At 44.7% G+C, this 1,110,059-nt stretch overlaps 2 protein-coding genes across 4 annotated transcripts; one reads left to right on the top strand and one right to left on the bottom strand.

Moving 5' to 3' along the window:
* The first annotated feature begins 196,625 nt into the window (after positions 1 to 196,625).
* Positions 196,626 to 198,618, top strand: LOC144824835 (ER membrane protein complex subunit 6-like). Its single transcript, XM_078683825.1, has 2 exons — positions 196,626 to 196,823; positions 198,457 to 198,618. The coding sequence occupies exons 1-2, from the start codon at positions 196,638 to 196,640 to the stop codon at positions 198,616 to 198,618; spliced, it is 348 nt and encodes a 115-aa protein (XP_078539951.1). The 5' UTR covers positions 196,626 to 196,637.
* A 22,682-nt stretch (positions 198,619 to 221,300) lies between these two features.
* On the bottom strand, positions 221,301 to 1,029,630 carry CCDC141 (coiled-coil domain containing 141). Of its 3 annotated transcripts, none has more exons than XM_078681492.1 (24): positions 1,029,393 to 1,029,630; positions 958,033 to 958,155; positions 792,410 to 792,601; positions 750,346 to 750,454; positions 719,560 to 719,813; positions 666,995 to 667,114; positions 616,257 to 616,451; positions 581,692 to 581,861; positions 485,640 to 485,781; positions 471,683 to 471,814; positions 461,148 to 461,336; positions 456,989 to 457,165; positions 453,418 to 453,594; positions 423,549 to 423,674; positions 398,102 to 398,290; positions 397,732 to 397,911; positions 386,114 to 386,263; positions 322,118 to 322,258; positions 292,709 to 292,903; positions 262,095 to 262,278; positions 246,175 to 246,287; positions 234,745 to 234,882; positions 232,756 to 233,660; positions 221,301 to 224,058 (listed from the first exon to the last, which is right to left on the bottom strand). In XM_078681492.1, the coding sequence occupies exons 1-24, from the start codon at positions 1,029,594 to 1,029,596 to the stop codon at positions 223,782 to 223,784; spliced, it is 4,782 nt and encodes a 1,593-aa protein (XP_078537618.1). In that variant the 5' UTR covers positions 1,029,597 to 1,029,630; the 3' UTR covers positions 221,301 to 223,781. The 3 variants fall into 3 exon arrangements, with proteins under 3 accessions (XP_078537618.1, XP_078537620.1, XP_078537619.1); XM_078681494.1 differs by having other exon boundaries at positions 223,887 to 224,058; positions 233,564 to 233,660; XM_078681493.1 differs by lacking the exon at positions 221,301 to 224,058 and having other exon boundaries at positions 230,662 to 233,660.
* Positions 1,029,631 to 1,110,059: the final 80,429 nt, after the last annotated feature.

Below are 1,110,059 nucleotides of genomic sequence, written 5' to 3'. Positions count from 1 at the left end.
TTGTTCTGACGTTTTCCCCTGAAGAAGAGGTCAAGGATGTGACTATTGAGGATGCTTCAAATAGGCGCTCCATACAGAAAAGAGAAACCATCTTCTTCCTTCAAGTATTAGGTTTTGTTGAAAAGTAGCCTATTGTACCGAGGGAAGCACGCACTTTATTTCGTCAACCTCATAAGAGTAACACATTTAACAACATGTGGCCTTTCAGCCCTTCATCAACATGACATAACATGAAGTGATACCCGTGAACTTTGACCTGTGTAGCATTGAAATCTACAGTGAAATCATATGTCTATCATCCTTAGTGAATGAAAGGGAGTGCGTAAAAATCATAAACAGCAATACAGCTAGAGAGAACTCTGAAACGTAAGTAAGTTAAAGGCAGGCGTGGGACTTTCAATAGAAAGTATAGGGTTTACTATTCAAACCACAGGTAAACCATAAGGCATCCATTTGCTTGTTTTCCTCTACCACGCAGTGCATGGCCATGGCGCCAGTCCCTTGCTTTCTCACGCTCAAGAATAGTTACCCAAAACACTCACTTCTGTGCTTCCATGGGTGATAGAGACTAGGGATATTGCTGATCTAAGAGATCAAGGTCTCAGGAGGAGAAGACTTTCAGGGGGCTCAATGAGGTTGCACTGACCACCTCCAGCAGACCCTGAGAGACCTTCGTGAAGTGAAGCTAGAATGAAAATGCTGTTTGGGGCTCACTTATAAGGGCTCAAATTAATGAATGTAAAGAACAACTGGTGGACAGAATGCAGAACAATGTCATACATTCACCCCAGTACAGAGATCCGGGCCTAAATCCATCGTTTTTATGCTCGCCATGCAATTCCAGTTTGGACCCAGCCATATGCAAATCAGTCTTGACCCTGCGCCCAATGGGAAGAGTCCAGCCGAACTGCCAGGCCAGGTCCTCCCTGGACTGGAAACAAGCATCCTAGGACCAGTTTCAGGGTTTCACCCCTCTTCAGCAAGGATAGCATGACTCCAGTGGCATGGCGAGCACAGGACCCATGTCTGGGCATACCCGTCCCACTCGGGGTGACAAATGCAAATAAAAAAAACAATTGATAGACAGAATGCAAAACAATGCCATACATACACCCCAGTAAAGAGACCTGGGCCTAAATCCATTGTTTTTTTGCTCACCATGCAATTCCAGTTTGCACCCAGCCATATGCAAATCAGTCTTGACCCAGCGCCCAATGGGAACAGTTCAGCCGAACTGCCAGGCCAGGTCTTCCCTGGACTGGAAACAAGCCTGGTTGATGAAGAGTGATGCCCTAAAACCAGTCCCAGGATGCTTGTTGCTGGTCCAGGGAGAACATTTCTTGGCAGTTCGGGCTGGACTGTTCTCACGAGGAACAGGGTCAAGACTGATTTGCATACGGCTGGGTCCAAACGGGAGTGGTGTTTTGAGCAAAAGTATAATGGATTAAACCCAGATCCTTATGACTGAGGGTGAATTTTAGCATTGTCCAGAATTCCGTCCACCAATTGTTTCTTTTGCATATGTCGCCCTAAGTGGGAAGGGTATGCCCAGACGTGGGTCCTGTGCTCACTACACCACTAGATTCAAGCTAGCCTGGCTGATGAAGAGTGATGCCCTGAAACCGGTCTCAGGATGCTTGTTTCTGGTCCAAGGAGGACCTGGCTTGGCAGTTCGGGCTGGACTGTTCCCACGAGGAACATGGTCAAGACTAATTTGCATATGGCTGGGTCCAAACTGGAGTGGTGTGGTGAGCAAAATAATGATGGATTAAACCCAGATCCTTATGACTGGGGGTGAATGTTTGCATTGTCCAGCATTCCTTCCATCAATTGTTTCTTTTGCATATGTTGACCTAAGTGGGAAGGGTATGCCCAGACGTGGATCCAGTGCTCACTACACCACTGGATTCAGCTAGCCTGGCTGATTAAGGGTGATGCCCTGAAACCGGTCCCTGAGGTACTGGGTTTTTCAGAACCGGTACCGAACCGGTAACCCAGTGGTGTCAGGGAACACACCCAAAGACCTCGAGTACTTTCCTGATTCAGACCACAGAAACTCAGAGTCTTCTAGGTGAAGTCAAGGATCGATTTTATTGGCTGCAACCAAGGTAACAGGCGTCCTAGAAGTACAACAACACGGGATGTATATTCTCAGGAGACTGCTCAAACTTACAAAGTCAGGCTTCTCTTTTTATACAAAATATTGTGCTTTAGGCAAACATTCTTCACATTTTAGTATACCATTGAAATGTTTCCACTACAAAGGAAAAGCAGAGTCATGGTGACAAGCCCACATTACAGTTCGTCCAGCCCACAACAAATCATCCGGCAAGGCCCAGCATTTCCATCAGATACCGGTGGACCCCCAATAAAAACGGGCACCTCCCCATCATAAAGCAAGTGAGAGAGAAAAGAGCAGTGACAGGTGTGAGCAAGATTCGGCAGGGTGTGTGTGCGATGAAAAGGGTTTTATGGCCTGTTGTGCCTTGATGCTATCTCGTTCGGCCACTGGGAGAGGAACTGACCAAACAGGTTTGGCCTGGGGCAATGGTTCCAGCTTGCCCAGATCACAGGAAAGTCAATTAAGGTGTACGTGTCCTTTGGAATCGAATTTGGCTTAATTTGCCTGCCTATGGGAGGGCAACTCACAAAATGGCTGCCGTACACAAAATGGAAGCCAAGGGTTCAGAACGAAAATGACGATTTCGAGGTTATATCGTCACTCGAATATGACGAAAATGCTTGTACATAGTGTACTAGCCATTCTCGGTCTTTTGATATAAAAATCGTCATGCTATGATGAAGTTTAATTCTCGAGTCCAGAATTTTCAGAACTACAAACCCTCCATTTGCCCTTACATAGGCAATTTAACCTAATCTCATGCTAATCTGAGTCCAGGTCTATATTCCTAAAGTCATTGAGATGTTGCTGTAACATCATTCTAGTACTTAGTTCGTCTCTTGATACAGGTTTCCTTACACATGATGTAGCACAGAGGCCACATATTGCAGGAGCACACTGCACGCACAGACAGAACAGGAAAAGAATGGCTAAGACCATCCCAATGACCATCAGAAATTTCCATCCCCAGCCGGATATCAGTTCCCAGAACCATCCCATTAACGACCAATCTCCTTTATCCACATGAATAGATTCGGAAATCTTATGCAGTTTGGAGATGGCCTGGTACACTGTTGGAGCGTTATCTGGAATGAAAACACAGCAACTCGATTGGATCAATTTACATACCCCACCTCGGTCTGCAAGTATGACATCTAAAGCGACCCTGTTCTGAAGGGTCATAAGACGATCCGACTGGAGCTCAGCAGTCAAGTTACTAAGGGCACCAGCAGTTTCAATTACGGTGGATTCAACTACCCTTGTCAATTGCCTTATGTTCCTGCTGTTAACCATGGGTCCCCAGAACGGCAGACAACCCTTTACGAAGTCCCCAAATTCTTGACCTGCAGTGTCTTCTATACTCAAGACACCTCTAACTATCCTTGTCTTGTGGTAATCTGCCGCTGCTGTGTAGGTGGGAGGCAACAGGAACGAAACAAAACATGAGCCCGAAAAGTCAGGGGGCAACCATGTGTAGGCTCTATCATGGCAGATGAAATAGGTACCCTTAGCTGCTAAAAACGCAGGGGAAGTCTGAGACCCAAAAACATATGTTTCCGTACAGACACTTTTCCCTAACTGAGCTCTGGGATTCTTGCCAGTACCTTGCAGGCACAGGTGACCCTGATGGGGTACAATCCAAATCGGGGAGGATCTCTTAGCTTGCTGTTTCTCACTCAGAGTAGTTCCATATCCGGTCACGTTCCATCCTATATAGGCAAGTGTCTCATCTTCGGGGGTAGTTTCATAAGAAATATCTTCCTTAATCATGTCGACTATACCCTTAACTAGAGCACTATTCTTAGGATTGTCTTTTACAGAACGCAGGGGGTGGACTTCACGTGCATATATGAACATTGTTCTGTATGCCCACACAGAACCATTATGGCTGAAAGGCAGACCAGATAAGGGATACCTTTATCCGTGGTGTGAGGCATAAGACCACACACCCAACAGTTAGTCGTGTTCATTACTAGTTGGTGTTGGTGCAAAAGCTGAACAAAGGAGTTATTAATAAATTCTAATCTCCTAGCGGATTCGTGTTCAGGAAGGGGTTGAAAAGAGTGTGGGGAAACAGTAGAAGGAGGAGGTATGGGCGATGTAGTGGGTGCAAATGTCACTTGAAAAGAGAATAAAACATATCCTATTAAAAACATTATCATACTGAATAACATGAAAATGCACAATATCAAAAAGCTTTTCTTTGTCATCATTTTACAAATCCTGGTTTTAAAGTTCATTGGTTTGACAGGTCTCTCCATCTCGAAAAACTCCATCCTCTCTAAAGTGCTGCCCGCGATGGGAGGTTGTTTCTGCTAAGGAATGCTTCTGTCAGTCTAGGGCAACTCCCTTGGACCAACCAGAACTGTCGACCTAACGTCATCAGCTGCACCCCAAAGACTTTGGGCAATCGCGGCCACAGCAGCGGAACCCGGATGGAGGTTCGAAAAACAAAAATAAGCAAGTTTCTCAGATGGGAGAGCTGCACTTTCAAAAATAGCAAAAATGAACATTTTATTTATTTGTCCATAGGTCTCGGCCTCACATTGTATCTTTGCTTTCCAGGTATGGTGTGATCACGGAAAAGGAGTTCAGGTTCTGTAGTGTCCAGTCGAAATGATGGTGATACAGCTGGTTGCAACATTTTATCACTCTCTTGTTCAGTAAGTGTTCCTTTTACACGTGCATCACTGAAAGGCAGAAAACGTGGCACGGTTTCAGTCTCTGAGTCAGCGACACCCTTCTGGACCCACTAATCGTAAGGCAGAGGCAGAGGGATCCGCTTGCAGTGGATCCCGTGGATCCAGTTTTTCTTCCCCTCCACTCGAACAGCTGATCTTGTGGAAAGAAGGACGAGGTGCGGTCCGGTCCACCTGGGCTGGTCGTTCTTGGTTCGCTGGAAATTCTTCACGAGAACCCAGGATCCAGGGTCGATGGGGTGACCTGGAGTTTCAGAGACCGGAGGCAGGGTGTCGTGGACCTGTTGATGCAAAACACGCAATTTAGCCGTCAATTCGTACAGATAATCAAGCAAAACAGGGTGTTCGATTTCACTGAACTTTGTGGGCCTTGGCACTCCCCATATGTTGGCCGGGCGGCCGAAAACTATTTCATAGGGGCTAAGTTTCACTCGCGAATGCACAGTCATTCTGGTGGATAGGAGTGCTAAAGGGAGAGCGTCAGGCCATTTAAGACCAGTGCTCGCTTGAATTTTGGCTAGTTTTAACTTAAGCGTGCCATTATAACATTCTACTAGTCCAGCTGATTGGGGGTGATTTGCAGCGTGGAACTTCTGCTGATTGCCTAGCCCTTCACATACTTTCTTCATCACACGACCCACAAATTCACTCCCATTGTCACTCCAGACCATTCTAGGAATTCCGAATCTGGGGAAGAACTCTTTCACATGGGCCTTAGCTGTGGATAAGGCAGTGTTGTCTTTTAGGGGGTAGGTTTCCACCAATCTTGAAAAGGCACAAACAACAACGAGTACGTATTTTAAGTTGTTGCACCTCTCCATGTGGATGAAATCTAGCTGCAAAACCTCGAACGGATACGTAGGAGGTGCAAAATGACCAGCTGGAGTTGGGGTTCCCCTACCAGGATTGTGTTTCAGACACACCATGCAATTCTTGACGACATTCTCTGCACACTTGGGAATTCCTGCATTTTGCCATACCGGCGCCAACAACTTGCAAATCCCTTTCACGCTGATGTGAGCCATTCCATGAGCCATTGTAACCACTGCAAGCACATACGCATCGGGTAGCAACCATCTCTGATGCTCTGACAATTCAACCCAACAACCATTTGCATCCATTCTACCCGTACTTTCTCTCCACATGTTCAACTCTTTCTCTGTAGCCTCAGCTTGAATAGACTTCACACTCTCTATCGTGTCTTCACACATTCCAACATCACCAACCCATCTTGCAGGGCCTGCAACATACATTCGGCTCATCACATTCCTTGAAGTTTCTCTCGCGATTTCGTCAGCAAATGCATTTCCACGACCAACATCATCAGTCACCTTCTTGTGAGCACTACATTTCACAATCGCCACTTGCAGAGGCAAGGTCAGTGATTCAAGAAGCTCATTCACCAACTGACCATGCTGAATCTTAGCTCCATGCGAAGTCAGGAACCCACGTTCTTTCCACAATCGTCCAAAACTGTGAGCCACTCCAAATGCATACTGGCTGTCGGTGTAGATGGTCACTTTCATTCCCTTTGACAACACACATGCTCTTGTAAGTGCAATCAATTCTGCTGCTTGAGATGAATTATGTGGAATACGTGCAGCTTCAACAATTGTATGCAAAGTCGTGACATCATATGCTGCAGTCGTATCACCATTCGGGAGCTTGAAGCATGAACCATCCACCCATAATGTACCATCACATTCAGCAAGAGGAGTGTCCTGGAGGTCTATTCTCCCTTTCGTTTCTTCTTCCGTTCTAAGAAAACAATCATGCTGTTCTGAAGCATCTAATTCCTCTACAATTGGCAACAACGTAGCTGGGTTGAGAGTGTTGCATCTTTTTATGTGCACATGACTCGCTAACAAGGTTAATTCGTAACCTGACAATCGAGCACTAGTTAAGTGCTGTGTCTTGGTTCTGTTCAACAACGTGTCCACTGCATGTGGAACCATCACGACTAACATATTATTCATCACTAGACCAGCAGACTGTCGAATAGAAACAGCTGCTGCCGCTGTTGCTCTTAAACAACTCGGCAATGCTTTAGCTACCGGATCCAAAGTCGACGAAAAATATGCACATGGACGCTGCTTGTCTCCAAATAACTGTGTCAACACGGACAATGCACAACCATCTTTATCATGGACATACAATGTAACTGGCTTACTGTAGTTGGGGGTACCTAACACAGGAGCCGAACATAATGCTGTGCGCAATTCAGAAAAACTTTTCTGACACTCTTCAGACCAAGGAACGGGATTGGGTGTATCTTTACACGTTAATGCCACCAAAGGTTTGTCTAATAACGAAAAATTTGGAATCCACTGTCTACAGTACGATGTAATGCCCAAGAAAGCACGCACTTCTCTCTGTGTTCTTGGCACGCTCAATTTTTCAATTGCCTGAATTCTTTTTGGGGTCAGTTTCCTTCCCTCCTTCGATAAGAGGTGACCTAAGTAGGTCACTTCTTGTCAACAATATTGCAATTTGGAAAGTGACACCTTGTGATGCAAATCACACAGATGACGCAACAATGACAACGTGGCTTCTTTACAGATTTCCTCAGTATCTGCAGCAATAAGCAAATCATCAACATACTGTACAAGGGTAGCACCATCAGGTAAAACGATCGTATCAAGCTGTGTCTTTAGAGCTTGACTATATATTGATGGACTTTCACAGTAGCCCTGGGGAGCGCGTTTAAAGCGGAAGCTTCGTCCTCCTAAACTGAAGCCAAAAATATCCCTGCTCTCCTCAGCAATCGGGATGCTGAAGAAAGCATTCTTCAAGTCAATTACCGAAAACCAGGTTGCAGAAGCTGGAATCATAGTAAATAGGGCAGTAATGTCGGGAACAACTGGAAATTGTGGCACAACTATTTTATTCACCTATCTAAGATCAATCACAAATCTGTAAACAGGTGGCTGGGAAGGATCAGTTCGTTTCAAAACTGGCAGAACAGGGCTATTGCAAACGTTGCCTCTAGTCTCTTCAATCACATCTTTTTCAATCAGATCGTAAACGATCGCTAGCAAAGCTTTTTCACCTTCACTAGAGATTTTGTATTGGGGAATTCGTGGCATTTTAACATTGGCTTTCAATGTTACAACATAGGGTGGTATTTCTAAAAGACCCACATCATTAGGACCAGTAGCCCAAAGAATATCAGGAAGAAACGACAATTCTGTTGGAAGTTTATCCCTTGACAAATACATTGGAGAAACCACTTTCTTACCTAAAGTAAGTTGTACTCCTGAAGGAGAACAGTACAAAGTCGCATACAATCTTTTTAACAGATCTAATCCCAACAAGTTTTCACCACAACCTGTTGTCAGAATAAGGGGTGCTTCTAATTCACAAGGACCAACAGAAAGAGACAAAGGGTCAGAAATCGGATTTCTAACCGGGGCTCCAGAAAAACCTACAGAAACATTCATTTCACCAGACAAAGGTGCGCCAGGGAGTTTGGAGTGCATAATAGAACTCTTTGTAGCACCAGTATCCAACAGAAAAGGCTCTGACACACCTGATGTAATCACCTCAACGTATGGTCCACTCTGATCTACTGGAACTGAAACAATTCCCTCTCTTTGTCTATGGCTGTCCTAGCAATCATTACCTTCCCAATGCTCATCTTCTGTATAGTAATCATCAGCATAGTACTGAGGTGTCCTAACAGATGCGTTATTCTGTTGATCGAACCTATTCATAGAATTTTGAGGCGGAAGGGGACGTGCATTCTGAGGGATGTTTCCACGTCCTCTACCTCTAGGCGCTTGCTGAACACCTCTACCTCTTGTGTTTGACACACCATTTGCACACTGTAACAGAATAGGGCAACTATACTTGAAATGACCCTCTTCCTTACAATATGAACACTGATTGGGGCCTACAGGGACACGTGGTTGAGTATACTCGACTCTTTGCGAGTTCCTCTGATACTGTTGAGGCTGCTGATAATTACTCTGATAGTTATTCTGACCACCATTATTCTGGCCACCACCACCACGTGGCGGATATGCTTGCTGTAACAGAACCTTCGTTTTCAACTCTTTAGTTTTCTTTTCTGCTCTATCTTTCTCGTCTTTGTCTCGATTTTCCTAATACTGTGCAGTAGCCAATATCTGTGCTGAAGAGGAAACTGCCCAAGAAGTCTCTGAATCTTTCAACTTTTTACACAACTCAGGAAGCAGATTGTGCACGAATTTATCGACGAACAATCGCTGACCACCTTCTGTGCTCATATCTTGACCACTGTGGTCGACAAACGTTTCTTCAAACCTGGTGAAGAAATCTGACACCGTTTCATCTTTCTTCTGCTTACACGCAGACAATTTATCCCAATTTACACGCATCGCAGGCATTATCGTTTTCATATAATCAATGATCCTACCAGGGAGTTCTGCTACTAAAGGCTCAGGTTTAGCACCACCAATTAGTAGGGCATCGGCAGCAGCAATATTAGCCCATGAGTCACCTAATTCCTGATCATGATCTGCATGACAAATTTTTCCCCATAAAGGCTGTGGAACAACGTTCCCAAACAACATATCTATATCCGCTAAATTCATGATACATGACCCAGCAGTCTGTGACAACTCCTTGTAATACCCTGCAGGATTTTTACGCTTTTACGGGGAACAGGCAATGTCTGTTTAAGGGCCAAAACTTCAGCTCGCTTCCATGGGACATGTACCCACACACGCTGAAAGTGTGGCAGAATAGGTGGGACAGCATTCGCGTTCCCTTCCCTCCATTGTGGGGGACCTTCTCTCATGGGATACTGTCTCACCTTCTTTTTAACCGAGGAATCAGACTCAAACAATGACTTGAAAACACCTTCAGTCCTAAGTGACAACAACGTCGCAACTGCTTTCTTAACATCTGAACCCACAATTGCGCCTTTTGAAAACTCAAAACGTACATGGCTCAACTCGGGCAGATTAGAGTCCAAATCATTTTCCTCTAAATCTTCACATAGAAAAACACAAATTTTCTCAAAAACGTATCTCTGCTTTGATGCTTCCCACTGAGTGAAGACATCCATAACACATTCTAAATCATATTTTTCCGGGTCAGCAACCCATTTATGTGCCAAATAATTCAACGTTTCTTTCTCCCTAGAATCAGGCTGTTGACTACGCAACTGCTTATGCTCAGAGACAGGAGCCGGACTTGCCGCTCCAAAGAAAGGATGTAAAATGCTAATAACAGTACTAGCCACTCTCTGAGGAACAGAAGGAGAAGTTGATGAAAAGACAAGCGGAAAAGCAGGGTTAGGCGAGGCAGATGCAGAGGCAGTATCAGGAGGAGTACCAGGAGTGGTAGTCGTTACAGTAGTTAAAGTTGTAGGAAGTATAGGAGGAGCAGATGTTAAAGACAGTGGCCCTTGAGGAGGCTGCACCGGAGGAGCAGGAGCCAGCTGAAGAGTAGCTGGTGGGTGCTGTGGAGGAGCAGGAGGCAATGCAACCACGGGTTGCGCAGCTAAAGGTTGCGGAGGTGCCGTAGCATTTTGCGCATAGGGGGGTGGCGAACTTAATAAATGCGCCATTAACGGATCTTTTTCAAGCTCTTTTGCTGCATCTTGCTGAAGAGGCGGCAAAACTGGATAGCATTTATCTATCACCATTTTCCGTTGCCTGTGCAACTGCTCACTCATCTGTTCTTCTTCATTGTCTTTAAACTGCATAGCAGCTTGCATTATCGAAATACCCCTTTCTCTCTTATTTTTCTTTGCTAATTTAATTTCCTTCTGTTTGGCTTCCTTACGCCATAGGCGGAAAGAGTCAAACATCGCCGGCCGGGCTTTCTTCTTAAAAAGTTTAACTTCGAGATTATCTAAGATTTCCGTGTCAAAGCTACCACATTGGGGCCATTTTAAAGCACCATCTTTTCTGGTGTATTTGATCCACACTTCATTATATGTGATGGGGCCTACTCCATGTTTCACATATAATTCATAAGTTGGAGTTCCAATCGGAGGAACCGGACACGAGTCCTCCAATCGGGAATCCCTATTATTACAACCAAGACAAAACAAATTTCCAAGTCTGCTAAGACCAGGCATCTTTGCTCTCTAGTCGAGCTCCAAACTTCAAAGGATTATCGATTACGATATTCTCGTGAATACACGAGTCCTTCGGTTTTGGCACTTGCAAGTTCCAAAAAAAAATGATCCCAAGGGATACCCAAAACTAAGAACCAACTAAGGACTGGGAGACGCTCCACTTATACTTAACTGAGATATCGATGACGTCACCAGAAGACTCGTCTTATCGTTTCGCTCTACCAAACTTCAAGGGTCCAAATCAGGGCGATAGCCAGGGCAGCAGTCCTTCGTAGCCGTCGGGAAGCGGGGAACCTCGCAGCAAAGACTTTCGGACCACGTCGACATGCAGGGGTCGATGAAGTGGCGGCCTTCCTCCAGAATTTTCACACAAAGCTCCTCACGAACCTCTGGCTGGACCGGTACCGCTGGTATCGCCCTACGTTGGGCGCCAACTGAGGTACTGGGTTTTTCAGAACCGGTACCAAACCGGTAACCCAGTGGTGTCAGGGAACACACCCAAAGACCTCGAGTACTTTCCTGATTCAGACCACAGAAACTCAGAGTCTTCTAGGTGAAGTCAAGGATCGATTTTATTGGCTGCAACCAAGGCAACAGGTGTCCTAGAAGTACAACAACACGGGATGTATATTCTCAGGAGACTGCTCAAACTTACAAAGTCAGGCTTCTCTTTTTATACGAAATATTGTGCTTTAGGCAAACATTCTTCACATTTTAGTATACCATTGAAATGTTTCCACTACAAAGGAAAAGCAGAGTCATGGTGACAAGCCCACATTACAGTTCGTCCAGCCCACAACAAATCATCCGGCAAGGCCCAGCATTTCCATCAGATACCGGTGGACCCCCAATAAAAACGGGCACCTCCTCATCATATAGCAAGTGAGAGAGAAAAGAGCAGTGACAGGTGTGAGCAAGATTCGGCAGGGTGTGTGTGCGATGAAAAGGGTTTTATGGCCTGTTGTGCCTTGATGCTATCTCGTTCGGCCACTGGGAGAGGAACTGACCAAACAGGTTTGGCCTGGGGCAATGGTTCCAACTTGCCCAGGTCACAGGAAAGTCAATTAAGGTGTACGTGTCCTTTGGAATCAAATTTGGCTTAATTCGCCTGCCTATGTGAGGGCAACTCACAAAATTGCTGCCGTACACAAAATGGAAGCCAAGGGTTCAGAACGAAAATGACGATTTCGAGGTGAAATCGTCACTCGAATATGACGAAAATGCTTGTACATAGTGTACTAGCCATTCTCGGTCTTTTGATATAAAAATCGTCATGCTATGATGAAGTTTAATTCTCGAGTCCAGAATTTTCAGAACTACATCCCAGGATGCTTCTTTCTGGTCTAGGGAGGACCTGGCTTGGCAGTTCAGTCTGGACTGTTCTCACGAGGAACAGGGTCAAGACTGATTTGCATATGGCTGGGTCCAAACTGGAGTGGTGGTGTGAGAAAAAGAATGATGTATTAAACCCAGATCCTTGTGACTGGGTGTGAATGTTTGCATTGTCCAGCATTCCGTCCAATAATTGTTTCTTTTGCTCAAATCAATGAATGTCAGAAAGGCCTTGAAATATTGCAGACATACCACTCTCTCCTCTAGCTGTCAATAAAGTTAAATGAGAACCTTTGAAGATGTGAGGCAGCCAAATCTGCCACATCACCCCGAACATGCACAAAATATAGAGATACATAAATAATCTATTATGGAGAATTCCAATCCAATCCAATCAGAAATTTGTATAGCGCGCTTCTCACCCAGAGGGTCTCAAGGCGCTTAAGGGGGAGGGGTTCACTATTGATCGAATAGCCAGGCTTTGAGTTGTTTTCTAAAGGAGAGGTGGTCCTGGGTAAGACGGAGGTGAGTCGGGAGGGAGTTCCAGGTCTTCGCCGCCAGGTAGGAGAAGGATCTTCCTCCCATGGTGGCTCTTCGGATGCGTGGAATCATGGCGAGGGCTTGATTGGATGATCGCAGTTGGCGGGTGGGAGTGTAAAAGGTTAGGCGATTGTTGAGGTATTTGGGTCCTAGGTCGTGGAGGGCCTTGTGTGCGTGGGTGAGGAGACGGAACGTGATTCTCTTGCTGACGGGGAGCCAGTGAAGGTCTCTTAGGTGTTCGGCTATGTGGCTTTGTCGAGGTATGTCCAGGATGAGTCAAGCGGAGGCGTTCTGGATGCGTTGAAGTCTTTTCTGCAGTTTGGCTGTGGTTCCGGTGTAGAGGGTGTTACCGTAGTCCAGTCTGCTGGTGACAAGTGCTTGGGTGCCCGTCTTCCTTGTTTCGATGGGGATCCATCTGAAGATCTTTCGGAGCATGCGTAGGATGTTAAAACATGATGATGAGACGGCGTTGACTTGTCTGGTCATCGAGAGGGAGGAGTCTAGGATGAAGCCCAGGTTGTGAGCTTGGTCCGTTGGTTTGGGTGCGCTGCCAAGGGCCGGGGGCCACCAGGAGTCGTCCCAGGCAGAGGGGGATGATCCTAGGATGAGGACTTCTGTCTTGTCTGAGTTCAGTTTTAGGCGCTGTTCTTCATCCACTCGGCTACTTATTTCATCCCTTCGTGTAGGTTGGTTCTGGCGGTGGTTGGGTCTTTGGTGAGGGAGAGGATTAGCTGAGTGTCGTCCGCGTAGGAGATGATGTTTAGGTTGTGTTGGTGTGCAATGGATGCGAGGGGGCTCATGTAGATGTTGAAGAGGGTGGGGCTGAGTGATGATCCTTGTGGTGCACCGCAGATGACTTCGGTGGCCTCTGATCTGAAAGGGGGGAGGCGGACTCTCTGGGTTCTTCCGGCTCGGAACGAGATGATCCAATCCAATGCCTTATCTTGTATCCTGACGTTTCTGAGGCGTTGTACTAGGGTGCGGTGGCAAACCGTGTCGAACGCTGCGGAGAGGTCCAGGAGGATGAGGGCCGCTGTTTCCCCGTTGTCGAGTAGGGTTCGGATGTCGTCTGTGGCTGCGATGAGGGCGGTCTCGGTGCTGTGGTTGGCTCGGAAGCCGGACTGTGAAGGGTCGAGGGAACCGTTAGACTCAAGGAAGGCGGCGAGCTGCTTGTTGACGGTCTTCTCTATGACTTTGGCGGGGAATGGGAGGAGCGAGATGGGGCGGTAGTTCTTAAGTTCGGTGGGGTCTGCTGAAGGTTTCTTCAGAAGGGCACTGAGTTCGGCATGCTTCCAGCTCTCCGGGAAGGTCGCGGTGTTGAAAGAGCAGTTGATGATGTCCCGGAGTTGGGGTGCGATGGCGGAGTCGGCCTTGTTGAAGATGTGATGGGGGCATGGGTCGGTAGGCGATCCGGAGTGGATGGAGTTCATCATGTGGATGGTGTCTTCGGTGCTGATCCGGGTCCAGGCGCGGAGGGTGACGGTGGGGGGTTTCGGTTCAGTGGTAGGGGCAGTGGTCTGGTCGCCGAAGCTGTTGTGTATGTCTGCAATCTTGCTGTGAAAGAACGAGGAGAGTGAGTCGCAGAGGTCTTGAGAGGGAGTGATGTCATTGTTGCCGGCGTAGGGATTGGTGAGCTCTTTGACGATGCTGAAGAGTTCCTTGCTGTTGTGGGCGTTGTTGTCTAGTCGATCCTTAAATGCTGACTTCTTGGTGGTGCGGATCAGCTGGTGGTGTTTGCGGGTGGCGTTCTTGAGGGCGGTCATGTTGTCTGTGGTTGGGTTTCTTCGCCAGGCTTTCTCGAGGGTGCAGCAGTTCTTTTTGGAGTTCTTGAGGTCGTAGTTGAACCAGGAGGCTTTTTTGCTTCCTGGCTTGTTGGGATTGTTTTTCAGGGGTGCTAGGTCGTCAGCACAGTGGGTGATCCACTGTGCGAGATTGATGGCTGCTTCATTTGGGTCCGTTGATCTGGCGGGAGCGTTTTGATTCAGTGAAGTGGTGAGCTGGTCGGCGGTAATTTTGTTCCAGTTTCTGCGGGGAACCTGTTGTGGGAAGTGGTGAGTTGTGTTCTTTTTGAAGCTGAAGTGGACGCAGCTGTGGTCGGTCCAGTGGAGTCCGGTGGAGTGGCTGAAGGAGATGTGCTTGCTGGAGGAGAAGATTGGGGCGAGCGTGTGTCCGGCGTAGTGGGTGGGGGTGTTCACCAGTTGTTTGAGTCCGAGATTGGCGAGGTTGTCCAGCAGGGTGGTGGTGTTGTTGTAATTCTCCAGGTGGAAGTTGAGGTCCCCTAGGAGAATGTAGTCAACGGAGGGGAGGGCGTGTGGGCTGACAAAGTCAGTGATGTCTTCGCTGAATTGTGTGCGGGGTCCTGGGGGTCTGTAAATGAGGGTGCCTCTCAGGGTGGTCTTGGGATCGGTGTGTATCTGGAAGTGAAGGTGTTCGGTAGCTGTGAGGGTGTCGTCGGAACTGGTCGAGATGCGGATGGTGTTCTTGTGGACGATTGCGATGCCTCCTCCTCCTGTTTGGTTGATGCGGTCCCTTCGGATGATCTTGTATCCGTCCGGGATGGCTATGGCGATGTCGGGCGCTGACGAGGCGTTCATCCAGATTTCCGTGAGAAAGGCGACGTCCGGAGTTATGGTGTCGAGTAGGTTCCATAGTTCAATGGCGTGTCTGTGGACCGAACGGGTGTTGAGCAGGATGCACGTCAGGTGGTTGTTGTTGGAGCTCTGTTTGGCGTGTGCGGTTGTAGTGTGGGTCCTGATGCAGCAGAACTTGCAGGCTTGGCAGGTGAAGGGTCCATGGGTGCGTCCTGGGGCGGCTCGGTGGCAATCGGGGAGTTGGCCGGTGTTGAGTGCAGTGAGGGTTGCAGCATCGTATGTTTTGCGGGAGGGATGGCCTCTGCGGGAGCCAGGGGGTCTAGCGCTGGGCGCGGTCCAGGCGCGGACGGGGGCAGACAGGCTTACCTTTGGCGCGCCTTCGGCGCACATAGGGCGTGCCCGCTGCGCGTTTGCCACTCGGTCATAAGTGGAGAGTGGAGGGGGGCAGAGCGAGGGAGGAGCAGCTGGGAGGCGGGAGCGGGGTGGCAAGGTCCGGGGATGCTGGAGGGAACGGGGTGGGGTCGCGGGGGAGCAGCGGCAGGGAGTGAGGAGGGTTAAGAAGCACAACAAATGGCACCAAAACAATGCAGGCGAGATCGGGGGCACAATCTGGCACAAATACAGGTTAATAAACAATATCGATATGATACCAGGCACAATTGCAGGTGAGATCGGGGGCACAAGTAAGGCACACCAAGGAGCGAGTGGAGCGACCGGTTCTGACCAGGTCAGGACAGTCACAGCTCTTTACCTCGCGGGACTTCCCTTATGTTTACCAGTGGGAGGGAGGAGCAGCTGGGAGGCGGGAGCGGGGTGGCGAGGTCCGGGGATGCTGGAGGGAACGGGGGTGGGGCCGCGGGGGAGCTGCGTCAGGGAGCGGGGAGAGTTAAGAAGCACAACAAATGCCACCAAAACAATGCAGGCGAGATCGGGGGCACAATCTGGCACAAATACAGGTTAATAAACAATATCGATACGATACCAGGCACAATTGCAGGCGACATTGGGGGCACAAGTAAGGCACACCAAGGAGCGAGTGGAGCGACCGGTTCTGACCAGGTCAGGACGGTCACAGCTCTTCACCTCGCGGGACTTCCCTTATGTTTACCAGTGGGAGGGAGGAGCAGCTGGGAGGCGAGAGCGGGGTGGCGAGGTCCGGGGATGCTGGAGGGAACGGGGCTGGGGCCGCGGGGGAGCAGCGCCAGGGAGCGGGGAGGGTTAAGAAGCACAACAAATGGCACCAAAACAATGCAGGCGAGATCGGGGGCACAATCTGGCACAAATACAGGTTAATAAACAATATCGATACAATACCAGGCACAATTGCAGGCGAGATCAGGGGCACAAGTAAGGCACACCAAGGAGCGAGTGGAGTGACCGGTTCTGACCAGGTCAGGACGGTCACAGCTCTTCACTTGCGGGACTTCCCTTATGTTTACCAGTGGCAGGAAGGAGCAGCTGGGAGGCGGGAGCGGGGTGGCGAGGTCCGGGGATGCTGGAGGGAACGGGGGTGGGGCCGCTGGGGAGCAGCGGCAGGGAGCGGGGAGGGTTAAGAAGCACAACAAATGGCACCAAAACAATGCAGGCGAGATCGGGGGCACAATCTGGCACAAATACAGGTTAATAAACAATATCGATACGATACCAGGCACAATTGCAGGCGAGATCAGGGGCACAAGTAAGGCACACCAAGGAGCGAGTGGAGCGACCGGTTCTGACCATGTCAGAATTGAGCCAATATTCACTCCAACCTGACAGGTTCAAATGAGAATTGGTATTAGCACTGTTGGTATGTTTGGTGGTCACTTCTTATCCATCTCACTCTCCTTTCCCCTTATATTTACCCCAAACCCACTCCATCTGCCTCCCACATTGGAGCTCCATTGTACCTCACAAGCTCTGCGAATCTTCAATAAAGTGAACCACTCAATCTTTTTATTACTCTTTCATCGCTTCCGATTGCTGGCATTATCCTTGATTAGTTTTATTGTTTCTTCCAAACATTTCCATCACTGCCTAATAGTATTTGGCAATTGCCTTTCGCAATCCTCTTGCACTGTGCTTCCTCAAGACTCAGTAGTAGTTCCTTTATTCTTCTCATGCTATACTTCTTGTTTCTTTAGCCACATTATTTGTTTGGATATTGCATTGCAAGAAATCGGGTTGTTGGTTGACTGGGGTTTAAGCCCTGGTCAAGCAGCAACCACAACTCTTGTCAAAATAAGGCAAACACAAACCCCAAATTAATCTGTGCTCACCCCCTTGGTAGCTTGGCACAGAGCAGTCATGTTTAACTTAAAGGCGATGTGTAAAGTACTTGTTCAACACTCCAAACAGTAAAACAGTGAAAACACACCACAAAAGGAGCCCACAACAGAGTTAGAAATATAGAGTCAATTTTAATATTGAATAAGGGCGCTTAATCCTGCTGGGACATTTCGAAACTTTACCTGCTAGGTCCTGCTGCTTTGTACTTCAGACGCTGGTCGTCCCGCCTACACTCCTGTCCTCCCACGGCCGCACACAATTCCCGCGGCCGCAGTGAGGAGGACCACACTTCCCAGGCTCCATAGCGGCAGAAGCCGCTTATGTCAATTCCCGCGCCCGGAGGCGCTTCAAATTGCGCTCACCCTCAGTGGAAAGGGTGGCGCTTAATCCTGCTGGGACATTTCGAAACTTTACCTGCTGGGTCCTGCTGCTTTGTACTTCAGACGCTGGCCCTCCCGCTTACACTCCTGTCCTCCCACCGCCGCACACAACTCCCGCGGCCGCAGTGAGGAGGACCACACTTCCCAGGATCCATAGCGGCAGAAGCCGCTTACGTCAATTCCCGCGCCCGGAGGCGCTTCAAATTATGCTCACCCTCGGTGGAGCGGGTGTCGCTTAATCCAGCTGGGACATTTCAAAACTTTACCTGCTGGGTCCTGCTGCTTTGTACTTCAGACGCTGGCCCTCCCGCTTACACTCCTGTCCTCCCACGGCCGCACACAACTCCCGCGGCCGCAGTGAGGAGGACCACACTTCCCAGGATCCATAGCGGCAGAAGCCGCTTACGTCAATTCCCGCGCCCGGAGGCGCTTCAAATTATGCTCACCCTCGGTGGAGCGGGTGTCGCTTAATCCAGCTGGGACATTTCAAAACTTTACCTGCTGGGTCCTGCTGCTTTGTACTTCAGACGCTGGTCGTCCCGCTTACACTCCTGTCCTCCCGCCGCCGCACACAACTCCCGCGGCCGCAGTGAGGAGGACCACACTTCCCAGGCTCCATAGCGGCAGAAGCCGCTTACGTCAATTCCCGCGCCCGGAGGCGCTTCAAACTGCGCTCACCCTCGGTGGAGCGGGAAGCGCTTAATCTTGCTGGGACATTTTGAAACTTTACCTGCTGGGTCCTGCTGCTTTGTACTTCAGACGCTGGTCGTTCCGCTTACACTCCTGTCCTCCCGCCGCCGCACACAACTCCCGCGGCCGCAGTGAGGAAGACCACACTTCCCAGGCTCCATAGCGGCAGAAGCCACTTACGTCAATTCCCGCTCCCGGAGGCGCTTCAAATTGCGCTCACCCTCCGTGTCGCGGGAACGCGCACGGGACATGCCGGCAGAAGCCCGGGACAAGGGCGGGACCGCCTGTGGCCGTCCAGGGCGGGCCATGTCTCTTTAGTTCGCTGTCTTGGACAAATTCAGCAAGATAACTGCCTCTCCATTGGCACTATTATTTATTATATTAATAATAGCTGGACTTAGGCTTACTGTTTTGAACTATTTGTGTTTCATTCTGTCGTTTATGCTGTGCTGGTTTATGCTTTTTGAAATATAATTAATTGAACATGGCTTCTTGCATCACTAAAGGCACAAGCTCCCTAATGGGAGGGTCAGCTAGAGGGACCTTGGATAACTTTTTTACCAGGGCCGTCTCGGTATTAGAAAGGGAAATCGCTATTACTGAGCGGCGTTTGTCTGCTGAGCACCTTTATAACAAACGCTCGTCTTTGGGCTCTATTCAGTTAGCCACCACACCTCGAACGGATTGCCTCGATAATGAGTTTACAGGTGATAACAGCATTCCATTACTTTTACAAGACATAACATCATCAATTAAGTCACTTAGTAACTCTATTATTGATGTCACAAATCCAGCCTCACTATTGGAAGTCAGTACAGGGAACCATACACCAACAGTAACGCTTTCCCAAACGCCAACACAGAAGCCCCATGACACAATAACAGCCCAAGGCCCCACAACAACAAAAAAATAAAGTTGTACATTGGTTAAGACATAATAGGCCACTTCCCCCTAATATCAACGGGGAAATCCTTCATGTACGACGTCTTGGCTGGGTGGGTCATAGACCTAAGCACATCCAGGGGGACATAATTATTATCAATTTTAGGGACTGCAGGGCAACCACACATATGGTTGATTGGTATGCAGAGAGGCAGGGGAGGAATCATGGCTCATGACTTAAGTTACTTTTATCCCCGGGCTTTGTTGACAAACCCTTTAAAGCCCCGGATATCGTATATGTGTAATACAGAAGGCCCTAGCTTTAACATCCCTGACTATAATCGCTATGCTGCCTTTTCTGTTCTGGAGGGAGTAGACTGACTCCCCATCTCGATATCTAGGGTTTGCTTTGCTATGCATTACTGGGAACAGTCGAGGGCTGCAAATGTTGTGTAGTGTAGTTCCTATATTCCCAATAGGCTCTGCTCATTGGAATAACATAAACGATAGTTTAGACGTGGGATTGAGGTCATCTAGGTCTCTACTGAATATGTTAGACTTAATTAGGTTTGCCAGCTAGCTCAGAGGTCACTAGAAACTTTCTCGAATGAACAGGAAGGAGTTAACTTTCCTGATTAGACAAGAATGGATTAGTTTCTGACAACCGCATAAACATGACAACTTTGCTCCCCCCAGAATAAGGAGTATATCTCCAGAGTCGTGTGAAAACAATAGACAGCTATTTCACTCAGTCAATCGTGCATGCTTAGTTTCACCAGAGTGCAGAGAAATGGAGAGACGGGCGTTTTCAATAAAAGGTGTTATTTATTGAGCAGTCTTCTTTCTCATGCAAGAGAAATGAATTGCCACAATTGCAATACTTATCATGAAGTAAAGTGCGTACAGTAAAAGGTGTATTATGAAATAATACTGTAAAAGCATTGATATGGTTTCTGAGCCATATGATACTTTAAAACGGATAAAATATATACATACATAAAATCATTGACTAAACATGCTCAACTGGTGTTTCTAAAATACGCCTACCCCGGTGTACCTGACCTAAGCCTAATACGTGGGAAGGAGTAAGTAAGTTAAGATAGTTTTGCCAAGAATCTGCATCAAGAATTCTCTAAGGATCTAATCAGCTCCGTACCTTGTTTATAGAATGAAGGAGGTCTTGTATCTCTCTCTCAGGACTCGATCTCCCAGCAACCCGCAAGGGTGACTGGAAACACTGGGGCTGGATTTCTCGGCAGGAGAAAAGACAGCGTCTCTCTCAGTGCGTGAAATGGAAGGGTCGGTTTCCTTCGGCATTCGCATCATCTGGGCGTCGGGCAAGTAGATAGCCGCTCTGCTCCAAACCACCGTGTGTTTGCTTAAGGCAAGTGTTGGTATATTTATACCTGAAAGGTGCCGAGTTTGACGTAAGGTTGGACATAAGACGTCACTAAGAACTTACAGTTCTTTCTGGACTCCAGGAGTTCTTGTTCAAATCAAAACAAAAGCAGGGGGAATTCCTGGGCTGCTGGAGGCTTGGTTTGTTTAAATAACGCGTTGTACTTTCTAGGAGTCTATGGGAGTAGCCTTGCCGTATTTGGACTGCATTGGCTATGACTAAATATGGACATGATTCTTATGCCTTTATAAGGATATGATTTGTTATAACCACATAAGGGCATGAATCGGGAATATTTAATTAGGGTCCTAGATACATTCACAACACCCACTCCACGTATAATGTCCATCATTACTAAATACTAAGCAATACTAAACATATAACGATGCATGTGTTTTCCAGCCCACCCCAAAATACATAAATTGCATTTGAAATGGTATATGGTATATACACGAAAATTAGTATTTATACTGTACGTTTTCCAAGCAGTAGTATCATTCAGATAATGCATATAAAAATACCGGCTGAATGAATTGCGATAATTACATTTATGAAATGGCTCTTAATACAGAAGAGAAGGTCGAGACCATTTCATCCCATATTTATTTAATACAGTACATGTGCTAGAGGCTGAGGTAAAATATTGTCTCTAGAGTCTCTAAAAATAGAAGTTCTGTTCTCTAAGAATAGTTCTACTTTAAGCAGAGTACCATGTGCCAGAAAAAAGGTAAATATTTTGGAAATGGAAAAAAATAATTTCGCTTTCAGGGGAAAAAATAGTTCCAATTGTTTTCAGTAGTGTTGTTTATCAAAAACTGAAGGCCGAATTCAGAGTTCAGGGAACGCTGTGTGCTCGTTGTTTTTAAAAGTTATTCTTGTTGTTAGGAGAGAACATTAAATCAGACAGGCTTGCGAAAAATTGGTCTACAACAGTAGGTGAAAGTTCGACCAAGTTCGAAAAAGCTGAAATAGTGCAAATGTGAGAATCATTGCTATCATCGATGTCTGGATCAGCAATGCTCACAGAAGGTTTTACCTGTGTAGTGCTGCTTTCATCTCGTACTTCACCGCCACCTAATCGTAATGGTGAAGTCTCAACGAATGCCGTCATCAGAATAGGTAGCCGCTGGGGACAACACGTTGCATGAGCCGTTACCGAACCAAGCAAAGTATCGATATCCATAGGTACTGCTGATGGTAGTGTAAGACAGACGTCCAACACGCATTCTTCTCTGCATAGCAGACATCGAAGCACAGGTAAGATGCAATCTTGCCAGATTGGTCTGAATGAAAGAAACCAGGTAGTACTCAGATCTCTTAGTCGGGCAAAGCCGAGGACTTTAGTGATCCGTTCTCTGTAACGTATAGCCAGGATCGTTTCTTCCATTGTAGCCTGAGTTTTGTCTGTGGCTTAGCTTGCCATATCGGAGCAGAAGGATCAAAAATAAAATTCCTGCTACGAGTCCCAAAAGAAGAGGCAGGCCGCCGAATAAACAATGCACACAATTCAGGAAGATGCCCAGAACTGTTTCAAAGGGTGCCAAAAGTCCCGAAAAAATTGTCTTAAATACATGTGCGATGCCACTGGTATTAGACATGTTTAAGATTTGGCTTAACATTTCTATGAAATGCACGGGCAATTTGTCGATAATAGGGTATGTATCTCTGCCGCTGTCCTTGCAACGTGCAGATCATACATCTCTTTGGACGAGGTTAAAGGCACAATTGTCTGTAAAAGAATAGACTTCATTCTGCTTAAAGTATCAATTCGAATAGAAGAGATATTCAGAGAAGGCCATATCGCTGCCTCCTTGTCTGGTTTGCTGTTTGGATACAATACTTGCATACAGCAAATGACCCTGGAAGTAACGGTTACGAGATAGGCTTTTCCTGGCACCATGCCACAACAGCTGTGGTCACTTATTATAACATAGCTGCCGTTGGAAAGCTGTCTGAAAAAAGGCTCTATCTGTGTTGCAGGGGTGCCGTGCAGGTGACATGAAAGGTTATTTGATGAACCTTCGCCGGCTCCATGCAAGTTAATACCTTGACACAGAAGTGTACCGCTTAGTGAATTTTTACAGTTGTTGCCACTAAGAAATACTTATTTTTTCCCTTCGCTATAACATTTATGTGTATAAGGTAAATTCCAGGTTGATTTGATGTATCCTTTACCCAACCTTTCATACAGGCCTGCTGGTATATACTTTTGGCAATACTGAAACTGAAAAGTCGTTATCGAAATTGTAATCGTTCCATGTATTATCCATTCAATGACAGGTCTCTCTGACATTGTCAATGGTAATCTCTCAAGTTTTTCAATGCTCAGAATCGTATAGTCTGCTCCTTTTTGTGCCAAACTGATTTGTTTATCAGTAAGGTTAAAGATAGAAAATAATGATGTTGTGTTGATTAGACGCCATGGCACGTAGCCTGAACGCAGATTTTGTAACGTACAGCCTAGCTGTACAATAGAACGCAATTGGGACTGACCATGTTGTAACATTAGTAAGTCCTGCTCTATTATATCAATAGCAGATGATACAATGCTTTCCAGTGAATAAATTCTGGAGGACAGAGTCGTTAACCCATTGTCCACTACAGAAAGTGATTTTTCCAAATTTATACGATGAATTTCTCGTATTTTTTCAGCAGTTTCAATTTGCGTCACTTTCCAAGCTTCGTTGTAAGCTGCGTATATACCGGCGTATATGAAACGTTTTTGACGCTGTTTGCGAGGTCCCAGTATGAAATCTCGCAAGTCAGCACCTTCTTTAAGTAAAGTCAAGTGTTGCTTAATTTCTGGCAGTGTGGATTTCTGTAGCCATTCGATGCATAGTTTCCCTACACTGTATGTTATAACTATCCCTGGATGTTGTCTCTGGGAATATCTTGGGGCTGGCCTGTTCTGTTTGAACCCCTGTATTTTGTTCAGGAATCTATCTTGACAGTTATTTGTATCTGTGGGCCAGATCAACCATTTTTTCCAATCAGGATTTGTTCTGTTTTGGTGTAAAATATGGGATTCGTCTATCTCCACATCTGTAGTGCTATTACTATCAGGTATGGGCTTTGTAATAGACGGTTTGTTTATGTCTTTTATTTTGGCTAAGCCAAGACAGGTTGTCTGTTGAATGGTGTCATTCAGGAATATTATCTGTTCGGGGATCATGCAGGCTCTAAATAATGCTTCTAGACCTTGTACCTGCCAGTCTTTTGTACCCCAGATAGTTTTTGTCTCAATGTTGTTTTTCCAAAATTCAAAACCAAATGTAGACATTTTATCATAACATTTTTCAGAATAAATCAATTTAGTATTTGTCAACATTGTTTTCATTCCTGTCTTATTTAACATTTTAAAATGAAACGTTTCTGGATCACTGTGATTAAACCCTGAGAAGTATGTGAATTTTTCAAAAAATTTTTTCGAGCTGCCTTTTGGTGGGGTTGGACAATGTTCCCATTGGTTATAAGTAAAAACATTTCTAGGTTGAGCAGATTTATGCAAATAGTGATTACCATAATGATAATAACAGTACATTTCTTCATAATTTGATGATCCCTGCAAATAATCATGTTCTGTGAATTTTGCTGACATTACTAAATCTGACATCATATTATTAATATTTTCAAAGTCCCAATCATCAGAGAAAGTACTTGGTGTCACAAAGTCACTTAACGAAACCTTGAACTGATGTGGATATTTCAAGAGCTCAATCGGGCCATAGATTTCGTAATCAGTTCTGTCCCATGCTACACCCCCAGGTATAGGATTGGCTGTGATGTTCACTGATGACAGTTCTCTTTTTTCGATGTGTGAAGATCTGTGAGGCTTTAGGACCAAGTTGATGTTCTGACTTGCTGTGTCCATTGTACTATATTTTCCATCAATAAATCTACCCAAACATAGAACCATGATGAGCCAAAGTAGGAGGAAAAGTACACCTAACACAATACAAAATTCAATCCATGGTGAAATCAGATATGTTTCTTTTAGTTGATGAAAGATTTCAGTAATTTTTTCTTTGAAAGTTTTTGTTGCTGGCGTTACTTCATGCTCGCTTGGATCATCAGAAAAGTCATTGAAATTGATGAAGTAGCCAGATGCAGTTCTGTCAATTGTTGGAATTGCTTCCGGATTCTCATTTGTCTTTGCATTTTTCTTTGTTTCATTAGCATAGTCTGAGGCTACATCGTTGTAGACAGGTGTTTCTTGACGAACTGTTGCAATTTGGGTTTCAAGAGGCACAAGTTCCATGGCTTTGTTGCATAGTCCTTTTTTATTCACTGCAGGTTTATCAAAAGTGATTCGTCTTTCAGTTTGAACCTTTTGGATTGTAGCAAGATTTGGTCTTCTGCTATTTCTTGGGAGTCCACTGGGCCTACTACTTATTATTGACCACATGATTGTGGTTTTACCAGGTCGATGGATACAACTCTGTTCTCCTTTTTACCAGCAAGGGGCGGTAGTACTTCTGATCTTGTTCCGCTGACTACTAAGACAGGTACTGCTTTTCTGTAAGAAGGCCCAAATTGCTTCTTCACCGCGATCTTTTCTCTGAGCAGATCCCCAATCTTTGGAATCCAGACAGGTCTTGCTGGGACAGGTGGTTTTTCTTCAGTGGCTGTTAGCTTTAGCTTTATGTTACTTAGACTTCTTCCTGTTTCATTTAAGTCCTGTAAAACAGCCAAACGATCTTTGATATCAAAGGATTTTTCTTTTGCCACTGAAGTCTGACAATCTAAGTCCTGGATTATCATTCTAGTACCGAACAATAGTTCGTAAGGAGTGATACCTCCTAGAGAATTTCTTGGCAGATTGTTAAGACTACGTTGGACACTTGTTAGATGTTTTACCCACCCATCACCTGAACCTAATACCCTCTCCGTTATAGATTGCTTTATGTCCCGGTTTTTTCTTTCCACTACCGCATTACCCTCAGGATGGAAGGGAGAAGAGTACCGCAATGCAATGCCCATGCTGGTCATGGCCTCCTTGTAAGCTCGAGAGCTAAACGCAGGACCCTGGTCAGAATGTAGCATGCCAATTGCGTATGTGCCGATAAAGACTCGCAAATATTTTATAACAGTTCTGGCATCAGCCGAGCGCTGGGGCCTACATCTTAAGTGAATCTAGTCTTAATAATTATGGGAACGCATTTCTCCGGCTGGATTACTGCGTATAGATTGCCTAATGCTTTCTAATAAAGGTGTCTGGGCAATAGTCTGGTCCGGTTCACAACTGCGATCTCTATTGCAATCCTGACAATCCATTGCAAAGTTATAAATTTGCAAGCTCATCCCCGGCCACCAGTATTGTGATTGCAATTCTATTAGAAATTTCAAGATCTCTTGGTGCCTCAGACCCAGTCCCATGTGCGCTTCTTGAATCAAGTAAGCCCTCCGGTTCGTGTTTGGAATTACTCTATCCCCCACTCCAGGGATTTGAGCAAAAGGAACGGAGTTTGCATCAATTATGTATTTATTACTGAGTGGATAGTTGAGAGGTAATGCTGCATAGTCGCCTTTTAATGAGGTTTTTACTGCCAGAATGGTTTCTCCATCTATTTGTTTTTTAGAACGCTTTTTTGTGGCTACGGAAGCCAGTTGAACCGCTGCGGCTGTGGCTTTGTCAGCCAATGAATTCCCTGCAACGTGAACGCCATCACGTTGATGAATCAGTGTATGTATCACGTGAGTCTTTTGTAGTTCTTTCTGTAAAAGAACTACCTGTTCCCAAAGTTTTTTATGCTTTATTGTGGCACCTGTGTCATCCTTGTAACCGTTTTGAATCCAGGTCTGCATGCTCTTATTGTAAGACTGGACGCAGTAATGCGAATCGCACACTATTAGTGTCGGGAATTGGCGATCGGCATTTTCAAGCGCCATCTTTAAAGATCTTATTTCAGCTCGTTGAGCTGTACAGTTTCTGAGTGATTCAGTTTTTGTTATTATCGGTCTGAATTTACCTAAGCGCCAGCGACCTTTAACGATCGTGCACGCCGCGTTGTAAGATTTTTTATCCACATCGTAGTGTTGTGCAAATCTGTCCATGTAGATTACACAGCTGTACTGTTCGAGAGGCAGAATTTCGATTGACAGAGGATATTCATGTTCGTATTCTAGATCTTCTAGTTTTTTCATTTTCGGATCAAAAGCGTGTTTCACGTCTTCTGCAGCAAGAGAATTTTCCCATTGAATCCATTTTGGATCTAATGCCACAGCATTTGGAATGCGTGGTCTTGTTACTGCCTCAAGGGCTGATTCTGCTGTTAAAACAGATATGTTTCTCCCTTGGACTAGGGCTCTTTCTTTTGCTACAGCAGTTTGAACCGCAGTCAGATTTTTTTCAGTAGAACTGAATTTCATTTCCGCTTGTGTGTACAAATGTGATTTGTAAGCTATTGGTACCGTTTTTCCCTCATTAGAGGTCAGGTACGTGAATCCGCATCTTCATGGGATGACTCTGATTACAACGTTGCGTACGTTTTCGCGTGTTTGCAGTTTTGTTTTAGTTAACATGTCTGTTTGTAATGATCTTAAAATTTCTGTGTGTTTCTGAGTCCAATTAATTCCGAAATTCAGGAAACCTAGGATTGATTGTAAATTCTTCAGCGTTTTTGGAGCTTGGAGTACAGCACACTTCTCTAAGAAGTTGTCTGCTAGGCTTTTGCCTTCACTTGATAATTCATATCCTAAAAACAGGACAGTTAGATGGGCAATTCGTGACTTTTTAAAGTTGAATTCGTACCCTTCAGCTGCAAACCCAAGTATTATGGTGTTCCCTCTTTTTAAGTGAGTCTCCAGGTCATCGTCTGTGAGATAGATGTGGTCGACATAAGATAATGCCTCATCATCATATATTTGTAGTAACTCTGTTACCCTTGCTGAGAATAATCCTGGGCTGTTCTTGAATCCCTGTGGGAGTTGACAGAATTGTTTTTGCGCCCCCATACAGGAGAAAGCGGTCAAATACTTACTTTCAGGTGCAATGTTTTGACAAAAGAAACCATTTGAAATGTCTAATGTCGTTTTATATTTTTTGTGCATGATGTTATTCATTAGTGCTGCACTATGTGAGTTTCGTACTGCAAATGTTTTGCAACAGGAGTTTAGGTGTCTGTAGTCCAAAACTAGACGATATGAATCGTCTGGCTTGGAGACAGGAAACAAAGGATTGTTAATTTGTGAGGTGCATGTTTCAATCACCCCCTGGTATTCAAGTTGATCTAAGATCTCCCTGACTTGCTTTTTAGCTTCTTGCTTAGCTGGGTACTGCCTTTGTGCAGTGGGTTGATTTTTTTACTGGATTTTGTGGTGAGGAGAATCCTCATTCCATCCTACATTATTTTTATATATTGCAGGAGCTTGGGCTACTGCCCATTTTCTAGCAAATGTGTATTTTTTATGAATTGGAACATGATTTGAGAAGGCAGGCATAATCATTTCTTCGCCATGTGGGCACTCCCTGACAAACTCTGGTGGCCAGTCTTTCTCAGCTAACAGGATGTCATAGCCTTTCGAAAGGTTATCCCAAAAGAGACCCCTTTCTTTCCTAGTCTTGTCCCCCTCTATACGCAATGTTATTTCGTATAATTTATGGGGTTTGCTAGCTCTGGTGTCTGCAGTTTCCACTTGAATGTATTCATTCGTGTCCACTGTCTCCAGAAGATTCATCAGGATCTTGCGAGCTATGGTTACTTCTGCTGCGCTGTCTAGCATGGTCTCGGCCCACTCTCTGTTTTTCAGTTGTGTCCTCAGTATCCTCGGCATGTTTTATTTTAATACTAGCTACCTTCTTCTTTGGAAATTGTAATTTTTTACTTTGATGAGCAGGTTCCTTGTCTTTGGACTTGACGTGCTCTTCCTGTGTTCTGACCGTCCTCTTCTTTCCGATTTGTGTGAGGAATTCTGAAAAGATCGAGAGGGACGTGTATCAATATTTTGATATATGTCAGGTTTTCTCAAATTATCCCTATTTCTAAGGTTGTATCTTTTTCAGAGGGCTCCCTGTGGGGAGACTTGCCTCCTCGTTCTGGAGATCTATCTCTCCGTCGAGGAGACCTTTCTCTGGACTGAAACCGTTTTTCTCTGGGAGTGGATTGATTATTAACCTCCCAACTCTTTTTTGGAGTGTTGAGATTATTTTTAATAAAGGTTTTTTCAGGATTTTCAGTTATTTGGGGTTTTAGTGGTTTCCCACCCAAACTATCTCTACCTAGTTCTTCATAGAATTTTTCTATGATTCTGGCAAGTTCAAAAGGTTGTTCTGCTATATCTGTCTCTTTCAGTTTCTGAAGGTATGTTGTATCATCAATTGTCAATTGAACCAATTCTCTATATGCCTTTGTTAATTCTTTTAGTTTAACTAAAAGTTCTTCGCTTGACATTTTTCCAATGTCGGGATGTGGTGTGTAGCTGGCTACAACTGGCCACGTGGCTCCTGGTCTACCTAGTAGACCGAACCTGGTGATGGGATTTCGATGTTTTAGGGCGCCATTAAACCAGAACAGGTGCTCTTGGTATGTTAGTGGAATTTCAACGACCTCGAAAGGAGTGTATTCCTCTGGAGATTCCTCTATTTTGTAATAGTTGAAATCTTGTGTTACAGCGTGTGCTGCTGGAAAATGTATCCATGAATAGAATACCTCTGTCTGCCGATATTCATGGGCCTCTACCACAAATATGACTGTACCACCTCTTGATGATAGTCCATTTTCTATAAGTTTAAGAGTTATAGTTCTTCTTACATTTACCGGAATGATTATAGCATTCGGGTCTTCATCTCGGAGACTTGTGTCATCCGCTAGGAGTTGAGCTGCTATTCTAGCTCTTTCCCTTTCGTCGTCACTTTCTGTCATTTTTACTGACAGAAAGTTTTGTTTGCAGAGCAAGTTTCAAGGAAACAAAGATTAGGTGCACAATATTTTGGAACACTGTATCCTTCAACGTTGACTAAACCAAAAAACTATACATAGGAATCTCTTCCTACTAAGTTCTGGCGGATATTAACCCTTTATCCACTCCAGACGTCTATTGGAGTTTTTACGGGAAAAGGGGTCTGTGTGAAAAGCACGACTGAGTTACTCTAGTATCTTGCGTTAGATTATCGCCTTACCAAACTTTGGGCGCCATGTAGTGTAGTTCCTATATTCCCAATAGGCTCTGCGCATTGGAATAACATAAACTATAGTTTAGACGTAGGACTGAGGTCATCTAGGTCTCTACTGAATATGTTAGACTTAATTAGGGTTTCCAGCTAGCTCAGAGGTCACTAGAAACTTTCTCGAATGAACAGGAAGGAGTTAACTTTCCTGATTAGACAGGAAGGGATTAGTTTCTGACAACCGCATAAACATGACAACTTTGCTCCCCCCAGAATAAGGAGTATATCTCCAGAGTCGTGTGAAAACAATAGACACATATTTCACTCAGTCAATCTTGCATGCTTACTTTCACCAGAGTGCAGAGAAATAGAGAGACGGGCGTTTTCAATAAAAGGTGTTATTTATTGAGCAGTCTTCTTTCTCATACAAGAGAAATGAATTGCCACAATTGCAATACTTATCATGAAGTAAAGTGCGTACAGTAAAAGGAGTATTATGAAATAATACTGTAAAAGCATTGATATGGTTTCTGAGCCATTTGATACTTTAAAACGGATAAAATATATACATACATAAAATCATTGACTAAACGTGCTCTACTGGTGTTTCTAAAATATAAAATACGCCTACCCCGGTGTACCTGACCTAAGCCTAATATGTGGGAAGGAGTAAGTAAGTTAAGATAGTTTTGCCAAGAATCTGCATCAAGAATTCTCTAAGGATCTAATCAGCTCCGTACCTTGTTTATAGAATGAAGGAGGTCTTGTATCTCTCTCTCAGGACTCGATCTCCCAGCAACCCGCAAGGGTGACTGGAAACACTGGGGCTGGATTTCTCGGCAGGAGAAAAGACAGCGTCTCTCTCAGTGCGTCAAATGGGAGGGTCGGCTTCCTTCAGCACTCGCATCAGCTGGGCGTCGGGCAAGTAGATAGATGCTCTGCTCCAAACCACCGTGTGTTTGCTTAAGGCAAGTGTTGGTATATTTATACCTGAAAGGTGCCGAGTTTGACGTAAGGTTGGACATAAGACGTCACTAAGAAATTACAGTTCTTTCTGGACTCCAGGAGTTCTTGTACAAATCAAAACAAAAGCAGGGGAAATTCCCGGGCTGCTGGAGGCTTGGTTTGTTTAAAGAATGCGTTGTACTTTCTAGGAGTCTATGGGAGTAGCCTTGCCGTATTTGGACTGTATTGGCTATGACTAAATATGGACATGATTCTTATGCCTTTATAAGGATATGATTTGTTATAATCACATAAGGGCATGAATCGGGAATATTTAATTAGGGTCATAGATACATTCACAACAGTTGGATTGACACGGGGTCATACTATCTCAATAAACCCTAGTACATGCTATACGAGTACTGAGGTTCGAACGAAACTTACACCCCTTTTGGATGTTGCAAATGAGGCAGCAGGTTTAACCTCAATTTTGAAAAAGGGTCCCCAGGTGAAGCCGCCAGATGGGCATGGTATGGGGAGGCTGGATACCCAGGTGGGATGTGAAATGACTCCAGGCCTGGGGGCTGTCAGTGATCTTTCCCCAGGGCCAACTTTTGTCCATAGGGTTGGCAACCACGGTGCTTCTTTGGTGGGATCGCATGCTGATAGTAATGGGCATATCCCAAATAACTTAACTTTGATATCTTAGAATATTGCGGGATTGCTTAAAAACCTTTGTGATCCTGATTGGTCAAGATTCATAGATTCATGTGATATTTGCTTGTTACAAGAAATATGGGCCTTAGAAATTCCACATAGAGTTGGATACAGGACTTTTAATATAGAGGCTGTACCTTCAGTTAGAGGTAGACCATCTGGAGGCTTAACTGTATGGGTAAAAGTATCATTGGAAATCATCATTACCCAACTAGTCATTGATTCATTTGATATACTAGGGTCGAAGGTAAAAACGTTGGATGGGAGGTGTCTATTTCTATTCAATGTATACAACCGTCCAGGTAGTTCTTAGAAAGATTCCCCGATCCTGGAAAAAGTGGGTCTTTTTTTAGCTAACCAGGACGATTTACCAAGCATGATAATAGTAGGGGACTTGAACTGCAATTTCGAGCTGATTATTGTATTCGACGATGTTTTTGGTGATGAGGATATGGCAAATAACATACCGTCCCTAAATTATACTGAAACAGTGCGCTGTACCACCCTAGCACTTCAAATACTGAGGTTGACTGCTACGTTTGGGTTAAGGGCTTGCAATGGCCGCCTTCCATCCGACTCTCCCAAAGCTGTAACTTTTGTCAAAAATAATGGCAAAAGCAGGATGGATTATATTCTAGCATCCTTTGACGCCTGGCCTCACCTGGTAGAGCTTGAGATTATGCCCGGATTGAAAGCGATCATCGTCCTCTCTTGGTTGCTTGGTCGCTTGTTGCTTAGTGATGGCCTGGAGAAGGAGCATACCTCTTTGGCTACTGGCATTAATGATCTACCATTAGTAAGCAATAATAGACGTTCTTTCAAATGGGCCTACTTGTTAGATAATAGGGAATTATTAGTGGGTATCTATAAGTTGTTTGCTGATACGTTTGCCAGTGATATAAGTAAATTGGCAGGCGGAAATGACTTTATTGATCTACACAAAGGTTTTTTTTAGATCTTTACTGCCCTTTGTGTCCAAAATGCCCAAAAAAATTACCCAAAGGAAAATCAGCACAGTAGGTACCCAACCCTGGTACAACAAAGATTGTCGTACAAGTAAGGCCCTATTGGTAGAGGCAATTAAAAGCAAAATTCCTGAAACAATTAGGGCATCAAGGAAGGACTATAAGAAAACCCAGGCGATAGCAAGAGCTAATTGGGATGAGGAATGTTGGGGGAACATGCTATTGGCAGCAAAGGCCAAGGATAACGTAGGATTTTGGAGACTAGTAGCCAATGGGTACCATGCAGGTAGATTGGCCCAGGATGTGTTCATTGATGAACAGACCTGGGTCAAACACTTTACTCACCTATATGAAATTCCTGATACTATTGAGGTGAACGTAATAGAGTATTCCCGGTATACAAACAGTGCTGAGAATCTAATGTTCTCTTTAGAAGAAACAGAGCTATCCATCAACCTAGTCAAAAACGACAAGGCCCAGATAAAAATCTTGGCGATTTGCATAAGCACGAGATCCAAGTCTGGGCACCATATATAAATCGGCTTTTTAATATTCTAGCAAATGGGGCAGATTTACCTGATAGCTGGAGGGGTGCGGAGATTATTTTAATTTTTAAAAAGGGCGATAGAAATGATCCATCTAACTATCGTCTGATAAGTTTAATGGATATTTTCAAAAACTATTTGCAAGGCATATTTTAACGCGTATGAACTTCTGGATGGTTGATAATGCTATCCTTACAAAGTTCCAGGCTGGGTTCAGGTGCAACATTAGTACAATTGACCAAGTTTTTAGATTTTGTTGTCTTTATTGGAAATATGTTTTATTAAGGAAAGGGCATATTTACGTTGTCTTTGTTGACCTTAGGGCAGCTTTTGATTTAGTTTTACGTGATCGTTTATGGAACTGTCTGCTTATGCTGGGGCTGCCGGGTTGTCTACTCCAACAGATTATAAGACTGCATGATAATAACTATGCAAGAGTGCGTTGGGATCAAAATGGGGAATTATCAAAACCTATACCCATTAAGCGGGGAGTACGCCAAGGATGCGTGCTGGCTCCCACGCTCTTTTCGTTATTTGTTAATGACATACCAGCTTATCTGGATGAATGTAATAACGATTCACTAAAATTGAATGGCATAAGGGTCCCCGCACTTTTATTTGCGGACGATACCATTCTGATCTCGCAGACGCCCAAAGGTCTTCAAACCCTCTTAAGCAGATTCCAACTTTATTGTAATGAGAAAGGGCTTGAGATAGATGTGAAACAAAACAAATGTATGGCCCTAAATCCCCATAAATCATTTACGGGGAATTTTTTCTTGAACAAACAAAAACTAGAACTTGTGTCCAATTTTACTTATTTGGGAGTTTCCTTAGATACAAAAAATTCATGGATCACTCAAACTGAAAAAAGCAAAACCATCTTAACACAGAACACCTTACCAATTTTAAAGAAACATGGGGCGAGCCTTAACTAATCAATATCACCAGCATTAGAAGTATTTAAATTTAAGGCCCAGTCTGCAGCTCTTTATGGGGCTGAAATCTGGGTTCCGAAAGCTGGGAACCTATTTGTAAAGAGTGAAAACAATTTTTACAGAAGTGTATTACAACTACCTAAACGTACCCCACTTTTACCATTATTGTTAAATCTAAGTGCAAAACGTACATATCACTTTGCGCTTTTACGTCCACTTTCCTATTGGCTGAGACTTTGGTGTACAGCAGAACTCGGTGACTATAGAGATGGCCTCCTTGAAATAAAGAGGTTGGACCATTATAATTTGAATCCTTGGTTGAAACATGTCCAAACCTGGCTACGTAGGATTGGGATGTCACACTTTTGGGAGGAACCCCAATGCCTCTCACATAGTTGTAAAAAATTGGTCAAAATCTAATTTTGGGCGTACATAGCACAAAACCTCCCAAATAGCCATATAGGGGGCTCCATCACTAGGAATGTTTTGGCATCTAAGGACTTACCACACTTTGAGGATTTCCTTGATGAGGTCCAACCTCCACTTGCAAAAAGTCTTTATTTGAAATTTAGATATGGAATACTCAAAACTAATGTAATGATTGCTCGCTGGTCGTCTATGATGATGCCTCCCAAAAATCCGAGGTGTTTGTGCTGCTCGTCCAGTTTAAAAGAGGATGATATCCATATCTTATTTTTTTGTAGTGCGTATTTATTGGCAAGGAAAAAATGGATTAGACCACTGTGTAATGCAATTGGTGTTCGTTCCTATGTCGAAGCATACAGGATTATCAAAACTGACTCTAGACAAATGGTTGTTTTCTGTGTAAGCAGATTCCTATTGTCGGTATGCTATACTCGTAAAAAAATGGGCTTTGATCTATAATTGGTCAGATCTGTGTATATCTACTCATGATGGGCAAGGTTGTTTTGTATCCTTTTTATCGCTTGCACTAATGATGCTCCTAGTAATCAAATGTATGGTCATGCACAACTGTTTTTAAGTATTGTCAATATATGCCTTTTTAACTAATTTATGGTTTTTATTGTACTCCTGTAAAACCCAATTCATCATCATGTAAATTGTCCTTTTTGTAAAGTGAAATGTATTTTGGTCTTATGTATCTTTTATGGCTGTAATTTGCCGAAATAAAGATTAAAAAAATATATATATATTGAATTTGAAAGGTTTTAGTGAAAATAGCACCAAAAAGCATGAAGCGCCAACTGGGGATATCTGGTCTCACTGGACTGAGACAAAGTTACAAGTTAGGGCCTAGTTAGGGCCACTGAAGAGTTAGGGCTACTGAACAGAGTACCATAAATCCTGATTACGGAGGGCAGCGTTGATCCGTGTTGAAGATGCGCTGTGCAGCTGAAGTGATGTGCCAGTTCTGAGATTCAGCAAAGCTGTAAAACGAGGTCCTCTTACGTCGTCATCGAGGATCCCATCAATGGGGCTTGTGATGCGAAGTCTGGTGTCGGGGATGTGGTGCACAGCTGGCGATGCAATGGTTTTGAGGAGCTTCAATTTTGCCATGCGGAGTCTGACATCCTTGTCGATGCTGCCATTGGGCTTAATTTGTGCTGGTGCTTTCCGGTGCTTAGCACCGGCACTTATTTATCAGGGCCGGGTCTATACCAGATTGCCACTGCCAACTAGCATCAACAGCGTGCGTGCGTCAAAAAATGAATAAAATCGAATGTTCCGTGTTCATTAGATCCGCATTCCGCACTCTGTGTCTCCCCGTGAAGAGCTGAGCCATTTCCCATTTATAAGTCAATACCTTCATTTTGTGTTGCGGTGGGTGGGGGCCTCTGATTGCTTTGCCTTGGATTTGGTCATGTGTGGGTGGCTGCGACAGGCGGGGCGGAAGCGTGCTTGCGTAACCTGTTTTAAATTCCACCGCCACGTCGCCAGCCCGCCTTATCAGGAAGCACACACGCAACGGCGGCACTATTATTTAAAGCAGGAGGAGCATTTTGTGAAGTGTGCAGCACCAGATTCAGGTAGGGATTTCTGCAATCGGTATCTAGTTTTACTGACAGACACAACATTTTTTTTTTAATAAAAAAAAGCAGACACATTTCGTGTGCCAGAGATGCTTTCTCCGCAGCAACGTTTTAACTACGGTAATTAACTTAAAGATTTAGTGGCCCCAACTTTCACAGCTCGACGGTTGAGCTCTCCCAGCAGGCCCCACAGGCTGCAGACCTCGCTCTGCAACTCCCACATTGCCTGCTGTGCCCTGGAAACTTGCTCGGTTCAGGACTTCTGTCTCTAAGCGCGCGCACTCTGTGCCCTGGCCTGGTGGGTTTCTTGTAAGTTTGTTGTTGGTTCTAGCTGCACGGAGGCATATACGTTTCATTGTTGTTCTGAATTGGTGCCCCTTTGACTGTTTTCATGCACATCAGGCAGTACGTCTATGTGTAAATGTGGGCACATGGTCAGCGACTAGCTGCCGCCTCCCCCCCAAACCGGCACCCAACACCCAGAAACGTGGACACGAGACTTCCTTACTTTTTGGAAGGCGGGCGCTAGTCGCCCGGCCGTATTTATTAAGATATGAAATTAAAAAGGTTTTAATTGCATGATCAACAATTTATACAAAAATCAGCAGGACATTATATACAAAATGATTGTCAACAAGTTTGAGAGCCTGACCTTAACAAAACTCTAATACATGTTGTTTCCTAACCGAGACTAACATCCTTATCTTGATTTTTGTACATTTCTGGCCATATGGCAAGGTCACTACCGGTGTCAGGTCCTACAAGCTGCGCCTCCCCTAGAGACGTGCGCATGCGCAGTGTTACCCCGGGAATTGCCCGGTCTACGCCCTGAACTCCATTTACCCACTAAAGGAGGGCCCTTACTCTGCGCCGGTGGCGTCATGAGTCCACGCGCGCGGGGTGGCTACCAGCCTAAGGAAAGCGTGAACTACTCCTACCCGCGCTCCTTTGCTTTGCAGCATCCATTACCTTGCCCCTGGAGTTCTGGGAGTGGCCCGCAGGCCCCTCCCCCTGGGCGGGAACCTCCATAGGATGATGCCCGCCCCCTCAGACCTCAAATATGTGGTCACCGATAATGACCTTACCGCATGCCCCATACCTAATAAATACGACGACCTATGGAAAAAATTCTAAAGGACAGCTACACTGGCTAATAAATAACAGCATTACCGTACAGCTACAAAGGGAAAAAAGGCCTAAAGACACTTGGCATCCAAGAAAAAGTACCTTACACATAATTCGCGCAAAAAAGGGGAAAAATTCCTAAACATACAGCATCATCAAAATATACCGACAGATCCATTACTATTACCATGTAATCCATGTGGACAGTACCTTCGCAAACTTACCATTAAACCGGACATAATGAATGCCACAAAACTTTGTTCTGAGGGATGGTGGGTGGGAAAACAAAGAAGCCCCGAGCGCGGGGCACACGGTGCTGTGGGAGAGCGTCCAGGGACAAGGGGGTCTCCTGGGCGCTCCCCACCTCTTTATTCTCCAGGGGCCAGGCGGGGGGGGCACGCCCCCCCCCGGCCCGCCCCTCCTATAGCCCGCCCCCCCTGACCCGGACCTTTTACCTGGTATCCGGGTCAGGGAGGCCGCCGGCCAATCGGTGGTGGGTCGCGCCCCCCAGGGCCCGCCCCCACCACCGAGAGACAACAAAGGAGAATGGGGGGGAGACGGTCGCCGCGCCGCCATGCGTGCGGGGGGGCCGAGGGCCCCCCCTTTTCACATGGTCAGCGACTAGCTGCCGCCTCCCCCCCAAACCGGCACCCAACACCCAGAAACGTGGACACGAGACTTCCTTACTTTTTGGAAGGCGGGCGCTAGTCGCCCGGCCGTATTTATTAAGATATGAAATTAAAAAGGTTTTAATTGCATGATCAACAATTTATACAAAAATCAGCAGGACATTATATACAAAATGATTGTCAACAAGTTTGAGAGCCTGACCTTAACAAAACTCTAATACATGTTGTTTCCTAACCGAGACTAACATCCTTATCTTGATTTTTGTACATTTCTGGCCATATGGCAAGGTCACTACCGGTGTCAGGTCCTACAAGCTGCGCCTCCCCTAGAGACGTGCGCATGCGCAGTGTTACCCCGGGAATTGCCCGGTCTACGCCCTGAACTCCATTTACCCACTAAAGGAGGGCCCTTACTCTGCGCCGGTGGCGTCATGAGTCCACGCGCGCGGGGTGGCTACCAGCCTAAGGAAAGCGTGAACTACTCCTACCCGCGCTCCTTTGCTTTGCAGCATCCATTACCTTGCCCCTGGAGTTCTGGGAGTGGCCCGCAGACCCCTCCCCCTGGGCGGGAACCTCCATAGGATGATGCCCGCCCCCTCAGACCTCAAATATGTGCTCACCGATAATGACCTTACCGCCACAGGCCAGCATTGTTAACCGACGATCTGGCCTCCCCCTGCCTAGACCTACCCTAGAAAAGTTCTCACTTTAGCAAAACCTTCCAACCAGGCCCTGATATCAACAGACCACAGGCCCCTTCCTTCCTCCGTCAAATGGACTCCCCTCACCAGGTAGGACAAATACACCCATGTTGGATCATCTGGAACCGAGGGGGGCTTGAAATAATTTGTCCCACTGTGCGTTGATCCTCTTTATCGAGTGATTCAACGCCCCGACCGGGTCCTTGCCACCACGGGATAAGTTGAGACCCTACTACTGTGCCACCCGGGCAAGTCCTGAAGACCCACCCACAGTGGAGATGAACCCATCAATGAGTATTCGCCTCTTCAGTCCCCCCTAGGTGAAGTATCACCACTGACAGGGGGTCGGGCTGCTGAGCTAAAAGTCCCTGAAAGAAGTTCCTGAACTGATCATGGCACAGACCCTCAAACCAACTCTTCCCTGTCCTGCGTCCAGCCTGTTGCTTGTGCTGGCACATTGTAGCTCCTCAACTTCTGGTGATGAGTTCCTCCCCTGCGTGGCAGGTTTGAGAAACTGCAAGAACCAGGAAAAGACCAAGAAAACCTGGGTGACAAATTCCCACCTCCACCTTAGGGGATGGGTAGCACTTACACCTGCCCGCAATACTTGGGCCCTTGGTGTCCTCTTCCTCGACGTATGCTTACCTTTTGACGTCCACCCGCTGCTGATGTTGCGGTGTGGAGCACTCCTCAGATATCCGCCATGGACCCAGCCGCGACTGACGTAAGCATCCCTTGTGCCGTCCACCAGCTGCAGCTGTTGTGATGTGGAGCACTCCAGGTATCCACCATGGACCCGGTCATACATAAATTGGAAAGATAGACACACACCATTAGTGTTTCCGGCAATAACTGTTGTACACGCGTTAGACTTACATCACCATCAGTCGCTAAATTTTCGATAATCTTAGTGCCAGATTACTACCCATAAACACGTCGACAGTAAATGTTAAGCATAGCCTCAGTTTGTCTGTTTGCTAGTGCAGCATCTATGTCGTTAAGCATAGGATCAGCGCCGCCCTAACCATGTTAGGCTGTAAAATTGGCTTCCTATTTTCACAATCATTGTTACACAAGAAAGTTGTGCTGCAGGCGAGAACATCGCCTCTTAATCCTGGTTTTCTACCCACGTCTTTATGCCTAGGCTCTATGTGTAAGAAACAAGACAGTCTACTTAACAGTGCAGCATCACAGTCTTTAGCTAAAAGAATTAGCACAGCCCTAACTCCGCCAGGCCATACGCTGGCCCAAGGACCTTTTCCGCTCGCCACTTTGGCTCCTGGGAAATATCATCCCAGCCAACCGGACATGATCACATGTATCCACAGAACTAAGGGATTGCCGCAACTCGGCTCTTGGGCACCTTTTATGTGTGACATCAGGGTGTGTATCATTATCAGGACCCCCAGTAGTCTTTCTAAAGGCTCTAGGCCCTGTCTCAATGCCGTTCGTGGCTCCCCCACCATATTATTAATATATGGCTTTGGTACACCCCTAGAGCTCAACGTATATGGTGCTAAATTACTGTGTGCTATATAAGTTTTCACACTGTAATTATTCGCCTCAAATCTCATCATAGGCTCAACGTATATTGAGCCAGTTTACTTGTGTGCTAACTAAGTTTACTGACTGAACTAAAGGGGTGTGTTTCTTACAGATACATATATTTGTTGTCATACACCTGTTCTTTTTTCATTTACTCATTCATGAAATTAAAGACTCGTAAAACAAGCTGCTCTATATTCCTTCAAGACTTAGCCTGAAGGCTGCACGCAATACAGCTAACCCTAGGATAGTTTACCAATAATGTTGACTTTAACCTATCATCCATGAATGGTCGTTTGGACAGGTGCAGTGATTGGACTGGTGCAATGTCCCCCCTAGAATAGTGAACAGCACCTCCTATGGTTATTACCCCCACAATGAAATAAGTCCATTGTTTGGCTTTCCGCTTTGGCTTGCACAGGGAAGTGGGACCTGGGAAACTGGCTTTCTCAGCCTCGTCAAGCCCTACCTTTAGATGTCGTTAATCCCCAGGTTGACCCCAAGAGAAGATGATATCCCTATTCGTGAATGGTTCCATGATTGTTCTAACTATCACCTAGCAGACACCAATGATAGTCGTTCTATAGTGTCAAAATTTGACTTATGTCAATAGCTGTTCCTTGCGTAAGAGAAATCAGCAGCAACCATGGCTTGGATAAAGTATTGCAAGTGCCTAGAGGACATCAATGAAGCAGCCCAGGAATGTCAACATCCATCTGATTCTCCAGGTGAAATTTAATGTCACCCATGTAGCGTGAGCTCTAATTTAGACAATGAGTATTCCCAAACTGAAATCATCAACTGAATGACCTGAAGTCTTGAGCGCCGACAGAGCACCTTTTGGATAACCCACAACCCATGGTGGGGCCCGTCCCATCAGGGAGCTGCGTCTGCCTTGTGAATTCTACAAAAGCACAACCCGAGCCTTTTTAAAAAGCCCAAGCTCCATATTGATGAGTCCCCCCCAGCACGTGGATGCGATCCAGTTGAATACAGTGAATACTGCCGGTGCTAATTTAAGATAGAGTAAGTGCCACAGTTTTGGGCTGACTGGACTCTTAAAAGTTGAAAACCTGGGGCAGTGTTACTTGACCACATTTGTGTTAAACTGGTTACTGGTGAAAGAAACTTTCAAGGTACAAGTCTAATTTCGGCTAGAAAGGCAGCAGCATGCCCCCCAATAACCTTAATGTAACAATATAACACAATAATATATCACAGCCCAGCTGCCTTGCTGTGACAGCACAGCCCCACTATTGCAGAGTGTCAAATCCGGTTTTATGTGCCCTTAGCCAATCCACCTGATGACATTGCAAATTGCGTGAAATCTTGTCCTTTGGGATACAAAATCACATGAAGATGCAAATTGTTAGCGTCAGCCTGAAAACATTCAAGCAAGCTATATTTTTACCGTAATCATTCACCTGCATGCTCGAGAAAATTATTGAACATGTTACCTTAATATGTCATATTATGATATTCATAAATATTGATTTAGTATGTCTCCGAAGCTCAACATTGGTGTGACATTTCAGATCATTCAGAAACATTTTATTTAAAAATGCAGTAACCGCAATTTACTCGAAGTTGCAAAAGTTAAAGGTTCAACTAAAATTAAATTGAAGTATTCCGCTGTAAACAATATTTCCACCTAGAAACTTGAATTATAACTTGCGTCAAAAAGTGTTGAATTGACTATTTTTAGTCCATCATTTGTATGGCAGATACTTAGCAAGTTTTGCTAATTAACTGAGATATTGCTTTTATGTGCATCGTGTTCTATTGTTAAACATCTGATCGTTCCACACTGTATATTCTATACAATCTGATCTGTGATTATAATCGTAGCTGTGCGCACAGACATGTCATTGTGAGTAATTCCTTTCTAGTGTATTAACGTTGGTCTGGAGTGAAACCAAATCTTCATTCATCTACAAAATGGAGGTGCATCACTCTGCCTCCCTGCCACAGAAACGACCAACATAAGCCCAGCCCTGCACAAAATGTACACAGATCACAAAATTAAGCTCAGGCATACAAGTATAAAATGCAAATGACTCACTGTGAACAAACAGTGTTAACCTTTAACAAATTTAAATCCTGAAACTCTATGGGTAACGACCGTAGTGTGATGACCAGACACAAGAGCAGGAATCCAGTGTATTACGACCCCACAGACACGCTGGGCTGGCACCAATAAATTCTGTTACGTTACACAGGAGGTAGAGTTGTTTCCCGACCTCCGCGTTCCAAGCGGATTGGCGGAGTAATAAAAACTTTGCAAGCTCAGCTAGATGAGCTGGGTTCACCGCCCACCCCTACTTAACATATGTGGAACTCTCAAGAGACATTTTGCAAAGAATGGCGAACCCCTGGCTAGTACTACTCCCAATCACTTTCAAAGTTCCGAAGCGCCACTGATCTTTACTGCATCGCAAAGTATTTCTATCAAATTGGCATAATCACATTTTTGTGAGCCAGCTTTAGTTTGTTAAACTACACTTTTCGGACATGCATGGGTAAAGGCAGCACATTTAGGTGTCAGTGCAACCATTTAACTTGTGCTGAAGGCACTGATTTAAAATTGTGTAGAACAAATACATTTCATTCTTGCAAATGCGAGACAATTTAGTCAATAATTAATAAAGTAACGCCTTTTTAAAGTGCCGTTTTGATAATCTATAACCTGTTGTAATTAGAGTGTTATCAGGATCCCTGGAATTATGTAATTATACACCCGTGACATTTTCCACACATTCCTGCATTTGCCGCACTTGTCCTATAACAAAAACATTCTAGCTAAAATGGATCAAAAGTTACTAAAACACTATCACACATGTTACCATTCATTTGACGACTTGTTGAAAAGAATAACTGGTCATCTTTCAGTTCGTAACTGCTCTGTTTAGGTATTACACCACCCAATTCACAAATCATGGAGGCTTGAACCCCCCCCCGTTAACTCTCTGGTGCTGTGCACCACTAAAACTTCTGGTGTAGATAATAACACGACACTCTCTCCTTAGACCAGTGACAAAGGGGCCTAAAATACCTAATGAATTAAATTCTTACCCACAATTGCCCCCCCTTAGTCACTTAATGAAACAACAGGCATAAAAGCAGTTATAAAAGCCAATTCACTGTTCTTGAACAATTAAATTAATGAAAATGTCTCAGATTACACCAACCCTGAATTTATTGGGGGCTTAACCCTCCCCGTTAGCTATCGTGATATGTGAAAACACCAAATTGTTGTATCAATAAATTGTGCAATAACACCCACTCACGCCAAAAACATTCATCATATAATAATTAGCACTCTCATTAAACGTCGAATCCACAATTTACCCAAAATTGCCAACTTTCATTGAGGTCTCCCCTCCAGTTCCTGCCCTGGTCGACCCTGCTTCGCTTCCCCCTGTGTCAGTTGCACCAAACTCACTTGCACTAGCAATCGCGGGGAAAACACAAGCGCAAAACCAGGCGGGAATCCTTTCTCTGCCGCTATGAAGGCGGGAAATATAATTCCTCCGTACTGCCCCACACAAAAGGACTTTTTACCTTTACTAAAACATCCTCAATTTAAAAAATTCCCCCGAAGGCGGGAAATCCCTCGTTCCGCTTAGCAAAGACGTTTCAGCCCCCTCGTTACTCTGCTGCCCAGGTCCGCAGCGTGAGTCTGCACTTACCGGCGAACAAAGAACCCTTCGCCTGGCTCACCGCTCACAGCTCCCCGATGCGGCGCCGGTCCTTCCCGCGTATTACCGGCTTCCTCTTTCCCCTACTGCCGACTTGTCCCCGTGTGACGCAGCTCCCCAGCCGCTTCAGTTCGCGGTGCCGCCACGAGAGCACTCCGCCCGCGCGCCTCCCCTTCTTCACTGCTGGGCTCAGCTCGGGCAGGCAGGCAATTCGTCCGCGACCTGAAAAATAAAAGGAGACAAAATTATAAAAACAAAGAAGCCCCGAGCGCGGGGCACACGGTGCTGTGGGAGAGCGTCCAGGGACAAGGGGGTCTCCTGGGCGCTCCCCACCTCTTTATTCTCCAGGGGCCAGGCGGGGGGGGGCACGCCCCCCCCCGGCCCGCCCCTCCTATAGCCCGCCCCCCCTGACCCGGACCTTTTACCTGGTATCCGGGTCAGGGAGGCCGCCGGCCAATCGGTGGTGGGTCGCGCCCCCCAGGGCCCGCCCCCACCACCGAGAGACAACAAAGGAGAATGGGGGGGAGACGGTCGCCGCGCCGCCATGCGTGCGGGGGGGCCGAGGGCCCCCCCTTTTCATTTTTGTTGTTGGTCTGTGTTCATGATTTAAAAATGCCTCGAAACATCTTGCTTCTCTTCCGGCCGTGTCCTGAGAGGGCCTGGTTGTTTAATGCCAAATTACTTATGATCGGAACATCATCTCCCCCACCCCCTTAAAAAAAAAATCATCTCCTTCAACTGCCGTTCCACGCCCAACTCAGAGTGGTGTAAATGAAAATAACAGCCAGGTGCCGCAAACTTTACTATATGTTCGGGCCTCAGTTCAGACGAAGACCAATGAATATTTATAAGTTACAAATATTCATTGGTCTTCGGCTGAACTAAGACCCGCCTCTGGCGTTGGGGGTGTGGGGCTGGGGTTTTACAACCCTCCTGCACCAGTTCCTGCATAAGCAGCCGTTATGCCCAGAGTCCAACTCCTGCTCCTCACACAGGGTTATTATCCTCTGTTCCGCCCTCACACACCTGCGCCCCTTCTATGTTTCACACAGAGCGTTCCCTCCATTTCTCTCTGCCCGCCTCCCTGCATTGACGTGGTTATTAGCATCTATCGAGGGCACAGATTATAGGGTGCTTGTGCATGGCGCTAGCAAAGCTGATGTGAAGTGACGACAGCTCTGTCGACACACAAGAAGTAGCCAGCATAGCAGGGAGCAACCATTACAGGGGCCAGAGCTGGGAGCTTTGCTGAGTATCAGCAGTGCACAGAGACATCACTCTAAGAGTGGATCTTTACATTACAGGAGACAGCTGAGCATGACTGGCAAAAACGTAGGAAAGTAAAGTCTCATACAGCATGCATGCAGAAATAAATGCACTAAGACAAATGCATGTACACAGGACATACATGAAAAGAAGCATAGACTCCCATGGACTCACAAACAAAATAGAGCTGTGTCTGCACACCTAGACAGCAAAGCAGCTGTAAATGCCACGTGCACCAATTCAACACAAATGCAGGCACAAATTGGCAGCACATGCAGGCACACATACATTCTACACCCATAGAAATACCACATACCAGCACACATACATACTCAAAAAGCACCACCGACATTTGGGTGTTGTGGTGGGGGAGAAAAAACGGTGGGTGAAACAATTTATTTCTCGTATTGTTGAGAGGAAGGGGTAAACTGCTAGAGACAGTAGAGAGAAATCACGAGACAGACACAGGGTGAAAGAGGATGCAAAGAAGAGAGAGACAGACCTAAAGAAATTGGGATATAGATAAAGATAAAAAGACAGAAAGAGATACAGGCACAAAAAGAGAGAAAACATTTACTTGGAGATAAAGTCAATGGAAAGCAAAGAGAAACAAGCATTTACAATGCAACGGTTTTGCCTTTGTAAAAGTTAGAGCTATGTTAATATTGTGCTGTTAAGACCGGGTATATGGTCACCAGGCACTCTTCACACTGCATGAGAACAAAACTACACTAAACAGTAACCCGATTGGCCCCGACGTAATGACACCATCAGTGCTGATACAGCGACCTCCCGCTGTGCCATCCAATCAGTGGCGTTCTGCTACCAGTCTGTCCGTCTTTGGGACCCTGGCACAGAACCTTAACGAACAAATGCGTTTCATATTTATTCTAATTAATGCAGGAAATGACGCACGCGGTGTAGACAGGTCAGCAAGTGTGAACACTGCTAGAGGACTCGACAGACACGCAATGTATTTGTGAAGGACCAGCAAAAGCGCACAGACAAAAATATCATCATTTTTTTTTTATTTTTTATTTTTAAGAAAGACCTTTATTCGTCCAATGCACAGTGTACACATCTGCGTTGCTTACAACCCAGTCGGGCCAGCTGCAGTCAGCAGAGGTCGGAGCATATAAAGAGAATAAACACAGCTTCAAGCCCGGCAACCCTGGGGTCCAGCAGCGTATAACAACATTTCACATTACATCATGACGTGTACATCGTTAGTGGAGCGAAAAGTAACAACCAAGGCACTTGAAGGACACATTAATAATGTTGATAAGAGATTATATGAATGAGAAAGGAATGTGGGTAGGTCAAAATTCAAATTTTATTACTAATTCAATTAAAACAGATCACAAACATTAGTACAAATTATATATATATAAAGAAAACTTTAAAAAGTAGAAGACATTTACAAATACAAAAAGAAAACAATCAAAACATATTTATGAAGTCTCAAAACAATTTAATTCTCAAACATAAAATGGGAAAATTTATAAAACTGTGGCATTAACAAATAAATTCTCTACGAACATTATTAATGTGTCCTTCAAGTGCCTTGGTTGTTACTTTTCGCTCTGCTTATCCCTGACCTAGGACTTACAGTATCAATTTGTTCAGGGGGTCCTTGATACCTTTACGCAAGTGTACATCGTTAGTGTTCAGCATGTGTGCGGTCTATGGGTTTTTCAGCATGGATACAGTGGTTCTAGGTGGGTGCGCTGAAACTACCCCTATCTGTGTCTGTAACGATGATCGTGTCCGTCGCTACCAATGCTTATCGGTTGCGAGTGTTCCTATGAGAGTCGGCAGTAGGACGGGTGTATCATCGTGTGAAGGAGCATGGAGGGTGTTTAGCGACTTAAGGTGAATGGGGCGTGTAACCTCCATGTGTATCCGCATCAGGGGGGAGAAATGTACTGCGCCTCAGTGCCCATGTGGGGTGTCCATTCCTCGGCCGCTACACCTGAGGGTGTCCTGTGACGTGAAATGATATAAAGCATGGAGTTGTGTGCGTATGGACATGGTCTAACAGAGGATGAACTCAGATCAACAACCAACTATAAAACAGGGGGGACAAGGGTTTCGTGGGAGGTGGGTAGGGGTAGGTGTGTGTAGAGTTCGCCATAGCGCCTGGTAGGTAGAAGCCCGTGTTAGTATGTCAACTGTGTCTCGCGGGGTAGGCAGGCGGGGGGGGGGCCGGGGCCCAGGGGAGCGCGTGTCGTCCGTGGAGCAAGGCCATTAGTGGGGGGGTCTTCCGAGCGGTCGGAGGGTGCGACGTCGCGGCGTATTGCCCGGGCCGTCGCCGCCGTTGTCAGGTGGTGGCGTGGCATCGGGATTGGGGTGAGTGGTGGTAGTATGAAACATGAAAACAGCAGTCAGATAGTGTGCCGAGACCGACGGCAATAGGAAGTCATATGGAGTGTCATGTGTAATCAGTGTGGTGCCGTATCAGGAAAGGGGGGGAGTGGGAGTGCATGTGTCTTCACGTGATTCCCTGTTCCACGCATTTCTGCAGGAAGGAGTGTAGTATGCCCTCCCATTGGTGTGCAATGGGGAACTTCCTGAGCCCCGCCGTTTCCTCCCGCTGTAGAACAGAGTGTTCAGCTCGCGCCCAATTAGTCAGTGACAAGCACCAGTGTCGGAGGTGAGGGGGTGTGGCAGCCTTCCATCTCTTGGTGAGCAGTCGTTTGGCCGTGATAAGTCCGAGGTCCCAGAATCTAGCTTGGACTCTATTTAGGTGAGTGCGTTTATATAGCCCCAGTATACAGGCTTCCCATGTGTTCGGTACAGGTTCCCCAGTACAGTGTCTGAGTATCTTAGTCACACCTTCCCAATACTGCTGTAGGGCGGGGCAGAGCCATAGCATGTGAAGGAGATCCGCGCCTATGAGGGAACAGCGGCCGCAGGCAGTGTCAGTTACAGAGAAGTATTTATTTATGTTATCAGGGGTGAGGTATGCACGGTGTAAGATATAAAATTGTATGATTTTAAAACGGGGGCTGCGGGGGATGTTCACTGGGCCAGCGAGGATCATGACCCATTCCTTGTCCGTCCAGTCCCGCCCTCTGTCCGCCGCCCACTTTTCCCGTAGGCGTGCAGTCGCCGGGCATGTATGTAGGAGAAGTGCTTGTGTCAACCAATGAATGATGTGGGTGCCGTTGCTCATGACATGTAAGTACTGTATGAAGTGGTGTGTCGGTGGTTCACTAGACATGTCTCCCCAGGCGGCGGTCAACGCGTGAACGAGAGACGAGTGTGTCAGGAACTGACCAGCCGGGAGGGACGTGTCCTCCGCGAGGGTTGCAAAGGGTATAAGGGCTCCGTCGGAGTATAGGTCACCCAAAGTCTCCACCTCCGCGGTGACCCAGCTGTTCAACCGCGCAGCGGTCAGGGTCCCCGCCGTCGTCGGGGTGCCTAATAGTGGCAATATCGGCGCGTAGGGCGTCGTCGCTCGCGTTAGGCGCAAACATCGGAGGAAGCATTTGCGCGCCACTGCGAGCAGTAGTTGCGATGGTTTGGGAGTCCGAGTCAGCGGGTGGAACAGTGTTTGTATTTGAGGCTGGGACCAAACGGCGGTGTCTGTAGCCGTGTCACTCAGGTTCTTACCACCCAGCCAGCACGACACCCACTGCATTTGTGCAGCCAGATAATATAACTCCGCGTTGGGAACCGCCAGTCCGCCCTCCGTAGTGGGCATGTATAGCTTCGTCAGCGCTACCCGGGGTCGGCCTTTGTTCCAAATCAGGGTTCGGAGCAGAACTTCAATGTCTCGGCACACCCGGGTAGGCACATACGTTGGTATGTTCGCGAAATAGTACAACAGCCGCGGGAGTACTATCATTTTAGCCAAGGTAGTGCGACTAGGGACATTGAGTGGTAGAGTATTCCAGAACCCCACCTGCGCTCTGGTGGAGGCGATCGCCCTCATCAGGTTGCCTTCCAGGATGTCTGTCGGGTCTCGGTAGACGTATATCCCCAGATATCTAAACATGCTGGGATACCACTGCAACCTTCCCCCCCCGATGTGTATGTCACATTCGGGAACGTTCGGGTCGAACGAGTAGGCCCCCGATTTGGCCCAGTTCACTCGCAGTCCCGACATTTCCTCGAAGGTGCCGAAAATGTCGATGAGGGATCCCGGGACATCGGTGAGGTCCCTGACGTAAAGAAGCAGGTCGTCAGCGTATAAGGATACTACATGCAATCCGTCCGCCAACGGTATTCCCCAGTCGGCTCCTTGCAACCGGAGCATCTCGGCTAGGGGTTCCACAGCTAGGGAGAACAGCAGGGGTGACAGCGGACAACCTTGCCTAGTGCCTCTCTGTACACGGATGGAGTCAGAGAGTAATGTCCCTGTGCGGACCCGGACCGTGGGCTCGCGGTATAGGAGGCCTACCATCATCAGATAGTCATCCCCCAGCTCAAACTTTTCCAACGCCGCACGCAGGTAGGGCCACTCCACCGAGTCAAAAGCCTTCTCCAGGTCAAGCACAAGGCATCCCGCTCTCGGCCATTTTCTCGTGGCGTACTCCTGCAGGCGAAATAATCGTCGGATATTGTGTGATGTGTGTCTCGTCGGCACAAATCCGTTTTGGTCGTGATGTACCAACGTAGGCACGAAGGGGGCCAGCCTGCGGGCAAGCGCGGAGGCAAGGATTTTATAGTCCGTGTTCAAAAGCGCGAGAGGGCGATAGGATCCCAGCTGGGTGCTATCCCTTCCAGGTTTGGGCAAAGAGATAAGCGTCGCCTCATTGAGGGTCGGGGGCAGGGCGAAATCGTCAGTGGCTGCGGAAAACATCTTCGCCAGTTGTGGGATCAGGATGACCGAGGCGGCCTTGTAAAACTCGGCCGGTAAGCCATCCGGTCCCGGAGTTTTTCCGTTCGAGAGGTTAAATATGGTGTCTCGGAGTTCCTCGGGGTCAAGCGGTGCCCCCAGTTCGCCCTGTTGCGTCGCAGTCAAGGTGGGTAGCCGTAGTTCAGACAGATAGTTGACAATGGTGGGCAGGGAGACTTGGAGGCGGGAGCGGTACAGATCAGTGTAGTGTTCCGTGAATGCCTCATGTATTTGGCGCTGAGAGTATAGTGTCCTGCCATCCCCGGTTTGTATGTTCGATATCGGAGCTGATCGGTCTTCCCGTGCGATCAGCCAGGTCAGTAGTCTGCCCGGCCTATCACCTTGTCTATGTATCCGGGCAGAGTGTGCCGCAAAGTTGACACATTTCAAACGGTCCAACAGGCGGCCATGTTCCGTGCGAGCTGCAGTCAGTCGGGCGCTCTCACCTCCATCCACAGGGCATTCGAGGTCAAGCAGTTCCGATTCCAGTCGCGTCAGATCACGTTCAAGCTGGCGTCTCATGTGACCCTGTGTCCCTAGACAATACCCCCGTGTCACCACTTTGAAAGCGTCCCATTCGATTTGGGGGGAGGATGCTGAGTCAGCATTGAGTTCAAAGTATTGAGCTGATTGTGTGAGCAGTGAGCTCCGGAACGATGCATCAAGTAAAACGTCCGGCTGAAGGCGCCAGGTGGGAATGGGGGGATGTGGGACGTCCCATGCAATGGTCAATGTGTGAGGGTTGTGATCCGAGTGGGTGCGGCCCATATACTGGGAATCTAGGACTAGTGGAAGGATGTCTGGGGAAACCATGTATCTGTCTAAGCGGACATGTAGCGCATGCGCACCTGACCAGTAGGAGTACGTGCGTGTCGTGGGGTTGCGGGTTCTCCATGCATCCTGCAGCCGCCATTGTTGGGCCCAGTTGAGGAGAGCTTTCGATGTGACGTGTGCCTGTGCGCTAGGTGGGGTAGCAGTGGACCTATCTAAGTGTACATCCAGGACGCTGTTATAATCGCCGCCGAGTATCCATGGAAGCCCATGCCAGGGCGCCAGCGCTGTGGAGAGGCTGTCGAGGAAACCGCCTTGTTCAGCGTTAGGGAAGTACATGGAGGCAAGTACTATCGGATGTCCATCGAGCCTACCCCTAACTATCACATACCGGCCTCCCACATCTATCTGCGTGTCCATGACTGCCCAGGGAGTGCCCGGCCTTACCCATATGAGCGCCCCACGGGCATAGGAGGAATATTCGGTAGCATAGATTTGTCCGCGCCATCTCCTACGCAGCGCGTGTACCTCAGCCTTATTGAGATGTGTTTCCTGTAATAAGGCTACATGGAATTTGTGGCGGCGCAAGTATGAGTATATTTGGTAACGCCTCGATGGTGTGTGCATACCTCTCACATTCCATGTACAGATCTGAATCTCAGCCATACCCACTATCTCGGTACGGGGCCTCCGCCTCCTTCGCCGCCCATCCCCCAGGTGACCGCCCCCCCAAGGCTACTCGTCCCCCCCCTCCACCCCCCCAGGCACAGATATCGACATGTTCAACAAGGGCATAGGCAGTACTCTGAGGTGGGGAAGAAGGAATATAACTGGGGTCACTAATAGTGCAAAACAGTAAAAAATACCAAGAGGTCGGCAACAGAACATGTTGCCGTCCAAACACGCCAATAGGCGAAAGTTTAGTGTTCAAGTCTAGGGGGCAGCTTGAGCTAGGTATCAAGAAGGTAGTCTCTCAAAGTCCAATCAAGTGATACCGGACTGTTGCCCTTCCCCGGGCCATCAATAGTTCCCTCCACGCAGTCTACTGCAACTTCCGATTAGGCCTTATCTGGCCCAGTTGTTCTGCCCCTGGGTGACTGTGTACGTATCATTAATGACATTGGGCCAAGTTCCCCAAGCATGCGGGAGAGGAGTGTGGCTACATGACAAGAACGGAGGTCACAGCAAACCCACCCTCCAATCGCCTGCTTTAGCGTCCATACCTCTCAGGTGAGTACTCACAGCGTCAGGACCTCTCCGTCTGTCTCCAGGGCGGTGAGGGGTTTCTCCATGTGCAGCTGTGACCGCAGCAGTTCAGCAAACGTTCGCCCATGAGTCCCGCCTCCTCCGCCCCGGTGTCAGCTATCGGTCACACATGCCATAAGTCAATGTAGCATGTCGGCCGTTTGTGGCGTGACATCTGGAAGCTCCACCGAAAGTTGAGAATCCGAAATTCCGTAGATGGCTTCATCGTCATCGCTGTGTGCCAATGGCGGACTCGTGGCTCGCGTGTTCTCCGAGGTTGGCGAGGTGCTGATTTGGGAGACTCTCCTGAGGGCGTCTTGTTGTTCCTGAAGTATTTGGTCCATTGGCGGGGAGTGGTGGGTCGCGTCGCCCGGGCGGTCAGTTGCGTGGCCTCTGTTCCTTCGCCTACGCCGTGGTCCGCGGCCCCGGGGCCGCGGCTCAGGATGTTGCGCATTTCTCGGCGCCGTGTCTGTTCCGCTGTCGAGCCAGTCGCTCACCTCCACAGGGTTGTTGAAGAAATAAGTTTTGTCTCGCGCCACTACTCTGAGCTTTGCGGGGAAGAGTAGGGAGTACTTGAGGCCTGCCTCCCGTAGTCGGCGCTTTACTTCCAGAAAGTCATGACGTTGACGTTGGACCTGTATGGTGTAGTCCGGGAAAAACATCACCGTGACGTTATCAATCCGGACCTCCCCGAGACGTCGGGTTTCCCTCAAAATGGTGTCCCTGTCCCGGTAGTTCAGGACCTTAAAGAGTAGCGGCCTTGCGTTGGAACCGGTGGCATAAGGCCTCGTGGGTACTCGATGCGCCCTTTCCACCACGAATTGCGGTGAGAGCGTGTCCGCAGGTAACAGCTCACGTATCCAATCCTCCACGCGTTGAGCCGGCCTGGTGCCTTCCCATTTCTCCGGGACACCGACGAGCCTGATGTTATTGCGTCTCGCCCTCCCTTCCGCATCCTCAGCACGGTCTTCTAGGAATTCTACTCTTGCCAAGAGGTCTTGCACTTGCTTGTCAGTTTGGGAGACAGCGGGACCAAGGTCATTCACTGTCCCCTCCAGTGTTTTAGTGCGATCAGCCAGTTTCTTGTGGTCGTCTCGCAAGTGGGTAAGGTCTATGGCTACTCCGTCTATCTTAGATTCCAGGGACGTCCTGGTTTGTTGAAGGGATTGTTCCAAGCGTTCCATGGCAGCAAGCATGTTGTCTAACCGTGATGTGACCTGTTCCGCTGCCATTTTGCGTGATGTCGTATCAGGTTTTCCTTTCAGCAGGGCTCCTCCGGTGCCAGTGCGAGTCCTCACCCCTCCGGACATGTGCGAGGTAGCTCCACCAGCGGTGAAGCCAGGGGACGGGATGGCAGTCGTTCCCAGGTTCAGCTACGTCGTCCGGGCACGGGGAGGGTGCAGTCGACGTCTGCTTCCGCGAGGCCGCGTGGACCGTCCGTAGCGTGCTTCCTGCTTGAGGGGCGCAGGTGTACAGCGGTGTGTCGCAACAGGCTGTCAACGTCAATGTTGCGTGCCTCTTGCAGGCAGCCGAGTCCCCAGGTAGGTGCGAGCCCACAGGTGCAGATGTTCCGGGTCTTCTACCAGGTCAATGGAGGGAATCAGTTCGCGGTCCGCGATCACCAGGGGGTTCAGGAGTATCTAGCACGGTCTTGGCGTGTCGTCTGGCGGCTGCGCAGCGGAGCACCGTTGCGGCCCCCAAAGTGTAGTTAGTGTGGCAAGTGGGCCGGGCCCTCAGCGTCCATCCCACGCAGAGCTTCACTCCCCGAGAAGGTGGGTTGCGCCCTGGAATTCCACCACCGGCTGGCACTGTGTCTCGTGGGGCAGCCCCAGGGGAGCTCCAGTTCAGGAAAGCCACTGACCCCTGCTCAGGTCGGTCAACGAGTAGTGAGGAGGTGCAGGGCTAGGCGTGGTATGAGGGCTGCATCCACTCATGTGCTGCTGGCGTGGTCTGGTCGTGTTGGGGGTCAGACCCTTCGTGCAGCCCGGGCACTGACGTGGCAGGGGTGTCAACGGGCGGGGGGTCGCCGCAATGCCTACCAGTCAGGTCAGCGAGGCCCACACGCCTCCATCTCCGATCCGCTCCCCGGTCACCGGCCCCATCTCTTCTGAAGTGCAGCGGTCAGTGCGTCAGCTGCTCCACAAGGGCGGGTGCCATCCGCATCATGGCGCTCAGGCGGGCGCCAGCCGGTCAGTCCAACCGCAGCAGCTGCAAGGCGAGGGGGCGGGGAGAAGGGTGCCCGCCAAGGAGACCAGGCAACGGCTGAGTCTGGGGTCCGAAGTCCGGCCGCCCCCCGAAGCCGCGTTGCGGAGCCAGGTCAATGGGCCTCTGCCTCGGGCCCCCGTCGGCTTCCCTGGTGCTCCGGTCGCAGCAAAGGCCCTCAAGCGAGGCCGTCGCCCCACTCCCGGGCAGACAGCTCCGTGAGCGCAGTCCCGGCCCGCATCGCCGGTAGTGCAGGATCCCGGTCTCACCCGCGACGTCCGTATGTCGCACTCGGCTCTGCTCCAGCAATGGGGTGAGGGGGGTGCAGGGGGCAGGTCGCCTGGGGACCCCCGAAGTCCGGGCTCCAACGTGGGTGAAAGCGGGCAAGTCCGGACCCCAGGCCGCGATTTTGGGGCCCTGGTGCACGGCCAAGTCCCCGACCTCTCGTGGCCGCCCTCACCGGTCGCGTGACAGCAAGTCCCGCTCAGGGGCCGCAGGAAAGTCCGGTGCTCCGGCGGCGGTCCTCGAGAATGAAAATCGGCCAGATCGCCGGAGGTGCTTAGTTGGTGGTCCGCCTGCAGTTTCAGGCGGTTACAGCTGAAATTGACGGATAAATCGCCCGGGGAAGGGGAGGTTTAGCTCGGAGCTCTACCCGGGTGCTACCGTCCTCATTGCGTGCCTAGCCACGTCCCCAGACAAAAATATCATCATAGTAAAACAAATATATTTTATTTGAAGAACCGAACACTAATATTGCAAAATACAAATGACTGCTTATTCGGCTTTGACAAATAATAAAAAAGCCTCATGTTTCGCGTAGCTATTAATGTGCATAAAGCGTGTTTCCTTGCGATGTGCTCTAAAGACATTTAAACAATCTACGTTTAACAGGGCTAGTTAGCCATCTTCTAAAAAGATTTAAAAACTGATATTTTGATCTTCTTTGACAACCAGAAAAAAAACGTTGTTTCGTTTTATTTTTACATTTACATTGAAACTCATCTATACCTGTTGCTTTCTTTGCGCATTAATTATTCCGATGTTTTTTAAGGAGCTCACGGTTAGGGCTGCTAGACTTACCGACGATGCTGCGAAAGTACTCCTCCTCTCTTCCCTTGACACCCCCTTTCTCTGAGTTTCCCAAGATTCCAGTCGCCAGGGGCTATTCAGGAGCAGCCGTCCACTTCCACTTTCGACAATGTACAGGGCTATGACCGGAGGTGGGGGTACGCCGCTGCCTCTAGCTGGCATTCACGAGGAACGGGGCTCGCATTCTCAGGAGCGGCACCTGAGAGGCGACAGGACTTCCGCAAGGCCGCCCGAGCCTCCGCGCACTGGGCTTGGCAAACACTACAAGCAAGCAGAGCCCAGCCGCGACGGCAGCAGCAGCGGGAGAGTCACCAGCTCACTTCAGACCCCGGCTCGCTTCAAGCCCCGAGCCCCAGCCAAACAGCGTTTCCCCTTTGAAGAGGATTTTTAAATCTATCGGAGCCTACGAGCCCAAAGATGCCTCGTTCAAGTTCAGGACGGCATGCAGAAAAATTGTTTTTCAAATATATATTTTAAACCTGCGGTAAATATTGTTAAACCGCTTACACTCTCATTCTGAGTTCGTATTGGGAGCACGTAAAATCACATGCAATTTTACCTTTAGAGTGCAGTACATCTGCCCCACTACAATGGTTTGGTGAATTACCATGGGGACAGAGTGTTCCAGTTTTAAGACCACATGTAATTAACATACATTTACCACCTGATATAAGATGGTGAATGTATGCGCAGGCCTTTAGGTCGGTTGGTAGTGGTGAATGGGGGGGGAGAGAATATGGGAGGGAGGAGAAAGGTATGTTCTGGCAGCTTTGAGCCATCAGAAAAATAGGGGAAAGGAGGTGTGGCTGCTTCTTCAAACAAAGCCTCATGTGATGTTACTGTGTGGAGCGACCACACAGTACATTTGTGCCTCGTTCTCCCATACCCATGTGTAAAAACTGTTCCAGTTGGAATTAGGTGGAGAAGACACTCCATGAGTTAATTCCGCTCTACCTGACTTGTAGTTAGTTGTAATGAGGGCTTAAATGTTCGGATAAGAAACACATTTTAAATATTCAGCAATATTGTGCCCGTGTCTTATCCATTGCCAAAAAGGTAACATGTTCATTAATCCAAGTGCACTGGTGCAAAGTCACGAGAGAGCCTTGGAACTTCCAAGCTAGCTAGAGGCAGCAAAATCTGTTCTCCGCAGCAACAACAAGTCAGGTCCCGGGCCGTGCTGTGATTGGCTGACGTCACGGGGGTGTCCCGGGCCGGCAGCCAATCACAGCGCGGCCCGGGAATGACGTCACGGGGGTGTCCCGGGCCGGCAGCCAATCGCAGCGCGGCCCGGAACAAAGGGGCGGGGCTTAAAAAAAGCCCGAGAAACGCCCCCGAATCGCGTTTTCCCCGAGAAAGCGCGATTGACAGCCTCTGTCTCCCAATGGCTAGCCTCCATTTATGGAGCTAGCCAGTGAGAGACAGAGGCGGGTCATCGATCAGATATAGAACTCAAGAGGTTTTGCTAGCGGATGCGCACTACGTGCGCACTTGCAGGCAAAACCTAAAAAGACACAGGACGCACCTGTAAACCGAAATGTCATGCTTGGTGTGTAATGGAACTAACCTGAATGTAATTGACAACATAAGAGAGAGAATATATTGATAAATAAAGCAAGAGATGAAGCAAAATTGAAAGAAAGATGAAAAGCCAGAATGAGAGAGAGAGAGAGAGTGAGAGAGAGAGAGAGAAGCGATGGATGGTTAGAGAGAACGAGAGAGATGGAGCTAAGCAGAGCCAGAATGAGAGTGTGGCAGAAAGAGAGACGGGTATAACTAGTATGTTGAGCTAGAGAGAGAAAAAGAGGGACATAGAAATTAAGACAGATCTAAGTATGAGTACGTACACAGTTATCTCTACTATAACACTGGAACTGACTATTGAATGTTGGAATGTACAATCTTATCCCGCTTTGGGGTAACTTAACATTTTGTCTGCTACAGGAATTTTTAAATATGAGAGAATGTTAATTTGCTTTGGCAAGTCATGCATTGTAGATTGCACTTAGCCCACATGAAATGACACGTGGGAGGCCTGCATTGGCAGTGAATTGGATCTTTAATTTCTGAGTTTGAGTTGCATGGTCAATATTTATGTGTCACTTTCAAAGTTATTTAGACTGTGTTTCTGTTTTATACTGTTTCTGCCAATATGTAACCGTGAGCCACAACTTTGGTTGATTTTGATTGCAGTGGCTCAGTTTATTTGGTGATTCACAATTCCAGTCATGTGTAAAACATGGCTTGTTGAACATATATGAGATGTATTTGCAAATTGTTGGATTGCATATTGCATTTAGGTTTTCAATTTGACCAATCTTTTGACTTCATACCAACGAAATATGAGTGTCTTCCTGGTCGAGGACCACACTGCTTTTTCTCTTATCTGTCTTGTATCAAGACCCTGCTGGACTATGGGGTGAAAGAAAGCTTGAATACACAGCTACCTATGTTATGACATCTCTTTATTAATGTAATAGCTTCACTTTCACAATTGCTTTATTAACCTTCCAGCTTTCTCAAATTTGCTTGAAAATGCACCATTTGTCCACTCTTTTTTCAAAATTTTCTCAGAGAGAACCCCCCGAACCCACCTTAGGTTCTTCGGCACTCTCGCGGTGCACTATGACACTCATTTTACACCTCACCACTTTCAAATGTCACCAGCCGCCACTGCTCTTTTGTAATCGGTCTTGTCTGTGATACAGAACTACATTTGGAAATGCCAGTTTAGTTCTATGTTTTTTACTATTTTGAATCTTAATAAATGCACATATATTGCTCTGGGAGTGAGTAATAGTAACAAGCACAACTGGTAAATTAATTGCATTCACAGAATACTCAACTATCTATGATCCAAACCCCTTTGGCCACTGGAAGTGATAAATGGCTCATTCAAGTGTACTATATGATTTTTTTTTTCGCAGGGTGGGGTAAACTCGTATCAAAACCATACTTGAGTAAGGCTCTCTTGCTGAAATTCAGATCCAGTATTACATCTGGCATTCAGCAGTGGCAGTTGAGTTTGTGGGTGGAGACAATAGAACAAGTGGACGGGGCCGGCAGAGTAGTGGGTGGAGTCAGCAAAGTGGGTGTGGTCTCCGGAAAAAAATTGAGCACCTGCACTTCATTTTTTACAAATTAAGCACTGCGAGAGATATGAGGACCTGGGCTGTGGATGCACCATGCCATTGAGACGATTGCTTCGGTTCCATTGGATCCACAGAGGATGATAAGCACCTTAAGTCCACTACCAAGGGTCCAGAACTGGGGTTGCACCACTTGACAGCGTAGACACACAGATGGCAGAGTCCTGGTGTAGGTGCAAGATTGTTGGAACTCTGTTATGCCCCTGAGGCTTGAGATCAGGAGGCCAGCCAACTAGCCCTGGAGTCACTTTGGGTTCAAGAGATGCAGTTCCAGTTCTTCTCATCCAGGCAAGATTGCAGCAGGCCAGCACAGCAGAGCAGGAGTCTGTTTTGTTTCATATAGGTACCCTAATATAGCCCCGGGTAACATCATACCCCTTCACCTACATTTCCTCCCCTACACTACACTGTAAGGAGCCTTATAAGGATGGAACCTTTTACCTAGTTCTAGTCCTGGGTGCAGAAGGAGGGTTTCTCCTAAACAAGGTCATATAAACTCCTTCAATAGACTCACACTGTATGAATGAATATTCATAAGAGTTCCTAGAAACTAGGCTGGGGCTACACCACCTTCCTCCCCATATCTAGGTACACGGTTCATCCCCTACGTCATCCTTAAATCCAACAATGGCTAATACATAAACAAGGGACAAAGGCGCCCTAGATACTTTCTGTATAAATATAGCACCTCTTGCTAATGTTAGTTAGAGGGAACCGAGACTTCCAGGCTGACACACTGACCAGAGACGTTGAGGCTCCTGCATGCAGACACTCCAGCTGACAGTGGTCTGAAAATCCCTCATGGGGTGTCCAACTCGAGACCAAGAAGGGCTCCTACATTCTCACACTTCAGGTAATGGGGTTCGACTAGACCTAAAGGGATTCTTGGCTTCACACCTACTCACATGCTAGGTACACTTAGGTACAACAAGATAGGCATCGTAGGAGTACGCACACTTTTATCTTGCATTTTATACTCATGTATTTATTCATGATAATTGCAAGATGGTAGAACTGTACTATCCTTTTATATTCACTGTACTGCTAATCATATATCTCTGCTACTGTCTAATGGTTGTTGCAGCTCATATATTTTACACGAGAATAATAACTGTTCAATAAACCCTTATTGAAATGACCAGACTATTTATTCTGCGTATCTCTGAGATAAACTAAATGAGCACGAGTGACTGGGCGAAAAGTAGTACATTGTTTCTACTATCATGAGGGATCAGGGTTGTCATGGTCTATGGTTGCCAGAAACAAATCTCTCCCCGATAAGAGGGGACACTAGTGGCACTGTGAGCTAGCTTAAATGCAAATAGGCTAACATTTCTCATTGGGGGTGTACAGAACCAGTCTGCCACTAATCCTACAGTTTATGTAATCCAGACGCGCAGGTCCTGCATGGGTACTATAGGAACTACACAAGTCCAGCAGGGGGCAGTCCAGCAGAGTGGCATTTTGTCAGCAGCACAACAGTCTTCCTTCCTGGCAGAGTATCCACAGATCCAGAAGTGTTCTAAAGTGGTGGCTTCTGAGGTTCAGTATTTATATCCTGGTGCCCTGGCTCTGGAAGGTGGGAGAAACTTCTAGACAGTGGCTTTGAAGTGCAAGGAAGTCCCTGCCTTCCCTTTTCTTGCTCCAGGCTGGCTGAAGTTAACAGGGTAGTTAGGACATTTTTGTGTGAACAGGACACAGCCTATTCAGGTATAAGTGTAGCTGTGTCCAGCTCCTACCTCCCATCCTGCCCGGGTTAGCCCATCAAATCACACCTAAGCACCCATTGTATGTGACTGTCTAGGTGGAATACACAGAGCCCAACTGCCAACTACACCCAGTCATTTGACCAGAGACAAGCTGCAGGCATCAAATGGTTAATGTAAGGAAATACTAAGCATAGCATGAAAAGGGGCCTTATTCACAAGGTGGCGTTATGTCACTTTTAGTGGCTTAACCCTGTCTTGTGAATAAGGCGAAGACCCAATCGCCATTCGCCACCACAGCGTCAGAAAAAGTGATGTGCTCACAAGTATCCTAAATCATGGTTGCAGAGCGTTGCATAGATCAGCGTCAAAGATGCTCCGTGCAGCTGAAGTGATATGTCAGTTCTGAGATGCGGCGAGGCTGCGCGGCGAGGTCCTGTTGCGTCGTTGTCAAGGATCTCATTGATGGGGCTTGCGATGCAAAGTCCGGCATTGGGGAATTGGCGCACAACTGGTGCTGCACCAGTTCCGAGGAGCCGTGAAGCTACGATACGGAGTCCAGTGCCGTTGTCGAGGCTGCCGTCAGCAAGAGATGTGTGGACCTGGGCTGCGGATACACAGTGCCATAGGGGCAATGTGTTGGTAGAGAGGACTGCGTTGGGCGATGCAGGTCTTTGTGAAAGGTACAATCGGTGTAGCAGCAGCGATATATCAGTTCTGCTAGGAGATGCATCACTTAACAGAGAAAATGGATCGGTTCTGCTGGCAAGCAGCCTATGGCCAAATACAAGGGTCCAGGACTAGGGTGGCACCACTTGGCAGGGTAGACTCACACATGGCAGAGTCCGGGTGCAGGTGCAAGATGGTTGGACGCCTGTTATGTCCTTGAGGCTTTAGATAAGGAGATCAACCAACTAGCCATTGTAGGCACTTTGGGTTCTGTGTTCAAGAGATTCAGGTGCAGTCCTTCTCACCCAGGCAAAAGGTCAGCAGGTTTGCCTAGCAGAGCAGGAGTCCAACAGGGTGCAGTCTACCAGTGTAGCAGTCCTTTGGCAGCACAGCAGTCCTTCTTTCTGGCAGTGTATCCAGAGGTCCAAAAGTGTACTGAAGCAATGGTGTCTGAGATCCAGTATTTATATAGTGGTAGCCTGGTTCTGAAAGGTGGGAAACACATCCAGACAGCGGCTTTGAAGTGCAAGGATATCCCTGCTTTCCATTCCTTGGCTCCAAGCTGACTGGAGTGACAATACAGGGTTGTTAGTCCCTTTATAGTCACACTTGAGTGCCCATTGTGTGTGGCTGTCATGGAGGAATACACAAAGCCCAACTGCCAACTATATAGACTCATGTGACAAAATACAGACCACAGTCACCAAATGGCTAAGGCAAGGAAATGCAAACTTTCTAAAAGTTTGCACAAAGAGACAAGAGCGACCCCAATGTCCTTGCAAACTGGGTGTTGCTAATAAGCAAAGAACAATGTTCAAAAGGAACTCATTAATTCAATTACCATTTCTGCAAGGAATAGTATACCTTGCATGAATGAAGCAGAGATAGAAAAACATATTGGATGTAACCTTAATTCAATTAGGTCTATCATTATTCTAGCAATTTTTATAGAAGCCCACAAGACAATTATTGCAACTGTACTCACCTCAGTCCAAGTGAGTGTAATTTATTTTGCATTACAATATTAAAAAGTACAGAAAATGTATAAAAATAATACTCAGTTTTGTATTTACACTATATACATTTCATATACAGTCAAGTCTTTGACTGAGAGCACCATGCGGGCAGAACTATAGAACCACTGACAGCGAACAGTGATGTAAATAAATTACTCACTCACCACTTTTCTATCTGAGGAATTGATGAAGGGCTGATCTTTATTGATCTACTCACTGCTATGACTTGGACCTATGGTAACCGATTGACTGCCACGAACAATATCAGCAGCCTACTTGGGTAAGCTTGATAGGGACCGACCCTACCTGGACACCACCTGAAGCACCCTGATTTACTTAGGAAGATTTCTGCATTGCAGGCACTATTATGTGCTAATCGTCCCCAGAATTACCGTCCTGAAGAGACCCCGTATCACGAGAGGGTCAAAATGTTGTCGACTACTAGAAAGAGAGAGCCTAAGAAAACGAAACATTTCTTGTTATAAATTTATTGTATTACATTTCCCAAAAGCTCCTCTTCTAAAATACCAATAACCACTGCTGCGTCATCCTCTTTATTAGCACTACATATATATCTCACTTTTTTGGTTATGGTCAAACCACTGGGGGTCACTAAACCACTGTGAAATGTGAAACTTTATATAGTGTAAATACACAGCTGAGTATTCTTTTTATACTTTTTCTGTACTTTTGAATATTGTAACACAAAATAAAATACTCACTTCGACTGAAGTGAGTACAGTTGCAATAATAGCCTTGTGGGCTTCTATGAAAATTGCTAGAATAATAAGTGACCTAATTGAATTAAGGTTCCATCCTACATGTTTTTCTGTCTCTGCTTCATTCACACAAGGTCTATTTCTTGCAGAAATTGCAAAATATAGAATTTATGAGTTCCTCGTGAACTCTTTAAAAGTGGCATTTTCAGAATTACAATTTAAAATCAGATTTCCCCTTAAATTATGATTTTAAATTGCGCTTCCAGAGACATCAAACGTAAAGGAGTTATCTCTTCCCATTCGGAAAGTACACTTATCAATTGTAATAAGCCAGCTACAATGTTATCCATTGGAAGAGATTGGTCTTGCAGTAGTGAAAAACAAATGTAAGAGTTTTTCACTACCAGAAGAAGTAATACTTAAAAGTACAAGTCCTACTTTAAAAAAACATTGCAGCAGTCCCCTGAGGGGTCCAGGGCCAACCCTAGGGTTGACTAATATATATTATAATGGAAGGTTTGGGCCTTGCAAAAGGTTTATTCCCCCAGGTCAAAACATCAGTTTAAAACTGCACACACAGGCTATGCAAGGCCAGGCTGAGATATGTTTAAAGGGCTACTTAAGTGGGTGGCAAAATCAGTGCTGCAGGCCCACCAGTAGTATTTAATTTAAAGGGGGGCGTAGCTTAGCGCCCGATGCGGATGGCGGCGTCGGCGTGAACGCTCCGGTCCCGCTGAGGGGTACAAGCGGTTCGCGACCTTCTTCGGACTCACTGCAAGCGGGTTTCTCCATTGGAAGTCGGCGAGCATGCTGTGAGCTCTACATGCGGCTCCTTGATGCTTTCCATTGCCGTTTTTTTTAGCTGCTGAATCTCCGGTCGCGGCTCTGTCACAGCCGCAGCTGTCATTTTGTTTCTACGAAGTGCCGAGGCTGTCTCTCAGGTATGCGCAGCTTCCTATGACGACTTCTCTGGTGCCTGCAGCTTTGCTCCTCATGTGTGTTGAGCCATGTTTCCTATATTACTGACTCGCTATGCTTTTTGACTGCGGCTGCTTATCCTTGATGTTTCCAAATGCTGCCTTCAGTCTCTTCAGCTTTCCAATTATGGCGGCCATTTTATGAATAGTGCTATCCTTTTTCTGGACTCTCCATCTACGGTTGCTGATCTTCCTAAGTTTCCTCACTGCGTACGAGACTATTTTTCTTCATCTTTTGCTACATCGTTCTCATTCAGTTGCTCTGCAGTCTACGGAATTCCTACGCATATCCTATTTGGATGTCCTTCTATTTGACGGCTAGCTTACATGGGTAAACTTACGCTGAACGGCGTCACTAAATCTTCGCAGCATATCTTCATTAAAAATTCCAAGGTGTTCTCGGCCTTTGCCCAGATAGAAGCTTCTCAGGCATCTTCTGTCCATTAACCACAGTCCTCAATGGAGCAATCTGTGCAGACTGTAGGGAAAGGCACCACCAAAAGGCCAAAAAAGGACCCTCCTTCTAACCCTGCCTCTGCCATATCCATGGAACTGTTGTTGGAGGAGATAAGAGCATTACGTCCTTTTATGGAAGAAACCAATGCCAAATTACAGATTTTGACTGATAATTGGTCTCAAATGGATGCGAGAGTCACGTCTGTGGAGCGCAGCATTTCTTCTCTTCAGGAGTCGTCGTCTAAAGTCTCCCACATGCATTCACAGGTTGCGGCTCTTCAAAAGCAGGTGGAGGATCTTGAAAATCAAAATAGACGCAACAATTTACGTATTTGCGGCCTGGTGAAGGGCTGCGAGGGGTCTGACCCCGTTGCTTTTTTCAAATCCTTTCTTCCCACCCTCCTGCACTTGCCGGAAGGCACTATGCTCAACATACAACGGGCCCACAGACTTGGCCGTGCTCCTTCTCCTACTTCCACTTCTTTGAAACCAAGAGGCGTCATCATGTACTTTCTAGAATACACCGACTTATTAAAGGTTCTTTCGGCAGACAGAGCCTCTCCCCGTCTAACTTGGTCAGGATCTTCCTTGTTCTTTGCACAGGACTATGCAAGAGCCACGGCGAATCGACGTAAGGCCTTCCTGGATATGAGACCCGCTCTTCGTTCCATCGGTGCCAGATATGGTCTCTTCCACCCGTGTTTTTTTAGGGTTACCTACAATAACAAAACGACAACCTACGAGGATCCAGATAGTCTTCAGAGCTTTCAGAATTCCTGCCAAGCTGCTGACATGGACCTTTCTGGTCCCTCTTCCTCTTTCCCTCCATGATTTTCGTGTCTTCTCCCTTTTTTGATGGTTGATATTCATTGTTGTTCTGCCTCTTTTATCTGTTCTCCGAATTTAGTAGTTGTGCTTTTCAATCCTATATGCTTATGTACTCATTCCTTTTTTCCTTTATGTCCTTTTTCCTCGCTTTCTTTCTCTGTTCACATGGTCTCTTTTTTGCCCGTTATCTTTAGTGGTTTTGTCTTCTAATGTTATTCTTCTTTATTCACAGATTACATATCGCATTTCCGTGTTGTCCCCCCGGTTGGGTGGTTCGTTGACCCTGATCGCCCGGCCTCCTCCAGTTGGCTCTACCCCCCCTTCTTCTTCTTCTTGTTTGATCTTCTTCCCGATTGTGCTCCCTTCCCTTCTCGTAAGTACAGTTTTCCTTCCTGTTCATCATGTCTATTTTCCCTTTTGCCCCCCTTTCCCTGGCTTCTGTATTTTTTCTATGTTTAAAGGTGTCTTTTTTTCTCTATTTGCTTCTCCTTCTTAATCTCCAGGATTTTACTCTATGCTCTCCTGTTTCTGCATTTCTCTCTCTTACGTTCTCGGTTTTTACTGTTCTGTTTCCTAGCATATGCCTATCTTTTCCTACTTCTTTTTTCTTTTTTCCTTACTGTTTCCTCTTTTCTTTCTCCACTATACTTTTCTCTTTTTTCCTATTCTCTCTCTCCTTTCTTTCTGGCATTTATGATCATTTTTCTCTCTTTTGCTTACCTTTTTTCATGGGCTCTCCCCTTCACTTTGCTACTGGTTTTCATTTTCTTTTATTTTATATATTGTGTCATTGAAAATAATTACATGGAATGTTAAGGGCATTAATTCTCCAATCAAGAGGCAACGAATCTTATCTCATCTAGCCAGATCAAATGTTGATGATGGTAAACCAAATGGAGTAGCTATTTTATGTCGTAAAACCCTCTCCCATTCCCTAATTGCTCAGGAATCAGATGCTGAAGGCCGATGGATACATGTTAAACTGTCTCTTAAGGGTGATACAATTTCCTTTCTTAATGTCTATGCTCCCACTGGTGGTGATCCCGCTTTTTGGCATGATTTTTCTCACCATATCACCAGATTTGTTGATGATAACTTCATCCTGGCAGGCGACTGTGACCAACACCTTGATCCCTTCCTTGACAGGAATTCCAAAACTCCCTATGTTCCAAAAAAATCTCACAAGCTATTTACTCAAGCTATCTCCCAACACAAGCTCATTGACGCCTGGCGCTTGTGCAATCCGATGACGAGAGAATTTACTTTTTATCTCCCATGCCATCATTCCCAGTCCCGGATTGATTATATTTTTGTTACTCATAACATTGCCCAAACTCTTACTAATGCTGAAATCGGCCCAATTTTACATTCGGATCATGCTCCTACCGTAGTCCATCTTGATATACTACCTAAACCTGTTGGGCCTAAGAGGTGGCGCTTTAATAACGCCCTTCTATTGGATCCTAAATTCACTGCTTCCTTTACTGAATGTTTTGACTAATTTTTTATGTTTAATGATACCCGTTCCATCCCCAAACACACTATCTGGGATGCTTTTAAGGCCGCGGCAAGAGATTTTATAATTGGATATGTTGCAAAGAAACGAAAAATTGCCCGCAAATTTACAGGGGATCTCCTTCAAAATATTAAGAAATTGGAGCACGCCTATTTTACTTCGCACTCACAAGACAGTTTAACAGCCCTAGTTAATGCCAAAATGAACTTTAATAAACAATCCACAGAGGACGCTCCCTGTATTTACTGAAATCTAGTGCAAAGTTTTATGGCAGTAGAAATAAAGCCGGGAAAATCTTAGCCAATTATTTGAAAGCCAAACATAACAAATTGAATATTGAATCCATTTACGAAACTCAATCTAATCTTAAACACAAAGACGCAGACATTCTTACTGAATTTTCTACTTTCTACAAAACCTTGTACTCCTCTGAAACCCAACCCTCTTCCCAATCTTTAGATCATTTCTTTTCTACCATACACATACCTGACCACTTCCCTCTTGATCTTTCTCCCTTAGAATTAGATATTTCTCAACGTGAATTACTTCTAGCACTCCAAACTCTCAAAAAAGACAAGGCTCCTGGACCAGATGGTCTCACTGTTGAATTTTTCCTCCATTTCTCAAAACTCCTCATTCCAAAATTACACTCTCTTCTAGACTCATTTATTGCTTTAGGTGCTTCACAGGCTCTTTCTCTGACGCCCACATCTGCCTTAAACCCAAGGAAAGATGCTCAATATTGTAAAAACTACAGGCCCATTTCCTTGGTCAATATCGACTACAAGATATTTGCTAAATCACTTGCAACGCGTCTTGATCTTTTACTTACAGACCTCTTAGGCGAGGAACAATCAGGTTTCGTCAAGGGCCGATTTATCAATGATAACACTAGACTTTTTTTCAATGTCTCCTAAATTACCCACCTCTCTCGCAGCAATTGCCCTAGATGCTGAGAAAGCTTTTGATAGGGTTGAGTGGACCTATCTTTTTCACGCCCTTAAATGGTTTGGTTTTGGTCCCAAATGTATTTCTTTGATTTCTTTATTGTACTCCAATCCCGGTGCGGCAGTCTGTGCCAATGGCCTAGTCTCTTCCTTTTTTGACTTAGGGAGAGGCGTTCGCCAAGGTTGTCCTCTGTCCCCTTTTCTTTTTAATCTGGCTTTAGAACCTTTTTTATCCAAACTCCGTGAAAACCCTGACATTCATGGCTTTCATGCTTTGGATTCCCAAGTTAAGCTTGCCGCATATGCGGACGATATTTTACTTTTTTCTCCAACCCCACTGAATCTATTCCTGCCTTCCTTGCCGAAGTAAGAGATTATTCCCAGATTTCTGGCTACAAGCTCAATAATGACAAATGTGAGATTTTGCCCTTGACAAAATTCCCATTTAAGCCTGATTTTAATACCTCCAATTTAACATGGAGTTCCTCACACATTAAATACCTTGGCCTACATATTACCCCCTCTATTTCAGACACGGTCTCCCTTTGTTTAAATAAATGCATTAAAAAACTATTGGATTTAACGTCTAGATGGCATCCCCTTTATTTATCATGGTGGGGCCGTCTTGATACAATCAAAATGATGTTATCCCCTATAGTCCTTTACACTCCTTCTAATATCCCTGTCTCCATCCCCTCTAAATTTGTCAGGAAAATTAACTCAATTCTGGCATCTTTTCTCTGGAGCAACAAAAAACCTAGAATATCCTTGGCTCGGCTTATACATCCCAAATCCGAAGGCGGAGTTAATTTCCCAGATTTCCCAGTCTACCATAAGGTGTTTCTGTTGCGACAGGCTTCCCTTTGGTTGCAAGACCCGGTTTCCCTTGCCCCTTATGGGCTAAACTTGAGCGCCTTTTTCTTTCCCCCTTCTCCCTCGCTGAGTATCTTTCATTTTCACGTAAGCCTTCCTCTATTCCCACTCCCATTCACAAATTCACAGTTAAACTACTTTTATCTTCTTCTCCTGCTCCCCCTACGACCATTGCTGCTTTCCTTGCCTCCACCATTTGGCATAACACCTCCCTCTTGATACGTGATAAGCCCTTTTACTGAAAGTCGTGGCGACACAGAGGGCTAATCTGGGTTTCCCAACTATTTTCACATTCTTCTTTCATACCCTTCCATACTCTCCGCACCACCTATGGTTTACCTGCTTCTTTTACCCACAAATATCTTCTTCTTAAAGAGGCTATAATGGCAACTTACACCCGCCTTTTGCACGCACCTTCCCCTTCTTCTTCTCCTGTCCCTACCTCACTACTTCATTCCTTTCTGCGCACTACTCCTAAAGCCTCTTCTATTTACAAACACCTCCACACTAAAGACTCTCCCAGACCCAAATCTAAAGTGGAGGAATGCTGGGAACAAGATCTTGCCACATATTGGTCCATTCCTTTATGGGCTAAGATCTGGAATAAGATTCGCAAGTCCTCTAGAGCAGCGACTCTGACACAAACCTTGTTCTTCAATTACAATAGACTTCTTTTCACGCCATTTGACCTTCATAAGCGCTTTCCAGCCACTCCACATATTTGCTGGTCATGTTCTTCCCCGCAAGCTACTTTATTTCATATGCTGTTCCTGTGTAAATCCGTTCATGACTTTTGGTTGCAGGTTTGGGCCCAAATTAATGTAATTTTTCATTCTTGCATTCCTTTTTCTTACACTAACGTTTTCTTAGGAAGTCTTTCTCCTTGTTGGGAGGATGCTGAACTTAACACTCAGATTATTGATTTATTGTTAGCTGTTGCGTTTCAGCAGATTACAGTCAACTGGAAGAACTTTTCTAACATCTCTTTTAAAGCATGGTGGTATAATGTCTGCCACAATCATAGACTGGATACTGCTTTTGTTTTCCCTGCCCACATGGCAGCAAAGCGCATGGATTTATAGCTTCCTATTACGCTTTATCTTGATGTATGTGCTAAACGTTCATTTCACCCACAACCCTCACAACAAGAAGTCTTCAAACCCCCTTAAATGCCCCCCGTATTCCGTTTCTCCTTCATTATCAACTGTATGTACTTCTTTTTGCATAGTTGTATTTTTACGACTGTTGTTTCCATTTTATTTAGTTTTTATGCTTATGATTAGCTTTATTCTTGTTTATAACTGTATTATGCCCATTGCTTTCTGATGTACCCATATTTTATATTTTTCTCTGTATTTTGTATTGACACCTTATTCCTCTTTCCTTTCCCAAATAAAATTATTTTTTGAACTAAAAATATTTAATTTAAAGACAGTGGGCACATGTAGTGCACTTTACTAGTGAATTATAAGTAAATGCATGTGCCAATTGGAGAAAAGCCACTATTATCATACTGAGAGGAGAGAGCACAGCACTGTTGCACTGGCTAGCTCTTGTAAATACCAGCACAAACAAGAACAGATACAATGGAGGAGGAAGGCAAAACATTGGGAGAATGCCCACCCTAAGGCTGAAAGGTCTAGCATTCATCAACTTTGAACTGATGATTTTCAAATATTTTTCTTTTTCTTCTCTTTCTGACTGCAGCTCCATACACGAATCTCTAACTATTTGATATTGATTGTGTTAGGGATGGGAATGCCCCCCTGCATGGCATACAGTCAAGTCCTCTGCCCTGAATGCCCAGCTGTGAGTATCTGGTTTTCTGGAGTTTGACCCAAGCCTCACACTAATCTAACATGTGTGTGAACATCTATGCCTTTCCCTTAATGTGAGTACAGTCCTGGACCGGGAGGTGTACACCAAGCATGTTCTTCATAGTGACAGAGGTCTAAGGTCCCTATCACTGGTTCAAGCGTGCAGTGCAGTGGAGGTAGTGTGCAGTTTTTTTAGTGCTCATAGTGTGACCAGACCTTTTTAGAGGGCTGGCGACAGCCACATGCCAGCCTCTACCTTCAGATACAGCTGTGTGGCCTGCATCTTGAAGATTGAAGCTGCCCACTAGGGCTTGGAAAGAGTGAAAGCTTCAATATCTCTGAATTACCAAGTCAATTAAAAAACGTGCCATTGGCTGTTAAGTTTCAATTCGTATTAAGAATCATGTAGACAGCATTGGATCCCATAATGTTCTTATTTTATTTATTAAATACATGGACAGTTATTAAAAACCATTGCATACAAAGAAGCTTTAAAAATAGTGCAATAATTCATATCAATGCAGCTCATGGGGCTGCAAAATTTACCAGAGAGATTTGTAAAACCAAGTCACTGTGCATTAAAACCTTTGGATAAAAATACAAACAATGGAATACAACTGAATACTCTATTTATAGGGCCATTGCATACAAAGTCGTATAGAATATTTTGATGGTACACGTGAGTGCTATACCTATAGAGCTACTTATGTTGCTACCAATTCATAAAATCAAGTTGCTAGGGAAAAAGTGCAGCAGGAGGATGCTAAAAGGCACATCATGGGTCATGGAGCCAATGGTCAGATTGGTGTGGTGGTCATCTTGTACTCAAAGTTTTCAGAAGAACCCTGGCGGTAAGTCTTTTAGTCTGTTTGCTGCTGAAAACAGGAATTTGACTAAAGCGAGCAGTTAGTCTAAGATCAAAGGCTAGCAGAGACTCAATCACTGCTCTTCAACATGTTCTGATTCATCTTGTTAAGGAGATTGATTTGAGCCAGTATCTATGCTCTATCAGGAAAGCAGGGCAGGCGCATATTATGTGTTCAATGGTTTGCCAGAGGTGGGTGCATAACCAGCATTTCTTCTTGCCATCTTGGGGCCAGGTTTAGAGTTGGTAGGTCTTCAAGTCAATACCTGATGATCTGTCATTTCACTGTTGAAGAGAGACCAGTTGCTAGATAGGGTTGGAGGTGCAGGGCCTTGCAGCTGCTTATGACCAGGTAAGCATATGATCACCTTTCCAGCATGTTCAGTAATGAAAGAGAGATACTGCATGGCTTTGATGACTATAGGTTTGAAGGCTGAGAAGGTAATTGGCTGGTTCCATACAGCACCTATTTGAGGATTTATGATTGCCTGACCAAGGTATTCAGTTAACCTAGACCCTTTGCAGGAGACTACCTTGTAAACGGGCGAATCCCTGGAAAGACCACGCCTTCTATCAATATGTCCATGTGTGTGGAAATCAAGCACACTGAACCCCCAGCCCTCCAAGACCCCTGATCAGGTGTGACCAGGGTTCTACGGCTCTAAGCATCATCTGTCCCCCTTAATCTATGGAGGTAACTTATCTGGTGGTGTCAGTGGCTCAGTTAGCATTGCCGCCCATGCCCTCATATCCTCACTACCTCTTCCTTCCCTTAGGGTTGACTTCATGTGACAGCACTTTGTATTAATCCACTCAGCAATGTCTTTCATCCAATCCTCTATCTTCAGACGTCTTGGGGCATCTTCATGTAGGTTTTATGTTGCCCATGCACCACGCATGGTGGCGCAAGGGCCACCTTGTGTGACCCTGAGTGGCTTGATAAATCCAGAGTAATGCAACACAGAGCAAATTGCTGCACTGCGTTACTCTACACCAGGGAGGCATTTCATGGGTGAAGCGAGGGTGTTCCCACATGCCCCCCCATCGATTTTGGCACAGTTCTAGATTTAACATCAATGGTAAACCTGGGAATGCTTCAAAGTACTATGCCACTCCAGGGGGAGGCATAACGAGGAGAAATATCCTCATTTCTCCTTGTTATTTCTAAAATGCCTCTCAGGCTAGTTTTTGCACTGGAAGAGGTCCCTTCCTGCACAAAAACAATCCTGTTTACAACGCAGGCATACCTGCACAATGGTGCAAGGTGCCTGCATTGGTGCTAGGCAGCACATGTGCACCAGCGCTGGGAAATGACAGGAGTGCCCTGTATTATGTTAAACACTTTACATTCCTGCCCTTTCCCTATCACACAGTGAAGCAAGGTGACTTGCTGTGCTTTGTGAAAAATTCATAAATATGCCCCCTTGTTCATAAATGCCATGCCCACCTGGTCAAAAGCCTTTTCAGCATTCAGCTGAGTCTCTTTTTTCATCTTTCAAACAGGTGACAGACCCATCAGAGAAGCCATATATCTGTCTGTCTCATATGTATCACAATTGATTCTGTTGCTCCAATTGTGCAGTGATAGACCCTAATGGATGCATAGCTGGAGTATGGCACTAGAGTCACTCACAAATCACCTTGTCAGCATATGTACAACCCTATGGGAGAAAAAAAGTTGAAGATCAGGGACTGTGCCACTGAGTCCAAAGTCGGTGATTATGGATGCTAACATTTTGAATAGTATCCCACTGGACGTTTCAGTTCCTAAATATCTAATCATCCTTTCATTGCACACAATGATTATGATAAACTCACTAGCTAGTATAAAATCACCTATGCAAATATTGCCAGCGTCTTAAGATCAGTGGATGAGCTGTGTACATAGCCGGTATTGTGATTTCCACTCATCCTCACCATGTAGGTTGCCAATGTGCACTGAACCTCTTTAACCCAAGGAGTTATTTTAATGGAAACAGATTGAAACTCCATTACATCATGGGTGTGTAAATGTGCCCAGAATTATGTGGATACACTTTTTCTTTAGTTATCCCTGTACTAGCTCCCAATAGCCTTGTTTCGTGTAAATAGGATATCTGTATGGCATTGCCACACCTCTGTATACTTGCATTTGAGGACTTCTACTCCTCTGTGGTAAGTGATAGAACATTCACCATGATGTGGAATCAAACATGACACACCGAATATTTTTGTGAATCTTCTGCTAGGGCCTTCCAAATATGAAAGACCATACATTTTATATAGCATAATTTGGAGATCACTGACATTACATGTGCATTCCTGTCATATGTTACCACTCTCTCTAAATAGTTCCATCACCTAACCTTGCTTCAACAACAATAAAAGTGATACAGCTGAACATTTCAACAATTACTGTCGGAGACCAATGGCCTATCAAATCTATGACCACAGATCACTGGGCTCCAAAGGAGCACGTGTTCAACAGTACCACAGGTGGGGGTGATTCCTCAATGCCTAATTACTTTCTTTTCACCGCATTATCTTCACCCTCTCAGCAGTATCTACATGAATGGGCTAATAGCAATATTTAAAGGAGAAAAGGCGTATATGTACTCAGATGTTGGTCCCTCCACCATCTACTCTTGAGTTAGAAGCCTAATATCCAATATTATGTCTAAAAAGAGTCATCTTTGAATGGGTACTTCTCTAGGAAGACCTCTTTGTTCTATTTTGTTTCCAGTCAGAGGCCTGTGCCCACAGAGCATGTTTAACTCTGCTCCATCATCAATCACAGTGATCAGAACACCTGCCCTGCTGTTAAGTGTGCCTCAGAATACCTGCCTTTTGGGTATAGTGCGAAGACAGTGAACTTGAAATATGGTCTCTACTTCCACAGATCTCACACTCTCACACTAAGATGCCTTTGGCCATATAATGCAGAAAGAACAATTGATGAACAGAATGCAGAACATAAGAAGCATTAAATTCCTGTCCAGAATACACCAATCTCTTAAAGGGCCAGAGAATGGTTGTCTTCCCTGTTAACTTCCCTTTCTCCCTCACTCTCTCTTTCTCAGTCTACTTGTTATGACTTCCAACTTCTCTCTCCTTTTGTTGATCACTTCAATATTCGTTTCCTTCCATCCACAGCTCCCAATGCATATTTATCTTCCCCCCACTCAAGCTCTGCTTCTCCCATTCTTTGTTTCTCTCTTACTTATGCTCACTTTAACTTTACCTCAGTATCTTACTAGAACCCTTATTCACATGCTAATCCAGCCACTATATCTCAGTCACTAACATTTTCACCCATGTTATTGTTCTAAATTTTTCTCCCAAACTCTTTCTTTCTCTCTCGAAAAATTACTCTCTTGCTGAGAAACAGTCTGTTATGTCCGCTCACACACCTTTGCTCTTTCTTCCTCTCTTTCTCTGACACTTTCTATGAAATGGTCAGACAAAACAATGTAAACTTGGCAATAAATGATAGGTGTTAACCGCACATGAAGGAATGTGACATGTCATTTTAAGTTTGCACAGTACTGAATGCAAAGATTTAACTTGTTTAACATCAAATGCCTTAGCTTGTCCTCCAGACGCCAAGACATAGTGAAATATAATTTGCAGATAAAAATACTGTATAGGATGTTGGTTGGAAGCTGGTGTTAAGATTCTGTACCTGATCAGAGCCTCCACAGGAGCTGAATGACTGAAGTCCAACGTAGATGAAAATTTCCCAACTCCCCTATGCCTTTAAACCAGAACACTCTTGTTGGAAATGGGATCCCTGGCTGGCCAGGGCTTTCGCCAAAGTCAGTCAGAGACCACCACACCCAAGTCAGGGCAAGGGAGTTACACGCCAAGATAACCCCTACTCACCCTCTAGGTAACGTGGCGTGAGCAGCAAGGCTAAACTTGGAGGCGATGTAGGCTAAGTATTTGCGCACGCACCCCAGCAACAACAACCAAAGGCCCACCACAAAGGAAAACTCCACACAAGGTTATATAAAAATAGCCTTTGTATTATAATAAATATACATTGGATAAAACACACATCTTGTTACACTGTGCCAACAGGCACGGGCGGAATTTACAAGGGATATTGCACAGGACAGGGCCACTTGGACCACTGTCAGGGGTATCAGCACTTTTAGAAATAATACTTTCAGAAATAGCACTTTAGAAAGTAAAATCAGTGTAGCACACAATATAAAAGTAGAGCATACAACCAGTAATCACTGGTAACAGGACCTCACTAGCACCACCTGTACTAGGGAGAAAAACAACCACCTACATGTCACACTACCTGTAGGGATGTAAAAACAACACACATGATGCATTAACATTCAGAGGTGTAAAGGCACATGACGCATAAACAATACATTCAGAGGTGCAGCAATAACATTGCGCAAAACTTAGATCAGTCACCACCTGTGACAGTCCCTGTGTCCCAATGTCAGGGCCTAAACGTAGCAGTTGCCCACAAAGTGCTGGGCAACTGGTGCAGGGAAAGTTAGGGCAACGTTGGAGCCTCTCTGGGCTCAAGAACCACTGCTGTGGCACTGTGGGGCCTCACTGGGCTTCTGGACAAGAAATGGCGCCCTGAGCCTCGCTCAGGCACTTCTTTCCAGAACCACTGCCCCAGAGCCTCTCAGGCTCGTAAATCAAATGCAGGCTGGAGCCTCTCTCAGGCTCGTCACGCAAAAGGGCTGGAGCCTCTCTGGGCTCCTACACGAGGGAATGGCACCCTCAGAGCCTCTCTGGGCTCAACGAACAAAATGGCCCCCAGGAGCCTCTCCGGGCTCCTCAACAATGATGCGGGCGTCAGGGCCCCTCACGGGGGACCCTCGAACACGTGGGGGCGCTTGGAGTCCCCCCTCTGGGGACTCAGGACGAGAAATGCCCCCTAAGAGCCTCTCTGGCTCTAGACACAAGGGCGCGAGGTCGCGCTGCTGAGGGGGGCAGGGGGGGGCGGACACCGACAACGTGTCCCGGCGCCCCTCCCCTCGCTTCTTGGCAACACTCACCGGCTCTGGGCTGCAGGGCGGCTCCTCTCGTCCCGGGGCTCTCCTCTCCACTCGGGGAGCCTCGGGGACCCGGCCGGCAGCTTCTCCCTCCCCGGCTCGTCGGAGGAGGCGGGACTTCCGGTCGGCCTTTCCTGGGCCGTGCTGGGATTGGCCGGGCCGCTTACCACTTCCGGGTCGCCGCGGGCAGCGCGGCGGCCCGCTTCTTAGGCAGGCAGGCGGCTTCCCAGGATCCGAGGAGTGGGCTCCCTCGTGAATCCAATAAAAACGGGCAAACAAAGCGGCAATGAGCGGGGTGGCACCCGCGCCGTCAAACCGCCACACAGGGCGATCAGATGCCGGGTGGGCACCGGCTGTGCTTTCAAAGCGCTAGCAGCGCTAGAACGAAGGGTAGGCGCTCTCCAGCGCCACAGGATGAAAACACAGCGCTCACAGCGCTAGGGCCAAAATCCAGCACTTCCAAGCGCTAGGCAGGCGATTTCAGCGCTCTCAGCGCTGAAGGGCAGAGAGCAGCGCTCTCAGGCTGCAGGCAAGCAGTCCTCAGTGCTCCCCAGCACTGGAGGACAGGACAAGGCTCCAGCAAGGGCTGGAGGCAGGCAGGGGAGGCAAGGCTGGGCCAGAGCCAGCACACTGGGTCTCCAGGCAGGGAGACACCCCAAGTGGCGGTCCTCCTGGCCCCAGCAGCAGCAACAGCCCCCTCTGGCAGGATCCAAAAGCAGAACATTTTCATGGGGACACAGCCCCTTCTTTATACTGTAAAATCCCTTTGTCTAAGGTGCAGGGTGGGGGGAAAACCAGTTACAGCTGGCTTTGGAGCACTCTTGATGGCCCAACCACACATTTCTTTCACTGGGGAGGCTAGGGTCGTTAGACACACCACAGGGGGGCGGAGCCAGCATTGTGTGGGGAAAACCCAGCCCATCCAGGACACAGGTACACTCCTCCCACACATCACTCATGCTAATCTCCCACTCACCACCGGGCAAACCCATCTAGACTTCCTGGAGCCTGGCATGCCAGCCAGCTCCAGCCAATCACGCTCCAGCACCCTCACAGCACATGCACACATATCTCAATGTCCAGAAGTAGCACTTCCCAACTAGACACACACATGCCGCAGACACCATCTTGCAGCATTCACTCTCACGAGTTCAGACATACTAAACTCGAGCCTGCACTCCCGACGCATCAGGAACTACCAGGGACACACACATTCCCCATGCATTCCTATGGGAGGGCAGGCCAGCCATGCTACACGCACGCACTTTCACTCTGGGACTCAGGGGAAAGTGCGCAGAGACCCAAAAATCACTGACACAGGGTCACACATAAGGCAAAAAGTTCAGGGGTGAACCAGCCCTGCGGGCCAAGTCCAACAACTCTGATCTCAGAAACGAGGGGGAAAGGGGAAAGGGAAAACAAGAGAGACTGCCATACATGTGTCTTCACAGGCCTCAATCAGGAGGACAACTGCACCTGAAACAATAAGCAAAGGATTACTGACGTTCTATACTTCAGATGAACCCAATAATGACCTTTACCTTTCTTTTTATGAAGTACATGACTAGTTTGTGGAATGTGCCTCTCTCTATAAGGTAAAAATTAGTTATTGTGTTTGCTTCAGTTCAAAAAGGATAGAAAAAATATATATTGTCCAAAAAATAATATGCAGTCTTTTCTTTTGTCTTTCAGAAGTTCCTGCTGGATTCCGACGATGAAGAACTACTGTTGGTAAGTATATATATATCGTCATGTGAACCAGGCTCGTGGAGCCGAAACGTCATGGACTTTACCTGCACTAAATAAATGAAAACGAAACTTGACTGGTCCGTGTCCGAGTGCTATTTACCCTGGCTGGCTGTAACTCCAGAGCGAGGTGGAAGCGACGGAATGGTGAATATATATATATATATATATACATATATATACATATATATGTATATATATATATATTTATATTTATATCTACGAATGTATTTACCAAAAAACAATTGATGCTGAAGCGTAAGTCACACAAAAACTCCACCTGCTCAAAGTAATGATTACTGACAGTGCAGAGGTAAGTCTTTCTTCTGTCTGGAGCAGTAGAATGAGATAGCAACTAGATAAAGCGGTAATGTCTCTTTCTTATGCTTACACTAGCGCTAATTCAGAATCCAATCACCCAGTGGAGAAATTCTGGCAAGAAGCTAAACGAGAAAACCATAGTCCAGAACCTTTATACAGCGTTTCCAAGAAATGGGTGAACACATTGAAATCCTCGAGCATACCTGAATTGTAGCGCTGAAACAGCATACTGGTACTACCTCAAGGAAACGGCTGCTGAGCGGTTCTGAAGACCGCTTCTCTGGAAAACTTAACACGTAGTCCGAAGCAGAAGGTAAGTGAGAATGCAAGTCCCCGCTGACCACAAAAACTTTCTACTGCAGAGCAACAGGAGACGCATCTCCTCAGGGGAAGTCGACAGTTGAAGTGCCCCGCACCACAGGTGCACACGCACGATGTCACTGAACTGCCAATGAAGACAACTAAAACGCAGACCTACTGCGGGCGTCCTTCCCGTGGAGTGTCATTAAAGAAAATGGTGTCGGACGTAGCTGAGCTATGGACAAATCACTTAGCTACCAACTGACTCCAACCAATTGGGGAGTCTAAAAAGGAATAACCCTTCTTGATCTTAAAAATAGGGCCAGAAATATTGGCACGAGGGACAGTTTGCCTAAACCTGGCAGTACCCCCCACTAAAGCCCCCCTCTCTAGGCTTTTGTGGATGCGTCTTGTGGAATTCCTTCACCAATCTTGGGGCATAAACATTCTGACTGGGTTCCCATGATCTCTCCTCAGGACCAAATCCCTTCCAATCGATCAAATAATACAGTCTACCGCTACTACACTTGGAATCAATAATTCTTTTAACTTCAAATTCCTCCTCAGATTGAACCTGAATGGGAGCTGGAGGTAGAGCCTGCCTTAAATTTGGAGGGTTTCTCTTGATCAGGGAGACTTGGAAAGTTGGATGCATTTTTAGCTTACTAGGAAGCCTGACAATGACACTTACTGGGTTAACCATTTTTACCACTGTATAAGGACCTACATATCTTGTTTGGAATTTCCTGTTTCCCTTCAACCGCATATGGCGAGTGGAAATCTAAACCTGATCTCCCGGCTCAAAGTTAGGATTCTCCTTTCGCCCTTTATCTGCCTGTTTCTTGTAAGAAGCCTTTGGCTTAATGAGATTTGCTGAAGCCTTTTGGTATGCCCCTTGCAATTTCTGTAATACCTCCTCAGCTGCCGGCACATCTACCTCTACTTTACCAAAAAGCATGTTAGGGTGTCTGCCTGAATTCAAATAGAAAGGTGAGTAACCTGTAGATGAATGGACTTGCTGTAAGCAAACTCCGCTGCACTCAGCAAAGCGGGCCAATCTCCTTCCTGATCCATTAAATACAGGCGCAAGTACTGCTCAAGGTCCTGATTCACTCGCTCGGTCTGTCCATCAGTCTCAGGATGGAAACTGGTGGACAAACGAGAATTTACTCCTAAACCTTTCTGGAAAGATCTCCAAAACCGAGACACAAACTGTGGGTCTCTATCGGAAAACACAATCTTTGGAATTCCATGAACTTTCACAATGTGTGAATGAACAAGGTGGCTAATTGGGAAGCATTTGGAAGGACTTTAGAGGAAGAAAATGGCTAATTTTAGAGAAATGGTCCACCACCACCCAAATTACAGAATAACCTTGACTAGAAGGTAACTCAATGATAAAATCCATGGAAACTGTATGGCATGGGTATAGAGCTACTGGTAAAGGCATACGAAGGCTTGGGGAGCCTGTCGTACAGCCTTTCCCATAACACACTGCTCACATGAAGCTACATACTGTCTCACCTGAGTTTCCATGTCAGGCCAACAAAATGATCGTTTCAAAAGTTCCAACGTTTTCATAACACCCTTGTGACCTGTCAATGGATTATCATGAAACAATTGAATGATCTCCTTCCACAAGTCCTCATTAGGCACAAAGGGTTTTTCTTGGAAAAATGGTTTTCCATCTTTGATCTCACGTTCTGGTCCTGCCGTCTTCCAAACTGCCAAATCCACTTCAGAGAGATTTTATCTTTCCTTACAATTCCACATACTCTTTGGAACCCATGATCTTTTCTTCAGGAATTAGATGGTCTTCTGGACCACATCTTTACTGTCACCAGTGTTCAAACGACATAGAGCATCTGCCTTCCCATTCGCAGAGCCTGGCTTGTAAGTTAAGACAAAATTGTAATCCGCAAAAAAGAGTGACCATCTTAGCTGCTGAGGAGTGAGTGTTCTGGCAGACTTCAAAAACTGCAAGTTACGATGATCAGTAAAGACTGGTATTTCATACTTGGCACCCAATAAATAATGCCTCCATTCTTGGAACGCATCTTTTACCGGTAATAACTCCTTGTCAGCAATGGAATAATTGACTTCCTTGGAAGACAGTTTTCGGGATCGGTAGGTAACCAGATGAAGCTGGACAGTGTTCTTATGCCTGTGGGACAGAACTCCTTCAATAGCCAAATTTGAGGCATCTGCTTCAATATAAAAAGGTTTTTCCAAATTGGGATGCTGCAAAACCGGTGCGGTGATGAAGGTCTCTCTTAGTAACTGAAAGGCCTCTTCAGTATGTTTGGTCCAGACAAATTTTTCTTTCTTTCGGAGCAGACGTTTGATGGGCTAACCTTCTCAGAAAAATTGTGAATGAATCGACAAATTGGCAAAACCGAGGAAACTTTGTATTTCTTTGACCGTTCGTGGAGCTGGCCTATCCTTGATAGCTCGCACCTTAGAATCATCCATGGACACACCTTTTGAAGATAGAATGAAGCCCAAAAACTCAACTCGGGAGGCATGGCGCACACACACTTCTCCAACTTGACATACAATTGGTTTTCTAGTAGTCGTTCCAAAATTTCACGTACGTGCCGAGCATGTTCTTCCATATTTTCGGAGCAAATGAGAATGTCGTCAATATAAACGACAGCAAAGTGATCCAGAAATTCTCGTAGAATATCGTTCACAAAATGCAGGAAGGCTGCTGGGGCATTACACAAGCCAAATGGCATGACTTGGTATTCAAACAGGCAAAACCGGGTTCGAAAAGCCGTCTTCCACTTCTCTCCTTCAGCCATTTGAACTAAATGGTGGGCCCTCTCAAATCCAGTTTAGTGTAAACTTGGCGGCCTTGACTTGGTCCAGAAGTTCTGAAATTAAGGGTAAGGGATATTGGTTCTACTTGGTTACTTGGTTGAGTGCACGGTAATCTACACGTTCTCAAACTAACGTCCTTCTTAGGAATAAATAAAAGAGGAGAGGAAACTTGAGATTGTTAAGGTCGAAAGAACCCACTGGCAAGATATTGATCTAGATATTCTTTCAAATGTTGGTTCTCAGATTCTGATAGCGCATAAATGCGACTACACGGTAGGGACGCTCCCGGTTCCAGGTCAATCTTGCAGTCGTACTCCCGATGAGGGGGTAACTTCAAGGCCTCTTTCTTATTATAAACCAAATCCAGATCGTGGTATTCTTCCGGAATGCTTTCAACTTCCACGGTACAGATCATCTGTGTCTTTACGGCCAAACAAGATGACGGAGATGTCCGAGATTCAATCATTACACGATGAAAACAGTGTTCCAAGCAATACTCGGAGTTCAATTCGATGGCTCTTTTCGCCCAATCAATTTTAGGATTGTGCTCCGTAAGCCAAGGTAATCCTAGGATCACTTGGAATTGAACGGCATCAATGAGATTAAATGTAAAAAAACTTTGATGTCTCCCAGGACCAATCAAGGTAATCTCTTCGGTATCGTAGGTAATGGGACCCTAGGAAATATTGGTGCCAGCCACTGCTCAAACTGGTTCAGGCTTTTCCTTCTTGACAAAACGAGAGAGAGAAAAACTCTGTTTATTTAGACCTTAGTCTTTAAACAAAATTGAATAAAATTCAAGGTATTATACATAGTCAATTATTGATAAAACAATACACAGCTTTTAAAATCTTTAAAACGTGTAAAAACATTCAATACATTCCACTTAAAATCTAAATTTCCTTAGGCTTTTAAAATTATGTCAGTACGTTGTCTTCTACAGTACACCTTTGCCGTAAAAGTTATTAAAACCGAGAGCTTGTATCGTCTAAATTACTCTTCTACTTTTACTATATACAAGAACTGTGGTTCCCCACTGCACTTCTTTGAGCTTTCCCCTGACCATTTGATTTATTCCTTTCAGGTAGTAACCCAGAGCTATAGCGATTTCTAGGTATTCCATTCTTAACAATAAATTAATTGCTTGGGCTCTCAATCTTGTGTCATATTTTATGAATATAGGTCGTAGAATCCGTTTTCTCACTTCTACATACATGAGACAATCAAGTAGGATGTGCATTATATCGCACTTAATCCCCATACCACACTTACATATACCATCTGGGTACATCATTTCTGCCATGACTTTCCCTCCTCCACTCGCCATGGGATGATGCCAATTCTCATTTTTAAGATATCCCACCTAAATCCATAGTTTGGGAGTGCTTCTAGGTAATGATATCCTGTATCGGTTTCCCATACTTCTATCATATTTTTTTACCGATTTTTTTGTTTTGTTTCTTAGGTAATCTAAGTCCTGCATTCTCGAGTACTCCCTTCCTTGTGCTCTAAGTTCCCCTTTTGTAAAGACTGCCTCTAAGGGGTTTTGGGTTGTACCCACATCTAGGCAGCAGATTGTCTCTTTTATCTTCTTTTTTGCCTCAGCTGCCCATCTTAGATTACTATGTTGGATTTCCTCGCTGCACCAATGTGACACCTTTTGGGCTTCCTCTAGGGATTGGCGTTTCCAAAATCTTGCCACCGCCATTCTGGCCTGGGTATTCCATCCAATCAATCATGTTTCAAGTCTAATTGCCTGTAACATGGCTGACATTGGCAAGGACAATAGCGTTTTTACAGATTTACCTTCCTCCCGGTTCCAATCCCCTTTACCACTAAAGAATAGGACCTCTGCACCATATAATACTTGTGGGGGAACCATGGCTGTGAAAGCTTTTAACATGGGTTTGTGTGACATATCTCCATAGATTTGGTAAAAAAAATTCAGACCACAAATCGAGGAAGAAGCTTTTGCATTTTGGTTTTCTACATGTTTGTCCCATTTTAGGGATGATTCGAACCATAGGCCCAGATATTTATATTCTTTTACTATTTCTAATTTGGTTTTATCTAGATGCCAGCAAAAGCTCTTTGTCCTTTTACTAAAGCACATAACTAACCCTGGGCGTAGTGTGCGGAGTGGGGCTCCGCGGAGCTACGCAAAGTGGGCGCAAAACTACGCCCACCCGCGCACTCCGCGTAGCCCCACTCCGCGCCGCCCGCCTCCCTCCCGCCCTCCCTAAATACATAAATAAAAGGATAGAAAGCTTTTAAAAACACTTACCTTGTCTGCCGGGTCCCCGGGGCTCCCTCTCGCCGTCCCGCGATTCGCGCCGCCACCGATTCAGATACTAATGCGCATGCGCGGGTGCCCGCGCATGCGCATTTCTCATGAGAAATGCGCATGCGCGGCCGCCCGCGCATGCGCATTAGTATCCGAAATGGCGGCGCGAATCCAGGGACGGCGAGAGGGAGCCCCGGGGACGCGGCAGACAAGGTAAGTGTTTTTAAAAGCTTTCTATCCTTTTATTTATGTATTTAGGGAGGGCGGGAGGGAGGCGGGTGGCGGCCGGCTACGCACCGTCTGCGGAGCGCGCGTAGGGCCGCCTGGCTACGCCCGCTACACAAAATGCGTAGGAGACGGCACTACGTGCACTCCGTGCACGGAGCGTATCTGGCCACCCACCCTTACACATAACCTTTGTTTTGTCCATATTTACTATTAGCAGTTTACTCTTACAGTATTCATTAAAAGCATTTAAATTCCTCTGTAGCCCCAGCTCTGTCTGGTCAGTGATGACAAGATCGTCTGCATACAGTATTCAAAAGACTTTATTCGGTTATATCATATTTAACCATAAAAGTTCACATAAATATCACAACAAGTAAAAATGCCTACAAAATGTTTTAATTCAGTCAATTAAAAAAGGTTATCTTAAAAAGATAATGCATTACATTTTACAGGTTCACATAATTATAGATTTCCGTGAGTAATAAACATTTTTTTAAAAAGGCAGAGAAAGATGCAACAGAAAATAAGTCATTTAGCTTCTGGATTGATAGAAAGGCAGATCGACATTGTCTTAAGTTCAAATATCTCAGTATGGGCATAATCCACCTTTTCCTCGGTATTGAGTAAAATTTGCAGAAAAACAATATATGGATATCGGATTGGGTGGTCATATTATCACAGGGACATCTAAGAATGCCAATAGACCTGTCATTCATAATGGGAAAACTTAATACCCTGAATAGTATCCCAAATCTGAAACGTGTAATCAAGAATCTTTCATGATCTTTCATATGCAAAGTCAAATATGGTTGTATGACCTGCGGGGTTAATATAAGTTGATGGGCAATCACAGTAGATTTTATCGACTCAGTTTTGTCCCTACAGTTCTCCAAATAGGTTATACATAATTCTTCAGTGACTTCCTTGGTATCTGTGTCATAGAGAGAGGGTCCTCATAGTAATCAAGGTGGTTTATGTTGGCCAAAAAGGTCTTAATATATCTCAGCCATTTTACTCCTCCAAAGTGCTCGGATTTAAGAACATCGCCCAAAATTAGGCAGTTCAGATGGCATTCATCAGTAGTCCAATCTCTGTGCCAGAGGAGAACCGGGTGTACTTTAATAATGTCCTCCAAACAGGGTATGCCCAATTCTACGTGACAATTATATGTGGACATACTATCTGGCAGTGATAAGAGGTACCTCAAAAATCTGTTTTCTGTAGTCTGTAATCCAGATTAGTCATGAAGGTTGTAAATGAAGAAATCATTTGTTGCAGTGCCACTGGGGTCCTAGCCATTAAAACAGCATCATCTGCATAAATGAGGGCCGGTATTTGACGCTTGGAGGCCAAGGGCATATCGCGGCAATCTTGTAACAGGGTTTTCTCTAAAACATTTATATATATAGTAAATAAGAATGGGGCAAGGACACATCCTTGCCTCACACCCCTTGCAATAGTAAACATCCGTGTACATTCCCCTTTTTTTCCGTATCTGACCATTGCCCTTGCACCATTATACAGGTCTTTGAGAAATAAAATTATGTTATTCTCAACACCCAGTCGGTCTAAAATTACCCACAGCTTGCTGTGGGCAACACAATCAAAGGCGGATGTCAGATCCACAAAGGTTAAAAACATCCTACCTCCTTTAGCCTTGGTGTATTTTTCTAGGAGAATATATAGGTTGAGACACTGCTCAGTTGTCCCTACCCCTTCTCTGAAATCGTATTGTAGGTCGCTTATAATCTTGTGGTTTTCAGCCCATGAATGCAGCTTCTTAAGAATTATTCTACCTATAATTTTAATCATTGAATCCTGTAACGATATGGGGCGGTAGCAGGTACAGTTGTTCCTGTCCCCCTTTTTAAAGATGGGGACTATAATTGAAACATACCATGTGGGGACCAAACTCTCTGAACATGCAGCATTAAAAACTCTCGTAAGTAGTGGCGCCCACAACGCCATATTGCTTTTAAAAATGTCAACAGGGACACCATCAGGGCCTGGCGCTTTACCACCTTGGCTAGAACTAATGCCCTTGATCACCTCATCAACAGTAAAATTAAGGTCAAGGTGTCCCTCCTGCACACCGCTCCTATCATCCCCTCTTTGCTCAATTTCACGTACCATATTTGGTGACTGGGCACTATAGAGTTTTTCAAAATGGCTCACCCACTCATCTTCAACGATTGCAATCTCCATCCGCGCCTTTGATTTATCTTTAAAATAGGTAACATTTACAGCTTTCCAAAAAGCAGTCATATCTCTTGAGCTGGAAGCATCCATTAGCCTCTCCCACGCTTCCCTCTTCAGCATGTCCCTCCTGATCTTTAGTGCTGTCTTGTACCCTTTATGGAGTTCCCTGATCTGTATTTGATTCCTAGCCTTGCTGTTCAAGGCTCGTTTAAGTAATTTCTGTGCCTTAGTACAGCTATTATCGAACCATTTTGTACTCTGCTTCCTTGAGTCCTTGGATTTAACCCATGAACTATTCTTAATGTGTGTTATAATTTGAATAAAGTTATGAATCGTTTCAGTATTGTCAGCTTCCAGGTCCAGACAAACACTGAAACACACTTTACAGGCTTTAATTAAATTACACAAAAACTAATCCGGTATTATCTTATTCCATTTCAAGGCATATTCATTTTGTCTGGATATGTCGATATCCCTCACTTTTTGCCTGGGTCTATTGTCCACAGTATGGGGGAGTCCAAATATACAATTTCTACTTTAATAGGGAAGTGATCGCTTATTGGGGTTTTCAACGTACGATAGTTATAAACACAATCCCCATGACTTGTAGAGATCATGATATAATCTATCGTCGTGGAAGCCCCTCTTCCCATAAAGGTTGCCGAAAAGGGTACTTCAGGATTACACATTTTATTGGCAAAGCTCAGATCATTCATGAATAGAGTGTCATTTAGCGCTTCCCCCACAACTGTATGATCAAAATGTGTCAATGCTGATTCCTTGTCTATCATTAGACCACAGTTCCCTGTGTCAGCTCTTTTACATAATGCACAATTAAAGTCACCTCCCCAAACCACGGCAAACTCCTTAGCATCCTTGCACAATAGACTATTAAGTTCAATTCTCAGGGTTTTAAGCACAGTTGGAATATCTGCAAGGGGTACATTATTATAAAAATTTACAATTAACCAACAAAATCTTGTATTCATATGTAAGCCCAAAATGTGATAAAAACAATTATTGTAAAAAATCTCCATGCTCTTGCACTTAAAATTATTCGAGACATATGTGCAGAGCCCTCCTTTTGCTCTGCCATACGTCGAACCTACTGCCGGAGTAAATATAGTTTTAAAACCATTTAAATGGTATGGTTCCGTTGTCCAAGTTTCTTGTAGACATATGATATCGTATATGTCTGCCATTTTTACCCAATACGGATTATCTAATTTCGCTCTTAGTCCTGCGATATTCCAAAAAATAATGGACCATGCATGCTTGTTCTTCGTTTTTAACCCATCCAAGATTGTCACAGGATTTTCCTTGTTCTGGCAGATCAGTTCATTTTTCAAATGTATATCCCTTGTCGCTATATCATTTATACTAATAATTTCCTCTCTATCATCACTAGCATTTATAGTCGGGCATTGTTAATCGGGCTCTACTGTAACATTATTATCCTTGTCTGGATGATCTTTCGGACTTACAGTTGAATAATCAGTTAGATGTTCACCTATTGGTCAATCAACCCCCCCCCCAAGCCCAGATAGAGGTTCAAAGCGATTACTCAATGGAACATTAAAATGTTCACCTGAAGGGTAGTAACCCCTTTGATTAAAATCCTTAGGGAAAGGGCCACCATGACCTTCGAAGAACTGCGGTACTTTAGATATTACTCCAAATACAGAATTTTGGTATCCATAATATGGATTACAGCGCCTTGGTCTACCAAAACCACCTAGAGCGGTAGGAACCGGGGAGGTAAAAGTAAGTTAAATCAAAAGTAAGTATACCCCCAGGGTTGCCGTAATTTGGGAAGGCTCTTATAAACTCTACCACTCGTGGGTCTCTGAAGTTAACTATAATGCAGTCACCTTCTAGGTCCTTTCTTTTGTGGCCCACCCAATTTACTCTGCGTACATGTAAAATTTCCCCATACAGATCGCATCTAAGGGTTCTGTTCTTTCCTAACCAGAACATGACTTTGTTTTTTAACTCATAGAAGTTTTCATCTCTGGCATGGTTCCACTCGGGGACACCAGCTAACACAATCACATATGGAAAAGCATCTGGTGGGAGATCTACCCTTTTCCTGATTTCTTTCCTATTAATGTGTACGCCTATGTCAGGAACATTGGTCTTTTCAAATTTTTCTAATTCTTCTATATGCTTCTCTACACTACCTTTGTCATTTAGCCTCTCATTTAGTGGACTGGTTACAGTGGATCTTACTCCCTCCATATTCTTACTCTTTGCCTTATTGCATTCTGGTTTAGGAGGAGCTGGTTTACTATTGGCTAAGCTCTGATGTTTGACCCCCGCTGATGTAGTGGAAACATGGTCAGGTTTGGTCCCTGCCATCTTCTTTAACATAGCGGAATTGTCCCGAGTAGTTTTTTCAAGTTCCTCTATCTGGACACTGATCCTTCCTAATCGTTCCAAGATGGGCAAAACTAAGGATTTAACCAGATGTTCGATGTTTGCTAGCATACATACTTCGCTCCTACCCTCCTTAATCATACAATCATCTCCCACATCAGAGGTGTTAATAGAGCTAAATCCAATTTCATCCTCATGCTGTTCCCTAGTAGCCTCAGTCACCTTCACAATGGGTTTGAAAGGAGTGAATTTCGGCTTTTTAACACGCCCCCCTTTCTGCTTGTTTCCTCCTCGCTTACGTTTTAAATTAATAGCAATCGACGTTATATTAGTGGGTACGATTTTCTCACTATCTGACTTGTTGGTCTTTGCGGGGACTCACTAGGGCAGACTCCGCTCTGGGATATGGCAAAAATGAAGCAATGATAGCGTCAATTTCGCTTGTATCTGAAATATCAGATAAATCCCGTTTTTGCAGGGTTATGATGTCTGGCTGTGAGTCAATAATTACTGTGTGCTCGGGAGAGGGCACTGCAGTGATACCCCCAAGAGAGGATCTCCTCAGGAATATGGGGCCCAGAGACAGACGGCGTTCTGTTAATGCTATCTCTTTCTCCAAGACTGATGCTGCCCGGGTAATAAATGCATCTAGTGTTCCAGTAATACTTCCTGTTATACTACTGCTCCTTCCCTTGCTGCCCAACGGTTTACCCTTTTGCTTTTTATGAGACATTACATATAACTGGGCAATGTTACATATACCAAAATGTAATATCAATATAAAACCCTATAGAAAACTATATTAAAATAAATATTAAACAGTAGAATAAAGTCTTTGTCCGAAATATAAAAGAGTCAAATGGGGTGGCCCAGCCCAGCCTCTTACTGTCTCTGACGGGCTCAGACGGGCCCGCCCTTGGCCCGGGCTTCTCCCGGGCTTCTCCCGCGCACTCCCGCAACGAGGGGGAAGAGGCTGATTTTTTAAGCGCCTCCTGGTGCGTTTCTGGCGGTGGCGGCTTCCGGCCGCGTTGCAGGCTGGAACCTGCAGTCCCTCCCACCAAGCGCCCTCCCCCACACAGCGGCCGCAAAAGATGGAGGTGGATTGCGGCGGCGGGAGGAGAGCAGGGAGGCGCGGACCAGGACAGCGGACAGCGGGACCAGAAGAAGGAAAGGGTACAAGCTCCGGGCTAGCAGACCGCCCGTAGGCAGGTAAAGATTTGCACAGGCAACCGACGTTGCCAACAGGGTGCCCTCTGCATACAATAAGCATGAGACTTTCCTTCCACTCATTCTGGGGCTAGCACTTTTCTCCATCTCCAATACTTCGGGCAAATCTGCTAAGAAGATTGAAAACAGTAGGGGGGCTAAAACACAGCCCTGTCATAGTCCATTATCTATAGCTATTTTCCTTGTGAGTGTTCCCTGCGTATCTTTTACTACTTGGGCCCAGTTTCCTCTATGTAGTTCTTTTAATATCACAAGTAGGTCAGCTGGAATATTGTATTTAATCAGACACTCCCAAAGTTTCCCGCGGTCCACTGAGTCGAAGGCTGCCCGGAAGTCGACAAAGCAACAGAACATGTTCCCCCTTTGCTGGCTGGCTTCCGTCCAGTTCACTCGACGGAATCCGTGGTTCTATCAGTCCTGGATGAGCTTAGGCAATGTGCGGACTCCAACTCCTCCCAGGCCTTGGTCCTCCTTGACCTGTCCGCTGCCTTCGACACGGTCGACCATTCCATCCTTCTCGAACCGTGTCAAGGGTGCGGGCATTCGGGGGTCCGCCCTGGCCTGGCTCACCTCTTTCCTAGGGGGCCGGACTCAGGCCGTCCATCTGGACGGCTTCTCGGCCTCTCCCTGCCCGGTCACCTGTGGGGTTCCCCAAGGTTCTGCTCTTTCCCCCCTTCTCTTTTTTTTTTTTTTTTTTTAAAACCTTTATTGACATTTCAACCAAATACAAATATGGGCCTACAACCCCCGGGGCTGGCCGCTAAGCAGTTAGATTAACAGAGAGCAATTTTTAATCACATGCAGCACCTCGGGGAGCAGAATCACCATGCTAGCGTACTCTTGGTCACTGAAGAGCACAATTAGAAAAACAGGATGTAAAAGGTTTTCAGTTTATAGTATAGGATGGAAGGATCAGGCGCCGAACAATTTCCCAGCAGCGAAAAAATGGCAGGCAGAATAGTAAACGTGTCAACAGTAAACAGTAATCGTTCAAATCAATGGCGCTGGAACAGGCGGTTCAGGATGTGAGGGAATATTACGGTCAATTCGCGCCTGCTAGTCACCTGCCCTAAGACCCAGAGAACACCACAAAAATTGAGGCACAGATGAAAAAGCAGTGACTGATACCAAAGGAAACCCACTGCACTGACCCAGAAAAAGAAAAAGACAAAGAAAGATAAGAGAAGAGAAAAAAGGCCATAGAAACAAAAATAAAAACGAAAAATCCCCTCCCCCAACCCCCCACCCTGCACCCCTGCAGATGACTACGGCCCCCCCACAGCAGTGTGCCTGTCGCCCGAGAACCAAACCCGAAATATAGAAGAAACAGAGAAAAAGGAGAAAGAAAGGAAACCCCACCCAACGGGGAAGTGGAGGAGGGCGATAGTCTATGCGCTCCCGGTCTCTCCCCCCCGCCCTAACAAAGGGGGCCCCCCTAAGCCAGCACGAATAAAGCTGTCCACCATACAAAAATGCCCCGGGGGAAACCACAAACCCCCCGCCCCGGAAACCGTCTGTTAATGAATTAGTCCCGTTACCAATAGATCCATCGTAAACAATTCAACCCACAATCTCAGCCTTGTCCCCGTCTATCAAAGTTGCAGAGTCCCTCGGATAAGTAAAGCCCCATCCCCGGGGAGTCAAAAGTCACACAGCAGTAGCCGGAGCTTGGGCCAGCAAACGGGAGAGGAATAGCAGATCCCAACGCACACGACTTGCACAAACGATGTCCCTCCCCGTCACCGAAGCCAAGCATCGTTACATCCGCCATGTTGGGAGACCGATTGGGGAGGGGGTGCGACTCATTCCGATACAGATTATAGTGTGGGCCAACAGTGTCCAGGATGAGGGAAGCAGTGAAATGTTCCGATAACTGTAGGACCGATGTTTCCGAGAACGTATGAGAGTCACCAATCGCAGCACACACGATGAGTTCCATTTCGTCGGGGGCAGGCACAGCTTCCAGCACCGGGTCCAAACGCGCCACTAGGGCGCCCAACAGTAGGCAGGTCGGCTGCAAGGTCTCAAAAATCAAGTCAGGGCTTGCTCCCGGTCCTATGATCCCATCTGCTGCCGACAGTAAATGATTGACCCGGGCTCTCACCGTCGCGTGAAGCGCCGCAAGTTCCGCCATTACCATCCGCAAGGAAGGGCCACATTGGGTCCGTTCCGCCAAGTTCCATACGTCCGCAGACATAACGATCCCCACAGAGAGGCGCCTTCTCCGGGGCAGGATACGCCAGAGCAGGAACAAGCCGTGAGGGACGGGCCAGCAGCATGCAGCAACGCGCGGCGGGACCCCCACCCCGGGGAACCAGCGGTGCTAGTGCCGGGACTCCGGGCCGGGGCCCCCCGCGACGCAGCACCGCGCGCCACCCGTCACCTCACCTCAGGTACAGCACCAGGCAGCAGATGGTTGCAAAGTAGTCCAGAGAAATTTCCAAAAGTTCCAAGGACCGGACCCAACCACTCTCCTCAGTCCGTTGTTGTTCACTTTGGACCCGGGTAGACCAGCAATCGAGTCCCCGGCTTCCAGTCTGGGTTAGGCCTTAAAACATTTTCGATGTTACTTCACCCCAGAACATCAGAAAAATTCCGTGGTCACACCATCGGGGTGCCGACTAGTTCACCCACACGAATCCGGGGCAGGAGATCAGGATATTCGACAGGATAAGCGAGCGTAGGACGGAGGTCAGCGGAGCCAGGAGACTATGCGGCCATCTTGGTTGGTGTCGTAGCTCCGCCCCCCCCTTCTCTTTAATCTTTATATTCACCCCCTTATCCTGGCTCTACAAAACATGGAGGTGACAGTCTACAACTACACAGGCGACCTCCAGCTCATCTTCAATCTTTCCCCTTCCCCTGACTCCAGTTCCAACCTCTGTTCTGTCCTCACCTTTATATTTGACTGGATGAATTCCAACCAGCTCAAACTAAACCCGGACAAAACAGAGCTGCTACTCACGGGAAGCCTCCCTAGTCCTTGATCCCCTGCATTCTGGCCCCCTGCTCTTGGTCCCCCTCCTTCCCCTTCCACCAAAGCTAAAACCCTTGGTATCTTAATCAGCCAAGATCTGACCATGCGCCCTCAGATCAGCGCCGTTGTATCATCTTGCTTTCTATCCCTACGCATTATCCGAAAAATCTCCTGTTTCTTTTCTGTTGAGGCCCTTAAGCTCATTGTCATGGCCATGATTGTCTCCCGCCTGGACTACAGCAATGGACTTTTTGTAGGAATTCCAGCGTATGAGCTCCGGCGCCTTCAGCTCATTCAGAACCAGGCAGCCCGCCTGATATATCAGCTCCCAAAGTATCATCACGTCACTCCCCTCCTCAAATCCCTCCACTGGCTCCCCATCTCCCAACGCTCCCTTTTCAAGCTGGGTTGCCTTACCTTTATGGCTCTCGCAGGCACTGCTCCCGGCTTTGTCAAATCTAAATTTCAGCACTATCTTCCTAAGAGAGACCTTCGTTCATCTACCCAAGTCCTTCTGGTAGTCCCTCGCTTCAAGAGGAAAAAACACAGTGGCCTTCGATTCTCCACTCTTGCCCCCACCTTCTGGAATGCCCTCCCCTTTTCCATCCGGTCCATAACTAACTATATGGATCTCCGGAAAGCTCTTAAAACGTATCTTTTCTCCTTAGCTTTTCCTTTAAAATAACTTTTCTTAGTTTCTCTTTTCTCCTTTTCTCTTCTGTTTGAATTCTGGTCATAGCGCCATGAAACCGCCTGGTGTTAGTGCGCTCAACAAATACTTTTAACTTCAACTTCAACTTGCTCTATCGACTTCCGGGCCAATGCCCAGAGTGCGTAACAGTGGTCCATTGTGGAATGGCCTTCCTTAAATCCTCCCTGTTCCACTGGGATAATTAGGTTTGCTTCTGCCCAGTTTTTTAATTTGCCTAGCACTACTCTGGCAAAGATCTTCTCCCCAATGTCGAGTAAATTGATTAGTCTATAGTTTTTAGGACTATACATATCCCCTTTCTTGTGTATGGGCCGTATTATGGCCCTTTTCCAGGTATCGGGGAGTCTCCCGGTTTCGAGGATTATTTGGAACATATCCGCAAAGAATTTTGCCCACCAGTCTGGCTGTGTTTTAATTATCAGTGCCGGGAGGTTATCAGGGCCTGCCGCTCTTGTAAGGTTTAAACTCTATCGTTTTTCTAACCTCAGCGACAGAAAACTCGGGTTTCATACCTACTACCAGACCGCTCCAGTCTATGTGCAGGTTCTCTTCCCGATCTGTTTCTGCGCTATACAGGTCCTGTAAGTATTCCTCCCAGGCGGCCTCTTCAACAATACAGTTCATTGCCCCTCGGTGGCATTCTGCTGCGGAGTTCACTAGTTTCCAAAACTGGCGTAGATTCCTTGTCTCAATCGTTTCCAGAAGTTTTAACCAACATCCTTCTTTAAATTCTCTTTTTAACCTCCTACTTAGCATATTATACTCTCTTTTTAGGGCCACTAAAGCATTTCCACCGGCCTGATTCCCATTTCGGGCATTCCGGCGTGCCATTCTCCTAACTTCTCTTTTCTTCTCCCGACATTCCCTTGTAAACCAACCTGTTAATTTCCGTGTCTTTCTATTGCTCACTTTGGTTGTGTTATTTCCCCCATTTCCATCTCTCAATCCTTTAGAGTATTTTGACAATCTCCTCTATTTTTCTTACATACCAGTCTAGAGTTTGGCCACTAACTGTCTCTAAATCTAGATTTTGTTGCAACCTTATTAGTCTCGAGATGTATTCTTCCGTTAGTTTAGTTGCGCGGCGTCTAGGGTAATCCATCTGTTGTTCTAACACTTGAGGGCGGGGATTTAACTGCACTTCAGGAAACTCTAGGGATAACACATTATGGTCACTCCCTTCTCTATTTGTGATGCTAAACCCCGAGACTAAGTGAAAGTTCCAGGGTGCCAAAAAAACAAAGTCAATAGGGCAGCTCTGTGCACCCAATTTAAAGGTTCTTTTGGCGGGACAGTCTTGGGGGCCCCTTCCATTTAGGCAAAAGGGATTTTTAGCTCCTAGGAAGTTAACCAACTGTGTATCCTTTGCACCTAGTACACATTCAGGGAATGTTGCCTGTGGTATGTCATACGCCTCTAGTATTTCTTGGAAACAGCAATCTACATTCTTTGTGTGTAATTTATGGTTAAAGTCTCCAAGAAGTATAATGATGTCCTTACAGTACTTTTCACATAGAGAAACTAGATCCACTTTAAAAAGAGCCATTTCCTCCGCATATTGCTCCATGGAGGCCCATTGCATATATACATTTATAATCAGTATTGTATCTAAATTTATACACTCTGATAACAGTATTCTACAAACTAGCAGCCATTTGCATTTTACAGTTATTTCCACTACTTTTTTCATAATTCTTGTAGACACCAGGGTCATTATTCCACCCGCAGGTCGCCCAAATCTATTCTTCTTTGCAGGTCGATTTAACTGGCAGAAACCATCGAAAATTAGTGTCTTGCCACATAACCAGGTCTCCTGGATACACATAATTTCTACATTTTCTCAAAATTCCTTTAAATTTTTTTGTTTTTCATCGTCTCCTAACCCATTTATGTTCCAGGAGACTAGTTTTATGCTATGTGGCATACCTTTTTCCTATTCAATGTCATCTAATCAACCTTCCTCCCCCTGCTCTTCCATGAATTTCTGTGATGGGCCTGCCTGCCCTAACTCCTTGCTCCAGTTCCCCCACCACTGGTCGATATTCAAATTATTTGCTATTACTTTGATGTTACCTAGCGTCTCGCCATCCTCATCCTCGTGCTCACATATCCTGACCTGTCTCTTTCCTAGGCCTGCGTGACATTTAAGGAAATGTTGTCCCTGCCATTCCTTCTAATCTGCGTCTATCAATACTTCGTTCTCCTCTAGCAGTCTAATTCCCTCCTTCTGTAGCTCATTTGCTGCTTTCTTGATCGTCTCTATTACCAAATTGGAGTACAGTATAACTCTTGTAATCTCCTTCCCTTCACTAGCCTGTCTGAACCCCACTACCCTTAGGTCGATCGTTCCAATTGCTTTCAAGCTCTGATATTTTGCAAATCCTTGCAGCAATTGTGACCTATTTAGGGGCGGCCTCTTTTCAAGTTTCTTCCCCCCTTTTCTTATCGGGATTTGTTCAAAGTATAACCCCATGTTCTCATTTTTCTCTTTTCTTACCCTTGTTAATGGGAACATTTCTTTCATCTTGACTTTATTTACTTTTTCGTTCGAACTATCAAGTCTAATCTCCCTTGTAACCCAGGCCTGCCGGTTTCCTCCCAGTTGCCTCGTGGCCACTTTGGACTCGGCTAGGGGGTTGTTTCTATCTAGGTTCTTCTGTGTATTCAAAAACTTAAGACGGGGCACCGGATTTAACTGTCCTTTTGCTGTTTCTTTTTTTAGTGTCCTACTATAATGTACGGATCCTTTTATGTCCCTTCCCAGTGTACGTCCTTCCTTTTTTATCCCTAATTCCTCATTAATTGTTTGCTCCCTTTCACTTACAGTTTTTTTACCTAGCCCCCTTACTCTTTTGGATATTCTACTTCTTTGTCCACATCTATTATGCTCTGCTCTCCTTATTATCCTCATAGGCCATTTTGATATATATACTTGATGGCCCTCCTTGAGGTGGTTATCAGTTTGTGACTGACCTTTCCCCTTAATGTCCCGATCTGGGATTGGAGTTTTATCTACAATCTTTGGCAGATGCTCCTTCCGTAAGGGCGGTTCATTGCTTTCCTCATGTGCCTGTATTTGTGGATCACGGTCGGGGATTTGTCTTACCATGGCAGGCATGAGAGCCCTTATCCCCTGGAGCTCCCCCTCTATTTTGCCTAAGTAGACAGTTTGATTTTTTAACACCGTATTATTAGACAGGGTTACTTCTAATAGACCTTGCAGGGTCTTTGGAGAATCAACATTAAATCCAACATAGAGACAGCAGACATTGATGATAAATCCTGATTTAGATCTGGATTTGCCTCTGGAGTCGTATTTAGTTCGTCGACTTGCTTCAAACTGTTATCTAGGGTTCCCAGCAGGCTTTTAACGTCGTTTCTTTTCTGGCTTGTCCTGCTGCTCAAGGAGATTTCTGACACTCTCTCCTTCCCTTCCCTGGGGATTGGGCTGTCCTGTTGAATCAGGCTATCCAGGGGGTCTCTCTCCAAGTCGTATGAGAAGAGGGCCTGTGGTGATGATGACAACCGTGGCGATATTAGGCCCCCCTGATCCAGTAATAACTGAAGAGAGTGATTGACCATGTTAAGGGAGTCACTACTATGCACCTCCACCGGTAGGGAGGAGCATCCTTTCTCGCCCATATCAGAGTTCCCATTTATGGGAGCTAATTTACTTATAGTTTTTCCGTGGCTTAGGTTTAGGTCATGTACTTGTGCAGATATGACAACTTTAAAAACATTTCTCCCCACAAAATTCTTCATTGCTGTGGCTCTGCCTGCAGGGTCAACTACTGCTTTGGTCTTCTTTATCCCCTTTCTTTTCCCTTTTACTGGCGACAGCTCTATACTCCCACTGTTCCCTTCCAGGGAGCCCGGGCTTGCTGCATTTGCCCCCTTCGCTTTTGTCCTTAAGTTTTGTTCTGCCGCTTTTTTACCTTTTTTTTAAACCATCTTGGCGATTTCCATGGCCATGTTGTCTAGCAGCACATCTGCTGTTCAGCATGGCTAAAACTCATTAAAGGCCAGTAATCACAAGATGTTAAGCCGATGCCAAGTCACTTGCTCCCAATATTGTGTTTATGGTCCTGCCCCTTCTAATCTGAAAAAGTAATATGACGTGGCCTGTGCTGGCCGCATCACAGCTCTTTTTTCAGAGACTTTCAATTATGCTGAACAGCAGATGTGCTGCTAGACAACATGGCTCAAAGACATTCACATTGACAAGTCTTAAGCATATAAGGACCCCTGTGAACTGATAATAGGAGAAGATAACACCAGGGGAACATGAACAATCACAATTTATTGAAAAAAATACGCTTCTCTGTTTATTTTAGAAGGTATAACTCAATAAATAATCAATATCATGAAACAGACCTGTTGAAAAATGTATTTTATTACTTAGTACATACTCAATTTTGTTATACAGCACTTTAGTTTTTGTTTGTCTCAGGCTCCCTATCTTATAATCAGTTCCATGTTAAAATATCGATATTAAAAATATTGATGAAAAAAATATTGATGTGAAAATATGGATAACAAAAATATCGACTGCCTATACATAAACAGGTAAGTACAATAAAAGCGACACAAAACTATCGATGTAAAAAATATAGAAGTAAAAAATATCGATTTAAAAGAATTACATACCTTAAATAAAATTAAGTAAATAATATTAATATTATAAACAAAATAAATTAAATGTAATATATATTATAACTAATAAACTTAAATTAATAAATATAGACACAAAAAAATTTGTACATATACATTACATTTTATTAACCCCTTCGCCACGGGGCAAATTCCGCCGCAGTGCGAGGTGAGGCAGGACTGGGTGTGGTGCTCGGGTACTAAGGACGGCTCCCGGCCATCATGAGTCACAGTAGGCGTGTGATCATGACGGCCGGGAGCCGTCCGAACTCCGCCCACTGAATAATTCTCCCGCACAATGCATTGAATTAACCACGCGTGGGCGGAGCGGCAACGTTCGGCACATGCCTACTGTGACTCATGACGACCGGGAGCCGTCCTGAGCATGGAAGGTGCTAACTATTATCTTTATTTGATTTATAAACTTTTTTAATTATATAAAAATAAAATAAAATAATCTATATTTAATTAACACATGAAGCTATTAAATAAAATAAATACATTTAATAACAAAATAAACACAATAGTAGTGGAAACGTTGCATAGCGAGGAGGTAAAAATTACTATTCCCACTCCAGTGAGTGCAACAATAGGGAAATCGTTGGATAGTAGAGGGGTACAAATTACTATTCCCATTCCAGTGAGTGCAACAGTAGGGATAGTGCTGGATAGTTTAGGGATGAAAATTACTATTCAAAATCCACTGAGTGCATCAGTAGGGAACGTGCTGGATAGCGTAGGGGTAAAAATTACTATTGCCACTCCAGTGAGTGCAACAGTAGGGAAAGCGTTGGCTAGCGTTGGGGTAAAAAGTACTATTCGCATTCCAGTGAGTGTAACAGTAGGGAAAGGACTGGATAGCGTAGGGGCAAAAATTACTATTCCCACTCAAGTGAGTGCAACAGTAGGGAAAGCATTGGATAGCCTAAGGGTAAAAATTACTATTACAACTCCAGTGAGTGCAACAGTAGGAAAAGCGCTGGATAGCGTAGGGGTAAAAACGTAGTTTACCCACTCCAGTGAGTGCAACAGTAGGGAAAGCGCGGGTTAGTGTAGGGGTAAAAATTCCTATTCCCACTCCAGTGAGTGCAACAGTGGGGAAAGCGCTGGATAGCATAGGGGTAAAAATTACTATTCCCACTCCAGTGAGTTCTACAGTAGGGAAAGCACTGGATAGGGTAGGGGTAAAAATTACTATTCCCACTCCAGTGAGTGCAACAGTAGGGAAAGCGTTGGATAGCGTAGGGGTAAAAATTACTATTCCCACTCCAGTGAGTGCAACAGTAGGGAAAGTGCTGGATCCCACAACAATAAAAAACATCAACATTTTTAATGAATTTAATTTCTAATATTAACATAATTAATATATAAAATGAAATGTATTATTATTATTAACTAAGATAATACAAAATCATTATTTACATATTAATTAACTCAAGAAATACCCACAATATCCACAACACACCTACATTTAATTACACAATTACAATTAATAATTAATGAAAATTAATTTATAAATATTTAATAATTAGTCAATAAAAAAGAATTACTTACCACCCTTCAAACCATTTACACATATAAACACCACAACACACACCTTAAATTAAATACACCACCCTTCACACCATTTACACATATAAACACCACAACACACACCTTAAAGGAGGTAAAAATTACAATTCCCAGTGAGTGCAAAAGTAGGGAAATCATTGGATAACGGAGGGGTAAAAATTAGTATTTCCACTCCAGTGAGTGCAATAGTAGGGATAGCACTGGATAGCATAGGGATAAAAATTACTATTCAAACTCCAGTGAGTGCAACAGTAGGGAAAGCGTTAGATAGCGTAGGGGTAAAAATTACTATTCCCACTCCTGTGAGTGCAACAGTAGGAAAAGCGCTGGGTAGCGTAGGGGTAAAAATGTAGTTTTCCCACTCCAGTGAGTGCAACAGTAGGGAACACGCTGGATAGGGGTAAAAATTACTATTCCCACTCCAGTGAGTGCACCAGTAGGGAAAGTGCTGGATCCCACTACAATAAAAAACATCAACATTTTTATTAAATTTAATTTCCAATATTAACATTATTGATATATAAGATTAAATACATTATTAACAAATATAATAAAAAATCAGTAATTACACATTAATTAACTTTATAATATCCACAACACACAGCTACATTTAATTCCATAATTACAATTAATAATTAATAATTAATTAATTGAAATTAATTTATAAATATTTAATAATTAATCAATAAAAAAATAATTACTTACCACCCTTCTCACCATTTACACATATAAACACCACAACACACACCTTAAATTAATTACACAATTACAATTACCAAATAATAATTACTAATTAAGATAATAAAAAATCATTTATTACACATTAGTTAACTTTATAATATCCACAACACACACCTACATTTAATTCCATAATTATAATTAATAATTAATAATTAATTAATGGAAATTAATTTAAAAATATTTAATAATTCTTCAATAAGAAATTACTTACTTACCACCTTTCACACCATGTACACATATAAACACCACAACACACAACTAAAATTCATTAAACAATTACCATATTTAATTATGAATTGATTAATAAAAATTAATTAACTAATTATTAAACTATTATTAATTAATCAATTAATACATTAATTATTCAAGACATTTGATATAATTAAATTACTTCAAAACCCTATTCCCCTATAAATCCACAACATAACTAAAAATGCACATTTCAAATAAAAAAAATATGAACTACTATAAATTATGATTTAAATCTATATAATTAAATTACTTCCCACCATATTCCCCTATAAACCCACAACCCGCTACGGAACTAAAAACACAAAATTAAACTTAAAATAAATTAATAACTACTAAAATTTTAAAACATATAATAAAATGACAAACAATTCTCATTAAAAACATTAAAATACATAAAATTATAAATAATTCGATATTTTTTGTCAACTATATTTTTGTAAACGATATTTAATACGTTGATGTATTTTTAAATCAATATTACTTACCTGTCAGTCGATATTCTTGTCCACGATATTTCTGTTCTCGATATTACACCCCAAAATCATACATCAGAGAAATAACACACAGTCCTCTAAAGAAAAAAAAAACATCCAATCCATACATTAAAAACACTATTTGCACTCCCATGTTGTCATTATTGTTAATTCTTTAGCTAATAATATGTCAGCCTAGACATCCTCCATTAATATAATTCACAGTGATTGCAATTTAAAGGTTACACCTTCACCAATACAACTGTTAGCAATAAATTATTGAGGACATTAACACATATTTAGGATATGTAGTACATGACATTGGTATGGACAAATATCGACGTCACTGTAAGATATGTTAATGGATGTCTAGGCTGACACATTGACAAGGCAAATAGCTTAGGCATTGAACAAACATTGGCAAAGCCAATAGATGTCAGCAGTGTTTACGGGGTCTTGCTGAACAAATGTGGAAGTGATAGTGAGAAACATTTCAGGAGCTTTGAAGTTAAGCAGGGATGGGGGGAACCATGTTTGAATCTCTGGGTCAACTGAACAGTTTGTGATTCTGGACAAATCATTTACGCTTCCCACTGTATACGAATTTGTCATTGTCTATTATAACTGGTGAGCATTCAAAGCACTCCAATACCATTGGCTGCTGTTAGCACTATGGCAAGATGGAGAATGGAACAAGTGCTCTAATACCATCGAATCGTGTAAAAAAAAGTTAATGCAGCAGTGACGTTAAGCAACAACAGAAGAGGTTGGGAGGAAGCAACAATGAAGGTGTAAAACAAATACATTCATTGAAGCAGGACCAGCAATAAAAATCATGTGTCATTGTGGAATGTAACTGGTGAGCACTTAAAAGGCTCCAATGCCATTGGCTCATGTTCCCACTATGGCAAGACGGTGGACAGAGCGAGTGTTCAAATGCCATCAGATCATACACAAAAAATAAATGTGCTGTTTATGTTTTACCAACTTTTTCAGAAATGCATTTGTTTATGTACATGCATATGCATTTTAGTGGTATATGTGTATGTGTAGAAGAGAGACGGCATAAAAACACAAGTACGGCCAAACATAAGAAGAGGGCATGACGCCTGCATGCCATGACAAATGACATCAAAGAAAATGAGAGCGACGCTGAAGCTTACCAATGGTAGGAGATCGACGGCCTGTAAGCCCACATATAGAACACAATGAATCTCTTTGGAACAGCACATGCGCTGTTTAGCCCAGCAGCATATGCATTGTCTAGCCGAAACCTAAAAACAATAGATTTCGCATAGTCAAAACCTACTGGCTTTACCAATGCTTGTTGTATTTAGAATGGGGAGATTAAGTGATGTATCCGTAATCACAAAATGTAGAACTGAGGCCAAGACTAGGGAGATAATATGGTGTCCTATCGGTAAAGGATGTGGCATAAGGGCCAGAGCCAGAGCTGCTGACTATGGAGCTGGTAAACTGGGTTCGAGTTTTGGCCTCGGTTTAACATCCTTGATTTTGGGCAACTCAGTTAATCTCCCCGTGCCTACAAAAATAAATGTGTCCTTGAGTAAAGGAACTGATACAAATGTAAAGCACTGCAATAAAAATTGCACAAAAAAAATAACTGGTGCTAATGTAAAGCACGCCACTGCCTTCGGGTGGTGATGGTGCTATATTAAACTGCATAATAAAACAAGAAAGAATCACAGTGTTAGGGTGGCTTACAGTAATGAACATGAGAAAATGCATCGCATCAGCAACCACATTAAAAGGACTACTTGGGGGGAGGAGCCAAGCTCGCGTCCGAGATGGCCGCGCTTTAGCTCGGCTCCGTCAACTTTCCTGTTCGAAACATAAATCCTGCCTTTATCCTGCCCCGGGAAGACAATTTCTGCTACGCTGTGGACCTACGGCGATTTATAGACACTTACCGTCTGTTCCGGTTGTTTCTGGGTGCCGTGGTTCCGGAACTGTGCCTTCGCTCGCTTCGGGACCTCCGGAGCGGACTGGCCTGAGTCTCCTTGGCGGCGCCCGGACGGGGCGCTATGCTATGGCCGGCCCTTGATGGCGCAGTGAAGGCGGTTGTGCAGAGAGGCCGGTCGCGGCTTTCTGGTTTGATCAGACGGTCCCGCGGCCTGGGGTGGAGGCGCTGCCTTCTGTTGACGGGACTGACCGTAATTGTGGCTTGTCCCCCCCCTTTGTTCTCCGGTCCGGCCATTTTGAGTGCCTCCGCCCGGACTCGGAGAACGGGGCCGGCGGCATTGGGGGGCCGGCGATCCTCCTTCTTCTGGTGGCCCCCCTTCCTGCTCTGGACGTGCCTCTGCTGGTGGTTGACTGAATTCCGTTTGCCTTGCTGTGGCCCGGTCGGGGGTCGGGGATCGCTGCGACCCCGCCGGGCTTCCAAGATGGCGGCCGACCCTGTATATCTCAGCCGGGCCGAGATGGGCGGCGGTGGTCCACGATGTGGCACAGAAACCGGATACTGTAAAGGTGTTCCTACACTTACGGACATCCTCGCCGCCCTGCGCTCCTGGGGTACTCCTGTGGCCGCACCCGCTGTTAACCTGGAGGAGGCTCGTTTCGCTGGGCCGTTTGAGCCCCCCCTGGCGTGTGCGGCTACGTCGCTGCTAGGTGCGGCTGGTTCTATCCTGGAAATGATGGACCCGGTGGCTGCTGTTTCTGCTGATGTGCGGAGTTCCGCTGCCCTCCATCGTGATGTGTCCTCTCCTGTGCTGTGGGTCGGTGGGCCGGGTCCTGTCCGGGCCGGTCTTGGTGGTTCTTCCTGTTCTTCATCTCCTCGAATGGCCGATCGTAGATCCTGTGCTGACTCCGCTGGGTCGACTTTCCTCAGATCATCTTCGGAACTGTGCCTGCCTTGTGTACAATGGTTTCTGACTGCTCCGGATCATTCGAGTGGTGCACGGACCATCTTATGCGGATTGAAGTTTGACCTCCCTGTTCTCTGCCTCCTGTTCCTCGTGGTCTGGTTCTTCGTGAGGCGGACTGCTACAGATTTGGAAAGAAAAGGACAGGGGTGAGACGATCTTGCCTTTGTGGACTGTTGTCTTGCAATGGTTGGATGATCGATTAGTACGGTATGACCATGTCGGATTTTTGTCGTATTCCTGGTCTGTATCCTTCAATTCTTCGTCTTCCCGTGGACACTGATGTTTCGGACGGGAGGGTGGGAGCCGATGATTCTGTTATATGGCCCTCTCCCGTGTTCTTTTCTCCCTTATTCCTTCTTTCCCCCCCCCTTTTTTTTTGTCTTTATGGTTCTATCTTGCTTTAGCTCTTCTATATTTCGGGTTCTGATTAGGGCGACAGGCACGCTGCTGGGGGGTGGGCCATAGCCTTCTGCAGGGGTGCAGGGTGGGCTTGCAGGGTGGGGGGGGGGGGGGGTCTGTCATTTTTTGGGGGGGTTTTCTCCCCTCCTTTTTCTTATTTTTTGGTTCTATGGCTCTTGTGTGTCCTCTTTTTCGGGACGCGGTCTCAGCATGTGTCCCCCTGGGTGGGTTGTTATTGATGCGCTGGCCGTTTGGTCTTACTGTGACTTTGGCTCACTATTTAATTTTGCTCTGGTTACTACCGGTTCTGTATACCGATTTGTGGTTTCCGGCCTCGTTTGCCATGGGGCGCATGCTTGAGGTGGCGTTCTTCCTTTCGCTTTTTGTCCCCTTTTCCCTCTTTTTCCTCCCTTCCTCCCCCCTCTCGTGGGGGGGTTTTTTCCTTATTCCCTGGGTTGTGTGACGGAGGGCTTTATTTGATAAGCTTTTTTCGACTCTGTTTGATATGATATGTTCTTATTGTGGTGGGTGGCGTTGAACGGCAGTTGCCACTGTTTTTCTGGTGCGACTCATATTCTGCCCTTACCGATAGGTATTTGTCATTATTGAGTTATCCTGTATCTTTTACCGTGGCTGTTCGCGGCCCACCACGGCCCTCCGAGACTTCCTACCTGTTTATTATCCTGTTGTACCCGTTTCTATATATTAGAAAATCAACCTTCTCGTATCCTGTCCCTGCTGGTTGCTATATGGCTTTTAGCCCTTATTTCCTGTATGATTTGTTGTGATATTCTGTATGCGTTTCTGTATTGTTGTTTATGCTCCTTATTTGTGGTGGCCGGCCCGCTGGGTTGTAGGCCCGTATTTGTGAGCCTTCTCTGTACAATAAAGGTTTAAAAAAAAAATAAAAAAAAAAATAAATAAAAGGACTACTTTTTCCATGGACACTGAGGGGCAGGCAGACCTTTATGACATCAAGACTCAGCCTGACTCCTATGCAGAGCATTCAAGATAAGAAACAATAAAATATGGAAACACTTCACTAGCGAATGCGGAAAAAGTAAGAAAGTGTCCAGATGGGAGAAATCTGAAAAAATAGAGACGCATCCTATGAAATGAGAAGAAACAAGGTGAGGCACGAACATTTTAATCGTTTCGTACGACATAAACTTGACTATCTAATTACAGCAGAAGACAAAGGTATTTTAGAAGCTCTGACAGGGCATGTTTACACAATATGTGGTCGTTAGGCAATGGTGTTTATAGCTGTAAAATCAGATCTCAAACGAACACCATTGCCAAACGACCACATATCGTGTAAACATGCGCACACACACCTAGTACCCACATGTGCGAAAAATAAACAGAGGATACACATTTGGCAATTAATAGCAGCTGTGCACACATGCTCCATTCTTCTTAAATCTGCCCCCAAAGATTGTGCTGTCCTTTACATGTTCAGTAGTAGTACAGAGTCTCAGAGTCAGGGTTACTTTCTCCAAGAGTCATGTTCTCATCAATGATAGCTGGAGGAATGGCTCGCAGGATATCATGGGACACTAATATCATGGATAAAATATTGAAAGGTAAGTTTTTATAGATTTTCTACTTGGTGCCTTCTTTAAAGTAGGAGGTCTCTAAAGAGTTTCCTGCTTCCCCTACAATTGCTCCAAGTTGGCTGCATGAACATGGGTCTGTATGTATGGTGTGTATATATATATATATATATATATATATATATATATATATCTGTGGAAATCGGCTGTAGCGGTACGAGGGGACAAAGGGTAGCAGCCGTGAACTTTCTTGTGATCTGAGGCTCCCCTTATCACTTACCTGAACTGCTAGCACGGACCCACTGTTTTGCCTCACTCTCCCACGCCACCTTCCCGGTTTGGCCGACACAGTGCCTTCTGGGACATGCTGTTCTACTATGACTTAAGAACTACCATGGGTGTGCCGACAGCATCAGGGGGAGGAGCGCTGTGTGCTAGCTGGTACTTTACACAGGATGGAGCCAATAGGTAAAGGACATGCTACAGTGTAGGGCGCTGAGGAAGGCTGGAGTGCCGAAATGCATACGCCGCCACTGAGAACATCGGAATAAAGCGTGCTGTTTGCCCTGAAATCCCCTTTGGCCTCTGTGTTCTTCTTTGGAGGGATTGTATCGTCATGTGTATATATATATATATGGCGCTCACGTTCCCCTCTTTTTCCTTTCCCCTTGTCTTTTCCCCGACGGCATGTCCTTTGTTTATTTTCATGACCCGGATGCATTAAAAGTGAACGCCTCTGTCGGTTCAGTAAACTTAGACAAAGGTTCCGACCGAAACGCGTCAGTTTGCTGTAGTTTAATAAATTTGAAAGTGTACCTCCGTGAGTGCTTCCTTTCTTCCTGCGGGAAATACGCTACTGGGAGGTGGAGCAGTACTGGACTTGTGAGTGCACCCTCGCAACAGAAGCACCCGCCTGGGAGTGCGGCGCTTTGGTGTTTTTCGGAGCTGCAATGGATATTTGTGCGGCACCGTGCACAGCGGAAAGTATGCATAGGGAGTAGCGGTTTTAATGGAACAAGTGATACGAGTTCCTGACGCAGCTTCTGAATCCCGGTAAGACGCCGGCTGGCGGTCTTACGCATTGATTTAATCTTGAACGCTGTACACAAGGCGAGGAGGCGGGGACATATATATCCAAGTCCCACACAGCTTGAAAGATGTTTTGTAAGTCGGAGCGGCATGAGGCGGCAAGCAATATGTTTAAAGGCAAAGGCAATAAAGACAAGCGCAAGTCTACACAAGACGCAAGTGGCAGTCTGAGCAGTGATAATGTGACCACCAAATGCAAAGCGCTCGAACGGCTGTGCGAGCACGAAATAAGGAAATGGTGGGAGGGCACGTCACTGCAGAGTTATATTGATGTGAACAGGGTCCCGAGGGGCCTTAGGATCTATACGGTGCCCGCATATGAGTCCCCAGACCCATTGCTTCTAGATGCGTGGGCGGAACACACGGCGGAAGCTTGTAAGGGGAGCTTGAGACTGTTAGTAAAGTTCGCATGGAGCGATAGAGAAAAGGCGGTAGAAGATATCAAAGTCCTAGAGAATGAATTATCCAAGGAAGAGGATCAAAACAAAGTTACAGAACTCAAGGAACAGATGAAAATACGATTAAAGGCGTATGAGGATAAAATTAAGCTGCGGAAGGAAAGCAAATTCAACAGAGATGAAGAGGACTATGCTCTGGGTAGGGTGCTAACATTTGCGAAAAAGTATGACGCACCCCGCAAAGAGCTATTGAAGAAGTCGTCAACTGCCCCTACAGTACAACCCGAGGTACCCGTCACCTCAGAATCCTCTGCGGCAGAGAATTCCTCAGATGAGGACATTGCGGGACGCCTACGATCAGGACTTGTACGTACTCCTTTTCACGAGGAGTTCAAGTTGATCCGCCAATCATGGAGAAGCGGGGGGGGCAGGCAAACCCCCGGAAAAAGGAGCAGGAGGAAAACGAGGCGGGGGCAGAGGGGGCGCAATAAGATCAACCTCACCGCCTATAACACGGAGCAAGAGGGGGTTCAACAAATGGCAGTGATGGAAGAGGAGAGTCAAACCATTGTAAATCTGACGAATAAAATTTTGTCTGAGACTGAGGAATCAGTCTTGAAGTTAGGTTTGAACTTCTGCCCACGGAGACATCTGGAATTTGCACAAACGCGGATCGACCTTTATAAGTTCACCCGCAAGCTTAAATTGCACACGTTTTTTAAGACTAAAGTTCAATCCACGACACAAAAGAGAAAAACAAGGAGACCTTTGGAGACTGACAGTCTCATGATCAGAGATCTGGGTGCGATGATGGTAATGGAGGACCTTGGTGAGGGGAGTGAGACGGAGAACCACACTGATTTGAGGGTGTCACAACAAGTTTCCGTCACAGGAGTGGTACAAGAAGGAGATACCACCCCGTTTAAACCTGTTTCCACCTTTAATCCCCAACTGGTATATGATGCCATTGATGTGTTCTCGGATGCCGTCATAAAGGATTTAAAGACATTTCGCAAGAAAAAGCATTTTGTTAAAAAGGATCGAGATGGTAATTTCTCCAATGCACAGAACTTGGCACTTAAATCTTTATGTAAAGATAAAAACATAGTGTATAAACCTGCGGATAAAGGCGGGAACATTGTGCTACAAACCAAAGAGAATTACAATAAAGAGGCAGCCAGACAACTGGGTTGCAAATCCACGTACCTAATAATCACAGAGAAAGAATATCAAAAAAGTGTCAATGACTATCATGTGCTTATAACTAAATGGCACAACGAAGGCCTCCTTGAAATGGAAGAATTTATGTTTCTGAGACGTCTTAACCCTGTCATCCCAACTTTTTATCACCTCCCTAAGGTGCATAAGAACCCCACTGCACCTCCAGGGAGACCTATTGTTGCGTCACAGGGGAGTCTCACTGAACATTTATCAATGTTTGTGGATTATTTTTTGTTACCTTTTGTTCTGACTTTGAAGTCACATATCCGTGACACTACAGATTTTCTTGAAAAACTGAGTAAAATCGAGTGGAAGGAAGGCTATACCTTGATGGTGTTGGACATCACCAGCCTCTACACCGCTATTGATCATGGTGATGGTCTGCTGGCCATGAAGTACTATCTAGACCAGAGACCTTTGAAATTTATGAGGCACAGTCAAATGTTGATGGAATTTATTCAATTTTGTCTAACTAATAACATTTTCCTTTTTCAAACAGAACTGTTCCGTCAGTTGTCTGGGACTGCGATGGGCACCTGCTTCGCCCCCAGCTATGCAAACTTGTTCGTGGGCTGGTGGGAGGAGCAGGTGGCCTGGGGGGCAGAGAATGCATCATGGACCCGCAACTTAATCAGTTGGTATCGTTTCATAGACGATTTATTTATTGTCTAGAACGGTACAACTGAGAGTGCTAAACAGTATATGGGGATACTGAATGAAAATAGTGTGAATCTGGAATTCTCAGGTGAGGTGAGTCAAACCACTGTGAATTACCTCGATGTAACTATCTATGTAGAGGGAAACACACTAAAAAGCAAACTTTTCCGTAAACCCACAGCGGGTAACAGTGTCCTGAGAGCCACCAGCAGTCACCCTGTCAGCCTTGTGAAGAGTATCCCCTATGGGGAGTTATTAAGGATAAGGCGTAACTGTTCGGACAATAAGGAATTTCAAATGGCAGCCAAACAGTGTATAGACCGTTTCAAGTCGAGAGGGTATGGGGGGGAAATCCTCAATGATGCCTACAAAAGAGCAAACTCGACACACAGAGAAGATCTGTTTAAAAGCAAAAGCAAGAAAACATCAGAGAAGAGTGGGGGTAAATTCAGGTTAATAACTACGTTCTCCCAGGATGCCGCCTTTCTGAATAAAACCATCAAGAAAAGTTGGCATATCTTGCAGACAGATCACCTTCTCAAGGATGATTTACCAGCCAATCCCCAGATTACGTATCGGAAGGCTCGTTCCATCAAGAACGATCTGGTACAGAGCCATCTGATAGAGTCCCCTAAGACCAACGCCTTTGGTGAAATTTGTGGCTTTTCCCCCTGCGGGAAATGTAAGGCGTGCAAGTTCAGTAAGAGAGTACGATCTTACACTATCCCTAACACTGGGATACAACGTAGGATCAATAAATTTATAACTTGTTCTACCCCTTACTGTGTCTACTGCCTGGTATGCCCTTGCGGGCTGCGGTATATTGGCAGTACGGTCAATCCACTGAAGTTGCGAGTCTTAGAGCACATGCGTGCGATAGCCAACTTCGATGAGGCGTACCCGGTGGCACGCCACTTCGATCAAGCACACAAACGTAACAGGGACCAGTTAAGTTTCCTTGGCCTGGACCATGTACCATTGAACCCGAGAGGAGGGGACAGGCTTGTCCGACTCCGTAGACTCGAGTCCAGGTACATAATTGACCTGCAAACAAAAATGCCAATGGGTATGAACATACATGAAGAACTGTCATCTCATTTGGGGGAGTAGTTCCATCATTCCATCTGCAGATGTTTATTTTATATGGGTACCACTTGTCGAATATGAATTAGAAACTGTATGGACTTTCGACCTGGTATCCTTGCTGATACACCTAAATGATGTTCATGTGCTCGTTTGTTTGTTTGTTTGATTAATTGATGACGGGGGATCATGATGCAGTTGGTTGCTCTGTCTCTATTTTTCATTCATTTTCATCCTGCTTTTGCAATATATAAATAATGAAAACTTTGGAATCTACATACAATTATCATGTATGATCTTGGAGATATGAATTTGTATTTGATTACTTATCATTTGATTTCAGGGATAAGAGCATTCCTAGGACTTTTCTCTTGCTGTATATGCTATTGATTTTGATGAGAGGTTTTAGGGCTGTTCTTGTTTGGTTTTGCCTTTGTCTTTGATTTTTGTTTAATGTATGGAGTGAGGGTCCTCCTTGGTTTATTAGCCGAATCATTAGTTTATTAGCCCATCCAGGGCTTGATTGCATCTCGTGTGTTTATATACTAATGAAATATTGTGGGGATATGGAGTAGACAACGTGGATTTTCACTGACTATTGCTCATTTGTGCTATAATCATATCATGTGTCGAGAAGGGGCATGCGATACCAGTTTTGATCTACATATTAGTCATGTACTGTTTGATTGTATTGCATAGTGAATATGCTATTATGAAGTGCCAGTATAACCTTTGTTTATTGGTATTTAAACTCCAATATGGCGCTCACGTTCCCCTCTTTTTCCTTTCCCCTTGTCTTTTCCCCGACGGCATGTCCTTTGTTTATTTTCATGACCCGGATGCATTAAAAGTGAACGCCTCTGTCGGTTCGGTAAACTTAGACAAAGGTTCCGACCGAAACGCGTCAGTTTGCTGTAGTTTAATAAATTTGAAAGTGTACCTCCGTGAGTGCTTCCTTTCTTCCTGCGGGAAATACGCTACTGGGAGGTGGAGCAGTACTGGACTTGCGAGTGCACCCTCGCAACGGAAGCACCCGCCTGGGAGTGCGGCGCTTTGGTGTTTTTCGGAGCTGCAATATATATATATGTATATATACACACATATATATATACATACTCGTTTCCCGCATTGATCCTCCTACACCCTATTATTCGTATGTCGTAGGTACAGGAACACAGCACTACTCAGGTAAGATAAGCATCAGGGTCCATGTTTTGGTTTTGGAAAGCGAATATATTCTTTTTTCATATTTTTAAATATCAGCAAAGTGCAAGTGCAGGTAGAAAATGAAAGACCAATGCGTTTCGTCCAGGGGCTTTCTTCAGGGTCATAGAGTTGTGCTACACAGAGTGTCAAAAATTAGGGACTCACTTGGTCCTTCCCACATTCATTAAAAAGAATATTTAAAGGAAACTATACATTTAATTCATGTATGTTGACATTGGTGTTTTGAAATCTGTATCATATATATATCATATCATAAGAGCACTAAGGAGAAATTCCATATGAGTTATACAAATGGAGACGTTCAGGATTGATCTCCAAAGAAGAATTTGACTTTTTTGCAAAATGACTATCCAATCACACCACAATTGTATCGAAAATAGACAAACATGCCAGCAACCCTCCTGGGAGACCCATAATCTCTGCTATTGGGGGTTGTTAGAGAATACTTCTAGATACATAGATTAATTTTTACAAGAACATGTTTGTACGCTTCCCTCTTATGTCAGGGACACAGGGATTTCCTTAAAAAGATCAATAATATTGCATGGAAAGATCAATATATACGTATGACCCTAGATGTCAATGCTTTTTTATACAAGCATCAAACATATGGCTTAAGAGCCCTGGCATACTACCTGGGCAGCAGACCAATGGATTTGTATCAGCACACACAAATGCTACTCAAATGGCAGAATGGTGCCTAAATAATAGCATCTTTATTTACGACCAACTTAAATAAAAGCAAATACAATGCACTGCCATGACTACCTGCTTCGCCCCCAGCTATGCACATTTGCATATGGGCTGGTGGGAGGAGCAGGTACTCAAAGCCAAATTTTCCTGTGAAATGACAGAGAACGTCATTCTTTGGGTCAGATATATTGACGACCTCTTTATTATCTGGCATGGATTACAAGACTCAGCACAGAAATTTGCATCTGAGATAAACGTGAATAATTTAAATCTTTCATTCACTTGTAACATCAATACACAATCAATACACTTTCTTGACTTAGAGAAGTGTTTGTAGAGAACAATGTATTGCACTCGAAAACTTACAGAAAGCCCACTTCTGGCAATTCAATTTTACATGCCAGAAGTTTCCACCATACTAAACTCAAAGAGAGTATTCCATATGCAGAATGCCTCTGCATGAAACGTAACTGTAGCACCGAAGAGAGTTTAGGGGGAACCACTGAAGACCTCTTTAAGAGGCTTAGGTCTTGTGGGTACAGTCAGGAAGTACTTACCACTGCTCAAGTCAACACCACTTCAATCAAGAGAGAAGTTATGCTTTTTAGCCAAAGTAAGAATAAGAGGAAAACCTTAAACCCAGGTTCACCGTGTCTTATCATTGGCTACTCAGCATACCATGCCAATCTTCACAACATTCTCTACAAAAACTGGCATATTGTCAAACGTGATCCTGGTATTGGCCGTAACATCACCAGAGTTCCTCCCATATCATTTAGGAGAGCCAAATCAATGTGAAATGAGTTAGTACGCAATTCACCACAAGTTAACTGCTTCACTGCGCATGGAATTCCCCCTCCATGTGGGAGAATTCCACACATGCGCGGTTCAGACGGCCCCCGGCTGTCCTCTGCACACACCCACCATGACGTCAGACGGCCGGGGGCCGTCCGACGCACGGAAGCGGTTAAGAAAGGTACAGACTGGTTGAGAGTACACAGAGGTTTCCAAAAGTGTTTTAAATGTAAAGCCTGTCGACATGGCTCCAACATGAAGCAAATACAAACACCTTTCAGAAAAACACCATTTGAAATAAGAGGGAGTTATAACTGCAAAAGTGATTTTTCAGTCTATGTTTTAGAATGCACTTGTAACAAAAGGTACGTGGGGAGCACCATACACCCAGTACACATCAGGATCCGGCAACATCTTAGGGCCATTGCCAAAAATGACCAAAGTTACCCTGTTGCTAGACATATCAACCAATGCCATGGTGGTAATGCAAAGGATTTATCCTATTTCGACATCGCTACTGTCCCTAAGAACCCCAGGGGTAGGAATAGGCAGTTGACATTGAGGAGGCTAAAATCTAGATATATCCTTCTTTTGAACTCTAAAATTCAATTTTGGGATGAATTCAGATGAAGCATTATCTGTTCATTTATAGCTCTAACTCTCTCTCTAAAAAAAAACGGGTATTCAGGTATTACTGTATTTAGCATTTTTTACATTTTCTGATTTAGAATTATTAAGGTAAATTTTTTTCCCATGTTTAATATTATGTGGGCCTAGATGCTTCCATTTGTGTCATCTTTACAAACAGGCATTATTTAGTTTGACCAATTTCTTCAGTGCATGATTCTGCGGTCTTTTTTAATTTGCTTAATATCTGCAGGCCCACTAGGGCAGCACTCTGTACACCATTCACGCACTAACAAATAATAGATGTGAGTGGTTACTGTCTCTCATTAAGCGCTGCGTCTATACACAAGCCCACTTGTGCAGAACCCAACGCATTGACCCTGTGCACATAGTTGACAATCAACAAGTGGCACAGTTCCTTTAATTTGCCTTTAGCAGTGCCATTCAAATTAACTTTAATTTAACTTTAAAAATGTAATTGCAGATTCACATTATTATAGCAACTGCTTCCAATTAGCACTGAACTATATATGTACAAATGAGACCGTAATTTGGCATAATGGGTCCAGTCCAAAACAGACTGTCTTGTCATCTTTACTTTGATAGTCTGTTTCCTGTGTTGTCTGTCAACAGCAATACTTAGCCCACACTAGGTTTTAATTCACCTTTTGCGAATGCAAACTAGTGGACTGAATCAAAGTCTTTTCCAATTTCAAGTCACATATTTGTTCACAATATTCTACTGCTATTTGTATGTATTCATTTTATTATGATTTGAACCATGCACCTCTCTGCTTTCTAAACATCTATGTCTATTGTGACTTCACGGTTGCTGTGACAATCATGCAGAGTAGACATTATTTAAAGATTTACCTTACTGGCGCTCGATGTTGTGAGCAAAGTGGTTTACCGTTAAAACGTATCAGGGCCTTCTTGTGGAATAAATTCCAGTGTCATATCTCCACGGAGTCATCGCCTGTTCTTCTTTGATCTGCAGAATTGGATATACATATACAATGACACTGACGAAGCTGCTTAGCAAAACGCGTCTGTCGGGGGTGAAGGGGGTTTGAAAATAAATTGATGAGAGATCTTGATACCCGAGTGCTTGCCGTTGTTTCGACCGGATTGGTCGATTTGTGCTGCTATATATATATATATATATTAAATCCAAAGTTGCCCTGCAGCAAGGACGCCCTTCACAGTCGCGTGCTTTTCAGAAAAGCCTTTATTAACAGAATAAGTGTTAGTGTTTCTGATCCAAAATGCAAAGCCCTTACCCGTTTCAGAGCCAGGAGGCTCCTTCATCAGAGGATGACGCTGTTCAAACCGGCAAATCGCTGGGGTGCCATTCACTGCATGCTAATGTACTACCCACGTGGGCCTCACAGGTGAGTCATCATTCGAGCATGCTGGGACCGGTAGTTCAATAGTAGCGAAAACGTTTTCCCTTGTGGGTGTAGTTTAAATACCGTGTCTTTTTCTTTAAAATAACTTCTCAAGTGGGCTGGAATGAAAGCACCAGATTCCGCTTACTTTCCTCAGCTGTTCCTCAAGGTCCGAATATTCAAAACCTCTTTGGACCCATTTTGAGATTTATGGTGGGGCATCCTTCTCAGGGGCCCACATTTATAATTAGACCTCGGGAGGCTAAATACCGGGAGCAAAATTATCACATTTTATGGGGGGCCCAGAGGGGCCCTCCAGCCCTGGGGATTGTCACCCCCCGGGGCTAAAAAGAAAAAAATGGTGGGGGGAAGTGAAGGAGTTGTGTAATTGTTTTTCTCGTAATGTGCATAGGGTTAGATTTACAAGTTCATTGCATTACTATTGCATCACTTTTAAGGTGGGAAAAGTGACACGAAAGTGGTGCAAGGATGTTGTAAATCTGGTTTGGATTTTGAAATAGAGAGCAGAGTGCATCAGTAGGGTAGGTGCAGGTTAGTGTAGCGGTAACAATTACTATTCTAACACCAGGGGGGTGCATCTGTACGGAATGTGCTGGATATTGTATCACTAAAAAAAATATTCCAACCCCAACCCCAAGGTGGTGTATCTGTAAGGTATGTGCTGGATAGTGTATGAGTAACAATTACTATTGCAAATCCAGGGGGTTGCATCTGTGGGGTATTTGCAGGATAGTGTATGAGTAACAATTACTATGAAAAAGAAAGGAGTTAAAGGAGAAGGAGACACACACTTTCATGGTGAACGTGGAAGAAAAGAAAGTGACGAGAGATGATTTGTGACGTGTTTAGGCTTGAGAGCCTGGATAATCATTAAATATGGTCTGGCAGTGAAGTGCATACTTATTCTGGAAGAAGTCTTTCGGGGTCTTGCAAAAGCAAGTCATCTTTAATAATTGCCTCTCGCTGCTTGTACTTGCAAGGTTATCTGATTTGCTCGTATGTTAAAAACAGAAACTTGCTACACCTCTTTTTAATTGGTTGTTAAGCAGTGTAAGAAGACGTATTAGCGACAAATCCCTTTCCTTGCGCATATTTTGAAAAACATTTGATTGGCTGTTGTGTGGTTAAGTCTACCTTCCTGATCCTAATGTTAATTGGATTGCTTTTTCTATGTGACGTTACGATACACTCACCATGTACGCAGCCCATTTTGTGACGCACTTTATTCTACTATGCGTTTCAAAAACTAGTTGTGGTAGGGTGTTTGTAACTTAAACCGTGTACTGTGCTTATGAGTTTGTTGACTGTAAAGGTATTTAAAAATATTATTCTATTTTCTATTCTATCATAATTGTGCTGACTTTTCTCCTTTAGCGTGGAGTACTATGTTCTTTTATAAAATGTATATTTCTTCAAACCATCCGTGAAAGAAAAATGCTCATGTTTTTGAAATACTTTTATTGAGTCTTTTATATTCATCATATGGGTGAAATGCAAAAATTATCTTACATTCATTGGTATCACGAGTTGGACCACATTTATTTTATTTTAACATAAGCACTCATTCCTTATGTTTACATTATATAAGTGTTGCCCCATCATCTTTTTATAAATGTGAGGGCTTTTTTTACTTTCAGATAAAGTAGAATAGAAGTGCTCCGACAAACACTCCCTCACTATTCATCTTTCTCTTTTTATGTACATTTCATGTCATTATTACATTTAACAATCATTTTTAAAAATGGAAAGAATTATTAACATTTGAAGCCACAATTATCTTACTTTTTTTCAAAAAAGTGCTTTCGACGACAATCCTCCTGTTCTTCACGAGTGAAAATTGGGAAAAGCACTACTCAATATAAATACTTTTAGCCCATTTTCACTCTAGAAGATAAAAAGTATTCTTTTTTATTCCAAAGTATTTCGTTGTTTCGTCAATAGTTTATTTAAAGTACATTTTTCAATCATTAAGAAATACTTGCATACTAAAAAAATATTATTTATTAATGGATGAAATTCTTGGTTGTAAGTCATCCAACTCCAGTTGAAGTATCATAAAGTTATATATAAATTGAAATATACATTAACAATATGATCCCTCTGTGGAAATGAAAGATAGATTGAAGATTATGGCATCGCTCCTAATCATTACTTTGCACGTAGTAATTCCTTAAATAACCTATATTTCTTGTAATGGTTTAGTGAACTCGTTATTATATTATATTTAAACGAAATCATACCACATTCTATAATAATTTAAATATTTTTTTGCTTTCTTTTTTAAATATATAAAACATATACCCATTAAGATAATTTACCTCTCTTCGATATTCTTTCCTTCCTCCGTCAAAATATAATACATAATGTTTTATATATTTTTAAATATACATTAACAATATGTTCCCTCTGAGGAAATGAAAGATGTTGTCAAGATGCTTCCGCAGTCCCGAATCATTACCTTGCTCGTAGTTTCTTCGCCCGTATTGATTCTCTGAAACGAAACTTCTTATCCCACGGGTGTGGTCTATATACTTTTTGGTTACTTAACAGTCTATGGGATCAATTTATTGCTCCTCCCACTTTTAAGTCACGTTTTTCAGTTGACAGGTGTTCTCATTTGCACTGTTTTAGTTTCACGTGTTTATGTAAACGTGCCTCTTTCCATGCTTTTTAACTTTCGTATAATTTCTAAAATGCTTTATTTAAACTCGTTTTTCTTATTAAAGCATTTCTATAGGTTACTTTTTTTAATACAAGTATTAACATTCATTGCCCTTTTTTTAAAACTTCTTTTTCTAGTAACTTCCCTTTTTTTGTAAAACTATTTTTAATATTCATCATTACCCTAAACCCCTATTTTCCCTACTTCCCGTGCGAGATACTCTCTATTAAACTTTGAGTATTCTAATTTATATCTGAGTATTACATTTTTTATTTCCATTACTACAAGTTTTAATACATTTATTTATCTAATATTTGTAATCTTTCTTTATACTCTACAAGGGATACTGTTATTTGTGTAGAATAACACTATGAATCAGTGTCCATTTGGCAAAATTGAGAGAGATTGATTTGGTTGGTTGATGTGTTTGCAGTTACATAAATATATATACTCTTGCAGTAAGCTAGGCTTTAGGGTATGCAGTGCTTCAAACTCCTATGCATTATGCATGTAGTTGTGTAACCACCTTCACATTTGTGCTTCAGGCCTACAATTCCCCAGTCAATATCTATATACTCCAGCTAACACTGTGTGACTCCTGTTGCAATTTGAAAATGACTCTTTTGGTACCATGTAGTAATTCATTCAGTAAATTAAAAGTGAACCAATTAAGAATTCACTCAGTGTCTTTACTTATATTAATGTAATCATTCACTCGGTAAGCATGTTCTCATACAGTGTGGCCGGCTTTAGGGAATGCAGTGATTCAAAGTGCTATGTATTATGCATGTAGTGGTGTAATAACCTTTATATTTATGCTTGAGGACTACAATTCCCCACTCACTATACATACCAGGGGTCTCCAACCAGTAGCTCGGGAGCTACTGGTAGCTCACCAGCACCTTTAAAGTAGCTCTCAGAGGTGAAACCAAACCAAACCAATCTCAGAGATTCTGTGTATATTAAAGAAGGTAGTACTGCTCATTTCACTACCCTTAAGAGTTACAGACAACTAAAGCAATGGCAGGGCTTGTTCATAACACTCAAACACAAACTGAGGTGGTGTATGAATTAATCAATTAAGGATGTATAGAGCTCACTATTCACCTGTGAGGGTTTCCAGGCGCTGGGGGAGTATGTTGCTGGGATTTGTGCCGCTTTGGTCATTCGAAAAGGCAGATGTTATGGCTCTTCCTGAATGCTTTCAGTGTGGGATTTCATCTGATGCTGAGGGGGAGTTCTTTCCAGGTCTTGGCCATGATGTACGAGAAGGGTGTGCCTCCTGTCTGGTTATGTGAATACAGAGGATTTTGGTCAAGGCCTGGTCAGAGGAGTGGAGGTTTCTTTTCTGGGTGTTGAAGGAGATTGAGGTATTGGAGTCCGGTGTTGTGGAGGGCTTTATAGGTGTGTGAACAGCTTGAAGGTCACTGTTTTTTAGACGGGGAGCAAGTGCAGTTCTCGTTTATGCTGAGCAATGTGGTCTTGTCGTGGGATCCTGAGGATAAGTCTGGCTGCGGTGTTCTGGACAGTCTGAAGTTTGTGGAGTAGAGATTCGTTGATTCCAGCATAGAGGATGTTCCCGTAGTCCAGCCTGCTGGACATGAGTGCTTGGGTGATGGTCTTCTTTAATTCGGGGGGTGGGTCTCTTTGAAGGTCTTGCTGAGTATGTGGAGGGTGTTAAAGCATGTGGAAGCTGCAGCGCTGGCCTAGGGGTCTATCACATGAAACATGTTTATGCACTTTAAATCTAAGTTGGGGAGACTTACTGTTGTAGTAATACCATTTGTGGCACACTATATGTGGTGATTTGAATTTTACTTGATTAGAAGCATTTAATATTGATAAACGTGTTCCTAGCATTCTGCTGATAACTTCATCTGGAATTTTTTGGTGGTTACTACTGACAATTGTGCTTAGGGTGGAGATAGTGTAATGTTAATAGCTACCCCCAGCACAACCCCTACACTTCACAAACACCACTACACTATCGTAAACTCTAAACACTATCTCCAGGATGAACCTCTACACTACATAAACACTATTACTCTACTCTAAACCCTAAAACACTACCCACAACAGTAGATGAACACTACTGGACTATCTTAAACCCTACAACACTACCCTCATCACGACTCCCTACACTACATAAACAGCATTGTACTACCCTAAACGCTAAAGGTACCACCAAAACTACACCAATCAATCAGTACATTTATAGAGCGGGCTACTCACCCGAAAGGGTCTCAAGGCACTGAAGGGAGGGGGGGTGCTGGTACTGCTCGAAGAGCCAGGTCTTGAGGTTTTTCCTGAAGGTGAGGTGGTCCTGGGTCAGTCGTAGGTGGGCGGGGAGGGAGTTCCACGTCTTGGCCGCCAGGTAGGAGAATGATCTTCCACCTGTGGTGGTTCTGCGGATCCGTGGGATGGTGGCGAGGGCGAGGCTGGCGGAGCGGAGTTTGCGGGTTTGAGTGTGGAACGTGAGGCGGTTGTTGAGGTAATCAGGGCCTATGTCGTGGAGCGCTTTGTGTGCGTAGGTGAGGAGCCTGAACGTGATCCTTTTGCTGACGGGGAGCCAGTGCAGGTCTCTCAGGTGGGCTGACAGGTGGCTGTGGCGAGGGATGTCGAGGATGAGTCGTGCGGATGCGTTCTGTATGCGCTGGAGTCTTTTCTGAAGTTTGACTGTGGTTCCTGCATATAGGGCGTTTCCGTAGTCTAGTGGGATGGTGACGAGGGCCTGGGTGACCGTCTTTCTAGTTTTGGTAGGGATTCACCAGAAGACCTTACGGAGCATGCGCAGGGTGTTGAAACATGAGGATGAGATGGCGTTGCCTTGCTTGGTCATCGTGAGAGAGGAGTCCAGGATGAATCCCAGGTTGCGTGCGTGGTCAGTGGGTGTCGGTGCGGTGCCCAGTGCTGTGGGCAACCAGGAGTCGTCCCAGGTGGATGGGGATGGTCCAAGGATGAGAACCTTTGTCTTGTCTGAGTTCAGTTTCAGACGGCTAAGTTTCATCCATTCCACGACGTCTTTCATTCCTTCCTGTAGGTTGAGTTTGGCGGTGGTTGGGTCTTTGGTGAGGCAGAGTATCAGCTGGGTGTTGTCGCCGTATGAGATGATGTTGAGGTTTTGTTTGCGACCGATGGCAGCGAGGGTGCTAATGTAGATATTGAAGAGGGTTGGTCTGAGAGATGAGCCTTGGGGTACGCCTCAGATGATTTCGGTGGCTTTGGAGCGGATTGGAGGGAGGCGGACTCTCTGGGTTCTGTTGGAGAGGAACGAGGTGATCCAGTCCAGGGCTTTACCTTGGATCCCAGTGTTGTGGAGGCGGGTTATTAGAGTGCAATGGCAGACTGTATCAAAGGCAGCTGAGATGTCTAGGAGGATGAAGGCGGTTGTTTCCCCATTGTCAAGCAGGGTCCTGATGTCGTCGGTGGCTGCGATGAGGGCGGTCTCGGTGCTGTGGTTGGCTCGAAATCCGGACTGGGATGGGTCGAGGGAGCCATTGGCCTCGAGGAATGCGGTCAGCTGTTTATTGATGATCTTCTCGATAACTTTTGCAGGGAAGTGAAGAAGAGAGATGGGGCGGAAGTTCTTGAGGTCTTTAGGGTCCGCTGTGGGTTTCTTCAGTAGGGGGTTGATCTCTGCGTGCTTCCAGCTCTCTGGGAAGGTGACAGACGTGAGGTAGTTGTTTATGACGTTCCGTAGGTGGGGTGCGATGATGGTGTCTGCTTTGTTGAAGATGTGGTGAGGGCATGAGTCGGAAGGAGAGCCAGAGTGGATGGTGTTCATAGCGTGGGTGCTGTCTTCAGTGCTGATGGGAGTCAAAGCGCTGAGGGTGGTTATAGGGGGCGTTGGTTCGGTGGCTGGGGGCAGAGTCTGGGCGCCAAAGCTATCGTGTATATCGGCGATCTTGCGGTGAAAGAACGTGGCAAGGGAGTTGCAAAGGTCTTGCGACGGTGTGATGTCGTTGCTGCTGGCGCTGGGGTTGGAGAGCTCTTTTACGATGCTGAAGAGTTCCTTGCTGTTGTATATGTTGTTGTCCAGCCGCTCTTTGAACGATGTCTGCGAGTGCGTTCTTGAGGGCTGTCAGGTCGTCTGTTCGCGGCGCCAGGTTTTCTCGAGGGTTCGGCAGGATTTCTTCGATTCTTTGAGGTCGTCGGTGAACCATGTGGTTTTCCTGTTGGCGGGCTTTCCTGGAGGGTTCTTCAGTGGTGCAAGGGCGTCGACGCAGTTGATGATCCACTGTGTGAGGTTGCGGGCTGAGTCGTTGGTGTCAGCAGTGTTGATTGGTGAGTTCTGGCTCAGTGATGTGGTTAGCTGGTCTGTGGTGACTTTGTTCCAGCATCTGCGGGGGATCTGTTGCGGGCGGTGGTGGGATGTGGTCTTCCTAAAGGTGAAGTGGATGCAGCTGTGGTTGGTCCAGTGTAGTCCGGTGGAGTGGCTGAAGGCGACGTGGCTGCTGGCAGAGAAGATGGGGTCGAGTGTGTGGCTGGCGTAGTGGGTGGGGATGTTCACCAGTTGCTTGAGTCCGAGGTTGACGGGGTTGTCGAGTAGGGTGGTGGTGTTTTTGTCGTTGTTGTTCTCCAGGTGGAAGTTCAGGTCTCCTAGGACGATGTAGTCTGATGAGGCAGGAGCGTGTGGGCTGATGAAGTCGGCAATGGCTTCACTGAATTGTGTGTGTGGGCCCGGGGGCCTGTAGATGAGGGTTCCTCTGAGGGTGGTCTTCGGGTCGGTGTGGATCTGGAAGTGTAGGTGTTCGGCGGTGGTGAGGGCATCTTCGGAGTTGGTCATGACTCCGATGGTGTTCCTGTGGATGGCGATTCCTCCTCCGGTTTGGTTGACGCGGTCCTTTCGAGTGATCTTGTAGCTGTCTGGGATGGCTGTGGCAATGTCGGGGGCTTAGGAGGCATTCATCCGGGGTTTCTGTGAGGAAGGCAACTTCTGGTGCTGTTGTATCGAGGAGGTCCCAGAGTTCGACAGCGTGCTTGCGGACGCAGCGGGTGATGAGCAGGATTCACTTGAGGTGGTTGTTGTTGCCTGGTCCGAAGGGTGGGGTGCTGGTTCGGACACAGGTGAATTGCAGACTTGGCAGGAGAAGGGTCCGTGGGTGCGCTTCAAGGTGGCTTGGTAGCAGGCAGATGCACTACTTTGAACCCTAAATCTATCCCCAGCACAACTCGTTCACTACATAAACACCACTACACTACCCTAAATCCTAAAACACTACCCCTAACACTTATACAAACAGCATTTCATTAATTTATACAGATAGTTACTCATAGTTAATGTTATAAAATCCTAAAACAAGTATACAGTTATCTATACAGTTACTGATGCAACCACTGAGTCATATGTATACTTCTTTATATACAAGAAATGTCACTTACGTTGCCTTTTATTTTTGTACTTTATTGCACATATACCATTGAGGGATATATTTGCTAATCACCACACCCATAAAGATGTTAACTCACCCAAACAATTGTTATAACATGTAGTCTTAACGTCATATACTTACTGAATCAACTATTCACACATCTTTGGCAGTCACACATCCCCCACCGACCCACACACACATTCATTCTCCCATACATATACTTAGTTAAGTAATCAATAAGTAATATAGACTTTCACGTAGCTAGTAACCAACTGGTGCAGCAGTTTACAGAACAACTGTCAAAGTAATACAAATATTCACATAGTTTAGTCACTATTCAATATATTTAATGAAACAGTATAAATGAGTCAATTAAACAATCAATCACACTGCTACTAAACCCTTTATCCAGATTTGTTTATATCCACTCATTCTTTAATGCAGATTGTTATATATATATATATAATACATATTTAAATAACAAACCAAACCACATTCACTGGATGTTGTCATCAGTGATGTCATAAGTGATGTCATATGAGATGCCAACAGTGATGTGATCAGTGATGTCATTAACCATGTCATGAATGAAGTAATATATATGCGTAAAGAGCTGCGTATGAAGGGGCCGTACTTCTAAGGAAAGGAAAAGTCACGCAAAGTAACTTTTTCTCTCTTTGTAAATATGGAGGAGGCACCTGCGCAACCAGTATGTCACAAAAAGTGACGTGCTGGGGGCGCAGCGAGCTTGTAAATCTGCATCAGAATTGTTTTCATTTTTGCTAATTTTTTTCTTCCAATATATGCTACAATGCACAGCATAGATTGTAGGAGAAAAATGCCTTCACTGATTTTTTTTGTACAGGAAGGTGTGTCTTCCTGGACAAAAACAAACTCCAAACTCCACACAACACAGATATTCTTGCACCATGGTGCAAGGGTGCCTGTATCACCACATGCCTGCAGTTTAGGTTGCAGTGTAGAGGGAAGGACAGACTTAAAACATATTTATGTACATATGTTGCATCTCTGTGCTTCGGAAGTAGCTCAGCACGCTTTAGCTAAAGAGCTTACAGTATCATGCCACAGCACTTCCTTATAGTTCTACAGTTATACATTCACCATATACTACAAATGCATTCTTTAGTCAATTATGCAGTATGTATACTTTTATGTAAACTTTCACACACTAGCATATCAAGTTAGCTCTTTCTTTAACCAGAGTAGTTAGTTCTGAAAATAACTTTTTTTAGTTTTTTTGTACTTTTATATTTTTTTATATTTTTTTCGATTTTTTAAATGTTTTTTTCTTTTTTATGGTTTTTTTAAAAAGAAAAAAAAGTCAACAGGACGAACAAAACCATGAACTTTGAGGGAATAAAAAAAAACTAGCATTGATTGTTATCAATTGCTCTGCAATCTAGGTCTATTGATTGCTCCCCATAACAAATTAAATGAAATCACTTCACTCAGTGCAATCTAACTTTCACAAATTTGGGACGTATGTCTGGTGGCGATGTTAAAGGTGATGCCACAGAGGTACTTGGTATTGCCGGTGGTGGAGGTGTATTTTGGCGCAGTCTTCTACATTCTTTGTGAGCATAGTTCATAGGATGCTGGGATTGGAGGTGCTTGGGCATACTAGCTGGGCCACAGGAGTATTTCTTGTTTGGAACTCCTCTGGACAGCACTGCCTGGCAAATGGTGCATGTCACCTTGGTGGCATTACATTTCTTTTGTCCATCCGGAAAAGTAAAAAAAATCCATACAATGGATGTGTATCTTTTGGGAGGATGAGGTTCTAGTAGAAATTGTTCAGTAACAAAATCATCAGAATCAGATGATTCTTGTAGTGGTGTAGTAGCCATTTTTTAATCCAAAAAAGAAGTTCAGGTTTCCAATGACGAAAAAGTGAGGTTTTTCTCAAAACAGGTCTTCTCTTAAGGAAGGTCTAAGAAGAGTGATTATAATGGGTGGGGTTCTTCAAAAGTTAGAACAGTAAGTGTTATAAACCAATGAAATCTCTTTTTTTGGTCACATGGGATGCGCGTTGGGTGCGTACACGCAGCACGCATCTAGCACGACTTCTTAAAATTGCATTTAAAAGTAATATAGGTTTATTAAAATTAAAAGAATATTATGATTTTTCCTTAATATTTATATATATATATATATATATATATATATATATATATATATATATATATATATATATATATATATGTATATATATATATATGTATATATATATGTATATATGTATATATATATATCCAAATTACCTACTGGCGGTCGCCAGTAGGTAGTTATAGTTAGGATTGATTTCCATAGGGAAATCGCAACATTCTATTGGGAATAACTTTGGCGCCGGTTGAGGAATCTGCCTGAATTTTTCAGCAAATTTGCCTCGCGGCTCTCCGCTCCTTCTCTGAAAGTTTGGGGGGGATTCGTCAAGCGGGGGCTGAGTTAAAAGGGGGGTCCCAAAACGTGTTTTCCCCATGTTAATTTTCATAGGGCGGTCGGTCGCACTTTTAGCTCGAACGGCTGAATGGATTTTCACCAAACATGGCAAAATTGTAGGGACTGGTAGCCCGATGTGCCTTTGCTATGTCTCAAGATATGTGCCCCAGAGGATTTTGAGTAATTTAGGTTCAAAAAAATGTATATATCTATAGAAACGCCCCGGTACGCGTACCGGGGAGCGCTCCGGGCGCGCTACGCGACTTGCGCACGGCAAGCTGATTGGTTCTTGGGTGTCTGTAAACATTCGAAACAGTCCGCAGCAGCCGCCATCTTGTGTCTCGGTAGGATCGAGACACAAGAGGTGGCAAAAAACAAAGGGGGAAATGACCAAAAGGGGGCAGGGTAGACACCCCCCCCTGACCCCCTAGGTTTGATGTGGGAGCCATAAAAGGGTCCCGCGGGGCGAAAAAAAAATAAAAAAAAATGTTTTCGATTTTCGCGGGGGAGCGCCCGGTACGCGCACCGGGGAGCGGACCGGGGAGCGTACTACGGGGAAAACAGAGTGAAACAGGAAAATAATAATTCAAAGTGATTAGAGGTAGGGTAGCTCTGCATAGAGTTGTTGTGTTGTTTGGGTGTTTTAAGTACCAACATGTAGGTACCAATGTTGAGTCTTAAATTTAATGTACACCGTTTCCTCTGTAGATATCTTGCATGTTGTTACAGAAGTTATTGTGCTATATGGAATCCATATCATAGTCTGTCAGGAAAGCAGAAGGAACATGGAGGCAGGAGATGAAAAAGAGATATCAAATACACATTGGAGATAATATAGTGGGAGAAAGGAAGTATCTATGAGCAAAATTACTATGTAACACAAAAAAGTTGCACAGTATACTATAAGTGTGACTTTACATTATAATCAATTTGGTACTAGTTTAAGAATTACATATAAAAATGAATAATGTCTCAAACAATTTTCGAATTATTAAATATAAATTTATTTTTGAGATTCATTTTCCAAATTAAATATAACGTCTAACATTTGACTGTCCGAAATGTCCTCATTTTGAAGGAGGAAATGCACAGATTCTACCCATTGTAGAAGTTCATGGTCTTGTGATTCGTCCATGAATTCAATGTCATTTGGTTCAATGTTTTCTTCATTGTTCTTTGCAAGGACAATTTCAATGAAACTTTTTGTTCTCCTTCCATTTTGGCTGAAATTTGCATAAAAAATATATATCAGTAGAGATAGGGCACTGTTGGGTTTAAGTTTAGATAGGTAGTTTTTAATAGTGAATTTATCTTTGGGCAGTGTATGGTATCAGACTGGAAGTAGAAATATAAAAAAGTGTATGTGATGAAACCTAAGTAAATTCATAATTATACAAGACAAGCCTAAATCCATCCATAACTATAACAGAGAAGTCTATCTAAATCTATAACTATTACAGAGGGATAGTATATAACTATCAGAAAAAGTTTTCCATATTAACTTAAAGTGCACAATATACTTCAGTTTTCAAAATAACAACTTACCTTTAAAAAGAAGTTGAAGTTATTTGTGAAAATCCTTTTGAAATGTACACCAGGAAGTAGTAGTCAAAATGGCTGTGTTTCCCTCTCTTTCTTTATATATATTCATGTACATAACCAATCAAATGTCAGGTAAAAAAAGTAGAAAATGAAAGTAACATTTTAATTGGTTGTCAATTCTAACACGTCAGATGTGTTTTTGTGAAGTAATTTACCTCAGGGTATTTAGAGAGGTCTACAGGCTAAATGGCTCAATGGAATTCCATCGAATTTGGGAAAATGGTAGGGATTTGTTATGTAGTATGAGCTATTCTATATTTGGTGAAAGTGTCTCCAGTGGTTTTTATGTAAATTAACTTTTATCATTTTTTGGAGCGCTTCCCGGTGCGCGCCCCGGTACGCGTACCGGCAGCGCTACGGGAGTCCTCCATTTTGTGTTTCGGTAGATTTGAGTCAGAAAATGGCGGACAAACAACGTTGGGAATGGGTATAAGGGGGCATGGTAGACACTCCCTGACCCCCTAGGTTTTCTGAGGGGAGCTTAGGAGACCCATATAGGCGAAAAAAAAATAATTTCAAATTTTCGCGGGGGGAGCGCCCGGTACGCGCACCGGGGAGCGTACTTTGGTGAAAAATAGTGAAAAAAGTTACAAAAAGATAATCATTTGGAGTGATCAGAGGTAGGGTAGCTCTGAAAAGAGCTTTTGGGTTCTGTGGCAAATTTAGGTACCTACAAGTAGGTACCAATGCACAGTCTTAAATTCAGGAGGAATAATCTATTCCCTTCATCTGAGAAGTGCACACCATCTTCTCTGTAAATATCTTGCATGTTGTAACGCAAGTTGTTGTTGTATATTGAACCCATTCCATAGTCTCTCATGTAAGCAGAAACAGATTTATTCACATGTTTCCGTGCTTTCTCAAATTGTGGACAAAATTGGTTGGACCACTTCCATTTCTGTCTTTGGCATATATTGGAATATACCAAGGCAGTTTGAGGAAAAAGTGCCATCAATTGTTCAAAGGTGTCCTTTAAAAGTATTTCCAGACCTACAAAGTGCCCAATTCATTTCCTCCACAGTGCACAATTAAGAGGCCAGGGTGTGGCAAATGCAAAAAGGTTTTCACCAATGGAATCAATTGGTGACATCTTAATCCTCTCTGGCCAATCCATTTAATGTTCACATTTGGTAAATCAAGGTTGTGAAAATTTGTGTTAGCTGCATACCTTTGAGGCCAGTGGATAAAGCTATGTCCAATAATCCAGACAGAATACATGGTGAGAGGAGATTCTGGTGCAGTCAGATGAAGTGTGGGAAAGAAATGGCAGTTGGAACAATAGGAGTTTGCAAAAAAATATAGACTTTCAGTGCTCTTGAATCAGAAGCAATGATTGGTAGAATGAGATAGTTGAAAACTGAAAGTTAGGGTGCATGGTTGTGTTCTGTGTAAGAAGTAATTTGAATGGTTAAAAAAAGTCATTTAAAGAAACCTTGCACCAGAAAAGCTGGTGTATTCGCAGGTCAAACATCCTTGCTGAGGTGATTTGCAACATTGTAGAATAAACTTTTCAACCTGAGAGGTTAGTGAGGAGGGAGTTGCTATGGTAACAGGTAGAAAGGGCTGAGGGGGGGAAGGGTGTTGGTTTGAAAATACAGAGGGAAGAGTTTTGATTGGTTACCATGAGCAATATGTGTGTAGAATTAGAGGTTTTCTGTGCCACTAATGGTTGCAGGGCCTGGAGAACATACCTTTTGCTCTGCTAAAGAAATATTGGTGTGTGTATCTGACACTGTTCTGAATCTCCTAAAGTATTTGTAAAGGTGAGTTATGATTCATTTAATATACATAGAGACTTGTATACTCTATGGAGACGATTTGGAAGCAAATTGTGGTTTTTTAATGTTGCTTTGTGTCATGCTTTTTGATCATGCTTGGGAAAAAGTTTTTACTGCATAGAGGAATTGTATTTTGAAAAATTGTGAAGTTTTAGTAGTGACATGGAATGCTTGTACATAGGACCTGTGCTGTGTTTTTTAAATGTGATGTCAAAAACGATTTTGGGAAAAATGAATGGCTTTTACATTTTTTAAAAGGAATAAAGAATGTGTGCATGTTTAAAGAAATACATTTGACTCTTTACAATGATGTTACCTGTGTTAACTCAGTGTAGGAAGCATATTGAGTTTGTTTGCATAGAGGAATTGTATTTTGTAAAATAGTGAGGTTTCAATAATGACATCGAATGCTGGTACATATGAAATGTGCTGTGTTTTCTAAATGTGATGTCAAAAACGATTTTGGGGAAAATGAATGGCTTTTACATTTTTGAGTATAATGTGGCGCAGAGGTTTAAAAAGTGACGCATCTACCTACATGCGTCACTTTTTAAATATGGCGCAAAAAGGTACATGTTTGGGCTTTCCTGGGGAGCATAGGTGGTGAGGCTTGTGTCTAAGAGTGTAGTGGATTAGGCTTCATGAAGCCTATCCCCGACTGCACTCTTAGACACAGGTGTCAATTTGACTCTTTATAATGATGTTACCTGTGTTAACTCAGTGTAGGAAGCATATTGAGTTTGTTTGCATAGAGGAATTGTATTTTGTAAAATAGTGAGGTTTCAGTAATGACATGGAATGCTTGTACATAGGAACTGTGCTGTGTTTCCTAAATGTGATGTCAAAAACGATTTTGGGGAAAATGAATGGCTTTTACATTTTTGAGTATAATGTGGCGCAGAGGTTTAAAAAGTGACGTCACTTTTTAAATATGGCGCAAAAAGGTATTGTATTGTATTGTAAGGGGAGCTTGTAAAGCGCACTGACACCGTGGGTTTCCTGGCGCTGGTTGAATGCTGAAGGACCAGAGGGATTTAGCCGGATTGAGGGAAGAGCCATGTTTTTAGGGATTTACGGAAAAGAATGAGAGAGTTAGAGGTTTTGAGAGAGAGGGGAAAGGAGTTCCAAAGTTTAGGGGCCAGGAATGCGAATCTCCGGCCTCCAAATCTGCAAAGTTTGATGGGCGGGATGAGTAGGAAGTGAAGGTGGGAAGATCTCAGGTTCCGTGAAGGACAATAGGGCCTGATAAGGGATTTCAGAAAGACGGGACAGGAGCCAGATAAAGATTTAAAGGTGAGGCAGCCGATCTTAAAGGCTGCCCTCGAGATGACAGGGAGCCAGTGCAGTTTAGAAAGAAGGGGTTTGGCGGATTGCCATTTTGGAATCCCAAGGGCCAGTCTCGCCGCTTGATTTTGAACAGATTGTAGTCTGGAGAGAGATGTTTTAGGCAGACCGTGGTAAATAGAGTTCGAAAGGTACATGTTTTATGCCGCCGATGCGTCACAAAAAATTACGCATCCGCAGTGGAAAACTGACGCAGGGCCTCATAAATGAGGTTCTTTTTTTTTTGCACACTACTCCAGTTTAGTCCTCTCCACTGCACTCTTGGACACAAGCTTCACCTTTTGTGCTCCCCTGGACAGTCTTCATCTCATCTGCACTCCTGCTTAGGTGTCAGAATCCTATCACATGGGGAAAGCTCCATGTGAAAGCGTTTGCCTCAGTCTTATCCCTGCTGTGAGGCAGATGCTTGTACATAGGATCTGTGCTGTGTTTCCTAAATGTGATGTCAAAAACGATTTTGGGGAAAATGAATGGCTTTTACATTTTTGAGTATATTGTGGCGCAGAGGTTTAAAAAGTGACACATCTACCTACATGGGTCACTTTTTAAATATGGCGCAAAAAGGTACATGTTTGGGCTTTCCTGGGGAGCGTAGGTGGTGAGGCTTGTTTCTAAGAGTGCAGTGGACTAGGCTTCATGAAGCCTATCCCGTCTGCATTCTTAGACACAGGTGTCAATTTGACTCTTTACAATGATGTTACCTGTGTTAACTCAGTGTAGGAAGCATATTGAGTTTGTTTGCATAGAGGAATTGTATTTTGTGAAATTGTGAAGCTCCATGTGAAAGCGTTTGCCTCAGTCTTATCCCTGTTGTGAGGCAGGTGCAAGATTTTGACATAATAGAGTCCTAAAAGTGATGCAGTGAAATCTCATAGTTTTCACTGTGTCATTATTACGAGGCTTTTTGTGGAGAAATGACCCCTCTCTGTACATTACACTTGACAGAGGTATAATGTGGTGCAAAAGGTTTAAAAAATGACGCATCTACCTACATGCGTCACTTTTTAAATATGGTGCAACAAGGCACATGTTTTATGACGCCAATGCGTCACAAAAAGTGACGCATCAGTAGCGCAAAACTGACGCATGGTTTTATAAATGAGGATCAATTATGTCATCTGTGTTACCTGAGATTAGGAAATAGATTGTGCAGATGAGGTGAGACATGTCCAGAGGGACAGAGGAGGTGAGGTTTATGATCAAGACTGTAGTGGGAGAGAGGCCTTTCCCGGGAAGCATAGGTGGTGAAGCCTGTGTATAAGAGTGCAGTGGACTTAGACACAGGTCTCATCTTCTTTGTACTTGTGGACAGAGCTGTCTTCCACTATACTCTTCAATACAGGCCTCACCTTTTGTGCACCCCTGGAGAATCCTCACCTGATCTGTAACCCTGAGTAGATCGTTTGCTTTTTGTCATTGCTTTGTTGCTTGGTAATAGTGGTCTATAATGTGCTATTTTTTTCTTTAACACAGATTGAAATCAAGATTTGAAGAGTAAGCAAACATGCCCACAAGGGAAAGGAAAAGAAAAGAATGTAACCGCCAAAAATCAAAAACAGCAATGGAATTACAGCACTCTTCCACAACAAATACTTCAAAAAACAGGAACCAAGCTCCTGGTAAGACAACTAAGTCTTTTATACGGAACATATGTACTTTAAAAAAAATGATGGACAGCATGTAGAAAAAGATAATGAGAGAATTTGAAAAGGAAGTAGAGAACCTCAAAGAATCCTACAACTGGAGCAGGAGAGAATAATATGTATAGGAATAGAAGGCAGAATCAGTTTAGAGACATTCGTAAACGAATGTTTCGCAATAGGGTGGTTTTAAATTTGTTAAAAAACATTAGGAAAGGTAAACAGAGAGCTGCTTTTTATAAGAAAAAGAAAAGTGTAGAGAAGATTGTTGATCAGGCTTTTGAAGTTAAGAAAAACATATTTATTTTAGTAATCAATAGAATTAGGACACTTAACAAGACAATTGATGTTTTAAAATTAAACAGTAGATGGAAAAGAGTAATTAATCGGACTAATGTTTGTAAAGTTTTTTCGGGAGAATGGATGCACAGTTCAAGTTGTGAGCCATTTTTTAATGAGGAGAGTTACTTCCAGGATAATGATTTAGTGCATGCAGTTGACACCAGTGGTCGAGCGTATGAAGTGAAAGACGGTTGTCCGATTGAAAAAGAGAAACTTGTGCCTAGAGAACTAGAAGAGGTGTTAACTGATGAAGTTTTAGGGAGACGTACTAAGGGTCCAGTGTACACTTGGAAGTGTAGTAGTATTTGTAGTGTGCGACAGGAATCAATTGATTTGTTTTGTAATTTCTTATGTACATATAGTAAGAAAAGTCTAAAGCAGAAAGTGAAGCTGTTGCAAGACTTAGATCCTTGCAGAGTGAGAGAAAACACAGGTTTGCAAGGCCATTCACTGGCTTGTCTTTCTAGAAAAGTCTGTCAGAGTGTTTTTCATCATTTTAGGATGTTAGCAGTGCATCATACCAAAATGAGGAAATTAGTGAGAATGTTGTATTATGCAAAAAGTCCTTAGCTTATTTGAGAATCAAAAAAACAATACTGTATAGAAACACAATGGAAAGCTATACGTTATAAAGTTTCCAAACCCAGCCGGGAAAGGAGTTTATTTATCAAGAAACAATGTTCAATCCTACAATACAAACGTAATAACAAGACACAAGCCTGTGCCGTACAAAAAAGAGGGAAAGGAAAAATAGGATAAAGGTGAAAGCGGTGTCTATCAGGCAAAGGAAGAGAGCAAGGACAGGGCACTGTAAATAGGTAAAAGATCAATAACAGTGTCGCCTGGAGTGGAGTATACACAATCTTATTTGACAATATTGTAAATGTAAACTCATGAGTGGGTTTACATTTACAATATTGTCAAATAAGATTGTGTATACTCCACTCCAGGCGACACTGTTATTGATCTTTTACCTATTTACAGTGCCCTGTCCTTGCTCTCTTCCTTTGCCTGATAGACACCGCTTTCACCTTTATCCTATTTTTCCTTTCCCTCTTTTTTGTACGGCACAGGCTTGTGTCTTGTTATTACGTTTGTATTGTAGGATTGAACATTGTTTCTTGATAAATAAACTCCTTTCCCGGCTGGGTTTGGAAACTTTATAACGTATAGCTTTCCATTGTGTTTCTATACAGTATTGTTTTTTTGATTCTCAAATAAGCTAAGGACCTTTGTTCATTATAACGCTGTTATACCCATGGTACTTAGCTATCCGTTGGGTCCCCCTTGTGTCTTAAAAAAAGCTTTATGCAAAAAGTCCAGCACTTAAGCTTAAACAATTAAACAGTGCTCTTTTGCATGGAACTGAATTAGATGTGAAGAAGATTTGTGAAGAAATTGAGATTTGTTATTTTTGTGAAAAAGAGGACAGTGTAGAAATTGAGACAGCAATTCAAGGTAATGTGGAAGACAATGTACAGATTTCAAATACAGAAAAGTTTGAGCAGGAAATTACCAGGTTTAAGGTGAAATCAAGTGAAAGGCCGAATTTTACTTGTGTGTGTTGTCGACGAATTCATTATAAGCATCAAACTAGATTAGTTGTTTTATATGTAAAAAGTGAAAAGATGAATAATTATGAGTGGAAAGATTTTGCAACTTATTTGTGGGTGGAGAATTGTTTTGATTTGAGTTCTGATCAGCGTATTTGTAAATATTGTTATGATAAATTAAATCAAAACAGAATGCCTGCTAGAGCTGTTCATAATAATCTGGAGTTGGTAGACATTCCCCGTGAATTGATGGATTTAAATACATATGAGTCTATTTTGATTCAATGTGTCCATCCTTTTCAGGCAATTGTTCGCATGGAGCCTAAGCTAGGGAAATTGCCTCCTACAGATTTGCAGAGAGGATTAAAGGGAAGAGTTGTTTATTTGCCCCTAGATTTCAAAAAAAATATTGATACAATTGGTATAGAAAAAGTAGAAGAGGAACCTTTATTTATTCTAGTTAATGGGGTTCCGACAAAGAGTAAAAAAATCTGGCAAGATTTAGTGGATGTTAGGAAAGTCAAAAAGGCAACGTTGTATTTAGTCAAAAACAATGAGTATTACAAAGATGTATGTGTTGCAGCAGAGGAAACAGCTGCAGATGAAGACAGTGATTGTTCAGGCGGCCAAATTGAAAAAGTTGATGTGTCTAGAAGTGAAGAAATATATGAACATTATACTGTTCATCCTTTGCATTCCAAAGAAGTAATGGGGAATGCAATTGAATTGTTTCAAATGAAAGCAGCAAAAGGAAGTCCCATTAGTGTATGGGAACAAAGTTTGGAAGCTCGTTGTTTTCCACAGCTATTTCCAACAGGTCTAGGTGGACGATATGACGATCGACCACTTCAAATTCCTGCATCTGAATATCGAACTGTAAGATTATATGCTGAAGATCCAAGGTTTCGTCAATGCATTCCCTATTTGTTTCATCTACTGTATGAAAGTGACTTGTCTGGGCTTTCTTATGCAGTAAACCGTATACTGAAAAGTGGAGCACATCTGCAAAATGTTTCGGCGAGGGACTTTATGGAGAAAGTGAATCTGCAAGATAATATTTTAGAATCTCATCTAATCAATCTCATGGCATGTCAGCGTGGTACAAACGAGTATTGGTACCGTTGCCATGGGGAATTGAAATGTATGCTAAGAAACTTAGGAACTCCTACATGGTTCCTCACTCTTAGCTGTGCCGAGTATGCATGGGAGGACTTACTTCAATTTCTACGAGAGGCAAATGCAAATATACAAAATATAGAATTCAAAACACCTGGAGAACTGTGTCCTTTGGATCCAGTGAATGTATGCAGATATTTCAATCATATATTTGAAGCTATGATGTCTTTTATTAGCAACAAAAAAAATCCTCCCCTTGGAGAGGTTTTGGATTTCTTTTGGAGAAAGGAGTATCAAGCAAGAGGTGCTCCTCACATACATATGTTGTTATGGATTAAAGATGCACCCACATTTGGAACAGATTCGGATGAGACAGTGATGAGCTTCATTGAAGAGTATTCAACATGTGCTGTTCCGAAAACTACCAAAGAAAACAGTTTAAGGCAACAAGTTTTACGCTTTCAATCCCATCGTTGTGGAAAGTACTGTTGTTGAAAATTAAGAAACAAGGACAAGTTCTACACAAAATGTCGTTTCGGCTTACCACGACCAGTGATTTCTAAAGGAAGAGTAAATAATTTGATGTCTTCTCTGCGACATACTGTGACGAGGAAATCACCAAAAAATACATACAATTTAAAAAGAAACGAAGAGTCCAAGTACATCAACGACTACAACCCAGTGATTTTGTCCATGTGGAATGCTAACATGGATATTCAATTCGTTGCTGACAACTCTATTGCTGTGGCTCGATATGTGACGTCTTACATCACAAAAAAAGAAAAGACAGAACTGAAGGAAATGTGGGAGGACATTTCACATGAAAAGAGCCTAAGCAAGAAATTATACAGTTGCAGTCTGAAGATGTTGTCGCATCGAGAAATTGGAGCATATGAATGTTCTGATCGATTGTCATCAGCAAGTCTCTATGCGAAATCTAGAACCATCATTTGGGTGAGTCTAGGTCTTGCTGCAACACGAAATCGAGTTTTGAAATCTGTACAAGAGATAGAGTATTTGGCGGAGAAAGAACCAGAAAGTACAGATATTTTGAAGACAAACATGTTGGATACATATTATCCAAATAGAAGTCATCACCTTGAGAATGCTTGTCTCTATGAAGTTCTGCAAAGATATATTTATAAGAGGAACATCAGAGAAGATATCAATAATGGAATATATGGAGTCATTGGATGTGAAAGATGTCTAGTGAAACAGAAAAAAGGTCATTTGATTAATCATCGAAAATTGAGTTGTGAAAATCCAGATAAAAGAGAATTTTATTATTTGGCTCTTTTGCAACTCTTTAAACCATGGCGAGAAGAAGAGGAACTACTTGGAGATTTTCTCTGTTATGAAGACTCTTTTAATGCTACGAAGGATACCATAGAATGTCATGGTTTTCCAAATAATCTGCAAATGTTGAATGAAGAAATAGAGCAAGAAGCAAAAATTGCTGCAGAGATTGCGAGAGACAGTTCTCAAGGCTTTCAGAGTTCTGCTTCATTGAGTCAGGATCCACTAGGAGGACCAATTATCCAAAATGAAGCTGCCACTGTCATGGATGAGGTGGAAAGAGCTATGGAGCAAGCTCAAGAGGATGTAATTAATTTAGAAGATTTGGTGAAACAATTAAACCTTGAGCAGAAACTGATATATGACGAAGTCACAGAACAGGTTGAACATGGATTGAGCCATGAGAAGAAAGATTGCTCATGTACATCATTTAAGCCTGTCCGACTGTACGTGAGTGGAGAAGCGGGAACTGGAAAAAGTTTTCTGATTAAAGCAATTGCATCTTATCTGCAGAAAAGGACTGAATCACCGCTGTCTTGTGTTGTTACCGCTCCAACTGGGCTGGCAGCACATAATATTAAAGGGATTACTTTACATCGTTTACTGATGCTGCCAGTGGAGCATGATAACAAATTGCAATATCACAAGCTATCTGGAGATGCGTGTTCCGAAGTTTCGAGAGTCCTGAAGAAAATGAAACTTCTTATCATTGATGAAGTAAGCATGGTGTCAAATATAATGCTTGCTTTTGTGCATTTGAGAATGCAAGAAGTTCTTAGAACAGACTATGATGTTTTATTTGGAGGAAAACATATTATTGTTTTTGGAGATCTTCTGCAGTTGACTCCAGTGAAAGGACAACCTGTGTTCAAAATGCCCATGCATGAAGATACCAGGAAGTGCCTAGGAAGCATTGGAAACGTTGATATATGGTTAGTTTTCAAATATGCAGAACTGATTCAAACTATGCGGCAGGCAAAGGATGACGATTATAAAAATATTTTACAAGATGTAAGAGTAGGAAAAATAAGTCAGCAAGGGAAAGAAGCTTTACATGGACGGTTAATTTCAAATTTGTACCCAAATGAAAACATTCTTCCAGAGAATATTTTTAAGAAAATTAACGAGAGGAAATCTGCTATATGTTTGATGCCAACTCTGAAAGAATGTTCCATGTTCAACAACAAAATGTTAAATTTAGAAAATGAAGAGATAGTGAAACTGGAAGCTACAGATAAAATAGAGCATATGGGAGCAACAATTGTTTTGTCTGAAAATTTGAAATCAAAATTGGATTCATTAGAGAAGAGTGTATCTAAAACTGCTGGTTTTGAAAAGACTCTGAATGTGTGTTTGAATTGTCGTGTCATTTTGAGAAGGAATTTAAATGTTGAAAGAGGTCTGGTAAATAGAACAATGGGTCATGTTGTTGGTTTTGTGAATTACAAAAATAGAGATGGAATTGAAATTTTAAAAATTAAATTTGATGGCATTGATGAAATAGAACAAATTTGTCGTTGTTCAGCTAGATTTTTGCTCGTGAAAGACTTATATGTTCACCGAAAACAGTTTCCTATTTGTTTGGCATATGCAGTGACAATTCATAAATCTCAAGGTTTAAGTGTAGATAGTGCTTTGGTGAACATTGGAAGTTCTGTGTTTAAAGAGGGTGTGGCATTATCACGAGTCAGAACTTTATCAGGATTGTACTTAATTGAGTGTGATGAAACAAATATTTGTGCTGAACTAGATTGTGTTAAAGAATACAATAGGTTAAGAAGAGAGTATGCTCCACATTTGCCTCAATATCCTCTGATTGAAAAACGTGTGGTAGGCCGAAAAAGAAGAAATGAGAGTAATTGCAGTGAGGTAGTAGCAAAAAGACAAAAAGTAGATGAAACTGTAATTGTAAGCAAAAGGAAAAATGATTCTGTTGAGGATGTTGTTGGATTTCAGTTTGAAAACAGTTCTGGTGTCAACTGCTATGCTAATGTAGTAGGTAATGTTGTTGTTTTTCTTCAAAATTTACAAAAACAGATTGTCGAAAATCGGGAACAAACATTGTGCTGTTTATTGAATTCTGTGTTAGAGAAATGTAGTAGTGATAGAGGAAAAATAGAAAGTGTTTCAGAAATTAGGAATCTTGTAGACATATGTTCAGGTCAAAATCAATTTTCACAGATAATTCAGCAGGATTGTCAGGAATTTTTAATGTATATGTTTGATGTATTGGAAGATGAAGGAGTAGATATAAAAAATCTTTTTAACCTTTCTTATCAATGCCAACATGACTGTGATAACTGTGCTTCATCAAGTAGTACTAGAATAGACTCTGAAAGATTTATATATTTGACTTTACCAGACTGCAAATCAGTGCCTTTTAATAATCTAGTTAAAGCAGCGGATCACAATATGGTGTGTACCCAATGTAAGTCTACAATGCTGTCCACAATATTTCTACAAAATTATGGTCACTATGTCATTTTAATGTTCCAACGATGTAGACCTGATGGAACTAAATTGACAACTTATATTAAAAATGTTGTGGCTTCTCAGTTATCGATATCAGGAAGAACCTTTGCAACTGTAGCTATTATTTTTCATGATGGTCCTTCTACAACATCAGGGCATTACACATGCTATTTAAAAACTTCTAAAGGTTGGACCCAATGTAACGACACTCATTTGACTTTCAAACAACGTTTTCCTTTTGGCTTTATAAATTCATACCTAGTGTTTTTACAGCCAAAATTTAGGTAAAAGTAATTGGCTAATGAAGATGGGAGCAGTTAATAAAGGTTATTTTGCTGTTTAAAAATATATTCTGAGTAAAAGTGATCCAGGCAATATAAAAAATTGACTTGTCATATAGGTACTGTAAGTGGATCTCATAGTAAGTGATGTTAGTATTATACAAAATGATGAACATGAGTGAGTCAGAGATGGTTTTACAAATACTTAAATATTGTGAAAATGTTGTTGAGCCTTTCTTTCAGAACGTCGGGAAAAAGGTCATTTCAGAGTGCCTTAGAATTAATTTGAACATATACTAATACATCTGACACTATTTGGCCAAATGGAAAGGTGCAGGAATGAGTAAAGAGTCATGACTGAAAAAAAGGAGTATATGAAAATATTGAAAATATTTCAGATGTTTTTGGAGCTTTTCTTATAGAAAGTCGATGAAATGGATTTTTAAGTGAACAGCAAAGTACTTTCCAACGAGAAAAGGACCACCATGATACAGTATTTGGCCTCAAGGAAAAGTAAGTCAATCTAACTTAGCGTACATTTGTCATTTGTCAGTATTTAAGTTTTTTTTAAAAAACACAATCTTTTAGATTGTGTTTTTTTTTCCCGCTGTCATATGATGAGTAATTTGAACTCACTGTTTTAAGTGAAATTCAATATATTCTGAGAACAGCAAAAACAAACTATGTAACATGTCGTACAAGTTATTTTATACTTTGGATTGTGTAAATTAAATTGTATTCCCATTCTCTGACACTTACTTTCCTTTTTCCATCCTCTTTCAGCTCTTTTTACTCACTTATAATGTCTTTCTCTCACTCTCTGTAACCCCCGTTCCCTTACTCCACTTCTTTGACAACCCCTCATTCTCATTTCAACTGTGTGTATCCCGTCTCTCCCTTGCATAACTTTTCAGCTTTCAGTCTCTCTGCTTTACTTCTCTTTTCCGTATTTTCCTCCTTGGCTCTTTTAGTAATTCCTGTTTACTCACTCAGCAGTATTATTGCACTCTATCACTATAAATCGCCCACTCTCCCTAGCTTATCTTTGTTTGCTCCTTACTTTTGACCTCTTCTCTCTATTTTTCGTTCACTACTTCTATGTCCTCAGTGCCTCACTCTACTTGTGTTATTTTCACTTGTGTTTATCTACCTTCTATCACTTCTTTTACAACAACTTCACTGCTCCTCTCTCATCGTTCTTCATCCCATTTCTTTTACTCTGGTTCCATTACTATCCCTCATTTTGTTTCTTTCAATGTCCTTCTCTTTACTTTCATCACCAAATTATTTTCTCTCAGTACCACTGTTTTAGTCGTCTTCTCCTCTCTTTCCTTCTTTTTGCTCTCTTACTCATTTCCTTTTCTCACTCATTGTACTCCACCTCACTCAGTTTTTCTCTTAGTGTGTCTACCTTATAACTTCCTCAGTCCATTTCCCTCAATCGTTGTATATTATCCTGTCTCCCTACATCCTTTCACTCTATGACTGTTGTTCACTTACTCTCAGTTATCTTCTATTCCTCATTCTTCTAAATGCATCCTTAATTAGACTGTTTTCTGTCTCAGTCATTATCTTTTTACTTACTTCTGTTTCCTGATTTAGTTTTGCTAACTCGCATTGTTTTAGTATCTTTCTTATCTTCAGTTCATTTCTCTGTTCTTCTCTCTCTTTTTGTCAGTGAATCTATATGCCTTACTCTTTGTAATTTCCTCTTCTTCTATTTCTTTTTCTCTCTTTTTGTCCTTCTACCTTAGTTTCTTTCCCTTTCTGTGTTCTTCACTCTAACTTTATTTCTAAATAGAGCGTTATGATTTTTAACCTCTTCATTTGTATCTTTTAATTTAAAATACATATTTTACTAATTATAACTTATTTTTTCTTCTCTCTTTCACAGATACAAAGTGTAGTTAAAAAAATTAATTAAAGTTATATTTATTATATGGTAAGTATGACTAAAAAATGTAGTTTGTCATCACCCTTTGCTTTAAGCTCACTAACATTTTCTCAATCTATCACACTCTTGTGTCTTTACTCTGCTTCCCTCACTTATTCTTATTCTACATGTTTACTCCCCTTTTCCGATTTCCCATCTCATATTCAACTTCTTTCAATCCCTTTTCTTTACTTCACTTACCCTCTGTTCCCTTCCTTTGCTTCTTCACTCATTCTCTTTTTCTTAATTATTTACCTTATTCCTACACATACACCTCATCTCCCTTCCAACACATACACACACCTGTAACATACACCTCACACACACCACACACACACCTCATACACATAAAAAATCCTCCCACACACACTCCTCAAACACACACACACATTCCATACACACACATACATCGCACACATATACACCCCACACTCATACACTCCTCACACATATTTCACACACCCTCACCTCCACCCACACCGAAACACCCCACACAGCCACACCCACAGACACACCTTACACACCCACACTGCGACCTACACCCACTGACTCCCTATAAGTCACACACACTGCATTACTTATCTTTTTTTGCGGTTTTACTCAAGCCCATTCAGATACTGTTTCCTTTACTCTCTTTGTCCTCTCTCTTTGTCACTCCCCATGTGTTATCCTAATTCAATTTTTCTCCCTCTTTCACCCCTCTTTACTTATACTACCTGGTCTTTTCTCACTTTCCCGCATCGTTCTTCATTTATCGTGGTTCAGCCACTACCCTTAATTCTCCATTTTTTACTGTCCTTTCTTTTTCTTTTAACAGCCAATCACAGTCTCACACTATCTCTACGTTAGAGTTCTTCCTCTCTCTTCCTTTCTTTCGCTCCTTTAGTCATTTTACTTTTCTCACTTTCATCCAATTATACCTTCTCTATTTTTTACTATGTAATAAACAATCCCTCTGTGGTCATCTTGTAGCTCTTTTTCTCTTAAGATAACTCTGTTTGTGTCCTTCCCTCATGCTAACTGCTTCATTAAAAAAAAATTTCTTTTTTGGGGGGGCGCGCCCCGGTACGCGTACCCTAAGGACAAAAAATTGACAGAGATCCTTTCAAAATATAGGTTTAATTTTATAAATGTGAGGTAGTTCTGAAAAGAACTTTTTTTTAATTCTTTTTGTTGTTTTATATTTTTTTTTATTATTTTACTGAACATTTTTTTGTTGTTGTATTTTTGAACAATTTTATATTTTTTTGTGTTTTTTAAGGGAACAAACAAAAAACAGGGAAGTGGAAATGGCTCAACAGGAGCAAAAAAAAAGAAAATAATTAGTGCTTCCTTTTCTTGTTGCATTGGTGGTTGTCCACAGCATTATTTATTAAGGTGACACTAAGTTCACCATAACATAACGTTTTGCCACAGAAAATGCAAACAATTTTTATGGTGCCAAATTTTTGTTGTATATTTGGCACCATTCGGCGTGCTTCAGGACCAGAAAGTGAGTCTTCAGTAGAGGAGGTGCTGGCCACAGGGGGTGGGTTGTTCTGACGTTCCTGTACTTCAGCATGGGCTAAGTTATTGGGATGAAACCTCTCCATGTGGCGGATCATGGTAAAATTACCAAATGAATATTTCTTTAGGGGATTGCCCCTGGAGAGGACTGAGCCACAAATTAGACAGGTGACTTTGGAGGCGTTCACCTTTTTTTTGTCTTCAGGGATTGAAAAGAATTGCCAAATAAAGTGCACTTTAACGTGCCTTTCCCTTGGTTCTTCATGCAGGAAGCGCCTTGATTGTTCCTCCTCCTCCTCTTCTTCCTCCTCTTCTTCTTCTCCTCCAAGGAACTGTGGTGGTGGACCTTCTTTTCTTGGTGGTGGTGGTGGTGGTGGGGGTGCACCAACTGCAGCTACAAGTGATGCCATTGCAGTGATCAAAAATAGCTCTTGCTCTCTCAATGAAGAAAGTTAGAATGAGGAAAAAAGGAGGGGGATTTCATCATTTGGAGAAAAAAATGATGAGAACCAATGAAAAGTGTTATTTTCAGGTCACATGACCCGACACATGACCCGATGCGCTTACGTAACGCGCTCCGGCGCGCTTACGCTATGCGCACCGGGCCGCGCCGCGCAGCGCTTCCGGGTGCGTTTACGCAGCGCGTCATAAGACACATCGCGCGGCGACGCGATACTTCGCGTTACGCGACGCGCAATAAGACGCATCACGTGGCTACGCGATACGTCACGCTTATGCGACGCCTCACGATGTGGTTTTTTCGATCGCGGCAATAGCGCTAATGGGACGCTCCCCGGTAAGCGCCCCAGGGCGCGGCGCAATACTGCGCTTACCTGTGCGTTCACCGGTACGTGCCCCGGGAGCGCCCCAGGTTAAAAATAAAAAAATAAAAAAATTGACATAATTATACAATATAAAATTCGCTTTAAAATGTATTATTTTTTATAACTATAAAGAATTGCTATTAAAAAACCATTGCAATTCACTGAAAAAACCATAGGTTTCACACCAGTTATAGTTAGGAATTAGCATTAAAAAAAACTATTAAATTCACTGAAAAAACCATAGGTTTCACACCAGTTATAGTTAGCTGGAAATTTTACTCGCATAAAACCAATGAAATTCCCACGTTATAGTTAGTTGGACTCACTATAACTTGCGCGTGCAATGCACTGCTGATGACGTCACATATTACATCACTCATGACATGCTCAGTGACATCACTCATGACATCACTGATGACACCATCCTTGTGACAGAGTGACAGACCTCCTTTCACTGAAATGTAACCCTTGAAACACATATTCAAAAATAAAAAGTAACATTTTCAAAAAAATGGAGATACCCATACCAGTTACTACAACCAATTGAATAATTCCACCATCTATATACACATGCACTGATTCACCAACAGTTCTATATAGTCACTCATACATATACTCACTCATCATATGTAGTGATACACCTATACATCCTGTTACACACCGACAGTCATCCAAAAGTTACTCACACACATACTCACACATGCAAATAAACTATTGAACATCCATTTATTTGCATATACAGCTATACACACACTACCACTTTACTTCAAAGAAAACTTACACATACTTACTCTCTTAAACAATCACTTATAGAAACACATACTAATTTAAATAGGAACTCTTACAATCTCTTACTCTCAGATATACTCCCTTATATACATCAATATTCACATACACTAGATTAAAACATATGTAGTTACTGATAAAGAAACTAGTGAGACACTCATTCACTCACTAACACACACATATACACAGTCATCCACCCATACAGTCCTGCACATATGCTGTCTTCAAAACACATACAAAGAGAGAGTCAGTCATTCATGCATCTATGTGCTAAGTAATACCTCCACCAAACCATACAAACACTCATACTGATACTAAGAAAAACATCTAATAACCTATATGCATACACATGTACCTACTCACCAACCCATGCAGCCACTTATACACAAAGTGAAACACTAATTAATATATTTAAATATTTAAACATTACTCACTAATATTTATTTTTCAAAAAGACACACATTCACTGGATGGTGTCATCAGTGATGTCATGAGTGATGTCACTGACCATGTCATGAGTGATGTAATATGTGACGTCATCAGCAGTGCATTGCACGCGCAAGTTATAGTGAGTCCAACTAACTATAACGTGGGAATTTCATTAGTTTTATGCGAGTAAAATTTCCAGCTAACTATAACTGGTGTGAAACCTATGTTTTTTTCAGTGATTATATATATATATATATATATATATATATATATATATATATATATATATCTTTTTTTGTACCGAAAAATTTCGTGGAAGTCGTGCGCCCATCGCGTTGAACACGTACATGGCATCATGCTGAAACACACATGCGCGGTGTGGCGTGATACGTATATGTTGCGTATGCGCTTGAAGTCACGTACGGGTTGCATAGCAATCGTGCATGACAATACGCACGTATCGCACACCCTACGCGCATCCTACAGAACAATTGTAAAATGGTGGCTACGTTCTGTGCAGAAATCGAGAGAGGTGCGCTATGCGTGCGGGACTGCTCAAAAATTATTTAAACAAAAAGAAAATATAAAAATATTTTAATAAATATAAAAAATATATATATTACATTTTTAAAATATATATATATTAAAAATGTGTAATGTAATCTAAACAAAATATCTAAAATAAAAAATATTTGAAAAAAATTGAAAATCTGTATCAAATAAATAAATATAATAATTAATAGATTTAAAAATTGTTATTGAATAAATCTTTCAAAATCACTGAAAAAAACCTTGGGTTTCAGACAGTTTTTACTTTGGAATTATCATTTAAAAAACCTTTGAAATTCACTGAAAAAAACATAGGTTTCAAGCAGGTTATAGTTAGGAATAAGCATTTACAAAACCTTAGAAATTCACAGAAAAAACCATAGGTTTCAAGCATGTTATAGTTAGGAATTAGCATTTAAAAAACCTTAGAAATTAACTGAAAAAGCCATAGGTTTCAAGCAGGTTATAGTTAGGAAATAGCATTTAAAAAACCTTACAAATTCACTGAAAAAAACATAGGTTTTTGGGGTGTTATAGTTAGCTGGACATTTCACTCATACAAAACCATTGAAATTCCTCTGTTATAGTTAGTTGTACTAAGTATAACTCGTGCGCTCGCAATCCACTGCTGATGATGTCACATATGACATAATTCATGACATGGTCAGTGACAGCTCAAATGACATCATCCACGTGACAATCTGATACACCTCATCATACACTAGTATAACCTTTCATCACTCACTGTAAAATACAGAGTACCATATTTAAGTCCATTGACACACCAATACAAGTTTTTAAAAACCCACTCAGTGATTCCTAGATCTACACACACATCTAATCACTTACCTATAGATTCACTCATACATACTGTCAATGATCAATAGAACACTATCAACTATACTTACACACCTATATAGACATTACACACCAGCACACATCCTATTCACTTATGCAGTCATCTTACTCACTTATGCAAAGAATGGATGGATCATACTTACATTTACTCAGCTACACACTTATACAAACACCACTTCATTTATTCATATAGATAGTAACTCATACTTACTGTGTTATAAAATCACTATTACAAGTATACAGTTATCCATACAGTCACTCATAAAATCACTGAGTCTTATGTATACTTTTTTTTATATAAAACAAATGTCACATACACTGCCTTTTATTTTTCTAGTTTGTTGGACATGTACCATTGACAGGTATATTTGCTCATCACCACACTCATAAAGATATTCACTCACCCAAACAATTGTTATAACATGTCGTCTTAACCTCATATACCTACTGAATCAACTATTCACACATCTTTCGGCAGTCACACCCCCCCCCCCCCACCGAACCACACACATTCACTCTCCCATACGAATACTCAGTTAACTAATCAATAACTAATATAGACTTTCACATAGCTAGTAACCAACTGGTTACAGCAGTTTACACAACAACTGACAAAGTGATACAGATATTCACACAGTTTAGTCACTATCCAATATATTTCGAATGTTGACAACCACTTGACAGCCAATTAGCATTCAGCGCGTGATCGGAAGGGTGCGATTATGGTGCCCTCATGGTGTGCTCAGGATGCGCGGATCCACTGCGGCCATAGATATATAAATCTCAAATGATATCACTGATGACATCATCCGGTGAATGTGTGTTTCTGTAAAGTTTAAATATGTTTAATATATATAGGCCAAGGTGTATTGAAGAATGAGTAGGTGTATAAGTATCTGCTTGTATGATTTAGTACGTGTGTGACTGACTCTATAAGTGAGTGATTAAACGTATCTTACTGAATGCATGGGTTAGTGACTAAACTGTGTGAATGTCCGTATCAGTCTGTCTGTTGGTATGTAAGCGGCTGCATGGGTTGGTGATTAACTAAATAAGTGTGTATATGGGTTATTGATTGGTTGTCTGAGTATCTGTATGGGTGCCCCAGTGTTTGTGTGGGTGGAGGGTGTGCAACTGTGCATAGATGTGTGAGTTGGTGATTCACTGGGTGTATGGATCCAAGATTGCATCTGTGATGGACTGTATGGGTGGGTGAGTGTGTGTATGGGTGTGTTGGTGAGTGAATGGATGTCTCAGTGGTACACGTGTGAGTAACTACATATGTGAAAGGCAGTATATGTGAGTGTTGGAGTATATAAATGACTTTATGTGGGAGTGAGCGTTTATGAGAGTGGCTCTATGAAGGAGTGTGTGCTTTTATCAGTGATTGTATAAGAGTGTAAGTATGTGTTAGTATCTGTATGAGTAAGTGAGGTGGTGTGTGTATAACTGTATAGAGGAGTAAATGGGAGTGTGATTCATTCTTTGGATGACTGGCTAGGTGGGTAAGTAACTCTATGGATGAGTGGCAGTGTGTGAGTGTCTATATAGGTGTATGAGTGCATATGATAGTCCTGTACTGATGAGTGACCGAATGTATGAGTGACTGTATAGGTGAGTGAGTGGATGGGTGTGCAGAACTAAGAATTATTGAGTGGGTATGTAGTAATTTGTATTGGTTTGTCTATGGTTTTGAGAATGGTAGTCTGTATTTTAGAGTGGGTGTGTAAAAGGTTTTATTAGGGTGTGAGGAGGCGCATCAGATTACCACATGGATGATGTCATCAGTGATGTCATCAGTGATGTCATTTGAGATTTCATCAGTGATATTACTGACCTTGTCATGTGTGATGTAATATGTGATTTCATCAGCAGTGCATTGCGGGGGCACGAGTTATAGTTAGCTCTACGAACTATAACGGCCAAATTTCTCTGGTTTTGTACGAGTAAAATGTCCAACTAACTATAACATTCCTGAAACTTGTGTTTTTTTCAGTGAATTTCCAAGGTTTTTTAAATGCGAATTTCTAACTATAACGCCCCTGAAACCTATGGTTTTTCCGTGAATTTCAAAGGTTTTTTAAATGCTAATTTGTAAGTATAATATTGATAAAACCTATCTTTTTACAAGTGCTTGGGTATTGGCAGAGTGATTGGATAAGTACATGGTGCTGGCTGGGTGATGGGAGGAGTGCATGGGTAGTGACAGGGTGATTGCAGGACTGCATGGGTAGCACCTGGGTAATTAAAGGTGTGAATGAGTAGTGTCTAGGTGATTAAAGGACTTTATGGGCAGTGCACAGCTGATTGTAGCACTGCATGGTTAGTGCTTAGGTCATTGGATGACTACACGGATACTGACTCAATGAATAGAGTACTGCAAGGAGAGTGCATGGTGAATTTATAAGTGCTTCGGTATTAGTGGAGTGATTAGATAAGTACATAGTACTGGCTGGGTGATTGGAGGAGTGCATGGGGAGTGACAGGGTGATTGCTGGATGGCATGGGTACTACCTGGGAAATTGAGGGACAGAATGATTAGTGTGTAGGTTATTGGAGAACTACATGGGTAGTGCACAGGGGGTTGTAGCAGTGCATGTCTTAGTGTCTGGATCATTACATGAGTACATGAAAACTTACTGAATGATTAGGCTACTGCAAGGAGAGTGCATGGTGAATTTATAAGTGCTTGGTTTACTGCATGACTCCATGGATGGTGCTTGGCTGATTGGGAGAGTGTATTGGTGGTGCCTGGGTGATTTCATAACTGTTTAGGTAGTGGCAGAGTGGTTTCATGAGTGCTTGGATACTAACTAGGTGATTGCACAATATAGAATCAGTCAATCATTACTCAAGTAAATTTAGAATCACCTACTCACTACCTTTGTCCTCTTCTAATTGGTCAGGCACCTCTCAATAGTTCACTAAGCATACACATAACTGTATAAATACAATCTGAACACATATATCAGTCATTACATATTATCTAGTTAAGTACAACATGCCTGCAAGGCTAATATGTGGCTGTTTACTTTTGAGCTACATCTTGACCATTCTATCTACAAATATGTGACATCATTAAAGTATAATTCTCAACAGACATAAGAAGGAAGGGTAATTAACAACACCTTTCATGAGCATTTTCAAAACCACACTTTTATTCTACAGTTTCACCTTTGTATCTAAAATTATATGGCATCATTCAACTATACCTTTGTTCAGACTACAAAATAAAGGCTAATTTTCAGCACCTTATTTCACCATTCAATCTTAAAAAATATGACATCATTTAACTTTACCTTTGTACAAACTAATAAACGAAATGTCATTATTACCACCATATATGATCACATTTTATAGCATGAGTACATGAGTAATGACTGAATGATTTGACTGCATGCGTACTACCTGGGGAATTGAAGGAGCAAATGAGTGGTGTGTAGTTGGTTAGAGGACTGCATGGGTAGTGTACAGAGGAACGTAGCAGTGCATGTGTTGGTGCCTGGGTCATTACAGGAGTACATGGGTACTGACTGAATGATTAGAGTACTCCAAGTAGAGTGCATGGTACATTTATAAGTGCTTGGGAATTGGCGGAGTGATTAGATGAGTACATAGTACTGGCTATACCAAAAACAAGAGAAGAAAATACTTTAAGACAATACTCCACTGAATATGCATCAAACATTCAAATTCACACCGATGTCTATGATCATGCAAGTGTAGAAGTATGGAATGAATGTAGTGTCAGTGATTCCCACTTACTTCCATATTGCTCTTATTCTGGGACTTGAGTCACAGGGTGCAACATTATCGATTGCGCTCCGGGTAGCGCCAACACTACACCAGAGCGATACCATAGGGGCTGATAGATGGAGCGCTTGAGCAAATCAAACACTCACCCCCAGTCAACTGATCTGGGTGTAATCCATCATCATTCTTTAGCTCACTCCACCACCCCAGTTCAGACATGGCCATATGCAAATCAGTCTGACCCTGTGCCTCATGGGAACAGTCCAATCCAAACTGCCAAGCAATGTCTTCCCTGGACCGGAAACAAGAATCCTGGGACTGGTTTCTGGCTAATCAACCGTCATCAGCCAAGCTAGCTTGAATCCAGTGACAAAGTGAGCAAGGGACCCACGTCTGGGCATACCCCGCCAACTTAGGGCGAACAAAGCGATACCAAAGGGGATGATGGACAGAGCACTTAAGCAAACCAAACACTCACCCCCAGTTTAATCCATCATCATTCTTTAGCTCACTTCACCACCCCAGTTCAGACATGGCCATATGCAAATCAGTCTGACCCTGTGCCTCATGGGAACAGTTCAGCCCGAACTGCCAAGCCATGTCTTCCCTGGACCGGAAACAAGCATCCTGGGACCGGCTTCTGGCTAATCAGCCGTCATCAGCCAGGCTAGCTTGAATCCAGTGGCAAAGTGAGCAAGGGACCTATGTCTGGGCATAACCTGCCAACTTAGGGCAAACAAAGCAATACCAAAGGGGATGATGGACGGAGTGCTTGAGCAAATCAAACACTCACCCCCAGTCAACTGATCTGGGTTTAATCCATCATCATTCTTTAGCTCTCACCACCACCCCAGTTCAGACATGGCCATATGCAAATCAGTCCGACCCTGTGCCTCATTCATGGGAACAGTCCAGCCCGAACTGCCGAGCCATGTCTTCCCTGGACCGGAAACAAGCATCCTAGGACCGGTTTCTGGCTAATCAGCCGTCATCAGCCAGGCTGGCTTGAATTCAGTGGCAAAGTGAGCAAGAGACCCACGTCTTGGCATACCCTGCCAACTTAGGGTGAACAAAGTGATACCAAAGGGGATGATGGATGGAGCGCTTGAGCAAATCAAACACTCACCCCAGTCAACTGATCTGGATTTAATCCATCATCATTCGTTAGCTCACTCCACCACCCCAGTTCAGACATGGCCATATGCAAATCAGTCTGACCCTCTGCCTCATGGGAACGGTCAAGTCCGAACTGCCGAGCCATGTCTTCCCTGGACCGGAAACAAGCATCCTGGGACTGGTTTCTGGCTAATCAGCCATCATCAGCCAGGCTAGCTTGAATCCAGTGGCAAAGTGAGCAAGGGACCCACGTCTGGGCAGATCAGTTGACTGGGGATGAGTGCTTGCATTGTTCAACACTCCGTCCATCATCCACTTTGGTTTAACACTACTTCAGAGACACATCCATTAGTTACGTCCTTGCCCAGCCCAGGATGGACCCATGCCCAGAGCCCCGGGGTCATTGTTCACACCCCTATGCTGGACTACCATATGCAAAGCCAGCCCACTCCGCTTACTCTTTAAGGGAGTGAACTACATCGCTACATGTCCCAGGTCTTCCCTGTAGTGATCTCCTGATCAAAGGTCTAGTTGTCAGCATACCACAGCCACTCCCTCAGGGCTGGTTTACACCCATACCACACCCATCCAGCAGAGGCGTCACAGGACATGTGACCCTGCCAATAAAAAGGGATGTGTGCATGTGCTCGACACCATTTCCACTCTCTATCTGGGTGTGTCCATGTGCTTAATATTTATGCATGAGGGCCTAGAGACCTACCACATCATAGTCCCTACTGCCGAAGGTAACATGATAGCGACCGCACCACAATTTTCAATCATAAAGGGCCCATGACTTGAGGTGCACAGAGTTAGTGGTAGCGGAGACATTTTGGCTGACACAGGCCTCCCGCCATGTGGCGATGACATGATGTGCACAGAATTAGTGGCCGCCGAGGGATTTTGGCCGACACGGGCCTCCCACCAAGTGGTGATGACTTGAGCTGCACTAAGGTAGTGCCTCCAGAGCTGAACGGGTGTGGAACCTGCGATGATGTGTAGGCCTCGATACGCTATCCTGGCAATCAAGACCTGATTTGAATTGTGAGCTCAGCTGCTCTGAGTGTACAACAAAGGCAGCAGCCTGTACAAACAAGACTCCTCGGTGCGGTGCAGCAGGATTTATTTATTTACATGATGAGCTGGGGGCCTATGGTGTGAAATTCAGCAGCGACTGAGGAGGTTGCTCCTGCACATGGTGGGCCCTCTTGGAGACACGCCGGTGGTGGCAGGTGAGCATGGAGGTCTGGGTGCGCAGGGTCAGGCAGTCATCGCTGGGCGGTGGACCTGTCCGGGGACTAGGGCTGGGGTGCTTGCGAAAGATGTAGGAATCATGCACACTGCCTGGGAAGTTTCCGACGACATTAGTGTACAGGCCCAGGTGGTCCAGTTTTGCCTTCACATTGTTAGAATGCATGTGGTTTCTGTTGCGGTGATTGTGTGCAGCGTTGGCAGGGGGCACAAGTAGTACATGTGTGCAATCAATTGCCCCCAACACATGCAGGAAGCTTGCTATGGCGTAGTTACCTTGCTTACTCTCCAGCTGTTCCTGCCCAGTGTGGATGATGTGAGGCTGCAGGTGTATCAAGCTGAAACGAATAGTGATGCTTACAGGTCTGATAAATCCTGCATAATGAGACCGTAACAGAAAATCATGTGGTCGTAAGCTTCCTTTTGTTTCCTACAAAGGTTAAAACCACACAAACTTCTGTTACGCTCTTTTTTGTGGAGGATTGATCATACCTATAAGTAATCCGATTTGTCCAAGTGCAATACATTGTATCAGATTACATTTGTGACCATACTAACGCTTGACCATTGACACCATTTATCACACAGGTTTCTGAAAACGTACTTTTTGAATTGTATTGGGATTTCCAGGACGATCTGCAGTTATTTGGACCCACAAGTTGCCGTGATGATGTTCCCAGTTGGGAATGTCACTCATTGTTTGATGTTTTCGTGTTGTTACTTTATGTTTTTGTAATAAAGTACTGTTTTTCCACTACTGTTGACTACTGGACTTCATGACCTGGGGTTGGGGTTGGTTGTGCAGGAATACTATGAATTGGGACGAGCGTGTGCTGCGAATACAGGGGCCCGCCGTTGCTTTTGTGGACATGCATCCAAGACATGTGTGAGGAAGTTTAATAGGGATGGCTGTGAGACTCCTCCGACTCTGGCAGTTGTTGGTTGGAAAGTACTAGAGGCCAACAGGTGCAGCACAGCCAGCAGCTCTCTCTGCGGGGGATGTTAGTTGTCTGCTGTGTTCGTACCATCAGCCTGTGGGCAATGTGGCAGTGTGCATCGACTTGAGAATGAGGCGATAATTCTTTTGCCACTTTGGCTGCGCTAAAGTACCGATAACTCAGCGATATCGGCAGTTTTTCAGCGATAGTTTGCACAGAAAACATCGCCACGGATGAGAGCGACAACCAACGCTAATATTATGCAGAGTAGGCGTTCCCATGCAAAAAAACACAGACACAACACCTCCCGATATTTTCAACGACCACTCAAATCTGCAATGCGATCCAAAAACAAGGGATAAGCCGCATTAGCAGTAGGAATTTAACACCTGCCTTTTACTGGTGTAAAGCAGGACGACTACCTACAGTACGAAAGGGAACCCAGCCCAGAGCCACATCAGAAGACCAACACATGTCATGGAGCTACTGATCATGCAGCTCCGACATCCAAGAGGGCCACAACACCCACCACCACCACCTCCAGGACCCCCCCGACTACCTCCGAGGCAGCGCAGAACAGGACAGCGGACATTCCGAAATTGGCATGGCCCCTCAGCCACACAATAGCTGAATGTTGGGAGAAGTGGGAACTAAGTATGTGTGAAGGAGACACGTCACCCATGAATAAGAATGCACACAATGCCAAGTGTGGCAGTTATGTTCTGGACAGACCTTACTATGCAGAACACAGACCTCTCCATGTGGACATATACTGCTGGTGCTTGTAGTGTTGTGGACAGTGGACGCAGCCATGTTACCTCAGGCAGTGGGGAAGATCTCGGTCATGTAGCTTTGTCATCCCTCCCTGTTAGCGTAAGCAGAGTGGGCTGGTCTGACATACGCCACTCCAGCGTAGGAGCATGAATAAATAGGCCGGGGCTCTGTGCGTAGTTCTCTTCCGGGAAGGCCAATGCGTCTGCCCTCACCCTGCCGTGAGGCCACAACTGTGACTGTCGGTCACCTCGACGCAGGCCCCCTGCGAAGCCAGTGGCACAGCACTACGCAGTTATGTCTCTGCTAACTACTGCCTTTAATCTACACTGCCAACAGCTGAGCTCACAATTCAGATCCAGTCATGATTGCAGATGACGCAGTCCAGTAGGCAACAGACATTGCTCTCAGTCCAGCCCGTCCGGACAATGAATCATCGCTGGCTGTGCACACCCTGAGTGCTTCAGGTGCCACTAAGTCAGTGTACCACAATTCACTGCCACGTGGCCTTATTGAGGCAGAATTCATTAGGCAAAAGACATTGCTCCCAGTGTGACCGGCCCGGACCACACATCATCGCTGGCTGCGCACACATGAGTGCTTCAGGTGCCACTAACTCAGTGCACCACAAGTCACCACCATGCGGCCTTATTGAGGCAGAATTCATTAGACAAAAGACATTGCTCCCAGTGCGGCCCGCCCAGACCACGCATCATCGCTGGCTGCGCACAGTGCTTTAGGTGGCACTAACTATATGCAGCTTGAGTCAACGCCACAAGGCTCTGTACCTTTGCTGACCGCTGCCTCCGGCCTACACTGTGGTCATCAGGGCTCACAATTGAAATTGAGTCTTGATGCATTCCAGTAGGCAACATACATCGCATCTAGTGCGGCCCGCCCAGACGACGCATCATCGCTGGCTGCACACACGCTGACTGCTTCAGGTGCCACTAACTCTGTGCAGCTCAAGTCAACGCCACGTAGCTGTGGGCCCTTTCTGACAGCTGCCTCCAGCCTACACTGCGGGCAGCAGGGCTCACAGTTAAGATCGAGTGGCGATTGCAGATGACGCAGTCCAGTAGCCAAAAGACATTGCTCCTGGTGCTGCCCACCCGGACCAGGAATCATCGCTGGCTGCCATGTGGCCTTATTGAGGCAGAATTCATTAGGCAAAAGTACAACCGTTTCAGGCTATTGTTCCTATGGAGCCTAAAACAGATAAGCTGCCTCCATCAGATTTACAAAGAGGCTTAAAAGGAAGAGTTGTGTATTTACCTTTAGTTTTAAAAAAAATCTTGAAACTATTGGTTTTGAGAAAGAGAAAACTGAACCTGTAGTAATTCTAGTTAATGGTGTTCCTACAAAGAGTCAGAAAATATGGCAACAATTAGTAGATGTCAGCAAAGTGCAAAAGGCTACGTTATATCTCACAAAAAACAATGTTTACTACAAAAATGTGTATGTGGAAGAAGAAGAAATCGATTGAGTTGATGATAGCGAAAATTCAAGTGGCCAAATTGAAAGGTAGACATCTCCAAAAGTGAATAAATGTATTAACATTATAGTGTACATCCTTTACATTCAAAGGAAGTGATTGGAAATACTATTGAATTATTCCAAATGAAGAAAGCGAAGGAAACTCCCATGAGTGTTTGGGAAAGAAGTTTGAAAGCTCATTGTTTTCCACAGCTCTTCCCCACTGGAAAAGGTGGACGAAATGACAAACGACCAGTACAGATTCCAGCATCAGAATATCGTACAACAAGATTGTACTTAGAAGATCAAGTATTTGGACACTGGATTCCATATATATTTCATCCTTTGTTCCATAGGCCTACACTGCGGTCAGCAGGGCCCACAATTAAAATCAGTCTTGATTCATTCATTGCAGAGTCGCTGCCTGAGCCCAAGCTCAGTGCTTCAGGTGCCACTGACTCTGTGCAACTCAAGTCAATGCCACGTGGCTATGTGCCCTTGCTGACCGCTGCCTCCAGCCTACACTGTGGTCAGCAGGGCTCACAATTCAAATTAAGTCTTGATTCATTGGGGGCGTGGCTTGGACGCGAGGCAGAATGGCTGCTTAGACCCGCAGCTCCGCCGACCGAGCGAATAAATCCGGCAATTATCCTTTAAACGGACAGAGATCCCGGACCTCTCCCGCTCAGAAGCCCTGTGGAGTGGCGGGTGTTACTCGCCGGAGGAACGAAAACGAAGCGGGAGGATTGACCGCTCTGAACTAACGCGGGCAGCCTGCGAGTGAAGAGGCGGCCCGAGTCAAGTTGGAAGCCGGGACCTCGCGTGAGCCGAGATCCGGAGGAGAGCAGTGGGGAGCCCGGCGCTGCGCGGCCTGCACATCGGGGGCCGGAGGGGGCGCCCAACAACTCCGCACTGAGCTACGGCGGTACCTGGGAAGAACGGTTGCTCCCTCCATGGCTCTGGAGTGACACAACATACCGGGTTGGCCCGGAGCGGGGGTGCACTGTGAGACGGTGAGGTCGGAAAGCTGCCCTGCCGTCCTGCTTTGGGGCTGACCCGGTGAGGAGCATAACGGGGGAGGCTGACGACGATCCAAGACCCAGTTGGGTGCGAGGGTGACATAATTGGGCTGCAGACCCCCCGCGTGGCCAAACTGCGTGGAGGGGCGGGCAGAAGCGCCTGATGCAAACGATACTTTGGCGGCACCCCCCCCCCCGTGAATACACAGACTAGCCCACTGCCCCCGAGGGTCGCTAAACGCTTGTGGTGGCAAAACGCTCTTGAATCCCAGGATCTGGGCTCGGCTGCTGGAACCCTGATGTTTGGGCGCGAGACGCCATTTTGTGCCGCCGGACCCTGAGTGGGTCGTTCAGTTGCCGCGACTGGAAAGCGGAGGATATTCTGGCCACGAACTGCCTGCTATGCAAGCGTGCACAGCTACAACTAACTGCAAGAGCGCTGGAGAAGCCTAGGCTGAGTGGGACACCTCAAGCTGCAGTCCTTGCTAGACGGAGCCAGCGCACGACTAGGTTCTCTGTGTTCCCTCCGTCGAGTTCGCCAGGCAAGATGGGGAAACCGGATACGAGACAGCCGAAGATCACCTTTGATAAGACCAAGCAGAGGACGACAGGCCAGGAGCAATCTGAAGACGAGGCGGCCAAAAATGATAATGGGGGCGCGCAAACTTCTGAAATCAAGTCCATGTTTCAGGAACTCAAAACGAGTCTCCAAGGGATAGATCACAAGATGGACGACTTGGCGGCTCGTATGGACGGCCTGACCAGGCGCATGGACAAGCAGGATGGCAGGATAGACGTGCTGGAAACGCGTGTGACTGAAACGGAAGAGGGCCATACTGCTATGGACAGGAAAATACGAGGCATGGACAAGGTCTTGACGCTAATCCAACAGAAGAATGAGGACTTGGAAGCCCGCTCAAGACGAAACAACGTCCGCATAACGGGTGTGGCCGAAACGACCAACATTGCGAAAATGGAGGTGTACGTAGAGACCATGATGTCAGAACTATTCGGGACAGGCCTCTCCCAAATGTTCCTGGTCGAAAGGGCGCACAGGACACTGGGTCCCCAGCCACAACCGGGTGCGCCACCGAGAGCAATCATAGCGCGCATTCTGAACTACAGGGACCGTGACACCATTTTGCGCATGGCAAGAGATATAAAGGACCTCCAATACAAGGGTAACCACATCTCGATCTTCCCGGATTTCACCATGCAAGTTCAGGCGGCTAGGAGGGAATTCGTCCCGGCCAAGAAGATCTTCCAGCAAATTGGGACCAAATATTCGCTGATATACCCCGCCAAGCTGAGGGTACAAGGCCCAGGCAAACCTTCCTTTTTTGTGGACGCCAAGGCAGCATTGAAATATGCAAAGCAACTATCGCGAGACCACAAGAATCAGCCGGCTCCTGAGGTACCTGAAGAGAGAGCTGTCCTCAGTGACATAGAGTGACGGAGGAGCGAACTTTGAACCATCATTGCTGTCACTATGCGATGCAAGGGCCGGGGAGGCCTGCTGAGGGCCTCGGACACTGCAGATCCTCCGTATTCAGATAAGTTGGCCGTTACTGATACATGTAAGGTGTGAGGGGGAGGTCCACACGGGAGCACTGTCAGGCTGGCGCTCGGTCGCCCTGGCAAGAGTACAGGGTTAGTGTGCGTAAGACCCGCGTTCCCCGAGGGATGACTCCCATTGAACTTGAACTAATGCAATGCCTTACAGGGTGTTTGGTGTTTGGGTGGGGGGGAGGGATAGAATTGCACGACCTGATTGGGGGGTTGGAGCGGGAGGGGGTTGGAGGGGTTTGGGATTGCAGAGCACTGTTGCTAATTGTTTTGTTGAGAGGCTGATGTCACAGGCAGCGTATACCTACACAGTTGAACGAGATTGGCCCCAGAGCACTTTAGGCGCCAGATATCGCATGGTGACTGATCGTGAACGATTGCGTTGTACCCTAGTGCACATGTTGCGGAAGGGAGTGACGCTGCATACTCACAAATCTGACTATGGCTCACATTAAATTGTTAACCTGGAATGTGCGCGGCTTGAACGATAGGCGTAAGGCCCGGCTGGTTCAAGCCTACTTGCTGCGAAGGAATATTGATATATGTTTTCTGCAGGAGACCCACCTGACTGCCAATGCCGCTGCGATGCTCCGTAGTACTAGATGGGGGGTAACACTGCATGCACCCTACTCCAACTATTCCCGGGGGGTAGCGATACTCATTAGGCGGGGTCTACACTGGACAACGTCAGAGGTGCAGTTGGATACAGAGGGGAGGTACATCATAGTGGTAGGAACTCTGTGTGGCATGAGGATGATTTTGGTGAATGTGTATGGTCCTAATGATGATAACCCTGAGTTCTATAACGACCTTTGGTACAAAGTGCAGACTAAAGGGCAGGCAGCGATTATGTGGGGAGGAGATTACAACGTGGTGCTCTCAGACACGATGGATAGACAGGGTACTGCGAGAGAACACCACCCCAAGGCGGCGGCTGCACTATGGGATATCATCTCAGAGGCTCGCCTGATAGACTCCTGGAGAGTACTGCACCCGGGAGCCCGGGAAGGCACTTGTTTAACAATGCACAGAGCCACGTGGTCTAGACTCGATTACTGGCTGCTTTCTGGGGACGTCCATACACTTGTGACAGATGTAACACACCTACCGCGCTCACTGTCCGATCATGCGCCAGTATGTCTTACCCTAGCCACTCCAACACCCTCCATCCAACCTTTTAGCTGGAGGTTCCCTTCCAGGGCACTTAGAGACCAGGTATTTAGCCAAGAGTTGAGGGTAAAACTGGAGGACTACTTCGAGCTGAACGAGGGGTCGGTGGACTCCCCGGGCACGCTGTGGGAGGCCTGTAAGGTGGTGATAAGGGGGTGCTGCATGTCACTGAAGACGGGTGTACTCCGCTCAATCAGAAGCACCTTGCAAACACTAGAAACTGAACTAGCAGCGCTCGAGGCTCGACTTCAAGAAACACCTACAGACAGAGCGAGGGCTGAGTTTCGCACGAAGCTCACGCAATACCAGGAAGAGGCGGACAGAGAGGTGTCCTTTCTAGCGAAGGATGCGCAGGCACGACGGTACGGGGAGGGGGATAGGGCAGGCAGGACGCTGGCCAACATGCTCCTTGTTCCCAGGGGTGCGGACTATGTGCTAGAGATTAGAGATGAGGGAGGAGACATAGTGAGGGAGCCAAAGGCCATCCTCGGAGTCATGACGCAATACTACAGCACACTCTACACGTCCAAAATTACGCCTGACGACCAAACTATCACAGACTATCTAGACACAATCGCCCTGGCCTGGTTTAACAACGGGGCCAGACAGTACATGGACCTACCGTTCTCGCAGGAGGACATACGGGCTATAATAATGAGCATGCCGCCTGGTAAAGCGCCTGGACCGGACGGTTTAACGTCAGAGTTTTACAAGGAGTATGTAGATATACTGGTACCCAAACTATACAGGGTCTTTGAGGAAGCGGTCGAATCAGGGATACTCCCGCAATCCATGCGCGAGGCACTGATCATCACCCTACTCAAGCCCGGCAAGGACCCTCTTGAGCCGGACTCATACCGACCCCTCTCGCTCATCAATGTGGACGCCAAGATTTATGCGAAACTGCTGGCTGACCGACTAAAATATATGCTACCGCAGATTGCACTGTCAGACCAGTCGGGTTTCGTCTTGGAGAGATCCACTTCACACAATCTGAGAGTTCTGTTCGGGTTGCTCCACTACCTTGACCCCAAGTCGAAGGCTGCTGCTGCGCTACTTGATGCGACAAAGGCATTCGACTCCCTGGAGTGGAAGTTCCTGTACGCACTCTTTACTAGAATGGGTTTCAGCCCGCTGTTTGCCAGACGTATCGGCGTGCTGTACAATCACCCGACTGCAAGGGTGCGAGTGAATGGGCAGACCTCAGACTCTATTCAGATCACGAGAGGGACGAGACAGGGATGCCCGCTCTCTCCCCTACTCTTTGCCGTAGCTACGGAGCCGCTTGCAGCACGTATGCGGCAACACCACACCCAGAGGAACATAGGCTTCACATCGCGCGGTCTGCTTATCTCCCTATATGCAGACGACATCACCATCTACATGATGGACCCTGAGACGAATTTCGATCCGCTGATGAGGGAGATGCTTAGATATAGCAGCCTCACTGGGATTAATATTAATTGGTCGAAGTCGACCATGCTGCCACTAACAGATAGCACGGTGAGGTGCCACACGGAATTTCAGATTGACTGGGCCGAGGAGGAAGTAAAATACTTGGGCATTAAAGTGAGCCGCACCGTTCATGACATCTGGCTCTCGAACTTTGGAGTGGCAATGGATTGGCTGGAGGGCAAAGTAAAGAAGTGGAAGACTCTTCCGCTTTCATTGATGGGTCGCATAGCTCTTGCCAAAATGGTGGTGGTCCCCAAATTCCTGTATTTATTTATAAACATACCTCTGCTGTTAACAATGGCATTTTTCGCCAGGCTCCGGTCTGCGGTCATTGAGTTGGTATGGGCTGGTCGGCAACCCAGGGTGGCCTGGAACCTCCTAACTCTCCCGTTCCGGCAGGGTGGTTTAGCTGCGCCAGATTTTGAGCTGTATGCGTACAGTGCACAAGCTCAATTCCTCTACTACTGGCACCACCCGATTCCGTACCAACCTCACGTAGCTATTGAGATAGACGTGGCGTCTCCATGCCCCATCAAGACGGCGGTATACAAAAAATTCAAAAGACCGCATGAGGACATAGACACGGTGGAGATGGTGAGATGGGCATGGGCGGGCATAGCAAAACGAGCGGGCGTGAGCGACATGTACGCCCCGAGCATGCCACTAGATGGCAACCCCCTGCTGGAACCACTCACGGATGCAGCAGTGGTCCGTAGAGCGAGCGAGAGAGGCCTGAAGGTGGCAGGAGACCTGTACCCGGATGACAACTTTATAGAGATACAGGACATGACTGACTCTACGACCCCGACGGCCACGGAACTCTTATTGTATTATCAACTGCGGGCTGCGTGCAAACGTAGAGACCCGGGCTTCCCGGAGGCACCGCCGACACTAGCGGCACTGGAGGACGTTCTCTCGAATGCATCCTCCCATAAATTGATAACGAGGATCTACAGGGCCACACAGAACACGACACCAGTCCCACACACTGACTCGAGGATGGCCTGGGTAAGGGAGGCGGATATACAGATATCGGAAAAACAATGGACGTTTTGTTGCACGCAACTAGAACACTTATCCCCAAACTACAGGCTCAGGCTCATACACTTCAATTATCTACACAGAACGTACCGTACGCCCTTGCAACTGGTGAGAATGGGACAGTCAGCTGACGCCTCCTGCTGGAGATGTGGTGAGAGAGAGGCCACCTTTTATCATTTGTCTTGGACGTGTGGCCCGATAGGGGCATACTGGGAGAATGTGTTTCGCACTATGAGTCTGATGTTGCATATACCCTTGGGTCCCGACCCATTGTTAGGCCTCCTGGGATTTGTGCTGCCGGTACCGAGTACGTCCAGAAAGCTGGTGGCAATGTTACTCCTGCTTGCCAAGCGGCAGATAGCGCTCAAATGGAAACAAAAGTCCCCACCAACGATATCGAGCTGGCTGAAATCTGCCTTGTACTGCAAAAACCAGTTGACGGCGTATTGGGAGCTGATGCCACTCCGCTCTAGGCCTGCAGACATTTGGCAGCCATTGGTGGACTGGCTGGCCCACTCGGAGGGGGATGAAAGTGACTGAGGGCAGTACAGGGGGAACATATAGAGTGGGTGCAGGGGGGGGGAATGGCTCCATGCAGACAATCAGGGGCTTCTGGCGGCGAGCCTTGTGATCACTTGATGGACACTGATTGGGTTGACCTGTGACAATCTCTCATATGTGTTTATGTTAAATGTTATATATTCATACTATATTGACTGAATGCGAACTGTGCACGTATTGCAACCCTGATATATGAAAGTTGGACATATGCTGCCTGCCTCCGGGTTGTTGGCTAAATAGTGGTGTACGGATTAAGAATACTAATAAAGGTTTTTGAAAAAAAAAAAAATAATAATAATAAGTCTTGATTCATTAATTGCAGAGTCCAGTAGGCAACAGACATTGCATCCAGTGTGGCCCGCCCGGATGATGCATCATCACTTGCTGCCCACACACTGAGTGCTTTTGGTGCCACTTACTCTGTGCAGCTCAAGTCAATGCCACGTGGTTGTGGGCCCTTGCTGACTGCTGCCTCCATCCAACACTGCGGACAGCAGGGCTCACAATTCAGATTGAGTCGCGATTTCAGATGACGCAGTCCAGTAGGCAACAGACATTGCTCCCAGTGCAGCCCGGCCAGACCACGCATCATTGCTGGCTGTGCACACGCTGAGTGTTTTAGGTGCCACTAACTGTGCAGCTCAAGTCAACGCCACGTGGTTGTGGGCCCTTGCTGACCGCAGCCTCCAGCCTACACTGCGGTAAGCAGGTCTCAAACATATCCAATCCAATCCTGACCTGCAAGGACACGCCATCATCGCTGATTGCGCATATTCTGAGCTCTGTGAATGTGGTTGGATGAGAGGCAATATATAGACACAGGCAATTAAGTACACAAAGACACGCCAATAAAAAGCATTTGCAGGTGAATGTTATTTGGTCTTTTTAATCTGTTGCACTTCGTATAATACATTCAGCCAACGCGTTTCGCCCAGACATGGGCTTCTTCAGGGCAATATAAAACTGAGATGAACGTATCTTCCGAAGCGTATGTCCAAGAAGATTTGAAGCGAATCCTAGGGCGCATAGGTGAAGCTCGTGGTAGAGCGAAGTTTTACGGGTAGGTTTAGTTTGTTGTACTGCAACTCGGTATTAGCCGCATGTGAAACCAGAAGCTGTGTCCGTAAGCAAAGTCCTCAACCTAGCACGATATGAGTATTCTGAGCTCTTCAGGTGCCACTAACTCTGTGCATCACAACTCATGGCCCCTTTATGATTGACTTTCATGCTGTAGACACTGGAAGCAACAATGTCACCTCAGGCCGCAGAAATATCCAGAGGGACATTAACAATTTCTTCACATGAGCACGCTCATCTCTGGTGCCCCTACCTCAGTGCATCACAGGTCATTGACCCTTTACGATACAATCTTTTGTGTGTGATTTAAGATCTGGTGCCCCTACCTTAGTTCACCACAAGTCATGGACCCTTTATGATTGAATCTCTGTGTATGATCCGATGATCACGTTTGTAGTTGTTGACAGCACCAACCATTCCCTGAGGGCTGGCTTACACTCACCCCGCAAGCATCCGGCACATGTGTCACTGGACATGTGACCTTGGTACTAAAAAGGGGCCGGGCGCACATGCCCGCAGCCAATTCCACTATCTAACTGTGACTGTGTGTTCATTATGTATGCATGAAGGCCCGGGCCCTACCACATTATATTGTGCTGCGGACGCACCCATGTTACCTCTGGCAGTGGGGAAGACCTTGGTAATATAACTTTGTTGTCCCCCCTGTAATCGTAAGTGGAGTGGGCAGAGTCGGCGTACGCTAGTACAGCATAGAGGTGTGCAGAATTTGTCCAGGGCTCTGGCCGTGGTTCAGTTCTGGGCTCGACAAGAAAGTAACTAATGCGTGTGTCTGTGTTTTAGTATTGGCGCCACCTGGCACACTATCGACAATGTTGCAATGTAGCATGCACCCGGAGGGCAGGCTCTCACGAACGGAGAAAGGAAGGAGCGCAAGACCGCTCAGGGTCTTGGCTCATGCATGCCAAGTGTTGTGTGTATCTGTATTGCCGCAGCATGAGCCACATGCCTAGCCCTACCCACAGCACGACTTCAGCCAGGCATCAACTCTACATCTGTGTCTACCCTATCCTTACCATAGGCCTACTCGCACGTGGCTGCCCAACTTCAACGGCCAACATCATTGTGTCGTTGTCAGGCTTGTGGACATGCGCAGATTGAAAAAGCTAGAAAAAATGTCAATAAAGCGGTTTCTGCTTATCTCAGAGACCATAGGATGGGCTCCATCTATAACAACAATCTACGTTTCCATATGAATGGCATCTACAGAAGTGATGGAGTACACTTCACTGATCAAGGCAACAGAGTGTTTCTCTACAACCTGAAGCTCTGCATCCACACTTACATGTAGCTACAACAATCTCCCAATGAAAACAAGGGCTCTTTTTAGAGCCACCCAATTTCCAAACATATAATCAAGCTTTTTAAAAAAAAAAATCGTAATTGTTTTTGCTTGGAGTCGTGCACCATCGCGTTAACACTAGGGGGCCGCGCTGAGCGCCATGCTCGGGTCGCGACTTCAAACTTTGGCGATTTTTTTTTTTGTCTACTTCCATTAAATTATATTCGCCTCGGGGACCCCATCACCCGGGGCATCCCCAAATGTTTATTTTTTTTTAAAGGAGCGGGGCTGAGTGGCCCCCCTCCGGGGCCATTTTTTACCCCAGGGACCCCATCCCCCGGGGCATGGCCACATGTTGGGCACCGTGCACCGTGCGGGTAGCCCCAATACCCCTACGGTCCCGCCAGCTCCCCGCCTCTTGTGGGAGCTGGCATTGCTTTTGAGCAAGGGGAGCTGCTCACATGCAGCTCCCCTCACCCAAAATCAATCCTGCTTAGCTTCATTGAAGCGAGAGCAGGTTTCCCTGCTCTCGCTTCAATGAAGCAAAGCAGAGTTTGCTATGGCAAGGCTTGAGCCACACTGCTCCCACCCTGCCATAGCAAACAGCAATGTCCCGGGGTGGGCACCCCAATACATTGCAGGAGCCGGCCCTGGTGGGTGGCGGTCCCCAAGGCCACTATGGACCCCAGGAGGACGGCCACGCAGCCCCCCTTCCAACATGTGTAAAGCCCCTGGGAGGTGAAAATTTCTCAAAGATTCATCAACCGGCAACAAAGTTATTGGAAAAAGAAAAACGCTTTTCCTATGGAAAGTAAGTCCTAACTATTTCTGCCTAATGGCGACCGCCAGTAGGTTATATATATACCACCAGAAGGATATCTATATATATATATATATATATATATATGTATATATATATATGTATATATATATATATATATATAACCTACTGGCGGTCGCCCTTAGGCAGAGATAGTTAGGACTTACTTGGAAAAAGCGTTTTTCTTTTCCCAATAACTTTTGCGCCGGTTGATGAAACTATAATATATATATATATATATATATATATATATATATATATATCTTACTGGTGGCAATCAGTAGGTAGTTATAGTTGCCACCGAATTCCCATAGACAAAGCAATTTCCATTTTCTGTTTTCCAAATAACTTTTTCACTGTTTGACAAATCTTTGTGATATTTTCAAAACTAGTTTGCCACTCACTTCAGCAACTCTCTTGAAAGTTTTGGGGTGAACAGTCACGCAGGGGCTGTGAAAAAAGGAGAGGTCCCAAAACATGTCTTCCCCATGCAACTTACCACACGGATTTTGAACAAGACTACAGACCGAACGGAATTTTATCACATTAGGCAGAAAGCTAGGTTCTTGGTCCAGAAGCAACCCTTTTTGTGATTTGGTGTAAATCCATTCAGTAGTTGTGGAGTTAATACAGGAACAAGAAATTTGTATATCTAGGGATGCAAATTATCTGCGGATCTTTCGCGGTGCTCCACAAATCCTCGAGCAAACAGCAACACACTGATTGGCTGGCTACAACTTGAGTGGAAAAGTTGCAGCCACGATTGTATGTATCAAGACCACACAATGCAAGTGCATATTGATTGAAGGGGTCAGGTACCATGACTCTATGGGTCTGTTAAAGCGGCCGCAGAGGGACCCATAAAGGTCAAGAAATTGCCTTAAAATATTTTGTTTCCATGTGCAGGGATTTGCGGATCTATTGGGGTGCTCAGCATGGGCCCCATGTGAAGATGGATAGATCCGCAAATCCTACCACAATTAAAAAAAAACTACTCACAGACACACTTACAGACCTGCACAGACACTCACACATCCACTCACAGCCCCACTATGTCACTCACACACACGTTTAGTGACCACCACACTCACTCAAAGACCCACTTGTGTACCCCACACCCACTCATAGGCCCACACAGACACTCACACACCCAGACCAATACAGGTAGTCAGAGAGCCACACATGCACTTACACACTGTTAAAACATCAAGCCACACACGGATACAGCCACTGACAGACCCAGCCATACACTGATACAGTTATTCACACACCCAGTTACAAACTGATTTAGGAAATTACAAACCAACATACACATCAATATACACACTTACACACCCAGTCACACACTGATACATTCTCTGACACACTCAGCCACACACTGATACAGCCACTGACACACCCAGTCACACACCAATACAGCCACTGACACACCTAATCTCACGCTGACACAAACACTGACACACCCAGCCACACACAGATGCACTCAATGACACACCCATTCATACCCCGATAGAGGCAATGACACACCCAATCACACACCAATGCAGCCACTGACACACACAGCAACACACCGATACAGGCACTGACACATCAACACACACACTGATAGAGCCACTGACCCAACCAGCCACACACTGATACAGGGACTGACACACCCAGCCACATACTGATACAGCCACTGACACACCCAACTACACACCTATACCGCTAATGACACACCCAGCCACATACTGATACAGTCACTCATCCAACCAGCCACACACCGATACAAGCACTGGCACACCCATGCACACACTGATACAGCCAATACCACAGCTAGGCACACACTGATGCAGCCACTGACACACCAAACTACACACTGATACAGCCACTGACAAATCCAGCCACACATTGATACAGTCACTGACACACGCATTCACTCACTGATACAAGCACTGACACATCCATGCACACAGCGATACATCCACTAACACAGTCAGGCACACACCGATACACCACTGACACATGAAGATACACACAGATACAGCCACTTACACATGAATACTACCACTTATACACCCAGCCATGCACTGATAAAGCCACTGACATACCCAAAGAGCAATTGACAAACCTTCTAGCATACCCAGAGTGGTACTCACACATGATTTACACACCCATACAAACAATGATACACCAAATCAAAGTGACATATATGTAGACGCATAGCAACAGGTATTCACTTCAAACATATAGATTTCCTCTCTTTAAACCAGAAAAGGTGTCTTTAACAAGAACCAGTTTTATTGTAAAAAGATTTTTAACCATTTTATTGCGTTTTCAAAAATGTTGTTCTTTTTTGGGTTTTTATCTTTTTCTTTTTAAAACATGTTAAAAACATGAAGTCCTCAAACAAAATGCACTGAACTTGTGCATAAATGTCCTAAAGAGAAAAAAAAACATGCATGGCTTTTTCTAGCCACAGTCACTGCAGGGATGACTGCTCCCCAACCATATGAACTTTTTTGCATTCTCTGCAAAAATCTCCAAGGTTCCAGAATTCTGGAACTGTAGCAGAGAGGTAGTTTGCAGCTGTAGGTGGCAGTTAGTCGCCAGGCACAACCTGCCAAGCAGTAGATGTAGATGTCAGTGAGATGTTGTGTGATCTCGCCAGGTGGCGAGGATGAATAGAATTTAAGTGCTCCATCATGCTACTGGTGCCATGACTGTATTTTTTATGTACCCCCTTGATAGTTTTTTCTCACAAAGGGTACACTGCACCACCTTTGCCACAATCTTCTTTTCTCCAGAAGGAAATGTAGTTTTTTTTTCACACAATGGATTCCTTCTTTTTCAGTGGTTTGTCTTCCTCTGAAGAGAGATCTCTATGCTATTCCTCTGCATTTTCTCCAGTTGGCATTGTATGAAAAAGGCAGCAATTCAAATGCAAAAAGAACAATGGAAAAACCATTGTCTCTGATGAGTGTTTATCAAACTGTGATATCCCATAACCACACCCAAAAAAGAAAAAACTGGGAGGGACAACCTCTATAGAAGTATGAAAGGTATATCAACCAATCAAATCACTTACTTGTTGTGCCACATGGGGTTCGTGGTGATGTTGTGACATCACTGCATATCTTGAAATATGTATTGAAAACTCCACTATATAGAATTACTTATTGTAATATACGTTTGTATGTGATGTACGTAAATTACTTACCTCTAACCAACTTTTTTGTGTGTCTAAATATGTATTTAAGTATTGCAAAAAATCACGCTGACTTCACGAAATCTCCGATGTACCAGAATGTACATGTCAGGATGGTTCGGGTTGGAGTCAGCAATCCAGAAAAAATATTTAAAAACCCACTTCTAATATTTTGTCTTTTACATTGCTGTAGCTACGTTTTTACATAATTAAAGTTATGAGAACAAGGCATAGAGAGTAGATAGTTTATCTGAGTCTAAATGCTACCTATTTATTCTGACAGTGGGGATGGTACGTTATAGTTAGGAAATAAGATTAAAAAAAAGCAGAAATTCAGAAGAAAAAACCCCAAAGATTACAGGAATGTTATAGTTGGGAAATACCATAAAGAAAACGTAGAAATTCACTGAAAAATTCCAAAGTTAACAGGGATGTTATAGTTACAAAATAGAATTTAAAAAACCTTACGAATTCACTGAAAAAAACAAAGGTTACAGTGACATTATAGGTAGGCACAGATCCTACACGTACAAAACCATAGAAATTCAGCAGTGATAGTTATCTGACATCACATATTACATCACTCATGACATGGTCAGTGACATCACTGATAACATCTCAAATGACGTTGCTGATGTCATCATCTACAGAACCACTCACATACCCATTCATACAATCATACAACCACTCATACACTCACGCACACACCCACACAACCACTCACATACCCACTCGGAAAGCCATGCAACCACTCACACACCCACTCACTCACCTATTCAACGACTCACACATCCACTCACTCAGCCTGACACTCACACAGCCATTCATTCACCCTTGGAGCTACTCACACATCCACTCATTTAGCCAGCCACTTACACTTTCACTCACCCACCCAGAAGCCACTCGCATACGCTCACTCACCCATACAACCACTCACAAAGTGATGTAATATATGATGTCATAAGCAGTGCATTGAAGAGGCATAAGTTATAGTTAGCTCAGGTAACTATGATTGCTGACTTTGGAGCCAAAATAGTTTGGTAAACATTAAGGTGATAAGTTATTGAGGTTCAGATAATTATTGGTGTTTGGCTCCCACAAAGTATAATCGATATGTTGGCATATGATTATGTTGAGAGTATGCTGAAAGTTTGTGTACATAATGGTGGGTGGTTGGATATACATTGTAGGTGTGCTTGCATATGATAGTGACTGAGTGTATGTATGATGGTTTTGTGCATATAAAATCTGTGCAAAACTATGATGTCCCTGTATACTTTGTTTTTTCCAGTGAATGAATATATATATATATATATACATATATATATATACACACACACACACACACACACACACACACACACACACACGCAGACACACACACACACACACACACACACACACACGCACACACACACACACACACAATATCAGGGTACATAGCTGTGGAGTTAGGAACAGCCAATTAGTTAATCTATACTTCCCTTTGAGTAACTCTGGGTGTAATGTGCGTATAGGCGCTTGCAGAGTGCCACGGAGATCAAAACAAACTCTGCACACTCTGCGTAGCTCCGCTACACACCACCCGCCTCCGACCCGCCCTATTACCAATTGTGTAAGATTTATTTTAATGATTTAAAGAGTAAATAAATGCTTAACCTTATCTGCAACGTCCCCTGGCTGCCCTCTTCCTCCATCGCAACTTCTTCCTCAAAACTGCGCATGCGTGGGCGCCTGCGAATGCGCATTTCTTGTGAGAAATGCACTGCACCCATGCATGCGCAGAACTAATGGAGAGGAGACTATCTTTGGGGTTATCTGTACCCCAACCTACTCTGCTGGAAGAAGAAGAGTGGGGGAAATTTAGTGACCCTCCCTTGATACCTAACATATTAGTCAGTACTGTCAGCCCCCCACAAATACAGCCAGACGGCCCTGAGTTGGCGGTCACTGAGGGTAATGAGATCAATGAGGACTCTACGGACTATCAATCTCCGACTCTCGTCAAAGACACTGCCCAAAATGCTGTTTAAGACCCCAGAGTAACAGGGGCTAAAAGGAAAACTGTGGCGAAACCTATCAGCACTAAGAGAAAACAGCCACCTCGCTCTAAACTACAACCTACAGCTTTGAGCTCTTAGATACAAGGCACAGCTGCTGTGTCTGCGGGGCCCGTTATCACTACAACTGATATCACGGTTGATCTGACCGTATCAGAAGCCACAGTCCATTCTATCCATACCCAAACCGAGCACACAATAGCTCCAACCACTCGTATTAGCCCTGGTGACATTTCAATTGATAGTATAATGGACTTGGTCTATGAACGTATGAAAAACTTGGATGATAAACATTTGAATGCTCTTCTGAAACGTTTAGACTGACTTGAGAATTTGATAAAGAAACCTGATACACAAAGAGGTATATCTAGTGCTACTGGTAAAATTGGGGGGGGGGGGGGGGGCCAGCACACAAAGTCGCCAAGAACAGTTAACCCAAACACGTCTCAGCAGATTGTTGATTCTGCGCCTCCTCTTTCTAATATTGCCTGCGAAACGTGTGGCAATCATAAAATCAGCTCACTCTCCAAATCAACCCCTCGTGAGATCTCTTCATGTATAGTGCCTAGTAATAACAGTAATAGCAATACTTTGCCTTGTAACTTTGTGTCGGCTAACCCTGCAATCTCTGACCCTATACCACCAAATATCCCAAACACTTCAAGTGCCACTCCCATCTCAGACAATTATGACATTAAGCCATCAACAGATGTTCTTAATTTACCACCTGAAGCATGTCCTTATGTTTTAGTCTTAGCAGGCATCCCTCCCCTAAAGAAAGACCAAACCGAGTCCTGGGAGCAACTTCGGAATAAGAGTGCCGACTGGCTAGCCAAACATAAAGGCTTAAGGATGGTAAATGTCAGTGAGATACTAATGGTGCGCAGGGTGGGCTGGGTTGGATCCTCTCAAAAGAATATCAAAAGTGATTGCATTGTTGTTAACTTTAGACTCCCACCACTGGTAAAACGGTTATTGTCAGCACAGGTATTTAATAATAATTTTCCAACCCTCATCTGGTCATTGCCCTTGGGTTTTTTCTATAAACCATCCCCGGATCCACAAAACCTTACCATCCCTACACACACCTTGCATAACCGGCTCTCTGTTTTCTCCAGTCTAGAGAGCCTAGACTGACTATCGACATGCTCATCACCTGTTGTACCTGTGATTAATGGACTTTCAATAGACCCTCCCATTGTTGTTGACCCTGAACTGTCCAATCTAAACTTAGACGTGCTTAGTTGGAATGTTGCAGGTCTAGCCTCTAAGCTACATTCTACGGAGTGGGTTAATTTGGTCCAAAAATATGACATTTTAATGTTTCAAGAAACATGGTGCACAAATGAATTATTTTTAGAAGGTTTTGTGTGTAATAATAGTATTGTACCAAGTCCTAAAGCAGGTCGCCCATCCGGGGGTCTTTCGACCTGGATAAATATCTCAGCAGGGGGGGGGGGGAGTATAAAACCCTTTTCGACAAACAATGATCATTTTCAAGCAATGATCTATACACGGGGGGGCTCGATTTGTTTTATTAATTTTTATAATAACGACTTTACAACACTACCAAATATGAATTTTATTAATTTGTTCGAGTTTATCGCTAATTAACAAAATCAGAATGTGTATGATAAACTGGTTGGAATCTGTTTAGGAGATGATTTTAATGCAAGACTTCTCATCTACACTGGCCCAACTGCCATCTCCTCGGTTACGGAGCCTACGTGTAAAAGAGGGGTGGAATTAGTGGACCACTTATCTATCTGTAATCTAATTAATGTAATGGAAAGAGCTGACGTACATCAAAACAAGAATTGCTTAATACCTACTTACAGGGGTCAAGGCTGCTCCTCTATAATTGATTATGTTTTTAGATCGGCCTCATTGGAGAATCTCTTAGTTAAGGCAGAGGTTTTATGTACCACTCTGGGTGACCACAATCCAATCTCAACAACCATTAGATTTTCCCCTAAACCTAGTCCCGTGAAAGAACCTGGGGCAAAAAACCTAGTGGCATCTACTGATAAGCTAAGAGTGATTTGGAAGGGCATAGACAATAAAGCTTTATTTGTTAACATGATAAAATTGTACCCACTGCTTATCGAAACTTGCTTGTCATGGAGTGTTTTCGATGCAGAGATCATTGAGGCATTTAGCAGTCTGTGCGCCAGCATTAAACACATGATCTCAAGACCAGCCTCAAACACCAGCAAGAACCCCAAATGGTTTGACGGCACCTGCTCGCGTGCAGCATTAGCGGCTTCACCCAGGCACATAATCCTTGTCAGATCGTTACGATCTTGTTACAAGAAAGCGACCAGGTTGCGAACAGATGAGATTTTGAAAGAACATTGGGATAATCTTGCCTGTGCCGTTACACTTCATGACTGAAACGGATTTTGGGCAGCAGTCAAAGCTATGAGATCTATGGGTCTAAATATCACTCCCATAAGTTGTAATATAATGAGTGAATCATGGGAGGTGCGTTTTGCTAGGATCTACACAGCCCTCCAGTCACCAAGGTATTTATATCAGTGACAGAAGTTGAGGATGCCATACACCAAAGTATAGGGAACAAAGTCCCAGGACCAGACAGGCTTTCCATCGATCTTTTTAAACACAATCCGGATTTTTGGGCACCTCTTTTATGTAATGTTTTTAATAACTTGACTAAAACAGCCATTCCGAGCACTTGGTCCACTAGTATTATCGTGCCCATTTTCAAAAAAGGAGATCCATCCAATCCTAGTTGCTACCGACCAATCTCTTTGATAGATAACACCTTAAAAATCTTAGTTAGGGTCGTTTTCAACAAAATTAGAACATTTTAAATCAGTGCGAGCTGGGCTTTAGAAGCACATTGGGAACAGTCAAACAGTGTTTGAACTTAAATCTTATTCTTGGTAAATATACGATAGCACAAAAGTCATCTATTTATTTGGGTTTTATGGACCTCACATCAGCATTTGATTTTGTCAATAGGTCACGCTTGTGGTTGGTCCTTTTAAATTATGGGTTAGACGAGGCTTTGGTTAATTTTCTGGCACATTTGCACAGGGATTTGAAGGCGCGGGTGAGGATTAGTAATAATAGGGAGGTCTCAGGGGACATTGTCATCGGTAGAGGGGTCAGGCAGGGATGTGTACTTGCCCCTCCACTTTTTATTCTTTATATAAATGAATTACATACCACCCTGTCAAAACTGACCACTGACGTCCCAAAAATTAATGGCAACAACCTTCCCGCGCTTTTATGCGTAGATGATGCGGTCCTCATGGGCTGGACCCCTAACGCACTGCGCACTTTAGTTAAGGGCTTTGTGTCCTTTATGGCTGATTTGGAGCTCAATACCAATTTTAAGAAATCATATATAATGACTTGCGGCCCGAAAAAACATTGTATTAATTCAATAACCTCTGGCAGCGAATCCCTATCACGCAGTCGCACTTTTCCTTATTTGGGCCTAGTTTTTTTTTCCGAGACAGGATCCTGGCAAGCTCATGCTGCCCACAGCAGAAGTAAATTTTTAAAAGCGATTAATTCTATCCTGAGTCTTCGGCAGCCAAAACAGGCAGGGGTGGTTTCACCCTTAATGAATATTTATGCATTGCAGTGTATTCTGATGGCCACATATGGTGCGGAAGTCTGGGGATTCACAAACTGCAGTGGGATCCAAAGGGAAGAAAACAGATTTTGCAGAAAAATCTTGGGGGCCCAAATCTCTTCACCGACCTATGTATGTCACAGGGAATTAAATTTGTGTCACATAGAAGTTTTGATCAGGTCACGCCCAGCTATATTCTTGTTAAAAATATGGCAGAACCCAGCAACAATTCTAACAAGAGAGATCATTGTAGACTGCCTTAAGTGCGCTAAGGGTGGTTCTATACCCTGGCTCTCCACTGTCAGAAAAAAGTGTAACCAGCGTGAACCTCGAACATATTTTTTTTACATCCTTCAGCACTAGAGGGTATGAATAAAAGATCACTCATGGGGGTATTGTATGAATCGTACAACAATGAAAGACATGCCATTGAGCACCTCAAACCGTCGGTTGCCAGGTACATGTCCCTCCTGGAAGCATCTGGCTCTCAACACCACAAGCTACCTCAATACCTTTTGAAAAGCATTGGGCACTGGAAGAGGAGCCTCCTTTTTCGCCTCAGGGATCCACTATAAAATATTCACTTTGTTTCCCTTGGGATTTAATAACAATCTTGAGCAGGTGCCTTGTCCGTGTGGTAAAAATTGATACTTGTATAGCGCACTACTCACCCGCAAGGGTCTCAAGGCGCTTGTACGAATACCGCTGTGGAACCCATCCTGGCTTTCCCTGTGAGGTCTCCACTCCTGGGCACCCCCAAGGTGGAGGCCAGGCATCCTTAGCGTTGTGGGGGCTGTTGTGGAGATTAAGCAAGCTATTGCCCAGAGTTGCAGAGTGGGACTCCATGATTGGAATAGGCACTCAGGCGAGAATTATCAGGTCTGTGGAATTTTGAGCCCAAGACCTGCCGAGGCGGGGAATTGAACCCTGGTCCCGGGCAAGACCTCTGCATCAGGGTCTGCCGCTCTAACCATTGAGCCACACTTCTCCACGAGAAGTACTGGCAGCAACCACGAGAAGTACTGGCAGCAACCACGAGAAGTACTGGCAGCAACCAAACTGTGGTACATTTTTTATTGTTCTGTAACTTCTATGTAAAATATACAAAACAATATTTGATCCCGTATTTTAAGGCATCAGTCATTGTTGATCACAAAACAGCGTATCTCGAAATATTACAACTCAGAAGTGATGACCTGATTTTCCATGTAAGCTCGTTTTTACAAGCGGCAGTACGCTCACGTGCCTCCATGAGCGATTTTTAAATGTGACAAGAGTACCTAATAATGTTCAGGTGTACATAATTATTATCATCTTCTTAGTTAAACATTAACTAAGGTGCCACTCTTCAGGTGTGCAAGCTTAAACAAAATCAATTACTTCTTCACCATGCCGCGGACACCGTTTATAACTAAATTGCACTTTACCTTATTATGATGCTGCTGCTAATGCCGGCCCAATCCTTTTGCATATTTTTGTAGGCATGAAAGCTCAAATACAATTAATCCTATCGAAGATGCTGCTAATGTTGTCTACAATCAATTGCACCTTATTCTAATATGATGTTGCTCCTAATGGCATGTCCCACACCCGTTTTTAATAATTTCTAGGGCACGGAAGGGCACCCATAATCAATTATATTTGGACTATGTTGTTAACATTGTTTACATTTATTGCACTTTATTATAACATGATGTTGCTTTTATTCGGCCGTCCAACTGTTTTTTTAAATGTTATTTTATCGGTCTATTTATCTGCAAATTGCCAATATGGCATTGCTGTCGTTTATTGTGCTTCTTCATACACTGTATATTGCTGCAATTTTTCCTATCAAATTTATGTGTTTTACCCAGTCATAAGCATTCATATAAGATTTTAAATGTGAATGTATATGAGATCTTTAAACAAGAGCTGTATTTTTGTTTGGTGGTGATTGAACTGTGCTTTTATGGATATTTGTATCTGAATAAAGACTGAATTGATTGATTATTCCAGAGTACAGTTGTCACCAGAGAACATTGCTACAGTATGGGGCATGTGGTGTAGGGCATATGTTGATTTGCAGCCTTGCCTTACTTTCTGTCATAAAGTGCAGTCTGCATTGATGTCCCTTTAATGTCTCACTTTTTCTTTAATTTGGCTGTGAGTGGTCTTACATTCTCTGACTTGTTCCCTTGCCTGCTGGGAAGTGAGGAACCCATCCAAGAATGGCACTCTAGCTCCATGTACAGAGCCACATGCCCCTTGGGCACCTTGCTCTGTGCTGATATTCAGGTGGGTCACCTTTCGGTTCGGATTTTGCAATAAATCAGAGGACCATGCACAGTCTATGCACCTGATGAGCTCCTCGGCAAGGACACGCCCCATCTCACTGCAACATAACGGCTTGCTATTTCACCAATGTAGACTCGGGTAATTGGATTTGGGCTCTTGGCCGCTGTATAGACAATTTCTGGCAAGTTGACAGCTTCTAAGGAACACTCAATACAGGCACCTACATAAAATGTGGCAGGCGGCGTATGGCATTGCAGCTCAGTGATGACTTGGCTGAAACAACAGGAAATTAACCCGTGCTTTGAGTACCTTTTCAGCCTGGCTGGAGGAAACAGCAGTGGGCTCCTGGGGAGCCTGGAGACCCAGATGGCAAGGTAGGCCCAGGTAAGGCAAAGGGGAGGCTCCCTTGATTTATAGTTATCTGCCCCATCTCCAATGCCCTTGAATACCTGCGCATCCCAAAATATAAGCTACCAATCCAGTGGGCTCTCTCCAAAAAGGGTTGAAGTGTCGAACTAAAGAAAAGGCCGAGTGTCGGGCATCCAAAAAAGTACTTTTTCCTCCACCAAAAGTAAAATGAACCTCTCTAAGACAAAAGAAGAAAGCACCTCCAAATTGGAAGGCAGGCCCAATCATTTGAGGGTGTTTAAAAAATCTTTAAAGACACACTTATTTAGTAGTTAGGGCAAGGGAGGCACTGGTTCAGGCTCTGTCTCTGTTCAGCCTTTGATGCTTAAGTGCTGGGATACTCCGGGAGCAGCTGTGTGCTCAAGCACCGAATTTGCAAGGGTCTCCCCTTCTTGTTAGGACTTAAACCCAGCACCCACAGAGAACATCATGGACTGCCTAGAAAATGAGTCCTTAAGGTCTGCCCTGTAGAACAAAATTCAGGATAGCAACCCTGCAGTAGAAGTGTTGTGGAGAAACGAAGGGGTAACTATGAATGGGACTGAAGACAAAGGTCACAGTATGGACCCCAGGGTCTCTGTGGGTGCGATGGGCTCCATGCACACTGAAACCAGTATGGCTGGTGACTCCCAAGGGTAGGAGAAAATCTCTCTGATTGCAACAACTGCGAACCTCGCTATTCTGCAACAAAATCAAGCAGTGGCAGAAAAGGTATTCCCAGTTTCCACAAAAGTAGGTAAGACTGTCGTAAATGCCACGCCAGCTGGCTACTTTGGGCAGGACAATGAGACAGAAAAGGGTAAGAGTCCAACAGGGGGTGCTCAATCAGTTCTCCAGCTAAGGGGTCAAGGGTTGGTCCAGTGCCTGTAAACACAAGAAGTTCAGAATACTGTCCTAAATCTGAATTGGCATTAGAAGGTAGTGCCCCTTCGAAAGAAGAGATATCCCAACTGGTCAACGAAGGCAGAGAGAACCGTTCAGCAGACAGAAAGACAGAATCTTTATTATTTACTATTTTGGCTGAAATCCAAGAGTTCAAAGCTTGTTAAAAAACTCCGGCCAAAAGAGTTGGTAGTAGGATAGCAGAAATTGGAAAGAAAATTGAGACTTTTGGGGTAGAGATGGAAACAATAGCAACTAGATTATCGGATCTCGAGGACAGCCAAACCAAACTATCAAAAAAGAACTCCACCCTTCAAAAGGAACTTACCTCCTTGAAACAACAGTTGGTGTATCAAGAACATCGTTCAAAGAGGGCTAACCTCAGATTTGTTGTACCAGAAAAGGAGGAAGGAAAAGCCAAGATGGCTATTGAAAATATGGATGTTCAGATTTGTATTCAACTTTCGGCCCAAATAATACTGTTGATCGCTCATCTATTGCTGCTTCCTGCAGGTCTCTGGCATGTTCTTCTAGTAATGTACCACCTATTCTGTATTTGGTCTTCTGTTGTGTTATAGCATAACAATAATTAACAAACATCCTCCTTGACCTGGTTGTGAAGTATCCAAATCTAATCCATTTCAACATTACAAAATGTCATACTCACCAATTGCATTTGAAATCTTGAAGACATGAGGAGAAGGCTGTGACTTAGTAGAGCAGCGCAGACATCAGAAGGGTATAGCACTACAAATGCACATGCACTTTCTAAGTCAGGCCATATTGAAGTACATAGTCTAGAGCACGACTGTCTCATACCAGCTGAACATAATGCAAATGCATGCTTCATTATCCAGTCTTAAGCTCAGGATTCAGAAGTGTGAGTCAGCAATCAGTGGCTTTCACCAACGTGATGCCACCATGCCACAAGCACAGCAGCCTTAATTCCAAGGCCTGTGCAAGCAGGCAGTACTGTAGAGAGAGGCAGCCATACTTACTTGACACTTTTGATCAAGACTGAGGCGGCGTGGGAAGCTTTGAAGTGTCTAGGTCATGTGAAATAGGTGCGGGTGGCATCAACCAACAACCACCAGCACAAATTAAGTTCTTATACTGAAGACAAATCCTACACTTACTTTCCTGCCCGCTGCAGTCCACTTGAACCTCCTTATGGCCAACAGTGCAAAAATGTTCTGCTACCTACCTTTGGTCAATCATATTGAGACTTTATTTCTGTGATTCTAAACCCGAAAAATGGTTAACCATATGTTTTACGTCTCTGCTAATATGATTTGATTTTGCAAACCTGAGATGGTCTGTAAAATCAGACAAATTCATAACTTTGTGCCATGTTTATTATAATTGAGGTCAATACTTTTGCTGTGTGCTTGAACAAAAATTCCTATGAAATTTTGGGTGGGGAAAAAACTGCATACTCTCTATAAGCTGTCGGAAAAAGGGACCACCCGCCGTAAGGGCGGGGGCCCCGTCCTTGGAATTAGGATGCACCCGCCACAGTGGCGGGTGCATCCAGCATTTTTAACATTGCGGCGGGCGGTGCTGAAAGCACCGCCCGCCGCAATGGTAAAAATGCACGTTGTGCATTTCAAAGCACAACATGACCGGCACCGCGCAGTGCCTGCCATGTTGCACTTTGAAATGCGGGGGGGGTACCTATCCCATGTGCACCCCCCACCCCCCACGCCCCCGGGTGCACGGAAAAGCATGTCAGGAAGCCCATTGTAATATGGATGGCGGTGTCTCATAGACACCGCCACCATATTAAACATTTTCTGCCTCGGCCGCAAGGCAACCGAGGCAGAAAAGCGGCGGGCAGTGTTTATGTCCACCGCGGTCCCCCCGCCATTGTCATATGGCGGGGGGAAATGGGTGGCGGGCGGGCATTAATGTCGGGCGGATCGCCACCGCCACCATAGCGGTGGCGATCGGCCCGACATCGTAATGGGCCCCATAATGTGTGTTTGCATATGATAGTGTTGTAGCGCTTTCCAAAATAAGTAAAATGTGTAAATATTGTGGGAAAATAGTTTTTGAAATGCCGTACTGTTAATGACACTTAGAGTTGCACTAAAAAATTATGAGATTGCTCCTCAAACAAGATGTTTAAGTCATATAGAGATCTAGATCATGCTATGAACAGTTAGGCCACATTTTCGTGTTATACAACATTAATTTTAAACTGGATTTTGTCATTTGTGTTCTGTTTAACTTGCTCCAGCTCATTCCCCTTCCAATGAGTGTCCCACTGCAAAATCATCTCTTGTCTTATTCCGCGGAGAGTCAAGCAGATGACGTAAATAAATTAGTATTGTACAAGATCATGTTAGGAAGTGTGTATTGTGGAGTCGGCGAGCACGCATCAAGATGGCCGCCTCCCGCTAGCGCTCTAATTAGGCTATTAACCAATGAGTTATTTTGAAAGATAAGGACATTACTTTTACTTAGTTATTGCCCAGAATTCCGCTTGCTGACCTCAATGCTTCCCTCTGGCATGTTTGCAGAGATTTTTTAGGCAGGTTTGGTGCATTTTTTCTTGTCTGCTGTTGCCACCGGCTGCTCTGCTCCTTCTCGGCTGAGATTTCCTGTCAAGACGGGTGAGTTTTACTCCAGGAAAGGGTGAGGCTGATGCCTGGAACCACTCCTGCAGTCAGTTTTAGCTACTGCACTCTTAACTCCTTGGTGAATATCTTTTATTTGTCCTTCTTCACTTCAACTTCTGGTGAGAATTATCTTTTATATATTTAATTATACCATTTCAGCAAAATTGAAGGAAAAATATTTCTACAGGGAATAACAAGCATAAACAAACTATTTCTCCTCCACCTGTAAAATCTAAGATTGTGGATGATTCAATTGAACCTTCTTTATCCACTCTGTTGGAAGAATTGCCAGCTGTACGTTTAAATACTGATTCTATTGTGTCAGAAATTTAAAATATCCGTAATGACATGGCTAGTCTTTCTATGAACATGTCAGATAACGCAATTAAAATCCAGGATAATAAAGACAAAATTGATATCCTCACACCTATGGCAGCAAAAATGTTACCATTGAATACGTTTCTGTTGGATTTAGAAAACCGTAATCATCAATACAACTTATGTATTTTTATTCTACCAGAAGACGTGGAGGGAAATGATTGCAGGCAGTATTTAGAAAAATTTCTGCCAGGTCTATTAAAACTACAATTTTCAAAAAAATGTAAAATTGACAAAGCACATAGAATTCCTTCTCATTGAAACCCTCATTACGACAAATCATGACAAAAGAATATTCAAAGTTCTGTGCCATAATCATTTGCTGATGATAAGGAAAACAGCTAGAGAAATTCCATCTTTAATGGTAATTGGAAATAAAATCTACAGACACCAAGATTTTGCTGAAGAAACTGTTAATCTCCGTAAAGAATATGCTGAGCTAAAACCATGACTACGATCCTCTGGTTTCAAATATGGTCTCTTTGATCCTTCTACTATTAGAATCTGGAAAGACGGCGTCTCAAAGTCCTTTCAACGACCAGAAGAACTACGTAATTCTTGGATCAACAATCTTCAATGTTCATAGAAACAAATGCTACTAATTCTTGACCTCATTTTTTTTTTTGGGTCATAATTTTCAATCTAACTTGCCTGTTCTCTCAGATTAACTATATGGGCATTTTTTGGGTAGGTTATTCTTGGTTCTGCGTGTACCTGCTTCTACAATTCTATTTATGTTTTTGTGTTGTCTTATTTATTATTTTATCTTTATTTGTTCTGTCCTTTTCTATTGACATTCCTATTACCATATGGCTGATTTCAAAAATATTAAAATTGTTTCTTTGAATGTTAGAGATTTAAGAGATCCTGTTAAATGTGTTAAAATTTTAGATTATTTTCGCAAGTCACAAAACTGACATTTGTTTTTTAGAGGAAACGATAAGGTTTTATCATATATGCAAAAAAAAAGGGTTTGTACTATGGTTTCTTCACCTGCAGTTAATAAGAAAAATGGAGTGGCTATTCTTTTTGCAAAAAAATTACATTTTCAAACACTGAGCACATTTTCAGGTTTAGATACAGGAGGTCGTTACATTATTGTTAAAATTAAATTGGATACTACGCCTATTTATTTAATTAATATTTATGGGCCAACAAATGATGATCCCAAATTTTGGTCCTTATTTACGACAGAGGCGCTCAAACTAGGTAATGTTACACTCAATTTTGGGGGAGATTTTAATGTAATATGTGATCCTTTGTTAGATAGATCATCACAATCTAAATATCGTCCACCTTTTTTCTCAAACCCTCATAATTTTTATTCACTGCTTGATTATCTATTAGTATGCTGACAATTAATTCATTACATTTCGACTTCATTAATGCATAATATATTTAGACATATGATTTATTAATGTAATATTGTTTCATTATTTTGGAAGGAGCTTTGGGATGTTTTCTGAACTAATTTCTAATACTACTTTGATTTGTAAATCTGTTGTTCTTTCTACGAATATGTCTGTTCCAGAATGTAAACTTTATAATTTTCTAATATTAGCAGCCTTAAAGCACAAGTTACTACTTGTGTAACGATATATCTGTAAGAGACATTAGTTAGTGATAGATTCCTTACCTTAGAATATCCCCAGGAGTCGGACTGGATCCGGAAAGTTTTCGCTAGCAGTACCTCTGCTCGTCAGTAGGTGGCGACTTGCAGCCTTGCGTCCGTCGCTGGCGTTGTAAGCGCTGAGATGACGTCACGGAGACTATTTAATCACCACCCATGCGCACTGACGTCAGTTCTGCACACGACATTCCGCACCAGGAATGCAGAGCCATGCAATAAACTGACCACTGGTGCCAAGAAACTAGGGCCCTGAAAGGGATGTCCTTAACCCTAGAAATCAGTTCACCTAACGGGGAGGATGGGTGGAGTGGTAAGGAATCTATCACTAACTAATGTCTCTTACAGATATATCATTACACAAGTAGTAACTTGTGCATCTGAAGGAGACACGTTAGTGATAGATTCCTTACCTTAGTATAGATACCCCAGCAATACCAACCCCGGTGGTGGGTCTGCGAACAACATTACACCAGAAAGTCAAGGAGAACAGAACGGCCAAAGAAGCCGTCCCTCCGGACTTGACTGTCAAGGCAGTAATGCTTGGTAAACGTGTGCAGCGAGGCCCACGTAGCTGCCTGAAAAATGTACTGCAAGGAAACGCCGCGTCCCAAGGCAGTAGTGTAGTGTAGTTCCTATCATCCCAATAGGCTCTGCGCATTGGAATAATACCTACAGCAGTAAAGGCCTAGGCCAGACGTTAACTAGGTCTACTACTGTCGATACTAGACTTAAAGTTTTGGGTTTGCCAGCTTAGCTCAGAGTTCACTAGAAACTTTCTCGAATGTTCAAGGAGGACTTAACTTCCCTGATTAGACAAGAAGGGATTTAGTTTCTGACAACCATAGAACATGACAACTTTGCTCTCCCCTAATCAAGAGTATATCTCGAGAGTCGTGTGAACAAAAGGCAATTTATTTTACTCAGTCAGTACGTGCATTCTTAGTCTCATCAGAATGTAGAGAAAAGGAAGAGACGGGCGTGTTCAATAAAAAGGTGTTATTTATTGATCAGTCTCTTTTCTCATACAAGAGAAATGGATCGATATTATTGCAATACTTATTGTTAAGTAAAGTGCATACATTAAAAGCAATAGTATAAAATAATACTGTAAAAACATTGATATGGTTTCTAAGCCATAAGATGTTTTAAAATGAATAAAATATATTACATACACATATACATTTGACTAAACGTGCTCAACTGGTGTTTCTAGATACGCCTACCCCGTGTACCTGACCTAAGTCTAATACGTGGGCGGGAATAGAAAGTTACAGTTTAAGTTAAGTTTGTTTTTGCCAAGTGAATAACTAAAGAATTCTCTGTGAGGGGTTATTCAGTTCTGTACCTGGAAGTTAGGATGAATGAGGAATGGTATCTCTTTCTCTGGTCTCGATATTCCAGGCTGCCTGCGAGGGCTACCCAGAAACGCCGGTGCTGGATTCTCGGCAGGAGAAAGCAGCGCGTCTCTCAGCGCGTCAGGAAGGCGGGGCTGCTGCCAGCGGGGTCTGCTCTGCTCTTGGCTTCGGCAAGTATGGCTGCTCCGTCTCGTCACCACGCGTGTGTTTGCATAGGGCAAGATCGGTAATATTTATACCTTTAAGGTGCCGAGATTGACGTAAGGATGGACATAGATACGTCAATAAAGATGTCATACGACTTGCTCGTTAGCACATTCTTTTACTGAAGTTCTCGGTGAAATCAAAACAATGGCCGCAGGGTTTTGCCCAGGTTGTCATAGGTTTGATTTGTTATGAGAACTCCGTATGCCTTATCAGGGGCTGGAGGAATATCGCTTGTCTAATTAGATCGCAAGCGTTATGACTTAATCAGATAACACGTTCCTGTGCCGTAGTGTGACTGCGGCAGATAACGGTATCTGCATCATGGGGGTTTTCTGCCTCATGGGCTGACTGCTAGTTAACTTGTTGGTTTGTTTAACTAGAATAGGGTCAGGAATAGGGGGATCGATTCAGAACCTATAGGAATACATGACACCCACTCCACGCTAACTATGGACATATTTACTAATCTAGGCATAGTATAACATAGTACAACATACTATAGAGTAGTGTGTATACCTTACCACCCCAAAATACATAAATGCATTTTGAAATTCTCCAAATATACGGAAAATTTGCAGACATATATATTGTATGCACTCAAGCTATGGAATAATGCTAAAGTAATCACGCATTTGTATACATTATTGCTTATTTGGTATATGAGAATTACACATGAAATGGTTTCTTAAATACAGAAAAAAGTTTCGAGACCATTCCATTACAGAATAAAATATTTGTGAACATACCAGCGGGCAGCTAAAGTCTATAAAGTATCTAAAAATAGAAATCTTAGTTCTTTAGGAATAGTTTCTTACTTTAAGCAGAAGATAAGTGTCCCGAAAAACCGAAAAAATGAATTGGGGCTTCTGAAAGAGTTGCTGTCCGTGAACTGGAGTAAAAAATAGTTCATGTGACTTTATTATTTAAATTTGAAGGCCGAATTCAGGGAACGCCGTGTGCGAGCTTGCTCAAAAGTCTCTATTTCTGTTCGGGTGAGAACATCATATCATTTAGGCTTTCGAAAAAACTGTCAACAGCTTCCTGGGAAAGTTCCACTAACTCGGAAATAGGTGTAATCATGCATTCTTGTGCATGATTGTCTCCATTGACATTCTGATTCGCATTGCTGACAGAAGGTCGTACCTGTTCGATGCTGCTTTCATCTTGAACTTTACTACCCATCAATCGCAGTGGAGAAGCTTCCACGAATGCCGTCATCAGGATTGGTAGCCTTTGAGGGCAGCACAAAGCATGAACCTTGATCGGGCTCAACAATGTTTCTGCATCCATCGGCGCATCCGATTGTAGCGTCAGACATGTGTCTAACACGCATTCTTCTCCGCATAGCAGACACCTTAATACAGGTAAAACACATCTTTGCCACATTGGTCGAAATGATAGAAACCAAGTCATGTTCAGGTCTCTAAGCCGGGAGAGTCCCAGGATTTTTGATATCCGGTCCCGGTATCCAATGGCTAGGATTGTTTCTTCTCTTGTCGCCAGAGTTTTGTCTGTGACATGGGTTGCCATAACGAAAAATAAGGACTAAGAATAGGATTCCTGCAATTAGTCCCAAGATCAGGGGAAGTCCGCCAAAAATCGAATGGACGAAATCTGGAAAAATACCCAGTATGGCTTTGAATGGTGTTAATGCCATCGAAAATACTGTCTTAAATACCTTTGAGACCCCATTGGTATCAGAAATATTTAAGATTTCATTCAGGATTTCCGCGAAATGTACGGGGGAATTAGTTGATAATAATGTATGTATCTCTGCAGTCGTCCTTGCGACTTGTAGATCATACGTCTCTTTTGATGACGAGAGCCTGGTAGGCGTCTGAAGAAGCACTGTTTTCATTCTGCTTAAAGTATCTATTCGAATAGAAGTAATTTTCAAATCGGGCCATGCCCTTGCCTCCCTGTCTGGGAAGGAGCTGGGGAACAACGAGCGTCCACAGCACTTGACCTTCGCAGTGGTAGTTACTAGATAAGGAGTCCCGGGCATAAGACTACAACATCTGCGGTCTACAATAAGAATGTAACTCCCATTATAGAGTCTTTGAAAGAATGGTTCTATTTCTGTTGCAGGTGCGCCTTGCTGGTGACATGAAAGGTTGTATGAATTCCCTTCACAGGCTCCATGCAAACTAATTCCGTTACACAGAAGTGTGCCACTTAGTGACATCGCACAATTGTTGCCACTAAGAAACACTTTCTGTCCTTTATTACTGACACATGCATGTGAATAGGGCAGGTTCCATGTTGTTTTAAGGTACCCCTTTCCCAATTTCTCGTACATGCCAGCCTGTATATATTTTTGGCAGTATTGAAACCTGAAGGTTGAGATTGGAATATTTATCATCCCATGTATTATCCATTCACTGACAGGTCGTTCTGACATTGTCACTGGTAATCTTTCGAGTTTTTCAATGCTCAAGATTGTATAATCAGCACCCTTTTGTGCCATACTGATTTGTCTATCAGTAAGGTTAAAGATTTGGAATAATGACGTTGTGTTGATTAGACGCCAAGGCACATAGCCTGAACGCAGATTTTGTAACGTCCAGCCAAGCTGTACAATAGAACACAATTGTGACTGACCGTGTTGTAATAACAGTAAGTCTTGCGATAATATATCGATTGCTGAAGACACAATGCTGTCCAAAGAAAAAATTCTGGAGGACAGAGTCATTAACCCATTGTCCACTACAGAAAGTGATTTTTCCAAATTAATACGGTCAATTTCCCGTATTCTCTCTGCTGTTTCAATTTGAGTAACCTTCCAGGCCTCATTGTATGCTGCATATACAGAGGCTGCTATGAAACGCTTTTGACGCTGTTTGCGTGGTCCCATAGTGAAATCACGCAAGTCAGCACCATCAGTAAGTAAAGTTAGGTGTTGCTTAATTTCTGCCAGTGTGGAAGTTTGTAGCCATTGAAGGCATAATTTGCCCACACTGTAGGTGGTTATTATCCCTGGGTGATGTCTTTGAGGATATCTAGGGTCTGGCCTGGTCATTTTTAACCCTTGCGTTTTGTTCAGGAATCTGTCTTGACAGTTATTAGTATCTGTGGGCCAGATCAACCACTGTTTCCAATCAGGATGTGTTCTGTTTTGGTTTAATGTATGGTTTACGTCTATCTCTTCATCTGTATCAGAGTTATTGCTAAACATTGTTGGCTTTGGAATAGACGGTTTATTTAAATCTTTTGATTTTGGCTAAGCCAAGACAGGTGGTCTGTTGAACAGTGTCATTTAAAAATATCATTTGTTCTGGGATCATGCAGGCTCTAAACAAAGCTTCTATACCCTGTACTTGCCAATCTTTTGTACCCCAAACACTTTTCAATTCAACATTTTTGTCCCAATAATCAAAACCAAAAGTATTCATTTGTTCAAAGAATGAGTCTGAATATATCAATTTTGTGTTGGTTATCATGGTCTTGGTCCCTGTCTTATTTGATAATTTAAAATAAAATGCTTCAGCGTTACTTGTGTTAAAACCTGAAAAATATGAATATTTGTCGTAAACGGTTCTTGAGCTCCCTTTTGGAGGTGTTGCACAATGTTCCCATTGATTATAGTTTAAAAAATTTCTAGTTTGTGCAGATCTATGTAAAAAATGGTTACCATAGTGGTTATAACAGTACATACTATCATAATTTGAAGAACCCTGCAAATAATCATGTTTGGTAAATTTAGCAGACATTACTAAATCAGACATCATATTATTAATGTTTTCGAAGTCCCAATCATCAGCAAATGAGTTTGGTTTTACAAAGTCACTCAAGGAGATCTTAATTTGGTGTGGATATTTCAGGATCTCGACCGGACCATAAATTTCATAGTCAGTGTTGTCCCAGGCTACCCCACCCGGTATCGGATTGGCTGTGAAGTTGGCTGAAGAAAGTTCTCTTTTCTCGACGTGTGAAGATGTGTGTGGTTTGAGGATCAAGTTGATTTTCTGACTTGCTGTGTCCATTTTTGCATATTTTCCCTCAATAAAGCGTCCCAATGTTAGTATCATGATGAGCCAAAGTATGAGGATAAATGCACCAAAACCCACCCAAAATTCAATCCATGGAGAAATCAGATATGTTTCTTTCAGTTGTTTCAAAAGTTCCTTAGCTTTATCTTTAAAGGTTTTTGATGATGGCTGTGTCTTTGATTCACTGAAGCCTTCAGAGGAATCATCGAAGTTTATGAAGTATCCGGATGCAGTTCTGTCAATTGTTCCAATTGCTTCAGGATTTCTGTTTCTTGCATTTTCGTTTGGTACTTCATTATAGATTGGTGTGTCTCTGCTAAATGTTTTTATTTGGGTTTTCAGAGGTCTGAGTTCTATTACATTGTTGCATAGTACTTGTTGTTCTTCTGTAGGCGTTTCGAATGTGATGAGCCTCTTCGTTAGGACCTCTGTACTGGTAGCAAACCTTGGTGTTCTGCTACTTATTGGGAGTCCACTTGGCCTACTGATTGTTATCGGCCACATGTTGTGGTTTTACCAGGTCGATGGATACAACTCGGTTCTCCTTTTTACCAGCAAGTGGCGGTAGTACAACTGATCTTGTCCCGTTGACAGACAAGACAGGAACTGCTTTTCTGTAAGAAGGCCCAAATTCCTTCTTTACCGCGATCTTCTCCCTGACTAGATCCCCGACTTTAGGAATCCAGACAGGTCTTGCTGGGACAGGTGGTGGTTCTTCAGTGGTTGTTGGCTGTTGTTTCAACTTTATGTTGCTCAGGTCTTTTCTTGTTTTGTTTAAGTCCTGCAAAATAGCCAAACGGTCTTTGATATCAAAGCTTTTTTCTTTCACCACTGAAGTCTGACTGTCAAGGTCAGAGATAATCATCCTAGTTCCGAATAATAATTCGTACGGACTGAATCCCTTCAGAGAATTTCTTGGCAAGTTATTGAGACTACGTTGGACACTTATTAGATGTTTGACCCACCCAGCTCCCGAACCTAATACCTTTGCCGTTATAGATTGCTTTATGTCACGGTTTTTTCTTTCAACAATTCCGTTCCCCTCAGGGTGAAATGGACAAGAGTACCGCAAATTCACGCCCATTCCGACCATGGCCTCCTTATAAGCTCTAGAGCTAAAAGCAGGACCATTGTCCGAATGCAGCATGCCAATTGCGTATGTGCCGATAAAGACTCGCAAATCTTTTATAACAGTTCTGGCGTCAGCCGTTCGCTGGGGCCACATCCATATGAATCTCGTGCATGAATCCACTGCGACCAAGATATATTTATAGTTACCATCACTTTGTAAGGGACCGCAGTGGTCTAGATAAACACATGCTAATGGTTTATCCGAGATTAGAAGGGGCGTCTGAGCTGGACGTCTCACCGTTGATACTTTCATTTTTTGACAAATTTCACATTCTAGAACATAGTTCCTTGTCTGTCTTCTCATTTGTGGCCACCAGTATCTCTGTTTTAATAATGATACTGTGGCTGAGACGCCAGCATGTATAGAAGCAAGCCCTTCGTGTGCCGCTATTATTAGTCCTATCCTATGTTCCATGTTTGGAATTGCCCTATCCCCCACTCCAGGGATTCGAGCAAAAGGAACATTGTTTGCATCAGTTATGTATGAGTATTTTACTGGAAAGCCTTTAGGGAGTGGTTCTATCGAATCCTTTTCTGAAGCGCTGACAGCTTGTAATATTTCGCTGTCTATTTTTGTTTTTGACCGGGTGACGGCAGCTACGGAAGCCGTTTGCACAGCTGCCTTCGCGGCCTCATCAGCCAATGAATTCCCTGCAACGTGAACGCCATCACGTTGATGACTCAGCGTATGTATCACGTGAGTCTTTGGTAGTTCTTTTTGTAATAGAACTACTTGTTCCCAGAGCATTTTATGCTTGATTGTGCCACCTTTCCCATCCCTGAAGCCATTCTGAAGCCAGATCTGCAAGTATTCATTGTAAGACTGAACGCAATAATACGAATCGCACACTATGAGTGTGGGGAATTCTCGATCGGTATTTTCAAGCGCCATCTTAAACGCCAGTAGTTCAGCTCGCTGAGCTGTACAATCTCCTAGAGATTGTGTTTTAGTGAGGGTTGGTTTAAATTTTCCTTCGTGCCAGCGACCTTTGACAATCGCGCACGCCGCACTGTAAGCTTGTTTACCCCCTACTGCGGGTTGTGCTGATCCGTCTGTATATATTATACAGCCGTATTGTTCTAGAGGCAGAATTTCGGTCGGCAGAGGACATTCAAATTCATATTGGAGAAATTCTTGTGTTTTTAAGTTGGGATCAAATTCGTATGCTACGTCTGTTGCAGCAAGAGAGTTAGCCCATTGTATCCATCTTGGATGGAGTGCTTTAGCATTCGGAATGCTTGCTTTTGTTACAGCCTCTAAGGCTGGTATCGGTGTCACGATTATTATTCGTTTACCTTGTGCCAGGGCTCGTTCTTTTGCTATAGCGGTCTGTGTTGCAGTTAGAATTTTTTCCGTAGGGCTAAATTTCATTTCAGCCTTAGTGTACAAGTGTGATTTGAATGCAATCGGTACCTTTTCTCCCTCATTAGAGGTCAGGTATGTGAATCCGCATCTTCCTGGGATGACTCGAATCACAAGATTGCGTGTGTTATCACGTGTTTCTAATTTTGTTTTAATTAGCATGTCTGTTTGTAGGGATCTCAAAATTTCTGTGTGTATTTGAGTCCAATTGGATCTTTTAAAATCTGGTTTTATCAGATCATAAAGGGGTTTGACCCTTTCTGCGTAATTTGCAATGTATGTTCTTCCGAAATTTAGGAAGCCTAGAATCGACTGTAGGTTTTTTAGTGTTCTAGGTGCTTGGATTACGGCACATTTCTCTAGGAAATTGTCAGCCAGGCTTTTGCCTTCACTTGATAACTCATATCCTAAGAATAGGACTGTCAGATGGGCAATTCTGGATTTTTTAAAGTTGAATTTGTAACCCTCTGCTGCGAACCCAAGTATTATGGTGTTCACTCTCTTCAAGTGAGTCTCCAAGTCATCATCTGTTAAGTAAATGTCATCGACATAAGATAATGCTTCATCATCATATAGTTGTAGTAATTCTGCTACTCTCGCTGAGAATACCCCCGGGCTGTTCTTGTACCCCTGGGCTAACCGACAGAATTGTTTTTGAGTGCCATTTATTGAGAATGCAGTTAAATATCTGCTCTCTGGTGCTATGTTTTGACAAAAGAATCCATTAGAGATGTCTAATGTTGTTTTGTATTTTTTGTGCACTATGTTATTCATTAGTGCAGCACTGTGTGAGTTTTGCACTGCAAAAGTTTTGCAACATGTGTTAAGGTGTCGGTAATCCAAAACTAGACGATATGAATTGTCTGGTTTGGAGACCGGAAACAAAGGGTTGTTCATTTGTGAGGTGCAAGTTTCAATCACCCCCTGGTATTCTAGCTGATCTAGTATTTCATTTACCTGTTTTTTAGCTTCTTGCTTAATTGGGTACTGCCTTTGTGCAGTTGGTTGTAATTTTAACTGGATTTTGTGAGGAGGAGAGTCCTCATCCCATCCTACATGATTTTTATATAAGGCAGGAGCTAAAGCCACTGCCCATTTTCTGGCAAGTGTGTATTTTTTATGAATCGGGATATGATTCGAGAAGGCAGGCATAATTACTTCTTCGCCATGAGGGCACTCCCTTACAAACTCTGGTGGCCAGTCTTTTTCAGCTAGAAGGATATCATAGCCCTTGGAGAGATTATCCCAAAATAGTCCCCTTATTTTCCTAGTCTTATCTCCCTCTATACGCAATGTTATTTCGTATATTTTGTGAGGTTTGCTAACTCTAGTGTCAGCAGTTTCCACTTGAAGATATTCATTCGTGTCCACTGTCTCCAGATGATTCATAAGGACTTTGCGAGCTATGCTCACTTCTGCTGCGCTGTCTAGCATTGTCTGAGCCCACTCTCCGTTTTTCAGTTGTGTCCTCAGTATTCTCGGCATTGTTAACTACCTTGATACTGGCTACCTTCTTTTTTGGAAATTGTAATTTCTTTTTTAGCTGAGCAGGTTCCTTGTCTTTGGACTTGGTGTGCTCTTCTCTTTGTTCTGATCGTCCTCTTCTTTTCGATTTCTGCGAGGAAGTCTGAAAAGATTGAGAGGGACGTGTATCAATGTCTTGATATCTATCAGGCTTTTTTATATTATCCCTATTTCTAAGGTTATATCTTTTCCCAGAGGGGTCACTCTGGGGTGACCTGTGTCTTTGGTTCGGAGATTTTTCTCTTCGCCTAGGAGACCTTCCTCTGGACTGGAATTTCTTTTTTTTAGGATTGGATTGTTTGTTTCCATCCCAGTTCTTTTTTGGTGAATTATTATTAAAAAATATTTTCTCTGGACTTTCAGTCAGTTGTGGTTTTACTGGTATTCCACTTAAACTATCTCTACCTAGTTCCTCATAGGATTTTTCTATGATTCTGGCAATTTCAGCTGGTTGGTCTGCTATATCTGTCTCTTTTAACCTCTGGCGGATCGCCACGTTTGCTGCTTCTCCCTTTATGTTGGCTAATAATATAGCCGAGACCTGCTTGAAGTCTTTTAGTAATTTCATACCAAGAGTTAAAGCGGGTTCAGGTCCATATTCATCTTGAATTTGTTTTAGCACATCTGGTATTACCGAAATGGATGGAACACCGTGCGTTTTTGTGTAGATGGAAGCAAAGACTGTACCCCAAGTGTCACAGTCCTCAATGTGTGGTGCGATTCCCATTGGAAGGCAGATAGTCAGAATCCTGTGCTTTTCTAGCGGGGTGGTGTCAGGAAACACCGCCTCTATTTGGGTGATTTTTTGCGCTAGCCAGAATGGTATTTGTTCCCGTTTAGCCGGTACTTTACCTAGGCAGGATTGGATGTTCTGTGGTGTAATTTTATTTGTGTTCCCCTGGTGAGGGGTCAGCTGTGGAAGTTTAATCGCTGGCTGAATTGTTGATGTCCGCATCACATACTGAACTAATTGTCTATGAATTTTTATTAATTGTTTTAGCTGTGTTAACAGCTCTGCTGCAGACATCCCATTGATGTCTGGATGTGGTGTGTATCCGGCTAGGACCGGCCACGTTGCTCCTGGTCTACCTAAAGGACCGTGCATGGTGATGTGATTATTATGTTTTAGGGCGCCATCAAATAAGAGCAAATGCTCTTGAAATTTGAGTGGTACTTCCACCTCCTCGAAAGGAGTGTACTCATTAGGAGGTTCCTCTATTTTGTAATAGTGGAAGTACTTTGTTACAGCATTTGCTGCTGGAAAATGTATCCATGAATAGTATACCTCTGTCTGCCGATATTCGTGTGCCTCAATTACGAATATGACTGTGCCACCTCTAGGTGTCAGTCCATTTTCTATAAGTTTCAGGGTTATAGATCTCCTTTTGATGACCGGGATGAGTATTATATCCGGGTCTGCGTCTTGCATGGTAGCATCAGCCGCTGCGAGTTCAGCTGCTAATCTAACTGCCTCTCTTTCTTCTTCATTGTCTGACATTTTACTGTCCTGAAGGTTATTTCTTTGTTTGTTTGCAGATCAGGTTTCTTATGGAAACAAAGGTTAGATGCACAATATTTTGGAACAGTGTATCCTTCAACGTTGACTATACCAAGAACCCTACATAGGAGTTCCCTCCTGCGAGGTCTGGCGGATATAACCTTTCACCCACTCCAGACGTCTTTGGAGTATTTGGGAAAAGGGGTCTGAGTGAAAAAGCACGACTGAGTTACTCTAAATGTCTTACGTTAGTTTTATCGCCCTTTCCAAACGCGTTGGGCGCCATGTAGTGTAGTTCCTATCATCCCAATAGGCTCTGCGCATTGGAATAATACCTACAGCAGTAAAGGCCTAGGCCAGACGTTAACTAGGTCTACTACTGTCGATACTAGACTTAAAGTTTTGGGTTTGCCAGCTTAGCTCAGAGTTCACTAGAAACTTTCTCGAATGTTCAAGGAGGACTTAACTTCCCTGATTAGACAAGAAGGGATTTAGTTTCTGACAACCATAGAACATGACAACTTTGCTCTCCCCTAATCAAGAGTATATCTCGAGAGTCGTGTGAACAAAAGGCAATTTATTTTACTCAGTCAGTACGTGCATTCTTAGTCTCATCAGAATGTAGAGAAAAGGAAGAGACGGGCGTGTTCAATAAAAAGGTGTTATTTATTGATCAGTCTCTTTTCTCATACAAGAGAAATGGATCGATATTATTGCAATACTTATTGTTAAATAAAGTGCATACATTAAAAGCAATAGTATAAAATAATACTGTAAAAACATTGATATGGTTTCTAAGCCATAAGATGTTTTAAAATGAATAAAATATATTACATACACATATACATTTGACTAAACGTGCTCAACTGGTGTTTCTAGATACGCCTACCCCGTGTACCTGACCTAAGTCTAATACGTGGGCGGGAATAGAAAGTTACAGTTTAAGTTAAGTTTGTTTTTGCCAAGTGAATAACTAAAGAATTCTCTGTGAGGGGTTATTCAGTTCTGTACCTGGAAGTTAGGATGAATGAGGAATGGTATCTCTTTCTCTGGTCTCGATATTCCAGGCTGCCTGCGAGGGCTACCCAGAAACGCCGGTGCTGGATTCTCGGCAGGAGAAAGCAGCGCGTCTCTCAGCGCGTCAGGAAGGCGGGGCTGCTGCCAGCGGGGTCTGCTCTGCTCTTGGCTTCGGCAAGTATGGCTGCTCCGTCTCGTCACCACGCGTGTGTTTGCATAGGGCAAGATCGGTAATATTTATACCTTTAAGGTGCCGAGATTGACGTAAGGATGGACATAGATACGTCAATAAAGATGTCATACGACTTGCTCGTTAGCACATTCTTTTACTGAAGTTCTCGGTGAAATCAAAACAATGGCCGCAGGGTTTTGCCCAGGTTGTCATAGGTTTGATTTGTTATGAGAACTCCGTATGCCTTATCAGGGGCTGGAGGAATATCGCTTGTCTAATTAGATCGCAAGCGTTATGACTTAATCAGATAACACGTTCCTGTGCCGTAGTGTGACTGCGTCAGATAACGGTATCTGCATCATGGGGGTTTTCTGCCTTATGGGCTGACTGCTAGTTAACTTGTTGGTTTGTTTAACTAGAATAGGGTCAGGAATAGGGGGATCGATTCAGAACCTATAGGAATACATGACAGTAGTGGCTGCAGTTGCCCTGGTGGAATGGGCACGCAGCCTCACAGGAGGCTCCTTCTTAGCTAACGAGTAACAGGCCTTGATGCAGAGAACGACCCACTGAGAGATGGTCCGTTTGTGCACAGGCTGACCTTTTTGGGCGCCCATGTAGCCAACAAAGAGCTGGTCATCCACCCGGAACTATTGTGTGAGCTTCAGATAGAACGAGACAAAACCAAAGGGGATGATGGACGGAGTGTTGAACATTGCAAGCACTCACCCCCAGTCAACTGATCTGGGTTTAATACATCATCATTCTTCAGCTCATTCCGCCACCCCAGTTCAGACATAGCCATATGCAAATCAGTCTGACCCTGTGCCTCATGGGAAGAGTCGAGCCTGAACTGCCAAGCCATGTATTCCCAGGACTGGAAACAAGAATCCTAGGACCGGTTTCTGGCTAATCAGCCGTCATCAGCCAGGCTAGCTTGAATCCAGTGGTAAAGTGAGCAAGGGACCCACGTCTGGGCATACCCTGGCAATTTAGGGCGAACAAAGCAAAACCAAAGGGGATGATGGACGGAGTGTTGAACATTGCAAGCACTCACCCCAGTCAACTGATCTGGGTTTAATCCATCATCATTCTTTAGCTCACTCCGCCACACAAGTTCAGACATGGCCATATGCAAATCAGTATGACCCTGTGCCTCATGGGAAGAGTCCAGTCCAAACTGCCAAATCATGTCTTCCCTGGACTGGAAACAAGCATTCTGGGCTCAGTTTCTGGCTAATCTGCCATCATCAGCCAGGCTAGCTTGGCAAAGTGAGAAAGGGACCCACGGCTGGGTATACCTTGCCAACTTAGGGTGAACAAAGCAAAACCAAAGGGGATGAGGGACGGAGTGTTGAACATTGCAAGCACTCACCCCCAGTCAACTGATCTGGGTTTAATCCATCATCATTCTTTAGCTCACTCGGCCACCCCAGTTCAGACATGGCCATATGCAAATCAGTCTGACCCTGTGCCTCATGGGAAGAGTCCAGCCCGAACTGCCAAGCCATGTCTTCCCTGGACCGGAAACAAGCATCCTGGGACCGGTTTCTGGCTAATCAGCCTTCATCAGCCAGGCTAGCTTGAATCCAGTGGCAAAGTGAGCAAGGGACCCATGTCTGGGCAAGCCCTGCCAACTTAGGTAGAACATAGCAAAACCAAAGGGGATGATGGACGGAGTGTTGAACATTGCAAGCACTCACCCCCAGTCACTGTTCCCAGGAACGCTCGCGGCTGCGCGCGCGCGCATTTCCCTACCCCCGAGCGCGCAGTCCCATGTGTGGAGCGCGCACAGAGGGCACATCCAGGGAGAGTATTTGCGGCGCCGCCGCTTTTAAAAGGCGCGCGCCACGAAAAAACGGGCATTTCCTGATTGTGCAGGACGGCGGCGGAAGTGACCACTTTGGAGTGATTGAATACTCGGGAGCAGAGGTAAGTGTTCTAATGTGGCCACTTGCTGGCCTTTTGTTTTTGCTGCCCTGTAGTGCACGCACTATTGGCTTTATATTCTTTTATATGTAAAGCGAGGCTGCGGGCAGATTGAAGGCTTTTGTTAAACTATCCATGTTAATCGCAGCTCGTGAAGGGGCTGCGATTAACATGGATAGTTTAACAAAAGCAATCAATCTGCCCGCAGCCTCGCTTTACTTACACAACAGATGAAGAACCATTTCCGAAGATAGCACGATTTTTTTTCCCCATTGGACTGCTATTTGTTTTTTAAACGGAACATTAGCTTACGGTGTGCTTCTATTGTAGCATGCATCTGCTTTATTTTCTCCCGTTCTGTCAAATGGGCGACTTCCTGATTTTGCAGTGATTAGACTCGGACTGGTGCGTTTTATTGAGCCGGCGTCCGGGCTTGAGTCTGCTGGGAGTTCCTGGTGACCCCTTGAACGGGGTATTTGCTGTTGCAGTTAAAACCATTTACAGCAATGGCAGCTTTGGTGATGAAGCGTGAAGGCCCTCAGTTCATCAGTGAAGCTGCAGTGCGAGACAATGCTGCAGTTTTGGACTATTGCAGGACATCTGTATCTGTCTTGTCGGGGGCTACAGCAGGAATTCTGGGTCTGACTGGCCTGTACGGCTTTGTCTTTTATTTCCTGGCTTCCTTTCTCCCAGTGGTTAATTTGTAAAAAAAGAAGTGTCAGGGGCTCTCATCAGAAGGCAGTTTCGACCGGGCAATTTCTCCTATCAGCACTGCCTAACACATTGCCAACAAACCCTACAAGTGGGATGGGGGTAGTGGCGTAATGGCCAGAGCTGCCGAATTTGGGGCTGGGGAATCAGGTTGGAGCCTCGGCCTGGACTCAACATCCTGTGATTCTGGGCGAATCACTTAATCAACCTGTGCTCACCAAAAATGAATGATTAGGTGCTGTTGTTCAGCCAGCTCATATTAAGCACAACCAGGGGGTCGAACATAGCAGAAGGAAACAGACTAAACATTATTCCTAATTGATTTGCGCATTCATTCGAGGCTAAGAGGAAGATTCGATATGTTTGTCCTCCGTTATTCTACATACTGAGCATCATCCACATGTGCTTCCTCTTTTTTTCTGTTTTAGCTCAGCTCGATGTTCGGAATACAATACAAGTTTTGCTTGTTTCACGATTTGGGTTTTAACTTGTGGCGATGGTACTGATTTCACTCAAATTTCACTAGACTGCAGGTTAGCAAGAGATGAAACCAGGAATTCACACGCCTTGTGGGGATCTTGTTGACTTCCATCCACAGTAAACACTTCAGTGTGTTTCTGGAATTGATCGAAGTTTGGCAGGCATGAAATGTGTGAGGCCTCAAAGTGTAAGTGAAATTAGAGTCACTCTTGCATCTGTCTCGTGCTATCAGATAAATATGTAACATTAGTCTATGTTCACCCACTTTATAGAATACATAAACTAAAACTGGAGTGAGGTTTAAAACAGAGCTCCTACAGAATACGCCACTTATGCATATATGGTGCCCAGTTACCAGGAATGCTATTCCCTCCCCGTGCCCCACTCCTACCAAAGTTGCTGATAGCAGGGGTGTATGTACCTCGCTGAAATGAGGAATTACAAGGGGGGACGAGATTTCAGCACCTGATTTACTACTTTCTTCCATTACTTTCATCTGAACATTTCGCTGCTTTCAGCTGCTGAAGTGTCCTTGTGAACTGCTCCTGATCTCGTAACGGGGCCCAAAGATGTGTCATGGACGTGTTAAACTTAAAGCGAAATGTTTATGCCACGAGGGAGAGGGGGGCAGAAGTGGCTGCCCATGTAGAATAGGGCAGTATCCTGGCTCATCAACAGCTCACACCCGGAGGTCCTGGTCACACACTACTACCAGCAGCATCATGTTAAATCACTACTTACTGGGACAGCCTGTTAGTTTTATTTCATCAGAGGCCTGCTGCGCAACACGCTGCTCGCTTCATGACATCCATTGAAAATCGCTGCAGCTGCGCAGTATGCCTGGGCGGGCTGCAGCGAGCACAGTGATCCCATTGGTCCAACTCAGGACACACACTTGACGATTTGTCAAGTAGGGACGGGGCGGGCTAAAATGTATAGTTTGCAACTAAGGGGTCATCAATGGTAGCATGTGATTTATGATAAGGCAGGGACCCTGGCAGTTTCTAAGCGTGTGCCTTCATAAGGCGGGCTGCAGTGATGCAACATCAGCTCTTCACCGGTGTGCAGCCAATATCGCATGTAGACCCGGCCCTGAAAATTAAGTGCCGGTGCTAAGCACCGGCACAAATTAAGCACTGGTTTCTCCTATCTCTAATTTTGGTGCTAAAATCTGGCCGGCGGTTGAACAAATATTTCAAATCCCAAAGGACACTCTTCACCGGAGGGCTTGTTGGAGGCCTATTCACTTATGTCCTTTTCTGGACTTTCTTGTATGGCATGGTGCATGTCTATTAAAGCGATCAATCCTCTGAAATGTTTTTAATGAAATTTGAGGACTATTACTCAATTCATTTAATCGACAGACCAATACTCCTTATTAATTTCTAATTGTTTGTCTTCTTGTGTAATAGTAACTTAATGCCAACAGCAAATCATGGCAGCGCTCCCCTAATCTCATTGCCGCATGGCTCCAGGCTGCAGTAAATAAATGTAAAATTACAATGAAGGCCCCGCTGCTAATTGCCGGGGAGTGACTGGTGCAGCTGGCAGGTCTGTACTTTGAAGAGGCGGGCAGCCCACCGAAGTAAACCCGATTTGCGGTGGCTCTGATCATAGCCTTGAGGCCTCACAAGTGAGTGAGACTGACTGTGCTTGCTGCCGAGTGGGTTAATATGAATTCGAGAAAAGCAGTTTGGAGATATTTTACCGCTTCCCATTCTCAAAAAGCTTTTACTTCTAATATTTATCTCTTTCCATCATTGCTTATTTTGCTCAGGAGAAAGTGTCACTCATAGTCCTTGAATGGCACTCATAATTACACTGACATTATGCAAATGGCGCACATAGGCAACCTGAAACCTTGGCCGCGGGACATGAAGCACAAGAAACGCTGAGCACGGCTGCCTACAAAGCTACCAGCCAGCGCGTCCTTCACCTGGGCGCAGTGTTCAAGGCTGCCTTCTCAAAACAATGCAGCAAGTTTAAAAACCTGGCTTGTGTGCTTTTTAGGGTTATCTGCCCGGTTTGCAGACTTGCTGTATTGTTGTGGTAGTAAAGCGGGGCTGCGGGCAGATTGTGTTCATTTATTTAAATATCCATGTTAATCGCAGCCCCTTCACGAGCTGTGATTAACACATTGGGGCACATATGGTGAAGGCAGAGAAAGTGGTCTAGTGCCAGCTAACCAATTTCCTTAAGAGTACCATCTTGGTACCACTGGCAGCAGAAACTCGAGCTAACCCAATTGACTTAATGGGCGGGGCAGAGGGCGGAAGGGCACCAAAAACAATGGACGGAGGGCAGAAGGGCACCAAAAATGAGTGGGACAGAGGGCATAAAGGTACAACAACGAGTGGGACAGAGGGCAGAAGGGCACCAAAAACGAGTGGGGCAGAGGGCAGAAAGGCACCAAAAACGAGTGGGGCAGAGGGCAGAAGGGCACCAAAAACGAGTGGGGCAGTGAGCAGAAAGGCACAAAAAAAGAGTGGGACAGAGGGCAGGAGGGCACCAAAAACGAGTGGGACAGAGGGCACCAAAAACGAGTGGGACAGAGGGCAGAAGGGCACCAAACACGAGTGGGACAGAGTGCAGAAAGGCACAAAAAATGAGTGGGACAGAGGGCAGAAGGGCACACAAAACGAGTGGGACAGAGGGCAGAAGGGCACAAAAAACGAGTGGGACAGAGGGCAGAAGGGCCCAAAAACGAGGGGGACAGAGGGCAGAAAGGCACAAAAAACGAGTGGGACAGAGGGCAGAAGGGCACCAAAAACGAGTAGCATTTGGCGCCGCAGAAACGCGAGGTTCGGTTTCTGGCGCACATAGCCATGGTTGCAGCGCACAGAGACCCTCCACTGCCGCACACAGAGGAAAAAAATTAGAGGGAACATTGCCCCCAGTCAACTGATCTGGGTTGAATCCATCATCATTCTTTAGCTCACTCCGCCACCCCAGTTCAGACATGGTCATATGCAAATCAGTCTGACCCTGTGCCTCATGGGAAGAGTCCAGCCCGAACTGCCAATCCATGTTTTCCCTGGACCGGAAACAAGCATCCTGGGACCGGTTTCTGGCTAATCAGCCATCTTCAGCCAGGCTAGCTTGAATCCAGTGTTTGATTTGCTCAAACGGTCTGTCCATCATCCCCTGTTCCACCTACAGGCGTATAACATTTTAGTGGAGGGACACCTGGCTGCCAGAATGACATCATAGGCTTCGGGAGGAAGATCGAAAGCTGTCAACTGTCGCCGCTCAATCTCCACGCACTGATGCGGAGGCTGGACAGGTTCAGGTGGAGGACCGTCCCCTGCTGCTGCGACAGACGATTCTTCCGAAGAGGCAGTCAGATTGGGGGATCGATCGCCATGTTGAGTAGCTCGGGATAACAGTATCTTCGTGCCCAATCAGGAGCCACAAGAATGACTTGGGCCCGGTTGCGCCAAATCTTCTTCAGCACTCTGGGCAGAAAAGGTATAATCGGAAAGCGTCGCCGAGTGAATGCCGCCTTGGAAATTCCAACGTGCAGAACTGATGACATTGCGCATTCTCTTCGGTTGCGAATAGATCTAACCAAGGCTCTCCCCACTGCTGAAAGAGACCTTCTGCCATGTTTGAGTTCAGATGCCATTCGTGATCCATCAAGCACCGGCGGCTGAGTTCGTCCGCCCTGGCGAGAACCTGCCAGGTGTTGAACCACCAAGGTAATGCCTTGATGTTCCAGCCATGTCCAGGGGCGCAGAGCCTTCTGACATAGGGTCCAGGACCCCACCCCACCCTGTTTGTTGCAATACCACATGGCGGTGGTGTTGTCCGTGACACCTGCACTACACTTCCCTGGACAGAAGGAAGGAATGCTTTCAGTGCAAGTCGGATTGCCCAAAGCTCCAAAAGGTTGATATGGAGTCGGGACTCTGCCGGAGACCAGAGGCCTCTGATCTCCGCCTCTCCCAAGTGGCCTCCCCATCCCAGGAGGGACGCATCCGTCCCCACTGTGTGCTCCGGTTGGGGAAGCGAGAGGGATATGCCATTGACCCAATCGCAATTCGTGAGCCACCACTGCAATTGCCATGCAGTGCCCTCCTTGATCTGGATATGATCGGACAGGTTGCCCTGATGCTGTGCCCACTGGAACTTCAGGTCCCACTGCAGAGCCCGCATATGCCATCTGGTATGTTACACTAGAAGGATGCAGGAGGCCATCAGGCCCAGGAGCAAAAGGGTCATCCTGATTGAAACCTGGGATAGAGGCTGAAAGATCGGAATCATAGCATGAATATCCCGGACTCGCTGCTAGAGAGGATAACCCCGAATCCAGAACCGCTCTGATGAATGGGAGCTTCTAAGAGGGACTCAGGTGTGACTTCGGCACGTTGATGGAGAACCCCATCAAATGCAGGAGGTCGGCCATAGTCTGAAGGTGGGTGACAACTGCTTGGGGTGAGCCTGCCTTCAACAATCAGTCATCGTGGTAGGGGAAGATTGACACCCTGACCTGCGCAAGTGAGCTGCGATCACCGCCATCACTTTCGTGAATACCCGAGGTGTGCTGGTAACGCCAAAGGGGAGTACGGCAAACTGAAAATGCTCCTGGCCTACCATGAACCATAGGTAATGCCGGTGGGCCGGCAGCACGGGGATGTGAAGATATGCATCTTGCAAGTCCAACGCTACCATCCAGTCTCCAGGGTCGAGGGCAGACTAGACCTGAGCCAGAGTCAACATCTTGAACCTTTCCTTCCGGAGGAAGCGATTAACATTCCTGAGGTCCAAGATGGGGCGCAAGCCCCCTTTGTCCTTCTTGGGTACAAGAAAGTAGTGGGAATAACAATTACATCCTACTTCTGGCCCAGGAACGCGCTCGATGGCCCCCTTGGCCAAGAGGGCCATAGCTTCCTGCTGGAGAAGCGTGAAATGATCCCCGAATTGCGGTGGAACTGAGGCAGAATGGCCGGGGTAGACTCGAAGGGGAGGGAGTAGCCCCTCCGGACGTGTTGCAGCACCCACTTGTCGGAAGTAACAGAACACCAATGGGGAAGGTGATGCCGAATCCTTCCACCCACTGGCGTGCATCCCAAAGCTCAGATTTGGAAGGCTTCAAGTTGGCTGTGCGGAGGTGGACTGACCCTCATGTCTTCCCCCAGAGCCCTCATGGCGGCCTCCACGCCCACAACAACACTGAGTTTGGTTCTGCGCAGGCATTTGACTGAACGAGAGGGCAGGGGAGCCCCTTCCATGGCCACAAAAGGAATGAAAAATAGACGTGGCTGGGCGCGTGGCAGAAAGGCCCATGGACTTGGCTGTAGCTCGAGAGTCCATAAAACGCTCCAGCGCACTGTCTACCTGTTCACCAAACAGGCGAGTGTCATCAAAGAGCATGTCCATGAGCAAGCCCTGGACGTCCGGGGAGAACCTGGTAGATCTCAACCAGGCGTGGCGACGAAGCGCCACAGTCGTGGAGATCGCCCTACTGAGGGAGTATGCAGTGTCTAAGCCACAACGAATGGTGAATTTAGCCGCGTCCTTACCCTCGGCCACAGCCTGAGACAGCACAGCCGGGACCTTCTCAGGGCACTGAGGTAACACCTGAGCAACGCTATCCCACAGCGCATGGGAACAGCGGACAAACAGACATTCGGTATTCACCGACCGCAGCCCCAAGCTGGCCGAGGAGATCAACCACTTGCCAAACTGCTCCCGCCTCTTAGAGTCCTTATCTGGCAGAGCAGTGGGAAAGGCACTCTGGGACGTTGAAGCTTGAGTGACCAGACTCTCGGGCGTTGGATGAGGGGGTCAAAAGGCAGGGTCACCCGGCGCCGGGCAATGACGCCTTGCGACATTATCATCCACAGGAGCCCCAGTGGCCAGCCACGACCAAGTGCCCAGCAAGACGTCAGTGAGGACATCATTAAAAGGCAGCAGTGGCTCCGATGAAGTGGCGCCGACTGGAGCACCTCTGTGAGGAGATTAGTTTTTAGGGCCACCATAGGGAGATCAAGGTTAAGGACCTCAGCCACCTGACAAAACACCACAGTGTACGAGGCACCTTCCTCCATAGTGGGCGGGGAGAGGCAAACCCCTTAGGAAATGGATTAGTGTTTTTTAATTGCGTAGTTTTAATTATTACGTTATTGTTATTAGAATATGTGTTTTCTCAATAAAACCTTATGACTTCTTGTATTTGAGAAGCTGATCATTATTTTGGATGATATGCTTTCTGTGAGATTCAGTCTCTTTTTGTCATAAAAGGGGATACTTTGCCAATTTAAGGTGTTCTATTGAGCTGTCAATACACTTCATGAGTTAGTCACTTGGGGCCTGATTTGGATGTCGATCAGAAAGCCTCCGACATCTTAGGTATAAACTCCGACCGCAGTATTACAACGATGACAGTTGGAGTTTAAACTGGCTGATTATTCTGACTCAGTTCTAACAGGCTCAAGGAGTCCGTAAACCAGTTGGAAGGGCCTCATAATCCTGAACGGATGGCGTTTCTGCTGTAGGGATTATTATGGCACTTTTCGATAGCAGTTCCATGTCTGCCTTTTCGAAATGGAACTGCTGTTGGAAAGTGTCTTTGGAGGCCCCTAGTAGAGCCCCATTTCCCAGGTTCTCCGATTGTGGCCCTCAGTGGCCTTCACATGCCTGCACCATAAAGTCCTTTATTTTTCTGTAATAAAAGTTTATTTCCCCTATTTTTCATCCAGAACTTTTTGTGTCGAATACTTTATTTAAAATCTATCTTTCTGCTTCTGGCCTCAAGGTTTTGGCGGGCTATTAAAACTGCATTAGATTTGATACATTTGAGTGAAAAAATGAAAAGGCTGCAAACAGAAACCATATTCGTATTCCACAAATATCCACTGAAAACATTTTCATCAATACAACCTTTGGGAGCCTTCCATGTTCTCGAACCCCATCAAGAATGTTGATGTCAACATGAATTCCAAGATTTGCACTGTTGACAACAATAGATTTTCCATAACCAGCTAACCCCTGGTGATGTGATTGACAAGGTAAGTTGTATATCTGGTTAGAATTAGATTATGGCATAGTCCTCCAAGCAGTCCCACAAAAAACCAGATTAATGGCCTAAAAAGTCTCAAAATATTCCCTTCTACGTGATTATGCAATGGAAAGATGAGACCCAAACTCAGTGTTCAGCACACAGATCCACATGCTCCACATTCACACTTGCATCATGCAAAAAAGAAAATCACATGCCTAGCTTACAAATGATTGATCTGCACTCCTAGATCAAATGTACATCATGTGTGTGCACTCTTTAACCAGGGATATGACACCACCTTCTTGATTCTTCTCAACCATTAACTGTAGAGGTTTGGATGAGGATCATGCTGTTTCTGTTTTGCAGTCCCTTAAATTATAGAATCACTGCCGGTCCACGCCAAAATGCTTTGCTTGCTACCAGTGGAGTACCGCAAAATGATGGGGAACCTGCAGAATGTGATGAGGGGCCCCTAAGTCTCCCATTTTGCACGGATTCATTTGCCTTGTGCTGAATGGGGCCAGCTGATGTGTTGGAGACCCCCAGAAGGACTTGGTGCTCCCCTGTACTGAATGGGCTGCAAGAGCCTGCGTTATGGCCATCCTTGCTACTTTCTTTTGAGAATTCCCAAACTCTTCCTACTCACTCACATGTCCGAACCACCAGTGATGGGCAGCATAGGTAAGCATGGTGAGGCAGAGAGGGGTGGGGCGAGGTTGGGGGAAGTTGACGGGGTAGGCAAAATGTAATTAAACAAATAAATAAAACCACTTACCTTGCGCTCACTGCATCGCCAACTCCCGACGTCTGTAGACTCACCCCCCCCCCCACCCTGCAACTCCACTCTTATCTCTGCTGGCCACCACCAGTCCGAACACAAACCCCTCACTGATTAGTTGTACAATTTCTGATCCCCACATCCTGAGGGGTTACACCTATAGATGACTGAGCCTGTGCTATCTGATTTATACTTTTCTTAAATATAATGAATGAAATCAATGAACATTATATTAATTATACATTGAGAAAGGTAGATAATTCCTCGGAATAAGCAGGTGGATGGGTCACCTAGTAATTGTTGCTCTTTTTAACATTTTTCCTTAGTTATGATCTAAGACAATGAATAAACAAAGATTGCCGACATTTTTTTTTAAACGACTGGTGTTTGCAAAGTTTATTCCAATAGCTTTACATTTCTCCATATACAGAACAGTCAAAAACATCAGCATAAACAAAGAGCGTTCCATATATAATATACATATAGAATTGAATAGCATGGGAATGCTTAGCAGTGTATGTGAGGGAGGAAGAAGCAGAAAGATGCTTAAAAGAATGAGTATTAAAATATTAGCACAGTAGTTTGTGATACTATTAAACCCAACAAAGAAAACAGGTAAAGACGTAGATCCATGCTATTTTAAAGAATAACGGAAGGAAATTTAGAATGCATGTTTAAAAGGAAAATGAAGAGCTAGAGAAGGCTAGATGAAAGAAAGCAAAGGGTAAATAGATAGGAAAATGTTTCCTCTGAAACTAAGAAGTATTGCTTGGAGGGCCTTCCAAACTTCAGTGTGTGAGGAGAAAGACTGGCTACCCCAATATGACAATTTTCACTACAGTGAGGCATAAATGACAATGAGGAAAAAATAAGGAGCGCTCCTGACTGTTCACTTATAAGGAGTTTTAAATGCCCCATAATGGACCTCGCCCTTTTTGCATGGTTATCCTCAAATGTTTTGTGTTACTCTGCCAATTTTTCTGACCTTCTTTTTGTTGACTTTAGGACTCTGTGCACATTTCCACTGCTAATCTCTGCTAAAGTGTGTGTGCTCTCTCCTCTAAACATGGTATGATTGGTTTATACCTTTTTGGTCTATTTAATTTACTTATAAGTCCCTTGTAAAATTGGTATATCATATACCCAGGGCCTGTAAATGAAATAGAACTAATGGGCCTGCAGCACTGCTTGTGCCACCCATTGATGTAGCCTTTCAAACCTGTCTTAGGCCTGCCACTGCAGAGACTGCGTGCACAGCTTACTGCCACTTTGACTTGGCATTTAAAATTACATGCCAAGCCTTGACACTGCCAGCTGTTAAGGTTGCGCAACTGCTACATGCGCTAATCCTTTTGTAATCTCACAGGCGTCCTATTTTAAATTGTATGTAAATTGTGCACAGTTCTTTGCTGCTCAGAACAATTTAATAACGCTCACGCACTTAACTGCTGGTCCTTGTTTTCTCCCTGTTCCACTGCAGCTTGTGCTATTTGAGTGGAGGGAGCTCGAACACATCCTGGTACTCCTCACTTCCGGCGGAACATTTAGCGGTGGCCATCTTAGCTAAGTGTCCCTCTAGTCTTCCCCTGATTGGTTGCCAACTAACTACAAGGCAAGCCCGTCTGCGCCTGACCGGCATCAGGGTTCATGACTCTGTTACTCCACTAACCAACTAATGGCTTGCCGTAATCTTCTGCTCCCCAATTGTACCTTATTACATCCCGAGGAGGGGGGGGGGGGGAAATGTTTATGCTGCGGCTTCATTTTTAACGTAACCACAGGCTATAAATCTTTTTTTTTTTTTTTTTTTTTTTGGTGTTCAAATCTGCTTTATTGAAATAAACATGTCATGGTACACAGCTTGGATCGCCTACAACCCGGAGGCCGGCAACGGAAGAGGATGAACAGTACACAGCCCAGTAGCCGGCATCCCGGGGGCCCGGCGCACTCTACATACTCATAGGACGCTGGTGTCGCGCCCGGTGGTGTAGGAACATATAAGGATGAACAGCAGTCGAACAGTGTCTTTGAGCAAGAGAAAGAGTCTCACTCTTAATGTCGTTTTGTTTTCGTAACTCTGTAAAACAAGAAACATAACATCCCAACCAGGTAATAACTAAGAGGCAGTGCTTGGCTGTGTAGTAGTGATGAGTGATAGTGGTGTAGTGTGGTGTCTCGGGCAGGTAGTGGCGTGTGGGAGCTATGGTGTCCAGAAACCTTCGTCCCAGTGCTGTAGAAGCCAGTAGAGTGCCACCCCAGAAAAAAGAATGAGAAAGAGAAAAAAAAAAAAAAAAAAAAAAAAAAGAACTCGGGGTGCCTAGGGATATCGCCCGCTAGAGGCGTGAGCACGTGTCGCGAGTGCGAGGGAGGGTGTGCATGCTCAGAGAGGAGGAGGGGTCAGGTCGATCGAGGCAGGGCAGCACACATCACCCGGAAGATCGCGAGGAGCAGGAGGGTACACACAGAGAGGGAGGGCCGAAAGCCATTTTAGAAGTTATAGGTTAAGGTCCGGGAGAGAGTTTGGGGTGTCGTGGGGAGGCAGGTAGGGCGTCCGCCTGTGCGTCGCCGTCTGAGCGCCTGAGCAGGTAGTGCACCAGAGGGTCCCATATGTCCCTAGGCCGACATGCGAGAGGCAGCAGCTCAGCAAAGGTGGCATGCTGATCCTGACAATAAATCAAATCCGCAAGCCAGTCCTTGAACTTGGGCGCCCTGCCCCTACTCCAGCGGCATGCCACACGCCGCTTGGCCAAGAGCAGAGCAGTGTCAACAAATTTTCTGCAATCTCTAGGGATTTGCATCGTGTAACCAAGGATGGCTATCAGAGGATCCGCAGGTATCTCCTCTCCTACCATTTCCGCAAGGGCTTCCATTACCTGTCGCCAGTAGCTGGCAATCTGGGGGCAGGCCCATGCCAGATGAAGAAAATCAGCATGGTCGGAACAACACCGCTCACAGCGATCATTATCAGCCAACCCGAACCTGTGTTTTCGGACCGGCGTGTAGTATATCCTCTGAAGGAATTTATAATGAATAATTTTCAGTCTGCAGCTGGCAGAGATGCGAGAAGTCAGCGTGCAGCAGTGTGTCCACTGGTCGTCTGAAAGATCGAGAGCAAGTTCAGCGGACCAGTGTAGCCGGGCAGCGGAGACCTGCTCTGGGGCAGCAGCGCGGAATTGGCGGTAGAGCCCAGAGACCAGATGGGTCCCGTCCTGCGACCCCAAAAGGAAGTGCAGCGGAAGTAGTATCTCAGGCTCATCAGGGTAGTTGGGAAGGACATCACGCATCCCCGCGCGTAGCCGAATATAGTAGAAGAGTTCAAGGGGCGTAGGCTTGTGAGTCTTAAAAAATAGGTCAATGGACTTGAAACGATGTTCATGAAACAGATCCCCCCAGCAGGCGACAAGCAATTTGTCGCAGAGCCGGCGGAAACCCAGTTCTGATAACAAAAAAAGTTGTGGATGGTAGGTGAGCGGTAATTTGGGGGAGTAGGGCAGCGGGCATGCCAGTCTCCTAGCGATACGGCGCCATGCATCTAGAGTGCAGGAGACCGAAGTATTCGATGTCGTGATAGATGTCTCAGGACAGTGTAGCAGGCCGTTGAGCGGGAGCGGGTGTACAATCCAGTCCTCCACCGCTATATGCGGCAGGAAGGGAGCAGGAGCCATCCAGTGGTAGGCAAAGTGTGCCTGCGCGCACTGATAGTATGTTTCAAAATCAGGGATATCAAATCCTCCTCTGTCATAGGGAAGAGTCAGTGTCGACCACTTTAAGCGGGGAGATTTGCCACCCCAGAACAGTCTGCGCAGCTCCGAACGGAGTGTCTTGAAGAAGAAGGCACCTGGGTAATAGGGGATATTAAGAAAAAGGTACAAAAAGCGGGGCAAAATCACCATTTTTATAAGTGATGCTCTCCCAGCCATGGAGAGCGGTAGCGTGATCCATCTATCGACGGAAGCAGTCAATTTGGTCATGGCTACCCCGTAGTTGGAACGTATCGTCTCGTCCTTATCCCGAGAGATACGGATTCCCAAGTAGCGGAGATCATCGCGGCACCATGCTAACGGGTAATCAAGAGGGAAGGCGTGTACCGCATCTGTAAGAGGAAAAAATTGCGACTTGGCCCAGTTGATGTGTACACCTGATATCCCTCCGTAGAGGACGAACTCCCGAAGCAGGGGATTGAGATGCGTGTCCGGATATTTGACGTACAATGTGATATCGTCCGCATAGAGAGACACATCAATTTGTCGCTGCAGGCATTGTACCGCTCCCGCTCGGTGTAGTTGACGTAAGCGACAGGCGAGTGGCTCAACCGCAAGGGCAAATAGCAGAGGAGAGAGCGGGCAACCCTGTCGGGTGCCTCTCGTGATGGTGATGGGTTGCGACAACCTTCCGTTAATTAACACCCTCGCCGTGGGGTCCGTGTATAAGAGGCGAACCCAGGCTAAGAACATTTTAGGGAATCCCATTCTAGCTAGGACCGAGAAGAGGTAGGGCCACTCGACAGAGTCGAACGCCTTGGTGGCGTCTAGGAACACAGCCGCCACTGGGACGTCAGGGTGTACCGTGCGGAGCAGGGAGAAAAGGGTGCGAAGATTATGAGATGTGGATCTACCCGCAACGAACCCAGATTGATCGGGCAGAACAAGTCTGGTCATGAGCAGCGAAAGCCGCGTGGCAAGGATCTTGGCGAGGATTTTAACGTCGCAGTTTAGGAGAGAAAGCGGGCGGTAAGAGTCACAGGAGGTAGGGTCTTTATCCGGCTTCAGGAGGGAGGTGATGACCACTTCTCGCATAGAGCCGGGAAGTATCCCATCAGCGAGGGACTCGGTAAAGACCTCACGGAGCACGGGCGCCATGACGTCTATGTAGGCTTTGTAGAACTCTGCTGTTATACCGTCGAGCCCCGGAGCTTTACCATTTTTGAGGGACATAATGGCTTCACGAACCTCGTCCAATTCGAACGGTGCCGCAAGAAACTCCCTGTCGCCATCGCTGAGCCAGCAGAGCGCCACGGCATTGAGGTATTCAGCGTATGGCACGTCCATCTCTGCCGTGGACGTATAGAGCGACGAGTAATGCGTCGTGAATGCGGAGAGTATCGCATCCGACTCTCTGATAGTAGCGCCGGATTCATCAGTAAGCACTAGTATATTGGTGTGCACCCGTTCTGGACGTGTAATCGCAGCTAGTACTTTACCAGGCCTATCCCCCTCGCAGTATTTCCGGGTGACCCAGTGTTTACCCCGATATTTTGCTTCTCTGGCCGCCTCCTCCTCATATTTAGACAGTGTTTCTCTGAAAGTCGCGTGTAGTTGCGGGTCAGTGTCTGATGTCATGCGGAGTTCCAGTTCTCGCAGGTCCCTGTCCAGTGTGGTGATGGTGTGTAGGATAGCACGCAGTACCCCGTGACCCTTTGAGATGCAGAACCCCCTGATAGTGACCTTGAAAGCCTCCCATACATGTTCGACTGACTCCACCGAACCCTTATTCCTAGGAAAGAAATCCTCGATTTCCTCGCCCAGCTCAGTGCGAAATAGGTTATCGAGGAGCATATCAGGACGCAGTCTCCACTGCGGCCGCGTGCTGTCCCATCCAGGAGTACGGAACTGCAACTTGACAGGGCTATGGTCAGAATAGGTACGAGGCAGATGGGCCACCCCCAATAATTCTATAGCAATGTCTCTGTTAACTAGGAAGTAATCTAAGCGCGCCCATGTCCCAGTATGAGATGTGAAGTGTGTACCCTCCCGTCCAAGGGGATGCAGGTGTCGCCAGGCATCCAAAAGTCCCCCCTCCTCCACAACCCCCGTCAGTGCTTCTCGGGCCCCGGGCTTGTAAGAATTAACTCCATCCGCTCTGTCTAGGGGGGGCGCCAGCGCCAAGTTAAAGTCACCACCCCAAATAACATGTCGTGCCCCAACAGCCACAATCCTACCCCACAATGTGGAAAAAAAGGCAGGTGAATCGACATTCGGTGCATACATTGACACAAACAGATAGATGTCGTGGCCCACCCTACCCCACAACAAAGCATAGCGGCCTTCTTTGTCCACCTCCTCCCCAAGGCGATGAAAAGGCACTCCACGGGCAACCAGCACTACAACACCCCTTGCATAGGTCGAGTAGGAGGAAAAAGCACGAGCGCAAGCCCACTTTGACGCAAAAGAAACTGCACTTCGCGCAGGCAGATGGGTCTCCTGCAGCATGGCAATCTGCACATGATGTCTATTCAGGTAGGCAATGACATTTCTGCATTTTTTAGCATCATTCAATCCTCGGACATTCCATGATAAACATGTCAAACGCGCCGTCGCAGTCAAAGCAGCCATGGACACAGCAACAGTATAAGTAAGAGCGCCCGAGGGGGTCGCATTATGACACCACACCCTCCCCTCCAGCACCAAGTCATACTCCAGGCAAGCAAATATATACACAGTTTAAGCACAATTAGCCTCAAGAACGCTAACCCCCCTCCACCCACCCCAGCATCCCAATCATGCCGGAAGCCATGGAACCCACCCACGTAACCCTCCCCCCTCCCCCTCTCACCCAACTTTAGTAGCGCAAACAGCGTAAAACGCAACAATGCAATGGGGGACACCCGACAGGGGTACAACATAGAGCGCGCGCTGCCACTACCCGATCCTTAGCTCCAGAACTATACCGCCCTCGGTGGAGACTAGGGCCGAGACAGTGGTCCTTGGTGTACGTTACCACTGGGGTGCAAGGTTCATACAGGTCCAGTACTCGTGCAGCATCCCAGTTATTAGAGTCCAATACGTCGTCAGCAGGCAGGTCAGTGCAATGCATACGCAGCTCATAGCGTGCAGTGATAGTTAGTCATCGTGATGCACCGGAGGTAGGTCAGCATTCTCCATTTCGTCCACAGGCTCTTGGTCGTCCCTGCGTGCCCTTCGGATCTTCTTCAGGAAGTCCTCAGCTTTTTGCGGGTTTGTAAAAAAGCTTTGCTTACCCTGATGGGTGACTCGGAGCTTTGCAGGGTACAAAAGGGCATAGTCTATTTGAGCGTCCCGCAGTTTTTTCTTCACTGGAAGGAACTTGCGCCGTTCGTCCTGAACCATCGGCGTAAAGTCGGGGTAGATGGAGAAAGTGATCCCATCATACTGCAACGATCTTTGAGTCCGAGCAGCTCTGAGGGCGGTATCACGATCGCGATAATTCAAGAGACGAGCAATTATAGGCCTCGGCGGTAAACCAGGCTGTGGCACGGGTGCCAGGGAGCGGTGAGCCCTCTCCACAATGAACTGAGGCGAGAAGGCCTCCTCCCCGATCGAGCCCCTCAGCAATTTCTCCACGTACAGTTCCATCCTGCCCGTGGCCGTGGATTCCGGCACATTTGTAATGCGAATGTTGTTTCGGCGGCTGCGTGCCTCTAAATCCTCGTTCTTTGCCGCTATGATACGAAGCAGGTTGTCCATCCTGGCCAGTTGCGTCGTATGGGTCGTGGCTACATCAGTGTTGTCAGAGATTCTCTGCTCCGCAGTCGTAATACGCTCTTCATGGCGGTCAACTTTGTGAACCAGGGCGTCCAAACGGGCCGTGACTCCGTCCACTTTTTCCACAACGGTGGCGAAGCCTTGACGCATCTCCTGCATCAGGTTGGTAAGGTCCACAGCAGGGGTCGGAGGTGAGGAGGGCTGCGGAGATGGCGCGCTGGGCCCCGGGTTCATCTGCGATGATGTGGCGTTTTTGAGCGCGCTGTCGAAGCTCAATTTGGGCTGGCGAGTCTCAGGCCGCCCCATGACAGTGTCCGGAGGCGAGCGATGGGCCACTATGAGGGCGGACAGTGCAATCCAGCGCAGGTGCAGGCCTAGCAGGAAGGATGGGGCCAGCGGGAGGCAGGAGGATCACAGGCTCAGGTATGTCCCCATAAACAGCAGGAAGGACGTCTCCAAAGAGAAGCGCTATGCAGCCTCCGAGGCAGTGGGTGAGGATCCGGTCAGGAGCACGCAGTCGCAGCCACAGGCGCCCCCAGCACACAGCCAGGTGGGGAAAGGGCCAGGACTCCGCAGGTAGCAGCAGACAGCAGGGGCCAGGCCAGACGGACAGAATGCGGCTATCAGCAGCCGTGTGACGTATTTTGCAGGTCGGCACCCCACACGTCTCAGTAGGGCGCCGGCGAGTGAGGCGGGATGTGGCAGGGGGCACCTCTCGCAGGGGGGGCCGGTCTCAGACCCCCAGAAGGCAGATCCGAAGGTCCGCGCCGCACAGGCCGGGGTCCGCGGCAATGCAGACGACAGGGATGACAGACCCAGGGGGCCGCAGCTCCACCCGCCGTGCGGGGAGCGTCCCCCCCTCAGCGCCAACAAGGTGAGTCCGCGAGCGCTTGGGGAGGGGGGGGGGGAAGGCAACGGCGATCGCCTACCTGCTCGGCAGCCTCCGCACACCGCCCCGGAAGGATCGCGAAGAGAGAGTCCTGGCGCGGCCTTGGGTCCTCGTGGCAGTCCCCGAGGTCGCGTGATCGCGGTGGCACAGCGCCCGCTCTCCGCAGCTCCGGAGCCCAAGTCGGGCAGAGTCCAGCAGCTTGTAACTCCGGCCCCAGAGCCCACAGCGGCTCCAAACTTGAAACGAGTGTGGGGTACAATACCAGGATGCAGGATCCAGTCTTTTTAGGGTGTTACAGCACCCCGTGGCATAGGATCTATGAAGGATGCCTGACCAAGGAGCGGGAGCTGCACGTCTAAGCAGCCATTCCGCAAGCGCGCCCTCTAGCGCCCCAACCACAGGCTATAAATCTAATCCAATGGTCATTAACCAAACAATTCTTCCCCCTAACTATGTCGCCCTAGATAACAAGGAATTCTCTTTCCTTAGCACTAACTGCTGCTCTCTTCCCAAGCATAAAGCAGATAGTTTCGATCTTTTGGTCAATGAACAACCAGATGCCATATTTCTTATGGAGACATGGCTGCACAAGAGGTCTGGCCCAGACATTGGGGTCGCTCTGCCACCTAACTACGCCATAGTTAGGAAAGATAGGGGCTCCAAGATAGGTGGGGGCTTTGCTATCATTTTTAAAAAAGATTACCAGTGCATATTTGAAGATTTACCTTTTAGGAACTGTGAGGCAGCATTATTCAAGCTGACCCTGACCCCTAAATTTACCTTCTCTGGGATACTTGTGTACCGCCCTCTTGGGACGTCTGCTCCTTGGGCTTCATCACTCCCTGGTCTGATAACCCCTTTACTTATGAATACTGCAAATTTCTCTATTTTGGGTGATCTTAATTTGCACTTGGAGGATCCGACATGTAATATCAGTGCTACGTTCATCTCTGATTTGGCAGCTATGAACATTGAACTACATATTTCTGGCCCAACACATGTGGCGAGCCACTTATTGGATTCTATCTTTTCCAGTTCGTATAACATTCATTGCTCTTCAGCTCTTCCTTTAAGCTGGTCAGATCACTTTGTTACAGGATTTCGTTTTGAACCTTCAGCAAGCTCTTATCCGCTAATCCTACTTGTGGGAAACCGACAAAAAACTAGAAAAAAATAGATATGGCAACTTTAAATAAGATTTTGTACTCAAATACTCCCATCTCTAAACAAATGTTGGGTACTTTCTTGGGTACCATACAAAAGTGGCTTTTTAATACAATTGACACCTGTCTTCCTCTTTCCCTAAAAAGAGTTAACATTCATTGCCCTCATGCGCCCAGGTTCACTGAAAAACTAAAAATAGAGAAGGCCAAATTTAAGGCGCTGGAAAGATGTTGGAGGATGAATTATGCATTGGACTCCAAAATTGCTTATAACAGGGCAAAAAAAGAATACCATAATCTGTGCACGTCAGCTCGTGCGGAATATGTATCAGCAACCATTTTAGGTGCTCTGACCTGCTCCAAAACATTATTTAGCATGGTCAAGGAGCTTTCTTGCTCCCAATCCCAATAAAGGCCCCCTTGCTAAATAATCGTCAATGTAAAGATCTGGCTAATTTCTTTCTCCAGAAAGTAGAGAAAATATACTCTGAAATAGTGATTTTGCAGTGTAACAGCTCCCCTCCATTACAAATTGTGAATTCCCCCCAATCAGCATCCACACTGCTCTCAGCCGGCAATACCTACCTGGACCAGGATAGGGTGCCTTGTGCACCTATAAACAAACTGGCTACATGGCCCCTATTAAACATGGACTCTTTTAAATGTCTTCTTGACAGTGTCAAATCAGGTTCACCCAGGGACCCTCTTCCTATTTCTGTGCTGAAGCAGCTAGAGCCGCCATCATTGCTGGTAATTATGGACCTCTTTTATGCCTCCTTACAGAAAGCCATAGTTCCACCAGAGTGGAAGCATGCTATAGTGCTCCCCCTTCTAGAGAAGGCCAACGCGGATTCCGATTTGCCCTCCAATTACCGGCCAATTTCTCTGTTACCGGCCTTCTCCAAGATTTTAAAGAAGCATATTTACTCACAGCTGTCTAATTTTGTAGAGTCACAAAAATCTCTTCATCCATCCCAATCGGGCTTTAGAGACAGGTTTTCAACTGAAACACGTCTTCTTGGGGTCATGGAAAGACTGCATCGCCACCTCGATTCTGGAGATATGGTGGCTATTACACTGCTTGATTTAAGCGCAGCATTCGACACGGTGTCTCACACTGTGTTAGTGGAAACCTTAAGATCATTGGGCATTTGTGGCTCAGCTCTCAATTGGCTTATTTCATTTCTTGCCAATTGGAACTTTCAAGTCTTTTCTCCAACAGCCAGTTCCGATACCCATTTTTCACCCTATGGGTACCTCAGGGCTCCATTCTTAGCCTCTACTATTCCATCTGTATGTCGGATCTTTGGCTGATGTTGCTGAAGAAGCTGGGTTGTCCTCGTTCTCTTACGTGGACCACACCCAGATTATCTTCTCTCTTTCAGTGGAGAGTACGGCTGAGATTTCCCCCCTCCATTTGGGCTTCTGTAAAATTGCCTCATGGATGCAGGCTAATTACCTTAAGCTCAACAGAGAGAAGACCGAGGTCTTGGTTTTGGAGATAAACAAGGATCTCTGGGGCCCCCAACACTGGCCTAGGGAGATGGGTGTTCTTCCTCAGCCCTCCCGCCAAGTTCGTAACTTGGGTGTCCTCATCAATGACTCACTAACTATGCAACATCAAGCTGTTAAAGTAGCCGCCACATGTTTTACCATCTTAAAATGGCTAAAAATGATTATTTGGATGCTGCCAGAGCTCACCCATAGAACAGTAGTCCAGGCGCTTGACACCCCTAGACTGGACTATGGCAACATTCTTTATCTGGGACCAATTAGGAGGTGACTCGTAGGCTGCAGATGTTAAGAACTCTGCTGCAAGATTACTTTGCCGGGTCCCTATAGCTATCTCTGTTTCCGGTCACCTGCGGGACCAGCTCTGGCTCATGGTGGAGAACTGAATTAAGTTAAAGCCCTGAGCTATATGTTCAAATCAAAATAGGTGTGGCTCCTCAGTATCTGCAGTCTTTGGTCTGTACCTATGTGCCTCCTCATTGTCTTCGCTCATCTACCCAAGGGATATTTTCTGTGCCTAGCATCAAACTATCCCGGAGGGGTGGTCGATCGTTTGCATATCTTGGTCTCTCCATGTGGAACTCCCTCCCTACATCGATTCGGAATGAAACGGTGTATGTCCAATTCCGCAAATCCTTAAAAACCTGGCTATTCAAGCAATAATCATTAAGCTGTTATCTATTCTTGGCCTGGTCGGCGCCGGGAAATCCTTTTTGGGTAGCTGTTGAGCCTTATAAATTTATTTAATAATAATAATAACCTCCCCTTTTACTACATATAGGTCATCCTTAGGTAGGCCCTACGTAACCCAATGGGCAGGGTGCTGTGTGAATAAAAGGTAGGACATGTGCCTTTATTGTGTGGCATGTCCTGGTAGCGACAAACAGCCTATTTGGTTCCTCCCTTCTGTGAGGCCTACTCCTCTAATAGACTACCATTGGGAATTCCCTTAGGTGTGTTGCAGTGGTAATTCCTGATCTGAAAGTTGTAGCATTGCCATGTTTGGTATGTTTGGAATAGTAGTGATAAACTCTGCATAATGGTGTGGTTGGATTTTACATTACTATTTTAGAAATGCCACTTTTAGATAGTAGGCATTTCTCTCTGCTAATAACTCTTTGTGGTTTTTTGTTTTCCTCCAATCCATGTCTGGGCCTTGTTTTGATTTTTTACAAAATCATTTTTATTGGTATTTTCTTTGATTGAGTACATCACATCAGTATCGGTGATATTAATACAAATAAAAAGATGTATTGCATTCATTTTACACCTGAACATGAAGTTGGATAGCATTGTGTCGTATGGCCCCTGCACAGTCCCAACAATTGGTGATGTTGCTGTGGGACGAGTCGTGAGGCGATATCGGCATTCAAGCAAGGTAGTTTGTGTTTTGTATTGGGATGTGATGTGCAGTCTCATTATTAGCCCTATGTGTTAGGGGCTGTTATGCGCCAGTAATGACAGAAACTGGAACGAACGGGAGAAGTAGAACTGGGATATACTGTGTCGTACTTTGTTCTGCTGGGTGTTGGCCGCCTGGGTTTTGCATTATGGCACGGTGTCTAGCTAGGGATGCGCAGGTGGGGGGGGGGAGTTTGGAGGGGCGAGCATTAAGTATAGCATCTATGGCACACTCACGGTTGTCAGTCTTGACCCAACAAGCTCCTAACTCCATGTCTGGGCCTTTTTGAAAGCTACACTTTGTGCAAACTTTCCAGACAGCCATCACACAGGAAGGGTTGGGTGTGACAGGGTTACATCTGCATTTGTCTGCATACTGATGGCCTTCCTGGGCTGGGTGGTGGGGGGGAGGGAGAGAGAGAGAGAGGGAGGGAGAGGGGGAGGGAGAGAGAGAGAGAGGGAAAGAGAGAGAGAGAGAGGCGTTCTTACTTTACATTTGTATATGCTGTGTCCTTCCCTCACACAAAGAGCTGATTAATGTCTGGTTCCACAGCTGGGGTTGAAAGAGAATGTTATGCACTTCTAAGTTTTCCTTTGACGTCCCTCATGAACAAAGACAATTTTAAATAAAAGTACAGAGGTTCTGGCTCCATGTTTTCAGACCACTTTTGGAACTGGAACCAAACCTGTCAGAAGGACTGCTCTTCTGCTGTTGCCCTGCTTACCTGCTACTGGCTGGGTGGCCTAAAGGATTCACTGGGTTGCTTTTCTGTTATTGCCTTGCTGCCAGATGCTCCCTGACTTTGCTTTTCCAAGATGACTGTTGGACTGGAGGACTGCTAGGAGGTACTGCCATTTGGGCTGTCTGCCTTATGTGCTGGCCTGCTTCCTGCCTCCCTGCTCTAGTGACACGAGTGGGGACTGGGTGGTTTGCCCCCCTCCCTGCTCTTTTGGGACCTTTGAGGATGCAGAAGGTGTCTTAAAGACAGTGCGTGCTGAGCGCTTCATTCCCCCCCATTTTTTATTTATTTATTTAGTGTTTTCTATAGCGCGAACATGACCCTGCACAGGGTATCAGAGCGCTTTACAGAAGCATTTAAACACACTGACCTTTACATATTACGAGACATTAATGGTTTGCGGCATGTGCAATTCCGTAAGGTATAACAACAACAAATATAGTGTTCACAGATAGATTACCATAAAGCCTCTAGAACTATGAAATACAATGAGATAGAAACGAACACCAAGACGTGTTCCTGTGCATTGTGGTGCTTTGTTCTTTCTACCAGTGCATGGAGAACGCTTTTGGTGAAAAACTACGTGCAGAGAGAGCTTAATTTTCATTTGTCTTTTTCCACAAAGTAGCATGTGATAGGCACTTTGTTTTCCACTCCTGGATAAGATTAATGCGTGTTGAGCGCATTTTCCCAGCAAAGCCTTTGTTGTGTGCTGCATGACCCCTCCTACCCAGCCAGGGAGACCACGACGTATGCCCGCTGATGGGGATGTAATGTTTTGAGGCAACATCCCCATTCCAGAAAGGAGCGTCATTTGCCGGGCGTTCAAGATCCCCTGTGGGGAGGCTGCCAACATCAGCACTGCTTTGGGGGCTGCCCCCGTATACACCCTGATTGCAGACGCTGGCCGAAGGAGTTTCCTGCCTGTGCAGCCTCTGGAAGCTGGTGTTGCCCAATCGTCTCTAGCCCTGGGGAAGTGGTTCTGAACCCTTGTTCCTGGTTCAGGGAGCCCAGGGACATTACAGAGGTGGATTAAGCCGTCCCGAGCTGCTTCATGGGTGACTCCGGTTTGGCAGGAGTAGTAAGTCATGAGGACAGGCTGTCCCCTTGTTATCCTTCCTTATGGGTTATGACCACCAGAAACTAAGGCTCTGATCCCAGCGGGGATCAAAGTCAGCTTGCCAAGGCCCAGAACTTCGTCTAGTCCCTCAGGGGACCATAAACCACCCTGCCAGAGATTCAAGGAGCTGCAGGGCTTGATAGTGAATTGTTGCATCTCCTATGACTGTTAAACCCATGAGGGAAGTGTATGCATATTTAAACCCTGTGTGCACTTCGAGCCGTTATCATGCTAACTACAGCCATACTTAGGTGAATTTATGATTCATGTTGTTTTGGTTTATGCTTTATGTACAATATACAATATATATTTTCATATAATCCTGTGTGGTGTCTCTTTTGTGGTGTATTTATTGTGTTACTGGTGTATGTGTTGCTTAAAAGCTTTACACATTGCCTCTGATGAAAAGCCTACCTGCACCGCGCCAAGTTACCAGAGGGTGAGCACAGGTTATCTTTTGTGTGTAACTTTCTTGCCGCGACTAGAGTTGTGGGTTCTGGCTGGCTTCGGTGCATACCCTAGCCAACTAGAAACCCCATTTCTAACACCCCAGGCCTGGATGACATCACTTAGAAAGAAAGTACAAATGGTGGAATTTTGGGATTAAGAAATATATACAATTATTACAAACCCTGAAAAAGCTACAGTGTTTTTGCAATAGTTTAGAGGAGCACCAAAATCTGCACCTTCTCTAGTAAATTTTATTTAAAAATCATCAATGTATTATCCTCTATAAATCCCTTATGCATCGACCAGGGCTCTCTGGGATCAATATCCTTCAATCTTGGCTTCTATAGGAACATTCTCTTGCAACTGAAATTAACAGGTTCACTTAGGGAGGGAGAAACTGAGATTCTGCCTCATTCATTCATTGAACGAAATAACATTACAACGTGTAATCCCTAGCAGGGTATCTATTTCAAGTAGCAAGCACACAGTGACCCTAAATCAAATTTATGACAATAATACAAAAAATACAACCCCCACCACACTTCTGAGCATTGTCCGATCTTTAACCAATAATCTAGACTCCTAACTATTCTCATCATTATACTTTAGCACACACCAGCTTCACCCAATAAGAACTGATGCGCCCTCATGCCCACTCACCAGTCTCGCCGCACTCAATGGTGCTTGTATTAGCTCTGTAAGTGGTACAGCTTCTTTTCTCCTCAAAATGACAACCACCACATACTAAAGCTCACTGCCATCTTGGCACAAAGGTGTACATCTCCTTAAAATCTTTCCATTCTCCGTAATGCCTAGCACGTACCACAACTGTGCCCATCACTTACCCACCCACACACCTTTATTCAGTAACGCAGTTGCCTCCTTCCTAGACATGTGCATGGGCAAATTGCTTGCCTGTATGTTTTTGTTAATGTCTTCACGTATATTAGTGAGGCCTGGCCTGTATAATGTTGCTATACAAAACACATTACTGTTTTGTATACTTATTGGCCTGTATAGTTGGCCTCATAGTTGTCCTTGTACATTGTCCTTATTTAGACAACTCCACAACCATAAATTACCTTTTCTTGTAAAACTTAACTGTAATCTGTGAACCCTTTCTTATGTTATGCTTCATGTTTTAAATATATACCTGTAGTATGAACATTGCACCTGTACAACACTTTTTCTGTCACCTTGTCTTCATGAGTCCTCCAATTAAAACAATTTAGTTTTTTAGTTCACAATTTATGTAAAATAAACAAGAACATATAACTCATGCCCTTAAAACCAAGCATCCATAAAGTCCTATTTATCTCAAACAAATGACTCAACCAGTGGTGTCCGATATAGTTTCAAGAGAGTTGTATCCATGCCAGATGGTCAGAATATCCTTGGATATCTTGAATATCCTTGGATAGCGCCAAGAAACTAATCAGTGTTAGTGCGCTCAATAAATAATTTAATAACATAACATAACATATATTTACATAGAATTAATCTAAATACAATGTATTTACATAATCAGCTGTTACCATGAGAAATCTGATATAGAATCGGACCTCCTGGGCCCTTGTTGGATAACCATTGACTAAGTTGAAACACAAAGAACCATGGCACTGACGCGGTGGTGGAATCAGGTGAGTAAAAGAGCCTTCAAAAAGATCCCTCCTCTGCAGCAATAGCAATTGAGGGGAAAAACATGTCTTCATTGGTGGACAGAGCATGGGAAACCGATTTGGAATCCCATACTTACTTCTGTATTAAAAAAACAAATACATTTTACACAACCATTACCTTTAAACACTTATAAAATATTTTTGTCAGTATTATTATTACATTCATAATTTCACTTTAGTAATGAGAGGACAATATTAAAGGCAACCTAAAGTAATGAGAAAATAAGAACATTTTCCTTTCTGTGGAATCCATTTGGGTGTATACAGACTTTACCCCACAGAATATAAGTCCGCAGGTAAGTACCACGCAGGCCCCTTGTTAATACTTTACCATGTTGTACTTTACCACACAGGTAAGTGTTTTTTTTTTTTAAAGGACAATCATTTTATGTCATTTAAAAGAAAAAATAATTTTAAGATTTAAGAGATGGGTAAGTACTAAGAGATGGTTATGGGTAAAGGAGTGTAAAGGTAAGGAAAGATAATGCATTAGGTTTCAGGGGTGAGTAGAGGTAAAGGGAGGTAATGGTTTTTAAAGTGTAGGTTCAGGGGAGGGTACAGATGTAAGGGTTTTTAGGGTTCAGGGAGGGTAGATGTAAAGGGGATTATGCGTTTTTAGAGCTCAAATTGGTAGAAGTAAAGGGGAAACAGGTTATTTAGGGTTCAGGGGTGGGTGGAGGTAAAAGCAAGTAAGGGCTTCCTAGGGTTCAGGGGAGGCTAGAGGTAAAGGGAGGTCAATTGATTCAAAAATGGGGGTTGGCTGGATTAACTGCCAAAAAAGAAATAAACTGGGGATGGGTGGTCACTCCCCAAAAACAAACAAATAATTATAATATATATATATATATATACATTGAGTTATGTGCACGCACACGCATATATATATATATATATATGAGGTACGTGAAGCTCCTGCTACGCATTAGACAAACAGCAAAACTGTCAGGCAGCAAACAGGAACAGCGAGACCCGAAGAAGGTGCAAATCTTTTTATTGAGTTTTAGCCCAGCACCAGTCCGCCATGACGCGTTTCGGCTAGAGATAGCCTTGATCACATGACATATATATATATATATATATATATGCATAGATATACGTGCATATACATATATATGGATGTATAGATATACTTGCATTACATATATATAGATGTCTAGAAATATATATATATATATATATATATATATATTTATGGAAAAATATCCCACTTTACAACAACATTTTGGTGAGCATTTTGGTGTTTGGTGTGAAGACATGGGTTGTAAAGCCCTGCACAGTATTACAATGTGATGTAAAGGTCAACACGTTGTAACGCCTGCGGGGTAAAGGCTTACGTTGTAAAGGCTTGAGTTGTAAAGCCTGATGCTGTTGATGGGCTACATTCTTAACTGAGGAGCCATGAATCCCGGGTCCTAATCTTAGGTTGCTCCTTTGTGAACTTGTGTGGTCTTGAGAAAATACCTAAGAAACCACCAGTGCCCCACACCGTTATCTGCAGAAAGTGGCATTTTTTAGAAACAGGAAAACCCTTAACATTCACAGCCATATAAAAACAAACTGGGTATTTAGCAGTTTGGAGGGTTAAAAACAAATCAATTCACTGCCAGAGGAATTTAACTATGGGTTTCAGTAGGCTATTCCAGGGATCGAAAAACATGAACTTGCTTTGAAGAAGATCACAATGTGTTATCCTCGTCAGGTGTTGTACCACCTAATGGAAATCAAAATACCGACCTACAGATACATCATGACCAGAGCATCAGTTCCCAAATATCATCATGGTGGAGGAGTATGGCCACACTTACCTAGATGCAATCTTCTTGGTCGATATGGTCAAAATATATCTGACGGTCTATACTTCGTCCATGATGTTGTGAGAGACAACCATCATTGAACTGTAGATGAATGGCAAGAATCTGGTATGCAAGGGTGGGCCAATTGTTGACAGTGCAGCAAAAAAATAATATTTGATTTGTGAAGTGTGATGGAAAACGCCTTGAGGCCCAAGCTATTTAGATGGTGCAGCGAAGGACACCGGCACTTGGACTGAACTTGTTCATTTTGGCCCTTTGCAATTCCTTATACCAACCGCACTTTAAAAGCCCACCTGCACACTGAAGTATTGAAGGCAAAAGAGTTAAGCATTAGATGCAAAGGTAATAGACATGGCAACAACAAAAGGTAATCAGGCTACTAAATACAATGCATAGAAGAGGAAATGCCTTCATGTTGTTGATCCTGCAGGGCTGCTAGGTCCACTGCTCTCAGTCCCACCACCACTGTCTGACGAGCAGGTGTATCAGTAATGCACTGATGACCAGGATAAGGAGGCTTATCCAGTCCACTTTCTTGATGGGTGGCCTGTTAACTGAGACCCTGAGGACTGCACCGGAAGTGACAGAACCATTCACATTGATGGCACGAGCGATATAGAAGCCACCGTCTTCCACACGCGCCTTCTCAATGAAGATCGAGTGCTTGGTCTCTTTTTTTAAGACCTTTACATTTTCATCTGTATGCAGTTTGTGGCCCTTCTTGTACCTGAAGCAAAGAGTCAAGGTTAAAGTCAGGTTTGCATCATAATACATTGGTACAGATTATTTTGGGTAACAGGCAGTTTCTGAAAACCATGTTATAGTTGATAATGTGTTCATTTGTGTGTGTGTGTGTGTATTTGTATGAAGCAAAATGTTTATACCTTAAATAGGGTAATACCCTCATTATTGATCAAACTTTCAGGGCATAACATTTGCATTCAACATGGCTCTTCCACTGAGGTATCAACTGGCAAGTGATTTGAAGAGTCGTGCTTGCCCTAGACACGCTGGTGTAATGCTACACCAAGGCCCATATTTACTGCAAGTTCATGCGACGTAAAGCAATTTAGCACTGAGCTCATGGGACTTTTTTTTATTTTTTATAAAAACATATTTTATTGCATTCTCAGTTGGCATATGGTATAACATACACATATCAGACCAGCATTGCATTATACATTGGTACATTTATGCTCACAACATTGTATAAGATGCACACCATGTGCGTTGCAATATCATGGATATCATACCAGAAGAGGGTAGCAACAACTTAGACGTTCGACAATCACCAAACACCCCAGCCCCCAAGAACAGTGGGTGGTCAGGTTTCAGGTAGAGTTATAATCAGTAAGGTGTATGCGGAGTCTGGTGTGTCCTCGCAGGTATTTGATTAGATGTGGCCTACTCACATTGTGAACACTTATAAAGGGGTGCTTGTAACCAGGGAAGAAAGAATAACCCCGTGAGGGCATTTGGAGCCCTAGGGCCTTTGAAATGGACAGTAAATGTTTATTTAATTTTACTTCCTGTTGCATCAGTTGATCATCTGCTCAAACCTTTACTAAGTAGGGGATTTTGTAACCTCTATGCTAATTGGAAGTTAAATTTGCTCTAAGACCGAAACACTGCTTGGAAGTGTTCTTATAAATCATACATCACACATGTTATGCACTAATGTCTGTACAGGCGACATTGTACGCTAAAAGCCTTTGCTAGCTTGTACATCCAAAGCTCCCCAGAGCAAGGCTTTGCATAGGTATCTGATGATTCTAGGATGTGTGCCTGGCACAAATTGCTAATAAAAAGATTGTTATTAGGTAAGAAAGACACAAAAGAAAATATACGCTGGCAAAGCACACAGCCTTCACCTAAGAATGTTCTATGCATGTGCATGCCATGTCTACTTCATAATCCCATACGCCCTCATTACGACTGGCTCATATAATTCAAGAGATGCTGCAGCTCCTATTAGGGCACATATCAAAATTATGAGTCATGCATAATTTGTAACACTGGGTAAATAACAGGTGCCATAAAATCAGCATCCCTTGGATATATTTTGGCAGGTCAAACATGCCAATATTTACATTGAGAAAAATGCCTGGAGAATACTGTGACATGCAGATTCTGGTGCAGTAAGCACGAAAATCTGCCCATAATGCCCATTTTGTGGATGGACCCCCCAAACCAGGTCCCACAGTGTATTTATATGCCTGCATTACCTGTTACCGAATTGCTCTTTCACACCCATATTGTCAGTTTTCATAATTTCCTTGCAAGCCTAACTTACCAATTTCTATAATGTCCCAAGTAGTCAACATCATCACTTGTATAATGCCTTGGTTAAGCGCAAGTAGATTTCACAGCACTACCATCTGCTAACATTCTATAGTATCTTAATCTGCCCATATACCTTGCCCACAAAATGCCACAGTTTTGGATCTATAATGGTTCAACTTGTCTCCATTATTACTTTCCATAGAGTTCCAATATCACCTCACATCTGGTACCCAAAATGCCCATGTCTGTATATAAAACCACATTGTAGAATTCCACTTTGACCTCTCATTACCAGTCCACAAAATGGCCCAATATGTCCATACCGTGTAATTCCCTTGTGCCTGGTAGTGACAGTCACATACTGTGTATCACTAACAACTGCCGCCCCTTTGCTCTCTTTCTTTCCCATGCACACATATCCTCATACCTACATTCAGACATGTCCTACTTCATCTCACTTGCTAATGAGTGAGTGTATGAGCAATTAAGTTTTATTCTTTGGGTGACATTGTTTATAAATCACTTCACTTAGCTCAACTCACTGACTTTTCCACCCATTCCACCTCATATCCCGTCATCCCTCCATTCTGCACCTTAGATTCTCACAGACTAAGGGCCTGATTTATAATTAGGCAGATGGTCCAGTCGCCAAATTATAAATGAGATGAAGATGACGCCTACCAAAATAATGAAATGTCCTCTTGCCCCGCAAACATTTCAAGCATTGACAGGAAACGCAGCTAAAACTTTACCGGATGGCTTTGTCAAACATGACATGACAGAGCCGTACAACAAAGTTACATTTTGTTTTATTTTCAAAAAAAAAATCCGAAAATGGGATTTCCTTAAAAAAAAGAAGATGCCCTCCTCGTCATGGGACTTTCCTTCCATAGCCGAGGTGGTCATTGAGCACTTTTCAGTGCCCCTAACTACCAGGTTTTTACTGGTGGTGACAGGCATTTAAAAACAGCTATATGTGTCGGTCCATCTAAATTAGGCAGGCGAACATATCGGCAAACCTCACCATGTTTTTAAAAAAAAGTCGTTAAAGAAAAACGGTCATGAGGTTCCGTTCGGCTAGCAAATAAGAAAATAAAAGTGTAGCTACCATTATGCATGCTGCGCTTGACGAATGAAAACATAAGCATTGAGTGAGAGTATGCCTTGCCTGCAACAGTAGGCAGGACAAAGCTATTTAGGACAATAGTGCTCGAAGGCTGTAATTAAAGACTACTGAGTAACAACACATGCAATAGGAAGTGTCCTTATGGGAGGGTACAAAAAGAGAAAAGGTGGTACTACGGAGGGACTTCTAAGCCTATTGGTCAATAAAAAAACACCATCTACAGAGGACAGCGACAGGAGGCAATTAAAACGATGGGCAGAAAGTTGGCAGGACTTCATGTCCTTATCCTGAATACAGCAGGTCTCGAAGAGACAGCGCAAGCGCTGCCTAGGCGTGACCTGAAAAGCATTATGGATTGGGCGTTGTCTGTTTGCAGTGAAACTGCATTGCCATCTATACTGAGCTTTGTCAAGGAGCTATCTGTTATGCGCTAGACACATTCTATAAAGATTAAAATCATTATTTACTCTTAAGAGATAGGCGAGACTCTAACAGAAGTGAATTGATGCATGTATGGCCTCAAACATTTCCAGCTGCTACATCACTTGTCCTATTCCCAATAGCAGGGGACAGATAATCCAAAAACGATAGGCTTAGTATGTTTTTTGTAAGAGTACTACAAGTTTGAAAGAGATCCTGGAACACATTGAAAACAACAGTTGAAATCTGCATTGCACACAAAACATGTTGTAAAAACTAAGTTTGATATTTTGTTGAGGTGCTCATTGTATATGGGCAGTGGTTGCTACATATAGTAAACGTAAATCGCAAATCTGAAAACGAAGTTTGTTCTAAACCACTAAACCTAGTTAATTAGATGTATACTAACTATAACACCAACAAAACACCACCATTGCTCACGTAATTCTTATGAAGATTATTTCTTACCAGTTTGTTTTGCTTACAGAGTGGAATCTACAAAATATTCGGGCCCCAATCTCCCCATATCATCTCCATTATAAGGAACTGCCTTGTGATTTTAAAATCTTTATTTTACATAAACACGTTGAACATCTGAAAAACAAAGTTGTTTCCATTGCAATGATGATATTGAGCTGCCAAAAACACAGCAGAAAGGCTAGTGTATTCTTCAACATTCACAAAGTGTTGAACAAGTTCAGTTAAAAGAAACTCAGGCAAACTGGACGGACCTTCCAAATCTCCACTGTGGATAACCACACATTGGATATTTTAGAAGGAAACTGCAGAAGCAAGGTTTATGACCTTAGATTTTAAATGTTGTGGAGGTACTGTGTAGTAAATGTTTGTTGGTGCTATAAAGTACGATGGCCTCTATAAACACTTTACAAATAAACCTCAAAGTAATATTATGCTTTGGTATGTTATGCCCTGGTTTGCTAATCTATGTGACATATTATACCTTTGTTTGTTATGTATTATTTAAAAGTTGGCACCACCAACTGCGGACAACAACAAAGTACCAAAGGCGAGGGGTATAAAAGGCAATTAGCTCCCTCCTTTCTTTACCCCGTCAGCTAAAAAAAGTAGAAAGCCCTCCATAACGCCGGACCAGCATACCTGAACCACTGCCTCTCATTCCGTGTACCCACCAGACATCTCCGCTCCACCCAACTGGCCCTTACCATCGTATCTCGGATCACAAGACCAGGATGATAGGAAGATTCTTCTCCAACCTCACCGCCAAAACCTCTCCACCTCAGGCTATCCCCATCGCTGACCCAATGACATTTTTAAATTTAATATAGATCTATGGGCCCCTCTTTGTACCCGGGTTCTTCAGGCCTGCTGTCCAATAGGTTTTATTGGTACCTGGTCAGAATCGGTTATTATACCAATATATAAAAAGGGGGACAGGGAGTCCCCATCAAATTATAGACCGATCTCTTTACTAGATTCCCTCATGAAAATGGCGGGGAGGGTGGTCTTAAATAAGTTACAACTATGGGCGGATGAACACGATATTTTGAGCCCTGTACAGTATGGCTTTCGTGAAGGGATGGGTACAGTAGAGCAGGTTCTAAACCTAACAAGCCAAATACACTCGGGCTAAAGAAGGTCAACTATATGCCATCTTTGTTGACCTATCCGCAGCTTTTGACTGCGTGATACATTCCAAGATGTGGCAAACTCTCGAGGAAATGGAAGTTGAGCCTGCCATTGTACTCTTGCTAAGGCAGCTGTATACAGGGGCAACTGCCAAGGTTAGATACGGACTGAGGGGAGAGTGCACTGGGTCCTTCAGTATAGAAAAAGGGGTAAGACAAGGATGCGTATTGGCCCCCTTTCTCTTTACCCTTTATACGAACAAACTTGAGGAAGAACTGGGTGCTTGCAAAATAGACTCCCCCAGGTATGGAAGTAACTCAATTGTATCACTACTGTACGCAGACGATGCGGTATTGATGGCGAGAACTAAGGTGGGAGCGCAGAAAGCCCTAACAAAATATCTTGAATTCATGAAAGAAAGGGGCCTCATGATAAATGCTAAAAAATCATACGTGATGCGGTGTGGGAAGGGACGTGCAAGTTGTAAAAACCTTAAGGCATCGGGACTTGTAATTGAGCATACTAAAACTTTCCCATACTTAGGGGTCATAATTGAGGGCTCTGGCTCCTGGGGGCCCGAGATCAAGAATAGGACCCTATCTTTTAAGCGCACTATTGGAGCGCTAAGAAATTTTGCCGCCAAGTTGGGCCAAAAAAACCCTGACATCATGTTAAAGATTTATATATCTAAATGCAGAAGTGTTGCATTGTATGGGGCAGGGATCTTGGGCTATCAGGACACATCGGCGATTCAAGTTGAAGAAAATAACTTCCTTAGATACCTTTTAGCTCTCCCGAAAGGTACCTCAGTGTTTAATTGCCATCAGGAAATGGGGTTGGACTATATATCCGATTTGATTAAATTACAACCGGTTCTACTCTGGCGCAGAGTATGGGCCTCAGAGGCCCTTGTTCTAAACCGGGATATAATAAAGGATGTCATGGCCCTTGAAAATGTAAAGCGCATAGCCTGGCTTGAGTATATCAGGAAAATATTTATAGATATACAACGTCCTGAATACTATAGCAATCCAGTCTCTATCGTGAACATCTCGAAGTCTGAATTGAAAAGGGTATGTATGGCTCATTTTGAACTCTTAAGGTGTGTAGGAGAGATGAGGAAGAAAACGGTTAGTGAGCATCAACTATCGCTGACTACCTACACAATCCAGCCATGTTTGACCTTATGTAACTTGGGCTTTGATCGATTCATTTTAACTAGATTTAGGTTTAATTTATTTCACCGGTTAGTTACATTCCCAAGTAAAAATGATTGGTCAAGAACCCTAGCTCCTTGCCCATGTGACTGTATATCGGTGCAATCCACCTTTCATATAGTATTGTTTTGTAAACTATATGAGAGTGAGCGTAAAAGGTGGATCAAACAGTATTTGAAACAAGGTGCCTGTCGGCAATGTCGCCCTGCGTTTCTTAGCCTGCAGCAACTGGGAAACGCTACTTGTACCATGGTGATGACTGGATTTTTAAAAAATGTTTTAAGAACACGGAATATAATGATTAGCAAATGTACCTTAAGCTGATTTAATACTGTTTTAAAAAGGTCTTATTATGTATGAACTGTATGTATATATATGAAATGTGCTTTTATGATTTTATGAAACAAAAATCGAATAAAGCTAATCTGAATCTGAATATGGGCAGTGGTTGCTACATATAGTAAACGTAAATCGCAAATCTGAAAACGAAGTTTGTTCTAAACCACTAAACCTAGTTAATTAGATGTATACTAACTATAACACCAACAAAACACCACCATTGCTCACGTAATTCTTATGAAGATTATTTCTTACCAGTTTGTTTTCCTTACAGAGTGGAATCTACAAAATATTCGGGCCCCAATCTCCCATATCATCTCCATTATAAGGAACTGCCTTGTGATTTTAAAATCTTTATTTTACATAAATACGTTGAACATCTGAAAAACAAAGTTGTTTCCATTGCAATGATGATATTGAGCTGGTAAAAACACAGCAGAAAGGCTAGTGTATTCTTCAACAGTCACAAAGTGTTGGACAGGTTCAGTTAAAAGAAACTCAGGCAAACTGGACGGACCTTCCAAATCTCCACTGTGGATAACCACACATTGGATATTTTAGAAGGAAACTGCAGAAGCAAGGTTTATGACCTTAGTTTTTAAATGTTGTGGAGGTACTGTGTAGTAAATGTTTGTTGGTGCTATAAAGTACGATGGCCTCTATAAACACTTTACAAATAAACCTCAAAGTAATTTTATGCTTTGGTATGTTATGCCCTGGTTTGCTAATCTATGTGACATATTATACCTTTGTTTGTTATGTATTATTTAAAAGTTGGTACCACCAACTGCGGACAACAACAAAGTACCAAAGGCGAGGGGTATAAATGGCAATTAGCTCCCTCCTTCCTTTACCCCGTCAGCTAAAAAAAGTAGAAAGCCCTCCATAACGCCGGACCAGCATTCCTGAACCACTGCCTCTCATTCCATGTACCCACCAGACATCTCCGCTCCACCCAACTGGCCCTTACCATCGTATCTCGGATCACAAGACCAGGATGATAGGAAGATTCTTCTCCAACCTCACCGCCAAAACCTCTCCACCTCAGGCTATCCCCATCGCTGACCCAATTCAGGAAGGATCTCAAGAACTGGCTCTTTGACTGAACCTCAGTGCCCATTTGGACCTGCACCAACCCCGTGCCTTGAGATCCTCAGGAGTGAGTAGTCGCGCTTAACAACTACTGATTGATTGATCGAAACAAATAGTTTTTTTACTTTTATTTGGCAGATTGGGCTTTCTTCCCAGCAAAAGCATAGGAAAGAGCCGGGACATCAGGTCACAACTAGCTGCTTCAGAACAGACTAAAGGAGCACCATTGGATAATAGAGCGGTTTTCTTCACCCTATCTTTCAGGTGAGAAACAACTCCTTCTCCCTCAGTGCCCTCTGCATTCACCCGTGCTTGCCATTAGTCGTAGGACAGGGGCGTGACCCACAGCCAACCAGAGGATAGGGGGATGGCAGCACAGAATTCTGCATTTGCGGCCCTTTAATACTAGCTATAGCCCCCCAAAAGGGTGCATTCCAATTGGTTGGCTAGCTCCCAACATTCTATTCAAATTTAAAACAAATGTATTGTCTAATTTTCCACTGCGTAATGCCCGTGCCGTAGGATAGAAAACAGTCTTTCTGAATCTTAAAATCGTGCAACATTAAATTTTCTTGCTCTAACAGATGTCTCTCGATATGTACGGCAGAACCTCTTTAAACTGTTATGCTATGTATAAATGGAAATAAACATGAAGTGTGCAGCTCTACGAGATAATGAAAATTTGGAGTTTACACAAGGAGTGGGGTGTACATGAGCCCCTACAAATCTATTGGCGTCTGGCTGGATTTAAAGGACTTGGAAGAAACACACAACATAACACACGTTTCAACTCAAAGCTACACTCTTTTTTCAAAATGAGTGTAAATGATGTTCACATTTTATAGTAACACACAAATACAGTAAAACAGAAACCACGAAATGGTTAGTGGCTCTTTAACTAATTACAATGTTCTATGGACTAGAGGTAGTGGAAACTTCAGTAGAGGAGGCGTGAGTGGGTCCTGCGATGCTCAATAATTAAGGTGTGCTTAAACAAAGTGAACTCACAATTCTCTTGTAGAAAGAATACATTCTTGCACTAAAAAGATTGCTGCAGAGGGATAAAAAAGAAGTGTGACTTCTTATTTTGTTAATGCGGATGTTTTCCATGTGGAATGTTGTGTTAGAACATATAACCAAGTAATGGGAAAGGTGTTAAATCATAACTTATAATGGGTTATGTTAAAATTTAGAATCTACACACTGAAATTATTTTTTTCAGCATGAAGTGATGCAGAATGGCAACAAAAGCAGAAAAGAAGGTTGCATAAATGAGTTAGTGCACAAACTTATAGACTGGTTTCAGTTTATTTGTTGACCCTCATTGTAAGCTACCCACCATGTTAGTGTAGGCTCTGGAAATCCTGTTACTTCTACTTCCAGGGTGACTGGAGAGCCTTCCTTAACAGTAGCATTGGACAGGAGCTTGGAGAAGGTGGGTGACTGCCCAGAAAGGCTAGTCATGCTGGTCTTTTCTGATGCCCTTCTGATCTCCTCCTGGGTGACCATCAGCCTCGGAGAGCTTCTCTGAAGGTCTGATTGAAACACGAGACCTGAGAATGCATCAGGAGAGGTATGCTGTTGGTCAGTGCTGTTAGTACAAGGATTAGAGGCATGCAGCGGGTTCTGTGTTTCTCGCATGCTTTTTTGAATAGTGTGATGTTGCAGATGGCTCTCATGCACTTCACTCTTCATGCTGTATGCAGAGTTTGCTTTTAGTGTCCCAGGGATAGCATGGGAAGCAGTGGTGGACTCAGAAGCAGCAGGCGGGTGCAGAAGACAAGGAGATTCAATTCTAAACTTAGGGTGGAATCCAAGAGATGGGGAATAAAAACTCTCAAAATAACTTGAGTTTTTTTCCCTTTTGTTATCTGAAGTGTCAGCGAAAGCAACAGGTGTTAAGAGTTCAGACTGCTCCACCATTCGTTTACTGCGACTGTTTATCTGTATCTGCATGCTGTAGGAGCTGACATGCAGGCTCTGGGAGCTGCAACATGGCTGCTCCTCTTGCTCGGTTTCTGATTGCAGCAGGTTGGATTCAGGAGTTTCAGAAAGCGGAGGCAAAGACATGTCGTCTGGTGACATGCACTCATATTCATCACCAGATGGTGTTTCCTCTGCAGATAGCTCAATTGGCAAATCCCCACCTTCAGTGATAACATTCTCCTCTTTCAAGCAGGATGCAATGGATTGATCAATATCTTCTTTTACGGGATAGGACACTCCTTGCAAATTCTTTGGATCCTTAGAAGTAAAACATAACACATTGAATGGTGATAACATCCAGCCTAGCCAGGTAGACATTCTTATTTCACAAAGTGCACTGAGAGTATATAACTATTTAGGCATTTCTTTATTTATTTAATCAACAGATTTATATTGCTTTCTGCATCATAATGCGACTGTGCACGTCACAGTACACCGAAAAGTACTGGATACATGGATAACAATAATATTGAATGCATTAAAACATTTACTATGCAGAGTGTACTGAGCATTGGCATGGGAAACATGTTAACTCGGGTATAAGTGGAAGAGGAATTTTTTTTAGACAGTTAACTGAATGACAGAAATATGGATTCACCTCTTAGAACTACTGGACAGTAGTTTTAAAGGGTTGTCTCAGCAACTCAGATAATTTTGTCCTATGCTTAGGAGTTCTTGAAGTTAGGCATTTCCTGGTATAAAAGAAAATTTCCTTGAGTGTCCTCTTTGAATGCTTCAAATGTTGAGGAGGTTTACCAGTTTATGGAGGGGCGCTCTAAGCGAATAACGTTATAAGTGATGGAACAGTTAGTGAATTTAATGCTATCTTTTATGGGAAGCCAATTAATTTCAGAAAGGCTGAGAAATGGTCGAATGTTCTGGTGGATGACATTAGTATGGCAGATTAATTTAGAACTACCTTAATAGTGACAAGTGAAGACCACATGAATGATGACATTATCAAAGTTCAGATAGAAGATGACCATTACGGATGCAGCTTTTTTCAAATGTGCAGGTGAGAATAGGTGTGTGATCTGTTTGTGGGAGTGTAGATGAAAATTGGGTTATTTGGCAATTCTGTTAATGAGTTGGTGAAGAGACAGTGTGGTGCTGAGTGTGAATCTAAACAAACCTTAGTGGTGTTGCACGTAATGGATTGAAGCCGTCTACCTTAAGCAGCAACTATTACTAGGAGGAAAATTTTCACTCAAATCAAAATATAATTTACCCTGTACATGGGAATGATTAAGATGTATTCCTCAGAAATTTGGAAAGGCTGTATTAATGAGCACACTAGCTGATCTATTTGCATACGTAATTGAAATAAAGCTAGAGTACTGACCATTTGCCTTTGATCACCAACATCTTCCATCGTTGCTTCCTCATGTGCATTTTCCAAACTGTGATTGTGCTTCTCATTTTCCACATTGTCCATTTCTTGGTTAAAACAACCACTTTGTGGTGTGCAAGAGCCGTCTCTCTGTAAATTAGATATAAACAGGAACTTAGAAGCTAAACATAGGAGTATGTACGTTTCTACTGTATTTGTTGCTTCCTTGAGGAAATCCAGGAGAAGGTCTATGTGTAAAGTGAAGACAAGTGGGTGATTCATGCAGAATTTACAAGATGATTTTTGAAAGTTGAGGCATGCTAGAGAAAAGCAATGATTTTTGCGGAAAAAAAGTAGTATGAATACACAAATCTTTTGAATAGTGTGCATGTACATTATGTGATGCTTTGGGCTTCGGAAAATTGATGCAAGTAATCAATGTACGTTAATATCATACTTTTAAGCACAGAATGTACACAATTGGCACAAATGTACATAGAAGTATGTGAACTACAAAGTTCCAATTGAAATTTAACTTAGGGGCTGATTACGATTTTGGCAGTTTTACAGCCAGCCTGCCATCGCGGCAATTCAGAAAACACTTCCAAGCCGACTGCATCCCGCTCGCTGTATTATGACTTTACTGTGGGGCAGGTGGTGTGTGAGCAGCAGAGTCATGGCAGTGGTGTGCTTCTGATCTGGTAATGAGCCTGAAGCCACTACCAGCCATGCTACACTGCCTCCAGCCAGTCAGGTGCACTGCTTCCCTGCCTTATGTTGTGCAAGAGAAACAGTGTGCGCACCCAACCTGAACACTTTGGAGGTAAAAACAGTTACATTTCACAAGGGCACATTCACATTGCAAGCAGTTTTTTCCCTCTTTACCTACCTTTTGGCTGACTCTGACATGGCGGTGTCCCCACCAGGAAAAGTCGGGCGGAAAGGCAGGTCATAATTCACACGGCGGGAAAAATGCCTGCACTGCCTCTATGGACCACCTCTGCTTCTCCCACCTCAATACCTAAAATGTTGAATGTTGCGACGGTCATGTGGCGGTCTCACCGCACATATTGTAATCAGGCAGTCGAACCGCTGAGGAGGTGGTGGTTGGACCACCGAAAATGAAATGGCCGCTGTCATCGTAATCAGGCTCTTAGTCTTGCATAGAAATTTTGTTTATACTTTGCGTATAATATGACTGTCTGCCAAATACACGTGATACACCTGTTATATGTTTTTGTAGTAGACCAAAAACATAATCTTTTTATTAACAAATAAAGTGATTGAATCTCATGTGTGAATGATTGTACTCCACCAGTTAGAAGGAGTGCTTAAGCATGCTTGGAACTACTTCATTCATGGTGTAACCCTCAGCAACTGGAGGTCCACAGAGCTCCTGTATATGCAAACATTACCTGAAAATAGATGGGGGCACATCCTTTCAAATTTGCAAGTTTAACTGAAAATAAATTTCAACCTAAGGATCATTTTGAAAAGTGAATAAGATTTTTGAAAAATGTTTCAGTTCTTGTAAACCAACAGCAATGATACTGAAGCTGAAGCAAAATGATGGATTCACTGTTCAAGGATGTATCTGCTAAACCCAGATAATAACAAGCATTTACAATGCAACGGTTTCGCCTTTGTAAAAGTTAGAGCTATTGGCATTGTAAATGACAAATTTTGTATTTATGTGTTGGTTTTCAAAACAGATAAATAAATGGCATTGTCATTTACAATGCCAATAGCTTAATTTCTCACAAATGCGAGACCTATTGCATTTGCACACACACACAGAGCACAAACACACACACAGAGCCACACACACACACACACACGCGCAGGAGGCAAGCATGACTGACAACATGGGCGCGCAGGAGGCAAGCATGACTGACAACATGGGCACGCAGGAGGCAAGCAGGACTGACAACATGGGTGCGCAGGAGGCAAGCATGACTGACAAAATGGGCGCGCAGGAGGCAAGAGTGACTGACAAAATGGGCACGCAGGGGGCAAGCATGACTGACAACATGAGCACGCAGGGGGCAAGCATGACTGACAACATGGGCGCGCAGGGGGCAAGCATGACTGACAACATGGGCGCGCAGGGGGCAAGCATGACAGACAACATGGGCGCGCAGGAGGCACGCTGGACTGACAACATGGGCACGCAGGGGGCGCGAAGGAGGCAAGCATGACTGACAACAGGGGCGCGCAGGGGGCGCGCTCAGCATCACACGTCAATCACCACAAACTGTTACCATGTACAGGCGGCCGGAGTAACAGATCAATCAAAGGCAAAGAAACCATATTTAAAGACCGCAGAGATCAGACCACTGTGCGGGCACACCCAAATACAGACACGTTTACCCCGTACACCCAGGTAGCATTATAGGAGCTATAACGTCCACACGCAGCGCTATAAAACAGGGGATTACTATTAAACGAGGAGGCACTGCTGAGAGGGGGCAGCAGGAGTGGCGGGGGGGTGGTAAGCACACGGCACGAGGCTGAGGACAGAGGTCAGAGGTGAAAGGGCACCAAGTTTTGAAGAAGGGCACGGGTGCGAGGTCCAAGAGTGAAGGGTGAAGAGAGAGTGGGTAGGCCACGTTAGAGAGACTACAACACAAGCAGGGTGGAGGGTGGGGTGGACACGTTAGTGAGACAACAGGACAGGCAGGGTGGACACGTCAGTGAGACAGCAGGACAGGCAGGGTGGACACGTTAGTGAGACAGCAGGACAGGCAGGGGGGAGGGAGGGTGGGGTGGAACACATGGGACCCCGTACACCCAGGTAGCATTAAACGAGGAGGCACTGCTGAGAGGGGGCAGCAGGCGTGGCGGGGGAGGTGAAAGGGCACCCAGTTTCGAAGAAGGGCACGGGTGCGAGAGTGAAGGGTGAGGAGAGAGTGGGTAGGCCACGTTAGAGAGACTACAGCACAAGCAGGGTGGGGTGGACTCGTCAGTGAGACAGCAGGACAGGCAGGGTGGAAACGTTAGTGAGACAGCAGGACAGGCAGGGTGGACACGTTAGTGAGACAGCAGGACAGGCAGGGTGGACACGTCAGTGAGACAGCAGGACAGGCAGGGTGGACACTTTAGTGAGACAGCAGGACAGGCAGGGAGGACACGTTAGTGAGACAGCAGGACAGGCAGGGTGGACACGTCAGTGAGACAGCAGGACAGGCAGGGTGGACACGTTAGTGAGACAGCAGGAGAGGCAGGGTGGACACGTTAGTGAGACAGCAGGACAGGCAGGGGGAGGGTGAGGTGGAACACACAGGAGTGGTGGAGTGGGAGTGAAAGATGACACTGAGAGCACCAGAGCGAAGTCTGGCCGGGCCTCACGCCGGGCCTCACCTGTACTGAAGAAACAATGGCGCCACTGACTTACCAAGATCGAGAAGCAGCCATGGGCACCCTTCAGTGACTGCAGCACACATGGGCAGCTGGCAGCGCATTCCTCTGAGAGCCAGCGGGACCCCAGACAGACAAAGGGAGGGCGCGTTTATACGCGCCGGCAACAGCCGAGGGAAAGGGGGCCAGTGAGGGCAAAGAAAGAAAGAATACTTTTAGAAGGGCCGGTGACGGGGAAAAAAAAAAGCATTACGGGCAGAGCTCAATCTCCTGCGGGATACAGAGTGCAATTTTAGTGTTGTGTAGGGGTTTCTGCTCTTACAGCTGGTTTGCTACGTCATGCCGAGGAGCACCCACATGGCTTTCTGTGGAACACGGTACATAAAGTTTGACCTAATTAAAGGTTGAAACACTGACAGATGTAGGAGTGTCTGAACGCTGGGAACTCAATCAGTTCAGAATGGAGGGGCATTGGCAGAGAGCTGTGCGACTCACAAAACAGGCACAGCTAAGGGATGTTGCAGGTCATGACATAAGCAACGGTCTGTGGTCTGAGTCGTGAAATTCACAAAAGCTCATCTTTGGATCTTCCATGAACTAAGACAGAAGCTGCACATGACGAGATGCCGTGGGCAGACAGCGTGCAAGTGAAAAGGAATAGGAAGCGTCACACAGACGGGGGTAACAGGCAGATCCAAAGTGGATGTAACAACGTAGTATCCATGGCAACATCAACTTTATATTTCAGTCCACCTCAGCTGCAGCGCATTAAATGGCAAAATCGTCCTTGTGCTACGGGCCATGTTGTCATGGAAACACGGCATTCTGTGAAGTAAATGGGTGTCTACTCAAAAGGGTAGGAGGACGCAAGTAAACAAGATGCATTTCCAAAGGGAGAGGGGCTGGAAAACAGGCCTGTTGCTTTCCAAACCAGGGCCCTGGATGAAAGCGTGTCAACAGGCCCTGCAGAGCTTAAGAGAGACGCTAAGGCCATTGGACTAGTCCATCATGCAATGAGCAGGTCAGTCGCTCTTAACCCCATCCAAATGGACACAACGTAAGATATGATGACATATTAGGGCCGCTAGGCCCACCTACACTTTCCCACCGCCCAAACTAAATCACACAGTGCCCAAGCTTTAACTTCTCTCCCTCGTGTCTGCTTAGAAGCTTTAGAAACCCACGCAGAATGAGTGTTATTACAGTGTTTACTACAGGAGTTAAATATCACGTACTGGTCACTTCAAAGCACTTGGCATATAGGGAGTAATGAATGCACAGTGAACCATTTCTGACAGCGGAATAAAGAGGTAGGGATTTGGTGTGGGTGGAGGATAGGTTTTACAGTCTGCAATGAAAGATATTGCGCGCACAAAATCATCTGAGCCATCTTCAGCATCAGAGTTTAAAATGAGGATAGGAAAGAAACGTTCAACAACAAAAACGCAAAAACGCAAAAAAGCCATCTTTTCAATGCCATAATCACCCCATCTTTCAATCCCATAATTGTGTAGTCCTGCCTAATCGCTACAGGAATCCGATTCCACAATGTAAGACCCAAAATAAAGAACATTCATAGCTGCCCCCTCCCCCGACCTCCCGCTTTTGTCCGAATCCTCATTAAACGAGACTTTCAGGTATCGGAGAAAAGCAGGAATAAATAGTACAAGAGGAAGGTGCTCGTCCTATCAGGCTGTCCTAAAGATTGATTATTCAATGCCCATATATACAACCTGTCTTCGCCGCGTTTCTTTCCCGAGAACAGTGTAAACAGGACCAGTGTGATTGCGATTGTCATTTCTGTTCAAGTAGAAGTCTCGAGGTGTGCCAAGCCACACTGTTGCAGGCTGCCTGTGAAGACAGGACATGGCAGGGGCTGTGGGCAACCAATGGAACACTGGGGACACTTTAATGAGCACAGCTCGTAGTTCACGGTGGGTGCCCCTTCCGAAAGAAAAGTACCAACTCGTGGGCAGGGCCACCGCCCTTCATTTCCCCCAGAGAAGAAACTGTTGTGCTCTCCTTGTTGCACAAGTGGTGTCTAGGCCACCAGCATACAATACTGCTTGCTTGGTGTTCAAATAAGGACACGTATATCAAATAGATGTTCAGAGTGTAATATGCTGTATATTGGCATTTTTAAGTGTAGGACAGCGGGAGGCACACGGACAGCGGGAGGGGGCGGGCAGGCACACAGACAGCGGGAGGGGGCGGGAACGGGGACACGAACAGCGGGGGCGGGGGGGGGCAGGAACGGGAAGACGGACAGTGGGAGGGGGGGTGCGGGAACACACGGAAAGCAGTCACCTGGACCTGGACCTGGACTTCCTCCGGCGGCGGTCGGCCTCGGAATGACGAAAAGAAACTCAACAAACACAAAAATAAACCCCGCCCACCGCCGCACTGACGTGTCCAAAGGGGCAGGATGAGTAAAAATGGCCGGAACGCCCCCGAATCTGCTCCGCAATTGACGGACAGATCTCTGTTCCAATGGCTAGCCTCCATTTATGGAGCTAGCCAATGGGAAACAGAGGCGGAACGAACATCCATACTGTTAACAAAAGTTTTCGCCTGGGCAGAGCACTGCGTGCTACAGCCAGGCGAAACCTAAAAATGGCTGTGGTAAAATCTCATTTTAAGTTCAAACGTTTACTTTACTAACAATTTGGCTATCCTTGGTTTTGTTTTATGGGTGTTAGAATGTATTGCTATATAATGGTCTCTCTCTGAGGTTTTGGGAATGGGCTTGATCTCAGCCTTGATAGAAATACACAATCAACATTTATTTGAATTGATAAAGTTCTGAAGTTTGTTTATTTATGAGCAGGCAGCTTGCAGTAAATATTGATTTTGTGTACTTATTGTCCAACAAATTCTACATTTTGACTAAGTTAACAGAGGATATAGTTGCAACATTTATGGATAATGCACAGCAGAATTTTAGGACTATTCCTCAAATGTAATAAAGGTCTGTATCTTAAAGAAGGCAACTTTATAAAAGGAAGATTTAATATAGGTGTTTGAAAACATTCTGACTCTTGCTTAAATTGCAAACGCAAAAAATAGATGGAGGAACCCATGTTTCTGATTCCAGTTTTTAGAAGAAAGTGTAGGTCACAATTTTTCTTATGCAGGGAATCTAGCAAACCACAAAAATGTCTGCCCCAGTGAGTAAAAGGAGTGGTTGCTAATTTTTTTTAAAGTGGGCATATTTGTTAAAGAAAATTCAGACTCAACTGTTTTTTCTTTTAAATAAATTTATTTGCTTACTAAAATTTTTGAAAACTAGACATCCAGGGAAGTCAAGTGCTGTGTGGCTTGTGTGGATCCTCCAATGTTCCCTTACACAGAATCTCCTGCAAACCTCAAATTTAGCTAAAAAGTCAAATTTTCCTCACATTTCTGTGTGGGAAAGTTGTGAGATCACCACACTGGTAAAAATGTCCCACCCCCCAGCGTTTTCCTCAGGCTCTAGAGGAAAATGATACTTCACTCGTGAGGGTGCCCAAAGCAGTGTCAGCCTGAAAACGTATGCAAAAACTGCTCTTATGCCTCAGTTTGGTTCCCCCTCAGTTTTCCATTTTATAAGTTTTTTAGGTTCTCTGCTTTGGGCACCCACACAAGTGAGGTATCATTTTGTTCAGGAGACCGAGGGAAACGCTGGGTAGTGGGATATTTATGCTGGCGCAGTGATCCAACAAATTTTCCACACCGAAATGTGAGAAAAGTGTGAATTGTTAGCTGAATGTGAGGTTTGCAGGGGATTCTGGGTAATAAAACGCTGGAGGATCCATGCATGCCACCAGCCAAGTGCCATCCATGCATGCCACCAGCCAAGTGCCATCCATGCATGCCACCAGCCAAGCACCATCCATACATACCACCAGCCAAACACTATCCTTGCACACCATCAGCCAAGCACCATCCAAGCAGATTGCCAACAGAGCGACAGTCCATGCACACCACCAGACATGTGAGATCCACGCAGACCTCTAGCCAAGCAACAGTCCATGCGCAGTGCGTGGCAATTTCTAGTCTACACACACTGCCAGCTAAAGGCCGGTTCACACACAGCCAGCCAAATGCCAGTAAACTGAGACCGTCAACCGAACACAATTTCTCAAACACAAACTTGGTGGTTTTCTGTCCCCCTTGGGAGCAGGTGTGCCTAAAAATATCAATGATCTGTTCCTGGGAGGGGGCAGAAACAGACAACATGTGTTCACAAAAAATGTACCGCGAGCCTTGCCTAAGGGGCGACTTCCTGACATGCCCAGAAAACATATCTCTGGACAGTCTGGGCTAATGTTTGGGAGGGGTGGGGGCGTTATAATGCCCATTTATGGCAGACCCCACCCCTACATTTTCACACAAAAAGAATCCCTGGAGTCTGGTATGCTTTAAATCTCCCGGGGGCAGATCTGGGTAATAACCCCCATCTGCCGCCTGGAGGGACAAAAAGACTGGCCTTTTTGTGTTGGGATGGGGACTTTGGTATGCTCATTGTGGTTGGGCAGCCACCACCCCTCTTAAAATCCCTTGTTCCGATTTCGCTTTCTCTCCCCCTCCCCCCGAGGCAGTTCGGGGGCTTTTGCCCCATCTGCCTCCGTGGGGGAGAGAAGGACTGGGATTTTGTGAGTGGGTTGGGAGGGCATTGGCATGCAATTCAATTTTTAAAGCTTTATTCGACTTCAGTCATAAAAGCATTTCCACCTAGTGCTGTACAATAAATACTAAATCTAATACACCGAAATGTAAAATAAGTATTAAACAAAAACATCCATCGAATGCATTTACTGTTAATAACATTTTTAAGAACCACCCTGACTCGTACTCACCAGTCAAGGCATTAAGAACATACTGAGCAAAATACCTCATAACATTTTTCCTAGTAGGGAGCGTGTTCGAATCACCCAAGCCCAAGCTAAGAACTTTGCAACAGCAATTGCAAAATGTGGGGAACAGTCAGTTTCCAAATTTCTAAGTGCTATAGCTTGACTACGCGTCCCCAGGTTAAGGCAAACAGGTCTAATCCATTTGTGACGCGATTGGAATATAAAGGACAGCAAAACAATACATGGGGGACATGCTCAACTTTGTCCTTACAATGGTGACAATGTTCATCCCAGGCTATAGACCATTTATTTTTAAACACGTTTACTGGGAGAGTTCCAGCTCTGACTTGAAAGTACAGCTTCCTGTCGTACGGCTTCTCAATCAAGTCCCAGTACGCTTCATACGAGGGAGCCAATTTTAAATCCAGGAAGCGCCTCGTCAGTGAAGTGATAGTCCCGTTAGAAAAAGTTCTTAGGTTCACCATCTCCCAGTACATTTGTTTCAGGCTTATCTTTGAGGGGAAACTAGAAACATCAGTATTACACCATAAATGATCTAATTTTAGTTGTTGCAATATCCCCCGTAGATCTTTCAACGAGGGAATTTTATCAAAACGATCAAGTTGCACAATATCAGAGAATGCTAGAGCATAGTGTGCTAGCTCTGGTGTCACCATTAGACGTCTCCAATACAATAATGGGCGCAACCTCGCTAGATCTGCAATGCTTTTCCGACCAAGATCTAGTTTTAGAGGGATGGTTGGCGTACTTTGTGGTACCCCAACCAGCCCGCGAAGGAACTTATTCTCTGCAGTAGACAGGTTTGCTAGGTCACTAAAGCCCCATAGCTCTGAACCATATAGACTGGCACTTAAGACTTTCATGTTGTAGATCTCGAGAGCACAATTTACTGGCTTGGTGAGAGAAGCTCTATGTTTTAGTGATAGTGCTCCTGCTAATTGTCTGAACTTCAATACAGCAGTATCTATGTGTGACTTCCATTTCAAGTTCCCCTGTAATGTTATTCCAAGGTAGGTGAAAGCATCTACCTGCTCCAGAGGAATACCTTTGAAAGTAATAACACCTTTAAATAATGAATGATGGTTCATACACATAAACTTTGTCTTGCTGGTACTCAGTTCTAGGCCTCGAGTATCACAAAACTCACCAAATGCATTTACCGCTTTTTGGAGTCCGCTTGGAGTACGCGATAGTATAAGCGTATCATCCGCAAACATTAATACGGGGACATGTGCTCCAGCTATTTTAGGGGCGTCGGAAGGGGACCTCTTCAGGAATTCAACTATACCATTTATATATATCGAGAACAATGTAGGTGCTAGTACGCAACCTTGCCTCACCCCACGCTCTACGGGGAAAGGCTCAGTTACTTCTCCTTGTTGGCCCCATCTAATTTTAGCGTAATTGTTCTCGTGCAGGCGCATCAGGAGAGTGAGGAGTTCTTGACTTATCCCTACTTCAGCTAAGACCCTCCATAGCTTGTCCCTGGGGACCAAGTCAAAAGCTGAATTTAGGTCCACGAAGACGGCATATAGAGGGCCATTATTTAGAATGACGTTTCTCCAATACAGGGCAAAGAAGTAGAAAACCTGGTCAATGGAACTTGTCAGGGGACGGAACCCCGCTTGATATGGTGACAAGATAATATTTTCCTCAACCCATACTTGGAGCTTGTTTTGAACCATTCGTCCCATCAGTTTCTGGGCTGAATCAATGAGACTGATGGGTCTATAGTTACTGGGGAGGGATTTGTCACCTTTTTTAAAAACTGGGATAATTTCCGCCCCTTTCCAGGATAAAGGTACTTCGCCACCCATCGCCACTGCATTTGCAAGCCATGCAAAATATGTACACCACGTGTTCCGATCACTTAGGTATACATCTGCTGGTATTCCGTCCATTCCTGGCGCTCTACCCCTCGTTACACAGTCAAGGGCTACATTTACATCATTTTCATTAAACACACTACTCTGGTAGAACACAGCCGGCGGGAGAGTAACACAGGCTTGCGACTGGTTCCGTGCATATTGCGGTTTAAAAAATTCTATCCAGTTATTAATGGGAACGTTATTTTGGGGGGGTTCAGCCAACCCTCATTGTGGTTGGGCAGCCACCACCCCTCTTAAAATCCCTTGTTCCGATTTCGCTTTCTCTCCCCCTCCCCCCGAGGCAGTTCGGGGGCTTTTGCCCCTATCTGCCTCCGTGGGGGAGAGAAGGACTGGAATTTTGTGAGTGGGTTGGGAGGGCATTGGCATGCAAATCTCAGGCAGCACCCACCCCAAAATGTGCACACAAAGAAGTACCTGGTACCTGGTGCCTAGTGCGCTATCAGATTGGAGGCTATTACCCATATCTGCCTCCTGGGAGGGCCAGAAAGACTGATTGTGCCAATAAAAAATTGGGGAGAGCAAGGGGCCGCTCCCCCCCCCCGGTGTCTAGAGGGTTGATCCCTCCTTGGGGATCACCCTCCTGGGAGATTCTCCCCTTTCCAACGATTGCTCGCCCATGTGTTTTGGTGCTCAGGGGGGCTGAGATAGCCCCACGAGCACCAAAGCACTGAAAGGGAAATGAGCCGATTGGTTTTAAACTTGTAAAGACACGATATATTGGTATTTTGCAAGGTATTCGAGACTGTATGCATGTGTATCTACTGCAGGCAATGCTTGTGGTAATATCAGGGAAATTGGCTCTCAAAACCGGCCCACCTGGCTATAAAACCAGCTCACACACTGGCCTGTCAGACTATCCTAACGGGCACTGCCTGATTGCCCTAGAGGCCAAGCTGACAGTGATGACTGATCTCTGTGAAACTTTAAAGAAGTGATTATGGAAACCATTTCTTTCAAGCAGTCGACGAGGGCAGTGCAGGATTCCTTAAGTTAAAGGCAATGACATTTAGAGGCGTCTTGGGGTAGAAGATTCAGTTCATAGTGGAGAGCTTGCAAAGTGTCGTCAATAGAAACAGGCAGATGGGTGTGTTTATTATGACAGCAGCATTTTGCAAAAGGTCTGGTGTTCTCTGGTGAAGGTGAAGATTGAGGGCAGCATCTCAGTAAGAGGGGCGGCAGTAATAACAGACTTGTTTACAAAAGCGAGTTTAGTTTCTGTGTCATATGATGAAATCGGTGAATTATTTGAACAAATCTGCTAATATAGGCTTAAAGTTTGTCATAAATCTCGATAGCCCGAAATAATCCAATTTTTCAATATTATTTATGTCAACTTTTACCTCCAGTTTGTCCTCGAGCTCTTTTAGGTAACTACAAAGTTCATTGACAGAATCCAGTGCTTCTTTGTGTTTTAAAACTGTTTTCTCAACGTACTTTGCTCCTTCTTCAACACCTGCAGATAGGTAATAAAACAATTAATGTACTGTCAATGCTAGTCAAGGTAAAAGGTTAACAACGCAAGCAACCATCACTTTAAATGTGTGTTAGTTACTGTTTTATGTGCAGGGAATACATCTTACCCTAAGTACAGCAGAGTAGTTGTTAAATGGAAATATTCATTTTGTAGCTTTACCTTGGTAAAGGGCCAAACCATTTTATATTCTGAAGAGGGTTAAGATAGTCACGAGGAAGAAAGGCTATCGCTGTGGGTGCTTCCAGGAAGCCCAGCCAGTCCAAAGAGTAGAGACAATACATTGGAAAGAATTGAAAAGAGCATCATACATCTAAAATGTCCTTTTGATACATAATGACGTATTTTAAATATGTAATGTTCCTATCACATTGTTTTTTTTTTTTAAATGTGGCAACATCATTTGTAAATCTTTATGTTTCCGTTACGCAAACTGCACCAGGCAAAATTCCAACGTTGCCTAGCACAAACGTGTTCCAACAGGGGCATTGCCTCATTTACACTGTGCACTATGGCACAAGTGTATACTCTCATAATTCACACAACTGGTCAGACTTACCTGGCACAAATATATAATCATAAAAATATTGGTCAGATCTGAGACCCCCCTCTGTCTTTGGCAAAGTGTCATGATGAACTTGAAGGCACACAGTCACTGATTGCACCCCTCAATGCAAACGAGGGTGGAATATTTGTAAGAGCTTCTACTTATCCCTCTACCCGGTGCCCCTTCGCCAGGGTGGCGAGCAGGGGAAGGTAAATGCCATGTTATGCCAATTCTTTAGTTGTCAAAAACACTGAGAGCTTAACAACAAGTTTGGCCGTCCTCCTGTAGCACCGCCACTGCTGCCCTTGCAGGAGGATCGCCAAGCCTGTCGTGCACCTGCCTGACGGATTCGGAGTTGAATCCAGGGAGGGCAGGGCCACAGCGGTCGCATGGCAATGGCTGTGTTAGGCTCATAAATGAGCCTTAACAGCAGACTGCAGCATGACAGCCCCTGTAGCACATTTCTGCACGCTGTTGCATACTCCATGTTGTACATGCCACACCATGCATGAAAGGGGTGCTATTCCACGGGGTACAGCATGCACCTCCCAGCCCGGAAGCTGCAGGGGGTCCTGTTAGGGCTCCCAAAGTGGCATCTCTGTCCCCCTTTTTATGGTAGGCTCACCGATGATGAGCTACACTATGAGAGCAGGGAGTAGGTAACTTGCCTGTAGAGCTTATTGGGATTCAACACACTGCATTCCCGTTCACAGTAAAGAAGCAGTGGCTATCAGACTTTGGCCAGCAAGAGTCTTCCTTGAAAGTGTAAAAACATCTATGCTCAGCTCCTCTCCTTTTAGTATTGGCTTGATATTAGCTCTCAACACAGGAATGGATGCTGTAGCAATATGGCAGCCTGGCAGGACCCTTTGCGATAACCTGGGCGAAGACCTCTCTGAATAAGTTGCCACTTTACGGCGTTTTTATAGGGTTAACAAGTGACAGTTCAAGACATAACCAGTATGAACCAGTATGACAAAAGTACATCAAATCAGCCTACGTGCTTATTTTGCACATTGACAGAATGACCTTGAAATGTAGATATCACGGATCTTGTAGCAGACATATGTCACCTTAAGTGTTAATCAAAGTCATTGTTTGGATAGTTTGACACCTTCACGAGCTCGGCAAAATATAAGGACATGCGGTATATGGGACAAAGTGAGACATGCTAACTTAATAACCACCAAAAACCACCACTGGGTCTGGGCCCCCAACAGCAAGGCTAAGCCACAAAATATCAATGAACAAACAGAATGCCAGTACTGTCACCACTAATTATTTTTAGTTTGTCAGACCATAAGAATTGTGCAATATGGTCAAATAACACGTAAAAGTTTTGAATGAATCCACTATTTTATTTTTGAATTTTTCAAAGCAAGGATATTGGTTATTATTTCACCAATCCATTGTACATTATGCAACCTCTTCTCAATATACATATATTTACACAATATTCACAAGAAAAACATTTACAATATTCACAATAGCATTAGTGTTAAAACAATCATACCCTCATACATTCACATCCATACATAACAAAAGTGTTATCACAAAACCTGGAATCCCAAATATTCACAGTGCGCCATATACAATAAATTTTCAATATTAACACATTTTTGGGGGATTTTCTTTCTATTGCTCTTTTGTTTTAGATGGCGAAAAAGATTGTCTACGCATTTCGAACTCACACTAGTCGCGGAGTTCTCATCAGGACAAATAAGCTGTGGAGAAAAGGAGAACAAAAAGGCCTTCCTTTAGGGTCATATCAAAAATTGATGTTAACCTTGCTTGCGTCCCCTATTACTCAAGCCGCCGTATCTTACCTCTAAAATCAAATAGAACGATCTGCGGTTGCGTAGGTCACCCGTCGAAACACACCAGTGATCCAAATGACACCATCTGTATTCGAAAAAAACGTAGTCATCCAACCATTTCCATACCAGTCTTCCTTTCGCACCTGACAGGGTGGGAATGCACTTACTTTAATTTGGAGGTTGCTTGTGGAGCCTGGAGAGTGGCCAATCCTGAAAGGGAAATTTCATAGTTTTGGGTGATTTCTTTTGGTCAATTTGCTGGGTAAGCGTCTCATTCTAGGTGCTTACTTGTCAAATCTTGCGTGTGCTGTCCATAGTCGTTAGTCAAAGGCTGCCGGTGCTTACTACAAAGGAGAGGGAAATGACCCGTTATTTCTATCGGACCATTTGGGAGGGAGCATTCGTTTGGACAATATGCGCGTGTCCCCAGATTCTTACCTAATTCGGGGGATGGGTGGGTGTCCCCGTTACGCTGCAAGACTCGGCGCTCTGGTGGATGTCCGCGCGCTTCCGTGGGGCGGATTTGCTGTCCCCGTGCCCACAGGGGGAAGTCACATGGGGTTCGTAGTTCCTAAAATATTAGTGCATGCGCTGTTACTATTCTAACTCTTGCAACCAATTCTATAGTTCCACCTCCGTTATACTAGGATCGCGCTTACCCGTGTGGAGTAGAAGTATCTTAATGTCAACAGACGCGCAAACTGGAATCACTCTCGGCCGCACTTCCGGTTCCGGGAAGGAATCCTGGGAGTTGTGGTTTCACTCGAATACAGCGCTCTTATACTTGAAGTCATCTTATGAAATTATATTTTCGATGTCTTTCCGGGCGTTCTATTGAAATGGCGTTGGCGGTATATTATTTACAATCGCGGGTCAAAACTCATTGTATGGTGATGTGTTTGGCACGTTTGGAAATTCTTATCGTATGCTCGAATAAAGCTACTGAGGCGGCCATATTGGAGTGGATTTCATGGTCCCTTGTATCTAGCATCCAGATAACAGATTAGACAGATCAACTAATTTCCATACGCTGTGCCTCATAACGGGGGTTGTATTTCAACCTAATTTGTATATTTCAGAGAGCTCATTGAGTCCATGCGTGGCGGTGTTAAATTTCACAATTAACATAGCCTCCTGTTTGGATAATTTCAGGTCCTGGTCCCCTCCTCTTATATCTTTCTCTATCTTAGAGATCACAGTCCACATCACGTCTGATTCTTTATGGTTATTTATGCGCCAATGGTTCACCAATGGGGCAGTCAACACATTGTTCTTGATTCTTGATTTGTGTTGTTGGATCCGAGCTCGGACTTCTTGATTTGTCTTACCAATATATATGAGTCCACAGGGGCATTTTATACTGTAGACCACATATCTTGATTTACAATTCGTGAAGGCATCATGTTTCCATCCTATGTTGTTATGGCTGAAAAATGACCCTTCCACGGTTGTACTGCAACAATTGCATGACCCACATTTGTGATGGCCCTGAACGGGAGGTAACCTCAACATTGTTCTTAAATCTGGTGTTGTTGTTTGTGGCAGTGCTGCGCGAATCAGTTGATTGGCAATACTTGAATTTTTCTTAAATGCAAAAAGGGGTTCTTTGCTGAAGGACGTGTCTAAGTTTTTTAATAGATGCCAATTGTTCCTAACCACTTTCTTCAGCATGTTTGAGTTCGGGCCCCAAGTCGAAACAAAGACCATCCTTTCAGATTCTTTTTTGGTTTTCCTTTCAAGCAAACATTCGCGAGGGGTCCACCATGCTCTCTTCATGGATCTTCTTAACAATTTTTTAGGGTAGCCACGTTGTTTTAAGTTGGCAGTCAGGTTTTCAGCATGTCTTTGGTACTCCTCTTTGTCGTGACAATTCCGTCGGATCCTAAGATATTGCCCAAATGGCAAATTATCTTTAAGGCTGCGTGGGTGGTTGCTTTTATAATGTAGCGCCTTATTGCGATCAGTTGGCTTTTTGTATAAGGTCGTCACTAACCCACCTCCATAAGGATAAATTTCCACATCCAGAAAAGGCATTTTACTTTTTGAGTAGCTAGTACTGTATTTGATGGTTGCAGTTCTATTATTGATCCAATCGAAGAATTTTAAAAGATCCTCTTCAATGCCTGTCCACACAAAGAAAATGTCGTCGATGTATCGACTCCAATTCTCAAGCCTTGCTGTTGGGGGCCCAGACCCAGTGGTGGTTTTTGGTTGTATTTGCAGGCACTGGCCTGTGTGGTTTTTCCTTGTGGAAACTTTTGTGAATAAAACTCATTGCGGGATAAAGGACTAGTAGAAAATAGAATCCTACGTCCGGTGTGTGTATTTATGTAGTGTCAACCTCTGTTTGTCCATTTTAGAGCGATTGATTGTGAGTATGTCTGAAAATGAAACCCTATCTTACAGTGAGGAACATATAAAAAACCTTCTTGCAGCCCCACCGTTATTCGCTTCTGCGTCTTTAAGTACCTCTGCACAAAATCAAAATGAGACAGATAAATTGATCCGTTTGAAGAAAAAACAAATCCGAACGGACCTTCACGGTCATTTTTTATTGCAACACCTCAGAGCTGGAACCATTCCAGGTGGCTTACAGATCAAGAATGTCCCCGTAATTTTCACAGAGGACCCAATCTATAAAAAGGGCTACAGCTATATTGAGACAAAGTGTAGCCGGGATCTCATGGTCTTAACGATTGAAACAGCCCAACGACTCTCCAAGGATCAACTTGAGGAAATAGGTGCTTTGGAAAACGCTATTTCCACCAACCAATTAATTACTGACTCAAAAGCATTACTTGAAAAAGTTGACAAAGAAATTGGTGAATTCAGAGATCATACAATAAATCAAAAGACTACTCAATTTGAGAAAGATCAGAAAACCTTCAACCTAGAAAAAGTGTATCCCTTCTTACAACAAGACTTTTACCTCAGACCAGAATCTCGGAGATTTCTCCACGACCATCAAGGGAGATCGCATTCCAAATTTATCACATTTTCAGACACATCGTCATCTGGGAGTAATAGTTAAGGGGAAACCCCTGACCCAAGGAGGAATAACACCAGAAGAGGATCATTCCATCAGGCACAACAGGGACAGTCGTCCTCTTTTTTAGGACGAGGACAGACAAAACCACGAGGGAAAACCAGAAATCAACCATGGGAGATGTCCACAAGACGTCAGAATTACAAGAACTAGCATTATCGCCAATATTTAATCTGTCCTCAAAAATTCTGACTACCGAGGAAGAAAGCGTATTGTGCAAGGGTCTGACTTTTGTCCCTACAAAACGCACGGATTTTGTTCAACTGAAAACTGAGGCGTTAGAATTTTGCCGCAAGGTGAGACTCAGAACTTACTTCTTGGACAACCCATATAATACACCAATGGAAACAACGGGACTGAGAAATAAATCAGTGTTTTGTCCTCCACCTAACAAAATTCCAAAAGAGGTGATCACCTTTGAAAAAACAATTTTATCAGCAATTTCTGACATGGAAACCAAAAAGAACTGGGTCAAACATAACATCACTAAAAAGGAATCAGAAGCATTAAAGAATTTGAAAAAGGATACATCAGTGGTGATTAAACAAGCGGATAAAGGTGGATCGATAGTAGTGTGGGATAGGTCACTATATACCATTGAGGTAAAAAAACAACTTGAGGATATCTCCTGCTATCGTAAACTAACAAAAGATCCCACTGCGGAGTTTAAAGGTGAACTTCATGCTATGATTGATGAGGGATTTAGTCAAGGATTTTTAGGAAAAAAGGAAATGGAATACTTAAAAACAAAACATCAGAGAGTCCCAATATTTTATGTATTACCAAAAATACATAAGAACGAGAAAACACCACCGGGCAGACCAATTGTTTCTGGCTGTGGTTCCCTGATTGAACCAGTCGCAAAATTTGTAGATTTTTTTCTGAAACCTTTTATGACATCAGTAAAATCGTACGTGCAAGACACAACGGATTTTATCAATAAAATATCAATGATAGAATTCGATAAAGATAAATCCTGGATGGTCACAATGGACATCACGTCCTTGTATACGAATATCCCTCAAGAAGAAGGACTATATGTCCTGGAGTCTATCCTGGATGAGAGGGTCAGACCCCATAAGATCCCTACATCATTTATTCTAAAATTGGCAACGTTTGCACTTAAAAAAAACTATTTCAGTTTTGACGGAGAATTTTACCTCCAAACAAGTGGAGTAGCGATGGGTTGTCCTTTCGCCCCGGAATTGGCGATTCTCTTTATGTCGAAGTATGAGGAAACATTTGTGTATACAAACAATCCATATGCACACTGGATTGAGAATTGGAGTCGATACATCGACGACATTTTCTTTGTGTGGACAGGCATTGAAGAGGATCTTTTAAAATTCTTCGATTGGATCAATAATAGAACTGCAACCATCAAATACAGTACTAGCTACTCAAAAAGTAAAATGCCTTTTCTGGATGTGGAAATGTATCCTTATGGAGGTGGGTTAGTGACGACTCTATACAAAAAGCCAACTGATCGCAATAAGGCGCTACATTATAAAAGCAACCACCCACGCAGCCTTAAAGATAATTTGCCATTTGGGCAATATCTTAGGATCCGACGGAATTGTCACGACAAAGAGGAGTACCAAAGACATGCTGAAAACCTGACTGCCAACTTAAAACAACGTGGCTACCCTAAAAAATTGTTAAGAAGATCCATGAAGAGAGCATGGTGGACCCCTCGCGAATGTTTGCTTGAAAGGAAAACCAAAAAAGAATCTGAAAGGATGGTCTTTGTTTCGACTTGGGGCCCGAACTCAAACATGCTGAAGAAAGTGGTTAGGAACAATTGGCATCTATTAAAAAACTTAGACACGTCCTTCAGCAAAGAACCCCTTTTTGCATTTAAGAAAAATTCAAGTATTGCCAATCAACTGATTCGCGCAGCACTGCCACAAACAACAACACCAGATTTAAGAACAATGTTGAGGTTACCTCCCGTTCAGGGCCATCACAAATGTGGGTCATGCAATTGTTGCAGTACAACCGTGGAAGGGTCATTTTTCAGCCATAACAACATAGGATGGAAACATGATGCCTTCACGAATTGTAAATCAAGATATGTGGTCTACAGTATAAAATGCCCCTGTGGACTCATATATATTGGTAAGACAAATCAAGAAGTCCGAGCTCGGATCCAACAACACAAATCAAGAATCAAGAACAATGTGTTGACTGCCCCATTGGTGAACCATTGGCGCATAAATAACCATAAAGAATCAGACGTGATGTGGACTGTGATCTCTAAGATAGAGAAAGATATAAGAGGAGGGGACCAGGACCTGAAATTATCCAAACAGGAGGCTATGTTAATTGTGAAATTTAACACCGCCACGCATGGACTCAATGAGCTCTCTGAAATATACAAATTAGGTTGAAATACAACCCCCGTTATGAGGCACAGCGTATGGAAATTAGTTGATGTGTCTAATCTGTTATCTGGATGCTAGATACAAGGGACCATGAAATCCACTCCAATATGGCCGCCTCAGTAGCTTTATTCGAGCATACGATAAGAATTTCCAAACGTGCCAAACACATCACCATACAATGAGTTTTGACCCGCGATTGTAAATAATATACCGCCAACGCCATTTCAATAGAACGCCCGGAAAGACATCGAAAATATAATTTCATAAGATGACTTCAAGTATAAGAGCGCTGTATTCGAGTGAAACCACAACTCCCAGGATTCCTTCCCGGAACCGGAAGTGCGGCCGAGAGTGATTCCAGTTTGCACGTCTGTTGACATTAAGATACTTCTACTCCACACGGGTAAGCGCGATCCTAGTATAACGGAGGTGGAACTATAGAATTGGTTGCAAGAGTTAGAATAGTAACAGCGCATGCACTAATATTTTAGGAACTACGAACCCCATGTGACTTCCCCCTGTGGGCAACGGGGACAGCAAATCCGCCCCACGGAAGCGCGCGGACATCCACCAGAGCGCCGAGTCTTGCAGCGTAACGGGGACACCCACCCATCCCCCGAATTAGGTAAGAATCTGGGGACACGCGCATATTGTCCAAACGAATGCTCCCTCCCAAATGGTCCGATAGAAATAACGGGTCATTTCCCTCTCCTTTGTAGTAAGCACCGGCAGCCTTTGACTAACGACTATGGACAGCACACACAAGATTTGACAAGTAAGCACCTAGAATGAGACGCTTACCCAGCAAATTGACCAAAAGAAATCACCCAAAACTATGAAATTTCCCTTTCAGGATTGGCCACTCTCCAGGCTCCACAAGCAACCTCCAAATTAAAGTAAGTGCATTCCCACCCTGTCAGGTGCGAAAGGAAGACTGGTATGGAAATGGTTGGATGACTACGTTTTTTTCGAATACAGATGGTGTCATTTGGATCACTGGTGTGTTTCGACGGGTGACCTACGCAACCACAGATCGTTCTATTTGATTTTAGAGGTAAGATACGGCGGCTTGAGTAATAGGGGGCGCAAGCAAGGTTAACATCAATTTTTGATATGACCCTAAAGGAAGGCCTTTTTGTTCTCCTTTTCTCCACAGCTTATTTGTCCTGATGAGAACTCCGCGACTAGTGTGAGTTCCAAACACGTAGACAATCTTTTTCGCCATCTAAAACAAAAGAGCAATAGAAAGAAAATCCCCCAAAAATTTGTTAATATTGAAAATTTATTGTATATGGCGCACTGTGAATATTTGGGATTCCAGGTTTTGTGATAACACTTTTGTTATGTATGGATGTGAATGTATGAGGGTATGATTGTTTTAACACTAATGCTATTGTGAATATTGTAAATGTTTTTCTTGTGAATATTGTGTAAATATATGTATATTGAGAAGAGGTTGCATAATGTACAATGGATTGGTGAAATAATAACCAATATCCTTGCTTTGAAAAATTCAAAAATAAAATAGTGGATTCATTCAAAACTTTTACGTGTTATTTGACCATATTGCACAATTCTTATGGTCTGACAAACTAAAAATAATTAGTGGTGACAGTACTGGCATTCTGTTTGTTCATTGAACTTAATAACCACAACATGGAGTCTGACTTTAGGATCTTTATCACATAATGACCTGGAGAATTAGTGGTCTATGGACGAGATACTGGATGAATGGAAGGTAAAGTAAGTTGATGAAGATTGATGAGGAGGTAGCATGTATGCTGGGGCTAGAAATCACTGAAAAGAAAAGCAGATGTAAATGGAATGGTACCTGGGCAATGTTGTGAGATCGAAGGCCTGGCTTTATATTTCATCGGGAATATGTGGACATCTATTTCTGGGAAACATCCTAAACCAAGACGTTTCAACCACGACTCACCTAAACAACGTGGTGCGAATAACGAATCCTGCTCAACAACGTCGGACGGAACAACGAACGGCTGAACAACGAAGGTCGGAACCACGACTTACTGAACAACATAGTTGCGTCACTTCACTTCTCTCCGCTGTCTTCCGCCTTCCATCCCCTTATGCTCACTACGATTGGGCTTTACTTAGTATAATGTAGTTTTAGGCATTGTAAACATTACACCTTCAATAATGATCGATGTTCCCTAAACTAGGTAAAGCTTTGACAAGGGTTTTCATTTAGACTACTTCCACTATTGAGCTTGACAAGAAGAGACTGATTTGGAGTTTGGCTGCCATCCTGCAGGTCGACCAAGGCAACAGTTTTCTGCCTGCATAGACAGCTTAGGCTTTGCCATCAGAAATATGGTGCTTCCTCCACACTCAGTAGAGCAGTGGAATGGCAAGATTTCTGGATGGAGCATCTGCCACTTTTTAGGCAGATGCCCCGCCTCCCAAAACTCTATATAAGGCTCTGAGATCCTAGAAAAAAAATTGTCATGCCAGTTGTAAAATATTTGGCAAATCATATTATTTCATGATCAGATGGGTTTCATGAAAGGGGAAACACCTCCATGAACCATTAATAGCTTCAATTCATGTTAGTTGGATGGATACCCAATGATTACAAGAAGGTGAATTGCCTAGTCGATGTTGAAAAATAACTTAATTAACCTAGATGGTAATTGATATATGAAGATAGGGGCAAGATTGCAATTGTTGAAGATTAAAAGCTCTTGGGTAAAAGTGCTACCCATCTGCAAGACTCAAAACAAGTATGAAGATAGTACACAGAAAATAGGCAGGGATGTGCAATGTCTTCTTGTTTATTTACTATAGGAAAACAACAACTGCCCATATTGGATAAGTGATGTTGCAGCAGTAGAGCCAATGAAGGTTTGAAAAGGACAAAATGCTATTTATATTGGTAAAGCCAAACATTTTAGTAACTCTAGTTTTAAAGATCATTATTTATTCTTTCCTGTTTCAGGTATTAAAGTAAACTGGGCGTAATCAGAAACATGCACAGTAGTCAGTAATATTTCACATACTGACATGACCTCCCACCACATACTCAATTGACTACACCAGATCGGAACTGAAGACAATGCTCTTAGATGTATGGCATCTTTCTTTACAGTGTGCACCCAGAAAATACTTCTCTCTCCCTTCACCTCACAATCCAAGCGCACCATCTGCGGTGTCCCATAAGGTTCATTCCTCAGTCCTACCTCTTCAACATCCACATGAAGTCGCTAGCAAACTTAATTAGAGCCCACAACATCAACATAATTTCCTACAGAGACAACACCCAGCTCATCCTCTCACTCTCAGCTGACCCCACCACAACAAAGTTCAACTTCCACAACTGCATGAGAAACATTTCCACCGGAATAAAGGACAACTGCCTGAAGCTCAACATGGATAAAACCGAACTGCTAATTTTCGGCAGCCGTACCTCCCACGCAAATGATACCTGGTGGCCATTGGAACTCAGACCAACCTCACACTGGAAGACCACTCCCGCAACCTTGCCCTGATCTCTTGACTGGGTGAGAGTATTCTGCTTAATTCAGAGACTCTGTCCCTCACCACCCCTTGTTGTAAATATTTTTGTCCACCCTAAGCGTGGAAGGGTATACTCAGACATGAGTCCCTTGCTCATTGCACCATCAGGATTCAAGCAAGCCGGGCCGAAGACGGCTGTAATGCCAGAAACCGGTCCCCGGAAGCTTGTTTCCTTCCCTTTGTAAGAATTGGCTTTTGTAGTCTGGTCTGCCCTGTTCCCATGATGCACTGGGCCAGGGACAGACCAATTTGCATACAGCCAGGTTCTGAAACTGGGATGGTGCAATGAGCTAAAAAACGGTGTTGGATCTAGCCCTGATCTCTTGACTGGGTGAGAGTATTCTGCTTAATTCAGAGACTCTGTCCCTCACCACCCCTTGTTGTAAACACTCCCGCAACCTCAGCATCATCCTGGACAGCAATCTTTCCATAAAACAACAGGTCAATGCTGTCTCCTTAGCCTGCTTCAACACTCTCTACGTGCTCTGCAGAATCTTCAAACTCCCCATCACCGCCAGGAAAACAGTAACGCAGGCCCTCATCACCAGCCGCCTAGCTACGGCAAAGCACTCTATGCAGGCATCACCAGCGCACTCATGAGAAGACTCCAGATGGTTCAGGATGCATCCGTCAGACTGAGCCTCAAGCTGCCCAAACTGACCCATATCACCCAGCACCTGCGAGATCTCCACTGGCTCCCCATCCAGAACAGATGATAGTTCAAATTACTGAGCCACGCCTACAATGTCCTCCATGACCAAGGACCAGCAAACATGAACCACTGCCTGAACCTCCACAAACCATCCAGAAACTTCCGCTGCGCCCACCTCTCCCTCGCTCAGACATCACGCATCTGTTGCTTCTGCACTGGAGGACGGTCCTTGTTTACCGCTGCCAAGTCCTGGAATGCCCTCCCCCTCCACCTCCGAACACCACCCTTACAGACAGACTTCAGGAAGTAACTCAAGATCTGGCTCTTTGACTTGAAACCCACAGCCCAGCACCTGGATACCCTCACAGGTGATAAGCCAAGTTTTACAAGTACCATTGATTGATTGATTGACCGCAGCACTTGTTCCAGTATCAGGAATGAAAGATAGATGGTGCAATTGACAAAATCAAGGAACATTAACTAGGTGAAGCAGGTTGCTCTTATCCATCTTAGGATGTGCCCCCCTTCAGTGCAAGATGGTTGTGCTACGAATCAGCTATATATATTTACCAATTGCTCCTTTTATATAGTTCTAGTGACTTTACTCAGATTAGACATATCAAAACAGTTCTTTAGGTGTTGCAAGGGTGGAGAGTTTGAGAGAAATAATGCAGAACTGATATGAGGAAGATGGGCTAGTTCTCCTTAATCTGCTCTATTTCCACTGAATGCTGCACCTGCAAAATATGCCAATATGGTTTAAACACACATAGGTAAACCGAATAAAACAAAAGTATTCCAAATCTGTAAATTAATAAATGTAGGCAGTAAATGCTCTCCTGAAGGAATGAGGTATATGCTGGACCCTTCAAACACTGTAGACTTTAACCGATGGAGTGTAATAGATGGTGTTCCTTAAACTCACTTTGAGGGGTAAGATAAAAGTCATTAAAATAAAATTTTACACCAAGGATCATTTATCATAATTTTAGTCGCTACCACATTTAATTAAGAAAAAAGATTTAAAGCCAGCATACACGTTGTCTGGGAGTTCTTATAGGGCCAAAAAAAAGTATCCATTTTCATTGGTAATACTGTTGAGGAATCGGCAAACTGTTGGTTTTGGATTCCTGATTTATAGAGCTAAAACTTTCTTTTACCTATGGGCAGTTACCTGAATGGCTCTTTTGCAGGGAAGACAACACTTGTAATTGGAAGGAACTAATATCCAGTAATCTTGCTAGTAATCTTGATGACGTTTTAAATTAAGGCTGGGGGCACACCAAAGTCAAATTAACCAAATCTACTGTTGCCTGTATTAAACATTATGAACATGTAGTTAAAGCAGGAAGTTTTCTTCAAGAGCTATCTAGAGGCACCAAACCATTAAACATAGCACACTCTCATTTGGAACTGTGGGATTCCTGCTGGAGTAATTAAGTACAATCAAGCCTGTAATAAAGTAACCCTGTTAAATTTTAATTATTTTAATTTGAAATTCAAGCACCAATTTCGGGAAGACAAAAGATATATTTTGAAATTAAAAATTGAAACTAAAAGCAACAAGCATGTGTTTTGCTTTGTCTTTAATTTTCCATATACTAATATAGAAAACATTGTTCTCATACTTCTGAAGTTCCTGAAGAGTTTAAATTTTTGAAACAGTTATACAATCTATGAGAATTTGATCTTGAGAAACAAATAAAAGACATGTCGTCGTTTACGATGATGAATACTAATTTTACCTCACCAGTTAATATAGGACTGACCTTTACGCAGTAGAAAAAACCTTCTTAGAAAATACTGTATGCCATTGAAACATTTCACATTGGGGCTGTCAGATAATGACAAGTGTTGGGCATGTAAGCGTCTATGAGATATTATTTATTCATGCAAAAGAGTAAACAATGTTTGGGGTCCTTGTAACAATCTATAACACATTGATTATCCCTGGTCATGATGATCAAAGGGATTCACACAAGAGTCATTGCTTGAAAATGTAAAGATAAAAACAAATCACAAGAGTAAGTGCAGTCAGAACGTAAAGTACTATTCTTTTGGAAAAAGAGTCCTGCTTAATAATTACAGACTGACTAAAACTATTATTTATATCTAGCTGAGCTTCAATACAGTGATGAAATATAGGACACCCATTGAAGAAAAGAAAAAATTAGATTATTTCCCAGATCTTCCTACATATTTCTTTCTTCAGCACTACGCTGTTTTACAGTATATGCAAAATAAATGAAATCTGATTTGTTCATTGAGGACAGGCATAACAATCTTGATAAATATGTCGCCATCCTGGCCTGTAATAGTAAACTGGTACTTATTCCTGTAGTAGTTTTAAATTACATATACAATACCTATACGTGACAGTATGTTTTACAAAGGTATAGTTAACAAATAGATTACAGTTGTTACAATATTAGTGAATACCAGTGTATTTATTCCCCAAATAAAGTTATGAATACGAGAGGCAATAAAGTAAGCAGTAGGTTCTCTCCATGTTCAAATAAAATAACTTTCATAAAATAATGGGCCATTCAAGAGTTCAGTTCCCCTATTTACGATTACATTGGATGGTCTTGCAGACCTGAAGGTGTCAGGATCACATTTTAAAGGACTTTTTTCTAGCAACGTCAGGTCCACTGCCATGGCAATATAAGGGGTTGCTGGAATTGTTCGTTTCAGAGACATGCCAGTTATAGACGGAAATGGTGTTTGGATAACATGTTTTCTGTTCCTCTTTTATTATTTCTAAGGATGTGCATTTCATGATATCAGAAGGGATCGAATTCCAGATTCTGGGACCACTTCCTGAAAAGGTCTGTTTCAATGTTGTAGTCTTCTTTTTATTACTATGTTCAAGTTAGGCTTGTGCAGCCTGCAGTACTCTGTAAGCTATCTTCCAAATGAGCAGACAATAGTCGATGGACACACTTTTTCAATAACTACCTGCTTTAACCCATCCAGTTAGGTGGCTCTTCAATCCTACATTGCAGTAGAAAATATGGAATGCTGATGTGTGGTATAAATACACTCACAATGGGCAAGGTGCTGGGAAATCAATAATAACGTTTGATTCAATGCTTAATGTAAATTAAACAGTTTAATAAGGTACATACAGCCACCTGAGATGGAATTCTCCCTTCCTGAGTTATGGAGAGTCTTATTGGGTTTGTGTGTGTAACAAACAACATTTTGAATGTAACTTTGCGAAATGTATGCTTGGATTAGCGCAGAAGAAAAATAATAATAGCTCAAACTTTGGGAGTTTGTGCAACTAGCTTTGTTGTTATTCTATTACCTTGTATATGAGAAAAGAAAGACGGAATGTGTTTTAGAGAGCATCAGAATTGGGGGAATATGCTAACGTTCAAAGTCGAATTGATCAAGCATGAGAAGGAATTAGAGTACAGTGGAGCAATATATAGGGTAATTTATTTGTATGTAGACTTTAAGCCATTCTTCCAACAAGAAGCTGGTATTCATTCATTAAACTGTGGAAGTAACTAACTGCATGCCAAGTGTTATTTCTATTGGTTGATGTTCAGTTAATAAGATGATGATGTAAATGTAATGCTTGTCAATCAAGGGGTTAGTGATGAAATTGGGTATGTATCCTGAAAACGATAAATAAGTCATTAAAATAAAATGACCAGCCACTGATAGAAGATTTCCTATCAGATCTATTTTACTATTGTGTGTTAATACATTTTTCTGAACACAACCAGTTTGTACAAGACAGTACTTGGATCTTTTTCCCTCCAACTGCACATAGGTTGTAATGTAAATTGTCTTACCATACACATTGGCGGCTAGGTCAGTTATCTGCTGTATTCTTTCTCCTTGCTGCTCCACAGTAGGGTGAACAAATTTTTGAAACTGTCTGGAAAGGACCTGCACTGCTTCCTTTGTCTTGCACTCTGCAGAATATTTGCCAACTCTAACAACTGTGGCATTTGCTTCCTCACACCAGAAGTTACACTAAACGTATTAGAAGAGAAATATTTTAGAGCACTTAGCAAGTACATACTAAATTGGGAATAAAAGCTGAACAGATTCAACAAATCATCTAAAAAATATTAATAAATACCATGATCATCAGTGAAAAGAAACAAAGCAAGAGACTATATTGGTCTCATTACTCACGGGACCAGGATAATCTGTTAGCTCAACTGCTTGGAAAGGAGATGTTTACTAGCCAAAGGGAACGGCATAAGATAGCATTTAGTGATTTCACCTAGACAAGAGCATGTCCATGAACTGTGTCCCTTTAATCCTATAAAATTGCCAATTGTAATTTTAACTCTGTGAGAGTTCAAACCTTTGCTGTGGGACTATAAACGTCCTTCTGAGCACTTTTACCTATGATATACACTAGTAACATCTACTTGTGTAGCTGTAGGCAAAATTAGAACATATGTTTCTTCTGGTAAAAAGTATCTGACTCTCTCTCTATAAACATATATGCTGACACTAAGATGTTTCAAATTATTTCTCAATTCACAAGGATAAAAGTCATGCTTACTCAAAGAAAAGTAGCTTCAATACATTGTGAGCATGGAAAACTGTCAGAGAAAGAGCTGAAGCATCCTGATAAAAAAGTGAAATGTAAGCGCTGAGATGCTTACCCATCTAAAGCAGGTGCCTCAAACCTCTTCAGTAGTGAGAGGCAGTTCTGATTGGTGAAAATCATTGTGAGCTACTGAAGGTCAAGTCACTCACGTAGTGTTACCAGACACCCCCACGCCCTAGTTTGTTGACTTCCTAATGTTCCAGATACTATGGTTTGAACAAAATACTTTGACTAGAGGCAATTAGACAGTGCTACCATGTGTGTCAGTACGAGCGTATCTTCGGAGAAGTATGAAGATATGTGCGTATCAATGGGAGATATCTGTATGGGTGAATGAGAGCCTGTGTTGTATGTACTTGTGACACAGGATATACCTTTAACCATATGTGTCACAGTTACATGTATAAAGCAAACATATAACCATTTTCTTAGATGAGAGAAATTTAAAGAGCAAAAACATGTTCTGCAAAAATGTTCATAATATGGAAAACATTTCTGCACTTTAGATTTCTCTCACTTAATAAAATGGCTCTATTTTTCAGTTATAAATATGGCACCGTGACTACCAGCTACTGACAGCAAGATGCCTACTACATGTAAATGCAACATTTTGAAGTTGGAGAAAATTAAATTGAAGAGTTAACTTTATGTTTCTATGGATTCCATAAAATTCACCATTTACATTTTCTCCCATTTCAATTTTGTATGTACAAACAGCAGGTACCTTGCACCCAGTGGCTTGTATACAATGTGCCATAATTATAACAGAAAGCTATAGCCATTTAATTAAAAGGGAGGAATTTAAAGTGAAGAGACATACTTCATACAATATTCAGACGTAATTGGCTTACATGATAGTTGAGAAAAATATTAGGACTTAATGTTTCATAGAAATAGGTTTCTTCATTTTAAATCCCTCCCAGTTAAAATAAAATCAGTTATAAATATGGCACAGTGTCTACTGGCCATTGGGAGCAAGAGGCCTGCTGTTTGCAAATATGGCACTTTGAAATGGGAGAAAATAAAATCAAGAGTTAACTTAATTATAAAGTTAACTTTTCATTTTATTTTCTCCCATTTAAAAACATTCAGATGGATCATTTTGTTCTCACATTGCCAATATTGAGTTGACAAGGACTTTTATTTGAGTTGAAACCCCAGTGCTTCAGTTCTTCACCTCTGTGTCTGACACTGGATCATAAATCTGACTCCAGCACAGCTCATTATCAGGCCCTGCTATCTATAGCCTAAAGCTAGTAATGTACTATGAACACATCATTCCCTTAACTTTAGAAGGAAAATGTAACCCTATGCTTATTTAAAAATGAACTCAAGGCTGCGAGCTATTCTGAAGGTGTCTGTGAGCTACTGGTACTTTGCAATCGACTGGTTGGAGACACCGGATCTAAAGTAAAAAAACTATTATGCAAATAAACTGGAAAGAGTAGACATCATTCCAGTCAAATGTTTTACGCTCAGGTGTCAGAAATATATTGACATATTTTGGAGATAGAGTAAAGATTTATGAACTGTGCTTTTAAAACAAACGCAAAGGCCAATAATTTGAATATTGTTACATTTATCAGTAAGTTAGGTTAAAATTAGGGAATAGAACAGAGATGCAGTAGTTTACTGTTTTGAGTCATACACAGCATTACCACCCCATTCTTCTCCCTTGTCTCCGTGTTTACACAATGAAGGTGAGCCATTTCCAGAAAACATGCAGGTGTAATGTACTTTTACATTTTCCAATAATCACTCTAGATCGTTGTCTGTGTTTATGATATCCGCACAACACTAGACTGGATGCTGCTCCATCTCTAGCTAGGTTACCTTTTTCCAGTATTTACTTTTTGGTCATATCTTCTTTGGTAGGATGGATACTAGCAAGCAGCTTGACCCCCAAAAGCTACAAAGGGTTTGGGCTTACTCTGCCAGTGGCGTAGTGATCTAGAGGTTGTTTACCAGTTCCTTCCATTCATTGCTGCCATTATTTCACTGCACTCTACAAGACTCTGGATGCAGAGTGTCATAGAGTGGAAAAGCATGAAGCAGAGTGGAGTGGCGAAGGGTATAGTAAAGAAACATGGGTGGTGTAGAGGGAGTTGCGAAGAGTGGAGATGAATGTCAGAGTGGAGCATTGCAGAGAAGATTGTTGTAGAGTGGAGTGGTATGGAGGGCCATGCCACAGAGTGTAGTGGAGTGACCTAGAGTGTAGTGCTGTGGTGTAGAGAAGAGTAGATTGTTGTAGAATAGAGTGGAGAAAAGTGGCATGGGTTGGCATAGAGAAAGCTGCATAAAGCATTTGATGAGTGGAGTAGAGTGTCGTAGAGTAGCATAGAGTGGTCTTAAGTGTTCTAGAGTGGAGTAGTGTTGTTGCATGGAGTAGGGTTTAGTGGAGAAGAGTGTCATAGAGTGGAGTACCATGGAGTGTAATGCCGTAGAGTTTAGTAGAGTAGAGTGGCCTAGAGTGAAGTGGCATAAGTACAGTGGTGCAGAATAGATTGGCACAGAGTGCTGTGGCATGGAGTGCATTGGTTTTGAGTAAAGTGGTGTAGAGTGCATAGGTGTAGAGTGCAGTGACATAGACTGCAGTGACATACAGTAGGGTGCTGGAGTAGAGTGGCATAGGGTGCAGTGACGCAGATAGGAGAGAAGTAGCATATAGTCCAGTGGTGTAGAGTAGAGAGGGTACAGGGTAGAGTGTAGTGGTGCAGGGTAGAGTACAGTGGTATAGAGTCCAGTGGGGTAGAGTGGTGTGAAGTGCAGTGGCACAGAGTGCAGTGGTGCAGAGTAGGATTGAATGACAGAGTGGATTGGCACAGAGTGCAGTTGTGTAGAATGCATTGGTGTAGAGTGGAGTACAATGGCATAGAGTTGAATGGTGCACAGTAGAGTGTAGTGGAACAGACTGCAGTGGTACAGAGTGGAGTGGCATGAAGAGTGCACTGTTGCATAGTAGAGTGCCTTGGAGTGCAGTAGTGTACAGTAGAGTGGTATAGAGTGCAGTGGTGCAGAGTAGATTAGAATGGCATAGGGTGGATGGTGTAGAGCGCAGTAGCATAGAGTGCATTAGAGTGGCACAAAGTAGAGTGGTGCAAAGCAGAATACAGTTGCATAGAGTTCAGTGGTACAGAGTAGAGTGGCATAGAGTGCAGTGGCAGAGAGTGCAGAGTAGCAGACTAGAAGGTCATAGAGTACAGTGGTGTAGAGAGCATTAGCACAGATTGCAGTGGTAGAGTAGAGCAGAGTAAAATGACGTAGAGAGAAATAGCATAGTGTGCAGTGTTGAACAGTAGAATAGAGTAGCGTAGAGTTCAGTGGGGTAAAGTAGAGTGTTGCAGAGTACAGTACAATGTAATACAGTGCAGTGGTGCAGAGTAGTTTGGTGTAAAGTGCATTGGTTTTGAGTAAAGTGGCTTAGAGTGCATTGGCCTAGAGTGTAATGGTGCAGAGTAAAGTAGAGTGGCTTAGAGTAGAGTGGCCCAGGTAAACTTGGAGTGTGTAGTGGCATAGAGTGGTGCAGGGGGCAGTGGCATAGAGTAGGTTGTTCCAGAGTAGAATGGCGTGGCGTAAAGCAGAGTGTTCCAGGGTAGAGTGGTGCAGGGTAGAGTGCAGCGGCATAGAGTAGAGTGGTGTAGAGTGTAATGGCATACCGCACATTGGTGTAGAATGCAGTAGAGTGGTGTAGAGTAGAGTGCAGCGGTGTAGAGTACAGTGGAATAGAGTGCAGTGTTGCAGATAGAGCATCATAGAGTGCAGCGGTGTATAGTAGAGTGGTGCAGAGTAGAGTGGCATAGAGTAATGGTGTGGCTATAGTGATGCAAAGTAGAATAGAGTGCAGTGATGCGGAGTAGCATAAACTTGCATAGAGTGCAGTGGTGCAAAGTAGACTGCATAGAATGAAGTGGCATAAAGAGCATTGGTTTTGAGTAAAGTGGTGTAGAGTTGATTGGCATAGAGTGCAGTGGTGTAAAGTGCAGTGGTTAGAGTAGAGTGGGGTTAAGTGCAGTGGAGTAGTGTAGAGTGGTGCAGAGTAGAGTGGTGTAGCGAAAACTGAAGTGACGTAGAGTGCAGTAGCATAGAGTGCAGTGGTGTAGTGTACATTGTTTCAGAGTAGACTGGAGTGGAGTGGCACAGAGTAGAGTGCAGTGGCATACAACATGTGGTGTAGAGTGAAGTAGTGCAGTGGTACAGAGTGAATTAGAGTGGCGTAGAGTGCACTGGCATAGAGTGCGCTGGCGTATAGTGGTACAGAGTAGAGTGCAGTGGCAGGGAGTGCAGTGTTGCAGAGTGAAGTGGCATAGGATGGAGTGGTACAGAGTAGAGTGGAAGGGCCAAGACAGGAGTATTATAGAGTGAAGTGGTGTAGAGTTGAGTGGAGGAGAGTAAAGTGCAATGGTGTAGAGTGAAGTAGCGTAGAATAGAGTGCAGTGGCGTGAAGTGTTGCAGAGTACAGTGGAGTGGCATAATGTGGATTATGTATCGTGTGGTCGTGCACTGCCATTACAAACAACATATCGTCAATTGAAATGGCCATTAAATCTGCACAGACATATAGTTTTACTGATAAAAGTATACAATGCACAAACAATGTAAGGAAATGTCATCACCCAGTTTATTCATTTATTTAAATTGTATTTAAATATTTTTTTCCACCACACTACAGAATTACCAAAACATGTGTTTCATTTGTTCTTTCCTAATTCTGATATATTGTTAAATATCTGCACAGTTCATTTACAGACAATTACATTTTGTTGTAAGCTAGAAAAAAATAACATCCTAAACCTTCCTCCAGCACACCCCCAGTAGTCCGCATGATTGTCACATAAATCGTCTCACTTTTAAATCAGAAAAAAAGGTAAACACCAAGCTCCCTTGACGACAGAAACTGACATTTGACCTTTGTCTTTGAATGCACAGCAAATGTGACATGATAAGAAAAAGTTTTAAAGGTCTGTTTACAGAAATCTAACAATGGTGGAAGGATGCAGTAAACAGAGTATGCTCTACAGAAGGGAAGAATTCAACCTGAACAGTCTAAAACAAATAAAGCCAGCAATTAGAAACCAAAGAAATGTGAGTTACAAACCACAAAGCCAATGGTAAGCAATGGCTTTCAGAATTCCCAGGGAGGCTTTCTGAATGTTCCCAAGATGTCTTCAGCAAACCAGACAGCTGTGCTGCTTGGTAGGCTTCGACCTAAAAAGGCCTTTACCACCAGACCCTGGCCAAGACAGGGTGTGGGGACAATGTTGAAAACATACCTTCTTTTGCCAAATCACTGGGATGTAACAAATAATCAACCTAGTCCAGGCAATTGATTGTGGAAGATTTCCTTGACCCTGCCCACTTCTGAGTCCCCCAGACTTGCCTAAGTGTGGGGGTTTGTTTCTCTTTCTTCCTGGTCTTGCCTCAGGGCCAGAGAGGGTTAGTTTTTGCCTCCACCTTGTCCAAAGTGTGGGACTATATTAATTCTTCACCTGGATAGCTCCCACCACCTTGCACATAGGTGAGGATCACATGGTCTATCTATTTCATCTCTTCTGGATGCAGGACATGCTATGATTATAACTTCAATATCAAACAAAAAATACAATTGCCATTTTTTCTAACTTCACCAACTCAATGACTGTGTACCATCTTTATCTCCCATGTACTATGCTACCCACCTTTTACACACAATGCTAGGGGCAGTAGTTAAGGTTACTGTACTACCATAACTGTTCTATTGTCTTTCTTTTGAGGCTTTGTGTTGTAGACACTAATCCCCTGCCATCAAACTTGGCTAGAAATAAGCTAAAGCTTTTTCGATGAATGTTTAGTTAAGGTTAATCCTAGTTAAATAGTGTCTAAAACACAAAACTTTTAACGATCAGAAAAAGAACAGTTAAGTAGTTAACCGTAACTCACAGTGCTGCTATGTATCCGCACACCCTTTTCATACATAAAGCAGTACCTTACATCAATTATAAGTACAGTAAATTGATATCAGCAAACATTATGAATTCATTGAATCACACCTTCTTATAAATACTAATGAATAAAAAGTGAAACATTGGCATATAATCCCTAAACTACAACCACACAGTGTTATATAAAGAATAAGTCATAATGTAGTGTCATTTCAGTTAAATGAAATACAGATTGATTAGTAACATATGTGCCTAAAACAAACCTAAGGTGGTGCAATTATGGTGACATATTGGCTTTTAGGTGTTGGTTGACTGGGGTGTGAGCCCTGGTCAATTAACAGCCACAATTCCTTGAAGGGTGAACCACAAAAAGTGACTAAACTAACCTGTTCCTAACCCTGGGTAGCTTGACACAAAAGGCAGTCAGACTTAACTTAGAGGCAATGCGTAAAGTATTAATGAAGAACACAAACAGTAATAAAGTGAAAATACAATACGAGATACATTACTTGACACCAAAACAACAAAATCCAATCAGTAGACCCGGAGTTATGAATTTTTAAACTTTGTAGTAAAAACTGGCACCTAAAAGATAAAAACGCCAACCGCGAACATCTAGTTGCGCAAGACTAGGTCAAAGTAAAAATAATATGGCTGACCACGATGGAGCGCAGTGCAGATACAAGAAGTAGATTAGTCCCGGTTGGAGCTTACCTTTGGACTTAGTAAAATCCTTGAGAAAAATGTTCTGCGAAGGTAAGGTTCAGTGAGGCAAGGCTGCAGGAGGTGTTTGAGGCGGGAGCATTGTTGTTGGATAGCCTTGGGTTGAGGCCACGGTGAAGATTTCTTCGTTAGGAATTAGTCTCTAAAAAGGAAGTAAAAAATCTCCTTCGGGACGAGGGAGAGAGCTGTAGCCCAAAACAGTTCCACAAGGTCGGAAACCCCTTTGGAGAAAGACCGCTGAAACGGATTTGCTGCTGCGAAAATATAGCAGGAGTAGCCACGAAGTCAATTCGACTGGCGATGCACCTCAACCAGATAGGCGAGCAGTTTGGTCTTGGTCCCCTCCTGGTTCTCAGTGCAGGTTTTAGCCAAACTTTGTATTTTGAATGTCTGGGAATGTTTAGCACCAATTTCACGGGTCCAGGACTGGAAGGGCACCACTTGGAGGTTCAGAACTCACTCAGGCTGGGTCCAGGTGCACGTTCAAGATGGAGGAGGCCTTTTGTGTCCATGTGACTCTGAAGTGGAGCACAGCAAACAAGCCCTTGTGAGTCACTCTGGAGGTCCTGGGACAGTTGAAGACCAAGTCCTTGTCCCCAGGTAGGAGGTAGCAGAGCAGCATGACAATCAGGTCAGTAATCCTTTAGAGCAGCAGTCCAGCACAGTGGCAGCCATTTCAGCAGCACAGCAGGCCTTCTTCCTGGCAGAGTATCCACAGAATCAGAAGTGGACTGAACAGTTGGTGTCTGAGGTCCCCTTTTTATTCCCTGGTGCCCTTCCTCTGGAAGAGGAGAGAAGCTTCTAGAAAGGTTCTTTGAAGTGCATAGAATTTCCTGACTCCAATTCCCTAGCTCTAAGCTGTCTGCAGTGACAATGTGAAGTTGTTAAGTCTTTTGTGTGAGGGAAGAGAACTCACTATTCAGTTGCGAGTGGGCTGTGCCATGCTCTGCCCCCTCATCCTGCCAACAGATGGCCCATTAAGGTACACCTAATCCCTCTATTGTTTGACTGTCTGGGAGGAATTCACAAAGTCTAACTGTTAGTTACACCAAGTCACGTGACCCAAGACAGGCTGTAGGCACCAAAGGGCTATTGGCAGAAAAATGGCAACTATCTAAAAGTAAGAATTTCTAGAACCGATGGTCTAGACATGGTGTGCACTACTATGTCCCTAATCAGGGTTACATCAAACTATAACAGCAATGAAACAGAATAGACAGAAAGATTATGAAAAAATGTGCTCAGCAAGCAATGTAATACACATTTGACTGTGTATATCAAATTTCTTTACTCAAGTAGATTTGTTCCAAAGACGAGATTTTTGTGCATATGAGAGCTGGTCTTTACTTTCTTGTAATACTAACAATACAATCCAACCCAATGCATTTCCGGCCAATACAAACGCTCTTCATCAGGGGTATATATAAACAAAAATAAAAATACAAGATTTTTTCTAACGGGTCAATATCAAGTCTCTCGCTAAATTCAAATAGCCTCATACCGTGGCAATTTCTAATGGTTTTCTCATTCCACCATTAGAGACTGAATTATTCAAAAAGACTCATACAATGAGAAACACATTCACTCAATCTTTCAAAGGCTTGAGATTTGTTACGCGTAATGTGGGAGTTAAACTTAACATTCTACTTTAACAGAGATATTTACAGTCTTTGGATGTTTTTTTTTATAGTAGGTGCTATTCACCTCACATCAACCTTAACTAAATACTAACTAAAGTTTTTATTGCCCACACACACACACAGATAGACACACAAATATATTACTTTGCAGAAATCTGACTATACTAATAGTACATAGATTGCTAGGCTTTTATTTGCTATAGTATAATGCATTTTAAGTTTACTGTGGTTTGATTTCCCTGCATTTTGGATAGTGCAACTCCATTTAATGGCTCAGTGCAAAAACTTTGCGTCTGTTGGTGCTGTACATAGAATTCAGCAGCGCACAGCATGTTCTGTGAGAAGAGTGTGGTCTAAAGCCATGCTCCATGCCAAATGTATCTGCACCCACAGCCCCTATGCATGACACAATTCTGTGCATGGCACTCCTTGACACTTGATCATAAAACCCTTACTATCAGAGCACACTGTGTTCGGGTAAAGACTATGGGCCCCATGTGCAAAGGGTTTTTGTGTTCGGTAAGTCAGACGTTTGTGAACCCTAAAACTCTTTTTTAAATGTACTAAAACCACAGACCAATTTGAAAAAGGTTTTCCAAATCATTAAACAAGTTTAGGAGACCATTATGAATGACATTTTGTAAGGGGCATGTTAAGGGCGTTCCTTCCAAATATTGATTCCTTATGATATGTATTAAAGATTTGCGACAGAAATCCAGTCACAAAGCATTAATATTTTACCTCCAACTTTCCCCTTGTGAATGTTGGCAGAATCGTTTTTGAAAAGTACACAATGGTCCATAGGGCGACTGTCTACTCCTAAATAAGGTTTGTTTAACTTTTTATTTTTAAAAGACATCCTGTTTTCAATTAAGGAAAAAGGGCTGCTTTAAAAAAATGCTTTATTTAAAAGCAACCACAGACATGGTGGTCTTCTGACCCCAGTAGACCACCATCCCTGTGACTGTAGCTAATTGTACTGGGTAGCAATTTGCGACCTACCTCATGAATATTGATGAGGTAAGTCAAATTTTAACCCACAATGATTCTGTATGCTGTTAACCAACCTTTTAGTACATATGCTGGTTCTCAAACTACCAATACTTTTGGTAGATGTCTATATGAAAATTGCAACAACTTTTATCAAGTCCATTTTAGTACAACCCAAATAAGAAACCACAAATTGTGAATCATTATTAATCACTATTTACAATTTCGTTTTTGGAATCTTTATGCATATGATCCTATGTGCAGTAGTTTCTAAGAACAGCAAGTGAGAAAATATATATCTGAGGTTGCGGTGTTTAGAGCTGAAGTCTCGCTAAAACTTTTGAAGTCACCTTCTTTCTCTTTATTATTATGAAGGGAGGTAGTAGTGCTGGCATATGCGTCCTTTCCAGGACATCAAGTTCATAGATTCTTTTAGCAATAATACCTTTAATGAATCATTCATTTTCCGTGCGTAATAGCCTTCGATGCTAGACCCTTAGGAGTCATGCAGATTGATGCACATTCAGGTTAAGTGTCTTTGTTCTTTTTTGCTTGCTTGTTGAAGAGTCTACATTTTATTTGCATAATTAAAGGCATTCATCAACAAATTGTGATTTAAAACATTAAATAATTGTTTATGTTAATAATATAAATTGTAGTAGGTGGCTGCATTTAATCATTAGGAGCAGCACCCATGTTAACATATTAAATAGATGTTAGCCACCTTTTCCTGCTGTCAATTTGAATGACCACGTTTTAGGCTAAGAGACTTGTGCACATATTCTTTGTGGTTGTTTTGCACGTTGTGTTTGTTTTCTTTCCACTGCAGATGCTGTGCTTTTTCAGAGGTCTTCTATTAATTAGTGAATAGGCATTTTGGTATGTACAAGAAGACTGATAGTGAGGTTCTCACTGGAAGGGGGAGTAGATCCCTGGATGGAAGACTTGTGGGAAGAGCTGACTGTTCCCGATGTCTGTTCAGTGTCACCAGTCAAGGGCATAGCCATGTTTCGCTATTGATTTTTCCCGGAAAAGAAGGGAGTTTACCTGCTTCCAGCATTTTGAGAAGACTGATTGGCTTCTGAGAGTTGGAATGAGCTGAAATGTTGCAATTAGTGATTTTGTTGAATTATAATAGCGGGTTCCTTAGACAAGAGAGGCCAGAACAGACCCACTTACTTTCTCATGCATACTCTTGTGTGTTAGAGAGATGTTTGCTGACCTCAATTGAGAAGGCCATTCTCACCTTTGCTGATCTCCACTCCCTGAGCGCAAAGGCTTCATACCTCAGCATTCTAATACTCTCATCGGAAAACTTTATTTGGTTTCCTGAAGCTGACATCTTAGCTTTTTTGCCTAGCCAATATGCCTTTTTTCAATGTATACTTTCTTCATTAGATATGGGGTTTTCTTCTTGGAATACACTTGTTGCATAGTCTGTATTCTTTTTGTAATTCTTGTTAATATTCTATTTGACATTATTTTGAAATATTAGCTTCTAGGTCACTAAGGGCCAGATGTACGACCATAGCAGTTTGCGACTCGCAAAATGCAATGTTCAACAGTGTCTGAGACACTGTTTGCGATTCCCAATACAGTCACAAATTGCTTGCCTCATGAATAATAATGAGGTTGTTGCAATTTGCTGCCTCATTGGGAATGGCTGGCACTCCCAGGGATGGTGGCTTGCTGGGGTCAGCAGACCACCATGTCTCGGACTGCTTTGTCATTAAAGCATTTTTTTTTTAAATGCAGCCTGTTTTCCTTAAAGGAAAACAGGGTGTATTTAAAAAACTAAAAATGAAACTTTGCCGTTTTATTTTTTAAGGGCAGGCAGTGGTCCCTGGGATGACTACCTGCCCTTAAAAAATATTTGCTCATGCATTCACAGAGGAGAAGGGGTCCCCCCTTACCATTTGCAAGTGCTTTACCACCCTTCTGAGAGGGGTGGTAAACTGCAAGTGTTTCATGACTGCAATTGCAGTCGCAAAACATTCATACATTGGTTTTGGTGTCGCTATTAGGAAGAGACGCCCTTAGAATGCCCCTTCCCCAAATTGTTTGTGACTCTAAAAATAGGGTTGGTACATGTCCCACACGTTTTTTGCGGTCGTAAACGGGCCTAAAACCCTTTACAACCGCAATAAACGGTCATAAATCTGGCCCATAAATCTTTAATAATCCTACTATAATTCTAATAATTAGTGAACTAATAATGTGAGCTGAATCAATATGTAATAAATCCCCTTTAATCTCACTTTAACTCTTTTTGTCATTTCCTGTGAAGCTCCATTGGTCTTCACTGTTTATGGAAATGAGTGTTCTGTTGCAGTGATGCACCTTCTTTTTTAATTTAATTTGAGATCTTGGATTGAGACTACAGTACAGTAATTCTCTGATTTCTTTGCTAAACTGGATGTTGAATTTGGCCAGGCGTGGAAGATAAATCAGTTGGGGATTTAATAGTGGTATGTACTGGCTGCCCCATGGTAAGTGTTCTTTCAGTGGTACAGAAACAAATGACACCTGCTCTTGATGGGCAGGTTGCATTGCAGGAGTGGTTAAGGTTGCTATAAAGAATTGCATTCACAAGTGAGCAATTTCACACTAGAGTTACCTGGTTTTAGGTTAATACCATGTCACTTCATTTGTGCTAGCATGCTACTCCAGTTGCTGTTTCTTCCCTGTTGAAATAATTCGTTCTACAGCTCATTGGGGAGACAGTCCATATTGTAGCGGATTGATATTTCAAATTCCTGAGGCATTAACCAAGGTGTAGTTAGCTCTGTCTTCCATCCCCACTTCCTCTGACTACTTCAGATGAATGAAAAAATTACAAACCCTGCTTCCCCTCTCTGTGTGTTTGGAAGGTTATAGATCCTTCCTGTGTTCCTTTCTTTAAAGGTCTGGTTACGTAGAATATTATTTTTTATCTGTTGTGCGTTTTATCTTGGGCACTGTTGTTGCTCATCAATACTATGGTGAGTGAGCACGTGGGCTGTGTGCTGACATTATGGCACGCTTGGTGCTTGGAACTGGCATGTTTTCTTGGGTGCACACTGGCCTGTTATTATGTGGAGCTGTACTTATATGCATCTGATTTAGCTAGCGGACCTTTTATTGCCCATTCCCTGCATTCATATTTTCATTCTTCTCACTCTTGTCCAGTATCATGGTCCATTGCTGAGCAGTGTGAGAAACTCAGATTGTCAGACTTTCTGTGTACACATATTAAAGATGAACTGCCTCTATGTTTTCAGCTAAAGGGTTGAAACCCTGGATTTAAAGTGAGTGTTACTCCTTGCAGTGTCTGGGTACACAAGTGCAGTGCTTATGGCTTGGTATGAAGGTGGAGTCTGGAGAGTATACAAGCCCTGCGCGACACTAGACCATTGCCTATAGCAATATATAGACTGCTGTCAGGTATGTATTGCTGTCTGCTTCTCACCTCTCTTCTCTGTTGGCCCATGGCTCACAAGGTGCCTCCATTCTGAGGGTAGATATGGTCACCACAGCCAACATTTTTCAATTCTGTTCTGAGACTTGCTTTATCAGATCTATTCATCGCTCTGTCAACCAGATCATGTTCAACGAAATCCCAAATTCTGTGCTTTAGTACAAAATATTTAGATAACTCAGAGCTACTCATACCCCTGTGTCGTTAGTATTATTGGTAGCGGCTCAACAATGCAGGCAACCGCAATGTAGTTGACTCACCAAGCTAAAAGATGCGGGTTCAACCTGCAGGTTACCAGTTTGAATCATAGCAGATCACCTGAGCTATTCATGCTTCCAAACAAGGTAAAACAAATACTCCCAAGTTGGACTATAGCAACATCTGAAATTTTCTATCAAACTAGGACAGTATTTGCATATAGTGAATAAAAATGTTTCATTATAATAATTTAACATGTCATAAATACACACAATATAGGTTTTAGACACTCGTTCCTCTCGATATTCAGTTTATCTCCATAAGCTTTAATATCCTTAGGCTCCAAAACTAGAAGTGCTTACAAATATGGTTGAACATACGGATAAAACGCTATACATTATGGAAAATAGTGATTTATGTGGGTAAACCCCAGTTGGAGTATGGTTTTAGAGTAAATTTTTTCAGTAGTTCTAAAAACAAATCATGATAAGTCTACATATGTTATCTTTTATGCACCTCTGATTGTTTCCTGTTGAGTGGGGCTCTATTATCACCATGGATACTTTTACGTTTCACATTTGCAAATAAGAAAGCAGCACTTCTGGGCAAGAGTTCTAATCATGGCTTCCCAATTTCAACAAATTGTGTGAGCTTCCTCAAGGGCAAACAAATCCTTTTATGGACAGGATGCGCCAAAAGTGTGGACGAGATCATTTCTTTTTCATTGCAGTCTTTCATAACTTTCCAAAGTTTGCAAATATTTTTTACTTTACCACTTCTGCATGAAAGTATAACTATACCTGAAAATATTGTTACCCAGTTAATTTAACAATAATAAAATGGGGGAGTGGTCTGGCATCAGTGAAGATGGCGGTTTCTTGATGCCTCTCCATTCCTAGCTGCGAGGATTCTTGAAGTGACGGGCAGCGACAGCCCCCTTTCACCATCAACTTACAAAGGACTTTGTTGGTGAATATCCAGGGATCTCGGATATATAACTCTGCAGTTGCGGTAAGCCCAATAACTCTGCTTTTTCACCAAAATGTGCGACGCGTCTCTGTGACTGGATTCCCGGCCGCCATTTTGTTTTTACATAATTATCGGCACCGCTCCTTTTCTGTCACATGAAGGCATGCTGTGACACAGGAACTTTTCCAGTTTAGTTCAATGGCAATTCTACATCCATCTAAGATTCCTGGCAACTCTTAACCCTTCAAACAGATGTTTCTCACACAAGACTGCGCTTACTTCAAATTCCCAGTTTACCGTGCAAGGATAAATTCAGATTTATTCACTTAAAGAACGTCCCTTTATGGTGTCCTATGCAAACACTGCTTTTTCCCTAATTATTGATATTTTTGCCACTTCTATATCAATGTTACCTTCGATGGATGCTCCAATGATATCATTCAATGCCTATTATTATTAATATACCTCTTCTGTCTCAAGTTGTGCTACACTCTGACAACGTTGCTAATGCTGTACTTATATCAAAGTGAATAGCCCTTCAGGAACTTATCAATATATTTATCCTTCATTTTTGGCTATTTATGTGCTACAGTTTTATTTTATTTATCTTGTCTATTTCACCTTGCAGTACTCACTCTTTTACTACTGCGATACTCATGTCTATGGGGAGGATTAAGTCAGGTAGATGTGCTACTTTAACAACCACTCCATCTCAACGTACTAAATTCACTGCAGTTCTTACTTCAAATCCTTTCTCTGTACTACAGGATGACAAGTAGGAATTAGACCAAGCTACATCTTCCCACTTCACAGAGACAATGTCCACTTTGCCTGCGTGTCAAGCCGTTCAGAAGCGCCCCTTACAGACAACCTACCCTAAGGACTACATGTCCCAGAATCCTAAGCGCCGTGGGAGGAGTATAAAGGGGGAACTCGGACGATGGAGTGCGTCGGATATTTTGGTTCCGGACCCAGTGTGGTGAGTGTTTCTTTGTTGGATTCCTGCAGCGCTATTCCAGTGCCTGTTCCTCTGTTCTCATCAGCCCGCTTCAGTGTAACAGAGGAAGGAGGCGTTTTTGTTCGTGTTACTTACCGTCCGGCGTCCCTGTTGGCTGAGCCTTCTTTCACCGGCTCATGCAGGGAACGCCAGTTCTGTTGTCTTCCGCATATCGGCGTCCCTGTTGGCTGAGCCTTCTTGCACCGGCTCGTGCAGGGAACGCCATTCCTGTTGTCTTACGCTTATCGGCGTCCCTTTTGGCTGAGCCTTCTTGCACCGGCTCGTGCAGGGAACGCCAGTCCTGTTGTTTATGCATATCGGCGTCCCTGTTGGCTGAGCCTTCTTGCACCGGCTCGTGCAGGGAACGCCACGTTCTTATTCTTGGTGGTACGAGACCTGAGGTTCAGGAATCAGGTACTGTGATTTACTTTACAGGGTGACGTAACCCATTCTAATTATTTGTTCATTGGTTGCTTTACTCATTCAACTCTGGGGGTCCTTGCGGTGGAGTCTTTTGGTAAAACATTTACAGCCACCATCAATATATGCTTGGTATGTACTCAGTGATCAAACATACTTTAGTATTCTGAATCATCTTCACTGCATTTAGGAATTGCATGCTTGTGTATTACAGATGGAGTTACTATACGTTTATACCAGTATCTCAGAACTGCTAGTAGGGGCCCAGAGAAGTATCTTCAATGCCTGAGGTTCTTTTTCTTCTTTTACAGGTATAAGGGGATTTATAGAAACTGGTAGTGTGTTCATATTTGGCAGACAGAAAGATATAATCGTTACTATCTCTCTTGTCGTTACAGTTCTCCCTCCCTGCTGTTCCCTTCCTTCCCTTCCTGTTTATTATTTTTTCTCGCCCTCACTTGATCCTTCCTGGGCCCAGGCTATAACAGCCTTCTGGGTTCGGTTAGATCAAGAGGTGGCATTTTCTCACATCAACCTGCTGGTTCCGAGGACTTGGAGGATAACAGAATATCCGACCCAAGATTATACGTCCTCCCGATCAGGAGGTTTTTGGGGGAATAATGGCCACATTGGATGATGTGTTAGCAGCCCTGGTGTTAGTCCAGGACGAATTACACTCCTCCAAACAAGAGACAGCAGACTTACGTACAAGGTTGGATAATATTCAGAGGAATCCTTTTAGCGCTGGTGCATTGGGGACACCTCCTCCTAGTTCAGTGGTGGTAGAAATGCCGGCCACCATACCTTTGGCTAACCCCGAGCGATTCAAGGGCGATGCTGGGTCCATACAGGTATTCCTGACCCAAGTGACCTTACACTTTTCCTGTAAACCCAGATCCTTTCCCACTAACCAGGCTAAGGTGGCTTTTCTAGTGTCTTATTTGGCAGGTGATGCGGCACAGTGGGCGGTCCCTTTAATCCAGCGGAATGACCCCATTATTCATGATCGGGAGGCGTTCAGAGACGAATTTGTAAAGGTTTTTGACAGACGGGCAGACACGTATACAGCGGACAGAGAGCTGCTGCTGTTGAGACAAGGAAATCAGGATTTGTTAACATATTTAAATTCTTTAGGAGACTGGTCACAGAAACCAAGTGGCCGGAAGCTAAGCAGGCTTCCTTGTTCCATCAGGGACTAAGTGAAGACATGAAGGATGTCATTGCCCAAATCGATCCGCAACCTGCGACTTGTGAAGATTTAATAAATCTTGCAATGCGATTAGATCATAGGATAAGGGCACGCAAGGGAGATGCTAAGGAGAAGAGTAGAGCGATACCTCCCTTTGTTCCGTCTAAGACCAATGAGAACGGTACAGCCGCAGGGGCTGAACCCATGGACATAGGGGCAGTGAGAGCAGCACTGACAACAACTGAAAAGGAACAGAGAAGAAAGAACGGGCTCTGCTTGTACTGTGGCAAAAAAGGGCATTTTGTTCGCGAATGCCCTGTTAAGCCTAAGGTGTCTAGATTCCGCCTCAATAAAGGGGCATCTGCGGTGGTGGACAAGGTGTCGGAAAACTAGAGGGCTCTGAGGGTAAAGAAGGGGTTCCTTGGAGTTGGTTAGTCATCCCTTCACTGTTGGATGAGGTTGTGGGGAAGAACCATTTGTTCATACAGATTAAGTTGTTAGTACAGACGGATTGGGTAAACGTGCAGGCCATGGTCGATTCAGGGGCCACAGGCTTGTTCATGGATCTGACAGAGGCTCAAGGACTAGGTATAACTCTTGTTGCTAGGACTGTCACCGAAGAGGTCTATGCGGTTGATGGGAGGAAGTTAGACGTAGGCCCCATCAGCTATCAGACAGAAGAGACGGACATGAGTTATGGAAGCCATAAAGAAAGGGTCACATTTAGTATCATCAAGGCACCTCATTATGGTATCATCATAGGACTACCTTGGTTGAAGTTGCACAACCCTGAAATTAACTGGGAAAAAGGTATTGTTACTATGACCTCATCCTATTGTAAAGAACATTGTTATGAAGACAATAGTAGACCATCTCTTTCTTTGGCTAGCAGTGTGCACATCGCTACCGCAGCAGAAAAAGAAGTCTGTTTGCCGGAAGTGTATAACGAATACTCCGGCGTTTTTGATGACGTTCAAGCTGAGGTACTCCCTCCTCATCGACAATACGATTGTCAAATCGATCTTGTCCCTGGAGCCGTCGTGCCTAGTGGGCGGTTGTATGCTTTGACAGAGCCTGAGAACACTCATCTGAGGGAATACTTGGACAAACTGGTAAGGTTAGGTTTCATCAGACCTTCCAAATCGCCCGCTGCGTCTCCTCTTTTCTTTATACCTAAGGCGAATGGTGAATTGAGGGCGTGTGTGGACTACAGGGCCCTGAACGCGGTCACTGTAAAAAACCGCTACCCCCTTCCTCTCATTCACGTGTTACTGGAACAAGTAAAGACAGCAGTTGTTTACACCAAGCTGGATCTAAAGGGAGCCTACCATCTCGTGAGGATGAGGAAGGGGGATGAGTGGAAGACAGCCTTTAAAACCAGATATGGTCTTTACGAGTATTTGGTTATGCCTTTTGGGCTATGTAACGCTCCAGCGGCGTTCCAATATTTTTTGAACGATGTGCTACGAGAAATCCTTGATCGATATGTTGTCGTCTATATCGATGACATATTGATATACTCGGAGTCAGAGGAATCACATATACAGCATGTCAAGGAGGTCGTACGACGGTTACAACAGCATAGTCTCTTCTGCAAACTGAGCAAATGCGACTTTCATGTCACCACGGTCGAATTTCTGGGGGTGATGCTCAGTCCTCAGGGGCAAGAGATGGCAGAGTGAAAGATCAGAGCTGTCAAGGAGTGGCCTGTGCCCCGCAATATCAGGGACATTCAGTGCTTTATTGGCTTTGCCAATTTTTATCGGCGCTTCATCAAGCAGTTTTCTCAGGTGGTGGCTCCTATCACTCATCTGTTGAGGAAGTCGCAGCCATTCGTATGGACACAAGCGGCTGATGAGGCTTTCCGGACATTGAAGGCTGCCTTTGTGTCAGCTCCAGTGTTGGCACATCCGGACCCGGAGAAACCCTTCATCGTAGAGGCGGATGCTTCCGATGTTGCCGTAGGGGCCATCCTCTCACAAAGACATGAGTCTACAGGGCAGATGCACCCTGTGGCATATATGTCAAAGAAATTGAATGGGGCCGAAATCAATTACTGCATCGCCGAAAAGGAATTATTGGCAATCAAGACAGCATTTACCGAATGGAGGCATTTCTTGATGGGAGCCAGACACATGGTAACTGTATATACTGATCACAGGAATTTGCAGTATATGACATCTGCTAGGCACCTCACACCGAGGCAACTCCGTTGGATGTTGTTTTTTGCTGGGTTCCATTTCTCTATCACGTTCCGCCCTGGGGTGGATAATAGGAAGGCCGATGCCTTAACGAGACAGTCGTCTCTGAAGGGTCCAGAAAAGGTGGGGGAAACGGCCATCATTGATCCAGCACAGATGGTGTGTGTCATTCAACCAGACGCCTTCTTGCAGGGAATCCGCATGGGTATCAAGACTATATACTGGAAGGACTGGATGCGCGTGCATCCTGAGTGGCTACTTAAGGACGGTTATCCAGTAAACAATGGACGGTTGTTGATACCTACATTGCCTCTCCGTAAACAGGTGTATAAATGGTGCCATGAGTCTCCTAGCGCAGGTCACATGGGGGCGGACAAGACCATTGAACAGCTTCTGAGGAGATGTTGGTGGCCCTCCTTGAGAAAGGATGTCAAGGGATGGGTTTCTCAATGTGAGGTGTGTGCGACAGCAAAATCGGACCATAGACGCCCGGCTGGGCTTCTACAACCATTACCCACACCTTCCATCCCTTGGGAACGCATCTCTTTGGATTTTGTGGTGGGCCTACCGAAAGATCAAGGGTGCACGGCGGTGTTGGTGGTGATTGACTATCTGACCAAGATGGGTCACTTTATTGCATGTCCTCAAGTACCTACGGCTGGTCGATTGGCAGAGTTATTGATGGAAAATGTGGTACGTCTGCACGGATTACCGGCTGTGATTGTTTCTGATGGGGGCTCCCAATTCACTGCACATTTTTGGAAAGCATGGTGTTCCTGTGTACATATTGAGACTGCTTTATCCACCAGCTTCCACCCCCAAACGGATGGGCAGACTGAACGTCTCAACCAAACGCTAAAGCAGTTTCTGAGATGCTATGTGGATCAGGGAAAAGACAACGTAAAAATGTAATGTAAAAAGGATTTGTAGAGCGCTGCGTTCACCGGACGGTTTCTTGGCGCTGGGTGAGATATTTGTGGCTAGCAGAGGTGGCGTATAACAACACCACCCATAGCGCCACTAGGGTCTCCCCCTTTTATTGCACCTATGGGCGCAATCCACGCTTCGTTCCTTTTCTACATCCTCATGGGGAACAGTCGGTGCCTGAAGCGGCCATGAGGGTATTGCACATCAGGAACACGCTGGTAAAGGCCCAAGCTAGTCTGCGGGCGTCTAAGTTGGCTTACAAAGGAGCGGCCGATAAACACAGAAGACCGGGACCTCTGTATCAAGAGTGGGATTTGGTTTGGTTGTCTACACGGAATATCAGATTCCGCAGGTACAGTGTTTTCAATCCAAAATACATAGGCCCCTTTCCAGTACTGAAGAGGGTTACTCCAGTGGCCATGAAACTCAAACTGCCACGACATCTGCGGATGCATCCGGTGTTTCATGTCTCGCTGTTGAAACCCTCTTTTTCTCCGAGGTGTCGGCCGCCTCAGCCTGTTTCCTCTCAGGACGGTACGGAATTCGAGGTGGATGGAATTCTTGATTCCAAGCGAAGGGGTAGAGGTCTGTGTTACTTGGTGTCCTGGAAAGGGTATGGACCGGAGGAGAACTCTTGGGAACCGGCGTCGGGGGTGCATGCCCCGCGCCTGGTGGCGGACTTTCATCGTAGATACCCTTCGCGTCCGGGGCCTGTGGGGCACTCTCGGTGAAGGGGGATGTACAGTCAAGCCGTTCAGAAGCGCCCCTTACAGACAACCTACCCTAAGGACTACATGTCCCAGAATCCTAAGCGCCGTGGGAGGAGTATAAAGGGGGAACTCGGACGATGGAGTGCGTCGGATATTTTGGTTCCGGACCCGGTGTGGTGAGTGTTTCTTTGTTGGATTCCTGCAGCGCTATTCCAGTGCCTGTTCCTCTGTTCTCATCAGCCCGCTTCAGTGTAACAGAGGAAGGAGGCGTTTTTGTTCGTGTTACTTACCGTCCGGCGTCCCTGTTGGCTGAGCCTTCTTTCACCGGCTCATGCAGGGAACGCCAGTCCTGTTGTCTTCCGCATATCGGCGTCCCTGTTGGCTGAGCCTTCTTGCACCGGCTCGTGCAGGGAACGCCATTCCTGTTGTCTTACGCTTATCGGCGTCCCTGTTGGCTGAGCCTTCTTGCACCGGCTTGTGCAGGGAACGCCAGTCCTGTTGTTTACGCATATCGGCGTCCCTGTTGGCTGAGCCTTCTTGCACCGGCTCGTGCAGGGAACGCCACGTTCTTATTCTTGGTGGTACGAGACCTGAGGTTCAGGAATCAGGTACTGTGATTTACTTTACAGGGTGACGTAACCCATTCTAATTATTTGTTCATTGGTTTCTTTACTCATTCAACTCTGGGGGTCCTTGCGGTGGAGTCTTTTGGTAAAACATTTACAGCCACCATCAATATATGCTTGGTATGTACTCAGTGATCAAACATACTTTAGTATTCTGAATCATCTTCACTGCATTTAGGAATTGCATGCTTGTGTATTACAGATGGAGTTACTATACGTTTATACCAGTATCTCAGAACTGCTAGTAGGGGCCCAGAGAAGTATCTTCAATGCCTGAGGTTCTTTTTCTTCTTTTACAGGTATGAGGGGATTTATAGAAACTGGTAGTGTGTTCATATTTGGCAGACAGAAAGATATAATCGTTACTATCTCTCTTGTCGTTACAGTTCTCCCTCCCTGCTGTTCCCCTCCTTCCCTTCCTGTTTATTATTTTTTCTCGCCCTCACTTGATCCTTCCTGGGCCCAGGCTATAACAGCCTTCTGGGTTCGGTTAGATCAAGAGGTGGCATTTTCTCACATCAACCTGCTGGTTCCGAGGACTTGGAGGATAACACTGCGTTTGCTTCTCCTCTTCCACATTCCTCCATTCCGAATAGGAAAAATGCTACTAAAGTACGTACTTCTTCGATGTTATCGTCTACTAAAAGGATTAAAAAAGACCCTGCTTCACAGACTATATCTCCACCGCCAACATCTTTAGAACTTCTCATGGAGGAGATCCGAGCACTTAAACCCTATATGGAAGAGACGAACATATGCCTACAGGGCCTAGAAGATAAGTGGTCTACTCTTCATAATAAGATCAACTCAATGGACCGTCAGATGGATTCTTTCCAAATCTCCTCTCAACAAATTCTTTCCATGAAAGCAGAAATCCTACAGCTACAAAAGCAAGTGGAAAATCTTGAAAAACGATGCAGACGCAACAACCTGTGCATCTATGGTCTGGCTGAAGGATTGGAAGGATCCAATCCCATTTCTTTTTTCCAATCTTTTATAGCACAGATTCTTGAATTTCCTGAAAGTCCAACTTTAAACATACATCGAGCACATAGACTTGGCCGTACTCCTCACAACCCATCTGTCCAACGTAATCCAAGAGGTGTCATTCTCTAGTTTTTGGAATACACAGATTTGTTAAAAGTCTTACACACAGCAAACGTTAAACAACGTATATCTTGGCAAGGATCCCAGTTATTCTTTTCACAGGACTATGCGAAGACCACGGCAGATAAGCAGAAAAGTTTCTTATTTATGCGCCGAGCACTACGAAATTTGAATGCCAGATTTGGTCTGCTTCATCCGTTCCTCTTTAAAGTGACTTATAAGAACAAAACAACTACCTACGATGATCCAGCCTTGCTGCAACAATTTCTTGATAGCTGTAGGGAGGACTCCATGGAATTTAAAAGATCATCTTCCACTTAATCATTTTCTCTCTCCATGCTAATTGTTGATTGTAAGTTAGCAAATTTGCCTCTATTGTACCTTTTGAGTGTCTAATTTTCCTTATGTTTCTTTCCACTAGGTTTCGTCTCCCTGACCCATCCACTCTTGTGTAGTCCATTTGAACTGATGCCTCCTTGTGGTCCTCCCGGAGTCTCATCACTGGTTGTTTGTCTTCTCTTTGTGGCCTCAACACCCTCCACCCATGTTTGAGTTTTGGTATGTGTTATTATTGTTTCTGTCTATCTTTTGTCCCTCTCTTTTTCCTCAGTCTCTCTCTTTCCTTTCTCTCTCTTCTTTCTTTTTTCTATTCCAAAATCTTTAACTTCATATTCTAGCTCCTTTCTCTTAGAGTGCTTCTTCTTCGCTTCTTTAAATGTTGCAACCATTTTACTACATCCATGTTATGCGGTAATATTTTGCAAGTTCTTATTATATTTAGTTGATTAATGACATTACGTGGTGTTTCATGGAATGTTAAAAGTTTGGGTACTCCTATTGAAAGGCAAAGAGTACTTACTCATTTATCTGCTCTTAAATCAGATATTGTGTTTTTACAAGAATCTCACCTAATTCCGTCAGAAGTCCTTAAACTCAAGCGACAATGGGTGGGACATGTCTTCTCCTTTCCAGGTACTAGCAAACAGAATGGGACCATGATTTTTTGTCACAAGAGACTTAAAGTCTCCCTTCTTTCTCAAGACTCAGATAATGTTGGCCGTTGGTTAATTGTTCACCTTGGCGTCAATGATATTCCTATCTCTTTGATTAATGTGTATGCTCCTACTAAACTTGATGGTAACTTTTGGCCACATATTTCTACCCTCTTGATGTCTACTTCTACTGCATATGTTATTTTTGGTGGGGATTGTAACCTTATTGTTGACCCATATATTGATCGTGTTTCCGAGGCTCCTTTGTTCCCTCTCCAATGCATCAACACTTTACCACTCTCATTTCCCACAGATCTCTTGTTTACTCTTGGAGATTCTGTCATCCCTAACTCCGTGAGTACACTTTTTTCTCGCCCACTCATCTTTCACAATCACGTATAGACTATTTATTTGTATGCAAAGCATTACCACTATCTTTATTGCTGGCAGATATTGGTTCTATATTGATTTTTGACCACGCCCCTGTATTACAAGACCTAGAACTGCTTCCAAATAATGTCACTGGTAGAAGATGGCATTTCAATTCTTCTTTGTTCGCCAATCAATCTTTCACTTTATCTTTTGAGGACTTTATTAATGATTCCTTTAAACGCAACATATCTTCTGTTTCATGTTTCTCTACTGTTTGGGATTATTTTAAAGCTACAGCCAGAGACCTTATTATTTCTTATCTTGCCAAAAAGAAACATCATAACTCCCAAAAAGCAAATGAGATTCTTAAAACTATTAAGTTGCTAGAGTCACTTTATACAACATCTAATTCTAAAGCTGATCTTGATAATCTATGTAAAGAAATGTTTACATATAATAAGTTAGCCACAGATAATGCTTCTGCTTATCTTCTTCTGGGTAGTGCTCGTTACTATGGTGGCCAAAACAAAGCAGGCAAACTTCTTGCCTCATATCTAAAAAACAATACAGATCGTGCCAATATTGATTATATTTTAAACTCTTCTTCCTCTCCAGTAACAAAACATTTGGAAATTTTAGAGGAATTAAAAAAATATTATTCGAATTAAAAAAATATTCTTCTTCTCTTTATACCCCTGAACTTATACCAGAATCTTTGGACATACAAAAGTATTTTGCCTCAATACAAAAACAATTCCCTGCAGATATTGATTTTTCATCATTAGAACAAGACATAAATATAAAAGATATTTCCCACGTGTTAAAACTTCTCAAAACAGGGAAGGCCCCTTGTCCTGATGGATTCCCTGTAGAGTTTTTTTTCCACTTTGCTAAAACCCTCCTTCTTCACCTTCTTTCTTTCTTCTTGCAGTTTATTTCCTCCAAGGCTTCCAGTGGTACTTTTCAAGACACCCTTATTTGCTTAATCCCTAAAGAAGGACGAGACCCTCATTTGTGTAAAAATTCTAGACCAATATCACTAGTTAATTCCAACTACAAATTATTTTCCAAAATGCTTGCTCTTCACCTGGAACCTTTTTTACAATCCATTATTTACATAAAACAATCTGTCTTCATTAAAGGACAGAATATTATTGACACTACCAGGATTTTCTTCCATTTTCTACGCAAATCTAATAAATATTCCCATTCTATTGCAGCCATCTCTTTAGATGTGGAAAAAGCTTTTGACCGTATAGATTGGTTGTTTATTTTTCATACACTATCATGGTTTGGCTTTGGACTCAAATTTATTTCTTATATTTCTTTATTATATACTTCTCCCAAAGCTTCTATCTTTACCAATGGTTCCATTTCTAAACCCTTATCATTGCAAAGAGGTGTTTGCCAAGGATGTCCTTTATCCCCCCTTCTTTTTATTCTTACATTAGAACCTTTTCTGGCAAAAAATCAAACAAAATCCTAACATATATGGCGTTCAGCATGGTAAACTTCATATTAAAATGAGTGTCTATGCAGATGATATTCTTTTGTACTTATCTAAACCAGAAAAATCTGTTCCAGCTTTCAATGCTGAGGTTAATACCTTCTCTTTAATTTGTGGTTATAAATTGAATCATGATAAATGTGAAGTTTTACCTCGTAATATTTTATGCTTTAAACAAGATTTGCTTCTACTAATTTTTCATGGAATTTGCACAAAAAAAAATATTCAGGTCTCTGGTTTGGCCCCTTTTTCAAACAAACTATCTCCAAATATGACTCATATTCTTTCTACATTATCTACTTCTATTTCTAAATGGCATCCTCTATATTTATCTTGGTGGGGCAGACTTGACACAATTAAAATGATGCTTGCTCTTGTCATTTTTTATATGATCTCAGCTACCCCTCTCAAATTTCCTGCATATTTTTTCCAAAAAATTAACTCTATTCTATCAGGTTTTTTATGGAATAAAAAGAAATCACGTTTATCTCTACTTATGCTTAAACGCCCTAAATTAACAACTTTCTAAATCCTTAAACCAAACTAACTCCAACCTCTTTCCATTGTGGAAAGATCTTGAGCATTCTTTCTTATCGCCTTCTACTTCAAAGAATAACTTACCTTCACTTACAAGACACTTATTGTCCTCACCTATTCATAACACTTCCCATAAGCTATAAACTTCCTGATTTCTCACCTCTCAAGTAAAGAACAATTTCTTAATTCCTCCATTTTGGCACAACCACCTTCTTAAAATTAAAAACAAACCCATCTTCTGGAAGTCCTGGCGAGATAGGGGTCTACTTTGGATCCATCAACTATACTCAAATGATTCTTTTCTTTCTTTTTCTGATGCACAATCACTCTACAAATTACCAAAATCATTCTCTACCAAATATAAGTCCCTGATCCAAAATATAGCCTCCTGCCTATCTTATATACCTTCTACACCATCTTCCTCAATGCCTCATTGTAATATTCTCCCCATTCTAAGTGCCCAGTCTAGTGCTTCATGTATTTACACATTTCTGACTACACCTCCTGAACATAGAGCTAAAACTAATATAGAACTTCAATGGGAACATGAATTCCACGTTTCATGGTCCACATTTTTTTTGGGGTAAGTTACGGCTAAAACTCCGTAAAACTTCAAGATCTGCTAGCACGACAAACACTTTTCTTTATATACAACAGACATATGTTTACTCCAATCCCACACTTTCCTCAAATTGTTGGTCATGTAACACTTCACATGCTGATTTACACCACATGCTTTTTACTTGTCCCCCCACACATCAATTTTGGCTGAAAGTATGGTCCCAAATTAATGCCATCTTTCATACTCATTTTTCTTTTTCCACTATTGATATTTTTCTGGGTATACTATCTGATCCCTGGAAAACTCTCTCTTATAATACTGATGTTGTGGATTTATTAATTACAATTGCTTTTCAACAGATGACAAAAAATTGGAAACAATCCGTGCAACTTTCCTTTTAAGCTTGGTGGTAGAGCGTTTGTTACAACCATCGACTAGATCGTGCTTATGTCTCTCCCATGTCTTTGCTCTTGAAAAGAGAACACATATGGTCCCCTGTGACTATTTTCCTGGATGCCTCTGAACAAAAGTTTACCCAACATCATCCTTCTTTGGAAGAAGTCCCCAAACCACCACGATTGTTTTTATTGATATATTATTTATTCATCTACTGGTGTACTTATTTATTTAACCCCTTTCTTTTTTCTGTTATAATTACATCTATTTTACAGCTGTTCTTCATTAAGTAATGATATCCTTTATGTTGCATTAAGCCCTCATATTGTATATTTAGTCATATTATAAATGTATTATCTCCTTTTTTCTTCCCCCTTCCTTTTTCACAATTATTGTAAACCCCTTATTATATATCCAACTACGTTGCTTTTTCTTATTTTCTCTTTCTATAACTATGACATTAGTTCATTTATTGTTAATTCACTTTTGGATACTTTATTTGATTCTTTGTACTCGGTTGCATCTTTTCTGAAATAAACTTCTTTGTTTAAACTAAAAAAAAAAAAATAAATGACTTTGCCTAATATGATAGACTTTGTAGAAAAACACATTCTGCTGTACACTGTTAATGCTCATAGGAATGGTGTGCGAAAGGTAAACATGCAGATACAAATACTTTTCACCCTAACTTGGTTTAACTAGAATAAAAATATTTCACTGAGTAGTGAAAAGTGTATTGCATGGCGTAAACAACGGATCTTAGTTGAGGATAACCAAATAAAAACTTTGCAAATCAAGGATGGATGAAAATTATGAACTTTGCAAACCTTTGCTTGCAGAAAGAAGAAATATTGGACACCCATATTATAAATCAGCTTTATGCTATATGTGAATGAATACGTTTCCTTGACCCTTTCTCCTGAATCAAATGCCATTTTATGTTGGTGATTTATGTATCGATTTACACTACCAGAAAGGGCAAAAGCGAGGCTGTTCCTCGCAAAAATATACTTATGCAGAATGGCTGAATCGTGTTGCTACTTTACTAAAATGTTTAATCGTGGTAATATAACCGAACTCATGCTAGGCTATCATCCAGGAGGAGGATTTGGCAGATGGCTTGTGCTCACTTGGAAACATACTTTGAGATGGTTTGTCTTATGCTTACCTTTGGTTCCTCAGTGGATCTGTTCCACTTGATGTTTGGGGGCATATTTATCATACTTTCAGGCAGCACAGCACAGCACAGCACAGCACAGCATGTCAACTTTGTTGCACTGCATGAAAGGTAAACACAGTCACCCTTGCACCATGGTCTAAGGGGGTGCCTGCTTTGAATGTAGGATTGTTTTTGTGCTGAAAGGGACACCTTCTTGCACAAAAAAATCCTGAGAGGCATGTCCCTCTTTCTAGGTGTGCTGCAAAAGGCAGCACACCTATAACGAGTAAAAACAGAGCAGGAATGTCTCCTTGTTACGCCTCCCCTAGGGAGGTGTGGTCTTTTGATGCATTCCCAGGTCTACCACTAATAGTAAATCTGTGAATGCTCCAAAATCCATGGGTGGATGTTTGGGAACACCAACTGTTCACCTATGGAATGCTTCCCTGGGGCAGAGTAAAACAAGGCAGTGATGTGCGCTGCCTTGCATACTTCAGCTTTATCAAGCAATTCAGGGCTAAGCAAGGTGGCCTTGCGTGGCTTGATTGATCCGACTTTAGTTTTGCGTCTCTCTTGTGCCCCCTTGCATGGCACAAGGATGACACAACACAATTATCAATATGGGCATTCATTTTCAATCATTGTTCTGTTGAATCGTGAGTATACAATAAGATTATTTGCTGACATGGCTTGAACGTTATTTACCAGGTTTTATTTGTTTGTAATTCACTGTGAGTCAGTGACCTCTCTGTGGTTGCAGATTATGTCCCAGGCCCCTAAATGAGATTGAAATCCTGGATTCTCCTGGCAGAACTTATGTTCATCATGACCTCTGGATATGTGAAAGGTCCCTCTGGTCACATGGGATGGGTAGTGTGAGGCTCAATGTTCCTTTTCAAATCACGTGTGCCATCGGCATGTATGTGGAATTGCTAGTGTCATAGGCCATTGTTACCTGTTTCACAATAAAATGTCCTCATAGGTGGAGTATGTTATAAGCCCACTGTGTGGGCTTTCTGTCACAAACGCAGGAGCGGCCCGTGCAGGTAAGACCGGTGGGGCAGGGTGTGGTGGATTTGACAGACGATGACGAGGGAAAATTACTTATTTATTTATTTTTCTCTCTTCATCGTCTGTTGAATCCCCCCACCCTGCCCCACCGCTCTTACCTGTAATGGCCACACCTGCTCAAACATAAGTGTGCATGACATTGCTGGTCTTCTAGCAGATGGTTTTTTTCTTTTATAAAGGTGTTGTGGAACCAATGTACCAAACAGATCATTCCTGTAGATCACATCTGCCATTGTACAGTGAAAATTAGCCACTTGTTATTACTTCAAAATACAACAACTGTGCTGAGGAAAAGGGGTCACGTTGCAATGCTCTGATTGGTTACAGATCATCCTCATTAAATTAATTTCTTCTTGTTGGGAAGAAAAAGTCCCTCATACTGTGATGGACACGGACCCCTGCCCTGACTGATGTATGGACCCCTAATGCTGATTTTTTTGTTGTAATGGGGAACAACAGAGCTCTGTAAACCACTAACACTGGTCTCCAGAGCTTCAGCTTAAAGAAAGAAATAGTGCTCACAAGCTCGGAGTAACAACACATGTAACTGGGACAGTGCTTGAAAATGGGAGGAGTTTTTAAAGCCCATATCCTAAATACAGCATGTCTCGCGGAGACAGAGCAAGCACTGAATAGGCGAGACCTAAAAATTTTAATCTTCAGCACCAGAAAGCAGAGTACACATCACTGCTCTGCCCATGTCATCTCCTCAGCTACTAACAACTGCTGCTATTGTAACATTATGCCTGATGCCCCCAGTGCAGGAGGACAGCACTAGCCCTTCAGTTGCATCAGTTCCACATATACTGGTAAGGACTGCAGAAGCGCCTACATGCCCCTCCAGGAAAAGCTTGAGGAGCTCCTGGCTGCTGCCTACTAGATCAATGCCCAAATCCATGCTTCCGCAGACCACAGGCAACACAGCTACCTCACTAGGTTATTTACTACAGCCAGCACAGAGAGTGCTGGTTGGAAAGGGCAGACGCAATTTCCATAGAGCTCCAGGAATTATTCAGTGTTAGATGCCACAAAGAAGTATGTGTTTCTGCTTAATAACATGTTCTGAACATATAAAAAAACAGTATCCCAAACAGCCTTCACAAGGAAAACACCCAAAGCCCCAGACTACTTTATCTAGAAATTGTATAAAATATAAATGTTCATATGTACCTCTTCTGTTAGCCGCTGTAGATTCTCTGTCATATCCAAATTCTTCTTATATTCTTCCACACCTCTTACAAATTCATGGAGTTGAGTCTGTAAATCGGTCATTGTCTGTTGAACAATGACATCCTTATCACTGGTCTCCCTTTGCGTGCTTGCAGATACGTTCTTTTTCATATTGTCCATCTTCTTTGTCAAACTCTAAATTAAAGAAAAAAATAAGTTTAACTTTCCATGTATTTTTGTCCTCGAACTGAGTGAAGATAATAGAAGATACCAGCAAAAATCGAACTTTGTTTATTCTTGTAATGTATAGTTATGAACGTAGGAACCACTGGACAAAAACAGGTGAACAATAGGTTGGCCCTACTGTTGAAAGTTCCAACTTCTGGTTCAAAGAATGATAAATTGGAGGCCTTTCCAACTGCACAGTCCACATAATTTGGAGAAAATCAGGAAGCACAGCAGATATTTTGAAATTGCAACAGTAGACTTTGGGGTAAAGGACATGGGTGTTGGTTGAGGGTCACCATTGGGAAGGTGATTGATACCCACATAGTCATTCATAGCTCTCTCAGTATTTACCAACATTCTCAAAAGTTAGTCACATCTAATTTACCTACCAATAATTAGTGACTGGAGCAAATGCAGAAAAGGTTTCATTTAACTATGCTTCCCTCAGAATTAGCAACCACTGATTTTAGTTCTCTGTATTCACAAAGTATTTTCCTTATAATTAGGAATAGCAAACGTATACGTTTATAAAGCTCAGACAACTGAATTACTTCTTCTTAAACCTCCTCCATTTCCTAAGAAAGCCTCTCAATTAGAAGTGTATCTCCTACATTCTGACTCTCTTCCAAGAATTCAGTTCAAAAGATTTTTTGTTTGAAATCATGGAAGCTGGACTGATTCTATTGAATTTCATGTGTACATTTATCAAGAAAGGATATTATCATAGGATTATTCAAAAACAAAACAAAAACAGCTCAACTTGGAGGATTGTAGATTCAGCTACTTTTTCCAGTAATTCTGCTAACCACCACATAACAGTTCTACTTAAATGTATGTATTTGTATTATTCAGTATTAAGAATCGAAGGGAATAAAACTGTAAAAAATTGGAGTATTGACTAGAGAAGAGTGCATCAGTTGAGCTTCCACAAAGTGACATAAAACAGTGCCCAATAAGTAAAAAGCAGGTTTCCGCGAAGAATCCTAAGCCTCCCCATGGTACCTATGGCTCAATGAGACAGGCTTCCCTTGGAGAAATTGTATGTGCAGTAAGTTACTAGCCACATCACAACATCAAATTAAAGAAAATTAACATACAATTCCAAAAACAACTTAGTAAAAATTGATATATAGGATCAGTAGCTAAGAATTATGGAGAGGGAAAAAAACAAATAATCCAGAGAAAACAATGGGGAAGACTAAAGTCAATGTCAGACTATGAGGCATTGGTGACTGGGTCCTAAGCAGTTAATCAAGCAGACATTGAAGGAATGTGAGTCAGGTAGAGTTCAGCAGATTGTCCTGGTCTGGTCAACAATTTTACTTTCTGGCTTTGTCCTTAAGATTGAAATCTCACAGAAGGCAAGGCAGAATGCTGTGGCTTCTGAGGACCCCAGAAGGTTGGGAAATCAAATCTGGGGTCTCACAGAAGCTTTAAATGTTGTTGCCAAAAGCATTTACAAGGACAAACAAAAAACTGTCGCAACCAAAGTCCTCTCGCTTCTGGGGTTTACTTTGCTGTCTGTTTCCACTATTGTGCTATGTGAACAGACTTAGTCACTTTACAAGTGCCAAAATGTTTCAGCAAGGCACGGCCGGTTACCATGGTCCAACTGGAACGTTTATTTTTGCTACGATAAGTGGCGAGTGAGACAAACCAAGAAATCTTGCCCAACGAGGTTAAACCTTTGTGGGGCAGACTTGGCACATAGCTCAGGGCAAAATGTTTCAAGTCCCAACACTGGAGGTCCAAGAAGTACCAAGCCCAACTTTTCTAAACGTTGAATAAGTTCTTTATGAGTGCTTCTATTGTTCCCAAACTTTCAAGAGATTTTCTGTGGGAACCAAGGCACAGATTCAATGTTTAAGTAGTACTCTTTACCCCTTCTTCAGGCCTAGATTAAAAGTAATTTATATCCAGGCCTGCTGATTCGTTTTTCCAATTTGTCCGCCTGAATTAGTTTTTGTTGGCCTTAGGACTCTGTGCACTTTATCACTGCTAACCAGTGCTAAAGTGCTTGTGCTTTTTTCTCTAAGCATGGTAATACTGCTTATACCTCATTGGAATATTTAATTTACTTATAAATCCCTAGGAAAGTAGCACTACATATGCCCATGGCCTGTAAATTCAATTCTACTATAGGTCTGCAGCACTGATTGCCCCACCCACTTAAGTAGCCCTGAAAACATGTTTCAGGCCTGCCATTGCACCACCCTTTGTGTGTGCAGATTTAAACAGTAATTTTGGTCTGGCAAAATAAACCTCACACAAAAAAACTGTATAAATATGTTGAAAACCCAAAATGTGTGTGCATGATTTAATAGTTTATGCATAAAATACATCTGTCAGACCCAACCCTTCCTTTTTAATACATATAAGTCACCCCCATGGCAAGCCCTGGACAGCCTAGGGTGGAGGGCATTGCATTTAAAAAGTAGAGTGTGTCCTGTAAGTGAAAACACAATAAGGAAGTTAGGTGCGACTGGATGAGCCATCACTAGCAAGATGGGATGATGGAGCTGAGTGCAGCCCCTTTTACATTTGAGTAGGCTGTGTCCTGCTCCACACAAAGAGCTGCAAAACCCCTGTAATTAGTCTGGAGCCATGACAGGGGTGGCAGGATTCCATGGGAAGTCAGGGGGAAACTTCTAGAAGCTTTTTCCCCTACTTCAAAGGCACATTTGGGTATAAATACTGGTCTTCAGTACATTCCTTGACTTATAGATACTCTGCCAGGAAGAAGGATTGTTGTGCTGCTACAATTACAGCCACTCTGATGGATTGTTGCTCAAAAAGAATTGCTGACCTGCTCTGCTGGCCTGCTGCCTTTTGCCCTCTTCCCTGGGGAAGGAGAACTGGACCAGCAACTTCATCTTAAACCCAGGACCCCAAAGTGACTCCAAGGGTTAGAATGCTAGCCTCCTAATCTGAGCCTCAAGGACATAAAATGCTCCTCAACATCCTTAACCAGCCCCTGGACCAGCTGCAGTGAGTTCCTGACCCCCAAGTGGTGTCTCTTAGGTGCTGGACCCTAAGTATGGCTCACAGGCACATTCGCATCGAAACCTCATTGCTCACAACGCAAACCATGGCAAAGCTTCATCAGCGTGATTCATTGCATTGCAGCAAAGACTGATTGCAGGAACCGCCACTGCGAAGACCCTGCAATGTCCGGCTTCAATGCCAGCCGGCTCCTGCTTTGACAACAGTGTCCTTCGATGCTCTCCCTGCTCCTTGAGGCCCTCTGCACATGAACGAAGGAACTCTTGGCACGAACTTGAGAAGGTAAACCTTCAGCAAGACTAACCTGGGACTGTATTCAACTTGCGCTCCATCGCAGTCAGTCTGAACTTTTGAATTTGACCGAGTCCAGATACCCCAAGTTAGCACTTTGTGCTTCTTGTCACTATAGTCACTTTATTCTTTAAAGATTCATATCCCCAGTTCTACTGATTGATTTCTGTTGTTTTGACCTTGTTTAATCTATCAAATTCTGCTCTGTTTTTCTAAATTGGTGTGGGATCTTTTTGTGTGGTGTTTTCACAGTTTTACAGTTTGAAGTAATGCACAAATATTTTACACATTGCCTCTAAGTTAAGCCTGACTGCTCTGTGGCAAGGTTAATTTGAGATTTGCTGGTGCCTCACCCTGACAAGGACTGTGGTTGCTGTTTAACCAGAGCTCACACCCAGTCAACAGGAAACCCAAATTCTCACACCCACCAATGGCAGGTACCTCAAAACTGGTCCTGTTTGCTTATTACCACAGCATAAAAGAAGAAAGTGTCACTAATGGAAGGTCAGCTTCAAAGGCAGGCTCACATCATGTCTTTGCTTTGACCTAAACATGAAATAAATTGTTAGAGGTTCCTTCAACTTACCTCTCCTCTTTACACATTCCTCAGATAGGAGGTGAACTTAGGTTTCCTGGGTGTGTGGGATTCTGTAATTATCTCACACTTGTTCTGCTGACAGAATTCTCCTAAAAGGGCAGTAGCCTCAGAGGCCCCCTATGTTCTCTAGGCAGACATTGATGACAGCCATTCAGGGTTTTCCAGGAAAACTCTTGGGTGTGGAAAGTCTAATTATAATAACTACCGGACGAGGTAATATTGCAAAGCCAGGTTTGAGGGCTGTAGTGTTTAAGAAATGGCAAACATATTTTCTAAATGTCCTCATTGTGACATTTGCCCTACATATGAAAAGTCCACAAATGAATTATAATGTTAATTTCAGGCAAAATGCAGCATCACTTCTAGCTGATTCCTACAGCAAGAAAGGGTATTATGAATTGTATACATAATGCAAGCCTTTGCAGCTGGTTCTTTTGCCCTGTGCCATGCAGAATCACTTTTAAATTGTGCTACTGCAAAGATATGGCCAGTATATACTTTATGTTCCATCTCCAAGCATTATACAGGTAGGCATTGTGAGCACCAAGGCACAATTTACAGGTGATATATTTTATGATGGATGTAGTCTTAAATACTTGGAAAGGTTTCTTATTATACATGATTGTACCACTTGGCCCAAAGCAATACGGAACTACTGGAGCAGCACACGTGCCACATTTTGTGGCCTTTCATGTGGGTGGTGTAAAACTAAACTGTGATGTACATGTCACCATGAACCTTTATGCCTCTTGCAGTTTTTGCATATATTTACCATGATTTTACCTAAAGCAAATATACCACTCATGGTTAGCCAATTAGTTGCCATGTTTTAGGCACAGTGGTACAAAAGGGGTGGTGATGGACGGAGCATCTGAACCAATCAAACACTCACACCCAGTCAACAGATCTGGGTTTAATCCATCACCATACTTTAGCCCACTCTGCCACCCCAGTTCAGACATGGCCATATGCAAATCAGTCTGACCCTGTGCCTCATGGGAACAGTCCAGCCCGAACTGCAAAGCCATGCCTTCCCTGGACCGGAAACAAGCTTCCAAAGACCGATTTCTGGCATTTCAGCCGTCTTCAGCCCGGCTTGCTTGAATCCATTGGCAAAGTGAGCAAGGGACTTACATCTGACCATACCCTGCCAACTTATGGCGAACAAAGTAGTACAAAAGGGGTGGTGATGGACGGAGCATCTGAACCAATCAAACACTCACACCCAGTCAACAGATCTGGGTTTAATCCATCACCGTACTTTAGCCCACTCTGCCACCCCAGTTTAGACATGGCCATATGCAAATCAGTCTGACCCTGTGCCTCGTGGGAACAGTCCAGCCCGAACTGCCAAGCCATGCCTTCCCTGGACCGGAAACAGGCTTCCGAAGACCGGTTTCTGGCATTTCAGCCGTCTTCAGCCCGGCTTGCTTGAATCCAGTGGCAAAGTGAGCAAGGGACTCACGTCTGAGCATACCCTGCCAACTTATGGCTAACAAAGTGGTGCAAAAGGGGTGGTGATGGACGGAGCATCGGAACCAATCAAACACTCACACCCAGTCAACAGATCTGGGTTTAATCCATCACCGTACTTTAGCCCACTCTGCCACCCCAGTTCAGACATGGGCATATGCAAATCAGTCTGACCCTGTGCCTCATGGGAACAGTCCAGCCCGAACTGCTGTTTCCCATTTGTGTGCGGTCTTCCCCCTCCAGTGCAATGAACATAGCCTCCCATTCCAATGAGATAGGGAACTTCCTAAGGCCTCTTGATTCCTCCCTCCTAAGTATTGTCCCCTCCACTCGCCCCCACTTATACTTCCGAGTGCCAGAGGTGTGCACCAGGCGGTCCACGTGATTTCCACCTCATGGTGATCATTCTGATTGCTAGCAGCAGTGCCATATCTAGTAATTTTAGTTGAGCCTTTAGTTCTTTCGGCCTTCTACGTAACCCCAAGAGGCAGTACTGTGCCTCCTCTGGTACCGGGAGGGTCGTGACCGTACTCAGTGTCCGACACACTTCCGCCCAGTAACCCCAGAGTCGCGGGCACGACCATATCATGTGAAGGAGCCCGGCCTCCTCTTCCTCACACCGTGGACAGGCATGGGGGGAGTTTGGAAACATTTTATGTAGGCGAGTGGGGGTCAGATATGCTCTGTGTAGGACCATCCCTTGTATGAATCTAAACCGAACATTGCGGGAGACTCGCCTGGAATGCTCCAGTATTGTGGTCCATTCTGTATCCGAGATGGCCCGGTCTATGTCCTGTGCCCAAGTGTGCCGGAGGGTAGTGAGTGACATCGCAGCATGGGCCCTGACTCCAGCATACAGCCATCGCACCAGGTGCCCTCCCGATCCCATAAGTTACATCAAGTGTACCAGTTGATGTTGAGGGGGCTGAAGGCGTTGAGGCGCCCATCTGTGTTGTACATAGTGTGTGACTGTGGCGTGCATTAAGTACATTCCAGAAGGGGCTCCCGAGGCCTATAAAAAATCGTCATGTGTAAGTAGACGGTCGTCACTAAACAAGCCGCCAACCACCTCCACGCCCGATTCAGACCACTGTCTCAACGCTAACGCCTTCCGCCAGATCTTCAGCGCCGTGTGGAGAAGTGGGTGGCAGTCCGTTGGAATGCGGCTCCCGGGGAGGAGCAGGGCGTGGAGCTCCCCACGTCTCAATCTGTCGGTCGTGTACCCTATTTCGTGGAGGTTCCATCCCGCCACCCAGTAGGAAAGCCATTGGAGTTGACCAGCATAATAGTATCCCCGGAAGTCTGGGGCACCCATCCCACCAGCTCTGGTCCCCAGCTGTAACTTACGCAGCCCTATCCGTCGCCTACCCGTCCCCCAGATTAGAGTGGTCAACAGGGAGTTAAGGGCATCAAAGACGGATTGTGGTAGGAATACCGGAATGTTAACAAAGAAATATAATAGTCTAGGGAGCATTATCATCTTGGAGATCGCTATTCTGCCCATAACGGATAAGGGTAGAGTCGTCCAGAACCCTACAGAGGCTCGGAGTTTTGCTATAGCCTTCTTGACGTTTCCCTCGATCTGATCCTCCTGGTGTCTATAGATTTGGATCCCCAGGTACTTAAACGTTTCCGGAGCTATCGGAAGAACATCAGTGCCGAACCGAAGTCTGCCAGGTTCCGGGGGAGGGCTGAAATAGAAGCCAGTTGACTTCTCGGGGTTAATAGTGAGGCCCGAGATAGCGGAGAATCGCTCAAAGATGTCATAAATGGGGGCGTGATCAGCCTCCAGGTCTCTGAGGAACAACATGATATCGTCCGCGTAAATGGATAGTAGGTGCATAGTGCCACCACTTGGTATCCCCCTGTGTTCCATCGCGGCCCGTAGGGCTATGGCCAGGGGTTCCAGAGTCAGCACGAATAGCAGCGGCGACAATGGGCATCCCTGTCGCGTCCCACGATGGATTGTGTATGTGTCTGAGACATGTCTCCCTGTGCGCGCCCTAGCCGTGGGAGCAGTATAGAGCAGTCTGATCCATGCTAGGAGAGAGGCCGGGAAACCGAACTTCTCCAAGGTCGAGAACATGAACGTCCAGTTTAGGGAGTCAAAGGCCTGGCGCATATCCAAGGCTATGCAGCCTGCCCTAGGAAGGTCATGAGTGGCAGACGCCATAAGGGCGTGCAGCCGATGTATATTCATAGAGGTGCTCCTGCCTGGCAGGAACCCGCATTTGTCTCTGTGAACCAGAGTTGGGAGGTACTGCTGCAGTCGCTGAGCTATTGCTTTACTGAGCATTTTATATTCCGTTGCCAACATGGATAGTGTCCTATAATTCGCTAAGTCCAGACTATCCCTCCCGGGTTTCGGCAGGTAGACCACTAATGCCTGCATCGTGGTTTCAGGCAGACGGCCCCTTGTCAGTGCCTCCCGGTATACTCTTTCCAGTATCGGCACCAGTGTGTCCGAGTACGTCGCGTAGAACTCCACCGGGAGGCCATCCATGCCCGGCGTCTTTTTACGGCTCAGCGACTTGATAGCCGTCCGGATTTCATGCTGCGTTATGGGGCCTTCGAGATCTTTTTGGGCATCTGCAGACAGGACAGGGAAAGGGAGATCAGTCAGGAAGGCTGCGATCTGGTCTGTGTCAACTACGTCTGGTTGGGTATATAAGGCAGTCAGGTGGTCGCAAAAGGCATGATTAATGTCCGTTTGCGTACCCACTATGCGTCCATCGTGTGCACGTATCCTAGTCACCACCGGGATGTCTGGGTGCTCCCGCACCAGGCGAGCCAGTAGTGCTCCCGATCTATCTGCCTCGGCATGCTGTCTACGCAGATACTCCCTATGATCTATGACGCGCAGTGCCTCAAGCGTGTCAGCATGGTCGATATTCACCTGCCGTAGAGCATCCCGTTTATTAGGGTCCAGCCCCACCTCACTTTGCAAGGCCTTCAATCTATCTTCTATGTCCTGCAGCCTCCTAAGGGTTTCCTGTCAGGCTCTCACTAACTGTCCAATCGATGCACCCCGAACTACCGCCTTCATGGCGTCCCAGACCACTAAATTCGAGGAAGCAGTGTCCCAATTCTCCAGAAAGTATTTATCCAGTGTCTCAGATAGGGACATTCGGAAGGGCCCGTCCTCCAGGAGCAGCGGATCTAGCCGCCAGGTGGGAATCGGGGTCGGGACTCTGCCCCAATTAAGGGTGAGCGACAGGGGTCTATGATCAGAGAAGGTTTTTGCAAGGTATTCAGGGCTGTCAATCTTGGCTATCAGGCCCTCAGGGCATAGGAACCTGTCAATCCTAGTGTGGAGAGCATGTGTGTACGAGTAGTGGGAGTATTCGCTGCTCTTCGGATGAGAGGCCCTCCAAGCGCCCCACAGGCCCCAGCCAGTCGCCCAAGTGCAGAACTAGTCCGTCAATTTGGAGACCCCCGCCATTTGCAGGGGAGGGTGTGACCTATCCCTGTCGACATCCATGACCATATTCCAGTCCCCGCCCAAAATCCAGGGAGTGTCCGTCCAGTCCGCCAGTGCCAGACCCACTTTCTGCAGGAATTTGTCTTGATCATAATTCGGAGCATACACACATCCAAGTACCACGGGAGTATTATCTAGCGTGCCCTTCACAAAAACATACCGTCCCTGATCATCTACCCTCCTGTCTGCCTCAAGAAAGGGTGTGCTGTGTCTGATCCAAATTGTCGCCCCCCTGGAGAAGGCGGAGTACGTTGTGGTAAGAATTGTACCCCTCCATTTCTTCCGCATTTTGGTAGCTTCGGAAGCCGTGAGGTGGGACTCTTGTAGGAACGCGATCTGCGTGCGGTGACGCAGTAGGAATGTGTGTATTCTGTGTCGCTTCTGGATCGCCCCTAGCCCCCTCACATTCCAAGTTGTGATGTTATATTTCCCCACCGCATCAGCCATGTTCATAGGTGTACCTGATTAGTACCTGCACCCGCCCACCGGTCCGTACCCCACAAGATTGCCACCAGAAGACCACCCTCCCCCACCCCAACAAACAAAAAAGAACTCTAACGGCGCAGCCTAAAAACCAAGCTGAGCCCAACCTTGTAACAAAGTAGAAAAGGATTAGGAATCCTGTGCGTTCGCCATCGGGGGGGTGTTCAAGCGCCATTGCGATCTATTCCTGTTGCTCAGCGAGTGCCGCCGGCTCTACGGCTGCCGACACGGGGCCATGTTACCAATATTCAAAGGGGAATCGAAGGCACCAGTAGTCTGTGTGTCAGCTACACTCTACCTGTGGTACGACCATATCAGTAAAACAGCAGGATAAGGTCTATAATGCACAGTGGTCCCCACAATTGCTGCCCCTGCCTCCCTCCTCAAAACAATCCCCAACAATAATACAACAGTCAATCAGGTTAGCAGGGAATACAATACGGTTCTCGGGCTCTTCAGCTGCCGCCGGTCCGGTCGTCCCCTTCGCAATTGTCCATCACGTCATCCGAAGTGCCTGGCGTGACATTGGGGAACAGCAACACACTGTGGTCCGAGTCCGAGTGGACCGTGCTGTCCTCTGAGTCTGTCAGTATCTTCTGGGAGTCTTCCCGAAATGACCCCGCCACCTCCAAAGCATTCCGTTGTATCTCCTTTTGTTGTGCCTTCGATGGGCCCCGGTTCCTTCCATTCCGCCGCGGCTTGGGGGCCTCTGTTCCGTTCCCGTCGCGGGGCCTTCCCGGTTGTCCGACATCCGACGTCTGTGAGGGTCCCCGGCTTCCATCGATACCCATCACCTCCAACCATTCCTCCGCATCCGCAGGACTTTCGAAGAAGTGCGTTTTCCTGTCGTGTATGATTTTCAGGTGTGCCAGGAAAAGCAACGCGTACTTGAGATTAGCGGATTGCAACTTCTTCTTCACGTCCAGGAAGGAAGAACGACGCTTTTGGACCATGTTAGTGTAGTCCGGGTACAGGGAGATTTTGTAGTTCTCATACTGGACAAGGGACTTTTCACGGGCCTTTTGCAACAGGATATCCCTAGCACCGGGACACCCCTTCGGGGGTAGCTGCGCGCTGTATAAGCTACTTAAATAAATAAATAAATAAATAAAATATCTCGGTAGTTCAAAATCCACACTATCAACGGGCGTGGGGGTCGTCCGGGATCCGGTCTGCCCGTCGGGATCCTGTGCGCTCTTTCCACGCAGAAGTGTGGGGAGAGGCCCTCCTCCACTATGTGGTCCCGTAACCACTGCTCCATGAAATCGGCCGCCTGAGATCCCTCACATCTCTCCGGAAGGCCTATAACGCGGATATTGTTGCGGCGGTTACGCCCTTCTGCGTCCCCCACCCGGTCCAAAAGCGTGGCCATCTGAGTCTGGAGTTGTCTTATGGAGGTCGTGTGTTCCTCCACCGTTGGCGCGATCTCGCAAATGGATATGCTCTGTTCCTTGACCCTGTCCGCCAATTTGCCATGATCCGCCCGGAGGAGGGACAGGTTCGTCGTCAGGGTGCCCATTTGTTGTTCCAACACCGCTCTGGAGTCCCTGATTTCTTTCAAGATAATGTCCAGTTTATCCATGTGGGGACCCTCCGTCCCAGGGTGCGACGACGCCCCCTCTTCAGCAGTCAGTGGCATCGTGGTGGCCGCCGACGGTCCCCCGGTGTTCTCCGGCTGCTTCGCCCCCTTACAGACCATTGGCACGGCAAGCTCGAGTCTTATACGTAGCGCTATGCGGAGCCTGCAGCGGTGGTCTCCGCTCAACTTGCTGCGTCCAGCCCCCCGGGTAAGGCCTGCCTCAGCGGCACCCCACTGGGGAGAAGTTCGGGGGGGGCCCTATCCAGTCACCCACAGGGCAGAGGAGGCACCGCAGCCAGGATGGCGACCTCGAGCACAGCCAATCACACGGTCCTCCGCCGCAGCACCACACTCGCCGCTTATGAAGGTACAGAAAACGGCAGCTTCCCCCACCTGTGGCCGGCAAAGTTTGACCTTCCCTCCTACGTGGCACCCTCACTCCAGGGGGGCGAGCCGGATCCTCCCAGGCTCGCTTGTAGGCTCAACGGTCAGCAATCGGCCCCCCACCAGGTAGCTTCTTCGGAGTCCATATGGTGCGGGGAGGCCGAGAACGAACCGTGGTCCGTGGGGGCCATCGCGCGGAGAGGGGCACTATCTCACCTCCGGCTCCGGTAGCACGGCTCCGCGCTGCAGCCACCTCCACACGGCCGGAGCCTCCCGGGTGTCTCGCAGCTCGGCTGGTCCAGCAGCGGCACCCACTTCACGCCACCCCTCTGCACTCGGTCACCTCGGGGGTGGGGGGGGGGAGGTCCTCCAGTAATCCTCGTTTGTCCCGGACACTCCGCAATCTTTTGTGCGATCGCAGCCGGGGACTCCCCGGCACTTCCGGTGACGTCAGTCCCAGCCCGGGCGGCCGCGCTTGGTACTGTGGGTCCCGGCCTCGCACGTCCCACCTTCACCGAGGCCGCACCACCGCAAACTATGCTGCACGAGCCGTTTCTCTGGACTCCTGGCAACTGTAAGGGAGGCAGGGGACGGGAGCTCACCTCCACTCCCCTAGGCAGTCCCCTCGGGTGTCCCCAAGGCAATTTCGGCAGAATTGTGACTCGGTCGGTGCCGGAGCTCTAGCGGCACACGTCCATGCGCTTGGCTAGCAAGCCACGCCCCCCGTCCTAGGAAGCTTGATTCCGGTCCAGGGAAGGCATGGCTTGGCAGTTCGGGCTGAACTGTTCCCATGAGGCACAGGGTCAGACTGATTTGCATATGGCCATGTCTGAACTGGGGTGGCAGAGTGGGCTAAAGAACGGTGATGGAGTAAACCCAGATCTGTTGACTGGGTGTGAGTGTTTGATTGGTTAGGATGCTCCGTCCATCACACCCCTTTTGTACCACTGTGTTCGCCATACGTTGGCAGGGTATGCTCAGACGTGAGTCCCTTGCTCACTTTGCCACTGGATTCAAGCAAGCCTGGCTGAAGACAGCTGTAATGCCAGAAACTGGTCCTAGGAAGCTTGTTTCTGGTCCAGGGAATGCATGCTTTGGCAGTTCGGGCTCGACTGTTCCCATGAGGCACAGGGTCAGACTGATTTGCATATGGCCATGTCTGAACTGGAGTGGCAGAGTGGGCTAAAGAACAGTGATGGATTAAACCCAGAACTGTTGACTGGGTGTGAGTGTTTGATTGGTTCAGATGCTCCGTCCATCACACCCCTTTTGTATCGCTGTGTTCGCCATACGTTGGCAGGGTATGCTCAGACGTGAGTCCCTTGCTCACTTTGCCACTGGATTCAAGCAAGCCTGGCTGAAGACAGCTGTAATGCCAGAAACCGGTCCTAGGAAGCTTGTTTCTGGTCCGGGGAAGGCATGGCTTGGCAGTTCGGGCTGGACTGTTCCCATGAGGCACAGGGTCAGACTGATTTGCATATGGCCATGTCTGAACTGGGGTGGCAGGGTGGGCTAAAGAACGGTGATCTATTAAACCCAGATCTGTTGACTGGGTGTGAATGTTGTTCGCCATAAGTTGGCAGGGTATGCTCAGACGCGAGTCCCTTGCTCACTTTGCAACTGGATTCAAGCAAGCCTTGCTGAAGACGGCTGTAATGCCAGAAACCGGTCCTAGGAAGCTCGTTTCCGGTCCAGGGAAGGCATGGTTTGGCAGTTCGGGCTCAACTGTTCCCATGAGGCACAGGGTCAGACTGATTTGCATATGGCCATGTCTGAACTGGGGTGGCAGAGTGGGCTAAAGAACAGTGATGGATTAAACCCAGAACTGTTCACTGGGTGTGAGTGTTTGATTTGTTCAGATGCTCCGTCCATCACACCCCTTTTGTACCGCTGTGTTCGCCATACGTTGGCAGGGTATGCTCAGACGTGAGTCCCTTGCTCACTTTGCCACTGGATTCAAGCAAGCCTGGCTGAAGACAGCTGTAATGCCAGAAACCGGTCCTAGGAAGCTTGTTTCTGGTCCGGGGAAGGCATGGCTTGGCAGTTCGGGCTGGACTGTTCCCATGAGGCACAGGGTCAGACTGATTTGCATATGGCCATGTCTGAACTGGGGTGGCAGGGTGGGCTAAAGAACGGTGATCTATTAAGCCCAGATCTGTTGACTGGGTGTGAATGTTTGATTGTTTCAGATGCTCCGTCCATCACAACCTTTTGTACCGCTTTGTTCGCCATAAGTTGGCAGGGTATGCTCAGACGTGAGTCCCTTGCTCACTTTGCCACTGGATTCAAGCAAGCCTGGCTGAAGACGGCTGTAATGCCAGAAACCGGTCCTAGGAAGCTCGTTTCCAGTCCAGGGAAGGCATGGCTTGGCAGTTCGGGCTGGACTGTTCCCATGAGGCACAGGGTCAGACTGATTTGCATATGGCCATGTCTGAACTGGGGTGGCAGGGTGGGCTAAAGAACGGTGATAGATTAAACCCAGATCTGTTGACTGGGTGTGAGTGTTTGATTGGTTCAGATGTTCCGTCCATCACACCCCTTTTGTACCGCTTTGTTCGCCATAAGTTGGCAGAGTATGCTCAGACATGAGTCCCTTGCTCACTTTGCCACTGGATTCAAGCAAGCCTGGCTGAAGACGGCTGTAATGCCAGAAACTGGTCCTAGGAAGCTTGTTTCCGGTCCAGGGAAGGCATGGCTTGGCAGTCCGGGCTGGACTGTTCCCATGAGGCACAGGGTCAGACTGATTTGCATATGGCCATGTCTGAACTGGGGTGGCAGAGTGGGCTAAAGAACGGTGATGGATTAAACCCAGATCTGTTGACTGGGTGTGAGTGTTTGATTGGTTCAGATGCTCCGTCCATCACACCCCTTTTGTACCGCTTTGTTCGCCATAAGTTGGCAGGGTATGCTCAGACTTGAGTCCCTTGCTCACTTTGCCACTGGATTCAAGCAAGCCTGGCTGAAGACGGCTGTAATGTCAGAAACCGGTCCTAGGAAGCTCGTTTCCAGTCCAGGGAATGCATGGCTTGGCAGTACGGGCTGGACTGTTCCCATGAGGCACTGGGTCAGACTGATTTGCATATGGCCATGTCTGAACTGGGGTGGCAGGGTGGGCTAAAGAACGGTGATGGATTAAACCCAGATCTGTTGACTGGGTGTGAATGTTTGATTGGTTCAGATGCTCTGTCCATCACACCCCTTTTGTACCGCTTTGTTCGCCATAAGTTGGCAGGGTATGCTCAGACGTGAGCCCCTTGCTCACTTTGCCACTGGATTCAAGCAAGCCTGGCTGAAGACGGCTGTAATGCCAGAAACCCGTCCTAGGAAGCTCGTTTCCGGTCCAGGGAAGGCATGGCTTGGCAGTTCGGGCTGGACTGTTCCCATGAGGTACATGGTCAGACTGATTTGCATATGGCCACGTCTGAACTGGGGTGGCAGAGTGGGCTAAAGAACGGTGATGGATTAAACCCAGATCTGTTGACTGGGTGTGAATGTTTGATTGGTTCAGATGCTCCGTCCATCACACCCCTTTTGTACCGCTTTGTTCGCCATAAGTTGGCAGGGTATGCTCAGACGTGAGTCCCTTGCTCACTTTGCCACTGGATTCAAGCAAGCCTGGCTGAAGACGGCTGTAATGCCAGAAACCGGTCCTAGGAAGCTCGTTTCCGGTCCAGGGAAGGCATGGTTTGGCAGTTCGGGCTGGACTGTTCCCATGAGGCACAGGGTCAGACTGATTTGCATATGGCCATGTCTGAACTGGGGTGGTAGAGTGGGCTAAATAACGGTGATGGAGTAAACCCAGATCTGTTGACTGGGTGTGAGTGTTTGATTGGTTCAGATGCTCCTTCCATCACACCCCTTTTGTACCGCTTTGTTCGCCATAAGTTGGCAGGGTATGCTCAGACGTGAGTCCCTTGCTCACTTTGCCACTGGATTCAAGCAAGCCTGGCTGAAGACGGCTGTAATGCCAGAAACCGGTCCTAGGAAGCTCGTTTCCAGTCCAGGGAAGGCATGGCTTGGCAGTTCGGGCTGGACTGTTCCCATGAGGCACAGGGTCAGACTGATTTGCATATGGCCATGTCTGAACTGGGGTGGCAGGGTGGGCTAAAGAACGGTGATGGAGTAAACCCAGATCTGTTGACTGGGTGTGAGTGTTTGATTGGTTCAGATGTTCCGTCCATCACACCCCTTTTGTACCGCTTTGTTCGCCATAAGTTGGCAGGGTATGCTCAGACATGAGTCCCTTGCTCACTTTGCCACTGGATTCAAGCAAGCCTGGCTGAAGACGGCTGTAATGCCAGAAACTGGTCCTAGGAAGCTTGTTTCCGGTCCAGGGAAGGCATGGCTTGGCAGTCCGGGCTGGACTGTTCCCATGAGGCACAGGGTCAGACTGATTTGCATATGGCCATGTCTGAACTGGGGTGGCAGAGTGGGCTAAAGAACGGTGATGGATTAAACCCAGATCTGTTGACTGGGTGTGAGTGTTTGATTGGTTCAGACGCTCCGTCCATCACACCCCTTTTGTACCGCTTTGTTCGCCATAAGTTGGCAGGGTATGCTCAGACTTGAGTCCCTTGCTCACTTTGCCACTGGATTCAAGCAAGCCTGGCTGAAGATGGCTGTAATGTCAGAAACCGGTCATAGGAAGCTCGTTTCCAGTCCAGGGAATGCATGGCTTGGCAGTTCGGGCTGGACTGTTCCCATGAGGCACAGGGTCAGACTGATTTGCATATGACCATGTCTGAACTGGGGTGGCAGGGTGGGCTAAAGAACGGTGATGGATTAAACCCAGATCTGTTGACTGGGGGTGAATGTTTGATTGGTTCAGATGCTCCGTCCATCACACCCCTTTTGTACCGCTTTGTTCGCCATAAGTTGGCAGGGTATGCTCAGACGTGAGCCCCTTGCTCACTTTGCCACTGGATTCAAGCAAGCCTGGCTGAAGACGGCTGTAATGCCAGAAACTGGTCCTAGGAAGCTTGTTTCCGGTCCAGGGAAGGCATGGCTTGGCAGTCCGGGCTGGACTGTTCCCATGAGGCACAGGGTCAGACTGATTTGCATATGGCCATGTCTGAACTGGGGTGGCAGAGTGGGCTAAAGAACGGTGATGGATTAAACCCAGATCTGTTGACTGGGTGTGAGTGTTTGATTGGTTCAGATGCTCCGTCCATCACACCCCTTTTGTACCGCTTTGTTCGCCATAAGTTGGCAGGGTATGCTCAGACTTGAGTCCCTTGCTCACTTTGCCACTGGATTCAATCAAGCCTGGCTGAAGACGGCTGTAATGTCAGAAACCGGTCCTAGGAAGCTCGTTTCCAGTCCAGGGAATGCATGGCTTGGCAGTACGGGCTGGACTGTTCCCATGAGGCACTGGGTCAGACTGATTTGCATATGGCCATGTCTGAACTGGGGTGGCAGGGTGGGCTAAAGAACGGTGATGGATTAAACCCAGATCTGTTGACTGGGTGTGAATGTTTGATTGGTTCAGATGCTCTGTCCATCACACCCCTTTTGTACCGCTTTGTTTGCCATAAGTTGGCAGGGTATGCTCAGACGTGAGCCCCTTGCTCACTTTGCCACTGGATTCAAGCAAGCCTGGCTGAAGACGGCTGTAATGCCAGAAACCGGTCCTAGGAAGCTCGTTTCCGGTCCAGGGAAGGCATGGCTTGGCAGTTCGGGCTGGACTGTTCCCATGAGGTACATGGTCAGACTGATTTGCATATGGCCACGTCTGAACTGGGGTGGCAGAGTGGGCTAAAGAACGGTGATGGATTAAACCCAGATCTGTTGACTGGGTGTGAATGTTTGATTGGTTCAGATGCTCCGTCCATCACACCCCTTTTGTACCGCTTTGTTCGCCATAAGTTGGCAGGGTATGCTCAGACGTGAGTCCCTTGCTCACTTTGCCACTGGATTCAAGCAAGCCTGGCTGAAGACGGCTGTAATGCCAGAAACCGGTCCTAGGAAGCTCGTTTCCGGTCCAGGGAAGGCATGGTTTGGCAGTTCGGGCTGGACTGTTCCCATGAGGCACAGGGTCAGACTGATTTGCATATGGCCATGTCTGAACTGGGGTGGTAGAGTGGGCTAAATAACGGTGATGGAGTAAACCCAGATCTGTTGACTGGGTGTGAGTGTTTGATTGGTTCAGATGCTCCTTCCATCACACCCCTTTTGTACCGCTTTGTTCGCCATAAGTTGGCAGGGTATGCTCAGACGTGAGTCCCTTGCTCACTTTGCCACTGGATTCAAGCAAGCCTGGCTGAAGACGGCTGTAATGCCAGAAAGCGGTCCTAGGAAGCTCGTTTCCGGTCCAGGGAAGGCATGGCTAGGCAGTTCGGGTTGGACTGTTCCGATGAGGCACAGGGTCAGACTGATTTGCATATGGCCATGTCTGAACTGGGGTGGCAGAGTGGGCTAAAGAACGGTGATGGATTAAACCCAGAACTGTGTACTGGGTGTGAGTGCTTGATTGGTTCAGATGTTCCGTCCATCACACCTCTTTTGTACCGCTTTGTTCGCCATAAGTTGGCAGGGTATGCTCAGACATGAGTCCCTTGCTCACTTTGCCACTGGATTCAAGCAAGCCTGGCTGAAGACGGCTGTAATGCCAGAAACTGGTCCTAGGAAGCTTGTTTCCGGTCCGGGGAAGGCATGGCTTGGCAGTTCGGGCTGGACTGTTCCCATGAGGCACAGGGTCAGACTGATTTGCATATGGCCATGTCTGAACTGGGGTGGCAGGGTGGGCTAAAGAACGGTGATCTATTAAGCCCAGATCTGTTGACTGGGTGTGAATGTTTGATTGGTTCAGATGCTCCGTCCATCACAACCTTTTGTACCGCTTTATTCGCCATAAGTTGGCAGGGTATGCTCAGACGTGAGTCCCTTGCTCACTTTGCCACTGGATTCAAGCAAGCCTGGCTGAAGACGGCTGTAATGCCAGAAACCGGTCCTAGGAAGCTCGTTTCCAGTCCAGGGAAGGCATGGCTTGGCAGTTCGGGCTGGACTGTTCCCATGAGGCACAGGGTCAGACTGATTTGCATATGGCCATGTCTGAACTGGGGTGGCAGGGTGGGCTAAAGAACGGTGATGGAGTAAACCCAGATCTGTTGACTGGGTGTGAGTGTTTGATTGGTTCAGATGTTCCGTCCATCACACCCCTTTTGTACCGCTTTGTTCGCCATAAGTTGGCAGGGTATGCTCAGACATGAGTCCCTTGCTCACTTTGCCACTGGATTCAAGCAAGCCTGGCTGAAGACGGCTGTAATGCCAGAAACTGGTCCTAGGAAGCTTGTTTCCGGTCCAGGGAAGGCATGGCTTGGCAGTCCGGGCTGGACTGTTCCCATGAGGCACAGGGTCAGACTGATTTGCATATGGCCATGTCTGAACTGGGGTGGCAGAGTGGGCTAAAGAACGGTGATGGATTAAACCCAGATCTGTTGACTGGGTGTGAGTGTTTGATTGGTTCAGACGCTCCGTCCATCACACCCCTTTTGTACCGCTTTGTTCGCCATAAGTTGGCAGGGTATGCTCAGACTTGAGTCCCTTGCTCACTTTGCCACTGGATTCAAGCAAGCCTGGCTGAAGATGGCTGTAATGTCAGAAACCGGTCATAGGAAGCTCGTTTCCAGTCCAGGGAATGCATGGCTTGGCAGTTCGGGCTGGACTGTTCCCATGAGGCACAGGGTCAGACTGATTTGCATATGACCATGTCTGAACTGGGGTGGCAGGGTGGGCTAAAGAACGGTGATGGATTAAACCCAGATCTGTTGACTGGGTGTGAATGTTTGATTGGTTCAGATGCTCCGTCCATCACACCCCTTTTGTACCGCTTTGTTCGCCATAAGTTGGCAGGGTATGCTCAGACGTGAGCCCCTTGCTCACTTTGCCACTGGATTCGAGCAAGCCTGGCTGAAGACGGCTGTAATGCCAGAAACCGGTCCTAGGAAGCTCGTTTCCGGTCCAGGGAAGGCATGGCTTGGCAGTTCGGGCTGGACTGTTCACATGAGGCACAGGGTCGGACTGATTTGCATATGGCCATGTCTGAACTGGGGTGGCAGAGTGGGCTAAAGAACGGTGATGGATTAAACCCAGATCTGTTGACTGGGTGTGAATGTTTGATTGGTTCAGATGCTCCGTCCATCACACCCCTTTTGTACCGCTTTGTTCGCCATAAGTTGGCAGGGTATGCTCAGACGTGAGTCCCTTGCTCACTTTGCCACTGGATTCAAGCAAGCCTGGCTGAAGACGGCTGTAATGCCAGAAACCGGTCCTAGGAAGCTCGTTTCCGGTCCAGGGAAGGCATGGCTTGGCAGTTCGGGCTGGACTGTTCCCATGAGGCACAGGGTCAGACTGATTTGCATATGGCCATGTCTGAATTGGGGTGGTAGAGTGGGCTAAATAACGGTGATAGAGTAAACCCAGATCTGTTGACTGGGTGTGAGTGTTTGATTGGTACAGATGCTCTGTCCATCACACCCCTTTTGTACCGCTTTGTTCGCCATAAGTTGGCAGGGTATGCTCAGACGTGAGTCCCTTGCTCACTTTGCCACTGGATTCAAGCAAGCCTGGCTGAAGACGGCTGTAATGCCAGAAACCGGTCCTAGGAAGCTCGTTTCCGGTCCAGGGAAGGCATGGCTTGGCAGTTCGGGTTGGACTGTTCCCATGAGGCACAGGGTCAGACTGATTTGCATATGGCCATGTCTGAACTGGGGTGGCAGAGTGGGCTAAAGAACGGTGATGGATTAAACCCAGAACTGTGTACTGGGTGTGAGTGTTTGATTGGTTCAGATGTTCCGTCCATCACACCCCTTTTGAACCGCTTTGTTCGCCATAAGTTGGCAGGGTATGCTCAGACATGAGTCCCTTGCTCACTTTGCCACTGGATTCAAGCAAGCCTGGCTGAAGACGGCTGTAATGCCATAAACCGGTCCTAGGAAGCTTGTTTCCAGTCCAGGGAAGGCATGGCTTGGCAGTTCGGGCTGGACAGTTCCCATGAGGCACAGGGTCAGACTGATTTGCATATGGCCATGTCTGAACTGGGGTGGCAGGGTGGGCTAAAGAACGGTGATGGAGTAAACCCAGATCTGTTGACTGGGTGTGAGTGTTTGATTGGTTCAGATGCTCCGTCCATCACACCCCTTTTGTACCGCTTTGTTCGCCATAAGTTGGCAGGGTATGCTCAGACGTGAGTCCCTTGCTCACTTTGCCACTGGATTCAAGCAAGCCTGGCTGAAGACGGCTGTAATGCCAGAAACCGGTCCTAGGAAGCTCGTTTCCGGTCCAGGGAAGGCATGGCTTGGCAGTTCGGGCTGGACTGTTTCCATGAGGCACAGGGTCAGACTGATTTGCATATGGCCATGTCTGAATTGGGGTGGTAGAGTGGGCTAAATAACGGTGATAGAGTAAACCCAGATCTGTTGACTGGGTGTGAGTGTTTGATTGGTACAGATGCTCTGTCCATCACACCCCTTTTGTACCGCTTTGTTCGCCATAAGTTGGCAGGGTATGCTCAGACGTGAGTCCCTTGCTCACTTTGCCACTGGATTCAAGCAAGCCTGGCTGAAGACGGCTGTAATGCCAGAAACCGGTCCTAGGAAGCTCGTTTCCGGTCCAGGGAAGGCATGGCTTGGCAGTTCGGGTTGGACTGTTCCCATGAGGCACAGGGTCAGACTGATTTGCATATGGCCATGTCTGAACTGGGGTGGCAGAGTGGGCTAAAGAACGGTGATGGATTAAACCCAGAACTGTGTACTGGGTGTGAGTGTTTGATTGGTTCAGATGTTCCGTCCATCACACCCCTTTTGAACCGCTTTGTTCGCCATAAGTTGGCAGGGTATGCTCAGACATGAGTCCCTTGCTCACTTTGCCACTGGATTCAAGCAAGCCTGGCTGAAGACGGCTGTAATGCCATAAACCGGTCCTAGGAAGCTTGTTTCCAGTCCAGGGAAGGCATGGCTTGGCAGTTCGGGCTGGACAGTTCCCATGAGGCACAGGGTCAGACTGATTTGCATATGGCCATGTCTGAACTGGGGTGGCAGGGTGGGCTAAAGAACGGTGATGGAGTAAACCCAGATCTGTTGACTGGGTGCGAGTGTTTGATTGGTTCAGATGCTCCGTCCATCACACCCCTTTTGTACCGCTTTGTTCGCCATAAGTTGGCAGGGTATGCTCAGACGTGAGTCCCTTGCTCACTTTGCCACTGGATTCAAGCAAGCCTGGCTGAAGACGGCTGTAATGCCAGAAACCGGTCCTAGGAAGCTCGTTTCCAGTCCAGGGAAGGCATGGCTTGGCAGTTCGGGCTGGACTGTTCCCATGAGGCACAGGGTCAGACTGATTTACATATGGCCATGTCTGAACTGGGGTGGCAGGGTGCGCTAAAGAACGGTGATGGATTAAACCCAGATCTGTTGACTGGGTGTGAATGTTTGATTGGTTCAGATGCTCCGTCCATCACACCCCTTTTGTACCACTTTGTTCGCCATAAGTTGGCAGGGTATGCTCAGACGTGTGTCCCTTGCTCACTTTGCCACTGGATTCAAGCAAGCCTGGCTGAAGCCAGCTGTAATGCCAGAAACCGGTCCTAGGAAGCTCGTTTCCGGTCCAGGGAAGGCATGGCTTGGCAGTTCGGGCTGGACTGTTCCCATGAGGCACAGGGTCAGACTGATTTGCATATGGCCATGTCTGAACTGGGGTGGCAGAGTGGGCTAAAGAACGGTGATGGAGTAAACCCAGATCTGTTGACTGGGTGTGAGTGTTTGATTGGTTCAGATGCTCCGTCCATCACACCCCTTTTGTACCACTTTGTTCGCCATAAGTTGGCAGGGTATGCTCAGACGTGAGTCCCTTGCTCACTTTGCCACTGGATTCAAGCAAGCCTGGCTGTAGACGGCTGTAATGCCAGAAACCGGTCCTAGGAAGCTCGTTTCCGGTCCAGGGAAGGCATGGCTTGGAAGTTCAGGCTGGACTGTTCCCATGAGGCACAGGGTCAGACTGATTTGCATATGGCCATGTCTGAACTGGGGTGGCAGAGTGGGCTAAAGAACGGTGATGGATTAAACCCAGAACTGTGTACTGGGTGTGAGTGCTTGATTGGTTCAGATGTTCTGTCCATCACACCTCTTTTGTACCGCTTTGTTCGCCATAAGTTGGCAGGGTATGCTCAGACATGAGTCCCTTGCTCACTTTGCCACTGGATTCAAGCAAGCCTGGCTGAAGACGGCTGTAATGCCAGAAACTGGTCCTAGGAAGCTTGTTTCCGGTCCGGGGAAGGCATGGCTTGGCAGTTCGGGCTGGACTGTTCCCATGAGGCACAGGGTCAGACTGATTTGCATATGGCCATGTCTGAACTGGGGTGGCAGGGTGGGCTAAAGAACGGTGATCTATTAAGCCCAGATCTGTTGACTGGGTGTGAATGTTTGATTGGTTCAGATGCTCCGTCCATCACAACCTTTTGTACCGCTTTATTCGCCATAAGTTGGCAGGGTATGCTCAGACGTGAGTCCCTTGCTCACTTTGCCACTGGATTCAAGCAAGCCTGGCTGAAGACGGCTGTAATGCCAGAAACCGGTCCTAGGAAGCTCGTTTCCAGTCCAGGGAAGGCATGGCTTGGCAGTTTCGGGCTGGACTGTTCCCATGAGGCACAGGGTCAGACTGATTTGCATATGGCCATGTCTGAACTGGGGTGGCAGGGTGGGCTAAAGAACGGTGATGGATTAAACCCAGATCTGTTGACTGGGTGTGAATGTTTGATTGGTTCAGATGCTCCGTCCATCACACCCCTTTTGTACCGCTTTGTTCGCCATAAGTTGGCAGGGTATGCTCAGACGTGAGCCCCTTGCTCACTTTGCCACTGGATTCAAGCAAGCCTGGCTGAAGACGGCTGTAATGCCAGAAACCGGTCCTAGGAAGCTCGTTTCCGGTCCAGGGAAGGCATGGCTTGGCAGTTCGGGCTGGACTGTTCACATGAGGCACAGGGTCAGACTGATTTGCATATGGCCATGTCTGAACTGGGGTGGCAGAGTGGGCTAAAGAACGGTGATGGATTAAACCCAGATCTGTTGACTGGGTGTGAATGTTTGATTGGTTCAGATGCTCCGTCCATCACACCCCTTTTGTACCGCTTTGTTCGCCATAAGTTGGCAGGGTATGCTCAGACGTGAGTCCCTTGCTCACTTTGCCACTGGATTCAAGCAAGCCTGGCTGAAGACGGCTGTAATGCCAGAAACCGGTCCTAGGAAGCTCGTTTCCGGTCCAGGGAAGGCATGGCTTGGCAGTTCGGGCTGGACTGTTCCCATGAGGCACAGGGTCAGACTGATATGCATATGGCCATGTCTGAACTGGGGTGGTAGAGTGGGCTAAATAACGGTGATAGAGTAAACCCAGATCTGTTGACTGGGTGTGAGTGTTTGATTGGTACAGATGCTCTGTCAATCACACCCCTTTTGTACCGCTTTGTTCGCCATAAGTTGGCAGGGTATGCTCAGACGTGAGTCCCTTGCTCACTTTGCCACTGGATTCAAGCAAGCCTGGCTGAAGACGGCTGTAATGCCAGAAACCGGTCCTAGGAAGCTCGTTTCCGGTCCAGGGAAGGCATGGCTTGGCAGTTCGGGTTGGACTGTTCCCATGAGGCACAGGGTCAGACTGATTTGCATATGGCCATGTCTGAACTGGGGTGGCAGAGTGGGCTAAAGAACGGTGATGGATTAAACCCAGAACTGTGTACTGGGTGTGAGTGTTTGATTGGTTCAGATGTTCCGTCCATCACACCCCTTTTGTACCGCTTTGTTCGCCATAAGTTGGCAGGGTATGCTCAGACATGAGTCCCTTGCTCACTTTGCCACTGGATTCAAGCAAGCCTGGCTGAAGACGGCTGTAATGCCAGAAACTGGTCCTAGGAAGCTTGTTTTCGGTCCAGGGAAGGCATGGCTTGGCAGTTCGGGCTGGCTGTTCCCATGAGGCACAGGGTCAGACTGATTTGCATATGGCCATGTCAGAACTGGGGTGGCAGAGGGGGATAAAGAACGGTGATGGATTAAACCCAGATCTGTTGACTGGCTGTGAGTGTTTGATTGGTTCAGATGCTCCGTCCATCACACCCCTTTTGTACCACTTTGTTCGCCATAAGTTGGCAGGGTATGCTCAGACGTGTGTCCCTTGCTCACTTTGCCACTGGATTCAAGCAAGCCTGGCTGAAGCCAGCTGTAATGCCAGAAACCGGTCCTAGGAAGCTCGTTTCCGGTCCAGGGAAGGCATGGCTTGGCAGTTCGGGCTGGACTGGTCCCATGAGGCACACGGTCAGACTGATTTACATATGGCCATGTCTGAACTGGGGTGGCAGAGTGGGCTAAAGAACGGTGATGGAGTAAATCCAGATCTGTTGACTGGGTGTGAGTGTTTGATTGGTTCAGATGCTCCGTCCATCACATCCCTTTTGTACCGCTTTGTTCGCCATAAGTTGGCAGGGTATGCTCAGACGTGAGTCCCTTGCTCACTTTGCCAGTGGATTCAAGCAAGCCTGGCTGTAGACAGCTGTAATGCCAGAAACCGGTCCTAGGAAGCTCGTTTCCGGTCCAGGGAAGGCATGGCTTGGAAGTTCAGGCTGGACTGTTCCCATGAGGCACAGGGTCAGACTGATTTGCATATGGCCATGTCTGAACTGGGGTGGCAGAGTGGGCTAAAGAACGGTGATGGATTAAACCCAGATCTGTTGACTGGGTGTGAGTGTTCGATTGGTTCAGATGCTCCGTCCATCACACCCCTTTTGTACCGCTTTGTTCGCCATAAGTTGGCAGGGTATGCTCAGACGTGAGTCCCTTGCTCACTTTGCCACTGGATTCAAGCAAGCCTGGCTGAAGACGGCTGTAATGCCAGAAACCGGTCCTAGGAAGCTTGTTTCCAGTCCAGGGAAGGCATGGCTTGGCAGTTCGGGCTGGACTGTTCCCATGAGGCACAGGGTCAGACTGATTTGCATATGGCCATGTCTGAACTGGGGTGGCAGAGTGGGCTAAAGAACGGTGATGGATTAAACCCAGATCTGTTGACTGGGTGTGAATGTTTGATTGGTTCAGATGCTCCGTCCATCACACCCCTTTTGTACCGCTTTGTTCGCCATAAGTTGGCAGGGTATGCTCAGACGTGAGTCCCTTGCTCACTTTGCCACTGGATTCAAGCAAGCCTGGCTGAAGACGGCTGTAATGCCAGAAACCGGTCCCTGGAAGCTTGTTTCCGGTCCAGGGAAGGCATGGCTTGGCAGTTCGGGCTAGACTGTTCCCATGAGGCACAGGGTCAGACTGATTTGCATATGGCCTGTCTGAACTGGGGTGGCAGAGTGGGCTAAAGAACGGTGCTGGATTAAACCCAGATCTGTTGACTGGGTGTGAGTGTTTGATTGGTTCAGTTGCTCCGTCCATCACACCCGTTTTGTACCGCTGTGTTCGCCATAAGTTGGCAGGTATGCTCAGACGTGAGTCCCTTGCTCACTTTGCCACTGGATTCAAGCAAGCCTGGATGAAGACGGCTGTAATGCCAGAAACCGGTCCTAGGCAGCTTGTTTCTGGTCCAGGGAAGGCATGGCTTGGCAGTTCGGGCTGGACTGTTCCCATGAGGCACAGGGTCAGACTGATTTGCATATGGCCATGTCTAAACTGGGGTGGCAGGGTGAGCTAAAGAACGGTGATGGATTAAACCCAGATCTGTTGACTGGGTGTGAGTGTTTGATTGGTTCAGTTGCTCCGTCCATCACACCCCTTTTGTACCGCTGTGTTCGCCATAAGTTGTCAGGGTATGCTCAGACGTGAGTCCCTTGCTCACTTTGCCACTGGATTCAAGCAAGCCTGGCTGAAGACGGCTGTAATGCCAGAAACCGGTCCCTGGAAGCTTGTTTCCGGTCCAGGGAAGGCATGGCTTGGCAGTTCGGGCTGGACTGTTCCCATGAGGCACAGGGTCAGACTGATTTGCATATGGCCTGTCCGAACTGGGGTGGCAGAGTGGGCTAAACAACTGTGCTGGATTAAACACAGATCTGTTGACTGGGTGTGAGTGTTTGATTGGTTCAGTTGCTCCGTCCATCACACCCGTTTTGTACCGCTGTGTTCGCCATAAGTTGGCAGGGTATGCTCAGACGTGAGTCCCTTGCTCACTTTGCCACTGGATTCAAGCAAGCCTGGCTGAAGACGGCTGTAATGCCAGAAACCGGTCCCTGGAAGCTTGTTTCCGGTCCAGGGAAGGCATGGCTTGGCAGTTCGGGCTGGACTGTTCCCATGAGGCACAGGGTCAGACTGATTTGCATATGGCCTGTCTGAACTGGGGTGGCAGAGTGGGCTAAAGAACGGTGCTGGATTAAACCCAGATCTGTTGACTGGGTGTGAGTGTTTGATTGGTTCAGTTGCTCCGTCCATCACACCCGTTTTGTACCGCTGTGTTCGCCATAAGTTGGCAGGTATGCTCAGATGTGAGTCCCTTGCTCACTTTGCCACTGGATTCAAGCAAGCCTGGATGAAGACGGCTGTAATGCCAGAAACCGGTCCTAGGCAGCTTGTTTCTGGTCCAGGGAAGGCATGGCTTGGCAGTTCGGGCTGGACTGTTCCCATGAGGCACAGGGTCAGACTGATTTGCATATGGCCATGTCTAAACTGGGGTGGCAGGGTGAGCTAAAGAACGGTGATGGATTAAACCCAGATCTGTTGACTGGGTGTGAGTGTTTGATTGGTTCAGTTGCTCCGTCCATCACACCCCTTTTGTACCGCTGTGTTCGCCATAAGTTGTCAGGGTATGCTCAGACGTGAGTCCCTTGCTCACTTTGCCACTGGATTCAAGCAAGCCTGGCTGAAGACGGTTGTAATGCCAGAAACCGGTTCTAGGCAGCTTGTTTCTGGTCCAGGGAAGGCATGGCTTGGCAGTTCGGGCTGGACTGTTCCCATGAGGCACAGGGTCAGACTGATTTGCATATGGCCATGTCTGAACTGGGGTGGCAGAGTGGGCTAAAGAACGGTGCTGGATTAAACACAGCTCTGTTGACTGGGTGTGAGTGTTTGATTGGTTCAGTTGCTCCGCCCATCACACCCGTTTTGTACCGCTGTGTACGCCATAAGTTGGCAGGGTATGCTCAGACGTGAGTCCCTTGCTCACTTTGCCACTGGATTCAAGCAAGCCTGGATGAAGACGGCTGTAATGCCAGAAACCGGTCCTAGGAAGCTTGTTTCCAGTCCAAGGAAGGCATGGCTTGGCAATTCGGGCTGGACTGTTCCCATGAGGCACAGGGTCAGACTGATTTGCATATGGCCATGTCTGAACTGGGGTGGCAGAGTGGGCTAAAGAACGGTGATGGATTAAACCCAGATCTGTTGACTGGGTGTGAGTGTTTGATTGGTTCAGATGCTCCGTCCATCACACCCCTTTTGTACCGCTTTGTTTGCCATAAGTTGGCAGGGTATGCTCAGACTTGAGTCCCTTGCTCACTTTGCCACTGGATTCAAGCAAGCCTGGCTGAAGACGGCTGTAATGCCATTAACCTGTCCTAGGAAGCTTGTTTCCGGTCCAGGGAAAGCATGGCTTGGCAGTTTGGGCTGGACTGTTCCCATGAGGCACAGGGTCAGTCTGATTTGCATATGGCCATGTCTGAACTGGGGTGGCAGAGTGGGCTAAAGAACGGTGATGGATTAAACCCAGATCTGTTGACTGGGTGTGAGTGTTTGATTGGTTCAGATGCTCCGTCCATCACACCCCTTTTGTACCGCTTTGTTTTAGGCACAGGCACCTGGGGTGCTGTTTAGCAACCTTCTAGAACAGATGGCAATACCATGACGATACAAACCTAAAACATTACACATTCTCAAGGAGCCGAATTCCTCACATGTAAATTACTTTAGGATTATGTAAAACCATTTGTGAAATTTGGTTCATGTTTTGTGAGCTCAAACCCAATTTATACATGCAAGTGAAGGTACTTTTGCGTGTAGGTGCAACTTAAGTGCATAAATAATTTTGTAAATTCGGCTTACAATTCGTTATTCAGTGTTTGACTTATTGATTAATCATACTTAAATCTTTGGGTGATTTGACCTGATGATCCAAACAATTTGTGTGTACTGTTTAACTTTCCTGTTAGTAAATCATTACTATTTCTTAGAATTAATGCAGGATGCAGTTTTTCCATTTCATTTTCTTTACATTTTGTTTTAATTATTTAAATTTTGTAAATTGAGGTTCAGATATTGAGTACATGTTAAATTGTGATTTTATTATTTTATAGATTGCAAACAGTATGATTCAATTTGATGTGATCTACATGGCATGGGACACTTATAACTGTTTTCATGTGCAATTGGTCTAGGAAGTATGTTGCTGTACACATATATTGAAAGTTTCACCAATCCATTCATAAATAAACATTATGACCCTCCTGTACCAAGGCGAGCAATGACAATAATAAACTGAATATATAGTGACATTTACGATTGCAATTATTTTAGAAAGTTCATAAGAACAATATTTTCTGTATACTTAGCAATTAATCAAATAATATAGAATTGAACATATAGATAAATGCTCACAAGCAGAGGAAAATGATAAAACATGGCAATGCTTAACACACCTGGTTTATACACATATAAGTTAAAAGAAAATATAAAAATAAAGTTAAACAAACACCTCAAATATTCTCTTGAACAAATAGAAATGACCTATAGATTGAAGGGTCACAGCAAAACTACCTTTATAACATGTTACTTCTCAGACACTAACCATATTTACTCCGGAGATTGTCTTATATCCACACCTCATTCCTTTCCCCCACAATGAAAACGTGTGCACACCACTGACTATGCCGTTATAGTGGTAACCCTAAGGATGCCAGCTCCCGAAATCATCTTGACACTCTTTTGCATTATTTACCTGAATTTTTTCAGCATACATTTCAACTTGTTGAATATGATTTTTAAGAACTTTAGAATTTCTGGCTTTTTCTGTTTTCTTCATGTAGTTAAATTTCAAATTATTAAACTTTTTTTTCAGATCCTTAAATGATTCTTTGAACTGCAAGAAATTCAGACATACATTCAGTAACAAAAACATACAGTTTAACAATACACATATTTGTATAAACAATGCACATATAACGTCATCTCACAAAATACACCAAAACGTATCAGAAGAGCAACATCTAAAATATTAAGTGTTATTGTCTTCATTTTAGCACAACAGGAACTAAAATAATAAACTAAGGGAAAAATTAGCATTGCTTCATACAGTTGAAATGTTCATAACAAAATATTAAAACCTATCTCTTTACACATTACAAAAGCTCCTACCTATTTACTTCTTGTAATATATCTTTACTGCTAAAAGGGGGCCACCTTCCTATGCCTGTTATTTGAACTACTCTGCATACAATGAAATTAGCCTTAACACGCTGATTTAATGCCACCTAGTCAAAAAAGACTGGAAAACCAGTCTGCTGGAAAAAGTTTACTGCATGTGTTTAGTCTTTCAAAAGACTGCGTGAGGGGCAATACATGCTATATTTCGGTCTGTTCAGTGATATTATTTCTATTATCAGTAGAGGGATGAGTGAAAAATATATTTTTGAGAATTCGAAACTTATATTTTAATTTTCAATATCATCTCAGGAAAGCTATATGTATGGCTTAAATGACACAAGTTTTCATATAGGTGTCAACATTTCGGAGTAGGTACACATATGCAAAATATGCACTTTCAAAGTAAGGAACTTTATTATTTCATTCCCTTAAAGCGTGAGACCAGTTTACCTGACCAGGATAATTCCAATGTGTTGAATTTACCTATATGTAAGGCAATGTCTCCCCCATGGATTGTAAAAGTACAGTGTATCATTAGCCTACAATTTTCAAATAAGTATATCAGTGCTAGTATAGATTTCATGATTCGCTGTCAATTTTTTTGGAAGCTGTTTTGAATTTACCTGAATACCATTGTCATATTATTCTGTCGGCATATCTTTACCTAAATGAGTACATTATATGCCACTTCCAGGATAAAAAAATGTAAAACATTGCACCATTCTCCTCCCCTCTTTATGAGATGAAATTTCCCAGTTATGCATTAAAATAACATGCACAGCAAAGCATAAATTACTTTTAAAAATGTATTTTCTTTGACCTGCCTACTTAATAAATAGCTATAGCTGGACAGCACAAACACATCATATAAACATTTAGATTTGCAAGAAAAATGTTATTCTGCAAATTTTCATAGTTTTACAGTTAGCAACGTTGCATAATTTTTTTTTAAATTGTCACCATCCCTAATCCCTTGAATATATATTAAATAATCTATGTGTTTTTTTTCAGATTCCTGTGGCATCAAATCAATTTAATTGTGGTGACTGTATGTGAGTGTATTCATAGACTGAATGATTTAGAAAAGGGAATCGTGAATAATATTTGGTATGGCCGTAGAAACTACAGTGCAGCTTCATGTAGATACAATTGGTAGAAAATGTAAACATATGATATGGAAACATAATAAAAAGAGGAGGCTTCTAACCTGATTCAAAAAACACTGAACCGTAATTCCATATCTAAATAATTTAGCAAGGGAAATCCTTTAAATTGCTTGGTTGCTTAAACCCTGTCCCCTTGTTTTGCGGGGTTTTTCTCTTTTTTTCACAGTTCCTACTAACTTATCAATGCAATTAACTCTTAATGAATCAGAAAATTAAATAAAATGTAAAATAAACTACAACAATGATGAATCCAAGTGCAGTGAAAATCTGTGTTCTTCTTACATTTATTACATTTATAATGAAAGAGCCCAGATAATGGGTGTTCCTTAAGAAAAGACATACCAGATACTTTCAGCATACATTTCAAATATGTCTTCAAGAGTTTATTTAAAAAGAATTTTTCGCTTCTAGAATTATTAATTACATTCTACTTGGTAGACACTTTTTAGATATCCTTCAAACTCTGTTATAAATTCAAGTTCTCGCTGTTAACCTGTTCAACACCCAGCTTGTTTTTGATTCATTTACTTTCTCTTACAACATTGAATAAAAAAAGAGATGTGAAGATGTCATTTCTGTTCTAACGAAGAGCAAAAGAGAGATATGCAGATGTAAAGTAGAAGTTCATGTTCAAGCTACATTTTCCATCTTTAGGTGGAAGTTATGCAGAGACTATTGAATTAGAAATCAATATAGCTGAAATGAAGAGAGCAACAGAAACATTCAGTCTTAACAAAGCCCCTAAATTGTACATATGATACTTCAAGTGGTATTCCCTTTAGGGGCATCAATAACCAAAAATGTCCAAAGAAATGCAGGAAACAAGGCTAGACTCATAGCCAATTCTTGAAAAAAACCTAATTACGGGTCCAACTACAGACAATTTTATTAATTCATGAAAATATGAAAATGTTGAAACAAATCTGAGCATTCAGCCTGAAAAGTTTGTTCAATGTTCACCACTGAGGAAACAGTTTAGTTCATTAAGATTGTATTGATACAGCAACACTAGACCATTTAAGTATAGTACTTAAGTAGACATCACCAAAAGTGCTCATTTAGATGCAATCAATCATGTAATTTGGGGTTTACAATTTGCACACTAGCCAATAAACAAATGGTCTAAAGCATATTTATGAAGTTACCATGGCAAAGAGTCTAACTAATGTACTATTATGTGATTCACTTAAAAATCAGTAGGGCAATAAGCAGGGGTGTCAGCTATCACCATACATATAATCTAAGTTATTGTATTAGCAATACCCATCTGAAAAAATCCTGATCATACAAGGTTATCTGTAGGACCTCATGGCTTTACAATGCCACATTTACTGATTATGTTTCTGAGGTCTCAATTCCAGCTATTCTGCAAAACTATTCAGGAATAGAGGGAGGTATAGAGATAGCTGGTTACAATTCAAACTGATATAGTTAACTAAAGTCAGTGTCCGTATGATTATGGTCAATGCTTGGACACCAAATTTCAAAAACAGGTGGGAAGCTTCTAAATTAGGCCTGTGAGACATTGTAGCACAAATGAACGAGTAATGTTACTCTTTAGTCCCATGGGTTGGTCAGTATAGTTACAGGAAATGTGAATAGTTCTTAATTTTGATAATAATAGGGGAACCTCCTGTTCACGGATGTCAATCCTGTGCTACACGAGAGATGATTTTAACTGTATAGGGTGTTACATCAAATACTTATCAACTTCTCATCCCAATTACTTATATGCCATCAGCCCCAAGCTGGTTCAAATTCATACTCACTAATCACTCACAGCAGTTTAACTTCCCCTGTTTCTGTGATCTTTGGAGTTTCTGAGGGGTCTGTTTTGAGCCCTGCTCTCATTAATCTATACAATGCCCTCTAACTTTATTAATTTAATCTTTTAAGTTTTCATTTATGGCATATGCAGATGACACCCAGCAAGCGGAGGCCTTCAAAGGTGAAAGAGAGCAGTATTCGCTTGGATAACCCCTTAATAATGACCAGAATATCTTGAGTTCTGCATTATTGTCTTTGGAACTGGCCCCAACACCAAATCCTACTACTTAACGTGGAAATCTTGAGGAGTTTTCTGAAGGTCAGCAGGTCTTGGGTTTGCCGTAGGTGGATGGGGAGGGTGTTCCAGGTCTTGGCGGTGAGGTGGGAGAACGATCTGCCGCCGGAGGTTGCTCTTCGGAAGCGGGGTATTGTGGCAAGGTCGGCGGAGCGGAGCTGGCAGGTGGGGGTGTACAAGCCGAGTCGTCTGTTGAGGTATGTTGGTCCGGTGTTGTGGAGTGCCTTGTGTGCATGGGGGAGGAGCTTGAAGGTTATCCTCTTGTTGACCGGGAGCCAGTGCAGGTCTCTCAGGTGGGGTGTGATGTGGCTGTGGCGAGGGATGTTGAGGGTCAGGCGTGCAGAGGTGTTATGGATGTGTTGGAGCCATCTCAGGAGTTTGGCCGAGGCTCCTGCGTAGAGGGCGTTTCCGTAGTCCAACCTGCTGCTGACAAGGGCCTGGGTGACCGTTCTTCTTGTTTCAGTGGGGATCCATTTGTAGATCCTGCGGAGAATGCAGAGAGTGTTGAAGCAGGAGGAGGAGACGGCGTTGACCTGTTTAGTCATGGAGAGGGTGGAGTTGAGGAACACCCCTAGGTTGCGTGAATAGTCGGTGGGTGTTGGAGCAGTTCCCAGTGCGGTCGGCCACCAGGAGTCATCCCAGGCCGAAGGGGTGGATCCAAGGATGAAGACCTCAGTCTTGTCCGAGTTCGGCATCAGTCAGCTGTTCCTCATCCATTCAGCGACGGCCTTCATTCCTTTGTAAAGGTTGGTTTGGGCAGTGTGGCTGTCCTTGATGAGGGAGAGGATCAGCTGGGTGTCATCGGCGTCCAAGATGATGTTGAGGTCATGCCGACGGGCAACGTGGGCGAGCGGTGCCATGTAAATGTTAAACAGAGTTGGGCTGAGGGATGAGCCCTGGGGTATGCCGCAGATGACCTCGGTGGCTTCCGAGTGGAAGGGGGGAAGGCGGACGCTGTGTGTTCTGCCAGAGAGGAAGGAGGTGGTCCAGTCCAGGGCCTTCTCTTGGATCCCGGCGTTGTGGAGGTGTGTTTGGAGTGTGTGGTGGCAGACAGTGTCGAAGGCGGCTGACAGGTCCAGCAGGGACTTGATGTCATCTGTGGCGGCGATGAGGGCAGTCTCGGAGCTGTGGTTGCTGCGGAACCCGGACTGGGAAGGGTCCAGGATGTTGTTCTCCTCGAGGTAGCGGGACAGTTGTTCGTTGACGGTCTTCTCGATGACCTTTGCCGGGAACGGGAGCAGGGAGATGGGCCGGACGTTCTTGAGATCCTTGGGGTCCACCTTGGGTTTCTTGAGTAAAGCGTTGATCTCGGCGTGCTTCCAGCTCTCCGGGAAGGTTACTGTCTCGAAGGAGGTGTTGATGACTTTCCAGAGATGGGGTGCGATGGATGTGCTGGCTTTGTTGAAGATGTGGTGTGGGCATGGGTCTGACAGAGATCCGGAGTGGATGGTGTTCATGATCTTGATGGTGTCGTTGTCGTTGATGTTGGTCCAGGAGAGCAGGCGGTTGGTGTGGATGGTGGTCGTGGGGGTGGAGGTCTCAGTGGTTGTTGGGGCGGTCGTGGCGTTGAAGCTGTTGTTGATGTCTGCGATCTTGCGGTGGAAGAAGGTGGCCAGCGAGTCGCACAGGTCTTGCGAGGGTGGGACGTTGTTGGTGTTGGAGCTGGGGTTGGAAAGTTCCTTCACGATGTTGAAGAGCTCTTTGCTGTTGTGCGCGTTGTTGTCTAGGCAGTTTTTGAAGGAGGCCCTTTTGGCAGATCTGATGAGATGATGGTGTCTACAGGTGGCGTTCTTGTGGGCTGCGTGGCTGTCCGGTGTTCGTTCATGGAGCCAGATCTTCTCCAGCTTTCTACAGGTTTGCTTGGAGGCCCGGAGGTCTTCATTGAACCACCTGGCTTTCTTGTTGGTAAGACTGTTGGAGGGTTTCTTGATCGGGCGAGGGTGTTGGCTCAGTCGTTGATCCACTGTCTGAGGTTGCGGGCGGTGGGGTCAGTGGGGTCGGCGGGTGGGCTCTGGGCGAGTTTGGTGGTTAGCTGGTCTTCGGTAACTTTGCTCCAGCAGCGGCGAGGCATCTGTTGGGTGCGGTGGTGCGTGGTGGGTTTCTTGAAGGTGAAGTGGATGCAGCGAAGGTCGGTCCAGTGGAGTTCGATGGTGTGGTTGAAGGAGACGTGGGGGCTTGAAGAGAAGATGGGGTCAAGCGTGTGACCGACAGAGTGTGTGGGTGTTGTGACGAGTTGTCTGATTCTGAGGTTGGTTAGGTTGTCGATCAGGGTGGTGGAGTCGGTGTCGTCGTTGTTCTCGAGATGGAAGTTCAGTTCCCCGAGGAGGATGTAGTCCGTGGAGGTGAGGGCGTGTGTGCTGACAAAGTCGGCGATGGAATCACTGAACTGTGGTCAGGGTCCGGGGGGTCTGTAGATGAGGGTTCCTCTGAGGGTGGTGTTGGGGTTGGTGTGGATCTGGAAGTGCAGGTGTTCGGCGGTGCTGAGGGTGTCGTCGGTGTTGGTCGAGACTCTGAGAGTGTTCCTGTGGACAACAGCAATTCCTCCTCCTGCTCCATTAGTGCGGCCCCTGCGGGTGATCTTGTAGCCTTCCGGGACGGTTATCGCTATGTCAGGTGCCAAGACGGGGCTAAGCCAGGTCTCCGTCAGGAAAGCAACATCTGGGGAGGTTGAGTCGAGTAGGTCTCAGAGTTCAACGGTGTATTTGCGGGCGGGGCGGGTGTTGAGAAGGATGCATGTGAGGTGGTTGGGTACTTTACTGGTCGGCAGCATGGTGGGGCGGATGCTTGTGAAGCTGCAGTGCCGGCAGGTGAAAGCTCTGTGGGTGCGCTTCTGGGCGGCCAGGAAGCAGGTGTGTGATCGTCCGGTGTTGAGTGCGTGGAGGGATCTGGCATCTTAGCGGTGTTGGGCGTTGTGGTGTTTACTGGGTCCAGGGGCCTGGGGCCTGGCACTGGATGCGGTCCAGGCACAGAGGGGCACAGACGGGTTTGCCTTCGGCGTGCCAGCAGCGCGCCCGCTGCGCAGGGCCACTGCGCGTCCTCCATATGAGGGGATGTGGGAGGGAGGAGCAGCAGGTAGGCGGGAGCGGGGCAGCGAATAGGATTGCAGGGGGCAGGGCCGCAGGGACTCAGCGGAGGGAAATATAGGCAGGCCGTGGGAGAACTGGGCACAGGAAGGAAAAACAAGTTTAGGCAGGAAAACAAGTACAGGCACAGCGGAATAAAAACAAGTCTGGGAAAGAAAGCAAGTACAGGCACAGGGGAATAAAAACAAGTCTGGGCAAGTAAGCAAGTACAGGCACAGGGGAATAAAAACAAGTCAGGACAAGAAAGCAAGTACAGGCACAGGGGAATAAAAACAAGTCTGGGCAAGAAATATTGAAGTAGGTGCTAATTTGTGATGGTGGCCTGCTGGGGATAGCAGACCACCATGTCTGTGATTGCTTTTAAAGAAAACTATCAGTTATTTGAATAGCAGTCTGTTTTCCTTAAAGGAAAGCAGAATGCGTTTAAAAAAAAAAAAAATAATAGTTTCATTTTTTTTTTAGTCAATCTCAAGGGTAACGGGTCCCAAGGGGACCTCTTCCAATTTGCTAATGGGTTGAGTTGGTGGTAAAATGCGGATGTTTAGCAACCACATTTTGGCCACGCAAATCATATATCCCATTCTGATTCAGTATTTGGAAGGGATGCCCTAAACATATCTCTACCAAATATCGAATGGTATGTATTAGCAATTCTAGATTGCGATTCGGTAACATGTTACGAATCACAATTTGGTATTTGGGATTAATACATACCAAAATGAATATTTGCGGTTCAAAACGGCCCAATTTTGTGAATCATCCGTTTTCAACTGGAAAAATGCTTCATACATTTAGCCCTTAATCTTGAACATCTTCAGTTAATTGATATTCTGGGCCTCATCCTATTTTCGGTCTCCTGGTAGGTGCTTCCATATAAACACTTGCACATTCTTCTCTGGAGTCGCATTTTTTAACATATTCTTGCCTAGACCCCCTGCATTTGCCCACGTGCTCTTCATAGAACAGGTCCATCTTATATTTAGGACAGACTAATACTCTTTACTCCAAATAAATTGCAGAGATCTGGTAAACATTTTTTTGCTCAAGCATGGTCGCATTTCATGTACTCGCATGGACCGAAAGTAATTTTTCAATCTTGCCATGACACATTAGAATGCCCCACATTCCTCCTTGTGCTATATTCCTTCTGACTTGGCCTTTCTTCATCAATTCAAAACTTTTTTGTTTCAATTTGTAGTTCATTAATTTTCTGACAGCCTTGAGAGTAATGTGCAGGTAGTTTCTCTCGGGTAACAGCCCACTCATTAAATATATAGTTAAATAGGTACAAAAAGACCTTCTGACACTGAGCATCACTGCTTTGGTGTAAAAGCTGGGAGGGAATATTATAATATTATAATCGGTGTGGTATAAAGCTAAATTATGAGTGACAGATGATGAGAAATCCTTTGACTTTATGGTCCCATTTGCAGCAAAATCCTTTTTTGGAGGAGATGACGAGTGCCCCAACTGAGGGCTAAAGATAAGTACGGTTTTGCTGGGGTTATTAACCAAGTTGTGCAGTTGGAAAACAATGCCATTGCACAAGCTGTGCATTTGTTCAGGACGCTTTATGAAAATAATTAACTTTCTGCTGTAATTTGTTTATTCTCTCCTTTTTGTCTACCTAGCCCTTTCCTACCTCTTTTCCTTATTTTTTTCCCAAAACTCTTTACTTTCTCAAGTCTGGCGCAGTTGCTATTCAATTTCTTGATTTTCCCACTGGTGTCTTAAAAACAACGAGATGTTCCGGGAACTGAGGGGCAGAGACAGAACAAGCGTCTGCGAAGGAGCTGGTCCAATCCCTCTCAGCTAGCCCGACGAGGCGATAACTAATCTCCTGAAAGGTACTCTTAAGACCTTTTCATTACATTTCAAGACAAATCATTCTTTGAATCAGGCCTAACACTTCAGGTCTATACACTTTTTCTTTTTTTCTCTCTATTTCACAAATAGAGACACTAGGTCCTGAAGAAAGCCAACTTGACCCTCTGGGCAACCAGTGGCTGAAACATGTCGACCTTTTTATGGACATAACTCAGTGCGGAAGTCGCATAACTCAACTTCCAACGAACGCCAATTCTTTTAAACAGGCTTTCTTTTCCAAACACTGATTAAACCTCCCATAATGGTTAAGGAGCCTTTTTAATCCCACACTTTTTTTCATTACTGATTCGCTACTGTACTAACCAGTGGTTTACCTCCGGGTGGAGGAAGCATACAATTAAACCCGATGATGATGCTGTCACATTGCTAATAACAACAAGGCGGAGAACCAAGATATACCGCCTATCGAGCCTTGGTACGTGAACGAGGGTTTTATATCGGAACCGAAACCGAATATGAGAACTGAAACCCTGGTTACTCAGGACAAGTGATCTCTTCCCCTATTGATTTTTGTAGTCTTAAAAACAACAAAATTAGGTATCTGGTCGAGAAGAACAAAGGGAGTTTTGTTGATTTATCTGTGTGGTTGTGCTTATTAATTTTATTTTTAAAAACAGATTTTATTGAAATTTTAAGAGCACCACGTGGGGGACGGCCCAGCTATATAATATTACAATAACTGGACCCATCCATTCGTGTAAATGGTACATAAAACCAAAAAAATAAGAACAACATTAGAACTATACGCAGGTATTCCCCACCCCGACCACATTGGCAAACATAATTTGATGCTTTTATACACCCAAGAAGATACATAGACACGGTATGAATAAGAACCTGACAATGACCCAGGGGATCGCCATTATGGAGACTGCGCTGGAAGGGGAGGGAGATCGAGACCCCTTTCAGCCCTTCTGGACCAAATCTTCCTATGCTTTTAAGGACAGCCCCTCGCCTGATAGACAGCCAGTTCAGCGCCCATGCACTTATCAAGCTCTCTCCGCCACTTTCCCATTGTCAGAGGGGAGGTGGTCTTCCACATTTGGGCAATACCCTGTTTGGCGATGGTAAGTGCAAGAAAAAGCAAGTGAGGTTTGCACTGGTTGCCACCGATGTCCTTTGTACTACGGAGGAGGACCAAACGGGGATCAAGTGGAAAGTCCCAGGCTAACACCTCTTTAAGACAACACAGAAACATGCGCCAGAATGGTTGCGAGCTCCACAGCTCCACACTGTATGAAGAAAGGTCCCCTCTTCCCTATCGCAACGCAAGCACAGGGGGGACCCAATAATTCCCATCTTCCAAAGGCGTGACCTGGTATAATATACACAATGGACATACTTAAACTGTATTGGACGATATCTGGAGGCTACTGGCGCACCACGGGGCGAGCCAAGGCCTCAGCCCAGTCATCATCAGTTAAGTCTGGAATGTCATCCTGCCACACCCTCTTCGTCTTGTGCAGAGTCGTAGGTGAGTGTGTTGTCAGTGTCCGATTTATTTGTCGTATCTGATGCCCACCTAAGTCCCTCATAAGCAGGCGGCCCTCCAATGGGTGGAACTCCAGGAGATCGGGAATGAAGGCCAGCAAAGGGGACAATGCATGCCACAGCTATAGATAGCTGAAAAATTGGGATTTATGCAGCTGATACTCATCTTGAAGTTGTTGAAAAGATTTGAGAATGGTACCCTGCACAATGTCCCCCAAGGAGGAAATGCCTATCAGATCCCAATGGCGGAATCCCCTCAGGCCCGCCACCTGTCGCAAATAAGTACTGTGCCACAAGGGCGTTGCCTATGTCAGCCGCCCGTGCCATCTCGTACAGTGCACTAGGTATCTCCACAGCCTTATAGTGGTCTGAGTGGCCTGTGGTAAAGAGTCCAGTCTCTGTACGCTATGAATTAGGAAGTACTTTCCATGGCCCTGTGTTCAAACGCGTAGTCCAAGGATGAGTTGTACCACCAATTATTGATAATCAACTAATGCGCCGGCGCGTGGTTGGAATAGACATCTGCAGCAGTGATGCCCCCACAGTACGTAGACTGTTGGATAATAATCAGATAATAATCAGATGGTTTCGTTATAATTGATATTGAGTGGTTGCACTGAAATGCTAACACTGTATATATATATGCATCTGTATATTAAATGTTATAGACCCTCTAATACAGATACTGTCTGTACTGTAAATTGCTGAAATTGATTTGTATGTATGTGCTGTTTATATATTTATATATATTTTCTGTTTTTGTTTTGTTTGTTTAGGTCATATCACATTTTTTGTTTATATGTAATGTACGAATGACCGTCACCTGACGAAGGCCTTTGGGCCGAAACGCGCGTAGTTCTATTCAACCGCATTGCCTTCATCAATTGTTCCAACGACTGAATATCTCGTATATCACTTGTGTATTTTGTTTTTGATATTGTGGTTATGTAATTTTTCTGTTTACACTGATTGTCCTTGCTCTTTTCTAGTTGTAAAAAACTTCTCTTCACAACATTTGAATGTCATTTATCATATATACAAATGTTTTTAGTGTAAAAAATGAAATGAATAAGTAAAAGAATTATAAACAAAAGAAAAAAATAACATGAAAATATACTATAACCAAAATAAAAAGATTTAAGAATTTTTTGATAAATCACTGTTTCAGCACATACTTATTTGAATGTTGTAGAGGGTACATTATTAGATGTTGATTTAGGGTCTATATATGCCCTTGGAGTTTGCTACACCTCTTCTCTACATAGATTATTTTCCCTACGAGTAGCTAACTTAGTACATTGTAGGGGCCCCCTTTTTTCCACTGAATTTATACTCATGGCCAGTCCATGAGGGGTCTTGTCCTTTATATCATTTTCTTTGCCACAGTATTTAAGTACTTTTTCTTGTGTGACAAAAGAACAACAAATAGTGTATACCATAGTCTCTTTTTGCCAGATTTATGTGTATAATCTACTCACCCATAATATTTTGATAGTATTCTAAGGTAATCTAGCCAGCAGTTCCGTTTACATATCTGAATCTATTTTTGCTATTCTTTTCTCTTTTCATTGTTTTCCTGATACTAATTCTTTTTCTCGCATCCATTATGGCCACACTAAAATCTCATGGCTTTAGTGACGAAGAATTTGCCTCTATGGTAGGGTCTTCGGTTAGTTTTGATACTAGAAACACATCAAACAATGAGCAATGTGAAGAATTACTAAAACTATTGGCCCTTAAAAAGAAAAGTAAAAGAACTGAGTTACATGGAAGATTTATTCTAGACTATCTTAAAGCAGGAGTTATTCCGCAGGGTCTCCAGATAAAAAACATCCCTGGTTTATTTGTCCATTTAAAGCATTTCCTTGAACGTTGGTCCCTTATTTCTAATAGATGCTCTAGGGACCACATGATGCTTATAGTAGAAACGGTCAGAGAGGTCCTAGATGAACTAGCCAAAGAAATTGCAGATCTTGAGGATAAGATCAAAAACTCTACAATAATTACAGATATTAAAAACAAGCTAGAAGATGTAGAGATGGACCTCAATTCATATAGCGACTATCTATTTAAGCGCAAAATGGATAAACTACAGAAAGATTTACGCTTTTTTAGTATGGAAAAAGTATATCCATACTTGGCAGATAATTTCTATGCCCAAGTAAGCGAAAATGACCTAGAACATACAACTCATTCAGACTCTAGATCAAAAAAAAATTCCACTTTTTCCAATTCCTCAGATTCAGGAAGTAACTCTAGTATGCCACCTTTTCAACCGAGGGGAAATCGTTTCAGAGCCAATCAAGGGTACAGACCTTTTTTAGGGAGACGTCAACCGAGAGGAAATTGGAGAACGAATTATCGATCCCAATATCGGCCACAACAACAATATCAATACAACCAACAATATCAACCACAAGGACAATATCCATCGAACCAACCATATCAACCTCAGGGTCCATATCAGCCCCAATTCCAGGACAATCAACAGAATACGGAGAGATATCTAGAAACGAGAAATGCAAGGTACTGGAGACAATGAATACAATACCTATTTTCAATTTGAGTAGCCATAACACTAACTCAGCCACTCTTTCAGTACTCTCGAAAGGTCTCTCGTTTGTCCCCCACTCTGGTTTGAATAAGTTCGAATTATTCAATGACATGATAAGTTTTTTTCGGAAAATACGATTGAAAAGTTTTTTCTCCAATCAGGAATGTGAGTTACCTGAACCAAATAGATCTGGTTTGTCACCAAAATCGATCTTTACACCGTCTCTGGATCAAGTTGATCTGGAAATAGGAATTTTTGAAAAGATTGTCACCTCAAAACTACAAAACATTACCAAATATATACCACATACCCCCTATAATATCTCTATTGATGAACACAATGCTTTATTACAACTAAAAGAATCAACTCAAATAATTGTGAAGAGTTGTGATAAGGGAGGGGGTATTGCCATTTTTGATACCAACAACTATATCGAGAAAATGGTAAACATGCTTAGCGATACAAAATTCTATTCTAAAATTACTAAAGATCCAACTAGTACCATCAAAAATAAGATCACCAGATTAATTACCAAAGCCTTAGGTAATGGAGATATTTGTCAGAAAGAGTATGACTATATGAACATAGGAAACCCAAAAATGGCTAGTATATATGGGATCCCCAAAGTTCACAAGAACGAACATGACCCCCCCCTTCGTCCGATAGTTACCACCATCGGGAGTGTGACAGAACCCATCTCGAAGTACATAGATGCTATCTTGCGTCCCCACATAGAGAAAATTCTGGGACACATTAAAGATACCAGACATGTAATTACTCAGTTTGAAGATACCACGTTCAATGCTCACCGTCAGTGGATGGTAACACTGGACGTGGAGAGCCTTTACTCTAATATTCCCTGTGAAGGGGCTATGGAAGCCACCAAGTGGTTCATTGAGTCCTTCAATATTGACTGTAATATGTCATTTATCTTGGACTGTCTCCAAGTTATTTTGGAAAATAACATTTTTGAATTTGCAGGGCAACTCTATAAACAAATCAGAGGAGTCAGCATGGGCGCTTCGTGTGCACCCACAATCGCTAACATTTATGTGGCTTTATTTGAGGAAAAATTTATTTTTAATGAGGTTGCACCTTTTTTTGAATCAATTTTTTATTGGTCACGTTTTATTGATGACATTATTTTCATTTGGGATGATAATGAGGATGTTCTACAAGACTTCATATCTTGGCTGAATGCCTGTGATCCCAATTTAAAATTCACGGAAAAAATAAGTAACTCAGAAATCGAGTTCCTAGATTTAAATATTAAACATCATGAAGGAAAGCTAATCATGGACCTTTTTACCAAACCGACAGCACGCAACACGCTCCTTCATTACAGTAGTTACCACCCCTCGTCACAGAAAGATAGCATTCCCTTCAGTCAATTTCTCAGACTGAGGAGGAATTGTACTAGATTAACTGACTATGACCAGAGGGCTACTGTAATGAAGGAGAAGTTTCTAGAACGCGGTTATCCGCATAGATTGATACGGGACTCCAATAAGAGAGCCAGGTATTATGATCGCCAGCATCTCCTTACAGGCACCAACGACAAACGGGATGCCAGTTTGGTATTCGTAACAAGGCACTCCATGTTGAATAAACAAATCCAACAAATTCTGTATGCTAATTGGCATATCCTTAATGTTAACAGAAGTGGAAAGGAGATTATAAATAAACCTCTCTTTGCTTATAAGAAAAATAAAAACATTAAGGATATAGTGGCCAGATCCAGGATGTCAACTATGAAGGCCAAGAGCCAAAGAGACATTATCACTGGGGCTCCAGTGATAGGAAATCATAGGTGTGGAATCTGTAAAATTTGCCCACTAACAATTGAAACTACAGAATTCACTTTCAACAATATAACTATTCCCTTGTTGACCATGACAAATTGTAAAACCACCAACATTGTTTACCTTTTAATCTGTCCATGCAACAAAGGATATGTTGGTGAATCCTCACGCTCTGTATGTACAAGAATCACTGAACACAAATCAGCGATTCGTACGCGAAAGCTAAATGCCCCCCTAGTGTCGCATTATCTAGACAAGGGTCACAAACCTGAAGATATCCAGTGGGTAGTCTTAGAAAAAATTGTGGCAAAATCAGGTATCAACATAGACAAAATTCGTCGCAAACGTGAAGTGTTTTGGATTTTCACTCTGGACACTTTTAAATCGGGCCTGAATTCCGAAATTCCATGGCAGCAAGCGATCCTCTAATTATAGTATCAGGGTATGACCTTAAACATAGACATGTACCTATAACAACCGAGTGTCACTGTGTAACTCGTTTGACGATCTGGTGCCATGTGTATGGTGGGTAATATCACATACCTTATGAACTATTGACGATTATGTCCATCACCAGCCAAATGTTTGTATGGAGTGTCTGTTTTTATGTTAATACTTTTTAAGAACCTCTAATACAATCTGTCTCTTAATTCAGACATTAAATATCGTCTGGTTATAAAAATATCTGTTTTATTTCGTTTTTTTGTGACAAAGCGAATTTATAATTTTGTTAGTTGGTTTATCGTAGATATCATCTGTATTTAAATAAAAATCATTTTGATCCGTGTAATCATCAGATAAGATGATCGGAAGTCTTTCTTCCAGCTGCTTCGGCAGTGTCAACATTTTCAACTCAAACCCCTAAGGAGTCTGTCTTCAATCTTGTTTATATTTTTGCGACTCGAGACTAGGCCGCTCCACGTCATCAAGTCGCGCTATTTGTAATTGGCAGCAGCTGTCAAGCATGAAGTGCGAGGTAATGAGAGCGCGCAATCGTATATATAGCCAGAAATCACCCAATTCGTTTAGATCACGGACATCGGAAGTACCGAACGAGCAGAACCCCCGACCCAGAGCACGACATCCTGGAAACGAAGGTATGCTTCAAATCCAAGTGGAACCTCTTTGGATTTATAATATTTTAGCTTCAGATGAGGGATTAATATTGATTCCATTCTATCTGCTTTATGTTCATGTTACAGGAAGCCTGAACTACATGAACTCCTATCCGGCATATGTACTGACATTAACACGTTAAGGTAATGGCATTTAAAGATACGATTAGAGAGGCTACCGACACTATTATTATGCCTAGTACAATAGTGTTCTTTTATTTTTTAGAGCATATATACAACAAAGAACTCCTATCCAGCATATGTACCCACATTACTGCGTCAAGGTAATGGCAATAAAAGATATGATTAGAGAGGCTACCTACACTATTATCATGCCTAGTACAATAGTGTTCTTTTATCTTTTAGAGCATATTTACAACAAAGAAATAGATTACGGCACTTGACATTTCCGCTGGAATTCGAATAGAAAAATAGGATTTTGCCCTGAATGTTATAAATAATAATCGTCGGATATTTGAGGTAGGAACTCCCCTCATGAAAAGTGTCTTCAGGGAATTTTTGGGTGCAATGCGTGCGTCTCCACAGCCGTAGTTATGATGAATTATTATACGTTTCATTTATATGCATGTTGTGTTTTTCTCTTTAAACATAAAATCCTAAGTGTATACCCCTACAATTCTTGTGCGATTACCGCCCTGTCATAACTGTGACCATTGTGGGGCTAAAACTATATATATATCGCCAAGACAGGTTTTGGTCCGCAACTCGTAATTGTTTGTATACATATGTTCGGAATAGACCTTATTTGACAAGAAGGGTATTGCGGCATAAAAATAACAGTTCACTATAGGCCCCTGGTTCGCCAACTCTATATATTGTGAACAGACTTTAAATGAAATAAACAAGGGTGCAGTGACATATAAATAGTAACTTTTTTGCCTTTATTAATTTAGAGTCAGGCAACTTCAACAAAGACTCCATGGAAACGTTTTTATCGCAACTTGACCTAATTCATTGAATTCAACACGTGATTGAGTGCGCTGAAAGTCATTTGCATAAATAAATCAGGTACATCTCCAATGTAGGGCAGCAAAGATAGTGTCTAACATTGTATGGTAAATCATTGGTGTCTAAACAAGACCGCATGTCTATTTTTCAGCATAGCAGAATCGATACCAATGAAATATTAGCTGCCTGCGTAGGAACCAAATTTTCTGTGTTGATTCCACAACGTGACATTTATGATGTAAGTAAAAATGGTTGCATCCTTATTCTTTAGTAAGGGCAACTATAGGTTGATCTAATAGGTACTTTATTCATATCTAGAGCTATCCTTCCTTCTTGATTTCTTTCTTTCGAAGCATTTATCTCTAACATGGAACTGTTGGTCTTTGAACCCTTTAGAAAAGCTATCACATTTAGGAGTAAAGTAAAAATGTTTAAATTCTATTTGATTTTTCAACAAAAGTATATCAGGTATAGCTAAAAGTAGATAAAGATCATTTACAAGGTAACCTGGCATGTTTAAGTCAAATAATCAGATGGTTTCGTTATAATTGATATTAAGTGGTTGCACTGAAATGCTAACACTGTATATATATATGCATCTGTATATTAAATGTTATAGACCCTCTAATACAGATACTGTCTGTACTGTAAATTGCTGAAATTGATTTGTATGTATGTGCTGTTTATATATTTATATATATTTTCTGTTTTTGTTTTGTTTGTTTAGGTCATATCACATTTTTTGTTTATATGTAATGTACGAATGACGGTCACCTGACGAAGGCCTTTGGGCCGAAACGCGCGTAGTTCTATTCAACCGCATTGCCTTCATCAATTGTTCCAACGACTGAATATCTCGTATATCACTTGTGTATTTTGTTTTTGATATTGTGGTTATGTAATTTTTCTGTTTACACTGATTGTCCTTGCACTTTTCTAGGTGTAAAAAACTTCTCTTCACAACATTTGAATGTCATTTATCATATATACAAATGTTTTTAGTGTAAAAAATGAAATGAATAAGTAAAAGAATTATAAACAAAAGAAAAAAATAACATGAAAATATACTATCACCAAAATAAAAAGATTTAAGAATTTTTTGATAAATCACTGTTTCAGCACATACTTATTTGAATGTTGTAGAGGGTACATTATTAGATGTTGATTTAAGGTCTATATATGCCCTTGGAGTTTGCTACACCTCTTCTCTACATAGATTATTTTCCCTACGAGTAGCTAACTTAGTACATTGTAGGGGCCCCCTTTTTTCCACTGCAGGTCTGAAGTGCAACATGGACGGCTCCTCCCCCCCATAAGAAGTTGTTAAGTAGGGCGTTGACCTGTGTGAACCATACCCGTGGTATGCAGTATGGGAAGTTCTGCAGACGATAGAGTATCCTGGCAAGAGTGACCATCTTGAAGATGGCGGAGTGCTTATTCATTTAAATAAAATCTATTAAGGTATAAATTGAAGGTAAGAGATGACGCATGTATCAAAATCTGAGAGCAGTAATTTGAAGTGAAAGACAAATTTATGATTTGAATTGAAGCCAGATTGTCGAAAGGTCTTTGCACTTTAGTGGTAGAATGTGGTGAGGTATGAATCTGACTACTCTTCTAAAACTTTAATTCTCTTTAAAGATCTCTAGAGGGATACTTGTAATACATTGGGTTACACATTGCTTTAATTTGCAACTGCTTCAAACTCAGTAGCAAAACTATGGCCCTTCTGATGAATAAAATCATCTCCCCATGTGCATCCACGGCTATCATGTGACCTGGGTACTAAAAGGGCTCCACCACCTAGGTATCTGGGTCAATAGGGGTCTAACACATATGGTGGAGGACAACATTCTCCTCATCTTGGAGTGCACCCACCAAGATTTACTGAAATGGTCCCACTTCCATTTGTATTTCTAGAGAAAGAGTGCAAACTATCAAAATGACCACGTCCACTGGCTTTCATATTTTCAGCAAGCTATTTGGCTGCCTAAAAATCTGCTGTCAATAATTAAAGCCAACATACGGTCCTACATTTGGAGTGGGTGAATAAAATGCATCCAAGCCTCCCAACTCTGGGCGATAACCGAGGCTGGTGGCCTCAGGGTTCCCCATCTTGCCGCTTATAGTCTGGCCTCCATCTCTCTCAGGTCGCAGCCCAATTGCATTTTGATAGAGAGACTCTGTTTTCGGGGCCCCTGGAACGCAACCTCCTTTCACCGTAGACAGCACTTCTACTCCCATATCTTTCTTTCAGAGACCCAAGAGAGGCTTCCAACTTGATCTTAGCAGCAATTGTGTGGGCCTGGTAGGAAGCACACCGGCTCCTGGGAGTATCTACTTACCTTCATTGAAAGGATCCTCTCTTGCATAACTTCGCCCCCGGTATATCTTGGTGCCCGCTCTATTGGACAACCTGGATAAACTGTTACATCCATTGTCTTGATGACATCCTTGTGGTTGGCAAACTCAAATCCTTTTCCCAATTACAAACAGAATTTGGGCTTCAGCCAGAGGACTTCTGGTGTTACCGCCAACTGTCTCACTGCTAGTGCGCAAAGCTCAGGCCCCACCCACTGGAACCCCCTACATCTCTTGTACTCCAATATTTCTGAGCCTTTGGTCACTACAAAGGTTGAGTGTCCGGCCTCTATGCAGTCCTTGTTTAAGGACAACATTCCCTTCCTTCTCTTTGGGCTACTACGCTTTGCTGGCAGCGTCTCCTCGGCAAGGTTGCATCCTTGGAAGACTGGGCGGTGCTCCTTTTAGATCACGCTGGGCTGTAAGAAAATCCTGGCTGAAATGTCTCGGTTTTAAAATCCTACCAGACTAGTACTTGACCCCCTGAAAACTCTCCAGGGCACACTTCCTGCCGCAAAAGAATTGCTTGTAGTGTGATCCAGCCAACTGTGATCTATACCACATTTATTTCGACATTCCTGGCTATGGCCCCCTACTCGGCGCTTGTGTGGTATCGCCTACGAGGGCACATAACCTTATGAAGTTCTCCCTCACCTCATTTGGGCCTCCTTCGGATCTACTTGACACAACTTCCCACAACCAAAGATGGCTCGTCACCTCACTGGCAACAGCAGAGCTCTGCATATTCCGCTAGCGCATCCACCCACTCTTCCGCCCCGTCGGAAAGGCTCCTTGAATTATATCAAATGCAGGTTACGAGAAACTCACCTATAAAATGAATGACTAATCCAACATATATGAAGCAATCAGGGACTCCTTTATGGCAGGAATGGTGAGACTATTAACCTAAGTTCCCTACCGGATGTGAGGTATACCCTCACAGACCTAGGACCCGGCCCTATAGTTGTGCAGACCCTAGTGATGTTAGCACTTGTCATTATTGTTGTTCCGGAGTGTCTATTTTCTACCTATATGCTCCAACTGTTCCCCTTCATCGACCACCCCTCTTCTCCCTCTACACATCCTCTGCTACCCTGCCCCTTCCAGTTCTGCGATCCTCGTTAATCAGGGTGGTGAATCTTATGGAATATAAATTCCCCAAGTACAGAGTGTCTGGGCATAGTAGATCACAGTGATGTGATTACTGACCTATGGACACAGATATCAGGCACACAACGTCCATTGGACTCAAACCCCCTCCCCCACCCCGTCATGAGTGGCAGCCCGGGATGAGACAGCTTCCCGGGCACACACATAGCCGCACCCGTGTACTTCACAGGTCTTTGAAAGACCTTTTGCTTGTTAATGAGGCATTGTTGTTGTTTCACCCCTTCTAAGAGCCCCTGCAGCTCCTCTCTGCCTATTGCTTAGAGATTCAGCCCCCCGAAATTTTTTCTTAGCCCCCCCGAAAGGTGGCTCTAGCTGCGCCTCTAACTGATATGCTATGTGGCCCTGATTCTTCCCCATTCCACCTGAACTTATTGGACTCTGTATACTCCTGTACTTATTTGTACCCCCTGTGTTGCAAGCCCGCAGTGGTGCAACTCTGTATAAAAGAGGCACTTTATTATTAAAGCTTCGATAAATAATTGCTGCAAAAAAAAGAACATGTGGGCATATTACACTATATATCTCTTTTCTATGAGTAGTTAATACCACACATTTTTCCCTTGCTTTAAAAAAAATCTAAAACGTTTTCTTTTTCATTTTTGTCTACTTTGAAAAAATCAGAAAATGCCGCTTTCAGTAATGCCAATTTTTTTATGATGTTTTTACGGACAAAATCCCCCACAATTTCTGGGTATTTTAGTATTTCAGTGGAAAGAAAGCAAAATAAATACATAAATTCTCGGTACTATTTTGATCTCCATCTTACAGTGAAAAAAAATTAAAAAATGTGCCCTGACATCACAGAAGCGTTGATGATTGCAGCATGTCAACAGAGGGGTGCAATTCTAGGTATCAAAGTTTGACAAGCATTATATTTTAGAAACAGTCTTAGCATTCTGCAGAGGGCCAGATGGAAAGCAGAGACGTGCTAATGGGACCCGGTAAGAATGCCTGTGAGACAAGCTCATGCAATCTGATGCCTGCCTGCTCATTAGAATTGAGGATTTGGAAAGAACTCTGGCACTGCAAATCTACGGAGCAGCTCCTCCATGAGCTGGGTGGGACGCTCGATCTCAAATCTGGGGAACCGGGTTCGAGTCTCAGCAATGACACCAAACAGCCTTTGATTCTAGACAAATAACTTAATCTCCATGACTAACAATAATGAATGTGTGCTTGTGTAACGTAACTGGTGCTTATGTAATGCGCTCTGATACTTGATACCTTCGAGTCAAGTTCACGCTATGTAAACTCAGGGGAAAACATTTTAGGAATAAATGGGTGCAAACTATTTTCTTACCGTTTTTGTGCGTTTATTATCGCAGATTGTCACTGGAGTCGCCGGAGTACAAAACCCAAACGAGTCTGTTAGCACTAATGTGGCAGAAGTTCCTCGCAGAAAAAAAGTATGAAAATATAATTTGTTCTCGGTATTTACCCCAAATGCCGACCTCAAAATATTCTGCGCATTCCTTTGAGGTCAGAGGTCAATTTGTTATTCTTGGAAAGATTAATTCTGTTGAAAAATCATCTTTTGGTGGTTTGTCATATGCTTAATTGTTCCTCTGTATGTTAAGCAGGCCTTGGAAAAGCACTTGCAAAACCCACCAGAACCGGACTTTCTTTTTATTACTACACGTGTTACAAAACCTACCAGGACATGACTCTTTTTTTATTACTACGCATGTTACAAAACCCACCAGGACAGGACTTTCTTTTTATTACTGCACGTGTCTATTTCTGTATTCCTCCTGCCAGCCACCCACAATCTTAGGTTACATGGTTTCGAAAGGAGCATTTCAACATTTTAAAAAAACAAGCCACGCCTACACTTACCTCCTTGTGTAACCTCCATTCAGACAACTTATTTAACAATTTGCAACAAAATAGCAGCAGATGTTTGTTTACAATCTCTTCAATGATAAATACAGACATACTAAGCATCATTTGATTTTGAACTAGCTGTTCTATGGTGCCTTGCCCTTAAACCCAAAGTGAACTTGTTTGTTCCTTCTTGGACACTAATGACAGATTCCTGTCAAAGGTTATGCTAAGCAAGGCAAACTTCAGGCCTCACTGTGCAAAGAAGGACATATTTCGCTTCCACAGGCCAGATAAAGAACTAACAAGGGCTAATTTGTCATTGCAAGTTGTTATTTTACTCATAGTTCAAATTTTGTGGAAAACCATTTCTGACATAACATATTGGATCTACATTTTTTAACATACAACTTTCATTTGCCTAATATCACAGAACATATTAGTGGGAATCCAGAACTTTCGACTGACAAACTAGGGGTGGGAGACAGCACCTTACTCTGAAAAGTGCAGAGCAAGAACATAGAATTAACATTTCGTTAAAGTATAGAGACATAATGAGCAATGTTCACTAATATAATTTCTGCAATACAATCATTATAAAGATTTGGGATGTACAAGCACATGTTTAGTAGCCAGGGATGCAAGGAAGTAAACGAATATAAGGAATTGAGGCTATAAAAACTCAAAAATGAACACAATTTTACAATGCATTTTAGAAAGTAACAAATAAGCAATTAGTAATAGGGAAGACTTATTTTATCTTTGTACATGTTTACCTACGAAAACATTAACTAAGGAACAACGTGTAGGCTACTGTCCAAAAAGTCTTTAAATGCACGAGAAAATTCAGCAAAATACTTGTGGCTGTACAAGCTTTATCACACCTGTGTTGAGGCAGCTGACTTGATGGGGCAGTACCTCCCCCTCAGTGCATCGTACTGTCTCCCAGCAATACCCCTCCAGCTTTGATTAAACACTAAGCAACTCAACAGCCTCTTATCAGCTGCTGAAAGACTAGGGTGTATACTATAGAAAGGGAATTAAGATGATGCCTTTCTGTTCCTCCACAATCTTACTTACCCTGAGGCTTGTCACTGTCAGCTATCCCTAATTGACGTCCACGACACTGTATGTCTAAAGCATGAATTGCTCCCAGTGCATGCATACTTTGAGAAAAAGTCTTCCTGGATGTATTTTTAATGTAAATGGAGAAGAATAACTGGCTTTTGCTAATTAGGAAAAGTACCTGGCCTATTTTTAACTGAATTGCAACAACACATATTGGGGCTGGTCGGACCACAACTGACGGCCATCTGCTGCTGCGGTCTGACTGACGCATTACAATGCGTGTGGTTGGAGGCAGCAGGCAGAGGGACTGTCCGACGCTTTTCAACAGGCTCAAGGACCTGGTCAGTGTGTCGGAAACCCTTCAAAATCCATTAATGACGGGGACTCCGCTGTCGGGATTATGATGACGGTTTCTGACAGCCATTCCATGTCAGCCTTTTAGACATGGAAAGACTATTGTAAAGTGACATTGGGGGCCCCTAGAAGGCCCCCTTCCCTCCTGTCCCTCTGCTCTGGGGCCTTGGGGGCACCTATGATGCCCCCTAAACATACCTGCACCTTGTGTCAGGCACTACGAGGTGCCTGCCACACGGTGATGGGATGTTTGAAAACATCCGTTTTTCAATGGAAGCTTGTGCTGTGGGCATTTTCTGCCAGCTGCACAAGCTTCCATTGTAAAATGTATGTTTCCGACTGCCCTAATGGTGGTCGAATCCAAATACTTCCGTCGGAACCGCCGACCAAAGGTCGGGCGGTTCCCAATCCGCAACATTGCCAACATCGTAATAAGCCTCACTATGTTAAGGTCATAGGATTCTAGCTTCAAAATATTCTTTTGAATTTAGAGTTTTATGTTTTAGAGTTTGTGGTTTTATTTCAACATGTTGCGTTCCATAAAAAAAAGTTCCTTTTTGCACTTAAGCAGTCGCACTTTGCAGTTGAGGTCTAATAGCAGCCGAAAACACTGTACATATACGACATAAATGTTTGTATTGACTGATCTGACTATGTACCATCAACTCATCAACAACATATTTTCTCATGCACCATTTGAAGACACTTCGTTAGAACGGCTATCTATTCCAGTGGACACAAATACAAATTGATGACCATTTATCTAAGCTTTTCTCATTCACAGTTTACGCTCACATTACCAAATACAGTTTATCAGCTGACCCTTTTGCCTTTCTAGAAATATGCTGGGAAATTCGCAAAAGAATTTTGCCTCATCTAACTCTGATCTGGTGGGGAAGTGGGTGGATTGGTGGGAGTGGAACATATTTTGCCCAGACACAGATTTAGAAAACACATTTGCACATGTGATAAATATGCGACGTGTGCAGTAACTCATCCATCTGACCCAGTTCAAAATCAGCCCTAGTGAGAGAGGCCAAAAGTGTGGATGGATATAAAACTCAGCGCATACCGAGGCCTAGGATAATCTAGGAGAAATTAGACATTAGATCCTAATCTTCAGAAGACGAGTAAAACAAGTACTGCCACGGACAATATTCAAAGTGCCATATGGGTTCTGGGTCATTTATGAGGCAAATATATAGTCTTTTTTTATATATATATTCTCTGGTTTGAACAGTTTCTGCCTGATATTTATTCTATGTAATTTCTGAAGTTAGGTTGTAAGATTTTAATAACCTAAGGCTTTTGGTTGACGAGTAGATAAATGTAAATTATTATTATCATTATTATTGTATGGAAATGTTTAGAGTGAAACCTATAACTCGTTCAAATCCCTTAGCAAAATCAAGGAAACAACATACACAATCGGAGTGGTTGATTCAAAACTAATGGAAATGATGTATACATAGAGAAACAGACAGTGGATCAATTCTTTCACAGGCACCAAAACCGCAAAAATAGTCCAACCATAAATTCAAAAAAGGCAATAAATGTCTTGTGTGCTAAACTTCAATGGTGCCCACTGTCCAACAGCACCACCCTAAACTAGGGTAATTATTAATTGCAATACTTATATCGAAGTTGCACCACTTTGATATTATGTAAAAATCTCTTTACAGGTAACATTCCATAAAAAATTAAGAAAGAATTATTTATTGCTTGCAGGATGTGTTTTTCTCTTCTTTATTAAGTGTAGTTACAGCCACAGCCAACGCGTTTCGTTCTGGAAACAGAACTTCTTCAGGGCATTCGATGTCTTATGGGATCGAAAGAAGAATAATTCTCATATTCCTTTTTCCAAACATATAGTGAGCCAATAATAACGCACGACTCCCAGAGTATACAGCAGATTCTGATGAAGTGAACGAAATATGTGAAAAAATATATCCAGACGAGGTATTGAATACACCTCCTTCAATATCATACAAGATGTATTTCAGATTCAGAAGTGATACTCGTGGCTCGCCGTGAATACTCCTAATATCTATCCAATTCAGATCTGGTCATCTCATATATTTGAAAACGAACGCCGGCGGTAGTGTAAAATGAGTACGTCACTAAGGCTAGAATCTTCTATAGAATTAAGATATTTGAAAAAATATTGATCAAAGATAAGGAGTAAAATGCTCAAACGGTCCATTTGTAAATATACTAAACAACCGGGTCTTGAGCTTTTCACGAAATATCAGATTAACTATTCATTTTATGGGTTATGGCATGGTTCCAGTGTCTTGTGAATTAATATCATAATCTACGACACCACATCTTTGTGTTCAGTGGTGTAACAAAAGTTTAAGTGTCCCCCTGCAATGTACATGGAGGGGCCCCGGTTCCGGGTTTAATACGGAGCGCTCAGGCCTAAGCACTGTGCTGAGGGGGCCCCTTGCAGCTCCCCCCGCCCCCCACACCTCTGGGGCCTGTGTTACACCCGTTTGTCTACAAACACAATATGGTTGATTGTGGGTCAGGAGGATGCATTATAAACCTTACTGCTCCACGTTAATATCAATTATTGTAACCATCTAAATTTGCTTTTTGTAGAGGCGAAAATATTAAGAAAGGTACTCTCATCAAAATTTTTATGATTCATGTAGGACTGTGCCCATCTAAGTATATTTGATAGAAATGTACAAAACTCACCATATTTTAAATGTGGAACTCCAGTGCCAGAGGAGGGTTTGATTTTCCCCTAGTTTGTTTGCTCAGGGTACAACCTCAATATGTGCATTCGAGTGCTGGGAGTTTTTGAATAATGTATTTATAGGTATCATTTAGTATGTTAAAGTTAGGCCACAGAATCGCATTCTTTATTCACGCAAAACAGTAAGCAGACATTAATCATGGTTTGCCAATGTGAAAAGATAATTTATTTTCTGTGGCATCTAGGATGTCAAGCCCATGTGGATGATAAAGAACTGGCAGCCCCAAGAACCATAAATGGAAAACTAGAATTTAAGTTTATTTTTATAATACATTATTCAACTATCAGCTCTCAAAGCAATCCATTTTGTAAAGACAAGAAACCGGCCTATTAAACTGTCATTCCAACCCTTGAGCTTGAATAACACCTTTATGTGACTCAAAAATCACGGATTTATTTTCCTTTTTTTTTTACACACTGAGAGGGAAGAGGTTGGTCAGGAAACTCAGATAATACTTTTCAACACGTTCCAAAGACTTATGTATGTATATGCACTGTTGAAGTAAATCTGTTTGTGTCTGTAAAGAAATAGGCCTTTTGCAGGTTCACCTCCAGTTTTGACCAACTTTTTGACTATTATGTAAAGGTGTAATGACTATCAGAATGCACTAAAAACCTGTTAACCAGACCTCAGTGCCAGTACGCTTTCTCTTAAAAGTGTGATTGGCTATACCAAATTGGCATAATTTAACTTACTTATAAGCTCCTAGTATGTAGTACCTGGGGGTACCCTTGGCCTGTAAATTAAGTTGTCCGTCCTGGCTGCAGCAATTATTGTGCTAGCCTGAGTGTGACAATGTAAAACAGCTCTCCCAACCTGCCATTGCAGACCGATAGAGCACCGATAGGTTTAAACTGCTAACCAAATTTGTCATTTAAACTAATGGTAAAACCCAAACCTCCACTTTTATATATACACAGGTAACCCATACAGCAGAATGTAGAAATTTAATAATTGGGATGTTAAGAAAGTGGGAGATTTATCACATTGTCATTTGTTTTCTGGAAGATATTAAAAGTGTGATATGACTTATGACTGCTAATAAAATTATTTAAACAAAAAAAATAAGTAACCCCTACACAGGTATTTCGAGTCCCAATGCAGGGAGCTAATGTGTATTAAGAAGAAGGACATATACTTTAATATGTCTTAGCTGTAAAAACACCACATTGCTGTTCTTACTGTGGAAGGGCTAGTAGCCCCATTGGTGAGTACAGGGTTACACGCAGACAACTCAGCTGTGCTAACCCCTGAATGGGACTACTAAAGTTGGTACTTCAAAGTAACAAAATATTAATTACATTAAACTCTACTTAATGCCCAAGTTGTATTTAATGTAACTTTTAAGTATAAGGCAACTTAAAAACTTCTCACTCTGCTGCCCACATTTTCCAGTGGCCATTCGCAGGTGCTGACAACAAGACAGCCTTCTGCTCTCCTGCGGAGAAGTGTAAATGACTCAGAGGAAAGGAAACAATAGACGCCTGCCATTGGAAAAGGTGTCACATCTCCCTGGCAGGAAAACACAGAGCGTGCGAGCCCAAAAGGCGAGCTTTAAAGAGGAAGCCACCTTTCAAGGGCAAGTGGTGGACACACACAAGACGGGCTGCTCTTTTGTTACAATAGGCAGGTTGGTGATAGAGAAGAGAAAACAGTGACCAAACTGGTTTTACCATGGGCATGCAGCCCTTAGGTAGCCACACCTGTAAGGTGGGTTAAAAGTTTCACACACCAAGAGAGGGATTCTGCCATCTTGGAAGTGGACAGACTGTTTCACTCTGGGATAGCTAGATGCCATGCATCACAGGAAGTCATAATCAGGTGGTCATAATCAGGTGGGAAGGGACCTAGTAGGCCATTGGCTATTAACCGCCTCATCCCCCAAGGGCACTTTCAGGGCATAAATATGGTACCCCTGGCACCCAGAACTCAGCTCATATCTGCACTGGAGAGAGGACTGAAGAAAAACTACCCTGCTATTCCCTGGATATGGAAAGAGAGGCTGCCCTGACTGCTGGACTGCACCTGCTGCTCCTTCGGCTAGCATACAGGGCTGTGTCTGTGGTGCCTGGCTTGTCAAAAAGTCATCCCTGAGCCACAGACAAAAGAGGTCATCTCCAAGAGTCAGTTTGCTGACTTCCTGTTACAGCTACAGGGCCAAAAAAGCATGAGTAGCTCACCCTAGCAAGTCAGTAGCCACAATCGCTTGACCGCCATGGACTGCTGATGTGCAGCTGTGGACAGTGAGCCCAGACACTCAAAAGTTGCACTGCAGTCTGTTGAACTCAGTACAGTTGTCAGAGTGCGGCTTGATGGGCCCAAGAAGGGAACCTTTGGTTTTGCTGTGACTGGAAACCAGTAGACCAGTGGCAACTGGACTTTTACTGGACCCACCAAGAATTCCATGGACATCGACCCCTTTGGCCAAAGTTGCCCCACCAAGACCATGGACCAAGGCGTAGCCCCAGGAAACCCCCTGTCGACTTCAGCATCCGGTATCCCTTGCATTAGTACTGAGGTGAATTTGGAATTTCTCCTGCCTGGAGTTTTCCTGCTAAAAGTCAACAGCTTTGCCCAACTGTGGAACCCATCTCTGCCACAGCCTGCTGCCTTACCCTGCTGAGGATTTTCAACTTCCATTCTAGAGACAACGTCAGAAGTTAAACTTTCCACCAGACTGAGCCTGGTCCCTGTATCCGACCCATGCTCTGTCGCGGTCAGCCTTAACTTTTGACGTAGTCTAACAAACCAGATAACAGTGTTGTACACTTTTACGGCTAGAAACATCCAAAAGTTATATCTACAGTTTGGTACATCAGATTGCTGTTGTTTTGGTGTCTATTTGAAGATGAAAATGGACACTATTTCTACAAGTAAATGTAAATCCAGTATTTATAAAGCGCACAGCTACCCAGAGGCATCGAGGCGCTGGGGGCCGTTTGTCAAGATTAAGCAAGCTATTGCCCAGAGTCACATGGTGCTGGGCAGAACCCGGCCGACGGACCCGGGGATCGAACCGTGATCCCCAGCGTCCGGTGTCAGTCGCCCTGGCCGCGGCGCGACACCTCTTCCAAGTTGGAGTGGGATTTTTAAGGCATTGAGATTTCTACTTTTAAACCGTTTAGTACTTATACATGCTTTACACATTCCTCCAGCTACCAAGGGTTAAGCTGAGGTTAGAATTATTGAGACCTAACTGGAATACTGACATTATAAATTAAAGAGGACAACCATCCACCTCAACTAATAAACCACATTCTCACAGCTACCCCACTGTTTATTGCTTTCAGAGCATGGCATGTCTTGGTATTTTCTCATTCAAGAATGAAATTCACTTTCTTATCCCCTTTTAAACCATTAAAAGCAATAAAGTACCACACTTTAAGACTATCTTCAAGATGAATGCACTCCTTCATATGTATCTCACATAATGTGTTGCCAACTTTTTGAAAGCTTCAGGGAATTATGTTCCATGGCATTACCTGGCCAATCCATGCACTCCCTACAACATCATTACCCACCACACACCCAACCATCTTAAACATGCTCACCCGAAAGCATAACTGCAATTCAAACTCATGACTTACGGCAACTGAGACAGCTTCACCCTGCTTCTCATACATGCGCTCAATAACGCACACAAAGGTGTGGGGGAGATGAAAAGGCACAACCTCGTTCAGTCTTTCCAATATGGTTGGGTGCTTCGATGACACGCTACAAGAGCTGCTTTCCACACATATATACACAGCCATGGCCACAGACCTACGAACAACTGTCCATACTTCCACAGTTGGTCAGATGGTAACAAGAGTGAAACCCCATAAGGGCCCCACCATATGGAAACCAACTACTAAAAAGCATGACCCTTTGTCTACACAAACATGAGTGCAGAAGCAGTTCACAACACTCTCACCACAGGGAAACAAACACCTGCAGACCACATGAGTCACCAACTCAAAACACACAGAAGCTGGAGAAGACCACATGACAAACTGCTCTCATGCCAGGAACACATAACTATAAGGTTCATAATGCATAGTATCTGTGTACAAGGATGTTAATGAACGTCCCAAGATTCCCCCAACCCACCACAACTGCGCTCTGACAATTAGAACAATCTAAACAAAAGACAGCTGTCAGTGCTAAGAGACAGTTCATATGATAGAGTGTGCACTTAATGTAACATAACATTTTGTCGGAGTTTGTGGCACTTTGTAATGCTACTTGTGGTGGTATGTGGAACTTTATGGCATGTACTAGTTTTTGGTACTTGAAAGACACTTTACAGTCCATGTATAGTGTTACTTATTGTGGTCACTGAAGCTGCTTAAAACAGATTTAAAGGCGTTGTTTTGATGGATGCAGTGTCTGGCAGAGAAACACATGGGCTTAGAATAAATAAAGTTGTCCTGCCTGGCGAATATTATCCCGAAGATTGGACTGGTGTTCAATATGAAGGGGACAGAAAGGTGCACACGAAACGAGCTTAAGGTGACTGCAATGGACCCCTGTGAGTGGGGAGACATTTTTTCTGGGTTTAACAGTGTTAGGCAAAGCAACTGAACAAGAGCATCGCATGGCAGGTCGGTTCTTAGAGGATTATCTAGATTTAACTCGGTGGAGAAGCATGGGTTGAATATGTAAGGTATTCAGGAGCTCATTCCGAGTTTTGGGGACATCCTGGTTCATGGGTAACAGCACTAACTGGCTAACTCCGGACTGAGCTGTGTGGTAATTCCACGAGCAGTTTTACTGCTCCCGCGGGGGTTTCCAAAGAAATATTTTCAAATGTGTTCTCAGAAAAGGGCCCAGAATGTGGCGATTACAATCGGTGCGGAGACTGTCACGCATGCATTATGAAATAATATTACCAGAGGTAACAGGAACAGCTGTGATTATCATAATCGCTAAGATTGAGGAACGAGGTGTCTCCTTTCTTTTGGACAATGTACCAGTTCTATAATCAATGCAATGAAATCCTAGTTGATCTATTTCAAAGTTTATGACGGTGCTTCGCACTCATTCGCACTTTCGGGAACGCTCTCCTCGACATTATAGGCCTCTGACGTACCAGCATCTCGTCTCACAAGAGAGGGCTCGTGTGTCAATAGACTGCAGCTGCACTACTTACTAGCTCACAATCTCTACAGAGAACAGAGAGGAAAAGGGTGCTAGAAAGGAAGAGATCGGGTCAGACTCACATGGGCACATTGTAAAATGTTATGTCTGAACAACCAAGGCTGTGGGAACTGATAAAATACATCTCTCTGTGTCTCAGTGACACCTCGTCTCTTGGGAGCTGGTCACAGGAAGGCACTAGAAGTTCCAAACACTCAGCTGTTTCTATCTTTAGGCAGTTTGTCACACACAGGGAATGGTGGGGCATTCCACACCAGCTGCTCAACTTTATTCCCTAAGCATCAGACGCAATATATATGCAAACGTTTTTTACTCCTATATATTTTGTGTAGATTAAATAATTTCCACTCCTGTATATTTTGTGTACATAAAAGCACTATGGGCTTCATGCAGAGCTCAGCGACACTGAAGGAAATAGGCACAATGTGTTTATATTTTTTAAATGTAGGAAATGACTATAATTTGCATGTTGTACTCACAGATTTGTTGGCCTGTTTTTGCTGGCTTTAGAATTTTGTGCACTTTACCACTGCTAACGAGTAGTAAAAGGCCTTTATTTTCCCTTTTAAGTTGGTTGAATTGGTATACTCCTAATTGGCATATTTAACTTGCTGAAAAGCCTCGATTATATTGCACAAAGTGCACCCAGGGCCTGGACGTTAAATGCCATTAGTGGAGTACAGCACTTATTGTTTCATCTACTAAAGTGGCAGTGAAAACATGGCTTCAGTCCTACCATTGTAGCCTGACTTGAGCAGTGTAAAAACTGCAATCCAACCTATAAGAATAAACCCTATTGACAGGTCTAAACCATCCTTTTACATATGAATAAGTCACCCCTAAGTAGGCCTTTTAGCCCAAAAGGCAGGGTCCATGGTATTTAAAAGTATGACATGTAGAAATGTAATGTAAACTTGTTCTTAAAATGACTAGCACCCAAAAGCTATTTTCACTTTAGGAATGCTGGCTGCTACATAGAGAAACACTGTGAGGCATTATCAAATATTAATTCTGCTCTCTCAGGCTGGAGACCAGTTAGAAGCAACAACTCTTTTTAATATTTATCAAAAGGCCACTTTAATGGTGAAGGTGGATTTTTTATAGATATTAAGGAAAAGCAGTTGTTAGAAAGTTACCTTTGGGCAATAGCTCGCTTAATCTTCCAGACGGCCCCCCAGCGCCTAGAGACCCTTACGGGTGATTGTGCGCTTTACAAATGTGGACTTTACTTTACTTCTAAACTGAAACTCATAAAGCCTAATTTACATGAGACTTCCAACTGTCACCCATATAGTGAATGGCCTGGAAAGAGGTGTAAACACTTCTCACAAAGCAGAGACTATCTCATGGATGTGGGAATTTGTTTTTGTTTCTCTGGCAGGATGACCATCTGGGTTGTGCCCAATAACTTAATTAACTTAAAAGAGGCCCCCCCTTTAACACACAACTGTCAGATGATGTCTGGATATGCCTTACCTTTTGTACCCCTAGCCAGGCAGGTTCCAATCCCAGTCGGAAAGAAGCTGCCACAGAACTGGCTTATAGTGACCAGAGAGAAGGGGCTGCTTATTACCTTGGGCCTGCCTCTGGGTGGGCAGACAGGCTCTGGACAAGGGGAGAAGGCTTTCCCCATTTTGGGTTTTAGGAGTGAAGGGCACCGTGGGACAGTTTGCAATAGGGTAGACAGGAACAGCTAAAAAGAGGGTAGGGCCTTAGAACTTTTATCCTGAAGGTTGTGGAAGGGCCAGGAGTCACCCTCACCCACAAGCTAGTGCTAGACATAAATATGACATCCCTGGCAAGTTCCTGAGACACTGTCTGGACCTGAAAAAGATCAGAAGAGGGCTGAACCTGCTTTCTGAGCCCTGAGAGGAGCCTGGGAGGATTGGACCTGCTCTCTTTTGTACACAGGACAAAGGAGTGGGCTCCAAGTGTCATAAAACTAGTCTCCTGTTCAAGCTACAGGGACACAGCAAATTACAAGAGGCCTTTTCAGCTAGTGCCAAGATAACAAGTTCCAACTGGACCCGCCCTGGATCCTGCTGCTGGCCTCTGCTGGAGTGAGTCTTGGTCCACAAGGGCTGTTCCTGAGATTCTGGAATCCTTGGCTGTGTCTGGCTGGACTTCCCCCACCACCTCTCAAAATCTGAGAATTAGAAACTTTTCAAATCCGAAACCCCTGGAAGATGGAGAAAAACCTGATGAGCCGTTTTGCCAAGGAATGGTGCCGCTAAACTGAATATTCAGGTTTCTCCCACTCAAAGATTTTCTGCAGCAGGAAATCTGATCCAGAGGGACATCACTGAGAAGATATTCAGCCTTGTTGAGCCCTCTTCGGCTACAGCCTGCAGCCTTGCCTTTCTGAAGGATTTTGAGCTTTGAAACAACGACTAGGTCCAAACGCAGAAATCTTGGCATGGTGAAGGCACTAAAAACATCTGGCTGACGAGAGGACTTCCCTGGACACAAAACTCGAATTTTTTCTGCTCAGAACTTTCCCGCCAAAAATGAATGCCTGCACTGGGACAAAGATCAATGGCTATCTGACTTTGTGGACCCCTCTGTGGCTGCGGGCGAAGCCTGCAGCTTTGCCCTGCTGAAGATTTTGGACCCCCATTTTTGAAACTCAGTCCCAAGGAAAGACCTCTGATTGGTTCAAACCTGGATTCTGTATTCAACCCAGCAAAAATCACAGTACACCACAAATCACGCCTAGGTCCCGGTCTACCTCGACCAGATGAACGAAATTTGTGCTTAAATTCTTTTTGGTGTTTTTTCTATTAAAAACGTAAACAATTCTTTCTCCGTTTTTTTTTTTTACCATTTTGGTGTTGTTTTAGTTATTAAAATGTACACATTTTTCAGTTTCAGTTTGAGATTTTTATAGTGTTGTGACATTACTACTGTTTTGGTACTGTATTAATGCTTTCCACATTGTCCTAAGTTAAGCCTCTCTGCTCTGAACCATAGCTACCTTGACTTCAAACATTCACGGTGATAAGAATTGCTGTTATTACTCAAGGTGGATCGCCATCCCACCTTTCAATAAGAACCCAATTTCTGACAGAATATAGTACTACAACTCACGTAGGCCACTTCTGAGAGCTAGAAGCCAGAAAAATAACAGAAAAATGATGACAAATTGAAATTGTGAGTGTACTTAAGGGAACTTGAGTGCAACCAGGTGCATATTAAATCTAGTAGGTTTTGATGTTACTAATGCCTACTGCACGTACAGCAGCCACATAATTTGTTTGTGGGTTTCACACGTTGTCTTATCAACTGCATCTACCTGTTCAAACATTGTAGTTTTATATTCGAGTCAATATCCATCTGGCTAATAATGCCTGTTGCTAGCTGGGGACACACAGGGAGTTCACATGATACACAATTTTGCAGACATTTACCATGGATGATGATCCTTTTTGCCTCCTGTTAGTGCTGCAATGTATTTATCTGACATTGTTGGAATTTCAATTTCAGGCCCATTATGTTGTTCAAACACTTGTTATTGCATTTGCACTGGAGTCAAAAGAAGTAGTCAACATGTTCAGATCTCTGTTTGATGATGAACTGAATACATCACAGGATATAATCACCACCAATCACATTCGCCCATTTAAGCAGAACACTAAACTTTGAACCATTCAACATATAATTGGAGGAGCAAACAAAACACTAAGGGGCATATTTACAAGCCCCTTGTGCCGCTTTTGTGCCGCCTTTGCGTCACTTTTGTGACGCAGCAGCAGCGCAAAAGATGCGCCAAGGTGCAGGGTATTTACAACGTGACGCATCTGGGAGATGCGTCATGTTGTAAAGCTCTGCGCCAGAAGGAGGCGTTACTGCGCAAGGGGGGGCGTTCCGGCGCAGGAACGCCTCCTGAAAGTGGCTGAGTGAAATCTACGTGATTTCACTCAGTCATTTTGGTGCCCATGCTGCGTCAAAACCCTGCGCCTGCTTGAAGCAGGCGTAAGGATTGACGCAGCATTGGATTAATAGGGCCCCCTGAGTATTGCTGGAGCTGCGTCTTGCTTGCCACGCAACTCCAGCAATGCGTCACGCATCTGTGCCGTTTTTGCCCCATGGTGCGCCGCATTGTAAATGCAGCGCAACCATGTTGGCGTAGGCATGGCGCACAATAAGTGGCGCATCCCTGCTGATATGCAGGGATGCGCCACTTATTGTAAATATGCCCCCGAAAGTGCTCACCAGTCTTATATTTGCCCAGAGCTTGGCCATGTAAAAAGAATATTTCAACAATCAGGAGTCAAGAAGGTTAACTGGGGCTTAGCCATAATTTGTGTAGTTGGTGGTGGAGTGGTACCAAAACAGCTGCATATTCATTCTTATCACTATGATCTAACAAATTACCCAATGGGTGAGTTTTTTACTACCAAACTAAAGGAAGGAATACTGACTTTCCGACCTTGTTTTAGGGTCCCAGGTAAGATTTCTACATCACTGCAGTTGAATTGACAGGGGACCCACATCATACACCCACATACACAGGGCATTAGTTTCTTATTGTTGCGTGGGGGCAGTTGTAAAGTGGCATGTACTGCTGCAGCCTTGTAATGCAGTGAGCACATCTGAGCTGTATAACATGATATGTATTTGCAAAGTGCACATTCACCGCAAAAGGTATCAGATGTTTATTGTAACCCAACTCAATGTTACTCATATATCGCCCTCAGAAGGATGAAAGCTGAGTGGACCCACCGGTATTTGAACCTATGACCATGAGGTCAAACACAGGCCCTTAAAATGGACGCATTAGTAAACTAAGCCACCACACCCAGCTGTGCTGCGGGGGCACACTGGGCATGTGTGCCAGATTTGTGCATTACTGGGGCACAGTGGTATTACAGAAGGGGGCCGCAGACGCTTGTACCGCCCCTTCTGAAATACTGATAGCAATAGCACACCTGTAGCACTGGTGCTATCATGAAAGGGGGGGTCCTGATGTGCATGGGGGCAAGCCCTCATACAAATAAGGGACTCATTTTGCCTCTGTGCCTGCGTCATATTAGGGACGGGGACGCAGAGGCAAACGGAAAGTGCACCACAAAAAGGTGACGCACCTTCAGTGCGTCTCCTGAAGGCAGCACTCTGGATGGGAGCAGGAGGGACTCATGGACCCCCCAGACATCCTCATACAGGTGGGTGTAGTCACTCACTGCACCCACTTGCAAGGGGATCTCTCTCTCCTCTTGAAAGTGCAAGAGGCATGCTGCCTAAACTATGAAACATGGAGCTGCCTTAAAGCAGTTGCTCTATATTTCACTGTATGCACTGCACTGAGGGCAGCACATGTTCGCGCCTGCCCTGAGGGCAGCTCTTTCTATGTAATATGGCACAGTGTCCATGTTTGTGTCCGGTGCACCATTTAAAAGGTGCTCCATGGAGAAGACAAGGAAAGTGCGCTGTATGTATAATACTGCCCTTGTTGGCCATTCTTTAAACTAGTACAGCAGAGTGCTTTTGTCTCAGTGAGCACTAGTCCGGGTTGCAAAGAACATGGGTGGAATCTGAGGTCTGCAAGTTCATGCAGACTGAAGCCAAACTATGTCTGCAGAGTAATTCCTGACCATGAAAGGCTTCATGAACACACTGACAGATTGTCATGACAGTTTCTTTTTGACGTTACAGCAAGTAAGAATGCTCAGTGGGTTAATGTGTCAGCGGCCTAGTTCTGTGTGTATAGCACTCAAGTTAGAGGTAGTAATGGCTGACTCAGCCTCTGATCTGTGTGAAGCTGAGAAGAGAGGCACACTAGATTTCACATATAGCAGCATTTGATACCTTAAAGAGCTTTTAAACATTGCTGTTTAAAAAGCTATAAATTACCAATGGCTGCACACTCCACAGACCGAGCCAGCGTATAAAGCGGACAGATATGACCTCGGTAGCGGTGGTGTGCTGGCCGCACTCTACGACACAAAAAGTGCCGTGACCTTGCTTGGCCCATACGGTGAGGTTGTGGTATTTGGCCTCGGCTCGCCTTAAGTGTAAAGACAAGCTTACGCAAATGACGCCACTCTGGTCATCGCGTCGACTGGGCCGTCTATGCAACAGTAAGGGCTTTGAGGCCTGGGACTTGATTGGTATATCTACGGTCGGAGACCTTTGGAGACGAGGTGCCATCCTCTCCTTCGAACAACTTGTGGAACAATATGACCTAGCGCACACGGAGCGATTCCGATATTTGCAGATTAGTCACGCCCTGAAGTCACTGGTCCAACCCGGTGATGAGTTACCGGAATCCACCCCATTAGAAGATAGGCTTCTCACGGAACATATGGCCAAAAAAGCGTCCTCCTTTGATTATCGTAAACTCGTTAATAACCTGCCTGATCCCACTTTGAAGCTACGGGCGGCCTGCGCTGCGGAGGTGGGTGAGTTTGATGAGTCGGACTGGCACACTGCGCTCTCCTCACCGCGGGAAGTTGCTATTCCATCTAGGCTCCGATTAATACAGTTGGAAATTTTGCACCGTGTGTATTACACTAGAGTTACTCTTCACAAGATAGGGAAAGCCACACATAAGAATTGTTTGCGGGGAGGAGGGGACATTCTTTCATACCATCTGGGACTGCCCTCAGGTTGCCGGCTATTGGGCTAAGGTTATGCGGACTATATCACAAGTGGTGAAAGACTCACTGGTCCCAGAACCGCGCTGTTGCTTGTTAAACATTTGGGAACCAAACAATCTCAATCGGGCCATGCAGGACTGGACCACGTTACGTATCATGTATGCTAAAAGGAATATAGCCAGTTTCTGGGGATCCCCTTTGAGGCCAGCACTCAGAAAATGGTGTTCAGACTTAGATTCTGCGATGGTGGCGGAAAGGGCAGTATAGCTTAATCGGAAATGTCCGCGAAAATGGGCCAAGATTTGAGGGGCCTGGAATGAATATAGAGGGTTCATATGCGAACCACCGCAGCTGGATAGCGATACCGACTCCGAGTAGAGGGGAGGGGGAAGGGTGTCCGGGGAGGGTGGGGGGCTGACGGATTGCCACAACTGTATTGCTTTAGTAAATGTGCCGATGTATTGGATTCCTTGATTTGCCACAATCTCTGTATGTATGGAATGCTTTATAAATGCCCATTGTTTATTTCTTTGAATTAATAAAATTGTTTACCCCCCCAAAAAAAGCTATAAATTATTGCTACTGTGGACATTGCAACGGTTCCTAATACTAAAGTTGCGTACATCTTGTAATCTCCTGAACGTGTTGAATAAATGAACACTTTTCAATAGCGGCATGTGCTCAGCCATATCTAGGGACTGAAGCATTTATTCCATATTCTAGAATGTGTTCTATGTAAAGCGGTGATGGTTGCAAAATTATGTCACCCTTTCACGCCAGTATAAATGGGATATGGGTTGTAGTGCCCTAAACCTAAGTTAAATGTCTGCCTTAATGTCTCTGGGTTTGAAAAATAAAGGGGTTTTGTCCTACAAATAAAACTGAAAGAGGGTCTCGATGAAGGCATATTGGGTCCAAAAGAGTTTGACTACTTAAATAAGAAAAATCCACGGACTCCGGTAATTTATTTTTTACCGAAAGTCCATAAAAATCTACAAGACCCACCCTCAATTTTAGAACCCATAGCCAAATATGTGGATGTATTTCTAAAACCATTCATGAGTGAGGTTAAATCATATGTCAAAGACACTGCAGATTTCATTACCAAAATTGAGAATGTATCATTTGATAAAAACTGTGAACTAATGGTGTCATTTGACGTCACTTCCCTATACACCCAGATTCCCCAAGAAGAAGGCTTAGAAGCCATTGAATTTTTTTTTGGAAACTAGGCTGAAGCCACACCAAGTGCCCACAAAATTCATAATTGAGTTAGCTGGTATAGCATTGAAACGGAATTATTTTCGATTCATGGACACGTTCTTCATGCAGGTGAAGGGGACCGCAATGGGGTCTCCTTATGCTCCAGAGATGGCGGTCCTCTTCATGGCACTGTATGAGGAACGGTTTATCTATCAGAACAACCCCTACTGTGAACACATCATTAAGTGGTACCGCTATATAGATGATGTTTGGTGCCATTGGAACGGTACTGAGGAAGATCTGGTCCATTTCCACAAATGGCTTAACACAAGGCATCCAGATATCAAATTCAGCATCTCGTATAGCCGAACACGCCTGACATTCCTAGACGTTGAAGTTTTTCAACAGAATGAAAGATTGGTCACAACACTCTATCGCAAAAAAACAGACAAAAATACCATTCTCCATTATCGGATTTTTCATCCCCAAAGTCTAAAGGCAAACCTACCATACAGTCAATTACTAAGAATACGACGTAATTGTTCCAGAAAGGAGGACTATCTGACACATGCAGAAATATTCTGGGAGCAGCTAGGAGCAAGATGCTACCCTAAAAAAATGTTGAAACATTCCACAAAGCGGGCATGGTTTACCCCCCGGGAGGAATTGCTAATTAAAAGAGATAAGAAACCCCTTGAACAACTAGTTTGTGTTTCGACGTATGGTCCTCACACAAACAAGTTTAAATCAATTTTTCTAAAAAACTGGCATATGTTGACAAATCTTGAAACACCGTTCGCAAAACCTTTGCGCTCAAGAAAAACAAAAGTATTGGACAACAGATAATCAGGGCGGATTTAGGAACCTCCAAAGCCAAAACTGACTTGCGCAAATTATGGAATTTAAGCCCGGTGCAAGGTCACCACAAATGTGGTACTTGCGTATCTTGCGCAAACACCATCGAGGGCAATATCTTTGAACATAATACCATCAAATGGACACACAATGAATTCACAAACTGCGAAAGTAAAAACCTTGTGTATGTCATTATCTGCCCGTGTCCCAAAATTTACATCGGGAAAACGAATCAACAGATAACTCAGAGGCTGGCCCAACATCGCTCCAGAATAAAACAGAAAGTAATGACAGCGCCAATGGTCCAACATTTTGTAGATAACAATCACACTGAAAAAGATTTCAGGTGCCGGTCCTTTCAGGCATTAAAACCCCTACTCGAGGAGGAAATGTGGAAACTTTACTATTGCAGAGAGAAACATATTTAATATTGAAATATAACTGCGTGAGTGAAGGTCTTAATGAACTGTCAGAAATTTGAAGCATATGAGTCCTTAGTCCTCCGTATAAAAGCTGAAGATGGTAAATAAAGTTTACTGAAAGACTGTTTACGCACTTGGACTACATGACCCACAATCCCCAGAATCACATGACACATCCCCCTTTTTTTGTAAAAAATCACATGACTGCCAATTCCAGCACTCGAGCAACACAGCAGTAGGAGAGTCGGGAGGAAGGAGTAAAGAATTGTGCTAAAATTCACGACATAGGTAAGCTCTAAACTCGATAAAAGAAAAAAAATCCCTTCGCAACTAGGAGTAAGGAAAATAAGATTAAACAATGTGCTTTTAACACAGCAGGGCACGCAGTTAGACTGAACGACCGTGCAGACGAGGCAACGCCTTCAACTAAACAAATGTGGGTTCCAATTCCCGTAAAGAAAACAACAAGTAAGTGTTGTGCAACGACACATAGAATTATTCAGAAGCCAATAGCACATACAGCGCAACCACTAATTTTTATTATTTTTCTGACCATCGCAGCAAATGCTGGCAAACCGTTCTCATTGATGAAATGGCTTTAACTTAAAAGTCCGGCAGGAACCGCTGCCAAGAAACCTTAAGTAAGTGACCCGCACTAAGAAACTGATTAGCACTGCACATTGAAGCTTTTTGTTGTAGAACAGTGAAACATTTTTCCTTTTACTGATTAACAGACTCCGCCGCCTCTCCACAAATTGAATCTTGGACGAGAATAGTATACATGTCAGGATCCGCCATAAAGAGTGAATAAGTAAGTCCGCAGGCGTTATAATCCAAAGCAGTTGAATAACAGATGTCCCCCATGCAAAGTTAGAAACAATGATTGTTTCTTTACTTTTACAGAACCAGTTAGGCGCCCTTTCAGAGCTCGAAGCGAAAAGACACTTTCTATGTACAAGTTTCAATAAGGTAACATTGTACCAAGAACTGAGAGAATCTAAATAGAAGTAAGGTGAAGGTCCCACATTGAATTGTTCCTTAAATTATGTATACACAGGTACCCGGTAAAGGCCCTGACGAAAATCCCGTCAAAAGAGAACACGGGGTTGGAAACGCGTCGGCCGCCATATGAACTTTCTATACTCATAAGGGGTTACAAATAGAACATTGTACACACTGAATAAACTAATATTTGCCCCTATGAGATCAGTCCTTAAGCATTTGAAAAATAAACCACGTTTTAGGACTGTATTGAACTAATTACTTAGGTTACTCTTCATGATTTGATTTTGGAAATTTGCTGTTTAACATGTCCAATGTTCAATTGTGTTTTTGTATATAAATTGTGTATAAAGAATTGATTTTTTATATATGTATGAAAATGTGAAAATCTTGGACAACTTCAAATGTGCATAAAGTTATGAAACGTAACATGTTTATATAATTGATCCATAACCAATAATTAATTATTTAGGGTATATAATCTGCTTCGAATAAAAGAATAGCAGGATTTAATCGTGACCGGGTGTCCTTTGATTATAAATATTAATGTCTCTGGGTAGCACTAAAACCATTGTTTTAAGACGTCTGTTGCAGAAGAGAAGGGGACCAACCATTGCAAAGCAACAAACCAGAACCTTATTCTCAGTGCCTAATTTGTAAAAGATTAAAGGACCTGTTCACAAACTGCATTTTGTTCAACATTTAGCAGTACTGCAATAGTACTACAAAGTGCTACGTACGTCTACTTCATGGAAGTAAAAATGGGACAGACATGAAAGAAAATGGGGAATCTTTAATGACTAAAGGGGATGCGATTAGTGAGGCGTAGGGAGGGTTTTAGGGATGGAGATTCACTCATCTACAAAAGAGTAAGCCCATTGCTATTAAAAAACTACACTTCCAAAGTTACGACAGCTAAAAAGGAACACAAAAGGGTAGTAAATTACTCCACCTCAGCGCTGAAGCAAGTTCAAACCACTGGTACTACAACATACTCCTACAGAACATAATGGATGATTGTAAAATATTCCATAGGGCATACTATTAAAACAAGTTTAATTATTTAAAATAGTTAAAAATAACAAAACTATCCAGGAGTTCAGACTAAGTAAAGTAAAAAAGTAAAAATATTTGTATGTTACATTTTATTGTAAATTCACAAATGTATTTTAAATGTAGCACAGAAGAAAATTCTACAGCTACCGCTTACTTATTTTTAAGTTCAATATCTAATTTAAATATATTAAGCTGGATTCAAATAATTTTCTGAAGTTTAAATTAAAATTAATAACTTATTTTACTATGCAATCATAATTATTAACAGCTATATATAGAATTTGTTGAAAGTATTTAAATTATATTGAATGAAAAGAAAAAAACATACAATTTACATTAATGTTTACATTCTAAAAAGGCTGTTAAATATTATATTATAAATAAAAAACATTTTAAATGTATTTTTACATTAAATTATATTTGCTTAAGTTTTTAAATATTTTAAATAAGTTAATTAATTTTAATAATATTTCCTATGGGGTTAAGTCTCCCATCTGTGCTATTTTCTATGGGAGGATTTTGCAGTTTCAGGACTTTGCAGTATTAGTAATTGGCCATGTGTGGTGCTGGACATACTGCTGGTTATTGTAGTCAGTAGTAAATTGCACTCGTAATTTTGCCCCTCTTCAGGGGGTGGAGACGTGTCAGTCTACTCTTTTGAGTAACTTGACACTCAGGTTTTGTGAATAGTCAAAAGAAGTAAAGTTACTGAGAAGATTAAGAGTGAAGTTATAAATGTGTAACTTACTCACAAGTGTACATTACCTTTGTGAACAGCCCCATAAGTGCAGGGACCCAAAGTTTTGTTCAGAAGCCTTTGGTTAGTGCTATCGAAGGTCGGGGTGCCGAATACCAAGGGTGCCTAGTTTTGATTCCACTTGATGCCTCTTTACTGCACCACCAGACACTCCTTGCTTCTTTATCTAACCCGTGCTCGTTCATTTTTATCCCTGCTTTATCCCATTGTTACTGTTTTCATGTCTTTCTCTTCCTCCTTAGTTCCTCTTTTTGTGTTTTTTCCTCTATGTCTCTCAGTTAAAGCTGTTGAGAAAAGTAAGTACTGGTCCCAAAAATGAGTGACAGTAGGCCCCACCTGCACCCACTGGCTCCAATAAATTACTGCTTACTCTCTTGAAACCAGCTATCCTTAGTCTACCTCAGCTGGACCGCCTACCTCTGCAGTCTATAATGCAGCTGGTGATATCCGACTGTCAGTGGATCCAGGCACCCTATGCCGTGTAATTCCCCTTTGACTTCAGTGTTTCCCACCAACTCCAACTAGAACACAGCTGAAATACATGCTCTCCGACCACAATAATAAGAATAATATTTCACTCTATAAATGTAATTGATTTAGGAATACATATAACAACAAAAAAGGAGCGATAACATGCTATGTTGATTTGTAGAAAATGTGTAGGTGTGTGGCCCCACAGCACTATTCTAAGAGCCTGGTCTTCAGCTTCTTGTGAAACTTGAGTATTGAGGAGGAGGCTCTGATGTGTTGTGGGAGGTCGTTCCATGTTTTGGGTCCCATGTAAAAGAATGAGCGACCTGCTTCTTTGCTACTGTGAATGTGGGGTGTGTGCGAGTGAGTGTGAGGCTAAATGTAGGTGTACCAATGGGTTGTGAAACTTTTATGTCTGTTGAAGTAAGCGGGTCCCTTGTTGTGTAGGGTGTTGTAGATGTGCATGAGGAGTTTAAATTCTATGCGTTTGTGGATGGGGAGCCACTGGATCTCCGAGGGGTGTTGTGAGCCGTGGGTGTGCTGAGGGAGGCGGAGTATGAGTCTTGCCGCGGTGTTCTGGGAAGTCTGAGATCTGTTAAGGAGTTGTTTGACAATCTCGGCGTACAGTGTGTTTCTGTAGTCAAGTCAGGTTGTGATGAGTGCTAGCCTGATGGTTTGCCTGGTGTTCTATGGGAGTCACCTGAAGAATTTATTTTCTCAGCATTCGAAGGATATGGAACAGAGCAGACTTACTGCGTTAACCTGTGATGTCATGTTGAGCTTGTCGTCCAGGATGAGCTGCAGAATTTTTGCCTGGTTTGTGGGTGTTGGAGTGGGTCGCAGTACTGCTGGCCACCTAGTGGTGTCCCACAGGGTGTTCTTGTATCCAAAGACCAGTACTTCAGTTTTGACAGAGTTCTCTTTCAAGCATTTTGCTCTCATTCCTTCCACCATGAGGGTCATGAAGATGGTGAAGTTTGGTTATGGTGATGGGCGTCTTGTCGGTCAGGGAGAGGATGAATTGGGTGTCATCTGCATAATAGATGATGGTGATGCCTTGGGATCTGATGATGTTGGTGAGTGGAGCCAGGTAGATGTTGAACAGTGTAGTACTTAGGGCAAAACCCTGGGGACGCTGCATACCAGCTCCTTGGATTTGGATGTAAAAGGTGCCAGCCTGACACTTTGGGTTCTTATTGTGAGGAAGGGGAAGATCAGTTGAGTGCTGGTCTTTGGATACTCTACTTCTGGAGTCCTCTGATGAGTGTGCTGTGGCACACTGTGTCTGTGGGGCAATCTGTACCTTTTTTCTTCCACCCCTTCCCGTCCTTCCACCAATAATCCCCACTGCAATAACTTCTTACAGGTGCTTACATGGTCACACAGTCATACACACAATGCATCAGTGCTTTAATAAAAAAGATACATATTTGTAGACTTTAGACAGACATACCACACAGGTGACATCAAGCCAGATGGAAACTGAGTCGAAGATAGGGACTAGCATGTTTGACTGCTGTCCTGGCTTTCATGGTGCTATATTATGTAAATGAATGCACAGGATGTACTAGGGCTGTATTACATAAAGCACGCAGGGGTCGCTACAGACCTGTGCTTCAGCTTTCCACACCTCAGGGCACTTTAATACACACAAAAGGGGCCTTTAACACTTGTGTGGCTGCCCCTCCTGTAAGACCCCATGCAAATGAATGAATATTTACCTCTGCACTGTATTAGAGATGTGAGCATATTGGCAAATCAGCTGTTGAGAAACAGCCTGTTTGCCAAATTGAGGTGGTGCACAGTCAATGTGCCCTTGAGGGCAACCCTTGAAAGGGGATTGCATGGAGCCCCCCAGACAGCCCTCTGCCGGGTGAAATCACTCACTGCCCACCTGCCTGGAGATCTCTGCCTCCATTTCAAAAGCAGCCGGGGTTCCCAAATATACAGCCAAAGGCTGACCACTGCTCCAAAGAGGTGGCCTGCCTTTCTACAATGTGCTACCATCAGGTCAGAAGCAAGGATGCACTGTCCCAGTGGGTGCCCAGTTCTCCCATTTCAAGGTTTGCTACAGCACAAATGGACAGTTCGCTGTATATGCAATGAGGGCCTTGGTCTGCACTGAGGCATATGTGCACCGCATGCTCGCATTTATCAAAACATTTACTCATATCTGCACTGTGGAGAGTGTCATAGTGAAAGACTGGACAACAGTTCAAACCACTGTGTCATCTTTCAGTGCAGTAGGACTGATCCAATTTTAAAGAAGAAGCCTGCGTTTGCCTACAGGTTTGTCAGTATGTGATTGTGGCCTCCTACGGTGTAGGGATTCTAGGGTGGGGTCGTGGAAACTTTCACAGACTCTTCTCAAAATGATTTGTCATTGGGCACATTCACTGTATACCACTGCCTAGGAAGTACACAGTTGGTGTGCCTCTTGGCTGTCTATTTCTGCACCTGAATTGTAAATGTGGTGCAAGCCCATTCCATATTTTACATACGACCACCCCTGCATACAATTTAGGGAGCACCAATTTGATATTGCACAGGTACTACAAGGAACTAGCAAACCTCTGCACATCTTTCTGTAATACGGAAGTATACTGGGGGCATAGAAACGGATGTAAATGTCTATTGGTTCCATGGGACGCTTTCATAATCCTAACCCTGGGGTTCCTATTCAGGCACACCCCATATATACAAGTCCCAATTCTCAAGGTTCAAAGAACTGGATAAGTTGAAACTTGTAAAGCATTACACTGATAGAGGAATACTCTTGATAGGTTTTAATAAAAACCAAACCCCGGGTAATACATTTTTGGACTTACAACCACTTTTCCTCATGTGTATCTTGAGCAGTGTACAGACAGTCACAGTGCAACTTCACCCTTGACTTTACGAGTCGGTCACAAGCCTGCCGCATACAGTCTTACCATATTTGTGAACGTCGCCATAGGGGTGTTGAGAGCTAAGGAAATAAGTTAGAGATTGGTGGAATGGTACTCCCAACATAAAAAGTATATACACTTCTGTGCCAAACTTGTGCTTCCCCTATCCAGTTCAGATATGGAGAAACTGCTGGGTTTTCACCTTCAGCTGGCTGCACCATAATAAACTCTTGACCCAGCTTTCCATCCACCAATGGAAGTCAGGTCATAGTAGTTTTCTGCCCACCCTAGTTAGAAAGAGAAACCGTCACTTGTTTCCCGAGCTGAGGCCTGCCATACGGGACACCACAGACTTGGTAGGTAAATTGCATTATGGCACCTATGCATAGAGAGAAAATTCCCTGCACATTGGGGGTCACTGTTTTTTTGTTCAGCATAAACATACATGATCATGCTTCAGGGATTTACTCTTGAGCTTCAAATGTGGTGCCCACTCAGCAATGTTTTAGTGCCTTCAATGGAGTCCCTAGGGCAACAGCATCATTGAAGGAAGTGTGATCACTGCCAGGTAGGTGAAGATGTTTGATAAACAGTGTTCTGCCAGAGTGGTGGAGACCATATTCTCTGCTCACCTGGCTGGCATCCCACTAGACTTTAAATGAGTCCCCAAGGTTCTCATTTATAGTTTGGTGAACAAGGTTCTCAATTAAGAATGTGGTGGTTGTCCCAATCAAGTGCATTATTGCCAATAGCAATCTAAATAAGGTCTATGAGACAACTGCCATGTTTTAAATGAGTACCCTTTGTGACAGACGGGCAACTGGGTGAAAGGAAAGAGGAAGGGGCAGAGTCCAACAGAGGCACTACTTCGCACACGTCAGGCTGTGCGCTGCACGTCACTAACAATCAACCTAGTCCCTTTGATAATGACTTATGTAGGAGCTGCCTATACAAGCATCCTTCACAAGCTATTCCACAATGCACAGACATGTACTGTGGCACTGCACCCCCAACAGGTGAGAACAGCATACTTAACATGCGGCAGGCAGCCGAGGGCTATGACTAAAGGGAAGAGCAACCGTGACAAAATTCACTTCAGTATTCACCTACTGTATATTTCCCCCACTGGCCCGCTGTTTAAAAAGACTCCCCCCAAATTATCTCAAGTAATAATTAGTGCTCTCTCTATCTTATGTACATTACATTTTTTCAGTATGCTTAGTGTTAGACCTAACACCATTGGCGTGGGTCTCCCTTCCATTTTTTCTGCTGTTGCCTCCTGTGTTTTTGCTGGTCTAGATGCGTTGGGCACTTTGCCACTTCTGTTCAGTGCCAAAGAGCAAGTACTCCCTTTGTAAAATGTTTTTATGGATTAGTCGGGTCTGGTGGCTCAGTGGACTAAAGCAGCCACTGCAGGGGCCTGTGTTAGACCTCATGGTCACAGGTTCAAATCCCGTCGGGTCCACTCAGCCTTTCATCCATTTGAGGTTGATAAAATGAGTACCATTGAGTTGGGTAACAATAAACATTTGTTATGCAGCGCCAGGACATTTTCGGGTAATTGTGCGCTTTAAAATATACCTGTTATGTTATGTTATGTTAGTGGTTCCATGATTGGCAATTTGATTTACCAGACAGACCCTAGTACAGTGCACCATGTGTGCCCAGGACCTGTAAATCAAATGCTGCTGGTGGGCTTGCGGTACAAAAGGGGGTGGTGATGGACGGAGCATCTGAACCAATCAAACACTCACACCCAGTCAACAGAGCTGGGTTTAATCCATCACCGTTCTTTAGCCCACTCTGCCACCCCAGTTCAGACATGGCCATATGCAAATCAGTCTGACCCTGTGTCTCATGGGAACAGTCCAGCCCGAACTGCCAAGCCATGCCTTCCCTGGACCGGAATCAAGCTTCCTAGGACCACTGATTTTGCCACCCACAGAAGCAGCTTGTAAAATGGGTCTCAGGCCTGCCAGTGCAGAGCCTTTGTGCAGTCTGGGACTGCCATGTCGACTTGGCAAGTGCACACACTTGCCAGTGCCTACACCTTCCCTTTTCTACATATTAGTCACCCTTAAGGTACGGCACATTGTATGTGAAAGGTAGGACATGCACTGATATGTGTGGCATGTCCTGATAGTGAAATACTGCCAATTTAGTTTTTCAAAATTGCAAGGCTATCTGTTCCCATAGGCCAGAATGAGGAGTAGATGGCCCCTTTCTCTTTCTTGCATTTGGGACCATGGCGCCCGTGCACAGACCACGTGTAGCTAAAGCGGACTTCGAAAGCACACTATGTGCACATTTGAGAACCAACAAAACCTCCGCCATCGGATCCCAGGCACTTCTAGGCCTTTTCCAATGAGCTAACAGCTGTATGTAAACAAACCTCCGTTGTCAGCTCTGTCAGGGATTCTAGATGACAAGCAGGGAGCAGCTGAACCAACCACACGTTACCAAACATTATCCAACCACACAGAAAATCTACCTAAAATATTCGCCAGGTGGATTGTAGGTTGTGGAAACTACAAAGTGGAAAGTTTAAGACAACTGTAAGGTATACCAAACATTATCCAACCACACAGAAAATCGACTAAAATATTCGCCAGGTGGATTCTAGGTTGTGGAAACTACAAAGTGGAAAGTTTAAGACAACTGTAAGGTATAGTATATAGAAAATAGAACGTAAATATTTCTATCTGACTATCACACACTGTGGGTAATATCCTCTCTGCTTGATTGCCTTGAGAAACTGGCGGGTCTTTAGGATAGCATATTATGTTCACACAGGAGATGTTTAAATGACAGGGGCTGCCAGTCCATGAAATAAAATAGGTTGTGTGCAATAGTACTGTAACGTTTGTAACAATTGTATGGTAACTGGTGCTCGTGTAAAGCGCTCTGATGCCTCCGGGTCTAGTTCGCGCTATATAAAACTCCACACAAAAAACATAGTGTGTATAGTTGAGGAGGGCTTAGTAAAAATGGACAACATGGCCTCATTGGGAAAACAGCAAAATTCCCTCAGTAGAGCAGCCCATCGAACATGTAATCTGCTCTCATGTGAAAATGGAGGATTCTTGGATGTATATGAAAAAACAAGGACCCCCGGACAATAAGAGTCTTCTAGGACAGGGAAAAACAATATGTGGGTATGTTTTCCTAAAAAAATACATATACAAACCGATTATTAATCACAGTAGTGTGCAAATCATACAATACATAAAAATAATCATAAGTTAAAAAACAAGTAGATAACAATCAATTTAATAAAAAGTTGTGGCTGAGCTAGTGTCTGATTCTTCTTTTTATATGTATTTTTTTTATAAAGTATCTATCTCAATAATTATAATAAAAATATTTTCCTGTACATGTTTTTGTTAGTTTGAAGTTTTCTACTATCCACACACTCTTTTATTGTTTATCGCACTGTAAACTGTCTAGAAAGATACCCACATATTAGATTCTTGGATGTACCCTGGATGTGTGAAGTCAATTACATTCACTTTAGGCGTCCAGGTATAATACAGGGTATGCACAGCCGCATTCTTGCTTCTTCGGGCACTGCCCTTGGGCCCTCATCCGTCGTGTCCTGAGAGAAAGTAAATGTGGCTCCTCATCATTAATCCACTCCCCAATTTAGTTCAGATTTGTAGCATCCGAGTTGGCCATGTTCTATTGCCAGGCCAGCTTGAAATGAGAAGGGACACTGACCTAATCATCGGGTGTCCCATTAATGCTGGACTGCTGGATCATGTCTTGTTTCTCTATCAGATGCAGGCCGTTAACTATATTCCAGTAGTCTGTGCTTCTGTAACAACAAATGGGTGATTAAATCGTGCAAATGTTGCTGGCTGAAGCTATGTACTGCATAGTTTGTCACTATGAGAAGGTGACTTTGTATGTGGTCGGATATAGTTGCATTGTCAGAAGCTTTCTTGGAGGCTTCTAGTCTTATGAGTGTGTTACTAATGCAGGCAAAGAACACGTCAGCTGTACCTGATGCCTACTTGAGGCTGCTCTATTTGGCATTATGGCTCTACCAAAGGAAAGACCTCAGGCTCCCCCTCTCCCATCCATTGTTTGAGTTACATTAGATCTTCTTTGTTCAGTGTTATAGCAGAGGGAAGGTGAGAGACAATTTCCTGTGTACACTGATGGCAACTATATTGTATGATCATGTACATGCAGTGTTACTGAACAGGGGATATATTGTACGACCATGTACACATCACTGCTGCAAAACTAAACGATTTGGCACATGCCACTGAATGAAGTGGCCTTTGGTTGTATTCAAGATGACAGGGAAGTAACCTGACACAGCTCTTCACATCGCAGGTGCTGCCCACCCACTGGCACACTTATTTTTCTGTCAGCAATTTTTTTTTAACACTTTATAACTTTTCAGTCTATGCTACAGGATAAACAAATTATAAATAGCTATACATTTTGCATCTTTAACCATATCTTGGCCCCCTAATGACACATGAATCATATTTCGTTCAGAATCAAACATCTTTCTCTTCGTTACAAAATTGCATCCGGAGTATATCGGGAACACACATCATTGACCCTCAGCTTCCAAAGTGCTCTCAGATGAAGAGAACTGTCAGCAAATGTCTTAATCAAATAACCTTTACTATGCACCTCCAGTACCTCCCTGCACATTCACACATGGAGCCATCAGACAAAGTGGTCACCTCTATATTCTTTGCTTATGGTCTTTGTTAGATCCGTCAGCCTTAGGGTGATCTCCCTCCAAACGTTTTGCCGTACTCCTCCATTTTTGCTTATCATGTTGTTGTTGCTCTTAGGAATCTGTGCACTTTATCCCTGCTAACCGGTGCTAAAGTCTGTGTGCTTACTCCTTAAAAACAGGTGACATTGGCTTGTCTCCAATTGGCATATTTAATTTACTTTTTAAGTCTCCAGTAAAGTGTTACTGCATATACCAGAAGCTTGTAAATGAAATGCTACGAATGGGCATGCAGCTTGCGCCACCCACTTAAGTAGCCTTGTAAACCTGTCTTAAGCCTGCCATTGCAGCATGTGTGTGAAGTTTTATAGTGCCATTTCGACCTGCCAAAATAAATGTTTTGTCAGTCCCAAACCTTCCTTCAGTGGTGGCTCCTCCACTATGGCGGAGGAGCGTCACCCCATTGCTTTTAAGCAGTGCGAATTAGAAATATTAAATGATAATAACTGAGTTATTATCATTTTATGGTTGTGCTGCGTTGCGAGTGGGTGGTGGGTGGGGTGCTCTGCTTTCGAAGCTGGGGAGGAGTGGTTTGCCAATCCTCTCAGGCTGCCAAAACAGTCATGCACACTTTTCCTGTTCTCCATGCAAGCTGCATCACAGACTGCAGGAAGAACATACCAAGGCCCCCATTCCCTGGCTGGGCCTCGAACCAGGACTCACAGACCAATCCCAAAGCTGTATTGCAGCGTTGTGATTGGTCAGAGGGGCCTGGCTGTGCTTCCTGTTCGGGTTCGACAAGGAGAGCAGGAGCAGAGACTCGGGACCTGGCGGCAAGATAGTTTTATATATACCCCTCCTGGTTTTCTAGATTTGCCACCATCGATTTGTGCTTATGTATGAGGTGTTGTATTTGTTTTTTCCATTTTTTTAGGAGGTTTGGAGTTCGACAATATTTGTTTCAGCAGTGCACACTTTCTCCGAGGTTTTGTTCAAGTCAGCTCGTGGTAGGGACACATCAAGCGACACCTTATCCATTTTTGATTCAAGCGTTGTCCCCAGCTCGTGTATTGCAGCCATGATTGCCCCCAATGATGGCTCCTCCGGCCCTGAGGAGCCGTGCGCTGGCGCCCCCTCCACCATCATCACTTTGGGCACAGTATATTTGTCCAGCTTATTGGATTGTTGTGGGGGGGCAGTCTTGGGGCGCATTCTGTGGTAAAGGCAGGTGTGGGGGTCAGCAGCTGTGAATGGATTCTCTGCCTGTAGCCACCCTTCGCTCCCTCCAGGTGCGTGCTTGAAGAGCAAGCAGTCTTTGAATGGGGAGTGCCCGGAAGGGAGGGAGCCGTTCCGAGCCCAGCCCCCCACAGGTCTTCAGTCTTGTGCTCCTGCGCAACTCAGTGCCGACTGGCTGTTATCCTTGCCCCTGACCAGGCCACATAGAATCAACTGGGGCCCACCTCCCTACAGCACTGCGGTCCTACGCTCCTGCGCTGCTCAGTGCCTACTTCCAGTTGTCTGTGCCGCTGACCAGCCACATGGATGGGGTGTTTCAACAGGGAATGCGGCTGCTGCCGCCGCAGGTATGAAGGCGGTCTCTGCACTTTAATTTGCAGGCAATTGCAATGGCAGGCCCACTCGGGGTTTGTGGGTCACTGCTAAGCTAGACCCGTTGATGGCAGCCGCGATCCTCGCTTTGTCCTGGGAGGGCACACTATCTCAGGCTGTAGGGGGGAGGTCCGACAATGCAAATGCCGTCCCCCCAGGTGGGCAGCGGTACCACATTTTTCGCGGCAACCCGAGCCCGCACCTTCACCTGTGGGCTTTCTCCTCCGCTACTCTGTGTCTCTCTCTGCGTCCCTCTGGGGGACAGCGCTGTGGTAGCAGCTGAAGTCTGGGGGGAAGCCTCTTATCCAGGGCCTTTACCCACATGATCGGGAGTCAGTCAGCACTCTCTGAGCTCCTCCCTCCGCAGGTCAGCAGCAGCGCCACACCTCCCACGTCAGGCCTCGATACTTCCCGACCGCCGCAGCAACACTTCAAAGGAAACCCACTCAAAGCTTGTCCCACTTCAAAGGAGGCACCAGGCATAAATATTGGACCTCAGACACTAACTCTTTAGTTCACTTCTGGATCTGTGGGACTGCTCTGCCAGTAAGGACTGCTGTGCTGCTTAAATGACTGCCATCACTGCTGGACTGCTGCCCTAAAGGATGGCTGCCTGCTGTGCAGATCTTCTGTCTGCTGACCTTTTGTCCGGGTGAGAAGGAATGCACCTGGAACCTGTACCCAGGACCACCAGAGTGACTTCAAGGGCCAGTCTCTTGTAACCAGCACCTGGACTCTTCAACTATGAGTCATACCCTGCCAAGTGGTGCCACCGCGATCCAGGACCTTTGGAAGTTGGCTTGAAGGTGTTCTGCCAGCCCATATGTGGATCCAGCAAAACCGACACATCACCTCTGCCGCAAGGATTCTTCCACCACAACGACTCTACTGCGACCTCGCAGGCCGCATCGGAACCACTGTTGCTTGAATCATCCCCGACGCCCTTGCAACACCAACTTCTTGTTGATGGCAGCCTTGTCGGCGACGACAGACCTTGCATCACAAGCCCCGCAGTCACTTTGGAAACAGCCGGTGCGCAACGCATCCTCGAAGCAGGACTTCACATCGCAAGCTTCCTTTTTCGACAGCCTCCTCGAAGACAACCTAGAACCTCGCATCACAGCCTTGCAGCTCACCTGAACCAACACATCACCTCAGCTGTGTGAGGCATCATCGACGCAGGACTTTGAAATGCTCTGCAACAAGGATTTATGCTACTCTGTTCAGCATGGCTAACTGTGTTCCTATAGCCGGCCCGGGCTCCAAAGCGGTTGGCCTGCAATTGTGACTTTGACCTGGTCTGGCACAACCAAATATCCACAGTTGGGTCTTTGTCCTTTTGGTGCTATTTTCACTTAAATCTTTCAAATTGCATATCTTTGGCTCAACTGATTAAATGTTTGTCCTTTTGGTTGTGTTATAGTCTTATAAGAAATTACTCTATTTTTCTAATCTGGTGTGTGAATTTTTTTGTGGTGTGTTTTCACTGTGTTACTGCTTGAAGTCTTGCACAAACACTTTTCACATTGCCATTGAGTTAAGCCTGACTGCTCTGTGCCAAGCTAGTCTAGGCTTGAGCACAGGTTAATTTCGGTTTGCTTGTAACATGACCCTGAGAAGATTTGAGGCTACAGCTTGAGTAGGGTTCCCCGCCTCAACCAGTAACCCAATTTATTATTTTCTTCTTTTGTGGTCACTTTTTAATTGGAATTTCAAAGACATGTAGGTGGCCAACTCACGCTTACCCAATCCTGACACTGATCAGTATAATGCAATGCAATGCTCATCTATGACAAAAAAATTTCAGTAGGCAATATGCTCGGTGTTGCTAAAAGCTAGACCTTTGTTACACTGGCTGCTACCAGGTGTTTCTGAAGCATGAAAACCTCGATCTACTGCAATGAAAATATAGGGCAGGGGAGGGAGGGTGGGAAGTCGACAGATGACGGAATAGGTAAAATGTAATAAAAACTTTAATAAAAACCACTTACGTTGCACTCGCCGCTTCGCTGAGGCGGCGATGCCGCGAGCAAAAGGTACGTGTTTTTCTAAATTTTTCTTTAATTTTACCTATCTCATCGCCTGATAACTCCTCACCCCACCCCCATCCCACTGCTCTTACCTGTGCAGGCCCTGAAAATATGTCCTACCTTTTGAAGCCTTCGTAAGTGTCCTACTACAGGATTGATCAGCAATGTGAAACTTAGGCAAAATACTGGGAGGTCCCTTCCATGATCAAAGAGTGGTTAAATCAGTATACATAAGGTAATATTCACACATCGGATCCTCAATTACTGGCTTGTTCAGCAAAGTTGCATGTCATTTTAAAGCAGGACATGTATTATTTATCTGCAGGCGCAATTTACACTGGGTTCTCCAAGTTTTGCACAGTTTGCACTTTCTCAGATTTGTAAATTTGAACAGCACGTGGCACAATTTCGACCACTGCATATTTTTAAATAAAATCATCACTACTAACTCATTCAAAGGTTAGGCGGCAGCGCACACAGTCTATTGATAAAAAAAAACGCTGGTAAGTACTAAAACAATAGATATTTTTTTCAGGTGAGATCATTTTACCCTCAAAGCTATCGGTGGAATCCCGGGCTGTGGCACTTAAGGCGACTTGTATCAAGCTGTCCAGCAGCCTCAGACCTCGCAGCTGTTCTGTTGCCAAACCCAAAGCCGCCTGAAACCAGATCAATGTCAACAACAAGCACGACTGAAAAGGGGGGGCCCTCGGCCCCCCCGCACGCATGGCGGCGCGGCGACCGTCTCACCTCCTCTCCCCTCGGGTCCTTCGACGGTGGGGGCGTGCCCTGGGGGCGCGGCCCACCGCCGATTGGCCGGCGCCCCTCCTGACCCGGATTCAATGGACTGGTTCCGGGTCGGGGGGGGCGGGCGATAGGAGGGGCCACCCGGCCCCTCGGGAATAAGAGGTAGGGAGCGCCCAGGAGACCCCCTTGTCCCTGGACGCTCCCTCGCTGAACGTTGTGCCCCGCGTTCGGGGCTTCTTTGTTTTGATAATTTTTTCCCGCTTTTATTTTGCAGATAGAACGAGCGGTTCCGTCGAGCCAGCCGTCGTGGGATTGCCAGGATCGGCATCGGCAGTATTGGACTTTCCCCTGTTTTTTCCTTATAGGGTCCCAGGACGTGGAACTAGCGCCGAGGGACAAAGGACAGTAAGGCGCCGGCTGATTGTTGGGTGCGCACGAAGGAAGAAGGTATTGGTTGGCGCGGGGGGAGGGCAGAGACGAGCAGCGGGCCAGCTCCCGTCGGAGGTGTGCTCCGGGACTCGAGAGGGCAGGGGGAAGGCTGCCGGTGAATCAAGCGGCTGTTTGTTGGGATAGGGGAGGCGCTGTACAAATACCGGCAATAGTACAAACCGCTTATAACGCGGTTCAGAGTAAAGTAGAAAGCCGCGGTTGTATTGGGCGGCTGTTTCTGCAACGATACCGGCTGATTGGTAAACCGCATAGAGAACGCGGTACAAAGAAGGGTTTTTCCCGCCTTGTTCAGGCAGAACGCTGAACTTTGTATAAATTGTTCGTCACGCCTGAAGCTAAGCAGGGTCGACCAGGGCAGGACCTGGAGGGGAGACCCGAAGATTGTGGGGCTTAGAATTTTTTGATTTAAAGCGTGCAATTTCGCACAAGTAATAAATTTAACTTCGTGTTAAGATTTACAAATGCTATTTATGTCTACAAGTTAAAGCACAAATGTTATTGCTTATCCCAGCTGCCCTGTGTACATTGGTATGGTAAAACAAGGGGCCATTTCGTACAAATGTTATTGCTTATTTATTATTAAGTGATTTATTGTCGTGGTATTGCACAAGGGAACAGTGCAGGGGAATAAGTGTTTTAGTGGCACACAGCAGCAGGGAGGTGGACGGGGGGTTGCAATTGTCCTCTGTTATAACTGGGTTTTCCGAAATCTGCTCCTGCTTTGTTGCACGGTGATAATACTTTTCTCAATTCCAGGCAAGCTTAGCGACAGAAATTGACTCGGGACAGGACGTAAGGGCATCCAGCACGCATCGTGGTGTGGACCGGGACCGCAGACCATTATCGCAGGCGAGGACGAGGGACTGGTCGGTAAGAGGGGTACGGGGGGCTGGCATTTCATCGTTCCTGGTGGCCGCCGGGTGGGTCTACATTAGGTTTACTCACCCCTTACATAAGCGGACAAGCCGCTAGTGTTGCGGTCGCCGTTGCATGGTGCTGAAAGCCCCCTGGTGACCCTCCATCTGAAAGGTACACACAGTTGACCTGTTGGGAACTAAGTAGGCAGCGGGTGTTTTTGGGGTTAGCGTCATGCCAGGTCCAAGGGGTGGAAAAAGGGGGTCCAACATGGAGGCTATGATGCGGGCTATGATGCGGGAGATGAGCGACATTAAGCAACAGCTAGGACAAATTAAGGAGCGGGAAGCTCGGTTGGAGGATAGAGAGGGCGAGGCACCGGGCCCGTCCGGGAGACCGATCCGCAAGAGGGTGGCACCAGTGCCAAGAGGGGAATTTGTCACCCCGCAAGGGAAACCTAGGTCCAAAAGACCCAAGGAGGCGGTCCCCACCCCAGGCCCAGTGGATCCGTTACCCGCCGCACCGCCCGCGGTGGTCCCACCCCCGCATGTGCCTACACCCATTGCCCCTGTGGTGCCGGTGCCCGCAGGTCAACCAGTAGACGCTGGGTCTGCTCCCGCACCGGTGCCCACAATCCCGGGTACAGGCGGGCCACACCCGGCGCCCGCCCTGCCAGCTGTGCCAGGACCACTGGGCATAACCCCAGTGGTACCTGTTGTCCCGGGGGGTAATGTAGATTCAATGCCACCCGAATTGTTATCTCAGTTAACGGCCATGATGCCATGGCTCCAAAAAGGGGGAGCCTTCCCGAATTCTGCAGACCATGCGGCAGAGGCGGCAAGGTTTGTAGACAAAATCAGATCGGCACCGGTCGCCGACAGTGTTGCATTGCCAATTTCTTCTCCCCTTGCAGGTCCAAGTGTTCCCCAGCTGGACGGAGTAAAAGGGCAGCCGCCCCAGGTGCCCGCACTTGGTAAGGAAGTGGCATTGCCGCTCTTGGGGGACGGTGTGATACCTTCCAGGAGCGAAAATCTAGCTCAGCATGTGTCATTAGCTGTGAAAGAAATGATTTGGGCTGATAAATACGTGTACATTTATTCATTATTGTTGGATAATAGGGAAATGGAGCAGGCAAAAGCACTGAAAGAGTGGATGCTCCCAAGTGAATGGAGGGCGCAGTGTACTAGATTCAGGGTTGAGGAAAATCTCAATAATTGGATGCAAGCATGGGCTGTTTTCACTGCAATTAAGGCTGAGCGTCCTCCAGATCTGCAGGCTGCATTGGCTTGCTACTCGAGCAGGATTGTGGGGTGGAGTCAACAGTATTCTGGGGAAGCATGGAAGGGTTATGATGTCAACTTTAGGAAGGCATTGGAATTCAATAGATCGTTGCCATGGGACTCGGTAGATTCCATGGCTTGGCACAAACAGTTCTCTGACACTGCACCGCCCCCTCAGTTCGGTGCGGTCAAGGCGTTCACTAGACCGCAGCAGCCCTTTCGGCCCCCCCAAACGAGTGAAATACCTGGGAAATTTAGGGCAGGTGGGCCAGAGAAGAAAGGGGTGTGCTGGGATTTTAATAGGCGTACCTGCACAAGGGCCGCGTGTAAGTTTAGGCATGCATGTTCCTCCTGTGGGCACCCCTCTCATCCAGAAACTACCTGTAGGTCCAAGCAAGGTAACACAGGACAGAGGGGTAGGGGAAAGCCACTATAAGTCAGACAGGTTACGCCCCCCCACTCCAGTGGATGTGGTGGCAATGATTCCATTGTTGAACAGATACCCTGACCACAAAGCGGCCACCCTACTCCAGGAAGGTTTTTCTAAAGGTTTTAGGATCCCGGCCGGGGGATACACAGGCAGTGCGCACTGTAGAAATCAATTATCAGTCAAACACAATCCGGCTGTTGTGGCCGCCAAAATTGACAAAGAGCTTTCCTTAGGCAGGATAGCTGGCCCTTTTCCCGCAGTGCCAGTACCCAATTTTGTGTGTTCCCCACTGGGAGTTGTCCCCAAGAAAGAGAAGGGGCAATTCAGATTGATTCATAACCTGTCAGCGCCAAAGGGGGCGTCACTGAATGATGCCATTGACGAAGGTATCTGTAGTGTTAAGTACGCCTCTTTTGATCAGGCTGTTACCTTATTGCAGGCCACTGGACCCGGGGCGCTGATGGCGAAATCAGACATAGAATCCGCCTTCCGCCTCCTCCCAGTCCACCCGGCGGACCAGCATCTTTTAGGTTTCACCTTTAGGGATAGGTTCTACATGGACAAATGCATGCCTATGGGTTGTTCTATTTCTTGCGCCTACTTTGAGATGTTTAGTTCATTTCTTGAATGGGCCATGAGACAAGTGACGGGCCATCAAAGGGTCATGCATTACTTAGATGATTTCCTCTTCCTCGGTACAGCGGGTTCTCAGGAGTGCGCACTGGCACTGCAGGAATTTTGCGTGCTCATGCGGGCTTTTGGGGTCCCGCTTGCGCCTGGGAAGACGGTGGGCCCGACCACCTGCTTGGAATTTCTGGGCATCGAGATTGACTCAATGGAGAGATGTTTTAGACTACCCAGGGACAAGGTGTGCAAATTCAAGACATCGCTACAGTTATGCCTCCGGGAGGAGAAGGTCACTTTGCAGCAATTACAGGAGGTGGTAGGGCAATTGAATTTCGCACTAAGAATCATCCCAATGGCTCGCCCCTTCTCTCGCTCCATCGCGCACGCGATGAGGGGGCTGAAGGAAAAGCACCACCGCACGCGCCTATCGTCTGAAATTCGCCAGGATATGCTCATTTGGATGGCATTCCTGGAGGATTTTAACGGTAGGGTGGTCTGGCCCGGCCCGCTCACGACATCGGCGGAGTTGGGATTATGGACTGATGCGGCCGGTAGTGTGGGCTTTGGTGCCATCCTAGGGAATAGGTGGGTCGCTCAACAATGGCCAGAAGAATGGAACACATGGGGTTTGCTCAGCAACATTGGCTTCCTGGAACTTTTTCCAATATGGGTGGCACTGATGGTTTGGCCCGAACACCTATGTAACCAATCAGTGGTGTTTTGGTCAGATAACATGACAGTGGTGGAATGTATCAATCAGCAGGGGGCGCGGTGTCCTTTCATACTTCGTCTGATCAAAGAAATTGTTCTGCGGTGCCTTAAACTGAATGCTAATTTTAGAGCCAAACATGTCCCTGGTGTTTTAAACAATGCTGCTGACTCCCTTTCTCGCTTCAAAATGCAGGTTTTCAGGGAACATCTCCCCACAGCAGACCCCTCGCCAGCACACTTCCCAGCAGTACTTTGGCAGATTGGTGCCCCAGATTACAGGACCTCGTGGTCGCTAGCCTAGCCCCCAGGACCAAGACGGCTTACGAAGGGGCGTTTCTGTCTTATTGTTCTTTCTTGGGGCCACAGTGGGAAGTGCTTTGGGCGAAGGAGGATGGGTTTGCAGCCTATTTAGAATGGATGCACAAAGAGGGGCGCTCAGTGGCAGCGGCGACCAGACATAGGGCAGCAGTGTCATTCTTCGCTCAAGCTAGGGGCTTCAGGGATCCCACTAATACCTTTATGATACGCAAGGCTTTAAGGGGATGGCGCCGTATTCAGGGACACCAGAGGATAAGAGGAAGCCCATGGGGTTGGCCCGGCTAACAGCCTTACTGGGCACGCTGGAGATTGTTTGTAACTCGGAGTGGGAAGTGCTTCTTTTTAAGGCGGCATTCTCCCTGGCATTTTATGGGGCGCTGAGAATTGGTGAACTTGTGGCAGGATCCAAGTCTGACATATTAGGTGGCTTGCAGAAGGCTGGGGTGACGATAAGGGGTGACACCATGTGGGTGATTATCGAGAAATCAAAGACCGATCAAGAAGCTAGGGGTCACACCATAGTTCTGCAACGGGCCCCCGCCAACCCGTGCTGCCCGGTGAGGCACGTAGAATCACTCATGGGACTGATGGTCGGTTCAGCAGGCGGGGCGTTGCTCTGTCACGCCGACGGGAGCCCCTTGACCAGGTATCAATTCAGGAGAGTGTTCGAAATAGGGGTTACAAAAGCAGGTCTTGATCCTAGAGATTTTGGATCTCATTCCTTCAGGATTGGGGCAGCAACTGAGGCGGTGGCGGGGGGCCTCCCGGTGGAAAGAGTGAAGACAATTGGAAGGTGGTCATCAGACTGCTATAAACGTTATGTTCGGATTGACATGCTATGATTACTTGTCACTCACGCTTGGTCTCTTTCCGCTCTCTTACAGTTTCTCAGACCTGTTACGCAGGGGAGGAATTTGTCGTCGGGCACCGCCAATATTCATCGGCACGGAGCGGCGAACAGGAAACAACAAAGAACAATGTCTGGATTGTCGGTCATTCATATGTGAAGCGAGCGGAATGTGTCTTCCTGTCAGGTGACAAGAAAGAAAGGGCGGCACAACTAGGGTTGAATATCACGTTCTTTGGCAGAGGTGGGTTGTGTCTTCACGAGTTTAGGGGATTCTTCCAAGGGCTGTTAGCACGCCAGCGGTCTCCACCGTCAGTGGTGATACTTCACCTTGGGGAGAACGACTTGGCAACACTGGGCAGGCGCATCTTGATTGAAGAGATTATCTCAACAGCGGGTTGGATAGCTAGGACCTGCCCCGGGTGCACGCTAGTATGGTCACAACTCATACCTCGACTTCAGTGGCGGGGGGGTCATTCGGTCAGGGCGTTGAATCACTCGGTAAAGAGGATCAACACACGGTTGGATAGGTTGTTTCGAACCCCCGTGTTACAGTCAATACCTCATGGGTGCATCTGGGGTCACAAGTATTACTTGAAGGACGGGGTTCATTTGACAGAAGAGGGTAATGTCCTATGGTCTGACAATATCTGGGCTTGGCTAGAGGGCTGGGATAGGAGGAGTGTGTCCTTAGGCAGGGGCTAGAGGGGGAGGCCAGATCGTCGGTTAACAATACTGGCCTGTGGCGGTAAGGTCATTATCGGTGAGCACATATTTGAGGTCTGAGGGGGCGGGCATCATCCTATGGAGGTTCCCGCCCGGGGGGAGGGGCCTGCGGGCCACTCCCAGTACTCCAGGGGCAAGGTAATATGCAAAGGAGCGCGGGTAGGAGTAGTTCACGCTTTCCTTAGGCTGGTAGCCACCCCGCGCGCGTGGACTCATGACGCCACCGGCGCAGAGTAAGGGCCCTCCTTTAGTGGGTAAATGGAGTTTGGGGCGTAGACCGGGCAATTCCCGGGGTAACACTGCGCATGCGCACTTCTAGGGGGGAGGCGCAGCTTGTAGGACCTGACACCGGTAGTGACCCTGCCATATGGCCAGAAATGTACAAAAATCAAGGTAGGATGTTTAGTTTAAGCTAGGAACAACTTGTATTAGAGTTTTGTTAAGGTCAGGCTCTCAAACTTGTTGATAACAATTGTATAACTGAATGTCCTGCTGATTTTTGTATTCATTGTTGATTATGCAATTAAAACCTTTTTTAATTTCATACTTTAATAAATACGGCCGGGCGACTAGCGCCCGCCTTCCAAAAAGTAAAACACGTCTCGTGTCCACGTTCCTGGGTGTTGGGTGCCGGATTGGGGGGGAGGCGGCAGCTAGTCGCTGACCATGTGAAAAGGGGGGGCCCTCGGCCCCCCCGCACGCATGGCGGCGCGGCGACCGTCTCACCTCCTCTCCCCTCGGGTCCTTCGACGGTTGGGGCGTGCCCTGGGGGCACGGCCCACCGCCGATTGGCCGGCGCCCCTCCTGACCCGGATTCAATGGACTGGTTCCGGGTCGGGGGGGGCGGGCGATAGGAGGGGCCACCCGGCCCCTCGGGAATAAGAGGTAGGGAGCGCCCAGGAGACCCCCTTGTCCCTGGACGCTCCCTCGCTGAACGTTGTGCCCCGCGTTCGGGGCTTCTTTGTTTCCCACCCACCATCCCTTGGTACAAAGTTTAAGCAGCATTATGTCCGGTTTAATGGTAAGTTTCAAAGGTATGGACCGCGGGAGAGAGTAGGCTGTTGTTGTATTTTGTGATCTGTTGTTAGGACTTTTTCCCCTTTGTAGAAAAGTGATGTGTGAAGTGAACTGTATTTGAAGATATGTGTCTTTAGGCCTTTTTTCCCTTTGTAGCTATACGTTGATATTGTAATTTTGAGTAACATGAGTGAACCAAACTGTAATGTTATGCCATGTGTCGTTAGGCCTTTTTTCCCCTTTTAGCTATGCGTGGATACTGTTATTTATTAGCCAGTGTAGTTGTCCTTTAGAATTTTTCCATAGGTCGTCGTATTTATTAGGTATGGGACATGCGGTAAGGTCATTATCGGTGAGCACATATTTGAGGTCTGAGGGGGCGGGCATCATCCTATGGAGGTTCCCGCCCGGGGGGAGGGGCCTGCGGGCCACTCCCAGTACTCCAGGGGCAAGGTAATATGCAAAGGAGCGCGGGTAGGAGTAGTTCACGCTTTCCTTAGGCTGGTAGCCACCCCGCGCGCGTGGACTCATGACGCCACCGGCGCAGAGTAAGGGCCCTCCTTTAGTGGGTAAATGGAGTTTGGGGCGTAGACCGGGCAATTCCCGGGGTAACACTGCGCATGCGCACTTCTAGGGGGGAGGCGCAGCTTGTAGGACCTGACACCGGTAGTGACCCTGCCATATGGCCAGAAATGTACAAAAATCAAGGTAGGATGTTTAGTTTAAGCTAGGAACAACTTGTATTAGAGTTTTGTTAAGGTCAGGCTCTCAAACTTGTTGATAACAATTGTATAACTGAATGTCCTGCTGATTTTTGTATTCATTGTTGATTATGCAATTAAAACCTTTTTTAATTTCATACTTTAATAAATACGGCCGGGCGACTAGCGCCCGCCTTCCAAAAAGTAAAACACGTCTCGTGTCCACGTTCCTGGGTGTTGGGTGCCGGATTGGGGGGGAGGCGGCAGCTAGTCGCTGACCATGTTGGATATCCGCGCGCACACAGGCCAGCGAGACGCATGCCAACGACATTTAACACCAGGACACAATACCTACAGTAGCCTAAAGTGTCCCGCGACTTGTAAAAGAAACATTTACCATTGAAATGAGCAGTATGTACTAGGGACTACAACTGTTGCTTGCTAGCCTTAGAAACATCCAAGGCATACCTCGTTTACTTCTTCCTTCACTGTGCAGAAGCGGAGGTTTCTCGACAGCTCCTCCTCGTACGTGGCTGCCTGGGACGTCCACTTATTGCAGTCGTGTTCCAGGACGTCTAGCTGCTGCTGTAAGTCCTTCATGGGCACACTGACGTTTTTCTAGAAGACAAAAAGACATTTCTAATAAACGCATCAGAATATTACGCCGAAGTCAAATTTGAAACGCCTGCCCACAAAACTTTATGAAAAGATATGCATTTGATGTAAGGCGTGCAATGTGGTATGTTGTGTTTTACATAAATAGATAACTAATGCAGCATTCACGATAGAATACTTGCCGAGCATTAAACATAATATAGATAGGGCAACTCGGAAGGCTAGACAGGCTCTGGTGACACCCATGACCTTTGCGGAAACTATTCTGAGGTCATCAATTTTGGGAGAGGTCTGCATGCTGAGCCTGCTCGCAGCTGACGACTACCCTTACCCCATTTTCATCCCTGACTCACACTTCACCCCAATCCCTTTACCACCTGCTATACTATCCTCGTGTTTGCCTCCCCCCACGCCCTTACCGCTCCCACTCCCGAATCTGTTCTCTTCCTCGGTCCTCTTCTCTATAGTGTTAAATTCCCTCACCTCTTTTCGTTGTACATGCCTTGCTTACTTCAACTCATTGTTTGGTAAAAACCTATTTCTTGCTCTAACTCGTCCTCTCATGTTCTGTTCATCTGGTCTCTTCGGTTCTAACTTTGTTGTCTACACAACTCTATTTCTCAACTTCCCTCCTTTCTCTGTCTTTCTCTCTCCCGTCTCATGTATCTGTGTATGTGTGTTTCCTTCGTTCTAGTTCTCTAATTCTTCCCTTTGGAGTTTTTCCCTATCCTTCTACCTCCATGTCAGCTTCACACGCTCTCTTAAAAGCTCTGCCTTTTTTTACATCCAACAATAGCACCCTGATTATATTGTTCCTTATATAAACAACCCTCTGGTTGTCTCATTCTCCATAAACTGGCAGTAGCATCCAAGAGGTACAGGCCTATGCAGGATGCCACCAGCATAGCCACTCGTTCGTGAAAGCAAGCTTGCAAAAGCAGCATTCTCACACTCCAGCCTGGGATCTGGAGGCAGAAGGTCACTATGTATCTGCCACTCACCAGCACTTGCCTGGGTGGTATGGTAGAGCCGTGAGGCGGTAGAGGCTCCATTGGGGTGGTAATGCAATTATGGAACTTATAATGTGGTGGTGGAGCATTGTATGGTACTGTGATGTGGAAGTGTCGTGGTACAATATATAGCTTTGTTGCTGGGTGGTATCTCAGTGCAGGGGTGGATGTATAGTGATGTGAGAGAGAAGTAAAGTCCTGGGGCAGGGTAAAGAATTGCTAGGGCTTGATAGTGCTCTGTAGGATTGTTGTGGAAGCTGGTAGTGTAGAAGAAGATGTCTGCAGCTGTGAGGTAGCAGTGCTGTAATCGGATACTTATGGAGTGATACATTGGTGGGGTGATATTGTAGAAGTGTGGGAAAGTAATCCAGTGTTGCTGAATGGTAGCTTTGTGCTGTGAAGTTCTAGAACAACTTGCCCATAAGCGCATTAGGGCGCCTTCGACCTAATTTTTCCGTCACTTTGAGGGTGTTTGGTGTTGACTCTGCTATATAGACAGGAAAAGAACACAAACATAGAAAAAGATGGGACAGCGCTCCATGTTTGGCCAATCCCACATGCATAATTTGTATGGGTGGGAGCACTGATGCACAGTGCTTTGTTGAAGTGATGCAGCCTAAAATCACTGCCACTGTACTTCAGTAGAGCACTGTACGTCGGCACTCAAAAGCCAGTACCAGGCCCTGTGTTACACCCACTGTGTGATAGACAGCAGAGTGTTCAATCAGGCAATTCGCTATCAACTGTGCTGCTAGCATCATGGAGGACCTTCTATATTGAGTTCTGTTCCTCTGGTGTATCAGTGTCACCGGCTGGGTTGAATAAGGAAGTGTTGCAGACATTAAACTACAGATTTTAGTGCATAAGCAACTGTGTAACGTTCTTGCATGAAGGAGGATGCAGTTGCCTATGAGGTCGTATGTGGGTAATTAATTGTATTTGTAAAACAAATATATACAGTCATACCCATTGATCCTTCTTATGCAATGCGACAAAACCATACGGAATCTTTGTCTACCCAGGGTACAGATGCAATGCCATTGGTTCAAATACTGGCTGGAATGAAGAGGACTTGAAATGAGGGACATAAGTTGAGAAATATGTACCCTACAGCACTATGAGAGAGAGTTGAATCCTGCTGAGGTGGTTGTATGCGTGTATACATGTGTGTGCAAGTGTGTACCCATTGGTTTATGAAGGAGAGCATGGTTACATTTTGTATGATTTGATATTGCTAATCCAGATATAATGGTGGCGATTCTTGTGTGTAGACGTGTGTGTATGCGAGTGCATGATTTTACTATGTATAATTGTATAATGTTAACGCACATATAATGGTAGCAATTCTCGGCATATCAGAGGCGTCCATGTCATGATGGTGCCCAACCTAGGGCAAAGGCTGACACTGGCATAATGGTGGTAACTCTCTGTATATTATGGGCGTCCATGGCATAACAGCTTCCATCTATTGCTCTGCTGACCCTAGTACCATGGTGGTAATTCTTGGCATAAACAAACAAATTGATCTTTTGTGGACAACATTATTGCATTTCCAAATAGATATCCAAAGCAGATATTTGCATGATAGCCACCTCTGCTTTCTGAAACTCTTGCCAGTTAGTAAGATTGAAATACTACATCTGCTGCCAAAACCTGTATGGTCTCTGTAACCTGAAGCAATAACACTCCTGCATGAGCCTGTAAAATATATATAGATCTTCTATGCACGCCGCGAGACAACAAAAGTGTTGTTATTTTTTCTTTTTAATTTTCCATGCTACACCTTCCCAGGAGATTTTCGGTTATAACATACAATTGAGAACCTACTTGGAAGGGGCAGGAAAGAAAACTGAAAAGAAGAGACATGTAGGAGAGTTGATGATAAATACTATGAATAATGCTTGGCCACGTGAAATTGCATTTTTTAACTGCCTGTGTCGCCTAGCCCTTAGGACATCTTTAGGGAAATTGTACTGAAAAGTGCACAATTTTGCCACCATTCTTCACACTCGTTTTAGGATGAGTGAGTCTTCAACACCACTGGGGAGGAGTCAGGCTTACTCTGCACACTGTGAAGTCCTGGAATGTGTCATTGGTGTCCTCTCAAAAACAATGACCTTTTTGCATATTTATTTGTAAATATGTGCTTAGAAATGTGACATTGGGACACAATATTAAACATGTTTGTGTGGAAGAGTCTCAGGCACCCTGGAAGAAACTGATCTACTTCCTCTCTGCATTTTGGAAACAGAATTTGTTTTACTGCTTTTAAAGCTCAGCATCGGCCACTGGTGAAGTGGAAGCACATTTGTGGTGCGGTGGGTTTAATTAGTGTGGTGATAGGTGTGGCTTTATGGTGATGGTTTTGCGGTACTATGGGATGGTAACCCTGTACTTGGGAACAAGTCATGCAAGGACTGAAAATGCAATGCTGCTGTGGTAAAGTGATGATAGAGTGTTGGCGTAGTAGTGTGCTGTTGAGTTTCTCTACGGCAATACAAAGATCTACTATGTGGTGAAGATGGGAGTGTCGTGCCTAGGTAGCCGTTTGTGGGGTGGAAGTGGGTTAAGGAAGTGATACAATGGTGCAGTAAGGCGCTAGTGTAATGGTATGGGGTGGTAGTGCTAATGTGGTGGTTGGGGTGGTAATGCATTTATGTTGGTTGATCATTCACTGCTGAGAGGTGACATTATTGTGAAATAGTGGTGAAATTTCTGTGTTAGGGTGTTAATGTAGGGCTAGAGGTGGTGGTGTTTTTTACTTTGGTGTTGTGTGCTGGTAAGCATGGGATAGAGGTTTTTGAGTGGCCAGTCTGAGGTGGTTTGAGGTAGTGTTTGTGGCAGTGTGGGTTTTTAGGGAGTTTGTTTTGTAATGGAGAAGTAGTGCAGTGTAGTGGTGTAGGTAGGTAGTGCAGATGTATGGGATAATACAATCTCGCGGGAATATGTGGTGATGTGGATTTTAGGACATCTCTGATTTGAAAGTGTGATAGCTTGTGGCATGGTAGGGAGGGACACAGTACTCAGGACTGTACAATTATGTGGAATAGCATGGGTGATGTTGCAGTGGGGACTCTATGCTAACCTTTTGAAAAGTAAGTTTCAGAAACCTACCTTGACAAACCCAAATTAACAACCTATCAAATTGACACCAAACATTGGCAAAGTCAACAGGTGTGGTCTTGGCATTCTGTGTGATTGTTTATTTTTTATTTTTTATTGCAAGCCTATACCACTGAAATAAAAATAAAAACAAGCATTTACAATGCAACGGTCTCGCCTTTGCCAAAGTTAGAGCTATTGGCATTGTAAATGACAACATTTTTATTTATGTGTTAGTTTTGAAAACTGATAAATAAAGGGCATTGTCATTTACAATGTCAATAGCTTAATCTCTCGCAAATGCGAGACCTATTGCATTTGCACCCACACACACACACACAGAGAGCCACACACACAGAGCCCCCCCACACACACAGAGCCCCCCACACACACAGAGCCCCCCCCACACAGAGCCCCCCCACACACAGAGCCCCCCCCACACACACACAGAGCCCCCCCCCCACACACAGAGCCCCCCACACACACAGAGCCCCCCCACACACACAGAGACCCCCCCACACACAGAGCCCCTTCACACACACACAGAGCCCACCCACACACACAGAGCCCCCCATACACACACACACAGAGCCCCCACACACACAGATCCCCCCACACACAGAGCCCCCCACACACACAGAGCCCCCCCATACACACAGAGCCCCCCTCACACACCCACACAGAGCCCCCTCACACACAGAGCCCCCCCACACACAGAGCCCCCCACACACACAGAGCCCCCCCACACACACAGCCCCCCACACACACACAGCCCCCCCACACACACTGCCCCTGCCAGTGACAGCATCAACACAACTACTGACAATCACACTCCTACAAGTGTGACAATACAGACTATTCCAGGCCCCCAAAGCTATAAGAATAGCTTGGGTGGCGGGCATTAGTCCTAAATATCTGTTGCTGTGCTCATCTCTAAACTAGACAAATAGCGCCACCATCTGATATACTGTTATATTGCCAGTGTTGACAATTAATTGCTGGTGCCAAGCACGGGAAACCACCAGCTCAAATTAAGCACTGCAGCACACCCCTCCCTGCTCCTAGACGTGCTAAGTTCCAATTGTTGTGCGAGTGACAAGTTATGAACTGAAAAGGCATTTGCCACTCATTATAGAAGAAGGTAAAACTAAAAACCCGTGGCTGTGTGTAACAGCTCTGCTTCACAACCACCTTGGAGGAGGCTGTTAAACTTCCTTCTGGAAGGAATGAAGTTGGGCAATTGTCCCATTCAGTTTTTAAATGAGATTATCCCAAATTTACTCTGCATTGTAAATGCTGGTTTTATTGCTGTACCATTTTATACAGATGGAGGTAGTTAAAATGGCCGTAATGTATGTGTCATCTTTAGAAGATTTTCCCTGTGGCTATCCTATCCATCCAGCTTCCTTTACTAATGTGCACAGACACCCACATTTATATATTTTTGACATTTCGAATTGGAAATTTTCTAACCATTTGTCTCCCTCTGCTAGCCCATCTATGTATGTGTTTTTAACCCATTTGTTAGTAGTGATACGGATAAGAATAGCACAGAGAGGAAAGAAGTGGAACCTTTCAAACATTGCCAAGACACATTATTGCAGAAAATGTCATAAAATCTTTGCCATCATCCTTACAACTGGAGTGAATGAAATACTTGATAGATCATAAAAACAGCCACAAAGGTTTTTAGGTTAGCTGACCACCTTTCAACATCACGGCCCCAAATTCGGGGACCAACTATGGTACCAGTATCTGAAATAATCACTTTACCACTTCTGGCTGTCCAAGATATGGGCATAACTCAGATCTTAAAAAAAAAATCACAAAACTAGAGCTTAGGAGTGAGTAGCAAATAGCAGCAACCCTTTCTCCATTTGACCGAGGTTAAATTGTATCCAAGACACATCACCAGCCACACGCACTTCATAATCAGGGGACAGGTGGAGAGAGAGTACACAGACAACATTCCTTGTATCGACGAGTAGGTGTTCAAGATATCAAGCCGTGATAAACAAAGAGGTCAATGGTCCTATACTCCTTGAAACTAAACTCAACAAAGCATTCCTTGGTGGCTCACAGCAAAATGTGTAAGTTACCAATCTAATTGGGTGGGAGGAGGGGAGGGCGAGATTAGGGCCAGACTCTAGTTATGGCCTTACAGGCAAAATCTGCCTAATTTGTCCTTGAGTTCAGCCAGAGATTAGCTCTGCACACTAAGACTTGCAAAATTTCTGCAAATTTTTTTTGCCATTTTTTCCTTAAGGTGACTTTTTGTTCCCGGCTGTTCTGGTTTCCATTTTAGATTTAAAGAAATGGAGTGTGGCCTGGGATTCGCACAGACCCTCCCTAGTACAGAAGTGCTACAGGTATTACTGGCGGGTATAGATGGCCACATCACACAAACCCTGTAGAGTCCGAACCAGCTCCTGCTGGAGAGTACACTGGAAGGGATGCGCAATGAGTCCATTTAAATCCAGTTCCACGTCTTCCAACTGCACAGGATAAAAGCTGCTATCGGGTGGCAGTATGGTGTCTCTGCGGGATCCAGCGCTGAGCTCCGCTGCGCCTACATTAATCCCTGGCTCGTCCTGATAAGCCTTATGTCTACTACAAACTTCTGCTGAGGCAGCGACAGCTCTTGCATACGAGTATTTTGCTAATGCACTCAAGAATGCTTCTCTGACGGGGTATTTGTAAATTGTGTACAGCACAATGGTCTCATAGCGCACTTCTTGAGTAAAATTCCCCCTCCCTGCCTCCCGCTAAGAGACACGCTGGCAGCAAGGACCCCAACCTCCGGGCAGCCGTCACCGAGAAACTATAAAACATACGTCCCAAACGAAAGGGATGTCGTTTCACGTTAGGACCATCCGTACATAGGTTCATCTGTTCTAGGTACGGGGCTCTCCGGCTCACACGGGAGCCCGGCAACCTCACTCCTTCTAGATGCGGGGCCTAGGGCAGCTTCTCCTCGGCCGGGGCTTCCGGGTGGTCGCCTGGGGAAGCCCTCCGGGGAAAGCCAATCACGGAGCTCCCTACCAATGACGCGGGAGGAGTCTCTGCCGGCTGGGCCAATCCCAGCGCGGCCTTTTAGTGACGTCGGCGGCTGCTTCCGCTCGGCCCGGTGCTGCGGCGGTGATCTCGGGTCCTTCCGAGTATAGGGAGTGTTTCCTTGAGGCATCGAGGCACTGAGGAAATAGGGAGAGGCAGAGCGGTAGGATCTGTAAGCGACATTGGACAGCATCGAACACGGACAGTGGGCGGGCGGGAGGGAGGAGGCACGGACAGTGGGCGGGTGGGAGGAGGCACGGACAGTGGGCGGGCGGGAGGGAGAAGGCACGGACAACGGGACGGCGAGAGGGAGGGTGTGGGGGGCGGGACTTAAAAAAAGACACGGATACGCCCCCGAATCGCGTCGTGACGGGGAAAGAGTAATTGACAACCATCTCTTCCAATGGCTAGCCTCCATTTATGGAGCTAGCCAATGGAAGAAGGGGCGGGTTCAAGTCCCCAATACTTCCGAGTGTAGGGAGTGTTTCCTTGAAGCATCGAGGCACTAAGGAAATAGGGAGAGGCAGAGCGGTAGGATCTGTAAGCGACATTGGACAGCATCGAACACGGACAGTGGGCAGACGGGAGGGAGGAGGCACGGACAGTGGGCGGGAGGGAGGAGGCACGGACAGTGGGCGGGCGGGAGGGAGAAGGCACGGGCAACGGGACGGCGAGAGGGAGGGTGTGGGGGGCGGGACTTCAAAAAAGACACGGAAACGCCCCCGAATCGCGTCGTGACGGGGAAAGAGTAATTGACAACCATCTCTTCCAATGGCTAGCCTCCATTTATGGAGCTAGCCAATGGAAGAAGGGGCGGGTTCAAGTCCCCAATACTGAGATAACATTAAATTTTGCCTGCGCGAGCACTGCTGCGCAGTGCAACGGCCAGGCGAAACCTAATAAGATAAAACTGCAACTTGAGGTGAAAGCGAGGTAAGCCTGTGGCCTCCACACAGAGGGCTATATTTTGTAATTCCATGAGTTGCCGATTTTTACATGTTCATGGGTAACAGCTATCTATCATACGTTTCTCCAACACTAGCTAAGCAAATCCACACACTCTCACAATCGAAACACGGAGCCTAGTGCTCTGTGGGACATTTTTTAAATATATGTCGCTGGCAGAAAGAAAACTAGCTATGCCAAATATGTAGTGATGGGATACAATTTTTGCGGACTATGATCTGATTGCATTTAACCTAGCATCTTGTAACCTGCTATTGCACTTAGCGCTTTTACTTAGTGAGCCTCTAAAACTAAGGACACCATTCTCATCGACTACGCTCTCTGCTTGCACTTCGTCCACTTTAACCCAGTACTGTAACATGCTAATGAACTAAGCACTTATACTTAGGGAGCCTTTAAGTTCATGGACGCAATTTGCATTGGCTATTCTCTTTGAGTGCACCATGCGCACTTTAGCCTAGTATTGTAACTTGCTAATGCACTAAGCACTTATACCTAGTGAGCCCTTAAGATCATGAACACAACTGTTATCGACAAAGCACTTTTATTGCATCTTGTACACTCTAGGCTGGGCCTGTAATACTCCTGCTAATGCAGTAAGCACCTATAATTAGTGAGCCTTTAAGATCACGGTTACAACTGTCATCAACTATACTTCTGAACTGCACCATGTCCACTCCAACGTTTCAAACTGTAAACCTGCTAATGCACTAAGCACTTTAAGATCATGGTTACAACTGTCACAAAACGAAATAACTCATAGAAACTGCTGTATATGGAGACAGAGTCACTGGGTTTGAGGTGTTAAAACATAAGGACGGTTGGACTTGTATTGTGGTCTTTACTAACAAAGTGTTTTACTTTACCTGTTTTTAATTGTAAGTTTTAATCAACTGAACAATACAAATATTTATTCATTCATTACTTTGTTTTAGAACCTTCCTGCTTGTGCTTTATCTGGTATGCTAACAATCATTATCAGACACTGTTCGGGTATGTCAGCTTGCCTGTCCAGCATGTTTCCAGAACAAACCTCTGTCCAGGAAATGGATCATGTCACATTGAACCAAAAGAGCTAGCAGACATCTACACAATTATTTTGTAGGGTACTTGGTTCCCACTGGTATTTTGGTGCTATCTGAGCAACAGCATAAGAAATCTAGGTTTAGACTGCAGAAAATTAGGTGCTTGGTTGTTTCTGATAAGTCAGATCACAATGCTGGGACTAGAATGAAAAAAGAAAAAAAAAATGACATCACAGTAAAAAAAAAAAGGTTGACATCATTCTGGATTGGAAAACTCAGACAGCAAACCCTTGGAATGCGACCATGTTGAATAGGGATGGATTTAAGGCTAGCCAAGCCTTCTTCTGCAGGAGAATTGGAATTTCCTCGAGCTGGCGGGCATAAGAATAAGAACCACATGTTTAACATCTCTTTTCTCTATGCTTTTATGCAGTGCCAGTTGATTCCTCAGTATTGTGCTCCACACCTCACACAGAGGAGCATGTTGCACTTAAGAAGATCCCTAGGCTAGCACGGCTGCTGATGAGGCGATGCTGATGAGGTGATGCTGATTGGGTGTAGCAGGATCAGAATCCTCACCACATACTGAGCGCAAGGGCCAAAGATGCCCTGCCTTCAACTCTACAGCAGTGGGTCCAAGTGACCCCATCCCTGCCCTTGGTAAGTCTCAGTGCCAGCTTCATGTGGCTTTGTTCGCTCTCAATTACTACCTTGAAGAAACCTCCACATCACGTGAAAAAGATTACTGTGCACATGCAAAACTATCGCCTACAGGCTAGTGATCCTCAGAACGAAATAATTCAACTTCAACTGTAAGTTTATTTTTTGCTACAGTATATGCTATCTTACACAAAAAACGTATAGGTGTGTATGAAAAGTTAAACTTCCAGAAACAACAATAAACACACTTATTAAAAAAAATCAAAAATTAAATATTTTTCTATGTTACTATCCTATAGATCTTGTTAAAGGGCCAATGGATATACTATTGGCTGAAGTATATCATTAATCCAAATAATGTTCAAGATGGTGTATCTAAAGGTTTGCCTGACTCTGGTCATGCAAATCGCCCTCACTCATATCAATTATCCCTGATAATGCTCAAAGACATCTGAAAAGACTTTCATCTAGTTTTCTGTTACCAGACTTCTGCTTCTAACTCACTTGACCAAGGCTATGGAGAGTAGAATGCCTGTCAACGATATACTACCTTATGCCAGCAAATTCCATTATCATTGCCCAACTAAATGCAACCAATGTTACCAGCAATTGACAGAAAGGAGATATATAGTCAAGTGTTATTTCTTATTTTGTGATTGTACTGACAAGAACTGAAATCACTGATTTGCGGGAACTTGTGGCACTGACTGAAGCAAACTCTGTTGTGTGCTATGTTGGGCCAACGCAGCTTTGCCTAAGAAAGAAGTGACAATTCGGGGGTCCATGAAACTCATTTCAATTGAATCCCAATCCGGTATTTGTAAAGCGCGTACTACTCACCCCTAAGGGTCTTAAGATGCTGGGGGCCGTCCGAGAGATTAAGTGAGCTATTGCCCAGAGTCATATAGTGCTAAGCTGAGCTGGCGCCCGATCGAACTGTGAGACATGCGCTCTGGAATCAGCTGCTCTGGCCACTGCACCACACCTATCCCACAAATGTAAACATTCCCATGCCATACATTGATGTAGTAGAGGTCAAAAGAAAGGCAGTCCAACTGATGGCAAGTCCTTGGTAGTCTTTGTGCGAGAAAGCAGGCAGTAAGGAGAGGGAGTGCTTATCAGTGTGATGCCTGATTGATGGTGTCCCTCGGCATGACTCACTGCATGTAAAGTGCCATTTGAGTGCACTGGGGAAATTGGGCGCATTTTAGTTTGCCCTTCAACTGACTTCCATGTCCAATATTCAGGATTCAACACTGCTTTGTTCGACCAACAAATTAAAAGTTTGAAATTAAAACTTTCTATCCCAAAACAGTACGGTGCAATTCCTGCCATAAGAGTTCAAATAACTGATTTTTAACAAAGATTGATAATAGAAAGGACAAAATAGCCAAGTCCCTGTGACGATCCTGACCCAAAAGTAAGTGGCACAACCAATTATACTATATGTTTACTTATAATGCATAATGAGTGGCAGAGTTTCTTGGCTCCATTGGAGTAGCTTTTTCTGGATGGCAGGAGATGTAGCTAGTCTTGGACCCATCCTTCCAGATTGCATTTTGGCACAGAAGTTGAAGTGGAAATGAACTGCTCCACACTGTGCAAACGGCGAGAGATTCATCTTTTATGTAGCTTGACTCTTGCATCTACTTACCGAATGCTGTGCTGTGGAAGAGATGTCTGTTCCGAGGCGAAGAGCCAGTTTATATAAATGCCTGATATGAGTATGTCGCTCGCGAATATGACTGAGGAGAATTTTTGCTTGATGTGTCTCCTCTGCTACTTCCGGTGGCTCACCATTTTCCAACCCGTCTGATTTGACAAGGTTTTCTAGCTGCGAAATGTTAGAGAGAATTTAGTTTCAAAATATATTGATTACGAGCTATGAGATCACAAAACAACTCTTCAGCCGGCTTCTAGTGGCCAAAACTAAAGCTCATACATTCTCTGCTCCCCTCCCAAAAAGTTCACAGGTGAGAGAAAACAGGAACATGTACTTCACTCAATGTAACTTTGACACTTACCTCTTGCCTAACCTGGTGGAATGTAGACATTTTGCTCAGAATATCTTCATGTTCCTTGATTTTGTCTTTTACCCGCTGATGAAGCTGAACAAGTTCAGCAATTTTCTTACAACGTTCCCTCTCAAGGGTTCCTTTCAGGCTGAGAAGTTCCGACAGCTTAATAGCGTACTCCACTTCGGCATTAAGTTGCTGTCAGAAAGATAATGCTGTAAGTTCCTTAGATATGCTCCAAAATGTCCATAGCGCGGCACATATAATGAACATGTTGCTTAATGATACAAGTAGTCGAAGACAAATGTTCTAATGATTCAGATACTACAAATTCCATAACTCTAATGGACGTCGGCAGTTGGTTAGCCAAACTAAAGACATCCATTATGCATACATGCCAACATTTTAGAACAGGTAAATGAAAGATTTTGAAAACGTTTTCGGGAGAAAGGATTTTCCCCATTGTTTGGTAATGAATCAAAGGCAATTTCAGGTGGGAGACAGCTAAAATAAATCCAATTAGAGTTTCAAAAATTGTGAGCCTCCCACCCGAATCGGATCTATTTGCATGTATGTTTATGGGTTACGCCTACTGTAATAGGCCTGCTCAGGTGGGATTCTGTGGCTTGCAATTCCTGTCCCGCCAGTGTGCACCATTCTGCTTTCCTATGTTCTAGCCCCTGAGCACGACCCCATTGATTATACCCTCCCCTCCAGCCAGCTTTTGCTTTTTTCTAGGCAGAAGAGACACATCCATCTCACCATGGCTTCACCTAGTCATTGCTGAGAAGAAACATAAGCCAACATCAACAGAACTTTTGAAAAAAGTACACAAACCATTTAATTCTATTTTTCGGTAGAGCCGCGCTACAGCTGGACCGCCACTCCTCCACAGTGACAAGGGGATGGAGTCGGGACACCATGTTTGTGGAACGATAGCATCTATCCAGTTTTGAGTAGGCAGAAGAAAGAGCTGTATTTTGCTTTTCAGAAGCTCTTTAAGTATGGAATGGAGTCCGGTGTGAGGTGGTAGGTACTAATAGCTGGTTGCAAGTCAGAATATCGTAGCACAGATGTCGTCTTATATAAATATGGTGGCCTAAAAATCATTTAACAAAATATCACTCTTATCTTGCCCGATTTCACTGGAACAAACTCCCTTTCCATATTCGTTCCTGTTAAGACCTCCCCAAATTAAAAAAATATTAAAAACCTGGCTGTTTTAATTGTTCTTTCGTGCTATAAAGGAGCAGATAACATAACATTCGGTGTTGATATTAACTCAAATAGGGCGATACTTCAGTATACATTATTTGGACACAATATTTTTGTCAAACAATATTTGATGTTTTGCACCCTACCTCAATATCCTTATTGCCTGATATAGTCCTTATAATATAGTCCTTATTGCCCTTACCAGCAGGGGTGTGCTTGCATAATATCACTTTCAGAAAAATTTCTGACATAAGAAGTGTCCTAAGTATTGTCTATAAAAATATTACCCCATTAGAGTTAATAATAAAACGTCTATTTTTGATTGACATTTCTGTAACAATGGTCTGCTTTAGCAATCTTTGTGTGTGGGGGGCAACGGGGGCTTTTAATGACTCTCGCCCTTTATTGTCTCCCACCTGTGCCTTGGGCTCATAATTGCTGGGAAGGCATTTAACAGCTTAAATTGTCCAAAGTTGTGAGCAATAATCATTAAATATACCAATTTTCAAGACTTTAGAAATTATCTTTTGAAGTTTAAGTGATTGCTATGACAAGATAAACAACTGACGTATATGTTTTGTCTTTAATTATAAGTAAACACTAGAACCTAATTTGGAAAGTGCATTTGACATTTGACTCATATGACATGGTTATTTCTTGTTTATTTCGGTTATGTGTAGTACAGATTGTGTATTCCTTGTCCTTAGTTGCAACCATTTACCAGTTGTTCACAGCGTACATCTTCATATTAGCATTCAGGGGCGGCTACTCCCCAATGGCGGAGGAGTGTCACCCCAGTGGTTCAGACCCAGCAAGTGAAAAGTAAAACGATGTTCTATAATCTACCGGCTCTGTGCCCGTGCAGGAGGGAGGGGTGGGCCCGGGGCATGGGAGGGAGGAGGAGGAGTGCTATGTGCACTTCTAAGTAGTACGCATATATGTTTGGCTGGCCAAACAAAAAAACGCACTTAGTACTTCCAACCTGGCTGTATTAAACAGCTGGGTTGGAGAAACAGCACAGACTCCCTGTACTGAGCAGAGAGTCTTTTTAGCCCGCTCAGGCCAATCCCCGCACTGTTCTCAAAGCATGAGAGCAGCGCGGGGATTGCACAGGGAGTCTGATGCTGCCCCAGTGCCTGCTGGGAATGAGGCGTGACAAGGGAGGTGGCCGTCAGCTCCAGATAAGTGTTTTAAAAAAAAGGTTTGAACACAGGGTTGGATCGGGATTCAAAATCGGGCCGGGCACGCCTACATTTGCATACATGCCAACATTTCAGAAGAGCAAATAGGGAGATTAAAAAAAATAAAATCGGGAGAATGGGGCCTTGAATCGGGTTACTGTCATGTATGGGCTTTGGAAGTGTGCTGCTGCAGGATTGGACATTTGAAACACAAATGCAAGTTTTTTTTTACCTTTCCGAAGCATGCAGCGCAATGGCAGGCAGAGCGAGGGTGATGCAAGTGTTGTGCACTGGCCAGGCAGGTTGCTGGCAGTGCATGCTCCCCCCTCCCTCCCCGCCATCCCCCCCCCCACCCCCCTGTGTGACAGCCCCCGGGGTGAAACAGCTTCCTTTACACACACAGCCGCCCCCCCCCCAGTACTTCACAGGTCTTTAAAAGCCCATTCCCTTGTTAATTACGCTTTGTTGATTTTTCACCCCTTCTAGAGCCCCTGCATGGTCACTCTGACTATTGCAGGAAGAATTGGCACTTTACACAATACCAAGCGCTGTCAGCTGAAACTCTGAGGAATCGGGAGGCGGGAGACTAGCCCCGAAATCGGTAGTCTCACGCCTGAATCGGGAGTGTTGGCATGTCTGCATTTGCATACTGCCCTTCCTCAAAACACTGCTTCGGCAAAATTTTATTACAAGAAGGGGGGGGTAGGGGGGAGATTCAAAAAAATGCACGGATTCGTTTACACTGGTGCCTGAAAACAAGTGAGGCCATTTCTGTTCAGTCCCCCTGACCCGGTAAGTATGCACACATTATTTGGCCGGTCCAGCGAGAGAAAGAAAGTGACACCTCTGCCTGTTGTTTAACGTGAGGTAATGAGCGCGCATCTGCCTCTAGAAAGGCCACTAAGACACCCACTGGGCCGCTGGCTGTATCCGAACAACAGGGACACCGCCAAAATCTGCCCCCCAGGCTGCTCCAAAAAGCTGCCCACAGATGGAACTCGGCACCGGCCCCTCGGGCATTGCCAGAGTGCCCGTGTTACCAATCGGATGCTGTTTGAACACTCCTTGTGCTCCCACGCTCCCCAGGCTCCTCCACCTGCCCCACCACCTCTTCATTGTGTCGGCTACCACTGTGAACATTGCCTTCATGTTTCACGCTCTGTTGTTGATGACTTATGCACTGTCTAACTAGTTAACAACAGAGCTCCAAAGCCTTAACTAGAATGGTCTGCTAAAAAAAATCGCTTAAAAAATAAATAAATGACAACACCCTTCACAAAGGTTTGCATCAGTTCACAGCACAAATTAAACCGGAAATACTTTATTTTTGAGAAGGGCATGTGAGAAGTGTTTCAAACCGGGCCCTGGCATTTATTTTGGGAGGAGGGGGGGGGGGGGGCTGGCACTTATCTCCCCGCATCAGAAATTTAGGAGTGCAAGAGAAGGGAAACCACACAGATTGGAAATACGAAGGAAAGCTTAGACAGCATAACAGTCACAAATGGAGAAAGCAGGGACCTGCAAGAGCAAGAAAAAGTGGCAGGGAGTGTCTGGTAGTGGATTAAATACTACCAGATGCGCTGATGTTTAATTGCAGCGACTGCGGACTTTTTCTGAGCAGAGAATCGGGCACATCACTCTTTCACAAATTAAGCACTGACCGTACACTGGCAAGGATATGGTGTCTGCTAACTTTCTTGTTTTGGCATGACAGTGCTTTATGCCACTTTGCATCATTTTGAAACTCCAGCCACCCCATATAGTTCACTGGGTAAGGGCATCTGACCTTGAGATTCTATGTTAGACATTTTATCGGCTGGACCTGTATCCACTTCATACTGTCTCACTTTTGAAACAATGGCGGACCTGGACTTGATCAGTCTGTGTGCTCTGGTTTGGGGAGTGAGTTTATTGTCATAATCTCTGCACTAAACTGGTCTGTATTTCTGTACAATGTTCCCGTTTATCTCCCCTCCACCCATGCCCTCTGGACATGCTCCTGTCTAGAGCCTATTTACAAGATGCCTAGAATTCATGAGGTTATAATTAAGAATGCCGGCTGGTATCTCCTCTCCCTAATTGGGGTATCACAAATTAAAGCCCCCGGAATGAAGAATAAATAACACTCAGTACACAAAATACTCAGAATTACTGGGTCATATACAGCATGCAGTTTGCGATTCTGTGACATTTACAGTTAATATTTACTAGATCCCCAGAATCAGCAAAAATGTCAGCAGGTCTGTATGAGTTTTCAAAAGGAGCATGTTTACTGTCAGTAAACTCAGTCATGGTAATCTCACACCAAGTGATTTTGGGTTCAGCAACACCGGGCTAGTCAAAACCAGCAAAGTGGGTAGTGCTCCGGCTGGTTCGTAATTAAGGTTTAGGGAGGATAAAGAAATGCTTCCCTTTGGCGTGGCCTTTAGCTTCAGGGCCATTTGTTTGGGAGAGTGAGAGAGGCAGAAGCTGACACCAGACTGCAATATGGTCCCCTCAACCAAGATGGCATCACTGCAGTGCCATCTGTGGGAGGTCAGAAGAGTGGAGCGGCCTTTGTTATGCAAGAGTAGCAACATAGAGGGCGCAAAGTGCCAATTTCGGCAACTCACCCAAAGCGTAAAACATAGCAATCTAATAATAAAGAAACATACAAGATACGGTAATTGTTGGAGGAAAAATAGCTGCAGGTTTATTTCATACAAGAAATATGCCAACATGGTGGGTCAACTTACGGGAGATTTAAGGACAGGCAGCAGTGACTTCCCTTAGTTGCCCTGCCCACCTGATGAGCCAACTGCACTGTGGCCAAACCAATCGGTGGTAAGCATTTTGGGGAATCTCCCCCTAACATACTGTGGACCACCAGTCCACCCTTTTACTCATGCCCTTTTAGGGGTGGAGCGTGTCAAGGCAAGCCCCCAGTTGCTCAGGTTTACAGCCCCACAAAGGACTAATGGGGCACCGTCGTTCCTCCAGGGTCTTGCCTTAAAGACTCCGGTGGTTGTTTGGCATTTGCACCCTTCTTGTGCTCCTGAAGAGGGTGCCCTATGTACCATTCAGCCTCTGGATCGCAATGTAACTAGAGCCTGCAACACAAAATAACAAGTCAACAATCTTCCTACCCTAGCTATCTATCCTAGCTGACACGCTGTGTATGCGGTAGGGAGGACAGCGGCATGGAGAAATCAGTGCAAAAGGAATACCGGATGGGCGGGGGAAGTATATATACCTTGCCCCCCACCCACTTGGTGAGCTGGAAGTCATGCTAGAAACGCGCCGTACCACAGTGACCCCGGAGGTCTGACCTCTAGACCGGCTTGGCTGTGCCAAATGTGGCACTAAGGTGGCTGCCCTCTGAGGAGGGCCCCCTGCGTGGGATGCGGGCAGCCTCATAGTACCAATATCAGCAACTCACCCAACCCGCAAAACATAGCAATCTCATGATAAAGAAACACACAAGACGAAATAATTGTTGGTGCAAACATTGCTGCAGGTTTATTTCATACAAGAAATATGAATACATGGTGTGTCAATTTATGGGCGATCCAAGATCAGGCAGCAGTGACTCCCCTAAGCTGCCCTGCCCACCCGATGAGCCAAATGCACTGTGGCCAAATCAATCGGTGCTAACCATTTTGGGGAATATCCCCCTTACATATTGTGCACCCTTTTATCCTACCCTTTTAGGGGTGGAGAATGTCCAGGCAAGGACCCGGTTGCTCAGGTTTACAACCGCCCAAAGGACTAACGGGGCGCTGTCGTTTCTCCAGGGTCCTGCCGTAAAGTCTCCTGGGGTTGTTTGGCATTTGAACTCTTCTTGTGCGCTGGAAGAGGGTACCCCTATGTACCATTCAGCCTCTGGATCGCCCAGTAACTCTGCTATAGCTCTGGATGTGACACCCGTCATACCCAGGTACCCCCAACAAGGCAGGCAGCTTTCTTACTAACACCCTGCTGACTCTAGTGCATCGCCCAGGTCCAATAGGTACAGGTCTATGCACACTTCAGACAGGTGGACCCCATCCTCATCAAAACACCCCATGGTCTTGGCATGAAAGAGTCCATGTCTGATAAAGCCAAAACCCCTCTGATCCATGAATTTGCACATGGTGCTGTTTACTCTCCTACGAGACATTTCAACTGCCTCTCCTGATCTGGCCCCATGCCAGACCATTCGTGGAGAGATCTCGGAACACTATAACTCACATGGGCCCCTCAGACTACTTATCTCACTTATTATGGCTTTCATAGCTTGTAGCAGGGCCTTTCTACCCATGAAAGACAGCTCATTTCCTCCCAGGTGGATGGCCAAATTGTTGGAAGGGGGTCCTGCTAGTCTGTGCCGCAGCTTATTCAGCAAGCTGTGCCATCGCATGCCTGGGAACCCCAACCGAACTATCTCAGTGAGGGAAAACCGATGCTTCACGATTGTTTTCCGCCCATTGCGCCGCCCTAGCAATGCCTAAATGGCCGATCACCCACACCTTTGATCCTGGCAAAATACAAACTGTTTGGAATGGCAAAATTACACAACCCTTTCTAAAAATCCACTCTATTTGTGTGTTCCTGGCACTGTACCCTTCTGCCCATGAATGGCCAAAATGATGCCTATACCATCGCCCATGCCCCTCGTATTCTGCTTCATTACATGACCATATTGCATGCCAGCCCCTCACCTTCAGACAGTGCTATTTAGCTGCTGTGGCACCAGGCTTGTCCCCTCCCAGCGCAAATCGGCACTTCCCAACTTCTGCTGATGCGTACCATGGGGAAGACAAGTAGGTGGGGAAGGGGGGGGGGACAATAAGTACAGATACCTGCCTTTTCTTGAATAATGGACATGCCAAATGTTCATAATACAGTGTAGCCTTTTGTGCTTAACACCTTGTGTCACCCAACATTTTGGACAGCAGCACACTTGTTAGATGACAGTTTCCACAGCCAGCCTAGCTACTAAGGCTATCGGGGGGATTTTTTGCTTAACTGAAGGAAAATGTAACGTGCCCTCGGTTCCAGAGTGCACATACCTTGCTGAATTTGACCAGACAATTGCACAGAACTTTCTGATTGCTAAACAATGGCGAACACATAATGGTGTCAAATCAAGTTTAAGGGGATGTTTGTATTGTGCCCACTATTGCACCCTTTTTGTAGTGACAACTTGCGCAGCCCACCTGGCTTGATTAACTGAAGTCCGATCACAGATCCACACTACCTGATAACCAGCTGTGACACTTGGTGCCCAGTTCACTTCGTTATCCCCGGGAATGATTGCCCTCCACAGCATCAGATCCAAGGTCGGCTTACCTTCTAGTCACCATGTAATCAGAGTCTTGTGTAATTATAATCCAATGATAATGTCGGAATCTAGGATTCTCAGTTTCAGGTTTTGCCGCAGCCCACCTATTATAGGTCCGTTCGGACCCCTCAATTTGTTTTTAGAAAAAAGTGGCTGAATACCCATTTGTCCTGATGAAGACAAAAGACTTTGTCGAAACGCGTTGACACACAGCCCCATTCTCCATAACCAGAGAACTAAAATATAAAGAAAAAGCCTTTTCTTATATATTGTCATGTCTTTCTAAAATATTGAAGAAAAGCCACATAAAGTATTAAGAATTTTTATCATGTTATCTGTGTATACCGATGTATATGTATCTATTTATTGAAATTAAAAATTTATCATAGGCATACCCCATAGCCTGTTCACGTTGGTTATTAACCTACTATGATGTGAAAAAGGCTCAACTATCTGGCGCTTAGAAAATTTGACATTAAGCAAGGGGGTCCTCATGTACTTGCCATGTATCCCTCTTTTCTTACAGGAATTTTGCCTGCATATCTACAATTTCTGTTGAAATTACAAATACCTTTGCACTGACAGTTTTCCGGATAAAACTATAATGCACAAATTCATAATGTATTGAAACCGGTTACAGTGAATGTATGTATATAGCAGTAGTGCAATACTTTTGCCCAAACAACTCCTGACAAGATGTTCCATTGCAGATAGAAGTGAGGGTTATATCCAGCCCACCTTAATTCCTCTCTTCCCGTTATCTGTGCAGAGTGTTTGTCGGTGCATAACATAATTGTGTAATTGTGAAGTGCACGTGCTCCCGTAGGCATGTCCGTACTGGATAACAGATGCATGATACCCCTATCACTGAAAATTATGTACATATTAGTTGCCCTTTCCTAATATTTCAGAATGCTGAATTATTCTAATAACTGTGGCCTTACTACTCTAACCTGGTGTTTCCCCAAAACTTTGGAACCACAGCATACTTTTAGGATGACCAGCTCAAGCAAACCACCTAGTTGCAAAAGCAATAAGGCGGGCAACGTATCAATCCGGTCTCAGTGAATGTTCGTCCTTTGTGCATCCGCCTGTAAGTACTTTGATTTGTTTGACTATGTTTTAATTGCTGCTAGTGATTGGAAGGCCTAGAGCCTTATTATAGACTTCCTGCGGAGCTGCTTGTTCGATGAGGTACATCTTGTGCAATGTAAAACCATAATTCTGGGGTTAGTCATGGCTTCCCTGCTTAAGCAAATTGTGTGATCCTAGGTTACGCATACCACGCTACCGCCGGCCTTTCAATCACTGGGGGTGACCGATACAGCACTCAAATGGCTTGCTGACTTCTTGACGAACTGCGCGTTTCAGGTTTTTCCGCCTATAGTGTGCTCCGAGATTCACGATTCACTGTATGGGGTTCCTCAACTCTCTATTCTCAGTCTTCTACTATTTAACATCTATGTTAGGCCTATGGTGCTGATTGCAGACGAAGCTGGGTTGTCTCTCGTTTTTCATACACTGATGACACCCAGATTGTCTTCTCTCTTTCTGCTGATGGGGCATTTAAACCCTCTCTAATTCAAGCCGGTTTGAGGAATATTGCAGGCTGGATGCATACCAACCTGTTAAAACTCAACGGCGAGAAAAGGGAAGTGCTGATTGTGGGCAATAATAAAGATTTGTTGGGTCCCCAACATTGGCCCACTGAAATGGGCTCCGTGCCTCAATCTAAACATCAAGTCCAAAATGTGGGCGTCTTAATTTACGACCAATTGTCTATGAAGCAGCAAGCAGCGAGAGTAGCCTCTACCTGCTTCACAATCCTTAGATGGCTAAAAAAAATCTCATGGATGTTACCTCCTTCTGCCCAATGTACAGTGGTCCAGGCGCTCATCACCTCTAGGCTTGACTACAGTAACATTTAGTATTTGGGTGCCTCTAAGGAAGTGTTACGCAAGGTGCAGTTAGTACAGAATGCTGCGGCGAGGCTGCTGTCCAAGATCCCCAAAACAGCTTCTATATCGGGATCGATAAGAGATCTCCATTGGCTCAGGATTTAGTGCCACATTAAGTTTAAGGCTTTGAGTCTTATGTTTAAGATAAAATCTGAAAAGGCACCTCCTGATTTGATGACCCATGTTCACCCTTATGTACCTTCCCGTGCACTCTGATCAGCTACTCAGGCTAAGTTTATTATTCCTAGGACAAGATTAGTGCGTATGGGCGATCGCTCTTTTTCCCACCTGGGTCCTTCTTTAAGGAACTCCCTTACGGCAGGTCTCTGTAGTGAACCTTCTTATGAAATTTTCCGGAGGGGCATAAAGACTTGGCTATTTAATTTGTAGATTCCCTTTTTATTTTCTTTGGCTCTTTTCAGGTGGCGCCGGGAAACCCTAGGGTAGCTGTGCACCTTACAAAATTAAAATAACAATAACAATAAGAATGGTCTCACTTTTACTTATACCTTAATTTGATATAAGGGCACCTTGGCATGACTGTGGTCAGATACCACTGCATAAAACTCTTGTGTTTGTATTGTAAACATAATGTGGTCAACGATAAGTGACCCCATCAGTGTGGATGAGTTCTCCAAATGTTGCCTGGATGTGTTGGAAATACACCCCCCCCCCCACACCCCACATGCAGCAAATTGCTGTACAGCTCTGGTCACACTCTGCAGGCTGTATACATATTCACAATGTGAGTGGTCCAATGACATCAATGTCAGCAACTAACATTCTCTGTTTATGATCTAATGCAGCCCCCCCCATATGGAGGATCCTGCAAGGATCCCTCTGCCTCACTGAGTGAAACCTAGCTACTTCCCACTTAACACACTTGCATTTCACTCAAGAAAGACACCTAGCAATAACTTTGCACACTAATGCTAGGAGAGGATACAATCTGTTGCACCTGGTTCTATGGAGCCATCTGCTAACATTTGGAAGGCCAGGATCTTTCATATAGCTTTTTTGCAATTGCATCTGACTTGGGGGACATCTAGAAATTACTTTGTCCTGCAGCTATGTGTAATACCAAAACTATTGGTAATGTTCCTCTTGTCAGGACAGGATCAAGCACAATGCCCCCAAGTGTGCCTGTGTTGCCTGCCGGGAGTTTAGAGGCCATACATACAAAGCTGCGACTAAAATTGCATTAAAATTGTGTGCCCGTGCCTGTTGAAAGTACAATTTTACTCCAGTCTGTGTTATTTGTTCCCCCCTCGCCCCACCGGAGTGACTGCACCTCTCATGAGTCTCCCAATGAGACGCTGAACCAGTATTGTAGGATAAGTTGACAGGAGACCTGGGGTGGGTAGCTGTAGAACTACTATGCCAACTACTGCGTAGCTGTTGGCGACAACGGATGAGGACGTAGCCCCCAAAGTAGCAGGGATTGCTCCAGTGGTGCGGGCCTTGCACCCAAAGGACTTATGACCCTGAAACATGCATCCTTATGGCTCTCGACTCTAGAACTTCCGAGGTAACTTTTACTTGCCCCTCAGTCACAATATGCAGAAACTTAAGGGCGTGTCAATGATGAGTGCATTGCTCGAATGGCACTGACTGAACCTCTAAAAAAGAATAGATTGGGCACATACGAAACACCTTTACAGCCCTCAGCTGATCGGATTGAGAGGATCAAAGAGCTAAAAATTAAGAGGGGATGGCCGAGCACTGCTGAGCAGGAACGTGCAATCTGCAGGTGCTTAAAAGCCTGTAAGTGATGAGTAAATCGACTCGAATAGCACTGTCTGGACAGCTAAACAGATTAGATTTACACAAACGAAACACCTTCACAGCCCTCAGCTGACAACATTGGAAGGCTGAAAGAAATGAAAATTAAGAGGGGGATGCTAAGCACTGCTGAGGCTATATGAACAGGAAGGTGTGGGATGGACATAAGTGTCTGCGAGCAGCCCAGTTACTTTACTTAGTGCAGGATAATTAAACGGCAGCAGGCGGTTTAAAATTGCTCCTATCAGAGCACTGCGTTTCCACTGACTATTGAAGCTATAAACTGCGGTGCAACTGATAAAGATCAATTCAAACTGGTCAGGCGATTTAGTTGATGTTTCCTAAGTTAAATTTGCCTGGCGTTAAACGCCTCTAATACCATACGAAGTTACCCAATAAAGAGGCAGGCGCTGGAGACAGGAAGACAGGAAACAAGTTTTATTCCGACGGATCAGAACATGTCAGATCGGACAACAAGGTATCGTCTCGAGGTGCTCTCCCAACCTCTCTGAGACCTGGTCTTTTATACACTGGTTCAAGACATGTGAACGCTCTTTATTACAACAAAGACATTGTGAAGTATGAGGATGACATCCCCGGCACCCCCCAGTTCCGGCCCCCTCCAACACATGACAACAGTAGAGGCCCTTGCCCCTCATACAATGGGAGGGGGCTATCACGCAGCTGAGTGTTCTGCCGATTCCTTCGAAATGTGTGCGCCTGATCGAATCTCAGAGGGTGGGGAGGTCATGATCAATAGTGGCTCCTTTCAAGAGAAGCGGGTGCATACAGTAGTGGGCAATAAACTGTATCCTCAGGCTAAGGGATGACCAGCGGTTCGTGCAGGCAATCGGGCTCAGAGGAAGGGGTCATCAAAGGAGGGGTATTCATGGACGGAAAGAAGGTGTTGGTCAGGCGCGGGGTGTGATTCTCAGAGACAGAGTCATGCGGGAGGGGAGAGCTTATGCCTTGCGCATGTGAGAGCGGGGACAGTCAGGGTGCGTGGGGGAGGCTCGCAAGGTTCAGGGAAGTGCGCTGACGGGTGATCGTGAACAGGGAGACCATTGTACCTAAAATGGCTGTCGTGTGTGTTCATACGTGAGTCTGCAAGATGGCGTAGATGATGTTCAGTACACGAACTAAAATTCCACAGTCCTCCCTTTTAACATGTCTCGCCAGCTTGTCAGTTTGGATCGATCCCCATGAGACCCCGTACCTCTATCTCGTACAGGGGACTCATGTGCTCAGTTTTAAAGTCCAAAGTCTTAGGGCACATACAGTTGGAAATGAGTGCACACAAAGATGGTAAACATTGAATACCTAAGCAACACCCACACAGTATCATGATTGGTAGCAATATAAACGTGAACAAACTCCATCCCCAGTCCTTCAAAGTGTCCCAGAACCAGCCTCCAAGCGACCTTCCTTCCTGCTCCTGGTGAACCTCTGAGGACAGTCTGTGAAGGTGTTCGATTGCCTTGTAGACTGAAGGCGAGTTATCTGGCACGTAGGTGCAACAGCTGGAGCCGATGATGCGGCATGCACCTCCACGGTCGGCCAGAACCACATCTAGAACAAGGCGATTTTGAAGGGCCACCAGGCGGACTGCCTGAAGCTCAGCCGTGTTGTTAGCAAGGATGCCAGCGGTGATGTTAATGGTTGTTTCTACTGCCTGTGTCAGGTGTCGGATAGCGCGGCTATTGGCCATTGGGCCCCACAGAGGAACAAGTCCCTTTGCCGCATCCAGGAACTGTGCTCCGGTGGAGTCGGCTTGTCCAATGTCTCCGGTGCGCTTTTGCCGGTGATGGTATGCTGGGGCCACGTATGTGGGAGGAAGAATGAAGGCGACGTAGCACGTACCCCTCCAGCCTTTTGGGAGCCAAGTGTAAGCTTTGGTGCCACAAACAAAGTACATATTCGGGGAAGCAACAAAGGAAGGAGGATCAACTGAGACCAGTGTTCTGGTGGTGCGGCAGGAACTGTGACCCACCAGCTGTGTTCCCTGGCCTTCAAGACACACGAGTCCTGTGACATTGATGACAGACAGAGCCACGGTCAGGGTGGCAGCTGTTTGCTTCCGTAGGTGGGAGAAGGTGGGTCTGGCTGGATTGTGGAGTACTTGTATTTCGACTCTTTCTTTGGCAGGAATGTTCATAAGGAAGGCGGAACCTGAGACCGCAGGACAAATGGGGGCAGACGTTCTTCCTGCTTTGTTCAGCCAGAACCCATAGTAGAAGTGTGACACTGTCTGACCAGAAGCGGCGTTGTCCTTGTTGCTCTCCTGCAAGAGGATCAGCCAGGCGAGGCAGGAGCCGTGAACTGAGAAAGGAGAAGGGATGAAAGGTATGGAATGTTCAGTGGCATGCGGGAGCAACCCGCAGATCCAGCAGTTCGTGGCATTTGTAGCAAGGTTGTGCTGGTGCAGCAGTTGCACGAAGGAATTGTTCCAGAACTCCCTGCGCCTCTCTCGGAGCTGAGGCGAAAGGGAGATCAAATGATGCTCTTTCACCGTGATTGGCTGTACAGTGGCCAGCAATGTCTGGTGAGCGGGTGTGCTGTCCTCCAAGATCCAGAAGGAGGTAATGAGGAGGAGGCAAAAGAGAAAAAGGATGAAGTAGGCGATTGTCTTTGATTGGTGCAAATTGTCAGTCTTTGGGTTCCTGTAGTGGGTATTTCCGGTTGCTTCTGACGTCTTCTTATCTGGCGCTTCCATCATCTTCTTATCTGGCGCTTCCATCATCTTCATCTTCAAGGTGCTCGGTAGTGGGCAGGACCACAGACTTTGTTTAGTTTCTCTCTGGGTAACCCTTGGTTGCTTTGGGTCACCGTTCTGAGATTTTTAACTTAGTCAGTGGCCTACTTAGCCGAAGCTCCCTCCTTTCGACGCAGGAAATACCCTTCTCGGGATGGCACAGTGGGGTCAGAGCGTTTTGCAAGTTCAAGTGCCTCGGTATCAGGATAACAGTTCAGTGATGGTCGGTCTTTGTTCAGGAGCTCTTCCTGGGTGCTGACGTTGTCTGTCGTGGCCAGGGTCGAGGAGACCTTCTTGCAGTGGTGTGCGTGCAGCCAGTGCTTTTTCCCCTCCACTCGAAGAGCCGTCCGAGTGGTGATCAGTACTTGCCAGGGGCCCGTCCACCGGGGTTCCAGACTCTTTGCCCGTTGAAAATTCCGGACTAGGACATACTCTCCCGGTTGGATATCGTGACCGGGACCCCTGGAAGCATCGGGGATGGCCTGCTGCACCTGTTGATGAATGACAGACGTTTTAGTTAACTTGTATAAATAATCTGACAGCAGGACGTCGGGGACGTCGTGAATGGAAGTCGGCTTGGGGGCAGTCCAGAGGTTCATCGGTCGCCCGAACACAACCTCGTAGGGGGTCAAGTGGTGCTTAGTGGGAGTGGAGCGCATCGATAGTAATGCCAGTGGGAGGGCATCTGGCCACTTAAGTCCTGTGGTGGCCACTATCTTTGACAGTTTCAGTTTCAGTGTAGCGTTGTGTCGGTCAACCAGGCCAGCGGATTGGGGGTAGAAGACCGCATGGAACCTCTGTTTTACCCCCAACCCCTTCAGGATTAGTTGGATAACTTCAGCTATGAAGTGGGGGCCATTGTCGCTCCATAAAATTCGACAAAGGCCGTAGCGAGGGAAAAACTCTTTCAGTAGTACTTTGGCAGTAGTCATGGCAGTGTTATCTCGGGTCGGATAGGCCTCCACCCATTTGCTGAAGGCACATACAATGACTAATACGTACTTCAAGCCTTGGCACCTTTCTAGCTGGATGTAATCCATCTGGAGGACCTCAAAGGGGTGGTCGGGGATCGCAAACCCTCCCCGGGGTACTACAGTTCCTTTCCCGGGGTTGTGTTGTAGGCAAATAAGGCACTGCTGGACCAGGCGTTTGGCTGAGTCGGGGATCATGTTGTTGTGCCAGACTTTGGAAATGAGTTCAATCATGGGGGCAGAACCTATGTGTGCAGGGGAGTGTGCCATTGTCAGTATGGGGATCAAGTATGCATCGGGCAGCAACCATTTGTTCGTGTCTTTTGTCCGCCAGCAGCCTTCATCGTCCCTTAGACCCACCCGTGCCCACTCAGTCAGTTCGTGAGGTGTGCTGGCCGACTGGATGTCCTTAATCGTTTCCCTAGCGTCAGTCCATTTTTCTGCTTGTGACCTAGTCACATACATGCGTGTCATTGCCCTATTCTCAGCTGTGGTTCGGGCAGTGATATCGGCCAGTGCGTTTCCCTGTCCAACTAAGTCCGTCACCTTCTTGTGTGCCTGGCATTTGATTACTGCTAATCGTTTGGGGAGAAGAACTGCTTCAATTAGGGCGGAGACTAGATCTCCATGAAGGATGGGCGTGCCGTGGGACGTCAGGAATCCCCTTTCCCTCCACAAGAGCCCAAAATGATGAACCACCCCGAAGGCATACTGGCTGTCTGTGTAAATGTTCACCGTGGTTCCTGCTGCTATGATACATGCTCGTGTGAGGGCAATTAGCTCTGCTGCCTGTGCAGATCGTTGTGTGATGCGAGCTGTCTCAACTACTGTTCGAGCTGTCGTCACCGCATAGGCAGCAGAAGTGGTGCCATCTGGGAGTTTGATACAAGAGCCATCTACCCATAGTTCTCCATCAGGGTCTGTAAAAGCAACGTCTCGGAGGTCAATTCTACTCCTGGTCTGTTCGTCCGTGAGGGTCACACAGTCATGTATAGGGGCCACATCGGGGTCATTTTCAGGCAAGGGCAGCAGTGTAGCAGGATTCAATGTCGTGCATCTCTTCAGGGTGATGTGGGGTGCAAGTAGAGTCAATTCGTACCCTGTCAGTCGTGCACTAGTCAGGTGTTGAGTCTTGGTCTGGTTCAAAAGGTGTCGACTGCATGGGGTACTAATACCGTGAGAGAGTTCGAAAGTACAATTCCCTCACTCTGGCAGATAGAGACAGCAGCAGCGGCTACTGCTCGAAGGCAGGCAGGTAGAGCTCTGGCGACTGGATCAAGAGTGGCAGAAAAATAGGCACAAGGGCGTTGTTTGGCGCCGATGGGCTGAGTTAGCACAGACAATGCGCATCCCTCCCTTTCGTGAGTGAAGAGGGAGAAGGGCTTGGAGTAATCTGGTGTTCCTAGAACGGGTGCCGAGCAAAGGGCATCCCGCAGCTCCTTAAAGGACGCTTGGCATTCGGGGGTCCAAGGGAGTGGGAAAGGGACACCTTTGGCCAACAGGGAAAGTAGGGGTTTTATGATGAGACTGAAATTCGGTAACCATTGTCGGCAGAAAGAGGTAAGGCCCACTAATGAACGGACTTGTTTCTGTGTTTTGGGAATGGGGGTGTCTAGGATGGTTTGGATTCGGTCGGGCGTAAGTTTCCTCCCTTCTTTGGACAGGAGATGGCCTAGGTATGTTACTTGGGGCTGGCAGAACTGCAGTTTCTTTTTGGAGACTTTGTGGCCATTCTCCGCAAGAAAGTGCAAGAGTTGGATAGTGGCTGTGATTGCAAGCGGAGTGGTGTCGGCCGCCAAAAGGATATCATCGACATATTGGATCAACACCACTCCATCTGGTAGCTGGACGGCGTCCAGCTGTCTTTTGAGGGCCTGGCTGTAAATGCTGGGACTTTCAGTGTAGCCCTGGGGAGCTCTACAAAATCGGTATGAACGGTTTTTTAAAGTGAAGCCGAAGAGATAGCGGCTGTCTGGATGGATGGGGATAGAGAAAAATGCATTTTTAAGATCAATAACGGTGAAGGTGGTGGCGGTGGACGGGATGAGAGTCAGAATGGTGGCGATGTCTGAGACTACGGGGTACTGTGCTACCACCACTTTGTTGACTTCTCGCAGGTCGATGATGAAGCGGTATGCTTTCTCATCTCCCTCACCTTGCTTTTTAACAATGGGCAGGATAGGGCTATTGCAGACATTACTAACCACTTCCTCTACCACTCCTGCATCTACCAAGGACTGAATAATCGCTACCAATGCCTTCTCGCCTTCGGGCGATATCCGGTACTGTAGGAGTTTCGGGAGTATTGCATCTGGTCGAACAGCTATGTGTACGGGATCGATCATCATTCGTCCTACATCCGAGTCGTTTCTGGCCCATAGGTACAGGGGTAGGGTATCGAGCGAGGATAGGTCAGCATCTGTTATGGCGTACATATGTCGTGTGGGGTAGGGTCTGGACATGCTTGGATTGTCGTACAGGATGACTCGGACTCCATCCGGGGAACACCTAATAGTGGCTCGGAAATGTTTCAGTAAATCAATACCCATAATGGCGTCAGTGGAGTTGGAGGAGAGCAGAAATGTTGTGTCAGTGGGATTGTTTCCTAGGTCAAAGGAGATAGGTTCAGACAGGGGGTTGGTGGAGGGCGTTCCATCGAAACCTATCGATGTAATGTGTGAGCCAGACAAGGGTGCCCTTGGAATCAGTCGCTTTGATAATACACTACGTGTCGCTCCAGTGTCTACCAAAAATGGAGACTTTGTACCCAGGACCTTAGCAGTGACGTAAGAACCTTGCTGGTCAACACAGAGCTCGACTGGATCCCTCCCTTGCCCCTGGCCGTCCTATGCAAATGTTTCAGTATTGTTGCCGTCGGACTGTTGGCACTGATTCTGTCGGGGGCGGTCAAATGTGTTTGGTCTGCCAGGTCGGTCATTGGTGGTGTCGTGGGTCTGCCCTCGCCCCTGCCCTCCAGTTTTGGGGCCATTTGTCATGTCCCTTGTCTCTTTATTTTTAATCATTTCCCGAAGGGCCAGGCATTGAGACTTCCAATGTCCAAATTCTTTACAAAATGCACACTGGTTCTCATCGAGGTCAGTTCGTGGAGCACCGGGTGTGGGGTTGCGGTCTCTAGTGGGTGGATTCCTAGGGGCATTCGACTGGTAGTTCCAACTATACCTTTCCCTTCCTGTAGTCACTCCCTGTAATTGAGCAATCATCACTCGTTCCTTTAAGTCCTTTTTCTTTTTCTCATTCGCCCTCTCGTTCTCGTTCTTTTGGTGTTCATAATACTGAGCCATCTGAAGGATAGCTGCAGGTTTGGAGGCTCCCCAACTACTCTCGCTCGTCTGTAACTTTTGGGAGACCTCTTGCGATAGCCCCTTTACGTAGTTTTGCACGAATAGGTGTTGTCCGGTTGCGGTGGTCATGTCTTGGCCACTGTAGTCGGAGAACACTGTTTCAAATCGGGAGAAATATTCTGATACGTCTTCCTGGAGTTTCTGACGGCAAGCCGTGACTACCGACCAGTCTACCTTCTTCTCTGGGATCAATGTCTTTAGTTTCTGCACTATTTTGTCTGGGAGTTCCAGTATGTCTTTTACAGGTTTCTTTCCAGGTTCTCGCTGCCCATCTAGTTCATTGAGTTGTTTCCAGGTGTGTCCGAACAGATCCGTGTGGTCGGCTTTCCGGATTTGCTTCCACACATCGGCCGGCAGACACAACCCGAAAAACAAATCAATGTCCGATAGAGTCATTATAGTTGAGCCCAAGGCTGTGCCTAGTTCGGTATAAAATGCTGTAGGGTTCTTTCTTAAATCGGGCAGGGTTTGCCTAAAAGTTAAAATATCTTGCCGATCCCATGGTTGGTAAACCCAATTATACACAACCCTCCCCTTTGCATCTGCGTGGTTGATATCATCGTTTGTTCCCTGACCTCTTGGGGGAACCCAGTAGGGGGCGGCTTCTCTGATAGGCATCATAGTGTTGGCTGCTTCTAATGAGGGCTCAATCGTCTCAGGGACTGTGATCTTGACCTCTGGTTTCTGTTCCGCGAGGTGGCGGAAGACCTCAAGCGTTTGCATGAAGAGGTCCGTCACATCGCTCTCAGTCCCATCTCCAACATCGACCCTTCTATATAGAGTCGTCAGTTTTGCAGGACCCTTATTCTGGTACCTATCCTCATATGCGTTCAGGGTGTGGTAGCTGAACCGCAGAATGAAATGCCGTCTATGACTACCGGCATGTGAGTTGTGCATATTCATCGTATATTCTTCACTCTCCTTCCGTTCTACCAGTGTTTTTGCTATCTTGTCGATTCCATCCCGCTCATCTTTGCTCAACCTATTTGGTCTGGCTGTTAGCTGTTTGTCAGTCTCGAGTTCATCTGGTGTTGCTACCAATGCGGCCGGTGCGAAGGCTTTAAGAGTCGGGGCACTAGTGCTAGGGTTACCCTCGACCGCACTCTGAACTGGTGAGTGTTGTGCTAGAGGCTGGCAGGGAGCATAAGGAGGGGGCATGTAGATAATTGGAGGACCGAGCAGTAACTCGTCATTTGCCCGCTGTTTGGAGGGCATCTCCGGGTAGAGCGTAGGGGGGGTCCTGACAGGGCATTGGCCTGCCAGTCCTGATTCTTGTGTTTGTTTAACTTCCTCTCTTCTTCTTATTTCTTCATTTAGTTCTTTTGCGGCCAGATGGGCTGCTTTTCGTAACTCTTTCACTATTTTTGCTTCTTCTCTTTTCCTTCGCTGTTCTGCTTCTTTGCGCCACATGCCAATACTATCGAGCATAGTGGGCGTTGCCCTATTTATTTTTACAGCTGCTTCTAACGTTTTTATTTTATTTTCATCAAAAGAACCTATCAGTGGCCACTGACTTTCGGGATTCTTTTTTGTATATTTATGCCATAACTTACTATAAGCTATAGCGACTAGTCCTTGCTTAGTAAACATGTCCTTATTAGGGGTGCCTTCCAACGGAGCTGGATGGTTCATCTCTAATAAGCGGTCCGGGTTGACCCAACTACTAACCAATGGGGAGAAGATAGGCATGACGGATTACAATGGGGGGCAAAAGCCTGCACTACCTATCTTTTCACTACTTGCAAAAGACTGGACAGAATATTCTATTCTACGCTGTTTGCAAACAGAGAATACCTCCAGAAGGAACCAATTCAAACAGTCAATGTTTGGATAAACAATCAATCAATGAAGAATGAAATAGGCACGACGGGTTAAAAGCTTGCGTTACCTACCCTTCACTATCGGCAAAGGGAGAGAGAATATTCCTATTCTTCCCCGTTTGCAGGCAGAGAAGATCCTTAAGAGAACCAACTTCGAACAATTCAATGCTCGATCAAACAATCAATCAATGGGGAGAAAAGTAGGCACGGCAGATTACAATGGGGGACAAAAGTCCGCGTTACCTACCCTTCACTATCTGCAAAGACTAAACAGAGTATGGCGACTCTGTGCTTGTTTGCAAATAGAGAATCTCTCAGAGACAATAAAATGAGTAATACTAGTATTTTCAAACAATCAAAACAATCAATTTCGCAATTTGTCGTGTGTCACGACCTTACCCGGACCGCATGGACAGTTTATCGTCTTCCGCTTCCAGCGCCCGATCGTCCTCTACTCTCTGTTGCTATCGCGGCACTCCTGGTGGTTCCCAGTCAGGACCGTAGATCACTCGGGAGAGGACTGCTCGGAATCAGTGAAGTTCAGATGATCGGCTGCCAGACGAGGGTCTATCGGACAGGAGCTCTCCCGATCGTTGCAGTCGTTCACTCTGTCGTCGGGACCTCTCCCACTGGATCCACGTGTCGCTGATGGGCCCCACGTTTGGGACGCCAATTGATAAAGATCAATTCAAACTGGTCAGGCGATTTAGTTGATGTTTCCTAAGTTAAATTTGCCCGGCGTTAAACGCCTCTAATACCATACGAAGTTACCCAATAAAGAGGCAGGCGCTGGAGACAGGAAGACAGGAAACAAGTTTTATTCCGACGGATCAGAACATGTCAGATCGGACAACAAGGTATCGTCTCGAGGTGCTCTCCCAACCTCTCTGAGACCTGGTCTTTTATACACTGGTTCAAGACATGTGAACGCTCTTTATTACAACAAAGACATTGTGAAGTATGAGGATGACATCCCCGGCACCCCCCAGTTCCGGCCCCCTCCAACACATGACAACAGTAGAGGCCCTTGCTCCTCATACAATGGGAGGGGGCTATCACGCAGCTGAGTGTTCTGCCGATTCCTTCGGAATGTGTGCGCCTGATCGAATCTCAGAGGGTGGGGAGGTCATGATCAATAGTGGCTCCTTTCAAGAGAAGCGGGTGCATACAGTAGTGGGCAATAAACTGTATCCTCAGGCTAAGGGATGACCAGCGGTTCGTGCAGGCAATCGGGCTCAGAGGAAGGGGTCATCAAAGGAGGGGTATTCATGGACGGAAAGAAGGTGTTGGTCAGGCGCGGGGTGTGATTCTCAGAGACAGAGTCATGCGGGAGGGGAGAGCTTATGCCTTGTGCATGTGAGAGCGGGGACAGTCAGGGTGCGTGGGGGAGGCTCGCAAGGTTCAGGGAAGTGCGCTGACGGGTGATCGAGAACAGGGAGACCATGGTACCTAAAATGGCTGTCGTGTGTGTTCATACGTGAGTCTGCAAGATGGCGTAGATGATGTTGAGTACACGAACTAAAATTCCACACAACGTAAGATCGCTGACCCATGTGGCTAATATCCAATATACCTACTCCATATCATAGATATAGATATGAGAAAATTAACACCAGTGCTGGAGTTCAAACTGGTGGAGTGCTGTTGACCCATTGCACAAATGAATTTGGCCAACCTCCATCTGGCTTTCCTAACCACAAGATTCACACCCTACTGATATAGCTGTACTTTTTACCAAATTACCACCTAATTATGATAATTAAGTCCCACTTTACTATCATAAGGGCTCTGCAGTCCTCTTGCATGAGGTGCAAGGCATTCGCCAATTAATGGCACTCTTAATAGCGCTAGACAATGTGATGTTACGTGCACTTAACATAAAGGTCCGACATCGACCTTCACATGTCTCGCCCTCGTGTCACAAACCGGAAGATTAATCCATACACGCGGGCCCAGAGCAGACAAACGTTTTCACACACGGAAAAGCAGCAATGGCGGCTCCACAGGAACCACTCAGATTCAGCAAGCGGCTCAAGCTGGGCTCCACGAACCCAGTGCCCAGACCTCAGCCCCGGAGATGCCTGCTATGAAAGCCCCAACAACTACTACTTATAGAAACAGAGTTTAGTGGCAGTAAATGAAAGATTCCCTGATCAGCCCAGGCCACATCCACCTCACTATCCGCCTATTCCCATGCTGCGAGAGGGTCCGTGGTAGTATACTCCCTGGCCTGCATGCAGCAACATCGAGGTGCAGCCCTTTGATTGTCTTAGATGCTGAACACGCCAGGGGGGCCTAATTAGCTGGCTTGGTGCACCGGGGACTGGTCCATGGGTCAGAACTGGCTCACCAGCAATAACGTAGTTAACATTCCAACCGCAATCCCGTATTGACTATAGACCCTCATTCACTTATGCTTCCTGACTCGCTTCAGACCGTGACGGTAATCACATGGTCCAAGAGTCCGAACATGCTTCAGAAACTGAGGTAGCGATGGGGTCCCCCCGCATGTGCATGGTGTAGAAGAGGGAAAAGGACCTAGAAAGTGGAAAGCCGGACCGACTCACATCTGAGGGTGGCCCTCCACCTCCCCAGAGAAGTGCCCAATGCGCGCTCATGTATGGGATGCCAAGCAGCAGCCAGGGTGTGGACCCGATTTTCCGCTCAACACAGCCAACAGCCCAAGGCCTCAGGCCAAGACATGGCGGCCAGCCTACACACATGCACCCGCATACATTCTGGCAGGCAGGGCACCCTAGCAGTGTTTGCCCAACACACCAGACAAGCAAACAACGCAATGCCATACCAAGGAGGCAAGCCCACCTGCCTAGGAGGTGGGCAAATCCCAAAAAAGAGGGCTTCAAGCAACCACCAAAGGCACCAAAACACAAACCACACCCAGGGCCGCTAGTAGGCACAGCATCAAAGTGGAGTGGCAGATGAACATGTGTGGAAAATCGAGGGATGCCCCACCCTTGAGGCCCAAAAGCTGGGCACCTTACTCATAGGGGAGTGGAAACAACATATCCTACCCCGGGAGGCCAGCTCATCCCTGACAAAAAAACGACCTGCTTCCACCTCCGAGAACGAGAACTCCACCTATCACGCCCCATCGCTCTTCATCTGTGCTCATCACGGAGCACCTGCGCTAGTGAGCACCCCCTCGGAGCCACAGCCCCTTCCCACGCCTCGGCCCAGTGAGATCTTAATGTGCCCTACCGTGAAGGAGGCAAATAAACTGCTCAGGGGGCAACCTCAAAAGTTCTCTTGTGGCACCCTCCCCGCACCTGATGGCTCGCAGATCATGGCCCACGGCATTGCGTACCCCACACTTCAGGGTGCTGCCCAGCCTGCTAAAGCTGGGGCGGAAACTGCCTGGATCCCGTCGCACTGGGGAGGGCCCGGGTGCTCACGTGGGCTCCTCCTCATGCCACTCGCTGTCACTGCGCGCAGTAGTGGTGGCACCTCCCGTCCTGACAGCATGAAAGCGTAAGGAAGGTTCGGACACCTTGCAGACCAGCTGTCGACCACCCGGGGGCTTCTCGCTCCGCCTGGAGGTGCCGACCGCATCTAGCACTCCAGGAGCCCGCCTAAGCCTATTGTGAGCCCCGCACGGCATGGACCAACAGCCCCTTAAAATACCCTCGGGAAGAGGTTTGGCAGCGGTGGGATCTGAACCCAAACCATAGAAATCACTGAAGCCTAACTCCAGGGCCTTAGACCACTCGGCCGGCTGGGGAAACCGCCAAACACTGGACCAGGGGAGCAACGCTAAACACCGGTCCGGGGGAGCTGCACACCCCCGGTGGACACCAGGCAATGGCTGGGCGGTGGCCATGCTCAATGTTGCAGGGGAGAGGGGGGGGGGGCGGGGGGAGCTTGGGAACATACTCATCGTGAAACCAGAACAGCTCCTGGACCCGACCAACGACACGTCTTGACGGTGGGGAGAAATCGGCACAAAAGTAACGCCGGATGGGTGGAGGAAGTATAAATACCTTGCCCCCCTCCCACTCGGTGCGCCAGAAGTGACGCGAGCAAAGCGCTGGACTTCGGTGACTCCAGAGGTCTGACCTCTTGACCGGCTTGGCTGTGCCATATGTGGCAATAAGGTGGCCGCCCTCTGAGGTGGGCCCCCTGCGTAGGCCACGGGCAGCCTACGAGAGGTCTCAAGCAATGAGGCAACTGTACCAGAATGATCAGCCATTGGAAACTACTGCTCAAAAACTGGACAGATTTTGCATTTACAGCCTGTTTAATTGCTATAACGACTGCAATTGAGAGTGCAAAACACAAGGGTAGACCCATATAGCTGAATCCATGAATTCCCATTCAACAGAGCTTAAATATCATTGATTTGTTTTCACAATTATCAAAGGCAGCACTAAAAGATATGGTTCTGGGGCTGTGGAAGTACTGATTTCAGACAGGTCTCTACCACAGCTTTGGGTTGACTTGCTTCTTAAATAGTAGAAAAGCTGGAGCAGCGTTATTTTACCACCTTAGACAGTGACAATGGTTGCTCATGAAAGGAACTTTAAAGGCATGTACTGTATTTGATTGGAAATGCAGTGGCATTCGAAGATATCACTAAAGTAAATAACAGAGTAACAGACAAAGCAACATAACGAAACAATTAGAACATAATATGCACAACACAGGAAAACAATCAATAATGAATGCAACAGTGAAACACAAAAATATCACACTGAAATAATGAAGTTCAAAAACACCCCAACATATACCCATAACAACAAAATATAAAAACATATGCATAAACCTTCTTGTCACACATTACCATGGCCAGAAATGTGCTTTCATAATACAGTGGTAAATGGTGTTTGCCACAAGTACCGCATTAACTTCAGGGCATGAACTAGTGGCAGTCAAAATTGTTTTTGTTCTGTCCCCAGATGCACATTTGTTAAAGAAAATAACATCATTGTTGCATGAAAATATTCTTATTATGGATTGTAAATAATGACCATAATTGCACTAGTACACATGGCTTAAATATGAACGGTTATTCATAATCATAAAGTCTTAAAATTAATTGAGGTGATGCATACAATCAATAAATATAATAGATTTACATACATTCTGTGTTTCTCACCTGAAACTGTGGTTTCATTTTGTTGCATCTGTCTTCTAAATCAGAAAGAGACTGGTTATTGTTTCCAATGCTGTCAGCTGGCGCTGGAAGAAGAATCTCCTCAAGATTTCTTAGGCTTTGTGTAGTCTAAATGAAGGAAAAAAAACATTCTCTTGTTATGCAGCATTCGCTGGCACCAAAATACCAATAGGCTGTGGTCGGTGCTATTATCGCACATGAATACAGACATACATGGACTCATCATTTGATCTCTAGTGCACTTTCATATGCTAAAATTGCACAGGATGTAAAATACACGTTCTTGAGGTAGCAGATAAAACATGTACCAGGAAGAACAGTGTGTGGAAAAGTGTGTGCAAACTTCTAGGGGTGCTCTAGACCCTTTGATAGCCAACGTCCTTACTTTTCAAGCCAAGTGGAATATTGGCACCTCAATTGTTTTCCAGCAGACGTGCAGGAGGATCATGACGCTCCTCCCTTCCTTCAACAATGGTAATAAATAGCATTTTACACCCTGTGCCCTGCATATATTGTTCATACTATGGCAGTTTAAAAGTGTAATTGTTTTTTTAATAACCACGTTTTATTGGGTTTAAGATCATCATCCATCAATAAGAAAATAACATTATCATATTTGTGTCAGAACAAACCATTGAACAATCAAAGTCATGAATATCAACATCCTCATCGATGAGGTAATGCTTGATACGCTCACCATCCCCCCCATATCTTATCATGTTTTTGTGGGCAGCCTCTTGCCTCATAAACGGGTTTTTCTTGGCATACACACACCAGTCAACTCCCCTTCTCCAGACTGAAACGGAGGGGGCCTCTGGCTATTTCCAGCTTCGGGGATGTCCTTTTAACAGGGAGACCACCCCTATGAAGATCCTTTTTGCTCTTGGAACCCAACTTACTCTAGAAGACCCAGCAGGGCCAACCGGGGATGCAAACCTATGCGGCGACCAAGCATCTCAGAGATCTTGCACCCCACCCTGCCCCAGAAAGATGATAAGGCTGGGCAGGGGACCAGCCACTTAAAAGAAGTTTGCAGCAGGGAAAAAATATCTCACGCATGCAGCCACAGTGACGCGGTCCATCCGCTGTAACCGCTGGGGGGTCAGATATGTTGCATGGAGATACTTAAGATTGATCAACTGAAGTCTTGAGGAAATCGCCAGTTCTCTTGGGGCCAAGCATGCCTCCCTCCAGTCATCCTCATTGAACTCGCCCATCCAGCTCTCCCATCTCTGCCAGAGAAGGAGGATCAGTCTCAGAGAGTGCATTTCGGCAGTCAGCAGTGATCAGACGTTCTTGGTTACCAAGACACCACGTTAGGCTTCTTCAGCTTTTATGACATTGTGGCTTTAACATGGAGCAAATCAACTGACTCTTGGAGTCATCTTCTCTGCCTAGGGCTAGACCACGGTGCAGCAGATACAGTTCAGTCTTTTTTGTAGCCTCTCTTTGCTGGGTCTAGGTGACAGCAGGGTAGTCCTTCTTCTGTCCTCTCTTCAGTGCAGATGTGATCTAATTTCTGGGGTGCCACTGTTATGCCCACTACAAGCCAGAGATATGGGACGACTAACTAGCTGTTCATGCTACCAAGTCCCTCCCTTTTGGTAATAACTTCCTGTCAAGTGTGGCATTCAGCTACCACAGGGTGCACTATTCTGCCCACTTTGCATGGCAGAACCTTTCTCTTGGTGTGTGGAGCTCCCTAGCCTATCCCAGAGGTGTGATACCTTGAGGTGACGCACCCACAAAAAAACACACATTTTGGCAATTGCCAAGATGTTTGCTAAAACAAAAGAGCTCAAACAAAAACAAAAGAGCAGCCCCACTCATGTGAAAATCACTCACCCTTTAACGGTGGCTTCCCCTTTGAAGCTTGCCATTTGAGCTAGCTCCCTGTTTGACCTTCGTGCTAGGCATAGGTCACACCTCCTGCATTGACAGATGCGTTGTGTTCCTTCTTCAGAGTCATCAGTAGGGCAGAAGGCTGTCTCGAGACAGCAGCTTTTGTGCAGCCGTAAATGGTCACTGGAAACATTTGGGCCACAAACTAAATTCGCTTGAGCAACAAGTTGAGTTAAATGCAATGATTTGTTTGATACCTTGAAGAAGTTAGCACTCCTGAGTTGTCAGTGTGTAACCCTGCATTCGCCAATGGGGCTACTAGACTTTCCACAGTAAAAATGACTATGTGGGGGTTTTCATTGTCACAACATGTCAAAACACATATCCTACTATTTAATGTAAGTACTCTGCCTTAGGGCTTATTAGGGATGATTTATATATGTTAAAAAGGAAAAAGCAAATGGCTCATTCGAGTGTGCAGTTTAAACTGCTCTACCAGTCTGCAGTGGCAGGCTGGGAGACATGCTTTACTTTGTCACACTCATGGTAGCATAACCAGAGCTGCAATCCACAAGGGGCACTGAACTTACAGGCCCTGAGTACCCCTGCTACCATATATTAGGGACCTATAAGTAAGTTAACGTATACTAATGGGTATAAGCCAATTAAACACACACTTTTAAGGGTCAGAGCACATGTACTGAGGCCTAGTCATTAAGGCACAGTCCACTACAGAGTATTACACCAGTACCTTATAGGCACAAAGTGGGGCATAAAAGTGAAGAAGAACCTGCAAAAAACATTTTCTCACAGGTGGGAAGGGCTAGGAGATGCAGGCACCAGGAGCAACAGTGGCAACACAAAGGGCACATTTGAATGGACAAACAGTCAAAAGCAAATGGCAAATCAGGTCAAAATGGCGAGAAACTAGGGCAAAAGCAAAAATAGTGGCAAAAACAAAGGCACAAATGCTGGAGAAATTTGACAAAGTAGCATAAAATAATGACACATACGATGAAAAGTACAACAAATAGTAGCAAAAACAAAGGCACACTAGAGGAAAGGAGAGACAGAACAAAGGATACAGAGGATAACCACACAGGCAAGAACAAAGGTAATAAAAGAGTGATGTAGTAGCGAGACAGAGGAGACAAAGTGAGGCTGGAGCCTCAATGCACTGGAGGCAAGTCCCAAAGGGGCTTCACTGGTCAGACAACTGTTTGCAGGTAAGTCCTGGGCAGGGCTAAAACTTAGCACCGGCTTGATGCTTTTCTCATAGAGGTTAGGGAATGTGCTCCAGAAGTTAAAATGAGCACATTTTCTATACGTTTGTATTATCCTTCTCAGCGATGAGAGAATAACGTTTGATATTATGACAAAAAAATGTACTTCCAACATCAGAACAGCCTGTAAGTGGATTCTTCAGTGTACTATTACAGCTACCAACAGTGTTCTAATTAGCAACTAGAGCACTAACATTTTGTTTTCATGACAAAACTCCGGCACACATTAACCCCTTCGCCACGGTGCTAATTCCCTCGTGGCGTGGGGGGAAGGAGGGCCGCGCACGGCACCGCAGTACTCATGACGAGCTGAGCTCATCATGAGGCACAGTGGAGCTGTGCTCATGACGAGCTGAGCTCATCATGACTCCGTCCACTTAACGGAACGCCCCGTACAGGAGGGGAATTAGCCCCGTGTGGGCGTTCCACGGCCGTTATGACAAGCTCAACTCGTCATGATCACAGCTCCACTGTGCCTCATGACGAGCTCAGCTCGTCATGAGCCTCGAAGAGGTTAAGTCATCTTGATGCAATCAAAGCTGTAAAACCGAAAACTTTCATTAGAATTAACAAAATGAGGGGTTAGTTTTGTCATGGAAAATATGGTTAGTCCTCTAAAAAGCGAACATGAGGACGCATCTTTTATAGATTCTCAAACGTCTTTCTCATCTATATCAGTACAAAATTATGAAATGCAGAGAGGAACATGTACTTTTAATAACAGCAGCAGTTAGGTAAATCTGTGGATATCAACTGCAGCTTCACCACAGAGTTCTAGAGTGATAACAATGTGTATTCAATACAAAAGTGAGACTCACCTGACGGCCATTATGTTTGAATAAGACCAGTCAAATGTAAAGTCTTTCCTGAGGAGCAAGCTGAAGTAAATTAACATTGAGATGTTTATTCAGGCATAAATCCAACAGAGTCAAAATGGGAGGAGAGTTATGGGTTTTTAGTAATTTGAGGCATAATGTATTTCTAAAGGGCTGACAGTAGTTAAAGAAAGAAATATCCTCATAAATACAGCATCCTCTTTCAAATCTGTTTACTCAGCCTACCATTCTTCTCAGTTGCTTAACAGCTACTTAATTTAAAAAAGTAACATTTTGGTTTGGTCGACAAATATATATATATATAAATACACACACAAAGGTTAAAGTGATGTTAATAGTTTGGTTCGGTGGTAAGACCTTAACGTTAGTTAAAAAAAAGAACATAAATTCACTGAAAAAAAACAATGGCAAAAGTGAGCTAAGGGTTAGGTGTTGGAATAGGACACAAGCTAATGTCACAAATTCAATAACCACTGAAATACATCAATGATAGTTTAGTGAACTAATTATAACATGCAATCCCATCACGCACTGCTTATGATGTCACATATCACTCACGACATGTTAAATTACATTACTGATGACATCATTCATGACTTCTCAGGTATAGCCTCCACACAGACCATGCATCCACTTGACATCTGGACTTGGCTCTGTACCTTGACTCTGTAGCTTTCCCTATGGACAGACCCTGCGCCCAGCCCTCTTCATGTAGCCAACGCTGCTGTGCATGGACTTGGCCATGTGCTGCACTGGATTGGCCACAGGGCCTCACCTGGGGGGGGCAGCCCTGACCACTTAAACCATATTTGTCCAGCTTTTAGCCCTTCAGAGCAAATGCTGACCAGAGTCCATTGTTCAATGGTGTTCAGTGGCCAGCTCCAAGTCTCCCATTCTTTAGGGTTAATACATGTAAAAAGACAATAGCATCCATGAAAATTGCTTCACCTTTGAAATATTTAATTTCTCTTTTTATCTTTCGATAGCCTACAGACAAACTTATATGAGTCCAACCATCAATTTTGCATCACTCCTCATTCACAAAGCCTATAGCACAGTGTCAGAATCATTGGTTGATCTAAGTATTCTCAATAATATTAAATATAATCAGGGATGTCATCAACAAAATCATTTAACATGTCATAAGTGATATACATTTGAGGTCATAAGCAGTGCTTAATATGGGCACAAGTTAAAGTAGTCATTCAAGTTTAACTGTTGTATTTCTGTGGTTTTGGGGGCTTTATAACATTAGCTTGTGTCTCATTCAAACACCTTACTATAACCTCACTTTAACCTTTGTTTTGTCAGTAAGCAAATATGAATATATTCACCTAGCATGACAGTGAAAGGAAATATATATATATGGGCATTTTCACATTTTTTACTACAGTGCAGAGGTCAAATTCGAGTTTATTAGAACAGTACAGCAAAAGTGACATGAGAAAAATATGTTTTAATATTTCAATGATATAATGTTGTATGGCCTAACTATCCCGAAATCGGCTTAATTAGGGAGTTTTACTTTACTTTTTGGTTATTTTATAAACGCTGCTTTTTTACTTTATTTGTATCTAAAAACACTTATGTTTGTTTACCTTGTCTTTTGTGCAGCACTCCACTCTCTAATGGGGTGGGTACTTGTGAAATATTGAACAGTAAATGGAAAACTGCAAAGTAAATAGTCAGTTCTGAAATGCAATGTCAGCATTATTGACCATGGTGATGCATTCCTTATTATTATTGAAAATAATACTGTTTGATTTTTTTTTTTGAGGAGGTCAGTCAGTGAAAACGTCTCTCTCATTTGGCAGGACAAGAAGGTATCAGTAAAATGGCAACATATTTTTTTCACTTTAGTTTGCTACATAAAATTTCACTTTGCTACAAAAAATGTGGAAAAATAAAAGACATTATTTTAATTATTGAGATTTTATTTAAAACAAGAAATTAAATTAAAAGAAAGGATTATTAACCCTTAAAGAGCTTAAATTCCATGCGTGCAGAGGATGATCGAGAGACACAGTATGAGATAATTTAGGTGAAATGCTTACTTGGCGCCTGATTTAGAGTTTGGAGGATGGGTTGCTGTGTCACAATCGTGACAAATGGCCAATCCGCTTTTTTATAAGTGCATTATATCCTATCATAATTGCAGATCGCCGATCCGTAACTTTTCTGACTGAGTACTCTCTGCCACACACTATATCAATCCCTTGGTCTATTTGATATTCGATGGAATAGGACGGATGTTGGCTAAAATGGCATATTAGCTCAAGTTAACCACAATTCTGAGCATCAATTGCACACCCTGTAATAGTGATGGGTATATTAACTTGTGTTTTACCCCATTCCAAGATGCAGAAACTGAGGACCTAATTCACATAGATTAATATTCACTTTTGTGAAGGTGTACTATTTTTTAGGTATTCACAAAATATGAGCCTAGTTTTACCACTCTGCACTCCCTCTACATATGTGCGCACAGTTCTCCGCACCTTGATACTCCACAGTCGGGGCAGAGAACTCTACCCCTCTACTCTACTCTACTATACTTGAAACACAGCAACCTGGGAGTACACTATGAGGATTTCCTGACACACATAGACCAGGATTACTTGCTGCCTACACCCGCTAGTTAGAGCCGGTTTGGATCCCCTCCCGGGATTTATATTCACCTTTACTTGACCGGAGCTTACCTTGCTCAAACAGACACCTAGTCGTGATTCTTTATTTGGAGTTGACTACTTTTATGGAGGGAGCACTTCTCAGTACCTGATTACTGCACACTGATGATATTATTCCATATGGTAACGAGCCCTGCCGGGTTGGAAATATCACCGGTAGAGCGACCTATTGGCAAGTTTACCCATTTTACAGCCCTGAGGAGTCGCGAAGACACTGTTCCCACACGACGAAACACGTGTCGGCTGGTTGTGGAACCATTAAATCTTTATTAAGCACCTCTTTGTTAATGATTTATTGTGATTCTGTTGACTTTGGCCTTTCCTTGATGATGTGTCAAGTATAGTTCCTATACTTGGAACACAGCAACCTGGGAGTACACTATGAGGATTTCCTGACACACATAGACCAGGATTACTTGCTGCCTACACGCGCTAGTTGGAGCCGGTTTGGATCCTCTCCCGGGATTTATATTCACCTTTACTTGACCGGAGCTTACCTTGCTCAAACAGACGCCTAGACGTGATTCTATATTTGGAGTTGACTACTTTTATGGAGGGAGCACTTCTCTTTACCTGATTACTGCACACTGAAGATATTATTCCATATGGTAACGAGCCCTGCCGGGTTGGAAATATCACCGGTAGAGCGACCTATTGGCAAGTTTTCCCATTTTACAGCCCTGAGGAGTCGCAAAGACACTGTTCCCATGCGACGAAACACGTGTCGGCTGGTTGTGGAACCATTAAATCTTTATTAAGCACCTCTTTGTTAATGATTTATTGTGATTCTGTTGACTTTGGCCTTTCCTTAATGATGTGTCAAAACTATACACGACTGTGAAAGATTTCTGTTATTGTGTGCATAGGCAATACTGTAATAATGACTGATGGTAGAGGTTTGAACCACCAGACTTTCAGGAGAACTTGGTCAGGAAATTAGTGTTGCTTGCCACTGGCCTGTGGCGTTTGGCAACTTGCTTGTTCACCAATGGGCTTGAAAAAGCATTTGCCCATGTACCTATCATTGTACCATTCAGGGCAACACGTGCTCAGAGGAAGTGTGTCCAGGTTGCACAACCTCTGTAAGGACTTTAGGTTTGACCTCCAAAGAGGGATGTTGTAGAGCCAAGACCTCCACTTCATGCCTAAGGACCACAGCAAAGGAAGCACTCTCTTCTGTTGGTGGTTCAGGGAGAAAGATCAATCCAGGATCAGGTGATGTATGAAGCCCATAGGCCTCCTGCAAGTTCATATACCAATTATCATCACCATGGTGTGGGGGTAACACATCCCCTTCAACAGGATTGTCATCTGCAAATGGTGGTAGACACTAATCAGAGTCGGAACTAACAAGCTAGTGAAGCATCTGCACTTGAAGGTTCCCTGTGGAACAATGGGGCCTGAAAGTGTTGTGTGCCAGATGGAACCAGAAGAGTGTCAAAGGTGCACAACATAGCCGCTCAGAATGCCTCGATGTGTTGCAAAGTAGCCAAGGAATCAGGGAATTCAGAGCACATTGGGGCCAATGTTGGAATTGGCTTCTTGGTGAATTGGGAGTGAGATTGAGTGGCATGTTGATGCTATTGAAACTTCTGTGGAGACAGATAGTGGGGGTATGGGGGACAAGTCCTACTTGGCATATTGTGGTTCTGCTTCATCTTAGATCTGGACTTACCCAAAGACTTTGACCGCATGAGTGAGGTCATCGGTGCAGGAGTGGCCTTGCAGAGGGAGGGAGCCTGCACTTCTGATTTCGAGCAAGAGGAAGACTGGAGAGGTTTCTTCTGGTGTTTGTTGACATACAGCTTCATTTCATGGCTCCAAATCACTTTTAGGTTCATGGGGGCACACTCCTCATGCAACTTGCAGTCGTACCCCATGCCTAAACACCAAAGGCATACCTTGTAGTGTTGTGTGGTTCAACAGGGCTTGCACACAAGTCTCCATTTTGGTTACATGTTTAAACTTAACATCTTTTTCTAAACTGTGATTTTTACATGCCTTGAACTTACACTATAATATATTTAAAAATTATTCTGTTTGCAGCATTTTTTTTAGCAAGCATTTTAACATGTCGTTCATACCCACTGTTCAAGGCTAAGGAATAATAAAAGCAATGCCCTTGCATTTGGTTGTCCGGTTGGAGATAGCTGAGTCACAAGACAAATAATCACATTAGCGCTGCACCTCTGACACAGTGCAACTGGAACAGTGCTTTTATTATATAAACCAGCTGTGAGCCAAATTCGGTAGAGAAGCACTTCTGCTGATTATCCTGGAATGTTGTGCTTGAAACTGAGATCCAGCCCTGCTGACTCTAACCGTTTATCCTGCAAAGTATGGTAGCCTGATCTACATCAGATTTGTTTCCTGATATATCATAGACAGGTATGACGGGTTCGGTTGTCCCAAGATATCTGGCCGAGGGTACTCCCACAATGCTCTCGATAGAAAAGGTAGTATTAGGTAGGCGCATAAACATAAATATAATCATAATCACACTGTTACGTTATAATGGTTTGACTGGATGCTGGTTAGAATGCTTTGTTTCATCCTACTAATAATTGCAGCTCATGCTTTTTTCACAAGAATACTACAGTTGTTTCAATAAATGTTTGAAAAGCCAATTTGTATCATTCTTGTGTCTCCCTTCAATATGCCTGAGTAACAACTTAAGGATATATCTGTTTCCTCAATTTTCTTGGGAAATTAGAGTGGTCATGTTCTCAAGTTGCAAATACCATCTGGTACCCTGAAAGGTCATGGGTTCAAATGGCGCACTGTGAGCTAGCTAGGAATTGGGCCAACATCCTCCGATGATTTGTGTGAACTCAGTCCCCATATTCTGATGGCTATGTTGTCCAGATACACAGTCCTAATTGATGTGTAGGAACCATATACTTGGGTAGTTCTTAAGTGTGAACAAGACCCCTAGTCACCTTAAACGGAGATGCCCATTGTGTTAGAGATTAATCCTCCTCAGTTAAATATGAAACCTCTATTTTTGTCTGCAGGTTGTTCAAGCTTGAACTTTAAAAGGATCACCCACTATAGTTTTCCCTTCTTTGACTTTCATTAATTAAAAATGCCACAAGTAGCACTTATTCCTATTAACTGCAGACAAGCTGTAACAACAATGTTACAACACCAAGGGCTCCCTCTTACAGGGGGAGATGCTAGCTTTGTGGTTGTGGCCCAAGAAGCATACAAAACAGAGGCATTCTATTCATGGGTCCCTTTCCTGCAGTAGATGTCAATACACAAACTTTTCACACATTCTACAGCAGTAGCAATACCAGGCCGAGCCTATGAAGATTTAGAAATGCCATTGACTTTTCAGGAACAGACAAATTGGCTCTAAGGCGCCCTACCGCATGTACTAAAAAATGTAAGACTGAGTTCCCTCAGCAATGAGGGGGCAACCTGGAGCTATACACCATATCCAACATTAGCACCACTAAATGTTGGAGAGCTCTGTGCTCTAGTGAGACTGTACAGGCGTTTAACAAAGTTAAATAATAACTGCAATCCCAGTGACATAGCCACATTTAGCCATGCCTGCAATTAATCCAGTAACCATAAATGAAATTATGAGGAAAGTACCCACCATACAGGAGGAAGTTCAGTTCTGAACTGCACAAAAAATAAACCAGCTTGAAGCAGTGTTTCCATATATAGGACCCCAAGGCAAACATAGAATTCTCACAATGTGCCTACCACTCGGAATGGTTCCCACAGTGGATGAATGAGCCAACTGGGGCACAGTTGTTGCTGCAATATGTACCATAAAACATGGTACATCATCTATCTTCTTTTACCTGGTATGCCAAAACAGATTCAAATTGAAAATCAGCTCTGGATTTGGGGATGAAAGGAATTGGCAATGATGCTGTAGTTGCCTCAATTATTTTAAGTAACATAAATGGAGAAACAGCAGCACCGGCGGTACACCAGTGTCTAGGCCAGGTTCACTTAGCAAACCAGGAGTGCAAACTACTACATTTTTTGCTGAAACCTATACATCTATAGGTTGAGTTTATTTGGGAGCCAGGCCAAATAAGCCACAGCTTAAGAATAATTCTAAAAAGGATAGTATCAAACAGGCACCTGAGTCTTTAAAAAAATGATGAGATAAACCAAAAAATAAAGAAAAAACTAAAATATGGACTGGATCTCCACAACTGGAGTCCACTAAACAACAAGTTACTTACCTTCGGTAACAATATATCTGTAAGAAACATAGATTAGTTATAGATTCCTTACCTTAGAATTACCCCCAGGCGTCAGACTGGATCCGGAAACGTTTTTCATCAGCAGTACCCCTGTGCATTGGAAGGTGGCGTCGGTCGTCTCCGCAGTCATCGTTGGCACCGTGGTCGCCGGAATGACATCGCGGTAGCTACTTAGACGCCGCCCTCACGTGCTGATGTCAGTTCTGTACACAACTTTCCACGCAAGACACTGACCACTGGTGCACAACACTAGGGCCCTGAAAGGAAATCCTTAACCCTAGAAGTCAGTTAGCAAAACAGGGAGGATGGGTGGGGCGGTAAGGAATCTAAAACTAACCTATGTTTCTTACAGATATATCGTTACCTAAGGTAAGTAACTTGTTCATCTGAAAGAAACTGTTAGTTATAGATTCCTTACCTTAGAATAAATACCCCAGCAATACCAACCCCGGAGGTGGGTCTGCGAACTAAGTTCACACCAGAAAGTCCTGGAGAACAGAACGGCCAAAGAAGCCGTCTCTCTGGATTTGGCTGTCCAGGCAGTAGTGTTTGGTGAACGTGTGCAGTGATGCCCACGTAGCTGCCTGACAGATGTCATTTAGGGGGACTCCTCGTTCCAAAGCAGTAATAGCTGTCATCGCCCTGGTGGGATGGGCATGCAGCCCCACTGGAGGCTCCTTCTTTGCCAAAGAATAGCAGACTTTGATGCACAGAACAACCCACCTGGAGATGATCCGTTTGTGCACGGCCCGACCATTCTTAGCGCCCACATAACCAATAAAGTGCTGGTCGTCCACCCAGAATTGTTTGGTGCGATCCAAGTAGAAGGAAAGCGCACGTTTTGGATCCAGACGTTGGAGCCTCTCTTCCTCTTTCATAGGATGCAGAGGCGGAAAGTGATGGTTTGGCCAATGTGGAAAGAAGTAATCACCTTGGGAAGAAAGGAAGGTCTAGTTCTAAGGACGACCTTGTCCGGATGGACATACAGAAAGGAAGGTTTGGGAGAAAGAGCTTATTGCTCACTCACCCTGCGTGCAGAGGTGATGGCCACCAGAAAGGCAGTTTTCAAAGTCAGAGGTCTGAGAGGACAGTTATGCAACAGCTCAAAGGGAGTGCACATAAGATATGTAACAACCAAGTTCAAGTCCCACTGGGGCATTACGAAAGGAACAGGAGGATAAAGATGAGTAATGCCATTAAGGAATCTATTTACAACAGGGGACTTGAAAAGAGAAGGCTGATCAGGAAGCCTAAGAAAGGCTGAAATGGCTAAGAGGTAGCCCTTTAGAGTGCCCAGAGCACATCCCTGCTGTGCCAAAAAAAGGAGGAACAAGAGAACCTCAGAAAGCGGGGCGGAAAGGGGATCCACAGCCTTTCCTGTGCACAATGCCACAAATGTGTTCCATCTGCAGGCGTATACCTTCTTAGTGGAGGGATGCCTGGCTGCCAAGATAACATTGCAGACTTCAGGAGGCAGGTCAAATAATGTCAACTGCCGCAGCTCAATCTCAACGCAAGCAGGTGGAGGCTGGACAAGTTTGAGTGGAGGACCGTCTCCTGCTGCTGCAACAGAAGATCCATGTTGAGCAGCTCGGGAAACCAGACTCTTCATGACCAATCCGGAGCCACAAGAATGACTTGGGCCCGGTTGCACTTGATCTTCTTCAGCACTCTGGGCAGAAGTGGTATAGGCGGAAAGGCGTATAGAAGTTCGCAACTCCACTCACGAAGAAAAGAGTCGCCTTGCGAGTGCCGCCTTGGAAATTCCAACGCACAGAACTGCTGACATTACGCATTCTCTTTGGTGACGAATAGATCTAACCAAGGCTTTCTCCACTGCTGAAAGAGACCTTGCACCACCTCCGAGTGAAGACGCCATTCGTGATCCATCATGCACATGCTCCTGAGCTCGTCTGCCCTGGCGTTCAGTGAACCTGCCAGGTGTTGAACCACCAGGGATATGCCCTGATGTTCCAGCCATTCACAGAGGTGGAGGGACTCTTGACATATGATCCACAACCCCACACCGCCCTGTTTGTTGCAGTACCACATGGCGGTGGTGTTGTCCATGAACACCTGCACTACTCTTCCCCGGACAGAGGGAATAAATGCTTTGAGTGCAAGACAAATCGCCAGGAGCTCGATGTGGAGCCCGGACTCCGCCGGAGACCAGAGGCCTCTGATCTCTGCCTCCCCCATTTGGCCGCCCCATCTCAGAAGTGATGCATTGGTCACTATTGTGAACTCTGGTTGAGGAAGGGACAGGGATCTGCAGTCGACCCAATCCTGGTTCGTTAGCCACCACTGCAATTGGTGTGCAGTGCCCTCCGAGATCTGGACACAATCAGACAGGTTCTCCTGATGTTGGGCCCACTGGAACTTCAGGTCCCACTGCAGAGCCCGCATATGCCATCTGGCCTGGTTCACCAGCAGGTTGCAGGAGGCCATCAGACCCAGTAGCCTCAGGGTCATCCTGACCGTAACCCGGGATAGAGGCTGAAAGATAGGAATCATAGCTCAAGTATCCCGGACTCGCTGTTCGGGAGGATAGACCCGAAACTGCGTCGTGTCCAGAACTGCTCTGATGAGGAAGAGCTTCTGAGAGGGAATCAGGTGTGACTTCGGCATGTTGATGGAAAACCCCAGCAAATGCAGGCGGTTGGCTGTAGTCTGGACGTGGGAGACAACAGCCTGGGGAGAGCCCGCCTTCAACAGCCAGTCGTCGAGAGAGGGGAAGATCAGAACCCCTGATCTGCGCAGATAAGCTGCAACCACCGCCATCACTTTCATGAACACCCAAGGGGCGCTGGTAAGGCCAAAGGGACTGAAAATGCTCATGGACTACCGTGAACCGCAGGTAGCGCCGGTGGGCCGGCAGGACGTAGATGTGAAAGTAAGTGTCCTTCAAGTCTAATGCTACCATCCAGTCTCCAGGATCGAGGGCAGACAGGACCTGAGTGAGCGGCAACATTTTGAACTTCTCCTTCCGGAGGAATCGGTTGACGTTTCTGAGATTCAAGCTAGGACGCAGGCCTTTGTCCTTCTTGGGCACCAGAAAGTAGTGGGAATAGCAACCACAACCTACTTCTGGGACAGGAACGCGCTTGATTGCTCCCTTGGCCAAGAGTGTGGAAACTTCCCATTGGAGAAGGCCCAGATGATCCTCTGACATGGGATGGTAGTGAGGTGGTCTCGAAGGGGAGGGAGTAGCCCCTTCAGACTATCTGCAAAACCCACCTGTCTGACGTGATGGTGCGCCAGTGGGGTAGGTGATGGCAAATCCTGCCACCCACTGCGATTTGGTAGCCCTGAAAGATCAGACTAGGAGGGTTTTGAGGCTGCTGCAGAGGGGGCTGTGGTAGACTGTCCCACCTGCTGGCCCCCAGAACCACAGCGTTGGTTCCCACGTCCCCGGCCACTCAGGGGCCTGAAATCTTGCACCGGCCTGTGGCCCTGGGTGGGACGTGGTGAGACACCCCTTCCATAGCCACGAAAGGGGCGAAAAGCAGACTGCGCAGGGCAGGTGGTGGAGAGGCCCACGGACCTGGGCGTAGCCCAAGAGTCCTTAAAGCGTTCCAGCGCGGTGTCTGCCTTGTCACCAATTAGGCAACGCACATCAAAGGGCATGTCCATAACAGTGGATGGGCATTCCCTGAAAAACCAGTCGACTTCAACCAGGCATAGCGGCAAAGGGCAACCAACTTGGAAATCGGCCTGCCTAGTGAGTTGGTGGTATCCAGCCCACAGCGGATGATAAACTTTGCTGCGTCTCACCCTTCAGCAACTGCTGGAGAGAGTACGGCCCGGGCCTCGTCTGGACACTGAGGAAGCACTTGCGCAACCGTATCCCACATTGAGTGGGAATAACGGCCCAACAGGCATGCAGTGTTTACCAACCGCAGTCCCAAGCTGGAGGAAGAAAACATCTTCTTCCCAAGATGGTCCAGCTTTTTGGATTCTCTATCAGTTGGAGCGGTAGGGAATGCGTCCTTGGAGGTGGAGGCTTGGACCACCAAGCTCTCGGGGTGGAGTGTTGCGTGAGGTAAGTGGGGTTGCCTGGGCAGTGGCGTCGGGCAATCATCCTGTCCACATCAGCCCCTGTGTTGGGCCTGGACCAGGTGCCCAAAAGGATGTCCGTGAGGGCTTCATTAAACGGTAGCAAGGGCTCCGAAGAGCTCGCTGCTGGTTGAAGCACCTCTGTCATGAGGTTAGTCCTGACAGCCACCGTAGGTAGCTCTAGGTGGAGGGCCTCGGCCGCCCTATGCAACAACACTGCGCATGACACTCCCTCCAACAACATGCCAAGGTCTGGTGAGGTATCTAGACCATTGGCTTACCCCAGTTCCTCTCGCCAGTCCGGTTGATAACCTAGCTGTTTGGTTAAAGGGTCCCTAGACCCCTCCCAGTCCTCCTCACCCTCCTCTGGCTGCCAATCTGGTCTCAAAGAGCCAGGGTAGAACGCTCGGAAAGAGGACGACCTTTCAGAGCGCAGACAAGAAGAGTATGTGAAACAGAGAAAGGACTCACAACGCTTGTCTGACACCATCATAAAAAAGAAGAGAAACTTCCACAACAAAAATCTCAATTCTAAAAGAAGACAGTGGTAGATATTTCCATTAAATATGCAACATATATTGAGGACACTACTTAAAATAAGGAATGGGCACTGACATTGCTAGACAACACAGCAGAGGTCACAATAGTTTGCCAGAAATCTTCAAACAGTTTCTGGTTGTGAGAGCATGTAATCATTTTATTCAGGTTGAAACATCAGACCAGCAGGTTAGCTCTCCCGACAGTCTGTATGATTTCTACATCCAAATTGAGGGTGATATACCTTGTATCATAAAGTAATTTTTTGAGAACATTTAACGCTACCTATGACATTCTCTTGGATGAAGTGGCCTGACCACCTGAGTTTGTTCGGAAAGTCCCACAAGAGATAAATATAATAATACAGTCTTTCTCTTTCCTTGTTCCTGAGGTTGTCAAATACGCATATGACATGGAGTGGGTCCTTCCCAAGCCCCAGCATTATTTTGTAATCATGTAGTCTGGGATCAAGACTCACCTTATCATGTTATACCTGTAAGGTCCAGCCCGTAAGTACAACAACAATGACCAACTAAGTATGAAGTTAAACACCCAGTTAGAGAAATTCTAACGCAGGTAGGATATCAAGGCAAAATTGAGCCTTGTACTTCTCCAATGAACAATCCTTTGTTTCTGGTAGCAAAACCAGATCATTCATACCACCTAGTCCTAGACTACAGACATTTAAACAGTCATACATGCACATTTGCAGTACAAAATTCATACAGTGCAGCACGAATGAACAACACCGTGCGCAATAAATACAAAACCACTTTGCCCATTTCAAATGTCTCATTCTGCTAATACATTGAGCCTGAAAGCAGGGATCTAAAAGCATTCACCGCTGTAGGGATTCAGAACAATTCTGTCAACTTCCTAAGGGGTATGCGAACAACCCTGGTCTGTTCTCTGCCCCAGTAAGATCAATTTTACATGAAATTGAATAAGAAGCATTGTCTAATGTTGATGACATTTACCTAACTGATGATGACCTAAAGACACATCTAGCCAGAGTAGATCACATAGTTTTGGGATTTGCCGAACATGGCTAGAAATTATGTTTCCAAAAAACAAAAATTGCCTATCTCAGTGTCTCATTTTTGGAATACAGGTTGTCAAATGAAGGCAAAAGCATAGTACCAAATTTCCTAGAAAAATGTGCACTTCTGTAAACACCAAACACAACAAAAAAGCTACAATCACTTTTAAGTTTTCTCAATTTTGATACACAATACAGATCAGATTGTGCACAATGGGTGAAACCGTTTTATGAATAAATCCATCCAGACTTTTAAAACACACATTGGACACAAGAACATTTACAGATTCTTAGAACGCTGCAAAAGGAAATGCTTGAATCCAGACACTTACATGTGTCAACACAACAAACTTCGTGAACCGCAAAATTTGCTGGAGCCGCTGGCTACACATATGTCACTTTCAACTAAGGTGATACTGTACAGACTGCATTTAAATTGCCTTTATATTCAAATGCTGAAATGCGTTTTGCACCTCCAGAAAAAATACCAGTAGCATTTCAGGCAACTGTTATAAAAGAAATATTGTTAGCTCAGGGGAAACGCATAATTGTGGTTACTCCCATTCTAGACTTAGAGACTGTCAGAAAGGCCCGCATTCCTCACATGAAAGCCTGTTATCTTAGATGAATACAGTGGGCCACCCCCTTAACAGCTACTGACATTGAGTGTCTATGGCCCGACTTTACTAACAGAAGAATTCCGCCAATATGAACAAGAATACCCTTTTGCCTCTTGACTAGTATGACTGCATTGTAAATGCTGATGGTTCAACCCCGCTCGCTGTTGAAGCTAAACAGCAATTCTCCGCTGCTTGCGCAGCAGTATGCAAAGTCATGAGGAACGGAGAATTCCACCCTCAAAAAATATTCACTCAATCTCTAGGGGATTGTACCGCCCAGCTGGCTGAACTCAAAGCTCTAATTCTGGTACTAGCAAATACAGATATTAAACTCCCCACATTCATAGTGTGTGATTCGTATTATTGTGTAGAGTATCTCAATGAGCATTTACATTATTACAACTTGAATAGATTCAAAGACTCAAAAGGGTATGCTGTCAAGCAAAAATTGCTTTAGGGATAGGTGGTACATCTTAAAAAATGTTTGCCACGGGCTCATATAATTCATGCATTGAGAGACCAACGTGCTGAAAATCACGTTGCAAGATATTCCCTGGCTGATGAAGCCACAAAAGCAGCGGTTCAGACTGCTGTGGTACCTGCAATTACTCATTCCAATGCAAGAGTGGATAGTGAAATCCTGGTAGCTGCCAATGCTTCACACACTGGTACATCATTACCCAAATTAATTCCAGTAAAATACTCCTACCGACAGAGCTCAAAACTTACCTTTTGGTCGTACTCCCGGAGTGGGGGATCGAGTGATAACAAACCATGACCGCATGCTAGAGTTAATCATAGCTGCTCATGAGGGGTTAGCTTCTGCCCATGCTGGTGTGGCCGCTACAGTTTCCTTACAACAGAAATGCTATTGGTGGAATGGTTGCTACAGACGAAACAATATCTCCTTTTGCTGTGACAGTTGTCGGTAAATTAAAATTTCCACCGCTGCTCACAAAACACCTCTCCTAGGGACTTATTACGAGTTTGGTGGTCCAACAGTGGAGAGCTCAGTGGTCTGCCCGCCGTATTACGAGTTCTTCTATGGGACATCCCTGACCTTCTCTCCTCTGTATTGTTTCCGAAGAAGTTTATTTTTATATTTAACTTAAGTAATCTGCCCTTTAAACGCACTGATGACAACTGGTGTCTATGGGCCATATGTATGAAGCAAATTCGCAAACGCCGGATTTCGCAGAACTTCGACGTTTGCTAATGCGAATTTGCCAAATGGTATCTATAAAAGAAAATCTGGTGCAAAACAAAGAATCGCAAAATTTGCGATTCCTTATTTTGCAATTGCATTTAAGGAATCGCAAATTTTGCGATTCCTTAAATGCAATGTATGAAGCAAATAAAAATGCAAATTGTCCTTAAGGAATCGCAAATTACCACCAACTTCAAGTTGGTGGTAATTTGCAAATTCCTTGAAAAATGCACATTTTTTAATTTTTCAAAGTGCCATGTGACGCACATACATGCCCTTAGGGCATGTATTTTTTCGATACTTGTGCACCCATGCTTATTTCAGGGGTGCAACAGGGTGTCCTTTGGACACCCCTGCACCCTTGAAATTATTCTCAATTTGCGATTCTCAAATTGCGAATCGCAAATTGAAAATAACTTCCCATTCATTCCTATGGGCCTCCTGGCCCATAGAAATGAATGGGAAAGTATTCCTTAATTGCGATTCGCAATTAAGGAATACTAAGAATTCGCAAAAAAATTGCGAATTTGTTCATACATCCAAATTTGTGATTCTGAAATAGCGATTTCTAACAAATCGCTGTTTCAGAATCGCAAATCAGGTAGATGATACATATGTCGCAAAATCGCTACAACCAGTGCATACAATTTTGATACATGCAAAGCTCTAAATATAAATAAAGATAAATAAATATGAAGAAGGTATCTGTGATGTGTCCATGTTGCGTTTTGGATCCTTTCCTGTCATGGGCCCTAGGCCTACTCACTTAAGATATGCTCTCAGTTCTTCTACTGTGAACGCTGCCCCTAGCATATCTTGTTCTGCTTGACATAGTCTTTCCAAAGAGTCATCCTACCATGCTATTTTTATAAATTGGAGAGGGATTTGTAATGGGCCGTGTTTTCTACTTTTTAAGTGTTTCGGTACTGATAAATTCTTTACACATTTCTCCTAAGCTAAGCTTGTCTACTTTGGGCTACAACTAAGGGTTTGAAGTACTGGGTTTTTTAAGAACCCAGCGGTGCCAGGGAACACACCCTAAGACTTCGAGTCCTTCCTGTCCCAGACTACAGAAACACAGAGTCTTCTTGGTGAAGTCAAAGATCGAATTTATTGGCTGCAGCCAGTAACAGGTATCCTAGAAGTACAAAACGGTGTATATTCTCAGGAGACTGCTCAACTTACAAAGCCAGCCATCCCTTTTTATACAAAATATTATGCTTTAGGCAAACATTCCTTATTTTACAGTTGACCATTCACATATTTTCACAACAAAGAAAAAGCAGATTCATGATGACAAGCCCATTTTCAGTTTGTCCAGCCCACAATCAATTTCCCGGCAAGGCCCAACATTTTCATCAGATATCGGACGGACCCCTAATAAAATCGGGCACCTCCTCCTCGTAAAGCAGGTCATAAAACAGAAAGAAGAGACAGGTGTGTGTAAGATTTGGCGTGGTTTGGATGTGATGAAAGGTTTATGGTTTGCTGTGCATTGATACTAATCTCGATCGGCCACTGGGAGAGGAACTGGCCGAACAGGTTTGGCTTCAGGCAGTGGAGTCAGCTTGCCCAGGTCACACAAAAGTCAGCAAAGGTGTACGTGTCCTTAAGACTCGTTTTGACCTTAGTTATCCGCCTATGTGAGGGCAACCACAAAATGGCTGACATGCACAAAATGGAACCCGAGGGTTCTGGACGAGATACCTGATTTCAGGGTGATCTCGCCACTCGAATGCGACGAAAATGCTTGTACATAGTGTACTCGTCATTCTCGGTCCGCTGATACCAAAATCGTCATGATTCGACGATGTTTATGACACGGGTCCAGAATTTTCAGTACCACAGACCCTCCTTTTGCCCTTACATAGGCAATCAACCTACACTCACGCTAATCTGAGTCCAGGTCTATATTCACAAATTCATTGAGATGTTGCTGTAGCATCATCTTATTGCTTAGCTCGTCCCTTGATACAGGTTTCCTTACACACGATGTAGCACAGAGGCCACATATAGCAGGAGCACACTGTACGCACAGACAAAACAGGAAAAGGATGGCTAAGATCATCCCAATGACCATCAGAATTTTCCATCCCCAGGCGAATATCAGTTCCCAGAACCACCCCATCAACGACCACATGAATAGATTCAGAGATCTTATGTAGTCTAGAGATGGCCTGGTACACCGTTGGAGCGCTATCTGGAATGAAAACACAGCAACTCGATTGGATCACTTTACATACCCCACCTCGGTCTGCAAGTATGACGTCTAGCGCAACTCTGTTCTGAAGGGTCATAGGCGATCCGACTGGAGCTCAGCAGTCAAGTTACTAAATGCACCGGCAGTTTCAACTACGGTGGATTCAACCACCCTCGTCAATTGCCTTATGTTCCTGCTGTTAACCATAGGTCCCCAAAACGGCAGAAAACCCTTAAAGAAGTCTCCAAATTCTTGTCCCGCAGTGTCTTCTTTACTGAAGACACCTCTAACTATCCATGTCTTATGGTAATCTGCCGCAGCTGTGTAGGTGGGAGGCAACAGGAATGAAACAAAACATATGTCCGAGAAATCAGGGGGCAACCATGTGTAGGCTCTATCATGACAGATGAAATAGGTACCATTAGCTGTTAGGAACGAAGGGGAAGTCTGAGATGCAAAGACATATGTTTCCGTGCAGATACTTTTTCCTAACTGAGCTCTGGGATTCTTGCCATTACCTTGCAGACATAGGTGACCCTGATGGGGTACAATCCAAATCGGGGAGGATCTCTTAGCTCGCTGTTTCTCACTCAGAGTAACTACGTATCCGGTCACGTTCCATCCAATATATGCTAGTGTCTCATCTCTCGGGATAGTCTCATAGGAAGTATCTTCCCTAATCATATCTACTATACCCTTAACTAGAGCACTATTCTTTGGATTATCTTTTATAGAACGTAGGGGGTGGACTTCATGTGCATAAATGAACATCGTTCTGTATGCCCACACAGAACCATTATGGCTGAAAGGCAGGACCAGGTAAGGGATACCTTTATCAGTAGTGTGAGGCATAAGACCACACACCCAACAGTTAGTTGTGTTTACTACTAATTGGTGTTGGTGCAAAAGCTGAACGAAAGAGTTATTGATAAACTCTAATCTCCTAGCGGACTCATGTTCAGGTAAAGGGTGAAAAGAATGTGAGGAAACAGTAGAAGGAGGCGTGGGCTGTGCTGTGGGTGCAAATGTCACTTGAAAAGAGAATAAAACATATCCTATTAAAAACATCATTACGCTAACCAACATGAGAATGCAAAATATCAAAAAACGTTTCTTGGTCATCATTCTACAAATTTTAGCTTTAAGGCTCATCTCTTTGGCAGGTCTCTCCATCTCAAAAAACTCCATCCTCTCTAATTGCTGCTCGCGATGGTAGGGTGTTCTATGCTAAGTAATGCTTCTGTCAGTCCAGGGCAACTCCCTTAGACCAACCAGAACCGTCGACCTAACGTCTTCGGCTGCACTCCAAAGACTTTGGCAAGCGCGACCCTACAGCTGAACCCGGATGGTGGTTCGAAAAACAAAACTAAAAAAGTTTCTCAGATGAGAGAGCTGCACTTTCAAAAATAGCAGAAAAAAATGTATTAGTCCATAGTTCTCGGCCTCAGATTATAACGTCTCTTTCCAGGTAATGTCTGGTCTTGGAACAAGAGTTCAGGCTCGGTAGTGTCCAATCGAGTTGACGGGGCACAGTTTCTTGCAAAAGATTGTCACTTTCTCCTTCAGAAATTGTTCCTTTTACACGTGCATCGCTGAAAGGCAGAAAGCGAGGCAAAGTCTCAGTCTCAGAGTCAGCAATACCCTCCTGGACCCATCGGTCGTACGGCAGAGGCAAAGGAACCCTCTTGCAGTGTACGCCGTGGATCCAGTTCTTTTTCCCTTCCACTCGCACGGCTGATCTTGTTGATAGCAGGACTAGGTAGGGGCCTGTCCAGCGGGGCTGATCATTCTTTGTCCGCTGGAAATTCTTCACCAAAACCCATGAGCCAGGATCGATGATGTGACCTGGATCTTCAGAAACCTGAGGCAGAGTATCATGAACCTGTTGGTGTAAAACACGCAATTTAGCCGTCAGATCATACAAATAATCAAGCAGTACAGGGTGTTCAATTTCACTGAATTTTGTCGGTCTAGGCACTCCCCATATGTTGGCCGGGCGGCCGAACACGATTTCATATGGACTAAGTCCCACTCGTGAATGCACAGTCATTCTTGTCGATAGAAGTGCTAATGGTAAGGCATCGGGCCATTTAAGGCCAGAGCTTGCTGGTATCTTGGCCAGTTTCAGTTTTAACGTGCCATTATAGCACTCTACTAGTCCAGCTGATTGGGGGTGATTTGCAGCATGAACTTTTTGCTGGATGCCTAGCCCTTCACATACTTTCTTCATCACTCGACCCACAAATTCACGCCCATTATCACTCCAGACCATTCTCGGTAACCCAAATCTGGGGAAGAATTATTTGACAAGGGCTTTAGCTGTGGACATGGCAGTGTTGTCCTTCAAGGGATATGCTTCTACCCATCTCGAAAAGGCACAAACAACAACGAGTACGTATTTCAAATTGTTGCACCTTTCCATGTGGATGAAATCTAGCTGCAAAACCTCGAAAGGGTACCTTGGAGGCGCGAAAATGACCAGCTGGAGTTGGGGTTCCCCTACCAGGATTGTATTTCAAGCACACCATGCAATTCTTGACCACATTCTCTGCACACTTAGGAATTCTAGCATTTTGCCATACTGGAGCCAGCAACTTACAGATACCTTTCACACTGATGTGAGCCATTCCATGGGCCATTGTAACCACTGCGAGCACATACGCATCGGGTAACAACCATCGCTGATGTTCTGACAATTCAACCCAACAACCATTTGCATCCAATTTACCCGTACTCTCTCTCCACAGACTCAACTCTATTGTCTGTAGCTTCAGCTTGAATAGATTTCACACTCTCTATCGTATCCTCACACATTCCAACATCACCAACCCATCTTGCAGGGCCTGCAACATACATTCGACTCATCACATCTTTGGCTGTTTCTTTCGCGACTTCATCAGCAAATGCATTGCCACGACCAACATCATCAGTAACCTTCTTATGTGCACTGCATTTCACAATCACGACTTGCAACGGCAAGGTAAGTGATTCAAGAAGCTCATTCACCAACTGACCATGCTGTATCTTGGCTCCATGCGAAGTCAGAAACCCACGTTCTTTCCACAATCGTCCAAAACTATGGGCCACACCAAATGCATACTGGCTGTCAGTATATATAGTCACTTTCATTCCTTTTGACAATACACACGCTCTTGTAAGTGCAATCAACTCTGCTGCTTGAGCTGAATTATGTGGGATACGTGCAGCTTCAACAATCGTATGCAAAGTTGTAACAGCATATGCTGCAGTCGTATCACCATTCGGAAGCTTGAAGCATGAACCATCCACCCATAAGGTACCATCACACTCCACAAGAGGAGTGTCTCTGAGATCTACTCTCCCTTTCGTTTCTTCCTCTGTCTTAAGAAAACAATCATGCTGTTCAGAAACATCAGTTTCTGCTACAATCGGCAACAACGTAGCTGGATTCAACGTGTTGCATCTTTTTATGTGCACATGACTCGCTAAAAGTGTCAACTCGTAACCTGACAATCGAGCACTAGTTAAGTGCTGTGTCTTGGTCCTGTTTAACAAAATGTCTACTGCATGTGGAACCATTACAATTAACATATTATTCATTACTAACCCAGCAGACTGCCGAATAGAAACTGCTGCTGCCGCTGTCGCTCTCAAGCAACTTGGCAACGCTTTAGCTACCGGATCCAAAGTCGACGAAAAATAAGCGCATGGACGTTGCTTGTCCCCAAAAGACTGTGTCAACACTGACAATGCACAACCTTCTTTCTCATGGACATACAGTGTAAAGGGCTTGCTGTAGTCGGGGGTACCCAACACAGGAGCCGAACACAAAGCATCACGCAATTCGGTAAAACTTTTCTGACAATCTTCAGACCATGGAAGGGGATTCGGTGTATCTTTACGAGTCAATGCCACCAAGGGTTTGGCCAGTAAAGAAAAATTTGGTATCCATTGTCTGCAATATGACGTGATACCCAAGAAAGCACGCACTTCTCTCTGTGTCCTTGGCACACTCAATTTTGCAATTGCCTGAATTCTTTCTGGGGTCAGTTTCCTTCCCTCCTTCGATAAGAGATGACCTAAGTAGGTCACTACTTGTCGACAATATTGTAACTTTGAAAGGGACACTTTGTGATGCAAATCAGACAAATGACGCAACAATGACAATGTTGCTTCTTTACAAATTTCCTCAGTATCTGCAGCGACTAATAAATCGTCAACGTACTGAATAAGGGTAGCGCCATCAGGTAGAGCAATTGTATCAAGCTGTGTTTTTAAAGCCTGACTATATATCGATGGACTCTCACAATAGCCCTGGGGAGCGTGTTTGAACCGGAAGCTTCGTCCTCCTAAACAGAAGCCGAAAATATCCCTGCTCTCCTCGGCAATCGGGATGCTGAAGAAAGCATTCTTCAAGTCAATCACCGAGAACCAAGTCGCAGAAGCTGGAATCATAGTCAATAGGGCAGTGATATCAGGAACGACTGAAAATTGTGGCACAACGATTTTGTTCACCTCTCTAAGATCAATCACAAACCTATAAACAGGTGGCTGAGAAGGGTCAGTACGCTTCAAAACAGGCAAAACCAGGCTATTGCATACGTTGCCTCTTGTCTCCTCAATTACATCTTTTTCAATCAAATCATAAATGATCGCTAGCAACGCTTTTTCACCTTTACTAGAGATCTTGTATTGGGGAATATGTGGCATTTTAACATTCGCTTTTAATGTCACAACATATGGCGGTATTTCCAAAAGACCCACATCATTAGGACCAGTGGCCCAAAGAATATCAGGAAGTGACAATTCTGTCGGAAGTTTATCCTTTGACAAATACATCGGGGAGACCACTTTCTTACCTAGTATAAGTTGTACTCCTGAAGGAGAACAATACAGGGTTGCATATAATCTTTTCAACAGATCCAATCCTAACAAGTTCTCACCACAACCTGTCGTCAAAATAAGGGGTGCTTTTAATTCACAAGGTCCAACAGAAAGGGACATAGGACTAGAAATCGGGTTCATAACCGGGGCGCCAGAAAAACCTACTGAAACATTCATTTCGCCAGACAAAGGTGCGCCAGGGAGTTTAGAGTGCATAATAGAACTCTTTGTAGCACCAGTATCCAACAGAAAAGGCTCTGACACACCTGAAGTAATCACCTCAACAATAAGGTCCACTCTGATCTACTGGAACTGAAACAACTCCCTCTCTTCGTCTATGGCTGTCCTAGCAATCATTACCTTCCATATTCTCATCTTCCGCATAGTAGTCATCAGCATAGTATTGAGGCGTCCTACCAGACGCGTTATTCTGCTGATCAAAACTATTCATTGAATTCTGAGGCGGAAAAGAATGCGTGTTCTGGGGGAAATTTCCACGTCCTCCACCTCTAGGCGCTTGTGGAGCACCTCGACCTCGTGCGCTAGAAACACCATTCATACGCTGTAACAAAGCAGGGCAGCTACTTTTAAGATGACTTTCTTCTTTGCAATATGCACACTGATTAGGGCCTACAGGAAAGCGTGGTTGAGAAAACTCGAACCTTTGCGAGTTTCTCTGAAATTGCTGAGTTTGCTGATAATCGCGCTGGCCACCACGAGGCGGATAAGCTTGCTGTAAAAGAACCTTAGTTTTTAACTCTTTCGTTTTCTTTTCTACTCTATCTTTCTCGTCCTTATCTCTATTTTCGTAATACTGTGCAGTAGCCAATATCTGTGCTGAAGAGGAAACGGCCCAAGAACTCTCTGAATCTTTCAATTTTTTACACAATTCAGGAAGCAAATTATGTACGAACTTGTCAACAAACAACCGTTGACCACCTTCTGTACTCTTATCTTGACCACTGTGGTCGATAAATGTTTCTTCAAACCTAGTGAAGAAATCAGACACGGTTTCCTCTTTCTTCTGCTTACATGCAGACAATTTGTCCCAGTTTACTCGCATAGCAGGCATTAAAGTCTTCATGTAGGTAACGATTTTACCATGGAGTTCGGCAACTAAAGGCTCATCTGCAGTAGCAATATTAGCCCATGTATCACCTAACTCCGGCGCATGATCTGTGTGACGAATCAAACCCCATAAAGGCTGTGGAACAACATTTCCAAACAACATGTCGATATCGGCTAAATTCATAATGCATGAGTCTGCAGTCTGAGATAGTTCCTTCAGCTCCCTTCCAAGGAACATGCACAAAAACACGCTAAAAATGTGCCGGTATAGCATCGATATTATTAGGGACATCAGCTGCAACGGCTTCCTTCCATACCGGAGGAACTTCTCTCATGGGGTATTGCCTCGCTTTCCTCTTAACAGAGGAATCATGCTCAAACAATGACCGAGAAACACCCTTACTCCTAAACGACAACAATGTTGCAACTGCTTTTTCAACATCGGAACCCACAATTGTGCCTTTTACAAACTCGTACCGTACACGACACAGCTCAGGCGGATTGCATTCTAAATCATTTTCCTCCAATTCCTCACAAAGAAAAACACACATTTTCTCGAAAACGTATCTCTGCTTCGGTGCTTCCCACTGATGGAAGACATCCATAACAGAATCTAGCTCATATCTTGTGGGGTCTGTAACCCATTTTTGTGCCAAATAATTCAATGTTTCCCGCTCTCTAGAGTCGGCCATTTGACTATGCAACTGTTTGTGTGTTGAAACAGGGGTCATACTTGTTGCCCCAAAAAGAGGATACAGAAGACTAGCAACTGTATCAGTCATTCTCTGCCGAACAGAAGGAGAAGTCGACGAAAGAACAGGAGGAACAGCAGAGTGAGGCAAGGCAGATGCAGATGCAGACGCAGAGGCAGTAACAGTAGGAAAATCAGAAGAGGTAGTTGATGCAGTAGGCAAAGTTGTAGGAAGTACAGAGGGAGCAGGTAGCAAAGTCGGCGGCCCCTGAGGAGGCTGCGCCGTAGCAGTAGGAGCCAACTGAAGAGGAGCTGGCGGTTGTGGAAGAACCTGAGGCACAACAACCGGAGGTTGCACAACTAAAGGTTGCGGAGGTGCAGTAGCACTCTGCACATAGGGGGGTGGCGAATTCAATAAGTGAGACATTAAAGGGTCTTTCTCAAGTTCTTTTGCTACATCTTGCTGAAGAGGCGGCAAAACTGGGTAACATTTATCGATCGCCATTTTACGTTGCCTGTGCAACTGCTCACTCGCTTGCTCTTCTTCGTTATCTTTATACTGCATAGCAGCTTGCATTATTGAGATACCCTTTTCTCTTTTATTCCTTTTAGCTAATTTAATTTCTTTCTGTTTGGCTTCCTTTCGCCATAGGCGGAAAGAGTCAAACATTGCCGGCCGGGCTTTCTTCTTGAAAAGTCTAACCTCTAGATTATCTAATATCTCTGTGTCAAAACTACCATATTGGGGCCATTTTAAAACACCATCCTTCCTGGTGTATCGAATCCATACTTCATTATACGTGATAAGGCCCACGCCGTGCTTTAAATAGAGTTCATAAGTTGGAGTTCCAATTGGAGGAACCGGACACGAGTCCTCCAATCGGGAATCCCAATTACAACCAAGACAAAACAAGTTTCCAAGTCTGCTAAGACCAGACATCGTTGCTCACTAGTCTAGCTTCAAACTTCAAAGGATTATCGAAATACGATAGTCTCATGAATACACGAGTCCCTCGGCTTTGGTACTTGCAAGTTCCAAATCAAAGATCCCAAGGGGATACCCAAAACTAAGAACCAAACTAAGGACTGGGAGACGCTCCACTTATACTTAACTGAGGTATCGATGACGTCACCAGAAGACTCGTCTATCGTTTCGCTGTACAAATCATCAAAGGGTCCAAGACAGGGCTATAGTCAGGGCAGCAGTCCTACGTAGCCGTCGGGAAGCGGGGAACCTCGCAGCAAAGACTTTCGGACCACGAACGACATACAGGGGTCGATGAAGTGGTTGGCCTTCCTCCAGAATTTTCACACGAAGCTCCTCTCGAACCTCTGGCTTGGACCGGTACCGCTGAAATTGCCCCACGCTGGGCGCCAACTGAAGTACTGGGTTTTTAAGAACCCAGCGGTGCCAGGGAACACACTCTAAGACTTCGAGTCCTTCCTGTCCCAGACTACAGAAACACAGAGTCTTCTTGGTGAAGTCAAAGATTGAATTTATTGGCTGCAGCCAGTAACAGGTATCCTAGAAGTACAACACGGTGTATATTCTCAGGAGACTGCTCAACTTACAAAGCCAGCCATCCCTTTTTATACAAAATATTATGCTTTAGGCAAACATTCCTTATTTTACAGTTGACCATTCACATATTTTCACAACAAAGAAAAAGCAGATTCATGATGACAAGCCCATTTTCAGTTTGTCCAGCCCACAATCAATTTCCCGGCAAGGCCCAACATTTTCATCAGATATCGGACGGACCCCTAATAAAATCGGGCACCTCCTCCTCGTAAAGCAGGTCATAAAACAGAAAGAAGAGACAGGTGTGTGTAAGATTTGGCGTGGTTTGGATGTGATGAAAGGTTTATGGTTTGCTGTGCCTTGATACTAATCTCGATCGGCCACTGGGAGAGGAACTGGCCGAACAGGTTTGGCTTCAGGCAGTGGAGTCAGCTTGCCCAGGTCACACAAAAGTCAGCAAAGGTGTACGTGTCCTTAAGACTCGTTTTGACCTTAGTCATCGGCCTATGTGAGGGCAACCACAAAATGGCTGACATGCACAAAATGGAACCCGAGGGTTCAGGACGAGATTCCTGATTTCAGGGTGATCTCGCCACTCGAATGCGACGAAAATGCTCGTACATAGTGTACTCGCCATTCTCGGTCCGCTGATACCAAAATCGTCATGATTCGACGATGTTTATGACACGGGTCCAGAATTCTCAGTACCACAGGTTGAGACTAGGTCTAATTATTGGGACCAAACTGGACCTAGTAAGGAACAGTGACATAATTACTTGAAGAGGACTACCCTCAACTTCAATTAATATTCAACTTTCCCACAACACCCTAATGCATTTTGAGAGTTGTTAACCTGGTACACTGCAACTGATTCATTTTGACTATCAGTCATGAACACAATGGTTTGTAAAAGAAAAAATACAGGACTGGAGTCTTGCGCCATTGGTGATATGTAGCCATCTGGTGACTTATTAACATATAATGTGATTGGGGATCACTGGCCAGAGGCAAACCATGACTGAAATAAAAAGAAGATTTGGCATTAAACTTAAGGTCCAGAAGTCATATAAACTCATGATGTTACAACCACAACTTGAATTGTACTTACGAATTTCAAAGAGTGACAGAAACATAAACTAAATTCCTTCATCACTCACAGATCACTTACTTGTTTCAGATGATCTTTGAGTTTCCGCCATTGGTGTTTTACAGACTTCATTTGATTGATATGACGTTGCCATGATGTCCAAAGGTTTGTCAGCTCGGCTTTCTCTCTTTGAACCTTGTCAGTGGTCTGCTTAATTAATTGCACCTGCGCCTCTGTCAAGACTGGTTTGTTATTGACCTGGTTAAAAAAATTAATTTGCACAAAAAGTCATATGAATATATTTCAAGGTGTTAAATAAAAATTGCAAAAGATGATTACAAAACTGTGTGCATATGAAACAAAAAACAGTTGTTTAAATTAGATGCAAGTTTCCAGGACCATGGGTTATCTACACCAGACTTTCTCATTACATTCTGGTGCATGTGGTGCTACATTTATAAAAGAAAAAGCAGGACTATAAGTATCAACCAATAGAAAAACCCTGTAATGATGAGCTGCGGTAATCTTCAAGCAAATTGGCTCTTCCCATATATATATGTATGTGGTCCTTCATACTTGCCTGCAATAAGCAGTTCCTTTTCCACAATGGATTGCCAGAGATTTTCACACAAAGGACATATCAATTACATGTGATCCACTGTGACATAGGAATCTAAGGAAGATGAGAAGAGGCTTGCTTTCTTTTTTACCTGACTTCTTGCTACCTGGCTAGAGAATCCTAGGAGTTTCTTTGTATCCTCCTTGTCGCTCTGTCACGATAAAACTAGTGCTCTTGGGATTCAATGTAGTGGCCAGTTTGCATCAGTGGAAGCCTATTCACCTCCCAACGGAGGCTCTCATTATGGGTTTTGCAGAACTTGGTGCGGAGATACCAGGGGGCCGGACTCTCTGTATCTGACTGGAATCCCTGCACTAAATTCCAGTCATTCTAAGTTTTGTTCCCACAAATAATGGGTCCTTTCCATGTCTTTTTACTCTGTTCTGGAGATGAATCTGCTGAGATTTTCTGCCTACTCAGAAGGCAAACAATGTCAGTGGGATGGCCGGTGGGGACCAGGGAGTGGGGTGCCAGATTTCTGCAGGGGTAAGGGCAAGATAAGGGTATGCCAAGTGAACGTTGTTGGCTCTCCCGTGGCAAGCTCTGAGGGTGCTCAGTGACCAGGTACTACTCTCGAGGACCAGGGATGTTTTGAATCCATGGAGAGGAGAGGGCCATGGGGCAGAGGCAATGTTCCGCACACTATCACCTATGAGTATTGGTGTACATAATTTCAATGGTACCCTTTTTAGGATCCCAGCTAAAAAGAACTTTAGAAGTTGGTTGACCTGATCTATTGTTTTCAATATACATATACTGTGCTTAGGGTCTACCCCTTGCTCATGAATGAATGGCTTTATTAAGTATCTCACTTCCTTGCTCCCGATCCAAAGGATATCCTTCCTATTTTTGTGTTTGCGCCACACAAGGGCATTTCGGTCTTACCTTCTTCTGGCTTGACTTCTTGCATAATATTGGAGTGCATGTGTTTCAATTCTCTGTTCTCCTGTTTACCATCCCATCCTCCCTATGGACTCACTCTCTTTTGCTTACCCACTGTTCCCTCTCCTGGATGCTGGTCTAGTCTTGATCCCTCTCTCACACTGAAGTTTTTTTTCAGTTTTTTTCCTGTGGCCCAGCAACTGGAAAACGGTGCTGGTCCACTGTCTCTTATTTTCTCTCTTTGTGTGACTTGTAATTTTTTTAATTTGAATTTACATGTCTAATATAGCTCGCCACCATGTTATATTGGTAAATTAAAAACGTTTCCCTACATTATGACACATGAGCATGCATGCTTGATAACATACACAGGCTCACCTGTGTCATGACTTGTGTGCGCATCAATGTCCATCTTGGAATGAGTTTTCTTTATCAGTTTCCACGACTTTCAGCTTGCGTGCACATGCGCCTTGATGCATGTGCACGCATGCAAGTGGAAAGCATGCATTGGCAAAGCCAGTAGCTTGTAAAGACCTATTGGATTTGCTAATGCTTGTTACAGTGATGCTTTAGCATGCTAGCATGATATTATTGGGCTGGGTTTCCATTAGTTGAACAAGGATGCAAATTATTTTTTATTGTGCTTGCATATTAAATAATAAGTGCATGTTTGCAGTGCATAACAGTGCAATTATGGTGCACCAAATGTTATCATGACTGTTTGACCTGCTATGATTGTCAGAAGTAAGTGCTAGGGCCCAATAGGAAAGCAAGATGAAAGAATGGAAGAGCTACCTGTGTGGGATGCCATGTGCCTAGTTACAGTTACAGGAATGGCTTAAACATGGGCAGAACTTGCAGTATTCTTTATAAGCTGTTGTGAAATGGTGGTGCCAGAAGAGCATAAAGGAGGAGATGAGTGGCAAAAGTAGGAAGGAGGCAACATGGGTGGGCCATTCATTGAGCAGTGAGAGAAGATGAGATGGCTTTTTGCAAATGCCAAGATCATTCTTTGATGCCTATATCACATTGCCCCTGGTCATATGGTTGGGACTGAAGTTGTCGCTATGCACCCTTGCCTTAGTTACACCTTCCCTACTGCTCAGCCAGAATGAGTGCTGGAGTGCTGGGTGATGAAGCGGAGTGCTGGAGTGCTGGGTGATGAAGCAGAATGCTGGAGTGCTTGGTGATGTAATGGAATGCTTGGGTGTCTGGTGAGGTGGAGAGTGTCAATTGGACTGCGTAGGCTGAGCAGCAAGGTTGCATGCTCCTGGTGTGGCTATCTTCTATGCTCTTACAAACTACTTACCTGAAACTCACCATTTTAATGACCTGTAACTGAGCTTTAATAAACCTTATTCATATAACCTAGAGGACCGGACTTCTTTGAGTTACAACACTGATCTGTTGGTCTGCACCACTATCCGCCTGGCAGACAGTAGAAATTCAGCGGCATAGCTCTAAACCTGGGCGAGTTCACGGAGTTCCGCTATGCGGAACTCAGTAAAGTTTCAAAAAAACTCTGCCAAGCTACGAGGAGTTCCACTAGCAGTGGAGTGGGTTACCTAGCATCGTTTGCATTAATTTTTAGTGCTGGGTGTTTGCACTAATCAACAAGACTGGCATTTCGCACAGTACAAGAGGGTGCTGCTTCTTTCTGCTGCTCAAGCAGAAGTTCTACTCGAGTGGCAGCTTCCTCAACGCAAACAGAAGGTTTCTCAACCCTTTGAATTCAAGCTCAAGGCTGTTTGGTGTATCAGTCCTCCTCTTGCAGAGTGCTAGCATTGCAATGCATGAAGAAAGGTAAGTACATGGAATCATCGAATATTAAATTATTTTTCTCATAGATGCACCTTATCCAGGAAACAGTTTTTTGTTGTTGTTTTCACTGCGGCAGACTTTTTTTTCAAAATACTTTATTCAGAACTCAAAATGCAAACCAGACCTAGTTAATTTACCAAAGTTTGTTTGTTTAAATAGTAATGTAAAGCCACCGAGGTCATTTAATCGAAAACAATCTACAACTAAAGAAACACATGAAAAATAGCTCATTGGACTTCATGGCATGTTAAATAACATTCCAAGGCATGAACCGTACTCATTTTGGTATTTGCTTCTTAGTGCAAATGTTAAAGAATATGCTAGTCTCACCATTGTGACACAATTCAGACAGTCGTGGCCTTTGTCTTGAAGAGTGATAATGTTCTTCAGTACTGTCTGCCACTGCGAATCCGCTGTCTCTAACATTGTCTTCACAGCTGTGTCATTGTCTTCATCCACAGGTTCTGAGCTGTACAACTGCTTCAGATTCTGGATTTGTTCATCAAGCTAAACAAAAACATAAATGGCAGAACAAACTTAAACTATAAGCCTCTATGTCATATGGATGGTGGAGTATTCAAGTTAATGCTTGTGTCTATGTGAAGCTGTTTTTCTATCTTTGGAAAAAACAATAACTTTTCTCATACACATCAAGTGCAAAGCAGAGGAAAAAACTTGCATGCTAAAAGAATCACAGTCCCAAATAGGCTATTTTTTCATGCCATGCAGCTGTTCTTCTTTAACTTCCACAGTTCCAAGTGTCTCCTGATGAGTTACTCTGGAGGTCCAATATTTATAGCTGGTGACAGCCTTTGTATGTGGAAACTGTCCTACCCCCACATCAGGTTCCAGAAAGTTCTTTCCTTTTCCCTGTCATGGCTCCAAACCGGGGGTGACAAAAGGCAGGACAGGCCTTGTTTTATGTTCCTTTGTGTGGCAGGAGGCAAATCGCTTTTAAGTATAAGTGGGGCTGGGTATAGACCCTCCCCTGTCATCCTGCCAGAATGGCCCATCCTGTCAATACGTAAGCCTTCTTTGTGCCACTGCCTGGAACTAGTATACAAACCTCAACAGCAGAGCCATTCACAGTCATATGACCCAGGACACTGGCAGAAAGTACAGATGGTTTGGACTCTCTAAAAGTATACAACACAAATGAGGTGTATTCTGAAAAATATCATCACAAGGGACTGGGGAATCCAATAAAATATCAAACACAACAGAAATGCCCTTTGTACATTGAATACATCTTTTAATGATTTAAACCCTTACTTAACACCTTGCATTACAAAATTAAGAAAGGAGAGTGAAAAATAAAATGTTTCAATTATTCATTACTTTATACTGAATATGCCAAAAAAATGCAAATACCCTATATGTATACCCTTAAGGGGGAGTGATCCTTCCAAAAAACATAACCACATAGCATGTAGACAAAATTAAAAACCACACAACAAAGGAGGCAAACCCAAGGGCCAAAGGATAGATTGTGAAGGAAGTGTAGCCCGCTTGATGTTTCAAAATGAGGATCCTATGTCTTTAGTCATCCCAGTCCAGTTCAGTAGTTATAAGCTTTGATGCGAAAAGTTCCCTATACCTATTGGACCTCCATACAATCTGGAGAATGGCCTCAAAAAACGGTCTGAAAGAAGACAGAAACATTGACAGAGCATGAGCTCTAAAGGGCAGTACTGAACTGGGCCTCACTTCTATCCCTAAAGTTGGAAAGGAGTGCCCTACATGTTCCTAAGGGTTCTCTGATCTCTGTTACCACTCAGATAGGGGGTACCGCCCTGGGTGATAGGCACCCTACTTCTACTCTCCTGCCCACCAGTCCAGGTTTGGCATCCTGAGACATTACCGGCTGCCACTGCCTCTAGGTCATAGGTGGCCTCACTAGGGTCAGTTTTGGGGTGCTCTTCCATCAGAGCTGGCAACCCCTGATCCACTGCTCCTCCCACTGGGGATTGTCTCCACCTCCTGCCTTTCCAACTGGGCCTCCGTACTCTACCCTTCACAGTATTACTCTTAGAAACCTGAGCTTTCAGGGCTCCCCTCTGTGGCTGCTGCTCCCAGCTCTTCTAACACCGGAGGTAACTACTTTCCCAGAATGCAGTCAATGGGCATATGGGGAGTGACAATGAGCTTCTTCTGGGTCACTTTTCCAATCCGTTGCGCTTACCCCAATGTTTGCAGACTTGAAATTAGAATAGTAAATATGCCCCCATTAAAATGAACTTTGTCCAATATTTATAGGGCTAAGGTTAGAATAGTAAATATGCACTCCCTCCAATATAAGCACTTTGCCCAGTGATAATGGGGCTTGAGTAATAATAGGAAAAATTACCTACCCCTAAATATATATGCACTTAAGCCATTGCCTCTAAGATGGGAGTAAGAAAAATCCCCCCCCACCCCCAGTTATATGCGCTTACTCCAAAGTGTGCCGAAATGGAGTTAGAATGTTAAATATGCCCTCCATCAATATGAATGAATGAATGAGAGAATTTCTATAGCACACAGCTGCTCCGAGGAGTGTCCTGGCACTAATGGAATTGGTACGTGCCCAAAAAAACAAGACCTTACCTGGGAATGCGTCAAAATGCTACCCTTTCCCAGGTGAGACGTAACGAGGATAAATATCTTTATTTTCGTTTTTGCCTCTCAGCATTGTTTTTGTGCAGGAAAGTGTTCTGTGCTGCACAAAAACAATCCTGCGTACATTGCAGCCCACTTGCAACTTAACACAAGGGTACCTGCATTGGCGCCAGGCATCCAAAAGTGTGCCAGCAGTAGGAAAGGACAGGAATGTGCTGTATAATGTTATATGCAGTGCATTCTTGCCATTTCTCTTTCGCGCAGCACAGCAAGGTGGCTTTCTGTGTTGTGCTGCATGAAAGATTGATAAATATGCCCTGGGGCTATTAGCTGGGGTGGTGAAGCACCACTCAGGCAACAACCACAATCCTTGTCTGGGTGAACCACATGTCAATAAATTAACCTGTGCTTAATACATTTCAAGAAATGAAATGATACAAAAAAAACTCCATACAGTAGAATTGGAGATATTCAGTTTCGTAGTGGAGGAGGCTGCAAGGAGGAAGTTGAACATCAGGGACAGTTGTCGCATAGTCAATGCCGTAGTGTGAAGAGTGGGTCAGGCATCTCGGAGAGTTGACGCTGTAGCACAAAGAGCCAGTCAAGCATCTTGGATAGTCATTGCTGTGGCTCTATGTTGGTGGTTGTCGCGGGCTCTCGCTGCTGTAGGACGCAGAGTGCGAGTTTCAAGTGTTTGGTCACCAGTATTAGTCATTGTTGGCGTGAAGAGAAGATTTCACCGGAGTTTTGCATTCCTTGTAATCACGGGCAGCGCAGAGTCTTGCTATGAACAGCCCCGTTCACAGTCACGATAAGCCCAAATTCAGAAATTTCCCCTTTTTTTATGAAGACATCTTGCTGATACCAGTCAAGGGTCTAGGCCCTGGAGGCACCTCTGGTGGATCAGTACTCACTCTAGAATAGGCCAGCAGCAGCACTCAGGCAGGTCCAGATGCAGGTTCAGTTGCAGCAGGTCAACTGGCCTGTTGCCTGGAAGCCTCTGACATTTGTTGTGTCCTTGTAGCTCACACATGAGGTCAGTCAACTGACCCTTGGAGTCACTCTGGATAGCCTGGGATGAAGGCAAGCATGTCAAGTCTTCAAGTCAGCAAAGCAGTCCTTCAAGCAGCAGGGCAGCCCTTCTTCTGTAACTTTCACAGGTCCAGGAGTGTTCTGATGTGTGACTCTGGAAGCCCAATGTGTATACCTGGTGACAGCCTTTCTGTGGGGGGGACTCCCTATCCTACCCTGATATCTGGTTCTGGATAGTTCTTCCAAGAAGGCAGGGCAGGCCTGGTGTCAGGTTTGTTTGTGTAGGGGACGAAGTAAAACCCTTTGAAGTGTAAGCAGGGCTGGGTACAGCCACTTCCCCAGTCACCCTAACAGGGTAGCCCACCCTGTCCACACCTAGTCCACCTTTGTGTCACTGTTTGAAAGTAATAAACACATGTCAACATCAGAGCCCGTTTTATGCGTGTACAGGGAATTAACTCCAATCCTTTAATCCGATAATTCTCTGGGTTAGTGCTTTATTTTCAGGCAGCACAGCACAAAAATAGAAAGAGGCCATCCCTTTTCACTGTTTCCGAATTGTACTATTTGAAAGTAAAGCACTAACTTAGTTAATTATCAGGTAATATGAATTCACTGTTTGCTCTGCAGGTGCACAAAACAGGAGCTCGGCTCCGTGCTGCACCAGCAAAGTCACCCACAATACAGCCCTTGAAACCAAAAGCATTACACTCATACATTTCGGACCTTTGGAATGTATAGTCTGTGCTTCTGGAACATTTAATTAAGTTCCAATTGAGTTCCAATTTAAGAGAAAAGTTTGTTATTCTCCAATGTGTATACAATTCTGCAATGTGATGCATTAGTGAGAAACACCTACCTCCTTCGCTGATTTTAAAAATCCCACATATACGCTTAGAACCTCCAGATTTGCAGCAATTCTTTGGTTGCGTATACCCAACTCTTTGTGCAGAAGGTTTGCTTTTCTGGCAAATTCAGCAAACTCTGAAGGTTCATGTTCTGCTTCTTCAATGATCCTCACAGCTGCTTCCAGTTCACGGGAGGCTTCCTAAAAGATATAAGCAGGAAAGAAAATGAATTAGATTTTGATTTCACATCATATCAGAATATATATTAACATTTGTATTATCATAGGAATAAATATATTGCATACATGAATGTTATATGTTGTCCAGCATATTATGGTGCTTTTTAGAATGTTGCATAGAAAAGACCAGCTTGTGAGAGGTTGTGCGTAGCTGTTAACTAGGACAGAGATGGGGATTTAAGTCTCCCATCTATATCTGCCTTTAGGGACCCGTGACCTTTGGCATGAGCTTCATTTGAATTATACGAACTCCTAAATTTAAAGACTAGATCAAGACTGTCTCCCCCTCTGAAGATGCTTCATGGAACTGTTTTCTGTAAAAAAAAAAAAAAAAAAAAGAACAGGCAGTGATTCCCTAGACCCACTTCTGGCTACCTTCCCTCCTCAATGACAGAGAGTAACAGAAGCTGGTGTGTGAATCAGAAGGAAATCACTGGGGGCTGGGTTTTAGTGGTAAAAGAGTGGGAAGCATTTTTAAAATAACTGTTGAATAGAATAATGTATTATTTTAATTATTCCTTATCTGTTTAATTATTGACTTCATTTCTAATCAACTTGTTAATATTTTTGACTGGGGGATTCATCTTAGGGGATAGGATGGGTAGTATTTCCAAAAAGGATAACAAAATGTATTATTTTGTATGTTTTTTCTGTTTTAATTAGTTAAGCTAATAATTATTCATTATTTTGTGAAGCTATTGTATTAATTTCTCATTAATATATCAATCATTTTTTTCAGGGGTTTATTTATGAACTGAACCTGGTAGTATGTTCAAATAATTGAGAAATATTACAATATCATTACATACTAACTAATTATTTCATTTAAATATATGTGTTTATATTAATTTAACATATATTGTAATCATTTTAAATATGTAATGTGTTTATTAAACTCTAAATAATTAAGTAAATAGTACTTAATGTAAACATTTTATAAAACATTTTTTTTCTGTTGGCATTATTATTTCAATTTATTTTGAAATATTTTATATTTATAAAATATATTTGAAACATTTGAACCATTAAAAAATAAATTAAACAGATTCAATCATTTTAAAATGTAATGTAAATCATTTTTAATATTTTATAATAAATGCAATAACATTTCAAAGTTAATAAAATTCCTCATCTCTTTCTAGTAATGATTATGAATTTTAAAATTGTTTCAAAAATATTTACAAAATGTAATATTTGTGGGAATTTAGGGGCAGATGTATCACACTATTTTTTTGTCGCAAACGCTGCGAATCGCCAAAAAGCAGCGTTTGCGACAAAAAAATAGGAAAAGGGAATGTATCAAGAAAAAAGCCTCGCAATATTAATATTGCGTAAGCATTTAAGGAATCGCAAATTGCGATTCCTTAAATGCTATGTATGAAGCATTTAAGTATTGCGAATTTAGGCTAAGAAATCGCAAATTACCCCCAACTTGTAGTTGGTGGTAATTTGCGAATTCTTTTACAAATGCACTTTTTGCAATTTGTAAAGGTGTCATGTGACGCTCATACATGCCCTTAGGGCATGTATGTGTGCCATATGCGCACACATGTCAATTTCAGGGGGTGCAGCAGGGTGTCCTTAAGACACCCTTGAAATTATTCTCAATTTGCGATTAGCAAATTGCGAATCGCAAATTGGGGATAATTTCACATTCATTCCTATGGGCCTCCTGACCCATAGAAATGAATGGGAAATTATTCCTTAATAGCGATTAGCAATTTATTAAGGAATTTTAAGAAATCGTTAAAAAATAGCGAATTTCTACATGCATACCATTTTGCAATTCTCAAATAGCGATTCTAAAAATATCGCTATTTGAGAATCGCAAAAGGGTATCTTGATACATCTGGCCCTTAGTCTTTATAGTAATTATGAGACCCTAATATTTTGTAATACCCAGAAAATATGTTACATTTATTAATCCCCCCCCCCATTTGTTTGGAGGTCTGAACTAAGCAAATGTGCCCACTGTTGGTAAATCTGCCCCAAGCTATTAAATGCACTTTCTTCAATATGATTTGAGTTACATAGTAAATGTGATTATCCACCATACACACATTCTTTTATCAATATTAATCACATTTATTTTAGAATAGCAATTCTGAATCACTCAAATATATCCACTTACCCCAGTGCTTATAAGGGAAGTTAGAATAGTAAATTTGGCACCCGCAAATAAAAGCACTGACCCCAATGTTTGCAGACTTGGAGTTAGAATAGTAATTTTGGCACCCGCAAATAAAAGCACTTACTCCAATGTTTGCAGACTTGGAGTTAGAATAGTAAATATGCACTCCCTCCAATATAAGCACTTAGCCCAGTGTTGATGGGACTTGAGTAACAATAGGAAAATCCTCCCCCCCCCAAATATATGCACTTAATCCAATGTCTCTAGGATTGGAGTTAGAAAAATACCGCCCCCCCCTTCCCCCTGAGTTATATGCGCTTAGTCCAATGTGTGCCGAACTGGAATTAGAATGCTAAATATGCCCTCCACCAATATGAATGAATGAATTAGACAATTTCTATAGTACGCAGCTACTCTGAGGAGTGTCCTGGCACTAACGGAAGGAGCCCATGATACGTGCCCAAAAAGAAGACTGTACTGCCCTGCAGAGAAGAGCCAAGTTTCAAGTTTTCTGCGGAATGTAGTTTCAAGGGAGATTAGACGCAATTTGTGTGGGAGCTCATTCCATGCTTTAGCAGCATGAAAAGAGAGCGCTTTGATCTTCTACAATGTTGGTTAGACTGAATTTGAATAGTAAGTATGACTTATCAAATAAATGAACTGTCTCCAATGTTTGTAGGACTGGAGTTAGAATAGTAAATACGAACTCCCACATTTGCATGCAATTTTCCCATTGTTCACAGCACTGGAGTCGGAATAGTTCATGTGAACACCCACCAACTATATTCTCTGGAGTTAAAATAGTAAACAAGCACTTACCATACTGTTTCTTGCACTGAAATTAGCATCGTAAATATACCATACACCCAATAAAAACCCTTCCCCTTCTGATACCATGGCACAAAAGCAGTCAAACTTAACATGGAGATCATGTGTAAAGTATTTATGAAGCACTCAAACAGTAATAAAGAGAAAACAAAAGACAAGAAAAAAATCCCAAGCCTAGTTAAAAAAATAGAGTACATTTTAATGTATAAATGACACCAAAACGACAAAAATCAATTAAGTAGAACCCGAGACATGAAGCACAAAGTGCCAATCGCAGTTATCTAGTCGCAATGGACCAGGTCGAACTAAAAAGTTCAGGCTGACTGCAATGGAATGTGGGTCGGATACACAGAAGAAGCACCCGCCAACTAGGTTGTCGGCAGTCAGACTGGATCCGGAGAGGGGCTCCGCAATGGCAGGTTGCTGAAGTACCAGGCCTCATTCTGAACCACAAGTTGACAGTGCAGTCGTCATGAAAAGCTGGTCGATGATTGGAACTTTGTATTAGTAGGGAACGCCGGGCAGTTGAAAAAGAATTCTCAGAAGGGAAGTCTGGTATCTGTATCGAGGAAGGTCTTGTGGGCAGTCAGATGCAGGTCCCACGCTGGCCTTGGTGAAGTCTGCTCGTATGCGCGAGGAGACCGGGGACAGTTCTTTTTAAATCGAAAAACCCTGAACCTCTTGTTTTTCAGCTGGAGTCCAGGTCTTGCAGTTTTAGGATTGGAGGAGTACACTCTAGCATCAGCATATGGTCCAGGACCTACAGAGGTACCTCTTAGGGGTTAGTGCTCACACCAGCAGAGGCCAGAAGCAGGTTTTAAGCAGGTCCAGTTGCTTCTGGTCAGCTGACCAGTTGCAGAGAAGGGCCTCTGGAAACTTGTTGTGTCCCTGTAGCTCAAACAGGAGGTCAGCCAACTCACCCTTGGAGTGACTGCTGGGGTCCTGGGTTCAAAGTAAGCAAGTCTATTCATTCAAGCTTCAGACAGCAAAGCAGAACTTCATCTGAGTACCCACAGGTCTAGGAGTATTCTGACTAGAGGTTCTGCGGGTGCCACTTTTAAACCCCGTGCCAGCCTGTATGGGGGGGCACCCCCTTCGTCCAACCCTAAACTGGTTTTGGTCTGTCCTTTCATATTCGCTGGGTTTGACTCCAATCTGCCTAGGGCGTCAAAGGGAAGGCTGGATTAAGTGTCAGCTGCATTTGCTAATGACAGGTCAGGAATCTTCGTAAGTCAGGAAAGGACTGGGTACAGCCCTCACGCTACACTTTGGAGCTCGAAAATGGCTGAGTACAAACCCACATGTCATCCAGCTCAGGAGAGGAACACCCTTTCCACACACCCAGGGCCCTTTTGGCCCTTGTCTGAGAGGAATACACATCACCTGAGAACCTTCAACAACAACCTTGTGACCCTAGGCACATTTAGTTTAGGCAGCAAAATTGCAACTTTCTAAAGTGGCATTTTCAGAAGAGTAACTTAAAATCGGACTATACCATTATAGAGAATTTTAAATTACAAAAATGAATGGAAGAAGTACTTCTCTATCTGCTCCCAAACTGAAGTTATCACTTATAAGTTTTATGTGAGAGCTAGCCTTACTACAGAGAAAGACGACTTTGGGAGTTTTCACTGCTAGGACATAACATAAGTACACATAAACAAATTTTTAAATACCTTGCACCCTGCACTATGAGCTGTTAGGGCGTACCTTACAAGTGGCATATAATTATTATAAGGTAAGGTCAAGGCCTGGCGAAAGGTTTTTCCTAGGTCGAAATAGCGGTTTTAAGCATTGGGCTTTGTGGTGAAAATGTCAAAAGGCTTTGTCACTTTTCTAGCTCGGCTGGATACCACTGTGAGAATCCTACGCTTAAAAGTTCTGCTAGAAAAACAGAAATTTGAGGTGAACAAACTTGGAGTGTGATGGTGTTGTAAAGCATTCCATATAAAGGAACTGCTCTCTACCTAAAACTTGAAAAATACCCAGGGTTCCCTGCTTCCTTTCTTGCATAATTTATGCAGCACTCTAAACCTTCAAAGGTATTGTTTATTTAGACTTATACTTGTTACTTCCTTCTGTCTGGACAAGCTATATTTCTCTGATGAGCTCTAAGAAGAGTGAAATTCTTCTTGAGGCCTGTAAATGATTGGCACTCCCTCAAGAAACAAGAGAGTAGTGGATGGGGTAACTGAACGACTTCTCATCAGGTCAGGGTTCACAGTTGATATAGATATAGCATGGATTCCAAGGAAGTAGTTTAGTCACTACCACACCTGCCAATGAGAGCCAAACTGGATAGAGGATCTAGGGAAAATGTTAGCGAACGCCTGAAGGGTAAAATGCCTGTGTGCACACAGGGAAGAAGGAAGCACAGGCTAGCAAAATCTTTGATACAATTATAAGCAAACAATCGTAAAGACTCTTACAATGCATCTAACAGTAAAAATAAATACTAACTTGTAAACACAGAATGGGCCCCACACTTTATTATATGTTTATTTATTGGTTTAGTCCTGACGTTTCAGGATGTCAGAGTCCTTATGCTTGGAAAATATGTCAACCATATTACTTTTAGCGTTTCTACCTCTACGTGCTCTGAAAATTGATATTTTGTCTTCAAACATTAGCGCACACTTTAGCATAAATATAACTTGCAAGTCTGTTCCTGTTGTAATAGAATGACAATTATTGCTTCTGGCTAACTTCAGACTCTTTACACAGCTGACAAAAAAGAGCACAGATGATCCACAAAATCTTATGGGGTCATTTAGAGTTTGGTGGGTAGGGGAGATCTGTCAAGTATTGGCAGATATAAAGTCCACCGTATATACATGTGTAAAAACCGGCAATGTCATGTTCCCCTCAGGTAAAACATGTACAAATGCATACAATCTACACTGGACAGGACATCCCTCAGTTTTTGGTGAATAGCGCAGATCTGCCAAACCCTAAATAACCTCAAAAACAACAAAGTACGTAATCAGTCAGTTAAGACCACGGGTTCATTATGGTTCTACAAGTCAAAATCAGCACTGGAATTTGCGGACATGGCCCACACAAAATTGGAAGTCTGCCTCAGTATCACCCTGGCAGTCTAAAAGTGCAGCAGCAGGAGATGATTGTGACCTCTGCTCTTTTCACTGAAGTTGCTCGCAAAAGGACAGAGTTTTATATCCGTAAATCCAACTGGGCCTCTGCTCGAGAAATGGTAGTAATTATAGAATGTTCCAAGGACCAACAAAGATAAGGTAAGTGACGAAGGAGGCAACGATGGAAAGAAATGGAGATAGGTTGAAAGGATACATGAGACAGCAATCCTATAAACATTGTAGCAATGCCACCATTGCTTACAGAGAAAGTTTGCTTTGCAGAACAGATGTTTCTGAGTATTCTAAAAAAGTGTACAGGGGCAGCTCCTCTATTAGGGCAGAGAAATAGAGGAGCCGCCCCTTTTAAATACCATTTTATATTTCTGCTTCTCGCGCTGTGCGAATGCAGATTGGTATGCCTGGTTGGCGGCGGGTTGCTCGGGCGGGTCGAGGAGGAATGGCTTTCCCAATGCTGTGGGCCCTGACTGGTCAGCCCCAAACCATTCATGCACACTCTGTATTTTCTTTATGTAGACTGCCCACCCACACCCGCGAGTCATGCGACCCGCGATTTAGAGTGTGTGGTGATAATCATGACCTCATATCTTAGGGTTCCAGTGCTCCACTGCTACCCTTATATCTTGTATTTTTCTACGTTGCTTTTCAGTGGAAGATGTGGATTTTAGGATTGCATTGTTGTATGGACTTTGAGGAACCAGGCACTAAGCAGAGAGCAGACTCACATATGAATCTACAGACTTCTAAATAATGTATTTGTCAGTTTAGTGGGCAAAAGCACTAACAAGCAGTTTATACTGCACTAAAACACTTATTTTAAAATGCTTAGAGAAAGGTGGTTGGTCTAGTGCAGAGAACTATTTGCCAATTAGACTAACCAGGAGGTGAGCGAAGAGAGGAGTGACATTTTAATCTACACACTTTTAAATATTTCAGTTGTCACTTTATTGGGATTTAGCACACACAAGAAAGCACTTTATACTACATTCATTTAAACACATTGGCAAATGAATACATTTAATGGTTGGTATTGCTAAAAGAATGGAGCATAACCTCTTCTGAATGAGGGGCGTGTTATTAATGTGCTACCTCTAGGCATTATTCATTATTCCAATGACCGTGCTAAATACACTGATGCTTTTATTATGCTTGCCCATTACTTTAATGATGACAACTAGTTTGGAAGTTTTGATCCTCATTTAAATGGGCACAAATAGTTTTACAAACAATTAAAATGGCAGTGAGAGCCACAATATGTTACTGCAGCAGAAGACAATTCCTGCTATTGAAATACATGATTCAAACAATCAGTAGTTGACTGAGTTCTGAGTGCCATCTTTGGAATACACTGTTCTACACATGAAAAACATTAAATTAAATTCCTACTATTTTATGATTTTATTGATAATATTACATGGCATATAAGAAGTTTCTGTTCTGTGCCCCCTTGGACTATCATACCTGGATGTTGCCAGTTAAAATGCCGCTATTGCTTATGATCCCGATTATCTCTATGCAAATCAGTACAAATGTGGTTCTGCCTACACCTTTGTATTCTATTGTACTTCAGGCTATCAAAGATATGGAAAAATAGACCACCTACATCAATATTTCTCCTGGTGATCTAGTATGCCTATGTGGGATGAACAGTTGTTTCTTTGACACTTAAACTACATTTTGTTGGTTTGAATCCAGTGTAGAGTAAGGTGAATCCTGTAGGCTATTTTGGTTCATCATTTGAAGATTTGTTTAATTTTATAAGCCTTGTAAACAGAGAGAGTTTATCCTTCTACGAAGTAACACTTAAAAAACGTATGCTAACATCAATCAAACTGCAGCGTGATCAAGAATTTGATGTATTTGAGTATTCTTATTCACATACAGTAGTAGACATCTGTTTTATGTAGACTGGGAAGTTTATGGGCAAAATGTTTATACTTGGGAAGCTGCCATTATTATTCTTGATCAAAAAGGTCAGTTGGGGAAGAATAGAAAACGTAACCTATTTTGGGCATGGTGAATATTGGGGAATTCTCTATGTCCCTTTCACCATAGTCAAAATGTCCGGTTTTATCAGACTGTAATGTCCATCCTGCACTAATGTCCACTTTTGTGCAATTATGATGTCAATGTTTGTGCTTCATTAATGTCTATTTTTGGTTTAAAGTGTTGCTTAACCAATTCATTTGAGGTGGAATATGTATTGTTAGAGGATTTCAAGTTTCTCGAACTAAGATGTTCAGTTTCATTGTGTCCCAGTCTCATGAAGCGTAGTTGCCAGGTTCATGTGAATCAAGGTGAGCCCTACTGTAAGTTTACAGATTATTGTGCATTACGTCTTCAGGGAAATTAGGGGATACTTGCTGTTTTGTTTTTAGGGCAGTCATTTATTTCCCTATTACCTTTAAGATCATTCTGGCCTCCACACTTTTTTGGCATCTGCACTTGTGGCACACATTTCTTAGACTTGATTGTGGCACTTTTCCGATGATAATCATGAAAGTACTGCCCATCTCTGGGAGTCTGATCATTGAGAACATGTCCACTACTTCAAATGGACTAAGAGGACAAAGTGTCAAGACCCTGGTGATGATTCCAAGTAAGTAACTCTTTATTATACATAAGATCGATGGAAGTAAAGGCCCTAGGTATATGATGAAAATGCATGTTATGAAGTTCTAAACAGACAGGCACATCTTCTCAATTAACATTGTTGAACTGGCAAAACCATGGAGCTGGTCCTTATAAAATGTGTGTCCCTGTTTTAGGAACGCCCAAGACTGTGGGAAAACATTATCATATGCATTTCAGTAGAATGTGTGAAGTCTAACCCTTGAATATTTAAGCTTAATTTAAAAGTGTAGAACCGAGATATTACGGATGGGTATTCTTTCATATATCTTTGAATAGCATATACCCATAAATGTAGCCCCATAACTTCTACTGTAGATTCCAATAATATAAAGTAGACTGAAGGTGACACAGTGCACTTTATATTCTCAATTAAGTAAATTAAATAAATGGATTTAGAAAGGTTGGCAAGGGGCATATTAAGTGAGTTGTTCTTTACAAGTGATGCCAAGATCAGTGAGGAGGATTTAAGGGTTAACTCTGATCCAGTGTTCAGATTGCAATCACAATCTCATAATGATAAGAACAGTAAGACAGATATCATCAATAACTTAAATAGAAATGTCATCGTAATCACTGTTAATAACACTAACGTATTTTCAAATACATTAAAATTACTTATATGATATGGTTTGACAAACCATCACTTAGGCCAAAATTCCAAAACAGTTTTAAACCCTTTGGAAAATGGATGCAACAAAGCCTGCTTCCTATCAGCATTGCCTTAAATACACTTACACAACTTTTATTGAGGAGAACTACTTTCTTTAAAAACAAGATGTAGCCATTTTTGAGACAAAGACAGCGAAAGAAAGACTGAAAACTGAAAGAGACTGGTAAGTTAGGTTGAAAGGAGATCACAAGCAGGACAATTTGTTTTCTAACTCATGACCAATTTATTTAAAACATTCCTAATCACCAGTTTTAATACAAAATAGGGTTAGTGATTTAGCTAAGAATATGACATATGTTATGTGAAAACACAAAACTGAAAAAGATTTACTCGTGAAACACTAATGGAATTTATTGAAACAAAAGCATATGAATTGAATGAACAATAACTTGAAACACATACATTTTCAACCCCACCAATTTAAATAAGAACAAAGCATAACCTTGTTTAATACAGTCTCCAAGGTGGTTGAGGGAACACAAACTTTACAGAGATTAGTTTCTAGCACATCAATTTAGGCAGCTTCACGATTTATCTGTTTCCTAGAGAATATTGCAATTGTGAGACATATATTTATATTTTGGAAAACAATATATTCAAAAACAACAAAGAGCCACTTGGCACACATAATATTCAGTTTTGTGAGAGGTAAAACAAACTTCAAGACTTCACAAAGGCCACCATTTATTTTAGGAAGATGATAGCCTGATCAATGGTTCTATGACCTGAGTGCCAATTCTAAGATTCCCTAACTTTTCCTCACATTTGTGATGTTAGTTCTGGCACAGCGAGGCAAATGCAAAATGTCCTTGTTCCTACACTGGCGATGAATGATATGTACTGACTTTTAGTTGTCACTGCTTCAGGTCTCGAACATCTACAAGGACTATTAGTCAGATTACACAGTATTTACACATTAAATAGATAGTTTTACCATAGCTTGCCTGGCCAACTCCATGTACTTGTGCAGTAGCTTCTCTGTGTCTTTCAGACTGGAACCGGCATCTGTCTGATCCTCCACATTGTGGGCAAGTTCTGAACTGATTTTCCCCACCGATATTGATACCTTTGGTAAATTATTCATAACAAAAGAAATACATTATTTGGATTCAATAAATGCTAGTAAAGTAAATTTAGCAAACATGTTAAATTAAGGGAAACTATAGACACCCATGATTTCTAAATGTTTTGCACACTCAAGCAAACCTTACAAACACAAAAGCCAGATATAAGAGAAAATAGCATATTCTAATTTGTAAATCCAGGATCTGTGACATTTATGCCAGAAGAATTGAAGAGTCGAATTTAGAACCGTGTAAAATCTTACAATAGGGATAATTTTCTCCAAGTACTAAGTTTAGAGGTGAGGTGGGAATTGTATTAATGTTCAAGAAATTTTATTGTAGCAGGGAAATAGTCTTTTGAAGCTTGTTGTGTCTATATAACCTTGCAGGAAGTCAGCCAACTGACCCTTGGAGTCCCCTTCTTTTAGGTGTATAAGTGGGCGCTGATCTAGCACTTCAGCTCTCCTCATAGGTCTTGGGGTGCCACTTTTATGGTTGGCACAAGCTAGTGTGTGGGGGTGACTCCTAACTCCTCCCTAACCATTGGGGCACAAGATCCTAGGTGCAACTCTGCCCACCTTTGCAGCAGTTCTCGTATGGCCCACTGTAAACAATCCCACAGTGCACCTTACTCCCAAAATCCAAAGTGGGGAACCCTTTCTCCCTTGTGCAGAGCCTGTGTGTCCACCCTAAGATGTGGCCAGGTAAATGAGCAGTCTCTTGCTCTGTGGTCACTCGATCATGGTTCACGGGGTAACTCTGTACTCACTGGGTTCAGTGCCAACCTGGCTGTGGGAACAAAGGATTGTTTTCTCCATGTTTCAATTAACATTTACTTGTGTAAGGGCAGGCCCCTTTACAGGTTAATGAAGTTGCTGGGTCCGTCCACCCTAACTGATCTTACTGCCAGGGGAGGAAAAACACCTCCCAACATCCAGGCCATTGTTCCTCTTTGGGAGCAGTTTTCACACTTAATTAAGGTCATGCACTTGCTGAGCAGCTACTAGAGAGCCCCACGAAATTCGGGATGAAAACAACTTTCTAAAAAGAACTTTTCCTACACAAACATCCAACTTCAACAGCGAATTGGGCATTTAATAAATATTAAAAGTAGTAATGATTTTTGTTTTTCGATCTGGTCCCAAACCGTAGATAGCAGAATTGAGATTTTACTCTGCACTCTAGTTTTCCTTTGAAGACAGTCCGAGCATTCAACAGTGGAAAATAGCTTTGAGGGCTTTGTTATTGTACGGACATCATAAGATTACATTTTCCATGTAAGATTCAATTACCATGCATTCTACCTTGAGGGCCACAAGGCCTACATAGAGGTTACTTATAAATATTTACGATGGAGGTTTTTCCCTATCAAAAAGGGTTATTTTGGCAGGCTAAATTTCAGGTTTAAACTGCAGCAGTCAGGCTACACTGGTAGACGTGAAGCCATCTTTTCTCTGTCACATTACTGGATGGCATACTTAGTGCTGAGGTAAACAGATGATATTTTACTTTCCCTATCTCATGGGTGTATTTCTGCAGCACATACGAAGGCCTTGTAGAAAGTTAAATATGAGATTAGAAGTTAGCTCATTTTACCTCATTTTAGGGAAGAGAGCACATGCAATGAAGCCTGGTTAACAGTGTCCCACTTCACAGAATAAACAAAAAACAGAGACACTAGTCCAAAAAAGAAAAAAAGGTTATCATGCCAAAAAGGACACTTTCTCTCATTTATTAACACTATAGCAGAAAACTATGATGTATACTACTCTATATCTATGGATTTCAACAAAAAAAATATAATTAGTTGTTAGCTAGCTAGCTAGCTTGCTAGCTGTCATCCAGTAAGCAACTCCTGAGGCGGAAGCCGGGAGCTTTTTAAAATTGTTTCCTCGTTACTAATTTTCCGGCTGCTAATCCTGCTGCTACTCCTTTGCACATGAGCGAATTTTTAGAAACTTTTAAATAAATCGATTTGGATAACATTGTTGTTGCCCCAGCTTACCCGGTTCAGACGAATTAGGTTCTGTCCAGGGGACGCTGTACTCAACACCGGGAAATGCCGCCAATTACCGCCGCCATCTTGGGAGGGAATTGGAGCTTGGCAGCGGGCTAGTTGTTGTGGCATAGGTAGAAATAAAAGAAGCCCTGCGCCAGCACCCAAATCCCTCGCTGTCATCCAGTAAGCAACTCCTGAGGCGGAAGCCGGGAGCTTTTTAAAATTGTTTCCTCATTACTAATTTTCCTGCTGCTAATCCTGCTACTACTCCTTTGCACATGAGCGAATTTTTAAAAACTTTTAAATAAATCGATTTGGATAACATTGTTGTTGTCCCAGCTTACCCGGTTCAGACGAATTAGGTTCTGTCCAGGGGACGCTGTACTCAACACCGGGAACTGCCGCCAATTACCCCCGCCATCTTGGGAAGGAATTGGAGCTTGGCAGCTGGCTAGTTGTTGTGGCATAGGTAGAAATAAAAGAAGCCCTGCGCCAGCACACAAATCCCTAGCTGTCATCCAGTAAGCAACTCCTGGGGCGGAAGCCGGGAGCTTTTTAAAATTGTTTCCTCATTACTAATTTTCCTGCTGCTAATCCTGCTGCTACTCGTTTGCACATGAGCGAATTTTTAGAAACGTTTAAATAAATCGATTTGGATAACATTGTTGTTGCCCCAGCTTACCCGGTGCAGACGAATTAGGTTCTGTCCAGGGGACGCTGTACTCAACACCGGGAACTGCCGCCAATTACCGCCGCCATCTTGGGAGGGAATTGGAGCTTGGCAGCGGGCTAGTTGTTGTGGCATAGGCAGAAATAAAATGGATACCTCCGAGCTTTCGCGCAGCGGATGCGCGCAGCGGGCGCGCCAAAGGCAAGCCCGTCTGCGCCCGTCCGCGCCTGGCCCGGGCCTAGGGCCAGGACCCTTGGTAATAAACCACCGGAGCTACCATTAACCTCGTCGCCACCAATACGGGAAAGAAAGATTGCGACCTATATCTATGACGCTAATTCACTAAAAGCCATTCGGAAACCTCTTATGTCCGCTTGTGCTAGAGTCCATAACATCTTGGATCCTTTCCTTTGCAATCATTGTAGTTTCTGTTTATATTTAAAAGAAAGTGTGAATATATCTCACATGAACAAATGTAACACACCGACTACATACAAGATGATAAGTATCAACTGCCGCTCACTCCCTAAACATAAAACAAATATGTTTGATCTTCTGCTTAGTGACCAGCCTGATGCGGTCTTTCTCACGGAAACTTGGCTCCAAGAGAGCTCTGGACCAGATATAGCAGTAGCCCTACCGCCCAACTACGCTATTATAAGAGTGGACAGAGCCAAAAAGATAGGGGGGGGGAATTGCGATAATTAAAAAATATATATATATTTGTACTCTAGACCAAATCCCGTTTACAGCATGTGAAGCGGCTCTTTTTAACCCCTTCGACGCTCATGACGAGCTCAGCTCGTCATGGAGTTTCCATTGACTTCAATGGAAATTACATGGAAGAACATCAGGGAGCTTAGCATCCAAGTGGTTAAACTTACTCTCTCTCCAAATTTTAGTATCTCAGGAATACTTATGTATCGACCCCCAGACCAGACGGCTAATTGGATTCCTGTCTTAATGGAAGAAATCTCATTCCAGATAACTAATAAGGCAAATTTCACCGTTCTTGGAGACTTAAATCTCCATTTAGAAGATGATACTTGTAAAAATAGTACTAGACTCATTTTGGATATGGCTTCACAAAACCTTATGCTGGTCAATGCAGGACCAACGCACAGAGCCGGGCATTTTCTAGATCCCATTTTCTCTAATTTTTTTTTATTTATTTTTTTTTTTAAATATATTTTTATTGCAGGAATTAGTAAATCGTTACAAAATCGACCAGCATAATAACACAAGCAATATCAGCGAAATACAACCCTCTGTCCCCGCACCGTAAGTTCCGTACATAGCCTTCCGGCCCACAACCCTGGGGTCGGGCGGCGAAATTCAATGGGGGCTCAGAAGGATGTCAGAGCTGGTCCGGATGATCCACTGTCCGTCATCTGCTTTTCCAAACAAGCCTATAAACCCAAAAGAAAAACCCCCACCCTCAAAATACTACTAACCAAAGTAAATCCCACCCAACCCCGCCATCAGCGCCTGAGAACAACCGCAACAGGATCTACTATGGGACCCACGGGGAAAGCAACAGGACTAATAGTGCAAATGTTTTAATGGGACTCGGGGCGAGTCGCTTCTTCACCTTCAGAGTCGCTGGGGGCGCAATAATCCCTGAGGGCCTGCACTAACATTTCCCACTCCAACGCTGCCTCCTGCGCCTTCTCATTACGCTGCCTCCTAGCCAGTTGGTATCTCAGGGTGCTCTCCCCCGCCGCCCACTTCAAGAGCTCGCTGTGCCATCGACTTCCTGTCGGACCAACTCGTGCCTTCCAGTTCCTGGTCACCTCTCGCTTAGCAAGAAGGAGCCCTAGGTCGATAAATTTGCTGGAGATTTTATTCTTAGGGGTATGAGGGAACCAGTGTAGGAGTCCCACCGCCGCATCAAATGATAAGGATCTCCCCGTCACCTCCTCCAGGGTCTTCCCCACTTCCACCCAGTAGGATGATAATCCCGGGCAGGCCCATAACATGTGGAGGAGGTCCGCCTCCTGAGCCGGGCACCTAGGGCAATCCGCCGAATTCGTGGCAAAATATCGCTTAATTTTCACTGGGGTCAGATATGCTCTATGGAGAACGTAATAGTGGACCAGCTGAAAACGGGCGTGGCGTGTGCCCCTCCAGGCTCGCCGCACCAACTGGGACCAGGTCGTCTCCGGGATCTCCCTGCCAATGTCCTCCTCCCAGCGGTTTCTCAAAGTAGTGAGAGGAGCCAACCCCTCGTTGATCAATCTGCCGTAAAGGCAAGTGACCGCCTTCACCGTGCCCGCAGACATCATCACGTATTGGCACACCGGAGATAAGGCGGGTTCCTCCTGCCCGCTCTTCCAGTGCGCCTGGATCGCTCGAACAATGGCCGAGTGCAACAGAAAGTCACCACGGGGGATCTCGAAGCGGTCGATAAGATCCTGGAAGTGCAAGAGCGCCCCGTCCTCATACAGATCCCCAACCAGCTGTAAGCCAGCGTCCTCCCAGGCCGCCAATCGTGACCAATCGCCTCCATGGGGGAGGGCCGTCAGCATCCCCAAAGGTATTTCGGGCGCATATGGTGTTCTCAGATGGCCTCGGGCGTGAGCCCGATTCCAACAAAGGCGGACGGTCCGCTCCTCCAACGACAAATCCCGCAGGGCCAAACGTTGTCGCAGCGCTATGAAGGAGAGACCATGCCTGGCCATGCCCGTCCCCCTTCTGTCTTCCGGGCCTCGGAATTCCCGGGCGATCGCCTGGGTGAAGGTCTGGAGCTGCGCCGCCAGATAATACTTTTCGAAGTCCGGCACCGCAAGCCCCCCCTCATCTTTCGGCCTCATCAGGGTCTTGAGGGCCACCCGACGGCGGCCCGAGCCCCAGAGGAATCCGACCACCATAGATCGTAATAGTCGAAACGTGGCCGGTGGGACCCAGATCGGTAGTGTCCGGAAATAATATAAGAGCCTGGGAAGCGCTACCATTCTAAGCAGAGCGATCCGTCCCGCCACCGAGAGCGGCAGCGTGGCCCAGAAGTCCATGCAGCCTCGAAGTGCTCGAGTGCTGCGGGCAATGTTCCCATCCAGGAGGTCGGATGGGTCGTGATAGACGAATACCCCCAGGTACTTAAAGCAGTCGGGCTCCCATCTAATCTCCCTACTTGGAGTAGGGGCGGGGGCACCCTTACGAACCGGGAAAAGACAGGTCTTGGACCAATTCACCCGAAGGCCCGAAACCTCCCCAAACTCCGTGAGCGCCGTCGCCGCTCCATGTAAAGCGTCGAGGGGGTCCTCTAGGAAGAGCAACAGATCGTCTGCATACAGCGAAACGTAGTGCGGGCCCGAAGGCGACCACAGGCCCATATAGTGGGCTCCCGATCGAAGATGCAGCGCGAGTGGTTCCACCGCCAGTGCAAAGAGAAGTGGGGACAACGAACACCCCTGCCTCGTGCCTCGTTCTACCGGATATTGCGAGGAAATCAGTGGTCCCGCCCGGACCCTGGCCGATGCAGAGGCATAGAGAACCGCGGTCCATCTGATGAAGCCCTCACCGAGGCCGAATCTCCGCAGCACCGTGCAAAGGTAGTCCCACTCCAGGCTATCAAAAGCCTTCTCTAGGTCCACCGATAAGACAACCGGGGACGGGGCATCCACAAACGGTTCCCCTAGCAAACGGAACAACCTGCGAATGTTCATAGTCGTGTTACGCCTTGGGATAAAACCTGCTTGGTCCTCATGCACCAGGGAACTCATGTGTCCCAGCAGCCTCGAGGCCAAGATACTGCTCAGTATCTTATAGTCCACCGTCAGCATCGATAAGGGACGGTAAGACCCCGGGTCTGACGAGTCCCTTCCCGGTTTGAGGAGAGGAACCACCAACGCCTCACACATCGAGCTCGGGAGCCGCCCCAGCCTCTTCGCCTCTCTGTAGACCACCAATAACCTAGGGGCTAGGAGGTCAGCATAAGCTGCATAAAACTCCACGGGCAGGCCGTCCAGGCCCGGGGTCTTATTTCTCGCCATCCGTTTAATGGCACCGCGGATCTCCCCCAATTCTATGTCGGACCCCAGGGCTTTCGCCACTTCGCGCTCCACTGTTTGGAGCTCCAGTGGGCGTAGATGATTATCGAGCCGGTCAGGGTCTCGGGCGGAGCGACTGCGGTACAAACTTTCGTAATAATGCCGGAAGCAGCTGAGAATCTCCGGTTGAGTGTATACCTCGGTTCCGTCCGCCTTACGCATACTTGTCGTCAAGGAGGACTGACGCGTAGGGTTGGCCAGCCATGCCAACAACGCGCTCGATCTGTCCCCCTCCGCGATGGACCTGACCGTGTAGGCCTTGTAGTCAAAACAGCGAAGCCGTTCGACCTCCGCCGCCACCTTCTCCCTCGCCCCCGCCGTGTGTACCTGTAATTCCGGGCGCCCGGGGCGGCGAACTTCCAGCTCGCGGAGCTTCCGGTCCGCTGCGTCTAAGTCAGCTAGGATAACTCGCCTCATGCCCACCTTTTTAGAGATGCAGTAACCCCTCACCACTACCTTAAAAGCGTCCCACTCTAACGCTCTTGTACTCGCGGTGCCGCTGTTGGACTCAAAATATTCCGATACCTTATCCCCCAGGTCCGCCCTGAAAACACTGTCCTCAAGAATCTCGGGTCGTAACTTCCAGGTGGGCACCGCCGGCGCCCCGGGGAGCCAGCGAAGGTCCAGCAGGAGGGGGTTATGGTCTGAAATGGTCCTGGACAGGTACTCAGATCGGACCGCTGCCGAAACCAGTTCGGGCGAGCCAAGAAATCCATCCAGTCTGACATGCAACTCATGTAGGCTCGAGAAGTATGAATAGTCCCTAGATGTGGGGTGGTGCGCCCTCCAGATATCCGTCAGACCCCAGTGGGTCTGCCAATCCTTACGACCCTTAGCCGTGCGACGAACCGGAGAATCGGGAAGGGGTGGATGTGAGCGGTCAGTGTCTACGTCCACTACTGAGTTGAAATCTCCTCCAAGCAAAAGGGGCCCGGAAAAGAAGTGGGCCAACGAGCCCGATAACCTGGAAAGGAAGGCAGTCTGGTCTATATTAGGAGCGTACATACAGCAAACGTTCAAGTCCCTCCCTCCTAAAGTGCCCGAAATGGCCACGTAACGCCCCTTTGGATCTATCACTGTGTTCGTGACCTGGAAGGGGACCCCAGCTCTAACCCAAATTAGCGCCCCCCTGGCATACGCGGAGTACGATGTGTAGAAGACCTGCCCCCTCCATCTACGCTGTAGCGCCGCCCCTTCCGCCTTGTTCAGATGAGTTTCCTGCAGCAGCGCCATTTGCACTCCCCTACGCACTAAATAAGCGTGGACTTTGTGGCGCCTGGACATAGTATGAAGCCCCCGCACGTTCCAAGTAACACATTTCAAATTAGCAACATCAGCCATTGTCCCATATTGTTCTCGCACAGTCTCCCCATCCGGGTCCCCACAAAAAAAGTACATCATACATCCCAGCACTGATGGCGGCCATTTTCCCCAACCAAGGCCAAACAACCCAAGAACGAACCAAACCCCCACCCACCCTCCCCAGAACAGGACCCAAACAGCACCATCCAGATCCCATCCAAACCTTGCCCTCTAACAACCCAATAACCCCTACTAATCCTGCGGTCGCCACCGTAGGAAGGCCTTAAGGGCCAGGTGCGGGCCGGGCAGAGGCAGTGGGCCCTCGACGCTCAGGCTACCAGGACTAAAACAAGCCCAAAACAGTACCAAAGACCCTCGGGGCAAAAACAGGGGCACCCCACCCTCCCCGCCCTCGTTGTCAGCATCAAGTGACGGCAACCGCCTCCCCCCTGCCGGGCCCCCTACCAAAATGAGGTAGCTCACCCCGTTACCCCTGTCCATCCAGAAGGTCTTCCGCCGACTTCGGTGTGATCACCGGTGTATGGGCGCTATCGGTCACCGAGTCCTCGGAGTCCGACGGTGCCCCCTCGTCACCCGGGTCTGCTTCCTCTTCAATGGCATCGTCCCGTGCGCCAGACAACTCAGATAACACCTCCAGCACTCCCCTCCGCTCCGTCGACGTCTCTGCAGTTGAGGGCCCCCCTGAGCGGCCACGGCGATTCCTAATCCTCCTGGATCGCCGTCTCTGTTCCGGCCCCTCCGCCTGTTGGGATGAGGAGCCGAAGCCATCTTTCCCTGCTCTGTAAAGCTCGAGCCAGGCACAGACATCCTCCGGGGTGTCGAAGAATTGAGTCTTGTCATCGACAATGATGCGGAGCCTAGCAGGATAGAGTAGCGAGTACTGGATGCCCTCGCTCCTGAGCTCGCGCTTGACCGCCAGGAAGGAGAACCGCCTGCGTTGAGTTTCGTAGGTGTAATCCGGGAAGATGTTCACCTGACTGTTCGCCACTTTGAATGGACCATTATGCCTGGCGGCATTGAGGATGAAGTCTCTGTCCCGAAAGTGTAATAACCGCGCCACCACTGGTCTCGGGGCACGTCCGTGCTGCGGTGGCCGCGCCGGGACTCTGTGGGCACGCTCCAAGGTGTAGAAGGAGGATAGCCCCTCCGGGGCCACCGTGTCACGGAGCCAGGCCTCCAAGTATGCCACCATGTCGCCATCCTCGATCTTTTCCGGAAGGCCCACCACGCGGATGTTGTTCCTCCTGTTGCGGCCTTCCGCATCTTCCGCTCTCTGCTCTAGGGTCGCAATCCGGGATAAGGCATCCTTCATAGTCGCAGCCAAGGTTCGCTGTGCCGGCTCCAAGGTTTTCACCGAGCTCTCCACCTCCTTGACCCGGTCCGACAGTTTGCCGTGGTCCGCTCTAAGGAGACCAAGGCTCGTCGCCACCTGGGCAATGTCCTGTTGGAGGGCCGATCGCGTGGTCGCTATCGCCTCCAGGACGCGGTCGAACTGCTGTTGCATCGACGCACCACCAGAACTCTTTGGGTCCCCATGTTCCTCTTTGTCCTGGGTCTCCGAGTCTGAGGCGGTTGGGGTAGTCCCCTTGGCTCCTCTAGGTTTCCCCATGTCGCCGGGGGTACTCCGTGATGGTCCAGGAGCATGCGTCTCCGGGAGCAGATGCCGACCGCGACCCTCCCGGTCACTGGATCTTAAGTCGAGTATCGGAGACCTCCTTCTCCAGGGCCTGTGGGAACTTCTCCGCTTCGGCTCGCGCCACCGCCACGGCGTCCGAGGGCACCGATAAGGGGGCGGAGACAACCGCCGCCAGGTCGGGCAGGCCCGCACAGCCGCTAAAGTCCCGGGGTGAGGGTCACCAACTCCACCGGACGATTTGTGGCGCCAGAGTGTCGCGCCTCCCATGGGAGTGGACTGGCCAGGAAACTGTAGCTAGGTGCGGTGTCGTGAGTGCGGCCACCGCCTGGTTCACCAGACGTCCGCTCACGGGATCCACTCTAACGTGGGCATCTGCCCGGTTACCCAACCGAGTGCATTCTCGTTGTAGAAAGTCCGATCCGACCGATATCTAGTGCACAAATCAGCAGGGGATGGCAAAGCCGGGGGCGAGACGCCGCCGGCGACGCTCCTCCAGTTCAATGGATCCGGCTAGGGGGACAATGAAGTCCGGGCGCCATGTTGGGTCCGCAAACTTCGGTTTTACGCCGGATCACCACTCGTCCGAGCCACATCAAGGGCCCTGGCAGGTCGTCGTCGGTCCGTCCAGCAGAATGCGGGGTCCGGGGTGCCCCGCAGCCTCCGATTTACAGGATAATCACGGGCTCAGTCCCGGAGCCGAGCTCTCAGGCGACCATCGCCATCGGCGCCCAAGCCACGCCCCATCCCATTTTCTCTAATCTAGACACTATTACCTGCTTACCAGCCGCACAAGTGATCTGGTCCGATCATTACCAGATAAACTTCTCTCTGACGTCACCTCATGCCAGAAATACATTAAGCACTACTAATAGCGCCAAGAATACACAAAGAAATTGGAAGAGGTTAGACATAGAAAAATTGAACACATATCTGGAGGATCGTATACCATCCTCTGAGTTAGAGTTAGATCCCCTTGCAAATGCAATACAAAGCTGGCTCATGGAAGCTGTGGATGTCTGTCTCCCCACCTCAAAATTTAAAAGAACCTTATATCATCCACCAGCACCATGGTATAATGATTCCCTGAAGAACTCCAAAATTAGTTGTAAAATCTTAGAGAGAAACTGGAGGAGAAAGTATGACCATACAGACAAACTAGCCTATAAAACAGCTTTGAGCAAATACCACAAGGAATGCAGGCAGGCACGTGCCTCTTTTGTGAACCTAACTATCTCCAAAGCATCAAATTGTGCAAAAACATTATTTAATACAGTGAAAACCTTGGCAGGCTTGGATGCAATAGCCAAACCTCCTGTCCTGTCCCAAACCAAATGCGAAGACTTAGCAACCTTCTTTATAGATAAAGTGGAAGGTATCTATCAAGAAATCATTTCTCAAAACTCCGACCATGGAAACCCCTCAAACCTGATTACATCCAGGCCCGAGGTCTCACTACCGTATGTGGTACAGGAACCCAGTCAAATAAAGGCCGTAAATGCATTAAAGAATTGGCCCCTGTTAACAACGGATAATGTTGGACAGCTACTAGAATCTATTAAATCAGGATCACCTAAGGACCCCATCTCAGCAAATATCCTTAAACAACTTAATCACCCAGTCATGTCAACCATAACCCATGTACTAAATGCATCCATTAAAGAGTCCAAAATTCCATCTTCTTGGAAACATGCTATGATTCACCCACTTTTAAAAAAAACGAATGCAGACACATCTGATATTAAAAACTATCGACCTATTTCGCTGCTCCCAATTCTATCAAAGATCCTAGAAAAACACATTCACAAACATCTGACACAATATGTTACAATACATCAACTGCTTCATCCCTCACAGTCAGGCTTTAGGGCTGGTTTCTCAACGGAAACCACTCTCCTAGGGGTGACCGAAGCTATCCACCAGAAATTAGATCAAGGGGAAACGGTGGCGCTCATCCTATTGGATTTGAGCGCTGCCTTTGATACTATATCACACAGGGTGCTTCTTAACACACTGAGTGACATAGGAATGGGCGGAGCTGCTCTCAAATGGATTCAGGCCTTTCTTTCTAACAGAACTTTTCAAGTTTTTTCCCAAAATGCTAGTTCAAAAATCCACGCTTTTACACATGGTATTCCACAGGGGTCTATCCTGAGTCCACTTCTTTTCAACCTCTATGTCAAACCTTTGGCAGAGCTGGCAGAAGAATCTGGACTCTCGATTTATTCTTATGCTGGTGATTCACAAATTATGTTTTCACTCACGGCTCAAAATCCCAACGACACTTCTATGCTCAAATTAGGACTAACTAACATTGCAACTTGGATGAAATTAAATTTCTTAAAATTAAACGGAGAAAAAACGGAGGCAATAATTCTAGGGAAACAGAAACGTCTGTGGAACCCACAACACTGGCCAGAAAAAATGGGCAACCTCCCTGTCCCGGTATCTCAAGTACGCAATCTAGGCATACTCCTTGATGATAATCTAAGTATGCATGCACAATCAGTTAAAGTTGCAGCCACTTGTTTTTCTATCATTAGATGGCTGAGGAAAATCTGCTTGATGCTCCCGGAGTCTACAAAAAAACGGTAGTCAATGCTTTGATTACGTCCCGTTTAGACTACGGTAATGTCCTATATATAGGATCAAATAAAGCAAATCTCCATCGTCTACAGATGGCCCAAAATGCGGCAATAAGACTACTATGCGAAGTACCAAAAAGGGAATCTGTTTCTGCTTTTCGACGCAAATTACATTGGCTAAGCATAGAAAACCGAATAAAATTTAAAGCACTTACTTATATGTACAAAATAAAAGCCAACACAGCCCCCAGGTACCTTTGCACTCTGGCCAAAGCAAACATTCCATCTAGAAATCCTAGATCAGCTACCCATGGCCGTTTCATGATCCCCAAAGTTAAGCGAGCACGCATTGGAGGCAAATCTTTTGCCTACCTAGGCCCGTTGTACTGGAACTCTCTCCCGATCTCATTGAGAAATGAAACAAGCTACTCCAGTTTCCGCAAGTTGCTAAAAACCTGGCTGTTTGACAAATAAGACATTCTTTTTCCATCTTGTCAACTGACTGCTCTGCGCCGGGAAACCCTTTCTGGGTAGCTGTTGCGCAATATAAATGCAAAAAAATAAATAAAATAAATAAAAATTAGTTTCAACACTTTCATTAAAGGCTGCTTCTCAGCATAGACAGCACGAGCAACTGATAGTACCATTTAGTGCAAAAGTACATGAAAAGCAGCAAGTGTTTATGACTTTTGTCAAACAAACTCACTTCCCCCAAAATACCATCCCTTCATTGTGGCAAGTCTTGAATATAGTAACTGTATTTTCTAGGGTAAACTAAGATAAAAGTTGCATAAACTACAATGCCTCCAGAAAACTGCGACCTGAACACGTCTTCCCAATTTTAAGGACCAAGGGCCGGATGTGCAAAGCTCTTTTGTGGTCACAATTCTTGTGAATATCAACATTACAGAGGGGGACACTTGAATAGCGATTGAAACCAGTGGCATAACACAGGGCCCCACAGCACCATCGGTGGGGGTATGGGGGCGAGCTGCAGGAGGCCTCTCATGAGAGTACTCCGGCCCGAGAGCTCTGGATTAAATCCAGTGAAGGGGCCCCTCCATGTACCTTGCAGGCGGGGGGGCCTCAACTTTCATTAGGCTACTCATTGAAACCTTTCAACCATCTTTCAAATATTCTCCTCATTATAGCTCCCCAAACTAATTGTGGAGCTCCACATGGGTCACACCCATTTGAGCTCTCTAAACTACTCTTCCCATGGAAGTATTAAGCGCCCGTGCACACTTTCTGAAATGAAACTTGCATCAGGGAACCTGGGGAATCGCTCAACTTTGCTACAGATTGAACACGAGTTTAATGCATTGACAGAGGATTATTGCCACCACATTTTGCATCATGGAGCGCGTCGCAAGGATCCTACTGCAAATTATTCTGCGATGGCGAAGAAAAGAATTACACAGTCATGTAATTTTGCACAACCTTCCCCACCATTGCAGTATATGCAAAACAACACGTAACATTGAAAAATGCGGGAGAACTCCTGCAGAGCAAGACAGAACAATGTTTGGGGAAAGCAGACACATTTACAATTGTGTGCTTGCATGTACCGTCTTCAGGTGCTCCTCCAGGGATTCAATTAGCTGCTGCTTCTTTAAAGATTGTTCCTTGTGTGCAGGGCACTGGTTGGTTAGCTGGTCCACTCTTTTCTGAATGTATCCAATCATTTCCTGGATTCCAGTCACTTGAAAGCTAAATATAAACAAACCAGCTGTTAGCAAGTCTTCAAGTGTGGACAGGCGCCAAGAGGACAAACAGATAATAATAGCTCTACTCTTTCATCTACACAGCTTATGTTCATCATTAGCATCAGCTAGCAAGTCCATGATCTGTGAAACCCAAGCTTTTCAGCAGCAGAATTAAAGTCAATCACTGCAGTGCAAGTAAATAAGATTAATTCATAACTACATATAATCCTATAAAGTGGTCTCAGAATTATTGTATGAGATCAAGTGGCTGTGTTAATCTGTAAATTTGCATGTTGGCTATAGTAGCCTCAAGTTGCTTTCTGTTAACTCTTTTCAATTAAAAGAAAAGCAAACATAATTTAGAGTTTGCATTCAGGTGTCCAGTTTCTTAGATATTGCCAGACCATGGAGAAAGGACTGTTACTTGTTACATGTGGTACTCGGTGCATGTGATAAAATAATATGGTTCAATTGTAACCTTGATGAAGTATTCAATAGGGAGTGGGGATGCAAGAGACAATTTAGAGACCTTTAATTCAGACATGAACAGACCGCACATTCACCAGATCACAGGGTTTATTTCAATGTGGATAAAAGCATGACCGAAGCCTGTGTTTCTTTACCATCTTATTCTGAAGCTTCTAATACACGGACCATTAAATAGCTCTGTATGTACCAAAAACGTTCAACAAAATATTTTTAAATCAGATCTTGAAGGCCTATATACAATATACAGAAATAGAATAAAGATAACGGTGAGCAATGCTGAATCACGTTTTACCTCTAACATTTTAACTTTATACATTCGACCAATCAAATCAATTTCTCGCCACCACTATTGGATTTTAGGAGTTTTAAAGGTAAAGTTTTTTGGAGGGGATCAGCAAGATGAAAGAATGACTGCACAAAGCTTACGCTCTCCAAGTATAAGAAGGAATCCTGCACGATTCAATGCAAAACCTCTCCATGAAGCCCAGATTCCTACTTACTGGTGCCTCTGTAGGAGCTTTGAGCCCTCCAATGTGGGGCAGCGGTCAGAGAAAGGGGAAAGACTCTTTGCTCTACGTCTAGCATTCAGCCAGGGCCTGCAGCACTTAAGGGATCAAGTGATGTGCGGAGTGGAGGAGGAGGAGCCCCAAGACTGCCACGTTGAAGCATTGTCAGGGTGTGGAGGCCAGAGGTGAGGGAGAAGCTAACTGAATGACAGAGGGTGCTGAGGGGTAGGGATGGCAAAGGTGGGCACACCTCTTCCTCACTTGGCTTTTCCACTGATTCTCCCACCCAAAGTGGGAGTTGGGCTGGTGGGAGCCAGTAGCTGGGGGCAGCAAAAAGCAAGGCCAGCTCACAAAGACCTTTGAAGCTTCTCCTTCGTAGGCCCAGGCTATCCTGGGGGGGTGGCATGACACCTCAGCCCAGGATGGGCTTTGTTTCTGGACCCAAAGAGCGTAACCCATCTACTCAGTGGTCCAGAAACCTGTCTGGTGGTGGCAAATGGCAGGCAGCTATTCAGGCATCACACCAGTGCTGATTGTTTTCCAGGGGGCATCTCCAAGATGAAATCTAAGCAGGTTTTACATAAAAAGTGACACTGGCATCAGTGTAGGTTTAATGTGCTGAGATGTTTGCTACCAAACTTTCTCGGTTTTAGTAAAGCCATTAAAGAGCTGTGGAGGTCATAGTGGCCATCTCCCAGACCATATACTCTTTATGGCTTTACTGCACTTAAAATGTCTAAGAATGGACTTAGACACTGTAGGGGTACTGTGCTCATATAACTATACCCTCCCCTCTGGGAAAGTGCACCCTGCTGGAAGGGTGACTTACCTTGGTCACAGGCAGTGTGTTGCAGGCATGGCACACAGGGATGTGTGCCATGTTGACTCTTCACTTTTCTCTGTATCAAAACACACATCCTCAAATGGCATAGTGCAGGTGTTAAGGTGCAGGAACCCTAAGGGTCGCTAAAGTGGTGCTGCAGCCCTTAGAGGCCTTCCCTGGGCACAGTGCCCTTGGAAACCATGGTACCTTTTACAAGGGGCTTACCTGTGGCCAGAGATGTGCCAATTGTGGGTACAGCTTTGGGGAATAACACATGCCCTGGGAACCTGGTTTGCGGTGACCCAGGGCACATCAAGTCAAAGTGCATCAAATTACGGGTACAAAGTGGGGGGTAACCATGCAAAAGGGGCACTTTCCTACAAGCGTTCGATGCAGGTAGCCCCAGACCCTTTGTTATTGAAGTCATTAGACTTAGACGCTTATCACATGGCTGGGGCGGCATAATATTTATGCATAGCACATAACCAGTGGCATAAGGTGCAGCAAGCGGAATAATAAGTGGGGGTGTATTTCAAAGCGCAATGTGCCATGCAATCAAACCTGACTACCTAGGCATAGGGCACACTGGTAGGATCTTTAGGTAGGGGAGAAAGGGCTCAACATCATTTGGGACTAAAACGGGCACACTATGGACTGGCGTGGAGAGATTGGGTGGAGGTAATGGCACGAACAATGGAGCCCCTATGCTGAAGTGGAGTAGTGCACTTTACAAACCCCTGATTGATTTATTGACTGATAGGCAGTAACACAAAGTTGAAGGAAGGTGTGAGCGTACTGGCGACCAGCTCTTAGGGCACACATACAGAGAAGCATTCCCTGAGACAGTACACCTCACATAGTGTTGGCTGGGCCTCTAGAAATGTGAACTAATTTCCCTCTCGTCGAGTGGTATGCTCTAATACCCAAAGGTCCCTCTGCCACTGATGTCTATGTATTCAGTGCTGCTCTGTTTGCCACATCTGCAGGACATTTGGTGCTACACCCCCAGTGACTGTCCAAATAGTACCTAGACTCCAGGGTTGGATTGGGAGTAAAAATCGGCCCGGGCACGATAAACAAAAGTGGCCCATATGTGCATATGGCCTTTCCACAAAACACTTCCACGGCGAAGTTTTATATAAGGGGGATAATCTTTTACAGATGTGTGTTTTCTTAACTATACTTAGATTTTAAAAAATGCACGGATCAGTTCACACTAGTGAAACACACCTGAAAACAAGTGAGGCCACTTCTGCTCAGGCCCCCTGCCCCCGCTCAATATGCATACAATAATCGGCCGGCCTAGGGACAGAAAGGAAATGACACCTCTTCTCATTGATAAAAGGGAGGTAATGGATGCCCATTTGCCTCCAGAAAGCCCATTCAGGCACCCACAGGGCCGCTGGCAGCATCTGAACTATACAGACACAGCCCAAATCGCCCCCAGGCTGCACAGAAGTATTTTTATGTATTATTTTTGAGAAAACATGAATCGGGTAAGACAGCTTAAGCAGAGTTTAGGCTAGCCCTTAAAGGAGAAGGCAGGAGTGTAAAGTCAACACATTTTTGTCAGCCATGTGTTTTAGTGCAATCACACAGTAAGTGGAAGTTTGCACAAAAGGTAATCTCATTACTAGATTATTTCACTTCTCTCCGAGCAGTATCGCATAATGCAAACCCATTCTGCACTGACACATTGTCTTTACCGTCACATGGAAGACTATCTGTGACTGCAAGTACAGGAAGAAATATCCACTGTAAAAATAAAAACAAATAAACATGGGCAAAAAAATTATGATTATTTTGGTAAGCATGTTACTCATGAACACATTATTTCTTAAAAGTAAATTTGTGAATTATTTACCCTTCTGTGTCCTAACAAAACCCAAAGGCTGAGTAGTAAGACAGCTAAGCGGGTTAATGAGCCTGTTGCAGAGATCCCTGCCAAACCTACAGGTTTATGTTCAAAGCTTAGAAGCAATAGGATCGCCCTCGGCCCCCAGAAACATTATAAAAGCAATAATTTTGAACTGTCTTATAGTAACACCCAGCATCTGACTTGTTATGAAGTCACCAGAATATGGCAGCAGGCTCTAGATAAAATCAGATTTTTATTGAAACATTTCTTAGCAATATTTTTCTTTGGAGTGCTATTTTCCTTTGTAGCCATTGGGATTCCAGCATACGGATATTTATTCAGTGCTCTTTTTTTTAAAAATATATTTTTATTATTTTTTTTCCCCACTTTATGCAAGGAATGTAGAGTTCAGATCATACATATTAAATAAATTCAGCAAATGCAGTCGATAACAATATGTAGCACATAAACAAGAGATAATACAGCAACCAGCAGACATATATCCTGTAACATTAAGAAACATGAGAAAACGGAAAAAAGAAAAAGACGAAAAAGTGAAACTTGAACAGAATTTAGAATAGGAGCAAACTCCATTAAATCCAATCAGTTGTAGTGTGGTAAATAAATAAATAATACCCTATTTTTGACTAGACATATATCATAACAGATAGCTCAATAAAATAAGAGTCAAGATTCGAGGTAGTAGGAGTTTTGCAGGTTTAATACAGCATAAGGACAGGAACAGGACAACCTGCACGGGAATAGGATGGCAGCTGCCGGGGGCCAGGATCTGGGATGAGCGCGCTAGCTTTTAATAACAATATACGAGCATATATACATAGCGCAAACACATAGCATTACATTGCAGTAGGCGTAGCAGTGGGTGGAGCAGAAGGCGTGACGCGTAGCAGTCGCGAAAGATAAGAGTAAAAAGAAGGTGTAACTCAGACATGTGATGCAAACGTAACAGAATATGTCATGAATGGGCGGAAACATAGGAGGGGGCTACCTAAGGAGCCGGGACCTCTAACCTAATGGTGCGCGCAAACTGGCAATGACGTGTTACTAGGAGAAGCTGGGGGCTATGAACTCTGTGCTAGGAGCAGAGACTGAAGTCTGGAGGGTCGGAGCGACATGTACCTAAACCCTATCTAGTATCTGATGTTTAGGGAACATGTTGATATAAACTAGAAGTCATGAGGGGAAAAGCTAACTGACTCTAAGACTAGAGCATGCATTTATTCTACATGTAGTGCGTGATGAAGAATATTAAATGACCATTAAATACAGTATTTCTCTTAACATGGAGCCGCATAGGCTAGACAATGACGGAAACTATTGATGCAGTTCAGTAGCTTAGGAATGCAGAGAAGGAGGACTAAACTGATAGCTGGAATCATAACATAGTCTTGGCAGACTCAGAGGCAGAGCCAAGCTGCACCGGGCACTGCGAGGCAGGAAGTAAGTGAAAGGTCGAGGATACAGGTGGGGGCTGGATCGCTCCTCAGCGAGGCTTCAGGAGACAGGAGCTGGATCTGATGTCCGGGCCCTGTTGAGGCCTGGAAACGGGGACTTTATAATGAAATAACGTGCACACTGAGAAACGTGGCAACATAACTTTACATAGGCCTGATATTCGTAGTATTCACGAGGCCTAGGAAACTGGCATACTAGAGGTGGACACAACTGTAATTGCGTCATTAATCGGACATGGGGAATAACATATGTATATTGGTCATGCACACATAACATATGATGGATGACACGTAGGGACACAGAACATGACAAAATTTACTTTTCCACATTCCCTCCTTGTCACTACGTTTCCATCAGGAAACATCAATATTCATGATACCATCTATCATTTCATACAGTACCATTTGTTCATCTCGAATTGTCTTGAAACGAGATTTAGAACGGGGCTTGGGACTAGGAATACAAGAGGTAGTACACATGCCGCAAATCGCAGGGCCACATTGTATACAGAGGCAGCAGCTGAATATGATCGCTACTGCGATACCTAGAAAGGACAGGACTTTCCATCCCCAGGCGGAAATTATATTCCAGAACCAACCGGACCATGTCCAGGTGCCTGGATCTTGGTGTAACAGATGGGCAATTTTATGGAGTCTGGTTATAGCTGAATAAACAGACGGCGCGTTATTTGGAATGAAAATGCAGCAACTAGATCCGAGGACTCTACAGGCCCCGCCCCTATCGGCCAGTATGACGTCAAGGACGAGACGATTCTGGAGCACAACAATTCTCATAAAGGATTGCTCTTCGGTTAAGTTACCTAGAGCGGAGGCAGTCTCATCTACTACTGCTTCAAGGGTTCTTGTTAACCTACGGATTAGCTTACTGTTTACAACTGTACCTAAATAAGGGAACACACCTTTATCAATATCAATGAATTGCTCTGCAGCAGTCTCAGTATAATCGACAATCGGGAGATTTCTCTTGTGTCTAATATGTACTAGGAAGGAATTCCTATGGTAGTCAGGTGGGGCTAGGAAAACAGGTGGCAGTAGGAAGGCAATGTAACAGGTTCCCTCCCAATCGAGGGGCAGACGAACATATGCAGTTTGACCACAAACGAAATAAGAATGACGTGAAGCTTTAAAAATAGATTTCCCACTGTCACTATACTTGATAATAGTAATACAATCACTATGTCCTACGTGTACGGAACCATTATTTCGGACACATAATTCGCCTTTGACTGGTAATACTGAAATAGCAGGTGAGTCTGGAGTAGTATCAGACTGAACATTCAGGACCATAAAATTCGAAGAATAGTTACCTAAATTATACACTTCATTTTCTAGATCTAAACCTGTTCTGTGGGGGAAACCTTTCTTGTCTGGGAAACATGTACTGTTAAGAAAAGACATGTCTGTTGAGGATGACGTTAACGTGGACCATGCTCCACACGAACCATTATGTGAGAATGGATAAGGAAACAGTGGCAGAACTCCCTTCGGTGTCTGGAAAGGGGGGAGTCGACCACACACCCAACAATTAGTGGCATTGCTGGTCTGGTGTGAATAATGTAACATGCGGATAAATGAGTTATTACGCATAGCGAGGCGATATGAATATTCGTGAGGGGGCAGATCACTAAACGTGTGCTCTACTGTAACATTAGCAGACTTATTTACATGAAGAACCGGGAAATATAGGAAAAAGGCATAACTGGTGCAGGAAATCATAATGCTGATGAATAATATGAAACTTAGGAAAACGATACATTGAATTGAGTTTTTACTAACTCTCTCACTATGGGGGTCTATTTTATACATGTCAGAAACAGTCTAACCGTTTCACCTAGGGGAGGACTTATACAATCAAACTGACTGACTTATTTTACTAGACCGGAGTTTTTGCTTATACTCCTGCTGCGGAGTTTTCTCTACCAAGGGAGGGGTTGTAGCAATGTAATTTGCGGGACAGTCCTTAGGAACAATGTTTTGGCAAGTCTTGATATCCTGGGAAATGTTTTTAGAGACCGATTTTAATCCGTAGAATTTCTTGACGTGCGAAAGATGCACCCAGCCGCGGCGTCCTTCCAATTTCACAGCTGTACGGGTGGTGAGGAGGACCTGACGGGGCTCCTTCCAACGTGGCTCCAGCGGACTTGATCTGTCAAAGTTCCGGACCATCACCATGGAACCTGGAACGATTTCATGCGGTGCCACCTCGGTATTGTCTGGAAATGCGGCAGCAACCTGTGAACGACATGAGTTGAGGGCAGACATCAAGGAAGCTAGGTAATCTGTCAGCATATTACATGAAACATCAGTAATACTTCGGGGTCTAGGAGTACCCCACATGTTAGGGGGGCGGCCGAAAACGACCTCATACGGGGACAGACCTGATCTGGAATGTGCGACCATGCGCATGTAAAACAAAGCGACTGGCAGAGCTACTAGCCAGTCCACACCCTTATCTTTACACACTTTTGCAATACGGATTTTCAGAGTCTGATTATGTCTCTCGACTAGACCGGCTGCTTCAGGATGGCGTACACAATGAAACTTCCACTGGTACCCTAACAACAGGGAAACGTGCTTCATCAGTTCAGATGAGAATGGCTGACCGTTATCAGAATATACGACTCTAGGGAGTCCATATCGAGGGAAAAACTCACGAACCAACTGCTTGGCAGTGGTCGCGGCTGTGTAATCTGGGACTGGATATGCTTCTGTCCATCTGGACAAAGCGCATACAACTACAAGGACATACTTGAAACCTCGACATCGCTCCATCTGAATATAATCCATCTGGAGGACCTCAAAAGGGTGGTCAGGAGGCTGGAAACCACCTTGTTCCACCGGGACACTTTTACCTGGATTAAACTGACAACATATCATACAGGTACGGACTTTCTGCTTGGCTGCAGCTCGTAAATGCTTGTTGAACCAAATGTTCTGGATACTGTCTAACATAGCTTTTTCTCCTAAATGTGCTGGACTATGTGCGGTATTAATGATGACTTGAACCATAGAGTCGGGGAGAAACCATGTGGCTCTACCCTTCGTTAACCATCCTTGATCTGTCTGGACCCCTCCTTGTTCGGACCATTTCTTGATTTCTTCAGGAGTAGCATGTAACTGGATATCTATGACATCTTGTGTAGGGTCCTTAACTGTCATACATGTAATCGGATCTGGAGTGTGTGTCTGTGTCGGATTAGCTTGAGTGTCTGGAGTCTGTGCTGTAAGCTTGGCTGTGCGATCTGCTAGATCATTACCTTGAGAAATAATGTCAGTAACTTTCGTATGTGCTTTGCATTTCATGATAGCAATGGATGTCGGTAAATGTATAGCATCTAACAGAGCTTGAATAAGGAGACCATGCTGAATCTTGGTTCCATGAGAAGTCATGAAACCTCTCTCCTGCCAGAGCACTCCGAAGTCGTGTACGACTCCAAATGCGTAACGTGAATCTGTGTAAACATTAACTTTCAGGTTCTTGGCGTGTATACAGGCTTGTGTCAGAGCGACTAGCTCTGCTGCTTGAGCGGACAGGGTATCAATACGGTGTGTCTTAATAACTTCAGTATCAGTAGTCACTGCATACGCGGCGACTAGTTCTCCTGTACTAGTTCTCATACATGAACCATCCACATAAAGTGTCAGGTCAGAGTCTGGTAACGGAATGTCTGTCAGGTCTTGTCTTGGCTTTGTCGTAATATTGACTACTTCCACACAATCATGTATGGCTGGATTTGAATTAACTGATGGTAACAGTGTAGCAGGATTCAGGATGTTGCAGCGTCTAATTACTATGTGAGGCTGGAACAGTGTCAATTCATAACCTGTTAAACGTGCAATTGTCAAGTGTTGTGTTTGTGTTCGGTTTAAAAGAACTTCCACGGAGTGTGGGACTTGTACTGTCAAGGTATGTCCTAAAACTATGGAATCACTTTGTCTGATAGCTAGTGCTGTGGCTGCAACTGACTTGAGGCACGCAGGCAAAGCCTGGGCGACTGGATCTAGTGTGCTAGAAAAATAAGCACAGGGCTTGTATTGTCCTGCTTGATCTTGTGTGAGAACAGATAATGCTGTACCTTCACGTTCAGTAACGAAAAGTGTAAAAGGCTTACTGTAGTTCGGTGTTGCTAGAACTGGAGCTTGACATAGGGCTTTCTTTAACTCGTTGAAACTAAGTGTATGTTCAGATGTCCAAGGGAGAACAGTCGATACGGCTGCCTCCTGTGTCGTTAACTGTATCAGTGGCTTGGCTAGAAATGCATACTGAGGAATCCATTGTCTGCAATAAGAAGTAAGGCCGATAAAGGCACGCACCTCCTTCTGGGTTCTGGGCTGGGGAAGACTCGCTATCAACTGGATACGGTCTGGTGTCAACTGCCTACCCCTCTTGGACAGTAAGTGTCCTAAGTAGACCACTTGCTGGACACAGAATTGAAGCTTCGAAGGTGACACCTTGTGCCCCATCTCGGCTAGGAAATACAAAACCGTGAGTGACGCTCGCTCGCAGTCACGTTCAGAACGGGCTGTGATCAGTAGATCATCGACATACTGGAACAGGGCAGTGTCAGTTGGCATGTGAATATTATCTAGTTGTCTCTTAAGTGCTTGACTGTAAATACTAGGGCTTTCTGTGAAACCTTGAGGAGCGCGTGTAAACATATAGCTCCTTCCATTTAAACAGAATCCGAAAAGAAACTGGCTGTCTGGATGAATTGGAACACTAAAAAATGCGTTCTTGAGGTCTATGACAGTGAATAACATGGCTTCGGAATCAATAGCAGTTAACAGGGAAGAGATATCTGGGACAACTGGGTACTGAGGAATAATACATTTGTTAAGTTCCCGTAAATCAATCACTAATCGATATACTGGAGGTGCATTTGGATCAGTACGTTTCATGACTGGAATGATCGGAGAGTTACATACATTGGAGTCAGTTTCTACAACTACTCCTTGAGCCATGAGCTCGTCTATAATTTTGGATAAGGCTGCTACAGCCTCGGGTGGCAATCTATACTGCCTGATTCGTGGTAACACTACACCTGGTTTGAGAGTCACACGATGGGGTGTGATTTGCATGTAACCTACATCAGTTGGACCTTGCGCCCATAAATGCTGCGGAACATTGGACAGTCTGGAATCAAAATCTCGTAATACATAGTGACCCTTAAAGTCACGTAGGAACAGACGTATTCCCTCTGGGGAACAACATATAACTGCACCTAACTCTTTCAGTGTTTTAATGCCTAATAGATTTTCTGGACATGACTTAGTAAGTAACAGATCAGTAGTGCGGGACAATGGACCTACTTCCAGAGTAACTGGCTTTGAAATCTCATTAACGATAGGCTTTCCTGAAAATCCAAGGGAAACATTTCTTGAGCCTGAGAGCGGAGCCCCTGGAACTTCGGCATGACTAATTGTGGTCCTACTTGCCCCTGTATCAATCAAAAACTTTCTGTCTTTCCCTAATACTTGACTGTGAACATAGGGACCTTCTTGATCTACAGGTATCTCGATGAGAGGCAAGCCTACCTCCCTCTCTAGGCTGTTTCATGAATATGGCTGGTACTCTGGATACTCAGACTGTGCATACTGGTACATCTGCGATGTAACATGCTGGGTTGCAGCAATAGGCTGCGGTACTGTAACTGTCTGTGGTGCATTCTGTGACTGAGGAGTCTGTGAAACTTGTTCTTGTCTAGGCGGACGTGGTCTTTCTTTTGTCTTACCAGTAGCTATGTTGTGTTTCAGAACTGCACACTCATTTATAAAATGACCTGGCTGTTTACAATAATTGCAGTTCCCTTTAACGGGAGCTGCAGGATGACTGGCTTGATTCGGACCCCTCTTCTGACTGTCTTGAGGAACAGATTGTGCAACTAGTACTTTCATTTTCGTGTCTTTCATACGTTTTCTTTCGTGTTCTTGCTCTTCCCTGATTCTATTCTGGTGGTACTGGAGCATCTGGAGCATCTGGGACGGAGTATTAGCTTGCCAGGTGCTTTCGACTTTCAGAACTCGGTTTCTAACTTGTGGGCTTGAATTCTCGACTAATTTAGTAACGAAAAGGTGAGGGTATGACTCACTACTTGTCTTGAGACCACTGTTGATACTGAAACATTTTTCAAATCTAGAATAAAAATCACTAATATCTTCATCTTGCTTCTGTTTACAGGCTGAGATTGCATCCCAGTCTTCTTTTCTAGTTGTCAATAATCTGGGTAAAACTTGAATCAATAATTCTGGTAATTCTTTACATTTATCTCCAAGACCGGTACCTGGTACTCGTGCCTTGTCTTCAGCTTCTAGAACTGTCCAATCGATCTTTTTCTCTCCCACCTCCCATTCTTTTTCCTTGAGCTTTTCATACACCCCTGCGGGCAACAGGACCTTTAACATTTTAATGATATCTGGGTAAGTGTATTCTCCCATACGGAGCATGTCTTTTAATTCTCTATGGAACCCTGCTGGATCTTTGTCATGACAGGGAATTAATTTCTTCATTTCAAGGAGTTCCATCTTTGTGATTGGAGTGTATACAAACACTCGCTGCATTTCGCCACCCGTTCCTTTAACTGGGTGGACTTCTCGTAACGGATTCTGTCTGTCTATGTAGAATGATTTACTTTCTGGGGGTGAGACATGAACAAAATGCGGGTTCAAGAATGTTCTATATTTGTGGCGCTGTTCTAGAATTACACTAATTAAATCGGTACCTAGACCTCTCCATTTGTACTGGAGTAACTCGTTCAGGATATCATGTAACGGGCCTGGATCAGAGGGCTGACCCTCATACAGAGTAATGAGGTGCTGGATCATATACATACCCACCAGTCGCTGCTCGGCTGGGGGCAATTTCAGAAACATTTGTGCCACTATTTCGTCTGGAAAAGTGGTAGAATCAGTAATCCATCGGACTGCTGATCGGACTAGTTCCTGTTCATGCATAGTACTTAACTCACTATAACCGATTCGTGATTTCAGAATGTGATCGGTAGCTTGAAATACTTGTTCTAGGGAACCTTGTTCTGGTGCTGGATGATGGAAAGTTGACTTGTGTTCTAGACGTAAATGGCGATCTGGAAATCTAGATTTTCCTACATACGCTATTCTGGCAGTATTCTCGTCGTCTTCCTCTTCAGGATCAGAGGTACTTTCTTTCTCGCTTACTTGTGCTGCTTTACGCTGTTCGTGTATCTTTATTATTTCTCTACGGATTTTCTTGTACATACTTTCCATGGCACTAATGGTATTGTGCTTTCCTTCGGCTATATTATCACTCCACTTTGTCAGGATTTTCATTTCGGCTGGATCTTTAGACGGGTAATCTTGTTCTCTCATTAGACAGTTAATTAAGAACTTTAATATCATGCGCTGAATCTCGGCTTTCCTTTGAGACATGGCATCACTAATACTTTGTGGGTCATCCCCTGTACGGATGAAACGATATATCCTGTCTAGATCTTCTTTCATATTCGGCAAGGTGACTAGATACTCGGTCACTCTCCTTACGCGTACGGAATATAAAACCATATTAAACTCGCCTGGAACTGGGTCATAGACACATTCGCCAAGGGTTTGCCTGATTTCTGCAACAGACTTATTACTCTTGGGAGTACGCTGAGCTTGAGCATGTAATTCGAGTGCTGATAAATGCTTGTATGGCGGCGGGGTTTGAGGAAGACCTCCCCCTGCGGCCCCTAGACTAGAATCATCAACTGATGCTTTTCGTCCTGGCAGGGTGGGTAATTGTAACGTGGGCTGGACTTGTATGGCGGGCTGACCCGGGGGGGCTGTTAAGGGCACCCCGGTGTCTGGGGGAGCAGGAATTACCTGATTTACAGGGACTGGCGGAGCGTGAACAGGATTTGCATATTCGGGGACTGTGTCGTCCAGATAGGACGAAATAAAAATATCAGCTGCGGTCGGTTTGTGACGTAGCTTGGTCGGAACTAATGGTGGCGGGAAATTACTGGATGCCTCTGGGGTCGCTTTTGGCAAGCCCTCAGCAAGAAGAGGATACATACCCTTAATGAGGGCATTCCTCTGTCTGTCTGATTGCTCAGTTCTAACTCGTTCACCTATCTCGATTAATTCTTTTTCTTGGGCTCGTTCTTGGGATTCTCTACTTAGTTCTGACTTTCTGATTTCTTTTTCGGTTCTTTTATGAGCTTCTTTGCGCCATAACTCGATGGCATCTTTCTGTGACTGTCTGGCTTTCTTTTTCCATAATGCTTCTTCTACTCGCATGATGCATTCGGCATCCCATGTACCCGATACGGGCCATCTATACTTTTCTTCTAACTGTTTGGTATAATCTACCCATAAATCTAGATACAATATGGCGCTTATGCCATGTTTCTGATACATAAAGTGACCTGGACTGTCCCTAGGCGGAACAGGAACTGCTTCCTCTAACAAACCCTTTCTAGTTTTTAACTGACGTAATCTCGAAAAGAGAGACATTGTAAACTTGAATCGGAACACAATACAATAGACGAGGAACAATAACAATTGGGAAAACAATTCAGGCATACCACGACATTGGAAATACATTGAACAACATCATAACATTACAGTTCGGACAGAAATATTACCTGGAATACTGAGAACAGAAACACAAGAATTTCTCGAGAACGGAACAGACTAGAGTTACTGGATGCACTGCTGAAACAGTACGGAACATACCGGTCCCATAAAGGGACGCATCAAGACCCGTATCCACCTAGGTGAACACTTCGTTTGTGGGCCTGGGTACCACCAACCCACGGACCAGAGTCAATTTAGATTGACCCTGTCTAGATACTACCCCAGCAATGGTACTCACCGGGCAGCAAGAACGGAAAACCTCGGACTGGACTGGACTGCTACGACGACGGACGACGAACTTCGGACTTCAGTTACGGGTGGGCCTCCGGATACCTCGGACCTTGGACTCTTGGCTTGGGCTCTGGTCGGGACTCGCCGCGTTCCTCCACCGTCTCGTTTGGATGCTGGACCGCCTCCTCCGTCTCCTCCGTGGGCCTGAGGGATACTTGAAGCAGAAATATCTGCACGTGGCCGGTATGGTTCCGTCACGGCTGCAGAGGGTCAGGGGGTCGGCGTGGCTTCACCGACGCGTGGGGAAAGGGCAAGTCCCTATTCGGGCGCCATTATGTGGTAAATAAATAAATAATACCCTATTTTTGACTAGACATATATCATAACAGATAGCTCAATAAAATAAGAGTCAAGATTCGAGGTAGTAGGAGTTTTGCAGGTTTAATACAGCATAAGGACAGGAACAGGACAACCTGCACGGGAATAGGATGGCAGCTGCCGGGGGCCAGGATCTGGGATGAGCGCGCTAGCTTTTAATAACAATATACGAGCATATATACATAGCGCAAACACATAGCATTACATTGCAGTAGGCGTAGCAGTGGGTGGAGCAGAAGGCGTGACGCGTAGCAGTCGCGAAAGATAAGAGTAAAAAGAAGGCGTAACTCAGACATGTGATGCAAACGTAACAGAATATGTCATGAATGGGCGGAAACATAGGAGGGGGCTACCTAAGGAGCCGGGACCTCTAACCTAATGGTGCGCGCAAACTGGCAATGACGTGTTACTAGGAGAAGCTGGGGGCTATGAACTCTGTGCTAGGAGCAGAGACTGAAGTCTGGAGGGTCGGAGCGACATGTACCTAAACCCTATCTAGTATCTGATGTTTAGGGAACATGTTGATATAAACTAGAAGTCATGAGGGGAAAAGCTAACTGACTCTAAGACTAGAGCATGCATTTATTCTACATGTAGTGCGTGATGAAGAATATTAAATGACCATTAAATACAGTATTTCTCTTAACATGGAGCCGCATAGGCTAGACAATGACGGAAACTATTGATGCAGTTCAGTAGCTTAGGAATGCAGAGAAGGAGGACTAAACTGATAGCTGGAATCATAACATAGTCTTGGCAGACTCAGAGGCAGAGCCAAGCTGCACCGGGCACTGCGAGGCAGGAAGTAAGTGAAAGGTCGAGGATACAGGTGGGGGCTGGATCGCTCCTCAGCGAGGCTTCAGGAGACAGGAGCTGGATCTGATGTCCGGGCCCTGTTGAGGCCTGGAAACGGGGACTTTATAATGAAATAACGTGCACACTGAGAAACGTGGCAACATAACTTTACATAGGCCTGATATTCGTAGTATTCACGAGGCCTAGGAAACTGGCATACTAGAGGTGGACACAACTGTAATTGCGTCATTAATCGGACATGGGGAATAACATATGCATATTGGTCATGCACACATAACATATGATGGATGACACGTAGGGACACAGAACATGACAAAATTTACTTTTCCACAGTAGCAGCCCAGATCTTAACTCCCATGGCCCTCTTTCTTCTGCCTTTAGTCTTGTATATAGCCAATTCCAAGTTATACATTGCTAATAATCTTGCACGCCAGCTAAAAAAGGAAGGAGGATCCGGACTGATCCAATCATTCGTGATACATGCACATGCTACAGCCATACAGATAAATACAAAATATTTTGTGGTCTTAGATCTTGTGTGAGCAGATGTATCTGAGCTAACACCTATCAAAATCAATTCCCCAGTTATAGTTATTTGTCAGCCCATTATTAATCCTAAAAATTGTTCAATAGACGAAAATAATTCGCATAATTTGGGACAAGAAAAAAACATGAACGTCAGCAGCGAACTGACCACATCTATTGCATTTAGTCCCCGCAGCAGTACCCCATTTAGATATCTTTCTTGGAATGTAGTACAAATCATATAAGGCCATGTAATGCTGCGTATTTTTCCTCCCTGTCATCAAACCCCGATTCTCTAACCTTAATGATTCAGCAATATTAACTCCCTCTACGCTTAGCTTAGTTGCTCACTTATCTTGGCTATTCTCAAGATCATCTGGCAGTGCTGAGATAAGATAGAAGTAAAATTGCCCTATCAATGTTTTTTTCTCCATACTCTCGATGAGGGGAAGTTTCCTCAATTGGAGTTCTATCTCAGGGCCTAACATGTTCAAATAGCTGCGAATTTGGAGGAACTTAAAAAATTTGTGCTTAGCCAAACCAAACTTCCTTTGTAACTCAGTAAACAACGCTAAATGTCCGTCTTGAAACAAATCACCTAAACATTGAATTCCTTTGGAGAACCATCTGTTGGCGATTTGATCCCGAAAGATAAAGGGTAGTATCTTGGGTCCTGCAAACAGAGTGTACACAAGTCTCTATGCCTTATAGGCTGCTTTAAGAATTTAAAATTTTGTTTTTTTGAAGTAGCTAGGTTCTACAATTTTAACCAAACAACCCCTAATCACCTCACCCAACCCAAGCTCATAAATTGAAGGAGCATGGCAAGGCAAAATTTGGACCCTATCCCCCACTACCAGCGGGCTAATGAATTGCAACATGCTGCCAGATAATAAAACACAAAATAAGGTATACCCCAACCACCACGATCTTTCGTCAGCACCATCTTTTTATATGCCCTCCTTTGCCGCTCATATCCTCACAAAAATCTAGAAGAAATCCTCTCTAATCTCTTAAAGCAGCTAGCTGAGAATTCAATAAACAACAGAAAACCCGAGAAGTGCTAGCGGCTGAGCCAAAGAAACTTTGTGAGATAGAAACTCAACTTATGGTGGCTGTCAGTTGCGGTCAGGACACTGACCAAATTTTGAGTGACTTAGCCGCTCAAAAGTCAAGGCTGTTTCAGAACTTTGCTACAAATCTAGCCGCACAAACTGCAGTATACAGATCAGAGATTTATGAGGTGGGAGAAAATTCGGGCCGTATACTGGCTAAAAGGCTACGTCAGAAAGAGGTTGCCAAAAGGATAGATAGCATTCAGGATGAGTCAGGGCAAGTTCATGATAAACCTGCAGAAGTTTTAGAGGTTTTCTGTAAATTTTACAGTAAGCTATATATGGAGGAAATATCATGTGGTGTTGAAGATAATATAACGGACTTTAGTGCTGATATCGAGATTTCCACATTAACACCTGATCAGACTGAATAATTAGATACAGACATCACATGGGAAGAAGTGGAGGCAGCCGTATTATCATTGGCGGTTGGTAAGGCGGTGGGCCCTGATGGCATCCCCCTGGAGTTTTTTAGGATCTTTCGGCAGGCTCTGAAGGAAGACTTGATGCTAGTTTTTTGGGAAGCACAGAAGGGCAATGCACCTTTGTCCTGGCGGGAATCCACAATCACAGTTTTAAAAAAAAAAGATAAACCACCCCTGTTGCCCTCTTCATATCGGCCTATTTCGCTTATCAACTCCGATAGCAAAATCTACTCGAAGATTAGGAGCACGGCAAGGGTGTCCGTGCTCGCCGCTTTTATTTGCCTTATACATAGATCTTTTTTTAAATAAGCTGAACCAGGCTGAGTATATCAAACTCATTTATTTGTGTCATATAGATTACAGAACCCTTGCCTACGCGGACGATATCGTAGTTGTCACAAGGGATATCGGCAATGCATTACCAGCTATTGATGAATTGGCAACCCGGTTTGGATCCTTCTCGGGTTATAAGCTAAACATCTCCAAGACTCAGATTCTGTTTGTTGGTGAGGATCCTACGGAAAATGTAACTACTGTCTCGGAAGTCACCTATCTGGGAATTAAAATTTTGCTTCCAGTCTCTAATATCCCCGAGTTAAACATGAATTCTGTGTTGATTAAAGTAAACTCAAAGCTGGAGAGACTAGATCACTTGCATCTATCTCTATACAGAAGTTCAAATGTTCTAAAAATGCTGGTATTACCTACATTTTTGTATATGTTTAGAACGATTCCGCTTGTATTCAGTGTCCTTATAATGCTCTAGTAACATACTTTTTAAGAGGAGAACATACATTTCCCTTTTTTATCAGAGAAAAATGAAGCATTAACCTCATTAAGGCGAGTAGTCAGTTAATATGCTGAATTCAAGGATCACTGTAAACGTCCTTCAGGAACAGAGAGAGCACAGGGAGCAGGAGAGCATGTCTTCCTTGGCTCACATGCATAAGAGACACACCACTGGTCAAGAGCGTCACAGGCTTGCCTCAAAGACATTAAACATGTGCGGCACTGCAGGGCCATTGAAATTCTTCTTGAAATACATGGAACAAATGTGGCACTGCAGGGTCTGTGCAGGTTTCCTTCAACAGCATGGAACAAGGGTGGTGCTGGGCAGCACCATCTAACACCTCTCCTAGATCCAATGAAGATGCAGCATTGCAGGTTTGGTACAAGGGCAAGGAACTGTCATAGCACTGGGGTGTATGAGTGCATGCTGGACTCACACACATAGCAAGATTTCCAAACACAAACAATGTAGAGCACAGCACAGGTAAAACATGTGTTGACTTTACACTCCTCCCTTCTCTTTTAAGGGCTAGCCCAAACTATGCTTAAGCTTACACCCATATATTACACCCAGAACTGGCCAGGAACAATTTAAGCTTCCCTCACATACACTAAATATGGACAGCACCTCCAGCAGCAATCCAAGCGCACACACATATATAAAACACATGGGGCAGTAATTGGCATAGCACAGGAACAAAAAGGTCAGCAGCAGTGTAAGTTAAGATACCCTTACATACAAAACAGGTATTATGCTAGGTTTGGCATCTAAGTTTATCTCAAGCATAGAATAAACAAAGTATAGTATTTATTTTATGACAGCCATTCGAGCTCTCGTTCTCTCTCTCTCTGTATCTCGCTCTGATCAACAACATCTTGCACTTTGAGATTCTTGCTGGTTTCCATCAGTATGAGGATTAATATTCCTGCCTCTGGCTTTAATAATGAAGAATTGTGGCACTTGTGATCCCAAGTTGTTGTAGAAATATTACCAAAGTTACCTGTACATTATTTTAGCATTAAATGAAACAAAAGAAATGCTCAAAGAATGAATTTTCTCATGTCCAACCCTATGTCCTAGGTAACTCATTGTTCTCTTACTAAGTGGCATTGTCTGCCCTCAACCCACCTGGCCATGAATGTAAATGCAAAGCCTACTGAGTTCTGAGAGAGGGCAGAAGCCATGCAGCATGTGTATGATTCTTCATTTACCTCTGCTAGTGGCAGGCAGACAGGGCGGAGTGGAGGTCTCTAGGCTGAGCATGCACACTGATTGCAGAGTCGCTTGGCCACTCTTCAATCAATCAATCGGGGGCTTGTAAAGCATGGCTACTGCCCCGTGAGAGTCTCAAGGTGCTGATGGGGGGCTGCTGCTGGTTCCTCTGGGTGTAGGATCATTCGAAGAGCCAGGTCTTGAGGTGCTTCTTGAATTGGGTCAGCAATGCGGATTGCCTGAGGTGAAAGGGCAGGGTGTTCCAGGTCTTGGCAGCGAGGTAGGAGAATTAACTTCCACTGGTTCTGGTCTTTTGGATCCTGGGGACAGAGGCTAGGGCGAGTTGGGTGGAACGGAATTGATTGGAGCGTACGTGGAATGCGAGGCAGTGGTTCAGGTATGATAGTCTTTCATTATGGAGAGCTTTGTATGCATGTGTGAGGAGCTTGAAGGCGATTCTCTTGTGGACTGAGAGCCAGTGGAGTTGTCGGAGGTGTTGTGTTATGTGGCTGCAGTGGAGGATGTCGAGGACCAGTTTAGCTGCGGCGTTTTGGACGTTCAGTAGTGTTTTGAGCTGTTTCTGGGTGACGCTGATGTAGAGTGTGTTGGTGTAGTCAAGTCTGCAGGTGATGAGTGCGTGGGTAACCATCTTTCTGGATTCGGTGAGGATCCATCTGAATGTCTTTCAAAGTAGGCGGAGCATGAGAAAACTGTGTTGATTTGGTGGTTCATTGGGAGCTGTAAAATGAGATGTATTTCCAAGCTTCTTTCAGCAGTATTCCTTGAGGTGCTTCAGTGGACTACCCAGATGAGGGACTAGGATGGAGCTAACTGCAGGTTTGCCAGTGTTACAGAAGCACCTGTGGCCATAATATGCACACTCTGAGGGCTCAAGCAGCTGGTCCCCCCTATGGATCCCAATGCCCTTACAAGAGATGGTGCTCAAGACAGGTAGTAGCAGAAAAGCAGTGTCTGAATTGCACCCAGTGTTAATGGGCATGGCCAATGAGACAATGCAGGTGCTGAGAGATGCCTGAATAGATTTATTTGAGGAGGTGATGGATTCACTGTGCCAGATAGTGATAGGATATCTGAAAGTCGTGTCCAGAAATACTAGGTTTAAACTAACCCAGAACATACTGTAGCATACATAGTTGACGACTACTTGCCTACAAACAAAAGATTTTTTGTTTGGTTCCTGATGAATATCACAGTTGCCACTCGGACAACGGAGGTCAAATGCATATGTTTTGTAGATGTACAGTCATTCACTAGTACTGGAAGGGTGCCATGCACACCACTGAACAACTGGTGAGTGTCAAAATAGCTAGCCGTCTCAAAATCTGAGTATATTTACCAGCACCAAAAAATAAGTATGAGTGTTTGTTTGTAGATGTGGCACTCCTATTGGTCAAATGGTAGAGAGCCATGGCAAGGTTATTGAGAAGAAACCTACATTAAATGGGCAGAAGCAAACAGCTGAGCAATAACAAACTGCAGCAAAGAAAACAGACGGGTGAACCACGCACACAACTATTTGGGACATAATATTCCTAAAATTTGCTGAGAGAAATGATGAGAAAACTGCCTGAATCAACACAATGGATAACACATACACAGTGCCACTAGACGAGGCATGGTGTGGCAGCCGAGTGTGCGTGCCACATTGGTCCTATCGCTGCAAGTGACTTACTATGATGCATGGACTGTTATGCATGACAGATGACTAAGACACGCACACATTGCCAGTCCTTCAGCGTATACTGTGCTGCCATGCATATTAATGATTTAATATATGTGCTGATTTACCTAATATCTGAAATGCATACTATCTTCGGTGCAACACTACTACTCTTTGATGATAGAACATTGCCCTCGTTGAATGTTCCGACATCTCCATTGTTCACTTAAATTGTTGATATTTGGTCTAGCAGTGTGGGAGATATATTACGTTTATGCCAAATTAATTCTGTGCTATTGAGCTGCACAATGTGTTCTGCATTTTGTTTAAAAAAAGCCAATAAAATATATTAAAAACAATCCTCGGTTCATTGACTGACCTGTGTTTTAGCTACACTCAGGATAAGCTAATTCGTACTGTTTCATTCTGTATTTCTGAACCTGTTTGACTATAATTTCGAAATATATCTAGATCATATGAAGATTACAATATTACTTTGGAATTATTTGTTTCATAATTAGGAACTTCTTCAATGAGTTAAAAAAGTTCAGATGTGGTTACATGTAAATTTAAATAACAGGGGAAATTCAGGACCCTTGTGAACGTATGTCAGTGGAGCAGGATCTGATACACAGCTTCCTGATTTTACCCATGTTAATCTGCTAATAAATAAAACAAATGGTCCTCTCTAGTGCAATGTCTGGTACACCTATCACGTCCTTGATTCTAGTCACTAGAAGAAAGGGCTCAGAATATCTAATAATATGGACAGATCCAAGAGGCCTCTCTAAAGCATATAAGATGGAATTCTGGACATTCAATGGAGGCCCATATGTTAACCTTAAATCCTGATTGCTAGTGCAGAGTCAAATTCTAAGAAGACTTTAAGGTAGAAGGTGAGCGTCTTTTCCAAAATCTTTAGCAAAAGGAATTTGTTGGAAATAGGCCTACAATGGTTACAAATGACAATTCTAACAGGAGCTCCTTCAACATAAGCCATGCCCTACTAAGAGATTTTGGAATACAGGTCTATAGGAGGCTTTTATGATGTGGGGATAAATTAGCAGAAATTATTCCGGAAATTCTTTGATCAGAATAGAACTAGGACCCCCTTTGTGATGTGATGTTCGATTATTTTATTATATCCCTAGAATAAAGAAAAGTTGCATAACCAATTTTCGACTTTTTTAACACCATGGAGACGAAATGCCAAGCTTTGAGAATGGAGGACATGCCAACAAAAGAATGAGACTAGTTTCCATTCTAATCATATTGAATTTGTCATTTTAACCCTTTATAAATCCCTACACCATTGCCAGTATGCAGCTATCACTGTGATCTTTCTGAATTTGTTCAACCAGGTCAAAATCTTGTTTAGGGCAGTTTTTTGCTGATTCTATACTAGAAGTGTAAGGATCTCTTGGTGTTGCTTATGTGTTTAATAGCATTCATCTGGCCTTTTGTTTTTAAGAGTAAAATAGTAAGAATGCCTTTTAAAATTCTGTTAGAGTAATAATCTATAATACCTAGGTCGTTGGTGCTTGGAAATCTGTGCAGATTAGATAGTGTTTTAGCTTGTCAACTCCATCAGAAGAAGATCGAATTAAATTTCAGTCATGATGAGACAATATATATTGTTTTAATTTTGTATGTCTTTACATGTTTTTGAATATCATTTTGAACTGATGTCCAGCTGAAATATTACTTAGGTACCTTCATACAGAATCTCCTTAAGGAACCCTGCCTCTTTTTCAGAGGCATCATTGAACCATAATTGAAAATCTTCAGATAAAATAATCTAGCAAGGATGTAAAAGGCAGATCGGAGTTCAAAGGAACTACATCAATTGTCCTGGAGAGGGGGGGGGGTATGGGGGAGGTAATAAATTACTACAATAGAGACCACAATTGTTGAGTCTACATTCATTCCAACCCAGTATTTGTAAATGCATTATAGGTTTCAGAAAAGTAGTGAATTTAGAATCTCAGCAATATTACTACCTGAGGTGCCTCTACAAACAAGATGATTCTATTGAACTTCATAAGAATCACTCAGTGCTTCAAAATATAGTATGATTCAGGTATATTGCTAATATCACCAGTAGTTAGCACATGAGATTCATATATTCTATTGAGGATACCAACATTCTCCTCGTCTTGAAGGTCATTATTAATCTAAACTACTCTATTACTTTCAAACTATATACCTTCAGGATTAAACCTGGCAGATAGTAACCTTCACTTCAGTAACCCCTCTTTAATCAAGAATTATAATTTCAGATATGTCCATTTCTTAATATTCATAAAATATACAGATTTTATTTTATAAGGTGCATGAGTGATGGCTAGTTGCAGTTGTATAATAAAACAGTGTCTCTGTGATAATGTGAGAACTACAGGATCGACATTTCATATTCCCCTTGTCTATTCATGATCTCACATCCATGATTTCCCAGCATATTTACAATAATTGTATGTCCTAAAAAAATCAAGAATCTCTATCAGTTTCTAGGACTCAGCTCTGTGATGGTTAGATTATTTCATGCCTGAGAGATCCCAACCAATTCAGCTGAGCAGTTTTTTGCCTCCAACTAATATGTTGAACCTTAGGGTTCATCTCGATGGCTAAAACATGATCAGACACAAATTGCAATTTCTTGGGTTGAGATGCAGAGGGATACGTTCTGAGTTCCTTTACATGCACTTTGCCCTCAAGTAGGCTACATCAAGGTTGTGCATGCTCTAACAAGTGTATGTGCAAAAGTGTAAGTGCAAAACAATTAACAATAATTGAAATAAGCCAAAGCAAAGTTGCTATACTGGCATTGATGTTTAAAACCAGATCAGATTCTTGAAGTTTGTAGATTAATCCACTGGCTCCTATTTGGCTATTGACTGATGGCATAAAGGAATTATGGTCGACCTTATGTTCATACTTTCTCACCAAGTATAATCCACTATCCTGATAGCAATAGATATTTTCTAATTTACCTTTGACTAATTCTACACTGTCTCCCTCACTGTCATAGATATCTAATTTCTCATATGCTGAAGAAGTCTTGGTGGCATATACTATGTCATTTGATTAACATTACATGCAAGCATTAGTTGCAGATTTTACTGTTATTTGCAAGCCATGATCTATAAACAGTCAGCCATGAATTAATATGTGTTAATATACATTTGACTTGGGGCACATTTGTATGCAATTATCATTGCTTGGTTTGGGAGCTTGAATTTTTTACCAATCAATATTGTGTATTTTTCCATCTAAACCTACATTTTAGGCAGCTTCACTGACCATTCTTTGAGACACAATAGCACCTTATCAACTAAAGGTGTTTACTAGCTAGAGTCCATTTAAGACCTACGATTGCTACAAGAACAGGACTGACTGCGACATCTCCACCCAAAGTACTTTGGTAAAGGTGCCTACAGACTCATCGTTGTAGTCACCGGAACTGTCAGGCATCATAATCTAAAGGGGAAATGTATGGAAAAGTAGCACAATGCAGAGCAACAACCAAGGTTGCTGTGTCACATTGCACTAGGAGGCGCGAGTAGCACACAGCCATATCTACTACAATATAGCACTGCTGCTTTATTCTCCACTGCTCCACACAGACTGCCTTACTCCTTACACACACCTTTGCACTACAGTGTGTGCATGATGTCTAGCATAGTTTTTGAACTGGAAGTGCACTCTTCCAGTGCAAATACTGTGGTTAGACTAACTTTACCCTTTTTCACACAATGGATGTGTGATGTACAGTGCAACACACATTCAAAGTAAGAAACGTTGGGAGAAATAAAATATCTCTCCTTCCTCAAGGATGCATTACTTTGAGGCCCAATGCCTTGTCTAAAAATGTTAGCACATTGGGCTTTGAATATAAACCCTTGGGGGGTAGCGTGGAAACCCTCATGTACCACCCATTGGATTGATTCAAAGTAGCTCAAAGCACTATTTGCATTCATTGTAGGGCTACTTTCCTTTGCAAAAAACATTTGGGCTGGAAAGTAAATGCTTTATCAAGACTTTGCACCAGAACACAGTATTGATAAACCTGCCCAAAATAATTTGAAAGAACTGTGGAGCAATACTTACTAGCTTTGGTGACCCTGCTCCTATACTAATATTTGCATCATTAGGAGCTCCTGTCAAGCCAATCAACAATACTGGAAATCACTTCCTGTTAAACAAATGTAATTATTAACATTTGATAAACAATTGCTTCCGACATCACAAGCAAGCTACTCCACTCAAGATTCATAATTTATTTCTATTTTCCAAAATAGCTTTTGTTAGAGGGACAAGCCTCGTCTGTATGCTGACCAGGTCCACTTGAAAGTCACCGTAGCTGTTGGCCTCAGTCTCACTAAAATAACATATCACAAGGACATTTAGCCAGCTGGGAGGATACAAATATATGCTGACATCTTTAAAATGAGAGTTGAAGACAATAGGTACATACAAATGTAGAAAATATCCTACCCACAATTATAGTAGGGTGAGGCAAGGAATATGGACTAAGATGGAAAGAAGATTAAGCTGTCCTAAAGAGCGAGTCTGAGGAGAAAAAAGAGGTTGTTCCAGGACGGTGCGCTATATGCAAAGAAAGCAGTCAACATACAGAGTTTAGTGAGAGTTTAGGATTCCACCTTGGCCAGTAATCCACTCCTAACAGCATGAATACCCCTGGACGAGTTGAGTTCAGACGCACTGTAGGCAGGTTTACTCAAGTAGAGGGTCTCATAAATCAAATAAGATACTTTGAAGTGGAAGGGAGAGAGAGCCAACACAGATGTTTCAAGTGAGTGCACCACCTTTCTGTAGTTAATAACACATGAAGACACTAACAAAATTGTAACAGATTCCAGACATACAGGAAAACTTTGTTGGGGCTCCTGTGCATAGCATGCTTCTACTGCCTATGCCTTCAGGAAGGTAGGAGCCCCTGGGGACATCTTGTTATATGAGCGTGGTGGCACTCCTTACTTTCTGTTGTCCCTCCATCATCTTCTGGGAAGATGGGGTCCCCCATGGGTTAATTCAGTAGTGGGAAGGGTGCTCCATGCACCCCCACTCCCAGAGTAAATTTTTCATGCCTGTGCTCACCCCTAGGGCTCTTTGCCCTTCCAGTGGTATACTGGAAATCCTGACTCGCTCTCCCAGGGGGACCACATTTCTACCCGTGCTTTTTCAGGCCCTGGTGTGCTTTGGTGAGCCAAGATTGATAGGGAATTTCTCATTTTGCTCCTGATGGTAGGCTTTGCAACCCTTCTGACCTTTCAATTTGTATGTGCCTATTGAGGGGTTGGTTTTGCTATACTTTAGCTCCACATTGGGGACTTTCCGGTTCTCCTCAGCCTAGGACAACATCTAGTGGCATATCCAAATCCATCAAGACAGAATACCCTCCATACATGCTCGCCTTAAGTCCCATAGTATCAGTGGTCACTTGAAGAGCCTCCAGTGTGAAAGCAAAAATCATGGGGAGTCCCTCTGATGATGGTCCCCACTGCAGGCCCAGTCATCAGAGGATCTAGGCAACCTTATTCTCCAGGGTCCCCCATCAGGTCAATCTCTCTCCAGGATCATCAGAGGGTGGGGCAGGTTTTCTTTGGGTGTACTTCTGGGTCCTGAGAAACCCATCTTCACTCTTTTCTATCTTCCCTGTGAAAAGGTTTTTAAGAGGCGACAACAAGTTCCAAAATGTCGGTACCTCGAACAAATCCTGGGATGATACATCTCCACCCCCATGTCAAGCCACAACATTCAGAGACGCTTTAAAATTACGACTTCATGTGGCTTTTGAAAGACTTCTCTCAGGGTCTTAAAACACCCCGCCCCCCCCCCCTCGACTGCTGCAGTTACTTGTCCTTTCCCTCCAAAACATCAAGAGAATGATGAGAAGGAGGAGGAGGGGTGGGGGAAGGAGGAGGAGGCGAAAGCCAAGCTACCAGAGGGTGATCAAAGATTATTTTTTAGTGTTTCTATCTGAACAAAAAAAAACAAAAACAAAATGGACAGTGGAACTAAAGCACTGTCACAGCACCCTCACTTTTAATCACCCATATTCTGTTTTGTTATTAGACAATATCCGTGCATGCACTCCTCTGTATGCACCTTCTGCCCAAAGATGCCTCCCTCACTAGGGAGATATGATACACCAAAGCAAAAACAAAGCTGCACCACATGGGACACAAAAAGATGATATGTTACAATAAATTATATCACAAATTAGGAGTCACAATTTATGGCACGATCCAATTGCGTTTCTTCCTTTATTGTTGTGTCATTTGGTATTCTTAAAAACATCAGCCAACACGTTTCGTCCAGTAAAACCTTGAACTTCTTCAGGGCAGGAATAATGTGATACATCAGTGTCAGGGCATCCAATGGTCGAGAAAGATTCCTTTTGTATATAAACCAAGGAGCAGTATCTGTTTAATAACAAAATGAATAGCCACTATTCTGGCACTGTCCTGGTCGAGCATATATCTCAATGGGTCATAATAAAGCTACAGTCCATGTAGTTGACATATCCTGGAAATTACAAGTTCCTTATTTGTGTTTCCAATAGAAAGGGACCTATGGTTGGGGAATTAGCTACCCTGCCAGGTACACTTCAATCGGTGTCAGCAGGTAAAAAAAACGATTGCACAACACTGCATCGTCCTAAGTGTGTCAAGCCATACTGAGGAGGACGCAGTGTTGTGTGATCGTTTTTTTACCCTGCTGACACCAATTGAAGTGTACCCACAGGGTGGCCAATTCCCCATCAATAGGTCATTTTCTATTGGAAACACAAATAAGGAACTTGGAATTTCCAGGATCTGTCAACTACATGGACTATGTTTCTAACTTATCTCGACTATTGCTCCCTACTTGCTCAGGGTTCATACCTCTGTCAACTAGAAACCCATTTTCTAACAGAAAGTTAGCCGCTTAGAGGATTGTTAATGCACTGTGAGTCTTTAACTTGTGAGTCTTTAACTTTTTTCTAAATTGAGGCAGCGTTGGGCCTGGCCTGATGAGTATGGATATGATGTTTTAGATCCTGGATGTATAGCTGGAAATGGCCTGCTGGCTCATTTTTTCTTGTTTTACTTCTTAGTCTCTAGTCTTACAGTGTCCAGGCTGCGGTTGTGCAGAGATTCACCAGAAATGGTGAGCTTGTCTGCAAGGTGCTGGTCTTGACGGTTTTGTACATGATGCACCTGGTTTTGAAGATGGTGAGGGCTCGATAAGGGGGCCAATGAAAATCCATCAATATGGGGGTGATGTGGTTTTATTTCTTCAGATTGGTAGCCATATTTTTCTACCTGGGTCGTCACAACCTAAAGAACTGAAAACTAAAAGAAGTTTAATTCCTCTTCAAAATATTAGTTCAATGTATGTAATACAACACTATATTACTAGTGAGTAATATCAGCAACATTTTGAAGAATTATGAATCTCAAAACGTGATGTCACCAGTGAATATAGACACACTTGTCTTTGTTAATGATGATATTGTTTTTGTAATGCCACTCAGATAGAACTAAGATGCAATGCATATAGACTTGTTCCAAAATGTTTTTTTGAATAAGGAATGAAGAACTATTTAAGATAGTGCCACCTGTTAACTGCGACAAAATGATTGACATTGTACATTTTTGTAATTATATGTTTTCTCTTGCTATATAGAATTGTCCTGAAGAAGGTGTTTTTATTGTAAATAACCGAAACGCTGCGTCGACAACTACTTCTTGAATACTGCAATCAATATATATGAAATGCCATTTTTTATGTGATTTTCATCTATTATTTTTTATGAATTTGTGTGACATATTTGTATTTTGCACTTAATAAAATGCTGATGATTTTTAAGAGAAACGTATATATGTCTTTCTGATATGTCCTTTGCTCACAGCGGTGTAATGATTTGGTGGTACTAGCATTTCTATCTGAGTCTCTAAATTTGTGCATAATTGATTTAATAGCCTGTGTTTCCTGATAGGGACTCCCTTTATTTGTGAAATCTATTTCTTCAGGCCATGGGTGATGTATATTGCAGTCTTTAGGATGCCCTTAAAGTGTGCCAGTGTGGAGTCTAGCAGGACTAGGAACGGGCGTATCCAAAGAATAGTGAGAGGGCCTTAATAGTATTTTCTTTTTTATGCTGGTTTTTATGTATGTGGCTCTAGCAAGTCACCTCTTGTCTTTGTTTTCTAATCCTAATGTTGCCAGTATTAGGATTATGTGCATTAAGACACTGCCAATCAGTAATGGAGAAGTGTGGCTCAATGGTTAGTGCGGCAGACCCTGATGCAGAGGTCTAGCCCGGGACCAGGGTTCAATTCCCCGCCTCGGCGGGTCTTGGGCTCAAAATTCCACGGACCTGATAATTCTCGCCTCGGTGCCTATTCCAATCATGGAGTCCCACTCTGCAACTCTGGGCAATGGCTTGCTTAATCTCCACAACGGCCCCCACAACGCTAAGGATGCCTGGCCTCCACCTTGGGGATGCCCAGGAGTGGACAGCTCACAGGGAAAGCCAGGATGGGTTCCACAGCGGTATTCGTACAAGCGCCTTGAGACCCTTGCGGGTGAGTAGTGCGCTATACAAGTATCAATTTACATTTACATAGAGTGAGACTGCATGGTAGTGAAAAATCGGGGTCACCCAGTTGGTGTATTTAACTCTCCAATGAGCCTATTATAAGTTGCCCTGGATACTGCACCAGTGGTACAGAACTTAAATGTTAACGTGACAGCTGCAGCACCACCGATATATATGACAGAATATATGACTGCCAGGAGCACCTCTGTGCTCTACATGGGCTGCAGTTTAAAAGCACTGCAGATACATATAAAGGAAAAGTGCATATTGCTATATACGTAAACCTATTTTTACACATTAATAGGTCACAACTAAAGTGTGTCATTTAAGCCCAGGCCTACAGAGCTGGGTGCTCAATAAATACAAAACCAGTCCACTATTTATTATAAAAAAGTGTGCATTTGCATTGAATACGTTCCCAGGGGCTGTATTCATTTTTCGAGATTAAGCTAGATTCTCATTGAACACGTGTAATTAAAATCTATATTTGCATTCCAGTTTGAGAAAATGCCGGAAAAAGGCTTCAAATTTATTTTCCACCTACTTTCAAAATGTTAACAGTTAATGATAAAATATATTTTTTTATATCTTTAGTTCAAAAGTAACTTTGTTAAAGTGCATTGTATGCTGTCTGGGCCCAAAAAAGATTAGAACTAATTTGTCATTAAACCACAATATACATTTCTAGCACAAATTTATTGACCCAGCTAACAGATGTCAAAAGCTTGAAATCTATGACTAGGACAGCAGGGACATTATTAGTAACTGCCCACTTAACAGGGATTAGTCATGTGGGAGAGGAAATTAAGAATAAGAAAGACAGCCTTGACACTTTTGATTTGAAGATGCCAAATGGGACTGGGGACGGGAGAGAAGGGTACTCCCATTCATCCCCTGGTACTCCTAGAGCTTCAGCCTCCAAACCCAACATGAGGAAGAACCACGTTTTGTTACCTCATCTAAGCAGTGGAGTGGCTAAGGAGAGCCATAATCCATCCTAATGGAAGATGGGGTTAGCTATTTTGGATTTAGTGCTTTTGGGACGTTTTACAGCACAGAGAAGAGGACGTCACGTGCTATAGAAGGAGGTGTCATAGGGCGTGAATGTTGTGTGTAGGCATTTCCAACCATTAGCTAGTGCTCAGCATAAGATGAGAAACCACACCATTACCCCCTCAGAATGCTCCTGAACCTATAAAGACAATCTCAAAAAAAGCCCTGCTGTGAGAGAAGTAGTAAAGGACTCGTGATTCTTGCTGGCACGCAGGGACTGTGGCTGACCCTTTGTTTAGATGCTACAGGGACACAAAAAGCAGAGGGACCCTTGATTCCAAAAAGGACCAGTTGGACCTTTGAGAATCCCCACTGGAGAGGGAACTGGTGGCTTACAACGTGGGAGAGTATTTGACTTTCAGAGACCCTTGCTAGCTTAAACCATGTCCGACTGGAAGAGTTTGACTTCTAAAAAGTAGATTATGTTAGAAGGTCAAGCTTTGCCTAGCACAACCCCCTTGGTGTATTTTACCTCCTCTCCAGTGCGGTTGGCCTGTAATTGTGCCTAGGTCTCAGTCAGTCAAAAACGAATCTTAATTATAGGCATTTTACCTTTTCTAACTGCCTTTGCCTTAAAAGTTTTTAAACATCATTTTTCCAGTGAACCTTATTTTATTGTGTTATTTGTTTGACTTTAAAATTGCTCGTTCTACTTGAACCTAATGTGCCATTTCTCTGGGGGTTGCCTGCTGCTTGCGCCATATCTATCGCACATGGAGCACCGATTTTTTAAGAAATGTGTTTTGGCCTAACTGTATTGTGCCAATTAAGTTAGTACCAGAGGGCATACACTGTCATTCATGAGTGTGGTTAACGTGGCAGCCCTGAAGAAGTAGATAAACATGGTCAGCGGCAATTTTCTGTCTACAATCGATATCAATGGAATAGAATAGAATATTTTGATATAGCGTGCAAATGCCTAAGGGCGTCTTGGCACTGGCATCGGCTAAATACAGTCCTGAAACAAACAAGTATATAACTGATCTAATCACAAGGGACGAGAAGAACAACCAGGTTTGTATATGTTTCCTAAGACAGGAGAGGTTTGACTGACATTTAAGATACCCTGGCAGATTGTTCCAGAGTTGGCAGGTGGAATAAACAAAACTTCTGCCTCCCCATATCATTTTCTTGGTTTTAGAAACATTGACTGTTCTGGAGGCTGCTGAGTGCAAGACAGGGAGTGGCTTAACGGTTAGGGCGGCCAACTTTGAAGCTGGGAAACCAGGTTCGAGTCTTGGCAGGGAGGCTCAAACATCCTGTAACTCTGGCCAATTCACTTCACCTCCCCGTGCCTAAAAAAAAAGAGAATGTGTTCGTCTGTAATGCAACTGGTGCTCATTTGAAGCGCTCTGATATGTTTCGGTTCGAGTTTGCGCTATATAAAACTACAACAAAAAAAAGGTTCTTCTTGGTGTGAGGCTGTGTGATATGAGGCTGTCTCACAGAGAGACCATGCCCATTGCTTTACCTCGGGGAGACTCTGAAATAGTCGACTTCAAAGCCGAGATGGGACCCATTAAACTGCTGAGGATGAGTATTTTGAAAAGCCAAAAGAGACCTGCTTTTTTTATATGGACCTCATTTATGATGCTGCCAAAAACAAACTCTAGAAGATAGAACGTGATTACTAGAAGGACCTGAGGATAACTGTTGCAATTGGCAAGGCTGGGAAGTAGGTGCCTTCTCTAGCCATTGCCACAGAAATGGTGACGAAGGACTTTCACCTGAGAGGAGTTTATCAAAAAAGTTTAAGTTGGAAGAGGTTGTCCTCTGGGGGAGTTGGTTTGTTTCTATGGAAGTGAGAATGGGGTCGGGGATTAAAATCGGAATTCTCTGATTATCTGAATAGCTCTGTTTGGATGCATAGCTACTTGTTTAAAACATTGTTAAAAGTGGTGCAGTGTTTGGATAGCTATTTAGAGGTCTTGATACAGCCATGTCTGAGAATATTGTGTATGTTCAGAATATTTCTAACGCATGCTTTGGACACTCAACCTTCTAGCAGTTTAAAGTAGACCTTGATATAGGCCAAATGCAAATGGTGACCGGTGCCAAGTGCACTCGGAATTAATTCACATCTCCATATATGTTTTACTTTGCAATGGTTTCTAGGTGCAAGATAGGATACAATAATTTCGAGCACTTTTTCCCAATTTGCATTTGATTTCCAAGGATCTTGAAGAACTTGACATGACTCAGAATGTAGAAGAAAATCGTGTCTCAATTTAAAGAAACCCTCTCATATCGCTTTGATGTTCATAAAAGTGCGATAGCACATGCTGGCAAATACAACAATGTTGAAACTTCTTTCTACAATGTAAATGCAAAGTTGCACATGGAACTAAAATGGTTGCCCTCCCCCCCCCCCCCCCCCCCACCCCCCACACACACACACACTTTCGTTTTGTGGCTGCCACCACTGCCTGCCGGATTATCCTAATGCTGACACTAATAGGAAGACTCATTTCAGGCCATACAAAGAGAACCGTCATACAAATCCCAAATAATCCTACTGCTTGAAGCATCAGTGGGGCAGCAAACTCTCCCATTCTACTCGAGAGCAGACCCCAGCCACGTGAGCAGTTTCTCCTGTCGTTGGGCCCACCTTCTCGTCCAGGCATCCTTCCCTGACACAGTCAGGCACCGTCTGAGTTTAGCAGTACCTGTGGCTGTCAGGACTGATTGCAGACCATGAAAGTCTGCTGTAAATGTTTACCATAAAAGGGACTCACTCTATGCATGCAAAGATGGCTGCGTTTTATTTTTATTGTCACTCACTCATTTGCATACGTGATTACACACATAATACAAGTTATATGTACATAACAAAGATGGCGGTTCTGTGCAGAAGCGTGACATGAATCATAATCATAACAGGCATTGTTAGTGTTGGTGCAGATGGCGAATTGTAATAAGACTTTTTTCTTCCGAAAAATTGTAGCCGATGAAAAACAATTGCATAGTCTGTTTCTCTTGCAAATGCTAGGTGTGTGTTCATTGGTTACATAATGTACACACAGAGCAGCAGGTTTAGGTACAGAAATGAAAATCAGCAGTGGTGACGGTGCTTGACTAATGTCCCACAGAATAGTAACAGTTCCACATAAAGGTCATAAAAGAAGTATAACAACTTCATTAGAAGCAGAAGGAGAAATGCTTTTGAAGAGCGTCCTATTGTATATTAAGTCAGCAGGGGGTTACATCCTATATGAAAAATGTTGAGTTTATACAGCACGTTTTTATCAACGAGAAGTAGTGGAAGCAGTCACAGTGCCAGCAATGGCAATTGCGCTGGCAGCTAAAGCAAACATTCCAGCAACCTAGGGCATAGCAGTCTGAAAAACTGAGACAGGTGCAAATTTACATCAGAAACTAGTGGTGCCAGATTACATGTTCGGATGAATTTAACTTTGAAGTCAGTCCAGCTGTTTCAGCCTGGTTTAGAGGTGCTCTGACCCGCACCCAGGGATACATCACAGTGCAGTACAACAGAGCCTCTGATTGCGGTGAAAGGTCAATATTTAGACACTAAACAAGCAGCAACAGTTCACCCTCCACACTTGAGCCTTTTGTGTTATGTGCTGGATGGGCTGGTGGTTCACGTAGAATATTTATACCTGTCCCCTTTACTTCCTTTACTTTTCCTGACTTGAGGTCGACCTTGCGAGGGACAGAACACATTTTAAGGCTGACCTCTGGGGGGACAGGCCAGTTTCAGAACGATTTTTGGGACCACTGGCAAGATATGTTTTGGGGCCCACTGTTCCGAACAAGTTTGAATTTATTACCTATTTTCCAATAATTCAAGCCCTCAATAATGCCAAACTATACTATATTGTATTTCAACTTTCACACAGAACAGCTGGAATCTTTGTTACCCGAGGCCTACAAGTGCTTAAAATGAAACTCAATAGAAAGAGAAAGACAGAGTCAGAGGACGATAGAGGGAGAGAGGTTCTGATAGAAAAATCAATGAAAGTTAGAGAAACTGAGTAATATCAATTTACCAAGGACCCTTTAAAAGTTGGGGAGGCAGATATCTGAAGCACGGTTCAAGAAGCTACACGTTGTTGTCTCATGCTGCTGTACAGCAGTTACACTCAGTTTAAAAATTTCCTATAGGTATGTATCCTGTACTGTACTTTGTACCTTTTGGCCGATACCCTGGTCCAAACTATGATCTCTGCACATTAGGCCACATCTTTGTTACCAAACAATTGGCATAGTGCAGACACGTGAGCCATTCCAGACTCCTGCTTACAAGTCCATTTTCAGTTAGATCTGAGTTTTTCCTTAACCCCTAGTCTGCGGCGGTAATTCCAGCGCAGCGCTAGGGGGAAGGGGGGGCCGCGCGGCGCCGCCATGCTCATGATGGACCCACTCCGTCACGAGCCTTGGGCACGCTGTGCTTGTGACGGAGTGGTTCCGTCACGGCCCCACCTGCTCAATAGAACGCTCAGCGCAGGCACGAAATCCCTGCCCCGCAGGCGTGACGGCGGGGCCGTGATGGAACCACTCCGTCATTAGCACAGCCCGTCCGTGGCTGGTGACAGAGTGGTTCCGTCACCAGCACCCAAAGGGTTAAGTGAGTGAATTTACTTCTGAGGTGTGGCTAGCCTCACAGTGGCATGAATCCTGAGGCACACACATACCCAGCTGCAACATCGATTTGGTTACACCAAAGTGTTTCACTCTGGCTACTCTATCAAGTCCTGAGGGCTTACTATCCTACTCCACAAACACTTATTCATGCAGGTCACAAACACTCACTGCGACGGCCTGGGTAGATTTATTGTGATTGAAAGGAAAATACAGGGCACACAATAGGCGATCGCCTGAGTCTACACTCCCCCATACTTGTAGCAGGCACACCATGGACTCCCACAAAGGTAGTGCTGCATCCCTTCTCCAGGACAAACACGGTGGGAGGCTATTTTCAGCTCGGTCATGGACCACTTACTTGACACAAGCAACGCACATATAGGTAAATCTATCTGTATGAAGTCATGGGCCACTTTTTTGGCCTTAACGGATGCTTGGCGACTTTTGTTCCCACAGGCCAAGGAGTACATTTTCTACTCCTACTCTTTTTGTTTCTCCTCTAGAATAGATAACTTTTTCTTGAACTCACCAGACATGGCTGGGTTGGTGGACTCCCAGATCTTTTCACATCCTCTAACTGATCAGGCCCCAATAACCCCCACACTTAGGCTTCCCAGACAATGGCAGGTCGGGCATTGGTGACTGAGTGCCTAGTGACTTCTAGACTTTGACGAGTTTGCACTCTACAGCAACTCACTGACTATCTAGATGCGAACAAAGATACAGTTGGCTCCCCTACCATACTTCTGGAGGCCCTGGCCTAAAGGCAGTTCTGAGGGGACTGATATTGTCCAACCAGACTGCGGCCAGGAAACGAAACCCCACAGAAATAATTGCTCTAGAATATGGCATACATAGGGCAGGGGGAACTGTCGGGAATACCAGACGACCACAATAGGTACAGTATTGAGATGAAGAGACTGGTACTTCAACAGAGGTTGCTGGACTTGGCATCTCTAGAATACATGGCACTGCAATGTAAACTGTATGAGTTTGGATAGCTTTAACACTGGCTAGCAAACAGAGAGCAGGAACTTCGGCTGATCCCCAGCCTTGTCACTAGCAGAGGCCAGATTATTCCAGCCCCTTGCCTCATTGCCCGAGAATTTGATACCTACTGTGCCCGAATCTATGCAGAGCAATTCATACCCATGACCGAAGAGGGAAACCTGATCTTTTGAAGACTTGATTGTGCACAAGCTTGTAAAAGCAGATAGATAGGACTTAGAGGAACCACTCACTGCTAAACTAGTTCTGGAGTCTATCCAAATGCTCTAGACTGGGAAAACTCTGGCCCAAATGGCTTCCCACTCAAAATGCATAAGAAACACACATTGGGGTTGGTTCCACCACTGCTTGTCATGTACAATGAAGTCCTAAGGTCAGGGGAGCTCCCGCATGATTTCTGAGGGGCCACAATTTCAGTTATATTGAAACCGAATAAACGGCCAAACATACAGGCCTATCTCCATGCTCAACATGGAGACCAAAATCCTTGCAAAAGTGCAAGCGAATAGGCTGGTGAAGACGGTTAGGGCTACGACTGGATCCAGACCAGAATGGCTTCAGGACGGGGCACAGGACACAACAGTGACTTATGCACATAAATAATGCATTAGCACTAACAGGTAGTGCAACAGAGTGTAGGGTCATAGTTTAAATTGGATTAGAGTAGGCCTCCAACTCGGTACAAAGGTGGTTCCCATTTTGCCTGTTGGAACACATTAATTTTGGTACCCTCTTCCACAGATATACCTCGGTGCTCGACTCTACGCCATGCGCTCGGGTCATATTTAATGGGGGAATTTCCCTAGTCCTTGATATTGAATGGGGAACCAGACAAGGCTGTGGCCTGTCACCTCTAGAATTTGCCCTGGTCATTAAGGCTCTGATGCAATGGATCAGTTGTGATGCGCAGCCCAGTGAATTCCAGTGGCCTGGACAATCAGATGATAGAGTGTCTATATACACTGATAAACTTCAGGTTTACATTAGTAATCCAGAGACTTCCTTGCATAGACTAATATGCTCCAGACAAATGCAGACACGTCAGACCTAACTGTGAACTGGTCCAAATCGACTTACATCCCCTTGACAGATGCACAAGATGATAAAAGGGCCGACAACCCACTGCAAAGGGGATCCAACCATTTAAATAGCTAGGGATGTATGTAGCGCTTACTAGGAAACAGGCATGGTATCTAAATATCATAACCTTAGTGGCCCACTCAACATAGTGGATGTGAGGGGGGGGTGGCATTATTCAAGATGATATTCCTTCCACGACTCCTGTACACATTGCAGAATTTCCCATATTACCATATATGCCAATATTTTAGACAGGGGAAGTGAGGGATTTTGAGAAAATAATTTGGGAATGTATTTTCCCCATTGACAGAGGCAATTTCAGGCTGGAGACAGATAAAATAAAGCATATATTACACACCACCTACCTTCTGCCACACCTTTCAATCAACAATAGTAAAATTCCCCCGGCGGGTGGCTAGTGGCGCCTCTCTTATCGAGAATGCGTACTTGCTTTCTATGATAGGGCATAGGGATGGCGGATATATGGTTATACTATTGGGCTAGCCAGATCAAACTAATTAATTATTAGATTTTTGTGGATTGGGATGATCGCACCATAGCGGAGGAGTTTCAGGCTCTTGAACGGCACGGTACACTTGACCTACTCTACAACCCACAAACCCTCACAATCTTCCCACCTGTAACTCAAACATCCCTATCATGCGGGCACCAAGCACTGACATGAATCAATTGATATGGAGTGCTGACGGCCGAAACACCACTTTAAGCCAGGAATTAGCTTTGACACGCAGTTAAACTGAGGGTATGGGGGGGCGGGGGGTTGTGCGCTTGGGACAAAATGGGCATCTCCAAGCTAGGGAAGATTTGGGAAGACAGCTCTATGTGCACATTCCAACACCTCACAGACACGCGATGCACAACACACAATTTTACCACTATCAACAGTTTTGCCATGCACTGGAAGCATCCCTTATCCCCAAAGTCCTTCCACAGTACAACCCCCTTGAGGCATGCATTACGGAGTCCCAAATAGTCAAAAGAGGAAATTCCACTATATACCGCACCCTGGTGAGTAACACACTGGATCCCATATTGGTGCAGAAAGAATGGTGGGAGCGCAGCATGGGTGCCCTAGAAGAGGGGCATTGCGTGGAGGCCAAAATGGCCCTCAGGACATTGGCGGTTCCACTAGATTGCGACTAATCCAACTTAGTTATGTACACATTATATACTTTAGTCCTACGAGACTAAGCAAAATGTAAAAAGGTCTGGGCCCACAGTGCTTGAGATGTAAACTAGCCTTATGCACCTTCTTCACACGATATTGGAGCGCCGAGTCATACAAGAACACTGTGCCAACATCTGCAGCAAAATAACAAGGGTGGGGGGCAGAACGCTAGTACCCAAACCGAAACTGCTCTTGCTGGAGAAACAGGGGGGAGACAACACACAAGACTCCTGGTGGTAATGGGTTTCCTCATTGCTAAAAGGGATGTAGCACGGTACTGGAGGTCTGAACAGGTTCTGACGATATCTGAATGGACACGAGGGGTGGATTACAGCACCACAGCAGAACAATGTGTATATAAATCCAGTGGTCGCCTGGAGAAACACTGTAAGGTCTGGAGTGACTGGAGGACTTATTCAGGCAACTTCAATTTACAGGACTAATGTATTGAGTGTAACAATATGTAAATATTTTAATTGTGTACTGGACTCCAATCTGCCTAGAGGGGGTAACATGCTACTTATGACTAAGCAATTACAACAAGTGATACAGGATCTAGGTTTGAGGGATGTTTGGCACATTCAACACCTGACACAGAAAGTCTACACATGATTCACACCCATGCATAACATGCACATCCGGCTAGACAGGGTCTTAACATCAGAATACCCTGCCTTCATAGCAGCAGAAATAACTCATTTAGCTCGGTTCTTGTCAGATCATGCTCCAGTGTGATGTGCTGTATGATGGAATGTCCGGGAACAGGGGCCCCATTCTTGGAGGCTGCCTTCGGTTCTCCTTGAAGACCAGGTGGGTAGACAGTCACTCTCGAAAGCAATGACTGATTACATGTCCCTTAGTTGGAGCAGCACAGATAATAGAGCTAACGAATGGGGCGCTATGAAAGCGATGATTCGGGGTGGGGCAGGAATGAGATTAACGTATGTATACAGAGGCAATTGCAATGTGAACTGCATGATGGGGAGGATGCTTTAGCAGAACTCCAGGTGGGTTCGCAGGACCAGGGTGATACATAGGAGCGGGAACATTGGCTGTGACAGCAGGTCGCAGACAATGGGATAACCTGGACAAATACACACTAATTAGATATCGGCAAAGGTTTAATGAAGAAGGAGACAAGTCTGGTCATCTGCTAGCATGGATTTTGCAGAGGGAGCAAACGCCCTCATTGATTACTTGTATATGTAAGCAAGGGGGAGAATTGGTGTACTCCAAAACTGGTAAACTGGAGCAATTTAAACAGCACCTGCAGAAGGTGTTCTCTGCCAACCCGGCGGTCAGGTCTGACTCATATACTCCATTCTTGGAGAGCCTCCAATTGAGGAGACGGTCCAAGGCAGCTCGGTTGGAATTGAATGCACAGTTATCAGTAGAAGAGATACTGGAGGCAATAGCAGATATACCCAAAGCCCCGGGAGGAAATGGATTTCCGATTGAATATTATCAGGCTTACTCAGCAAAATTGGCCCAAACGCTGCTACAAACATTCAATGAATCCTTTTATAAAGGCATATTGCCCCCAACAATGCATGAGGGAGAAATCTATATGCTCCCTTAACCGAGGGGAGACAGTCAGGACCCTGCGGCGTACTGCCCGCTTACGATGATAAACACCAACGTAAAAATAGTATGTAAGGTGCTACCTAAGCGGTTGGGACTGCAGATGTGTCATCTGGTTCATGAGGACCAGTGTGCCTTTATCCCTGGTCACGTGTATGAAAAGTTACAATCCTATACTATACTATGATCATGATCTTAGTATATATAGCTGCAATTGGGAACCTATCTTACATGTTATTCTATCATTCCATTCAGATTACTGTACTTCTTTCTCTTGCGTCGGAATTCTACCTCCAAGTTGTTTTTATTCACACAACATTCTCTGACGGTTCTTTACAGTTCTATCAGGTATTGAATATAAATAGGGCTCCTCTGATTATTTAGAACTAGTACAGTCCCTTTTTGTTAACTATAGGTCCTTCTTTTAAATTAATTCTTAAAATCATTGCTTATATCAAAAAGAATTTTGAAGGCTTTTCTCCATCAATGAAAAAATGACCCTCTGTGAGAAGAAATTCAATATAGATTTCACTAAAAGATAACCTAGAAAGATGCATATAATTAAGTTACCTAGTATAGAGATGACTGTCTTTTTTTGATAGAATATGAATGTATATATAAAAGTTGATGAACGATAGATATCGTGATAAATAGAGGGCCTGGTTCTATTGAAGAAATCGAACAATAGAGATTCATCCATATAGTGGCCTGTTTATCATTAATAAGGTTTATAGTCTCTTTCCACCATTTCATTGTAAATGTTCAGATTCCTTTAGTTTTATGCCATAAAGATAAGTACTCAGACATGTTTGAGATGAGCCTAATATGCATATGTGAGAAAATATATATAATGATGTGTATAAACCGATATGTGCCTTTGTTTTCCAAAATGGTAATTAATTATGTAAATGGTTTTATTTAATAGTTGTTATACAGAGAAATTGCTGTAATGATGTTAATATTATACTTTTAACATTTTGTAGAATACTGTGGCTATTCCTGAAGAAGGCGTTTGTTATACGCCGAAACGCGTGTCGGATAAAGAATTGTGATTTATCTGCCACTTCTTTTTATGGTTCTATTATATGATTGTACATAAACTGAGTATTGTATTATAATGAATTGCATGAATTGTTTTTAAATAATTTTTATTAAATATTTTGGATACATTTGCACATTTGGGTATTTGATTGTTGTGTTCTCTCCATAATTTGCATATTCTTTCTTCTATCTTACAATTTTTTTTTTTTAATAATGTTGACTGCCTAGGATTGTTACTTTTCATACATTTATTTCCCTGTCCTAGGAATCATTTCATTCATGGTTCAGGGGGTCCTTGTTTTTTCCAATTTTATCCCTGGTCACAACATGTCTATAAATATTCAGTACTTAACATACATAATGCATGAGACACAGGCAAACGATGATGAGATTGCGCTGGTCGCTATCGATCTCGAAAAAGTTTTCAATACGGTATACTGGGGATACCTACAGGAGGTGCTGAGAGCTTTGGGGTTTGGGCCACAATTCTGTAAATGGGTTAAAATACTGTACATGGAACCGGGTGTCGGAATTCGACTGGGACAGACCAGATCTGTAAATTGGTTACTGGAGCAGGGCACATGGCAGGAATGTCCCCTATTCCCGTTGTTATTTGCGCTAGCCATAGAGCCCATGGCGGTGTTGGCCAGACGGGATCTCCACCAATGAGGAATACAAATTGGTAATGGTACTCACCTTGCCTCGCTCTATGCGGATGATGCTGTTTTTTATGTTGTATCCCTGCACTGCGATTCCCAAGCTCTTACAGCTTTTAGACCAATTTGCAGTGTATAGTTGTGCATTAACAGGCCAAGGTCCTTGTCGTTCCCGCTGGCAGGGCTGAGGAGTCATAACATTGGGAAAGTGCCCAGTTTGGGGCTGAGATGGGAGACAGGCCATTTCTGGTTCCTGGGGTTGCAGGTAGCACACAGGGATGCCCATGTGCTCCACCTGAATATGACCATGGTACTTGAGTCCTTGTGGTGCTCAGTGGCCTTTTGGAAAACGCTGCCGCTGTCCCTGGTGAGCAGAACAGCAGTGTCAAAAATGGTGGTCTTGCCCCGATATCTTTATGTCCCACAAAACTCAATGTGCAATATACCCATGTTGGTGTTCCGACAACTGAAATCAATACTGATATCCATTTTCTGCGCAGGGAAACGTAGCAGGGTAGCGCTGCAGGTCCAATCAAAGCGTTAGAAGGAAGGGGGGCTTGAAGCACCCAGATTGGACCTATACTATTATGCAGCACAACTTCAGCCAGTGGCTCGGTGGTTGGATGAGGGAGATAACTGGAATAAGCGATTATTTAGCGTGCAAGTGCAATCGGAGAATCTACCAGACATATTGATGGAGGGGGCAGGGGTGCGCATAGAGCTACCATATGTCATCAAACAAATCGCGTATATATGCAAAAGGTCATGGAGCGTGTACTTAGGCGAGTACCTTTCCACCGGGAGTTAAATATTTGGCTTCTAGCCCCTGTGCGCATAATGGCTGAGAATATGTCCTTCTAGGCTTGGTGGGAGGGTGGATGCCTGGTCCTTGCGGATCTGTACATGAATGACACCTTCATTACATTCGAACAGGCATCTGAGGGGTTTGACCTGGGGCAAGGGCAGTACCTGCTGTATGCAGGACTAATGGAACTAGTTAGGATTACATGACCCACTTACCCACTCATACCTCAGATGACGGAGACGCTGGGAGTGTTGCTTACATGTGCCAGTGAGAGTGGATTGGTATCACTATTAAATAAAGATATCAGGATCTCTAGCTCTCAAAGCATGGTATGCATGGAATGAGGATCTACAGTCTCTATTGTCTGAAAAAAGCTGGGCGAGGGCATGTGCACTAATACTCAAAGTATCCTGTAATGCACGTCTGAAATTGACCCATTATAATTTTCTGACAAAGGTGTACATTGCCCCTATGAGGCTACATCGTATAGATCTGGTGCGTCCAAACAAATGCCCTAGATGTGGCAGGACTCAGGGGCGGTTTCGACATTTAGTGTAGAAATGCACACAGGTGCAGCAGTATTGGGCTAGTGTGGTAGCGAAAGTGCATGGGTGGGTCGTATCCAGGTGGAGGACAGTCCAGCTCCCTGTCTATTGGGGCAGTTCTCAAAGCCTAGGAAACGTAAAATGGCTTACAGGTTGCTACAATAAGCCATGGTACTGGCTAAAAGGAGGGTGGCTATATGCTGGATGAGCACACGTGCGCCGACATTGGAGAGTTGGAAAAGGGATGTAAGTAAGTGGTCACTTGCAGAGAAACTGCACATGAAAAATTGTAGAAAAGGCGAAAAGCTATCTTAAGATCTTGCCACCAGGAGTGAATTATGCAGGAAGTTTCTTAACACAATGGGAAACGGAAATGGTCACGACAATTCCTCTGATAGTGATAGTAAAACGAAGTTCCTATTATATGGCAGACATGTAAGGTTTAGGGTACCCTCTGAGTTCACAAGAATGATAAGTGCTTATGTGTATATGTTTTCATTGGAAATACAGGACGGATGTGTCACTGGAACTGCTAATGTTAGTATCTTGACCGGATGGAGATTTGTAAAAGCCTTTGTGCAACCACGTTGCTGCTGTTCAAGTTAACAATATGAAACTAAATAAAGTTGTTTTTTTTTAATGTGTAAATATTATTCTTCGAGCTGGGTGATCAATGGGTATTCTGCAGCACTGTTCTACTGTTTATCTGAAAAATGTTATAAAAAGTGAATCAATTTACAGCTGTGGTTTATGCTGCCCAAAAGAAGACACAGCACCTTTCTCAATAACTACTATTGCACACAATCAAAGAGGATTACCCGCAAGTGTGGTCTGATAGAAATAAACCAAACAACCTGTGCCACTGAACTAACAATGAGCTTGGCCATCATGACAAGCAAAGAAGACGCCCCTTTCGACAATGGAGAGGACACCGAGGTATAAAAGAAAGAACTGTGGGGCATATTACCAACAGTTAGCGATATTTATCGCTAACTGAGCTTAGCGTTAGTTTTTTTAACGCCGCGCTTCACACAATATTATCGCTGAGAGAACGTCCTATTACCAACGTTTATCTCAAAAGCGATAATATTGCAGGCGTTAGCGTGAATATCGCTGGAAAACCAGCGGTGTTCACGCATTAGCGTGCAAATGCTGTTAGCCATGTTATCCACCTCCCATTGGATAACATGGCTAAGAACTGGTATTTGCAGGCGTTAGCGTTTGGCGATATTCGCGCTTAGCGCAAATATTTCCATTGCTTCGCCTTTCTTGGTAATAGGCGATAGCAAGGTTAGCGACTGCTTTCAGTCGCTAACCGGTTGGGTACACCCACTTTGCATGTCATTAGCGATAAATATCGCTGACATGCAAAGCGGGCCCCAAACCACTCGCTATCGCCTACAAGCTGTCGCTCACTGGTGTTAGCGACAGCTTGGTAATAGGGCGATGGAATTATCGTCGCTTAGCAGCCGAAAACGGCCGCTAAAGTGGCGATAATTCAATATCGCCACCCTTGCTAATATGCCCCCGTCTTCCTCCTCAACACATACACCAAGCCTGTCTCGACAGGCGCGCCGCTAATCATAATGGCCTAAAGAACGAAACAAACACTGGATGTAACCACTGTTGCCTAGAACGGTTCTAGAAATTAGCGACGGAGTGGGAAGCACGAAGATGTGGCCACTTTTCGTACATCTCAATTAAGACTGCAAGCACCACTCAAAACACCTCAACAGAATAGACTACAAGCAGAGACCCCGTATGCATGAATGGAGGCACCACCGGGGAACATCCATTACGATGCGGTGTTTACACCGCACTACCATTACAACGCTGGTTTTACAACGCAAGTCGTTACCACGACTTGCGCTGGAGGGCGCTCTAGGCTAAGGTATAGTAGATTTACTATTCCAACACCTTCCCTACTGTATTTAGGCTGGTGTTGGAATAGTAAATCTTACTATTCCTAAGTCCAGCACCCTACAGCGCAAGTCGTGGTAACGACTTGCATTGTAAAACCAGCGTTGTAATGGTAGTGCGGTGTAAACACCGCGTTGTATTGACATACAACCAGCACCACCACACCAGGGCGTTTCACTCCATGAAACACAACAAATACACACATGAATGTCTCATGTGCGGCAACCTGCAACCAAAGCAGGCCAGGTGAAGAAAGGAGCAAGGAAAGTCACGAAAGCAGTCCACAAACCACAAGACTGGCAGCTGCCTAGTTGTTGAGAGGCGGATTACCAAACCAAAGTGATGTACAGAAGGCCTTTTAATCTATGAACCCATTATCTACAAACAAGATCCCTGTTCCCATAAGGCTGCCCCAATGCACCAGGTTAGGAAATAGTTGATGATACACTTTCTAAAGAACACCACATCACAATGCTGCAATACTCCAATAACCAGCTACCTCTACTACCCCTCATTGACTACACGCTTGCCGTTGACCCTGGACAGTACTCCTCTGCCCTTATGGCTAGGTTGAACACAGATGGGTAATCCTAGTGCACAGATATTATATTGGAATACAAAGTAATTAGGAATCAAAATGCAGGGAAGCTCCTGAAATGTATGGTTTTGCAAAAGGCAGCAGTATGGGGAATATTATTTTAATCAACCTACATATTTCTATACGGTTAATGAAGAACATTCACACAATCATTTTTTTCGCCAAACCTTGTGAAGTCCAGAGTTCGTTTACAAAAGAGACCATTATCAATGTCCCTGTAGATGCACATTTCAGACTATGATCAGATATTTGTATGGCTGAAGACAATGAACCATGCACAGTTCACAGAAGAACCTATTGAAGCCAGGAATACGCCCACTTCCTGTTTAAGGAACTTTCTATTGGTTGAAAGTCATAGAAAACACGAATTATTCATGGCTGTATAGCAAGATGAAGTGTTGTACAATTGAAACTATGTATCCAACTGATAACATATCCGAACTTGTTCCCCTTCTCAGTGTGGCTCACTGGTTAGAGGCAGCAGAGAACGGCCTGGGATCAGGGTTCACTTCCTGACGCGGCAGGGTCGTGGACCAGGGTCAGTGGATTCAACAATTCTCGCCTCGGTGCCTACTCTAACCAGGGATCACACTCGGCAACTCTGGGCATTAAGCTTGCCTCATCTCTACAACGGCCCCCCACCGACGCCGGGGATGCCTGGTTTCACCTTGGAGATACCCAGGAGGGACCATCTCACAGGGAAAGCCAGGACGGGTTCCCCAGCGGTCACCAGCGCCGGGACGCTTACGGGCAGCTGTGCGCTTTACAAGTCCAACACATTTACATTTACATTTACCAGTCTATGAAATAAAGCAAAAGTAGTCCGAGGAGGGATTAATTGTTATCGATAGAGACTTATAGATGGCATAATACATGCAAAATCTTAGCAACATGTTTCTACAGGGGAGAGAGAGAGAGTTCCATATTTAGTCCTAGAACTATTAGTCTTTCAGAGGCCCTGGCTTGTACTGACTGATGCCCTACCAGCCTTCCAGAACTAGAGCACAGTCTCTGACTGACTGGATAATGACCATTTCATGCTACCACAGGCAGAGCCAGTTAAATGTGCCCTCTATCTCTGGAACAGCTTTGCAGGGATGCAAAGCTGGAGTGGGATCTGAATTTGTTTCTGCTCAATGACGATCAGAAATCAAAATCTTGACATGGCCCAACCATAGAAGCACTGCTGAAGCATTAGGATATTATTGACTGACCTCTGAACCATCCTTCGAAAGACAGATAGTGGTCATCTGACCAATTGCAAGCAGCTCCTAACCTTCCTAAGGCACAAGTCCATATTGAGACTGAGTGTTTCCCAGCCTATGAACTCCCACTAGAATTAGCCAAACATGTGACTGATTGCTGAACACCACTGATCTTCATGAATCACATCGAGCTGTCTCCTCTCATGACACAGGAACCTATGGTGCATGACGTGTCACGCAACACCTATTGCACTCCAACTGTACCAGCCACCTACAGGCATCATGCTGCAAGGTCTTAAAACTATTTTACTGTGAGCCTTCGTAAGCAAATGTTTTGAAGTCGGCCCCCCTCCAAAACTTTTTGGTATTATGTGGGGAAGCTGAAGGGGCATGGCTGAGTGCTGGGTGTAGGGCTTATGAGATCATTTCAGAGGTACTATTTCTGTTGCTCATAAACAACACAAAATTTGGACTAATAAAAGAGCAAATACATCAAACAAAATGAGAAGATGACCAAATAAAAAGACTATAGTCCCCATAATCTGGGTACTGTGAGGCCCTCACACTCCTTTGACCTAATGCAACTGCATGTGCTGCACTAACGATAGGTGCGGCCCTGAGTAGCAAAAAATGTGTCTTCTGCTTTTTCACCCCTACCATGCTTGGCCTCCGCTCCAAGACTCTTTCAGAAAAAAAGGAGCTCCCTTGTGTTGCCCGCCTCTTTGCATCAAGGTTGCCCTCAGCCCTAAAGTTAGCAAATAAATGAGCCTCCATATCTCTTTTGTAAAGTAATATGGTCATCATTGTGATGAACTGGGCCCCACTACCACTGCACCTGCTTCACTAATAAGAATGACTGTCTTGTGAAGTGGGCAGTCTCCTCTGCCTCTTGTTGAAAACATGGGCCTCCATCATGCCCCATCCCATGGCTCTGCCATCTCTCCAAGGCCCAAGTTGAGGTATCTCCTCTGCTTCAATTTTCCGATCCATAAGTCTGAGGCCTGAAGCAGCACTGCCACAGCAATTGCGTATGAGGCCCTAAATTAAACCAGGACGGATAGTAAAACAGTAGTAATTGGGGTTTAGTTGATCCCTCACACATCTGGGTCCCCTTGCACAAATTATACCTACTCCTTTGCCAGTTCGAGTGGGCCATCACTGCTAGGCCAGAGGATGAAAAGCAGGCTGTCTGTCACTTTGTGTAAAAAAAAAAAAAAGGAAAAAAGTGTGAATGTAATGGTGTTGAGTTTTGGAAAGCATCCTTATTATAAACTATGTTCTAGGTTGACTGGGGTATGAGCCCTAGTCAAGCAACAACCACAAGCCTAGTCAGTGTGAGAAGCTGGTAAACCCTAAATTAACCTATGCTCACCGAAAACATCACACAAAAAGATTCCATACCAGTTTAGACAAATAGCTCTTAATTTCATAAGTAAAACAAGACCAAAACAACAAAGATCCAATAAGTAAAACTTGAGATAAGCATTTGTAAAGAGTAAACCCTAAAGTAGCGCTTCGAAACAATAAGCACTTAAATGGCATATCTGGTCGCACCAGACCAGAACAGAGTCAAAAGTTGCCTGCTATGGAGCGCGGGAAGGATACAAGGACTCAGTGAGGCCCGCTGAACAAAAGCACCTTAATCCTTGGTTTGCGTCGACGAAGATGCAGGGTGCTTTGTTCTTCCCGACGCAGTTGGAGTGATGCGTCGATTTTCTCCACGCAAAGCTGGCAATGCAACGGTTTTGAAGGTGATGGGCTGGTTCCAAGATGCGGCGGTCCCGAAGGCAATGCGCCAGATTTTTCTACTCAGTAGAGGTGATGAGTCGATCTTCTTCATGCTGTGCTGATGATTCGTTGGTCCGAAGCAGCAGTTCAGAAGGTGATGCTCTAGTTCAAAATACGATACGTCGATCTTGTTCCTGCAAGACTGGCGATGCGTGGAATCTGCTTTCCCAGCAAAGGATGCATTGGTTCTGCTGGAGCAAACACCTAAACCCACTTCCAAGGGCACAGGTCTGGGGTGGCACCATTTGGCAGGACAGACTCGCATACTGTAGAGTCAAAGGTTGGAACAGGCTGGTAGGAAGTCTTTTATGTCCCTGAGACTTCAGTTCAGGAAGCCAGTCAGCTAGCCCTTGGAGTCCAATATGGGTTCAAGTGAGGCAGGTTCAGTACTTCTCACCCACCCAGATCAGAGAGAGCAGCAGGCAGCAGGGCAGCACAGCAAGGTAGAAGTTCAGCAAACAGCAGTCCAGCAGAGTGACAGTCCTTTAGCAGCACAGCTTTTCTTCTACCTGGTAGAGTGGTCACAGGCCCAGAAGTGTACTGAAGTCATGGTGTCAGAGGTCCAGTACTTATACCCAGTTGGGCTGGTTGAAGTGTGGGAGACTTCAAAGAAGGCTTTGTAGTGCACAGAGGTCCTTCCTTCGTGCCCTGGCCCCAGACTCACTACAGGGGTATGAAGCCCTTTGTGTGCGGACAGGACGCAGCCTATTCAGGTGTAAGTATGAGGCTCTGCCAAACTCCTCTCTCTCATCTCCGAGGGTGGCTCATCAGGTCACACCTCAGCTATCAAGTCCTAACCTCATTGCTGATCACCAATGTTAGAAATTGGGTTATAGATCAACTGGGAATGAGCCCTAGTCAAGCAGAAACCACATTCCTAGACAGGGGAAGCAGGCAGGCCTTAATTTAACCTGCAATTACCCTCTGGCAGCTTGCTACAAAGCAGCTAGGCAATGTGTAAAGTATTTGTGCAACACTTCAAACAGTAAAACTGTGAAAATACCACACTAAAAGGTTCCACGCCCTATTAGACAAATAGATCTGAATGTAATAAATAAAAAAAGACCACAACAACCAACATCCAGTAAGTAGAACTTAAGATATGAATGTTTAATGAATAAATTCTAAAATAGCACTTAGAAGCAATAAGCACTTATATGGGATATCTGGTCGTACCGGAACAAAGTCAAAGGTTAAGGCCGACCGCAATGGAGTGCCGGCCGGATACAGGGACTCAGTGAGGCCTGCTGAACAAAAGTACTTTAATCCTTGGTCTTCAGCCGAGCAATGCATAGGTGTTCCCCACTCAGTTGGATCATGCGCACATTTTTTCCAAGCAATGGCATCAATGTGATGGTTTTGAAGGCGATGCAGCGGTTCTGAAATGCGGCTGTTTCAAAAGCGACATGCCGGGTTTCTTTGTGAAGTAGAGATAATGCATCAATCTTCTCCATGCAGTGGCGGCGATGCAATGGTTCTGAAGCAGCGTTTCCAAAGGCGATGCGCTGGTTTTGAGTGTGATGCATTAATCCAGCTCCTGCATCAGCGGTGATGCATTGATTCTGCTCTCACAGCAGAGGATGCGCTGGTTCTGCTGGAGAAAACACTTTGGACCACTTCCAAGGGTCCAGGACTGAGGTGGCATCACTTGGCAGGGCAGACTCAGACTGTAAAAGGCTTACAAGCAGCCTGCTCCAACCCTTGCACTCTGCAGAGGTCCTCCCTTCCTGTCCTGCCTCCAGACTCACTACAAGGGGTATGCCACCCTTTGTTTGTAGACAGGCTGTGCCAGGCTCCTTCCTCCCATCTCCAAAGGTGGCCCATTAAGTCACTCATAAGCCCTATGTGTGTGGCTGTCTAAAGGGAATACACATAACCCAGCTTTCACCCATCCCAGACTGAATAGAGATGTGCGGCAGGCACCAAATGGCTAAAGTAAGAAATTAGTGACGGCTGACTCCTGAGAGAGGTTCTCTTTACACAGTAGTATTAACCCCTTCAGTGCTGCGAACGTCCAACGGTCGTCACGAGCACTACCTCCCCAGTGCTGCGTGCGACCGCTGGACGTCCAGTTCAGCACTGGATAATGGACAGCGCAGCACTGGGGAGGTTTGTTTACGTAGCTCCTAAGGTGTTAAGAATTATGTTGTATATTGTGCCCAGGCATTTATAAGTGATTCACTTTTCCTCTCTTTTTGATGGCTTTCTACACATAGCACATGAGGTGGTTTCTCTTGTTACTGAACCAAACATTATGTGGTTTTCAATCAAGGTTGACCAGTGATATTTTTCCTTGATCCTGTTCTATCTCTTTTTCCACATTTTTCGGAGACTTGGTGTTTACGGTGTTATTCCCCAGCGTTAATTTACAACTGATGCATGCACAGGTCAAGGCTGCATGTTAAGCAATTTGAATTTACAAAAATGTTTGGCTGTTTTGTTTGTGTTACAGATCTGAATTGGAACCTACAGCATCGTTTCATTTTTTCATCTGGAAACTGTATATTATTATAACTTGATTGTGAAATTTAACCCCTGATGAAGGGTTCATTTCTGAACCCGAAATGCATTGGGTACTTCTTTAAATTTCTGTTTTTGATTCGTTGAGAATATAATGCATGAACAAGAAACTCAGGAATTTAATTTTTCATTGAATTTATTAGTGTATTGAAACTGCAAATATATAAAAACGATCTATATCGATATTGCAATGATACGATAAACCAGCATTTATGATGAGAGAATAAACTGGAATATCAGAAGAGAAAAACAAAAGTTTCGTTTTGAATATTTGACTAATATAGAGGCCTTCTGCCCATAGCTGTGCGATAGGCAGCGCAGGGTATTCCCTACGCTCTGTTTAGATATATAAAGTAAGAAAATGCCAGCTTTCTAAAAGTGCCATTTTCAGAATTGCAATTTCAAATCCGACTTCACCATATTTAGTGATTTTAAATTATGATGCCAGAGACACCAGATTCGTAGGTCTGTGCACTTCCCAATGAGGAATTACACTTATAAAATTTAATCCAGATATCCCCAATGTTATCCTAAGAGAGATATAGGCCTTGCAGAAGTGAAAAACACATTTAAGAGTTTTTCACTAACAGGACTTGTAAAATGAAAAAGTACATGTCCTACTTTTTAAATATACTGCACCCTGCCCCTGGGCTGTCCAGGGCCTACCTCCGGGGTGACTTACATGTATTAAAAAGGAAGGTTTATACCTGTTAAGAGGTTTATGTAAAGTACTTTACTAGGGACTTATAAGTAAATCAAATATGTTGCTTGGGTATGAGCCAATGTTACTATGTTTAGAGGAGAAAGCATATTTCAATTTGAACCCTATTCTGTGTGCAACAGATGAAACAGTTGAGTTTGCAGAGAAGATCATGTCCCAGCAAGTTTGCGCGGCTAGAAACCCTATTAAAAAACTGATGTTGCTCTCTGATGTCTCCTATTTTTACTAAACAGGGGCAGTAATTTAGTTTGTAAACTGTTGATTTGTAATGCCTACAACTTGGAAGTCTTTTACCACAAAGGGTAGGTTAGGGACCTCAACTGTTTTAACTGTTACATGCGTGGCTCCTGTGTCTATGAGGAAAGATATGAGCTGTCCGTTAACATTTCCGTCCACATATGGTCCACTCAGATCCACTTCCAGACTGCACCAACTACGCACTCCTCCTTCCCGCTCAACATCGTCATTGGTAATGGTTGAAATTTATGGAAGTCTTTAATCAATCAACTTGAATTTGTAAAGCGCAACTAATCACCTGCGAGGGTATCCAGGCGCTAGGTTCTTTCTGGGATCAGTCGAAGAGCCAGGTCTTGAGTTCTTTTCTGAATTCCGAGAGTGAGGATGCTGTTCGGAAGTGGAGTGGGAGGTTGTTCCAGGACTTGGCAGCGAGGTAGGAGAAGGATTGTCATCCACTGTGGCTCCAACAGATGCGGGGAGTGTGTGTGAGGGGAAGGGAGGTGGAGCACAGGTGTCTGTAGGGCCTATGAAAGTTCAGGCAGTGTTTCAAATATGCTGGTCCTTGGTCTTGGAGGGCCTTGTGGGCATGGTGTCAGCATCTTCAATTGGCATTGTTTCTGGATGGGGAGCCAGTGAAGGTTCCTGAGGTGGGGGGGTGATGGGGATGTGGATCTGTCTAGGGAGGTCGAGGATGAGTCTGGTTGCTGAGTTCTGTATCGACTGGGGTCTCTTCAGGAATTGGGTTGTGATCCCAGAATAGAGTGTGTTGCCGTAGTCCAGTCGGCTGGTGACTAGGGCGTTTGTGACGTTTTTCCTGGTGTCGGCAGGGAGCCATCAGAAGATCTTATGAGGAATTTAAAGTGAGTGGAAGCAGGTGGGGGAGACTACATTGATCTGGCACTTCATGGTCATTTTGCTGTCCAGGATGTTGTCTGTTGTGTGAGTCTGAGTTTAGGGGGCCTTGAACATCATGGGGACTAGACCTCTTTGTGACATCATCGGATTTTGGGCTACCATGTGACTTGTTGGAGTTGAAGGATACCTCCCTGCATCTGCATTGAGTTGAATGAATTTGGTAATAACCCAGTTTTAGTGATTTTTGTGACAGCCATAAGAGGTGTAGGTTTTGGGGGAATCTCTCTCGGGCCTGCTAGACTCACCCCGTGAACGTCTGTCACAATTTGGTCTGGACTGTAATGGCACTACTACATCTTCCAATTTCCCACCGTGTTGCAAACATGGCACCGGGTAACTTTCTTTAGGGCACTCATACTGGTCCCTGCCACTTTCCCTTGACCTCGCCCCATTCATGGGACATTCCCACAGTTGTTCAAAGAGACTCCTTGTATTGCCTTTCAAAAACTGGGGTCTAACTTAGGTCCTTGGAACAAAACTTTAATTCCCTAAGCCCCTCCATTCTGTGCCAACTGAGTTTGGGCTGTCATGAACTTCTCCCTTAGCCCTTTTTGTTTCACTTCCATTGTGTCACTACAATATTTCACATATTGTAAGTTCTCGTCAAATGGTTTGCTTTGCTAACAAAGGACACCTTTGGTGATTTGATTGTTAATCTCCTACCTTAGTCCAAATAGAAAGGATGCAAGAACCCCTCCCATGTTATCTCCTAGGGGGTCATTCATCCTGCTGTGCTCTCTATACACCTGCTTCAATCTCCCACAGTAAGTGCACACCGACTCTTTTGGCTCTTGAGAGGTTCTGAAAATCTTGGGCTGAAAAAAAATAATAATAATCATCACCTTTGGGAAACCTTCGCCCTTAGGTGTTTTATGACCTCATCATATTTGGTTTTAACGATGGGCGAAGGGGCATTCGTCCCTGCCTCCTGGGCGGTTCCTGTGTTAGCCAATCAACTGCTCTTATGCACTCTGCCCACACGTTCTTTGGGACCGCCATTTCAAAAAATATATCCAAGTCTTCCCCCAAACTTTTAGAGATGGTCATAATCTGTTCCATCTAGGTGTACCAGTTTTCAGGATTTTCTCTAAGTTTTGGAAAGGTGTTCGTGGAATGAAAGAGGTGTTCTTGCTACCATGAAAAATGCACATAGGCTCCTCCCTGCACTTCTCAGAAAGGATACTCCTTTGCCACTCTTCCTATAGCTCCTTCCTTGTCTTTCCTTAATCCCTCGCTCTTCTGCTCCACCTTGACCTTCTCTTTCTTGGACCACAATTCCCATTCCCATCCTAGCATTGCTTTGCAAATTCTTTAGCTGGGTTATATGATTCCATATTTATCCACTACCTTTTTCATCCATGCATGCACCTCTCTTGTCACTCTTGCTGCTTCCTTTCTCTTGCAAAGCAATTCATTCACTCCGTAGTGTGTTAAATATTCCAACCCACATTTCCCTTAACGATTTCCTCAAATTCTGTTTCTAGCTGGATAAACTGAGCAGCTGCTGTGTTATATGGGGTTGGTCTAATGCTGAGGAGCTCATCTATGAAGGCATCTTACTCCTTACTCTCTCTTTCTGTCTCTCTCTTTGGTTTCTCCTTTTCCTTCTCTTCACTTTCTCTCAGGGGATAGGCTCCAACAGCCTCAATGACTTCCTCTCTACTCTTTCTCTACCTCTCCACCTCCAGCGCGCTTCTCCATGAATAACACCAACTTCAGATGTTTTATTAAAAAAAATTATTTTCTTTTCACTTGCAATTTGTCCCCTGAGGCTTAAGGCTTCGAACTATGTGGGCCTAGGTTGTGGTTTTAAATCGTACATTCTTCTCCTCAAATTCTCTATTCAAGGGATGTGGAAAACCCCAATTAGTTCTCCATCTTTGGACGTAGATCCTTAAGCATTCTCATAAGAATGACAGACAAGGGATGTAATTTCAAAGCTTTATATAAAGAATTAAGAGGCAAATTACGTAGGACATGCCAAAAGTAAATTTAATAGCAAAGCATACAGATCATAGGTACAGAGCACTCCTTACAGCTCTAAGGAATATCCGGCATAGATTTGCCTACTAATGGCAGGGAAATGGGATCTATGATGTTACAACGCGTTATTTTACAACGCATACCGTTACATCGCAATTTTTACAACGCAGGATCCATTACAACGCATGGCATTACAACGCATGGCATTACATCGCAAATGCTATTACAACGCATGGCATTACATCGTAAGTATAGGTAAGTATACCTTTTTAAAAAAATGTAATTATTTTAATTTAATTAAATTATTTTAATTAAAATATTTTTTAAAATAGTATTTATTTTTATTTAATAATTTTAAATCTATTTATTTAAATTAATTTTAATAAAATTTGTAATTAATTTTATTTAATTAATATAATTAAATTAATTTATTTTAAATATTTTTTTGATTGTAATTAAAATAAATTATTTAAAATAATGTATTTAATTTAATTATTTTAATTAAGAAATGTAATTAATATAATATAATTAATTTTATTTAACTTAAAAACACCCCTGTACCCCAAAACCCGAACCCTGCCCTGAAACCTAAAAACACCCCTGTACCTCAAAACCCAAACCCTGCCCTGAAACCTAAAAACACCCCTGTACCCCAAAACCCAAACCCTGCCCTGAAACCTAAAAACACCCCTGTACCCCAAAACCCAAACCCTGCCCTGAAACCTAAAAACACCCTTGTATCCCAAAACCCAAACCCTACCCTGAAACCTAAAAACACCCCTGTACCCCAAAACCCAAACCCTGCCCTGAAACCTAAAAACACCCCTGTACCCCAAAACCCAAACCCTGCCCTGAAACCTAAAAACACCCCTGTACCCCAAAACCCAAACCCTGCCCTGAAACCTAAAAACACCCCTGTACCCCAAAACCCAAACCCTGCCCTGAAACCTAAAAACACCCCTGTACCCCAAAACCCAAACCCTGCCCTGAAACCTAAAAACACCCCTGTACCCCAAAACCCAAACCCTGCCCTGAAACCTAAAAACACCCCTGTACCCCAAAACCCAAACCCTGCCCTGAAACCTAAAAACACCCCTGTACCCCAAAACCCAAACCCTACCCTGAAACCTAAAAACACCCCTGTACCCCAAAACCCAAACCCTACCCTGAAACCTAAAAACACCCCTGTACCCCAAAACCCAAACCCTACCCTGAAACCTAAAAACACCCCTGTACCCCATAACCCAAACCTGAAACCTAAAAACCTCAGTACACCAATACATATACTCCTATACTCATATTTATTAAAAAAATTACTTAAATTAATAAATTTAATTTATAATATTTAAAAACATAAATAAATATTTTTATTTATTTTTATTTATAATTAATATTAATTAAATCATTTATATAATATTAAATAAAATTAAAATAAATTATATACTTACCAATACTTACGATGTAATGGTATGCGTTGTAATAGCATCTGCGATGTAATGCCATGCGTTGTAATGCCATGCGTTGTAATGGATCCTGCGTTGTAATAGCTGCGTTGTAACAGCATTACGACGTAAAAGTTGCGTTGTAAGTGATACACACCGGGAAATGAGGTCTCCTGAACATAAAAAATCTACATTCTTTTTATCAGACATTAGACAAAGACATTCATACATTTTACACGAGTACATGGTTCTCAGGATATGCACCATTAGGGTGTGAGAAAGAAGAATCATTTTACTACAGAATACACTTTCTCTCATGATAGTATGGGTATATATGGGTTTGCAGACATTCTCTCAGTTTATTTGAGCACGTAAATTGATACATTGTATACCGATAGCCTGGGACAGTTGAAATGTCTCCGGGAACACACTTTTTATTAGAATGAGTCTCGCAATTCTTCATTTAGAACAGCAATAATCATCACATGATATATTGTGGCTTCTGCATAAAATGGAGGACAGCGTAAACACCATCTAGATTCGAGTAAACGCAATTTATGATACGTATAACATGCTTGAAGAAAAACAACTCCTACACCTTTCTGTTACTTATTGCTGTATTCGGGTGTTAAATCGGTACTAATTAGGGGATACCTTTGCTCAGAGTTAGCATGTGAAGCTGACAAAATAATGAAGTAATACTATCACAAAAAGAACTTCATTGAGCTGCTTATTTTGCCTTATGTTGGTGTTTAATCTAGACTTTCCCGAATAATTTGGGGTGGAAACAACTACATATGTATAGCACATTTTGTTCTTTTTAGCCGTATCTTCCACCCCACGACCACAATTCGCAGATTCACAGCTGGCAAACTGTATGCACTTTAACCGGTATATGTAAACAAAGATAGTCTGGAAACGTGTGCCTCCAGACCATCCTAATTTACAAATTATAGGACATTTGTGCCACCCCCCCTGGCAACATAGCAACGGACCCCCGGCGGAGTGCACCCACAGTGTGAAGACCTGTGCAGTGTAAGGTGACTGATTCTGCCCCAGTTATATATGCGTTTAGGAGGTGTTATAACATGTTACCGACCGGGTCTCTATTCTGGTGGCCTGTCAGATTCCAACCTGTCATTTGATCTGCTCTCACCCAACAGTAAGAGGCAGCCTTTCAGAGATGCCAGCAAGACGTATTCCTCTGTGACTCTTAGAGTATATCCATTCGTATCCCTTCCCTATGTATATAGAGATAACTCTAATCACTAGTATATGCAGTAGACCTTTGTACTCTCTACCATGCCTATGTGACTCTTAGAGTATATCCATTCGTATCCCTTCCCTATGTATATAGAGATAACTCTAATCACTAGTATATGCAGTAGACCTTTGTACTCTCTACCATGCCTATGTGACTCTTAGAGTATATCCATTCGTATCCCTTCCCTATGTATATAGAGATAACTCTAATCACTAGTATATGCAGTAGACCTTTGTACTCTCTACCATTCCTATGTGACTCTTAGAGTATATCCATTCGTATCTCTTCCTTGAGTGACTTCACTAGGTGTACATTTGTAATTTTTCTTTGTTTGTATCTCTTCCTTGTGTGACTTTACATCTTGTACATTTGCAATTTTTTCTGTTTATCTTTTATGTAACGCATGTAATCCTTAGTCCTTATGTTTTGCAACTGGTTCTAATGTAAAGCGCTCTGACACCTTCGGGTAAAGTTCGCGCTATATAAAATCGCATTAAATAAATAAATAAATAGGTCTATCTCTGCCCTCTCCAGGTCAAACAACTTCTTTTTCAGAGGCACTAAACCAAATGCTGTCCAACTGACGTAGACAAGGAGCGCCCTCTACTGGCCGTCCGTCTGTTCTCATCACATATTTGCTTTCTCATTACGGTAAATCGCTTTTATCTTTCTCTTTTATGTATGGCACAGTGGCCATCAGTTTCTTCTTACAAACATGTCCCTTTCTTTGAACCATCTGTACCCGTCCGTATCGCGATTCTAGCTCTTAAAAAAGTCCGTTAATTTCCTCTTTTGTGATTATTACTCTTTAGACTCCATGAAATAATTATTTTTACAAAGCAATAGCATAACGCCATGTTCTATATTCATGCTTGTTTAAGCCAAAACGCAATGTTATAGTCTGTTTAATGCCTCTTCTTTATTATTCATCTTTTCTTTCCAAGTTATTCCGTATTTCACAGTGAATTGTATGGTACAATCTCCCTTTGGAACTCACATTCATTCATTTTTGCCAGAGGCCAATTGCTGATAGTTTTACAAGTTTCTTCACTTCTCCTCCCTCTGAGGGGAGCGTGCATGACCACTTGACTCATCAAGTCAGTTTTCTTAACCGAATCTGCCATTTTGTTAATACCAATTCCTGCTTCAGTCCTTGGTTGTACTGTCCACCAGTAGACTCCATGCCCTTCGTACATAACATTGGCGCTTAGATATAAGCACACCGTGTAGCTGACTCTTCCCCAGATCAACCAGCATTTCTTGAGAGGAACCCGAATGTACTTCAGCTTTCGTCTCTTTCTGTCCATTTCTTTTGTGTTTTGCAACAATTCTTCAATCAATCAATCAATTGCTTGTAAAGGGCTGCTACTCACACGTAAGGATCTCAAGGCACTGGGGGAGGGGGCTGGGTGTTCCAGGCCTTTGCTGTGAGGTAGGAGAAGGGTCTTCCTCTGGCTGTGGTCTTGCGGATACATGGAACGGTAGCCAGGAGTATTTGGGCCGAGCAGAGGTCTCTGGTGGGTGCGTGGAATGCAAGGAGGTGGTTGAGGTACGCAGGTCCTGCATTGTGTAGGGCTATGTAGGCGTGTGTGAGGAACTTGAAGGGGATTCTTTTGTTGACTGGGAGATGTGGATATCTCTGAGGTGTCTGGTGATGTAGCTCCGGCAGGGGATGTTGAGAATGAGTCTGGCGGAGGCGTTCTGGATGTTCTGCAGTTTCTCGAGGTGTTTCTGGGTGATGCTGGCGTAGTGTGTGTTACCCTAGTCGATTATGCTTCTGACGAGTGCGTAGGTGACCATCTTTCTGGACTCTGTGGGGATCTATTTAAAGATCTTTCAGAGCAGGCATACTGTGTGGAAGCAGGACGGTGAGAAGGTGTTGATCTGGTGGTTCATGGTGATGCTAGGATTCCAGGATGATGCTGAGGTTACACGTGTGGTCTGTTGGTGTAGGGAGGTTCCAAGTGCTGAGGGCCACCAGGAGTTGTCCCAGGTGGATGGGGTGGAGCCCATGATGAGGTATTCGGTCTTTTCTGAGTTGAGCTTGAGGCAGCTGCTTTTCATCCAGGCGGCGACAGCCTACATCCTGTTGTGAAAGTTGTTCTTGGCGACTTAGCGATGTTTTGGTGGTGCGCAGAGTCCGGTGTACATTACATTACAATAAACAGCAAAAGTAAAGTACACTTTGAAACACAGGTACAGTACAGAAATAACATTTGCTGAACCTGTAGATCTGAAAACAAACCCGGTTACATCGTGCAGGGCACTCCAACCGAGGAAAGACGGGCCAAGGCTGCCTCCTGCCTCCTGACTGCGAGCCATAGGCCGGTAGCTTGCAGCATAGCGGACCAGTATCCAATGAGGGGTCAGCCCGCCTTTTGAACCCCACCTGAACCAATAGGTCCATTTGATATTCTGTCCATTTCTGAACGTGCTGCAGTGTGAGGTGTGTATTTTGTACTACAGAACACGTAGATGTCAGAATGCTTGTATAGTTGCTTTTAAACACAAGATACCTCTGCAGAAATCGAAGGCTCGCTTATGCTATATATGTACGTATTGGTATTTGTATAGTACAAAACGAGCAGGGGAGAGCGCATTTCATGGCGGTGCTCGGAGACGATACTAGATCGTGTGTATTGAGTTGGGAATTACATCTTTCAATTACACAATGTCATAAGGCCGAGGGGTTTCCTCATCTGTTAGTCCCAGCTGGCGTCACACACTTTAGGTGATCTAAAGCGATTGAAGTATAAATACAAGTGAGACACAGCGCCCCGCGTTTTCTCGGGCAGGTTTGCCTGACTCAAATAATCGTTTCCACTCACGCTTTACTCGGGTAGGGCAGAGTGGGAGACACCGGTCAGCTCTTCCTTTGCCCAGAATGGCTGCAATTCTATTTTGCGCATAGTTAATATACTAGGTGTCACCCCAATAATTTAAGGGGTAAGGCGATCTGATCTCTTAGGCACCTCCTATGATACCAGAGCCCCAATTTTCAAACTTTTATATTCTGGAAACTAGTGTATTCTCATTCTCTGGCCTGAATGGGGTGTTCATTATATGCCTGATGGCCAAAGACCCCATAGCCAAACATACTGATCACAGTGCTGAGAAACGAACACTTCTGTATGCCATTTCCTTGAGTTTAAAACATTCTTTTGTCATTCAAACCATGCAAATGAGATGTACATACCACAGACTCTACTGGGCACATCATTAATTCCATTTCACTTACACCCTGCCATGGGGGACTCTGTAAGGATTCCACCGTTTGCTTTACCATTCATATCTGACATTCACATGTAATATCACATTTGGCTACCTCATGGAACAAATGTTATTCACCAGATTTCAGTGAGCACAGTTGCCTCACCTGGCAGTTCACTGTTTATACTCCAGGCAGACAAGGGAGTGACTCCGTTATCTCAATGCTGCCTAAAGTTTGGAGCTCAGGCAGGTCACCAGAAATATTTATCCGAGGGCCTCCATCTCATCTGCAGTGCTCCTAATGAGGTAGGGAAATTATTTCACAGAGATATCTTATGTTTCAATAACCTGGGCGTAGTGGGTTGGTTATTAACACTTCATATTATAGTGCCTCCATGCTAGGACAACACCTAGGAGTAGGATGGATAGTGCCTAGAAGAAGCACATGATATGGAGTTTCTCAGAACATATTTTGCGTAACTTCAAAGCAATAAACAAAAGGGTTAACAATATATGAAGAAGCTGTTTGTGCATAATTCCTCAGTGAAGCAAGACTGAGGCGCATGGAGCTTCTTGGCACTATGAACTTTCATAACTTAGATAAGATTTACCGTGATCTGCTAATCGTCTGATTTCGGTTATTAGCGACCTGATTCATCCGGATCAGTCGGGTTTTATCCTGCACCGTAACACGGCATTAAATTTGCGACGTCTGCATGGTGTTCTCGCGAGGGCCCCGACGCTGCGTGAACCGGCCATCTTGGCATCCTTGGACGCCACGATGGCCTTTGATACAATCGAGTGGTCTTATCTCTGGGCGGTACTCGCCAAGTTTGGATTCGGCGCTGGTTTTATTGGTTGGGTCAAACTCCTGTATGAAACACCACTAGCCCAGGTGGTGGTTAATGGCCGCGTCTCTGTGCCTTTTACTCTTGGGAGGGGCACGCAACAGGGTTGTCCGTTGTCCCCGCTCCTTTTTGCTTTGGCGTTGGAGCCTCTTGCCGCTTGGCTACGGTGGGAACCTTCGATGAAGGGTATACGCTGGACGCCGGAATTTGAGGATCGCATTTCCTTATACGCGGATGATATTTTATTGTACCTCACATCTCCCCAAAAATCACTCAATGTGTTGTTTGACGTACTTACCTCCTTCGGGAAGAACTCGGGCCTCATCATTAATTGGTCGAAATCCTACATTTATGTACTTGCGGGTGATGTCCCTCGTTTGCCACGGGGCTGTCCCATCCAGTTGTCGCAGTCTGGCTTTAAGTACTTGGGTGTGTTTATCTCAATGGATCCGGCGGTTCGCTATGAACGTAATTTGCTCCCCCCGCTCCAACGGTTACGCTCCGATGTAGCGCGTTGGCGCAAATTACCGTTGTCTCCCCTAGGGCGTGCGGCCCTTTTTAAGATGATGTCCTTACCGCGGTTCCTATATGCCCTCCAGAATAGTTTTGATGTCATCCCGTCGAAATATTTTCGGGAAGTAGAATCGTTGCAGAGGCAACTAGTATGGGACGGACGTTCACGCATAGCTCTTCCGAAATTGACACTCCCCTGATATGATGGCGGTATAGCGCTCCCGGATATTCGTAGGTATTATTGGGCTTCCCACCTCGCTGCTATCAACCACGGGATGTATGGCTCGGCGGTGAATCCAGCATTTGAAATGGACAAGTGGCTGCTCCCGGGTGGTGATTACTATGGGGCACTTTACTCGGGATCCTCCCGTTCACAACTCACGGGACCTACCGCTATAGCTGTGCGGGTATGGCATAGCGCAAAGGCGGTTATGGGCTGGAGTGATAAATTAACGGGTGCGACACCGCTCTATGCCTCTGCGAAGCTGGGTGGCCTATGGAGGACGAAGGGATTTGATAAGTGGGACATGATCGGTATTGGTAAAGTGCGTGATCTCTGGGTTAAAGGAAAGGTTAAGGCCTTCTCGGAACTGCAATTAGAGTATAAGCTGAGTGCCGGGGAAAGATTTCGTTACATCCAGGTACGTCATGCTCTGAACTCTGTGTTGCCAGTGGGTAGTGCTATTCCGGATTCCTCCCCCTCGAAGATCATATACTAGATGGCTATGTGCCGGATAGTACTATCTCACTGTTCTATAAGAAAATGATTAATGACCGATCGAGTCTGCTCAATCGCCTCCGTGAGGCCTGGATTGCTGATGGTATTGAACTGGATGACGAGGACTGGCAGTCCGCGATCTCCTCTCCCAAGGAGGTGGCGATTCCGGCCCCCCTCCGTCTGGTCCAACTCAAGATCCTCCACAGGATCTATGTCACTGGTCCCCGTCTGATTCATATGGGTTTCTCTACGGATGGCATGTGTCGGCGTGGGTGTGGTCTCCTTGGCACCTATCTCCATATCATATGGGAATGCCCCGAGGTGGTGCGATTCTGGAAACGTATACATGAGATTATGGATGATGTCACGGGTGTTGTGATGATGCCGGAAGCCCGACAATGTTTATTGAATGTATGGGGTCCGAATGACTATGACGTGACGCAGCTTCGGTGGGTGACTCTGGCCAATATGGTTGCGAAGAGGGATATTGCTCAGTTGTGGGGATCCCCAAGGCCGCCTACAGTGACTGCTTGGAAAGAGAGTCTGGACTGGTGTATGTTTCGAGAGAAAACAGTGTATATCGCAAGAGGCAGGCCCAAAAAATGGGGGAAGATTTGGAACCCTTGGAACTCATACCGCGGAGATATTTGTATGCCCCCGCTCACCGCTATCCCGAGTCCTTCCCAGTCGCCCTGACCTACATCCCTTGCAGCTGTGGTATATTGTGCTGTTCATATGCAGTTCTGCCTCTGCTTCCCTCCCCTCATCTGTATTCAAAGACTTTTTTCTCCTGCTATAATGTATCTCCCGTCCTCCCTGAGCACAGACCTAATGGCTGTATTATTACTGCACTGCCTTGCTGTTTGTTTGATGTTTTGTTTCTTTGTGTTTCAAATAATAAAAAGTTGCAAAAAAAAAAAAGATTTACCGTGATCGCGGCAGAAGCTGGAAAGTGTCCTGGTTTCATAAACATAGTAGTCGCATGCTCACTTACACAGATGCTTCATACTTCATGGCCGCATGGCTACATGTCCAGGCAGTGATCACACTATTTTGTCAAGAGACATGCTTGGTAACCAGTCCCTCCAACCTTCGAAAGGGAGCACCAAGGTATGCACTATGCAATGGGCAAAAGAATCTGCAAAGATATGTGACATACGGAATAATACAGTGAGGGAAAGAAGGTTCTCAAGGTATAGGGTGACCGGCGTCGTACCTATATGAGACTGTGCAGCTGCCTTTGGCTGGAGATTATCGTTTTTTTTCCTGGTGTGACTCGCCTTGGATCTGGATTGAAGAGTGAATTTTCTTGTACTAACGCATCGCAATGCAACAAAGGGACAAATGTGATGGGTATTATATCCCTTTGTTGAAAATGTCTCTCTACTCCTCAGGGAATATGTTATTGATTGTCTTTATTTTCACCTTCAATCTTTCTATTATAACATGGCCGTGCTACAAAAACCTCTACATCAAGGTTCTGTGTGGTCCCATGCGTTGAGTAAGAGTTGCATGATTGCACCTTTGTCCTTAGAACTCGGTTCTCGGGCTTGAAGATGCTAACTGTTATTGCTGGGTCGGATTTGTTTCTTAGTATGAAGTGTATCTCGGATAGGAATTTATATCTAAGGTTTTAGGATAAATCATAGGATACCTTGAGAGAGACCCTGATTCTGAATCTACACTCTTCTGCACACTCTGACAGACATCTGGTAATTCTGCAATAAGGACTGCTCAGAATAACAAAAACTAGACTAAAAAGTTCCGTAATTTTCCCAGAATCGCAGACAAGTGCAGAGGCCTGGATTAAATCACCTCACCTCAGCCGCGTAGACACCATACCATATCTCCCCACACAAGCACAGACATACTCGACTATCCATTGCACTTTCCTGTGTCATTGTGTGATTGTGGGTGCAATAGGAACGCCCAGCAGCACGGTGCAACATTAATGCCTGCATGCCAGGTAAGAATTTCTCGTTATATACGCCCACAAATGACAGAGAGGCACAGATAAGACATGCCACTGCTATCAAAAAGCAGGATCAGATTTTAGTACCAAAATTGGGACAGTGCACAAATCAAGTTGTTCTTTTACAAAAGACATAGGCACCTTAGAAAGTGAAGCCAGTGCTTCAGAGAAGACATAAGTACCAGGGAGGGTGAAATCCGCTCATGTTTGTGGCATGTACAGAATGTATGCATGGTCCCAGCAGCACGTTACACTGCAGCAGTCAGCCTATTTTGAGACTCGGCTGAAACAGGCTCTGCTGACGTCCAAATGCCTTCACCTCTTTGCTTTTAATGATCCTCATCATGGCGGCCCAAATGGCAAACAGAAATCCTCGCTCCCTGGCTGTCACTGTCTTCTTAAAATGCAAATGTGGCTTATGTTGGGGAAGGTTTTCCCATGATTAAAATGTAATTTCTTCTGGGAAAATATTGATTTCCCGCAATCAGAAAGTTTCGTTCATTCCATTGGGTCACTTAGAGATTTAAAAGTTCTATCAAGCACGCACTTAGGAGGGAGGAGCTTCGCGTGCATCCGAGATGGCCGCGTGAGTACAGGGCTCCCAAGGACCCTCGCTGCCTCCCGCATTTATCCTGGATAATATCCTGATTTGATGGAAGATCATTGAAGACACAACCCGGCTGATGTACTAGCAGGTTTTTGGGTCGAAATCGGACGCAGGGTCCCTGAGTTTTGCCGTTTTGAAATTTGCGGCCTTCTCCATGGAACAGCCTGGACCTTGAGTTGTGGCAGTGCCCAGGTCGTAATTTAACAACAACGGCTTGAGGGGATCAGACCACAGCCTCACTTCACTTTCGGTTTCGTTTCTCCGGCGCATTGCCTCATGTACGCGGTGTGTCTGTTGATCGGATGAGCTCCGGTGCCAGCTCATTGAGTTTCGAGTGGGCGACTGTCTGGCTGTGGACTCCGCTTGGCTCAACTTTGCCTCCTGTATTCCCGTGTGTGAATTTCAAGGAGCCATTTGGACCAGATCTCAAGCCTCCCTCCGGGGCACCCGACTCGCCATGACGGGCAAGCCTGAGAGTGAGAAACGGAAGGTCAAGACCACTATCCGTGGAGGTTCAACCCAGACGAACGTCATGGATCGCTATACCCTTCCTAAAGGATCCCCTGGTGGCGCACCTAAAAACCGGGAGGAGGTTGTCGACGATCCTGCTGTGTTGGCGGACTTAACACTACAAGACGTGATGGGCGCCATTGCTGGTATTCAGTCTTCAATTGGCAAACAGTATGAAGCCTTGCCTCTGAAGTTGGACACGGTGGCTGTTGATGTCAACCTCATTCGAACTGACTTGGCCAAGACGAATGAGAAAGTGAAGTCATTAGACCTAAAGACATCCAGCCTTACCACGGACGTTTCCGACTTGCAAACAGAAGTGCGCAATCTTAGATCTGCGAATTACTTTTTTGCTCGTCGCTTGGAGGATTTTGAAGGCCGTGTACGGCGCAATAACGTGCGTATTGTTGGGGTCCCGGAAGATTCTAGTTCACTTGCCACTGATCTTCGAGTGGAGGACCTCATTCTTAATCATCTGGCACCAAAGGGCCTGAGCAAATTCTTTGCCATCGAACGTGCGCACAGAGTGCCAGGGGGGCAGGCGAAGCCTGGTCTTCCCCCCCGCCCGATTATTGCACGGATCTTCCACTTTAGAAATCGTGACGCCATTTTGCAGGCGGCACGGACAAGCGGCCCTACGTAGTTCGAGAACGCCGCTGTGAATTTTTATCCGGACTTTTCTCAATCGGTCCAGAAACAACGTATGGGATTTCAAGGTGTGAAACGGCGACTAAGAGACATGGAACTAAAATATGCTATGTTATTCCTGGCCCGACTGCGTGTTGAATATGACAATCGAACATTTTTCTTTGTCAGGCCTGAGGAAGTAAGTGATTGGTTAGACACTTTGCCGACTCGCCGTGCTGGCCAGGACCATGCTGGTGGTGCTGAAGGGGGACTGCTGGACCAAGAATGATTATGGTGCCTGTGTCCGGAACACTATTCAACGTGAGCAGCCGGAGCTCACTGACTTTTTCTGATCATTCCGTTCGTATCTTCGGAGGTAGCGGGGAAGGCGGGACCCTTTCCTCCTCTGGGGTTTTCTTTGTGTAGATTAGTTCTTTGTTTGTAATTGCTAGGGCGACAGGCACACTGCAAATTGGGGTGGCTTTTGAGTCGGTGCAGGGGTGCAGGGTGGGGGGGAGTTGTGTTGGGATCCTTGGGGGGAGGGAGGGATATGTTCTGGGATTGTTTGTTTTTTCTTCTTCAAGGCAAGGTACTTTCATTATCTTTGACATTGGTGTGATGCTCGTCTTGCGATGGGAGTTCACTGTGGATGGGGGGTAGAGGGTTGAGGGTATTATGCTGGAATGTGAATGGGTTGGGTGATCGCATAAAGAGAAGGGTGGTTATGCAACTGTTACGGCGCCTTTCGCCTGATGTCGTTCTGCTGCAAGAGACACACTTGATAGGAAACACTTGTCACGCTCTTAATAGACGGGGTTATCGTCTTGCTGCCCATTCTGGATTTACATCTAGTTCTAGAGGAGTGGGTATTCTGCTTCGGGTTTCCCTCCCCCTCGAGGTTGATGATGTGATCCTCGATGCCAGGGGTCGATATGTTGCACTTGTCGGGCGGTGGGAGGGAAAACCGATCTCGTTGGTGTCAGTTTATGTCCCCCCGGGCTTGCAATCCACGACATTTGCGGACCTGGGGCAGATGGTTCTGGGTCTCCCGGAGGGTGTTTTGATACTGGGTGGTGATTTTAACTCCGTCATTTCTGGCAGGATAGACCGCTCTCCCCCCCGAGATCTTCCTACTGCGCAATCCTGGTTGGGCGACTTCCTGGAAACATTGGGCCTCATAGACTGTTGGAGACTAATGCATCCAGAGCAAACGCAGTTTACTTTTCACTCGGGAGCTCATGGCAGTCTTTCTAGATTAGATTATATCCTGATACCGGCGGCACTGTCCCCCTCGATTGGAGAAATTAGACACCTGGCCCGGGGTATATCGGACCATTCCCCTATTTGGCTTAATTTTAATCTTAGCATCGGGGCCGAAGGCAGGGTGGCTTCGATTAACCCCTGGTATCTCCTCAATCCTAAGACACACGCTGAATTGATTAAATCATTTGATCTGTATTTTACTGAGAATGCTGGTTCTGTATCCTCACCTGTCTCGTTGTGGGAAGCTTTTAAGACTGTGATCAGGGGACAGGCATTGTCTTTGGTGGGATGTGCCAAGAAACGTAAGAATGAGGCAATTGTCCAGCTCGAGACTGAAATCACAGATCTGGAGACAGTGTTGGAGCGGGGGGTTTCTCGAGAAGCATTACATGTCCTCCGCCTTAAACAATTAGAATATAAAACTTTGGTTACTGATGCGGCAAAGACGATGAGTAGGGAACAGCAGGGACGGCTCTATGATGTGGGTGATAAAGCAGGAAAATTGATTGCCTGGCTGGACAGAAGGGAGAGAGCGAATCGAGTGGTTCCGGTGATTGAGACATGCGGTGGTGTGAGTGTAACTGATCCTGTTGGAATTGTTGACTGCTTTGCTGATTATTTTCGAGAGGTCTATACCTCGGTGTCCGACAGGCCTGAAGAGGATTCGCACTTGTTGCTTCAGGACATAGCGCTCCCATGTTTGTCGGAATCGGAGCGTGATTGCTTGGATGCCACGCCCTCGGTGGATGAGGTGGCTCTCGCACTGCGCTCCCTTCGCTCCGGCAAGGCTCTGGGTCCTAATGGCCTTCCTGTGGAACTGTATAAATTATGCCCCGATACTTTAGCTCCCTATCTCCGTGATATGTTTTTGGCTGCGCGAGACAATGGCTCCCTCCCCAGAGATCAACGTCTTGCGACCATTGTGGTGATCCATAAGGAGGGTAAACCACGGGATCGCTGCTCGTCTTATAGACCCATTTCGCTCTTAAACGCGGAGCCCAAGATCCTCGCCAAATTGCTTGCTAATCGTCTGATTGCGGTTATTGGCGACCTGATCCATCCGGATCAATCGAGTTTCATCCCGCACCGTAACACGGCATTAAACTTGCGACGTCTGCATGGTGTTCTCGCGAGGGCCCCGATGCTGCGTGAACCGGTCATCTTGGCGTCCTTGGACGCCACGATGGCCTTTGATACAATCGAGTGGTCTTATCTCTGGGCGGTACTCGCCAAGTTTGGATTCGGCGCGGGTTTTATTGGTTGGGTCAAACTCCTGTATGAAACACCGCTCGCCCAGGTGGTGGTTAATGGCCGTGTCTCCGTGCCTTTTACTCTTGGGAGGGGCACACGACAGGGTTGTCCGTTGTCCCCGCTCCTCTTTGCTTTGGCGTTGGAACCTCTTGCCGCTTGGCTACGGTGGGAACCTTCGATGAAGGGTATACGCTGGTCGCCGGAATTTGAGGATCGCATTTCCTTATACGCGGACGATATTTTATTGTACCTTACATCTCCCCAAAAGTCGCTCAATGTGTTGTTCGACGTACTTACCTCCTTTGGGAAGAACTCGGGCCTCATCATTAATTGGTCGAAATCCTACATCTATGTACTTGCGGGTGATGTTCCTCGTTTGCCACGGGGCTGTCCCATCCAGTTGTCGCAGTCTGGCTTTAACCACTTGGATGCTAATGACAAGGGTAACTCGTCATGGAGTTTCCATTGATTTCAATGGAAATTACATTGAAGAGCCAGAGGTGGCCTTAGCATCCAAGTGGTTAAGTACTTGGGTGTGTTTATCTCGATGGATCCGGCGATTCGCTATGAACGTAATTTGCTCCCCCCGCTCCAGCGGTTGCGCTCCGATGTGGCGCGTTGGCGTAAATTACCGTTGTCTCCCCTAGGGCGTGCGGCCCTTTTTAAGATGATGTCCTTACCGCGGTTCCTATATGCCCTCCAGAATAGTTTTGATGTCATCCCGTCGAAATATTTTCGGGAAGTAGAATCGTTGCAGAGGCAACTAATATGGGACGGACGTTCGCGCATAGCTCTTCCGAAATTGACACTCCCCTGGTATGATGGCGGTATAGCGCTCCCGGATATTCATAGGTATTATTGGGCTTCCCACCTTGCTGCTATCAACCATGGGATGTATGGCCCGGCGTTAAATCCAGCATTTGAAATGGACAAGTGGCTGCTCCCGGGTGGTGACTACTATAGGGCACTTTACTCGGGATCCTCCCGTTCACAACTCACGGGACCTACCGCTATAGCTGTGCGGGTATGGCATAGCGCAACGGCAGCTATGGGCTGGAGTGATAAATTAACGGGTGTGACACCGCTCTATGCCTCTGCGAAGCTGGGTGGCCTATGGCGGACGAAGGGATTTGATAAGTGGGACACGATCGCTATTGGCAAAGTGCGTGATCTCTGGGTTAAGGGTAAGGTTAAGGCCTTCTCGGAACTGCAAATGGAGTATAAGCTGAGTGACAGGGAAAGGTTTCGTTACATCCAGGTGCGTCATGCCCTGAACTCTGTGTTGCCAGTTGGTAGTGCCATTCCGGATTCCTCCCCCCTCGAAGATCGTATACTAGATGGCTATGTGCCAGATAGTACTATATCACTGTTCTACAAGAAAATGATTAATGACCGATCGAGTCTACTCGATCGCCTCCGTGAGACCTGGATTGCTGATGGTATTGAACTGGATGACGAGGACTGTCAGTCCGCGATCTCCTCTCCCAAAGAGGTGGCGATTCCGGCCCGCCTCCGTCTGGTCCAACTTAAGATCCTCCACAGAATCTATGTCACTGGTCCCCGTTTGATTCATATGGGTTTCTCTACGGATGGCATGTGTCGGCGTGGATGTGGTCTCCTTGGCACCTATCTCCATATCATATGGGAATGCCCTGAGGTGGTGCGATTCTGGAAACGTATACACGAGATTATGGATGATGTCACGGGTGTTGTGATGATGCCGGAAGCCCGACAATGCTTATTGAATGTATGGGGTCCTAATGACTATGACGTGTCGCAGCTTCGGTGGGTGATTCTGGCCAATATGGTTGCGAAGAGGGATATTGCTCAGTTGTGGGGATCTCCAAGGCCGCCTACAGTGACTGCCTGGAAAGAGAGTCTGGACTGGTGCATGTTTCGAGAGAAAACAGTGTATGTCGCAAGAGGCAGGCCCAAGAAATGGGGGAAGATTTGGAACCCGTGGAGAAATTTGTACGCCCCCGCTCACCGCTATCCCGAGTTCTTCCCAGTCGCCCTGACCTCCATCCCTTCCAGCTGTGGTATACTGTGATGTTCATTTGCAATTCTACCTCTGCCTCCCTCCCCTCATCTGTATTCAAAGAACTATTCTCCTTCTATCATGTATCTCCCGTCCTCCTTGAGCACAGACCTGATGGCTGTATTATTACTGTACTGCCTTGCTTGTTTGTTTGATGTTTTGTTTATTTGTGTTTCAAATAATAAAAAGTTACAACAAAAAAAAGCACGCACTTAGGTATCCTACTGTAATGCTTACTGTCGCCCACAGCTTACTCTAGCAAGCCTTAGAAAATCCAAGGGGTCTCAGCTCTAAATGTCAGGGATATTGCCTTTGCCAATGTTATGTTCTTTTCATTGCCATGTGCAAAGGAACATATGCATCATGACACATGCTCATGCATGGCGTGTAATCTTGTGAAGGGTTTTCGATTAAAAAAAAACCATTCCAAGGTGTGAAATATGGGCCATGACACATTTGTACACATGCATTGTGACAAAGGATGGCCATTTTTGATTTGCCGTTTTAACATGCCAGACGGCCACGTCAGAACAGTAAATTAAAATTTTAAAAAAAAAGTGAAACATAAGTACGCATCAGTATTAAAAAGGAGGAGAGTAACCCTTTGCAGCTGCTTGATTGTCATGAAAAAAATTAACTAAAAACATTTGTAAAAAGGGAGTGCAGGATGGGGAAGGAAAAAGAAAGTGCAGGGAAACAAGTAGGGAAGAGAGTAAACATAAGCACTCTGATAGAGTGTTGGCCAGAAAAGAAAAAAACAGTACCCTCAGATCAGGATTGGAAGGATGCATCTCATCCAATCAGAACACTTTGAGACCAAAATGTTCCTCCAGGGGATTTACACAAGAATAGGGAGGAAAGCCACAGAATTCAGAGCATATAACTGTGATAGGCAACAAAGCCTGCCAATCATCAGCAAAAGGGTGACATAAAGATCTATCTAAGTATGTTATGTATTGGAAGCAATAGGTTTACCAAAGCATTCTCTGTAGCCGAGAGTTAAAACAACCTTCAGCTGTCTGTATCTGAGAACTAAAGTGAGATGGGATTGGTCATTCCTTTCTGCAAGGAATTGCTTCTGCAAGAACTGTTGAACTCCTAAAACTTTGTGACATCAGAGTTCCAGTTTTAAACCTACCCTGCAGAACACAGCGAACGCTTAGTTACCAGTCAGTTGTCTCACAAGGACTATTGAGCAAATCTACACATGCTTTTTAGCAATCACAAAGCTTGCTTTGTGCAAAATGTAGGCTTTATAATTTTAACCCGTTGACCGCGGCGCGAATTCCGCTGCGGTGCAGGCATTCTAATAAGTGGGCGGGGTTCGGACGGCCCTTGGCCGTCCTCCGTACACGCCCACCATTACCTGGGATGGCCTGGGGCCGTCCGCAGCACCGAAGGGGTTAAAAACCCAATTAGAACTGTACGAAATTGACATTGCAAGTTCCAATTGTCTTTGTTACTTGCAGCTGGCCTTGCACAACACAATGAAAATAAAGATGCACCACACTTTCCCTGTTATTGAAAGCAAATATATCAGTGGTTCAGTTTCAAAGAACTGAGAGTTTAAAGACTGCAGACAGCAGTAGGTAACCATCTGCACAGTGAAAGGATTCAATGAGGCAGCCTGCGATGTGTGAATGACAGTTTAACGGTAGTGCAGCTTTTCACCTATAAGCCAATGCTATCAGGTATACTAGTTTAGTTTGTTCAATTGAAGTAAACCAAGAATATAGCAACCACAATGCATTAGTACAAAGAGGTTACACAGGACACAAACATTGTGATCTGGTCATTTGAATTTTAGTCCAATAAGTTACGGTCAGGAAATATCCTCAAGAACACCACTTTTGTGGACGACTTCACACCGTGACTAGGAGTTTATCACATTTCCTACAACTTATAGACCTACTGGATCCTGTCCTTTGTAAATGTCGCCCCCGTCTTCTCCTCTTTCCTATGACCTACAAGATGTAAATGTACATTGGGTCATTTAATCAGGACATTGAATTCACACCTACAGACCTCACGGACAGGCCCAGAGTCCTTCAAATTTAGAAGTGTTAAACTGCAAATATTTTTGTGAACCAACTTCTCAGTTTTGGGCTCACAACTGACCTCGCAGACAGTGTCTTCCTTGGAGAAGTAATCAGGGACTCGCCATGCATTGACATACGACGATCATTTTAAAATCTTTTTGACACTTACTATGATAAGAGCCTTGAAGAAGAAAAAGCAAGTGACGAAACGTGTTGGCTGTACCTTCTGATGTTACTTTGTCACATGAAAACCTTCAACAATAAACAGAACCTGGATTGAACATTTCCTGAACTTAACTTATTGGAATAAAATTCTAATGACCTGATTACAATTTGTGAGTGCTGTGATATCTCTTTGTACACATGTTATAATCAGTAGACTTTTGGTTCCATCACTCTCTCCTGACACGATTGGTAGTACGGTGTCTGAAATCAACTAGCACCATGTTGCGTACCTGTTACTGATTGCATCTCTCATTTACCTACGTATATACTTGTTGTATAGTAGGATGTGCGATCTTGTTAACCACTTCGACTGCTTTATATACATAAACACAATACATTAGGCTGGCACATGAACTCTCAGGAATGGCTACAGTATCCGTGATGACTAGAATCAAGGTGGCCACCCTACTTAACATACATGTATCCATATGTGATTTATGCCATGTTCTTTAGTATGTGTACAGGCTGGAAACAAAAGTATCAAATCAGGCACAAGGAGTTGCACATCTGTGCAGTGAGATATAATTGTAGTTGGGAGCATGTACCCTGTAGTTTTCCTCTGGAAATTGTTTGGAATGTAGAAGCTCTGAGAAAGTAAGCAACGATTTCTCGTTTTCACAATTGTAATAAATGTATGAGCATTGGTGTATTGGTATAACTGTTTCCAAAAACATACTGTTGTGTTATTGTTTACAAAGCACTACAAGCCCGAACTGTAAAGAGAGTTACTAGCTTTATTGCACCATATCGACCAAATGGAACTCACAGGTCAGCTAATGGAGGTCAGCGGTCACCTCATCATTCAGATAGAAAAGATATGGGGGCCGCTCCTTTCTTTACCAGGTATCCTCTCTCTTGAATTTACAACCCGTCTTCCTGAGACTTGAAAAGGACTACCTCAAATTCAGAAAATCCTTGTAGGGTGCACCTTTTCACTGTGGCACTGAGATAATCTTGTAATCGCAGGAGCAGCACTTCACAGCTTTATCCTAGCTCTACCGGTCGGATGCGTCTGGCTGGCCCACCCTGAAAGACAGGGCTTTGGACTTCTGCATGCTCAATGCTTTGACATAAGTGTGAAGTTTTTAGTGGTGCAGCAACACAACAAGTCAATAGGTGGCCTGGGTGGGACTCATTCCTATAGATGGCGCCTGCCGCTGTAGTACTACAAATTCTGGACTCGTGTAATAAACTTTGTCGTAGCATGACGATTTTTATATCAAAAGACCGAGAATGGCTAGTACACTATGTACAAGCATTTTCGTCATATTCCAGTAACAATTTTACCTCAAAATCGTCATTTTCGTTCTGAAACCCTTGGCTTCCAATTTTGTGTACAGCAGCCATTTTGTGTGTTGCCCTTTACATAGGCTATAACACACAGCTAAATTCGATTCCAAAAGGCCACGTACACCTTGATTGACTTTCCCCTGACCTGGACAGGTTGGAACCATTGCCCCAGGCCGGACCTGTTTGGTCAGTTCCTCTCCCAGTGGCCGAGCAAGATATCATCATGCCATAAACCTTTTCATCGCACACACACCCTGCCTTATCTTACTTCCATCTGTTCCTGCTCCTGCCTCCACGAGCTATTTATGACATGGGCTGTGATCTTACTGTTTTGGGGTTAGCCAGCCTTGTCAGCTAAAGAATGTATTCATTATGTGGACATTGTTTATGGCCTGGACTTATCTTGAAAGTGGGTTTTGCATCTGTGTGCACGTTCTGGGAATGTACTTCAAATATGTGCCTAGGGCACAATAATTCGTATAAAGGGTCTGTGCTCAGACCATTCAGGAGGCTATCTCATTCAGTCACTTTAGGTGTGGCTGGGCGACGTAGCCTCACAATTTAATTGTAATAAAGATGTCTTTTCATATTTCAGATTCTCTGTTGATTTCTTTGCTGCTTTTGAATGGACTACTTGTTGGTAAGACCCCTGAGAAGGAGATTGGGGATTCCTAGTACTTCAAATGGCGCCCCAACAGCGGGCCTCGTCAAGCAGTGATTCTCTGGAGAAGTAACTTTGTCAGAGGACGGAAAACTACTGGGGAAGGCAAGACAGAAATCTACTAAAAGAGGTACTCTGTGCACAGAGGTTCTGGGGGATTCTCTGTCTTTGCGGCCCAGTATATTTTTGATTTTTCTGACTTAAACTCTCCAAAAGATGTCACTCACGACGGAGGAACCCATTTTGGCTTAAGTGTGTTTTTTGCAGTTTGAACTTGGCAGTTAGAATTTGGACAACTATTTGTTTGCTATAGCTTTGAAGGTTTGTATAGGTTTGGATATGCAAATTGCAATTTGTGTAGGCGGATAATGAAGAGACTTTTCTCCATCTGCTTTATTTTGGAGTATAACTGGGTCGCTCCCAGTTCTTTGGTATTTTGCGCTTAAGTTTATTTGAACATTGCAATTTTCAATAACCGAGGGTCTTGTAAATTTACGAGTGTATCGATAGAGATAGCCCCCTTGAAGTTTGGAAGCTAGATTAGTGAGCTATGGGATGCCTGATCTTAGCATATTTGGAGTTTTGTGTTGGCCAACTTTGTTTACGTTTGGATTTGCCGGCTTCCCCTAAAGGGAATATCTAAATAGGTTTAGATATACAAACATATTTCTTCCTTGGTGACTTTGTATCCCCAGGGAATTAAAATATGACATAATGCAAAACAAGGATCCTTTGCTCTGGGCAATTTTACATGCAAAACGATTTTTGGTGTTCTGCCACCTAAAGCTAGTGTATTGAGTGTATTTTCGGTTTCCTGCACATACAGTGGTCTGTTGAGCTGTTTATGCAGTCTTTTTGAACACCATTGAGAAGTGTTTCTTGTAAATACGGTTACAGCTACAATGGTTGGGTTTTGAGTACAGCCTGGGCTGTCCTGTTTCCGTCCTATGTATTGACCTGTGGGTTCCATGTGTGTTCAAATGTGGTTTTTGCTGTTACTGTAACTTCTGTTGTGAATAGCGTTGGCGCGAATTTATGAAACAAAATGCCTAAAAGCGCTGAATTGTGTGTCCTGAATGTTTTGAACACTTTCTGTTTCTGTTTGAAATTAGCTCATGTGTGTATTAAGAGTTTTGATGTTTTTCAGTTTGTTGAGTGAAATGTTGGATTAATTAATATTAGGTCGAAAAATTACATGAACAATGCAGCAGTTTACCATGCGACATGCTAAAATCGCTATATGTTGCTATTTAATTTATACATTAAGCAAAACGCATATGTGCAAAATGCTAAAGGATTGAAATTAGATAAAGTTTAAAATTCGCATTTACTAGGAATATGAAAGGCCTCAAAAATAAATTGTGTGTTTTATAGAAAAACGAATTTATAACATTTTTGTACCTACATGCATTAGTATATGCACGCATACAAAACTACCGTTATACGCTTAAAAAGGATAAAATTAGGAAAAACATTCAATGGATATAAATAAGGCCCCAAAAAGAAAAAAACGAAATTGTCTATTTTTGCAAAAAAAAAAAATAAACAGCATTTTTCCTTAGTTGCACTGTATTAGATGTTTACAGGCAAGCCTTTCAGCTGCAGTACATTTGATAGGAATGTTCATTCAGCCAGCACTTTTCCAGTTACAGATGGGTGGAACTTTGCATAAACCGTCCTTTTAAATGAAAGTGGCGCAGAAATGTGACGCAGGAAAATGTCATGTTTAAAGTTAAGCTTTTGTGCTTCGGCGCATAAATGAATTCTTCTAAAATTATAGGCAAGGGATGCAACTTACCTTTATATGTGGAATTCTCATAAAAAGATAATTGGTTTCTTTGAAAGAAAAATTATTAATTATGGAAAAATTATCTGAAAAAAATAAGTGCTTTTTAATATTGTTTTTTGATATTTATAAAGCTTAGTACTCATGCTATGACCTATGACCCCCTAGCATTAAAATTTGATTTAAGTTATGTGTTACTGAATAATTAGGTAATTTGCATGTTGGTGTTCGCTTGGCGCAGGCGTAAAACATTTTTTTCTCTAGGATTTACATGAGAGATGCCCAATGTTCAACCTCTGTAATGTGTAAAGGACATTCTGAGGATGATTAATATGTAAAGCAATCATAGGATATTAACTTTTAAGTTCCCTAAATTCTAAAGTCGAAAATGGGTAAATTAGACTATTTAAAGAGGCATTCTTGCCATTAGAGTAACTTTTACAGTGTCTTAGGCTTTAGTAAATACATACATTTAGGTATCATACAAGTTTGCCAGTTATTCTTATTTGGGGTTGCTATGCTGCCTCAGTGAGCCAATGTGACTGGTGCACGGGTTTTGTTTAATATCAGGATTGAAGGTTCTAGCTTTGGCAGGGCCTATTTGGACATTCATGTTTAAAAGACTTGGACAGTTTTTTTCCTTTGTCAGCTCGAGAGACGAATAGGAGGGTGGTCAAGGAACGCACGGAGTATGTCAGGCAGAGGTTGATCTGAAGGTCAGTGAGGTGGGGGTTTAGGAGTAAGTGAAACCAGATGTTCTGCTGAGGGCCTTTCGGACCTCAGGGCATCCTGGCGCAGGGGACGTAGAGTGTCTGTGAATGTGTTTTACTTTTGGAAAGTTGGGATTTAGTATGTTTATGGAAGATGGTTAATTACAGTTGGTATTTTGTATGTTATGTGCAGTCGGCAGTATGTTGAAAAGAGATGGGTTTTTATTATGACTTCTTCGCAAGGAAATGTTCGTGTGTTTTTTTTTCATGATTTAGCATTTTCCCCTTTATGAATCGTTCCTGCTGGTGTGTGTCAGAAGCGACACTGTAAGTTTTATTTGACAGTTCAATCTCCAGTGCTGGTGATCTCCTGTCAAAAGGGTGGGAGTAAGTGAAAGTGTAATTTTTGACACTAAATGAAAGTATAATTTTGGTACAATTTTGATTTTGATTCTAAACCTGACAAATTAAGCAGGCCTGCATTTCTGGGTTTTGGGCTGCATGAATACATGCGTCACTGCTTCTTTACATGTGCCATTGTAATTTGTCCATGCCTTTTTGTGCTTGCTATACTGCATGTATATTTGATGGCTTGGTATATGTTGGTTGTGTTTTATGTTGCTGCTTAAGAAATTATTACAAGTTTGCCAGTATTGTAAGGAGGCATGTATGACGATATGTGTCACTTTTACAATAATTAGGTAAAATTTGTACTGATACTAAATTTCACAGACATGATGTTTGCATGCTGTGGACACGAATAGACAACACCTCACCAGTGTATGTCAAAATCTGGCCATATAGTATTGAAGTAAAATAAAAGAGATATACAGGAGTCATGATACTACCCTCTCCCTCATGGACCAGGTAATTCTAAATTTATGTATCCTTGATTGGACCTAAGGATGAAATTATAGATTTGTGGCTCTTGTTAAAAGTGACCTAAACTTTTCATTTTTTTCCCTGCAGAAGGAACTGGACCATTAACTGACATTACTGTATATGGTGTAAGGGCCAGTGGTAGAGTCCAAATTTCTGCACTATTTGTAACTTTTGTGTCCATGCTTTTGGTATTTGGTCTTTTGTTGCTTCTCCCCTGACCGATGTCGCATCATGCTTAGTTATTGGGGATTTTAGTTGTGTCCTATTTCCATTTCCCTTTTCCATATTCCTTTCATCAGTCAGCCCATTTATTATTATGGGTGTATTGTTTATGTGCACACTTCTAGATTGAAGTGATGTATTAGGGACCCCCATGTTATGTAAAATGTTTTTTAATTCAGACTGATTGTCGGGGTAGTGACAGGCTGGTTAACTGACCCAATGTTATAGTAATACCTGCAAACACAACAATGATGGACAGAATGTGGATCAATGTCACACATTCACCCCAGTCCAAAGATCTGGGCCCAAATCCATCGTTTTTCCACTCCACACCACCCTGGGTTAGACAATGGCGATATGCAAATCAGCGCTGACCCTGTGCCCCATGGGAACAGTCCAGTCCGAACTACAAAAGCCATGTCCTTCCCAGAACGGAAACAAGCATCCGAGGACCGGCCCGGTTTCGAGGTAACACCTCTCATCAGCCCGGCTAGCTTGATTCCAGTGGTGTGGAGTGCCTGGGACTCACGTCTGAGCATCCCCAGTACACTTAGAGCGGTACCTGCAAACACAACAATGATGGACAGAATGTGGATCAATGTCACACATTCACCCCAGTCCAAAGATCTGGGCCCAAATCCATCGTTTTTCCACTCCACACCACCCTGGGTTAGACAATGGCGATATGCAAATCAGCGCTGACCCTGTGCCCCATGGGAACAGTCCAGTCCGAACTACAAAAGCCATGTCCTTCCCAGAACGGAAACAAGCATCCGAGGACCGGCCCGGTTTCGAGGTAACACCTCTCATCAGCCCGGCTAGCTTGATTCCAGTGGTGTGGAGTGCCTGGGACTCACGTCTGAGCATCCCCAGTAGAGCGGTACCTGCAAACACAGCAATGATGGACAGAATGTGGATCAATGTCACACATGCACCCCAGTCCAAAGATCTGGGCCCAAATCCATCGTTTTTCCACTCCACACCACCCTGGGTTAGACAATGGCGATATGCAAATCAGCGCTGACCCTGTGCCCCATGGGAACAGTCAAGTCCGAACTACAAAAGCCATGTCCTTCCCAGAACGGAAACAAGCATCCGAGGACTGGCCCGGTTTCGAGGTAACACCTCTCATCAGCCCGGCTAGCATGATTCCAGTGGTGTGGAGTGCCTGGGACTCACGTCTGAGCATCCCCAGTACACTTAGAGCGATACCTGCAAACACAACAATGATGGACAGAATGTGGATCAATGTCACACATTCACCCAGTCCAAAGATCTGGGCCCAAATCCATCGTTTTTCCACTCCACACCACCCTGGGTTAGACAATGGCGATATGCAAATCAGCGCTGACCCTGTGCCCCATGGGAACAGTCCAGTCCGAACTACAAAAGCCATGTCCTTCCCAGAACGGAAACAAGCATCCGAGGACCGGCTCGGTTTCGAGGTAACACCTCTCATCAGCCCGGCTAGCTTGATTCCAGTGGTGTGGAGTGCCTGGGACTCACGTCTGAGCATCCCCAGTACACTTAGAGCGGTACCTGCAAACACAACAATGATGGACAGAATGTGGATCAATGTCACACATTCACCCAGTCCAAAGATCTGGGCCCAAATCCATTGTTTTTCCACTCCACACCACCCTGGGTTAGACAATGGCGATATGCAAATCAGCGCTGACCCTGTGCCCCATGGGAACAGTCCAGTCCGAACTACAAAAGCCATGTCCTTCCCAGAACGGAAACAAGCATCTGAGGACCAGCCCGGTTTCGAGGTAACTCCTCTCATCAGCCCGGCTAGCTTGATTCCAGTGGTGTGGAGTGCCTGGGACTCACGTCTGAGCATCCCCAGTACACTTAGAGCGGTACCTGCAAACACAACAATGATGGACAGAATGTGGATCAATGTCACACATTCACCCCAGTCCAAAGATCTGGGCCCAAATCCATCGTTTTTCCACTCCACACCACCCTGGGTTAGACAATGGCGATATGCAAATCAGCGCTGACCCTGTGCCCCATGGGAACAGTCCAGTCCGAACTACAAAAGCCATGTCCTTCCCAGAACGGAAACAAGCATCCGAGGACCGGCCCGGTTTCGAGGTAACACCTCTCATCAGCCCGGCTAGCTTGATTCCAGTGGTGTGGAGTGCCTGGGACTCACGTCTGAGCATCCCCAGTAGAGCGGTACCTGCAAACACAACAATGATGGACAGAATGTGGATCAATGTCACACATGCACCCCAGTCCAAAGATCTGGGCCCAAATCCATCGTTTTTCCACTCCACACCACCCTGGGTTAGACAATGGCGATATGCAAATCAGCGCTGACCCTGTGCCCCATGGGAACAGTCCAGTCCAAACTACAAAAGCCATGTCCTTCCCAGAACGGAAACAAGCATCCGAGGACCGGCCCGGTTTCGAGGTAACACCTCTCATCAGCCCGGCTAGCTTGATTCCAGTGGTGTGGAGTGCCTGGGACTCACGTCTGAGCATCCCCAGTACACTTAGAGCGGTACCTGCAAACACAACAATGATGGACAGAATGTGGATCAATGTCACACATTCACCCAGTCCAAAGATCTGGGCCCAAATCCATCGTTTTTCCACTCCACACCACCCTGGGTTAGACAATGGCGATATGCAAATCAGCGCTGACCCTGTGCCCCATGGGAACAGTCCAGTCCGAACTACAAAAGCCATGTCCTTCCCAGAACGGAAACAAGCATCCGAGGACCGGCCCGGTTTCGAGGTAACACCTCTCATCAGCCCGGCTAGCTTGATTCCAGTGGTGTGGAGTGCCTGGGACTCACGTCTGAGCATCCCCAGTACACTTAGAGCGGTACCTGCAAACACAACAATGATGGACAGAATGTGGATCAATGTCACACATTCACCCCAGTCCAAAGATCTGGGCCCAAATCCATCGTTTTTCCACTCCACACCACCCTGGGTTAGACAATGGCGATATGCAAATCAGCGCTGACCCTGTGCCCCATGGGAACAGTCCAGTCCGAACTACAAAAGCCATGTCCTTCCCAGAACGGAAACAAGCATCCGAGGACCAGCCCGGTTTCGAGGTAACACCTCTCATCAGCCCGGCTAGCTTGATTCCAGTGGTGTGGAGTGCCTGGGACTCACGTCTGAGCATCCCCAGTACACTTAGAGCGGTACCTGCAAACACAACAATGATGGACAGAATGTGGATCAATGTCACACATTCACCCCAGTCCAAAGATCTGGGCCCAAATCCATCGTTTTTCCACTCCACACCACCCTGGGTTAGACAATGGCGATATGCAAATCAGCGCTGACCCTGTGCCCCATGGGAACAGTCCAGTCCGAACTACAAAAGCCATGTCCTTCCCAGAACGGAAACAAGCATCCGAGGACCGGCCCGGTTTCGAGGTAACACCTCTCATCAGCCCGGCTAGCTTGATTCCAGTGGTGTGGAGTGCCTGGGACTCACGTCTGAGCATCCCCAGTAGAGCGGTACCTGCAAACACAACAATGATGGACAGAATGTGGATCAATGTCACACATTCACCCAGTCCAAAGATCTGGGCCCAAATCCATTGTTTTTCCACTCCACACCACCCTGGGTTAGACAATGGCGATATGCAAATCAGCGCTGACCCTGTGCCCCATGGGAACAGTCCAGTCCGAACTACAAAAGCCATGTCCTTCCCAGAACGGAAACAAGCATCCGAGGACCGGCCCGGTTTCGAGGTAACACCTCTCATCAGCCCGGCTAGCTTGATTCCAGTGGTGTGGAGTGCCTGGGACTCACGTCTGAGCATCCCCAGTACACTTAGAGCGGTACCTGCAAACACAACAATGATGGACAGAATGTGGATCAATGTCACACATTCACCCCAGTCCAAAGATCTGGGCCCAAATCCATTGTTTTTCCACTCCACACCACCCTGGGTTAGACAATGGCGATATGCAAATCAGCGCTGACCCTGTGCCCCATGGGAACAGTCCAGTCCGAACTACAAAAGCCATGTCCTTCCCAGAACGGAAACAAGCATCCGAGGACCAGCCCGGTTTCGAGGTAACACCTCTCATCAGCCCGGCTAGCTTGATTCCAGTGGTGTGGAGTGCCTGGGACTCACGTCTGAGCATCCCCAGTACACTTAGAGCGGTACCTGCAAACACAACAATGATGGACAGAATGTGGATCAATGTCACACATTCACCCCAGTCCAAAGATCTGGGCCCAAATCCATCGTTTTTCCACTCCACACCACCCTGGGTTAGACAATGGCGATATGCAAATCAGCGCTGACCCTGTGCCCCATGGGAACAGTCCAGTCCGAACTACAAAAGCCATGTCCTTCCCAGAACGGAAACAAGCATCCGAGGACCGGCCCGGTTTCGAGGTAACACCTCTCATCAGCCCGGCTAGCTTGATTCCAGTGGTGTGGAGTGCCTGGGACTCACGTCTGAGCATCCCCAGTAGAGCGGTACCTGCAAACACAACAATGATGGACAGAATGTGGATCAATGTCACACATGCGCCCCAGTCCAAAGATCTGGGCCCAAATCCATCGTTTTTCCACTCCACACCACCCTGGGTTAGACAATGGCGATATGCAAAACAGCGCTGACCCTGTGCCCCATGGGAACAGTCCAGTCCGAACTACAAAAGCCATGTCCTTCCCAGAACGGAAACAAGCATCCGAGGACCGGCCCGGTTTCGAGGTAACACCTCTCATCAGCCCGGCTAGCTTGATTCCAGTGGTGTGGAGTGCCTGGGACTCACGTCTGAGCATCCCCAGTACACTTAGAGCGGTACCTGCAAACACAACAATGATGGACAGAATGTGGATCAATGTCACACATTCACCCAGTCCAAAGATCTGGGCCCAAATCCATCGTTTTTCCACTCCACACCACCCTGGGTTAGACAATGGCGATATGCAAATCAGCGCTGACCCTGTGCCCCATGGGAACAGTCCAGTCCGAACTACAAAAGCCATGTCCTTCCCAGAACGGAAACAAGCATCCGAGGACCGGCCCGGTTTCGAGGTAACACCTCTCATCAGCCCGGCTAGCTTGATTCCAGTGGTGTGGAGTGCCTGAGACTCACGTCTGAGCATCCCCAGTACACTTAGAGCGGTACCTGCAAACACAACAATGATGGACAGAATGTGGATCAATGTCACACATTCACCCCAGTCCAAAGATCTGGGCCCAAATCCATCGTTTTTCCACTCCACACCACCCTGGGTTAGACAATGGCGATATGCAAATCAGCGCTGACCCTGTGCCCCATGGGAACAGTCCAGTCCGAACTACAAAAGCCATGTCCTTCCCAGAACGGAAACAAGCATCCGAGGACCAGCCCGGTTTCGAGGTAACACCTCTCATCAGCCCGGCTAGCTTGATTCCAGTGGTGTGGAGTGCCTGGGACTCACGTCTGAGCATCCCCAGTACACTTAGAGCGGTACCTGCAAACACAACAATGATGGACAGAATGTGGATCAATGTCACACATTCACCCCAGTCCAAAGATCTGGGCCCAAATCCATCGTTTTTCCACTCCACACCACCCTGGGTTAGACAATGGCGATATGCAAATCAGCGCTGACCCTGTGCCCCATGGGAACAGTCCAGTCCGAACTACAAAAGCCATGTCCTTCCCAGAACGGAAACAAGCATCCGAGGACCGGCCCGGTTTCGAGGTAACACCTCTCATCAGCCCGGCTAGCTTGATTCTAGTGGTGTGGAGTGCCTGGGACTCACGTCTGAGCATCCCCAGTACACTTAGAGCGGTACCTGCAAACACAACAATGATGGACAGAATGTGAATCAATGTCACACATTCACCCCAGTCCAAAGATCTGGGCCCAAATCCATCGTTTTTCCACTCCACACCACCCTGGGTTAGACAATGGCGATATGCAAATCAGCACTGACCCTGTGCCCCATGGGAACAGTCCAGTCCGAACTACAAAAGCCATGTCCTTCCCAGAACGGAAACAAGCATCCGAGGACCGGCCCGGTTTCGAGGTAACACCTCTCATCAGCCCGGCTAGCTTGATTCCAGTGGTGTGGAGTGCCTGGGACTCACGTCTGAGCATCCCCAGTACACTTAGAGCGGTACCTGCAAACACAACAATGATGGACAGAATGTGGATCAATGTCACACATTCACCCCAGTCCAAAGATCTGGGCCCAAATCCATCGTTTTTCCACTCCACACCACCCTGGGTTAGACAATGGCGATATGCAAATCAGCGCTGACCCTGTGCCCCATGGGAACAGTCCAGTCCGAACTACAAAAGCCATGTCCTTCCCAGAACGGAAACAAGCATCCGAGGACCGGCCCGGTTTCGAGGTAACACCTCTCATCAGCCCGGCTAGCTTGATTCCAGTGGTGTGGAGTGCCTGGGACTCACGTCTGAGCATCCCCAGTACACTTAGAGCGGTACCTGCAAACACAACAATGATGGACAGAATGTGGATCAATGTCACACATTCACCCCAGTCCAAAGATCTGGGCCCAAATCCATCGTTTTTCCACTCCACACCACCCTGGGTTAGACAATGGCGATATGCAAATCAGCGCTGACCCTGTGCCCCATGGGAACAGTCCAGTCCGAACTACAAAAGCCATGTCCTTCCCAGAACGGAAACAAGCATCCGAGGACCGGCCCGGTTTCGAGGTAACACCTCTCATCAGCCCGGCTAGCTTGTTTCCAGTGGTGTGGAGTGCCTGGGACTCACGTCTGAGCATCCCCAGTACACTTAGAGCGGTACCTGCAAACACAACAATGATGGACAGAATGTGGATCAATGTCACACATTCACCCCAGTCCAAAGATCTGGGCCCAAATCCATCGTTTTTCCACTCCACACCACCCTGGGTTAGTCAATGGCGATATGCAAATCAGCGCTGACCCTGTGCCCCATGGGAACAGTCCAGTCCGAACTACAAAAGCCATGTCCTTCCCAGAACGGAAACAAGCATCCGAGGACTGGACCGGTTTCGAGGTAACACCTCTCATCAGCCCGGCTAGCTTGATTCCAGTGGTGTGGAGTGCCTGGGACTCACGTCTGAGCATCCCCAGTACACTTAGAGCGGTACCTGCAAACACAACAATGATGGACAGAATGTGGATCAATGTCACACATTCACCCCAGTCCAAAGATCTGGGCCCAAATCCATCGTTTTTCCACTCCACACCACCCTGGGTTAGACAATGGCGATATGCAAATCAGCACTGACCCTGTGCCCCATGGGAACAGTCCAGTCCGAACTACAAAAGCCATGTCCTTCCCAGAACAGAAACAAGCATCCGAGGACCGGCCCGGTTTCGAGGTAACACCTCTCATCAGCCCGGCTAGCTTGATTCCAGTGGTGTGGAGTGCCTGGGACTCACGTCTGAGCATCCCCAGTACACTTAGAGCGGTACCTGCAAACACAACAATGATGGACAGAATGTGGATCAATGTCACACATTCACCCCAGTCCAAAGATCTGGGCCCAAATCCATCGTTTTTCCACTCCACACCACCCTGGGTTAGACAATGGCGATATGCAAATCAGCGCTGACCCTGTGCCCCATGGGAACAGTCCAGTCCGAACTACAAAAGCCATGTCCTTCCCAGAACGGAAACAAGCATCCGAGGACCGGCCCGGTTTCGAGGTAACACCTCTCATCAGCCCGGCTAGCTTGATTCCAGTGGTGTGGAGTGCCTGGGACTCATGTCTGAGCATCCCCAGTACACTTAGAGCGGTACCTGCAAACACAACAATGATGGACAGAATGTGGATCAATGTCACACATTCACCCCAGTCCAAAGATCTGGGCCCAAATCCATCGTTTTTCCACTCCACACCACCCTGGGTTAGACAATGGCGATATGCAAATCAGCGCTGACCCTGTGCCCCATGGGAACAGTCCAGTCCGAACTACAAAAGCCATGTCCTTCCCAGAACGGAAACAAGCATCCGAGGACCGGCCCGGTTTCGAGGTAACACCTCTCATCAGCCCGGCTAGCTTGATTCCAGTGGTGTGGAGTGCCTGGGACTCACGTCTGAGCATCCCCAGTACACTTAGAGCGGTACCTGCAAACACAACAATGATGGACAGAATGTGGATCAATGTCACACATTCACCCCAGTCCAAAGATCTGGGCCCAAATCCATCGTTTTTCCACTCCACACCACCCTGGGTTAGACAATGGCGATATGCAAATCAGCGCTGACCCTGTGCCCCATGGGAACAGTCCAGTCCGAACTACAAAAGCCATGTCCTTCCCAGAACGGAAACAAGCATCCGAGGACCGGCCCGGTTTCGAGGTAACACCTCTCATCAGCCCGGCTAGCTTGATTCCAGTGGTGTGGAGTGCCTGGGACTCACGTCTGAGCATCCCCAGTACACTTAGAGCGGTACCTGCAAACACAACAATGATGGACAGAATGTGGATCAATGTCACACATTCACCCCAGTCCAAAGATCTGGGCCCAAATCCATCGTTTTTCCACTCCACACCACCCTGGGTTAGACAATGGCGATATGCAAATCAGCGCTGACCCTGTGCCCCATGGGAACAGTCCAGTCCGAACTACAAAAGCCATGTCCTTCCCAGACGGGTGGTGTGGAGTGGAAAAACGATGGATTTGGGCCCAGATCTTTGGACTTGGGTGAATGTGTGACATTGATCCACATTCTGTCCATCATTGTTGTGTTTGCAATTACCGCTCTAAGTGTACTGGGGATGCTCAGACGTGAGTCCCAGGCACTCCACACCACTGGAATCAATCTGCCGGGCTGATGAGAGGTGTTACCTCGAAACCGGGCCGGTCCTCGGATGCTTGTTTCCGTTCTGGGAAGGACATGGCTTTTGTAGTTCGGACTGGACTGTTCCCATGGGGCACAGGGTCAGTGCTGATTTGCATATCACCATTGTCTAACCCAGGGTGGTGTGGAGTGGAAAAACGATGGATTTGGGCCCAGATCTTTGGACTGGGGTGAATGTGTGACATTGATCCACATTCTGTCCATCATTGTTGTGTTTGCAATTACCGCTCTAAGTGTACTGGGGATGCTCAGACGTGAGTCCCAGGCACTCCACACCACTGGAATCAAGCTAGCCGGGCTGTTGAGAGGTGTTACCTGGAAACCGGGCCGGTCCTCGGATGCTTGTTTCCGTTCTGGGAAGGACATGGCTTTTGTAGTTCGGACTAGACTGTTCCCATGGGGCACAGGGTCAGTGCTGATTTGCATATCGCCATTGTCTAACCCAGGGTGGTGTGGAGTGGAAAAACGATGGATTTGGGCCCAGATCTTTGGACTGGGGTGAATGTGTGACATTGATCCACATTCTGTCCATCATTGTTGTGTTTGCAATTACCGCTCTAAGTGTACTGGGGATGCTCAGACGTGAGTCCCAGGCACTCCACACCACTGGAATCAAGCTAGCCGGGCTGATGAGAGGTGTTACCTCGAAACCGGGCCGGTCCTCGGATGCTTGTTTCCGTTCTGGGAAGGACATGGCTTTTGTAGTTCGGACTGGACTGTTCCCATGGGGCACAGGGTCAGTGCTGATTTGCATATCGCCATTGTCTAACCCAGGGTGGTGTGGAGTGGAAAAACGATGGATTTGGGCCCAGATCTTTGGACTGGGGTGAATGTGTGACATTGATCCACATTCTGTCCATCATTGTTGTGTTTGCAATTACCGCTCTAAGTGTACTGGGGATGCTCAGACGTGAGTCCCAGGCACTCCACACCACTGGAATCAAGCTAGCCGGGCTGATGAGAGGTGTTACCTCGAAACCGGGCCGGTCCTCGGATGCTTGTTTCCGTTCTGGGAAGGACATGGCTTTTGTAGTTCGGACTGGACTGTTCCCATGGGGCACAGGGTCAGTGCTGATTTGCATATCGCCATTGTCTAACCCAGGGTGGTGTGGAGTGGAAAAACGATGGATTTGGGCCCAGATCTTTGGACTGGGGTGAATGTGTGACATTGATCCACATTCTGTCCATCATTGTTGTGTTTGCAATTACCGCTCTAAGTGTACTGGGGATGCTCAGACGTGAGTCCCAGGCACTCCACACCACTTGAATCAAGCTAGCCGGGCTGATGAGAGGTGTTACCTCGAAACCGGGCCGGTCCTCGGATGCTTGTTTCCGTTCTGGGAAGGACATGGCTTTTGTAGTTCGGACTGGACTGTTCCCATGGGGCACAGGGTCAGTGCTGATTTGCATATCGCCATTGTCTAACCCAGGGTGGTGTGGAGTGGAAAAACGATGGATTTGGGCCCAGATCTTTGGACTGGGGTGAATGTGTGACATTGATCCACATTCTGTCCATCATTGTTGTGTTTGCAATTACCGCTCTAAGTGTACTGGGGATGCTCAGACGTGAGTCCCAGGCACTCCACACCACTGGAATCAAGCTAGCCGGGCTGATGAGAGGTGTTACCTCGAAACCGGGCCGGTCCTCGGATGCTTGTTTCCGTTCTGGGAAGGACATGGCTTTTGTAGTTCGGACTGGACTGTTCCCATGGGGCACAGGGTCAGTGCTGATTTGCATATCGCCATTGTCTAACCCAGGGTGGTGTGGAGTGGAAAAACGATGGATTTGGGCCCAGATCTTTGGACTGGGGTGAATGTGTGACATTGATCCACATTCTGTCCATCATTGTTGTGTTTGCAATTACCGCTCTAAGTGTACTGGGGATGCTCAGACGTGAGTCCCAGGCACTCCACACCACTGGAATCAAGCTAGCCGGGCTGATGAGAGGTGTTACCTCGAAACCGGGCCGGTCCTCGGATGCTTGTTTCCGTTCTGGGAAGGACATGGCTTTTGTAGTTCGGACTGGACTGTTCCCATGGGGCACAGGGTCAGTGCTGATTTGCATATCGCCATTGTCTAACCCAGGGTGGTGTGGAGTGGAAAAACGATGGATTTGGGCCCAGATCTTTGGACTGGGGTGAATGTGTGACATTGATCCACATTCTGTCCATCATTGTTGTGTTTGCAATTACCGCTCTAAGTGTACTGGGGATGCTCAGACGTGAGTCCCAGGCACTCCACACCACTGGAATCAAGCTAGCCGGGCTGATGAGAGGTGTTACCTCGAAACCGGGCCGGTCCTCGGATGCTTGTTTCCGTTCTGGGAAGGACATGGCTTTTGTAGTTCGGACTGGACTGTTCCCATGGGGCACAGGGTCAGTGCTGATTTGCATATCGCCATTGTCTAACCCAGGGTGGTGTGGAGTGGAAAAACGATGGATTTGGGCCCAGATCTTTGGACTGGGGTGAATGTGTGACATTGATCCACATTCTGTCCATCATTGTTGTGTTTGCAATTACCGCTCTAAGTGTACTGGGGATGCTCAGACGTGAGTCCCAGGCACTCCACACCACTGGAATCAAGCTAGCCGGGCTGATGAGAGGTGTTACCTCGAAACCGGGCCGGTCCTCGGATGCTTGTTTCCGTTCTGGGAAGGACATGGCTTTTGTAGTTCGGACTGGACTGTTCCCATGGGGCACAGGGTCAGTGCTGAGTTGCATATCGCCATTGTCTAACCCAGGGTGGTGTGGAGTGGAAAAACGATGGATTTGGGCCCAGATCTTTGGACTGGGGTGAATGTGTGACATTGATCCACATTCTGTCCATCATTGTTGTGTTTGCAATTACCGCTCTAAGTGTACTGGGGATGCTCAGACGTGAGTCCCAGGCACTCCACACCACTGGAATCAAGCTAGCCGGGCTGATGAGAGGTGTTACCTCGAAACCGGGCCGGTCCTCGGATGCTTGTTTCCGTTCTGGGAAGGACATGGCTTTTGTAGTTCGGACTGGACTGTTCCCATGGGGCACAGGGTCAGTGCTGATTTGCATATCGCCATTGTCTAACCCAGGGTGGTGTGGAGTGGAAAAACGATGGATTTGGGCCCAGATCTTTGGACTGGGGTGAATGTGTGACATTGATCCACATTCTGTCCATCATTGTTGTGTTTGCAATTACCGCTCTAAGTGTACTGGGGATGCTCAGACGTGAGTCCCAGGCACTCCACACCACTGGAATCAAGCTAGCCGGGCTGATGAGAGGTGTTACCTCGAAACCGGGCCGGTCCTCGGATGCTTGTTTCCGTTCTGGGAAGGACATGGCTTTTGTAGTTCGGACTGGACTGTTCCCATGGGGCACAGGGTCAGTGCTGATTTGCATATCGCCATTGTCTAACCCAGGGTGGTGTGGAGTGGAAAAACGATGGATTTGGGCCTAGATCTTTGGACTGGGGTGAATGTGTGACATTGATCCACATTCTGTCCATCATTGTTGTGTTTGCAATTACCGCTCTAAGTGTACTGGGGATGCTCAGACGTGAGTCCCAGGCACTCCACACCACTGGAATCAAGCTAGCCGGGCTGATGAGAGGTGTTACCTCGAAACCGGGCCGGTCCTCGGATGCTTGTTTCCGTTCTGGGAAGGACATGGCTTTTGTTGTTCGGACTGGACTGTTCCCATGGGGCACAGGGTCAGTGCTGATTTGCATATCGCCATTGTCTAACCCAGGGTGGTGTGGAGTGGAAAAACAATGGATTTGGGCCCAGATCTTTGGACTGGGGTGAATGTGTGACATTGATCCACATTCTGTCCATCATTGTTGTGTTTGCAATTACCGCTCTAAGTGTACTGGGGATGCTCAGACGTGAGTCCCAGGCACTCCACACCACTGGAATCAAGCTAGCCGGGCTGATGAGAGGTATTACCTCGAAACCGGGCCGGTCCTCGGATGCTTGTTTCCGTTCTGGGAAGGACATGGCTTTTGTAGTTCGGACTGGACTGTTCCCATGGGGCACAGGGTCAGTGCTGATTTGCATATCGCCATTGTCTAACCCAGGGAGGTGTGGAGTGGAAAAACGATGGATTTGGGCCCAGATCTTTGGACTGGGGTGAATGTGTGACATTGATCCACATTCTGTCCATCATTGTTGTGTTTGCAATTACCGCTCTAAGTGTACTGGGGATGCTCAGACGTGAGTCCCAGGCACTCCACACCACTGGAATCAAGCTAGCCGGGCTGATGAGAGGTGTTACCTCGAAACCGGGCCGGTCCTCGGATGCTTGTTTCCGTACTGGGAAGGACATGGCTTTTGTAGTTCGGACTGGACTGTTCCCATGGGGCACAGGGTCAGTGCTGATTTGCATATCGCCATTGTCTAACCCTGGGTGGTGTGGAGTGGAAAAACGATGGATTTGGGCCCAGATCTTTGGACTGGGGTGAATGTGTGACATTGATCCACATTCTGTCCATCATTGTTGTGTTTCCAATGTTATAGTAAGACACGTTTTCCATCTCAATAGGAGATATCTTAAGTTTACCTTTTGAACATGACAAAATTTCAATGTCTATTTTAATCCCTCAGTTCTCTTTTGTTCCTGCTGCTTTAATTTTTGGTGGGATCAGATGTGTTCTAATCATACAAATACAAGGGACTCTCTAGTTCGTGTCCTTTTGTCTGCACATTTGATCATTAGCCTTTGTATTGCATAGTGCACTTAATGCACAACTTTTAAAGGAATTTTTCTTCATGTCCTTGTTAATCTGTATTATGTCATTTCTCTATTTTGAGATGTTCTAGATAAGGAATTTAGAACACCTAGGCTCAATCATTGAGGAAAATATGTATTTGCACCATTAGACAATGCCACCATATGTAAAAACATCCATTTAGATAGAATTTTCATGTAGTTATTTACCCTTCGATGATGAAGGATATGCTCTCACACGAAAACCCAATTGAAAAGCCCAGAGACACTGTTTTGCCTACTACCTTTATGTTTGAAATTGCTTTTAGAAAATGACAGTGCATTCTAGACCAACATTGTCCCATGGCGTGTGGCCACTCCCTTGCAGATTGCAGGCCACCTGCTTGCAGTCCCCTTGTTAAAACCCATGAACTATTTTTGTGCTTGATTTGAAGGAAACTAACAGTTGTGTCACATTTCCTATATCACTAGGTTCTGCGGGATCTTCCAGAGTCAAAGGAAGAGTGATACCCTGCAGACCTGTGATCAAGACTAAGCCCACTCTCCATCAGTGACAGATGAAAGACAGACTTCTTGGCTCTACAATTCCTGCAACCAGAAAGTAGTGTGACAGCAATCGTCAGCGTGACAGCGATCATCAGCGTGCCCCCAATGGTACCTCCCAAGCAAGCCATTTTGTTTCATCAGAAGGCGTTGTACAAAGAAAAGAAAAGAGGAGCTGGTTTCAAAGATGCGAAGGATCCCTGTTGTTGATGGCAGGGCTGTCATCCAGTTTGTTCAGTTTGTTCAACTGTCATGTGCTTGAACCTCTGACAGCGCGCGGTCCCCTGATCCCCTTGGCCTGAGTTTTTGGCCCCTCACACACCTCTTTTCCTTTGCTCCAGCGGAAAGGCAGTGCACCTGAGGATAAAAAGGCACTACATTCCGGTGCCCATGAGAGAGCAGCTTGAGCGTCCTCTGACACTCTGATGAGTGTTGGAGTCTGAAAGTGCTGCTGATCTTGCTGGGTTGTTTCTCAGTAGTGCTTGGATCTGCATGAAATGCTTTGTGCCCTTGATCAATGAAGGGCACATCATTTGTAGTGTCTGCCACGAAGAAGAGACACTGGTGCACTGTCTTGAGACATTGAGACTTTTTGAATGAACTATGAGTGTTTGCCAGGAGGGCACTCCAACGGATACTGAGTCATGAAGAGCCTGAATGAAGAGGCCCAACGCGGAGAAGACACTGGAAGCGGATTTGATGAACAATAGAAGCCTGCCAGCAGAGGCTTTGACGGACTCTGGGTATTTTCTGTGAGCTTGTATAGAATTGGAGTTTGGTAACTAATTTTTGCAGCTTTGCTGGCATTGTTTTAAAAGTACTATTCTGTTTAGTAAAAGCAGAATAACGTCCATTTTCTGTGAAAGAGTATTCCCTTTTCACCTCAGAGCATTAATGAGAGTCACCACTGTTTCACTTGAGCATATAATGAATTACAGAAATGCTTAGGAAGACCTAAAATGTACTAGATAATTTTAGGATTTACGTTTGCTTAGGGTTGTGGAAAATTATGATTCATTTGTAATAGCGGTCACTACTTTGTCTGTATGTTCTCAATGACGTGTTTTCTAGTGTTTTTAAACATGGCCTTGTCTTTTATGGGTGGGATTGTTTTTGCTGCCCAATTCACATCTGCACCCACCTCCCTAACCTATGTCCTTTCCTACTCCTACTTCTTTGCATCTTTCTAGATTTTACCCGAACACGGATAGTTAGGAGATCAGAGTTTACTGATTTTCCTCTTGTACAGTTTCTGCATCGACACCAGTTAGTAGTGAACATCACTGATTGTTGGGTGTGTGGTCTTGTGCCACATACTGCAGATGGAGGCATTCCCTATTTTGGTCCTGCCATATATGGCCTTTGTGCTACTGCGTGTGTAGGGAGACCTGTCCCGAGAAAGTCGCTAGGTAATAGGATTATGCTTCAGTAACATCTTAAGGATTTTTATAAAATATAGATCTGGACTCAGACTAGCATGAGTATAGGTTATTGCCTATGTAAGGGCAAAAGGTGCGTCTGTAGTACTGCAAATTCTGGACTCGTGTCGTAGCATGACGATTTTTATATCAAAAGACCGAGAATGGCTAGTACACTATGTACAAGCATTTTCGTCATATTCCACTAACAATTTCACCTCAAAATCGTCATTTTCGTTCTGAAACCCTTGGCTTCCAATTTTGTGTACAGCAGCCATTTTGTGTGTTGCCCTTTACATAGGCTATAACACACAGCTAAATTCGATTCCAAAAGGCCACGTACACCTTGATTGACTTTCCCCTGACCTGGACAGGTTGGAACCATTGCCCCAGGCCGGACCTGTTTGGTCAGTTCCTCTCCCAGTGGCCGAGCAAGATAGCATCATGCCATAAACCTTTTCATCGCACACACACCCTGCCTTATCTTACTTCCATCTGTTCCTGCTCCTGCCTCCATGAGCTATTTATGACATGGGCTGTGATCTTACTGTTTTGGGGTTAGCCAGCCTTGTCAGCTAAAGAATGTATTCATTATGTGGACATTGTTTATGGCCTGGATTATCTTGAAAGTGGGATTTGCATCTGTGTGCACGTTCTGGGAATGTACTTCAAATATGTGCCTAGGGCACAATAATTCGTATAAAGGGTCTGTGCTCAGACCATTCAGGAGGCTATCTCATTCAGTCACTTTAGGTGTGGCTGGGCGACGTAGCCTCACAATTTAATTGTAATAAAGATGTCTTTTCATATTTCAGATTCTCTGTTGATTTCTTTGCTGCTTTTGAATGGACTACTTGTTGGTAAGACCCCTGAGAAGGAGATTGGGGATTCCTAGTACTTCACCGCTTGCACATTTGTTCCCACACCAGTGCTCCGCGGCAAATAATTGGGGGGTTAGTGGCGCTTAACAAAAACCCTAAACTCTTTACTTTCACTCACATGGCAGTAATGTTATTATGCTTAAAAGGTATGATACTGTACCAGCAAAACATTGCTTAAATACCTGTTTTAAAAAATGTTAGTTTCTACTTTTCAAACAACATAGAAACTAGTGAGATCAAATTCTAAAATGAACAGTGCATATTATAAGTATTTGAAGTCATATATATTCGACTTCACCTTTCTATATACTTTCATTTTCGTAGGTACTCCTTCAATCTATGTCAGGTAAATATTTAGCTGACTATTTAAAGAAATGACATTGTAAGTTCTGAAAGGTGTAGTCTTCATTTACTAAAATGTGAGTGAACAATCACACTGCACGGTAGTGCAAGATGGTGAAAGAGCATGCTCTGCCACTCACCTGGAGGCCCCCTTGGCGACCAGGGCCTCCCCCCTCTGCAGGGCGCCTGTCGTGCAGTCCTTGATCTCATTCTGCAGCTCCTCGTGCCTCGAAGCCAGGACAGGCAGGCTCAGGCCCTCTGCGTTGAGGAGTTTAAGGTAAGCTTCGATGCCTCCCAGTTTATCGAACGCCTGCGAAGGAAGAGCGCAGGCATCACTATCACAGTACACGTCACTACCCAGCAACATGACACACTATTTCATAAATCAAGGTGAATCTCAGCTGCTTTCATTGACGTCTTGGTGAGTGTGGTGTAATTGTTCTGTCTAAATAACGCTCCACTTAAAATAAACAAATTCCTATTTGTAAAGCGGGAAGATATCACCCTTTAAGGTTTCAAGGTCGTCAGGGAGATCCCCCGAGGTATTGGCCAGAGTCACGTGCTAAAGAGCTGAAGCCCGTGATCGAACCGTGACCCCCGTGCTCCGGAGTCAGCAGCTCTAGACTCTGAGCCACACCGCTGCCCTCCAATTCCCTTCATATTTAGAGACTTATTTTGCTCATCGACCTTCCCCGGGGAATCACAGTTCACCATTTCTAGTTTCATAGCAATTATGTGCCGAATCATAAACATTTTGATGACTCTTGCAACGCCCCAGGCTTACTCCTGAATCAAAGCGCAAGCAAGGAGTACTCCCAGATTAATCCTGGAATTTAGTACTAAAAGAGTAAGTCACATCAAACTGTTTGTGATTCGGGCCCTATATTTGCAGGTCTTTACACTTCTGTTTAAAGCAGTGCCTATTCGTACATGTGAGACCATCATAGCTCTAAAAATAAACAATCCACAGAATTCCGGATGTGTCACGTGCATGTGATTATTAAACATAGATACAAATGCACCTTTTTCACCAGCATCATTAACTATTTGTCCCTAGAGTCTCACTCCTAATGAAAATGTTACAGAATTGGATTTTGCCAAGCAAACGGGTCAGGAAAACTAGTATTAGCCTAAACTTCCACTTACACTTGTAGCTGCAATCTCCATTTGTTGTATTATTCTCTGCTCTTCCACGCCTTTAATCAGCATGAGCAAGGGTTGGGCATTGCATTGAATCTTGCACCACGGAAAAGCAGCTTACTCTCTTTAAGTATGGAAGTTCTGCGCTGCATACACTGGGGTCTCAAAAGCAGTGGCACATACAATTCTATTTACCTTCTGTAATTGTTCAAATTCCTGGATTTTCCAGTGGATGGTTTGTAGTCTGTTCTGCTGATCTCAGACACACTGAGTTTAGATTGTAAACTGAACAGGTTTGCTGCCATTCAGAATGGGAGTTTTTAGAAAGAGATATGTACAAAGTTGGACAACTTCGCTTCTGGTCCTGTACTTTTTTGAGGGATTAAAATTGTTTCTCGAAAATTAAATAAAAAGTGTGACCAAAATAGCACTACTTTATGCAATCTCAACTAGAGCTTAATTCCACTCACAAAGACCATAACTGCAAAAACATTTAGGGCCTGATTACGAGTTTGGCGGATGGGACACTCCATCACAAACGTGACCTTTATCCCATAAACTATATTACAAATTCCAATGGATATAATGAAATTCTAATTTGGCGGATGGGATATATGTCATGTTTGTGACTGAGTAACCCTGTCCGCCAAACTCGTAATCAGGCCATTAGATTGAGCATTCTCAGACAAGTCCAGCCCTACTACCTAAAGATCGGCAGTGCCGGTGAGCATCTGGAGGGCGAATGGGACAGCAGAGTGATAAAAGATTAGTGACACAAAAAAACAGAATTCTCCGACATCCCCACTCCCAGAGAAGTAACCCCTCAGGCTCCATGATCAATGGACAGTAGGACTGCTGGACCCAGAGGAACCGTGAGAGCCACCCCATTCCCAACATCTGCCCAGCATCAACCCTCATCAAGGACCAGCCTGTCAAGGAAGGCTTTACTGATTCCACTTAGGTGAACACATATTTTTTCTGCTCCAGGTCTACTCTAATGTCTCATCTGGCATACCAGAGATGCAGTAATGCCCCTCGCTGATGAGGCCTGATCGATGTCCATCAGAGCCTACTCCTGACCAGTATATTCAGGTTCATGGCCAGAAAAACAGCAGCCTGTTCTCTTCCCATTTCACACAGCTTCTTTGCACAGTCGCCCACAACACCTGACCCCTTCATTCCGATGAGCCAAACACAGGCATCACCATGACTCTAGACCCTTCCTTGGGGCTCCTTAGTTTATAAGGGAGCAGAAAGGCTTTAACTCCTGTGGCTGTTACAACCTCTAGTAGCAGCCTCAGAATGTCTGTCATCACTTCTCCCAACCTCTTCCTTAGCAGCTCAAAAGGGGAATCAGCAGGAATGCCTATCATCCTAAGAAAAATGCTTCTCCTTACTTTATCCAGTGATTCCATCCTGTCTTCTAGAATGATTATGGCAACTATGGCTCTTTGTTTAAATGTTTTAAGGTCGCTCACATCTTCTGCCACCTCTACCTTTTGTCCCTCCATGTGCATGTGTTGTCTACTCCACCTCTTAACCCTGCCTCGGAGGGCCTCCATGTGGGTCTCTATGTTATGATAGCAGATTCAAACACAACTGTTGTGCCCAGGGTACAAGTCCTAAAAAAAGAAGTGGGGGACGCTGACATCACGACAGGAAGTGACGTCACGAAATGTAGCTTGCACTCAGTTGCAGTTTATAGTTATCGAGCTCCCAGTAAAATAAGCAGGGGATGCCGTCCGCCCGCGTGGTACCCCGACTCGAGCCCTGGTTGTGCCACATATCAACATGGAGAGTATAGATAGACTGGAAAAGCATGTTCTCACCATGCTACAACTATAAGCCATCAGGTGTGTCGAGGGGTCTCACGGAATGGCCTTCTGCTTAGCCCTGTATGGCATAAAAAAGTACTATTTACCATCCTCCTCTTCCAACTGATGGTCTGCCCCAGTTTTGAATGCTTGAGAACAGCAGGCCCCTCTCAATGCTTGGGTTTCCCACCAGACTGGAAGGATGAGGCATCTGAGGATCCTTCATGCATGCCTCCGCTGGACCACACTTTAGGCCAAATCTCTTGATGAGGTTTCTTCAGCAGCTCACTTCCCACTGTTGAAAAGCGGAAACCGCCCGTTAACTGAAGTCATCAGTTGCACTCCTATGGATCATTTACCTTGCCTTGCTCCTCCCCCCAGAGCCATCAGTCGAGCAGTGGAGTGACACACCATAGTACTGCAAGCCTTTCACACCCTAGCACTTAATAGATGGCAGTTCTGCCCGAGCCACCCTGACTTACTGCTCACCTCTTGAGGATGACTGGGCAGGGGTCGCCTCCACCCAGGGTCTGACTAGGACAAAAATTAGTCGCAGGCACCAAAATAAAAGTGTCCCCTATAAGTGAACCAGAGAGCAAAAACAGTGGACACTGTTTGCAAACTTGAGCAGTTTTGAACTTGCAAAGACACTGTATAAGTGTTCTCCAGGGTATAGAAGACTGCATGAATTTGAGTTTGCTGCAGTCAATGTTCATTTTAATATCAGGTGTAGGAAGGTAGATCCCTAACTATGGTTGCCCCCAACTTTTTGCCTGGTGTTTTGCTGGTTTTCTGACTTAGTTGACCTGGGACCCTGCTATTCAGGGCCCCAGGCCTACTGCTCTCTCTGTAAAATGGATTCCATGTACCTTAGGTACATATCTAAATTGGATACTGAGTCACCTTATCAGTCCCTGTACAGTGTACCTTAGGTACCCAGGGCATAGGTGTACCCAGGGCCTACCAGGGGCTGCAGCATGTATTATGCCACCCCTGGCTGGCCATCCAAATCTGACACAACTGGCTGCTTGACAGCTGGGGCAAGGTGGTGTAATCACCCTTTGCTTTAGATATAGTATACCTATATCTAACCCTAAAATGGACACACAGATCTCCTATCAGTCACTCCTATGGCAGGCCTTAACAATCCTGAAGGCAGAGTGCTTGGAATCGTGTGAGATGGTGCTCTGGCATGAGCTGAGCCTGTCTGCGGCTTTCGGGATCCATCCCTTAGCCGTTTCCATGATATCGCATACCATATACTCTTAAGTGCATTATAATCCTCGCGGTTATATGCCAACTCTGGTATCGCTTTATCAAAACATGTCGAGTAAGGTGTCATACGAATTGGAATACTAACCCCTCGCCAATTCTGGCGACGGGGTTAGCATCCCACCCTTCTAGAGGGACACGACATGTATGTAACCCCTAACCCCGGTTAAAGTCCGACAGAGCCTTAGCATCCACAAAATGGATGCTGCCACCGAGACACAAGTCTGCCCTCCTGCTGCTGGGAGTCCTCCCAGAGCAGGAGGCAAGGACAAAGGGTTTCCTGCCAGGGGCGGTGCCAGCACCGTCCCAGACAGGGTTTTGTGTATTCCAGGTAGGCAGGGCTACAGAGGAAGGTGACTGCAAGTGGCACCCCGGTGCTCACTGTGCATAGGCCGGCTGAAACCAGTTCCAGGGGCACTCCAGCCCCTGGCCTGGGGAAAGCCCGCCAAGGAAGTGGGTGTAACCACCCCCCTCCTGGTCCCACCCCTAGGGCAGGACTTAGTCGCGTGCCAGCCCCCTTTTCCCAGATAAAGGTAGGGACTGGCCCCCTTCCAAATCAGATCATCTTTGGAATCAAGATACCACTTTCCACGAAAGGACTTCACGATTTCTTCCTCAAGATTCTCCCTTGTGGCTAAGGAGTAGTCACCCTGCATCCGCAGGCACCATCCAAGAACACTGCGGTCTGCTGCACGTCCTTCCTCCGGAATCCGACTGCCCAGCTCGACGAGACCCAGCTTCCCTGGCACCTCTGACCTCTACCCACCTCTACAGCACAGCTGAGAACCGTGGGTGCGACGAGACCTCGAGGGACAGGCCATCGCCAAGACTGCACGACTTCTGCACAGCAAGCCCACCGAGTAATTTCCTGGTGAGTGCTTTGGGGTCCGAGAAGCCCCCACCCTGAGCAGCTCCAGCACCGAAGAGCAGCCCCCCAGCATCTCCACGATCGGCGTGGGGCCCTTCTGCTTTTTGCTGCTCACCGCGTTGTTTGGCTACTAGCCCGCTGGCTTGTGGCCTTCCAAACGACGCCCGACGACAACACTGCTGCTGGTCTGGTTGCTCCAGACTGGCCCTTGCTTCCCTCCATCGGAGAAGTACCCTGGACCCTCCTGGTCCGGCTAAGACGCCATTTTAGGTCCACCGCGTGGGCCTTGCATTTGCCAAGACTTGTTGCCCAATCCTGGGTCCAGCGACGTCGACAGCAAGAACCTTCGTGGGACAGCTCGCACCTCCATCCTGGTCGCCGACAACGCCTCCTGGTCCGAGAGACTGCAGAGCCCAGCAGCGCCCACTCACCTGACTGCGGTGACTTCGCCCGGTGCCATCCTGGTGCCCACTTAATCACTGGCTAGTGATTCAAGAACTTGGTCCCCTCTGCTTTCAGGTTTTCTTCTTCCTTGATCCAGGCTTGGATCCATCGAACTTTTCTTCACTGGTCGCCTGCCAGCAACTTCCTTCTTCCAGGCTCCTGGTCCGGCACGAGGATTCCCGACGTCTTTTCAGACCTATGCAGCTGCAGCCCCTGGGCTAGGTAACTTCGGCATTTCGGTGCCCCAGCATAGCCTCACTATCTAAGGGTCAGGATCCACTGTCGTTTTCTCCCTACCAGGTCGGGTTCGCCCGTGAACACTAACTTTGTGAATTCTAGCTTCCATAGACTTTGTCCCGCATCCCGCGTGAGAGTGCACACTCTGCACCCGAGTTCCCTAGGCCTCCTGCTAGTAATCTAAAGGTTCAGTAGTCTAGTCCTAGCGATCCCAAAGCCTCTGAGAATCGTTACTTACCTGCTAGTAATTCGCCTTCCACTTTTAGAGTATATGGTTTTTCGTGCCCCTCGGGCATTTGTGTATAACGTGCTAACTTAAGTATTTTCATAAGAGTTTTGTTGTGTGCTTAGCACCCTGTCCTCATAAAGAGTACAGGGTTGTTGTGATTCTAATAAATACATTGTTTATTTTCATAACACTTGTGTGGTGTCCTTTCACTGGGTGTTCAAGGGGTAATGTGATGGTAAAACAGCTGGCTTAACACGCCCTCTAGAGTCTTAGCCTTAGACTGCTCGTATCCATGCTACTAGGATAGCTGGTCTATAAGGTTGACTTACAACCAATCATCAATAAGGGTTGTTTGGACTGATATATAGTGATCACTAGAATAGTGAACACTGCACATCAGGCCAACTTCTCACATTGGTGAGCAGCGGTTGGGATTTGAACTTGCTGTTGTTTTTTTTTTTTTTTGTTTTTTTTAATTTTGTTTTCTTTTTTTTGTTTTTTCTTTTTTTTTTTTTTTTTTTTTTTTGTTCCTCATCTCAACCATGGCTGAACCATCAAAGCCGTGGGCTCGAAAGAGTGTGACTTGGAAGACTAAAATGCTGTCTCAGTACATGACTGGTAGGGGTCGGTCGTTTAAGAGGGAGCGCCAAGACCCTACAGCTAGATTAGCTTAACGCTAAGTCACAACCCCTTTAACAATATAAGATGGAACTTGCCATTAGCCAAATTACACCACCACCTATGCCACAATTGACCTTAGGTATGAAGGACAGATGTGAATAAGCAAAAAGGAGTTCGACATGGCTTCGTAATCATAGGAACTGGGAAAAAAAAAAAAAACAAAAAAAAAAAAAACAGTTTCTACTCATTGAGACCAATCGAGTTTCAACCAAAAAGCTCTTTTTTCTGGTTTACCTCCTCTAGATAAATCTAGTTTCGATATAGAAAGCATGGAGGAGCTCCAATCTTGTAGAGTCGGTGGGGAGGCCTCTTTCCAACGCTTACAAATCTCTCGTCGAGCCACCAAAATTGAGTAGAACAAAAGGTTATTATTTGCACTACGCTTTTTGTCTTTTACTCCAAAGATTACAAGGCCTAAATCTATATTCACCATGGTACCTATAGAAGATGTTAGTCTGTTGCTTATTGATTGCCAGTAAACTGTTAGATGTGGGCAATCGTGAAACATATGTGCATCTGAGGCCTCGACTTGTCCACACCGAGGGCAGGCCACTGGTGTACCAGATGAAAATTTGGACAACCTCTGAGGCGAATAATAAGCCCTATGGAGGGTAAAACTTGCTGTTGTTTTACCACACATGCCCTAAGAATATCTTGTGAAAGATCACATAAGTACTAAAGGTACATATAACTTAGCTTAGAATACTCTGAGTTCTACTGAACCAGCTGTTGTAGCTCCTAGGGCCTAGCACACCCTAAACTACAACTCTAGCAAGGGATCAGTAGGCAAACATATAGTGTAGGTAAGTGCACCACTTACACCTCACTAGAAAAGCATGTCTACCCAGGGAGAATCTACTGAGACTCCCCTGGTCAGTGTTGACCCTCCACAGGTCACTTCAAGATATGCAGCTCTCAGTTTTCAGGAGATGAGACAAATCTGTGTCTCCAGGAAACTGAGGCAGGGGTCTAACCCCACCACTCCCTTTCTGATAGGTCTCTTAGAGACACATGATGCCAGAAAGCTTTCTCAGTTACATGAGAACATGCCAGCCTTAGAAGGAACCTCTGAGGATCCAGATCTCCCCAACATTGCTACTGCAGTTGAGGAGGAGGATCAGGGGGAACTCTCTGGGGACGAGGTAGACAAAGGTCTTGAGGTAGTCAGAAGGCTAACTAGGGCCAACTTAGACTTGCTTGGGCTAGGATCTGGGGGACCCCCAGTACTGACCCTAAGTAGGCCTAACCTTGGAGTTAGGAGAGATAGATCTCTTTCTAGGGACTCCAATAGATCTCTGCACTCTAATGCCTCTTCTCAGAGGAGAAGGAACTCTCCCCAGAGGAGATTGACTTCCCCTCAGAGGATGGAGCATGAGGCTAGGATGAGACAGGCTACTCTGAGGATTGAAAGGAAAGAAATTGCCCTGGCCAAAGAGAAGCTTGCCCTGGCAAGAGAGCAGCAGATGAGTGGGTTAGCTCCCACTGGTGGCAGCAATCTCCCAAGAGAAAAAGAGAAGGGTTTAGATACTAAACACCTGACTAAAATAGTGCCCCCCTTTAAGCAAGGGGATGACATCCAGAAATGGATGGCTGCTCTGGAGAGGGCCTGCACTGTGCAGTGCATTCCCCAGAGTCAGTGGGCAGCTATACTGTGGCTCTCCTTTGATGGCAAAGGTAGAGATAAGCTCCTCACTACTAGAGTTGAGGATGCTAACAATTACCAGGTCCTGAAAAATGCACTGGTTGATGGGTTTGGCTTAACCACTGAGCAGTACAGGTTGCTGTTCAGGGATACCCAGAAAACTCAGTCTCAGGACTGGTCTGACTTTGTTGATTGTGCCACTAAGGCTTTGGAAGGCTGGCTACTGGGTAGCAAGGTTACTGACTTCACAGGATTGTATAATCTTATTATGAGAGAGCAAGTCTTAAATAATTGTCAGAACCAGTTATTACACCAGCACCTGGTAGACTCTGATCTGACCTCTCCACAAGAATTGGGTAAGAGGGCAGACAAATGGGTCAGAACCAGGATTAGGCCCAAGAACCAAGGTGGTGACCAGAAAAAGGAATCAACCAAGCCTCAAGAGAAGGGTGGGAATAAATCTCCAGATCAAACCACATCAGGGCCCCAAAAATCCTCTGAGGGGGGTGGGTCCCAGAATCCTTCCAACAACCAGAAGAAACCTTATTGTTATCCCTGTAAACAGGTGGGTCATTTAAAAACTGACAGCAGTTGCCCAAAGAATAACAATAAGGAAAACATACCCCCAAGTAACATTCCCAAACCTCCTGTTACTACTAGTAGTAATCCCCCAGGTGGTGGGAGTGCCCCCAAGAATTTGGGTGCATTTACTTTGGGAGTTCCTGGGGACTCTGGCCTAACCAGGTCCCCAAACTTAGATACTCTTGTCTGTGAGACTGGCATGGGGTTTGCCAACTTCACAACTTGTCCCAACACTTTGGGCAAGTACAGACAGGAGCCCCTCATCAATGGTATAAAAGTTGAGGCCTATAGAGACACAGGGGCTAGCATCACTATGGTGACTGAGAGTCTAGTCCCCTCAAGGCAACTTTTACCTGGTGCCACATACCAGGTGACCAATATTGATGGAGTACAGAGAGATCATCCCATGGCAGTGGTCAATCTCAGCTGGGGAGGTGTCACTGGCCACAAGAGAGTGGCAGTGTCACCAAACTTGCCTGTAGATTGCCTACTGGGGAATGATTTAGAGCTCTCAGCCTGGGCTGAAGTTGAGCAAGAAACCCATTCTAAAATGGTAAATACCCATGGTAAGGTTAGTGGGGCAGTGATAGCCACAGCCCCAGTCCAAGATGTCCTCCCTGAACAGGTCAGGAGGGTTGTGCCAGTCACAACCCAATCTCAGACAACTTCCTTCCCAGAACAGGTTGTCAAGGCTGTCATGGTAACAGCCCACACCCAAACTGAGCCCCCTCCTGAAAAGGTTGGGAGAGTTGTGATGGCCACAGCTCAAACTCAGACAGATGATAGTGTTGTGAAGCCTGAAACTATGGATCACTCCACTCAGACAGAGAGCATTGAGGAGGAAGAGAAATCTCCCTCCCACCAGACTTTAGGAAAAGATCAGCCTCCTCAGGGAACTGATCTGACCCCTTGTGAAGAAACTGCCACAGAGGTAGTCAGGCCTAGCCTGGCAGAACCCCTGATGTCAGTGGACCCTTCCACGATGGGACCCAGTCTGGAGCAGGTAACCTGCCCCTCTCTACCCTGCCTCACTCAGCCCAGGGCTGTAGAGGTCAGGGAGGCCAGTGGTGGACCCCAAAGGGCCCCCTGTCCAAAAGAATTCCCCAATCAGCAGATTAAGGGCACTGAAGCTAGTAGTCCTAGCCAAGTGAAAATAAAACCAACTCCTGAGGGATCCCCCTTAAATTTAGTTAGGGACCTCCCACAGATGGACACTGTTGGGCACAGCCAAACCTGGGACCTGAGGGCCCCAAACCTGACCTGTCCCTCCAGTAAGCCAAACAGAGGGACCCAACCTCCAGCTGTAGGTAGCCAGAGGTTGACCCTGAGAGCCCAAAACAACTCAGTCTTGGAAAGAAAGGCCTCTATGGTGGAAAATGATTGGAGGAAGCTGAGCCCAAAATTAGTGGAGCCTCACTTCAGTACTCCATTTCAGCACCAGCCTTTTACTTTGCCAAAACACACCACAGGTAGAGATTCCCTATGGTGGAGACCCTCAGACACCCTTAGGGTGAGGGATTGCTTAGTGGACCATGAGATAGGGGGTAACCATGCCAGTGCTGGTACTTCTTTATATGGCCACTCAGGCAATATAGGCTTACCTGGCAAGGCTAGCCTTATCTCCTTTCGTTTGGGGGGGGGGGTTATGTAGGAAGGTAGATCCCTGACTATGGTTGCCCCCAACTTTTTGCCTGATGTTTTGCTGGTTTTCTGACTTAGTTGACCTGGGACCCTGCTATTCAGGGCCCCTGGGACCCTGCTATTCAGGGCCCCAGGCCTACTGCTCTCTCTGTAAAATAGATTCCATGTACTCTAGGTACATATCTAAATTGGATACTGAGTCACCTTATCAGTCCCTGTACAGTGTACCTTAGGTACCCAGGGCATAGGTGTACCCAGGGCCTACCAGGGGCTGCAGCATGTATTATGCCACCCCTGGCTGGCCATCCAAATCTGACACAACTGGCTGCTTGACAGCTGGGGCAAGGTGGTGTAATCACCCTTTGCTTTAGATATAGTATACCTATATCTAACCCTAAAATGGACACACAGATCTCCTATCAGTCACTCCTATGGCAGGCCTTAACAATCCTGAAGGCAGAGTGCTTGGAATCGTGTGAGATGGTGCTCTGGCATGAGCTGAGCCTGTCTGCGGCTTTCGGGATCCATCCCTTAGCCGTTTCCATGATATCGCATACCATATACTCTTAAGTGCATTATAATCCTCGCGGTTATATGCCAACTCTGGTATCGCTTTATCAAAACATGTCGAGTAAGGTGTCATACGAATTGGAATACTAACCCCTCGCCAATTCTGGCGACGGGGTTAGCATCCCACCCTTCTAGAGGGACACGACATGTATGTAACCCCTAACCCCGGTTAAAGTCCGACAGAGCCTTAGCATCCACAAAATGGATGCTGCCACCGAGACACAAGTCTGCCCTCCTGCTGCTGGGAGTCCTCCCAGAGCAGGAGGCAAGGACAAAGGGTTTCCTGCCAGGGGCGGTGCCAGCACCGTCCCAGACAGGGTTTTGTGTATTCCAGGTAGGCAGGGCTACAGAGGAAGGTGACTGCAAGTGGCACCCCGGTGCTCACTGTGCATAGGCCGGCTGAAACCAGTTCCAGGGGCACTCCAGCCCCTGGCCTGGGGAAAGCCCGCCAAGGAAGTGGGTGTAACCACCCCCCTCCTGGTCCCACCCCTAGGGCAGGACTTAGTCGCGTGCCAGCCCCCTTTTCCCAGATAAAGGTAGGGACTGGCCCCCTTCCAAATCAGATCATCTTTGGAATCAAGATACCACTTTCCACGAAAGGACTTCACGATTTCTTCCTCAAGATTCTCCCTTGTGGCTAAGGAGTAGTCACCCTGCATCCGCAGGCACCATCCAAGAACACTGCGGTCTGCTGCACGTCCTTCCTCCGGAATCCGACTGCCCAGCTCGACGAGACCCGGCTTCCCTGGCACCTCTGACCTCTACCCACCTCTACAGCACAGCTGAGAACCGTGGGTGCGACGAGACCTCGAGGGACCGGCCATCGCCAAGACTGCACGACTTCTGCACAGCAAGCCCACCGAGTAATTTCCTGGTGAGTGCTTTGGGGTCCGAGAAGCCCCCACCCTGAGCAGCTCCAGCACCGAAGAGCAGCCCCCCAGCATCTCCACGATCGGCGTGGGGCCCTTCTGCTTTTTGCTGCTCACCGCGTTGTTTGGCTACTAGCCCGCTGGCTTGTGGCCTTCCGAACGACGCCCGACGACAACACTGCTGCTGGTCTGGTTGCTCCAGACTGGCCCTTGCTTCCCTCCATCGGAGAAGTACCCTGGACCCTCCTGGTCCGGCTAAGACGCCATTTTAGGTCCACCGCGTGGGCCTTGCATTTGCCAAGACTTGTTGCCCAATCCTGGGTCCAGCGACGTCGACAGCAAGAACCTTCGTGGGACAGCTCGCACCTCCATCCTGGTCGCCGACAACGCCTCCTGGTCCGAGAGACTGCAGAGCCCAGCAGCGCCCACTCACCTGACAGCGGTGACTTCGCCCGGTGCCATCCTGGTGCCCACTTAATCACTGGCTAGTGATTCAAGAACTTGGTCCCCTCTGCTTTCAGGTTTTCTTCTTCCTTGATCCAGGCTTGGATCCATCGAACTTTTCTTCACTGGTCGCCTGCCAGCAACTTCCTTCTTCCAGGCTCCTGCTCCGGCACGAGGATTCCCGACGTCTTTTCAGACCTATGCAGCTGCAGCCCCTGGGCTAGGTAACTTTGGCATTTCGGTGCCCCAGCATAGCCTCACTATCTAAGGGTCAGGATCCACTGTCGTTTTCTCCCTACCAGGTCGGGTTCACCCGTGAACACTAACTTTGTGAATTCTAGCTTCCATAGACTTTGTCCCGCATCCCGCGTGAGAGTGCACACTCTGCACCCGAGTTCCCTAGGCCTCCTGCTAGTAATCTAAAGGTTCAGTAGTCTAGTCCTAGCGATCCCAAAGCCTCTGAGAATCGTTACTTACCTGCTAGTAATTCGCATTCCACTTTTAGAGTATATGGTTTTTCGTGCCCCTCGGGCATTTGTGTATAACGTGCTAACTTAAGTATTTTCATAAGAGTTTTGTTGTGTGCTTAGCACCCTGTCCTCATAAAGAGTACAGGGTTGTTGTGATTCTAATAAATACATTGTTTATTTTCATAACACTTGTGTGGTGTCCTTTCACTGGGTGTTCAAGGGGTAATGTGATGGTAAAACAGGTGGCTTAACACGCCCTCTAGAGTCTTAGCCTTAGACTGCTCGTATCCATGCTACTAGGATAGCTGGTCTATAAGGTTGACTTACAACCAATCATCAATAAGGGTTGTTTGGACTGATATATAGTGATCACTAGAATAGTGAACACTGCACATCAGGCCAACTTCTCACATCAGGGAAATAATAAAAACCGGCCCAGCAGATTATAAAACAGGCCGATAAACAGCCAAAAAAACAGCCCACACACTGACCTGTCAGACCAGCCCACTGGGCACCCCTAATTGCCAGTGGCATAGGAAGGCCAGGTGGTACCTGGTGCGGAACATTTCTTGTCACCCCAGGGCCGGACTGGCCGTTGTGGGCACCGGGCAATCCCCCGGTGCGCCGCAAGGGAGGGGGGCGGTTTTAGGCCCCTGGGGGCCGTTTTTGTTACAAGGCCATTTTTGCTGCAAAATCGGCCCTGTAACAAAATAGGCCGAAAACCGGCCTTGGCAAAGAGCTCGGTCGCACCACCAAAATCCCCCCCGGGGGTGCGGCGGAGCACTTTGCCAGGGCCAGTTTTGGTTCCCAGTCTGGTCCCGTGTCACCCCTAGCTTGACAAAATGGCAAAAATATGTGTTTAAAACACATTTTTGCCATTTTGTCACCCCCCTCAGTGATGACACCGGGGAGCCCGCACCCACTGCATCCCCCTTCCTACGCCCCTGCTAATTGCTCTATAGAGCAGTCCGACCCTGCCTCCAGCACTTCAGCGGGCCTGTGTAGTAACATGCTAGCAGCTAGGCCATAGGAGATGCGAGGGCCGCATATGCAATGTCTGCCAAATTACATGCCTCACCCCAGCATTTCAGAGGGCCCTCGATGCCGCCCTCGTGATCATAGCTGCATAGATCAAAGTTTCAGATAGCTATATGTGACATTTTCATGATTTCAGTGCAATTATGAGTGACATTTCAAGGACCATGAGTGACACTATCTCGTGAGCAAAATAAAGCACTGAATAAGAGGGAAACATACAAATATCAGAATTTACACGCATTAGAGCAACGAGAATTGTCCTTAAAACTGCTGCAAAGCATCGCCAGTAATTGAAGGGCACTAATCTAGTGCCCTTGTAACCTGATCGTACTGTTAAGCTGGGCAATATCGCCCCCCCTGCTGGAGAGATCGTTGTTTTATTCATGCATGGCGCCACCCATGGCGCTATTATCAGGCAAATTGCATTGCATGCAACGCTAGTCAACTAGCAGTCTAGCCATTGCTGGGCGATACCCCAAGTGGCCCAGAGTGACTGTGGAGCGATCAGATGCAGGGCCCAGGGAGCAAAAAGACTGCAGAGAGGGGCTCTCCCTAAACAAGTCCCTTCTGGCACCCCCTCAGATACCTTTGAGATTGCTGCCAGAGAGAGGCTTGTAAATAATCGGACTCGCCTGGCCATCCATGTCTAGGAATGTTACGTCAAGGCGATGTGGAGGATAATTTTTAACAACGTCTTGCTGGAGTTAACACTTTAAACCTTAAGAAACCCTTTCTTTCCTGTCCCAAGGCATAGCGATGTGAACCCTGCCCATGCCCGGAGTGAATAAGTATTCACAGTGCGGTCCGGGCAATGATTCTAAAGGTACTCAGCGGCTGCGCAGTCAGTAAGTGGTGTGCTCGCCTGCTCTGGGCCCTATCGCGCCTGCCGCGGTCCCGGGAGTTTAGGGTCCAGTCATCGCAGGATCACAATGTTGATTTATTTTTAATTTGATTGCGGCGGTGCCGGCGGAACTGCCTTTTGCAGCACAACTCTGCCGCCTGACCCCACTGCGCCACAGGTGCCAGCAGGATGTGACGTTTTGAAAGTCGGCTGCTGACAGTCTCTGCAATCCTTTGGGCGCCAAATATTACATTGTAGCACTAGCATGGCTCAGACAGCCAGCCCCAACCTGCCGGAGTGGAGACCTGCTACTTTCCACTGCTTTAAGTTTCAGACTCAGCATTGGAATTAACAACTCTATGGCTTGACAGCCTGGGGGCAGGCGCTAATGGCTATAATGCATGAATTTGCTTTTTAGTACAGTAATGCGGACCACCACACTGAAATGCGTTAGTTTAACGCGTGATGCGTGGCACTTTGCAAGGCTGCATGATTCCTTGCCTATGTTGGTCCCACAAGCCTTCTAGGCAGGCAAATGATTCATTGAAGGGGGGCTTGGTCCGGAGCCCACACAGACTGCAGTACTAGGTACTCAACCAGCCACGCCCCAACCTGTTTGTATAAAAAACTAAAATCTTAATCAACTTCGTGAAATGTTGTCAAATAGAAAATCCTTGCAAATTTTTTTTTAGCCAGAGCACTCTGCTTTAATAGGAAGTTTAACCAGGAATGTTTTTTGAGAGGGAAACATCTCCTACCAGCAAAGATGAGCAAAAGTCTCAAATTTCACAACTTTACAAAGTTGCTCATTGCTGAATTTGGCATAACTCCTGTGTCGATAAAAAGACTGGAACCGTATAAAGCTCTGCCTGACTCCAAGTGAAGCACAGTTTACATTCTACGGTTCTGCAGTTTACGTTCTACAGTTTCAATCGCCATTATATAGCAGCTTTCAAATATGCTTGTTGCTATTTAAAGACAATTGATATTCAGATCAGGAATCCTTGCTATTAAACTATCCGCAGTATCAATCGAAATTGATCATAACTATTGAATTATTCGATTGCTTGCAGCAAAATTATTTTTTATCGAAGTATTTCAATATTTTAATATGCATCAATACCCCTACCAAATTTAAAATCGAGTTTCACTTAAGGGAAACCTTTGAGTACTTCGGAAAATAACATCATTTAAAAAGTAGAAACAGTTTTGATAGCTTGGCACTTAAAAATAAAAAAATAAATAAACTTTGATTGTTATGTCATACGCTAATACAGCTCACAAGCTGCAGAGCTCTCTGGGTCATGGCGCACTGGAGCGATTAGGCTATTACTTATGCTGTCTGTGAAAGTGAAACAACCATAACGTTAAGCGAGCACCACCCAGTGTTCACTCAAGAAAATTCGAACGCAGAATTCGACCGAAAAGTTAGTTGGTGACTACTATAAGGCATTTATATTTTCTACCGAGGTCAGTTGCAAGTTAATAAACTATATACCCGTTGAAAAGAGTTTATGTTTTGGCTAGGGCTTTCTTAACGTTCAACCATTAATACTCACGTTGACATTTGTAACACTTGAACTGAGTGGATTTTCAAAGTCAATATTTGAAAACTATTTTTAAATGCAGAACAGCTGAGGTACAAAAATAAACACACACAAAAAAAGAATTAAAATGCTAGTCTTCATAAGCTTCTGCGAGTATCTGAGACAAGTGTCTGGCGCTCTGCTTGGGGTCTCCCAATTATTAAAATCTTATCAATTATTTGTAGAGAAATGGTGCTGTGAGATGGCTAGCTAGCTGCATGTTGTTACTAGTGCTGGCTTACAGGGAAAGGGATATTTAATCTCTTTCAGTGGAAGAACGGGGGAATGAAACACATATAGAAATACAGCTAGCCCTTTCAAGTTTATCAAATATTTGACTTCAGTCTTATTACAAATTACCAATATCAAGCATATATTTTAATATCGTTCCACAGAATACTTTTTATGGAACCATTCTGTTTAGTAAACGATCCATATCTCATACACGGCTATGTGCCTACAACCCAGGGGCCGGTAGCGATGTTCAATGGTAGTCGTAAACACAGCTGTATGCCTACAACCCAGGGGCCGGTAGCGATGTTCAATGGTAGTCGTAAACACAGCTGTATGCCTACAACCCAGGGGCCGGTAGCGATGTTCAATGGTAGTCGTAAACACAGCTGTATGCCTACAACCCAGGGGCCGGTAGCGATGTTCAATGGTAGTCGTAAGCACAGCTCTATGATCTGCCACCATGGACCTTTGTTCCGTGGCTAGAGTTAGCCAGAGCTTCTGTAGCCATGACAAATGATCTGGAACAGTCGGAGTGCCCCACCTAGCTAAGATTACTTGTCGCGCGGTTAATAGTGCAAGGGCCATCTGTCTGTCCCTTAGGGAGTGCAAGGGGAATGTTAGTAGGTTGAGCAGACCTAGGAGCGTGTACGATGGGAAGCGCGGGATTGAGGTCCCAAATGCTTTATTTATTTTGTCCAGGACCGCCTCCCAGAAGCCCTCTAGTTTGGGGCAGTGCCATAATAAGTGAACCAGGGAACCTGTCTGACCGCACCCTCGCCAGCATTTTTCAGATCGACTCTTATCTCAGTTGTGAATGCGCGCCGGAATGAGGTACCAGTAAGATAGCACTTTATACGCGGACTCTGAACCCGCTGTGTTTTGTGATGTGTGGTGTGCTCTATGGTGGATGTCCTCTCACTCTCACAGAGCGCGTCCCAGCTCTTCCTCCCAGCGCTTCTGCCCTTTGCTCTTGCCACCCTTCTCATCCCCTGACAGCAACGCATAGAGTTCTGATAAAAGGGGTTTGTCATCCTGTTTTTTACCAGCCATTTCTCAAACCCCGTTAAGTTCCTTGAGACCATCTCCTGGTATGTTAGCCCCTTGACCCAGTGGTGTAGTTGCAGATACTGAAACGCCTCTGTCTGCGGGCGGTCATAGTCCTGTTTTAATTGATCAAATGGGATCAAACCGTCTGGATCATATAAAAACCCTATGCGTGTACAACCTTGTTCCCGCCACCTGTCAAATACTGTTGAATTAAGTCCCGGAGGGAAATCAGGGTTCTCTGTTATTGGAGTCATTAGGGAGGGAAATTACGTCCAGTTCTTGGTGCATGCCACTCTATCCCACGCTCTCATTGTAGGTATTGTTACTGGAGAGGAGTATAATTCCAATGCCCTGTGTTTACGCGGGAGCCAGATCTCTCTCCAAATGTTGACTCCCACAACAGTCTGATCCATAAAGGACAAGTGTTTTTCTGATAGTGGCCGCTTCCATTCCAGAAAATAACGTAAATGTGCCACCTATAGGTATCTATAAATTAAAGGCAGGCCCACCCCCCATCCCGTGTCGACTGTGCCATTTGTGCAAGGGCCACGCGTGTTTTCTTCCCACCCCAGATGAATCTATTAATGGCCAGTTGTAAAGAGCGCATTGCTTTTGGGGGTGGAGTTAGAGGGAAGGTCTGGAAGGTATATAGAATGCGCGGTAAGACCATCATTTTACCAGCCGCTATTCTTCCCCAACCACGCCAGCCCCAGATGGCCCCAGCAGCTCAAGGCTTGTGTGGTCTTGTTCACAAGGGCTGCGTAGTTTAGGGCTACTGTGTTGGATATAGTAGGAGCCAATGCAATGCCCAAATAGGGTATGCCTGCTCACCCCATGTCAGTGGAAATGTTCTTCTCAACAGGTTTCTTTGGACAGGAGCTACTGAAAGGTTCAAGATCTGCAATTTACTTAGATTTACCTTAAATCCCGACACCCCTCAACATTTTTCGAATGCTGCCGAAAGGGCCAGGAGAGACGTCTGCAGCTGTGCGAGAGAAATAATTACGTCATCTGCGTATAGACTAATGGTATGAGTCTTCGCTCCAAACAGATGCCTTTGATCTGTTGGTCATCCCGAATGCTTTGTGCAAATGGCACAAGATATAGTGCAAAGAGAAGTGGTGATAAAGGGCATCATTGGTGGGTACCTCTTGCTATGGGAAATTTGTTTGAGGACACTCCATTGACTAGAACAAAGGCTTGTGAAGATTTATATATGCAACTAACCCACTTGATGAAGCCCTCTCTGAAACCAAAGTGTAATAGCGTGTCAAAGAGTTAGGACCACCGCACCCGGTCGAATGCTTTTTCGGCGTCGATGGAGAGGAGTATCACCTCTCTCTGTGATCGATGTATGACATCCATGAGATCGAGCAGCCGTTTTGTATTGGCCCCTCTTTGTCGGGTAGGAATGAAACCAGCCTGATCCGGGTCAATCAGCCCCGCCTCACACGGGATAAAAAGATGACACCTCCCCGTCCGTGCAGCGGGCGCACCGGCGGCGCGCCGAAGGCGCGCCAAAGGCAAGCCAGTCTGCGCCCGTCCGCGGCAGACCGGGGCACGGGGCCAGTATCCCTGCCCATTTTTTCGACAACAATGGACAGACGACACTAATTAGGTATACTATCAGTGACCTACTTGCCCTTCGCCCCATTGTTAATAATAACTGCCGTCATGCTATGACAATAGATTTTCCTATGCCGCACTGTGTGACTTGCGGTTATTCCATAGGGGGCGGGAGGAAAGATGAGGGGAGACTGATAAATACGAAATGTATTTTGTTAAATTGTAGATCTCTCAAAAAATACAAATTAGAGATACACGATCTTGCATTAGATGGCAATTTGGATGTGCTCTTCCTAACAGAGACATGGCTAGACGAGGCCTCTACCCCTGAAACCCAAGAAGCTGTCCCCCCAGGTTACAGCCTTCTTAGAATCGACAGAGAAAGGCAAATGGGGGGGGGGCTTGCAATGATCTATAGAAGTGAGCTACAATGCACTTTAGAAAAGATCACGTTGCCCAATTGTGAAGGCGGTTTCTTCACGATAAAAGTTAACCCCAAAAATATTATTAATGGACTCCTTCTATATCGACCTCCAGGTAAGGCCTCACAGTTCTGCAATCTATTGACAGAGCTGATAACTCAGCATACTCTTCGGTATAAGAAATTTCTTGTATTAGGAGATCTCAATCTTCATTTTGAAAATCCTAGCTGTAAGGAAGCACAGGATGTGGTAGAAGCATTGAAATCTAGGTCACTCAAACTGCAATCCACAGCCCCGTCGCATCAATGTGGCCACCTTTTAGATCCAATTTTTGCAAACTGGGAAGGAATCAAAATTGCCACACCATTGCAAATTCCTTTGTCAGATCATGTTGTTATTCCTTTTGAAGTTGAAGTCAGCCCCCTGGACTGCAGTGCGATCAAAACTAGGCCTCTGAAACACAGAAACTGGAAGAAGTTTACGCAAGAAAACTTTAAATCTGCCCTACTTGAAGAACCACCTCCTCCCAGCGACACCCTGCTTAAGGCATGGGATGACTATGAGAAATGGGTGTCTAAGGCTCTGGATACAGTAGCACCGTGGACATCCAAGCCTCCCGTCAGGAAAAACAAAACTGTTCTCTATAGAACTCAAAGAAGCCAAAGCTAAATGCAAACACACTGAACGGAGCTGGAGGAAAAATTATAATTCAGAAGATAAGCTGAACTATAAGAGGGAATTAAAAATCTATCACAAACTTGTCAGAGCAGCCAAAGGCGCTCACCTTAAAGGGCGTATTGAATCTGCCAAAAATCCCGCTAAGGAACTCTTTTTAATTTATAAAGAGCTCACGGCCCCCACTAGACTTGAGGCCCAAGATATTTACACTAAGGAAATATGCAATGATATCGCAGATTTTTTTAATAAAAAAAGTGGATTCATTACACGCTACCTTTATAGATAGCACGCCGACCGGCGATTTGGTAGGGAGAAGTGACCCTGCTACCAAGGTCCATCTGACTCATTTTACAATTCCTGATAGGGCAGACCTGCTCAACATCATTAATGGCATTCAGTCCGGCTCCCCCCTGGATGTGATTACCCCCAATCGCTGTAAGGAAGTCATTGATTGTATGATTGAGCAGATAGAACACTTGATTACCCTATCTTTTCAGGAATGCTATGTACCAGATGCATGGAAAAGGGCACAAGTAATACCCCTGAAAAAAAAGCTAACACACACATCTCTCAATTACAAAATCTCCGTCCTATCTCTCTTCTCCCCTTCTGTGGGAAAGTTGTGGAGAAGATAGTAAACAGGCAACTTATGAAATTCGTGGAGGAGAACTCCCTTCTGCACTCCACGCAATCAGGGTTCAGAGCAGGCCACTCCACGGAGTCAGCGGTTCTCTCCTCCACAGAACATTTGAGACAACTTGCAGATGAGGGGCAGACAGCAGCGTTGGTTTTATTAGATCTTAGTGCAGCTTTTGATACCGTGCTGCACTCAACGCTGCCGTCTCGCCTCTCAGATTTGGGAGTAAATGGGCAAGCCCTGAAATGGATTACATCCTTTCTAGAAAATAGAAGTTTCCAGGTACATTGCCCTCCTTATAAATCATCCCTTTGCAAACTGAGGCATGGGGTTCCACAGGGATCAAGTTTGAGCCCCACGCTATTCAATCTTTACATGGAGCCCCTTGCCCATATTGTGGAAACTTTTGGTGTGGATATCGTCACATACGCTGACGATACCCAACTCATAATTAAACTTACCCACAATCAGACAGAGGATGCCACCAATTTTTCCAACTATATGCGTTCTGTGGCGGGGTGGATGGATAACAACTGCCTACGCCTCAATGGCGCTAAAACAGAATTATTGATAGTTGGTAAATCTCCCTCCGCCTGGTCGCAGGCCTGGTGGCCATCAGAATTGGGGGAGATCCCCCGCCCTGCAAACTCTGTTAAGAATTTAGGAATATGGCTGGATGCGGAACTTTCCTTTAAGCAACAAATTAGCAAAATCACAGGTAAATGTTACGGAATATTAAAAACTCTCCATAAAGTCCTATATCTACGCCCTATCAGTGCCAGGAAGTCACTTATTCATGCCTTAGTTACTCCACACTTGGACTATGGCAATGTTCTCCTTCTAGGACTAAGCAGAAAAGGCCTACATCAATTGCAATGTGTCCAAAATGCCGCGGCCCGCCTGGCATTGAACCTCCCACGTAGGGCTTCTGGTAAAACAGCACTACGTAAACTCCACTGGCTCCCCATTGAGGAGCGCATTAAGTTCAAGGCTCTTTGCTTTGCTCATCGCATTGCCCAGGGAAAGGGGCCAAGTTACCTTCATAACCTTTTGACCATTCATCGCCCCACCCGGAACCTCAGATCTGCTGGAGCGATGTTATTTCAGCTCCCTCGTGTACGCAGGACCAGGATGGGAGGTAGCTCTTTTCGCTACCTTGCGAGCAAGCACTGGAACAATCTCCCGCTTGACCTGCGTATGGAACCCTCAGAAACAAGATTTAAATTTAAACTAAAAACCCACCTGTTTCCAAAGCATTAACTTTTTCCTGCCGCCTAGGACGCAGACTGGCCCGGACTTTTGCTCCTCTGGGTACTGTAGTATTTCTTGGCGCGGGGACACACTGTTATAGTGTAACCAGGCGCTCTACAAGTGGTTTTATTATTATTATTATTATTATTATTTAACCAGGCCGCTAGAATTCCAGCAAATATTTTGGCATCAATATTTAATAAAGAAATAGGACGGTATGAACCACAATCCATCAGATCTTTTGTTGGGTTAAGGATGACAAATATCGAGGCTTCCAGCATAGAATCTGTTAGTGAGCCTGTCTCTAGGAAGGAATTAAATAAGCACGTCAACAGGGGTGTCAATTCTGGGCAGAACATTTTATACATTTGTGCAGTGAACCCATAGGGGCCTGGTGATTTATGAAGCTGGAGACGTGCAATTGCTTTTATTACCTCTTCTATATGGATTTTCTGATCTAGCTGTTCTGCAAGCACCTCTGGGAGTTTGGTCACTGATATATCTCGTAGATATATAATAGGTGGGGGCTGGGCCGCATCCAGTTCAGAATTCATTGTTTGATAGAAAGTTTGGAACACTCCTGCCATGTCCCGATCAGTATGCACTGTATTACTTCTAGCATCTTTTGTTTATTGAACACATGACACAGGAAAAAGGTCCTACAAATTAAAGCAATGTAACCCCATCAAAAAGGCATAATAAGAATATCATCTCTCAATTTAGATGTCAGAACATTTCGAGTAAACCAGAAAGGAAGGAGTCAATACATTATCACTGAAACCTGTGCTGCAGAGGAAAGGAAGAAAACTAAAACAAAAAGCGAAACAATATGCTACATCCCGTTCTAAGGTAACAGGCGTCTCTCTTAATTCAGGAAAGATCAAAGGAAAACATCTAACATCGCTAAAATCTTATGAATCCTTGTCCTTGCCAACACAATTAGGTGATTTATGTAAAGCCACATACAGCATACCCTGCTCACCTTTTTCATGTGCTAGGCGAACCAATATTCCAAACTGAGAGATTTCAGGGGCACATCACCCACATTGAACAAAAGGAAACAATAAGGAGAAGAAGAAAAAGAAAGGAGGGTTAAACCAATCAACCAAGTGAGGGAGCAGGGGAGGTTGTATTAAAAATAACCTGCTGTTGGAGGGGGTGTCAAAGGTCCTGACATAAATGAAGAGGTAAGGCCTCTCCTACAGGGGTGGTGGTTCAGAGGGATCCTGCAGATGACCCCTCACATAAGGTTCAAGAGAATCATCAGACAGTTGCAAAGCTTGTAGTCTAGGGGGGACTAATCGAGTGTGCTCCATCTTAGAGAAATTAGTGGCTGCCAGACGCGGGTGAATTTGGCGTCCGTGTGGTTGATACGTGGGTGAATTTGGCATCCGTGTGGTTGATGCGTGCAGTAAGCAATTCAAGGGCTAGAACATGCCACAAACGGAGGAAACATGTGGCCACCGGAGGGGGTGGGGTTTCTTCCTGAATAAAGCTATGGATTGCCTGGCTGCTCCCAGCATCTGTAGTATCAAACGCCAGTCTGAATACGTCATAGCGGTCAATGTCAGGGACCTAATGCCTAATAGGGTAATCATCAGGGAGGAGGGGATAGGGAAACCCACTACATCCTTTATATGATTGAGAATCTCTTCAAAACATTTCAAGGCTCGGGCAAGACCATCAAATATGTAGAAAGTCAGGGGCGTGGCTTGCAGCCGATGAAAATGGGCGCTTGCTGAGAGAGCTCCGAGGTTGAAGTGACCCTCCTGGACAATCCGACTACTTATCCTGTCAACTACCGGGAGGCTGGAGCACCCGTGACTGCCCGTGATCGAGCGGCATTGCTGACAGCAATTCCGGTGAAAATCCGCAGCAGTGATCCGGAGCAACTCGAGGCCGGGAGAAAGGGGCCTACCTCTGTGATAGAAGCCGGGGCCTCGAGTGATCTACAGGCCCGGAGACTCCCCGGGACGAAGTGTGGCAGAGACATCGCCGGAACTCAGTCGAAGAGTCGGAAACGGCAGGCTGGCGTGACAGTTCCCCGCGGCCCTTTGAAACAACAAGACACAGAGGTGGGAGCGCACAAAAGAGCCCGCAGCGCGGGACGGTGGACGCAGGTGGGGCAGCGATCCGCAGGCCCGGCCGGGCACCGAAGGACCACAGTGGGAGGCCCGCACCAGCATGAAGGCACCCCACTGCTGAGACTTGCAGTGGAGCAGCCCCAAAAACGTACCGCATTCCCCGGCGACTGCCGACAGAAGGCCTAGACCGGAAACTGCAACCGGGGCCTCAAGTGCCTGCGCAAACGGAATTGGTTCCGCGAGCGGCGGTACAGTTAAGGCGCACTTCGCGCAGGGGACCAATAACTACCCAGCACGCAGGAAACCTTGCGGCGAGCCACAGTGGGGGCTCTACAATAAAGCCGGAAGCCTGAAAGGTGGGAACAGGCACACTAAATAATCAAGACCGGACCAAGGGGGGCGAAACGAACCACGCTCTTCACACACAGAATTACGAAAGGCGCCAAAGAGACTCAAGGGGCACGCACGTAAAAGACCCCTGCAGGCACCGGCGTTCGTCTGCCCAAACCAGTTGCTCAGGATTATAGCGCACGAAGACGAATAGGGGGCAACACATTGCAGAGACTTCAGGTTCCGCCTGCACACATTGTAGATAGCGTCTCATCCCCCTGCAACTGACTCGGTGTGCCAAAATGTCAGGCAGAGGTCCTAGAAACCTCACGACGCAGGCCAAACTGGACAAATATGCCTACAATAAAGACTTTCCCCCATTGCAGGAAGGGAGGACCTCGTCAGGCGGAGCGCAGGGTGAAGGAGCGCCAAAAAAAGTTACACTGGAGGAAATAATGGCGGCGCTGGCCGCGGTGCAAACTACTGTGGGCTCCATTTCCACAGACGTCTCATTACTCTGTGCTGACTTCCAAAAAATCACCACCAGAGTGGCGGAGGTGGAACATACCACTAAATCACTAGTGGGCGACACAGCGGCGTTAGCAAAAACGGTCTCCCGACTCGAGACTGAAAACAAAATGTTGGCCGAGAAGCTGGACGACCAAGAAGGGCGCTCTCGCCGCAATAATGTGCAAATTTTAGGTATTCCGGAAAGTGAAGGCACCCAGGCTATGGACTTATTCGTTGAAGACCTGATAAAAACTAGACTACAGCCCAAGGGGCTTTCCACATTCTTCTCAGTAGAACGGGCGCACAGCGTGCCAGGCGGAAAGGCTAAGCCAGGGGCGCCCCCTAGAACGGTGCTGGTGCGCCTCTTCAATTTCAGAGACAGGGATGTCGTTCTCCAGACAGCACGAATCTCCCCGCAAATCCGCCTACAGAATTCTTCGATCTCCTTCTTCCCTGACTACACTGCAGCGGTGTCAAAACGGCGTCACAGCTTTCTGGAAGTCAAAAAAGTCTTGCGATCGCGAGAGATATCCTACTCAATGCTGTTCCCGGCGAGGCTCAGAGTGGCTGCAGAGGGGAAGACTTGGTTCTTTGAGACTCCTGAAGCGGCGTACGACTGGCTTGAAGGTTGGAGGAAGAAAGATGGACTCCGTCATGGGGGACGAGATCGCAGCCGCCACACAGATGAAGCAGGGATGGGTAGCCCCGAACTCTTCACTCCCAACGAGGAGGGCTCACAGAACCCGGATCAAGGAGGCTCTGGACTGAAGGGAATCAGGCTGAAAAGGCGAGGACTTTCACTTAGTAGACTGCGGATGCAGAAAGAAGTTTGTTATAAGCCGGCTCTGGACATGGGGCAGAAACGGGCCCACCCGCAAGGGAGGGGTCACACTCACTTCGGACTCTGTAACCCCGACACGCAAGTACACTGTTGGGGCTTGGGATAGAGCACTCTGCTGAGTTGGGGTGGCGGGCAGTTCTGAGTCCGTAGGCAGGGAGGCAGGGAGGAGGGAGGTATTGAGGGGTGGGGGAGTTCGTAATTTCGAGTTTTTCGTTAGAGTTACACACAGACAAGATTACAAAGCATGGGGCTGGCGGCATGGTGCCTTCTCACCAGGCACAACAAGGTTGCGTTACTCGTCTCTCACTCCACTTTGACAAAATGGTGGACACACCCTGCTGTAACACACAAAGCTCGAGTCAAATGACCCCTGTGGCCCCACTCACAGTGATCACATGGAATGTCCACGGGTTAGGGGATAAAATTAAACAAGGGTTGGTTCTTCGCGCACTAAAACGTCAAGCCCCTACCCTGGTACTCCTACAGGAGACTCACCTCACGGGGGCGGTATGTAAATCAATGTTTCGATTGGGGTTCAAAATGGCGGTGCATGCAGAATTCTCCGGGGGTCTAGGGGAACAGGTATTTTAATGAGAAAAAACTCCCCATTTATAATCAAACAAACTAAACATGACGACCAGGGTAGGTTTGCAGCAGTCCACGGTCAATGGGAGGGCAGACTAATAAATGTAGTGTCAGTATATATCCCCCCGGCTCTACAATTGGTGGCACTTCCGGCCCTTAGCGACTTCCTATTGTCACTGCCAAGTGGAGACCTACTTGTGGGTGGGGACTTCAACGCCACGATAGACGTTAGTGTAGACAGACACCCAGTACGGGCGACATCCAATGGGGTCTCCCGCTTACGAAGTTTTGTGGAGGCGCTGGGATTAACAGACGTCTGGAGACATAGACATCCATTAGAGAGGCAATACACTTTTCACTCGGCTGCCTATGACAGTCTGTCCAGATTGGACTATTTCTTGGCCCAGGACTCCATCCTTTCTAGTGTAGGAAACATCACTATCGGCCCGAGAGGAATTTCGGATCATTCCCCAGTGACTCTGAAGCTTACCTCCTCACACACCACACGACTGTACCCGATATATCCAAGCTACTTACAAGTACCGCCAATACGTAAGGAACTCCGTAACACTACAAAACACTTCTTCACCGAGAACGAAACCTCAGTAAGCTCCCCAACTATATTGTGGGAAGCCTACAAAACAGTCCTCAGAGGACAGGCCATTTCCTCCACAACGGAACACAAGCGTGCCAAGCAAAGGGAGCTCACGACTCTTGAACAAGAGCTCCAGGTAGCTGACTCTACCCACTCGACCGATCCCACACCAGAATCGGCTCGAGATCTTTTGTTAAAGCAACAACAACACAAGGAATACCTCAGGCTAGAAACAGTGACAGCTTACACAGCAACAAAGAATAGAATCTATGATATCGGCGACAAAGCTGGGAGGCTGTTGGCGTGGTTAGACAGGAGGGAAATGGGTAACCGCACTATTGCACAACTTCAAACAGCAGCAGGGCCCTACACCTCAGACTCAGGGGAGATTGTGGAGGAACTAGCCACTCATTTCAGTAAGGTGTACGCATCCTCATCATCAGCCACAGAAGTCGTAGACGCGACATTCCTGCGGGCAGTAGAGATGCCCAGACTCGACTCCGAGACCTCTGAGGAGCTAGAAGCTGACCTCACTGCAGAGGAAATCGGAGAAGCAATCAAATCCCTTCAATCCGGCAAAGCGCTGGGCCCAAACGGCATCCCAATGGAGCTTTACAAACTCCTAGCACCCCTACTCAGCCCACACCTACTAGCTATGTACAACGACAGCCTGGAACAAGGCACGCTGCCTTTGGACCAACGAATGGCCACCATCGTGGCTATCCCAAAACCGGGGAAGCCCCCAACTGAATGCTTATCTTATCGCCCTATTTCAAATAAACTAATTGCAAATAGATTACAAACACATATTCTCAATTTAATTCACCCGGATCAGTCGGGCTTTATGCCAAACAGAAATACGGCATTAAATCTCAGGCGTTTACATAGTGTGCTGGCGAGGGAACACACTCTGACAGATACAGCAGCGGTCCTCTCCTTAGACGCCAAGATGGCCTTCGACATGGTGGAGTGGCCCTACTTTTTTGCGGTTCTCCCGTATTTGGGGTTTGGCCCTAAATTTTGCGCGTGGATCCGGCTCCTTTACACAGAACCAGTGGCACGCGTGGCAGTGAACGGGCGACTATCACGCACCATCACATTAACGAGAGGGACACGACAAGGGTGCCCTTTGTCGCCACTCCTTTTTGCCCTGGCTTTGGAGCCGTTAGTGGCGCAGATCCGTAGTGCCCCTCTTATCCGTGGTATTACCAGGGCGGAGGGTTGGGAAGACCGTATATCGCTGTATGCGGATGATATCTTAGTTTACATCACATACCCTGAAAACACCCTGCCGATCTTATTTGGAATTTGCGACACATTTGGACGAATCTCGGGATACACTATAAACTGGGATAAAACGGTGTTCTTCCCTTTAAATGGCCTGACACCGCGGCTTCCTCCTGGCTGTCCACTGGCAGTTTCCCAGGAAACATTTAAATATCTGGGCATACACATTGCAAGAGACCCAGTGACCTTCTTTGCTAAAACTTTGGTTCCCCCGCTGGACCGACTGCGAAGAGATGTGACGCACTGGGAATCGCTGCCGCTGACATTATTGGGGAAAGCGGCATTATTTAAAATGATGGCCCTGCCCAGATTCCTGTACGCACTGGAAAACACGCCATACCAGGTTCCCGTCAAATATTTTAGGCAAATAACAACACAAATATCCACACTCCTGTGGGGCAACAAACCGGCCCGAATTGCACAAGTTAAACTATGCCGCAGTTGGTACGATGGCGGCATAGCGCTCCCTAACTTACGTCTTTATTACTGGGCTGCCCACCTCAAAGTGATAAATCAATGGATACATGCCCCACAATCAGACCCAGCATATATGGCAGATCGAGCGCAACGAGGCTCTGACAACGTGTTAGCTGCCCTGTATAACAGACGGCGTGCATTGACACTAGCGGGCCCAACCAAACATACTGTTATGCTGTGGTATACAGCTCAGGCACAACTAGGTTGGAATGGGGTTGTAACCAAGCTCACACCACTGTGGGATGCGAAACAGCTAGGGAATCTCAGAAACAGCAAGGGTTTCGATCGCTGGGATACCATAGGTATCTCCACAGTGGGGGACCTATGGGACAAAGGGGCGATTATTCCATTCGACCAGCTTAGACAGCGAAATGAACTGGCGCCAACGGAGACATACCGTTATATACAAATCAGGCACGCACTCCTAACAGCTCTTCCACGGACCGGGACTTTACCGGAGGCATCTCCATTAGAAGATAGACTCCTCACGGATTTTATGCCTAAACGAGCCACGTCCCTCACATATAACAAACTACTAAACAATATGTCAGACCCCACAACGACACTTAAAGAGAAATGGTCAACGGGCATCGGGGCTATGGATGAGATAGAATGGCAGATGGCACTCGCCTCACCTAAAGAGGTGGGAATATCAGCCAAGCTCCGACTGGTACAATTCAAAATTTTACACAGGGCATACCTCACCAGACCCACACTTCACAGCATAGGTAGGGTGGAACATCCAAATTGCTTGCGAGGCTGTGGACAGGAGGGAACTTTTTTTCACACAATTTGGGATTGCCCTCAACTAGCGGAATATTGGCGCAGGGTCCTACGCACAATATCTCAAACACTAAATGTCTCCCTGCTGCCTGAACCGCAATGGTGCCTCCTCCACATCTGGACACCAAATGACTTGTCTCGCTATGGGCAGACCTGGGTAACACTGGGCCTCATGGTAGCGAAAAGAAATGTGGCTCAAAAGTGGGGGGCGGTGGAGCCTCCTTCCTTGACTGCCTGGTGCAGAGACATGGATACGACCATGATTACTGAAAGAGCTGTATATAAAAACAGGAAATGCCCTCGCAAATGGACAGGCATATGGTCTAACTGGAACACATACAGAGGGGATAGCTGTGACCCTGTTACCGATTCGGACAATGATAGCTCGGATAGTGACTCTGAAGGGGATTGAAAGATCTGGGGGAGGGGTGGGTATGTACTATTAAAGAGGTTTAGAGTAACAGGAGTTATGAGCAGAATGGTTTTACCATACGAATACTATTGGACGATTGCAACCTTGAAATTCACCCATGCCAAATGTCTGTATGTACTGTGTAATGAAACTAATAAAAATTGTTTTAAAAAAAAAATATGTAGAAAGTCCCCTCTGTCAGCCTGACATCTCCAGAAATTCTGTAACATCTGGTGTAGGTGGACCAGGGTAAAGTACCAATGTGAGATAAGTTTGTACGCTGTTTCGCGTTGCGGTATACTATGATATATTTTCGGAATATCCTGCATAACTGGGCCCAACACTCTGGAGATATGTTCAGGGAAAAAGGACGGTCCAGAGATCCTGGTGTTAGATGTAAATTCCTCTGAGTCTTAGGAGTAACGCAGCTCAAGGCTCTGGACCTTTCAGTCTCGTATTGACAAGTAGGAGTATGGGTGTAAGCATGTGTTCCTCCCTTCAGTCGGTCTGTTTTTTCATTAGGTTAATTCCTTTTTTTTGTAACACAACATAGCAGTCCAGGTGGAGTTGAGTGAAGGTAGATATTTTATTTCCATTCATCACTTTTCAAAACCATTCCACTGTTTTATGGCATGTAGTTAGGAAAAAAGGGGACAGTCGCCACGTGTTTCACCCTATGTGGCAGATTGAGCCAGGGCTTTCTCAAGGATAGTTGCAATGTTCAGAAATCATACAATCTAGTAGAAGTATATTACATTCCAGATTTCTTCATAGTGGTATGTAAGATTATTCACAACTCGAATTTTCAAGGTTAAGTCCCAGGATAAATCCATCCTTCGAAGTTTTTCCGTAATCTGATTACATGTTGGAGGACCATAGTTGGTGGGGAAACCTTCGGGAGCGCATGTGATGGGTATCTTGCTGCAAGAGGTGGGTTTTCTTTAGGAGGCAGATGCCCCCCCTGGAATTTTCTAATAGGGACAGGATCGCTGAGCGATTTACTGGATGGTTAAGGCCTCTAACATTGAGGCTTACAATCTTCAGGATCCTACCCATAGATTGTGTTTAAGGGGGTGCAAGTGCTTGTATCCACCTGAGCTCTGCATGGCGCTAACTCAAAATGAGCCATCATACCCCTTACAGTAACTTCTATACCATACTATCAGACATTGGTGCGGAGGAGAATGTGAACACAAATAAAAACCCATACCAAACAAACCCCAATGAGTCCTTTTCCAGCAAAAGCTAACAAACATTTGTAACACAGCAGGCGACGATTGTTCGTCAAAGGTAAAGAAATTTTCTGGGGGAGTGCGTTGGCTTCCTTCCGTCATCCTCACGAGGAAGTGTTATCTTGAGTCGCCTAGTCGACTCAGAAAAAGAAAGGAACTGACTTGCTTTGGGGGTCTTCCAGCGACAACCTGCCCATGAGCTCCTGGGGCCCCAGAGGAACCAGTCAGGGGGAAACTGGACGTTCTGGTCATTTAGCCAGACCTTCAATCACTGCTTTTCTCTTGCTTGCTATCATCTCAAGATCTGGTTTGTGGCCGGTGGCGGCACCCCCAATCCTGCTTCAACGAGTCCTTCATGGTGTCCCTCCTCATGCGCCTGCTGCAATCTTCCTGGGAGGCCTCTGTACCAAGGCCCAGCACCTCGCTGGCCTCTTTCAGGGATTTGATCTGCCACAACTTTTCTTTGTGTCTGAATATGATGCAAAAAGGGCCCCCATTATTACAGGTTCCCTTTTTCTCTAAGATGCATGGTGACAGGTCAGAATTCTCTGCGTTTGAATAGTGTAGTCAAGAAGAGATCCTGGAAGAAGAGCAGCGTATGGCCTCTGAACTGTACTGGGTGAGCGTTTCTCGCTTGTCGGATGATAGTTTCTTTGATCTGAAAAATCGTGTGCGCACACCAACATATCTGGCTGGGGGCTTTGTTGCTTTTGGGCAGTCCCCCTCAATGCACCCTGTCGATCTGTATATCCGAGGGGCTCTCGTCTCCCAACACATGTCTGAAGAGAGCAAGGACGTACGCTCAAATGTCTTCCCCTTTGGTTTGTGATGGGACTCCCCGGATGCGCATGTTGTTTCTCCTTAAGCGATTTTCTAGATCCTCAGCGGCCGCCTGTAAGTTGATATGTTTCTCCCTTAGTAGCAGGATCTCTTGCTGCATCATCTCCGTCTCTTCATCTCTGCTGGATTCCCGTTCTTCCAAGGTCGCGATCCGGTCTCCTACTTCGTCTAGGTCTTTCCGCACATGTTTTAGGTCAGCTGATAAATGGGATTGCATCGCCAGGAGATCTTCATGAAGAGAAGTGAAGAGCAAGGTCATAAAGGCCTTGGTTGCTGGGGAATCGGCAGCTTCTACCCCTTCTTTATGGTCTTCGTTCCCCACTGAGCCGCTCGCGGGGTTACCTGTCAGTGACTGTTTCACTAACATGTCCTTCACCGAACAATCTTTTTTGACCCTGGCCCTCGCCATGGGTATTACGTGTGTTGTAATGTTTGCTACTATGAGTTCGTGGACAGCGGGGCGTTGTTCTTAGGCCTCAGTTTCTTCCCCTTCCACCCATCTGCGTGCTGTGTTGTTTTCCTCTTCATGCCAGCCCCATCTAGTGATCAGAAGAGGGGTGCTCCCAGTGGGGTTCGATCTATTGTGTAATCTTTGCTCTCTATATCTCCCTGTCAAACTTAGCAGGGTTTGGGGTAACTTCCTCATCTATACCCTGCATTTCACCTGTGGATATTGTTCAATCGTATATACGCTCTATGGGCCATCTCAGCTAGCGCTCTTCTTACCATGGTCCGTAGGTCGCAGTACAGTGCAGCTGCAGTTCGTGGGGAACGCTCTGCAGTCTCCTGCCCCTTTACTCTGTTTGGACATTTTTTTTCGTGGCCAGAGTGTTCTAAAGACTACGGCCTACACAGGCGCCGAGTTCGACCGTGAAGGCCCCTGTAGAAGGCCCTACCTCCACATCAAGTCGAGAAGGCCCTCAGAGTTATATAGAACTCTCGTGCTGATGGCCTGTAATTTTCAGTGTAGCCAGCAGAAGCCTTGCCGGGTTCCTCCCCCTTTCCGCCTGGCACCCAGCTTTCACACTCACTAACGCGCTTCTTAGTAGACGTGTGGGCAGCACACTGGAAGGCTATCCTCCGTCATGCATGGGTGTGCTCTTCCCCAGACTCACCGCTCTTGGCAGGGGATTGGTGGGATCCATCTATTTCTGTATACTCAGCGCTCCTCCGCATGCAAGGCCCAGCAGATATTCACTTACTTTGGAAGACACAAAGTGGATATTAGCTTCCTCCAGGAGCTCCATCTCACTGAGAACTCTCGCACTAGGCATTGGTATGGCTGGATTGGAGAAGCGCACATTGCAATGTACTCAGTGGCAGCTGTCATAAACAAAGGGTGGTAGGGCGGGTGGAGGGAACGCAAGAGGGGTTGCAGTAGGGGTCGCGAGGGGTAGAAATACTTTATTTATTTTTTCAAACTTACCTTTAGGCGCCAGCCGTCTTCCAGCGTCGCACCACCTCTCTACTTCCTGCTTGGTCCCAGCAGCACCTGGGACAGACTCTCATCCAATCGCTGTACTGCAGAGCTGCGCGAGGATTGGCTTGAGCCAGCTAGAAAGACACTCCGCTCAGGCCAGGGAGTTTGTGGGATTTCTCCATCCCGGCTGCTCAATGCAGCTGGGCTGGAGAAAACCTAAGTGTGCATGTGTGATTTGGTCGGCCTGAGACGGCCGGCCAAACACACATGAGCACTGAAGGAGTGGAGCGCACATAGCAGTCCACCTGCCCTCCCATGCCTCAGCCCGCCCCTGCCAAGAGTGCTTTATTTGGACAGCCCACTAATTAGTTATGGCACACTGAGTTACAATGACTTAATGAAACCATATATATGTGAGCTCAATCTTTGGAGCAATTTATTTTTCCTTTATAGTGCATTCAACAGTGTATTAATTGAACACAAATTATAATAAATACATTCAAAAACATAACAGCTATGCACAAACAAACTCATATAATCACAAAAAACATAAACACATCTTGTGATCATTCCTGGAACAAAATCCTAGGCTTGGGCTGTTCTACAATCATTTGAGGGAGCTTTATTGTTGTGCTAAACCCTACATTGGACAAATCTCAGACTGGGCGCCAACCATCCACTCATTTAGCTGCATAACTTCAGGCTACTATGATTGACCAGGCACTGTGTGATGTCTGGTGTGAGAGATATGGTGAAAAGATTGCTGGCATGTGTATCACGAACCTCTCAAGACGCCTAGTCGTGCATCGACTACTGGCTGGTTTTGGAGGATGTGGCCGTCTGGGTCAAGGAGTTGGACCATATGCAAATAAACTGTTCTTTAGTTCAATTATAGATATTATATTTTCCATGCTTTGAATTTTATAAAGAGTGACCCATGTCATGACTCCATGTGCATAATATAAAGGTCTGACCACCCAAAATCGGGCATGCCAATTCACAGAGAGGCACACACGGGCCCTCTAGTTACTCTTCATCTGCTTTTATCTAAAACTGACAGTACAAGGTCTAGCCAATTTACATTTCAATAAAATAAGTATACCGACCTTGTTAGCACTCTGGAAAAAGTCATTCGTTTCTTGCAAAAAGTTTGCCCTTTCATGCATTAGTTGCCAAAATGTGGTCTGCAGGGAACTGAGTCTTTCGGTAGAACATTTCAGATTGACTTTATCTGTGTAATCCTCTGACAGCAGAATCTTGCGCGCCTCCTCTTTTAGGTTATCAAGGAAAGAACTCCATTCCTAAAAGAAAGATTTTAATTTGATTAAAACAATTTGATCAACGCATACTAACTGCTAACTAGAATTTTTCATCCACATCAATGAATACCAAAGGGCTGGAGTATTCAACTGTATCTATGTCTCATTCCTTAACTCCACCGCGATCGAGCGATGAATACCTTATTCACTTACAATATATTCACTTACAATATATATGTACAGGACACGAACCATTACGTTCTGTTTGAAATATGTGCAGCGGCAGCTTCTCTGCAATGGCAGAGGAGCGTCGCCTCTCTGGCTCAGCCAGAAGCTGAAAATAGAATATCATTTTATTTTTCGGCTGCTGGCTGAGCCAGTGTGTGAGGGGGTTGGGCATGGCCAGGCCAGGCCATGGAGGGGGGTGGAGTGATGTGCACTACTAACTGTGCATGTCTGTTTGACCAGCTGTCTTAGGCTGTTCAAACAGACATGCACAGTTAGGTACAGCCGGGTTGGAGAAACAGCACAGACTCCTTGTCCTGAGCGGAGCATCAAACCAGCCAGCTCCGGCCAATCCCAACGCTGCTCTCATAACATGAGTGCAGTGCAGGGATTGCACAGGGAGTCTGCTGCTGTCCCAGTGTCTGCTGGGACCAGGAAGCAGAGGAGCTCAGAGGCGCGAGCCGGCAGAAGCAGCATGGGGTAAGGTTTTTTTCTTTTTTTTATTCTCTCACCCCGCGCCCCCCTCTCCACCCATCTCACCACTGTTTATAAGCGTCGGCCGCCACTGAATATGTCCAAAATCTGTTCAAGACATCAGGAAAGTGCCTGCAATTTGTTCCATCACAATATGATATATACCATTATCAGTGAATACCAAAGGGTCGTGGGAGAATCCACAAAGTAAGGGCCTTATTTACAAAGGTAAATTTACACTTTTGGGTAAGCTAACAATATTTTGAAATTCACAAAGCAATTTTAAGAGTAGTATCTTTACGACTGCCTATTTTTTTATGTGCGGAGTCTCGTCACAAGTGTGGAGACTCAACATTCATAAAGATACTATTTGTAAAATTCCTTAGTGAAATGCCAAAAATGGTAGACTTACACAAAAGTGTAAGTCTACCTTTGTGAATCAGACCCTGCACGTTAGCTGTGGATGTGCTTCCCCAATGCTCAAACAGAAGACTCAGCAAAGTTTCATTTTGGATACCTTGGCTTACCCAAAATGCAATCCAGTTGGCGAAATAATAACTGTAAAGGTAAAGTGCAAGATTATGTAAAAAGAGAAACCTAAAGGACAATGTGAAAGTGCATTCTGACATCCAATAAGAGAGCAAGGAACCTCACAGAGCTATTTTTTTTGGAGGGTGTGCTCTCTTCAAGAGGCATCTTGCGCTAGGGATAGTGGACGGAAAGTAGGAGAAGATAACAGGCGAGCCTAATTATAGAGTCCGACAAAAACGGATGCCTAGAAAGAGGGAAGGTGGTTTGCAAAATAATGAGGTTTCAAGGCTTTCCGAAAATGAGAGTATAATACGGTTCTGAGGTGGGGAGGAAGATTATTCCAGCGCAGATTATCAAGATGCTGGGAGAGCACTCTGAGCCAGGAGCTCTTAAATCTGGCCATGGCAAAGTGTAATCTGCTTTTAACCATCAAATATCGCAGAGCTCAAGCTCTTTTATAAAAAAAAAGATCAGCATAAACGTGATATTGGTTAACATACTTGATTACAATTTGTGAACCTATCTAGCATGTTATCTAATAGAATGTTATTGTCATCTCCAATAACAACTGGAGAGTTGCACTCGAATGATTTTTGTCTCACCGATACGGCCACCCCTTTGTATTTTGTGCATGCATCTGTAACAGCCAATCTTGCTTACTAAAAAGTGCTGTGAATTCAGTTTTTAAGAACTGGGTTCCCTGTAAAATCATTTTCGATGCACAATGATTTTTTGGGGCAGGAAAATTAAACGATTTTTACATCCTCAAATCGTTCACATTGCATGTTAGAACTGACAATATTTGGTCTGGCCTTTTTTCTACCTCAGTCAAATTGGATTTCGTTTTAATTGAAAGTGTATATCTCTCTAAAATCTGAACTATCCTAAAAAATAAAGGAGAACCAATTTGTTTACCATTGTCTCCTTTATGCTCCTCAGCCAGTGCATCCCCTCCCCTCTACTCTTTTTAACATTATCCTAGTGCATTCAAGCTTGTCTGAGGATTGATTATTTTGGCAAAGAAAAAAAATCTCCATTTCCCCTTTTTTGTCTTCAAATGCTAAATGAACTGATCCACTTCTTTTGGTTCCCTAAAATTATACATCACATTGTTGTACTTGACACGTAGTAATGATGAGAATTTCATTTGAGCCTTTGCCACCAAACTCTTTGAACTCATCTTTTTGTTTCGCTAACTCACTTTGCCTATCCTGCATTGATTTGGAAATGACTGATCGTATATATAAAGTGACCTCTTTCGCTTGTCAGATTTTTAACTAGAGAACAACCCCTAAAACCTGCTCTTTCACCGCATATGCTAAAAAATGTGTTTTCTTCTGTTTTAATAATTAGCTTATCTACTGCTTTTTCGAATGCCTCGGTACACCCTGTTAAACTATCTAGCTTTTCCCCAAATGCAGCACTGATAGCATGTATCGCTCTTTGATGTATCTCTGAATTCTGAAAACCTTTCTTTGTTTCTACTGAGAGGTTCAAAAAAATGTTTGAATGTTAATCTCATAGTTGTCTCTTATAGTCTTCTTCTTTGTTGTCCCGTCCCTTACCTGAGAAAATAGCTTTTCTGTCTGCTGTGGCATGTCACTGGGAATTATATATTAATTTATACTTCATACATTTGTTTCTCCATCTCCCCTAACGTATAATGAAATTTCATATATCCAAAGTTCAGCATAGTGCCATCTGTACAGACCTGCCTAAAAATATCAGGATGACTTCGCCGAAGACCAACATCGACAACTATTTGAAGAACATCTTGATCTGAATGAAGGACAAGTGCCTGAAGCTCAACACGGACAAAACTGAAGTTCTGATCTTCGGCGTACACGCCGCTTTCTGGAACAACTTCTTGTGGCCGGTGGAGCTCGGACTCACCCCCTGCCAAAAGACCATGCCTGCAACTTCGGCATCATCCTGGACAGCGAACTCTCCATAAAACGTCAGGTCAATGCCATTTCCTCAACCTGATACCAACTCAAAGCAAAGTCTCCAGGTGGCTCCCCATCAGCACCAGGAAAACGGTGGCGCAGGTCACCATCATCAGCTGACTAGACTACAGCAATATACTCTATGTAGGCACCACCATCAAACTCATTCAAAGACTCCAGTCAATCCAGAACACAGGTGCTAGACTGGCCCTCAAACTAACCAGGAGGACACACATCACACCCCACATGAAGGACTTCCAGTGGCTCCCCGTCTAGAAAAGATGCCATTTCAAGCTTCTGGGCCACACCTACAAAGCCCTCCATGACCAAGGATCCATCTACATGAACCACTGGTTAAATTTCCACCGACCCACCAGGAAACTCCAATCATCCCAACTTGCCCTTGCACAGATACAACGTACTGCCTCTTCTGCTCGGAGGATGCTCGTTCTCCCCGCTCGCCGTCAAAGCCTGAACACCCTCCCCTTCACTTCTGCACCACACCCTCGCTCACCCACTTCAAGAAGGGACTCAAGACCTGAGTTTTTGACTGATACCTGCAGCACAGCGCCTGGATACCCTCTTAGGGGATAAGCTGTGCTATACAAGTACCTCTTGGTTGATTGATTGGTTGATAGTATGTGTCCCTGATGTTTGAAAGACCAATTAGATCATAAAGTGGATGAATCAAGAACCTTTCTGGCTTGTTTATCACCCTCATAGAGCTCTAATGTGTTCTGTGGGCTGAAATAATTGCACTTCTGTAGCTAGGAGTCAAACAAGTTCTTGTCTGCATTGAGCACAATCATTCTTAAAGGTTTCAATGGACCAAGTCAAATTCGATCTAATAACTAGACTGCTTCTCTCACCCGAGATCCATTCAGACCAATGATATGTTAAAATGTGATTTTTTTTATACACAAGAAAATATGGGGCCTATTGTATTCAATCTCAGTTTTAATCTTCAGCATTTGCCAAGAAAATGTTGTGTAGAAATCAATGAAGTCTTGTAGACAGCTCTTGTAGATGGTATTTTATTCATTAGGTTACAACTTAGTAAGTTCCAATGTAAACCGTAATATAAGCCCCACCAGGAGCAGCCTCCTGGCTGCTCAGCCCATCTTCTCCAACTGCTCCCCCTTCAAGTACAAACATCCATAACATTCCAAATGACATCATATAGCTAGAGCATCAGGCAGAGAACCAGGGCAAGGGAGATGCATTACATAAGAAGCAGATTACTACACATCTTCCCCTTTATAATATTTAACAAAATGAAATAGTATACACATATATAAACATATAAAGAGAAGATAAACATTGCAGAAGTAAACATAAAAGAACACCATAATAACATGATCCAAACTCTCCTTATGTAATAATAATAATAATGTAAAAGTAATGCAATAATGAGAAAATAGTAATGTAAATAATAAAATAGCCTTCCCTATGTAATAATAATAACGATGCAATAGTAATAATGTGAGCAATAAACAGTAAGACAGCCTTCTCTATGTAATAATAATGATAAGAATGACATAGTAAATGTAGTAATAGTAATATAAGTAATAAAGTAGTAATATAGAAGTCTTAAACTTAAACAAATGGCAGGACTAGGGAATACCATACACCCTCTACTGCACACACTATAATATACTGTCCACTTACCAAGAACACCCTCTACTGCATACTATTGCAGGACCAGGTACATTTACATATCCTCTAATGCACATAATATAATGTTCCGTCTGCATACTATTGCAGGACCACACACGTATTAAAACACAGTAGCCTCCCAATAGGAGAACACATACCTCCTCGTAAAGGGGGAATCCACCTCCCTATAAACCACCACACAGTAACCCAAGGGGGAATCCACCTCCCTATAAACCACCACACACAGTAACCTCCCAAGAGGGGAATCCACCTCCCTATTCCACACACTCGCAGTAACCTCCCAAATAATTGTAAAGGGGGAATCCACCTCCCTATAAACCACACACTTGCAGTAACCTCCCAAATAATTGTAAAGGGGGAATCCACCTCCCTATTGCCACACACTCCCAGTAACCTCCCAAATAATTGTAAAGGGGGAATCCACCTCCCTATAATAATACTGTAAAATGAAAATCACATTGAGTACCAATTTAGAATATGACACGTTGCAAATCAAAAGCAGATGTACATAACATTGGCATATATCACCAAATTCAAATGCAGTGTCACTAAGTGACTTAGCCGTCATCACATGCACAACAACAAACGAGTGGGTGACTTAATACTTAATAATCATCTCACACAGTACAGTTTTGGGTTTATTATTTCCTTTGACCCACAATCTAACTCCTTATAGCAATATTTCATTCCTGTTCCAGTTCTGAATCCTCCTTTCTCTCCTTTCTTCCTTTTCTTGGTGCAATTGCACTCCATAGCCAGAAGATGGCGGTGTTGCACTAGTTCTAAGTTTTCCAAAGTGACATTCTCGGTAATATGTCGTTTTCAATTAGTGTAAATGACAGTACCTGTGACAATCTTCAGGCAGCAATGCTCATGGCAATCCTCACATTAGAATCATCTTTATCACCAGTACTTGACTCACAAAATTACATCTGATGGCAATCCAGGTCAGCTAAAGAGTACAGAGACACAACAACAAACTGGGGCCTTCTTGCAATTCAATTTCAATACCATGGGGCTGACTGCACTTTAACTGGACGTCATCAGTTAATAGATCATTGCTCACAGCTGAAACTGTAAATTGGTGTTGACTGCAGTTTTCTCCACATTTGCTGTCTGTCACATTTTTAACAGCGGGGCTTTATAATTCTTTAAAAGCATGTGATCAAAATCTGCCCCGAATATTTCCTACCATGTGCAGCCACTTCTCATCAGGGCACACTGGAGCCTTGTCAGCATTCAACACCGGGGCATGACCTTCGCCCCTACCGGGGCTCGATGTTTGCCCCCGACATCACCACATCACAGTCTATTTCAACACAGCGCTCCATACCCATTCAGCGTTAGTCACAATTTGAGGTTGATTTAGCATATACCTCTTCATTGGGCTTCACAGTTTTAAAACAGGACTGCAGATACACTTTACAGTCTCATACACAGGATCTGGCACCTAGAATTATTTAGGGCGACCGTTGTCAGGGTCACTGGTGGGGCAGGTGCCAGATAGCTTAAATAGTTCAATGTCTTTAGTAATATTAGTACCTTCAGCTCCAGTAGCTGCCAAATATTCTTCATTTTTCCACACGTAAGTCCTTTTTAAATCGTCGCCAATGTAGAAATCAATGAAGTCTTGTAGACAGCTCTTGTAGATGGTATTTTATTCATTAGGTTACAGCTTAGTAAGTTCCAATGTAAGCCTTAATATAAGCCTCACCATGAGCAGCCTCCTGGCTGCTCAGCCCAACTTCTCCAACTGCTCCCCCTTCAAGTACAAACATCGATAACATTCCAAATGACATCATACAGCTAGAGCATCAGGCAGAGAACCAGGGCAAGGGAGATGCATTACATAAAATGCAGATTACTACACGTTGCTTATTCCCAGTGCGCAATGCAGACATTCCAAGCACTATGTAAACAGAGTGAAGGCCTTTCTTTGAGAACACATTTAGTGTACAATTACATTTATATATGAATATAGAGAGAATAAATATGTTATGAATTTCTGCATGCCACACGTTGAGAACTTAGGATTGACCCGACTAACACAATTCTACTCGAGCCACATAATGTTTGAAGGTAAATAAGGCAATCTTAGAAAAAACCCAGAAAATATTTACTCCTAAATATTTAATCTCATTAAGAGCACACATAATCCTAGGGAACAGCAAATGACTCATAAATTACTACTTGGAAAGTGGGTCAGTGTTTTTGTTAGATAATTTCAAACTGAAGTCCACAACCACTGCAAACTGAACAAGAAATTACAGATCTAGTTAAACTGAGTTCTCCTCTCTGGATTAGCTACTAAATATCTTTATCATACATCAGCACTTTCCATAGAATACCTAATTTCCCTCTCTGTTGAAGGGTATGTCTCTTCCTAAATGATAAAGGGGTTGAAGCCCCAAATCAAAAATAATCGGGTGTTGAAGAACAAACTTGATATGTTCCTCTACAAGAAAAAATAATTTTAAAAGCAGTCTATCACTGAAGACCTAGGGGCTGTGTAAGATATTGGGTTGTTGGTTAAACAAGGTATGAGCCCGGGTCAAGCAGCCACCACAATCCTTGTCAGGGTGAGGCACAAGCCAACCCTAAATTAACCTGTGCTTAACCCTCTGGTAACTTGGCACAGAGGAGTCAAGCTTAACTTGCAGGAAAGTGTAAATTGTTTGTGCAACACTTCAAGCAGTAATAAAGGGAAATAAACCACACAAAAAGGGTGCCACCCGAAAATAGAGAAATAGAGTTATATATAAGACGAAATAAAAAAAATCCAATCAGTAGAACTGTAGATAAGCAGGTTTAAAGATTTCAGAGAAAATAGAGCCAAAAAGGACCAACTGTGGTATCTGGTCGGGCCAGACCAGGACAAAATCACAAGTTCAGACCGCAATAGAATACAGGCCAGCTACCGGAACCCAGTTAGGCCTGCTGAACAGAGTATCTTAAATCCTGGTCTGCGGAGCGCTGCGAGGATCCGCAAAGAAGATGCGTTACGCAGCGGAAGCCATACGTCGGCTCTGAGATGCTGCGAAGCTGCAATGTGAGGTCCTGCTTCATTGTCGAAGATCCTGTCAATGTGGGCTCGCGATGTGAAGTCCGGCATCGAGGATGAGTTGCACAGTCGGTTGGATGCATCAGTTGCGAAGTGCTGTGATGCTGCGAAGCGGAGTTCGGCTGGATATGCGAGACCCTGTGCAGAGAATGCGTCATGCAACTGCTGTTCCGAAGGAGATTGCAGCAGTGTCAGCAAAACAAATCTTTGCGACGGGTCCAATTCACGCAACAGAGGTGATTCGTCAGTCTGCTCGGGGTTGCGTCACGCAGCAGAGGAGATGCGTCAGTTCTGCAGGATCCACAGCGGCTGGCAAAGCACCTTAAGGCCGCTACCAAGGGTCTAGGACTGAGATGGCACCACTTGTTAGACTAATCTCATAGATGGCAGTCTTGGTGCAGGAACAAGGTTGTTGGAAGCCTCTTGTTTCCCTGAGGCTTCAAATCAGTGAAACAGCCAACTAGCCTTTGGAGTCACTCTGGGGTTCTGCATTCCAGAGATGAAGGTCCAGTCCTTCTCACCCGGGCAAAGGGTCGGCAGGTCAGCACACCAGGGCGGCAGTCCTTTAGAGCAGCAGTCTAGCAGAGTGGCATTCCTTTCAGGAGCACATCAGTCCTTTTTCCTGGCAGAGTTTCCACAGGTACAAAATGTACATTAAGAGTTGGTGTCAGAGGTCCAGTATTTATATCCAGTTGTGCCTTTGAAGTGGGGAGTAGGTTCCAGAGGCAGGCCTTTGAAGTGCACAGGTGCCCGGCCTTCCTGGCCCTGACTCCAGACTTACTACAGGGGGTATTAAGCCCTTTGTGTAGAGGCTGAACACATACTATTCATATGTAAGTGGGGTGGGCCTAGCTCCTCCCTCCCCATCCTAGCAGGGATTGTCCACCCAGGCTCACCTAAGCCCCCCATTCATTCTGTGGGGCTGTCTAGGAGGAATGCACAAAGCCCAACTGTCAACTACATCCAGTCATGTGACACAGAGACAGGCTGCAGACACCAAATAGCTAAGGCATGAAAATACCAACTTTCTAGAAGTAGCATTTTCAAAATTGTAATTTAAAATTTGACTTCATCATAAGTTAGAATTTTTCATTACAATTTCAAAGGCACCAAACACATGAACTGAGTCACCCTCCCATTGGGAAGTGACAGCTTATTAAATGTAATAAGGTAACCCCATTGTTATCCTATGGGAGAGGAAGACCTTGCAGTAGTGAAAAACTAATTTAAGAGTTTTTTACTAAGAGGACATGTGAAACATATAAGCACATGTCCTATGTTTTAAATACATTGCATCATACCCTCTGGGCTGCCCAGGGTGTACCCTAGGGATCACTTATATTTGTTACAAAGGAAGGTTTGGGCCTGGCAAAAGGTTTATTTTGCCAAGTCAACATAGGAATTTAAAACTGCACACGCAGGCTGCAATGGCAGACACGAGACATGTTTAAAGTGCTAATTAAGTGGGTGGCACAATCAGTGCTGCAGGCTCACTAGTAGCATTTAATTTACAGGCCCTGGGTACATGTAGTAGCACTTTACTACAGACATAAGTAAATTAAATATGCCAATTGGGTATGAGCCAATGTAACCATGCTTAAAGTAGTGAGCATATGCACATTCGAGCTGGTTAGCAGTGGTTAAGTGCACAGACTCCTATGGCCAGAAAAAACGAGATCAGCAAAAATTGGAAGAGGAAGGCAAAAAAGTTTGGGGGAAGACCAACCTAAGGCTGACTGGTCTAACAGATGCTTAATCCTGATGTAGGTTGCAGCACCTATGTGCAGTGATCGGAGGAAGAATGATAAAACACAGGCAGATTGACCGATTGTGAATGATTGGGCATGTCACAGCAGTCACTGGATACTGGGCCTTGTAACAAGTGGCCTTAATCTTCCGTGGAGCGAGAGGTGAACTCCCTGGAGCATGGACTCCATATAGGTTATAGGTATGTAGGGTATTTAGTAACCTCAGTGTATTAATTGATTGTTGTGAATGATTGAGCAAGCCCCTATAAATGGCACGCAAGAGTGACAAATGGTCTACTTACAGCATACACTGAATACAGGCAGGGCAAGGACTGTAAACAAGCCCTGAGGAGGCAGCTAAGTGACCTGAAGGCATGCAAGGTATAGAGAAGCCATGGTCAGTGTTATTGGAGTAACCCGAAGGCATGCACAGGAGAAATGCAGTCATAATAAATGTTCTATGGGGTCTAAGTCTGACAGCTCGAGGGAAAGAGTAGAAAAATTCTTGGTGCTGTAATAATGCAGGAAGCTGCTCTTGGATTTTTTGGGAAAATGAGGCAGTATCTGTGAGGCCGGCACAAATAACATGACTACACTTGTCCTTCACTGGGAACCAAACACCCAATTGTAGCGCCTGACTCTCATAGGGTAGTGTTATAGAGCAGTCTGAGGATTACTCAAGGGAGGTAAGTGTGGGCTAGTAATCGCCATTACAGGTGTGCAGCAATAACATTCAATAATTGATTGACCAGTCTGTACTTTGCTTTATAAAAGTAAGAGTACATTTATTAAACACACACACTACTCAATACTATACACCAATTTACAAATATACATAAGCTGTTGGAATTACTTTGTGACATTTCATAACATCTCCACCCTCCCGCAGGGGGGTGGGGTCTAGTACCACCACTCCAATGTATGCACATCATCTTGCCCCCAAATGCAGTTAGTTGAACCTAACCTGGAGCGATAGCCCTGCGCACTGGCATCCTCCCAGCAGGGACCGACCCCATTACCTCAACCAGCATTTAAAATAGGTACACCTGCCCTGATGACACACACCCTGACCGAGCAATTACTACTGACGATGAAGTATACACCTCTACGTCTTAAGGGCTAACAGTCTGAGTTCTTCACCTAAGCGCAGCAGCAAGAACACATGTGTAAGCATCACTTTAGAATGACAGTACTCATCACATTTGTTGGATATTAGAATGCATTGCAATTACAGCCCCTAAAGGCATCACAGATGAAATCACAGGATTAAGCATATACAGCCCTGACCCCCTAGCAGGAATGTCAAGCAACATAACCATATTTGGCTTATGACATCACCTTACACAGGTACTTCACATTACGCATGTGACCTTCAGTCCCTCTGGAAGAAATAACATTAGTAAAGGCACTACGGGTGCTATACTCCTCTTCACCTCCAGAGGATGCCCTTCTCCAAACATCCCCAATCCAGCATTTCGCTCCTTGAGGCAGTCCCTAGAGCACCCCCAGATGTAGAACAAAAGTTCCAGCCATGGGGATGCAGATGACTCCTTGGTGAGCCCTTGAGGGGTTATTCTTCTCAGTCCCCATGAGACTTAGGGAGGGACTTCTTCACGTTGTGCTGGGGGGGGGGGGAGTGCGCTTCTCCAGCAGCTCCCCCTGCACCTTGGCACACACACAGCAGTGGCCCCATCTTCCTGGGGCCGCCACACGCCAAAATCACCAGGTTTCCTTGCCAGCTTCTGTAAGCAGGGCAAGGCTTCTGCCCTCGCCGTGCACATTATAGCATCGGCTCTCCCACTGCTCCGGGGAGAGCCGACTGCCCCCGGCGGCCTCCTGCATTGTCTCCTGGCTTCAGTGTGGGGCCTGGTCCCACCCATACCCCCAGGTGAGTGAGCCAGCTCGGGAAACCCACCGCCGGCTACTCTGGCTGTTCCCTGGCACCCCACATTTCAAGCATCTGGGGAGATGAGGGCAGCCTGGGGAGCACACCCCCAGCTGCTCCGGCTGGCTCCCGGCCCACTCTCTTGGGTGCCGCCGCGGGAGCCAGTGCTTGCTCATCTGGTCTGCCGGTGCTTGCAGCTGTACCGGCGGGTCTTCGGGGGAATACGACCGAAGTCCCCCCGCCTTCCTCCTGCCTGGGGGGTGTGCGGTGGCACTCTCCCTACTCCTCTCTCACTTCTGTTCCCAGAAATGGGGGTCCCAGGACCCTCCTCCTCTTCATGGAGAGCGCGCAGCGCTCCCCATCTTTGCTATTTTGATGGGGCAGGGTGGGCTTCTGGCACCCCGCAAGGGGGACATCTTCATGTGGAGCGTGGTGGCGCTCCCCGGCTTTACTTCGGGCCGGGGTTTGGGGTCCCGGGCCCCTAGAGACCTCTTTGCGGGGGCACAAAGGCACTCCCTGCCTCCTACACGAACACGGCCATTTTCACGGGGAGCGTAACGGCGCTCCCCGGCTTTGGCGGGACCCAGAGTTGGGATCCCAGGCCCCTCTACCCATTCCCAGTGGGAGGCAATGATGCTCCCCTGCTTCCAGTTTCGGCAGGGGCCAGAGTTGACTCCTGCCACCCCGCGAGGGCATTTTTCACGAGGAGCATGACGGCGCTCCCTGACTTTTCTTCTCGTGGGGGCAGCCCCTGGGACCTGACCCACCCTGGGGCATTTTCTGGACCGGCGCCTTAGCCCCATGAGCTTTGTCGTCGGGTGGCAGAGGTCAAATGTCACCTATCTTCTGGATGGCATATCTCAGCCGCCAGGGGTCCGATCTTGGTGATCTTGGCCTCTTCTTGCTCCTGGTGGTGCACCCCAGCAACTGGGAGCATTTTCCTTCACCCTCCTGGTCACACGGAGGGTGGAGTCAGCAGGGAGATGTCTTCACTGGCTCCCTGCGCCAGCCTTTCTCCAGGCTCCAGCACCCTCTGCCACGGCAGACCACACCCCAGAGAGAGCTTCTCTTCCTGTGCAAACACTTTTTAAAGTTTGGGGAGTGGCTGGCAGGAAGTCTCTGTTTGTCCTATCAAACAGCGACACATCTCTTCACTGCCCCTGCTCCCTCCTTCCTGCCCAGGCCTCTGGGTTGGTTCAAGATGGCGTCGTCCAGGGTCACCTGCAACATGGTCTCTGACAGCCCCTTCCTCCAGAGCTGTCTTCTCCCTTGTGCAGCTTGGTGCCTGGCACCAGGTGACAGCTGCTGATGGATTAGCCTGTAGCTCCACCCATCTTCTCTCCCTGGAGGTAAGGTAATCAATTCAGGCTGCTGGGGTCAGCCCCCAGCCAGGCCCTGGTTATGAGCTGACTCAGAGAAATATAACATTTCTGGATGACTCAAAAGCAGTACAAATATGACTTTAGACTCTGCAAAATACTTCTTCTCAGATAGGTTACAGTGGACTTTGGTGCGTGTCTGGAATTTGTAAGCCCTAGGGAAGTAAAACTAGCCCATGTGCTCACTATCCCCATAAGAAAATAATGGAATAAACACTGTAAAGCACACTGACTTTCCCTGGCAGGTTTCTTCCCACTGTATACAGTCTATTCCATGTCACGGACCAATTCTGCATAAGTTCTGTCGCTCCAATCACTTTGTAGCTGCTCCTGGACTGCGCACGCCAGGAATCTCCCCTGTGCAGCCCGTACACGTGTGCAGACGCATGTACACGTGTCTGCATGTAACGAGCCCAGTGCACCATACTCCAGCTCTCCCGCTATAAAAGCTCAACAAATAGGTGCCCAAAAAGCAAACAACCCAGGCGGCTCAGAGTGTCAGAACCACTTTCTAACAGATTTTACCTGCCAAACCCAACAGAACTACTCCATCTGCAGAGCACACCTCCTGTTCCTTGCATTACAGAACCCCCAAACCAGGAGTAACACAAATTTAATGCACAGACACTGGCCAAAAGTTCTTCCACCATCAAGACTGATGCACTGATACCCCTCCTGTGTACATGAAACATTTTTACAAATGCTTCATGGAAGGCTTCTGAATCTCCTACCTTGGGCCCAAACTGGAAAGATGGCCTCTAGACTTTGCTGTGCATAAAGTTACTGCAACCGATTGCTGAGAACATACAGAAAGAGCTAGTGTTCGGTAGCATAATAAGCACCTTTGCCATACGACCTCCAAGTGTTGATTTTACAGTTGCCTCCAGTATGTGTGTTCCCCTAGAAAAGAAGCTGTAAACAATTGCCTCAGACTTAATGGATGCATTGTCTTTCACCTCTTTTAGTGAAGAGCTAGAGAAGGTGACAGCAGCTGGGAAAAGTGAAGTGCTTGTCTAGGTGAGCATCATAGGATCTTTCAGGCTTCCTGCTTGTGCACCCACAAAGGCCCATCTCTTAGACGTCCAATTCACTAAGGAGTTATTGAATGGCTGGTACATGTCCATGGTGTGCTCCATATCCTGCTCTATCTATGAGAGGTCCAGTTCCTCCTATGAGTGGGCCACTGCCACGACTGAGTAGGTAGAGGGCAAGGCCTATTATTTGGAAGATAAGTGATTTGCTTGCAAAAGCTGTATCACTGATTACATCTCTGACCTCACAGCCTCCTCTACAGTCCCAGCAGGCTCTGGAGTTTCACTGCCTTCTTACAAGTCAAAGGGGCACAGAAGCTTCTTGACTTTCCTCAGCATTGGACAGGACACCACAGAGGTCCTTAATGCCTACCACTAAAATAAAACAGAATGCTGCCTCAACATTTTTTAATGTGGTATTTAATTTTCTTTAGTTTCGCAGCAGCCTTAGGTGCAGTGGCTTAACTCCCAAGAAAATGTATACCACAAATAAGCCACCAACAATTTAAACAAATCCTACTATAGCCACATTTGATGATTTCAAGACAGCAGGGCCTTTTATCAAATGGCAAAGTACCTTGGTGTCCAGCAAATAGAGATACCAGAGATCCTGTGGGCTGTGTCCAAGAAATGCGGTGTAGATGACATAGAGGATAGTTTAGGGTCAAACCGACACCCAATGTTAGCACAACAGAACTACTGGTGTTCAGATTGAGCTAGCAGTCCAATTATGCCCATAGGGGTACCAAATATTTTAGGGCTAACATTTATAAACATGCCAGTAACAATATATATTTACAGATGCTGGGAGCACTTGTGTGACAAGGAGCATACACTGGTCCCACAGGATCCCAAGAAGGACGACCACCTCTCGCCAGGTCATTACAGATATTGTTTTCAGTCCCTGAACTTTTATGTGATACCTAATGGTACTTCCCGGTGAAATAGTTTTGTTTTACTTTTATTGAACGAGTTTGACTAAAACACCTGAAACCAATGATTTGTAGGTGAGAATTTCTAGACTGGAGACAGTCTAAAATGGCCTGGAGCGAGGTGGTGAACCTGATTCCCAGTTGGGGATGGGAAACTGGGATACAGGAATATAGTTAAACCACATGCCCAGTGCCATAAGAGCTGGCCATCACCAGACTCCCCTTTACCCCGTCATAAATAATTCACTATTCTAACCGCAGTCATGGCCATGTTATCTTCTAGTGCTGGTCCATGTAACAGCAAGTTAAGTAGGTGGCTATGCCAAAATCACAGTAGTCAAAGGAATGACTGTAAATCTTATTTAATTTGCAGTCCTGTCTACTAAAGAAAAATTAGATAATGTGTATTAATGTGATAATGTGTACTTCAATCTTTCTTCTCATTAAAGGCGTATTTTTTCACAAAAAGTTCAACTGGTACTCATACAATGCATAGCACATCAGTCATACTTGAGAGAGTCTCAGTGACAAATACATCTGTAACATGCTACACAAATACACAAAACACAGGTACACACGTTGTGGGGTTAGGCACCCCAGCTATGGGAGAGTACACAGAGTTTAGGTGAAGGACCAGAAGGCTGTCTTTGCAGAATGGGAACACAAATAATGCCAGTGTTTCTGAATTAGCATCAGCTGCCATCGACCTCCCCATAGCTCATTATGAAAGGGCAGTAGATACTAATCAAATGTGGGTGGTGCACTACTTGTGCATCATTGGGCCAGCAGGATTGTGTGTGCTGTAGGTGAAAGTAGTTAAAATATGAAGGATATATAGTGGCCTTGTGGATTGTCAAGTCCACGACGAGAAACTTGCAGGGCACATCACACAAAACAGATAAGGGCTTGGACTTCCTGGTCATGAAAGGGCTTTCCTCCTTTCACGGCTAAAGAAGGATAAGAGCAGCGAAACTGCCACCATCTAATTCCAGCTAAATGTTCTTGGGTGTCCCCTGGAAGCTCCTCTATTTTTACACAGAAACCACATTTCAATAAAACCATTTACCCACCCAAAAAACATGAGAGAGAAAAATCTGTAACATATATTTTATTGGTAGTAGGAAGCACAGCCAAGGGATGAAAATTAGCGCAGGAATTTGGTCACTTTTAGAGCAAAGGTAAAGGTTACCGTCAAAGTTTGGAAAAGGTAAGGTTTAGATACTGATCAACATAAGTGTAATGTTGAAAGTTTGTGGAAGGGTTAGGAGAAAGGCAATTTAATGGCAAATGTTAGTCCTTAGAGAACCTATAAGAGAGGTATAGTTAAGATTAGGGTGTGATCTTGATAAGAATTAGGGTCCAGACTGCGGACGGGGTCATGTTAAAATCAAGACTAGGGGTTGGGGATGGATGTACGTCAGGCTAATGGTTAGGAAGGTGGTTTGGAGTGGGTTAGGGTGAAATTAGGATGACGCTGAGCATCAACAGTTGGGGTCAGGGTACCTCTAAGATAACATCCAGAAAATATACAACATTATATTATAGCAAAATAGGGTTTCATTGGTATTTTATTTTAAAAAATCTATACTTTTTAGAGAAAGAGCTAAAATATGAGCTGTCTTCCATTTCATTGGAAGTAGTTTTCTTCTGGATGGCTAAGGACATTACCTCTGCCATCCAGATGCCGACTCTGCATCCCAGTGGTACTCAATCTGTCAAATTTAGAGATGACCTCTAACACAGTGGTCATCTCTTTATCTTGATAGGAACCTCCATCAATGCCATTTCATTCTAGGTACAAAACGTTTGGTGGATGTCACCATCGGTTTTGATGGCATCCATGCAAACAATTTTTTTTCATGAAAAAGAAATTTCCAAAGCAGAAGTTTGTTTTCGAAAAACAAAAACCTAATGACACTCACCACAAGGCTTTGCATGATCCGAGAATCTGAATGGAATAAATACCTATTGCAACTTTACTGGGCTTTAGTTAAATAATTTAAAACTGAAGAACTTCTAGTGTCAATGACTTTAGAAAATGAATATGATTCTTTCAATTAACTTTGATGGTACTGCCCTGTTAATTTACCAAGATTTAATTTGTGCTTTAACCAGAAGTTTCGACAAACAAACTGATCCCTATTTCTAGTATGGTCAGTGTAAAAAGGCATTGTCTCAGAAACTTGTTTTGAACCTATCTTAAAGCACCTCTCCAAGAAAGGCTCCCCTCCAGGTCAGCAATTTACAGGTGTATCTCCCTATTAGATTTAGTTGCTAACATTTTCATAAGATTAAATGATTGGTTCTTGCAGCTTCTGATTGTGCCAACTCTCATTACTCGACTCTACTTTCAACTCCATTCACAACTGGATGCTAGCTCACCAACTGATTCTAAAACGCGCCAAAACTGAATTCCTCCTCCTTTCGACCTCTCTCTCACCTCCTCCTGTTCAATCGTGGATGGTTCAGCTGAACTTACTCAACAACAAACTCATCATTGTCAACAGTGCTAAATCCCTAGGTGTCATTCTTGACAAAAGACTCAACTTAATCTCCCACATCAACTCTATTGCCAAGAATGCACGGTACCAGTTGCACCTTCTGTGGGGGATCCGTCGGTTCTTCCCAGAGAAAGATTAAAAACCTTGGTACAATCGCTGGTTCTCTCAAGACTGGATTATTGCAATTCTCTTCTGACGGGCCTACCCAAATCCCACCTCTCGCCTTTCAAATCCATCCTCCATTCATCCTCCAATCCCACCTCTCGCCTTTCAAATCCATCTTCCATTCAGCTCGCTTCATTTCAGGGCTAAACTAAGCGACCACATCACTCCTATCCTGTCCTCCCTTCGATGGCTTCCTATCGAGGCATGATCTATATACAAAACTGCCTGCATCACACACAAAGCCTTGCACACGATTTCCCCCCTTTACCTGGCAAATAAATTGAAATTGTCCGGAGGCTCTCGACCTTCTCGCAATGTGGAAAAGCTTCTGCTTGAGCCCCCCGTCTTCAAAAAGGAAAGATCGATGGCGCAATCCTTCTCAGGCAATGCAGTGAGAATCTGGAACTCACTTCCCCCATTGCTCTGTGCCACCTCCTCTACCTAGATCTTCAATGCTGATTTCAAATCTCTTCTCTTCCAAAGAAACTTTCATAACTAATACTTTCATACTCAGGCCCCTCTTGGACAGTCGCTCTTCCTTGTAAATTTGTGTTTTTTCCTGTGCATTCCTCACCCTTGCGTGCTGTGTTGGATTTCATGTTTGTGTACCCTTCATTCTCAGGCCCTTCTTGGAAGATCGCTCTTCATTGTAAAGTTGTATTTTTTCCTGTACATTCCTCACCCCTGCGTGCTGCGTTGGATTTTTTGTTGGTGTACCCTTCATTTTTAGTCTGTGTAATGTACTATTTTGTACCACTTTTCTCTTGTAACGTAACTAGCTCTATTGTACAGCGATCTGACTCCTTCGGGTAATGTCAGCGCTTTATAAAAATACACTAAATAAATAAATGAATTAAATAAATTCAAGCAAGTAGTGTTTTAGTAGGTTAGACAGGAGGTTAACATTCTTTATCATGTAGATGGCTGCCAGGAGATCAACAGACCAGCCGGGAGCTTTATTGATGCTTTAGGGATGTTTGGGTGGCCTTTAATTCAATGTATAAGGAGATACTGATACTGTGGGTACAGAGGGTGTTTTGCCAACTATAAAGTTACTTCCTGTGGGAATCAGGCCCTGGTATTGTACGATAAGCAACATTTATATACTGCATAGTGCCTTATGTGAAGAGCTGAAGCACTTACCTACATGGGTAGCACACTACACCTTGTAGGGTGTGCAGTCTTTGTTTTGATCCTGTGTGGGAAGTGTTTGCATGTCATGCGTAATGATGACTGATGTGCTGTTATCCTTTTAAAGATGCAGCTCTTAGCAGCGTGACTGATGAACAAGTGTGGGAGACTGGTGAGTAGTTTATGGATTTCAGGAAGCTGTCGGGTTTGAGCAGCTCTACAGGTCCTTTTATGATATTTCTTATGTCCATATTCCACTTACATAAATATTTCTAGTAATTGTAGGCTTATGGGGAAAATAGCCTTTTTTTGCAAGTTACTAGCTGATTTCCTTGCATTATACTACACATCAAATACATTTTCACCGAAAGCTGGAGATAGAAATATAGGGTTCTTACTATATGTAATGGTCTAACAATGATGGACTTCACTGCTTTGAAATTCCAGAGAAAAATGAATGACCTACATTCTTTTTGCCATGATAACACATAATTAGTGTGAGAATAAAAATGTTTTTGTTTTTGATTAAAAAAAAGGGTTTGATCCTTTTGGTTGCTTTTTTGGGGAGGGGCTAAAAACCAGGGATTAGCTTAAATACTTTGGTATGTTGTTTATCAGATAACTTTAATGGGCATTCAAGCCATTGATCTTCTGTGTAGCTAAATTATGTTTAACATTCGTAACATATGTATTGTTTAAATTACATAAGGTGGCTGCTCTTTACTTCAGCAATTCAAGCGATGAGTGCACCTCTTCAACCAGTTTTTCTGCACATGATGGAAAGTTCTTAAACACAGTAGTTGGTGCTCTCAGCTTTACAATGATTAAAGTAATTAGGCTTGAGTTTATTTTATATATCATGTGACTAGTTAACTAAAACAAGGGCTATAAACTTTCTGAAGGGGGTATTTGAAGCCCGTACTGAAAAGCTGTCTTCATAATATCTGACATCAACTATATGGTGCCAAAAATAACTTCAATAGGCTTCTTGAAGATCAACAAACAGGGATAGTGAATACTGGTTCCTTAGAACTTCACTCCATTGTTAAGGTAAAAAAGCATTACTACAAAGGAAATTGCTATAATAACCAAGGTCAAGACTTGCCTATCTAGAGTAAAAATGTCAGCTGTTTTTTTTTTTTTTTTGCTCCTCATCTCAACCATGGCTGGCCCAATAGTATCGTAAACAGGGAAAAATGTGGTATGAGAAAAAGACAAACTGTCACAGCGCAAGACTGGAAGGGGGTCGATCGTAATAGGGAGGCACCCGGACCCTACAGTCATGTCGATTTCACAAAGAATCACAAATCCTTGTATACTATTTTGGTAGTGTATGCCATTACCCAGATTCCACCATTGCCGCTACCACCGATTGACCTTAAATGAGAGCAAGGACTTAGGTGATAGAGCAGAAAGAGTGTGTCATGGCTTCATAATCATTGGAACTGGGGAAAAAAAAAAAAACCAGCTCTATTTATTGGGACCCATCAAGTTTCAACCAAAAAGCTCTTTTTTCGGGATTTCCAGTCCTGCAAAGGTCCAATTTTGATATTTGAAGCATCGAAGTACTCCAGTCATATAGCGTCGGAGGAGAGACCTCTTTCCAACGCCTGCAAATCTCACGTCGTGCCACCAGCATTGAGTAGAACAAGAGGTTGTTGTTAATACTACGTTTTTTGTCCATAACCCCGAAGATTACTAGGCTAAGATCTATGTTCACAGTAGAACCTATTGATGATGTTAATGTATTGCCTATTGATTGCCAGAAGGATGTTAAACGTGGGCAGTCGTAAAACATATGAGCATCTGAGGCTGCTACTTGGCCACATCGGGAACAAGCCACTGGTGAACCTGTTGAAAATTTGGACAACCTCTGGGGAGAATAGTAAGCCCTATGGAGGGTAAAAAGATGGTTTCTGCGTAGCCAGGCCGGTTTAACAATATCCCAAAGAACGTTGCAAGATGTTAACCAAAGTTCATTCAAATTTGCTGCAGGCAGTAAAGAGCCCCATAGCTGGACCGGAAGGTGAAATGTTCCGTCTATCTCATCGAGGAATAAATTATAAAAGTAGGAAACCTCTTTAGACTTTGGTGGATTGTCAAGTAAACAAGATTCTAGTTGGCTACTTCCTCCCAAAGGTCGTTGCTTGAGGCGTATAGAACCCAATTTTTGTGCTTGCGCCCAGCTTGAGATTTGCAGGAATTTAAGTCTGGAGAGATTAGGGCCTACCTGACTCGCTAGATGTTCCCAGGAAAGCATTTCCCCTTCGAAAAACAGGTCTCCCCATGTTAAGATTCCAGCATCTTTTAAATGGCTTATCAATGTTCAGCCCGGCGGAGCAGGAAGGTCCCATATAGGAGAGCCTTTAGAGTAGTAGCCTATTTTAGTTGTGGTTCTGAGGTTATACCAAGTTCTTGCTAGGCCCTGCAGTATCTTCAGCTTTATTTTCTTAAACAATTTGGGGTCTCCAAACTTAAATAGAAATCCCAGCTGGCTTAGACCTTCACATTGTAATAATGATGAAAACATTAACCCGATACCCTGGTCTGATGGAGTTTTAAGTAGCATTCGGGCATGTGTCAGCTGGAAGGCCCAAGCATAAATCTGAATGTCAGGACCGGCCAGGCCACCCTTCTCCCTACGACGTCTTAGTTTATACCAAGAGATTCTAGCTGTCTTATTCCTCCATATGAATGAGGTAATGTCGCTCTGGATCTTAGCTATCAGTTTCTTATCGAAATAGAGTGGTAAACTGTTAAAGATAAAGGTCAGCCTAGGTAGGATAGACATCTTAACTAAGTTTGATCGACCTAGAAGCGTTAATGGAAGATGCCTCCAAGAACTCATTAGTTTCCTACATTCTTTAGCCACCATAGTAAAATTTGAATGGGCGATCAGATTAATATCCTTTACAATTTTTATGCCTAGATATCTCATGCTGTCACAAGGTTGTACTGGGAGTCTCGGTATTATACTATTCCATGCCATAACCTCAGTCTTTGTGGCGTTAACTTCATAGCCAGAGATGTTTCCAAATTGTTGAGCTAGGTTTATGACCGTCGGGAACGCTGTGCTGATATCCGAGGTTATAATCATAAGATCATCAGCATACAAAGATACTTTTTTCTCCCAATCTCTATACTTAAATGGGACGATGTTAATATCATCACAAATTGTTTGAGCACATGGCTCAATATAGATATCAAAAAGTAGAGGGGAAAGCGGGCATCCCTGCCGAGTACCCCTTGTGATGACAAATGGTTCCGACAGTCCGCCATTAACCAAGACTGAGGCCAGTGGACTATGGTACAGTAATTCAACCGCTCTGCAAAAGGCCCTTCCAACACCGAATTTTTCCAAGGCCCCCGACAGGTATACCCAATTGACCCTGTCGAAGGCCTTGGCTGCGTCCAAGGTGAGAATAGCCAGGGGTTGTGAAGAACTGGTTGCCATATCAATCGCTCCTATTAGGTCATATATCAGCTCGTAGAGTTGGCGACCTTTAACAAAGCCCTTTTGGTTAGAATGTAACACTGCGGGGGCTACCTGCCCCAATCTTTTGGCTAGTAAAGACGCGAAGATCTTATAATCAGCGTTAAGAACTGAAATTGGGCGATAAGAACTGCAGGCGGTGGGTGCCTTTCCTGGTTTCAGAATAAGTGTAATAGAAGCTTTATTCCATGATGTAGGAGGTAAATCGCCATCTTCCAGAATTTGATTGAATAACTTGGTAAGGAAGGGAGCGATATCTGCTGCTATATGTTTATATATTTCTGCCGGTAGGCCATCCGGACCTGCCGCCTTTCCAGATTTACTATTTAGTATGGAAGCTGATACCTCTTCAACCGTTATAGGGTGATCTAATAAGGCTGCTTGTTCTGTAGATAGTACTGGTAATGAGATTTTATTCAGCCAATTTTCTACATCAATAGCAGTGATGTTATTGTCCTCTCGATAAATAGCCTGGAAAAAGTCTTTGAAAGCTGACCTTATTTCTGGGTCCGAAGATACTGTACCGGAACCAGTAGTTATAGACTCAATGTTATTTCGTGACTGGTCTGTTCTAGACTTCCAGGCTAGCAATTTGCCCGCCCCTTCTCCAAATTCGAAATTTGCCAGTTTACTGGCTTCCCACCTATGCAGGATACGTTGGTTTAATTCAGAAGCTAGTAGCCCTCTAAGCTTAATCAGTTCCTCCTGTTTAGCAAGTATAACATGTTCTGGGGGATTGTTGAGATTATCTAATTCTGATTGGGCTATTGATATGTTAGCCTCTATCAATGCAACAGCCTGAATATACTGCTTCTTACGATACGAGGTTTTGTTCTTTATAACGCCTCTCAAAGAGCACTTAAAAGCGTCCCATACTATACTGGAGCGTGCAGAACCAGTATTACTTTTAAAAAATTCTTGCGTCTCCAACTTAACATACTCCAAATCTTCGGAGGATGTAAGCAAAGATCTATCGATTGACCAAGACCTGGTCAGAGGTTGAGTCTGCAACTCGAGGTCTAGGAGTATCGCCGAGTGATCTGATAGGTGAGATGGTAAATACGCTACATTCCTAATCGATTTATCCAAACTTTTATTTATCAAGATAAAATCGATCCTAGATCTATGGCGGTACTTGTAGTTTCTGAAAGAAAAGCCAGTTTTAGAGCCCGACCTTACCCTCCAAATGTCAATAAATCCATATTGATGCATATTTTTAATTAGAAGATCTCTAGATTTAGAGTGAGGGAGTTGTCGACCGGAAGAAGACTTATCTAACCGTGGATTAAGTACAATGTTAAAATCCCCCGCTATTATCATAGGTTCTTGAAAGTTTAAAAGTTCAGAGAACATCGTAGCCAGGACTGATGGGTCATCACGGTTAGGCCCATAATAACCAACGAAGGTAAGATATGTTCCCTCAACCATGACCGATGCTATTGCCCACCTACCAAAAGGATCAACCTTCTGCTTCAAAAGTCTTGTTTTGATGTTTTTTTTTAAAGAATATGGCGACCCCTCTAGTATTAACTGTTTGAGAGGTAGTAACTGATAAGTCTACCCATCTGTTCTTTTTAAGCATGTCCGATATCTCAGCTTCAACCAAATGTGTCTCCTGGAGAATAATGACCTGCGCATCAAAGTCACGGATATATTGTAAAATTGTGTTAGATCTAGGTTTGGTGCGCAGGCCATTAACATTCCAGGAGAGAATCTTAATGGTAGTCATAGATGACAATTCCAATGACATATCTAATAGTGAAGTAGAGTCCAGTCAACTCAGACCCCTCAGTATTACTGAACAAAGCAAAATACGTCCATTGTTCATCTGTAAAATTAACGACCGCCATCTTAGAGATGAGAAAAAATTTATTTTTTATTTCCCTTACCCTTCCCCCCCTGCAAACCACCCACCCCCCCCTGAGGAACCCCCGATTAACCAACCGGAACAGATCTGGTTTATGATACCCCTGATACTCTGTCCAGGCTCAAGCGAGACATCAATGACTGGAGTGTTAGAGGGCCAAGAATGTCTATTTTTAAATCAAGACCTTTATGATCAAGTTCCAAATTGGTTAAGTAGTAATTACTGGTTTCTCTGTGAAGGGTTATTAAGGTAGTATGCCTTTATTAGTGCTCTTGTGGTTTATTGTTATACATCATGGTTTTTTTTTTTTTTTTTTTTTTTTAGCAGTGATTTATATGAAATTAAAGTGGTTCTTTATTTCCTATTCCCATTTTTTTTTTTTTTTTAAAGTTCAATTTTATTTTTTTTTACTATTTTTGTCTTTCTATTAGAAAGAGTTGCACTGAACTAAGTTTTTTTTTTTTTTTTTTTTTCATTGATAGGCTCTATAGGTTATTGTGCAAGGATAATCCATAGCTTCTCAACGTGGGATTTGAGACTAGACTAGACTACCCTACCGTCAGTGTTTAGCGGTGCCTAAATTTAACAGAAGATCATCTGCTGCTTGGACTGTGCGTATATTGAACATTTTGTTATTAAGCATAATCTTCAATGCTGCAGGAAAACTCAACTGACATGACGCTCCCAAATTTATGAACGCCTCCATTCTACGACCCAATTCCCACTGTCTGTCAAGGGTCGCCCTTGACAAGTCAGAACGCACTTGAAAGGAAAAGCCTTCACCAGTCAAAGATTTTTGTTTTAGGGCTAAGTTTAGAATATGATCCTTCATTTGGAATGTGTGAAAGTTCACTAAAATCTTGCGAGGCTTTACACGCTGCGGGTTACGCCTGTAAGGGTCCCTGTGGATCCGTTGAATATCTATATTGAGCTCCTCCTCTGTGTATTTTAAGTTTAGAGATTTTATTAGGAGTTGGATAATATAAGCCTTAATGTTGGGGCCTTCATTTGATTCTGGGACATTCAAGATGCGAATATTGCAACGCCTGGCATTGTTTTCCAGGACCTCCATTCTTTCAGCCAGTAAAGTATCTTCCTTTCTAAGTTTCACTATTTCCTCTTTAGCATTGTCAAGCTCTATGGACATTACCGCTGTAGTTTCTTCTAGGGCCCCAGTTCTTGAAAAAAGCCCGTCAATTTTACTATCCAGAGATTCACAGTATGACCTAATCTCCCTCTGGATTTTGGATGACTCCTCAAAACCTCGTTTAATGTCAGCTGTCAAGTTTGAGAACATTGTTAAAACTGAAGAAAGATCTAAGGGTGAAGTAGAGGTGGAGGCAATAGTACCGGCATCTAGCGGCAGTTGTGGACCTGGGGCGAAAAGACAAGAAGAGGAGGAATCTGAGCTAGTTGTAGGATGAGCATTCTGATTTGAAATTAAAGAAACCAATATTTGAGGTTTACTCTCCAATTCTGTATTCTCTGGTGCCAGACTTGCGGTTTCTTCAGAATTAATGCGTCCACCACAATAACTGGAGTCCCCCAATGCTGTGCTACTGGAAGGGGCGTCAGGAATCTTGTCAAGATTTAAAGGATTTAAAGGAGTGTACACACTGTCGCTGCCATTGTTAAGGACATTTTCTGGTATAGTATCTGGTATAGTACCTGGTCGCATATTTTCCATGGATTGGCCTCTTCCTTTCTCGTCCATTTGATTGACATTGCAGGCCCCCCCTTCCATGTTTAGGGGGACTAAGGCGATACCGGGGGCTGTTGAAAAGCCAGAGATTGTCTCTGGGGGTGCTCCAATGCAGGAATAGGCGCTCTGTGCAAGGCTCAAAACCTGGGGTATTGCCTTAAAATAAGACCGCAAAGAGGGTGTTATCTTGGAACCTGAATCCAAGACTGATTTTACTGCCTTGGATCTATTGGATCGTTTACGCTTCGCCTCTGCAGAGAGAAAGGAAGAGGACTTAACAGGTGTCCTATTGGGATCACGAATAGTGCCTCCAAATTCAATAGATGTTGCGCAATTTGAATTATCTAATTTGGGACCACCTGCAGTGTTATCATAGTCCTCCTGGCCAGTGACTTGCGTAACCTGCTTGGTTTCCAGAGCTGATGCAAAGAACAAGTTAGGTTTACCTAAGTTTATCTTGCCACTTCGGTTATGGTATACATTCCCTGTTTTAACTGCTTTAGTTGTTTTCTTTCCTTTATGAACCTTTCCTGAAACTACTGGTGTTGGTTTTGTAGTTAGCTCCGATGGGGCTTGACTTCTTAGAAAATATCTGCTATCTACAAGGCTGATACTCTGCTTTGAGCCCTCTACCACATCGGAGCCCCCAGACTGCCCCAAGGACTGACCTCCTTGACCTTCTTGTGTCTCCGGGAAAATTTGAGCAGACGCTACTGCTACCGCCTCCTCCTCCACCCCTTGGCCCCCTCGGTCCCCCTTCACCTGATTCACCGAGTGATCAAAGGCCTCGGAGTCTCCTGCTTCTTCCAGTGAGGTAGGAACCGATTAAAAAATGCTCGCGCTGGCCGACCCGCCCTTCACCGCCAGAGCTGCTTGACCTCGATCTTGACCTCCACTTTCAGCAAACGCAGGAAGATTGCCTCTGCAGAGGGAACGGGCTTGTCTCCCACGGCGATGCTCCAGGGCGGCCCGGTGCCACTTCCAGGGGGGTATGAAAAAGGAGATCTGCGCCTCCCGTAAAGACCACGCCGGCTGTATGAATGCGGTGCTCGGGAGAGTAGATGCCGGAGCAGAATGGAACACGCCCCCAGCAAGCACGGGCATGGAAGGTAGTGAAAGACCGAGCCTAACGGCTCCTAAATCAGGCGAGTTCTCAGCTAAGATTACAAATATTCTTTACACAAGAGGGGGTAAAAAATAGCAGCGCATAGATAAAAACGCTACCACATTATTGCAATAGACCCCTCGGCAGATGAAAAGCCCAAATGCTCCGCGAGAGCCCAGAACGGGGTATCGCGGCAGCTAGTCCGCCGCCGCAATGTTCCTCCAACATTGTAACAATGTTTTCATTGTGAAACTATGTTGTTTGTACAAATTGTCAAGATGCAATGATTTTTGTACTCAATTTAATGATATGTTATGATAACTATTGCTGTTTGAAAGCTAATGAAAATTCATGGTGAAACCAATTTGACTATTCTTTTTTGCGTTTCATTGTGTATTAAAGTTGGAAACACATTGAGCAGAATTTTGGTGCAGTAAGTGTAATATTAACCAGCTGTGCACACGGCCCATTCCAGGCTATCGTGCTTGAATAACCCTTACACCGTGTAGCACGCCCCAGTTAGATTCATTTGTTCACATTAACATTCCAATCCACTAGACCAGTTGTTTGTACCTTTTGGTGTGTAAGTTCCAACCGTTTTTTGCATTCAAAAGATTTAATTTACCAGGCCAGATTGGCAGTTTAAAACTGCACACAGGCATCAGTGGCAGTCCTGAGACATATTTGAAAGGGCTACTTAACTGGGTAGCACAATAAGCAGTAGCATTTAATTTACATGACCTGGATACATATTGTACCTCTTTAATAGGGACTTATAAGGGCATTGGTTAAAGCCTGTTTAAAGCAGTCAGCACAAGCACTGGTAAAGCGCACAGAGTCCTAAAAGCCAATACAAACAGATCAGAAAACAGTAGGGGTGAAGGCAAAAAAGTTGGTGTTGATCCTGCAGAGAGGGCCATGTCCAACACCATGTTATATGTTTTTAAACAGTTATTTGAAAGTGTTTAAGGATGCCGCCAAAAGCAACTAAAGAGAAATAATAGAAAAGACAAAAGAAGAAGCAGAATCCATAACTGGTACTCAGAAAATACAAGACTTTATCAGACAGAAAATATCTTGTCATTCTAGTATTCAAAGTTGTGCCTAACATACACCAAGATGTTAAGTAACCTCCGAGGAGAGACATAGCAGCAGGAGTGTCTCTGTACTACAATATTTGCCAGTATGCATGAGAATGCATGAGAATGCGCGCAGCGGACGGCTTGAAGTGAGACAGACCTCTTTACTGCTTGAAATAGGAGCGCCTGGCAAAGGGCTCCTACCACTCTATTCTTTTAAAATCGCTCGTTTTTAAAAAAAAAACACAAATAACTTGAATACTCTTATTTTTAACCTGCACCTTGTACAAACTGCAGTCACCCCTTAAATCTGCATATTTCCCCGGTCCACCGCCGATCCTTCGGTTTGAGTGGAGGGAACCCTACGTGCATTAGGAAGTGACTAATACTTCCGGTTAGATCCACCAAGTCAGCTGACCAGCAGCTGATCTTCCCCTTCCTTAAAACAGATGACACTCGCTTTGCGCAGCGGACGCACGCCAAAGGCAGGCGCGTCTGCGCCCATCCGCGCCTGGACAGGGCCTAGGGCCCTACCCCCTGGCCCGTTTAAACCAACCCTGCAACCTAACATACTAACCTTACCCACCCTATTCACCGTCCAATGTTTGAAATGCCCTGTCACATCCATTCACAGTGAAAATCCTTTTCCCACCAGGGTGCACCTTCCATCCACCAAACACAGAACAACCCACGTGGCCCTCATAAATGCGCGCTCCCTCCCCAAACATAAGTATGAAATATTTACTTTCCTAGAAAATAATAAACAATCAGCCAGATTCATCAACGGAAAATCGGCTCGCAAAATGCCAGATTCTGAGAATCTGGCCCTATGTGAGCGCAATTTTTGCATTTGGGATTCATCACCCCAAATGCAAAAATCGCAAATTGCGAAATCGCTAAATTGCGAGGAATTGCATTTAAGGAATCTCTATTTGAGATTCCTTAAATGCAATTCATGAACCATTTTTGAATTGCGAAATCACTATTTTTGGCCGCTATTTACCGCGAAGTCTGACTTCGTGGTAAATAGCGAAAACTTAGAAAAATGCACTTTAGTGCATTTTTCTAAGTTGTATGTTACACACACACATGTCCTTTGGACATGTGTGTGCGCAACATCAGTCTACATTTACATTTCAGGGGTGCTACAGGGTGTCCTTTGGACACCCCTGGCACCCTTGAAATCGCATCCTTATTTTCGATTAGCAAATTGCTAATCGCAAATAAGGAATGACTCCCCATTCATTCCTATGGGCCTTTAGGCCTTTAGGCCCATAGGAATGAATGGGGAGTCATTCCTTATTTGCGATTAGCAATTTGCTAATCGCAAATAAGGAAGCTGTAAAAATCGCAAATAATATTGCGATTTCTACATGAATCCCGTTTTGCGAGTCTTTAATAGCGATTCCTTAATAATCGTTATTAAGGACTCGCAAATCGGGACATTGATGAATCTGGCTGTTAATCTCCTATTTCTAACAGAGACCTGGGGTGATCCTTCCTCCGGACCTGATTTCGCCACTGTAACTCCCGACTGATTCTGCATCAGGAGATTAGACAGAACCAATAAAAAAGGTGGTGGTTTGGCACTTATTTACCGAAACAACTACACAGTTAGGATAGAAATAATCCCCACCAAGAGCTGCAAAGCCTTTATTTTTACAATTTCACTCACTCATTCACACTCCTTTAAAGGCATCCAACTGTACCACCCTCCTGGACCACAAGCAGAATTTCTTTCAGCATTAGACATCCTTGCAGAGCCATCAGCAGGAGAAGCTAACTTTACCATCTTAGGTGACTTCAATTTCCACCTTGAAGCTCACATCGACCATGACACTTCAGCCCTACTATCACAACTCGAATCAATAGGACTCTCCCAACTAGTAACCATGCCCACCCATTCGGGTGGACACACACTCGATGGGCTGTTCACAAACAATTAACAAATCTCTCTAATAAACATCCTCCCCTTATCCTGGACTGACCACTCTGTGGTCCTCTTCAACACTGATGCCGAAAATAGCACCCCCAATTACGCCAGTCCCCTTCTCCCCAATCAGTTTAAAGCCTAGAGCAGCATCTCCCCCGAAGTCCTTAAATCACACCTGCTGTCCACCCATCAAGACCTACCGGACAGCCCTGAACTGGCAGCCATTCACTACTCACAATGGCTCCATACCGCCTTTGACACCTTAGTACCACTAAAAACACATCTAAAAACAGAAAGATCCCATCCTCCCCTGGTTCTCGGAGGCACTAAGACTAGAAAAGCAAAAATTTAGAAACTCAGAACGACACTGGCGCCAAGATTATGACATCACTATGAACACACGGTACAAGGAAGCAATGGCCAAATACAAACATCTTTTAATCACAGAAAAAAGTAAATATTACCTCAACCAAATTGAAACAGCACAAGACTCTGTGAAACAGCTGTTCTAGGTCGTTACTAAGCTCTCCGGACCAGAGATCAGTCTGCGCATAACCCCCACGCAAATCTTCTATGATTCTCTTGCCACTTTCTTTCAGGAAAAAGTCACCCAAATCTACTCTAATTTTTCAACCCAGTCCTCGACCAATAATCAAATCACTACATCCAATGTAGAAACATACTCCATTAACTCCCCAGAATTACATCCCACCAACAATAAACCCCCCACTCTTTCTGAATTTAGCCAGGTCACCACAGAGTAAATTTTCGACCTCACATCCACCACTAAATCTGGTTCCCCCAACGATCCATGCACCCCTACCACACTAAAACTTATACCGGATATCATAGGTTCTGAACTGGCCAATATTTGTAACGCAATGTTCGCGACAGGAACATACCCTTCCATCTAAAAAAAAACCATCATCAAACCACTGCTTAAGAAACATAACCTTAACCCCACAGAGACCAAGAACTATAGACCAATTGCTTGCCTCCCTTTCCCCGCAAAGATCTTCGAGAAAGCGATGAACACTCAGGTAGCCTTCTATATTGACAACAACAACCGCCTAGATTATACCCAATTTGGCTATAGGAAAGGCCACGGCACAGAACTGCCCTCATCACGACATCTGACGAGATCAGGATGACTCTTGATCAGGGAGGTGCCGTGATCCTGGTGCTGCTGGACCTTTCAGCAGCATTTGACACGGTCGATCACTCAACCTTGATCAACCGTGTCTCAGCCATAGGTATCAAAGACAAAGCCAAGGCCCTCCTGACATCCTTCCTGCCCAACCGCACCCAACTTGTAAAGCTCGGCAATTTTAACTCCCCACTTTTTTCACTGCCATGCGGGGTCCCACAGGGATCCTCGCTAAGTGCGACCCTGTTCAATATATACGTGTCTAACCTGGCTAGGATCATTAAGTCACACAACCTGCGACTAACGTCTTATGCCGACGATACTCAGATTGTGTTAGAGTTCCACAACAATGGCGGGACAGTCTCGGCTAACTTCCAAGAGGGAATGCTTGCTGTTAACACCTGGATGGCAAACAATTGTCTCAAACTAAACTCAGAGAAGACGAAGGTGATGATCTTCGGTAAATCTCTCCCCTAGCTGGTCTCCTTCCTGGTGGCCAGTAGAGTTAGGCCCACCTCTATCCCACTTCACAAAAGTCAGAAATTTAGGAGTCATGTTTGATGACAAACTTTCTTTTATTCATCACGCCAATTCTGTCATTTCATCATCCTTTTTCACCATTAGGATGATAAAAAAAACTTCTACCATACCTTCCTCCTAATGCGGGCAGGACTCTCATTAGCACACTCGTTATGTCTAAGTTAGACTACTGCAATGGTCTACTTATTAATGCCCAGGAAAGATTGCTACGTAAACTGCAGATGGTGCAAAATGCAGCGGCAAGAATTCTCTCAAGCACCCCTAAGTTCAAACCTATTTCCAAGGTACTTCGACAGCTACACTGGCTGCTCATCAGGAGCAGAACAAGGTTTAAGGTATTGTCCACGAGGCAATCCACAACTCAGGACCCGAATTCCTCAAAAAAGTCTACGCTCCTACAGGCCGACAAGATCCCTACACTCCTCAGCTGCACATTTGCTGACTGTTCCCAGAACTAAAAAGGCCTCCTGGGGCGACAGAAGATTCACTGTCACCACCGCTAAACTTTGGAACACACTCCCCCTTCACATCAAAACCATCCCTACTTTGTTCTCCTTCCGTAAACACTTATAAACCTGAATATTCAATCAATAAATCACCCCTCCCCCCCCACCCAGTCTTTCTCAACTCAGCTGTCCACAGCGCCAAGACACCTCAGGGTATTGCATATTGCATAACATAAATAATTAAATGTTTGCAGCCATATGCGAAGTCCTTTTTCACATGTGTTTAGCATACACCTTATTTCTTGATGACATTAAAAAATCTATGAACTGTAACAGGAAACTCATTTCTATTAAAAACGTTGATACATTTACGTCCCCCATATTGAAGCAATGGATAACATGGAATTACTTCTCTAAAGAGGTCCTCACTCAATCATTCTGCTACCATTTACACTTGTAGTATTTGTAAACAGTCATTTTCTATCTGACAGGAAATATGATTCATAAGTTTCTTGAACAGCCAAGATTTCAATCTATATATTTGAAGGGGAGCAAGGAACCTGTGCACAATTCTGTGGGGGCTGCCCCCACATGCCAGCAATTTATTTAACTTTTTAGTTTCAAATGTATTTTTATTGATTTTTCAGTAGGCGTAAACAAAGACATCTCGACACATTGTAAAGGCAGTAGGCATATACAGCGGACGGGACAGACAAGCATGTCTTCCCTGAAATTGAGCAGCTAGGCGGGACATATATGCCAAGGAGATATTACGACATCGTGGATGCAAATGACCAGCGTTGCAAGAAAGTAAAATAGGAAAGACAACAGCAACCAAAAACCCCCGTCCAACCCACCCCCGGGCCCACCCCCCCGCCCCAACCAGTGTGCCATGTAGTGCCAAATGGTCCGTCGACGGGCCAGTGAGGACCCGTGCCCGTGTCCGGGAAGTCACCGAGATTCACAGGTGGCATCGGTGAGACGCAGAATTTTAAGATATTTGGGACATGTGACTTCATTGAATTCCTTGGACAGGAGGGTCAGCAATGGTAGCCACGTTTTCCGAAATGCATCAGCGGAGTTGGTGAGTGTGGCCTGTATGCGTTCCATCCCAAGTGTAAACCAAAGCTTGTGGAGCCACCCCGTGTGCGTGGGTTTAGTTGTTGAGCCCCACAATGATAGGATATGCTGAGTGGCTGCTTGTATGGCGATCCCCATTTGCCGACCTCGCAGTGACTTCAGAGGGAAGGTTAATGCGTTGGGGAGACTCAATAAAGCATATGCAGGGAATCTCGGGATTTCAGTCTCAAAGGTGGAGTCAACATCGTTCAGAACCGTCTCCCAGTAGCCCCCAAGTTCCCGACAATCCCAGAGGAGGTGGGTTAGAGTGCCCCTCTCCCCGCATCCCCGCCAGCAAAGCTCGCTACGCGCTGGGTTCCCTTTGTGGAGCCGGACTGGTGTGAGGTGCCAGTACATAGCCAATTTCACTGCTGCCTCCCTCGCCGCTGTATTTCGTGTGGTATGCGAAGCTCTATAATATACGTAACCCCACTCTTTAGATGTCAAGGCCCTACCCAGTTCAGCCTCCCAGCGCCTCTGACCTGGTGTTTTATCCGGGGTATGTGGTGGTGTGAGCATTTTGTAAATTTCGGAGATGAGGTGTTTATCCGTGTCCTTAGTAAGTAACTACTTCTCAAAGGTCGACATAGGGCGACCCACCTTCGCGGCGGTGTCCGGGTTAGTAAGCCAATGTCTAAGTTGAAAGTATTGGAAAAGGTGAGGGTTCTCTATGCTGTACCCCTGTTTAATGTCTAAGAAAGGAAGAAATCCTCGCAGATCGAAAAGGTCGCCAGCGGAACGACATGCCGTGCCCCGCCACTGGAGGAATGTGCCTGCGCCACTGCCCGGGGGAAATTCCGGATTATCCAATATGGGAGTGAATGGGGAAGGAAAGGTTGTGAAACCGTGCTTGAGTGCCACCCTATCCCATATCTGTAGAGTCGTGCGTGTGATAGGTGACAGTAACATGTATCGCGGTCTATGTTGCCTAGCGAGGAATGGAATCCTCCAAAGCGGAGTCTGTGCCATAGCTCTATCCTGGAAGAGCCATCTCTTCTCCAACTCTGGTCTGTACCACTCCACTAAGTAGCGGAGTTGGGATGCCTGGAAGTACCGTAACAGGTCGGGGACTCCAAGGCCACCTTCGTCCACGCTCTTGTACGCCAGTTGTTTGTGGATACGTGCGCGTTTCCCCTCCCAGACGAAATGGTGCAGGGTGTCCTGTAGGTCTTTCAAGGTGCCCGCTGGGGGCCTAACTGGGATGGTCTGAAAGAGATAAAGGATTCGAGGCAGGATCGACATTTTCACCGCCACCACCCTCCCCAGTAAAGAAGGGGGCTGCTTGGACCAGCGCGCCAGATCCGTCCGGATCTGGGTGGTGAGAGTATTGTAATTAGTCGATACCGTTAAGTCCGTCGAGAAAGTAAGGGTAATTCCCAAGTACGGGACTTGGGCAGCCAGCTGAAGACCGCTCCCTTGACAAATGGCAGAGTTGTGTGGACATGCGTTTTTGCCCAGAGGCAGTATCACAGATTTACCTATGTTAATTCGGAAACCCGAAACGGAGCCGAAGGAGGCGAGCTCCTCCATAAAGGTGGGTATAGAGCTGTCAGGTTGTTCAAGGGCGACTATCACGTCATCCGCGTATAAGCTAATAGTATGGGGTTCGTGCCCAAAATTGATACCTTTAATGCCAGGGTTATCTCGGACCCTTTACGCTAGCGGCTCTATATACATGGCGAATAGGAGGGGGGAAAGGGGACACCCCTGTCTGGTGCCACGTCGGATTTCGAATGGGTTAGAACGCAAGCTGCCCAAGCGGACCTTAGCTTGCGGATGGTGGTAGCAGCTTGCTATACGAGAACAAAAGCGGTCGCCCAGGCCGAAGCGTTGCAGAACTTGTGAGTATGTCCAGTTCACGCGGTCGAATGCCTCCTCCGCGTCAATAGCAAGCAACGCGGAGTCTGAGGCTTGAAAATGCGACTTGTCAATGCGATGTAATACCCTTTTGGTGTTGTCGCTGCATTGTCGATTGGGGACAAAACCTGATTGGTCAGGTTCCAAAATTCCAGGAAGGCAGGGGCCTAGGCGTGCGGCAAGAATGCCCACAAAGAGCTTTAAGTCAAGGTTTAGTAATGAAATAGGGCGGAAGGCTGAACAGTGCGTGGGTTTTTTACCGGGTTTTGACAACACCACCACTTCCGCAGCCAACATGTCGAGGGATAGCGCCCGGTCCCTCGAAAGAATTGAAGAGGCGGGTGAGCACTGGGGCCAACTGCCGGCTAAAGCTTTTATAAAATCCCGCCGAAAATCCGTCTGGTCCCGGGGACTTGAGCGGACGCAAACGGGATATGGCTGCCAGAACTTCATCCTGGCGGATGGGGGCATCTAGGGCATCTGCGTTTGCCTTGGAGATTTCGGTGAGGGCCGTCGAGCGCAAGTAAGCCCCAATGTCCCCGGAGGAAGGCTCTTCCTCCCCGTACAGCGAGGCATAGTAAGAACGGAATGCCTCGGCCACCTGAGTGTCGTCTGTGAGGACCACCCCATTGTCGCCCGTGAGACCAGTGATCTTAGCGCGCTGGGTCTTGGCCTTCAAAGCGCTGGCCAGTAGGCGGCCGGTTCTGTTACCTCCGACATAATAGGTATGTCGAAGACGGAGGGCCGCAAACTCAGCTCTATCTGTGTCCAGGCTGGCCAGCTGGACCGGAGCCGCTTTTAACTGCCTCCAAACGCGCGGGGCGCAGGTGCGGCTATGGACCCTTTCCAGTTCCGCGACGCGCGCTGTGAGGTCATCTCTTTTAATTTTGCGGTCCTTGGCCTCGGCTGCTGCTATGGCAATTAACTCGCCACGAGTGACAGATTTCAGGGCTCCCCAGAGAGCTGTCATGGAGATTCCCGGCGTATCGTTAGTGGCCAAGTAGTCAGTAATGCACTCGCTGAGTCTTCTAGTGACTTCTGGCCGTTGCAATAAGGTTTCGCGTAGGCGCCATGGGCCCCGGGGACGGTGGGTCGCGCGAAGTGTGAGTGCCAGTTCCACCGCGTCGTGGTCGGAAATGGCTGCAGGCACTATGCTAACCTCCTCAAGATTTTTGAGTAGTTCTGAGGAGCCTAGGAAGTGATCGATTCTAGCGTATGTGTGGTGCACATGCGAGTAAAAAGTGAACTGCGATGTAGTCGGATGTTTGGACCTCCAGAGGTCTACCAAATCCCTATCTTGTAGCCACTCACGACCATGTGACGATATAGCACCAGTACCCCCGTAGCGGTGCCCCGATCTATCAGCATGTGTGTCCATAACGATGTTAAGATCACCGCCCAGGAGTAAGGGTGCGTGTGAGGATCGAAGCGCCTCTGAAACTGCGCCTTTTAGGAAGGTCTCCTGTCCTGTGTTCGGGGCATAGAGGGAGCCAATCGTAAGATGTGTGTCACCTAGCTGAAATGCGTGCACTAAGAGGCGACCCTTGATCTCCCCCACCTTGTTCCCCACCTTTCCCTGGAAGCGGTTAGATATTAGGATCGCTACCCCCGCAGTTTTCGTTGGGAGAGAGGAGAAGAGTTGTTGTGGGAAGGCACGGGAGCGCAATCTATGCCAATCCTTTTGCAAGAGGTGGGTCTCCTGTAATAAGCAGATGTCCGCCCCAGAGTGTTCTAAGTAGGAAATTATAGCCCTTCTCTTAATAGGGTTATTCAACCCTTTCACGTTGAGGGTCAATATCCGAAGGGTAGTGTCAGTCATGGTTCAGTGTACATGTGGCATAGCTCAAAGTTATCATCCCATGTGTTGCGGAGCAGCAGCGCAGCAAGTCGCAAGCCGTAAGCTCCCCAATAACTCGGCAGCCCCCCTCCGGGACTCTGTAGGCAATTAAGTGACATATATCAGAATCGGCGTAGTAGTGTCGTGTCATCACCGCAATCGATAGAACCCATCTGGCACACTGGTTCCCACCCTCGATCCCCCCCACAACCCACAAACCCCCCCCAAACAACCCAACACCCAATTGCCTGCATAGCGGCATGTGTAAGCGAAAAATATTCTTGTCGGAGGCTCTGGACCTACCTTCCCTTCCCCAACTCCCCCCTCCCAACCCCAACTTCCTAGAAATGCATAGTCCCAGTCCTGTTAGTCCACACAGGGACGTGGTATTGAATACTGAAGGGGTCATCTCCGATGGCGGCCTCTCCGGTCTCCCCGCCCGACCCCACCCACCGCATGGGCAAAGTGCATGCTATATGTAACCTCCCCTCGAGAGGTATCTGTCACTCAGAAGTAGAAGTTTCTTTGGCCACCTCCGCCACCACAGTCTCGCGCTCTCTGGAAATGACAGAGGCGTCTGGTTTAAGGCGGTGAGACGGGGATCGTTTATAACTCACAGTCTGCCAGCCCCCTCTGGATGATCCCTGCGAGTTTCGCAACACCGGCTCATTATCGACCTGGTCAAGTCCCAGGAGGGTGCAGGTGTCTCTAAGTGACCGCAGCTGATGTAGACGTCCATTCCACTTGAATTTTATTAGAAATGGGTGTCCCCACGAATAGGGGATCTCCTGTTGCCATAGGAAGTCCGTCGCTGGTTTGAATTCCTTCCTTTTCTGTAGAGTGATAGAGGAGAGATCCTGGTATAGGGCGATGGGGTGGCCCTGAATTTGAAGGGGCTGGGCTCGCCTAGCCTCCCGGAGAATCCTCTCCTTCAAGGGGAAGTCAGGGAGGAAGGCCAAAATGTCCGGTGGCGGGGCCAGGGCTCGACGAGGCATCCCGACCCTGTGGGCCCTGTCGATGCGAATGGCAAAATCCGCAGGCTCTCCCAGTATGCTCCTGAAGAGGGCTTGTAGGTATCCAGTGATATCAGACCCCTCTTCCTTTTGAGGGACCCCCGTACCCGTATGTTGTTGCGACGGGAACGGTTTTCAAGGTCCTCCGCATGGGCCTGGAGGTCAAGCTGTTGATCAGTGAGGCGCAGGACCTCCTGTTGGAGTCGCTCAATTTCACCACCGCTCCTAGTTTGGTCTGCCTCTTCGATGGCGACCACTCGCTCCCCAAGGCCCTCCACGTCACACCGGAGCTCACGGACTTCCCCCGACACATCCTGCTTTAAGGATTTGAAGTCCTCCCTGAGTGAATTAAATAGTGTTTCTGGAAATGACCTGGTGATTGTTGTCTGGTCGTCTGTCGGTGCTGGCGGCGATTTCGCGGTCACCGGGGAGGGAGGGTCTCTGCTAGGCTTGGGCTGGGACTTGGCTAGCAGTTCAGGGAGCGTCTGGGTTCCCTTCTTTCCCCTCTGTCCCGCCATTATATGAGCAGCCTCTGTGATAGGCAGGTGGTGGGTCTCTGGGGCCCACTGGAGGCGCAACAGTCCGGCGGTGTAGTTCCAGGGGGCTAGCCGTGTAGGCGCAGGTTAACACACCCTCCTGGTCTCCGAGGTCAAGACAGTAGATGCTGCCACCTGCCCACAGGTCCCTTAAGAGCGCAGCGAAGTCGGCCCTTGTATCACAGTGACACACCTCCCAACCAGGATATTGCTCAGTGTCGTGCAGTAGGGCTGGTGATTTCGGCCTCCAGTGTCCCAAAATGAGTCTGTCCTTATCAGCCTCCCGGGGCTGAGGTGCAGTGCCTCCCAGGCCTCTCTTGACCCCCCCGCGCCGGGGGCTCGATTGTGCCCCCCGAGCCGACCAAAGTGCCCCCTTCCACTCTCCTCACCTTCGTGCCTGCCGGCCTGTGAGCGATCCTCCGCCGCTGGTCTGGCTCTCCAACGCCGCTCCGACCACCCGCCAGACGCGGCTCAGTGTTGTGAGGCATCAGGGCCGCTTCGGAATAACGGTGGCCCCCTGTACACCTGCAGGCACGGATCGCTGATGGGGGGGGGCAGCGTTGCGCAGTGCTCCGTGGGCAGGATCCCTTTCTGGCTCACGGAGGGGTTCCGGCCGGTCGCACTCAGTGCCGCGAGCGGCTGGGTTGTAGGCCCGAAGCCGGGGCCTCAATTTCCGCGATCTCCAGCCGGGTCCCAACCGATCACCGGCCGGGTCGCGAGGGCGGTGAAGTGCTGTGGTAGGGGTCCGCGGCTCCAGGAACCGCCGCGGGGATCCACCTCACCTAGTCTCTTCCTCGGCTCACTCCACCAGCCGGGTCTGCCTCCTGTCACCTCGGGCAGCGGGCGTTAGCTTTCCGGCGCGGCCGCCATTACAGACCGCGATGCGGCGTCTGTTCTTGTTCAGTGCCCCCTCAGGATATGCAGTCCAGGGGCTCGATCTCGGGGCCCCTGCTGTCGTTGGACACCTCTCCCAGCGCTTTGACGTTGATTTGGGGGAGATGTAGGCAAATAATGCGGCGATCGGCGGGATCGGGCAGGGAGCCTCGGAAACCTGCGTCCGATCACGCCGCCATCCTGGACACGCCCCCCTTTATTTAACTTTTTAAAGAGACAAGGGAACCCAAAGGTAATACACTAGGGACCTTGGGCGCTTAATTGTTACTAAAGACAGGGGTCCCTAGAACATGGAAGTTGAAAGCTTGAATCAACATACACTAAATAGTCAGTATGTTCTTTGTCCAGCCGTACAGAGTTTTATTTTGACAGGTATAAATAGTAACACAGAATTGAAAGGTTATGCCAAGGGGGCACAGCCTGTGACCCAAACAAAACAAGACAAATCAGCAATTTTTAGGCAAAAGCGGGCGAAGCGGTCTGTTTCCTAGTATTCAGTAGACAGACTTAATTCAATCAAGGTACCATTGTGCAATACATTCTGGGTATTAAGAGACATATGGTACATAGGCGTGGTTCCCCGCAGAACCACGCCGACCGGCGAACTGAAAGATGTCTTTCTAGGGGACTCTACCGCTGTCAGTCATGGGTCGGGTGGCCCTAGTTAAAATGGTGGTCCTATACTAGTTTACTAATTTGCCCCTTAATACACCCCCCCTATTTTCGTAGCCTTGAAGGAACTATCAGAAACTTTCTCTTGAGTGGCTCCCGTTGCCGAGTAGCCATCAAATAACTCTGTCGACAGATAACAGGGGCTTGGCAGTCCCTAACATGGAATAGTACTATCTAGCCGCACAGGTTCAGTGGGCAGCCAGATGGATGGCTGGGCTTTAGTTAACCAACACAACTGCCATCTCGCCACCCTGGTCACTCCCTCCCTGTTTCCCTATTTCATCCTTGTATAAAACAGAGAAATCACTGGAGCTGCTGTTACTCAGTACTGCAGACCGCTTTTATCATAGGTGCTTATACATCACATGACATGTGACACCGTAGGCGCCAGCACTGCCCCTGCAGGGTACGCCAGGAACCGAGCAGTCACCATGTCGGCCTAGCTGCGCCAATGGCCGGACATGGGTGATTTATACCCGGAGGGCAAATTAGCATTGTATGCCACGTTGGTTGAAGAGGACGGACTCAGCCCAGGTCAGTTTTTGTGACATTGCTCACTCCTAGCAGTCCTGAGTAGCCAATGGGGAGACATGGCAAATGAACCTCAAACATACTTAATGATTCACTACTTACATGTCATAGGGCGGGGTAGACACCTCACAAAGTAGTTCGCTAACTCCCTCAGAAACCAAGCTAAAAAGTGGGACCAAGTGTTGTAAAGTCCAGTTTGTTTTCCTAGAAATATGCAATTCCGCCTAATACTGTACTATATCACACAGAGAGCGTATCTCACCACTGCTAGAATTAATAAATACTTTAACCGCACAGATGCCACCTGCCCACGCTGTAGCCTCGCAGAAGTGGACCTGTTGCATATGTTGTTGAATGGCCCGCTACTTTGTGAGTACTGGAGGTCAGTTACAGACGCCTTGTCCCGATGCACGGAGCACTCAGTTACCCTTACGTGGGAGGCAAGCATCTTGCATCTCCATAGCAGATGTACAAACCAGAGGGTGACCACCTGTTTTATTGACCTGGGAGTGATTGTAGAAAAACAACTGATTACTAAGAGGTGGAAATCCCCTGAACCCCCCAGGAACGGGCCTGGAGGCACTCCCTGCAAATATGGGCCAAAGCTGAGAGCGTTGTACTCCACAGGAAAGATATATTGGGCCTCGTAAAATTCCAATTGCAGCAAACTGGGACACAATACTGTGCGACCTACAGAATGAATGCAACACTATTGTAATCACACCCATTCACAATGATGCCACAAGGCCAGGGCTAGAAATGGTGCCACTGCCCTGATATACGATTCAGAAAAGGGGGTGGTGATGAACAGAGTGTCTGAATTAAGCAGACCACTCTTACCCAGTCCAAAGATCAGGGCTTGATCCATCACCGTTATTTAGCTCACTGCCCCATCCCAGCTCAGAACCTGGCTATATGCAAATTAGTCTGTCCCTGGCCCAGTGCATCATGGGAACAGGGCAGACCAAACTACCAAGCCAATTCTTCACCAGAAAGGAGACAAGCTACCGGGGACCGGTTTCTGGCATTTCAGCCTCGTCGGCCCGGCTTGCTTGAATCCTGATGGAGCAGTGAGCAAGGAACTCATGTCTGAGTATACCCTGCCACACCTATAGTGTCACGTCTGAGTATACCCTGCCACACCTATACTCAGATGTGAGTCCCTTGCTCATTGCACCATCAGGATTCAAGCAAGCCGGGCCGACGACGGCTGAAATGCCAGAAACCGGTCTCCGGAAGCTTGTTTCCTTCCCAGTGTAAGAATTGGCTTGGTAGTTTGGTTTGCCCTGTTCCCATCATGCACTGGGACAGGAACAGACTAATTTGCATATAGCCAGGTTCTGAACTGGGATGGTGCAGTGAGCTAAAAAACGGTGTTGGATCTAGCCCTGATCTCTTGACTGGGTCAGAGTATTCTGCTTAATTCAGAAACTCTGTCCATCACCACCCCTTGTTGTTAAATACTGCCCTGATATAGCCACAGGTATTACGGACTGCAAAGCTACATATGTGTTCTTCACCACAGCTCTGGCAATTTATGAGCAGACGATTGCAGGCACAAGATGCACAAACAATGGTCATATTTGGGATTAAGAACCACTCCAGATAGTTATACTCTTCCCTGTGTTGTTACTTTGTCCCACTCATTTCTATCCATGGGCTGGAAAAATCACACAAAATGTTTCTAGACCTGCAGGTCTAGTGACTTAAATAATCTACTCGACCTAGAATGCTCTTGACTCATAAACTGGTTTCAAATTATGTGATCCTGGGCAAGTATTTTAATTCACTGAGACACAATTTTCTTCTTTATCACATATGAGAACACCTTCAAATACACAAGTTCAGCATGTCTGCTGTACAGAAAACTCTTTTGTTTGATTTAATAGACTAAACATTAGCTCCGTATAGAATGCAAATCTAGTCATATATAAGATACACTTGAGTGCAGAATTGCCTTAATAATAATGAAGCCTTTAACCTTTTCTGAGCATCGTTTAACCCACACACATTCCATGTTACAAATCTAGTCCCCATAGTAAATTCATTATTTTGCAGCCATATATGTTCATGTATCTACACAGACTATCTATTTTTCCAATATTTCCTATTTTCTCCAATCTGAGCCCCCCACCAAGTGAACCTTTCCTTCCTTTTGACCCCCAATCTCTTATCTTGTCTCCTCTTTCTATCACCTCTACTTCTGTGAGTGATTCTCCCTTATACTGCTGTGCCGTGCCCTGTACCCCCCCTCTCCCCCCTGGCCCCTACCCTCCCTCCCACCCCTACTGGCAAATAGGTCAATAGTGACCTATGTCTGACAGCCAAGCCCCCCCAGAAAGCCTCCCCCTCCCACTCTCCTAAAATCTCAGTATTCTTTTCTTGGTCCTGCAGTGCCAGGATTATCCATGCTGCTCCCTTCCTCCTTTGCTCTATCTGCTTTTATTTCATTTCTCATTCTGTGTCACATAAGCGGTTTGCGTTATAGCTGCAGCCCTATCACTTTGAGCTTTCCCATCTCTTTGTGTCTTTTCTTCTTTTAAATAGGTCAGGTATTCTTGTGCAACTATTTCAGAGAAGAAGACCCTAAAGTGACCATTAAAGCCAACTTTAAGACGGCAGGGAAACATCAGGTATACCTCGCAACCCACATTTTGGAAAGGTGTTATTAGCTGCCTCATGCGCCACCTTCTCTCCACAGTAGTGTGGCAGAAGTCTGGGCGAGCAAAAAAGATTATATCTTTGTACGAGCGTTTGGCCACTGGCTTTGCTTTTCTAATAACTTCCTCTCTTAGCAAAAAGTTTCCCACATACACTAATATAGCCCTTGATTTAGAGCCTGTGTTTTTTCTTTGCTTCAGAGGAAACCGGTGTGCCCGCTGCACCTCCTTGTCCCAATCCCACTTATCCATCTCCGGGAAAGCTCCTTTTAGCAACTCTACAACAAAGGCACGCACATCCGCCCCCTCCTTCCCTTCCTCAATACCAAGCAGTCTTATATTATTGCGCCTCTGCCTGTTCTCAAAGTCTTCGAGCTTCCACAGGACATCCGATGAGATCTTTTCTTGCTCGTCTCTATGCTCTTGCAACTTTACAACTTCGTCCTCTACTTTGCCTGTCCTCTCCTCAACTTCCACCAGTCTCCCAGACATTTCCTCATACATTTTGTCCACCTTTCGTAAGGTCCCTTGAATCTTCTTGTTTGCGTGCTTAGCTCTTTGACTCTCCCGTCGAGCCTCCCCCTGAATCTGCTTTAGGGTTGAAAACAAGAGATCAAAGCTTGCAGCATAGTCCTTCTCCTGTGTCTGAGCCTGGGTCGGAGCCTGTGACTTCTTTGGTTGCGTAGGACCGCCAGTCGTACCCTCTTGGTACGGTTGTGAATCTAGTTTTTTAGCGACGCCAGACTGTATTATGCTCCCCCTTTTCTTTGCTCTTCTGTGGGTCCTTCCCTTAATTCTGTTTGGCTTACTCACTTGAAGTCGTTTTAATACTGTATTGTGTTCTGACTCAGATTCAGTGTCTAGCTCTGAAATGTCTGTCTGTGATATCTCAGAGCCACTTTCCGTGGGTGGTGATGAATCTAAATTACTAGATAAGCTATGGCTTAAGTCTGACTCATCAAGCTCTTCCTCCTCCCCTTTTTCCTCGTTATCATCGTTATCATCCCTATCGTCATCATTCCCAGTGAAAAAACATTCATCACTAGGAGAGCCAGTAGCTGCAGGTAAGTATTCATTCCTGCTGACGGCACCCCCCTTATCTGCATCCTCAGACATTACATGAAAACTATTTGGAACTCCCTCAGAGATATTATCACTGATGTCATTTATAATCTTGCTGATTTTGTCTGCTGGATTCTCTGCAAGATTATCTCCTGAATTAATTAAAATGAATCTACCTGTAGTTTCCGTATTACCAGGGGTTTGCTGTATCGTTACAACTTCTGAGGTGCTCTCAGTCACTTGGCTACCCCCCTCTCCCTCCTGCTCCTTGTTCATCAAACTGAGGTTCGGCCTCTAGACCAGTCTCTCTTACGTGATCAGTGTTTTGTAAATCCACTTCAGTCATTTCCTCTCTTGCGCCATCAAGCATTATGCTTATCTTTATTGCCTCAGCCATGTGCTCCTGATCTGCCGTCGCCTCTCGAGGTTCTTTTCTGATATCCCCATTCTCAGAGGCGGGCACAACATTCACAACCTCCGAAGCTGCCTCCTTGTCCCCATTACCTTCCATTGATCCTCTCCGTAACCTGCTGCCAATTCCCGCCATGTCAGGCTGTTCAGGCTGTTCTTCACTCTGACTCACCGCGGTTGCAGCTCCGGGTTGCACCGCGCTCCTCATCTCATTGACGTCACCCTCCCGGACTGGCTCAGCCTGTAGAATCCCAGCCTCGGTTACATCTCTCAATGAGGACCGCTGCTCTGTAACGCCAGCGCCCCCGGCGAGCTCATTCAATCCGGCGGCATTGACAGACGCATTCTCGACTCTCAGCGCCGGGAATGACTCGAACAGAGTTGGTTGCCGCAAAATAGCTTCCCTCGAGGACTCAGAACCAGCATCCATGTTCTTCGTGAGTCCTTTTCCAGTTGTTTCTTTTTTTTTTCTCCTTTCTGTCTCTTTGTCCTGTTTTCTCCTTTCCGTTGCAGAGAGTCTCCCTTCTTCCCGGATCTTGGCTGCTTCTCTCCGCAGTTGGGCTCTGTTTCGCGCCTTCACCCTGAGGTTTGCAGCTGGAATCTCAGCGTCGCTTGTCAGTGGATCCTCGTCCTCTCTTCCAGCCTTACCCTTAACTGCTTTCATTACTTTCGGTGCCATGAGTCGCTTCCCAATGAGCAAAATATTCTGCAGTCGCTGGAGCGTCGCTTCAATCGTTACCCCAAAAATCTGCCAGATATTATGCGAGTTCCCCTCAGAAGTAACAAGCGTCCATGTGAGAGGCCACTCCACTGAATCAGCCCAGTTAAACAAGTCCTTGAGCATCCCGCAGTGTAACACAGCTGAGTTATTTCAGTACTCCTTAAGCGTTATTATTCATCTTTAATCGCGTAAATTGCAGCATATCGCTCGATCCCCATCCCAGCCTGTTCCCAGCTTCAGTTTACAGGAGAGTGGTCAGGAGCTGCTGCCTCCTACGGTCTGTCGGCGGCCATCTTGCCAAGAGTTTTTGGTTCCAGTACCTGGGTTATTATTAAAGCAAATGAATGTGGACTTCATTTTTCTACAAGAGACACATGTTATGACCTCGCAAGAATACTATTTGAAACAACTGGGTTTCATGGTACTAGTAACCTCACAGCAAGGCGTTAAAAAAAGGGGAGTAGCTATACTAACCAGGAATAAAAACTTGTTTTTGAGAAAAAAGGCACAAGATCAATGGGGGAGATGGGCAATGGTTGAGTGTATGATAGATGGGGAGTGGACTACGTTGATAACGGTATATGGGTCAACTGAGGATGACCCGGAGATCTTTCAATTTTTAGATGTGGAATTGGCTACCTGGGCACCCAGGATTATCATGGCAGGGGACCTGAATATCAATGGTGCTGATGGTCTGGGCTTGGGTTCATTTGGTAGATATGTAGGTAGAAAGAAGCGCGTATGTCAAGCCCTCCAGGGACTAGTTGTAAATAACGCTTTATCCGATGTTTGGGGGAAAAGAATGGTAGGAAACAAGGGTTTTACATATTATTCTGCCCCACATAAAATTTGTGTCAGATTAGATTATTTTTTTACATCAAATATACTCAAAGATAGAGAGACTCCCACGGGTTTTAAGTGATCATAATCCCCTAATTCTTACAACAAAAAAGTCAGTAAACACTAAACAGCAAAGAGTATGGACGTTTGAAAGAGGGTTATTGCAGGAAGATAAATATGTGGATCATATGAAAACATGGATCAAAGAATTTTTTGAGAATAATAGAGATAGTTCTACTGTAGGGGTAGTATGGGATGCCTTCAAAGCGGGGGTCCAGGGGGAAACCTTGAGCTTTAATTCTTATAAGCGTAAACAGGAGCAGATTAGGAATTTGGAACTTGCAAAGGCAGTACTCAAGGCGGAAGAGAAATTAGAGGGGTGTATCATGAGTGGAACTTCACTAGATAATGCATTGATGGAACTTCTTAAAGCAAAAGGGGATGCTGAGGGAGATATTGCCAGAAAGACCGCAAAACTATATATAACAAAAAGAGAGAACTGCCACGAATGTAGTGAAACAGTGGGTAGAACTTTAGCTGTACGAACTAGGCAACAAGAAGCGTTAGGTACTGTGAGGGAGATCAGGGATATATATATAAGGGAAGTTTTCAGAAAATTCTATGAGAAATTATATGTCTAACCGTTAAAGGGAGATGTTAGTAGAATTCGAGATTATTTACAGGAAATCCCGGCGGTTATGCTCACGGATGAGGAGCAGATAGCTTGGAAGAGATTTTTCAGGGGGAAGAAATAAAAAACGCTATCTTAAACCTCCCCTCTGGTAAAGCTGCAGGCCCGGACCCGATCCCGATAGAATTTTATAAGATATTCTGGGATATATTAGAAGTTGACATTGTCAGGACAATGCAACAGGCGCAGATAGGTGAATCTATACCTGGGTCATGGGGGGGGGCTGAAGTAGTGATAATTCTAAAAAAAGGGAAGCCTCCGGAAGATCCTGGGTCATATAGGCCCATTACATTGATGAATTCAGATACTAACTCTTCTCTAAAATATTAGCAACAAGATATGCAAAGATAATTGATAGGGTGGTGAGTATGAACCAGCATGGTTTTATACCTGGAAGGGGCACCACTCATCACACGCGTAAAGTAATCACTTTATTTGATGCTGCAGCAGTCTCAGGGACCCGATGGCGATCATGTTATTAGATGCGGAAAAAGCATTCGACCGGGTCTCCTGGGACTATCTGTGGCACACCATGGAAAGATCAGGGGTTAAAAAAGGATTTATCAAGGCAATCCTGGCACTATATGTAGACCCAGTGGCCTCTGTAGGAGTGAATGCGGGGATTACAACTCAATTTCAGATAAGGAGAGGTACGAGGCAAGGATGTCCTTGCTCTCCACTGCTATTCGCCATGTATATGGACCCATTGATCCGGAGAATAGAGACTTGCGATTTAATAAAATCACTACCTACACGAATTGGTCACTGTAAAATATTAGCATATGCTGACGACTTACAGTAATTACACCAACTCCAACAGAGGCTATTGCCCAAGTTGAAATCGAGGCTTTGAGGTTCGGTGAAATTTCGGGCTACAAACTTAACAATACTAAGACCCAGATAATTAAAAATCAATATACTACCTGTGCAGATAGCCGAGTTACTCGAGCAGGAACATATCTGGGGGTGACTATATCGGCTGACTTAGATCATTTAGTGGAAGAGAACATGATACCCTTAATCAATAAAGTACGGAAGGATTTAGATAGATTAGACAATCTACATCTATCGATCGTGGGGCGGTCGAATGTAGTAAAGATGTTGGTCTTGCCTAAGTTTCTTTATTTTTTTAGAGCGATACCTTTATTATTTGAGGCTACGTTTTTCAAGAAGATTGAAGATATGATTAACAGATTTATTTGGGCAAAGGGGAAAACCAGGGGAGCATTTAAGTTTATGGCACTTCCACGTGAGAGGGGAGGGTGGGCACTCCCAGATTTTAAGTTTTATTATTGGGCAGCAGTCTTGCAAAATATGGTCGGCTTGGTGGGGGGGAGCAGAATATGAAGGATGGAACGAACTGGGAACATTGGCAATCTATGGTTTGATACTGGGACCAGAAGCAGAGAATGTGTTTTTAAGATATACTGAACCTAGCTACTTCAAAAGGACACGGTTTAAAACGCTTTTGGCGGCTTACACTGTCTGGAAAGCTTTTTCTAAAAGTTTTGGGTTGGGGAGATATAACTCATACACTAGACTGAAGGGAAACCCAAATCTACCGGAGGAAGTTGTAGCTGGCCCTATACTGGCAGAATGGGAAAGTAAAGGCGTTAGAATGATAGGAGATATCATGAGACAGCAAGGGGTTTATCAGTTTTCTGAACTTCAGGCCAAGTATGCAATAGACAAAAGGCAATTCTTTAAGTATTTACAAATAAGGAGTTTCCTGTATAACAAAAAAGGTGGCGCGTCAGGATTTAGTAAAAATACAATCATGGAAGTGACTCAAGCAGGTGGGGACTGTACTATAAAGAGATTCTATGCTGAGCTATTGAGTGCAAAGAAGGATGATATCGAAAAATGGGCAAATAAATGGAAATGTAATTTGGAAATTAGTGAGGAATGCTTTTACATGTCTTTAGAAATGGGGTATACACTGCTGTGTTCAGTGCCTCTTCAGGCACAACATTATAAAACTATATACCATCTTTATCACACGCCTGCAAGGATAGCTCAGTGGGGGGGCACAGCAGGAATTAATTGTTTTAGATGTGGGAACGTAGACGCGGACTTAATACATGTATTTGCAACATGTCCTCACCTGCAGACGCTTAAAAAAGACATCGAGGGCTTTATAAATCGAGTATTAGGAACAAATATTCTCTTAACCCCTTTATTAATTCTTTTGGGTGTGAAGGAGGAGGAGGGGCAACAACAGGGCGGGGGGGAATTCTTCTTATTTTTAGCTATGGCAGTTATGAGACTCTGTATTGCATCTGTATGGTTGGACCCTTTGCCACCGACATTTCATCAGTGGTTGGCCAAATTGTTAACGATATATAATTTGGAGATTGAGATTTATGCAAGGAAGGGGAAAAGGGGAAGGAAAACTGGTAAACAGATTTGGGATCCTATCACTCATTGGAAAGAAGGGAGTAGGGATTAAAAGGTTTGAACTATATATATAAGAACTATATATATGTTAAAGTGTATTGGATTATTTAATTTATGTCTATGCTTTTGATGCTTCGCTTAGTCGGTCGGATATTTTTACAACTTTGCTAGGACTTTAAAATTATCTTTATTTTACTTTTTCTTCCTTCCGATCTGTAACTGAGAAGTAATTTGTAACAAATGGAAACCTTAGTTTTTTTTTTGTTTTGTTTTTGTTTCGTAATGTTTTCGTTATATGTAATATATTGCCGTGCCTTGTATGTAAAAGTGGGAAAAACTATTCAATAAAAAGATTTAAAAAAAATAAATAAATGAGTGCAGAATTGCCTCTTAGTTCATTAAATGCATTGTCATCGGGGCTTGGCCAGGAATGTCTCTCATGTCGTGTTTAAAAACTATCACTTTTAATAAATATTTACATAACTAAAGCATAAAATAGCAGCCCTCTGTTATTTACAATCAGCAGATCTTCATTGAAATGGCCACAGAATTTGTCACTGACATGTGGTTTTAAAACCATATAGTGTACAATATTTGGAAATAAAGTTTCTGCAAATATTTGTCATTTGCACATCACCAAGTAAAGTGTTCTGATTTGTTTTCCTCCAATTTAAATATTTGTTTGCATCACACTTCTGAATTACAAAAAAAAGGTATTTCATAATTTCTGATTTACTTGTACTATTCATTTACAAGCTGTTCAAATGTTGTTTTAGGTTTTAAAAACTGAACTGAACACCTGTGTCGAAAAAGTGCTAAAAATTGCTCGATCTACTAAAATTTCACTCGCAATTGCGAGTGGGCGGGTGCATTTGTGGTGCCTAGTATCCGCCTACCAAAGCTAGTAGACTACCTCGCAATTACCATGATATAGATTCCTTACGGGATGTTCTTTGAGGTCACAGTCACTGCTGCATTTTGCATGAAGATTCGCTGTGTAAAGTGTAGCTATTATATGAATCGATGCAAAAGTATTTGAGTCGACTCTGTGAAGTTGCAACTGTGAAATGCACAATCAAACAGGCTGTCCTAAGGAGTTTGCAAATGAAAATGTGATTGTCTATGTTGTTAACACAAAAAAGAAAAACTTGTTTAAACAAAAAAGAAATATAAAAAACACTTTTGTTAATAAAAAGTTTACATTGTTCAGTTTCTCTATTGTTTAAAAAAACAATATTTTTAGTTACAAAAGCAGTCAGAAACAAATCCTCTATTTAAAAATATATCTTAAATTGTGCTTGGAAGCTGCATTTTCTTGAGAGGTTCAGACAGCTGATTTGTCTTACCTTGGCTTTGCGAACATGTTCTTTGTACTCGCGTAGTAACTCCTCATTTTCAGTCAAGGAAGAACCTAAAAGCCCATTTTGCAAATAATCTTCAATGTCTTTTTTAAACCAACAGGTCACCTGGAGAAAAAAAAAATTTGGGAGGTAAACAAAATCTTCAATATTATGATATCACTGCTGTCACTAAAGTAAAGTAGGTAATGGCAAAAATATACAAATACATTGAGTCACAGATTAGTTAGTTGTAGTTATCTATTGAGATACTTTAATCAAAAGTGTTAGTAAAAACTACTTTTAAAACCTAAATACTGTAATTTCCTTTTTCCCAGAATTCCATTGCATTCCTATTGGAAATCTAAGTTTTAAACTTGTAGAAACCCTTTTGCTCCATTTACAAATGAAACTGAAAATAACGGACTCTGGTAATGATCATTTTAAGAAATATATGTATATCGTGTAATGTCTACAGAATGGCCCATGCGCTGTCAATCATTGTGGCTTTATATTTACTCCCTGCACATTGTTGGACTGTTAGCCCAAGATGCCTACTGAGGAATTAACAGATTAAGAAATAGCAAGATTATAATTTAATTTCACAATATTTCTAATTCAATGTTACTGAAGAACAAATATGCCATCTCCTTCCCTCTGATTGGTTAATGTTTCTCCTGATGTATAAATGGAAAGGTGTAGTTAAGTGGACCCCTGTCTTCTGCAAAATAAACCAGGACCAGAAAGTATGTTTATTGTGTCCCCAGGCAGTTATCAGTTGCACATGCATGTCTCTTTAGATTACTGGGAAGGAAGAAGGGGAGGTGTGATATTGAAGTATAATTAAGTAAGCCATGACAATCAAAAACTGTTTTTAAAAAATTGGAAACAACCTACAATGCAGGCTTTACTATGCATGACAGTTACCACACGTACTTTACCATTTAGGTAAGTACCACGCAGGCAAGTATTTTTAACCTTTACCATGCCAGTAATTTTCTTTTCTTTTAACTAACATCAGTGTCATGTATTTAAAGAAAAACAAAGGGGTAAAGGGAATAGGGGTTATCTTGGTGTTCCGGGCGGGTAGAGGTAAAGGGAGGTTAAGGTAATTATAGGGTTCAGGGGAGGTGAAAGGTAAATGGAGGTTAGGGATAAAAAAAAGGAGGTTGCCCCAAAAAGAAAGAAGTGCCCCAACAGTTAGAGTCAACAAAGAATAAAAATATATTTCTACTACAACATTTCGGCTTCCACCTTGCTCGGGCAGTACAAGAATTGTTTCATTGTGGCTGCACAGCTGACACTACTGGATTCTGAAAAAACAACATGAATGAAGATTCCATTTAGAATGTGAATCAATGCAGCCCTGAGCTCTCTTAAGATATTTAGTGATCAAGTGGTATTGACAGTGATGGTCAGTGCATCTGGATGCAATGATTTTAAACGGTACATCCAAACGTTTTCTCTGAAGTCCACGTTCCACAGCAAAATCTTCAAATCTGTTATAAAACGGTCCACATGGTTAAAATGATTGGCTACAGGCTGGTCCAGTTTCTTATTAATTATTGCTGATTTGAGATTCCTGAATCACATACAGAGGTCATTCACTGTTTGGCCCACATATTGTGTTTAACTACTTTGGCGTTGGCACTGAATCACATAAATGATGTATGTTGATCACCATGTATGATGCTGTCTTATAGGTTCTTCTTCTAACAGAACTTGTTACTGATGATGTTTTTAAAAGGTGTTGACCTATGATGCACCTATTAGAAGCTCAGCAATAAACCCCAGCATTTGTTACAGCTTTTTCAGGTTCATCCCTCACAATGGGAGGTCGTAAAGTGGGAGCTCTGTGATAAGCAATGACGGGCAGTTCGGTAAAAATCTTTTTGTAATTTTTCACAGGTAGATAATAAGGGCTATGTTTTCGCATTATATTTTTGCAGTTAGGAGCTCATGGATGATAGTCAACCACAATGTGATTCTGTCACTTTTGTTTTTGCTGTTGGAATTCCAAATAAGTGCTTCCCTGGTAAAAATGAAAAAAATACAGGCTTGGCAGTTAATGGTGTGACTCTGTATCATTATCAGCATTATACTGCCCTGTAGAGACTCCTGAATCGGGAGTGTTGATATATTGGACAAGTACCTTTTCTTTTTTGCCTCTTCACATATGAGAATGATAATTACTACCAGGTTAGAGGAAGTGGGTGCACGTTCATTACTCTTTGTCCGTTTAATTGTTGTTGATTTGAGACATGTTATATGTAATGAAAGGAGAAATTGGACAGCTCAATCAGGGTCAGCTTATTTGAAGTTACATTTGGGCCTTTTCAGGTGCTTTTCTCATATTATTATCCGTCCTTGGCATTGTGAATTGGGTCTTTGAACACTTTCTGGACTTATAAAATTTATTTTCTTAATGTGAGACTTGATATTTTATTTCTCCTGTTTAGATGAATACATCATATGTCCAAACATATATAGGTGAAAATGTTCATTTGATGAATGTGAAAACTTATATTAAAGATGATTTTGCTGAATAATGCGGTTTCTACAATATAACTTGCGACTGTAAATATTAGAAACGTATATGTGGGTTGAAGTAGAGTCAGAGGTGTGTTGCTGTTTTATTTTTGTATCTATTGTGAGATGTAAAACTTAAGATGTAATTGTTGTTCCTGTAATTCTTAAGTATCAGCAGGATAGCCAAGAAACACTTGTTGGACTTTGCCAAAGGATCAGGCAGTTACAGAAGCATTGCCTTAGGATAGGAGACTGGAAACCTTATGCTAATTACGTACACTCTGGACTTTGATAAAATGATGGAAAAAAGATGTTTGCGGTTAAATTCATGCGGATTATGAAATTAATGTGGAGCAAGCAGAATGTGGGTATAATATGATTGTAGTTTAGCAAATGTTAACACTGTGAGGATTTAAAAATTAGTACATTAGATATGTATAAGATTTAATTGAATTGATTCTTTGTGTTTATGTTGTTATTGGTGAACTTCCCACATACCAGTAGTTTATACTTACAAATCTTTTTGCCAGAGGGGTTACTGGCATAATGGGTAGAGTGCACAGAGTCTGAGAGTACTGTTATCCTTGAATATGGTTGTTTTGATGGGCCACCTGGACCTTTGTTTTTTTCAGTGGATTTCTATGTTTTTAATGGTTGTGTCCAGCAGTGGGGGTGGGCCGAAGGACTTGGCCTGAAGACTGGCCATGTGTTTCAGCTCCCCATCTTCAGCAGTGCGCTGCATGGTGGGCACAGGGCCAGGTCTATAGCTAAGCTCTGCACCCAAGCTCCTGCAATCAACCACCCACCCGCCATGCACAGCCTTCGACCGTACGTAGCGTGCGGTTGGCCACAGGGCCCAACTTAAGCCCAACCACCATATGGTAGCCAACCCTTCTCTGTGCATGGCCTTCATCCCTGGGAAGAGTGGGGTATGCTACAGGACCTGGGAAGTCCCCATGACCAGGCAATTGCCTATTGACCCCCTCCCACATTTCTCTTTTTTTAAATGTTTTTCTTCTGTCCTGCAGGACTCTTGTGGGAGCACAGGGCTCTGCACTGTCTCCAGTGGGAGTCCTGCAGAGACCCCAAAAAATATATTAATTTTTTTATTTGACCCCTTGGAAGGTCCCTCTTGGGCATCCACCCACGGCTAGGGGTTCAGGGTATCCCAACCCTTCCCAGGTTTTGTTTTAATTTCTTTTTTAGGACAATAAAATCGAGACCCTGAGCCCTGTAATGGCGGACGCAACAATTCTCAACTGTGCTCTTGGACCTGTGGGCCTAGTCTCAATCTGGCAGATCCAGCCAATCAGATATGATTTTTTTTCCCATGTCACTAGACAGCACAATTTTTTGACCCTTAGGGTCTTATTACGAAGGCGGTCAGACGAGCATGCGAACACAATCGCAGCGAGAGTGGGACCACCTGACAAGTAGTCGGATGTCCCACCCGCCCGATTAGGGTGACACCACCTTGTAGGCGGTTGGAAACATCCCTTTTTCCATTGCAGGTTGCGCTGCGGCCTGGAAAAGGGCCTCAGCACAATCCACAATAGAAAAAGGGATATTTATAAACATCAATCCGTTTGAGAGAAACAATCCTAAGCAATCTAAAATATCAAACTCAAGATAGACAATCAAATAAAACACCACAGTATACAATAACAGAACAGTAGGGAGGCAATAAGTGCAGAAAATACCTTCAATTTTTAATAATTGGTTTTGTTTAAAAAATTCCCATATTGGAAATTACACAATGTATTACAATTCATATATATTGGTCAAAACTATTTGTATACAGTCAATAAAATACAAAGATAAAATACATTAAAAAGGTGGCACTAAAGTTGTAATTTTGTCTCGAAGCGCGTTTCGGCGTATAACACGCCTTCTTCAGGAATAGCCACAATGTTTGCTGTGAATTAAAAATGCATAGTTAAGAAAAGGTGAGAAAAGGTAATTCAACCTTATTAAAACAATAACAATCTATTTAGTATACAAATTGACATATCACAATGCACTTACAATCATTATTGAAAAAGCTACACAATAAACACATGGAACCTATAGCTACATACTGTTTAGGAAAAACATCTCCTCGATGCATACTGTTAATAACACAAAAGTCTGAGTATCTATAATTTATGAACAATGATATACATCCATCCACAGAATTATGTGGAAGGATTCTGAATGATGATTAGAGTGAAAAAATGCCATTAATTGACCACATCTGGTATCACTTCCATCCTAAAATCCTATATATATATATATATATATATATATATATATATATAGTGACAGTTAATGATAAAAAACAAATGGATTATACTGTTGTAGATATAACAAACCTAGCGTACAACATTTTAAGTACATGAGTAGATAGTCGATAAACTCTTGCTTATTGTACAGATCCATCATGTCAAATCACAAGAAAAATAGGTACTCATTGATGGAAAGATCCATAACCATTAGGGGTGATAATCGTGAGTCTCACATCAGGTTATAAAGTGTGCCTTTACCTTATGTGAAACTCACGATTATCACCCCTCACATTCTAATTTATGTTGGAGGAATAATTGTATGGCCACCTAATGGTTATGGATCTTTCCATCAATGAGTATGTAAACAGTATGTATCTATGAGGTTCCATGTGTTTATGTGTAGCTTTTTCAATAATGATTGTAAGTGCATTGTGATATGTCAATTTGTATACTAAATAGATTGTTATTGTTTTGATAAGGTTGAATTACCTTTTCTTACCTTTTCTTACCTATGCATTTTTAATTCACAGCAAACATTGTGGCTATTCCTGAAGAAGGCGTGTTATACGCCGAAACGTGCGTCGAGACAAAATTACAACTTTAGTGCCACCTTTTTGATGTATTTTATCTTTTGTATTTTATTGACTGTATACAAATAGTTTTGACCGATATATATGAATTGTAATACATTGTGTAATTTCCAATATGGGAATTTTTTAAACAAAACCAATTATTAAAAATTTAAGGTATTTTCTGCACTTATTGCCTCTCTGCTGTTCTGTTATTGTATACTGTGGTGTTTTATTAGATTGTCTATCTTGAGTTTGATATTTTAGATTGCCTAGGATTGTTTCTCTCAAACAGTTTTTCCCTGTCCTAGGAATCATACCATACATGGTTCAGGGGGTCCTTGTTTTTCACAAATATAAACATCAATCCACCATGTGCCAGGCATCATGTGGTGCCTGGCACATGGTGCATGGATGTTTGGGGGGGCACTACATGTGCCCCATGACACATATAAGAGGCACACCGGTGATGGGGTCCCTGCTAGGGGCCCCCAAATTCACTTTCTGACAGCTTTACCATTGAGGTGAGACCACCATGAAAAGGCTGTGGGTAACTGACATCCTAATCCCTATGGCGGTGCCTATGTGGGCATGGTCTTTATTGTAGGGATTAGGCTCCAACCCCTGCCCCGACGGGCTCCTTGAGCCTATCAGAGGTGGCACTCTCTCCCCCTGCCTGATGCGCTACAGCCTCTGCTCTCATTATCTGGTGTTTTATTACAAAATGCACAGTTTCTGATAAAGATCTATTTTTCTACTAAATGTGATGTAATTCTGCTCAGCCATTTGTCCAGTAACATTGACTAATTTTCTCTATTCACATAGCGTGGGAAAAAAGTATTTTGGAACCCCCTTATTGTTCCCAGCTCTTGTGTAATGGATCACTCCGAAACCTTCCAGGAAGGAGATGAGCTGGATGTACTTTTCATTTGGAAAGTTTTGTGAAGAGTCTGAAAGCATCATAAAAGTGATTAGCAAAAGAAAACGCTCTGCCTATGGAATCTCTGACTTACAAATAACTACACAGTCGCAATCACCATTGTGCCAATAGATATACTGGTACTGGACATCAGCAGGATTCTCCAGATGGAAGCACGCATCCATACCCTGATGAATCATCCTCCATAAAAGCCAAATGATCTGCACCTTGATGCACTAGGAACTCAGCAACAGAAAATATTCCATTTGATGCTAGAAAAAGAAGTGGAAATCCACACAGCTGCAAGACTACAAGACCATCCCTGAAACAACTCCAAACCACACACAGGTAGTTCATCACACCATAGTACATACAGGCAATTCATCTTCATGAGGCCTCAAATAGACTCAGGGTGCTCTTCAAAGCCACCAACCATGTTTTGGAAAGTAAGAACTTGTCATTTGTTTGTCGACTCTAAATAGGTCAGGGGGACAAATTACAAAACCTCTGAATGCTCTTACTCCATTGGGCCATCTGAGGTGTAAATCAGCCGCACAGCAGTCTCCGCCGCTGACATACCCAAGGCCTGCCCAACTCTAAATAAGGAGGATCGCCCCTTAAGTACAGAGGAAAGGGGACTAAATCGCCAGTGTGACGGAGTGCCCTTTAAATCAGACCTTAGTTGTTAACAATGGTGTCTGGACTGGGCTGTGTAGCTGAAAAAGACCCTTACAGGGCACAAAGAGGAAGATATGCAACTACTGTTTAGAACACAGGCAGAGCAAAGAACAATCAAATAGATCTTATATTTATAAAAAATTCTCCAACATAATGAAAACATGTAGGCCAACATCAAAGGTCCTCTGTAATTCCTAATTGGGCCAAAATCACTGTGTTCAAGCCAATCAGGAATTAAATGTAATGAGGAATATCGTGCACCAAACAATCCTTACCTATGTCACCAACTGAAAAACTGTGAAGTTACAAGGTGTCAATAGAAAATTGGTTCATTATTCTGGTCATATGGTGTGGAATTCTCGATTCCTGTAGTAATTTCCTGGTTACTCATACAAAGCTAACTCAATTGAGAAAGTACCTCTGCGCACAACAATGAAGACCAAGAAGTCTAATTCTTTATAAACATGAGTGTAAAGTCATTGATTCAAAGTGAAGTGTTCATCAGCTGTCACATTTTATTCATGTCTTGCAGATGAGAATCAAAAGAGTATATCCAAAACGTGAATTTCAACCCACAGATAAGGCTATTCCAGACATATAGTCACGGGTCCCAATGCATTTCGGGCCAAGCCCTTCATCAGGGGAATGTTCTAAGAAAACAATCCAAATGAAAGCAATTCAGTCTAATGTTCAAATAAAACATGCTCAATTACATGCGTCGCGAAACAGTGAATCAAAATGTTTTGTAAAGTCAAAATGTATTATCATGCCACAAAACTAGAAAAACATAAAAATTATTAAAAACAAAAAGATTTGCGTGCCCCCTTGATTGATGATAACAAAAAAACGTGCCGGTGGTGTTGCAAGCAAACGTTGCGATAAGCTATCGATAATCTTTAATCTCGAGGTGAGGAAAAACAAAGAGTGAAAACTATCAGGTAGTCCGCTGTAATGGTGGTTTGCCTTAGCCCAAGAAGCGTGATAGACATCGGTAATCTGTGAACGTTAAAACACCTCGTGTTCCCAAGTCAGGAAGAACCCAAGTATCATGCAGCTAAATGCGTCCGGGCGCCGGTACTTACATCGTGTGGGTGTTAGATCAGCTCTGAGTGGAACCGCCAGGTCGGTAAACAGTCAAAGGAGCCGTGAAAAGACTCAAAGCTCGTGGGTATCCCACTCCTATCTTGGACTTAGCAATGGAGAGAACTGACAAATGTGTGAGATCTCAACTTCTCAAACCAAAACCAAAAAAAACCACTAATCGCATGGTGGTAGTCTCTAAACACTCCAAGCTGTCTAATCAGTTCCAACACATTATTCGGAAACATTGGCCCATACTTGCTATGGAACCCGATTTCAATGGCCTATTCAACCAACCTCCTATGTTCGCATTCACCAGAGGTCGCAATGTAAAAGAGTTATTGAACAATCCTACGCCCATTACCACCCCCTTGGTCTACAATGGTTTAAAACCTTGCTACAAATGTAGTAACTGTGGGAACTGCATCCCTGGAAACAGAACTACCCACCCCATGAAAGGACATGCCATAAAACTCAAAGTGAATGCTACATGTAACAGCAGCAACGTCATTTATATGCTTAAGTGCCCTTGTGGCAAATGCTACATTGGACATACGGAGAGAAAGATACGTGCACGTATTTTAGAACATAAAAGCAATATACGTACACAGAATGCGAAATCTAGTGTGGCCACTCACTTTATGGAACATAGACACAATGTGGCACAATTGAAGTTTCAAGTACTTGAACAAGTCAAGATTACCTGCAACAACAAGAATACCTTGCTGAAAAGAGAAAATTTCTGGATCCGCCTTATGTCCACCATGGCACCGAATGGTCTTAATGACCGGATGGAATTTTTGTGCTACCTGTAAATTTTTCAAGTATATTTGCTTATCTCAATAGCTTCGTTCTCATTACATGTCTGTTTCGTTATCTTACTGTACACTTTGTTATCCATGTTGCATGCTTTTTTCGTTTCCTTCACTTTCTTTCACTTTATTTGCTGTTTTAAGATGGCCCCCATTTTGGGTTTCTACATTTCTCTTAACTGACTTCGATAGTCCCTTGTCTATTTCCCGGACTCGATTTCCGGATCACTCTTGATTTATTGAATGCTTCTTTCACGGCTCCTTTGACTGTTTACCGACCTGGCGGTTCCACTCAGAGCTGATCTAACACCCACACGATGTAAGTACCGGCGCCCGGACGCATTTAGCTGCATGATACTTGGGTTCTTCCTGACTTGGGAACACGAGGTGTTTTAACGTTCACAGATTACTGATGTCTATCACGCTTCTTGGGCTAAGGCAAACCACCATTACAGCGGACTACCTGATAGTTTTCACTCTTTGTTTTTCCTCACCTCGAGATTAAAGATTATCGATAGCTTATCGCAACGTTTGCTTGCAACACCACCGGCACGTTTTTTTGTTATCATCAATCAAGGGGGCACGCAAATCTTTTAGTTTTTTTTTTTTTTTTTTTTTTTTTTTTGGGGTTCAAACTGCTTTATTGGAGGAAACAGAGTATGGTACACAGCTCGATCCGCCTACAACCCGGAGGCTGGCAGCAAAAATTATGAACAGTACACAGCCCAGAAGCCGGCATCCCGGGGGCCCGGTGGCGTATAGGAAAACATACAGGACGCTGGTTCTGCAGCCCGGGGCGTAGGACAAGCAAGGATGAGCAGCAGTTGAACAGGGTGTTGTAGTCGAGAGATGAAATCCCTCTCCTTTTTTTTGTTTTTTGTTGTCAAACAGGAACCAAAACTTCCCAACTTAGGTAACAACTATGAGGCTGTATAAGACTGTGTGAAAGTTCCAATGAAGGGTGGTGTAGCAAGGCGGGTCAGGCAGGCCGCAGCCCATGGGGGAGCTAATGTCCAGGATTGCAACCCAGTGAGGCAGAGGTCTGCAAAGGTGCATCCCATAGAAGCATGGATTATAACGGGGTGTCACTCAGCAGTAGTGTGAGGCGTGCTGTGGATGCAGAAAAAATAGGATATGCATGCCCAATCACGAGGGGGGTGTGGGTCAGGCCAAGAGAGGGCGGCCCAGGTCACTCAGGACGCTGCAGGGGCATGAGAGCGCATGGGGACAAGGAAAGTCAGACGGTGCAGGAGGTATTAACGGGTTGCGATCCGGGAGGGACGTCAGCGCGTTGAGGAGGGGGAGGCAGATCATCCGATCGTGCATCGTCATCCGAGCGCGTGAGCAGGTAGTGCATCAGAGGTTCCCAAATATCCCTGGGCCTACAAGAAAGGGGTATCAATTCAGCAAAAGTGGTATGCTGGTCTTGGCAATAAGTCAAATCCGTAAGCCAGTCCTTAAATTTGGGCGCCCTTCCTCTGCCCCAGCGACAAGCAACACGTCTCTTGGCTAAGAGCAAGGCGGTGTCAACAAATTTCCTGCATCCTCTAGGCAAGTGCACTGTGTATCCGAGGATGGCGATCAAGGGGTCTGCGGGCACCGTCTCACCCACCATCTCCGCGATAGCCTCCATAACCAGCTGCCAGTAATGAGCAACCTGGGGACAGTCCCATGCCAGGTGTAGGAAATCAGCATGGTCGGCATGGCAGCGTTCACATCGGTCGCTGTCAGCTAACCCGAACCTATATTTCCGAGCCGGAGTATAGTACATCCGCTGAAGGAATTTGTAGTGAATAATTTTCAATCTGCTGCTAGCAGAGACGCGAGAGGTGAGCGTGCAACAGTATTTCCACTGCTCATCGGTAACATCGAAGGCAAGTTCAGCAGCCCATCGTAGCCGAGCATTGGAGACCGGTTCCGGAGCAGCGTTTCGGATTTGGCGGTAAAGACCAGAGACCAAGTGGGTCCCGTCTTGTGATCCCAACAGGAAATGCAGTGGCGCTAGGGTCTCAGGTTCATTGGGATAATCAGGTAAGATGTCCCGCATCCCCGCACGCAGCCGAATGTAGTAAAAGAGTTCAAGGGAGGTGTGTTCCTGTGCCTTAAAGAACAGTTCCTTAGTCTTGAAACTACTCTCATGGAACAGGTCTCCCCAGCAGGCGATGAGTAACCTATCACATAATTGACGGAAACCTCGTTCTGACAAGAGAGATAATTGCGGGTGATAAGTAAGCGGTAATTTGGGAGAGTAGGGCATCGGACACGACAGGTGTCTAGCGATGCGGCGCCACGCATCTAATGTGCAGGAAACTGAGGTATGCGCAGTGGTGATGGATGTCTCAGGACAGTGTAGCAGTCCGTTGAGTGGTATAGGGTGCACGATCCAGTCTTCCACCGCTATGTGCGGCATGAAAGGAGTTGGAGCCATCCAATGGTAGGCAAAGTGTGCCTGTGCACATTGGTAGTAAGTTTCAAAATTAGGGATGTCAAAACCTCCTCTATCGTAGGGAAGGGTCAGCGTCGACCATTTTAAGCGGGGGGATTTGCCGCCCCAGAAAAGCCTGCGCAGCTCCGCACGGAGCGTCCCGAAGAAAAAGGCGCCAGGGTAGTAGGGGATATTGAGGAAAAGATATAGGAAGCGGGGCAATATCACCATTTTTATGAGTGAGGCTCTTCCCGCCATGGAGAGTGGTAACGTGACCCACCTGTCCACTGAAGCCGTTAATTTGGTCATGGCCACTCCATAATTGGCACGCAGCGTCTCATCTTTATCGCGAGATATGCGAATCCCCAAATATCTAAGATCATCGCTACACCACTCCAGTGGGTAATCGAGAGGGAAGGCATGCACTGCATCCGTGAGGGGGAAAAACTGCGATTTTGCCCAATTGATGTGGACACCCGACACTCCTCCGAACAATATTAATTCTCGAAGCAGGGGATTGAGATGCGTCTCGGGATGTTTAACGTAGAGCGTGATATCATCAGCATAGAGGGATACATCTATTTGCCGCTGCAGGCAGTGCACTGCCCCTGCTCGGTGTAACTGCCGTAAACGACAGGCGAGTGGTTCGACCGCGATGGCAAATAGCAGGGGAGAGAGCGGGCATCCCTGACGGGTGCCTCTAGTGAGTGCAATTGGTTGTGACAGGCGGCCATTGATTAGCACCCTCGCCGTCGGGTCCGTATACAAAAGTCGAACCCAAGAGAGAAATAATTTGGGGAAACCCATGCTGGCTAAAACCGAAAACAGGTATGGCCACTCGATCGAGTCGAATGCCTTAGTGGCATCTAGGAACACGGCCGCGATAGGGGTGTCGGGGTGGACCGTGCGAAGCAAGGTAAAAAGGGTGCGAAGATTATGGGACGTAGACCTTCCTGCCACGAAGCCAGACTGATCAGGCAGGACAAGCCGGGTCATGAGCAGCGACAGCCGGGTAGCTAAGACTTTGGCTAGTATCTTAACATCGCAGTTTAGGAGGGATAGTGGACGGTACGAATCGCAGGTGGCAGGGTTTTTATCCGGTTTCAGAAGGGAGGTGATCGCCACTTCACGCATAGAGCAGGGAAGTATCCCATCGGCTAGTGATTCCGTGAAGACCTCACTGAGCACCGGTGCCATTATGTCAACGTAGGTTTTGTAAAATTCGGCCGGTAAGCCATCGAGCCCCGGCGCCTTGCCATTCTGAAGGGACATGATGGCCTCACGGATCTCATCCAGCTCGAAGGGAGCCGCAAGAAACTCCCTGTCCCCATCGCTGAGCCAGCATAGCGCCACATCGTTAAGGTAGGCAGCATATGAAGTGTTTTCCTCTGCTGTAGAAGTATAAAGTGAAGAGTAGTGTGCTGTGAAGGTGGATAGTATCTCTGCCGGGTCCCTGACAGCCGTGCCGGTGTCATCAATAAGCTCCAGTATAGTGTTGTGCACCCGTGGTGGTCGTGTGATTGCAGCAAGCACTTTTCCGGGCCTATCTCCCTCACAATATCTCCGGGCCACCCAGTGTTTACCCCGGTATTTCGCCTCCCTGGCTGCCTCTTCTTCAAATTTTGACAGTTTCTCTCTAAAGGTGGCGTGTAAGTGTGGGTCAGAATCCGTGATCATGCGGTGTTCCAGAGTCCGCAGTTCGCGTTCCAGTGTAGAAATGGACTGCAGGATATCACGCAGCACCCCATGACTTTTAGAGATGCAGAAGCCCCTTATGGTGACCTTAAAAGCCTCCCAGATGTGCTCAACTGACTCTACCGAGCCCTTATTTCTAGGGAAGAAATCTGCTATCTCCTCCCCCAGCTCAGTGCAGAAGACATTGTCCAAGAGTATATCAGGGCGCAGTCTCCACTGAGGTCGTGGATTGTCCCACCCGGGAATGCTGAATTGCATAGACACAGGGCTGTGATCGGAAAAGGTTCTAGGAAGGTGCTCTACTCTTAACAACTCTGCAGCAGCTTCTCTGTTAACTAGGAAGTAGTCAAGACGCGCCCATGTCCCAGTGTGAGAGGTAAAGTGTGTCCCTTCCCGCCCCTGGGAATGTAGATGTCTCCAGGCATCCAAGAGACCACCCTCCTCCATGATTCCCTCCAGCGTCTCCCTGGACCGGGGCTTGTAGGAGCTGACACCATCCGCCCTATCCATGGGGGGCACCAGTGCGAGGTTGAAATCACCACCCCATACAACATGTCTTGCCCCAACAGCTACAATCTTCCCCCACAATGTGGAAAAAAAGGCAGGAGTATCAACATTCGGTGCATACATAGATACAAATACATAGACATCGCGGCCAACCCTTCCCCACAGTAATGCATACCGCCCCTCCCTGTCCATTGCCTCTCCGAGATGAAGAAAAGGCACTCCGCGGGCAATGAGCACTGCAACACCCCTGGCATAGGTCGAGTAAGAGGAAAAAACACGGGTACTAGCCCATTTCGTCGCAAAAGCGGCAGCGCCCTGAGCAGGCAGATGCGTCTCCTGCAACATAACAACTTGCACATGATGTCTGTTCAGATAGGCAATGATATTTCTGCATTTCTTAGCATTGTTCAGCCCCCTGACATTCCACGATAAGCACGTCAATCTAGCATTTGCATTCAATACCGCCATGGATACAGAAAGCCTATATGTGAAAGTGACCTAGCAGGCCTAATGACAGTGCCACAGCCGCCCCGCCCCCACCCAAAGAAACACCAGTTCAGCAGATAAAAATACAGTCTGAGCAACAGAAGCCTCTTAAAATCCAACCTCCCCCCACCCACCCCAGCATCCCAAACATGCCAGTAGCCATGGATCCCACCCTCGCAATCCCGCCCCCACCCCCCTTTCAACCGCAACAGCAACTCCAAAAAACACAACCAAGTAATGGGGAGCACCCAGTAGGGGTAGAGCATAGAGTGCGCACTGCCACTACCTGGTCCTTAGCTCCAGTACTGTACCACCCTCGGTGGAGACTAAGGCCAAGGGAGTGGTCCTTGGCATACATTACCACTGGGGTGCAGTGTCCATGCAGGTCCATCGTTCTCACAGCACTCCAGCCACCAAAGTTCTATACGCTGTTGGAGGGCCATCCGTTGTGGCCGGCACCGTGCATTTACCATGCAAATATAGTTAATTATCTTGTTGTCCAGGGGGTAAATCAGCATTCTCCAGGTCCTCTGCAGGCACATTTCCGCCTCTGCGCGCTGTTCGAACCGATTTCAAAAAATCCTCGGCCTTCTGCGGGTTAGTAAAGAAACGCTGTTTACCCTGATGGGTAACTCGTAGTTTCGCCGGATAGAGGAGGGCGTAGTCAATTTGGGCTTCCCGCAGCTTTTTCTTTACGGGCAGAAACTTGCGCCGTTCGTCCTGGACCATCGGCGTGAAATCAGGATAGATTGAGAACGTAACCCCATTATACTGCAGTGATTTCTGAGTCCGGGCTGCCCTGAGGGCCGTGTCGCGATCACGATAGTTCAAAAGCCGTGCTATTATAGGCCTAGGAGGTAAGCCAGGCTGGGGCACTGGTGCCAGTGATCGGTGGGCCCTCTCCACTATAAGCTGAGGAGAAAAAGCGTCCTCTCCTATGGACCCTTTAAGCAACTTTTCCACGTAGAGCTCCATTCTGCCCGTGGCCGTGGATTCCGGCACGTTCGTTATGCGCACGTTGTTGCGGCGGCTTCGTGCCTCCAAATCTTCGTTCTTTGCCGCTATGACACGTAGCAGGTTGTCCATCCTGGCCAATTGTGACGTATGGGTCGCGGTGGTGTCTGTATTGTCGGAGATCCGTTGCTCCGCAGCCGTAATGCGTTCCTCATGGCGGTCAACCTTGTGCACAAGGGCATCCAACCGGGCCGTGACCCCATCCACCTTCTCCACGACAGTGGCGAAACCCTGTCGCATCTCTTGGATCAGACTTGTAAGATCAGCCGCCGGGGCCGGGGGTGGGGGGGTGGATTGTGGAGAAGATGTGCTCGGCCCTGGGTTCATCTGCGTCGATTTAGCGCTCCTGCGCGCGTTGTCGAAGCTCAGTTTAGGCTGGCGATTCTCAGGTCGCCCCATGGCAACTCCCAGCGACGGACCACAAACCCGGACGGGAAGTAGCAGGGCAGTTCGATAGGAGTATAGGCCTTGTAAGGAGTGGGCAGTTGGGGGTGGGCAGGTGGACCCAAACGCAGCACGATCTGATAGAGCAGAGCAGGAGAGACGTCGCTGAGCCCCGCCGGTGTGCACCCCCCCAGGCCCCAGTGGAGCGCCCGTGAATGTCCGAGCAGAGATATGCAAGCCTCGTTGAGGTCACTAGCGGTGTTGGACTAATGGAGAACAAGTCCCAGGCATTAGGGTCCACAGCAGCCCTAGGTCAACAGGATCCAGGTCAGCAGGATAGGCAGCGTCGGTCAGCAGCGAGATAGCGTGCCTCACGGGAAGCGCCACACAGGGGGGCAACACAGGGCCTCCACGCAGGGTAGAGATACAGCAAATCCTCAACCAGACAGGGCCATCTGGCGTGGAGACGGCGCAGGGGTCCGCAGGCAAGGAGCACGCTCCAGCGGTAAGTGCCAGCGCGGCGGGGCAGGCCCCAGTCCCTGCAGGTCCGCCAAGCCGCGCCGCACAAGCCAGTACCGTCAGTGAGGCGGGGAGCAGTCCGGGCAGGATGGAGCTTCGTCCGGCATGCGAAGAGCAGCCCCCCTCCTAGCACCAGCAGTGAGGGTCTAGCGGCGATCGGAGGATGGGGGGGGGGGCCATCCAGCCCGAGGCAGGGCCCACAGTCGTCTCCTACCTGCGCGGCGACCGCCGCACTCCTTCACAGTAGGGTCGCAGGCTGTGGCGATGAAGAGCGGCCTGAAGCCTCGTGGCGATCCCCAGGGTCGCGTGGATATGGCAGCCGGACCGGCGCTTGCCTCAGTTCCAGTGGCAGAGTCGGCTAAGCTGCAGCTGCACGTATCTTCGGTTCTGGTGCACGCAGAGCCTCCAAATTTGGATCGGGTGTGGAGAACGATGCCAGGATACAGGATAAGAACTTTTGGGGTGAATCAGCACCCCGTGGCGCAGGATCAGTGGAGGATCTTGTACCAAGGGACGGGAGCTGCGTGTCTAGGCAGCCATTCCGTAAGCGCGCCCTCTAGCGCCCCCCATCTTTTTGTTTTTAATAATTTTTATGTTTTTCTAGTTTTGTGGCATGATAATACATTTTGACTTTACAATACATTTTGATTCACTGTTTCACGACGCATGTAATTGAGCATGTTTTATTTGAACATTAGACTGAATTGCTTTCATTTGGATTGTTTTCTTAGAACATTCCCCTGATGAAGGGCTTGGCCCGAAATGCATTGGGACCCGTGACTATATGTCTGGAATAGCCTTATCTGTGGGTTGAAATTCACGTTTTGGATATACTCTTTTGATTCTCATCTGCAAGACATGAATAAAATGTGACAGCTGATGAACACTTCACTTTGAATCAATGACTTTACACTCATGTTTATAAAGAATTAGACTTCTTGGTCTTCATTGTTGTGCGCAGAGGTGCTTTCTCAATTGAGTTAGCTTTGTATGAGTACCTTGGTTTCCACACTGCCAGCGCAGACAGTGTTCCCTCTCGCTGCACACTCATCGCTCATAAGACATTACGCTGATCACCTTCAGCTGTGCGAGTTCCTGTTCTAGTTTTGTTTCTACTGATTTCTGCCTTCGGACCTCAGCACGCTCCGACCATGAATTTTGATGCGGTCTCTGGCATGACCGACTTGAAGGCGAGCACATTTGCCTTTACAACAGCTGATGCAGATAAAATTTATGGTCTCATCCAAGATGATATCTCTTCCACTGGCAACACTCGTAGTGCGGAGAGTAACATTAGACAATTACTTTATTTGTTAAGAAAACAATCCAATCAGAAATTGCATGCAAGCACCTTGATTCGGTACCATCGGGCACAACGGATCCCCCGGGGCCTGAGAGTCCCGTTAAAACCTTTACTTTGCAAGAATAATGTTAAATTTGTTGAGCGTTGGTATTCCATCCTCAATAAATGTTCCCTCGACTTGATCCTCTTGATCGTCGAGGAGTTATCTAAGACTTTGGAAGAATTAGCACAAGAGATTACGAGCGTAAAAAAGAAACTGGACGAAGCCATGCCAATTGAAGAATTCACTAAAATGTTGGAAGATCTACAAACCCAAATTGGAAAACACACGAGGGAGACTCAAGAAAGAAAACTTCGCAAGTTTAAAAGAGACACTATAGATTACAAGCTCGGCGAGGTGTACACCTGGGCAGAGGTGTACGCCCGCCGACGCCCCAATAAAGCCTATAATCCTTTTTCGGGCAATGAGACCTCATCATCTGAGGATGAAAACAGACAACGACCCACACGAGAAACATCAGATACTGATCCTCAAACACCAAGTACTTCTTCTGACCCTGCGGTTCATTTTTTAGAATCAGGCCAAGCACAACAAAAAGAACCCGGGGGGGAAAAACCCGCCGAAGTAATCGGAAAAAATCAAACAACAACGAAGCCGAAAAGGAACAACCGACGGAAATAAAACCGGATGATAATCTGGTTATTAATATTTCCTCTATTGCTTTGTCGACCCAAGAAATCAAAACTCTACAAAAAGGTCAATCATTTGTGCCCACCACCCGATCCAACACTTTGGAGTTAGAAGTCAGCGTCTTCAAACTTGTACGGAACATCCGCTTGAGACATTACTTTGAAAACACATGTCACACACCCACTCTGGAAGACGACATGTTGAGAGGTCTTCGCCCACACAGTACCTTTCTGGCTCCTCAAAGCCACAAGATTATCGATTCCTTTGAGAATTTAGTCAGACAAGAAATTTCACACCTACCTTTCCAATCCAATGTTAAACATGGGAATTGGTCCAAAAAGGATAGAGACACTCTAAAGAAACTTGCAGATAACCCGGCGATCACTTGTATAAATGCGGACAAAGGTGGCGCACTGGTGGTTATGGATACCACCTTCTACCAAGGACGGATTGAGGCTCATTTCAACGACTCTAATATCTATGACTTTTTACCGGGAGATCCAACCCTGGAATTCTCTAAAAAATTGATTGAAATCATAAATACTGCCTTTGACAATGGTACCATTGATGATAGAACTAGGAGATATCTCACTCCTATCAATCCCAGACCACCTACTATGTATATGCTCCCCAAGATGCATAAACATCCGACCCAACCACCATTTCGGCCCATTGTGTCTACGAGAGGAAGCATACATGAGAACACTGGTAAATTCTTGGACAGGTATTTACAACCGTTTGTACTCAAGTCTCAGTCACATGTACGTGACACTACAGACTTTCTAGCCAAACTTGAACCCATCATGAACAATCTCAAAAATACCGAGTTGATTATGTGCACGGTGGATGTATGTTCACTTTATACCTCCATCCCCCATGATGGCGGCATGGAAGCCATAGAACAAACTCTCATAACATCAGACTTGGACCCCGACCTGAAAGTCTTTTTGATGCAATTGACTATGTACACCTTGTACCATAGTTATTTCACTACACAAGACAAATGGATACTCCAATTGAACGGGACTGCCATGGGAAATTCGGCAGCTCATTGCTACGCTAACATCTACATGAAAGTATTTGAAGAGTCACACATTCTTTGTCAAAGTGATTGGTTGCACCATGGAAAATTGTACCTACGGTACATTGATGACGTTTTTTTGTTGTGGGCAGGTTCCACTGAAACACTTACCAACTTTCTGGAATCATGGAACAATGTCAATGAACGCATTCAATTCACCTGGGAGTACAGTGACAAATGCGTCCATTACCTGGATGTTGAAATACACCGTGATCCCACAGACTGGTTCACTACGATATACCGAAAACCTACGGACAGGAACTCCATACTGCATTATAGCAGCTTTCACCGACCTAGCCTTAAGAACAACTTACCTTTTGCTCAGCTTTTCAGAGTGAAACGTATAGTGTCCAAAGATCATGAATGCAGACAGGCCCTTAGGAACACTCTGGAGAGACTCAAAGCTCGTGGGTATCCCACTCCTATCTTGGACTTAGCAATGGAGAGAACTGACAAATGTGTGAGATCTCAACTTCTCAAACCAAAACCAAAAAAAAACACTAATCGCATGGTGGTAGTCTCTAAACACTCCAAGCTGTCTAATCAGTTCCAACACATTATTCGGAAACATTGGCCCATACTTGCTATGGAACCCGATTTCAATGGCCTGTTCAACCAACCTCCTATGTTCGCATTCACCAGAGGTCGCAATGTAAAAGAATTATTGAACAATCCTACGCCCATTACCACCCCCTTGGTCTACAATGGTTTAAAACCTTGCTACAACTGTAGTAACTGTGGGAACTGCATCCCCGGAAACAGAACTACCCACCCCATGAAAGGACATGCCATAAAACTCAAAGTGAATGCTACATGTAACAGCAGCAACGTCATTTATATGCTTAAGTGCCCTTGTGGCAAATGCTACATTGGACACACGGAGAGAAAGATACGTGCACGTATTTTAGAACATAAAAGCAATATACGTACACAGAATGCGAAATCTAGTGTGGCCACTCACTTTATGGAACATAGACACAATGTGGCACAATTGAAGTTTCAAGTACTTGAACAAGTCAAGATTACCTGCAACAACAAGAATACCTTGCTGAAAAGAGAACATTTCTGGATCCGCCTTATGTCCACCATGGCACCGAATGGTCTTAATGACCGGATGGAATTTTTGTGCTACCTGTAAATTTTTCAAGTATATTTGCTTATCTCAATAGCTTCGTTCTCATTACATGTCTGTTTCGTTATCTTACTGTACACTTTGTTATCCATGTTGCATGCTTTTTTCGTTTCCTTCACTTTCTTTCACTTTATTTGCTGTTTTAAGATGGCCCCCATTTTGGGTTTCTACATTTCTCTTAACTGACTTCGATAGTCCCTTGTCTATTTCCCGGACTCGATTTCCGGATCACTCTTGATTTATTGAATGCTTCTTTCACGGCTCCTTTGACTGTTTACCGACCTGGCGGTTCCACTCAGAGCTGATCTAACACCCACACGATGTAAGTACCGGCGCCCGGACGCATTTAGCTGCATGATACTTGGGTTCTTCCTGACTTGGGAACACAAGGTGTTTTAACGTTCACAGATTACTGATGTCTATCACGCTTCTTGGGCTAAGGCAAACCACCATTACAGCGGACTACCTGATAGTTTTCACTCTTTGTTTTTCCTCACCTCGAGATTAAAGATTATCGATAGCTTATCGCAACGTTTGCTTGCAACACCACCGGCACGTTTTTTTGTTATCATCAATCAAGTGGGCACGCAAATCTTTTTTGTTTTTAATAATTTTTATGTTTTTCTAGTTTTGTGGCATGATAATACATTTTGACTTTACAATACATTTTGATTCACTGTTTCGCGACGCATGTAATTGAGCATGTTTTATTTGAACATTAGACTGAATTGCTTTCATTTGGATTGTTTTCTTAGAACATTCCCCTGATGAAGGGCTTGGCCCGAAATGCATTGGGACCCGTGACTATATGTCTGGAATAGCCTTATCTGTGGGTTGAAATTCACGTTTTGGATATACTCTTTTGATTCTTATCTGCAAGACATGAATAAAATGTGACAGCTGATGAACACTTCACTTTGAATCAATGACTTTACACTCATGTTTATAAAGAATTAGACTTCTTGGTCTTCATTGTTGTGCGCAGAGGTGCTTTCTCAATTGAGTTAGCTTTGTATGAGTACCTTGGTTTCCACACTGCCAGCGCAGACAGTGTTCCCTCTCGCTGCACACTCATCGCTCATAAGACATTACGCTGATCACCTTCAGCTGTGCGAGTTCCTGTTCTAGTTTTGTAATTTCCTGGTTCTCAGGCAACCCTTGGGGAGAAAACGTTGAATCCCATGCTATTTACAAATTATTAATTTACCCATGCCTGAAGTATTGGTAATAAGAGGTGGAGAAATACTAATGCAGTATTCCTGAGGAACTTGTGAATAGGCCAAACAGATAGCAACTGCTGCAACTAGAATTGTTCAAGAAAATTCACTATGTGCAGTGCATTAGTGAAAGGTTGGCAGATCTTTTAAGCAGCAGGTCTGCCTTTTCGCAGCACCTGGCCTGTACTTTCAAGGGCGATAAAGATCCCCCTGCAGGCAGGTGCAGTGAGTGACATCACCCTCCTGCATGGGGGATATCTGGGAGGGTTCATGGGATCCTGTTTTACCTCCTTCTGACTGGCCCCCTCGAGGGCGCATGGACTGTTCACATCTTTGTGGCGCACAGTCAGTGCACCTTCTGACAGTCTCTTTGTCTGGGTCCCCACACCCACAATAAGAAGCTGGCACAGAGGCAAAGTGTCTACTTCATGGGGTCATGGCCCTGTCATGTCGTCCCCACAATGATGAGGCAGACGGCATGCTTTATTTAAAGAGCTTTATTTAGCATGACCCTACCTCTTCTATCCCTACTCTATTCTGCCCCTTTCCTTTCGCCTCCGCTCCTCCCTTTCCAGTCCCTCCCACATCTCCTCCCACCAACTACTAGAATGCTAAGTCACGTTCTTACATCTCCCCTCTTCTTGAACAAATGCACAGTCAATCATGCTGGCAACAGCTTGCTACCTCAGTGAGGGTGTGAACATATGGACAGTTCTTCAATCAGCCGTGTAGGTTTTCAGATGGTTCATCGCGGTTTCCAATAAGCTTCTGAGTTCCCGCCTTCAGACTCAGCGAGATTCTCGGGTCTCGGCCGAACGTCACCAGCTATGGCACTCTCACTAGCCAGGGTCCTCGACGGATTAGCAAGGACGTCTTTGACTACAGATGGGCACTTTTGAGAATCTGACACATTTCTCGCGATCCTCCTATTTTCAGACTCCGATGTGATCATAGTTCCCTTTTGTTGGATGACTATTAATGGCTCAGCTCGATAGAGGCAGTCTGTTTTCCTTTGTGGCTCTTGTTTGACCAACACCCGGTCTCCTTCATGAATGGACGGGGTTCTGGCTCTCTTCCGAGCATCCTCATGTGATTTCATTTTCTCTTTGTCTTTTCTGGTCAGTGGCAACAATGTCCTCATGTTCAAAGTCATGCATATCAGACTGTAAGACTTCATCTAAGGGGGGTATCCTGGTCCTGATTGGTCGCCCCAACATGAGAATAGCAGGGCACTTGTCAGTGGTCGCATGTGAAGTTGTTCGGTAAGCTCTCAGGACTTCGTTTGTTTCGATGCTTCACGAGAACAACAGTCGGCTCTGGGACCCATTTACTTGCTCTGTTGGCCTCACCCATTCCCACTTGCGTTCGGGACTGTTGAAGTCTTTGACCATCCGGGCATCTGCATGTTCCTTTCTCATCCCCTTTTCCTTGAGAATGACCTCCCTCTGTCAACACATTTTGCCTTTCTTACAGAGTGATGAGACAGCCTTTTCTCAACATAATGTCCCATGCATTCATTCTCATTCTGCAAGCCCTTTGAGTCAGCCTAGCGGACCCCATCAGGGGTGAAGGTATATTATTCATGTCTTGATATGAATGTAACTGACATGACATGTTGCGTGGTGGGGTAAGTAAATGTTCTGAGTCATCGGCATGTGATATTTTGCTCTGGACGGGGAGAACGTTCTCTGATTCCATTGTGCATTCCGGTGATTGCTGCCATGGGCGTTTTCTTGATCTTCATTCTGTTGACTCAAATGATTGTACAGACATGCGTTCTGAATCGGAGGAGTCTTTTACTGATTTCCTTTGAGTACGTTCTTTTGGGTGTGTCTTGACTGGTAAATTTCTTGAGCTGGTAGGCTGTGATGACCTGCTCCTGGAGTCGGAGCTATCTTTGGGACATTTCTTTGGGTACATCTCTCGAAGTGTCTTCTGTGTTATTGCAATGGAGAGATTTTTGATAGCCACGCGTTTATTTCTTTTGTTTGGTCCCGGGGCATTTTGTCTCTGCCCCTCTCATATGATGTTAATTGTCTCCTCTCAGTTTTCTCATTGTCATGGGTGTCTTGAGTGCACTTGCCTACCCATTTCCGGTGTCTGAGTGGATTGCCCCATCTTATGTGTTTTGTTTCTTCTTTTCGCTTGTTGGGCGCACTGACGTCTGTGCCAGTGTGTGATGTATCCCACTGCTTGATGCTTCTTTGGAAAAGTCTAAGAAGTTTTATGAACAGTGGGTTGCTCGGGTGTGTTCGTATACCGGTTTCCAGAGTTGGCGTGACTTGTCCACTCTTCTGTAGTTTGTCTTTTCTTCACACTTGTTGAGCAGACTGTCATCTGTTCCATTTGTGTGGTCTGTCCCACTGCTTGATGCTTCTTCAGAATAGTTTGGACAGTTTGTTGAATGACTCCTTGAATTTATATCAGTTAGGCTGTCACAATCCCGGATTGTCCCGGTCTTTTGTTTGCCATCCTCCACTGCCTTTTGTATTGTTGAATCGGAGTATTTCATGTCACTTTGTCTCTTATGATGTCGTGTCTCTGGCCTGCCTTTGCCCTCCCTCTTTCTTTTTTGTTTCTTGGGCTTTATTCACTGACATGAGAGATATCTCCTTTCTCTTGTCTTCCTTTCTTGCATTGAGGTGCAATTCTCTTGCTTTGGCGCGCTCTCCAGATTCGGCACCCAATATGATTTCCTTTAGCGAGAGCTGCTTTTGAAGGATCTTGCGCTTCGTGTCTGGTATTGAACAGCCCTCAATTACCCGGAGTCGAATTGCTTCCTCATTTGTGAATGTATTGAAATGGCAGTATTGTACCAGACTTTGTAGCCTTCTTATGAGGTTTGGTAATGATTCCCCTGGTTCCTGCCGTGCTGCATTGAAGATGATGCGTTCATGATCCACGTCTTTCTTTGTGTTGAAATGGGAGCGCAGTGTCTCTTTGAGTTTTCCACATGTTTCTGTGTCATTTGCTGAAAATGTTCTGATTAGGCGTCGGCCTTCATGACCCACCAGCTGAAGTAGTAGTAGCAGACGTTTTCCATCTCTTCGCTCACCGGTTGCTACAAGAAATTCATCCAGTGACTCCAGCCAACGGTTCCATTTGGGACCCAAACTCTGGATGCCAGTCTGTGTCACTGGGGGTGGCACTTCAATGCAGGGATTGGGTTTTTGTGTTTCTTTTCCCACCGACATGATGGAGGAAAGTTCTAGTATGCTAATGTCACAGGACTGCTCACTATGCTTCCTGTACTATTTGCTGACCCTCTTCGGTGGAGATCTTGCTTATAGTTGTTTTCCCTTAATTTTGGGAAAGCTTACTCACAGGTGACCACTGTATTTTGTCCACCAGCTTCACTTTTTCCTTATAGAGTCTCAGTAGGCTTGGATTGCCTGAGTTCAAAATGGTCGCCACTCAGCTGCAGGTGATTTATGCTTCCTCAGCACTGGTACTTGGCGATGTCGACATCTTGCTCTTTTTCTCAAGGCTTATGCAGGTTACCAGCCACTTTGGTTGATGAGAGAAAGCTTCCCTGACACTTGTTTACTCGTGTTTCTAGATCCTTTATTTTCTTTCTTCCTTTAATTTCAGTTACTTATCTTCACTTGGTGCTGAAAATTTACTTCGGGACTTGCACTTGCTCGTGCTTGTTACACTCGGGATTTGCATTTGCTTGTGCTTGTTGCATTCGAGACTTGTGTTTGCTTGTGCTTGTTGCATTCAGGACTTGCATCTGCTTGTGCTTATTGCACTCGAAACTTGCATTTGCTTGTGCTTGTTGCATTCGGGACTTGTATTTACTCGTGCTTGTTGCATTCAGGACTTGCATTTGCTTGTGCTTGTTGCATTTGAGACTTGCATTTGCTTGTTTTTGTTGTATTCAAGACTTGCATTTACTTGTGCGTGTTGTATTTAGGACTTGCATCTGCTTGTGCTTGTTGCACTTGAAACTTGCATTTGCTTGTGCTTGTTGCATTCGGGACTTGCATTTGCTTGTGCTTGTTGCATTTGAGACTTGCATTTGCTTGTGTTTGTTGCATTCAAGACTTGCATTCACTTGTGCTTGTTGTATTTAGGACTTGTACTTGCTTGGGTTTGTTGCAAAACTCCAGTCGCCTGACTTTAAAATGGCCGCTCAATATCCTTACCAGGGGACAGGAGGAGGCGCCTGACTCTAAGATGGCCGCCGTCCTCGAAATCTCGTTCTCGGCGAGATTTGGCTCCATAATGTTCCTAACTTCTTATCATGCAGGCGGGCACACTCACCACGCTGAATTCCTACGTCGCCGCGCAGGTGAAGGCCAGGACTACTGCAACTCCTCACCGGTAGACTTCTCAGGCACAGGTAGGACCGGGGTGGGCTCCCGATGTCAGCGCCATCGCGCATTCGTTCTCCACAGCTGGGGTGAGCCCCCAGTTTACAGCGCACAACCGCGCTTGCAGGGCCAAGCTCCACACGACCTCCGGGTCGTGGAGCTCCAGTTCCAGGGACACGCTGCCGATGGTCTCACCTCAGCCACGGCACGCGCTTAACAGGGGGCACACTCGTCGCGACGGCGACCTTCAATATGCACCACACAGGAACGGGTCGATTACTTCAGGGATCAACGCATTTGCATAGCGCAATCATCCCACCCTCGTCGCCAGTTGTCAGGTCGTCCCCACAATGATGAGGCAGACGACATGCTTTATTTAAAGAGCTTTATTTAGCATGACCCTTCCTCCTCTATTCTGCCCCTTTCCTTTCGCCTCCGCTCCTCCCTTTCCTGTCCCTCCCACATCTCCTCCCCCCAACTACTAGAATGCTAAGTCACGTTCTTACAGGCCCCACAGAAATGAGGGACTATCCCTTTAGCTTAGTGCTGGTGTTACATGTGAGCTGATGCTCTCTGTATTACAGAAGAGACCGCAAATGATTCTGTGAACCCTTCTTTAATACCAAAGTGCACTGGAAGTGCACGCACACACCTGTTGTGCCCCCAGGGCATTTTTTTTAATATAGCCCCTGGTTATTTTTTTCTGGTATTAAACACACAGACTTAGCCCCATTGAGGTCTAAGTCACATATTGTTGCTCCAAAGCCATTAGTTGAGTGCTCAAAGGGCTGTGATGACATTTTTGCTATCCTTTTAGTTTTAGCCGCTACTTCCTTTGTAATATATGTACAGTGGGGGTCCAAATTAATACATCATCATTCACTTTAATAAACGAGTTCTCTAGACCCCGGCCAGTGATGATAAAGTAAATCAACTAGTACCAAGGTTGGAGTCTACAGAACTGCCGGTCAAATAGAATGTTTATGGATTTTATGTGTGCTTCGAATGTCATGATGCACACAATAAAAACTTTGCTAGTTTGTTTGGACCGTAACATTCCTTATACTGGATCTGTTCTGTGTCAAGAAGGAAGAGCTCAGCTCAACAGGCTCTTATTCTACATAAATACTCCAAAAGAGGTTTCCTACACAAAATATGTTTTCCGAACCCACTCAATGTCCTGGAGTTTATTTAAGCAACCCAGAGCCAAAATATCACTCAAACTAAAATATGTATTCAATATTTGTTTTAGCAAAGAATGTTTATTTCCGAAGCAAAAATACCGAAATGGAATACCTGGCAGAAATTATACATTAGTGGCTGTAATTCCATGTCTGTCTCTTCACATTGTTCACTCTGAATAACACCCTTTAGGAAAACAACTGAAAAACACGTTGTTTATTGTCTCAAAAAAGGAAGGACTGTATCAGAGAAAGTTTTGATTCTGTTTCGAGAAAAATAGCCTACCGGAATAAACAGGATGACATTATTTTATTCGTTTGGGAAAGATATTTTAATTCCCTTCTTCTCCTGGGTTCAATTAAGCGTCTCATAATTTGCACATGAAATACCCAAAATGGAAAACGTAATTACCACATGGTCTGTTTTTGCACAGAGTATAAAAAGACAACAGTTTACATGGGGGAAGGGTTAGGTCATAGTTGTGAATGCAAACAAAGTTTCTATGTTCTTATAAAAGGACACAGCAAACCAAGGCTTAATATGAATAGTGGCTGGAGGGATCGGGAGTGGAGGGGCGGGCGGGGGGGGGGGGGGTGATGTAAAAAAAAAAACGTACCTTCTCACCGCTCTCCCACACGTCATCTTAGTCTCTCCTCTCCGGGGCCAGAAAAGGAAGCAACCAGGTTCCCTCCCCTAAGCCAATAACAACGCTGCAATGCAGCATTGTGATTGGTCTGAGCGCCATGGATCGATGCTCAGCCAGGGAATGGGGGGTTGGGCAGGTTCTCCGTGCAGGCTGTAATGCAGCCTGCATGGAGAACATGCGAAGTGCACATGAATGTTTTGGACGGCCCCAGAGGGCTGGCCAAACAGCCATTGCACACATGGAGTAGGCAAACCACTCCTCCCCTGCTCTGGGAGCAGAGCAGTCCCGCCCACTCCACAAAGCTGTGCAGCAGGAACAAATTCAAAGATAATAACTCGAATTATTATAATTGTATGTGTTCTTTCTTTCACTGCTTTGCAGCAGTGGGGCGACTCTCCTTCATCTTAGCAGAGGAGCTGCCACTGGCTAACATGCCCACTCTCCATCCCTTGCTTGGGGCCTACTGCGATGGGTGTGTGAAATGAATGTAATTTCATCTTACATTATTACATGAAATGTCAAGAAAAATACACTTAATTACAGAAAATGGAAATCTGTCATTTAGTGGTATATTTTAGTAAGAATGTGCCCTTGTATTAATTTTTTAACATACGGCCGTATTACATAAAGTGTCTCGGGGGCACAACGGGCATTTGCACCCGCATTGCGAGCTCCCGGGGCACTTTGGTATTACAGAAGGGGCTGCAGAAGCTTGTGTTGCCGCTTCTGTAATACCAATAACACTGGTGCACATTAAGCGCCAGCTCTCTCCACAGGGGCCATTCCCTCATTTACATGGTGGCATGCCCATGCAAATGAGGGAATCTGTTTCCCTCTGCACCCGCGCCATTTTACAGACAAGGGCGCAGAGGCAAAGTAGCCCTCAGGAGGTGCACTGTGACTGCGCCTCCTGATGGCAGCCCTCTGGTGGGGGTAGTGGTCCCATAAAACTCCCCGACATACCCTTGCAGGGGGGTGCAGTCACTGACCGCACCCACCTGTAAGGGTATCGCTAATCCCCTTCAAAAGTGCAGGTGGGTGCCTCCTGCGCAGTGAAAACACGGCTGTAAAAAGCAGCTGCTCCGGTTTTCACCTGAAGGCTCTGCCCTCAGGGCAGCACGAGTTTGCGGCTACCCTTGAGGCAGTGCATTCATAGTAATGGAGCGCATTTTCACTGTTTGTGCCCAGCGCAAACAATAAAAATGCGCCTTTACCATAATACAGCCCCAAGTGCTCATTTTGCGCAAAAAATACAAGTGTGGCAAAAACAGCTGCTAGCATTATGGTCATTCTCGTTACAGTGCTCCTGGATTTTTTATAGAACGGTCTTTAATTAAGCAAACAGGCATAGTGTTGTGCTTTCAAGAATTTCACATAACAATTCTAAGGTGACATGCCAGAAATTATGTGAGAATACACATGCGTTCCGAAAATATCACCTTGGTTAATTAATTTCTGCATAATTATACACATTCATGGTGAAGAATTCCTCAGTGGTGCAGAAGTAAAACCATTTACACCTGTCAGGACTCATTCTGAAAATTCCTGAATTGACAAGAGGAGTCATTTTCAGGAGTAAATGTACATTTACAGCCTACAGTAGCTTTGTGAATGAGACCCATGGTTTCTTTATTTGACACTGTTGATAAATCTAAATGCTACTTACTGTAAATCAATGCTTAATTTTAGCTGCTGAATTCCGGTCCTCGGGAACGGCACTTGTCAACACCGGCGCTTATGGCAGTCTGCCACATGGTGGCGCTGTTTGCCTACCATAGGCACCAGCACAAGAACAGTTGATATGGGCCTTAGAGTGATCACCTCTAAAATGTTTATCATAAAATGTGGAAAAGATAGTACAAAATGTGGAGATATATTTATTGATAATAATAAATTCGAATTAACTAAATGTTTTTCATATCTATGCATTATTTTTTTACCAGAAGGGGACATGGTCCCAGGCTGTTTAAGTCAGAAAACTATTATTTATGAAAGCTACTGCTGCACTAGCCAATTTTGCCAGAAACCAGGGAAGACGACCGGTTGTTGAATTATTACATATTTATAAAGCAAAATGTGTTCCTAAGGGTATGTAAGGTGCAGGCATTTGGGGCTATGTAGTTCCTCAGCCTCTGCAGTTAGTTGAGGATGCCTTTTTCAGATATTTGTTGGCAGTCCCAAGTAGTACATCTACATATATATGTCATTCTGAACTAGGGATGCAGCATATATCCCACCTCATAAAAATACAGCCCATTCTATTGTGGCACAAGATATGGTCCACCTCCAAAACTAGTTTTAACATGGATGTTCTAAGTGATAGCTTAAAATGACAACGGGCCTCTAATATCCCGTGGTTAAAATATGTTAAAAATTTAATTTATGAAAGTCCTTGGGCATCCTGAATATTTTGATGACCCTGGCACCATAACTACAGTTTTGAGAAACAATTTAAAAGGAAATTGTTTGACACTCCTTCTCAACTGAAATACTAATGCCAACGGTACAGGAGAATCAAATAATAGTAACCACTTACAGCATTCAGCTGTATCTTAAAACTATTTTAGGTGATTAAGATAGGATGGTGTTGACCCATTTTCGACTGGGGATCTTTCACAGGCTAACCAGTTTTCCCTTTATGAATGACTGGTCTAGCACCATGAGTATGTGCCCATGTGATAAGTCTCTGCAAACACCAATGCATGTTCTATTATTTCGCAAATGTTATTCACTACCAAGAAAGAGGTGGATTTTACCAATCTTAAGGCTACTTGGTCTCAGAAAAAGTCATCCTGCATTATTAGCATTACAATTTTTAGAGAATTAAGGTTTTACTAGGTCTATAGCTTTATATTTTAAAAGGGTAATCAAATACATGAAAACTATTGGTATATGAATTTCTCAAAGATATGCTATTTATAGCAGGGCTATTAATTCATGTTATTTTCAGCATTTTTAATTCAATATACCTTAAAATTGCTATTACCTGCCTTTCAAACCATTCAAAGAGCTTTGGTGCCCAGGAATAGTCTGAATTATCACACTTGTAAGGTTTGTCATCGGCAAATCTGACAGGAGCAATGGACTGGTGCGAGCTGCAGTACCTCCTCAAGAGGGCCCGACACTTATAGTTTCACAAATTAACCACTGCTGTAAGCACTGCAGGCACTGGCTCATGTAGTTGGGAATGACTCTACAGTGACTAATACAGTCTAATTTTGAATTCTTGAGAGTACTAACCAAATGCAGGCTATCTTCTTTTGCAATTTGGCATCCCATTTAAATTGAATTAAATTGAGTACTTCAGAACAGATTACCGTCTAAGGTTTAAGAGTGATAAAACAGAGAATACTACTGTGAACACTAACCAAAGAAAATCTAAGAACAGCAAAGTACTTCAGGAATAAAATAATTTTTTTATGTGACAGCTTAGCTTTAGACAGAAAGTAAGGAACAGTAACGAAACTGTCCATCTGTAACAAAACTGGTGCTCATGTAAAGCGCTCTGATACCCAATGTTTCGGGTCTAGTTTGCGCTATATAAAACTCTGTAATAGAAAAGATATATGTAAAGCCTTATGAATAACACAGGATAAATATATCAAAACAAACATCCACGAAATCTGAATATTTGCAACTACAGAAAGGGACATCCTCTGTACCTACCTACAGAACAAACCAATTTGAAGAACAGATTCAATGTAGTTGTTTATTAGGAAGTTAAAGCTAAAGTATTTTTCCACACATTGACAGCAACAGGAGAGCCACAAACCATGTGGTTCAAAGAATTCCACCCAAATCACACGTACAACCAGTCATTGAACAACTGGATCCAAAACAAGTTTCCTACATTTCAGCATACAAATACAGCAGCTTATATTTGTATTGCTGAGCAATCTTTTCACTAGGCTCTGAGCCAGCCGCAGTACTACCTATAGCCATAAAACCTTCAAGGTCTAAGGGCCTGATTTAGATCTCGGCGGACAATATTATCCTATGGGAGAGGTAGACCTTGCAGTAGTAAAAAAACAAATTTAAGAGCTTTTCACTACCGGCACATGCAAAACGTAAAGGTACATGTCCAACTTTCTTTAAAACATTGCACCCTACACTTGAACAGGCTGTGTCCTGCCTCCATGCAAAGGCCTGCATACTGCCTGTGGTTAGTCTTGACCCAGGGCAGGAAAGGCAGAAAGCCTGTGCACTTTAAAGATCATTTCTAGAAGCTTCTCCCACCTTTCAGAGGAAGGGCACCAAGTACAAAGATTTTGACCTCAGACATTACCTCTTCACTACACTTCTGCACCTGTAGATAGTCTGCCAGGAAGAACTACTGTGCTACTGAAAGGACTGCCACTTGGCTGTACTGCTATGCTGACCAGCTGCATGGTACTCTTTGGCCAGGGTGAGAAGGACTGGACCTGCACCTGTTAAACCCATGACCCCAGAGTGACCCCATTGGCTACTTGGCTAGCCTCCTGACTTGAGCCTCAGGGACAGAATGCTTTAGAAAGTGGCTCTACTGATTGGAGTTTTGTAGTCTGGGTATTCTTTTATTTATTAAAAATTACTCTCTTTTTCGAATCCAGAGTGGGATCCTTTTGTGGTGCGTTTTTCTGTGTTACTGTTTGAAGTGTTGCACAAACCTTTTATACGTTGCATCTAAGCTAACCTTGACTGGTCTGTGCAAAGCTTCCAGAGGGTTGAGCACATGTTAATTTAGGGTTGGCTTGTGCCTCACCGTGACAAGCATTGTGGTTGCTGCTTGAACCAAACTTACACCCCAGTACACCAATAACCCAGTTTCTTACAAATTCCAGGATGTTACTGTTCAGTTTAGAATACGGTATCCTTTCATGTTATAAAAGGAGATAGAGGGATAACATTTGAATAAAGTACACCATTCATTGTGTGCCTAGTTGGTTTGACGGATCCCAATTTGCAGATTACTGACTGTAGACAGCTTTCCCACGTGTAGTCAGACAGAAATGTGGGATCCATCTAATGCATCTCTCTTCCTTTTTAATGTCTAAATCTTATAGAAACTGGTAAGTGCATGAAGTTGCCCAAATTTAGCATCGGTAATGTTGGGTCACATATTCTAAACTTTTCAATGTTTGGTTACCAATTGTCCAGAATTTTGCACAAAAAATGCACTGTCATACGGGTTTTCCATGTGGTATGCATAAGGGTCAATTTCTTAGAAATATTCACATCCACTTTTACCAAACTTACGTAGAAATTATGCACATATCAGAAATATTGTAGATCTAAGGTTACCAAATGTGGAACATGCTTGAGCATGTCATATGGTGTCAGGGTAGATCTCATAAAATGAATTGGTAAATGATAGGCAGAATTGATGGCACCAAGAGGGAAACTGTTCTTGATGCTAGCTGAAGGGAAACACTAGAGCCCAAGAAACTAGAGTTCCTGAAAGTAACTTATTGATTAGGCAAGCACTGCTTTAAATAGTATGTAGCATAGCAACACAACAAGGTAGAGAAGGTAGCGAAGGATGCACAATCTTTGGCCTGGTTGGTCAACATGTTAAACGGTAGCAGGACTAAAGCTGGAAGAACTCAGAAAATCGCTGTAGAGTACTCAAAGAAAGATATAAGTTTGGGGCTCAAGCAATATTATACACAGATCTACACCCAACCATCAAGATCAGACACTACTGGTGTAGGGGGCCTGTTAAGTGAGCAAGACCTTTCCACAAGTCAGTCAAGAATGAGGAAGGTGGACCATTTATAATACAGGAGGTGAAATGAGCAATACTGCATGAAAATTACGGTAAACCCCGAGGGAAACATTGCTTGCCCACTGAATTTTACAAACTCACTTTGACTCTAGTTTACTTGCTGTTTACCATAAGCCACTAGACTTTGGTTGGTGCCCTCACCCAAAAGAGAAGCTGTGGTAGTAGTACTCTCCAAACTTGAGAAGGACTGGTCAGATTGCCAGTTCTATTGTCCATTGTTCATGTTAAATGTGGTCAATACAGTACTGGGTAAAATACTGGTGGGGCAAATGGCTAAGTTTATATTCTTACATGGATACATATGGATCAGTCGGGTTTCATACTGAGATGCAACACAACAATTAAGATTAGGTAGTCAATCCTTCTGCTGGAGGAAACGCAACATACAAATGTCCTATATGGAATGTAAAGTATAGATGCAGATAAAGCATTTGACATGGTGGACTGGCAGCGTATGCTTGAAAATTTACTCCAAAAAGGTTTAGGTCAGAAATGCATATACTTTGTTGTACTTCTATACTCACGGTCAACTGAGCACATCAGGATCAATGGGATGATGTCAGCCAAATGGGACATGCAAAAGGGCATGAGGAAGGGTACCAACTGTTGCTCCAGATCTATATGCTTGCACTGGAAACACTGGTGCAATTGTTGCGGCGACAATGCATTGTTGGGGGAATATCTATTCGACCTCGCACCCCTGAAAACCCATCCCAGCAGGCCCGGAAGCAAGAAAGCCCCGTGGTTCAACGACGACCTCAAGAACTCCAAGAAGAACTGCCGCACCCTCGAGAAAGCCTGGCGAAAGAACCCGACTACAGACAACATGTCCGCCCTCAAGCACGCCACCCGCAAACACCACCAGCTGATCCACACCACCAAGAAGACAGCATTCAAGGAACGATTAGACAACAACGCGCACAACAGCAAGGAGCTCTTCAGCATCGTCAAAGAGCTCTCCAACCCCAGCGCCGGAAACGACGACATCACTCCCTCACAAGACCTCTGCGACTAACTCGCCACATTCTTCCACAACAACATCGCAGACATACACAACAGCTTCGGTGAACAGACCACGCACCCAACCACAGAACCTACGCCCCCCACCACCATCCTCCGCGACTGGACCCCAGTCAACACCGAAGACACCATCCGGACAATGAACACCATCCACTCCGGATCACAAACCGACCCATGCCCGCACCACGTCTTCAACAAGGCCGACTCCGTCATCGCACCCCAACTCCGGGACATCATCAACTGCTCCTTCGACACCGCCACCTTCCCGGAGAGCTGGAAGCACGCCGAACTCAGCGCCCTACTGAAGAAACCATCGGCAGACCTCAAGAACTACCGTCCCATCTCGCTGCTCCCGTTCCCTACCAAAGTCATCGAGAAGACCGTCAACAGACAGCTGGCCGCCTTCCTCGAGACGAACTGATCCCTCGACCACTCACAGTCCGGCTTCCGAGCCAATCACAGCACCGAGACCGCCCTCATCGCAGCCACTGACGACATCCGAATCCTGTTTGACAACGGGGAAACAGCGACCCTCATCCTCCTAGACCTCTCCGCAGCCTTCGATACTGTCTGCCACCTCACCCTAGTACAACGCCTCAGCAACGTCGGAATCCAAGAAAAGGCACTGGAGTGGATCATCTCGTTCCTCGCCGGAAGTTCCCAGAGAGTCCGCCTCCCCCCGTTCAGATCTGAGGCCACCGAAGTCATCTGCGGCGTACCACAAGGCTCATCACTCAGCCCCACCCTCTTCAACGTGTACATGAGCCCCCTCGCAGCCATCGCACGCCAACACAGCCTCAACATCATCTCCTATGCCGACGACACCCAGCTGATCCTCTCCCTCACCAACGACCCCGCCACCGCCAGAACAAACCTACACGAAAGGATGAAAGAAGTAGCCGAGTGGATGAAGAACAGCCGCTTGAAACTGAACTCAGACAAGACGGAAGTCCTCATCCTTGGATCATCACCATCTGCCTGGGACGACTCCTGGTGGCCCCCGGCCTTAGGCAGCGCACCCAAACCAACGGACCACGCACGCAACCTGGGCTTCATCCTGGACTCCTCCCTGTCGATGACGAGACAAGTCAACGCCGTCTCGTCTTCATGCTTCAACATCCTACGCATGCTCCGAAAGATCTTCCGATACATCCCCACCGAAACCAGGAAGACGGTCACCCAGGCACTTGTCACCAGCAGACTAGACTACCGAAACACCCTCTACACCGGAACCACAGCCAAACTGCAGAAAAGACTCCAACGCATCCAGAACGCCTCCGCATGACTCATCCTGAACATCCCCCGCCACAGCCACATCTCCGGACACCTGAAAGACCTGCACTGGCTCCCCGTCAGCAAAAGAATCACGTTCCGCCTCCACACCCACGCACACAAAGCCCTCCACGACCTGGGCCCCAGGTACCTCAACAGCCGCCTGACCTTCTCCACTCCCACCCGCCAACTACGTTCGACCAACCACGCCCCCCCCCCGCCGTTCCACGCATCCGGAGAGCCACCATGGGAGGAAGATCCTTCTCCTACCTGGCAGCCAAGACCTGGAATTCCCTCCCCATCCACCTCCGTCTTACCCAAGACCACCTCTCCTTCAGGAAGCAACTCAAGACCTGGCTGTTAGAGCAGTAGCGGAGCCCCCCTCCCCCCCCCCCCCCCCCTAGCGCCTTGAAACCCTCCGGGTGAGTAGTGCGCTATACAAATTTCTTGATTGATCGGCAGTTAAAGCCACATAGTAACTCTACGTGATAAATCTTATGGAGATATATCCGTATATGTTAGACATCAGAGAGGAGCATGGAGAGATGTTGGATTTCTGAATTAAGCAATCTAAGTCATGATTATACACTATCCCAGCTGCATTTGCAGGATGCTTGCAACAGTAACCTGAAACATTATTTGGGATAGTCTTTACACACTTGTGTATATATATTAGCCATACCAAAACAGAGTTTATGATTTCAAAGTGCTGTTTGCCATCAGCTGATTGGAGAATTGAGCATACTGGCTCTCTTTTCTGATCTTGTCTTAACTATGTTGTGATGTGACCAGTGGAGGCTGAGCCATAGTAAACACTAAGATTAGGCACTTGCTCGAGTCACAAAAGTTGCTATCAACGATATTGTTGAAGGAAACGCAAGGGCGTAGCTTCCAGGGTGGTGTGACAACCCCCAAATGAATGCATTCATGGTTTGGTAGTTGGGTCTGGGGACCCTGAGGCAGGTCTGCTATATCTGTGTTGATTGTTTTTCTCGTTGTGTGCAAAGAATAAAAGACAAAACAGTGGCATTTAATATAAAACCGGAGATGGAGTCAGAGATATACATCTGGTGACTGAGTTTCAAATTTGTTGAACCAAATAATGTGGAGTCAATATCGGCTTCCCTGCTTGCTTAAATTGTGTGACCCTAAGCAAACATTTTATTTCAGAGACCCTCCTTTTTCCTTAATATCACATGTGAGAATACTTTTAAATACTTACGTTGAGGATGTGGGTTGTACATGCACCTCTTATGTTTGATTTTACAGGCTTTAATGTGCCTCTATCTATGATAAGAATCTAAACCACATGTAGGGTTAATGTGACTACTGACTTGCCTCTGAGATCACTAGGCATTGTTGTTGGGGGTGGGGGGAGGGGGGAGCAATTAATGTTTCTAAGTGCATGTTTAAAAACAATCACTTTTAATAAATGTCTGTCTTTACAATGATATAATCGGATGTACTAAGGTGAAACACTTCTGCATGTTAAAGAAATACAATTATTTTTCATTTTGAAGAGACTATCATATTTTTACATTATGTTTGTTGCAAGATATACATGGCAAATATTTTCATGGCTTGCCAGATGCATGGACTCTTAGAGCCAAGCCAGAACCTTGGCTCGGCCTGGCTCGGTCCATTGTATTCATTCTATGGTGCACCCACCTCAATATGTTACTCAGGCTTGGTACATGGAACCGTCACTCACTTGATAAAACGATTTGTAAAATGCGAGGAATGGAAATATGGAGCCCTGTATACATGCACCAGTTTGAAAACTCTTCCATTAAGGCTTCCTGTAGCAGAAATGAGGAAAAGTGTGTGCAGTGAAAATACCTAGAAGTGATGCCGGGGCAGGGACTCCAGGTTGCTGTTTCACATATGACCGCAGTCATGAGTTTCCAAAGACAACTACCAAGTCTGGTGGGACGGGCGGGGCGAAGCTTCGTGGGGGGTGGGGGAGGGATTGCTTGTTTGTGACACCTTCCAAATGCCTTCTTGGCTTGGTAGTTGAGCCTGATTCAGTTCTGCCGTGTCTATATCCGTTTTCATGTTCTCATTTCACGAAGAGCTATTAACTTAACTTGTTATTTTTTTGGGATCAGAAAATTAAATAGGTACAGTTACTGTTTTCCCAAAAAAGTAATAAATGTGCATCCGTAGTAGCACTCCTTGATTGGGAGCAACTTTACCACTTTTTGGGAATTCACAAACATTGACATTAATATAAGCTGGGAAATCTGTGCTAGTCTCAGGTTTCCAGGCATACTACTGGCAATCAAACACCCAAATATTGATGGGATGAAAGCTTGCAAATAGTCTAACCAGTGGCAATCGTTCAGGGTGGCATTTCAACCCATGATGTTTTACCCACTGTGCCACTCTAGACATAGGCCCACATAATGCAAATTCTAACTGACCTTGTTCCTTATAGAAACAGTCCATCCCGATCCTTGGTCATCTCACTCCTACATCCAGCAGGCCACTGCTTTTTTAGTTTGAAAATTTGAGATTCAGACACACAGAAACTCAGTGACTAAGCCTCGCCACTGCACAGGGATTCTGAATGACCAGGTGAGGCGAAAGGAGACTGGGCCAGAGCATTCCCAACATATGTGCCATCCAGTACTTAATCTCTGGTGTTTGGCACCGGTACTTTATTGTCAACACCAGCACTTGTGACAGTCTGCTACAAGGTGGCGCTGTCTTGATAATTTAAATTAATATTAATTAAAAATGGCTTTTACCTGCCGCTCAACTCCTTCTTATAGCTTTGGTAGCCTGAAGTAGTTCGAATTGTCACTCTTGTAGGAGTGTGTGTGTTAGTAGTTGTGTTAGTACTGTCATTGACAGCACTAACAGAAACAATGTGCGGTGCAAGCTGCAGAGACCTCCTGACGAAAGTCCTGGCAGTTATTTATTTACAAAATTAAGCACAGGTGCCATCTACTGCTGTGATTTGATTTTAGAAATCCTCTGTTTGAAACAGGTGGAAGGGGTGCTGGGTCTATCTGTTCTTTCAGACATGTCTGAAGATGGTAGGCTTATTGGAGTGATGTGATAGATGAGGAGAGGAATGTAATTTAGTAGGTGTAGCAGCCAGGTTCTACAGGGACTGGATTGGATGGGATTCCCAAAATAATCTGAGAATCATCCTGCTGAGGTGCCACTGTGCCATTTAGGAGAGGGTGCAACAAAACCACAAGTTGAAAATCTGCTCAGCTGTCTTCCAGAGGAAAGCTTTACATTGAAGACAGCCATATCTATATTTTGGAGAGCTGTACTTCCAAAACAAATGTATAGCACACTATTTGTCAACAGCAATGAGAGAGCGCAAACTGATTTAAATGTATGAGTACATCACACTTACCTGTAGTAAGCACAAATCATGAAGAGAAATGCCATGAGTGCTAATAGTATCTGCAATTATATTCTGAATGGATAGCTAATGTAGAGATTTAAGTAGAAGTGGAACTAATACAGAAATGTGTGACATTATATGACTTTATTAGATGTGATTATTTTTGAATCCATGTCGTGAAGCTGCTAAAACATAAGATGATATGTGGTTAAAGGCAGAACGTGGTAGGCCTCAGGGCCAGAGCTGGAGGGAAAGGGAAAATGGTTCTTTTCACGACACTGATTGTATTAAGGTTTTTGGTCATTGCATTAATGGGCCATGATTTATAGAAATGTTTACTAAATAATAGAATAAGAGTATTAACATGCTTTAATTAAATGAAGAAGTTGAATGCTATAATCATAATGAGAAATATTGTAGGCCTGAAATGTTTTAGCATTGATTTACACGTACATGTCTGGGCTGAGAAATGTTGCAAGCCTTTTAGAAGTCTATGAGAGTTGGGTTCTTGGCGGCAGATATCTGTCTGCAACAGGAAAGGGGGGATCCAATTATAAATGAATGAATAGAGGTCTGTTCAGTGGACGGCCCAGACATGGAGGAGGGTTCTGGAATGTTTAAGGGGTATCAGCGGGCCGGAGAAGAGCCTGAGAAGCAAGGTCAACTCTAACGTCTGAGGCCCAATACAAAGCATCATGGAAAAAGCCTGAAGTTGCACCACGTGAGAGGCGTTTCGCAAGGGGCGTCTCAAATGTTGTTGACTGTTTTGTATTAGGGACAGCACCCCTGGGTGGAGTTAGAGCAGAGACCTGAGGACCCTTTAGAGAGCGGATGGGTAGGCAGTGAGGGGTCATGACTGGAGAACTTTAGGTTTTCACCAAGAAACTTAGAGTGAGTGACTTCCCTTGGGGGTCATTCACTGCTGACACCTTTGTTAGGTTGGGATTTGGTTAAGTAGGGATACCATCTAGAACAGGGTAGGGACGCCTAACCTGTGTGTGTTTTCCTCCAACCTAAATGAAGGAGAGATATGCGTCTATGCTGATAGCTTTATTATTCTTAGAACTTGTGTTAGTGATTTCTGTTGCTCGTCTGAGGGCTTTTCGAGAGCACATGTATGTAATTGGACCTGTGTATCTCGTGAATCTCATTTTGAGATGTCTGTATTTGCAGCTCATTATATCTTTACAATAAACTTTTGAAAACTAGAAGTTGTCCGTGATCTTTGGGAGTAGAGTCTTTTATTGGGTGTACTAACTTGCAGATGGGTGTACTGTTTTCCTCCAAGACAGGCAACAAAGGTTCAGTCGACCAGATCGAGGTTTAGATCAATAGAGATAAGGTATCGATCAAAATCTCGCCCTTTCAGTTGGTAGCTATAGAGGATGGTTGCCTTCTTGAGGACGGTGACCTAGGCCAGGTTAGCTTACCCCAAGGCCCCTAGAAATCGATGATCGGAAGAACAGCCCGCTGGAGAAGATCCGGATGACGTGAGACAGAAAAAGCAGCAGTATCGGTTGAGAGTGAGTATAAAGGGTTATGCGTGTTAGATTGCGGTGTTTTGTATTGTATCTATGTTGTAATGTCTGGCGGAGTTGAATGCCTGTAGAGTGACTGTGGAACAGGTTGTGAGCGCGCGCAACCGGTGGAAATCTTAAGTTCAAAGAGAGCTTAAGTGGTTCGGGTGTATCGGACACCCAGAGTAATTGTCAACTAGTGTGAAGGGGGTCATGAGGTACCATTGATCACCCGAGAGACCGAGATAGGGGGAACGTAAGAGTGAGTGCGTGAGTAACGGACGCTGGTCGGAAGTTACTGTGTGTGTAAGCAACCTATCAGAGAGACGATAGACATCTCGTCAGTTGTGTTGACAATTACAGATAGACTGTGGACGTACAGTCGAGAGAAGTGACCGCTTGGTCGGAAGTAGTCATTTTTCGGTGTATGAATGGGACGCATGCATAACCGGGAGACGAGTTGAGAAAGGAGGGGTGCTGCTGCGAAGCGGAGAAAAGTGACGTCAGGTGGTGTCGCGCAGTGATTGGCCGACCGGAGAAAGACCGCGCTGTGATAGGCCAAGCTAGCAAAGCCGCGACAGGATTGGTGGATTGTCATCAGGAAGTAAACAGAGTAGCGAGGCTGGATTTTGTGCGCATAATTATGAAGTGTTTTAAATGGTTGAAAGCGCTGTTTAAAAAAGAGAAGCGGGGATCGTATGAAGGGGAAGAAGCCCCGCCGGAGGGTACGCCAGCTCGTTATATGGCAGTAAATGTTGGGTTGCATACGATCCTTTGGATATCAGAGTGGAGTAAGATTACTGAAGGAAATGAGGAACTGACGTTCCCGAAGTACGGGACGTTCAGATTAGAGGTGTTACATCGATTGAAATCAGTCATGACCTCAAAGAGACCCTTGCCTAGACCAACCCAGTTTGAAGCTCTTGAAGCATGGATTAGGGCAGCGCATGAAAAGAATATGAACAGACGACAAGAAAGGGTGAAACGATCGGTAAGGGCAGTGCAGGATGCCAGGTGGGATGCGGATGCTAAAAGATGGAGAGTGCATAATTTGGAAATAAATAAACTGTACCCAGTGTTAGAGGCGCCCGTAAATAAAACCCCCCTAGAAGAAGATGATGAGAGCGAAACAGAGGACAGCCTGATAAATAGATTACTGACAGACAGGCCACCCCCGTATAATAGAGCAGGGGGAGAGGTCGAGAAAACTGAAGGAGAAAAGGGGGGCAATGCGGGAGAACATAGACCGCTTCCCAGTTCAGAGTGGGATCCGGAGCCAAAGAAAGAGCTGTCCCAGCCTGGTCAGGTGCAACAGGTAGTCGGGAGGTTTGTGGTACAAAGAGCGCCGGAAACGGAAAGCGCCACATCCTACCCATTACCAGATGCACTACAGGTACCTGTTACCATAGGTCCTATAATATCGATATATGACCAAGAGAGAGCAAGAGGGGAAGAACGGGTACGGAAAGACAGAGAAAGAGCAGAGAAGGCAAGGAGGAACGATACCACTAATTCCCCAAGCCAGATGCCGATACCCAGAGAGTGGAGTACACCGATGCACACAGCAGGGGACCCAGGAGGAGATCCTGGGGGTCCTAGATGGCCAATGGATCTGAGGGGATCTGGACGAAAATCCTTTCAAGAGTTAAATGAGTACATGAAGCAGTGGGATGAGGCAGTGAAGGCTCAAAAGTGTATCAATGCTGCAGAAGCAGAAAGGGAAAGTCAGGACAGCAGAGCACGGACTCACTGCGGGGCTGGGGAGAGTAGCCCGGAGTGGGACTGTAGAGGGAGTAGGGGAGTCACCCATTGGGCCCGGAGTGGAGGTAGAACAGACCTGGAAAACGGGGGCCCCGGGAGTGGAGGGGTGGCGTGCCCAATACTCAGTGAAGGGGAGAGGAGAGCGCAAGAGTACAGAAATAGCTTTAAGTGTCCACACTGTGTACCTGGCACCAGAGAACTGAATGGGAGTTGTGAGAGGTCGCACCATAGTCCCTGTGATGAGGGAAATGAGCGCAGCCCAGGGAATATGGGGAACCAGGAAGGATCGTATCGGATACTGAGCGATACGAGGCAAAGGGAGTGTAGCGACCAGAGGGAAAATAACAGAGAAGTGTGCGGTGAGAGGAGAGAAGAAGAAGAGAGTGGGCAGAGAGAGAGTGGGGGTAACAGGCCCGTGTTCCATCACCTTCCTAGATCGGATGGCCGAGCATGGGACCTGGAGAGATGGGAGCGAGGGAGACCACCCATTAACTCTCCCGAGCCCAAACGTAGAGCTCGAAGTTGGGATGGTAGGGAGACCAGTGAGCCCCCTTCGAAGGACATATTGCGAGCTGAGATAAAAGCCAAGAGACTTGATGTCTCCAGCTTAAGGTCAGATCTGGATGACATGGTAGATGGTACCCTGCCTTTAGAAAGAATGGAAATGTATGAACAAGATGAAATACTGTATATGGCAAAAGATATTACTCGAAAAGCGAGAGCAGTTCATGAGAAGTTAGTCGAACTAGCAGGCAAATATATGGTGGACTTGTCGAGAACCAAAGCATTACAGGGTAACCACAGGCTACATTACTCAGATCGAGACCTAGATGAGAGGAGAACGATTGGGCTGAAAACACACATAAGGGAACTGATTACTGGAATAAGGACATGGAGGGCACTAGATAAGTGGGAAGAGAGGTGGTCCAAGAAAGGGACCGGCAGGAGAAGCACGCTTGGTATGACACCAGGACAGCAGGGAATAGAAGCTTACCCTTTGCGTGAAGTTGCAAATGGGAATTATGTACATGTCCCTTGGAGTAGGGGAGATTTAGCTGCTTTTACCACCTCTTTCCCCAAATTACGTGAAAGCCCAGTGGAGTGGTATAAGCAAGTGGAGAGATTTGTAAAAATCTCAAAGGTCCTTTGGATAGATCTGAACACGCTGTTTGACATTGTAGTACCAGGCGATCTGTGGACAGCATGCAAAGTTAGCGCTGAGTGGCCCACAACGGAGCCAGAGAGAGATGCCAAGACTAATGGGCCGTCCGAGACTGTGATGGCAAAATACGAGAGAGTGATGACTTGGCTAAAAGAGAAAGTGCCAATGCAAGACATAGATTGGGTCAGAATAGACCGAACAAGACAGGAACCCAAAGAAACAGTTCATGAATATTACGAGAGATTGCTGAAGGCGTTTAAACAGTATAGCGGCTTGGATGTAATGGATCCAAAAGATATAGGGCAATTTGTGTCCAAGTTCGTCTTGGGACTGAGACCGGATATTAGTTTAATGATTCAGCAACACTCGATTTGTTGGCAAACTAAACCCCTAGATGAAATACTGAGATATGCAAGGTACTGCTGTGATGAGATAGATTCCAAGGCTAAGAAACTAAAAGAAAAGTTGATGGTGGTACAGATGCAGGCAGCAGGAAAGGGGGGACAACAGCAACAGCAGCAAGGGACAGGTACAGGAGGAAAGAAGCAGTACAGTCAGAACAAGGGTAATGAGGAGAGTTCCACCTTTAGACCCAGAATAGACATAGCTACCTTGAAGAAAACGACTAGGTGCCACCAGTGTAACGAGCTGGGGCATTGGAAACGCGAGTGCCCCTACAATGTAGAGATAGGAGAGCAAGAGATAGAGGAGGAAGAGGTTCAGAGCGCACCTACAAGAGGGGTAACGCCATACCAAGGAAAGGTGCTCAAAGGGGGGGGGGCTCCTCCCCGAGCCCAGTTCCCGCAACCTCCTCGAGTAGGGAGTATGGGTAAGACCTATAGACAAATGCCCCTGTTTGTAGAAGGAGAAGAGTGCTATTATGTGGACCCATTAACCGGACAGAGAGTGGAAAGAGAAGACTGCACCCTCGGGGCAGCCTTAGAGGTAGATCAGAGGGGACCCTATGTGGAAGCAGAAGTAGCAGGGTGCCCTACGACATTTCTGGTGGACACAGGAGCCACTAGATCCACGATCAGATCAGCTGCAGTTCCAGACCTGCCCATGTCTGGAGAGACCATACAGGTGGTAGGGGTCGCAAACAGGAGAATAACCAGCCAATTGACAGAACCGGTGCAGGTGAAAATAGGGAAGTACAGTGATGAGCACCAGTTTGTGGTTTGCGATTCAAGCCCTGTGTGTCTGTTAGGAAGAGACCTGTTGTGTAAATTGAATTGTACTATATATTGTACACCTCAGGGAGTGGAGGTATTGACCAATGATGATGATGCAGACTTCAAAGTTGCAAACTCAAGAATATGTGTGGAGCTGTACCCTACTTTGACAGTAGACGAGCTTCCCTGGGACTTGAGAGAGACAGTGGCATCAGAAGTATGGGATTTCACTGGGGAAGAGATTGGATTGGTCAAAGGGGTAGACCCAGTGAAAATTGTAGTAAAACCGCATGCTGAGTTCCCAAGAACACCCCAATATAAATTGACTCCAGAAACGATTGCAGGCATAAAACCCGTGATCGAGTCCATGATTAAACAGGGAATACTGAAAGAAATCGTGGGTAGTCCATGCAACTCCCCGATTATGGGTCTGCAGAAACCAAATGGGAAATTTCGGATAGTGCAGGACCTTCGAAAGATTAATAACATAGTCGTTTCGTGTTGTCCAGTGGTACCGAATCCATCAGTGATACTGTTTCAGATTCCATTCCAAGCAGAGTGGTTCACTGTGATCGATCTTTGTCAGGCTTTCTTTTCGATCCCTTTGGACGAAGATAGCCATTTTCTTTTCGCATTTAAGCTGGAAAATCGCGTTCTAACATGGTGTCGTATCCCTCAGGGGTATACAGAGAGTCCATCGATCTTTAACCAGCTTTTGAAGAAAAATCTTGAAAGTCTAGTGCTGCCCCAGAAGTCAGTTCTGGTCCAGTACATAGACGACCTCCTTGTGGCGTCAGAAACAGAAGAAGCTTGCAGGGAAGACTCCATTGCTCTGTTAAATCACCTAGCTGCCAATGGGCATAAGGTGTCCCCGGGAAAATTGCAGTACTGCCTGACAGAAGTGCAGTACTTGGGACACAGAATTGAGAAAGGCAAACGAAAGGTGTCACCAGATAGGATAGAGGCGATCATGAAAATGAATGCGCCTAAAACACAGAGAGAGGTCAGGATGTTCCTAGGGATGGTGGGTTATTGCCGACAGTGGATCGTGAACTTTTCACTGAAAGCAAAGCCCTTGCAAAAACTGACGCACAAAGAGGTGAGTGATCCGGTACCATGGGACAAAGACTGTTTGATGGCGTTCTTACAGCTGCGAGAGGACCTGTGTCGTGCTCCGGCATTGGGAATGCCTGATTACAATAAACAATTTTTTCTTTACTGTTGTGAGAGAGAAGGTTGCGCGTTGTCTGTGTTGGTCCAAATCCATGGGAATGCCCGTAGACCAGTTGCTTATTTCTCGGCTACTTTAGACCCAGTAGCCGCAGCGTTGCCCGGATGTCTCAAATCCGTTGCTGCAACGGGTGTCAGCATTGAAAGATGTGAAAATATCGTTATGGGGCACCCGTTAGAGGTGTGCGTGCCACATTCTGTTGAACTGTTGATGACCAGGACCAAAACACAGCATCTGACCAACAGTAGGCTCACGCGCTATGAGCAAGTTATTCTTGCTGCAGAGAACGTGACCCTCAAGAGATGCTCTGTTTTGAACCCAGCTACATTGATGCCACTTCCAAATGATATTGAGGATGATGATGAATATACAGACCATGACTGTCTCGATGTGACTGAACTATGCACCAAACCCAGACCCGACATCGTAGATGAGCCACTGACCGACCCAGACGAAGTTTTCTTTGTCGATGGCTCATGTGTAAGAGACGAAGTTGGGCAGTTGAGAGCAGCTTATGCTGTTTGTACAATTGAAGGAGTTGTGGAAGCTGGGTGCCTGGAAGGAGTAAACTCCGCTCAGGTAGCCGAGATTATTGCCCTGACACGTGCTTGCTTAGCAGGCAACCAAATTCGAGTCACCATCTACACCGACAGCCAGTATGGGTATGGGGTAGTTCATGATTACGGGCAGTTATGGTCTCAAAGAGGGTTCATGACTTCTTCAGGCTCTCCCATTCGCAATGGAGAGTTTGTGCGCCTGTTGTTAGAAGCATTGCAATGCCCAGCAAGTATCGCAGTTGTAAAGTGCATCGCACATACCAGAAATGAAGACTTTGTTTCGAAAGGCAATAGATATGCAGATGAAGTTGCGCGGTATTGCGCGGAACAAGGTTACTCTTTCACAGAGGTGGATGTGGGTGGAATAAATGTAAGAACTGAATTAGCCATGATACTGGAAACTGTTGATACTTGGGATGAACTGTCAACCATGCAAGAAAATGCTCCTGATTCTGAAAAGGAAACATGGGAGAGGGCAGGATGTGTAATGGGTGAGACCCATTTTTGGGTCTCAGCAGACGGCAGAGCAGTGTTGCCCAATGAGATGGTGAGTCCAATGGCTAGGCTCATACATGGTCCCGTACACTTAGGGAGAGATGCTATGCTGAGAGTGTTTAGACAGACTTGGTACAATCCTAAGTTTAGAATAGCAGCAGAAGCAGTGTGCCAGCGTTGTGTGACCTGTCAGCAGCTGAACGTAGGAAAAAGAACACCAGTTGCACTAAGTCACATAGGAAGGTCTGGAGGTCCATTCAATCGAATGCAGATAGATTTCATTGAAATGCCAAGGTGCAACCGCCTCCGCTATGTCCTGGTGGTTGTTTGTGTGTTCTCCAGATGGGTTGAGGCATACCCTACACGTAGGTGCGACACCCTCACAGTGGCCAAGTTACTGCTTAGAGAACTCATTCCTCGCTTCGGGGTGCCGGCCTTTTTGGAATCAGATAGGGGAACACATTTTAACAGCGAGCTTGTGAAGATGATCTGTGTAGCACTAAATATTGACCAAAAGCTGCATTGCAGTTACCGACCAGAAGCCTCAGGAATTGTGGAACAAATCAATGGCACAATCAAGGCCAGAATAGCGAAAGTGTGCTCCTCAACGACTCTGAGTTGGCCTGATGCCCTGCCATTGGTCCTCATGAGCCTTCGTAGTACCCCAGACAGAAGGACAGGGTTGTCACCACATGAGGTGTTAATGGGGAGAGCAATGAGGCTGCCATCTATTCCAGCTACTGCACTGTTAAATATCACAGATGATATGATCCTGGACTATTGTAAGGGGCTGTCTGACGCAATGCGTTCTGTGTCTCTTCAGGTACAGGCTGCCGAGGTTCCAGCGTGCCAGGGCCCTTGCCATGACCTGTATCCTGGGGACTGGGTCCTGGTGAAGAAACATGTGAGAAGAAGCTGCTTGGATATTCGTTGGCGTGGGCCCTTCCAGGTCATCCTGATCACAAACACGGCTGTAAAGGTGGGAGGCCTGCCCAATTGGATCCACGCGTCACATACGAAAAGGGTTCCAGCACCTCTGGAAACAGCTCCTCTCTCGGATAGACGTCCAGCTGAGGACCAAGAAGCCATAGAGGGGGCTAGCCAAGCTGTAGCGGTGCCAGCGGAAGCAGGGAACGAGTCTGACCAAGCTGAGGACGGTCAGTACAACAGTGAAACAGAAGACGCTACAGAAGGAGAAAGTAGCTGGGAGTACGAGTCAGACCCTGACAGGTCTGAGAGAGAGCGAGAACAGACAAGAAGAAGAAGGAGTAGAAGGGCACGTGGAGAAGCTAATTGGCCGCAAAGAAGGAGCTCTAGCCTGAGGTCAACTCCAGAAGCAACCCTTCCTCCGATATCAGAAGACTCAGACACAGAAGAAGGTGCTCAGGGCGCTGAAGCACCAGACCGAAGAAGGTCAAGAAGAGTGCGTGTGCCTAACAGAAGATACTCCACACCTGAGTGGACATATCTGGCGACAAATGTCTGCGAAACCGGAGACAGGGAGGATCCGAGCGGTGGTGGTGTCCAGTTCTGAGCCCATTATCACCGTGGAAATACGACTGTTGGTACCCGGTGTCGAACAAGAAGGGTCACTAACATTCATGCTCCCCAGACCTCCCCGCCTCAGCAAGTTAAAACATATGTTTCTTACAGAATTGCAATTCCCCGACTTTGGTACAACGATAACAGCACATGAAGAGCACAATCTTCGTTTGGAAATACTGAACTATGCTATTGAAGCTGCAACCACAAATCTGATAGTAGACTGTTAAAGGACTTTTGTAAATAAAGCAAGCAGAAAAAAGAAGATTACCTAGCGCCCAGGAAGCAGAGAAAGTTAGGGAAATTCCCTTGAGTTGATGGAGAAGGGCTAGGGTTGTCTTTTTGAACTATTACAGGACTTTTGCGAAGAAGGCTGTCAGCCTCCAGCTGTGTGGATTCTAAAGACAAAAGGATTGAAAAGAGACTGTAAAGGAACGAGAGGAAAAGAACTTTTTGCAAAGATAAAGAGAGAACTATATTGTCTGACGAAATGGAGGCCGGCACCCCGAACCGCAGAGCTAAATGTATAATAGGTACACTAATAGTAGGAGTGATAATATTAATAGCTTTAGTGGTAACAATTTCTTATGTAAAGGGACATGAGGAAGAGGTAAAGGTAACTGATGTGAGTTCTGTAGTAACGCTTACACCTATTGTTGCTGGTGAGAAAAGGGAAAACACTCAAGAGAAAGCGTTATTGGCTGCAGAAGCCCGCAGGTTACACGTAGACGAGTCCCAAGGAGACTTTAGGTCAAATGCTTATGCTAAACTTTTATATGAATACGTGGATGCCATGGAGGTTAAGGATTGCTACGTCTGCATGCAGTTGCCGGCGTCTGTAGATGAAGGAATTCGATACCATCACCTCCCTCTGACATATGGCATTACATGTAGCTTATTGCTTAGTATATTTTATGAGAGAGATAGTTTTGAATACTATTTCTCTAATTATGATTCAGTGTTGCCGGAAGTCCCAAATTATAAGCAGATGAACAAATGGGACTACTGGAAGAGTGAAGACAGATTGGCCAAGTTCTTCATTCCTTGGATTACCTTAGATACTTCACATGCCCGTAGAAATAACCTGACATGCAAGGTGTCAGAAGTCGAGAAGAAGTTCATAGGGCAGGTGGATGATCGTTACAGGAGACAAAAGATTTTGAAAAAATCTGGACAGGGGAAAATAGATTGGACCGAGGAAGAGAAGTCACACAAGAGAAAGGGTAGTAGTGGTCCAATAGCTTTAGATAAAGCGCAGAGAGGAAAGTTATGTCTTCACAGAGCCAAAACGTATTATGAAAATGTATACGTTGGAGAAGTTGACTGTGAACATGCTTTTAATTTAGAGTACTATACTAAGGATTTCCTGAAGGGAATGCAAGTGATTCCAAATGTGTATTTTGTATGTGGAAGAAATGCTTACGTGAGACTACCTGACAACTGGTATGGATCATGTTACTTGGCAATTGTCTTCCCCAAAATATATCATGCACAAGACTTAGTGATCATTGAGGGTCAGACATCATCGAGGGGAAGGAGAGATGTAGGTGATGCCGAAATGGTTGGAGATGTCTTTGGAGCTATGTTTCCTCTTTTGGGAATAATCCTTAATGATGTTAAAATTAGACGACTGGCAACAGTTGTCGACAGGTTGTCTGCCAGCACTGCTCAGTCCTTAATGCTGGTAGAAGGAGAGATGCAATCGATAAGGGCTATGGTTCTTCAAAATCGTCTTGCATTAGATGTCCTATTAGCAAAAGAGGGCGGAGTCTGTAAGGCTTTGAAGGTCCAGGAATGTTGCACTTACATTCCAGACAATTCGAAGCCCCTTGAGAAAGTTATTAAGAACATAACTAATATTCACAAGGAGATCGAAGACTTGAGTAGAGAAAATGTCTGGGAAAAGGTGGGCCACGGAATGAGTACAGTTGGAGGGTGGTTTTCCACCTTAGGCAAAAGCTTTGTTTGGTATATCCTAAAGCCTATCCTCATAATATTGATTTGTGGGATAATATTGTGGGGATTGGTGAGGGTATTCAAATGGTACAGAGCAAGAAGGTCAGAAAGGGCCCAAAGAGAGCAGCTGCAGAGATTGGCTGCCATACAAGATAATCAGTACAGGAGCCTGAGGGCTCTGGAAGCACAGAGAATGCCAGCAATAACTGCAGTTTAAATGTTAGTGATGACCCCGAGAGGTCATCAAAGGGGGGAACTGAGAGAGCGCAAACTGATTTAAATGTATGAGTACATCACACTTACCTGTAGTAAGCACAAATCATGAAGAGAAATGCCATGAGTGCTAATAGTATCTGCAATTATATTCTGAATGGATAGCTAATGTAGAGATTTAAGTAGAAGTGGAACTAATACAGAAATGTGTGACATTATATGACTTTATTAGATGTGATTATTTTTGAATCCATGTCGTGAAGCTGCTAAAACATAAGATGATATGTGGTTAAAGGCAGAACGTGGTAGGCCTCAGGGCCAGAGCTGGAGGGAAAGGGAAAATGGTTCTTTTCACGACACTGATTGTATTAAGGTTTTTGGTCATTGCATTAATGGGCCATGATTTATAGAAATGTTTACTAAATAATAGAATAAGAGTATTAACATGCTTTAATTAAATGAAGAAGTTGAATGCTATAATCATAATGAGAAATATTGTAGGCCTGAAATGTTTTAGCATTGATTTACACGTACATGTCTGGGCTGAGAAATGTTGCAAGCCTTTTAGAAGTCTATGAGAGTTGGGTTCTTGGCGGCAGATATCTGTCTGCAACAGGAAAGGGGGGATCCAATTATAAATGAATGAATAGAGGTCTGTTCAGTGGACGGCCCAGACATGGAGGAGGGTTCTGGAATGTTTAAGGGGTATCAGCGGGCCGGAGAAGAGCCTGAGAAGCAAGGTCAACTCTAACGTCTGAGGCCCAATACAAAGCATCATGGAAAAAGCCTGAAGTTGCACCACGTGAGAGGCGTTTCGCAAGGGGCGTCTCAAATGTTGTTGACTGTTTTGTATTAGGGACAGCACCCCTGGGTGGAGTTAGAGCAGAGACCTGAGGACCCTTTAGAGAGCGGATGGGTAGGCAGTGAGGGGTCATGACTGGAGAACTTTAGGTTTTCACCAAGAAACTTAGAGTGAGTGACTTCCCTTGGGGGTCATTCACTGCTGACACCTTTGTTAGGTTGGGATTTGGTTAAGTAGGGATACCATCTAGAACAGGGTAGGGACGCCTAACCTGTGTGTGTTTTCCTCCAACCTAAATGAAGGAGAGATATGCGTCTATGCTGATAGCTTTATTATTCTTAGAACTTGTGTTAGTGATTTCTGTTGCTCGTCTGAGGGCTTTTCGAGAGCACATGTATGTAATTGGACCTGTGTATCTCGTGAATCTCATTTTGAGATGTCTGTATTTGCAGCTCATTATATCTTTACAATAAACTTTTGAAAACTAGAAGTTGTCCGTGATCTTTGGGAGTAGAGTCTTTTATTGGGTGTACTAACTTGCAGATGGGTGTACTGTTTTCCTCCAAGACAGGCAACAAAGGTTCAGTCGACCAGATCGAGGTTTAGATCAATAGAGATAAGGTATCGATCAAAATCTCGCCCTTTCAGCAACATATGCAGAACATAAGATCATGCGTGAATTCAATCTTATAAATTCATCTACAATTTGTCTTTGCTCATGTAAACGATGATTCCGTAATAGATGCTCAGTTTGGGTTATTATGTATTTGTTTCCTGCCTAAAAACAAATGTTCAGATTTGCTATAACACTCCTTTTACCAATTCCTGGCCCGTTTTCTTACTGCTATTTAGGTTATAAACTGGGATGTCTAGGAACTCAAGCAAATTTGATATTGCTGTATTTGGAGAGCTTGCCCTGACAACGTTTAAAAGGCGTTCCGCCTAAACAGGAAAGACGCAATTAGCGACTAAAATGAAAATGTAGCAGTCCGTAATAAATTATGTTAAATTCCTATCTCCGTTAGAAATGTAACCCTGGAGTGAGCAGGACTCCATTTGTCACTTGCCCGATATTTATTTACGTTAGGTATACAATCGCGCCCTCTGGCGGTCAATTTTTTGTATTCAGATTTTTTTTTAACTCATCTTTGAAATTCCACAAGAGACAAAAAACTTGGACAGCAAGGTAATTATGTGCAAGCAAAAAGAAGCAAAATAGAGTGGGTCTGGCGCGTCATACTCCTCTTCACAAATATAAGGCTCTCATTTGACGTCACATTCTCTTCACAAGCCTTACCCGTTCTTCTTCCTGGTGCCAGTGGCAGATCTGAAGCACCTGCTCGAGCTCGCGGCGTTGTTGCTTCAGGTGCTTGTCCAGTTGGCGCCGTCTGTCCTGCAGCAGCTCCAGGAGGCTGTCAATCTTCACGCAGCTGCTGCGGGCTCCCTGGGTTATTTCGGGGGTTAGGACCGGCCAGCCAGACTTAAACTCTTCGATAAACTCAGTCAGTTCTCGGCTTTTGTTCAGCAGGGCTAAGGATCTTTCGAGCAGAACTGCAAGAAAACAATGGGACATTTCCACTTTATAATCACAAATGAACTCTGAAGCTCACGACATAAGTAACTGCGAGCATCTGTGTGGCAGTTTTTAGTTGTTTTATAATACTGACAATTCAATGAAAAAAGTCCGAATGCGCACACAGAAATTTCTCACAGAATTGATGATACACCCGTGTGCTGTCAGAACTTGGGCAGCATTGCATGCTGGTTAGTCTTATGACATTTGCACCAACCAACCGACTGCTCCAAAAACGACATCCGCATTGACCCACCTTGATGCTAAAGCGACATATGCAACGGTCTGTACAAATGTTAGCCCGTTAGTGCAAATGTGGGTACAAAAGAGCAAAGCAGCGCACAAATACATGTTGTTAAGAGTGGGGTGCTTAGTTGGCTAAGGTATACACCCCACTACGGCAGAACCCAACACTCTAGTCAGGCTAAGCTAGATACTGGCGGGGAGCAGGGTCAAGACTGATTTCCATTTGGCTGGTACAAACAGGAATGGCTTGGCGAGCAAAAAACAATAGATTGAACCCAGATCTGTGACTAGGGGTGAATGTTTGCTTTGTTCAGGATTCCGTCCATCATCTGTTCTTTTAGCATTTACCACCCTAATTGGGAAGAGTGTGCTCCTGTGCTCGCTATGTAACCATATTCAGGCTAGCCTGGCTGATGAGGGGTGATAGCCAAAAACCGGTCCCAGGATGCATGTTTCCGGTCCAGCGAGAACCTGGTCCAGGGAGGACCTGGCCAGGACAATTCGGGCTGCAACAGAAAATCCAGAAATTTGATCAACAGTTGCAGGTTCCCAGAGAGTACTTTAGGAATTACCAAAAAGTCTGAAGTTTTACCAAAAAGTAGACTCGACCTATGTAATTTAATTTCTGATTTTTTTTGTGAATTGAGGCATAAGAATCAAGCCTGAATTACCCGGCTTCCAAATTCTTTCAAACATAAAACCTATACTGTGTTTCATGTTTTGAACATATGAGACATTTTTTGATCTTGCCCAATTGCTTTGAGGTTTTTTTTGCTGTTTTCAGAGATTATATCCAGTATTTGTTGTATTTAATGAATAGAAATATATTTCTTGTTCTTTTGTTAGTACACATTAATTTACTACTCCTCACAGCACTATTAACAGGTCCTAAGTTAACTAAAAGGAATGATTTCTCTGTAACACCTTCGTTCGCAACTGCTAAAAAAACAGAAACTAGAGGTCAGATGTACTAAGCATTTCTACAGTCGCAAACACTCCTATTTGGCGTTTGGGACCGTAAAAAAATCGTTTTTTCAGATGTACTTATTGCACAGGACTACTGCCAAATCTCAAACATTCAAACAAAACATATTTTTAAAAGCAGCTCTATTTCCTTTAAGGAAAATGGTTTGCATAAAAAAAATTGTTTTATTTAAAAGCAATCAAGGAGCTGGTGGTCTGCTGACTCCAGCAGGCCACCATCTCTGGGATGACCTCTTATCAAGGCGAGTCGCAGTTTGCAACTAACCTCATTAATATTAATGAGACAGGTCGGATTCTCACCCATTATGATTAGGAATGTTACCACTTGACTTAGTAGTACATAGGTTGTTTCGTAAAATTATTTACTGGCCCCAAAATGATTTTGTCCCCAAGTCCCCTTCTTGATGTTTTAAGATGAAACTCAAAGAGAGCTGTTCATTTTTTTTTTTAAGGACAATAGATTAATAAAATGACCTAGATCAGTGTTCTGGACCCCACTCAATCAATATTGCAAGCCTATTTATTAGGCTTGCCTTTGTGGACACCATTAACCCCTTCTGTGCTCGTGACGGAACCACTCCGTCACGAGCCAAGGACGCGCTGTGCTGGTGACGGAGTGGTTCCGTCACGGCGCGGCCGCCCCGCCTACGCGGCGTCAATTCGGCGCCTGCACGTCTGTTTTATTGAGCGGGCGGGACCACTCCGTCACAAGCACAGCGCAGCGCGCCCGTGGCTCGTGACGGAGTGGTTCTGTCATGAGCATGGCGGTGCCGCGCGGGCCCCCCTCCCCCCCAGCGCCGCGGCGGAATTACCGCCGCGGCCAAGGGGTTAATAGCTAGTTACCCTGATCTAAACATCAAACAGAGAGCACATTGCGGTTCTGGGACCAGTACTCTACCGGATCAGATTATGAACTACACAGTAACTTGTACATTACAGGGAGGCCTAAGAAAATTGCTGAAATTAGATAGAACTTTAACCTTCCCTTGATATGTTGAGACTTGGCTCATCAAACTCGGCCTAGCCTCTTTTTGGAGTCAGCCACAAGCTTTAACACCAATCTCTAGGAAACACCTTAAGCAAGTATATTGGGACCATGTTTTGACCTCTGCTTTCTCCAATCCAAGCTTAAGTAGGTTGACTTTGCAATTTCTAGCCGTAATACCGAGCCCCAGCTTGAGGAGTTCCTAGATACTGTTCAACCGTGTCTAGCTAAAATAGTAACTGAAGTTCTGTAATGGAACTATCCAAGTCAAAGCCTTCACTGTAAAGTCTAAGTCACACTATTAAACCGATGAAGAGTCTATTTGCACTTCATGCACTAGGGTGACCAACCGTCCGTAAATTTCACGGACAGTCCGTAATTTCGGCCCTCTGTCCGTTGTCCGTGAAGGATTCTTTAACGGACGCAATTTGTCCGTAATTTTAACTGTGCGCACAACCGGCACAGCTGGCCTCCACCTCCCTGCTTGACTCCAATGCTGTTAAGGTCGGGTGTAACTCTGAGGCAGTACAAAAGCTCAGATACCCGGCAGCATTGGAGAGGCACAGCAGGGTGGCAACCCTCGCACCTTCAGCCCTTGATGAGCTGTAAAGAGGCGCTTGAAGGTGACTGAGAGGGAGGGGCTGCTTCAGGAGCAGGGGCACCTATTCAGATGCAAACAGCCCTGAATGCCCCATGTCTCTGCAATTTAAAGGGGCCTCACACATTCCCCTCAGCCCAGGGCCCCAAACATCCTGGAACCGGCCCTGATAACACAGAGGCAGCAGTGGTTTAAATTGTAACCAAACCTCGGTTCTTCAAACATGCAGTCTATAATGTAATAAAATAAAGAAATGGCACAATCGCACCCTCAACTGATTAGCAAAGTATGGTGGACAATCAGTGAAATCGGTTCTCTTGGAGTATCTCCTTTCAGTACTGTACATCAGTGTGGGGGGAGGGGGGCAAAACTAACATTTTGGAAACAAAGCCTGTCTTCTCGTTGTCTTGTCCAGGAGGGGGTAAGGAGCCCTACCCCACCCTGGAAGAGACCAAGAGGATACTAGAATACTGCATACCCACCCCTGTGTCCACCCTGGTGGATCCTGATCCCCCCCATGTGGTGGCTCCTGCCCCCCCTGGCCTGTGATGGCTCCTGTCCCCCCCCCCTGTGGTGGCTCCTGCCCCGCCCCCCCCCCACCTGTGATGGCTCCTGTCCCCCCTGTGGTGGATCCTGTCTCTGCCCTGGGTGGCTTCTGTCCCAGTCCTGGAACGACCCCTGCAGCGAGGGTGAAGTTCTTGATGGGCCTCTTCTCAAAAAGGTTCAGCTCAAAATTAATATGAAAAGGTGGGTGAGTGAGTAAGTGAAGGGATGGCTGGATAAATTAGTGAAAGAGTGAATGGATGAATGCAAGATTGAATACATGGATAATGACAGGATGGATGGATGGATTGATGAGTGAGTGGAAGGATGTAAGAGAGAAAAGGGAAATAGCTGTATGTATGGGTGGAAGGGTAGCTGGATGGGTAAAAGGGTGGATGGATGAGTGAAAGGATGGATGAGTGAAAAGGTGGATGATGAGTGAGTGGGTGGATGGATGAGTAAAATGATGGATGAATTGATAAGTGCAAGGGCGCATAGATGGACGGATGAGTGAAAGGGTGGATGTAAGGATGGATGAGTGAGTGAAAGGGAAGGTAGATGGACACAGTGATGAATAGATGAGTGAAGGAGTGAAAGGATAAATGGATGAGAGAAAGTATGGATGAGTGATAGGGTCAATGATGGATTCATGAGCGGATGAGTAGATGGATGGGTGGGTGGATGGATGGAAGGAAGGATTGCTAAGTGAAAGAGTCGATGGAGAGAGAAAGGGAGGATGATGGATGACTGAAAGGGTGGATGGGTGGAAGGATGAGTGACTGGGTGAATGGATGAGTAAGTGAAAGGATGGGTGAAAGGGTAAATGGCTGGATGGATGAGTGAATGGATGGATGATTAGAAGAGTGGATGGATGAGTGTAGAGATGGATAGGGTGAAAGGGCGGATGGATGGAAAATGGATGGATGGATGAGTGAAAGGATGGATTTTTTTTTTTTAAACTGTTTTTTATTAATTTTGTGCACAAAACAAACAATTCCAATTCTCAGATCATCCCACTCATATGCTGTTCCTCCCCGCCTAGTACACACATACCCATTCAACAAATCCTAAACATAGTATCCCACCTCCCTCTCTACCCCCACCCCCCCTTGTCAGTGTGCCTCACAACTCCAAGACGGTTCGATTGGTCCAACATTACAACAGCAGGTGGCACTCCCCGTTATTCACCGCCCACATAGAGCTCCAGGTATAATCCAGCATTGTCAAAGTCCAGCGTCTCAACCTCGGGGCCCGGTAACCCCCTCAATCCGCTCAATCCGCCCAATCCGCCCCCTCCCTGCCTCCGGGTCTCAGTTTAACTTCTACCCTCCATCCCTGCAGCTGCCTCCCCGCCCCGTCCTGCGTCCCCTGCCCTATTCACCGGCTCACCAGTCTCCCCCCCATCATCAGCTGGGTGAAAGGATGGATGAAGGGATGGATGAGTGAAATGATAGATGGAAGGATACATGATGGATAGGTTTGGAAATGGCTGAATAGGTCTAGATATGGCTGGGCTTACTTATATACAATTGCGCGACCTCTGGTGTGTCTGTAAAACTTATCCAATTGTCCTGAAGTTTTGTCCTGAATTTTGACCTCCTGTCCTGAATTTGTGTCCTGAATTTTGACCCTTTGTCCTGAATTTTTACACTCACCGTCCTGAATTTCCACCAATGCCAGTTGGTCACCCTATCATGCACCCAAGGTATATCGCACATATTTTGCTCTTGTGCACGCCACGGCCTATGACAGGATCAGGAAGAAATGGATGTGCCCGCTATGCAACATAATGGGGTTCAGGAGACATCAAGAAAACCTAAGAATCCTGAATCATGACACTTCCCCTAATATAATTTTTAGTTTGAATGGATATCTACGCGCAGGTGGATTTGTGTGTGATAAAATGAGCATTCCCTAGGCCCTAGTGTGGTTCTGTAGCTGGGCCGACCAGATACACTACACATATGAAAGGCATTTTATTGATTGTGTGTTACAGCGTTCCTTATATATTTCATGATCCACAAGACATAGCCCGAAATCTCTAAGGGTGACAAATGTTATTCCTTCACTGCCATTTTATGTGTCATGACATTTTAATGAATTGAAACAAATTAAGTATTACTTATTTAAAATAAATTCAGAAGCTTGTGTAGAGAGGTGTCACAAAATTAGATTATTCCCTGAGGGCAGAATTTGATTTCCATTGTCAGTGTCATGAAGCCAGCTTGGCCTTTAGTTTGAGACTATAGCTTTCGAAGGCAAAAGCCTCCTTTTCAGGTTTTTGAGAAATACTGAAATTGATCAATTTTGTTGAAAGCACAGGAAATGCAGCCGAATTATATACTGTCTGCAGTGAGTAAAACGAGTGATGTAAACATGCTCAAGCATTGTTGATATTGAATGAGTGGCACTGGGCGCCTGTTGATGGATTCGGTTTATCAATGAACACATGAAATATTTACATTACTTGGATAAGCACAATATGGTTTAACAAATGCGCATATTAGTTCCCTCTTGCCGAGGTTATTAATGCAACTCTTAAAAAAAAATCCAGGCAGTTTTTTTAACAAATGATTGTGCTTATACGTTTACCAGGTGCAGGAGTTGCCTTAAAGTAATATAAAGGAAGAATGTATTTTTAGAAGTGCCCATTGCTTGAACAAATGCCACAGCCTTACAAAAGAGAAGCAGCTGAAACTCAAACAGCTGTTGGGGTGAGACTATAATATGTTTTGAAGTTTTTCAGAGCTGCTTTCGACTTGACATCCTGCCGTGGGAGCAACCAGCATGCCGCCTCGACGTATATGAACATTCTACCACTGTCAAAACATGAATGTCCAGCTTAAACAAGAAAGGAAAACAACTAAGTGCCTTTCACTTGTACTGTGAATGCACAACCACAGGGCAGACAACAATAGAAGTCCATATTAGCAAAACCTGCACGCACGTTCCGAAACCAAAGGAAGGAATTAGAACTTGCAATATAATAAAACGAACGTTTTAACATGTATTAAAGATATAAGGATAATACAAATAATCAGATCTGCAAGCAACACGTTTAAAAGCTTTGGATCTTGAAAGGAAAAAAAGTATTCTAAAAGGCACGGAGACGCCCCTTCTCCTATACTCCTGCCATAGTAGCCTTTTTATAGTGCTTTCATACCCCTGACGAGACCCCCAATGCGCTTCGGCCAGAACAGGTGCGTAAAAACAATATCCTTCATGTGCATGTTTTTGCAGCCCCTACAGGCACCAAAGTAAGAATAGGGCCAGAGTGCTTTGTTTTGTACTGCTATTTATACAGTGGAGAAGTGTGGCTCACTGGTTAGAGGAGGCAGACCTGGAAGCAGAGGTCAGCCCGGGACCAGGGTTCAATTCCCGGCTCGGCAGGGTCTTGAGTCCTAAAATTTCCATGGACTCGACAATTCTCGCTCCGGTGCCTACTCGATTCACGGGTTCACACTCTGCGACTCTGGGCAATAGCTTGCTTAATCTCCACAACGGCCCCTCGCGGCGGGATGCCTGGCTTTCACCTTGCGGATACCCTACCGGGGTTATCTCACAGGGGAATACCAGGACGGGTTCCCTAAGCAAGCGCTTAGAAACCGCTTGGTGATTTGCGCTATATAAATTCCTGTACATTTACATTTATGCAGAGCGTTCCTACCTCTGGCAAGGCTCCCAGCTTTTGAACATGTAATGGACGACTCAAAAACTACAGGATGCAAGAAACCGGTTTTAGCACTTTGGCTTAGTTTACACTTGAAAAACAGTCAACTCTAACGTATTGACTTGTCAAACAGTGGTGCTGGAACAATTTCAGAGCAGGGGCGTTGCAATCAATGGTGGTTCCCCCATGTCATGTGGACTGTGAAAAACCCAAGCAACTAAACAAAAACAAGGGAGTGCGGCAAATTAACCACTCACAGTCAGCAGCAAAGGGGTAAGGAAGAGGTGGTGCTTTTTGAAGCGCACTGTAGCAATTATATTACTAAAGCATGGTGTGGTAGTGCAGTGCCAGTTTGAAGACTGCATATTTTTTATTGAAATGGCCACTAAATGTGCACAGGCATGCAGTTTTATATAGCGCACAAACAACGTGTGGAAATCAATGAATACTTGTCATTTGTACATCACTGAGTAAAGTGTCCTAATCCTATTAAAATGTTTGCCTCACACTTCAGAATTACAAAAAAACTGCTTCATTTGTGCTTTCTTAACGGCTGGCATATTTTGAAGTATTTGCCCAGTCCACTCACAGGTATTTACATTTTGTTGTGTTGGAAACAATAACACCTTACAGCCTGTACTTTCCCACTGAGCAAGATTGTTGCATTGATCACTTTACAAATGAATGAAAAGAAAACGCTGGTCTCCATGTTAAAGGAATAAGCAGCAATTTATCTCAAGACACAACCTGACATTTCACCTCTGTCTCCGAACACAGCAAGCATGACAAGATAAAGACAATATGTAAAGGCATCTTTATTGCTCATTTACCTTCTGAATTCTAGCATGGTTGTTTCTGGGGGTGCCGCGACACTCCATGCACCGCAACTTCCAGTCCCAATATAATTTTAACAGCACAGGGAACCCTCATAATATGCTCTCTCTGGGTAAATCAATATAGATCTATATGTAGCAAGACTATTCAGCACTGACGCCAGTTTAGAAAATCCTGCAGTTCTTCCTCTTTTCCAGCTGCTCTTTGGAAGCTAGTAGATTGTTTTAGCTTGGAGCAGAGTTTACACCAATTTTCATCTCAGATAACAAGAGAACACATTATCCGCCTCCTAGCCTTTAATCACATTTTGGCCTTCCCCACAGAATGAAGGAATATCAGCGTTTGCAGTCCTATTTGATTTGCAGTTGCTGCATTGCAACTCTTTGCAAATCATATCAAGTAGTCATCACTAATGTCATGTTAGCTATTCTCAATAAATGGTAGCACGGATTTGCAACCCCTCAGATTGTCAAAAGGATTTGAATAATTAGCACATGTTGGGCAGACCATTGCCTGATGGTTGAGGGATAGCTCCAAGCGGGGCAAAAAGGTGTTGTAAAATGTTGCAGCCCCTGCCGTTGTTGCGTTCAGTTCAAGTTCAGCAACAGCCAGATGCCTATAGCAATACATGTCAACTTTCCTCAAAAACAAGTATATAAACAAAATCTGAAGAAAAAAATCTACTTTTTGGGCTTAAATGTGTAATGGGTAAAAAAGTAAGTGATATAATAATGCTGGGAGCACCTCCAACTCTTTCAGTAAAAACATACATTCAGACACTAATTTAACGTTGAAGACCAGTGGTAGTGGCCTCCACATCTGAACCCTGGCATCGGGCTGTCTACATGTTTGTATAAGCATGTTGTGACCATTGCAAAGCTGATAAAAAAATACCACCTTCAAAATTAAGGTCAATAATTGTTTGTCTTGAAGGACAAACAGCCTGTTTTAGATAGAGGTCTGTGGAGTATAACATCTGGCAAAAAATATCAGATGTCCCTTCTGCACATCTCTGCATTTCACAAGCCCATTTATAGGGTAATCACTCAAACAGATGTATGAAATTGTCTCTTTTTTTTTTTTAGAGTTTTATATAGCGCGAACTAGACCCGAGACATTGGGTATCAGCGTGCTTTACAAGAGAACCAGTTTCGTTACAGATGAACACATTCCTTTTTGTTAGGCACGGGGAGATTAAGTGATTTGCCCAGAATCACAGGATGTTGAGCGTTGTTGCCGAGACTCAAACCCAGTTCCCCAGGTCCGAGGTCGACCGCTCTAGCCGTAAGGATACATCCTCTCCTTAGTCAAAAGATTAGAATAGTGTGAAGAACTAAAAAAAGTGGAAATAGAGTCCAAATTATGGTACTAACCTCAATGTTTTATAAGTCAAATAACTATGATCATTTTCCCCACAGAAACACAGAAAAAGCTGAGGATGTATGAAGTTTTTATTAGTAGATCAAAGTTCATTGTAGTTCCCGATTTTTGGCTTTAGTATTGTTTATTGAGTTTTCTGATTTTATAGCACTGTGAAAGTACAAGTTGTCATGCAAAAGCCCAGGTAACATAGAACTTTGCGACCTTCAAAGACCTTGGAAGAAATACGGAGTAGTCCTTAGGAAAAACAACTTTTTACATTCCTAGAAGATACATCGTCTATAAGACCTAGAAGCAGACCGTGAGAAACTTTTGCATCAACATATTCAGATGGATGTGCCTGAATGCATATTTTGAAAATCCCGTGAATGAGGATTGAAAATGGAAGGAGTGAATGGAAAATCTTCGTTGGAGATAGAGGACAAGGGAAGGTATACACCTGTTACAACGCATTTTTTACTCCGCACTACCATTACAACGCGACTTTTACTCCGCATACCATTACAACGCATTGCGCTGGGGGGTGCTCTAGGATAGGGAATAAGTATAATTTACTATCCAACACCTTCCCTAGGGTCCACGGGGACTGGAGTTAGAATAGTAAATTATACTTACCACTATCCAGCGCCCCAAGGCGCTATGCGTTGTAACGGTATGCGGTGTAAAAGTCGCGTTGTAATGGTCTGCGGAGTAAAAGTATGCGTTATAACGTCATACATCCCAAGGGAAATTGGGAAATTAAAGATTCCTGTCTCTGTCCAGGTGTAGACCATGTAAGCAGTAAATGTGGAGGGTCCAGCATGGGGCTAAAAGTGATGAGCATTCAATCCAAGCTGCAAATGAATTTGTGAAAGTACTCAACATTTTTATACAGCTATTTTAACATAAATGACTCAATCCAATGTTATAATCTGATATTATATATTGAACAGAAAATGTATTGTATAGTTGATATGTAATAAAACATTATTGTAACTTTCATTCATTGATCTTAACTAGTCGAATATGCTAGGTTTTATTGTGTGTTACAAAAAAATTGATGAAATTATAGAAAAATGTGCTATTCTGCAGAGGGTGATTAGAGATATTGTAGCAAATGGCTTCCACTCATTTAATCCCCCTGAATGTATTGCTTTCTGACTTCCTGGTTTCTGACTTTTACTGTGTGTGCATCTCACTATTAAAGTCTCATTCACAATAAATTCTTAGGAAATGGACTGAGCGAGCTAACCACCAGTGTCTGCCTTTTAAGATAAGACTGCTGGTGGGGTCAAAGGCTCAGAGCTGGTTACACACGAACCAGTGAGCACATATGTGTAGGTTGTGTGTGTGAGACTACCATCTTGCACAGCCCAGTAGCTGCTCACAGGTAGCTTGCTGCAAAAGGGGCCCTTCAATGAATGGGGCTGACCTGGGGAAATTCTCATGAAGTGGGCTTTCATAGTGTAGGTCTGTAGTGCTACTGAAAGTCTGAAGTCCTTAACTGAATTACACATTATAGGCGAAATCAGCACCAAAGTAGGATTTCAACCCTACTTAGTCCTACAGGGTTCAGTGAGGTATCAATCTTAAACAATGAAACAGGAGTTTGCAAAGCGCGACTGCTCACCCATGAGGGTCTCATGGTGCTGGGGGAGGTTTGATGGGACGGTTGCTGATCCGTCTGCGGATCGAGGTTCTGTTGAAGAGCCAAGTCCTGAGATCTTAGGCACAACATACACAGTTAGGGCCGGATTACGACTTTGGCAGTGAGGCACTAGATCCGTCGGCCGTCACACCGCCAAAGCAATAGTCAGACCGCCCACCAGATCAGACGTTCCCTCCTGTATGGTGGGCATTTTTTTCTACATTCCCAAGGCGGTGCCCTGAAAATGGGCACCGCAATGGGAACGCCAAAAACAGTTCCTGCATGGCATAGACTAAAAAGTCCTCCATGACACTGCCGGTGCAGAGGAAACTTGCAATATGCTTGACGGGACTGTGGCGGTCCCACCAAGCTTATTGTGGACTCCTGACTGTCACAACACCACCAGAAAAGGGCGGTTCCATGGCAGCTGTGGAAGGGCTGTGGTGGTCCGACTACCTGAATCGTCACTGCCGTGCCCCTACGAGTCTAGGGGGCCAGGGACCACCAGACTCGTAATCGGGCCCATTGTGAGTTCAATGTCACATTTGTGACACCTGCACTCTAAAAATTGCCATATTTCCCTGGCTCAGCCATAATGAGATTACAGGTCTTCTCTCCCTCCCCATACTGGCAAAATTAATTACACTGCTGGCCAGAAGGATGATCAAAGATCCATTTCATGACAAAGGAAAGGGTAGCGAGGAAGTCTGCATCTGCTAATATATAGGCCTGGGAGTAATTTTAATTATGCAGGACTAATTGAAGTAATTTTGGTAATTTTTATAAGGAATTATGATAACACCAGCTCACCGAATTAAGAGTAATTTAGGGGAATAGATACTACCATGCGAGCTCATTCATTTAGCAAGCATAAACATCTGCTTTTGCTGCTGTTTATGTGCGGTTGCATTTAGTGGCATTTTCTTACCTCAAAAATGCATCTTTGTGTTTATTTTGGATGCAAGGATAGCATTTTTGTACTAAGGATATAGCAGCAAATGCAGAATTACTCTTCTTGCGTGATTCTCTGTAATCTCTCAGAGTTTTTTAGATAATTCCAAATAAACTATACAGAATTAGTAAAGCTACTCCAAACCCCACAATTAACTCCTCACACTGCTCCTGGGCTGGGAAAACCCAAGATCAGAGAAACAAAGAGGTAAGTCCAGAACTCTGTAAACAAACACAGGGGGGCTCCCCTTCAAAGTTTGGGTGGGAAAGGATCAAGCCGCTGTATCAGATGAGGGCAGAGTTGAAGCTCCCAGAGGAGGTTGTTTCATGGAATTTGTGTAAATGTAAATGTAAATGTGTTGGACTTGTAAAGCGCACAGCTGCCCGTAAGCGTCCCGGCGCTGAAGACCGCTGGGGAACCCGTCCTGGCTTTCCCTGTGAGATGGTCCCTACTGGGTATCTCCAAGGTGAAACCAGGCATCCCCGGCGTCTGTGGGGGGCCGTTGTAGAGATGAGGCAAGCTTAATGCCCAGAGTTGCCGAGTGTGATCCCTGGTTAGAGTAGGCACCGAGGCGAGAATTGTCGAGTCCGCTGACCCTGGTCCACGACCCTGCCGCGTCGGGAATTGAACCCTGGTCCCGGACCGTTCTCTGCTTCCGGGTCTGCTGCCTCTAACCAGTGAGCCACACCACTCCACTTGAACACTTGAAGTCACCATATGTAAAAGTACCAGAATGCTGTACAGGAGGGTTGGGACAGGGGGAGAGTGATGATGTGGCACCCTAAGAGTAGCATGTCTTCTAAAACGTTTGACCCCCACCCACTTAAAAACCCCTGTAAAAGGGAGAAACATTTGAGAAGACACTGGATGTGGGATCGACAACAGCAAAAGAATACTCAGCTGAAAGAAGAAGCCACCTGATGCCACTGCATAGATGGATTGAAAGACTTTAACTTACACTGGCCCTCAGGATTAGGATGAGTTTCTCCAGGCCTGTACACTGGCCCCTTTATGATTTCATGAGGAGTTGAGGGGGGAAGGAATCTATTGGGGGGCCGTGGATTGTGCCCCTGGGATGTCTATGGACTGGCCCTCAACTCTATTGCTGCACATGTACCCCTCAAGTTGTCAAAAGACTGAGGGTCCTGGGAAGTGTGGCAGAGAGGATGTTCAGCTTTCTTGCTTTGGAAGACACACGCCAAGCAGAAGAGAGCACCAGGAGTCCAGAGTTCTGGCAAGGTAGCAGCAAAACGAGGCTTCCAAAAGAAAAATCACTTTAGAGGCAAGGAGGCCTGACAAAAATGCTACTGGGGCTAGTGCTAGCCCCGAAACAAAATGAGCCCATCATTATGAAAATTGGCCCGACTGGGCTGTAGAAAACCACTTGAGAACCTCAATCCGGTGACAGAGTGAGAAACAGACCTACAAATTCCAGTAACTAATAGTGTCAGGAGAGCCAAGCCCCCAAGGATTGGACAACCTCTTTATATTTGATTATCAAGTGGAGAGGGTGTGTGTGGGGCCTCCTATTCCAGAGGAATTCCGGCTCTCGGAATCCATACAAGGGGGCATGATAAAATGCAAGATAATCCCTGGATCACAACAAGTGTCAGGTATGTTACCTTCCTCGTGCCTGTGTATGTCAGCACATTGCCTTCGGCCCACAGCTAGCATGGGCAGGAAAAGATTAGCGTGCTTCTGCCTCTGGGTGGAAGGTAAAGACCAGCAGTTTGCTCCCACCTCGGGAGACATTGCTGACTCCCCTGCTTGAAGCAAAGGTGTGGGGGAGCCAGAAGGGGATCAGGGGTATTGGGGCTCTGCCCACAGCCCCTAATGGAAAAAATGCAAGGGGGGCGCGCTTTGGGTGGGATGGATCAGAAGGAAATGTGGCGTGGGGTTGCTACTTTAGTATGAAAACCTCTGGGCAAAGGAACATCCCAGAAGGTCCTGCAACAGAAAAGATTTGCACATTTGGCTTTCTGTGGTGCCTCGTGAGTGGCAGGGGCACCACAAATGATCCTGGAACTTGTCTGGGGGGCTTCAGAAAATAAAGCAGACCACACCCTCTTAACAGTCCCCCTAAGTCTCCCAGTGGATTGCATGGATGACCCATTTTAAAAACTCTAGGAGCTGGAGCACCTGTGGAGTGTGAGGACATTGTTGGTTTATCGTAAAGCAGCAGTAGCAAATATATAAATAAGACTCTGGGACACAAGTAATTCCATTTAATGATTTATTGAAAATCCTAATGATTGACAATGCAAAGTTTTTCATTTACAATGAATATTAATGAAAGTTGTTACTAGCTTCTTTGATTTAAATTGTCTTACAATGGTGACTTATAACATGTGACTGCTTTTGCTAATGTGTTGACACCTTGACAAAGCCAATAGATCTGGGGAGGATCCATATTTGTTCATTGGCCCGACTGTAGACCAGTCCATTGGGAGTGGGAGCTGTTCCTGGAATCAGCTTTGGAGTTGAGGAGGACGGAATGCTCAGTTCCATAAAAGTACCCTTGACTGGACACCAGAAACTTTCAAGGGCAGAAGGGTGCAACCATTTTGGATTTTACGCAGAATAATGCACTGTGAGAGTTTGCAATAAGGTAAACATGATATGCTGGGAATATTTTCCCTTAGGAACTGTGTTCTCACTGGTTAGGGAGTGGCCCAGGAGTCGCCCCTGTCCTTAGATAGTGAGTCCAACAAAACTGGCACCTCACCCCCGGGTCACCATAACACATCTGGATCTGCAAAAGAACAGAAAAGGACTGGCTTTGCAGTCTGTGACCTGGGTGAATACTTGAAGGGCTGGACCTGCCCCCACTTGTACCCAAGACTGAGAAGTAGACTTCTAGAGTCAGTTTGCTGACATCCTGTGTGACTACAAGCAAAATACAATCTGCAAGAGGTCTTTTTCCTGGAGTGACCAGCTGACCATTAACAACTGAACCTGTGCTCAACTCTGTTGAAGGTCTCTACTGTAGTGAGTCTTGGCCCCGGGAGCACTAGAGGCAACCCGGAGAGTCTGCTACAGAAAGTCAGAAAAGTTTGGATTTTCGGACTTTCAAGACCTGCAGTGCTTCAGAGTGATTTTGCAGTAAATGTGTCCAATTTAGCGAGAACTTCGTCTGATACAGATTCAGGCTTGCCCGCTGGAAGACTCTGAGCTAAAAAAAAAAAAAAGAGACTTAGGGGCTGATTATGATGGCAGACGGACCACTACCGACATGTTGTCAGTGACGGTCCACCTGCCAAAAGTCCATTGGTCCGACCGCTGGACAGTGCTGGCTATCGGACCTACAGCATTTAGGGGGAAGGTCACCACCTCCACCAGGATCAGTGATCCCAGCCGTGCAGCAGTCAGATTCATAGTCCTGAATGGCTGTGGTGCTGAGGGAGCACCGCCATCCGAATTACGATACCCCTTTCTGGCAGCTTTTTCGTGGTAAGAAAGCCATGAAAAGGCTGTCGGAAACGGATTTTGGGGGCTCTAAACAGGGCCCCGTCCATCATGGGCCATTGCAAAATTGTCCTAGGGGCACATGTAGTGCAGCCATGCACCCCCATGCATGGTGAGCCATGCACCACATGGTGCATGGCATATGGTCCACAGACATACAGTAAGTGCTCCTTTTCACGACGGCTTGTGCTGCAGCCTATTACTGGCCTGAGCTGCAGCACAAGCTGAAGTGAAAAGGAGCACTTTGTGACTGCCAGCCCAGTGGCTGCATCGTGATGTGGTGGTCGGACCACGGTCTGCTAGTCGGGCATTCCCCTGACCACCAAAAGTATTTACCCAACGAAAGGACTTCAGCTGCTAAGAAATTTGTATTTTTCCCATTCTAAGCGTTTATCGCCAATGGCTTCAGCGGGATCTCATCCCACAGTTATCTAACTTTGACAGATACAGCCTTGAACCATGCTCTGCTTGGGTACTTTGACTTCCATTTCAGAGACTAAATGAGAAGGTAAAAACTTTGACCTGGCCAACCCGCTCCGTGTATCTGACCTCCATTCCATCATAGCCTGAAATTACACGTAAGTTCCAGTCAACCATGAACAGAGACTTCGAGTTGGAGCTTTACTTATTCCTGGCTCCTTTTGCCATAAAACTTTAAATAATCATATATCCAGTTACCCATGTTGGATTTGAGTTGTTTAAGTATAATTTTTCTTAAAATGTTTTCTTTCTTTTTTTCAGAAATTGGCAGTGGACTTTTCATCATGGACTGTTTCAACTTTTTAATTGTTCTGGGAGTGCTAAATACTTTACACACTCTTCCTTAAATTAAGCCCATTTTCTCTGTTGCACAATCGCCAGGAATTGAGCATGGGCTTATTTATTGAACTTGTGTGTTGGGCCAGCCAACTCTTTGGGCTTATTACTTGAGACAGTCTCCCCAAATAATAACCCATTTTGTAAACCAATCAATTATTATCTATCGTTCTGCCATGAACTTCAAGTGGTGCAGTCATGATATGCTAAGTACATGCTTCATGTTATTAGATATTGTCATCATGGTGATCATTAGATAACTGCTTCATCTGCCCATGCAAAGTCTCTTATGCCTACATACAGCCATCAATGCCATATTGTAGCATCAGAAGCCAATGCTTATCCTTCATATGCGCGTGCACAGACATATTTCCAGGTGCAGGGTCCTTTGTCTATTGGAAACCCAATAAGTACATTTATTATAGCCTAATATATAGAGCTGTGGTCACACAGATACTATTAATGCCACATTTGCACAGTGTTGCCTCATTCACTCCGGCAGGTTCATGTGACCAAATGTAAAATGTAAATGTATACTTGTAAAGCGCACTGTTACTCCATCTCGGAGTGTCCTGGCGCTGTATACCGCTGGGGAACCCGTCCTGGCTTTCCCTGTGAGATGGTCCCTCCTGGGCACCCCCAAGGTGAAGCCAGGCATCCCCGGCGCTGATAGGGCCGTTGTGGAGATTAAGTAAGCTATTGCCCAGAGTTACAGAGTGGAACCCATGGTTAGCTTAGGCACCTAGGCGAGAATTATCGAGTCCGCGGACATTGACCCAAGACCCTGCCGCGACGGGAATTGAACCCTGGTCCTGGGCCGACCTCTGCTTCAGGGTCTGCCGCTTCTAACCAGTGAGCCACACTTCTCCACCAAGGTACAGCTTTATCAGCCATTTGCCACCCAATATATGCCAACACAGCCTCACATGCTCCTGTCCGAAGGGTACTGGCAGGTGTAGCAAAGTGAGTGCAAAGGGTGGAGCTGCTATCACTATCAACTCCTATGCAAGGTACATAAGTTAGCTCAATTCCCTGTTAACACTTAAATCGAATAATTGTACATTGTCTTTAATCTCTGGCTGTAGCATCTCTGGTTTATCCTATTCTTATTAACAATACTGTGACCAAGTGTGAGTATATCTTCAAGGACAGGAATCCTTTTGTCTACAAGAATCTTTCTGATCCACAGAGGATCAAGTGCTCATTTGCAATGATTAGGCCATGCATGCAGAGTTGTGTTTAAACCCAAATGGTTGTAAGTCAGCCCACTCTAAAAAATAATTACCATTGTTATTGGGGGTCAGAACTAGATGCTGCCCTGGACTGGCTCCAGGCCATTTTCTCTCACAATATGACCTAAAAGAATCTGGAGGGGAATTGCATTGTGGGTGTCCTTCATTTGGAGGGTCAAACATTTAGGGTCAGTCTTAGCACAGGTCGGTGTACCAGCTCTCCCTGCCACTGTAAGCCTAGTGCTTATTCCTGGTTTTCCATTGGTGTTTCATTTTCAATCTATTGTTGTTCTCTGCATCAGCATTATCACATTGTTGCATTTGTGAGTTTCCGTCTCCAGCCCTCCATTTTCGTTAATTTTCCTTGCCTTGTTGTTGTGAACCTGTACCTGTAATCAGTTGTAATTGTGTTTTTCCCCATTCTCAGCCGTCCTTTTCTGCCATATTTTGTGCCTGTTGTTTTAACCTATGATTTTCCTTTTTTTGTACACTTTTGCAGCGTGACGCCTCACCACTAACTTCCAGCCAGTCCCGCATTCTGCCTCCTGTTACCCTCCTCCCAGCACCCCACCCCCTTCCCAAAGACTACTTAATGGAGGTAACAGCACGGTCGCATAGGGGATGTGCGCAGCGGGCGCACAGCTGGCGTGCCAAAGGCAAGCTCATCTGCACCCATGTGTCCTTTCTCAAGCAACCACAACTGAGCAACTCCACTACCTCCTGCTCAATGCCCGATCTCTCTGGAAACACAGCACTGAGATCTGGGACACCATCACCTGCCTCACCCCGACGATGTCTTCTTTGCCCAGAGCTTGTTCAACCCGGCATCCGCAACCGACATCGCCACAGCCACGACCAATGGCTACAAGATAGCACACCGGGACCGCGTCAACAAATACAGAGGTGGAATCACCATCATCCACAAAGAAAAGATCCACTGCACCACTGCCAGAGATGACACCACTTCGATCATGGAAAACCTCATCTTCCAGCTCATGACAGATGGCAAAACCGCCATCAGAGGCACCCTCACCTACTGGTCCTCAGGACCACGCCCTGGCTTCTGTGGCGCCATCCCCAAATTCATTTCTTTCCAAGCCATCAACACTAATCTCTACATTTTCCTCTGAGACCTCAATTTTCATCTTGAAGGTCCCAACGATGTCAACACAGCCAACCTCCTCGAAAGCATGAACAACATTGGTCTCATCTAACTAGTCACCAACCCCACACAAAGCAAAGGACACACGCCCATTCCTGTTTTCTCAGCCAGCAACCGAGTCAAGTACAGCCATGTCACTGAGCTCACCTGGACAGACCACTTAATCATCTACTTCACCATCACAGCAGTCCTAGCACTGCCCCCAAGCCACCCAGCACCCCGCACCACATGTGGGACAAAGTATGAACTGATGCTCTCAATGCTTCACACCCAGAAATCACAACCAACCTGGAACAAGCAGTTAGGAACTTTACCACATGGATTACCAACTGCGCTGACAGAGTTGCCCCCACCAATCCTACCAAACTCAAGAGATCCACCAAATTTACCAGTTGGTAAACCTCTGAACTGAGAACCATAAAACTTAACTGCAAGCAACTAGAAAGGAAATGGTGCACCAGCAAGGAACCCACAGAACAATCCACCTTTAAGACAACACTCAACCACTACCACTTACTCCTGAAAGAGATGAAAAGGAAATGCCCTAGCTGACAACATCAAAGTCAGCTCCAACCACAGTAAAGAACTCTTCAGCATCGTCAGGGAGTTCTCTAACCCCTCATCAACTGGAAATGTCATCACCTCCTCTCAAGACCTCTGCGACACCCTGGCAGACATTTTCCACAACAAGATCTATATCATCTACAAACACTTCAAACCACAACCTGAAGCCTCCGACATCCTCAGTTTTTCTCTCCCTTGGATGCAACCCCTGACCACCGGATCACCACCTTGAACATCTTACTGTTCAGAGGGCTGCAGCCAACTTGCATTCCATTCACTCAGGAGTACCCACAGATCCCCACCATATGTTCAACCTCGGAGACAGGACCAGCAGCAACAAACTCACAGCCATCTTCAATGCATTCATCACTTCAGCCACCTTCCCAGAAGAATGGAAACACGCTGAAGTCAAACCCCTCCTCAAGAAACCATAAACTGACCCCGACGACCTCAAGAACTACCGGTCCATCTCCTTGCTCTCCTTTCCCTCCAAAGGCCATCAACCGCCAACTCACAGAAAACCTGAAAAATAATGATTTGATGTAGTCATCCCAATCCCTATTCCATACAAACCACAGCACAGAAACCACCCTGATCAAAGCCACTGATGACATCAGGACCCTCCTAGACTAGGGAGAAGCCGCCTCCCTGATCCTCTTTGACCTCTCTGCAGCCTTTGCCACTATGTCCCACCCCACCCTGATCAAGAGGCTTCATCAGATCGGAATACGAGAGGGCACCCTCGATTGGATCGCTTCCTTTCTCAATAGAAGAACACAGGGGTCCGCCCTCTACCTTTCTACCCTTCACCTCAGAACCCAAGACATCGTCTGAGGCATCTCTCAAGGTTCATCCGTCAGCCCTACACTGTTCAACGCATACACTGTTATAGCTCTCATGGGTGATTTATCAAAAGGATATGACACTCAATAGACTTGAGTAACGGTATTTGAATACCCTATAGTCTGCTGCAGTGCTACGAGTTAGGTGATCACCCCCTCCCCAATACGTGACCTCGGTCAACAGATAAATACTTTTTACCCTCCCGCACACACTAGTGTCAATATTTAGTAATTAACAGTAATGTTTCAAGATTCCTCAGATTTTTTTGTTCATGTGTTCTTTGTTTTTTCTTAAGTCCGTAGCTTTCCTTAGCCAACACGTGTTTCGTCGCCTCTGGGAATCAATACAGCACTTCATCAGGGCTGATGATTTTCGTCTTCCTGCCGGTTGTACTTCCATTCCGGCCTATTTCAGGACGTCTCAGCTGCACTCTATAAAGAAGGACGTAATTCAGACTAGGCCCTATTAAGCTCAGTAGTGAAGGGTTCTGGTGCAAAAGGGTTTTTTCATCTGGCCTTATGTTTGAGAAAGGTGAAAAAATTCTTATCACTTCATGTAACGATCTGAGGCAATAAGACTTGTGAGCATTGATTGCTGTCCAAAGGAGCTCCTGATAGCGGAATTCAGACAGTTTTGTCAACTGGAAACAAGAGTTTGAAGGACAAGGGGCTATAGCTTAGAGGAAGGAGAGAGGCAAGAAGAGAAGCATGATTGGAAAAGGTTGATAGCTTTAATAGACCACATGTAACATCCTGCTCATCTCTTAAAGGAGGGAACACTGATATTTTGATTCACTTGTTTTCTCTCTTGAATTGTTAATGTTATATTGATCTTATTAGTGGATTCGTCTTAGATGCTGGACTTGGTGTTTCGGTGATCCTTAGCTCAAGTTCCTATTTCTGATTGCCTGGATCCTGGATGCTGAGCTGCAGTGGCAATGGTTTAGAACACTTCCATTAAGCTCAACGAAGCAGGGTTCTATCTACGTTTTGGTGGTTTTACATTGAGAAGGAAGTCTTCATCATTTCAGTCGACATGCTTGATTATGTGATGATTTTAAAAAAATCTCTACTGGTGTCTAATAAATTAGGATATGTTGTTGGGGAATTTGCCTTCTTTCAGGCATCTTAGGAGAATGACACCTACTGGAGGGAATCTCAGAATTATCTTTGCGAATAGAGTTGAATTGAAACTTTTACACACCAAAAGACATTCGTACATATTTAGTAATAAGGTGGGGCACAACTGGCTCATTAGCTGAACCAAAAGCTAAAGTAACTAACTTGGGGGAAAGTTTTACAATATTGCGACATTTTATAATCTCTGACCTCCATGGATTCATATTCCACAATTTGAGAGAGAATAAATTACACAGGTGAATCTCCCTGAGCTATCTCGAATATAAGTCAACATTTAGGAGGCACTTGTAACTGATGAAGAAATATGACACGCCTTATGCACACTTACTCCTTAGAGGGCCCCAGGGCCTCAGGGCTGCTTTGACAGTTTCTACAAGAGTTTTGCATCTGGATTGTTCCCTAAAATGGGAATGCCATGCATTCATACTGCTGAAACAAGAAGGGTAACAGCCTCTAATTTCTCAGACCTATGTGAAATACCCCTGTTTGGTTTTGTTATGACAAATAGCTCTCATCAATATTGATGTAAAGATCTTAACGTAAATATTGCCATTACTTTTGAACACATGGTAGCTAAACTGGTCCACCTACACCATTCAAGCTTTGTGAGGGTGGTGCAAACTCACAGCTATGAGGTCATATGGATGATAGCTACTACACCTCAACTAGATTACACTATATTTCCCAATACTAATTCCACGTTAGTGTTAGTGAGGATGCAGCAAGAGAGGTGATTCCTTACATATTTTTTATAGTTGTCACATATTTACCCCCTTTTGGAAAGAGATTAGGGAAATGTTGGGATACCATTTTACCACTGATCCTGGGGTAGTGATAATGGAATTGAAACCGCTTGGCTACGTAGCCATCCCCAAAACAAGAGATGATCTAGCATTGCTTGGGAGCAGCGACGTTTTGTAGTCCTACTGAGTGGAAGATAGAAAGATCCACCATCTTTTACTAAAGGACTTATAAGAGTGTTCATTATTTTAGCCGGGCTAGCAAATATAAAGGTGGAACATCTAAAGCATGATGCGTTCTGAAAAACCCTAGTGAATTACATTCCAGTTCATCAGCTGACCTCAGCGATGAAACCTAGCTTGCAGGATCTGTTTTAAAAATCAAATCTGTTACACATTGGACCCGATATTTGGAACTAGTGATAGTCAGCAATTTATCGGAGAGTCCTGTTCTTGACTACCTGATTACATGAGGTTGGGTGATGAAGGTTTGCAGGGTTTGTGGGGTAAAACAACATGGTATTATCTAAAGGTTGAGTGATGGGGGAGAGGGTTATGTTTGTCTTAAAATGTAACTGTAACAATGTTATGATCTTGTTGATGGAATGACGTACCTCGACTGTATCAGAACATGTGTTGCTAATCAACAATATACCTAATTATTCCATGTTACGTTTGGCGCAGAATCCACAAGTCAGGAGTAGAATGAGTGACTAAGTGAGTAACTAAAGCTACATTTTTTTTATTTGTCCTGCACAGTATCTGCAATTCTAACTTTGTGTCCTCTGATGTCATGTTGTAAAGACAATTGATCTACCACACAATATTGTACAGGAGTAAAATTAGTATTTCCAGCTGAATAGCACCGTTTATGATTTTTAACAAAAGACAGCACCTGATAAATACAGTTTGTGCATGCAGAAAGTTATTGTTTATTCAATTTTAAACTATTGCAAATAAAACAACAAAAAATCAAGTTTTTTTTCAAAATAAACACAGACTCACCCTTCCTGACCCTTAGTACAAAACAAAAACATTAATGTACTTCGGAAAATCGTGCGCCACTAAATGTAATAAAACAATTATAATTTATGAAGACTGCATAATCCAGGTATTTAAGAAGTCTGGCACAAGATGTCGGGTTTCTCCTTTCAAAGTCTGCTGGGCTGCTTCTTGACAAGTTCTAATCTCAGATGAAGAAAAATAAAACGCAACCATTTACTTCATTCCCGTAGCATGACGCGGCAGGTACAGAGGATGTGGCTCAGTGATTCATTCTTGGAGTCACAAAACCTGCAGCCATTTCCAAAGAGTGTTTTCTAGTTCATATTTTTTTTCTTATTTTGCCCACTCTATAACTGGATGATAAGTCTCTGTCTTTGAATTTGTTTCTCTCCTATGGCACTAGATTGGGGATAGAACAGACTCAAAGAGCCTGCCACAGGTGAGTTAGTGGGACGTTTTATTAGTTGCGCATGGAAGCACAGACTGAGGGCTGTGCAGGAGACACAATATGTGGAAAATTACTAACTATGGGCGGGGTGGTCCTCTGTGTTAGATTGATCAACACTATGGCCTTATTCTGATGTCAGTGGGCCTGACACCGACTGGCCGTCAGTGGCAGGCCCACTGACATCTACAGAAGGGGTCCGACCGGCAGATACTGATCCGGCGGTTGGAGGCATTGGACGGAGGGACCAAGCGCTGCTTTTCTGACACACTCAAGGAGGCCATCGAGGTAGCGGTGGGACCGTAATCCCTACAATAGGGGCAGTGCCTGCTCTGGAAACGCTGTATGGATTACAATGCCCATTTCCCTCTGCCTTTTCATGACGGTCCAACCACCATGAATTGGCAGATGGAAAGGGACTTTGGGGGCCCCTAGCAGGGCCCATACTCCCTGGGCCTCTGCTATGAGGCATGGGGGGCACATGTGATGCTCCACCAAACATCCATGCACTGTGTGTGGTGCATGGTTGTTTAAAAATATGCCTTTTCAGGGCCGAAGCACAAGATGTAATTGAAAATGGCATATTTTCAACCGCCGTTTTGCCGGTCACATTGGGATACAGGGTGTGGAACGGCCAACTACTAGTCGGGCGGTTCCACTCCCACTGCAATGTCGGTCGGAGGCTTGTCTGGCCGGCATCGTAATGAGCCCCTATAGTTTCAAACTACAATTAAATACATTTGAAATGTTTATGTGCTCTTTGATGTTAACTTTTTGTTTAGCATGGGCACATTTTCATGCTGTTTTGAAAGTTAGTTGAAATGTACTGCCTGGCACACTTTGATTAATTGATTGAGTTGGACTATGCACAAATAGACAAAAACTGGTGTAAAATTGAACCAAAATTCAAAAGCCACTAACCTGGTGAAGAATTACTTGAAAACAAAAAGTATGACTCTTGGAAGTAAATTTAGAACTAAACCCACAAGATGTAACCTTTGTGGATTCATAATAGAACAAATCAAGACATATAGCTACTTAAGTACAGCACTGGCAGAAAAAATAAAATGCCATATACATCTAAATTCCGGACAATGCAAATCTAGAAATGCTGTAAATGTCTTACTTTGATTTAATAAGTTAGATGCCTGTAGTTCACTGAATTACAATGAATGCTTGTGATACCAACGTATCTCTCCTCTGTTGCTTTGGGTGCTGTCTTACATTCAAAAGAAAAGCTAATGAATAGGGAAAAGGCAGAAGTCATTTTGAAACAATTACAAGGTACTGTTCTGAGATGCCTGCAAGGGAAGTATTTATTAATACTATCTAATATACTTAGCAGGAATCGAAAGAAAAGAAGTTATGTTAGTCCCTAAAATGATTTTATTTGAGATGGTAATTTGCCCCATTTGCAAAGTGCCTACGGTGTCAGCTTTTCTCCTGGATTAATAATAGAATTTTCACCTCATTGTTTCCGGAATAATAATATTGCGACGAAAGAAACTGCGTAATAAGAACAGGCAACATTAAGTCGAATGTAGTTAAGATTTCATGTAGTCCTCCTTGAAATCCCAAAAGTGAAAAAGTCCAAAACACTGAAATAAATCTGCGCATGTCTAGCTCCAAGATTCAGAAAATATTTTTATGAAAAAATCAGCTTCAACCCCAACCGGTTATCCATCCAGAAAGATCTTAAGATTCACCTACTCAGAATTTACTTAATAGAATATGGAGGTCATTTAGAGGTAGACAGTAAAAGGACATATGTCACAAATTGGCAGGTATACTGATTATCTATTTGTGTGTTCCCTTGCATCTATATTTTAAAGCGTCAGGGAGGAGGGTGGGACAGAGATGCTTTCAGTTCTATCATCGAGACCCTCCTTTGGACCAGCAAACTGCTAAAAAAGACATTCAAAGGGCTCAAAGTTAAAGGAGACATTCCTGATGTCATTCCATCCAGCAGCTTTTCTGTCCCGGACCACAACTGACTATCTGTGGCACAACCAGATATGAAATGTGATGGGAGTTCCACCATGCAACAATGGCATGGCGGAAATTCTGCCATGTTTTCATTTTCCAAAGCAGTTTCAGCAGGAATCTTAAAGGAGACAACTTGCATAATACATTTTTAAATATTTGAAATGTTGGATTTTTGAGTGTATGTGAAATCCTGTTTGTTACATACAGTCCGTGTTTAGGTCTCGGCTAAGCGCGCGGAAGCGCGTTCTCGCCGAGAACCTTTTGTCGCCGTGTCTGCTTCCCAGGAGACAATCCTGGCCGCGCGCATCGCCTTGGAGGCGATTTGAAACTGTCACGCGCACGCGAACGCGCGCTGTGGCCAGCCGCTGTCTCCTGGGAAGCTCGAAACACCACACACGCATGCGCATACACACAGACACACACACGAGCGCCCATGCACGCACGCACATACATACAGAGACACACACCCCCCCGCACACATACACACACGCACGCACACACACACACGAGTGCACCCAGCCCCCCCCCGCCCGCCGTCGCACACATGCATACATACACAAGCACACACACACGAGTGCACCGAGACCCCTCCAGCCCTTTTCAACTTACCGGACCAATTTTGGGGGACTCCGCTCTCCGCACGTGGCAGGCACCGGGCATGTGCAACACTTGCGCAACCACCTTCTGGCGGCCCCGGGGCTCTCCACCGCTCACAGGAGCCCCGGGCCGCGAGACGCTTTCACTCCGCCTGCCTCCTCTTCCGGTCCGGACGCTGCCCCGCCCCCGTCACAGGTGACTTTGCCTGACTTCCGGTGAGGCTGCGCATCGTTCGTGGCGCTTCAACTCTGTGCCTTCAAAATACCCCCTCATTCTCCCTCCCATTGTCCGTGCCTTCCCCACCCACGCACCCTTGTTTTTTTTTTTTATGTGCTGCGTTTTTCGGTCGGCTGAACATTGCATTGTGGAACACAAACCGAAGTGTAAGGTGATACAAAGTGCCAGGGTGTATTTCCTCTTTTCTTTATCCCCGCTTGGTTGCACAATGTCGCTCATCTCCGAATATTTACACCACACTGTAATCCACGAGGCACCCCGACTAATTCATTCACTAAAGTCATCGGCGCTCCAGACTGCGAGCAAGTTCACTCGCTATTATTGTAGTGCAAATAATACGGATTTGTCTGTTACCTATGCACGCCCTAGCTATACAGTCTACTTTTGGGTAATGCAATTCGTCTGTCTGGAGCTAAACAAATGTTCCTTCTAAGTGGCCCGCTTCACCGCTGAATCTTAGCAAGGAAAACCCTCAATACAAGACATCTTATCCATACAAAGGGCTTGGCAAAGGGTTGCAAACCGTCTAATGAACCTGCTGGCGGGGGTTAATTGGTGAGTTTTATTTTCCTTTATTTCACGACTGGAAAGGCCTCAAAATAAAGTTGAAATTCTGTACAGCGACGTAGTCAGGGAAGGAAGCTGGAATGTATTGCTCATGCCACCTGCTTACAGGTATTTCACAAAGTGACTTTATTGGTGTGGCTACGGTACGTCTGAAATACTAACACTCGGTACCTCTGCTTGTACTGACAACTGATGTACAGCCCGGGCTTGATACAGTCATCACAACATAGGAATCTGCAAAGAAGGGCCGGTTTGATCATGACTGTATCTCTTTTAATATTCTATGTTCACAACCTCAACATCATCTCCTACGCCGACGACACCCAGCTGATCCTCTCCCTCACCAACGACCCCACCACCGCCAGAGCCAACCTACATGAAGGGATGAAAGACGTCGCCGACTGGATGAGGAACAGCCGCCTTAAACTGAACTCAGACAAGATGGAAGTCCTCATCCTGGGATCATCACCCTCCGCCTGGGATGACGCCTGGTGGCCCCCGGCCCTGGGCACCGCTCCCAAACCAACGGACCACGCACGCAACCTGGGCTTCATCCTGGACTCCTCCCCATCGATGACCAGACAAGTCAACGCCGTCTCATCTTCATACTTCAACACCCTGCGCATGCTCCGCAAAATCTTCAGATGGATCCCCACTGAAACCAGGAAGACCGTCACCCAGGCACTCGTTACCAGCCGACTGGACTACGGGAACACCCTCTACGCCGGAACCACAGCCAAACTTCAAAAAAGACTCCAAAGCCTCCAGAACGCCTCCGCACGACTCATCCTGGACATCCCTCGACACAGCCACATCACCGGACACCTGAGAAACCTGCACTGGCTCCCCGTCAGTAAGAGAATCACGTTCAGACTCCTCACCAACGCACACAAGGCTCTCCACGACCTGGGCCCCAAGTACCTCAACGACCGCATGACCTTCTACACGCCCACCCGCCAGCTACGATCGACCAGCCACGCCCTCGCCACCGTACCACGCATCCGCAGAGCCACCGCCGGAGGAAGATCCTTCTCCTACCTGGCAGCCAAGACTTGGAACTCCCTCCCCACCCACCTTCGGCGAACCCAAGACCATCTCTCCTTCAGGAAGCAGCTCAAGACCTGGCTGTTCGAGCAGTAACATACCCCTCTCCCCCAGCGCCTTGAGACCCTCCCGGGTGAGTAGCACGCTATACAAATGCCGTGTTTGATTGATTGATTGAATGTTGGCCGTTATGCTTAAAGGAGTCCGGGTTTTCCTATTAACTTCAAGATAGGAAATGTACATCATTTTTCTGGGAGTTAAGTGCACTCAATGGAAACCCCCACTTCAGCTGACATGTCTAGCCCATTCACGCTTTGCTTTGTTTTTTTTTTAACACAAAATCGTTGAATTTTCTTAGCGGATAACGTATCATGTCATTTTATAATTAGCAGTCAGCATTTATGAGGTATTACCATGTATATTAGACATACTTAAAAGCTTCCTTTAAATAAAAAAATTAAAAACAGAAAACCTTCATTGCCATTGAACCGACGTACATTCATAAAAAGTAAAAACAGACTAAATGTGGCACACTATTTATAAGGAATGCATTTCCCGTCATCCTCACCAGCTCTCTTTCAGCAGCATCCCCACTCACGGCTCTCCAAAAGACATATACATAGAAAGTAGCTCAGGAAAATGATTTGACACATACTGTGCGGCCGCACGAGCAATCAGCCTTTTATAGTCAGCGCAGCCGCAAACCTGTGCTTAGCCACAGGTTGAGTGCGGCCACTTCCGGAGCTCACACGGATGTCTGGAAGGGCCTGCCAACCAGACGCCATCACCACTGCAAGGGCCCCCTTTCTCAAACAGATGCGGACTATATTACATTTGACATGAGGAGCATCTCTTGATTCCACCTTTCAAATTTTCGGCAAAACATTTCTCACTGTCTTTCACAAAGTTGACGTTTTCGGCAGCATAATAGGAAACATGTCACGTCGGCTGCTTTTCAAGACCTTGTCAGAGTGGTTAGCACCAGTTCTGTCATCTTCACTCTCCTCACGCTCTCCCATCTTGAGCCATGTCACAATGGATAATTGTTCTAATGTTTTTGTCAAATTTCAAATATTATCACACAGATACACATCTTCGGCAGTGCTGGTTATGTTAATTTTTATGCTGCTCATCTTCCCAGGAGCAGGAATAAATTAAGTTATGTTAAAAAAATGTCATGAGCAATGCCAATAGCTCTACCTTTAATAATGCCGAGACCATTGCATTGTAAATGCTTGTTTAAAGAGGAGAAGCGTGCCCTATGAAAACGGCCGAGCTCGTTGCAGGGGGATGAACTCGTAGAATATTGTAATGATGCTGGGAAAAACTCCCTGAATACATTCCAATCCCCACATTAGATTGTAGCTGAATGATTTGACATACTCAGTTGGCATTGGTCGTACTGTAGCTTCCATACTAATAATGACAAGGCCCATAGGTACACAGTTAACACATGCCCTACACACTAAACAAATGATTTACTAGACTCCAAAATTATCGGTTCGACCATTTTAGGTTGGAAAAACGGAAAGTTATTTTTAAGGTGGCATAACGTGTGTGAGGTGCTGTCTATAGATCTCATTGTTTATTATAATTGTTTCTTTTTCTCTGTCTAGCTAGGATGAGAACCAATTCACATTGTAATGTAGTGATTTATTCTGTATGTTGCGCGACCAACACTTTGGCAACTATACAGACATGAGAATCCATGTCATGAAACAATCCATTTTTAGATCCCATTATACAAACATTTGGTCTCAATAACGAAGGCTTACACACTTTAACTGCAATCACTGATGCTAATGTTTCAAATAACTAATTAACAAAAAAAAGTATTCGACACCAATTATGGCTTGACGCAAAAGGAGTGTTCCATGATTGCCTGTATCCCTCTTTCTCAGAGTCAGAGATGATAATGTGTTTGGTTCACAAGAACAAGTCAGTCAAAGAAAATATTAGTGCAAAAGAGTCAGTGTATACAAAAAAAGGCATAGATGAAAGCATAAATATGTGAACTAATATAGAGGATGCAACCTCTATCTAAAGGTAGAAGCTACCTCATCGTTCTACCTTCTGAAGGTTTCTAAATCTATCAAACCTGGATGTTATACAATGATGAATACACTCTGCTCTGAAACATACTCATGAAATAAATAATGAGGGGAAACATTTCTGCTCAACAATGACCTTGTCCTGGCACTACATAAGAACCACTGTACCAAAGGCAGGAAAATATAAATTTCAGAAACTGGCAACCACCACATAATTTAAAAGGAAAAAATATCACTAAGAAACAGCCCCTTCTACTCATTTGTCTACTGTTACCATCACACACTGAACATCACTTCAGGAGGTCCACACCATTAACATAAAAAATAAAATTGATTTCTGCCATGAAGAAAAGGAAATTGTGAGGAAATTTACATAATGGACATAAATAGGAGATAATGGGCAATATTTTTAAGTTCAATTTTGCCAAACGATTTTGGCCAGATGAATCGATATAATGTGGTTGATGCTGATCCAGACACATATCAACTGAATCCAACAAACTTCAAAGCTGAAATGTTTTACTGTCCATTTAAGGGTGTAATGAAATAGTTAAACTAATCCAAAAACAGGGGTGAAATCATAGATAACAAATCAAGTTTAAACATATTCATCTGGATTTACAATAAAAGATTGTGTTTACATAATTTCATTATAATCAATATAAGACACATGCACACTTCAAAATGAAAATGAAAGTGCATTTTATTAAGTAGAGTTCACTGGTGTTGTACCAGTTAAAGAAATCCTATAAAAATGAGAGGATTAGTCCTTATGCAAGGAGACAGTTTAAGGCTTACCTTTCATGTGAAGATGGTTCTGCCGAAGGAGTTCTTTCAAAGAGTCTGCATTTTCAAAGTCTTGCGCAGTATGAAGGAAATCATCTGCTTGGTCAATTGTTACAGCAAACTAAATAGGAAGTAAAGACAAGCAGCTATTGTAATTAGACCCATTAGGTCAGAGTGTCTAAAATATCATATTTTGTGTTGGCAACAGTTCTCCACCTTTTTCAATAGATGTCAATATATCCAATGGTGCATGTTTGGGTCTGCAAAGGCATAAAATACTGCTTAATAAAGCAATAAATAATCTCTTAAAACCACATCCTCTTCCCATAAACGTGTATTCGTGAACAAAGAGGGTACTTATTAAAAAAATATTTTGAAAACTTTAATAGACGATTTAAAACATTTCTCATGAACATGAAACATTTTAAATACATAACATTGTCCGATCACAAAAACGCTTCCTCAAGAGAAACCGCACACTCTCAAAATCTATGCCCATGGAGCTATAGGTGTACAAATTGGGGGTCATATGTGTCAAAGATTATAGAGGCCAAACGTTACTCTGGACAATGATCTGGTCAAACTCTTCTGCTTAACTGTCTCAGCAGGGTTTATTGGAATTGTTGAACTACGATAATATTAACCAATTGCCATTAATTTCCCATATAACAGGGATTTTGCTAGATTTGTAGCTCAACGTTGCTAAGCTCTCATCTATCACCAGAAGCATCACCAAGTTCATTAAGAGCAGATGGTTGGGAAAAGAGAATTTGGAAATATTCAAAACCATATAGTGCAGTTATTTAGGGCTGCGTTTCAATGAGAATCTAGGAAAGAGGGCTATGTTATATGACATACCTCTGTGGTAGCACCTGGCACACCAAATCCCTCCGGTCTGCTACAACTAAATAGGCCACAGCTTACTCTAAAATATGATTTGCTCTGATATAGCTGTTTAGGATTGAGTCCATTTTTAGGTCTCGCCTATGCAGCGCGCATGCGCTGTATTGGCAAAATGACCTATTGTTATCGCTTCGGCTTTTCAGCCAAACACGTGCACGCGTTCCATTGCCTTCAATGGCAACGCATGCACGTCTGGCGATACACTTGCGGGAGTGCGGGCCGCCATATGGTAGCAATTATCGCTCCTGCAAGTGAATTGCGCAGTCCCCCTCCTCCCCCTTGCTGGCGTGCGCGCTTGTTTTAAGTTTATTATTTTACTGCACGCATACAGTAACCAGGTATTGAGATAGTGCACAGCATCACTCAGCATCACTCAGGGCCAACACAGCATCAGTCAGCATCACCACAGCATCACTCAGCATCACTCAGCACCACCACAGTATCACTCAAGGCCACCACAGTATCACTCAAGGCCACCACAGCATTACGCAAGGCCACCATCGCATCACTCAGCACCACCACAGCATCACTCAGCACCACCACCGCATCAGTCAGCGCCACCACCGCATCAGTCAGCGCCACCACCGCATCAGTCAGCACCACCACCGCATCAGTCAGCACCACCACCGCATCAGTCAGCGCCACCACCACATCACTCAGAACCACCACCGCATCACTCAGCACCACCACCACCACATCACTCAGCACCACCACTGCATCACTCAGCACCACCACCGCATCACTCAGCACCACCACCACATCACTCAGCACCACCACCACATCACTCAGCACCACCACTGCATCACTCAGCACCACCACCGCATCACTCAGAACCACCACCGCATCACTCAGCACCACCACCACCACATCACTCAGCACCACCACTGCATCACTCAGCACCACCACCGCATCACTCAGCACCACCACCACCGCATCACTCAGCACCACCGCAGCATCAGTCAGCACCACCACCGCATCAGTCAGCGCCACCACCGCATCAGTCAGCACCACCACCGCATCAGTCAGCACCACCACCGCATCAGTCAGCGCCACCTTCACATCACTCAGCGCCACCACCGCATCACTGAGCGCCAGCACAGCATTACTCAGGGCCAGCACAGCATCACTCAGGGCCAGCACAGCATCACTCAGGGCCAGCACAGCATCACTCAGGGCCAACAGAGCATCACTCTGGGCCAGCACAGCATCACTCTGGGCCAGCACAGCACCACCACAGCATCACTCAGCACCACCACAGCATCAATCATCACCACCACCGCATCACTCAGCACCACCACCACATCACTCAGCACCACCACCACATCACTCAGCACCACCACTGCATCACTCAGCACCACCACCGCATCACTCAGAACCACCACCGCATCACTCAGCACCACCACCACCACATCACTCAGCACCACCACTGCATCACTCAGCACCACCACCGCATCACTCAGCACCACCACCACAGCATCACTCAGCACCACCACCGCATCAGTCAGCGCCACCACCGCATCAGTCAGCGCCACCACCGCATCAGTCAGCACCACCACCGCATCAGTCAGCACCACCACCGCATCAGTCAGCGCCACCACCACATCACTCAGCGCCACCACCGCATCACTGAGCGCCAGCACAGCATTACTCAGGGCCAGCACAGCATCACTCAGGGCCAGCACAGCATCACTCAGGGCCAGCACAGCATCACTCAGGGCCAACAGAGCATCACTCTGGGCCAGCACAGCATCACTCTGGGCCAGCACAGCACCACCACAGCATCACTCAGCACCACCACAGCATCAATCATCACCACCACCGCATCACTCAGCACCACCACCACATCACTCAGCACCACCACCACATCACTCAGCACCACCACTGCATCACTCAGCACCACCACCGCATCACTCAGAACCACCACCGCATCACTCAGCACCACCACCACCACATCACTCAGCACCACCACTGCATCACTCAGCACCACCACCGCATCACTCAGCACCACCACCACATCACTCAGCACCACCACCACATCACTCAGCACCACCACTGCATCACTCAGCACCACCACCGCATCACTCAGAACCACCACCGCATCACTCAGCACCACCACCACCACATCACTCAGCACCACCACTGCATCACTCAGCACCACCACCGCATCACTCAGCACCACCACCACCGCATCACTCAGCACCACCGCAGCATCAGTCAGCACCACCACAGCATCACTCAAGGCCGCCACCGTATCACTCAAGGCCACCACAGTATCACTCAAGGCCACCACAGTATCACTCAAGGCCACCACAGCATCACTCAAGGCCACGACAACATCACTCAAGGCCACCACTGCATTACTCAGCACCACCACTGCATCACTAAGCACCACCACTGCATCACTCAGCACCACGACCGCATCACTCAGCACCACGACCACATCCCTCAGCACCACCACCGCATCACTCAGCACCACCACAGCATCACTCAGCACCACCACAGCATTAGTCAGCACTACCACAGCATCACTCAAGGCCACCACAGCATCACTCAAGGCCACCACAGCATCACTCAGCGCCACCACAACATCACTCAGCGCCACCACAGCATCACTCAGGGCCAGCACAGCATCACTCAGGGCCAGCACAGCATCACTCAGGGCCAGCACAGCATCACTCAAGCGGCACTTTTTTATTAAAACTTGTTAGCATGCTGCACAGCAGCCACACATCTATACAGCACAGCTTAAACACATTGGCAAAGTCAATAGCTCTGCCTATACACTTATAAGGCCCAAAAGGCGAGACCTATTGGCTATGCCAATGCTTTTTATTCTTTTGCTGCTTGTATAAATGATTTAGATTATGTTGGCTAAACGGTGCATAGTGCATGTGATAATTTTATACAAATAGTTATACGTCTTATTTTTGTTTTACGATCTTTGTCTGGGGCTGCCACCACAGCGGTCCCAGGAAGACTGCCAAGTCTGTTGTGCAGTCCCCCAACCCCCCAGATTCAGAGTTGAATCCAGGGTGGGCGGGCGGTGCAATGGTGGTGTCATGGCAGCAGTCTGTTAGGTTCATTCCGCCACCGTGACAACGCCTACTGCACGTTCCTGCATGGTGTGGCATGCATCATGTCACGCATGCCACACCATGCATCAACGAAGGTACAATTACAGGTGGCATAACATGTGCTCCCCCTGCACACACCTCGATGGCCAGATACACCTGGAGGTCCTCTTAGGGCCGCCTTACCTGCCTTTCAGCCACCCTTTTCAAGGCAGGCTCCCAGCCATGAAATGGGCAGTAGAAAAGCAGGTCGTAAGATGCTCTGTGGTTCCAGGCATCGGCACTGCCAGTATTTACTGCCCTTTTCCAAACCGCCACCCCGTGAAATCCTGGATCCCGGCGGGGGTGGTGGACTTGTGGCGGTCCCACCGCCACCATGGTACTATGGTGGGAGGACCCGCAGTTTTGTTGGTGGTCGAACCACGACCACGAATACGGCAGTCACAGGATCGCCATACTCAGAATAAGGCCCATAGACTGGGTGGCTCATGTATAGAAGCCACAGAGATCAAACCAGCAACATATTACTGGCTGAAAAAGCATTTAGGTGAATATTGAGAAATGTAGAGTGGCAGTGGGTGTGAGACAGCCTCACGTTTTAAGTGTTGTATCAATCAATCAATCAATCAATCATGCCATTTGTATAGCGCACTACTCACCTGGGAGGGTCTCAAGGCGCTTGGGGGGAGGGGTATGCTACTGCTCGAACAGCCAGGTCTTGAGTTGTTTCCTGAAGGCGAGATGGTCCTGGGTCAGCCGAAGGTGGATGGGGAGGGAGTTCCAAGTCTTGGCAGCCAGGTAAGAGAAGGATCTTCCTCCGGCGGTGGCTCTTCGGATGCGTGGTACGGCTGCGAGGGCGAGGCTGGTGGACCGTAGCTGGCGGGTGGGCGTGTAGAAGGTCAGGCGGTCGTTGAGGTACTTGGGGCCCAGGTCGTGGAGAGACTTGTGTGCGTGGGTGAGGAGCCGGAACGTGATCCTCTTGTCGACGGGGAGCCAGTGCAGGTTCCTCAGGTGGCTGGAGATGTGGCTGCGTCGGGGCACATCCAGGATGAGTCGGGCGTAGGCGTTCTGGATGCGCTGGAGTCTTTTCTGTAGCTTGGCTGTGGTTCCGGCGTAGAGGGCGTTTCCGTAGTCCAGTCGGCTGGTGACGAGTGCCTGGGTGACAGTCTTCCTGGTCTCGGTCGGGATCCAGTGGAAGATCTTGCGAAGCATACGCAGGGTGTTGAAGCACGATGAGGAGACGGCGTTGACTTGTCTGGTCATCGAGAGGGAGGGGTCCAGGATGAAGCCCAGGTTGCGTGCGTGGTCGGTTGGCTTGGGTGCGGTGCCCAGGGCTGGGGGCCACCAGGAGTCGTCCCAGGCGGAGGGTGAAGATCCCAGGATGAGGACTTCCGTCTTGTCCGAGTTCAGTTTCAGGCGGCTGTCCTTCATCCACTCGGCGACGTCTTTCATCCCTTCTTGTAGGCAGGTTCTGGCGGTGTCGGGGTCTCTGGTGAGGGAGAGGATCAGCTGGGTGTCGTCGGCGTAAGAGATGATGTTGAGGTTGTGCTGGCGTGCGATGGCTGCGAGAGGTTTCATGTAGATGTTGAAGAGGGTGGGGCTGAGTGAAGATCCTTGCGGGACGCCGCAGATGACTTCGGTGGCCTCGGAGCGAAACAGGGGGAGGCGGACTCTTTGTGTTCTTCCGGCGAGGAACGAGATGATCCACTCCAGTGCCTTCTCTTGGATACCGATGTTGCTGAGGCGCTGGACTAGGGTGCGGTGGCAAACCGTGTCGAACGCAGCGGAGAGGTCCAGGAGGATGAGGGCCACTGTTTCCCCCTTGTCAAGCAGGGTCCGGATGTCGTCGGTGGCTGCGATGAGGGCGGTCTCGGTGCTGTGGTTGGCTCTGAAGCGGGACTGCGAGGGGTCGAGGGATCAGTTCGTCTCGAGGAAGGCGGTCAGCTGTCTGTTGACGATCTTCTCGATGACTTTAGCAGGAAAAGGGAGGAGCGAGATGGGGCGGAGGTTTTTGAGATCGGTGGGGTCTGCTGTAGGTTTCTTCAGGAGGGCGCTGATCTCGGCGTGCTTCCAGCTCTCCGGGAAGGTGGCGGTGTTGAAGGAGGCGTTGATGATGTTCCGGAGTTGGGGTGCGATGGTGGAGTCGGCCTTGGTAAAGACGTGGTGTGGGCAGGGGTCGGTCGGTGATCCGGAGTGGATGGTGTTCATCGTGCGGGCTGTGTCTTCGGTGGTCACCGTGGTACAGGTGCGAAGGGTGGCGGTGGGGGGCGTTGGTTCGACGGTTGGGTGCGTGGGTGGGGCGCCGAAGCTGTTGTGGATGTCGGCGATCTTGCGGTGGAAGAACGAGTCGCAGAGGTCTTTTGACGGAGTGATGTCGTTAGAGCCGGTGCTGGGGTTGGAGAACTCCTTGACGTTAGTGAAGAGCTCTTTGCTGTCGTGGGCGTTGTTTTCCAGTCGTTCCTTCAGGAATTTCTTCTTGGTGGTGCGGATGAGCTGGTGGTGCTTGCGGGTAGCGTGTTTGAGGGCGGTCATGTTGTCGGTGGTCCGGTCGAGGAGCCAGGCTTTCTCGAGGGTGCGGCAGGTCTTCTTGGAGTCCTTGAGGTCGTCGGTGAACCAGGATGCCTTCTTGCTTCTGGGTCTGCTGGGAGGGTTCTTTAGTGGCGCGAGGTTGTCGGGGCAGGCGGTCAGCCACTGTGTGAAGTTGCGGGCTGCTACGTTGGGGTCCGTTGTGTTGGCGGGTGGGCTCTGGCTGAGGGAGGTGGTGAGCTGGTCTGCGGTGATCTTGCTCCAATTCCTGTGAGGTACCTGTTGCGGGTGGTGGTGGGTCGTGGATCTTTTGAAGCTGAAGTGGACGCAGCTGTGGTCGGTCCAGTGGAGTCCGGTGGCGTGGCTGAAGGTGATGTACTTGCTGGAAGAGAAGACGGGATCAAGCGTGTGGCCGGCGTAGTGGGTGGGGGTGTTGACCAGTTGCTTGAGTCCGAGGTTGGCGAGGTTTTCCAGCAGGGCGGTGGTGTTGCGGTCCTTGTTGTTCTCCAGGTGGAAGTTGAGGTCCCCGAGGAGGATGTAGTCAGTGGAGGGGAGGGCGTGCGGGCTGATGAAGTCTGTGATGTCTTCGCTGAATTGTGTGCGTGGTCCCGGGGGTCTGTAGACGAGGGTGCCTCTGAGGGTCATCTTAGGGTCGGTGTGAATCTGGAAGTGGAGATGTTCGGCGTCGGTCGTGATGCGGATGGTGTTCCTGTGGACGATGGCGATGCCACCTCCGGTCTGGTTGATGCGGTCCCTCCTGATGATCTTGTACCCGTCCGGGATGGCGATGGCGATGTCGGGTGCAGAGGAGGCGTTCATCCAGGTTTCCGTGAGGAAGGCAACGTCCGGTGATGTAGCGTCGAGGAGGTTCCAGAGTTCCACGGCGTGTCTGTGGACGGAGCGGGTGTTGATCAGGATGCACTTGGGGTGGTTGCTGCTGGTGTTTGTCTTGGCGGGTGCGGGGCAGGTTCGGAGGCAGGTGAACTTGCAGGTGCAGCAGGTGAAGGGTCCGTGGGTGCGTCTCGGGGTGGCTCGGCAGCAGGCGTGGGTCCAGCCGGCATTGAGTGCGTTGAGAGTGGCGGCGTCATAGGTCAGTCGGGTCGTCTTGCCTCGGCGGGGAGGGCCAGGGGTCCTGGCGCTGGGCGTGGTCCAGGCGCGGACGGGCGCAGATGGGCTTACCTTTGGCGCACCTTCGGCCCTCAATCGGTGCTCCCGCTGCGCGCGTCTGCTGCGCGGTCGCTCTGGGGGCGTCATAAGTAAGGAGCCGGGAGGGAGGAGCAGCTGGGTGGCGGGAGCGGGGCGGCGAATGGAATCACAGGGGGGCGGGGCCGCAGGGAGGCAGCGGCAGGAAATTCCAAGAAGCAGCGGGCAGCAGGAAATTCCCAGGAGCAGCGGGAAATTCCCAGGAGCAGCGGGCAGCGAGCAAATGAATCTGCAGGCAGGAGGCGGCAAAGGCAGGCAGGAGCGGCAGCAGTGAGTGGGGCGACCAAGCCCTGTGGAGGGCTGAGTGGTCGTACAGTAGAGATAAAGATTTCCAACCAAAGGATTTATATTTCCCCTTTAAATCTTTTGACTATATCTTTCAATAGGATTGGCTAACTATTTAAGCTCAATTCAGTATGGCTTTGCAGAAAACATATTTACAATGGATTTAAAGATGTTGTTTGACAAACTATGCTGACCCCTGCTACAACAGCTGCATTGGATTATTTTTATTGTAAATGGTACACAGTTACGTATATATTCAGAAAGAATCTTTACATTAATTAACACATTTCTTTGGTAGGAGAATTAAATGTTAGTCACCATATCTGGCACCCTTATAAATTGTTAACTAGTAAGCCAAAACATCTTCCCCACAGAATCATTGTAAACATCAATTGATCAAGTAGACACCTAGGTCCTGAAATGAGCAGTGAGAACAAATACTACACCACTTAATTATTAACCAATGGTGCTTGCACCCACACACACAAATCCCAACCACTCAGTATTAACAGAAATTCTTGATGTTGACTCAGGCCATTAAGTCAGTCATTTTTCATTATTTAACTGAAGGTTATTACATTTCTTAAAATGGGCAAATCCTCCACCATGTAAGCCTTACCATGTCATTCCGACATTTTAGGATTGCTGTACAATTAAATCTATCTACTCAATGATTTTGAATTCACTCAAATTATTTAAAAACAGAACTGCAAAGAGCCTGGGATACTTTTGCTAACTACTATACTAACTTTGAAATCAGAACGGATACAGCAACTGTGCTAGATTCCTTACATTTTACAGTGAACATGTTATGCATATTATATATTCAGATATACAGCAGAGTAATACTTGCTTAATATCGTCCAGTACACAAGTATAGAGAAGTCTGACTAATGTAGCATATTCTTTGCTCCACAATGAGAGCTGAAATTAGCTGCAGGTTCGCTCAGGCCAACCCAAAATTGATTTTTACCGACACTTATCCTGGGAGTTTGGCCATATTCCATAAGTGACAGAACAAGGCATTGGCAAGATGGAGACCACAGTGGATAAACTATTTTAAGCATGGAAATCCTGAGGTCTACTGATAACAGGCACCCAGCACCCCATGGAAAATGTTGCCGGAGTAGCCCCAGGTTGTATCAGCACTGGAGGTGTCAACGAGGTTCCTGGATCCCGTCAAGAGAGGCACGGCTGAGAAGGAATGGTACTCCCACATCAAGGCCGGGCGTGGGGTCAGGGGCACCAGTCCTGCCCTGCACCAGGTGCAGCAAATGAGCCCTTTATCTCCCGGATACCCTGGACCCCGAAGGGTGAGGAAATCTGCACCACAAGCATGCTTAGAAGTGGCAGTTCCTCACCTATAGAGGAGACCTTGGGCTGGGCATGGCCACGGGAGAAGCACCAGGCTGAACTATTGAACGTGGGGGTTGGGGCTATGCTGGACAGGCCAGACCTGGGCAAAGGACATTGTAGCCTTTGACCCACCTGTTCATTGGAGGTGGCTACTAATACAATTCCTGGAATTGGGCTTCCAATAGCACTTGATCCCTGCGTGCCAAACAGACTTGCTACTCTTGATGGTCCCCCTACTCATCTTGCAGAATTCCACCGCCTGGACATAGAGTTGAAACTCCAGGGCCACCCTCAATCAGTAGGACTCCTGTAGATACCAGGACCACACCATGTAAATGACACGGGCTGGCTCGCCCCCTCTGCCCACCAGACATAGAACAATGACAGGACTATTGGGTGTGTGGAGGAGCGGCATTTCAGAAGAGGTGCTGGGGATAACACAGGACAGGGATTGTGATATCAACCCGGGGTGGATTATATTGGAAGGATGGCATGGGAAGAGGGCCCCACCACGTGGCATGTAACCAGCTGTGTATCAGAGCCAGCCCGGGGCCTGAAACTTAAAGTGGCCAAACTGCTCCCTACTTCCTTCAAGGAGATACTATAGATGTTGACAACATAGTCGACCAAGAGCTGCCCCATGAGCCAGCTGGAATCAACCTTGGAGAAACATAAAGGACAATTTGCAAAGATACTGCAAGCAATACAAGACACTAAAACTGCGCTCGAAATCAAAATAGATGTAGTCACCATAGAGGTCAAGCTGCTCAGAGCCTACCACAAGAAATTAACAGAACAGTTGGATGACACGTAATCGTCAATAACCTCGATGAGCCCCATAGCTAAGCTAGGATGGTATAGGGGGACATGACACAACTTGTTCAATCTCCAGAGTAAAGTTGGTAAGGGTTGCAATCAACAGGAGCTAAAATCTCGACAGGTGGAGCGCCACATGGAAAGAGATGGGAGCGAAAGTATGCAAACAAGAGACGAGGCCTGAAATCCCAAAGTCGCTCTACTGATGAACAGGCAGGCATAGCAAGAGCACAACCGGTAGCGGATGTAATAGAACACAGCAAAAAGCCCTTCAAAGTCCTGGGGTGAGTTTATGGATTGGACTCTGAAATGGGAACCAGTGGATTCAGTGCCTCTGGTGGGGCACAACAAAATGGTCCAAACCTGATACCCAGGCTGGCAGATGACATATGCTGACAGCCCAGACCCTGCATCCACCCTTTGATGACTATGTGTTAGACACTGATAGGGCAGATAAAGGGAATGTTGAACAGGGCCTGCTTGGGAAGCAGGTGTGTCATCAGGGATCTGTCCGCTACTATTGATCCGCATCCCGGAGGACCCAACCGGAGCCCGGGCGACCTGCTCCTGAAGGATGGGTCTTCTCCTCCTCCCCCGGGGATCATCGTCTCATCCTACCTCAGCAAGGGGGCAATTTTTACCGGGTTCATTTGATCCCTGGTGCCATTTTGCTGCTCCTGGCACGGATGCCTGCTGCCGTCGCTCCGCATTCCCGGAAGACCCAACCGGAGCCCAGGTGGTCAGCACCTGAATGGTGGGTCTTTCTCCTCCAACCATAGAGGACCGACGTCTAACCCATTCTCAAAAAGGGGGCAATACTCTCCGGCACCATTTGCTCTCCTTTTTGCTAATAAATAAATAAACCACCGCTGCCTGGCATCCTGCTTCACATCTCTGGGACTCATGCATATCTGTCCCTCGAAAAAAATCAGCAACGAAAATGCTGCGACACTGCTACCCTGCCTACCTACTGCCTTCCGGACCTAAACCACGGTTGCCGGACATCCCGCTTTGCTTCTCCGGGAGGGTGGATGGACTCACGAGTCTCTTTCCATCAACAAAAGCAGCAACAAAAATGCTGCAACGCAGCTGCCCTGTACCAAGGAGCTTGATCCCCCTATTTCTTCTCTGAGTTTGCGTGCCCTCCTGACCCCGCAGCTGCATTCCTATTCTGGGTTTGCTGCATGATGGATGCCCGCGCTGACTCTCCCTGACGATGACGACCAGTCAATATTTTCGTCGACCACCAGCCTTCCTCCTGCCAGATCTGGTGGCTGCCTTCCTCATCCAGCCCTTCTCCTGTGGTTTGTTTCTTTTTTGACTTTATTATTAGATTTCTGCTCTCCCGCAACCCCACCATTTTGTTTTAACATGATTGAGGTCCATGGATTCTCCAGCTTGCGGCTACAACAGAATCTCATGATGGATTCATGACTCTGGTCTCCGCCCATGCTGCCAGTTTGACCTTTGCCTTAGTTTGACCCCCTCCTATGACTACCCCACCCCTCACTTCTTGTTTAGATCACAGTAAGGCACCCTTGTGTCTCGGTTCGGACCCATGCCTTTTCCTTTTCGACCCAATGCAATGATGGTAACTGGTACTAGATGTTAAATGTTAAATGTTAAATGTTAAATGTTAAAATGCGTTTATATAGCGCCCGGCTACTCTAAAAGAGTGTTCCGGCGCTTTCCACAACAGCTACAGTGTACAACATAACATGAAAAACAGATCCCAGATGCAGGAAAAAGAAAATCCACCTAAACAGAAAGATTAAAAAGCCAAGTTTTCAGGTTCCTTCTAAATTGAAGCAAGTTGGGAGTGCTGCGAAGTACCAGTGGAAGCGAGTTCCACAGCTGGGAGGCCTTGAGGCTAAAAGAACGCCCCCCCGTACGAGCCTTCCTCACCCGTGGGACCACAACAGTAAAAAGGGATTCAGAGCGTAAAGAGCGGGTAGGACGATAAAAAACCAATCTCTTCTGCAGATATCCCGCACCTGTGCCAAACAGAGCTTTGTGCACCAGCGTCAGGGCTTTAAACATAATCCGTTTACGGATCGGCAACCAATGCAACGTCTGCAGCAGCCCAGAAGCCCGTGTTCGTCTATGCAGACCAAAGATCGCACGGGCTGCAGAGTTCTGTGCCACCTGCAGGCGCTGGACCAAATAGTCCGGTAAGCCTAGAAAGAGAGCATTGGCATAATCGAGCCTAGAACCGATTAGCGCCTGCACTGTAATCCGTCTGTGCTCCGCAGATAGTAAAGGGAGAAACTTGCGGAGCATTTTCAGAATACCGAAACAGGTGCCAGACAGGCCGAAAACATGCGCTCTCAGAGAGAGCTTGTTATCAAGCCTAACACCGAGGTTCTTGGCAACCGTGGAGGACTGCACCGGAGGGCACATAGCAACCGGCCACCATTGCCGCCATTCGGGATCGATGGCACAGCCGAAGAATAAAACCTCCGACTTGCTGGAATTGGCCTTCAGGCTATTACGCTGGAACCAGCCGAAGACCATATCCAGACAATCCCGAATTCTCTCCCCATCAAATGGCTGATCTTTGCCACATGTGAAGAGGAGTTGCGTGTCGTCGGCGTAGGACACGATCTGGGCTCCGTAAGCCTCCACCGCCGCCGCCAGGGGGGACATAAAGATGTTAAACAATGTCGGGCTCAACACAGACCCCTGTGGAACCCCGACTCCCAATGGCGGCATCTCGGCGGAGCTCTGGGACACCCAGACCGTCTGGCGGCGGCCCTCCAGAAAAGATGTAAACCATCTGAACACCGTCCCCCTTAGACCGATGTCATGAAGCCTGGCGAGAAGTGCCTCATGGGGGACGGTATCGAAGGCCGCCGACAGGTCCAACATGACTAACATGGCCTTGCCACCCACATCCAAGGTCTCCCTGATGATCTCCGAGACCTCCACCAAAGCTGTTTCCGTACTGAAATTCGGACGGAAACCGGATTGGGATGGATGGAGCAGATTGTTAGATTCAAGAAAGCTCGACAAGACGCCATGGACATGTTTCTCCGTGATCTTAGCCAGCGCCGGGAGAAGTGAAATTGGCCTGTAATTGGCCAACACCTCGGCATCAAGACCAGGCTTCTTCAGGAGGGGGATCACCATCGCCCTTTTCCAGGTGCGTGGAACAATCCCCTCCCGCAAGGAGGCATTGAGGATCGGGTTGACCAAAGGATCCACCACTGCCGCCATGCCCGCCAGAAATTTGGCAGGGCAGGGGTCCAGTGGTGAGCCAGATTTAAGGCTGGCCAACAGTGTCCGAGACATGTCACTGGAGACAGGTGGAAAGTCAGCCAGTACTGCCATGGACACGGGCGATGTTCCAAGTCCTGCCCCAGGGCCACAGCCATCCTCCATTGGGCTCTCCGAGAAGGAGGCCTGAATTGCCTTAATCTTGTTGGTGAAGAAGGTGGCAAGATCACACGCCCACGCCTCAGGTGACACAGGCGGGGGTGAATAAGAGGTCGGAGACGTGAATTCCTTCACTATCGTGAAGATCTCCTTACAGGAGTTCGCCGACACCTCAATCCTCCTGGCAAGGTAGTCCCGCTTGGCGTCAAGAATAGCCCGGTGATAGGCCTTCACCACAGACCTATAGGCGAGCTTAGCCTCCCCATCATATTGAAGGCGCCAAGCCCGCTCAGCAACCTTGCACTGGCTGCGAGCCACACGCAGCGCCTCGGTGAACCATGGCGCAGATTGTCGTATCGCGGTGGACCTGGGGGTTACCTTTGGGGCGAGAGTATCCAGCCTCTCAGTCAACCAACGCTGAAGGGCCTCAGTGTCTCTTTCCGGGTCGCCCGAGAGAGAACACGGATGTTCCGTGAGCGCCTGCTCCAACATAGCCGGCGTCACTCTGTGTAGCGCTCTCGAGGCAGCTCTGGGCACCGCGGGGGCACAGATGCCAGATCGCCCGTTCTCCAACACGGAAAACCCAATCAGCCAGTGATCCGACCAGAGCACCGGCCGTGCAGCGATGTCAACAATAGGGACAGAAGAGAACACCTGATCGAGGGTATGCCCTTTCTCGTGAGTAGGCCCTAGCACAAACGGTGCTAGTCCAAGCGGAGATGTAATATCTAGGAGTTTAATCCCATCCGGATCGTCCAAAACATCAAGATGGAAATTAAAATCGCCTGCAAGCAGACAATGCTGCGCAGACAGAGCCAACTCCGAGATGGCTATCTGTAGGTCGTCCCAAAAAGAGCCCACCGGGCCAGGGGGCCTATAAACCAACAATCCCTTAAGCGCTTGACCAGGAGACAGTCTAAGCATAAAGCTCAGGGATTCAGAGCCCTCGATGGAGTTCACGGGAAGAATTGAGCAGGAAATATCTTTCCTCACCACCACAGCGACTCCTCCCCCCCTACCCTTAGCTCTGTCTTGGCGAAAGATATTATAGGATGAAGGGACCGCCGTGAAAATATCTGGGTTCGACGCCTCTCCCAACCAAGTTTCGGTCAGGAGCAGGCATAACGGGTTCTCCCTGACAAGAAGATCGTGAATGTGCAGGGCATGCCTTGCTAACGATCTAGTGTTAAGCAACAAGCAGCGATGTTTCGCATGGGCCTCGGGTGTCCTAATAACACTGCACTGTGCCCCCTAGATGTTGCTCTATCACTAAACCCTTACCGGTTTATAGACTCGCATACACTGACTTTTGATGTCTCGTGAAGTACTTTCCTCCACGGCAGGTCTGCCAGACCGGATCTGCTTTCTAATCCCCTTTACTTTTCCCCCACCTCCCTCCATGTTCCATAGAACTTGTTCTCTATTGTTATTTAATGTACTAGTAACTGATGTCATTTTGATATCACAGTTTTTCTCTATACTTTGTTTATGCTCCCGTAACTTATGTAACCCTGTAACCCACTGTACGCCTTCCTCATGTTAAGTGCTCTGATACCCCCTGGGTCTAGCCAGCGCTATATAAACCTTCTCAAATATACTCACCTCGGTGCCCGAGCAACGTTGGGAGATGCCCTGGAGAGCTGTCCTATGCAGCCATAGAGGAGTTTGGCTCTGGTTCACCCCTCGGCCGTCACCTATCCAGCCGGACATCGGACATTGTTTTCCTTGACTCCCCGTTGTATTTCCCAACTGCACTCCTTACTAAGCCTGGGCGTAGTGGGGCTCCGCGGAGCTACGTGGAGTGGGCGAGAAGCTCCCACTATTCAATGAGGGAGCCCCGGACGAGCGCCGGACAAGGTAAGTGCTTTTTAATTGTATTTTTCAGGCAGCTGCTTAAATAATGTATCTAGGGGAGGGCGGGAGGGAGGCGGGTGGCGGCCGACTCGGCTACGCTCACAGAGTGGGCGTAGTGTTGCCGGCTACGCTGTCTACGCAAAATGCGTAGAAGGCAACACTACGCCTACTCCGTGGGCGTAGCCGAATCGGACGCCCAGGATTACTCCTTACCCCTGTTTTACCCAAGCAACCTTGGCTGATGCCCGGTCGAGCTGTCCTATGCAGCTACAGAGGAGTTTGGCTCTGATTCACTCCTCGGCCATCACCTACCCAGCCGGACATCGGGCATTGTTTTCCTCGTGTCCCCATTATTTTTCCTACCTGCATCCCTTACCCCTGTTTACCTTTCCCCCTCTACCTGTCACTCCCCACCAGACGTTGGTCTTGGCTATGCTACGCGCTATTAACTCACATTTCTGTGTAATCTCATGTTTTCCTCCTATGTCTATACTTAGCTCCTGTAACTGATGTAACTTTGCTACCTGTAACTCGCTGATCCTCATGTAAAGCGCTCTGATACCTACGGGTCTAGCCAGCGCTATATAAAACTTTTCAAGTAAATAAATAAACCTCTAGCATTGCAGCAGTAAACAATATTGTGACATGCTCCTAAATTCCGAACTGGACATGGACATAGACCTTTTGAATACTATTACTTGTTTCAAAACATAGTACTCTGCAGCACAATTACAATGGCCGATGCGCTGGCTGGTAGATGGCTCCTGTGCGGGGCGAAAACGTATGTAGCGCAGGTTCTTAACTGCCAATCTATTCGGACATGGATAATGACCCCTCCAGAAGACTACCTAAGGAGACTGATCTGATGCTGATAGGGAGAAAATGCTGGCATAAATATAGCCACACACGTGGATTGCCTCCCCTGTATGATACACAGTGAGTGTTGTGGGCAATACCCAAGCTAAAAGGTGCCATGCTGGTGCATGAAGTGAAACTCTGGGGGGGGGATGCCAGAGTGACGCGAGATGGCGACTTATACACAGAGGCCAGACTGTGTACATTCCAAGATATGTGCAACCCAAATGGTATAGGTTCTAGACACTTTATAGTGTACAGTGCAATATACCACGCAGTACGCACCTGGTGGAGACAGGGTCAATTGGAGCTGGCGACATGGGCCCCCCTACAGAGGCTACTATAACACGGCACTGGTAGGAAAGCTGTCACAGGACTCTATGATCAACTTAACAAACAGAGCAACTCTGCTCACCCAATAGCCAAAGACAAATGGGAAGCGGACTTAAGACAAGAAATCTCCAATGAGAAGTGGAAGAAAACCAAGGGGCAGGTTCATGAGGCCATCTCATTACCCGAGATTTTACTACACACAATTCAACTACTTACACCAGACCTACATAACCCCAAATCAAATAAACCACATGTTCGAGGGACCATCCTCAGAATAGCCAAGATGCTGACAACCTGAAAATGGCTTCTATCATATGGTCTGAGCACGTCCGAGGTTACACCAGACATGGGAGACAGTGATGCCGCTGGTGGATATGACTATGCCCAAAACACCGGAAAGGTGCTTGCTGGGCCTGATACAAGACTAAAATGGGAGGGTTCCTCATGGGAAGGTGGGCACCGGGGGAGGAGAGAGGGGAGAGGGAGGGGCACTTAGGGTGGGGAGCAGTGGGTAAAAATGAAAAAAATGAACCTCATCTCACAAATTCTGTCATGCGGTATAACAGATCTACAAGTCAATGGCAGGAAACCAAAACAAAAAGGATAGTAAGACCATCTTTATCTCCTTGAATGTTAATGGGTTAAGGTGTCCTCGCAGGCAAAGGCTGATTTTAAAATATATGGAGCTCTTCCCAGCTCAAGTTTGTATTTTGCAGGAGACACATTTGAGAGTGACCTGGATAAAATGCTACTGTACATCGCAACAGACGATCCACATTAGAGGCGTTGCAATCTTAATTAAACATGGTGCCCCTTTTTCTATCAAAAATTCGCAGATGGACCAGACTGGGAGGTAGTTGGTAGCACAATTGGCCCTGGAGAATTCAGATTTAGTCTGTGCCTCGTTTTATGGCCCAAATGTAGATGACTCGACATATATTTGTAAATTGCAATCAATATTGACTATGGAAACCCCCCTTCTGATTATTGGTGGTGATTTTAATGTTCTTTTGGACCCATCAAAAGATAGGTCCAATTTGAGTCACTATGCTTGGGCCAGCAGAGTATGTCGTGCTTTGCTAAATATGCTACATGAAATGAAATGAAATGAAAAGTAAATTTATAAAGCGCGGTTGCTGCCCAGAGGCGTCCAAGCGCTTGAGGCCAGAGTGGAATTGCTTAGCAGAGAAAAAAAAACACAAAAAAGAAAAAAAAAAGGCGGGAATTTAATGAGGGGCATTAAACAAAAAAGTCTTCAGCTGTTTACGAAAGGAGAAGAGGTTGGAGTTGGACCTAAGATTAAGAGGAAGTAAGTTCCATGTCTTGGCGGCATTGTAGGCGAACGTCCTGCCGCCAGCTCTTACCTTTTTTATTCTGGGTACTATGGCCATACATGCCTGGCTAGAACGGAGGTTTCTGCTGGGATGGTATTGTTTTACTAGGTCCCGGACAATCATTGGTCCTGTATCCCGAAAGGCCTGGTGAGAAATACACATGGCCTTGAAGGTGATTCTTTGTCGCACTGGTAGCCAATGCAGCCTGTTCAAACCAGGTTTGGCTGACTGTCTGTGCGGCAGCTGGAGCAAAGTGCGAGCCGCGCAATTCTGAACTATCTGTAGTTTGCGCAAGGAGTATTCCGGGGCACCGAGATAAAGGACATTGTTGAAGTCTAAACGGGTCTGAATCAAGCCTTGAATGGCCACCTGCTTTGCCTCCATCGGTAGAAGAGGGAGGACTTTCTTCAACATCCTAAGAAGTACGAAGCAGGTAGCCGAGAGTTTTGTAGCCTGGGTGTTGAAAGAGAGGGTTTTGTCAAGCCATACCCCAAGGCTCTTAATATTGTCCTTTGGTATAGGGGGAACACCTAAACAAGGGGGCCACAAGGAGTTGAAAAAGGTGGGATTTGAGGGACCCAGGAGCATCAGCTCAGTTTTGTCCCCATTGAGCTTAAGGCAAGAGGAGGTCATCCATCCCTTTACCTCCTCTAGGCATTTTATTAGCCCACCTTAGGATGACAGACCAGCCTCCTGCGCCAGGGAGACCACTAGCTGAGTGTCGTCCGCGTAAGAAATTATTTTAACCCCAAACGGAGACGGACAACCTCAGCCAGTGGTCTCATGTAGATGTTAAAAAGCGCGGGGCTTAAGGAGGATCCCTGTGGGACTCCACATCACAGAGGCCTACTCGTGGATACTGTATCTCCATCAAAAACTTTGAAGGATCTGTCACTCAGAAAGGATTTGAGCCACAGCCATGCTCCATCAACTATTCCGACATTCGAGAGGCGGCTCAGCAAGGTGTCGTGGCTGACCGTATCGAATGCCGCACTTAGGTCAAGGAGGATCACTGCCACTGATCCCCCTTGATCTAAGATTTTTCTGGTTTCCTCAGTGACTGCCAGGAGGGCGGTCTCTGTTCCATGTCTGGGTCTGAAACCCGTCTGGGTGGCGTCTAACAGCTGGTTGTTCTCGAGAAAATTCACCAGATGGAGGTTGATGTATCTCTCGAGAATTTTGCTCACCCATGGAAGTAGAGAAATCGGCCGATAGTTACTGAAGTCAGTGGGGTCCAAATTAGGTTTCTTTAGCAGAGCCCGAACCATGGCCCGCTTCCAGGCAGGGGGAACAGTACCAGAGATGATGGAGGCATTCAGGAGGTCCATGATGGTTGGTAGAATAACCTGAGATGCCAACATCATGACTTCTGGAGGTGCTGGATCACAAGGAGACCCAGATTTTACCTTGCGGGCTATAGAATCCAAAGATTCAGGGTCTAGTAGAGGAAAGGGATCCAATGTTATCGAGGATTGAGATGGGGTATCCCTCAAATTTGTCTGACCCTGAGCTATGGGAACCATTGCTATAGAGGGGAAGGATGAATAGATTTTATTAACTTTCTGGTGGAAAAATTCAGGCAAGTCATTACAGTGAGCTGTTGTCTGGTCTTGATGCGTGCTAGAAGAGGGAAGTTTGGTAAGATTTTTCAATATTTGAAAAATTTCCTTAGGCTTGGACTTGGCTTGTATGATTTTATCAGAGAAGTATACAGATTGGGCAGATTTAACCTCGGCTTTATAGATTTTAATAGCCTCTCTATATCGGGCTTTTTCCTCCGAAGAGTAGTCTGAACGCCACCGTCTTTCTGCTTTTCTGCAGTGGCGTTTCTTTTCCCTAAGCGCCTCTGAATACCAGGGGGCCGTTTTTTTAGAACGTTTCAACGTGATTTTACCCAGGGGGAGGGTGGCTTCAAGGGATTGTGCGATCCAGTCTTCATATTCCTGATTGGCCAGACATGGGTCCTCATTGTAGGAGGGCTGGTCCGTCTCTAGTCTACTTGCCCAGGCAACGACTGGTAGCCGCGCCCAAGATCTGGCATTCCTTACAGTGGGTCTAGGGGGGAGTGGCTTGAGTGTGGTCCAGGTGAAAGGCACAAGTAAATGGTCAGTCCAAGGGAGGGAGATGGGCAGCCCAGCCACAAGGTCTGTACAGTTACTGAACACAGGGTCCAGTAAGTGGCCCTTAATGTGAGTAGGTGCCTTCACTCGTTGGACCAATTGTAGTGCAGCTAGATCGTCTGCAAGTGTCATAGCAGTGCGATCCAGAGTAGTATCAAAATGGAAATTAAGGTCCCCTAGCAGAGTATAATTAGAGGCAGCGCTGACCCGTTCAGCCACAATCGATGGAAGGAGATTGTTAAACTGTTTAGGGAGTCCCGGGGGCGATATATGACCGTACCTGAGAAGCAGTTGTTAGGGGAAAATTCCAGGCTGAATGCTAAGCTCTCGCATTCTGGAATTACTTCAGGAATTACTCGACAGTGGTATTGCTCTTTATGTATAATGGCTAGGCCTCCTCCTCTCCCTTCAGGACGATCCTGCCAAGTAATTTGGAAGCCTGGGGGGAGGGCTGTCACTAAGACAGGATCAGAGTCCGACGCAAGCCACGTTTCAGTGAGAAAAACTGCATCTAGCATGCGTTCCTCTAACAGAAGGGCAATTTCCACCCTATGTTTTGGCAGGGACCTGCAATTTAACAAAAACATACAGTAATCCTGTTTTACATCCCGAACCTGAGTAGGTCTGAGGATATGTTTACACCTCGGACAGATCACTGGAAGCTCCATGGCGTGATAGAGGTGCGAGCAGCAATCAATTCCCAGAGGCCTCATGCCAAGCAGAGCTTCCGCCTATAATGCCTAACATTTTGTGGCTGAGATGTAGCGGGCATGGCCCTCGGCCGGTCCAGGCGCGGACGGGCGCAGACGGGCTAGCCTTAGGCGCGCCCGCTGCGCTCGTCCGCTGCGCGTCCGGGAAATGCACATATTTTATAATATGCGGGGCGTGGCCTGACGATAGTGGGCGTGGCCTGAGTGTTCCGGGGAAATGGCGGCAAGCAAAATAGTAACCCGCGGCAGCGCTAGAGTCCGCTGCACGGGGATGCCCAGGGAGAATAACTGGTAAGTTAAAAACACACAATATTACACCCAAATGTTTAAAAGTTAAGCAAGCGTTTCTCCCGGCTTCCGCCTCAGGAGATTAACAGTCCTCTGATCGCGCTCGTACTCAGCGTGCCTAAAGTACCTTGGTGCAGGGGGCGTGGCCTGACAGTAGTGGGCGTGGCCTGAGTGTTCCGGGGAAATGGCGGCAAGCAAAATAGTAACCCGCGGTAGCGCTAGAGTCCGCTGCGCGGGGATGCCCAGGGAGAATAACTGGTAAGTTAAAAACACACAATATTACACCCAAATGTTTAAAAGTTAAGCAAGCGTTTCTCCCGGCTTCCGCCTCAGGAGATTAACAGTCCTCTGATCGCGCTCGTACTCAGCGCGCCTAAAGTACCTTGGTGCAGGGGGCGTGGCCTGACGGTAGTGGGCGTGGCCTGAGTGTTCCGGGGAAATGGCGGCAAGCAAAATAGTAACCCGCGGCAGCGCTAGAGTCCGCTGCGCGGGGATGCACAGGGAGAATAACTGGTACGTTAAAAACACACAATATTACACCCAAATGTTTAAAAGTTAAGCAAGCGTTTCTCCCGGCTTCCGCCTCAGGAGATTAACAACCCTACATGATTTGGCTTTGGTAGATGTGTGGAGGGCGAAGAAGGGAGACTTACAGGGCTTTACGTTTTACAGCAAAAAACACTGTCACTCTTCCAGGAACAATTATATTTAACGGATAGATCCACATTGGTCGGCCTGGAAGGGATCTCCGTCTTACCAAGTCACCTCTCAGACCACACCCCAGTTCAATTTTCTTATCAAAGTAAAAGGCTTTTGCTGCAAACAAGATGGACGCTTAATTGGGCCATGCTTTTGGATTCAGAAATTATCCAGGCTATTAAGCAATGCTCTTTAGATTTTTTTTCTTTGAACATGGGCTCCACAACCATGGATTTTATTTGGGATGCCTATAAGGCAAATTTGAGGCGGAGGCTCCATAGCCTTATATGGCCCAAGAATAGGGCTGAGGCTAGGGCCCTAAATCCAATCGAGGAGAAAATACTCCAACTAGAGAATGAAAGGAACAGACTAAATCAAGGGGACTCAGGGCGGCTGTCGCAAATTTTAAGTGATCTAGACGGCTCAAGACAGGAGTACAGGGGGAAATTAGACTAAGTGTAGGGCAAAACGGCATACCAAGAATATGCAAAACTTTGAACACTGGTGCCCTATTGACCTGGAAAGCAAGAGCTGATCGCTCAAAGAACAATATCAACGAATTAATAATAAACAGCTATGGGGAGAAGTCGAACAGCATCGAAGATATGCAAACCTGTCTGCTTTCCCTTTTTTCAGACCTTTATAAAGAGGATCTCGTTCCCCCCCCCAAGTTCTATACAATCATGGTTGAGGAGTAAATCCTTGCCTTCCCTGTCAGAGGAGATTCGTAACAACTTAGATGCTCCCATCACCTTAGAGGAGATAACTGATCAAATTAAAAAATGTAAGAATAAAAAGGCTGCAGATATGGATTCACTGCCGAATGAAGTTTATAAACTTCTATCAGAGGAATTGGCCCCTGTACTGGGCACCACCTTTAACACAGTATACTGCATCACTGGTAAAGTTCCAGAGTCCTTTTAATTCTAAAGCCAGGCAAGGACCCGTTAAAAGCCGATGCATACCGTCCAATCTCTCTGCCTAATGCCGATTACAAGATCTTTATGGGTTATCTCGCAATGAGGTTGGCTAAATTGGTCCCTAACCTGGTCCATATTGACCGGAAGGGCTTTGTGGCAGGAAGGTACATCCAGGAACAGACACAATTGCTTATAGGCAATATTGACCTGGCCATTGAAAGATCTGATCCATTGGCCATAGTGGCCCTGGACACGGCCAAGGCCTTTGATAGGGTCTGCAGGGTGTACCTTTGGGAAGTACTGGAAGTAATGCGTTTCGGCCCCCCTTATATCCAAACTCTGAGGAATTGCTATTGGGGAGCCTCTGCTCGGATTCTTCTGAATGGTTTGCTGACTTCTAGTTTTAACATCCAGAGGGTAACCCGACAGGGTTGCCCAATTTCCCCTCTCTTGTTTAATATCTATATAGAGCCACTGGTGCAGGCCATCAGATTAGACGACTCAATTTATCCCTTTAAGTCCCAACATTATAACTGTAAGTTAGCTTTGCACGCTGACGATTTGATAATATACACCAATGATCCCGAGGTAGTTATCCCCCATGTGGAAGCGCTACTGGAGGGGCTTGGCTCCCTGTCAGATTTTTAGCAAATACATCAAAGACTGAGGTGATGTGCTGGAACCTAGACCAATGGGAGGGAACAACCAGCAGCAAGGTAAGATACTTAGGTATATATATTGTCAAAGACCTCGAAATAATTCCCCAGATTAACCTAAATAGAACTATCAAAGAAGTAGACCGCCTCTTTAGCAGATGGAGGAACCTCCCCTTAACAATCTATGAGAAAGTAAATTTAGTAAAGATGGTCATTCTTCCCAAGCTGTCTTACCTGTTTAGTATAATACCCCGGGCCGTTCCACACAAGAGCATTAGCAAGGTGCAGGGTAAGATTGGGAGCTTTATCTGGGGAGACAACGGTGCAAGGCTAACCTGGAAGAAACTGAGACGCAGACTCAATAAAGGGGGCTGGCTCTTCCTGATATTAGCTGGTATGCGGTAGCATTTCAGTTTAAAGGAGTTCGGATGCTACTTACGAAACCAGAAGCGTCGGCTTGGGGAAGGCTGTTGGGAGAAATGGCAATAACGGAAGGAGGAGGAGGTGGTGAGGCTTTCCTATATAAGTTTGGGCCCCAAAATACTTCAAGCGAGTGCGTTTGAAGGTTCTCAGGGCAGCCTTAGAAACATGGTACAAAGTCAGAATTAGATGGGGGATAGGATACTACTCAGACCTAGCGCCTATTTGGGATTCCCTGAAACACCTTTATGTCTTAGAGACAGTTTGGTGGTACCCATCAAGAGAGCAGGCATAAATATCTGGTCCGACTTGTTAGATACAGAGGGGATTACTGAGGGCTAGGATCGGCACAGGGTTTTCCAGATTTAAGTATCTACAACTGGTATTCTGGTTTGATGCCGAAAAAGGGGATGTAAGAGGGAATTGGGACATCGAGCGTTTTTTTCAATCTGTACACCCAATAAAGAAAGAGATATCAGTGTGGTATGACAATCTATTAGAAGTTGAAGATCTGGAAATCCCATCCCTATCTTTGGTCGGAAATTAAAACCCCCTTGAACCCTCTAGAGACGCCCTGTTCAAGCCTTCGTTGAAATTACTATATAAATACATCAAACCCGCAAGTTTAAAAAAGAATCCCTTTTTTGTCATCCGTAGACTTTATTATACCTCAGCCAAGATAGCCAAGTTTGCTCCATCACCATGAGGGTTTATTGAGCTTATAGGAGGGGGAGGCGGTCTTGGTCTTCGTCTGACCGCCCATGACTGGGCTGCCGCACGCTGATCCGAGCGTTCCCCACCATCTGGATTAACTCCACATTGACGGGTTCATCATCCACCCGCCAGGGTCCCTCTAAGACCGCCTCCCCCTCCGTGTTGGATCTCCAGCGCTACCACCGCACACCATTCCGGGTGCAGTTTGCGGCACCCAAGCCACCCTCATTGAACACACCGCCCAATCACCTACAGATCTCAATCACTAACGCTGTAAGACCGTTCTACCTCCGCAAGGACTTCCCACGCCCTCTGGAGCCTCAACGCCTGACATCGCCCCACATATACGATGTTCGTGCCTGACCTGTGGACACAGGGCTGTGTCCATCACCTCCCAGCCCCCGTATACAGCAGACTGGCCACGACCCCCTTTCTTCACATCCAGTCTAACCCACAACACTGTCCTCCCAGCTACCCAGTCCTGAAGATGATCCTGACTGAATAGGATCGAAACGTTGTCGACTCCTCGGCTCAACTAATGGTGCCTAACTCCTTGTGGTTCAATGACTTCGCTCAGCTATTACATAACCTAATATTGTAAATCATTCATTTTTTAACCACAAAGTCTTCACTGTACATATGTCACTTACTTTTGTCTCCTTGCGCCTCTTCGCTGATCTCACATTGTCACTTGCGTCGCCACATATTTGTGTCACAATCACAATTGTGCACCAAGTCCAATTCGGGCTGCCTACGCATTCTGTGCCTACAGTGCTGCTACAACTGTAATTTCATTTGCAAACTTCAAATATATGATGCCATGAGTACATTTATGAAACTTTTTCGGAGTCTCCCTTCTTCTTGTCCTTGTAACGTAATGTGCATACTTGCTTAACTGACTCCCTTATTGATACCAATTGAGATTTTGTTGTTTATTTTCACATACTTACCCAGATCTCAACTTGGTCTATGGGTTATACTCCTGGGGTTTTACAACATATTAAATGTGGCCACGTGGCAGATACGTGCACATAGGTCCCTTGAGCCATCTTCCAGAATTGTATCCATAATTCTCCTACACCACTTGACTTTGCTTATTATTCTCACACACACAGTGGTCCTAGGTGCATCCATCGTATGGGATGTTGGTGGGGTGTAAAATAACCACTCTTTTGATGATCTCAAATATCTGATTGGACACACATTTGTCACATCACTGGTCCTGTCTGACACCCGTATACGGCCTATTTTGTTTGCTAATATCACTATGGCTTGACATTCTGGGTCAGAGAATCTGCACAGTGCATGGGCCTGAGCTTGATGGAGCTTGGAAATTATTGCTGGCCAGATCTGAATGTGGAGACTCCTCTCACACAGACTTGGTATGAATGCTTTGCTCACTTGCAGCTAAGCAAGGGACCCTCACATAGAATTGAGGGTAGGGCACAGTAAGCAGATTTGCAAGCTAACATCACATAAAGCCGGCTTAGATACTGAACAGCCCTATTGCAAGTATGACACATTAAAACAGGCCTGGCTTGTAACCCACCATCACTTTGCTTTGTGGGACGTGTAGTTTTGTTTTTAATGTAAGTATGCGCTCAAAACCAAGAATGAGTAGCTAAAAAACCTGGGCATGCTGAAGAACTCATTCGTTACAGGGACCACTAAATAGCCGTCAACAGAAACATCTTTAAATGCAGTTTCATTCGATTTCCTAAAACTGAAAATGTTATCCATGATCACAGCACCTCATGAAGAAGTGATATGCTGTTTTGGGACACTTGGTGGGCCATCATGTACAAAGGCCAGAGGTAGAGTGCTGACCGGATGCTGTCTGACATCTTTGCAGAAGTAGGCATTAGAGACCAACCTCCCTTATACTGTTGAAACCGTCAAAGCACCAGGGGGGCTGCGATCATGCATAGCTTAAGGGCTGGGAGCAGAAAGTGCCCTGTGTGCTGTTGACACGCTCCAAGATCCTGACCTGCTGTTTGGAAACTGGTATGAGGCTGAGGACCAGTGCTAGGGTGTCATTTCCTACTTACTGCCACCATAGTCTGTGTGCAAGGACCCCAGAGTGCTGCTCGGCAGAAGGAGCACAGCCAACATTGGGGGACACAGTGTTCTTGGTGCTAGTATCAGAGTCCAGTACCTTTGGTTCAGCTAGGACCTGTGCACATGTTTGCAGCTTTCTGGTTAATGCTTATGGAACCCATGGGGTTGTGCCACTGTTTGACAGCTGGTGCAAAGACAGAGGCCTGCGATGTTTGCTGATGCAGATCTTGACACTATAGCACTTTACTGTGATCTTGGAAAATAAATGCATGGTTCACTGATGGGTCCTGCATGTATGCAATAGATGGGCATGTTGCTGCTAGTTCTGCTTAGACCTGTGAGCAGTGTTGCATCCTGACACAACAGTTGTCCAGGTTTCAGTGGCTGATGGAGCCTTGAGCTGTTTCCTTCTGTGGTTCTCGACCATGAGTGACTGCCCACTGGCACTGCGCCCTAGAACCAATCCACACTCTTTTTGCATGTAGTGTCTGTGCACATCACTCTCCAAAAGACTAATAAAAAAGTATTTTAGAAAAGTAAAACAGGTAAAAAAAAGTATTCTATGACCTGGGCACTGACAGGAAACCCATTAGGAAAGAGGACCACTACACAAGGGGCTGAAGCAAAACGATTACACTTCTCTCTCAAATGCTTCACACATGAAGCCTGGGAATCTGGCGGTCTCTTACACACAATCTCTGAAGGGTCCCGTACAAAGGCGGTCTAGGTAATGATTCACTCATACTAACCAAGGAAATCTTGCCCCTAATGTATGTAGTCCGACAATATCGAATGTGTGTGGATTTGCCAAGCAAATGTACTGTGCACAATCAATTATACATGTTAGCCAGATTACACAATTGTAGCTGAATCACTGTTTATGGGTCGCTGTTCATTTGATGACATATTCAGGAGTATATGGAAAGTAGAAAAGCTAGACATTTTCTAATTCTACATGGCTCAAGGAATCTAATGGTGTAAGCCAGACCTCCCTTGCCCTCACTGGCTAGCTGGTTTAACACTCTGCACAAGATGGTGTCAAATTGTTAGTAATATTGGTCCCTAAATATGGTAATTCTCTCCAGTCTCTCTCACACAGGAAAATATCCCTGCCTAGGAGCGACCCCTAGCTTTGTTCCTCTGGGCGTCTGAAGTTTAACGGTACAAGACAGGTCAATGAACTGGGTGCATTGCATTTTGAAAATTAGTAAAGTTCAAGTGGAATGCCTCTTTAGGCAACCTGTCTTTTGCTCACAGGTATCGTCCTGGAGCTGTCGGGAAATATACCATGACTATATATTTTCACTTCTACATTTAATCCTAATGTTTCTATCACTGGCTACCAAACCCCCCTCTCCCTGACTGACGAGATGGGAGATCACACTGAAATGTCAGTCTCCTTCACACAGGAATATATCCATGCCAATGCTTGACTCCTAAATGTATGCCTCTGGCCCTCTCTCCCGAGCATGGGTGTCTAGTGCATTTGGGAAATTTGTAAAGTAACTGAATTCGAAATGCAGGTTTATGCTTATTGTCTTTTGACATCAGGTATCACATCTGAACTGTACAGAAACCTACTATAACCATACATTTTTTAACAGCTACACATCACAAGGATTCTCTCCTTTGATGCCAGAAGCCTTCGCCTGGTTGGCTGGCCAGGCAAACATGCTGAACCAGATGTGTGTCCAATTTTCAGCTTTTACCAAATGTCGTTTATTTCAGTCTTCATTAGACAGAAACATAACCCTGCCAAGGCTTCACCCAGACTTGTGTTTCCCTAGGTCAAATGAGTGTGGGGTTCATACTTGTGTAGGCTGTCCATAGATTTAAGGAGCATTCCACACACTAGACATAAGGAAATGCTTTTTGATTAGATGAGATTCCATGTGCGATTTGGAGGCAGGAATGTCCACTGTATGGTAATGGGTATGTTATCTGGTCCTGAGTGCGAGAGGGTGCACTTCGTATCCAGCCGTTTAATATTGGCTCTGGTATCATGCTAATATAAGCATGCACATGTAGACGTAGGCCTGCCCCTGCCTATGAGAGGACTTGGGCTTGTGTTGTAACCTGAAGGGACTCACCAAGTGTGCTTTCATTTGTGACCCTGTGTAGCCTGTGTGATACATGCATTGTATATGTGAGTGAGTCAGAGTAATGGAGGCCAGGGGGCCATTTTAGATGCCTATGGGCTGGCTTTGCACAAGATGGAGAGTATGTTGCTTGCATTATTGCAGTTTACGAGAAGAGACCTGGACACCGAAGTGAGGCGAGTGAAGACAAGGCTCCTTTAGATATTTTAAGATACTATTTGGTTAGCAAACAGTTGCTAATTAGTTTTCTTGAATACTGCCATTTGATGAATGGTAGGAGTGAAGGGTAGGACACCAGACTCTGTTTTGAAAGGCGAGGAAACCTTTTGATGAGGCCTGCCCTTTTTTCTTCCCCTGATTACTCCTTCAGGTGGGCTGACAGACAGGTGTAGAATTCCCACCCCTCTTGGTGCCTCTGTAGTGGGTATTCCAGGATGAAAGCAAACCTGCTGTGAGAAGCATTACTCTACACAAAGGCTGTGCCAGCAGAATAGCCTGCAAACAACACTTGAAAGAACAAACCCGAACAACTTTAAGAGTTTGAGGCAGTGGATCCACATCACCTATCTGCCATTACGTATAAAACTTTATTCTAGTTGTCTTTGACCAAGGCAAAGAGTGTTCCAAAGAGTACTGTGCAACCAAGGCTGATGTCTGCCTGACAGCCAATTTCCCAAGAATGGGAAGACATTAAATCAAATCAAACTACATTTATAAAGCACAAAGCCGGCAGACGAGGTGTCCTAGCGCCACAATTTGGCTAAGGTCACATACATTTCATGAAGTTAGTGGTTGAAGATCCATGTTTTAAGTAAATGTTTAAACCGGCTTTTCCTTTGTAAGTTGTTGCAGGGCAGTGGAAGGTCATTCCAGGCTTAGGAGGCTAGATGAGTAAAGAAACATTACCCATGTGTCATAAGCCTGAATGCGTAATCTTCAGCAGCAAGACATCTGAAGATCTTAGAGCTCTTGCTGGTTGATAAAGGCAAAGTCTGATGCTCAAGTATTTTGGCGAGGTTGTGTAAAACGCTTGATGGGCCAAAACCAAGGATTTGAAAGGGATGTATTTTTACTAGCAGCCAGTGTAACTCTTTAAGGTGTGGCCTAACAGATTGTCAACGAGGGACCTGTAAGGCCAGCCTTGCCGCAGCATTTTTTTGTATCAGCAGTAGATGTAATAGGTAGTTGGACAAACCTAAATACAAGACATTGGTATAATCAATTCTTGAAGTAATTGCATGCACAATATTTTTTCTGGTTTCAGTCAGCACATAGTCCAACGTTTTTTTCAGTGTCCTTATCAGTGAGAAACAAGGGTCTGCAACTCACAGTATCTGTGGGGTAAAGCAATAGTGTATTGTCAAATTCCACCTCTAGGTTTTTTGCTACTGTGGTAGCAAAAAAGGGGGCCTAGCTTTTCTGGCCACCAATACTTAAACTAGTCCTCAGATGACAGGCCAAATAGTTACTACCTCCGTTTGATTGGAGTTGCATTTTACATTGTTTTCCTCATCCATTCTATAACATTAACCAAGTCTTTCTTAAATGCAAGTTGAGTGACTTCAGCTTTTCTTCCTATTATTCATCTATGGAGTCTGTGGACTTTGGACTGAGGTGTTTATTGGCATTTGCTTTAGCATTCCTCATTTCCTAATATCTTCAAAGAAGTTCTCCAATACCTTTAAACATTACCTGCAAGTCCAATCCACCTGGGAAGAGGCAATGCTTAAAAAATATATCAGTAACAAACATGTTAAACACTTCATGGTATAAAACCTTCTTTCAAACTAAATATTTTCTTTTAATCACATATTTATTAGGCTTCCAATCTATATTCGCTGTAATGTTTATTTAGCCGTTCAAATTAATCTTCAAAGATCAACAGGGCCATCAGTGAAACCCACAAACTTACATTTTGACCACTATGGAATATTTGTGAGTATCAGAGCTCAAAGGTGTATGTGTCTGTGATGCAAATGATACATCAAATCAAGTGTTTATTGTGGGTTCCATATTTGGAAATTTGGTTATTCATCCCCATTTGAACAGGTGAAAAATAATTCCTGTTCTCCCAATCCCATTTTATGAACTGTAATAGAAAATAAATATTCCGCAATATTGCTGCATTTTATGAGAGGGTTGGTAGGTGATGAGAGCTATTTAACTCCATTACCAGTCAGATATATCTGTGTAGAATACCAAGCCTTTCATTATTTTAATATGAAAGATATGCCAATTATATGAGGATTTTGTGTCATCAGTTAGTATTTTCCAGGATCTGGTATCTATCTAACCATCAGAGGCATATAGTTAACATTAGAATCTGAAAGAAAATGTCTTTCCGACTTCGATAAACTATTGATAGATTGTGCATTATACAAGTGCTAATTAAAAATAACACCTGGAAAAATGGTCATAGTGCGATTGAATAGCAATTTATATGCCGGTTTAATAATTTGATGAAAGTCAAGTTTAATAATATCACATGCTGATTTTAAAGCAAGTGTTGTTTTGCCCCAAGTGAATAATCTTCTCACACATTCATATGAAATTAGCATGATCTGTGGTATACTTGTATTTATTTTACCAACCTTAATATTGATAAATTTACTCAGGTTAATGTAATATATTTTCCATTTTGTAAACAATGAAATTATTGGTGAATAATAACACAAACTATTACCACTATTCATACTATATCTATAGGAAATCATTGCTGGAGACCTCTTTCTAAAACAAACATTGCCTAAATGTGATTATTTATCCTTATCTATACGTTTCTAGTAATAATAGCACAATTATGTTCTTTGATATATAAAATATTCACTTCATTAAAATACTACTGTTTTTCCCCATCCCCCCAAGCTACTCTTTGGTTCCTGTAAGGTCTGTCCTTGCCAAAATCCCCTTAAAAAAGTGCATACACAGAACAATTTTGGCTAATGACATTACCTTTATCCATCAAGGTATGGATCACATGTAATTTAATCTTCATGTCAGATCTATTTCTTACATTCAAAGCTTGCAGCAAAACAATTCTTCAGGAACTTCCTGAAGCAGAAGCACTCTATAACTGACAATAATGTATTTATTTTTTTTAAACTTTATTTTGGAATTTTCATCGAGAACCATCCTCAGAAAGTGCATCAGTGTTACACATGACAGGCTTTGTTTACAGTATACGCGATAATTGGAGCACCGGTACATACTTCACATTATGACAATATAACATCAACATTAGATATTTAAGTATTGCAATCAAGTATATCTTGTATCATGGCAAGGTCTTAACTCATCGAGATGTATCTCATGAGAGACTTGGTCATCACATTATCAAACGCTGGAGTAGAAGGTGTCTTCCATCTATATGTTCTAACAGTAAGGTCTTGTAGTAGGAAGGTCTAGTGTCTGCTTGTAAATATCCTCCACCTTCCCGATAGCAAGTGCAAGGTAGTGATCATAACATCCTAGACTACATGATGACCACTCACAGTTGTTTTTATAGTGTAGAGTGTCCGGAGGAGATAGTAAGGGGGGGATCGGGGGCCGGGAATCTCTCTCTCCGGTGTTGGTATTATCTTGGGAAAGGTAACCTCTCAAAGGGGCCCATATATCACTGGGCCTTGAAGTAGTTGGCAGTAGTTCAGAATATGTGTTCAATTGTTCCTGGCAATATGTTAGATCATGTAGCCAGTCCTGCCCCATCGACACGCCACTCTTCTCTATGCCACTAGGAGAGCCAGCGCCATAAACTTGCGGTGTGCCGCCTGTAGGGGCTCTACGTATCCCAATAGTGCCAGAACTGGGGAGGGAGTTATTTCAGTGTGTATCATTTTGGACAGTGCATCTATTACCTGAATCCAGTAGAGTTGAATTGCATCACATGTCCAGGCAAGATGTAAGAAGTCAGCTCCTGGAGCATGGCATCTATCACAGTTATCAGTGGTGCGAAGTTGAAGTCTGCACATACGGGCCGGGGTGTAATACAGGCGATGTAAGAACTTATAGTGTATAATTCTATGCCTACTGCTAGCAGAGATGCGTTCTGTCTGTTGGAGGCAGAATTCCCATTGCTTGTCAGTGAGAGGTCTGTCTAGCTCTAGGTCCCATTTCAGTTTGGCTGCCAAAGGCGGGTAATCTATGTGTGCATGCACTGTCCTATAAATTGTCGACACCAGCCTGCAAGGGATGTCAGTTTGGAGTATAAGCTGCAAGGGGACTAAGGCCACAGGTTCATTTGGAAAGTCAGGTGTAAGTGCTTTCACACCTTGACGGAGCCTAATGTAGAAGAATGTTTCAAGCGGAGATGACTGTATTCCTTCATACAATTGCTCCATGGAGCGAAACGTACCGTTGTGATAGAGGTCCCCCCAGGTTACTACATGTATCTTGTGGAGAAGTTTGCGGAATCCCGTTTCCTGCAATAAGGGCATATTAGGGTGGTAGACCAGTGGCAACAATGGGGCATAGAGCATCGCCATTTCGAGCCTAGTCGCCAGTCGGGTCCATGCGGTGACCGTGCTTAGCACCGTCGTGGGTGTTTTGTCTCTGCCGGATACCACAGCGTACAGTGCACCTTCTATTGGGATAGGGTGGGCCAGCCAGTGCTCGGCGGCAAGCTGGGGCATATATCTAGGCTGGTGAACCCAGAAATAGGCATAATGAGCTTGAGCCGCCTGATAGTATAATTCAAAATCCGGTACACCAAAACCGCCTTGGGAATTGGGCCGAATCAGGGTGTCCCATTTTAGACGCAGGGATTTACCGCCCCGTACCAGTTTAATGAGCTCTGAGCGGAGCTGTTGGAAGAAGGACCTGCCAGGGTAGAACGGAATGTTCAGAAAGAGGTATAGTAGTTGCGGGAGGATCACCATTTTGATCAAGGATGTTCTACCTGCCATAGAAAGAGGCAAGGTAATCCAACGTGTAACATTATCAATAATGCGATTCATAGTTGTGCCGTAATTGGCGCGTAGAAGCTCATCCCTGTCCTTTTCTATGTGTATCCCGAAGTATTTAAAATCACCGTCGCTCCAGGCAATAGGATAATCCAGATCAAAGCGTGTTGTGGAAGGGGTAAGCGGAAATATGCAAGATTTACCCCAGTTAATTTGAACACCTGAGAGCCTACCAAATTGTATGAATTCCCTAAGAATGGGGTTCAGATTGTCGCATGGGTCACGTATGTACAAAGTGATGTCATCAGCATACATCGATATTAGTATTTGCCGTTGAAAGCAACGAAGTGCACTGTCTCTATGATGTTGTCGCAATTTGGCGGCCAAAGGTTCCGTAGCTATCGCGAATAGGAGAGGCGAAAAGGGGCACCCTTGCCTGGTCCCTCTGGTGATGGGGAATGCCTCAGACAGTCTACCATTAATAAGTACTCTGGCCATAGGGCGTTCATAAAGGAGCCGGATCCAGGAGATGAAAATCGCCGGAAAGCCCATTCTCTCCAAGACGCGAAACAGATAATCCCACTCCAGGGAATCGAATGCCTTAGTGGCATCGAGGAATACGGCTGCCATGGGTTGGTCCTCATGCACTGAGTTGAGGACTGAAAAAAAAGTACGCAAATTATGAGAGGTGGCCCTGCCAGGCACAAATCCGGATTGATCAGGGAGTATCAGGGTAGGAAGCAGAAGGCTGATACGGTTAGCAATAAGTTTGGCAAGTACCTTAACATCACAATTCAGCAATGAAAGTGGGCGGTAAGAGTCACATTTGTTTGGAGGTTTGCCAGGTTTAAGTAATGATGTAATAAGTGCAACCCTCATAGAGGGTGGCAGATGGCCCACCTCAAGGGCGTCCTCATAAACCTCACGCAGCACTGGGGCCATAAAGTCAATGTAGGTTTTATAAAATACTATTGGGATCCCATCTAGTTCCGTGGCTTTCCCTGACCGCATACCCATAATTGCTTCTCTCACTTCATCTAACTCAAAGGGCGTACTAAGAAAAGCCCTTTGGGCATCGCTAAGCCAGCCCAAGGAAACGTCAGCTAAGTAGTCCTGCAGCTGCAATACTCCCACTCTAGAGGAAGTGTACAGCGTGTTGTAATGGGATACAAGGGAGTTGAGGATTCGCGTAGTGTCACGAACCACCACCCCGTCTGGGCCCTCGAGTTCTATTATTATGTTGGGTGGGCGCGTCATTTTAATTGTGGAGGCCAGAGCTTTCCCTGGTCGTTCGCCCTCGCCATAACGGCGAGCGGTCCAGTATTTGCCCCTAAATTTCGATTCCCTTGTGGCTTCGGCAGTATACTCGGAGACTTTCTCTCGTACTTTCAGGAGGACGGAGTCAGAGGGAGTAGTAGCCAATAACGTTTCTAGGCTTTTAAGTTCATTTTCTAAGGTCAGTATTCGGGCAACAATGGCCTTCAAGATCCCAGCCCCCTTAGCAATGCAAATCCCTCTCAGCGTCACCTTGAATGCGTCCCAAATAGTTTCAACATCTCTAACAGAGTCCTTATTCCTCCTGAAAAAGTCCAGACATTCATCTCGAAGTTCCTCTTGAAAGGTGATGTCCAGTAACAGTGTGGGTTGCATCCGCCAAGCGGTGGTGGGGGGGCCTAGGTCTGCTGAGCGCAGTGTGATCTTTACAGGGGAGTGATCCGAATATGTCCTCGGGAGGTGTTGTGCACGATCAAGTGAGGCATAGAGCTGAGGCGTCAGGAATATATAGTCAAGTCTGGCCCATGAGCGCGCTTGCGCGGTAAAATGTGTGCCCTCCTTCACATCAACGTGGAGGCGTCTCCAGGCGTCTACTAGACTGTAGTCTGTAATTACAGCACGTATATCCGCACGTGCTTTGGTGTAATGTTGTGGGGCTGGGTGTGACCTGTCCAGTGTAGGATCCAGTGTCGTGTTGAAGTCACCCCCCCAAATGAGGTGGTGTGGTCCCGTCCCCACAATCGCGGCCCACAGCTCAGCAAAGAATCCCGGGTCGTCAATGTTGGGACCGTAGCAACACACCAATGTGACTGCCATGCGCCCCAGTCTACCCCACAGCATGCAGTACCGCCCTTGAGAGTCTATTTTGGAGCCGGCCATGACAAAGGGTGTGCCTCTTCTTACCAAAATCTAGCGTATGTAGAGAAAGACGAGAACACAGTGTGGGCCGCCCATCTATTAGCGAAGGTGTGAGCAGTTTGCGTCCTGAAGTGTGTTTCTTGTAGAAAGGCTATGTGTACTGAGTGGCGATCTAGGTATGATAGACCTGCCGTCGTTTCCTGGGATCCCCAAGTCCCCTAACATTCCAAGTTAAGATATTTAGGTCAGTGTCTCCCATGAGCAGTGTATAGCCTTATCTCCCAAAGCGTCAATTGCCGATGGCCCGTGACCAAGTACCGTGAATTTGAGCATGGTATGTATATCAGTGTCCATAAGTAACCTGTGCTTGTGTGTGTAACCTGCACTGCGAGAAAGACCTCTCGCACACAACCACAAAATCCAGTCGTATCAATATTTAGTAACTCGTCAGTAGGTTTCGTGAATAACATTAGAACGGAACAGTGCAACCAAACAATCCCCCCTTCCCCACTATGCAATAACCCCAACACTTTGGCTCTAGAAGCTGTTAAGTAATCAAGTACATTCAGTGCAATATGTTCCATTGAACCTTGTGCGACGCGCCGCCCCCCCTCCACCCCACATCGCAGGACTTCCGAAAACAATATCATAAGCAGTGCAATGAGTCTGATATAGTATTGTGCAAGATGCCAACTCCCAATCTCCCAGCATTGCCACGCTCCATAGTATAGGCGGATAGATATCCGAATGCAAGGCGTAAAGACATAAAAGGTAAAAATAAAGCAACCATTAACTGCCACGGCATGAGCGTGCCATAGCGTGCACCGCCAACAGCCACCTGTAGGTATAGCAATCAGTAGGCCAAGAAAGCAAAGGAAGTTAGCACCAAGGTTCCATTGCACTCCATTGCGAGCGCTCCCACCCTCCACCCACTGAAGCAGCCCCAACTTGCCAGTAGCCCCATCCCACTCCCCACCCTTAACAATTCCCAAACATCCCAACATTTGCATCAGTGTCAACAAGTACAATGGGGTATACCCTTCGGGGTGCAACCTAGTAGCGCACATAGCCACCCCCCACACCTCGCACCTCGTCCTTTCCGGCCACACTAGGCGCAACCAAGGTAGTGGGGGGGGCGGTGCCTGGAATACTTTACCACCATAGTCCAGTGTCCGTCCGGTGACCTCTAGCAGCAAGCGAAATGTCCACCATGTAGGTCCTTCAAGGGGACCCGAAATGGTCACTCAAGCGATAGAACAGAATTCAGGCATGCAGTGTCCAGTAACATTCATCCTCATTTGCCGAATGGAAGTCTTCTTGTCTGTCCTCACCGCCGCGCCTGTCCCCCGCACGTTCTCGTTTAAGTTTCTTCACAAAATCTTCCACCTGTTGCGGATTTGTAAAGAAGTGTTGTTTAGCTTGATGTGTCACTCTCAATTTAGCTGGGTACAGCAGTGCATAGTCAACTTGTAGTGCTCGAAGCTTCTTTTTGACGTCTAAAAATTAACGCCCCTGCTCCTGCACCACCGGGGTGAAGTCCGGATAAATGGAGAAGGAGACCCCTTCCCACGTTAGTGTGCGGTTGGTGCGTGCTGCCCTCAGTGCAGCATCACGATCTCGATAATTCAGGAGTCGGGCAATGATGGGTCGTGGTGGGGCCCCAGTATTGGGCCTCGGCCCCAGTGACCGGTGTGCTCTTTCAACAATAAATTGCTTGGAGAATGCCTCAGGGCCGATCGCCGCAACAAGTATCTTCTCCACGTATTCCTCCATGCGCCCCGTATTGGTCGATTCCGGCACTCCTATCACGCGAATATTATTGTGACGACTTCTGGCTTCCAACTCCTCATTCTTAGCAGCTATGATCCTTAGCACATTGTCCATTCTCGCAATTTGCGTCGTGTGGGTGGTCGTCGTATCATCATTCTCGGATATGCGTTGTTCAGTTGCTGTGATGCGCTCTTCATGCACATCCATTTTTTGCACCATGGCGTCCATTCTCGATGACATCCTGTCAACTTTATCAACTATAGTGGCAAAACCCTGCCTCATTTCTTGCATCATCTGTTGTAAATCGGAGGCGACGGGGTTGGAGTCAGTTTCTGTCACCACGAGGGTCTGGGAGCCTCCCGCCTCCTGCGTGTTGCGCAGCCCCTTCTTGGTCGCGACAGGGTCAAACGATAGTTTGGGTTGCTTATTGTCCGGTTTGCCCATGTTTAGCCTCTTGTAGGGACTTGAAGCAGACGATAGAAGATGGTTGTCACGGTTGGCGAGGAGTGGGCTGGAGTCCGCATTCATCAGCAAGCGCCACTCACCATGAAGCACCCCTCTGTGTAGAGACGGTAAGGTTCGTGAGGAGTTAGAGCAACCCTGTGCCAGTAGTGGCACACAGGCCGGAGTCCAAATCAGAAGAGGAGCCACAGCACAGGCAATGGTAGCAGGAAATAGGGTGAGCAAGATCAGGGGACGGTTCCCCAATGATTAGTTCCCCTAGTCAAGGAGGCAGGAGTACAGTGCTTTCGGCAGCAGATCGGGCTGACGCTGCAAGTGTCCACCTTGTGTCAGCAGGCACCTCCCATGGCACATGCAGGGGACAGTACGAACGAGGGGGCCCAGAAACGGCAGAGTATTGCCACAGAGCATGGAATTCGGCCCTAAGAATGCCGCATGAAGGCGGGCGACCTCCCAGGTCTCAGCAGGCAAATCAGTTATTCGCAGCTCCTCACGTCGCAGTTTCACCGGTGCGGGGTGCCAGCGATCGCCCAAAAGCCGCCCAACAGTCCTAGTGCCCGCTGCAGGGGCGGGGGGGTCTAAAGTAGATCTCGCTGCAGCAGGACGGCGGCTCCCCTAGCAAAGGACCACACGATGATCTCAAGTTACTCCGGGGTGCTACGAGCCTCGGTGTGGGCGCGAAGGGTGGCAGGCACAGCAGCCAGTGTCTGTGCCCTCATTAGCAGTGACCGGGTGCAGAGATCCAGTGGCCAAGGGACGAGTCAGGCAAGTATACCCGCGCGGCAGTATCACACAGTAACTGCCACGTAAAATGGCCGGTACCACCTCAGGCCGTCGGCGCTCGGCGAGTCCAGTGTCTCCGCTCCGGCAGCAGCAGCGGCGGATCCAGGCGTCAGCCGTACAGCTCTCGGCGGTAGTATCGCCACAGGTCACTCCCGGAGCCCCCCGAGGGTCTTACTTGCATTCGGCGCTGACAGGGGACGTTCCGCAGGAGTGCTTGCTGTGGGGCCCACTCGCCTCTTGGGGCATCGCGGTCTCTCGTAGGCTGCCAACTCCACCAGTATCACCAGCCGATTCCGAATTCTGCTCCGGCTAAAACTTCCGGCCGTCGTATCTTCAGAGCGGCAAATTGTAGGGCACTGAGATTCTCACCGAGGCTGCATTAGTGTGGTCTCCATGTATTAAATTGGTCGGGACGAGCAAAGGTGGTGGATATGGAGGATAAATACCGGATTGTTTAATCCAGGCTGCAGGAGCCTCACATCGGTGCGGCCATACTGCTAGTGCGCTCTCTAGTGCCCCCTAACTGACAATAATTTATAATTGAATATTCACCCAACAAAGCTGACTTCAACCTCTGAAAAATTAAAAAGAGCTTCAACACTGCACGTCAAGTGCAATCCCACCTTCTTGCTCAAGATTAGTACACTACCACATGCTGATGGAGTCATGGTTAAACTATGATAAAGCCCACATATAATATTGTTTTTTTAAAACAGCTCACCATGCACATAACATCCTAAAAGACCTACAACTAATGAAACTAGTCACAAGTTTACTAAATCTGCTAAGTATAGCTTACAAACCCTGGTTCAACATCCCCTATCCCCTTGGCATTGGAGATAACCAGGGAAATGTGTAAGAACTCACAGCCATTTCCTTACTGCACTGCTATCCTCCTTTTGCCAGTAAAAATCATAAAACAGCAACACACGTTTCCTTACAACATGGTTCCAAACACACCTGTTAACAATAATCTTGGAACCAGGATTTCCTCAAGTCAAACCAGCACAAAGATAACACTACCAAAACAAAGTCACTATCTCCCCGAGAGGTTATTATCAGCTGTCACACATTTTAATCACAGTGGAAGGTACTTTGAAACTCAATACCCTAGTGTGACCCATGCCATATAGAAATAGTGGAACAATCTGCAATCAATGTTTCAAGTTTTGAGAGGATGTAGCCTTATGGTGAGAGCGGTCGACCTCGAAGCTGGGGAACCAGGTTCGAGTCTCTGTAACGACGCTCAACATCCTGTGATTCTGGGCAAATAACTTAATCTCCACGTGCCTAACAAAAATGAATGTGTCCATCTGTAACGAAACTGGTGCTCATGTAAAGCGCTCTGATACCCTGTTTCTCGGGTCTAGTTCGTGCTATATAAAACTCAAAAAAATGAAAAATGAAAAAGTAATCAGATTGAATTCATTACACATTTCTTTTCCTATCTCAGTTACTACACACATGAAAAATCTGAAGGCAGCAGAGCCCAAAACCTCAATGATATAAATAATTACAATTTATGAATAAATGTACAACCTAGCTTTTCTAATAAGTAGACCTTGTAACAGTTTGAGCTCTACACTATTGGTTGGATAGGATTCTTTTCCCATTTTAGATGTTTGAAGTTACAATTAACAAGCATCGCAAAGCTTCCTTAGGGGCGTATGTTTCTTGTTCATGTGAAACGGAAACAATATGTTTAGTTAGACAATTGTCCATAAAATTATATAAAACAATATATTTCGGCAAAGCACAATCAAGATGATACACATTTCTCACAGATATTTTTAAAAATCCCAATCCCACTGTCACACCGATGCATCACATTTTTTCCCCAAAAAATAAAATTGCAGTAAGTTGTGCGATAAGACACCATACTTTCAAAATAAAGTTTTAAAACTTTTCTGACACATTTTAAATTTGAGATCCATCAATCAATACATGAACAATGGTAGACTTTCTTTTTAAGGTGCATACACAATAGCCTTTATTTTCTCTGATTTTTACATCCAAACTGTGGACTACTAATAAGGAATTACATTTTATGTTATATTTTAAACTTTCTTGATGAAGAAAAGGGTCTGACAAATAAAACCAATATGAAAAAAAATCACAATTTCCGGAGATGAACATGTCATATTTATCAAATGTTTGTGGGCTAAGTACCACATATCCTGTTGATTAGACAAGAATACATGCACCTTTTTGGAGATTTTTTTTGGGAAGGAATGAATCCCAGCTATCATAAGCCCCTGCAGATATTATATACTTTTTGGTATTTGTGCATATTTTCTAAATGCCCAAGCCCATTTTAGCTCACTACATAGTGCTTCGGTCTAAGAGATCTAGAATATTCTAGTCAGGCTGTCTGCCCGAATAAGTCTGAATTCCAATTTTTAAAAATGTATTTGAGCCATATATGGCCAGGAAATCGATTTCAATTCACAAAGGATGCTCTGGATCGTAGACCCTTTTTGGAAGATTAAAAACTCTTTTTATACACCCACACACACACTTTCTACTGGAACTAGAATATCTCCTTTCTTCATACAGAATATTGCAGAACCACAAAGAGCTGTTGAAGGGATTTTGTGCAAAAATGCTTTCAAAAGTGGAGTATAAGGCAATCCCCCGTACATATCATTAAAAATCACACATGGCCATGCCTGTAATATTTTCATTTTAAATTAGCATTAAGATATAACTTTAATTATATGCATGTTTTGACTGCTTCAACTTTCAATTTATCTATAAACCAGCTGAGAATAGACACTCTTTTACTAAAGACTAGCATTTTTGTCCTATCTAAGTTATTCCTAAAGTTGTTTGACGCACAATATACTGTTAGTGCATCAAGTTTTTTTTCTAAAGGCCTCTCAGAGTATATTGTAAAATAAGAATATCATCAGCATACATTGAACAAGGAATGTAGGTCACTCCAATTTTTGGGGAAAAGAAATTTTAATTATTTACAATAGTGGGAAGATATGCCACTAAAAAGAATTGGGGCTAACGCACATCCTTGATGTAGGCCATTGCTTACATGTGAAGTTCTTTAAGTACTGTCTCTGAACAGATTAAAGGACAGATATGTATCTAGTCAGATGACCTTTTTGTCAGCCAAGGAGATGGAGTAAATTACTTTGTCGCTCCTGCGGAGATGCCGCCTGCCGAATTTGTCACCTGCCGAAGCTGCTGTAATTTCTAAAGCATTAATCAGGGACCGTCGTCATGGCGGTTTCTGACAATGCTTATCACAGTTTGGCGCAGGGCTCCATCAACATGAAGAAGCCTTGCACCAAACTGGTTTCCATGCAAGTGCTTTGTTGCCAATATTGCTATTGTATAAATGCAAAATAATTAGGTTACTCTTAGCTTGACTATATTAGCATATAGCAAAAAAACTGTGTAGTAAATAAATATATTACATACCTCCAGTGCATTGTCAAAAAATTCTGAAGCAAAACTAAGAAGTTCCTTTCGCTTTTCGAGCATGTGGACAAGAGCGGTCCAGGCTTCTCCCAGAGTTTCTGCCATTGCTTCATACACCTGGCTTTGTTCAATATTATTGTCTGCTACCTTGTCCGCTTCACACAGAAGATCCCATACATTATCTTCCAGAGACTGCAAAGAGAGGTTAACAGTAATTTTAATAAACTAAGCCATATAACTACACAACAAAAACATCAGAGAAGATTCGTGATAGATTTTGAAAGTGATTACAGATTTAGTGAGGCTGATCGCAGGAAAGTTTCTGATACACAAATCCCAAATGGAAATATACATGTGGAGATCTCTCCACATAGTTGCAATTCAGAAATGTACATCTACTAGCTCAAGTTGGTGGCCCGAGCCCTTCAGGTGAGAGGTTGGGGACACACATAACTCAAAATGCACCTTTAAAGTTATGGCTGGTAACTTCACAGGCATATGTTAGGCAAACGACCAGCAAACAGTTCTGCATAGCAAAGGCAGAGATCACTACCTACATAATGTAAAACTACAAATCAAAAAGAATAAGAACACAACTGTCATCAGAGGAAAATGACACACACCAGACAAATATTCAATTTGGAAGCAGTCTGGGCTCTGCTATTTACCCCTTGCTCTTTGAGACAATATGGAACTATGGAGGTGAATCGTGTGTGGGTGTGTGTTTGAGTTATTATGCATCAGCGAGCGCATATAAAGTAGTGTTAGATGTGAGAAAAGTTTTTTTAAATAACTCATTAATTAGTATGTGTACAATTTTCAAAGTATATGTATTGCTATATTTGCATGTTTTAATCTGATTACTACACATGTCTGCCATGCCTGAAGTTACATTACTTTTTATATTAATTGTAATTTTTAATATGTTATGACATATATATTATATATCGTTATTCAGTAAATAAAATCACCATTAAAGAATACAAATCAAAGACAATAATATCAGATTCATAGTTAATAAGTACAAACCGTATAGTTACTCAAAACTGTGAGCATTAAAACAGTTAACAGTTAATCAGGTCTGGTATGATATTTGTGCAGTGTGATGTAAATGGGTATATATAATATCTAAAGTAACAATGATTTTTAATTTTTTTTAAAAGAATTTGTATACAAATATGAGTAAGGGATTATGCAATGTCTAAAGCTATGTGACAATGTTTCTTTTTTTTATTGTGTAGTGTAGTTCCTATATCTCTGATAGGCTCGGCGCATTGAAATAATATACACTATAGTTTTGACATAGGACTGAGGTCAGTATGTATCTATCGAGTACATTAACTTTGATTATTTGTGTGTGCCAGCTAACTCAAAGGTCACTAGAAACTTCTCGAATAAACAAGAAGGGATATGTTTCTGACAACCGCATAAACATGACAACTTTGTGTCCCTTAGATTCGGAACAATCTCAGAATCGTGGAAACAATAGATAACAGTTTCACTCAGTCAATCGTGTATGCTTCGTTTCTACAGAGTTACACAGAAATAGATAGATGGGCATTTCAATAAAAAGGGTTTATTGAACAGTCTTATTTCTCGTGCAAGAGATATGAACTGCTACGATCGTAAGACAGAATGCGAAGTATAATTCGTACAGCGTTATCAGTAAGATAAAATAATACTGCAATAGCATGGTTTGTAGCTATGACAGATATTCATAAAAATACATTCATAAATAACACAGGCTAAAATGTGAATATACTTCTGATGCTTCTAGCTAGTTCTACCGCAGTATACCTAACCTAAGTGTAGTACGAATTAAGAAGTAGGTGCTGTTTGTCTATAGTCTAGTTGGGCTATAGTTTAGATTGGTGTTGCCAAGATTTGTAAAAAGCCCCTTTAGGTTCTAGTCCACTCCATACCTTAGAATGAGTGAGGTTGGAATCTCTTTCCGAGTCTCGATCTCTAACACCCCGCAAGGGGAGTCAGAAACACTGGAGCTGGATTCTCTGCAAAGAGGATGACAGCGTCTGGTCAGTGCGTCAGGCGGGGACTTGACTTCCTTCCGAACTTGCCGTGGCGAGCTGCGTCGTGCAAGTAGGCAGCCAAACCGTGGTTTGCCATGGTAAGTGAAGGTATATTTATACCTTGAAGGTGTTTAGGAATGCCAGTATTGATGTAAAATTCAGGCAGAAGAATGTCATGAATGAACTCCTGAGGAATAGATGTTCATGCATAAGAAATTAGTTCTTGGAGAAATCCATATCCAAGCAAGGGGAAATCCTAAAGGCTTAATAGTCTGGGTTTCCAAGAACTGGTTGGGACGTTGTTGGATGGATGTAGGTGGCATGCCTGTATTTGGTTAGCATGGATAATGCCTAAATAAGGGTAGGATTTCTAAGCCTAAATATGGACAATGGGAATTGTGCCTATATAAGATCATAAATCGGGAAACCTATATACGGTATCTAAATCGACACACAACAATTGGCCATAGAGTAGCCAATGAATAGCAATTCATACAGGTTAACATTATCATATAAAAGAACAGTGCAAATAGTCACAATTTATCATTAATAAATTCATACATGGATTCGCCGAAATTACCAACTTAATTAAAAGTCTGACCAAGATTTGATTATATTACATGACATTACAGGGATATAAACACATATAAAACCATTTCACCTTCCAATCAATCATTATCGACATAAGAAAGATCCAGTCTGAAATGTTGCCACATCTTATCAAATTTTTGGAGCGAGGAAAAACCCCTTGCTTTAGCCAAAGCAGGCTCCAATTCATATATTTGATAGTAAGGGTTCGCAACTTAGAGTAATTAGGACCACTCTCGGAGATTCATGCCGTTGCAATACAGGGTCGGACAGATGCTAGCATGATTGTAATACATTTCTGTGAGCCCCCACAAATTCATACTTAATACCCATCATTTTCTCCTTGACAGATAAATTTACGGGCAAGCTCAAGATTAATGACATATACTTCATCAACCCTTCCAAGAATTTTTGCAAACAGGAGCAGCGTGCAAACATATGTAGGACATCAGCTGCAAAGAGATTGCACTTTAGGCATCTTGTTCTATCTGTTCCACCTGTCGGAGCAGTTACTCCCCCTTTTACAATGACATCTGGGTATTGTATGCGCCATTGTTGTAAGGTTAACAGAGTGTACCAAACTATCTAGCTGATCTAGAGCCCTCTGAATTTCTTCAGCCGATAGGTCAGATGATAAAAGTCTGCTCAATTTTGATGCTAATAATGGAATGTCTTCCACAACAAATTGCAGAAATGCTTGATAAATCATGCTTGTAGTAAGTTTAATATCAGGCTTAAAATAGTATGAAGAGAGATCAGACCTATCAATGTCCTGTGCTTGACCCGACTTACATAGTCTAGATGGCAGTTTGTAGTGTTGTAAGTTTGAGTTTTGATTATATGTTTAATGGAAAAATAGGTCTTATTGGAACCCACACATGACTTCTTATCACACATTGTTAATCTACATTATTTTATCTATAATTTTGTTCGAGTCTGAACGACAAGTTTATTTTATTTTATTTCAAAAACTTTATTCGATCATTATAAAATAATCATAAAAGTGCACAGTACATCACAACGCTTACAATTTACAATACATTTTACAAGCTTTCCATTATAAAAGACATGCTTTTCCTAAGAGATACAGATTTTAAAATATAAACAGCTGTAAAAAAGCATGCGTCAGGTTTGGCAAGTGCAAATAAAAGACTCATTGCTGTTTTCACAGAGGATACCTTATATTTTTTTAAAAGTGGTTTCAGATAAATAATCCGGAGTTGCAAGTAGTAAGGGCAAATCAGTAAAAAGTGCACAGTGCTCTGTTTAGATGATCCGTATCACGGGCAAGGAGCTACAGTGTGAAGTTGAATGTGCGGACAGGCAACAAGCAAATGGACAGACCCCATACGTAGTCTGGTAAGGACATGTTGATGTGATCGTATAGTTACCATTTTTAAATATTCTGCAAAACCAGGTTCAGCCAAATTATATGTACTATAAAAGCGATGAGTAGAGTACTGAATAGTGGCTGAACAACGCTTTTCTGCCTTTGCCCTCAGATACACATGTTTTAACTCATTTTTTGAAATATCCACAGCACAAGGGGGGTTTACACGGACATTTAACTTAAAAACATCCTCAAATGTGGAACATATATAGTTGAGCCAGGGAATCAGGTTATACTTATCAAGGCGGAGACAGTCGTTAATAATTTTCCTCGTAAAACTGGTCTGTTCTTTTAACCAGATAGACCTCCATACCAGTAGTGGTCTAAGGCTAATAAGATCTGTGAGATGTTCCAAACCAACCTCTTGATGTATCAAACTGGTAGAGGCGGACGATGGTAGACAGAGGAGTTTCTTGATGAATTTATTTTCTTCGACTTGGAGTAGATGGTGATTACAATGTCCCCATACCCCTGACCCATAAAGGGCCAACGCGACACATCTGTGACGGTATATATGTAACATATCAGAAATGCGCCTTGAGCCCAATTTGGAGGCAAATTTAAAAATACCAAATGCACTTTTACCCATTTTTGCCCTGACATTGGGACCAAATACCCCCACTATTAAAAGTAATACCTAAATAGCAAAAGCTTTCAACCACTTGAATCTTTTGGTCCTTAAATGAAAAGGATCTTACATTTTTGACTTTCTTTCCACAAGTCAGAATAAAAGTTTTTGAATTATTAATCTTGAGTTTTCTCCCTTTAACCCCTTCCACGCTCATGACGAGCTGGGCTCGTCATGAGGTAGCCTCCTCGCACGCTCATGATGAGCCCAGCTCGTCATGAAACATGGGAATGATCAAATCCCAGCACAGGAGGGGAAAATGCATAGCATCGATCTGGTTAATAAAATCCTGGAACTTATCCATTAATTTCTGTAGCCCAACAGGGGTTCTGGATAAAAGGACCGTGTCGTCCGCGTAGAGCAGAACTGGAATTGATATGCCCTCAGCGGACGGAACATCTGCATTAACTGAACGCAATTCTAACTCAATAGCGTTAATAAAAAGGGAGAATAGGAGAGGGGCAAGAACACATCCTTGCCTTATTCCGGACCTTACTCGAATGCTTGAGGTACATTCACCCAATGGCCCAAATCTGATATTAGCGGACAAGTTGCCATACAAATGAGCCAAGAAGTAAATGATTTCAGGTGGGGCCCCCATATTCAATAGGGTTTTCCATAAGAGACCATGGTTGACCAAATCGAATGCGCTTGATAGATCCGCAAAGCAGAGGAACAGCGAACCCTGCTTTGCACGCGTATATTTGCCTATAATAAGGTCGAGGTTGATGCACTGTTCTATAGTGCCTAACCCCTTGCGGAAACCAAACTGGGAATCCGCAAGGATCCCGTTCTCTTCATCCCATTCCTCCAATCGGATCAATAACACCCTACTCATTATTTTCATGGAGGAGTCGAGGAGGGAGATAGGGCGATAGTTCTTAGCCTCGCTCCTATCTCCCTTTTTGTAAATAGGAATAATGATCGACTCTCCCCAAGACTGTGGTGCAGAGGCCAGAGCTACCACGTTGAATACTTTAGTTAGCAGGGGACTCCATAATGTTACATCAGCTTTGTATAGGTCCACAGGGACCCCATCAGGGCCGGGGGCCTTCCCTCCCTTGCTACACCGGATTGCACTAGCCACCTCACCAATTGTAATGTTAAGCGATGTAGATGGGCTAGGGAGCGCAACCGCGTCACTATCTATAGACATCCCTCCTGGGTTAAATATACTAGAGAAGTGGAATACCCAGTTTTCCTCACTTACATGGGCCGAGAGCACTGGGTATACCTCATCATGAAGGAAGGGGCTGTTTACGGTATTCCAAAATAACTTAGAATCTCGGAGATCTACGGCCTTGGACATATTATCCCATGCTTCCTCTCTTAACTCCTGCTTTCTCGAGTTCAGATGCATTTTATAAGTGCTTCTTAGGGATCTAACCACTGCCCTATCCCTGGGCTTACTAGCAAGGGCGTTTTTTAGTTTTTGTAGGGATTTTGTACAAGCCCCCTCTGGGGGCCCCTTGTCCCTTTGCCTTATTCTTAGTCAATATCTGTTTTGTAGTCGCATTAATCAATTCGAACCCAGCTAATATACTTGACGGACATGTATTGGGCTCAAGACAATTTTCCACCTCTGGTAGGCATGCAGACACAATTTTGGCCAATAACTGTTCCTCATTATGTCTCCCCCATTTGATCCTAGGACCATTTGGTCTGTGCGGGATTAAATCCGCCACTGTTCCGTGGGATACCACATCCTTCTCCCCCCACATAAGCAACTGTATTGTAAGACAGTTATGGTCACTAAGAGCCAAGTCTAGTACTTCAGGTACAGTACACAAAGTATTTAGACTTATGGAGGCTATAAGATAGTCTATGATAGTGGCCGAATTCCTTCCCACAAAGGTTGGTAACGGATTGCCCTAATTATCTTTCCTTGGTGACAAAATCGTCAGATCCAATTTAAGTAAGAGTGTGTTGAGTGAGTTCCCATAGGTCGTGTGAATAAAATGGGCCTGGTCCTCCCCATCCTCCCCTCCAAAACCACATCCCCTTGTGAAAGAGAGAGGGCACATATAAATATTGAAGTCACCAGCCCACAAAATTTCAAAGGTAATGCCAGTTTGCCCACACAGATTTTCAATTGCCTCCTCAAGTTCGTCAACCACTACAGAGCTGGAATGGTTAAATACATTATTATAGTGGTTAATTAGTAGGACATTCCTACCTCCGTTCTGCTGCAGCCATAGTATCTGTGAGTGTGAGCCTACTGTCGTGTGTATTTTGACTCGTGCCGGCAATCTCACAGATAACAAAATTACGAGCCCACCTCTAGCTCTACCCATACTGGAACTCAGGGCCGGGCAGTTATAGGCAGCATAACCTTCTAGGGTGATATCTTTAGTACACCACGTCTCTTGTAGACAGAGAATATCAAATTTGGTGACAAATTCAGACCAGCCCAGACTGTCCGTCTTATTACTCCACCCTGCAATGTTCCAACTTATTAGCTCATACCCTTTTCCTGGGGTACTTACTTTCCCAACAGTATGTATACTCCTGACAGAGGGGGGAGTTTGCCCATTAAGTTGATCAACTGGGGAAATGCATATTACATTCCCCATTACATCAGCTCCAGTGGCAGTGCCCCCCATACCAGGAGAATGCATTCCGCTTCCCTCAACCCAAGGACTCAAGAAACATCAATCACAATCATCTAACCCATTGAATATATCGAACCTATTTGTAGTCTCCAATGGCGTAAAAGGTTTTAAATGGTCCATTCTCCCATTGGTGGTTGTATTGATCCTGGTGGGTACAAAATTCCATCCATAGGGATCAGGGGCCGGTACAGAGTAAGGCACATATGGGTGGTTCCTGACATTATGTAAGGTCAAAGGGTAGGTATTAGAATGAGCCTGTATTTGCGGGTATTGAGGGAATTGATGCTGGGGTGGAAATACCACTGATATCGGATAGAAGTATGTCAGTGGTCGGGGGATGATACAATTATTGGCATTTCCAGGTGGCCAGTTTAATATAAACTGGACAGCTTGTTGGTCTCTGAAATTCACCACCACTATATCCCCTGCAGTATCCTAGGGTCTTCCCCCCAACCACTGGAGGCAGCGGACGTGTACAATTTCGCCGCTAAAATTGCTAGCGATTGGCCTGTATAAACTCAACCAATGCATTATCTTGTTCTTTAATTGGGCAAATCCTTCCCGCTTATTCTTTTCCAGCTCAGGTACCCCTGTAAGAACTACCGCGAAAGGCACTGCTTCCGGCGGAAGTTCTGGGAGGGGGACCCTATTTAATCTCCCCCGAGTATACCTGGAGTTTTCTCCCTCCCTAGTTGGTATCCCCGTAGATGTGTTACCCAGATCCTTAGATGGTCTATTAGTTGATATAACCGGGATCGGGTCGGGTTTATTTGTTGGTAATGTATGGGGTGGGATATATTGCTTATTATTGTTATTATTATTGTTAGGTGGTTTCGAGGTCAGGTTCAAAACTGGAATTGGGACAGGTGTTGTAGGTTGGGTAGGCGGTGTAATATTTAGGATGGCATTACTTACAACTGACTTTGTAGGGGCTTCCTTTTTCCCTAGTTCCCGCTCTAGTTTCCCCAGTCTTTCTTCCACCTTAGACAACTTTTCGATTATAGCTTGTGAGTAATTCCTAATTAAATACTCGATGCTTTCCAGTGTAGCTGCATTATGGGTTATCTGAGGCACAGTAACATCTGGGGGGGTGTCAGTATTAATCTCACAATCCATCTGAGTAGGGGGTAAGGATAATGGGGTAGGGTTAATTACTTCAGGTGTAACTGTTGGGGCCTTGCCACTCCCAATTGTGGGCTTGGTCTTTTTACCGAAATCCGTATGACTTATCTTCTGTTGATGCAATTCCCCCCTTTTCCTCCTTTTTTTTGGTAGGCGGTGGGCCATAATTTCTTGGTGGCGTAATTTTTTTGGCCCTGATTTGAATATTTTTATTTGGTAGGGGCGTGGGGGTGATCAATGCCTCGGTTACTGGGGGAATGCTGGTACAATTAACAGGCAACGAGTCATTCACAATTGTCTTAAGGCAAGGACTAGGTGACGGCGTACAGTCTCTAAATACAAGGGGCAGGCTATCCGATAGAAGTACACAGTCATTGCCATTTTGGGACCCTTCAGTAGTGGCAGTAGCTGGTAACGGTGACTCGATCATGGGCCTACTCTTCATACTTTCCACAGAACGGCGGCGTTCTGCTCGCCGCTCTGCTAAAGTAATTTCCATAGAAACATCGACAACAGTCTTAGAAAAATAATTGTCCAGTGTTCCATTGAGTGTGCACCCTAACCTATCCGACATGATAGGGTCTGTATTAGTCAAAGACATTTGTAAGGAGCACACGCCTGTAGAAGGAAAGCAAATAAGACTTACGCAGGATATACACGCAGAGTCATAAACGACAAGTTATTTTTATGTGATGGAATAGAATGTATATCAGGTATTTTGGTACTGGCCCAGACAAGATATGTCCTGATTATGCTGTCCATGGCCTTGCATCAGACACACATACCATGATGTGGCAATACATGCGTGCAATAGCATACTGAGACTTCTTCGTGTGTAACCAACATAATCTATGGATCTGTAAGCAGGAATGATGTGCTAATAGTATCTTATTATCATTGTCCCATGTACTATTGTAAGTCACATGGGCTTTATAATTTTGCGGTGGACAACTGAAAATGCTGTATAAAAACATCTTGTAAATCAGAAAAGGCACCGCCTGGATCCTTTAACTGGTCCTGCCCAAGAGATGGGAGATTCCAGCGTCCAATGTATTCTATACATTTACATCGATCAAACTCTTGTGACTGGCTACATAGCTTTTCATAAAATAGAGAAAATTGTTCTAGAATGGGTGTGGTATTTGAATAGAACATCCCATCTAGTCCCTTGATGGCCTGAATTTAACCCTTATTTTGTTTTTCTGTAACTTGATATGCTAATACTCTACCGACCCTTTCACCATATTCATGCTGAAGACTCTTATATTTAACAAATCTAGCAGCTATCTGTTCCCTCATTTGCTGTCCAGCACGAGCCCGCATCTGTAGAATTTGAGTAAATACTTGACATGCATCAATACCACACTGTGTAATTTTAAGTGCATGAAGCAATTCAAGGTGGCGGACCATTTGATATAAAAAGTTAACTTCTTTGGAATTGGCTCTAATTTGTTTGACTACATATTGAAGCGTGATACCACGGACATATGCCTTCATTGTGTCCCCTATTATTGATGGAGAAGCTGTAAGAAACTCCCTAAGAGAGTCCGAAATAAGATTAATCTGCTAGCTATTAGTCAATAAATGGTGAGGGAAAGTGAACCTAGGAGGACTGGACCAGTCACAATTTAAATCCAGGGAAAATTGATCCGACTATGATCTGAGACTATCCTTGGGCATACTGACATTTCCATAGTTTCAAGCCACATACGCTTAATGAAGACCATGTCTATTCTTGATTATTGCTTGTGAGGATGGGAATAATATGTGTAGCCAGGATCTGTTGGATAAAGAGTCCGCCAGGCATCACAAATGCCTTATAATTTAATTAGGTCACTCAGGGAAGTCCATTACATAGTTGAAGTCCCCCATTAAAATCAATTCCCACGCCCAGCTCAATAATTCCAGGAAAAGTGTATCAAATATTTCGGGGTCATCAGTATTTGGTCCATATACAACACATAATACAATTTTACCAGAATATAAAAGCAACTGTACAAAAACCCATCCCTCCCTAGAGTCAGCCATGGACTTTATTACCTGGCCCTGAAATTTTTTAGAGGAGTGCACCGCCAACCCTCGAATTGCTGCAGTCTGTTTTGTACAGGCAACAGTATTTTACCCCAGATCCTTAAGTAGGGCCCTGTCTTTGTATGCCAAGTGAGTGTCTGTCAAGGCCACCACATGGGGTTTATAATGTTACATTTCTTCCCGTTCTAATTGCTGTTTGGACGGTGCATTAATCCCTGACACATTCCAACACATACATTTATTCTAAGCCATTTTAGCCATCTAAACAAAATGGAAAAAATCTAAATTCCCATGTTTAGATATTCCAATACAAATTTAACATATCCATTAAAAAGCAAAGTATAAATCCTGTTTGAATTCACCCTATTATGACCTATTTCTCCCACCCCCCACCCTGTGCATTTGGGCCGATAAACCTGAGTAGCCTGAATGAGACCATCCATAACATTAATTTTAAAGTGAGTGCCCACTGCAACCACCACCCCACACACACAAGCACCTACCCCTGTGCCCTAAGGAAGGCATCACCCCGTTCTGGTGCCGTTGATGGAGAACAGCCCAAGAGAGCCCCCAGCCCGTCCAGCCTGGAACCCCCACCCATAATAAGAATATCAAAATTTGAAAGTAACGAAGCGGCAGAAACCAAGATTAAGCAAAGCTATAGTGCCATTATAACATATATCATTTCATATGTTATTTGACAGTAAGGTATGATTGTTCACCCCTCTCACCCAAGCCAAGGCCTTCTTCTGAAAAGCACATCCGAGAGCGACCATCCTTCATAATTTCGAGGCATGCAGGTTCCTGCAAGAAAGCTTGAGCACCTGTGGCTTTAAATGGATCGATAAACTGCCTAAGCTTAGATCGCTGGTCCATTGTGAAACTGCATAAATCTGATCTTGCAACAATCGACAATTTGTCAATTAAGACTGGTGATGTCGGTCGAGCTGTAAGAGAGATAGCTTTTCTCAGGAGGAAGTTCCCAATATATATATATCAAAATAGATCGGGTTGTGTTGCTTCGATACCGGAGACATTACGATTGAAAGGAATCAGATGAGCATGTTGTATTTGTCAGCCCCTTCCCAATCGCTTAAATCAGGTAAAGCCTTCATGCACAATTGAACCATGTATTGCCTGGGGTCAGAGCCTTCTTTGCCTTCAGTTATCTCAAAAATCCTCAAATTGTTCCACCTGTGCCAGTTTTCAATGTCCTCAATCTTAGCTTGAAGATGATTTCAGTAGGTCCTCTTAGACTTAGCTGTAGTTGTTGCTTGTTCCTCATTATGGGCAACCCTCTCCTGCAGATCTGCCACATCAGTTGCAAGGTTACTGATCTACCTGGAGACTTTTTCAAGTGATTTTTCCATGTGTAAATGATCTGCTCTTGCCTGGGTATAACAGACTTGTGCCTCGGCCCGTTGAATTTGTAGGACCAACCTAATTGATCTTAAAGATGGCTGTTGTAGACCTCCATATGCCCCCCTCCTTAGTCATAAGTAAAAGAGATTGTTCAGATAGATTCTCTGAAGAGATATCTGAGGGATAGCCAGGATTCAGCATGGAGCATATATGCAGAGAGTGTGGAACCAGTTGTGCTTGTTGCTGAGGGCACGGGTTTTCCACTTCTGGCCTTGTGAGCACAGCAGACAGCCAAGATAAAATCGATTTAACTTCTTCCATGGAAGTGACCAATTTCCTCAAAGGGCTACTCTTGACAACCTGATTGCCTGGCTTGCCATACTGACACTGTCTCACAAGTTTAAATAATTGCCATACAGTAGCGGTGACCTGATCCAAAGGCTTTTTCTTTTTCCTGGACTGTCTTAATTTATCCTGATCAATAAGCGATGGCCACCCTGAGCCAAGATCGCCACTCCTTGTACGACAGGTGGAGCACTATCCACAGGCTATGCAGGTTGTGCAGTAATGACCGCAGAGTATCCATGAGCAAGTGAGTGGTCTCTTGCAGCCACAACCTTTAAGATTAACCTGGCTTAGAATTGGCACTCAGCATTCCAAAATTAAATTTGTCTGATGAATCCTCGTCTAACACCTCTCTAGGAGCATAGCATGGCAGATCGGCATCATTGCTACTCTTCCAAGACAGATGTTACATATCAAGGGCAGTACTTACATTTGGGATATCCTGCATGCCCTCTGATAAAACGTCTTGAATAGTACGTGCAGTGCTACCCCCAAATAAATCATCAGCCTGGGTCGAGGCTGGAATCGGGGAAGCCAGGTCACAGAGTGGTATGGCCTCCAGGGTCCGTTCAGTAGTGGAGGGAGCTTGATCAGGGCCCTGACAATGATCCTGCAACTGGGGCGTTGAGGGAGGAGATGTAGCTAGCACTGTAGTTGTAGCTGCCACCGCCATCAAAGCTTCTGCCAACTGGGATTCTTCTCCTAGTACTAATTCCTTACATGACAATTTTTCATTTGTTTTTAGGTGTTTGTGGTTTGTACTTGTAGTGAGTTCCCTGCCTTCATTGCTTTTTTTACAATTCTCTTGCAGCACCTCCGGGTTACCATGTGAGGAGTGTGACTCACTCCAAGGCTTGGCTGGAGTAGAGTTGATCCTGTTTGGGCTGTAGTGCTACTGGAGTGAGTAGATGTGGGTGCAACTTTGTGAAATGTCAACTGACCTACTCTCAGTGGCGTAGCAAGGGGGGCGGTCCAAATTTTGGGGGCCACGCCAACCCCCACTCTCCCATGGGGCTGCCGGGCAGTAAACTCAGGCACCGCCAAGGGTGGCAGAACGGCTAGCTACACCACTGCCTACCCTCATGTTAGTGGGTTTTATATTGCATGTCCCTCCTGTGCTCCTCCTTAATTTTCAGCTTCCGTTTCCCACCTGGTAGTAGCTATTACCATCTTCCATGGTGACACTTCATCCTTTACTCCACTTACATATACCTAAGTGTGCAGAACTCTCAGTACTCCTGGCACAGAACCCTGTCTCCAAGAGCTATGACCAAAGTAGACAAAGAACTCTCGCAATATCTTAGTTGACTGCTTTTATGATGACGTGAAGGCGTACTATATTATGTACTCATTGATGAAGAGCCCCCATCTTTGTGTAAGGCCCCCATAATGACGGAATGCACATATACTACAGGATTTATCAAGCGAATGTGTTCTGTATCAAACATATTTTTCACTTAAAAGACAGACTTCGGCATGAAACTGAATATTCCTGTTCTCTTTTTTTCTAGGGTTGTATTGATACAGCCAATAAAACTTAAATACAGGCAACTTATTAGCTCCAGAAATTTATCAGAAGGTATCAAGAGAATTCACAGAGATTTTACTGTGACTTACTTTTGTAGTTCTCGCGGCTTATACCTGCACTATATGAGTCAGGAGTAAGATAGAAGGCTACAAAAGTAAGTCACACCTACTCAAAGCTAAATCTTTGTGAACTGGCCCAATCGAATTTAAAAGATGAGTGCAAGGGCTCTAAAATGTCTTTAAAAGGGAAAACAAAGCTTACAATTTAGAAGTCTTGACTAGGCTTCAAGCAGCAATAGATAATCAACCCAATTCTTCATTAATTCTATCTCACAATTACTGTATATGGAAACATTGTGGCTAGGGGAGGTACCAAATTCTAATAACCATCATGTGTCGTTTCATCAGGACCATAAAAATCAGCCTAGTCCAGATTTCGTCTTAATTTCGAATTTGGGAAGGTTTTTGGTAAATCAGGGCATTGGAATGGTCCTGATTTTAAGTTGTGCAGAATTCGGGTAATAACAACATTCAGTAATTATCCTGGCCCCAGGGTGGGGTATTTACTATGTGAGGTAATTTCCTCCTACTTCATGTTCGCACTCTGGCATTGCTTTGAATGGGCTGGTGTTCACAGGTCCTGTGTACCAGCACCTCATATTTTCTTCTACCTGAACTCCTCTGCAGGCCTAGGAGAGTACCAATACCGATTGGAGCAGCTTGTCATACTGTGTCTTTTTAACAGTTGCAAGGTTCCCTGATGACAAGGCTCTGAGAGTGGAGCTGTCTATGCACCACTCTGTCAACTCTGCTTGCAATTGATGTGATTTCATTAACTTTGCTTTTTCACATTGGTTATTGGCTTGAAATGTAGTGAATAATGAATGGCTTTGTTTAAATACTGTGCCAAGGCTTGATCAAGATAGGGTATAAGAGACATGGCTCAGCCCCCCTTCCACCGGATGTCAAGGGCAGACTAACCATCAGTTCAGTGGTGCAAATGCTACTGAGGTCTGTCTCCACTCAACTCAATGGGACTGCTTCCCTGCTGATGTAGAGCCTCATAGCTGCAGGTCTTCACATTCCTCCTAAACAGCATCTCTAAAACAAAAATCAGCAGTCTGGATAACACCTTCTATGCTGAAGTGCCTCCCTCCAGGCGAACGTGTCCAGAAGTGCAGGTCCCTCACAGGCAATCCTTCACACCTCACAGCCATAGAGAGCAGCTCCAGACGACGGGTAATTACATTTATGTTGTCCATAGAATCTCCAGGCAAATGAAACATACACATTCACCATAATAACCCTCTCAGTAGGAGTTAACCATAAAAACAGCGCGCCTCTGCATGACCTAATTTGCGTACATAATCGGACAGGCACTTCTGAGCAATGGTGGTATATTGTTAAGGTAACTCTAAATAAATTTCGCAGACCAGTATGCTAGTTCAGTAGACACACTTGACTCATTGTACATTATTGGCACAGTCCAGGCCCAAATCAATACAGAGCAGTGAACCTTGATCATGCAGTGCTGGGGCAATATCCAACAATAATGGCCCGAAATGGCAATAGTGCTGACCGTATCATATAGTCAATGACAACCAACCATATAGACTATAACAATTGTGCAAGCCTTATATCACACGGCAATGGAGAATATGTGCAGCGGTAACCCTATGGCATGGACATGGTATTCCAATGTAGACTCTCCATACAAGTACAATGGACAGCGTAAATATGTTCATTTCATGTCCCAGAAAATGAGGATGAGCCCTTCAAAAAAGGATCACTTTAAAATTGCAGCTGAATGGGTGAGGGTACCCAGGCCTGTAGGATATTGATTAGTGCTGAATGGCTACAAAGAATGGCTAGAAAGAGAAAATTGAAAATGCAGGGTTGTGCAAGTTCGATCGATGAACTTGCAATGGAGGCATTGACCCTCCCCATTCTACTTCCATGGTAGATAAGACAGATGAGTTGCTTGGTCCCTCACATTAAAAGCACCATTTGGAAGCAACTAATAGTGACTTTGAAGTTGGAATTCATAGATAGTTTTATTTGTCTATTAACTTTCATCAGAGTGGACGAAATTATGAGAAAAGCCATAATTTTAAATTAAAGAACTTGTGGGGCTTATTTACAAGCCCCTTGCGTCGCCAGTGCGTCACTTTAAATATGGGGAAAATGGCATACCTGTGGTGCAAGTGGCGTGTAAATAAGCCCCTGTGAGTCTCTGGTCTAAATGAGAAGTTTTGGCATGTATGCCATGGAGATCTCAGTTTCGTCCTGCCTACAGAAACCAGCCATATTCAAATCGGACTTGGTCCTAATCCAACTGTAACAAGCGAGTCTTAACTGCCAGGCCAGGTCCGCATTAGATGCAACGCAATCAACCTAAGACAAGTTTCTGTCTTTTTGGGCCTCATCAACGAAGTGCATCTTGAGACCTATGGCACATTCAGCATGGATCCCATATCTGAGCACGCCCATTGCTCTTAGTGCATTTCACTTAAAAAAACACAAAAGGTGATGAGTGGAATTCTGTAGGTAATTACTCAGGGCCACGTTCTGGTCCATTGTTTTTGGCCCTCTTTGCCACTCCAAATAGAAACCAGTCAAACACACATGTGGCTTTAACATGCTTCGATAGGAACAGTCCACCATGGCTGCCAGGATAGATTCTCATCTAGGTAGGAATGCAAGAAAACTAAATCAGTTTATATTACTTTTTGGATCTCATCAGTGTAATGCATCTTGAGTTCAATGCTGCAATTAGGCACTAAGCGCGGGGTCAAGATCAGGAATTGCTGGGCATAGATAAAATCCACAGCCTTGGCAAAAGTTACTAAGACAAATTGAATACTGTTGGGCCAGACTCAGACCATTGTCTGTCCTAGTCCACGTAATATAACTCAAGTTAACAAAGAACTGAACGAAGATCCCAGTGTGTGGAACTGACTCTACATCATACAGCCCTAGACCAGGAACAAAGATTTATATTCCATATGCCTAGATTCTGACCTGTACAATTTTTTCTGAAGATCACGAAGAATCATGAGAATTAGAAATGTTGTTCCACTTTGACTTGTACATTTAAATGCAATCAACTGTGCATACACCAGATTGGCTTAGTGATACACTTAATTGACTAGGTTGTGAGAGCTAGGTCACAAAATGCTGGGTCAAAGTCGAGCAGGGTTGAGCCTAGATCATATGGTGGTGGGCAAATTCCCAGCCACGGCCATGCAGCCCTGGGACTTAAAGGTTTTCGGAGAACCCAGTGCTGAAATAGCATCACACATGGCTGCCTATAATGCAGAACTCTAAACCTAGTAAATTTGAGCTACAGATCATTTACATAGAAATGATGGTCCACAAGTCTCTTCAAATTCAATGGTCTGCGTAAATATTTTAGAAACTTGAAACAGACTACTAAACGTATATTTTTGTTCTTGCAAATGCAAAAGAATACTTTACAGAAGGAGAAATGTCTCTATACCATCATGCCCCACCACCAGCATCTAGTACCACCCTTAGTCCCACTCCTAGCTGCCGGCTCAATTTGGTGAGTACCTGTACTTTTTTACCACTTAAACCGGCTGATGTTTATTGCACCAATTATTAGTTTTCAAGGCATTTTACTCAATTGGGTCTCATCGCGTTTTCCCTCTGGAAGTCTGCCAAGAAAAATTTGTGGCGTAGGGTTATTAAAACACAACTCGGAATTCAGATTCCTTCTAATACAACTCGGATTTAGGGCCTATGTAGAAGCACAAATGGGGGTGGATGCACATTGATGGGGGGTGGATGCACATTGACGGAGGTGGATGCACATTGACGGGGGTGGATGCAAATTGAGGGTGTTCTAATATTTCTATTGATGGAACATCTTCCCCGGTAGTACAAGGAAAGTAGCAGTTGCAACACCTCGTGTCCCCTGACCACAGTTGTAAACTGGTGTAATGGATGTGCTTTGGCACTTTTACTATTGTTAAAAATATATGCTGACAGAACACAAAACCATTAGCTCACATGAAAACTTCTCTGTGTTTACCATCACTGAAAGTTGACAGGCTGAGTCAACCTTGCTGTTGAGATGATGAGCATGGGTAAAACAATTGGATGAGTAAAATCGTCCCTTTACCTCCAAAACCAATAGAGGACTTTCGAGCAATCAAAGATTTAAATAATGGTGCTGCTAATTGTCATAGATTAAGAGTACTTTACGAAGAATCACCTAATCACAGTGTCACATTGAGACATTTCATTTTTTTTATTAAGAATTCTATATTTATGGGTATTTAATACAGTTGTTAAAATGTTTTATTTGTTTGAAGTGTTCCCTTTCTGAGTCTAACGCTTTCCCTACTGGTGCACCAATTGGAGTGGTAATAGTCCATTTGACACCTGCTGAGTCCTATCCTTTCCCTACTGTTGCACACACTGGAGTAGGAATATTAAATTTTAACCTTTCAGTGTCAAATGCTTTCCTTACTGTTGCACTGACTGGAGTGCGAATAGTAAATGTAACCCCTCCTGCGTCCACTGTTTTTCAACAGTGTAAAATTAGATTTTTGGGGATACTTCTGTACTCGCCATTATATGTATAGAAAAACAGTATTTTTGGGATTCATATTTTTGACACAATATTTCTGTATCACAAAATGTTTGGTTTCGATATTGTGTCAGTGATCCCAACTTGTGTCTCAAGCCACAATAGTAGGTATGTGAAAAGTTGGGAAGTTGAGTGGCTTGCATTAACGCATTTTATAAAATGTTTTGTGAGTCTCGTACAGTGTAAAGCAGAGCCGGCAATCTTTAATTTAAAAAGACGTGATTTTAGTGTGTCTTCGTAGCACTGTGGAATTGTTCCCCCTGCCACCTGGGATGCATACCACAGCAGGTGACCTCAGGCAACCTCCCTACCTACTTACTTACATTCTTGCCGTGCCATCATACACCTCTGAGAAGGTCACTTGTCTGCTTCCCGCATGCACCCCATCACAGTGCTGAAGATCGCCCCCTCCACTTTGCTCTCCTCCCACAACACTCCAGTTCCCACCACATCACTGCCCTGTCCACTGCAGTCCATAGATTGAACTTCGGGGTATTTCCGAGTTGTAGGATGACCTTTTCCTAATGGGTTGGACACTCAGTGGCTGGGAAAAGCTCAGTTACTGTAGGTATGTGGGCCGGAAATCTTTACATCAGCAAACTTAGGTGAAGTGAGAAAACCTTGTCAGCTTTCGCCCCTCCCAAGATTCGAAATGCAAACCTAATTCAAAGACCGGATAGGGGCGAAACACAGGCTCCTGCAGTGCCGGGGGGAGGGGGGCACAGTCCTTCAAGGGGGACCCATTCCGTCAGAGTTGTCCCCATTCAGCCCAAGGCCAATGTATATATGGGAGATATGTCAGGTTCAGTGGTCCTAATCACATTCTACATGGGCGCCCCATCATTTTGCGTTACGCCACCGAGACAGGGCACACTACACTTGAAGGGTTTACTTTGGCCATCACTAATTGTCAGACCTCTGCTGCACAGTAATGCTATGCCAACTGTTCACGTATTCCGGACAGCTGCCACCCCTGCCATAAAGATGCAAGAGACCTTAGCTTGAGGGTACCACTGGTACCTTCCAATGTCCAGATATCCGTTGGTTCCACCACACAGCAAGCTGGCGCCGCAGTGGCCAATCTGCTTTCAGGTTAAAGAATAGCACTTGACATTAGACATCCCCATCCAACCCAGAGCCCCTTTTAATGAGGAATTGACCCTCCATTGACATACAGGGTAGTGGCGCATGTAGTGACGGTGTCAGAGCCGCAGCCAGCATGCTGAGCCTCGTTGGAACACATAGACTTATTTGGTTTCCACTGCTGTTAAAATGCCTTCCGCAGAATAAATCATATGGACCTATGGTCAGAATTAACGCTTCCGAGCACATTTTTGTTTTATTTGACTTGGCAACAAAGGAGGTCGCAGGGGCGGCTCTAGGATCATGGCGGCCCTGGGCAGAGAGCGTAGGTAGGGGGCCCCGGAAGATGGGGTCCGGGCAGGGCGGAGCGCGGAGGCCAGTGAAGAAGGGGGGGGGGGGGGATCAGGGTGTTTGGAAGTGGAACAGAGCCGGAGGCCACCAAATCCCTGCCAGGGGCCGCCACGCAAATATGTATCTATCTTCAGAGGATTATTATATTAAGGATATATATTGGCGTGGTGGCCCCTAGGGTTTGGTGGCCCTGTGCCTAAGGCCGCCCCTGGAAGTCAAGTGCAACCATTTTTTTGGTCACATTCACAATACTCTCCTACAGCTCACTCTGAACAATGATTAGGCAAATAAATTGTCCAACTGACAGTCTTCAGTGAACGAAATGCACAGACAAAATAAAGGCAAACGAAAGACAAGAATACCCGAGGACAAACTATATTTCATCTTCCCACCCACACCCACCTGATACGTCACACCCATTTCTGAAGCAAACAAATGGAACTGCAGCAACAATAAGTACAGTAGAAGGCGATAAAAGATTTGTGCATTTTTCCGTACATTCTACTTTGAAGTACTTTACAGCTTTGATGCTTTGTGGTGTTCCCAACCGACTATTCATCTGCGTATAGAGACTGTTAACTATGAGATGCTTACCTGCCCTAATGATAAAAATCAAAGAATACACAACCTGCGTACGTATTCAAAATGGTATTTATTTTTATTTAATGTATTACTTGTTTGCACAAAATGAAACAGACATGGCAGGTGGAGTCCGGCACTAGAGTGCTCCCACTAGCACAAGAACAGAACAATTTTTGAAAATGTCGATCGCTTTAGTATTTGTATACAGAAAATATTTTACAAAACTCCACAATCACACAGCAGGTGTGCAGGATAAGTAGCAGCAGAATACGTTATCCTAACACAAAGAACTAACAGAGAAGTTGCGTGAGCAGCAGTGCAATCTTCCCAGAGACAAAGGGCAAATGGGGGAAGCCATGAAAGATTGCCTAGCATACACTGAACAGTCAAAAGACAGGGAGCAGCGGGGAACACACTCCAGACACGTGGGTCCCCAGATTCCTGTTAGTTCAGGGGTCAGAATCCCTACTCCTGTTGAGTTTCTGCATGGGCTCATTACTGGCTGTGATAAAAATTGCAACCTCTTGTAGGACTTGGCCTTTTTGGCAAAAGTTCCCTAAACTTTTTGCTTTTCCCCTAGGCCGTTTTCCTGATATAGAGTTGCCAATTTAGATGCTTTGGGTACTTTGCCACTGCTGATCAGTGTCAAAGTGCAAGTGTTCCCTATGTAAAGTGTAATGGTAATTGGTTGGCCATGATTGGTATGCTTGCCTTACTAGTAGATTCCCAAGTGATGTGCACTGTGTGTACTAGGGCTAGTAATGTAAAGGTGAGTGGAGAAGGGAACTCAGGCCTGCAGTGTAGGGCCTGTGCACAGTTTGCTACTTTAGCATGTTGTCCTGACAAGTGCAACCACTTGTCAGGCCTTACTTTCCCTTTTGCATACACATTGGACACCCCTGTGGTAGGTCCCGGGTAATCCCTGGGCAGGGTGCAGTGTAGGTAAAAGGCAGGACATATACTAAGGAGTGTGTTAGGTCCTCACAGTGAAAAATACTCCATTTAGTTTTTTACTGCTGAAAGGCCATCCTGCCCTCAGGACAGAATGGGGGAGGCTGGGTGTTGTGTTTGTTAGCCTAGTTTCCTATAAGTTTATAATGGAGAGGTGAAGTTTAGTATGTATGAACTCACAGTGTCATAACACATTTTTCAACGAAAGTGGTTTTGTCACTGTGTTTTCAGAAACCACTCTTTTAGAAAGTGGCTGAGTTTTGTGCTTTAAGAATTTCTGTGTGTCTCTGTTAAATGTGGATTGACTTTCTGGATCTGAAAGGTGAGAGGAGCTGGGAGAGGTATTGACCCAGAGATGGGTTGAGATGGCACCAGGCTGCCCTGCATCTGGAGAGTAGAGGAAGGAGAAGCCCGGGAGGTGAAAAAGCCTGGGCTGGTTCTATAAACCAATTGGCCCATCTCCTGCTGAGTGATTAAGGAGCCCCAGTATCAAAGGGAGAAAGGTGACACTGGGATGGAGACACCCAGAACTGATTTAGGGAGGGGCCAGGGACCCCTGAGCACAAACGAACTTCAAAGACATTAAGGGGTATAACTATGAGAGCTGAAACCCCTCAACGTGGGAATGAAACAGAAATGCATTGAGACTGAAAAAGCTTGGACCCATTCTGTGGTCAAGAGGAACCTCTGCTAAAGAAGGAGAAACTGAAGAGACTACTGTGGAAAGACCAACTCTTGCTTCGTAATCTGGGGCTGGTCTGCAGTTTGCTGTTCTAACCAAGGGAGAGGCTGTTGGGACTGTGCATGGAGGCGCTGGGTCCCCCTGCTTGAAGAAGACTGTGCTTTGTGCTGTGTCTTGTTACCCCAAGGGTCCGAGGTGAACTGGCTCCCTATTTGGAAACACAGGAACATAAAAGCTTCCGGAGAACTCCCAAGCACAGCGGTGTGCACGTGCATTTGCAGCTTGAGACCCTCAGAAGTTGTGCCATGTGGTCGTGGGCATGCAGGAGTAAGCTGAGTCTCGGACGCGAAGGGTGCGTGTCGTGGTGCATGCCAAGGCATTGGTGAGGAGTGCCTGGTCATTGTGTGCACGGGGAGATGAGGTGCGACTCGGACGGGCAGAGCTCCTGTCATGGTGCAGGCCAGGGCATTGGTGAGGAGCACCTGGTCGTTGGGTGCACTGAACAAAGAAGTGAGTCTTGGATGCCCAGGGTGCATGTCGTGGTGCTGCCAGGGCATTGGTGAAGAGCGCCTGGTCATTGTGTGCACCGGGAGAAGAGGTGAGACTTGGACGTGCAGAGTGTGTGACGTGGTGCAGCCAAGGCGTTGGTAAAGAGCGCCTGTTTGTGGTATGCACCGAGCGAAGAAGTGAGTCTAGGACGCGCAGGGTGCGTGTCGTGGTGCAAGCCAGGGCGTCGGAGAAGAGTACCTGGTCATCATGTGCACCGGGAGAAGAGGTGAGACTCGGAGGCGCAGGGTGCGCGTCACGGTGCAAGCAAAGGCGTTGGTGAAGAGCGCCTGGTCATCGTGAGCCCCAAAGAAAAGGTGAGTCTCGGACATGCAGAGTACGCATCGAGGTGCAACCCGAGGTGCTGGTGAAGAGTGCCTGGGTAGGGTGTGCACCGAATTCAAAGTAAATCTCCACAGTGCTGAGGGCGGTTCTCGGTGTTCACTGTGACCGCCGGAAGGAGGGCCAGGTCATTGGGCCCTCGGAGTGAAACAGCAGCGGCCTGGACCGGCAGCCCCAGAGGAGCTGAGCCGCCGGCCCGACCTCGCCTTACCCATTGACGGAGTTCTGGATCAAGGGCCAAGTCGCTGAAGGAGGAGAGGACAGTGGGGTCGCACCCTCCCAGGTAACATGGATCACCACCTGGGGTGGGGTGTGGGGCCCGGAGGGACACTCTCTCAGCCTCTCGCTTCTGTCAGCTGCGCAAACCTGTTGCTTCAGCTTGGATCTAGGCTTGTGCTGGCCCAAGGAGGGGCAGTACTGGGGCCAGAGTGTGAAGCGGTACTTTTGTGTCATCATTGATCCATATTGGGGGCGCTGTTAACGGAGCACATAAGCTCACGTATTAAACTTTGTATTATTGCTGCTAACGAACTGTCGTATGACGCCTGACCTCATTTGTCGCTGACGAACCAGATGCTGGGTGCTCTACGCACTGCATTATTTTTCCCTTGCAGAGTACGATTGTAACGTGGCGCATGCATTATTTCTTCATCGCACAGTATCTGATTATAACGTGGCGCAGTGCATTATTTCTTCATTGCACGGTACATGATTGTAGTGTGACGCATTGCTTTCTTTCTTCCTGGTACAGGGCATGCTGGTAGTGATACGCATTGCATTATTCCTTCTATTGCAAAGTACAGGACTGTGGCGCTACATATGGCATTGTTTCTCTGTTGCACAGTATAAGAGAATATTGTTATGCAATGCAGTATTTCTTTTCTTTTGCAACATGTGTGATTCTAGCAATACGACTTGCCTAACCTTTTGGAAATGGTTAGAACTGTTGGTTAGAAGTGGTGGTTGGGATTAGAACCTACCAACCCACCGGAAGGAATACTACCCATTCTTATATGTGGGTTTTGTATCATGTGGTCATATCGTATAACTTCTTATATAAAGATTATACTAATTTCATTAAAACTCGTGTGGAGTCTATTTGTGGTGACACCATTGGGTTGCTGTGAGTGTAATTGCACATACTGTACACTTTTGCCTTGGAGATAAGCCTGGCTGCTCGTGCCAAGCTACTAAGGGGGTGATCAGGGCTATCTCAGACGGTGTCCTTACTTACCCTAACATTGAAACGAGGGGTCAAGGACTCCTGTGGCGGCGGTGAGGGATAAGGACCCCCACTTCCAACACCTCTGAATTCTCTACAGGTTAAATTCCGCCTGGGAAATCTGCTGAAATTTACTGGGTGTTAACGCCTCGTAAGTACACACAAATACGGAATTCAGTGTGATAGTCCCCGAATTCCAAATTCCGTGCCCCATTTTCACGTTAAAAGGTATTTACTGCATCTGATAAATACCTCATCTCACAGAGTTGGTTTATAGGATACCAGAAAACGTCTCAGCCCCCGCTGTGCATCTCATAATTGGGGTTATAGAATATTTACAAAAAGGGCAATGGTAGCAATAGATTTGCTCATAGCAAAATGTGACATCACTAAGCACTGGATTGCTGCTGACTCACCAATAGTTGACAAATGGGCCCGTGGCATGGACGTTTGTGCCACGGCCGAAATAACTGTGGATAAAGCAAGTGGCTGTCCAGCAAGACCAGTGTAGCATCAGAATGCATGAAGATGTCCATTGGCTCCCTCTGCGTCAAAGGGCCAAATTTAAACTGCTACGCCATGTGCACAAAGTCTTACACCATCTTGGCCCCAAAATTCTTCAAGATAGAGTTGAATTTTATCTACCCACAGGGGACTTGAGGTCGCGCCACCAGGGTCAGGCAAAAACTAAACGCATCAAGAAGACCAGGGTGGGGGGTCTTTCCTTTTCACACCTAGCAGCGACCCACTGTAATGAACTTCCATTAGAACTTCGGTTTACCGGGGGCGTGGCTTGCGCGCCGCTTTGGAATGGCGGTTCGCGCTTGAGCTCCGGGACGAGCGAGGGCCGTCTGAGGTTCGTCTCCGCTTCCAGGGACCCCGAACTCACAGCAAACGGAGCCTTTGGTGACGGAAGGTGCCGTGTGCCGGCGGAACGTCCTTCCTGTGCTCAAAACCTCATTATGCCTGCTCTGCTCCAGATTTAAGGTGACGCTCGATATTTCTGTGGGCGGCCGCCATTTTGGGTCGCCTTTCCTCGCCTTTCCACGCAGTTTCGAGTCTCCTCAGCAAAGGAGCTACTATGGCTACGAAGCTCTACCAAATGCCCACAAATAGGGGTTGGTGACTACTATTAACCCCTACTAGCTTATAGAGCCATCGTTTTTCATGCTGTGGTGCCTTAACTATAATCTGGTTGCATTTTACCCTACGTAATTCTGAGCGTCTTCAGTGCCTTCCACTGCTATTAACTGCTCTTTAATTCCCTGCTTTACCTGCTAGAGGTGTGCCTGCATATTTTTACTATTTTTCTTTTTTTTCTTCTCTGCCTCCTGAGTGACTCATTCTCCTCGGGCTTTGGGTTTTCCTTAGCTCTCTGAAGTGTTTGTCTCTTCTATTTTTTTTTTTTTTTTTTTTTGTTTTTGGGAGGCTCTATGGCAGCAAATATGGGCTTGTCGCCAACTGCTAAAGATGCAAAGGAGTCGAAAGCTTCTCTTAAGAGACTTAAACAACTTTCTCCTACACCTGAATCCTCTCAAAAAGATACTAATTCTACTCTGGAGGCTATTCTGACACGTCTCAATGACGTACATGACATTGCGCAGTCTACTAAAACTAATACAGACTTACTGTAGGTGGAGGTATCAGCCATCAGAAATGATCTTAAGGCTCTCTCCATTCGTGTCTCTGCCACGGAGACACGCATCAGTGGCGCTGAGGATAATTTGCAGAAGCAGTCTAGATCTCTTGTACAATTCGAGCGCTCAATGGCGGCTTTGCGGAGGGATCTAACTGAGCAGGAGGACCGTAATCGTAGATCCAACCTACGCATTTTTGGCCTTCCTGAAGAGGCCGAGAAAGGTGCTCCGTCTATGATTGACTTCTTATATCAATGGTTGCCTTCTACTCTGCAAATTTCATTTCAAAAAGACTTTGAGCTGGAACGGGCACATCGTGTCCCCACTTTCCGTTCTAAATCTGCTACGCAACCACGGGCTGTCATTTTTAAACCATTGCGTCATCAGCACACGGAACAAATTCTGGCTCATATGCGGAAGATTAAAGTTCTTTCTTGGGAAGGACACCGTATTTCGATTTCTCAAGACTTTGCAAGAGACACTGTGATAAGGAGGAAAGGTTTTCTTAATCTTCGAAAGCGTCTATCTGAAATGAATATCCCTTTCTCCTTCTCTGGCCCTTCCAAATTTCGCATTACCTTCAAAGGTCGCTCTCGAATCTTCGATGAACCTGCTGACTTGGCCTCTTTTTTAGACAATCAGATGGAGCTACAGATGGAACTTCAAATGGAGGCTTCGCGTCAGCCTGGTGCTTCTGGCACTTGATGTGACTCTTTGTCTTCCTTGTTTTTTCTCTGTTTTTTCCGGGTCTATTGAGTTTACCTTTTAGACCTGCGTGCTCCGTGGTTGATGGTGCATATATGGCTTTCTTTTGTGACTGTGGTTGTCAGTCACCTTTTTCGATGATGTTTTTATTTTCGTAGTCGGTGTGTTCTTTTTCCCGTCTTCATGATGTTGTCATTTGACATGGTTTTCTTCCTCCTTATGGTTTGTGTTGTTAGTCTTCGTTCTCTCCTTCCTTATTGATATATTAGACATATCTCCTATCTGTTTCCTTGTTACGTTTTGTAGTAGTAGTCTGCTTCTGTATGATCTTTTTCCCGGTAACCATTTTTGCGCCTATTTATTTTTGGTTATGTCGCTACAATGTGTATTCATATTTCCTCTTGCCTCTATCCCCGTCCTTGGATTGTTTATTTCTTTATCGTTTTTGGAGTAGTCTACTTTCTCACTTGATTTGTACTTGATATTCCGTCGTGTGTGCTCATTCTTTTTGTACGTCTTTAGTCTTTTTGACTTCAATTTGTCTGGTTCTGTTTCGTATTATGATACAAGCGCTGGTCATAGGCTCAGTATTATGTATTTTCTATAGTTGCGTTTAGCGGCGCTCACCATGCTATGATTATTGTACCTTGCATTTATTCATATGCTTACCTAGTTATTGTTTTAATGCTTAGACTGCTTTACTGGTCTTACATGATCTTGTCTATGAGATCTCAGATAGTGGCTCAATTTTATGTTTTTACTATTACTTGTCTAATATCATATAGGACGTTCTTATCTTTTATTGTTCCTTCCTGGTTACTTATAACGGGGTTTATATACCTTTTGCATGTCAATTCATTGATTACAAGTATCTTTCAATATGTATTGTATATTTAGGTTTACTATATGCTTACATTGCTGTTTCATTGCTTGTTCTGCTTCTCAGATATTTACTATTTTCTTGTATTGATGCTAGGCTATTGCAATTCTGTGCACTTCTCTTATACTGTATAATAAGTTATTCTACTTTTATTACACTTTTTAGTCTCTTCTTTACCCTCTTCTCTCTTCTCATATCTCTAATATGTTTCTGCACTTTCGTGTCACGTATTATGACAAGTTATCTATATTTAAAGACAATTGATTGTCTGCTTATCTTGCGTTTTTTTTTGATTACTTGCTATGCTCTTTGTGAATTAACTTGATATATGCGTATTCTTTTTATAAATTCGTGGAGGAACTGTTTTTGTACTATTCTATGGTTATTGGTTTATGTCGCAGTTGTTCCTATATCCTAATTACGTATATTCCGTTATATACTGTTTTGGGGTTGTTCATATCAATTATAATCATTCCTCATGATGGTCCCCTTGCTCGCCTTCCCACGTTCCCCCTGGTATGAATTTGGTCTTTTTCAGACCTCCCCTGCTATTTCTCTTCTCTCTTCCTTCTTCTCCTCTCTTGTCTTTTTTCTTCTTTCGGATTTCCCTCACGGACTCTCCCGCTGCGACGTTAATGTTTGAAGTCTGCATGCCTGTATTTGTGCTGCTTGTTTTCTGTTTACCATCTATGGATTATGTTATTTTTTTCAATTTCTGTCTATGCCAGGCTTGAATGTGTTGTCCCTTAATGTTAAGGGTTTAAATCATCCAGTGAAACGATAAAAAATCTTAGATTATTGCAAATCTCTCTCCTCGGATCTAGTCCTTTTTCAGGAAGCAAAGATTTCTACCAGAGAGGCGCTATTCCTAAAGAAAGAATGGGTGTCAGATGTTGTCTGTTCCGACGCTTGTGGCAAACGTAATGGAGTCATTACTTTAATTTCCAAAAATTCCGGTCTATCCATAATCTCTTCTGAGCATGATACTGAGGGTAGGTGGCTATTAACTAAGTTGTCTGATGGTAATAATGATCTTTACGTTATGAACATTTATGCCCCTAACAAGGATGATCCGTCCTTTTGGAAGACGGTTACCAAAAAACTAAATGACACACCTCATTCTGGGAATATTATGGTTGGTGGGGATTTTAATTTACCAATGGATCCCATTCTAGATAGGAATTCCGCTTTTCAATTTCGCCCTCCAAAATCCCATAAGCAAATGCTTAACATGTGTTCCATTAATCATCTTCAGGATGTGTGGCGTCTTCACAACCCTACTGGTAGTGATTTTTCCTTCTTTTCTTCACCTCATTCTACCTTTTCTCGTATTGATTATTTATTGGTTCACTCCTCTCTTGTTTCGTCTTCCTCCTCTCCGCTTATTCATCCTATTCTGATTTCTGATCATGCCGCGGTCACTTTTACATTGTTGTCCTTTGCCCCTAAATCAAGAGCTCGCTCCTGGAGATTAAATACAGAAATTTTGCATGATACTGCTCAGATTGATGAGTTCTCTAGTGCAATCGACACCTTTTTTCTTGAGAATGAAGGCTCAGTTTCTTCCCCAATTGTCCTTTGGGATTCGTTTAAATGTACTTTCCGTGGCCAGGTCATTAAATGTATGTCAAGGAGGAATGCTACTCTTAAAAAAGAACTTACAGATCTCGCAACTGAAATAAAAAAGCTGGAATCTACCTTTCGACAGTCTAAGGATAAATCTTGCTTACAGTCCATCAAGCAGTTAAAATACACATATAACACTATAGTTACCAAAAGAGCTCATATTGGAGTTCAGGCTCAGAAATCTAAAAGGCTGTTGTTCAAAAATCGAGCTGGGAAAATTCTTGCGGCTACACTAAAATTTCAGGATTCTTCCTTCAAGTCTTCTCAAATCTCTTCTATTAACGATCACCTTGGTTCTAAAAAATTTCAGACTGAGGAAATTCTTGAAGTCTTTCGTGTTTTCTATAATAATTTATATACCCCTTCTAATCAGGCCTCTTTTGAGCAGTGTCAGGACTTCTTGAAATCTGTCCCGGTGCAGGCGGTATCCGGAGAAGATAGTAAATTTTTAAGTGGTCCAATTACTCCTGAAGAAATCATTGCCGCAATTAAAGCCATTCGTTCTGGCAAAGCTCCAGGACCTGATGGTTACCCTATTCTGTTTTATAAGACTTTTCTTCCTGTGATTGTTCCCAAGCTTCAATTGGTATTTGACGCTTTCATTAAGAATGGGTCTGTGTCTGGCACGGCGGCTGATGCTACCATTGTAGTAATTCCAAAAGAGGGAAAGGATCACTCAGATCCAAAAAACTTTCGTCCTATTTCCCTTCTTAACGTGGAGGCAAAAATTTTTGCTAAAATCTTAGCCAAGAGATTAGAATCCTTTATTCCTAAACTGGTACATCCCTCCCAAACGGGTTTTGTAAAAGGCCGTCTTGCGCGTGATAATATACGTACTTTTTGCCATATTCTCGGTTCAGCTAAACGTTCTCATCTCCCAGCCGCGGCCCTAGCTCTTGATGCAGAAAAGGCCTTCGACAAGGTCTCTTGGCCTTTTCTTCGTGCTGTCTTGTGTGCTCATAATCTTGGGGACTCCTTTATTAATATGGTCATGGCTCTCTACTCTCAACCTAGAGCTAACATAAGAGTCAATGGAGCTACGTCATCCTTTTTTAATCTTCGCCAAGGCACTCGACAAGGTTGTCCTTTATCTCCACTTTTGTTTTTATTGTCCATTGATCCTCTCCTCAGTTTGATTGAATTACACCCAGACATCAAAGGTTTTTCTTTTGGTCCTCATTGTATTAAAACTGCTGCGTACGCGGATGATGTCCTCATTTTTTCAGAAGATATTGCCTTGGCTATTCCTGCTATCTCGGATACGATTTCCCTTTTTTCAAAGGTCTCAGGATACACCTTAAATAGGGATAAAACTGAGATGTTCCCCTTAAATGCCTACTGTTTTTCTACGCATATGGGTTCTGCTGGTTTTAAATGGCAGTCTAAACAATTAAAATATTTGGGTATCTATTTTTGTTCGACCTTATATGCTACAATTACCTATAATGAATCCCAGACTCTTCTTAAAGTACGTCGTCTTTTGGACACTTGGTCCCCGAAACACATCTCCTGGTGGGGTCGCCTCCAGACCCTTAAAATGATGATTACACCTATTGTTAACTTTGTGTCCTCTATGCTCCCGGTGAAGCTTTCGGATTCCTTCTTTCATGAAATTGATGTTCTAACCTCTAAATTTTTATGGAATGATAAACGGGCTAGAATTTCCTATAAATTCTTACGGAAGCCTTATGACATGGGGGGTTGCAATCTTCCTGATTGGGAGAAGTACCAAACTGCCTTTTTGGCGTCTCAAGGTGCTCTGTGGTTTTCGTCTCCCCCTAGTCCTATTCCTTCCTGGTTGTTAATCGAACAGGAGTTGGCTTCTCCGTTACCGCCTGCTTCCTTCTGTACTGCGTCTACCTTGTCCATCCCTTTTTCCCGCTCTATTATTCTGGATACTCTTGCAGCGATTAGGAAAATAGACAAGAAAGTGGCGATTCCACTTCACAAATCTAGATGGTCGTCTATTTGGCGGAATTCTAAAATTAAAATCAATATTGATCCCTCTCTGGTATCTTATTGGGCTGCTAAGGGGGTCTCGCTTGTTAAACATCTTTATGGAGCTAACAATGAGCCACTACCTTTTTCCTCCTTAGCTCAACAATATTCTTTAACTAACTTAGATTTTTATACCTTTCTTAAAATCAAAGTAGCGCTCGCTAAGGTGCGTCTTCATCCTACTTCTCCTACGGTTTCTCTCTTTCATATCTGGACTAAATCGGGTCATGTAGCCTCTAAAATCTATAACTTTTTATCCACTGTTTCACTGCCTACGCAGACAGTTGCCCAGACAAAATGGTTGCACCATTTTGAACATGGTCTTACTGAACATATTTCTTCAGACACTTGGCAGTTGATTGGTAAATTTTCTCTTCGCAATAAAATCGCCCCATCACTCATGCAATCAAAATTTTTCTCTGTCAACCTTCTTCATTGGACTCCTGTTCGCTTACATTCGCTCATACCATTCTCTGTCTAGGAAAGATGATTATAGGTCCGCAATAAGGCTCTATAAATCAGAGATTAAATTGGCGCAAACCTCCTTCTACGAAGGGAAAATTAGTGCTGCAGCCAACGCGCCTAGGGAAATCTTTAGGATAGCCAAGTCCCTTATTTCACCCCCGGCTGAGCGTCCTACTGCTGAAGGGGCACAAGACCGCTGTAATGAGCTAGCTGCCTTCTTCTCCAAGAAAATTTCGACCATATACTCTTCTTTTAGTAATCCTACGGTCAACGCCCCCTCCGTCCCATCTAAGCCAGCTGATTCTCCGGCTCTCTGCAAACTGGATATAATTCCGCTTCTTGATGCCGGCAGCCTGGATAGATTAATTTCTAAAGTTTCTTCCGGGTCTCCCAATGACCCGGCACCCCCCCGGATCCTTGTCAAGGCACTGGACGTTATTCGTCCTGTCATCCTGGAAGCCTTAAACACCTCCATCGTGGCCAGGTCGGTCCCACTCCCCTGGAAGTGCGCCATGGTGAGGGCGCTTCTCAAGAAGCCCTCCCTGGACCAGAGCAACTTGTCCAACTATCGCCCCATTTCGTTGCTCCCCTGGCTGAGTAAACTGCTGGAGAGGCACGCCAACAATATCTTAACAGACTATTTGGAGTCCAACTGTCTGTTGCGTGCCTCCCAGACAGGTTTTCGCCCTCAACATGGCACAGAAACCGCTATGTTAGCGGTTACAGAGGAAGCAAGAACGACTTTGGATCGGGGAGGAAAGGTGGCCATTATCCTGTTAGACCTTAGCGCCGCGTTCGACACGGTGAACCATGCCACGCTATTACACCGACTGGCGGGCATGGGCGTGTCGGGCGCGGCTCTAGACTGGCTTACCTCCTTTCTGAGTGAGCGCTTTTTCCAGGTCTTCGAGGGTGAGATAGTCTCTCCCAAACACCCTCTCAGGTGTGGGGTACCTCAGGGCTCCTCCCTGAGCCCGACCCTCTTTAACGCCTACATGGAACCTCTGGACAGGATAGTCCATCCCTTTGGTGTGCGTATAGTCACCTACGCGGATGACACGCAGCTTGTGGTCTCGTTAGACCACGCAGATGGATCATCCGACACCTTAGGCCCCTGTCTAGAGGCTGTTGCCAGATGGATGCAAGCCTCCTGTTTGAAGCTTAACGGGGAGAAGACAGACATCATTCTACTCGGAAATCCCTCCCCGTCTGCTCTTGCACCCGTCTGGCCACCATGTCTTGGCGCTCCTCCTGCCCCCAAGTCCCAGATAAAGAGCCTCGGGATCTGGCTTGACACCGCCCTTGATTTCTCGGTCCAGGCTACTAAGACTGCCGCCACCTGCTTTGGACTAATGAGGATGCTCCGGCGGGTGCTCCCTTTGCTCCCTTTCCAGGCGAGGAGGACCATGGTCCAGGCCCTGATTCTCTCTCGCCTGGATTATGGGAATGCTCTCTACCTAGGAGCACCGGCTTCGGTACTGCAGAGGCTTCAGGTCACACAAAACAGTGCGGCCCGCCTACTGTTCAATCTCTCCCGTCGGCAGTCGGCGAGGAAGGCTCTGAAAGACCTCCACTGGCTCCCAATGGCTGCCAGAGTGCAGTTTAAAGCTTTGTGCATTATGCACAAATCCTTTCACCGTGTAGGCCCAGCGATTCTGCACCCTTTGGTCACGCCTTATGTCCCAGCACGCCCCCTTCGGTCTGGTACCTTGCAGCTGGCCACCTCCTCTAAAATTAACAAAGCCCGTTGGGGTGGCCGCTCTTTTTCCCATTCGGCGACCAGACTTTGGAATGCCCTCCCCTTTGCCATCCGAGGAAATAGCAACCTCCTCTCATTCAGAAAGGCCTTGAAAACGCATTTGTTTGCTAAATCCTGCTGATCTGCCCCGAGCCTGCGCTAAACCATTTTATCTTCAAGCGCTGCGAGGCCCTAGGGCAGTTATGCGCTATACAAATGCAATTTTTCATTTCATTTCATTTCATTTCAATCTCAAAGATGATAACCTATGTTGGAGCTGCGGTTTATTGGCAGGTGACTTTCCGCATATGTTTTTTGAGTGCTCCCTCCTTCAACCCTTTTGGGATCTCATTCACAAACACCTAATGCTCATTTTTAATATTAAGTTCCCACTTTCTTTCCCATTCATTTTATTGGGTCCATTAGCTGCTCCAACCCCTCTACCCTTGGATCCATTGGAATTACAGCTGTTGGATCTACTGTTGACTATTGCAGTGAAAGTAATACTTATGGAATGGAAATCCTTCTCCTCTGTTTCTTATCATACTTGGTGGGCTTGGGTTTCCTTTTTACGAAGTGCTCATACCTCGGTTGATCACGCTCACCTGGCTCCCTCTATTGCGAGTGGGGTTTGGACTGCTCTGGATAACTATATGGAGTTGTCGTCCAAGGGGCTGGTTGACCAATATCCCTTCGACTTGTCTGGATGAATGACGTCTTGTTTGTCGTGTTTGTCGGGTTTGTTCGTTGGGAATCCTTCTCTCTTTCTTTCTCTTTCCTCCTCCTTATCTATTTTCTATCTCTTTTTCCACTCTTTCCCTTTTCTGTTTCATTCTTTCTTCCTTCTGCTTTCCTGTCCTCTCTTCCCCTGATTATACCAACTGATAGTGATACTTTTGGTGGTAGACTCTGCCTAGGATATTAATTTATATTATTAATTAATCTTTCTGTTTTTGGCAGAATGCTTCTATATTTCGAAATATTTGCTATGATTCATTTTTGATTGTCAGCTTCTGATTGCTACTCAGCTGTTATCAATTGTATCACTTCTACTTATAATCTGTATCTTCATTTGCTTCTTTATAACAATAAAATTCTTTTGAAATGAAAAAGAACTTCGGTTTACCAAAGACTACCTGGCTTTCAGGAAAAAGTGTAAAATGCATTTGTTTCCCAAGATCTGACTAGCAACCTAGGGACCCTCCTCCAGAACCCCTCTCTCACTTAGTATGTGCTCTCCTTAGCGCCGTGATATCCTTACGGATGAATGTTGCACTGTATAAATAAATTAAATTAAAATAAATACAGCAAGTGGCTGTCCACGCAAATATAAAGGAACATGGGCTGTCTGATGAGATCATTGTGGTTAAGGTGTACTATGAAGTGGGGGATCCTGGATTATCCAAGTGCTGATGATATTATGATATTATTGTGCATTAATATCTGTAGATTTATTTATGCTGTCCTTGTTTCTTTTTTGTCATATTAAAAAATGCAATACAAAGACTGAACAAAGGAGTGCAGCTACATTGATTTAGTTACTTCTATGCCTAATACAAAATATGGAAACATGCTGAGATTGAACAGGTGGTGTGCAACGCGTGAGCGGGCAGGTTTGGGACAGCGAGGGTGGAGCTTTGAAATTTGAGAAGAAAGGAATTGGGAAAGTGGGGAGTGGTCATTTGGAGTGTGTGAGGCGGCAGTTGGCAGAGTAAGGACACAGAGTTGCGGGAATGAAGGGATTGAGGTGGCATGGGTTTGAGGAATGAGTGAGCTGGCATGCGGGTGGGGAGCAAGAGGATGAGGTGGAAAGGGACTCATCCCATTGAATTGCAGAAGACCAGCTGCTCTCACCAACATGAACCAGGGCATATATGACAGACAGACAAACTCTTGTTATAGGGCTCTTACGGTGTAGCATAGGTGGGAGGGCGTGCGTGTGTCTGTCTGTCAGTTTGCTGGAGCTCGCTGTGTTCCTTAATGGATATAACTCCGATGATAATGGCGGTGGACCACAAAGTCTAATTCGTGCTCTGAATTAAGTCGGAAACATTTTCATATTCAAACATTCAAATTAATTACATTTATTAATGAATAGACAAAGTAATTTAATGAATCCTTAAAGAGGTGCAGTTTAACAGAATCCAGTGCAATGGGGACCGGGTGAGAGTCAAAAGTCCAATTCAAAGCAGGGTGTTCAAACGGGATATCCTGGCCACGACAGTGTATTTAAAGCTAGAATGTGTACTATTCCCACGGAGAGTGCGTGGGAGCCAAGGCATTGCCGCACTGAGGTTTTACATTGCATGGAGTGTGCGTCCGTCGTTCTGTAACACAGCACTCGAGGGGCTCAGGGCAGATTCGCAGCTGTTCAAAACTATTATGCCAAGAGCACATCCCAATGCGGAATTCATCTGCAACCTTCAAGATAGCTATTGTTTATTTTAGAAACAAGGGCAATAATTATTTCTGAAAAAGGCATGCAGTAACTGAGCAAAGTAAGCTCTATGTAATTTTACTTTATCACACCAACCAACAATAAGGCAAACTGGAAACTCCTGGGAATCAGATTTCATGCAATAAATAACAAAGGTATTTATTTGCTGACACATAGTTTCCACATTACAAGCCCTGTATAATCGTTCATTGCTGGACTCTTGTTACAGATAATTCAATTATATGGGATTAAAATGTATTTGTTTTACAAGCTTGCAACAGATAGCATTAGTTGTCTCTTGGCTAGACCTATTTTTTTTTTTTTTTTTTGCAACATACAAAGAGTGGTCTTTGGGTCAACCCCTTGCTCATGATTGGAGGGCTTTGTTGTCTATCTCACTTCCAGGCTCTTGATTCAAGAGCTTTCCGCCCTATTGTTGTCCTTGTCCCACCGAGAAGCATTTCAGTCTCACTTTGTTCTGATTGATTGACTTATAACCTCTTACTGTTGATGTTGATTGCATTCAGAGAACTTCTTTTTTATCTTATTTTCAACACTCCATGAGCGTGAAAGCATTTGTGCTCTGTGTGCTGCTTCCCACCTCATATCCCTATGTCCCCAAAAGGTAATACATTGCTTAACACATATATACCTAAAAAATATAGCTCCTCTAGTGTTACCCCGACCCTCACCACGCTGTGGTGTTTTCTTCTCCCCACCCCAAAAAACTGTACTATTATTCTTCCCTCCTCCACCTCAGGTTGCAAATCTATCTAATTTATTTGTAGACCGTACATGGCAATTGGCTGCAGGGGTACTCCATTCTCAAAATGTTATTTAGTGCATATTTAGTTGTTTTTTTTTCAGTTGTGTATCCACCATCTTGGAACTGTAAATTATATATATATATATATATATATTTTTTAATGGTGGCTGGGTCATGAAGCGTGCATGCACATGTATCATAGCACATGCTAGCAATCTTGCTTGTGACAGCTTGGAGAGGGAAGCAAATACTCGACTGCTGGATGTGTGGGAGGTTGTGTGGGGTGTGGTATACTTGGCTGTTATTTAATTGAAATATGTTAGAGCGATTTGCTTTTGTGTATACAGAAAGGGGAAAACTGAAACAGAAGTTAAGGGAATAGGAATGAGATCTGCTTCACTCTATCAACTTGCTGGTGTATGTTGAGGATATTACGTTGTCTGAGCTACAGTAACCAAAATGGAAGTGACCATCAGGAGAGCGGTACAGAATCTTTCTTGCCTCCTGAATGGAAGTGTACGTTAGGAAAGTAGTACAGATGGTTTCTTGCTTCCAGAATGGAAGTGGACCTCAGGAAAGCGGCACAGAATGTTTCTTGTCTCCAGAATGGAAGTGGACGTTAGGAAAGTAGTACAGAATGTTTCTTGCTTCCAGAATGAAAGTGGACGTCAGGAGAGCGGCACAGAATGCTTCTTGCCTCCAGAAGGGAAGTGAACGTCAGGAGAGCGGCACAGAATGTTTCTCGCTTCCAGAATGAAAGTGGACGTCAGGAGAGCGGCACAGAATGTTTCTTGCTTCCAGAATGAAAGTGGGCGTCAGGAGAGCAGCGCAGATTGTTTCTTGCTTCTAGAATGAAAGTGGACGTCAGGAGAGCGGCACAGAATGTTTCTTTCTTCCAGAATGAAAGTGGGTGTCAGGAGAGCGGCACAGAATGTTTCTTGCTTCCAGAATGAAAGTGGGCATCAGGAGAGCGGCACAGAATGTTTCTTGCCTCCAGAATGGAAGTGGACGTCAGGAGAGCGGCACAGAATGTTTCTTGCCTCCAGAATGGAAGTGGACATCAGGAGAGTGGCACAGAATGTTTCTTGCTGACTGGAGGAGGACAAAGTGAGCTTCAAAATTCAAAAAACAAAGAAGGACATGTCTGGGGGAGGAACTTATGTGAGTCTAGCAGCAAACCCTAGGTGAGGCTTTGTCGATTTAATACTTTTCGGTCATTACTTCTGGTGCATAAACAAGACCTACTTTTATGTCGATGGTTACTGCAAATTGTAGTCCTACTTCTAAGTCTATGACCTGTCCCAGTTTTTTGTTTTGAGAATCTGGTCACCCTGCATAAGGTGCAACGAAGCAGGGAATTGAACAATCTATGTATGCTTGTATTTGAAGCAAAAAATACAAACCCTTCCCTATGCTCCAGAAAGTTCGGAACAAAAAAGGGCAGTACGAGAATAAGTAGACATACAAGTAATCAGTGAACTACTCCATCTTCACAGTCGAGTAAACAGAGAAGTTTAGACAGATGCATGACCCTGTCATGAGGTCTGGTCTGTTGGTGGCACCAGAAGTCTTATTCAACTGATGGTGTCAGCAGGCCACGCCACTCTGGCACACATCTAGCTACTTCTGTTTCCTTGCAGGACAACACCACTTTGTGGTAAGAAGCATGGACTTTCCTCCGTGGCATATAAAATATTATTTATTATTATTTGGATCTTATTAAGCGCAGACATTTCACCCTGAAAGGGTCACATGGTGCTGTTGCGAGATTTCCAACAGGTGTTGACAACGATATTGCAATTGATTTGAACATCCAAGTTTTTAGAAGTTTTTTTAAATGTCTATGGGGTATATTCCCAAGGACGTAACTCAGATGTATACCCACCGTACCGCATCAAAAATGGAGATAGATTTAACACCCCTTTCACAAGCTGGTGCAAACTGTGGACATTGCCAGTATTCCCGCAATAACTGCCCAAAAATGTACCTCCACGGTGGGCACCACCAACTTACCCTAATGAGATGCAGAGTAGGCGTTCCCGTGCAAAAACACACGAAAAACCACACCACCACTATCACAATGAAATGCCAGATCCGCAAAGCGCCCAAAAACAGGCGATAAGCCGCGGTAGCAGCAGGGATTTAACACCTGCCTTTTGCTGGTGCTAAGAAGGATGACTACCCATAGCATGAAAGGGAGCCCAGCCGAGAACCACACCTGAAGACCCACACATGCCACGGAGACAATGATCATGCAATAGCAGGACGTGAGGAGAGGCATGGAGCTGGCATGTGCGAGAACGGCAAGTTACCTAGGAATGTGAACCTACCCAATGCCAGGTGTGGCCTGGAGGTCCCTGACAGACCACAGAGTGCAAACCATGGAAACGCCCACGTTGTGAGCAACTGCTGGTGCATGGAGTGCAGTGGCCAGTGCACGCTACCATGTCCCCACAGGCTTTGGGGCAGAAAGTGGAAATGTTGCACGTTACGTCTCCCCCTGCATGCACGTGCGTAGTGGGTTGGACCTGCATACACCAGGCCTGCGTAGGGGTGTGAACAAAAAGCCCTTGCACTGCTCGATGGTTCTCATTCTAATTGAAAAACAAGTCTGCCAGGGCGGTGCCTCCCAGCCCGCCACGAGTCTTGCGCCGAGCGTGGTGGGTCCTGCGTCCCTGTGCGCCTGCTGCACCTGGGCCGCTGGTCCCCAAACCCCTCATGCCTGCCCCAGTGCACCAACGAGGCTCCGCTCACCTGCCTACACCAGCGTGTGTCAAAGAGGGCCCACCATGTGCCAGTGCAAGCACCAAGCACCAGGCCCGCGACATCTGCAGCCTCCGCAGACCATCGCTGGCCCCCCGACGCTGGCCACATTACTCCTTTCCCATTCACATACTCCACCGGCGTCCTCATCGGTCCAGTAGGCCCCACATGTGGAACTGTGTCCTGAGTCCTAAATGGCAGTGTCCCCAAGGCCGTGGCAGCGGCCCCTTCAATCAGTGAGGCATACTTCCATATGGCAGACCGGCGACACGTGGTGTCACTCACCCTGTTCAACGCAAGCCGAAGACACGTGGTGCCACTAACCCTGTTCAACGCAAGCCGGTGACACATGGTGCCACTAACCCTGTTCAACGCTCAGCCCTCCCCAGCCCCATCCTACCTTGGCCACCTTGCATGGGTTCTCCCCCTGAACCAAAAAAGCAAATTAAAAGCTTGGGCATGTGGCTAGATAAAACCCTTACTTTTACTCATCAAGCCACCACACTTTCCGCCACCTGCTTCGGACTGATGCGCATGCTGCGGAAAGTCCTGCCTCTCCTCCCCTTCCAGGCTCGCAGGATACTGGTCCAGGCCATTATCCTGTCTCGCCTGGACTACGGGAACGCCCTCTATCTGGGTGCACCTAGTAGCACACTTAAAACACTACAGGTCACCCAGAACGCTGCCGCGCGTCTGCTGCTGGGCCTTTCCCGTAGCCACTCAGGCACCATGGCTCTGAGAAACTTACACTGGCTGCCCATTCAAGCCAGAGTTAAGTTCAAAGCAATGTGCATCATGCATAAGGCCATGAGGAAAAATGCTCCCACCATGATCTGCGCCTTGGCCACTCCCTACTACCCCCATAGATCTTTGCGGTCAAGCACTGCTTTTCTGGCAACAGCGCGGAAAATTAAACGAGCCAGGTGGGGCGGACGCTCCTTCTCCCTTAATGCTGCCACTACTTGGAACTCCTTACCTCCTGCCCTCCGTAATGAGCCCAATCTGTTAAAATTCCGTAAATCCCTTAAAACTTTTCTTTTTTCCACATAATTCAGTAAGTCTCCCCAGAAGTAAGCAATTTTAGCGCTACGAGGCCTTCGGGTAGATTTGCGCTCTATAAAACCCCTTTTCATTTCATTCATTCATTTCATTTCATTTCAACGCGAACTAGGCCACACGTGGTGCCACTAACCCTGTTCAGTGCAAGCCGGCCACACGTGGTGCCACTAACGCTGTTCAAGGCAAGCCAGCGACGCGTGGATGTGGGCCCAGGCTTACCCTGCGGAGTAGTAGGTCACACATCCAGCACTCTTCCACGAATCATGAATGGCAGAGTCCAGACCAGTGAACGCACAGAGAGGTGTAAGAGGAAAATGCGGTTCAGTCCGTACGACAGCCAGATCTGAGTCATGGAGGTAATCAAACACTATCAACAACTGACCTGGTGCCATCAACCTTGTTCACCGCAAGACTGCATCCCTTGGTGCCACTGAACCTGAACCACGCAGGCCGGTGGGGCCATCCAACCTAAGCAGGTGACACTCGGAGAATGGCCCGTACTGACCGCTGCGTCAGGACTACACTGCGGTCGAGTAAGTCACACACAATTTTGAATTCAGCCTTGATTAATTTATTGCTAACTTGATGTTATTGTACAAGCCTCATCGCAGACTGCATCAACTTTCAGCCCTGGTGCCTGTGAGTCTGTTTCCCGAGACCTACGACACATTCTGTTTGGACTTTGGGGGCGGCTGAGTCCATGGACTTGGGTTTGTCATCGACATCATGTCAGTGATACTTAACTCTGCGGCAAAAACGCATCCGTGGCAATCCATTCCTCCATTTGCTGCTTCCGGATAGCCTTCACCCTCTGCATTATGCTCTGGAGGACACCTGCCACTGTCCCCCGCAACTCTCTGCCACATGCACTTCGGACATTGATGAGGACCCGCCAGGCCGCATGGCCCATCTGACTGCACCGCATGTCACCGTCCTGTGGTGGTGGGCCTGTTACGACTGCAGTGCATCCGGGGCCACTAACTCTGTGCAGCACAAGTCATGGGGCCTTTGTGGTTGTATGGCTATGACCTTTACAATGTACACTGTTGTCAATTTCAGACTGCACCAGTCAGCCCTTGCCGGCTGGTGTGCACACACCCCACACACATCCAACACAGGTGTCTCTCGGTATGTTTGCCTGCTCTGAGCAAGTGTGTCCGTGTAGTCATTGTGTCAGCATGATGGGCACTGGTCCTGCAATGTGCTGTCTTCATTGGAAGCTACCATGTCCCCTCAGCGTTGGCAGTGGCCATGGATATGTTGCTGCACACGCACCCCCTCCATGCACAATCGGCGTGTGCCGGTCCGGCGTACGTCAGGTCACCTCAGGGTGTGCTGATTCGACAAGGGCAGCAGGGCGTGGCTGGGACCTGGCCTCGTGCAGGAGGAGCGGTAAGTGTGTCTCTGTGTTTGGGTGTAGTCGCCACCAGGGTCACAGTGCAATGTAGCATGCACTAGGAGGGTGGGTCCACACAGATGGGGAAACGTAGGAGAGCAGCGCACACAAGTGAGGGGGCACGTGGGAGGGAGGAGCAGCTGTGTGGCAACATGACACACAGTGGGGTTGCTCATGTGTCACATGCTGGGCCTACCATCCAAGATTCCCAGGGTCGCAGACATCCCACCACACCCACAACAGGCCTCTGTACATCTCCTGTTTGCATGCAGATGGTGAAGTTACTGTAGAGATGAAAGTCTGCACTATCAAGCGTTAGCACATCTGCAGCTCCGAGCAGAAACTTGCATGTGGCCAGCACCCCCTGACCGATACAATTGCATTTGCCTGTGGCTCCCACACTACTCACTGCCCGACGTAGGACCAATGTGTACACATCCCACACAAAGGAGTCCTTGGTCGTAGTTAGCATGCATATAATGGCCTTCACACGTACTCCGACCCCACCCCAAACCTGCACTCGTTGCACGCAGACCCTGCTCATTACACCGAGCTGTGCCATTTCATCCACAGGTCTTGCGCAGGGCAAGCCAGTGCTTCTTCAAGAAGAGCCACTGATGCAATGGCAGACCATCCCGGACACAAGCCCGACTCCAGTCACATGAAGCTGTACTGGGCACGTCTGCTGCATGTCCTGGGGGCACTACGGATAAGTTACCGGCTGAGCTCCCGCCTTGTGGACGTCACCTGCGTTTCATTGTCGCTCGTGCATATTCGAGTGATCCATGGATGTCTGCCTCTCCAACATCACGGTGGCTGACCTGGACTTCTATGTGTGTGTGCGTCCCCTGTTGGCCCACGACCAGGAGTGCCACGGTGATGCCCGTATATGGCATACATGGATGTTTGGCATGCAGGCTGGGAACTGGGCTGGGAGACTGCACGAGTCGTCGTGTGCAGTGAGCACATTGAGCCACTACCCGATTGGGCTTTAGTGCACATTGGCTCGAGTGTTTGGTGTCAGCACATCGGTCCGGGTCAGCTGATGGATTACGTCGACGACATGTCAGATGTGTTGGACGACGATGGCTCTTTGGAGCTGTTGGCCTACACTGCTGCACTCACGTTCATGGACGAGTGACAAGGTACCTGCAGCCATGACAGGATGTGGCGAATTGCACATGTTCCAATGCCTGTGTGCAGGTGGTGGATCTGGTTACATGTCCCAAGATGACAGTGGACATGGCTGCATTGTCCTGGACACATGATCCCGGCACGGACAACCAACACACAGACTTGTGTTGGCAAAGTACTCCCCCGAGGTGGACATGGGCATGTTGCTACATTCCTCATTCAGGCATGCTGCTGCATTGGTCTGCATATCGTGGCACTTTTCTTGGCCGTACTGACATACACTTGTTGAAAAAGTTTGAGCACTTTCACTTGTCTCCGACTGTGTTGTGTCTTGATTTGTATGCAAATGTGTGTGTCACGGACTCTCTGGCTCCCTGCCATACGTGCATTGCTACCCCATCAGGACTGTGAGTTTCTGCTTGTGCATTCTCGTGTCCCTGTTTCATGCTTTGCCAGGTGTGTATGGCTGTTTCCGGCCACAGACGGGTGCACTTGTGTCCTGTGTTTGTTTGTGCAAATGTTGGTGTTGGGGTGCTCTGCTTCCTATGTGAATGTGCTGCATTGTGTGTGGGGTGTCCCTTCGGCTCTGATTTGGCTCTCCCTTCTCCCTTTCGGGCAGTGTGGTTTTCACTTCTGTGTGTGTCGCGGGCCTGGCGGTGTTTATCCCTTCTTTCCTCATCCCGGGTGGGCTCATCACACGTTTTCTCAAGTTGGGGCTTGTGTTTTTATCTCTGTCACTGTGGTTGTGTCGTCGACATTGGCCGCGTTTTCAGCGAACTTTCGCATGGTAACGCGGTGTTGTGAATTCCACGTTAACACAGGGTTATTTTCCCGCGATCGGCTGCGATGTGTAAAGGTGCGTTAGCATTTTTTGGTGATATTTAGCACACGTTCTTGTGATTATATACCCCTATGAGCACTGCAGACACGAAGCTGTATGGGAAGCTGATTCCAGTAATGAGGGGCTAGATATGAAAATTATCTGCTCCCATTTCTGGCGGTGCGGGTCATATGGTGGCCTATCATATGTTTCCCACAGGACCGTAGATTCCTTATTGGCGCATACCAATTTAGTTTTCTCTGTAAGTAAAGGGGACCATTCTACATGGAGATTTGTGGGTCAGGCAGAGGAATTCAAAACGTGTATGTTTCCTTATTGGTAGACAGAGTAGGTTTCTTAAAATGGGTCCTGATGGTGATAGTGGGGGGAGATGAAGAACTTGATGTGCTGCGGTGTTTTGTACTATCTGAAGTCTGGTATATAGTTCTTCATTCTCATTTCGTATATAGAAATTCCTCCTTGTATAGTGATGACGTGTCAATGAGCACTGAGAAAGGAAAACCACCCTCACACAGCATCCCCAGATGTTTGTTACAACTTGCAATAGAAGCCACGCTCCTGTACGATGTTTGTCAGCAGCAGCCCCTTGGCATGTTCTGATATTAACTGTTCCAGTTTACAATCTATAGTGCTGTTAAGATTGCATGTTTATATTTTTAGACAGGGGCTGATTTGAGAAAGTTGGTTCTGGGGGCGATCAGCTTGCTGACTATACAGTTGTTATATCCGGGTTTCTGACCAGATAAAACCTTGCAATCTAGGAATCTAGGGCCAGGTTTACTGCTGCTTACAAAGGCATATTGCATGTATTGTATGGGTGTAATAGGCAAAATGTAATATTCAGAGGCTCACAGTCAGGGCAGGGTATCAATGTGTTAATTTAGGGACAGTTTAAGAACTTTTACTTGTTCTCTTTTTCAAGAAAATTGCATGTGAAGCTTTGTGCAGGGAGCTTACTGTGCCGTTTTTATCAATGTTGGAGAGAGCGAGGTAGGGTGAGGTCAGAAGGCTCGGGTTAGAAACTGATGTGTTGTTGGATGCCAGAATGTTCAGTGTTGGGCATCTTGCTGGAAGGCATGTAAGGTGCATTGTTCTAGTGCTTTGCTGGGGAGCTGAGCAAGTCAGTTTTACCACATTCTACAACGGAGCACCACCCATTTCAAATTTCTGAGGTTTATTGGGACGCAGGGTCTAATAATGCGGAACACACTAGTCAAATATTCACAGTTCAAGCGTGGCATCAAAGAGAAAATAAACATCCAGTAGAACCTCTTCACGAAAGTGGATATACTTTTGTATATTAATGCTACGCCCAGGTGTAACTCCGACATTTTTGGTGTTATTTATGTGGATCTCTACACTTTTCTGCTGCTCCCCATATTAAGTGTAATGTTACACAGAGGTGTAGGCTTACATGTCTCCAGCCTCTCAAATCAGGATATGGAGTCTCCTACAACAGGATTAACTAGGGTAAAGTTATCACTAGTAACGTTGCACACTTAGGTGGATGTCTCCACCACCATGGTAGAAATCAATCTATGGAATAATAAAGTGTGGTATTCCATCTTTAGCCTATGTCATCTAGAACCTTACTATGTCACTCAGTAGAGTGTTTGGTTCTTGGAATGTTTTCCCTTGACCGGCGTCTGTTACTGCCTAGCTGATGTTGAGGTGATCCCTTCCTACCTGTGGTTGTTAAGCTGTCTTGCTCATGAATAAATCTGCTGAACCTACTTCCTGTGCAGCCTCATTACTACACAATTACTGGCGACGTTGGGAGCAGTGAAGTTCATGAAGACAGCGTTCACTCGCTTACTACGGTTCCTGTTTCGTGCAAAACCCGTTTTTGCCGACTTAAAAGAAGGTGTTTTCCCACTTCTACTCGTGAGGAACTTCTGCTATCATCTTCAACTAACAGAACTAATTTTTGATCATCATCAATTGTATTCTCCGCATTTCAGCCAAACGTGAGTTATTTTCTGGATTTAATTACTTATACTCTGTGCTCTTACTTTCCGACCGCATTATCGAGCGGTGTATGGGCATTACAAACTTTAATCTGAAAATCGCTGATTTTGCGCATTCACAACCTTAAACCTTCTTCTCTGCTTGTTTACATTTAAAAAGACCCACCTCGAGCTTCACTCGAGCGCCTGGCAGTTCCTTCGTTTTCCGAACCTTTCGTGAGACATTGCTCGAGTCTGCCTTGCTCCTTTGTCATCGAGCATACGGAATTGCATTCTGGGTCACTCGCGTCACTGCGCATGTCATCGCGCAGCTTCGACGCTATCGGCGGCCATCTTACCAAAGGTTGAAGCGAAATGTTCGTTTTTAAGCAAATCTCTCGAAGATTTCACTTCTACGTGCTACCTTCTCAGTTTTACAGCGCTACTTAACAATTTTCTCAGCGGTTTAAAGCGACTTAAAGAGAGATAAATATTTTAAATTCTGACCTTAAAAAAAAAAAAAAGAAACTTGAAACTTGAAAATTCATTTCAGCAAATCCTTTTCTACGGTGATTTGCACACCTTCTACATTAATATCTTTACTTTTCAGGTTTCATACTCGTTTAATTGCTTACATTGTTCTTATTCTCAGTTACTAATGTCTAATATTGCAGCACCACCTCATTTTCTTCAAGTTGCTGGCGATCCTCCTATAGAATGGGATCTCTGGTTTCCTATGTTTATTGCTTATGTGGATGTTTTAGAAAAAGAGGATTGCTCAGCAAAAAGAAAACTTGCTCTTCTTAGACATTGTCTTGGTGGTGCAGGAATAAAAGAATTCGATAATTTACCACCCTTAGAAGACGCAGGTGAGATGGATGTATTTAACAAAGCTTCTAAGCAAATGAAAATTCGTTTTGGCAGACGGATAAATACTGTTATGGAAAGGTTTAAATTTTATTCTCGTGAACAGAAATCTGATGAAACCATTGAGGATTACGTTGCAGCTTTACGTTCACTTGCCTGCACTTGTTCTTTCGAAACCATATCATATGAGCAGGTTCTCAGAGACCAAATCATGATGAAAACAAAAAGCAAGAAGATCCAAGAAAGACTTTGGTTGGGTACTGAGACCACTCTTTCCGCAGTTGTGAATATAGCTAAGGGCATTGAACATTCTGAGATGTTTGTATCTGAGATAAGAGGGAAAAATCTTAAAACCAATGTTCCTGAAGTTGAAGTGGCCGTTGTTAAAACTCATTCCAGTAATTCCACTTCAAACACTTTTATTCCCAAACCTGCCTTTAAGAAAGAAAATGTAAGAAACACTAGTGATATTAAGAGTTTTACCAAAAGAAGTACTATTGTTTGCTACAGATGTGGTAGTTCTAACCATGTGGGCAACTATAAAGGTTGTCCTGCTTGGGATAAGATTTGCATCAAGTGCAAAAAGAAAGGACATTTTGGCAATGTGTGCAGATCTGGTCAAAGAATTAATTATATCTCTCCTGAAGAAGAAGAAGTTCTAAATAGTCTAAATTGCATACTGTCTATTGATGAATGTATTCAAAATAATTTCCCTTCTTGCACTATTTTTATGGACAACAAACCTATTGAAATTTTTGTTGACTCGTGTGCTTGGTATAGTATTATTGGTAAGGATATTTTTGAACGTCTTTGGCACAAAAGGGAACTCTTAAGTCCTGACATATACCCTGGTGGGTATACAGGAAAAAAAATTGCATTAGAGGGTTTCTTTTGGACCAAATTGTTTTTTAAGAACTGGGATGTCAGAGCAAAGGTTTATGTTGCCACCAAAGGTGTCTCCATTCTGGGTTGGCCTCATCAACGCATTCTAGGGATCAAATTAGATCCAAATTCTGTTCCACCAGTTTATGTTGAGGAGCCCCGGTTTGAAAAACACATCACCGATTCTCTAATTAATTTAACTTTGAATACAGCTAGTGATTCTGATTTTACTAAAAGCATACTTAAGAATTTTCCAGAAATTTTTAATGATAAGCTGGGAAAATACATTGATTTCAAGCACAAAATAGTTTTAAATAATAACGCTGTTCCCGTCAGGCATAAAGTGAGAAATGTTCCTTTAGCTTACAGATCCAAATTAAAAGATATTCTAGACGATTTAGTAAAAAGGAATATAATAGAGCCAATTGAATCTTCCCCTTGGGTTTCGCCCATTGTAATTTCAGTTAAAAGTTCAGGCGAACTCCGTTTATGTGCGGATTTGCGCAGTCTCAATAAGGAAATATGGATAGACAAACATCCTTTGCCTAATATACATGAATTGATTTCCGCTTTGGCAGGTGCTACTGTGTTCTCCTCAATTGATTTGGCTAGTGCCTACCACCAGGTGGAGTTAGATGAAGACTCAAGGAAACTTACTGCTTTTGTCACCCCAGAGGGCATGTTTCAGTACTTACGCATGCCTTTCGGATTGGCAAGTGCGGCCTCCGTCTTCCAGCGCCTTATGAAAGAACTATTGACAGATTGCAAGGGAGCTATAGCTTTCCAAGACGACATTTTGATTTTTGGAAAAGACTATACTGAACATGATGAGAATTTAGCTTTCGTCTTGGGAAGAGTTCGGTCCAAGGGTCTTACTTTGAAATTTAACAAATGCAAATTCAGGCAAGACAAAGTGGAGTACCTTGGCCATGAAATATCTAGTTACGGAATCAAACCCAAAGTTAACCATGTTCAAAACATTGTCAATGCACCCTCCCCCAACTCAAAAGAACAGCTACTTTCTTTTTTAGGATTGACCGAATTTTATGGCAAATTTGTTAAAAACTATTCTGATATTGTGCATCCTTTGAGGGTTCTTTTTAAAAAAAATGCAAAATTTATTTGGGGCAAAGAACAAGAAAATTCTTTTGATATTCTGAAACAAAAAATTGTTGAAGCTCCATTTTTGAAACCTTACTCAGTGGGCAAAGAATGTATTGTTTATGTTGATGCAAGCAACATTGGATTAGGGGCTGTTTTAATGCAAAAGGATAAATCAGGTGAGTTTGTGGTCTCGTATGCCTCTCGAGCTCTACGTGACGCTGAGAAAAACTATTCAACCATTGAGCGAGAGTTACTTGCCTGTACGTGGGCAGCTCAGCACTTCAGACAATTCTTGTGGGGGACAAAATTCCTTTTGAAAACTGATCATAAGCCTCTTATCACTATGTTAGCTGCTGGTGGTGGAAGAGTTCTTACTGCTAGGTTAGCGAGACTTGCAGCCAAATTACAGGAATACCGTTGCGAGGTTGTGTACATTCCAGGACGTATGAACGTTCATGCGGATTGCATGTCGCGTTTTCCAGCTAGTGTAGAAGTTGGTGACAGTGTTGATTGTGATGTTGCCTATTCACTTGCAGATGTCAACATTATTTCAGATCAAGAAAGTTCTTTAATCCTTACAGAGAAGGACTGGACAGAAGCTATGGAGAATGACTCTGTTTTGACTCAAGTTAGGCAATTTTTGATTAGAGGTTGGCCCGAGGAAAGGAAACTTTCTGGAGAGTTGGGGTCGTTTTATAAAGTTAAGGATGATCTTATGTTATGTCGAGACATTATTGTCAGATCAGATAAAATCGTACCTCCTTTTAGTTTGAGAGAAAGAATCTGCACATTGGCACATGAGGGGCACATGGGGATGTCCACCACTAAAAGAAGGATCAGGGAACACTACTGGTGGCCTGGTATTGATGCCATGGTAGACAGTTGGGTCAGGAATTGTTCTCCGTGTTCTTTGAGCGACAAGTCTGCAAAGGGCATTTCTGTTGATATTACTCCCATTGAGTATGCTAATGGTCCTTGGAGAAGGTTAGCAATTGACATCATTGGACCGTTTAGCTATCAGTCCGGTAAGGTTATGTTTGCATTAGTTCTGATTGACTACTTCTCCAAGTGGCCTGAATTAAAGATAGTTGAGAAAGTTTCTTCTGAGCATGTAATTGAGTTTCTTGATGAGATATTTGCTAGGGAAGGCTTACCGGAGGAACTTATTTCAGACAATGGTCCACAGTTCATCAGCAATGAATTTGAGTGTTTTCTTAGGAATTGTGGTATTACCCACAAAAGGACCTCTAATTATTTTCCCCAAGCCAACGGCCAGGTTGAAAGGTTCAACAGAGTCATTAAAGAATCTTGCCAATTGGCTATTAAAAGCGGTTTGAAGTGGAAGAAAGCTCTTCAAGCAACCTTGTTAACCTACCGCTTGTCTCCCAATTCAGTCACTGGTCTATCTCCTTTTGAATTATTACGAGGGAGGAAACCAGGTTCTCGTCTTTTACCTTGGTGGTTAAAAGGCGATACCCCCTATGAAGTAGACTTTAAGGTATTAAGAGATAAAATTCGGAAACACCAGGGAAGTATGATTCAACACTCTTCTAAAAAGAAGTACAATACCTGCAATGTCAAAATTGGCGATCTTGTTCGTGTAAAAATGGGTGGGTTGTTTCATAAGAATGTGTCTAGATGGTCTGATCCTATCAGGGTCATTGAAATTTTCAGCAAAGCTGTCAGAGTCGAAGGTGGGAAAATTTGGAATCTGAGAAGGGTCTCCTTATGCAAACCCTGTATTTCTTCTTCACAAAAGACTACTTTCTCAGAGAAATTTGTCTCAGACAAGCTGGTTTCAGACTTTGGCTCAGACCATAATCCAGAGGGTTTTTCTGGTATGCATGAAGTCTATGACAATTTAGAAAGGGTGATTGTAAATAATTCTGATGTTGTTATTAACTCTGATTCTCCACCTGCTCCATGCGTTTCTGTAGACAACCAATCTAATGTAGAATGTGAAGATACCTTGTTAAGACGCAGTGAGCGTGTGAAATATGCTCCTTCAAAGTTTAGAGATTACGTTAGATCTTAAGTATTTTTTTTTCTTCTTTCTTCGAGGGTTATCTTGTTTTTGCTTAGGCTTTAGTTTTTTTTCTTTTTCTTTATTTTTCTCTTTCCTCTTGTTTTTTTTATTCATTTTTTATTTTAAGGGGGGGAGGTGTGTGGTATTCCATCTTTAGCCTATGTCATCTAGAACCTTACTATGTCACTCAGTAGAGTGTTTGGTTCTTGGAATGTTTTCCCTTGACCGGCGTCTGTTACTGCCTAGCTGATGTTGAGGTGATCCCTTCCTACCTGTGGTTGTTAAGCTGTCTTGCTCATGAATAAATCTGCTGAACCTACTTCCTGTGCAGCCTCATTACTACATAAAGGGTACATTATTAAAGTTTATTATTCTTTAAAAATATACATACTAGTGCAAAATATAAATGCAAATTGATTTTACATGTTAAATATTTACATTTTCCCTAGAACAAATGTTACAGAACACGAACATATCAAAAATAAATGTGTAATAAATAATGAAGCCACATATACTAATTTAATGTTTAAATATTGTTTTGTAAGAAACTCCAACCCTCACTAACATTTTTATGTTATTAACATGTAGTAAAATTGTTAAAAATGGGAGAGTGTTTCTGAACCTGTGAGTGGCCATGTGTGGTGGTTTGATTATTCAAAGGCTGTACATGTACAACTGTTTTGACACAGGGCTTTAGCATTTTCAGAAATGTAAACCCCTCCCTAAAACCCACCCATTTATTAGTATTTCTAATTTTTCATCCTCTACCACTTGTCCTTCAATATTTACTACTGAACCATATACCTACCTTATGTCTTAACATATCTGCCACTGCGGTGAAGTTCTCCGGACAGGAAAATATAGGAGAGGCGAAGGTCTACACCATTAGGTTTGTGATTAACTTTCTGTAAGTCGCTAGCACTATTCTCGTACTATTCTACGTTTTACAAAATGTAGTTTATGAACAGGTCCTTGACATTTAGATAGTAATTTGGGGCCCGATGTAGGACACCAAATACCGGCCGTTACCGACCGGTATTTGGTCTTTGATATGTAGGGGGCCTAAAATTTACAGATTCGGTAAATTTACCGATTCGGTAAATTTACCGATTCGGTAAAATACCGTATGGTATATTTACCGAATCGGAAAATCTAGATGTAGGTGGCACTGAAAACAGTGCCACAGGCCCTTAAGAATTCGTTATTTACCACCAAATACTATTTTGTGGTAAATTACGAATTCCTGTGTACATGCACATGTGCATGTACACCTGTGCCATGTGCCCTTAGGGCATGTATGTGTGCCACATGGCACACAAGCCAGAATCAGGGGTGCAACAGGGTGTCAAAGTGACACCCTGTCCCCCTTGAAAATTCGGTAATTTTACCGAATCGGTATTTACCGATTCGGTAATTGACATTGATTCCTATGGGCCTCAAAGCCCATAGGAATCAATGGCAATTACCGAATCGGTAAATACCGATTTGGTAATTACCGAATCATACCGATTCGGTAAAAATTACCGAATTATTTCCTACATCTCATTTACCGAATCTAGAATACCGAATCAGTCAAATTCGGTATTCTAGAGTCGGTAAATAAGATTTACCTACATCGGGCCCTTGGTGTTTTAACTTTTAGCCACCTGAAAAAGGCATTTGCTGACATCAGGCCGTTGTTTGTCACACCCACCTTTCGATGCCTTCATATTCACACACTTGTTTGCTTCTTCTCTGATTGCCCTATTTGCTCCCTCCGTCATCAGAGCTCTTACTCACTCACTTTGGCGCTTGTTTTAGTTGTCACTCACTTGCTCGCTCCTTCACTCACTTACTCATAGCTAATTCAGTCACGCATGTGTTCACTCTTTTGCACTTTCATTCCATTCCCGCAGGGTCGGACTGGCCTATGTGGCAAACAGGCAGTGCTCAATGGGTGGTCTGATAGATCATTGTGTGAGATTTTTTGAGCAGTTTGCGCGCCTGTTTTACAGCAGGTGGGATCTACTGTTGATTTCTCCCATATCACCACAACTTTACCTGCAGCAAACTCAAATGTTTCTAAACTCTCTGGCTTTGTAAAATACCAACAGAGCATCTCTACAAGCTCAACACTATCCTGATTTACGTTTGTGGGCCACTGTTTATGTTTTTTAGCAATCTTGTTCGCTAATTCAGGACATTTTAATTTTGGTTACCGGGCCTATTTTTTGTCCCAGTCCGACTCTACTACCAGGCATTTTCGGTACTATGCACTGACTTCCCATACTCACTCACCGAGTCACTGAATGCAGTAACTTCATAAGTATCTTGGTTATTTGCGCAATCTGAGGCTGCGTAGTTTCTACTCGAATGTTTGAATAAAGAAATGTGACCATGTTTAAAAGGAATGTCTGTCTATTTCCTGCGAGGGGTGCTTGGCAGACTAATGTCGGAGTGCCTTTTCAGGCACGACCTGTGGGATTACACAGTGGGAGGTCTGGATTACTTGGCGATTCGTCTGTGGAGTGGCCTCTCTGGAAAGGCCCGGGGTGAATCCACTGTAGCATGTATGGAATGATTTGCGCATTGCGGTCTGGGGCTGGCTTGCCTGGAATGGCGCGGATGGGTTAGGATTGGCCGGAGAGATTCCTGTGGTGGTCCGTCTAATATGGCCTGTTAGGTGTATGACAAGGAGCCAAGCCAAGGTTTTCAGCTCACATTATGATGCTTTCTAGGACCTTTAGCCCTTTGTTTACATTTAGGAAAGTAAAACCACATGTCCTATATTCAGTGGTTGAAATGGAATAACAGAAGTGTAGGTACTCTCTGGCTAAAAGTGCCTGTGTGCTATTGAGAACTGCAAGTACACTACCACTAAAAGTAGGGGACGCATTTGTCATGTCGTGAGGCAGAGGACGTGGGTCCTGTAGTGTCGTAGTGCCTGACCCTGTACTCAGACAGAACAGGCAACTAGACAGGAAACAGGAACAGGAAAGGGTTGTCTGGTCTGTAGGGCAGTTAAGTACTGGTAGGCAATAAAGAAGCAGTGATCCAGTACAGCTCCAACTCCCGTGTCGTTATTCCAGGGGTAAAGCGCGACACTGGCGACGAAGGTGGGATGTACGTATCCCCACACAGTCCCGCAACCCAGCCGGAGGCAGCCGGCCCGACCAGCGAGTCCGCAGTCGTCGTCGTGCGAGAGCGCGAAAGAAGCGCGAAATTCAAATTCGCCGCCGAGACTGCCGGAGCCAGAACATCAGCCGTCAACAATCACGGCACCGAAGCAAGAGCAAGAGCCGAGCGTGCACAAGAGGCGCATGACGCGCGTGTCCACGCGGCGGCTGATCAGCATAGCGGAGGCATTGCCCGCTTACCTGTGTGCCTCCAGAGGGTGACCCGACACCTGAGAGCCTGCAGGGGTCCCGACGCGACGCTCAAAAAGAGCGCGAAAAAGAGAAAGCGAGGACCGGACTCGAGACTGCCTGCCGACAGCACCAGAGGAGCCTGGGGTGAGTCCTGAGCATTTGCGCTCCCACATAATGAGCCAAAATAAATAAATCAGAGACTTTAAACCCAGCACTTACACGAAGAAATCTCAAGTAAATACAAGCAGAGTCTGTCTCGAGCGGTGGCCATCTTAGGGTCAGGCGCCAGTCATAGACCCCATTAAACTATATGTGTCGACCATCTTAGAGTCAGGCAGTCGAGGAATCTGCTAACCAGTGTGAGAAAATACAACTCTTGAAGTTAACAGAAAACACAAGCAAAGACTAGAGACCTAACAAAGCAACAAGCACAGGCAAGTGCAAGAAGGAAAATAAGCGAAAATACAATCCTTGAAGTCAACAGAAAACATAAGCGAAGGTAGGAGGCCTAACATGGAAACAAGCACAGGCAAGTGCAAGAAGGAAACAAGCAAGATGCAAGCGATGAAATAAGACTGACACACACACGACAAACAAGTAAATAAAGCAAGACTGCGTAGAGGCAAGAGATAGAAGAGTGAACAAGCACAAGTGACCGTGAGTCAACCATCAGTGGTGAAGACTAGGGGAAACCACAACGTGCATTGGCAAGTACAAGAGAACAAGCCCCAATGAGCACACACGACCAGTGCAAGTAAACACAACAACCACAAACAAAGGATCATACCGCCAACGACCAAGTGGTGACCAAGCTGATCTCAAGAAATCAAGTCCGTTTAACTGAAGACTGTGTACCACACCATCATGCCCATGAGGAAAGACACACATAAACCCAATCCCTGCATTAGAGTATCTCCTCCAGTGACACAGACCAGCGCTCACTGTTTAGGTCCTGAATGGTCCAAGTGGCTGGAGTCGGTGGACGAATTCCTCACAACGATCGGTGAGTGGAGGGATAGCAGACGTCGACTACTACTGCTTCAGCTGGTGGGTCACGAAGGCCGACGTTTAATCAAAACATTCCCAGCAAAAGACACAGAGACATATAGGGGACTCAGAGAGACGCTGCTCGCTTATTTCTACGCGAAGGAAGACGTGGATCATGCACGCATTGCTTTCAACGCAACACGGCAGGAACCATTAGAACCCTTACCAAGCTTCATTACCCGACTGCAACGTCTAGTGACATATTGTCATTTCGACACATTCACAAATGAAGATGCAATCCGACTGCGGGTGATTGAAGGCTGTTCAAAACCCGACACCAAGCGCAAGATCATTCAAGGGCGGTTCTCGCTAAAAGAGATCATCAGGAGAGCTGAAATTGGAGAGCGGGTCACAGCGAGGGAAGCGCCCAAAGAATTCCATCAAGAAACAGGAAACAAAAGGAGAAGAAAGGAGACATTCCCCATGTCCTCGAGGAAAGCTCAGGAGTCAAACAAAACCCGAGAGAGGGAGGGCGAAAGCGGACTAGAAGCAAGATATCATGAGAGACAAAGTGACAGGGAAGCAGGAATCAAAAAGGGAAGAAAGGAGACATTCCCCATGTCCACGAGGAAAGCCCAGGAGTCAAACAAGACCCGAGAGAGGGAGGGCGAAAGCGGAATAGAAGTAAGACATCACGAAAGACAAAGTGACAGGGAACCCCCTGAGTCACCAACACAAAGGACAATAGATAAGGGTGTACGAAAGACGGGGACAACCAGGAATCGTGACAACCGGTTTGACACAACGCCGAGAAGTCTCTCACCACACTACCCTGGAGACATATCAAGCAGTGACACAGACCACACAGAGGAGGCCGAAGACAGTCCACTCAATGGTCTTAACGGAAATTACAAACACCGGCAAGGGGACAAGTCACGTCATATTCGGAAACCCACATACTACTCCAGAGAACCATCAAGCAGAGACACAGACTGCACAGAGGAGACCGACGACAGTCGACTCAACAATTATGAAGAAAGGACCAAACACCGGCGAGTGGATAAGCCACGTCATCCCCAGACAGAGAAGAGTCAAATACTCCAAGACCAAACCAAGGAAGCAAACACGTGGCCAAAAAACAACTCTAGAACAACTCAAGACGCATACGCTCAAGCCATCCGTGATCAGGAGAAAACAGAGAAGAGTCAAACATCTCAAGACCAAACCAAGGAAGCACATACGTGGCTAGCAAGCAGCCCCGCCATAGCAATAACTCAAAAGACACTTCAAAAGATGCACCCAGAGGAGCGTCCCCTCGACAGCGTCTACTCCAGGAGTGCGTTGTCGACCGACTCAGAAAGCATGTCCGGACGATCACTTAATCCAACAGAGCCCTGGTACCGACAACGGTCACGGTGTCCACCACTTGAAAATACAGTGGAAGCAAAGGCCGCCTTCCTTGTCCAAAGCAACACACCTCAGGCCAACAACCTGCAATGTCCGAACTCCCCACAAGACAACATGCCATGTCACCCCCAGGAACACCATGACGTGAAGAGCACACCGTCACCATTGAAGGGGTCAGCAAGGCTTACGCAAAAGGGACACAGAAGAAGCACAGAAGCTGGGCGGAAAAGGACCAACCAGTCATCATACCCAGAGGGGCCAACACGTGGGGAAAAAGAGGTCATCATCAGTCAGAAGAAAAACGTGCATCTGTGTTGTCTGAGATGCCTGTTCAAGGACAGGAGGACAGTGTTGTCCTTGACCGAATAAAACAACGAGACATAGAAGTACATGCAGGCGCTCGGAAGAAAACTAAAACAATGGACACACGTGCAGGCGATCAATTGCCGCTCAAACAAGAACTACAAAAGAATACGAATAGCCGACCTCTAGCGGAGCCATTGACAGCCGCATCACAGGAAGCGATACTCCCGTCAAGGCAGCCGGAAAGACACAATGAAGTGTCTCCAACAGACTGCACCCCGCTGACACCTGAGAAACAGACCGAGTTTGAGCTTGTGATGGAGGTGGGTCTCTCAACCCAAACAGGCGGGTCACCGCCCTGTACAACTGATCAAGATATCAGAGAAATCTCGGGAATCAATTTTGTTTGTTAAAAAGGGGGGAGATGTCATGTCGTGAGGCAGAGGACGTGGGTCCTGTAGTGTCGTAGTGCCTGACCCTGTACTCAGACAGGACAGGCAACTAGACAGGAAACAGGAACAGGAAAGGGTTGTCTGGTCTGTAGGGCAGTTAAGTACTGGTAGGCAATAAAGAAGCAGTGATCCAGTACAGCTCCGACTCCCGTGTCGTTATTCCAGGGGTAAAGCGCGACAGCATTGGAGAAGTATTGATACTCATTACCTGTGAGCAGTGGCGTAACATATGCAGAACCACAGGGGCAATTGCCCCAGGAGCAAACAATTTGTGGTGGAAGGGACTCAGAAAGTGCTAATGGTTCACGGGTTTGGGGGGCGCAATACTCGCCTTGCCCCAGGGTGCTGGCAACTCACGCAACATCGCTGCCTGTGAGTACCAGCCCATTTAAAGCGGTACTGGAAAGCCACTACTGATACAAATGAACATCTCACATTTGAGACTGGACAATGCAATATGATTGCACACTGACACAGAGTGAAATCAGAGATGGATGGATCTCAACCCTCTGCTGCTTCCCAGGAATACCTACCCACAGTACTTGTAGGTTGAAAGGGCGCTGGCACCCGCAGTGTGGCTATCTGTACTTGTGGCTAAACCATTCAGAGCGAAAGGTTCAATAATTAGGCATTACTCAGTGGCCTGAGTACTCCCCCACCCCAATATGTTATCCACAGATCTGAATCCAGACACATACATCTTAGCCTTTCATCATCTCGAAGTTAGTAAAGTGAAAGCAAGAGGTTCTGATAATATCAGCACCTAATATTTAGGCATCTCAAGAAAATTCTTTTGGATTTAAACCCGTTTTACACCTGTTGTTTGAGTATTATATACAGAATATTTACAACTTGAACATTTCAGAGTTCAAGCAGAAAACCAAATCTGGTCATATGGGTCAAAGTGTTGATGATCTGAATCAAAATCATAGTTTCAGGGGTACCACAGGTGATCCAATTCAAGATGCAACAGGTGGGTACATCTGTGAAGATAGATTTTGAATTCTTTGAAATGTAAAAGAAACATCCAATGGTTGAATCACACCGAAATGCGCCTACAAAAGCCGCACCTGAGATACCTGAAAACAAACTCAATGTGAGGAAACACCACAATATGTACTAGTGTCAGCGACTGACACTCGATAAACAAGAGAATAAACCGACAATCTGCAATGACTGTTAGACTCATCTGATATATCTATACTACTATAATAAAGCAGAAACTTTCAGGCTTTGAGGCGAGTAAACTCGGGAACCACTGCGCCAATCTACACACCCGATACACCGTTGAAATCGGCAGGGTGTGTAGATGGTTATAGGCTACATAAATTAAAAAAATAAACGTTATTTAAAATTTTAGATTAAAAAAAAAGTAGTCCCTCAAAAGTAGCGCCGGCCGCGACGTGCGTGGTCACGATAGGAGCACGGGGAGGCGCGGCGTCCGAAAAGCGGCGGACATGGCACGGGGGAGGAGCGGTGACGTCAGGAGCTGAGGACCGGCAGCGGAGGAGGAGCGGCGGACATGGCGCAGGGGAGGAGCGGTGGTGCGAGCGGACAGGCGGGAGCAGCGCCGGCGGAGGTAAGGGCACTCATGTAGGGGCAGGCAGGGGTCGGGGCCGGCGGGGGACGGGACGGGACGGGCAGGGGACGGGCAGGGGACGGGACGGGACGGGCGGGCGGCGGTGGGGGAAGCCTGAGGACAAGAAAGAGGAGGCAAACGGTGCACTACAAATGTCAGACAAACGGTGCATTACAGGAGGAAAAGAAGGAAAAAGTGACGTGTAGCCAGAGGGGTTTAGATGCTGTAAACGTTTGAGCCACCTCGGCTTCCGTAGGATAATCCCATGCTCTTCTCAATGGGACTCTGTGCTCCGCCATTAACAAAGTGCGCAACAAGGCCTACATACGGTCAGGAGAAAAACGGTACCCCCTCGAACGAGGCCACCTTCTGTCAAAAAGGGGAGAGTTTGTTCACATAACTGTCAGCGGTGAATATCTTATTGTTTAGATGCGTTTGCTTCACTATAGGAGATTATATTTATATAGGAATATTTCCTTCACGAATACCTGCGTCCCTTGGGTGGAGTGGAGGGAAGGGGGTGGATGACGTTTGCACGAAGAAAAAGTGACGTGTGCAGGTTACAAAAGTGGGGCGGGCGGGAGCCCTAAAGCAAAGTAAATTACAGGAGGAAAAAGTGACGTCTGTAGGTTACAAAAGCGGGGCGGGAGGGGGCCCTGAAGCCTAATTGCTCCCGGGCAACGTCCGGACGGGCTGCTAGTACTTCTCATACAATATTAAAACGACTAATGTGGAAGGCTCACGTCAAACATGAATAAAACACTATCGTTCTGCAAGTCAGCACACACAGCCACCTACCACCCACATTGCATGGCAACAACTTTCCAAGCACCTGTTTAATCACTGAAAAGAACCACACACCACCAGACGTGAGGCACAATAAATGCAGTGGGGTCTCCCAGGCCATCTGTGACCAGAACCTCTGTTAGAGGAACCATATTCTAAAATCAGCAAAGAGGCACTACCTAGAAGAATGAGGAAAACAACTGAATCAGAGGTGGCGAGTAAGCGGTTGTGCCGGGATTTGTCAGGAACATGTATTTTATTGCATCTATTGTACCCTGATGCGGAAGCAGAGTTCAGATTTTCATCATGTTCCTGGGCGCCCTCTGAGAGTGTTATTATAATACTAAAATAGATACAAACGCACCTAACGAGAGCATGTTTGCAGAATACATTTAAAATAAGCCACAGAGAGCTACATTGAACTATACAAGTCTGCCACGTAGTGTGCGTCACGGAAGCAACCAAAGAAACCAATCAGAACCAATCATTTACAATCTGCCCTTGATGATTAAACCAGCATACACCAAAGTCCAAAGGAGCCCCACTGCAATCACTGCTGCCTTTCGATGACCTCAAATTTACTAATATATGGTACACAATCTGAGCTAGCACTAAAATACCACCATAAGCACCCTTAGATCTTCTTGAAGCACATGCAAATCCATGAGCCTAATCCGAGTATTTCAGGTCCTGGGCAACATTGAAGCATTTAGCTTGATATCTCTTTCATAAGAAGATTTCTGTGGAGGGCCCTTAGGCACACACCCTTAAACCCACTGCCACAGAAACAAGTAGCCAACTCAAAGAAACTGTTCAGTTACTGGTCCTTTATCGACTTCCACAACTCCGTATAAACTTACAAGAGAGGGGCAAAAAACTCCAAATTGTTACTGTAGCCGAATCTCTTTTTTCAGTGGCTGATATGGCTTCACATCGACTGGAGGCTCTGAGACTGCTTTGATTAGCATTAGACAATTTGCACCAGAATGTGTCCAAATTCGACAGTCTATTTGTGCAAACGGAGGCATATGGGCAACAAAATCCTTTATGATTGCCTAAATGTGTAGAGGACCATCTTTCTCAGCTAGGAAGCAAGTCCCTGTCGTTTCTGGCTGTAATCCAAAGGATTAGGGTCAGTACTATAATTCCATGGACATCATGCCTGCTGTACCTCAGGGCTCGTCTGTATCACCCTCTGGTAGAAATGGGCGTCTCTAGTTGGCAGTGGTAAGCACCCTGTTGAAGTAGAGACCCTTCGTTCTAGTCAAGTTAAGGGAGTTACGCACACAAGATAACATCTGTTCACCTCCTTGGTATCTAGGCACAAGTAGTCATTCTTATCTCAGAGGCAATGTGTAAAGTATTTGTACATAACACACACAGTAACACCTTGAAAACACTACAAATGGACACCAGACCAGCCTAGAAAAAAAATGCAATCTTTATTTAAACAAAACAAGACCAAAATGACAAAAATCCAACATAAGTAACACAAACTATTACTTTTTAAAGGTTTAAGTTATTCTGTCCATAGAATTCCATGGAAGCAGTGATTTTACAGAAAGTACCTGGTATGCGTCAAAAACCACAAGAAAAAACAGCCGCAGGGGAGGGAAGCGGGGGGAAACACAGGGATGTGTCATTTCCCGAGTCCCTGGGGAAGCGATGCGTCAGTTCTACTGCACGCTGGAGAAGTGTTGGTTCCGGACTGTAAGGGGAAGCGATACTTTAAAATCCAAAGAAGGTTCTGGTCTGTAAGTGAAGAACTGAAAAACTTAGCACTTAGGTGCGATGCATGAAATCTGGACGCAATGAGGGTTGAGGTGGTGGTGGCAAACAGTCACTGCGTCGATTATTTCAGCCGCAAACTGGTGATGCGTCAATTCTTTCAGCTGCACAGCAGGGTCTGTGTCAGAGTCGGTGCGGTGGTCTTAAACGTCAGAGACACGGTGCACTGGACCCGAGCTGCGGCAGTTCTTTGGGCCACGAACAAGCACTGCATTGATTTCTTTGGCCTCATGCCGGTGGTCTGTGGAAATGTCTCTGCACGGCAGTACTGCATCAGAAAAAACAGGCGCAGGAAGGGCAATGCGTTAGTTTTGCAGTCTTTTGCAGCAAAAACAACCTCCAAGGCCCCAGAACTGGTATTGACACCACTTGGCATGTTGGGCATCCTAGCAGTGGAGTTCAGGAATGCTGCAGGTGTAGACTTTAGTGGCCCTGTCACTTCCAACAGGAGGCAAGCACACACAAGTCCTTAAAGAACCTTGAAAAAGCAGGATTAAAAATCAAAGTCCAGTTCTTTCATTTCTCATAGACAGAAGCAGCAACTGCAGACCAACCTAGCAAAGCAATACACAGCAAAGGGGCAGTACTCCTCATGAGAGTTCTTCAGTTTTTCTTCTTGGCAGAGTCCTCAATCTAGAAGTGTTCTAAAAATGTGGGGTTACAGGTCGAATACTTATACCCCTGATGGCCTTTGAAGAAGGCATATTTCAAAGGAAAGTCTTTGTTGTCCACAAGATCCTGACTTGCCCTACCTAAGCTCCAGACACACTACAGGGGGGCAGAGACAGCATTACGAGAGGCCATGCACAAGACCATTCAGGTGTCAGTTAAAACTCCTCCCACTACTCTAGGTCAGGAAGGTCCATCAGCCTGTTAATGAGCCATCAGGATATGCAGGGCACACCTCAGGTCCCCTTGTGTGACCATCTAGAGTGAATGCACAAACCACCCAGCTGTCAGTCTAAACCAGACGTTGATTCCACAGGCAGGCAGGGGCACAGGATCGAAAAGCAAGAAAATGCCCACTTTCTAAAATAGCTTCAGCGACAAATGATGGATGGATGCTGAATGAACCAAATATTCATCCCCAGTCAAGAGAACTGAGTTAAACATTTTCTTTTGCTCACTATGCCACCTCAGTTTGGACCCAGCCATATGCAAATCTGTCTTGACACTGTCCCTCATGGGACCAGTCTAGCCTGAACTGCCAAGCTGTGTCCTCCCTGGACCGTAAACAAGCATCCAGGGACCGGTTTCGGGGCAACACCCCTTTTCAGCCAGGCTAGCTTGAATCCAGTGGCACAGCCAACAAAAGAACCCATGCCTGGGCATATCCATCCCACTTAGGCCCAAAAGTGCTGCAGCAACAAATGATGGACGGAATGCTGAAAAAATCGAACATTCACCCACAGTCAAGAGATCTTAGTTAAATCCATCATTCTCTTGCTCACTACGTCACCCCATTTTGGATCCAGCCATGTTGCGAATCAGTCTTGACAATGTTCCTCATGGGAACAATCGAGACAGAACTGCCAAGCCGTGTCCTCCCTGGCCCGAAAACAAGCATCCTGGGACTGGTGTCGGGGTAACACCCCTCATCGGTCAAACTAGCTTGAATCCAGTGGTACAGCAGGCAAGTGACCCCCGTCTGGGCATTCCCATCCCACTTAGGACGAAAAGTGCTGCAGCAAAAAATGATAAATGAAATGCTGAATGAATCAAACATTCACCCTCAGTCAAGAGATCTGGGTTAAATCCATCGTTCTTTTACTCACTATGCCATCCCAGTTTGGACCAGCCATTGCAAATTAGTCTGACCCTGTTCCTCATGGGAACACTCCTGCCCAAACTGCTAAGCCAGGTCCTCCCTGGACCGGAAACAAGCTTCCTGGGACCGGTTTTGGGGTAACACACCTCATCAGTCAGGCTAGCTTGAATCCAGTGGCACAACGAGCAAGGGATCCACGTCTAGGCATATCCATCCCACTTAGGGCGAAAAATGCTTCAGCAACAAATGATGGACGGAATGCAGAATGAAACAAACATTCACCCCTAGTCAAGAGATCTGGGTTAAATCCATCATTCTTTTGCCCACTATGCCACTCCAGTTGTGACCCAGCCAAAAGCAAATCAGTCTTGACCTTGTTCCTCATGGAAACAGTCCAGCCCAAACTGCCAAGCCGGGTTCTCCTTGGACTGGAAACAAGCATCCTGGGACCGGTTTCTTCATCATACATGCACACTGTCATTCATCTTTGTGCTGAAGCATCCATTCGTCCATCCACTGATTTGTTTGTGCATTCACCCTCTGACAAAACTTCAATAAAACTCACACAAAACATATGCGTGATAAATAAAAAGAATATAAATAGAAAAAATAAAACATGCTGCCTTATAAACATAGTGGGCATATGCTTGCTATAACAAAACTTAACATAGCAGTGGGTGATTGCACAAGTATTGTAAATGATCTATTGATGTTTTAAAGTATCAGCATGGCCGCCATGTTTAGAATTAACATGTTGACCATATTGGAATGGTATAACAATGATACACAATGACCAACAGCATTCCATAATGGTGTCCCAGTTTAGAGGACGTGGTCATGTGGGCAACAGAGTAATGCAGATTAAATGAGCAGCAAACAAGATACCCGTTAGCACTACCTGGAGAACTAGAACTGGTTCCCTAAAGTAATTATAACTGGCGCTCCCGACGTGCACAGTTTTCTCATCAATAATTTCATTGCAAATGTTGTAGTGATATTGTCAATGAAGTCATAGAAGATGTCATGAGTGATGTAATATGTGCAGTAATTAGGAGTGCATGGTGAGGGTGTGAGTTATAGTTACCATAGGGCATAGGTTATAGTTACTTGATGTGGTTTTTAGAGTTTAAAATGTTACGTTGTTATTGAACCTTACACCTAACTATAACGTTACTTTAAACTTTGTTTTTTGCAGTAAATTTCTAGGTTTTAAAAAAAAATGGAAAGTAATATTTTATTACCATATGCAAAGCCAATCTCCTACAGCACACAGCTTTGGCAGTGCACGGGGGAGGTTGACCACAGGGACTGGCCTGAGCCCAGGCACTGCAGGCAAACATCCATGGCCAACCCCTGCAGGCAGTCAAACTGCCCCATTCTCCCCACCCAACACCCACCTAAAACATAACGCAGATCTGTCATCTTTCTACAAAAATGACCAACAATTTTAATCAAATGTATATTTCAATAATGACTTAAAAATATTTCGTAGTTTTATTGACCGACATGTCTGTGACTCTTTTTCTTTGAAGTTGCCTTGTTAATACTTTGTCACACAATTAAGAAAAAAATGAAAACAAATAAGTCTCGGTTCTACTCTTTAACATTTTACACTCCAACAAAATACAGTGGTAAGAATAATCACATACAACTCTTATATTTTATGTGATACAGCTTTAACAAATAACACATAATAACCAACCGCCCCTAGGTGGCACTGCTATTCCAGTTGCAGAGCAAAAGCTCCAGCCTGGGAAATGCTTTAGAAAAATATGGTAAGTTCTCCTTGGGTCAAGGATTCAATGACTCAGGAGATTTACATTTGTTTCTAGTGTTGTTGGGGGAGTTGCAGATCTCCATACAGCCCCATCACAACATTAGAAAAAATTGGTGATGTCCTTGCCCCTTCTAGGGATATCACTTGTAAGAGCAGTGACTAATAAACCAGTGTTTGTGGCTGCTCATTTATTATTCAATGTTTGCTTTTTTTCTGGGTGTCCCAGTTCCACCAGGGACACCCACAGTTGTTTCCCCTGCAAGTGGCCCCATTTCTACGAGCATGAACCTACATATATTTGGCTTTTTATCTATGGTGTGCCTCGGTGCCCACTTGGGGCACTCCACACCATTATTATTTTTGGGTGTTGTGGAGGTGGGAGTACCAGGGGCCCCGCGGCCTTGCCAGTATTTTTTTCTTCATATATATGATTAAGGGGCATGCCACGGTGTAGTCCCAGGGCACCTCACAACTAGTCCCGTTATTTATTTATTTTTTACCTGGGGATGCCCCAGTGCCCAACTGGGCACCACAGCTAGAACCTCAATGGGGGCTGAGGGGGCGGACCAGGGTCCCCGGAGCCCAACCCATTCCCTTGCTTGCACCCATCATGAGTGCAATGAGAGCCGGCATTGCTCCATCCCGTGGGAGTAGCTTTCTTTTACTCCCATTGGGTAGGAGCAATTCAAAGCATTTTACTTCCCATGAGCATGGGCAGGGAAGTGTTTAATTCTCTCACTGGGCAGGATCACCTCTGTGCTCCTGCCCAGTGGGAGACCATTTGCACTTATCTATACTATATATGGTGCCTTGTTGGGAACCCTGAGACACAGTCACTGAGACAGCTCCATGGAGTGGAGCCCCAGGGGCCATTGTACGGCTCAGGTAGGGTGGGTCTCCCCTTTATTTAAAAGACAGCCCCTGGAAAATGGGGTCCCTGGGGCCTCTCATGGCATGCCCCCCCTCCCCTCTAGTTACATTACTGGGCCAGGAGGATGGGCCTCTTGAACTCTTGGGAAGGAGGGCCACATGCCCCTCTCCCCCTTAAATAAACACTGTGCCTTCCCTCCTTCCAGGCCCTGGCCCACCCGGGAGGATATGTTTTGTTAATGGTGCCTCCACTAATTTTTGCCAAAATCTTTGTAAAATTGTTTTAGGCCCCAACCCCTGTTTGCGCACAGGTCGAAATTACGAGTTGAATCTTATCTAGCGCATCCGATAATCGGATGCGTTAAATATGTTCACCTTTGGAGATGCGCGAATCAAGATGGCCGCCGCCGCTTGAGCTCCGTCGCGCATCAAGCCCGTTTTTGTTTTAAACGACGATTTTTTGGCCAGGCATAGTGCGCAAATGAGGTCGCTTCGTCCATATTAAGGATTCCTACCTTTGGAGGAGTTTTTACAGCGTTTCACAACCTCGAAGTGCTGTTTCTGGATCCTTGGTTCTCACACCCAGCCTACACCTCAGGTACTGCTTGCCTTCTGTGACTAGGGGGAGGAGTGTTCAGCAGGAAAGGGCCTGGCTTGGGCCTAGCCACACCCACAGGCCTGTTTAGCTGCTGCACCAGTATATTTGAAGATTATTTCAGTGTTTTTCTTCATTTTTGTGCAGCTTTTTTATTTATTTTCCTTTACATCTCGCGTCTGGGTGTTTCTTCTCCTCAAAATGGATAATAAAAACTCTGCTACTAATAAAAGGAAGCAGCAAGTTTCACCGCCTCCAGTCAAATCAAAGGTTGTGGAATCTTCTGAACCTTCCCTTTCATTGATACTTGAAGAAATTCAAGCTCTTCGAGTTAACACTGAAAATATTGCGTCAGAAATTAAAAGTGTGCGTAAGGAAATAGCTAGTTTATCTATGAAAATTTCTGATAATTCCATCAAAATTCATGATAATAAAACCAAAGTGGATGCTTTTACTCCGTTGGTGGAAAAAATTCTTCCTATGAAATCTCAACTCTTGGACTTGGAAAATCGCAATAGACAGTATAATCTTCGCATTTTTAATTTGCCTGAAGAAGTTGAGGGTTCGAATTGTCGTCTTTATTTGGAAAATTTGTTCCTGGCCTCTTGAATATCAAATTTCCAGAAAAATTTGAAGTGGATAAGGCCCATAGAATCCCTTCTCATCGTAACCCTCGTAATGCTAAACCAAGGCAAATGATTTTCAAAGTCCTCCGTCATCATCATCTTGTTTTGATAAGGAAAGCTGCAAGAGAAATCCCTACAATGTTGGTGAATGGAAATAAAATCTTTATTCATCAGGATTTCGCCAAAGAAACTGTTGCAATTCGTAAGGAGTTCGCTGCCCTTCGTCCACAATTGAGAAGCCTTGGATTCAAATATGGTCTTTTTGATCCATCCCTCATGCGCATCTGGAAAGATAATTTTTCCAAATCCTTTCATCGTCCAGAAGACTTGCGGCATTTTCTTGAGCATCAAGGTCAACACTCGATGGATACTCATGACCCTCCTCCTTGACTCTCTTTAAGGTTTAAAATATTTCTGCTGACAAATTTTCTGAGTGCATTATGCATTTTGTTTTGGGCTCCAGCGGTTTGGCCATGCTTGTAAAGTGTGTGTGCGTTTCACTTCTCATGTTTATGTTTGTTGTTTGTCAGTTTGTTTATGTTCTTTCCTTACCTTTTCCTTCTCTTATCTCTAGAGCTGCTCACTATTTTCCTTTATGGAGTCTCTCTTTCACACTTTATAATCTTCAAACCTACTCATATCTTTTATATGTTCTTTTATCTACCATCCTCTTCTTCTCTTTCATTCCTTCATATGGCTAATGTTAAAGTTATTTCGTTAAATGTAAAAGGTTTGCGTCACCCAATCAAACGTACTAAGATTTTAGATTATTTAGGTCGTTCCAAAGCTGATTTTTGTTTTCTACAAGAAACTCATGTTGAAGATAAAATATTAAATTACATGAATAAGAAATGCGTTGATTGTATAGTTTCTTCTCCTGCTCTTGGAAAAAAAATGGTGTAGCAATATTGATCGCTAAAAAGTCTCATTGCCAAATATTGAACAAAATTAATGATATTGAAGGGAGATACTTAATTGTTAAAGTTAAAATTCATGATTCAATTATCACATTAATAAATGTTTATGGCCCTACTGCAGATGAACCTCAATTTTGGTCTAATCTTACTACAGAGGTTCTTAAAGTTGGAAATGTTCCTTTGATAGTAGCAGGTGATTTTAACGTTATATTTGATCCTTTATTGGATCGATTGTCTCAAACGAAATTTCATACCTCTAAAGTTTATTTTGCTTTTAAACATTTTCTTCAAACTACGAAATTGGCTGATATTTGGCGCCTCCACTTCCCTACAGATAAAAATGTTACTTTCTTTTCTAATCCACACAATTCCCACTCCAGAATTGATTATATTTTAGTTTCGAGACAACTTATTGCTTCTATTACCTCACCTGTGATTGGCAATATTGATATCTCGGACCATGCCATGATTTCTTGTATTCTGAATCTCCACGCAACCTCCTCTAAACAATCTAGATGGAGAATGAATTCTAACATTGCTCTTAATGATCGTAATAAACCAAAACTTTTATCTGCTATATCTGATTATTTTCAATTGAATCCTGAAGGGTCTACTTCTTTGATTACTCGTTGGGATGCTTTTAAAGCGTATATAAGAGGGGCTACTATTTCTATTATGGCTCATGAGAATAAGACTTTTAATGCAAATATTACACGATTAGAAAAACAAATAGCGAAATATGAAAGACTTTTTATCACCTCCAATGATATAAAATATAGGGATATATTGCAAAAGCTATGTTATGAGTTTAACACTATTCTTAGTAAAAGAGCTGGTATCCAACTTTCCAAAGCTAAAGCTAAGTTTAGTTTTAATGCGAATAAATCTGGTAGACTTTTAGCAAATTACCTTCGTATTAAAAAAGATAAAACGCAAATCACCTCCATCCGCAACCCCATGGGTAAAGTGGCCATTTCGCATGCAGATATTGTCAATGAATTCCTAGAATTTTACTCTAAATTATATGATAAACCTGATTTTAATGATCATTCGCTGGTTGACTCCTTCCTATACTCCTGTAACTTGCCTCAACTTTCTCAACCAGACAAACTTAAATTAGAGTTGCCCATTACATTACCCGAAATTTTATCTGCCATTAAATCCCTCAAACAAAATAAATCCCCAGGCCCTGATGGTTTACCTGCTGAGTTTTATAAAGAATTTCAATCTCAACTTTCACCCTTTTTACTTCAGCTGTTTACTTTATTTAATTCTTTAGGTAGCATATCGGGTTCTTTTTCAGAAGCTTTAATTATTGTTCTTCCTAAACCGGATAAAGACCCCTCCCTGGTTTCTAATTACCGTCCTATTTCTTTAATATATCAGGACTGTAAATTATATGCAAAAATTTTAGCTCTACGTTTATCCCCGATATTAGATTCTGTCATTCATTCTGACCAATCAGGGTTCATGAAGAATAGATACTCGGCTAATAACACAAGAACGTTATTACATGTCATTGAACAAGCACAGATATTAACGAGTCCATCAGGTGTTATGGCTTTAGATGCTGAAAAAGCTTTTGATAAACTTCATTGGCACTTTTTATTTCGCACTTTAATCTCTTTTAATTATGGTGTTAACTATATCCGTATGATTTCAGCTCTGTATTCTAATCCTACTGCTAGATTATTTATTAATGGCCAAGTTTCCTCTCAATTTTCCCTTTATAGAGGTACACGTCAAGGTTGTCCCCTTTCTCCCCTTTTGTTTCTACTTGGTATTGAACCCTTTCTTGCTTCTATCAGACAATGTGATTCTATTAAAGGAATAGAGATCAAAGGTGTTGTGGTTAAAACGCTGGCCTATGCTGATGATGTGCTTTTGTTTATTAATGATCCCATATATTCATTTCCTTCCTTGATAGACATAATCTCTAAATAGTCTTTAGTGTCTGGATATAAATTAAATTCTAATAAAACTGAATTTTTTCCCTTAAATGTGTTTTGTACTTCGGATATGATTCCCATGCGTGAAATTATTTGGCAGAAGAAAAAGTTAAAATATTTGGGAATTTTGTTTTCTTCTATCAAATCTACAATGATTCTGAATAGTGAATTCATTTTAAAGTATATTAAAGATAAAACATCTAAGTGGTCTCCATTACATCTTTCATGGTGGGGAAGAATGAATTGCATTAAAATGACTATCGCTCCCAAATTTTTTTTACACTTTATCTATGTTACCCATTCAGTTTCCATTACAATTTTATAAAAACATCGATAAACTTCTTTCCAAATTCCTTTGGAATAATAAAGCGAAGCGCATTTCCTATAGAAAACTAAAGATGTAAAAAAATAATACTGGTTTTGGTATTCCCGACTTTCATTTGTATCATGAAGCGTTTATTATAAAGCAAAGTGCTATTTGGTTTAACCATTCCTCTGTCCATAGTCCTCCTGCATGGTTTCATATTGAAAAATCTATTGTGTATCCCTTTCCATTACCCTCTTTGTTGACCATGTCAAATAAATCCGCTTGTCTTCATAATTCTCTTATTATTAAATCCACTAAACTAATATTTAATGACCTTGATTCTATTTTTGAACATCCACTCTCTAATACAACAGATATATCACTATGGTATAGTACTGTTATTAAATTGAATCGTCATGTTAAATTTTGGTCCTCATGGATTAAAGCAGGGATTTTTTATCTTAAGGATATTTACTCTAATAATATGTTTCTCTCCTTCCAGATGTCACAATCTAAATTCAATTTACCTAATTCAGATTTTATTAAATATGAACATTTAACTAATTCTATCTTAGATTCATTCTCCCAAGCTATTCCCTCTATTCTTCATACTGATTTATTTACTTATATTCAAACTATTTCATCTAATCCTCACTGTGTTTCTATTTTATATAAAAAACTGTCTAATGAATTGGGTTCAAATATTAATAAGATTGCAGAGTTTTGGAACAATGAATTGTCACTTTCATTGTCAAATGATTTATGGGAAACTATATGGCTTTCTCATATTTCTGGTTGGTTACCTGTTTCTCTGTTTCAAACTAATTCTTATATTTTGTTTAATTGTTTATGGACACCATTACGTTTATTTAAAGCTAAAATCCTTCAATCTGATTTATGTTGGAATTGCCAATTACATTCTTGTTCATTGCAACATATGCTTTTTACTTGTCCTTTACTATCTACATTTTGGTCAGAAGTATGGGACATTTTTTAAAAAATTCTTCATATTCAAGAAGATTTATCTTATAAATTGTTAATCTGCAAAGCTGTACTCTTATCACAAGATTTAAATGTACTTGAATGCAAACTCTTTAATTTCCCACTGTCTTCTGCGTTAAAATCAATTACATTTTGTTGGAAAGATGTTTCAAAGTTATCAGTTCATGCATGGTGGTCCTGGGTTATTTTTACACGAAGAGGGGCACAATTATCTTTATCTGGGGTCTGTCAAAATTCTATTTCTTATCAATTATTTTGGACTCCTATTGATGTATACTTATCTCATTAATTTTAGTACTTGCTTTATTTCTATGTTATTATACTTATGTATATATTGTTCTTATATTAGTAGCTCATTTCATTCTCTATTGACTATATAGTATTATATGTTTCCCTTCCCTTCCCCCTCCCCTCTTTATTAGTTTTCATTGCATATTTCTATCTGCATATTTTGACATGCAATTTTCATGTATTTTTCTGTATGTCTTGTTCTTATACTGAAAACCTCAATAAAATATTTTGAACTCAAAAAAATATGTTCACCTTTAGGTAAAATCATTTGGTAATTACTGATAATGCATATTTTAGTTCATTAAAAATAAAAATCTGCATGTTAGTCCCCAGAAACTTGTAATAGGTGCTATTAATCGCACCCAATAAATAACTAACCCTGTGGTTTCATTATGTGCAAAGTGTGATAAATAGCATGTAAACTTGTATTCAGGTCATTATACCCCTTGGAGAAAGGTGAGAGAATGTCCCGGTTTTAGGCAGTTCACAAAACCTAGTGAGGTTTTGGGAACTTCCCAAGCACTGATCCAACTACACTGGCTCCCTATTGATAAACACATTTAGTTTAAGGCACTTTATATTGCCTTCATGGCTCAACAATCTGTCAGCCCTGACTATTTGATTCAGCGTTTTCAACGCTACATTCCTTCTCGCCCTCGAAGCTCAGCCACAAACTGTAATCTTGTAAGCCCCTGGAGTCTGTGGAACTCTCTCCTACCAGAACTTAAATTTAAGACAAATCTCTTAGGTTTCAAAAACACCTAAAAACCTGGCTCTTCCGCAAACAACTCTGTCATCTTCTGGATTCTCCTAGCTGTATTGTCCGCCTAGCGCCTAGATACCCCTCGGGTAATTGTCGCGCTTTATACATTTTTATTTTCATTTCATTCATTTCGTTAGGTAATTAGTATTTCAAAGATCAGTCTTAAGAATTTGCCAATGCATAGCAAACTTTGGCTCACTTTAATGGGTCTTCCTTTGAGCACCCAAGTCCCTTAGTCAGCTAGCTCACTACAGTCCCCTCAAGAATGTATATTTCTTCCAGGTCAGGACTTGCTGACCTGAAGCTTTAATTCCTTTAAGTGTTTGGCCTCCATTACTGGCATAAGGTGCTTAACTGTATACTAGTTTCTATACATATGTGTAATAATCCCTGCTAAAGAATCTCTGTTATGTAGTTACATTTTACAAAGTTGTGCCCAATGACATTTGTCTAGAAATGCACTTTAGGACAATAACATTGGGTATTTGCCATTTGCCCATGTCCAATGTCACTGGGTTCACCCAGTGAAGAAAACCTACAGCATTTTTTAGACACAGTTTGCCCATTTCCGCCATGATGGGTTGCCCCTTGACTGAAACAAAAGTTGCGACCATTGTGCTTGGCTAGTAGCCGATCAGACTTTTATCCAGAGGCACACTCATAATGTATCTGTTTGCAAACTTAAGAGGTAGTGATTTTAAAATCAGGTAAGTGTTATTTGTATATTGAAAAACAAAGCAGTAAGTCAGCGAAGCGCTAAATCGAATTAAATTCAAAGATACTGCATGTTCTCCCCATCCCAAACTTCAAACTCAGAGTCTCAGCTCTGAAAGAGTCCCCTGCATGTCCTATCAACATTGCATCAGAAGTTCCATCTTTGGTAAGATATCTTCTGCTTTCAGCAGTATCTAGTCAGACTGCACTAAGCTGAGATGTGACTTCTATCCGCAGTAGTACATTGATTTCAACTGCTTGCTTGCCTTTACCAAGGCACAATTACAGGAGAAGGAGGTACGGAAAGCACAGACCTAAGTAGAACCAGCCCTGGCAGATTGCTGTTTGACTGGCCCGGGTGCTGGGGGGGGGGGGAGGAGAGGAGGTTCGGGAGGTGGCTAGTGGGAAGCACCACCCCTGCTTTAGTTACAGTGGGCCAACATTGCAAAACCGGCCCCCAGTAACAAAACCGGCCTGACTGGTACAAAACCAGCCACAACTCCTCCGGTCCACCGGGGAACCGGTGGGTGCCCGCTACGGCCAGTACGGGCCTGTTTAGCAGTGCCACAACCAAATGTGGTCAAGTGTCCTATGCCCATTGCACAATCGTAGTCCAGGGACCTGGACCATCAATAACCATACTTATGTAAATATGTGTAATATAAAATACTTTGGGCTCTATTTACAAAAGTAAATTTACACATGTATAAATCTACACATGTATGTTTATTCTTAAACTTTGTAGTAGGTGTACTACTTTCGGCTATTCACCATTTATAAGTGGAACTTTACCACAGGTAGGTTTTCATGTCTCCACCCTTTGAAACAGGAGGTGGAGCCTGATTTAAGAGTTGGGGTGGGTGTCATTTTGGGTAGCGTAACTAAGTGAAATTACAGAAAATGATGTGAAATTATATGTAACTACGCAAAATTATGTGTAATTACACAAAAAGCATCTTGTGCTAAAAATATTACCTGTACTGACTGCACTGGTAAAATTTCAGCTCAAAATGTTCATGTTCAAAACATTGTCACTCACTTTTGAATTTGTAGTTTTGCGCTTAAAAACAACCCTAACGGTCGTTCAGGTAAAATATCTACCTGAAATGTTTGTTTGCTACCCATATTAAAGGAACGCCACTTGTGTTCAAAACACTGCCGACCGCGTTCAGATGTGTAGTTTTGCACTAAAATGTTACCTGAACAGTCCATTTAGGTACACATTCTACCTGAAATGCCACATGTGTAAAAAATTACCTTGAATGGTACATCTTGTGTTTAAATTTATCCCCAAAATCACGTGATTGGGAGTAATTGCAAAATCTCCGTTATTCAGCATAATTTTGTTACGCAAAATTTCCAAAATGTTGCCAGCTACCACAGCGTAATAAACATTTTGCCCAGGTCTGTTTAAGAGTGTAAAGTTACAACGTGTTACTTTTCACACAACACACAGGCAAAGATTTCTGCCATTGGGGCAGAGATAATCCGATGGTAGAGTATAGGGAAAAGTAAAAAAGTTTATTAAAGTTTTAAGAGCTTGGTAAAAATATTTTAAAGATAAATATTGATGCAACATATTTAATTTCAATGTGGAGAAATATTTTACAAATGCTACAGCTCTATTAACTTAATTTTCAATTACGTTTTTAAATAATTTAAATATATTCAATCCTATTAAAATTATTTTGAAAGATTTATAAAAAAACATCTAAAAGTAATGTTTATATTTATTTATTATGTATACAAATATTAAAAGGTATGTATAAAATTAATTTAAATGAGTTTAGTTACTTTTTTAACAAAATTAGTTACATTTATTTTTCAATTAAAATAATTGAAAAATAGTAATTATTTTTAATTCATATATATGTTTTTAACATTTAGGGCCCGAGCATGATGTCGGGTGGATCACCACCGTCAGGCCATTGGTGACGGTCCCTTTGACATCTGAGGCTGCAGTCCGACCGCCGCATAATGATGAGATAGGTTGGACCGCCGTGGGCAGAGGGACCACACTAGGCCATCCAACAGGCGGAAGGAGCCTGTCAGAGCATCGGCTGGAATGTATATGGGGGCGGTGTCTGCAGAGGCACTGCCATAGGGATTAGGATGACCCTTTTCCCTCTGCCTTTACATGGCGGTCCGACTGCCGTGCAAAGGCAGAGGGAATGAGGGCCCCTGGCAGGGCCCCTGTCTCCCGTGGGCCTCCTTTCCAGGCCCAGGGCGGCACATGAGGTGCTTCCCGAAACATCAATGTACCATGCGCCAGGCAACACATGGTGCCTGCCTGGCACACAGTGTATAGATGTTTGAAAACCTGCCTTTTTCAGTTGTGGCGTGTGCTTTGGCCCTTTTCTGGGCTGCAACACAAGGCAAAATTGAAAAAGGCATGTTTACAGCTGCCTTCACAGCGGTCATATCGTAATAAGGCAGGTGGAGTCACCAAATACATGTCAGACGGTCTCCATCCAAATACGATGGCGGTCGTCCATCAAAATGAGGCCCTTAATCACATTTATATATATTTTTAAGAAGTCTAAATAAATTACTCAATTTTAATATTATTGCCTATGTGGTCCCTACCTCCATTATTTTCAACAGGAGGTTGTTGCATAACTAGTGGTTGGCCACGTGTGGTGCTGCATTTACTCTAGGTCTGAGCAGGAGTACATTTACTATTTCTTTTGGTGCTTCTTGGTTGTAGTAACTTTGGAAGTGCAGTTTCTGAATAGCAATGAGCTTACTCTTTTATGAGTCGGCGCATGTTTCCCCTTAAACTCATCCCTAGCCCTCATGTAACCCCTTCTTACTCCTTCCAAACCCCCTCCCATTTAGCAGGAAGAATTCTACATTTTCCAGTGCCTCTCACACTTACTACTAAAACATAGGCAAATGTGTGTGGAGATTTGTGCACAGAAAGGATATGAGCAACAGAGACCTCCACATGTAGGTATGTGAATCAATTTTTTTAGTATGTGAGTAGCACTATTGCAGTACTACTATACATATTACAAAATGCAGTTTGTGAATAGGCCCCATCTTATTTGCCTCTGTAGTTCAACCTTACCAGAACACCAGTCATTAATGTATCCATTTAGTTTTGTTGTCCTAGAGTCTGTAATCTTGGCCTGAGAAACAATAACTATTCAAAATGCTTGTGACTACTAAGTTAAAGAAATATAAAGCCAATGCTTTTAGCGAACATATGCAATAGGCTTTAAATGTTTAAATTGAATAAAAAGTAAAAATGCTGTTGATGCAGCGGAAGGGAGCTTTGCACATTTTTACCACCTGGACCCAATTTAATACCTATCAGTCCCTTTCAAGCTGCATGAGTTTAAAATATGTTACCAATTCCTATTGTCTATTTGATCCTCTTTCCTCTCCGATGAATCTTTTATAGTTGATAGGAATTGGCAAATCATTGACAGAATTCCAGAAATGAGAACCTAAATAAAAAAAGAAATGTTCACTTGAACCAACTGACATTAATAAAGACAGACTTGGATTACTTATCAACATGCTTTATCTAAATTAACGTGAATGCTCACCAAGTACAATACAGCTTGAATCATAGATCATCACACAAGAGAGCAACAATATAGTAATTCATATTAACACATCTCAAAGACCTCTGTCGTGAGAGAGTGGATAGGCGAAGAGACAAAAGAGTAAAGACATTTGCAAAATAATATTAATGCTAATTCAGAATATCATACGAACCTATTGCACAAAATGTTAGAAGTCTGAAAAGCTACTCTCCAGCCAAGAAAGTAAGCTGGGGCATCCTCAAGGATATGTGGAGTAAAGTCAAAGAGTCGGAATCCGCAGAACAACAGCCAGCCAGTTAAGTTAAGTTAGGAAACAGCAACACAGCTCTCTCCTCTCGCAAAAGTAAATCTCGCAAACTTCTCTTCACTCTCTCTCTCACTGGAAACAGAGATGAAGCTTCTTGATGTGTAAGCATTTCTTCTTTCTTTTTAGCCCATCTGCCTTTCCAACGTTCCAATTCACCCCCTTGTTTCAATGTATTAATCAACTCTTTAATTTGCAATCGCTTATTAGAAGCATTTAAACTCTCCAAATCTTTTTCACTAAAATCCAATGTATATGTCTTCTGTAAAGCTTTTGATTTCTCTATGTCAGCTCCATAAATTTGTGTAATATTCTCCCAAAAAAACAATAATTCTTCTTCCTGATATTTACTCAATCTTTCAGGACTAATCGTACCTAAAATCATTTCCCCCAAATCCGCTTTTAATCTACTTACATCCATGCTCGTATCAACTTTATTAGACACCATCGCTCTAATCCATTCATCCTAATCTTCTGGCGATGGCCCTATTGAACCTCCTGATGTAGGTGTCACTTCTCTCACATTCTGCACTAATCTTCTGGGTTCTATCTGCACATTACGCTTTGGGGTTTCTACTGATCTTACCAAATAATTTATGTTCCTGTCTCACTTACTCCAGCACCACTACTAATCCTATTATCATTAACAGGTAGTGTCAATGCATGCACTTGTGAAATACTCTAACCCTCACTATACAGTGGAACTATGGGACCAATAGTCACAGGAACTGATAAAGCTTTTGCATTCTGATTTAATTGAGTAATATTTTGTGTAAAATCATCTTTCACCTGACTCACTATATCGGTATTTCTCACTTGAGAAGGCTGAGGAACTTCTACTTGAATCAATGGAGCATTCGGGGTAATTATTTATTGTTCTTCCTGATATGGTGTAGGTCTATTTAGTAATAATTCATTCAACAATTCATCATCAATCTCATTTTAATCTGATCTGAACATTCAACATTGTTCTTTTCCTCTTTACACTTCCCCCCCTTCCTAATCTTCTACTGTAACAACCGGATATAAACCCTCACCATCTGCAATCACATCTCTTCTCCACCTATTCATTTGGGGATCCAATTTGCCTCTGAGTATCTACTCACAGTATTTCGGTATTTATTCTCAGACCTGTTACTATCTCTCTTATATGCCTGATGTTTCCATTCTTCAAGTGCCTCGTACTGCATAGGTCTAGGATTTGTTCTCACTTGATTCATTTGATATCTCAAATTCTCTAAAATCCTTAGATTAAAAGTACCATACTCTGGAAATGCCGAATTCCCAACTCCTTCTGTATATTTCACCCAATTCTCCAGCTGTGTACATGTGTCATATCCTCGTTCTAAAGACAAAATAAGCAGGCGTACCGTCCGGCGGTATAGGAATTCCCTCTCTAATAGGTATAGGCTCATCTTTCCTAAACAAAGACTGAATTATTTTCAATAACTTCATATTTTTTTGTTTGTTACACTAAAACCAAACCAAACAAACAAAGGGAAAACTCTTCCGTATTTTAACAAACACTATTCATTCACACTGACCAATATCAGCGCGACTCACACCAACCAACCAATAACAGCACAGCACTCTTTCGTGACGATTCACACTAGCTGACCAATGCCAGGGCGGCTCTATGTGACGTCAATTTAACTTCTACAACTGACCCTCCCTTTACAAAAATAGTCGGCAGTAAATTACAAATCTTTCTCCAAGGAAAATAAGATTAGAAACAACATATAAACAAACCTGCTTGTCTGCTCCACTAAAAGAAAGATATATTCAACCACCCAAAGAATTATTTCGCTACTAGCAGAATATCGACCACCGTTACTCCACCTCCAATCAAGTGTAAATTCTCGGGACTTCTTCAGCTGCGCTTTCTAAAGGTACCCAAATGAATCTCCACTATACTAACTTCAAAGTTTCCCTGTGCGATATTAACAATCCAACTATTGTGTAATACCACATCAGCAGACAAAGCAAATACCACTTAGTGTATGCCACACTAAAACCTGCCCGTTAGGCTAATATCCTCCCTGGATCTTAGGCCACTTCGGACCCGTCTCTCTTAAGGTCAAACGACAGACCACAACATGTAACAATGAAATGAAATATCAATAACCAAAATTATTAATTCCGTCCTAATCAATTGCCGATGTAATCAATGAAACCATCCAGTCTGCTACCAAAAACTGATGCTGCGGAAGGGGGTTTTGCGAATTTTTGACATCTGGACCCAATTTAATACCTAACAGTCACTTTCACGCTGCATGAGTTTAATATTTTTTAGCAATTTCTATTGTCTATTTGATCCTATTTCCTCTCCAATTAATCTTTTCTAGTTGACAGGGATTAGCAAAGGATCGACAGAATTCGAAAAATGAGAACCTAAATAAAGAAATAATCATTTAATATAACCAATTGACATTAATAAAGGCAGACTCTGATTACTTATCAATATGCTTTATCTAAATTAATGCGGATGCTCATCAAGCACAATACAGCTTGAATCATAGATCACATAAGAGAGCAACAATATATTAATTCATAATAACACATCTCAAATATCCATGTCATGAGAGAGTGGAGAGGCGAAGAGACAAAAGAGTAAGGACTTTTGCAAAAAAAGATTGATGCAAATTCAGAATATCATACGAACCTATTGCACAAAATGCTAGAAGTCTGAAAAGCTACCCTGCAGCAGAGAGAATAAGCTGGGGCATCCCCAAGGGTATGAGGAGCAAAGTCAAAGAGTCAGGAACAGCGGAACAACAGCCAGCCAGTTAAGTTAGGAAACAGCAACACAGCTTTCTCGCAAAAGTAAATCTCGCAAACCTTCTTCCCTCTCTCTCTTAACTAAATATTCTAGTACCAATAGTTATACCCTGATTCACTTAAAATCCAACCCCCCCTATTTCATCACACGGAAAACCCATTGGACAAACCTAGTGGGTGTCTGGTCACTCCACTTTCGATGTGCCTACCTGTTCAACAGTTTCTCTGTCTTTAGAAAACGTTCGCCATCAACCTTCAGAAAAAGAAACTCAGATAATCTCTTCCGCTGCTTGCACATTTTCCATCTCGCTAATGTATCAAACTCGTAGTGCAAGTGTCCACATTCTATTCATAATGTTCATTATTTCCTCCACACAGTCTTGGCCATCATCAAGAACTCACGAAGGACAAAATAAATATTCTTTGCAGCCTACATTTTAATAAGCAAATTAAACCTAAAAAGACTCTTTAGGCCTTCTCTGCAGAACAGTAAAATGTGCTCTAGGAAAAACATATACACATGTGATTATCGTTGTCACTTCACAAAACTACACTATTAATGTTTCTTTGCATCACGTTACAAGCATTTTTCAAACAGTTAGTGGAAAGGAAATTATCATGCCTCTTTTAAACTTATGACTTCTGTTGTTATTATTTTCTTTGGCTGTTACTTCTGCACTATTCATTTACATTTGCGGCCTACTACAAAAGCACTAGAAAACACTAATTTCTTTCCAGCATGCACTTGAGCAGTCTTCATCTTTCCCTTTTTAGTTTTGCACTGTTCATTTTCACAGCATTTTGCAAATAAACCACACAATGAGGAATTCAATCTAGCAGGTTTTATTTTGCAGAACCCTGCTCCATCACTGTTGTCTAAAGGTGGCGTATATTTGAAATAATAAAAACATTATTTAAAAATTCCCCATTGCAAAAGTAAATTAAAAAAAATTAAATGAAAGCGTAAATGAAACAAAGATTATCGACTATTCTAGACATACAAGTGGAGGAGTTTTATTCAAATGCATACATTTGCACAAGCAACATGCCATCACTTAGACAGAAGCAAGCCATTGGTTGAACTGGGCCAACCCGCTGCCCTATGTTGGAACCAAAATATTAATAACACTTATAAAGACTATTGTGTGAATGAGGAGACCGAAAGCCTCACTAGGTATATATAAGTGTGTGTTTTAATTATGATTTTTTGGAAAATATGAGGATGGTGAGCCAGCTAAGTATAAGTCTTGCCCGGGCCTAAATTTACAGTTTGATAATATACTGCATCTGCAACAACATATGTGCAATGAAGTTGAGTTAACTGAAAGTTATGAAACAACAGTGAAAAATATATAATTTGTCTGAACAACTATAAAGCAAAATTGATGATCACATTAGAACTACATCATTACAACAAACAGCATGGCCCAGAGAGCCTTCCCATAGAAACCCTTCATGCACACAATATAACCCAGCCCTGGAAAAACTGCAAAATCTAGGTTTCTCTATTATTATTGGACTTTTACGGGTATATAAAATAAAATGCTAAATTATGACACTCTTATTCGGATTTAGTTTTGATGTGTACTATTCGACGAGACTTAGTCAGCGCAGGACTGAAGATTTGATTAGTAGTGTTGAAACTTCAATGTCTGTTTTATATGATTTGTCACAAAAACATGAAGCTATGATTTGCAAACCCAGTAAATAGCTCTAACACTGGCTGCTGGCCTTTAGGAAATTCTTGTCTTGTCATGGTTTTTCTAAAAGCGTTTGTTGAGGCAGCTGCCAGGACCTCGCCAATATACTAAAAAAAACATAGACCACAAGCAAAAATATTTTTGGGGCACAAAAAGCTAGTAGTGGCCAGTATTGTTTGTGGGAGGCGGGGGGGGGGGCGGGAGCATCGGGTCGCAGGATTTGTGGGGTGTCACAGGGGAGATTGTGGGGGAATAAACAAAATGTAACTTACCTTTCTGCCGGATCCCACGTCTTCTCTGCTCCTGCTTTCCTGCCTCCGACAGGAACAGGAAGTAGGAAGACAGGCTACCTCCCCTAAGCCAATCACAACGCCGCAGGCAGCGTTGTGATTGGTCGGGATGGCGCTCAGCCAGGGGCTAGTGGGGTGGCATGTTCTCCATGTAGGCTGCATGGAGAAGGGGAGAGTGTGCATGACTGGTTTGTAGTCACCCCTGCAAAAAGCATACATTGCCATAGTAGTCCCTGGCACTGAAGGGAACTGTTTTATTTGTGAGGATGTGCTCCTTAAGAAAGAGAACAATTTCACAACTCAATACGTTAGCAAATGGCTGAAGTAGGCTGACCCATTGTCCCATATTGTAGTGGATGGGGAAAAAAACTAGAATGGCACCAATCAAAGACCATAGGGTGAAGAGTGCTGGCTGAATGCCCTTATACATGAGTATGTTATATGTATAATTTTAGTATAATCTGCAGAAACAAGCACTAAGAAGAGTTGAATGAGTAAGTCTAAAAATGCCTGTCTGTAGAATTCTGACTGCCCCCAAAAACCATGCCCTGAAACCATACATATTAAAAGTTAGCAGTTACAAAATACCAAACAATATGGAAATATTCAGTAGTTCAACGTAGTGGATGTGATGCTAGGACGGACCTCAGCTCCTGAACAGAGGGTGGAATGATCAAAATGCTACCAAGGTTTTAGATTAACTCCGAAGGAGCTATTGTTGAACTGGAGCCGTGACCAATGTTGTGATTGGTTGTGGATGGTGGATAGATGAGGGATCCACACCGAAAAGGTCTTAAACAGCACCCACTCACAGAAAGGGGGTGTCAGGAATAGACAAACAATATGGTAATTAGAATAGGACCGGTGAACAGCATCAGGAGTTACAGAAACTGGGGGTATTTGTATCGTCAGGTCCCGATATCCCCATGGATCACCAGTTGATCCCCTATAGCCCTGTATGGAATGGAGAATAGCTCACATATATTCATGTTTCCGAATCAATTCCAGCCTGTCAAACCATAACTCTAGGTGTTTTGCCAAGGAAAAATCCTCCTGGTGTGACATGTTTGGGTTCTCCCCAGAAAAATAGTCATGATCTTCACACTTGGGAATACCAGTTAAGTAATCCATTGATTACTTCACCTGGTATTCCCAAGAGTGAAACATGATTTCCATTTAAGCTGGTAGCTGCTTTCAGCGTCCGGAATCGAAGAAGACGCTAGGGTGATGAAGGCCATATTACACACGAGGGATATGCCCAAGAAAAATGAATGGCACCATTCATTTAAAAAAAGAAAAAAACAGCAAGATAAATGTTCCCTGAATCTCTAATATGTAGAGCATATGATAAGTAAGCAATATACAGGAGCAGGCAATATTTAGTTACTATGCGAGGAGAGGCAAAAGTCAATCCCTGAATAATGTTCATTTATGGTTGAAAATGTTTTTTGCACTACTTTTGGGACAATAGCAACAATGAACATATGCAATTCAAAGTGTGGGCCTATGAAGGGAGTAATTTATCTCTTCAGAGATTGTCACTATGTAATGAGTGCTTCCTTTGTGGTGGATCAGCCCATATTAACGCTGAACTGATGCACTGATCTGAGTTGTAATGCAAATATTTTCTTTGCAATCTTGTGAAAGAAGCTACTTGTTCCCACAACAGGAACTGAAACAATTCTTCTGTTTCAATTAGCAGGAACTACTATTTGCAGTGACAGGAAGGAATGGGTAAGATTGAATTGAATATTAGTGTTTGCTGTGATATTTGTTTTATACTTCAGCATGTAGTAGCCATTAGGAAACCGTAATTCCTGTGTAAAGCCACCGACTTTATTTTCTTGCGTGTTCTAATGTCAGAGCATGCCTGCAATAAGACAACCATATCACTGGTATCTAGTAAAAAGATATTACATGCAACTAGTGACATCACAAATAACATCTAATCTGTGTGGGTGCAACTGAGGGCTCCCCTCATTCCGCTAGTGTGGGGTGGGGGTGTAGGGGGGGGGGGGTGGGGTCGGTCGGCCCCAGGCGGCACTATTTTGGAGGCGGCCGGGAGCAGCTGCGTGGCACTGTGGTGGCAGCCCAAGATTTATTTGGGTACATAGTCGAGCAGCACTGCACAAGTCACGTGCAAGCGCTCCTGGTCCCAGGGCCGTCAAGGCCCCTGCCCTGGGCCTCATTTTGGGCCAGCCCCCACACTGTGCTGTTTAAATGCAGCAGTGATGCGCACGCTTACGCGCCACCACTACGTGCTCTCGAAGTCTTGGCAGTGCTGCTGGGTGATTTTCTGCAGACAGTCCAGCTGGATGAAGTTGAGGAGACGCCACATATACAGATGAAAAATGTAATGAAAGTGTAAATCAATGTTGTTTCTCGGATCGCAGAGAAGGTCAACCAACAGTCGGGGGTCATTACTAGTATATAATGTACGAGTGGGAAATACACACACAACCACGTGTAATGTCGTATTAATAAAAGACGTGCTCTCTGCTGACATTCTGCAGTCCTAGGGTTGGGTTTACATGTTAATACCAGGGAAAGGACGACAGCCATTGTTTCGTCGATAAGTGCCTGGGAAGTTCGATTCTTCACACTAAAAAAATATACAAAAACTTAAAGTGTATGTCTGCATTTCTGCAGCCTTTCTTTTCTCAAGTGAATGGCTATGACTGAGCAAGAAGAGTCATGCTACGTGCACTGCAGTTATCCAGCCCAGATATATATTCTACCTGCATTTGTTTAAGAGAGCGCATATCCAGTGCTGTGCATCTACCACGTATGTGTTCTTTTAAGTGTGCGCCTTGCAAGGTGTGCGGATATTACATGAATGTAAACTCATCAATGCTTCATTAGTTCATGCACCTGACACTCTTTACAGATGCTGAACAGGGACCATTTTGCAAGAGTGTCTTTGATGGATGGATGGATGGATGGATGGATGAGCGGATGGATGGATGGCAGAGAGGATTGATGCATGCCAGAGTGGATGAGTGGGTGGTTGAATCGCAGAGTGGATGGATTGATGGATGAATGAATAGCAGAGTGGATGGGTGGTTGGATAGATAGAAGAGTTGATGAATGGATGGGTGGCGGAGTGAATGGGTGGTGAATGAGTGGCAGAGTGGATGGCAGAGAGGGTGAATGACAGATTGGATTGATGGAAGGATGGAAGAGAGGATAGGAGGATGGATGGATGGCAGAGTAGGCTGATGGATGGCTGAGTGGATGAATGGAAGCGTTAATGAATTGATGAAAGGATGGCAGTTGATCGAAGAATGGCAGAGGTGATGGTAAGATAACAGAGTGGAGGATGTATGGCAAAGAGAATGGATGGCAGAGTGAATGGATCGATGGGTGGCAGAGTGGATGGTTGTTTTTTAGACTGTATGGATGGGCAGATGGATGGCATAATAGATGGATGGCAAATTGGATGGATGGATGGATGGAAAGAATGGGGAAATATTGAATGATGGAGGAAAGAATGAATGGATGACAGAATCTAAAGATGAAATAGTGGATGACAGTAGGGGGATGGAAGGGTGAACGAATGAATTGATAGATGCATGGAAGAAAGAGACAAGAAAGCTGTTCTATTGCGGGTTCAGCTCACTTGCTTTGCTTGCTTGGAGGAATCAGCACTTTAATTCAAAGTAGAGGCTACATTAATTTTCTGCAGAAGCAATTGTTAGGACCAATTAATGGCAATCCCTGCCACCTATATATCGGCACATTTTGTCCCTGGCCACTGCTCATACTTTCTCTATATTTTCATTATAAGTGTTGGTGGTACTATGATTTTTTTAAGAAACACTGCAGTGTGGTGAACAGCCTTTACAACGCAACTTTTACCACGCAGTGCCTTTACAACGCGGTATTTACAACGCAAACCATTACAACGCATTGCGCTGGGGGGCGCTCTAGGATAGGGAATAAGTGTAATTTACTATCCAACACCTTCCCTAGTGTCCACGGGGACTGGAGTTGGAATAGTAAATTAAACTTTTCACTATCCAGCGCCCCAAAGCGCTATGCGTTGTAAAGGTTTGCGATGTAAAAACCGCGTTGTAAAGGCATGCGTGGTAAAAGCATGCGTTGTAATGTCATACATCCCTGCAGTGTGCATGTCGGGCCACCAGTGTCTGCTTTAGATCAGCAGCTTCCTCTGAAGCTGACAGGAGGTTGACTGAGTGGGATGAGGCAGACCTTGAAAGCACTGGAATATTTCATCATCGCCCCTATAGAACCTATGTTTTATTTTGTTGCTTTAAAATGCACTATTTAACCCCCTTTTTCAAACCATTTTCAGGGTGAAAAACCCTAGCAGACATAATAGGTCTGTTGCATACCTGACTAAAATGGTGATGCTGTCAAGATCACTGTACTGTTTCTCAAACTTACCAATTCCCAGATCCAAGAGCCTCTTCCAAATGCTGGATGCCATGCTAGGGGATCTAATTTGAAATAATGAATGGTGCAGAGTAGCACTTTTCCAAATTGAAACTACCCACGGATCAGGGAGACCTGGGAGCCCTGCACTTCAAGCACTGCTATCTAGGGGTGCAAATTCAGCGGCCTTCTCATGAGCACTATCTCGCAGTGCATCTTCAGTGGCCTTCTCGAGAATGAATGTGTATAGTGTGGCCTATGTGACATTGGTTTCATGCATAAGGACCTGAGGGGTGTTTCTTAAATGACATGCATGGAGTGGAGCAAAAATGAGATAGCTATAGCTTTGCTTATGTTTCTAAATGCTGTTGTTGTTTGGAGGAGTGTGGGTGTAGAGTGTGATCTATGTGGGAGTTGTTTTGGTGTTGTGCTTGATGTCTAGCGGGTGGTTTTACAGCTGTGGTCTTGTAGTAGCAGTTAAGCATGGAGTGGTGTAAATTGGAGGAAGGGATACATTTACTTATGCATTTAGCTACCATTTTAGTGCTGGTGGGCCTTCATCAACTGAGACCTGACCTTCGAGGTTTGCTCTATGCTTATGCCGCAGTTTCACGCCCTTTTGTATGCCGTGGAGTAGAGAGTGGCATCGTAACTTAAACCCTGGCAATCCACCCCTGCTGGTCGCCGTCATTTTTCCCCAGATGCTCCCCTCCCCGCCGCTACCTGCCATGGGCGGCAATCTGGGGGATAGCCCCGGGCGCCAGAAGCTCTAGCTACGCCACTGCCTCATTCTCCTTCCGTGACTTCAGCAATGGGAGGATCTGGGGAGCCTCAGGAGCTGCGGTGTTTTTACAGTGTGTGAGGGCTCGGCTTCTCCCCACCAACATAATTTCACATTAAGAAAGAGGGAGCCATCTCAGCTTTCAAAAGAAAAATACCTGAGTGTGAGTGGGCAGCCCATGGAGTTTTGCATGCCTGCCCAATCACTCTCCACGCCTGCCTTAGGTCACACGCCAGCCAATCTGGCCTGCTTGTTAAGCCCGGCCTCCCAGGTCTATGAAGAGACTAGTGGGGTGGAGTTGCTTCAGGCAGACCAAGCACACTGTGTTTGGCAGATCAAACTGGCGCTTGCCCTTCTACAGTAGGGCCGGACTGGGAATCAAAAGCAGCCCTGGCAAAAAAACAGTGTTGGCCGGCACAGGTAAACGTGGTGAGCAGGGCAGGGCCCGGCGGGGAGAAGCCGACAGACAACAGAATAGGTGTTATTTATTTAATTACTTATACCTATTACCCTGTCTGTCGACTTCCCCCTTTCTACTCCACCGTGACCCGCCCCATCGCGTTTACCTGTGCCGGCCGCTGCTGCAAACAACACTTAAAATAGTCCCACTCCTTTCCATTCCTCGCGCTGTTTCTCTCTTTCCTTCTATTCATCCATCTCTTTCCTTCTCTCTCAAAGATCGCTTTCTCTCTGTCTCCCCCCCCCCCTCTCTTTCTCTCTTGAAGCCTCCCATATCTGCTGCAATTAATCTCTGAGAGTTGGGAAGTGGCTGAGGTGAGAAAGTTAACAAATTAAAATATACTTGAGACTTTTGTTCTGCTAGTTGTAGGCATTTAAATAGCAAGCACGACAAACACAATAATTAATTTTCAAATGCTGACCTTGCTCTTCTGTATATCTTTTCCTTAGCTAACAAGATACAAGTTTTAAAGGTTTAGGGCTGTGGCCTGTTAGACGAAGTGAATGTTTTTATTGTCTCTTGTAAAGCTTCGTTAACCATAATACATGCAAGAAAAATAGTGCAGGAAGAATGATGTGACGATGTGCGGGGAATTAATTTATGTATGTGATTTTCAAGTTGTTATTTTATTTGGCAGATAATGACTAATGAATGATTGCACCCGTATTCATAATGTAATTATATTAAATAAATATGTCTAGAAGGAAAGCAAACTTTAAATATATTTAATATGATGTTACATTTCATTTTCTGACTCCACAATGTTTAGTATTTTAAAACGTAACAATACTTGTCCGTGTAACACGCATTGTTCAGAAAATTATAAAAAGAGTTTCAGTTTTTTTGTCCAGAGCTTTCTTACTTCTTTTTGTCGAATACCTTCGGGCCCATGCTACTCTTCTATTATTATTTTTTATGCATTTACTAATATATTTGCACGATTTGTTATAATTGCTTAGAGTTTTTTTTACAGCAAGTTCACTCTAACTTAACATACTTGGCAAAAATTGCACTGTCTATTTTATCTAACTTAATATTGGAATTCTCGACAAGTGCAACAGTTATGGGCTTTTTGTCTGAGCACACAATGTGTTTTCTCACGCAAAGCATTGGACCGGTTATTTGATCATTTCTTGTAAAACTAGATTAGGCATTGTTCCTTATGACAACGTGCTAAGAGCATATAACTGATTTTCTGTTCTGTATATATTTTTGGGCTTGCTATATTGTCAACATAACTTTAACTACAATCATTGAATACATCTAATGATAAGAAGAATAGGTGAAAACCTTTTGGTAAATTATTTTTGGCTCAATTTTGAATTCACTTTCCATTACACTGGTCCTCCCCATCGACCCTCTTTGATCAATAGAAAGCATCAACAGATGCATCTGGAGCAGCCCTGGGCTTTCAAAACTGACTTTCAATGACTCAAGCTCCTTGGGGAAATGCCAGGTGAAATGAAAGGCCTGTATGGCCCTGTTCTCCAGGCCACCAGAAAATATCTCTGGAAAACAGGGTCAGAGGCTACTGCTCACTGGCCAACCTCGAGGCCTTTGAGAAAAAAGCCCTAAAAAATGCATGCACATCAATGATCCCAAATGAGACAAAAACAGTGTATTTAATCTTTGTTTAGCTTTACGACAATATGGGTTGTGTAGCCTGCATTTTCAAACTGATGTTTTTTACAACCCCCAGAATGCAATTAGAAATCAAAAGTGTAATATCTTCTTGAATGTTTCTTGGTGCTTGTGGCTGGCAGCCAGAGTGGAAAGTGAAACACCCCCTTATTATATAGGATAATAAATCCTAATGGGTATTAAAAAGGATATTTGTACTGAGTCTCATTATGTTATAAAGGCACTAAGCCCGCGAACTTGTGCCACTGTACATTCATGGAACTCCTATAACTTGCAATATCTTTATGGTGTTCACTTGGAGGTACATTTTCCCAAATATAACTCCTTGCAGTGGAATATAATCAATATTGCCCACAAATGCAGGCAATCGCAGCTTTGCATTACCCAATCATCACAATGATGGGCCTGAGACACAGACAGTGGCTCATAATGACAGAGGATAATTGATAGCAGTTATTGCCCCATAAATAAGGTCAATAAGGTGCATTAGCACATGACCCCAACCAAAGAAGGGTGCGTAGTGGTGGCAGGAGCTGTAGCTTACTGGGATCACAGCTACAGCAGAAAATCTCCATAATGAAAATCAGCTTCTCTGAAAAACTCCCATTGTTCAATTCCATATGATAATATAGCACTGTTGCTTGCTGTAGAGGACTATAATGGTTGTAAAAGGCCTTGAACCTGAGTCATAGGCCTAGCCACAGCTATGGGCCTATAATGGTGGTGAGGGCCTTTAACAACCGGTGTAGCCTGAGATATGAATATTCTAAATTACACAAAGGGGTGTGCTTCCTCAAGCAAAGGGAGGTTAACCGCACTCCATTCTATAATTTACTGATCTCAGAAGAGCATGGGTCATCCCCTCCTTGATTATCAGTATTGGTATTCTACCCACTAAGGTTAAAATGTTCCAAATTAAAAGGGAAGAAAACGAAAAACAAATATTGGAATGCTTGCACAGAGGACCGACACAAGCCATTATTGGCCTTGAGCCAATCCACTGCCTTCAATGGAGGGCCTAACACTCCATTGTTCTACTAAAAGTCATGACATTATTCTGAAGGCTGTTGGAAATCTCTCCATTCGCTTCACAATTACATATTGTTGGTCCTGTTGAAGGTGAAATCCATGACTGCATTGGCCATGAGAGAGATATAATATTCTCATGTCTAGTGCTTAATTTGAGCCAGTGGTTTCTGGTGCTCAGCACCTGCACTTAATTATCCCAGACAGTACAGCACAGTGAGCCCAGACGTGGGTCCTGGGCTCACTGTGCCACTGGTATCAAGCTATCCTGGCTGAAGATGGGTGAATCCCCAAAGCCAGTCCTAGGATGCTTGTTTACTGTCCAGAGAGGACCTGGCTTGGCAGTTCGGGCTGGACTGTTCCCATGAGGCACAGGGTCAAAACGGATTTGCATATGGCCAGGTCTACACTGGGGTGGCATGTTGAGCAAAAGAATGATGGATTTAAACCAGGTCTCTTGACTGGGGGGGAATTTTTGATTTGTTCTGGATTCCGTCCATCAATTGTGTGTCTTTTGCTTTCTCACCCTAAGTGCGCCAGGTATGCCCAGACTTGGTTCCTGGGCTCACTGTGCCACTGGAAGCAAGCTATCCTGGCTGAAGAGGGGTGAAATCCCAAAACCGGTCATAGGATGCTTGTTTCCGGTCCAGGGAGAACCTAGCTTGGCAGTTCGGGCTGGACTGTTCCCATGAGGCACAGGGTCAAGACTGATTTGCATATGGGGGGTGGCATGGTGAGCAAAAGAATGATGGATTTAACCCAGATCTCTTGACTGGGGGTGAATGTTTTGATTTGTTCTGCATTCCGTCCATCAATTGTGTGTCTTTTGCTCAACACAGGAGTAAACAATGCATGCATTCTGCATAACAAATAGAAGCCATGCTGAACAGTAAAGGAGATAGACAACAGGCTAGCACTACAGACGCCAAGACTCAAACCTGGTTTCCCAGTGCTGAAGTCAGCAGCTCTGGCCATTACGCCACATCCTCTCCCAACTTTCATGGTTAGCAGTTGGTTCTGTTTTAGACGGCGCTAACAGGAGAAATGGGCTGGTGCAAGCTGCCTCCTGACGAGAGCCCCAGCACTTATTTTTTTTTTACAAACTAACCACTGCTCAAGTCTACTTGGCAGATATCAACACCACACAGACTAAGATGACTGTTGAACTAGATAAAATTCAATTTACTACGCACAAAACATGAAGGACATGTTGAATTGAAAGCTAGAAGCTGTGCACTGCAGTGGTACACTCTGCGCATTCTATTTAGTGACTATGGGCCCGATGTAGGTCGGTCGGTAACGGCCGAAAATCGGTATTTTCGGCCATTACCGACCGGTATTCAGTAAATGGTATGTAGGGCCACATATTTCACAGAATCGGTAAATTTACCGATCGGTAAATTTACCGATTCTGTGAAATACCGAATCGGTATTTATACATATTCGGTAATTTTGATATGTAGGTGGGACTCTTCTGAGTCCCACAACCCTTACCGAATCTGTATTTTACTATTAAATATATTTGATGGTAAAATACCGATTCCGGTGTGCATGCACATGTGTGCATGCACACCTGTGCCATATGACAGGCAGACCTGCCCTTAGGGCAGGTATGCCTGCCACATGGCCCCCGAATCTTTTTTGGGGGTGCTAGAGGGTGTCAAAGTGACACCCCCTGCACCCTTGTCAAAATCTGTTTTTACCGATTCGGTAAATACCGACCGGTAATGCCCCATTCATTCCTATGGTCTTCAAAGCCCATAGGAATGAATGGGGCTTTACCGGTCGGTATTTACCGAATCGGTAAATACAGATATTTACCGAATCGGTAAAAGGAACATCTGGATGTTCCTACATATCCACCCCTTAGATTTACAGATTTTTATTTACCGAATCGGTAACATTCGGTAATTAAAAATCGGTAAATCTATTTTACCTACATCGGGGCCTAGATCTTCAACGGAAATGGTTAACAATAGAAGAACTATTCTGTTCTGGGATCAAATACAGAGTAAAATAAAAAGAGCAATGTTCTGTTTTCTAGTGGAGGGTAAACAAATTAGTGCACTCTCCATTTGGAAACAATGAAAGCTATACGCTGCTGCCGGAAAAATGATGGCAGTCTCATGTGATCTAGAGGTGAGTAAAGTAGTAACATTTTAGTAAACTAAAGAAATCTCCAACGGTAAGAAAATGCAGAGTAAAGTAGGAAACATAAGCTACTTCCTTAATACAATGTGGGGTAAAGTGATCAGATAATACCTTTCTGTAATGCACTACGCTGTAAGAACAGCAGATGTAAGATCCTTGGGAAATTAAGTAACGGACATACTAATATGAAATATTCTGTAGCCGTATACCTAGAACTTTAATCAGAGTAATCTCCTTGGTTAATCTATTTTAATCTGAGGGGTAACCTTATGTAGTCTAATAAAGAGTGAAATATTTGGAATATTCTTCTTTTATGTAATGTAGTAGAACGTGATCTAAATAATCCTCTGTATTTTAATATACATTAAAGTAATCACAGTAATACCCTTTGGTGATCTAAAGCACAATTTAAAACACAATAAATCAACTGAGGGCTCTCTCTCTATGTAATTCAGACAATGGCATAATAATTCTGCTGTAATCAAATAAGGGCAAAGTTGAAAGAATAGTCTCCTTTGGTAATTTGGCATAGGGCAAGGTAAACAAAATACATGGCTTTTAGACAATGCTGCAAAAACAATTGAAGTGATCTCCTTTTATAATCCAGACATTTCAGTGATCTAATCTAAAGTAGAATTAAATAAAAATATTTGTCACCTATAATCCATTGGCAAGTTGCAGGAAGAGGGTAGGGAAGAGAGCTAATTCTTAGGGAACTCCATGCATGATCATTGTTAAGACAGAACTAGCATCTCCTGTGGAAGCCAATTAAACCTGGTGAGACCTCGTAGATCAAAATGGGACCATCTATCATGACCAGATACGGTTGTAAACTGATCTAGGATTATATTGTCTTGAACTGTATTGGGTGCCACTTAGAGGTCAAGATGGATCAGAGCACAACATTGCCTTTGATCAAGGAGGTGAGCAGAGTTTTTCACTTAGGTTAATATGGAGCACTCACTTTCGAAGCAGGGGTAAAACCAAATTATAAATCACTGGAGATGCTGGGCTCTCCTAGATTAGCTGCTATTTGCATGATGACTACAATACTTCAGCTAGGCCAAGAAGACCAGAGATCAAGTGATACTTGGATAAAGACTGGGTTTCCTTAATAATAATCAAAGAAAGTTTCGGAGATTGTGGGAGCATCACCACAAGTAACACAACAGCAGAGGAAAAGGCTAGAGAGGCCAAAGAGGGCAGTGCAATATAATCAGTAATCCTAGTGCCAACTAGTATACAAGAATGTCCCCAGGAGGGGGTACATGATCTTTAATACTTATAGAGTATGCAACACATCAGCAGTGTAACAAAAGCGTCTCCTACATCTACCAGGCCTCTCCATCAGAAAAGGACTAACAGGCTAGAATCAAACCACCCAATCAACCATCAGCAGGTATTTTGTTACATACTAGGCCAGAATCTCTCATCTAATGTAAACTAAATGATGAAACACCTTCAGGTAAGACTCTAATTAATAGGCAGACAATGAAAGAGTTTGGCAGACAGATGCAGAAACGTCCTCCCGGGGGGCGTGGCTAGCAGCCGAGCATGGCGGCAGCCTAAAAGAAGAGCTCCGTAGATCGGACGGCCTCTCCTAATATCCGACCACTTATCCGTGCAGGAAAGATGCTCTAACGGAGGGTCCCGAAGCCTAGGACCGGGCGGAACCGAGGGCAGCAGCTTCGAAAACTGTCCGACACCGGAGACAAGAGACTTATGTCGTGGCGCCCCAGAGGCCTGAACTCCAAAACAAGCCGGGACATCTCCTGAATGAGCGGCCGAGATGGAGCGGGGCAACTCGGTTTGACCACATCGGAAATGCACGGCCCCGGTCCAAAAACTCTGTCGAAGGCTCGATAACAGCAAGGATTGCTCGAGCAGTTATGATTAGACTCTGCCACATATAAAAGGACAAACTGAGTGCGGTCAGAAAAGACTTCTTTCAGGCGACTGGATGGTGAAACCGAAACCTAAGGAGAACGAAGGGTGGACCCGCCTTCTTAGCGCATAGTGTGCAGTACATCAGCCACATTTGGCCGTCGTCGCCACAGTGCCGAGATCTACCTTTCGAAAATGAGACCTCTGGCCTAGATACCTGCTCCCAACTGGCTCGAGAACTTGTGGAACTACATTCTACGGGGACCTGAGTGTAGCGGATGATGCGGGCCTACTGTCCGTGCTAAGAGAAAGGTGACGACCAGTCGCACACCAGAATCCACAGACCCCGGAAGGCCGGGAGACATAACCTGCAGGACTCTTGGGGTACGAGGGGGCAAGGATGACGGGGAAAAATGCAAGGGGAGGCACAACGCAGACCCGTATTGATAGATTTGCCAGTGGTGGGGTGTCCTTCTCCCCGTCGGCCCCGACCGGCAAGATGGCGGAAGGGACGAACACGCAGAAGACAACTCTGGAAGATATCATGAGAGTGCTAACTCAGGTACAGGCCACAGTGGGCTCAATATCAACTGAAATCACACTGATCCGTGCCGACTTTCAAAAAATGTCAGAAAAAGTGAAATCGATGGAGGTGGTCTCGAAGTACCTAGTGGAAGATGTCTCCGAGCTTCAGACGGCAATGCAACAAATGGCGGTGGAAAATAAGACACTGCGTGAGAAACTGGACGATCAGGAAGGTCGCTCGAGAAGGAATAACATAAGAATTCTTGGTGTACCGGAATCTGAAGGCAATGGAGCAACGGACCTGTATGTGGAGGACCTGATTAAAAAGGAACTCCAACCAAAGGGACTATCTGCCTTCTTCTCCGTGGAAAGAGCGCATCGTGTACCGGGGGGTAAACCTAAGCAGGGCGTGAACCCAAGACCCATCTTGGCCCGTCTCTTCAACTTCTGTGACAGAGACGCCATTTTGCAGGCAGCTAGAGTGTCCCCTCCGGTGAAGATCCTCAACTCCACACTGGCCTTTTTTCCTGATTATACGGCAGAAGTTGCGCGCCGCAGGAGGACGTTTCTGGAGATCAAGAAGGAACTAAGAGCGAGAGAGATCCCTTACTCCATGCTTTTCCCGGCTAAACTGAGAGTGGTATCAGACAATAAGACTTGGTTTTTTGACACTCCTGAACTGGCGAGAGACTGGCTCGATAAATGGAGACCGGCAACACAGCCCCGCAGATCGAACAGATCGAAAAAGGACAAAACCACGGGGCTTCCGAAGGGCTCGCAAACGTCTCACAGAATGGAGGAAGAACTCTCACAAGACGGGGACATAATAGACGATGGCGCCAGCAAAGAACAATAGTCTCCTGAAGGACAATCAGAAACTTGACATTATACTTTGCGATCTGCCTGAAGGTTGGCTACAGGACACTGGGCTGAGGGCTTCCGCGGAGCGAATGAGGGGCCGCTGACTCCGGAGAATCTTCACCCCCGCGAGCAAGTATTTGGTGTGGGGGATGGGATAGGCACTCTGCTAAGTTGGGGTGGCGGGCGGTTTTATGTCCGTGTAGCAGGGGGGAAGGGATGAGGGTTGGTTTGGGTGTAGGGGGAGTTTTTTGTTATTTGTTTAGTTTGACTCAAGGAAACAATGTGCAGCACAACAAATTGAACACTCAGATGGGTAGATACCGAGTACTATGGAACGCAGATCCTGCAATAAACAAGTCAGGCCTAGCGGATATGCAATGGCACACAACCTACAATCAGCCACTGTAAATGGGAACGCGTGCACAGGTCCGGTTACTCCATTACAATTGATGTCCTGGAACGTGAGGGGCCTAGGTGACAAGATAAAGAGGGGGTTGGTCCTACAGGGTATTAGAAGACTGCATCCGGATCTAATCCTTCTTCAGGAGGCACATTTGGTGGGGACGGCGAGCAAAGCAATGGACAGACGTGGATATAGTATGGTGGTGCACTCGGACTTTACCTCCGGATCTCGTGGAACGGGCATTTTAATGAAGAAGGCATCTCGCTTTATACTGCATTCCACGAGAGCCGATGAGTATGGCCGTTTTGCGGTGGCAATTGGGCAATGGGAAGGCAAACCACTCAACATTGTTTCTGTGTATATTCCTCCAGCATTGCATGCGACTACTTTACCCGAGCTAGGGAAATTACTGTTAGATCTTCCAGAAGGTGACCTGATAGTGGGAGGGGATTTCAACGCAGTGGCGCACAACTCACATGATAGGTACCCGACCCGAACACACACGCTTGGCCCGTCCCGTTTTCACGACTTCATCGAGGCGCAAGGGCTGTTGGATGTCTGGCGACATCTCAACCCCGAGGGCCGCCAGTACACTTACTACTCTGCAACTCATAATAGTCTGTCCCGCATAGATTACTTTCTCACACTAGGGGAAGGCCACCTTACAATTAGTGACGTACAGATAAGACCAAGGGGCATCTCAGACCACTCCCCCATCACACTAAACCTTTCAAGTTCAGGGAGGGTTCGAAGAAGGCTGTACCCAATTTATCCAGGTTATATTAAGGTGCCACATATCCGGAAAGAGTTAAAAAAGCGACCCAGAATTACTTTATAGATAACACTGGCTCGGTATCGTCCCCCACTACCCTATGGGAAGCGTACAAAATGGTTCTGAGAGGTCAGGCCATTACCACGATAACAGGGCATAAGCGCGCGCAGCAGAGAGAATTGCGGGAGCTGGAACTGAACCTAGAAGCAGCAAACGCGACACACATGGAACACCCAACAGAGGATGCACTTCACACACTTAATCTATGCCGACAAGCACATAATGATCATGTTCGGCTACAAACGATTGAGAATATAGCAGCGACGACAACAAGAATATACGACATAGGTGATAAGGCCAATAAATTACTGGCGTGGCTGGATAAAAAAAAGAGGGTCACAAGACTATAATACAACTGGCTGACCCGAGTGGGAAGCTGCATTCACACCCATCAGAAATAATTGATATCCTAGCGGACCACTTTCAAGGAGTTTATACTCCGGAAAGAATGATCGAGTGATGCGGCACTGGCCCTCCAAACGGTGCACACCCCGACTTTACCCCAAGAGGTAGTGGATGAACTGGAGGAGGACCTGACGCTACAAGAGATACAGGCAGCAATCAACACACTGCACACAGGGAAAGCGGTAGGCCCCAATGGTGTTCCGGTGGAATGGTACCAAACGATGGTAGACACACTAAGTGGGCCGTTATTAGCCATGTATAGGGATAGCTTAGAGCGAGGGATCCTGCCCCTGGATCAACGAATGGCTACTATAGTTGCCATCCCGAAACCTGGCAAGCCCCCCGCTGAGTGCACATCATACCGCCCGAACTCGTTGCTCAATGCGGAAGCCAAGATATTGGCGAAAACATTAGCAACCAGATTGATGCCTCACCTGTCCCGACTGATCCATCCAGACCAATCCGGTTTTATGCCCCATAGGAGCACGGCACCGAACCTCCGTCGAGTCCATGGCGCACTGGCGCGGGCCCCCCTACTGACGGACCAGCAGTCATTTTATCACTGGATGCCAGGATGGCGTTCGACTTGGTGGAGTGGCCGTACCTCTTCGCAGTCTTGGCACACATGGGCTTCGGCCCTAAGTTTATCGCCTGGATAAAACTCCTGTACACAGACCCTGTCGCTCATGTGACGGCCAATGGTCACATTTCACGAGAAATACCATTGGCCAGAGGAACGAGGCAGGGCTGCCCGCTCTCCCCCTTGCTGTTTGCGTTAGTCCTAGAGCCACTGGGCACGGTCATTAGAGACACTCCGCTGCTGAAAGGGGTGAGTGGAGGGGAGCACTGGGAAGACAGAGTTTCCCTCTACGCTGATGACATGTTAATATACCTGTCCGACCCAGCCACTGGCATCCCCATATTATTGGACTTATGCACTACACATGGTATCCACTCTGGCTACACCATTAATTGGTCTAAATCGGTCATTTATGAACTACAAGGTCCTCTTCCACATCTACCCAACGAATGCCCGTTGACAATTGCTGACTCCACGTTTAAATACTTATGAATCTACGTCACCCGAGATGCCTCGATCCATTTTACTCAAAACCTGTTACCTCCGCTTGCTCGATTCAAGGCGGATGCAAGATACTGGGCAAATTTACCATTGACACTTTTGGGTAGAGCAGCCCTGTTTAAAATGAAGGCACTTCCACGTTTTTTGTATGTATTGGAAAATACGCCGACCCTAGTTCCACCCTCATATTTTAAAAAGGTGACAGTGGTTCTTTCAGGTCTGTTATGGGGAGAACGCCCGGCTCGGGTGGCACATATAAAACTCAACCGTGGGTGGTATGACGGGGGATAGCGCTGCCGAATCTGCAGTTATACTACTGGGCATCCCAACTCAAGGTGATAAACCAATGGTTACACGCATCACATGAAGACCCAGCTTATAGGGCGGACAGGACACAGCTAGGCACGCACTGTCTACTGGCACCATTATATAATAAAACTCTAATGGCAAAACTGATGGGCCCGACGAAACACACAGTAGTACTTTGGCACAAGGCACAGACTAAGCTGAAGTGGGGGGATGTAATAACCAAACTAACGCCTTTGTGGGACACTAAATCACTGGGATGTTTGAGATACAGTAAGGGATTCACCAAATGGGACAATATAGGAATTTCCACAGTGGGAGACTTATGGACTAGTACTGGAATGATCCCATTCTCACTCTTACTACAACAATATGGCCTGCGACCTAATGAGACCTATAAGTACATACAGATAAGGCATGCATTAAGGGCAGCCATCGAGCCGGGGACGAAGGTCCCCGAATCATCACCGTTGGAAGACCGCCTACTCACTGATTTTATGCAAAAGGGGGCTACTTCACTCACTTATCGAAAACTACTACACAACCTACCTGATCCATTAAGTAAATTGCGAGATACATGGGAGGAGGAATTGGGGAAGTGGACGAAACAGACTGGAATGCCGCATTGGCATCCCCGCGGGAGGCAGGAGTGTCGGCCCGCTTTCGGTTGATACAATTTAAAATACTACACAGAGTATATCACACCAGAACTACTTTATACAGAATACACAGGACTGGTCATCCAAATTGCCTGAGAGGGTGAGGGAGGAGGGGACACTACTACACACACTTTGGGGATGCCCGATCATTGGTGAATATTGGAAACGTATTATGAGGATCATTTCTCAGACACTAGAAGTATCGCTCACACCGGACCCGAGAGTCTGTTTGCTGAATGTATGGGGGAAGACTGATTTGACACGCCTGGGACAATTATGGGTGACGATAGGGATGATGGCGGCCAAGCGTGATATAGCGCAGAAATGGGGGGTAGCGGAAGCACCGACGCCAACGCAATGGTGCAAACACATGGACGGGTTGATGATGACCGAGCGAGCGGTTTATAAGATACGAGCCAACCCTCGCAAATGGAACTGGGTATGGTTACCTTGGAATAAATATAGGGGTGATCTATGTGAGCCTTTACCGGAAGAGGAGGATGACAGCTCAGATGAGGAGAATGTGTTGGGAGATTGATAAATACCTGTTAACGGAATACCGGGGGGGAACGGACTCGGGGGGGGGGGGGTAGTTTTTAGTAGCCTACTAGAAGGGAATGGAATAGCACGAGGGAAAACCCACTGATAAGACTGTTTGACTGTATAACTGAATCTTGTTAAATTGGTTATTATTCCTAATGAGTCTGTGTTTCGTTAAAAAAAAAATGGGAAAAGTAAGACAACTGCTTCTTTATTCAATGATGGAATGTCTCGAACACGATATACTTGTATGCTGCCGGACCAGAAGGTTGTCGGCTAAATAGCTGCGTATTGCAAACAACAAAATGATTATGGCGCGACGACCGATATTTGAATACGCGAATGATGTATTGTATAAATGACAACTGCCAATAAAGTCTTACCAAAAAAAGAAACGTCCTCCCAAACAATTATCACATTGAAGGGCACCATGGCCTCTGATGATATGAGAAGTGACTCTGTGCCTTACTCCCCACCCATTCCTGACCTCACGCTAGATGCAGGAGTAAAGCTGGTGTGATTAAAACCCCAACAAGTCAAGCATGCAGACTCCATCGCTCTCCTCCTGCGATTATCTCTGTATTAATATCTCGGATGATAAGCGCATCACCAGCAAGCTTCACATATTCTACCATCCCCCGGGTGATAACCTGACTTTCTTAGATGACCTAATGGAGGTCATTTCATCCAACGTCAACTCACAAGTACCGCAAATTTTCTAGGGTGACTTTAATCTCCACTGGAACAACGCAAACGATCATGGTGTTGGCTGTCTTAAAGCGTTTCTGTCAGACCAGGAGCTATTTCAATTCTCTGATAGTCCAACTCACAACAAGGGAGAGACACTGGACCTCGTCATAGCAAAAACAGACACCGTCTCATTAGAATCCATCACCCCATGTGACTGGACTAACCATCACTGCATCCTATTCGCCATCAATATCGAGGTAATTCCAAAAAGGGGCCAACCCTCAAAAACAGAGCAATGGAAAAGGAACCTACAAAATATCAACCCCATCACCGTGGTAAACCGATGCAACCCCCCCACCCCCGGCCCCCACAGCAGACATAACTGATGTACATGACCTCACAGCCTTCTACAATTCCACCATGCTTGAAATCCTGGACTCTACAGGGCACCTCCAAGAAAAAAATGTCTCCTCCAAAATTCCCATACCTTGGTTCAATGAGACCCTGAATTTGGAGCGACGCAAGCTAAGGGGCTGCCGAGCGACTATGGAAATCAGCACCCACCACACATCACCTGGATCACCTTAGAAGGTTAAGGAACTCATACAATAGGAATATTCTTAAGGCCAAGGCAGACGTTTTCAAAATCCAGCTGAACAAAGCAATCAACCATCCCCAAAAACTTTTTGAAATCGTCAAGCAACAATCATGCTTGATGACTAAACCTATGGAACTAAACGTCCAGGCTACACCCACCTGTGATGAACTTGCCAATTTCTTCCGCGAAAAGACTAAGACCATCGAGCTCGACATCCAATTTAAGAAGGCTCTCCCACAACCTGTGGCCCAGGATACTAAATGTTGCACACAACCAAAGGGCCTTTTTAATACGCCTGGGGAAGTCACAAAAAACAATACCTCATGGCACACCTTCTCGCCAATCTCTCAACAAAATATCTATAACACTCTTCAAGCAATCAGCCCCTCCAATCACTTCTCTGACTCCCTTCTTCCTGCTCCATTCAAAATAATAAAAACAACTATTAAACGCCTCTCTGAAACAAGGCACCATACCGGACTGTCTTAAAATAGGGAAGGTCACACCTATACTAAAGAAATCCGATGCCCCCCCTATATCCAACACTCCCCACTTTGGCAAACTGCTGGAGAAATGTGTACAAATTCAATTATGCAACCGTATTGAGAATAACAATTTCCTACACAGTCACCAATCTGGCTTCCGTCAAGGTCACAGCACAGAATCTGCACTCACAAATATAATGGATGACATACTAAAAATGCTTGACAACAACAAATCATGCCTAATGATACTTCTTGACTTATCCTCCGCCTTCGATACGGTCAAGCATGACAACCTGTTGTCCCTATTGGAACGAAGGATGGGCCTCTCAGGCACAGTGTTACAATGGTTCTCCTCCTTCCTAAATAACATAACACAAAGAATCAAGATGAAGAACTCACTCTCTCAACCCTCTGTGGTCACCCTGGGCGTTCCACAGGGATCAGCCCTATCAACTACTCTTTTCAACCTATTAATAGAACCCCTGGTGAATGCATTGAAGTCAACGCATATTCTATATCACCTGTACGTAGACGACACCCAACTGTAATTGAAAATCTCTACTCCAGAAGACTTCATTTCCATCAACGCTATTCTACAGAACGCAACGCTGGCTCACTAACAACCACCTCATGTTGAATATCAAAAAAACTGAATTCATTCTCATCTCTCCACCGAATCACACACCTAAGATAGACATATGGTTGAAACACCTAACCTCCTTTAACTGTAATCCCCTCATCGACTCTGCAAGATCCCTAGGAATCACCATAGACAAACACCTGAATATGCAGACGCACATAACTAATGCCACTAAGGGAGCTAATCACAAGTTGAGTATACTAAGGAAACTCAAACCCTTCCTCCCGCAGGCCAACCTAAAAATGGCAGTGCAAGCCCTAGTGCTACCAAGATTAGACTATGGAAGCACCACTCTTTGCGGTCTCCCCAAATACAAGTTGGCTCCGCTGAGGGCATCACTTAATGCTGCAGCAAGACTGGTCTCAGGAACGAAGAAAAATAGCCACATCTCTCCGACCCTGAAAGCTTTGAACTGGCTGCAATACGAGGCAAGAATACACCTAAAGGTTGCCTGTATGACCCACAAAGCACTACATAACAATACACCCAGTTACTTAGCAATTAAGCTAGAAGGTCGGGATGATGCAGACAACTACGAAGTGCGAGCACTTTACTGCTGAAACCACAATCCTTCCATAAGAAAAGAACTGGTTGCAGGGCTTTCTCAGGGATTGAACCAAAGATTTGGAACTCCCTACCTCCAGGGGTACATGGAATCTCTTCCTTCACCGCATTCAAAAAAGAAGTAAAAACACTACTAATTAACAAATTTACATCCTAAGACCTAATTATATGATGACATTGAGTCATCTTTATGATCCTCTTATTACTACCTACCTCTGGTGGAATGAAGGAGAATATTATTTGTACGTTTATTATCATAACCATGTAATGCTCAATAACTGTATATAGTGTAATGCTCTATTGGCCCCGGGTCTCCTATATTATCAATATACCACATTCCAACGGTAGACTGAAGGAGAATACATAAGTATGTTTATTATCACAACCTCCTAATGCTCAATAACTGTATATGGTGCAATGTTCTGTTGGCTACAGGTCAGCTATGTTAACCATATACTACATACCTTTTTTGTACATAATGACGAATACCAAATGCTTATTAACTACCTCATTTTTTTAGGTTTTATACTGTATACTGTAAAGCGCTCGGATACCCTCGTGGGTCACGTTGGCGCTATGCAAAACCTTATAAATAAATAAATAACCAGCATAGCAGGAACAAGTTTAGAGACTATACCTAATGTCACTATCGCATAAGGACTAAGAGAAGGTAGATCTACTGCACACAATGAGAGGGCAAGACTGCCTGTTTTGCAATGGGGAGAATGGAGTCAGATGGGAATTCTAGTACGGTGCAAAGTAAAAGTTTTCATGTAGGTGCCATTCATAAGAAATCAGAAGGAAAATGTTTGCTCTTGTTAGTAGTTTCTAACACGTTTGACCCATTAGGGGCTCTGGAGCAACTGGGAGTCATGAGGGCTCGTGAGGGTCTGGAACAGGTCAGACCAGAGGACACTCAAGAAGGGAATTCAAATGAAAGGCCACCAAGCAACATAGAAACCAGCTCTGCTCCAGAAACCTCAAGGCAGCAGGAAAAGCTTCTAAAGCTTCCATAGAACATTTCTCTTTGTAGCTGGCAATTGGAGCAATAGGAGACAAAGTACTGACAAGGTGTAATAAATTTGAGCCTTGCCAGTGAGAGATCCAATGAACAAAAGGGCAATAGTGAAAACCTTAGTAGCCCATCCCTCATCAAGTTGGAGCCCTGTACTGAGTATCTAGCAATGGTGCTCTGACACTACACCACATCTGTTGTTACGATGTGTAAATCTGGACACCAGAAACAACTTTTTCTGGGCCAGATGTTCAACCAAAAATACAAAATAGCGGAATACCCCTCGCATGTAAATAGCTAATATAATGATCATGCAAATCAGTTGTGCGTGTCCATTAGTATATCATAGTGTTCATTTCATTTATATTGCTTGAGTAGTATGGAATTATTGTTATATGAATCAACTTCAGTCATTCAAGTATATGGTGTTTTACTTTTTACTTAAAAACCATGAAAAAAATTGTTGTACATCATATCATCACTCTACATTCCAAGATCAATTAGTCACTCAATTATACATATATTGATCCAACATGTATGTGCATTGCTGTTCGTCTCCTTGTTTCAAAAGTACAGTTGTTGTATTGGCCCTTTGTAGATGCATTACTGTTGGTTCCTCGTGAATGATCTCAGTCAACATGTTTTTCATCCTTATAGGACTTTCCAAGGCTATATTGCGATGTAAATGTTTCCAGCTCATAAGTACTGGTCACTCTCACTTGTGCCAGAATGGATTGAAGGAACATCCTAGCAAATTAATATAGTTTCCTTCAAATAAAAGAAGGGTATCTAAACGGGTCCTCAAAACGCGGTGGGTAAGAAGTAGCAGCTGTCAGTTCCATAAAACATGCAACCACAAACAATGTGAACCTGTTTCTTCTTGTGACCATGATAAGTCCTGATCATGATGATTGCCATGCCACATCGTCCTTTTCGTAAACAAAGCAAGTAGAGAGAGATGCAGTCAGCCAGATCTAGCCTTGAAAAGAAGCTCAAAATATTGCCCTCCAAAACACAGTGTCTGGACATCGCACCTTAGAGTGCAGTGGAGAGAAGTGCTGCAAACAGCCAGGTAATAAGGAAATTGGAATTAAAGGGATCCTTGTTAACTGAGAGATTAAAAGGAATGAAAAACCACAGTAGGCATATTAACGTACTTATCAATTGCGGCCCAGAAGCGAAAATGGAAAAAATATTGAGGACTTCATTGTTCAGTTGTTAAAGAACTCAGTCCCTAACAATCTCTGTGGAAGAAATACAGAGACAGATCCAGAGAGCGCATAGAGATCCATGTAGATCAAATCCATATAGGAACATATTGAGAAATATCATACGAACATTTTTAACGCTCTGTGGAGAAAGGCCCTTTCAGCTTCCCTTGCAGCAGAAGAGTACTGTAAGAAGTTGGGTTGCTGGTTGAGCACAAGCAGAAACCCCACACCTTGTCAGTGCAATAGAAACAAGCAACCCCAAATTAACTTGTGCCCTGGTTGCTTGACAAAGAGCAGTCAGGCTTAACTAAGGTGCAATGTGTGAAGCATTTGTGCAACACCTCAAACAGTAATACAGGGAAAACACATCATAAAAGGATCCCATAAAAGATTAGAAAAATAGAGTACATATCAAGAAATAAAACAAGACCAAAACAAAAAAAAAGTGAGTAGAACTGTGTATATACAGATTTTAAGATTTGAGTCAAAATAGCGCAGAGTGCCAAATGTGACTATCTGGCCACGCCGAACAGGACAAATTCACACATTTATGCTGACCATGATGGAGCACTGGCCAGTTACAGGGACCCTTTTAGGTCAGCTGAACACAGTACCTTAGATCCTGGTTGTGGAGCATTGTGAGGTCCCGCATCAAGGATGCATCACGCAGCTGAGGTGATGCTTTTGTTCCAAGGAGTTGTGAAGCTTTGATGAGAGGTTCTGTATTGTCGTTGAGGATCCCGTCAACATTGACTGGTGATGTTAAAGTCCAGCGTCGCAGGATGCGTTGCGCAGTCGAGGCAATGAGTCTGATCCAAGAAGCTGTGAGGCTGTGATGCGAGAACCTGCATCGTCTTCAATGCTGCCGTCAACAACAGATTTGTGATGCGAGGAACTGTGCCAGGAAAGCATTGTACAACAGTGGTTCCAATGTGGGCTGCAAGGTCAATGTGGAGTCCTGGTGCTGGGAGAATCCTTGTAGCAGAGACAATGCATCGGTTCTGCTTGGGTTTGTGCAGAAGAGAAGATGCATCAGGTCTGCTGGATCCTCCGGTCGGCTGGCAGAGCACCTTCAGGTCCACTTCCAAGGGTCTAGGACTGGGTTGGCACCACGTGACAGGGTATCACTAACTGATAGCATAGTCAAGATGCAGGTTACCAGAAACTAGTTCTTGGATTCTCTGTTGGTCCTGGGTACAAGATGCAGATCCAGGCCTTCTCACGCAGGAAAGAGGGCAACAGACAGCAGGTCAACACAGCACGCAGCAGAGTGGTAGTCCTTTCAGCAGCACCATAGTCCTTCTTCCTGGCAGAGTCTTCCACAGTCCAGAAGGGCAACTCAAGTAGGTAGCACAATAAATGTTGCAGGCCCATAGTAATCAACAGGCTCTAGGTACATGTAGTATCACTTTATTAGGGACACGTAAGTAAATTAAATATGCCAACTGGGGATAAGCCAATGTTATCATGTTTTGAGGAGTGAGCACATGCACTTTAGCACTGGTCAGCAGTGGTGAACTGTGCAGAGTGCCAGGGCTAGCCAAACACGAGATCAGCAAAAATGAAGGAGAAAGGCAAAACGTTTGGGGGAAGATCAGTCTGAGGCTGACAGATCTAACGGGTTCCCCCACAATAAAGTGGGGAGAACTACCCCACCTCTTGAGAGGTCTCATCACTAATGCTGAAGAACCTGGATAGACAATCAGCATTGGCGTGGTCTGACCCAGGACGGTGTTCCATTGTAAATTACATTCCCTATAAGTGAGATGGACCACCTCAACAGTTTGGGACTTTCACCCATGATTGTCATGAGTGACCCAAGGTTTCTATGGTGAGTCCCAAACAAGTTGGTCTCAAGTTCTTACGTGCCCAGACCACAGCAAAGGTCTCCCTTTCAATTGCACTCCACTTCTGTTCCCAGGGAAGTAACGTTCTTCTAATCATGGTTACTGGTTGGGCTAGGCCTTCCTCATTTAACTGTGCTAAGACATTGTGCCTATGCAGAAGCATCGTCTGCACAATAAGCGCCATAGAGAAGTCAGAAGCCTTGAATACACAAGCTGCACACATGGCCTCCTTGAGGGTGTCAAAGGCTTTCTGTCAGGTTTCTGTTCAAATCACCTTTCTGGGATGCTTCTTAGTAGTCAGCTCTGTAAAGGGGGTAACAATGGTGCCATATCCCCTAACAAACCTCATATAGTATCCTGTAAGGCACAGGAAGACCTCAGTCTGTGTTTTAGGGGGATGCCAGGCCAGGATATCTTAAATCTTGGCTTGAAGGGGCTGCACCTTGCCCCCATCCACCTTGTGGCCCAGTTATACAATGGAAACCTGCCCCATTTGCCTCTTACTGGCACCTCCTGAAGTACCTCCTGAAGGCAGTACAAGTGCTCCTCCCATCTGGTGGTAGGTGGCACAGAATGTCTCCTAGGCCTACTGGGATCCTCTTGACCAACTTTTGTATGGTAGCAGGGGCATTCTTTAGGCCAAAGGGCATCATCCTATACTGGAAGTTGCCCACTGGGGTCAAGAATGCAGACCTCTCCTTTGCCCCCTCAGTAAGGGCAATCTGCCAGTACCCAGATGTACGACTGAAAGTATTGAGCTACTTGTCAGCGCCCAGCCCATGAGTTTATCAGATCAGGGGATTGGGTGTGCATCAGTTTTGTGATAGAATTGAGACTACTGTAGTCTACACAGAGCCTAAGTCTTGAGTGGTGCAAGAAACGTCCCAAAAAGTGATGTTCCTGTGGTGATAGGGACTTGTAAATATGTCCCTAAGTGTATGCTGGCACCAATGCTGTTGGAATATGCTTGCTTTGCTTTAAGTTCCGGCTCCTTTCACATGCCATTTTTGACTCTGCAGCCTCCATCTTGTGCTTGGCCATCTGGAGCCTAAACTCCCTCTCGGCCTCCTGTTTGCCAACTCCTCTAGGGACAGGCTATGTTAAGATACACTGCAGTTCCAACTCGGGGATGTGTGCTCCCCATTCCCTGAAAGCTAAATTTCAGGGCTGATATCCAGGTCCAGATCCTGCTCATCCGTATTGCCCTCATCATCACACTCCTCTGCTGCTGTTGTTACCTGGCGGACCTCTGTCCAGGCCCTCAGAGCTTTCTCAAACTCCAACATTTTGGTCCTTTCTTCATTTGCAGTCCCCGTTCCTTACAACCATGTTTGAGATCAACCACAGTGTAATTTCCCAAGTTGGCCAGCTCAAATTCTATTACTGCAGGTATGGTTTCAGACATTCCACTAGAAATAAGAGTACATTTGGAAACACAAAGGAAGTCAAACAAGAAGAAATATAAAAACCTGAAATGGTCTCAAATTATTTATATGGGATATTATTGTAAAACAAAGTTACTGTATGGCACTGTACAAATTGGGTTACCAGTTTAGTGGGGTGAACCCTACCCCAGCCCAAACCACAATCCTTGTCAGGGTGATGTCACAAGCAAACCCTAAATTAATCTGTGCTCAACCCTCGGATTGCTTGGTACAGATTAGTCAGGCTTAACTCAGACACAATGAGTATAGTGTTTATGCAACATTTCAAACAGCAACACAGTGACAATACACCACAAAAAGGCTTATAGAAATAGAGTAATTTTGAATAAATAAAACAAGACCAAACCGACAAAATTCCCATCAATAGACACAGAAATATGCAGGTTTAAAAATTTAAGGGAAAATGGCACCAGAAAGAACTAAGTGTCAACTGTGGACATCTGGTCACGCCAGACTGGGACAAAGTCATACATTCAGGCAGACCGCGATGGAGCATGGCCCGGGTTACAGGGATTCAGTTAGGCCCATGGAACAAGAGTACCTTAGTCCTCATTGCAGAGTGTTGCAAGGTCTCTCGTTGAGGATGCATTGCCCAGCTGAAGCGATGCATCGGTTCCGAGGAGCTGCGAGGATGCGATGAGAGAACCTGCATCAAGGTCAAGGCTGCTGTCGACAAGAGATTTGCGATACGAGAACATGCGTCGGGAAGGCATTGCACAGCAGTGGTTCCAATGTGGGTTGCAAAATCGATGCGGAGTTCTTGCGCTGGGTGAACAATTATAGCAGAGTCGATGTGTCAGCTCTGTCCGGGTTTGCGATGCGCAGCAAAGGAGATGCATCTGTTTTGCTGGATCAACAGATTTGCTGGCAGACATTTTTCAGGCCCACTTCCCAGGTTCCTGTACTGGGGTACCACCACTTGGCAGGATAGGACTAACAGATGGCAGAGTCCAATTGTAAGTTAAAAGAGACTAGCCCTTGGAATCCCTCTGGTGGTCCTGGGTACAGGTTGCAAGTCCAGTTCTTCTCACTCAGGCAAGAGGGCAGTAGGTAGCGCGTCAGCAGAGCAGGCAGCAGTACTGCAGAGTGGCAGTCCTTTCAACAGCACAGCAATTCTTCTTCCTGGAAAAGTCTTTCACAGGTCCAGAAGTGTACATAAAAGCTTGCCTGAGGACCAATACTTACACATGGGACTTCCATTGAAGCGTGAAAAGCTTCTATAGGTTTCCCCTTGAAATCCACAGGCTTTCTGCCTTCCCTGTACTGGTTCCAGGCTAGCTACAGGGGGTATGCAGCCCTTTGTGTGGAGGCTGGGAACATCCTATTCAAGTGTAAGTGTGGCTGTGCAAAGATCTGAGACGTTTTAAGGCATGGGCAAAGTGGGCTCTGGCCCTGGGCCCCAGTCCAACAGGGGCCCCCCTGAGAGAGCAAGCTCTGTTCTGCAGAAAGTCTTGCCCTGATGACCTTTACTAATTCTTAAACAGCTTATTTTTAATACCATTTTGCCTTTAATTTAATTTTAATTGTTGGCTATACGTGAGAGTCTGTTACAGACATTTTGGGAAGAGAAATGTATTTGTTTCATGCAGCATCCATACAAAAAACTTTCTTTTAGATCAAAACAGGACCTCACATATAAGAAATGGAGAAGTGTGGCTCACTGGTTAGAGGAGGCAGACCCTGAAGCAGAGGTCAGACCCGGGACCAGGGTTCAATTCCCGACGCGGCAGGGTCTTGAGCCCAAATATCCACGGACTCGATAATTCTCGTTTCGGTGCCTACTCGAATCACGAGTTCACACTCTGCAGCTCTGGGCATTAGCCTGCTTAATCTCCACTACGGCCCTCCGGCGGCGGGATGCCTGGCTTTCACCTTGGGGATGCCCAGTACGGGTATCTCACAGGGAAAAGCCAGGACGGGTTCCCAAGGCAAGCGCCGAGATGCCTACGGGTAATCGAGCGCTATATAAGAACGCATAATAATAATAATAATAATAATAAATGGGAGGGTGTCACAAAGATTATTTGCAGCAATATTAGTGAGCAACTGCTGTGTTACAATAATGAAAACACCAGTCACTATCCCTGAATATTAAACACATTTACAATATGCCTGTTAGTTATCTGTTTAAAGACTGCATGAAAGAGCTTAAATTGAATTATGAATTCAAATATCTTCCCAAAAGGGGCCCCCAAAATACGTTTGGCCCAAGGCCCCCCAAATCCTTAAGATGTCTCTGCTGCCATCCCATACTGCCAGTGATGGCCCATCCAGGCACACCTAAGTCCTCTATTGTGTGTGGCTGTCTAGGAGGAATACATCAAGCCCAACTGTCAGCTACACTCAGTCATGTGACCCACAGACAGACTGCAGCCATTAAATGGCTAGGGCAAGAAAATGTAAACTTTTTAAAAGTAGCACTTTCAGAATTGTAAATTAAAATCCGACTGTACCATAAGAGAGGATTTTTCATTACAATTCCAAAGACACCAAACAAACTGGTTGCTTGTTCCCAGGAAGTTTCAGCTTATTAAATGCAATAAAGTAACACCAATCTTATCTAATGGGAGAGGTAGGCCTTGCAATAGTGAAAAGTGAATGTAAGAGTTTTTCCCTTTCAGGACTTGTAAAACTTAAAAGTCCATGTCCTGCTTTTTAAATACATTGCAACCTACTCTCTGGGCTGTTCAGGGCCAACCCTAGAATGTGACATATGTATTAAAAAGGAAGGTTTGGGCCTGGCACAAGTTTATTTTGCCAGGTCAAAACGGTAGTTGAACATTGCCCAAACAGCAAAAATGGAGAAGGAAGGCAAAACGTTTGGGGAAAGGTCACCGCAGACAGGTCTAGCACATTGCATGAAATTATTATTTTTTTTAAAAGAAGAACAGGGTGTTGCTGTCGCAAGTCTGCACCGCCAAGTGATGCACCAAGGAGATACGTTGAGGGCTTTTGTCTTATTGGACTCCAGCACCATGTGGCCTATTTTGCAATATTGTGCCTTCATTGGCTCGATGTAAGTCATTTTACCAGACCAGCAGAGAGGCAATGTATGTATAATCACAATGAAGGGCATGTTGCAGCAGGAGTGCCCAAAACTCAAGCCACAATAGTCCATTAGACCTGCAGCATCATAAAGAGGATGACTGGGAAACTGCACTTTGGTGGAGTTTTTGGGGGAGCAGGGCAAACATTTGTGGATGTCAGAGGAGCCTTTGCGTCCTCAGATACTCCCGACTTGTCTTTAACCCCTTGCATGCTTATGACGAGTCCAGCTCGTCATGAGGCACAGTGGAGCTGTGCTTAGGACGAGCTGGGCTCATCATAACAGTCGCCCACTCCCCCGCGCGGTGAATTCCACGCCCATGCGGGCATTCTATTGGGCAGCATGATGAGCTGGACTCGTCATGAGCACCGTGGCGCCGTGCGCAGCACCTTCCCCCCGCACCGCGGGGGAATTACCCCCGCTGCAAAGGGGTTAAAAGAGAGTATTACAGACTGGTAAATTCAGATAAAATTGCCATCTGAAAGGAAATGGTAGACTCTACGGAGTCAATTCACAAAAGTTTTTATGAGAATGGGAGGTAGTAATACAGAACTACTCCAATACGTACAAAGTCTTAAACACCTTTGTGACGTGGCCCCAAACCGCCCAACCCCCTATTGGGAACAGTGAAAAGAGGACACAGTCCTTTCTACTTGCATTTATGGCATATAGGTATTCCATGAATATTCCCACTTTAGACGTTTTAGAGCCAATCCACTACGGCATGTAAAAGAGTACAAAAGTCGTCCTTTACGTTCTTTAAAATGTCTCTGTGAGTAGGCCGATCATCCCCAGTACAGTTGCAACTCACCCTTCAACTGGGTCAACTTTGTTTTAAGCTTTATTTCTGCTTTGACGAAACTTCGGAGTGTTGTATACTTTACAAGACAACCGTGTCTGTTTTTTAAAAGCTTCTTTTATAGTTTTCTTTTTTCTTTTTAAATATATTTTAATTGGTATTTTGCACATCACAAAAATATAAAACGTTGTGACATATAACGAATGTGAATTGGTGAGTCACCTCATTTGGTCACCTCGGTTTCCTTTTTAGGTTTCGCCCTTGCGTTGCAACTGCGTAGCCCAAGGGCGAAATCTAATGTTAGCTCTATAGTGGCGACTTGAAACCGCCCCTTCTTCCATTGGCTAGCTCCATAAATGGAGGCTAGCCATTGGAAGAGATTGGCCGTCAATCACGTTTTCCAGAGAAAACGCGATTCGGGGGCGTTTCTGGGTCTTTTTTTAAGCCCCGCCCCTTGTTGCCGTGTGTCCCGGGCCGCGCTGTGATTGGCTGCAGGCCCGGGACACCCCAGTGACGCCATTTCCCGGGCCGCGCTGTGATTGGCTGCCGGCCCGGGATACCCCCGTGACGTCAGCCAATCACAGCACGCCCCGGGACCTGACTTGTTTCTTAGTGTGGGCACTCTTTTTAAAATTGTAATCTTGGCCAGAACACCAGAAGTCGTGGCATACTTCACAAGTGCCACCATGTTTTTGTGTGCCTTGCATGCAGGAGCATAGACGCTCTCAGGCACCATTGCAATGGGATCAGAGCTGCTCGCCTCGATTAATTTTTTTCTTTTTGGTGTTACGTGCGAGCACTTTATCTTTACCGCCGCCCACTCTAGAGGGCCATCCCACCTCGTCCTGGCCCCCCTGCTGACCCGACAAGAGATATGACCGCTTCCAGCGAGGCACAAAGTTTGGGTATCATGGGTCCCTAGCTCCCACCCTAGGGCCTCCTTTGGTGCTTCTACTTGCTTCTGGGGAGCTCAGCCGTAACTCCAGACCGCCAAGAACTCCTGCGGTTCTCTGGGCCTTCCTCGCCCACTTGCGCGACCCGCAATTGCCGCTGGTGCAAGTGCGAAGTGGCCCCAACACTGGGTGAGGCTACCAGCGGCACCCACAACCTCCCCTGACACTTGGGGCAAGGATCCACCTCGACCCCAAGGCAGTACAGATGGTCCCAGGCTTTGTCTACGGCGCCCCCTCTTAGCAGCGCTCCACTGCGGTCCGATATGGCTGTCGACGTCATGGACTGATTTCACCCCTTGGCCCGATCTAGCCGCCGACCGCGCTGCAGCAACTCCGGCAGAAGAGTAGGGGAAGGGGGGGCGGCCTCGTCTGAGGCTCCCGCGGCTGAATACCCACAGCCGCTGACACCCCTACCTCTTCGTCGCCTCTGTGCGCTCACAGCGTCCAGCACCGCGGCCTCCAGGAGCCCCAGCCGCGTCGTTTCTCTAATGCTGGCTGCCGTGTCCCAGGCTCAGACGCATCTTCGCCACTCCCAGGCCGCCTCCACCACGGCTCATCTCACCGAGATGCGGGGTCAAAACGGGCTCAGAACGCAACCCCTGTCGCGCCCCTCCATGGACACAATCTAAACATATTACGGATCGGACGACAGGATATTGAAAGGATAAATGCCTTAGGCTGGACGGACCTTGTCTAGCACACGTCCACCAACCTGGCTGCCAGGCCACGCCCCCCCGGAAGTGACATTTCTGCTGCACTGACAACGGCGGCAGAGAAGAGTGATGCAGAAGCAGACAAAAGGTAAGCATGGGCAGGGTCCAAGTCCTTTACTGAATACAACAATGTCTTGCTAGCGCATTCACTCGCAAGACAGACCCTGATAACATGAGAGCCTAGATGAACGGTATAAGAGCCTAAGGTCGGGGCTGGACTGGCCACTTTGCCACTCTGACATTTTCATGATGGGCTGCAGGCTAGGGGTTGCTTTCAGAGCAGGATAGGTTGCCATTACCAAACTGTCCCCGCCCCCTAATTTTGGTATGATTTACGGCCCCGGTCTTGTATAGAATTGGAGATTTGCTTGTGAAGACTGGAATGCCTGCACGCAGTGTATGGGGGGCTCTGTGTGGGTGTGTGGGGGGGCTCTGTGTCGGTGTGTGGAGGGGGCTCTGTGGGGGGGCTCTGTGTGGGTGTGTGTGGGGGAGCTCTGTGTGGGTGTGTGTGTGGGGGGGCTCTGTGTGTGTGTGGGGGGCTCTGTGTGGAGAGGTGTGGCGCCGCGGCCAGGGCGACTGACGCTGGAATCTGAGGACCACGGTTCGATCCCCGGCTCCGGCGGCAGATTAGCTCAGCACCATGTGACTCTGGGCAATAGCTCGCTTAATCTTCCCGACGGCCCCCAGCGCCTAGAGACCCTTACGGGTGATTGTGCGCTTTATAAATGTGGACTTTACTTTACTTTGTGTGGGGGGCTCTCGGTGTGTGTGTGTGGCATTTGCGAGATTAAGCTATTGGCATTGTAAATGACAATGCCATTTATTTATCTGTTTTCAAAACCAACACAAAAATAAAAATGTTGTCATTTACAATGCCAATAGCTCTAACTTTTGCAAAGGCGAAACCGTTGCATTGTAAATGCTTGTTTTCATTGCACTTGCCAGTGACACATTTTCAATTGAACTCTTTTGAACTCAAGACTCGGTGCCCTACATTGTCTGTTAAATATGTAGCCTTAACACTGCGCTTATTTGCTAACAATCCATACTTGTAATTACCAGTTATACTTGCCCCCAGTAAAACTGATTTTCTTTGGCGCGAAAAGCTTCAATTTAAATCTTCTGCTCAGATGTAATGAACTGTAATTCCCATCATTAATTCCTGGACAAAATTTATTTCAGCATTCAGCTGAATTTAATCCTCCTCACTCTCCTGCCTTCTGAACTGATTCGCATATTCCTTAAGTACATTAAGGATAGAAAGCAGCACATCTTACAGTCAAAAACTTGAACACATCTTCCAACACGGTGGCAGAATTACCACTGGGTGCCGTAAAATAATATGAAGGAAAACTGAGTTAAAGCGAACCATAGAGGGTTAAGAATTATTCGAACGGATAATGCAGCAAAATGGGGCTTAGATGCAGAGTCAGCTTTTATAGGAGAACAAAGCAGAACTCAATGTCAGGGATCAGTCAACACAAATATTGCATACAGTAAGCAACAAACTTAAGAAGCATGACTTGTCAGCCAAGCAGCTTGTCAATAGTCCAGAACATCGCGTGCTCCGGGGGCTCCGTCATGCTTTTACAGGCATTATGAAAAAGCACTCTGTAGAGATTTCGTTTTCAGTATTTTATAGACAACCACGCATAAAACAAAACTCTTGGGGAATGAGGCCTGTGCTGTTTTTCAGTCACAGTTTCACAAAATGTGCTGAGCCTGACACTTTTTTAAATATACCGTGTGGAGAGATGCCACTCTGCCATATGCTCAAATATGAAGGTTATTTGTGCAACTAACAGGAACAAATTGCAGAGATCTTGTAATAAAATGACAGAGAGACAACCATGTCTTTTTTTAAAAAAAAGCTTCTTTTATAGTTTTCTTTTATAATATGAATTGGTGAGTCACCTCACAACGACGCACTACGCACCCTATGGCCTATCTCAAATAAGGTGCGAGAGATTTTGTAATATACACTTAAACTGAATTGTAAGGGGGATCCCGCCACTCATGGTCCTTCTGCTGATGTCAAGACCTTTGTACCTCGTTGAGGCGGCAGTCTATGTGACACTTCAAGGGTTGTAATATCCTCCGGTGCTGTAGCGTTTCAGTCTACCCACGCCCTGAGGTGACGAAGGAGCACTGGCGCATGACGCCATGCGCAAATATAAAATAAAGAGGCGTAGCCCGGCTCCGGCAGTCGGGACCACGCTGGGAAAGTAATTACATCGTTGAGTCTTTATTACAGCTCCGCGGTGCTCGGTAATTACAGCGCCGCGGGTATCTTCACACTGGCGACGAGGTGACGGGCTCACGCCGAGGTCTGTGTACAGCTGCTGATTTTGAGTGGCTGGTGCATATGTGAAGGCCCTGCAGGCACATTGTGTGCCAGTCTGTGGCCTACCATAGAAGCCCTCGATCATGGGGTTCAAGGACGAACTCTCAGTCAACTGCAATGGCTACTTGCTCAGATGCCTGCGACTGGTAATCCCATCAAGCCTTGCTCAACAAGCAGTGGACCTCACACACAGAGGGCACATGGGTGTGGTGAAGACAAAGGGTTGTTTAAGAGCGCAGGTGTGGGTCCCGGGGATGGACCCGATGTTCGAGAAGACGGTTAGAACGTGCCAATGGTGCCAGGTGTCATGCCAGCCGGATCGTCCTCACCCCGTCATCACTGAAGACAACCCCTGATAACCGTGGGAGTGCTTCAGTATAGATTTTGGGCATCTGCCGGATGGGCGCTACGCCCTCGTGGTCATCGATGATTACACAAAGTACCCCGAGTTAGAAATCGTTGGAGGTCAAACAGCCATGGAGGTATTTACAAAAGTAGAAAAGATCATTGCAACTCACGGGATCTTTGAGGTGATGAAGACGGATAATGGCCTGCCCTTTCAGGGGCAAGAGTTTGCTGATTATCTCAAGTCCTGGGGCATTCAACATTGGAAGGTGATACCGCGCTGGCCCCAAGCGAATGGGGAAGTACAGCGATTCATGCGCACTCTCAATAAGGTCATTCGCATTGTGCATGCTGAAGAAGCACCCCTTGAAAGAGCCAACTATAGTTTCCTGAAAGAATACAGATTGACGCCTCATCTCACGACTGAGAGAGCACTGGGACAAGCCAGCATGGGTCGAGTGGTGCGTGACACTATCCCCCATCAACCAAACTGGGCCCCTCCTCAGATCGACACCGCGAAGACCCTAGCCAAATGGACCAGTACCAATACTCGAGCTAGCATCAACCGAAGAGCGAGAGCGTCGACCATTCAAGAAAAGGACATAGTCTATGTCAGAGACAGACTCCCCGGGAGCAAGTTCCGTCTCCCATTTGAACAGTGTCCTTCGACAGTAATCCGCCGAACCGGCATGATGGTAACAGCTGGAGAGGAACCGAAGAACTCATTCGGAATATATAATTCTTCAAAAAGGTCCATGCCGGAACTCCCAACTCTTCAAGACTGGATCATATGGAAGCTGGTCCAAGTCACCGGAGAGTGGCTGAAGAGATGGAGAATGGCCAAGAGACTATCCCCCCGGATGATCCGGAGAGATCTGACCGAGAAACATCATCACACCTCGGAACTCCAAGCAGAGGACTGTCCGGCTCCCTGATGAGATCCCCGGAGGGTGGAGTCTCACAGGAAGCGCCCTATCATCATCACAGGGAGAGCATTCCAGATACGGCCTGAGGAGCAATCCGGCTCTATCTTCCGGTTTGGCAGGATTCATGGTGTGATGGACCAAGGTTTCGCAGAGGACTGTGTCCTGTGTCTGGGTAGGAATTGAGGACCGATGGCACACCTGAACTGGTAACAGATCCACATGTTGATGTTTTGTTTATTGTTTAATAAAGGTTAGAAGGAATGTATCATCCTCCGGTGGGGTACCGTTTCAGTCTACCCACGCCCAGAGGCGACGATGGAGCGCTGGCGCATGATGCCATGCGCAAATATAAAATAAAGAGGTGTGGCCCGGCTCCGGCAGTCAGGACCACGCTGGGAAATTAATGACAGCATCGAGTCTTTATTACGGCCCCTGCGGTGCTCGATAATTACCGCGCCGCGGCATCTTCACAGGGGTGTCACGCCCATCTTTACTGGAGGCCCGATTATTGTGCTTCATGCTTCTACAGTGCACACATAAACGTATATAAGTGCTTGGCAGAATTCAGGGCGCTTGGGATGGTGTTGAAGTGATGAAAGCAGTGCGAGTTGGAGTGCCCCCCACAAACGCAATTCAGAAATGTGCAGGCCTCCGGATTGGTCTTGGCGTCTCTCGCGCCTCGCATCTAATGTCAAACTGTATAGAATCAAAGGAGAGGCTGGACTTCCTCTACAAGTAGTGAAACGTCACATGGAATGAGGCGGAGCATCATGCCTTAGCAGAGAGAGAGGTAGCCAGGGAACACAGGTTGACCTCTAATATAAAATAAAACACACTTATGTCAATTTCAGATTTTGCCTTTCTTAAAATAATTGGAACAGATCAAACTGCCCGATTTGCTGGAGGCACATTTGTCCCTCACTGTCATTCATTTATTTAAAATGTAAAACAATATTCTTGGTAGGAGGACATTTTTTCACAATTCTCTAACACGGAATTTGAAACTACATATAACACTTAGAAGACATAAGGAAATAATAAAAAGATAGAAGAAAATATGCAAGGCCTGGGCAGAGACGGTATGGGATAGCAATTTGAATGTGAACAACAATTGAGGGGCGAGAGAGAAACAGATAACAGCGAAGGCACAAAATGGTAGTCACATTCCACTTCAACATTTTTGTGATTACTACCGAGAGTTCCTTTGATTGCAGCTATATAGGTAAAAGGTAGTAGAAACTCCATATGTCTAATTGCTGCTCACTGATTTTCGTTTACTTGAATGAGTATTAATTGAGAGAGATGTAGCCCGACTTCACCTATTTATCGTACAATTATTTCCTAAAATTGACGATCTCTTTAAAAACATTTTCCTAACATTGTGAAGGGAGATAGTGAGACTTCATGGATTGTGGTCTAAACAAATACCTAAAGTTGTGGAAGTTCCCTTGACTGACTATAGTGTCACCGATCTTGACAACATCTCAAACTTCATTTGATGCTTTTAGAATGACCGTATAATTAGCTGGTGACGATATAGCACCCTCAGCCCCATTCTCTGTAACACTGAAAATGTTGCTTATGCCTAGGAACTACCCTCATGCTGTTGAACATCAAAATATCAAATACGGAAATATAATCTGACACAAATGTATTATAAATGTTATGACAAAAATATAGTCACATTGGGTGTAGATTTTATCTTGTAAACTTAAATGGCCCCATATATTTTATAAAAGATATTTAGGACACATTATTTATTCCAAATAATAGTATGGCAAAATACTTTTGTGTCATACACCCCCCGCCCCAATCTCACCTCCCCCACCGCCCCAATCTCCCCTCCCCCTGCGCTCTAGGATGACTATATTGTGCATGTTAGGAAATTGTACTCTTGTATCTAGGCCCGTCTGAAATATTTTTTCAAAATGTTAATGGATGATCAGTGCATTGCATAAAATTTCGTATGGCTCCGTATTTTTCAGTAAATGGTAAAGAGTACTTAGGCTCAGATACCGAGAAAAGAAGTAAACTAGATAAAAACATCCAAAGAATAGGCATGGTAGTAGTGTAAGGTAATTAAAGACACTACCACTTTCTGTAAAGTGAGCTTCACATGGTTTCTCCAAATACCGCTAGAAATGATAAGTTAACTACAGGTATCCGATTTTTTTGTGTGATTCTAATTCAAAACCTTTTCTAAACCTGCTGATACTAGCTGATACCACCAAACATCTGAGAAGTAGTATCAGTCTAAGCAAAGGAATCACTGCACCTTTATGTGCCTCCTGATAGGAAGGGTGACATTGTCTGAAAGGAATTTACCAGAGCATAAATAATACAAACAAATTAGCAGAAGAGTCTTATTATATTATTAGAGTCCATTAGGTAAAATTAAACATGATTTAACTAGTGAGCTGAATGTCCAATTAAAATTGTAAATATTAATGTTGAAGTGACAAGCATTTGAAATGTGCTGATTAGCAATTGGCAGGCATAGTTACCCGTGCAGGCCATAGAAAAGCTATGAAGCAAGTTACAAAAAAGCAAACCTAATATTGCTGAAATGTGCACAACTTAAATCAGATGCTTGATTTTAATTGACATGCTTAGAAATGAGTGTCATAACTGCAGAGTATTCCGGTTTTAACAACTGTATTACTTTATAATAAACATTTTTCTTGAATGTCATTAACTTCCTATTTTCATATGTTTCATATAACGTTTGAATAAAATAACTTGAGCATTTTGAACAAGTAGAAGGTTGATCTGTGTTTAATGCTTATGGGAACCAAGTCTAATGTTTCTGGAATCCAACTACACAAGAGTGAATGTAGCTAACCTTTTTGATGAATAGTACAAGTGCCGTGCATTTTTGTGGGCACAGAGAATCTGAACCTGCTGACCGAAGAATGCTACCACCCTAGTGGTCCATAGAGGAAGAAGCCTAATACAATGTTTTCGACATGTGTTCTTGACTTTTATATTAGTGTGAGTTCCTAGGTAGATCTTTGACGGTTGTGGCTATTGCTGCTGTTGTCTGTTTTTGAGTTACTTTGCTGTTTGACTTAACACATTGCTACTGCAATTGTATGCTGATTTACTTGTATTTATTGAGACTCGGTTGAGTCTTATGAACTACTCTTTATGAGAAGTTCTGCTGCTCTAATTTGGCTTTGAAGCTTTATGCTCACTCTTTTCTTTGAATTCAAACTCTAAATGGGTTCTTGAAATCTAAAACTTTCACTCTGACATTTAGACTAGGGCATTTATTCCTTTATGGAACACGTGTAATCCAATTTATAGTTTGAGGCTTCATTCTAACCATTTTCTTACATACGTTTTCTTTAGACTAAATTGATTCGTGGACTAACTGAAATAAAGACAATATGAAGAAAATAACTTTACTAATCTATTACTAATCTATTAATCTATTAATCTATTAATGGGAAGTAAAGGTTTTAAAAAATTGCATTACAGGTCTCATGATTATCTGAACTTACAACTGTTAATGCAATTTAGGTTGAGATGTCTGACTTGCTCCTTGACTCCTAATACACATTCCAAGATCCATCACGGGAAAGAAGAAGGATTTAGCGCGGAAAACGTACTTAACCATGCAGGTGATGGTAAATTGGTGATATTGCTACATTTTATGGCTTAGTTTGCGCTATCAATATCAAATGTGACAGTTTTGCTTTTATTACAATACTTGTACAATACTTGTAAAGTAGTATTGACATATATTCAGAAAATTACCTAATAGTTTTTCATGGCTTTCATATAGCAGTACTGGTTCATTGTCTAGTGTGAATGAACTACTACTGCTAATTGCTTTAAATTCCTATGCACTACCCAATTTAACCAGAACTTGTAGAAGGGTGGCACTTTAAACAAATAAACAACTAAGCTTGCTTTGAGCTTAATTGATTAGTGGGTGAATTTACTGCTTACTTTGGGGAAAATATTGTAGTACGTTTAGTAGTTCTACAGTGGTGCCCCACAAATACAACAAAGGGAAATTCTCCTTGCACGTAGTTATATGTTTTGGTAATAAATGTGGGAGGGGGACTGGAAAATCATCACTACTTTCTCTTAAACGGGAGGGGGTTAAGGAGGGATTTAGGAAGGGATGGCTAAATATGAACATGAGACAACAGCACATTGGTATTCACAAACTACACAGTTACTACAGTCATAAAGGTCCCATTCTCAGGAATACATGTACTCCACTTCAGTTTTTGAGTACGATTAGCATCAAACGTGACCACTCACAGGTGTTTCAGCTCACTGCCATAGAAAATAATGGAGGCAGGGGCTTGATATCACACACATAAGATATAATGTTAAATATATAAAATTATTCTATCTTTCAAAGTAAATATGTATATAACAGTTTTCAGTGTTAAAAGTTAGATTACATTAAAAATGTAATATTTTAAATAACCTCCTAAAGAAGGCAATTAAGCATATAAACCTTTGAAAAAGTTATTTTAAATTAAATAAAACATGTAACTATTAAATACATTTTGCAAGTATTAAGTATAAAAATGAGAGAATTATATTAGTTTTAGGTTAATAAATATTTTAAAGTAAAATTATGAATATGCTTACTTTAAGTTAAAATATTAATTTTGTTTAAAAAATTGATAAAATGGATGCATTTTCTCTATAGTTTTCCATATGGGTATCGCAGCCCCAGTGGCAGAGATCTTTAACTGTGTATGAAAATTACGAGTAGTGACTTTGCACTGATAAATTCTGTCTTAGGTGTCTCCACCTAAGAATTGAGGGAGTGGAGACATGTAAGTGCTAAAGTAAATTTACACATGAGTAAATAAACATGTGCAAATTTACCTTTGTGCATAGGGCTCCCCTTGTGTCAGTGACAGTGGTAAATGCATGAAAGATCCTCACAAGTGTTGCACGAGCAGAATTACATGTAAGCGGGACAAGTAAACATGGCTAACAATGATTGCCTGATCTAGTTGCATGTGACCTTACCAACTAAAGATTAGTAGAAACTGGTCCATCATGGTTAAATTAATACAAGAGACAAAATCTACCCTACTCTCTAAGGTGAACAATCTAAGAATACATACTGCCACACAAGCAGACACCCTAGTCCTACCAGACCATTCTGCAACATTAAGAACTGATCACCACCTAACACTCCTAACCAGACTGAATAATGTGGACATCCAAGGCAAAGCCTTAAATTGTATTCCCCCATTCCTATTCATTTGGATCCATGTCATCTCCATACCGTCTTGCTACCTCAGCCCTCTGCCTAGACTCATTGAATTATTTGCTCTGTATTGTTTCAACTAAGTAGGCGACACACAAATTAACCTCAAATTAAACAACCACAATGAAATAATGACATTCATTTTGGCATCACACTGTGAAAGATTGGTTAACAGTCAAACGTATTAATTCAGACCTAGAAAAAATAGAAATTCTCAGATGTAGAAACTGACGACAAGAAAAAGATCTCAGTCTAGTATGCAGATGAAGGGCAAACAAAAACTCAACAAACACTCGAAAAAGCTTACAAATCTTTGTAGATGCTGATCTTAATCTGCAAAGTCAAATAGACACTGTAGAGAAATCCTCAACCAATATGCTCAGAATCTTGGGATTGATGTCCTCGGCCTAGGCTTCCCCACAGAGTTCAAGCCCTAGTTGCACTTGCACTTTTTCGGCTGTATTGCACAAACGGATTCTACACCTAAGGCTCGAGATATTCCTCCTTAAAATCTATCAAGGATGCAAAAACCAATGGCCACACTATTCCTATAATTGAAAACCTCGAGATTACATAACCCCAGCTCTTGTAGCAATTTACTGGCTTTCAGTATCTCACCAAAATGTGTTGAATACACTATGCATTACATAATGACTACTGTCCCGAGTGCAGGTCACCAAATAGTGGAACTCTATTCCCATCCAGAGACGGCCTCTAAAAAACATCTTGCTTCACAAAAGTCTGTAAAAAGAACTCTTCAAATCAGTCCCTTAATATCATACCACAACTTAACTACTGAACCCCAAAGGACAGGATATTGCATCCTCTGATACTCACCAAGTCATGTGCCACTTTGACTAATGCTGCATAAAGTGAAATCTCATAAACCACAACAGGACCAGACATGTCAGGACCTCACCCAGCTCTTCCACATAGGTCATACTACAACCGCAAACCTCTCCAACCAATCTTATAGCTTAATCATATTGGTCTGTATTTATATGTAGTGTCCACCTTCAAGACAATCTGCAGAAGTAAGCATGGTGGGAAAGTCTGAAGGCACAATTGTTCGTAAGAAAACATGTTGTCATTGAGAAGCTCCTTACCCCCACGCCCCAGTTACATTTTAGAATAAACCAATTTCATTCCTGCCCTGGAAATGTAACCTTTTACAAAAGTACATTGGCAGGATGGAAAACAAACAGAACAAGCATTTACAATGCAATGGTCTCGGCATTGTTAAAGTTAGAGCTATCTGTATTGACGTCGTTTTTAATTCCGTTTGTATTGCCGGTTTTATCGGTGTATGCTTTCGGGTAATGTTTCAATGAAGTGCTCATAAAATGTGGTGTAATTAGGCTGTACTGCAGCTCCGCTCCCCTCTGAATGACACCTTGCATTATACAACAGGCCACTGCGCATGCGCAGCTCTCTGGAGCGGTGGTCAGATGCTGCGGATCCCGTGTCTGTCCAGAGAGGAGGTATCGCAGTGCCCAGGATCACACGGGTCAGTGACGAACAGAGGATCAGCCCCTCTGATGGTTAGACGAGAGATCCAAAAGCACATTAACTATGCAACCGATGGCAGGAATTTGAACACATTCTGTCATTACAGTGAAAGTACAAGTCTTGATTTTCCAGGCACAGGGAAATGACTGTGACTTAATGTGCAACTCCTTGTAGGAGCCTAGAACATTCTCCTAAATAAGGGGCAGGCTAAATCAGGTAAATCAGGGCACCTATATGAACATGTGTGTATTACGGAACCGCTTTGAGCATATGTACAGCTGTTATGAGCACGTTTACTAAAGGTCGTTAATTTCGTAACTCCCTTACCTAATATTTCACGGTTCCTGGCCTGGCAGTCCTGGCAACGTGTGTTAGAATCATTCAAAAGCATAACATTCTCATGCTAGCGGATGACAACCCCGCATGCAATCAAAATTACGAGAGAGCCCTTATCAAAACACTTTCTCGACCCAAGTCGCACTTCTAAAACTCCCAGGCCACTGCTCAGTGCACCCGTACGGCTGGTGAGGCTGAGCCTATGAGGAGGCTTTTCGTGTGAACTGCTGCCGGAGACTGGCTCAATGCTCCCTGAAAGGTAACGACATCGGCGGCAGCAGGGGGGAATGCGCGGAGGTGGCAGGAGCCACGTGGTATACCGCCCCCACCAGCCCCGAAAGCGGACCGCGTCGGCATGCACGCCCATCCGTCCCCCATGTTGAGACTGGGGGCCCGCCAAACCACTCAAGGCAGCCAAGTGTGCGCCTGCAAAGGATGCCAATGACCACGACCGACAGTAATGTAGTGCGTGCCCGTCGGAGTATCCAACCCAGGTACGGAGGGGTAGGCGACATCCTAACGCCACCCTGGGGACGTGACCACGTGCATCGGACCCAAGACCCGCCGCCAGTTGCGACAGTCGGCCCGAGACCCCCACCTCTCTCACATTGGGGGGGGAGGGGGAGGGAGGGGGGTGCCCGCGAAGCTCTCACGGACCAGGCCACAGGCCGGCCAGGCCCCGTTCAGAGCCGCATGTGCCCACACACAATTGAAGTGCACTGGATGGCAAAAGGAGCGGCTCAGTCACGCGGGGCTCGAGCTCGGAGCCCCTAAATGCCAAGCAGCCGTGCCAACCAAGCGCACACCTCCCTTTTGTATTCTACCTGTAAGTATGTCAGGAAATGATCGAGCCCCAGGAGCCCCCCAGCTGCGCAGCCGGGCACGCCTGCCAACACTGTGCACTTCTCTACTCGTCTTTTGTATGGAGACAGTTGCCCTTTACCTCATCTTGGGCACCAGTACCAAGTACTAGTTCTGTCCTTCTGTAGCCCCTGCCTCACTCAAGTACGATTGCACTGTGACCCGGGGCATGCCTGACTTTGCCCTGGCGCCAAAGTTGCTTAAGTCTGCTTTGCACTAATTGGGAACAACGAAGCGACGGACAGGGACGCAAAACTAATGCGGGCAGAAACCATTCTACCGCCCCACTGCCGCCTCGGCTCTCGCCTCACCCCTCGCCTCACCCCTGGAGACCCCGTGCAAGTGCAAATGATCCCCGCCGTAACCTGACGGCCCGGACGTGGCCAGCTGTCCCGGTTTGAGATACAGCTGAAATATAACGGGAATGCCTGACATCGGGCATGGATTTCCTATTGTGGCAGTCGGAGACCTCCACATATGTAGCCCCGCCCCTTAGGCACTAGTGGCCTGCTCTCACCTGCGGCGCCTCACCGAGCTAACCATGTGCTCCCGCGACCGATTCTGTAATGTCTCCCACAGGGCAATGCTTGCTGTGAGCCATTAGGTTTAGGGGGAGGGGGGGAGGGGAATAGGGGGGAGGGGGGGAGAGAGGAGGGGAGGGGGGAGGGGGGAGGGATGAAGGGGGGCAGGGGGGGGTTTGCGGCAGACAGCTGTGCTGCCACGCAAAGGCTCTAAACATGGTCGGTCGACACAGCGGACGCCCTGGGGCTTCCGTAGGGCGCAGTGCGCAAACCTCCACATGCCGGGCACCGGGCGAGCATGCTGCTCGAGCGCCCCCTGTCCTAGCACGCGCCCCTTTCATGCCCATGGCTGGAACGCTGGCCCGCACTCCGGACTTGTCCTCCAATGGCGGCAGTGAGGAAGGCGGCTGTGGGGGGTTAACAAACCATATGCTCCTACCCCCGAGAAATACAATGCGAATTGTAGCCCACCCGGGCGCCGGCGTGCCGTCTACTACCATACCCGCCTCTGCAGCCATCAGTAATCCATTACTAACCGATCCGCCGCTGCTGAGACCAGGAAGGGGGGGATACACGCCTGCTTGACTAAATCGACCCCCCCTTTGCATTAACCAAGTCAGCCAGTACCCCCGTCGCCCCTGAAAAGTGAAAAGGGGGAGGGAGGGGGGAGCGAGCAGAGGGAGGGGGGAGCGAGCAGAGCGAGTGATGCCAGCTGCTACCTTCGCGATAGGACAGGGCCCGCCCGCAGACCCCAGCCGGTACAGCCCTGTACATTACAAGAGGAATAGAATGGGACCTCGGCGAGAGGGAGGGTGTAACGCCCACCACTAGAAAAGGGGCGGGGCTTAAAAAAAGAGAGCAAAACGCTCACGAATCGCGTCAAGGCGGGCCCTGAACTGAGTGACGCTCCTCTCCTCCAATGGTTGGCCAGCATTTACGAGGACAGCCAATGGAGAAGAGGGGCGTGTTCAGGCCCCCATACTAGACATCATAAAATCTCGGACTCCGCCCACTTCGTGGGACGCTAGTCCGAGACCTAAAAATACTTGAGAATCTTCTGCAGAAAGCTGACAATGGAACTTGGAAGATGAAATAAAGTCATCAAGGGAGGATGTACTGAGTGAATGAAGGACACATCCCTGGGAAACACACATCAAAGAGAAAGATGAAGGGAAGTGATCCCTTAAGCAGGGACTGAACGCCTATGACTCAAAATGTAAAACCGGATTCAGGAAAGAACTAATACAAAAAGAGTCAATAGTGTCATGGAGAAGAGTGTTGGAAGCTCCTCAAAGACTGGTATGAAAACGTCCTCACATTTATCTCTAGCATTGAGAGTTTGTGGTGAGAAGTTTAATTGGTAAAAAGAAGGTTTTGGCTAAAGTAGTAGATTACGCACAGTTGTAAAGCCCAATAGGAACATACCAGGAGAGAAACTAGCATTCAACAAAGAGATCCGAAATAGAATAAAAGGCAAAGTTAAGAGTAGGAGACCTCAAGCATGAGACGTCAGAAAACGTGGTGGAGTCAAATATTGGCTTAGAAACAGATGCAAGAAAAGATTTATGGTTAATAGTTTGAATAAAAGAGCTTTCAAAAGCATATTTTGCAAACACAAAACGTTAAGATAGATTACATAACAAATGGACCGGAATTTATTGAATATAATGGTAGCCACTAGCGGTCTCTGTCACTAATTATTTACAATTGTGGCAACTATCGTTAGCTTTTTCAACATAAAACCCTGACCCCTTGTGCAATATATTTTTGCAAACTTGGTACGTATGTCTTTCTCAGCTTGATCAATTGGGTTTTATTTCCACGTGTATTCAACTTACATAGTTAGGCATACTAGAAGTTAACAGCTTCACCTGATTGCTTGTGATAGTGTGAGTCCCCTTTCTAATCTGTTCTCACTTAATGTATTTAGAAACACTTGTAGTCCTTAGCTTTCTTTCATCTAGGATCTTCCTGCCTTTACTTAGCATGCTGATGAAATGTCTCGTTCGGATCTAAGGGATGTTCAGCATGCCATGTGGTCAGTCGACAAGAATAGGATTTGTGCCCAGAATACATCCCGAGCTGTGACTGGGTGTGAAAGTCTTGGAATCAGTAGATAAGGCTGTCAGCCAGAAGAAAGGAGAACTGTGGATCTTATTACATTCCTAGGATTAGATCAAGCCCAGACACCAGAGGCAAAGGCAACATTACAGGAAAAAAGGCAACATTGGAATAATAGACGGCCCCTTCTGCACCTCTAGCTTTTCTGGTACTCAATATTGATATGTAAATGTCATGGTATTTATAGAGCGCACTGTCACCAGACGGTCACCTTGCGGTGTCGCCTATTCGGCTTCCTGGTGCTGATACTCATACCGCTGTGGAACCCCTCCTGGTTTTCCCTGTGAAGTGTCCACTCCTGGGCACACCCACATCCTTAGCGCTGTTGGGGCCGGTGTGGAGGCTAAGCAAGCTATTGCCCAGAGTTGCAGCGTGGGGCCCATGATTAGAATAGGCACCGAGGCGAGATTTAACAGGTCTTAGGAAATTGAGCCCGAGACCCCGCCGAGGCGGGAATCGAACCCTGGTCCCTGGCCAGAACTCAGCATCAGGGTCTGCCGCTCTAACCATTGAGCCACACTCCTCCACACTCCATATCTGTGAGCTTCTAATAATTTTAGCTGCGCGACCCAGCTATACCAATCAAGTCTTGTTGTCCAAAGCCACAGACTCTAGGAGCTATAAGCAGAACTCCCGTTGAGGGAATTGACATTTAAGAATTTCTTAATTTTCAGCTATAGTAAAGCAATTGTCAAAACTTTTTTTCTCTTAGTTTGCTAAATTATCACTGATGGAGGAGCACAGAACAGTCACTTTGATTCTTCATAACTGTATATAAATTACTTTAATAATTTTACAGCCCCATACCCTACTTGAATTCCTTTCTTCATTAATTTATTTTATGTACCCAGCCTCATAAGTCACAGAGAGCTTTAGAAATTCAAGGTGAAATATGTATTTTACAACTTCATGGACAAACCTTTACAAGAGAGATGAGTGTACAGGTTACATAAATGGAAAAGAACAACAGGGTGGGGATCAAAGCATAGGCAAAGTTTTTTTGCCGATTTGAGTTCCTGAGTTTTTACAATGCAAGTCGTTACAACGACTTGCGCTGGACTTAGGAATAGTACGATTTACTATTCCAACACCAGTCTATGTACAGTAGGGAAGGTGTTGGAATAGTAAATCTTACTATTCCTTAGTTTATAGCACCATCCAGCGCAAGTCGATGTAACAACTTGCGTTGTAATGGCTGCATTCTAAATGCATCGCAGTGTAATCACCCGATGTAAAGGATGTTTCCCGAGATGTACAAGCAAGGTAATGGATCACACTCTTTGACTAAAGTTGATAAGTAAAAAGCAATGTAATTAACTCTTCCCGCTGCTGCTTATAAAACTCCCAAACACTTCACATTAATATTGAGGAATATAACTAGTGCTATAGGTTAATATTACAATTCACTTACTCCCCACACACACACACACACACATAAGACTGGCTCCGGATGCTTAAGTACTACTCACTATTGATATTAGGCAACAGGGCAAATAACAGCATGGAAGAGAGTCAGAAGAGAAGACAACATTTTTATACAGACCTACGTGGGGAAACATATTTGGAGAAGTCAAGAAGAGAAGAGGAATAGTCCAGCCAAAAAAAGGCAAGAGCACCAATGAGAAGTTTTGCAGATCAGAAAAGCAAGAAGTGACAGATTGTTCAGATACAATAAAGCTGCAATTTGTAAGCGCATACACAAGAAGAGCTGTGGTTACAGAAAGAAAAAGATAAACCAATCAGACATGTTCAATCAATCAATCAGGCATTTGTAAAGCATGGCAAATCACCTGTGAGGGCCTCGAGGTGATGGAGCTGTATGCTGATGCTTGGGGGGTATCATTATTCAAACATCCAGGTCTAACGAACTCCTCTGAATTATTGGAGCGACGAATACAAAGTTTAAAAAAGTTCCTCAATGCCACCAATGCCAAGGTCGCCAGTGCATCGCGCTCTTCCTGCATCTGGCGCAGGCTTCCAGACTGCGTCAGGATTGGCCTGAGTGCTGGCAACTTGCTTTCCCAGGCAGACTGAGAGCCTGTGACTGCTCTCTCCAGCCCCAACAACACAGCTGGGGCTGGAAAGAGCTTCACTGCGCATGAGGGTTTGGCCGGCCTGAGACGACTAGCCAAACCCTCAAGCTCAGTTAAGGGAGTGCCCTACCATTCTCCCACCAGCAGTGTCATCCCCCTAGAACCGCCCCCAGGACTGAGGGTGTGTCCAGGGGATTAAAATAAAACGATAATAAAAAGAGTTTAAAACCCATTTTAATATCATATTATTTGAGGTTGGTGACAAGGGGAACGGTGCTCCTCTGCCCTAATAGAGGAGCCACCGCTGGTGGTGTGCCAAGCTCCACGTGCCACCATAAGTCATTACATGGTGAGGTTTTGTTCCCAAAGATGAGGACTTCTATTTTTTTCCGAGTTGAGTTTGAGACAGTTCTCCTTCATCTAGTCTGCGTTGTTATCATGCATTTGTGGAAGTTAGCATTTGTGGAAGTTAGCTTTTGTGGTGGAGGGATATTCGGACTGTGAGAGCATGAGCTGAGTGTTGTTTGCATAAGAAATTATGTTGAGTCCCTGTGATCTGACAGTGTCAGTCAGGGGGGTAATGTAGGTGTTGAAGAGGGTCGGGCTGAGAGACAATCCTGTGGGACTCTGCAGATTATCTTCTTGGGCTCTGAAGTGAACGGAGGGAGACAGATCCTTTGGATTCTGCTGGTGAGGTATGAGGCGTTAACATTAATGGTGTTTCCTTGAATCCCAATATGGTGGAGTCTGTTGATCAGGATGTGGTGGAAGACGGTGTTAAATGTGGCAGGCAGGGCGTTGAGGGTTGCTGTTTTCCTGTGGTCCATGAGGGCTCTGATGTCATCGGTAGTTGCGATCATGGCTGTCTCGGTACTGTGGTTGGCTCAAAATTTGGTTTGGCAGGGGTCCAGAAGGTTGTAGTCTTCTAGGTGTTGGGCGAGTTACTGGTTGATTGCTTTCTTGATAACGTTTGCTGGGTTTGGGGGTAGTGAGGAGAGCCGGTAGTTCTGCAGTTTGTCTGGGACGGCAGAGCGTTTTGCTAGGAGTGGCCTCATTTCTGTGTGATTCACATTAGCAGGGAAGGAGGCAGGTGTGATGAAGGTCGATTGCACTGAGTTCATGATGGAGATAGTGTCTTGCGTGGTGAGGAGTTCCGAGTGGGTGAGAAGGTGTTTGGGGTTTGTGCTTGTGGATGTGAGCTGATTGATGCTGTCTGCGGTGGAGGATTGGAGTTCAAAGTTTTCGTAGATGGCCGAGAATACAATTCTTTTAGATACAGAGAGGCAACATAACAATTATTGAACATAACTGAATACGGATACCAGTCCACGGCGATCACCTTCCTAGCCCTGTGGGCTAGGCCTTAAGCAATTAAAGTTTTTTTAGCTTTGATATAAGAACTAACGGGGATCATAAGTGATTTACCTTTTGAACGTGAACGTTGTGAAGCTCGCCCTGAGGAAGCCCCGTGTGGGGCGAAACGCGTTGGCTGTTTTTGCTAGTTTTGAAACACCTCTTGGCATTCTGTGTGACGAGAAGACAAGATTAAAAGATGTGCTATTGAGAAATGAAGAAAGAATCTGGATCTGATTATTATACTGTGCATTCATGCTTTAAATAATTGTTATGTTGCCTCTCTGTATCTAAAATATTGTTTAGCAATTGTTGGGTCCTCTGGCAGGGAACTAATGAGGTGGGCAACATTGATTCTGCATCTATAGACAACATATTTGTATAGCTTGGTGGTGCGGCCCTCCAGTATCCCTTACTACCATTTCTTCTATTGATCGTTGTCACACAATTCCTTGGAGGGAGTGATGTAGTTATCTGTGGCTGGGAGGTTGGTGAATTCCTTCACGATGGCAGAGAGTTCTTTGCTGTGGTTTGCACTGCAGTCAGCTAGGGCTTTCTTCTTGGTTTCTTTCAGGAGGCAGTGGTACTCTGTGAGAGCGGTCCTGAAGGCAGTGTGGTCTTCAGTTGTCTGGCGCATGCACCATTCCTTTCAAGTTGTTGGCTGTTGCTTTTGGTGGAGTACAGCTCCTCGGCAAATCAGTTCACTCTTTTGCTTTGTTCTTTGGCTGTCTTGATGGGAGCGATCGCATCGGTGCGTTTTGTGATCCACTGGGCGAAGTTCTTTGCTGCTTGTTCAGGGTCTTGTATAGAGTCTGGGAGATGGTACCCGAGCATGTAGTTCCACTGGTCTTCTGATACCTTTTATCAGTCTCTTCATGTGGATCTGAGGGGCCCTGCGCCAGGGTAGTTGGGTACTGAGATGGTGAAGAGTGCGCTGTGGGTCGGACCAGATGAGTGGCATGGTGTGGGTGTACCTGAGTCTGTCACTGGTGGTGGAGATGGGGTAGAGCATGTGTCCTGCACTGTGGGTGGGGTCAGAGATGAGCTGCTTGAGTCCGATGATGTTCATGCTTTCCAGGAGGCCAGTGGAGTTGGCGTCGCTGGGGTCATCAAGGTGGAAGTTGAGGTCCCCTAGGAAGATGTAGTGCTCGGAGTCGATTGTGAGCAGGGGGATGATTTATAGGATGGTGTTTCAGAACGTGGGGCGTGGTCTTTATGGTCTGTAGGCATGGGTGCCTCTGATGGCGCTTTTCCTGTCTGTGTGGAGTTGGAAGTTGAAACGAAAGACGAGGACCACTTCCTGTGCTGTGCTAGGGGATGAAATAAAGGAGCATGATGTTAACTATTTTACATTCTGCTTGTCATTTTTTATAGAGTATAGAGCTCAAACTTAAATTTATCCAAGATAAGCAATGGAGATTAAAAGGTGTTTTTTGGAACCTTTGCCTCTCCTCCACACATGAATAACTAATTTTGGAACTTTGGGTCTAGGCCATTAGGCATTTACCTTTTACCTTTTCTTCAATTGCACACAAAATGTCTGTTCAAAAGAGAGAATGCGCTAAAGAAGGTATAAAAAAAAAGATAAAGGATTGATAGAGATGACCCTAATTTTAGCTGGCCACAGATGTCTCTGAAGGAACCATTAGGCAAAGCTTTATGCTACCGCCACTCTATGACAAAGGTATGAAATGGGATCACTTAGATACAAAATGATAGAAAAACTGTTAACAAGTCCGGCAGAGTTAGAAGAGAACCTGGATTTCTAAAAATATATTGCTTATTTATTGGCACAACCTTTATGTTGCTCAACATCAAACTTCTTGATTTGGTTAAGACTATTCTTCTCCTATGGCTACTTAAATATCGATTCCCACAAGGTCAGCTTTCAACCTCATTTAACATCTTTAACACATTCCACTCAATTCACTCCGACACAATTTCAGTGTTAATCCTAATACTCACAAAGAGTACCCACTGCCCCTAGAGGGTCTCTGTTAGGGGTGAGTAGTGATGTGGCATCTCTGGATTGTGCAGAGGTGCTCCCCTTATATAACTCTGCATCTACACTTTCAAACCCCTGCACATGGTTGAAACTCTTCCAGGAAGAGGAACTATAGAAGAAGGAGGGCAGAATAGCTTGCGGATGAATCCCTACCTGGAGATAGCTCCGGGCTTGCACTTATAAGAATTCTGTAGGAATCTGTCTGCAGAACCACCACATTACCTCTAGGGGACTATAAGAGTGCAGGGGCATAGCTATCAGTGGGATATCCAGTGCAGTGGCACCGGGGCAACAATTGGGGGGGGGGGGGGGGGCAATAAAACCTGCACCCGCAGCATTACTATCTTTCTGATGCAAAACATTAATTTAGTGTCTGTCAGGGACCTTTCGGTCTCTCTTTCTCTGTCTGCATTGACGTGCTTGGGGATAACAGAGGGATCTGTATGTGAAAGAAGAAACACAATAGGCAGATGCGAGGGAGGCAGCAGAGAGGAACACTGATTGCCTTTATGTACATTTTCGAAAGTCTGTATGTCGGGGTAGGGTGGGCTGCTGCCGCTTCTCAAGAGTTAAGTTCAGTGGCATCGCTAGAGGGAGCCAGATGGGGTCTCCACCCCAGCTCTATTTGTCCTGTATCCAAGCCTTCCATTTTTGTCCTGTATCCCAAGCCTCCCTTTTAGACCCGTCACCACAGCTGCTAAATGTGCCAGGAGGCGACACAGAAAAAAACAGACACAGCACTTTGCCACACATTCATTTGTCCATGTTTCATTGCAAAGCAGTGGTTTGCTTCAAAAGTTTAAATCTGACTTTGCATGTGTGCATAGATGGCTACCTAAATATACATATCTAGATATATATGAACACAGACATACAGTCTGATTTAAATATGTTAGGCAAATAAAGATAACATAAGTGACAGAGTCAGCGCAATTAAAGAAAAGATGGAAAGGGAAAAAAAGTGATTTAGGCATTTAAGGAAGTCAAACGGAAAAGTATTTTAAGTCATGGAAGAAATGAGTTGTGAGAGAGGAAGCAAGAATATGTGGTGTGTGTGAGAGACATAGGAAGAGGAAAATTGTGAAATGAAAGGAAATGAGAGGGAAATGATGAAACAGAATGAGAGTTAGGGAGGTCGGAAGGGAAGAATGTGTGAAGAGGAATAATGTAGCGACAAGTGTTTCATGGAGAAAAAATGAAAATGAGAGATTTATAGATGAAAGATTATAAAAGACTGACTTAAGAGGATGAAGTGAATGTGAGATGAAAAGAGATGACATCGGTAGGGATCTAAAGTTCACAAAATTGACTCTCATCAAAGTTAACTCTGCCTTCTACCACTCTGAGATCAATAGTGAGTATCATTATAATTGGTTCCACTTTAGAAATGGCAGTAGTGCAATATGAATCTCTATGTAAAAAGCAGGTAAATATTAATGCCATACATGAAGGAGGGGTAGTAGAGCCTGTATAAAATGCTGGATTTAGAGCATTGGTTTTGGAAGCCCTCTGTTTCAGCGTAAGCGTTTCACACTGCTTAGCATTGACATCGGCTCTCAATAGCCATACTAACAGTGGCCCCTTACCATATCACCCATCAGTGCTGCCGTCTCACACTGACCATAAGAAGACAATCCTAATGACAGTTCATCTTTCATTCCCTAAGGCGCATGGGCCACATCTGTGGAGAGTATATTCTGAAATGTAAGTAAAATGCTACACTGTGTCAGGGATTAATCCACTTTCTATCAACACTCATAACTCTTATTACATTGCATAAAGCATCGATTTATTTGTAAGAAGGCCTCAAATTTAACATCACACTAAACAACAAGAATACACTCTACGTGGTTTTGGCTTTTTCTACAATGTTACCAGTAATCTCTAATACCCTCTGTGCACCCAACTTGTACAGTTCTGTTTTTTAGCAGTACCTTCATCAGAAGTGTAACAGGTCTCATCCTGTGAATCACTGGAACAGTGGTAGTTTTTAATGTAATCTTGTGCATCACACCCTTTCATAGGCCAAATCTCTATGAGAATACTTCTTTGCACCCTTGACAAATGTCTGACCCCACAACTGACCTGTTGATAAGAAGGATCTGTGCTTCATTGTTGGGGTCCAGTTTTGTTCCCAAATCTTTCTAGCATTTCCACCCTAATAAATTAGACCCTTGTTTGGTTAAATAAATCTTGCCGACTGTGTGTTCCTCTTTAAAGATACATGCTTTTTAACCATGCTCTCTAAGGGAATGGGATCCTTATTGTACACCCAGGGTTTGATGTCTGGTGTCTCTAGCATATAATTCTTATTTGAAAAAGCCTTGGGGGCCATGGAACTACTATATTAATGCTTCACGTGGATCCATTATCCAGTATCATGACATCTGGTTTTACCTCCTTGATCCTTTCAGGTTGGTAGAATTTGTCAAATTTACTGTGACTGTTGTTTGTTTTATTTTTCCAAAACCCATTGCCCCCTTTCCCGATTTCTTTTGTTTCACACACCATTTTTCGTCATAACATAGTTTGTACTTACTTTGGTGTGTAATGACCTTTCTGCTTATATTATTTTGATCCCTTGCTACCGATCTATTCCCAAATAACTAACTGGGAGCTGATTTAGAACCTGGTTTCCGCCCTTTGGGTCTTACAAATGGAGACAAACTGGTTACACTACTCGGAGTGGTGTGGAAAGACCAAAGCATCTGATTTCACAGTGTTCACAACAGGTTTACCGGAAGCCATGGCTAACTGAATGGATTCCTTTAGCTTCCTGTTAGTTCTCTCCACTAAACCATTGGCTTTCGGACCGTATAATGGAGTTTTTACATGTTGAATGGATATTTCTGTGATTAAATTTCTAATTTCATCGAGCAAACTTGAACCCCTTTGTCACTGATAAGAGTGTTAGGAATACCTTTATGGCAAAAATATCAAAAAGAAAAGCAATCAGGTTCTTGGTGTTTATTTTGCCAACACATCTTATGAAAACCCAATGGGATGAAAATCAATTAGACATATGAAGTACTTATTCTGGACTCCCATGGCATTGAGGGGAATTACAATGTCTAGACCTAATTTGTCCCATGGACTAACAGGAATCTTGATCGGTATGACGAGAGATTAGTGTATTTGTTTGGATTTCTCACTCACACTAAAGGCATAACAATCCTTCACTTTTGTCTCTATAAGGGAATCCATAAAAGGGAACCACTACTCAGACCTGACTCTGTTTTTCGTGAGGCATTTTCCTAGGTGGCACTCCTGATCCAAATCCGCTAGGTGTTCTCTCTGTTCAGTAGGTGGTACTAATATTCCCGATCTGAAAATTAAATCCCCCTCAATAGATTGCTAACATTCCAACATGGTTGCAATTCAGCAGGCAGCACAGTGATTTTTTCTGGCCATCCATTTTCAAGTTTTTCTTTTACTGAGGCTAACACACTTTCTTTGAACATCCCAACATTCCATTCAGTTTTTGTTAAGGCGGGGAACTGATATCGTTATAATGGAACCGTCTGGGTCATTGGGATTCATGGTTTCATGTTGTAAAGACATCCTTGAAAAGAGGTCGGCTGTCCGATTCTTTTCACCTCAGACATATTCCATTTTGAATTGAAAACCTTGCAAACACAAGACCTATTTGGCAATTCCGGGTGTGGTTTTCTCTATGTCTTTTGTAGAAAAAACTGTTTATAATCTGTTCTCAAATAGAAGGGTAGACCCCACAAATAGAACTTAAAATGATTGACTGCCCAATAACAAGCTAATGCTTTTTTTTACTATGGTGGAATAATTCAATTCACTATCTCGGAGGATTCTTGAGGCAAATGCAATAATTCTGTCAGACATTTCTCTGAATTGGGAGAAGGTGACCCCTAGACGCTTATTACTAGCATCTATGGCTAGAATTGTTTACATTTGTTGCTGTAAAATTCACTATGGTGGGGTATTGACTGTAGCCTTTTTTGTTCTTTCAAATTAGTCAACATGTTCATCATTCCATTTGAAATGTGAACCTTTCTTAAATAAGTCTCTAATAGGGATGATAGTGTACAATTCAACATTTTTGATACAAGAAACAAATCTATAGTCACTTGATGCGAGCTTGACAGGTATTGGTGTTGTGTTTGACAAAACTGTTGCATTTGCCTCGTGCACCTTGACAGATACAGAGCGTAATTTTGCTGTTATTGAAAGGAAGACACTAGCGGCAGCATGGGGCCTAGAGAACTTCAGTACCTATGTCTGGTTCGGCCAGGGCCGTTTCTAGGTTTTTTGCCATCCTAGGCCAGAATTAAAAAATGCCGCCCCCTCCCGTTTACTACCATCACTCTCTCCCCCTGTCATCCGGGCTAGAAGAATTAATTGACAGTTGATGCTCGTGGGTGCCAAGGAACATCACTCCGGTTCTATTCATGCTGATAAGCAGGTGGCGCAGCCCAGATATAGTGTCCCAAATTGACCCACAATAACTAGAATGCACTTTATTTAATTAAATGGCCAATCATTGAACTACAATACAGGGCCCTATGACGTGGGTGCGTGTTCATGCAGGGCACAGATGTGTGTTTGTTTTTAGGTGAATTTATTGTGACTTTTAAGCTGGGGACCAGGCTGGAGTCTGGTGGGACGCTCAATCATCCTGTGATTCTGGGCAAATCACTTAATCTCCCCGTGTCTAGAAAAGAACAAAAATGAATGTGTCCGTCTATAATTCTGTAATGCAACTGGTGCTCCTGTAAAGTGCACTGATACCTTCCGGTCAAGTTTGCGGTATATAAACTGCAAAAAACAAAAAACAAAAGTACAAACACTTAACTCGGAATTTCTCGGAGGATGTGCACAAGCAGCATAACTAGAATGACAGGCAGTCACCTCCCATTGTTATCAAGTGGTGCTCTCTGCAGCACATGTTCTAACCCTGAAAACAACCCGAGTTTACTGTATACGCTTTAGAAAGTGCCTCGCATAAACATGAAGACATCAGTGCCCTGCTGGAATGCACGCCTTCATGACACCACCTCAGATCTTATCTATGGGTTTAGTATTCCTTGTTGTGATCTCACATGGTTCTGTTTATATTTCACTTAAAGCTGTTTCCCACACATAAATCTCTCCTGCACAGTCAGCATGCACAATGCCATAGTTTACTGGGCCTCGCCAAAGACTGTAAATCGAAAAAAGTGCCAATTTTATTCTAATATGTAATGCATTACATCTCCAGTGTGCACTAACAACTCGTAATCTTCCACTTCTGCATGTTTGTTATTCTGACAACATTTCCCGTTGTAGCATCAGGCAAAGGAGCCTGTCGGTTAATGTAAAACTGGTCTTTGCTCCCGAATTTGAAGGAAACGCTTTCATCGGTGTGACCTAGTCTGAAATCTAGTCCATAGGACTCCCAGCTGCGACAGATGGCCTACATGTTCCGAAAGCAAGGGTTTATCTTGGAATACGAAACCTGGCCACCTGTAAGCGCTGTACAAAATGTTCTGAAATCAGACAAAACTTGCCATTGTACACAACAAAATTTAACAACAAGGGGTGGTGATGGACAGAGTTTCTGAATTAAGCAGAATACTCTCACCCAGTCAAGAGATCAGGGCTAGATCCAACACCGTTTTTTAGCTCACTGCACCATCCCAGTTCAGAACCTGGCTATATGCAAATTAGTCTGTTCCTGTCCCAGTGCATGATGGGAACAGGGTAAACCAAACTACCAAGCCAATTCTTACACTGTGAAGGAAACAAGCTTCCGGGGACCGGTTTCTGGCATTTCAGCCGTCGTCGGCCCGGCTTGCTTGAATCCTGATGGTGCAATGAGCAAGGGACTCACATCTGAGTATACCCTTCCACGCTTAAGGTGAACAAAATATGTAACAACCAGGGGTGGTGATGGACAGAGTTTCTGAATTAAGCAGAATACTCTCACCCAGTCAAGAGATCAGGGCTAGATCCAACACCGTTTTTTAGCTCACTGCACCATCCCAGTTCAGAACCTGGCTATAAGCAAATGAGTCTGTTCCTGTCCCAGTGCATGATGGGAACAGGGCAAACCAAACTACCAAGCCAATTCTTACACTGGGAAGGAAACAAGCTTCCGGGGACCGGTTTCTGGCATTTCAGCCGTCGTCGGCCCGGCTTGCTTGAATCCTGATGGTGCAATGAGCAAGGGACTCACATCTGAGTATACCCTTCCACGCTTAGGGTGGACAAAATATTTAACAACAAGGGGGGTGATGGACAGAGTTTCTGAATTAAGCAGAATACTCTCACCCAGTCAAGAGATCAGGGCTAGATCCAACACCTTTTTTTAGCTCACTGCACCATCCCAGTTCAGAACCTGGCTATATGCAAATTAGTCTGTTCCTGTCCCAGTGCATGATGGGAACAGGGCAAACCAAACTACCAAGCCAATTCTTACACTGGGAAGGAAACAAGCTTCCGGGGACCGGTTTCTGGCATTTCAGCCGTCGTCGGCCCGGCTTGCTTGAATCCTGATGGTGCAATGAGCAAGGGACTCACATCTGAGTATACCCTTCCACGCTTAGGGTGGACAAAATATTTAACAACAAGGGGTGGTGATGGACAGAGTTTCTGAATTAAGCAGAATACTCTCACCCAGTCAAGAGATGAGGGCTAGATCCAACACCGTTTTTTTGCTCACTGCACCATCCCAGTTCAGACCTGGATATATGCAAATTAGTCTGTTCCTGTCCCAGTGCATGATGGGAACAGGGCAAACCAAACTACCAAGCCAATTCTTACACTGGGAAGGAAACAAGCTTCCGGGGACCGGTTTCTGGCATTTCAGCCGTCGTCGGCCCAGCTTGCTTGAATCCTGATGGTGCAATGAGCAAGGGACTCACATCTGAGTATACCCTTCCACGCTTAGGGTGGACAAAATATTTAACAACAAGGGGTGGTGATGGACAGAGTTTCTGAATTAAGCAGAATACTCTCACCCAGTCAAGAGATCAGGGCTAGATCCAACACCGTTTTTTAGCTCACTGCACCATCCCAGTTCAGAACCTGGCTATATGCAAATTAGTCTGTTCCTGTCCCAGTGCATGATGGGAACAGGGCAAACCAAACTACCAAGCCAATTCTTACACTGGGAAGGAAACAAGCTTCCGGGGACCGGTTTCTGGCATTTCAGCCGTCGTCGGCCCGGCTTGCTTGAATCCTGATCCCCCTTTTTTAAATTATTTTGGCCACCACAAGTGTGGAAGGGTATGCTCAGACATGAGTCCCTTGCTCACTGCACCATCAGGATTCAAGCAAGCCGGGCCGAAGACGGCTGTAATGCCAGAAACCGGTCCCCGGAAGCTTGTTTCCTTTCCAGTGAAGAATTGGCTTGGTAGTTTGGTCTGCCCTGTTCCCATGATGCACTGGGCCAGGGACAGACTAATTTGCATATAGCCAGGTTCTGAACTGGGATGGTGCAGTGAGCTAAAAAAACGGTGATGGATCAAGCCCTGACCTGTTGACTGGGTAGGAGTGTTCTGATTAACTCAGATACTCTGTCCATCACCACCCCCTTTTTGAAATTATTTTGGCCACCACAAGTGTGGAAGGGTATGCTCAGACATGAGTCCCTTGCTCACTGCACCATCAGGATTCAAGCAAGCCGGGCCGAAGACGGCTGTAATGCCAGAAACCGGTCCCCGGAAGCTTGTTTCCTTTCCAGTAAAGAATTGGCTTGGTAGTTTGGTCTGCCCTGTTCCCATGATGCACTGGGCCAGGGACAGACTAATTTGCATATAGCCAGGTTCTGAACTGGGATGGTGCAGTGAGCTAAAAAACGGTGATGGATCAAGCTCTGATCTGTTGACTGGGTAGGAGTGTTCTGATTAACTCAGATACTCTGTCCATCACCACCCCCTTTTTGAAATCATTTTGACCACCACAAGTGTGGAAGGGTATGCTCAGACATGAGTCCCTTGCTCACTGCACCATCAGGATTCAAGCAAGCCGGGCCGAAGACGGCTGTAATGCCAGAAACCGGTCCCCGGAAGCTTGTTTCCTTTCCAGTGAAGAATTGGCTTGGTAGTTTGGTCTGCCCTGTTCCCATGATGCACTGGGCCAGGGACAGACTAATTTGCATATAGCCAGGTTCTGAACTGGGATGGTGCAGTGAGCTAAAAAACGGTGATGGATCAAGCCCTGATCTGTTGACTGGGTAGGAGTGTTCTGATTAACTCAGATACTCTGTCCATCACCACCCCCTTTTTGAAATTATTTTGACCACCACAAGTGTGGAAGGGTATGCTCAGACATGAGTCCCTTGCTCACTGCACCATCAGGATTCAAGCAAGCCGGGCCGAAGACGGCTGTAATGCCAGAAACCGGTCCCCGGAAGCTTGTTTCCTTTCCAGTGAAGAATTGGCTTGGTAGTTTGGTCTGCCCTGTTCCCATGATGCAGTGGGCCAGGGACAAACTAATTTGCATATAGCCAGGTTCTGAACTGGGATGGTGCAGTGAGCTAAAAAACGGTGATGGATCAAGCCCTGATCTGTTGACTGGGTAGGAGTGTTCTGATTAACTCAGATACTCTGTCCATCACCACCCCCTTTTTGAAATTGTACACAACAAAACAGCAATAAGTATATCCACATAACCATACTACTCGGAAAATCAGAAGGTACATCTAAATTGGACTTTCAACAGTTATCAAACCTTGTCTCTTTTCTCGCTCATGAGCACATAACTTTTAGTACAGTTCTTATTCTCTGCCGATATAAAAGAGAAAACTTCATTTTTTGCCCATAGCTAAATAAGTTTCGTCCTTTAGATAGATTCGTTTTCAGCGGTTCGAAAGGCATCTCGGTTCGTTTATATACATAAACACCTTATTGACAGTCCTTGTACGAAAAAACACAACAACTCTATCAAATAAAAGGCACACAAACGACCGTGCAGCGTTTTGGTGCCTGCACCCTGTGTCGCCCTACGTTATGTTTTTCAGAAGCACTTTCTCTACCGAGCTCCGGCTACATGCGTGGTTGGTTACAAATGAACCAGCCTTGTGAAATGTAGGATAGGGTCAGCACAAACTCATGTTTTTTGCCACCCTCCTCCTTTTGCCCCCTCCTTCTTTAGCCCCCCCCCCCCTTTTGCCGCCTTAGGCGGCCGCCTAGTCTTGCCTAATGGTTGATACGGCCCTGGGGGTGGCAATGTCGCTCTGTGTTCTAATCACAAACCACTGCTGAAAATGTTGCTTCCAGGCGGTCTAGGGAAAGGGTCAGCTAGACTGATGAGGCCAGCCTCACGTTTACAAGAATATGATGACAGTATTGAGTTGCTTTTCGTGATTGTCACTAGACTGGAAACAAGTGAATGGAAAGGCAGTGAATTGTCGAAAGCGACAAGAAGCTGTCACAAGTGTGAAGGATGTTGTCAGTTGGTGTAATGGTGTGGTGAGTGAACTTGAGTGGGCTAATGCATTGAAGAACAATACTTTACTAGTGGAAGTGATGCATATGAAAAGGAACAGAGGGAGGAGGGAGAGTAGACTGCCTTTGGAACCTTACAGCAAAGTTCTTGATGAGCTTTCCGAGTTGGGGGGAATGGTGATGTGACGAGACAGGACTGTACCCCCTACTGATTTACATAACAGAGTGTAAGACATAGCACATGAGAGGAAATTGGGGCAGACTGCCACTAAGAAAGATCTTAGGAAGAATTTTTGGTGGCCAGCCATAGATAGTGAAATCTTGGAATGGTTGGAAAGGTTCACCGAATGCTAGGAGAGTGTAAAGAGGTTGAAGCTGGGTGCCAATTTTGAATGTGGCAGTATCAGTGATCCGGGTATTTCAGGCCATTGTGTGTGTTTGAACTTTATTGGCCTCATGTCTAGTCTGGTAGAAGCAAAAGATTTGCCATGGTCATTGTAGTCGTTCTTTCCAGGAGGCTTGTAGTCAAATTCTTACTTGAAATTACTATTGTTCTACCATTGGAGCTTTATGTGAGGTGTTCGGAGAGGAAGGTTTCCTGGTGGTACTCATCACCGACAATAGAACTCAGCTGTCTTCTGGTGAGATAAAATTATTTTTGCTGTCATGTGGGGTGAGACATTCATGCACAGCTTTGTACGATCCCTGTGCAAACAAAATTGTGGAAACAGCGACCCACATGATAAAGGGGGCTTTCCAGACGGCAGAGGCTAATCGATTGGATGTGGAGATTATGATCTCTGATTTAGTTTGGGCTTATCGTACTACAGAAAATTCTGCCACTGGTGAACTTTCCTGTGGCATGATGAGGGGGAGGAAACCCGAATCCAAACTTTGCCCTTCCTGGATGTGAGATTTGATTGAAGGAAAGAGTGCAGTATCTAATGGAGTCCTTCAGGATCGCATTGCACGTCTGAGGATTGTTTCTGGTGATTGGGTAAAAATAAAATCTGGTAGAGGGAAAAGGGGGTTTCGTAGTTTTCGTGGTCCTTTTGAGATGAAGGAGGTTCACAGGTGGTATGTGGTGCAGTCCAATGGTGAACGTTGGAACTTGCGAAGAGTGGCCAAGTATAGTGGTCAAGAGTGTGTTTGTTAGAGTGATAACGGCAAAGGTTGCAGTGGTGTTATGCTCATGAAGGATGAAGCTGCGGTGAATGTGGTGGTAATAGTGTGGAGCGCGGCTGTTGCTCTGAGAGCGTTGATGGTGCCCGACTGTGTGTTAAGTCTGGCGTTGGCGAAAGTGTTGATGTGGGGTCAGTAGAATTCCTAGGCCAAGAATACAGCCTGCCTGCCTGCAAGAATTTGTTCAGTGACGGCTGTGTGTGGCCCGGGCTAGGCCGGTGTAGTTTTATTTTCACTCTCAACAGTGAGCTTTCTTCCTGTTTCTACTGTGCAAGCATTTTATTCTTAGCAACATATATTTTACTTTTGTCATGAAATGTAATTTCAATGTATGTTTATTTGTAGTGCACTGTTTACCATGTTACATGACTTGCTGTTCTTATTTTAGTTGCAGTGGGCTACAATATCGCTTCTGTAAATGCAATGGAAGGGTATGTATTGCACTGTATTTGCGGGGTTCGAGGGACATCAACCTCACGGGTGTCCTGAGGGTTCCGGTTCTATTTACGGCTGAATCATTGTGGCGTTTTGTTCGTCGGCAGTTGCTTGCTGCCTGGCAGAGGCAGCACCATGTCGAGAGTTGTTATCTTGTCAATAAAAAACTGGAAATCGTATCCGGTGTGCGGTCTTATTACAAGAGTTTCCTGTATAATTTCTTGTAAAACATTCAACACCATGTGGTAGGACAGGAGGCATTTTTGTAGTGTATATTTTTCATCTCTTTAAAGTGCTTCGGAAGAAACGAACTATATAATATATGAATGCTATTTCCTTCCTCTAAACTTATGATACATTGTTGATTTTAGTCCGGCATAAATGATATCCTTGGACAAATTGTTCTACTGACATGTTTCCTAATTCCCATTGATGTTTCTTTTTATTACCTTTTAGTCAACACCATGACTTTGTCTGCAGGAGTAGAAATAACATTAGCAAGTTGCATTACATATGGTAAAACTACTCGGAAAAGTAGTAACTGTAGCACTAATAGGTGTTGTAAAGGTAATAGCAGACCTAAAAGCAGCACTAGTAATACTAGTGAGTAAAAAAGAGTATTGTTCTAAGGCGTTCTTCCTAGTAAATGGGATACTACATCACAAATAGGATGCTCGCAGTAACAGGGTAATTATAGAATTATTGCAGGGTAGATGGCAGTAACTGGTATTTTTCCACCGATTGGCTCCTGTGACATTTATTAAAACATGAAAGAGAAGCTTGACCCAGGATGCACTTACAACTCGTCGTTGAACATCTCCCAGTTATTGGCAGGTGCCCAGCTATAATTGTATGTCATGTGTGGCCACTCGCACATCGTCTTTCCCTGTCCATCTGATCCTATGGATCCAATGCCCTGGGGAAGCGGAGTCATAACCAAGCCATGCACTGCATGGCTTCATCTCCTCCAGCCGCACCACCATCCCGATCGGCACTTTAAAAACTCAATGTTCCATGTGGTATGTCAACCACACCCACTCCCAGCACCATCGTTAGTGTCCTCTTTCAAATATACCTGGCGTTCTTCTACAACACCCTTGAAAACACTCTCCCTGTCCCCGCCCCAAGGCTTTAAAAAATGGTATCTATGTTCCTGCCAATCTCCCAAACCATCCCCGGTGTCTCTTGTCCTCTTACATATTATTTAAAAAATGCAGTGCCAGTGTCCTGCCACCATCAGTACCACACGGAGGCTTTGTGAGAGACGCTCAGTGGCTCAACTTGACATCCCCCGTCAGGTGGGTTCTGGCTGGCCCACGCTGAGAGAAGAGGCAGCAATTGACACTCCACACCTCTTTTATGCTTATTGTGATCTGAGAGAAGCAACTGAGCAGCAGAATATGAATCCCCAATTCGCAGGTTTTGGATCAGTGGAGACCTGAGAAAGGCTTCAGATCAGCAACCTCCTAAGCACCAGCATCGCAGTCTCGTCTTCTGCTCGAACGTCAGAGCAGTGACTAACCAGGTTTTGGAACTAAAGCCTGGAAAGGAACTTATATACAGCATGGATTTTTCAGATGAATTGAAGTGGTATCCTGGACAAACACGCCAGCGTTTCCTCATAGTTCTATTTTGGATTGAGTTCATGCTGAGCTCTTTGTAGTCGACGTGCTTTGGAGATTTTTATGCCGACAACCCCAGTATTTCTGCTAACCCCTATCCAGGTGTGGAATCCTACCACAGACGTTATCAACGTGTGACACATCCCAAGTGTATCTTGATTCAAGAGAGATGTCAAGATATGCCACTCAACCAGGAATCCATGTTAGATTGGAACAAAGCCACAGCTGCTTATTTATGTGCAGGGAGCACCGCTGTGCCTTCTTTATGCCAGTAGTCAATGTTGATAGCGTTTTAGCACGATTGCTATTTGGACCGTGTGGTGTGGAGAGGGCAAGCGAGTCTAAAGGTATCTTGGTTCACTTTAAGAAATTTGTAACATGTCAACAGCTGTCTGTAAAGGGGAAATATGTTTTATTTTTAAAAAGAATCTGTGTGAAGGTTAAATGCTTCTGACAGAGGTATTTTAAGTGGAGTGTTTTTTTTACAGAGCCAACTCTCTAATTGCGAACCTCAGCCAAAAGCTTCTCATTAAAAGGGTCCTTAACTGCACAGAGAAACATGACCCGTCCCTGTTTGGACGAGAACAGCCGTGTGCTGAAATCTTTAAAGATGAAACCATTTTACTTTAGGATTCATGAATCTGATTGTAATTATTCTAACTTTGATTAGGTGTCTGATTACCTGCACATATGACTGTGAAAATAAACATGTATTTGAGCAGTCAAATTGACTATACATTGGACATTCATAAACCTATACTGGGGAGCCAGTCAAATGAAGGGACACCACAGACGTGTAAAATTAATAAATCTTTCGAAATACATTTTTAAATAATTTTGCACTAGGCACCAGGGTAGTCTGCCAATCTTCAGTTCTGTTAGTATTGCAGCTCCTAGCATATATGCTTTGCTTGTTGTTCTTCAGAGGATTATAGCAGTTAAGTACACTGATAGGTAGGCACTTTACGCTTTTCAAAATGCAAGCCAAGCCTTTAACGCATAGGGCAGTGCTTCTTTTTAGACAGGGGTGTTTTGTGTCTGGTATGATTCTATCGTTCCACCTCTGGGCGTTCTGTACATGGACCAACTGCAGCCCAGGAATCACACTAGAACTCATGCAATGTCCCTGTAAGATGTCTTCCTGCGTATCATTTCAATCTTGGACACAGTGGAAAACATAGGTTTGCTTCTATGGACTACAGATTCCATACCACACATTCACCCAGCATCCACTATTGATTGCTTTAAATGGGACTATGATGGAGCAAGGATTCGCACGTAAAGCACCTTGCTTGTATTCATGAACCTCAAATAACCCTAAAAATATTAATCAACTTGTTTGTCTTATCAATTTACCCCTTATTCTGACATTTTGGGTGTCCAAGAGACGCTTGCCTATGTGTTTACTAATCCTAATACGCTTGTTACTAAAGATGGCTGCTGCTACGCAGGAATTTCTTCTGCGCATGCGTCGGTCATACCCATGTGACGTGACGTACTCGCAGTTCTGGTGGGAAACTCTTTGCACTTGCGCAGTAGAACTAAGATGGCTGCTTTGTGTCCTCACATGCCTGAAGCTTGCATCACTGCTTTTGTTATACTGTTCATTCTGCATTAATCATTAAGGCTATAGTTAATATGAAATAATGGGAGTAATGTAGGGATTCATGGTATACAGTGCATTCATTTTTTCTGTGTTCTAAAACTGTTCTTTTCTATTTTTATGGTACATTGCGAAATGTGGCTTGCCTTCCCTTGCTGTACTCCATCTTGATTGAAACTGAGTCTGCGCGAGATCTGCGAGTCTCCCGAAGCAGATGACCTTTGAAATACTGCCAAGGAGCTGACTGACTGAGAAGATGCTCATAGGAACCTAACCTTACGAACTCTAGTCGTATACATTGTATTTGTGGAAAAGAACATGTATTGTTGTACATCTTGAGAACCTGAAGTTCGAGGGGCGGTCTTGGAAAATGCAAATTATGAGCTTGAGAAAGTCAAATCCTAGGTGGTGTGATGACTTGTCCTTTCTTTTGCCCAATCGAAATTGGGGATCCTTACACTTGCAATATTTGGGGGGGGTGGAACACTGACCTGAAAACAGTATAACTAGCCTAGGTTAGCTAGAGAATTTGTCCGATTTGTCCGAATAGCTGACCTGTCACTGACCCAATGCACTCAGTAGCTGATAGGGAGAAACAGAGGTGCTGCGGAGCACTCTGTCAGACAGACTCACAGACCCAATCGGGGTTTTGAGAACCTTAAGTGCTGGCGAAGCACTTTGCTGGGGAAATTCGATAACCCAATCGGGGTTCTGACTGATAGCTGCAGGGAGGTGGTAGCGCAGGCGTTGCAACTGAACTGCGGGTGCTGGTCTCAACTTTGGTGGTCCGACTCCGATCCAAATCTGGCTTTCCTGTCCTGGTTTCTATACGGCACCTGCTGGCCTACTGGCAATTGTTTCCCTTGGGGTTTCTCCTGTCCTTAACTGACCCGTGGCCAGGGTTGGTCTCGACACCGTTCTAGATAAATATAAATCTGTGAGGGAAACACATTTGCGTCCTTTTCTGTACCCTTTACTGAAATCTTGCTAAAGGTTATAATCGCATATGTTCCTTTCTTTTCCCCTTCCCTTGTGACAAAATACTGAAGTCGTGAAAGTGCCTTTATTAGCATGTTCCATTTTTCCCCTACCTTATAGTTGGATACTAAAGAACTGTCTCTGAATAAATAGATGTTCCTTCTCTTTACCCTCCCTTTAATGGTACTAAAGTGGTCATTCTGAATTATTAGCGTGTTCCAAATTTCTTACACATCTTATAGTTACATGGTAAAGTCAGGTTACATCATTATTGTTTTATGTTCCCCTTTCTTACCCATTCTGTAGGAAACAATAAACTGTGACATTCTAGCATGCTCCTTATCTTCCCGTCCTTTAGAAACACTTTTCTAAATAAAGATTCTGTGAGTTCATTATAGTATGTTCCCTGTTCTTACCCTCCTTTTAGACTTCTAAATGGTTGGCTTTATTTTCTTCTTACATTGATATACGCTTTTCATGATTTTGGTTATCGATAGTTTACTTGCTGTAAATCTTTTACTTTCATCAATTGAAGAAGAATAGATAAAGGTTTTCAAACTTCCTGAGTCTCTGGTTATTATGTGAGTGCTATTATTATAAATGTTATTGTATTTTAGTGACTGCCTATCTTTCGAGCTAGCTCTTTGATCCATTGTGATCATAGGTACCTGTGACGAGGATTGGTAAGTTGGGTACATAGGAAATAGGTAGGAATTAACTGGGTTACTGATAGTAGAGTGTAGGTTACCCGATTTATAAATAAGGTAATTTGAAATTTATGGGCCCCAATGTGCATATGGTAAAAATTGTAGTCGGGTGACCTGTGCGCTCTATCAACTAGTCCTGCTATTCCTTAGCGGTGGATTCTCTCTACCAGGGCTTGTGAGAGATGAGAATTGCACACATCCGTGACAAGTCTTGTGCCGCCTAATCATGTGACTTGATCCAGGCATTGCTGCTGCCTGGATTTGCTTATAAGCTGCCATAGCCTGAAGCTCTTTGTTAGTGCATTGATGCTTAAACCTCTGTGCACCAGAACTCTTGTTGCCTGTTTTCTTGACCAGTTCCTGTATTGGGTCTGCCAGAGTCTGTGTCCTGTTCCTTGCAGCTTTCTGCAGATTTTCCAAGCATTTTGTCTCTGGGCTGCTTCCTTTCTAATTTGTTCCTGGTTTGGTCCTTCTGCTTTAGCTAACATTTCCCTTTGCTTATTAATTTGGTTTCTATTGTAGCTCTTGTATTTGAGCTGGTGTCATGTTTTTAACTGATTCTTCAAGTGCTCTTCTTTGTGTTTCTCCTTTCAGTCTCGAGTTTCCTTGACGTTCCAACCTCTTGCTTGCTTCACCTCATAGAATCCTTGTGGTTGTCTTGCCCTGTTTATACTCCAGTTTTTCCTTGCTCTAGTATTGGCCTCTTGTTTAGTTAGTCCTATCCTCACATTCCTGTTTTTTTAATCAGTGCTTGTTCACGCACAGCAGTTTTTTCTTTGCTGCTCGCTTTGTGCTCCTTTTGAGCTTGAAGTGTCTACTATGTTGTCCCCAGCTGTGTCTATCTGTATTCTTTTGTACAGGGGTTGGTTACTAAATTCTAGAATGTAATACGCACTCTAGCCTCTATCTTATAATATGTGTCGTCTTAATTGCTTTAATTGTGACAGAGTGATACCGTTATTTTCTTAAGTATCTCCACTGTCTCTCCAGCTGGACCCATAAGGGCTTGTCTCATGTATGTAAGTACAATCCTTGGTTGTGCCCCAGGGTCCAGATACAGAATCACTTCGGCTGCTTCCATTCTATGGCATTTGCAGGGTAACTATCTGTAAGAGTAGTTTGCAGAGGAATGTTGACTTTCCCTATTGTTGTGGAAAGTTCAGAGTCAAACCTGTGTACAACCCTATGGTAGCCAAATCTGTTTGTCCATTATTGGTTCCTTTCCCTGTTGTGCACATTAGGGTGCGCATGCTTTTTCCTGGTGTATGTCATAGACTCTTATGGTGCAGTGGTAAGGATGCTATGGCTGTCATTTCATGACACACGTGGAGGATATCCATCATCTAAACTTTTTATGACATTGTCAGTACTGCTTGGAAAACTGCTGTCACGTGTGTGCTGTGTGTGTGCTGTCCGAATCTCCATACTCTCTAACCTGGGAGGTGGCTCTGCAGTCTAAGGCCTGATTTAGATCTTGGTGGATCTGTTCCCGCCATCAACTTTTTAATGGTTTCAATGCCCACTGACTTGGTGTTCTGCCTGCTCAATTTTGATTTTGGCATTGCCGCCAACTCTGCCAGGATTTCCATCCCACGTCGATGGCACCATAGGCAAAAGCAGCTGTCGGAGGGAGTCTAACCAGGATTACCGCCAGCCTAATCACAATGCGCATTTCTGTTGGGACAACTGTGAGAGAGTTGGCAGATCCAAGGAACATAGGTAAAAAGTACCTTTTATTTCTATTTCTGTCTTGGACCCATTGTCCAGGTCCATCCTTTCTGCTAGAACTTGACCACAACGCTAATAAACTCCGTTGTCGCCAGGATCAAAAGAAAGTTTTTACGTCTTACTGTGAACCATGTGTTAACATTTCCTTTAGCCTTGTGTATTTTTACATTGCCATTACATGCAATTTTATTCTTATTTTTAATGCATTAGTGTTCATTTTACAACTTATCATTGTAAAATTAACACACCTGTATTGAAACCTTTATTTTATGGTGCATATGGGTGTACATTCAATAGGGTGTGCATGGTGTATGTTGTATGTGTGCTATGCTATGTGTACAAAAAGGGGCATTACACATTGCATACATATATTTTTGAACCACACACAACCTATATGTGTAGTGACATATTATAAAAGTCATAATTACCAGTCTCCACTACACCAGGGACTCACTCCATCAGGAAACCGTTGCTAGAACAACACCAGCACAACGGGGAAATCTAAATGGGCTCGGCGCAAACCCGCCGGCTTGACGGATAGAGTACTGTTAGCCAACAACAGAGTCCGCCAAGTTGAAGGACGTGCGCCAGTTACTCAACTGTAAACAGTCTGTCGATGCACATGGCGGTTCAGCCAGCACACATCTAAATACAGCTGTAGTGAGGTCAAAGAAAGCTGGGCCTACCTTTCAATTCACACTTAGCCAGGTGGAGGAATAAGATTAGTAGCTACAGTACTTAATTTGTGCCTTTGGTTGCTGGTAGTCATCAACAGCACACATTTTTCAAAATCGGGACTCTTGCGAGATGGTCCAGAAAGTGGCAGTCCCTATCCCCTCAGTAAGGCGCCAAGACTAGGATTCGAAACTCTGCCTTCATTGATAACAGTTTAACTACTGTTACAGGGCTTTCTCTTTTAAATCTTAAAAGTTTCAAGTCAAGTCAAGTCATGGATATTTATATGGCGCACAAATCACTTCCAGGAAGTCTCATGGCGCCTGCGGCAGACTCTGACATCAGAAAACAGTATTAATTTGCAAATAACCAGGTCTTTAATCCTTTGCGAAAACGACCATGGTCAGGGGAGTTACGGAGATGGAGCGGAATTTTGTTCCATGCGGCTGGGGCCAGATATGAGAATGCTCGGCCACCATTTCTGGAGGTACGTACTCTCAGAGGTATTAATAGAAATTCATTCTTGGACCTGAGATTTCTTGATGGCTGATACCATCTGAGATTTTTGGACCAGTATTTAGGACCCTTTCCATACAATTGTCTATGTACCAGACATAGGGGGTCATTAGGATGGCGGATTTCCCGCATCCTCCGGGCCGGCGGAAGCCACCGCCGGCCCGGAGGATGCGGGAAAACCGCCGCGGATGCTGGCAAGACCCACCGCCAAATTAGGATGGCTGGTGGGTCTTAGGATCTGCCCGCCGCTTATCCGCCGCGGTCGCATTCCGGAAAAGCATTAACATGGCTGGCGGTGTCTATCAGACACCGCCAGCCATATTAGGATGGAGTAAAAAGTATGCTTTTCCACGGCGCCTTTTCCGCCGTGGAAAAGCATACGGACCTTCACTTCGGGGGCCCGTTGCGGGCCCCCTCGGTGAAGGGGGGGTGCACATGGGGGGTACCTATGGTACCCCCCTGCATTTGCGTGAACCGCGCGGTGCCTGCCGCTTTGTGCACGCAAATGCCGTGCATGCATTTTTAACATTGCGGCGGGTGCAGCTTGAAGCTGCATCCGCCGCAATGTTAAACATAGAGGATGTGACCGCCACCCTGGCGGTCACATTCTTATCTGTATGGAAGGACCGCCTCTGCCCCTGCGGACGGTCCCTCCTACTCTATGGTGGCGGACGGACTCTGGTCCGTCCGCCATCATAATCGGCCCAATAGTGTTTTGAAAAGGATACGCTTTTTTACTGGCAACCAGTGTAGGCTCTTTAAGCAGGCAGTGGAAGATGTTTTTCTCTGGAGGTTAAGAACCAGCCGGGCTGCTGTGTTCTGGAGAACCTGGAGCTTCTTCAGATGGTATTCATTTATAGAGAGCAGAAGAGCATTCCCGTAATCCATTCTGCCTATTATAAGGCCTTGGACCAAGGGTTTGCGGGCCTGAATGGGGATCCACTTAAAGATTTTTCTCAGGCTCCGCATTAGTCCAAAACAGGTGCCAACTATGCTGTTTATATGGCTATTCATGGACAGTTTGTTATCTAACAAGAAGCCCAAATTGCGGGTGTGATCCTTTGGCACTGGGCATGTGCCCAACTTAGTTGGCCACCAGTCATCTGTCCAATGTTCCGCCGCTTTGCCGAAGAGCATAATCTCTGACTTACTGCCATTTAGTTGAAGGTGATTGATGGTCATCCACTCTTCAACTTGTACCAGCCAGTTTTTGAAACGTTGTTTGGTTTCATTATGGTCAGAATCTAGCGTGACAAGAATCTGCGTTTCATCGGCATACGACAGAACATCAAAACCATAATCTCTGATAATATTGGCCAAGGGGGTCATATAGATATTAAAGAGCGTTGGGCTCAATATAGAGCCCTGAGGAACGCCCATTTTGACAGGTCTTTCATGTGCACTATATTCGCCAATTTGGACCATCGTAGTACGGTTAGATAGATAACTAACAAACCAGTTCAGGGCATTTCCTCTGACACCAATCTCCCACAGCCGATGAATTAGAATACGGTGGGAGATGGTGTCAAATGCTGCCGATAAATCCAGCAGCACGAGGATGGCTGATTGGCGCTTATCCAGTGCCAGTCTGACGTTGTCGACCACTTCAATCAATGCGGTTTCAGTACTATACTGTGTCCTAAAACCGGATTGCGAAGGATCCAAAAGTCCATGGCTTTCAAGGTGGTTCACAAGCTGCTTGTTCACGAGTGACTCAAGCATTTTCCCAAAGTATGGGAGCAGGGATATGGGCCTATAGTTTATCAGGATGTTGGGGTCAGCTGTGGGTTTTTTCAAAATAGGCCTGACTTTAGCGGCTTTCCATATTGCCGGAAAATCAGCATCTGTAAAAGACTTATTAAAAAGGTCTGTAAGATGTCCAACCAGCACCGGTGCAAGAATAGAGAAAAGTTTAGGGGGGATGAGATCTGTAGGGGTCCCTGACTTAATTTTTTAACCGGCTGACAACACCATCTCATGGTCACATTTAATGAACTCCTCCAAGACGAAGGGGGAATCTAGATAAGGTGTGACCGGAGCAATCAGCTGTGGTTGGCCGTGATGATCGAGAAAGGAGAGATGAATAGTGGTAATTTTATCTTCAAAGAACTGAGACACTGCATTTGTCCATTCCAAGGAATTAGGGATTTCTAACGCAGCACTGGGGGCGGTAAATTCCTTCACTATTTGGAAGAGTTCCTTGGAGGAATTTTGGGCTCTATCTATTCGCTCCGTAAGGAATGCTCTTTTCCTTAGTTTTATTTTCAGCATGTAGCTAGAGTGCAGAAGTTTAAATGTTTTCCTATCTTTCTGGTCTTTACTCCTCCGCCATTTCTTTTCTGCGGTTCTACATTCTAATTGTACAGTTCTTAGTTCCTCTGTGAACCAAGGCGCCGTTCTAATTTTATGTTTAATTCTGCTCATAGGAGCGATTTTATTCAATGCTGTTTCTAGTGCTAGATCAAATTGCGTTGCTATAGTACTAGCACTTGAAGAGGGAGTGTGCGGCGGGAACTGAAATTTTTTATGAAAGAGGGGTAGAGTGATCTTTTTCATTGATCTCTGCAACCTTAAACCATTTACTGGTGCTATTTTTGTTTAAACCATTGGAAAGGAGAAATGCACCATATAGTGGTCAGTCCAGAGTAGTGGAATGGGAGGGGCTACTTCCAGGTCCGAGGAGTTAGTGAAAAGAAGATCTAGTGTGTGGCCAGCTTGGTGTGTGGGGCCCATAATCTTCTGATCTAGTCCTATAGTGCTCATGCTGGACATCAGTTTTCCTGTGTCTAAATCAGTTAGTATGTCAGCATGATGGTTGAAGTCCCATACTACAAAAAATTTATCTGATGCAAGGACGTGAGGCGCAATAGTTTTAAGCAAAAGATTTGAAAAATCTCCTTTCGTGCCAGGAGGGCGATATATTAGGGCTCCTTTCCAGATATTGTTTAATTTGTCTTCGATCTGGAATATAATGATTTCTAGATGGCTAGTTATAAAGCCTTCCAAATAGAGCATGGTCAGGTTATTTTTTTTTTTGTAAAATTTTTATTTGTAGTTTGAGGAAACAAGATAACACAAACAGGTTACCAAGGTACCATACAGAGCCCACAAGGGCGCAATAAAGCATCACAAGGTATCATCAGCATAATGGAACCCAGAAGAGTGTCTCAGGAGTCATCGATCAGGACCATGCGTCCAGCTATATGGACGAGCGTTAGAAAGTTCAGGCAGGCGCAGTTCCGCATTCCATAACTGCATAGGCTCCGGCCTTGTTAATAAGTACCTCAGTAACCCATAAACAAGAAACTCCCCCCCACCACCCCCCCTCCCTCCCCCTCTGGCGGCGACTCCATTCATACCAACACTCATCCCATCAACAGTATCAAACTTGAAACAAGTGCAGGGACCGTAGAGAAGACGGACATACAGCGGATGGCAGGCCTTTAGAGAGGAATGCGACCAGAGGGCCCCACTGAAACTGGAAGTTTTTAAAATTGTCGAGGAAGATGTCCGCCATTCTCTCCATGCTAAGGAGTTTCCAAAGTCGAGCATGCCACAATGATATTGCCGGTGCTTCCTTCTTTTTCCACGCAGCAGCCAATGTAATCTTGGCAGCTCCAACACACAGCCACAAGATTTTCCTATCTGCTCGTGTCTGATGTTCAAGACCGGGATCGCGTAGACCCAGTAACACCGAGGCCATAGAGTCCTCAATAGGATATCGAAGAATATCCCTGATGTGTGAGAGGATTTCTGCCCAATATGGGCGAATTACTGGGCAGTCCCACCAGATATGCTGGAAGTCCCCTAGGAGCCCACATCCCCTCCAACATCTATCGGAGGTATCCGGATAGAAGCGATGAAGCCTGGTAGGGCATAAGTACCATTGCATAAGAGTCTTAAGGTGGGCTTCCCTGAGATGGAGCGAGTGATTGAACGTTGTCAGATCGCGCCATAAGGCCGACCACTCACTGTCGGAGATATCTCTCCCTATCATTTCTTCCCAATGCTCCATGTAGCGTGGCCTAGGCGATACCGCCGATTTAAGCAAAAGTTGATATAAGAAAGAGATGACGCCTTTCATGGCCGATGTCCGCAGTATAAAGCCCTCGAAGGGCGACGGAGGTCTCGTAGCTGCTTCTAGTACCCCAGGCGACATAGCCCAATGGAGCAATTGTACATGGCGATAGTGGTCTGACAGGGGTACCCCATAATCCCTCATACAGTTAGCAAATGTAAGTGGATCCCGACCATGAAACAGATGGGTCAAAGCCCTACAGCCACCCTCTCTCCAAACATCAAAGGCTCCCTCTTGAGACGCCGGTGGGAAAGCCGGATTAAAATGCACAGGCGTGAACGGTGATGGGAACGTAGTCCAGCGCTCATCCGTTGCTAGAGTATCCCACACCTTGAGCGTGGTACCCGTGGGCGTGCTAGCATAGGCGTTCAGGGGCCGATCCTTCTTCGGCTTCCAGGCCAGGTCCCATATCGACCTGCCCGCCACACTCCGGTCCATGTGTAGCCAGTGTTTTTCAGACATTTGTTGCGACCACTCCACCAGGACCCTCAATTGCGCCGCTTTATAATACAGCTGTAAGTCAGGCAGTCCCACTCCACCCTCTGCTTTCGGCCGGCGCAATACTGAAAAAGAAAAACGCGCTCGGCCCCCTTGCCACACAAAACGCAGAATCTGCGTCTTAAGACGCCGAAAGTAGTCACTGTCTAAAGGTATGGGCAAGGCCTGAAATAAATACAAGAATTTAGGAAGGAGAACCATCTTCACAGCGTGGATCCTACCCAGCCATGACAGGAACTTAGGTTTCCATCTCTCCATCTCCGCTCGAAGTTTCGCCAGCATGGGTGGAAAGTTAGCCGCGAATAGTTTGCCCACAGTCGGAGTCAAATGGACCCCCAGATATACAATGGAGGTATCGGCCCAAGCCAGAGGCGTCAGCGGACGCAAGCGGTCTATCTCAGAACGCGATAGAGTAAGGTTCAAGATATATGATTTGCTATAGTTCACCTTGAAACCAGCTACCTCCTCATATCGCCGCAGGGTCTCTGCGATGCAAGGCAAAGAGCCCTCTGGATCCGCTACGGATAAGAGAATATCGTCCGCAAAGAGCGTGATTTTATGCTGCTCTCCTGTGAACGGAATGCCCCGAATCCCCTCCTGCTCCCGTACCGCTATAGCCAAAGGTTCAATGCTTAGCGCGAACAGGAGAGGTGACAGAGGGCAACCCTGTCGAGTGCCTCTAGAGTGCGGGAAAAACGCCGACATGTGACCATTCACAGTTACGCGGGACCGAGGATTGGAAAAATTAGCCCTCACCATGGTGATAAACCTCTCCGAGAAGCCGAAGGCTACCATCGTATGAAACAAGAAGCCCCAGTCCACACGATCGAACGCCTTTTCGGCATCCAACCCGACCAGGACCGCCGGTATGTGGAACCGGTTAGCTTTTTCTATCAGGTGTACCACCCTGCGTGTATTATCGTGGGTTTGACGCCCCTTGATAAATCCAGACTGGTCAGGCTGAATTATCGCCGGCATCAGATCTTGTAACCGACGTGCTAGGATGGCCGAGTACAGCTTGGCATCGATGTTGAGGAGTGCTATGGGGCGATAAGACGCACACTAGGTAGGGTCCTTCCCCGGCTTCGGCAAAACCGTAATCACCGCCTCCGCCAATGAGCCAGGAGAGGAACCAGACTCCGCCATGTCATTGAAGAGGGATACCAAAAAGTCGCACACGTCAAGGGCGTATGTTTTATAAAAAGCGGCAGTATAGCCGTCCGGCCCGGGGGCCTTGTGTAGTTTTAACTGCTTGATAGCCTCTAGTACCTCGTCCCAGACAATCGGGCCTCCCAACCGCTCGTTCCATTCTGCGGATACTTGGGGAAGGGGCAAGCGCCACAGATACTCCTTCTGTGCATCTACCTGTAGGCTGTCCCCCGTGTAGAGGTCCGCATAAAAGCGTCCGAAGACGGCCGCCTTCGCCTCGTCCCTGTGCTGCTCCTCACCCGTAGTATCCCGAATACCCCGATGTACTCACGTTCCCGCCTATCCCTCAACTGCCGCGCCAGATGCCTCCCTACCTTGTTCCCACCAGAGTAGGATTGCCTTCCCAGCCTCAACAGCGTCAGTTCGGCCCTATTGTTATAGTGGGCCCTCAATTTCCCCCGAACCGCGGTCAGGGGACGAAGGGTCACCCTCGAGGATTTGAGCTTATGCGCCCGCTCGAGGCTCGCCAATTCGGATTCCAATTCTTCACGGTCCTTACGCCGTAACCTGTTGAGGTTAGCATTGAGACCCAGGCACGCGCCCCTGATAGACGCTTTAAAGGCGTCCCATGTAATGGATACCGAGGTGTCGGCTACGGGGTTGAGGTCAAAAAACTCCCTAATGGCCTTCCGCAATGCCTTAATAGAGGCGTCATCCCGCAGCACCGAGGCCGGGAAATACCATTTCCGTTGTCCGCCGCCGGGCGACGACCAACGAAGGCTAAGAACCAGCAAACTGTGGTCAGACACCGAAAGTGGAAGAATGGTGGGCCTGGCTAATGAAAATGTGATCTAAACGGGAGTAGGAGTGATGTACATGTGAAAAAAAAGTGTAGTCTCGTGTAGTAGGGTGGAAAAAGCGCCAGCCATCAACCAACCCCAGTTCCCCCACCAGCTGCTGCGAGGGAGCCGAAAACACCCCCGTGTCAGTTCTACGAGACCCAGAGCTATCTACATCCTTATCCCACACCAGGTTGAAGTCCCCTAGGAGGAACAAGTGGCCTTCAGCAAAGTCACCCACTCTCTGCAACAAATTTTGTAAAAACTGATTTTGGCCCGCATTGGGCAGGTAAGTTACCACAAACGTACTCAGCCGTCCCAGGACCATGCCCTTCACCATCAGCCAACGGCCCTCCCTATCACCGCTCACGTCAATAGGTTGGAAGTGCAAGGCAGCACGGAACATGAGTGCCACCCCCCTATGTTTTGAAGAGGCAGATGCCCTGTATATAAGGGGATACGCCCTATGTCGGAGGCGCAGCTCATCTTTGCGTGCCAAATGTGTTTCTTGTAGCCCTACGATATCCAACTGGTGGTCATTCAAATACTTCCATACTTTCTGACGCTTCTGCGGCGAATTCAAGCCCTTAACATTCCAGGACCCTATACTAACAGGCATAGTGGAACCATAAGATCAAAGCTGTCAGTAGGCATTCCAGGCCCCCCCCCATGTAGACGAGCCCACCCACCAATGTAGCCTGGTAAGACGATCCTTCCCTCCTCCCCAAGTACAAGCACAATGATCGGCAGCCTCCAATAACGCTAACAATCCCACTTTTTGTTCCACGCACTCCCCCGATACCCCCCCCCAACACCACCATACATGCCCCACATCATACATGTCGCCGCCAGCACACTCCCCTGCACTCCCCCCCCCCCCCAGGTTCCCCTCCCTCCCCCACCCTCAGCCCCCCCCTTCGAACCGGAAACCAATAGAAAACAGCCCAGAACGTCACATCTAAGAGCACAAGCCCCCCAAATCCAGAACCCCCCCACCCCCTCCCCCCCAACAAAAGAACTAGTACTAAACCTGAGTCGGATAGTCATCAGTCCAACAGACCGTAGTTCGTCAGGCCCTCTTGGATTGATACTGGGGCAAGGGGGTCCACCCAGTGACCCCCAGGTCACGGTTCGGGGTGTCTTCTCTAAAAGTACAATCGATCCCCCAGAACCTCAGGGCCTGAGCCCCTCCGACGACAGTCAGCGAAACGTGGGTCAAGCCGCTCCAGAGCTCTCCTGGGAATCAGCCATGGTGGCGGAGGCCACCGATGCCACCGCATCTCCCCTCTCCTGCTCCCTGGATGTGCGGTCCGGCCGTCTCCGCTCCGGGGAGGAACCAACTTGATGCCAGGAAGAGGAGCGGCGTCGTCTCCGCGGTGACGAGTTGTGGGTCACCTGAGTCGGCGCGATGTCCTCAAGATCCAGAAGATCCTTTGCCGCTTGCAGGGATCTGATCTGGACCAGCCTATTCTGCCAGCGAAATATGATGCGGAAGGGATGACCCCAGGAGTAGGAGATGTTGCGGTTCCGTAGGAAGGCGGTCACAGGTCGGAACTCTCTCAGTTTCTGGAGCGTTGATGCCGCCAGGTCCTGGTATAGCTGTGGACGATGGTCCCTAAATTGCAAGGTGGATATGCTTCTAGCCTTCCGCAAAATACACTCCTTAACCTGAAAGTCATGCACACAGACGAGGATATCCGGAGGCGGTCCCCCCCCTCTCCTGGGCAACCCCACTCTGTGCACTCTGTCCATCCTTATTTCTGTAACATCCTCCTCATCCAGAATCTGCATGACCAAGGCCTGAACGTACCCACGTAGGTCTCCTGCCTCTCCCTCCCACGGCACCACCTTGATACGAATGTTATTCCTTCGGGACCGGTTCTCCAGGTCCTCTGCGTGGGACTGCAGATCCAGATTTTGCTCAGTGAGGCGGATAACATCTTGTTGCAATTGATGCACATCGCTCGCCATACTCAAATCGTGGTCTTCCAATGTCGCCACTCTCTCACCGATCCCATCGACATCCCGCCGCACCTCCCGAAGGTCGGAGGCTAATTGCGAACGGAGTTCGGAGATATCCTCCTTAATGGAAGCAAAGAGCTCAGTCATGAATGCCTTCGTGGCGGGCGTCTCATCGTCCGATTGTTTCGACGAGCTACTGGCTCCTGGTGAGGCCGGCTGCTGCGAAGACTTGGAGGCACCATCCTTCCCCGGCTTCCCCCTTCGCAATGCGTTAGACATCGTGGGTCCCCTGCTGTTGTACGCGATCAGGCTTCTCCTCCGCACAGGGTGCCCAGTTGGGGGGCTCAGTTGGGGGGCGTAAGCAGGGCCCGCATTGGCAGTCGGCGTGGCTCAACCCCCCCCCCCCCCCGGGGTGTAGAGGGCGGGGGGGGGCTACCTCCTCCGGCCCTAAGTTCACAGGGGGGCTCACTGGAATCGCAAAGCCCACCTGACAGCAGCCCAGGCCACAGAAGCAAGCAGGGCCCAGCCGCCCGAGATGGCGCAGTCAAAATGGCGGCTCAATACCGCCGATCAGCCTCGCACGTAGAGGTGAGGTAGACGTGCAACCAGGCCGTTCGGGCCGCTCAGATAGCTGTGCAGGGGCCCCCCCGCTAACGGAACCAAAGTCCCCTATGGGCTTCCGCAGCTTGTCCCAGAGATGCAGGCAGATGAACGAGGCTCAGCGACCGCCCCAGGCAGAGGTCGCGGTAGAGTCCGAATGGGGCCCGCCTCCTCCCGTGCTCCAGGCCGGCTCCTGCCAAGGCGGCCCCCAAGCGTTAGTCCTGAGCCCCCAGAGCCCCTGCTGTCTTCTCCCCCACAGCGCCGGCACTCTCTATGGTCTGGATGGGGGGGGAGCAGCTCACCGCCGTCTTGCCGGCTCTTCCGATCCGCCGCTCCGTCAGCTGCCTCCAGCGGGACCTTGAGCGCTGCCCTCCGTTCTCCTCCGCTCCGGTGGGCCAGCGCCGCCGGGCCTCTCCCTGTGTGTTTATGGGAGACCCCACGGCAAGACGCGTCCTCCGCCCCTCGGCAGGACCACAGGCCGCAGCAGGAACGCCAACGCGGGTCGCCTCGTCTTCGCGCCTGGCACCTCCCAGCTCGAGACCGGCCCCTTAACCACGCTCCACAGGCTGCAGTCCAACTCCGTGTCGGCGAGCGCCGCAATCCCTGCTCCGCTCCTCCACCAACACCGGACTGCTCCTCCAGGCGTCGGTGACCTCCGCTGTCCGTCTGGCGTCGGACAGCACTGCGTAGACCCAGCTTTCAGGTGCTTTGTTGGGACGGCGTCGGAGAGGCTCAAAGAAGCGTCCTACTCCGGCGCCATCTTGGCCACGCCCCTGGTCAGGTTATTTTTAATGACGATCAGTAGTCCCCCTCCTTTAGTTTCTTTCCTGTCAAGGTGAATTAATTTATATTCTGAGGGAAAGGCAATATGTAGGTCGGGGGTGGTATGCTCGTGTAGCCAGGTCTCAGTTATAAAACATATGTCAGGGGCTTCTGAGTCAAATAAGGCCCAAATTTCAACAACATGTTTGGGAATTGAACGGGCATTGAAATATATGGCCTTAAGTATATTAGCAGATTCATCAGTGCCATGGAGACGGGAATCGGAAAAGGAAGGAGTCTCTGTCCGGTCAGTGGAATATCTGACCCTCGCAATTTGTGGACAGCTAGCTAGATTGGCTATTAGGGTATCAGTAGGTTTGAGTTGTATATTATTCAAATCTCTTAGTTGCCTACTTGAGTACCTAAATAGGGACATAGTTACCAAAATCAGGATCAGAATAATAAAGGCAATACCAGATTAAAAAGGACCAGAATCCTGGGGGCCTGGCGACGGTCAGGCGCGGACGGGCGCAGACGGGCTTGCCTTCGGCGCGCCCCCGGCGCGCCGCTGCGCGCATCCGCTCCCTGCTCGGCTCTAAATGGGGTTTGAGCCGTGGGAGGCTAGTGCGCTAAACTACACTTCCGGTGGTCCCACCGGAAGTGGACTGAAGTGCCTGAGATCGACCCTCCGTTCAAGTGGCACAAGCCATGACGGACCGGGGTCAGGTGGCAGTAGGCAGTAAGTTACGGCGATTTAAAATACAACACAACGTAATAAGTTTAAAAATACAGTTACTGGCAAAAGGTTGTTTTAAAAACACAGCTTCACAATAATTCCGTAATTAAGCCCCCAGAAGGATCGTAGATGTAAATGCGAGGAAAAAACAGTGTCTACCTCAGTCAGAGGCACCGCTGCGCGCGTCCGCTCCCTGCTCGGCTCTAAATGGGGTTTGAGCCGTGGGAGGCTAGTGCGCTAAACTACACTTCCGGTGGTCCCACCGGAAGTGGACTGAAGTGCCTGAGATCGACCCTCCGTTCAAGTGGCACAAGCCATGACGGACCGGGGTCAGGTGGCAGTAGGCAGTAAGTTACGGCGATTTAAAATACAACACAACGTAATAAGTTTAAAAATACAGTTACTGGCACAAGGTTGTTTTAAAAACACAGCTTCACAATAATTCCGTAATTAAGCCCCCAGAAGGATCGTAGATGTAAATGCGAGGAAAAAACAGTGTCTACCTCAGTCAGAGGCACCGCTTCACCCACCTAGGTTCTGCATTTCACCCCAGCTGTTTTCTTTACTCAATTGTTCTTTCAATATTATGGGGAAAATATTCACAGACCTTCTGTTCCACCGACAGATATAACAAGTGTTTGTCTGATAGGGAAAGTATACTCATCCCCTTCTTCACTCACAGGAGGAAATGGGTGTGCAATCAGTGTTTCGGGCAACATGGCTGCAAAGAATAATTTTTCACAGATCCTGAGTTTTTAAAGGAAAATCATAATACAAAAAAACAGAAATTACAATTGGGATGTCAACAATTTGGGTGAAAGCTGACAACTGTGGCTTTCACAATCATATGAGTAAAAAGGAATTAACTTGTTAAGCAAATGTAAAGGATAATATAGTATTTGGCACTAACAGTGCACAGAGACATCTTCATTGAGTTTACTAGCAAAGTCGTACTTTATTAGTGCTTAGCTGCCCAATGATTCCGTGCCATGAGTTCTGAGATGGCAGATGATACCATGACAAAAGGATGCAGAGCTGCATCGCCCATATGAGTGTTCCACCCCTAGTTTGAATATAATGACACTGGACATCCTTGAATATAAAGCTCTACTGTTTTATCATGTGATAGCACAGGTTAAATTAATGGTACCACCTAAAAACTTTGAAAGTGACATTTCTAGAAATAACACTTTCCATTATGAGCTATATAGGGCTAAAGGTTTGGTTAGGAGTTAATGGTTAGAGGTATGAAGTTAAGGGTATAGAGTATGGTTATGGATTAGGTGTTAAGGGTATAGAATTAAAAGTATGGAGTTAAAGGTTATGGGGTTGGTGCCTAACGGGGAAAAAAATCCCCCAAAATCAGTCCAATTAACAACGTGCAACCACACAAACATGACCCACCAGGTCTATCTGGGTTCAATGACCTCCATGCAATCCCAAGTCATCATTGGGAGGTGCCACATAATGGTCGGCCCAACACTGCATGTATAGCTCTGCCTTCTCTTCAATGGTTAAAGCCAGTCACTGGGTGGGCTCTGTAGCAGCCACTCAGCGGGGCGGGGCAGACCACAGGTCACGGGTGATGCTCAGCATGACAGCACGTTACTGTGTTCTTCTTGAGTGGTCATGCTGCACTGCTATGCCCATGCCCCAAAAATACCAACATTAATCTGCGCGTGCTTCCACCTTGCTTCCGAGCTAGTCCTTTGCAGTCCCCGAGTCCGGACTTGCAGCAGACTCACTTGCATCAATGGATCAACAGACTCTCAAGTTTCCTCTGCTGGACCAGTTTATCACTGAACGTGACCACAACTATTTGAGCAATTACCATTACCACTGTCTGAGACTCTAATTACTAAGATTAGTGTAATTCATCTGCTTTCCAAACACTTAAGGTCTCCGTAACCAGAGCAACTGCACTCCTTTATGAACCTTTAAAACAGTGTAGTTAAGCTGTGCTACCTGTGAGGGTGTAATTGTTTTAGTTTTCACCCTTCCCCTACAAAGGATTATCAGTCACCTTAAAACATGATTGAGAATATGCTAGGCCGAGTAGGTTGGAAAGCCGAAAGAAGTGAAATGTAGTGTAGATGGATGCTGTGGTAAATGATAAGTAATAAGCCAGGTTACATTTTCTGAAATGCTTTTGTCAACTACAGTATTTTAGATATTTTAAGGAAAGTGTGGCGAAACTGGAATATTTAGCTACATTTTCCCAAATGCAAACTCTGGCTTAGTTCACACACTATTAAGGCACTTGAACATTTAATGTGTGCCCATTGAGGGTCTATGGCTTTTAACCAAATCTATGTTGAAAACATCCTTTAAAAAGTACTATTTGACATATTTATTTCCAAAATTATCAGCGGGGCACCCCAGAACCATAGTAGAGTTAAATCGGAAGAGTAAAGATCGACCTACAAATACAACCATCAAGTTTAGAATGGAACTCCAAGAAAGTCAGATACACTATGCAGTGCAAATGAAGAGCAGTCTCATGAGGAAGTTACAGAAGTTTATAATAGTTCATCCAGCATCCCATCAATTTTCCACTTTTAGAATCGAAACCATTATAAGATTGCAGATCTACTGAAGCATGTGAAACACTGCTGTCAATGGCAACCCTACATTATTTGCCTGCTAACAATACCCTGAATGTTGTTAGCCATGCATTTCTGATCTTCATTAAGAACTTACTACTTCATGTATAGCCCAATACTTAAAGATGGTTACATACCCAAGTACAACTTTAGTGGGTACAGCAAAACATTTGTGAGAGTAAAGTGTTTTTATTGATTCACATAATGTGAATGACAGAATTTAAGACTCACAAATTGGATTTGCCAGTAGGTAAATGATGAAACATGTGCAAATCTAGGATTTGATCCGCTTTTTGGATGTTTCTTGGTTGTCCAACTGTAAAAAGAAGATAACGCCCAGAAACTAATTTTTCTCTGGGCATTCATCAATGATTTGCAAATACTTTCCCATCTTGGAAATACACACCAATGTATAACTCAAGATGGAAGACGCTGGTGTTTTTTTATGGTGAAAATGGAGTGGAAACACTCCTATTTTTTATGGGGTTTTACAGAAAGAGGTTTATTCAGAGATAAAAAAACATTTCCCCTTACAGAAACAGAAAAAAGCTATGTTTTTTTAATGTATGACTCCAGATTTCTACTCCTTTTACAGTTCTTCCTATGAAAATACTTGCACATGTCAGTACTCCTGGAGATTTATGACTGCTGTGGATTTTCAAAACTACTCGTGGAATTCCTTGTGAATTGCAAGAATGTTGGTACAAATGTTGGAGTCATCACAAACTAGCAAATTTCCAGCATTCACACTAGCCCCTTTGTGAATTGTGCCTTGAGATAACTGGCAAAGTTACAGAAGTTTAAGTGGGTGCTGTATTTGCCAGATGATTAAATTACTCCCCTCTCCATGCTCCACTTTACCTTCAGTTTCACCAGAAGAAGTTCATGATCTTGAAGCAGTTTCTTGGTCTCATCTTGACTGCTGCCTATTTCCAGTACATTTGGTACCGATTCAGCGAGCTGAAGTTGCACCAATTTACCACTCTGAAAACAAATATATAAAACCTTTTGTTAGGGCAAGCAATGTTGTACTTACAAACACTTATCAGTGACTAAGAATTGAAATGATATACTTTTTCTAATTGATCAAAGGAAGCGGGGAAAGTCCACCCCTCTGAGTTTATATTCGATGTTCATGGTAGCTGTTGAGAAGCATAGGTGTGGCTGTATAATTCTAAACAATACTGATAAACTACTGTATTACTACTAAGGTGCCATATCACCCAAAAACATATGTTTATCCACCTTCTATTTTGACAAAGCTTTAGGTTGTCTGATTAGCAGTTTCATCAGCTGACAATGTATTTTCAAAAAAGTGACACTTCATGTAATCTTACAATACAGCTTTGCTTATTAAATCACCTAGAATATTCTATTTTATACATACAACATGCCAATGTTTGTCAGGGATATGGTATGGGACATCTTTGGGTGGACGTAACACTGACCACCCAAATTTTCTTATGACTGGGGGAGTTAATGGCTTCTTAACTGAGAGTTATAGTTTAGTAGCTGAGCTGCAGCATGACTCCCAAATACAAACAGGAAGAATACCCCACAGGTAGGTATGTTATGTAATGTTCTAGACTCAATGACATGTCAAAGCATTTTCTAATGGGGTGGGGAGGGGTCGGGTTGCCTCTTGGTGTCAATGATGAAAAGGGTTTAAAAACGTGTGTGCGCGATGGCTGGACACAATGACCCCAATTCCCCACGGGGTCCTTCTGTAGGGTGAAACCATTTGAAAGGCTGGCTATGATACTTGGAGTGGGTTTCTGGAAGAATGTATATGGTGGTATTTTGTTAGCACTAACCTAACGGATAAGCAACAGGGGCCTCAAGAAGAAGGATGCATAGATAGTGGCACTAGTTTTCAAATGACAAATTTAGCAATTTTGAGGAATTTAGATAGTGGTTCCATGTATTTATGGGCAATTTTGCCAGCATAATAGGATACCTAAGGTGGCCAGAGTCTTAAGTAGCAAACTCCTGAAATATTAATAACGTTGGGATTATATCGAATGGGACAGATTTACGTGAGGGAGCAAGATCTGCTTCTGTCTTACACCAGACGATGACAAGTTGTATGCTTGGAGATAGTGTAAAAGAACAATACAATGATCTCATAGCCAGTTTCTTGTAGAACAGTGGGCCCGAGTTGCCTTAAGACTATAAGGATCTGATTTCAATAAAAAGACACACGTTCCAGTACTTAATTTGTGTTGCTCTCAGATGGTGTGCACTGGAACTGATTTTTGAGGACACAAGCATAGTTTTCCACATCAGCGTTTGACCCAGAGCAAAAGTAAGAAATGCTGACAAAAGAGAAAGACTGAGGAAGTGAAAGTCAAGAAAACAGTGACAAAGGGAGAAAGCAAGGATAACATGCATTGGTAATGCATCGGTTTTGCCTATGTAATCAATAAAGAGCTGTTTTCATCAATTATCGTCTGGGAGAAGAAAATAACTCACTCACAAATAACATGGGTGTGGAGAGCATGTGGCACAGAGGCCAGAGCAGCTGACTCGAGAGCTCGGGATACCCGTTCTAGTGTTGGCAGCGTCACACAACATCCTGTGATTATATGCAAATCACTTAATCTCTGTGTGTGATAAATTGTAATATACATATGCTGCAAGAGCAAAAGGCAAAACTTTATGAAAATATAGTTAGAGCAAAGCGGATGTTAACAGTATTTCGGAGGTGGAAAACTGATATGAGAAGCAGGCTACGAATAAGCATTGGTAAATGCAGGAAAATATTCTTCAGCCAGTAGAATGTTTCAGCCAGTAGAAATAGAAAAAAGGTAAGTTGAAACCAATGAGAAGTCAGGAAAGAGAAGAGACCTTTTAAGTTTATGTTAAAAACAATAGATTTTTCTACAGGTGAAACCTACAAAAGAACCTGCAGGAATTAAATAAAACGTCAAGAAGTGGTAGATGAAAAAGGCATGAGGACGATTCAAGACCAGACAGCCCTTTAATTTGGGTGCCATATCAATGGGCACCTAGGAAAAACTTTGGGACCTGCACTTTTCTTTTTTTTTCTTTACAAAGTAGGTCTGACATGAACTATATTAAATTATATATATCACATTCAATTGACTCAGCGACCCCCTCTGGGCAGTTCCATGTGCATCCATTCAGCTGCCTTCATTTGTCGGGATTGTGGAGTTTTATAAAATGGCTGAAGGCCTCATATATGCACAGTGATGGAGAGGCGAATTCATAGATTTTAGGCAAACTAGTGGCAATGAGAACATCAGGAACAGTGAGAGGGGCCATTTCTGGTGTAGAGGCATCCACGCGGATGCACTGCTATGCTCTTCCTTTACAAAGACCACAGCAGGGGTCTTGCAGCTGAATTGACCTTTTGAAAGTGATGAGGAAGAAGAGGTTTCATCCAGTGTGTGATGGAGGGAGATTCTGTTCAAATGATACAGCTAAAACAGCAGAAATGTTCTACATAAAAGATATTGTTGAATTAAGGGGCTCACTTTCAAAATCAGATTTGCATTACAGGTCACCGGAATTGTGCAATGTTACTGCCCTTTAGAGCAGTTGCACCACTCATCCCAATCCCAGAACTTCCAAGAACATTTGTCCAATCCTTTGACTCTCGAGACACTTCTAGGGAAACGCTACATCTTCTGGGCCATTTAAATTCATTCTTCGCTGTCCGAAGCCACTCTAACGATACAGATTGCCTACTCACAGACCTAGGGGCATTAACCACATTACACAGCGTGTACATATTCTTTAAAGTTGGACTTGTTAAAGTGACCAAACATCCACAAACCTGGGTAAAACACTGAGTTTCTCAGTGATACAAAATAGACAACGAGAGCAAAGCTTGAGTCGCTAACGATGTCACTCAGAATCCAGAGATGAAAAACATCCCCTTTACTCACAGTTTTCCAGCTACACTTTAATGGTATGTATGCCACCCAGATTTTCACCCCTACTCAGACTTCCAACCCAGGGGTATGAGAGTCCTGGGGTGCCATGCCCAGCATGGGTTTGCTTAGATCAGGGCTGTTCTTTCCTACTCTCAATTGACTATGTCTGTGTGGTGTGGGTGGAAGAATCTGCTGCCAATTTCAGAGAGCAGAAAACAAAGCTGCAAGAAGTGCCAACAATACATAGAGATGGGATCACAATCATCCAACACAAAGGCACTGCAAATTGCATTAAGAATATACGACATCCTGCCACCCTCAGACATCACCTTGAGTATTAAACCTCCCAAACATTTAAATAAAAGCTGGTGTCCTGCCACCGAACACTACCTCCCAGGTCTTCCCTCATCCAAATTTCATAATACCTAATGCCCTGATCCTCACACCCACCACCACCCGCTCTTCATTGCCTCACCCAACAAGAAAATATTAAAATGTGCTACATGGCTTCCTGCGATCGTCCTACACCACCATCTGTGCCTTCCCTTGCCCTCCCATCACCACCCAAAGCCACTCTCTGGACGCAAGCGCTGCTGTCGGTGCACACTGGAAACCCCGTGCCAGCCACCATTCGATGCATGCCGGCAGCTGCAAGAAAAGGCAGTCACTGGGCCAGCACAGTGCCACCCGTGTTCTTGAGTCTCCTCAGGGTGAAAGTGGGTGGGAAGGAAGACCATCTTCTTCCAGTCTGGCACTTCAGTCTCAGGATACCCATGCTGCGCGGGAGAACATCAGGGAAACGCACTGCCCCGGGTGAGGTATCGGGTGTGAAAAAACAACTTTTGACTTTCCTCTGTCGTGATATCATAGTAGTGACAGAAAAAGCTCGGTCCCAGAAAATGGCAGCACGAAAATTTGGGTTTTGTAAAAAAAAAAAAATTGATCCAAACGATAACAAACTGCAAGATAGTACCTGCTTCCCTAAAATTGACCCCTATCATGAGTATTTTCTTGTATTATAGATTCTAGATAGCACATCATAACCTTGAATACCTCTGACGATGCCACGAAGGGCGCAATGTATGTTTGCGTTAGGCATGTTTTGATATATTATTATTATTACTATTATGACTTAAGGATTTTTTTTTTAATCATTTGGACTTCAGGAACAATTTCACAGTCACTTGATGCGATGGCCTGTGGCAAAGGTCACTTGACATGTCTTCCTGGTGTTAAAACACTTCCTGTTATGTTGTCGCTATCACTGTAGCTGGCAAAAAAGATAAACTTGTCCAACAGTGAAAAAGGTTGGACACCCTTGACCTCGATGATGTCGGCAAAGTACACACAGAAAGTTTGCGACAGTGACAGGAAAAAATAAAATAATAGATTGGCAACTACATACAAATATAACTAAAAGAAAAAGGGGCATATAGAAATTTGCCGCAGACATTTTTAAAGACCTTTGCATGTTCTACGAAGAGGCGCTACATGGAACGACAGCTGTGTTTCAAGCTACGCAGCATGGAATGCCAACTAAAATAACTTTAATGGAAAGTAAACAGTATATATAGAAGCAACCTTGAGACATAGCACAAAAGCCTTTGACCAAGAGACATTTGTCAGTGGTATGTTCTGCAAGGCAAGTGACATGGAATGGCAAATGTGTCAATGGGATACCAGCTGTTTCCCATCGTCAGACCAAAAGAATGGCAAGTACAAATCTATAACATAATCAAGCAGAGAAATGTCTTCCTAAGAATGCTCATGTATATCATTATCACTCTGTTCAGACCCTTCCAATGGGATCTCCTCTATCAGGGTTTCTTTCCTCCCGTCGGCGGATTATTTCAGAGCAGCTTTGGTTGGTGCATTTGCAACATTAAAAGAAAGCTTTAGAGAAGAAGCTACTGAGCAGTGACCCAAAATCAAACACATCAAATCTTTATTTACTTTACTTTTTAATCTTAATAGGTTGGTTTTTCACTGCATTTTTTTCAATGTTTTGCTTTTACACTCATGATCTGAGGTGCTGATCGGTATCTAATCACAATTTCATAATGCATTAACATTCTGAAACTCGTTTCAACAATAGAAGCAATTATGACTCCAAAGGACGACTTATGGAAAGTATGCTTTGTACCTGTCCTGACTGGAACAATATATTTATTTGTTGCCTTTTTTCGTTTTCTGTTCAGAAAATTCAATACAATTATTTACATCTCCAATGACATCACTGATGACACCATTCAGTGACTGTTTTTAAAATGTTTATGAGTGTTAAATATATATGTAGCCAAGTAGCATCTCCTGGTTAGGAGATGTCCCCCTGTGCACAACCAATGAATCCCAATAAGAATGGGTAAACGTTCAAACACAAATGAATAGTCCTCCAGTTAAACCAATTGGTTCTTGACTGTGATGTTTATTCACATCTTAAACTGATATTCCTTCATATCAAATTCCATGCCTAGACAGGCAAAGCTTCATAACAATTCCTAGGCAACTTTGGGGTCCTATGAGGATGTTAGGTACAATTACACACAACAATGATAAGGGTGCAAAAAATTGAAGCAGTGTACAGAACAGTGAAAATAAGACAAGTACTTTGGGAGATTTCAGCATATTCAGCATATACAATCCATCATGTTTAAAATCAAATTACATACATGAATAAAAAACGAAATGTAATCATAAAAACAACCAAGTGGATGAATAGGTAATCTAGAGATTACCTATTCATCCACTTGGTTGTTTTTATGATTATATTTCGTTTTTTATTCATGTATGTAATTTGATTTTAAACATGATGGATTGTATATGCTGAAATCTCCCAAAGTAATTGTCTTATTTACTGATTGTCACATGTTTTTTTAATAAATTTATGTTTTATATTTACAAATAAATTAGACATATACCATATTGTTTCTCATTTTCACTGTTCTGTACACCAGTGCTGTGGGCCACCATTGACTATCCCATTGATGTGTTTTATGCCCGACTAGGAGCACCTCTGTCTTGGAGGCATTAAGTTTCAAATAGTTGTCCTCCATCCAATCCAAGATGGCCAGCAGATCTTCGCGGAATTTTATTTGGTCGAAATCACTATTGTTAGAGAAGGTGAAGATCAATTGCGTATCGTCAGCATATGATACCATTTTGATATTACGTGCTTTGGCCAGCAGGGCCAGAGGGCGGACATATACGTTGAATACCGTCGGGCTAAGGGTCGAGCCCTGTGGGACTCGGCAGCTCAGAGAATGGATATTGGAAGCATAAGGTAGGGCATGTACCTGGAACGAGCGCTCTGATGGAAAGGGTGAGAACCAGGTCAGTGCCTTGTCCTCGACACCAATCTCTTTTATCCTTAGAAGCAGCAGTTCATGAGAGACGGTGTCGAAGGCTGCACTAAGATCCAACAGAATCAGTGCTGACGTATTCCCCTCATCCAACGTGGCCCACAGTTGCTCGGTGACCGTCAGGAGAGATGACTCAGTACTATGTTTGGGCCGAAAGCCATTTTGGGAACTATCCAGAATGTCATTGGCCTCCAGGTAGCGAGTTAGAATGATATTAACATGAGCTTCCATAATCTTAGCAAGATACGGAAGCAAAGAAATTGGGAGGAAGTTCTCTGCTAGAGAAGGATCCAATGTGGGCTTTTTTAGTAAGGGGAAAACCTTGGCATGCTTCCAAGATTTAGGGATTTCCGCCAGAGAGAGAGATTTATTCATTAGTTCACTGCCCTCAATCATGAGGCCGTTATGGAGTTTCCTAAAAACATCAGGCTTTAAAGGATAATCGGGAGAGCCAGATTTAACCTCAGCCGCCAAGGCCGCCAGGTCTTTGGTAGACATGGGTGAAAGGGCGGATAGAGAGTGAGGAACGACTGAAGGATTGATGGCTTCTAAAGATTTAGAGCCTTCCTGCCTAGTATCAAGAGTGCCGTAAATTATTTCCACCTTCTTGATGAAGTACTCTGCTAATTACTCACAATGAGTGTTTGTGGATATGATATTAGATGTCCCTGCCCGAGGTTCAGCAGGAACGCTCAACATTCTATGATGCTGGGCCAATCACTTAATCTACTGGTGCCTAACAAAAATGAATGTGTCTGTAACGCAACTGGTGCTCATGTAAAGCGCTCGGATACCTTCAGGTCTAGTTCACTCTATATAAAACTCACAAAAAAATATATATGTAGGAAAAATATTTATTTTATATTTTGAAAATAAACATGAGGCATAGGCTGCAATCATGAAAAACAATGCTCAAACGTAAGAGTGACCACACAGTGCTAGTGATAACAACGTCGTTATATAGACGATACATTCATGATGTGGGACGGAGAAGAATCTGAATTAACAGATTTTCATAATTGGTTAAACAGAGAACAGTAGAATTTAACTTCACTATGTCTAAGAATCAGAAAAAGTTAAATTTTCTAGATGTATATGTCCAACATGAGAGCGGTCTGCTGACAGTTAGTTTATACACAAAGCCCACAGATCGAAACACTCTTTTACATTTTTCCAGTAGTCACCCCAGTACACTGAAAGAAAACTTGCCATATGGACAATTCCTCCGGATCAGGAGGAATTGTACCAAAAAGGAAGATTATTTTCTTAACGCTAATAATCTAAAAGAGAAATTAATATCCCGTGGCTACCCAAAAGGTTAATGAAAATGGCCCTTAAGAGAGCATGGTATACGCCAAGAGAGACGCTTCTCACCCCTAAACAATCAGATAAGAATACCCCTTTGCAGTGTGTTCTCACGTTTGATCCAAAAGCGAAAAGGAAAGAACATTCGGCAACAACTGGTGCGAGCAGGTAGACAGATCGAATCCCCAATAACAGATCTGAGAGGTTTACTTTGTTTACCTCTTATGGTTGGTCATTATCGTTGCCAAAATTATATGGCATGTAAACTTACAGAAGATTCCAAACAATTGGATATGAATGGGCAGATACACCACCAAAAGGTATTTTCTAATTGCAATTTCAAGAATGCATTATATTGCATAAAATGCCCATGTGAGAAATATTATATAGGGTAAACCACTCAAACTATGAAAAAGCGAATATTGCAACACAAATCTAGGATAAAATGTAAAGTGCAAGGGGCTCCTTTAGTACAAAATTTCGTCAGTTTGAACCATTCAGAAAACGACATAAAATGGTCAGTACTAAGTGTGATCGTGAATTCATTTGGAGAAGAAAAAAAAAAAAACTAAATAGGCTAGAGGCCAGATTTATAGAGAAATATCATACGGCTACAGTGGGCCTTAATGATAAAGACGAGATTTGAGCTTTATTGCAAACATGAACTGAAGCTGGTACAAGTCAAATGTAGAGCTGGAGCATGTTTGAATGTCAGTCTTCAATGGTTATAATACCTATAACTATGTATATAATGCTGTTGCTAACTGCAGACTATGGGTTACTTCAGAAAACTAGATTGTAAGGAGTGGCGGTCTAACACTGGGTCATAAGGTTTTTGATGCACAATTTATGATTAGATTTACTATTTTATTATGATTATTGGTTTGAATTTGGTTATTAAAAACAATGTTAGTTTACCATTTAATTTTTTATTGAGGAATTGGGCAGAATATCTTATAATAGAGAGGTGGCTTGTTGAGGTTAATTGTAAATGTGGAACCTTTTGAGATTGTTTTAAATATACAATGCGAGTCTCCCTTTCGTTCTTTCTTTTGCCTAATATAAAGAATACTAGTCTTTTTATCCCCAAGGCATGTGAGTGAAGTCCGATGTTGATAAGGGTACTTTCTGTATATTAGGAGGCACGTTAAATAGTAGACAGGGACTCGTAAGAAATTGTAGTTTATTGTAAGTTTATTTAGTTGCTGTTTTGGTGAATAATAGCAGTCTTTTTTCGTAGCCAAAGAACGATTTAAATGGGCCTTTCTACAGTATTTTTTCAGTATCTTTTACGTTCGGATATATCGCCTCTTCCGCATCACGTGACTATATGCACGCAATGGATGCGGCAATGGCGGTTGATTGATTCCCGAGAGTAGAGACCAGCGTAGTAAGGTAGAACGCTAATTGCTCAGATAAGGGGTTTCTCATTTTTTAGTAAGATGAGACCTATTAGTCCTTTCATAGTCGATATCTGTCTTGTTTTCAGAAAGGCAGACACAAAGGACTTACTGAGTGCGGCGGAGACGCCCGATCATAGGTACTTTACCTTCCCCGTATACTAGTAAGTAAAGTGCCAGTATTGTTTGAGCCACATTGATAGTCTTGAGTAATACATTGCGAATTAGATTTATGTAGTACTTTTTCTCTCAAGTTTCCTGGTTAGTAAGAAGACGGAAACCGATGAAATTTAAGAAATCGGCTAAACAAAAGAAAATTGTTGTTGGTTATCCGGATGGATTTCCATAGGTATTGTTTTATGTTGATTTTGATTTCGTTTTTAGGGGGATCGAATTGAGATATTGGGATTGTTTCCTTTACATGATTTTTTCCTTTACACAGTGCACTTTCCATTTCTTGTACACGGTGCACTTTTCATGTCACATTTTTGCGTATGTTTTTTAATTCGTCACGCGAAGGAAATAATTTGGGCAACACTAAGGTTTAGGTCTTTTCAGTAACCAACAAGATACTTGTATGTATTTTCCTATGTATACGTTTAGATGTGTAAATTTACATATTTTATATGTAAAATTAATATTTGTTGATTAAGGAAGACCAATAAGGTGTTTTGATATTGTAGGTGATTGTTGAATAAAAGTGCTTACTCTGAAGCCCGAGTCCTGATGAGGCCCGAAAGTTGATGAGTTGGAAGGCGTCGACAGAATAATTGAAGACACCTATAAATTCTAAAAAAATATATATTAAATAAGTTCAGGAGCATTGTTGGAACTATAAGGGCAGAAGTTTATAGGCTTAAATGCTCTATTGATAGGGTGATCTTTTGTACAAGGAATGCTCGGTAGGGAACTTTGATTAAAGAGCATCCTGATTAAATAATAGGGCAATGAGAAACAATAAGTGAATTATATACGTTTTGTTTGTGTTGTTGAATAAACATCTTGTATATATATGTATATTTGATGTAAATGTTTGTACATATATGTAAGTTAGTGTATTATTCTTTTGTGAGTCTTTACTAAAACATAAAAAAAGAAAAACAGTAATACTTAATAAGTACTTTGCTATCAAAAGCATTTGAAATCTGTTTTGAGATAACGTTTGACTATTGATTCCTTTTAAATCGTCAGATTTGGTCTAAAGATTAGTATCTTGAGGAAGAGTTAATTGAAGTATCTCTTCAACCTACTTAGGTTTGGTTATTTATCCCAAGGCATTAGCGTTTGTGTATATTTGTGTATTGACCCAGATGCCACAGGGTTATTTAGGGTACCCCCTGTTTAAATATGGAAATGATTTCCAGAGCATTATCTGGGGCCCGATCATCCATATATATAAAAGGCAACTGGTTACGAATGCTGCTTGCTTGGGCCTGGTAGTGCCAGAAACTCTTCCTCTCTATCTACAGGCCACCAAGAAACCAGATACTCAGCACTACAGGGGATATCAGCCATTGGGTTCTGGGGGGATTAGAACACCGTGGTACAAACCCTCAAAAACAACCTGAGGGTGATGGTTGCTGGTACTGGGCTCTAGGTAACTAGCACTGTGCTCTAAGTAATTATCTCTTTGGGCAACAGCTACCCTTTTGGACTCTATCACCTGTTGGACAGCCCACTATTGATTACCAAGGCAGATAGCCATCCCAGGTACAACTCACACCCAATTCCACATTGAGAAGACAGTCAGTCACCCCGGGCACATCACCTCCCTATATACACACCAGGATCAACTCACTCTACCTATACCCACAAGATGGAAGACAGTAGCACTAGTCTTTCTCATGTTACGCCTGGTCTTAATCTGACATGGTCTGTGTCATCATATGACACCATATACAAATTCACACCTGATCTCTCATCATCAAAGGGACAGGCATGTAACATATGAATGGCTCTGTGGAATTTTGTTGGCAACTTGAAGGAACACATATGGGCTATACCAGCCCATCTAACAAACCACTTAAAACTAACCAAGCAGGTTAGTGAAAACTCTGCCACACATTGCTGGCCTGTGGAGGGCTCTAATATGGTCCAACCTCCAGGTCCCATATAGTTACACATCCTGAACACCAACAGTCAGCTGAATGCACTAGAAACCATTCTTAACAGGATAACATGGAGGCAAACCCTAATGTACATATTTCTGCGACACAGACTCACTTTCAGGTGCAGCAGCATCATCTTTAAGTGAGAAGAGATTGAATAGCGGCTGCATCCAAAGGAACGACACACGTTTAAATGATAAGCCCAAACAGAATTCATTATCAGTGGAAAGAAAAAAGGTAAACATGTTATTTAGTTGAAAAAATCTACTGTGTCTACTGTGCTGATTATATATGATAAATGTCATGATTTTTGCAAGTAGCCAGAATGTTTATTATTATCTACCTCCTTTCCAATTCTTGAGAACTGGCCATGGGAAACAGCAGCTATTATATGGAAAACAAGTGTCACTTTAAGTAATTTAATTTAGAATGTATTTCATTCCATGACCCTAATTGCGAGATGGCCAGAAACAATGTAGGGAGAATTAAAAATTCTGGCTTGTGTCTTCCCACCAGTTTTTATCCATCACCAGTTGAATGAGGAATAACCCCCGGGCATAAAATTACTGAGTCCAACGAGGCAGATTTGTCTTAATTCTGGGACTTCCGAGGCCATTTTGGCCCTGCGTTGAGCAGGTGGAAATGGTCTGCAGAAACCTCCATGATTTGACCTGGTGGTTTTCTGCACATGGTACAACTAGGCCAGTGCTTTCACACCTTCTAATTCTGGGTGCAGGAACATTGGACACCTTAGAACCTCCAGAAACAATATCACCCTGCATACCACTCCCACCAACTTCTAATGAGGCTACTTAAGGGGGGAGAATGTATGCGTGCGGGATTCACTTTTCATTCTATCTACATTCAATTCATATTCTGCTCTGCGTGCATGGTTTTGGAATTAGTTGTCATCGAACTGGTAAAAACACTTATATGACGGAATTTGGCAACAACGAGTGTTATGCATCCTAGGGGTTTCTGCTTGTATTTTTTACCTTTCATTGCCATTATTTAGAATTAGCTAGCCATTCTGTGCAGCTTGGTCCTAGGTAGACATCGTTCGATGAACTACTAGTGACTGCATATGCCAAATAACTTTGTGATATGTCTCCGGGTTATGATGTCATAAATTAACCAAACTTTTTTTCTCATATTTATTAGCTATTTGCTTTGATTTGACTTGAATGTAGACTTAATAAAGCACACTTTCGTACTGTGGCTCTTCATTTGCATTACCTGCCATTTTGAGTAGTTGTGGCTGTAATAGCAGACCATATCTTTGTTTAATTCACTGCCAATTGATATTAATAGTCAGTCAAGCACGTACATGCTGATGAATAGTGAACAGCTTCTGGTGTCAGAGCTCCCTGAGTGAGCCATAGCGCTAATAAAAACCAGAGTCCACGGGAGCAGCTATGTGTTAGGTTAAATATGATGCTGTGGTCTTGAATGGATTTAAGAAGTGTTAGCAATAACGGATTCATCTATGCTGTCGTCATCATTTCGGGCGTGAAAATACCTACAGGCGTAAATTGTAAACTGATTACATAACTGCGTGAGAAAATGTGTTATTGCACCCAAACACATAATGCACAGTAGAGCCCAAAAGTGTAAACAACTTCTTTCTAAAGTTTGAATACATGCTTTCTAATTGCAGCGACTCACCCGGATGCCACTGCCAGATAGCAACATATAATATTTTACTAAGCTGAATAAGAATCAAGGAGTCTTTCAGAGCCCAGCTAGCAGCTGGTAATATGTAAATCAACTGCAGAGAGGGATATACAATAAAACTCAGTCCCATATTTTACAATTATCTACAGAACATCTTTAGGTAATCAACAAAGAGATGCTGCTAGCCACTAGCATCACAGTTATCCAGTCAGTTCTTCGAAACAACAAATCCCAACCTACACCACCACAGTCTAGTGAGCCATCAACACTTCAAACTACTTCCAGTGCAACGCCAAATTGCATACAAAGCCCAAATTAGAAAATGCCTGCAGACCTCTCGCCTACATACCACAGTGCCCGGAAATCTAATTTCACCCTGATGCACGCTCATTAGCATACATAAATTAGCTCAACATCCCAACCACATTACCAAGGGTGTTATCCAACCTCTTGCTATCTCTTTGGAGTCATAGTGCCAGGATGAGGCTGTTGCAAGCTATTCCAAAGCATGTATGTTTTTGTGCATTTTCCTCAGCTGGCTATTTAAGTGGGCTCCTCTCTTCATATTTATTTTCTATGTAGGAAATGCATTTTAACATCACATTCTACTAATGCTGTTCCCTGAACCTGTGAGGAGCAGCAGAATCACCTAATAAACAGCTCCGTGCTTCTGGGATTATAGTGGTACTGTGCAGCAATGATGAATCCCAGCTCCAACTAGTCTGATCCCAATATTTACCACTGTATCTCCAATATCCCTACCAGAGCCAAACTCTTGGAAAAATGTGTACACTTACAGCTACGTGATCACATTGAGCATTTCCAACTTCTCAACCAATGTCAATTTGGCTTGCAACTGGGTCATAGCACCAAAACTGCCATGGCTCACATTGTCCATGTTGCCCTTCACTCACTCAACCAAAATTAATCTTGCTTACTTATCCTGCTGGACCTGTCAGCAGCATTCAACACTGTCAACCATGATACCCTTCTGAACCTACAAGAACACAGGATTGGTCTCTCCAGCACCATACTAAAATGGTTCTCCTCTTTCCTCCACAACAGATCTCAGTGTATCCAAATCAACCATGCTCTCTCCGATCAGTTGTCTGCGTAGTTGGGCGTATCCCAAGGCTCTACTCTCTCCAAAACACTGTATAACTTATATATGTTACCCCTAAGAGAAATCCTCAAACTCACCCACATGTCCTACCACATGTATGTGGACGATATCCAACTTTATCTAAAAAGCGCCTGTAATGAGGACATCGATATCCTCAACAACACCCTGACACAAATACAAGTTTGGCTGACCCGTAACCACTTCAAACTCAATGCACTCAGGAAGGCCCACAAGGGTAGCACTACTGTAGTCGAATCTCGATAGAACAAGAGCTTGAACCGCTGCTTTGAGTTCTTCCAAGGGGAGGAAAGCTTTAGGTTTACCTAGGATGTGTAATTGATGGTTAGCTCCTCTGGGGGTAGCATAATGTGCTTTTGCATGGACAGGGCGTTGTCCAAGGTTTTACCTAGGGATTTGGCAGAATTAATGATGTTTGGGGTACAATCCAAGGCAGTAAAATGAGGGAGCTAGTCTTTGATATTGGGGGCGATTATGGGTGGTGAGATCAGTAGGAATTCGGTTTTGAGAAAATCACACTTGCAACCCTAAAGGCTACACTAAATGCAGCTAATAAGCTCATCACTTGTTCTAAAAAATGTGATCACCTCACTCCCAACCTGCAATCCCTGAAATGGCTACCCTATGTGGCCAGGATCCACCTTTAAATTGCATGCATGGCCCATAAAGTGCTGCACTGCAATACTCCCTCCTACCTGACCCAGATATTGACCTCATCGGGTACAAAATGACCTTCTTGAAGCACAAGCTCCTTACCACTCGAACCACAAAAATTCAAGAAAAAAAACCTACAACCGATCCTTTTCTGGTATGTCCCCCACAATTTGGAACTCTCTACCCCAAGATCAGATGCAACCCGTCCTCCTTCATCTTCAGAAAAAAAGTAAAAACTCTACTTTCCAACAAATTCCTCTTATAATAAGCCTCTTACCTCTATAGCCTCATGAGCGACTATTCACTGCTACTCTTATCATTTATATTTGTAAACATTGTTTTATTGTTCTTTGTGATAAATAAGCAACGTTTGTGTCATATTGTCCCTTTGATCCTACTACTAAAGCGCTCTGTGTTCGTGCTATAGAACATCAAATAAAAAAATCAAATAAATAGGCCTCTGCAGTAAAGAGGTGATACTCTGAAGAACCCATGATGGTCCCACTCAATATTCAGGCAGCTCGTTTTTAATACTCCCTGGACTTAAGCGGATCGGAGAAGAGAGGGCAAGTTCACAGATCCCGCAACGGGATTGTCACTGCCATGTCTGCATTCAATCAAATTATGCAGTAGGCAGATATCGAGCCCTTTCCTAACTGAATTATTTCCAAGGTAAAAGTGGGAAAAACTGTTTTCCACCACAAAGGACGGTTTCTATAGAAGATAATATGGGGCAGTTGGCTATGGTGCCATCAGCAAAAGGAGTGCAAGTCTGTACCCACAAACAGCAAAACCCTTAAATATTGCTCTTGTCCAAGGGACTGGAACAGGTGTACCGTTAGGGGTATTTAAATGTCACATTGCGAGTTTGAGCTATTGGCATTGTAAATGACAATGCCTTTTATTTATGTTATGGTTTTTATAACATAAATAAAAGTCATTGTCAATTACATTGTTAGTAGCTCAAACACTCGCAAATGTGCGGCCTATTGCATTGCAAATGCTTGTTTTAAAACCCAGCCCAAATCATTCCGGAAATCTAGCCACTTCCAATATATGTGAACGACAACAGGGAAAACGCTTGCAGGTTTGTCTTGCTTTTTGATACATACGGCTTTCTAGACACTCTGGTAATTTATCATGTACCATTACCCCAGTCCCTGGATGTCATATAAAAACCAAATGCACTGTGGGGATTAAAGCAATGGGTTATTTAGCCTGAAACATTAGGACTAAAGTTAAAGACTATAGAAGATTTACAGCAGTCAGACCCAAGACTGGGACGTGATGCTACAGGGACACAGGTTGTTTGGTCACCCCACTCAGGTTGTTTTATACCAAAGTGAAGTAGCTTGTCGCAGGTTGGTATTGCTCGTTGCATTGTGGTATTTATGGGGTCTCTTGTGCGAGTGGTCCCTTTACAAATTATAACTGCAGACTACACATAGCAAATAAAATGAGAAAAGACACAAGTGTATACATTACACCCCTCCAGCAAAGACCAACTTCAAATAGTTGGCCTCCTCTCCATACTAAATAACACTGTGCCTCGTGTCCTGGGCTAGTGAGCTTGGATTTTATAAATCCCTACATTCTTGGGTTGTAGAGTTGGTTCACTACAATTGGTACAAGATATCCCTGAACAATAAACTGTAAAATCAAAGTTTGGGACTGGAAACTTGCTGTCCTAGGATCACTGGAGTCATTCTTCATACCTCCACATTGCTACGGTTCCTACCGACCTCCTCCCCCCAAGCTACCACCAACCTTGTCCCCAGTTCTGGGCTTTCATCTGACAGCCTAGTGCATGCTGGGGTTTGAAGTCTTGGTTTTGCTCACATAGAACCAACTGCACTAAATACTACTAGGGGGCCCACCTCGCTACTTGTAAAGAACAACATGTTCTCCTGTGCTTAGCCAACAAATCACTCCTGCTGGTCCGGTTCAATGGAACCAAATCAAGTCTCCAATGACCATAATACATTAGATTGTCACATGAAAGCCGAGGACTGGAAAGTATGCTCATTCAAACACCCCTCCTCACGTGATGACACTAATTTTGCACATCTCTTGTTCATGTTAAGTTCTTTGTAATATTGTAATCGTCTTTTTAAATTATCGCCGTGTGAAAGTATATTTTATTACTTACCTGTTTGATGCTCATTTGTGTATTGTGGGTGAAGGGTACCGTGGTGATTGGAGGTGGATTGGTGGGGGGCAAAGGCAGCAGTACGCCCGAGGACTGCAGGAACGAGATCGCCATCCTGGGGGTAACATAGGTCAGCGGGATGGTTGTTATACCCCCGGACACTACTAATGGAGGCACTAGCAAGGCAAGCCCTTCTGCGCCAGTCCGCGCCGGACCGTTGCAAGAACCCCTGCTCATTTCCTAGCTGATCTACTGAGGTACTCGCGTGCCGAGCTCTTAATGTTGAAGACCAATTGTCCCTCCTCAGCCTGGGTCCCCCTGGACGGCCCTTTTAAATGTAAGTCCGGCTCTTTTCAACTCCTACTGGAGGAGTCTGTCCTATGCCCTCCTGACCATACGGACTTTAAGTTTTTAAGCCTGAACTGCTGGTTGTTAGTGAAACACCACGCCAAGGTTTTTGATCTTTTGGTTGAAGAGTCTCCAAATGTACTATTCTTAACAGAGACATGGCTCACACAAGACTCCGTTGCGGAGCCCTGGTTGGCTCTTCCACAAGGTTTTGTGATGAAGAGTGTAAATAGAGTGGGTAATAGAGGGGGCGGAATTGCAGTTATTTTCAAGGACGCATACTCCTGAAGTTTTATCAAGGAGAATATAGCGGACTGCGAAAGTGCCCTGTATAAAATCATGCTGAACCATAACCTCACTGTTACCGGCCTCCTCATTTATCACCCCCCAGGACCATCTAGTGTGTTTAGGGAAGATCTATTGAATAAGGTCATGTTACACGCAAGTAGAGCAGCGAATTTTACTATCTTAGGTGACCTAAATCTTCATCTTGAAAAAAGTGGGAAAGCGGAGAGTGCCAGTTTTTTGGCTGATCTATCAGCTGGCTCAGTGTGTCCATGAGTGTATGCACGCTGCAGGGCACTTACTGGACCCCATATCTCTAACTTAATTTTGCTAAAGGTTCGGCCACCTGTTCCGCAGGTCTGGACAGATCACTTTTTGGTTTCTTTCTTGTTGCGGTGGAAGGGAAAACCGGTCTCGAACCATCCCGCCCCAGTTTTAAAACGTCCATGGCACAATCTGGACATTAGTCATTTTTCAGCTTTTTTGTCCAGCCATAGGCCTCAGCTGCCACCGGATATGGATGTTGCAAATTCCTGTTTCCATGACTGGTTGACGCTAGGCTTGGATAGCTGCATCCCGGCTAAACTGGGAGGGAATAATCAAGGGCAGTCTAACCCTTGGTGCAATGACTCGTTGACCAAAGCCAAAAGATATTGTTAACAGCTTGAGCGTGCTTGGAGACTCCCATATGATCTGGTAGCAAAAAGTAAATACCGAGCGGTTATTAAGCACGATCATAAACTAATTCGGAGAGCACGAGCGGAGTTTACTGCCGGAAAAAATTCGGTCAGTACCAAGACAATCTTCTCTCTGCTCAAGGGCATGAAGAGTGCGGGCGCAACAGGGGAATTATCAGTGTAATGATCTGGCCAGGTATTTGGTGAACAAGGTAGAGAAGAAATATCAAAGTCTTCTTTCATGGACTTTCCTGACTTGGTGGTTGGGTCTGGAGATATTGGACCCGTGGTGGGCAACAGTTTGTCATCTTTTCCCCTTCTGGCCTCAACTGATTTTGAGTCCCTCTGTCTGAAAATCAAATCAGGCTCGCCAGCTGACCCTCTGACACCCGCCCACTTCCGTCAGTTTCACGCTATGATTTCACCAGTGAACATAGATCTGGTCAACCTCTCCCTGTCTTCAGCCTCTGTACCTGTGGCGTGGAAACACGCTAAAGTCATTCCTCTTCTAAAGAAACCGCCTCTGGACCCCTCTGAGCCGGGCAATCATCGCCCTATTTCCCAGCTACCTTTTTTGGCTAAGTTGGTCGAATCTCATGTGAACACTACTCTCATGGAGTTTATTGAGCATATTGCCTTCTTGGACCCTTCGCAGAATGGTTTCCGAGTGCGCCACAGTACAGAGTCTGCTCTGTTGGCTGTGACGGAAGAAATCCGGGGGAGTCTTGATGTCGGTGATTCCGCGGCCTTAGTTCTTCTGGACCTAAGTGCCACGTTCGACACTGTGTCTCACGCGATACTTTTAAAGCGCTTACAAGAAATTGGAATCAGGGGTTTGGCTTTGGCCTGGCTTCGGTCCTTCTTGGAGGGGAGATCTTTCCAGGTTTTGGTGGCACCTTTTCATTTGCAGGAGTATGCCTTGCAACAGGGGTGCCTCAGGGCTCAATACTGAGCCCCCTACGGTTTAACATTTATGTTCGACCCCTGGCATTGGTGGCTAAAAGAAAAGGGCTGTCACTGGTGTTGTATGCTGACGACACCCAATTGGTGATCACCTTCTCTAAGAAATGTAGTGTTAACTTGGAAAAGTTTTAGGAGGACCTGCTAGAGGTGGCGGACTGGCTGGCTGCTAACTGCTTGCAGTTGAATGCCAGTAAGTCAGAGGTTTTGCTGTTCGGGAAGGACCGGGACATGTGGTCCGAGCAGTGTTGGCCGGATTATCTTAAACCGATTCCCTCATCCAAAGATGCAGTAAAGAACCTTGGGGTGTGGATCGACAGTGGTCTTACTTTCGAGATTCAATCGAAAGCGATGGCAGGGGTTTGTTTTGGGCTTCTGCGAGGTTTGAAACCTCTTTTGGGTTTTTTTCCTCCCAAACTGCGTCAAACCATCGTCCAGGCGACACTTTTATCTGACTGGACTGGACTATGGTAATTCTCTTTATCTCGGTGCTAATAAGTCCAGTATTAGGCACCTGCAGAGAATACAGAATGCAGTGGCACGTATTCTGGTGGCACTTCCGAAATCTTGCTCTGTTTTCCACGTTCCTCCTAAACTACATTGGTTACCTGTTGAAAAGCGAATCCAGTTTAAAACACTGTGTGTGTCCCACAGGATTCGGACTCATCAGTCACCTACGGGGCTGGACAATTTGTTAGAGTTCTATATGCCGCGGCGCACCTTAAGGTATGCTGACCAAGCTTTGATCAGTACTCCTCGAGTCTTGAGAGCTAGAGCCGGAGGCCGCTCTTTTCGCAGTCTTGCTGCAAAACTCTGGAATTTACTTCCTGTTTTTATCAGAGGATCCAGAACCATTTTGCATTTCACAAAGCCATAAAGACCTGGCTTTTCCTGGCCTAACTTTAACTCTTTCCCTCCATGCTCACTCTCATTGTCTTTGGTGGCGCTGGGACGCCCCGTCGCTGGGGCAGCCATGCGCAATACAAATCAGACTATAATAATAATAATAATAATAATAATAATAACGCTAACAAAGAGCCCAGATGCACCCAAAATGAAAGGCCCACGCACTCACCAAGGTTAACGAAGCTCATGACAATGTCGGAGTCGGTGAGGAAGTTGCCGTCCTGCAGGCTGGCGGCGGGTGGGCCCTGGGTAGTGAAGATGGGCTCGTAGGGGTAGGACTAGCCGCCGTCCTCCTCCTCCTCCTCCTCCTCCTCCTCCGCCATGGCCATGGCATTGTAGTGGTCGAGCATGAACATGGGCACCGAGTTCTGCTTGCCGTGCAGGTGGGGCCGTGGCCGATGAGGCAGGCCCAGGATGGACAAAATCTCTCACTGCATCTCCCACCGCTCATGGCTGCGCAGCCGCCGGTGGATGAACAACAAGTGCACTTCATTGTCCAGGGAGGTGTCAGCCAGGGCCCAATCCGGCAGAAGGGGGCCCCACATGGAGAGCAGGGCCCCCAGGCTCCCTCACCAAAGCACACCCATGGCAAATGAGAGGCCGCCCACAAAAGCTGGACATCAGAAACACCCGCTATTACAACTCAAGCAGAAATAAATCCACTAAGAAACAATAAATAATGCACCATTAAATAAGAAAAAATACAAGGGTTAACTTTTTCTCATTTGGCCGAGGGTCATGCTGAGTGGGCCATGCCCTAGGGACTCTGATTGCCTCCGGGTCGGCAGGGTTACGCCTGCCTCAGGCTCTCCTTGGCACAGGTTCCTTCTTCTCCTTGCCTCCCCTAGGAGCAGAGTTTAGCATGTCCTGTGGTCAGTGATATTTCCCTGTCCCTGGGGTGCTGACCTCTCTTCTTCAGAGCGCTGGACTCTCCTTATTCCTGGGGGCAGACACCTCCCCTCCCAGGCAGCAGAGACTTGCCTGTCTGTCCTACGGGGTGAGACGCACTCCCTTGCTCTCTAGAAAATAGGGTTCTGCGCTAGTCCCTGGGGTGTCGATCTCGGTGTGGCTCTCCACATACTACAGCCTGAGCAGTGTGTGCATGCAGAGGCAGCAGGCTTGTATCTAGTAAGAGGTGCAGCATGCAATCACAGCTCCCTCCGCACGGAAGGAACAGGAAAAAATACACAAGAGTTCTTGCTCATCCCCTGGTGCTCCCGGGGCGGTTTGGGAGGCAACCCCTCAGTCCAAACCCAAAAATATTTGGAATGCAATAGGGCTCGCATTTAAATGCAAGACCTATGGCATTGGATTCAAAGTGGCCACCATTGTCCCAGATGCTTTAAAAGTGAAAGCGCGCATGGTGCGCTGAATGTAAGCAAAGCACGTCGTCGTGCCTACAGTAGGAGAAACTCATTAAAGAAAATAGTACACTACTGTGTAACAACCAAGTAAAGGGGCCAGTAGCCATGGGAGGTTACAAATGACGACACAGCGGTGCTAAGGAGGGAATAACAAGCTTAATTACAAAATCAGAAGCCAGCATTTACAAAGGACAAGGACACAAGCCAATGAAAAATATGGGCGGGCTTCTCTCCCGTTCTGAACTACAACAGATCATCCCCAGAGCAGTGCTTGCGCGCTGGCTCAGGCTCGACCGAAAAAAATATATTTAAAGAACAAATTAAGAGAGCATACTGAAAACGCAATAGAAAATGTATGGACAACGTATTTTCTAGATGTAGATGGGAATTGTGAGCTGTGGCCTGGACCCAGACCCTACTAGGCTGTTTACTGAACTGATTACATGACAGAGCAGCTGTGGCGGGAGCAGTTGTTTCTTATCTCAAAAAGAATTATCACAATACTACTTGCTATCAGAAGCTGCCATTATCTGGGCAAAGTGGCGGGGTGGGGGAGAGGGGAACCGCGGATGGACAACAAAAGATTATTTTTTTAATTACTTACCTGCATTCATGCTCCGATCTGGTCCTGACCTGGCTGCGTGCACTGCAGGCACAGTCTCCCAGAATCCCCTGCGGCCAATCCTGACGCTACTTGGAAGCAGCATCAGGATTGGCCTGAGCACCATGGATTTGCGCTCCCAGGTGCACTGGGAGCCTGTGCCTGCTCTCTCCAACCCAGGAACGCAGCTGGGGTTGGAGAGAGCTTCAGTGCGCATGACGGTTTGGTCATCCTGAGACGGCTGGCCAAACGATCATGCCCACTGATTACAGTGCAAAACACTCCTCCACCAGCTTGTCATCTCTGGCCCCGCCCCCAAGCCACGGCTCAAATGATAATACACAAGTGTTCATTATTGTTTTATTTTTCATTTTTTTGGCTGTTGGTAGGGGGGGCGACGATCCTCTGTCATAGTGGAGGAGCGGCTGCTGCTTGCTATGCTCACAAAAGCCAAAAAAAACCCATAAAAAAACAAAATAGTACTGGGTAGACCGTTCTGTGTCTTATGAGGTCAGTTGTGGAAACTGTGGAGCTGAATAGTATAGCCCCACAGTTAAAAAAAAGTGTAATACTAATTTAAGAGGTTAAAATTGACTTCCAAAACCTGTGCTACAGAAACTCTCATTTACATGTCATTCAATTCCAAATGTTAACTTATAATTTGGTAAACGAGATCAACACCAAAATGAAGGCACATACATAAGACAATTTACACCGTTTTCTGAACAGACAAGAATCATGCACACTTTGTAATGATCTCACTCAAGACATCTGGCAATCAGGGGCGTTGGGTGACATTTGAAAGTGGTGGGGCACAAAGTGATTTGCATACAGCACCGTAGCGAGCGAGCGTAGCGAGCGAGCCCGAACCCCTTACGGGGGGTTTTTCTGGGGATAACCCCTCCAAGAAAATTTCGAAAAAAAAGAAGAAAAATCTCAGCTCTAAGAGTAGAAGAAGTTGCACAGCAGTTGGGAGACAGCCTTTACAAAGCCCTCTGTCCCACTCGTTTTTTGTAACTTTCTGCCCCCTGTTCCACTCATTTTTGTGCCCTTCTACCCTCTGTCCCACTCGTTTTTGTGCCTTTCTGCCCTCTGTCCCACTCGTTTTTTTGTGCCTTTCTGCCCATAAGGGGGGTTCGGAAAATTTTGAAAAAAGAGAAGAAAAATCGTGGATTTTCAAGCAAATTTGAGAAAGCAGGAAGGTTAATAAAGCAATTGTGAAAGTGACACGCTTTCACATACAGACTCACACACACACCCACACATCAATCCACATACACACTCACACAGACACCCCCCACACACACACACGCTCACACACACACACATATCTAGATAGATTCCACTCTCCACAGTCACTACATGAGGTGCCAGCTCGCTACCACACATGCCTATTCTTTCGAAAAGGCAAATAAAGGATCTAGCATACACACACAGGCACACAGAACTGCCTGATTCCAGTCCAGCCACATGTGGCCTCATGCAGATATCGTGCTCGGTCCCCTTGACCTTGTGATAAACAATGAGTCACTGTCAGCTCCAGGAGGCTCATGAACCTATGACGGGGAGTAACCAGCAATAGCAGCCCACTACTAACTGTATCTGCAGAGTATCTGTCTTTGAGGGATCACATCAGCCCTGTAGCCCATTAGGCACCTCCCTGGCAGGCCATGTGTAGGCAGCGGGCTCACCTCCAGTTCCATTCAGGCTGAAAACACGACGGTAATCGGGGCCTCACTCAGGCAGGTCACACCCCGTAACAGCCCTCTCAGAAACTGGGGACAGATTCGGTCCGAACTACAGTTTGTTTTTTAGACATTACTGTGCACGCAAATAGTCATCACCGGGACCATAAAAAGTAAGCACAAACACAGAATACAGACATTAATACAATGTGCCGCACCTTCTGTGGACTCAGGTTCACAACAGAAGAAACGCAGGGAAGCCCAGAAAAACACAAATCAATCAGGCCAGCTCAGTTCATTTTTGAGACAGGAGAAAATACAAACATATCCTCTTTACCAACATGCATACAGACTGATGTATTGCGAAAGGGTAACACCAGCCACATAAAAGCATTTAAAAACATCATCAAAAAGGTGCATAATATGTTTGTTGAATGCCTTGGTTCTTTGGTTTTCCAAATGGGGTCTCCATAGTGAGTGGCCCAGTAGCAGGGTTCCGCTGGGTCCTCGCAAAAAAAGAATAATAATAGTAATTAAGTCAGGGAAAGGGAAGTCAGCAAGGACATCATGTGCTCCCATGGAGTGCTGAAAGGGAGTGAAAAAATAGTCCCCTCAGAGCAGTGAAAGGATATAAATCAACCTAAAAATTATTATAGAAGCTATGCTGCAGTGGGGAGACAGCATCAAGAACATGGAAGAAAGCAATTAAGAAGGAGCAGGGAACTGAGACAGAGAAGAAAGCCATTCAATCATACACTAGGTTCTGGCTTACTCTATGTATTTTGTATTGGAGACAATGGATCATTGACAACACACAGCTAAAGCTGTTTGTACGCGTGGCCTAAGAATTGAAGATGTGAATTTAAAATAGCAAAGCGTTAATGTGTATATCAATGAAAAGTTAACTCTAGCTGTTAGTATACCGCTTAGGAGAACACACATTACAAACAAAAATCAGGCAGCACCTAACAGCAATTTTACTAACCACAGCAGGACCCTAAATGTAAATAAGACGACTGATGCATAAGGGATGCTAGTTATTGTCTGAAGCTTCAGGGAATGCTACAGCATATTCTCCAGAATGCCTTGGCAAAATGAGTGGAATTAACCTTTAATCAATTATAATGATTAATGCATATGGTTTTAAGCAGATATTTAGCATTTACACTGAAAAGAAAATATGTGCAGTGTTTTATTGCTAAAGTAATTTACAATGCACGAAAGTGGTGCAAATATATCCGTTCGCAGTGAAGCATTTTATAAATGTACCCCATCACTGCAAAGCGTTCCTACGTAAAAAAAACATCTGTGCCGTTACTTGGTGGAAGTTTTATTTTTGAACTGGTCGGGGATGCATAGTCAATACAAAAGAAAAGCGCAGGACAGTGTACAGTCATCCAGCAAAAAGTAAAGTAAGAACAGAAATTCAAATTTGACATTTTCAGTGTTTTTACCTTTCTTCCCTTCGGAATGTCTGTCTCATTGGTAGTCTTATCTGATGGAATAAAGGAACTGTCTTGGTGATTGGACTCATACAGAGACACAAGCACACACACAGGCACACACGCTGACACACCTCACTCAGACACAAGCACACACACACACACACACACACACACACACACACACAGGCATCCACACAGAGACACACACAGGCGTATACACAGAGATATGCCCAGGCACACACAAAGGCACGCAGACATACCTTAAGCACACATACAGGCACACACGCTGACACACCTCACTCAAACACAAGCACACACACAGGTGTACACACACAGACATGACTCATTAAAGAGTTATTTTTAAAAATGTTCCTTCTTACAAGTTTGCAAATTGTTTTAAACTATGTTTCCTAGACATTACAGACGTGTTTGCAGACAAAATGCTACAAAGGAAACATTGGTTGGTGAACTCGTGCTCTGCAGCGGGGATAGCTCCGACTGAAAGCAGCAGAGCTCCGACTGAAAGCAGCAGAGCACGTGGAGCGTCTGTGGCGTGTGGTTTGAACTCTTGCTGTCTGGAGAGGTCACATATGTGGGCAGGAGAGTTCAGAGATTAGGAGCCTGCAGCAGCAATGTGGGCAGCCTGGGATTTTAAACATGGAGGCTGGGCTCTGCCTTTTACCATCAAAGCTTGAATAATTCCACATGGTTGGATACATCTAATATCTTTTAGCACAATGCGAGGAATGCGCAACTGGTTCAGCCAATCGGAATGCTTAGAACGCTGGCATGGACTACCAATGACCGAGCGCATTATATGTTCAGTGAGCGCATGAGGCAGTGGCATGACGCTCACTGGGACAGTGGGCCCATGGGCCTGCTTGTGATAGGTAAGATTGGGAGTGGGTAGGCACGTGCTGATAGCCATATTGTCCACGTGCAGTCAGCCACAAACAGTTGTTAACTTCCGCTCCAAACCATCATTGTGGGGCGGAAAATTAATCTGAGTTAATTTCATGAACAAAGGGTGTTCCCTGCAGTTAGAACCTGAGAGTACAATAATGCATAACTTATCAACCGCTTTAGAGGCTCAAGGCTGGGCTAGTGTTGCCTACGCATACCTCAATCTTTTATTTTCTCTAATCGATAACTTTGTTGTCACAGAATGCACATGTGTATTTAAGAGAAAAGCCCGAGCAGAAGTGGTGGACTTAGAGCAGTGAGATAAAATCCCACTGCACAACCAGGGACCAGGGGAAGCTCCCTTTATATCTGGACACACCTCTCAAACACATAAATCCAGTTAGTTTTGGGCTCCCCTTTCTCCACCTACCCTCACGTACAAGCTCTCGTTCTCCAGTGCTCTCCTTATTCACCCAACACTCTATCCTCTAAACTCCCTCTCTGGGTTTCTCTTCCTGTCCCTCTTTCTTTCCAGCTTCTGTCTCTCTTCTTCCTCATGATACTGAACACTAACTTTCTCTCATTCTATACCTCACTGCCACTGTCCTCAATCCTTCTCTTTTTAGCCTTCCTCTTTACCTATCTACTGTTCTCGCTCTCACACAACCCCAGCACTTTCTAAGACACTGGCAATTGATCATCGGCACTTCTTATGATCATCAGCACTTCTTACGAACATTGAATCACCGGCACAACCTATGACCACTTGCGTTTCCTATGTTCACTGCTTTCCTATAATCATCAGCACTTCCCATGATCATCAGCACTTCCTATGATCATTAACACACGGGCACATCCTAATATGATCGGCTCTTCCTATGATCACCGCCTTCCTATAATCATCAGCACTTCCTATGATCATCGAATCACCGCCACCTCCTATGACGATCAGCAGTTCCAGTGATCACAGCCTTTTTCTTATCATCAAATCTAAGGCACGTTCTATGATCACTGGAGCTTTCAATGATTACTGCTCTCCTATAATCATCTACGCTTCCTATGAACATCGGATCACCAGCATCTTCTATGACGATTGGCACTTCCAATTACTACTGCCTTTTTATGATCATCAGCACTTCCTATGAACGGATCACTGGCACTTCCTACAATGATCATCAGCGCTTCCTATGATTAGCGGTTTCCTATAATTATCGGCACTTCCTATGATCATCGGATCACTGGCACTTCCAATATGACCGAAGGCACTTACTATGATCACTGGCTTCCTACAATCCCTGGCACTTTCTATGAAATTTAATTGCTTCTTTCAGGGCCAACTACACCTTTATTACACCACGAATGTAGGTCACAGTCACACAATACCTTGGCCGAAATTACTCCTGTACGCGTTAAATAAAGGACTGCATGGATGCACCGGCCACCGGACACAACAGTGTGCTCTGTCACACGGGAGGGGCCCAAGTCTCTAGCAAGCAGAAAGCGGAGAGCTACATCATGCTTTACCCTCAGGGTTTTGTTTTTCTCTCTCGCAGATTTATATAGCGCGAACTCGACCCGAAGGTATTGGAGCGCTTTTGAGCACCAGTTACCTTACACAGGGACACATTCATTTTCACAATGTTTGAAATACCGGTCGCTAAAACACAACTTCGCCTAAAATTGTGCACCGTGACACAGTCAAACCACTCACCTTTCACAGGGAAGGAGTCCTTCATGCACAAGGTCCACACGAGGCGAGAATGGTGGCGAGTAGATGATCTGACGTAAGTGCCGCAAAATGGCCAATCACTGTATGACTACATGAAGTCACACACAGTGATTGGCCATTATGCAGTGTGTGTGTCACCACCCGCGCTCGGCATCCAATAATGGATTGCCCTGCCCTGCTGCGCGGTGACCGGCCAATCCTGGCGCTGCAAGCAGCGCCAGGATTGGCTAGGGGGGCTCACTGACTGCTCGCCCTGTGTCGCCTCTGTAAAGCCGGGGGCTGCGGCCAGGTTAAACGAGCACCCCCCCTGGTCACTCTCTATGGGGGACCTTTCATGCGCATGCTCGGGCTAGTTTCTGCCCCAAGCATCACTTGCGCGCTAGATACCTTGGCTGGCCTGGCTGTCTGCTGCTGCAGCTGAGTGATTGCGTCCCGTGGACTGTCACTCAAGCTGCGCAGCAGTCCAGACCAGCCCCCCTGCGCAGCGCTCTCCCAGATTACTCGGGTGCTTCCCGGATTCCCGGCGGCACACGCACGACTTTCACTAAATGTTTCAGCAGTCAGTGTGTGTTCTTGCAGCAGCCGAGCAGCGTCGTCCATGGGCTTGTGGGGCTACGCACCGCTGCTGCTGCCAATGAGCGCAGCAAAAGCAACATACAAAATACTGATGAATAAAACAAAAGGACGAGCTATGATCAGGCTCATCTTAAGGTTTTTGGGGGCCTTGGGCTAAACATATTAGGGGGTCCCTGTTCGGAACAGATTTGAATTTATGATCCGATTTCAAATCTTTCATCATGCCCTCTTTGGCCAGGTCACTGACAGTGCCAAGGCAGACTGGTCCAAATTCTATATGTGTTTATATCTAATATGCAGGGATAGTAATATGGGTTTTCAATATTGTAACACAGCAACAGCTCACTAATATTGCTAATAGCCTCTGTGACCTCCTTCCATTTCCCCTATGTGAGGTCCTGTTTTGCACTAAAGGAAACTTTTTCTGTGGATGTTGCATTAAACAAACACATTTCTCTGCAAAATGTCTGTAACAGAATACCACACAGCACCCACATTCAAAATAAAGGAAAAGGGTATTTAAAACAATTTGTTGAAGAATTATTCAAGATCGTTAGGGCAACACAGCAGAACAGAGCTGGCTCTATCAGCCCCCCCCTTTATTTAAGGTGCTGAAACTCGTGCTTTACAAAAAAGTTTCCTGCAGAAATACATTACTATCCTTTTTACTAATGAAAAATGCAGGACATTTCTCAATAATTATATTTGAGGGAGAAGTGGAAGAATATAACGCATGCTCATTCCGTAAATAATTTCTCATGCATATGTGTATTTGAAAACTGGTACAGCACTGAAGGAATTTGAGTAAATAGCACCACTTTCTGAAATGGTCCAACTGTAGATTAATGTAAATAAAATGTAAAGAAATCATCTTTGCCTCTACCTAATAACTGTGAAGCGATGGCATGAAGTCGTGTAACCTTGAGAGAGAATGTAAACAGGATGTGGGAGTGGTTATGGGACTTTGGTGACTCATTTATAGTACATTTTGGACTTACTTGAATGGGCACAAGGGATGGGGGATAGAAGGGAAACAGGGAGATAGTAGCTAGAAGATTCAATAAGTAGTGATGTTTTCTGGGAGTAGATTGAATAAAAATGCAAAATGATTTTTTTTATCATGCTCATAACGGTAGTTGTGCCTATTATTATTAATATTGAGTTTATTGTAGGTGAAGACTGAATTCTAAACTTCTTCAACGCCTTTGGAAGAACATTCCCTCACCAAGCAATATATATAGATTCTGTCTGCCTTGCCACTCTCAAATTTCTCCAGCCGCCACTGCCTTACTGCCTGCAAACCCTATCAAGATTTACTCACTAATGCAATTGCAATTCGCTGGGTATGCACATGAAGATTTGATGTGTCTGTAATATGAACTACTGTAAAATAAAATAAGCTAAGAAGTAGTTCGAATTTTTTTTCCCAGAAAATCATATTTTTTGCTGATTTAGCATTCCGTTACAATTTATGTAAATGTAAATGTAAATGTTTGTATTTTATATAGCGCACTTCTACCCGGAGGCCTCGTAGCGCTGTATTCATACCGCTGCGGAACCCATCCTGGCTTTCCTGTGAAATGTCCACTCCTGGGCACCCCCAAGGTGAAGCCAGGCATCCACAGCGCTGCTGGGGCCGTTGTGGAGATTAAGCAAGCTATTGCCCAGAGTCACAGAGTGGGACCCATGATTAGACTAGGCACCGAGGCGAGAATTATCAGGTCCGGGGAAATTGAGCCCAAGACCCGCCGAGGCGGGAATCGAACCCTGGTCCCGGGCCAGACCTCTGCATCAGGGTCTGCCGCTCTAACCATTGAGCCACACTTCTCCACACACACTCCCAGATGATCCCCAGGTTTGTGACTTGGTCTAAGGGTTGACATATGGATCAAAGAAAAGTGGAAGGGGCAACATGTTAATATTGCTTCTGAATTCAGAAAGCGTAATCTAAATTGTTGTACAGTTATTTGAAGGCCAGCTGCTGGCCATCCAAACCAGAATGCCATGTGGACAAAGGACACAGTTATGAGCGATATAAATATAACTAGTATTTGTGCTGATCGCTTGACTGACACACCTGCTGCACTTGCAGCCCTGCTCTTCTATTTACATCACTATCTTAGACTACTGCATAACGCTTATGCGCGCTCTCCGACCCCAGAGGCAGTCCATTGTTGAGCTGTTATTTATTTATTTTACAAATATGGCCCAATAGTAACCTCACATCAGGAGATGTTCTCTCTCTTTCTGTGTTCGGATGTTAAGATAACATGAGTTCTTGGTATAATTGCACAGGGCAGATGCGCATATTATAATCAACAACCACTAAACTTGTGGATTCATAGAGGTAAATAAATAAATAAATTCCACATTTGTAAATCTCGAACTTAACACCCTAAAAGGTATCGCCCAGAGACACACGATGCTGAGCTGAGCTGCCACGGCGGCTGGAATCAAACCGTACAAAGTTAACATCTCCTGACCACAATACCTAGTAGCCAAATGAAAAGGGATATTAGTCTATATATATAAAAACAAATGTATGTCTGCCTGTCTGTCTGTTTGTCCTTTATGCATTACTACACTATTCATCCGATCGCCATGAAACTTTGGGAAGTTGTTGAGTACACTCCCGCGAAGGTTTCTGCATAAAAATGTTTTAAATATCGGCCCCCCAGGGCCCTCATAATCTTTCGAATACTGATGTACGCACCAGACGGAAAAACAACAAATCATGTATCCACAAGCACTCAAATAAATAAATAGAATTAAAACACCATTCATCCGATCGCCATGAAACTTTGGGAAGTTGTTGAGTACACTCCCGCGAAGGTTTCTGGCATAAACATTTTTTAAATATCGCCCCCCCCACGGCCCCATAATCTTTCGAATACTGATGTACGCACAAGACGGTAAAACAAAAAATCGTGTGTCCACAAGTACTCGAATAAATAAATAGAATTAAAACAGCATTCATCCGATCGCCAGGAAACTTTGGGATGTTGTGGAGTACACTCCTGCAAAGGTTTCTGGCATAATTTCTTTTTAAATATCGGCCCCCCAGGGCCCTCATAATCTTTCGAATACTGATGTACGCACCAGACGGAAAAACAAAAAATCGTGTATCCACAAGCACTCGTATAAATAAATAGAATTAAAACGACACTTTGAAATGTTTTCCATATTAAAATGAATAAGTTTCAATAAAAATGACACAATGTAAATTGAATGTTATCATAATGAGTTTCCTTGAATTTCTTTTCTTCGGAGATGGCAGCAACGCGCGACGGGTAAGCTAGTATAAAATAAAACATTTCACTTATGTGCCCTTACACTCCTTACTTCAGCATCCAGTTTTCCACAGGATAGTAGTAACTTAAAATGTCAGAAACATTCTTCCAGTCTCACAATCTAGGCACTCAAGAATTCAGACTTCTGCCATGAATCCACGTGATTCTCTCACTTAGCCCCACGATCATTCAGTCTTAGCCGCTGGCTCATCTGCCAGAGTCCTGGACATTATACCTCCCATTAATGTAGCTCAAAGTGGATTCCTGGATCTTCACTTGTAAGCCAACTGAGAAAAGGGTCCACACTTTCCACAACGCCACATTAAAATAAGGGTTTGGTTTGACTAAATTCGAGTAAAGAATGAAGGAACGTGGGACCTCTCCCATGATCTAAAATGCAAGGGATCGGGGTAGGTTTATAAAGTGAAAATTCTACCCATCCCACATTAAAGCAGCTCCACAGACCTGTAGCTCCAGCCTCAATATCCCACCACATTCACAGACACTCTGTAGTGTCAAGTAGCTCCTGGATATCTTTATACCGTGTTAAGTTAGCATAGGCTCATTAGAGGTTTAAACGCCATTTTTCCTTTTTTGCAACTTCTGCACACGGCACTTAATTGTTGATTTAGCTTTCAACCTAGTAGTTCATTGTGGTTTACATGAGAATAATATGTTATTGCTCTGATATCAGCTTTGCTTAATAAACTATGTCTGTACAGAGAGTGCTGAAGTTTCAGGAACAACACGATACAGATTTGTTATGAGGTCTGATCTTCACGGCTTCATAGACATAACATAAGTGCAGCTTCTGCCAACTGTAGGCTCGAGGCTGGTTTTATATTGCTTTGCTCAAAACACATAAAACACACTTGATGCGGTTCACATGAAGAGAGAGCTGGTGTATGCTGATGTGATTCCTTCATGCTAGGAAACTAAGGTATGGGCCCGCCCTAATCCAACCCAAAGAGACCTTCTTAACAAATAATATAATATGTGTGTTAGGGAGGGTGAGATATAAGTTTTGTTAACTCTTATTCATTTACAGCATGTTAACATGCTGTCACCATTCGCTTTTTATGGATTAGTAACTATGCTGGTAATTTTGCTACTGATAATATGTTTGCTTGTATTATCTAAGATACTGCGCCTGAGAAGACTGCATTAGTAAATAAACATTTCAAATGCACCGGTGTTCTTCTTTACTCCATGTTCTGGTTTGTAATGATAGTCTAACGAAAGAGTGTTCATGAGTTCCACGTATCCTGAGGTACTGTAATTTCATGTTCTGGTTTGTCTAAACATTGGGAGTTTGTTATGACCAATGAGACACTGTAGCTAGCTCGGTAAGGGGTTATTTGGGTACTAAGGTGAGTTTTGGGTCACCCTAATTCACCGAGGTTCCAATCCTCTGTGCACAGTTTTGTGTGAGAATCAGAAACCCTGCGACATGGCGCCCAACGTTTTCGGTGGTCTTATATCATGACACTCGAGTAGTATATCGTTCAAACCTTAACCCTTTCACTACCGTTTCCGGAAAACGTGGGGTCGGTAAAACCTACCTATTTTATGGAATAGGTCTTTTGTAAATGTAAATGTACAGGAATTTATATAGCGCAAATCACCGAGCGGTTTCTAAGCGCTTGCTTAGGGAACCCGTCCTGGTATTCCCCTGTGAGATAACCCCGGCAGGGTATCCGCAAGGTGAAAGCCAGGCATCCCGCCGCGAGGGGCCATTGTGGAGATTAAGCAAGCTATTGCCCAGAGTCGCAGAGTGTGAACCCGTGAATCGAGTAGGCACCGGAGCGAGAATTGTCGAGTCCATGGACATTTTAGGACTCAAGACCCCGCCGAGCCGGGAATTGAACCCTGGTCCCGGGCTGACCTCTGCTTCCAGGTCTGCCTCCTCTAACCAGTGAGCCACACTTCTCCACAAGCTTGAATCTTTCTAAAACGATTTCTTTGAATTACTACCCAGTTGTGCTACAAAGTTTACTTTGTTTTTCTGTAGTTTCAGTGGAATCATGGCTGCGGCTGTGGCCATTGCGCAGCATGGTCACATTGCGGTGCGCACCCATCTACAGACATACCAGGTCCCGTTGGAGGGCATGGCTGTGATTTTAGTGGTGTGTGCGGATCCGGCGTTCCCATTTGAATTGTTTTACTCTTGGGTTACGGTTACGGCTGTGGACGCAAATTCTGGTGTGTTCCACACCTACACACCCTCCCCTGTACCGGCTGAGTATACACCATATAGGGCACTGGAAATACCTATTGATCATTGGCAGCATCGCGTTTGGTTTGATGGCGCCCTCCCCCACTCTTTATCAGCTGCGAGGTTAGGCCCTTTGTCCATTCCAGGAACGAATTGGCCTGCATTGGGTGGCTTTACCCCGCACCCGAATCACGGCGCTTGTACCCTTGCAGAAATTCGCAGGCTACATGTAGTCTCAATTTCCGTGATTCGTGCTTTAGTGCAATACATATGGTACATTCGGTTTTTGGTCAACGTCCAGTTGATAACGATGACTTCCCTTTCTGGCTAGCCGAGAAGTTTGATCAACTGGAGGCTGTGTTTCCGAATTCTACTCCTGCTGATAAACATAGAATGTTGACGATAACTTTACCGAAGGATTTAACTCCTGAGCTTGTTGACTGTGAAAGCTGGGGAAAAACTTTTGCGGCCGTTTATACGAGGTGTTTCGGCACCCCGTCTATGAACGCACTGCCTGAGATCGTTAAGCGTGTTCAGGATGATCACGGACCGGAGGCAGCGGTTGAATTGGGTATGCGCCCGTGTGGTTCTTTTGAGATTGTAAGCGATCTCATACTCTCCAATATCAAAGGAGATGCAGTGAACTTTCAGGTGTCGAATGCTTTGGCTGCTCTGCCCGATGCCGAAAAACCCCGACAGTTAGCAAAGATAGTTGTGGCCGCATATAAAACAATTGGCCGCACAAGTAGAGGTCTGAAATATTTTTCAGTCAAGGAGAAAAAACAACCACAAGGACAATCTGCTGTGTCAGATGTCCAGCCCAAGTCCAAAAAACAAAATTGGCCTAAGAAACAGACACAGGGGAAGAAAAATAAGCAGACTCAGGATTCTTATCCTGCATCACAGGTTCCTGCGCCGACTGAAAAAGTTTATGATTTGCGCGATCGCGCGATGATTAAATCACCTGATCGATTTCAGGTTTCTGATCAACGCTCTCCTCGTTCCTTACAGGACTCATCGGCCCCGAAAACCGGTGGAGGAGGAGGCGGTAGGGGACGTGGTGGCCAACAGGGACGTGGCCAGTCCCGCCAGACGGATGGCGCAGCGAAGCAGGAGGATTCTACGCCGAAAAAACCGCAGTTTGCGAAAAAGAAAGTTGCAGCATTAACAGCGCATAGATATGCCACAGATAGTGAGAACGCGGCTTCGGAATCTGACGTGGGCTCTGACCTTGCTGGACAGCGCGGCGGAGATTACCATAGTCAGAGAGGCGCTGCGTCCACTACTGAGGGTGACAGCGACTGATGTCTACGTTGTAATAGAAACAGCCGATACAAGACTTGCTCCCCCTGAAAGACTTTATGAAATTGTCCTGTTGATTGAAGGTGACATACAGCGTACCATCAAAGGGGTATTTTGGGAGAATCTTTCTTCTACTTATGATATTTTGCTTTCGGATGCTGACTGGCCCCCACCTTTTGTGCTCGCAGCGCCGCGAGGGGAGGAGGTAATCCTCCCCAGTTTCGCGAAAACTGTCTCGACAGAGCATGCGCAGCATTTTGCAGAAGAGTGGGCTCGGGCTCTTGCGCCGGCTCTGTACCGCAACCAATGTGGTTGGGATAAATTGTCACCTTGCCACGAAATTCCGTTGCGGTCTCAGCCGCAGCCTCAACCTCAATATCCCATTCGGCGTGAAGCAAAAGCTTCCGTCGCAGAAATCCTTGAACAATTGGAATATCAGGGAGTTATTGAAACATGTGTGTCACCGATGAATAATCCTCTTTTTACTATGACCAAGCCTGACGGATCATATCGTTTGGTATTGGATTACCGGCATTTAAACTCGCATTGCCGTAACTGTGCAGTACAGAATACTCACGGCTCTGCCCTAGTGGATAGTCTAGTGCGTAAGCGTTTCAAAACAACGCTAGACATTTCCAACGGTTTCTATGCCCACAGATTGGATAGCTTCAGCTCCCAATGGACAAGTTTTACGAGCGCTGGTGTGCAAAAACACTTCCGGCGTCTTCCGATGGGCTACAAGAATAGTCCTGGTGTTTTCACCTCCCGAATAGTCACTCTATTAGAGAGAATCGACCCAGATGCTTGTTCGTATGTGGATGACATTTATCTCACGGACGACGAAATTTGGATGCATCTGTGTCGAGTGAATTCGATTATTTGTAACTTTGCAGATATGGGTTACAAATTTAATTTTGCAAAATCGCACATTGCAGAACACACAGTGTTGTTCCTCGTCTATGAGCTGAACAATGAAGGTAGAGGTTTGGCTCCTCACTTCTTGGAGAAATGCGCACAGTTGCGCGCTCCTACGACACTGAAAAAATTACAGTCTTTACTGGGCTTTTTAAATTTCGGAAGGACATACATTCCGGAATATGCCCAGCGTATCAAGCCGTTGTATGCATTGATACAACCTACCTTTTCAAAATCATGCTGGCTGCCTGAGCACTCAGCCATTTTGCAGTCCTTGCAGGCTGATCTGCTCGCTTCTAAATACTTACTGACTCGTGATAACCACACCAACCTGGTGATAAGAATAATTCCTGGGACGGTGGGTTTCACGTACCTCACTTTTAATGAAGGAGACACAGTACCTATTGCTTACAAGTCACACTTGTACACTTCGGCTGAGTTGCGGTTTCCCACTGTGGAAAAGGTTTTAACAGCTGTACAGATGGCGATTCTTAAGGAACGAGCTCTGTCACAGGGGAAACGCATGTTAGTGGTAACACCCTGTCCTCATTTGGAGGCAGTCACGAAAGCCAGTGTACCACATTCAAAAGCTTTGCACCCTCGGTGGATTCAATGGGCTGCGTCCTTGATGTCCACGGATGTCACGTTTATTTTTGACACCTCATTACGGTCGCAAGAGTACTTGCAGTATGAGTTTGTTCATCCTGCTCCTCTAGCTATGCGGCCTTTGGAGGACTTCCATTGCATCATTTACACTGATGGGTCGGCGCAGGTTGCGCATGGCTCTAAACATGCCTACGTTTCCGCATGCGCTATTGTGGTCGGTGCTATGTTGAACGATGAGTTCATTTCCAGGGAAATGCACACGCTGCCCCTGGGCGATTGCACCGCACAATTGGCAGAGCTTCGTGCTCTTTTACTAGCGTTGGAGTACGCTGATCCAAGTGTTACTACTCTAATTGTAAGTGATTCTTACTACTGTGTCCAGTCTTACAATGAAAACTTGTTCTTTTGGATTCAGAATGATTTTCGTGATTCCAAGGGTAGCACAATAAAACATAAGATGATCTGGGTTCGAGTGGCAGAACTTAAGGCTAAGTTGCCGCTCGTTTATGTAATTCATACTCTTGGCCACCAGCGCGTGGGAGTTCACGCTGTCGGAAATTCGCTTGCTGATGAAGCGGCGAAATCAGCAGTATCTTCATACTTAGTTGCAGCAGTTACTAGATCCAAAACCAAGATTGATAGCGACATCTTGGCAGCAGTTGCTGCCTCTGAGAAGGGAGGTAAACATCCTTCGGGATTCCCTTCAAAGTACAAATACCACTTAAGTCCCGAAAAGGTTCCTTTTTTGACAATTCCTGATGTTGGGGAACGGCTGATTCCCAACTCGGATCGCAGGGCAGACTTGATTACAGCGGCACATGAAGGTGTGGCGTCTGCGCATGCGGGCGTCTCGGCCACTGTATCTCAATTACAACAACGTTTCTGGTGGCGGGGACTGTACAAACAGACGCGTGATTATGTTCTTCTTTGGGACATTTGCCAGCAGATTAAACCTTCAACTGCTACGCGTCCGCCACAGACACAGTTGTACATTTCTAATAAACCACTTGGTTGTGTTTATTTGGATCACTGCGGTCCTTTTTCATCTGATACTGCTTATAAGTACATCTTAGTAGCAGTTGACTCATGCACACGCTTTGTATGGGTATGGCCCCATCGCAGCGCTGATTCACGGACTGTCATTAGAGATTTGCGTGTCTTTATAGGGATTTTTGCCTGTGGTACCTTCCATTCGGATCAGGGTCCAGCTTTCGCCTCTAAGGCGTATAAGGATGCCATGACTTCGTTGGGGGTCCAAGTCAAGTTTTCGTCTCCCTACAGACCTGAGGGTAACAGTGTAGTGGAGCGAATGAACCGTGATTTAAAGCAATCTTTGACAGCTCGAGTTATAGGCACTGGCAGAAACTGGCTGGCCCACCTCAATGGCGTGCAGCGTGCTCTTAATAATCTCCCTAGAAGGTCTCTGGGTGGGCGGACCCCATACGAAATGCTCTTTGGCATTAAGATGTACGTCCCTGACCTTGACGGTCTAGACTGTGTGGTTCACGCCACTTCCTTTGACGCAGATGAACATTGCAATGTTTTAAAGAATCTACAAAAGACCAGAGACAGTCTTGCAAAGGAACATTTGCCCTCCACGTCGGATGATGCGTTGCAGATCCCGGTAGTTGGCTGGCTACCCCAAGTTGGAGAACTGGTTCGAGAGAAGATCGATAACAAGAAAGAATTTGGTCCTTCCTATCGAGCTCCGGTTCCAGTCCTTGGAGTGAAGGGCACAAGAACAGTCATTTTACCACCACTTCCTGGTCGTACGGAAAACAGGTTTATTTCAATTGACAATGTCAAGATACACAGAGTGGCCGATTCTTCTTAGCATGACTCCGGCTGTTTCCTGTCCTTCCATTGTGAGAAATTCAGTTATGCCCACTAATTCTAATATTGAACCTGAAGTGGCCATCGACTTACCTGCAATTTCCAGTCCTTTGTTAAATAATTTACCCGGAACTAACATTGATGAGACAGACTATGCCTACCCCACTGATTTGTCCATGCCTGACCTGCAAGCACGTTTAGCCACGGAATCCAGATTTTCATTTGACTCTGTTTCCCTTGCCTCGAAGAAGCCCTCTCGTATTGCAGTTTATGCCAGCTTGTTTAAAAAACATTTTTTGATTCCCCCTTGGACATACATTTGGCTGGTCCTTTTTTCAGTTTACCTTTTTATGTCAATTGGTTTTGTGTTTTATTTTTTTCGACTACTTAATGGACATTATGTCGAGGAAAGAACATGCATTACACATCTGAATGGAACATTGGCCCCACTTTCCTCGTCACATTCTACACACAGAGTGAAAAGAGACTTGACTTTGGTTAACATCACAGCATGGCCTGTCCTTGATGGAATTGTGTGGGATGCGGTTAGGTTTCAAATTCATGGCCCAACGGAAGTCGTAAATGTTCCGAATGTCCTTAGAGTGAATATGGGGGATGTGGTGAAACAAAACATTCGTTCTGATGACTGGGATGTTAATGCAGTAGAAAGTTTATTTTCTGATTTGCAATACTATGCTGCCTTTGATGCTGAGGATTTATATTTAGAATCTGCTAATTATGGTGATGTATTTTGTTACCAACATTATGGCAATCACTTCTTACACAAAACATCATCCCGAAGGGATCCTGTTAATTTTACACAGTGGGAACATTGCCCAGCGCCTACACAAGGCAGTTCTGAAACATTTCTGAGAAAGTATACTTATTTTACTGACTTTAACCAGTCCAATCCCGAGACCTTTTATTTTAAATTTCTAAAAAAGCCAATGTCCAAGGTTAGACTTACCGATACTAAATTGTTGTATTCGAAGGCCTTCCTTGATCAATTAGTTACTGGAGGCTACAAGTTATGGAAAGAAAAGATAGACCTTAAATCAGTTTGGGGTTCAAGAGCCTGGCAGGTACAAGGCACTGAGGCGTTGCACCGTGCATGTCTCATCCCGAATCATATGTTGTTTTTGAATGAAACAATTTCCCAGACCACATGCTTTGGATTGGCTACTTCAAAAAAGTTAAACAGCCCTACTATCCCGGAGTTGGAGGAATATGATGGTTGGAGTAATTTTACTCAATTGTCCATTAGAGAATTACAGGCCCTACTCCTTAATTCTTCCTTTAACATTTCCAGTACGAATCCAAAAGGTTGGCTGCTTTGGCACCGTAGTGCTGATTCCTGTCAAAATCGATTTTTGGGTTTAGCTGACTGTTTTAAAACTGTTAGATCAGATCCCCGTTTTGACTTGGTCCACACTGTCACAACTTATTCTGTAGGCAAATTATGTCAAAATTGGCTGAAACATTCAACTTTACCTGCAGTTAAAAGCCACCTTTCTAAACTGAATGCAGACGTGGATTTAAATGATTTCATCAAAGGCCCGGCTAGTGGCAGGTCAAAAAGGTGGATATATGCAGTTTACAATGAAATTTGGAAACTATCATAGATTGAGGCTGCAACACGCCTTAGGGCTATTGATCAGGCGAATCTTGAGAAAGTGCTTGCAGTTGTTGACAATAGTATTAACGTGCTTTCCTCTCGAATTTACACATTGGATAATATTGTGTCGTCCATTGTCGATATTGTGCATGATGAAGTATCAGTATTATACCATGGTCAGAATCAATTACGGTCAATCATGCAATTTGCATGGACCCGTCAGACTCTGAAAAATGGTAAGGTTCCCTGGACGTACATGAACGTTTCTTTTTTATTTGCACCGTTTAATTTGACTGACAAACAACGCTTGCTTTCAATGCGTGATGCTTCTTTTTCTATGTTACATATTGAAAGGTTAGAATCTTTACCTTTTTCCGTGGCAGAAGCCACTGCTGCAACGTGGCTTATCCACGGTTTAATAACGCTGCCTTTTGCTTTATATAAGTTTTCAAATTGTATGAAATATGTACCCATTGGTCGTTATGAACCATTAGGTAGCGGTTTCCTGCATGAAGTCTGGTCGCTTCCATACACATACAGATGTTTCAAAGATGATCAGGAAGTTTATCTGAATGGGGAGGAGTGTACTGAGACGCCAGATCATTCATTAATGTGTAGACACATGCAGTTACACGGTTCATGCAACAAGGACAGACCGAATATGGCTTGCGTTTTGCAAGGCACACCAGTTCCTGCTATCATCCCCACGTTTACATTATTAGAAAATGGTAGTTATTTAATGCTAAATAATGAAGACTGTTGCGGGTTAATTAAAGGTATACCTTTTATCGTAACAGTAAGTAAACGTGTTATTTGCTGCAGAAATGTTCTGTATCCTCCCACACATGAACATAGGGAGTATTCCATCTGGCCACAAATACCAACCTTGGGAGCAGATTTCAACGGCATGGCAAGAATAAGGGCTCTTTTGTCCCAGAAAGAGGTGGCCTTGAGTTCGGCTCGTGAAACTTTCGTACTTCACATAGCAAACACCCGTACTGAGGTTCAGGCCCTTTTGAATACTGATTTGCCTTTGCATTTCAGCGAGATGGTTCGTACTATCTTTAACGCGTCCTCCACACAGGGCCTGGCACATTTTTTTAAAATTGTGAGCGGTGGTCTCGTGACTTCCTTTGAAAAGATTTTTGGAGTCATCCCTGCTTTCTTTCATTCTATTTTTTCACTTTGTTTGGTGGATTCCCATTTTTACTTGCATTAGCAGCGGGCGCTCTAGTGGTTTTTTGTATTTTTAAATATGGATGTCCTTCCTGTGCAAGGTCCCGCCCCGCAGCTGCTGACGCTGTTCCGCAATCGCATGCTTGAATATTATGGCACAATGCCGTTAGCGATATTGAGCACGGCATATGGATTATCTTTTCGATTCTCCTACTTCACCTGTGTCCAACCTGTATTTCACTGCCTGACCTGTGATTTCGATTGGGCCATTGATTTGTGTCTCTGCGGACCGGTTTCTCCTGACGTCGATTTTAATCAGCTGATGAGTCCTATCATTACTCACGAGTTGGTTTGTCCTGGCGAAAGGATTATGGCCTTAGCAGTGATGCATGGACTAATTGGTCCCTGGGATATACTGGCGGCAGCCCAGGATTTCTTGGAACTGAGCTTTCTTGAAAAGCCACCGAGCTGTCCTCAGATGGTGATAGAGGATCCGGTGCTAGGAGAACACGTATGTTCTTTTCCACTTTTAAATTGGATGGCTGAACTGTTTTCGGATGAAGACGGTGATTTCCTGTTGGAGGCTGTTGCTGCTTATTTTGCATACACAGTTATGTCCTAGACACTTTCGTATATGGACGTGCTGAGTGCTAGCATATCATTGACATTTATTGACTTATCTGTCAAGTTTTTTTTTATTCTTCGTTTGCCTATTGGCTTGAGCCACTATAAAATTTTTGGCTATTTTTTTAGCATTAAATTTTGTTCACGAGTTTTGCAAAAGAAATTTCATGTATTAGTTTGAGAACCATGCTCATATAATGTTGCAGTCTGCTCTCATGTGATGGCACTTCTGTTGTCTTATTAAGTCCGTTCCCGGATCATGGGGGGGTGTCATGTAGCTCCTGGATATCTTTATACCGTGTTAAGTTAGCATAGGCTCATTAGAGGTTTAAACGCCATTTTTCCTTTTTTGCAACTTCTGCACACGACACTTAATTGTTGATTTAGCTTTCAACCTAGTAGTTCATTGTGGTTTACATGAGAATAATATGTTATTGCTCTGATATCAGCTTTGCTTAATAAACTATGTCTGTACAGAGAGTGCTGAAGTTTCAGGAACAACACGATACAGATTTGTTGTGAGGTCTGATCTTCACGGCTTCATAGACATAACACAAGTGCAGCTTCTGCCAACTGTAGGCTCGAGGCTGGTTTTATATTGCTTTGCTCAAAACACATAAAACACACTTGATGCGGTTCACATGAAGAGAGAGCTGGTGTATGCTGATGTGATTCCTTCATGCTAGGAAACTAAGGTATGGGCCCGCCCTAATCCAACCCAAAGAGACCTTCTTAGCAAATAATATAATATGTGTGTTAGGGAGGGTGAGATATAAGTGTTGTTAACTCTTATTCATTTACAGCATGTTAACATGCTGTCACCATTCGCTTTTTATGGATTAGTAACTATGCTGGTAATTTTGCTACTGATAATATGTTTGCTTGTATTATCTAAGATACTGCGCCTGAGAAGACTGCATTAGTAAATAAACATTTCAAATGCACCGGTGTTCTTCTTTACTCCATGTTCTGGTTTGTAATGATAGTCTAACGAAAGAGTGTTCATGAGTTCCACGTATCCTGAGGTACTGTAAGTTCATGTTCTGGTTTGTCTAAACATTGGGAGTTTGTTATGACCAATGAGACACTGTAGCTAGCTCGGTAAGGGGTTATTTGGGTACTAAGGTGAGTTTTGGGTCACCCTAATTCGCCGAGGTTCCAATCCTCTGTGCACAGTTCTGTGTGAGAATCAGAAACCCTGCGACAGTAGTTTCACAGACAGACACACACAAGTCTAGATACCCACAACATGCAAATCAAGAATCTTCTCTGAAGACATACTCCACCTAAAGCACAATTAAGGCACAGGCCACCTGTAATCCAATGCCACTCCTGCCAAGTAGCCCCCTGATCCAGATAACCTGTTTGTACACCTCCTATGCACTGCGCACTTTCACACCGAACAAATAACTTACCACACCTGCACGTAATACATGCCCCCATTTCATTGATAATGAACATGGCCATGTATATGCCTTTTGAAAACGGTGGCAGATAAGCACATGTGATATGTTGCCTTAAATAGGGCCAGACGGTCATCCGGGGCACGGATGAAATTTTTGCGCTTCCGCACTAGCTTTAAAATGGCCGCTTTGTGTTCTCACATGCCGACGCTTGCACAGCAGCTTATGCAATACTGTTCGTTTTGCACTAATCTTAATGCTATAGTTAGTATAAAGTAAGGGGAGTCATATAGGGATTCCTGGTATACAGTGCATTCATTTATTTCTGTGTTCTAAATTGTTTTCCTTTACTTTTCATGTATCGTAATCCTTGGGCACGAGGGATGGGAATACTCCATATTGAACAGCCTTTCTGCGCATGACAGTCTTCCGCCAGAGGATGAACTCTGTGACATTGAACGTGCGCCAACCCAGAGGTCCCACCCAAGATGTGCCTGGGAAGATGCACCTTCGCCTAGTAGGAGAAGCTAAACTGTACTGCATTTGAAACAATTGTATATAAACTTTGTATTCTTCATTGTATTGTGTAAAACATGTCATGGGAACCCCAAATTCAATGGGAGGTCCCAAAAGATGTAAATTGGGACTTGAAAACGTCAAATCCTGGTTGGTGTGTTGACCTGTCCTACTTGAGGACCAATCGAAATTGAGGATTCTTACACTTGCAACATTTGGGGGGTGGTACACTGACCCGAAAACAGTATAACTAGCCTAGGTTTAGCTAGAGAAATTGTCCGACTTGTCCGAATAGCTGACCTGTCCCTGACCCAACGCACTCAATAGGTGACTGATACAGAGAGCTGCGGAGCACTCTGTCCGTAATTTCCATAGACCCAAGTGGGGTTTTGGGAAACCTTAAGTGCTGGCGGAGCACTTTGCTGGGGAATTCGATGACCCAATCGGGGTTCTGACTGATAGCTGCAGAGAGGGTGGAGCGCAGGCGTTGCTACCGAACTGCGGGTGCTGGTCTTACCTTGGTGATCCGGTCCTGATCCTAATCTGGTTTTCCTGTCCTGTCCTGGGGTGTCCATTCTGCACCTGCTGGCCTACTGGCAACTGTCCTTCCTTGGGGTTTTTCCTGTCCTTAACTGACCCGTGGCAAGGGTTGGTCTCCACACCGTTCTAGGTAAATATAGATCTGAGGGAACCCAATTTTGCATTCTCCATTTCCTTGCTTTGAATAAATTTGTACCTGCCTTTTATTCCTCTTTTTCTTACCTTCCCTTTGCTGACAAATGATAAAGTCCTACATTGTAGTTGTTATACTAGCATGTTCCAATTTTTACCCATCCTATAAGTACTGTTCTACATACTGCTCATAAAATATAGATGTTCCTTATTTTCTCCCAGTCCTTTAGTCACTCCTTATTAAGTCTGAATTCTGAAAATTCTTATTAGTATGTTCCCTGTTCTTACCTTCCCTTTAGACTCATAAATGGTTGGTCTTATCTACTTCCTATATGGATATGTGCTCTTTATAATCTTAGTTATTGACAGTTTACTTGCTGTAAACCTTATGCTTTCTGAAGTTGATGAATACTAGATAAATGTTTTAAAACTTCCTGAGTCTGTGGTTATTATATGAGTGCAAATAGAGTAAATAGTATTTTTGTATTTTGGTGTCTGCCTTTCTTTTACAGCTAGCTCCCTGATCCATTGTGATCATAGGTACCCGTAACAGTGGATTGGTAAGTCGGGTACACTGGAAATAAATAGGAAAGAACAGGGTTACTGGTAGTGGAGTGTAAGGTTACCCGATTAATAAATGGTGAATTGAATTTATGGGCCCAATGTGTATATGGTAAAATTATGAGTCGGGTGACCAGCGCACTCTATCACCCTCATAGCATGAGTAATAACAACACTGGGTTTGGGTCCCCAACAGTAAGGCCAGGCCACTGACCTATATTTGAACAGACAAAACGCCAATACTGTTTTTTCAATTCATAGTCCCATCAATGCCACCATGTAGAAAACTTAAACAACATCGGCTAAAGACTGCTAATTCTGTCAGAGTTAATCACTTTTTAATTTTTCTTATTTTGGAATAAAGGAATTTGAACATTTTTACAATGCATTTACATTTTATCAATTGCAACACAAATATCATATTAAAACATACACATATACAAATTTCCAATTCACCATTCAAACTCTCAATCTCTTACACTCCACTTACAAACACATCAATAACGTTTTCATACAACTACCACAATCATATACTCCATTCTAAATCGTCTCTTGCTATTTACAATACAAATAAAGTTGCAATTTTTTTAATTTTCTCTTTAGAACACAGCCATAGAAAAATCAATAGCAAATTTTTTTTATCATTTGTGCTTAATTAAAGCTTGAATGTCACATTCTTATGGCTGAAAATGGTCTACGTGTTTCGAACTCTCCTCGATATAAGAGTTCTCTTCAGGACCAGAATCTCCTCTTGTACTGGACTTGATCAACCCGACGTTAAACAATCGGGGTTTCTTGTGTATGCCGATTTTGATCGCTCACTAAGGAGAATCCCGTATTGATTGCCGGCGCCGCTGCCGATTCCAAGTATCGCAGAGCTCCCGCCTACACTTATGTAGACCCGTCGACTGCGCAAGAATATCCCTACGAGTATTGCAGGCATCAAACTAATCTTGTGTACAGAATCGGTGTGTTGGAATTGATAAAATGTAAATGCATTTTGGAATCAATGGGAAACAGTGCTTAAATTGTAAAAGAATGAATTCTGCTGCCCAAAGCTCTGCTCAGAAGCATGCAGTCAGCACACCATATGCACAGCATTTAATCCACCTCATGCCTCTTTAATGCACTACCAGACAACCTCTTGCTCCTTTATTTCACTCTTGAAGCTCCATACTTTCTCCCTTTGTGATGGAATTTCCATCTTTTTCTTTCTCCGTCTTTTCACTTAGTGTGTTTTCTCTCTCTTGCTCTCTTTCAATGTCTGATGAGGAAATATAAGTGCCGGTCACCAAAAAAGACTGCCTATGGGCCCCAGCAACAACCACTGACCGCAAAGATGCAACTGGCACATTTATAACAGGCCTTGCAGAATCTATCTACAGATGACTGTTATAGTTTTCAAATATGAAAACTGAACTGAAACATAACGTATTCATTAGTCAACTATTCCTTTTACATTTGCAACTGTACCTTACTAAAAGAATGTGTGCTATCCCATCATATTGGGTATTTGGAGCACATTACATAAAAGCATCTATTTTCAAAATATTGAAATATGCACTAGTCATGCACAAATGTAAGCTTCTTCGGTCCTTGAAACGTTTTCTTCTAAATTCTGATGTAGTGAAGACCGCGTTTGTGGGCATTGTCTAATCAGAGAATCATAGTGTGTCAGGACTTACCGAGGGTCCTGAGTATTCGGGGTTCTTTGGTGTTGGTAGAAAGTTACAAGCCACTACACCATCTTCACCATGGGTTTCTAGCAGTCTCTGCTTGCCAGCCTTTGGGAGATGTGGCAAGTCACCCAGGCAGCAAAATTAATCGTATCCTCACTACACTTTCTGGCTTGTGCATGGTCAGTCTTGACTGGTTCAAAATGGCCACCACCTTCTTTGACCTCAGTTTCCTCCAATGGCCGAGTTCCCAATCCATGACGGAGCCCAGACTTTTGGGTTGGGTTTTCATCACGTATGGGTTAAAAGGTGTTCTGATATTACTTAAGTTGTTGCTGCCTTTTAGTCTGTGGTTCCCACCAGCCGCCATTAGTGAGTTCTCTCTGCTGCTAACTAGTTTGCTCACTTGGCCCCATCCTTTGTGCGCACACTTTTTGTGTTTTGATGACTTCCCTTGGGTTCTTTTGTAGCTGTCTGCTCCTTAAGCTCTCTCTGGTTATTCTTGCAGCCGTACCAATAAGAGACCAGTCTCCAGCATCCCCCTGGGCCCAGTCGCCCTCAGGATCTCATGGTGGAATGTGTATGCGTCCTTTGGGCAGTGTACATACTGAGAACAGTGTACCTTGTGTAAATAACTTCCTTGCTTTAAAGGATCTTGTGTGCTCATGACCTACTTACCTAGGATACTTTTTTATTAATGTTTTCTATGTCAAGTCTATACTGGTTTCCCCAAGTTCCCAAAAGCCTACACCTCTAATCTCAGTGGTATAGAACAAGATTGAATATTTTAAGTGATTATAAGGCTGGAGAACTGTCTGTGCAGCCCAGCCTCTGGTCATTGCAATCAATGTGCGTTCATGGATTTGTGTAGGAACATATGCTTGAATATCAGCATTCGAGTCACCTCGCCTTGCCGCTGTGATGTGGGCTAAAGATTAGTCCCAGTGATTAATCGCAAACTATGTCATGCTGGGGCATTTGCAACCACTTCCTCATTTTACAAGGCATAGTACCTGCAGTCGTAAAAGTGCAGTGATAGCATTAGTTCATGGTTTAGAGAAAGAAAGGGCCACAAATATGAAACCGTACTTTCATCTTATGTTAGTTGATGTGATGGCCAGTACTAATGCACTTTCAATCCAGTGTGACAAGAGAGGGGAAAGCGGATGTTAAGCAAAACCAAGCTATTCGATTCAAGAGCAGACTTTACACTTTGAAAGCATTACTGGGAAATGTCCCAGGCGATGTTATTCTTGAAGGGAGGACAGCAGGGGAATATTTAATGGAACTGAATCAAAGGGTTGTTAAACGAAAGCCGGAACTGTATTCCATATAAATAAAATTTAAATCCAGTAACCAAATGATGTATTAAAGCTGTTAGGAACAGCAAGGCATGGACTTATTCAGCTAAAGGGGGAAGGATTTATGTGCAGGTAGTGAGGTGAAGAAAACAAGATAAGTTTAAAAATGGGAAGAAAAAGTCTAAAGGGCTTTTGTATCCAATTAATTCAGAGGTAAACTGTTAAAAGCAGAGTTTGAGCCAACTGAATTAATCCACTCAAATATTCATGTAATGCTTAAATGGGAAACCACTGAAAAAGGAGCCCATATGTAATCAATAAATATCGAGCTACGAAATAGAATCCCAGGAAGTGTTAGGGAGTGAGAAACACAGCTACAAGCCGATAAGACATTCTGCAGAGTCATGTGTGCAATCGGCAGGTCGCAGGTACGCATCCCCATGAGTGGATTCATCTTTTCTTCTCTCCAAAGTTGATATGGGTACCACTTATGTTGATTAACAGAAGATCAGTTGCAAACTTTGTAGAGAGCAGAGACATATTGGGGAGGGTTGCACAATTAAATGTAAAACTTTTATTTGATGCATAATTTGGCTGCCCTGAGTAAATCATGCTCTTAAAGGGTTTTTGAAACCCTATAACCGATTAGCAAAACTATCATCAGACATTTCTAAAATCTCCCTGGAGACAGTTGACATGTCAGTAGAACGAGAATCATGGGGTAAAACATCTAAAGATGCAAACTGCCGTCTTGCCAGCTTGATTTTCATACTAGCTAAACCACTACGACAAGTTAAATATAGTAGTAAGCTAGTAGCTACCTAAAGCATAAGTCATGGCAAACAAATCTGAACCTTTTTTTTATTAAAACTGCAGGTCTGTGGGAGGAGGTGCACTCTGCTTGATCTGGATTATGATAATGTAACGCGTTTTTATATAGCGCATGGTTACCAGGAGGCATCCCAGCGCTGCGGTAGAATCAGGCTCGAGAGGGGAAAAGGAGAACAGGGGGTCATTTAGGGAAGAGGAAGGTTTTCAGGAGCTTCCTGAAGCGCAGATGGCCAGGTTCCGCGTGCAATTTCAAGGGGAGGGAGTTCCATAGCGAAGCCGCATTCACAGAGAAGCGGCGGCCTCCTGTGTGTGCTTTCTTGACTCTCGGCACTCTCGCCATGTACTCATTATCGGAACGCAGGGGCCTATTAGCCTTGTAGGGCGTAACTAGGCTCTTCATAATCGGGGGTCCTTTACCTTGAAGAAGTTTATGGGTAATGCATAGAGATTTAAACTTAATCCTCTCCCGTATGGGGAGCCAGTGGAGCGATTTGAGAGCAGGTTTAGCTGACGTCCTAAAAGAAATACCCATTAATAGCCTAGCTGCGGCATTTTGAGTCTGTTGGAGCTTATTGATGGTGGCGTTGGGGGCTCCTAAGAAAATCGCATTACTAAAATCTAGTCTGGACAGAACCAGTCCTTGTACTAGTAACTTCCTAGAATGCTGCGGGAGGAGAGGAAGGATTTCCCGGGCAGACCGAAGAAGACCGAAGCAGGTTCCTGCTGTTTTTTTTGCTTGTGTTTTGAGCGAGAGATCCTGCTCCAACCAGACCCCTAAACTTTTAATTTCTTTTTTTGGGCTGGGAGGATCCCCCAGACAAGCAGGCCAGATGGAAGTGGGCATTGAGGTCAACTTGTGACCAAGTAACATGATTTCCGTTTTTGACCCGTTTAATTTAAGGGAGGAGTCACACATCCAGGCATGTATCTTCGTCAAACATAGACGAAGACTGTCAGGGCATTGACCGAGTTGGGAAAGTGAGACGACCAGTTGGGTGTCGTCTGCGTAACTTACAATTTTAATTCCAAACGGGGGAACCACATCCTCCAGGGGGGCCATGTACACATTAAACAATGTGGGGCTTAAAGATGAGCCCTGCGGCACGCCACACTGGAGGGGTATTAAGGCAGATCGTGAGTTGCCTTCCCAGACTTGAAAGGTGCGGTTAGACAGGTATGATGTTAACCAAGTCAGGGCGGCCCCCCGTATTCCCACCTCGGCCAGGCGCTGGATAAGGATACGGTGATTCACCGTATCAAAGGCTGCACTCAGATCCAGGAGGATCACTGCCACTGATCCTCCTGAGTCCAAGATGCACCTTGCCTCCTCGATGACAGAGAGGAGGGCTGTGTCAGTCCCCTGGCCTGGGCGGAATACGGGGTTGGGAGTTACGCAAGAGATCATTGGACTCCAGGAAGTGGGAAAGTTGGAAATTCACCAGTCTTTCTGTGATCTTACTGAGTCCCGGGAGTAGTGAGATCGGCCTAAAGTTTGCAAGCTCCAGGGGGTCGAGATGCGGTTTCTTTAGAAGGGCCTTCAACGGAACAATGCCCTGGGAAAGAGAGGTGTTAATGAGCTCAGTTGCCGGAATGGCGATGGTAGTGGCAATCTGTTTGAGAAACCGCATAGGGACTAGATCACTAGGGGAGCCGCTTTTGATGACGGATAAGATTTTAAGGAATTCCTCTACTGAGACTGGGTTGAAGGCATTGAGCTGGGGGCCCACGTCCGGGAGCAAGTTGCCGGCAGAGGCAAGACCATCCGTTTGGGGCAGAGTGGATACGATGTTTTTAATTTTTAAGTCAAAGTAATTAGAAAGTTCATTACATTTGGCTCCTGACGTATCTTGAGACAGCGGGGGGTCGGGGATCTTCAATAGTTCTTTGACAATCTTATAGGTTTCTCTCGTAGAGTTAGATGCATTTTTAATTCTCTCGTCAAAGAATACTGTTTTGGCGTTTCTGAGGGCAACTTTATATGCTCTAATAGCATCACGGTACATATCTTTGTTTGCCTTATCCCAGTCTTTTCTCCAAATGCGCTCAAGCTTCTTACAGCCTTTCCTTAGAATTCTGAGCTCAGGAGTATACCAGGGGGCAGAGCCAGCTCTGGCAGTCTTTTTCCACAGTCTTTTATTTTGGCAGGACTAGGTCCAGTGAGCTCGTAAGCCAGTTTTTAAAATTAGTGTCTGCTGCCACGGGGTCCAGATCAAGGGGAGGAGTGGAAAGTTCAAGAGTACGAGTCCAGTTCTCAACCGAGAGCTTGGACCACGCCCTCTCACAAATAGATGAGCTGGGGATTTGTAATGTTTTGAACTCGACCTGCCAAGTGAAGGGGACCAAAAAATGGTCTGACCAGGGGAGGGGAAAAGGGGGGCTGGCCTGAAATGACCGAATGTTAGTGAAAACCGGGTCAAGAAGGTGACCTTTGTTATGAGTGGCACCCGTGTTCACTAGATGGAGCTCGTATGATCTAAAATCAAGTAAAAGGTCCGCTGCCACTTTAACTAGGGGGTCATTAAAGTGGAGATTGAGATCACCTAGAATGGTGAAATTGGAAGTGGAGGAAGCCAGAACAGTGACTGTTTCCAGGAGAGAACTTACAAAGTGACTGGAATTCCCTGGAGGGTGATAAACTAAGAGGCCTGTGAGGGAGGTGGTAGGGGATAATTGGAAGTAGAAGTGGCAACTTTCAGATTCCGAAATGCAGCCATCCTTCATCCCCGATAGTTTTAGCACTCCTGAGGCGGAAGCCGGGAGCTAGGGTATTTACCTCGAATTGTAGCTGCTACCCATTTCATTTTCGCCGCATTTTAAACAAATACACTAAGCTCTCCTTTGTGCACTTTCTTTCCCCTTTTTAATTGCACTTTACCTCCTGGATTGTTATCCCCTCTTGGGACCCCTGCCATCATTCTCGAGACGATTTGCGGGCTCGACAGGATCACGGTCCTCTCCACCCCAGGCGCAGTCATCGGGCGCCATCTTGAGTGAGGAATAGGGTAGCATTTAAGGTGTGTGTTGTACAGAGTTTAGTTATGGGGTATGGGGCTTAGCTTGTTCATGTCGTGCCTGCATTGTAGTGGAATCATGCAGTGGCAGGATTACATATTATGTTTTAAGAGCAAACTTTTTCTGAGGGCAGTTGAACACTGGCCAGCAGGGGAGAGTCCACTCTGAGCTATTGTCAACAATAAAGCCAATAAAGCCACTTACCTCCTTCATGGCTGTGAATGACCATGTTCCTTCACAACAATTTTGGTGACGACTAGCTGACCAGTGCAGTGAAGGGTCGAGAGTGGATTGAGAAGGATGGGTCTGTGTTCACACGACAACGGCAGAGCAGAGGAGAACCTATGACAACGGCAAAAACCTGTAGCGAACCTACATGCCGGTGCAGGAATATACCATGTACTTGAATACAGCTGGGAGAGTACTGCCTCATACGTAGGTGGGCGACAGCGGGATGTATCAGAGGACCCATCTGACTGAGCGCTATGTGGTGTGATCTGATGTATGACGCTAACTACATACACCGCGGCCATCTTTGAGATCTGCTTCAATAACTGAGGGTGCAGACCAGTGCTTTTGGAGTGTGTCACTACACAAATTTTGACGAAGGATGCCAGATACGCATGTGGCAGCCATCTTGAAGTCCCAAACCAAGAGAATGTAGTGCAGCCCAGTGGCACGGTGACTCAAGATGTTGAAATAACATGGCGACCATCTTGAGTGAGCGAAGGAATCCTGCTTTTGGTGAGTAGATGGAAACAGTGATGTGCAAACTTTATTTGTGCAATTAGTTTCCTACGGAGCACACATCGGTGATGCGCAGACCTTATGACTTGATCTACGGCGAAATGATTAGAGCGCCGAGTGCCTGGTGATGCTGGGTACATTTTAAAGTGTATTTATTACAGTGCATTTTACAGAGATTTCTGGAGGTTTTTTTGCTGGATGTATGACGTTACAACGCATGCTATTACAACGCATGCCTTTACGACGCAAGTTTTACAACGCAAGTCGTAACAACGACTTGCGTTGGGGGGCGCTGGATAGTGAATAGTTTAATTTACTATTCCAACTCCAGTCCCCGTGGATAGTAGGGATGGTGTTGGAAACTATTCCCTATCCTAGAGCGCCCCCCAGCGCAAGTCGTTGTAAAAGGTGCATTGTAATGGTTGCGTCGTAAAGGTACTTCGTTGTAACAGTTGCGTTGTAAAGGATGTTCCCCATTTTTGCTCCATGAAGTACATGAGAGTTAATTGCAGTGCGTTTCTCAGTGATAAGCATACTTTGTTCTGGAAATTTCATGACTGCTGTATTTTGTCTTTAACAGGTAAATGTGTTTTAAGACACTCATTGTTACTTTTTAGAGTTCTCTTTGGGGAAGTTAGGTTAGTGCTTTCTTGGGGAAGTTATGGAAGCCTCCAAGAGCAATCACAGTGAGGTATATTCTATAGCTTCGCCTTCTCACATTTCTGTAATTCTACCACCATGTTTCTTGTTGCACCCGGGTTCTCCACCCATTGCGTCTTAATGTTTGACAACTACCAGGAAGCCTTAGATGGAGAGGGGTTTCGTCCAACGAGGAAAGAGGCCCTGCTGTTGAGTGCACTAGGCAAGGAGGGCCAACCGGTGTTTAGATATTTACCTCCAACAGTTGAGGCAAATGGTTAACCCCTTAAAAGTTGGTTTAGAGACGCCAGATGCAGGTTGGAAATTCGTTCTGCGAAAGAAGAGAACCTTGTTATGACAAGGTATAAGTTCTGTACTCCACATCAAAAGGCGGAGGAGACTATAGATGAGTTTGTAGTTAGGTTCCATGAGTTGTCTACCAAGTGTCCTTTTGGGGTTATGATAGACAAGCTCATTAGAGACCAACTTATCTTACAAAAAGATTCAAGAGAGGTATGGGCAGCAAAGAACGCCACATTAAGTGATGCCATAGGCATTGCCAAACTGCTAGATTTATGCACGAGAGAACTAGAGAAGAAGAATCAGGGAAGTGAAGTTTGTGAAATAGGAATTGAACGTAGATCGGGTGGTGAGTATCTTACTACAGAAAAGCCCAGCAATACAAGGGAAACAATTAGGCACCATCCAAACAAGCTAATAAGGGTTTTAATCGGAGAGGGAGAGCAAGTCATGCCTCCGACTCAAAGTTTTGTTTTGCTAAGAGAGAGTGCAGAAGATGTGGCCTTCTGGGGCACTTTGCAAGAGTGTGTAGAGAGGTAGGTCGTGGTAGGATAACCGGTGTCTCTGATATATCCACTGAACCAGCTGAGATGCCTGAAAGTGTAGAGGGTGAAACTGAAGGGTTAGATGAGAACCATAGGAGGAATAGACCCAAAACAATGTTCAAAATAAATGGGCTTAAGGTACAACTTATGGTGGACATAAGTTCAATGTACACCATTGTGCCTACAGCCATATTTGAGCCACTGTGGGGAGGTACAACATTACAACCCAAAGACATGTAGCCAGTGGTATATCAAGGAGAGGTTATTGATATTGTGGCCTGTATGAATGCTGACATAGAATTTGGAGGTAGAATACAAGGAAACGTATACATGGCAGAGCAAGGTCCCCTAATTTTGGAGTGGGTACATCAATATGGCTTGCACACCATTGTTAACCCCACGGCATCTTCACAGGTGATGGTGGTTGAAGAAGAATCGATTCCTGACATCCTGGACTCAATGAAACATGTATTTGACAACAAACTGGGCATGTTGAAGGGATACGTACACAAGATCGTACTCAAAAAGGGGGCTGTCCTGGTTCAGCACAAGCTGACAAGAGTCCCCGTTATTGTCAGAGAAGGGGTAAAAGAGTTGATAAAGAAGATGTTGCAAGAGGGAATCTTTGAACCTCTGGAAGCTTCCAATTGGATGTCCCCAGTGATCATTACATGCAAAGCTGATGATCGTTTGAGGTTCTGCATGGATTTAAGATATTTGAATCAGAGCATTGTAGCCAATACTTACCCTCTACCCAATAATAACAAATGATGGGTATTTTTCTAAATTGGATTTTAAATAACGGCATACCATCAGATGAAGCTCCCGGAGGATTCAAAACCACTCATTGCGTTTATAACAATGGAAGGAATTTTTTAGTGCACAAATATGCCTTTTGGGTTGTCATCAGTGGCAAGTGTTTTTCAATGCATGATTGCAGAAGTGCTCCAGGGGATGGACAACATTCTCTATTTTTAAGATGACATACGGATTTTTGGTAAGACCATTAAGGAGCACAACACAGTGTATTGTGGATGTAGGTCTTACTTTGCGTAAAAACAAATGTTGTTTCTTGGAGGAACAAGCAGAATACTTGAGGTACACAATGTCAGCTTACGGAGTTAAGCCAAAGAAAAATCTTTTGAAGGTTATTAAACATGCCCCATGACCCAGGGGGAAAGAACAATTGAGGTCCTTTATGGGCCTCACAGAATACTACGCAAAGTTTGTGCAGAGTTCTGCTTGCACTTCCCATCTCTGCTACTAATCATGGCCGGACTGGGAATGCCAACCAGCCCTGGCAATTAACTTGGACCCGCCCCCAGAGGGGCAGGGAATCTGGTGGAAATACTGCTGCTACACTGCTGCTGTTTTTCTTACATGGGGCCGATATTGCAGCGCTGCTGCAAAACTGGCCCCCAGTAACAAAAACGGTCTCCTCCGGTCTAAAAATGGCCCCCATCCTTCCGGCCCACCGGGAAAATGCCCGGTGCCCTATACTGCCAGTCCAGCAATGCTGCTAATTACAGCAATCATAAATAAGGCTCTGTTTTTACTGTTTCTTACAGATAAATAAAGAAAGGAAAAAAATGTTTTCTGTCTGTATTTATTTTTAAAAGTGGAACAATACAGAAAAGGATGCCTCTTGTGGGTCACTCTCCATGCTGTCTTTCGGGCTTTACAGGACATCAGCTGAGCAGATTGACAGCATGGGAAGTTAAAAAAACAGGTTCAGATTTCCCTAAATACAGGTATAGGTTAAATATATGTGTATTATAATGCTGATATGTACCTTTGGGTGTAATGTTTTGTTATATTTGGCTGCTTAATGTGCTAAAATACTACAGATAGCAAAGTAATACAGAGTGTGGCTAATTTAGGAACTAATAAATCTTGCCCTACTAAAAAGAAAGTAGGTAGTACAAATAAAATTTTAAATGTCCATAGTTTGAATGTAGCGGGTTTAATAAACAAGATGATGCAAGATGGGCCAATTGCTTAAGGGAGTATGATGTGGTAGGTCTGCAGGAAACCTGGGAGACCAATAACACCTTTTGTGTGGACCGTTACTCAACCTATTTTGAACCTGCACAGCCTTTCCCTGTGGGTAGAGCTAAGGGAGGCTTACTGACCTTAATTTCCTTAAATATTGTAGGTAAACATTGTAAGCTAGACGCTGATTCCTGTAACTATCTAATGGTTCAAATAACACCTGAAATGCTTTTTAGAATCATATAGAGAGAAGCAAAACACTTTTTATTTGGTGATAATTTTAGAGGATTTTAATATACATTTGTGCCCAAAGGATTGTAATGTCGTTGATATCCTTGGCCCCGAGAATTGCTCAAATTTGGATTTTGAGCATACGCAGCAAGGAGAGTTTCTAGAGGATATTTTGGCTGATTTTGGCTTTATACAGCCGAGTACCAATGAGACTGAGGAAAATATTCCCTCCTTTAAGGGAAGAGGTGTGAATTCTACAATCGATTATATTTTTATTACCACATGCTTGTTACCTCAGGTTGTATCTTGCGGAGCCAAATGGTCCTCTTTCAGTGATCACAACCCTATACACTTAAGACTGGGTTGGGGTATGAGGAAATTACACCGTCTGGGCTGAGCATCACAAGAGACAATGTAAAGTTAAAAGTTCAGGATCGTAGGCTCAAGTGGAGCAAGGAAATCCCAGAATAGTTCCTCAATGATTTATTTGAAACTTCCAGTGATGACATTAATTCTTGCCTAGATAGTACCAACAAGGAGGAAGCAGTCCTGAAAGCTTATGACCGAATCAGCCAACAGATGTCCAGTGCTATGACAAAGCCCACGAGGAAAGATAAGGAGGAGGGCGAGAGGTGGTTTGATCATATTTGTACAGATGCACACCAAAAGTTGTTTCTTGCATTGAAGCAAGCTCCCCAAGATAAGGCCCAAACAGCTATACTCAGGAAAAAGTATAAGCAAACGTTAAAAAGCTGTAAAACAGAAATTAAAAACGAAGTCTGAAATGATTTGCAGTGTATAGATGTTATCAAAAATAATTCCCAGGTTTTGGGAGATTGTTAATATGCCATTCTTTATGGGAGAAAGCAACTGCCCACTGGATTGTACCATACCCGAAGATCAGTGGTTCACCCATTTTAAATAGATCCATGGTGACCACGTAGTTGTGGGTACCTCACCCCTTTGCTTTCGGTAGAGGGGAAATATGCCTTCGTTTTTTTAACGAAGAAGAAGTAAGGCCATAATACAAATGACAAGTAATAAAGCCACCAGACCGGACGGTATCCTGGCCGATCTTTACAAGTTAAATGTGACACTATGCTCTAAAATATTGGTACCTGTTTTTAATGTGGCCTGTTTGCATGGCCTGTTGCGGTCTTGGTCACAGTCTACCATTATACCTGTTCTTAAGAAGGGGCAGAGAGAGGACCCACGATGTTACAGGCCCATATCGCTGATTGATTAGGCAGTAAAAGTAATGGGGAGAGTGATCCTTAAGACATTAACGGATTGACTAGATGAACGTAAGGTATTGTCAAACCTACAGAATGGGTTTAGGAAAGGTAGGGGTGTACGGCTTAAATTTAAATCTGACAGTGGGGAAACGTACATAAAAGGGGACACTACATCTGGCCTTTATGGATCTGTCATCGGCTTTTGACCGAGTAAACAGATCCAAACTAAGGGTATTATTACCTAACATAGCAATGGACCAGAACATAGTTAACTTCTGTCCGACCTGCATAGGGACCTTTCGGCCATGGTGAGATATGATCAAAGGGGCAATCACACACAGTATATTTGTATAACAAGAGGAGTTAGGCAGGGAGGTATCTTAGCTCCCTCTTGTTTACGTTATACTTAAACAATCTAGACTTGTCCCTGTGCATGGCCTGTAAAGATATTCTCTGTGCAGAGGGTTGGTCAATGCCCGCGCTCCTATAAGCGGATGACGCTGTATTACTAGCACGGACTGCGATTGAGCTTCAGTGTCTCCTAGATTCCTTTTCTGATTTCATGAGATCATTAGATTTAAGTGGCGATTTCTTTAAATCACACACTGATTATGGGCCCAAGACCAAAAACCAATTTCTGCTATTTAAATTAAATAATAAGGGTAACCACGTTTTCTCATTTAGTGGTAATGTTTGATGTAAGGTGCACATGGGTGCAGCAAAAAAAGCAAAAAGAAATGCTATGGTGAGAACGACAGTAGCGGTCCTTGATTTTTCACACAGGCTGGGGGCCAAACCTATCCATGCCATGCTAAATATAAACAGAGCCAAGTGTATTGCCATTGCTAATTATGGGTCAAATATGTAGGGATACAAGGAGGCTACAGAACTCCAAATAGTGGAGAATAAGTTCTTCAGAAATCTACTTTCGGTTCCGCAATCAATACCTTCTTATATCATACATCAGGAACTGGGTTTTGGTTTTGTATCAGATTTGATTGGTATGGCTCCTCTTTTGCTGTGGATCGGGACCTGGACCAACCCAGAATTAGAACTGAATCGCAAGTTTGCTCTGGATTGTTTATCTCTAGATAAAGCAATTAGCATCGCCTGGCTAGGTTACATCAAGAGCTTAACAGGAAAATTAGGGGGCCCCGCCTTATTTGACTCCCCCAACAAGCTGGTGAGAGAGGATCTGTTGTGGGTGAAAAAACATTTCATGTTTGTGATGCAAGCAGAGAGAGGCTAGAGAGCTACTGAAACCCACAGTACGAGCCCATACACTATTGAAAATATCTCCAGCAATAGGGCCATACCTACATAAAATAACAAAGCCTTACCACTGCTTCCTTCTAGTAAGATTTAGATTTAACCTTTTGCATTGTATTTTGGCAGAATCCCATGGATGGTGCAAGATGAAAGACTTGGGTCCTTGCGATAATTTTTCTATTCAAGACACTCTGCATTTTATAATGTTCTAAGACTATTTTCATCATATTCGCACGCGTTTTTTAACACCTATACTGAAAAATAAGAGCTTTATGCAGGTTAGGCCTGCACTAATATACTTACAGATGCTGAATAACCGATGGGAATGTTTTAATATTGCCAGTTTTTTAGTTGCGGCGGTTAGGGAAAGGAAACAAAAGGTTTTTGTTATGTGGTTTCTATTTGTTTTTTATACAGAAAGTATGCTAAATGATTTTATCTTGGAGCTCTGGCGCATAAGATTGTTTTAAATTAATTATGCATACACTAAACCCTTTGTAATGACGGTAATTGATTTTTATTTTGATGTCTTTGGTATACAAGATCATGTTCCTAAAGAAATATGTATATGTTGTAAATGGTTCTTTCAGATGTTATGTAGTATACTTTTATGGTTTTAAATTAACCGAATAAAGTGATTTTGACTGAATGTGTATTATAATGCTGATATTTACCTTTTGGTGTAATGTTTTGCTAAATTTGGCTACTTAATTTGCTAAAATGTAACAGATAGCAAAGTATGACTGCATGTTTATTAGTAAAATAAATGTGGAAATATACAATTTTACGACTCAATTTATTCTCAAAACACAAAATAAATATGGATATTACCAAGATGGCCAAAAAATAAATGTGGATAAATACAGACAGAAATGTTAAAAAACAATAGATACCATAAAACCGGGAGCCCTAAATCATAAAGAACTGGGGGCTGCGATACCTGGAAGATCTGATCCGTGTCCGGCCTGCTCTGCTCTGGTGATCAATTTGGAAAAACTCAGAGTCTGCCCTAACAAGAGACACAATACTGGATTGCCACTCCCTGGATAACGGTTTGCAAATCCCCTGGATTAGTTATGTTAAATCCGTTTATACTCGTATAGGAATGGAATCCTTTTTATGGGATCCCTTGACCGGTGTTTCACTAAGTAAAAGGAGAGTGACAGAGGCTTTTTTTCCAGCTCAAGGAGTCCCAGCGGTTCAGGAATCTCCACACATGTCCAACTGTCATAACATATTTGGACTTATATGACCCTGATAACATCACTAATTATCTATTGACTGCTCGCAGCAAATAGGAACGTTCACTCTTATTTCTTTTTAGATCAGGCACCGTTAAGTACCTGTTATGCTTTTCTACTGGCTATACACAGCATCTTGATTCCATATCTTGCCCGTGTGATGATGCTTCTAAACAGACTATGCATTTTTTATCTTTTTCTGTAAATTTTATGCGCAATATTCCAAGTTGTTTTTATCCCCTATTTTAAAAAAGTGCTGTTTTGGCCTTAATCATTGCAGACATGTGTAATGTTGTGGGCCTAGGCCCACTGCTCCTAAAAGTAGTGACACAGACACTGGGTGATAGTTAGCTAACTGGCCATGAGCCGTGCACCCTGGCCCTATTATTTGCAGGCTCACGTCACTCGTGATGCCTGTAGTTGATGGGTGTGGGGTGCAAGTGTATCCAGCCCTCGAGGGAATGGCTGTCAAACTAAGTGTCTGCTGAGGCACTAGAAAGCGTTCAGCACAACACTACATCCTGCTCTTAGATTCTTATGACTTTTACATAATGATGAAGTGTTTTTTAATGTAGGCGCATTTTTAAAGGCTGCCACGCAGACACAAACTTCGATGCACTGATGAGATATGCTGATGCAATTTGGTACTGTATGAGATATTTTATCTTTCCAGCTGAGGCATTTTATGTATCGGTTAAATTCCAATTTAAATTGTTGGGATGTAAAATGTTCTTAGCATTTCCTTTTCGTGAATATTTTTTATGGCTGCCACAATGCTGCTGAATAAAGTTTTGAATTCAACTTTATTGAATATATTTATACAGGTATTGCATATCATTATTTTGAAATCTGAAGAGGACATACAATTCCACACTCAAGGCTTAACAATCTGAAATACAATCTCAAAATGGGTGGTAGTTGACCGGCTTGTACAATAGCACCTCTGACAAGGATTATGCACTGGTAGGTGATAAATGGCAAGACATGGACAGCTAATGTGGCCAAACACTGAGTCCCACAACACGAAGACCTACCCTCAGAGGTTCATGACATAAAAACACTACCCACAGAGGCTCAAAGCAAATATAACACCCTTCCAACCACACACAGTGTAGCTTGCAATCCATGTGTGCAAGTACTTTAGCACCCCACATTGGGGTAGTAAGTGCTATACAAAAGCTACATACAATACAATAACAAAGAAATATCAGCAAGCACAATACTACATTGTGTCTACAACTGTATAGCATAGCATAGTGCACTAGTTTCAGTTTTAAAATCACGTTTATTTGGACCGTTGGTCCACAAACAAAACATATACTATTAAAATGTTCTCTTAAAAATGACACTTCATTAACACACTAAAATATATCATAAAACATATTCAATATAAAACCCTCCAGTAACTCTAATTGGAGCTACATTATTACTAAAACTCATTTAAAAAGTTAAGAAGGAATGCTTTCACTCTTTCTTTGCATAAATTTCCCAATAGCAACAGCAATATCTAGATGGGTCATTTCAGTCATTAAAGTTACAGCCTGGGCCCTAAATTTAATTTCATATTTCTTAAAAATCGGTTTTAAAAACATAATTCGTAAGTCAAGAAACTTCTGACAATCAAGTAAAATATGTAACAAGTCACAAGAGGTGTCCAAGGTGCAAGTGCATCTTCCCGTCTTATCGATCATTACGTTTTTTGCCACATTATTCATATAACACGGGTTCACCCCAATTCTTACCCTGAGAACCTCACTTCGTAGTCGGCAGTCCGGTAGCCTATCAATATAGGGAAAGCTTTGCTCATTTTTCCATGCATCTAACATAAAATGCACTGAGATTTTATTTGCAAGGTAATTTCAGTCCTGTGCATGTGATAATTCCTTTCCCAAGGTCTTTAGTATCTTCTTGTCAATATTAATCATAAGGGTCGTAGGGCACAATTTAACCTCCATCATGTGACATAGCTTCATCATAATCGCCCTAGTTTCTCTTGCCCATTTTAATTCGCTATTCCGTATTTCGTTTTTACACCATTGTGAAATTTTGGTGTCTTCGTCTACTCCTAGATGTTGCCAGAATCGAAGTAGGGCCATACCAGCTAGAATGCCCCATGAAGTAAGTCCTAACTCTAGTCTTACAGCTTGAACCATGGCTGACAAGGGCAGTATAAATAGATTTTTTAGGTTTTTACCTTCCTCAACATCCCAGCTCTCTTTGCCGCTCAGGTATAGCAATTCTGCGCCGTACAGAAATTGCGGAGGTAGTGCACTGTTTACAACAGACATGCGCAGTGGTAGGAGGATGGGTGGGTGTGCTTAAGTGTTTGCTACGCGGGGAGTTAATTATGTTTTTTATTTCCCAATTCAGAATCTTATTGTCTGCTATCCCGTTGGGAACGTTCGGTGGAAGTTTTGCAGAAAACTTTAATTAAACATTTATACCTAAACGCCATAGCGAGTGGAGGTATAAAAGTAAGAATTTGCGTGCAGGGTGCATCAATAAAGCCCCCTTTAGCCTACTCAGGTCCATTTTGATCGATCACTGGAACATAAAAAGACCTGACCAACATGAATAACTACAGAGTATGAAAACGAAACAATGAATTTGCTAGAGCGTGTGGTGGGTGGAGACAAAATGTGCTGACCACAGAAATCGAGAAGGGGCGGAGTAGGTCTTTTGCCCTATTTCTTTAAGCTCATCCGTAATAATACAGTAGGAAATTGTTTAGAACGTAAGAAGTAAACCCCTGCTTTACATTAGAAAAAGCTTCCAAACACTGGAGCTATCTGCTCGGAAGCTGCATGTGTGAGAAGCGGGAAACTCATCACTGAAGTCCTTCAACATAGCCTTTGCAACGCAAAATCATGCATCTGTTGGCACTGAAACTTCGTGGGTCACAACAGGATGTAGGTATGAACATTCAGGGCGGCCTTCCCACTCCACATTCTTTTGAGTCTATCAGTCCGACCTTGGATGGCCAGGATGAATGCACGCTATTTAAACTAAGCTGCTTTGAATCTCATACTGCCCTGGGCTGGATTCCTGGCAGGATCTCTGAAGCACTCATCTGTGACGCGCCACTGAATGCATGCACTGAAGAAGCCCTGCTCGTGTGAGCTGAGGACCAGTGACGTAGGGTTCGATGATATGGCACCTCCCGACCCCAGCAGAATGTAATGAGGGACCCGTGAAACTCCCACATTTCACAAATATTCAGAGGCCCTAGGCTGAATTGGGGCCCCCTTGAAGGATGGTGGAATCCCCGCTGCAAGGGTTGGTGGTAAGCCCCAGGAAGGACAGCTCCACTATATTTGCCATAAATAGTCCCACTGGCTTCAAAAACATGAGTACAACCTGAGCTTTCGGTATGTAACCTAAATAAGACAAAATATCAAAAGATTATTTGGAATAACCTCTTCAAATATACGCTAATCAAGAATAGTCCCTTGTTGCTAGGGAGCACTCCTAAAGAGTATACATCTTAAAAAATATATTGTTACCTTTGTGACCAAAACATGCGACACTCGTTCGGTGCTGGGTGGACATCATCTAATTTATATATGTGTTTACATTTAGTTTAACTTCTGTAATAGTTATAGGTTTTCACTGCATTGTTTGTAAGTCAGTCAATGGGTAAACAACTGTAAAGCGCTCTGATGTAGACAATGGAATGACCTGCGGTATGTAAAACTTCCAAAATCAGAGTATTGTATTCACACAGAGTGACCTAGGAACCATGCATTCAAGGCCTCACCATCTGCCGCAGGCACCCGTTGCGGTTGATTTGAAGAGCGAAAAGCTGATCCCAAAATTTGATTTAGGATGTGTACCTTGTATTTTTGACGCGTTTTTTGTGTGTGGAATTTGTGCCTTCATAATATGACATTTTTTTGTGCCTGATGTTTGTTGTAAATAAACGCAAGATGGTAGTTGGGATCCAAGGTGTAGGTTTATTCGGTAGCGGAACAGCTTAACACCCACAGGAAGAGACATAGGAGAAAACGTCTTCTTCCAACAACAGCCCAGTACGAATCACAAGATTCCACAAACCCCAGTCATGACATCATAAGTTCTAACATATGTCATGTCATAGAATACCACACACCTCCCCCCCTTCAGAAAAAAAAATGAAAAGAAAAAAAACACAAAACTATAAGAAAACAAAACAAAAAAACAAAGGGAAAACAAGAGAAATAAAGTTAGAACCGAACAATATCCTTAAATTTCATTGGAAGACATCTGACACGTGAACTACAACGTGAAGCAATTGGCCTTTGGTCACAGGCAGGACGAGCAAAACCAGAATGGTCAACATTAACCAAATTGTCTGCAACAATACCCTGATCAACATTCACAGGATACACAGGAATAACATTCTTAGTTGCATTTTCACAAAGAGTAGAACCATTCAGGACATCAGCATTGGTAATATTATCAACAGTAACATTCCTATCCAAAGACAGATGATCAAAGGCTTAGTGAGTACCACAAAGCTCAGATCTGTCATTCACCACATGTGGGTCATTAGAGGGAGAAATACCCGGTTGTGAAAAGAAGGAATTGGAGTCAGTGGACCTACACACAGTAAAGCGTTTCAAGTCATCAGATCTACACACAGATATGCGTCTTAAATTCCAGATTTTCCCATCTTCCACCCTAACAGCTTTGCTGAAGAGTTCAACAACTCTGAGAGGACCAGACCGTCTGGGAGATCCTTTGCGGATTTGTCCACCAAACTTCACTCTTACAAAATCACCAACACTTAATTTGGGTAGATTCACATTACGTGCTGGGACGCGGGACATCTTTGCTTGGTACTTATTGACTCTCTCTCTAACAGCCTCCAAATCCAATTCTAGATAGTCACCTTTCTCAGTTCGCAACCACCAAGGCATCAGCTTCGAACCAGGCTTCCTACAGTGCAACATTTCAAAGGGTGATAATCCAGTAACAGTATTAGGGGAAAAGCGATACGTCAATAAGGTTGCTTGGAGAGCTTTCCTCCATTTCAAACCACTACGCAAAGCCAACTGACAAGATTCTTTAATTACTCTGTTAAAACGTTCAACTTGTCCGTTGGCTTGAGGAAAATAGTTGGAAACTCTTTTATGTTTGATACCACAGCTGGAGAGGAAAGATGAAAAGATTTCGCTAACAAATTGTGGACCATTATCGGTGACAAGTTCTTCAGGAAGACCTTCTCTGGAAAAAACCTCGTTAAGGAAGTCAACAATTACATCAGAATTGACCTTCTCCACAATTCCGGCCACTTGGAGAAATAATCAACCAGAACAATGGCAAACATCTCTTTACCCGACTGATAACTAAAAGGGCCAATGATGTCTACACCTAGTTTGCGCCACGGACCTTGAACAAACTCAACAGGAGTAGAACTTACAGAAATAGGTTTCACGGATTTATCACTTAAGGAACAAGGGGAGCAATTCCTTACCCATTTATCAATCATATTGTCCATACTAGGCCACCAATAAAATTCTCTGATTCTTCTCTTAGTGGAGGACATCCCTAAATGGCCTTCATGAGCCAGATCACAAATCATATCTCTAAAAATTATTGCGCCATCATCCATCAACTCATCCTTTACCTTAAAGAAAGAAGCCAATTCACCACTAAGTTTCCTCTCTTCAGGCCATCCTTTGTTTAAAAACAACCTTACATCCTTCAAAACATCATCCTGATCCAAAGCTTTTGTCCAAGCAGCCTGTGAGATCAGTTTAGACTGATTATCACTAACAATAATGTTAATATCATTCATAGTAAAAGCCACATCACATTCCTCAGAATAATCTACTGCTGGGCTATCCTTAGCGGGAAAGCGAGACATGCAATCTGCATGGACATTAAGGCGACCCGGAACATAGGTGACAACACAGCGATATTCCTGTAACTTTGCGGCAAGCCTCGCTAAACGAGCAGTGAGAGTCCTACCACCACCAGCAGATAGCATAGTGACCAGAGGCTTGTGATCGGTCCTTAGTGAGAATTTGGTACCCCAAATAAATTGACGGAAATGTTGAGTGGCCCAGGTACACGCAAGTAACTCCCTCTCTATCGTGGAATAATTAACTTCAGAGCCACGAAGAGACCTTGAAGCATAGGAGACAACATATTCACCTGAATTGTCCTTCTGCATTAAAACTGCACCTAGACCTATATTGCTGGCATCGACACAAAGTATACATTCTTTATTGACTGAATATGGTTTGAGAAAAGGAGCACATACAATTTAAGTACATCAAAAGACTCTTGCTGGTCTTTACCCCATACAAATTTTGCTTGTTTCTTGAGCAAAGAGCGTAAAGGATGGACTAACATGGAGTAATTCTGCACAAATTTCCCATAGAATTCTGTAAGACCAAGAAAGGATAGCAACTGTTCCTTGGAAGTGGGGATGGGAGCAGACAGAATACTCTTAACATGGCTGAGTTTGGGCTTAATACCATTTTCCGAAATCTCATGGCCTAAGTATTCAACTTTAGACTGTCTAAATTTACATTTTGAAAACTTTAAGGTTAAGCCTTTCTCTTGGATACAATTCAGAACAGAATACAAGTTCGAATCATGTTCATTACAGTCTTTACCAAAAATTAAAATGTCATCTTGGAAAGCCACTGCACCACTACAATTTTTTAGTACATCTCGCATCAATCTCTGAAAGACGGATGCAGCACTGGCTAGTCCAAAGGGCATTCTCAAATATTGGAAACATGCCCTCTGGAGTCACAAATGCTGTTAACTTCCTTGGCTCTTCATGGAGCTCCACCTGGTGATATGCACTCGCCAAGTCTATTGTAGAGAATACAGAGGCACCAGACAAAGAGGAAATCAATTCATGAATGTTTGGTAAGGGATGTTTATCAACCCATATTTCCTGGTTTAGGCTACGGAGGTCCACACAGAGACGGAGATCCCCAGAACTCTTGAGTGATAAAACAACGGGGGAAACCCAAGGAGAAGACTCAATTGGTTCAATGATTTGTTTTAAAACAAGATCATCTAAAATTCCTTTGAGCTTATCCCTGTAAGCTAAAGGGACATTTCTTACTCTGTGTCTAACTGGTACAGCATTCTCATTGAGTATTATCCTATGTTTGAAATCTGTGTACTTGCCAAGAATATCTTTGAAAACATCAGGAAACTTGTTTTTAATATTGCCTACAAAACAAGAACCATTCACATCAGAAAGTAAGTTCACTTCTGGCTCTATGAAACACACGGGAGGATTGGCATTAGGATCTAGTTTGATGCCTAATTCACGTTGGTGTGGCCATCCTAAAATAGCTACCCCTTTAGTGGCTACATACACCTTCCCATTGGTGATACGATCTTTAACTTGAAGTTTGGCCCAGAAGTACCCTTCCAATTCTATTTTCTTGCCTGAGTAACCCCCAGGATGGATGTCAGGAACACAAAGCTCTCTATTGTCCCAGAAACTTTTAAACAAATCTAAACCAATGATAGAATACCGTGAACACGAATCCATCATTAGTTCAATGGACATACCATCCACCAATATGGGATAAGAGGGAAATTCATCAAGTTCAACCTCATACACGGAAAGAATGCAATTGAAGCTATTGAGAACTTCCTCTTCCTCTTGTGAAATATAATTCACTCTTTGTGTCGAGCGACAAACATTGCCAAAATGACCTTTACGTTTACATTTCACACATACTCTGTCCCAGGCAGGGCAACCTTTATAATTGCCAACATGGTTGGGACTACCACAGCGGTAGCAAGAAACAATTTTCCTTTGGCCAAATCTGTTGTCTGGGTAGCTTTTGACTTCACCGGATTTTTTCTCACTATCCTTCCTCAAAACATTCCTGGAAGGAACATTAGGGTTAGGTTGGTTTTTAACCAAGGAGACTTCAGGCTCAGGAACCAAGGATTTGACATTTGAACCTCTTATTTCTGATACAAACAACTCTGACTGTTCTATACCCTTGGCTATGTTAATTACAGCATTGAGAGTAGTTTCTGTTCCAAGCCAAAGTCTCTCCTGAATTTTCTTGCTCTTGGTTCGCATCATAATCTGGTCTCTAAGAACCTGTTCATAGGAAATTGTTTCGAATGAGCAATAACAGGCTAAGGAGCGTAGTGCTGAAACATAATCCTCTATGGACTCATCCTGTTTTTGAATGCGAGAGTAAAACTTAAACCTCTCCATGACAGTATTTATTTTCCTGCCAAAACGAATTTTCATTTGCCTAGTGGCTTTTTCGGAAACATCAATGTCTCCAGCGTCTTCAATCGGAGGGAGATTGTCAAATTCTTTAATTCCTGCCCCTCCCAAACAATGTCGTAAAAGGGCTAGTTTGCGTTTAGCAGAACACCCCTCCTTTTCCAGGACGTCTACATAAGCCAGAAACATAGGGAACCACAAGTCCCATTCAATGCTTGGATCTCCGGCTGTTTGTAGAAAATGAGGGGGGGGCAGCAATATTCGACATTTTTTTTCCGAATTTGTTATTAACCAAGATGGATTTGGATTTCAGAAGCATAAAAAAAATATGTATATATAGTATCTACGATTCGTTGTTGAATAACTGCTCACTCGAAAAGAAATTGTGGTTTACACACTCTAAGAGGCAAGAATTGCGATCTCCGATGAATTTCTTGTTTTCTCCGATGAATTTCAAGATGGCGGCACGCACGTGACGTCAGCGCGTCACTGGGGTTGAAGGGTAGAACCCACAATGCTTTGCGGATTGTTTGTGAGGCAGCGAGGAGCGAACGTCAAGGAATGACGAGCAGATGAATCTGTCTCGAGCTGCATTGGAACGCTCGGCCAATTTGAACGGTACAACGGTAAAACAGGTAAGCGAGGTGAAAGTATAGGTGAAATTTCAGAAAAACCCCGCAAATAAAAATTTTCCTTCTCGAGTGGCAGTACGTTACCTATAACCAGCGAAAGAGCTGTTAATTTCCGATGAGCATGGTAAATCGGTAGCCAAACATGTGAACGCTGTTCCACTGTCCAGATGTAGAATTTGATGATCCCGATCGTCGCCAGTATATGTGTTGTAAATAAACGCAAGATGGTAGTTGGGTTCCAAGGTGTAGGTTTATTCGGTAGCGGAACAGCTTAACACCCACAGGAAGAGACATAGGAGAAAACGTCTTCTTCCAACAACAGCCCAGTACGAATCACAAGATTCCACAAACCCCAGTCATGACATCATAAGTTCTAACATATGTCATGTCATAGAATACCACAATGTTGTGCCATGTAATCATTTCATGGTCATAGTGCGTGGGTTTGTGTCCTGTGACTGTAGAACATTTGTGAGTGTGGGGTTTTACTTTGTTTAATAACATGCATATTGTCCCTTGGCTAATACAATGTAAGCATAACATGTTTATTGTGTGTAGATGTGTGACTTGTGGCAATATGTGTATTGTTTCATGCCTTGCAATGACAAACTGATTGCTCTGTGTGGCTTTGTGATAACATGTTCACTGTACATGCCATTTGCATGTATTGCACATTATTTATAGGCCGGGTGGAACATTTCATTCCACTCGCAGAATTGGTGGAATTTGGGCAACTGCTCAATACTCTTGTAACGCTGAGTTCCGGCCAAATTCGGGCAATCACAGTGTGGCAGAATTTTTTTTCTCTTGCAAGGCGCCAGAAATGCGAACTGGTGAGCACGAGCATGATTTGGCACCTCCTAGCGGAATTTTCTAACGCTGACGATCAAGAGAGGTGGCCAATGGGCTGCTTTTCAAGTAGATTTTCTACTCAAGAGGCAGCAAAAATCAACACGAATGGCTGTAGGCTCTTGTGCACCTCTGGGCTATTTGCACAGATTTTTTTTAAGTCACAGCCTAATTAGCATGATGTGCATATTTCCACCCATTTGCGAAACTCTGTAGAATCTCGTGGAGTTTTTAGGTAATGTCGCGGAATTCCGCGATGCAATTCCACCAGTTCCACCCACCCCTAATTATTCACGCATTTCCAGTCATTTGCAGGTTGCCACAGAGGGTACAATGAATGAATCTTTTATTATCAGTACCCTCAGGGGGCCATTTGCAGGGCGCTACATTAGAAACTGCCTTCTTGTGGAATTCATTTTAAATGGGGACGCTGGTTCATAGCTGTTCGTTTCCGTTGTCTGTATCCCAAGCATCACTGTATTTAGTGGTCAGAGAAGATGTGGCTGGAAAATAAAGTGAACGCATCCACTAAACCCAGGACAACAAAACTGTGTATGGAGATAAAATAAAATCTTAGACACTTATATATCAGAAAGTACGGTAATTAACCGGTGCTCCTAAATATCAATATCATGTTAACCTACTGAGTTATCTTACTATACGAGCTAGAGCGCTAGACGGGAGGCATGATACAGCTTAAAAGTTATTTTCAGTAAGCAGACGGAGTGATATCACAGATGCCTATTGTACAGTGGCTGCCAGGCCCGGGGGTCACTGACTGCATTCTACGGACAACTGAACGTGTCCTATTGCATGTCGCAAGCTCAATGAATGGAACACACACACACCTAACACATCGTGAAGTCCTACTCATGAACACTCACGCAAACTCCGCCACACATGCAAACATACATATGAAAATACATGGCACATCTATAAACAGACACACGGCATTGCAGAAACACACAGACATATCAGAAACACACACATACATATAAATATATATAAATATATATATATATATATATATTAATATGTACATATATATATATATACATACATGTATACACACATACCCACACATGCACACACACCCGCACACACCAGTACACTCGCGCTACGCATACGCATGTACCACACGCGCACGCATAAGTGTTATAAAGAATGAGCAGACAAGTTGCAAACTACTAGTAGCAGATGTTTTTCATATATCTTCAGCTTTCAGCGAGGGCATTAGCAAGCACATGGTCCCTGCTGGACGAGCCAAGGTTACCTTCACTACATAGTGCACGCACTTTTCAAAATATACCGGCTCACCATTTTAAGAAGTAACTCCACAGGCTCATTTGAGCAGCTGGAACAATTACAATTTTTCTCTTAAAGTGGAAAAAAAGTAAACCAATGGTGTACCCCTTCTTCCTGAATGTTAACAAATATATATTTTATTTTGGAAAATGTGCCTACTGCATAATAATTTGAAATCTGGCCTGCAGGGCATCGTGATCAAATGTCATAAGAGTCGCAAATGCCGAAAAACACCTTTCGTCAGGAAAATGCTACATTTCTTTTACATACGAGAGAAGGCCAAGAACGGAAGTAAGGTGTCAGGAACGTACCTTCAGCACGGCCACCACCAGCCGACAGTCCCCGGCCTGGACGGCCACCGAGCTGACGGCTGTGGTGGTGGGGGCCTGCCCGCCGGGCTCATCCTCGCCGGACATGGCGCCTGGGCACGGGGTGTCCTCAGGAAGGCAGCGCCTGGGGACCTCTCTGCCTCCGATGACCGCGTCGGGAGGCAGCAGCCGGGGACCCGCTCTCATTCAGGGAAAGGCTCAGCTCACACTGATTACTCTGCCAAAAGGAAAGAACAGCAGGTTAAAAATAGACAGGCTCATTGAGTTTATCATTCTTCAGGGGGAGAGAGCTGACACACCCCTGGTTTGGTCGCGCGAGGCTGCCAGTTCTCTCCTGCCACTATCTGAAGTGCACATTGCTGTCTTTAGCTCCCCGGACAGCACCTGACATTTTGATAAGAAAATGGAAAAGGTTGCCCTTCAAAAAAAGTATTTGAGTCCCCACTCACTGCCGAGATTGCAGACATGCGAGACCCAATATTGTTGCTATTCTCGACATAACTTGTCTCTGAAGACGGATGTAAGAGTGAAGTCTCTTTATAGGTATCAAACCCCCCTTTCAGTGACTATTTAGAACTCTACTTGCTTGCACGTGGTAAAATCATGGCCAAGAAAAGGCAACGTATGCGGTATAATGCGGCACAATACGTATCAGCATCATTATGTTTTCATTGTAGCAACAGTTCACACTTTTTGTGCAAGACTGCACCTCTTTAATGCTAGTTTAGCACCTAAATACGAGAAGCAGCAATTGAAACATGATGTGCTAACTTTTGTATACGATCTGCCACTGCACGCAGCTATTGTGACGTTTTTTGTTTAGTAACTTAGCTGTGTTTGAGCTAAAACCCTTTTTTGGGTAACATTTGCAAGTCGTATAACAGATGCAATGGTATGTGTCAAAAGTGACAAATTCATGATTATGTGGAACATGCCACGACCGCAGGATTCCAAAATTCAACTGCCCCTGAGTAAAGTACACAATTAGAAAAAAACTGAACTGAAGTGTGCTTGGTTTAACCGGAAACTGCGCACTTCTTTGCTGGCACGTCACAACCGTATTGAAAAACATATATACACTACAACATGCATATTGTATGTTAAGTATGTTCGCAGTTTATTAGTGTTTAAAGTATTTACGTAAGTATCCTCCAATGCATGCGCAAACTTTGCATATTTCAACAATGCATTTGATAATGTATGTGGTGTGCACCAACATGCCGATTTAAGCTTAATTACCAAATCTTGTTTTAATTAAATTTACATTTTACATACAGTACAAATACAGTGAGAAAAAGTGAAGATAACTGTTTTTTAATATCTGTAATGTTACCTTTAATAGAGCACCACTTTCTAGGAAAGGATTCTTCTTTCTAGGCACACTCTGTAACAATGGACAACCTGGTGCATTTTTCCACACTTGTTTTTATTGTCTGCACAAGGATCATTCCCGAAAACGGAATTCCTCACCGCTCACTGCATTGCTCTTGGAGACCACAACAGAATACAGCCCACACATCTCCCGCACGCATTTCTTCTGTCACAACTTTCGGATTACAACCTCTTTCCAAGCGACAGTGGCATTAATATGCGTAGGGCATGTCCTCAGTCACGCATGAAGTGTCGTACACTGGTTTTGCTTCCGTTTTTGAACAGGGGTGGCGCAGGACGGGCAGTGCGCGCGCCGAGGCACAGAAGGTTCCGGCATTCCACGCATTGCCTGCAGCCCTGCGCAGCAGCTGTTTGATGGCTGGGCTGCCACAGAACAGCTGAGGAAGTGTCACAGGAGTGAGTGTAGGGCACAGGCCTCGAAAACAACTTGACATCCGGGCCACCCCCAGGCCAAGTGGCCAACGGGCATCTCCTCTGAGCATTTGTTTCGAAATATTTACCAAGGTAGAGACAAGTCTGACCTCAAAAGGAAAGCAAGTCATATGTGTGCCATGTGCGCTCACAACCAACCATAAACACAACGCATAAATAAAGTTTTAAGGAACTTGGGAGACCCTCTATTTTATAAACATTATAAAAACACGAAATTATTCGATACAGTGTAAACAGCGAATTTCCCCCTTTAGATCTGGGCACGGCATCGCATCTGGCCTATGATGTTTGCAGAAAAAGAGATTTTGAAACTACCAGAGAAGCGCTTAGACTCTGCCCACTCGCCCTTGACTATAGCAATTGAAATAATCTTTGTTAGGTCATATTATGAAAGCTAGTATTTTACTTTGTGAAACATACTTTTGCCTATATTTGCATTTTAGGACTATGCCCTTTAGTTGCCTTCTAGGAAAGGTTATGCTCAATACTGTAGGCCTGAGTTTGTTATGGTGACAAGACAATTAATATAGTTATAGGACTGATTGGTTCACCGAGAAAGGTTCTGCCCAGTGCCATGATTTGTTTACTACAAAAAATTCTGACAAAGACAGCAGGGCTGACTTATTTATTGTAAAAAGCATGTATTAAAGACAATTGACATTGGATTGTTATGGCACCATGTTTCTGGCTGCACACAAGTATTTTGTTTTAGAAAATATCACAGATTACTCTGGTAGGCAAGGGTTTTGTTGTTGGTTCCCTGACAAACCAAAGGGGTTAGAGGATTTTTACTGTGATAATCCTTATAAGGCACAGTGGAAGCCCTGGACAGCCCAGAGGGCAGGGTGGAATGCATTTAAAAACAAGGGCATGTACTTTTAAGCTTTACGTGCCCTGGTAGTGAACAACTGTTACATCCATTTTTTATTCTGTAAGGCCTATAACTCCCATAGGATAACATTGTGATTACCTCAATATTCAAATTCCTTATTCAATCTTTATTACATTTTATACGTGTAATTTCCATATATGGGAAGATATACCTCATTTAAGTTTGGTGTCTCTGGAATCCTAATTTAAAATCATAACTTATGGTGAAGTCGGATTTTAAATTACAATTCTTAAATTGTCACTTTTAGAAAGTTGGCATTTACTTGTCTTAGACATTTGGTGCCTACGGTCTCTCTCTGCTCACTTGACTGGGTATAGTTGGCAGCTGGGCTTTGTGTAGTCCTCATTGACAGTCATACACAATGAGAGCTTAGGTGTGACTGAATGGAGCATCACTGGCAGGATGGGAGAAAGGAGCTGGGACCAGCCCCACTTAGCCCTGGTTAAGCTGTGTCCTGTTCACACAAAAAGGGCTGCATATCCCCTGTAGTTAGCCTGGAGCCAGGGCAGGGAAGACAGGGCATATGTGCCATTTAAAGACATGCCTCTAGAAGCTTCTCCTCACTTCATAGGCACAACTGTGTATACAAAAGGACCTCAGACACCACCACTTCAGTACACTTCTCGACCTGTGGTTATTTTGCCAGCAAGTAGGACTGCTTTGCTACTGAAAGACTGCCACTCTGCTGGACTCCTGCTTTGCTGTGCCTACCTGCTAGCGGCTGCTCTCTTGCCTGAATGAAAAAGACTGGACCTGCATCTTTTGAACCCAGAGTGACTCCAAGGGCAAGTTAGCTGGCCTCCTGATCTGAAGCCTCAGAGACATAACAGGCTTCCCACCATCTTGCACCTGGACTCTGCCATCTGTGCGTCTGGCCTGCCAAGCGGTGTCACCCCCGTCCTGGACGCTTGGAAGTGGGCCTATAATGCTTGCCAGTGGACAGGCACATCTTATCTGTTGAGCGGCGCATCCACGAGCAGAACCAAAGCATCTACTTGGCTGAGGGGCGCATGTCTGAACAGAACCAACGTATTGCTGCTGTTGCGTGGCTTGGGCCCATCACAAAGAGCCACATCGCCCACCTCAGTTATTGGAATGGACGTATGGCCCAGGCGGTGTGGTGCATCCATAGGTCAGGTTCTAGCATCCCCCATCGATGGCAGTCTGGATGATGATGATGCTGGTCACCACATCACAGCCTCGCAGCTCCTCAGAACTGACGCATCCCAAGCTGACAAGCGCCTCTCCAACACCAGACTTCTTCCCATCACAAGCCCTGTCAACGGAATCCTCAACAATGACACAACAGGACTTGCACTGCAGCCTTTTTAGTACAGAAAATAGAAAGGCAACATGATAACTTGCCAGAAATCACATTCAACAAGAGACATTTGACACTGAATATTCATATATCTTCGTTGTAGATATAATTCTTTATGCTTTATTATGTATTTTCAAAGGAGCCCAGTCAATGAATTTCACCTTACTAAGGCTTCATTAGGGCAAGAGAATTATACGATGGGACACAAGAGATTCATCTTGGTATATAGTCAACAGTATTGCTATCATTCACAACTAAGTCCTGATGACAACAAATGGTTTATTTAAAAGCTATATGTAAAACTGTCAACCGTCAGTTATGAGAGTTTGCAGTAAGCGTCCAAAAGGTGAATCCTACCACAATCCTGTAGTTCACATGTGCAAGCCAATTCTCTTAGATTATGTCTGTGATGTGTTCCTGTAGTACTAGTTTTAGAAGAATGTAATCTGCTACCGTAGCTACAGGAATATTGATTCCAGGACTCATTGACAGTCATACACAATGAGATCTTAGGTGTGACTGAATGGAGCATCACTGGCAGGATGGGAGAAAGGAGCTGGGACCAGCCCCACTTAGCCCTGGTTAAGCTGTGTCCTGTTCACACAAAAAGGGCTGCATATCCCCTGTAGTTAGCCTGGAGCCAGGGCAGGGAAGACAGGGCATATGTGCCATTTAAAGACATGCCTCTAGAAGCTTCTCCTCACTTCATAGGCACAACTGTGTATACAAAAGGACCTCAGACACCACCACTTCAGTACACTTCTCGACCTGTGGTTATTTTGCCAGCAAGTAGGACTGCTTTGCTACTGAAAGACTGCCACTCTGCTGGACTCCTGCTTTGCTGTGCCTACCTGCTAGCGGCTGCTCTCTTGCCTGAGTGAAAAAGACTGGACCTGCATCTTTTGAACCCAGAGTGACTCCAAGGGCAAGTTAGCTGGCCTCCTGATCTGAAGCCTCAGAGACATAACAGGCTTCCCACCATCTTGCACCTGGACTCTGCCATCTGTGCGTCTGGCCTGCCAAGCGGTGTCACCCCCGTCCTGGACGCTTGGAAGTGGGCCTATAATGCTTGCCAGTGGACAGGCACATCTTATCTGTTGAGCGGCGCATCCACGAGCAGAACCAAAGCATCTACTTGGCTGAGGGGCGCATGTCTGAACAGAACCAACGTATTGCTGCTGTTGCGTGGCTTGGGCCCATCACAAAGAGCCACATCGCCCACCTCAGTTATTGGAATGGACGTATGGCCCAGGCGGTGTGGTGCATCCATAGGTCAGGTTCTAGCATCCCCCATCGATGGCAGTCTGGATGATGATGATGCTGGTCACCACATCACAGCCTCGCAGCTCCTCAGAACTGACGCATCCCAAGCTGACAAGCGCCTCTCCAACACCAGACTTCTTCCCATCACAAGCCCTGTCAACGGAATCCTCAACAATGACACAACAGGACTTGCACTGCAGCCTTTTTAGTACAGAAAATAGAAAGGCAACATGATAACTTGCCAGAAATCACATTCAACAAGAGACATTTGACACTGAATATTCATATATCTTCGTTGTAGATATAATTCTTTATGCTTTATTATGTATTTTCAAAGGAGCCCAGTCAATGAATTTCACCTTACTAAGGCTTCATTAGGGCAAGAGAATTATACGATGGGACACAAGAGATTCATCTTGGTATATAGTCAACAGTATTGCTATCATTCACAACTAAGTCCTGATGACAACAAATGGTTTATTTAAAAGCTATATGTAAAACTGTCAACCGTCAGTTATGAGAGTTTGCAGTAAGCGTCCAAAAGGTGAATCCTACCACAATCCTGTAGTTCACATGTGCAAGCCAATTCTCTTAGATTATGTCTGTGATGTGTTCCTGTAGTACTAGTTTTAGAAGAATGTAATCTGCTACCGTAGCTACAGGAATCTTGATTCCAGGACTTCTTAACATCCTGTATGGGTTGTGTACAGCGCAATCTGCCTCGGTTTTGTTTACGGAAATTAAATCAGCTTCCAACTCCCTGGCTGCTTCCATTTCTTGTGTAGTACGTGCACCGCAGCCTTGCTGCATCCCGGGATGACTCATCGCCTCAGCTGCAGTTCCATCTTCAATACGGATCCACATAACGCTCTGCAACCAGGATTTAAGGTACTCTGTTCAGCCAGCCTAACTGGGTTCTTGTAGCCAGCCCGCCCACCATTGCAGTCAGTCTAAACTTAAAAGTTTGTCCTGGTCCGTTGAGACCAGATACCCCCAACAGCGCTTTGAGCTTTTTTTGCACTATTTTCACTATAAACTTTAAAATTAAATATTTCCAAATCTACTACTTGGATTCTTGTCAGTTTGGTATTGTTTTATTATAAAAAAATTACTCTATTTTTCTAAATATGTTTTGAGGTCCTTCTGTGGTGTGTTTTTCACTGGTTTACTGTTAACTAGGTATATGTCTTTCATGGGAAACCTTGATTTGGTGGTTAATTTCTCAAAGTCATATGTGATGGTAGTGGGCCCCAAGTCCACTAAGAGCAAGACCTTTAAGGTCGCAAATCTTACTTTGGAAAAAGTCAAGGCGTTCCATTACTTGGGGGTCGTATTTGATGCTAACATTTGTTAGAAACCTCTGGTGGAGGCAAAAAGAGCAGAGTTTCTCAGATCTACCGGGCGTTTTTTAAATGTGCACAGAGGGTTGCCTCTAGGGTGGCGAGGGACCTGTTAAATATTTTATCAGGTTAAGTGCAGTTCCCATCTGCGATATGGTAGTGAGGTAAGGGGTATGCCAAGCCGGACCGTATCCAATCTTCCGAAAATAATTTAATTCGCAGAATGGTACTGGTTCCACACTCTACTCCAGCTTTCTCTGTACAGGCGGACCTTGGGAATGTCCACATGTAAGATTTGATATCCCTTAGTCCGCTCCTGTGTTGGATTACGATTTGGAGCAGGGCGGAATTGTTGTTAAATCAAATGGTTTTAGCAGACTGTTTGGCTCGGCCGGTCGCACAGAATATCTTGGATAGCCCATGTTAAAGCAGCTTTTTATCATATTGCTAGGTCAGACATTTTTGATGATGCTAAAATCTATGGAAGAGTTGGAGTCGTTTCTTGTCAAGGTCCGCTCACAGCATGATAGGTTTTTACTGGCCAAGATTCAGGTTCAACCAATTGCACCATTTTTTGGCTTCAGCTCTGGGGTGGACACGGCCTGAGGCAGAGTACCCTGCAGCTGCGACAATTTGTCTCCACAGGATATGCTGCATTTTTACAAGGTTTTGTTCTTACTATAGCTGTCAGATGAAGCAATTTTTAATCCCTTTGCTGAAATCCCTGAATTTTAATCAAGTTAGGCCAGCCTTGATGTATCTGCAGATGCTTCAAACATATCATGTTATCTTTACAGTCCTGTTCTTTTTACGAGCAGTTTGGGTGTCTAGAAGATCGAGATTGGATTAATTGCCCCATTACTCACTATTTATTATGTAATTTTAGTTGTGATTTTATTGTCATTTGAATTTTGATAGTGAAGTTTTGGCTTGCACTCTTTCCCTCTATGGTGATTGCATCACTTGAATCAATATTTTTTATTTTATTGAGCAGAATTATAACTAACAAAGAGCAACTTTAACCGTCCTCGCCAATCAGAAGTGCAAGGGGCAGATAATAAAGTGCAGTGCAGAATAATTTTAAAATAATAAAGTTATTAGATTCAGCTAAAGGGACTAGAAAACAAAATTAAACTGTGGTGAATGGCAGCTTTTACATAATTAAACATAATTAATCCATTAATTTCATAATTGCATATATCAGCCATTAGATTTCCTCCTTTCCCGAGGTGATACATCCCATAAGCAAGAAACCAGAGTTAGTCATCACAACTCTGTCTAAGATTCTATAATACTATAAAAATGACCCACCCCGAGTCAATCTAAGATACTAAACATTTTACTTTCTATTTTATCCATAAATGTCCAAACTGCTAAGAATTTCTTATTAGCCCCTACCCTTTTTGTATACACTTCCTCGAAGGTTTTAGTGCATTGTATTTTTTTATGCCAATTTTGATAGGTTGGAACTTTCGCTGTCCTCCAATTCTGAAGAATCAAGGAGCAAGCCACTACAGCAGAAATCGCTATAAATGCTTTCTCACCTTTGGAGATTGGAGTATTCAAACTTTGCCTTATAAATCCAAACAATGCAATCTCTGGTTGCGGTTTTAATTGTCTCTGTAAATCTTCATTAAAGGCGGAGAACACTTCCTCCCAGAACTTGGTTAAAAGCGGGCAAAAGAAAGGCTCTCACTAGACTACGGGAGGACAAAAGTATTGTAATAAGGGAAGCGGACAAAGGTGGGAATGTTGTTGTAATGAACACATCTGACTATATGAGTGAAATTGACCGGCAACTTGCCAACACTGAATATATTGTGAGGGATGGTACTAACCCCATGTCTGACATAACAAGGATCATCAATCACAAATTGTCTGAATGAAGATACATTGGCCTGCTTAGTGACACTGAGCTTGGGTACCTAAGGGTGGAGAACCCTTGCATTTATATACTTCCAAAAGTACACAAGAAAGGGGATTTCCCACAGGGAAGGCCCATCATATCCTGTAACGGTTCCCCCACAGAGAGACTATCAGAATTAGTGGACCTGAAATTGCAGACACATGTACGAAACCTTCACTCCTATATAAGGGATAGCAATGACATATTGACAAAATCTTAAGACCTGGCCCGGTCAAATGACTTGCTCTTTGTCACCCTAGATGTAATCAGACTTCTCACATGTATTGACTATAAGTATGGACTTGCGACTGCCAGATCCATCCTGGACAGGGAGGATTCAGACATATTTGAACAGAATGGAATGGTGATGGAAATGATAGAACTGTTCCTCACTAGGAACTACTTCCTTCACAATGGTACCTTGTACCACCAGAGACAGGGCACCGTGTTGGGTTGCAGGTTTGCTCCCTCGTATGCATGCCTCTTCATGGGGTGGTACAAGAGGGAGCATGCCTGGGGCAAATGTGCTTCCCCTTGGGCAGACTATATAGTCTTTTGGGGGAGGTACATTGATGATATTATTTGTCTGTGGTCAGGGACAGAGGACTCACTTAGGGACTACTTCATCCACCTCAACAACAATCCAAACAATGTGAGATTAACCATGGAACATACACCATCACAAAAGAATGAACTATCTGGATCCACAATTCTACATAAAAGATGGTATAGTACACATCATCCTTTTACCGAAAAGAAACGGCCTGCAACAGTGTGCTGTATGCTAGTAGAGCACATGCAAGCTCCGTTATCCATAACATTCCCTATGGGGAGATGGTCCGGATCAGGCGCAATTGCAGTGAGGATGGGACTTTCAACAGGAATATTGTTGAGGTCAAAAAGAGATTTGGCACAAGAGGATATGATGGGAAGGTTTTGGAACACTGCAGAGAGAAAAGGTACACACACTCAAAAGGGAGGACACGCTAATAGAACAGAACACCAAAAAGAAGACAAGGGGATCTGCCAACAATGTCAGATTAATTACTCAATACACTACCTACAGTGGTGAGATTTTTAGGATGCTCAAACGAAACTGATACCTTCTGAAAGAGATCCCAAGTATCCGGGGGTTACTCAGAAATAACCCTTCCATCACCTGTAGGAGAGGCAACAACCTTAGAAATACTCTATGCCCAAGCTACATAACAGACACATATAATAAGCAAACATGGCTGCCATCTAAGCCTAAGGGGTTCTATCAAGGAGTTTCATTACAGTGGGACAGCAAAATATAAGATCAGGCAGTTAATTAACTGCAATACCACCTATGTGGTATATGTGATTGGGTGCTTGTGTAATATGATCTATGTTGAGAGCACCAAGAGAAGTCTCAAACACCACATTCAAGAACACAGAAGGGCAATTTTGACTCAGATATTCAATGGCCAAGAACTACACAAAGATCCACTTTGAGGACCAAGCCTTTTGGTTCCATGGTATTGACCAGGTAGAAGCAAAACATAGGGGAGGTAACACAGACCTGCGCCTCAGACAATATGAAGCAAAAAGGATATGCTAACTGCGCACATTAAGTGAGGGCCATAATACTGATAATGAGATGCCCTACTTTCTTCATGATTAACTAACTATTTTTTTCTCACGCCTCCCCTGCAAACTCTCGCCTTTCCTTTGCCATTACTGCTCAGTTTAACTACGTTCTCTGTAATCGCTATGAGCGTTATGTTACCCTTTTAACTGCACAACTTGACCCTGTTGTATCACTTAATTGAATGCATATACTTTGCCCTTTTAGATTTCGTATGCTCTCCTGCCATTTTTAACATGTACCTTCTACCTGTCCTCTCACCTTCACCTTTCACCTACTCTGCTTTCTTTATGACTCTCTGTCTACCTTATCGCCCCTGTTTCCTTATTTATACTTTTCCTTTTGCTGACAGGCACTATTCTGAACTTGATCCTTACCGGACTTCTACCTGTCTAGTAGTTCGGATTATCTGGTGATAAATCTTTGTGTAGGACAGTCTCCTTATGTTTTAATCCCTTCTCTTACATTATCGCTTGGGGACTGACCCTCACATCAGGTACAATTTCCCCTTATAGGGCAAATAAATTGTAACACAAACAATTTATCATAGTGAAGGTGATAACAGCCCCCTCGCGCTAGTAAGTGCTCTTTGGAAAATGAGAAAATATCAAGAATTCTAATATCAAGGGTTCATAGGCAAGGGCAAAGGCAAGGCAAGAAAGGGTATAACTTCCATGCTTGTTACTCTAGAAAGAGCCATGGGTCGTAAGAGTACCCCAAGACCAAGATCTCCCCTTGAATGGTCTTTAGGCGAATAAATGGGGTTCCTGAAGTAAGTACTCTAGCTGTTTCTACTCATGCCAGGTTCGTCGGCTCACAGAACTATGTTGTTCGACTTCTGGTAGGATTTATATTTTTAGATTTTGCGCTTCCTCTGCTTCTTCACTACATTCCGGTTGTCAATGTATTACACGTGTGTAAGTAGTGTTAGTATGCGTTTATACTAGCAAATGCGTCATGGTAGTAGGGAGGGCGACCTCTTAGGAGCAGCTCATACAATGTCCGGAGTGTGCATTCTGTAGGAAGGTGGATACCTGACTATGGTTACCCCAGATTTTTTGCCTTGTGTTTAGCTGGTTTTTGACTTAGTTGGCCTGGGACCCTGCTAATCAGGGCCCCAGGCTATCTGCTCTCTCTTTAAAATGGACTCCATGTACCTAGGTGCATAACTAATTGGATATTGGGTCACCTTATCAGCCCCTGTACAGTGTACTATAGGTACCCAGGGCATAGGTGCATCCAAGGCCTACCAGGGGCTGCAGCATATCGTTTGCCACCCCTGGCTGGCCATCCAAACTGACACAACTGGCTGATCACTCAGCTGGGGCAAGGTCGTGTAATCACCCCTTGCTTGGATATAGTATACCTATATCTAAACCTATATCTGGACGCATATACACCTATAAGTCACTCCTATGGCAGGCCTTAACAATCCTGGAGGCAGAGTGCTTGGTTTTATGTGAGGTGGTGCTCTAGCATGAGCTGAGCCTGTCTGCAGCTTTCGGAACCATGTCCTTATAGCTGTTCTGGGATATTGCCATACCATATACTCTTAAGTGCATTATAATCCTCGCGGTTATTGCTAACTTTGGTTTGTCTTTATCAAAGCATGTCGTGTAAGGTGTCATACACTGTGAAATACTACCCCCTCGCCAGTTCTGGCGACGGGGGTAGCATTCCACCCTTCTAGAGGGCTAAGACATGTGGGTAACAGTAAATGCGGTTAAAACTAACCAGAGCCTCAGCATCACAAAATGGATGCTGCTGCCACAGACACAAGTCTGGCCTCCTGCTGCTGACCGAAACTTGGCAGGGGAGGCTTGGAAAAAAGGTTTCCTGTCACAGGGAGGTGTTACACCACCCCAGACAGGAGATAGTGGATTGAGGCAGGCAGGGCAAGTGAAACTAGACACTGCTGGGGCACACAAGTTGTCCCATGCATAGCCCAGTTCAAACCAGTCCTGGGGCACTCCAGCCCCAGCTCTGGCGCGAAACTGGACAAAGGGAAAGGGGTGTAACCACCCCTTCCTGGGTCCCACCCATAGGAGGGACCTAGCAGGTAATCCAGCCCCTTGATTTGGAATAAAGGTAGGAGCTGTGCCCAGGAGCATTAGATTATCCTGACTGAAACTTTGATACAGAACTCTGGACCCTTTGACATTCCACTCGACGTGGAAGACTGAAGAATCTCCCTTGTGGACAAGGAGTGACCACCCTGTGCAAACAGGCACCATCCAGCACCCAATGGTTTGCTTTGTTGCAGCTCCAGCCAAAGCTCGAGCGACAGATATCGACAAGAACCGGATACCCAGACATCCAACAGCCCGATCCACAGCCACAGCAAAGCTGAGACCCGTGGAGGCGACGTGAGACGTGGGACCGGCCATCTTGAAAAGACTGCGAAGTGCTGAACGTGCAGCTCCTGAGGTATCCTCGAAGCTGTGCATTGGGGTTTGAGAAGCCCCAGCCCCGAGCAGCTCGTGCACTGAAGCTTACCCCTCCACACTCTCCGAGTGCTGCGTGGGGCCCTTTTGCATTTTGCTGCTTGACACGTCTGTCTGGTCACTTGCCCGTTGGCTAGTGGCCTCTACGACGATGAATCTTTAAAACTACTCTGCTAGTCTGGTTGCTCCAGACTGGCCCTCGCTCCCCTAAAAAGGAGCCACCTCTCTGACCTTGCTTGTCCGAGTAAGAAGAGACCTGCAGTTCCTGCGTGGGTTGCATTTGTCAGGCCTGTTGACTCTGATCTGGAAGCCGACACCGCCAACAGCGAGAGCCTTTGTGGGACAGCTTGTGATCCACTTCTGGTCATCCTCGGTGCCCCAGAGTCCACGTGGCAGCGGAGACAAGCTTCACGACAACCACCTGATTGCACCCGACATCGCCTGGTTCCTTCCTGGTCACTGGCTAGTGACCCAGACTCTGTCCCCTCTGCTTTCAGGTACTTCACATCTTCGATCCACCCTTGGATCCAACCAGACTCTTCTCTCCTGGCCGCCTGCAGCATCTTCATCTCCAGGCTCCATAGATCTACACAACAAAACCCGACACACTTTGGCACCTATGCACCCGCTTCCTGTGGGCGAGGTAACGATTGAACACCGGTGCTCCTGTAGTGGTTTACACCTCTAGTGTCCTAGTTTTAAGTGACTAAGTTCTAGTCCAGTCGGAAGACTCCTAAAACAGTAACTTTGTAACTTTTACGCACCTTTGACTTTGCATTGGTGCATGCGTGTGCTTTTAGCGCTGCACCCGAATCCCGCGGGCTACTCCCGTCCTAACTACTGTTAGTCCAGTGTAGTCCCGGCGATTCCCAAGGCCCTAAGCCTTACCATTGTTCGTAAAGCGGTTCTTATACCACTTATTTATTATATGGTTTGAGTGGCCACCGGGCCTATCCATAATTGTGCAACTTTCATATGTTTAACTGTGCTTTTGTTGAAACGCTTGTGCCTCTGCACTCATAAAGAGTACAGAAGATTATATTATAGTAATAAATACATATATTTTTATAATATATAACTTGTGTGGTGTCCTTTCATTTGATATTACAGGATTGCATATGGTAAAACAGCTGGCTTCACATGCCCTCTTGAGTTTAGCCTAAGACTGCTTAGTCCATGCTACCCCTAGGATAGCTTGTCTATAAGGTTGACTTTACAACCACCACCATAAGGGATTGTTTGGACTGATACAAGGTGCTCACTAGAATAGTGAACATCATACATCAGGCCAACTTCTCACACATTCGCTGGACATTTGTGTTTGCTATTTGAGGGTGGTGCATGGGTTCAACCCTGTGATAGCAAATTCTTGTTCAACTACTTGAAGTGAGGAGGAAAATCTCATATCGCTGTAATAGAGGTGATGCTGATGGTAAAAATGGAGAGAAAAGAAATAAAAACGGGGTCTCACCCGTTCTTTTAAATGAGGCCCCTGATGGGTGGGTAATGTTCCTTGGCCAATCCAATTATTATATTGCATGGTCTCTGTAGGACTGGGGATCTTAATGTCACAAGTAAATTAGGCTCGGAAGGGCACAGAGACGTTTTGCAGCCAAGGGGAGCGCCACCTTCCCTGGTATTGTTTACTAATTGTTCAGGGGGTTCGAGGTCAACTGAAGTCCGGGGATCGCCACACTCCGGGTCTTTATTTAAATATGCAGGGTGGGCCTCGGCTGTCCCTGAAGCCTCAGTGGTGCTAGGCAGTGCCTTATTTGTTCTGTAATCACACGGGCAGTACTTATGGTGTCATAAAGTGATACACTCATAGAACTCTCGCAGTTGTACAATTACCCAGGCTTCATTTGTCCTATAGTCAGTTAGATTATGTTTGGTAGGTACACTCTAATATTAAATAATGTTGTCCTTAAAATCTCCTATAAACAATTGAAAATGTCAGAAAATGAAGACCTATACACTCAGTTATTTATTTGAAAAAAAGTAACCTTTATTAAAACAGAAATAAATAGAAACGTAACTTTAATAGAACAGTATAATAAAAAAAATGTGGGTTGGACTCCAGTGAAAGCAGCGTAGGAAACCTGCAAGACAAAAATGAAACATAAGTATTTGTGCTATGTGGACGAGGTAAAGAAAGGTAGTCCGAATGAAAGGACCATAGTGAGAATGGAAGGGAGTGGGTGAAAGGTAGAAGGGGAGGAACGGTTCCGTCACAAACGCCGGTTGGGCTGTGCTTATGGCGGAACCGTTCCGTCACGGCCACGCCCGTTTTTTAGAACCCTCAGCACAGCGAGAAAATTCGCGCCGCGCTGAAGGTGTTAAATACATGAGGCCAGAGATTATGGGCCATATTAGGAAGGAAGGGCGATAACATTATCGTCGCTTTAGTGGCAGGAAACTGCCACTAAAGCGGTGATAAGGGGTTGATAATATGCACATGTGAATTCCCTTAGAAGCCCAGGTTTTGGTGTGAACCTGGGCTTCTATGGGAATTCACAAGGGCCTATTATCAATCCCTTATCGTCACTTTAGCTGCAGTTTTCTGTCGCTAAAGGGGTGATAATGCTATTGCCGTTCTTTGATAATATAGTCCTTTATTATCAGCTAGGGGGAAATCGCTTGCATGCACCTGTGCACCCAGGGTGCTGCACCCCAACCCCTTCCCCCGCACTGTGCTCAATTGTAGGTCTTGCACACCGAGGCTTCACTGCTTACCTGCCACCACTGGTGTGTCCCACGACGTGTTGGTGCAAGCTCCTAGTCTGGGGTACGTTTGTACGGTAGACCAGGTCTCCGGTTGGGGACGGTGTCTTGATACCACGATGGAAGGTGTCAGAATGCCAGGGCATCATAGCGGGGTCAGCTCCCGCTTTGCCCTTCTTGTGGCAATCAATGGAATGTCTGAAAAGGGAGAAATAATTTAATGGTGGAAACGTCTGGAGGTAAATGAAGGCTTATTTCAAGCTTGATAGAAAATAGGAGTTGAGTGCATCCTTCGTTTTTGAAGAACGATCTAACAACTTTTAGCTATTTCGCACGTTCGCACTCAGGGTTATGCACCCCACCCCTGCCGCAGAACCGCCCTCAACAGGTGTCTGTAGGGCAGCGCTGCCCGTAGGCTCAGGCCTACCTTATGGTTCAGCAGGTCTTTAAAATGAGAAAGAGATGTGACTGAATGAGGTCAAAGATGACATCATAACACATGGCAATATCGCTTATTCGCACATGCGCAGTCTGGCTGATGCATCCCACCGCTCCCGCAGCACCGCGCTGAAGAGGTGTCTGTAGGGCAGCACTGCCCGCTGGCTCAGGCCTACAGTACGGTCCAGCAGGTCTTTAAAATGAGACAGAGATGAGACTGAATGAGGTCAGAGATCACATCATTACGCACGGAAATATAGTTTGTTCACACCTGTACAGCCAGGCTGAAGCACCCCACCCCTCCCGCCGCACTGCACTCAATTGGAGGCTCTGTGCACCCAGGCCGTTCTGCTTACCTGCTGTCATTGTTGTGTGCAAACACTACAGTCAGCAGTGCTCACAATTCAAGTGGAGTGATGATTGCAGGATGGTGTATACCTTATGGACCCATTTCTTTGTTTTATTGCGCATTGTGATATGCTCGGTGGATGCAGCATTTCATTTGAGGTAGTGTGGAAGAAGAGGGACGTGTGGCGTCGTGGTTATCCTATTTATACGTACGCAAAGTGGGCTGGGCTTGCGTACGCTAGGCCAGCGTAGGGGTGTGAATAATATTTCCGAGGACTTGGGCGTTGTTCAGTTCCTGCCTGGCCAGTAAGTGTACTTTTGTGCATTTCTTTTGTTGTTTTGACCTCGACGAGTGTGCAATTTAGATTAGTGTAGTATGTGTTGAGAGTGCGGAAACTATCGTTAATGAGATGGCATGTGATCTAGGATGTGCAGTCTGCCCGTGACTGACGATGCTCGTTAGAGCCACCAATACCCAGGCCGAAAGGCAGCACAATAATGTGCACACACACAAACCACGGGCATTGCACATCGTCTTGCACAGCCTTGATTAAGAACGTTTTGAACTACTGCACTTTACGTTTTGAACTGCTGCACTCTGTTACAATTGTCTGATACCTACCTAGAGTTGCGGTGCCCCCTGTTCCGTCGCGGCTTGTGCCGTTTGCACGGAGGGGTCTACACCATCTTTGGAACATCACTTTCCCTGGAATTAGCAGGGTCAGCGTTCCAAACCTCGGCCCCACGCTTGCGGTCCCGCCCACTGGCCCTACATAGCCCAGTGCGCCGAGCGGCCGCGCGCAGGCAAGATTCCCTTACGATCCGACTCTGAGGATCAAGGCTGCTCACGCTATTTTAAAAAACTGTTTTAAACTACTTTTAACCTCTGAAATTCTGTGGTGTTCAATCAAATTGTTTTGCTGCTAAATACTGCTACTTTGCACATCGTCTTGCACAGCGTTGATTAAGAACGTTTTGAACGACTGCACTTTACGTTTTGAACTGCTGCACTCTGTTACAATTGTCTGATACCTACTTAGAGTTGCGGTGCCCCCTGTTCCGTCGCGGCTTATGCCGTTTGCACGGAGGGGTCTACACCATCTTGGGAACGTCACTTTCCCTGGAATTAGCAGGGTCAGCGTTCCAAGCCTCGGCCCCACGCTTGCGATCCCGCCCACTGACCCTACATAGCCCAGTGCGCCGAGCGGACGCGCGCAGGCAAGATTCCCTTACGATCCGACTCTGAGGACCAAGGCTGCTCACGCTATTTTAAAAAACTGTTTTAAACTACTTTTAACTTCTGAAATTCTGTGGTGTTCAATCAAATTGTTTTGCTGCTAAATACTGCTACTTTGCACATCGTCTTGCACAGCGTTGATTAAGAACGTTTTGAACTACTGCACTTTCCGTTTTGAACTGCTGCACTCTGTTACAATTGTCTGATACCTACTTAGAGTTACGGTGCCCCCTGTTCCGTCGCGGCTTGTGCCGTTTGCACGGAGGGGTCTACACCATCTTGGGAACGTCACTTTCCCTGGAATTAGCAGGGTCAGCGTTCCAAGCCTCGGCCCACTGGCCCTACATAGCCCAGTGCGCCGAGTGGACGCGCGCAGCGGCGCACCCGCGGCGCGCAGCAGGCAAGCCCGTGTGCGCCCGTCCGCTCCCGGCCGACTCCAGACGCCAGAAACCCTGCCCGTCTCTTCCCATTCCCGGCTAGCAGCCCATCTTAGACAGCACCACGCCATGGGCATCATTAGGTATACGAATTCAGAATTACATAGCCTTAATCCAGTTAAGTCATTGTTCTCTACAGCCCAGCTCTCTAGCTCTCAACCAAAACCAACATCTACTAAACCACTAACATCCCGCAATACCAATTGCGCCCGAAGCCCCAGTCTAACCTAGTCTGCCTCTACTGCAATGCAAGATCAGTGGCCAAGCACTCACTACAAGAAAACAAGTTACTTACCTGTAACTTTGGTTCCCCAGTATTGGCAACTTTCATAGATTCCCATGCTTTTGTATCATTCCCCGTCGTTGGAATGGGAGTCTCGGTAATAAAAAATACCATAGTAGTAGGTACAAAAGAGAAAGGAAAGGCCTAGGCCTCATTCCCTTTTGTAACATATCAGCCTCTTTTTGTAAAAGAGACCAAATTTTAAGCATCAGCCAATCAGAAGAGCCTCACCCCTGGAACCTTCCTGAAGGAACCTCAGAGCCTCAGATTTTCGTAGCCGTTGTGTGCTAGACACCCTACTTGCTGAAGGCTGAGCTTTCCCCGGGGAGGTGGGTGGGCGCATGGGAATCTATGAAAGTTACCAATACTGGGGAACCAAAGTTACAGGTAAGTAACTTGTTTTCTTGCCCCTGTATTGGAACTTTCATAGATTCCCATGCTTTTGTATCAGAATAGCAAGCAGTAAACCATCATAAACACATTTTGTAAATAAGTACCTTATAACATTAAAAAATGAAATCACAAAATGTGTTACCAATGGAAGGTGGGATAGAAAGGAAAGCTCACCAATCACTTGAAGAGGTTCCTCGGGACAGCCTGGCCCACCGCCGCATCATCCTGCTGCAATGACTCTAAGCAGTAATGCTTAGTGAAAGTGTGCACGCTGCTCCAGGTAGAAGCCCAGCAAATGTCCTTTATATGTACCCCCGCAAAGAGGGCTGTTGAGGAAGCCACTGATCTCGTTGAGTGAGCACGGATCCTGCCCCCCAGAGGTTTTCCTGCTATGTTGTGGCAATGCAGAATAGCACTCGAAATCCATCTTGAGATCCCCTGTTTGGACAGAGGGAGACCTTTGCTTGGACCACCAAAGGCAATGAACAATTGCGAAGTCTTTCTAAATTCCTTGGTACGGTCTAAGTAGAATTTTAGACATCGTTGTAAATCCAGAGTGTGCAATGTCTTCTCCGCTGGAGTGACTGGGTTTGGAAAAAATGTCTTTAGAATTACTGGTTCATTTAAGTGAAAGTCTGTAGGAACTTTAGGAATGAATCTTGGGTTCGTCCGCAAGATGACCGTGTTCCTTTTGAACTGTAAAAACGGCTCTTGGATAGTAAGGGCCTGCAACTACCCCACTCGCCTAGCCGATGTCAGGGCTAAGAGTAGAGCCAATTTCCATGACAAGTATTTCAAGTCTGAGCGGTGAATCGGCTCAAATGGTTCCTTCATCAGTTGAGCCAGGACCAAGTTTAAATGCCAAGTTGGAGGAGGAGGTCTCACTGGTGGATAGACCCTGAACAGGCCTTTGAGGAATTGCTTGACAATTCTTGAAGACCATAATGAAGGACCAGAGTCAGATCTCCTGAATCTTGAAATTGCCGCCAAATGGACCTTGATCGTAGAATGGTTCAGATTAGACTTTGCTAGCGAGAGTAGATAAGGCAGGAGTGGATGAGGTTTTGAAGTAAAAGGATCAACCTTTTCCTTTTTACACTAAATAGAAAACCTTTTCCATTTTAATCTGTATGTCTTGTTTGTTGAAGGTGCTCTTGCCTGAGAAAGGATGTCCTTGATCTCCTTGGAAAGAGGGACATTCATGAATTCTTGCTGGTCAGGAGCCATGCAGTCAGGTGTAGTGATTTTGGGTCTGGATGCCAAACCTGTCCTCCGGACATTGTCAGAAGATCCGGAACCTCCTCCAGCAGGAATGGAGGAACTAGCGACAGCAGATGTAGTTCTGTGTACCAAAATTGTCTCGGCCATGCTGGGGCTATTAGGAGTATTTTGCATGGTTCCGTCTTCATCTTCCTGATGAGGCGTGGAATCAGGGGAATTGGTGGAAACGCATAAAGAAACCTCCCCGTCCAGGCTATCGACAGGGCATTGCCCAATGAGCCTTGATGGTGGAACCTGCTGGCGTATGACCGGCATTTCTTGTTGGTTGGCGTTGCAAATAGGTCCACCTCCAGTGTGCCCCATGTCTGAAATAGTAGATCCAGAACCTGCTGTTTTAGTTCCCACTCGTGACCGACTGAGGATAACCTGCTCAGTCTGTCGGCGCCTTCGTTCAGCACTCCTGGCAAGTGCTCCGCCTTTAGTGAAATTCTCTGAAGAATTGACCATTCCCATATCTGTTGAGCTTCTCGCGACAAGAGGAGTGATCTCGTTCCTCCTTCTTTGTTCACATAATGCATAGCTGTGGTGTTGTCCGTCCTGATGAGCACTTGTGAACCCTGGAGTCGCGGAAGAAAGGCTTGAAGAGCTAGCCTGATCGCTCTCAGCTCCAACAGATTGATATGCAGTTTTTGCTCGCGAGGAGACCAATAGTCGCTGACCTGCAGATCCTGCATCATTGCTCCCCATCCCTCCAATGACGCATCCGTTGTTAGTATTTGAGGCGATGGTACGCTTGCGAAGGATAGACCTTGGCACAAATTGTCTTGATGCGACCACCAAATCACTGCCTCTTTCATCTCCCGAGTGACAACCACCTTGTCCTCGAACGATCCGTGCGCTTGTTTCCATTGGAGGTCCAGTTGTTCCTGCAGGGGACGCATCCGCAGTCTGCAGTGTGGAATTAAGGGAATACATGATGACATCACCCCTAGCAGCGACTTGTAGCTGCGTACAGAAAGACACCTTTTTCCCCGAAGGTTTCGTGCCAACCGTTGCAGTTTCTCTATCCTCTCTTGAGTAGGAAACGCCCTCGAGAGCCTTGAATCTAACAATGCTCCTAGGAACCGTGCTCTTCTTGAGGGCATCAGCTTGGATTTTTCTCTGTTCAAAGTGATCCCCAGATTCTGGAACAGATTGGTGCAAGCCTGCACAGCGTCCTGCGCTAACCTTCTGGACGGGGCCTTCAGTAACCAATCGTCCAGATAAGGGAAGACCTGGAAGTAGTTATTTCGCAGAAATGCTGCCACCGGTGCCAGCACCTTCGTGAAAATCCTTGGGGCAGAGCGAAGACCGAACGGCAGAACCCTGAACTGAAAATGGCTCTTGGCTACTGTGAAGCGTAGGAACCTTCTGTGTGCTGGGTGAATCGGGACATGGAAGTACGCGTCCTCCAGATCGAGCGTGGCCATGAAATCCCCCGGGCTCATCATCTTCAGTATGTCCTGTAGGGATACCATCCGGAAGGATAGGGAGACGAGATAGGTATTTAGCTCCCTGAGGTCTAAGATGGGGCACCATTTTTCCAGCGTCTTTCTCACTAGGAAGAACCTGGAATAGAAACCTTGGCCCTGTTGTTTGGAGGGGACAGGCTCTATTGCCCCTTTGCGGAGCATTTGTTGTACTTCGAGCCTTAGGAGACGCAGATGTTTCGATGGAATGGCTGCCGGGGGCCTGGGTGGAGGGACTTCGATAAATTCCAAAGTATGTCCTCGCCTTATGATGTTGATCACCCAACGGTCCGATGTTATTTTGGACCAATTTTGAAGGAATTTTGACACCCTGCCTCCAACTGATGATTTCTTGGAGGAGGGAACAGTAGGCAGAGCCAGGAGGCCGCTATTGGCGCTTGGACGTGTCTCGTCCACGGGCAGCCTGCTTGCCCTTGTTGTAAGGCCTCGAGTAACCCGAAGATTGGCCCTGCCTTTGCTGGTATGACTGGCGGTTTTGCTGGTATCCTGAGCTGTTTGAAGAATAGCGTTGCTGCTGTTGTTGGTATGAACCTCTGCCTCTCGAACCTCTCAAGGGAGATTTGCGATACTGGAGGGTACCTAGCCACCTGGCTGTTTCTGTGTCCTTTTTGATCTCTTGAAGAGTATCATCTATTAATTTCCCGAATAGGGCCTCGCCATCGAAGGGCAGATCAAGGACCTTGCTCTGAATTTCCGGTCTAAACCAAGTCACCTTTAGCCACCCTTGGCGTCTTAACACTGCCGCTCCTGCCAACGCCCGAAAGGACGTCGTGGCAATGTCCATGGCACAGTCTATAATTTCCATAGAGACCGCCTCACCCTCTTGTAAAGTCTTCTTTGCTTCCGCCACTGACCCCGGTGGAAGCTGTTCCTGATATGGAGCTACATCACACCATAATTGGCGATCATATCGTCCTAATATCGCCAAAGCATTGGCGGCACGTATTAGCAGGCTAGCCATCGATGAAAACCGCTTGCCCGTGTTATCCAGTCGTCGTCCATCCTTGTCAGGAGGGGCCGTTAAGGGAGCAGAGGGGTTCCGCGACTTCCTCTGTGCTGCCTGTGAGATGACAGAGTCAGGTTTTGGATGGCCCGTTAGCGCTGCAGGTCCATCATCTGGTGCTTTATACTTTTTATCCAGACGCGGTAGCACAGGGACCACCGTCGCTGGGTTTTTCATAGCTTTCAAACCTTCCTCCCACAAATGATCCACAATTGGAATCAACCTTGTTGTCTTGCGGTGTGTTTCTTTGAAATCATATAAGAAACAGTCCGTGATTTGAGCGGGCATTACCAGTTTAAATCTCCCAGCTGCACGTTCCATCAGCTGGTGAAAACTGCCGATGTCAGCAGGAGGTGAATCTACCAAGTCTTGATGAGGCGAAGCTTGGTCTGGGATGATGTAGTCATCATATTCATCCCCATCATGATCCGACTCTTGGTTATCATTGGATGATTCATCATCATCACCATCCCTATCCGGGTCATCGGCTGGCTCTGACGGAGCCTGAGGCACCGGCCGTTGAGGTTGAGGTGGCGTCTGTATCGGAAGTACCGGAGTGACTACAGATGAGGGGTTCCTCACTGGTATCGAAGGAGCAGACCTACGTGGTGTTGGTCTTTCTGCTTTTGACTTATAGTCCTGCAACATCTTGTGGAGGTCATGCAGGAATGTTGTAGGAACCGAAGTCATTTCTTGTGGCACATAGCCCTTAGAGTGGGCCATTTGATGATATTCTCCTTCCCCTTGGTCATATGCCCCTTCTGAATCTGTCTCTTGACTCTTGATTAGTAGCTGAGACGGGCTATTGGCATAGTCATAAGCATCCTGTCCGTCTTCCTCAGATTCTCCCTGGTCCAACAACAAAGTTGGCGGTAAAAGGGTCACCCTTCTCGGGGATGTCATCTCAGGAGTGATTCTCGTTAAAGAAACCGTCACTCTTCTCTCCGTAGCCAGTATCGTCGATGGTTCCGTCGACGCCGGAGATATCCTCGCCGACGATATTGGAATTACAGATGTCGTCGTCGACACCACCGTCGACGAGCCCGCCAACGTTGTAGATATTGTTGTCGTCGTCGATGCACTCGTCGACGACACCACCATCGTCGATACCGTCGTCGACGCCTTCGTCGTCACTGCCGTCGACGATGATGGTTTCCTCGTCGACGATGTTAATGAAGCCGTCGACGACGTCTTCGTCGACGATGTCGTCGGCACATCTCCCGTCGACACTGCCGTCGACGATACCTTCTTCGACGACGACGACGAAGCTTTCGTCGACGATTCTCCCGCCGACGAGCCCGTCGACGGGACCAATTGGACTTTGGGCTTCATTTTCTTCGTCGACGGACCCACCGTCGACGATGTCTTCGTCGTAGAGGACTTAGAACTCCTCTCTGAAGAATGTGAGGAGGGTTTTTTGAAGGCTGGGTCTGTCTTCTCACCCTTAGGAGGCGAAACCAGTTCTGCCTTATCCTTCCCACTGCGGTGGGGGGAACTTCCTGAACCCCGGCTATCAGACTCTCTGGGGGTCTTTTTTGAAGCCTTTGAGGGGCGCCCAACAGAGGAAGATGGGGAACCTCTACCCCTTTTCACTGACCTTTTTGAGGAAGCAAATGAAGACGATTCCTCCTCATCACTGGAAACTCCATGTTTCCTCTCCTTCTGCCTCTGTAGCCATGTAAGCAGTCTTCCAGCACGATCTCTCAAGGTCTTGGTGGAGAGAGTGCGGCATATTTTGCAGTCCTCTGCCTTGTGATCCGGATAAAGGCAGTAAATGCAATCTTTGTGTTTGTCCTCCACAAACAGCCTTTTCTTTCCACAGGTGGAACAGGGCTTGAAAAGGGCTTTCTTTTTCTCAACTTCCGACATCCTGATGAAAAGGAGAGATTTCGGAAGTAAAACTGAAGAAATCCTGAAGAAAAAACTGTAGAAATCTACTTGAAAGTGTTGAAAATAGAGCAGAGCTCAATGGAGACTCCCTAGCACAACGTGCGGTAGAAAATCTGAGGCTCTGAGGTTCCTTCAGGAAGGTTCCAGGGGTGAGGCTCTTCTGATTGGCTGATGCCTAAAATTTGGTCTCTTTTACAAAAAGAGGCTGATATGTTACTAAAGGGAATGAGGCCTAGGCCTTTCCATTCTCTTTTGTACCTACTACTATGGTATTTTTTATTACCGAGACTCCCATTCCGACGACGGGGAATGATACAAAAGCATGGGAATCTATGAAAGTTCCAATATTGGGGCAAATCTGGGCGCTCCTGGACTCTGTCAAACCAGATGCACTGTTTGTTACAGAAACCTGGTTACAGGAGTCATCCGCGCCAGATATTGCAATAGCCCTGCCCCCAGCGTATACAATACACAGACTTGACCGCTCTAGCAATAAAAAAGGGGGTGGAACGGCTATAATCCATAAGTCATCTATAAAAGTCTATATAAATGACTCTTACCTCGAATGCTTGGGTGAGATGTTCATTGCCACTATGACTGTAAACAATAAAGAGTCATGGAAGATAGCCCTCATCCATAGACCCCCTGGATCCAAGGCTCACTTTTCTGAGAAATTAGTGGAAGCGATAGCGCCCTATGCCATTGCTGTAGAAAACTTTCTTCTCCTAGGAGATGTTAATTACCATCTGGAACAAACCACTGACCCTCACACTATAGACTTAACTACTAGCTTGGAGGCTTTACAATTATGTCTACTTCCTACAGGTCCAACTCATATAGGCGGCCATAATCTTGACCTTGTATGTACCAACTCTCCCAAGGTAACGATCGTACAGACCGATCCAGTCTTCTGGACAGACCATTTTATCATAAAATTTGCTATTAATGGCTCTCAGATCCCGGCAACCCGTTCGACCAAGCTGAAAAAAAGCAGACCATGGAACAAAATCACCATGTCTGCCTTCGCCGCGAACTTTTCCCCTCCCACTATTTCCCAATGCATTAATCCTAGCCTAGCCGCCATGAAACTTGAATCGGCTATCACTTCTGCATTAGATGACATAGCACCCATGCGTGAATCTAAACCTCCGAAAAGCAACTCACCCTGGTTCACGCCAGAGTTGAAGCATACAAAATACTCTACCAGGATGGCAGAATGGAAATGGCGACACACAAAAAGTGCCCAAGACAGGGAAATATATAAAATTGCACATCGGCAGTATATGAAGGACATTGCAGAGGCAAAAAAAAATCTACCTAGGCAACAGGATTACTCTAGCAACCAACTCACAAAGAGAACTCTTTAACATTGTTAAAGAGTTCACTACTCCACCAGGAACACAGCATGCGCCCCCCGATACTAAGGACTGGGTGGAATCTGTAGCCTCCTACTTTCATGAGAAAGTTAATGAAATTCATAAACAGTTCCCTCAGTCAATACCAACAGATGAAACCATCACCCCTTACGTCAATAGGCAAAACATCCCTAACTTTCACTTTGCCACGCTAAAACAGTTCTCATCCTTGTCAGAAAAAGAGGTGAACCAAATCTTGCTGAAAATGAAATCTGGAGCACCGGGAGATCCTGCCTCCCCGCAAGTTATATCTAAAATTTCCCCAGTTCTGATCCCCATCCTAACCAATATTTTCAATCAATCATTACAGCACTGTGTTGTCCCTGATCACTGGAAGGAAGCAGTAATCAGGCCTATTTTAAAGAAACCTACGGCTGACCCGGACCAACTTGTAAACTACCGACCCATTTCCCTTTTACCACTCTTTGGGAAAGTTATGGAGGCGTTAATCAACAAACAGCTCATCGCCCACCTGGAGTCCAACAAACTCCTAGATCCATCTCAATCCGGCTTCAGGGCGTTCCACAGCACTGAAACAGCCCTGCTGGAAGTCGTGGACAACATAAGACTGTCTTTGGACTAAAAAAAAACAGCCATACTAATCCTGCTAGACCTGTCTGCTGCCTTCGACACCATCTCGCATCGCGTCCTGTTGGAGCGTCTTGCTGAGGTTGGTGTCGAAGGCGCCGCACTCCAATGGTTATCAAGCTACCTTGGCAATAGACGTTCCAGGGTCCAATTAGGCTCCCACACTTCCATTTTCTATGAAAACAACAAAGGTATCCCACAGGGATCCATCTTGAGCCCGACCCTTTTTAATATTTATGTTTCCCCCCTGGCGAAGATCATCAGAGAACATGGTTTTGGAACCATATCCTATGCTGACGATACCCAAATCCTCGTCACTATTAACCAAAACCCTGATGACATAAAAAGTAGGTTCAAAAGCTGTATGATCAGTATACGAGAATGGATGACCAGAAACTACCTCATGATGAATGCTGAAAAAACTGAGGTCATGCTTTTTGGCAAAGCCGACCAAATCTGGTCATCAGACTGGTGGCCAGTCTCCCTCGGCCCCTGCCCAGCCCCCAAGCCCTTTGTCAGGAATCTTGGAGTAACATTAGACGATAAGCTGACCATGTCTGAACACATCAGGAAAATAGTGGGAAATAGCTATGGCCAGATGCGAAGTGTGAGGAAGATCTTTAAATGGATCCCACTCTCGGCACGCATGCCCTTGGTCCAGGGACTCATTGTTAACAAGATGGACTATGGAAATACCCTTTTTTCAGCCATCAACCTAACATTACTGAACTGACTGCAGGTCCTCCAAAACACTGCTGCTAGGCTAGTACTAGATCTACCCCCACGTACCCCCTCAGCAGCTTGCCTCAGGACTCTGCACTGGCTCCCCATACGAACACGCATAAAGTTCAAACTCTGCTGCCTAGTCCATAAGGCTGTAAATGGCCATGGACCTGTATATCTCGAACATAAGCTCAAGGCCCATGCCCCATGTAGGACATTACGTTCTTCCAGCAAAGCCCTTCTGTCCGTACCCAGAGTTCGAACAGTCAGAAACGGAGACAGAGCTTTCAGTAAAACTGCCCCAGAAGCATGGAACTCCCTCCCCATTCAGCTGAGGTTAGAGCCCGATCACATGAAATTCCGAAAACAACTAAAAACTTGGCTCTTCTAGCCAGCAGAGCCCTTTCTATCTCCTGGATCAGTTGGTCATAAGGATCCTCTCTGCCTGCCAGCGCTCTGAGACCTTCGGGTGATTTATGCGCGATACAAATGAAATAAAATGGAAAATGGAAAGAGGTGTCTCTCATCAAACGCTGTAAAGAGAATGAGTAAAACGGGTGGGGTCGTACAACTGTTACAATGGGAAATGTTATGAACCAATCAAAAGCTTTTTTTTAAGGTCACATTGCAATCGTGCACTGAACGCTCAAGGATGCCGCACCCGGCGCGATTTTGACAAAATATTTTTTATCATAATATAAGTTTATTACAGTTGGAAATATATAAATGTTTGAAATAATTGAGATTTTCGCGTGCTCTCATATACTGCTTAAAGTTATTTAGATATACTTTTGAGAGAGAAAAAAAAGGGAATGGTTTACCCGGCGCAATACTATATGTCTGTGACGTAACACAGGGCCTGGCAGCATGTACTCGTCGAATACACAACGCACAGCCAGCGTGGCCCCATGCGTACATGACGTAATGCGTGGCTTGGTACTGCGTACCTGTCGGACAACAAAGTAGTACCTGGGCTGACTTCATGCGTATATGATGTTACGCTGGACACGGTGCCACGAACTCGTCGGATACGAAATGTGCATCATTTACGAGGTTAGCAATATGACAGATAGGATTCGTGTGGTGATGGAGCTTGGCACGCTACCGGTATGGGAGTGCAGTTTTCTCCCCCAAAAAATATCTACATATTTTTTGGGGAAGATATAAAATATTACATGATTTTTAAAGTTAAATAAAAGTATAATAGAGTTCCAAAATATTTAAAAATATGATAGAAAAGATATAGGTTTTATAAACATTAAAATATGAAATTAACATTTAAAAAACCTTCGAAATTCACTGAAAAAAACCATAGGTTTTACAGAAGTTATTGTTAGGAATTAGCATTTTAAAAACTTTGGAAATTCACTAAAAAAACATACGTTTCAGGGACGGTTTAGTTAGTTGAACATTTCACTCATATAAAATCAGAGAAATTCGCCTGTTATAGTTAGTTGAGCTAACTATAACTCATGCGCCCGCAATGCACTGCTGATGATGTCACATATACATCACTCATGACATGGTCAGTGACATCACTGATGACATCACTCATGACATCACTCATGACATCACTCATGACATCATCCACGTGACAATCTGATGCACATGCTGATGCTCTAATATAAACTTTGATACACCCATTCTAAAATGCTGACTATTTTTGAAACCATACACAGAAGAATGCCATATACTACATAGCACTCACTATTTCCTAGGTCTACACACACATCCAGTCACTTATACATGTAGTTACTCATCAATAGAGGACTATAATATGCACGTATACATATATACATGCAGTCACACGCTGCCACTCATCCATAGAGTTACTCACACGCCTAGTCAGTAATGCAAAGAACGAATCACATACCCATTTAATCATGTATAGTTATACACACCAACTTCGTTATTTTTAGACATACCAAATCACTTATTTATACAGATACTAACACATATTTACTGTCTTATACAATCACTGATAGAAGCAGACACTTATTTATACACCCACTTTTGAAATAACTTAGTCTCACGTATACTCATTTATATACTCCAACACTCACATATAGTGGCTTAAAACATATGTATTTAGTCACAGATATACCAGTGAGACATTTATTCACTCACCAACACACCCATAGACACACTAACTCACCCATACAGCCCTTTCCAGATGCACTTTTTAATCCATACAAACACTGAATCACCCACTGAGACATCTATGCACAACCTCATACACCCACCCACCCACACAGACAGTCAGGGACCCATACAGATACTCAGACAACAAATTAATAACTTATATAGACACTCATGTAGCTATTCAGCAACCCATGCAGTTGCTTACACACCAATGTAGAGACTAATACAGACTTTTACACAGTTTAGTCACTATATGTGGAGTAGTGTGGCTCACTGGTTAGAGCCGGCAGACCCGAGAGCAGAAGTCGGCCCGGGACCAGGGTTCAATTCCCGACGCGGCAGGGTCGTGGACCTTGGTCAGCGGACTCGATAATTCTCACTTCGGTGCTTACTCTAATCAGGGGTTCCACTCGGCAACTCTGGGCATTAGCTTGCCTAATCTCCACAACGGCCCCATCAATTCCGGGGATGCCTGGCTCCACCTTGGGGACTCCCAGCAGGGACCATCCCTCAGGGAAAGCCAGGACGTGTTCCCCAGAGTTATACAGCGCCAGGAGACCTATGGACGGGTAGCAGTGTGCTTTACAAGCTCAAATACATTTACATTTAACCCATGCATTCAGTAAGACAAGTTCAATCACTCACTTATACAGTGAGTCACACACATACGAAATAATTCCTTTAGGCACTTGTAAATGCATTCATTCTTCAATACACCTCGGCATATATATATAAAACATATTTATATTTTATAGAAACACACATTCACTGGATGATGTCATGAGTGATGTCATCAGTGATGTCACTGACCATGTCATGAGTGATGTAATATGTGACATCATCAGCAGTGCATTGCGGGTGCACAAGTTACAGTTAGCTCAACTAACTATAACAGGCATATTTCTCTGGTTTTATAGGAGTCAAATGTTCAACTAACTATAACTTCCCTGAAATCTTTGTTTTTTTAGTGAATATATATATATATATATATATATATATATATATATATATATATAAGGTTTATATCTGTGTGTTTATATATGTGCATACATATGTATATAGCATATATATATATATAGATATTTATGCATATTAATATGTGCATATGTATAGATTTATAAATATTCATATATATATATATATATATATATATATGCATATCAAGGCCCCACGGAGCCGAAATGTCATGCGGCTATCTTGCACTCAATAAAGAAACTGCACCTTAATTTGGTCCGTGTCTGCGTGGTCTGTGGCGTGGAGGACTCCTGGCTCACGGAAAAGAGAACGCTGTTTGTGGGATATATATATATATATATATATGTATAGGTATTTGTATATATAGATGCATAGATATATATGCATATATATGTATTTATGCATATGTATATTTGTAAATATATATATGCATATATATATATAAGCATACATATATATATATATATATATATATGTTTATATGTATATGCATATAGATGTATGTGTATTTATATGCTTATATATATAGAAATATGCCTAAAAATATATGCCTTTATATAGGCATATATAAATATGTTTATATAAACGTACATACAGATATATATATCCAACGTAAAAGGTTAGCCCCAATGAAGAACAGCCAACAGCCGCGTTGATTCTCGATTCTTTAATGGTGACAGCTAACAAGCAGGCAAATGGCAAAGTCCGTACACCTCTCTTATCTCAGCCAGCCAGACGGGTTTCGGGAAAGCCAGTTTCCCTTCCTCAATGGCACAAGTTCATGTCAAACACCAAGCCGTATTTCCTGCACTTATATTTCCATGGGCGTCACAGTGGGCGGGCCACTCACGTAGCCTTCTGGTCCCGGTAGTGCAAAGTATATGATAAATACTCAAGTGAGCCGGTTCAGTGTGCAACTCATAAAACACATATTTCCCATGTGGGGTGGTGCATCAGCATGTTCACTAGTCTGCCAAAAATCCAAGCTGCCACCTCGAGCGCTGCTTCCGTCATACCGATGAAACATTCATGGTTCCATCACGGACCTGCTTCCATGCGGTGGGCTGTTCCTCGCGGCTGGGCCTCAGCCGCTAAACATCCAACGTAAAAGGTTAGCCCCAATGAAGAACAGCCAACAGCCGCGTTGATTCTCGATTCTTTAATGGTGACAGCTAACAAGCAGGCAAATGGCAAAGTCCGTACACCTCTCTTATCTCAGCCATTTTTTGGGATTTTCGCGGGGGGAGCGCTCGGTACGCGCACCGGGGAGCGTACCAGGGAGCGTACCAAGGGGAAAACCCAGTGAAACAGTAAAATAATAATTTAAAGTGCTTAGAGGTAGGGTAGCTTTGCATAGAGTTGTTGTGTTGTGTGGGTGATTTAAGTACCAGCATGTAGGTACCAATACAGAGTCTTAAATTCAATGTACACTGTCTCCTCTGTAGATATCTTGCATGGTGTTACAGAAGTTATTGTGGTATATGGAATCCATATCATAGTGTGTCAGGAAAGCAGAAACAGATCCTTTAAGCACTCCTTGAGAAAGCCTATGGGATCATGGGTAGTCTACCCTGATCCCTTATGATATTTTCAAGTATTACATTTTACTCTCTTCTGAATCTACACAAAATTGGTGGTGATATGGTGCATTAGAGACAGACAGTGAGAGAAAGAAGGCTGTAGATCAAAAAGAGATGTCAAATACACATTCGAGATAATATAGTAGGAGAAAGGAAGTAACTATGAGCAAACTTACTATGTAACACAAAAAAGTTGTGTAGTATGCACAGTATACTGTAAGTGTCACTTTATATTATAATCATTTTGGTACTACTTCATGAATTACATATAAAAATGAATAATGTCTCAAACAATTTTTAATTATTAAATATTAATTTATTATTCTGCATTTTCATAATTTAATAACACTTGTAACATTTCATTATCCGAAATCTCCTCCAAATTTGTACTGCATGATTTCATATTATCTACACAGTCTATGAATTCTTGGTCAAGGGACTCATCTAGGAAGTCAAATAAATCTTCTTGAAGAATTTCTTCATCAGTTATTTCGAAATGAATCTGCTCATCAGTTATTTCGAAAGAAATATTGTTGGTCTGTGGTGTATCTTCCATTTTCTTGCTGTAAATTGCATAAAAAATAACTATATCAGTAGAGTTAGGGCATTGTTGGGTTTGAGTTCAGAGAGGTACTTCTGAGTTTTTAACAGTGAAGTTATCTTTGGGCAGTGTATGGTATGAGGTAGGAAGTAGAAATATAAAAAAGTGTATGTGAAGAAGCCTAAGTAAATTCATAATTATACCACAGAAGCCTAACTCAATCCATAACTATAACAGAGAAGCCTATCTCAATCTATAACTATAACAGAGGGACAGTAAATAACTATCAGAAAACGTTTTTACAAATTAACTTAAAGTGCCCCTTACAAATTAACAACTTACCTTATTAAAAGGTGATGAAGATAAATGGAGAAAATTCTTTCAAGGTGTACCTCAGGTAGTTGTAGTCAAAATGGCAGTGTTTCCCTCATTTTTCATATATATTCATGCACCTAACCAATCAAATGTCAGGAAAAAAAAGTAGAAAATGAAAGTAACATTTTAATTGGTTGTAAATCCTAACACTTCATATGTGTTTTTGTCATGTAATTTACCTCAGGATATTTAGACAGGGCTACAGCTCAAACGGCTCAATGGAATTCCACCAAATTTGGGGAAATGGTAGGGACTGGTATGTAGTAGGGCCTATTCTATATTTGGTGAAAGTCTCTCCAGTGTTTTTTATGTAAATTAACTTTAAAAAAAAATTGGGAGCGCTTACGGGTGCGCGTACCGGCAGCGCTACGGGAGTCCTCCAACTTGTGTTTCGGTAGATTTGAGACACAAGATGGAGGACAAACAATGTTGGGAATGGGTAAAAGGGGACACGGTAGACACCCCCTGACCCCCTAGGTTTTCTGAGGGGGGCTTAGGAGGCCCATATAGGTCAAAAGAAACAATTAAAAAAAAAAATTTTGCGGGGGAAGTGCCTGGTACGCGTACCGGGGAGCGTACTTTGGTGAAAAAAGTTAGAGTAAAATAATCATTTTGAGTGATCAGAGGTAGGGTAGCCCTGAAAAGAGCTTTTGGGTTCTGTGGCTGATTTAGGTACCTACAAGTAGGTTCCAATGCACAGTCTTAAATTCAGGAGGAATATTCTATTCCCCTCATCTGAGAAGTGCACACCATCTCCTCTGTAGATATCTTGCATGTTGTAACGCAAGTTATTGTTGTATATTGAACCCATTCCATAGTCTCTCATGTAAGCAGAAACAGATTTATTCACATGTTTCCGTGCTTTCTCAAATTGTGGACAACATTGGTTGGACCACTTCCATTTCTGTCTTTGGCATATATTGGAAAATACCAAGGCAGTTTGAGGAAAAAGTGCCATCAATTGCTCAAAGGTGTCCTTTAAAAGCATTTCCAGACCTACCCAGTCAAAGTGCCTCAGTCATTTCCACCACAGTGCAGAATTATGAGGTGAGGGTGTGGCAGATGCAAAAAGGTTTTCACCAATGGTATCAATTGATGACATCTCAATCCTCTCTGGCCAATCCATTTGATGTCCACATTTGGTAAATCAAGGTTGTGAAAATTTCTGGTAGCTGCATACCTTTGAGCCCAGTGGATGTAGCTATGTCCAATAATCCAGACAGAATACATGGTGAGAGGAGGTTCTGGTGCAGTCAGATGAAGTGTGGGAATGAAATGGCAGTTGGAACAGTAGGAGTTTGCAAAAAAAAAACTGTGGAGTTTCAGTGCTCTTGAATCACAAGCAATGATTGGTGGATTCAGATAGTTGAAAACTGAAAGTTAGGGTGCATGCTTCTGTTCTGTGAAAGAAGTAATTTGAATGGTTAAGAAAAAGTCATTTAAAGAAACATAGCACCGGATAAGCTGGTGTATTGAGAGGCCAAACATCCTTGATGAGTTCATTTGCAACATTGTAGAATAAACTTTTAAACCTGAGAGTTCAGTGAGGAGGGAGTAACTGGTAGAAAGGGCTGAGGGTATTGGTTTGAAAATAGAGAGGGAAGAGTTTTAATTGGTTAACATGAGGGATATGTGTGTAGAATTAGAGGTTTTCTGTGCCATTCATGGTTGCAGTGCCTGGAGTACATACCTTTTGCTCTGCTAAAGAAATATTGCTGTGTGTGTCTGACACTGTTCTCAATCTACCAAAGCATTTGTAAAGGTGAGTAATGATTCATTTAATATAGATAGAGACTTGTATACTCTATGGAGAAGATTTGGAAGCAAAATGTGGTTTTTTAATGTGACTTTCCTCATGTTTTTTGAACATGCTTGATAAAAATTTGTTGCTGGAAAGAGGAATTGTATTTTGTAAAAATGTGAAGTTTCAGTAGTGACCTGGAATGCTTGTACATATGACCTGCGCTTTGTTTCTAAAATGTTATTTAAAAAACAATTTTGGGGCAAATGAATGGCTTTTACATTTTTGAGAAGGAATAAATAGTGTCTGCATAATTAAATAAATATATTTGAACCATTCACAATCATGTCACCTGTGTTACCTCAGATTAGGAAGCACGTTGAGCTTCTTTGCTGTTGGTTTGTGTCATGTTTTTTGATAATGCTTGCTAGGAATGTTTGCAAGAGAGAGGAAATGTATTTTGTGAAATAGTGAATTTTCAGTAGTGACCTGGAATGCTTGTACATATGACTTGTGCTTTGTTTCTAAAATGTTATTTAAAAAACGATTTTGGGGCAAATGAATGGCTTTTACATTTTTGAGAAGGAATTAATAGTGTCTGCATGATTAAATAAATATATTTGAACCTTTCATAATCATGTCACCTGTGTTTTCTCAGATTAGGAAGTAGATTGTGCAGATGAGGTGAGGCATGTGCAGGGGTGCAAAGGAGATGAGGCCTGTGTCCATGAGTGCAGTGTAGAGGACTCACGTCCTCTGACTCTTGGACAAGACTCATCTCCTCTGTGCCCCTTGGACAGGCCTCAATGTATTGGGTATAATTGATGGTAACAGGGTGCAGATGAGGTGAGGCGTGTCCAGGGGTGTAGATGAGCTGAGGCCTGTCTAGGGGTGCAGATGAGGTGAGGTTTGTTCAGGGTTGCAGATGAGGTGAGGATTGTCCAGGGGTGCAGAGGAGGTGAGGCCTGTGTTCAAGAGTGTAGTGGGAGAGAGGCTTCATGAAGTCTATTCCACTGCCCTCTTAGACACAGGCCTAAACACCTCTGCTCCCCTGGACAGACCTCACCTCATCTGCACTCCTGCTTAGGCCTCACCTTATCTGCATCCTGTTACCATCAATTATACCCAATACATTGAGGCCTGTCCAGGGTGCACGGAGGAGGTGATGATTGTTCAAGGGTCAGAGGAGGTGAGTCCTGTCCAATGCACTCTTCGACACAGGCCTTACCTCCTCTGCACCCCTGGACAGGCCTCACCTCATGTGCACAATGTACTTACTAATCTGAGAAAACACAGGTGACTTACTAATCTGAGAAAACACAGGTGACATGATTGTGAAAGGTTCAAATATATCTATTTAATCTTGCGGACACTATTTATTCCTTCTCAAAAATGTAAAATCTATTCATTTGCCCCAAAATCGTTTTTCCAATAACATTCAAGAAACAGAGCGCTCGTCCTATGTACAAGCATTCAATTTGTAAGCATATTGTGCAGATGAGGTGAGGTTTGTCCAGGGGTGCAGAGGAGGTAAGTCCTGTCCACAGCACTGTTGGACACAGGACTTATCTCCTCTGCACCCTTGGACAGGCCTCACCTCATCTGCACAATCTGTTTACTAATCTGAGGAAACACAGGTGACATGATTGTGAAATGTGCTAATATATATTTTTAATCATGCAGATACTATCTAATCCTTGTCATTAATGTAAAACCAATTCATGTACCCGAAATCTTTTTTAAAATAACATTTAAAAATTAGAGCACAGGTCATATGTATAAGCATTACACTACTGAAATCTCACTCATTTACAAAATACAATTCCTTTATGCACCAACATTTCTTTACCAAGCATTATCAACAATGTATTAGTATCTATTATATTGTCTTCCTGCTTACTCTACTTTTTCCACCTGTCCCCTTGTAGCACCCTCTCTCTGACTTATTCCTTTTACATCCTGACTCTGTGTTACACTCTCTTACACTCTCTCTTTGACTTACTTTCTCTTACACCTTGTCTCTAATTTATCCCCTCTCTCTCTTTTTTACAGCAATTTGTAAGTCATACTTTCTCTTACATCCTCTTCCTGATTTACTCCGTCTTACAACCTTTCTCTTTGTAACATTCTTACCCAGACTTACTCCCTATTACACCTTTTGTCTGTTTTACACTCTCTCTCCCTCTTTATGACTTTTTTTATTCTCTTCCTCTCTTTGTGTTACACCCTCTGTCTCATTTACTCCTTGTTACATCCTCTCTCTGATTTACTTCCTCTTACACCCTCTTTCAAAGTTACTATCTCTCTCTCCCTTTTACAGCCTCTCTGTGTTTTAGTCTCTTTTACATCCTCTCCCGTTCTAATACCCTCTCTCTGTCTTACATCCTCTTACACCCTTTCCCTATCTTCCACCCTGTTACATCCTTTTTTTTACTTACTCCCTTTCTTTGACTTACTCCCTCTCCCTATTATATCCTTTCTCTGTCTTACAACATATTATACACTCTCTCTGTCTTACTCCTTCTCTATGTTTTACTCCCTCTACTTGTTTCATTGTCTGACTCTCTCTGTCTCTTTGTGTTACTCCCTCTAGCTCTTTTTCTCTGTCTTACTCCTAGTTACATAGTTGCTGTGGTATAAACTTAGATATGTTGTAAACTAGTGTTTATATCATTTGGTTATTGTCATTGCTTTGTTGTTTGGTAATAGTGGTGTATAATGTGTTTTATTTTTTTTGTTTACCACAGATTGAAAACAAGATTTCAATAGTAAGGAAATATGCCGTCAAGGCAGAGGAGAAGGAAAGATGCCAAGCGGAAAAAATCAAAAACAGCAACGGAAATAAAGCAGTCGTCTACAACAAATACTTCAAAAAACAGGAAAAAAGCTCCTCGTAAGACAACTAAGTCTTTCTTTCGGAACATATGTAGATAAAAAAAAATGTTGATGAGGATCAGAATATACAGAAGGAGAGAGCAAATTTGAAAAGGAAGTAGAGGCCCCCCAAAAATGTTACTACTGGAGCAGGAGAGAATAATATGTATAGGAATAGAAGGCGAAACCAATTTAGGGACATTCGTAAACGAATGTTTCGCAATAGGGTGGTTTTAAATTTGTTAAAAAATATTAAAAAAGGTAAACAGAGAGCTGCTTTTTATAAGAAAAAGAAAAGTGTAGAGAAGATTGTTGATCAGGCTTTTGAACTTAAGAAAAAATTATTTATTTTAGTAATTATTAGAATTAGGACACTTAACAAGACAATTGATGTTTTCAAATCAAAGAGTAGATGCAAAAGAGTAATTAATCGGACTAATTTTTGTAAAGTTTTTTCTGGAGAATGGATGCATAGTTCAAGTTGTGAGCCATTTTTTAATGAGGAGAGTTACTTCCAGGAGAATGATTTGGTGCATGCAGTCGACACCAGTGGTCGAGCATATGAGGTGAAAGACGGTTGTCCGATTGAAAAAGAGAAACTTGTGTATAGAAATGCAGAAGAGGTGTTAACTGATGAAGTTTTAGGGAGACGTACTAAGGGTCCAGTGTACACTTGGAAGTGTAGTAGTATTTGTAGTGTGCGACAGGAATCAATCGATTTGCTTCGTAATTTCTTACATACATATAGTAAGAAAAGTAAAAAACAGAAAATGAAGATGTTGCAAGACTTAGATCCTTGCAGAGTGAGAGAAAACACAGGTTTGCAAGGGCATTCACTGGCTTGTCTCTGTAGAAAAGTATGTCAGTGTTTTTCATCATTTTAGGATGTTAGCAGGGCATCATAACAAAATGAGGAAATTAGTGAGAATGTTATATTATGCGAAAAAACCAAGATGGCGGATTGAAGGTGCCGCCGGGTGCAGCCTGAGAACGCCACTCTCACCACCTCTCAGCACTTGATGAAAAGCGGATAAAATTTATAGCGTTCTACAGCAGAAAGGAAGGCGGACGGAGTAGATCGGCTCAGACTTACATGAAAGCCGTCTACGGACTGTTTGAAGCCGCTCGCGGTCGCAGGGAAGTTGGATGCGGCTACTGTTTGTAGGAGGCAGCAGCAGCGGCGGCGGCGGCGAGCAGGGGGCGGAGACTGGCTGTGCTCGCTGGGTCCGGTGGACCTTCCTGACTTGGCTCGGTTCCGCCGGTCCAAGACTAGGGGGGATCATTGCCCCCACGGATACCAGATACTTAGCCAGCCGCTCTGCCAAACCGGACGGGAGAAGTGCTCCGATTGAAGAGAGCACTCCAGGCTCGGTGGTGTGGAGAGCAGAGAGAGCGGACATGGCGCCAAAAAATCTTGCTAGGAGCACTAGGACCGCGAAGGGGGCAGTAAACCAGGAGGAGAACGCCACCGCGGTAGTCAGTGCAGTAGCGGAGAAGAGAGCAGCGACGGTGGCGGCGGCGGCGGCTGCTAAAGCAAAAACACCAGCAAAGCCTCACGGTACAGAGGTAGCAGACACCATGGTAAAGAACCTCAGTTTCACGGGGAGTCAGGAGAAAGCTGCAACCATCGCTGGTAAGCAACATCAAGCACTGCCTATGCTCGCCACTAATGCCACTAAAGACAAGGGGGATGCTGCTAAAGACAGAGGGGCTAAGATAGATATAAATCCAGCACCTGCGGGAACTAGTTTAGGGACTGAGCTGATAAAGAATAACGGGGACACTGCTTCAGATAAAAGGAAGGATTTGCAGAGTGCCATAGGGAGCGCGGCTTGCGCAGTTGATATTGACATTGAGATAGTTACACAAGAGAAAATAGCTGTACAAGATAAAACAGCTGCTTCAAAAGACAATGGTAACGATAAAGATGCTGAGAAAGGAGCATCCAGGCCAGCGCCACCAGCACAGGCACAGGAACAAACCGCAGGTTTAGATATAGGAGCTGACCCTATGAGTACTATGAGTACTAGGCGGACCCAGGTGAACGGCGAAGTCCCAGCAGGTGAGGGTCAAAACTTACTTTCAGATATGGGGACCCCTAAAGATAATACAGAGGAGTGCAATGGTAAACTGACCGAATCGAATGAGGAATACGATGAATATGTGGAATTGACGGACGAGGAAGGCAATTTGGAGAATCATTTGCAGGACAATTGGAAAACAGTGACACGGGGAAAAAAAGGAAGGGGAAAAGCTAAAAATAAAACAAATAAAATAAAGAATAAGAAGAATACTAATCTGTTTACTCTCCCATCAACGACAAATCAGGCTAATACTCGTGGCAAACCGATCATCGACGATAGCCCACTACGTAAGTGGATGCAAGCTAAGGGAGGAGTAAAAACAATGGCTCTACGTTTATCAGGTAATAACTTTTTGGGATCATCAACTACACTACAACCTGATTTAGATATCCCAGATACTGATAATGCCACCTTGCCATCCTCTTTAAATCAAATCGATAGTAGCTGATCCTAAAGGAGTACGGGAGCTTCAGCAGGATTCTACGACGGGAGAGGAGGGTACGGAGAAGGCCCCAAATGTAAACGGAATGACTGCTACAACAGATGCAGAAATTGATGATGATAGGCAAAATATGAATGACTTATGTCAAGAGCCCTCATCCTTGGAGACTCCATCGTTGGCTCTAATTTTGAATATGCTGACCAAACAGAGACAAGAAGCACAACAACATTTTACGCAATTAAAGGAGGATAATTCTAAAATTCAATCATACTTATTGGAAGTCAATGGCAAAATGAATAAGGTAACCCAAGAAGTGGAAGAGCTACAACAGCGGGTGGTACAAATAGAGGAGACTTCGGTCAAGTATGATCAGAAAAGTATCAGCCAAGAGGAAGAGATCCGGGCCTTACAATCCAAGATGGAGGACTTGGAGAATAGGCAAAGAAGGCAGAACCTTAGACTTTTTGGGGTCCCAGAAGGGGCTGAAGGGGCGGACCCCAGGGTATACATAGTTAAACTGCTTCAACGGGCATTCCCGGAACTTGCAGACTGGGATTGGGACTCTCAGATTCAAAGAGCGCATAGACTGCCTTTGGTCAATCGAAACAGAAACAACAAGTTCCCTCGCCCTTTTTTGATTTTTTTTGGGAATTTCTTATTGCGACAAGCGGTATCCCTAAAAGCTAAACCCAATTCTCCGATCGTTACTGAAGACGTGACTTTCTTTGTCCGATCAGACTTATGTAAAACTACCATGGAGAGACGCTGGAAGTTGCGCCAATTAATTGACTCTTTCAAGGCCGTAGGGGCCCAGGTTTTCCTTCAAGAACCAGCATGTTTAAAAGTCATAAAAGCTGGGCATACGTATTATTTCAATCAGGCCAAGGAGGCAGAAATTGTGCTAGATAAATTTACTAAAGTATAAACTATATTATATTAATCCCAGGGGGAGTGCTAGTGCTAGTGCTAGTGCTAGTGGAAAAGATCAGATTAATGTGATAACCTAATGGGATGATAATTTAACGACAAAGGATAGAAGGCAACATAAGCAAATATGTTATACTTATTGAGGGTGGTGGAATCTGGTGAGTGGCTGCACCTTTGAGAGGCTGCCCTATCAAAGGCAGCAGGTATAAAGGGGGGGTGTTTTTTCATGGTACGGGGGGGGGGGCACAGGAGGAGGAGTAGGTGGGGGGGGAAAAATGAAAATAAGACAGGCATGACAAGTCACTGTGAAGACATAATGATATTTACAAGAAGGAGAGTTCAAAGGAGTGATAAGAAGGGGGAATCGGTTTGGGATTTAATGTATATAAAATGACGCACTGTAGCTGTCTTGCTTGGAATGTATCTGGCCTAAACAACAAGACTAAAAGAAACTTAGTTTACCAAGAATTAAAAATGTATGATGCGCAGATAGTAATGCTTACAGAAACTCATATATGTTTTAAGGACAAAAAATTGCTGAGTCAATTGGGGTACGAAATGGTAATCTGCACGACTTTAAATGCACCAATAAGAGGGGTGGCTATCTTAAAGAAAAGGTATTGGCAAGGGGAAGTTATTAAAACGGCGGCAGATAAGGCTGGGCGGTGGGCAATAATGCAAATACGACTGAAGGGCACACTATATGTCTTTTGCTCGGTGTATGGTCCTAACAAAGATGAGCCACAATTATTTGATTGGTTAAATATGGAATTATTATCTTGGTCAGGAGAGCTCATTCTAATGGGAGACTTTAACTGTGTATTGAATTATCAGCAGGATACAACTAAGAAGGGAGTAGGATTGCGTATGCGTAAAACTAGGGCTGCTATACTAGAACTAGCTAAAATACATAATATAAAAGATATTTGGCGCAGCCTATATCCAGGTTTACCCGGATATACATATTACTCATCTCCCCATAAACTCTGCTCTAGGATTGATCTTGCCTGGGCTTCAGATAAATTAATGAGTAGGGGAGATATGAAGGTCATGCCAAAAATCTCATCGGATCATAACCCCATAATATTCACATTTGACCTAGCCTCAGGTATAAAAGAAGGGCGCTCTTTTACTTTCCCAAGATACTTATTTTCGGATGCGGTTTTTGTAACTCTGCTCAAAACACAGATAAAGGAGTTTATTACATTTAACCAAGATACAGCTGGTATACTTTCGGTTTGGGATGCCTGTAAGGCCTTTATAAGAGGGACTGCGCAACAATATATATTTAAACAAAATGCAATAAGGAAAAAAGAAACAAAGGTAATGACAGATAATATCTTACATATTGAAAAATTATTGGCCGACAGACTTAAGGAGGACAATCGGAATAGCTTAGATATATCATCTCTGGAAAACAAACTTATGAGTATACGCACAGATATGAAAAGTTCTTTCAGGGAAAATAGCAGGTGTAAGATACTTAAATACAAAATTTCAGAATACGAATCGGGGGACCGAATAGGAAAACTTCTGGCATATAAAGTAGCGGAAGAACGGGCATCGTCATTAATTAAATCTATAAGGGGCCCTAATGGCACCATATATACACAGCCGGTAGAGATAAGGGAGCAATTTGTTTCTTATTATGAAAAATTGTACACTCCAGAGACTAGGGCTACCTCAGAGCAGATCCAATCTTACCTAAATGAAAACCTTCCTGTAAGACACTTTGTAGCTCAGGAGCTTTTAGATAATCTGGAACAGAACTATACAATAGAAGAGTTGCGCATAGCAGTGTTCTCACTCCCCTCTAATAAAGCGGCTGGGGAGGATACGATTCCTATCGAATTATATAAAATCTGTGCCGAAGAATTACTTCCTCTTTTTTGTTCAGTTGTGAACTCAATAGGCACATTAGGCAAAGCGCCGGATTCTTGGAAAACGGCGAAAATTATGTTCTTTCTGAAAAAACACAAACCGCCAATGGAATGTGGGTCATATCGGCCTATCTCTTTAATAAATACGGATGCTAAGGCCTATTCTAAACTAATATCAATGCGATTGGCATCTCTTATGCCGCAGCTTGTTAATGAGCAACAGCACGGTTTCATAGCTGGTAGGGATACTACTGCCCATGTTAATATGGCGATTACGGCATTCGACGTAGCGGCAGCTAATCACACCCCACTCGGTATGATTTTACTTGACGCAGAAAAAGCGTTCGACCGAGTGGGGTGGGATTATCTGTGGAAGGTATTAATGCAGTATGGGTTTGGAGAACGCTTCCTTAGAGGTATACAGGCCATATACAGGGAGCCTAATGCTAAAATCAGCTATGCAGGGGTACTTTCATCAACCTTTACAATTTTAAGGGGGACTCGACAGGGGTGTCCACTCTCACCCCTGTTGTTTGCCCTCTCTATGGAGCCGTTTATAAATGCCCTACAGAACCAAGAGAAGATAACGTCGGTAGAGCACGAACATAAAACTCTTAAAATTACTGCATATGCAGATGATTTAGCTATATTTACCACTAATGTGATAGATGCTCTATCAGGAATTACAGAAGAAGCTGAAAAATTCGGTGACATTTCCGGATATAAATTAAACTTTAATAAGACCCAAACTATTATGAACTATCAAACTAACCAACCAGTCACTGGGCTATGTAAGTCGGCTGTTTATTTAGGAGTGACTCTATCTTCTAAAATAAATGAAATAATTAAACTGAACTATGAACCTTTACTTAAGCAGGTTACATTAACGCTTAAAATGGCACAAAATCCCATTGAATATTTTGGGGAGAATTAATCTGATAAAAATGAACATTTTGCCCAAATTCTTATATTTTTTTCGCTCTATTCCCCTTCGAGTTAATAATATATTTTTTAAGAAATTAGAAGGAATATGTAGCAGCTATATTTGGAGCTACAAAAAACCCAGGAGGTCTATGGCGATACTAAAGCTACCCCTAGAGAAGGGCGGATTAGATTTTCCGGACTTTAAGTCTTATTTTTTTGCATCTTTTATAGGACGCTTCAGGAGCTTATTAAATAGGAATACTAATTTGTTCTTCCACCAATTTATGTTAGGCACTAATGCATTACAATTTTTAACAAGAATACAGGACCCAAATTTTTTCAAACGTGTCAAATTTAAGACCGCAAGGGACGTGGTAGCGATTTTTAAATTAGTCATGAAATTTTGTGATACTACTTTTTTTCACTCAGCCTTACCATTGTGGGACAATCCAGGGCTACCTGGTATCTTTAATGATAAAGTCGGGAGAGAATGGGCTAACTATGGGATTAAGAGATTAGGAGACCTATATGGCACCGATGGCTTTCTACAGTTCTCGACTTTACAAGTAATATACTCGCTACCAAGTGAAATGATACTTAAATATTTGCAAGTAAGGGATTATTTTTTACGGAAAATGAACCTGAAAAAGATTACTAGCTCGGACATTTGGGAAGTCTTGTATAGTTCTAAAAATAAATCACTAATTAGCACAGGTTACAAACATCTAATCCAGCATAACTTGGATGACTGCCCTCGACTGTCCCAAAAGTGGACGCTTGAATTAGGAATCAATGTGACACCACAGAATATTTCAAATGCTCTAACAATTCTCAATAAAACTGTCTATTCCTCAAGCTTAAAGCTTCAGCTATACAGGACGGTCAGCCAGTTGTATCATACGCCCCAGGTTATTGCTAAATGGTCACAAGATATTGAACGTACCAAATGTCCCAAGTGTGACTTGGTGGCAGCAGATCTCATTCATATGATCTATTCCTGTCCAGCACTGAAATTGTTTTGGCAAGAAATAGAAATTACTTTATCTCAAAAACAACTGATCAGTTCTCCACTTAATTTATCTATGGTTTTTCTTTCTATACATGAGAGCAGCAAAAATAATCTAAATTGGCTATACATAGCAATTTCATGTGCTAGATTGGTAATAGCTAGAGCGTGGATATCACCGAACCCACCTCAGAAGACTGAGTGGCTAGTGTTATTACATGAGATATACACTATGGAAAAAGCTCTCGCTAAGAATAGGAGCCGTAAAGCTGTAGATAGAACGGAAAGGATTTGGGCTAATTTTGTATAAAAGCTAAGTGTTATAAGATGAACATGGTTTGTGTAAAAGTCTTGCTGTTAGGCTGAAGTTGCAATATCTAAAGAATACTGGTTTAATTTGTATATTGATGCTATCCCTGATATCACTCTAGATTATGATATGTTATTTTCTATTTTTTCTTTGCTATATTGCTTTTCAAATGTGACTTGTCTGCCAAATAAAAAAAAATTTAAAAAAAAGAGAATGTTATATTATGCAAAAAGTCCAGCACTTAAGCTTAAACAGTTAAACAGTGCTCTTTTGCATGGAACTGAATTAGATGTGAAGAAGATTTGTGAAGATATTGAGATTTGTTACTTTGGTGAAAAAGAGGACAGTGTAGAAATTGACACAGTAATAGAAGGTAATGTGGAAGACAATGTACACATTTCAAGTACAGAAAAGTTTGACCAGGAAATCACCAAGTTTAAGGTGAAATCAAGTGAAAGGCCTAATTTTACTTGTGTGTGTGTTGTCGACGAACTCATTATAAGATTCGGACTAGGTTAGTTGATTTATATGCAGAAAGTGAAATGGAAAATAATACTGAATGGAAGAATTTTGCAACTTTTTTGATGGTGGAGTATTCTTTTGATTTGAGTTCTCATCAGCGTATTTGTAAATACTGTTATAATAAATTAAATGAAAACAGAATGCCTGCTAGAGCTGTTCACAATAATCTTGAGTTGGTAGACATTCCTCCTGAATTGATGGATTTAAATACATATGAATCTATTCTGATTCAATGTGTCCATCCTTTTCAGGCTATTGTTCGCATGGAGCCTAAGATAGGGAAATTGCCTCCTTTGGATTTACAGAGAGGATTAAAGGGAAGAGTTGTTTATTTGCCTCTAGATTTCAAGAAAAATATTGATACAATTGGTGTAGAGAAAGTGGAAGAGGAACCTCTGGTTGTTCTAGTTAATGGGGTTCCGACAAAGAGTAAGAAAATCTGGCAAGATTTAGTGGATGTTAGGAAAGTCAAAAAGGCAACGTTGTATTTGGTCAAAAACAATGAGTACTACAAAGATGTATGTGTTGGAGCAGACGAAACAGCTGCAGTAGAAGACAGTGATTGTTCAGCCGGCCAAATTGAAAAAGTTGATGTGTCTAGAAGTGAAGAAATATATGAACATTATACTGTTCATCCTTTGCATTCCAAAGAAGTAATGGGGAATGCAATTGACTTGTTTCAAATGAAATCAGCAAAAGGAAGTCCCATTAGTGTATGGAAAGAAAGTTTGGAAGCTCGTTGTTTTCCACAGCTATTTCCAACAGGTCGAGGTGGACGATATGACGATCGACCACTTCAAATTCCAGCATCTGAATACCGGACTTTAAGATTATATGTTGAAGATCCAAGGTTTCGTCAATGCATTCCATATTTGTTTCATCTACTGTATGAAAGTGACTTGTCTGGGCTTTCTTATGCAGTAAACCATATGCTGAAAAGTGGAGCACATCTGCAAAATGTTTCGGCGAGGGACTTTATGGAGAAAGTCAATCTGCAAGACAATATTTTGGAATCTCATCTAATCAATCTCATGGCATGTCAGCGTGATACAAATGAGCATTGGTACCGTCGTCATGGAGAATTGAAATGTATGCTAAGAAACATAGGAACTCCTACATGGTTCCTCACTCTTAGCTGTGCTGAGTATGCATGGGACGACTTACTTCAATTTCTACGAGAGGCAAATGCAAACATTCAAAATATAGAATTCAAAACACCTGGAGAACTGTGTTCTTTGGATCCAGTGAATGTATGCAGATATTTCAATCATAGATTTGAAGCTATGATCTCTTTCATTACCAACAAAAAAATCCTCCCCTTGGAGAGGTTTTGGATTTCTTTTGGAGAAAGGAGTATCAAGCGAGAGGTGCTCCTCACATACATATGTTGTTATGGATTAAATATGCACCCAAATTTGGAACAGATTCGGATGACACAGTGATGAGTTTCATTGAAGAGTATTCAACATGTGCTGTTCCGAAAAGTACAGAAGAAAACAGTTTAAGGCAACAAGTTTTACGCTTTCAATCACATCGTTGTGGAAAGTACTGTCGTCGAAAATTCAGAAACAAGGACAAGTTATACACAAAATGTCGTTTCGCATTTCCACGACCAGTGATTTCTAAAGGAAGAGTAAATAATTTGATGTCTTCTCTGCGACATACTCACCAAAGAATACATACAATTTAAAAAGAAACGAAGAGTCCAAGTACACCAACGACTACAACCCAGTGATTTTGTCCATGTGGAATGCTAACATGGATATTCAGTTTGTTGCTGACAACTCTATTGCTGTGGCTCGATATGTGACGTCTTACATCACAAAAAAAGAAAAGACAGAACTGAAGGAAATGTGGGAGGACAGTTTACATAAAAAGAGTATAAGTAAAAAATTATACAGTTTCAGTTTGAAGATATTGTCGCATCGAGAAATTGGAGCATATGAATGTTCTGATCGGTTATCATCAGCAAGTCTCTACGCCAAGTCTAGAACAATCATTTGGGTGAGTCTAGGTCTTGCTGCAACACGAAACCGAGTTTTGAAATCTGTACAAGAAATTGAGTATTTGGCGGAGAAAGAACCAAACAGTACAGATATTTTGAAGACAAACATGTTGAATACATACTATCCAAATAGAAGTAGTCATCTTGAGAACAGTTGTTTGTATGAAGTTCTGCAAAAACTATATTTATAAGAGGACCATCAGAGAAGATATCAATAATGGAATATATGCTATCATTGGGTGTGAAGGATGTCTAGTGAAGCAGAGAAAAGGCCATTTGATTAATCATCGAAAATTGAGTTGCTAAAATCCAGAGAAAAGGGAATTTTACTATTTAGCTCTTTTGCAACTCTTTAAGCCATGGCGTACAGAAGAGGAACTACTTGGAGATTTTTCTGTTACGAAGATTCTTTTAATGCAACCAAGGATACCATAGAATGTCCTGATTTTCCAAATTATTTGCAAATGTTGAACGAAGAAAATAGAGCAAGAAGCCACAATTGCTGTAGAGATTGCTAGAGACAGTTCTCAAGACAGTCAGAGTTCTGCTTCATTGAGTCAGGATTCACTAGGAGGACCAATTATCCAAAATGAAGCTGCCACTGCCACGGATGAGGTGGAAAGAGCCATGGAACAAGCTCAAGATGATGTAGTTAATTTAGAAGATTTGGTGAAACAACTAAACCTTGAGCAGAAACAGATATATGACGAAGTCACAGAACAGGTTGAACATGGATTCAGTCATGAGAAAAAAGAGTGCTCATGTACATCATTTAAGCCTGTGCGACTGTACGTGAGTGGAGAAGCGGGAACTGGAAAAAGTTTTCCGATTAAAGCAATTGCAACTTATCTGCAGAAAAGGACTGAATCACCGCTGTCTTGTGTTGTTACCGCTCCAACTGGGCTGGCAGCACATAACGTTAAAGGGATTACTTTACATCGTTTACTGATGCTACCAGTTGAGCATGATAACAAATTACAATACCACAAGCTAGCTGGAGATGCTTGTTCTGAAGTTTCCAGAGTCCTGAAGAAAATGAAACTTCTTATCATTGATGAGGTAAGCATGGTCTCAAATCTAATGCTTGCTTTTGTGCATTTGAGAATGCAAGAAATTCTTAGAACAGACTATGATGTCTTATTCGGAGGAAAACACATTATTGTTTTTGGAGATCTACTGCAGTTGACTCCAGTGAAAGGACAATCAGTGTTTAAAATGCTCACGCATGAAGATACCAGGAAGTGCCTAGGAAGCATTGGAAACGTTAATATATGGTTAAATTTCCAATATGCAGAACTGCTTCAAAATATGCGACAGGCAAAGGATGAAGATTATAAAAATATTCTACAAGATGTAAGAATCGGAAAAGTAAGTGAGCATGGGAAAGAAGCATTACATGCACGATTCATTTCAAATTTGTATCCAAATGAAAACATGCTTCCAGAGAATATTTTTAAGAAAATTACTGAGAACAAATCTGGGATATGTTTGATGCCAACTCTGCAAGAATGTTCCATCTTCAACCACAAAATGTTAAAGTTAGAAAATGAAGAGATTGTGAAACTGGAAGCTATAGATAAAATAGAGCATATGGGAGCAACAATTATTTTGTATGAAAATTTGAAATCAAAATTGGATTCATTAGAGAAGAGTATATCCAAAACTGCTGGTTTTGAAAAGACTCTGAATGTGTGTTTAAATTGTCGTATCATTTTGAGAAGGAATTTAAATGTTGAAAGAGGTCTGGTAAATGGAGCAATGGGTCATGTTGTTGATTTTGTGAATTACAAAAACAGAGATGGAATTGAAATTGTAAAAATTTAATTTGATGGCATTGATGAAATAGAACAAATTTGTCGTTCTTCAGCTAGATTTTTGCTTGTGAAAGACTTATATGTTCGCCGAAAACAGTTTCCTGTTTGTTTGGCATATGCGGTGACAATTCATAAATCTCAAGGTTTAAGTGTAGATAGTGCTTTGGTGAACATTGGAAGTTCTGTGTTTAAAGAGGGTATGGCATATGTGGCATTATCACGAGTCAGAACTTTATCAGGATTGTATTTGATTGAGTGTGATGAAACAAAGATTTGTGCTGATCTAGATTGTGTTAAAGAATACAATAGGTTAAGAAGAGAGTATGCTCCACATTTGCCTTAATATCCTCTGTTTGAAAAACGTGTGGTAGGCCGAAAAAAAAGAAATGAGAATAATTGCAGTGAGATAGTAGCAAAAAGACAAAAAGTAGATGAAAATGTAACTGTAAGCAGAAAGAAAAAGGATTCTGTTGAAGATGTTGTTGGATTTCAGTTTGAAAACAGTTCTGGTGTCAACTGCTATGCTAATGTAGTGGTTAATGTTGTTTTTTTTCTTCAAAACTTACAAGAACAGATTGTTGAAAATCGGGATCAAACATTCTGCTGTTTATTGAATTCTGTGTTTGAGAAATGTAGCATTGATAGAGGAAAAATAGAAAGTGTTTCAGAAATTCGAAATCTTCTAGACATATGTTCTGGTCAAAATCAATTTTCACAGAATATTCAGCAGGATTGTCAGGAGCTTTTAATGTATATGTTTGATGTATTGGAAGATGAAGGTGTAGATATAAAAAATCTTTTTAGCCTTTCTTATCAATGGCAGCATGACTTTGACAACTGTACTTTATCAAGTAGTACTACAATAGACACCGAAAGATTTATATATTTGACTTTACCAGACTGCAAATCAGTGCCTTTTAATAATCTAGTTAAAGCAGCGGATAACAATATGGTGTGTACCCAATGTAAGTCTGCAATGCTGTCCACATTATTTATACAAAATTATGGTCAGTATGTCATTTTAATGTTCCAACGATGTAGACCTAATGGAACTAAATTGACAACTTCTATTAAAAATTTCGTGGCTTCTCAGTTATCAATTTCAGGAAGAACTTTTGCAACTGTAGCTATTATTTATCATGACGGTCCTTCAACAACATCAGGGCATTACGCATGCTATTTAAAATGTCGAAAAGGTTGGACTAACTGTAATGATACTCATTTGACTTTCAAACAACGTTTGCCTTTTGACTTAAAAAATTCATACCTAGTGTTTTTAGAACCAAAATTTAAGTAAAGGTAATTGGCTTATGAAGACGGGAGCAGTTAATAAAAGTTAGTCTGCTGTTTAAAATTATATTGTGAGTAAAAGTGATGAAGATAATATAAAAATTATAGTTCTCATATAGGTATGGTAAGTGGATCGCATACTAAGTGATATCAGTATTATAGGAAATGTTCAACATGAGAGAGCCAGATATGGAATTATGAATATTTAAATATTGTGAAAATGTTGTTTGAGCCTTTCTTTCAGAACGTTGGGAAAACGGTAATTTTAGAGTTTGTTTTAAGTAATTTGAAAATATACTGCTACATCTGACACTATTTGGCCCTAAGGAAAGGTGAAGGAATGAGCAAAGAGTCATGACTGAACACAAGGAGTATATGAAAACATTGAAACATATTTCAGATGTTCTTGGAGCTTTTCTTCTAGAGATTCGATGAAATGGAATTTTTAGAGAACAGCAGAGTACCTTACAATGAAAAGGACCTTCATGATGTACTATTTGGCCTAAAGGAAAAGTAAGTGAATCAAAGATTAGTGCACATATGTGATTTGTAAGTTTATATGTTTTTTTTTAAACACAATCTTTTTGATTGTGGTTTTTTTCCCCGCTGTTATATGATGAATAGTTTGAACTCACTGTTTTTAGTGAAATTCAATATGTTCTGAGAACAGCAAAAATAAACTATCTAACATGTTGTACAAATTATTCTATAGTTTGTATTGTGTAATTTATATTGTATTCCCATTGTCTCACACTCATTTTCCTTTTTTCTCTCTCTTTCAGCTCTCTTTACTCACTCACACTGCCTTTCTCTCATTCTGTTTCACACCCATTGGTTTACTCAACTTCTTTCACAACCCCTCATTTCCATTTCAACTGTCTGCATCCCCTCTCTCCCTTGCACCACTTTTCAGCTTTCAGTCTCTCTGTTTTACTTCCCTTTTCCGTCTTTTCCTCTTTTGCTCTTTTAGTTATTCTTCTTTACTCACTCAACAGTATTGTCACACTCTGTCACTATAACTCACCCACTCTCCCTCGCTTATCTATGTTTGCTCCTTTTTTTCACCTCTTCTCTCTATTTTCCGTTCACTACCTCTATGTCCTCAGTCCCTCACTCTCCTTGTGTTATGTTCACTTGTGTTTATCTACCTTCTATCATTTCTCTTAGAACAACTTCACTGCTCCTCTCTCATCATTCTTCACCCCATTTCTTTTAGTCCGGTTCAATTACTACCCCTCATTTCCTATCTTTCAATGTTCTTCTCTTTACTTTCATCACCGAATCACTTTCTCTCAGTACCACTGCTTTAGTCCTCTTCTCCTCTCTTTCTTTCTTTTGCTCCCTTACTCATTTTCCTTTCTTCACTCATTGTACTCCACTTCACTCAGTCCTTCCCTTAGTCTCTCTGTGTACTAAATTCCTCACTCCTTTTCCCTCAATCCTTCTATATTATCCTCTCTCCCTTCATCCCTTCACTCTATGACTCTGCTTCACTTACTCTCAGTTATCTTCCATTCCTCATTCTTCTAAATGCATCCTTAATTAGACTCCTTTCCCTCTCAGTCATTGTCTTTTTACTTACTCCTGTTTCCTGATTTTGTTTTGCTAACTCACATTCTTTTAGTATATTTATTACCTTCAGTTCATTTCTCTCTTCTTATCTTCCTCTCTGTTAGTGAATCTATATGCCTTACTCTTAGTAATTTGCTCTCCTTCTATTTCTTTTACCCTCTTTTTGTCCTTTTACATCACTTTATTTCCCTTTCTGTGTCTTTCACTCATACTTTATTTCTTAATACACTGTTATGATTTTTAACCTCTTCATTTGTATCTTTTATTTTAAAATATATATTTTACTAATTATAACTTATTTTTTCTTCTCTCTTTCACAGATACAAAGTGTAGTAAAAAAATGTAATTAAAGTTACATTAATTATATGGTAAGTGTGACTAAAAAAATGTAGTTTGTCATCACCCTTTCCTTTAACCTCACTATTATTCTCTCACCCTACCTCACTCCTGTTTCTTTACTCTGCTTCCCTCACTTATTCTTATCCTCCATGTTTACTCCCCTTTCCCTAACTCCCTTCGCACATTCAACTTCTTTCAGTCCCCCTGCTTTACTTCCCTTACCCTCTGTTCCCTTCCTTTGCTCCCTCACTCATTCCCTTTCCCTTAATCATTTACTTCACTCCTGTCACTCCTTCTCTCAGTCCGTCTGTCCTCACAGTTCCTCACTTCTGTTCCCTCACTCTGTCTCTCTTATCGTCGCTGTCTCTCTCCCCTCATTCTGTCAATACTCTTTCGTCATGCTCCCTCCCTACAACTCACCCACACTCCCTCACTTACCTTTGTTTGCTGCTTCACTCACTCCCTTTCAGTCACTCCTTCCTTTACTCTCTCTCTCTTTTCTGTCTGTCACTCCCATGTCTTACCCTTATTCACTTTTCTCCACCATCTTTCACCCCTCTTTACTTAGAGTCACTGGTCTTTTCTAATCCTCCCTCACTGTTTTACTATCTAATACACAGTCCCTTTGTGTTGCTCCCTCTAGCTCTCTTTCTCTTAAAATCACTCTCTCTGTCCCTTTCCCTCATGCTCACTCCTTCATTCTTTTTTTTCTTTTTTTTTTTTGGTGCGCGCCCCGGTACGCGTACCGGGGAGCGTACCGTTACGCGTACCCTGGAGAAAAAAGAATGACAGAGTTTTTAAAAAATGTGTTTTTTTTTATAAATTAGAGGTAGTTCTAAAAAGAACTGTTTTTTTAATTATTTTTGTTGTTTTATATTTTTTAATTGTTTTTTTGAAGATTTTTTACTTTTTTTGGCTTTTCTGAACAGTTTTATATATTTTTTGTATTTTTTATGGGGAGAAACAAAAAACAGGGAATTGAAAACGGCTCAACTGGAGCACAAAAAATCAGGAAAAATTATGGTTTCCTCAGGCATTTGTGGTTATCCATAGCAACATTGATTAGTGTAATGCTTTGCTGACCATAACTAATTGTTTTGTTACAATATATACAAACAAGTTTGTATCCCCAAAACTTTGGTTGTATATTTGGGACCGTCTCCCTTGCCTCTGGACCCGATGGAGTGGGTTCTTTGGATGTTGAGGGTCTGGATGTTGATTGGGGTAGGTTTCTGCAGAGGTCCCTTACCTCTGCTGCAGAATATTTGTTAGGGTGCAAACGCATCATGTGCCGAATCATAGTATGATTCCCAAAGGAATATTTTTTTTTAGGGTTCCCCCTGGATAGCACAGCACCACAGATGAGACAAGTCACCTTCGCAGCGTTGACTTTTTTGAAACCCCTTGGGATTTTGTAAAACTCCCATACAAAGTGCTCTTTTGGTTTGTATGGGGGATTATCTTCAGGCAGGAACTGCCTTGTGACACCAACCTATGTTAACAGTGAGTCTACACAAACAAAGTACCCAAATATACAATCTAATGGGGAAGAGTTTAACAAAAACGAGTTCCCATCAGTCCACCATCGAGACCGCCCTTCATCAATAACCACTTACATGTTTAATAACCACTTATTAAACATGTAAGGTCGACATGTTTCTGCAGTCGAATGGAGTCTCGAGATCTCCTGCTGCTTCCTCAGGACCATTAGTGCTACTGCTAAATAAGATCAAAAATAAACCATATCACCTGGATAGTGTATGTTACTGTACAATCATCTTCTCATCCCACTCGATGGGAAGGAAAAGCCCCACCTCACCTGGCACGAGCTCAGGTAGTGGATGCACCGCACTCTCCGTCGGTACACCGGTCGTCCCTCTAAGCTCAATCGTGGGGACGAAGAAGATGATTGTACAGTAACATACACTATCCAGGTGATATGGTTGATTTTTGATCTTATTTAGCAGTAGCACTAATGGTCCTGAGGAAGCAGCAGGAGATCTCGAGACTCCATTCGACTGCAGAAACATGTCGACCTTACATCTTTAATAAGTGGTTATTTGTTATGCCACTAATTTGCACTGTTTTTATTGATTGAGTGTGAGGGTGTATATTAAAATTGTTGTCCCTGATCACGACCTAATTTTAGAACCTTTTTCTTTTTTCTTTTCACAACACACTTTTTTCTATGCACTGCTATTCAGTTCTCCACTAGACACGCCTTTTTTTCACATCTAAATAATTGCTGTGGTTTTTCCTGGTGCATGGTTTGTCATCAGCCAGTACAGGTTTTTTCACCTCTAACAGCAATAGCTATATGCGTCTAAGAGATCCCAGATGATGAAGGGCGGTCTCGATGGTGGACTGATGGGAACTCGTTTTTGTTAAACTCTTCCCCATTAGATTGTATATTTGGGTACTTTGTTTGTGTAGACTCACTGTTAACATAGGTTGGTGTCATTTCTGTTCAGGGGATTTAACAGGAAGGGTCTTTAAATACACCCCTGGGACCTTTTTCTTGTGTGTAGGAACTGCCTTGTCTCTTCCTCCTCTTCCTCCTCCTCCTCCTCTTCTTCTTCTTGACCACCAATGTGATCTTCTGGTGGTCTTTTTGATGGTGGTGGTGGTGGTGGTGGTGGTGGGGCAGATGCTCCAGCTGCTGATATGACTGTAGCCATCTCTGTAAGGAAAAAGCAGGACTTCCGCACTCAAATAACAAAGTGAGAATGAGGAAAAAAGGTGGGGGTGTCATCATTTGGAAAACAAAACTGTTCTGAACCAAGGAATAGTGTTATTTTCAAGTCACATGATCCGGGCTTTGATCATTTGGAAACCAAAACTGATCTGAACCAATGAAAAGTGTTATTTTCAGATCACATGACCCGACGCGCTTACGCTACGCGCCCCGGTGCGCGCCCGTAGTCACGCACCGGGGCACGCCCGGCGGCGCTTACGTTGCACGAATGTATGCGCTCGGGTGCTTCCGGGTGCGCTTACGCCGTGCGTCATATGACGCATCACGCGGCTACGCGATACGTCACGATGTTGTTTTCGTTCGCGGCAATAGCGCTAACGGGAAGCTCACCGGTACGCGCCCCGGGGCGCGCCGTAATATTGCGCTCACCGGTGAGCGCATCGGTACGCGCCCCGGGAGCGCTCCGGGGCACAAAAAAATAAATAAACATAAAAAAATAGTATTACATAATTATAAAATATAAAATTCATTATAAAAAATATTACATTTCATACCTATTGCTATTAAAAAACCTAAGAAATTCACTGAAACAACCATAGGTTTCACATCAGTTATAGTTAGGAATTAGCATTTAAAAAACCTATGAAATTCACTGAAAAAACCATAGGTTTGACACCAGTTACAGTTAGCTGGAAATTTTAATCGCATAAAACCAATGAAATTCCCACGTTATAGTTAGTTGGACTCACTATAACTTGCGCGTGCAATGCACTGCTGATGACGTCACATATTACATCACTACATCACTCATGACAAATTCCAAGCTGCCACCTTGAGCGCTGCTTCCGTCATACCGATGAAACATTCATGGTTCCATCACGGTCCCGCTTCCATGCGGTGGGCTGTTCCTCGCGGCTGGGCCTCACCTACACCTCTCTTATCCAGACCGGGACCAGAAGGCTACGTGAGTGGCCCCGCCCACTGTGACGCCCATGGAAATATAAGTGCAGGCAATACGGGTTGGTGTTTGACATGAACTTGTGCCATTGAGGAAGGGAAACTGGCTTTCCCGAAACGCGTCTGGCTGGCTGAGATAAGAGAGGTGTACGGACTTTGCCATTTGGCTGCTTGTTAGCTGTCACCATTAAAGAATCGAGAATCAACGCGGCTGTTGGCTGTTCTTCATTGGGGCTAACCTTTTACGTTGGATGTTTAGCAGCTGAGGCCAAGCCCACCGCATGGAAGCGGGTCCGTGTTGGAACCATGAATGTTTCATCGGTATGACGGAAGCAGCGCTCGAGGTGGCAGCTTGGAATTTTGGCAGACTAGTGAACATGCTGATGCACCACCCCACATGGGAAATATGTGTTTTATGAGTTGCACCCTGAACCGGCTCACTTGAGTATTTATAATATACTTTGCACTACCGGGACCAGAAGGCTACGTGAGTGGCCCCGCCCACTGTGACGCCCATGGAAATATAAGTGCAGGAAATACGGCTTGTTGTTTGACATGAACTTGTGCCATTGAGGAAGGGAAACTGGCTTTCCCGAAACGCGTCTGGCTGGCTGAGATAAGAGAGGTGTACGGACTTTGCCATTTGCCTGCTTGTTAGCTGTCACCATTAAAGAATCGAGAATCAACGCGGCTGTTGGCTGTTCTTCATTTGGGCTAACCTTTTACGACAGATATATATATATATATATATATATATATATATATATATATATATATATATATCCACACGAAGATTACCTCACGAAGCAAGGAACCAGAGGGACACAGCAGGGAGCCAGGAAGAATCATTTATTTGCAACATGGAGGGCATGACGCGTTTCGGCTGGAGTGCCTTATTCATATGCCATTTACCGGAAACCAACACCAGCCGCGTTTCACCTGATCCATCTCCTTCCATTGGTGGAAGTCCAGCAAAGTCTATTAGTCACGTGCGCAACGCAGCCTACATCCTTAGACTACGTTTCCCAGCAAGCATCATCACAGCTGGCCAGGTAAGCGTTTGTGATCCACTTTATAAATCCCCAAAGTGAGTGCTGGTGATCGTGACAAAGCGTGAATGGGTGCAGTTAAAATGTCTCGGTTTCCCTGTTGTGCAGAATTCTTCTCCCTGGCCCCCGTACGCCTCACCGTCATCATCCAAGTTCTGTGACACTGGAGATGTTTCTGCAGTGAGTTCGCCTCTGCGTGAAGTCAGGGACTGATATTACAGCAGTAAATCACTGTCCTTGGGATGCGGGGGCCAGAGCTTTTCCAATACATTGGAGACGAATTAGCTGTGAAGCATTTGCCCATGACGCTCCGGCCACAACTTGAGGCGGGTCCCCCAAAGCGCGCCAGGGGCTAGCGCGCAAAATATCCACACGAAGATTACCTCACGAAGCAAGGAACCAGAGGGACACAGCAGGGAGCCAGGAAGAATCATATATATATATATATATATATATATATATATATATATATATATATATATATACACACACACACAGATATCAATGCATATATATATATATATATATATATATTTCGCCCAAAAATATGAAAATTTCGAAATTTAGTGGTACAAAAAATGCAAGTAAGGACAATCGACAAAATATCAAAGAGGGATCATCCACATCAAGCCTCAGCTCGATAATAGAAAGTGAGTCTGAAGATGTAAGGGCAGGGCGAGTACCAACAACTATCTCCCTGGTCGAGGAGCTGGATTTTTTGGTGGAGGAACAAAAGCAAACCCTCCGGCCAAAGTGCCAAACGACAAAAGCACCGGCAAAATCAACAGCTGTACCCGCAAACGCAGAGAAAGGAGACAGGCAAGGAAAAGGAGAACCGGTCAGGAGATACCAAACACGAAGGTGGAATCGCAAATAAATGAAGACAATGAAACCAAGAAAAATAAGACTAACAATATTACTGTGACTAACCTCTCTGACGTAATATTAAACACAGCTGAATTGCAATTATTATCCCTGGGATTATCCTTTGCACCTGAAAGTACCTTTGACTATGCCTCTACTCGAATGGATGTCTATAAGGGAATTAGAAAATTGAAATTAAGAAAACACCATCTGCTCAAGGGAGAAACGGAGCGGTCTACACTGGAAGTGTCAATGACTAATATTCAAGAACAGACAGAACAAATGTTCAACACCCAGGAAAGAATTTTAATTGAAGATCTAGCCAACATGGCATCCACACAAACACAGAGTAACATGGTACAAGACGAAAGTGAATCAATAACAACATCCCAAAATATCGAAATATGTACTACCAAATTCAAACCTCGGTCTAAATTTGTCCCCATTATGCCTCGAGATGGAATTGACATATATCACGAACAAATAACGAAGGAACTTAGAGTTGAATATAGCCATAAACAAACCCAAAAATAGGAAGAAAAAGAAGATGGAAATTAGCTACAATCAATTAATGAGTAAATTGTCCAAAAATAGACAAATTGTGATACGCAATGCAGATAAAGGCGGCAATTTGGTACTCTGGAAAAAATCTGAATATCTGCTAGAGGCGCAAAATCAATTAATGGATACAGACTGTTATTGTCGTTGTGATCAGAGTATATTAAGAAATACATATGAAAAACTATATACTAAAATGTTAGCCTGGAAAAGCTTGGGACTCATAAACAAAGAGGAGTTTTTATTTTTGAAGAACGCAAACCAACGACACCAGTGATGTACTTCATACCGAAGCTACATAAAAACTCACAAAAACCACCAGGGTGACCGATTATATCAGCAATAAACAGTTTAACGGAACACATGTCCCAATACATCGATCACTTCTTACAAGACTTTGTCCAGAAGTTGCCCTTGTACTTAAGAGATACGGGAGATTTTTTGGCAAAAATCAGCAATCTAACATGGCAACCAGACTATCTCCTAATCACGATGGACGTTACCCCGTTATATACGAGTATTAACCATAAAGACGGTATGAGAGCAACCGAATTTTATCTAAGACAAAGACATGAAACTCATAAACAGCACAGCAAAATGATCCTTGATATGATGGACTTTTGTTTGCACAATAACATCTTTCTTTTCCAGCATGTTTTATACCAGCAAATACGTGGTGTAGCTATGGGGGCCAGTTTCTCCCCAAGCTACGCCTGTCTCCATATAGGGTGGTGGGAGGAACTGGTCCTCCATAGAAAATTTGAAAACGTATTGATAGAACATGTAAAATGTTGGTGGCGATATATCGACGATTTGTTCATTGTGTGGAGGGGCACTAAGAGAGAAGCAGAAATGTTTATCGACAATCTTAACCAGAATGAAATCAACTTGCATTTTACTTCGGAAATTAGTCCTACTTGTGTAACATTCTTGGATGTTGAGGTATATATAGAGGGTGGTAAATTGGAGACAAAAGTACATAGGAAACCAACAGCGGAAACTCCATTTTACACGCCAATAGCCACCACCCCAGACATCTAATACAATGCATCCCGTACGGGGAAATGCTTAGATTAAAATGCATATGTAGTACAACACAAGAGTTAAGAACAGCCCAACAAACAAGTAAAAGCAGATTCCTACAACGAGGATACTCGATATCATGTATTGACACAGCCATAAGAAAAAGCACCGAGATAGACAGAACGTCACTCCTACAATCAGCCTTAGCAAAAATAACTGTAAACATGGAGGTACCTAATACATCCCCACAATCAGCAAATGATTTTAGGATGATTGTGAGGTACAATAAACAACATAAGGAGATCAGACGTATAATCCAAAAAACTGGCCTCTAGTAAAAAATGATCCAATATTGGGACCTCATTTACCCAACAAACCAACTATCACCAATAGAAGAGCGCCAAATATGAGAGATCGTCTATTGGTCAACAACCCAATAGAAATCCCCAAAAAGAACTGGTTTCACCAAAGGCAGGGTTTCTATAAATGTCAAACTTGCAAGGCATGTCTAAATGGAGAAAACACAAAAAGTTTTGCACTAGCATTTGGGAAAGGAGAACATCAAATAAAACAAATGCTAACTTGTAAAACAGAATATGTGATCTATGTTCTGGAATGCCCCTGCAAGCTAAAGTATGTGGGAAGTACTAAGCTGCAGGGGCATAAAAGAATATTACAGCATATACGTGCAATCAAAAATCGAGATCCAACATATCCCGTTGCCCACCATTTCCATTCGAAACATCAAGGGGATGTCAAACTTCTTAAGTACTTCCTAATAGATCCTACACCCCCAAGCAAGAGAGGAGGGGATAGGGATGAAAAACTTAGAAAACTGGAAACCAGGTATATCCCGGAACTAGATCCTAAACATCCACATGGATTGAACATAACGGAAGACTTATATACTGGGTTATAAGAAGAATAACATCAATAACAGGTCTTAAGAAGTTAATACATATCTATATATGCATTACTTACTGGAGGTCGCCAGTAGGTAGTTATAGTTAGGACCTTGTTTCTATTAGATATGTATATATGTGCATTTATATAGATATGCATGCATATACATTTATCAGTATAAATGTTTAATTTATATATATATGCATATATAAATACATGTATGTATTTGTATATATGTGTGTATACATATATAGATATAGCTATAGAGATTATATATGTGCATTATTTATGCATAAATGTGTATATATATATATATATCCAACGCTTCCCCCGAGTGGCCTCTACCTCTTCTGAATGGAGTGGGCTTTTTTGGATGTGTTTGCACCAGCCAGAGGTGCATTGGAGGCCCCGTTCTGACAAGATGCCAGAGTTTCACAGACTCCGGCCTGCCTCGAAGTGTATGCCTAACCATGAACCGCTGCGTGGTGCAGCTTATCATTAACGAGGAGGCAGGTTCACTGCGATCCTGGCTCACGGTCCCGCAGGCACACGCACAACGACGCTGGAATGTTGAAGGGGACCGGAGGGAGATCGATGACAAGTTTCCAGCAAAGACTCTATCAATCAATCAAGGGTGTCAAGGTGCTGGCGGGGGGTGGGGGTGCTGCTGCTGCTCGAAGAGCCAGGTCTTGAGGAGCCTCCTGAAGAAGGTCTGCTATAGATAGGTGGGGAGGGTGTTTCAGGTCTAGGTGGCGAGGAAGGAGAAGCATCTGCCGCCGGAGGTTGTACGTTGGATGCGCGGGACGGCGGTAAGGGCGAGGCTGGCGGAGCGGAGTTGGCAGGCGGGGGTGTAGAAGTTGAGTCTATTGTTCAGGTAGGCTGGTCGGGTGTTGTGGAGTGCTTTGTGCGCGTGGGTGACGAGCTTGAAGGTGATTGTCTTGTTGACGGGGAGCCAGTGCAGGTCTTTTAGGTGGGAGATGATGTGGCTGCGGCGGGGGACGTTGAGAATCAATCGGGCGGAGACGTTTTGGATGCGTTGTAGTCGTTGCAGGTGTTTGGCCGGGATTCCTGCGTAGAGTGTGTTGCCGTAGTCCAGCCTGCTGCTGACGAGGGCTTGGGCCACCGTTCTTCTGGTTTCGGGCGGGATCCACTTATAGATCCTGCGAAGCATGCAGAGGGTGTTGTAGCAGGAGGAGGAGATGGCGTTGACCTGCTTTGACATGGAGAAGGAGGAGTCAAGGATGAATCCTAGGTTGCGTGCGTGGTCTGTGGGTGTTGGGGGTGCTCCCAGTGTGGTCAGCCACCAGGAGTCGTCCCACGCAAAGGGGGAGGGGCTGAGGATGAAGACTTGCGTCTTGTCCGAGTTCAGTTTCAGCCGCCTGTTACCCATCCACTCGGCGATGGCCTTCTTTCCCTCGTGGAGGTTTGTTTTGGCGGTGTGTGGGTCCTTGGTGAGGGAGAGGATGAGCTGGGTGTCGTCAGCGTGGGAGATGATGTTCAGGTTGTGCTGGCGGGTCACTTGTGCGAGGGGGGCCATGTAAACATTGAACAGGGTCGGGCTGAGGGATGAGCCCTGGGGTACGCCACAGATGATGTCGGTGGCTTCGGATCGGAAGGGTGGGAGGCGGACTCGCTGGGTTCTGCCGGAGAGGAAGGACGTGGTCCAGCCTAGGGCCTTCTTCTGGATTCCGGCTTCTTGGAGGCGTGTTCTTAGTGTGCGGTGGCAGACTGTGTCGAAGGTGGCTGATAGGTCCAGAAGGATGAGGGCTGAAGTTTCGCTGTTGTCTAGTTGGCGTCTCATGTCGTCATGTCTCGGTGCTGTGGTTATGTCTGAATCCGGAATGGGATGTGTTGTTGTCCTCAAGGCGGCGGGTCAGCTGTATGTTGGAGATTTTATCGATGACCTTCTCCGGGAATGGAAGCAGGGAGATGGGCCGGAAGATCTTGAGGTCCTTGGGGTCCGCCTTGGGCTTCTTGAGGAGGGCGTTGATTTCGGCGTGCTTCCAGCTTTCCGGGAATGTTGCTGTGTCAAAGGAGATGTTGATGACCTTCCGTAGTTGGGGTGCGATGGTTGCGTCAGCTTTGTTAAAAACGTGGTGTGGGCATGGGTCTGACGGAGATCCTGAGTGGATGGAGTTCATGACCTTGCGTGTCGTGTCGTAGTTGACGTGGGACCAGGGGTCAGTTGGTTGGTGCAGGTGGTGTTAGGGGTGGGGTCTGTTGTGGTCGGGGCAGATGAAGTGTTGAAGCTGTCGTGGTTGTCGGCGATCTTGCGATGGAAGAAGGTGGCCAGTGAGTCGCACAGGTCTTGCGAGGGCATGACTTCGTTGGTGTTGGCGCTGGGGTTGGAGAGTTCCTTCACTATGTTGAAAAGCTCTTTGCAGTTGTGTGCGTTGTTATCCAGGCGGGCTTTGAAGGACGATCTCTTGGCTGTTCTGATGAGGTGGTGATGTCTTCCAGCTTCCGGCATTTATGTTTGGAGGTCTGGAGCTCTTTGGTGAACCAGGCGGCTTTCTTGCTGGTGTGGTTGGTGGATGGTTTCTTGAGCGGGGCGAGGGTGTTGGCGCAGTCATCAATCCACTGTCTGAAGCTACAGGCAGCGGCGTCTGTGTTGGTGGGCTGGTTCTGGGCGAGGGTGGAAGTCAGTTGGTCCTCTGTAACTTTGCTCCAGCAGCGGCGAGGCAGCTGTTGGGTGTGGTGGTTGGTTTCTTGAAGGTGAAGTGGATGCAGCGGTGGTCGGTCCAGTGGAGTTCGGTGGTGTGGTTTAAGGTGATGTGGGTGCTCGAGGGGAAGACGGGGTCGAGCGTGTTGCCGGCGGCGTGGGTGGGTTCGGTGACCGAGTTGTCGGAGGCCGAGGTTGGCGAGATTGTCGATCAGGGTGGCGGAGCTGGCATTGCTGTTGTTCTCGAGGTAGAAGTTCAGGTCCCCGAGGAGGATGTAGTCCGTGGAGGCGAGTGCGTGGGAGCTGGCGAGGTCGGCGATGGAGTCGCTGAAGAGGGCCCGGGATCCGGGGGTCTGTAGATGAGTGTTCCTCTGAGGGTGGTGTTGGGGTCGGTGTGGATCTGGAAGTGAAGGCGTTCGGCGGCACTGAGGGAGTCGTCTGCGAGGTTGTGGACCTGGAGGGTGGATTTGGGGACGATGGCAATTCCTCCTCCAATTCCATTGGTGCTGTCTCTGCGGGAGATCTTGTAGCCATCTGGGATGGCTATGGCAATATCAGGTGCCAAAGAGTCGTTCCATCAGGTCGGTCAGAAAGGCAATGTCTGGGGCTAAGGTGTCGAGCAGGTCCCAGAGCTCGATGGCGTGTTTGCTTGCGGAGCGAGTGTTGAGGAGTATGCAGCGGAGGTGGTTGGGTCCGGTTCTAGGAGGTTTGGTGGTCCTGTCGCATGTGAAGTTGCAGGTGTAGCAGGTGAAGGGATTGTGGGTGCGTTTCGGGAAGCAGCGGTGGTCTCGGCCGGTGTTGAGCTGTTTTCATTAAAGATCTTCCAATGCTTCCCCCGAGTGGCCTCTACCTCTTCTGAATGGAGTGGGCTTTTTTGTGTATATATATATATATATATATATATATATATATATATAGGTTTATATCTGTGTATATATATTTGCATCCACTAATTAACTGCCTGGGAGGCAACTTGTTTGCCTGAAGCGTCTAGCAATTTTGACTCTTTGTCTGGAGGTGGAGCATCACCGGAGGTCTGTGAGTTGGCCCGCTTCCTAGCATTGGTCAGTACCAGGGAATCTAAGGGGAGTTGGCCTTTAATGTAGGTGGGATCATTAGGGCAGGTTTATACTTTTCATCAATCCGAGGATTGAGAATCATGGTCCTGACAGGGTCTTTGAAGATGTTTGGAACATGTTTGATGACACCTTTCATCATTGATAATGTTGGTACTGTCCTTTGTGACTGTGCAAAAGTGTCTACCAAAAAGTCTTCCTCTGTGGGGTCTGAATGGTTTTGCACGCCATGATATTGGCAGCCCTATCAATGAGCTGACTAAAGCCAATGTTGTCATCTGGGAGAGATGGCCTGGTTGGGTATGCCTCTGGATCAGGAAATTCTGGAAGATCTACAGGGTCATTATAGTCGTCCCATGTGTCCTGTTGTATGTCAGTGTCATCATCAGGATTATTGAGTCATTATTTCACCCCCACCCCCTAGGTCGTCATCATCCTGTGGTGGTGGTGAGTATGGAGGAAGTATAGGAGAATTTGGAGGAGAGAAAGGCTTAGTAGGAAGAACTGGAGAAGAGGGTCTTAATGGTGAAATTGCACAGTCCTTTTTCTTCACAGGCACCTCAGGATTGTGTGGGGTGTCCAATTTTCTCTTGTTCATAGGGATACTGACAATATGACCTGTTTTAGGGTCCACATGCTGTGTTTTCTGTTTTGGATCGATGGGATCTGGAAGAAACAGTTCTTCCTTGTTGGCGTGTGCTTTCGGCGCTGATTTTTTTGGTTCTGGAGGTGGTGTAGATTTCTGCTCTGGAGCCTTTGAAGGGGTTTTTGGGTCTTTCGGCTTCGGTGTAGAGTCCGAAATCTATTTCGGATCCGAAGGTTTTCAAGTTGTCTTGGGATCAGAGGCCTTATGTCCTTTTTGGAGACTGCGGGATATGTTCCCGCTTTCAGGGCGACAGTATTTTTGTGGCACTGACGTGCGGCTTGCTCGGTCCTGAGCCGCCGGAAGGCTTTTTCTTTGTCTTTGGAGCCGGGCCCGGAGGCGGGGCTTCTGAAGTTTTCTTTTGCCCGCGACGAACGCCTTCAGGCGAATTCTTGACTGAAGCCTTCTTTTTTTCGGGTGGGGTTGGGGAAGTGGCAGTTGTACTCAATTGCTGACCTGGAGTGATGTGGTCGTTGGAGTCATCTTCTTCGGATACAATGTCAAGATCCTCCGAATCTTTTGCCTCTGGAACGTCGGGGTTTTCATTGAAGATGTCTTCTGCCACCGGTGCAGCCTGTTACCCCATAACGTGTCGTTGAACCTGACGATCACAAATCGTTTTCTTGGACCGGAAGGAGGCACAGGCTTGGCAATTTTTCTGTTTATGCTCGGGCAAGAGGCAAAGATTGCAGACCTTGTGTTGTTCGCTTTGTGGAAATTTAGCTCCACACTGGGGACATATTTTGGATGGAGTCCTTTCCATTAGCTGTAGGCCTGACTGGCGTTGATAGGCCCAGCTTCCCGCGTCGACGATCGGAATCGAGTATTTGAGTTATCACGTCAAAAGGCACGTGAACGACAACAATATCTCTGAGTTTGCGATGGTTTTCATGTCAAAATGGTTTGGAAAACATGGTACCGAAGCACTGAAGTTACATCCAAACCCCATGGCCCAAAAAACAATCTGAGGATGGAGTTGATGCCCATGCGGAGGAGTCCCCTATCTCGTGACTACAAAAAGACTTCTTCCAAGACAACAAGCTGCAAGCATCCGAGCCCAACACCAGATGGCAATCTATGCAAAAGTATGAATTCTGCAGCTCATATGCCTCGAACATATATATTTGCATACATATGTATATATATGTATTTAAGCATATGAATATATGCATATATATGAATATATATTTAGAAATATATGTATGCATATGTATTTAATTATTTATATGCATATATATATATATTTATGCATATGTATGTTTGTAAATATATATACATATATATATTAATACATATATGCATATATTTATGTATATATTTATATATATCTAGTTATATATATGCATGTGTATATATATATATATATATATATATATATGAGCATACATATATGCATATATATGTATGTGTATTTGTATGTGTATGTGTATTTAATGCATTATATATATGCATATATATATTCATACATACATTACCTACTGGCGGTCGCCAGTAGGTATATATAGTTAGGATTTTTTCTCTATGGGATTTTTGAAAATTCTATGTCTAATAACTTTGGCGTTTGTGGACGGAATTGGCTGAAATTTTCAGGAAAATGGCACATTTTGTTTCTGAGCAGCCCTTGAAAATTTTGGGGGGGGTTCGTCAAGGGGGGGCTGAGAAAAAAGGGGGGTCCCAAAACGTGTTTTTAACATTGAGTTTTCCATAGGGCGGTTGGCCTCACTTTTAGCCCGAACGGCTGAATGGATTTGCACGAAACTTGGCAAAATTGTAGGGACTGGTAGCCCGATGTGCCTTTTGTAGGTCTCAATATATGTGCTCCAGTGGATTTTGAGAAATTAACGTTTAAAAAAAGATATATATCTGTAACAGCGGACCGGGCAGCGCTCCAGTACGCGTACTTTTCGCGCAACGGAGCTTTGTGAAGCGAAGCTGATTGGTTCTCCGGCGTCTGTAAACATTCCAAACAGTCCGTAGCGGCCGCCATCTTGTCTCTCGGTAGGATCGAGAGACAAGAGGAGGCCAAAGCAAAGGGGCAAATGACCATAAGGGGGAATAGTAGATCCTCGCTGACCCCCTAGGCTTGATGTGGAGGTTTTAAAAGGGCCCCGCGGGGCAAAAAAAAATAATAATAATAATAATCGAACGGCTGAATGGATTTGCACGAAACTTGGCAAAATATTAGGGACTGGTAGCCCGATGTGCCTTTGCTAGGTCTCAATATATGTGCTCCAGTGGATTTTGAGAAATTAACGTTCAAAAAAAGATATATATCTGTAACAGCGCTCCGCTTCGCGTAACGGAGGTTTGCGAAGCTGATTGGTCATTCTGTCACTGGGCTATAGTTAGCCTACATCTGGCTGATATTTGGGCTACATTTGTTTTTTTGTCTCTGGCGGCCATCTTTGGGCTACATTGGGCTACATTGGGCTTCATTGGGCTTCATTGGGCTACATTGGGCTACATTTGGGCTCCAACATATATATAGGCCAATGTAGCCCAATATATATTTTTCAAAGTTAATTTTCGTAAAAACCACTGGAGCATATATCTTGAGACATAGCAAAGGCACATCGGGCTACCAGTCCCTACAATTTTGCCAAGTTTCGTGGAAATCCATTCAGCCGTTCGAGCTAAAAGTGAGTCCAACCGCCCTATGGAAATGAAGGAAATGAATGGGTAATTTGTAATTAGCAAATAGCTCATCGCAAACTAGGAATGGTAAAGAATCACTATTTATTCCTTAAAGTTCGCTATTTAGGAAATGCAAAAAACTTTGATGATACATATGGCGGTTCATCTCTAACAAGATAAGAAGCATAGGGATAGATTTATGATGACTGGCGCATCACCAGGGATGTGTTAGTCATTCTGTGCCGCTGTTCCGTCACCTATGGTGTGCTGCATTTACAATGCGGCGCATCATGGGGCAAAAACAGCACAGATGCGTGATGTATCTGTGCCGTAAAGGTGGCGCATTGCTGGAGTTGTATCGCAAGTGTGATGAAGCTCCAGCAAGGGTCGGGGGTGCCCCTGTCGCAGGGTTTCTGTTCTCACACAGAACTGTGGACAGAGGATTGGAACCTCGGCGAATTAGGGTGCCCCAAAACTCACCTTAGTAATCAAAAACCCCTTAGCAAGCTAGGTACAGTGTCACATTGGATATAACAAACTCTCAATGTTTAGACAATCCAGAATATGAAATTATAGCACCTCAGGATACGTGGAACTCATGAACAGTCGGTCGTTATATATTTCTTAGAAACCAGAACATGGAGTTAAGAAGAACACATGTGTATTTGAAATGTTTATTTACTAATGCCGTCTTCTCAGGCGTAGTATCTTAGATAATACAAGTACACATATTATCAGTAGCAAAATTACCAGCATAGTTACTAGTACATAAAAAGCGAATGGTGACAGTATGTTAACATGCTGTAAATGAATAAGAGTTAGCAACACTTATAAGCAGCCGCGGGCCGTGGAGGGAGTTACGGTGGGGCAGGGAGGCGGGGAGGGGGAGGGGCAGGGTGGAGAGGGCTCCACCCTGCCCCTCCCCCTCCCCGCCTCCCTGCTCCACCGTAACTCCCTCCACGGCCCGCGGCTGCTTATATCTCACCCTCCCTAATACACATATTATATTATTTGCTAAGAAGGTCTCTTTGTGTTGGTTTAGGGCGTGCCCATACTTTAGTGTCTTAGATTTGAAGGAATCACATCAGCATACACCAGCTCTCTCTTCATGTGAACCGCATCAACTGTTGTGTATGTGTGTTCGGCAAAGCAATATAAAACCCGCCTCATGCCCAGAATTGGCAGAAGTTGCACTTATGTTATGAGTATGAAGTCGTGGAGATCAGACCTCATAACAATTCTGTATCGTGTTGTTCTTGAAACTTCAGCACTCGCTGTACAGATATAGTTTAACAAGCAAAGCAGATAGTAGAGCAATAACATATTATTCTCATGTAAACCACGATGAACTACTAGGTTGAAAGCTAAAGCAACAACTAAGTGTCGTGTGCAGAAGTTGGAAAAAAGGAAAAATGGCGTTTAAACCGGTAATGAGCCCATGCTAACTTAACACGGTGTAAAGATATCCAGGACCTAGATGACACCTCCTGATGATCCGGAAACGAACTGAATAAGATAATAGAAGTGCCATCTCATGAGAGCAGATTGCAAGTTTATATGTGGACGGTCCGCAAGGTAAAGCATTAAAAACTAGGAAAATTTAATGCTAAAGAAAAATAAAACAGCCAAGTACTTTATCGAGTCTTAAGCCAATAGGCAAGCTAAATAATAAAAACTTGACAAATAAGTCAATGAATTGTCAATGAAATGCTAGTACTCAGCATATCAAACATGAAAAAGGTCTATGACATAACTGTGTATGCAAAATAAGCTGCAACAGCCTCAAATAGGAAGTCACCGTCTTCATCCGAAAAGAGTTCAGCCATCCAATTTAAAAGCGGAAAAGAACATACGTGCTCTCCCAGCACCGGATCCTCTATCACCATCAGAGGACAGCTCGGTGGGTTTTCAAGAAAGCTCTGTTCCAAGAAAGACTGTGTTGCCGCCAGTAAATTCCAGGGACCAATTAGTCCATGCATCAATGCCACAGCCATAATCCTTTCGCCAGGACAAACCAACTCGTGAGTAATGATAGGAGTCATCAGCTGATTAAAGTCGACGTCAGGAGAAACCGGTCCGCAGAGACACAAATCAATGGCCCAATCGAAATCACAGGTCAGGCAGTGAAATACAGGCTGGACACAGGTGAAGTAGGAGAATCGAAAAGATAATCCATATGCCGTGCTTAATATCGCCAACGGCATTGTGCCATAATATTCTAGCATGCGATTGCGGAACAGTGTCAGCAGCTGCAGGGCGGGAGCTTGCACAGGAGGGACATCCATATTTAAAAATGTAAAAAAGCACAAGAGCGTCCGCTGGTAATGCAAGTAAAAATGGGAATCCACGAAGCAGAGTGGAAAAAATAGAATGAAAGAAAGCAGGGATGACTCCAAAGATTTTCTCAAATGAAGTCACGAGACCACTGGTAACAACTTTAAAAAAGTGCGCCAGGGCCTTTGTGGAGGACGCGTTAAAGATAGTCCGAACCATCTTGCTGAAATGGAAAGGCAAATCTGTATTGAAAAGGGTCTGCACCTCTGTACGGGTGTTCGCTATGTGAAGCACAAAAGTTTCACGGGCCGAACTCAAGGCCACCTCTCTCTGAGACAAAAGAGCTCTTATTCTTGCCATGCCGTTGAAATCTGCTCCCAAGGTTGGTATTTGTGGCGAGATTGAAAACTCCCTATGTTCATGTGTGGGAGGAAATAGAACATTTCTGCAGCAAATAACCCGTTCACTTACTGTTACGATAAAAGGAATACTTTTAATTAACTCAGAACAATCTTCATTATTGAGCATCAAATAACTACCATTTTCCAACAACTTGAACGTGGGGATGATAGCAGGAACTGGCGTGCCTTGCAACACGCAAGCCATATTTGGTCGGTGTTTGTTGCATGAACCGTGTAACTGTATGTGCCTACACATTAGTGAATGATGTGGCGTCTCAGCGCATTCCTCTCCATTCAGATAAACTTCTTGATCATCTTTGAAACATCTGTATGTGTATGGAAGTGACCAGACCTCATGAAGAAAAGAACTACCTAAAGGTTCATAACGACCTATTGGTATATATTTCATACAATTTGAAAACTTATATAAAGCAAAAGGCAGCGTTATTAAACCGTGGATAAGGCACGTTGCCAAAAAACCCGCAATCCTCTGCTGATGATGTCACTGAGCATGTCATGAATGATGTAATATGTGACATCATCAGCAGTGGATTACGGGTAATAGTATCTCTAGTTTACTCCCCTATAGCTGTCTTTTAACATAAGTGTCTGTTTCCTTCCCTTATACTTACTGTTCTTTTTTTTAAAAAAAATTTTTGGTTCACTTCCGGTTCGCGTACCGGCGAGCGAACTGGGAAGCGAACTACGAGAAATAGAGGTTGGCACAGTTCCAAATATTGTACCAATTTTTTAATAACGGGGAGGTAGTTCTGAAAAGAACTTTTTTTTTTATTGTTTTTGTTGTTTTATATTTTTTGTATTATTTTTCTGAACATTTTTTTACTTTTTTTGAATTTTTCTGAACAGTTTTATATTTTTTTGGGTTTTTCTTGGAGGGGGCAATGAAAATGATTCATTGTAAAGGGCTCAACAGGAGCAACAAAACAAAAAAAAAGTATTTATTATTTGGGGCGTTTCGTACAAACTTGCATATGATTGTCAATAGCTCTGTTGATCAGAGTGATGCTACTTTCTCTGTAGCAAATGAATCCATTGCAATGTACGCAGACTTGTTTTACTTCACCAAATCTCATTTGTATATTTGGCACCATCTCCCTGCCCTCTGGTCCCGTTACTTCCGGTACAACAGATCTTCTGGCCATAATAGGGAGATTATCTAGGTCGTTCCGAAACTGTGCAGCACTGTAGTTGTTAGGATGCCACCTAGTCATATGGCGATGCATTGTGTAGTTTCCGAAACTGTATTTTTTCTCGGTCCCTCTGGACAGTCTATCTTGACATATAAGGCAAGTTACGTATCTTGCATTTACTTTTTTCTGACCTTTGGGAATTTTAAAAAATTGCCAAATGAAGTTTTCTTTCCGGTGAGACGTCCTGGGCTCCTCAGGCAAAAACTGCCTCTCTTCGTGCTCGTCGTCCTGTTCCTCTTCTTCCTCTTCTTGTTGAATTATAACTTGAGCAGGTGGTCCACTCTTCCTTGGATGTGGTGGAGGTGGTGGGGAAGCACCAGCTGAAGCTACTAAAGAAGCCATTGCTCACTGGTAACAAAGGGTCTTTCTCTCACAATGATGAAAGTCAGAGTGAGGAAAGAAGGAGGGATTTTCATCATTTGGGAAAAACAAGAGTTCTCAACCAATGAAAAGTGTTCATTTTAGATTATATGACCTAGTCTTACATCATTAGGAAACCAAAAGTGAAATGAACCAATGAAAAGTGTTATTACCAAGTCACATGACCTGCTGTGTTTACGTTAAGCGCTTTGCAGGGCCTCCCGGTTTGCTTCCAGAAACCTGCGCTTTGCGACTCGCTTCGCGTACCAGTTCGCTAACGTAGCACGTCATATGACGTATCACGCGACAACGTGAAACGTCATGCGGACGGGAGGCGTCACGATGTTGTTTTCTAACGCGGCAGTTGCGGTAAAGAAACGTTTACCGGCTCGCGGTCTATTTCGCGGCATCAAGGTCAGCTAACGGGAAGCTTCCCGATTCGCGAAGCGGGAACGAAGAAAAAAAAATATTTTAAAAAAAAATTATTCATAAACATATAAAATATATTTTTGGATTTAAAGAAGAATACATTTTACAGCTACAGATATTAGCTGTTAAAAAACCAATTAAATTCACTGAAAAAACCATAGGTTATAGACCATATATAGTTAGGAATTAGCATTTACAAAACCTTGAAAATTCACTGAAAAAACCATACGTTATAGACCATATATAGTTAGGAATTAGCATTTACAAAACCTTATTTTACTCACACAAAACCATTGAAATTCCATATATAGTTAGTTGCACTAACTATATATCGCGCACCCGCAATCCACTGCTGATGATGTCACATATTACATCATTCATGACATGGTCAGTGACATCACTGATGACATCACTGATGACATCTCAAATGACATCACTGATGACAACATCCAGTGACTGTATGTTTCTGTAAAGTTAAAATGTGTCTTACATATTGAAGAATGAGTGGAAGTATAAGTGTCTGGACAAAGGATTTAGTAGGTGCATGACTGAATGTATGAGTGAGTGATTAAATGTGTCTCACTGAGTGCATGGGTTAGTGACTAAACTGTCTTAATTTGTGCATCATTATGTCTGTTGTTCTGTAAACTGCTGCATGTGTTGATCAGTAGCTATATGATTAACTATATGGGTTACTGATTGATTGTCCAAGTATTTGTATGGGAGACTGAGTGTGTGTGTGGCTGGCTGGGAGGTGTGTGACTCTGTGCAGATCAATGTGTACTTGTATCAATGATTGTATAAGAAGGTAAGTATGTGTTAGTATATGTTTGAAAATGTAAGGTGCTCTATGTTTAACTGTATAGACAAGAAAATGGAAGTGTCATTGATTCTTTACAGGACTGACTAGGTGTGTGAGTAACTCCATGGATGAGTGGCAGACTGTGAGTGTCTATATAGGTGTATGAGTGCATATGATAGTGTTGTAAAGATGAGTGATTGTATGTATGAATGATTGTATGGGTGAATGAGTGAATGTGTGTGTAGACATAGGAATCAGTGAGTGCGTATGTAGTAACTAGTATTGGTGTGTCAATGGTTTCAAAAATTATACTCTCTTTTTAACACTGGGTGAAACAGAGGTTATATTAAAATGTGAGGAGATGCATTGTATTGTCACATGAATGATATCATCAGTGATGTGGTCATTGATGTCATTTGAGATGTCATCAGTGATGTCATCAGTGATGTCACTGACCATGTCATGAATGATGTAATATGTGACATCATCAGCAGTGGATTGCGGGTGCGCGATATATAGTTAGTGCAACTAACTATATATGGAATTTCAATGGTTTTGTGTGAGTAAAATAAGGTTTTGTAAATGCTAATTCCTAACTATATATGGTCTATAACCTATGGTTTTTTCAGTGAATATATATATATATATATATTCATGCATATATATACATATATGCATTTTTCTGCATATATATGTAGTTATATGTATATGCATATATATATATGTATACATCTGCATTTATATAGATATGCATATACATACATCAGTATAAATGTTAAATATACATATATGCAAATATAAATACATGTAAATATGTGTGTATATACATATATATATGGAAAACAATTCCTGAGGCAGAAAAACTCCTTCACCAGGAACGGACCGACACAAAAGTTCTCAAATTTCAGTGCGTTTTCTTAGCCTTCACACAACATGACGCGTTTCAGCCGGGTTGCCCCGGCCTTGATCACATGACGTGTCAGGAAGAAACTCCACCCTTAAATACTATAAATCAATGTAAAACCCTCCCATTCATCACTGGAAAGGGAAAATAGACTAGTAATCACGTATAAAGTGCATAGTGCAGTCGTGCAAAAGCAAATTCTGTCACATATATAAAGAAATACATTTTATACATAATATCAACATAATTCAAATATAACTACTTAATTTTAAAAGCAGAATATATAAAAGAATATCATATGTTGAATTTACAAAAAACCGGGGCAAGTGCCCAAGTCCTAATCATAAGTTGGACTACTAGTACTACTTGATTCTGATAACAATTGATTATAGTAAAACCCATTTGTGTAAATAAAAAATGTGGTTGATTACAACCATTCATAAATGATAAGTTAAAAAATGAATGAATGTGCGGATGCAAATAACAAGCAATCTTATAAATGGCCACAGAGATGAATACATTATTGGACATAATAATACTATTCTGACTACAGACTTGAAAGTTTAAAAAGGATCAAATAACAATCAATAAATAAATAAATAAATAAATATATATGTGTATAAAATTAGAATATAGATAGGATAAAGATTATACGATATAGTGGGATCATAAACAAGTCAACAAGAGATTCGTAACCCACTCTCAGAAAACCCCAAGTCTAACTACAACAAAGTAGAAGACCAATTAGGTAATATACTTTAAAAGGTTACGTTAAAATTCCATTATATTCAAGAACATGATACATTTACCCATAAATATAAAATCTACATTCATATATATACACACATATATAACATCTGTATCTAAGGAGCATTAAATCATCGTGAAATAGACATTTTGTAGGTATTAATTATATTGCAAAAAGATTAGCCTGATATTGAGCCCAATACCAAGTACTTATCTAAAACATTCTTAATACCAAGACAGTGTAGGCTAATATGTTCATAGAAAGTTAACCATATCCTCTCCTGTGTTCAACCCATTAGGTATCTTAGTATTTAATCTCACTATGTATTTACTCTCTAGCTGGCGGAGTTTCTTCTCCCTATCTCCACCACGTATTGATTTTGGAACAGAGTCAATTACATAGTATTTGAGGTCCTCCAATTTGTTTCGATGTACAAGTTTAAAATGGCGAGCAACTGGATAAGAAGGATCAGAATTCACAATTGCTCGCAAGTGTTGGAGGATCCTATTAAACACAGGGAGTTTGGTACTACCGATATATGATAGTTGACATGTACATTCTAAAACATATACCGCACAGTCTGTTTTACAAGTGAAGTAACCATTGATCTTACTGGGTATTCCTGAGAAAGGGTCAACAAAGGATTGTTTATTAATACCGAACCTACATGCACGACAAGAGAAGCATTTTACAAAACCTCTCTTGTCAGTCAACCAGTTCTTTTTATCTATCACTTCAGGACTAGTTTTAACTAGAGCATCTCACATGGATGGAGCTCTTCTGAAAGTGACAGTAGGCTGATTTAGTAGTTCTGGCAACAAAATAATGTCAGTGTGAAGAATAGGCCAATGCCTATTCACAATTTTCCTGATGTCTTGTTCTTGACTACTGTAAGTAGTGATTAACCTTACTTGTGTAGGAGCAGTTATCACAACCTGAGTCTCATCAGTTACCTCATTGACCTCTGTTGTAGTAAATGTATTTAATTTATCCAGGGCCCACTGTAGATCTTTGGCATTATAACCTCTGTTTAGAAATCTTTCCTTAGCTTCATGTAGACAAATGTCTAAATCCTCCTTTATGTTACAGATTCTTTTTATACATAAAAACTCACCATAGGGAATGCTTTTTATGAGGTGCCTAGGGTAAGCACTGCTGGTGTGAAGAATAGAATTACCAGCAGTTTCTTTGCGGTGTAATTTAGTGCAAATATTTCCATGATCAATAAATACCTCTACATCTAAAAATTCTACCCTAGAGTCACTGACCTGTGCCGTGAATTCCAAATTCAGGGAATTGCTGTTAATCTTCCTTACAAAATCCATGGCTGATTCTTTTGTACCTCTCCATATGACGAACACGTCATCAATAAAACGCCACCATTGGATGACGTGTTCTGAATAGTCATCTCCATGGGTCTGCATGAGGACGTGCTTCTCCCACCAATTAACGTGCAAACACGCATAGGTTGGAGAGAAGCACGCCCCCATAGCAACACCCCTTAATTGATGAAACAATTCCTTATTGAAAATAAAGAAATTGTTCATTAAACACATTTCCGTCATCTGGAGTAACATTTTGTTATGCTCATTATAACAAATATTTCTGTTAGACAGGAAGAATTTAACAGCATTCAAGCCATCATGATGATTGATACTTGTATATAAGGAACAGATGTCCATCACTAACAGGTGATAGCCATCCTCCCAAATAACATCTTTAAGTCTTTCCAAAAAGTGTCCTGTATCACGAATAAAAGATGGCAAAGCAGCTACATAGTCGTGAAGAAAGAAATCAACGTACTTAGACATTGATTTAAGTAAACTACCTTGGGCCGATATAATAGGGCGTCCTGGCACTGGGGTTATCTGTTTATGGATTTTAGGGAGTAAGTACAAGGTTGGAGTAATAGGATGCTCTGTTCTTAAAAAGTTGTACTCATCCTTGTCAATTAAACTTTCCCTCTTCCACTTAGATAGTTCTTTAAAAGTTTGATCCTTTACTTTCAAAAGAATTGGAAAGGCTACCTGCTTGTAACATTGGACATCACTCAATTGTTTTCTAGCCTCTTCCAAATAAGCATCTCTAGGCCATAAAACAATATTACCACCTTTGTCTGCTTTATTGATTATGATATTTTTTTCTTTAGTAAGTTTATCCATAAGGCGGAAATATTGTTGTTCTTTATACTGACTCTTTTTGTTCATACAAATAAATTTTTTATGAATAACCTTAAGATCACTAATCACGCAGTCACCAAAAATGTCTATGGAATCTCTTGCCATGACAGGCATAAATGTAGATGCTGGGCGAAAAGGAGTGAGGGCAGCATTGGAAGTCGATATACCCATACCTAAAAGATCTTCCTGTGTATTTAATCCACTCTCATCATTATCATTTGCCAAACCACTCACTGTGCGAAGAGTAGATACATCAGCTACATATACATATACATATACATATATATATAGGTTTATATCTGTGTATATATATTTGCATACATATGTATATATGCATATATATGTATTTATGCATATTAATATGTGTATCTAAATGTGTAGATATAGAAATAATTATATATATGTGTATATATATATTACCTACTGGCGATAGCCAGTAGGTATATATAGTTAGGATTGTTTTCCATAGGGAAATCCGCAACATTCTATTGGGAATAACTTTGGCGCCGGTTGAGGAATCTTCCTGAAATTTTCCTTAACTTTGCCTCGCGGCGCTCCGGTCCTTCCCTGAAAGTTTGGGGGTGATTCGTCAAGCGGGGGCCAAGATAAAAGGGGGTCCCAAAACGTGTTTTCCCCATGTTAATTTCCATAGGGCGGTTGGACTCACTTTTAGCCCGAATGGCTGAATGGTTTTCCACCAAACTTGGCAAAATTGTAGGGACTGGTAGCCCGATGTGCCTTTGCTATGTCTCAAGATATGTGCTCCAGTGGTTTTTACGAAAACTAACTTTGACAAAATATATATTGGGCTACATTGGGCTATATATATGTTAGAGCCCAAATGTAGCCCAATGTAGCCCAATGTAGCCCAAAGATGGCCACCAGAGACAAAAAAAAACAAATGTAGCCCAAATATCAGCCAGATGTAGCCCAACTATAGCCCAATGACAGAATGTCCCAGAGTGTTCTAAAGAACAACTAGAGCGCTAACAGTCTTACTTATGACAAAAGTATGGCACACCTGAAGTCATCTTGATTGGAATAAAGTGTTAACACTTAAAACATTTAATTTGCAAAGGAACAAAATGAGGGGGTTCATTTTGCCATAGAAATTATGATTAGGGCTGAAGAAAGAAAGATTAGGGCACATTTTGAGTGACTTCTCAAATCCTCTTATATTTCATTAAAAAAATTCTGATATGCAGTCTCCCAAGATGGCCACCAGAGACAAAAGAGCCTGTGCTTAAAAACTCTGTTAGCAAAGCAGGCATTTGAGATTTAAAAAACGTTTTAGTATATAAAAACGTTATCCGCTAATAGAATTAGCATTTAAAAAACCTTGCGAATTCAATGAAAAAAACCATAGGTTTCAGGCCTTATATAGTTAGGATTTGCATTTAAAAAACCTTTGAAATTCACTGAAAAAACCATAGGTTTCAGGCCTTATATTGTTAGGAATTAGCATTTAAAAAAACCTTGCAAATTCACTGAAAAAACCATAGGTTTCAGGCCTTATATAGTTAGGAATTAGCATTTAAAAAACCTTTGAAATTCACTGAAAAAACCATAGGTTTCAGGCCTTATATAGTTAGGAATTAGCATTTAAAAAACCTTGCAAATTCACTGAAAAAACCATAGGTTTCAGGCCTTATATAGTTAGGAATTAGCATTTAAAAAACCTTTGAAATTCACTGAAAAAACCATAGGTTTCAGGAGTTATATAGTTAGGAATTAGCTTTTAAAAAACCTTTGAAATTCACTCAAAAAACTATAAGTTTTAGTGGTGTTATAGTTAGCTGGACATTTTACTCATACAAAACCATTGAAATTGCTCCTATATAGTTAGTTGTACTAACTATATTTCGCGCACCCGCAATCCACTGCTGATGATGTCACATATTAGATCATTCATGACATGGTCAGCTTTAAAATATCATCCTGGTGGAGTGCGAGTATAATTCAAGTTGGTGAACAATTAATTACAGGGAATGCCCGTCCCTGACACTCGCACCTGCTGTGAAAAGTGTGCCCTCTGTAACGGGTTTACTTTGGTGGCAAAAAGTATATATGCATATATATAAGTATTTATGCATATTAATATGTGTATCTATATGTGTATATATAGAAATAATTATATATATGTGTATATATAACAGTGTTTTCTCTCCCTTTTGAAAAGAGTTGGTGAGACGCACACGGTATCCAGATTTGGCAGACAGCCTTTTATTACAGTGTGAGGCACCTGACGCGTTTCGTTTGGGCTGCAAACTTCTTCAGAGGTAACGCCTCAGTTCATGCAAGTGTTGTAAGTGGATTCAGCTGATTGTCCTCACCTTTATGCCCCACCTCTGTTTGACGCTGCTAGCAGTTTGCTGGGCATTGTGGTAGCTGAAGTTGAGAATTGTGACTGACATTTATCTGCATGAGGTAGATGTTGTTGCCGTCATTCAGCAGAGTGCCAGTTCCGATCTGCAGTCAAGGTTATTATTAGCATTGCCAGTCCCCTCGTGCGTGGTTGACTCGGCATGTTAATTGCTGCAGTTCTGCTCTTTGCGCGAAGGTCGGTGACATGAAGGATGATTTTGCTGGAACGTGCTAGTGTCTGTTTCCAGGTCTGCATACCTCCCTACGTTGCTTCCCAGTCTTTGATGGGACTGCGGGGGATTCTACCTGACTCCAGTGACAGGCGGCAGCCGATTTCCCCTGGTTTCCGGTTTGTCCAAGAATGTCAGTTGTGGTCCAAAGGCGGGGAAAATTGCTCGGCGCTCTTTAGGTGGTGCGTAATCTCTGCGACAGGACCAGTCGCTTTGTATAACAGCGTTTTCTCTCCCTTTTGAAAAGAGTTGGTGAGACGCACACGGTATCCAGATTTGGCAGACAGCCTTTTATTACAGTGTGAGGCACCTGACGCGTTTCGTTTGGGCTGCAAACTTCTTCAGAGGTGACGCCTCAGTTCATGCAAGTGTTGTAAGTGGATTCAGCTGATTGTCCTCACCTTTATGCCGTGACAGGCGGCAGCCGATTTCCCTATTTCCCCCTATATATATATGTGCATTTATCTAGATATGCACACATATACATATATCACTATAAATGTTTAATATACATATATGCATATATAAATACATGTATATATTTGTATATATCTGTTTATACATATATAGCCATAGCCATTATATATGCATTATATATATATAAGTGCATTATATATAAATATATATATGCATATGAACAGATACATATATGTATGTATATATGTTTATATATGCCAGAACGACTGGAGGTATTTAGAAAGGACTGATGGGAGTAACGCTGTTGGAGCTGGCATTTGGAAAAAGGGAATGCCCGAAACGCGTCATGCCAGCTCTTTTGAAATAAAGCCCTTTCCTGAAATCCCCGCTGTCTCTCCTGTTCTGTGGCAAGTTGGGAACAGTTCGTGGCATATTAAGCGTGCACGTCCTGGGCGCGCATGAGGAGACCCGCCTTACAAAGTGGACAGGACTAATCAGGCAGCTTCGGCACTTTTCTTACAACCAAGTTATTGGTACAGTCCTGACTCACCGTAACAATGCTCAGAATCATGGCGCTGCTATGTGCAGTTCGTGACTGCACGAAGGAATGAGGAGCACTGTATCCGGTATTTCCAGGCTGAGCTGAAAGTGGACCCTTGCGGTAGAGGCGTCTTGGGGACTCAGGAAGGGATCGTGTTTCAGCAGCAGCTTTCCCCACGGTTCCTGAACAGCGTTTTTAGTCATTTCCAGCACCCATGAAGGTGTCATGATTCGATTTCTGGAGCGCCTGTTGAGTTAGTTTTGGTTCCATTAGAAGTTATGCACTACAAGGACCAGAATGCTCAGCAAGCTGGGAGGGGTTATCATCTATATATGTCTCCACCTGCTGGGGCGCTGTGTACGTGATTTTGCACCTTGAACCTGTTTGTGCTGGTTCCCATGTTTGAACCGCGTTTGGCAGAGAGCCGACAAAAAGCGGAGTTCTTTGAACTACTCAGCGGCGTTGCTGTAGCTGTTGTTTGCCCGTGAGAGTGATTATTCCAGGATTGGTTTTAGCTGGCCAAGGGGAGCCCTCTTCGAGGAAGAACGGCGAGCGG

Source organism: Lissotriton helveticus, chromosome 3_1 (genome assembly GCF_964261635.1).
Source record: "Lissotriton helveticus chromosome 3_1, aLisHel1.1, whole genome shotgun sequence".
Taxonomy (NCBI): domain Eukaryota; kingdom Metazoa; phylum Chordata; class Amphibia; order Caudata; family Salamandridae; genus Lissotriton; species Lissotriton helveticus.
The sequence above is the reverse complement of the archived record's forward strand: the minus strand, read 5'-3'. Positions and strand labels throughout refer to the sequence as shown.

What these genes read in the sequence shown, in the direction of transcription:
- CCDC141 (XM_078681492.1), bottom strand. Translation starts at nt 1,029,596, where the DNA reads ATGAGAGCGGGTCCCCGGCTGCTGCCTCCCGACGCGGTCATCGGAGGC. An exon ending in TTTTAAAATCAGCGAAGGAG is followed by an intron (nt 457,166 to 461,147) that starts GTAGGTGTTTCT and finishes GTTTTTGTTTAG; the next exon opens with CTTGATGAACAAATCCAGAA. An exon ending in TCCACCAGGTTAGGCAAGAG is followed by an intron (nt 397,912 to 398,101) that starts GTAAGTGTCAAA and finishes AACATTTCGCAG; the next exon opens with CTAGAAAACCTTGTCAAATC.
- LOC144824835 (XM_078683825.1), top strand. Translation starts at nt 196,638, where the DNA reads ATGGCAGCTTTGGTGATGAAGCGTGAAGGCCCTCAGTTCATCAGTGAA. An exon ending in TCCTGGCTTCCTTTCTCCCA is followed by an intron (nt 196,824 to 198,456) that starts GTGGTTAATTTG and finishes GCACAAATTAAG; the next exon opens with CACTGGTTTCTCCTATCTCT.